At 43.7% G+C, this 1,153,433-nt stretch overlaps 3 protein-coding genes and 2 non-coding genes across 7 annotated transcripts in view; 2 read left to right on the top strand and 3 right to left on the bottom strand.

Moving 5' to 3' along the window:
- Nucleotides 1–172,228, bottom strand: part of LOC124622657 (sorting nexin-27) — a 295,473-nt gene extending 123,245 nt beyond the window's left edge. Inside the window, exon 1 of the mRNA XM_047148449.1 lies at nt 171,904–172,228. Within this exon, the coding sequence (XP_047004405.1) occupies nt 171,904–172,157 (254 nt within the window). The 5' untranslated portion in view covers nt 172,158–172,228. The remainder of the gene's footprint in view (nt 1–171,903) is intronic.
- Trnas-cga lies at nt 8,758–8,832 on the bottom strand. The gene has a single exon. It is a non-coding gene; the product is annotated as a tRNA-Ser (tRNA).
- A 59-nt stretch (nt 172,229–172,287) lies between the features above and the next one.
- LOC124622659 (m7GpppN-mRNA hydrolase) lies at nt 172,288–226,453 on the top strand. Of its 2 annotated transcripts, XM_047148450.1 has the most exons (6): nt 172,289–172,651; nt 176,796–177,174; nt 177,260–177,516; nt 184,810–184,990; nt 199,207–199,339; nt 226,050–226,453. In XM_047148450.1, the coding sequence occupies exons 1-6, from the start codon at nt 172,599–172,601 to the stop codon at nt 226,175–226,177; spliced, it is 1,131 nt and encodes a 376-aa protein (XP_047004406.1). In that variant the 5' UTR covers nt 172,289–172,598; the 3' UTR covers nt 226,178–226,453. The 2 variants fall into 2 exon arrangements, with proteins under 2 accessions (XP_047004407.1, XP_047004406.1); XM_047148451.1 differs by lacking the exon at nt 199,207–199,339 and having other exon boundaries at nt 172,288–172,651.
- Nucleotides 226,454–233,377: 6,924 nt separating this feature from the next.
- On the top strand, nt 233,378–1,008,209 carry LOC124622283 (tyrosine-protein phosphatase non-receptor type 9). 2 transcript variants are annotated; one of them, XM_047147950.1, is made up of 12 exons: nt 233,378–233,415; nt 557,334–557,564; nt 577,102–577,191; nt 620,413–620,553; nt 940,117–940,251; nt 950,235–950,426; nt 960,494–960,647; nt 971,054–971,252; nt 977,785–977,945; nt 986,378–986,607; nt 1,001,263–1,001,470; nt 1,006,840–1,008,209. In XM_047147950.1, exons 1-12 carry the CDS (start codon nt 233,383–233,385, stop codon nt 1,007,067–1,007,069), a joined length of 2,004 nt encoding a protein of 667 aa, XP_047003906.1. In that variant the 5' UTR covers nt 233,378–233,382; the 3' UTR covers nt 1,007,070–1,008,209. The 2 variants fall into 2 exon arrangements, with proteins under 2 accessions (XP_047003906.1, XP_047003907.1); XM_047147951.1 differs by lacking the exon at nt 233,378–233,415 and adding an exon at nt 233,649–233,669.
- Trnat-cgu lies at nt 402,941–403,014 on the bottom strand. The gene has a single exon. It is a non-coding gene; the product is annotated as a tRNA-Thr (tRNA).
- Nucleotides 1,008,210–1,153,433: the final 145,224 nt, after the last annotated feature.

The raw sequence follows: 1,153,433 nt of genomic DNA, 5'->3' as shown, positions 1-1,153,433 counted from the left end.
TGTTACTTCCATGTGTCATTTCTTCCACTGCGAATGATAGGTATGAGGTGCAAAACGCACACATTTGGTGACAGCACTGTAGGAGAACGGTGGAAATTACACCCCCCGTTCCCAATTACAAGGCAGAAAGTGCAATCTCCTTACCCCTCTGAGTGCCTGGATCAAGAAATGGCAGACGCACTGTAAAAGTAATGTAGACCCGGCACAAAAGTCACGCACCTTAGTGCACTGGTATTTAATGGAAAATGGACTCCTGTTGTCAGAAATGTTTATGGTAAGTACAATATTTCAGGCTCAGAATACATATCTGAAGTGTTTCACTTCCGAGACTTCTCACGCGTAGGGATGGGTCAAAAAATATCCTTTCTCTTGCCGCGGTAATATATATATATTTGAAAATCTGTCCATCCCTAGCCTCGGTGCCGGGTTTAAATGCCGCCATTTTGGCATGCACAATATACTTTAAACACGGCGGCACGCGAACGGTTTACAAAGTTACCCGTTTCAGAAATGCTGCCCCCACTTGGTCCGAAAGCCAATCAACACGCCCTTTTGGACGTCAGACTAGTCGCTCTGTTTTCGGGTTACGGCAACGACTGCACTGTTTTCTGCGTACCCCTCCCCCCGCGCGACACATTTTATACACTCTCCACTGCTAGTACTGACATCGGCCGTCTGTGCGTGGTTATTGCATGTTGACGTCGAACACAGGCGGTGATATTGATGTGACTAGACCGTGTGTAAGCAGGAAATCCGGCAATGGCTTGGGAGCCGAAGGCCGCGAAAGTCTCATATAAGAAAACACCTGGTAACGTCGTAAACAACAGAAGCCTGCTATTATTTCCCTATCAGTAGAGCCTTAAGAGATGCGGCGAACTGCAATTGAAGTCTCGATGGTTTTGCGGTCTGAACGTTGCCCACATTATGTCTCTGGGTCGCCGTACTTATATGTTTGCGCTAACTGTGGTATAACTGCCGTGAGAGGGAGAAAACCTAAAATTCCTTTTACTGACGTCGACGCCTCAGCTAGACACTTTTTGGGTCAATTGACAAACTATTCAGTACGACAGGTACCCAGCTTTCGTAATTTTGTTTGAAGCCTAAAACTGCCTTGACAACATTACTGGGAGCGCTGTTGTTAAAAAGGAACCAGTTGTTTCACCGCCACAGCACAGGCAGATTTTTTCTGGCTTCTTGTGCCTAGGGGAACAATAATTCTTGGTGAAACATGTTCTGTTCCACCAAAGAAATCAACGTTTTTCTCACATTAGTTTTCATGCAGTACGTTTGTTTTCGTTATATTGTGTGTCTGTTCGTGTCGGTCCATGGGCACTTTCAGTGTTCCCTTCAAGTAAAGGCTTCTTTACTATGCACACAGTATTTGCGCTCAAGCAAGCACTGCTTCAGAATTTCGTTTCAGAACGTTGTTTTGCAACTGCAAAACCGCTGAACACGCACAACAGCGTTAACGAAAACAAGCAATGATGGTCTGACAAATGTGTGTACGCCATGTTTGGTCGCAATCCCCTTCCAGGGAATTCGGCTGCCTGGTGCAAGTGTTTCACACACACAGAGGGCGAACAGGAAGTCATCGGTCCCACGCTGGGAGCGAAAAACGGTCAAAAAAATTGCAAAAGGTCGGGAAGACAGGAATAGTAAAGAATCACCCCTCCAGGAAACGAATCCGGGTTCCCGGGATCCAGAGTCAGCACCGCTACCCACGACCTGCTGACTGGCGCTTCCGTGCAAATTACGATTGGTCAGCTGCTTCAAAACGACGCCTGTAATGTAGTCTACAACTCAAAAAGTAGTGCCATTACCACACCTCCTACAACAACAACGAAACCCAAACTATTTTTGGGCACATCCTTTTATACATTTATAAGCCACATCGAAAGGAGTGAAGATTTTCGCAGTAACACTTCTGAGGAAATCGTCTATTTATTCGCGCCAAGCGTTTGCGTAAAGGCTGCAGTGGGAAAGCGAGTTCCTTCTCTCACCCACTGTACTGTTTCCATCAAGTAGTAAAAAAAAAAAATGTGCCGTCTCTCTCTCTCTCTCTCTCTCTCTCTCTCTCAGCAAACAAAGCGAAGAAAACGTAGTGCATAATGACCTGTTGAAGGACGTATTATGAAACAAGCAAGCAACCAGTTCTTCGCAAAACGTGAATACACAGCACGGCACAACAAGTATGTATCTGGGATGCAAACTGAAAAAGAGGGAGAAAAAGGGCAGAACTACTCCCAAAGAATGATATGCCGAAGTATGAAGGTGAACCGAAGAATGTAAAAAGAATTATGTTATTAATTCCTGCAAAGCTTTGGCACGGTGCAAGTTAACAGCCGTATTGGAAGGAGTATTATTCTAAAGAGTATTACGTTAAACAGATAGCTTTTACTGAGATATCTTGGAAAGCTGAACAGCGGCTCGCCTTCCTGCATTCACGCGTTCTTGTCACCTTTGCGAACTATTTACGAATGGTGTTAAGGCCTTCAGGATAAATGACAAACATGTGGCGAGCACACACGAGGGGACTTCAAAAACAAAGTTACACACGTCGTCCCACACTAATCCCATTGCGTAACACAAATATCGCACTGTCAGAAAAGGGTACATGTTCTGGATTTACCATAGACACAATGCTGTGCGATACGGATAACAGGTGTTCCAGAGCGTGCGAGTAAAATGGAGCGACAACTGGAATCGTACTTCAAAGTTAAAGTACTCGCGATAGTACGATATTTGTGAGAAAAACCTCTACATTGCGTACGGATTCACAGTGACATGAAGCTAACAATCTGAACATGGCCGTACAGAAGAGGCTGATGCTGATCGGGTAGAAAGGCCATCGACTTCGACCACATACGACAATGCAAACGCAATTTAGGAATTGATTCCTAGCAACTGCATATTTCCGACAATGTGGCGTTCACACAGGGGTTCTCTAATGGCTCTGTGAACAAAGAGCGGATTTCTATCGTCGTGCAGTTGGATGATAGGTAGTACGTTCCGACCGTTGTTTATACAGACTTGGCGATTATGCCGAAACATAGTGACATTTTTTATAGGTAACATTCAAGTGTAGTGGAGCATTCAATTGAAGTTACTTGATCTATCATAATAAGGTCTAATATACTTTTTGAAGTCTCATCGTAAACAGTCATATGTTGTCTACACAATATATTCTGGGCTGCTCTGAGTCGTCCTGTTTTTCACTGTGACAACATTTATGGGGACGAAAGGTACGCAAAATCCGAACAAGGCGACGACGTTAACGCCTATCCATTTTAATTAATTTATTTACTCGTATTTGTCCGCCTCTGCAACGCAGCGGTAGCGTTACCGCCTAACACGCAAGGGAGCCCGGGTTTGATTCCCGGCAGGAGACTGGGTGTTGTGTGTCCATCATCATTTTCATCATCATCATTGACACGCAAGTCGCCGGTCGTAGTGACCGTGCGGTTCTAGGCGCTACAGTCTGGAACCGAGCGACCACTACGATCGCAAGTTCGAATTCTGCCTCGGGTATGGATGTGTGTCATGTCCTTAGTTAGTTAGGTTTAATTAGTTCTAAGTTCTAGGCGACTGATGATCTCAGAAGTTAAGTCGCATAGTGCTCAGAGCCATTTGAACACGCAAGTCGCCGAAGTGGCGTCAATTAAATAGACTTGCAATACGACGGCCGAACCTCGAAGGGGTTATTCCGGCCAATAAATGCCAAACGAACATTTCATTTCACTTCAATTTATTTATTTGTGTGTTTTAATAGACTGGCCTTCTAGTCTGTACTACACAGTTGTATTAAACTTTATCACCATTATTTTGTCAATTTCTTTTTTCAAATTAATGCAGAAGCATCGTCTTCACGGGACAAGTTGACAAAAGTGGAATACAATTTGAAACTATAGGACAGTATTTTGTTTGAGAGATAATTCCGCCATTTGACTGTAGAAACTTCTTTATTTTATATTACCACCATAATTTCGGCCTTAAAGCCATTACCAAGTACAACACTGAAAAAAAAATTGTACAAATGCATAAAAAGTTATAAAAACCAAAATTTAATGTCAGTTTACCGTTCCATTGTCAGATTAAAAACGATCGAAATAATACTGCTTAAATGTTGCGTTTAATTGGAGTTTGTTATGTGAAGTCATCGTCAAGATCTACTGAACTGGGTGTCCCAGCGTGTTGGTAAGAACAAAATCAACGAAATGTATGGCAGACAGATAGCTAACATGTTTTCCAACCACAAAACAATTGAGCCACTAATACAGTGGTTACATGTGCAGTGCACATGGTCTAAAAATATACTGTGGAACTTACTGGTTGACTGGTGGTCAAAGATGAACACTGTTTTATAGATGGAAAACATGTTTGCTACTTACTTGCCACACATTTCGTTGCTTTTGTACTATTTACAGGCTGGAACTCCCAGTTCAATAGCTCCTGACGATGACTTCACTTAAAGTCTAATTATACACAACATGTAAGTAGTATTATTTCGGTAATTTTTAATCTGACACTGATTAATTTTGTTCATTCTCACTTTTTATGCATTTGTGCAAAATGTTTTTCAGTGTTGTACTTGATAATGGCTTTAAGGCCAAAATCATGATAGTAATATAAAACAAAGACGTTGTGCAGTCAAATGGCGGAAACATCATTCAAATAATGTAACATGATTGTGACCCAAAAATATGAAAAGATTATAGACAGTAATTCAAACATTATTACAAGACTGTGGGCCAAAAATATGAAGAGATTATAGGACAGTACATTAATTATCGATACACTTCCATGTATTTCTTTTTAAATAACATATAATTAAATGATTATTGCGTTGCAAATTCACGTAATTCAAGATGAGGGTATTTCGTTCCCAAAAATCACACACAAATTTTCCTCCTCCAGAATATGAATAGTCATCATTCCACCACATGCGGTATTTGCAACACACTGCCCAGTATTCTGGTATGTAGGACACCGCATCGTCCGTTCTTTGGAGGTTTTCTCCTGCTGCTTTAAATATTCTTGTCCCAACTTGTGTGCTTCGAAGTCAATTAATATATGTTTCCTAGGAGAGCTTGATAAAACACTGCACTTTGCGTAAGTTGGCGTATCTGTTTTTTTTTCACATTGCCTTTTTTAGGGAGTGGCTTGGAATCTAAAATACTTCGGTGCTAATTCGGGTCGAAAGGAGCATCAATTATTGAAGATACTGGTTCTTCATTTATCCCTACAAGATATTTATCAGGAGGAACATCAGGAGTTGCTGTGATCTGGTGCTGCAGCTTGAAGTTGCCCATAAGAAGAAGACGGTGTTTTCGGCGCAGCAAAATCATGCTTGTTCAACACATGGGGTTCAAAAGATTGATCCCACATTCTTTGAAACCGATGATCGCATTAGCGGCTGTAGCTGCTTAAAATAACCAGTGCTTAACAAACGACAAGGTCGCCATCTTGTCCCAATCAACTAAGTTAAACAAGAATACGATATGAATGAATAGTGGCTGCAAAACACCTATTGTGCGACTAAGTCAAGTACAGAAAAGACTAACCAAATAGTTACTATGTCCACAAGAAGTTATATTGAATGTTGTGGAAATTATAACGTCAAGTAACGTACACTACAATTACGTAACGCACACTGAAGTGGCCGCAACAGCGACGCATTGATAAGCGTTTGTAACATCAATATGATTGTGCTGTCTGTAAGTATGAACTTATCCAAGTAATTAGTTATTTTGCTCCGTTCTCCCCTACTCGATATGGTCACAGACCACTGCTCTGGAAAATGACAACGGGTATTCGAGGATAAACGTCCTCATAGAGCTCACACTATTATCAACAGTGTCATTTACTCAATAGCGAACTGTAAGGACGTGCGGCAAAATGCGAAATTTTAAGTAGCCATTCCTGCTACCCTTGGAAAAACATTGGTTCTGAAGATTATTAGTATCTCGGAAATACACAAGAGTACGCAGACGATGCGCAATTAGTAGTCAGCCCAGGTGCGCACAACATGACCAGTGCTGGTACGTGATACGTCTATGTCAAGCAACTACGAAGTTGTTGACCGCCACAACTGCATACGCTGCTCACGTCCAGTGGCAACGCGCCAGAGGTATTCGGAAGGTGCGAGCGTTGCCGCTTCGGAGTTAAGAGCTTCGGTTTCGCAACAAATACAGAAGCTTTACTGCAGTCATCTCATACCCATAATGACAGTAATGTGGTTCCAACACTAATAGTAACGGAAAGGGGTAACAAATTCCACCGATCACTTGGTCTGACTATGATGCAGAATTGCGATACAAAAACGTGTGACTGTGAACGAGGGTAAGATGAAAATTGCACGGTCTGGTACCAATACGGTGGCTTTTTTGCTCACGTTATTGTACAAAATGAACAAATGCAAGTCAACTACCCACTTCACACACGGTCTAGTTCTGTTTCTTAACGTAGTACTTCGTGTACTGTGTTCAATTTTTTTTTATAAAAATCTGTAATATCATGTCGTTATGAAACTCTACCGCCAATGGACACTCCTCAGAGTGCATGATTTATCTGATGCCCAGTGACTGTAGCGAAAAATAAGAAGGCATGTGACATCGCCACCAGGAACGACATGTTCATTTCCGAGCACTTTTCTCAAAAATTATTGAACTAAGTCAAGTCACCTGCAGCCAAATCAATTAAAAGTTGCGCAAAGGTCGAGCTACTGCTTCTCATGAAGCTGCAGGCAGCAGTGGCTGGGTTACAAGATGGCCCACATGTGATTCTAGGTGGAGAGAAGCACGCGCTGATCGTAACGTATGCCGCAGCCTCAGCGTCCGAACAGCTAACGACGTGTACATAATTATGTGTACAAATGTTTGTAATTCAGACACTAAAACTCAGGGAAGGCCTCAGCGATACAGAAATTCATAATACACACAATTTAAAAATATGTGGGATCGTACTGTGAAACGGATCACTGGTGGCAGTTTACGAATATTCACGAAATTCAGTTCACAGTTATAACGAAATCAGCTGTGAGGCTGTATTGGGATGGTCTCGACCTTCCCTTTCCTCCTGGAGCACCCTCGCTTTTCCAACGCACGCGAGCACGAACAACTGTATTTTATGAATGAAAATGCTACTACAATATTGCTAGGCTTCAATGCAATGCCAAAAAGAGTGTGTGCCCCGATGAATTGCAGCAACAGAAAACGTGCTCCGCACTCTTCGGGGACAATTATTCATACATGCGAATAATAAAGTTTCCATTACGCAATTAACTGAACATCAGCTGTCAGACATCTGATATGAAGTTTAAATGAAAGAGCCGAATTATGTTGACGATCGCAAAACGGTTCCACTTTCAATCATCGTACGACTGCTAAAATGGCAGACAATGGGATAAGTGGCAGAAAATGAATTAAAATCACTTAACAGTAGCAAGGCATCTGAACCGGATGCAATATCTGTGAGGGTCTATACAGATAATGCGAGAGAACTTGCTCCTCTTCTAGCAGTAGATTATCGTACGGTATGGAGCAACGGAAGATATCTAACGATGAGGAAAAAAAAGCACATCATTCCTACTGCCGAGATGGGTAATCGGACAGATGTCAGCCTCCGTTGCTGAGTGGCCAGAGTAGTTGACTACCATTCGGAGCAGGAAGTCCAACGATTTTTCTTTGGTAGGAGGCCTGGTAAGGGGTGTACTCAGCCCCGTGATGCCAACTGAGGAGCTATTTCACTCAGTAGTGGCGGCTCCACGGTCTGGAAAGTCGATAAAACGGCCGGGAGAGCGGTGTGCTAACCACATGGCCTACTTACCACATCCGCATCACGCCACTGGCAGAGAATGACACGATGGTCGGTCGACATCCCTTGGGCCTTCACGGCCGAGACAAGGAGCTCGTAATCGAACAGACGCACATCATCATAGGTCTACCCTGTCTGACGTCAATCTGTTGCAGAACTTATGGCTCAAATGGCTCTGAGCACTATGGGACTTAACAGCTGAGGTCATCAGTTCCCTAGAACTTAGAACTACTTAAACCTAACTAACCAAGGACATCACACACATCCATGCCCGAGGCAGGATTCGAACCTGCGACCGTAGCGGTCGCGCAGTTTCTGACTGTAGCGCCTAGAACCGCTCGGCCACAACGGCCGGCGCAGAACTTATGGAAAATCAGTTATGCTCAGGTAGTATGACTTTCAGAAGAACGAATGTCTCATCCACGAAAGCAAATACGGGCTCCGCATAAAGCGATATTGTGAAACCCAGCTCGCTCTGTTCATCCACGCAATCCGGAGCACTGTTGACATCGGTACCCGGGATGATTCCATGTTCCTTGGCTTCCGGAAGGTATTCGATGATGTTCTGTACAGTTTCCAGAATGAGATTTTCACTCTGCAGCGGAGTGTGCGCTGATATGAAACTTCCTGGCAGATTAAAACTGTGTGCCCGACCGAGACTCGAACTCGGGACCTTTGCCTTTCGCGGGCAAGTGCTCTACCAACTGAGCTACCGAAGCACGACTCACGCCCGGTACTCACAGCTTTACTTCTGCCAGTACCTCGTCTCCTACCTTCCAAACTTTACAGAAGCTCTCCTGCGAACCTTGCAGAACTAGCACTCCTGAAAGAAAGGATATTGCGGAGACATGGCTTAGCCACAGCCTGGGGGACGTTTCCAGAATGAGATTTTCACTCTGCAGCGGAGTGTGCGCTGATATGAAACTTCCTGGCAGATTAAAACTGTGTGCCCGACCGAGACTCGAACTCGGGACCTTTGCCTTTCGCGGGCAAGTGCTCTACCAACTGAGCTACCGAGGCACGACTCACGCCCGGTACTCACAGCTTTACTTCTGCCAGTACCTCGTCTCCTACCTTCCAAACATTACAGAAGCTCTCCTGCGAACCTTGCAGAACTAGCACTCCTGAAAGAAAGGATATTGCGGAGACATGGCGTAGCCACAGCCTGGGGGATGTTTCCAGAATGAGATTTTCACTCTGCAGCGGAGTGTGCGCTGATATGAAAATTTCTGGCAGATTAAAACTGTGTGCTCGACCGAGACTCGAACTCGGGACCTTTGCCTTTCGCGCGCAAGTGCTCTACCAACTGAGCTACCGAAGCACGACTCACGCCCGGTACTCACAGCTTTACTTCTGCCAGTACCTCGTCTCCTACCTCCCAAACTTTACAGAAGCTCTCCTGCGAACCTTGCAGAACTAGCACTCCTGAAAGAAAGGATATTGCGGTGACATGGCTTAGCCACAGCCTGGGGGATGTTTCCAGAATGAGATTTTCACTCTGCAGTTGTGCCCAACTTGTGGATATAAATTCAATGACAACAACACTCTACATCATTTCTAGCACGATATGATAGCTTTGGAACTGAGTTTGAATTCAGACAATGCAAAGTTCGATAAATAGAAAACTAACACCAAAAAGGAAACAAGTCCAGATTTGTAAAGCAGCGAGCAGCAAGATCTGCATAAGAGACTGCATACAATACACTTGTTCTGGAAACATCCCCCAGGCTTTGGCTAAGCCATGTCTCCGCAATATCCTTTCTTTCAGAAGTGCTAGCTCTGCAAGGTTCTCAGGAGATATTCTGTAAAGTCTGGAAGGTAGGAGACGATGTACTGGGAGAAGTAAAGCTGTGAGGACGGGGCGTGAGTCGTGCTTGTGTAGCTCAGAAGGTAGAGCACCTGCCCGCGAAAGGCAAAGGTCCCGAGTTCGAGTCTCGGTCGGGCACACAGTTTTAATCTGCCAGGAAGTTTCTGTACAGTTGTTTGGTAAATAAAATACTAGCTTACCGCGTATCGGACCACATCTGTGATTGGATGTGTGACTTCCTTGCAGACAGAACTCTTGTTCTTAAAGGAACAAAATCGGCAAATGTAAAAATAATTTGGGGAGCGCCCCAGGGGCCATCAACAAACATAAATAATTTCGTGGATAACACCGAAGGTCCCGTGCGGTAGTCCTCACACGAAGCTGTCACCTATAGGAACATATCAACGCAAGAAGACCAGCAATTAGCACAAAGGCCCGCAGAGGGTACGTGACTGATGCACGGCCTGGCAGTTGAACTTACGTAAAAATAACTTATTGCGTATAAATATGCGAAGTACGTCACTATCGTACGGTTGCGTTATTGGCAAGAAATCAGTAAAAACAGAAACTGCAGTAAAATACCTAGGGATGAGTTAAAACGGAATGATCATTTTTAACTGTGGGAAAGCCAGATACTAGGATGACATGGTCGCTTAGCCGACGCGATCGTGTTATTTCAATTATAAACTCACTACAGTTGTAGATGCTACAAGAGAGGTGTTCTGCATCACAGAGAGGTTTCCTATTTGATATTTCGAGAGAGTACGTTGCGCGGTGATTCGGGCAACATATTACAATGTTTCGGGAAATGACAACAACAAAAAAATCAGAAATTAGAGCTCATGGGAAGGTTTACCAACGATCTTTCTTCCCGCGTGCCATTTGCGAATGGTACAGGGAACGGGAAGGGAGGGGTAGATAGTGGCACCAGAACTACCCTCCGCCAAGCACCGTAAGGTGGTTTGCGACGAATACATGCATATACAGCTAGGGGAAAAAAAAAGAAAAAAGTTGTGAACAACAGGAGTTTATTATGTTTCGTGTAGTATCTCTCTATGTGTACTGTGCGTTTCTTTAATATTAATAAGAATAGGCCTATACAGACTCCGTAACATGAATTGCATAGCCACGCCTCCTCTCGGCGAAAGGGCGAACTGTCGTTTCGGCTCTGTAAAGTACGTGTAACTGGGTCACGAGAGAGCAGGTCCCAGTTTGACAGGTCAACGTCCAACCGCTGCGGGTCTCCCGGGAAATCAACAGTTGTTTAACGTGAACAGCTCGGCACAACCGTGTTATGAGGAAACCGCTCTCATAAACCAGCCAAGGCTGTCCGAAAAAAGAAGTCTTCGTGAAATTTCTTAATTAGTTCAGTATTATTGCTCATGATTGTTTCAGTTAAGAAGAGAAGATAAAGCAAAAGCACATTCAGTCAGTATTGTTTTAGATTCAGCGGTACGGGCGGACTTATTCCAGTTCTGAAGTTTGTGGAAATTACGTTGTGGGCGGACGCTCGCAAACCAGTAATTCGATTTTCTTATACAGGGTGTTACAAAAAGGTACGGCCAAACTTTCAGGAAACATTCCTCACACACAAATAAAGAAAAGATGTTATGTGGACATGTGTCCGGAAACGCTTAATTTCCATGTTAGAGCTCATTTTATTTTCTTCCACCTACGCTCAATGGAGCACGTTATCATGATTTCATACGGGATACTCTACCTGCGCTGCTAGAACATGTGCCTTTACAAGTACGACACAACATATGGTTCATGCACGATGGAGCTCCTGCACATTTCAGTCGAAGTGTTTGTGCGCTTCTCAACAACAGATTCGGTGACCGATGGATTGGTAGAGGCGGACCAATTCCATGGCCTCCACGCTCTCCTGACCTCAACCCTCTTGACTTTCATTTAGGGGGCATTTGAAAGCTCTTGTCTACGCAACCCCGGTACCAAATGTAGAGACTGTTCGTGATCGTATTGTGGACGGCTGTGATACAATACGCCATTTTCCAGGGCTGCATCAGGGATCCCATGCGACGGAGGGTGGATGCATGTATCCTCGCTAATGGAGGACATTTTGAACATTTCCTGTAACAAAGTGTTTGAAGTCACGCTGGTACGTTCTGTTGCTGTGTGTTTCCATTCCATGATTAACATGATTTGAAGAGAAGTAATAAAATGAGCTCTAACATGGAAAGTAAGCGTTTCCGGACACATGTCCACATAACATATTTTCTTTCTTTGTGTGTGAGGAATGTTTCCTGAAAGTTTGACCGTACCTTTTTGTAACACCCTGTATATAAAATTTCATTTAATGGTAATTTTACTGAGTAACTTCACAATATCCAGAAATTAGGGTCATAATGTAAATAGGAACGGCGATTCGAACGCTCAGATGCAGACAGTCTAACAAGATGTCTGTGTTATGATGGAAAATAAATTCCAAGGTGAACTTTAGTTCCAAAGAGAAGTAGTCCTAAGTATTTTGTTCTTGTTTAATTCTGCAGCTACTGTACACAGTGAAAATGATACAACTACGAATCCATCGCAGGCACACCGTTTTACAATTTATTAATGTTTCAGCACAACCATTTTCGGCCTTAAGCCAGTTTTAAGAGGGGCACGCAATATTACCGGCAGTATGTTGCTGTTCGTGCGCAAGGTACTCGCCAAGTATCGATCAGGTGATGCACTGTTTTCATCAGCATCGACATGATCTTTCTCTCAAACACATCGAACGGGTTCTTTTACGAAACGGAAACCGCGTTGTTAATATCTGAGTAATAGAGGGCGAACCGAACATCTACCGACAAAATTATAGTGACTGTTCAGGGATATTTTCTGATTATTTTGGTAAATGATACCAGTGGCCTAAGGTGGCTCATTACGGATTAATAGGGTAATTATGAATTATTCGGTTTCCATTTCTGTGAAAACGTGTTTCAACAGAGAAAAAGCCTGTGATGTATCAAAGGCGTTCAATACGTACAGCAGCATTTTTTTTTTTTAAACACGTCGGTCTTGTTCAGGATTCCAACACACTATATTATTCTCTACTCTTCTGACTGCAAAACCCTGTTTTTCAGCGTAGTCTCGGTTTGATACGACTGCCTTACGCCACCTTATTGGGAGAGCCTGTATGCCAGCACGGTACCACTCTACCGGCCGACGTTGAAGCCAACGTCGTGCAGCACCAATAACCTCCCCATCATCCTCGTACTGCTTCCCGTGGAATGCATCCTGCGATGGATTGGTTGGTTGGTTTTGGGGATGGAGACCAGACAGCGTGATCATCGGTCTCATCGGATCAGGGAAGGATTGGGAAGGAAGTCGGCCGTGCCCTTTCAGAGGAACCATCCTGGCATTTGCCTGGAGTGATTTAGGGAAATCACGGAAAACCTAAATCAGGATGGCCGGACGCGGGATTGAACCGTCGTCCTCCCGAATGCGAGTCCAGTGTCTAACCACTGCGCCACCCCGCTCGGTCTTGCGATAGACCAAACACACAGGTGGAGGTGCGAGATCCGGGCTATAGGGTGGATGAGTATCCCAACTGGTGGACGAGTGTGTCAGCACTACCCACAGAGACATGCAGTTGTACAGCGAGGTGTTTGACTAAGATCCGTCGATCACCTCGAATGAGAGTATACGCACGTTCCAAGATAGCAGGAGACACAATTGCACGCGGGAGATCGGTCAGGTTTGCGCGACCCTGCTGCGATGATGACAGACGCCTCACCCAACGACTCACCGTGCTTTTGTTCATTGCCAGGACTCTTAGGCATTCAGCAAGCGCCTACGAATATCTGCAACGCTCTGGTTTTCCGGCGAAAGAGACTCAATGACAGCTCTCTGCCTGGAATGCACCTCTGTTACGGACGCCGTTTTGAAGGCTACGATATAGTGCTGCAACGTATCGGAACTTCATTAAACTAAAGGGACTGAAGCGGAAACATCCCACGATGTCCCGCAAGAAATACCGCATTATCTGCACCGACCTCGGCCGAGAAAAAGTATGTGTTGCATTACTTACTGAACGCCCCTGGTACAACATCAAATACTGAGTAATATAACTGCTCTCAGACAGATGCAAAGTTACCGTGACGTCGATGCGCGAACAGTTCGGCATAGCGTCGTTGTGTCACTCTTCCATCGCATTCAATGAGCCCGTACAGGATGAGGCGCATACAGGCACTCATCAGCAGACCTATTCATACTGCTGTGTATTACGGTTGACGTGCAACTAAAATTGCAGTGTAAACATAGTCGAGACAGGGAAGACCCGTGCTGAGTACAAACTTGAAGGCGAAGCATTAACGTTGACAAGCGCAAATAGAGTGAAACTAAGGAGTAGGTTTTTTTTTTTTTTTTTTTTTTAAGACACACAGCGCTTACCGCCAACATTCACACTGTCGTGTACGTATTTTCAGTACAATGTCAATACGAAGGTAAATGAAGGTAATGACATCCACCTGCGTTCCCCCAAGGTTGCTCTTTCAGATGTCACTGGTTGAAGGACTTCTTTTACGTATCAGCAATATGCGACAGTTGATATTTTATTATTAACGCATCACTTCTCCATGTTACAAACTCGGAAGTGTTACCGAAGACTTGAAGTCAGGGGTTTTGTAGGAACTCTATCGAAATGACAAACAACTAGAAAAAGCTGGGCTCTGTGGACGTTCAATACTGGGAGAGGTACTCACATCGGCGTAAGAACAGTACTCCCGGCCATATAGATATTTGTTGACAGTCAATCAGGATTACAATCAATGATAGCAAGGCCACAGGTTATCAGATACAACGCAAACTTTGCAGCCTACCGTGTGAATCACCGTAACAGTTTTAATCAGATGACGGAACGTGAAATGACATTTAGGACATTAATCAAAGCAAGCATGGTATCGTCGTAGTTTTCTACGTTTCCTCGTTAATTTCTGGGCTGTTTAACCATTTCTGCGACAAAAGAAACTTTTTTTTTTGGTAAATGACATGATGGAGTAACACTTTTGCGAAAATAAAAAGAATAGAGAGACTAAGAGTTTAAGGTGAACTTTCTCCACTCCGTCCCTCATGAGGCTGTAAACGTTACAACGGCGAGAATAATTCATTGAACATAGCTATCCAGTAAAAGCCGGAGATTCACGTTTAAACTACAGCAGATCAAAGCACAAAATAAGGACTATATTAATAGTTACATTAGAATTATTTTAGATGCTAGTGAAACAGCACCTTACCTGGGCATAACTGTCACAGTAACTTCTAAAACCTGTTGGTAGCTGTGAAGACAGCGTATTGAGCGGCAACGTGGAGAACTGGTGGTTGGTGGAAGCTCGCGTAAACACTTGTGTAAGGCATCGCTAACAACAGACACTTAGCGACCGGAAAGGACAAGCAGTCACATGTTTTCCAGTCTCATTCTTCGCGAAACAGACCCTCAGTTCTGCACAAAAACTTCGCTGACTCCTCCGCTGTGCTACCGTGCTGTGGTTGGTGTGTGTGTGTGTGTGTGTTTCTTTGTTTTGAATCCCGTACTGTCAGTCTAGATTTCTTACATCCTGAGTCACTTCATGTAAATGTCTATAAAATTCTTTTCATACGGCCAATGAATGACCTTTTACTTTGCTCGTGATTGTACATCCGAGATAATGCTCCGAGTATAGTATCTTTCGAGTCAATAATTTCTTTTTATTTGGTCTTTAGAGTGAGTACACTAGTTAGCCATTCACAATCAGAAAAAGTCAGTATTTTCAACATAGAAATAAAAAGTTACTTTAAAGTAATTAAAAATATTTTTTCACCATTAGCATAAAAAGGAGAAGCTTCTTAATTTTTAAACACTGTAGTGAAATTTAATTTTCCTCTATAAAAAACATTTAAAAACAAGTTCGTTAAATCACAACTCTTTGAAACACAAAAATCGTTATCATTACTAAAATTTTTGATCGCACCTTTTCTATAGGCCCGTCGTCAGATTTTAAAACTGCTAACTAAAAGTAGTCCAGACAGACACCTAATAACTGCCTATCATTCTTTATTAGTCAGCAGATGCTTTTAGAATGGTTTTTTCAATTCTAGGAGAAACCAGGAACTCTTGTCAATATCGCTAGAACTTTGAATGAATTAAAATGAACTGATTAATATCTCCAACGTGTGAATTATTACAATCACAAGCGTCTGAATTTCTTAGTTTCAAGCTGTACAAACGAATAGGGAAGCTACCGTGATTGAACTTAATCCGAGTGACTGCACGTAGGGCTCTGCGATGCACTGACGTGTTACGAAATTAAGGAAAACGAGGTATGTGGGGCTGAAACCACCCGCAGTACTTTCCTTTACTGACAATTTAAATTTTCGATTTCTATTCGCACTGGAACTCTGATGTCGGTGTCGGTGTGGACGTTGAGCTCAGTCTCAGTTTTCTTCGACGCACCGAAGTTAAATACTGCTCCAAATGAATCATATGCTCAGCAGCGGAGTGAACGCTATTTTTTAACTTCCTCGCCTATTAAAACTGTTGTCCGAACAGAAAACTGAACGAGGAATTTAGCCTTTTGCGAGCAATGCCTTTCGCGGCAAGGTTCCAGGTACCACTGCCGGCCCCGGTTTGCCATATAGTTTTGATCTTCAACAGTGTTCAAAAAGTCTCTCTGCAGTGCCGTATGATTGTTAGCCGCGCGTGCCGTATGTTTGTTCGCCTGCCTGGGTTACTTCCCTTCAAGTGGAATCTCCCAACATTCCACTGTTTCGTTTATCTCAGCCAGCGTCAGTAGTATAGTCGGTGTGTGTCGTTACGTGTTGACGTGAACGTTTAAGTTTACTTCCTTTGTTCGTTTGTTTCGTTTTTGTCACTGTTAAAATGCTAACCATTGAAGAACGTGTGTTTTTAGTCGAACAAGTGTTCAAAGCTGGCGGTAAATACACAGTTTCAGTTCGTCAAACATTTAATTCAGTTTTCCCGGAGACAACACTCCCACATCGCGATACTGTGCAAGATGTGATTAACAAATTTCGAAGTACGGTTTCAGTGACACATGCACCGATAAGTGGTCGTCCTAGCGTTTTGTCTGAGGATAAACTACTCGATATTTCCGATAAAATGTCCATAAGTCAGTAAGAAAACTCGCCCAGGAAACTGATGTTAGTGTCGGATCGGCCCACACAGCTGTAAGGAAAATTAGAACTTTTCCCACAAAGTGAGAGTCGTGCAAGAACTGAAAAATACTGATCATGGCCGGCCGAAGTGGCCGTGCGGTTAAAGGCGCTGCAGTCTGGAACCGCAAGACCGCTACGGTCGCAGGTTCGAATCCTGCCTCGGGCATGGATGTTTGTGATGTCCTTAGGTTAGTTACGTTTAACTAGTTCTAAGTTCTAGGGGACTAATGACCTCAGCAGTTGAGTCCCATAGTGCTCAGAGCCATCAGCCATACTGATCATGGCAAGAAACTGCATTGTCAATGGTTCAAAAATTTCGTTCAACAAAATGGAAGGGATATTCTTAATGAAACGTTTTCCACTGATGGGGCGTGGTTTCATTTATCCGGGTATATGAACTCGCAAAATTCTCGTATGTGGAGTACTGCAAATTCATTGTGTTTTCATGAGGAATCACTTCATTCTGTGAAAATAGGAGTTTGGATTGCAATTTCTAGACGTCGGATTATGGGTCCCATATTTTTCAACGAAACAATAAACGCACAACGATACTGCAGTGATATTCTGTACCCATTCACAGGAGAACTTGTGTTAAGTGAAATACTGAAAAGTTATTTTCAACTAGATGGTGCAACCGCGCATATACAGCTCGCATTCAATGTCACTGCTTGCTGATGTTTTCACAGGGACTTTTGCCTCCACGATCGCCTGACCTAACACCACTTGACTTTTTCTTCTGGGTGCAACGAAAGCAATTGTCTATAAAAACCGCCCAAAATCCATCGATGAATTGAAAACTGCAATATGCACTTTCACTGCTTCTGTTACGGAAGAAATGTTACAGCTTGTGTTTGGAAACATGATTAGACGAATTGAATTGTGTATTCAAAAACAGTGGGGACACTTTCAACATTTAATGTGAAAATTTGTAAGTAAAAATGAATATTCAATAAATTAATCACTTGTATTTCACTGAATTTCATTTCGGTATATTCACATACGGCATAAGGCACGCGCGGCTAACAATCATACGGCACTGCGGAGAGACTTTTTGAACACCCCGTCACTGAACACTCCTCGAGGGTAATAGTGTCAGCAAAAGCATTAAGACATATTACCCAGTCAACAGTAGCCGCCATTGAATGAGTCAAACGTGCCACAGGTCACGGAAGTGTTTTTTTTTTACAAAATTGCACGATTTCGTACAGACGCCACAATAATGAAATAGCATTACGGGAAGATCTAGCCTGAATTATTCCAAAAGCACAATAATCGAGAATATCCACAGAAAATTGCGCAGCGCTGCAGCCACATCGCAGTAAAATTCTGGAAATTCTTTCCAGGTAAAAAGTATGGCGCCACAAGAAGTATAGAGAGATGTAGAGATTTCCACAAAATCCTGCGACGAACAGTGAAAAACTCTTACAGCAAACACCACAGGTAAATTTAAAAGCGAGGATAAATATACACAGAATAAAAAAATATCGTTCTACGACGTAATAGCTACTATGTTACATCGCACTGTTTCTCGATAAACTGATTACGTGATATATAACTGTATGGCTTGGTGGCAGAGTGGTAAAGTGCCAGACTACAGAACCAAAATGTCTTGGGTTTGATCCACAATTCCTTCTAAGGTTTTTATCTAGTATTTACTATTCCTTTCAACTCTGGCAATATTAATTACTGTGAAATATGCCGCGTTGCTATACGGTTGGGAGTCCAGGTTAAACCGTTAACTCCCGCGATAACTGACTGGAAAGTTGGTTCGAAGATCCACCTTCTACAGGACTATGCCTAATAAAGCACTGTAGTGTTATAACCAACCTCCGGGTTGATTACTGCATCTTTTTGATCCATATGCACAACAGCATCATGAAAACTGTAGCTACTTGCGTGTCAAAGTATGTTTTAACACACAATAATTATCCAGTGCTTCTAGTTTCCCCACTCAAAAACGTCCACGAGGAAACTGAATTGAAAATTCGAAGGTAGAAGCATTCACCAGACGGTCGATGTTCTCCCTTCTAGTCTACATTTAGACCGCTCGATATTCTCGCGGTGCTGACCCCGTGGGCTGCATAGACGGACATATCACTCCGCGCTCCCATTCTCTGCACAGACTGACACCCACGGTAAACAGAAAAACACTGACGACGCCACCAAACTGTCAGTCGACCACAATATTACTGCACCTCTGAGTGAGGGCGCTTCAGCGGCTTGTGAGTCAACGCGTCATCAGCATTGATAGTATACGCACATCTGATCTGGAAGCATCGACAGTGAGACGCCATTTCCTTAATCACCACTTACTCCGACTTGTTAACAACGTCACCATGTGTTTTCGATTACGGCCAAGTGCAATACTGTCGAGGTTAAGTAGCACACCGCAGTAAATACAGCAAGAAAAAAGTCGCACTTACAACGAATTTTTGTTCTATACGCTCGCAAAAAAGGAAATTAATTGTAATTAACGCATTCATTATTCCATATTGACTGCACGGAGCGTATATGCGTTATATTTTAATGAATTATGGATCATCGCTAGTTTTCGCATGTTTCCCAAATGTGAAAGCAGTATCTTAATAAAAAATTTTAAAAGTATCATCAAACTTACATGGTTATTCAGTATATTACGATTCACATCGTCATTCTATGCTCAATCTGGCTTTTGGTGGAGACGGGTAGTTAATCAATATATACTTACTGTATGATCATAAATACTTTGTGACACTATTTTTCAGGTGTTTTACAATGACCGCATCGGTAGTTCATCACGTCTGAGTTCAGAACACGATCTGTATGCGCAGACAAACCTGTACGAACATACTTAACGGAAAACTAAGTTGAAAATCCAGAGGCAGTAGTCCTCTAAAGATTTTGGTTGGCAATTATATAATTTCTCTCCAACGTCAACGTTATTAGCGACTACATTTAATTCACACGCAACTGATTCTACGTTTCGTAACAGAATGGAACCGAGCAACGAGGAGAGGCAAAAGCGCTGCACACTTCTGAATCAAGGCAGGATGGATTATCGCACTTGGTCCAAATCACTTCACAAGAGAAACTGGGGACTGTTACGACCCATAGTACCACAGCCACTTTTTTCTGTCATCATTAACACATTGTGCTCTGCCTCTAAAGGCCTCGATTTCGATTGGATCTTGAACTCTCGACACTCTGTCATCCCTGAATCGCCGCTTGGAAATGTAGATGAGGAGATCGTTTATACAAGAAAAATACTTGTCACTATCGATTATTCGCCATAGAGAACATGGCAACGCTCAGAAACCGCCCTAACGGTGGCCTGTGCGTCACAACACTATCTCGTGATTCACTCCAGTAATTCCCTATCTAAAGACAACAAGGCGAGTTTAGTGCATGGACAGTAGTCGCATCTTTTGCTTCCGCTAATGCAACGCGTAAGCCGACGCAACTTTGATGTCGTCTATATTACACTCCGTACTAACTTGTGATTTAAAAATGTGAAACGCAACATCCTCTATGCTTTTTCACAACCAAGACCACTAAACAAAGCCGGCCGGGATGGCCAAGGCGGTTCTAGGTGCTACAGTCAGGAACGGCGCGACCGCTACGGTCGCAGGTTCGAATCCTGCCTCGGGCATGGATGTGTGTGATGTTCTTAGGTTAGTCAGGTTTAAGTAGTTCTTAGTTCTAGGGGGCTGATGATTTCAGAAGTTAAGTCCCATAGTGCTCAGAGCCATTTTTGAACCACTAAAGAAAGGTGTGAATCTATGCCTTCTAGACGTCTAAATCGTTATTTCGCGAGATGTCCGTGGGAACTAATATGCTGCCTGGCTCTTTGTGGAATGTACGTTATCGCAGCTTCAATGGTAAATCTCTTCGTGATGCACAACACCTGGAGTACCCCCTTGGGGTACGCTGGAGTTTTTTTTTTTTTTTGATTCGCTTATTTTGCCCCACTAAGAATAAATATGTAATTCTATCAGCTCTGAAGTCCTGAATCCATCCCACTGCCGGTCCCACATTCTGCAAGCACGCATTCTTTCATCATATTCATACACCTCAAGCCATTTGACTTTGTATTGCAGAGGGGTAGTGCGTGTGCTAGTGCAGCTTCCCACCTTTACTATTCCACTCGCGAATCCATGCATGAGAGCCTGTTGGTAAGCCTCCGTGCGATTTCGAATTTATCTTCATAGTGTTTCCACGGGATACATATACAAGGAAGTAGTATATTTGTTGACTCTTAAAAGAACACACGCTCTCGGAATTTCAGTAGTAAACCAAACTGTGATGCAGAGCGCCTCTCTTTTAGTGTCTGCCACTGGAGTTGGATTAGCATCTCTGCGACGCTTTCGAGCTTACTCAACGAACCCGTAACGAGACAAGCTCTTTTCTGTTTCCTCTGTAAATTCTACGTCGTAAGAGCCTGAGAAGAAATACATAAATGTATCTCGAATGAGCGTTTTGTACGCCACCTATTTTGTGCGTGGACCACACTTCCTGATAATTATTCCAGATAATCTCACACCAGGATTTCCCTATCCTATGATTAGTTTTGTGCGGTCACTCCGCTATAAAACTACTGTATTTCAACTAATTGCTCGGCAACCGTGTAGTCAAAGAATAATCATCTTCCTGTCCAATTGTCCACAGTGCGGACATGTATGGAAGGTATTCTGGTAGGAAGACGATCTCAACTGTAGTGCAATTACATACTATCCTCTGGATCTTATCGAAGAACAAGGTGATTAGAGTTTCACAGAGTCGCTGTTTGAGACATCCAATATGACTCCTAAATATGTGGTTTTCGACCTCCAAACACGTCTTAATACGTTAGCATAAATCTACAACACATTGACGTTAGCGGTGTAGACATACACTGAGGACTCACAACACTGTGAACACCGTCCAACGCGAGATTATTACAGGTATGTCGCGTTGCGGCATTGAGGCCACGTGACGCGGTAAAGAAAGTATACTGCGTAATTCCCTGATGATGTTACAAACTTTCAGGGATGATAGAGAAGGTTAAATGTATCAATCTCAGTTAAGGAGACCTGGTCCGGAAACGACCAAGTCAAAAGTTACGAGTGAAAATCATTCGGATGCATCTGACATACTTGTACCGGTGCTGTTGTTGCTACGACTGTAGGGTAGACAACTTTCAGGAGTGGTAGCGCGGACGAAAACAAGAAGAAAATATCTAGTAAACTTGGGTTCTAAAACACATACCTTAAGAGCTATGGGCAACTGATCAGTGAAAGAAACATGTTTCACTATAGCGAAGATTAGTAAGTGCTCACAGCTCTTGATGTACCCATTTTGGAGCCCACGTGTACTGACATTTTCTTCTTGTTTTGGTCCATACTACCACCTCTGACAGCCGCCTACCCTGCAATAACAGTACCGCTGCCGGCCGGGGTTGGCCGAGCGGTTCTAGGCGCTACAGTCTGGAGCTGCGCGACCGCTACGGTCGCAGGTTCGAATCCTGCCTGGATGTTGTGATGTCCTTAGGTTAGTTAGGTTTAAGTAATTCTAAGTTCTAGGGGACTGATGACCTCAGAAGTTAAGTCCCATAGTGCTCAGAGCCATTTGAACAGTACCGCTACAACTGAACAATTTCCGCCTGTAACGTTCGACTTCGTCGTTTCCGGAACAAGGTCACTTACATCAAACTGTTACGATTACCATCTCCGTCGTCGCTGAATGTTCATATCATCATGGAAGCACCCAGTATAAGCGGAGCAAAGACGAATGTGGAAATCCGACGGCATAGCTTATAGTCCGAAAAGTTTCGAGACAGGATTTTCTTAAAAAAAGACAAAAAAGAAGAAGAAAAGAGAGAGAGAGAGAGAGAGAGAGAGAGAGAGAGAGAGAGAGAGAGAGAGAGAGAGAGAAGTTAAGATGGTGGCTTTAATGCTTCGTGTATTGTACATAGCCTCCCCCAATTGAGTACGACTCACAGAACGTTGATACAAGCACGAGGAATTATCAGAAAAATCCTTATTTGAGATGTTATTCAACTCGGGCGTCACACTGATTTGAATGTCAGTTACGTCGTCGAAATGGTGACTCCTCATGTGGATTTTTGTATTTTGTCTTACTGTGGTAGGTTAGTACGGATGAACCATGCCTCGTCACCAGTGATGATTTTGTCCAGAAAAGAACTGTCGATGTTTTGTGTTTTAGTCAAATCGCGTCCATGCGTCGTTTTTGTTCGTGAGTCAATGTGTACAGGGCGAACTTTCCACGCACTTTTCCCTTCTTCAAACCATTCTGGAGAGTGTCTTGAACACTCGATTTAGAGAACTTGCTACACTGCGACCTAACGACGCTGACAGCCACTACTGCACGCTGTCTGCTCACAACTGACTGATCGAATGCTTAAATGTTTGCAGTTGTTAGCTGAAGCTGCCATCGTAGTTACAGCGCTGACGTCGTTTATACCGCAGGAATAAAATCAATCTAGGAACTAATTGGACGGACAGTGTAGGCAACTTGGATAAAGAGCAGAATGTTATGGCCCATCATCTGAGGACGAACATCTCGGAAGCGACGAAGCTGATCGGCAGTTCGCGTGCCACTGTCGTGAACATCTATGTAAAATTATTTGACGACGATGAAACCACGATTAGGTGAAAAGGTGCTGCACGTCCAGGCCTCAACACAGAATGCCGCGACAGGAGAATAGGCCGCTCTGTAAAGCGGATAGGCCGACCTCACAACAGAGTACACTGTTGGTGTAGACCACTGCGGTACACATTGGCACCCCGTATCGGAACCACTGACGAGAAACATCAGAACCGCAGATTCTGAGGTGTGGTACGATAGAACTTTATTTTTTACCAGTAAAAATTTTGTATTCACACTTTTAAAATGCTCATCAAGTGCTAAAATAATGTTTTCAACAGTCTAAATTTCAAAAACACCCCGCAACCCCAATCACAGTCCCAGAACCTACCTTTTTACAAATCAATGTTTCGGAGTACATAGTTTAGCGCACATTGTTGAACACTGGGCTCTACAGCAGACAATCCCTAGTGTTGCCACACTGGCCCAACAACATCGTCAACTAGGATTGCTGTGAATACGGGATCATCGAGACAGGATTGCGGATCAACGGAAACGTGTCGCATTGTCGGATGAATCACGTTTCTTGAGACATCAGATAAGATAGTCGCACCACGGACTTAGGCTAGTGATGTAGTCCCCAAAGGCGATGGCGTCATCCAGGATGATAACTTTCCGTGGAACAACGCCATAAACGTGGTACAATGAACGCAGTCACACACGTCCGCTTCATGCGCACTTTGATGTGAAACGCTATTCTGGGACGCCAAACTCTTGCTGCTACTATCCGCCGCAGGACAACGAAACCAACAGGACATTAGTGCACGATTAAAACGTTTGTAATGACGTTATTATTTTGTTGTTGGTCTTCCGTTCATTCTACATTAGGTTTGATGCAGCTCTTCAAGCTAGTCTGGTCTGTGAAAAACCTTAATCTGGGTAACTAGTAAAAGCTACATACCTACATCCCTCTGAACCTGACTACTATAGTAAAGTCTAACACGTCTGGTCAGTGGTGGGCGAGCAACTGGCTCATCACAATACACCAGTCACTACTCTTGATGAACTGTGGTATCGTGTTGAAGCTGCATGGGGCAGCTGTACCTGTACACGCCATCCAAGCTCTGTTTGACTCAATATCCAGGCGTATCAAGGCCGTTACTACGGCCAGAGGTGGTTGTTCTGGGTACCGATTTGTCAGGATCTACGCACCCAAATTGCGTGAAAATGTAATCACAAGTCAGTTCTAGTATAATATATTTGTCCAATGAATACCCGTTTATCATCTGCATTTGTTATTGGTGTAGCAATTTTAATGGCCAGTAGTGTATCTCTGTATTTGAATGCGCATGCCTATACCAGTTTCAAATGTTCAAAGGTGTGTGAATTCCTAAGGGACCAAACTGCTGCGGTCATCTGTCCCTAGACTTACACACTACTTAAGCCAATTTACGCTAAGGACAACACACACACCCATGTCCGAGGGAGGTCTCGAACCTCCGGCGGAAGTATATCAGTTTCTTTGGCGCTTCAATATACATGGAAGTTCGATTCTTCAAAGAATCTTGCCGATTATGACTAACGATATGCACCGGCGTCGGCTGAATCTCGGCTACAATGCGCCAGTCACCCCTCATCCTGTGTGCTGGAGCTGCCGTCGATAGGCTACTTGTGTAAAGTTACGTAATTAGAGGCTGGGCCTGCACCGGCTCCACGGAGGTCGAGCCAGGTCAGCCGCGCGCAGTTATCTCGTTGGAGAGGGGCGACCTGGGCGGCCGGCGGCCTTACAGGATGCGGAGGTGCCCGGCCAGGGAGCCGCGTCGTCTCCGCCATCGGCGGGCAAGTTCAAGAACGCTGCCTCTCTAGCAACTTCTCATCTGCAAGGGTTGTTAGTCGTCGCCTTTCACTGAAGGGCTTTCTCAGCCTGCTTCGTATAATACGCTACGGTCTACCTACACATAATGAATCTTCCACTCAGCAGTTGAATGTGCGCTCTTCTTAATCATCCTGGTAGATTAAAACTGTGATGGACCGGACCTCAAAACCAGTACCTTGCTTTTCACGGGGAATGCTGTTAGCCACTGAGAATTTTAGACATCTCGCGACCAGCTCACAGTTCCCATCTGCCATGAAGTTTCATCGTCTATCGGTATTCATATCCTACATGCTGCAATACAGTGTGCGTTAGAATCACTCCAGCATCATTAATGTTCTCTCCTCTTGAGAAAATAAAGTTTTATTTCAGTCTAGTTCAAATATGTATTAGGAAACAATTTTTTATTCACTGGCGATCTGTTAATTATAAATTATGATGAAGATAAACAGTAAATCCCTGTCCACAAGCTGAGTTTGCAGTGTCAAGAATATAATTTGAAAGCATCTAGTGGTAAGACGAAAGTAATGGCAATTAGAGGAGTCGAAAACATACGTTCGAAAATTGTCATTTATAAGAAAATAATACGTCAATTGCAAAGTTTTACCCTCTTGGAAATCAGATACGTTACCTAGAGTCTAGAACATATATATATATATATATATATATATACACAGGGTGAAAAGTATTTAAACTGACAAACTCTGGGAGGTTGTAAGGGACATCAAAACAAATATTTTTCCCTAATGTCATCAAGGGGTCACCAATTTAGTATTGGAGGGCAGCGTGGAGGGTAAAAATCGTAGAGGGAGACCAACAGATGAATACACCAAGCAGATTCAGAAGGATGTACGTTGCAGTAGGTACTGGGAGATGAAGAAGCTTGTACAAGATAGAGTAGCATGGAGAGCTGCACCAAACCAGTCTCAGGAGTGAATACCACCACCACCACAACAACAACAACAACAACAACAACAACAACAACAACGTCATTTTCTCCTATGAGTAGTATTTAAACTGGTAGAGGAAGATTTCTCTGGCAACAAATTAATTAACCCAACAAAAAACTCCAGAGGGGACACATCTGGGGATCGAGCAGGCCATGGTACAGGACCACCTCTGCCAATCCACGTTTCTGGGAACCGTCGGTCCAGGAATCGACGCACACGACGACTGAAATGTGCCGGCGCCCCCTCATGTTGGAACCACATGCGTTGTCTTGTACGGCGCGGGACGTTTTCCAGCAATTCTGGCAATGCTCTGGCGAGAAATTGTAATAGTGCCTTCCATTTAATGGCCTAGGTAGGAGATACGGCCCAATTAAACAGTCCCCAACAACATCGACCCACACATTAACGAAGAACCGCACTTGATGAGCGCATGTGGGTTATCCTCATTCCAAACATGCGTATTGTGCATGTTGAAGACTCCATCTCCCCTGAACTTTGCTTCATCGGTAAACAACATAACGGATGGAAATGTAGGATGCATTTCACAGTGTTCCAGGTACCACTGCGGAAACTGTGTCTGGGTGAATAATCAACTGGTTCCAGGTTGTGGACACGCTGTAAGTGAAATGGACGTAACAATTACTCCCAAAAGACAGTTCTTACATTCGTCTGATTCGTCCCCATGTTACGTGCAATTGCACGAGTGCTGATTGAAGGATCCCGCTCCACATGCTGGAGGCAGCTTCCTCAAATTGCAACGTTCTTACCGTGCGATGGCGTCCCTGTCCAGGTTATCTGCTAAATGACCCGGTCTCACGCAGACGTTGGTACACAGCAGCAAAGGTCGTATGGTGCGAGATACGGCGATTAGGATATTGCTTGTTGATAAACCCGCTGTGCAGCTCGTCCGTTGTGGTGCGCCACGTAGTACGCACCAAGCAAGTCAGTGTACTCACTCCAGGTGTATCGCTCCATTAGTAAACAGAGATAATGCACTACTACACTGATGGACAGCAGTTGCCTCCAACTGAAGAGCGTAATACGCCCTCTAACAACTGAAGATCGTAATACGGCCTCTAAAAACTGAAGAGCGTCATACGACCTCCACCGGTTTAAATAATCCTCATAGGAAAAAATGACATTAGGAAAAAATACTTGTTCTGACGTCCCCTACAACCTCCCGGAGTTTGTCGGTTTAAATACTTTTCACCCTGTATAGGACAAGGCATCGTCGTAAAGTAAATGAATCAGAGTGTGTCCGTGTGGGTTAAAGCTGCACTAAATTGTGCAAAGATTTAAGTTGTTGGTGATGTCACGCATTATTATAGAAACTGAAATAAAGCACCTGTCCTTGCCAAATTCCCTTATGTTTGTGTGTGTGTCATCGAATATGCAACTTTACTAAATAAGGTAAAGACAGTATTTGAGATTTTTATAAAACTATGGAGGTTTCCGTGCTCCTTTACGGCAGTGAGACGTGGATACTTACCAACCACAAAGAAATAATATTCAAGCATATGAAAACGGATGCCTAAGAGCTGTGAAATGATGCACAAATTTAGATAAAATAAAAAATAGATCTTAGACTAGACACAAAAGTTGAATCAATAAACGATAAGAGATATAAGATGTAGCCAAATGAAATGACCTTGTGGAAAAAAAAGTCAGCCAATGTGCCTCACCAACGTGGATGCAGCATGAAATATTGTTACGTGTTACGCTGAGGAAAGGGCAATCGAAGACACACTAGTCTTGTTCAGTGAGCACTGCTTTCCAAGCAGAAGACATCCAGGACACGCTAACATTCTTCTATTTTAATAGCGCCTCCTAGAAACAGTCTTCGTCTTGAGCACGATCGCGGCGGAAGGTGATTTCGCGAATGTCGTCACAGAAGAGAGTAATACACCACCTTCCATCTGTACGCCAACTGTGGAATGTCCTATTTTAACACGTCAAATATGCGTCTCTAAGATATTGCAGGGATACAATGTCCAAGTCTATCATCTTCAGAAGTTGCATGCACTAGGACCGCATCATTTGGAATTTGTGAGATAGTTACTTCATGAAAATGCTTATGATGCTCTCTTTCACTTATACGTATTAACCACAAACCAGTAAATCCCCCCCCCCCCCCTCCAGTCTTTAAATACAGGAACTCTCAGGTATAAAACAGCTTGAGACTTCTGATTACTTTACAAACGAGTTAATGTGTTGACTATTTGACGTTAAGTACATAAAATCTTTATAGCTCAAGACTGATGTTGGCTTCATTAGTTTAGTATCATTCACACAAAAAAAGGGAAAAGTAAAAACCAAAACAGGGTTGTAAACGAGAAAAAGTTCAGAAAAGGTAAATTGTGTATAAAGCTTGTTGGAAGTTGCTACCTGCTTTCTGTCTGAAGACATACGCAGCTTCTCACTGTAAGATTCGTCTTATTATGTTGAATCTTGATTCTATTTCTCAATGAGTAGATTATGTCAGGATCTTCAATTTTTAAATTCGGCCAATGATTATCTGCAAATCTGAGAATCAAATTATTGTTGCTACTGGAAACCATTTGGTAGGCCGGCTACCTGCAGCTTGGCTGGTGCCTAGTTAAGGCGTACATGTTACTTTCGAGTGACATCTTTAACTCTGAGGATACACTAATGACTGCTACAAGAACTCGTTAACAATTATTTTCCGTGAAAATTTTGGATGCTATGGTTGCATATGGAGCCCCTCCACAACTGGATTTTGATGAGCGAGAACAGCTACCTGATGACTTGGGGAACATTGGACACGTTAAGCAAGAGCTGCTGCGCGACCACCGAATTCGTTTGACTCAACGGTCTTTGATTTTGCGGTTGGCAGTGTGTGAACAGTGTTCTGTACATTACTCCAATTTTCGCGAGAGATGAGCTGACTGCACAAAGCCATTATGCGATTCATGACTGAAACGGAATCCTATTATGATCGGCAGAATTTGACAGTAATCGCTGCAAAACTACAACGCATATAATAACGCTCAGAACAGACGGTTAGAAAACCTGTTAGCAATTCCAAAACGACTACGGTACAACTATTCCCTTTTAAAATGACTCCATAATCACCAGCTTCTGTCAACTTCTTGAATTATTGTCAGTACGACTGAACAATTTCGGCCTTATGCCATTTTCGAGTATGTATCTCAATTATCTTTTCCGGTGGCATGCCTAATAAAATCTTCTGCTACTTACGAATGCCATATCAATGACGATTCTGCAACTATAATTTACAACTAGCGTACTTGAAAAAGGCTTCAGGCCGAAACTGAAGAAAAACAAGTAGTTGACAATTGCAGGTGATTACTTTGTCATTTCAAAAATTTCTAGTAAGTATGGACCCAAGTTCAAAGAAAGTTATTAAAATATAATTTGTGTACAGTTGTTCAGTCAGAGAACTGTATGGGAGGGTCGCGCGAGTAACTTATAAACCGTTGTTTCAAATGAATAAGATCGTTCACAAAAAAGTTCACGGTAGCAATCTATCGTTCACAAACTTTGTTGACCAGATCCTGAAACACATTGTAGAATCAAACTATTTTTTAAATTTTTGAACAAAGACGCTGTTTAGTAACACACGAAATAATTCGTGCTGTGACAGAACATTTCAATGTTCTAGAAATAAATTGTTTAACAAAAAAATGGTTCAAATGGCTCTGAACACTATGGGACTTAACATCTGAGGTCATCAGTCCCTTAGAACTACTTAACCCTAACTAACCTAATGACATCACACACATCCATACCCGAGGCAGGATTCGAACCTGCGACCGTAGTAGTCGCGTGGTTGCGGACTGACGCGCCTAGAACCGCTCGGCCACCACGGCCGGCTAAATTGTTTAACAGGCAGAGCTCTTAAGCGCTATTTCAGATTTGTTATTACTAAATTTACACGGAAAAACTGCTGTATTAGCAACTCTTGGCCTCACATTTTGCAAATTTCCTGGTGTTTTGTCGCGAAGTTTATTCGTAAATATTGGTATGTATTGTGACTAAACAGTTTCAACGCAATGTGTAAACATGAGAAAAATTTCAGTGGATTGTTACATTCTAGTCATTTACAAGTTCGTAAATGACACGCTCGCAGAAATTTTGCATTTATAAACATTCGTTTCAGTCCTAGTCATGCAAATACACTTGAAATTAACAGCTTTTTACAGGATGTCAGTTTTAAATAACAGTTCGTCTACGGAATAATAAGAGTTGTACAAAAGAAAAGATTTTACATTAGATTTAAAATCTGCTTATTACCTGTCAGACATTTTATGTTATACGACAAATAATCAAATATTTTTGGTGATGCATACGGAAATCATTTCTGAGAAACTGGCAGCCTTCATTAATCACATTCTTGCTGATAGCAATTGTGAAATCAAGGCTTTCTTTATCATTAGTCAGTTTTTCGAGAGAATTACTTTTCCGTAAGGCATTATTGATCTAAATATACAAAATATGTTAGGCGGTTAATTCGTTTGTTTCCAAGATTAGCGATTATAGTCTCAGCAGTTCAGTAATATGTTTCTTCTAGTTCAAGTTTTCATCAATATGTACACAGAAAAATTTTGAACACTCTTCCCTGTTTACTGACTCCTGTTCACAGGATAACTTATACAGAATTCTTTTTTCGTTCATGGAGTCAGTGCTGGAAATCAGTGGCTATACACATTACGTTCATTAACTTTGCGATTCGGCTTGGGTATGTCTAACAGTACGAAAACCAGACATTACAAATAGAATGTAATTTCAAGCACGTGGCGTGAGTTGCGAGTGTTTACGTGTGGCGAGTAAGGAAGGTGGGAGGCCGTGGTCATGTGTTCGTGACTGCAGGTAGCCGCGAGTCTACAAGCTCGTGGTCATGACGAGGCAACCAGTCAGTCCCCTTCCACCTCTCAGGCAGTTCGCGCCTAGCAATTGTTTCCTCGTCCCTCCCCGCAAGACGTCCCAGTAGAGTTTCCGCGCGACAGTCTAATAATACTTACGAAATATCTCGTGGACTTTTCCACATATGTGAAAAAGAGAGGATGAAGGGGGAGAAAAATCACATGGATACCAAATTATACATGTTTAGCAATAGTGACCCAAATTATATAAAATTCTAACGATGATTTTGAAGCACAAAGCGTTTCCAGAAAAGTTTCTTCCAGTTAACCTTTTATCTGCTGATCGCGGTGCGGACTAGGGTAATCGAATTTTCAGATTTGTAGTTCAGAAAAGGTAATCGAAAGCGGACTCTTTTGTTATCACCTGGCATTAATCTTAGAATTAAACACAAAACTTACAATTAAAGAAGCTTAGAACCAGATCTGTTTTAAAAACGTTAACAATAATGTTTAATGGCACACTGCGCACAACTATTGCAGATGTGTATGAAGTCAGTGAAGTTGTAAAGTAGTTTTGTACAAAACCTACATTTACCTTACCCATGCTAACACCGTCATCAGGCCGCTTGCAGCTCCATTATACTTGTTTTATCTTAGTGCCGTCCCAGTTCTATTCCACGAAATATAGGCAACTCATACCTGAATAACCAGACGTACATACCAACTACCAACATTTAGAAATTCATGATCCAGCGCTATTTCTTCAGGAGCTGTAAATCCTCCATTTAAAATGTCACTGCCATCAAATTCGATTCCTTAAGAACGTGTATCGTATTACATACTTGCCTGGTACGTCGCTATCCTATTCAGTTCACCAATCTTTGTTTTACATTAACGTGTGCACGTGCAGACCCAGGGAGTTACAGTGGTTCAGTGCTGAAGATTCTCAACGGGCATTCAGAAAGACGGCGGTTCTAACGCCCGTTCGGTCATCCTGAGATAGGTTTTTCATTGTTTCCCTAAACCGCTTAAGGCAAATTCAAGAATGTTTACTTTGAGAAGGACACGACTGAAGTCCGTCCTCACCCTTCTTCAATACGCGTTCGTACTCCTCCTCTAATCACCTTGACGTCGAAGGGTAGTGTAACACTAATTTTCCTTCCTTCCCGTCGTTAATTACTTACGCTGGCATTGAATTACAATTATTCGCGTACGTGGTATTTTGTTGTAACAAAGAAAGGAGAAATATTTTAATATCTGCAAGAGCCCAATATGGGTCAGGTGCAACGATTACTATCTGAATGCGACGGTTGCATCAGCCAAAAAAAGGTTTATAATGTTACATTGTTGTAGGTTTGGTCCTTCGGGCACCAAATCCAAACGGAACCGGACGGTGAATTATTTGACTTCCATTTCAAAAATGAAATTTCACGAGTAACTATTTATGAGTGTATCTAGAATTATAGTAAAAGTCATACGAAACCCACTCGCTCTGTTCGTCTATGAGATCCGGAAAGCGGTAAATACCGTCACCCAGGTTGGCGACGTGTTCCTAGACGTCCAGAAGTTGTTCAACACTGTTACACACTGGCGCCTAATGGACAAATTTCCCGTGGTACAGAATATCGGACCAGCTATGTGACTGGGCTGAAGAATTCCTAACAAACATAACATGATATGACATCCTCAATAGAGGGAAATTTCCAGATGTCGGGCATACCCCAAGGGAGTCTTATACGACCATTATTTTTCACGGTATCTATAAATAACGTAGTGGATAACATCGGATGTTAGGTGAGATGATGCTGTTGCAACAGAGAAGTAGTAACGCTTGATAATTGTTGTGAAACACAGGAAGACCTGCAGAGAATCAGTGTCTGGTGCAGGGATTGGCAGCTGACTCTTAGTGTAAACAAATGGAACGTACTGCGCCTAAACAGACAGAAAGACCTATTATTCTAAAATCGCAAGATTGCACAACGATCATTGGAAGCAGTCAAATGCATTAAGTATCTAGGAGAATGCGTACGAAGAGATTTAAATTGGGCGACTACATAAAACTAATGGCTGGTATGGCAGATACCTGACAGATTCATTGGAAAACTCTACAGGAAATTTAGTCCACACACAAATGAGGCAGCTTATAAAACTTTCGTTCGACCAATACTTCAATACCCCTCATCAGTGTGGAATCAGTGCCAGATAGGATTGATAAAGGAAGTAGAGAAGCTCTAAAGAAGAGCAGTGGATTCCTTTCATTTCGTGGGCGCGATAGCGTCATGAAGATAGTATTAACTCCAGTGGCGAAAGCCCCAAGGGATATGTTTAGCATCACTGTTGGTTTACTATTAAAATTCCAAGAGCGTATGTTCCTAGAAGAGTCAACGAGTTTATAGTTACCTCTTTACGTCTATCTCGCGCAAAGACCATGAAAGTGAAATTAGAGAAGCTTACTATCTATTATTTTTCCCGCGGGCCATTCGCGACTGAAACAGCAAAGGAAGGAACCGCGGTGGTACATAAAACATCATCGCCGCACACCGTAAGGTGGCTTGCGGAATACAGATGTAGATATGTTTTGGAATGAACAGTTAGTACACAGATTAAAACCGTAAGTAGTTTCCGCATCTTGTCAAGTTCTTTGCCATTTCATTTTTTGTTACGTGATGAATGCCCAGTCTAACGTAAGATCATTTAGCAACTTTATTTCCTAAACCCTTTTTCGTCAAAAATTCTAGTTTTGATAACAAGTATGTTTGTGTGGCCATCCTCCGCAGCAAGCATATAAATACTTGTTTTGTAAATAAAACTCTACTTTATTTATCCTATACGCGTTTTGCCTTTTCCTGTTCTAAGTCATCATCAGTGGGATCTATAACGATACAGCTTTGTTAGTTTTAGATTATTAAACACTTCACTTGGCGATTTTTTTTGTAAAAAAGTAATTACTTACGATTTGCTGATCTGCGTTTCCTCACATCTAGTCTGGGGGTCGCACTACCACTTTTTTTCGGTTTTGATGTTTATCATACGCTCGTTCGTTAGCTGCGCGCGCGAGTGTGTGTGTGTGGGGGGGGGGGGGGGGGGGGATGAGGAGCTTTTTGTCTCCGAAGTTCGGAAAAGTGTTCCATGTTGCGTTTATATTTGGCAGAATTTACATCTTTGCTGTGCAATCCATGGCAAAGAGCGTAGCTAAGGGCACTTTGCACTCTTATGACGTATTGCGCTTTCTTCCCGTTCATTCGAGTATGGAGCGCGCGATAAACGATTGTTTAGATGCCTTCTGTAATAAGTCTAATCTTTTCTTCGCAGCCGCGCGAGGCAGCCGCGTGGTCTATGGCGTCTTGTCACGGTTCGCGCGGTTACCCCAGTCGAAGGTTCGAGTCCGCGCGCGCGCGTGTGTGTGTGTGTGTGTGTGTGTGTGTGTGTGTGTGTGTGTGTGTGTGTTGTCCTTATCGTAAGTTAGGTTCAGTTAGATTAAGTAGTGGGTAAGCTTAGGGACCGATGACCTCAGCAGTTTGGTCCCATAAGACCTTACCACAAATTTTTTCTTCGCAACCCCTACGAGAGCGGTTAGTACGAATTGTTCTATTTTTGTTGAAAATTTTGTTAGTGGTTTTAGTGGGCTGTAGTCTGATTACAATTACTTGATAGTTTACAGCTGACGCGTTATACCTCGTTTCCTCCAATCAGGGCGCTCAACGTCACGACCGAACCGTTCGCCGTTGGCAAACTGCCACAATTAGTTCACTTCCAATTCCTTGACCGGCGTTCTTGATGTGTGTGAATCCTGAATCCTGGGTCTACGAAATACACACGTTTCATACACAGCGCCAAGCAAACACTACTGGATCCTTCCGCACAATATGCGCATAAGCTTCGCACGACTTTGCATGAAGCCGAATTCTCGTAGTCTATGAACTAATTGTTGTGAATGGAACATCACAGTCATAAATACAACACCATTCTGCAGTGTAATGGTATAGCGTAGTCGTTAGTGTAGAAACCTCAGGTGGAGGAGGTTCGAAACTCGTCCAATGCAGCTATATTTTTATTTTTCTAAATCTTATCAAAAGAATTTGATTATATTTTCATTCAATTAAATGGTTAAAACGTATTTTTTATTTTTAATAATTGCCCCGTCATTTTCATTATGGTGTTGAGTTTTTTATTTGCTCTACTTTTACTTCCTATCATTCTTTTTTCGTTTGTAATCTGCTTCTGTCGCCTGTACCCTATAATCTGCAACCAAGTGTCAACCAGGTTGTTAACGTGGCATCCCGTGTAGCCAGTGTGGGGATATTTTCAGGTAATCAATGACAGCGAGAAATTACAGACTGCTTTTACCGTTAAAATGGAAATTTTGCTCCGGAAGGTGACTATACAAACGAACATATTATTAAATTTTTCTGTCTTGAGTTTACTCGTAGAAGTAAACCTTAAACGCTGTGAACAAAGAGATCGCGATTTTAGTTCTGCAGCAGATTTTTGATAGCCGTTTTCTCGGGCAAACTGCACATCACGAGTTGTGGTTACGTTAGGACATGAGTTTAAATTCAGGGCTACAAAACCCGTCGTTTGCCGCAGTTCGGGTCTGGTCACTCAAAAATCAGCTAGCAACAGAGCCTCTCCCATTTCCGTTATACCTCGCGGCGGCTGCTTCCAACATTACTTTGTGTTAGAGATTAACAGGATTGGTCAAGTGATCCGACTTTTGACGTCTATAACCGAGAGGTAGTCGGCAGCTGATGTGGCAACATTTTAGCGGCTAGTGACAGACGTCAACTATTAATCCGACTATCTTCAACCTCTTCAACAACTGTAATCGGTGTCATATAAATAACTAAGTTTTTCCACTGCATGTATCACTATCCCAAAAAAACTTTCACCGCAAAATGCTGCCGGAATCTCGGGCTCAGCAGATTTTAATTGGAAAAATACACGACAGCAGCAACCTGACGATGAACCTGTCGGTTCCAACCGGTAACGGCGCTATTTTAATAAACAGCACATATTAACAGAGGATGGCTGCTTTTTTTCCCCTTCAGTGTCTGTCAAGTACTGACGTGTGTTTTTTCTGGTGTTCTGACGGAACGCAAGGTCAATAGCACTTTTTCGAACGGGACGATTGCGTCTACGTGGCAAGGGAGAGGTCAGTCGTGTAGAATGGGCGTCCGGCGGAAACCCGGCCTCGTAATCAGAAACCCACACCTCAGTGGAGACTGTTAATGGCTTCCCGAGAGCCACACCAAACCGGCACTTCCTGCCGGCCATTTGTGTCATTCAGCGGCCGGATGCCAAGGCGAGGAGAAGGGCGGTCGTACAGTCTGACATTCACTTACTACCGTTCGTCTTTTAACTACTGTACGCCGAACTCTGGTTAATTAGTGATACCCAGCGACGATGTCAGACTGAAAGACGCCTTGTACTAAAATAAAATAGCGTTTTGTTTTTTGTCTACTGCTATCACAAAGAGCCACAATTTGACCAAAAGTCGTGCACACAATACTTACTGGTTTAATTAATGAACTTTAAGTCCACCTGCTGGTGGTTTAAACCTCCAAAACTCGCAATGGCAATAAAACGTGACTGGTTAGAGTAAACCTTTAATTTCAACTGATGCCCAAAATTCACGCCCATGTCACAGACGGCACGGAGAGACAAATTCACAAGTTGTAATACGATGAAAGTAGGATACAGCGCTATCAGGCTCGTAAGAAGTCTCTGTTTTTGCGGAAATAAGAGAAATTTTGGAGATCTTCGAAATGGTTAACATTTTAAATAGAATTTTCGTGGCTGAAGAATGAACACGGAAGAAAGTTTTAGTATGTTTCTTATATTAATTATGACTTTTTTACTAACAAAAGGTGCCAACATACGGTAACAATCTTCCCTGTTTCCATCACAAAATCTTGCAAATCAGACCCGGAAGATACCGTTATACGTATCATATTTCCGACATGTACAAGGACTGTCACCATAAGCTTCAACAAATATTCTCCAAATCATATACCAACTGACTTACTGTTTCTGACGTTTTCTCTGCCAGAGTCTCACATACTGAAAACAATCTCATCCCAATAAAACTCTTACGAATTTAACAAGTCTACTAACACCTATGAAGAATTGGCAGACTTATGATGGTACAGTGCAACCTCGTTTATCCGGACTAGGTAAGACCGTAGGTTACCTAGACTACAAAAAATCCCAATTATCTGGAAATTCAAAAAAATATGACAAGGGTTAAATGACATACAAATACACACATTACACTAATCACTGAAATACTACGTAATTAAATACCAGAGTTTTAAGTCGTTTACGAGCAGCACGATCACAAAGGCGTTTCACCAATATTAGTTCGGCCGAAGTTGTTTCCGCCCAGCGTTCAAATTAACCATTATTTTGTTCAGCGGCATTGCTGCCCCTGTTTTGTGTCACAATGACCTTCCACTGAGCATCAACTACTTTAGTCACTGACACTTGACGTACCGATTTTCTATTTCGATTTTTCTAACCAACCGTGGCTGGCTGTGTAGTTAGGATGACGATTGGAAAGCTTATTAAAAACTTAATTTTCCTGCGATATCGCGTCCCAAATCGCAACGCCACTCTCCTTTTCTGCACTAAACCACAAGAAAAAAAAACGTCATCTAGCATCTCATTCTTTGCTGTTTTGGTTGTCCCGAGACTTTTTAAATTGCACTTTTGTCATGATTTTGAAACGAAAGTCTTCAGTTTATTCACGGTTATGCTTCCAATCTGACACCATTAAAGTTCCAACAGTAAATTCAGCAGTCATGTTTTGAACAGTTATCCTTTATCAATAATACTCAGTGCATCAAACTTTTTGTGCATGGAAACCTCTTTGATGTTACACTACTGGCCATCAAAATTGCTACACCAAGAAGAAATGCACATGATAAACGGGTACTCATTGGACAAATATATTATACTAGAACTGATTTGTGATTACATTTTCACGCAATTTGAGTGCATAGATCCTGAGAAATCAGTACCCAGAACAACAACCTCTGGCCGTAATAACGGCCTTGATACGCCTGGGCATTGAGTCAAACACAGATTGGATGGCGTGTACAGGTACAGCTGCCCATGCAGCTTCAACACGATACCACAGTTCATCAAGAGTGATCACTGGCCTATTGTGACGAGCAAGTAGCTCGGCCACCATCGACCAGACGTTTTCAATTGGTGAGAGATCTGGAGAATGAGCTGACCAGGGCAGCAGTCGAACATTTTCTATATCCAGAAAGGCCTGTACAGGACCTGCAACATGCGGTCGTGCATTATCCTGCTGAAATGTAGGGTTTCGCAGGGATCGAATGAAAAGTAGAGCCACCGGTCGTAACACATCTGAAATGTAACGTCCACTGTTCAAAGTGGCGTCAATGCGAACAAGAGGTGACCGAGACGTGTAACCGATGGTACCCCATACCATCACGCCGGGTGATACGCCAGTATGGCGATGACGAATACATGCTACCAATGTGCGTTCGCCGCGATGTCGCCAAACACAGATGCGACCATCATGATGCTGTAAACAGAACCTGGATTCATCCGAAAAAAATGACGTTTTGCCTTTCGTGCACCCAGGTTTGTCGTTGAGTACACCACCGCAGGCGCTCCTGTCTGTGATGCAGGGTCAAGGGTAACCGCAGCCATGGTCTCCGAGCTGATAGTCCATGCTGCTGCAAACGTCGTCGAACTGTTCGTGCAGATGGTTGTTGTCTTGCAGACGTCCCCATCTGTTGACTCACAGATCGAGACGTAGCTGCACGATCCGTTACAGCCATGCTGATAACATGCCTGTCATCTCGACTGCTAGTGATACGAGGCCGTTGGGATCCAGCATGGCGTTCCGTATTACCCTCCTGAACACACCGATTGCATATTCTGCTAACAGTCATTGGATCTCGACCAACGCGAGCAGCAATGTCGCGATACGATAAACCGCAATCGCGATAGGCTACAATCCGACCATTATCAAAGTCGGAAACGTGATGGTACGCATTTCTCCTCCTTACACTAGGCATCACAATAACTTTTCACCAGGCAACGCCGGTCAACTGCTGTTTGTGTATGAGAAATCGGATGGAAACTTTCCTCATCTCAGCACATTGTAGGTGTCGCCACCGGCGCCAACCTTGTGTGAAAGCTCTGAAAACCTAATCATTTGCGTATCACAGCATCTTCTTCCTGTCGGTTAAATTTCGCGTCTGTAGCACGTCATCTTCGTAGTACAGCAATTTTAATGGCCAGCAGTGTATTTTACATTCTCAACAAACATGGGTATTACAGTACAACATAACTCAATGTTAAGTAGTTATGTTGTTACCTGACACCGTGCCAGTATCTGTACGGCGGTTGGCTGAATGTAAATTTAATGCTTTTCGTCGCGTATTGTTGCCACTATTAGTTTTTGATGATCAAATACCGTATGGTTACTGTATTAAAATAATAATACTACTAATAATAAACAAACAAATCCAAATGAAACGTAGATGCAGATTAGTGAGGGCTGCATAAACGGGTTCCACTGAAATTACGTTTAATAATCGGCTACGTTCCAGTGAGCGTTTTGGACCGAGTATATCGTAAAATGGCAGTTCCGATACAGGCGTCTTCATTGAAATATTGTTCATTCGCGATGAACGCTTGACTTGTGAACGGGTTAATGCGCTCATGCAGCCAGCAAGATACTGTGGAAGTGATGTTTATCTGGCGGATCGCTCTTTTCACGCGAACAGCCAGAGCTGTCCAGCCGCGAAGTGGTACGCATCCACCCTAACGGTAGAACGGTCATCCGCACGCCCCAACTCATGCAAACATACGCTCCACTCGCTCAGCCGTCGGAAGCGCTGTGCCTAACTCTGTTCTGTTCCGCTCAAATGTTCACCGTCCGTGTTTCGTTATCAAGGCTAGGGACAACTGAAGCATGCCCGTGCAATACAAGTAGACACTCAGATCGTTCGAGGCATGCTGAGTTCATCATTATGGGGTTATGCAGAGTTGACTGGCGACGCCTGCCTGGAGAAGGAAGTGAAGTACCGACGTGAGTGTATCTTTTTTTACATGTAAAGTGGACTGATAAGCCAAAAAAATATCTTGACAACCTATTTAATAACGAGCTGGTCCACCTTTGGAACACAACACAGTAATGATTCTGTGTGGCATGGATTCGACAGTCCTTGGTACGTTCCCAGAGATCCACGGATCCAATGTCTACGCACAGGTCACACCATTCCCAGGCGAATTTCGTGGGCATGACACCAACGTGAGTTCACCACCATGCTCTTCAAACCACTGTTCCATGATTTTGGTGTTGTGAGAAGGGCAGTTATCTTGCAGGAAGATGTCACCGTCATCGGGGAAGACAAGCATGAATGGAATACTCATGCAGTTTACAGTTGTCATGGTGCCATCCATAATTGCCACATATACCGTTATTCCCTGGTGAATGTCCCCCGTACCATAATATTGATCACATCGGTCTGCATTCGCAGCACTCTGTATGTTTGGAGTAGCTCCTCTCCAAATGACAGTGTATCCGTACCCGACCACCGACCTGGTGTGACAAACTTGATTCATCCGAACAGGAGTGTTTCCAATGATCCAGCATAGAATCTTGATGTTCGTGTACCTACTGCAATCGCAACTGACGATATAGTTGGTCAACATGACAACACGTAGGGGTTGTACACTGCAGAGCCCCATGATCAACAGTGTGCACTTGCTGCGCAAGAAACACATGGTGGAATAAAAAATAACAGACCAAAATTGAAGGAATGAGACTGGTCCTAGAAAGGCGCCACCAATAATATGGAAGTGAAGTGTTTGTAAGGCCAGACGTCAATATTAAGTCTCTAAGTCTAACATGCAGGGATAGCACAGAATTACTAAGAGAACTAGAGACGTGCATAGCAACTTCAGTCTACAAATCACCTAATGATGAACGCAGTTTCGACAAGGCAATGAGTGTCAGAACGAAAAGTTTCAAGACTGTATTAGGAGATTTCAACTGCAGAAACACAAACTGGGCTATGAAACTACAGACAAGAACGGCAATGATTTGGGAATCTGGATGGAAAGTGAAGAACTTAAACTCACACGCGACGAATTACTGAAGTGGAAGATAGCGCAAGGACTATAATCCGTATAATATTTCCATCAGTTCCAAAGAAGCTCAACGTGAGTCAAAAACGTCTGAGGAACCCGCAGCAAAAATACAGCATAATACCATAACGTGTGCAGCAGTAGGAATTATCAACCCAAAACGAATCCCTTTAAAACGACGATTCAACTTCAAAAAGGCGTCCTGGGAAAGTTTCTCACACGAATTAAAGAACTTGCAAGACTTAAAGCGGTTCCAACATCGCCTGCGTGTTTCGTAGTCCTAGTGAGAATTATTTCTCGGAAACACATATTCCGTGGAAGCACAACTATACATACGCGGCCCCAACGAAGAATGAGGTAGCCTGCTGAAGACCTATCAGGATATATACGAACAGGTCCAGTAGCTGAAGAAACCATTCAAGCCGATGAAGAGCTGATGACATACATAATAGAAGGCAGAAGGCGAAAATGCTCAAATATTTTGTTGCTCTAGATATGGCTCAAAATAATAAACCACAGTAATGAAAAATCTAAGCAATGATGCTAAAAAATCAAGTGAGACATTCAGCTTAGTAACATCAAATGAAATAGCTTACCAAGTACTTAAGAACGAGAAAACAGAGCCGAAATCACATACCAAAATTATCACGATACACTGAGGAGAAATAACTCTTTGAGCTTACCTTTTACAACTGAAAAATTAATAAGTGCCGCAAAGCAAATGGAAAGTAACATAGGTGCAGGCTCAGATGATATAAGAACAGAGAAGATGCAGAATTTCGTATCAAAGCCTATAAAGTGGTTGCCTGAATGAAGGAATATGTTGAATCTGTCCAAACACCTAAGCTGTGGAGAAAAGCACATATCATAATTATTCTGAAAAGAGCGAAAGCACCCAAAGATCTAAAGAACTTTCGACCGATCTCGGTTGTCACCTGTTTTAAAGTCTTTGAAACAATGATACTGACTAGGATTTCGTCAAGTGTGAAAGAAAAGGTCGTTTCGAAGCATTCTGTCTTTGGACTAGGCAAGTCGCGGTCTGGTCGAGTCCTTAACCTCACCTAACACACCGAAGATGGTTATGAAAAAAAAAAAAAACAGTCACTGGTGCAGATTATACAGCCCTCAGTCTCATTATGAAACGGTGAATCAAAAAAGGCTTATGCAAAAGCTTTAAGAGACAACTAGATATTTCAAGCTGACAAACGTAATGAGAAGTATTCTCCCGACCATAAGATTCTATGTACCGCTGCCAGGTAGGAAGCGCCACTGAAGAAACCACAACGGATCTTCTCAAGGCAATGTGCTATGCCCGATTCTCTACGTATGTATACGAATAATCTACTAGATGCAAGGCGATTTATCTGTGCGGATGACACTGATGTGACGGCCCAAGAGAAGATTTTTGAGAAAGTTGTGAAGCCAAAAGAAGCAACGCACTTGGAAGGTTACGAGAGTATTATGATCTGAACCATCCCAAGACCCATCGGCGGAAAGACTGAAGTAAAAGCTTTTCACGCAAGAAACGCAGACGCTGAAAGAAAACTTAATATTAAGTGATGTGGATCGGGAATTCAATGCTGTTACACTCCAAAATATCTGCAGCAGAAACAACATCAGAAAGCTGGCAAGTTCTAGGTGGGAATAAATCCCCAAGTTGTACAGTCAACTGCGTTGGGACTATGTTTTTCTGTGGGAGAGCATGGAACACCAGTCTGGGGAGAGTCGGTCGGCACCACGCATGTGGAAATTGTCTTAAACGAGTCAGTCTGCTTAGATACGGCGTGCCTTAGACCAACCCCATTCCCAACGATCTACCCCTCGGCTGGCGTTGCACGTTCATTCACAACAAGAAGAATGGTAGGAGAAATGGAATTAAAGACGAAAATTGAAAACCTAAAACATTTGATGTAGATGTAGAATCTACAACACGTCGCGGTACTTTCAAGAAAATTTTTTGCACCGAACGTTACCATTAGATGCCAAACCAGGTGTTAAGATGTGTTTTCCGGCGGCAAGAAAGTACTTCTAACCATGCCGGCTTCACTCCAAGGGAAGAAATTAGCTACGATTTCCACCTACCTTGCATTACTTAGAGACTGCCTAACAGATCAAAAACAGGAATCTCAAGGTGCAGAACAATTTGGTCTCATGGATGATGATGATGATGATGATAATATGTGGAGCTGTGGAGGAGTCCAGACACATGTTAGTATGCCAAAACATGGACCAATTGTGTACTCAGAAAAATGCTGTAAATGTCACCGTACAGAGCATAGAAGATGCAGAATTCTGAACTGTAGAAGTGTGTTGTCTTTCTTGCGGACACGCAAAGTAAGTAGCAACGTGAAGACGAATGGTTGCTCCGGAACAATTGTGCTTGCACCAGCATTGTACTCTGTCGTCAAATCTGACGCAGATTGCCGCCTATCCTGTTCTACATGGCAGAGAACACCCGTGTTCAAATACGAACCCGGGAGATAGCCCTCCTTGGCGGTGTTTAGACAGCAATCACCGTTTCCGGCCGCACTGTCTTTCAATTACAACACTTTCTCGGATATTTCTGCTAAAAGTTTCAGCGTCAACATTAACAAGCGTTGTATCACTGTAGATCTACACCCATACTGCACAAGCGATCTTGCTGTGTGTGGCGGAGGGTACTTCGAGTATGACTGCCACTTCCCCCTTTCTTGTTCCTGTCGCCTATGGTTCGTGGGTAATACAATTGCCGGTAAGCCTCCGTGTGGGCTCGAATCTCTCTAATCTTACCTTCATAGTCTTTTCGCGTGATATACGCAAGCAGAAGCAATATATTTGTTGACTGTTCTAGGAACGTACTCTTTCGGAACTTTAACAGTACACCACACTATGAAACAGAACGCCTCTCTTGCAGCGTCCCAAGGAGTTGGTTGATCATCTTTGTAACACTTTCGTCCTTACTGCATAAATCTGTAACGAAACGCGCCGCTCTTCTTTGGGTCTTCTCTAGTTCCTCTATTGAGTTCTATATGGTATGAATCCCATATGACGAGCAATATTATACTACTGGTCTAACGACTGTTTTCTAAGCTATCTGCCTTGTTGATGGACATATTCTGCTGTGGATTTTTCCAATGAATTTCAGTCTGGCATCCGCCTTACTCACGATTCATTTTATGTGGTCGTTTCATTGTAAATCGCTCAGTGCACATATGCCAAGGATTTCTTGGACGTAGCTGCTTCCAGTGACTGTTCTGAAATTTTTTACTCACATAATAAAGGGAGGCCTCGCTGTTTGAGGTGCCATGTCACGGATTGCGCGGCTCCTCCTGTCGGAGGTTCGAGTCCTCGTTCGGGAATGGGTGTGTGTGTGTTGTTCTTAGCATAAGTTAGTTTCAGTTGGATTAAGTAGTATGTAAGTCTAGGGATCGATGACCTCAGCAGTTTGGTCTCTTAGGAATTCACACACATTTTAACATTTATGAATAAAGGGAGTTTCTGTCTATGTATTCGCAGTTCGTTACATTTGTTAATTATGAGAGTCAATCGCCACGCCTTGCACCAAAAGCCGATTCTCTACAGTCTTACTGCACTTCGCAACAATTTTCTACTGTCGCGACTTCTCTGTATACTTCATCCACGAAAAGCTGGACGGAACAACTTTTCCAGAGCTTTCGCATGCCATTAGAAAAGTACGTCGTTCTACTAACAAATTTATAAAATTAAAACGTTCCCCAATACATCGGTATACAAAAGTTAGTAATGTTACCCACAAACGAAAATTACTTGCCGAATATCTCGTTTCGGTATCTTGAATCGTTGACGAAACACAACAGATTTACCCTGTATATTCGGATTCAGGTCCCGTTCTTGTTATCAGTAGTAACACGTTACGAAGGTCAAACGTAGTGTGTACTGAGCCGTCAGGAACAGGTTCCAATGCAAATAGGCGAAGGACGTAAGGCTGTTTATGACGTACGACTTGGCACAAGCAGCAATGCACTGAAATGTCGGTAAGGAGTCCACACTGTGGCGGATGCTGCCCGTGCGGCAGAGAAGTCGGCCTAGAGCTCCTATATGATAGGCTGAATCGTCCGCCAGTCTTCCCAACTCTGAGGATTCAGCAATGTTTACCTTGTGGATGGTTAAACTACTCATGCAACTTTTTATAATATTTCTTATAAAATATATATCGCATGTATGAAGTGTGTCGAATAGTAATTGCTGTGTGTGGACAAACTTTGATTATTTTTTTCATATAACGGAAAAATTGAAATGTAATAGTACACTGCTATATAAGTGTAGGCTAAGGGTTTTGGTGATAGCTTGTAAATATTAAATGTAATGAGTTAAGAACTCGGTACCAATGTCTTCAAATATGGGTGTTACGCTGTAACAACCCGTCCCTATTTATTGGTTTTGGGTCGTATATAGGGACTTATACTATTTATGGTTTAATCTTAAGTACATACTTTAAGAACTGCGGCATTTTTATTGTACAGTGGGAGGAAAAGTTAGTTTCATGTAACAGTGAAACGAATTTTTACTAACAATTTCATTTATCACTTAACCAATATTCATTTTATGTACTTCATAACAGGTTTGTTGCTTCTTGAGTTCTATTGAAAACTTTATTCTTTAAAATACTTGCTGCTTGTGCAGGTTCCCTCACACTAACTAATGCGGTATAAAAATAATCTTAAATATCATTCGTCCTACCGTAATTATATAAAAAATGGGGTAAATAATTCGGTTCGTCTAGTGTTCAAATGGCTCTGAGCACCATGGGACTTAACTTCTGAGGTAATAAGTCCCCTAGAACTTAGAACTACTTAAACCTAACTAACCTAAGGATATCACACACATCCATGCCCGAGGCAGGATTCGAACCTGCGACTGCAGCGGTCGCGCGGTTCCAAGCTGTAGCGCCTAGAACCGCTCTGCCACTCCAGCCGGCGGTTCGTCAGGTGTGTTTATGATGATGATGACACATAAAGACGTCAGAAACATTCCTGTCCACTTTGCCAAATGTGAAAATATATCTGGAATGGAAAAATTTTGAGACATAATGCTAGAGTATAGTTTTCGACTGAGGGAAGAAACGCAATTGTACAAAATTGGTTTCATGTTTATAACCACTTTTATTGACTATATATACAATATACAATTGAGCACCAGATCCTGGTTCCCCGTTGTGTTTCCGGAATTTATGGCCCATCTTTTTCTTCGTTCGAGATCACTTGGAAATCTAAACATGCGAGAACCATTTTTTTGAATAGTTAATGCAGTTCCCAGCTGAGCGGCCAGTCGTATTTCCACGAATTCTTCAATACATTTAAGTATAAGCCTCCACTCGTATCGTGACTTATTGTTGCTGTTGTGGTCTTCAGTCCTGAGACTTGTTTGATGCAGAGCTCTCCATGCTACTCTTATCCTGTGCAAGCTGCTTCATCTCCCAGTACCTACTGCAACCTACATCCTTCTGAATCTGCTTAGTGTATTCATCTCTTGGTCTCCCTCTACGATTTTTACCCTCCAAGCTGCCCTCCACTACTAAATTGGTGATCCCTTGATGCCTCAGAACACGTCCTACCAACCGATCCCTTCTTCTAGTCAAGTTGTGCCACAAATTTCTCTTCTCCCCAATTCTATTCAATACCTCCTCATTAGTTATGTGGTCTACCTATCTAATCTTCAGCATTATTCTGTAGCACCACATTTCGAAAGCTTCTATTCTCTTCTTGTCCAAACTTTTTATCGTCCATGTTTCACTTCCATACATGGCTACACTCCATACAAATACTTTCAGAAACGACTTCCTGACGCTTAAATCTATACTAGATGTTAACAAATTTCTCTTCTTCAGAAACGCTTTCCTTGCCATTGCCAGTCTACATTTTATATCCTCTCTACTTCGACCATCATCAGTTATTTTGCTCCCCAAATAGCAAAACTCTTTTACTACTTTAAGTGTCTCATTTCCTAATCTAATTCCCTCAGCATCACCCGACTTAATACGACTACATTCCATTATTCTAGTTTAGCTTTTGTTGATGTTCATCTTATATCCTCCTTTCAAGACAATGTCCATTCCGTTCAACTGATCTTCCAAGTCCCTTGCTGTCTCTGACAGAATTTCATGTCAATTACATGACATTACAATGTCATCGGCGAACCTCAAAGTTTTTACCGTATTTCTTCTCCATGGATTTTAATACGTACTCAGAATTTTTTTTTTTTTTTTTTTTTTTTTGTTTCCTTTACTGCTTGCTCATTATACAGATTTTAATCTGCGTAACATCGGGCAGAGGCTACAACCATGTCTCACTCCCTTCCAAACCACTGCTTCCCTTTCATGTCCCTCGATTCTTATAACTGCCATCTGGTTTCTGTACAAATTGTAAATTGTAATAATCATGACTTATATGCAGACAGTATACAGACAGGTATGACTATCCTGTTCTTTGAAGAAAACATGGCGGACAGTTTAGCTCCGACTACAGGAGTCTTGCGTTGACCGGCAAGTGGCGGGTGCGGCGCTGTAACGACAGGAATGCGATTTCTGGAGGCGGCCACCACGCTCCAGTGGGCGCCAGCGGCGTGGCGCGACGTGACGGTGCAGCCAGGCGCCGGGCGTTCGTCCAAGCGTGACGCCGGCGGGACCGCTGCCGAATGAGACTGCTCTCCCCCAAAAACGAAATAGCCGCGTGCGCCAAGCGTTTAAGTGAAATATCTGGCGGTGGCTTCTCTCTCTCTCTCTCTCTCTGTCTGTGTGTGTGTGTGTGTGTGTGTGTGTGTGTGTGTGTGTGTGTGTGTGTAGGCAGCTGCGCAGAGGGGGTAGGCTATCGCAAGTTATATCGATAGAGTTGTTGATTGTAGAATGATGCCGGCCGAGGTGGCCGTGCGGTTCTAGGCGCTACAGTCTGGAACCGAGCGACCGCTACGGTCGCAGGTTCGAATCCTGCCTCGGGCATGGATGTTTGTGATGTCCTTAGGTTAGTTAGGTTTAATTGGTTCTAAGTTCTAGGCGACTGATGACCTCAGAAGTTAAGTCGCATAGTGCTCAGAGCTATTTGAACCGTTTTTTTGGAAAATGATGCCTCTCTGCAAGTGCGGCATTGTCTAATTGGTCATCAGCAGAACACACGGAAAGTCATTTCATCAGGAACAGAACAGAACAAATCTGCGGTCCAGCCATATTAATATGCCCACCACCTATGTTCGACGCCATTGTATAATAACCACTCACAGATGGCACGTGGCAGCACAAACAGTGGAAGGCATATAAAGCGTTTCAGGGGGACGCGGGAAACACTGGTTTCGTTGTTGTAATACGGAAAGTCCAAAAGCGCTTGATAATCAGCATTCGAGTTAAGGGCGAAAGCATTTCTAAAATGGCCACGTCTAAAAACTCTTCGCGTGGCGCTGTGGTTAAAGTATACCGTTCATGGTAAAATGGCGCTATCCAAACCCGGTGCTGAGGCAACTGTGGTACACAACGGACCATATATGACAGGGCCGTCGAGGTGAAGGGGCTAGCAGGCGTGTAACTGTTCAGCAACTGACCGTGAAGATGAAACAAGGGGCTGCTATCAGTGTCCCCTCAACGACAGTTCAGCGAACACTGCTGCGTATGGGCTTCCGTAGCTGGCGCCTGGTTCATGCAACCATGCTGACTGCTGTTCATCGGCAACAAAGGCGGGAAGTGGCACAATACCTCAACTGGACGTCCACTGACTGGCGACAGGTGGCCTTTTCACATGAATCACGTTTTATGCTCCATCTGACAGACGGCCCTTGGCGTGTATTGAGTGAAATGTCTGAAAGTAAACACTCTGCAATCTAGAGGGAGCATTATGGTCTGGGGAATGTTTTCGTCGCATTCCCTGAGTGCGCTCGTCATTCTAGAAGGCACGATGGATCAATGCAAGTATGCATCTATCATTGGGGACCATTCCCATCCCCACATGCAGGCTGTTTCTTCCACGCCACTATGACATCTACCAGTAGGACAATGCAACGTGTCACACAGTTCGCAGAATACGTGCGCTAGGCGGAGAGTATCAGGACGAGTTTGCTGTACCCCCCTGGCCATCAAACTACCCGGATTTAAACCCAGCGACAATCTACAGAATCACCTCGACTGGGCTGCTCGGGCCATGGATTTTCAACCGAGAAACCTAGTGCAGCTGGCCGCGGCATTGGAGTCGGCACCGCTTCACATCCCTGTCGTTACCTTCCAGACCCTCACTAACACACCTCCTCGCAGCGGTCCGCGCTGCAAAAGTTGGGTATTTAGGCTTTTCACAGGTGGTCACATTCATGTGGCTGGATGCTGTGTTCTGCAGTATAGCCACTATGTAATAATTAAATATACAGGTCCCGTTCTGCCAGTTGTGGCCTTCAGTCCGAAGACCGGTTTAACGCAGCTCTTCATGCTAATCTATCCTGTGCACCCTCTTTATCTCAACGTAACTACTACACACATTTCAATATACTTATAGTCTTCACGCCAAATTCACGATTCCTTGATGCCTCAGGATTCGTGTCATCAACCGAGTCCGTCCTTTAGTCAAGTTGTGCCACCGATTTCTTTTTCCCCAATTCGACTCACTACCTCTTTACTAGTTACTCGATCTACCCAGTTAATCTTCAGCATTCTTCTGTGCCACGACATTTCAAAAGCATCTAGTCTCTTCTTATCTGAAATGGTTTCCGTCCACATTTGACTCCGTACGACCCTACACTCCGGTCAAAATATCCAGAAAAGACTTCGTAACATCTAAATTAATATTCGGTACTAACTAGTATCTCTTTTTTACAAAATTCTTTACTTGCTACAGTCACTCTGAATTTTGTATCCTCTCCAATTCGACGATAATCAGTTATTTTGCTGCCCAAATCGCAGAGCTCCTCTACTACTTTTAGCGTCTCATTCCCTAACCTAAACCTCGTAGTATCGATTACATTCCATTACCCTTATTTTACAATTATTGAAGTTTAACTCAAAATTTTTTTCAAGACACTATCTATTCCGTTCAACTGCTCTCACAAATCCTTTTGTACTCGGAGTTCTCAGATATCACCGTAGTCCTAACACACCTTATCTTTCTTCTCCGCGGTCTAAGGCGCTGCAGTCATGGACTGTGCGGCTGATCCCGGCGGAGGTTCGCGTCCTCCCTGTGTGTGTGTTTGTCCTTCGCATAATTTAGGTTAAGTAGTGTGTAAGCTTAGGGACTGATGACCGTAAGTCCCATAAGATTTCACACACATTTGAACACGTTTCTTCTCCGTGTTCTTTACTTTTCTTTCCAAATATTTCTCATGTTTCCCTCAGAGCACGCTCAATGTACAAATTGAATAACACTGGAGACAGGATACAATCCTGCCTCATTCCAATCTCAATCACGGCATCCCATTCATGTCCTTAGACTCTTGTAACTACTGTCTGGCTTCTGCAAAAGACGTCTGTAACTCTTCGATTCCTGTATATAATCCCTGATACTTCCAGAATTTCAGAGCGTGTTTATTAGTCAATACTGTTAAAAGCGTTCTCTAAACCTACTGATTCTATAAGAGTTTGCCTTTTTTCCATGTATCTTATAAGGTAAGAACATTTCTATGGAACCTGAACCGTAATCGGCTTGTACCGGTTTTTCCATTCGTCTGTAAATAATTGGTGTCAGGATCCAGCAAGCATAACTTATTGAACTCATAGTTCGATAATACTCTCACCTGTCAGCACTTGTCTTCTTTGGATTGGGAATTACATTACATTCTTCTTTATCGCTCAGGGTACTTCGACAGCCATGGCTGGCTTTCCCGGGAATGTCAAAAATTCTGGGGAATGTCTTCTATTTTGGGGGCCTTGTTTCGACTTAATTCTTTCAGTGCCCTATCTTCTTCTCGTAGTATTCTATCTACCACCTCATTGTGCTAGTATCTGCCTCAGTTTCGAATTCACAAAGGCTGGCAAAACTATGCCAGCTGATGGTCCATGAGGTGTGCTTGGAAGGCTCAGCTGGCAATGAGCTGTCCACCAAAACACACTACACACACCTCCAGTCAGTTCCCATATACTTTGTGTGTGTTCTTTGGCACATTGAAGACGTGCAGTTCTCTGTGCCGCAATGAGCACTGGCCCCTTGCGAGGTATCCAACAGACATTGACAAATTGCTTTCAGTTTTCCGTTCGCATAGTCTGCTAGGATACTGGCTGAGATGGACCTACGTTCACTGGTAGCAGCAATTCCTGTCGGGTCAGAAACAGATTTTTATTGACAAGCCGGAACACCAATCAGTGGAACATGTCGGTTAGGATATCTTTACGTGCACTGTTCTCACGCCGTGTTACGTAGGTTCCAGTGATACATCTTTCATTCACTGTGTGGTCTAGAGCACGTCCGGAAACGACAGCTCGCTTCTGCCTGGCGTTCTGTTATGTTTGCATGAAGATTCGTCTTACTGCGCTTATTCCACACAATCGACTACCGTCACTTACGTCAACGGTGAAGAGTCACATGACTGCCTGGTACGAGTTGAACCATATACACCAGAGGTGTCCATACCGCTTCCTGCCGGCATATGCGGCCCAAACCATGTATCAAGGCGGCCAAAGAAGTGCGTATCTACCACACGAACGGTAAAAAAAAGATTCTATAAAATTTCGTTTATGTAAAGTTACGATATAGCGAATATTTTTATTTTGAAAATCCCGCCACACGAAGCTATTCTTCCATTGGTCCTTTTTTTTGGCTCAGCGGTTATTGTTAGTGTTAAGAATACTTTGTGCGGCGGCCCCCCAAAATACTAATCTTCTACCACTGTGGCCCAGGGAGGCTAAAGGGCTGGTTCCGCCTGATCTACACCATCAATAGCCACAATGTGCTGTTGCAAGGGGGTCACTAATATTTAGTCTGGAAAGCTTATTTGTTGTTGTTGTTGTTGTTGTGGTGGTGGTGGTGGTGGTGGTGGTGGTGGTGGTGGTGGTGGTGGTACGAGGGCTATCCGGAAAGTAATGCCCAATAGGATGCGGAATGGAAACGACAGCGAAAATCCGATGAAGCTTTGCACAAATGTGTTGATCAGTATCTTTAGTATGCCTATCGATTGCGTCACGTTGCCCTTTTCAGTTCTGAGTAGACCGTGAGCACGTAAATATGCCTAGAAATTCGTGTCCACTTCCAAGCTTGGGTGCCTGCTGAGAGATTTCGCCTGATTTCATGTTACCCAACGTAACTTGTCATGCATTTCCTTCTTCCTGAGAATTCTCGGCCGCACATTGCAGGGGCAATGAAGACACTCCTGCAGCGTTTTCGATTGGAGGTGTTTGATGGCCCCATCATACGGCCCGGATTTGGCTCCCTCTGAGTTACATCTCTGAGCCGCTGCAGATTGGCGTAGAGAATTGGCAGAAAGCACAGGCGGCAGCTCCCTATGGCGAGGGTATTGCAAGGGTGGCATAATGCTAATGTACGTCGCACCCGCGATTAAGCACAGAAATAACTGGAAGATATAGCAAACTGTTCCAAATAAAACATTTTTGATCTTCGCTGTGGTTTCCATTTTGCGACAGAGCGGACCTTACTTTTCAAGTCGTGGTGGTGGTGGTGGTGGTGGTAGTAGTAGTAGTAGTAGTAGTAGTAGTAGTAGTACCTTGGGACCCTATTTTAGTTTCACTTGTCTCCTTTACCATTCAATATGTATGATGTTTGATACTAGCGGAAACTAAGAAGGATGTGTCGTTAGATATAGGATGGGAGCTATATCCGTAACTGTTGCCACATACAATAAACGCGTTAAATAAAACATGAAGGGTGTGAGTAAGGAAAACAAACGAACAACTGTACTCAGGGTGGTCTGTAAACCAGACCAAGGCCTAATTCATCGCGTGGATTCGAATCAGTTCTGCCTCCCCTCTGACTGTCAGAGCTAACGCTCCAACCTTTACGGTATGAGAACAGGTCGACAAGGTAGCCACTCCGTATCAAATTAAACTCTTCACGTTAACAACTTCAAGAGGATACTATTCTCATCGTCGACTAAAGTGCAAGCTACGTTCTGCTTTAACTTAAGCACTGCTCTCTTGGGAGGGCCAAAAATGCACTCTCTTAAAAAGTGGCGCTCCGAAATATGTGCGTCGTAAGCACAGCCAATTTCTGGGTCCTCCAGCTCGGGTACAAAGCCACGTCCCTGAGGACAAAGCGCCGTACACAGGTAGTTGGAAAGGGTTACTTCCCGCCGTCACCGTGACCGCAAGGAAGTCCTTTGAAGACAGCAACTTACTGCTCCTCGTGCCTAACCGCGTTTCCTTCCACTGTCACGAGACGGTATATATATATATACAGGGTGTCCCATAATAATGTATACACTCTTTGAAACAGATTATCTCTTTAATTAAAGGAGATAGAAATAAAGTTTTTACGGGTAATAATTTAGAAGGTGGTAAAAAACATAACAATTCTTTCTTTTGTTTCAGGATTGTCAGCAAACATGGCGTTATCGTTTGAACAACGGAAATGGGTGCTAAAGTGTTACTGGGAAACAGAGAATTTGAGTGCTGTACGCTGCCGCTGGAGAGTTGAATTTGGAACACCACCACAGACAAGAGTAACAATTACAAGAATCAGAGGTAAGTTTTAAGTCGAGGGAAGGGTGCACGATAGTAAGAAGGGACATAGCGGACGAAAGAAAAATTCAAGAGACAACGAGTGTCCTGATGCAGTAATCCAGGCATATACACGATCCCCGAAGAAATCTGTGCGGCAATGCTCTCGTGAGACTGGGTTCTGCAGAAGCAGTGTTCATAGAATTTTGCGGTCTTAGAACTTTAAGCCTTACATTCCAAGAATTCTCCATGCTCTTAACGAGGATGATCATGATAGGCGAAGCGAATTTTGTGACTTGTTCATTAACAGATGTGAAGAAGAGCAACGTTTCCAAGATCGAAATCTTTGGTCAGGTGAAGCGACGTTTAAAACTTGATGGAACAATTACCGCTATAAGTGCATGTACTGGGCCACCGTGCATCCATGCGTAACCGAGCAAAGGCATGTTAATCTACCAGGAGTAACAGTCTGGTGTGGTCTGTCTTGTAGAGGGTTAATCGGGCCGTACTTCTTTGACAACACTGTCACGGGCGACTCGTACTTGGAAATGTTGGAAATGATAGCTCCTGGTCTTAGCGTTCTGTTAGGAAATGAAGATTATTACTTTCAACAGGATGAGGCGCCACCTCACTTTCACCTGGATGTGAGGGCATTTCTCAATCGTACATTCCCTGCCAGACGGTTAGGACGAAGACGGAGTGTGGAGTATCCCGCTCGATCTCCAGATTTAACTCCTCTAGACTTCTTTCTGTGCACTGCGATGGACGGACTCCAGTTTGAACATTTACATTTACCACCTCAAGTCGGACCATGAGGCACGTAACACCACTAAAATTGTATTTCTAACGCCTTTCGCGAAAGAGATGTTCAGTTTCAAAGAGTGTATAATTTATTTTGGGACACCCAGTCCCTGTGTATTACGAGTGGCTCCGCTCCGGCTTTCTCGAAGGCTTCAATAGACGCCTCTGATCTCACGGAATCGTGATCCTGATAACCACTGCAGCAGACGAATTAAACCAGCAGTCATAGTATCTTCAATTAATTCAGTCACTGACGCAATTGCTGTCTTTCATTTCTTGAAAGTGGGAACCTGTCAACTTCATGTATCACGGTAAGTACGCAACAATAATTTAGCTAAGAGTGTTAAAGCAGAGCACGTTGTTGCGGCACCGTGGATCAGTCCGTAATGGCTTCTACTACGATCCTACTGACCCCGTGTTTACATCCACTCTGAAGTTTCAATTTTTTTTCCTCCCAATTACGTGAAAACCGCCACATTTACACCACTTTTCCAAGTTCGCTAAGTTAATTCTAAAAAGGAGATCACACGGAAATCGGATTTTTTTTCACTTTTATATTAAGTACGAGAAGTTCAGAGCTCAAATATCAATTCATCTAAGCAGTTCAATGCAGTTCTCAGAAAGTGACGGAAAAATTGACTCTGTGAATTTTTCCGAGTGTGTTTAATTCACGAAATATGCATTTGATACTGGTAATCGCCGTTCGAGTCTCATTTCGGACATCAGTTTTTTCGTTCTCTTTTAGTTCAGTTATAATACTGACTTCATTAAAATACAAAATTAATCAAATATATACTAGTTAACACATATGTGACCATAGCTTTCATGAAAAGTGCATGTGAGTTGGAGGCGGGAGACACGATATAATTGTAGTGTGTGCTCGATGCCGCAAAAGTTTTTGTTTTCCGTGTTGTACGACGTCTGTCACTGGCTAGTCTAAGACCAGATCTGTAGTATAGATCAATGGATTCATTCCAAGCAAAGAGTAGTTAATTTTAATTTCTGTCCCAAAATTTTATTTGCAAAGAAAATCGGAATTTTGCATGCAACATTTAATCACGAATAAGCAAATGTGAATTTTCATGAATACTGATAATTAAAAGTATGAGTTAATTATGTGATACATCATGTGATCAAGAAGTAACGGGAAATTTTGTTTTTCCAACAGAAGCTTTATTTGCTTAGCAACATAAACACTGTCTCTTCAAAGTAATACACTTGTGCCAACTCATTTTCCAATCTTGGAAGCGCTTCTGGAACTCACTTTTTGTTTACGTGTTCAGTTCTTTCAGTGATTCTGTTTTCTTCTCATCCATGGTGGTAAAATAACGTTCTCTCATGGGTCTCTTCAGCCTCGGGAATAAAAAGAAGTCGCAAGGGGCCTTGTCTGGTGAATATGGTGTCTGAGGAAACATAACCGTTTTGTTTTCTGTTAAAAAATCACGAATACGCACTGAGGTGCGAGCGGATGCATAATCGTGATGCTATTGCCATGAGTGATTTTGCCACAATTCTGATCATCCTCTTCAGATTGCTTCACGCAAACAGCGCGTAACTTCCTGGTAGTATTCCTTACTGAACATGCGACCTTAAGGCAGGAACGCATGATGCGCTATCCCATTGTGATCTAAGAAATCAGTGAGAAGAACCTTCAAATGTGATCGAAATTGTACAATTTTTTTCGCTCTTGGCTCTTCAGGCAGTCTCCATTGGGACAGTTTGGCCTTGGTTTCGACGTCCTACCTGTCTACCCATGTTTCGTCACGTCTTACAACCTTCTTTAGAAGGTCTGGATCGTTATCGACTTCATGAAGCAATACATGAGCGATGTTTATGCGACGTCGTTTTTGCTCGAAACTAAACAATTTGGAACAAACCTTTCTGCTACACATTTCATGCCGAAAATATCCGAAAAAAATGCTTAGCATGAGCGAAAGGATACACCGCCATGAGCACCAACCTCTCTGACGGTGATTCGGCAATTTTCCAGAACCATTTTATTTACTTCTTCCACACTATCAGTAACTTATGGGCTACGGCGTAGAGGGCGGTCGTCCTTTTCATCGACTCCTCGACCCTCTTTGAAACGTTTATACCTCTCGTAAACTCTTGTCTTACTCAAAGAAGATTCGCCAAAATCCACTGTCAGCATGTGGAATGTGGTGCTGCACTTTATTCCACTTTTCAAGCACAATTTAATGCTAATTCTTTGATCCACATCTTCGAAAGTAAAAATTCGCCGAGCAATCGAAAACACGTATAACCATTTCAACTGTCAACAAAGTATTCGAAACTGCTAAAATTGCAACATACATCAGGAACATGTATGCCAACACGATAAAAAGGAAGCCCGAGAAATTAAAAAATTTCTGTAACTTTTTTGATCACACCTCGTATATTTGATTAATTTTATACTTAAATGATGTAGATATTCTAATTGGGCGATAAAAGAATGACCGAAACGAGACTAGAATGAAACATAACTAGTCTCGGACGCTACCGAATTTTAGTTTGCCTGTTTTAGGCTTCATGGAAATTATCGCAGAAGTTCATTAAGAAATTTACGTATGGCGAGAACGGAACATGGGCAAGAACTCTACCACAGAACCTCGCAGCACATCAAAATATTGATGTAATATCAGCGAATCAAAGGAGCTCGGCAAACTTCACATTAGATTTTCTCGATAATATTTTAGATTTACATAGAACTGCTATGGGAGATTAGCATTAGAATTCCGAATTTCACATATCACGAATTTAAAAACGTACGAAAATCTGATTGCTCTGTGGTACCCTGGTAACATAAAATGGCTTTTGTAAGAAAGTGTGAGTAATGTTGGAAGAGTTTCAGGTTTTCAAGCACCTGCAGATCGAAGTGTCATTTTTTTCGATGCATTTAAAGGCCAACGCCTGAGAAAGAATAAAGTTGTGCCCAACTTGAGGATATAAATTCAATGACAACAACACTCTACATCATTTCTAGCACGATATGATAGCTTTGGAATTGAGTTTGAAATCAGACAATGCAAAGTTCGATAAATAGAAAACTAACACCAAAAAGGAAACAAGTCCAGATTTGTAAAGCAGCGAGCAGCAAGATCTGCATAAGAGACTGCATACAATACACTTGTTCTGGAAACATCCCCCAGGCTTTGGCTAAGCCATGTCTCCGCAATATCCTTTCTTTCAGAAGTGCTAGCTCTGCAAGGTTCGCTGGAGATATTCTGTAAAGTCTGGAAGGTAGGAGATGAGGTACTGGGAGAAGTAAAGCTGTGAGGACGGGGCGTGAGTCGTGCTTGGGTAGCTCAGATGGTAGAGCACTTGCCCGCGAAAGGCAAGAGTCCCGAGTTCGAGTCTCAGTCCGGCACACAGTTTTAATCTGCCAGGAAACTTCATATCAGCGCACACTCCGCTGTAGAGTGAAAATTTCATTGTAGAAACAACCCCCAGGCTGTGGCTAAGCCATGTCTCCGCAATATCCTTTCTTTCAGGAGTGCTAGTTCTGCAAGGTTCGCAGGAGAGCTTCTGTAAAGTTTGGAAGGTAGGAGACAAGGCACTGGCAGAAGTAAAGGTGTGAGGACGGGGCGTGAGTCGTGCTTGGGTAGCGCAGATGGTAGAGCACCTGCCCGCGAAAGGCTTAGGTCCCGAGTTCGAGTCTCGGTCCGGCACACAGTTTTAATCTGCCAGGAAGTTTCAATACACTTGTTGGTCTCTAGTTTGGAATACTGTTCAAATATATAGGACCCATACCGAATATTACTAACGGGGGATATGAGTGTATACAAAGAAGAGCAGCACAGATGGTCACAGGCTTGTATGACTTTTGGAAGAGCCTCGCAAAAATTCTGAAAAACACGAATTTGTAAACTCTTGAACAGATTACCCAGCGAAAACCTACTAACAAAATTTAAAGAACCGATACTAATGGTATCAGGAGAAAACGTAAAATGTCTGTGTCTGGAATTATTATCCACCTATGCAAGAAAGCACCGCATTCATAGCATACTAGGCTATTCTACGCAGCAGCTCCATCTTCTTCATTGACGATCATGATAGCTAGTCGTGATCAATGAATCACAAACAATATTGCGAGACGTTTGGCCTACGGTCCGTCAGCGTATGAAGTCGCATTTGCTGCCGAAGTGGTGGCCTAGTTGGAGGTGTCACTGACAGTAACTTCGATGCTCTGTAGCGCCGTCGTTGGATGAGCTTTCTGGGGACGGGTTCGTATCCTCAATTTGTTATTCAAGTTTGTCGCAACGTTTCTGGGATACCCTGTATATGTAAATAGGGACGCGTCCCATTGATAATCGGTTCCCTGGCTCAAAAGTAAAAAAAAAAATGACCTGCAACGCAAATTCTGAAACAGCGAGTGCCCTTCAATAAACTTCTGTTTTATATGGACTGCTACGTACCCCGTAAACTGCTCTTTTATATGGACTGTTTCGTACCCCGGTAAATAGCAGGATTTTCTTCACTCTGCTTCCCTAACAAAAAAACGGCGTTAATAAAAATTTTACTTTGTTAGAACCTTCTCTTCAACTGCTTGGAGCTCCGCGGGATTAGCCGAGCGGTCGCAGGCGCTGCAGTGCGGCTGGTCCCGGCGGAGGTTCGAGTCCTCCCTCGGGCATGGGTGTGTGTGTGTTTGTCCTTAGGATAATTACGGTTAAGTAGTGTGTAAGCTTAGGGACTGATGACCTTAGCTGTTAAGTCCCATAAGGTTCCACACACATTTGAACATTTTGGATTGCTTGGATAGCGCTAGAAAAACAGCAAGAAATACTCTCATTCCTTCTTCGAGCATTCTTCCTCCACCGCAGCACTTTCAACAACTCGGTACTACATACTGATACTCATTTGGTAGCTGACTCGGAAAGAAAAGAAAGGAAAAGATAGGGAGAGGGAGAGGCACAGTGTGAGGGGGAGGGGGAGGAGGAGGTGGACAGGAGAGGGAGCTGTTGAAGAAACTACCATTGCAGAACAAAGGCTTTCGAAGCTCAGTAAGAAGAGAATGTTTAGAAGAAAGACCATATGTGGAAAATATCATCACACTTTTTAGAAAAAGGTAGCTAAATATTTCTTCACTTAAACCTCGCTTTTCTCAAATTCTTCCAACATTCTTTCCCATTCTATTTCCATTTTATACGTATTATCTATTTTATTGTAACTGTCTATACACTGCTAATATTCTGTTGTTTTATTACATGCACATCTTCCGTTAAGTAAGAGAAATTCTTCATACCACTGATATGTAATTTATTTAACGTATTTCCTTTAATAGTTGTCAATTCGTTCATTTATTCATTTTCTGTATCACCTTAAGTACGTTATATCTCTTTTAAAGTTAGTCTTACCTTGTACTAAATTTATTTTATTGTTCTCCAGTTTCAATTGTTACATATGCTATTAGGGTGTATACCGTATCTTCTGTTGGGTGTAATTCTTTGCTAATGTTGTCCTCCTCCTTTCCACCTTATCTCACCCCCCCCCCCCCCCCCCCCCCCAACCCAACTGTCACTGTTTTTCCCATGTTTAGTGTTTTAGTTTTAGTGTTTTTCTTGTTTGTTCCCTTTACATTCATTTACTTTTCAACATTTTTCAACCTTATCAATGAACTATCAAAGAACAATTACTCGCTATTTGCAACTTGCTATTTATGTGTAACATATTTTTCAATGTTGTTCACCAGTACTACATCCTCTTTGACGACAAGTAAGCTGAAATCTGACAGGAGCCTTGTAAGCCGAAAGCAGGTGAACGAAGTAAATTACTACTGTTAAACATCCACAATTTTGTCCTTTAACAGCTTCAGAAACAATTCGTATGAAAAGCACACACTTTCAGGAAAATATTGCACAAACGACGTCAATTTTCTGCTTCAGCCGCTATTTACATCCACTATGGGTTTCAATATATAGTTGTCCTGAATAAACACAAACGAGAACACGTTCGCCAATAGTCCAACGCCTGGTTGAGAACATGACGCCCAAACTTTACAATATATCAGATCGACCACAACATGAGGAAAACACCATTTCCCCATCTACCCAGCAGCTAGCTCCATCTTCTTCACTGTACTCAGAATATAGTGGCCAGTAGATGGGCAGATGGCAGGGCAAGCATGGGGAGAGCAGTACTGGCGGGGATGACGGGCAGGCACTGTAGGGGAAATGCCAGGTGCTGAAGGGGGAGGGCTGTTCTACACTGCTTCACTTTTTCTGTAAATATTAAGTGGAGCCCTCCACGCCCACACCTGCAAGGTGGCCTATCAGAAATGTCTACTGTCATCTCTGCTTTGGTTAGTGTCTAAAAAAAAAATTTCGCCAAAAATGCAGCGATTTATTCTCGCCTGGTTTGTTAACCATTTTTAACTTTTGGCGAAGCTTCATAAGTGGCGAATTTTGTGTAAAACCTACCCCATTTCTCTGGCTGTCATCTAAAAGTTTGCTTCTTGTGCCAAAACACTGCAGGGTTTACAACGCTCTCACTTCACTAACATGTTGTGCTGATGCAGGTGCAAAAGAATTCTGAAAAAGTGGTGTATTAAGTGAGGAATTGAGGAAAAGTAAGGTGAGCAGCTTATGAGAAAGTACATTCTCGGTACGAAATACACGTGTAATGTCTTCAACGGAGTTGTTCCAAAATCCACGGCATTTCTCGTTTCACCAGCTCCCGATCACCCTTAAAAATTTCATTCTTTCATTGAAAAGGTCTGTAATTAGTGGAATAACAGGGCAGGTAACAAAGGTTTGCATAATAAACATACGGAAAAACACTCTCCTCTTTGCGTGCTATCATTTACCACAATCTTAATTTGATGTCTCAAACCGTTTATAGAATGTGAGGAATGTTGCGGATATTTCACTCTAGCTTTATCGTTGGCGCGGCACTATCGCAAATGAGTGTGCTACGTCACATCAATTTTCACGAGATTGGTGACAGAGATCTCTATTCATTGCTGCAAGCTTTTTTGAATTTTGCGCAGCGTCTTCCCGAATGTTATTGTGGTCATCAGTCCTGAGACTGGTTTGATGCAGCTCTCCATGCTACTCTATCCTGTGCAAGCTGCTTCATCTCCCAGTACCTACTGCAACCTACATCCTTCTGAATCTGCTTAGTGTATTCATCTCTTGGTCTCCCTCTACGATTTTTACCCTCCACGCTGCCCTCCAATACTAAGTTGGTGATCCCTCGATGTCTCAGAACATGTCCTACCAACCGATCCCTTCTTCTTCCCGAATAGTTTCTGTAAAATCGTTTGAGAAAGCTGCAGAGCGTGCCCCTCGATTCTGTCATCGCCGACCGGCCGAAAGCTTTCTGACACTGTCGGACTCACCTTCCGAACAATCTAATGAACTCGTCCAGCGCTTTGAACGAAAATTGGGCACCGTGCATCTTCTACAGTATCCTGAGCTCGCTATACCACTGTGCTCTCGGAGTTCTTACATTCACTACCAGCAGTTGCCTGAAGTCATTCCGATGGTTCCCCACACCATGACGACAAGAGTAACACTGCTGTGGTCTCCAAAGATTGGGATCTCTCTCCAGGCAGACGACGATGTTCATCCAGGGCACTGCAGAGTCGCTATTCATCGCCAAACCCAATGCGACACCACTCATCCGCAGTCTAAGCTGCCAGGTCCGGTACCACTCCAAATGCAGCCTACGCGTGGAACAGTAATAGCCTAGTCCGGATATTGATAGTATTCGACCAATGGTGCGCGATGACACAGGATGTTTCAGGGAGTCGATTACTTGTTTTCGGACGACAAGCGCGGTGCGAGGTGCGTAATACGACGATCCTGCTTTGTGATGGTCCGATTTGGTCGATCGGAACCTTGACGACGAGTATGCCGGCCCTCACGTTCCCATGCAATCCAAAAAAAGTTCAAATGTGTGTGAAATCTTATGGGACTTAACTGCTAAGGTCATCAGTCCCTAAGCTTTCACACTACTTAACCTAAATTATCCTAAGGACAAACACACACACCCATGCCCGAGTGAGGATTCGAACCTCCGCCGGGATCAGCCGCACAGTCTATGACTGCAGCGCCCCAGACCGCTCGGCTAATCCCGCGCGGCCCCATGCAATCCAACATCGGGTCGCTGTCATATCCGAATTTCCCAGAAAACTGGATATTGCACGGCTCGATCAGCCATTGCACGGCTCGATCAGCCGCACACTAAGTGGCCTCTTCCAAACTGTCAAGCGCTCGTAACGCTGTCTCAATGAGTATGCAGCATCTCTGGGTCCTCCACAATGATTACTCAACATTCGACGCTGTTCACGCTCTATATATACCACAACTGACCTGTTAACGACCCTAAACACGAGTAAGAGTAACAAACTCAAGCGGTCGTTTCATATGTCACTGATAAAGGTAACTCTAATCATTCACATTCCCGCCATTGGTGTGTACCTGGACGAAGTTACTTTCACATTTGACCATCCCTTCTGGGTGCTTCATTCTTTTGTCAGGCAGTATAAGACAGCTGAAAGTTGTAGTTGACATTCAGGAAATATCGAGATGCTCGATTACATATTGCCACTAGCTATCACATGCGCTTCGTGCGTATTATTAGTTAGACATAAACAGTTGATATTTAGAATATACAGAATGCAATATGACGAAGTAATATCCGAAAGTATACTATGGAAAAGTTGAATTGCCAATACCTGAGGAAAGTGAGTACAAATTGAGGGTAACAGGTTACAGAATCGTTTGCGTGACTAGAAAGTTGCCATACGGGATACTGAATACGACACATTGCTTTTCTACAACGTCTGGAAAGTTATCACGAGCTCTGGGGCAAAGAGACGCTCTGACGTAAAAGTGGCTGGGGGATAAAGCAATTCGGGCACAATAAGTTGCTGAAATATGAAACAGGCCTTGGCATCGATCGCATGCCTGAGGAGACCGCTGCCTTTTCATCTCTCGCGAGGCGTCCCCACGAGCTGTGCAATTCACGAAGTACCTTTTCTGCTTTTGTTCGATTTACAGCAACGGATACATTCAGCGCGATTTCTACATGCATGAACTGTTCCACAGAAAAAAAGCACGGAAGTGGGTGTAACGGGCCTTTGTAAACACAGGATACCATTTTCCGTTTGAAGGAATTTCGTCCTTCGCTGTACACAAGTTGTTATTTTTATTCTGAACGCTGCTGGTTCAATAGAACAGCGCTTCGAACGTCCAGTTTTACAACTCGGGTCAGGTAAGACGCAGTTGTCTGTTGTAACTCATCATGGTTGCGCCGTTGACTGTAATGTTTTACTGTTCAACACACGACTGCAATTTCCGCGTTTAGGCCACTATCGACGATCGTTGAGCAACTGTTCCCGCCATGTCGTTTATTTCACATTATTACACGGTTGTGATAATACAGGCATACCTACTTGATAAAAAGTTTTATTCAAAGGTCAAATTATGATGCCATCCACGTTTTTCTGATAACGGCCTCGAAATCACTATGTTTGTAATTTTTTTACTTATGCCAAGGCATTGTTTTTGCTTTGACAATGATTTAAGTACCGAAACTGCAATCGAATATTGAAAAATAAAACAATGCAACGCAGTGGAAACATGATGTCTTCTCAAAACTTCACTGGGCTGTAGTCCCCAAGCACAAGAAGTCTTTTAATTTCTGAAAGTTGGGAAAGTCAGTTTATGTGAAAAGAATGACGTACTGCACTCTGTTTTGGGTTCTGCTGCAACGTGAAAAACTTCGATACTGGATGTGTTGTTGTTGTTGTCGTCTTCAGTCCTGAGACTGGTTTGATGCAGCTCTCCATGCTACTCTATCCTGTGCAAGCTTCTTCATCTCCCAGTACCTACTGCAACCTAAATCCTTCTGAATCTGCTTAGTGTATTCATCTCTTGGTCTCCCTTTACGATTTTTACCCTCCACGCTGCCCTCCAATGCTAAATTTGTGATCCCCTGATGCCTCAGAACATGTCCTACCAACCGGTCCCTTCTTCTTGTCAAATTGTGCCACAAACTCCTCTTCCCCCCAATTCTATTCAATACCTCCTCATTAGTTATGTGATCTACCCATCTAATCTTCAGCATTATTTTGTAGCACCAAATTTCGAAAGCTTTTATTCTCTTCTCGTCGAAACTATTTATCGTCCATGTTTCACTTCCATGCATGGCTACACTCCATACAAATACTTTCAAAAACGACTTCCTCACACTTACATTTATACTCGATGTTAACAAATTTCTCTAATTCAGAAACGCTTTCCTTGCCATTGCCAGTCCACATTTTATATCTTCTCTACTTCGACCATCATCATCAGTTATTTTGCTCCCCAAATAGCAAAACTCCTTTACTACTTTAAGTGTCTCATTTCCTAATCTAATTCCCTCAGCATCACCCGACTTAATTAGACTACATTCCATTATCCTTGTTTTGCTTTTGTTGATGTTCATCTTATATCCTCCTTTCAAGACACTGTCCATTCCGTTCAACTGCTCTTCCAAGTCCTTTGTTGTCTCTGACAGAATTACAATGTCATCGGCGAACCTCAAAGCTTTTATTTCTTCTCCATGGATTTTAATACCTACTCTGAATTTTTCTTTTGTTTCCTTTACTGCTTGCTCAATATACAGATTGAATAACATCGGGGAAAGGCTACAACCCTGTCTCACTCCCTTCCCAACCGTTGTTTCCCTTTCATGTCCCTCGACTCGTATAACTGCCATCTAGTTTCTGTACAAATTGTAAATAGCCTTTCGTTCCCTGTATTTTACCCCTGCCACCTTTAGAATTTGAAAGAGAGTATTCCAGTCAACATTGTCAAAAGCTTTATCTAAGTCTACAAATGCTAGAAACGTAGGTTTGCCTTTCCTTAATCTTTCTTCTAAGATAAGTCGTAGGGTCAGTATTGCCTCACGTGTTCCAACATTTCTACGGAATCCAAACTGATCTTCCCCGAGATCGGCTTCTACCAGTTTTTCCATTCGTGTGTAAAGAATTCGCGTTAGTATTTTGCAGCTGTGACTTATTAAACTGATAGTTTGGTAATTTTCACATCTGTCAGCACCTGCTTTCTTTGGGATTGGAATTATTATATTCTTCTTGAAGTCTGAGGGTACTTCGCCTGATATTGGTTAGTAGAAGTTAATGCCATCCTGAATTTCATTATAAATAGTGTTCTTTTGTACCCCTTTTATTGCGCTATCTGATTAGTCAAAAATTGTTACGTCACGGATGTCTGATTTTATTTATTGTGATAACTCATTATGGATAAAAAAAGCTTGCGCGAACGCCTCATGCTTTTATTAGTGTTGGGATCCTTTTTTGTTTCTTGACGAAATGAACGGTCGGTGAACGTTTAATTTTCCAATGACGTTGAGGTAATTAAAGGCGGGGTACTACGTCACTTGGAGAGGGATGGATGAGGAAACTGATATTATACCTTTGTGAAAAAATATGAAACTGATGGACAAACAGGGGCCTGCACTCTGTTCCTTCACAATACAAGCATAGCGTGTTAACCACCGCTCAACTAGCTTGACGACCTCCAACAACCAAAGGCGGCACTGATTCAACTGGAAGGAAAACGCAGGGAGAAATATTATGTTGGATGGATAGTACACAACGCTGTGAAAAGAAATCGCCACGAATGGCTAAACTAATGACTAATGCTGCTACTGGCCAACCACGAAATTATTGTATTTTGCCTCCCGTGGCCGTTATCGGAAACAGGCGGTGACAAAGTAAGCTAGTATAGTGAATACTAGGGAAAATACGCCACACTTCAAATGCTTTTACGACAGTTGTGGATATAATATGAAGTGGTTGATCATGTCCTCGTGAATCATCACTATAACAACATACGATAAGCCGACCGAAGCGCCGTACCACCAGGTGCAATAATATTGTGGTCGACTAATACAAACTTCAAATAAATAATTAAAATGAAAGAAAATATTCTAGTGCTTTTATCTCAATAACAAAATGTTTCGCCAAGGGAGAACATATGCCAGTTAAACGAGTACTGCCATTCTGGAGATTTGAAAGACATACAATGGAGTAAAAGTTGGTGTAGATAAGGCGTGTTGGGGCATAGGATTTCAGTTAGTTTATCCTGTTCTTAAGACATTTAATGGCGTTGTGTTATTAATTTGTACATGATTTTTCTTAATGAAGGCTTAGCTAAAACTGTACGAAGGTATGGAGAATACTACATAACAGCAGACCTGCTCTAGAATTACAACTCGGGAAAATAAGCGCCTGAATGCAGAAAAAGGTATTTTGGAAGCGAATCGAGAACTCAGTGTATTCCTTTCTCACGCGGAGGAGATGGCATTATTGTAGGCAACACACCGCACACGCACACTGCCTACTCCCTGCCTCCTCTCAGGGGCACATCCATTATTAAAAGACACTTTAGCGCCGTCTCTAACTAAAGTTGTTCCCCATGACGTGATCTATCACCTCTATACGTTTGATGTAAGTTCTATGAAACACTGTGGTTGTGTGTGTGTGTGTGTGTGTGTGTGTGTGTGTGTGTAGATTCACCAACCGAGACCACTATAAGGGTCTACCAACGACCCCACACAGGAATGAGAATAGGGATGAATTGCCGATAGGAGTGGCAGAAGCTCCCAAAGCCGCTGTAGTATGCGTCAGCTGGAGCACAATGGAGCAGCTAATTAGGACGCATTCCTGTGCGGTTGTAAATGGGGGGGGGGTAGAGGAGAGGAGGATGAGGGTGGGGGGTGAGCGAAACAGAGAGAGTGAGATTGGGGAGGGAGGGGGGGATACCAGGAATCGACCGCTGACCGCGCGCGAGTACTCTGCTAACGCCATTCTCTATACCCATTCAGGCGTTCTTGTTGGACGCGCTGCTGACCCAGCGGGCTGACCCGTCACTTGCCGGCCTCAGCGAATACCAAGAGGCGGCGGCACCACTTGACCTTACACCTTCTGTTGTTCGCGCCACGCTTAAACTCACCAACAACTCCATCACCGCCGCTTTTCACAGACTGCACCATCTTCTCGCGATAGAGGCTGTCAAAATCTTCGGCTGTCTTTCACCATGGCTGCAACTACATTTACTCGCTTCAAGTCACATTTTATTCACATTATATTCAGCGAAGGTAAGTGCTTTTACGCTACTGTGCGAGCTGATGTTTGCCTAATTTTATTTGCGCCATCTCCACGGGATAAATACGCACGGACAAAAAATAAAAAAAAATTCGCGAGATGCGAGGGGGCGCCTTTCGCCGAGTTTCTGCCAAAGACTTTTCTGTATTTCTGTCACATTCTCTCGACACACCGCATTAATGAATCACAATCACAGTCAGCCAAGTCGTACGGATATCTGAAAGTCAAGATATGTAGAGGTTTGAAGTGGAACGACCATATAGACTTAGTTTGCCGGTAAAGCATACAGTAGGCTTCGATACATTGACTGGATCCTAGCGAACTGTAGTTTCTCTGCAAAACACATGTACGGCCCATACTGGAATATTGCTCAAGCATTACTAAAACGTATTTTAAAATTCGTCCGTGAAACTACAAGAGAATGCCTAGTTATATCAACATACACGTTTTGTTTTACTTAAACAGAACATCGTCAGTGGTCTGCAATGAACTACATTTACAACTGTGGTTTTCTTTAAGATCTAAAAACAGTTTGTTACAAGAGATACTAAGGTGTGATTTTTTATTTACGGCATTTTATGTCCTGTTTTCCCTTAAATTGGAATGTGCCGTCTGCTTGTACATTTTTTAATTAATTTTGTGTTTCACATTCATCTTAATCTATATAAATATGTAGACACATCAAGATTAAATAACCACTGCAACTATTTTTTATACCCAAGTATATAAAGATCAAAAAATGTTCGACGGCTGCGACAAACTTCTCAAAATGTTTGGCAGAAACACGTAATTACCTTAATGTGGAAACAAGTGAAACAAACCAAATTACTGTGGCACTTCCGACTTCACACAGATCGAATGCTGGAGCACAATACATCAGACATCAGAAATGTGGAGAAAAGGAATGTGTGGATCACTGACATTCCCACGCCAGCAGATATCGACGAAAACCAACCTGACCTGAAAACAGACTACAGCTACTCTGGTGTAAACCAGTGAGGGTCGTCGCAGTGGTTCTCGGCGCACTGGGAGCAGGGCCAAAAATATCTTAGTGGACACTTGAAAACCAATGGCTCTGATATTTGGTCATTTGCCAAATAACATTAGAAGTCTGAAGTATAGCCAACCAACATCTACAAACAAATCAAAAGAGTTTCTGAATGACAACTCCTATGCAATAGACAAATTTTTAGATATGAAGTAGTAAGTGTAAGAAATCCGTGTAAAGAATACTTATGTTAAACTGACACGTTCCACATCATTACAAAATGTCGTACTCATGATCTATGGAACAAGTATTAATGTATAATATCGGACTGCCAACTAGAAAAAGCCACTTTGTTGGGGTCTGTACGAACTATTCGCCAATACACCACACAGGCCTATATGTTTGACATGTGTGCTACTGGTAATAAAACCGGTAAAACCCCGAGATTGTTTCAAAAAATCGAACTTCCATGTACGAAACAGCTTCGAACGTCTGATCACTTTACAAATGAGTTAATGTGTTACATATATGACTATGCATGAAAGCGAGAATAAGTTTGGAAAAGGTTTGAAATTATGATTTAAGTTTGTTGGAAGTCGAGAAGCGCTTTCAATATGAAACACAAAATGAATAATACTGTGGTTAATTTGCGCTCCATTTTAGGCAAAAGCTAGCTTTTCACGCATCTCCATGCTTATAACGTCGTATCTCCCGGCCCATGTGACGTACAATTATTTGATATTGCAGGTATATTCAGTGGTGTATGTGGATACAGTATCCAAACTGTGTTGAGAATAGAGTTAGGAGCAAACCGGTAATAAATTAACACTTCATATTTGGTGCTGAAGTTTTATTGCATGAACAGCGGAAAGGTATCAAAAGATAAGAGTTTCTCATTTTGTGTGTGTGTGTGGGCAGGGGGGGGGGGGGGGGGGGGAATTCAGCGGGAGAATGTTTGATAAAGGTTTGAAATTATGTGTAAAGTCTGTTGGAACTCACCAAGTTCTCTCATTCTCAAATACTTGATGAATAACGTCCGGGTATTTGCGCGCGGCCAGTTACGCTGCCTCACCACACAGCTTGTAACCGTAATACTTGTCTTATTGTATAGAAAGTTTGACAAACGATTTTACCTCTTAATCAGTAGATTTGACAGCATTTTAAATTCGGTCAATAACTGCGCGAATTACTGAAAACCATTTCTTTTTTCCCCTCCGGAAGTAGTTAGGTAGGCTACCTGCAACCGCTACAAGGTTCCGAAGTAGTCTCTTATCAACAAAGATTGAAAATTCAGCATCTACTTGTTTGCTGTTGTAGTAATACTACTACTACCACCACCACTGCTACTAATAATATTAATATTAATAATAGTCTGTTTACGTGACTCGGAATGAATTAGCCCGAAAATCTGGGAAGTACATATTATGTAGTGCAGTTACTTTCACAATTATTACTGCAACAAACACACACGTTTGACGACAAATGTACCTGACACAAAATCAAACTGCGCATTACGCACTACGCTTCTGAACGAAGGTCTGACGACAACGGCTATATTAGCGTGTAACTGAGGGGGATGCTGTTACTAGCAGTGATTTCTGCCTACGATCGAGAGGACCGTCATGGGGGGATGGGGGGGGGGGGAGGGGGGTGCCGTATTTCAGTCTTCACTTATTCCTGGGAACTGCGGTCTGCCGATTGTAATAGAGCCCTGAAGGAATGTGTGGTAAAATGACTCAACTTTAATCTGCCAAAAGCTAATCGCTCAGAGGTGGGATACATCACGGCCACAACAGCAGTAGCACTTTAAAAACCATGGAGAATCAGAAATTTAATATAAACTTGCATTAAGGGGACATTGTATGTCCTATGCTGCCAATGTTAAACTATCGAATTTTGCGACCCATTATCTTGGAAACTTTTTAAGACGCCAACTTCCAATCCTCCATAATTATTGGATGCACCTTTCTAGATACACTGAACTAGAATTATTATTAAAATTGTATTCTGGGGCATGTTATCTTCTTTTTTTCAAACACTCAATTTTTGACAGAATTTTGTAAATAAATGAACATAAAAACAAAACAACACAGGATACTTTAATTATTCTTGTTCCATATGTGTTGAATCTCGCACTAGGCATGCTGTGAAAATTTCATATCTCTACCATCAGTACTTTTTTAGAAAACGGGTCTTTTAATGCAAAAAATATAGTTCACAGATATTGAGGTTTAAAACTTTTTTATTACAAATTCTTATCCAGACTTACATTTCTGCGTCTTTTATGCACTAGAATTGCCCTGGCCCATGGTCTGTGTCTTCTTCAGTGTCTCAACAGCTCAGTGCTTGCCGCCTCCTTTTCTTTCTTGCTTCTTTTGTCATTTGCTGACCAATTAACTCTGCTTCACGTAAACTAACCTCAACCAGTTCCCACAGTCCTTTAGCTGTGTTCTGTCCAAATCTTACCCTAACTTCTCCAGAACCTTAAGTCTTTCATAGTTCCCACCATTAAGAGTTATTACAGCATCAGACACTGCTAAATTTAGAGTCATAAGGCCAACAAATACATTTTTAGGCACACAGTGCCACACAACATGCAAAGTTTAACTTCATCATCACAAAGACAGCAAGAGACAGTTTCAGAAAGAACTTGTGCAAGGATTTGCATATCAGTGATGACGTAGTCCATAATATCATTACTTTTACCACTGTCACCCCTTTCTAAAGTTACTTTCCTTTTCGATGCATTAGGGGGCGTGGTCACTTCAGAAACATTATCGTGGTTTCCTTCACTGCAAGCACACGTGTTTTCAATTATTTCAGATGCAGGTCTCACATATCTGTTACCAGCAAATTTGCGTTTCTTGAAGTTACTTTTATGCTCAGTCATTTTGTTTACGCATAAAAAGCAACAGAAGTTAGCTTACTACACAAATAGCCGATAATCACACTACTTTCAACGAAATCTAGTATCAGAAACAAAGGACTTATTTATTTATTCTTAATGCCAACTTCTGAGACATAGCAGTAGGCACTAAACAAGGCAATTCACAGCCTTCTAGACTGTGTAGTTCCAAAGATATGACTGCTCAACTGTGACAGTATATGCATAGCTGCATAATTTGACAGCCACACGTCAACATTCAAAATATTATTTGAAGGTCTCACAACTGTCCGATTTTAATTTATTATATACCAAAATGCTCAGGAAAGTCCAAAGTACATTATGGAGAAGAAAACAGAAAATGTCAAATTTCAACGAATTTCACGTACAATGTCCCCTTAAGAATCCTAATATGCCAGAGATGGCTCCATTACCGCAATCTTTAGATTTCTTTTAAAGTCACATGCAGGGTCGTCATTGGAGAGCGGAAAAGCCTGGTGATGACAAACCATAATAATACCAAGTACAATGGAACAAATGTTACACAGAAACATTGATCGGACGTAGTAATACGATGTTTAGATTGTAAGGTTCAACTTATAAAACAAAATGTGTATATCACGACGCGCTAACGGTGCGTCATCGACACATCACCTAACCAATGCCTTCCCAACGTCATTAAACAGCTGGAAGACAAACTGTGAACACACAATTTCTAAAGGAATATGGACCAATTACTTGTAACAAATTAATTTAAAAAATTTATCTGAGATTATTATTATTATTACAAACAAAATTACGGGGAAAAAGGAAATGCATCATTACATGAAGACAATCGCGAGACAAAAGGTAATGAGGATACTTTACGTTCCCCAAATGCTTCGAAAACTACGAAATACGAAATTGTAGATGCGATGCTAATCATTTACAACGATACAGACTACAATTTCTTCTCTGACACAGCGAGCTTCATTAATTTGTTACACAACCTTATCTGCAGACCCACAAACCGTGTCGGACTGGTTGTCGGCACCTAGTTCGCTCAGTCTTTGGATGGCCGCCTTTCCCTAGCTGAGTTGTTATCCGCAGGCAGTCAGGATGGAAGTCCAGATGTCTACTTGAGGTTACCTGATCTCCTTACGGTATTGCCAGTTAAGAGATTATTTGGAATGTTATTAAAAACACCGAAAAAAATATTAGACGCATCTACAAAAATGGCAATTAGCACTATGGGACTTAACATCTATGGTCATCAGTCCCCTAGAACTTAGAACTACTTAAACCTAACTAACCTACGGACATCACACAACACCCAGTCATCACGAGGCAGAGAAAATCCCTGACCCCGCCGGGAATCGAACCCGGGAACCCGGGCGTGGGAAGCGAGAACGCTACCGCACGACCACGAGCTGCGGACGACGCATCTACCTTTAGTTTAGGATACGGGTGGGGGTACTATTCAAAAGAGAATTGTTAGTAAAAGAAAAAGCCATATTACAAGCAATTTTTTAAGAAGAAGTTTTTTTTACTTCGACCTGTGGTTAAGCCAGAAGCACTATCACATAAGAATGGAAAAAATATGAACATTCTCAAGGTTCATTAAGTTATGTGACATATTTTCTCAAGACAGCATAAAAGTAATCCGAGACAAAAAAACTGAGTATCTTAAGCCGTGTGCAATTCTTTCGCCTGTTTAACGAAAAATGGTGTCGCTGATGAACTTCCGTTCTGTTGGACCTCGCAGAAACTTTCAGTGAGAAAGGTGTTACCGCAACCAATTTCATAATTTTCATAACATCTGAGACATCATTCCTGCATCGTGTCAGCTGTGAACGTGATTCATTTATGAGAGACTCCGAGCCCGTCACTGTACGAGCACTTGGATGTTGCAGCCTGGATTCTTCTTCCTATGGCTCGCCTTAATAGGACCGAGAGTATGTTCTATTGCCTGAAAAAATTATGTTTGTAGCTGTCACAGAGTCTTCATCATTGCACCAATCACCCTTAACACCGCTATATACTATACAAAAGTGCCTGTAGCAACTTTCAAGCTACTATTTCCCTTGCAAGCATGCCAAATACATTTATTCGTACAGTTTTGCGAAACGCAAGCTTCGTCCAGGTAAACAGCAGGCCAGCTGTTTTAATTAGCAGGATTGGGGATCGGGAATCAATCATGATGACCCTTGGCGTCTCCCTCGGAACCGCACCTGTAGTTGCCAACGTGAAGAAAGAGGTAAGCGAACAAGAAAAAAATCCACGGGGGCAACTGAGGACTGCTTTCTTTTAATATGGCATTTGCCAATTAGCCTACAAAGAGTGTTGGACCTTGAATGGTGACATTTATTTGTAACTTACGCAAAATACGACAGGATTCAATAAGTAGTGCAGCACATTTTTTCTCGGCTAATTTCGGTCGAAAAAAATGTAGAATTTGTTATGAGACATAGTGGAATATTCCCACTTCGACCCCTAGTTTCGATAGGTGGCGGTGCTATATGTAGCGTTTAAAATAACATCTGCAACGGAGGTGCATGCCAAGCAGAGATGTCATTGAGTTTCTTTTGGGAGAAAACCAGAGCATCGAAGATATTCACAGACGCTCGCAGAATGTCTGCGGAGACGTGACGGAGAACAAAAGTACGGTGAGTCGTTGGGCGACCCGTGCTTCATCAACGCAACGAGGTCGCGCAAACCTGTCCGATCTCCAGCGTGCCGGCCGAATGAAGAAACGACTTCAGCATGTTCGTCGCCACAGAAGTGCAAACCAACTTCTCTTTCCCCGTGACAACGCAAGGCTTCACAGAAGTCTGTGACCAAGAGAAGCTCACGAAGCTTCACTGGATTGTTCTTCCCCATTCACCCTACCCATTTCGCACCTTCCGACTTCAATCAGTTTAGCCCAATGAAGGAGCACTCCGTGGTAAACAGTACGTGGATGATGGAGATCTTACTGACGCAGCTAGACATTGGCTCCGAAGTCGACCAGTAGAGTGGTACCATGCGGGCATACAGGTCCTCCCTAGGTGGCGTTAAGCCTGCACACCGAACGGAGATCATGTTGAAAAATAGGATTTTGAAGCCAAAGATTGGACAGTAATATGGCGTACTGGAATCCTGAATAAAACCAATCACCTTTCAGAAAAAAAGCGTGTAGTAACTACCATTGTTTATAACCGATTGCCAGTGATGTGGATGTCCGAGGATACCCTCACTAACGCCAGTCGTCTTGATAGTTGGAGTGGAGCGGTCTACTGCCCGACTGATCTCTGTAACAGTTGTGAAGCGAATGCCATGAAGAGCTTCCTTCCACTTACGAACCAAGCTGAAGGCACAAGAGATCAAGCCTGAGATGTATGGTGGATGGTATAGCACTCCGCAGCCCTACTCATCGAACCTACCAGTCAAAACTTGCCCCATATGTGCCCGAGCACAGCCGTGCAAAAAGATGGGTAGGTTCTGCATTAAGTGTCCCCAGCCTGCAACCAGCTTACAGAAAGAAGCGGCTACACTTTCTCCAGGACCTGCCCATAATTTTGCAGGACAGTGCTCGAGTGCCTATGGCGCAAATTGTGACGGAGTTGTTCGACGATGTGGCTGGGAAGTGCTGAATCACCCACCACACTCACCAGACTTAAGCCCTTGTGACTTCAACTTGATTCCTACACTACCGGCCATTAAAACTGCTACACCACGAAGATGACGTGCTACAGACGTGAAATTTAACCGACAGGAAGAAGATGCTGTGATATTCAAATGATTAGCTTTTCAGAACATTCACACAAGGTTGGCGCCGGTGATGACACCTACAAGGTGCTGACATGAGGAAAGTTTCCAATCGATTTCTCATACACAAACAGCAGTTGACCAGCGTTGCCTCGCGAAACGTTGGTGTGATGTCTCGTGTAAGGAGGAGAAATGCGTACTATCACGTTTCCGACTTTGAAAAAGGTCGGATTGTAACCTATCGCGATTGCGGTTTATCGTATCGCGACATTGCTGCTCGCGTTGGTCGAGATCTAATGACTGTTAGCAGAATATGGAATCGGTGGGTTCACGAGGGTAATACGGAACGCCGTGCTGGATCCCAACGGCCTCGTATTACTAGCAGTCGAGATGACAGGCATCTTATCCGCATGGCTGTAACGGATCGTTCAGCCACGTCTCGGTCCCTGAGACAATAGATGAGGACGTTTGCAAGACAAAAAACATCTGCACGAACAGTTCGACGACGATTGCAGCAGCATAGACTATCAGCTCGGAGACCATGGCTGCGGTTAGCCTTGACGCTGCATCACAGACAGGAGCGCCTGCGATGGTGTACTCAACGACGAACCTGGGTGCACGAATGGCAAAACGTCATTTTTTCGGATGAATCCAGGTTTTTGTTTAGAGCATCACGATGGCGACATCGCTGTGAACGCACATTGGAAGCGTGTATTCGTCATCGCCATACTGGCGTATCACCCGGCGTGATGGTATGTGGTGCCACTGCTTACACGTCTCGGTCACCTCTTGTTCGCATTGACGGCACTTTGAACAGTGGACGTTACCTTTCAGATGTGTTACGACCCGTGGCTCTACCCTTCATTCGATCCCTGCGAAACCCTACATTTCAGCAGTATAATGCAAGAGCGCATGTTGCAGGTCCTGTACGGGCCTTTCTGGATACAGAAAATGTTCGACTGCTGCCTGGTCAGCACATTCTCCAGATCTCTCACCAACTGAAAATGTCTAGTCAATGGTGGCCGAGCAACTGGCTCGTCACAATACGCCAGTCACTACTCTTGATGAACTGTGGTATCGTGTTGTAGCTGCATGGGCAACTGTACCTGTACCCGCCATCCAAGCTCTGTTTGGCTCAATACCCAGGCGTATCAAGGTCGTTATTACGGCCAGAGGTGGTTGTTCTGGGTACTGATTTCTCAGGATCTATGCACCCAAATCGCGTGAAAACGTAATCACATGCCTGTCCTAGAATAATATATTTGGCCAATGAATACCCGTTTATCATCTGCATTTCTTCTTGGTGTAGCATTCTTAATGGTCAGTAGCGTATATTGAAAGAAGCACTACATGGCATTCGCTTCACAACTGTTGCAGAGATACGTCGAGCAATAGACCGCTCCACTCGAACTATCAATACAACAGGCGCTGCTATGGCATCCTACGATGTCCACATCGCTGGCGGCAACGTGTTGATCACAACGCTGTTGACTACCTCCGAGGACAGTAAAATCTGTGAAAGTTATCTATTTTGTGTAATTTGCAAAAAAATAGTTGCCACTATTAAAGCTCCAACCGTACTATCTAAAAACTAAATAAAACAGAATAAGGTTCGAATCCCCACAAGCGACGTTCAGAGTGTCACAGATTTTTTTTTATCAAACGACATACTTAGAGGACGGCCAGCGCAAGCGACGGGCAGCGAACAGCGCGTGCGGCGGAAGCCGTGCTGTGTTATCTGCGTCAGACGGGCAGAGCCAGCAGCAGGCGGCACTACTATCTCGGCTCGGCAGCATCTCTGTTGTGCACACTGCGGGCGTGCAGGCCGGCTGCCCGTGACACGGCCACGCAGCCAATGGCTAATGAGCATGTATGCGTAGTTATCTGCTGGCTACAACACCCAGCAGATCCCCGGTGCAAATGCGCCGTGTACCATCACTGGAGGCTGTGTTAGCCACCACTTTATTGTATCCTTCAAGGGTAAACATTCTGCAACCATGTTCTTTTTCCAGGCGACATGACTGAAACAGACGATAAAATTTGTTCCATTTGGAGTGGCTTGTTCCTTCGATCACGGAGATGTTTACTACTGAAATTTCCAGCAAGCATTTCCGGGGCGAGTCTAACAACACATTACTTCCTTCCACATTACACCACGCTTAACGACCACCACGAGAAAATTCGACAAATTGGAGCCAATGCAAAGGATTACCGGGAATCATTTTTTCCACTCGCCATTAACTGTGTGTGTGTGTGTGTGTGGGGGGGGGGGGGGGGGGAGAGGGGGGGGGGCGGATGAGTGGTACCTAAAGTCCACTCCGCCACAAACCATTACGTGGCTTGCAGAGTACGATGTAGAGGTACATGTTTTACCAAAATAGCTTTCACCGCGAATGAAATTTCACTCCGCAGCGGAATGTGTGCTGATTTGAAACTTCCTAGCAGACGAAAACTGTGTGGCGGACCGAGACTCGAACCTGCCCCCTTTCCATATCGCGGGCAGTGCTCTTTACCCAATGAGCAGTCCAAGCAGGACACACGGATCACTCCACAGCGTTCCATGTCCACCAGTACCTCAACACCTAACTGCCCAATTTCACCAAAGTTCTTCTGCATATCTCGCGGGACTAACAGTCCTCTAGTCGTCAATCGTGCTTCGATAGAGAGAGATAGAGATAGAGAGATCTCCGTAGTGACGAACTGCCATCGAATAACAACTGCTGCTCCTCTACTTTCCTTGTCGTTTCCTTTATTTCCAGTAATACTTAATGTTCTTCCCAGATTCCTCTTTCTTTCTTCTCTCCAAGCTGATATTGTTTTTCCGTATCCATTCCTCTTGTCTAGCTAGAATTCTAAAATTGAGGACGTAATTTTTTATATATAGGTGTTTTCTGATTTTTTGTTCTTTCTTTCCCAGTCTTCATTTCTGTATCCACACCATCACTGTTCTTTTCTTCTTCTTCTTCTCTCTCTCTTTCTTTTTTTTTTCAAATACAGGAATATTTTACTGTGAGAAACCTTACACACTTCCTCAGGTTGCACCTCATTGATGCTGGAGATGCATAGAACAAACAGGATATTTCAGGAGTAATGTCAGAGTGTAGACTAAATAGAATGAAGGTATTAACCAAAGGCAAACGATCAAATTCGAAATTGGTTTTCGTAAATTCCAGCTCATACTTCAATGCACTTTCGAATTCTCTAGACAAAACCACGTGTACCTATTCTGAGGTCGTCTCAGCGTTCTTCTATGACACCAGCACCATCCACGATCTGCAAGATCAATCCGTCTTTTGCGTTTACTGCTTCTTCGTTGACTTAGCATTTTAACCACCCCTATATACAAAATTGGACGGGGTAAGGTTTGGAGACCTTGGTGGCCAAGATACGTGACCATTCCTGCCAATCCATATATCCGGGAATGTTAGGTACAGACGATGTGACTCCTGACGACTATGACGTGCTAGTGTCACATATTACTGGACGAACTTACTCGTTTTGTAGCCAAAGGAACCTTTTCGATTAGTGCTTGAACCTCGTTGTCAAGAACGGAATCCTGTAACACGATGCTGTCGGTTGGTTGGTTTGTTTAAAGGCGGGAGACGGGACGCAACTACGAGGTCATCGGTCCCTTGTTTTTAATAAAACAATGCCACAAGTGTGAGAATAAAACGGACGAAACGTGTAACACAAAACGGAAATAAAGGAAAAGCCACAAGAACGAAGGGAAGGCAACGAACACTAAAAGGAACAAAAGAGGACAAGAAAACAACCGAGAGACGCTAGAAACAGAAGAGAGTAAAACATGAAAGATTACAGTGGCTGGCCAACCATGAGAATAAAAAGGGAGAGCCAGCCACTCTGCAACACATTAAAACCACCACTCTAAAAACGATGCCGTAAAACAACAGGCACAATCAACTATTGTCTACCATTCTATACCACACATTCACAGAGAAGCGTTCTTTAAAATGTGTGTCCACAAAGGCACGTTAGTTTTCGTCGGACCACAGCCGTGAGTCACGAGTGGTATTCATATCGTCACAAATCAAGGTGTCTTCATCAGTAAACATTATTAACTGGATTTCTAGGCGATTTGTAATTAGTCAGTGACAAAACTCCAAAGGCCTACCTTCGCTTCCTCGTCGAAACACGCTGCGAATGATAAGGACAGATCCGTACAGACGTAATGAACAGTATGTTCTTGTATGTGGAACACCGATACTTGTAGAATTCTGCGTGTATTTGTCGAAGTACTACGTTCAACCAGCTGAAGAATTTTTGGTGCTTCATCCACGCTCTGTTCATGTACAGATTCAAAACACAAATTACAATAGCTTAATATACCTGCAGCAACAAGAGTGCGAGCACGAATAATGAAAACTTTTCTTTGTCACCATCTGTAGCTGTGCAGTTGATAAAAAATGGACACATGGTGGGCAGTTTTTATTCGAATTAGTATGTACTATCATGTCCTAAAATACTTAGTATTCCTCCTAAAAATGCTTTAAATGATCAATTTCGGAGTACGTATTTCATTATCAAATGTGTCTGCTTTACTGTCGCTTTTAATAGTAGCATAACCTATTTAATTCTCTCCATCGTTGATGTACAGCCTGATAATGTTTACTCTTTCCCGTAATGAAACACACTGTGGATGCGTCACGACGAGATGCCATCGTCAGCAATGGTGGAGAGATTATAAACAAGAATATTTTAAATTTTTGCCCGTCCTCTGTTATTCTGTATAGACGTAAAAAAAGTTCCCTCTGCTTTACTGCTACCTTCGATATTTTAGTTTATGTTGGTAGGGCTTTGCATTACTGCTCATTTCGGTCCCTCTTTTGTTTTCGTTGGAGCAATTTTTTAATTATCCGTATTTCAAAGACCTCTAATGTATCCAGCCTGCAAAGCACTCGCATACATAAAGCTTTTGTATTTACTTACGGTTTCGGTGATCATCAAAAGAAAGGAACATTAGCGTTTAAAGTCTCGTCGACGACGATGTCATTAGAGATGAAGCACAAATTCGGATTGAGGAACAGAATCAATAGTGTCCTTTTCAAAGGTACCATCACGGCAATTGCTTAATGCAATTTAGGAAAACCCCGTAACTCGAAGGCCGGACGGGGATCTTAACCGCCGTTCCCCTGAATGCGACCCCAGTTTCTGCACCGCTGCACCACAACGCCCGGCTGTTGGGAATAATCTAAGTAGTTTGGCTAGCAGTCCCCATACTCGTCAATCCACATGCAGCTGTTTGACAAAGGATTCAGAAAATCACCTGCAGGCTTTGTTACAAAAAAGGCATCTTGCAGTAAACCGTAAGCTACATGTAAAGATAACTGTCAGATCGGTATTCGGGCTTACAGCCCATCATCAGAGGCATATCATACAGAGACGACAGAAACAAATGCCTTTTCACAAATACTTTCAGGCTTCGTAGGACGAATCACACAATATTTTTGTTCTTTCCTACTATTTCTCGACTTTTGCTCTTTCAAATAGCTCGTGAGAAAACTGAAACTGAACACCTAAATCTTCCTATGCGAGCTCTAATCTATTTTATTACGATGGTCATTTTTACCTACGTAGAGGGTAGTTAACGAAATATTTTGCCATTCGGATGAGAAAATTAGTGATTCAAATTTCGTGCGAAGACCTCGCCGCAACAAAACACTCCTTTGTTCTAATGATAGTTAGTCCAACTCTGTTATCAGATCCATGACACACTCTTCCCTATTACGCGATAATACAAAAAAGAGCTGCCCTTCCTTGAACATTTTCGATGTCTTCCATCAATGCTGTACGGTAAGAATCCCACTCCGTGCAGCAGTAACCCAGAAGAGGACGCATGAGCTTCGTACAGACTGTCACTTTAGTATATCTGTTGTCCTCTGTCAATCCTATCTGACTTTACCTTTAGTAGCTGAGACGTCTTCAGGCCCATTTTTTTTAGTGTAGGAAGAAGTATTCTAACATTTTCATCATTGGATTTCTTTCTTAGTGTGGATACTGCCCGGTTAACATCACCAATTTGAGGCAGAATGTTTAGAGGGTGATCGTGCGAAATATTGAAATAAGACCATTTCCATTCCTCATTGCAAACTGTTCTCATCAAGCTGTTGTGGATGGTTACAAAAACCAAAAGAAGAAAGAGGGTGAAATACGATTTGGCCACATTTCCTACTCCTCTCAAATAGCACTTCTGTGTCAGCGGCGTTTTAGCTACAACTGCACACCATCCACAGTTTCATGTGCGCTCCCTCAGAGATGCTACAGCATGAGTTGACATTCAACACAGGTCGTTGCTCATAGCATCGTGGTAAGAACCGTACGCCGCCAGAATTACTACTCGCCTTGTAATAATAGAAGATGAATATTTTTTCACTTCCAAGAATTGAACCCATTAACTTCCGGTCGCGGGTCATTACACAGCACTAGGCGGAGTCTGACCTACGCTACGGAGTTACCGAATAAAATACTACCACCTAACCACGTCAGTGATTGCATCAACTAGGTTGTTAATTAACATCCGTACCCCCTGAATGGCCTCATCTCAAATTATTTGGTGACGAAGCTACAGCACTGTACATAGCATTTCGTTACAATCATTCCGCTTCTACTCCTCCTTTATAACCACTCTAGATACTTCTTTCTCTCCGTATAGGCGCTTGCTCTCATTCGTCCCATTATATTTAATTCCAACTCCTTCGTTGGTGTGTGTGTGTGTGTGTGTGTGTGTGTGTGTGTGTGTGTGTGTGTGTGTGTGTGTGTGTGAGAGAGAGAGAGAGAGAGAGAGAGAGAGAGAGAGAGAGAGAGAGAGAGAGAGAGAGAGAGAGATTTGGGGGGGGGGGGGGGGGGGGGGGGGATTTAAGCCTTGTTTGCATATGCTGTTACCGGTTCTCAATAACAAACCACCCTTTCAGTTTCTCCTACCGTAAGCGCTGATCTTTCATTTTCGTACATTTCTGGATTGGAATATCAGATGTCATTTGTTACCCGTCTCACAAAAATTAGTATTATGGTAAATTATACAGCTGACACTGCAGACCTTACGGCTGGCCTCCTCGATTTTTTTCGTATTTGTAGGATTTGAAGCTCGATGCCTGGACATGAGCCTCATAATGCAGTATGACGTGATTAATAATAACGATTAGAGTCGCCTTTGAAGATTAGATTTCCGAGCGCTCTTCATAACAGAAGATTTTTGACTTTCTGTATGTTACCAAACTGACGAGTTCTCCGAGCCTCAGGAAGCGTCATATCAACCGATTCCTTCTTTTACTCAAGTGGCGCCACAGATTTTTCGGTTCTCCCCCCACCCCCCCATTCAATTAAGTACTTCCTCATTACTTCCTCAGTCTACCTACCTAATATTCAGCATTCTTCTGTGGCAAAACATTTTAGAACTTCCCTCTCATCTTGTTTGAACTGCTTATCATCCACGTTTTATTAGTAATAGCACGAAAATGCGAATATAAATATGAAATTAAAATTTTGTACAAAAACGCGAAACATAAAATAGAAAATGAAATAACTTTCTTATTTACAAAGACTGAAGAGTGTTACTGACACATACGTAACTTCAGCCCATTTAGGTATGCAATCCCTACAATAAACAATAGAGCAATGTACAATGGGTGTAAAATTAATGTGGCAGTTAAAGAAACCGATCAGACATTCAGGAGGATTAAGGTTTCTTCGAAAAAGGGTACTGCAGAACACCTATCTAACTAATACTAGTTAAACACATCTAACCTATACACATTTATGTGCCTGTATATATGAGTTCTCTTTTTATTTAACAATTAGGTATTTCGTATACCACGTTTAATTTTCATACGACCGATAATTGAAAATAAAATGTTACTTTTAATAATGATTTTGATCAATATTGACTGACATTTCCAACCGAAAAAACATCGAATGCAAATGCAAGTAAGGGAAAGAAGTTCCTACATATGTGAATCGGAAAAACAACTTCCCGATTATGAGACCTGCACGCTACAAACTGAGCTTTCGGCGACTAAATAAAGAGTCTGATATGTTTTATATTTAACAGCGCTCGGAATTCTGACGTTCAAAGTGATTCTTTCGACTTTTTATCCATTTTCCTTTAGAATTGCGTCCTGCTTTTAGAAAAACTGATGTCCGGCCACTGAGCTTCACGTTCTCTAAGTATGAAGAAAATCGAAGAGGACCAGTCTGCTTTTCATTTTATGGGATGTTTGCTAATAGCCCCAACATTTCCTAATCTCTTCTCCATTATAGTCTCGTCACTACTCGTTTGAAGCAATCGTAGCAACGATAAACAAAGTATACTCTAACTTACAAGAGGGTATAAACGGTCAGAGTGACATTAAGTGGTGAAACATCTGGTTCCTGATTTCCACCAGTGGCGTGATCGGCGATCAGAGAAGTGTAACACGAGATCGCGCGGCGGTGCGCCAGGAGGCATCTCAGGTCGCTAATGCCAGGAGGCGACCGTGCCGTGTCAAGAATGTGACGCTCGTTATAAATAGGGTTTCGTCTGCTCTAAAGATAACCGCGGAACGGAAATAACTTTTATTGTCCCTTCTTTCCACGCTCCGTGTTAACGGGTCTGTGAAAACTGTACGTTCATCGTCGCTCGATCCCCGGCATTGCTACTGGACCCTTACCTTTTGCCAAGCTGGTAAGAGAACTGAACAGGTAACGGATATCATTCTCAATCACAATTAGGAAGACCACGCATTCATTACAGCATTTCAGCATTCGGTCTTGTAACATTCATTATCACCATTCCTACTTTATCTGTTGTCGTTACTCACATCTTTTTCCATTTCGTAAAAACTGCAACAAATTATTAGAATCAAGTGCAAAAAATGAATACAATATTCAAAACGACTGCAACAGAATTCAAAGAAGAGATATTACAATCAGTGATAAGAGCAAGTGTTTGTACAAAAACTCAGTGATTCATTAGTTACAATTCCAGGTACGATTTTCACGAATGGACCTAAATTTGTCCTAATAAAGCTTTATACATATTGAACGTAACGAATGATTCCATTGAAGGATTGTAGTATTCAGATGTAACGGAGTGCCTGCTCGCATGGACAGCTTTTTCTGCACGCCATACATTGTTCATAACGGTAATAGTGCCGGAACTACTTATTGTTCACTCTTTACGGAAGCCTGAACGAACTACTAGTGTACTTTGTACTATTTCTTTGCATCTCTGCCAATTAATCTAAGCGCATTCGTTGCCAGATATCATGACATACTGTGATTTGTTCTCAGCTATTAAGCACTTTGTATATCAGTAGAAATTTTAACGTGATACATAACACAGATCTACAAGAGATATGTGTAGCCTTTAAAAGACTATCAAATCGTGTTTTCAACAACAAAGGTATTGTGGCGCACACCGAACATACCATACTGTAAGCCTTTCTACGTTATAAATGTGAACGGAGACGCTATATCGTAGCAATATCAAATAACTTGAGTGCTTCCACCAGCGAAAGATCAGACCAACTTTGGTGATCAAGTGGGAGAGTTCCATGAACTAGGAGCACACGTCAACAGCACGAGAGCCATTATCATTAACTTCAACTGAGATGGCTGGGGCACAGACTTTGTATTAGTGACGTCATATCTTAACAACAAACTGCATTGTGGTTCGAGGCTGCGTGGAGTCCCAATCACGCTTTACAAATATCAACATAAACGCATTATGAAGAGGATCCAACCCAAGACACACATCTGGGAGGAATCTGAATAAGATCGTAGGCGATGGCGCCAAAGTGTTCCTACCACTGTTGCTCTATCTGAAGAGGAACATAGCAGGGGTGAGGACGTCAAACGACAAACGCAGAAGCGTCGCCCTTAACCAACGAGTGCGCTTCGTGTGGACGTAAAATTCACCCGAAAATCGGTCAAGTCGGTCAATACCGTCAATTAAGAATTGTGTGGAACAAGATGGAAAGTAGGTGTACTCTCTAAATGAGCGATGACCGACGAATAAATATATTAGAAAGCACACAAAACTTACGGTGTATCAAGCTAGACACTTCTACATTACTGTATAGCTCTGAAACTTTGACCGTCTCCACCAGCATAATACTGTACCAGCTCCGGAATCAAGGAGGAAAGCCATGTCACCAATACCCAAATCCTACAAAAAGCGCACTTTAGTAGCACAACACCTACCTGCATCCAACATCAGCTGCAGTGTTGGGACGTGACCAGATTACGGGTGACAGCAGATTTCAACGCAAAGATCTTTACAGAAAACCAGTCTCTGGTCTGATGCATCATACAGTCCCAATGACGTGTTACGAAGTTAATAGTGTTAGGATGAGGATCCATCTCAGTCCATAGATTTAGTAGGAACTTGTGGAAAATCGTAACTGTTGGCTCCTAAACAATCATCTTTTGGATGTTCCAGTTCTTATTTCCGTGACTGCTAACACAAAAACTGGAGAGGAATTCCGCCTTATGCAAGACACCGTTTTATAATTTGATTTTCACCCATGAATGCTTCAGCACTTCCTATGTTATTTCAGAGGATTTGTTTATATACTTTCTCACATAAAGCTGTTAGTTGAGTATGGTAGTAGCTTTCAATATACTGAACAATCTACAGCTTATCAAGGTTTTTGAATGATTTGTTAACCAAGCACATAGTCTCTAACAGAAACTCTGGGCTTGGATAAGAAATCACACAAAATGTGTGTGTATCGGCACAGCAAAAGGAATCAGAGTGTTAACTCGACATAAACGAGGAAAAGAAACGAAACATCAAAAGCCGTGACAATATGTTGGATTACGTAGTAGATTTAAAGCTACTAACATACACAAATAATAGCTTTACGTGAGAAAGAAAATAAAGCAGTAAACCCAATTAAGAGAGCACAGAAGTGCTGAAATGAGACAGGGTGAAAACAAGATTGGCCGGCCGATGTGGCCGAGCGGTTCTAGGCGCTTCAGTCTGGAGCCGCGCGACCGCTACGGTCGCAGGTTCGAGTCCTGCCTCGGGCATGGATGTGTGTGATGTCCCTAGTTTAGTCAGGTTTAAGTAGTTCTAAGTTCTAGGGGACTGATGACCTCAGATGTTAAGTCCCATAGTGCTCAGAGCCATTTGAACCATTTGAAAACAAGATTACAAAATTGTTTTGCATATGGTGGAAGTCCTGTCCAGTTCGGATCCTAGATGTATGGCTGTTGCTGCAGATGAAGATGTCGAAAGGCGAACACGATAGTTTCACCAAACTCAACCACACCCGTCTCGTACAGTCGAGTCTGCAGTTTGAGAGCGTAAATTTGAAAGAGAAAATGTCCGTTCAGATACTCAGAAAGACACGTACACAAATTAGAGTGAATGTAATTACCCAGGAAACAAAAGAAGGCCAAAGACAACCCATGGAATACACCATGCTGTATGGAGAAAACTGGAAAAAAGAATTGATACTGTATTCTTAACAAGCAACTGCGGAACAAAATGCATGAAGATTCGAGCATTCTGGTCGCTGTTCAATTGTTTCCAGTAACAACTAGTGGGCAGGTTTTACCGAAATGCACGAGCAGTTTGTCCGCTGACGGCGCGGGCGGTTGGCGAAAGCCGTGTAGTCAGCTAGACGAATGGGGTGCGCACAGAGCATGTGACACGGCGTTATCATCTGATCCCTAAGTGGGCGTAGCTCGGCGTGACAGGGCCGGTTGTCGCTATGCGCAGAAACCGGCGGCTGCAAACCGCTCTACACTCCACCGTGGACAACCGACTACAATCACACCTGGAGTGCGAATACTGCAAGGAATTCAGGAGAGGTTTTGTAACGTTTGTAGAATGGGGAGGAGATTCTGGCAGAAGGGGGGGAGGAGAGCGGTTGCCCGCGAAAGAAAAGGTTTCCGCTTTGAGTCCGGAGACGGTACATCTCTTAGATCTTTGGCTGATTGGGAGGATGGGGGGGGGGGGGGGGGAAGTTGGAGGGTGGGGGGTGAGGAGATAAGAGACAAAACAACATGGTCGTTAAGTCCCTTGATCGAAGAGTGGTGCATCCTGAAGTAGAGACGTACGCAGAGACTATATCTGATCTAGTCGGGACTTTCAAAACAGTAAAGTTGAAAGGGCTAAAGACTAATGGACTTCTTTTCTACAATCAGTAATAAAAGAAACGTGATGGAGACACGGAAGTCAGCAGGTGGACCTCCACTGGGCACTGTGTGTGACAGGGAACGCTCCACCAACAGCTGTCCCACTCTTGGTCCATTACAGTCAAAAGCGCCCACCATTCAACAGAATGCGACACCTAGAATAGAAAATAGGGTGTGGCAGAAAAGGGGCAAACTTAATCCAAAAGCGATTGAAACAGTGTAAGAGAGGTATGAAGGAGTATCTTGGTCAAGGAGATAGAGCCGGCTAACACCAGACCTAGTGTAAAGCGGGAGACGCTCTATCCAACTGTCGTGACCCTGCTCCGCAGGTAATGAGTCCGGAAGTCCATACTTCACATGGAGGGTAAGGAGGAGGGGGCATTTTACCGGGTATACATGTCATTCCAAATGGCTAACAACACATACACGAAGGGACAGGTATCCAACGATTTTGAGGAAACACATATGTTTGGACTCTGCTACTCACTCCAACTGCCATCTAGTGGCAGCTTCAGACTGGCCAGGTCAGACTGTCCAGTATAGTCTGCTCCCTGTCGGAAGAATTTGCAACCTATGTGCGGAAGTGGACCTCCCAGGTCCTTTGTGTGCGCAGGTAGGATTAGCCGTTGTAACGGCCGAGCAGGTAGCTGCGAGACCCCGTAGCGGACGGGCGTGTATGTCTTCCAGCTAAGCCAGGAGCCGCAGTTGGCGCGCTGCCTGTGCAAGTTGTAACGTTTAATGTAATAAACAATTATACCAGACAACTTGTTCCGTCTAGTTATTGTGAGTGGAAACAAGGGGAGGACAGTAAGTCCTCTCGTACTATACATTCACACTTCAATGTGCCACACGGGAAGAAGAGCCCGCGCGCACATTTTTTGGTCCTCCGGGCCGGATACAGTGACCACGCGGAATTTACGTTCGCGCGGATTTATTTTCCGGTATTTGTGAACTTCTAAAAAACCACGTGTGAGCTGCGCACGTGATTGGTTTCGTTGTTGCCTGCTATCTAGTGTCCCAAGGCCTGTTCGGGACTTCGACAATAACAGCCTTAACAACGACGATCGGGGACATATTTGTGAACATTTAATGTGTCTCTAATTCAAACGCGGGAGGCACAGAAACGCGTCGGTGCAGCATCGTCGGTGACGTCACCTCCTGCTCCCGCCGAAACTTCGCGCCGTCGGAGACTGCAGCGCCTGCCACGCCAGCTGCCAGTGTCCGTGACGCCGCTGCTGTTCCAGTCCGCACTGCCTCGTATTGACGCTGCAGCCTGGTAAGTGCAACTGTTGGCTTCCTACTACCATCTTCCAGGTCCTAAAATGGAGCCCTCAGAGAAAACAAAATTAGTCAAGCAGAGAGGTGTAGCAAAGGCCGCTCTCGCGCGCTTAGCGAGCTTTGAACAGTCTGCAGACAGTGCCAGCATCGAAATGTTGGAATCGAAATTAAATCGATTGACTCGGATTCAGACTGATTTTGAGTCGTCTCAAACGCGGCTGAAAATTGAAGACGAATCAGCAGATCACAGTAAGGACAGGGCAGAATTCGAGGATTTGTGGGACTTTGTTGAATCCACTCTCAAGGGTTCAATGAAGAGGTACACCCAGATTCCGCAGCCTTTGGGCTCGAATCCATCAGGCAGTGTCAGTTCTTTGAAACTACCCGCTATTAACTTGCCAAATTTTGAAGGTGACTACCTTAAGTGGTCATCATACAGGGATACGTTTTTGAGTCTCATTATGAATAACAATTCAATTGATGACGTTCAAAAACTTCATTACCTTAATTCGTCTTTGCGAGGTGAAGCTAAGGACCTTTTGAAACATATACCTGCCACAGCAGGAAATCTAGCGATAGCCTGGGGACTTAATAGACGCAGAGGTATAATAACCCAAAAATAATTGCAGCCAGACATGCTAAGGCTTTGTTGGCCTTGCCTACAGTCGACCATGGCGCAGCAAGCGATTATAGGCAACTAATTAATCACGTATGCAGCCATTTGAAGGCCTTAGAAGCTCTCAAACCTGATGTTCCACTTCATGAAGTTATTCTTTCGGAAGAGATTCTGTCCAGTATGCGACCCACAGATCGTCATGAGTGGGAGGTAAAGATGTCTGGGTCGACATTCACCACATTAAATAAACTAATAGATTTTTTGGAAACAAAATGTCAGGCCCTTGAGTTGATCAGGTTCAGGGATAACACCTCAAAGGATTTGCAAGAAAATGTTAATAATTTAAATCAAACGAGACATGTGAGGAGGGCTCATCTCGCTAATGCTGATGCTGAGGAATCATGTAATTTTTATAGTGAACCTCATACTATCACTAAATGCAAGGGGTTTCAAGCACTAAATGTCGATGAGCGGCGGGCATACGTGACAAAAAATAAGCTTTGTTTTTTGTGCATCCACTCTGGTCATTTCTCGACTAAATGCAGGATTTCTCCTTGTAAGACCTGTAAAGGAAGGCACAACATACTGCTCCACAAGCCTGCTGAACCAAGGAATGGGCAGAATAGTGAACCAGGAGGCCATTCCCTGGCCCATCAAACTACGAACGGGAAGGCAAACATTCACTGTAATGTTTTGTTAGCAACAGCTGTTGTCAACATTAAAGACAGCATGGGTAGACAGCAGGTTTGCAGAGTTCTGCTAGATAGTGCGAGTCAGCTATCCTTTATATCTAAGGGCATGGCAGAGAAATTAAAACTGAAACGAAGTAAACATTCGTTTCCTGTGAAGGGTATAAACAATGCCTTTGCAGCCTCAGTGTCTTACACTTGTGATGTTGAACTGTCGTCTAAGGTCAACGACTTTCGTGTCAGAACCACTTGTGCTGTCGTAGATCATGTCACCAGTGACCTACCAGCGAGCAAGATAGACACAAGGTCCTGGAGTGTCCCATGTAATCTTCCGCTCGCTGATCCAGAATTCAACAAGCCTGCCACAGTAGATTTAATTCTTGGTGCTGAGGTTTTCTTTGACGTTGTTTGTAAGGAAAGGCTGGTGAAACCAGGTCATCCCTCACTGGTCGAAACAAAATTTGGCTGGATTTTGTCTGGTAGGATCCCTTCAGTTTCATCTAACATGCCTCGTTCTACAGTGACCTCGTGCTTTGTTAGAGGTGACAATTTAGATGCCAAACTGCAAAGATTTTGGGAGTTAGAGGAACTGTCTACGAAAACGATTAGTAAGCAGGGTAAAATATGTGAGGCTCACTTTCAGCGCCACACGGCACGAGATGAAGAAGGGAGATTTGAGGTTCGACTATCAGTGAAACCTGACTGTAAATCATTAGCCGAATCACGACAACAAGCATCTCGGAGATTGGCGCATCTTGAGAGGAGGTTTAAAAGGCAACCGAATCTGCAGAAGGAATACGCTGCATTCATGCATGAATATGGTAATGAGATCGCTTTGCTGATGGACAGTTCCCCTATTCCACATAATAGCAAATTAAGGGATTTGCACCCGTTTGTTGATGCCGAAGGTATTTTACGAGTGGGAGGGAGATTAATGAATGCTAGTGTACCATATGATGAGCGCCATCCTATTATCGTACCACCTATGCATCATTTGACAAAACTCTCATAATACGTGAACATGAAAATCTGTTGCATGCTGGGTCACAAACTTTGTTGGCTATGTTGCGTAGGAGGTTTTGGATCCCCAATGGGCGTAACACAGTCAAGGGAGTTATCACAAAATGTTTAAAATGCTTTAGGCTTAAGTCCAAGACAGCAGTTCAACTCATGGGTCAGCTACCTGCAGCTAGAGTAAACCAGTCTCATCCATTCCAGCACTGTGGAGTAGATTATGCAGGCCCTATTGCTGTAAAGCATGATGGAAGGCGGAGTAAAGTTACCACCAAGGCTTATATTGCTTTATTCATTTGCATGGCAACAAAGGCCATTCACTTAGAATTAGTTAGTGACTTGGTAACAAGTTCATTTTTGGCCGCCCTCAGGAGATTCATTGCAAGAAGAGGGAAACCTTCTCACATGTACAGTGACAATGGTACCACATTTGTAGGTGCAGACAATGAGCTTAAACGTTTTCTCTCCAACGATGTTACTGTTGAAGGTGTGGTGAATTATTCGACCTCAGAGGGAATCAGTTGGAGGTTCACTCCACCTCGTGCCCCTCACTTTCGTGGACTCTGGGAGGCAGGAATCAAATGCATGAAGTCGCATCTCAAACGTGTCATCGGCAATGCAGTGCTGACATTTGAAGAACTGACTACTGTGCTAATTCAGATAGAAGCATGCTTGAATTCAAGGCCGTTGTGTCTTCTCTCTGATGACCTAGATTCTCCTGCTGCTCTCACTCCTGGTCATTTCCTAATCGGACAGCCCCTTTGTGCTCATCCTGAACCCTCTGTCCTTGAGGTTCCCGCCAACAGGTTGCACAGATGGCAACTTGTGCAGCAGTTGCATCAGTCCTTTTGGAAGAGGTGGTCCACAGAATATATACATGATCTGCAGCAACGCAAAAAATGGACATCGGAAGGAGCATGGCAACCCCAGATCGGCGATCATGTGCTGGTCAAGGAGGATAATTTGCCTCCCTTGGTGTGGAGGCTGAGTGTCATTGACCAGCTGTTTCCCGGTCCTGATAAGTGTGTGCATGTGGCAATGGTAAAAACTGCTAATGGGCATATTAAGAGGCCTATAGCAAAATGGTGTCCCCTACCTAAACAGTGAATCAGTTAAGTGTTCCCTCAGATCTGTGTAGTGATATATGATACAGAGCCACTGCCAAATTGTCATTTACTGGAATAACCTCATAATTCATAAAATCAGCTTGGGAGGCTGTGGATGTTTCTTGTGGACTAACTGCTGTTAGTATTGATTTCATGTTTTTATGCAGTATAATATTAATACTCTATTGTTTTGTGTCCTGCATGTTAGTACCCATCGTGTTTCACATGCAGCATGACAGTGGTGTTTGGTGATGTGGGCATCCCAAATGTTAGTATATTCATGTTTTATGTGCATTGATATTGTGTCTAGTTATATTTTTACTGTTTACTTGTTTTGGTGTTGATGTTTGTTAAAATGTTGGTTATTTGTAAAAAATGTTAGTGTATTCATGTTTTATGTGCATTGATCTTGTACCTAGTTATATTTTTTATTGTTTACTTGTTTTGGTTTTGTTGTCTGTTAAAATTTTGGTATTTGTAAAATGAGAAAACTCATTTTAGAGTGGGAGTATGTTTGGACTCTGCTACTCACTCCAACTGCCATCTAGTGGCAGCTTCAGACTGGCCAGGTCAGACTGTCCATTATAGTCTGCTCCCTGTCGGAAGAATTTGCAACCTATGTGCGGAAGTGGACCTCCCAGGTCCTTTGTGTGCGCAGATAGTATTAGCCGTTGTAACGGCCGAGCAGGTAGCTGCGAGACCCCGTAGCGGACGGGCGTGTATGTCTTCCAGCTAAGCCAGGAGCCGCAGTTGGCGCGCTGCCTGTGCAAGTTGTAACGTTTAATGTAATAAACAATTATACCAGACAACTTGCTCCGTCTAGTTATTGTGAGTGGAAACAAGGGGAGGACAGTAAGTCCTCTCGTACTATACATTCACACTTCAATGTGCCACACGGGAAGAAGAGCCCGCGCGCACATTTTTTGGTCCTCCGGGCCGGATACAGTGACCACGCGGAATTTACGTTCGCGCGGATTTATTTTCCGGTATTTGTGAACTTCTAAAAAACCACGTGTGAGCTGCGCACGTGATCGGTTTCGTTGTTGCCTGCTATCGAGTGTCCCAAGGCCTGTTCGGGACTTCGACAATAACAGCCTTAACAACGACGATCGGGGACATATTTGTGAACATTTAATGTGTCTCTAATTCAAACGCGGGAGGCACAGAAACGCGTCGGTGCAGCATCGTCGGTGACATGCACTCCGAAGAGCAATAAAGCGAAGAACTGCGAACAATACAGAACACACAGCGTTGTATCACATGCCTCAAAAATAATAATCAGAATTATGGAGCAGAATGTACAAGATTGTTTACAAAATGAACAGTACGGGCTTCGAATAAACCGCGGAACAGGACGGCCAATGCTCACTTTACGATTCATTGCAGAGAAATCCTTCAGGTTCAACACACCTATCTTGATTAACTTCATAAACACACAGAAAACGCCCGACAGCAAAGTTGTTCAAAGATACGAAGAATACTGGAATAGACAACAGGAACAAAATAATTATCCTGCAGCTCTACTAGAATAGCAATGCTGTCATGGGGGAGGATGGACCAAAGGCTAAGGAATTAAAAGGAGTTAGGCAGGGATGTGCTTGCCTTCACTACTGTTTACTTTTTATACAAAAATGCAATAAATGAATTCTCAAGAAGCGATGGTAGCGATAGGATAACAATATGGAGAAAGCTGTAAGATGATCCATTTTGCAGATGACACTGGTTTATTGAGCAGAAATGAAGCCACTCTACGGAAGGTGTTTCAAATCTTGATACAGAAATGCGACATGATGATCGTCTCAAAAACCATAAAGTGCGCAAGAGAAATCAGAAGTAGTCGCACACCTTGAAGGCGAAAACGTCTCACATGCGAAAACTCCAGATTTCTTGGAAGTTCTAAAAAGCGGACGGTAGAAATACAATGGATGTTAAAGCTAGAGTAGCCCAGGTACAAGACTCATAAGTCAGAAAAGAACAATACTGACGTCAGTGTCTCGTCGACTACCAGGAAACGATTCTTAAAGAGCTACACGTGGAGCGTGTTGGGCGAAGAGAGCCTCTAACCAAGAAGCGTCGAGAAGAACAGTACAGACAAGATATTTCCTCATAACATTCCCTGCTAGGAGGGACAGCGTGCTTAGCAACCTGTTACGCCATTCATCTTAGATCACTATCCCAATAGAGAGAATGACCGACGTAGGAAGACGGTAACCACTACAGGTGTTCATGGGTGAAATTAAAGCTCGAATAAAAGTAAAAGAATCGAGAGACTATTTTTAATAAGGGAGGAAACATGAGCTAGGCCGCCAAATTTTGGGTTGAGGAGATAAAGATGAAGTATATCATCTCCTGTTTCCTTTCGTTCTATCGGGAAAACACGTACCTACGGTGCTCTTAGGGTTCTAAATACATTAAATGCCAAGATAACCTGTAACAAGTGTGCCTCGGTGTCAACTATCTCGGCTTAATTTAATATTGTTTTAAAGTTTTAAGAGACGAATTATCATATCTAAATTGCGTAAGAATAAAACATCGTATCCACAGTAGTTTTATATTCATCATACCCACTCTCGCATTTTCTTACAATCAATAAAGAAACCAGCCAGGTGCGGGCAGCACTAGCGCTCTGAGGGTTTCGTACGAACATACTTATGTATGCAGACAGCACATTAATATCGGGAAACCAGAACCTCGACGATTTTTGTTTGTCATTGATATCGATACTGTCAAGATATCGGTCCAGGGAATAACAAGATTTTCGAGAATGTTTAAAGTTGGAAGTAGGATAATTAATTAAAAAAATAATGTGATGTAATTACAAATAACACTTTACGATTTTTTCCGCTTTACTTGTACTGTTCAAGCTTTCTTCTAGTCAAATTTCATTATTCTGGGTCAACAGGAATTGCCCTAAAGGTTTCGAAATGTGAGTTTGCGCGCATCAAAATCCGACATAAATGGCAGTATTTGATCATTGCACTAACTTCGAAGCTTACATTCATTACACAGCCTAGGGACTACAAACGTTAATATGCGACATAAAGGAGGAGTGATTAGTGTTTAGCGTCCCGTCGACAATGAAGCCATTAGAGACGGAGCATAGGCTCGGATTAGCGAAGGATGGGGAAGAGATCGGGCGTTCCCTTTCAAAGAAACCATCCCCGCATTTGCCTGATGAAATTTAGGGAAATTACTGATGGCTGAAACCGGGTTTGAACCGTCGTCCTCCCGTGTGCTAGTCCAGTGTGCTAACTGCTTCGTCATGAATTTCAACGTGACACGTCTACCTGTTCCTGGGAAGAAGGGTTTCAACAAACGTTCAGACAGATAACAAAATGTTGCTATAAGGGTTCCGTTTTACGGAGTGAGATACGGAATCCAACAAAATCATACCAAGTAACATTTAATGATATTCATTCCTTAGGTTGTTTTGTTACACTGTCTTCGGACTTGATAAACCTAGCAACATGATAAAACACGTTCTATTTCTGTTGATCTTGACGTCCTAAAACAGCTGCCTTGTTAAGATGCGTTTTCGTGATTTGTGCTTGTTGGCAGCTACTCGCAACTAAGGAACCCCACAGCGTCGTTATTTAGTGGGATCCTTTAAACAGTCAGCATAGGAGTGAATCAGCTTTGAGCTGGAAATCTCCCTGCATTCACAAGAGGCAACTAAAGACAGACAGCAGTCTAACAGGGTGTGAAGTCATGTTATTTCCTGAAGACTACGATAAACGCAGATATGTTGTAAAAATAACACAGTGGAACAAGCTGCAATCGGTATGATGGAAAATGTAAAAGCAATCCAATAAGGGCAGACTACACCACTGTTCGAAAGCAGACTCGAACAACATTCGTTAGAGTAACACTGTGTTGTCGAGAGAGAAACAAGCTTGTCTACTTTCTGCAGTGAGCACGTACTGAGGACCTGACTCCTCGGTTCAACTGTGGCGCAAGCAGTTCCTGTACAGGGAAAAGTATACAACGTATAAACCAGTCCTCGGGGCACTCCAAGCACCGGAAAAACGTGTTTGGCGCGTTTCGGCCGATGAAGAACTATTTGGGGGGGAAGATAAGAAGCGAGGTGACTTCTCTGAAATCTGGAATCTCTGTTTTTCTCAGGCGCAGCATACATGTAAGAAACATATTGCATTAAGGAACATCAACGAATAAAATGCCATGACAAAACAAAACTGTCCACTCAACATAGGTCCCCTACGAGCCGTCGTGCTATCTTATTTTAATGGAAGAACACATGAAATGGAGATAAGACGTTAACGAGGAGGTCCGTGGAAGTAATCGAGTGTTAGGTTCAGTGAAGAAAACGTCAAGCGATTTGAAAAGAAAAAAAAAAAACGTAAATCAGGAATCAAAATGGTTCAGATGGCTCTGAGCACTATGGGACTTAACAGCTGAGGTCATCAGTCCCCTAGTACTTAGAACTACTTAAACTTAACTAACCTAAGGACATCACACACAGCCATGCCCGAGGCAGGATTCGAACCTATGACTGTAGCGGTGGCGCTGCTCCAGACTTAAGCGCCTAGATAATACATATCCAGCTTTTTTTTAATGTTTAGCTTTGTCCTTGTATTAGTAAGCTATACTACGTTTTGGAACAAATACATAACGTTTACCAAAGAAAAAAGGCAAAGAATCATTCTAGACCTATTAAGCTAGTAATCTACTTTCAATAACTAGAAATCAACACCCTAAAACCCTCATTATAAACCATTACACATTAATTTCAGATAGCATCATTTTGTTGAATGACGTATCCTGGAATACGCTATACTGGTATGTTGTTTCTTTCCTTGCAGTCTTTCCTGTTTGATTTTTCCCCTTGGCTAAGCATACTCAGTATATCCTCTGTCTTCTTGTTTCACTTGCTGCAGGTGAAATGTTTTCCAAGAAATATTTTTCTCCAGAAATTCTGTAGAAGCTGCTATGCAGAGTGGTAGTACTCCACATAACTTCATAAATTTAGAAAGAGGCATCGTATTTTTTATATTATTATGGAGAATATACACCTTCACCTGAAAGAAAACAATTAAATGCAAATTTACTCCACCAATCCATTGTTCTGTGCCCAAAGGCGCCATACGACATCCACTGCTGAAGACAGCTCAGCTTAATTCCGATCTCCCTTCCACAGTCACCCTCCCCCCACCACCCCGGATCAAACTATATACATGATTTCGTATATAAAAGTGGTACAAATGACCCCGTTAAATAACGGGCTAGAATTTTCGCGTCACGTCAACTGATGCGATTTGCGCTTATTTTTAATTTGTTTCAACTTTAGGATGGCATACTACTTCGAAATAAAGTTCCGACGATACATATTCGCTTTGAAACTGATCGGTAACTTGTTAGGCCCATTTACTAACAAATACGTCTTTCCACGGAACTGTTAGTCTGAAAAATCACTTCCCGCGTACACGATGCGGCAGATAACGTTGACGAGTGTGGAAGAGAATCGATATCCACTCACAGACAGCACGCTGCATTCAGTTCGTTCATAAAGCATTCACTGAACATCGCCAATGAATAACGCTACGTCGCTTCGGTTTTCTCACTTGTATCTCTTTGTCATCGCACGCTGTTGGCCCTCAATGGGGAGGCGGAAGCAGTTCTAAACGTTCGGTACTTCCGTGCTGTGGCAGGTAGGACGCTAACGCGTGGAACGAGTTAGATGCTTTACAATAACTTAAAAATCTCACCTTTACTACATGTTAGGGAGAAGTCCTCGACAAAAAGTGATGTCCTCAAAGCATAGTAGTATAGGCGATGACCTTTAACTTCTGTCGGCCCGAGAAATCGACTCGCCCGGCTAGTTACTATCGAGACCAATAGTTCAACTTTAAAATCGAAACACGGTGCAACATCGATGTCTGGACTTACAGTCAGCTGTCCGCTTTAATTTGTTTACCTTACTGAATGTGCGCCACTCATGTGCTGGTGGGCACTGTTGTTGGTGTTTAGGAGTCTGTGTAGTGGCCCGTGGCAAGAGTCAGAAGAAATGACATTTATAAAATTATTTTCTTCAGGCTCAGGTAGCATTAACCAGTTTCAACTTCCTAGCAAGTCGTCACCATCAGATAGCTTGTCCCATCATGTTGACGATATTGAAGATGGGATCGAGCGAGGTGGCACAATGGTTAAGACACTGGACCGGATTAGAAAATCGAACTATTTTCATATTACAGTTTCCCAGTATTGTGCTACCCCTTTTTCTTTCTTTTAAAAATAAGTAACCTGAAAAGTTAAAAAAAAAAATAAAAATTGTTTACAACATGATTACATGATTACTGTGTTCCCGTATAGCAGTATCCCGCCCCCTTCCAAATAACGATTTAGCAAAAGTATTTATTCACTTGGTAGTTTGGAACTATCCACATGTACGAGTAATAACTGGTTCAATGGTTCCTGTGCGGCACATCGGATAATGTGAAAGATGCACAATATCGTCATCTTAAGGTGCTTAATGACTCGTTGGTGTAGTGGTTCGCCAGTAGATGCACTGGCTCCCTAGACAAGCGCAAGCGCCAAGGGGTGCGGCTATAAAGTCATCTTAGACGAATAATAGAGGACTACGACATTCAGTGCCCCTGCCGGAGAAACGGGCCAACGTCTTCGCGACGCGCTCTGTCAGTGTGTTGGCGCCCATGTTAAGTGTCCGTGCTGACTCGCTGGATTCACTCGTTTGTGGTCGACGATGCCTTAGTACGTTGAAATTCAGTGTCTCTATTGATCAGGTAGTTACGGAGACGCATTCGACTGCTTTATGATGGAGTCCCAGTACGTAGAGGCGAAAGAAAGGACCTTTGTCTCTCAGTAGTGCATGCTATGTCCCGTTTCAAGACGAAGTTGAGCAACAGTAAAGTTCTGTGGCTGACTCAGTTTGGTGAGAAGTCTATGTTCAGTGGATCTGTCTTCAACAGTGCGGCACTTTTGGCCAATGAACGATTTCCAACACTGTCACGATATTTTCAATGTCCCTGGACTCCTTGGATCTAGGTTGTCTTTAACATACTCCAGCATCGTTTGCCCTCGAGTTGGAAGGCGGGAAACAGGTCTTATTTGATGTTTCTTGAAAAACCTACCGATCATAAAGGACACGCCACCAACGTGGGGCAGAAAAACATCCTCGTGTAGTTCTCCGTTTCTTCTGGCTGCTCTTTAGATTTAGTGCGTGCAGGTCGAAATGCATTACAGATTTGTTTATCAGAGTATCCTTTTTGTACAAACACAGAGCGAAGATGGCTAAACTCTGCTGATAAGCTCCGTGCGTCTGAGATAACTCTAGTCCTATGAACAAGAGTGCATAATACAACACGGCGTTGGGACGGGTGATGGCAGCTCGTAGGTACAGGACAGTGTGAATTGGTTTATGTAACACACTGTGACGCGAGGAGCTGTCTTTTTTTTCGACGTACCAAGACATCTAAGAATGGGAGGCCTACATTTTTCTCCACTTCCGTGGTGAAGCGAATTCTCGGATGGAGAGAGTTATAGAGTTGCAGGTAAGCAGAATGTGTAGCTCCACATGCGCCCGTAGTACAATCGCATCGGCCACAGATCTTCAAAGACATTTAGGTTTCAAAACCGCTGACTCAAGTGGTTTTTCCTCGGAGTTTTCTACAAAGCGGTTAGTTACTATGAGTGGACTACTGTGAATGGACTGAGCTACGTGATTGCTTTTGAAAAAGTACCGACGTCTTACAAGCCTTTCATCGCAAGAAGATAAACCATGCGCACGCACTGTGTTTAATATCACAGATAAAATACTGAGTGACGCTGCGATACCGGTGATGGAAAAGGGACTAAATATTGCGACCATTCCGAAGACTTAGTCCGTCAAGGATTTTGTCGTTGGGCAAGGTATCTTGAAACTTCCAAGTGATACTACTGAAGAAATAAGGCGAGGCACTTGTAGGGACAGAACAAGGACGCCTGTGTTCACGCAGAATATCAAAAATGAAGAAAGAAAAGGGCTCCATTCCTTAAGAGAAGACACAGAAATACACTGCATGAAAAAAAATAGTACACCTAGAAAGACGATGTCGACTTTGATCTGGTACGGCATATGCCGCCTGGGGGATAGTAGATATCCTGATAATGGTTTCAACGTCATCAGCCAACAGACAGCGTAGTGGCATAGCTACCAGAGCGCCATCCGTATCTACCCTTTAATAAGGAATGCTCACAGCCAGAACTTTCATCGTAGCGCAAACGTGTGAAGCACGCAGTCAACATGCCATCTGAGCGAGTTTGTAAGGGATCAAATTGTGGCCTTAAAAGCGGCGGGATGGTCCTTTCGGAGAATTGCCACAGAAGTTGGATGTGCTGCGTCAGTTGTGAATCGATGCTGGTACCAGAGTCACATGAACATGTGTGGGCAATGTTCAAGATGCCCACGCAGCTCACACGCCCGGCAGGATCGTCATATTGTAAGGGTATCAAAAGATCGTACCGTTATCACAGCACAAATAAGAGGGTTCGTGAGCCAAGACGTGTCAGCACGAACTGTTGTGTACAAGTTATTAGCAAGGAGACTAAGAGCACGCACACCTCTAGCCCGTCTTTCACTCACGCCACAATATCAACATCACGGTTCGAATGGTGCCATCAGAAGATCACTTGAAAGATGGAATGGCGCACTGCGTTTTTCAGCGATGAAAACAGATTCTGCCTGCACGCAAGTGGCAGTCGTTTGTGCGTAAGACGTAGACCTGGTGAGCACTGTCTCTCAGAGTGCAATCCTCAGGCCTTATGGTCCGGGGTGCGATAATCTACAACTCTCGTTCCCCTTTGGTGTTTTTTGTGGGGACGCTAAGCAGCGTTAGGGGTACGTTGTTAGACCGTTCTTTTGCTCGTCTTGCAACAGGAAGACAGGAAGATGACGTGTTATTCCAACAACTTAATGCTCGCCTACACACTGCCTTGAAACTCGATATGCTCTGCAAGACATACAACAACTTCCCTGGCCAACACTATCTCCGGACTTGTCTCCAATCGCGCGCGAGTGGGATATGACGGGACGAGAAGCGAATCGTGCGACTCGTCAACCAACAACTCTTACACAGCTACGTTAGCAGGTCGAGCAGGTGTGGCATAACGTATCCCAGGACAGTATTCGTCATCTGTACGATCTACTGGATGCCAGAGTCAGTGCCTGCATTGCCTCTTGTGGAGGCTACTGAGTGTCTCAGCAATGGTCGATACCTGGTACCTCAGAACCGCTAGTGCTATTGGTCTGTGAATGTTATCATTTCATGTATTTCTACGTACTGTTACAACAATAGATCTTGAGTGAATTGGAAAGCTCTTAAAGGGTGCACTATTTTTTTTCGGCAGTGTAAGTAATTTTCCCTGCTAACAAGCTACTGCCAGGAACATCTTACTTTGGCAAGATGACGGATTTACTACAGGACTCAGCATATCGTCGTCTCCACAAGGATTCAACTGATACAGTACATCGACCCTCCTCACATCCAGCCAGTTTTCTGAACATCTTAAGAGGAGCTTAAGAGTACAAGTGCCAATTTCACCAGGGATTTATAATGCACCTAAGATATGTATGGAAAGGATTTCTCTTCGCTTTAATGTGAGCAATATAGGAACCGCAACATATTACCTAGCAGAACATCTGGCTCCTCTTCTGAGCCCTTCAGTAAGAAAATGTGAACACCATATTCGAAACTCAGAAGTGTTGATAAAGTGACTGAAGAGTTTGTGCCTCGAACCAGCTGAGGTGTTACCGAGTTTCTATGTGGTCTCTCTATTCACACGAATACCTCTGGTGGATTCACTATACCTTATAGCAGCTAGCGCAGAACATCTTACATCTATTCAAACGTGTGCTCACACCGCCTTCATTTCCGTTTAATAAACAATATTTTGAGCAAACTGACGGTGTTGCTGTGGGTAGCCCTTCGTCTCTCACAGTAGCAAACCATTTTATGGAAGGCTTCGATGGAAAAGCTTTTCAGTCGGCGGTTTTGAAACCTAAATGTTTCTGGGGATATGTGGACGACACCTTTATAATACGGACACATGGCGTAGCAACGATTCCTGCTTTCCTGCAACACCCTAACTCCCTCCATCCCAGCATTAGCTTCACCACGGAAATGGAGAAAAATGTAGACCTCCCGTCCTTAAATGTCTAGGTCCGCTGAAAAGAAGACGGTTTCTTACGTCACTGTGTTTTCTGTAAACAAACCGACACTGACCTATATCTACGAGCTACGAGCTGCTGTCACCCATCCCAATACAGTGGTGTATTACGGACTCCCGTTCATAGGGCTACAGTTATCTCAGATCCATGGAACTTATCAGCGAAGCTTAGCCATCTTCGCTCTGTTTGTACAAAACGGGTACTTTGATAAACAGATTCAAAATGAATTTCAGCCTGGTCGCACTAAACCTCAAAGACAGCCAGAAGTAACGGAGAACAACACGAGGATGGTATTTCTAACCTACGATAGTGGCGTGCATTTTATGATCGGCTAGCTGTTCAAGAAACATCAAATAAAATGTTTTCCACCCCCCAGCGCGAGTGCAAACAAACGATGCTGAGTCTAAGGAGACCATGGATACATAAAATCCTGTGACTGTGTAGGAAATGATACACTGGCCAGACGTGTCGCACCGTCACAGATAGAGGCGCAAAATATAGCCATCTCACCACACTGGGTCAGCCAGAAAAGTCGGCTGTTGCTGAACATTGTCTTGACACGGGACATAGCATGAACTACGGAGAGACGAAGATCCTTTCGTCCACCTTCACGTACTAGGACTCCGTGATTAAAGAAGAAGTCAAAACACGTTTAAGTAAAGACCTGAGACACGGCATTTCAAAGTAGCAAGGCACGCAAACCAGCACTGACGATACTAAGGAAACGTCGGTCGCAAATAAAAGAATCCAACAAGTTCACACAAACGGTAATCGGTGTCCGGACACTTAAACTGGGCGCCAACATGCTGTACGCGCGCGCGCCGGGTCGCAATTTGCGGGCGCGGTTTTCCGGGGTCGCGCATGCGAAGACCGTGGCCCGCTTCCCCAGCAGGGGGCACCGGGTGTCGTCGTCCTATACAATTCGTCTACAATGTTTTAGCCCCACCCTTTGGAGCCCGTGCTTTTCTAGCGAACCAGCACATATAGTAGCGAGCCGCTGCCCCAAAGCGTTAGTAAGATCCTGAAGATGAAGAGCAACTGCCTCGTTGAAATAAGGTGGCCGTTTCACGTTTTCCGATACGACGCCCGTGAGCCATACTGTCTGGTCATATGAACGCGACCACCTGTCAGAAGCATGAATAACCACCTTTTGCAACGTGAACTTCTGCGAGACGTGCAGGAGAGAACCAGTCCTATAAGTAACGACAAGAGTGTGCAGCCATGTCGAATACAGTGCCTTTTTCGGGTGAGGATCCATGGCGCGAACAGCCCGATCGAGGTGTTCCCACTGATTCTAGGCTGGGTTTAAATACGAGGAGTTTAACGGCCAGGGGAGTACGGTAAACTCATCCTGGAGCTCTTCGAACCACGCACGTACACTGTGAACTGTGTGATACGCCGCGTTGTTCTTGCTGGTAGATGACATCGTGACGAGGAGAAACAAACTGCATGTAGGAGTTGTTATGATGGACATGGATAGATGCGCACTTACGTTGATCCACTGTGCCTTCCAGAAAAGCAAGATCACGCAAGGAATGCCACGAGTATATTCTCCATACCGTAACAATACCTCCTTATTTGCTTTCAGACGTTTCACGCCGTACACGCCAACGGCCATCTGCCCGAAGGAGCATATAACGTGATTCATCTGGAAAGGTCACCTCTCGCCACTCGCTGAACGTCCAGTTGCGGTATTGGTGTGCAAATTCCGGCCTTTGTCGACGATAAACAGCAGCCAGATGAGAACGTGAATTAGGGGCCTGCTGTGGAGGCCCATACGCAGTAGCGTTAGCTGAACGGTCGTTGAAGCGACACTGTTGGCAGCTCCTTGATTCCTCTGGTTGCACGTCTATTTGCACGTACACATCTCCGCTGCCGTCGTTTATCCCTGTCATCTATGGCCCGTGGTGCACTACAGTCTTGGATAGTGCCATTTTACCATCAACGATATACTTTAACGATGTCGACACGTGAACAAAAAAATGGCTCTGAGCACTATGGGACTTAACATCTGTGGTCATCAGTCCCCTAGAACTTAGAACTACTAACTAACCTAAGGACATCACACACATCCATGCCCGAGGCAGGATTCGAACCTGCGACCGTAGCAGTCGCGCGGTTCCGGACTGAGCGCCTAGAACCGCTAGACCACCGCGGCCGGCGACACGTGAACAGTTTACAAAGATGGCCGTATCGGAAATGCTTCCACCCTTGGGCCGAAAGCCAATGACAACGATATTTTGAACGTCAGGTAAATCGCTCCGTTTGCACACTACGACAATGACTGCACTATTTTCCGCGTTGCCCCGACACATCTACATCTACATTTATACTCCGCAAGCCACCCAACGGTGTGTGGCGGAGGGCACTTTACGTGCCACTGTCATTACCTCCCTTTCCTGTTCCAGTCGCGTATGGTTCGCGAGAAGAACGACTGCCGGAAAGCCTCCGTGCGCGCTCGAATCTCTCTGATTTTACATTCGTGATCTCCTCGGGAGGTGTAAGTAGGGGGAAGCAATATATTCGATACCTCACCCAGAAACGCACCCTCTCGAAACCTGTACAGCAAGCTACACCGCGATGCACAGTGCCTCTCTTGCAGAGTCTGCCACTTGGGTTTGCTAAACATATCCGTGACGCTATCACACTTACCAAATAACCCTGTGACGAAACGCGCCGCTCTTCTTTGGATCTTCTCTATCTCCTCTGTCAACCCGACCTGGTACGGATCCCACACTGATGACCAATACTCAAGTATAGGTCGAACGAGCGTTTTGTAAGCCACCTCCTTTGTTGATGGACTACATTTTCTAAGGGCTCTCCCAATGAATCTCAACCTGTCACCCGCCTTACCAACAATTAAGGCGGTTTATTTATCGTCATTGCTAGTGCTGCCACCTACCGTCTGTCAGCGATTACTGAAAGCTGATGTCGAGCGTGGGCGGTGGTCCGGTTAATGTGACTGGACAGTTTATTAATCGAGTAAAAATCCATTTTATGTTTGTTTTCGGAGCACTTGGGGCAGTCTTACACCCCATAACACGTGCTCGCTTTGCAAATGGTATAAATGGAAGTACACACGGGAACGCTGGCATTGCTGGTGGTGGACAGTCACTGCGGCCCAGGCCGGGCTTTGTGCGGCTGGGACGGCCGCAGTTTTAATCTGAGCCGCACAAAGACCCAGCCGTCATCTGCCGCAACCACTGTGCCCTCGTCAAAAACGGACAGGCGGGCGCGCGATGCCTTTCGAGCTGCGGCTAAGTCACTGCCACCACACCAGCTGAAGATTACTCACTAATGATGCGAATGAAATTAATTTTATTCGCAGGTGTACTGACATTCCGCAGACAGTGAGGTCGGAGCATCAAACACGTTACGTGAAACGGGAATGACAAGTTTCCGTGGCTACTATGTACGGCTTTCCCCAACCTCGAAATTGTAAGCTGGTATTTTCCGAAGCCCCAAAATGGGTACTGGTATACGTCGAGTGATTTTCTTCCCATAATGGCGTTTCTAAACAAACATAGCAAGGAAACTAAACGTCCAAGCAGGAAGCATAGTCTCACGCAATCGCTACACACGAGGGCAGGAAATGGTCAATTAAAATGCTTACATTCCGCTCCCGATTCTGGTTGGTAGAAACACCTGCATGTTAAACAATTTCGTGGAGCGGCTGGGAATAGCGAAGTCGAGGAGACGGTCAGCGGTCTACGTGGCGTGTGGAGGTCGTGTCTCTTCTGGGACGACGGTAATGTCTTCCCAGTGCATTTCAGGACTCTGCAGTGTGCGTATGGTCATTATCAACCGAGTTACCTCTTGCAGTAGTGAAAACAAACAGAATCTGAAAGTGCATTCGCGTGCCGTGCCGGGGATTTGTGGTTGAGTACATTCCCGTTTCTAGGCAACTGTTGCCCGTTTAGTGAATGTCCAGACGCTCAGCAGACAGATATCTCAAATCAGGTTGCGGGGCCCAGCAGTTACTTGGACTGTGGTGCTTTAGTCACCGAAGCGGAACTGGCAAGGTTTTAACTGAAGGCCAACACATTAGTTTCTGTGGAAACCTGAGTGTTGTGCTTTTATGTTATTTTTCAATACTGAATTTAATATGTATTTCTGTTCCGTTTTTGTGGGGATTACTGGCAGGTGTTGTTAGTATCCAGCTGGAGTCGGTGTAATGAACTATTAGCGTTGAGCATATTCCAGTCCAGTGGTCGGAAGTCGCACTCTCCCTTTGAACGTTTAGATTGGTACAGTCCTAATTATTAACACTGGAGTGGTAGGAGTTTATCCCTGTTCCGCGGGCCAAAACGACGCTGGTGAATCTTACTTACACCGTTTTCACTTGTACATCAGTGCAGAAAATTAATCTGGGACCGCCAATAAATGTTCCTGATTAAATCTGTGAAGAAGTACATGCGTAATTTTTTTCCCGCTCGCCGCACATCGCCGAGAGGGGACGGATTCTGTCCGTGGCTGCATTTATGATTTCACGCGACGCCGCGCAAGATCATAGGGATGTACGAAAAGAACGATTCAGTATTATTAAACGACCATCTCCATGATCGTTTGTGTTGGGCAGCAACACCAATATCCACGGAGAAGTTGCGTATGCCTGGTGACATCCTATCGGGGATAATATATCCCCGGTAGGACGTCACCAGGCATGGGCCATAACGGAAGTCACGTGATGTACGTTGAAACAGACAGCAACCTTTGTCGGACTCTTCCTCATGTATACGTTACCTAATCCCAAATCTGTAAATGTTGACAGAGCTTGTAAAGGCCTACCAATGGTGAGCTTATTACTTTACTAGCCAACCTATAGGCCTAGTAGTCTGAGGATGACCTTTAATGTAGATGTTGCTGAGAAGACAACCACGGCCCATAAAAGAGGGAACTTATCGTAGTAAAAAAATGTCGCAGAAAAGCAACGTGAATAACTCAGCGCCGCTGTGTGCACCCTGACCTGTGTCGCAGGCCTCTCACAGCGGTAAGTCGACGGCGCGGAGAGAATAAGGCAGACGCTGAAGAGAACATGGCCTTGCCAGCCGTAGATTGAGTTGCTTAAAATACTGTAAAATAAAGGAGTACTCTGTTGTACTATGCCTCGTACAGATGTACGAGCCAAGCTCGAACTGGTTTCTAATGCACAGAATTGTGTCAATTCAAGTTAGAGTATTGTCTATCTTGAATTGACACAATTCTGACGACGTGCTGCTTTATAATTACGAAACAAATATACTGATTTTTTTAAATCAGTTTTTGACTGTGATTTGTATTTCGAATTTAGAGAAGTGTTAAGATGGATTGACGGGACGATTTTCTACCAGTCTAGACGAAGAACTGGTCTGTAACATTTTAATCGGGATCTTAAATCCTTTTTTATGAAAGTTACAAGCCGTTCATTCCGTTGAAGACTGCTACTTGTGGTTTTGACACTTGACAGTAACAGTTATAGGCGCTTTCGTCCATCGACCCTGAATAGGCTACGCAGTTGTATTTCAATCAATTCAGGGTTAATTTGCTATTATTAGGTGGCAATTACACAGAGGACTTGTCCAGGCCTCTTTGTTGTGTGGCATCTCCCTAGGCCGATAACTTGAACCCTGTGCGCCTTGGTTCCGGTGGCCAGTTGGTCGATCAAATCTCATACACCGAAGTAAATACAGTAAGCGCCCCAAGTACAGGAGCGCTGCCACAAGCTTCAATCAGTTCGCTTCGTTAGGGCATCCGACCACTGCCGGTCACAGAAGTAAAACTGATCATTCCAAAAGTACAGTTGAAGAAACAAGAAATTACGTTTAGATTACAACTGGTCTCGTAAACTCCGCGACCTTTAATGGGTTTTGGTAAAGTATTCACCCAGACCAAAATAGTTTTAAAAAACCTTTACGTTTGTCATAACAATGTTTTAGTCAGTAGCCTGCCCTCCGCTTCTACACTGCACAAGAATATCTGAAATATTTGAATATTTAGCACCACTTTCAGCTTCAGAATGCTGTACTCGGAAATGCTCCGCAGCACGTTATTACGTCACACAACTCGTCCTGCTCCACATCCTCGTTTACGTCCCGTAACTGCGAGGCTGGGGAGCGGTAATCTGAAGGCAATGTCGTTTTCTTGATAGCCTCTAAAACGCACTACCGGTACAGAGAGAACTCTTTAACATGTCTACAGCTACAGCCTATATGCAAGGTGTAAAACCTACGTACACAAAATATTACTGTGGTTATACGCGATAGAAAGACTTTTGTATGTCACAAAAGTGTCACAGGTGCACCGTTTCCCCACTAGAAATCCATGAAGGTTTTGTCACTAGAACTGTTCAAAGACGGTGTTCCAACAGCCGTGTGATGGATGCTATTTAAGGAATGTTACTGAAGCTGCCGTCCGTTTACACTAATGCACAACTGGCATTTGCACGCTAGTGACTGTCCAGTCTGTAGCTTCAATCAAACGGGCAATCAGCTCTTCCGGAGTGTCTCGTACCCCAAACGCTTCATAAACCCTCCAGAAAAATCCACTGCTGAATACCGTCTCTGGACATCACTAGCGTTTGTGGCCCCCTAGCATGGAAACATTTCACCTGCAACGTTTCTATTACATAAAAAGGTATTTATTTTTATCTCCTTAGAGTAGATTTTGTATATTAGCGTTTTACCCCCTGTACTCTTAAATATGTTCGGCAATTTTCATATTTTCTACATCTAGATCTACATTTATACTCCGCAAGCCACCCAACGGTGTGTGGCGGAAGCCACTTTACATGCCACTGTCATTACCTCCCTTTCCTGTTCCAGTCGCGTATGGTTCGCGGGAAGAACGACTGTCTGGAAGCCTCCTTGCCCGCTCGAATCTCTCTAATTTTACATTCGTGATCTCCTCGGGAGGTATAAGTAGGGGGAAAGCAATATATTCGATACCTCATCCAGAAACGCACCCTCTCGGAACCTGGACAGCAAGCTACACCGCGATGCAGAGCGCCTCTCTTGCAGAGTCTGCCACTTGAATTTGCTAAACATCTCCGTATCGCTATCACGGTTACCAAATAACCCTGTGACGAAACGCGCCGCCCTTATTTGGATCTTCCCTATCTCCTCCATCAACCCGATCTGGTATGGATCCCACTCTGATGAACAACACTCAAGTATAGGTCGAACGAGTGTTTTGTAAGCCACCTCCTTTGTTGATGGACTACATTTTCTAAGGACTCTCCCAATGAATCTCAACCTGCTACCCGCCTTACCAACAATTAATTTTATATGATCATTCCACTTCAAATCGTTTGAGTCATATTACCAAATTACAATCACCCAAAAAGAAAATGGCAGAGAATTCAAGAAACTTGCACACCTATGGTGGACAATTAAGTCTCAAAACGCGCTGTATGCAGATACTCGATTAAATTCTAACTGGTTATGCTGTACAAAATGTTATTCACACTTTCGAAATTACTTTATTTGTTGTGTGGAAATGAACGTTTTGATTCCGTTTAGGAATATCTAAACTTAGTGACCACGTCGAGTTCGCCTTGAAAGCTTTTAATCTCTTCTTTTTCGTTAAGGGGACTGAATAACGCTTAATTGGATGCCGAAAACTGATTCTGCCAGCGCCGGTGCAGAAAAAGCAGACGCCATTAACGTGGCAATCACCGGCCGTATTTTCGACGTCCCTCCCTTCCCTTCCCTTCCCTTACTCGCTCCCGCTGTAGCAGCAAACGTGTCGCAGGAGCGACCGGCCTCGGCCGTCAATACTAGCCCGTCCCATGACGGCAACGTTCCAGCTCTCGCACTGCGGGACGCTCTTAAAGCCGCACCAAGCACAGTGCACGCTCCAGGCAGTGGGGCAGTGGTCACGTACGAAACCACGACAGCTCACCTGTTGCCAGTCCCCATCACTCCCCTCAGAGGTTAAACTGACTCTCCTACTGGTATTTCGACTCAACCTTTGCATGTCAGTTACATGATGTTTCAAACGAAACACCAAAAAACAATCAAAACAGAGTAATGAAATTTCAGGAGCGCATTTATCTAGGTGACATATTTAACTCATCAACATTGCAAGATCATAGGTTAATGAAACCGCGAAATAAGCCATTACAAATGTCAAATGCTGGTACATTAATAACCAGCGAAACCGCAAGAATGTTGAACGTAACCACGCAAACGTGCATCCATTGTGTTGTACAGGTGCCTGTTGTCAGTTTGTGGGATGCAATTCCACGCCTATTGCACGTGGTCGGTCAATATAGGAACGGTTAATGCTGTTTGTGGATGTCGTCCGATGATGTCCTATATGCGCTCGATTGGAGACAGATTTGGTGATCGAGCAGGCCAAGCCAATACGTCGAACACTCTATAGAGCAGGGCCTCCCAACGTGTGGTCCGCGGATCACTTAGGGGTCCACCGGCTCTTTCTAGGGGGTCCGCGGCCACCCTTCACCAAATTCGTGTAAAATAATGAGTAAAATTATTGAATAAAAATGTGAAAATCAAATTCAACACTATTTTTTCGTGTGAAAAACATGTGTACTTTTACTTCAGGTCGTATTCCCAAGCACCCTTTGCGGTTCCTAAGTGAGAACGCATACACATTTTAGGGCCGGAGAATGCGGCTTCTCTGATCTGAAACCTTTTACGCATGCGCGGAGCGAGCTTTGTCGACCAATAACAGCGCTCGCTGGTACGTATGCGGCCCCCAGGCATCATTAAATGTTAAACTTGCTTTGTCAGTGCACTACCTATTTCATGAGTCAATTTTTGGCCTTCAAGTTGTTTTCATTCATCTCTAAACCAAAGACTATTGGTACTTCGGGCGGGGGGGGGGGGGGGGGGGTCGGGGTCATTGGGAACATGGAACTTGCATTAAGAAGCTTTCATTTCCCATGGGTTTCGCTCTGAAACTTAAAGTTACTGTGCCCTTGACTGACTAGGGGTCCGCCATGGATTTTCGACTGAAGAAGGGGTCCACCAGCTGAAAAGGTTGTGAAGCTCTGTTACAGAGCATGCTGGATTACAACAGTGGTATGTGGGCCAGAGTTATCCTGTTGGAAAACACCCCTGGAAAGCTGTTCGTGACTGGCTGGACAGCAGGTCGGGACACAACACTGGCGTACGAATTTGCAGTCAGGTTGCGTGGGACAATCAGGGGAGTCCTCTTGCTGTCATACGAAATCGTACCCTAGGCCTTAACTCCAGGTTTAGGTCCAGTGTGTCTAGCACACGGGCAGATTGGTTCCAGGCCCTCAACTGGCTCCGTTCTAACCAACAGACAGCCATCACTGGTACACAGGCAGAACCACCTTTCATCAGAGAAGACAACAGACCTCTACCCCGCCCTTCTATGAGCTCTCGCTTGACATCAGCGAAGTCAGTCGAATGTACGTTACAGGGCGTCTGGCTTCTAGCTGTCCTTGAAGTAACCGATAACCCATTTGCAACAGTTCGTTTTGTCACTACGGTGCCAACTGCTATTCAAATTGCTGTTGCAGATGCAGTATGATACGGAAGAGAGAGACGCCGAATACGATGGTCTTCCCGCTCATAGCGCCCCAAGGCCGTCCGGAGCCCAGTCTTCTTACGACCTAACATTTTCGTGACCATTGCCACCAGCAGTCAAGTACAGTGGCAACATTACTGCCACGTCTTTTTGAAATATCGCAGAAGGAACATCCAGCTTCTCGTAGCCCTATTACTCGACCTCGTACAAAGTCAATGCTGATAATGACGTCTTTTTCGCCTTAAAGACATTCCTGACTAACATCAACTCACCACAACTGGCTGATACTCCTTCCAGCCCCCACCGCTACCATCAGCACTATTAGCATCTAACCAAACTTCAGAATAAAATAGTTTTTCTGAAAGTCTTTACTTTTAAAATGACGAGTGATAAATGATATTTAGTTTATATAGATGTCTTATTAAACAGCGGACGAATGAGTCACTGAGACAATTGGTACTGCTTATTTCTAACAGAATTATGAAGCAATTCTCAGTGCATCGCGAGTGCCACTTACAACTCGTCTAAAAAATTAAAAAATATACATATTGATTGTAAATCACTTGATTGTTGGACTCTTTCCTTCTGAACTGACAGGAACAGGACAACATCAGGCGGCTAATGCTTTGTGCCGGACCACTGCCACTACCAACAACAACAATAACAGAATAATACTGTATATGCCCTACAGCAGCGTAGTAGCCACCACATAGTTCCTGTTGTGCTGTCAATTAGTACGTTTATCTGCTACGAGGTGAATAATGAAGCAATTTCTGATCCACTGCGGGAACTACCTGCAACTCGATGAAGCCATTATCATGAGTTACTTAAGTATATGTGACATATGTGTTTCAGTTTTACTGCCATAGATTCGTGTTACGAAGTACGTGTGTGGTAGGTGGAGTATGTGAGGAAGATGACGTTCATCCATCCGTTTCGCAATGTGTAATCTATGCACTGTGTCACGCGTTAATGCTCATATTTGAAATATATATACTGGTAATTTATGCTATCAGTATTACAGTCTTAAGAAGTAGCGGTAATTGTAATGCTCTTGATGAAGCGAAGACAATCGACCGCTTTTGTTTTTACCCCTCAGTAAACCATTTTACCACTTGAGGTTGGGAACCACTGCGCTACTGTCATCCCGCCAAATTCACAATGACGATTATCTCGAACGTGTATTCGGTGAAGTTGGTTAGGAAATGCTCCACGATTAAATCTCGTACGAATCATGTGACGTACACGTTTTTTATTCGCCGCAACTGTGTGGAACCAGGGCTTCGACGGAATATCTGGATGTATTTACCCATAACATTCCCCTTCAGTGCCTATCAATGATTGATACTCGTCTTCACACTGGCGCCCAGGTCTTCTGTGTAGTGCGTCTTCTGGTCCGATGGCGGTAATGAGATGTTTCTGGATAGCAATCTTCATGGCCAAGGCTCTTAAGCTGCTCGGCCGCCTCAAGGCTACGAGCCGGCTACAAAGCGGAGGGGACCTTGGTTTTACAACCGCAGACCTGACAGATACCGCAAACACTGCCCGCACCGTCCGGGAAAACGGCCGTGCCAGCAGTTACGAGGGGTCTAACGGCGCGCTAAACGCAGTTGAGCACAGCAGCAAAGCTAATGCACGTTTCGTGAAAACGGATTCGCGTTCTGTTTCCAAGGCAGTGTTCCCCAGCTGGAGACCACGAGCAACTTTCGAGTACACGGTACAGAGAAGACGATAATGCAACTGTCCGCTACGCTTCGGAAAAGTTCAACTAACGCAGTTAGCACAAAGAAGAGACCTACGAATTACGTAGACTGTGGCAGAGATACAGGTGCCTCAAGAAATGAGAAGGGTGGCGCCCTTCACAAGGAACATACAACTTACGTTCTGCACTGCAGGAAGCAGCCTCTGAAAGCTGTTGCACAAGATCAAAAACAAACGAGATGCAAAAATTTTAATATACACGTACATCACTTAGCTTCCATCAACACTATGTTATTTACATCAGAAATGCAAGCTACTTAATAATTACGGTCGGTCATCACGTCTTTGATACGTCTTACGGAGACTTACCAATCAAGCAGCCTTAGACTGACGTAGTTTTGCGCTCTAGAGTATGTGATGTAGGAAGACTTCATGTCATAGACGGAAGAAGAAAGTTGTACAGTTCATTTCGGGTCTTTCCAGTCCTTATACCGGTATGCGAAAAGGTAACAAACAAACCCGCAGCACCAATACTCTAAAAAATTCGACGCGCCGCGAAGGAGTTAAGTAAATTGGTTGCAAACAAATATTCATACAGGTATCGATAGAAAAAACAATGCCATACATTTCGCCGGCCGATGCAGCGCAATGTCACAGCGTAGCTGGCAAGGATACTAGACAGGGGACATGTCGATACTAGGCATAAAGTCTTTGCGAATTTATTTCCGTGTACTCAGTTGGACAGTAACTATGCCTCACAGACAGACGCGTGAACAATATACCCAGATGTCAGTATTCGAAAAATGACATGGAGCTGGACTGAAAGAAGCCGGTTGGAGTTATCGGCGAATGGTTCGACATTTGAATGGAAGCGATGCTACTATTCGACGATGTTGGCAGGAATGGGTGAAACATGGCCGCACACAACCTCAAGCAGGACGCGGTCAACCTAGAGAGACGACAGAACGTGAGGACCAAGCAAACGTCAGGAAGGCACTCCGACGTGCAACTGGTGCTTCAGTCACCGTAAGGACCATTTATAGGCGGCTCACACAAAGCAGGCAGAGTTCACGGCGCCCCTAGCGCCGACTACCATTGACGTTTGTATACCAACACGCCAGTCTGCAGGGGCACATTCGGCCTGTAACCTCATTTGCTGGAGTGGAATTATCTTCAGCGACGAGTCCCGCTTCGAAAAGGGCCTCGATGACCAGCGATGACGTGTCTGGAGACGCCCCGGTTTTATCACTACAACTTTGCATCGCCAGTACAATATAACCTTGTTTACGTGGCCATCATTTTTTCCGTCATTTTAACGTGCTTCACAGTGGCAACTATTGACTGTGACAATCATTAAATTAAAGCAGTCTCCATGTACAGTGTCAGTTACCAAGTTACCACTGAGTTGCATAATACTTCATTGCCACTGCCGGTTGCAGTCCATTGGTGACAAAGTCGATCTCTCGAGGTTAGCTGAAGAATTTGTAAATATTCTAAAATACTCAGACAGAAGTTTTAATGACTGGTTGCGAAATGAATACGACACTGGCTACGTTTTTCGTTTGTTCGTCCGCAGACAATGACGGCACTGATGACGGATTGGCTGACAAAGTTTGCGTTTATTTATTTATTTATTTATTTTTCCAGTCCCGGTGGGATCAGTTTCGTCCGAACTATTGCTAGTGAAACGCGTAAGTGATCGTGCCACACATGAACGACGTAACAACCTGGCACAAACGGAACTTGCTGGTTATTTCGGTGTATAGAACTCATTTTTTCTCCAATATCCGCTTAGAATTTGCATGAAAGTAATGTATAATTAGAGGGTTTATGTAAAAATAAATACAATGTACACGGTCCAGTCACATTAATGTCACAAACGCCTGCGTTCGACGTCAACACGCAGTAACCGCTCACAGACGGCATGTACCAGCTCTAGCAGTGGAGGGTGAGAGTGTATAAAGGGAACGCGGAAACAAGTACCTACAGCCGTCGTCGTAATGTGGAAACAGAACTACTTACCTGACGTCCAAACAGGCATGACCTTTGGCTTTCCGGCCAAGGGTGGCAGCATTTCCGACACAGACGACTGTATAAACTGTCCGCGTGCTGCCGTGGTTGAAGTTTACCACGCATGTCAAAATGGCGCTATCCAAAAATGGCGTCGATCCAAGTGTTGTGCACCACGTGCCGTAGGTGAGAGGGAGAACGATGGCTGCGGAGATGTGTACGGATGTCTGTGTAAACGTTGAGCAACTGATAGCCCAGATGAATCGAGGGGCTACCATCAGTGTCTCCTCAATGCGAACGTTGATGCGTATGCACCTCCGCAGAAGGCTGGGATGTGTACACCAATACAGCAACTGGACGTCCACTGAATGGCGACAGAGCTTCCGTCAGATGAGTCACGTTTTATGCTCCATCGTACAGTTGGCCGTGGGCGCGTACGACGTAAAACGTCTGAAGGCAAACACCCAGCAACAAAAAGTCTAGGGGATGTTTTTGTGGCATTCCTATAGCAAATTGTTATTCCTCGGCACGATGGGATCTACCATCAGGACAATACAACGTTTCACACAGCTTGCCGTGTACGTGCATGGTTCGAAGAAAACCTGGATGACTTTACCGTCTCCCCTTGTCACCCAACTCCCCATATTAAATCCCAATCGAGAATCCGTGGGTCCACTTCGATAGGGATGCTCGCCCCACGGACCCTCAGCCGAGAAACCTAGCGCAGCTCGACACCGCACTGTAGTCGGCATCGTTCCAAATCCCTGTCGGTAACTTCCAGAACCTCACTGAGTCTCTTCCTGAGTAATTCTAATTTTTTTCCTGAATTTCAGGATTCCCATTATCCGTTTCACTACCAATTTTTTTCGAAATGAATGACTTTTCTCCGTCCAAATAGGCCTCCGAAGGCCCAACGGTACCGAACGGCCGCCGTATCATCTTCAGCCCAAAAGCGTCGTCGTATGTGGATACTGATGGACGAGGAGTCGTCACACCGCTCTCCCAGGCGCTGTCAGTTTTCGTGACCTGGAGCCGCTACTTCTCAATCCAGCAGCTCCTCAATTGGCCTCACAGGGGCTGAGCGCACCCCACCTGCTAACAGCGCACAGCAGAGCCAGGCGGTCGTCTATCATGCTCAACGGGGCTTAATTTCGGAGATCTGACGGGAACCGGTGTATCCATCGCGCCATGGCCGTTGGCAGTGAGAGACATTACTGTGTTGTTGTTTTAATTGACGTCTTATCGGAAGCAACATTATGAAAAAACAGCTTTCCCGTGATTTTGTTTTCCAATACGGGGAGGAGTTGAAACATGCAGGGTTGTTCATAAGTAACATCGGGGTTTCAGGAGACAACTACGCGAAAACTGACACATACCGAAGATGGTCACATAACAGTGGATAGAGCATATGTCCAAGTTTTTCTCACATTACAATACGGGTACGGTTTGTCGCGTGGCCAGCATCAATCGGTGAACGTAAAGGGGGCCCCTCATGTGATCAATTTATTTCCCACTAATATTGTGTCAATGTATTGCGTGAAAGAGTGAGGCCAAGAAAGGCACAATATTTTAGCACAATATTTATCCCCAGGACGCGTTATTATAACTCTGCCTTCGTAGCGATTATGTCGACGCTCGATGGCGTAAAACTCACACACGTACTTACAGTACTGCCATAGCAATCGCTACTTGCTGGAGAAAAAAAAATCAAGAGGGGAAGAGGCGACGGGCGAATAAGTGGCTTGGACGGCATTCTATACACGGCCATAGAACTTGCGGCAGAGGAAGATGACCAATGGAATAATTTAAGGATGAACGAAGAATCTTTCTACGAATTGTTGGACTTCGTTATACGTTATTTGCATAGAAAAGATTTTGTTCATATATTCGTCTGATTTCATTTTTCACAATGCTGGAACAATCTATAAATAAACATGACAAACATACACTATTGGAGGTGATTGGCATGTAACGCTTCTATTTATTTCTGCAAATTACAATTCTATTTCCTGAAATGAACAAACAAACAGTTGCACTGCTATTTTCCCGTACTTCTGTCGAATGTTTAGCAGCATGATGTATTCATACTCATATGGAGGCGCTGTATTACGTGTTTAAACGTCCGCACATCAAGAAGTCCCGGCAGGTACAGCTGTGTGTTGCGCGATATAATCCTCATACGGTATAATATATTGAGCGAACGGCAACATTTTTCAAACTCTGTTGTTTCTTTCGATATTCGTTCAATAACGCTCTCAGATGGTCAGTATTACTGCGCAATGCTCAGCGCTGCGCAATAATACTGGAGGTCTGAGGGCCCCTTACTTCACTGACAAGAAGAGTTGGGGAAAGCGCAACAACAGCCCGTTTTTTTAAATATGTTCATAACGATGCCTATCTGCAAGCAAGAATTAATTATAGCGAGCAAAGGGTTAACAATGAAACTTGAGACGGCACAATCTCAAGGAACAAAGCATTATCAAGCTTATTTTTCTAGAGTTACACTGATACATAACAATAACATGCAGCCAGTCCCCACTGTTTTTCTCATAAGCTATCGTAGGTCACATACACTGAGGTTACCAAACTCCTAGGATATCTACTAAAATCGTGTTGGAGCTCCTTTTGCCCGGCGTAGTACAGCAACTCGACGTGGCAAGGGCTCACGAAGTTGTTGCAGAAATATTCAGCCAAGCTACTTCTATAGCCGTCCACAATTGTGAACGTGCAACCGGCGCAGGATTTTGTGCACTAACATATCGTTTATGTCCCGTAAACAATCAATGCGGGTCATGTCGAGCGATTTGGCTGGCGATATTCGCTCAAGGAGGAGGCGAGGGAGGAGAAGGATGAGATTACTATTTAACGTCCCGTCGGCAATGATTTCATTAGAAGCGGAGCACAAGCTCGGATTGGGGAAGGATGAGGAAGGAAATCGGCCGTGTCCTTCCACAGGAACTATCCCGGCATTTGCCTGAAGCGATTTAGAGAAATCACTGAAACCTAAATCTGAAAGCCCAGACGTGGGTTTGAACCCTCTCCTTCAGAATGCATGTCCAGTATCATTCGCTCGAATTGTTCAGAATGTTCTACAAACCAGTGGCGAACGATTGTAGTCCGGTGACGTGTTTGGGAACACGAAGTCCATGAATGACTGCAAATGGTTTCCAAGTAGCCGAACGAAATAATTTTCACTGAATGATCAGTTCAGTTAGACTAGACGACCCAGTCCATGCTAGGTAAAGACAGTCCACACCATTATGGAGCCAACACCAGCTTGCACAGTGCCTTGTTGACAACTTGCTTCGTAGGGTCTGCGCCACACTCGTTCCCTACTCTCACCTATTACTAACTGAAATCGGGACTCTTCTGAGCAGGGCACAGTTTTCTAGTCGTCTAGGGTTCAATCGATATGGTCATGAAGCCAGGAGAGGCGATGCAGGCGATGTCGTGCTGTCAGCAGGTGATGATCGGTTTGTCGGGCGCTCAACTACGCGGTCATCAGCCCCCGTACAAAGTCACAATTTTTACACAGTCCAATCTAACCGCTGTCACGAATGATGATGATGAAATGATGAGGACAACACAAACACCCAGTCCCCAGGCAGAGAAAATCCCCAACCCGGCCAGGAAGCTGCTAGCAGAGGCACTCGAGTCGATCATCTGTTGCCGTAGCCTATTAATGCCAAATTTCTGTCCTAACGGATTCGTTCGTCGTACGCCCCACACCGGTTTCTGTACTTATTTCACGCAGTGTTGTTTGTCTGTTAGCACTGACAATTCTACGCAAACGCCTCTTCTCTCGGTCGTTAAGTGAAGGTCGTCGGCCACTGTGTTGTCCATGACGAGATCTGATGCCTGAAATTTGGTTTTCTCGGCACACTCTTGACACTGCGGATCTCGGAATACTGAATTTCCTAACGGTTTCCGAAATTGAATGAATGCCCCATGCGCCTATTTCCAACTACCATTCCGCGTTCAAAGTCCTCGCGCGGCCATAATCGCGTCGGAAACTTTTTCACGTTGATCACCTGAGTATAAACGACAGCTCCGCCAATGCACTGACCTTTTATATCTTGTGAACGCGATCCTACTGTCATCCGTATGTGTGCATATCGCTATCCTATGACATTTCAGTGTACGCTTATCGTTTACGAATGAAGGTAGTCTAGCTTAAGTACATCAATCTTTTCAGATATGTACAGTAATGGAAATAAGCATTCATACACTAGAGCGTGGAAAAGTAAACTACCTTTATTGACAATGCGAAACCAAAAACACTAACTGGATATGCACTATACACATTGGCCAGTCGCCAATGCAGCTATGCTGGTATATAGAACGAGAATGAACAAGCCTTTACAAAACAAGATACAAAAACGTCTGCCAAGTTCTCTACTGCGCTGGGAATTAAGTATTCATACACCAGCAGAAAATGACGCTTCTAACAAAGCCAGAACATGTTTAATACTTCGCATGCATACTCTTCCGATGTATTGCTTATCGCAACCTCCAAGCTGGACCAAATTTCTTGTAATTTCCGACGTGATACTTTCCCATTCTCGAAGAAGAGCCTCTTTCAAAGAGGCCTTACTACGGGTGTCGTGTTTTCTCAGTCGTGTTTCCAGCTCACTCCACAAGTGTTCGATGGGATTCAGGTCCGGACTCTGAGCTGGTGTTTTAAGAGCGTGCGGAGTGTTGTAGAGCAACCACAGCCGGACAATTTGCGCCGTATGTTTGGTATCATTGTCCTGTTGGAAGTAATAATTTCTAGGAAGACCCAAAGCGTCAACACTCTGTTGCAAGTTCTGTTTGAGAATGTTCATATACACAAATCTGTCCATGGTACCTTCCATAAACACTAATTTTCTGACACCGGAGGCTTACATGCAGCCCCATACCATTAATCTACCACCTCCGTGCTTCACCGTGGGTTGAATGATGTTTCGGTCGAGGTCTGTATTCGGTCTCTTCCAGACCACGATCCTACCATCATTGTGCACGATATTAAATTTGCTTTCATCACTAAACAATACACTATCCCAGAAGTCTGCTGTCTTGGATACATGCTGTTTCACGAATGCCATCCGCCACTTCCTGTTCTTGTTGCTGATGTAGGGCTTTCGTCTCGGGACCCCGGCTCTGTAGCCCGAACGATTGAGAATGGTACGAACTGCCCTTGGAGTGATGTCCTTTCGGAAGTGGTCATATACATATGCGGATAGTGCCGACGCTGTCGTTTTCGGGTTTTTATTGATGATTCTTAGTAGGATTCTGGTCTCTCTTGTGGTAAACTTCTGTGGACGACCGTGTCGTACACTGTTTATTACTACATGTCTGTCCTTATATCGCTCAATGATAGATTGCACAGTCGCTCGGCTTCGACCTATGACGTTCGCAATTTTGGCATACGATTTGTGTTGAAGATATTGGGCGACAATGGTGTTTCGTTCCTCAATGGCCGTTTCCTTCCCCTTGCGGCCCATTCTGCTGTTCTGTTGCTTCCTGCCGCCACACGACTACACAAGTGTGGCATGCACTCCGGGGCTGCGTCAGCCGTTTGTTTGGTTGAAAGTAGTCCGCTATATGAATTCATTTTGGCCTGTCGAAGACCGTGCGGAGTGTAACATATTTTATTTTCCCAGAATAGATTCATGGCATACGGGAAGCTTCATTACCAAGAACATGGTTATCTGACGCTACACCATCGTACTTATTCGTATCGGCGCTGTGGGTGATTTACTATCCCAACATACCATCGTAGTTTGTCACCACCTACTGTATGAATACTTATTTCCATGACTGTATTGAACCCTTTTTGTCAACTGTAGTTCTTGGGGTACGCACGTTCTGAGTTTCGCCGACTTAGTTCTATCAACACTGGCTATTTTAGTATCTTGTTCCTTCTCGGCAAAACGCCTGAACGTCCGTGTGTGTGTGTGTGTGTGCGTGTGTGTGTGTGTGTGTGTGTGTAATAAATTGATAGGGACCTGTCTGCGAATGATTCGTTCAGGTCACCTTGCTTCCATTCGCTCTGTTGGAGACGACGCTTGCCAAGCAACCTAATGAACATTTTGCGGAGGAAACGTGTAGGCGGCAGCATAAAGCGTGGCCTACTGCGCTGCGTGCCGGGCAGTAGGGATTCAATGGGGCAGGAGCAGACGTACGCGGCGGCGGCCGCGGGGGCACGTGCGAAGCTGCCTAGCTAGACGTGAGTACGCTGGCGCCGGTTGGCTGCCGGCGCTGGCAGGGAGCGGGCCAGTCGACCTGCCGGCCGCCTATCGACCCGCCTCACGCTGCTGCTGCTGCTGCTGCCAGCGCCGCCGCGTATCGAACGCCGCCGCCAGCAGAGCACAGCGGCGCGGCGCGCTAGCCGGCTGGCTGGCGACAAGGCATCGGGCACGGGCTTGCGCCTGCTGCGGGTCAGTTACGTGCGCGAGGGGGGAGGGGGAGGGGGCTGCTGGTGCTGCTGCTGCACTCACAGGTGACGGCTACGCACATCCCCCTGCCACTACACACAGCAATGCCCAGTCACATTATTACGACCACCTGCTAGAGCCAGTACAACACTGACCGCAGCGTTCGCCACACGGTTGAGATAGCCTAGAGCGGACATCATCTTTACGGGCAGTCGAAGTCACGCTATCTCCAATGCTAACTACCCACGTTTAAGTGGGAAGGTACCGCTGCGAAGATCGTTAATTCTTTGTAATTTGCGCATTTTATTGTGCACTTCGTCAGGAATATCACTGTCGAATTCTACTACTGTCTTACATTTCTTATTCGGTCTGCAGCCTGTTTAGTTGTAGCTATCCACGCTAGTCGACCCATTGCGAGCTGCTTCATCTCTGCCTAATTACTATAACTCACAATCTTTTGAACCTGCTTACTGTGTTCGTGTCTTGGTCTCCTCCTACAATTTTAGCCCCCCCCCCCCCCCATCCCACACACCCACAGACACACGCTTACTTCCATTATCAAGCTGACATTCTTTGTAACCTCAGTCAACCGATCCATTCTCTTAGTCACGTTATGCCATAAATTTCTTTTATTTTTCACCAGTTTGATTTAGTACCTTCTGTTTAACTTCTGTACACAAATATCGACAGAAAATACTTCCTACTATTTAAATTTATACATTGTTCAAAAAAATTAAATCAACACTTGTTTCAACGTCCGGTGTGTGAAACCTATTTTGATACGCGCGGTACCTGTGATCTTACTTGCCTGGCTTGACATCTTCGCTTCCAATGTAGGCTGCGTTATGCATTAGTCTCAGGTCACTTCTCAGAAGGAAGTGAGAACCGGTAACCCAGTGTTTTCTTGTCGGTTACACAAATGGTAATTGCCATCTGTGGACGTTGTATTCAACCAAACACATGTACTACGACATCTTAACGCATTCGAAGTTGCAATGACGGTTTGTTTGATCAAAAAAGAGGCACGCGTGTAGGTTCATGCCTCTTTCTCGACATGTGCGTGTGTACACCCTGGACGCCGATCCGTGTGGGGAAAGCTACCACGGCAAGGCGCACAGATGTAAACGACACTTATAGCCGGCCGTTGTGGCCGAGCGGTTCTAGGCGCTTCAGTCTGGAACCGCGCGACCGCAACGGTCACAGGTTCGAATCCTGCCTTGGGGATGTGTGTGATGTCCTTAGGTTAGATAGGTTTAGGTAGTTCTAGGTGACTGATGACCTCCGATGTTAAGTCCCGTAGTGCTCAGAGCCATTTGAACCATTGTGAAACACGTTAGAACTTAACAGGCCCCCATTAGATTAGATTAGATTAATTATTCATTGCATAGACCCATAAAAGAGGGAATCCTCCTGGGTGTGGAACATGTTAAGTTCTAGTACAGTTTTTTAAATAATAATTATTAAATAGTTGAATATTTATCGTGATAGATTGAATCGAAATTCTATTTGTACAAAACATTTATTAAAACACATACGTTACTCCAACACTCTACAGACATGTTTCTCTCATAGGCGCCAACAACAGGATGCTCGCTCATTGCTCTCGGAGCCGCCTCCCGCACCCACTGCCTGATGTCGTGTCAGGAATTGGTTCAAAAATAGTTCAAATGGCTCTGAGCGCTATGGGACTTAACTTCTGAGGTCATCAGTCCCCTAGAACTTAGAACTACTTAAACCTAACTAATCTAAGGACATCACACACATCCATGCCCGAGGCAGGATTCGAACCTGCGACCGCAGCGGTCACGCGGTTCCAGACTGAAGCGCCTTTAACCGCACGGCCACACCGGCCGGCACTTAATGACCGAGAGCAGCTGCATTTGTGTAGAGTTGTGAGTGCCGAAAGCCAAACAGCACTGCGTGAAATGACCGCAGACATCAATGTGGGACGTACGACGAGCGTATCCGTCGGGACAGTGCGGCGAAATTTGGCGTTAATTGGCTATGGCAGCAGACAACCGACGCCTCTGCGTTTGCTAACAGCACGACATCGCCTACAACACCTCCCCTGGGCTCAGACCATATTGGTTGGGCTCTAGAAGACTGCAAACCCCTGCCCTAGTCAGACGAGACCAGATTTCAGTTGGTGAGAGCTGATTAAGTGTTCGAGTGTGGCGCAGGCCCCACGAAGCCATGGACTCAAATTGTCAACACGCTAGTGCTGGCTCCATAAGCGTGTTAGCTGTGTTTACATGGAATGGATTGGGTCATTGACTGGAAATGGTTATATATTCGACTACTTGGAGACCTCTGGCAGCCATTCACGGACTTCACGATCTCAAACAACGATGTAATTTTGATGGATGACGATGCACCATGCCACCGGGCCGCAATTGTTCGTGATTGGTTCGAAGAACATTTTGGTCAGTTAGTGCGAATGGTTTGGCCACTCACTTCGCCCGACATGAATTCCTTCGAACATTTATGGGACATAAGCGAGAGAACAGTTCGCGCACAAAATTCTGCAGCGCCAACACGTTCGCAATTATGGACAGCTATAGAGGCAACATGGCTGAATATTTCTGCAGGGAACTTCCAACAACTTGTTGAGTCCATGCCACAGTATACAGGGTCTTACAAAAAGGTACGGCCAAACTTTCAGGAAACATTCCTCACACACAAAGAAAGAAAATATGTTATGTGGACATGTGTCCGGAAACGCTTAGTTTCCATGTTAGAGGCAATTTCATTACTTCTCTTCAAATCACATTAATCATGGAATGGGAACACACAGCAACAGAACGTACCAGCGTGACTTCAAACACCTTGTTACAGGAAATGTTCAAAATGTCCTCCGTTAGCGAGGATACATGCATCCACCCTCCGTCGCATGGGATGCGCTGATGCAGCCCTGGAGAATGGCGTATTGTATCACAGCCGTCCACAATACGAGCACGAAGAGTCTCTACATTTGGTACCGGGGATGCGTAGACAAGAGCTTTCAAATGCCCCCATAAATGAAAGTCAAGAGGGTTGAGATCAGGAGAGCGTGGAGGCCATGGAATTGGTCCGCCTCTACCAATCCATCGGTCACCGAATCTGTTGTTGAGAAGCTACGAGCACTCCGACTGAAATGTGCAGGAGCTCCATCGTGCATGAACCACATGTTGTGTCGTACTTGTAAAGGCACATGTTCTAGCAGCACAGGTAGAGTATCCCGTATGAAATCATGGCGGTGAATCGAAGAAGTGCAGTACATGCTGACGAAACTAAAATGAGCTCGAACATGAAAATTAAGCGTTTCCGGGCACATGTCCACATAACATCTCTTCTTTATTTGTGTGTGAGGAATGTTTCCTGAAAGTTTGGCCGTACTTTTTTGTAACACCCTGTACTCCGCCATGGGATTTGTTGTTGACTCATTCAGCAGAAACTTTGCCATCGTACAGAAAAGCGTGCACAATTCAACTAGTTTCATTTTCAATATACGTCCAGCATAACATATAAGAGAGAGAGAGAGAGAGAGAGAGAGAGAGAGAGAGAGAGAGAGAGAGAGAGAGAGAGAGAGAGGGGGGGGGGGGAGGAATGGAGAGAGGGAGGGAGAGACCCCAATTCCCGATTCTTCGATCAAGTTGAAACGTTTGCTTGCAGCAAACTACTGCAATTCTGTACAGGAGTTCCTCGTAGCTGACTGGAACTTTTCTCTGTTGTGTGTTATTTATTCGTATACTTACAAAATTTCTGTCGTGCTATGTCAAATCTTTGGTTCTGGTTTTAAATTTTCCTAATCAGCACTGTGTGAAGTATGTACTGACTCGTTACATGATGACGTACGTTTGGCTCGCATGGCCGCACCAAATCTGACAGGCAAACGAAAATAAAAGAGCAGACGTACGAATTAAGACATTGTTGAATATTATAGACTGCGACTCGCTAAAGAAAAAGGTCGAGAAGGTATACGGCAGATTTACTACCAAAAGAGAGAGGAGGAGGAGGAGGAGGAGGACTGAGTTGCTACAGAAAATACTGCCATAAATAAATAAAAACGTTCGGATGAACGAACAACAAAAGGAGTTGCAAGCAATTACTCTGGGTACGTCGTAAGATACAGAGTGAACTATAAATGAGGGCAGGAGCGTGCTCCCATGAGGCGGCACACGAGGTGAGCTTACGCATGCGCGCGCACAGAGCGGGGAAGGGGTTTCGGCAGGCGCAGCCCAGTATCACGAGTTACAGCCTCTGCGGTCCCGAGGGCCAACCTCCGCCACGAGTTCCGGTGGTCTTGAGTTACGGGCAATCAAGCCGCACAAGAGGAATACGGGGCGCCCGCCTGCAGTGCTGCAGCCCGAGTCCTTTCCACAGCCTCGGAGCCAAGCTACGTGCCAGGGGAAGCTTGGCAAGCGCGGCGAAATACAGTGAAATCGCGGGAAAGCTGGAGAACTGTTAACTGATACAGAGCAACTCTTGTTAAGGTTTGTAATATGAAGCACAAGTCTTGATATATTTGGCATGGGGTGGGTCTCCAGGATTCCGAAGACACAAACTTTAGTACGTAAGGACGCAACTCGAGCTTGAAACGACCTAATAATGTTTTTCTCAATTATTTTTAACTTTTGAATGGCACCACTATACAATATTGCGCTCTCGAAAATTAGATCAAAATGGTGCTACAGCCGAAGTTGGCCAACAGTGAGCTATAAACACACACTATTACAAGTAATTATTCCGTAATGAATTAATAAAGTTGTCATTTAAAGGTTCGAATAACACTTTAAAGTTAGATTTACCTATCATATCGAAATTATGGAAGAAACAGTGTAATAATTCGACCGCATTATTAGTAAATGAAACGAGCAAGGTGCCAGAAGACCATGTATCGTTTTTTTATACAGTTAATAGCAATTGCAACTTGTCAACAAAATTCAATAGGGAATAACAACGAGCAACAACAAACGTAATAAGAAGGTTGAACTTGACAAACTGCAGACATTAAAAGAATAATTTCTTGAGAAATTACGGATGCAATGTAGACAAAAGCTGAATGGCGAATAAGCGATGAAAAGAATATTTAAGTACACAGATGATATGAAATTCGAAGTCACAGAAATAACATCTAAGAACTCTTTAGAAATAAAGTACTAAATTTAAACTTACACATAAAATAAAACATAGGACAAGTAGTGCTAAAAGAACGACACCTACACGAGGAAACGATATCGCACTGACAGTAAGAAGGAAAAGAACAAAAAACAGAACGTAATTTTAGTTTGTCGTAGTGGAAGCTCACAAGCAACGATATGTACTGTATATTATAAGCGCCAACAGTACTGTATGCCGAGGGTCTCGCATTGTATCCCTAGTCTCCTCAGAATTTCCGAATAGAAATTAGTGTTTTCAGCTGCCCATCACACGAAAACAAATACATCATGTGAATTATTCGGCAGACAGATCATGATATCTCATGTCTCAAGTTAATTAACTAATGTTACCAACATTAAAATGGTTGCTGTAAATAAATGTCGACAGGGAAGAAAGAATGTGTTCCTGCGTTTAAACAGGCAGTGACCACTATTTTTGATGATTTTCTCTCTCTAATTTTCCTTGTCATTATAGTAATTATGATAACAGCGACTACTGTATGAGACGAGGGAAGTTCACTTCCGTATCCCGTGATTCAGCTTGAGATGTTTACATTGAACGCCATAATTTTAGCGTTTAAGGTGTATCGTACACCGAGAGGAAAAGAGACGGATACTCCGGAATAAAATTTTCACTCTGCAGTGGAGTGTGCGCTGATATGAAACTTCCTGGCAGATTAAAGCTGTGTGCCGGACTGAGATTCGAACCCCGAGCCTTTGCGTTTCGCGGACAAGTGCTCTACCGACTGAGCTACCCAAGCACAACTCATCACCCGTCCTCACACCTTTACTTTCGCCAGTATCTCGTCTCCTGCCCTCCAAACGTCGCACAAGTTCTCCTGCGAACCTTCCAGAACTAGCACTCCTGAAAGTAAGGATATTCCGGAGACATAGCTTAGCCACAGCGCACTCCGCTGCAGGGTGAAAATTTCATTCTGGAAACACCCCCCAGGCTGTGGCTAAGTCATATCTCCGCAGTATTCTTTCTTAAGGGAACCCTAGTTCTGCAAGGTTCGCTGGAAAGGTTTCGTGAAGTATGAAAGGTAGAAGACGAGGTAGACGAGGTACTGGCGGAAGTAAAGCTACGAGGATGGGTCGTGAGTCGCGCTTGGGTAGCTCAGTCGGTAGAGCACTTGCCCGCGAAAGGCAAAGGTCACGAGTTCCAGTCTCGGTCAGGCAAACAGTTTTAATCTGCCAGGAAGTTTGACAAGGATACTGTAGATTGACAAGGCTGCTTACCTCAATCGTTGCACTCGCAGAGCGGCTGTCGGCGCATGCAGCTCGCAGGTCTCCAATAGTAAGAAGCCTTACTTGCAAATACGTGTGGCAGGGATACGGAACTGAGTAAATCCAAGGAACTCATACCCGATGAAACTCTCGATAAAAAGGCTTAAAAAGTAATAGTAGCCTTGGCACTACTGAATGGCGTTTAACTACGAGGGTCACTCCAAAAGAAATGCGCACTATTTTTTTATCCATCTTTTATTCTACATGTTTGAAAGTTTTACAGTGTGTAGATACATCCTTTAGGAACAATATTTTCATTTCTCCACATAATTTCCATCCCTCTCAACTGCCTTACGCCATATTGGAACCAGCGCCTGTATACCCACATGGTAAAATTCTGGACCAACCTGTTGGAGCCACCATTTGGCACCGTGCACAAGGGAGTCATCGTCATCAACCCTTGTTCCACGAAGAGAGTCTTTCAGTTTCCCAAAGAGATGATAGTCACATGGAGCCAGGTCAGGACTGTAAAGCGGGTATTTCAGTGTTGTCCATCGGAGTTTTGTGATCGCTTCCATGGTTTTTTGACTGACATGTGGCCGTGCATTGTCGTGCAACAGCAAAACATCCTGCTTTTGCCGATGTGGTCGAACACGACTCAGTCGAGCTTGAAGTTTCTTCAGTGTCATCACATATGCATCAGAATTTATGGTGGTTCCATTTGGAATGATGTTCACAAGCAAGAGTCCTTCGGAATCGAAAAACGCCGTAGCCGTAACTTCTCCAGGAGATGTGGTTTTGAATTTTTTTTTTCTTGGGTGAAATTGTATGATGCCACTCCACTGATTGCCTCTTCGTCTCTGGTGAAAAATGATGGAGCCATGTTTCATCACCTGTCACAATTCTTCCAAGAAATTCATCTCCACCATTCTCGTACTGTTCCAAAAGTTCACTGCATAGAGTTTTCTCGTTTCTTTGTGAGCCACTGTCAACATCCCTCAGGAGGACATCCAACAACTCTGTCCATCAGTGCTACACCGAATAACTGCTTGCATAAGGGCCATAGATGGAACAACCCGTTATATACTTGCTTCTCTTGAATAAATCGTCTAATTTTTCTGAAATTGCAATCACTTATTTGTCTGTACACGTACTGATTACCATCCCATTCGGATAATTCCTTCGTGGTGCGTCTTTTTTCGTCTTAAGGTGTGCAGAGGAATCGTTTCCCGCTAAAGATGCGAATGATATTAAAAATATTCATATTACGTATTACATATGACACGTGTTATTGTGAAACACGTTAGAACTTAACATGCCCCCATGTTAAGCTCTAGTACAGTTTTTTAAATAATAATTATTAAATAGTTGAATATTTATCGTGATAGATTGAATCGTAATTCCATTTGTACAAAACATTTAATAAAACACATAGGCTACTCCAACACACTATAGACATGTTTCTCTCATAGGCACCAACAACAGAATGCTCGTTTCTTGCTCTCGGAGCCCCCTCCCGCACCCACTGCTTGACGTCGCGTCAGGAATTAACGGACTTTGACGGCAAGGAGGCTATGTCGAAAAAATGGTTCAAATGGCTCTGAGCAAACAGGTTACGTGATGAAAGCGGGCATGGCAATATTGAGGATTGGGACTTAACATCTGAGGTCATTAGTCCCCTAGAACTACTTAAACCTAACCAACCTAAGGACATCACACGTATCCATGCCCGAGGCAGGTTTCGAACCTGCGTCCGTAGTGGTCTACATCTACATTTATACTCCGCAAGCAACCCAACGGTGTGAGGCGGAGGCCACTTTACGTGCCACTGTCATTACCTCCCTTTCCTGTTCCACTCGCGTATGGTTCGCGGGAAGAACGACTGCAGGAAAGCCTCCGAGCCCGAATCTCTCTAATTTTACATTCGTGATCTCCTCGGGAGGTATAAGTAGGGGGAAGCAATATATTCGATACCTCATCCAGAAATGCACCCTCTCGAAACCTGGACAGCAAGCTACACCGCGATGCAGAGCGCCGCTCTTGAAGAGTCTGCCACTTGAGTTTGCTAAACATCTCCGTAACGCTATCACGCTTACCAAATAACCCTGTGACGAAACGCGCCGCTCTTCTTTGGGTCTTCTCTATCTCCTCTGTCAACCCGACCTGGTACGTATCCCACACTGATGAGCTATTCTCAAGTATAGGCCGAACGATGTTTTGTAAGCCAACTCCTTTGTTGATGGACTACATTTTCTAAGGACTCTCCCAATGAATCTCAACCTGCTACCCGCCTTACCAACAATTAATTTTATATGATCATTCCACTTCAAATCGTTCCGTACGCATACTCCCAGATATTTTACAGAAGTAACTGCTACCAGTGTTTGTTCCGCTATCATCTAATCATAAAATAAAGGATCCTTCTTTCTATGTATTCGCAATAAATTACATTTGTCTATGTTAAGGGTCAGTTGCCACTCCCTGCACCAAGTGCCTATCCGCTTGTTTTCATACTTAGTTCAACCTGTTCCCGTGAGTGGCGTCGCCACAGCATGGCCTCAAGATGGCTGCTACACTTGACGTTCGTCAGAAGCAACGTTCTGTCATAGAAGTCCTGTGCTGTGAAAACGAGACAGTGGGAAACGTCCACAAGAGGTTGAAAAAGGTGTATAGAGATGCTGCTGTCGGTCGCAGTACAGTTAGTCCCAGAGGAAGATTGTCCTCGCAGCGGCTTTTCGCGGATGAAGCTGTAGTATACAGAGAAGTTGCAGCATTAGAAAATTGCAGCGAAATGCATGAAGATCTGCAGCGGATAGGCAAGAGTGACGTGCTGTAAAACTTTCACAAGTGCAGAATGAAAACTGTATTTTTACAAAAATAGTGTGCCTTTTGGAGTGACCCTCGTAGCTTGAAGCCTGAAGCTAATGTATTCGGCGTGGCACCTTTCCCACACAGATACGTGCATCCCGCGATTCCCAGTCTATCTTCTGTTTGATCCTCTAATCTGCCATGCTCTGAAGATTCGAAGTTCGCAACCGACTGTCCTGGCGACGACACAGTCTGCGTGTTGTTGGGCGCGGCGCCCCGTCTCGCTGGACGCTTCCATATGACGTACATGCCTCGCATGTATGTGACATTACCATATTGAGAACTGATCACTAGGCACAGAAGTCACGATCGAGTCACAGACGTCCCGATCACGCGCTCACTGAGGGAATCTCGAGTCACGAGTTGCCTGCCCTGTGGCCGCTCCGTGTTTGCTTAGGCTGTCCAGCCAGGCGCCTCACTGTCGCGCAGTGAGCAAACGATTGCACAAGCGCGTCCACTGCCTGCTTCCTGCATCTTTAGCCTACAACATGAATTCAATACTCTGTTTCACCCAACAGTACTAAAGTTTGCCACAGATTACAGTTGCCTCCTCCCACTGTACAAGTCAGCCACCATTTCCGTCTATGATGATTTGAGGCTGACGAGACGGCACAATCTTAACTTCTCGAATTACGTTTCCACACACAAGCGCTCCGGACCAAAAACTTGTCACCCCAAGTTATAAACCACTCTAATATCGTGTAACACCGCCTCTAGCCTAGACAAAGGCCTCATTTCGTGGAGGAAGACAGCGCACAAGTTTGTTCGGGGTACGTCAGATCCAACCGAAATCGCTCATTGATGGTTAGTTCCACACAGAGCTGCCAATTGGCAGGATGTCGACTGCTACGTTTCACTCGTGTCCCAAACAGTTCCAGACATATTTTATGATCTCAGGATCAGTTGATTTAGCCGGACAGTCGGGGTGTGACAGGGTGCCTGAGTGTTCGTCAAACGAAGACCGTGTTAGTGCAGCCATGTGAACACAGTTCCTGTCCTTCTGGAAGACGGGAGTGTCCACAACATACTCATCATGAAGATGTAAAAGAAGGTAACCTAGAATGTCGAAATAAACATTCTGGTACATGTTCTCGGTAACCTAATTGATTGGGCCTAAAACATGGCACGAAAAATTCCCCCCCCCCCAAATTTCACACAATATATTGTTTATATTGTATTTCATGGTTCTATAGGCAAGATCAGCATGTATTCTTGGTTTTCAAGTGGTGTATTGAAATGTCCATTAAAACTAATCTCGCCTTGTGTGTGTTTTGTCGTGTGGTAATATGCTAGTAAATAGCTGTGGTAGATTTCTTGCCGCGTGCTCTTGAGTCCGTTGAAAGTCGCCGTGTTTATTTACTGATTCGTTCCTCGATCTCCCCAGCGTCTCTCCAACTTCACGTCGACGTAGTGTCGCTGGAACTGTTTATAGTATTTAGAATGACTAGGAATAGTAATATTTACGTTAGAATCACACTTAATTATTTATCAGCGATGAGCACTCGTTTACTACTTCCTTGAGTACAGCGTTTACTCTTACTATCGAGTTGTAATACGAAATATTCAGAATTATAAGTTCCCTTCGTCTTTATCATAGCAAGAACAAAACCGGAGTCATTAACATTAAATTAAACAATACAGATAAAAAAACCACAGATAATGCAACATCATTTGATAATTAATGTTCGCTTTTCTTACGCAAGGAGTGACGACTTTGGATCCTAGACACAGCAAAATGTCTGACACAGTTATTTCCGTAATGAAATGTGATATTAGAACAACCATCTCCGGTATGAGTTACACGCCCCACATAGTGCGTGTAAACACATCTTGAGACGCACTCGACGCCTTACATCATTTGAAAAAATGCAAAATCACACAATGTCGAAGCACACTACACGCCTCCAATCAGCTACTGCCCATGGTCTGTGTTTTTTTTTTTTTTTTTTTTTTGTGCCACAGGAGCGTTACAATTATGTGCCGCTCTGGGCACTGGCCTTTTGCGACGTATTCGTCTCCAAATGTTAACAGTATTCCGCTCCCTTTGGAATTTCCGCTCGGAGACTGGTAGGTACGACTTTCATCCAAAGCCATCTGCAGTTCCTGTAGGGTTTGAAACCGGCTATCATTGACAAGGCGAGACATATGTACTCTCTCTTCTGTCCTTTCCCCTAATTCTCTATTCAATGACGTAAGTCGCTCAGCATTCTGAAGACGCAGGTAAGTGCTTCCGAGATCCAAGCATATGCTACCGCGGAGCTGCAAACAAGAGAACGAGACCGCGAGCACTAACGATGTTAATTAAGAGCTAAGGGCTGAAGGTGGTAACATGCAAAAGTACGCCCGGGTCGTCGCCCCGCGTGAAACTAATTACGCGGGTGCTAATCACTTCTGCACCGCGGAAGGCACTCGGCGCCCGTACCAAGTCTAAGCGTAGGGCTCCACAGATGAGGAGGCCTGGCATGAGGTCGTTTACGATTAACTAACATTGCCCACCGTCTGGCACAAAGCCATTCCTGTTCCCCGATGCGTCGCAACTACTATGACGTCTCCATTCCACGACCAAATCATATTTCTTGGCGGCTTAAGCAGAACAGACACAAGGACCAACGAGAACACTACATTCCTCGCAGGCATAAAATAAATAAATAAATAAATAAATATGATTTATATGCATGAGTATACACAAATTTATAATAGTCTTCACGTAATGTGGTGGAGATTAACTTAAAGGGCCTCTGGAGTGTCCGGTGCCACCTGTTGAAATGTAAATAGTTTTCGATACTTGAACGAATGAAGCGGAACCAGCATAAACAGGCATAGGCAGCAATGTTGGGAGTCGCATACACAGGTAATACCATAAATCACACATGCATGTAGTCAGCACTTCTTTGGTAACGTTTACCGAAGGAAAGGTGTCACCCTTAGTTACAATGTTTTATATTATTAAATTTAAATAAGTTAATGTAAAGTCACTCATTCGCCACAGATTACCGACTTCAAAAGATTTTATACAAATGTTTGTCGATTTCAAAAACGCCTTTGATTCTGTTGGCAGGGGAACTACAGATAAAATAATGCGAGAATTTGGCGGAAGCCTAAATCAGTGAAACACTTATACAGACACAGTATCTAAGGTGAAATTTACGAAGAAATGTCTCTGTTTTTGAAAAAGTATACGGCAAGGTGATGACTGTGTTCTAGAAAATGCAGTGAGAATTTGGGAATAAAAAGTGATGAACATAAGATTTCATCTTTAAGGTTGGGAAGAGGAAACAAAAATATTGCAATAAAATGTCTCTTGTTTGCAGATTACTTTGCTATACTGCCTGAAAATGTGACGTCTGCTATAACACAATTTAATATTTTAGAAGAAATAGCCAGTACGACCGGCTTAAGAATTTCCGCAGAAAAAAATTTAACAAATATTAAACATAGACCTAAATTTCTGACAACATATATTGGACAGGTGGAGATGGTTAAAAAGTGTAAATATCTTAGGGGAATAATCCAAGAAAATTGTTTAGAAAAAGCTGCTGTAGAGAAAAGGATTCATAAAATGATAAGGGCGTAAAGTACTACTACATATTTGCAACAAAAAACAAAACGCCTCTAAAAAAATCCACAAATACGGCTTTACAATACAATCATAACGCAAGAGTATCTATTCGCAATGGAACGTCTAGCACTGAATTATAATTTATAATAATTAAAAATACTAGAAAGGAATTATTAACAAAACATCGGACCCCGAAAAGCTATGGTAGGATGGAAATTACATAGTAATAATAAAATTTAATGGGACATAGAAAGGTAGTAGAAACAATACTGGTAATATTTGGCCATTTACATCGAATGCAAGAGAGTAGATCAACTAAAAAGATCTTCAAATGTTTGTGCGGTAAGGAGTCAATACCAAGTTGGATTCACTATGTAAAACAGGATTTAGAAAAAAATAAATAAAAGCTGGTAAAAATAAATGACAGACGTGTTTCGAGGCGACAGTACGGAAGGATCCACTTAGGAGAATGAAAAGTATAATCTGGTCTGAAGCGGTCAGAGAACACGAAGAAAATCGCAGAGAACTGATGAACGAGCACTGGAAGGAAAGCAAATAACAACGAATAAGGAATTAAAATTGGTATGCGGTCCTGTGCTGGGCCATCAGAGAACGGGGAAAAAAAACTAAGTCCGGAGTGAATCTTGCACTCTGCATCGCAGGCGAAGAACCCTGGACGAGTCTAGACAGATAATTCGGGATGCAATTCACAGTATCCCAGCCGAGATGTTGCAGCGGTCAATGAGGGATCTGAACAGCAGATTTCACGAATGTATTCGTACAGGAGGCCGTCATCTAAAGGACGTAATTTTTAAGAAATGATAAATTCCATCAATGTATCGTAAATGGCAAAGTTGTAAGGCTTCACTTACTATGAATGCAATTTCTTTCCTTTATCACTTCTAGTTTTATTGGATTGTGGAAGTGTTCCCGTTTTTCTGTGTCACCCTGTATAATCTTGTATTAAATGTTCAACACAGTAAGTCAAGTGTTAAAGTTTCAAATTACCCAGACAATAAAGGGTGCCCAAAATCTGTGTGAAAAGCTTGCAAGGCCGATGCAAACTAGAGAGGTGCTGAAAAGTAACTGTTAAGAAAAAGAATTCGATACGTTGCGCTATTTCCGAACCAATTACCACTGAAGTTTGCCAACCAGGCTGTTGCGTGCGCAACTTCAAGTGGCCTGTCAGAGACAATTAAAGATAGCGAAAGAGACTGCTCTGTCTGTGGCTCGGGTTCGATCCTTGCTACTGTCCAAGGTTCAATTTTTGTATCGCTCGGTAGCTCGATTTTAGGAAACCAAACGAAGAATACATTTGGCGACAACGTCTCTGGCAGGCGGGTAGAATCTGCACGCACAACGGCCTGATTGTCTAATTTCAATGCTAATAAACTCGGAAACGGTGGAACGTCTCTAATTTTTTTATAACAGTTATTTATCGAGAAAACCTATTACGCAGCACACTTACAGGCTTTTCAGATTGTTTCTGACCACCATGTACATTCATCTAGTATCTGAGAATGACAGCACATAGCGACATCGATCAAATTTTACACTGTCTTCAAACCTTTTCGAAGTATCCTCTCTGACCCCCCTCCGCTCCTCCCCCCCCCCCCCCCCCACACACACAGAAAACAATACAAAATAATGAGAACAGTTTGTCGCTTACTACATATTCGCTGTCCATGCAGTAAAACTTCAGCGTAAGCGATCACTTTTTAGTTTGTTACTTCTTTACTACCAAATCATTTGTGAAGTGATCAGACGATTGAGACTGTTTTATACATGGGAGTTCGATTCTTTAAAGAATCGGTAGTGTAGGCGGGAGGGAGGGAGGGAGGGAGAGGGTACTGGTACTGACAGAAAGGACGAAAAACACTCATTAAGTGTTGGTCGTAGATGCACTCCATGTCTTGAGACTATAAGCTGTTTGAACATCTAACTAAAAGCAAGCTATTTTCTTTTTCTTAAGAAACGCACACACACAGACACGCGCGCGCGCGCGCCCACACACACACACACACACACACACACACACACACACACACACACAAGCACTGTATTCTCACTGGGAGCAGCCTACCACAACTAAAAAAATTTAAGTAATCAAATTTTATTTGTTCTGCTCTAGTTGTTAAGGCGGTTCACCTATTTCAGCGCAAACTTACTGACGATCTACAGGCTAACCACGTTCGATGATTCCCTGAACAGTTTCCAACTCTCCTGTCCTTACACTTATACATTACCTTCATTTCCAATGCTACCGTTTTCCTGTTTTCATTTCTTTTTCACATGTTATCACATTTGGCTATAGACTTACTTATGTATCGGTAGATTTGAAGTTGAGACGATACCACGGCCAACTATGATTAGTTCAATGTTGATGAAGACACTACCGGCCAAGGAGCATTTGACCACTGAAACACTGTGCAGAAGTTACCCAAAACAACTCTTACGTAAGTAACGTCACACCTTTTTGTCGAGGTGTGATGGTTTTATTCACGATTTAAATACATCATACTGTTGCCAATTCTTTTGCTATGAAACCTTATTTTTCAATATAATCTATGTTGATTTCTATGGCCTTATTGCACCTTAATGTAAGAGTGCGTATGACGTCATGGAGCCACATGACTGGTCTTCGTCCCAGTTAAATTCTCGCTTCGGCAGTAACTTCCCCATCACTGCTTTAGTGCTTCTCGAGGAGTCCGTACTTGACGATGCCAGATTCAGGTTTTAGGACATATTGAGTAAGAACAGTCCACCGAAGTTTCTGACGGATGACCGTGGCCTTGCGTTACGGCGTTCGCATTTTTGTGGTCACGATCACTCTGTAATCGTTTCTTCCTTTTCTTAACAGTCTCACAACAGACCTCGGAGTTGATAATTTACCTTGACAGAGATCATCGAACGGAATAACCAATTCAGAGTACCAGAAGAGTGTAGCCCGTGACTTTACCAGCTGGGGGTAGTTTTTGAGCTACTACCTCGACAGTGAAATTGTGCGGTGGCATTGCGAGGATTGCCACTTTGTTTCAGGCTCAAAGTGCTGGATCCATGTTTCATCGCCTCGCCTGTGACAATGTTTGTCAAAAAACCGAAAAGAGCACGAAATTCTGTACAGATTTTCCTTCTTTCCTCTTTATGCTCATCAGTTACTACATCGAAGTACCAACGGGCAAAACCTTTGAATACTCCAACTGGTGGGCAAGCGTGCCACCACAACCAACAGAGGCGCTAAGCTCAGCACTGAGTCGCTTGACTGTTATTCATCGTTCACCTCGAATCAGTGTGTCCGCTCGTTGCAACATTGCAGGCGTCACAGTTGTGAGCGGCCAGCCTGCGTGTGGGAGATCACACAGATTTCCTCCCTGCTGCTTCTCCGAACGACTTAACAGTGCGCTTTCATCCATTATCGGTATCCGCAGACATTCTCTAAATACCTATGAATATTTATCATCGTCTGAATTTCCGCCAAAAGAAATCCAATGATTGTTCTTTGCTTGGACGGCACCTCAGTTGAAGATACAATTTTGAAACTGGTTATAGAGCTACCATCTACTGGTAGTTACTGGAAATCTATGCGAGGGCGCTGGAATGTTTAATGAAGTCACAAACAAATTAATATTTTTTTAATCACGATTGGCCGAGAAAAAAAAGTTGTTGTACTACTTATTGATAGCCCTTTGAAACAATAAATACACACCTTATTATTAATTAAAGTTAAGTCCACATTATAATGAAAGTTTAACCCTCCAAAAGCAGTAACCGAAATAAAATAAATTGTGACTGGTTACAGTAGTTTTTATTTTTTCAGTTAACGTTTCTAACGGTGACGATCAAGCCTAACCTTATACGTTTGCATTTAAACCACAAACAGTTCGGTGTAAGGTTACACAGAATACCAACAGACGTTAGACGAAGAAAAAATGTAGGGTGACAGACGATTTTGGTAATACTTTGTGAGATTATCGTCAAAGTGTACACTAAAATGACAACCGAGACGTCGACCTACATTCCACGGGTCCACCACAGCTGGGCTTCAGCTAGGCCAGGGGGCAGCGATCGATAACAGCGCCGAAGGAAAGCCCTCGCGGAAGCCGCACCAGCCGCGACACTAACGATGAACACATCCACGTCGCAGCTGTATGATCAGTTTCGAATCTAACAAACAGTTTGACACCCACGAACATTGAGTGAAGATGGATCTCTATATATAACAGAAAGGAGAGTGTACGTAAGCTACCGGCGCTGCTGCTCCGTGTAGTAGGTCTGGTTAAATTACAAGCACGGTCATCTACCCTCACATTATGTTACTGGGCTAGAAACAAGAGAGAGATTACTCGTGTCGATATTACGCAAGACAGGTAAAATATTATAAAAAAAACATACGCGCAGAAATATCGGCAACACATATATCTATTCTGTGCTCAGCTAACATAACACTATTGGATTATAAGAGGATGGATGTTACTCTCTCCATCTGTGCAGCACAGACTGGTGGTCTACGTTTTCCATATAACAGCTTACTCTTCAGCTTCCCATTATCATTGACCTCATTCTGAAAGAGGCCCGGAAGGAATGAATCGGGAATAGGAAATGAAATCCGCTGTTATCTAATATTTAAAAACGCCAATGAATCGCTGAATTTATGGTTAGGGTAACTGCCATCCAAGGAAATCTCTTCGGCAGCTCTAACGTTTGAATGAACTCTTTTTAGAGTCCAAGTATAAACTGAAGAAACCAAGCAAGACGGTTTAGCTCCAACTTCATGAGATATCATTAGGTGAGTTGTAACAATTTAACCGACTGCACGCCGTTCGAGCAAATATTGTGCAAAGCTAAAAAATGCTGCGACCTTGCAAACTACTCTGACGACAGTGGTAGTTATAATGGCTCACATCGCCGCAGTTATAAGCGACGTTGCTAGATAGATATACACGCTCCATTCACGTTAATGTGACCACCGCCTACGTTTGACTTCAACGGGCAATAAGCACTCATAGGTGGCAGGGTACAAGCGCTAGCGTTGGTGGGTGCATAAAGTTTACCGTGGGGATGCCAGAAACAGAGCAGTCGTGGTAATGCAAAAACGGAACGATTTACCTGACGTCCAAAAGGGCATGATCAGTGGCTTTCGAGACAAGGGTCAGAGCATTTGTGAAACGTCTAAGCCTGTAAACTGTGCCATTCCACGAGCGATCTCGTCGTTCTGGAAGGCACAGTGGATTAACGGAAGTATGCATCTATCTTTTGGGATCAGGTCCAGCCCTACACGCAGTTTAATTTTCCTCGGCACCATAGTATCTACCAGCAGAACGATGCAATATTTCATATAGCACGCAGTGTTGCGTGTGTTTCGAAGATCACCACAATGAATTTTCTGGACTCCTCTGGCCACCAAACTCCCCCGATATAGTCGCCAATTACGCGCCATGGATCCATAACCCAGAAACTTTGACGTAAATGCAAAGTATTACACCAAGGACAGTATGACTGAACGTCACAAAAGATGTTCTGTAGTACTTTATCTCTGGTGTAATGACTAAAATTTCATCCTTATGCGGCCTAATTTACAGAACTGAAAACAGCCATTCCTACTAAGGAAGAAAGATGACACTACACCATAACTACTGGTTGTTTCTAAGGTTAGTGAAATTTTCCGGGTGGAGATCGCAACACAACATGCTGAAAGGACGTCCGCGAGCAGCTTATCGCCATCTGTTGGACACTGAGAAAAGGTCGAATCTAAGGCATGAAGGAGCATCATAAGGACAAATCACAGAGACATATGGCTGTAATGTAATGACTGCTAAACAACAGGTGACTAGATGGCCGCGAGGCAACAATGTGGCAACAGCAGCAGGCATGGGTCCTTCCAGAAGAACTACACAACGAGAAGATTGTAGGTTTGATCGACTGCCCCTCGCGAATGAACGAATAACAACGGCTGAAATCACGGCAGAGTTTACAGGCACTCGAGTGTCACCGCGAACCCTCGGGAGCAGATTTCTGGAAGTTGGGTGAGATCTTAAGTAGCCATGCTTCATTTACCACTGACATTGTATCATAGACAACAGATTCATGGATGGTGTAGAGCCAAAGCCAACTGGAACATTAAGTGAATAATTTTAGTGTTAAACGAAGAATATCGCTCCTATCTGATGTGGTTGGACTGAAGCCAACGCATCTATAGACGACATGGTGGAAGAACACCGGAAGCAGCAATTCTCAAGAGCCATACACCTCTAACGCGTGGTATCTTGGTGTGGACAGCTACTGGATATGACAGTGGAATGTAACTGCTGACGGGAGGTTGAATAATGGCCAGTAAATGATAAACCATGTTGCCATATTTTTCACGTCCACGGTACCAATGCCATATTCCAACAGTATAATGCGTGACTCGACACTTCAATTCATATCACGAATTCCTTGTGGAACGTATGGATCCTAATATTCCCTGCTCGGCCACCTGATTTGTTTTCTATAGTCCTTCTCTGGGATGCCAACGAATGACGTATACTTTCAAAGAACTCGCCAGACAGCTACCTTCGTGAACTTACGCACCATTTGTGTCAGGCATGGCATGAAACTGCTTGAGATGACACTCAGACGCTTGCATACCACTCCGAATACAGAGGTGTATTCATTTCCAGATGGGCTCACAACTCATACTCATGTTGATGATTGTTTTGTTTTGTTTTGTTCTGTTTTAGGGCGCGAAAACAACTGAGGCCATAAGAGCCCATGTCATAACTTAGGACACCGATTTGTAAACGAAGTTAAAAGCGACTATACGTTACGCCCTGTCGACGGAAGGAAAGGGAGCCAAAAGAAAAGACTTCCCTTTGGAGAAAGGTATACAAAATTTGCCGTAGAAACACCTGAGCTCCCTAACCGAAGATCAAATGTCCTCCGCCACACTGCTACGCCTGATAAAAAGAAAAACGCGGTAGAGAGCCCGCGCGTAGTTCGCTAAAACGACCGATAATTGAGACGGCAAACATACACTGGGACGTAAGCGATTAAAAAAAAAAATTAATAAAGGGCATAGAATAAGGAAATGGCGAACCGTCAAAGGCTGATGACAATGAGCACAAAGAGGTGGGGTATCACCACTTAACAAAAGGCGATGACTAAAAAGACAGTGTCCAATACGCAACCCAGCTAAAATGATCTCGGGCCGAGAGGATACCTTGGGAAAGGTTTAATGCCCAGAAGCTAGTTCCCTCGAAGGGAAGACCAGTGGTGACGTCAAAACGGCACCATCTGCCAACAGACAGCAACACGGAGATCGTACGAAGAAATGGAAGAGCTAGCAGGCCGAAGCAGGAGGACTGCAGCCTTGCCTCCAGAGTCAGCATCCTCATTTCCCGTCACACCGATGTGACCAAGAACCCACATGAACATAATAGTGGTTTCCTCAACAGCGAACAAATGGAAGCTTTATTGGACCCATTGCACTGTGGGGTGGACTGTGTACAGCACAGAGAGGCTCTGAGAGAGCATACGACACAATTAAAAAGCCTGTGTCGCTGTATATACTGGCTGGCTTGACAGAGGGCGAAGAGCTCTGGTGTAAAAATTGGGCAGTGTTCTGGAAGCCGACGTCGAAAACAGTCGGTGCTAACGACGAAAGCACACCCGACACCAAGGTCAGTCTTAGAGCCACCAGTGTACACAAGGGTGCTATCACTAAGTTGCGTATGGATGTCGAGAAACTTCCTGCGATAGATCGTATCCAGACCAGTGTACTTGGGAAGCGAATGAAATTCAAGACGAACACGGGGCGCCAAACGAAATCAAGGCGGTGAATGATTCGCAGCCATCAGGAACATGTCAGGTACAGAGAAGAAGGGTGCGCCCCGTACTGGCGGTCAAGTGAGTAGGCGAAAAAGGGGCCACAGGACGGTTGGGCGGACTTGGAAGACAAATGGTATGAATATCTACTGAGGAAGACATCAAGTCGGTATGACAGTGGTAGTTCGGCAGGTTCTGCAAAGAAACTCTCAAATGGACTAGTGTAAAAGGCGCCGGTGGCCAAATGTAGTCTATTGTGGTGCAGGGTGTTGAGAAGGCGTAAGATGGACAGACAGGCAGCTCTAGTTTCGATCGGAGAAGGGATCGGCATAAATGGAGGAGGGTGATCCGATCCGCTCCCCAGGAAGTGCAACTTAAGATACGTACGACACTGAGGAACCCAGTACAGCGCGCAGTCAAGTAACACACGTGGGGGGACCAAGAAAGTTTCCCAACAAGGATGAATCCCAGGAATTTCGTAGTTTCAGCGAACGCAACAGTAACAGACTCAAGATGTGAAGACGGTTTCACTCAATGCGCAGTATCTGTCTCGTTGCCGAAAAAATCCTGGTGTAGGATTACTTCTGCAGCATGCAAGGAATAACCACATGGTACATTAACCAATCACTTCAAAACAAACGAATCTTAGGGTAGATGGAAACTTCTCTTGCAAAGTTCATTACAGCACGGATAAAAAACGCTCGGCTAATATCCTGGAATAACATATAGCCATTAGCCAACACCATTCGCAGTCACCGGCACTTAATTCCGAGTTTACATTGTTAGTATAGTCAATTCAGTAACATTCGAGATCTGAGATGGCAAATTGTCTGTTGTTCACTCTCAGTCAATGGAGGACGGCAGGGCTAAAAAAAAGCGTTGCCGCTGTATTATTTTTGTTATGTATTCATTAATCTCTCGAAAAAATTCTATCTGGGGTTAAGTTCCGTGTAGATAGAATTCTTTCCATAATGAATCTTTTTACGAAATGAACAGTTTTACGAAATGAACAGTTTTACGAAATGAACAGTTTTACGAAATGAACAGTTTTACGAAATGAACAGTTTTACGAAATGAACAGTTTTACGAAATGAACAGTTTTACGAAATGAACAGTTTTACGAAATGAACAGTTTTACGAAATGAACAGTTTTACGAAATGAACAGTTTTACGAAATGAACAGTTTTACGAAATCCTGAACAAGAAAACTGTCCACCACACATTAATTGTAGAGGCGATATCAAGAAAGACATCAGCAATCTGTCGCGTAATTTTTGAAGCAATTAGTGAACTAAGTGGATCTGTCTATTCCACAATGCTGCAGCGCTGTGTGCGGAAATTACCCGCTGTCCGCTTCGGAAATAACCTGTCACAATATTCTCATGAGAGCCGATGTGCAATAATTTAACAGCCGCCTCGATTTATCCGTTACCACATTTATCTCTCAGTTAGCGCTTAACGCCCTCCAATGGCGTTTCCATTCACTCCGAAAACCGCTCGGATGAATGAGCCTGTGATGCACCAAACTGGTGTGGGGAAGCAATTCGTGTAAGCCGCTCCATTTCCAGTAATCGTATGACGCGGAGTTCACTGCTGACTTTCTTTTAAACATCTGACACCCTCAACATGTTCCTAATTCAAATACGCTGAAAAATGTTAATAGCGATCACTGATAGTTATTATTGAGTTCTTGAAAGACATGCAACTTGTACAAGATGAAAGTCCAACACAATAAAACGAATTCGGTGAACATTTTCTCGGCAAAGCAATACCGCCTGCTTGCGAGCCGAACGCCCTTGGTCCTGTAGTTGAAACACGTCCTGCCGCGATAGACAATGAAACAAGCCCTCTTCTTCGTATTCTCATTGGTTTCTTTTCAACTGAAATCCAATATAATTCTAGTTTTTTGCGGTGCACCGCGTGGTAATCCAGTCGTTACGCCCCGACTGCAAAAAGAAAAAAAAAGTTGAAACTAGCTATGCGTAACTTCCCAACTTTTATCCCTATTTTAGAAAGCTTGAAGTCGCTTTTTCCTCTGCTCCTGCTCCTCTACTAAATGGCAACGTACTGCACAGTTCATGTCTCTTGTTCGACAGTGCGGCCAAATGGAAATTCTGTTACGGCAGCTCGAACGCTCACAGTTTTTGTGTCAGCCTGTAGTGCTTCGTTCCGACCTTTGGCTCAGGAAAGTTCTGTGGCGCTCGAAGACGTTACAGAGCTTACGACAAACGCTCGGTCTGCGGGTTACTGCAAGGCTGACTATCCTAATCAGACACAAAGCAATAATGATGAAATAAATATAAAACTAGGAATATAAAAATTACACAAAACAATAGTTTGTAGGCGATAAAGTGGAGCAACAAGAAATAAGAGAGTGGGAACTGGAATTCATATTGTAGAATATTCAAACAATACGGCTCAGGTGCTTTAAACACGTTACGAAAATGCCTCGGTGCACGTGGTTCGCGAGAGTAACGAAGCGGACATCCCGAGGGAAGGAAATGCGGACGGCTTTGAGTCAGTATTTTAGCACGGAAGTTGAAGTAGCTATAGGAGCTCGGTACTGGGAACACCGGTAACACTATTTACTGACATGCGATAAATTGCAACAACGGTAATAAACTCACCTGATGATAATGTAAGAGAGACATGGAAAAGCAATTCGAAGTCCATCGCAAGAGTGTCACTAGGGGCGACTGAAATTCTAAGAAAGGTATGTAGCAATCTTTCGCGACGAAATAAGGCATCGGTGGGGAACTGCATATCCAATACCACATCTCTGCATCAAGCCGAAGGCTTCGACTGGACGCCTGTTTCTTCACAGCATTTCACATACTACTGTCCAACGAATTACAGTGAATAGGTGTGACAAAGAGGTGCGAACACACGGAAGTTTTCTGCATGAAGTGTACAGTTACAATTCTTCACGATCACAGCGCGTTTTTCCCCTTACTCCATAGTCTGGTTCGAAGTCTTCCTCACCTCTTTCTACGACGTGACAGCCTTTTTCAGCTCTTCATATCTAAAACAGCTCTATGTAACCTGCTTTACAAGTTTTACGCTCGACCAGTCCTAGCATTTTGATTTTCCTGAAGCGCTGCTTTCAGTAATTAGCAGCAACTGTACGATTAAAGCCTTCCTTTTCCTACCACGGGTTTTTTCTACAGACTTCTTTCCTCGCCACCTTATTTTACTACCTTTCTCATTTTGCGCTACATCGGTTCGCTTAATGCTCATCATCCTTCAACATAATCTTATTTCTAATGCTTCTGACTCAATTCTTCTATAGGTTTTGCTGCGATCCGTAAAGGGTTCAAATGGCTCTGAGCATTATGGGACTTAACATCTGAGGTCATCAGTCCCCTAAATTTAGAGCTACTTAAACCTAACTAACCTAAGGACATTACACACATCCATGCCCGAGGCAGGATTCGAACCTGCGACCGTAACGGTCGCGCGGTTCCAGACTGTAGCGCCTAGAACCGCTCGGCCACCCGGCCGGCCCATAAAAGGGATTAGTTATTTAACGATAGAATAGATATCTGACGTCTCTTGCTATCTGCGATTGTCACACAAAACTTACTGTGTTACAGTACCAATAAACATAGGCGGAACCAAGTGTGCAGTGAAACCACTTTCAGCAATGTGTAACACCCACAGTATTCATTCGTCAGCGCTATAATATATGCGGGAATATTTATGTGCAGTTACTTTTTTTTTTTTTTTTTTTTTTTTTTTTTTTTTTAGGATTTCAGAGCGTGCTGCGTGTGAAACAGTGCTCTGGCCTGTTTACTTGCAACTCTTCTCCTTTCACTGTCGCGCATTAGCGTAGTTTCAGTGAATTATGCCGTTCTCTAAAAACAGAAGTCAGTTTAAAGATCCAAGAACGTTCGCTGTGATAGAAAACCGTATTCACATTGCAGAATGTCTGAAAAAAGACGCAATCTGCACTTACCGGCACATTCAATGTCCTCTTTGGACTGGATCGTCGGCCGTGTGAAAGATTTTGTATTAACTTTATGACAGAATCGTGAAGAGTCTGCGGCTACACGCGGCCCAGATTAGTAATGAAATGTTTAACCACTGTCGTTCTGTCACATGCATTTTACAGGGTGTGATTTCTATAGGTCAAAATATATTCAACGTCCTAACTAGCAATGAGGTGTCCATCAATTTGGCGCAGGTGAAGGTCGCTGAAGAAAGTGAAGAAAGCAAGCGATGTGCACAAAAGAAAGGTAAGCTCTATCTTCTCGCTGACGCTGTACGAGCTTGCTTTCAAACGAACCATTCCGGCTGTAGCGTTAAGCAATTTACATAAATCACGGAAGCCTAGACTTAGTGTTGGAATATGGATATTACTGCATTTCACCCGAATACGAGTGGAATGTCTTACCACTGCGCCAACTCACTTCGTAGCTGCGAGAGTAGTCGCATCGAAGCCATCAAAACCGAAGAAGGCAAAATATTAACACAAGCTGACTTACTAGAATATGCGTCGGTACGAATTTCGAAGCAATACAGAGTAGAGGTCCAATAACTGACTTACGTGAGAGTTTGGTCCATCACGACAATGAGTCTGCTCAGAGATCGACCGGAACGCTAGCATTTCCTGAACTGTCTCGAATCCCACTTAAAAAGCAGGCCTGCCCTCATGAAATCGTTTCTCTTCCCAAATGAGAACTAAGTAATCTACAAGCATTGGTCTGAAAATCAGGCATCGCTCATTCTTTCTGAGAAGCATTCCTGAACAACCGTCTTGAAAAAGCATATCATCAAGTCTTCGCCAAATGCTTTGAGAAGATGCACCAATGCATTGTAGCTCAGCGAGAGTACTATGAAAATAAGGTAAGCTTTAAAGAAAAGAACAGTGTGTACAGTACGAAGTGATACTGAAATGTCTAAAAGTTTACTACGTCGACTGGTGCAGTTCACTGCTTCTTACGTCTTTTTTTTCTTTTTAATATTTCATTACAGTTATATTTCAAAAGGAACCGGTAGCAGTAGCCTTGATGTGATGTGCTTTAACGCAAAATACTTCCCAACTGTACGATTTAAACCAGGCCTGAGCAACCTTTGGTAACCCACGAGCCTGATTCACGAACGGGAGTCGTTCAATAAAAAAAATTTACATATTAATTTTTCTCGACCACTTTCGGTTGAAAAAATGAGAAATTTGCTGTGGGACAGCCTCTACAAGTTTCATGTCGTTCCAGCAGGTGGCGATACTAAACGTAGCCTTCAAAATGGCGTCTAAAGCAGAGAACTGTCATTGACTTACTTTTGGCGGAAAACCACAGCAGCACAGATATTCGAAAGCTCTTGCAGAATGTCTACGAAGACCCGGCAGTGAACAAAGGCATACGAACAGAAAATAAGACGGCAATCCATGTAGTGGCATCGTATCACATCACCTCTCCTCCGAAGGAGCCGCACACTCAGCACGTAAAGTCATGGTGAGGTCTTCTGGGACTCTGGGGGGTTATTCCGTTTGATGTCCCCCCTCATGGTGCAACGACCTACTCTGACGTGTATTTTGATACCCTCAGGAAATTGAAGAAACGACTTTGGCGTGGTCGCAGCGACAAAAATGCAAACTAACTTCTTCTCCGTGACAACGCAAGGCCTCACCCAAGTTTGTGCACCCGAGAGGAGCTCACAAAACTTCACTGGACTGTTCTTCTCCATCTACTCTACAGCGATCTTGTACCATCCAACTTCTGTCTGTTTGGCCCAATGAAGGAAGCACGGCGGCCGGGGTGGCCGAGCGGTTCTTGGCGCTACAGTCTGGTACCGCGCGACCGCAGGTTCGAATTCTGCCTTGGGCATGGATGTGTGTGATGTCCTTAGGTTAGTTAGGTTTAAGTAGTTCTAAGTTCTAGGGGACTGATGACCTCAGAAGTTAAGTCCCATAGTGCTCAGAGCCATTTGAATCATTTGAAGGATGCACTCCGGGAGAAGCAGAACGAGGACGATGCGAACGTTATCGTTGCAGCAAGAAGTTGGCTCCGACGTCGACTAGTGGAGTGGTACCATACGGGCATACAGGCGCTCCCAGTAAGGTGGCGTAAGGCCGTAGCATTGAACGGAGATTACGTTGACAACCAGGGTTTTGTAACCAAAAGAGTGAGAAACAATATGGTGTATTGCAATCCTGAACAAAATCAACTTGGTTTCAGATAAAGTGTTGCATTACTTGTTGAACGCCCCAGGTATTTACTTAAGTTCGCGGCCTACCTCGTCACGTGATATGACAGCAGCACTCTTGGCACTATAGCGGCCGTGACGTCAATGTTCATGAGGTAACGCATCGATATGAATTGCTCCCCTCTCTAGAGAAGCCACGCCAACGAATTATGACTCAAGACACGCGATCTTGACAGTATATACATTTTATGTTCATCCATCTTCAGATGTTTAAATTCATTTACGCGTTGTGTTTATTGTTTCTTTACCTACGACGTTATACAATGCCTGGCTTTAAAACTCCCGAAGCAAAATTTTGCAGCGCTTCGCTCTCTAAAATACGAAATTCTTCCGCGGGCCGGACTGAAACTAGTCGCGGGCCGGCGGTTGCCCACCCGTTGTTTCGATACTACTGAGAATCGGGGGAGAAAATGCAACTGTGGACTTCGATAGTTTTATCTTTTCATGTTGTTACTCATCGTGAGTAAACGTGATCGTGGTTAAATCCATGAGCATGGAAGGCGAACGTCCTCTTTTGCGCGTTTTAAAGTTCAAGGAATGATATCGAATGTGCACGATAAACAAGTCACAGGGTAATCCCCGAATTATCAGATAAGGTTTCACGATAACTGAACAGGGGCAGCTTCTTAGGGGAACCCCCCGAGTTATTAAGCAGTGTTCTATATCTCTGGCACTTCACAGCGCCTGTCCCCCAGGATGATGAAAATAATGTGATTTGCCTTCTTCACTCGGCAGATAACAGACCAAGGAAAATTCTCCGGTGATTCGAATGTCTACAGAAGAACGTCTGAAAGATGTCTGAACTACGAACGATTTTACCATAAATCATTTCTTCCGCTTACAGACGCGTGCATACTAGTATGTCGTCAATGCTGTTGCATGTTTCCCTAAACCTTAAAATAAGATTATGGCTTGCAATTCAGTCACCTGCTTTGAAATTTTGTCTAGGTGTAAGTGAAAAGCGTCACTGGTTTTCTCTCTCTCTCTCTCTCTCTCTCTCTCTCTCTCTCTGTGTGTGTGTGTGTGTGTGTGTGTGTGTGTGTGTGTGTGTGTGGTTTATTTTTTAAGGGTGTGACCAAAGGTCAGCGGGTTTATGAGACTTTTTTTTACCTTCGAGTGAGCTCTACTTGCTTGTCATTATCAAACAATATATGATGTGACGGTTAGGCATCAGATATATCCGTAAACAGTTCTGTAACGAGCAACAGCTTTGAATGTCAGTAGGCTGGTTCGCTTTTTGTTCATTTCGAAGGACGTAATGCAGAAGCTTTGTGTCACATGCTTGTTTTTTTTTTCTCACCCACGGGGGTAACAGCGTTACGCAGCAGATACGCGGATCGAAGATTTGGCAGAGTTCTGCCACAAGTTTAAGACGCGACTAGCTAAGTAGTTCTTTGGGCGCCTTCCAATAAAACAATGTTATGCTTACGTTCTGAAGAATTAGGTCTTCCACAAACTGTGGCGTTCCTCTTTGCGCATAATCGTAAGAAGGAGGCAGTGCTAGTGTGTATTCATTGCTCAACGCCAAGCAAAAATACCTGTGTAAGTGATCATTTCACCCACATCGCATCTCGCACTTTGTTATTCCACAATTCATCAAACAAAATAAGACCGATTACCTTGTCTGTTAGTAAAATGGCAGAAATAAGGACGCTAATAATAATAATAATAATAATAATAATAATGGTAACAGCACTGACTGGATTGACCACACTGTCTTGTTTATGGTACAGGGTGGTTACAATTAAAACTTTCGCTACATGAGCCAGTGAAGACGGAAAACTATTTACCGTGTAGGCATCAAACTGGACTGGAGACGGTGCTCTTGCCAACAGGCGCCGGTACTGATACGGCAACGTAGGATCGAAACGCAAGCATCAGTGTGCGTTACACCTGCAAACAGTCAATGAGTCTGCACAAGGTAAGCAGGGCTTTACTCGTAAAGCTGTTTTATCACAAGAATATCAATAGTGCTGTTACTTTTCGCGAGTATCTACGCATTAAAGCAACATAGAGAGGGGTCCTCTTTCCGCACAGGTGTTCAAGAACATGATCCTGAAATTCGAATTAACTGGTGATTTGGGAATTGCTTCTGAGCGAGGCCGACGGCCGATTGCGCCACAAATTCTCGAAGAAGTTACTGTTGCCATGGTTAAGAATGTTGCACGCAATGTGCGATCTTCAAACTGTGCGCAAGTTGTGTTACGACAGCTGAAAATTCCATGGTCCACCTTTCGAAGAGTTAAGACACTGTCACCATTAACCATCAATGTCGATGTCATCGAGAAAATATTCGTAACAACGATCCAAGACGGTGTCTGGATGCGCTAAAGTTCAGAAGAATTATATTTGCTGACAGAAAGTTATAGCTTCATTTCAAGGGAAAAAAGACGTCTAAAGTTCTATGGACACAAAACACGAAGAACCACTCATGATTAACCAGGACAATCTTCAACGTCACTGACGGGAACCGAAAAACCAAGGTACCAGAAAAAGGGAAAACGGCACTGACTGTCCCACTTCACAAGAAAGGTAATGAACAGGAAGTTAATAACTCCAGGCGGGTTTGTCCCTCCTCCCAGTAGCCCATACAATCCTTTCACAAACATTTCTCAATAGAGTAGAGGTGAACCTAGAGAATCAACTCGGGGAATATCAAGGATGGTTCGGGAAAGGCCGCTTCTGTGCATAGCAAATCCTTAGTTTGAAGTCTAGCATTCTCTCGGAAACCTGAGTTCCATGAAAATTGTGGTGTCTTTCGTAAACTTCAAAAAGGCTGGATAGAGACACCCTGGACGGGGTTATCAGCGTATACTGGGTCAAACCCAAACTGGCGAACGTATGAAAGACATATTAACAGACAATCTCCAAAGCGGAGTTCATGGGAGAACTCTCCCAGCCCTTTCAAATCAAGACAGGACAAGATGACGGACTGCCACCGTTACTATTAAGCTGTGTTCTAAAAGAGACTGTGAGAATATGGCGACCAGAACTTGAAAATAAAAGAAGAAGCTTGATCTGCTTAGGGAATAAATGGCAAGGAACGAAAGTCAACTGCGTCGTCTTTGCGTATGACCTTGCGATACTATCAGACGACCTAGAGGAAGGGACCATCCAGATAATACTCCTAGGAAGGATGGCCAGCAGAAAGGAGCTGAGGGTCTCGACAGCAAGTGCCAAATTTGTGATGAATGACAAATATGGACTGAAATTCCTCGCAACCTGATAGGCAAGGTTACGAGGGTAAAGAAATTCAAGTATCTCGGTGAACCACACGAGGAGGAGGACTAGGATGCGAAGAAGATCTCTGACACCATGAGGAAGATGAGGCTGTTGTTTGTTGGGCACCTGTAAGTATTTGATAACCTCTGGAACAAAAAGACCGCCACGACTTGGATTAAAGCAGCTCGGAAAAAATTTATGAGACCGAGCCCCGATTAGAACGGGACATATTTCGAAGCAAAATGCAGTGTCTAGAAGGGATTCACCAAGTTGAAACTGGAAGAACATAGACGGAAGAACAAAAGCAACACAATGGTACCGTATGAAGGTGTTCTGGAAGCAGAGGAAACTCCTGATCAAGAGGGCAAAATGAAGTCGTAGCGTCTTCCTAAGTGGCCAATTAATCAATTAAAATCATAATAATGATAGTACTTATTTGCAAAACCTTCACAGTGTACTCAGATTCATTAACGACGGCTGAAGTGAGCAATACATCATGGTAGTGTTCTGTAACAAACCGAGAGCAAGTTAAGCCAACCATTCGGAGTACTGAGTGTCAACTATTACGTCAATGCACTGTGTACTGCACTCAGACACCAACAACAACGATCCAAGTCGCGAACGGCATTCTGCATTAAACTGTCGCAGGCACGTTGACCTGTTGAGGCAATTTGGTAGCGGTTAGGCATGAATGTAGAGTTCAGTTTGGTTGCAGCCCTAAAATAATCCCATAAGCGAGAGGTCTCAAATGTTAGCAATAAACTCCGAACAGTTAGAAACTGGGCTTCCGTCTCGTAACTGGAATCCGCCTGGATGGCGGTATTCGCCACGTCTTCGTCGTACACGTACGTGACCTTTAAATGCATAAGGCAGATCCGAAAATCATCATTGGCGGCAAGAGCATAGCATTCCATTCTCCACTCCATCTGAGATGTACCCAACAGCGTTCTGAATGAAGTAACTACTCTATCTAAATCCTTCTTCCGCGACAGAAAGTTCTGAAGAAAATTACAACGAAGTGCAATTCGGATGCGTTTTGATCATGGATATTTTCCACCACATCTTTACGAATAAAAATCTTGAATTCTCCTTATCGTGACTGTGATAATACCTCCTTTGCTGATCTCAGCCATGTTTCCTTCGCTTTCTCCAAACACAGTGTACGAAAACAGGTTTTTATGGAAGGTTTGAGAAAAGCTGTTGTTCCAGAGGTTATCACATACTTGTTTGTAAAGTCTATTTTTGTTCATTTTCTACAGGTGTCAAACGAACAACAGACTCCTTTTCCTCATGGTGTCAGAGATCTTCTCCGCATTCTAGTCTTCCTCCTTGTCCGGTTCACCGGGATACTTTAATTTCCTTCACGGCAATTCCACCCATACAGGGCGTCTCAGGAGGAACGGTCAACATTCAGGGATATGACAGGAACGATCAATCGAGGCATTAAACGTCTGGTCTCTAGCAGGAATATCATATGAGCTACGAGCACTTCTCCATATTCGATATTGTGAAATAAATCTCTTCTACTGCAAGCTCTTTGCTTTCCACATTTTGGTAGGAGGTATGATGGATGAAAACTACAAAAAGATGTAGTAAACTTGGGCTCTAAAATGCGCACATTAAGAGCTACGAGTACTTGTTCAGTAGAAGCGGTTTGTTTCAAAATATCGGAGACGAAGGGATGCTCATAGCTTTTAAAGTACGCGTTTTAGAGCCCATGTTTTCTGCACTTTTTCCTTCGAGTAATCTTTCCTGTCATACCATGAATACTGACCACTCCTTCTGGGACACCTTGTATATTCAAGAATATATTTTAATTCTTGGCATCATCGCAAATTACAATAACTACAGCTTGTGTCTGTAAAACCCGCTAGCCAAGAAATGAATATTTAGGATAATATTTGTAACAACTATTTGAAATATTATTTGACGTTATCAAATACGGAGGAGATAAGCAATCTGTTATTTTCAAATGTGCGGTAAAATTTTTTAGCTCAAGATAGCATAAATTCCTTGATTGGTAATTAGTTTCAGCTGGCTGACGAGCCATCTTCAGATCTAAAATACAGAAAATTGCATACAAAAAAAAAATGGACAAAATGCCAAAATACATTTGATATTTGAACGTCCATTACAGGAGAGTAAGTCAATTATTATCCGCAATTTAGTTATATTTTTGTTTATTTTGATAGTACTGTCGTTTTACGTTGATGACGCATGCTTTGTTTATTTGTTGTTATATCTTTGCAATTTCCAATCTGCTAGGTTAGTTTCGTTATCGCTGCCGTGCTGTTAATCATGGCTGCTCCGCTGTCTATTTGCACCAAAGAAGAGCAACGTTCAGTGATCCGTTTTTTGTGGTCGGAAGGCGAATCAGGGGCCGAAATACATCGAAGACTTTCGGCACAGTACAGAAACAGTGTTTTGCCACAACAGAGTGTCTACGAATGGATTGAAAAATTCCGAAGTGGTCGCACAAGTGTTACACACGATGAAGGAGCCGGACGACAGTTTACCTCCACAAATGAAGAAATCATTGAGCGTTCACGTGAAATGATTCTCTTAGACGATTAACTATTGACGATGTGGCACATCGTCTGCAAATTAGTCACGGTTCAGCCTACGAAATCATCCACAACAGACTTGAGTTTCATAAAGTCTGTGCAAGATGGGTCCCAAAACAACTCAAACAGTTGCATAAACAAACGCGCTTGGACATCTGAAAAAAACATTTCGATAGCTGTGGTAACGAAGGTGACAAATTCTTAGATAGGATCATTACTGGTGACGAAACATGGATTCATCATTACGAGCCGGAGAGTAAAAGGCAGAGTATGGAATGGAAAAATCCAAATTCGCCGTGCAAGAAAAAGTTTAAGACCCAACCGTCCACAGCGAAACAGATGCTTACGGTTTTTTGGGACGTACAACATCCAGTATTGGAACATAACGGGGAAAGGGGCACAACAATAAACAGTGTACGTTACAGTGAGATGAGTACTGCCAAGCTAAAGCCTGCAATTCGAAGCAAATGCTGAGGATTGCTGTCAAAAGCTGTTGTGTTGTTGCACGATAATGCCCGTCCGCATACTGCTGCCCACACTGCTGAAACGCTCCAGATACTCAAATTTGAAGTACTGGATCATACTCCATGTAGTCCCGATCTTGCCCCTTCTGACTATCAATTGTTTGTTCTACTCAAACAGACGTTAAGGGGGCCGTCGATTTGCCTCGGGCGAAGCAGTGAAAGAAGCGGTGCATTACTATCTCGCAGCTCAATCGAGAACCTTCTTTTATGAGGGCATCAGGAAGCTTTTACAACGATGGACCAAGTGCGTTGAAACGCAAGGAGACTATGTCGCAAAATTGGTTCAAATGGCTCTGAGCGCTATGGGACTTAACATCTGAGGTAATCAGTCCCCTAGAACTTAGAACTACTTAAACCTAACTAACTTAAGAACATCACACGCATCCATGCCCGAGGTAGGATTCGAACCTGCGGCCGTAGCGGTCGCGCGTTTCGAGACTGTAGCGCCTAGAACCGCTCAGCCACACCGGCCGGCTTATGTCGAAAAATGATGTTCTTGCAAGTTTCCTATTTGATTACAAAAAAATTTTATAACTACTACGCGGATAATAATTGACTTACCCTCGTATGATCCTCACCAATAACAACTATTACTTAATTTAGTGAGTATCAGCCACAACGAATTGCACATTGTCTTAATCTGTTGAGCTGAATCGCTCTTCTTATTTCGTACACACTGAAAATTTTAATAGTTCGTGACAAAAATAAAGACATAGAAAAGTGTATTTGTTAAGTAATAACCAGCTTCAGTTCACTGAGAAGCTACTTCAGATCTACAAACATTCTTTTGAATGTCTTTATTTTTGTCACGATCTATTATACAGGGTGATTCAAAAAGTATACCACAACTTTAGGAATTTAAAACTCTGCAACGACAAAAGGCAGAGCTAAGCACTATCTGTCGGCGAATTAAGGGAGCTATAAAGTTTCATTTAGTTGTACATTTGTTCGCTTGAGCCGCTGTTGACTAGGCGTCAGCGTCAGTTGATGCTTTTAAGATGGCGACCGCTCAACAGAAAGCTTTTTGTGTTATTGAGTACGGCAGAAGTGAATCGACGACAGTTGTTCAGCGTGCATTTCGAACGAAGTATGGTGTATTAAACGTTGGTATAAACAGTTTACAGAGAATGGGTGTTTGTGCAAAGGGAAAAGTTCTGGATGGCCGAGAACGAGTGATGAAAATGTAGCACGCATCCAGCAAGCATTTGTTCGCAGCCCAGGAAAATCGACTCGCAGAGCTAGCAGAGAGCTGCAAATTCCACAATCAACTGTATGGAGAGTCCTACGAAAAAGGTTAGTTATGAAACCTTATCGTCTGAAATTTGTTCAAGCACTGTCTGCAGCTGATAAGATTAAAAGAATCGATTTCTGTGATTTTATCCTTGCTCAAATGGAAACAGATGAATCTTTCGTTTCAAAGATTGTGTTTAGTGATGAAGCAACTTTCCACACTAACGGGAAAGTCAACCGTCACAATGTCTGTATATGGGGCACTGAGAATCCGCGGGAAACACCTCAGTATGAACGTGACTCGCCTAAGGTGAACGTTTTCTGTGCCATTTCAGCCAATAAAGTTTTTGGTCCCTTTTTCTTCGAAGGTGCTACTGTAACTGGACTACAGTATGTGGAGATGTTAGAGAATTGGCTGTTCCCTCAGCTCGAACAAGAAGCACAACAATTGATATTTCAGCAGGATGGAGCGCCACCACATTGGCACTTATCTGTCCGTAACTACCTGAACGTCAACTACCCGAGGCGATGGATCGGCCGCCAGGCAGCCCGTGACAGAGCACTTCATCACTGGCCTCCAAGAAGCCCTGATCTTACCCCCCGCGATTTTTTCTTATGGGGGTATGTTAAGGATATGGTGTTTCGGCCACCTCTCCCAGCCACCATTGATGATTTGAAACGAGAAATAACAGCAGCTATCCAAACTGTTACGCCTGATATGCTACAGAGAGTGTGGAACGAGTTGGAGTATCGGGTTGATATTGCTCGTGTGTCTGGAGGGGGCCATATTGAACATCTCTGAACTTGTTTTTGAGTGAAAAAAAAAACCTTTTTAAATACTCTTTGTAATGATGTATAACAGAAGGTTATATTATGTTTCTTTCATTAAATACACATTTTTAAAGTTGTGGTATTCTTTTTGAATCACCCTGTATATGTCAGTGTGTACACACACGAGCGATTCAGCTCAGATTATGAAGATGTGTCAAGCCTGGTGACTAATGCACACCGAATTAAGCAATAATTGTTACTGGTATGTGTCATAAACTGTAAGTTTACATATCAAATGTATTTTGCTATTATTCATCTCTTACACGAAAATTTTCCGTGTTTTAGACATGAAGGTGGTTCGCCAATGAGCTAGTTATTAATAGAGGAATTTTTGCCATTTTGACCTGGGACTATTATCCATGCATTTTATTTGAAATGTATGTGTAAATGTGTGGCTGTATGGTACTTCTTTGGCAAATGGCCAAAATAAAATAAAACAACTCTCCAGAGCTTGACGGTGCCGCAATTCAACACACACAGTGGCGTCTCCCTTGCTACATACGCCTAGTCTAGTACCTGGAATGAATTTAATACCCATTCGCTTCTAACACCATCAAATAGAATATGAGTCAAGAGGGCACACTGGCACGCACGTTTAGTGAAAAAAGATTACAATTTAATGTAACACCGGCGACGAGGTCGTCAGACACGACTCATCAGTTCGGATCGGGGAAAGACCGAAAGTAAATCGGCGTGCACTACTCAAGCGACCTTCCAGCGTGGGGAACACGAACGACTCCTGAATCTGGACTGCCAGACTGGAAGTTGAACTGCTGTCCTCCCGAATGGAATTCTGATGTATTAGCACTGCGCCATTTCGCTAACTGTGGTTGTGTCTATTGTCCGATAAAGTAAAATTGTAGCAGTCATGATTCCTTAGATTGGGTTAAACGCGAAGTGCTTTATTTGTCAAAATCTACGTTGGTGGTAGCGGCATTCCTTTGCCTTATTTAGACACGTAAACCGACTTACTCAGATAGTTACAGGGCGTCACCAGTTTGAAGCGGATCTGATCCACTATAAACTGCTCAAATGTCACATACAAACAGCATTTTCGAAAGTTTTAACTAGCGACTAGGACCGACCAGGGATTTTCCGACACCTCTCAGCCACGAAATAACAAAACTGTCTGCAGAACATGACAAATCATAGGCTACCACTGCTGCACCTACACGCACATCTTGCGTCGACATCCTGGCGAAACTGAGAAAGCGAGCGCAATGGTTAGAACACTGGACTGAATACTGAAGATCAGATGGACAGACCGAGTTCTGAAGCAAGACTTCCTGCGACAAGTCAACGGAATATATATATAGCTAGCACACTGAGGATTCCGTTCAAACGTTATTATGTGTGTATATACTGTGTATTTTTAGTTCATGAATCCTGGAAATCAATGATCTCAACGACTCTTGCCTGTTATCGATATCGATACTGGCAAGATAAGGGTTCCGGGAATTCCAAAGCCGTTTCAGAATCTCTACGGTAGTTCCTCAGACTAGAACGGGCATACGAAAAAATGCGAACAGGGGCCTTCAATTTATATATGTGGAGAGAGAAGATTTAATAAAACATTTTTATTAGTTACTGAAACTTGACTACAACACACATTTTATGTTTGCTTGCAGTAATGTGGCAAGGCGCCTCAGACCACGTGGCTACCCCGCGCGGCGACGGCTAATGAATGCAATGTTTGTTCAAACGGCAAAGGATATTTTTATGTGATATAATTACAATTTAACAAATTTCAGAGTTTTTTACTTGTACTGTGAAATCTTGCTTCTTGCTGAATTTAATGATTCTAAGTCAATGGGAAGCACCCTACAGGTTTTGATGAGTTTTCGAGTATCAAAATACGTAACAATGGCCGTATCTTTTGATTGCAATGGCTTATAAGCTTACATTTTTTAAGACTCCAACGGACCATAGACCCTGGTATGTGACATTTGAACTTGATACGCCAAATTGTTCCGGAGAAAAAGCGTCTCAACAAACGAAAGGCTGATGGATAAAAACCAACATTATTGCATGATATAATTACAAATTATCAATTTTTCTGTTTCTTCCTTTACTAGTACTGCGAAACCTTGCTTCCTGCCAAATTTCATGATTATAGGTCAATGGGAAGTACACTATGGGTTTTGATGTGTGAGTTTTCGAGTTTAAAAGTGTATTACATAAATGACCGTATTTTTGACTCAAGTGATTCAGAGGATTAAAGCGTTTACACCGCGAAGGGACCCTTGATGTTAGTACACGTGTGTCACAAATTTTAACCTGGTTCATCGAACCGTTCCTGTGAAGAAGGGTTGTTAATAGTTGAACAGACAGAAAACAATGCGATCCTATAAGGGTTCCGTTTTTACAGCCTGAGGCACGGAACCCTAAAAACAACCATAAAGAACATAATGGACTGAAGATAAGGAATGGTTGGGCACTTATTTCGAGATGACTCGTCTGATAACTATTGGTGAAGTGATGATGAAAGGAAAGAATAAAGGATGATGCCTAGATACGAGCATATGCGTCCGCTAGGCCAGGGGGGGGGGGGGGCGGGGGGGGCGCAACAGGGGGTACTTACCTCCTCCTGGAATCTGTGGTAGCTTCTTTATTAATTTCAAAATTCTCACGTATTTCTAGAAATGTTTGTCTCTGACTCCCCTAATCCTCACGCAAGCGGTAACACAGTGGTTTTAGTAAGGACTACATCGGTTTGTTGTCAAGTTACCCGCGGCAAATTTCGGCGATGTTGGGGTGGGAATCTCTACAGAACATTGCCGAAATAGTATACCCAATATTTCCTCCGTCAGTTTCTCGTACAGCCCTTAATCAGTTACAGGAAGGGGTAGTTCCAACAGTATGAACATGGCCGCAGTTCACCTGCCAGACACTCGTCCCCGTTCCCACCAGAACATCCTTTTTGCTTTCGCACCTCTTTAATCTCAACAAGTTTGCATTTCACCCATCAAGACTTGCTAAGACTCCATTCAGTTTTACACGCTAGAATGACTGTAGTAGAGTATGAAGAACATAGTCATGCTATACTGTAAATGTATTCTCTGCGATCAAAAACACACACAAAAAAATACAAATCTCAGCTCTCGACGAGATGAAACAATGGTGAAATATCAACGTTGAAAAGGTGTTTGGACTTTCTTAAACTTCATGGTTCTTAATCTATAGGGGATGCAATCCTGCGCGACATCCACTTATAGAGCTACGTAGTCCAGTTATGTCGACACAATTACGTGCCAAGCTAGGGAGAACAAGGAACAATTCGATGTTTTTTCCGAAGACTACATGCGAATTCACATTAACAATATGGAAACAGTAATTCGGTTATAGAAATGAAATATGCTTACCTTCAAGATACAACACAAAGTGCCCTAAAAAAAAAATAAAGAACGGATAATGATAAAACGTTTAAGACACAACAAACTTTGTGTACTTCCTCTTGAATTCAATTCTTGGAGAACGATACGCTCTCAAACTTTAAACTTTAAACTTGAATGAATTCGTCAGTCAAATGGAAAAAAACTACAAGTATCGACTGATTTTCAATAGAACCACCACGGCGATTGAGACATTTGATAACGATGTATCAGCCTGCTTATTGTCTCTGCAACAAATAATCCGCCGCCTTCTTGCCGAGCCATGTCGATATGGCACCAGCAGTTTTCCAATTCTGAGAACGCGCAGCCGAAAACCGCGCCACAGGACATCGTGCAGCCGAAAACAACAATCAACGCGGCTGCATGTCGTAAAGACATGACGGAGGTTGCTCTAATCTTTCGGGACAAATGGAGGTAAGCTGCAGTCAGGGCTCGTCCTTCTATACATCGCATCATCGCCCGATCACATGCTGCTGTGCGTATCTAAAAGAGCTACTTCAGCGATTCAATTCTCCATACAATTTAGATTTTGAAGTAGCGGAGCCGACCGATACAGAATGTGAGATCTGATCTGCGATGTCCGAGTAGTACTCGCAGTTTTGATTATCACCGCGAAAAAATAAAGTTTCGTAATTAATCGTTTGTCTGTTAGTAGGTACGTGTCTGCCATCCTGGTACAGACTGAAATCCCGTCGTTACACTACAGTACCGCAGCTAGATAAGCCGTAACATAAGGCCCACTGATAAACGGACCTATCGAGCCATAATTTGTTTTCTGCTCTTGAAGGGAACCAACGCTGCAACAATCCATGTTGAGTTGTAGGGAGTGTATGGCAACAATGCATCATCATATGACAATGGTTGTTAGGTGGTGCAGATGCTTCCAGTGCGGTCAAACAAATGTAGGGATGGGTTATCGGAAGATAAACATCGACATTCGACATAAACGACTGTAGCCCTAGTAAATATCGCTGTTACCTATTAATTGTGTGAAACATTGATGTTTAGATATATCAGTCCAAAAGTTAACTTTTAAAATTCTGATTATAATTTATGATTGCACGTGTTGTTTATTAAAGCAATGAGGAATGGATTTCATAAATTATTAAAAAATTAAGGAGAAAGAAATTTAATTATACCTTATTTTACATATAAACAGAGAAATCTATTGATGCAAAATCCAGGCTAGGAGTACCTGCCCACTATATTTGTGCTTCGCACTTTTACTATCATGAGATGCAAAATGCAAGTACACTACTTTTTGAGAATTACTTCCTCTTTTACGTTTTCACAGTCCAAAATCACTAATACAGACGCACAAACAACACAAACAGAAGAGGTCTCGAAAACTACATTTCAAACATTTCTACCATCCTTTCTTCAGAGAGAGAGGAGGATACGAAAATACACAATTGACAACGGTAAAAGTTTCACTAATACCACGTTTAAATGCGACAAATCTCCCGAATGACGAATATCGAATTTCGGAAACAGTTTTTCGATGTGTTTACAAGTAAAGTGGATTTGCTAGCTCAGTTAAATACGGCCTCTGGAAAACAGCTGTTTCAGTTTCTGATTTAGTCAGCCCAATTGCTATTTCGCTTCAAACATTAGAGGTAGAACAGTTTCACGCTCATTTTGATATTTCTGATTCCGATATATCAACATTTCTATACATCGCTGCTCGATATCCAACCCCAAACAAAGTGAGAATGACAAAGAACGAAGCGGTAGTCTCTCTCTCTCTCTCTCTCTCTTAAAAATCTGGAATCGCAACAGAAGTGGAAGCCGTGGTGCTCGAAGTCTGGCGTATCGCAATAGCGGTTGCAATAGAAAAAGAAAAATCAGTCACGGGTCACTTTTCAGCATCTTGCACGACATTTTGAACATGACATAGGTCGCTGCCCGCTGGGTTCCGCGACTGCTCGGACACATTCTGATACCGAGGTATCAGCAGAAATGTTACAGCTGTCAGGCCATTACAGGTAGCTTATTTAGCAGCCTGGTCGCCACGGACGAGTTACGGATGTATCACCATGACTCCGTGATAAAGAAGCAAAGCAAGCAGTTCAAAGATATGGCTTTACGGTATATTGATAATTTTTACTTATGGATCGTCTGACAGCAACTGAATAAATGTGGTACAGTGACAAAAATGTAAATTAAATAGCAAACATCTGTGCGTATTCCAGGCCACTGATGATGCCTTGCAGAAAATAAAGGCGAAATGCGTATGGCACTAAAATTGTGTTTTGTTCAGTTGCGGTCAGATGGTCCATAAGTAAAAATTATCAATATACCGTAATATTGCACACAACTGAGGAAGACAGAACTACAAAAGTTGAAGATATGGCTTTACCTCCGCCCCCGGTAGCTGAGTGGTCAGCGCGACAGACTGTCAATCCTAAGTGCCTGTGTTCGATTCCCGGCTCGGCTGGGTCTGAGATTTTCTCCGCTCAGGGACTGAGTATTGTGTTATCCTAATCATCATCATTTCATCTCCATCGACGCACAAGTCGCCGAAGTGGCATCAAATCGAAAGACTTGCACCCGGCGAACGGTCTACCCGACGGGAGGCCCTAGTCACACGTTTACATTTACCTCCGCCAAAAGAGGCGACGACTCAGCCACTACAAGCAGTGTGATATTGGGTTGTTTCTGGGGCTACTATCTAACAAGATTATGATCGCATGGGCCAGATCGTCTCCTGACGAGGATACGGGAGATTATCGCGACGAAGCGTTGTGGGAATCTGCTAAACGGGGCGTTTCAGCTCCACGTCAACGCCGCTGCTCATTTTGCTGAGGACTCAAGTCACACATGCTGCTTCTCTAGACTGTCAAATTTTGCCTCAGCCCTCACATTCTCCTAACTTGATACCCAGTAACTTCTTCCTCTTTCCTCGGCTAAAGAAACCGTTGTGTGATAGATATTCTCAGTATGGCGACGAGGTGATTTTCGATCTGGTACGCTCCGTAACACTCAAAATGTAGACATCTACAACGAAGGTCTCCGCCAGCTCAACCATCGTTTAGTGAAATGTGTAGCACTGAAAGATGAATATGCAGAGAAAGACTAACACTATCATAAAGTTTTTTGGACACAGTTTGATTTTTCCGAGGTGATAACTAAAACTTTGCAACTACCCCTCGTAATGATGGTGCGGCATGTGTCATCATTCGGCGCAAAAATAACAATCCTGGATTATTTTGTTTCTGTAGTCTTCGTTGCACTTAAAGTGTGCCAACAGACAGATCTGTGGCGCAGCGAGAGGTTTAGATTAGTTTGGAAGGAGTCAATTTCTAAAACCTAATATCCTTGTTATGGAGTGTTTTTTACACATATTATGGAGTGTTTTTTACACATATCTTCTGGCGAGTGGTACACAGGTAAAAGCAGATGGGTAGTACACAGTCCAGTCATATTATAGCGACCAGAGCCTACGTTCGACGTCAACGTGCAGTAACCACTCTCAAACGGAAGGTGGCAACACTAGCACTGAATAGTACATAAAGCGTGTCGGGAGCACGTGAAAACTGGTGCGGTCATTGTCGTGACCGGAAATGGAGCAAAGTATCTGACGTCCAAAAAGGCATGAACGTTGGCTTTCGGGCCAAGGGTGGATGCATTTCCGAAATGACTAAATTCGTAAACTGTTCGCTTGCCGTTGCGGTTAAAATATGCCGTGCATCGTAAAATGACACTATCCAAAACTGGCGTTGAGGCAACTGTGATGCACCACGGGCCATAGATGACACGGATGAACAACTGCGGAGATGTGTATGGGGGAACAGAAGTGCAATTGTAGAGCAACTGGCCGCCCAGATGAACCACTACCAACAGCGTCTCCTGAACGACCGTTCCACGAACGTTGCCGCGCATGAGCCTCCGCATCCGGCGTCTGGTTTATGCACCCATCTGTGACGAAGGCTGGAATTTTCACACCAATACCGCAACTGGACGTCCTCTAAGTGACGTTAGGGGGGCCTTTTCTGATTAATCATGTTTTTTTATGTTCCGTCGCACAGATGGTCATTAGCCGGCCGCAGTGGCCGAGCGGTTCTAGGCGCTTCTGTCCGGAGCCACGAGGCTGCTAAGGTCGCAGGTTCGAATCCTGCCTCGGGCATGTATGTGTGTGATGTCCTTAGGTTAGTTAGGTTTACGTAGTTCTTAGTCTAGGGGACTGATGACTTCAGATGTTAAGCCCCATAGTGCTTGGAGCCATTTGAACCATTTCAACAGATGGTCAATGATGTGTATGGCGTGAAACGTCTGAAAGCGGACATACTGCAAGAAGGGTCCATCCAGGCCGGAGGGGGTAGCATTGTGATCTGGGGAATGTGTTCTTGGCATTCCGTGAGTGATCTCGTCATTCTGCAACGCACTATGGATCAACAGAAGCACGCACCTATCTTTGGGTACTATGTCCACCTCTACATGAAGTTTTTTTTTTTTTCTCGGCACAATGGCTTCTACCATCAGGGCAATGCAACGTGTCACACAGCTTACATTCCCCTGGCCCTCAAACTCCCCGGATTTAGCCCAATCGAGAATCTGCGGGACCACCTCGACCGGGCTATTCGCGCCACAGATCCTCAACCGCGACGTCTGACGCAGCTGGAGTGGGAATGGCTCCATATCGCTGTCGGTACCTTCCAGACCCTTCACCGATTCTCTTTCTGTGCGTCTCGCAGCGGTACGCGCTGCAAAATGTGGTTATTTAGACTTTTGACAGGTGGTCACAATGTGATTGGACGGTTTATTACTAGATTCACCATTTCCATATTTCACACCAAGTTAGTTTTAAATTTTTTTTCCCCTGAAACGCAGAAGTGACTGGGAGGACGACATGACGTTAACTCCTATGAGGAACTGGAAGACAACGGAAGCGGCAGTCTGCCAGACGCGTGAACTGTCAGTGCTGTGGCTGAAACGTATACATGTTCAAAGGCTAATAACTTAGTTCGTGAAGCAGAAATTGTTTGGCAGAATATTTAGCAACAGCTGTAGCACCGAACCCAAGCGAAACTGCGGTCTTATAATTAATGCAAACAATGATATATTCTCACTATCTCACACATTACTGCGATAGAAATGTATAATTTGTGTTTTTAAGGTTATACGTAAGTATCAAGTTGATCTACTTTCTACGTGACATTTGAAACCTACGTTAAAGATATTCAGAACTCTGCGGGTGCAATTACAACTTGCAGTGATCAGGCTGTGAGAATGACGCATGGTACTGATCAGACTTGATAAATTTGCATGTGATCATAAAACAGTTCATACGGTAGTACTGTAGTACAGTAGACAGAAATAAGTTGTTACGTTTGCTGACCATTTTCTTTAAGAAAAGAAGATACCGCAGAACGAGGTTCTGTAATAAAGTTCCCCACGAAAAGCGATGGTTAGTGTTCGCTTTCCAGTTCGGCCAACTGCTTAAGCTTACAAGGACACGTAGTTCAGTGTGAAGATGAAACAGGAACTTGAAGGAATGAACAGGAGTTTCATGAAACATCTTTACGAACACTGACAACGATATCATAGAATACAGAAGAGACTTTGAAGGCAGGCAATATATGTATCAGCAACGTAGGGCACACTACAGACCACTTAGAAACTGACATGAAGAATTTCAATGAAAGGCAATGCCGAGTCATAACTGGCGGCTACAAGTGATACTGTATGGAATCGGTAAAGCGGTAATTACACAATGTGATGGGCTGGTTGAATGGTGATGATTGATTCGCCATAATGTGTTTCATAGTGATGACGAAGATGGTACGTAAAGGTAGATAACTCAGTGCTCAACAGTACGTAATGCTCTGCAGAAGAGAGCTGGAAATTGGTAAAAATATATTTATGACTGCTTGTGTCTTCGGTACATGCACAGCAGTGCGTCGATGTTGACGAAGATGTAGCCGGCCGTTGTGACCGAGCAGTTCTAGGTGCTTCAGTCCGGAACCGCACTGCTGCTACGGTCGCAGGTTCGAATCCTGCCTCGGGCATGGATGTGTGTGATGCCCTTAGGTTATTTAGGTTCAAGTAGTTCTAAGTCTAGGGGACTGATGACCTCGGATGTGAAGTCCCATAGTGCTCAGAGCCATCTGAACCATTTTGACGAAGATGTAAAAAGTCGATGATCCAGTAGGACAAAAGTGACAACTAGATATTTTATGTATAAACTGAACATTCAGAACTGGGTTAACTCCCAAATCTCTCGCCCTAATGAAATCTACTGTTCCCTAACGACACTTCTAAAAAGGGCAACAACCCGATTCACGCTGAAATACCTGTTTAAGTGAGGTTTGATTAGCATTAGGATCAGCCTCCACATCTCACTTGTATTTTCTCTTCAATCGATTGCCTTTTGGGACAGATCTTCATAAGTAAGGTAAATTTACATTGTTACAAGGAGTAACAATGTAATGGTAGAAACAAATTTTGAACGAGATGATTCAGGTATTCGTCTGTTGACAGCTGTCAGAATTGATCGTTGTAGCAGCTGCTGCGGAACATGCAAAACAAGAAAGAGTTTGGTGATGTCATTGAATACGTAGGGTATTGAAGGGTAGAAAGTATGAACGTAGGGTAGATCAAAAGTGAGTTCGAAATTCATGGTGGCTGCTTGGAGAATGCTGTAGAAAGTATGAACGTAGGGTAGATCAAAAGTGAGTTCGAAATTCATGGTGGCTGCTTGGAGAATGCTGAACGAGGGAGAAACATCCACTACCCATGCAATTTAGACGGAACTGTTCAGATTTCGTAAGTTATGACTACTTAATAAAAACTTTCGATTTTTATGAGGAATAAATGAAAACTAATGGAAACAGCTTTGGACTGACTTGGAAGTGTGTGGTGTAACAGATATTATTTCAAGCGAATACACGACAGCCAACGGCACTCTGTAGTTATCAAGTAAAAAACAAAGAAACTTTGGAAAACCAAACTTGGGACTGCTAAGCAGTTCAGAAATGCCCACTAAATACGTAGCTACGTGTCGTCTAACTTCGTCTGTGCTTACAGTGCTCCTCATGATGGAATTTGCTCCAGTTTCAACCACGTGTTATAAAAACCCACTTCAAAATCGTGCATATCTCAGCACTCGGACAGCATGTTCCAAAAAGCGGAGCGTAAATACGGGATTTTTTTTCCCGGGGATAATACCTCGCTTTCTATTGGTGATTGAAAGGTAGGGTAAAAAATAAATGTCGTGTGACTATGGCTTCCAGTCGGGTAGACCGTTCGCCGGGTGCAAGTCTTTCGATATGACGCCACTTCGGCGACTTGCGCGTCGATGGGGATGAAATAATGATGATTAGGACAACACAACACCCAGTCCCTGAGCGGAGAAAATCGCCGATCCAGCCGGGATTCGAATCCGGGCCCTTTGGATTGACACACTGTCGCGCTGACCACTCAGCTACCGGGGGCGGACGAAAGGTGGGGTGAAGTGTTATGGGTATCTCTTGGGCTAGGGACCATTTGTTGAATACCCAACAGAAGGATCGCCTTAATGTAACTGTCCTAGAATACAGGGTCAATTTTTGAATAAGGCACGTTTCCTCCAAATTAGGCAAATGGAACATATCGGTTGGCTCTTTTTGCGTTAGATGCGGTTTACGCTGTGCCTTAAGTGGCTTATGGAGCCACTATTTAGTTCATGGAGGTTTCTTAAGAAAACCAGAAAAAAGCACTTTTTACCATTTTTTCGCCGTCAACAGTGGATATCTAAATAGCTAACAGCAACAAACTGCTCACATTTTAACAGGATATTCTATAGGCATTAAAAAAAATAAACAAACAAAAAAACTTTTTTTGGGGTACCACAACCGAGCACCGGATTCCACGATGGACATTATGCATTGCAAATGGCTGCAATTTTTACAATAAATTCCTAAGACCCCAGTCTCGAACAGCCTTGTAAATTTTCTTCATATATTTATCCTTTGTCGCGAAGGACAAGAGGTTCAAAAGTTACCATAGCTGTGCACGTAAAATCCGGTACGAGTTAAAAAACGTAGTTTATAATGTGACGCAGAACGGAGAAATATGCTGCAAAGTGTCTACCTAATCATAAGAGCAGTTCTGGGAACCCCATGTTGTTGATGTTGCTCTTGTTGAACTGAAGCACATCAAAATTTTTACGCATGTAAAATATGGTATGAGGTATATAAATACTTTTGCGTTATTTGAGTTTCTTATAAGAAAGGTATCAAAATTTTACGTTTGTTCACGTGACCATCTTTCGCAGCAGCTGTTAACATCTCTTACTATAGGTTATCCGTCTTGAGCTCACTGCAATTTAATTAAAAACATTACACCAGACGCGTTTGCTTTTATTTACAAAGCATCTTCCGTGGTTGTTTATGTTTCTTTACATAATCTGCTCCTTCCCTTCTTGCTAGCAGTGGTTGGTGGCGACAGGCTTCATTTCACATCTGCACTTGGCAGTTTTTGGCATTCTGCATTATTCTGCACTGCCACAGTAAACACAGCAAACCACGGAAGATGATTTGTAAATAAAAGCGAAACGCGTCTGATGTAATTCTTTTTAATTAAGTTGCAGTCAGCTCAAGACGGATAACCTACAGTAACAGATATCAAAATTTTATTAATCTGTTTCATATGAGTAACATGTCCTGCTGTGTCAAGTAAAAGCAGAGCACCAGCGGAAAAATGGTACAATCTGAGCAAGAAAAGGCGAATATGCTCTTTTTTTTTTTAACTGAAAGACGGACTGGAAAGTGGGATATCAAGCTGCCTCATTCTATCTTCCTCAGCACATTCAAAAATTTCCCACACTTTTTGGCATGTGAACACATTCGCGCTCTTTTACGCTGAGAGAAAAGGAGATAGTAGCAGTGGGAATGGGGAGGAAATGTAATAAATAACAGAAGATAGTAGACAGACCTTGTGTTATAGAAAGCGCGAATGAGACTGGCAGTGCGTGAGAAAGAAAGGACCACAGTGGCAGTGGAACATCGTTGACAGTAACAGAACCGTGCTACTAAAAGAGTGAAGGAGGCAGTTCTGGTGGGAGAGTAATACGTGAAAGGAGAGAGAGAGAGAGAGAGAGAGAGAGAGAGAGAGAGAGAGAGCGAGCAGCAGCAGCTGCTGGAAGGATTGAACGATATAGTAGCAGTAACAGAAAGCAAGAAGGAGACAGTGACAGTGGTAGTGGTACAACAGAACGATGAAGGCTGTGGCCTAGAGACAGGGACAGCGAAAGAGAAATACATAGAGGTAATGACAATGAGTTGGGCGATAGGCGTATGAGACTGGGTAACTGGGAGTGTATGGGTACGACAATGAGCGACTTCAGCGACTGGCTAGTGGGTGCTCGCGAGCTACAGTTGGCATGTGGGGGTGATGGGTGAGTTGCATAATAAAACGAGAGCGAATATTTTGGCATGCCAAATTTTTTGGGAAAATTTTTAAATTGCTGAGGAAGGTAGACTGAAGCAGCTGGTACCCCACTTTTCAGTCTCAGTCTTTTAAACAGGAGCATATTCGCCTTTTTGTGGTTTCCATAGGTGCATTTTTCCGCTGGTACGTGATTTTGCGGTTGTGTTACCTTCGTGTCCACCGCCAAAACCAACGGCTGGAGTTCTATCTCCAACAGGTCGTAGATTTTTCTGATACTGACGCATGGTAACCTTCGCGCCTAAGAGTTTATTCGAATGTGGAAGAAATAAATAAACTGCACCCTGATTTAGATCTTACGTTCCACTGTTAAGTCATGAATAACTGGCTGGTACACAGCTCGAATACCTGCCAATAGATCCAACTAACTGCATTGCAAAATTCAAAATAACATTAAAGCTAACGACTTTTTCCGTTAAATGTCATTGATTTATAAGAAAAGAAAATAATTATTTGTGGCGAGACGACAACTAATGTAGCTATTAAACTATTTTCAACGATCACAGCCCTTGGAACGGTTACAGTCCAAGTTTTTATTTGTTTTATATCGTATGCATATAATTACTTGTGTAATGTACCTCCCTTCCTCTTACAATTAGTGTTGTGTTGAACACTCCGACGATGAATAAATAAATATGTCTCTTCAGAGAGGCTGGCATTTGTTGTGAGTCTGCAAGAGAAAACTCATATGATTAAGCATATAATATGAATTTTCATCCCTCTTCGGCCTTATCAATTTCGGATATTATCTTAAGATGCGGAATATTTGATTAATTTACATATTTTTTGTGGATGGGGACGAAGTTAACAAGAGCGAGGAAGCTGAGTGTTAAACCACTACGCTGGCGATCAGATCCCTTTTTCCAGTAATATCGCGCTTATCTGATGTGTTTAGGAATACGAACGGACATCTGATTCGCAGGGACCATGAACAGAGTTGTCTAAGGTAAACGCTGATTTGAACTGAGGCTCTTTCTTATGTTCGATTACACCATAAATTTTTGCGGCAGGCGGTAAAATACGCATTAGATTATCTTGCTTTTATTGTTTTTTTACTTGCATCTGGCGGCGTTGATAGAAACAAAGTTTTAAAAAGGAAGAAAAATAATTCTCACAAATGCAATGGCAAATGTGTAATGGGGGTGGGGTTAGCTTTAATTTTACTGAGGAAAGAGAATTATAAAAGGGCGCCGGCTAATCTAATCAAAAGTAGTATCACTAAAAGCCATCGTGTCGTACTTTGGCCACTCCTTTTCACATTTCGTACAACTACAGGCTAGAAAGCTGAATCTCCAAACTAGGTACTGAATCAGAGAAGGGAGTGAATGTCAAGCAATTAATATCTAGTTAGTAATTAATGCACTGCTGGCTTTGTTTAATAGCGACTATATTTCACTATTCATAGAAGTGACATACTTTATTTTGTGCGATTTAATCAAAGAAAAGTGTACGTAGTACAAGTATCAATCGCTTAACTAATTCGTCAGGCCTATTATGGCTACTACAAGTGATTTATGTTTTCTCTTTCGAACTTTCAAGTGCTAACCGACTTAATAAGAACGCTTCAGTAACAACTGAGATGGTGACGAGTGAGTGAAGTTTTCACTTCTTCAGCAAACATTCTTCGTTCAAGTTTTACATTCTTTTCATAATTGAAATAGAAGTCAAGAATTGGCTTCGTAGACCCGTGTGCTTGCTTGCTAGTATTCATCACAATTTTATGATGTTTATGTATTGCAGATACATGACAACAACAGTAGTGACACAATAAATTCAAAGCAATTATCGCAACCGTGAGTTTTCTGTGTGAATTGGAAAGCAGTATTGCAGTGTCATGGTGAATGTCAGCATTAACATCTTAAATAGGAAGTTAGTTTCCCGATTTAAATTTCAAAATATAACTACATCGAATCAGTATCAAAGATGCCTTTGACAACAAGAAACCGACAAGTTATATGTTCTATGGAGTGACAAAGGTTGCTGCTACTCCACACCGATAGATCAAATGACAGTTCAACTTACACTTCCAAAATCCGGTCTCCTTTCCGTATACCAGCCTTTTCCGCTGCCCCTCCATCCAGTACAGCGCTGACGTGCTGAAGAGGTGCGTACAGTTCGCCATTTATACTCCTTAACTGGCCGCCTTCACTGACCTGTCCTCTAACATTAAAACCGAATCCTGTTTCTGTTTTATAGATCGTAACAACACGGGGTCCAGTGGGTAGATTTCTAACTTGATCATTCTGAGGACTTGAATCAGATTCACTGTCAGCCATATTTACAGGCTCCGGCACTTTCACAGCCTTCTAGGCAACATTCCGAACGCTGCAGTACTCTGGCAGCTAGTAAATAAAGGAGTCAAAGACCTTCAAAGGATAAGAAGTAACGCTTCGTGGTTTGTTTGTGTTTTGTCCAAAGTTTATAGGAAGATGTTATATTGTTTGAAACGTTGAAGTTTTGTCTAAAATGTAACTGCATATAATAGCATGTATTATTGCGTCCATTTGCTTGGCGAACTATAATAACGAAACGGGGAAAACAACACTTTTGCAAGAGTGCTCAACAAAGATGAGCTGGTTCCTTAGCACTAAAAATTGAGGTTTTGCTTACCCGTCGCAGTAAATACTCAAAATTTTTGTGAACATAGTTTCAGTCGACGCAGTTTCAATGTAATTTATGTGTACCATTTGACTTTCAATCTGGAAGCTAGAAAAGAAATGGGAAAAACTGAACACTCAATGCCAATAGGTGTGTTGGATGACCTGTGCAGGTACGTAGTTAATATTAGCATGTGCCATTATTGAAGCCAACAGTATGCATCCCTTGAGACGCATGCTATAGGTATATATTTACAGACTAAGGTGTAATAGTGTGTATTGGACCGACTTGATAGCTGTTTTTTTTTCATTTATTTTCAAGTGATACTACCAGACCGTAAGTTAACTTCTTGTTGGGGGGGTCCACCAATTAATGTGTAATCCAGAGCATTCTGATGTGATCGCAGATGAAAACTTACTACAATCGTAACGCTTAGGAAGACATGTGTAATAAATACACATCTACATCTATAGGATTGTAAACACCCCCCCCCCGCCCTCCCCCGATCGATCCTAGGCTATTCGCATGTCAGATCTGTGGCCGTGTTACTGTAATAATGAGTTTTCAGTACTATTTGTTGAGCATTATAAAAAATAATTTTTTATGTTTTATGTGTCATAGATGCTACGAGTTTTCAATATTGCCATTCTGTTATGTTGTAGCACAAATGTTATATTTACATTTATCGAACCTCTAGATCTTGATTTCGAAGCACTCCAGAATATATTGTGCTATACTCAAAAGTATTTTGGTATTTCCGAATTCATATTTCCTGCTAGTGTCAAAAGTAAAATTAGTAACCATGCTGAATATTATTCAGGAAGTTCTAAATTTCCGTGTAGCGAACCTTCAACCAATTTGTTTCAGTGGGACAATGAAAGCTTAGTATTTTACATTTACCTCTGCATTCAGTGAGCCACTGTGTAATACTCCATACCAATATTAGTGTATTTTTGTGCAGTTTCATTTGCTAACGGAACCATTCACTTCATAATTTATTACATGTACATGATATACTCCTGATAGCAGGATTATGGGGAAGGTGTGAACTGCAGTGAATAGCCTTGCAACAGTCTTGAATAAGTAAATGGTTATGCATAAATCGCTGTTGTAGTGTAAAGAAGACTGAATTTAGAGCTGCAGAGTCTTGGAAGGGTAATTGTCATTGTTCTGTCATTGGTTATAACTTAAGATACAGCAAGTCTCCTTCAGAAACATGGCAACAAAATTATTGTGGCTGGAGGTTGCAACAGATGATATTAATGTGAGATACAAAAGAAGAAAAGAGAAAAGTCAGGAAACACGAATCTGCAGGGAACTACAAGAATGTAATTTTTTGTTAATCTAAAGCATCCGAGGCAAGTATCCACACAGAGTACAGTAATTTAAGTCTTCTGATAGCATGCACATACTCCTTTTGCAGTTTTTGCAATGAGTGTATAAATTATGCCTGACAGAGTGTTGTCTAAAGACTTGTTGTGATGTTCAAGTTGCATTAATAAATCCTAACTCATTTCAACGTTACATGTCTATCAAAAATAATGAAAAAAGCTACACTGATGCAGCTAGTGTAAAATTGTTTCATATTTTACTTTAATCTGTCAGCTTCTGTTTACCCAAACTGCACATTGAACAAAGACAATATGCTGCTTCTCTCTGTAATGAAAATGAAATTAGAAATGAGTTTTGCTGCTCTTGGAGTGTTTTTTATAACTGTCATGGACAACAATTCCTGCTAGTTTTTTTCTGTATCACTTGTACGGAAAAGCTAAGGAGTGGATATTTTGGCCTCAGAAATCTACAATACACACCACTATACCAAATTCATTTATAAAACATTTTGAAAATTGTGCTTATGTGTAATAGACTGCAGTGAAATTAAGTATGAAAGACCCACAGCTGTACATAAACACTTCTTAGTGTTCTGTCTCTACAAGTTCCTGTCACACCCTATCTGAAAAATGGGATTCTATGCATGCCACTTATTAACATTACATGTATAGGCTAACATTCTTATATTACACAATTATGGTACACATATTTCCACAACTGACATTGATTTTAATCACTTAATGTTGCTGATTAACATTAGTTTCTCTTAAACGTTTGCCAGACACTTCCTCTCCCAATATTTCAAATTCAAAAACATGATTAGGCTACTGTTTTTTAAGATCTATGCCTGCCTTTATGGTGGAAGGGTTGTAGCCTCTCCCCGATGTTATTCAATCTGTATATTGAGCAAGCAGTGAAGGAAACAAAAGAAAAATTAGGAGTAGGTATTAAAATCCATGGAGAAGAAATAGAAACTTTGAGGTTCGCCGATGACATTGTAATTCTGTCGGAGACAGCAAAGGACTTAGAAGAGCAGTTGAATGGAATGAATAGTGTCTTGAAAGGAGGATATAAGATGAACGTCAACAAAAGCAAAACAAGGATAATGGAATGTAGTCGAATTAAGTTGGGTGATGCTCAGGGAATTAGATTAAGAAATGAGACTCTTACAGTAGTAAAGGAATTTTGCTATTTGGGTAGCAAAATAACTGATGATGGTCGAAGTAGAGAGGATATAAAATGTAGACTGGCAAGGGCAAGGAAAGTGTTTCTGAAGAAGAGAAATTTGTTAACATCGAGTATAGATTTAAGTGACAGGAAGTTGTTTCTGAAAGTATTTGTATAGAGTGTAGCCATGTATGGAAGTGAGACATGGACGATACATAGTTTGGACAAGAAGAGAATAGAAGCTTTCGATATGTGGCGCTACAGAAGAATGCTGAAGATTAGATGGGTAGATCACATAACTAATGAGGAGGTACTGAATAGGGTTGGGGAGAAGAGGAGTTCGTGGCACAACTTGACTAGAAGAAGGGATAGGTTGGTAGGACATGTTCTGAGGCATCAAGGGATCACCAATTTAGTATTGGAGGGAAGCGTAGAGGGTAAAAATTGTAGAGGTAGACCAAGAGATGAATACACTAAACAGATTCAGAAGGATGTAGGTTGCATTAGGCACTGGGAGATGAAGAAGCTTGCACAGGATAGAGTAGCATGGAGAGCTGCATCAAACCAGTCTCAGGACTGAAGACCACAACAACAACAACAACATAGTGGAAGACATGAAATATGACAACTCCCATTTTCCATTCCAGAAGCCAAGCCAGAAGAAGCCAAGCCTAGCTTGTAGTATCAGCTGCCATACTCAAGACATGCACAGGCATACAGCTGACCTCTCAGTCTCTCATTCATACAGTTTTCGCTCATGCTGCTAGAGGTGCTCAGTCACAAATGCTGCGTTCATATGCTCCGTCTTCTAAATGTGTCCTCAAATAGCAATACTTTAAATTTATCCAACAAGACATTGTGATGACAGTGTCACCTTTCCTTCAGAAATTCCTGTTTAGGTCCACTGAACTTCTGTGTTAAGCTCCGTGCTGAACTGATGCAGTCGTAGTTGATCTCTGAATTCAATCAATGTTTGGTGTTATGCATATGTGATAGGGGTTCCTAAAACAGAAATAGTAGGACCTACTGGAGAGTAGATCACACTAGCATCTTGTTCGTAGTTTACAGGTGCATCACACTGTCCCATAATCCATAAATCAAGTATAAATTGCTGTCATTTCATATCAATATTTAGTGTTTTCCCAGCATATTTAAACATCATGTCAGGCTTCAGAGCAGTACCATTAATCTTATTATCATATACTATTGGGTTTGGTTCTCTTAATGTTCAGTTATCATGCGTGTGACACCTTTTTAGGTTCAGTACCACACGTTAATCCCTTTTAATTGAATTGCAAATAATTTTGTGAACATATCAGTGTTTCAAACACACACACACACACACACACACACACACACACACACACACACACACACACACACAAGAGAAAGAGATTTTCTTACGATAATTACCTTCAGTTTTTAACTCTCTTGTCAAATATTCGTGCTGATTATAGGATGAACAGTACATGTTAGATAAAACCTTTCTTTCTTACTTCATAGATACTGCAGTAAATACCATTCTTTCAATTCAGCTCAAGGGCGGTTAAATGTTGTTTCCCATTCCATCACTTGCTAGACAGGGCTTGCCCTTTTCATTTTAACATTAAAGTATACATCCATTGTCACCAGTGATCTGCCTTACAGAATTATACCTAGGTCTGCACCTAGGCAAAAATATATTTCATGCAGAGAGTATGCTGATGATTAAGGCAGGGTCTTTAATTATTTTCTTACGTCCAGCTGCCATGATTAAGATGTCAGATATGATGCATTATAATCGACAGTATCATAATTTAGTTATTATTTGCTTACAGCCGGTTCATCATCAATCTGCCGAAAGAGGAGAGGGAGGAGCTTGTAAGAGTGTGCTTCCAGATTGAACTTGCATACTGGTTTTATCTAGACTTTTACTGTACAGAAGAAAAGAAAATGGAACCATGCAGTATGAAGGATTTTGCAGCACACATCTTTAATCATGTACCTTCTTTAAAACCCCACGCTGCCAACTTAGACAGTGTTCTTGACCAATGGAAGAAGTACAAAAATGAAGTACCTACATTTGGTGCAATATTGCTTAATGAGGATCTCACACAAATGCTTCTAGTACAAGGTTATTCAACAAAATCGTCTTGGGGGTTTCCTAAAGGCAAGATGAACAAAGATGAAGAACCTATGCGTTGTGCAGTTCGTGAGGTAAGTCAGAGTGTATACCAGCACAGGCTAGAAGTTTGTTAGCAACTCACTGATTTTGAAACCATTCTCTTTTATATATTTTCAGGTTTTTGAAGAGACAGGATTTGATATTAGCACAATGGTTAATGAAAATGAATATATTGAATCAACAATTAATGAACAGTATGTCCGGTTGTACATAGTTGGAGGAGTGAAAAAGGACACTGTGTTCAAACCAAGAACTCGAAAGGAAATAAAATCTGTTGAGTGGTTCCCAGTAGCTGACATTCCTTCCAAGAAAACTATGACTCCAAAAGGCAGGACGGCGGCCAATATGTTTTTTATGGTTGCTCCTTTTATCAAGTAAGTGTTATTGGAAAATTTATAAATAACTATATATATAAAATGTACCCTGTAATTATCTGATGTAAGAACTAAAGTTGTAGCTTCAGGATAGTTATTGGCAATTCGATAACCAAAGGAAGTTGAACAGGCCTCAGAGAACAAAGGACAAAGTAATTTTATTAGTACAAGTGACATTGTGGCCAAAACATGCAGAGCCATGGCATTCAGTTGTACATCTCCCTTTATACTTGTGAATTGCTAGTCATTTCACAATACTGCACATGATAGGCAGTAGACTGGGAGGAGACAGAATTTCACTTGGCTTATCAATAATAATTTGCAAGGTGTTAAAACTTCCACACAGTAATTGTGTTGGTAGCAAAGAGATTAAATTCTGCTTGTTCAAAGATATGTGCACATTTTCATGTCCTCGAAAGTTAGTCATATGTAATACTGGAGAAATTCTCATTTCTCCATCCTAAGAGCTTAAGGCTGAATTTATACTGCACACAATGCAATACCAAGCCGAGCAATGATACGCTGAAATCATGTTACAGTAAGGGGGAGGGGCACTAGGTTTAACAATGGAGCATCACACTGTTCGTTTAGTCTACAGGCTGACCTGAGTGGTGCCATGTAATGACGCTGAAGTAATCGCAAGCAAGTTTGTGTTACGTGCGATTATTTGGAGTGGTTTCTTCCAGTGGATCTGGGAATGGTCATTAATAATGTTTGTTAATGCTCCATGTTCTGGGATTATAAATACAAACACTACAACATCAAGCTTGGAATGAAGTAGCTGAATATTGTGGAATGGACAGTAAGTACAAAAAAGTAAAAAATGTCTATAAAAACATCACAAATAAGTAACATGAAAAGTTTGATATTTTATCACATTTGAGTTGTGTACACTTATGTATTACCGTTGAGATAGTTTTTCAATACCTCTATGACACTTCTCGTTCTTTTTGAAGCAATACTGTTTGCTCTGTCTTTCTGGAACATTCTGCCAGAAGCATTGTTTTTATTTACGTCCTGCTCAACACAGAATTGAAGGGAGACATTAGTTCCATGTTTATCGATTACTTTGTTGTGCAGGAAGCAGAATCATTGAATAATAATGTCGCATGGTCTTTAGAAGTTCTTGTTTCCCTTTCAGAGTAAAGATCACTTGCTGGCCATAATTCTGAACATGCTTTCTAGCTCTGTACTGGCCCTTGATAACCTCTTGTTAAATAGTTTTTCTTCCTCACTCAGTGAAAATTCAGGAAATGCCTGCATCAAATTTTCCAAGAGTGGTGAGCTTTTGTCTTAAATCAACATTAATAGGACTTTCAGTGAAGTACTGATAGATCTTTCGGTGGGGCCAAGTTTTGTGGAACATTCAAATTATTATTGTACAAATGACATGCCCTAAGTGTCCCACCATCTAATTGCTTGCCATAATCGTTGTTGGTAACCATTAATCTGCAGTTTACAGCTAGTAAAATAAGCAAAAAGTAATGCATGGTTGTATTATATTGTCCCATAATGAGGAGAGCACTGGACGCTAACATCATGCTTACCATCAATAGCCCCCACACAATTATGGAAAATTCAAATTGGCGTACATGTGTTGTGCAGCTGTTGGTGTAGTAGGTGGTATAGTATAGTACCCCCTCCCCCCCCCCCCCCCCCCCCACAAAAAAAAAAAAAAAAAATCATGAACCATGGACTTTGCCATTGGTGGGGAGGCTTGCGTGCCTCAGCAATACAGATAGCTGACTCGCAGGTGCGACCACAACGGAGGAGTATCTGTTGAGTGGCCAGACAAACGTGTGGTTTCTGAAGAGGTGCAGCAGCCTTGTCAGTAGTTGCAGGGTCAACAGTCTGGATAATTGACTGATATAGCCTTGTAACATTAACCAAAACATCATTGGTGTGATGGTACTGTGAACGGTTGAAAACAAGGCGTAACTATAGCCGTAATTTTTCCCGAGGGCATGCAGCTTTACTGCATGGTTAAATGATGATGGCATCATCTTGGGTAAAATATTCCGGAGGTAAAATAATCCCCCATTTGGATCTCCGGGTGGGGACTACACAGGAGGATGTCATTGAAATGAGAAAGAAAACTGGCCTTCTACAGTTTGGAGTGTGGAAAGTCAGGCCCCTTAATTGGGCAGGTAGGGTAGAAAATTTATAAAGGGAAGTGGATAGGTTAATGTTAGATATAGTGGGAATTAGTGAAGTTTGCTTGCAGGAGAAACAAGACTTCTGGTCAGGTGAAGAAAGGATTGTAATACAAAATCAAACAGGAGCAATGCAGGAGTAGGTTTAATAATGAATTAAAAAAATATGGACACAGGTAAAGCTACTACAAACAGCATAGTGAACACATTATTGTAGCCAAGATAGACATGAAACCCACGCCTATCACAGTAGTAAAAGTTTATATGCCAACTAGCTCCACAGATGACGAAGAGATCGAAGAAATGTATGGTGAGATAAAAGAAATTAGTCAGATACTGAAGGGAGACGTAAATTTAATAGTAATGGTGGACTGGAATTCGATAGTAGGAAAAGGAAGAGAAGGAAACATAGTAGGTGAATATGGAAATTGGGTAAGGAATGAAAGCGGAAGCCGTCAGGTAGAATTTCGCACAGAGCTTAACTTAATCATAGTTAATACTTGGTTTAAGAATCACAAATGAAGCTTGTATACATGTAAGAGGCATGGAGACACTGGAAGGTTTCAGTTACATTACATAATGGTAAGACAAAGATTTAGGAACCAGGTTTTAAGTTGTAAGACATTTCCAGGGGCAGATGTGGAATCTGATCGCAGTCTGTTGGTTATAAGCTGTAGATAAAAACTGAAGAAACTGCAAAAAGGTGGGAATTTAAGGAGATGGGACCTAGGCAAACAGAAAGAACCAGAGGTTGTAGAGAGTTTCAGAGAGAGCATTAGGGAACAGTTGACAAATATGAGGGAAAGAAATACAGTAGAAGCAGAATGGGTAATTTTCAGAGATGAAATTGTAAAGGCAGCAGAGGATCAAGTAGATAAAAAGACAAGGGCTAGTAGAAATCTGTGGGTAACAGAAGGGATATTGAATTTAACTGATGAAAGGAGAAAATATAAAAATGCAGTAAATGAAACAGGCAAAAAGGAGTACAAACGTCTCAAAAATAAGATCAACAGACAGTGCAAAATGACTAAGGGTGGATAGCTAGAGGACAAGTGTAAGGATGTAGAGGTATATAACACTAGGCTTAAGGTAGATACTGCCTACAGGAAAATTAGAGAGACCTTTGGAGAAAAGAGAACTACCTGTATGAATATCAAGAGCTGAGGTGGGAAACCAGTTCTAAGCAAAGAAGGGAAAGCAGAAAGGTGGAAGGAATATATGGAGGGTTTATACAAGGGCGATGTATTGGAGGGCAATATTATGGAAATGAAAGAGGACGTAGATGAAGGTGAAATGGGAGATACGATATTGCGTGAAGAGTTCGACAGAGCACTGAAAGATCTAATTCGAAACTAGGACCTGGGAGAAGACAGCGTTCCTTTAGAGCTACTGATAGCATTGGGATATCTAGCCATGACAAAACTCTTCAATCTGGTGAGCGAGATGTATGAGACAGGCAAAATAAATTCAGACTTCAAGAAGAATATAATAATTCCAATTCCAAAGAAAACAAATATTGACAGGTGTGATAATTACCAAACTATCAGCTTTTTAAGTCACGGCTGCAAAATACTAACACAAATTCCTTGCAGATGGATGGAAAACCAGGTAGAAGCTGACCTCGGGGAAATCTGTTTGGATTCCATAGAAATGTTGGAACACGCGAGGCGATACTGACCTTACGGCTTATTTTAGAAGATAGATTAAGGAAAGGCAAACCTACATTTCTAGTATTTGTAGACCTAGAGAAAGCTTTTGACAGTGTTGAGTGGAATACTTTCTTTCAAATTCTGAAGGTGGCAGGGGTGAAATACACAAAGCGAAAGGCTATTTACAATTTGTACAGAAACCAGATGGCAGTTATATGAGTAGCAGTGGTTGGGAAGGGAGTGAGACAGGGTTGTAGCCTATCGCCAATGTTATTTAATCTGTATATTAAGCAAGCAGTAGTGGAAACAAAAGAAAAATTTGGAGTAGGTATTAAAATCCATGGAGAAGAAATAAAAACTTTTGATATTTGCCGATGACATTGTAATTCTGTCAGAGACAGCAAAGGACCTGGAAGAGCAGTTGAATGGAATGGACAGTGTCTTGAAAGGAGGACATAAGATGAACATCAACAAAAGCAAAACGAGGATAATGGAATATAGTCGAATTAAATCAGGTGATGCTGTGGGAATTAGATTAGGAAATGAGACACTTAAAATAGTAGACGAGTTTTGCTATTTGAGGAGAGAGGATATGAAATGTAGACTGGCAACGCAAGGGAAGTGTTTCTGAAGAAGAGAAGTTTGTTAACATCGAGTGTAGATTTAAGTGTCAGGAAGTCTTTACTGAAAGTTTTTGTATGGAGTGTAGCCTATATGTAAGTGAACCATGGAGGATAAATAGTATAGACAAGAACAGAATAGAAGCTTTCAAAATGTGGTGCTACAGAAGAATGCTGAAGATTAGATGGGTAGATCACATAACTAATGAAGAGGTACTGAATAGAATTGGGGAGAAGAGAAATTTTTGGCACAACTTGACTAGAAGGAGGGATCGATTGATAGGACATGTTCTGAGGCATCAAAGGATAACCAATTTAGCATTGGAGGACAGCGTGGAGGGTAAAGATCACAGAGGGAGACCAAGAGATGAATACACTATGCAGATTCAGAAGGATATAAGTTGCAGTAGATACTTAGAGATGAAGAAGCTTGCACAGGATAGAGTAGCATGGAGAACTGCATCAAACCAGTCTCTGGACTGAAGACAAGAACAGCAACAGCAACAACAACAACGCTGTAGTAGGAGGAGGCAGATGTACAGAGCCCAAAATTTTCCAAATTGTAGCACATGTTTCATGCACATACTGACTGACTGTAGTTAGACGCATTCAAAATGACTGTGACAGCGCGGGGAAAGACATACCGACTGACAAATATCTGGACAGAGTGAAATGAACAGAATTTAATGAGGTGAAGGATCATTGCAGGATTTACAATTAATGTACAATAATATTGTCTTCAGTATAAAGCCTACTTAATTATTTATGCATTTATTCGTGACTGTATTCCCAGGCGAGTGGTGAAAACTAAGTAGAAATACTATTTGTTGTACAAAGCACTGTTAGTTTTGATAGATATGACTCCACAGCATATGAAAAGTAATATTCCTCACAGATACCATCAGAGTGCAGCAGTGAAGGACTGTTACTCCAGATATACAGTGTGTTTCAGATGATGAGGACAACCTGTATTCATTAGGAGCCAGCTCTTCAAGATTCTCAGAAAGTTTAGAGACTAGCATTTCAGTGCCTCCTCCCTTGCTGCCCCATACCCAGACAGCCATCAGACAGAAAAGTGCAAATTCAGAGTTACTGAACATAGAAAAACAAAAGCTGAAGCTTATTGAGAATCAGGCGTTAAAATCAGAGACGCAAGATGACAATTATCATTTTGTACTAAGTTTGCTCCTTATCATGCAGAAATTGTTTCTGAAGCTGAGTTAAGGGCTATAATTAAAATGAAGCAAATTCTGTCAGAAGAATTGCAACAGTCTTCAACCGCTTCCATTGCACATTCTTTCTTTTCTTGTTATGGATCTGAAAATCTTCAAGCTGAAACTATCATTTCAAACTTCCAAGCTTCCAAACACTTCAATAGCTTCAGTGAACTGTCATGAACATTATTACAGCCCCCTGTCAGCTATGTTCTAAATTGTAAACTGTGATGAATATGTAACAGATTGTAACAGCCATTCTGAAATTTGCATTTTACTTCTGTAGTAAACTTAAAACGGACAATACCATATAAGAAATGTCTCTTTACTCATTCTGAAGTTATTCCAGAGTTTATCTTTATCTTTTCTCCAGTCACTGTTCACCAGCGGAATTCTCCTACAGTCATCTGCCTCTCGTTGATTTTACCCAGCCATTCATGACTGTCTTGCACTTTGAGACCACTGTTTTCTACTAAAAGTGAATTTTCTGGGTTAAGGAAAATAACATCTTATCAAGACTGGTCGACAGTTACTACTCCCCACTGTTCAGATGGCACTGCATCATGGGCAGTATGAACACCCCATGGCATCACATTGGTTTGGGGTATCTACTTCGCATTGTGGGCAATGTAAATTCTAAGTAATTGTTGCAACTACAGCTTTTTGTACATCAGCATGTGGATGAGTATTTTTAATGAATTTGTTTGTTCTGAAATGCAGTTTTTCTTCTTGCCTTTTTCTTTCTTTCCGTAATATAACTTATTTACTCTTCGCCTTTCCATCAGTTAAAGAAAACTAATGACAATGATATTGGATGGAAGGAAATGATAATAATGTCTCAATCATCTGTTAGTTCTGTGTCACAAAATGGAGCAGAGGCTATAATTGATTTAACGGTGAGCTCTTTAAAACAACTGGTGGCTTTTTGAGCTGCTTTACTTCTTGTATCATCTTACTATGCAGTCATTTTATCTATCTATTGAGTGCACGTTGTTGCATTGGCTAAGATACTGAACTACTTCAAACTGAAATTTTTTGAGTGGTGAGGGCTGTCCGTGACTTTTGTTTGGAATTAGTGATGTTGAAATCCGCCATTCTGACGTTTTTTGTCTTTCTTAGATTATGTAAAGTTAATGCCTGGAATAACATGACCATTTACTTCCCAGTCCTCATCCATTCAAAAATGTGCTATGTCTTGAACGCATGGGCATTTACAAAAATGTTTTCGGGCAGGGGGGGGGGGGGGGGTCAGACTTTAAAATTGCAATTCTTTATATAAATGAGTTGGTCAGTTTTGATATGTGTTATGCCACAAGAACTAAATTTTATAGGGGAAACAAAAAAACTTATTATATCTCAGGAAGCTGAGTGCTTCCATTGACTTTTAGATGTGTATGATAACCTGTAAGTAATAAAACTCTTTACTCCAAATTGGAAGGGGAGGGGGAGGGGGGGGACAAATGCTTCCTTTCTCCCCCCTTGCAGATGTCCGTGCTTCAGTGACAGTGGGATGTTAAACCCTAATCTTAGTTTACCCTTTTTCTCATTTCCTTTGATGTGTTTGAATTATTTTCTTTCAATTTTATAAAAGTAACTGTTCTGTGTGGTAAAGTCTTATATACAAGTTATGATTATCCTCTGCTGCACGTATCTGTAGACGGATACGACGCTGGATCGCTGAGAAGCAACAACAGCCACCATCACAGCAACAACTGCAGCTGCTGCAGCAGCAGCAGCAGCCACCACCAAAATTTGATCGTAACAAGATAATAATTGATGTGGATGATTCTCAGTCATCTAAGAATAGAAAGCAGCAACAGTTTTCTCAAGCTTTGCAGGTATGCTGACATTTACAAATGAAGATTGCAGTTGTAGGCCTAACCTTTATGAAGAAATGAAAAGTGGTTTCTTATCAACCAGTTAAACTAGAATGGTTCCTGCATGCTTGATGGAGCATTCAAACTCTGCTATTCCTCAACACCAGTCCATAGTGATAATCACTGCCTCATCTCAGCTAGTAGTTGCTGTTTCTGTGTAGCATGCTTTTCAAGTTAAGTAGCACCACTTAACCACCTTTTACATTTAGACTTGATAAATTATTTTAAAGTATTTGACTGCAGGTATTCTTCATCTTCCACCCACAGATGGAATGTGGAAACAACTATTATTTATGACTCTGTGTTATTTATAATTAATCTGATTTTAACTTCACACTTCACATCTTTATGGAAGTGATGAAAAGGGGCCTGAAGATTATTTACAGATTTTGCCATGAAAACTGGTGCTCTAAATTTTCAAAGTAATTTTTTGTGTGTTATTAGTTGTTTTTCTCAATATATTCCAATTGAGGTTTTTGAGCATTATTGTTACACTCTCGCACAAGACAAACATTTATGTTACCTTCATCTGTATATGCTGTGGCTGACATGTTTGTCTCACAAGCTACCAATTCTATGCAGTAGAAGTGGGTATTCTAGTCAAGGTTGTAAAAATATTATTTGTAAGCAGTCTCTTTTGTAAACAAACAGTTTGTCCAGAATTCTATAAATGTGTCTTGCCAAAAGCTTTTAGACACCGACAGGTCTCATTATCCTAATATTTGGGGGTTTCAGATTCCTATTCTGCATAAGGCAATTGGATTTAGGTGGGAATTAATCAGAGCTTTATCTCTCATGTCACTAATGTAAAATTCTTTATAGCAGGAAATACCTGGCCTGACTTTGCTCTCCTCAGAAGTTAAAACTAAAAAGACTAAGAAAAATTTGTTATGGATGATAAAAGGTTTTGATATATCGCCTGGTTTGTTGAGAGATGATCCGCAGGCTATGCACAATATTATATAATATTATTGTACAACCTAGCGTGAGGCAGTTAATTATGTGTGACCTCTACCTTGACATGGAGGCAAGGAGAAAAATTTGCACTTTCAATGTCAGCACACTAATTCAACCTGTGAAATTACACACTCTACTGTCAGAGTTAGATTGGCGACAAATTCTCATACTCAAAAAACATTCATTGAGGAAGACATACAAACTATGGTAATTACCAGATCTTCAGGAGTAAACAAAAAAAAAGGGTCACTGATAGCTCTCTGGCCATGGCATTTGTAATACACAAATGTATATAAGCTCAGAGAAGTCTTTGCCACCATCAACCATGTCATGACCATGCTCCAACAAAAAGTAGGCATTGATAATGTCTGTGCGTCCACTAATATAGATGACAGAAAAGACCCAAGAAATGATGAAAATTGTGGCTCAAACTCCAGAAAGTTACAGCTTAAATTCCTAAAGGAGACCAAAGATTATGTTGGGTGATTTAAATGTGCAAATCAACAAAGAAAGAGAGGAACAGAAAACCATAAGCCAATATCCAGCCTTCAGATTTGTGAACAGAAATGGCACAAGACTCGGCAAAATAACTTAAAAATCATGTCAACATCTCTGAAAAAAGTTCCGTGAAAACAAAAAGATGTAGAGAAGCAAGACATTGGTGAATATTGGATCAATCACATAGCCATTTTCTAGCCCATACAAGAAGAAATCAGCCGGCCGAAGTGGCCGTGCGGTTAAAGGCGCTGCAGTCTGGAACCGCAAGACCGCTACGGTCGCAGGTTCGAATCCTGCCTCGGGCATGGATGTTTGTGATGTCCTTAGGTTAGTTAGGTTTAACTAGTTCTAAGTTCTAGGGGACTAATGACCTCAGCAGTTGAGTCCCATAGTGCTCAGAGCCATTTGAACCAACCAAGAAGAAATCCCCGACGTTTTAGTCTGTGGAGACACAAACATTGGCTCAGACCACTGTTTGACGCGAATCAAACTCATATTTTTATTGAAGAAAATAAACTAGAGAAAACCATGGAACATGAATGACCAAAATTTAATACCACAGAGAGAGAACTATAGGTACCCCTGATGGGAATCAAAATTTGAAGAAATGCTGGAAGAACACAAAGAAACACCAAAAATAAACAACACTTTCAGGAAACAAGTGATGAAAAATATAAGGAAAACCAAGAGGAAATACCTGAAAGAGTAGGTGGACTCAAACGGAAAATTTTTTCGCAACAACAACACGTAAGATTTCTGTTGGGGACATCTGCAGGAATAATCTGAATATACACCTCGAGTATTGCAGTGCATGAGGGACCAGATGCTACGTAAGATGATGGCATTGGGTCATCGATATTAAGATCTATCATAGATGTCAGGATCTAGCTGGACCATCGTCCATTGGCCATGGGCAAGCAATGGATTGGTGAGAGATGATTTGTTTGGCATCCAGAGGCCCTAATAAAACATCATTAGCAAGCAAATATTTATTGTTCCAAAAATACACTGTTGTCTTCCTCCATGGCTTCCAGGAGCAATTGGGGCCAGAAGTGGTGCACGTTGCAGCAGTGGAGGCACAGATTCAGTGTCCAGCAACGTCACAGGTCGCTGACTGCAGTTCAGTCAGTGTTGTCCACACTACCTCAGACAGTAACAGCTTGAGAAAGTAGATAACCAGGGCACTCTGGTTGATGTCATAGATGGCACCTCAGGAAGCACTCTCTGGCTCTGCATGGAGGCGACAAAGTCATCTCAGGTACACTGGGTATCCAGTAGGAATAAGGACCACACCATCTCCCTCCCTTCCTCCCACCACCCCCACCCCAACCTCACCCCTACCCCTGTGATTATGGTTGTTGGCTGTTTCCTGACCCAGCCTGCTGGTTGGCCACCAGAAGACCTGTTGACTGATGTCACTCACAGATCCCCACAGTCGTGACTCCAATTACAGCACCTTGGTTTGCAGTGGCCATCTCCTCCAGGCAGAACTTGATATTCCATCAGGGGTGAAAACAGTCTGTATGAGCAGAGGGTATACCAACATAGGTCCCTCTTCCACACTAGATGGCTACAGACTAGCATACTTCCTCTGGAAAAGGAGTAATATTTATGCCAAGCTGGCCCATAAGCTTTGCCACTGTAAGACAGCTGTGACATAAACTGAAAGTTGTCTCGGCTTCATCTTTCATGAGTGGTGGCAGTCAAATTTGGCACAGTCAGTACACTGAATAGGTATTCTTGCCTCGGAGTTACACCTAGTTACTCCACTCTGTGTGATCAATGCCTTTTTGGCACTCTGCTGGGCTGTTGCATACTGACATGCTTTGCTTGCCTGTTGTGTTACCACGGGAAGACTTCTAAAATTTTATTCAATTACCACACTTATTACCTCATGGCATTTCAATATTTTTGTTTCAGAGAATCAGATGGAACGCTCATCTTTGCCAGTCAGGAAACTGGCTTAATATTTTTCTGCACTCCTTAACTGTCCTACATCCCCCCCCCCCCCCTTTTGCAGGGTTTCTAAGGAAATCTCCATTTACACACTCACCTAATCCTCGCCACTTTCATAGGAGAAGGTTCACAGGTACATCCTCAAACTCGAAAATAACAGAGCTTTGGGAAAAGCTGGTATCACCACAGAAGTACTGCAAAATCTTGGACCAGATTCCCTCAGAGGACTCTTACAAATCATAACAGAGGTTTGGCAGACAGGAAAGCTTTCTGAAGATTGGGAATGAGCACTCGTTCTCCCACTCTACAAAGAAGGTGACATAATAGATTTAAATAACTATAGTGGAGTCTCCCTGCTTCAAGTTACACACAAAATTCTGTCAGCATGCTTACTTCAAATATTTCAGAAGCAGTTTGATCATCAAACTGGCAAATACCAAACTGACTTGCAGTGGTTGATGTTGTATTGAACAAATATTTAATTTAAAAATGACATTAAAATACAAAGCATCCAGGAACAACCAGATCATATGATCGTTTGTGAACTTGAAGAAAGCATAAGACTCAATCAGTTGCCAGTTCCTCTTTTTTGTCCTTGAAGAGTAAGGATGAATCTCGTCACTGACTAACACAACCTCCAAAGTTTTATTTGTGGGTGAGGTGTCACAAACATTTTGCATCAAAACTTGTTTGGCATGGCAAGAGTCTGTCTCGTATTCTCTTCAGTCCGATTTTTGTCAGAGTCATCCAAGAATGGGTATTGGTGTTTATAATTAATACTATTGAAAACCCGTATGACCTGGGGGACCTAAAAAGACGTATAAATTAATTGCTTAGCTTTAGCAGACAGTCCAGCAGTACTAGCAGGCAACAACGACAATAAGTAAACAGGTAGAAATTCTTTCAGAAATATGGTAAAAGAGTTAATCTCCAAATATCCTTTCAGGCATCTGCTCAAAAATCCTTCTAAAAACTGAATACAAAATATGGACAAAACAAGATTGTTCCATACTTCAAGAATGTAAGTGAAGTCATTGAACTTACAAAGTGTGAGAGAATGGCACAGAAAATTTGCATGCAAGAGCTTAAAAGAGATTATGGCAAACAAGATACTACAAGAAATGGATGTTTATACAAACAAAAATCAGACACTACAACACATTCATCACACCTGAAGTTTTGTACATTGGCAGTATGCTTAACACTCCATACAAAAAGGTGATCTGAAAGATGTCCTAAAAGAGCAACACACAATTCTGAGAAAGATACTTGGCCCAAAAAGAACAGAATACTGATACAGACTAAAACTCTGAAAAACAACTGAAAAAGTATCAAATCTCATGGCAGACATCAGAAAAAGAAGACTTAAGTTATATGGCTATATCCACAGACTCCCAACAACAAGACTCACTGACAAAATTGTGACATACATAGAATAACTCAAAACTGTATTGTGGATCCAGCAGGTTGGCAAGGATTTAGAAAAAGCTCTATTAAACACTTTCAATAGAAATTTGTGCAGACAAAAAAATTGTAAATGGGATCTACTATCAGAGAAAAACTCACCACCAGACCAGGAACAAAGGGGACTGAAAAAGAAAAAAAGTATCCACAGAGGAAAAAGTGGAAGGTGCTTGGAAACTGTGATGAGTGAAATAAATAGCTTTGCATCATTTCATGGGATCCAGTTGGTTCTAGTAATACCTGCAATAATAATAATAATAACTGAACTCTTTCCTCATTCTTTTCCAGTTTAGAGCATGTGCTCCACCCCTGATGACCTTTTTGGCAACAGGACATTAAAGTTCCTTCCTTCATTCCTTTTTGTCATGCATGTCTTGAGTATTGTAAGCATATAATAGCAATCAGTTGAAATCTAGATATTTCTTTAGCTTGTCTGAAATGCATAAATGCCATAGGGTATCATTGTTTGATCACCCAGGAATGCCACGTGCCAGCTCTTGCAACACCAAGAAGAATAAATGTGACCATAAATTAGGTTAGGTACATGACAACATGCAAATGGTTACCATTAGCGAAATGTAATTTCATGTTGTACATATTGTAGACAAACAGGAAAGGGCCCACAGTGGTGTCTAACTAACTGTTCATAAGCAATATAAAAACAATTGAAAGCTAAAGAAGAACTCTGATGAATGGCTGCTTGCATAAATAGTTGTTGGCTGCTGTGCGGAGACTTTAATGTGGTAGTTTTAGGTTTTGGAGGAGGGGGAGGGGGGCTGTTTTGATCATGGTAGTGTAAGATGCTGCCCAAGAGGTCGGGCCTGAAATACCATGTTCACAACACTGTCAGCTGAAGAAGCAATTGCATGTTATCTATTACCAAATACTTTGTGTACTCCGTTTTGATTTGGATTATGCATTGCTTGTTGTTTCCTTTTCTTATTTTGAAATGAGTAAAGAGTAATCCTAGTCCATTCTGTGGTTTGAGTACGACTCTCACAACACCAGAAGGGTTCAATGATCCATATTACCACTTGTCAGTTCTGCTTTCGCAGAAACCCAGAACATAGGCACAGGCTGGCAGCCATGTGAAATGGATGTGGGGCTTGTTTCCCTGCACCTCTTCCTTACCTTTGTGTGGTCTAAGTTTGTTTGTTTACACTTACGGTCAGCTGCCACATTATAGTGTCTCCACCTTAGAGAGCTGTGACAACACGGAAGTGTTGCCCTCAAAGACACATTCAAAATAACACTTTGCGACTGGTTGTGCTAGATAGCTGAAGCAGCCGCAATTAGTCCACTTTAACTGTCAGGTCTCTTCTCTTACTGTTCAGATTATAGGATCAAACAACAATAGAATTTATTGGGGATGATCTGTTGGTGGTTATGGAACTCAGTGAACCTAATATTGACCTTAATATTGCAGATATTTTATGCTGAGTTAACAAAATAGGTTGGAAACAGAAGTGATTGGAAAGAAATATTTATAACTTGAGATTTAAATGCCCATACTGAATGAATCATTCATGAACCTATAGTAGGTTCTTGTAGGGATAACATATTAAATGCTAATGAAGAAATGAAGAACTACACTTCAGTCGTAACACCATCAGTCTTCCATCAATATATTGTAACTATTTTTCAGCTTTTGCCCTATCGATATTCGTACTCCGTTTTCACCAATCTTGATTTCACCTGAGTGAAAGAGCTTATAATCTCAACTTTCTATCTCGCCATTCTCTCCCCATTTTATTTCACACATCTAATCTGTTCCTTTTCATCTCCAGTTTCGCATTCTCTAGCTTTCCTGCTTGCAGTAGTGTCCTCACATTCCATGTTCCAACCCTTATCTTTCCTTCCTTCTCTGTCCCTTTCTTCCTTTCAAATATGCCTACTCTCAATGTGTTCCCCTCCCAGAGACCTGAATGAGGATAAGTTTTAACTCAGGAATCTTTCAGATGGAGAGACATACCATGTACTGCTTGTGTAAATAATGTGGTAGTTTCCCTTTACTTTCCACATAGGCAGTAGGATGCCCAGCTACTCACTATGAGTCAGACACTGTCTGTAGCCGCCCCTCTGGGGTACAGTCACTTCTTGTACTCTTTTTGTACCCAAAGAGAATGATAAGCGATCCATTTCTACTTTAAAATAGTTGATGGGAACAAACCAGAAAATTTCAATTTTCTTGGTATAAAAAGTATCCTTGGCCTACAGGTTATTCTGTAACAAATAAATTGTATTGTTACACATGGCAGTTATAAGAGTCGAGGGACACGAAAGGGAAGCAGTGGTTGGGAAGGGAGTAAGACAGGGTTGTAGCCTCTCCCCGATGTTATTCAATCTGTATATTGAGCAAGCAGTAAAGGAAACAAAAGAAAAATTTGGAGTAGGTATTAAAATTCATGGAGAGGAAATAAGAACTTTGAGGTTCGCCGATGACATTGTAATCCTGTCAGAGACAGCAAAGGACTTGGAAGAGCAGTTGAATGGAATGGACAGTGTCTTGAAAGGAGGATATAAGATGAAAATCAACAAAAGCAAAACAAGGGTAATGGAATGTAGTCTAATTAAGTCGGGTGATGCTGAGGGAATTAGATTAAGAAATGAGACACTTAAAGTAGTAAAGGAGTTTTGCTATTTGGGGAGCAAAATAACTGATGATGGTCGAAGTAAAGAGGATATAAAATGTAGACTGGCAATGGCAAGGAAAGCGTTTCTGAAGAAGAGAAATTTGTTAACATCGAGTATAGATTTAAGTGTCAGGAAGTCATTTCTGAAAGTATTTGTATGGAGTGTAGCCATGTATGGAAGTGAAACATGGACGATAAATAGTTTGGACAAGAAGAGAATAGAAGCTTTCGAAATGTGGTGCTACAGAAGAATGCTGAAGATTAGATGGGTAGATCACATAACTAATGAGGAAGTATTGAATAGGATTGGGGAGAAGAGAAGTTTGTGGCACAACTTGACCAGAAGAAGGGATCGGTTGGTAGAGCATGTTCTGAGGCATCAAGGGATCGCCAATTTAGTATTGGAGGGCAGCGTGGAGGGTAAAAATCGTAGAGGGAGACCAAGAGATGAATACACTAAGCAGATTCAGAAGGATTAGGTTGCAGTAGGTACTGGGAGATGAAAAAGCTTGCACAGGTTAGAGTAGCGTGGAGAGCTGCATCAAACCAGTCTCAGGACTGAAGACCACAACAACAACAACATGTATTTTGTTTGGTGGGTGTGAGAATGAAAAAGGATGGACTTAATCTTCTTTCAGAGAATGTGTGACTAAAAATTTTGACACAAAAGCAGGGAAACACCTGAATTCAAGAAGGCACCTTTAGGATCAAGAGGGTTTTCAATTGTTGGTTCTCATCTACATCTATGTGGTTACTCTGCTATTCACAATAAAGTGCGTGGCAGAGGGTTCAGTGAACCATCTTCATGCTGTCTCTCTACCGTTCCACTCTCGAATGGCACACGGGAAAAATGAGCACTTAAATTTTTCCGTGCGAGCCCTGATTTCTCTTATTTTATCGTGATGATCATTTCTCCCTGTGTAGGTGGGTGCCAACAGAATGTTTTCGCAATTGGAGGAGAAAACTGGTGATTGAAATTTCATGAGAAGATCCCATCGCAACGAAAAACGCCTTGGTTTTAATGATTGCCACTCCAATTCATGTATCATGTCTGCGACACTATCTCCCCTATTTCGCGATAATACAAAATGAGCTGCCCTTCTTTGTACTTTTTCGATGTCATCCGTCAGTCCCATCTGATGCAGATCCCACACCGCACAGCAGTACTCCACAATAGGGCGGACAAGCATGATGTAACCACTCTCTTTGGTAGACCTGTTGCACCTTCTAAGTGTTCTGCCAACCTAATCGCAGTCTTTGGTTTGCTCTACCCACAATATTATCTATGAGATCGTTCCAATTTAGGTTATTTGTAATTGTAATCCCTGAGTATTTAGTTGAATTTACAGCCCTCAGACTTGTGTGACTTATCGTGTAATCGAAATTTAGCTGATTTCTTTTAGTACTCATGTGAATAACTTCGCACTTTTCTTTATTCAGGGTCAATTGCCACCTTTTGCAAGATACAGATACTTACCTAAATCATTTTGCAAGTCGTTTTGATCATCTGATGACTTTACAAGACTGTAAACGACAGCGTCATCTACAAACAGTCTAAGACGACTACTCAGATTGTCTCCTATGTTGTTACTATAAATCAGGAACAATAGAGGGCCTATAACACTTCCTTGGCGAACGCAGGATATTACTTCTGTTTTACTCGATGACTTTTAGTCTATCACTAAGATCTGTGACCTTTCTGATAGGAAAGCACAAATCCAATCGCACAACTGAGGCGATACTCTGTAGACACGCAGTTTGATTAGAAGATGCTTGTGAGGAACGGTTTCGAAAGCCTTCCGGAAATCTAAAAATATGGAATCAATTTGACATCCCCTGTCGATAGCACTTATTACTTCATGAGTATAAAGAGCTAGTTGTGTTTCACGAGAATGATATTTTCTGAATCCATGCTGACTGTATGTCAATAAATCGTTTTCTTCGAGGTACTTCATAATGTTAGAATACAGCATATGTTCTAAAAACCTACTGCAAATCCACGTTAGTGGTATAGGCCTGTAGTTCAGCAGATTACTCCTACTTCCCTTTTTGGGTATTGGTGTGACTTGAGCAATCTTCCAGTCTTTAGGTACATATCCTTCTGTGAGCGAGTAGTTATATATAATTGCTAAATATGGAGCTATTTTATCAGCATACTCTGGGAGGAACCTGACTGGTATACAATCTGGACCGAGGCCTTGCCTTTATTAAGTGATTTAAGCTGCTTTGTTACACCGAGGATATCTACTTCTATGTTTCTCATCTTGGCAGTTGTTCTTGATTGGAATTCAGGAATATTTACTTTGTCTTCTTTGGTGAAGGAGTTTTTAAAACCGTGTTTAATAACTCTGCTTCAGTGGCACTGTCATCAGTGACTTCACCGTTGTTATCGTGCAGTGAGGTATTGATTGTGTCTTGCCACTGGTGTGCTTTATGTATGACCGGAATCTCTTTGGGTTTTCTGCCAGATTTAGAGACAGAATTTCGTTGTGGAAATTATTAATTATTATTTATTATTATTAATTATTAAAAGCATCTCGCATTGAAGTATGCGCCATATTTCGAACTTCTGTAAAACTTTGCCAATCTTGGGGATTTTGCATTCTTTTAAATTTGGCATGCTTTTTTTTTTTGTTGCTTCTGCAACAACGATCTGGCCCGTTTTGTGTACCATGGGGGATCAGTACTACCACGTATTAATTTATGTGGTATATATCTCTCAATTGCTGTTGATACTATCTCTTTGAAAACATTCAACAACTTTTCTACACTTACATGATCAGATCAGAAGGAGGGAAGACTGTCTCTTAAAAAGACGTTAAGAGAATTTTTATCAGCTTTTTTAAATAGATATACTTTCCAGTTCTTTTTTATGGTTGTAGGTGTTACGGTATTCAGCCTAGCAGCAACTGCCTTGTGGTCGCTAATCCCTGTATTCGTCACAACACTCACTATTTGTCCAGGATTATTTGTTGCTGAAAGGTCAAGTATGCTTTCGCAACCATTTACTCTTCGAGTGGGCTCATGAACTAATTGTTCAAAATAATTTTCTGAGAAAGCATTCAGTACAATTTCGGATGATGTTTTGTGCCTGCCACCGGCTTTAAACGTATAATTTTTCCAGCATATCGAGGGTAGATTGAAGTCACCACCGACTAAAATTGTATGAGCGGGGTACTTATTTAAAATTATGGATGAGTTGGACATTTAATTTCTGAACAAGCCAAACTGCTAGGCGTAAAACATAATGCAATTATGAAACAGAATTGATTCATAATTGAGAGGCTTATTGATGTTTATTTTGTGAGCAAGCAAGAGCACGCATTAAGAGGAAATTTTGAAAATGAAAGTTCTGACAACAAAGGTAATTATCTTGAATTATTGGAACTTTTGTCTAGGCAGGAACTGTTTATTCGTTATCACTTGCTGAGCACATCCAGGTTCAAGGGAACATCAGACACAATTCAAAAATAATTAATAGAGTTGGCCACCAGTGTCATTAATGATTGCATTAAAGAAGAGTTACAGTCATTTGAATTTGTTGTAATGCTAGCAAATAAAACCCTGGATGTTTTGTGTAAGTCACAAATGAGTGTTATTCTCATGTTTTGTACACAAGACAGTCCCACAGGAAGATTTATTGGTGTTCACAATGTTTCTGGTGACAAAACTGCTCAGGGTTTTTTAGAAATTGTACCCAGTGCACTTGATGCTCGTGGAGTTACTGACAAAATAATGAGCCAAACATATGGTGGAGCCTCAGTAATGGCAGCTAAACATGGAGGTGTTCAAAACTTGCTGAAACAAAAATGTCTGTGAGCTACATTTTTGCACTGTTATGCTCATATACTTAATGTAGTGCTGTTACGTTGTTCTAAAAATATCATAGCAGTTAGGCTTTTCTTTTACCAGTCTTGTGGCATTTCATTCATTTTTAGCACTTCCTCAAAGAGGACACAACTCTTAGAAAATAGAGGTTTCAGATTGCCTCAAACATGTACTACATGCTGGAATTTCAATTCATGAACTGTTAAGACAATATATCTCATATGTTGAAAGACATTTCCCAAAATATCACCATAGATAATGAAGATTGGGATGCAGAGTCACACAACAATGCTTCTGGCTTCCTTAGCATTCTTAATAAAACTCAATTCGTTTGCGTGCTTTGCAGTTACAAAGATATATTTATAAATGCTGTAAGCACTTCTTCAGCACAAAATTTCAAATGATATTAGTATGTACAATGCCGAAATCAAGAAGCCATAAGTTTGTTAAAGGATACACATTTACAAGTATTAAAAATTGCCTTAGAAAAATTTAGGCACAGATATCCTGTATAATAAGATGTAAGGTAAGCCTACCCACAATTAATCCAATAGCTTTGCCACTGCTGGAAACACAGTCTGCTTGTTATGTACACAGGTGGAAAGGAGATGCTTAAGAAGAGTATGGAATTGGGTTTGCCAACAGTGAGAGAAGAACATCAGTAGAACTACAAGGAGAGGACTGACAAGATAGGAGGAGGTGAAAGTTGGAAAGCAAGGAACAGCATCTACCCTGTTGAACATTCACACGATAGTTATGATGACACGATTCCTGACTCCAAGAATTAAATGTGGTTTAAAGGCTCCATATGCTGCTGTCAGAGGTTGTAAACATTGTCTCACAGAAGCAAAGAGGGCCTGGGTATTTTCCTTGGGAACCCCCTTCTGTGAAGTTAGTGTACATCTTTTGTAAAGCATCAGTAGCAGCTGTTAGAGTACAGGTGTAGATGTTGAATTACCTGAAAACATGAAATTCAGCTACTCAACAAGGCTGGACTGTAACTCACCTTCCTATTGCACTCTGATGCATTTGTGGTTTTCTGACATATGAAGACGATGCACTGGATGGATTCACCTGTCCACCCTGCAGAAGATAGCATTGTACTGTCATTTTTGATGGATCACACCCATTGCAGGGTTCAAACATTGAAGCTATTCTGTGAACAAATCTTGAAACATTCATCTTCGTCCATCATCTCGGAACTTATGTAGCATCTGATGAAGTCCCACTTGTGGCCATAGCCAGAGTTCACATTGTCTTAGCAGTGGTTGGTGTGCAAGTTGAATCACACGTACTGCTCTGTAGACTTCCTTTGAAATGTTTGTTGGGAGATCTGGATATTTCCTATGCACTGTTCCACATATGCTGCTAAGCTAAATCAGTGTCACCAGCCTTGCGTAGACCTACGAGACAGGTTAAAGAGTCACTTCCTTTATACAATTACTCTCTGACCTGTAGCCATCTGACTACTTTCAAAACCTTACCAAATCTGGCCACTGGATTGGACAACAAACACTGTAGTCAGTCTTTGCATCATCACCAACCAGTTTCCTTCGTAAACCATACAGGATCACAATTTAAAGTTAGAGGATAAGTACATACTCGAGAACTCTGTGGGTCAAATTTCTATTGAAACGAAACAAAGTTGATTCTCTTCTGATATCCCTTACCAAGTCCACTTCCTTTGTTAGACTATACCATCAGCTAGCCACCTGCCCTACGCTCTTTTAGGTGGGCTCTTCCTAAACAGTGTTTGTATGCTTGTTAAATAGCAACACCCACCTCAAAAACAGGTACAAGGCAAGGGGTTTCCCACGCACATGGAAGGGAACACACTTCTGAACACTTTATCAACTTTCCACACATAGAGAACAACCTTACTGATCCCTGACAATTAAATTACAAAATATACCTCCACACCTCTCTGCCTCAAAGAGTTCAAACTCGCTTCCTACACCTTACCAGGGCTGCCGACTGTCTCCTTGGTTTTGAGAGCGGCTCACAGCTCCACAACATTTTATTCACATGCATACGTTTTGGTCAGTATACCTCCAGAGCAGAAAGCAGGTGCTGTGATTAGTTGATTACTGCTAATGCTCGTAAAGTTTTGCTGCCCTCCGACACCAACAGGAGTTTGTTCCTCAGAAGGGTACTATGGGATGCCAGCCATTCTGTGGGACACACTCTTCTTTGAAGACCAACCATTCAGGCTAGGCCACCACACATTAGCAACATTACGGTAACCTAGCCCCCTACCTTACAGCTGGAGAACAGCTAGAGTCCCATGGACAGTGACAAACCAGATTAATCACTGTTGCAGCAGCATGCCCTATTTTACAACACACTAACTCAACTTTGCTTAACACTGACCAATCCACTTGCGCAAGAGTGCGCCGCTACATGTTTACACTATCTCTCTACAGTCCTAATCACTAAATGTTGATAGAATGTTCAACATGTTCTCAGTATTTGAGTTCATTCAGTACACTGTCTTTGGTTGATAAATTTTCCACAAACATTAGTGCATAATCTCATATGAGGGACAACCAAACCCACAAGTAGACTTCTTGAATAATAACTGCTTGGTTGTTCTTGTGAAAAATTTATTCGTTGACTGGTTTTGTGGTCTAGAAGCCATATCTTCAAGCTAGAGCACAAATCCAGAATGGACAACAGTAACCTAATGATGTGACATCTCGGCTATGAAACTGGCCGTTAAATAAATTACTTACAAGAGCTGCCAAGCAGTTATTGTTAAGGATTAGTGCATAAGAAAGACCAGCATTCAAAAATAGAGCAAATAAAACATAAGTTCTTGCTTCTTTTTCACAAACATTTCAGGCAGACATACATGATATCCAGATGATTCGCCAACAGAAAAGCACTGCGGGTCCCCGTTCTCCATCGCACATTGTGCAGAAGAATGATAATGTGAGAGGACGGAAGGCTCCATTCAAAAGACAACTTTTTGTTGGTAAGTTATCTCGAGGGAGATAAATTTGAATTTGTTCTGCATTATATTCTTCAAGTGTCTCAAATAAGATGCATGTTGCTATTCTTGTCCTGGAATGGTTATTTGTGTACCTTCCAGTTATGAAGAAAAGAAATTAAACCATGTTGTCTCTCTGCTCTGTTCCTGATTAATGTGAACAAGATCTACATCTATACCCTACAAACCACCGTGAGGAGCTTGGGAGAAGGTATATTCCACTGTTCCAGTTATTAGGGTTTCTTTCTGTTCCATTCACATATGGAGCATGGTAAGAATGATTGTTAGAATGCCTCTGTCTTATCCTGATGATACCTGTGTGACCAATATTTACGGTGTTGTAGTATATCCCTAGAGTAATCATTTAAAGCCGGTTCTTGAAACTTTGTTAATAATCTTTTTCAGGATAGTCTACGTCTGGCTTCAAGAGTCTGTCATTTCAGTTCCTTCAGTATCTCTGTGATGCTCTCAAATCAATTAAACAAAACTGTGACCATTTTACTGCTATTCTTTGTATATGTTCAATATCCACTGTTAGTCCTATCTGATACAGGTCCCACACACTTGAACAATATTCTAAACTGGCTCGCATGCATGATTTGTAAGCAATTGCTTTTGTAGACTGAATTCACTTCCCCAGTATTCTACCAATAAAAAAGTTTACCACCTGCTTAACCCATGATTGAAGCTATGTGATCATTCCATTTCATATCCCTACAAAGTGTTACACCCAGGTACTCGCATGAGTAGGTCAATTCCAGCAGTGACTCATTGATATTATAGCCATAGGATACTACATTTTTTTCATTTTGTACAGTGCAGAATTTTACATTTCGAGCAAGTTGTCCATCTCTGCACCCTGTTGGATTCTTATCAGGATCTGCCTGAATAATTATGCAGCTTCTCTCAGATAGTACATCACACCAGATAACTGCATAATCTGAAAAAAGACTGATTTTACTATTAATGTTGTCTGCTAGGTCATTAATGCATAACATGAACAGTAAGGGTCCCAACACACGTCTCTGGGGGACACCCAAAGTTACTTCTACATCTGACGATGACTCTCCATCCAAGATAACATGCTGTGTCCTCCCGACCAAAAAGTACTGAATCCAGTCACAAATTTCACCCGACACCCCATATGAGTGTACTTTTGACAATAGGTCAGATACACGGGCCTTCAAGAAGGAACCGTCCCGTGCAGACTTCCTACGTACTTCGAACTCCCAGCCGTCGACCAGTACTTCCACTAAATGACCTTCCAAGAAGGCTCATAGGAAGCACAGTTCTCCTTCTCCGCCACGGCGCATTTCTTCTCCTGCGCCACCCAGCGGTTGCTGCCCCAGGCCGCCATCCGTTGCGCCTGGCCGCACCGCTGGTAGCCGAACATCTGGCCGTCCACCGGCGGAGGAAGCTCTTCCTCCCAGCCATCTTAACGAGAACCAATGGACAATGACTGTCCGCCTACTGATAGCGGCAGCAGTGCTTGCTCGAAGCCAGGCCCTCAGCGGCCTTCGAGGTGACCCCTTCTTTCATCTTCCTTTTCTTCTCTCGATGGCACTTATTCACTGGAATATTCGCAGCATTCGCTCCAACCGAGAGGACTTGAAGTTGCTGCTCTGCTTGCACCGTCCGCTCGTCATAGCCCTCCAGGAAACAGAGCTACGTCCATGCGATCACATTGCCTTGGCACACTACTCCTCTGTGGGTTTTGACCTACCCCCTGTGGTAGGTATTTCGGCTCATGGAGGGCTTATGTTGCTGGTCCGGGATGATATTTACTACGATCCCATCACATTGCACACCGGCCTGCAGGCAGTTGCCGTCCGAATTACTCTCCCCACTTTTACATTTTCCATTTGTACCGTTTACACTCCATCGTCATCTGCCGTTACCAGGGCAGACATGATGCAAATTATTGCTCAGCTACCTGCACCATTTTTGTTAACTGGAGACTTCAATGCCCACCATCCCCTTTGGGGCTCTCCAGCATCCTGCCCGAGGGGCTCCCTGTTAGCAGACCTTTTCAACCAGCTCAATCTTGTCTGCCTCAATACTGGCACCCCTACTTTTTTTTCGGACACATCTCACACCTATTCCCATTTAGACCTCTCTATATGTACTACCCAACTTGCATGCCGTTTTGAGTGGTATGCCCTTTCTGATACATATTCGAGCGACCACTTCCCGTGTGTCATCCATCTCCTGCATCATACCCCCCCTCCGTGCTCAACTAGTTGGAACATCTCCAAAGCAGACTGGGGGCTCTTCTCCTCCAGGGCGACCTTTCAGGATCCAGCGTTCACAAGCTGCGATAGTCAGGTCGCACACCTCACGGAAGTCATTCTCACTGCTGCTGAATATTCCATCCCTCACACTACTTCTTCTCCACGTCGCGTACCGGTCCCCTGGTGGACCGCAGCATGTAGAGACGCTTTACGTGCTCGTCGACGTGCTTTACGCACCTTTAAACGCCACCCTACAGTGGCGAATTGTATCGCTTATAAACAATTACGTGCGCAGTGCCGTCGTATTATTAAAGAAAGCAAGAAAGCCAGCTGGGCTGCTTTCACAAGCACCTTCAACAGTTTTACTCCTTCTTCTGTTGTCTGGGGTAGCCTGCGCCGGCTATCTGGCACTAAAGTCCACTCACCAGTTTCTGGCTTGACGGTCGCGAATGACGTCCTTGTAGCCCCTGAGGATGTCTTCAATGCCTTCGGCCGCTTTTTTGCAGAGGTTTCGAGATCTGCTCATTACCACCCTGCCTTCCTCCCCCGAAAACAGGCAGAGGAGGCTAGGCCACCTAACTTCCGCTCCTCGAATTGTGAAAGTTATAATGCCCCTTTCACCATGCGGGAACTCGAAAATGCACTTGCCCGGTCATGGTCCTCCGTTCCAGGGCCTGATTCTATTCATATTCAGATGCTGAAGAACCTTTATCCTGCGGGTAAAGGTTTCCTTCTTCATACTTATAATCGCATCTGGATTGAGGGACATCTTCCCGCATGCTGGCGCAAGTCTATTGTTGTACCGATTCCTAAGCCGAGGTAGGACAAGCACTTGCCTTCCAGTTATCGACCCATCTCGCCTACCAGCTGTGTCTGAAAGGTGATGGAGTGAATGGTTAACTCTCGTTTGGTTTGGCTGCTCTAATCTCGACGCCTACTTACCAGTGTACAATATGGATTTCGTAGACGCCGCTCTGCTGTTGACCATCTGGTTACCTTGTCGACCTTCATTATGAATAACTTCTTGCGGAAGCACCCGACCGCGGCTGTGTTCTTTGATTTGGAGAAGGCTTAAGACACCTGTTGGAGGGCGGGCATTCTCCGCACCATGCATACATGGGGCCTTCGCGGTCGCCTCCCTCTTTTTATTCGTTCCTTTTTAATGGATCGACAGTTCAGGGTACGTGTGGGTTCTGTCCTGTCAGACACCTTTCGCCAGGAGAATGGGGTGCCACAGGGCTCAGTTTTGAGCGTCGCTCTCTTCGCCATAGCGATCAATCCAATAATGGATTGCCTCCCAGCTGATGTATCAGGCTCCCTTTTCATGGACGATTTTACCATCTATTGCAGTGCGCAGCGTACATGTTTTGTGGAGTGCTGTCTTCAGCGTTCTCTTGACCATCTTTACTCCTGGAGTGTCGCCAATGGCTTCCGTTTTTCTGCCGAGAAGATGGTCTGTATTAACTTCTGGCGCTACAAAGAGTTTCTCCCACCATCCTTACGACTCGGTCCCGTTGCTCTGCCATTCGTGGAGACAACAAAATTTTTAGGTCTTACATTTGACAGGAAACTTAGCTGGTCTCCACATGTGTCTTATTTGGCTGCCCGTTGTACTCGTTCTCTAAATGTCCTCCGTGTTCTCAGTGGTATGTCGTGGGGAGCGGATCGAACTGTCCTACTTCGCCTATATCGGTCGATCGTCTGCTCAAAGCTGGATTATGGGAGCTTCGTATACTCCTCTGCACGGCCGTCCATCTTAAGCTGCCTCAACTCCATACAATATCGGGGTTTACGTCTTGCGATCGGAGCGTTTTATACTAGTCCCGTCGAGAGTCTTCATGCTGAAGCCTGTGAATTGCCACTGACCTACTGGTGCGATATACTGCTTTGTCGGTTTGCCTGTCGGCTACTGTCAATGCCTGACCACCCGTCTTATCGTTCCTTTTTTGACGACTCTCTCGATCGTCAATACGGGTTGTATGTCTCTACCCTGCTACCCCCTGGAGTTTGCTTTCGTCGCCTCCTTCAACACCTTGGTTTTTCACTCCCTGTAACCTTTAGAGTGGGCGAGAGCCACACGCCACCTTTGCTCCAGGCTCAGGTTCGCGTTCACCTTGACCTCAGCTCACTCCCAAAGGAGGTTACCCCCGGTTCGGTATACCACTCCCGTTTTGTCGAACTTCGTTCAAAGTTCATTAATATGACCTTCATTTATACAGATGGCTCTAAGACCAATGACGGGGTCGGTTGTTCTTTTATTGTCGGGGTACAAAGTTTCAAATACTGGCTCCAAGGCCATTGTTCGGTCTTCACAGCTGAGCTCTTTGCCCTCTACCAGGCTGTTCTTTATATCTGCCGCCACCGACATTCTGCTTATGTCATCTGCTCCGATTCCCTGAGCGCCATCCAGAGCCTCAGTGATCCGTATCCGGTTCACCCTTTCGTGCACCAGATCCAATGCTCTCTTCAGCAGCTGGTGGACGACGGTTCTCCGGTTAGCTTTATGTGGGTTTCTGGCCATGTCGATATCCCTGGGAACGAAGCTGCAGATGCCGCGGCCAAAGCTGCGGTCCTCCAGCCTCGGACAGCTTCTTGTTGTGTCCCTTCATCAGATTGTAGCAGGGTCATTTGTCGGCGCATTTTATTGCTGTGGCATGCCGATTGGGCTGCATTTACGGACAACAAGCTTCGGGCCTTGAAACCTCTTCCCGCGGTTTGGACGTCCTCCTCACGCCCTTCTCGGCGGGAGGAGGTAGTTTTGGCCCGGTTACGAGTTGGACACTGCCGGTTCAGCCATCACCATCTGCTGACGGCCGCGCCGGCGCCGTTCTGCCCATGTGGGCAATTGCTGACAGTCCGCCACATTTTAACGTCCTGTCCGGATTTTACTACACTGTGTCTTGATCTTGGCCTGCCATGTACTCTCGATGCCATTATAGCGGATGACCCAGGAGCAGCTGCTCGCGTTCTTCGTTTTATCAGCTTGACAAACCTGTCTAAGGACATTTGATTGTGCTGTTTTTTTAATCCTATGCCCGTCAATCTTTTATCGTGTTTTCCCTTTGAGTTGCTGTTTTAAACTTGTGCCTCGCGGTGCATTCATAACGTAGTCTGGGCGCTAATGACCGTTGAAGTTGTGCGCCCTAAAACCACAAAAAAAAAAAAAAAAAAAAAAAAAAAAAAAAAAAAAAAAAAAAAAAAAAAAAGAGTGAAACATACTATCGTACATTAGTAATAGCTTATTGCTAAGGATCTACACACATTAAATAAACACATATTAGCATCTAAGTTAAATCAACTTCCTGCTGTGTGATGGTTAAGCGTCAACCAGTAGCCATACAAATACAAAGGCAAGGAAGCAGAGTTTAGAGATGCAGGAATGATGGAGTTTGTGACAGTTGTGCAGAAGTGGAGTGTGTTTGTATTTATGCATAGCCCAAGACACTTCAGGTAGTTCTTTGCTTTCCCATTTGTCTGCTTTTTCATCTCGCAGAAAGACTAGCTGTGTAAGCCACTTCCCCTGGAAAGAGCCCCCAGGTTTCACAGCAATGTGTCTCCCACAGAAGTGTCACTCAGCACAAGGGTTCCAACTCTAGAATGATGTGCCCTATATTTGAAATATGTGTTTGCCAAGATCTAATGATGATTCTTATGTTATCAATAACTCGTGTGTAAGTTTTGGAAAGAATAAAGTCCTACAAAAGTTAGCAGAATACACGAGATGGATAAAATAAACTGATTATACGACCATAGCAGCATGGGGGACATCAAACTGAGCAAAATTTTCCAAATAACTGTAGGTCAGACCACCTTCATAGAGCTGTGGGATAAGGCCACAGTCAGTCAGTGATTAATGTGTGAAACTTGACCCAGCTAATACTGGTTATGCCAAATAATGTAGATACTAATTACATTAGCTGAAGATTTTTGTTTCATATGCCAACTAGATCCATAGGTGGTGAAGAAAGTGAAAGAATGTGTGATGAGGTAAAGGACATTATTAAAGAAGTAAAGAAAGATGAAAATTTAATTGCGATGGGTGACTTGGAATTTGATAGTACGAAAAGGAATAAAATGAGAGATAATAGGTGAACACGGACCAGATGGACAGGAGTGAAAGAGGAAGTTGTCTACATCTACATCTACATCCATACTCCGCAAGCCACCTGATGGTGTGTGGTGGAGGGTACCCTGAGTACCTCCCTTTTATTCCAGTCTCGTATTGTTTGTGGAAAGAAGGATTGTCGGTATGCTTCTGTGTGGGCTCTAATCTCTCTGATTTTATCCTCATGGTCTTTTCGCGAGATATACGTAGGAGGGAGCAATATACTGCTTGACTCTTCGGTGAAGGTATGTTCTCGAAACTTTAACAAAAGCCCGTACCGAGCTACTGAGCGTTTCTCCTGCAGAGTCTTCCACTGGAGTTTATCTATCATCTCTGTAACACTTTCGCGATTACTAAATGATCCTGTAACGAAGCGCGCTGCTCTCCGTTGTTGGATCTTCTCTATCTCTTCTATCAACCCTATCTGGTACGGATCCCACACTGCTGAGCAGTATTCAAGCAGTGGGCGAACAAGTGTACTGTAACCTACTTCCTTTGTTTTCGGATTGCATTTCCTTAGGATTCTTCCAATGAATCTCGGTCTGGCATCTGCTTTACCGACGATCAACTTTATATGATCATTCCATTTTAAATCACTCGTAATGCGTACTCCCAGATAATTAATGGAATTAACTGCTTCCAGTTGCTGACCTGCTATTTTGTAGCTAAATGATAAGGGATCTATCTTTCTATGTATTCGCAGCACATTACACTTGTCTACATTGAGATTCAATTGCCATTCCCTGCACCATGCGCCAATTCGCTGCAGATCCTCCTGCATTTCAGTACAACTTTCCATTGTTACAACCTCTCGATACACCACAGCATCATCTGCAAAAAGCCTCAGTGAATTTCCGATGTCATCCATAAGGTCATTTATGTATATTGTGAATAGCAACGGTCATATGACACTCCCCTGCGGCACACCTGAAATCACTCTTACTTCGGAAGACTTCTCTCCATTGAGAATGACATGCTGCGTTCTGTTATCTAGGAAATCCTCAATCCAATCACACAATTGGTCTGATAGTCCATATGCTCTTACTTTGTTCATTAAACGACTGTGGGGAACTGTATCGAACGCCTTGCGGAAGTCAAGAAACACGGCATCTACCTGTGAACCCGTGTCTATGGCCCTCTGAGTCTCGTGGACGAATAGTGCGAGCTGGGTTTCACGCGACCGTCTTTTTCGAAACCCATGCTGATTCCTACAGAGTAGATTTCTAGTCTCCAGAAAAGTCATTATACTCGAACGTAATACGTGTTCCAAATTTCTACAACTGATCGACGTTAGAGATATAGGTCTATAGTTCTGCACATCTGTTCGTCGTCCCTTCTTGAAAACGGGGATGACCTGTGCCCGTTTCCAATCCTTTGGAACACTATGCTCTTCTAGAGACCTACGGTACACTGCTGCAAGAAGGGGGGCAAGTTCCTTCGCGTACTCTGTGTAAAATCGAACTGGTATCCCATCAGCTCCAGCGGCCTTTCCTCTTTTGAGCGATTTTAATTGTTTCTCCATCCCTCTGTCGTCTATTTCGATATCTACCATTTTGTCATCTGTGCGACAATCTAGAGAAGGAACTACAGTGCAGTCTTCCTCTGTGAAACAGCTTTGGAAAAAGACATTTAGTATTTCGGCCTTTAATCTGTCATCCTCCGTTTCAGTACCATTTTGGTTTCAGAGTGTCTGGACATTATGTTTTGATCCACCTACCGCTTTGACATAAAACCAAAATTTCTTAGGATTTTCTGCCAAGTCAATGCATAGAACTTTACTTTCGAATTCATTGAACGCCTCTCGCATAGCCCTCCTCACACTACATTTTGCTTCGTGTAACTTTTGTTTGTCTGCAAGGCTTTGGCTATGTTTATGTTTGCTGTGAAGTTCCCTTTGCTTCCGCAGCAGTTTTCTAACTCGGTTGTTGTACCAAGGTGGCTCTTTTCCATCTCTCACAATCTTGCTTGGCACATACTCATCTAACGCATATTGTACGATCGTTTTGAACTTTGTCCACTGATCCTCAACACTATCTGTACTTGAGACAAAACTTATGTGTTGAGCCGTCAGGTACTCTGTAGTCTGCTTTTTGTCACTTTTGCTAAACAGAAAAATCTTCCTACCTTTTTTAATATTTCTATTTACAACTGAAATCATCGATGCAGTAACTGCTTTATGATCGCTGATTCCCTGTTCTGCGTTAACTGTTTCAAATAGTTCAGGTCTGTTTGTCACCAGAAGGTCTAATATGTTACCGCCACGAGTCGGTTCTCTGTTTAACTGCTCAAGGTAGTTTTCAGATAAAGCACTTTAAAAAAATTTCACGGGATTCTTTGTACCTGCCACACGTTATGAACGTTTGAGTCTCCCAGTCTATATCCGGCAAATTAAAATCTCCACCCAGAACTATAACATGGTGGGGAAATCTACTCGAAATATTTTCCAAATTATCCTTCAGGTGTTCAGCCACAATAGCTGCTGAGACAGGGGGCCTATAGAGACATCCAATTACCATGTCTGAGCCTGCTTTAACAGTGACCTTCACCCAAATTATTTCACATTCGGATTTCCGTCAATTTCCTTCGATACTATTGCACTTGTTATCACTATAAACACGCCTCTCCCTTCACTGTCCAGTCTGCCTATGCGGTATACATTCCAATCTGAGTTTAGGATTTCATTACTGTTTACGTCTGGTTTCAGTCAACTTTCTGTCTGTCTGATTGAATTTTGAGCAGAGCATAATTTAATCATTGTTAACACTAGGTTTCAGAATTGTGAAAGAAGGTTGTGTATGTGGTAGTGATAGGAGACACTGGGAGGTTTCAGATTGATAATGTAATGGTAAGACAGAAATTTAAAAACAAAATTTTAAACTGTGAGACATTTCCAGGTGCAGATGTGGTCTTTGACTATTATTTATTTGTTATGAACTGCAGATGAAAACTAAAGGAATTGTAAAAGGTAGGAAATTAAGGTGGGACCTGGATAAATCGAAGGAGCCAGAGCTTGATGAGATTATCAGAGCGAGCTTTAATCAATGCTAGACTGAAATAGTGGAAAGGAATATGATAGTTGATGAAGGGATAGCTTTGACAGATGAAATAGTTAAGGCAGCAGAGGATCAAATGTTCAAGGGGAAAAGAAAAAAAAAACCAAACTTGAACGATTAGAGGTAGGATGTTCTGCAGAAATGATCAGCATTTCAGTCACCTCGGTTGAGCATGCATCTGTTGCCTAGCAGGCACAGGGTCCGTCAAGGGCCCAGATAACTTGTTCCATGCATGACGTCATTGATGCATATAAGGCACAACTAGCATCGTATGGTATAGCTGCCCATGCTGCATTGACATGGTTCTGGAGTTCATCTGTGGTAAGTGGCATTGGGTCACAGCAGTGCCACCTTTTCACCATATTCCACACATTATCGATTGGTGACAGACAAGTCTGGTGATCTACCGGGCTAGGGCAAAATGTTGACATCCTGTGACATCAAGAAGGAACGTGTTTGTGCAGCAACGTGTGGTCGTGCATTGCCCTGCTGAAAAATGGCATCTGGGGTGCTGTGCAGAAACGGTATGGCTACAGATTGCAGGATCTCATTCATGTTTGTCAGACTCGTCACAGTGTCCTGGACACACACCAACTGCAATTTGTGGTTGTATCTGCTAGCACTCCACACCATAAGGCCTTGATTTGGCGTTGTATGTCACAAGTAAATGCAGCCACTATGATACCGCTCCCCTTCTCTGCAGTGAACCAAAATGCGGCCATCATTTTCAAACAAATAGAACCTGGACTTGTCGGGCAACGCTATGTGATGCCGTTCCTGTCCCCAGTGACATTGTTCTATACACCATTGCTGTTTAGCATGTTTCTGCACATTCGTCAAAGATATGCAGAGAAATGTATGATGCACACGTAGCCCATGCAATAACAAACGGCAACAGATTGTCACTCTTTATAGTGTACGAAATTTTCCACTGTTGCAACAGAGCCGAGGAGGATGCAGAACTGTCCTGCATTGCCATTCGGATGAGGTGTCGAACCTCTTGGGGGTTGTTCTGGGTGGTGCATCTGACCCATCTTGCCATGTTCTATGGCCTTACGTGAACCATTATGCACACACCCATTACACAGCCGAAACACTTCATCCCACACGAGCAGCAATTTCCCAGATGGATGCATCGCATTCTCTCATGCCAGTAATGCGCCCTCTTTTGTAGATGGTGTTGCAGCACGATATCAATGTCAACCTCGAACCCACAGGCCGACAAAGTTCAGATGCTAATCATATCTGCAGAACATACTAATTTACACATCTTGTGAATATGAATGCTTTATCTCTTGTTGTTCAATGTGTTCTGTTTTTTCGGAACATGAGTGTAGGTACAAAGAGAAAGCCAAGTAGAAATCCTAGATAACGCAGGAGATATTAAATTTATCTGTTGAAAGAAAAGACTATAAAAATGTTGCAGATGAAGCAGGTGGAAGGAAATACATAGATCTAAATTATGATATTGTCAGAAAAGTATAAAATGCTAAGCAGGAGTGGACGAAAGACAAATGCCTGGCTGCAGAAGAGACCTTTGCAGAAAAGAGAAGCAGCTATTTGATTATCAGGATATAAGATGGCAACCCAGTACTAAGCAAAGAAGAAGGGAATGCTGAAAGATGGAAGGAATATACAGAGATTCTATATAAGAGCGAACATGAGGTCAACATTACGGAAAGAGAAGAGGTAGGTGAGTATGTGTTGGGAGACATGTTACTGTAAGAAGAATTTGACAGAGCACTGAAAGAGTTGAAACAAGGCACTTAGAGTAGACAACATTCCCTCAGAATTGTTGAGATCCTTAGGAGAACCAGCTATGAGGATATCATTTCACCTGGTGTGCAAGATATATGAGACGGAGGAATTAACCTCAGCAGGTGCTGACAAGTGTAAATACTACCAAACCATCAGTTTAATAAGTTATGGTTGCAAAATATTGACACATTCATTTTCTACACTAAAATGGAACAAGCAAACTTGAGGAAGATCAGTATAGAATCCAGAGAAATATAGAACATAAGAGGCAATGTCAACTCTATGCCGTGTCTTAGAAAATAGGTTGAAGAAAGGCAGACATACATTAGAGAATTTGTAGAATTAGATAAAGCTTTTGACAGTGTTGACTGTGAAATCTCCGTTCCCTTAAATAACATAACTTTCACAAAAAAAAAAAAAAAAAAAATCCAAACATGTGAAATATTTCACAGTAATTTGAGTATTTGATAGTGCCCTTCTACTAAGACCAACATTAATGTGGAACATGATATTTTCAGCAGGAAAGGCAAGTTTAGAAATGAATAAGCCTGTTTATACTTGTCTTCATATGAAGACAGCAGTAGATTGGTGTTGTTGTCTAGTAGAATTCAAAAGCTTCATTAGTTTAAATGATAAAATGGCTTTTATCCCCTTGGACAGTCTTAAGTTCCTGTTTGTTTATGCTTGGAGCCGACAGTTGTGGTATTGAGTACACATTGTACTGTGCACAGCATCTTGTGCAGTGGAGCACAGCAATCACACCAGCAGCTTAGTTAAACAAAATCACTCTACTAGACACACCCAGACAAATTTCCACACACTCATTGCTGATTGGCTGTCATTTTGCAGCTGTAGATCCACAGTGGTGCATTTCCAGCTATTGGTTATTTGGAAAATTTTGCTCAATATACGTCCATTACACTGCTCTGACTTTATTATTAGAATGCTTTCCTCCATTCTGTACGTCATAGTGCTCTGATAGAGGGCAGTAGCAAGAACACACATCCAGGGTTTCCAATGTCCTAGAAAATGGGGTAAACTCAGGAAATTTCATTGTTCTAGAGAACTTGGGGAGTTTCGGCATTTTGCTCAGCCCAAAAACCATGAAAAAGGCAGAGTACTCAATTTTCTTATGTGCAGAGGCATTTGCTTGCCTTCAGTTTGCCTCAGTGCAGCACGGTGCTCATCATTCATCTCCGGATTAGTGCTGTGTGACCACCCACCACTGGTGGTTCTGCATCCGCACCCCTTCCTCTTGCTTGGACCAAAGCAACAGCCAGCCAGCGTGGCCTGGCTGTAGCTGGCTGATCCCAGTGTAACTGTATGAAAGTTTGCACGCTTGTCGCTGCAATGTGGCCATGCTTTCCTGGTTTGTTGCTATGCTGACATTTTGTGCATTTGTGACTCAATGTGACCTGCAAGGAGCTGATATAGGTTTAATTTACATCTGTTCAGATGTAAGTATTGCTTCATTTCGTGACACAAAGTGATGACAAAGATGTGTCCGTTTAGGGGCTTTGCGGCCTATTCATATCCATTTACTTTGAACAAAGGATACTAGGGTGTGATAGGTTTGCATACAGTATGTTGTTTTGGATGTGTGCAGAAAAATTACTATTGTAGGTGCCTGCAGCTATTGATCTGATTGTTGCTGTATAATAACTATTATTATGGAACTTTAATGGTAGGTATAAAATAGTGACATTATAATACTAACAAGCAAGCATTGGGCTTTTGGTGTTCACTGGTTGGTTAAGTTACAGTTGAGCTAACACATTTCGTGGGAACGATGTAATGCAGGTGACCAGTGGGAATTGTAGGATTAGTTGGCTGGGGCAGAAGAGGCGACTCTTTGTGTCATTTCTCTGCTCATTGATTGAAGATTCCAAAGCTGCTATGGGTCTTCGTTGCCATAAACTTACTTTCAATTACATGCCTACAAGGAAATATTAATTGCCCTCTTCTCCACCTAGTCTTCAAGGGATGTAGGTGACTGGATGTTAAACAGTACAAAGTGCACTCTTTCCAGATTTTTTTATTGTGCCCCTAATAATAACAATTTTTTTTCCTCTCTTAATTTTCATCTACATCTAGTCATTGTGTATATGTATTATATGCCCAAATCTTTCAAAATATTGTTCGGACCTTATTCCATGCAAAATTATTGTTGAGAGGAACATTTTCAATCTGCTCACTACAAGAGGGCGTTTAATGTTACTGGAAACTTGCTTAATGAAAAGTAATAAATAATTGATAATTATACTACAGGGTGATTTCATCTCAAATCATACGTCATGTCAACTCATGGTCATGAATTTCTCTGGAAAAAACATGTATTAAACCTCTATATCATAAGTGTTAAGGGGACCACACCGTGGTTAAAGTCGAAAAAAAAAATCGATTTTCGGTTTTCGTCATATTTCGATAGATTAAGTTTTTATTTAAGTACTCTGAAAAGGATTTTGCTGAACAAAATTTTTTTGAGCATTTAAAGAGCATTTTCCTATCACCTGTGTTTATGTGCCAAGCCCACTTTTCTGTCACCTAGTTTTCTGCATATATTTTAGATATTTATATCCCCTACATTGCAAGTTAAAAACACAGATGATGTGACTTACCGAACGAAAGTGCTGGCAGGTCGATAGACACACAAACAAACATGAACATACACATGAAATTCAAGCTTTCGCAACAAACTGTTGCCTCATCAGGAAAGAGGGAAGGAGAGGGAAAGACGAAAGGATGTGGGTTTTAAGGGAGAGGGTAAGGAGTCATTCCAATCCCGGGAGCGGAAAGACTTGCCTTAGGGGGAAAGAAGGGGTATACACTCGCGCGCGCACACACACACATATCCATCCGCACATACACAGACACAAGCAGACATTTGTAAACTTTGCCTTTACAAATGTCTGCTTGTGTCTGTGTATGTGCGGATGGATATGTGTGCGTGTGCGAGTGTATACCCCTTCTTTCCCCCTAAGGTAAGTCGTTCCGCTCCCGGGATTGGAATGACTCCTTACCCTCTCCCTTAAAACCCACATCCTTTCGTCTTTCCCTCTCCTTCCCTCTTTCCTGATGAGGCAACAGTTTGTTGCGAAAGCTTGAATTTCATGTGTATGTTTGTGTTTGTTTGTGTGTCTATCGACCTGCCAGCACTTTCGTTCGGTAAGTCACATCATCTGTGTTTTTAGATATATTTTTCCCACGTGGAATGTTTCCCCTTTTTTAACTCTCGAGTGCGCTGGCTATCCTTCGAATGAAACGGTCGGTATTCTTTTGTTTCTGCTGTTTGTAAACAACACACTTTCAAACACGCGGTTAGTTTTGTTCAAGTGTGATTGTGAGTAGTTGTTATACTTACGTTTGCAGTGCTTGTTTACGTGTGTTTTGTTGTATATTGAAGATGACGAAATGTAGAGGCATTTTCAAGAAACGACAATTTAGAGGAAACAAGTTTAGAAAGCTTTCTGTACAAGAGGTTATGTCGTCTGGCAACGATGTTTCTAATTGTAATTCTTCAACAAGTGCATCATCAGAGAAGCTCTCACCATTTCAAGAGTGTTACAATGAATTTACTGTAAGTGACAATAGGTGCAGCAACATTATTATAAATTTGAGAATATTATCAGATGTAATTTCTAAATTTGTACAATGTAGACAGTGTGGTGAGTCACAGAGTGTGAAAATATGTGAGAGTGCCAGTGGCAGAAAAGGTCTAGCAATTGCTCTGGATTTAATTTGCACTAAATGCTCAGCTGTGATTTCATTTATGAGTTCTTCAAAACCAGATGCAAGTGGCCCTTATGAAATCAATACTAGATTAGTTTATGCCTTACGATCCATTGGCAAGGGCATGGCTGCAGGGAGAACATTTTGTTCAGTGATGAACTTACATCAACCATCAAATAAATTTGAAAAACTGATTGCAATATTAGAGAGAGCTGTATGTGAGGTTAGTGAGAAAAGCGCGAAACTGACTGCTAGGGAATGTTCCCCCGTTAGGAAGTTCACAAAAAAATATTTTTTGCAGAAAAAACAAAATTTGTTTTGTTAATAAATTAAAAAAAGTATTTCTTAAAAACTATAAAATGTATAAAGTAGATTTTAGTACAGTTGACTATATTAGCGTCATGTAACATACAGTAAAAATATTAAGGTCCTGCATGAAATACTTTTTTCAGAAATGGGTCAAATACTTGCCTAAATTAACATGGGTTGGATAGGCAGAGTGTGGTCCCCCTTAAGAAATAAAGTATTTTTATTTTATCTTAATTTTGTAAATGATACGGCCCTTTGAAGGTAAATAACTCTTAAAACAGTAGAAAACAAAATATATATATATATAATTAATAAACCAAAAGTACTGGAAAAATTGCAGATTTTCACGTTTAAGCTTCCTCTTAGTGTGTTGAAATTTAGTTGACACCTGCACATGCACACTTATGGGCTTCCTTTAACTTAAAAATTTAAGATGAAAATATGATATTTAAGCTAATTTTTCCGCTTTTATTATTATTATTCAGAAAGTCATAGAACACTATCTTTTCTGTCATATTACCAGATACTACTGATGTAATTATAAGCAGTATCTTCTCTGCTCCAGCTAGCTGTGTTACATAAATATTTATTACTAAAAATGGAAAAAATTGCATTTTCACAAGTTTTTATCCATTATTTACTTGAAAACTCCCATCAGAAAACTTTTGAAAATTACACAAAATATTGTTTGGTTAATAGGTTAGTAGTCAGTGCAAATACAGTGGGCAATACTTTTCTGTGTAAAATGTTAAAAAAATTTCAACATTCTGCATATTTCTCATCACTGAATTTCTAGTGTAAAATATGCGGGTTGGCAATTCTGTTTCCAGCAGTCTTCTGTTTATAACAGAGTGAGAACTTGCACATTAACCATTCTGCATCCAGTTTTGTGTTTGGTTTGAACTTCTTGTTATGTGCAATGTCAGTGAGGAAATACAGGATTGAAAAAGTGAGGTGTGTGGACTACGAAAAAAAGACAAGAAGGTGGTGTTTAAGAAAAGTGAAAAACACTTCACAGTTGTTGGAAATATGTCAGAGGTATTGCAGAAATTACTAGATCCTCAAGTAACGGTATTAGCATCACAACCACTGTGTAGGTATTGCTGCATCACTACAAGAAGAAATTTAGTGACAATCCACCTGAACGATCGCCATCACCTGAGTGTGAAACTGAAGAAAAAAGTTACTACTCACTGTATAGCGGAGATGCTGAGTCACAGATAGGCACATTCCATCCTGGATTTTTCATTATTTGAAACTGAAGGAGAATGTTTATATTCTTGGACGTGAAGTTGTTGACACATTGAATGTTAGTATTTCTGCCTAGCTCCTACTATATCGCCCCTTAAATGTCCAGGAAATGTAAGAAGCATGAGAAGAAAACAGAATGTAAAAACAAAACTGGAAGAAATTGAAACAAGTTTTACACAAGCAACATCTTCAAAACTATATCATGTGTATAATGTAGATGCATGCGGTGCAGAACTTGAAGATAGTGATATGTGCATGAAATGCGATGTATGGTTTTTAAAACCTAAATACAGCTATCTCATCAGTCACCTACATTGAGAAGGTACAGTTGCGGACACTGATACCAGGTAGCCACTCTAAGCAGCTGATATGGAAATACATACTCACTTCCTCACATTATTTGATTTCAAAAGCTCGTAAAATAAAGAATGAGAAGGGTATTTGGGCACGCCCAGATTCTTACTGTGGGCATTCGTTGCAAGATGATACACTTACTGTTGCTTTGGATTGTTCAAATGTGTGTGAAATCTTATGGGCTTTGGAATGTTACCTAAGTGATGACAAAGATTACAGCAAGAAAAGTCCTAACCAGGCCGATGCTATAGTGAAAATGGTAAAAAGATATATAACAAAATCATGAAGAGAAGCATATCTCGTAATGAAAAATGAGCAAACCGAATTTAAAAATTGGTCACACAGAATTATATTCCTTATGACCAAAATGGGTAAAATGCCAGCCAGTGAAGGAAGTATGCTCATGTATTTATTGCACTAATTTGAAACTTGTTTGTTTTACCATAAGCATTGTCACAAGAAAGAAGTACATAGAGATGGGCCTGACGCTTTTGGTGTGTGTCGAGAGCCGCAAGATAAATGTTGGTTGCAGGAGTGTGCAATGTATCCTTGGTGCTCAAGTGATCACTGTTGAAGTATTACACCTTCAGGATACTGACAATGACGTAACCTATGCATTGTGGGAGGGAGGAGAGTTTGTGAAGAAGACAGTAGAGCCACAGAAGTTTGTTATAGAGGTTAGCCATTGGGCCATGAAAGGAATGTTCACCATCATATCCGGAGGATTCAGAGACAGGCCATAGCACATGGAAAGTCAGCCACATCCCAGAATACCAACACATTAGTTCTTGATTTCAACTTTGCTGAGAACTGATCTGTTGGTTTGCAGAACATAATTCAAAGGTACCACTGGCACACATCTCAAATATCAACATTAACATGCGTTGTTCACTTCCTTGGAACACCACATGGTTCTGCTATTCTCAGTGATGATCTCAGCCGTCAGCTTGATAATTGATGTGAGAGAGTCTAGAGGCCATTCATTTTGTAGACACATGTATGTGACTGATGGTGCAGCGTCTCGATTTTAAAAACTGCTTTCAGCTTTATGAGCTTGTCAACACTGTAGTACAGGAATTAAGACAAAAAAAAAATTTATATTTTCAGTAACGGATCATGGGAAAAGTGCTTGTGATTGGGTAAGTGGTATCTGTATACATCTTGCATGAAGATATAATCTCCAGCATGAAGCTGTTGATGCTCTAAGAAGATGCTAATGGATTTGTACACACTGTACCAATATTAGTAGCAAACATGAAACTCATAATTGCAAATGAAAGTACATTAAGGGAATTTTGTTTAAAAAAAGAGAGAAGAGTGGTCTGTTATAAAGCCTGTGGTACGAATTCAGTCAAGTCACTACTGGGTTGCATCCTGCAGTGGCACATACATTGCAAGAACGGTTCTCCACAAAATGCAGCCTGTTACTGTGTGTGAAATGCACAGACCACAGTGTACACTAGAAGACTTTGCAGTGAGTCACCTCATTTATTGTGTGTTTGACAATCAGTGGTGGGTGGTACAGACAATAAGTATGTCTCATGTGCTGCAAGATATAACCGTCTCCTTTGTGACACCTCAAAGTCCTGCTAATGGTTTCAAATGGCCATCAACAAAAGATCAGTGTGCAGTTCCTATTTCCCAAGCACTGCTCTTGTTTGGTCATTCTTTTCCATGTGCAGATTCAGCTCGGCTGTATGAGTTCAGTGAGAAGCAGATGAAGAAAACAGTGCAGTGTTGGTTATTGCATTGTGGACAGTTTTAATTCATGGAAAGTCATGAAGTAGTAAAATCATGACAAAAGACAATAATAATTTGTGAATATTATTATAAAAAGAAAAATGGGTATAAATATTCTATATCCAATTTTTGTTATAAAATGTTTTTGAAGAAAACTATGAATTGTTTTCCCACTCACTTATAATGTTGTAAAGTAATTATTTTGATTCAGAAATACCAGTTTTGCATGACATTTACTTAAAAGCAGCGATCACTTTAAATATTGAAGTGTCCATGATTTTTTGACCTTGAGAGTAGAGCTAGGTCTACCTAAAAAATTTCTCACATTTTGTATAGACAAGTATTGCACATTCCCTAAGTACAATGCCCATCTAATGGACCAAACTTTTTAGAACATATAGGATGGGGGTTTTGGAGAAAATTTCTAAATAACCAAAAATTTCAGATTCTTTCATCTTTAAGTACAAATATTTTGGTGGTTTAAGAATTTCATGCATTAATGTCATAGCTGACAGTTAGCAGTCCATCCACTCGATCATTTCATATTTTCAAAACATAATTTTGAAATACGCAGAAAGTTACAAATTTTCATAGTTCATTTTTCCAAAAAGAAAAAAGCTCAGAAGTATGTATGTATTTATCATGTGTCATAGCATTGCGAACAAATTATTTGCTGAGAATAAGTTCAGATTTCTATCACTTTTTGTTTCTTTATTGTAATTGTTCAATTTTTGCCTTTCATTATGACATTTTCACAAATACTCTCATTTAGAGACACCTGTAGTGTTTTAACAAATCATCAGAAAATCAGAATATTGTAGTTTTGGAGAGGTCATGTGGAATTTCAACATATATTTTTTTCAGCGAGCTTGAAATAGTGATGTGGCACGTTCCTGCTTGACCTGTATGATTTGAGATGAAATTGCTCTACAGTACATAATAGTGAATTTAAACTGAATAAATCAGTAGTTTTGGAAACATTGATACATGTCATCAGAAAGCTAGGATACAAACTTCACAGTAACATGTTTTAATTTTCAGGAAACTAATGAACTTACTAGGTAATCAGTATAGAAGTTCAGATACACTCAAAATTACTGCTGCCTTTGTGCCATTATACTGTTTAATTTGCAAATTTACTATTATACTTCTGTTGTCTCAGTTTTTCTGAACTGACTGCCACTCTTCATTAATCAGTGAAGTCAGTAAGCAAAACTTTGCATAATTTATCATAATTTGAAGTATGCCAACTGCACTTGCAAGTAGATAATTTTCAGCATAGACACACAAAATAGTTCTGTAAGCTATGTTACTTTGTTAAGTAACTACCTCATATGTAAACCATGTTATTGCCAGAACATATAGCTTACTACTTGAGTAAATTTCACCTTAGCAATTTTATAAACGAATGTACAGGGTGTACCAAAAAGAATGTTGCAGACTTACACGACTGAGAGACACGATAATAGAAGTGCAAGTATCCAGGAAGTATGTGCTCTAAAATGCATACCTTAACAGCTATGAGCACCTGTTAATCTGTGGTACTTTGGAACACAACTCTTCTAATGAACAAGTGTTCATAACTTTTAAGGTATGCATTTTAGAGCACATGTTTATTGGACATTTTGTTCTTGTTTTGGTCCATTCTACCACTTCCAAAAATATGGAAAGCAAAGAGCTTGCAGTAGAAGAGATTTGTTACACAATACTTAAAATCAAGAATGTCTCACAGGTCTTAATATATGCATTTTAGAACCCATGTTTACTGACATTTGTGCTTCTATTATCATGTACTTTCAACCATGTAAGTTTGCACCATCCCTTTTGATACACCATGTACATTTTCCAGAATCATACACTACCATTATGCCTCAGCTGGTCCAATGTTAACGTCTATGCATCGAATCTGCCTATCCCAATCATGTAGCGGGTCAAAGCTTAAGAAGTACTCATTTAACATTTTTACAATATTATGAAGAGGATAGACTGCTACTCACTGTAAAAATGACATGTTGAGTTGCAGACAGGCATGACAAAAAGACTGTTACATATAAGTTTTTGGCCAAAGCCTTCTTCAGAAAAGAAAAACACACACATTAATACAGGGAAGCAAACCTCATGTATACATGACCACTATCTCGGGCCATTCTGGCCAGAGCGGCTGGGGATAGTGGTCATGTGTGTGTGTGAGGTGTGCTTGCTTGTGTGAATGTGTGTGTGATTTTCTTTTGTTAAGAATGCTCTGGCCGAAAACCTATATGTAGCAGTTTTTTTGTTGTGCCTGTCGGCAACTCATCATGTCACCTTCATAGTGAGTAGCAATTTATCCTTTTCGGAATATTGTTGATATTACAATGTGGTCTTTCAGTTAACATTTTCTATGATAATTCATGCTCATGCAGTCTGCAACACGTTTACAATACTCTACTTGGTAAACTTTTTGTTTTGTGCCACACCAACAGTTTGAGGTGACTAGTAATGAACTGAGTTCAACTGCCTTTTTGTATAAACTGTGAATTATGACGTAAGTTTCAATAAGTTTTGTCACTGATAGTGTCACTGGATGGTTGATATAGCATGGTTCTTTTGATGTGTGAATAGAAGTTGTAGAAGACTAGTCATTGTCCAACATGCCAGTTTAAAGTTTATAGACATGAGGCCAAGTGAAACTAAGAAACAGGGGTGTTGTGCCCATTATTCTGTATTATAATTCAGTACCCAAAAATGTTTCAGTTTGAGATAATAAACTTATACCCTACCAAGAAAAACAAGAAGATGAGGCTCAAACCAGTTTCATAACGTTACAGATGGGGTAGTTATTGCTAATAGGAAAGTAAGTAGCCCAGGTATTGAGTTTTTTGGTGGCTTATCATCATCGTGAAATCTTGTATACATCTTACTATATCGCTTAGGATGATCTTGTCTAATGCATATGTTAACTCGGAACTCGCTCAACCCATGCTGGACTGTGGATACAAACTTTAGGTGGATCATAGAACACATGTCTGAGAGAATCAGCATTCAGTGGATCTTCTGTAGAACTGACTTCTCCTTCAGCTGCCTTGTGCAGTCGTGCCAGGGACAAAGAAGTACATTGGGCCCAAAGCTACCATGAAGATTATAGAACTCGTATCAATGGTAATCATTACAGTCAGCCACAGCCAAGTGCAACTGCATACTTGTAGCACTGGTAGTGCCACTAGTTGCTTGTGGACAAAATTAATCATCAACTACAACAATGAAAAGGACAATCCTGATGATGCTCTTGACATGCGAGATGCACAAGGAAAAAAGGATCAATTTCAATGATGAGAAATACTATATCCAATTAGTCTTCATTTTTAGTTCACTGTGGCATAGGCAGGGACTGTCATTCAGTCATAATTTGGCCCAGTAACCAGCTTCTTATCCTGAGGTAGTCATGTGGGGTGCCTATTGCAGAAATATCTGGATGACAGCCAATGATGCTAGATTGTATGCAGAGGAATGCTAAGATGAACGTTTGTGTCTGTTGACTGCTGTGAGACACCAGTCTTCTCGAGACATTGGCAGCCTTGTTATGTTGCAAGACAGTGACATAGCCTCAAAAGTATGGATTATAAAATGAATTACATCATTGTGTTCGGACTGGGGTTATTTTTCACTTAACAGTTAGAGAATAATGTTGCAGCCTGTGACATTGTCACACTTGGGTTTGATGAGAATTTGAATAGGTTGGCGGAAACCAGCAGATTGACCTGGTTGTATGTTACTCTGATAATGTTTTGGGCCAGGTTTCAAGCAGGTATCCCACTTCGGTGTTTATGGGAAAATCATGATAGTCAGGGCTCAGCGTGATGAAAGTAGAAAATTAAAGAAGAAACAGGAGCAGGTAAGAGCGAAACTGGAAAGTATGTGTAGGAAGTAGAAAGGGTAAAAAAGGAACAAGAGAAGGTAAAACTGAAACATAAGATCACTATTGGAATTTCTACAATACAGAGTGTGAGTCTTTGAAAGCCAAGATACTAAGACCTCACCTTGCCTTTTTTTAGTCTGTGGCTGCTCGAGTTGAGCCTTTTTTGACTATATTCCACTTAGATGGCTCCTTATCTCCTTTCCTCTATACTTGGCTCCAGTTTATAGTCAGAGAATTAATGAAAAACCTTGTCAAACCAAAGGTTTCTGAGAAATAGACTATCTTCAAAATAGATCTAAGTGACACCACAGATCTGTTGTGAACTCAGAAAGTGGGGTAGGGATATGGAACCAAACAAGCTATGGCTCAGTGTGGTGTATCAGAGGAGGATCTAGGATCTCTCGGTGTTCCAGAGTGAATGCCTTGCATTCGTTAGGAATATGATATCCACAATTCTGTATAAATCACCCCTGCCATATTGCTTTATAAAGGGCATGTGTTGAAATCCAAAAGTGCAGTTAATGCAGAAAACGGGTAGGCATTGGCATTGACATGTTTTCTATGTTAAGTCGCTTTGGTGGTCATAATAGGGTGACCAGACATCACGTTTTTAATGGGACTGCACTTTCTTTGTCCTGTTTCCCTTTGTCCCATGAAATATTTTCTTAATCAGCAGTACCCTTATCTTTTTGCGTGTGTGCTTTTATTTATTTTTACTTTTTTTTCGCAATGTAGTATCATAGGCATGTTATGTTATGTTAACCGGGAACCTAGAAACGACGGAGAGGCTCCGTCCCCGCCGCAGCCACAGTGGTCTGCATCCCCATGATGACTATTGCAGTCCACTTCACCCCTCCGTCGCCCCACTCCAAACCCAGGGTTATTGTGCAGTTCGGCCCCTGGTGGACCTCCCATGGAACGTCTCACACCAGATGAGTGTAACCCCTATGTTTGCGTGGTAGAGTAATGGTGGTGTAGCATATGTGGAAAACTTGTTTGCACAGCAATTGCCAACATAGTGTAGCTGAGGCAGAATAAGGGGAGCCAGCCCGAATTTGCCAAGTCAGATGGAAAACTGCCTAAAAACCATGCACAGGCTGGCTAGTTCACTGGACCTCAACACAAATCTGCCGGGCAGATTCATGCCGGGGAGCGGCGCTCCTTCCCGCCCGGAAAGCAGTGCGTTGACCGCATGGCTAACCGGGCGGGCATCATAGACAAAGTTTTTTAACATTTTCTTGAATCTTGCATTGTCTTGGATGCAAAGATGGAATAAAGAAGAATTATTTTGATCATGAGATGAGGAGGGGTGTCCACAGATTTTTCCATCATCATGCTCAGTGCCAGTGATTTGTGGGTGAGCTTCGCAATTTTTATTGATTATTTGCTACTGCAGAAATGACAGACAGATGTAACAAGTTTTTGTTACAGAACATTAGAGGGCTGTCAGTGTTCAATTGTATTTGTAGTTATGAGTTAGCTATTTACTGTTAGATGACATAAATTTGCAGTAGATGCAACTGACACTGTCTTTGGACTGTACAGACCACAGTGAGAAGTAGGCAGCAGTTTCAACACCAGCTACGGCAAGATTATCGACTTCGGTGGGTACAAGAGGGCAGGAATAAACAAGGTTTATTCCAAACTGAACATTGAAGGCATCAGTTGTGCATCCCATGTGGTACACAATGGAGTTCAAATATTCTTCCCATTGACATATAAACAATAGTTAATAAAATTTGTCAATATTTTCACATTTACACTGTGCATATGAGGGAACTGAAATCATTCTGTAATTTCGTTGATAATGAATACAAGCAAGTTCTCTCCATCTGAACAGGCCTTAGAAGGTCCAGTGGTACCGACTGGCCGCCGTGTCATCCTCAGTCCACATGCGGATACGGAGGGGCATATGTCAGTTTACGAGACTGGAGCCAGTGCTTCTCAACCAAGTAGCTCATCAGTTTGCCTCACAAAGGCTGAGTGCACCCCGCTTGCCAACAGCGCTGGCACACTGGATAGTCACCCATCCAAGTGCTAGCCCACCCCGACAGCACTTAACTTCAGTGATCTGATGGGAACCGGTGTCACCTCTGTGGCAAGGCCGTCGGCTCACAAGCAAGTTCTAGGTAGTATTAAAACTAGATGGTTGTCATTGTCGCCAGGAGCTACGAGTGTTATTGGCATGTATTAACCTTTGAAATCACATTTTCTGTCTCAGGATAGGAGTCCTACATTGCTGAAACAGTTTTTTTAAGAGCCCACAGTCTCTTCTTTGGCTTGGCTTTTGGTCTATAAACATCAGTTTTTATTTAATTTAGTAAAGTGATGCAGTCACGTATGCAGAATAGTTTCTTTTTGTCTAGCATCCCATTTTTTTATCCCGATTTTTCCTAAATGTCCTGTTTTTTCATGTGGAAAATTTGGTCACCCTAGGTCATGAGACTGATACCATTGTTCATAAGTTCCAACGTCTTTTATTAATCAGGTCAATAAAGGAAATCCTCAAAAATTTTAATGGGATCGTGATCACATTAATCAGTTCTAGATGATGGCCATTGATGATAAAAGTGAATGTAAAAATTCAAAAAAATTTATAAGGCTTGCTTTCATTCTCTGGCAATTCCTCAATTCTGGGTGATAATTTGACAAAAGCCTCTCTCATAGCCTTTCATACTACTCATGATGCCGTCGAGTTCACTAGGGGTATTGGATGTGTACCCATCATGAAGTGGTTAACACAAAGTGTCCAAAATGCATATGATAGATGCAGAGAACCAGTAGCAGAGAAAGGGGCAGTTTGAGAAGTCCTTAAAATAAAATGAGAGAAAGAGGGCTGAGCAGAAAAAGTTAAGAGAGCTACAAAGTAAGAAAATGAAACTTGAGGAAAGTTCTGAGAAAGAGGTTTCTCAGGTAGAAGGTGTTTATAACTACACAGTATTTGCTTGTGACTTCATGTAATGTTCATGTATGTGCCCTTACCAAACTACACTGTTACTATTCATTCCATAATTGTTTTATTCAAATTTTATTTGAATTTTATTCTTAGATCCCTTTGTAAACAGTGTAATTATTTTCTGAAGTAGATAATGCTCTTAGTTTTTATGTCAGTGTGATTGTTCCTGATGGAACTGTTTTATTAATAATGTTCACATCCTTTGCTTTTAGTCTCATTTGAGTTTTCCTGTAATTTTTTGTTCATATTACTTTTGAAACTTAATTCTGTTGTCAGATGTGGTATGTTTGTTTGTTTGTTTATTTATTTTAGAATCTCGTGACACACTGATGTCCCATTCAGTAGTATCATTGAGCAGCCATTGTCAGATTGTGAATTATAGTTACACAGTTTAACAACTACTCAAATGCAGAGACATTGAGCTAATGACAGGTACAAACTACCAGAATGTGGAGATGTTGAGTCAAAGACAGGTACATAAATAACACTGAAAATTGTTAGCTTTCAGACAAATTATCTTTTGAGCTAAAGCACACGTGCTCTCTCTCTCTCTCTCTCTCTCTCTCTCTCTCTCTCTCACACACACACACACACACACACACACACACACACACACACACAGAGTCTGTACAGCCACATTGTGTCGGGTGAATGCTCAATACCTGGACTGCAGTTCTGCAGCTTGGCCGGGGTGAGAGATTGTGTTGGGTGGAACAGGAAGACGGAGAAAGGGGGCAGTGAGCAGGAGGTAGTACTGGGAAAGGGTGGCTGACGGCTCAGAGGGAGGCAGCAGGTACAGTGGATAGGAATGTAACATGGGCAGTGGTACAGGTGAGTTCATGCAGTGCATGATTATGTGTCAGAGTAGATTGAAAAGGGAGTGGCAGAACATGGAAGGGGGGAGGGGCTGTGAGAAGAGGTTGTGAGGAATATGTGTGAAGTTTGAGTCCTGGGGCAGGTGGGAGTGGAACAAGGGTGAGGGGCTAGCATAGATGAAGACCAGGAGAATTATGGGAACAGAGGATGTGTAGCAAGGGCAACTCTCATCTACGTATATCAGAAAAGCTGTTGTTGGAGAGGGGGGGCTGTCAGTTGCAACGAGAGACCAGGTGGAGCATGTTACTTGGTATCCCCACCCTCCCTCATTCAGTATTGATTTACTTAACATCAAGTACATTTTTTCCTCAGTATCATTTTTTGTGTGTGGGATAATATCAATATAAGAAACATTTATTTTAGTAAATGGATTAGTTAAATTATCCATTACAGGTGTTGAAAATTTGTAAATGAGAATACCTTTGCTTTACGTTTCAGATGATGAGAAAAATTCTGGTAAGCTGGTAGTAAACTCTGGAATTGGAATCACGACTGATAAATGGGGATCACCTTCGTGGGCAAACTTCCGGTTCGACTATGAGGCAATTATGAAATGTTTTGACTAATGAAAGGAATCGCCAGATTTCTTCGTACAAACTTAAAAGGAAACTATATTGTTTGTATATTCTCATTCTGGTTCCTCTGTGTGAGAGGATATCTCAGGGTGACAGACATGCACCGCTGTGTCCCTTTCACAAAGGGACTTGTAAATAGGTGTGGATCCTGTAAATTGCACTTTTACAGTTAGAAACACTTTAATTTTAAGAGATATTTGGATGATCTCTTTGTTACTCTGTACCTGTTGTAATTTTGTTAATAAAACATTGCAGTTAGTACTGGTACATATTTTTGATATATGCCCTGCTCCCATTAATGGTGGTACACGAATTTGTACATTTTACTCTGAGAAGTTTGATTGTTACTGGATTTTAATTTTTTCTTGCCAACTTATATCAAGAACTTAACTGCAAATATGCATCTGTTCATCAGTTTTCATGGACCATAGGATTCATTTTGTGTATCTTTATCCAGATTGAGAAGCCAGAAAATTAGATCTTCAATTAACATAAAAATTCTTTTGGTATTGTGATTAACATGATGAACACACAACTTTCTACATTCTGCAAAACACCATATGCTGTGTAATGAAGGATACAGCACCTGATTTTTACAGTAAAGCTCATGCTGTGTGTAACAAGAGGAAGTAATATGTGACTGCACACTTCTTGGAACATACATTCTCGAAAGTTCTTTTACATAGCCCATTAGCCCATATAAAATCCATCATGTATATGATCAGATTCTAATATGCTTTCCTCTTGCGTGATACGTCGGTTTTCAGTTCTGCAATCTTTAATAACTGTAACCCACATTTCAGTACTCTTATTATCTCAATTATGAAATGACCTTCAGAGAATTATTTTTAGTTTTTCTTGTTAACTCTTGTTACCTCATATTAAATGAATCTCCCTACCAATTTCTGAAATTTTTATGTACCTTTAAATGTTAGAAACAGTAAGAAATATAATACAGACAAGTAAGAAGCAAAAATTTTTCATGGTATTTACTCGTAATGAATAAGCAACAAAACATTTATTTGGCAGAAGCCAAACAGAGAGCAGGATGTGTCATCCAGAATCCTGGGGCAGAGGAGACCTAAAAGGTAAATAATAAGTGTAAAATTTTGTGATTGATTACACCTGACACATTTCAGATGGCAGTTCAGTTTATAAAGTGTTGAGACACAGTAGAACTACATCACAGAATATAATTGGTAATCAAATGTAGATAAGGCAAAATGAATGGGGAAAGGAGCAGAAAATAGCAAATATAAAGTGAAAATACATGTATAATTAGAAATGAAAGGATAGACTGCATTGTGAGAGATAGAGGCACAGGATACAGCTTAAAATGATCAGCGGAAACTCAATTAACTCTGAGTGCCAGGTATATTACGAAAAGCCTGTTACCATTTGTAAGATTAAAAATTACTCAAAGTGAGAGAAATGTTCAAGTGAATGAAGTGGTAAAATTTGTAGCAACATCTTTCTGTTTTTATTTGGCAGAGCGTGTTTTACAATGGAAGTTGTCTGTTGCTATCAGAAAAATTTTACCCATAGACATTCATTTGAACAAAGAAAATGATAGTTTTCATGTTAGTGTTGAATCTGCATGTAAAATGAGAGCATAGACTATATGGGGAGGGGGGATGGTTCTTTAAGATTTGTACATATTTTATGAGGAAAGAGATGGGTGGAATAGCTTGCATTTAGTAGGTACATTGAATAGGTTTTTGTAACATGTGCATGTGAGATCGTATGCCTTGGATTACAGAAGAGGGTTTAGTATTGTCTTTTGGTTTGCCTATCTTTTCTGGGGCAAGTAGGTTAGAACTGTGGCAGTGTTGCTCTAATTATGAGGCAAGTATTAAGAAAACTGTGGCCATACTACAAAAATTACTTTGAATATTTGATTTAGTGTTATATATTAATATTGCGAAAACACTATTATTTGAAGTTTTTACTGTGTCATTGCAGTATGCCCCAGTTATGTCATGTGAATGCAGTTACCTATGTTTACTGAAGTTATCATGGTTAACACAGCTGCCTGTATCATATAAGTGAATGGTTGGTTAACACAGTGCTTTGTCACTAATTACATTATGAGTTTACTGCAAACTGGTATAAAGACATGGAATCTGCAAGTGTTCATGTAGACAAAAAAAGAAAAAGCAAATACCAGATCTGTAGTTTTGCTCATTTGGATGAAAGGTTTCTGACCTCTTTTATTCTGTTGTTGAGAAAAACGTGACCAGTACTCAAGTGATAGTGGAATGAAACAGTCTTTTTCACGATCATGATGATTCCCAACAGGCAGTGAGTGTTGAGATGGTTAACAACTGGAGAGTGCTGTTTCTGAACTTGATGAAGGAGATGGATACCTTCTTTATGAATGCATGGAGGTGTGTCTGCTGGTTTAAGTATATTTGGAGGAGAAAGTAGCCGTTTAAAATCTGAAACTTGAGATACTCTCCATCTGTATTGTTGTCAACAACTTACACTAGCCAGATGAAGCATACTACAGAATTCTTCATGTGAAAGAGAAATTTATCAGGTTAAATTGTGGCTGGAAAAAATTTGTACGAAACGGAATGATGGGATATGGCACTCAGAATGTAATTTAAAAACAGAAAACTAATGGGGAGAAAAATAATGCAAATGAACACTTCACAAATCTTTGTCAGTTAATTTTTTTGTGTGACAAACTGTAATTTGTTTGTCATATAGGAGCACATATTCTGGGTTTCTCTCCTAAGAGTCATCAATCACATTTTCTGCAGTGTTTCAGCAAATATTTGTAATTTAGTTTCTGCAACATGTAGCTGATGCCAGCTCAAACAAATACTGCATCACATCTTTTATGCAATGCATGGTGTCAGTGAACAGCTTCGGTTTGTTTTCTGTTACAAACAAAATTACTTTTAAAGCAGAATTTTGCATGCCCATTCAATAGAATTGTCCCACATTAGTGTGATATTTGTTTTATTGATATGTGTTAATAGGTGCAGTAAACCATGAAAAATAACCAGTACTCCAACAGAGATTTCTCTGATGTGGTGCGTGCTGACTGCTATTGCCATGCAAAAGCAGTTCTCTGTCACTGTGAGGATACTGGTTATTCTTCATGTTTTAATGTCGCTGTAAACACATATTGATAAAACAAATATCACACTAGACTTGTCTGGGACTGGTCTGTCATGTAGGTACATAAAATTCCATTTTGAATGTAATTTTGTTTATAAAGGGAAACAAATGACACTTTGTGGATGTCGCATGAAAGAAATGATGAGCACTCCATGTTTGGCCTGACTCCTGCTACACATCAGAAAAACTGTGTTGCAAATGTGTGCCAAACAACAACAACAAAGAAAATGCCACTGACGACTCTTGGGAGATACAGCATGTATAACTTTGGTCTTATACATTCTAGTTGCATCCTGTTTCCCTTTTTCTTATTAATGCAGTTATATTCTATTACTATCAAAATGGTATTGATGTGATGCACTGTTTGATTTTAACTACAGTCTTGCAGTAAATGTAAAGTGTTATTAAAAGTGACTGTTGAGCTGCTTCTCGTGAAATCATGATGCAGCCATGTGGTGCAGCTGTTTCAAATGAAAGTAAAGGAAAAGCTTTGAAAGTTAACTGAAGTAATGGATTACCATTCAGATGTAGTCTTAACGCTGTTAAGTTTGTAAGTTTGATTAATTTATCACACAGAAGGATAAAATTTTCGATTTCTGAAATTGTAACCAGAATACAGTGCAACCTAAGGGAAAATACAAAGAATCGGTGCATATTGCCGGTTGTGCAGTAACTGCTGAATGGTCAAAAACTGCGATTAAAGAGCTGATTTAGTACCAGGCATACCCTATCCAAAATATAATTGGAGTCACAAAGACTCATTTAGAACGATGGTTGGTGTCAAACAAATTATGGTGTTAGATGAAGATTCGCAGTATGTTTTCCTAGAGGAGGTACTCTTTACGGCGACTTTGCTATTTATACTCAGGATAGTAATGTTTGTGTGAATCTGGTGAAAAGAACAACTAGATGAGACAATTATTGCTAAGTAAAGTATAAAATCTGAAACCACTGAAAGAAAGATATTTATCGTGTGAAAGTAATTGACATCTTAAGTGCAAGTGCAGTTTTGGAGGCCTGACACTGTGTTCTCCTTAGTTTCATAGCACCTGCTGTGCATCTATTAATAAGTTTCTTCTTTGAGGAGGTGTTACTGATGCTGAATTTCATTTACTAACAAGTATAGCAGAATGTAGGTAGTTTTCAACATTGACACATTTTCAAAAAGTGCTTTGGGTGAGGGACAGATATGACGATGTGATTATTTTGGTGTTATAGTGTCAATTTTAATTTCTATATATTGAGAGTACGTTCTACAACGCATGGTACCTTACAGACATTAAACCATCCTTTAACAATTTTCTGTACATTATTTTTCAAGAAGGTATCACCTGACCTTACACTACAGTGTGCGTTCACATTTTATGGCATGCATAAGTTGTGAAATTGATCAAATAGTGCTGAGCAGCAGGATCTGCAAATTTGTTGCCAAGCATATTCTTTGGCAGTGACATTTGTGCAGATGGACAATTCATTCATGATCATGCTCACTTAGAAACCTACTGAATGTTCGGAATTTATTTTATTTATTTATTTATCTTTTTTTTTTTTTTTTTTTTTGTATAAATGGCTAGTTTCACAAGCTGAATCTCACAAACATGGCATTCTAGTGTCTGTAAGCTGTTATCGGCCATTTTAGTAAATGACGTCCGGACTGTCGCCCGAATTTTGCTTTTTATGGATTGTAGCAGTATGGCGAAGGATATTTAATTTTTAGTTCAGAACTTCTGTTGTCTCTACGGCGTATTTTATGGACCTTTCTCCAAGAGGAAGTCCTCCTTCTTAGCTCTCTTTCCTCCCATCAGTTGGGCTTAACGTATACTCATTTTTAACTCCTGTTTTGTATTAGTATTCTGAGGTTATGACATGGCCACATATGACCTTAGTTGTCTTAGAACCCAACAGAACAAGCAAAACATCGCTAATGAGACCAGATATGCCCAAGGCAGTACAGGAGTAGGTGATGGTTGGATCTGTGAAAAAAGTATCACACTGGGTCCTTCAGAGATAGGCAGCAGGCTGGAATTAAGAGTGGAAGAAAATTTTTGTGTTTGTCTAAGTGGGTGGTAGAATACAACTTCAGGAGGAAGAAGACATGTATTTTGAGTAGTATTTTTTGTTATTACAGGGAATGATAAAGGATGTAAATCAGGACGGGGGGGGGGGGGGGGCAGGGGCCATTATATACTGGTTTTGAAGCCAAAGTGGTATTGAATGCTGACTGAGGGAGGGGGAGATTACTTATATGCTAGAGCAAACAGACCATCAAATAGAGATATTCAAGCTCACATGAAGGCTAATGGGCAATCATTCTTCCTGTCAACCATTTACCACTGGAACAAGGAAAAGGGGAATGGGATGTGACAGTGGTGCACAAAGTACCCTGCGGAGTATGTTTATTGATGCAGATAAGAGAAATTAGGGTTTATACAGATTCCATTTGCTACTGGAATAGAAAAGGAAGTGAGTAGTAGTGGTATATGGTATCCTCTGCCACACACAGTACTGTGGCTTGCAGAGTATGTATGTAGGTGTAGAGCATGGATGAATACTGTACATGAAAGTTATTCATATACCAGTTGTGGAAGCTAGAATGTGAGAAGGCCTTCAGGAGACCTACACAATTCTGCGAGAGGAATTAGCCTGTCCCTGTTGTATCCACAAATCATAATTGTCAAGACCATAGGGCAGTTATTATTTGATATGAAGGGTATGGCATCCATCAGAGTCAAGGAATTATTGATTGCTCGTTTAATATGGGCAGAGGTTGTGTTGGTGTCATCAAAATACTTTGACATCAAGGAATGTGGTTTACTCTGCAGAATAATGCTGAAATAAATAACTTAGAAAATATTGAGGTTCTGTGTAAATGAAAACAGCACATCATGATGTTCCATGAAAATCATCTCTGATTCAACAGTATGTTGTGTCTTATGTTTTTTTCGGTACACTAGATTAAAATTATCAAGTAGCTAACAATATTGGTATCCATACAGTCGTACATTGTGTAGTAGTTACAAACAGAGAACTGTGATAACACAAGTCTCAGTTTTTGAGATGTCGGAGGACAATTATGGGGTATGGGAGTAAAGCTCATTACGTGTCAGCTCCCAAGAAAATCTGTAAAATGTAGGAAGCTCCATGAGCAGGAATGTCAGTTTGATATCATATGTTTGATACTTCCCCTCTGCAATATTTTATCATGCTTTAATATTAGAATTCAGTTGTGCATGTCCAAGACCAAAGTGAGAGAAATCAATTTTGGTTGCATCATGTTAGCCCTGCAGCAAAGTTGTATTTGGGAAACATAAAGCACAGTATTTCTTTATGGCTGGTCAGTAGAAGTAAGATGGAGGAGGTAACAATGTCTAGTCATCGTTTTAATGTCTATAAGTTGTAAAGAATGTGCTGCAGGCAGTCTAAAATTATTGTGAATAACTGATAATACTATCACTATGGTCTCCCTCCACTCCCTGCAGTTTGCAATATGTCATCGGAATTAGCTTTCTTTTTTTAGGGTGTTATTGTGCTGGTGAGTGTTGCACTAACAGGACCACTGTAGGCAAGAAACTGCAGAGTGCCAGAACTGAAATAGCTAGATTGTGAGGCATGTCCCCACAGTACAACGGTTGAAATTATTTCATGTACCCCTGTCAGTAATGGTAAGTTATCTGCCACATTTAAAAACGATAAAAAAAATCGGCACGTGCAAAATGTTGTATTCTGTTTGAGCAGAATACGTTGTGATGCCTGTACTGTTCACTTGGAGGCGTTGCAGCCGCATCATGAATTTCATTGAACAGTGTACAGAAGTGTACGATCCCTTAAAATGTTCGGACTACTGATGCTTGTGTGATTTAAAAACAAATTTATATTGCATATTATGTATCTTTCAGAAACATGTTAGCGTTCGTCGATTAAGATTTACTAGCGGGCCTTATTTAGTACTGAGTGTATATCGTTACGCTGCCGTCTTGTCAAACGGGAAAAGGAGAGGGGGACGCATCCGATGCGTGACAACAGAAGATCGCGAAGCGTTTGGTGTGTAGTAGTTCAAGATAGCCAACATGGCTGCTGCTCTGACGGCGGAGCAAGAGCAGGTGAGCATTATATGGAAAATTACAACAGTCCTAACTAAAAGAGATCTTTTAGTTTGTGTCAGGACGGTTTTTATGAAATTGTCGTGTGTGCAGTGTTAAATTTATCGAAGAAAATCAATTTTATTTGTGGGTGGTCGTGTAAACATGTGCGAACAGTTCTCGACTTCAGCAAATGACAAGTGTTGTGATTTAATCCAGTTCTTGTTTTATGCTATAATATGTAGTGTTGCATGAAGTAAGTGCTGCAGATGACGGTAAGTACCCATGATACGCTTTCCAAGTATAATTTAAGAAAATAAATCATTTGTTTACAGTCGTAAATTACGGGTGTGCGTCCATACCAAGGACACATGGGAGTGACAGACGCGCGCGTGGTGTTCTGTAGACCCCGGCACCTACGTAGTTCACTATATTGTACTTGAAAATTACTATTACTTGAGCAAGAAAAATATGTCAGGTCTCGAGTATCCGATGCAGTGACCAAAACAAGTGGAATAGTACAGCTGTCAAAAAATGTTTTGTATGTTGCAAGCGTTTTAATCCCCGATCAGTGATCTGATAGCCTACTGTCAAATGATTCACAGTACTAAGATTTCCTCTTTCGACCAGCATTTAGCGTGTGTATTAGCAGGTACCTAAAAATACTTCTTTTCGCATTAACAGCAGTATAAATATCTTGCCACACTCACATCCGGAGTACTTGTGTGTACCGCAATTGTTTATGTAGGTTACAAAATGTGTGGTAGAGACTGTGAAGGGCGTCAGTTATGATACCAACTACATTTTCAATTTTTATTCTTGTTATGGAGCAGTTCTGCTTTCCTCTCTTAGAAAGAAAGAAATTACGGTTCTGTTTACAGTGGCAAGGAAGCGGCATAATTTATATTGATAAATAGTGATACTTAAGTGAAATTAGAAAGAACAGCACATACGAATTACGTATTAATAGACCTACCTGTCACGTTGAAAGCAATTTTATCATTACGAAATGCGTGTACCGAACACTGCATTGCACAGTCCAAAATCAGTCCCACTCGAAAAGATAATACAAAAATAGCGAGAAATGGCGCAAATGTTTACAAAATTCTGCCGCTGTCTGGAATTGTAAGAAACAAATATGTGCCACTGGGTCGTCGATTCGCGGTGACCTTGAGATTTGATATGAATACTATCCCCGCTTGCGTATAGCCTACTGGTGAACTTGGTACAACTGATGTATTAGATTTATTTGTTTTGGATTCCAAGCAGTTGAGAAAAAACAGAAAATCTGAATTCTTGTATGCAGAGGGGTATACTATGGGTGGGGCTACAGCTTGCTTTAAGCAAAATATGAACTGGTAATCAATCCTTTGTATAGACAGATTTAAATTAACCACGGATAGAAACGATTATTGCTGTATATATGAAATGATGCAAATGCTTACTTAGCTGACTTTGTCGTCAGCGTCTCATGGATATGCAGCTTCTCGGCCTGGCAAACTAAGTTTTATTTGCTAAGATAGTTTTTGTAGTTAAGAACTCCAGATCATGACAGAAAAGATGTTCGTCCAATGCTATTTTCGTCCTGAAACGTCCTTTGAAAAGAATGACACATTTGCGATGTTCTGTCTTAATGCCTATGATTTATTTGTTTATTTATCTACAGGGTATTTAGTATGACCTTCCATTACAGCTTCTATTGAATGGGCAATCAAATTAAAATTCTGAACAGCGTTCGTGGTAATACAGCTAATTTGTTGTATTAACCGTCTGTTTGAAATGACACGGTTCAATCCGTAGAGCGCCACGCCCCCTGGTGAACGTGTCACACACAGTTCCATCATTTGGGTTCCGGTACAGGTCGATAAACAACGAACAATATCAAATTAATCTCAAACAATACCGCATTGAATCTGTCTTACGTACATTTCATCCGTCTTGCCTGTCCTCGGAATCTTCAGAACTAAAAACAAAAACGTACATTGCGTCTTTGTGATGCTGTATACTTCCATGCTTGATCGCGTTTTAAACTGAGACAGCACGGGAAAAGTTGATAGTTTATAAGGTATACGGCATGTATTGCATCGTGTAATGTACATACTTGCTCGTCATTTTTGATACCGGTTTCGCTTCGTATTCGACAAGCGTCTTACGGCTAGTAATTGACAGTATGAACGTAAAAATTGAGAAAAGTTTCTCGAAACTTACATTCATAATATTCCGTTGTATTCTAATGATTGCTGGCGACCAATTCAAATGTCACGGAAGCAAAAACTGAACTTGCCTGCACAGTGGAATATTAAAATTTGCCGACGGAGCTTCACTAAGCGTCAACTGCAGATTGCTCCAGCGCTGTGTTTGTGTCAGTAAGCAGTAAGGCGTCTGTGAAATTCATAAAAAGATCTCGTGCGGTAGCCATACCATATTAGTTATGATGGCCGAGTAAAGCACGCACACGTTGAAAAATATACGTTGTATGGTCTGTATCGTACAATTAGAAAGTATAAAAAGCACTGATAACTACAGAATACTCAACAGGTTTCTACACCCAGCGAAGTTAAGTTCAAAATTGTTCAAATGGCTCTGAGCACTATGAGACTTAACATCTCAGGTCTTCAGTCCCCTAGAGCTTAGAACTACTTAAACCTAACTAACCTAGGGACATCACACACATTCATGCCCGAGGCAGAATTCGAACCTGCGACCGTAGCGGAACCGCGCGACTGCTACGGTCGCAGGTTCGAATCCTGCCTCGGGCATGGATGTGTGTGATGTCCTTAGGTTAGTTAGGTTTAAGTAGTTCTAAGTTCTAGGGGACTGATGACCTCAGATGTTAAGTCCCATAGTGCTCAGAGCCATTTGAACCATTTGCGACCGTAGCGGTCGCGCGGTTCCAGACTGAAGCGCCTAGAGCCGCTCGCCCACTAAACTAAAGTCTTTCTGTGGTTTCTATAAATACTTCGTGGTAAAAGTCAGGATGATTTCTTTGGAAAGTACGTGAAAGTTTTCGGTCCCCACCATCCCTATTTCGAACATGTGCCTTTCTCCCATAGTTCGCCCTCAGCGAGAGGTTCTACCGAACTCGTCTTTTCCTCAGCTTGTTGCAAAGAGGAACTTCTTGAAATTTTGCGATAAACTCTGCTGCGAGGCGTAGAAAGTGGGAAGCTTGCCCTACGGATTAACAAGTGAGAAATTGTAGCGCAAAATTGGAGAGAGAAAGACAGGCGTGGTCTAATACTGCGGTAGCCTGACGAGATAAGCAGAATTCGTGCAGAGATAACGAACAGATTGTGTAAAGGACAGGCACAACTGCGCGAGCTTTCAGCTTGTGTGAACCGTACAGTGTGAGTAGCAGACGTTAATGACCGATCACAATAAGGTATCAAAATTGGAGATGGACACTTTTATAAATACAGAATAGTGATTCGTAGAGCTGAAGGGAAGAGGTGCAGATTTGACTAAAACTTCTGCATTCGTTAATAAATGGGATAAGTGGATCAGACAAATTTGCCAGCAATGTAGAGTATTTTGAAGTTGTGTAAAAATATAATTTAATCAACGAAGCTTCCATCTCATATTTCACTGTTCACACGGAATCAAATATGTGCTATATTCAGTACTTACATGTTTTGACCAGTCACTAGAGGTGCCATGCCGACCTGACATCACCGATTTCGTCCAGATTTAATGTACGCGCAGGGCTTGGCCAGAAATGAAAGTGATAGAAGTGGAAACTCCAGATCGCCAAGCGTTTAGGAAACACAGGCATTTTTAGCGCCGGATGTCCCAATGTTAGCATAGTTCGCAGGCAGTGGTTGGCGCAAAAGAAAGAGTACAGGATGGTAATTGGAGGGTGATGGGGTCGAGTCTCCATGCAGAAACTTGTTGTTATTTTAAATTTTTACGCTACTTGACATGAAAATAAACCGAAGTATGCTACGTATATTGTATTTATTTTGTTTAAAGGCTTGAAAAGGCAAAGAAAAATTTGGAATTCAAAATAAATTTCCGTGAAAGGATTGTAAGGCGTACACGAAAATTTTAAATATAAAATTACACACTTTTATTATTTTACAATTGATTTACACGTACTGGGGAAGCAATAATTATCTCGCCATTTTACATACGCCATGAATGCATTTTTACAATTTCATAGTTGTTTTAAAGTTTCCACACAAAAATAAACTTGGGGTACTATTTCTTTTTCCCTCTCGATGAAACGAGAGCGGTTCTTAAACTTTTTTCTCAAATTCTTTACACGAATATAGAAACAGACGTCGCAGGCTGCACTAGTGGAGTGCGTTTGGAGGGGAATCATTTTAACGCTACATGATGGCAATCCTCGATCTTGAAACACGATAAAAGTGTCTTATTTTATACACCCAGTTCTCGTGTGTGCCTTACGATCCCTTCTTCCTAGAGATTTACTTGCAATCCCAAACTTTCCTTTGCCTTTTCTTTTCACGCTTTTTATGATAATAAATAGAATCTTTTGAGCGTTATTTCGGTTCGTTTGCATTGTAAGTAACGTAAAAATTCAAAATAAAGTTTCTTGTTTGGGACTCGACCCCACGACCCTCTGATTACCGTTTTGCAATCCTTCCAACTGCGCCAACCTGTGATTGGAAACCACACTAACATTCATGCTTCGCCCGACCCGCGCCAAAACTATTATTTTCTGATCGCGTCTGGCCATCCGGAGCTACTACCACTTCTGTCACTTTCATTCTTGTCCTAGCCCTGCACATACCCCCTTGTCAGTTTAGAACACTCCAATAAGAATATTTTTCATCATCTTCCTCTTCTTCTTCTTCTATCGTAGCGCTTAAAATTTCATTATTTTATGTTTGCGCTATTTCTTGGTTCAATGAAGATTAGCTGTGATCCTCTCCTCGGATAACGAGAGTAGTGATAAACCGTCAAGAACGGACACTGTTCACTGCGAGATGTTTGACGAAGATGTACTGTGTCAATATTTGAAACCTAATCTCTTCATATGATCAAATACTGAACATTGAAGCTCTTGCTGGACGGGGTCCCGTTATCAACAGACCCGACCAAGCAAACTGACGCGGAAGTTAATGGCACCTCGGATTTGGATGGAGCTGGGCTCAAGTCCTGAAGATAGTTCGGAATTGGGTTTCCCTCTACTTTCCTAAATCATTTCGGGCCAACACGAGGACAATTTCCAGAATGAATTTTCACTCTGGGGCGTAGTGTGCGGTGATTTGAAACTTTCGGGCAGATTAAAACTGTGGGACGGACCGGGACTGGAACGCGGAAACTTTATCTTCCGCAGGAAAATGCTACGCGACTAAAAGACCCACCTTTACATCTTTACTCCGGCCGTACGTCTTACTCCTATCTCACAAACTTCACAGGAATGCATAACGTGCGGGACTAGCACTGCTGGAAGAATGGGGGGTATTGTGGAGAATGGCTTTGTCACGGGTATGGGATTGGATATTTAATTTTTTTTAACGAGGCCAATACCAATTTCCTCTCCCATCCTTGGCCTGCTGAGCTTAATACTCCGTCTCGAATGATCACAATGAGGCAGGACGTCAAACATTATCCCTCCTTCCGTTTTACATCTCAACAGGAGTCTGTTGAATTCCTCTCCGCGAGACGAAACGTACCATGGCGCTCTGGCGAGGCGTGCATGCGTCATCGTGTGCACATTTGTGTAAATAAACATTCACCTCCCGACCTTCACTTGTTATGCTTTGGCGGGACTTTTTGAGGTGGAGTATAAACTTACTAGCGGTCTCGTGAATGCCACCTTCTGTATTGCATCATCTTGACAGAACTCTAAAGAATCTGCACGGTACTTTGTGCTTACCTTTGTCGACTATATCATTACATAGTTTACTGATAATTCTTCCCTTACCTCCCCTGATTTCAATCGAAGTGTACCAAACCCATACAAGTGAATAGAATCGCCCACAATGTGTAGGAAAAATGCCAAAAGAGAGAGCTGTAAATGAAGTAGTCTAATAATTGCTGCATAGGGTCGCTGCTAATACAGGAATAGCTAACGTTTACTGGTTGTGATAATTAAAAATCAGCATACTCGCCATTAGTTGTTAACTTATTTTGGTTCTAAAAGAGAACTGCCCTACAGCGTAGCCTGTAATTGTCATAAAAAAATTTTTGAGAAAAAAATTTGTCGTTATGGCTAATTCCCCATTTCAGTATTTACAGTGCCTGATTAAAAAAAAAAAAAAAAAAAAAAAAAAAAAAAAAAAAAAACTCCAGCATCGAGACGACATGGTCATATGTCCGCGTAACTTCGTACAATTACATACCATCGGCGGGAATGTGAATGGTCGGAATTGAAATTCTCTGTGACAGATAGAACGGAGTGTTAGTGTTGTTTGTGCTTAGTATTGTCACCAGGCCTTGGCGTGAATAGCGTCAGATGTTGAGTGATCGCAGTGAAGGGCATGGGGGTGCGCCATAATCGTGTTGGACAGCGTTATCAGCATTATACCGAGTCTGAAAGGGACCTCATTGTGGGTTTCTGTTTGCCCGTCAGGTCGAATCGAGCAATATCCAGATTTGTGAGGCATTCTCATGTTACAGTGGCCCGATGTTGGACTGCGTGGGAAAGTGAGGGCTGGCATATTCGTCGTTAAAAGTTCTGGCGACCACATCTGACCACCACAAGGAACTGAGGTTGTATTGTGCACCTAGCACATCGTAATCACATCTGCGACTACCGTCCGAGAACAATAATGAACTCCCTGCTATATTCTCTGTCGTCCCACAAATGGTTCAAATGGCTCTGAGCACGATGGGACTTTACATCTGAGGTCATCGGTCCCCTAGAACTTAGAACTATTTAAACCTAACTAAGCTAAGGACAGCACACACATCCATGCCCGAGGCAGGATTCGAACCTGTGACCGTAGCAGTCGCGCGGTTCCAGACTGAAGCGCCTAGAACCGCTCGGCCAAAGCGACCGGTTGTCCTCCCACACCATTGGTTGCAGACTAGCAGTAGCCGGAATAGGGAATTACCTTCTTATGTGAAGGTTACCTTTGACACCACATCACAGATGGCTGCATTTGGGGTAGTGCCGTGACTAGAAGAATGGACTGCTGATGAAAGGCGTCGTATTCTGTTCAGCAATGAGTCATGGTTCTAAAATACATCAGGTAACAATCGTCGACGAGTGTGAAGTCGACGTAGGCAGAGGTATCATTCTTCAAATATTTTGGACGTACACAACACTGTTACTCCTAGCGTTATGGTGTGGGAGCCTACGGGTATGACTTCAGGCTGCGGCTTATTGAAGGAACCCTGATGGCGCATCTGTACCCTACGGCCATCCTGCGTCCTGACGTGTTACTTCTCATGTGACAGCATCGTGGTGACATTTTGCCACAGCACAATGCTCGTCCACGCATGGCCCTTGTTTCTATGAACTGTCTGTGTGATGTCGAGATACTCCCGTGGCCAGGAAGATACACCAGATCTGACCCTCGTAACATGTTTGGGATCAGCTCGGACGTCGACTCCGCCTCAGTGCCATTTTGCAGTATATCAACGACCAGTTAAAATAGTTTTGAGCTTGTCTCAAAAGAAGGTTGGAACACCTGTATGATACCCGTCCCAACCGAATCAGTGCTCGCATACAGGCCAGAAGGGGTGCGACGTCATACTGGTAAATGGATTCATACTGCCATCTTTGTGAATTTGACGACTCGATTTTGTATTCACTGAAATAACATTACATCCCCTCTCAACGCGTGAAGTTTTGTTTCCGTCCCTCTTACCGTGCTGGATGGTTTTCTTTTTCCCTGTCCTGTACGTAGGAATGTTGAAGTACAAAAGTGAAACATATTGTGAGAACGGAGAACTGCAAAGTAGAATAGTGAAAATCACTGAAGGTTGGGGTATGCTGAGATCTTACAAAGATGAGCTGAAGAATAAAGGTACATTAGGCAAAGAAGTGCGGAAGTAATCCTCGAAGTATAAGCATAGGATGGAGATGTTGGAGGAAAATCAGCAAAATGATTTTGAAAATAAGTATTATGGAGAAGGCACTACTCAGAAAATGCAGTTAATAGGAGGAGTTCAGTTGTCTGAGAAATGTTGCAACGTTCGTAAGACTGACATTATACAAGTATCTTTTCAATTCGTGTCATGTATGGATGTTTCTCCTTTGCACTGGATTGTTTACTGCAAGATTCCCTCAGTTTATCCGTAATAATAATAATAATAATCATAGCAGTTATTCCGTCACAACAATGTCCAGCTTTTGTCTGGAAATTCAGTATTTGTAAGTCTGGAATATTAATCAAAGTTTTTAACTTCCTCGGCTTCCTTGAGTGTCATTCCAACACAGGGTATTATCATTATCATCAATTTGAGATCCACTACTGGCTGTAGACCTTTAGCAGATTTATCAAAGTATTAGCGTCTTCAGCTGTACGTGTCCATGTGGTCTTGCATGTTTTTTCTCGTCATGTGTTCACCTTCATTTAGTAGGTTGCTTCGGTCTTCACTTATCACTTGGAACCCAGCCTAAACCTTTCTTGTTCTGCCTACCACTCATTCACTTTGCCATAATTTAGAGTCGTAATTACATCTTCCCCTCCAGAGTTTCTTCAGTTTCCTGCACCACTTGTGTCAGCAGAGTGTGTGCGCCGTCTCTACTGACATCCTTGGCGACGGGAAGTTAAACTTAATCTTCCTTCCACGTGAGTGAGATTCCTGGTACATCTTTTGTCTTCCTGTTCTCTTTTTTTTAATTTCCCTTCCACTCCAATCACTTTCCTGGTACTCCCCCCCCCCCCCCCTCCAAGTAGTTCCCAACATGCATCTGTCCATTGCTCGCTTGACAAATTGTGAGGTACAAAGGTACTTCACTTTTACCCATTTTATGTCAATTTGTTGCACGGTGTAGCTACGCACGGGGTGTCCCAGAAATGTTAGGATAAACATAGAGGGGTTGTAGAGAGTGTCTCGAGGACCAAATCGAGGATCGGAACCCGTGTCCGGAAACGTCATCTAACGACGCTGCGCAGCGTCGAAGCTATAGGCGCCGGCGGTCGTCACGAGGCCACCTCTTCGGAAACAATCGTGACTTTGTGCGCTGACGGGCCGTAGGCAGAACATCTCGCAATGTTGTTTGTTATACAGTGATCGCCACGATCACCAGTAAAGAAGATGGGGCTAACTGCTGCATAGACAGCAGTGTCTCCTACGAATGCGAAGCTCTTTTGCCTAGGTGGACGATGGTTTCGGACACGGGTTTCCATCTGCAGTTTATTTTTGTCATGTATACCCAAAAAAGCTGGAAATTTTAGAGGGTTCCAGAAGAAAAATAAACTTCGGATGGAAATTCGTGTTCGAAACAGTCAACCAGCTTATTAGTGACTATGGTTCTTAGATAAATTAATAACTGACGCGATGGATGTTTTATGGAATTGAGGCGGAACCATTAAAATATGTATAGCCTTTTACGGTAGTTGACGATTTCTTCGAGAATCAGTGAAAGTCGCAAACGTTTCGTGAAGCTGCTAGAACAGGATCCTACCATCAATAAAAGTCTATGAGCTCACTCCCTGCGCGAACGTTAGGAAGAGCATCAGAATATTATCCAACGAGAGGTAAGTTAGAGAGGTGCTTACAACTTCAGTTGATAGGATTGTGTTGTGCCACGTTCAGGAAAGGTCTGTGAAGTTCGCGGGTTTATCAAAGACGACGTCAAATACTTGAAAACGACCACGCTTGCTTTAACGATTCCGTCTCACTGTCGCAAAACATCCGTTGTGACAGTTATTAATTTCTCTCAAGTCCATGTGCCACGAATATACAGACACCCTCAGTTTTGGAATGGTTTTTGCATGAAAGACCGTAAGTCAGAACTGATAATACAGACTGAGTTTACGCTTTCCGTTTCCGAACATCGGAATCATTCTTTTTGGAAGCTATATTTAGTTTATCCAAAGCACTACAGAGATTTATATTTCGGTATCCTTCCAGTCGTTGTCTTCGACCTCGCTAGGCACAAAAACTTGTCAAGTGGTTGTAGTAATACTTTGTCACTGTGTATAATTTTCTTTTCGCTTTACGTTGGTTTGTCTCCGAAGCCGATCGATCTGCGCAATTTCATTGACGACAGTGTGGAAGAAGTAAAGAAAATGATTCTGGAAAATGGCGGAATCACCATCTAAGAGGTTGCTGACGATGTCGTTGTATACTTTCCCTAATGTCAAGCAATTATTTCGGATGTTTTGGAGATGAAATGTGTAATAGCAAAGTTTGTTCCGAAATTATTGAATTTCGACCGAGAACGACGTCGCGTAGAATTTGCTTACGGATTGGTTAATGAAGTCGACAATGATCCAGAACTTGTAAAGAAGGCTATAACATGTGACGAAACTGGGGTATAAGGGTATGACGTCGAAACCAAGGCCCAATCGTCCCAATGGAAACTGTCTGAAGAGTCAAGATCGAAAAAAAAAAAAAAAAAATCGACAGTTTCGTTCACGTGTGAAGGTCCTCTCAAAGTTTTTTTCGATTACAATGGGATAGTGCATAATGAGTTCCTGCCTTATGTTCTTACGGTCAAAAAGAAATACTACTTGGAATTTATTTGTCGTTTGAGTGAAGCAATCCGAAGAAAACGATCAGAAATGTGGCAAAACCACAATTGCCTCACGATAATGCTCCCGCTCACACCTCAATGCGCATTCGTGACTTTCTGGTAAGAAACAAAACCGTTACGTTGTCTCAACCACTGTATGCGCCGACATGGTCCCCAGCGACTTCTTTCTATTCCTGAGGCTGAAGAGAACCATGAAAGGACGTTGTTTTGCCACCATTGATGAGATCAAAACAAAATCGCTGGAGGAGCTGAATACCGAACGAAAAGTGATTTCCAGCATGTTGGTAGAATTCAGTGTGGCACCCTGTTTGTTGTTTGTTCATGAGATGGCGAGGGTTACGAGGTTCACATCTTGGAGTGTGTGTATTTACCACACAACATAAAATGTCGAATTCTTTCGTTATAATGGTTTGTTTGTATATACCTCTGGCACAGATACCCGGTGTAAATGTGTCGAAGTATTTACTGACCTAAAGAAGTCATTTCATATAAGCAGCACACCCAGCTGTTGCAGGGAAAAGAAGGGAACCAGCGGAAAATGCTCCTGTCCATGTTCCTCTTTAAAAGACTATGACAGAAATATGGAGTACCATTTTCCACAGTTCTCAACCCGTATTCTTCACCAAAAACTTTGGCATGCAAATCATTTGCGCATCTTTGTGCTGAAAAAGAGCTGCAGAGAGACAGTGATGGTGAAAGAAGAGAGGTGGTAGTGAAAGTGACTGGGGGAAGGTGGAGAGAAAGAGGGGGGGGGGGGGGGAAGTGTCAGCGAAAGGGAAAGATGGAATACGACAATAGTTCTGGGAGCCAAAGTAAGAGGAGGTACTGATACATAGTGAGAGTCAATGGCAATGAAAGAGAAAGAGAGAAGGATGGCGATACAAGCAGTGGGACGAAAAGGGAGAGAAGACGGCATAAATGAGAATTACAGATGAGTCGGGACCATACACAAGCTTGGGGTTGAAAGGGGGGGGGGGGGCGTTATCCTCCCAGACCAACGAACTTTGACATGTAGTTAGTTATAGGGGAGGGCGCATTTTGGACCGAAATTTTAAAGGCGTGAGTATATGGAATAAGTTGAACCCCCTCCCCCTAAAATTTTTAAGCTGCCAAGGTATGGTGGAGACAGAGACAGAGGCAGAAGGAAAGAGGTTTGTAGAAGTAACATTTTGTTCAAGCTAACATATGAATCGTTCCTTGCAGGATGCGTCGCCCTGTTTTTGAAACTAAGAAGTAGAAGGTCCATACCCAAGGACCATATGTCTATAAGCGGAGAAATGCGCCTATTTACGGTAAAAAAAATTGTGAAGGAAGATCCACATGTGTGGCCCGATGGAACGAAGAGGTTATAGGCTCGCTTTGTTACCTGTCTGTCTCTCAGACTGTTAAGAAACCTTTTTTTCTGAGGAACGAGTAGACGTATGAAGTTGAAATTTATGCCACACACTGAGGTCTACTGTACCTTGGCGGTGTAAAACATTTACGCTTCTAAGTCGATGCAATCAAAAGATAAGGCTATTTGTGACATATTTTGGTACTTGCAAAGTCACTTATCAAATATTTGAGAGTATTTTTGTTCCGTCGTTGCAACTACAAAAATGCATGTTTTTTTTTTTTTAACCAGACGTGTTTCGCTTTATTGAGGTTAAGCATCATCAGTGGTCTGTAATTAAATTATTTGCATTCTGATTTGCTTTTAAATCGAAAAAGCAGCGATGTGCTAGCAGACGGCATTTCCCGATGTAAGCGAGAAATCAACCGAAAATCACCGTAAGTACAAATCAACTTATTCTTAACGAACTGTTTTTCGATCTAAAAGCAAATCAAAATGTAAATAACTTAATTACAGGCTACTGATGGTGCTTTAACTCATTAAAGCGAAACGCGTTTGGTGAAAAAAAACCACGCATTTTTGTAGCTGTAACGACAGAACAAAAATACCCTCAAGAATTATAAAGCAACTACAGACACTATGGCCACACAAACGAAGAATTTAATGTCACTTATCAAAACCTATAAGGTGCGTCCCATTGACATAGCATCATGAAATTTAGCAAGAAGCAAGGTTCCACAGCACAACTACCGGTAGAGGAAAAAAAAAAATCCGAAAGTTTGTAATTATATTACATAAAAATATTTTTTGCCATTAATACCTACACAGCATTCAACATCCGTCAAAAGCACAATAGAAAAAAATATTGCTGCATGCAAATATAAAATTTAAGTTGCAGTCATATTTTAGAAAGTAAATCAAAAATATGTTATTAAATCTTCTCTCTCTACATATATAAGCTGAAGTCCCCTGCTTCGTAAATGTCCGTGTTAGTCTCAGGAGCTTCTGTTGAGATTGTGATACGGCTTTGGAATTCCGGGGCTGATGCTTGCCAGTATCGATATCGATAACAAGGAAAAGTCATAGAGATTCTCGAGCCCCAGGATGGATGAGAACTATCTACACACATGGTTAAGTTTGTACGCAACCCTCAACGCGCGGATCCTACTATCACTTGCGAATTTTTCTGCTGTAGCGACACACACACACACACACACACACACACACACACAAACGCACACACAGTGAGAGTGAATGACTAGGAGCTCTGTACTGGCCTATCAGCGCCTGGCACGCTTCCCGCTTCGACGTGGACGATCTTTTATCAGCGCGACCACTGGCGGTTCTGTGCTGTTCGTTGATAACAGCTGAATGCGCCATTCACTTTCCGCCATCTGATACGAACCTGTTCGATGAATTAGTCAAAGCTCTCATATGCACGAATTATGAGTTTTGTTCCGTCGTCTGTATTCTGCTTTTGGCGAGCGCATTTAGAATGAAACCTGCAATTTTTTATACAGAAGTGTGTGGATTGCTGTGTTAATAAAGTTAAATTACGTGTTTGTATTGGTAGCACTGTCAAAAACAGTATCGTATCGTTTCATAGTAAAAACACGCGTTGTATGTCGAAGTGCTTACGTTTTTCCAAGGAAAAGTGACGAATAGATTGATAAATCTCTCAAAAAGTGAAGTATGACGCCAAAACGAAGTGTTTTTAAGAAACGTGGGTTTCATGGTAATAGATTTTCGAATAAAGGGAAACATTGTGTTCAACATGTGGCGAGTGAAGTTATGGACAATGAAATACAGGCAAAATCGTCATTATCTAGAGAACCACCCATTAGTGCTTGGAAGATCAAAATAAAACGTTGTGATACACAGTTTTCTCAAAACGAAAGTGATGTAAATGGTAGGTTAGGTTATATTCTGATAGATTTACACATCTTAACAAGGGTGTAAGGTGAATGTGTGTGTTGTAAAATATGTGGAGGGCCAGTTAGTTTACTTGAAGACAGTGAGGTATCAAATGGACTGGGCAGGAAACTTATCATTAATTGTGCCAGTTGTAAATATACTGATTCATTTTGGAATTCTGCTAAGTGTAAAGATAATTATTTTGAAGTAAATGTTAGGTGGTTTTATGGATTGAGAGCTATTGGCAAAGGACAGACTGCAACAGAAATAATGTGTGCCGTGATGAATATGCCATGCCCACCTTGTAAAATAGACAAGTATACAGGATTTATTGGAGCTGCTGTGGAATCTTTTGCATTGTGAGTCAATGAAGGGTGGTGCAAATGAAGCTGTTAAAATAAATGATGATATGACTGACATACCAGTAGCGTTTGATGGCACTTGGCAGAAGCGTGCCTACGATTCTAAGAATTCTGTTGCTTTGGTGACCAGTGTGGATAATGAAAATGGTTATAGATTTCCAGATTTTAACCGAACATTGTTATAAGTGTAAGTCAGGGAATGAAGAAGGGCATACCTGTGACAGAAATTATGATGGAACAAGTGGTGGTATGGAGGCCTTTGCAGCTACTAAAGTTTTTGGTCGATCTGTGAAGGAAAGGGGAGTGTGTTACACAAGTTCTTAGGTGATGGAGACTCAAAAGCATATAACAGTGTAGTAGCCACTCAGCCTTAAGGAGCCGGCCGGAGTGGCCGAGCGGTTCTAGGTGCTACAGTCTGGAACCGCGTGACCGCTACGGTCGCAGGTTCGAATCCTGCTTCGGGCATGGATGTGTGTGTTGTCCTTAGGTTAGTTAGGTTTAAGTAGTTCTAAGTTCTAGGGGACTGATGACCTCAGCAGTTAAGTCCCATAGTGCTCACAGCCATTTTTCAGCCTTAAGGTGAGAAGATTATCACAAAACCGGTATGTGTTGGTCATGTCCAGAAGAGGATGGGCAACAGGTTGAGGAAGTTGAAACAAAGTTTGAGAGACAAGAAACTTTCTGATGGTAAAACCATAAGAGGCGCGCCGACAGACAAAATGACTGATGAACTACAGCAGTATTTTGGGATGGGCATTAGAAATAATACAGAGGATTTGTTGAAAATGAAGCAGGCAGACTACCTTCTTCTACAGACTGTCAACTCCTGGACCTGATTCATACTGCAATTACTGCAATGCCCAGTACTCAAACAGTTCATACAGGCATACACATTCCCTCGCAGCAGCAGTCATGGGTATCATATTGAAACTTCTTTATTTAAATGAGTGTTTCTGTACTGAAATTGCAGAATGACAGAGTATATGGAACTTCTACGTTATTTGATTCTGAAACAGCTGAGTAAAACTTAACGTACTGAGCCTACTTTTTCTTTGCTTTTTCTTATCATGTCAACACTGACCCACAATATTCTAGCGCAACGCAATCTGACTGCTCAAAAAAATTACAACCTGACTTCAAATAATTAATTCAAAAGAATGGCCCTGACTAAAAAGAAATCTTAACAATAACCTATACGTTTCATTAAGCACTTACCTCGCAAAAATCTTCATTATGCGAACTACTGCAATACAGCAAGCGCCAATATTGCCAGCTAAATAAAAGATTCTAACTACTAAAGCCACTAACTACTAATAGGAATGTGGTTAGCAAAGGAAAGATGCTGTTGCAAATCAAATAATGTATTTTACATCTAGTACAAAGGTATATAATCATGAATAATATTCAATCTCCAAGTCGAACATGTACATTTCGTTAGCCTACGCTAACACTTCAGACCTCTACCCTCCACCAATGCTAACTTCTGACATCTAACACCCATCACTGCTGGCTGTTCACCTCCAACTGCCCAACAGTACTTCCATCACTGCTGGCGACTTAACTTCCAACTGCCCAACACTACTGGCGATTAACTTCCAACAACGAGTCCAACCAGCCACAGAGTCTCTTACAAAGAAAGCGCAGTCAGAGATCCAGTGCAATGCGCTACACAGCGCTGCCAACACAGAAGCAGCCCACATACAATAAAACCTATTTACAGACACCTGACAAATCCTGAATAACTGAAGAAGTGTCTGCATGGTCAACTCAAAATCCCGCTGAGTCGTTCAATAATCCTATACGGACTCACTTACCAAAAAACGTTTTTCTTGGAATGAAGACTCTAAAGTGGGGTGGTCAGTGATGATGTTATTGCTTTTAATGATGGCAGCATTGGTAGGGTAAAAGTGCTGCAGCATATGGGAATTAAACCTGGAGCATACTGCATCAGAGAACTTGAACGGATGGACAAGGTTTGCATTGATAAAGCAGAGTATGCACCACTAAGGAGTCCAGAAAGAAGAAAAGAAGAAAAAAGTTGGAAAAAGATCAAGAGGGATATACAGTATGGTGCAGGGTGCATCTGAGTGACTAAACATAAAAAATTAAGCGTATATTGAGTTACAGCCTTTTGAAACTTTAGAAGCCGTTCCTGAAAGTTTAGATTTTCTGTTGCATTTTTCCCTAAATCTCAGAAAGCACTTCGAGTAGAGTATTCAAATTTTCAGGGAGTATTAACATACATATGCTGAAACACTGAACTAAAAGAAGAACATAATGTTAGGTATAATTAAAATTATTTAGGATAACGTACAAAAAAGTACACAAAATTTTAACCATGTAATAAAAAAATTGTAGACCTATTTCTGAAAGCAGTGGCTGAAATGCAATTATTGTACACTACTGGCCATTAAAATTGCTACACCAAGAAGAAATGCAGATGATAAACGGTTATTCATTGGTCAAATATATTATACTAGAACTGACATGTGATTACATTTTTACACAACTTGGGTGCATAGATCGTGAGAAATCAGTACACAGAACAACCACCTCGCCTGCCGGAGTGGCCGAGCGGTTCTAGGCGCTACAGTCTGGAATCGCGCGACCGCTGCGGTCGCAGGTTCGAATCCTGCCTCGGGCATGGATGTGTGTGATGTCCTTAGGTTAGTTAGGTTTAAATAGTTCTACGTTCTAGGGGACTGATGACCTCAGGAGTTAAGTTCCATAGCGCACAGAGCCATTTGAACCAACCACCTCTGGCGGTAATAAAGGCGTTGATACGCCTGGGCAGTGAGTCAAACAGAGCTTGAATGACGTGTAGAGGTACAGCTGCCCATGCAGCTTCAACACGATACCACAGTTCATCAAGACTAGTGACTGGCGTATTGTGACGAGCCAGTTGCTCGGCCACCATTGACCAGACGTTTTCAATTGGTGAGAGATCTGGAGAATGTGCTGGCCAGGACAGCAGTCGAACATTTTCTGTATCCAGAAAGGCCCGTACAGGACCTGCAACATGTGGTCGTGCAATATCCTGCTGAAATGTAGCATTTCGCAGGGATCGAATGAAAGATAGAGCCACGGGTCGTAACACATCTGAAATGTAACGTCCACTGTTCAAAGTGCCGTCAATGCGAACAAGAGGTGACCGAGATGTGTGACCAATCGCTCCGGGTGATACGCCAGTATGACGATGAGAAATACACGCTTGCATTGTGCGTTCACCGCGATGTCGCCGAACACGGATGCGACCATCATGATGCTGTAAACAGAACCTGGATTCATCCGAAAAAATGACGTTTTGCCTTTCGTGCACCCAGGTACGTCGTTGAGTACACCATCGCAGGCGCTCCTGTCGGTGATGCTGCGTCAAGGGTAACTGCAGCCGTGGTCTCCGAGCCGATAGTCCATGCTGCTGCAAACGTCGTCGAACTGTCCGTGCAGATGGTTGTTGTCTTGCAAACGTCCCCATCTGTTGACTCAGGGATCGAGACGTGGCTGCACGATCCGTTACAGCCACGCGGATAAGATGCCTGTCATCTCGACTGCTAGTGATACGAAGCTGTTGGGATCCAGCACGGCGTTCGTATTACCCTCCTGAACCCACCGATTCCATATTCAGCTAACAGTCATTGGATTTCGACCAACGCGAGCAGCAATGTCGCGATACGATAAACCGCAATCGCGATAGGCTACAATCCGACCTTTATCAAAGTTGGAAACGTGATGACACGCATTTCTCCTCCTCACACGAGGCGTCACAAGAACGTTTCACCAGGCAACGCCGGTCAACTGCTGTTTGTGTATGTGAAATCGGTTGGAAACTTTCCTCATGTCAGCACGTTGTAGGTGTCGCGACTGGCGCCAGCCTTGTGTGAATGCTCTGAAAAGCTAATCATTTGCATATCACAGCATCTTATTCCTGTCGATTAAATTTCGCGTCTGTAGCACGTCATCTTCGTGGTGTAGAAATTTTAATCGGAAGTAGTGTAGTTCAGTAGACTCAGATCATACAGTTTAACGTCCTGTAAAAGTTTCATGTCAATGGATACAGTGGTTCCTGAAATACAGGGAAACTGTCACTAAATTTGACATTGTCGGGATAGGGCGTTCTAACTCCCCTTCAAGCGACACCCGAACCGACGCTGTCTGCTGGCGGAGACGGCGCCGTGAGAGAGCTAGCTGGCTGGCGTACCGTACAGTACCGTCTGCCGTGCGGACCTGAGCGCGCGCGCGGCTGCGCACTGCGCCGGATATCCTGCTTCGGCACAGCACAGCGGCCGTGCCCGCTGCCTACCGGCCGTCGGCCGCAGGTGGACGGCAACCGGCGACGTCTGACAAGTGCGGCGCTCGTCCCTGGCTGCGCCACTGCCAGCTGACCGAGGGTTGGCTCAGTGGAACTGTTAGCAGCGCTGCACGGGCCGTGTCATAATAATGATGCGGGTCAAGCTACACGAAAGTACTCGTTCAAGTCACGTTAATATGTCCACCGATAACGTTAGACGTTATGTCCAATAACCACTCACAGGCGGCAGGTGGCAGTACAAGCTGTGGAGGGTATATAAGGCGCGTCAGGGGACGGGGAGAACAGTGCAGTGTTTCTCGTAATGGAAAAACGTAGTGATTTATCTGACCTTAAGAAAGATACACTATGTGATCAAAAGTATCCGGAGACCTGGCTGAAAATGACTTACAAGTTCGTGGCACCCTCCATCGGTAATACTGCAATTCAGTATGGTGTTGGCCCACCCTTAGCCTTGGTGACTGCTTCCACAACTGCCGACAGAAAGCGTGGAATGGTGGTGGTTTCTTGCAGAAATCACCGACGAAACCTTTCTCTAAGAGTAAGATTGGCAGTCACGAAAATAGAGTAATGTATGCGAAAACTAATGCTTCTCGGAGAGGAAACTTCACCTTACGTGATAGTTTTAAACGTTTGTCAGCTCTCCATGTCCGCTTCTACCATATAAGGATATGGTACAGAGTCGAAGTAGGTATCCCGCTTGTTTGAATTGTAATGCTACTGTAGTGAGCTGTAAGTTACAACTCTGTTTCCATCCGTCTCCAATGTGCAGGGTGGAAACACTGTGGAAACAACGAAGGAAGTAGAATTTGCGACCTCCGTCCCGCCTGTGATACCCGCCAGTCACACTAATGCCTACTAGGAGGAATTGCAATAGGAAAAATACTTTCAGTAGGGTACTCATAAATTTGTCTCTAGGCTCAATCTGGCTTCCCTCCTGGTTTTTTGTCCCCTTAGTATGCTGTTTTAGATGATAGTACGTCTGTGGGACTCCTTATTAGATGGTGCTACGTTATGTGGATTCTCTGTCTAAGCCAGGAGATGGTTATAATTAAAGTGCATTTACGCTCAGAGATCCAATGTCGGTTGTAATTAACTTATGGTAGCGAAACTTGAGATGCCCTAATGCGTTAATACGGAAACGATTTACGCTGAAAAAAAGTAGTTCCAATTTTGGCCACAAGGTGCAAATCTGGCACTGTGAGTGTAAGAAAGGCGTACAGAAACGTTTCCATATGTAATGGATTAAGACGGGACTTGGACACAAACCGTCGATCTGCTGAGAATAGTATAATGTTGATTTTATTATTAACCGTCATTTACAAAATTTGTTCAATATGAGCGCGAGAGACGTCGAAGAGGTGCTACATCCGTAAAACGACATGATGAACAGTTGCTGGCAGCATTTCCGGTCGAATCTGAGCAACGTGTTCTTGTATACTGGGCTGCACATCAGGTGGAAACCGAAAGTGTCCCTCGTAAATGCGTTCTTTTATGTATACTCAGAGCCAAAAGTCACATTGATTTAGATGAGGTGATCTTGGAAGTCATGTGTCTGGAAAACCTTTGGAGATTATGCGTTAGTGGAAGGTTACATTAAGCAGATCTCTCACTGGGCAAGCGACATGAGGTGTTGTTACATCTCGCATGAAAACAGTGGTTTCCACACAGTTGTGAGCTTCGAAAGTATGAATCACGTGCTGTACAAAGAGGTCTCGATAACGTGCAGACGTTGTGGTACACCTGACAGGCCCTCTGGGTGTACTTTTGTCAAAGAAGAACAGACCGAGAATAAAGGTACTTGTGAATCTACACCACACAGTCACATAAGACGAGCGCAATGGCTCTTTGTGCACAACACAAGATTTTAACAGTACTCCAGATTCGGCAGTTTTGTGTATTCACTGAACCCTGTAGCGCAAAATGTGCCTCGTTACTCCATAGAATACTGCCCGGCCACGTGTTATCATCTCTGATCCATGACAGAAACCAAAGAGCGAATTTAGAACGTTGCTGCGAACCATGAGGTTTCAGTTGCTGCACCGTCTGGCTCTTGTGTGGGTACCAGTGTAGACTAGACCGCAGAACTTTCCGTACTGTTGACCATGGGCTGCATAATTCTCGTGACTCCGGACGAGCACTAGCATTGCCCGGGGCACGTGCTGAATGGTCAGTTACAGCAACAGCGACGTCGTTAATAACTTCCACTGCTATAGGACACCATCCTTTTCCAATTGCCACACTAAGCTCGCCGGTGTTTTCGAATTTCATTATCATCTTCTTTAAACCATTTAATGACACGGGGCCTTTCCTCAAAACAGTTTCACTAACAGCGCACGGTCTCTCCTCTCGATAGCTATGCTGTTCACTCACGTTATGGCTTGTCTAATGGTGGATGTCATACCGTCGTACAGTGTACAGCGCCAGATCTGCATCTGGTGGCCAAAATAGGAATCAATTTTTTCCACCATAATTCGGTTCCGCATTAATGCATTAGCTTATGTGCCAAGTTTCGCTGCCATACGACAATTACAGCCCACATTGTGACTCTGTGAGTAGCTGCACTTTAATTTACAAGCACCCGACACATTCACGACGACACCAGGGACATCAAAAAATACCTTCTACTACACTGTCCTAACATTTCACAGTAAAGTTTGATAAAAGTTTATTACAAAGTCTGCACACCGCGACCATGACGTTGTGCCTCTTCTAAGCTCTACTATACTACCGTTATCGTAAGCGCCTTCTGACCGTCGTCCGCAGCTCGTGGTCGTGCGGTAGCGTTCTCGCTTCCCGCGCCCGGGTTCCCGGGTTCGATTCCCAGCGGGGTCAGGGATTTTCTCTGCCTCGTGATGACTGGGTGTTGTGTGATGTCCTTAGGTTAGTTAGGTTTAAGTAGTTCTAAGTTCTAGGGGACTGATGACCATAGCTGTTAAGTCCCATAGTGCTCAGAGCCATTTTTCTGACCGTCAGTTGAGAAACTGATAGGTCCTATTATATTGCACGCGAGCGGCTTTCATACGTATTCACTTGTTTACTAATTTGAGTGTAAAATATCTTGAAAAATATATCCGTTAGAAGATTATTGTTAAAGAGGCTTTTCCCGCGCCCGGTTTTATTCATTTCATGATGTTCACTTAAATTGTTAATAAACGGATTACTTTCGCTTGTGATTTCCGCGCTACCGTACTGCCATTGTTCACATAAAGTGGAGGTCCTGAGGCTCGCCTACAGACCAAAAATATAGAAAAAATATCTTCAAACCAACGGAAAATTGACTTCCACGACTTAGGATTGCAAGTTTGACTATGTAGTCACAAAGTGAAAGTACCGAGCACCTGTAACGCACCACCTGCTTCAGTTAGTAGCTCTGTGAAGAGGCGTTGATAATTACGTGAAGTATTTTAGATAATTTCGATGTGTAGCATAAATAATGCGCTACTGAGCAACATAGATACTAATTTCAATTTGTGTTTGTTGTTCTAAAAGTCAGCCGTCGTTGAGTGTGGTCGTTTCATTCCCTAGCTATTCCAGTAGCTGCACAAAATGTACAGAAATTCACGCTTCTTATCTTCGTAATAACCAACTAGTCTGTATGCACAGATATAAACTTTGTCGTTCTTTTACTAGATTAATTACTTCAAGACTTCACCCTGGTTTCATTTTACGTAGCGTGAACTAACATTTCGTGTTTCCCCTAAGCAACGAATAAACAGGTCTATTCCAGCTAGACGTAACGCGAACAACAGAAAACGAAGAATTTTAGTTTAGCTGGCTGCGCTTTTAGTTTTGGAAAGATCGTAGTTTCCTTATAGAGGAACTTGCTTCGTTATAGGTGCTTTCTGATTTGACTCTGAGAAAGAATGAACTCTTATTACGTGCCTTGTGCTACGTAACTACTGGTATTCAGTTATTTTTACTAATCAGCTCTTTCAGAGCTACGACTTCAGCGTTCAACAAATTTACAGGTGTCAGTTTCATCTCAGTTAAAACTGCAGACAGTACTTAATAATACCAGTAAATGACAAGAGTTGTAAATTGTTTTACTTCTCCATTGATATTCATTCCACTACTAACCACAAGAGAGTAATCACATGAGCCATCTGTTTATATTCCTTACTTGATATTTCCTGACCGTAAAGTCGAAGAGAATAAGTAATAAATTTTACTCGCGTCCACCAGTTTAACCACTAAACAAATTTTGTGAGAGGAAGTCAAAAAGTAAAGGGACTTCTGAAAAAAGGAATATTTATTGTGATGTTAGAAAACTAAAGCATGCATTATTTTTCTACGTAACCCCCCCTGAACTTCAGCTTACTTTGTCCAGATTTCACAAGTCTTTTGATTCTGTCAGAAAAAAAAAGTTTTCCGTTGCACCTGTAACCAATTTTGCACCGCATGGGTTGTAAATATTCTTCTCTTGAGAGCTTCCTTAAATGTTCCAAACATATGGAAATCGCTTGGAGCCACGTCTGTACCGTATAGCGGGTGTTTCAGCAGTTCGAAACCCAAATCCTTTATTCTTTTGGCCGTCCGTTAGGAAGAATGTGGCCGAGCGTTATCTTCCTGCAGGATGTCACCTGTTCGCAGTTTTCCGCGACCTTTGGATGTGATAGCAGGTTTCAGTTTAGTTCGTAACACTTCACAATAGTTCTCACTGTTCACAGTTTCGCCTCTTGGGGTGAAAAGAACGGCTACCGCACCTTCTATGTCCCAGAATAGTGTTAGAATAATCTTCCAGATGATGGTTGACGTTTAAATTTCTTTTCTGGTGATAATGGCTGTTTCCAAACCATGCTCGCAACTTCATTTTTCGGTTCGTGATGATGCAACCACATTTTGCCTACAGTAACGATTTGCTGTAAAAATCCATCTCCTTCGCGGTCATAAGAAGCCAAATGCTTACGAGAGAAGTCCATTCTTTGCGCCTTATGCTGTGCTGACAATTCTTTCGGTACCCATCTTGCACATACTTTCCGAAAATTTAGCCTGTCGTGCAGGCGTCACAAAGGGAAGTTCTTCTATGTTTGAAGCGCTCTATCCATTCGTAGATCTTGCTTCGCGATGAACAGCTGTCACTCTACTGCGCTTCCATTCGACAAATAACTTCCGCAGGTTTAAAAACTTCCCCAAACAAAAAGCGAATCCCTGCCCACATTTCCTCCTTGGTGGAGATCGACACAGGAATTGCCTTGTTTCACATTCTGCTACAATACAACGACTAATACGGGAATAAGAGTGACACGTTTATAGTGTAGTTGCAGATGACAATACTTCAGCCCTGGATACTAGCAGTGTTACCAAACCCCACGGCGAGAAACTGAAAAGTCCCTTAACTTTTTGACTTCCCCTCGTATTTCATCCATTCAGTCATGCGCAACAATTAAGTGATAACTTTACAACAAAAGTTCAAAATGGTTCAAATGGCTCTAAGCACTATGGGACTTAACATCTGTGGTCATCAGTCCCCTAGACTTAGAACTACTTAAACCTAACTAACCTAAGGACATCACACACATCCATGCCCGAGGTAGGATTCGAACCTACGACCGTAACAGCAGCGCGGTTCCGGACTGAGGCGCCTAGAACCGCTCGGTCACAGCAGCCGGCTTTACAAAAGTAGTTCCATTCCCAGAGTTACGGAAGTACTGTTTACCTAACTGGGAAAAATCGTGCGTTTCACTTCTGCTACGTTACCATTAAGGCCCTTTAAACGATCAAACAATATGCCAAACTTCACTTGCTTGTCAAATTATTGACCAGTGTGCTGCTTTGTTTGACGAGTTTGTCACACATCGACTGTGTTTGAGAGAAATTTTAATTGATAACCGATTTGACATACAAGTTTGACCGTTTACTCAAGTGCGTGTGTCAAACCATTTTTAAATGCTTAACGGACATCGAAGTTGCCGGATCTGACGAATGTTGATGTTTCACCGCGGATTTTGAGCGAGAAAGATCAAAAGAGTTTGTGGACATTGGCACTGGCAAGACCATTGGCACTCACGAAAATGGTAGAGTTGTTGCCTGTTTCCCTCTCAAATATTACACAGCAAGACGTTAAGAAGAAAATCTATGTTCTACGCGCGACGAACAAACGGATGTACAATAAAATAAAAAAAATCGTAACTCCAGTTCTTCCTGGGCGATTTGTACGTATTTTTTAAAATTTCCATTTTTAGAGGACCAAGTAGAAAAGGAAGTCGGTATTAGTACAATCGAACATCACGTAATTAATGTTTAATTAGTATCAGTATTTGTATTTAGCGTCGTCAAATGTTTTATATATATAAATTTTTTTATAAATTTCATGTAACATCGTATTACAAGCATTTTTTTGTCATGGAATTGCTCCAGCTGTAGCAGAGTATTCACAGAAACGTTTTCGAACTTTTTTTGATATAAAATTTGGTGCTTTATGCGGTTGAACTTGAAACATGTCATTTGAACATATTCTCTGTGAAACAGGTGTAATATTACCGGTAGCAAAATCTTCAGTATTTACACTGACGTATAGTTTGATAAGCTTAGTTAGTACGTCTGCACGCTTGTTTGACAAACCCATGGATAGCAGATAGTGAATTTTACAAATAAATTTTCAGTAACAGAAGCTTGCTGCTTGTATTGCAAGAGTGACAGGCTTCGCCTGTTTCCGTAAAAGTCGCTTGTTGCCGTAAAAGTGATGTTAGACACAGCTCTGACAAAAACGAGTATTCTCTCTATTATCGCACTCAAAACGACAGGAAACCGAATGATTGACGATTACTCTCATTACAATGATATTGTAACGATAGGATTATGGTTTATGACTTCAGGCGCCAATCTAGGGACACAGCATCGATACTTCACTCATCAGCAATCCCGGTTGGTAGATTGATTCGTGGAAGGGGACCAAACAGCGAGGTCATCGGTCACTTCGGATTAGGGAAGGATAGGGAAGGAAGTCGGTCGCGCCCTTTCAAAGGGACCGTACCAGCTTTTGCCTGAAGCGATTCAGAGGAATCACGGAAAACCTAAATCAGGATGGTCGGACGCGGTTTTGAACGGTCGTCCTCTCGAATGCGAGTCCACTGGAGCCCTCGAGTGATTCCTTCCGCTCATTTCATTCTTTTTTTTTTTTTTTTTTTTTCACAACTACACTCCAAAGTGCTCGACGGTCCCTGTTCGTCAGTAGATCTTGGTACTGCTTCTCTACTGTCTATACAGTACTCCCTGCCTCCTTTTATACTAGCGGGTTCACCTCTCGTGTCATCTAGTGTTCAATTACACAGTACATATGGGTGTTCGGATACTTTTGATCGGATAATGTATTTGTTGTTGGTTAGTTACGTACTGGCCTGAAAAGTTTCGTCGCCAGTCTCCAGCTCAGGCTGCAGAAAGTTTATTCAGTCGCACGAGGGCGTCTGACATTTGACTTTTCCTCACTAAAGAGAACGGCGCGCCATAAATGCAACAGTGAAACTTAATTTTGGCATTTAGGCCAACAGTAGCTTTCATCCAGTTAGCTGACCATCTCTCCTGGGAGTTTATCCGCGCGCTAGGCCACTGTGTGGGCGGCTCCTTTATGTACCCGTTCCTCACTTCGCAGTCCAAATAGGATTACTCCGTTTCTGTACCTGTGGCGTGTTCATATCGTCGCCGCGCTCCAGAGGTATAATTTCTCAACACTGTCGTACTGGTCAGAATTCCGAATGCTATTTGCAGCAACAAATTATTTACATACTGAAACGGCGTCCGGTCACATCTTACGTATTTCAGACATGCACATTGACTAAGGTAGTGTATTGTGGCTGCGCTTTACTTGTCACGTCGTTCTTCCGAAATGCACTTAAATATTTTATGAAGCACAGTCGAACGGCGAAAAGTATCCTCATGCAAAGACTCATACACAGTTAACCAATTAAAAGTTAAATGGCCACAAAAGTCTGAATGAAGCAATCCGGCGAGTGGGAAACTAGTACACAGTAATGCTACTCTAATACAGAGGTACGTTTTCTAACAAATAATTACCGAGAGAACCTAAAATAACACAAAATGAGTTATAGATGTCAGTTCTCTATAAGATCATCGGTAAACACACAGAAACGGTTTACACTCTATAGAGGTGGGATTTCGTTGTGTTCCTCCGGCCTGTGAACTGACTTCCCCAAGCCCTTGTAATGGAAGCAGCAGTGGAATGTAGATTTTGCCATACCGTGCAGCTTTGAAGTTCTTCACATTTCCATAAACCTGCAGAAGTGGAAGCAGCGGTTAGAACATTAAACAATTCCCAGCATTAGCCAGGGATTGATCAGGAACTTTTCTATTTGTGATCGGCACATACCCACCGAGCCACCGATAAGAGAAAAAGCAAGAGTTAGGAAACTACTCGTATTGTCAATGGTACAGTGTAAGTTTTAAAATAAATGCACGTAAATACGTGCGTTCGTTTAATAAAAAATAAGAAAGAAAAAAACAAATCAGCGGGATACCGCAAGTTACTTACACCAAACCCCTCAGAAAATAACTGTGAACGACCTTTCAAAATATTCTCATTGGAGTTCGGCTTAATCCTGTGTAAGAGTTAAATGTGCACTGTTCCAATACTGCTACTTCACTTTTCAACTTCATGCGAATAAGAGGGCTCCGGTTGGTACTCCGCCGTTCAGTACTTGGCGCTCGAGCGTTAGGCGGCTGCAGCGAGGGCGAGCGACTGACAAACTACCGGTCCGAGCGAAAGTTTAAAAGCTGTGCTTTCAGAAGGTCGCAACTGCGTATTAACAAAAGTACGGTCTCAACTTTAGCACAGGATCGCTTGCAGGGGCTGACATCTTGCAAGTGTGATCTTTTCTCTTAAAAATATGAGGTCAAGTTGGTGATGTTTCCATGTAAGATAAAATGTATTTCCTCTGTGTCCTTCTTTATGCGACACAGAAAATGTTGGCTATTCCAAAGCCGGCCGGGGTGGCCGAGCGGTTCTAGGCGCTTCAGTGTGGAACCGCGCTGCTGCTACGGTCGCAGCTTCTAATCCTACCTCGGGCATGGGTGTGTATGATGTCCTTAGGTTACTTAGGTTTAAGTAGTTCTAAGTTCAAGGGGACTGATGACCTCAGAAGTTAAGTCCCATAGTGCTCAGAGCCATTTGCGCCATTTTGCTATTCCAAATGAATGCACTTCATGATGTGAAAGGAACATCTTTATCCTCAAAAGCCGTGGGAACAGCTACTACCTATGCGCCAAAAATTAGCATACAGTTCCAGTTACATAAATCGTAGCGGGCCCTGTTTTTGTATCGTATAAAGTACGGCCAACAGGAAATCGTTCTATCTTGCTAGCGTAGGCCAGTCTTGTTAACTGCAAATAAAGTCTGTACCTAGCAGAGGAGCTGCAGTTGGCGCCGTTTAAACGGCAGTAAACGATTCAGCCCGCTTTGCCTCTAAATTTTAGCTCAAAAAAAAAAAATGCTTCAAATGGCTCTGAGCACTGTGGGACTTAACATCTGAAGTCATCAGTCCCCTAGAACTTAGAACTACTTAAACCTAACTAACCTAAGTACATCACACACATCCAGCAGAATTCGAACCGGCGACCGAAGCGGCCGCGCGGTTCCAGACTGTAGCGCATAGAACCGCTCGGCCACCTAGGCCGGCAAAATACGAGAGGTTTTATGCCTTAACGCAAATTACTCTGTGTGACTCGGCCTTCAACTCTCAACTTTATTGACAAAGAGAAAAATATTGACCTGGCAATTATTTTCTTCGCGATCGAGTGACTCCGTAGCGGTCTTGATATGTAGGAGAGCGTAAGTCCTTCCCCTAATTACCAAAAACACCCCCCTCTCACCTCCGCCATCACCACGCCACTCTCGATCATTTAAACAACCAAACTCGGTGAATAAAAGAGCCTGCAACGTCTGATTACTTTACATACACGGTCCATTCACATTAAGGTGACCACCGCCTATGTTCGACGTCAGCTTGCAATAACCACGGACAGACGGCAGACTAGCAGTGGATGGTACATAATGTGTGTCTCCGGGGTTTGGGGGGACGACGTGAAAAACCGTGCAGTCATTTCGTAACGCGGAAATGTGTTTTACTTGGCGTCCAAAAGGGTACGATCATTGGCTTGCGGGACAATCGTGGAAGCGATTCCCGTTTGCGTGCCGCCATGGCTACAGTATACCGTGCACGGCAAAATGGCGCTATCCAAAAACGGCGCCGATGCAAGCGTGATACACCGTGGGCCGTAGATGACAGAGGTGAATGACGTCTGCGGAGTTGTGTACGGGCCAATAGAAGTGCAGCTTTTGAGCAGCTGACCGCCTAGATGAACCAACAAGATACCAACAGTGTTTCCTCAACGACCGTTCAGCGAACGTTGCTGCGTATGGGCCTTCGCAGCAGGCACCTGATTCATGTCCCCATGCTGACGGCTGTTCTTCAGCGACGAAGGATGGAATTTGCAAGCAGACACCACACTGCACGTCCTATGATTGGCGACAAGCGGCCCTTTCAGATGAGCCACGTTTTATGTTCCATCGGACCCAAAGCAAACACCGTGCAACAATCGTTGGAAGGGTTCAGACAGGAGCGTTAAGGTCTCAACCGAGAAACCTGGAGCAGTAGGCCACGACAGTAGAGTCGACATAGCCCCACGCTCCTGTCAGTACCTTCTAGAACCTCATTGATTCTCTTCCTATACCTCTCGCAGCGATCCATGCTGCAAACGCTCGTTGACAGTAGTCACATGAGTGTGACTCTAGCGTGTGTAAATTAATGCGTTAAATATTTGACGTCAAGCATCTGAAGAATTTTTGGTTGAAGGTGTAAAAACTAAAAACTAAACTAAACTACTCCCGAACAGGCCATGAAGGCCCAACGGTAGCGACTGGCCGCCGCGTCATCCTCAGCCCATAGGCGTCACTGGATGCGGATATGGAGGGGCATGTGGTCAGCACACCTCACTCCCGGCCGTCTGTTAGTTTCCGAGACCGGAGCCACTACTTCTTAGTCAAGTAGCTCCTCAGTTTGCCTCACAAGGGCTGAGTGCACCCCGCTTGCCAACAGCGCTCGGCAGACCGGATGGTCACCCATTCAACTACTAGCCCAGCCCGACAGCGCGTAACTTCGGTGATCTGACGTGAACCGGTGTTACCACTGCGGTAAGGCAGCGTTGCAACGCTGCTCAACCGAATAATCAGTTCGGAAGTTGATCCAGAAGTCTGAGACCACGGGTTGTGTTCCAAACGTTCAGAAAACAGGACGACCGCGTTGTGTTCGGACACAACAAAATGTTGCTCTCGTGCGTGACATTGTGACCGTAAGCCTGAGAAAATCGGTTCGCCGACGAACTCAGCAAATGAATGTATCACCAAGTTCACTGCATGAAATCCTTGCAAAAGATCTGAAAATCCATGTGCACAAGATTCAACTTACACGAGAGTTGAAGCGGGCAGATCATGGAAAGAGACATCGATTTGCCCAATGGAACTTGGCTCGACGAGGGAGAACGAGAACTTCACAAAAAGAATAATTTTCTCAAATGAGGCGCACTTCCAACTCAAACAGTATGTCAATAAGCAGACCTGCAGCATTTGGGGTAACAAAAATCTGCGAGTGCCTGTGGAAGATGAAATGGTTTTGAGCACTATGGGACTTAACATCTGTGGTCATCAGTCTCCTAGAACTTAGAACTACTTAAACGTAACTAACCTAAGGACATCACACACATCCATGCCCGAGGCAGGATTAGAACCTGTGACCGTAGCAGTCGCACGGTTCCAGACCGAAGCGCCTAGAACCGCTCGGTCACACCGGCCGGCTGTGGAAGATGAGATGCATCCACAACGCACGATTGTGAGGCGTGGATTTTAGACGGGGGGAGTGATCGGCCCGTACTTTTTAGAAACTGATGAGGGATCCTCTGTCGCTGTGAATGGCGACTGTTACCGACACTTGCTTTCTGATTGGTTTTTCCCTCTTCCTGATAAAAATGACGAATTTTGGTTTTAGCAAGATGGCACGACATGTCACACATCGCATGAAACGATTGCCCTGCTGAATGAAAAGTTTCCTAAAAAAATTATCTGTTTACGTGGCAACCAGGAATGGCCTGCCAGACCGCGCCTTGTAACTTTTTTTGTGGGGATCTGTGAAATCAAAAGTGTACGTGAGCGCACCACAAACGATACACCAATTGAAGCATGAAATTAAAAGGGTTATTAACGCCATCCCACCACATGTTGTGAACGCGTTATCGAGAACTTCAATGAATGCATTTCCCGTTGTCGCGCTGCCTTGGGTGGTCATATGGAGGATATAATTTTTCAAACATAAGTGGCAGGAATTAGTTGATGTGTGTTTTTTTAAATACATTTTCAATAAATTTTGTACATTATATAGCACTTTAATACTCGTCCCTACTTCCCGGACACACTGTAGTTTCGGATTTTTCCCCCCCCCCCCGTAGACTAATGAACAAGTCAAAACTAAAACTGCATTTCATTGAGACGCCAGTCTAATAGCCTCTCTTTCCAGTCTGAAGAAATGAGTGTCGCAAAGCGAAAAAATTTTGCGGCAGATACGTTCAGTGATATATGGATACTGTGTGGAATATTTGTTGCGAACAGATTTAGTAGTAAAGGGGCAATAAATTCAAACGTCACGTATGATGCTGATGTTCTACTGGTTCAACAGCGAAAGTATAGCAAGCGATAAACTTTTTTTTCCTTTCATTATTTTGTGGAGGATAGGCGCGAAAAAAAGTGTCGAAAATGTTTGAAATTGTGTGTAAAGCTTGTTGGAAGCCACTAAGTGTTCTCGTTCTCAAATGCTGGATGAATAAGGTGTGAATAATTTGCACTCCGTGAGTTAAGCTGCCTTAAGGCTTCTAACTTTAGCACTTATTGTGTTAAACGTTTAACATTAGATTATACCTCTTAATGTCTTCATGATTAGAATATTGTAGCATTTTAAAATTTTAATTTCGGTCTATAATTGCTTAAAAAGCTGAACATCAAATTTATTTTGCCGCGGAAAGCCGTTGGATAGGCACTCTTCAACTCGGGCGGGTGTTATTACCAGATTAGTAATACAGATTGGCGTGTAATTCATGGATTTTTATAATGTGATGATGGAATTTAATCTACGAAGCGCGATATAAACATTCCTGCATGAAATAAATCGCGACTGAGCGGCTGTGCAAGATGTTTATAACGGGCTTCGTGCCGCTGCGATTCTGAGACGATATCCGCATCGTCTGTCTTGCTTTTTATGTTGAAAGCTAAATGTGTTGCGCTTCTCATTGCTAACGTTAACTTGGAAATTAGCGCCGTTGTACCTTTATGTGGCGACAGACCGTAAAAACAGATTACCCTTTTCATTCGGGTTGGGCAGCGTGTTTAGTTTCAGCGAAATTTTAATCACGGGCTGCGCTTCGGTTGACTCCATACGCCTCGCATCACGCTTACATCTGCGCAACTGTAGTTAATTCAGCCGCTGTGACAACGGGAAAATTCAGCCAGTGAGTTTTCATTTACAGCAGAAAATAAAAATAACAATTCACAGTTCAGTCTTTAACATAAAATTAACATGGTCACTTTTTAAAATAATAGTGACCATGACAAAATTACATGCGTAATTACATTCAAATGCTCCTTAACGCTTCGCTAGGTGTTTAAATAAGCGACTCGCATCAATACAATTGTGCCTCAATTTTTTCTACCGTTGTTGGTACAGTAATTAAATGGTATCATGATAGAAACTAGATTGAAATGCTGATGATGCTGTGGTGTACGGGAAGGTGTCGTCGTTGAGTGACTGTAGGAGGATACAAGATGACTTGGACAGGATTTGTGATTGGTGTAAAGCATGGCAGCTAACTCTAAATATAGATAAATGCAAATTAATGCAGATGAATAGGAAAAAGAATCCCGTAATCTTTGAATACTCCATTAGTAGTGTAGCGCTTGACACAGTAACGTCGATTAAATATTTGGGCGTAACATTGCAGAACGATATGAAGTGGGACAAGCAAGTAATGGCAGTTGTGGGGAAGGTGGATAGTCGTCTTCGGTTCATTGGTAGAATCTTAGGAAGAAGTGGTTCATCTGTAAAGGAGACCGCTTATAGAACGCTGGTGCGACCCATTCTTGAGTACTGCTCGAGCGTTTGGGATCCCTATCAGGTCGGATTGAGGGAGGACATAGAAGCAATTCAGAGGCGGGCTGCTAGATTTGTTACTGGTAGGTTTGATCATCACGCGAGTGTTTCGGAAATGCTTCAGGAACTCGGGTGGGAGTCTCTGGAGGAAAGGAGGCGTTCTTTTCGTGAATCGCTATTGAGGAAATTTAGAGAAGCAGCATTTGAGGCTGACTGCAGTACAGTTTTACTGCCGCCAACTTATATTTCGCGGAAAGACAACAAAGATAAGATTAGAGAGATTAGGGCTCGTACAGAGGCATATAGGCAGTCATTTTTCCCTCGTTCTGTTTGGGAGTGGAACAGGGAGAGAAGATGCTAGTTGTGGTACGAGGTACCCTTCGCCACGCACCGTCTGGTGGATTGCGGAGTATGTGTGTAGATGTAGATGAAATCGTTGTATACGACATAGTGAGGGCAAAACAGATTTATAGCTGATTTCTCAGAACAAGGAATAATTATCATCCTCCTTCCAAGTAAAAGCCCTATTGACCTCTTGCGGTTTCCTTGTATTTCTTAAACGTTCTATCCATTACTCTCTTCCCTCTGGGTGTATGATTGAATTTTCATATTGTTCTAACACGCGGAAGCCAATTTTGTCAGTATTCTGGAAGGTAATCGTGCTAACTGGCTAGTGAACTACCAATAAACCACCGAGTCTTTAAAGACTCGAACTCCCATGTATAAAACAGGTTCAAATGTCTGATTACAAAAGAATCAATGTGTTAAATTTATCGTGTTACGCAGGTAAGCGAGGAAAAGTTTAGGAACAATATGACATTAATGCTTAAAGTTCGTTATAACTCGCAAAGTGCTCTAGTTCTCAAATACTTGATGAATTTGGTCCGGATAATATGACCTTTCGGGTCACATTGAAGCTGTTGAGATAGGGAAATGTATACTTGTTGTGTTATGGTTATACAACGTAGCTCGTAATAATTGTTCGCCGGCCGGAGTGGCCAAGCAGTTCTAGGCGCTACAGTCCGGAACCGCGCGACCGCTATGGTCGCAGGTTCGAATCCTGCCTCGGGCATGGATGTGTGTGACGTCCTTAGGTTAGTTAGGTTTAAGTAGTTCTAAGTTCTAGGGGACTGCTGACCTCAGCAGTTGAGTCCCATAGTGCTCAGAGCCATAATAATTGTTCAGTCTCAATGCATGCATGGCAACGGCGCGAGGAGTTCTGCCACTCTCTCAGTAGATCTCTGGTGTCTTTCGTACTAGGAGACGAACAGCTTGGATCCAACAGACAGGCCTTCATCCGTTTGTACGGGTGTTTCATACACCAACGTCTTAACGCAGCCTCAGAGGAAAAGTTCGCAGGTGTGAGATTCGGCGATCGCGCTGACTGTGGGACAAGACCTCCCGTTCCAATCCAACGATGAGGGTACGTTTTGTTCAAGGGCTCGCGGACATAAACATCGAAGTGGGCTGATGCACCGTCGTGTTGAAACCACATCCTTTCGCGGACAACAAGGGGTACAGTCTCCAAGAACTGTGGCAGCACATCTCGCAGCAATACAAGCTAACGTGGTCCAGTCAAATGGGGAGGAAGCAAATAAGGTCCTGTTAGGTGACTACGGACAATGCCCGCCCATACGTTGGCAGAGAATAGTGCTGGTAACGAGTGATGTGGGTGGCGTGTGGATTGCCACCCCTCCAGAAACGGCTGTTGCGGCTGTCGAAAACATCATCACGGGTGAATGAGACCTCATCCTTGAACAATCCAAACTGTACATGTTCGGCGCTACAGCACTGGATAATCCATTGACAGAAGTGAATCCGCTGGTCCCAGTGCTTGCAGATGTATTTAATGATAGGGGTGTAATATCTGTCCCACCAATACTCCTCCGAAGTGTGCGTTTCACGGGCAAGTTGACGAGTGCTTATTGCTGGGTGGTCGGCCGCACGATTCAACACTATCTTCTCAAGGTGTGGTCTTCATTACTGCCAGTTAGAAAGTCGCCTGTTGGGAAAGCGTTCTCTGTAAGTTCGTGCTGGTTATGCAAACTCTCTTGACGAGTAACGTTCCATGTTTGACTATGCGTCATGCACTGTACACAGTAACACACCTCACCATGGATCATCGCAAGCTGCCTGATACAATGGGCAACTGACACCAGGGGTAGTGGTGTGCCGGCCGAAGTGGCCGTGCGGTTAAAGGCGCTGCAGTCTGGAACCGCAAGACCGCTACGGTCGCAGGTTCGAATCCTGCCTCGGGCATGGATGTTTGTGATGTCCTTAGGTTAGTTAGGTTTAACTAGTTCTAAGTTCTAGGGGACTAATGACCTCGGCAGTTGAGTCCCATAGTGCTCAGAGCCATTTGAACCATTTTGATAGTGGTGTGCGTGGAGCACAGGTTAATGCGCCGGTGCGATCTATGCGGTCGTCACATGACACACATGCTGTGAGCTAAGTTGTGTACAGTATGTGTAGTGGTCAGGGATGTGCGCCGTTAATCACCCGCTGCCTGTCCAATGTGCAACAGCCACCTGGTAGTTTTGCGAGAGAGTGGCAAAACTGCTTGTGCCATTGCTGTACATGCATTGAGACTGGCTGTCGTCGCTTTGAACAGTTATTATGGGCTCCACTGTTGTTATCCGGTGTACTCCGTGTATGTCCATAACACGATGAATATGCATTTCCGACCATTGGTTCCCTGTGTCAGTCTAATCGGCTGTGGATCCACTATCATTTGTTTCAATTTGACCTAAAAGATTTGACATGCCCTTTATACGCAGTTCCTAGCTGTACTTAAACTAAATACTTAGTGACTACAATTGCAAATAATTTACCTTGTAAAGATCACATAAGCAGTGTTGTTAGGAAAACGGACCAAAGATTGCGATTTAGTGGCAGAACGCTAGAAAGTGCAACAGTTTTGCTTACAGCTGCAGAGATTGTCTACGCTACGCTTATCCGTCCTCTTCTGGTTTATTGCTGCGCGGTGTGCGGTCCGCAATGGATAGGATTGACGGAGGACATCGAAAAAGTTCAAAGGGCAGTTCGTTTTGTATCATTGCGACATAGGGGAGACAATGTCACGGATGTAATACACGAATTGAGGTGGCTGTTGTGAAAACAAAGGTGTTTTCCGCTGCGACAGAAGTTTCTCATGAAATTTCAGTCACCAACTTTCTCCTGTGAATGCGAAAATATTTTATTGGCACTTACCTACATAGGGAGATATGATCATGATACTAAATTAAGAGAGATCAGAGCTCGCACGGAGAGATTTAAGTGTTCGCTTTTTCCGCGCTTTGTTCAAAAGTGGAACGGTAGAGAAATAGGTTGAAGGTGGTTCTATGAACCTCTGCCAGGTAATTAATTGTGATTTGCAGAGAGGTGTAGACGGACTTGTGTTAATGTGTTAAATTTTCAACATAGGAGAGTAGATTATGACAGCGTTATAAATTTTTTTAATTCGGTGAATAATTCTGCGAAATACTGAAAATCACATTTTTGTTATCCCTGGAAGCCATTAGGTAGACAACCTGCAACTGATCTGGGGTTCCCGGCTAGTCGATAAGTAATGTAGATAGCCAGCAGGTTTTCTCAGAAATTTAATTTCAGAGGTTCAGTGCGGAAGTGCAGTTTGTCAGTCCAGCTAGGGGCGCAGGATCACCTCGTTACGAATCTGCATTTTGTAAGTGAGCATTTCGATAACGACACGCCGTCAGGCGGCAGTTGACCTATCATAAGTCACACTTGGGCGCTGTGTGCCAGAGACCGGCATCAAGTAGCGGCTCACAGCATCCAGAAGCACGGCGTCGCATGTGGAAGGGGGTAACTATGAAGGATCTGCACTTGCTACAGGTAACATTTGCGTTTCGGCCTGTAGCATATCCATATTGTGTTATAAAAATGTATGTATGTATGTTCCACATCTCCTCGTAAGCCACAGAACCGATTTAAAGGAATCGTCGTAGAGCTAAGGACCACCTACCTATGAAAGGAGTGGAGGTGAAAAAGAAGTGTAACCCACGACGCTCGAAAACCCGTATTTTATTCATCCATTTTTTGAAAATGAGAGCACTTAGTGACTTGTAACAAATTTCATACATTATTTCATATCTTAACGAAATCTTTTCTCCATGACTTCCCCCACAAAATGGTGAAAAGAAAAAAGTTTTGTTGCGTACTAAATTTTCCCTGTTTATGCAGTAAAACTGTCGCAGCAGGCAATTGGAAATTTTGTGGTAATTTCCTATGGGACCAAACTGCTGAGGTCATCGGTCCTTAGGCTTAAAAACTATTTAATCTTACTAAAACCAACTTACGCTAAGGACAACACACACCCATGTCCGAGGGAGGACTCGAACCTCGTACGGGGCGGAGCCCCACGAACCGTGGCAAGGCGTCCTAGACAGCACGGCTACCTCGCGCGGCTGTCGCAGCAGGCATGACGTTTTAATTTATTAAATGGTTCAAATGGCTCTGAGCACTATGGTACTTAACTTCTGAGGTCATCAGTCCCCTAGAACTTAGAACTACGTAAACCTAACTAACCTAAGGACATCACACACATCCATGCCCGAGGCAGGATTCGAACCTGCGACCGCAGCTGTCGCGCGGTTCCAGACTGAAGCGCCTAGAACCGCTGGGCCACACCGGCCGGCCTTAATTTATTACTTCATTACTACAAGCTGTATTCGCGGCGCCTATAACAGACAGTGTCTATATACATAGGTGATATAAGTGTACAAATATGTGTGAAATGCGTTTAATATATGTGGATTGCATCGTACATCTGTGTATACGCGCAAAGCTGCGGATTAAAAACAAAAAAAAGAAAAAGAAACTTTCTAAACCATAGGATCGATTTCAACCAAACTTGGTGCGCATGTTACCATTTGAAAATAAATTCTAGCGGATAAGAACCAGAAACTTTCTACTGGGATGGGGATGATAACCTGGAGCGAGAACGGGGCAGAAAGAGATGGACAGACAGACAGAGGGGGGAAAGGAGGATATGGACACAGATTTGGGGGAGGAGCAGATGGGAGAGGAAGGAAAGAGGAGATGCACTGAGAGACGGAGGGGGAGAATATGGACGGAAGTGGAGGACCAAATAGACAGAGAGAGAGTGGAGTGGAGCGGAGAGAGAGGGGAAGGAGGAGGTGGAGGAGATGGACAGAGAGAGGGCGGACAAGGAGAGGGACAGATAGGGGGGTGGACGAGACGGGAAAGAGTAGATGGACTAACAGAACATATCCGGGCAACGGCGGATACTTAGCTATCAATTTATATTAGGCAATGCCGTCAACCATGCGGCAATAGTTAATACTTCGGAATGTATAGAGAGCACTGGGCAGAAAACTCATGGAGTTTGAATAATCCGGTGATATTTGAATTACTTGCCGTGAACCAAGCGAGGTGATGCAGTGGTTAGCACACTGGACTCGCGGGACCGATGACCTCTGCAGTTTGGTCCCTTTCATCCCTCAACCAACCAACCAACCAACTGGACTCGCATTCGGGAGGACGACGGTTCAAACCCGCGTCCGGCCACCCTGATTTAGATTTTCCGTGATTTGCCTAAATCGCTTCAGGCAAATGCCGGGATGATTCCTTTGAAAGGGCACGGCCGACTTCCTTCCCTATCCTTTCCTAATCCGATGGTACCGCTAACCTCGCCGTTTGTTCGCCCTCCCCCGCGCCCCTCCGAAATCAACCAACTAATCAATCAACTTGCCGTGAAACTGTGAACCGTGTGTGTTCAAAGATTAATGTAACGTGAGATCATCTGCGTAGAAATGGGCAGAAAAGAACAAATGATTTCCCCTTCTAGCCGTTGCTTATCATAAGTAGCTGGTGCATCGGAGTGTACGTAGCAAGTGGAAAAAATCGCATGTCATTGCCGTTTTAAACAAGGGTCGTCGGACAGATGAAAACAATTGTAGGTCTGTACGGTGGCGTCAGTCTATTGTAAAAAATATGGAACATGTTTATCCTCAAATATTAAGACGATTTTGATGAACGGGTGTCTCCGTAAAAGACAGTATGGATTCTTAAGAGATCTTGGGAAACTCAGCTCGTCCCGTTCGTCCATGAGATCCAGAGCGCCGCATACAGGGGCGCCCAGGTTGATAACATCTTCCTTGATTTCACGGAGGCATTTGATACTGTTCCACACTGTCGTTCACTGAAAAAATATGATCTTGCCGAGTATCGGACCAGATTTGTTACTGGATGCAGGACATCACCCCAGGTAGAAATTAACTCGTCGTTGTTAACGGAACAAAATGTACGGTGTACTTGAATGGAGTGTTGTAGAAGCGCAGCTGTTTGTTATTTATGGTAATGATTTTGTGGACAATGTCGGGGGCTATTCGCGGACGATGCTGCTTTTAGTAGGAAGGTTTCAACGCCCGAAGAATGTAGCGGAATGCGGGAAGACCTGCAAGGGATTGACGTTTGGTGCAAGGACAGGGAATTGACCCTGAACATAAATAAAAGTATAACAGATAAACAGGTGAAAAGAACCACTACTGATCGGTTACAGTATCGGTGACAAATCATCGGCAATAATAGGTACCGAAAAATACCTAGAGAAACCAAACGGGGCGATCTGAGGTGGAATGGCCACCTAAAGTAAACTGTAAGAAAAGCAATTGCCAGGCAAAAATCGGGAGCATCATGAGAAAAAGTGATTTATCTATGAATGTAGTTGCTTACCAAACAATTTTTTCGGCTGCGTCTTGAGTAATATCATCAATCTGGGGCGGTTAACAGGTTGGATTAATAAAGGGAGAGAGAGATGTAGCAAACAGCGGGACATTGCGTCGCGCGTTTGTTTAGTAGGCACGAAAACGTTATGATGATGCTCGACAGTCTCCAGTGGCAAACGCTACAAGAGAGGCGTTGAGCAACATGCAGACGTTTACTCTCGATCTTTTGAGGGCGTACGTTCCGAGAAGAATCAGCTAACGTGTTACTTCTCCCCACATACGTCACGCAAATGGCCGCGGCGAGAAACTAATACAAATTAGGGTTCATACAGAACCTCAGCGACTTTCTTCAAACGTGCCATTCACGAATGAAACAGGGATGGAAGGAACAGATCTCGGTGTCCGGATTATCCCCGACCACACACGGTAAGGTGGCTTTTGGGGTGTCTATGTAGGTGTCACTAGGAGGTAGGCAGTATAGTAATGGTTTATGTAGGACCCCAAAGAAGAGATTTTTCCCTGGAGGGAAGACGACGTTCTTTTCGCGAAACGGTATTGAGAAAACATAGAGAAACGGCATCTGATGCTACGATTCTACTGCCGCCTACGTACTTTTCGCTTAGGCTGCGGTCACAGAGGCATCTACACTGAAGAGTCAAAGAAACTGGTACACCTGCCTAGCCGGCCGATGTGGCCGAGCGGTTCTAGGCGCTTCAATCTGGAACTGTGCGACCACTACAGTCGCAAGTTCGAATCCTGCCAAGGGCATGGATGTGTGTGATGTCCTTAGGTTAGTTAGGTTTAAATAGTTCTAGGTTCTAGGGGACTGATGACCTCAGTTGTTAAGTCCCATAGTGCTCAGAGCCATTTGAACCATTTGAACACCTGCCTAATATCGCGTTGGACCCCTGCGAACACGCAGATGTGTCGCAACACGACGTGACATGTACTCGACTAATGTCTGAAGTAGTGCTGGCGGGAACTGAAAACCATGAAACCTGCAGAGCTGCTTATAAATCCCTAAGACTACGACTGAGTGTAGATCTCTTTTGAACAACACGTTCCAAGGCATCCCCGGTATGCTCAATAACGTTCCTTTCTGGGGAGTTTGGTGGCCAGCGGAACTGTAAACTCGGAAGATTGTTCCTGGAGCGTCGCATTGTCCTACTGGAATTGCCAAAGTCCGTCGGAATGTTAAATGGACATGAACGGATACAGGTGATCAGACAGTGTCACCTGTAGTCGTATCTAGACGCATCAGGAGTCCCATATCACTCAAACTCCACACGTCCTACGCCATTAAGGAGCCTCCACCTGCTTGAACAGTCCCCTGCTGACATGCAGGGCCTATGGATTCATGGCGTTGTCTCCGTACGCGTGCACGTCCATCCGCTCAATACAATTTGAAACTAGACTCGTCCTACCAAGCAACATGTGTCCGGTCATCAACAGTCCAATGTCGGTGTTGACGGGCCCAGGCGAGGCTCCGAAATCCCATAGCGAGGCTCCGAAATCCCATATCGATGATGTTTCGTAGAATGTTTCGCACGTTGACACTTATTGATGGCCAAACATTAAAATCTACAGCAATTTGCGGAAGGATTGTACTTCTGTCATGTTGAACGATCTATTTTCGTTGGTCCCGTTCTTGCAGGATCTTTTTCCGCCCGCAGCGATGTTGGAGATTTGATGTTTTACCGCATTCCCGATATTCACGGTACACACGTGAAATGGTCGTAAGGGAAAATCCGTACTTCATCGCTACCTTGGAGATGCTGTGTCCTATCGCTCGTGCGCAGACTATAACACCATGTTGAAACTCATTTAAATCTTGATAAACTGCCTTTGTAGCAGCAGTGACCGATCTAACAACTGCGCCAGACACTTGTGTTATAGAGGCGTTGCCGACCGCAGCGCCGTATTTTTCCTGTTTGCCCATCTCTATATTTGAATATGCATGTCTATGCAAATTTCTTTGGCCCCTCATTGTATGTCGGTGGAATCTGCCGACGACAAATGTCTGCCGAAGATGCAGATTGTTTCAGATCAGTATGCCACTATAATCGGGGTCACATTATACCTGATGCAATCCCCCCAATAGACTTCGGATGATAATCGATGAAATTCAAATTAGCTTTTTTTCTGTCAAATGGACCGACGTTCTCACACACGAAATTTGTGATGTGAGTAACTGATAAATTTAGTCCAAGAAAGAGTCACTTCGTGGCATCCCAAGGATGAACATATCATAATCGGGATATAGTTAGGCATCCGTGGGAGGAAGTCGTAGGTTTATTGGAAACCACAAGTAGGCAAAATCTTTATCGGAAATTTTAGGTGTAAATTATAACCTCAAAAAATAATTTGTTCCAGTGAAAAGAGTGGTGTAGCTATGCTTCTAATTACTGTAGTGGATCTTTTTTTGGGTTGTGGTGTGTTTGCATTAACTGTCTACAAATCATTCTTACTGCTTACTGGTGTTTTTTGCTAGTTGACTAGTGATTCTGTTATATGTAGTGATTTGTAACTGTGGTCTACGGTATGTATTTCCACTTTTCAGTGCTTTCGGTGTTCAGAGTATCTTATGCTAAGCTTTGTGCTCGTCCTTCACGCGTGTCCTGAATAACAGTCATTGAAGGGTACCAGACGTGTGTCTGCCCCACACCGAATAAATACGGCGAAACAGTGTGTTCGTGATCTTGCTTTTCGGTGTCATCACGAATCATCTCGAGTATGTGACGGAATGATACTCCCGTCATCTCACATGTTCGTAAAGCTTGTCTGGTTTTACCGATAACTGAGGACAGACCGTACCGTTCTCGCCACGTACTTTTCGAGACAGATACAGCTCATTCACATGCACTCGGCGTCGTTTTTAATAGCAAAAGCCGCAACGCAGCACTCGTCTCCAAGGACAGCGACGTCGTGGTGTCTATCCCACGCTGAGAGGTTAAAATCCAACCTACTTCATACATATAATAGATCCTACCCTAACATAACCATCTTAACCCTGGCAGGAACTGGCGAAGGAGATCAGACGCCCTGTGACCATGCTGTCGGCCGATGTTATCGGGCGACCTACGGTGACGATGTCTGGCGACCGTTGTCGGTGCCACTGTGAACGTAGTCCTAAGGACTAGAGGTTAGGGCTCGTATGGAGGCAGACAGACAGTCGTTTTCCCCCACTGTATTTACAAGTGGAACAGGAAAGGAAATTACTAGTGACAGAACAAGGTACCTCCTCCATACAGCATACGGTAGCATGCGGAATACGTATGTACACTGCTAGCCATTAAAATTGCTACACCACGTAGATAACGTGCTACAGATGCGAAATTTAACCGACAGGAAGAAGATGATGTGATATGCAAATTATTAGCTTTTCAGAGCATTCACACAAGGTTGGCGCCTCTAGTGACACCTACAACGTGCTGACATGAGGAAAGTTTCCAACCGATTTCTCATACACACACAGCAGTTGACCGGCGTTGCCTGGTGAAACGTTGTGTGATGCCTCGTGTAAGGAGGAGAAATGCGTACCATCACGTTTTCGACTTTGATAAAGGTCGGATTGTAGCCTATCGCGATTGCGGTTTATCGTATCGCAACATTCCTGCTCGCGGTGGTCGAGATCCAATGAGTGTTTGCAGAATATGGAATCGGTGGGTTTAGGAGGGTAATACGGAACGCCGTGCTGGATCCCAGCGGCCTCGTATCGGTAGCAGTCGAGATGACAGACATTTTATCCGCATGGCTGTAACGGATCGTGCAGCCACGTCTCGATCCCTGAGTCAACAGAAGGGGACGTTTGCAAGACAACAACCATCTGCACGAACAGTTCGACAACGTTTGCAGCAGCATGGACTATCTGCTCGGAGACCATGGCTGCGTTTACCCTTGACGCTGTTCACAGACAGAAGCGCCTGCGGTGGTGTACTCAACGACGAACCTGGGTGCACGAATGGCAAAACGTCATTTTTTCGGATGAATCCAGGTTCTGTTTACAGCATCATGATGGTCGCATCCGTGTTTGGCGACATCGCGGTGAATGCACATTGCAAGCGTGTATTCGTCAGCCCCATACTGGCGTATCACCCGGCGTGATGGTATGGGGTGCCATCGGTTAACGTCTCGGTCACTTCTTGTTCGCATTGGCGACACTTTGAACAGTGAACGTTACATTTCAGATGTGTTACGACCCGTGGCTCTACCCTTCATTCGATCCCTGCGTAACCCTACATTTCAGCAGGATAATGCACGACCGCATGTTGCAGGTCCCACAGGGGCCTTTCTGGATACAGAAAATGTTCAACTGCTGTCCTGGTCAGCACATTCTCCAGATCTCTCACCAACTGAAAACGTCTGGTCAACGGTGGCCGAGCCACTGTCTCGTCACAATACGCCAGTCACTACTCTTGATGAACTGTGCTATCGTGTTGAAGCTGCATGGGTAGCTGTACCTGTATACGCCATCCAAGCTCTGTTTGACTCATTGCGCAGGCGTATCATGGCCGTTATTACGGCCAGAGGTGGTTGTTCTGGGTACTGATTTCTCAGGATCTATGCACCCAAATTGCGTGAAAATGTAATCAGATGTCAGTTCTAGTATAACATATTTGTCGAATGAATACCCGTTTATCATCTGCATTTCCTCTTGGTGTAGCAGTTTAAAAAAAACGAAAATGGCTCTGAGCACTATGGGACTTAACATCTATGGTCATCAGTCCCCTAGAACTTAGAACTACTTAAACCTAACTAACCTAAGGACATCACACAACACCCAGTGATCACGAGGCAGAGAAAATTCCTGACCCCGCTGATAATCGAACCCGGGAACCCGGGCACGGGGAGCGAGACCGCTACCGCACGACCACGAGTTGCGGACTGTAGCAATTTTACTGGCCAGTAGTGTAGATGAAGAGCTCGCTGTCTAACTAGTCGTTAGCGCTCAGTGTGTGTGGCGCAGATGCTGGTGACGAGTCAGGGACGCAGGCGCGTCTCGCGGGCAGCGCCGCAGGCATCGTATCGTTTTCAGAAAGGCGAACCGTGCGCCCCGGCGAACCGCAGCGAGCGCTTCGGTTTTTGCGGGCCGGGTTCTGCGAGGCTGGCCTGCGGTCTCTGTCGCGGTCACCGACGCCACCGCCGCCGCCGCCGCCGCCGCCGTTGCTGGCCGGTGTGGCGCCTGCTCTTGCGAGACGCTTTAGCGAGCCACGGGACTCCACGAGGTGGAGCGCAGCTGCCAAGAGCCTGACCAGTATTTTCCCTCGTCACTAGCATTAGCCAGGGGTCTTACCGAGTCTGCACGGACCTGAGCCCGCCGGCTATCGGCTTAGTCAGTACTCACCGGGACTGCAGTGGAAAACGAGATGAATGTCCACCTCTGCGTTCCTCAGGACCTCCAGTGGTCACTAACGCAATTTAGTAGATTACTTCTAAATTGAAGTGCCAAAGAAAGTCGTATAAGCCTGCGTATTCAAATACAGAGAGATGCAAACAGCAGAATACGGCGCTGCGTTCGGCAACGCATGTATAAAACAAGTGTCTGGCGCAGCTGTTAGATCGGTTACTGCTGCTACAATGGCAGGTTATCAAGATTTAAATTAATTTGAACGTGGTGTTATAGTCGGCGGACGAGCGGTGGGACAGAGCATCTCCGAGGTAGCGATGAAGTGGATATTTTCCCGTACGAACATTTTACTAGTGTACCGTGAATATCAGGAATCAGGTGAAACATCAAATCTCCGACACGCTGCGGCCGGAAAAAGATCCTGCAAGAACGAGACCAACGACGACTGAAGAGAATCGTTCAACGTGATAGAAGTACAACCGTTCAGCAAATTGCTGCAGATTTCAATGCTTGGCCATCAACAAGTGTCAGCGTGCGAACCATCCAACGAAACATCATCGATATGGGTTTTCGGAGCAAAGGCCAATTCTTGTACCCGTGATGACTGCACGACACCAAGCTTTACGCATTACCTGGTCCCGTCAACACCTACACTGGACTGCTGATGACTGGAAACATGTTGCCTGGTCGGACGAGTCTCGTTTCGAATTGTATCGAGCAGATGGACGTGTACAGGTATGGAGACAACCTCATGAATCCATCGACCATGAATCTCAGCAGGGCACTCTTCAAGCTGGTGGAGGTTCTGTAATGGTGTGGGGCGTGTGCAGTTGGACTAATAAGGGTCCCCCGGTACGTCTAGATACGACTCTTGATCGGTGACACAAACGTAAGCATCCCGACAGATCACCTGCATCCATTCATGTCCGTTGTGCGTCCGACGGATTTGGGTAATTCCATCAGGACAATGCGACACTTCACACGTCCAGAACTGCTATGACGTGGCTTCAGAATCACTCTTCTCAGTGTAAACACTTCCGCTGCCCACCAGACTCCCCAGACATGAACATTATTGAGCCTACTTGGGACGTCTTTCAACGTGCTGCTCAGAAGAGATCTCCACACCCCCATACTCTTACGGATTTATGGACAGCCCTGCAGGATTTGTGGTGTCCGTTCCCTCCAATACTCCTTCAGACATTAGTCGAGTGCATGCCACATCGTGCTGCGGCAAATCGCTACTTCAATAGATTTTGTGTGTGTGTGTGTGTGTGTGTGTGTGTGTGTGTGTGTGTGTGTGTGTGTGAGGGGGAGAGAGAGAGAGAGAGAGAGAGAGAGAGAGAGAGAGAGAGAGAGAGAGAGAGAACACTATTGTCGCAAAGCCATCTGAATATATTCTTTATTTTTTATAACAGAATCACAATTCCGTTACCTCTTTCGTGATCTTGAAGTTAAGGACCATCTCTTCCCTTCTCGACTAAGTAATGGCAGCGAAAATTTTCTTCGATCACCAGGATGTGAACTGGCTAGCTCCGAATCGAATGCTACCACAAATGCGCGCATAGCGAACTTGGCTGTATAGGCGGCGTAACTAATGTCACACTGTTCTTAGGTCACAGAGTGTTCTGTAAGTCCCCTCCCACCCCTTTCAGACCAGACTTCAAAGGTTATTAGTAGTCGGAAATTCAATGGCAATCGAAAATTATTTACATGCGACTGAAAGACTCACATGCAGGTAAACAGGCGATGTTAAGAACTGTGCCCATGAGCTCAGTACCAATTCCATGCTCAGATTTCAATTTTTGTACGGCTTTATTGTTGTTCATTATTCCTTAATGGATAATATAATATAGAAGGTTTATTTTCAGTAATTATGATGAATACTACTCATAATTGTAGTTGTTCATTGGACAAAAATTTCGAACCTTATAAGCTCCAGTCCACATTCGAACTAGCCGCTATTTATCTTATCATATCTAAATCTTATCTTTTATATCGGATCGTAAACACTTAAGGAACTTTAAACAGGAGCTTCACTTCCTTTATAAGTGCGTATTGCCATCTTTTCCTCCAAATTCTGTAATTAACATTTTTCATGTCATTTCATTTCCACTACTCACCAGTCTTCGACGGTTATTTCACTTTTAAAATTCAGTGATATACTACATCACGCTGTTCCTCAAAATCGTCTTGTCTCCGCTCGCGACACTTCACTGACCACTTGGAACCGCTCGCGCACTAAAATCGCAAAACTTGCATTGTCAGTACTACGGTGTCCAAGAATGTCAGTCTAAAGCTTTGCACACCCCTCCTCCTTTATCCCCGGGTAGATGTGCTACTTACATGTTCTGATGATCACTAGAAAAACGAGCGGAATTTAATCATTTTATAAGTTTCCTTCATTTTTCAGACGTGGGAATATCTGACCTCTTGAGCTTATGGAATTCCGCAGAAAGTTGAGAATCTCTCTTCTGGGTTAGCATGTTATAACTTTATCTCATCATGCTTTCAACCTTCCATTGTGGATAGGAATTATGTCGTAAATTTTTTAATGAAATGTCAGAGTTGTAATTCATTGAGTAAACTCGATCTGAGATAACGTTAAATCATGGACAGTATATAATGTTCATCTCTGCCAGCTGTCTTACGTTTTCCCTTCCGTAGTGGAATATGATGAGTATAAATGTACAGTCTTTGGAGATAGCGTGTAATGAGAATTCTGTTCTGCCATTAGAGAAAAGCACATGTAAGTGATCGAAAACAGCCACTGTAGTAATTTATTGAGTTTTCCAGATATGAAGTCCTACCAGATTACCAATTTCCTACCCATTTTATCAATTTCTGGATTTAGTTCGTATCAAATTGCCTATTTTGCATTCAGTTTTACCAATTTCGAGATTTTTGATGCGACTTGAGTCACATTTTGTGAAGTATGCTATGACATCACACACACTGCAATGTCAAAAATATCTTACCTCACTATTTTTTTTTCATTTCCAAGCCTCACTATAGCAACTGATCCCCCGAATAGAGACCACAAGCCTCGAATGGAGAGCAACAGCGCATGCTTGATAAACAAAAGTGGCTCTGAGTACTATGGGACTTAACATCTGAGGTCATCAGTCCCCCAGAACTTAGAACTACCTAAACCTAACTAACCCAAGGACATCACACACATCCATGCCCGAGGCAGGATTCGAACCTGCGACCGTAGCGGTCGCCCGCTTCCGGACTGAAGCGCCTAGAACCGCTCGGCCACCGCGGCCGGCCTGGTTGATAAACAGTAGAGTGCATTTGACCACTAAATTAATTATGATGATGATTCTGATGTAAGTTGAGGGTCAGCATAACATCGGTGTCATGCTGTCGCAACGCCGCATATATGTCGCAATTACGCCTCTTGTGCACCAGTGCGACACTACCAGATCGTTGGCACACTTTTGGGCACAGGTCCTCTCACTGGATTTGATGGCACATGACTAATGTTTGGCAGACTGTGCTATGGTAACATTATTTTATACTGTGTGCTTCTCACTACAGCATCAGGCAATTGGAATAATAATAAAAAATTAGTTACAACAAATACCTGAGCTAGAATGGAGAGCATATTGCTTGAAAGCAGAGTGAGCCCCTTCATCGTCGAAGTGTGACAGGAAATAATGGCACTCACTAAACTGTAATATAAAAATTAAAATTTATTGAGCAGTGGAGGGGCAACTAAGTTTGCATGCCGTTGGCGCAGTCAGTGCTGTGAGGCCCCAGCACAAATGGAATTCCGGAAAATGCGGTAGGGAATTCTGTGACAATGCTGGACTTGTTACTGTCACAGAAGGTAAGGAATCCAGTTAATTTTGGCCCGGTGCACACGATTCTGTTCATTGCACATGAAAAGGGTTGTAGATGGCAGGTTAGGCTTCGGGCCTGAAGGTGACACTATTTGGTGTCGAAAATGGTAGCATGTGTTCAAAAGAATGAACGATGTTGGATTTAAATACAGCCGCTGGTTTTGTTATCATTATTCAAGTAAATCTGTTAAAGGTCATGGCAGTTTATCATAAATGGTGACACGCAATTAGTGGCAAATGCAGTGATAAGTCTGTGTAAACTTTATCCTCTGCGACCATTCGTAGACATTTCTCCCCTTTCAACAGAAAGGTGCGACATACAAAAGAGGTTAACGAGATGAACGGAACTGCGCTTTTTTGTAAACTCGGTGCGAGATGCAGAAGCGACACTACTCAGTTCTTGCAATTTTCCCAAGATAGTTTCGTTATTCGCCCTGCTCTACGGCGCTCTTGGTCAATGTCCCTTCTTTTCAGACTCGTCTCTATCCCCCCATCGTCTCTCTCTTTCGCTAGGTTCTTACTTTAGTGGAGATCTCGCTTGCATTTATAGAGCGCGCCTTCGACCCTCTTTTTATTGCGCTCTCGGAGCTGCAAAAGCACCCGTAGTTCTCTTTCTTGTGAAATCTTATTGAAATGCGCTTCTTTTCACACAGACCGTAAAACCGCAGTTCGTCGTCTTCTCGACGGAAGCCGAAATGTAGTTACATTATTTTCTTGCTACTGCCAAACTATCCTCTGTTGATACGTTATAAAAACAGCTACCAACCACTAAATTGATGATATTTTTCCTTAAAACATTTTATTGTTTCTTGCAATTACCGTTTTCGAACGTTTTGTCTCATTCGTGACAGTGGCTTGATTGGACTGAGTACAAAAATGGACTGTATAAAAATTGGGACTTCGTACGGCCGCTGATGACTGCGCAGCAAACCAAACATCATCGAACGTTTTGTCCATCATCAGAGGGCTACTTTCTATTTTTGCCGGCCGAAGTGGCCGTGCGGTTAAAGGCGCTGCAGTCTGGAACCGCAAGACCGCTACGGTCGCAGGTTCGAATCCTGCCTCGGGCATGGATGCTTGTGATGTCCTTAGGTTAGTTCGGTTTAACTAGTTCTAAGTTCTAGGGGACTAATGACCTCAGCAGTTGAGTCCCATAGTGCTCAGAGCCATTTTACTTTCTATTTACGAAGTGTTAATCAGCCGTTATTTGATTTAACACACCTTAATTCCGTGCATTCGTGTTTGTGATTAAAAAACACGCAGCTAGTGATAGATGTATGTTTATACAATACAATATTTCGTCCTTCACGGAAGAAATGCAAACCTTCCAAGCAACTGGAAAGCACTCACTGTGTATACATGTGCTATACGTTTACCATTACTTGAATTTATACTCGACTTTCATCTCCTTTTAGAATATTTATCAGTTTGAAATGTTTTCGCCGTTGGGCACAGAGGCATTCAAAACATTCAACAGATGATCATCTGTTCGTTCCGTAAATATAATACAGCCTTCTGATGGTGAACGAAACGTTGGAAACCAGTAATGGCAAGAAGTAAGAAAAATGTTATCAAATTAGTGTTTGAGTAGCTGTTTTTATAACAAATCTTATAATACAACCATGCAATCCTTGTACTGTCATCTACTGACAAAATAGCTTTATACTGTGCCGTGTTCATCTCAACCCTTCATACGTCAATAGATCCGTTGATGGTAACAAGCACACGGGTTTGGATGTTCATTAGCTGAAAGAAGTTCTTCGTTATCCGTAATAAATTGTGCAGTGCACGTCTTCTTCTCTAAAAATGTAGGTAATTGGAAATGCCAATTACGCTTGTATCACAACGGTTATTAAACATTGCCAGTAAAAGAAAGCGTAAGTACTTAAACTGTTCTTATGACATGGCTTCCTCACTGGAGTATGCTCTTGAACTCGGGTTTCGAGTCAATCACGTTACAACGCCTTATAGCTTTTATGTCGTTTTAACTGTAGTGTACGCTGTTCGGTATTGGCAGCCAGAAGTGTTTTTCTGATGTTGTTTGTAAAAGCTAAAAATAATATAACGGTGAGTGCGTTTCTTTCTCACTTCATTGATAATTGTGTGAAAAAAATTGTAGACAGAAAAAACAGTACTTTGTACTGGACTCTAATAGGTAAACAAAAGAGAAAGTAACTTTGGGTGCAACAACAAGTGAGTATTGTAAGATCCTTTGTGTTTTCATTACACAGTATGTAAACGTTTTATCCGACGGGTTGCTTACGAGCCTTAAATAACCTTCTGACAGTGCTACCACAGTCTAACATCTACAGTCACGATTCGCACTTCTGCTGAAATTGTTACCGTCCGACAGTTGAAACGATTTTTTCTAGTTAAATAAGAAACTAATTACTAAGTTTTTGCGTTGCAAAACATCATGAGAAGGATACACTTCTGTTGTCTTTTTTTACGACGTAGACACTTCTCTTGACACGTAACACTTCTGTGTGGCATCTAATGATTTGTACGTACTTTAACTTCATTCGACTTTTTGACACACCAATATTTTGGTACATATAATTACTTTTGCTTTAAAAGTGAATGTGTTGAAGAATCTTGCCGTTTGTGGCTCAGATGTGCCAACAGCTGTGGAACTGGTTTCTTTGGCGCTGGAAAACAATTTCTATGGCTTTTTCACATTTTATTATCACGTCTGTGTTGTTTTTTATCTTCGGCTACAGTCGTGGTTGTTTATTTGGTATATTAAATACTGTAGGTAGTGCACGCCATGCATGTTTCGTACGTTCCACATTCACTGATTTAACTGGTAGTGTAACGAGGAAAACTTCACACTGTTGCATAGCTGTATGATATCTTTATGCAAAAGATCAGATCTTCTGCTGTTTACTAGCCATTTTGTTGTTCTTAAACGAAAACTACAGTCTTCAGTAAATATCTGTGGGCTCAAGGGTACTGTAAATAAGCTGTCCTGTAATGTACCATTTGTGCTTCCAAGGCCCTTAGGACACTAAAGAAAAACAAGTGTCGTTACTTTTTTTTAGTTAGTGCCTAGCTTTATGGCAGCACATACTGTCCATACCGTAAAAACTAAATAAATATAAATGATACTAAACTCTTAAGATAAAAGGAAACGACGCACCACTACGAAATTCTCCAAATAGGACGGAAATCGGTAGATGTGATGTACATGTATAGACAAACAACTGATAACCATTTCAGAAAAATTGATTAGTTATTCAAGAGAAAGACATTCAGAAATTGAGGAAGTCAATAACGGGTTGGTCCACCTCTGGCCCTTTTACAAGCGCTTAATCGGCTCGGCATTGATCGAGTTGTTGGATGTTCTCCTGAGGAGATCGTGCCAAATTCTGTCCAATTGGCGCGTTAGATCATCAAACTCCCGAGCTGGTTGGAGGTTCTTGCCAATAATTCTCCAAATGTTCTCGATTGGGAGTGATCCGGCTACCTTGCTGCCTAACGTAGGGTTTGACAAGCAGCAGAAACTCTCGTCGTGTGGTCGGACATTGTCTTGCCGAAATGTAAGCCAAAGATGGCTTGCCGGTAAGGGTAACAAAGCAGGATGTAGAATATCGTCGGCGTGCCACTGTGCTGTAAGCGTGCGGCGGATGGTAACCGTTAGTCCCGCATCCGGCCATCCTGATTTAGGTTTTCCATGATTTTCCTAAATCGCTTCAGGCAAATGCCGGGATTGTTCCTTTGAAAGGGCACGGCCGACTTCCTTCCCCATCCTTCCCTAACCCGATGTGACCGATGACCTCGCTGTTTGGTCTCTTCCACCAAATCAACCCAACCCCAACACGGATTCCTGCTATTAAAAGAAATGGCGCCCCAGACCATCACCCCTGGTTGTCGGGTCGTATGGCGGGCGACAATCAGGTTGGTAGCCCACTGCTGTCCGGGATGTCTCCAGACAGCTCTTCGCTGGTCAACGGGGCTCAGTTCGAAGCGCGGCTCTTCACTGAAGACAATTCTACTCCAGCCACTAAGATTCCAGGCCGAAGATGTGTCTGTACATGCATTGTTCTGACTGGTTCACTGACTCATCATCGCACAGCCCAAACATATAAGGGTAGAAACATGAAATCTGAAGAGGAACCTTATACTGTAGATATCACTTAAGAATGGATTTTTCGAAATTCCACCCCTTAGGGGGTGAAATACGGGGTGAAAGCCTTTTTTAAAAAAGTAGCTCGCCCTTCAGGTAGTTTGAAGCTAGAACTAAGATAATTGGTTTTTAGTTATTTAATCAGAATAAGAAATACTGTGGAAATTCAACCCCTAATGGGGTGAAATAGTGGGTGAAACAATTTTTAGTTACTCGTTATTAAAGAAATTTATAAAGAAGATTATGTGAAAACTGGAATTTAGTTCTCGGTTTGAAAAAAAAAAAAAAAAAAGTATGGGTTTCAGTGTTCTTGGAATTTCAGCCCTTAAGAGGGGTTAGGGGATGAAAATTTTTATGAAAATATTTCATTATGAAAGCTAAATCTATGGAAATTGGTATTTGGCTTCTCGGTTAGAAATCAAGAAATATGTGTTAGGAGATGTAAGTTGTCATGGAAATATCACCACAAGAACTTAACAGGCAGGATTGACAGAAGCTTCGAACTCCAGCTGCCAGAATCGCCTTTTTGGTCAGAAGTACAATCGAAAAAGACCATGCTCCTGTGGCCTTAATTAGCGTGGAAAGTTTACAAGGTGTTGCAATTTGTGGACTAAATCAAAGAAAGCTATTTAACAGTCATCACGACAAATCGACTTTAATTTTTCAGTAGCCCTAATATATTTTAAAGTTATTTCTGTTGTAATTATCCTGCATACGCCAGCGAAGTAGCGACCGCTAAACTAGTAAAGAAATAAACTAGTAAAATAATATACAGAATTTAAGACCAGTGGCATTTCTAAATGCCAGTGTCACTTAAAGGGTTGAACTCCCCCCCCCCCCCCCCCCCCCTCGTGTGTGGATGGTATAGTTCAGGCTGGAGGTGGTTTTGTGATGTTTTAGGGGTGTTTTTTGTATCATGCCTTGGGTCCATCTACTGTAGATGCCGTGTGAACGTGAACCAGGATGTTTATGTCAAGATTAGCGGTGACGATGTACTGCCACCTCTTCTCACTCTTTCTGATAAGTATGCTGTCGAGATTCCCGTGTTCCAAGATGATAACAGCCGTGTGTTTACGGGGCTGTGCGCGAACGTTCCTGTCTGACAAACACTCAGGCATCCTATCGCACACCAACCGGTCCCAAGATCACTCGATCTTATTCCGTAGAAAATGTGTGGGACTAACTCGAAGCTTAGCATTCAGCATCCCTGCAGTTTGGTAGCTCTGTGGGATGTAATCAGCAAAGTCTGGCTGGAACTGTATCGAATACTTTCGCACGTCAAGGAACAGTGTTTTCCTGCGCGCCTTTGTCTACGGCGCTCTGGACTTCATGAACGAACAGAGAAAGCTCTGTTTCACAAGATATCCGCTTACGGAACACGTGATAATTTTTGAAGAGAAGAATCTAATTCTCCAAAAACTTTGCATGCGTGATCATGTAACGTGTTCCATAATTGTGCCACAGATTGATGTCAGGGATATAGGCATATAATTGTGTGCATTTGTCCGTGCATCTTTACTGAAACGAGAATGGCCTGCGCGACTTTCCCAATTGCTTGGTATCCTTATGTGCTGAAGCGACCTGCACGATCTAGTTGCATTAATGTGACCACCTACCAAAAGCCTGAATAACCAACTTTTGAACCGCGAATGTGCAGGAGTAGTGTCAGGTACAGGAAGGTTACTAACCGGGGAATGGAGCCATGCCGACGCCAGTGCCCTGGCCAGCTGCGCTAGATTTCTCGGTTGAGGATCCATGGTGCGGACAGCCCGATCGAGGTTGCCCCATAATTTATCGACTGGGTCAGGGGAGTACGGTAAACTCATCCTTGTACTCTTCGAATCATGCAGATACACTATGACAAGTTGCAGTGTCCTGTTGGTAGACGCCATAGTGCTGAGGAAAAACTAAGTGGATGCAAAGGTGGACATGGTCCCCAAGGATAGATGCCTACACATGCTGATCAGTTGTGCCTTCCTGAATGAGGAGATCACCCAGGGAATGCCTCGAAAACATTCTGCTCTCCCTCCTCTGGGCTCGACCCTTTGACGAATGCCAGCGGCCTTGTTGGATGGAGCGTGAAACGTGGTTCATCTAAAAAGGTCACTAATCGACACTCAGTGGGCGTCCAGCTGCTGTATTGGGGTGCAAATTCCAGCCTTCGTTGCCGGTGAACAGCAGTCAGCATGAGTGCATGAACTAGGTACCTTTTGCGGAGGCCCATAAGCAGCAAACTTGCCTGAATGGCAATTTAGGCGACACTGTTAGTATCCCCTTGGTTCGTCTGGCTGGTCAGTTGCTCAACAGTTGCACATATGTTTCGCTGTATACATCTCTGCACCCGTTGTTCACCCCTGTCATCTATGACCCATGGCACTCCATATTCGCCTCGGTGCTGGTTCTGGCTAGCGCCGTTTTGCCGTGCATGGTTTATGTTAACCACGGCGGCACGCCAACGGTTTACAAACGTAGCCGTATCTGAAATGGTTTCCATCCTTGGCCCGAAAGCCAATGATCATGTGCATTTGCATCTTAGTTAAATCGCCCCATTTCCACAATGTGAGAACCACTGGTCTGTTATCCGCAGGCCCCCTACACGATTCATATCTACATCTACATCTATACTCCGCAAGCCACCTGACGGTGTGTGGCGGAGGGTACTTTGAGTACCTCTAGCGGTTTTCCCTTCTATTCCAGTCTTGTATTGTTCGTGGAAAGTAAGATTGTCGGTATGCCTCTGTGTGGGCTCTAAACTCTCTGATTTTATCCTCATGGTCTCTTCGCGAGATACACGTAGGAGGGAGCAATATACTGCTTGACTGCTCGGTGAAGGTATGTTCTCGAAACTCCAACAAAAGCCCGTACCGAGCTACTGAGCGTCTCTCTTACAGAGTCTTCCACAGGAGTTTATCTATTACCTCCGTTACGTTTTCGTGATTTCTAAATGATCCTGTAACGAAGCGCGCTGCTCTCAGTTGGATCTTCTTTCTCTCTTCCATCAACCCTATCTTTTATGGATCCCAAAAAAATGGTTCAAATGGCTCTGAGCACTATGGGACTAGAACTTAGAACTAGTTAAACCTAACTAACCTAAGGACATCACAAACATCCATGCCCGAGGCAGGATTCGAACCTGCGACCGTAGCGGTCTTGCGGTTCCAGACTGCAGCGCCTTTAACCGCACGGCCACTTCGGCCGGCATGGATCCCACACCGGTGAGCAGTATTCAGGCAGTGGGCGAATAATTGTACTGTAACCTACTTCCCTTGTTTTCGGACTGCATTTCCTTAGGATTCTTCCAATGAATATCAGTCTGGTATCTGCTTTACCGACGATTAATTTTATATAGTCATTCCATTTTGAATCACTCCTAATGCCTACTCCCAGATAATTTATGGAATTAACTGCTTCCAGTTGCTGACCTGTTATATTGTAGTTAATGATAAAGGATCTTTCTTTCTATGTATTCGCAGCACATTACACTTGTCTACATTGAGATTCAATTGCCTTCCCTGCACCATGCGTCAATTCGCTGCAGATCCTCCTGCATTTCAGTACAATTTTCCATTGTTACAACCTCTCGATACACCACAGCATCATCTGCAAAAAGCCTCAGTGAACTTCCGATGTCATCCACAAGGTCATTTATGTATATTGTGAATAGCAACGGTCCTATGACACTCCCCTGCGGCACACCTGAAATCACTCGTACTTCGGAAGACTTCTCTCCATTGATAATGACATGCTGCGTTCTGTTATCTAGGAAATCCTCAATCCAATCACACAATTGGTCTGATAGTCCATATGCTCTTACTTTGTTCATTAAACGACTGTGGGGAACTGTATCGAACGCCTTGCGGAAGTCAAGAAACACGGCATCTACCTGTGAACCCGTGTCTATGGCCCTCTGAGTCTCGTGGACGAATAGTGCAAGCTGGGTTTCACACAACCGTCTTTTTCGAAACCCATGCTGATTCCTACAGAGTAGATTACTAGTCTCCAGAAAAGTCATTATACTCGAACATAATACGTGTTCCAAAATTCTACAACTGATCGACGTTAGAGGTATAGGTCTATAGTTCTGCACATCTGTTCGACGACAGGTGGCCTTTTCACATGAATCACGTTTTATGCTCTTCGGCTTGTAGGTCTTGAAATGCAGGACGATCTGCACCAAGCGTCAATTCGTTGCAGATCGTCCTGCATTTCAGTACAATTTTCCATTGTTATACCCTCGACTGCTGCGCCGCCACGTGCCGTCTGGTGGAAGTTATTGCACTTTGACTCGAACATAAGGTGGTGGTCACATTAATGTGTCTCGACCACACGTCCTGCTCGAAGGATAGAAAATCGTTACATGTTGATCTGTTGTGTAATGAGTTCTTACCGGCGGAGTGTGATCGACTTTCCAGTCGAAGAGTTGCCTGCGATCGGGCGGCAGCGCTCGTCCGCCGTGGACAGCCCTGGCTGGCACCGTGCGAGCCGGAAGTGGCTCGAGGAGGAAGGATGTGACGCCCTTCGCGGCGCGCCGGCACTAAAAATATATCGGCTGCGCTCCGCCCAAGCGGCTGCCGGCTGCGAACCCGATTGGCCGCCTCCTTCGCGGACGCTCCTCCGCTCGACGCCACACTGACCTGACTGCGTCACCGTGACATGCGCTACTTACACACCAGGGTGGTCCTTATTTTTCAACTTTCAGAAAGCTTACTTACCACCCGCCTATTTTTGCTCCAGTCAATAGAAAAACGACATGTGCAAAATTTCAGTTCAGTCGGACAACTACAAGACGACCCTCATCGGCCGCGTAGTTTTGAATTTTTGCCATGTGAATTCCCGTACACAGTTTCCCATACTCATTTTTCCGGCATTAAATAAAATCTTTTTGTTAGAGTTACATATTTTAATAACCCTGCTTGTATCCTAATACTGTAATACGAGGGGCGTTTCAAAAGTCCGTGCAAAGTTCGAGAGGCGGCACCACCGGCGCGTATTGAGGTCATGTTTGGTTAGTAGCATCTTTGGAAAGAACGCACACCAAGTTTCAGCAATATTGGTCAATTTCTTTGTGTTTGGCACTCGTTTGAATCAAGGAAGTCGAGTGATTTTCAAAAAATTGACGAAAAATAATTTCGTGTGGCGGTTAAACGTTACTATATGAAAGGCAAAACGCCACAGGAGACTTAAGAGAAGCCTGATAAACATTACTGTGACTCTGCACCTTCGATTAGAACAGTTTATAAGTGGTTTCCACATTTTCGGAGTGGCCATGTGGGCACGAGTGATGCTGAACTTTCTGGACGCCCTGTGGAGGTGACGACTCGAGAAATCATTGATAAAAACCACAATATGGTGATGGATGACAGAAGAGTTAAGGTGCTTGAGATTGCTAGTGCTGCGGGCATCTCGAATGAACGGGTACATAATATTTTGCATAAATATTTGGACATGAGAAAGCTATCCGCAAGATGGGTTCCGCGATTGCTCACACTTGACCAAAAACGGAATCGGGTGAAGTGTTGCAAGGATGGTTTGCAGCTGTTCAGGAAGAATCCGCAGGACTTAAAGCTTCGTTTCGTCACTGCAGATGTAACATGGATACATTACTATACTCCTGAGACCAAAGAACAAGCTAAACAATGGGTTACCAAGAAGAATCTGCACCAAAAAAGGCGAAGACCATTCCTTCGGCCCGAAAGGTTATGACGACTGTCTTTTGGGATTCGCAAGGGATAATCCTTATCGACTATCTGGAAAAGGGTAAAACTATTACAGGTGCATATTATTCATCGTTATTGGACAGTTTGAAAACCGGGCTGCAAGAAAAACGCCGGCGATTGGACCGCAAAAAAGTCCTTTTCCATCACGACAGTGGACCAACAGTTGTGGTCGCAAAATTAATGGAAATAGGATTCCAACTCGTTTCACATCCCCCCTATTCCCCAGACATGGCTCCCTCGGACTACTATTTGTTCCTCAATTTGAAGAAATGTCTGCGGGACAAAGATTTTATTCAAACGAGAAGGTGATTGCAGCAACTATTAGCTATTTTACAGACTTGGACAATTCCTACTATTCGGAAGGGATCAACAAATTAGAACAGCATTGGACGACGTGTGTAAGTCTAAAAGGAGACTATGACGAAAAATAAAAAAAGGTTTACCTCAAACAGGTAAGTAGTTTTTATTTTCGCACGGACTTTTCAAACGCCTCTCGTAAACACTGAAGCTCCAAAGAAACTGGTATAGGTGCTCGTATTCAAATACGGATATATGTAAACAGGCAGATTACGGCGCTGTGATTGGCAACACCTGTATAAGACAATAAGTGACTGGCACAGTTGTTAGATCAGTTACTGCTGCTACGATGGCAGGTTATCAAAATTTAAGTGAGTTTGAACGTGATGTTGTAGTCGGCGTACGTGTGGTGGGACATAGAATCTAAGAGGTAGCGATGAAGTAGGGATTTTCCCGTACGACCATTTCACGAGTGTACCGAGAATATTAGGAATCCGGTACAACATCAAATCGCCGACATCGCTGCGGCCGGAAAAAGATCCTGCAAGAACGGGACCAACGACGACTGAAGAGAATCTTTCAACGTGACAGAAGTGCAACCGTTCCGCAGATTGCTGCAGATTTCAATGTTTGGCCATCAACAAGTGTCAGCGTGCGAACCATTCAATGAAACATCATCAAAGGCCCACTCGTGTACACTCGAAGACTGCACGACACACGGCTTTACGCCTCGCCTGGACCCCCCAACACCGACATTGGACTGTTGATGACTGGAAACATGTTGCCTGGTCGGACGAGTCTCGTTTCAAATTGTATAGAGCGGATGGACGTGTACAGGTATGGAGACAATCTCATGAATCCATGGAACATTCACGTCAGCAGGAGACAGTTTAAACTGGTGGAGGCTCTGCAGTGGTGTGGGGCGTGTGCAGTTGGAGTGATATGAGACCCCTGACACGTCTGACACGTGTGGATACGACTCTGACAGGTGACACGTACGTAAGCATCCTGGCTGATCACCTGCATCCATTCATGTTCATTCTTCATTGCGACGGACTTGGGCAATTCCAGTGGGAGAATGCGACACACCACACGTCCAGAATTGCTACAGAGTGGCTCCAGGAACATTCACCAGAGTTTAAACACTTCCGCTGCCCATCAGACTCCCGAGACATGAACATTAGTGAGCTTATCTGAGATGCCGTGCAACGTGCTGTCCAGAAGACATCTCCACCCCTCGTACTCTTACGGATTTATGGACAGCCCTGCAGGATTGATTGTGTCAAGTCCCTCCAGCATTACTTCAGACATTAGTCGAGTCCATGCCACGTCGTGTTGCGGCGCTTCTGAGTGCTACGCTTTCCGTGCTAGCAGGGACCCTGCACGATATTAGGCAGGTGTACCAGTTTCTTTGGCTCTTCAGTGTGTGTCATAATTTAATTAATAGTAAAACGTTAATAGTGCTAGTAAAGATAGCTGTATTAGCTAGGTGGGAGATACAGCGGCGTCTTCCTTTCATTGGTCTGGAGAATACTGCAGCCTAACAGTGAACACTTAAAAAGCAAACAAAGAGACTACTGTGGTACTGTCAGCGAGTTTCGTGGCGATAACTGCATGCGATCGTCTGCTGTGTTATTAGTTGGTTGATTAGGAGGAGGGGACCAAACATTGAGGTCATCGGTCCCATCGGATTATGTCGCGGAGGGGCAAGGAAATCGGCAGTACTCTATCAAAGGAACCATCTCAGCATTTGCCTGAAGCGATTGAGGAAAATCACGAAAAATCTAAATCAGGATGGCCGGAGGCGGGTTTGAACCGTTGTCCACCCGAAAGCGAGTCCGTTGTGATAACCACTGCACCACCTCTCTCCGTGCTGTGTTGCTGTCCGTGTTGCACTGGGATGGGAAGTTGCTCCTAGCGCTCAAAGGTATCGGAAAGGTCGACAGACTTGCGGTATTAGTAACCTTTTTAGGATAGGAACAATTACTGGGAGTACCTAAAACCCTAGCGGATTCTGTAGTATATCAAGCCATATCTCTTCATCAGGCATCAGAGAAGTGGGGTATAGCTGACAAAATTCAGGCACTTTGCTATCATACAACAGCAGGTAATACAAGTTGGGTAAATGGAAGCTATACAAATTTAGAAAAATTGTTCAGTCATGACCTTTTATAACTCTCTGCCATCATCACATTTTTGAATTGATCCTGAAAACCGGTTTCGACTCATTGCTGGAGGCAACTTCTGGTCCGGACATGAAAGTTTCAAGAAATTTAGAGTAACTTGGTCGAAAGTCGACAGTAACATTTACATAACGTTAGCAATGAAATACCTGATGACTGACAGTCTATTAATCTCGGATTTCTAGGGAACCAAGTTCCTTCGCAGAAAAAACGGCGAAATGATCTGCCTTGGCGGTATTTTAACGACTGGAATGTCATCTCGCATTCCAGGAGCTGTAAGTCATTCTAGGTGGATGGCAAAGGCTATATAAGTACTCAAGTTATACATGCTCCATTGTCATATCTTATATGGAGAACAACTCATGAAGAAGAATTTTACTTGGAAGTTGTGTACGTCCTAGCCTGGTTTTAGTCAACAGAATTAAGTAAGGCACTTTACCACAATTTCCTATGCACGAGTCAGCTGATAAATTAACCAGATTTTGATCCAGTAATCAGTAAGACTGCCAAAAAAAAAATTTCAAATCACCTCTGGTACGTAGCTGCAGAAACTGTGGCTTTAGCTTTGTGTGATGACTATGCCCCAACGAATGTCGAAGCAAATATAGCTACAGATACTTAAGAATTAGAAAAATGTGGAGAGGAAGAAGGAAAGAATCGAGTGGAAAGGTTAATTATACATAAAAATTATCTTTCTTCTTTTACCAATATTGACTTTCATATTTTGTACACTGGACTCGCATTCGGGAGGACGACGGATCAATCCCGCGTCCGGCCATCCTGATTTAGGTTTTCCGTGATTTCCCTAAATCGCTCCAGGCAAATGCCGGGATGGTTTCTGTGAAAGGACAGGGCCGACTTCCTTCCCCGTCCTTCCTTAATCCGATGAGACCGATGACCTCGCTGTCTGGTCTCCTTCCCCAAACAACCAACCAACCATAGTTTGTAATATATGTTATAAAAACTGTCTTCACGAGGTTCCCTGTCAATACCTATTTGCTCCACAAAGACCCTTCAATATGAGAAGACACGTCCCGTAAGAAAGCGCAATTCAAAAACTTAAGGAGATGGTTGTTGTGAATTAAGTTGCAGAAAGAGGTTCTCACAAACGACCAAACTATGAAACAATTTGTTTTACAGATTGTTGTTGGAGACCCGTACAAAATACCCACTTGCTACTAAATCTTCTCTTAGGAATAAATAATGTTCGGTGCTCGTTCAATCAAATTATCTTTTGGTTCTACAAAATGAATGTTGCAAAATGATTATTGTAGATAAGAAAGTGTTTCAGTTTGAAAATACGTGCATTACAGAAAGTAAATTTGATATTTCTTAAATTTTTCGTGTTGTTTTCTGAATTCATTAAATGATTTATTCAGTAATATGAATTAAAATAATAGTAAAGATTTGCTGGGCTTGATTGAATGTATCACATACATTACTCTCATGAAAGACAAGTATTCAGTAGAGATAAGGAAGAATACAATGCGTTTTAACGGAAATGCGTCTTTCGAATGCTATATTCCAACATCAAGACGTTTGAGGGTCGCTTAGAATTTTTTGAATTGAGATGAAATTTTTCACAGGCTGTTTCTTTGTCAATTTGACAAAGTGAGGAGAAGTAAAATTCAAACTTTCAAAAATCTGCATGGATCCTGTTACACACGTTTTATGAGCCCTTGGTTAGGCCTGTTGCTGCATATCATATGTATTCGTTACTGGGCAATGAATATTGCATGAGACTCCTAGCACCGATTCGATATTCCCTAAGACGTATTGGTACTATATGTCGTGATACAGCACTCGGATTCGTGTCCGACATCTTCGATTCCACCACTTCGTATAAAAGGGCCGAGTGGGCAACGAATGACGACCGGCACGTGCTGTCCCTGCTGAAGTCTGACCAAACCGGTAGTTTTCGGCAGCGAGTAACGACTATGTATCCCATTTCGTTAGTCTTGGTGCGACCCTATTCGGTAATGAGTAACGACTCAAGACACAGTCTCTGTCTGTAATACTTACCTAATTGTGTTAAACTTTTCACATACGATTATATCTCTTAATGAGCATATTGTGTCATCATTTTAAATTTTGCACTGTACACACTCGAAGAAAAATACAAATCACTGACCGATCCTATTACTGAAGGAGCACAAGGTCGCGTTGGGGAAGGGTAGGATGGAGAACGAATTCAGATGTACCCTTTTCTAAGGAAGCCTGCTACATTTGGCCTAATCGATTCTGGGAAACCACAGAGAACCTAAACATATGGGACCGGACGGGGATTTGAACTGCCTGCTTTCCCAATACCAGTGTATTGTCTTAACCACAGGGGGAACCGTCTCAGCTAGAGATTTATTGGTTTCCATGTGCATTGGTTACGCCACAGTGCCAACAAAGTCAGTCGGCAGGACTCATTGAATAAAGGAGCATACCTCAAGATGTCCAGCGCAGCTGTGGACGAAAACTTTAAGAACGGAAAAGTTTCATGGACCACGACCATACAACCCGGAAGATTGACCGAAAGCTAAGACATTCGATCCTGGAAGCCTTCATGTATGTCCAAAACTCGTTTGTGCTCTAGCACGTGCTGTGTGGGTATGGTGAAGTGTGTCCCTGTTCAGATGGCAGTCTCAGAAACATTTGCCTATAAGAATTTCAAGCAATCATTAGAGTTCGCGCAAAATAACGTGGCACCAGCGCAAAAAGGCATTCTAGTCGTGGACGAGTTCATCCCGTTGTTCCAGAAGGGTAGCCGCGTCAGTTGCCTTCGCCTGCCGACCTGCGTACTTCAGGCGCTCTCATTGCTGTCTGCATACTCCATAGCGTGGCAGCACAGTTCTTCATTGTTATCCACATGCGATTCTGTGCAGTGCCATTAAATTTTTATCAGAAGACCCAAACGAAGAAGCAAAAATCCCATTAAAAATTGTGCGTGAGAGGGCTGCAGGAACGGATAGCTGTTCCAATCACACCCTAGAGCAAGTGAAGAAAGGCGACGAAAACATAGCTACAGGCACTTCATTTCGTCGGGAAAGCTGCAGAAGAAGGAGAAGAAAATTTTATAATTAGGTAAAACTGACAAACAGGTTCTCAAAGGACTGACGGAGTTTTCATGTGACACATGTTTCTTATTTTATACTGTTTATTTCATAGAAAACGACTGCTACAGTAAAAGATAAATTAAAACAAATATCTGTCTCAGTCACTTTTATTTGCTTACCTTATGTGACGATCAGCAGCTGTATGAAATTTTATTCCATATCATTCACTGAATTTGAATTTCATGACATCACCCGCACTGCGTATAGACATGTTACCCAGTTGTGTCCAGGACAACTGATGTGATTAAATATACACTCAGTGAATAATTTGGAATAATATTTCATACAGTTGCTGATCATCAAATCATATGTAAATTTCATAAGCGGAGACAGGGATACAACGATAAAAATGGTCTCAAACCCATTTGGTGATGTTATTCTCCCTAAGCGGGAATCAATTATTGTCGCGAGCTTAAATGGAGATGTACATAATACTACGATATAAGGATGTGGATTGTGACATATGGTCGTTTGGGTAGAGCTGGAAAGCGTCCACGGAGAACTTACGTGATTAAGACGACCGCTCGCGATAAGCGGAAGATCAAGTTTCAAGTCCCAGTGCGCACAAATTTTCATATGCCGCATTTGGGTAATACATCTATAACCGCTGCAGCTGAAATCGTGAAATTGGCATTCAGCAATGATTTGAAATAACTTTTTTTTCTCCCATGACACTTGTCGAAAGCTTGCAATGTGATGTTCAGATGGATCACCTTATAATTTGTTTTTGCTGGATGTAGTCAGTTGTCTTTTTTGAACTTAATTTCGAAGATTTTCCAGCAGAAAGAACTGTGAGGTTCGTTAGAAATACATATTTTAATCGATAGATGGTATTTGTGGATAACATATGGTTGTCAGGTACGCAGCATGTATACCTGTTTTTGTTTTATGTTGCTTCCTTCTAGCAGCACATGGTCATACTTTGTTTGCTTAGGTTTTATTTTATTTATTTTACGCGTGTAGCGCAATACTGGTATATCAATAAGATAAAGAAATCAATTACTTACTAATTATCCATTTCAGAGACAATTTAGTAAAGTAAAGACAGAAAGTAATAACAGTAATAAGGAAGCATTTATATGCGCAACAAGAATTTATGAAATACAGACAGAAAGCAAGAAAAGACCAGCAAGATAATTCTCCATATTCCGTGGAAAGCCCATTATTCGGCTATTATCGCTGCTCTTTTGTTACCTACAGTAGGATCGCCATTAATACAGGTATCTGGCAGGTTCCTGCAGACTACCAGATGATGTTCTTACCGGTCACCACACTGGCAAATTTCAGCAGCTAATCTCAGCCCAGCTGCTGAAGCCCCATTTCCTGAGGATGACATAACGTCGTGACACCCCAGATCTGTCTATTCAGAGCCTTCAATGGAAAGTTTGGGCCTCCGGCTGGTTCCTCATTGACATTCGTTTGGTGTGCCTCAGGCAAAGAAACTCGACAAAGTTCCACTCGACGAGTTCTGGGAGACGAAGCACTTGCTGTAGTTGTCTGCATGAAGCTGCTTCTTGATCCGAGTCTTCGTCATTGAGGCTTGTGTTCAAAGAGGGGTATCTAGGATCGGTTTGCTGATGTTCGTCCTCCACTTCTGCAGCTGCTTTCCTGCGAATACTTGGTCATGCTATAGGCATAATTTGGTATAGTTTAGTGACAGGATTCGGTCATAGGTAGATTGCCAGCGTCCAGTCTCGTTCACAGCTGTAGGGACCTATTTGACATGTGCAGAATTTTGCCAGAAAGGTACAGAGTATTCCACTGCGGAGACACATAATGCCGGGGCTGATGTTTGAAGTAGTTTTGATTGAGGAATCAGGGTGGTTCCTGTAAGTTTACTGATGACGATATTCGCTGCAGATACTTGGATCTCTACTTGTTCCCAGCTACCCTTGAATATGAGGGTGCAGTCCATTTTTATTCCAATTGATGTTCTCTATTCTTTTAGCTTTGGTGGATGCTTCGTTTATATTGCCATTACTTTTGTAGATCTTCAGTGAGAAAGTATTGTTGTTTAACATCTGTATTTGTTGAACTAGCCTTCTCCCTGCAGCTTTGCTGTGTACGCATTCGATACATATATTGAAAGCATCTCCTCCTCTTCCCCCTCCGTGTCCACCTCTTCTTCCCTCTGTCTGTCCACCTCCTTCTCTCCTTTTTGTGTCCACCTCTGCCACCCTACTTCCCAACTCTGTCTGTCTGTCTGTCTCCTCCTACCCACTATTTCCATCTCTTCGTCTCCCTCTATTTGCCCATTTCCTGCACCCTCTTTCTAACCACGTCTTTCTCCCCCTCCCTCGAACCATATCTTCCACTCCCTCTCTCTTTCCATCTCTGCCTCCCCTTCTTCCTTTTCTACCTGTCCATTTCCCCCTCTACATCGTCCACCTGCCTCATATATCTCCTCTTCCTTCCATCTCTCTGTCCATTTTCTCCTCCCCCTGTTTATCCCCTCCTCTATCCATCTCAATCTGTCTCCAGCTACGCTCATTGGCACATGCAGCCCCTGCAATATGGTTCAATAAAGCAGACTGAAGCTACTCCCACAACATGCTTGCCAGGCAGGCCAGCCTAAAGTCAGAGTCCAGAAAACCATTTTTGCTCCTTGTATGTCGTTTCCTCTGTAAAATAGGTTGATTTGGCAGGCTGATACTATTGCCACACAACATGCCTCTTGTGCTGGGCACCCTATAATCTGTAGACTGCAATAAAAACATTTTTGCCTGTATCTGCTCCTGTTGGAGTTAGGGTGTTATACACTACTTAATGCTGATACTCATGAGGCCTGCTGTTTCTGTGCCAAATTTGGCAGAAATATATCCAGTGATTTGGTAGGAGATCCCGGACATACAAGCAGAAACACTGATATGTCCAGATTACTGATTGTACTGACAACCTATTAATACGTAGATGTGTGTTTGTGCATGGGCTTCAGCTTTCGAACTGAACCTCCCCTAACGTGCGGTGGTCATTCACGTGGAGCTCCCACTACTACCGTTGTCCACTCTCCGACCCTCGCCGGATTGCGCAGCTACGAACCAAATTATTTTGTACGCAGTTTACCGCTCGTGCTTTCTTCAGCAGGGGCCGACAATCTTATCGCCACACTTGGATGTCTCTCCTCCGATCGAAGACCGCCCAAGTCCCCATCTGGCTCCCTGCAGACTGCTGCGGTCGGTGATGAGCGTCAAACACCGCCCACCGGTGTCTTGCGCGATCAGAGGGACAGCGTTGCGGTGCCATTAGAATTGGAGATGGCCGCCTCGGGTCCCCGGCAGATTTGCATGCCAGATAGACGAGCGTTGGAGGTGGCGCCAGGCGTTCTAACAGCTTCCCACGACCGCGCAGCTCTGGGGACACAGACCTCTCGTGATACACTGTATGAACTTCCGCTGGTTTTCCATGGTTGTTTGATAGGTCACTCGGTGAAAGGTACTACCTCCAGAAAAAATGATACCATGGGAATAATATTTTCACGAATTTTCACACATAGCTGCCCTTAAGGGTTGAAATACATGATGCTCTCTTTGGGCGAGATGTGCACCGTTAGGGGGACGTGGAAAATGAACTAGATACAAAGGCGCACATACATCTGCATCTATAATCCGAAATGGTATGTGGCAAAGTGTACTTCTGGTACCATTATTATTCTCGACCGCGCTTCCCTGCTCTACTCACGAATGGCGCGTGGAAAGTATAATTGTAAATAAATTGCGGATTTTCGCGTTGTGGTCATTTAGCGAGACGTATGCGGGATTAAGTAATGTGTAGCCCTACACTTCACGGAATTCCTCTCTTGAAATTTCTGCATTAAATCTCTCCGTGATGTATACGCCTCTCTTGCATCGTCCTCCGCTTCTCTCGTATACATGCAGAATTTGTTTTTAAATGGGTTGCCAGGCTCGCTTTGGTCAGCCCCAATAAGAAGCAAATAAGACAAAAAATCTCCCCCCTCCCCCTCCCCCCCCTCCCCAAGGAGACGTCAGGCAAATACCATGTAACATCGACTTCAGCCATGATTATTCTTCCAATTCGGCGAGGAAGCAAGTCCATACGTTTCTACAAGTTCCCATATCCAGCCTGATGATAAGATCCCATCGAGCTACCAAGCGGTGAGGATGATGATCACTACGTTTCACCCAGCATTCCGCCATTATCTATGGGATTAATGTCTACTGTGTTAGTGTGCGAGTACGACAGGGTGCCTGCTTCGGCAAACAAGGAATGTATGCTTGCAGCCTTATGAACACTGATGTTGCCATCTTAGAAGACGCAAGTGTCCACAGCATATTCAACATGAAGATGTAGAAGACAGAGCAACATTTGGTCACCGAGAAATTTTCAGATATAACTCTTGGTTCATGTTCGCAGTAGTGAGTGTGTTGCCTCAAGGCATATGATGAAAAACGTCCCAAAACGCCACAGAACCACCAGCGTCCTGGAGGTACACCCTCCACACTCTGTGTTTAAAAGCCTAATTGGACCGTCAGCGAACTCGACACTTTTTATCATTTGAAAAGAGGCGGAATCATGAATGGTTGGACCACACTACACGCTTCCAGTCACGTACTGCCCAGTATCTGTGTTGTTTCGCCCAGTAAAGCCGTACAGCATAATGTGCCGCAGTGAGCAGCGGCCCTTTCTGGGGCACACGATTCCAAACTTGTGTTGCGTTTGATTCCCTTCGCAGTGTTCTTCTACAAACTCATTGGGCTGGACCTGCATTCTCTGTCAGCAGCAATTCCTGTCGGATTGGCAACCGATTGTCATTGACGAGGCCTGGCCGACGTCTATGGTTCCTCTGGCTTATCTACATGGTCCGGGCACATTAATGTGCCACTGACGATGTCGATGTGCAATAACCAGTCACAGACGGCAGGTCTTTCACAACACATGGTTCTTTGCCATGAAGTAACGTCATATCCGAGCAATCATCTTGATATTATCGAGTCCTGTCTTATGGGATCTCCCAACGCTTTTGTTGTGTCGCCAAGATCTCTAGTGAAGCACATCTTATTCCTTCTTTCGTTGAGGTCTTTCCTTTTCAACCTATGAACACTCTCGAGAGAATGTCTGTTATCGGTGTTTTTCGTCCGATAAACTCGTTCCTGATCTTGTCCACGAGACTGATTCCCAGCGTCCCACTGTCCACAGTTTTTTGTGTACATTGCAATTTATGAGCAGTTTGTGATAATGAAGAACTCAGAATGAGAGGCGAGGTACTGGCAGAAGTAAAGCTGTGAGGACGGGGCGTGAGTCGTGCTCGGGTAGCTCAGTTGGTAGAGCATTTGCCCGCGAAAGGGAAAGGTTCCGAGTTCGAGTCTCAGTCCGGCACACAGTTTTAATCTGCCAGGAAGTTTCATGAAGAACTCAGTCTTCTCGAGGATAGCCCAACTCAACTCTGACACCGACCAAGCCTTCGAATTCATGTCCACAGTTAGTGTAAATAACTTCGGAACTCCTTTGACTACTTGTTTTACAGGTTATGAGCTCTTCATATACTCTGACACTTATCGTTGCCTGTTTGTAAATATGATTCCATCCATACATACTCATTGGACTCGCATTCGGGAGGACGACGGTTCAATCCTGCGTCCGGCCATCGTGACTTAGGTTTTCCCTAAATCACTCCATGCAAATGCCGGGATGGTTCCTTTGAAAGGGCACGTCCGACTCCCTTCCCCATCGTTCCCTAATCCGATGAGACCGATGACCTCGCTGTCTGGTCTCCTTCCCAAAACAACCAAACCCGTACATACTCTTGATTGACACTGTCTGTAAACGTCTAGAAAGCCATAATTGCCAAAACACTATCGTCCTTTCTCTACGCCACACATTGCACCCAAAATTCACAACTTCACAGGCACTGTCGTAAAGTTCTCCTCCAGTATGTGCAGTTGCGAGTCACTCCAAGAAAACATTTTGAATTTCAAGCTCGTAGATCCACGATATGATTTACTTCCTCGTCAGGAACGATCATTCCTATTTTTACTGTCCCCTCTCACCCATCAGCAGTCCTCTGTAAACATTGCATGTGGCAAATCTTGAAAATTTCTCGGGTATTCAGCCGGGTAGTGTCGTCCAAAAGGCGCGATATTTCGGCAAGCCGACTTCTTGCCATCTTCAGGCGTTCTTGGTGTCTGTGGCAAATGTTGCGAAACGTTAGTCAGACGTAATGCGAGACGTTTGACTAACCGGCCTATCCAGGAACGCTTGCATGAGCCTTTCGGAGCTCTGGTGACCTACCTGAGGCCCACTACGGCTAATTAGGGAAGTCAAAGCTCATCAGCTAAGTACTGACCTCGGCCGGTTCAATGATTCGATAATTCTATCAAAAATAAAGCGCTCTTTCACGTCGCCCTTAGTGCATGCTCTTTCCCGTAGGGTTCGTAAGGAATATGATACAGATTTTATCATAGCTGCCATTAACACGAGAATCATTCTACATTTACGCTGTTCTTTTGATTGATTGCAACGTGAACATTATCGGATTTAAAGTTCCTTCTTTATGCAAACACTATGTTTTTCTTGTAATCCCGAAAATAGTTTCGGCGATAGTTCTCCGTCAGTGGGGTTTTCCCTTCTTCTATTCCTTTATTATTAATGCTGTGGCAAGTAAGGAATAGACAAAAAAAAAAAATAAACAGTGATGATGGTGAATTATCGCCGAACAGTTTGGGTGTAGAAGAAACATGTACATCAAGGGGAAACCACAAATCCTGCATAGCTTATAAAGAGCTATCAAGTGACGTTAAAAAGCGCACATTTTCGCTAAAAAATCACAATCTCGATACTTAAAACATGTTGTTAACACATAAGGGGCGATCAAAAAGTTTCTATTCGAAGGCCGCACAGTCCAGAATCGGTACACCAGTCAGCCAAAATCGCCGTGACCATTGAGGGATTCAACCCTACGACACACCATCTTGGTAAAACACCGTGACCTGCTGCACCTCCTCTTCCGAAAGGAATTGTCGACCCTTAAAAGCCTTTTTTATAGGTCAGAAGGCGAGATAATCGCATTCCACAACGATGGCTTTCGACAGACATTCTGCCCCATACACGTTCTTCATTCTCAGATGGATGTCTACTGGTGTTTGCCCTTGGGCAGCCAAGCAAAAATTAAAAGCACGTTGTTCCTGTTTGGGCGCATTTGGTAATAACTTCATAAAGGTTCATAGATGTCTATGCTTACATACTCGCATCGAAGTTGCGCTACATTACGTATTATACGCTGCAGCAATGGCTTGGAACGGAAAATTTTTCATCCCCCCTTACATAAACAAAACACTGTAACACTACTTCTGGAGCGTTTTTTTAATATGTTGAACTGTTTATGTTTATTTGCGGTGTCTGTATTCCCTATGATATATTACACAAAGGAAAGTTCCTTCGGGAGTCATCAGTTTACCACCCTGAAGAAAACTGTCATATGTCGGACGGAAGGTCTATTATGTTATTTAGAGGATAATGGCGGGGAAACTGATTCCAATCCTGTTTGTTGTCGTAAAATATTTATTTTTCCATAATTAATACTTCAACGACAGCAAGTGAAAACAGATTCCATTACCTCGAATAAGCCACTAATACACGCTTAAATAGATTTGTTACTATTGTGTACGTCCCCTAGAAGCAAGTAATTGGTAACACTAACATAAATGTTAAAACTGAGAATATGCCGTGAGGTGATACTAGTCTTATCATTCTAAATCAACACATAACATCGTACACCCATCGGCGTTACACACGGGTTCCCGGGTTCGATTCCCGGTCGGCTTGGGGATTTTCTCTGCCAGTGACTGGGTGTTTGTATGGTCCCCACCATTTCATCATCATCATCATCATAGTTTGTGAATGTGGCTAAAATTGGACTGTGTAAAGATTGGGACATTGACCGGGCCCTGAAGACCGCGCAGTTTGAGCGCCCCACAATCCAAACATCATCATCATCGGCGTTACACAACATAAAAAGTAACGGGGCTTATGACAATTTCTGCTTATACATGATGACAACACATACCATCCAAACGAAATGTCCTCACCAAAGCTGCCATTTTAGTGGTGACAAGAACTTGGTTAACGATTTGCTTCTCTGCTAAATGTTACCATACGATGGTGAATCTACTATAACTTAAAAGCTTTCTAATGCGAAAAAAGAATGACGCATAACTAGTTCACGTTTTTACTACAGTTATCCTCTGTCAACAACTGAGTCACCGTGTTCAACAAGTACCAGTTGGACAAAATAAACTTTTTTTTTCTAGTATGACGTGCCACAGATAACACGAGCGACGGAAGTCCACTCACTCAGTTATGGAACTCATATCTAAAAGGATTTTTCAAAAATGTGGTATCACCAACAGGAGTAGCGCAGCGTTTCGAATCTGCGTCTGGATGTCGTGTCTTAGACTTGCTGTCGTTTCCCGAAGTATTTTCAGCGATTGCCAAAATGTACCTTAAACAGGCCACGCAGCTTCTTTTCCACTTCAGCTGAGCTACTGATGAGTGTCTAACGGCTCCTCTGTAAGGGAGGGAGGGGGGTGTTCGTTGGTGTTGCTGGCTCAAAATATTCAAGAGTCAGTCGAACGAGGGATTTTGTAAACGACTTCCTTATGTCTTCCTTAGCAATATACAGAATTACGGTGAAGACATGTTACCTTTACTGTTAATGTTAGTGTTATTGACTTACACTTGTCCTATGTTTACATTGTAGGGATCACAATAATTTTAAAAATTTTAACGGATTACTAATTTCGGCTTGCCGTTGCCGTTAGCAGATCTATTCATTTCTGCACATCGGTGCTCTGTCAGTGTGTCTGGGAGTACATTGTCCTCTGTTCCTGACAGGGGCGAGTGTGTCCAGTCACATTAATGAGACCACCGCCTGCGTTCGATGTCCAGAGACGGCAGATGGCAGCACTAGCAGTGGAGGGAATATAAAGCGTGTCGGTAGAGGGGGGGACGCGCAGAAGTAGTGCATTGGTTGTAGTAATGCGGTAACAGAGCGTTCTATCTGACGTCCAAAATGGCATGATGATTGGCTTCCGGCATGGGTGGAAGTATTTCTGAAACGGATAAGTTTCTAAACGCGTGCCGCTGCAGTCAAAGTGTAGCGTGCATCGCAAAATGGCGCTATCCAAAACCGACCCCTAGAGAACTGTGGTGCACCACAGGCCTTGCATGAAAGGGGTGAATGGCGGATGAGGAGATCTATGGGGGAGAATAGTAGTGCAACTGTTGAACAGCGGAGCGCACTCATGAACCAAGTGGCTACGAACAGTGGCTCCCCGACAGCCGTTCAGCGACAGGTGCTGCGTTCGTGCCTCCGCAGCAAGCGCCTAGTTCATGCACCCATGCAGACTGCTGTTCATCGGTGTCGAGGGCTGGAATTTGCACCCCAATAGTACAACTGGACGCCCACTTAGTGGTGGCAGTTGGCCTTTCCAGATGAACCACGTTTTATGCTTCATCGGGCAGATGGGCGTTGGCGTGTACGGTATGAAGGGTCTGAAAGCAAACACCATGCAATAACACCATGCAATAATCGTCGGAAGCATGTAGGCCGGATGAGAGAGCGTTATGGTCTGGGGAATATTTTCGTGAAATTTCCCTGGGTGATCACGTCATTCTGGAAGGCACACTGGATCCACACAAGCATGCACCTATCCTAGGGGCCCATGTCCACTGCTATATGCAGTTTGTTTTTCCTCGGGACGATGGCAGGAAAATGCAATGTCACACAGCTGGCGATGTACGTGCTTGGTTCGAAAAGCACCAGTATGAGTTTACCGTACTCCCGTGGTTACGAAATTCGCCAGATTTAAATCCAATCGAGAATGCGTAGGATCACGTCGACAGGGCTGTTCGTGCCATGGATCAGCAACCGAGAAAAACAGCGCAACTCGCCGTGACACTGGAATCAGCATGGCTCCAGATCCCAGTCGGTACCTTCCAGAACTTCAGTGACGCTCTTCCTGCACCTCCGCGCTGCAAAAAGTGGTTATCCAGGCTTCTGACAGATGGTCACATTAATGTGAAATATAGAAATTTTTGGTAAGGACTGTGGGACCAAACTGCTGAGGTCATCGGTCGCTAGGCTTACACACTACTTAATCTAACCTACATCTACATCCATACTGCGCAAGCCACCTGATGGTGTGTATCGGAGGGTACTTTGAGTACCTCTATCGGTTCTCCCTGCTATTCCAGTCTCGTATTGTTCGTGGAAAGAAAGATTGTCGGTATGCCTCTGTGTGGGCTCCAATCTCTCTGATTTTATCCTCATGGTCTCTTCGCGAGATATACGTTAGAGGGAGCAATATACTGTTTGACTCCTCAGGTGAAGGTATGTTCTCGAAACTTCAACAAAAGCCCGTACCGAGCTACTGAGCGTCTCTGAGCGTCTCTCCTGCAGAGTTTTCTACTGGAGTTTACCTATCATCTCCGTAACGCTTTCGCGATTACTAAATGATCCTGTAACGAAGCGCGCTGCTCTCCGTTCGATCTTCGCTATCTCTTCTATCAACCATATCTGGTACAGATCCCACCCACACTGGTGAGCAATATTCAAGCAGTGGGGGAACAAGTGTACCGTAACCTACTTCCTTTGTTTTCGGATTGCATTTCCTTAGGATTCTTCCCGTGAATCTCTCTGGCATCTGCTTTACCGACGATCAATTTTATATGATCATTCCATTTTAAATCACTCCTAATGCGTACTCCCAGATAATTCAGAGAATTAACTGCTTCCAGTTGCTGACCTGCTATATTGTAGCTAAATGATAAAGGATCTTTCTTTCTACGTATTCGCAGCACATTACACTTGTCTACATTGAGATTCAGTTGCCATTCCCTGCACCATGCGTCAATTCGTTGCAGATCCTCCTGCATTTCCGTACAATTTTCCATTGTTACAACCTCTGGATACACCACAGCATCAGCCTAAAGTAACTTACGCAAGACACACTCATGCCTGAGGGAGGACTCGAACCTCCGACGGGGGGGGACCCTCACGAACCGTGTCGAGGTGCCCTAGACCGCACGGCTACAACGTGCGGCTCACATTAATGTGATTCTGTAAGTCGACCCAGAGTTTGGCGGACGGTATTTTCGGCTATCGCTATCATCCCGTTCCTTCTAATCTTAGCAGCTGTTCAGTACCTAAGACATGTTTCACGGTATCGAAGATGATCCCGTGCTCATAGCTCTTGTGGTCTTCCTTTTAGAGCCCGTGTTTACTGGACATTCTTGCTTGAACGATCGTTCCTACCATATTCCCGAATGTTGACCACTCCTCCTGGGACACACTGTTTATTTCCTTTGCCCGCAGCGCATCAGACGGCATCCAGGGTCGCGGTGGGCAGTGCTCACAGTGGTTTGGATCACGATTGTTTGCAGCGAGGTGTTGCTACATTCTGTGGCAGCGCTGTACTGGCGGGTGTGGAACGGCTGCTGTCGACGAGCCGAAAGCCGGCGGTATTGTTTTCGTGCGGTCCGGATTAAACCCTTATCCGCTGTCTGGTGGGACGCTTTTGCCCTGCCTTGTTTGCGGGACTGTTTTCGCTGCGGCTTGACGGCGATTGGCACAGTGTGACCAGCGGCCGAGGGCACGCGCGCGTTCCGACATCCAGAAGAACCCTTTTGCCCTCTCCTCTCGTTTTACGCTGCGGAGGGAGCGCGGGCACGTTGCGTGCACACACACACACACACACACACACACTGCCGTAGTGCGTACTGCGCGGCGAGGCGGAGAAGGCGTAAGAGAAAGAGGAGAAGTGGCGCGGAAAGGCAGGAGGGAACGGGAAAGAGGGAGAGCGCGACACGCAACTATTGATCAGAAGCGGGATGCACGAGGGTCGCGGCCGCCTCTGGTTGGGGTTGCTCGTAACGAGGGACGCAAACAGAGCGGCCGGCCGGCCGGCAAGCAGGTGGCCCGCTCCGGTGCGACGCCAGCGCCATTCCCTGCGTGGACCGGCGGGCGCACCTGTCTCACCTTTCCGTCTGTCGGCATACGCAATATCTGTTCACTTCCGTCCAAAAATGAAATTCTTTCCGTGGCAACGCTTATTTCTCACTTATGGCGTAAGTTAAGGTACAAGAAACTGGAGGGAAAAATAAGGATGAAAGGCTAAGAACGAAGTGCGGAGATTCAAAAGGGTGGAAGAGGCAGATGTAGTCTATCGTTTCTGTTGGTCAATGTACGGGGTGATTCCGTGATGATACAGACTTTCGGAGATAACAGAGAACGGTAATTGTATCACTTTGGGGTAAGGGACCCTGCTATGGAAACGACCGTGTCGAAAGTTACTAGCGAAAATCGTTCGGATACTTCTGACGGTGGAATACATGTACCGGTGGTACACCGAGCGAGGTGGCGCAGTGGTTAGCACACTGGACTCGCATTCGGGACGACGACGGTTCAATCCTGCGTCCGACCATCCTGATTTAGGTTTTCGTCATTTCCCTAAATCGCTCCAGGCACGTGCTGGGATGGTTCCTTTAAAAGGGCACGGCCGGCTTCCTTCCCCGACCTTCCCTAATCCGATGAGACCGATGACCTCGCAGTTTGGTCTCTTCCCCCAAAAACAACAACAAAATGTACCGGTACTAGTGTTCAAATGGTTGAAATGGCACTAAGCACTACGGGGCTTAACATCTGAGGTCATCAGTCCCCTAGACGTAGAACTACTTAAACCTAACTAACCTAAGGACAGCACACACATCCATGCCCGAGGCAGTTTCAAAATGGTTCAAATGGCTCTGAGCACTATGGGACTCAACTGCTGTGGTCATCAGTCCCCTAGAACTTAGAACTACTTAAACCTAACTAACCTAAGGACATCACATACACCCATGCCCGAGGGAGGATTCGAACCTCCGACCGTAGCGGTCGCACGGTTCCAGACTAAAGTGCCTAGAACCGCTAGGCCGCACCGGCCGGCTTGGGCTCTAAAACGCATGGATTAAGAGCTATGGGTACTTGTCCGTAGACGTGTTTCACAGATGTGAAGATTAACAAGTGCTCTTTAGGTATACCTTCTTGGAGTCGAAGATTACTAGACATACTTTCTTGTTTTGGTCCACACTACCTCCTCTGAAAGTTGCCTACCTTACAGTCTTAGCAACAACAGTACCGGTACATGTATTCCTCTGTGAGAGGCGTCAGAACGGTTTTACCTTATAAATTTCGACCAGTCATTTCTGGAGCAAAGTCCCTCACCTCATATTAATATATTTACCCGTTTCCATTATCCCTGGAAGTACGTAACATCGTCACGGCATCACACTATATACACCGAAGAAGCACTGACGGAGGTGAAAGAAAGGTTCACGAGTGGACTTAAAATTCAGAGTGAAAGGATCTCCGTGGTAAGTTTCAGCGACGAAATTACCATCCTCAGTGAAAGAGGAAGTGTTGGAGGATTTGTTGAATAGAATAAACAGTCTAATGAGCACACACTGTGTATTGTGTGATAGTCGAAGAAAGACGAAAGAAGTTTCAGAAAAGAAATGGGGATAAACTCAATTTCGAAATTGGGGACAAGGAAGGAGAGGAAGTGAAGGAATTTTGCTGCCGTGGATGCAAAATAACACAAGGCGGGCGAAGCAAGGACGACATGAACAGCAGAGTAGCACAGGCAAAGCGGATATTCTTAGTCAAAGGAAGTATACTTGTATTGGACATCGGTCTTAATTTGATGACATCTCTGAGGATGTCCACTTGGAGCACAGCAATGTGTGGAAGTAAACAGTAGACTGTGGAGAAACGAGGAAAGAAGAAAATGGAAGCTTTTGAGATATGCTGCTGCAGAAAGATTTTGAAACTTAGGTGTCCCGATAAGATAGAGAGTTAGGAGCATATTCACAGAATCGGAAAGGTAAAGAAAATGTGGAAAAACTGACAAGAAAAAGGGACAAGATACTGAGACTTATGTTAAGACGTGAGGTTGCTAGAGACAGCTTGATGTGCATAAAAACTGTAGGATAAGACAGAGACTATAATACACGTCAAATAATTGACGAGGTTGTGTGTAAGTGCTACTCTGAGATGAAAGGCGGGACGCATGAAACTAGTCAGCAGAAGATTGATGATCCCAGAACGGTGATGTAAACCTTATTGTATTGGAAGTGCTTGCCCTGTTTGCGTTCTTGAACATCTACATCTGTACTTCGTAAGTTACCTTCGAGAGCTTAGCGGAGGGTACTACAGGTATGACTGCCATCCCCTTTGTGGCGTAAGTAGGGTATGGCAGCCAAGGTGCGTGCATGGGTGCGAAGTTTTGTGACGAACGGGAAAAAGAGGAAGGGTGAATTAGGAGGGCGAAGAAGAAGAAGAAGAAGAAGAAGAAGAAGAAGAAGAAGAACTGCATTGGTTGGCACTAAATTCGTTCTAGATAATACCTTTGTTGCTGCCCAGGTCTCTTATTACAAATCTAAAGACTCAAGATCGATTCCCGACTGGCCAAAGACTTTTTTTCTGTATGTCAGAGTGGCTGCCACCGCTGGATATATTTCTATATTTGTGGAAAAAAGTAGTTCGGACTCCACTTCGAGATATTCTTTGGATATATTTCTATATTTGTGGAAAAAATGTAGTTCGGACTCCACTTTGAGATGTAGGTCCGCCTTCAACTGCCTGCTTGGCCAAGTTCTCTCTTCACAGGAATAGTGGAACCATAAACCTCCAGGACCCGGGTTCGATTCTTGGCTGGATCGGGGATTTTCTTCTCTCAGGGACTGGGTGTCGTGTTGCCTTCATCATCATTTCATCCCCATCCGACTCGCAGGTCGCCCAATATGGCGTCGAATGTAATAAGACATGCACCAAGGCGGCCGCTCTGCCCCGTAAGGGGCCTCCCGGCCAATGACGCCAAACGCTCATTTCCATTTCCAGTGTACAATGTAACCAGCAAATTCACTTTTCCATGATACACAGAATTTTTCCAGCATGCTTATATAGTTTCCCAGATATCATCCACATACCATCCGTTTAATGGTGGCGTAAAATTGTATAAGTTATACTTAGTTCAAATGCGGGAGGACTGAATTATCTCAAATCAGAAACTGTCCATGAGATCTTTTCAGTTCCATCCTTGATTGCTGGAAGTAGTAGAAGGAATGTGGAAGACTCAGTAAAATACGTTCAGTAATTAGCCTAAGTCAGACCAAAGCGCCAAACAAGAAACAAAATACATATAGTGTGCCGGAATGACTTTTACACTGATCGGCAAAACATTATGACCACCGACCTACAGTCGATATACATCTGTTCAGGCGATAGCAACGTCACCTGGCGAGGAATGACTGGTAGTCGGACACACGCACGGCGCATGTAGTATTAATAAGCGTACTGTTCGTGAATAGAATGGGGAAGGTGCGCGAGCTATCTGAGTTTGACAGTGGGCAGATTGTGATGACCCGGAGACTCGGCGCGAGTATTTAGGAAACTCCCAGGGGAACAGCTCCTTGGCACCTGTACTACGGGACGCAGACGAGCTGGTGGCGGTTCCATTATGCTCTGGGGAACATTCGCGTGGGCATCCATGGGTCCAGTGGAGCTCGTGCAAGGTGCCATGACGGCCAAGGAGTATCGTACACGGGCTGCAGACCACATGCACCCCTTCATGACGATCATGTTTCACGATGGCAGTGGCATTTTTCATCGAGGAAATACGCCATGTCACAAGGCCAGGAGTGTTACAGAGTGGTTTGAGGAACGCAGTGGCGAGTCCGAATTGATGCACTGACGTCCCGACTCGTCGGATCTGAACCAAATCGATCACTTCTGCGATGTGACTGAACGTGGCGTCAGAGCTCATCGACCCCCTCCCCGGAATGTACGGTAATTAGGTGACTTTTTTAAGCAGAACCATGAACCATGGAACTTGCCGTTGGTGGGGAGGCTTGCGTGCCTCAGCGATAAGATAGCAATACCGTAGGTGCAACCACAACAGAGGGGTATCTGTTGAGAGGCCAGACAAACGTGTGGTTCCTGAAGAGGGGCAGCAGCCTTTTCAGTAGTTGCAGGGGCAACAGTCTGGATGATTGACTGATCTGGCCTTGTAACACTAACCAAAACGGCCTTGCTGTGCTGGTACTGCGAACGGCTGAAAACAAGAGGAAACTACAGCCGTAATTTTTCCCGAGGACATGCAGCTTTACTGTATGGTTAAATGATGATGGCGTCCTCTTGGGTAAAATATTCCGGAGGTAAAATAGTCCCCCATTCGGATCTCCGGGCAGGGACTACTCAAGAGGACGTCGTTATCAGGAGAAAGTAAACTAGGGTGCTACGGATCGGAGCATGGAATGTCAGATCCCTTAATCGGGCACGTAGGTTAGAAAATTTAAAAAGGGAAACGGATAGGTTAAAGTTAGATAGAGTGGGAATTAGTGAAGTTTGGTGGCAGGAGGAACAAGACTTTTCGTCGGGTGAATACAGGGTTACAGAAGAATGCTGAAGATTAGATGGGTAGATCACATAACTAATGAGGAGGTATTGAATAGAATTGGGGAGAAGAGGAGTTTGTTTCACAACTTGACTAGAAGAAGGGGTCGGTTGGTAGGACATGTTCCGAGGCATCAAGGGATCGCCAGTTTAGTATTGGATGGCAGCGTGCAGGGTAAAAATCATAGAGAGAGACCAAGAGATGAATGCACTAAGCAGATTCAGAAGGATGTAGGTTGCAGTAGGTACTGGGAGATGAAGAAGGTTGCACAGGATAGAGTAGCATGGAGAGCTGCATCAAACCAGTCTCAGGACTGAAGACCACAACAACTTGTAAGCAGATTGGCGCCAGCTCTTTCGGTGACCTATCGAGGCCTCAATGCCAAGACGCGTCGCTGCTGTTTTCCATGCCAAAGGTGGACATACCGGCTGTTAGGTAGGAAGTCATAATGTTCTCGCTGGTCAGTGTACATCTTTTATCACTATATTTCTGACATGAGAGGTACAACCGTGCGGTTTGCGGAATTATGTTCACATACACCTTAAGTTTTAATACCCGTTTAACAGAGTACTGTTTGTGCGCCATCCGTAGCATACAAGATATCTAAGCGACAGCCAGGCCGGCCGGAGTGGCCGAGCGGTTCTGGGCGCTAGTCTGGAACCGCGCGACCGCTACGGTCGTAGGTTCCAATCCTGCCTCGGGCATGGATGTGTGTGATGTCCTTAGGTTAGTTAGGTTTAAGTAGTTCTAAGTTCTAGGAGATTGATGACCCATTGTGCTTAGAGCCATTTGAACATCACTCCACGCGTTTACCTCTGGACTCTTGCGTACAATTTCCATTCTAATGTGGCGGTTCTCAGAGCCCTATATCCTCACATTGTGTCGGTTTATCTTCCCGGTAATATGAAATTAAATTTCGTCCATGAACAGATAGTCTGGGATCCCGTTGATGCGACTCAGAATCTCAGTTGCAAATGCTTTGCGCTTTGGCCTGTCTTCAGGTTGATGCGCACGCAGCAGCTGTATCTTGCGGGCTTGGAGGTTCAGTCTCTTCTGTAGCACACTGTGCACCGTTCTTGGTGGTAATTGTAGCTGTCGAGGTGCTTGACGGATTGATTTGGTTGGGCTCTGGATAAATGCCAGTTGCATCAACACCGATAGAGTCGATGTTGGTTGCACCTGTTCCATATCTGCATCACTCATTCTCGGATGCTCAGAACTTACCCTCTTCATGACACTTCAGGATTCCTTGAACCTCTTATATCGTTGTCTGATGGTCGAACGTGGTGCTGGTGTGCCTCTGCAACGTGTCCGGAAGTTCCACTGAACCTGAGCGTCAGATTTTTTTCTCTATCAGCCTTTCAACAGTGGGCCATTTGCTGGAGGAGTGACCATTTTCGTTAGTAAGTAACTTGAAAAAAAATCCTTTGGAGATGTGTGAACATTATGACTAAAACCGCACCTTTCTGCCTATCCCCATATCTGAAATACGCGTAATCAAAGTTGTAAAAATCATTTTGGAGCACCCTGTACCAAAAGGCAGGAAGCGTAGTGATGTGTTCATTTTCCTAAATTACGAATAGACAGGTAAAATAAATAAATGCGCAGCAACAAGGAAATTTTATTAATTAGCACTAATTGGTGCTAGTCACAGTCGGAAGTGCTGAAAGTCCGAGTTATAAGAATGTTTTCTAAAATGGTAATATGAAGCTGTAATTAGCAATATAACAACCATTGTATGCAGCGGATCAATAAAAATTAGATGAACTGTCTTTCCTGCTGGCCTGTGTATATAGTCTGGGATCGACTTCCAAAACAAACGTTTCATCTGCGTTGTAGACCTGTGACAAAGACAGATTTCCCTCTTTTTGAAACAGACTTTCGTTCTTTACGAAATGATTCACCGCTTACAACGTCTGCAGTTAAACTCTCCCCACCCACCTTTCTGTTGACTTATTATGCCGATTATGGAATGAATAACCATTCGCTACTGGCCTTGAGAGCTTTTTGGACAAATTTATCTGCAAATCTTTCCTCTGCCGCCTGCAGTTCGACTGGTCTTACAGGAACCCCAACAGGTAGTTCTTCTTTGTACCAAGCGTACACAGACAGCAACATTATTGATCGTTTATTTTGGTCCTGTTCGAAATTTTTGATTTCCAGGTAGTTCGTCTTCTTTTAACTGATAGTCCGAAGATTTATTGCGATTTTTTTAATGTCTTAAAAAATTTACTTAGCAGTGCGAAACTCTGGGCGGAAGCATCGGCTTGGATTTTATGAAACACTCACATATTACGTTTTATACCTAACGGTTGTCCGCTCCATGTAGCTCAGTGGTCAGCGCGACGGACTGTCAATCCTAAGGGCTGGGTCGGAGATTTTCTCCGCTCAGGGACTGGGTGTTGTGTTGTCCTAATCATCATCATTTCATCCCCATCGACGCGCAAGTCGCCGAAGTGGCGTTAAATCGAAAGACTTGCACCAGGCGAGCGGTCTACTCGACGGGAGGACCTCGTCACATGACATTATTATTATTATTATTATTATTATTACCTAACGGTTTATATCCACTCGTAACATTCATATTGGTTATTGTAGTGTACTGGGTGTCCATATGAAACTTCCCTGGTTTCCAGCTGTGATTCAAGAAAAGCCATGACACATAGGCGGTTGTTGTATGCGGCAAAATTTAAAGTGACCCAAAAACTTTTCCGCGGACTCCTTTCGCCTTTCGTAAGCCGTAAAGTGTCTAGACGACACACTATGTGAACCTATCTTCTGCAGAGGTCGCCAAGTTCACATTTAGGCGAGGCAACACAGTGTCTTTCAAATTATCTAACAGGAAGAAATCTAGTGGGGCTATGCCCGGAGGTCGCGGTGGCTACTTGGTTGGTCCATCATGTTCTGTTCATTACTGTGGAAATGTGCGGTCCAGGGTTTCAGTAACATGTAAACTCGAGTGCAGTGACACATTATCCTGCTGGAAGATCACATTTGTGTGAAGGAGAAGCTAAGGGACAGCAGATTGCTCAGTCATATCCAGATACATGGTTTCTGTGATTGTTTGCTCTATGAACAAAAATGGTTCAACTGTGCTGTCTTTCTTCAGCACCCGCCCTACATTTATCTTTTCGCTGTCTCTGACATGATCCCGAAAAAAACCGCTCGACCGCTGCGGTCGCAGGCTCGAATCCTGCCTCGGGCATGGATGTGTGTGCTGTCCTTAGGTTTAAGTGGTTCTAAGTTCCAGGGGACTGATGACCTCAGATGTTAAGTCCCATAGTGCTCAGAGCCATTTGAACCATTTTTTGATCCCGAAAAAGGTGAGGGTTTTCCGAAGCTTAGATGCGAATGTTGTGCCAGTGAACCGTCCCATACGTGTGGGCACGTTGCTTCGTCAGAGAAAACGCCATTTCATAGGTAGTTGTGTTTTTGCCCTCTCCAGTCCGACATATCAATAGGAAATTCGTGGCGCAGCTGCAAGTAGTTTCGCTTCAGTGCTTGCTCAATTTGAACTTCGTAAGAGAGCGTGCGAAGTCATTTATGCAGTAGCTTGTGAACTGTTGAGCGAGAGATGTCTAGCTCTCGTAATGCTGACTTTAATGGGCTTCCTTGGACGGAGTCCCCGATGTCTACCATTTCATCAGAACCTGTATACTGTTAGTGGGTCGGTACTTGTCATACCGTGCCTTAATCGTCGTTACGTCTGGTGACTCCCTTTGGGCCGCAGGTTCGAATCCTGCCTCGGGCATGGGTATGTGTGATGCCCTTAGGTTAGTTAGGTTTAAGTAGTTCTAAGTTCTAGGGGACTGATGACCTCAGAAATTAAATCCCATAGTGCTGAGAGCCATTTGAACCACTTTTTTGACTCCCTTTGAAATCCACATCGGAGAATTTGCTTTCGACAACAATGGGTGATTTCTTTCCCACAAACCACACCACGCATTGGGCTCCCTCTTGAGGTGTAATCATTTCTGGTAGTTATTTGGCTTCTGGAAAAAAGAAACTAAAGGAGTCATTTAGAAAAAAAATCTGTACAAAACTTTTTGAAGTACTTAACACGATGCCACAAACCACAGTTATCTGTGTGTCGTAGTATTTTTTAACTCCATCTGGTAATTGGGAAAGTTTCATATTGACATCGTGTATTGTACGACACTTTAGCAATCTTCAAAATTTAAACGATCTCAGAGATGGAATTTAACACAACTCGTCATGCGGGTTCTAGCAAACGAACTGAGCATACTGTGACTTCTTTGCGTGCTTGTTACCAACAATGATAGATACACTATTCATTGTCGGCCACTTCCAAAGCGAATGGGAAGGGAGGGGATGCGTGCAATACTAATAGGCATTATAAAAATGGATATGTGTGTGTGTGTATGTTCCACATTTTCCCATAAACCACTGGACTAATTTCAACCAAACTTGGTACACTTATCCCCTACCGTTAACCATCAATCGTGGGGGTAATAACCACCTCTCATAGTTGAGGAGATGCATGAAAAATGTCGCACCATGCATAAGGTTGTAATACATTTATTCTTTACTACTAAGACACTCTTACATTCGAGTCAACTTACGGAAATCCCGGAGACCTGGTAGCGCATTTTGACAACTTTCAGCAGCAAGCGCAAACGCCTATAGGCGAAAATACTCGCGTCTGTAGCGCTGCGAAGAGGCGTTACCATAGAGACGTTTACAAAATCGCTTTTTAGGCACGCGAAGCGGCTGCACCCAGTGTCCAGGAACTGTTTTGTAATTTCAAACGTGGTTTCACAAATGCATGGAAATGAAAATTTTTCGGTATTACACCACAATCACAGTTCATTTTTTTTGTTTCAAATAGAAAATTGGGAAAATGAATACCCAAGGAAATTTAAAAAAGTAACTCATATTATCGCGAATCCCTAATTAGTGAAGTCTGAGTTAGTGAGGGCGGAGTCTGTTAGGACAGAGGAGGAGACGCGGTGTGGAGCAGCCATTGTACCGTGATGCGCATAATGTTTCCGCAATACAATTACTGTCGGCTGGCGGCAGTGGCGCCTGTGGGTTGGCAGCCCTGCTCGGCTCCCCCGGCACGCCACGCCAGGCGTATGCTCTTTATTGACACTCTGGCGGTGCCCGATAGCACGGCGAGAGTCGGGCAGCCGTAACGAAGGGGCGAAGCGCTGTCGCGAACTTGGCCGTCGCTCGCTCCTCCTGCAGGTGACTCCGACGGTGGTCCGGCCTCAGGACCTCGCTGTCACTGCTCGCTACGCCTCGCCGGCTGGCAGCTCGCCACTCTGCCAAGCTTGCTGCCAACACGCAGCCGTACGGCGGCGAGGCTTCCAGTTCCCGTCATACTTTTCTGATTTTTGACGCTCGCTACTAGGTACTTCACTTTTGAGTGTTTGACAAATCGTAGTAAAAATTGTCGACGTTGGTATTGCATCTCCGATTGATTCCAAGAGGCCAGACGGGGTGGCCGAGCGGTTCTAGGCGCTACAGTCTGGGTCCGCGCGACCGCTACGGTCGCAGGTTCGAATTCTACCTCGGGCATGGATGTGTGTGATGTCCTTAGGTTAGCTAGATTTAAATAGTTCTAAGTTCTAGGGGACTGATTACCTCAGAAGTTAAGTCGCATAGTGCTCAGAACCATTTTTGTCATCACCGAGGTATTGGGAGGTTCAAAACGAAGACCAGAAAGGGGAAGATTGTCATTATGGTTTTACTTTGCAATTCAGCTTACAGCGTTTGTTATTATATTATTGTTGTGGTTTTATTGGTTTGGCCTACTGAGGACCACATGAAATAACGTGTGTCTTCTTTCTTTTCTCCATTCTCTCCTTCCGTAATTTTTCATTCGATCCCTGTGATTTCTCTTCTTCCTTCTGTCCATATTCCAGCTGCCCCTTTCTTTGTTTCCTTCTGGAAACTCTTGAAACTTTATGCTTTTGCACTGAACTTCTTTCTCCTATTTCTTCCTCCGTTATTTACATTTCCCCCGGTCTGCTTTAACTTCTTAGATCCACATAATTGATGTTTTTCTCACATCTAAATCTACATACATACTCCGCAATCCACCATACGCTGCGTGGCGGAGGGTACCTCGTACCACAACTAGCATCTTCTCTCCCTGTTCCACTCCCAAACAGAACGAGGGAGAAATGACTGTCTATATGACTCTGTACGAGCCCTAATCTCTCTTATCTTACCTTTGGAGTCTTTCCGCGAAATATAAGTTGGCAGCTGTAAAATTGTACCGCAGTCAGCCTCAAATGCTGGTTCTATAAATTTCCTCAGTAGCGATTCACGAAAAGAACGCCTCCTTTCCTCTAGAGACTCCCACCCGAGTTCCTGAAGCATTTCCGTAACACTCGCATGATGATCAAACCTACCAGTAACAAATCTAGCAGCCCGCCTCTGAATTGCTTCTATGTCCTCCCTCAATCCGACCTGATAGGGATCCCAAACGCTCGAGCAGTACTCAAGAATAGGTCGTATTAGTGTTTTATAAGCGGTCTCCTTTACAGATAAACCACATCTTCCCAAAATTCTACCAATGAACCGAAGACGACTATCCACCTTCCCCACAACTGTCATTACGTGCTTCTCCCACTTCATATCGCTCTGCAATGTTACGCCCAAATATTTAATCGACGTGACTGTGTCAAGCGCTACACTACTAATGGAGTATTCAAACATTACAGAATTCTTTTTTCCTATTCATCTGCAGTAATTTACATTTATCTGTATTAAGAGTTGGCTGCCATTCTTTACACCAATCACAAATCCTGTTCAAGTCATCTTGTATCCTCCTACAGTCACTCAACGACGACACCTTCCCGTACACCACAGCATCATCAGCAAACAGCCGCACATTGCTATCCACCCTATCCGAAAGATCATTTATGTAGATAGAAAACAACAGCGGACCTACCACACTTCCCTGGGGCACTCCAGATGATACCCTCACCTCCGATGAACACTCACCATCGAGGACAACGTACTGTGTTCTATTACTTAAGAAGTCTTCGAGCCACTCACGTACTTGGGAACCAATCCCATATGCTCGTACCTTAGTTCGGAGTCTGCAGTGGGGCACCGAGTCAAACGCTTTCCGGAAGTCAAGGAATATGGCATCCGTCTGATACCCTTCATCCATGGTTCGCAAGATATCATGTTTTTGGCTTTCTTTCAGGGAGCCGAAAATTATTTTTGTTATTTTATCTAGTGTTTTTTGGTGTCCATAGAATACGAAACTTCTCTTCCTCATTGCGTCTAACATTAGTTCCAATCTATCAAAACCTTTTTTTTATCACTTCTTAATTTCCAGATACCATTGTCATATTTTGGTTCCAAGATTTTCCCGATTATTTTCCTTTCCTTCTAACCTATTTCACCTAATTGTTTAGCATTTTTAACGAAAGCCATTTTGAATCATGTAGGCATTCTGATCTAATGGCGGTGTTGTAGAGCCGGAGTTTCGCATTTGTAGAAATAGTTTACTTATTATGCAGGTTTTGTGTTAATTGAAAAGTCACTTCCATTTTCCTTGGCCTTGTTGAGTTAGATTTTTTGTCCAAGGCATTTGTATTAGTCCTCTTAGATATTTAAAGTTTGTAGCCTTTTTGATTCTTCTATAATCAATTTCCACCTATTGCGGCGCCTCCTTCCCATCTGCCATATGCTCTGTTCACAAGACATACATAGGGCCGCTTTTGAAGCTACCTCTTGTACATTTATCTGCATTGTTGCATCTTCTATAAATTCAGCTAAGAAGCCAAGATCTCATGCAAAAGCCAAACAGTCAGTTCTCAGCTTATAGACTTGCATGTCTGGATCAACACACATCAATGACGATTGACAGTCGCCAAAGTTAATTCAAATCAAATACGCTAAATGCGGAGATCTTGGCATCAGCTGTGTTAGACATAGATGTACTATCGGTTAGTGGCATACACACGTCATCCAGACATGCAAGTAAATATTACGTGCCGATGCGAACAAAACACGATAATATCATGCGTGTCGATTCGTTGTAGCCTCGTTCCCACGGTGTGGAAATACAGAGTAAAACTGCAAGCCTTAAGTGATGGATATACGGGGCTATGGTATAGGGATGTAGAAAGTGTGACATGTGCAAGTTTGGGTCAGTCCGAGAGCTATGCTCGGACAGCCGAAGTGGTCAAGACGACCACTAGCGATAAGCGGGAAATCCGGGTTCAGGATGTACTAACACATAGTACATCTCTATCACAGCTGATGCCAAGAGATTCGGATTTAGTTACTTTATTTCTTTAATTATCAGATTATCACCTTTTCTCTCAATTATGATTTTTTAAAATACGTTCCTATTCTGTTATTTTCCTCCATTTCCTGATTATTTTTTCTATTAGACAATTGAACAGCAGTGAGGGCAGTCCTTGTCTCACACCAGTTGTGGTCTCAAAAGCCTTAGAGGTTTCAACTAAAAATTTAATTTTGCATTTTGCATTTGTTAGTATATCTTTTATGACTGCCAGTTGCAGACTCTTGTAAGGTATTGAATAACGTTTCCTTGCCAATCGAACCATAGGCTTTCTTGAAATCAAAAATACAATTTACAAACAACTTTTTGGCAGTTTAAAATAAATTTACAATGTTCGCAATCGATTTTAAACAGTTCATAATAAATTTTCAGAGTGACATCGTCAGCGTAATGCTCTTTTGTACTCCAGGCAGCAGCATGTGTTACGTTGCTTGCTTGTCTTGGAGGCCTCTGTGTTCCATTGCGTGACGAACGGGTCCATGGACAACATACAAATTCATTAATTTATCCATGTTAGCCATGGTTCTTTGATTTCCGTGGATGTGGCTTTAATTACTTCAAGAACTAGAATGACCACTTGTATTATGTTACCTACTGAAGGACACGTTTAAGGCTTTCAGCCATCTTCAGCATTTATATCATAATCAGTATAACGTTTTGTTGACTGCATTTTAAATGCTGCAAGTATTCTATTCTGTATTTCTTCAAGAAATAGCAGTTTATTATTTCGTGTGTCCTTCGCTCCTCTGTACACTTTGGTCTTCATCCAACTCCAGAAATAAAGATCAGCGGTGACGGTCTTGCCAAATAATGATACCACGAAGAATCCTTTGTATAATATGATTAGAATGCTGTCTCATACATAGTGTGTGTTCAACCACTCTAGAGATAAATTGTATCCCGCCTGGCAACGGAAGGCTCTGTAGCTGTTCAACAACCGAGTTAAAAGTGTAGTTACTCCTGCCCGCCACTTCGTGCTCTGAGTAATTGATTATTTACCTGCCAAAACTTCTTTCAGTATAGTTAACTCTGTACCCACAGGATGGGGTGGAAAACCACCCGACCGCCCTATTTGCCTTAGCGGGCTTGTGCGATGTAGCTCAGGTCTCATCCCGAGCTAGTATCGTTATAACCCGGGGCGCTCACTGTACTTGAGGGATCACCTGTTCCGTGGTACGTACTACCCGGGATGGGATTCCACCCGACCTTGCTGTTAACGTCCTTCCAATCCACCTTTTAGGCCAAGGGTTAAAATTATTTTCACGAAAGTGTCTCGGTTTTTCTTCAACTTTTTGTTCTACGTATGCCTCCGTCGTGGAGGACTTTGAAATGATATATTGTCAGTGCATGTTTTGAGCCAGTCAGTAATAAGTGACCACCTCTTTCTGCTCTCTGAGAAATCTGTCGTAACAAATGGTTACGTAATGAGTATGTGGAATGTCAGTTGGCCGAAAAACTGCACCGTTCATCCAGTTTGTATGAAAGAAGAACGAATGGGCGCATGAGAGAGAGGTATATCTAACATCTGTTGCAGTGTACCATAATATATTTTAGCTCGAACATGACGACTTTCGACAAGAAAGGGAAGCGTCGTCTTCCGTTGAAACACTGTCCTCCATTTTTACGAAAGGTATCTTGAAAATAATCGACTAAGGTGAACATGTAGACATTTTTTCCCTAACCTGCAAAAAGCTACGTTCTCGACTGATAACGAAGATAAAATCGTCTGAAGTACCACTTCAGCTGTGTGACTCTGTCGAAGGAATTTTCTTTGTTCGATAGAAACGAAAGTGGCGGGGGCGTGCCCTGAGAAGGCTTGAAAATACCGCTAAGTGGTATTCAATATGTTTTAAAAGATTTATAAGGCACGATCAGCAGCAAGCTCAGATTGTATGCTGTCTTTGTTCGTGTATACAGGAAACTATCACCAGTCGATGATTGTAAAGAAATGTTTAATGAGGGAAACGCTGTTGTCGCTTGTTCTATTGAACTGCAAGTATAATTAAATATATATAAACACAATCTGATATACATAATAAAAACCGAGCGAGGTGGCGCAGTGGTTAGCACACGGGACTCGCATTCGGGAGGACGACGGTTCAATCCCGTCTCCGGCCATCCTGATTTAGGTTTTCCGTGATTTCCCTAAATCGTTTCAGGCAAATGCCGGGATGGTTCCTTTGAAAGGGCACGGCCGATTTCCTTCCCAATCCTTCCCCAACCCGAGATTGCGCTCCGTCTCTAATGACCTCGTTGTCGACGGGACGTTAAACACTAACCACCACCACCACCACCACCACCACCACCACCACCACCACCACCACATAATAAAAAAATAGGTTAGTGTCTGAATACGTCATCAGTAGCCCGCCCGGCTTCGCCGCTTGGTGTAACGCGCTGCTTCCCGAGCGGGAAGCCGTGGCGGTACCCGGCACGAATCTGCCCGGTGGACTAGTGTCGACAGCCTGTGGATGTTTTTAAGGCGGTTTTCCATCTCATCTGCCTCGGCGAATGCGGGCTGGTACCCCTTACCCCGTCACAGTTACACTATGCCGGCGATTGCTGCGCAAATACTGTCTCCACGTACGCGTACACCGTAATGACTCTACCACGCAAACATTTGGGGTTACACTCGTTTGGTATGAGACGTTTCCGGGGGGTCCCACTGCGTGCCGAACCGCACAATACCCCTGGGTGCGGTGTGGGGAGGCGGTGGGGTGAGTGGATTGCTGTGGCCTGTTGTGATGTTGTGAATCACTGAGGGCTACGGCGGGCACGAAGACTCTCCGTTGTTTCTAGGTTCAAAATGATTCACATGGCTCTGAGCACTATGGGACTTAACATCTGAGGTCATCATTCCCCTAGAACTTAGAACTACTTAAACCTAACTAACCTGAGGAGGTCACACACATCCATGCCCGAGGCAGGATTCGAACCTGCGACCGTATGTTTGTAGGTCCTCAGTTCAATAAACACACACACATACACACACGGCCGGCTGAAGTGGCCGTGCGGTTAAAGGCGCTGCAGTCTGGAACCGCAAGACCGCTACGGATGTTTGTGATGTCCTTAGGTTAGTTAGGTTTAACTAGTTCTAAGTTCTAGGGGACTAATGACCTCAGCAGTTGAGTCCCATAGTGCTCAGAGCCATTTGAACACACACACACACACACACACACACACACACACACACACACACACACCACCACCACCACCACCACCACCACCACACCACACACACACACACACACACACACACACACACACACACACACACACACACACCACCACCACCACGCGCGCGCGCGTCATCAGTGTACACTATTGAAACCTGTCACATTTACATCTACAGTGTGTTTGTCTACAAATGACCACAGTGGTTTAAAGGAAGTCGGGAGAGATAATTTGATGTAAGCACATGTGGCCCATCACGTCGGGAAACTACCATAAATTGGTCAACAAAAACTACACTCCTGGAAATTGAAATAAGAACACCGTGAATTCATTTTCCCAGGATGGGGAAACTTTATTGACACATTCCTGGGGTCAGATACATCACATGATCACACTGACAGAACCACAGGCACATAGACACAGGCAACAGAGCATGCACAATGTCGGCACTAGTACAGTGTATATCCACCTTTCGCAGCAATGCAGGCTGCTATTCTCCCATGGAGACGATCGTAGAGATGCTGGATGTAGTCCTGTGGAACGGCTTGCCATGCCATTTCCACCTGGCGCCTCAGTTGGACCAGCGTTCGTGCTGGCCGTGCAGACCGCGTGAGACGACGCTTCATACAGTCCCAAACATGCTCAATGGGGGACAGATCCGGAGATCTTGCTGGCCAGGGTAGTTGACTTACACCTTCTAGAGCACGTTGGGTGGCACGGGATACATGCAGACGTGCATTGTCCTGTTGGAACAGCAAGTTCCCTTGCCGGTCTAGGAATGGTAGAACGATGGGTTCGATGACGGTTTGGATATACCGTGCACTATTCAGTGTCCCCTCGACGATCACCAGTGGTGTACGGCCAGTGTAGGAGATCGCTCCCCACACCATGATGCCGGGTGTTGGCCCTGTGTGCCTCGGTCGTATGCAGTCCTGATTGTGGCGCTCACCTGCACGGCGCCAAACACGCATACGACCATCATTGGCACCAAGGCAGAAGCGACTCTCATCGCTGAAGACGACACGTCTCCATTCGTCCCTCCATTCACTTCTGTCGCGACACCACTGGAGGCGGGCTGCACGATGTTGGGGCGTGACCGGAAGACGGCCTAACGGTGTGCGGGACCGTAGCCCAGCTTCATGGAGACGGTTGCGAATGGTCCTCGCCGATACCCCAGGAGCAACAGTGTCCCTAATTTGCTGGGAAGTGGCGGTGGGGTCCCCTACGGCACTGCGTAGGATCCTACGGTCTTGGCGTGCATCCGTGCGTCGCTGCGGTCCGGTCCCAGGTCGACGGGCACGTGCACCTTCCGCCGACCACTGGCGACAACATCGATGTACTGTGGAGATCTCACGCCCCATGTGTTGAGCAATTCGGCGGTACGTCCACCCGGCCTCCCGCATGCCCACTATACGCCCTCGCTCAAAGTCCGTCAACTGCACATACGGTTCACGTCCACGCTGTCGCGGCATGCTACCAGTGTTAAAGACTGCGATGGAGCTCCGTATGCCACGGCAAACTGGCTGACACTGACGGCGGCGGTGCACAAATGCTGCGCAGCTAGCGCCATTCGACGGCCAACACCGTGGTTCCTGGTGCGTCCGCTGTGCCGTGCGTGTGATAATTGCTTGTACAGCCCTCTCGCAGTGTCCGGAGCAAGTATGGTGGGTCTGACACACCGGTGTCAATGTGTTCTTTTTTCCATTTCCAGGAGTGTATTTACCCTACAACGCATCGCGGTGTGCGAGATTTTCAGTATTTTCTCGGTTTTTACGCGCGTATTATTATTCCTAGAGAAAAAATGGGCTATACGTCTTCTGCACACTCATCCCCACCCCTGTGATAGGTAGGTGGTTCTTACCCTTTCATCGATTCTTTCTAGACAGTAAGCGATACGTGTACGAAGTCTGGTTGAAACCGGTCCAGTGGGTTAGGTTGAGATGGGGATCGTACATAGATACATACTTACTTACGTAACTCCGTTTTTATATTATGTATATATTAGTAAAATAGCAGAGCGGAGATTGAACCCAGCCCCCAGTAAAGGTCCCCAAATATATCCGCGGAGCATTATGTGGCATAATTTGCGTCGCGTGCACGCACATCGCCAAGTGTTCCGGCCGTGGGGGTCAGCATTGACTTCGCGCATCGCCACGGAAGCTCCGAGGCACGGAGGAAAGGAACGTTTCAAGTTGAGATCAGTTGACTTTTATATATTTGATATTTAGTTTTATGAGGTGCTATGCACTCAGGTGTCTGACAACAGACTGTAGCCTGTTGTATATGGCTGGCACATAACCTTTTCGCTGTGTATTCATGCTGCCGTCTGAGTACAGCGCTAGAGTGTGCCTGCAAATATTTCATGCATTTCTTCTATATGTAAGTTACCGAATAATGATTAAGTCTAAAGTAAGTCTGTGATTACCAGAGTGCTAATAAACTATTATAAAGGATTAGATCTTATATTTGATCGTAATGATGTACATGTTGAGTTTGGAACTCAGCGTTGCATTCAAAATTCGACATAAAAAATAAACAACTAAGTAAATAAATAAATGAATAAAATTGATTCCCAGCACGAGAAAATGGTTCAAATGGGTCTGAGCACTATGGGACTTAACATCTGAGGTCATCAGTCTCCTAGACTTAGAACTACTTAAACCTAACTAAGCTAAGGACATCACACACATCCATGCCCGAGGCAGGATTCGAACCTGCGTCCTTAGCAGCAGCGCAGTTCCGGACTGAAGCACCTAGAACCGCTCGGCCAAAGCCGCCTGCAGCACGAGAAAAACTAAGCAGGATACTCAAAACTACACGGTCAAATCACATAAAAGTAACCACCCCCTGTGGTCGACGTCAACGTTCAATAACCGCTCACAGAATACCGGTGGCAACACTAGCAGTGGAGTTTGTATAAAGCGTATCGGAAATACGTGGCAAACAGTGCACTCGTTGTAATGCGGAAACGGAGCGATTTAGCTGACGTCCAAAAGAGCATGATCATTGGCATTCGACCTACGGGTGGAAGCGTTGCCGAAACGGCTGTTTGTAAACTGTTCGTGTGCCGCCGTCTTTAAAGTATCCCGTACGTGGCAAAGAGGCGTTATCCAAAACTGGCACTGAGGTAACTATAGTGCACCATGGGTCATAGGTGACATGGGTGAACGATGGCTGCGGAGCTGCTTACGGACGAATAGCCATGCAACTCTTGGGCAACTGACCACCCAGATGAACCAAGAGCTTACCAACAGCGTCTCATCAACGACCGTTCAGCGAACGTTGGTGCGTATGGGCGTCAGCAGCAGGCGCCTTGCCTTGTTAATAATAAGTCCATGCCCCCCTGCGGGTTCGGGGGTTAGAATAGGCCCGCGGTATTCCTGCCTGTCGTAAGAGGCGACTAAAAGGAGTCTCAAACGTTTCGGCCTTATGTGATGGTCCCCTCTCGGGTTTGACCTCCATCTATCTAAATTATTCCGAAGAGCGAGCCAATTGGGGAAGGGCACCTTACATGGTGCACTGTATCCTTCGTGCAATTAGACCTATAGCCGTCTTTCTCGTCGTTGCCATGGTGTCCCGCTCGTTTTCGATCTCTTGGGCGAATACCACGCTGCCCTCTGCAGTGTTTCTTTTAACTGTGACGACGACCTTGGCCATTTTTGCACCTAAGATCCAGCACGGTAGCCAGTCCGTTGTGGTGGGGTCGCCATGTACCCTCTTGGTTGTAGCCCCCTGACAACACAGGGATCGCTCTACTGATGCCTGCGCCGTTCACTCCCCACGTATGCCAAGGAGTAGATGCCCATCCCCGTGGGGCATCAGGACTCCCGGCAATGGCCATCCTGCCAGGTGGCCTTTGCTGTGGCTGGGTGGCGCCCGTGGGGAGGGCCCTTGGTCGGAGTAGGTGGCATCAGGGCGGATGACCCGCAATGAAGCGTGGTACATCATCTCTCGCTGGTGGGCCTCCACCAGCAGTCTCTAAGCGATCGAGGTCTAACCTCAACGTGAAGAAATTGGATCAGAGATCGTTTCCCTCCCTAGCTACTCCATGGGAGGAACGACTTGCTAAAGAAGGCAGTGGAGAATATTCACCCCGGTACCTCGTGTGTACGCGGGTTGATGGAGAATCTTTCATGTCGACCAAGCCCCAGTTTTTTGTGGAGCATTTAGAGGACAAGTTCGGGGAGGTGGAGGGCCTGTCCAAGATGCGCTCGGGTTCTGTGCTCATCAAAACGGCATCCTCTGCCCAGTCACGGAGGTTGCTCAATTGTGACAAGTTGGGGGATGTTTCAGTTACCATCACGCCGCATAAGAGTCTCAACATGGTCCAGGGTATTATATTCCACAGGGATCTTCTTCTGCAGTCCGACGATGAATTACGCGCCAACCTCGAACGACGAGGTGTTCACTTCGTCCGGCGCGTCCATCGGGGTCCGAGGGATAATCAGGTAGCCACCGGTGCCTTCATCTTGGCCTTTGAGGGTGATGTCTTACCCGAAAAGGTTAAGGTGATGGTTTACCGTTGTGATGTGAAACCATATATCCCTCCTCCGATGCGGTGTTTTAAATGCTGGAAGTTCGGGCACATGTCATCTCGCTGTACTTCCAGCATCACGTGTCGGGATTGCGGACGTCCTTCGCATCCTGATACTCCATGTGCTCCGCCTCCCATTTGTGTTAACTGTGGAGAACACCATTCCCCCTGCTCACCGGACTGTCGGATCTTCCAGAAGGAAAGGAAGATAATGGAATATAAGACCCTGGACCGCCTGACCTACACTGAGGCAAGGCGGAAATATGAGCGGCTACATCCCGTGCCCATGATATCCACCTATGCCGCTGCTGCACAAGCAGTCCGATCCTCTCCCGTGTCGTCACGTACTGCTGCCTCTCAGCCATGTCTCAATGCACCGGCCCCCTTGGTTGTTGGGGGCACTTCGCCCACTGTTGCTCCACCTACTCCAGGAGCAACACCACCCCAACCATCCGGGACATTCGTCCCCCCTTCCCAGCCGGAGAAGCGTAGGGCTTCTTCGGCCACTCCAGCCAGGAAGGGGTCCCTTGGGGCCCTCCCTTCCCAGGCTTTGCCCAGTGTCAAAGCGGATACCCGCAACGTTTTGAAACAACAACCGGTCGCTGGTCATAGGGCTTCACGGTCGTCGTCCGTCCCTGAGACTGACCCAGTGGGGCCCTCCCAGCCAGACCCTCCCAAGGCAAAGCGTGCGAAGCCGTTGAAGAAAAAGGCTCCCAAGCAACCTGACATTGCGGTGGCACCTGTCCCACCGCCACCCTCAAACTCTGCGTCTGAGGACGAGGTGGAGATCCTGGCGTCCGCTGAGGACCTCGATCTCGCCAGTCCCTCCGGCGCCATGGAAAGCACTGGCGCAGGTGCTCACTTGGAGGCAGCAGGTGACCCAGCGGCGTAATCTGCCTTCCCAGTCCCGTCACGCCTTTCCCAGCCATGGACAACACCATCCTCCAGTGGAACTGCAGCGGTTTCTTCCACCATCTAGCTGAGCTCCGCCAACTTATCAGCTTTCACCCTTTCTTCTGCATTGCTCTCCAGGAAACTTGGTTTCCAGCAATGCGAACCCCCGCCCTCCGTGGCTATCGGGGTTATTACAAGAACCGAGCAGCTTATGAAAGGGTGTCTGGTGGCGTCTGCATATATGTTCATCACACTCTGCACAGCGAGTCTGTCCCTCTCCAGACGGCTTTAGAGGCTGTCGCTGTCCGCGTGTGGACGCCACAGGCTGTTACCGTCTGCAGTCTTTACATTCCACCGGATGGTGATGTCTCGCAGCACGTCCTGGCTGCACTGGTCGCCCAATTGCCGCCACCTTTCTTGCTATTGGGCGACTTCAACGCCCATAACCCTCTATGGGGTGGGTCCGTGGCAACAGGTCGAGGCGCCATCGTTGAGCATTTATTGTCGCAGCTCGATCTCTCGCTGTTAAATGATGGTGCCTTCACACACTTCAGTGTGGCGCATGGCACCTACTCCGCCATTGACCTTTCAATCTGTAGCCATAGCCTCTTACCATCTGTCCAATGGAGTGTGCATGACGACCTGTGTGGTAGTGACCACTTTCCGATCTTTTTGTCACTACCACAGCGCCACTGTTCTGGGCGCCCTAGCAGATGGGCTCTGAATAAGGCTGACTGGGACTTGTTCTCCTCCACTGCCGCTTTTGAGCCTCTCTCTACCGATGACATTGATGCGGTGGTTCAATCGGTCACCACCGGCATCGTTACTGCCGCCGAATCTGCCATTCCCCATTCCTGTGGGTCCCCTCGGCGGAAGGCTGTGCCTTGGTGGTCGCCTGAGATCGCTGAAGCGATTAAAGATCGCCGGCGGGCGCTCCAGCGTCACAAGCGACATCCCTCCTTAGCGCACCTTATCGCCTTCAAACGGCTGCGTGCGCGGGCCCGCCTCCTTATCCGCCAAGGCAAGAAGGAGTGCTGGGAGCGGTATGTGTCCACCATTGGCCTCCATGTTACTCCCTCGCAGGTCTGGGCCAAGATTCGACGCGTCTACGGCTATCGGACCCCTGCCAGCGTCCCTGCGCTCTCACTGAATGGAGCCGTTTGTACCGACTCCGACGTCATTGCAAATCGCTTAGCAGAGCATTTTGCTACGAGTTCCGCTTCTGCGAATTACCCCCAGGCCTTCCGCTCCATTAAAGAGCGGCTGGAACGTCGGAGCCTTTCGTTTCGCAGCAACCACCCGGAATCTTACAATGCTCCATTCAGTGAGTGGGAATTTCGCAGTGCCCTAGCTGCTTGCCCTGATACCGCTCCTGGGCCAGATGGCATCCACTGTCAGATGCTGAAACACCTTTCAGTGGACTGCCAGCGGCGCCTTCTCGATCTTTACAACCGTCTTTGGGTCGAGGGGGAGTTTCCGTCGCAATGGCGGGAAGGCATTGTCATCCCCGTTTTGAAGCCTGGAAAGAACCCTCTGGAGGTGGACAGCTACCGTCCCATTAGCCTCACCAACGTTCTTTGCAAGTTGCTTGAACGGATGGTGAGCCGGCGCTTGAATTGGGTACTGGAGTCTAGGGGCCTTCTGGCTCCATCTCAGGGTGGGTTCCGTAAAGGCCGCTCCGCCGCCGACAATCTGGTGAGCCTGGAGTCGGCCATCCGTACTGCCTTTTCCCGCCGTCAGCACCTGGTCGCTGTCTTTTTCGACATGCGGAAGGCGTACGATACGACGTGGCGTCATCACATTCTTTCTACGCTCCATGGATGGGGTCTTCGGGGTCCTCTGCCGATTTTTATCCGCAATTTTCTGTCGTGTCGTACCTTCCGCGTGCAAGTCGCGGCCTCGTATAGTTCCTCCCACGTCCAGGAGAACGGTGTGCCACAGGGTTCCGTTTTAAGTGTCTGTCTGTTTTTAATAGCCATTAACGGTCTTGCTGCGGCCGTGGGAAACTCTGTCTCCGCTTCCCTGTATGCTGACGACTTCTGCCTTTATTACAGCTCTCCCAGCCTTGCAGCTGTTGAACGTCAGCTACAGGGCGCTATCCGTAAGGCGCAGTCTTGGGCTGTAGCCCATGGGTTTCAGTTTTCGGCAGCCAAGACCCGCGTTATGCATTTCTGCCGGCGCCGAACAGTCCATCCTGAGCCGCGGCTTTATCTTGCCGACGAACTCCTTGCTGTGGTGGAGACCCACAGGTTTTTGGGGGTGGTTTTTGATGCCCGGTTGACTTGGCTGCCTCATATCCGGCAGCTGAAACAGACGTGTTGGCGGCATCTAAACGCTCTGAGATGCTTGAGCCACACCCGCTGGGGCGCCGACCGCTTTACCCTGTTGCGGCTCTACCAGGCGTTAATCCAGTCCCGTCTGGATTATGGGAGCCTGGCTTATGGCTCAGCATCCCCATCTGCGTTACAGGTGCTGGACCCAATTCTCCACAGCGGGATACGCCTTGCCACTGGTGCTTTCCGCACCAGCCCCGTGGACAGCGTACTAGTGGAGGCAGGTGTACCTCCCCTGCGGTTCCGACGCCAACGTTTGCTGGCCGCTTATGCTGCCCATGTTCTAAGCTCGCCCGGGCATCCAAATTATCGTCTCCTGTTCCCGCGGTCGGTCGTCCATCTGCCAGATCGTCGGCCCCGGTCTGGTTGTACAATAGCGGTCCGCGTCAAAGAGCTTCTCTCTGGGCTTCAGGTTTTTACTGTTCCACCTACTTTCCGGGCTACTTTGCATACACCCCCATGGTGTGTTCGTCGCCCTTGCCTTCGGCTGGACCTGGCACAGGGCCCGAAGGACTCAGTCCCTCCAGAGGCCTTCCGCCGCCGCTTTTATTCTATCCTGGCCACGTATCAGGGCTCTGGTATTGTCTACACTGACGGTTCGATGGTTGCTGGTCGTGTCGGGTATGCGCTCACTCTAGGGGACCGTTCCGAACAACGTTCCTTGCAGGATGGCTGCAGCGTTTACACTGCTGAATTGGTCGCCATCTTTCGTGCCCTAGAGTATATCCGCTCCTGCTCAGGTGAGTCCTTCGTTATCTGTAGCGATTCCCTGAGCGGTTTACGAGCTCTCGACCAGTGTTTCCCTCGTTCTCGTTTGGTGATGGCTATCCACGAGTCTCTGCATACTCTCGCCTGTTGCGGCCGCTCTGTGGTCTTTGTGTGGACCCCCGGTCATGTCGGTATCCCGGGTAACGAACATGTTGACCGCCTGGCGAAAGAGGCCACCAGCAAGCCATCTCTGGACCTTGGCCTCCCAGAGACTGATTTGCGGGCAGTCTTCCGCCGCAAAATCTTGGCGCTATGGGACGAGGAATGGCGCGAACTGCCATTGTCCAATAAACTCCGTGCTGTCAAGGAGACGACGGCTGTGTGGCGGTCATCCCTGCGAGCCACTCGCAGGGAATCGGTAGTTCTTTGCCGGCTCCGCATTGGCCACTCCCGGCTGACACACAGTTATTTACTGCGCCGGGAGGACCCTCCTGTATGTCGCTGCGGGGCGGCTTTGACAGTGGCCCACATTCTGTTGGCCTGCCCCCTTTTAGCTGTGGTCAGGCAGACATTTGCGCTGCCTGATACGCTCCCTGCCCTTTTAACAGACGACTCCACTATGGCTGACTTAGTTTTACGTTTTATTCGGGCAGGGGGATTTTATCATTTAATCTGAGTGTTTCTGTTTTATTTTTGTTTTGTGTCGACTCTGGCCTTTGGCCTATGATTTTACACTGATTTTTTAATGTGTTTCTAAGTGGTTGGCTTTTCCTTTTTTATTTGTATGGTCGGCCAACCACCGTTTATCTCTATGTGGTTTTCGTTCGTTTCGTTTTGTCTTGTCTTTGTCTCAGTCTCTCCTGTTCTGTATCGTCTGTGATCTCTTCTGTTCCTCGTTTTTGTTCTCTGTGGGTGTTCTATGTCTTTGGAAAAAGGGACCGATGACCATGGCAGTCTGGTCCCTTTAATCCCCCAAACCAACCAATAAGTCCATGCTGACTGCTGTTCCTCGGCGACGGAGGTTTGGAATTTGCACGCCTGTACCTCAACTGGACGTCCATCGAATGGCTACAGGTGGCCTTTTCAGATGAATTACGTTTTATGCTCCATCAGACAGATGGTCGTTGGCGTGTAAGGCGTGAAACTTCTGAAGGCAAAGACCCTGCAGCAATCGTCGAAAGGATTCGGGCCGGGGGAGGGAGCGTTATGATCTGGGGAATGTTTTCGTGCCATTCTCTGGGTGATCTCGTCGTTCTGGAAGGCACAATGGATCAGCACAAGTATGCATCTATCCTTGGGGACCATGTTCACCCTACATGCAGTTTGTTATTCCGGGACACGGTGGAATGTACCAGCAAGACAGTAGGACGTGTCACACAGCTCTCAGTGTCGTTCGACGAGCGCCAGGATGAGTTTACCGTACTCCCCTGGTCATCAAACTCTCCGAATTTAAACCCAATCTGTGGAACCACCTCGATCGGGCACCGAGCGAGGTGGCGCAGTGGTTAGCACACTGGACTCGCATTCGGGAGGACGACGGTTCAATCCCGCGTCCGGCCTTCCTGATTTAGGTTTTCCGTGATTCCCCTAAATCCCTCCAGGCAAATGCCGGGATGGTTCCTTTGAAAGGGCACGGCCGACTTCCTTCCCCGTCCTCCCCTAATCCAATGAGACCGATGACCTCGCTGTCTAGTCTCCCAAAACAACCCAACCTCGATGGGGCTGTTCACGCCATGGATCCTCAGCCGAGAAACGTAGCGCAGCTGGCCAGGAGTGGACATGGCTCCACATCCCTGTTGGTTGCTTCCAGAACCTCACTGACTCTCTTCCTACACTGTCCGCGCTGCAAAAACTGGTTATTCAGGCTTTTGACAGGTTTTTCGCCTCAATGTGATTGGACAGTGTATTTGCTGATACTTCCGCTACCATCGTATTGGAATTCCGTTTGGGAAAAGGCGTTTGGCTCCCAGAACTGTGTAAGGCTTTTCAATTGAATACTTCGGTTACTTGTTGTGATTTTCGGTGCATCTTCTCATTTGGGCTAACGATGCAGAGTGGGTCTTCTGCAGACCTTCCCGCTGCATAAAAATCCGATGCGGTCACCGACACTCGAATCCGCAGCTCTTTGCCAGTACCTCTTAGGCATGCTAATCACTAGATGTCGAAGGTGACTAACTAACAAACTTTCATTAATAGACTAGAAGAAGCCCTTTCCACGTGGTTTGTAGGTGTGCCACGCAGATAGTGACATCTGCGGGAAAATCGTGATTGATGTGACGTGCAGCACGGGACAGTCTGTGGTATCACGTCTGGACTCGTGTCCTGTATATTGACGGACTGGTGAACACGGCATTAATGTCTTCTGCCTGAGTTAGGGATTTTGAAAATTTGGGGGTTTTGATTAATGCCTTTTGTTATGGTTCTAAAGTATGTGTGTTGAATGTTGTGAACCCTGAACTGGCGGGTGAGAGTGTTTTTGGGATGTTTGTAATTGACCTGGAATGGCTGTGTACCTAAGGATGAAATGAGCTGATGAGTTGCGTTTTCTGAATTTGTGATTGGGTTAGTTGTATGACTGTAGAGATGGCGAGTTTTTTTGTTCCTGTGAATGAGTGTATTCGGAACAAGCTAGAGTGCGTCAGTAATAATCCTGAAAGCGTTGTTTTGCACTATTTGTAACTTTCGTATGTTAGTGTCTGTCGCAATGCCCCAGATCTCACAGTCATAAAGTATAGCTGGAAGGACCGCAGTCTTCCATATACGTAACGTAACTTAGGTGGTCAATCCATCGCCATTTAGTAATGGTTATAACTGGTGCAGTCTACAGTTACAGGCGTCGGGTATGTGTGTATTCCGAAAGAGTGTGAGAGGTTGCCATCGAATTGAAGGATGATGTCACACCAGGGGAGGCCTCGTCCATCCCTAGACATTTAATGGTTAGGAGGTCTCCTTCCAGTTGTGAACATTATGCCATTACGCTTAGTTAGATTGATTTTTACTTACCAGAAATTGCAACACTGCGTGACCTGATCAAGATGCCTTTTGATATTGAAGACTGGCGTAGACAGCAGTGGCATCTGCAAAGAAGACAAGATTTGTGTTTCCCGCTTTGGCCTGCCAATCGTGAAAATACCGAACCGAATAGGCCACAGAATAAATACATGGGAGACTCCTCCCTCGACGGACCTAATTCTACTCTTCTGTCTGTCAGGATTAATATAAAATTTCTAATTATGTCAGAATGAGTTCAGCATCTTCAAAAGATGTTGTGAATGGTCATACTGGCGGAGCTTATAGATTAGTCCGTCGTGCCAGACGCAGTCAAAAGTCCTTTCAGTGTCTAAAATGACCACTCCCGTGCTGTGCTCACCGCCTCTAGCCTTGCATATCTGCCCAACAACACGGGTGGCCTGTGATATTATCCCATCCCCGGCACGAAATCCGAGGTGTGACGGGATCGTTATATTACGTTCTGTCAAGAGTTCTTGCAGTGTTGTAACGATGAAGCTCTAGTTTTGCCTGTGATACACAGGAGGGAGACCGGTCTGTGATTTTGTGGGAAGAGAGGCTTTTTATCAGGTTTGTGTTCATTTGTGACAGTGGCTCGACTGGACTGTGTAAAGACTTGGACTGTGTAAAGACTTGGACTGTGTAAAGACTTGGACTGTGTAAAGACTTGGACTGTGTAAAGAATTGGACTGTGTAAAGACTTGGACTGTGTAAAGACTTGGACTGTGTAAAGACTTGGACTGTGTAAAGAATTAGACTGTGTAAAAATTAGGACTTTGCACGGGTGCTGATGACCACACAGTTGAGCGCCACACAAACTAATCATCATCATAATAATCATCAGGTTTGGGGATGGTCATCACTTTGGCAATTTTCCAGGAGGTAGGAAAGTGAGAATGTTTACACAGGAATTCTAGATGTTGGTTTGAGTAGGGTAGCTGAGGAAGGTAGATCTCTGAGTTGGAGTGGCTTTAAGCCACGAAGACGGGAGGTTTGGAGATGCTGAGCCATCTTAAAGATGAGCAGACTGCTTTGGGGGTCACAGGTTGAAATGTAGTCTGTGAGCGTCGTCTGACACTGAGTAACCTTGCGATTGCACGTATGACTTCTTCTTCGTGGTCGTCAGTGCCTTCGTCGACTGCTCTGTTCTCCATGACTGGAGTTCCAGGGAGCTCGCCACAGCTTCCGTTTCGTCGTCGGGGAAAGGGGGGGGGGGGAAGGGACCGCATAGACAAGACCGTTTACGCCGTGAAGTGGCGGTACGGGACAGAAAAGCTATCCGCAGCGTCGTCCAAGTGACAGGACGCAGGGGTCTTCCGCTCCGGTCGCAGTGGGGACTCAGCCAGAGCGCTGCGCTGGCGGAGTCTTTGACCTCGCGTCCTGCGTTTCGTCTGAGGCGTCCCATCCGCTCATCTGACAGCCGGCCGGCCCCGGCTCGACGTTACACAACGGGAGGCAGACGAGCTCGGGCCCGCAGGCAGCCAGCTGTTACAACACCGGGGAAGAGCGTCAGCGAGAGCGACAGCGTGCTACTGGCCTACGACGTAGCTGACGAAGGCAATGATGGAGGGGCCGGGGGACGTGTCACACTTGACTGCACGTGTGACGCTCTCTCTTCCTCTCTACCTAGTAAGGATAACACCATCATCTGTGTTTACTGATTTCATTCACACACAACAGGTTTAGGTGTTACAGTACACCTTCTTCAGGCCCCTCGATACAGCAAATATACCATTTGTCACATTGGTCATACGAAGAGTGCTAATGGGAAACACCCCAAATGTGCGATTGGGGTCGTCTTCTGCCACATGCTGGGTCAGGGGGACCCTAGGCCCTGCCTCTTTTGCCTGCTGCCTCTGCCATCCCTCCTTTACTCCGTTTCAATTGCTTTTAGGCGGTTTGCCTCGTTTTGTGCCGCACGCTGTTTCCCGTTTTAGGCGCAGCACTCTGTTGTTTGGTGGATGCTAGTCTCCACTTTAACGCTTTGCCTATGATGGATCAGCTGTGTGAGGGCCTGTCCCCTTTGCATGCAGACCCTTGTGGACACCTATGTGCGGCATTAACTTCAAAAATGGTTCAAATGGCTCTGAGCACTATGGGACTGAACTTCTGAGGTCATCAGTCCCCTAGAACTTAGAACTACTTAAACCTAACTAACCTAAGGAAATCACACACAACCATGCCCGAGGCAGGATTCGAACCTGCGACCGTAGTGGTCGTGCGGTTCCAGACTGTAGCGCCTAGAACCGCTCGGCCACCCCGGCCGGGCGGCATTAACCTCGAGGGATATTCAGCAAAGACTGTCACTAATTCTCCTACAACAATGTGTTGTAAAAAGTCATTCATATAGACTTTTGACTCCAAGATGATGATGTTTCGTTTGGGGGGCGCTCAACTGCGCGGTTATCAGCGTCCGTACGAAGTCGCAGTTTTTACACAGTCCAATTTTTACACAGTCCAATTTTTACCCAGTCCAATGTAGCCACCGTCACGAAGGATGATGATGATGATGATGATGATGATGATGAAATAATGAGGACAACAGAGACACCCAGTCTCCGGGCAGAGAGAATCCCCAACCCGGCCGGGAATGGAACCCGGGACCCCGTGATCCAGAGGCAGCAACGCTATACTCCGTATGTCGAGAGAAGAGCTCTGACAGCTGGCAGCGCAGTTTGGAGTATTCGACACTGTTGGGCACGGAGCCAGCGGCGGGGGGAACGGGGTGACAGACCTTCCCGTCCCACCGTTCGGCTCGCGACAACACTCGGCTCCTTCAGAACTTAACAATGCCGCGTCATTCATTGCAGCATTCCTGTAGGGGCAGCATTCTGCTGACCGATGTGTTGCTTGAAGGAGTATTTTTTCACATGCGCTACCAGTGTTTGTCCCTTACACAAACACACACATAAGTATTTTCTTTAATGATGTTGCAGCCATTTGACTGCAGCAATTTTTATTTTATTGTTATTCGGTTCAATTTCGCTGTATCTCATACCAGTCTGATATCTTTTGACACATAAATAAGTTACTGTACTTGAAAATGGCCTATGGCCAAACTCTGGATCCTATAACAATAAAATAAAAATTATTACCGCCAAACGGCGGTAACATAATTTAAAAAAATTACCATGCCTATGTTTCCAGCCAAAAATACAAATTACACACAATCAGATTTTCAACATTAACAAGGTAAAGCAAATTTCACAGATGTTACGTGTAAAATATCGAAGAAGGACGCTGCCTCTATTTTTCGTGCGGGAGTACGGAAACCCCAAGATCGTCGTCATCTGATTGGTCATCTCTCGTCACGACCACATAGTCTTCGTTATCTTTGCTGCTGCTGTCCTCATCCTCTGATAAAGAAATTACAATATTATGAACGGATTCTTCTCTTACATCTTCAGTGTTTGACCTTGTAATCTCTTTCCACATGTGGGTCACGACGTTCTTCCAATTTTCTGGCGCTATTCGTGTGACAGCCATATTTACTAGCCTCTCTGTGTCTCGCAACGTAAAGGTTTTGTTTCGCTCCGAAACATCTGCTTTTATTTTACCCCTGATTATTTCTACTGCGTTGTAATGCCAGTGGTACGGTCGAAGACGTATAACTTCGTGGCCGTGGTTCTCTGCTAATTTATCAATCGCATAGTGCGTCTTCTGTGGCTTGTATTATTTCGCTGATTCCAGAAGTTCCGCTTTCCGCATATTCTGTTCAAAGCCTATTTTATTATCTTTCACCCAGCTGACTATTTCGTCTCTCCTTGCAGCAGCCATTGGTGCTTTATTTACTTTACAGACTGAATGGTACGGCGCATTGTCCATAGCAAAAACACTACCAGAACTGACGTTTGGTAGCAAACGAATATCGAACCAGTCTTTGAATGTATCTGCTTTCATCTCCTCGTGGTAGTCGATTACCGGGCACAAAACTGTTCATAGAGCCAGCATGAACTACAATTAGTCGCCCTCCGTTACCAGTTGGCACACTCATAGTTCCGTGGCGCGTGTCGTCTGTCCATGCGACGGAACGTGCATGACGCACGTTGACCCATGTTTCATCAATCCATATTACATCTTCCGGATTCAATGCTAGCAACGCGTACAGGAAACGACATCTCCATGCTACAATGTCTCCGCGTTCCATTAAAACCTTTCGTCCTGAGATCTTTTTCTAACGGAAGCCAATTTTTTTTCAAAACAGTGGAGAGACTTGTCGTTGTGCCTGTGAACAAACCACTGTCCGACAGTGATGCCATCAACTCTTTAAGTACCAGTTTCTCCTTCCTGCTGTAGTACGCGTGTATGTGTTGCCTGATAGTACTTTCGTCGAAGTTGTCTGTTTCAGTCACACGACACGATCTCTTCCTTGACTTTCCAGGCGTCGCAGTAACAGGGCTCGCAGCTGAATTGGCAGCCTCACTATCATTTGTGACTCTCTTCACTGGCGCTGTAGAGATGTTCAACGCTTCTGCCACTCTGTCAACCACTTTACACACTGATATCAAAGGCCCGCCATTGTCCCTTTCTCTTTCAAAGTAAACACGCAATCCGTATATAATTTCGCGTGCTTGGGATTTCAGTGTAGCTCCTTTCCCGAAAGTCCTCTGCACTACACTTTTCCACTTACAACACACACACACACACACACACACACACACACACACACACAAACACACACACCTTTACACACCTTTCTACTGATACACACATCAAGAAACTCGCAGAAGTAGCGCAATGCACACGTTCACACACAATCCTGAACGTAGCACGTGGTGCAACTGACTGAAAGCAACGGTCGCCAGCCCTACGGCAACACTGTGGCATTGCCATGGTAACGTAAACAAAAGCTCGCGGTCTGATTGACCGTCGTGGATGCGCGAAGCATGTGCACCAAGGCCGTGTCAACTACCAGAGCTCTTCTCTCGCCGTATGGAGTATAGCCACTAGACCACAAGCTGCGGACTTTTGAAACCAAGAATGGAGTTTTGCAAGGAACAGAAGTCAGTATTGAGCGATTATTTTCATGAATTTGATTTTGCTACTGTCTAGCAAAAAATTTAAAAGATATGAGAAATGATTTTGTTGACTGTAATACCACTACTAAAAAAAATGCGGCTTTGTTTCTGTACTTGTATTATCACAAGTAATACTTAACGCCTCAGTACTAATGGCAGTGCTAACAAAAACTTTATTATTCGTTCTTAGAATCAGTCAGTTTCCTACAATGTTGCTTAGAACGTTCTTGATAAATTATTTATTTTCTAATTTGTATCATTATTTTTTGTATTGATAAGGTGGCAGCTTAATCCTGCATTATCAGAACACCTTCCCAATTTTTTCGATGCATGTAAGTTATCTGCAAAAAGAGAGACACTAGTTTTTGAGACTCCTGACAAAAGTGTGATTTGGCACCTTACAAAATGTCACATCCCCACTTTTCATGTATTAATTACATGTGTGCATATGATCAGCATAGATTTAAAACATTAACGAAAGACAAGAATTAGAGTGTGTTAGCTGTATCATAATTATTGCGATAAAATCAAATAGCCTCAGTTACAGATATATTAGTAGCTAGAAACAGTACTTACATACAAGTGAAAGGAATTGTATGGCATTATTCAATAGGGTCTAGAAACTATTATGCTTTATGAACCTTAGGAGGACTGTATTGCTCTTGTCTCAGTCAAGTAGAATAGTTCAGATGCTGTGGCGCGGAATAAGTCGCTTAGACGCGGTCGTACGTAAACTTATCATAAAACAAAATGTTACACTTAGTCAAGGTAGTTAAAATATTTAATCATATGCTGTCCTTGCAGTGTAGAGTCATTATTTGTATTTCAGTAGGCTACACGTGGCCATTTACGATGTTCCACTCAGTTCGTCAAATGAAGGTAATACGTGACCTGGGATAGGACTCCTATACGTGTGGTACCTCGTGACTTCGGGACGCTTTAATAATTAGGCAACACAGAGTAAATTGCGCACCTGCCGTAAAATGCAAACGCATGTAACCACATAGTATACTGTACCTATACATGTGTTGATGTCTAAAGGGAACGCCACCAGGCATATATTAGGAATAGTTGACGTAGTTGATTAGGTATTTGGAAATAAAGAACCATACGCGAATGGTAGAAGACATCGCCTTAAATCATAATACGTGGCGATTCATATTGTATTATTCGGCTACACTTACATAACAATAAATTTGACCTAATAAAGGGTGTTAATAATTTGATAAACGTAGCAATCTGGAACGGACGCTTATCTAATGTAACCCTATCAAGTGTGTCATAAAGACAACACGTGACAACTACTACTGTAGGCTGGCAGGAAGGTCAACGGAAGGGGTTTACTACAGACAGTACGAGATACGAATTAAATCATGATTTATAACTATATAAGAAGGGACTAAAATCTCACCGCTCTCTTTGTCTCTTCCTCCTCCACTGCAGTCTTCCAACTCTCTCTCTCTCTCCCTCTCTCTCTCTCTCTCTCTCTCTCTCTCTCTCTCTCTCTCTCTCGCTATCTCTCTCGCTCTCTCTGTCTCCACCTCCACCTCCCTCATATGAGGTTATCCCACAGTTTTAAGATCGAAAACTAGTTAGTACATTCCAATACATGATCAACTGTTGTGACATATCAAGTAAAGTTTGACTGATTCTGAACTCATTTATTAAAAGACGTAGATAAGATACAATACAAGTTGCATGTTTCCTACAAACTATCAGTTGGAAAAGCGACCAACACAATTAGAAAAATTGTTTGCTTTAATCTGCAGTTACACTTATATTTTGTGTGCTGAGAAGCTGTTTTGTTACCAATCATACGATAAAAAAATTCGCAGTACATAGTTAAAATATTCTCTACGAAACATTTACAAAATACTTTTCTCCATTATAACTAACATATCGTACAAAGTGCAGACTTAAAATTTAGGCAGCCCCTTTTCTGTGGCGCACAGTCATCAAGATCGCTTACCCAAGTACGTGTGATATACTAAAAGCAAAGGTCAAAGCTACGCTCCAAATAGACGAAATTCCAACCAGAAGCGATAAGAATACTCCTATGTACAGAGGATTTTTATTTCTTGAAAATGAATCTTCTAACCAAGTATGTGTTGTCCAAGTTGGTTAAATATTCATTGTGAGATCTATGGTGTAAAGTGGTTTATTATCAGTTATCTTTTTAATTGTGAATTTACTCTGAGATGAAGACATTCGCACGGGAGAGAAATTACTGGCGTGCCACACCAGATCAGTCATTCATTTCAAATGACACGACAAGAAAATTCGTGAAATTAGAGCTAATACAGTGGCTTACCGGCAGTCATTCTACCCACGTGCTATTCGTAAGTGGAACAGGAATGGGAAGATCAGTTAGTGGTACCAGAAGTACCCTCTGCCACACCCCATCAGGTGCCTTGCGGAAAACTTTATACCCATGGGTGACGTTCGTTTTGCATGGAAAAGTGTAGAGCAGGTCTTTATCTATCAATGAATGTCAAATGTTGATTAATTTTTTTTAATTTACTGGCATTCGGGACGTGCCCAAAAATCAATCTCAATTGTAGAACGTCAGTTATGACGATACGAACATGAGGACAACACAAAAACCAGTCCACGTTGTTGTTGTTGTTGTTGTTGTTGTGGTCTTCAGTCCTGAGACTGGTTTGATGCAGCTCTCCATGCTACTCTATCCTGTGCAAGCTTCATCTCCCAGTACCTACTGCAACCTACATCCTTTTGAATCTGCTTAGTGTATTCATCTCTTGGTCTCCCTCTACGATTTTTACCCTCCACGCTGCCCTCCAATACTAAATTGGTGATCCCTTGATGCCTCAGAACATGTCCTACCAGCCGATCCCTTCTTCTGGTCAAGTTGTGCCACAAACTTCTCTTCTCCCCAATCCTATTCAATACTTCCTCATTAGTTACATGATCTACCCATCTAATCTTCAGCATTCTTCTGTAGCACCACATTTCGAAAGCTTCTATTCTCTTCTTGTCCAAACTATTTATCGTAACTATTTATCGTCCATGTTTCACTTCCATACATGGCTACACTCCATACAAATACTTTCAGAAATGACTTCCTGACACTTAAATTTATACTCGATGTTAACAAATTTCTCTTCTTCAGAAACGCTTTCCTTGCCATTGCCAGTCTACATTTTATATCCTCTCTACTTCGACCATCATCAGTTATTTTGCTCCCCAAATAGCAAAACTCCTTTACTACTTTAAGTGTCTCATTTCCTAATCTAATTCCCTCAGCATCACCCGATTTATTTCGACTACATTCCATTATCCTCGTTTTCCTTTTGTTGATGTTCATCTTATATCCTCCTTTCAAGACACTGTCCATTCCATTCAACTGCTCTTCCAAGTCCTTTGCTGTCTCTGACAGAATTACAATCTCATCGGCGAACGTCAAAGTTTTTACTTCTTCTCCATGAATTTTAATACCTACTCCAAATTTTTCTTTTGTTTCCTTTACTGCTTGCTCAATATACAGATTGAACAACATCGGGGAGAGGCTACAACCCTGTCTTACTCCCTTCCCAACCACTGCTTCCCTTTCATGTCCCTCGACTCTTATAACTGCCATCTGGTTTCTGCACAAATTGTAAGTAGCCTTTCCCTCCCTGTGTTTTACCCCTGCCACCTTTAGAATTTGAAAGAGAGTATTCCAGTCAACATTGTCAAAAGCTTTCTCTAAGTCTACAAATGCTAGAAACGTAGGTTTGGCTTTCCTTAATCTTTCTTCTAAGATAAGTCGTAAGGTTGGTATTGCCTCACGTGTTCCAGTGTTTCTACGGAATCCAAACTGATCTTCCCCGAGGTTGGCTTCTACTAGTTTTTCCATTCGTCTGTAAAGAATTCGTATTAGTATTTTGCAGCTGTGACTTTTTAAACTGATAGTTCGGTAATTTTCACATCTGTCAACACCTACTTTCTTTGGGATTGGAATTATTATATTCTTCTTGAAGTCTGAGGGTATTTCGCCTGTTTCATACATCTTGCTCACCAGATGGTAGAGTTTTGTCAGGACTGGCTCTCCCAAGGCCTTGTTTCGACTCAGGTCTTTCAGTGCTCTGTCAAACTCTTCACGCAGTATCGTATCTCCCAGTTCATCTTCATCTACATCCTCTTCCATTTCCATAATATTGTCCTCAAGTACATCGCCCTTGCATAGACCCTCTATATACTCCTTCCACCTTTCTGCTTTCCTTTCTTTGCTTAGAACTGGGTTTCCATCTGAGCTCTTGATATTCATACAAGTCGTTCTCTTATCTCCAAAGGTCTCTCTAATTTTCCTGTAGGCAGTATCTGTCTTACCCCTAGTGAGATAAGCCTCTACATTCATACATTTGTCCTCTAGCCATCCCTGCTCAGCCATTTTGCACTTCCTGTCGATCTCATTTTTGAGACGTTTGTATTCCTTTTTGCCTGCTTCGTTTACTACATTTTTATATTTTCTCCTTTCATCAATTAAATTCAATATTTCTTTTGTTACCCAAGGATTTCTACTAGCCCTCGTCTTTTTACCTACTTGATCCTCTGCTGCCTTCACTACTTCATCCCTCAAAGCTACCCATTCTTCTTCTACTGTATTTCTTTCCCCCATTCCTGTCAATTGTTCCCTTATGCTCTCCCTGAAACTCTGTACAACCTCTGATTCTTTCAGTTTATCCAGGTCCCATCTCCTTAAATTCCCACCTTTTTGCAGTTTCTTCAGTTTTAATCTACAGTTCATAACCAATACATTGTGGTCAGAGTCCACATCTGCCCCTGGAAATGTCATACAATTTAAAACCTGGTTCCTAAATCTCTGTCTTACCATTATATAATCTATCTGATACCTTTTAGTATCTCCAGGGTTCTTCCGTGTATACAACCGTCTTTCATGATTCTTAAACCAAGTGTTAGCTATGATTATGTTGTGCTCTGTGCAAAATTCTACCAGGCGGCTTCCTCTTTCATTTCTTAGCCGTAATCCATATTCACCTACTACGTTTCCTTCTCTCCCTTTTCCTACACTCGAATTCCAGTCAGTCACCCATGACTATTAAATTTTCGTCTCCCTTCACTATCTGAATAATTTCTTTTATTTCATCATACATTTCTTCAATTTCTTCGTCATCTGCAGAGCTAGTTGGCATATAAACTTGTACTACTGTAGTGGGTGTGGGCTTCGTATCTATCTTGGCCACAATAATGCGTTCACTATGCTGTTTGTAGTAGCTTCCCCGCATTCCTATTTTCATATTCATTATTAAACCTACTCCTGCATTACCCCTATTTGATTTTGTGTTTATAACCCTGTAGTCACCTGACCAGAGGTCTTGTTCCTCCTGCCACCGAACTTCACTAATTCCCGCTATATCTAACTTCAACCTATCCATTTCCCTTTTTAAATTTTCTAATCTACCTGCCCGATTAAGGGATCTGACATTCCACGCTCCGATCCGTAGAACGCCAGTTTTCTTTCTCCTGATAACGACATCCTCTTGAGTAGTCCCCGCCCGGAGATCCGAATGGGGGACTATTTTACCTCCGGAATATTTTACCCAAGAGGACGCCATCATCATTTAATCACACAGTCCACGTGCGGATAAAATCTCCGATCAGTGGTGGTGGTGGCGGTGGTGGTGGTGGTGGTGGTGGTGGTGATGATGATGATGATGATGATGATGATTATGTCGATGATGATATTTAGTTGTTCCTATTTTTGAGGATTCTCTTGAATTCCCAGGCGGCACTCGCTCGTTTCAGCAGTTTCCTTCGACAGCACATTTAGACGGCCGCGCTGCGTGATATCCCCGCGGCCTAAGTGGCGCAGATTTGCTGGTGGAAAGCCCTTTGAAACTTTGAGGTGTAAACTGTCCTCGAGCGCTGCGCGAAGCCCCACTCGCCGCTTACCGCGAGCTGCTTATAATGCTTCTGCTCTTGTGAGCTCGCCGGAATATCCTCAGCAGCAGGAAGCGGCTGTTCTCAACATCGCCTACATCTGCGCAGTTTCTCACGTCCACTGCGTCCTGTTTTCGCAACAGAATGAGAGTGGCGATCTTTGAGTTCATTTGATGTTGCACATCCTTTAGACAGAATGAGATTCACTGATGGGCAACAACATTGTGACCACTGTCCATTCATCGACTCAGTGCCTCCTGGTCGCGTTACGAGCACGTGACTGGATAAGGAAAGTATATGAGCGGAGCAGAGACGGATGGGGATCATTTTCGCAGCGATACGAATCACAGTTGGGGATATCCACCGATGTAAGCGACTTTGACAAAGGGCCAATCGTTATGGCCTGGGAACAAGCGTCTCGAAAGCGACGAAGTTGGTCCGCTGTTTGCGTTTTGCTATCGTCAGCATATCGGTACGCATGCGACACCGTGCGCTGCCAATTTCTTCTAGAACTCCGCTCATAAAAAACGAGAATCTTCCGGGGCTCATAACACGGGTACTGTTGGTAATAGAAAGCTAAGGTCAAAGTTTCAGGATATTCCTTGCATTGAGGATCGTTTGTATGCCCAACAGAAGGATCCTCTTAATGTGAGTATCCTACAGTAAGGGGTCAAAATTTCAATATTACACTCTTCCTCCAGCTTAGGCCAATGGAGCAAAGCGATTCGTTGTTTTTGCATTAGATGTGGCCCATAGTGGTTGTGGTGCGGTTCCTGAGAAATTCCGAAAAACGCGTTTTTTACCATATTTTTCGCCGTCAGTAGCGGATATCTAAATATCTAAATAATTGCAAAAATACTGCAAATTAAGTGGTCAGATAGAGTATGGTATGAAAAATAACAAGTTTTCGTTTCTCTGCTAATGATTTACAATTACCACATCTCCGCATTTCCCGCTTAACTACCCGTTGTCTCTCTTAGTACTGTGATTCTCATCGTGTATCTCTTCCCACTGCTCGCAGAGCATCCCAAGTTTTTAGTGGATTTCAGGTTAAAAGTTCCTGTTTTACTGTCGGAAGTCATTCCTGTTCGTGTGAACTGATTGTAAGCATTCCTTTTCAGACGTATCGGAAACATTATTTTGAAAACTTACATAGTTCACTGAAAGCACTCAAGGCCATTTTTGCCCTTCTGTTCGTTTCTTTTACTGTCCATCTTTTACTGTTCGCCTTAGAGGGGCCTCAAGTACAAAAAATCGCTAGGGAATTCTGTGAATGAATGCATTGTTAATTTATACAGTGTTGTTTTACACATTTCAGTTACACATTACTTTAGTTTTTTTTACAACCGTATAGGTGTGACTGCTTGACATCCATTAAGATCATTTCAGTGCGGATACATTTTCTCTCTCCTGAACTCCTGCGGGAATCCAGCGTGATGAAGCGAGCAATGAGTGTAATAGACAAGGGGCGCTACCTAAGTAGTATGCGAAAAGTTGAGAATTTTGGCCAGACAGAAAGAGTTCTCGGATATTCGAAGCTGTAAGACGACCACTTGCGTAAATCGGGAAATCTGGGTTAGAGTCCCGGTCCGGCAAAAATTTTCACTTGTCCCAATTGAATTAATTTTAGTGTCCAGTTGCAGTCGATCTTAGAATTTATTTCATTTCATCATGTTATTGTAACTGATTGTAAGAGCTATTTTCTAATTTGCTCTGCGAGGTGCTTCCACTCGTTGTTGAAGCTAATGTGCACTGGAGGCAAACATTACAACGTCATCAGCAGAACGGAGGTCATAAGATGAGTTCGTTTTTTTGCTGGTTGTGGGATACGGAAACTTACTCTAGGACTGCTGAGAACAGTTTCGGTAATACGGAATCTTCTTGCCTGTTTCTTCTTTCATTTTTAAGTTAATGACTGTCCTGATGAAGTCTAATGTGGCCTGAATCAGTGCAGAATACTGAGAGGAGGTATTTGCCGAATAATGGAAAAAATGGTAGAAGCTGATCTCGATGAAGATCAGTTTGGATTCCAGAGAAATGTACGAACTGGCGAGGCCATACTGACAGTGCGACTTAACTGAGAAAATCGGTTCAAGAAAGGCAAACCTATGTTTATAGCGTTAGTAGACTTCAAGAATGCTTTTAGAATTTTTATTGAATACACATTATGAAGTTATGAAGGTGGGGAGTAAGATGTTGGCTACAGCTTGTACAAAAACGAAAGTGCAGTTACAAGAGCCGAAGGACGTGGAAGGGAAGCAGCACTTGAGAAGGGAGAGAGACGGGAGTGTACCCTCCCCCGTTGTCGTTCAATTTGTGTTTTGAGAGCAAGCAGTAGAGGTAAACAAGGCGAAATGTGAAAAAATTAGCAACAGGAAGTAACAGCTTTGCGGGTATGGCATTGTTAATTTGTCAGACACGGCAAAGGGTGTGAACGGAATGGATAGTGTCATGAAAACATGGTAGATGAATCTCAGCTAAAGCAGATTAAAGATATTGGAATTTATTCGAAATACATCAGGTGATGCTGATGGATCAGATTAGGGAATTGGATACTAAAAGTGGTAGAAGAGTTTGTTATTTGGGTAGCAGCAACGTAACTGACGAGGGCCTAAATAGAGAAGATATAAAATGCATACTGGCAATAGCAAGAAAAGCTTTTACGAAAAAGAGATAACATCGAATATAAATTTAGTGTATTTGTTTGGAGCGTAGCCTTGTACGGAAGTGAGATGTGGACCAGAAGCAGTTCGTCGATGACACACAGGCATATCCTGAGGCATCAAGGTATCTCTGTTTAGTAATGAAAAGGAGTGTGGGGAGTTACAGGGAGACCAAGGCGTGAATACAGTAAACAGGTTCAAGCAGATGTAGATTGTGGTAGTTAGGCAGAGATGAAGGGGCTTGCACAGGATACACTAGCGTGAGGAGCTACACCAAACCACAACAACATGAAGTATATAGACTGACATACGTTGAACCACTGTTTTATTTCTGCATGGCTGCTCGTACAGATTTTGTTCAAACTGACTCAAAAATTTCTCAAATTCTGTGAATCCCACACAAAACGGTAATTCCTATTTATTGCTCCATTGTTATGTACGAGGGGCGTTCAAAAAGTAATGCAACACATTTTTTTCTGAAAGTAGTTTGGTTTCGTTCAGCATTCCAATTCACTTTAGTTGGGGGGGGGGGGGGGGGGGGGCTGTGTGACCGCATGGTACCACTCTGCCGGTCGACGTCGGAGCCGACTTCTTACTGCATCAGTAGCCTCTCCATCATCCAAGTACTGCTCCTTTCATTGGGCCAAACATCGGAAGATGCTAGAACGGGGATGTATGGCGGGTGAGGAAGAACAGCCCAATGAAGCTTTGTGAGGCCCTCTCGGGTGCACAGATTTGTGTGAGACCTTATGTTGTCATGCAGAAGGAGAAGTTCGTTTGCATTACTGTGGCGACGAATATGCTGATGCTGTTTCTTCAGTCTCCAGAGGGCTAGCACAATACACTTAAAGTTGATTACTGCACCAAGAGAGGGGACATCAAAGAGAATAACCCCTTGAGAGTCCCACAAGACGGTCGCGGTCTAGTGGCTAACGTTGCTGCCTCTGGATCACGGGGTCCCGGGTTCGATTACCGGCCGGGTTGGTGATTTTTCTCTGCGCTGGGACTGGGTGTTTGTGTGTTGTCCTCTTCATTTCATCTTCATCATTTGTGACAGTGGCTAGATTGAATTGTGTAAAAATTGGAGTGTAAACATTGGGACTTCGTACGGGCGCTGATGACCACGCAGCTGAGCGCCCCCAAACGAAACATCATAATCCTCTGCTTGGAACACACCTCCGTTACAGACGCCATTTTGAGGCTGTGTATAGCGCCGCTACTTATCGGAACTTCATGAAAGTATAGAGGCTGAAGCGGAAATATTCCGTGGTGTCCCAAAACAAAATCCACTTTTTTCCACCCGAAGTTGACCGAGAAAAAAAATGCATTGCTTTACCTATTGAACTCCGTTCACACCCTGAAAGTAGTTAATTGTTTATATCTAGTGTTGGCCTGACTTGTACTTTCGCTTGATTAAAAGCCATTGTTTTTTATATCTATTTACGAGACGAAAATGTTAATGCAGGATAGGAGTACATGGATTACTGAATTCAAGCACTCGAAAGACTAGTAATTTGGACAAGAAATTATATTTTATCACTGGGACAGTACAGCAAGCTGAGTTTTCCGTGGTCGAACGCTCCCCGCTGACATGCCGTGCGTGCAACAGGGAAATGCCACTCTGCAGCCTCAGTCGCGCAATCGGCCGTTAGTTGCGTGGTACAATCTTGTTTCGCTTTACTGGTAAATGGTTGACGTATTGCTTGTCACAATGACAGCTATGCTAATTATGAAATAATAACTCGGTAGTTTCATTGCACCCGTCGCCTTGTTTGGGTCGCTGCCGTGATTGTTACACAGAGCGACTCGTGTGAACTAATTTTCGTGTTTGCTGCTGTGAAGACTGCGGTAATCGTTGGCGACCTGTTGTTCTATGCAACATTCACCGATTGCAGGGAGTGATAATCGGCGCCGTAGACAGCTTCATTCCCTGAGCTCGTTATGCCTATTCCAAATTACGTGTTTCTACCACGCTGTGTCGTGCCATGAATGCCGGCCTGTTCATTCGTACAGGGCCCTTTGACTGAACATCATACGCCCTTACGAGGAACATGCCCTTTACAGTCAGAAATTTTAACGCATTAAATCAAAGCGTAATTCCGAACCACGGCTGTCACATATACGAGTCTGTCATCGCTCACTGTGACACGTCGCTCGATACAGCTGGCATGTGGTGCTGGAACATACTTTACTGATGGCATCGTAAGAATAGCTGATTACCGAACGTTTCCCGGTTGAGTCATCCCAGAAGATGCCACGAGCATCGAAACGCAAACATATTAACAACTTTTTTGTTTTTCCTGGATATCATGTCGTATATATACTGTGATCGGCTGAAACTGCTGCAGGAATTCCCCAGTTAACCTTCACATGTGATCACTTTCTAATCGCACTCCCGCGCACAAGGTAACTAAAACACCCCAGCAGCTCTTTTTTCCATTTGGTAACTCATACACGAGTTTGGTTGGAACTGTTTCATTGGAGAACAATGTCGCAATATACTCAATTTTAATTTAGTGTGTAATGAATAACTGTTTCACAGCACTCGCAGTTGAAAGCGTCAGTTCGTAGTGTTAAGTAACCCGTTACACCTGGGCACATTTGTGATGTTGGATTCGCGATTAATTACGTTGGTGCATAAGTTCGTAGCGTTTTTGATGTGGTTCTAATTACCGAGTGTCCTTATTTTATTTGTAGTTAATTGGTGCTGTTTGAGTTTGCATAGTGTCATTTTGTCGTTTGGAAGTAGTGAGTGGAGCTACGGACGATAGGAAATGGAGTGCTATGTGGAATAATAGGAACATTTCCGACATATTCTTCTGCCTGACTTCAGTAGAGTGGTGACAGTAGCGGAGGCAGACAGATTATTAACGCCCTAATGGGAATAATACCGTCGGACAGAACGGCACGTAAATTGTTTTCACGTTTTAAGGAAGAATTGTTTGACATTAGTGGCTCTCCACGTTCGGGAAGACCTTCGGGGTTTGATGAAGATAGCTTCAACGCATTACTCTACAATGATCCACTTCACTCTCCTCGACATCTGGCAAATCTGGTGAACTGTCATCATTCCAACATCGCGCGACATTTGCATGCAGTGAGGAAGGTTCATAAATTGACTGTATGGGTACCGCATGCTCTAAGCCAAAATCACAAAAATCAACGGGTGGCCATATGCGCATCTCTGCTTGATCGTCATCAATTGGCTAGTGAACAACACCGACCATTCCTGTCCTGTATCACTACTGGTGACGAGAAATTGTTTCTTTATGCTAAAATAAGGAAAAGAAAGGAATGGTTGAGATCAAACAAAGCAGCAACTCCCCGTAAAACTGCGCGCATGCACAAAGGATAATGTTACGCATCTTGTGAATCAGCGACAGTGTGGCGTTCCACGAATTACTTCCAGGAGGTGTAACCATCACTGCTGACATTTATTGCCGTCAACTGAGACGTCGTGGAGACGCAGTCCAAGAACAGCGACCAGGGAGACTGCGTGAGGTAACGCTACTTCTCGATAACGCCCGCCCACATTCTTCCAGACTGACAAATAACACTGTGCAGGAGTTGCGTTGGGAAGTCACTCTGCGTCCACCATATTCACGTGATCCTGCGCCCCCAGGTTTCCACCTTTTCCGTCCTCTGTTGAACGATCTTCGAAGAACTTCCTTTCCGGATGAAAATGCTCTGCGAACATGGCTTGACGAGTTCTCCGCCTCAAAACCACGTGATATGTACAGTCGCGAAATCGGAATGCTACCCCAGCATTGGCAGACTGTTGTAAATAGTGAAGGAGAACATTTTCTTGATGACTAAAGTCTCTATTATGCGTATCTGTTGTCTTTATTAAATTCACCGAAAAATGCTACGAACTTAGGCAACAACATAATATTATCAGAATGGTTACAGTTCTTAATGTGTATAAACTATTTAGGAGACAATCTGAGCAGCCCCCATAGATTTTTTGCTGCTGATGTTGTCGTTTACCGTCTAGCAAAGTCGTCAGAACGCAAAACCGAATGCGCAATGATTTGGACAAGATATCTGCGAGAAGTGGCAGTTGACCCTGAACGATAAAATGTGTGAGGTCGTAAAAAAAGTTACTGTTACACAGTAAACCAAACAAAAGGTTTTCGATTTAAGTAAATACCTGGCGATTACAAATATAGACAAATTAAATTGGAACCATCAAACTGAAAATATTGTGTGGAAGCCTAACCAAACACTGCATTTTATGGGCAGTACACTTAGAAGAGCCAACAAATTTCCTAAAGAGGCTGCCTAAACTACCCTTGTCCGTGTTCTTTGGAGTATTGCTGCGCTGTCTGGTATCACCAGGTAGGACTGACGGACGACATCTAAACAAGTTCTAAGAACGACAGCTCGTTTTGTTTTATCGCGAAGTAGGTGAGAGAGTGTCACGGATAAGATATTCGAGTTGAAGTGGCAGTGATTAACACTAAGGCGTTTTTCGTTGCGGCGAGATCTTTTCACTAAATTTCAATCACCAACTTTCTTGCCAGAGTGCGAAAATATTTAGTTGACTTCCACATACGTAGGAATAAATTACTATCGTGATAAAATACGAGCCGGCCGCTGTGGCCTAGCGGTTCTAGGCGCTTGAGTCTGTAACTGCGCGACCGCTACGGTCGCCGGTTCGAATCCTGCCTCGGGCATGGATGTGTGTGATGTCCTTAGGTTAGTTAGGTTTAAGTAGTTCTAAGTTCTAGGGGACTGATGACCTCAGATGTTAAGTCCCATAGTGCTCAGAGCCATTTGAACCATTTCATAAAATATGAGCAATCGGAGCTCGCTCTAAAAGATTGAGGTGTTATGTATTCCCACGTGCTGTTCGATTGTGAAACGGCAGAGAAATTGCCTGAAAGTGGTTCGATGCACCTCTGCAAAACACTAAAATGTGAATTGCACATTAATTGTGTACATGGGTGGGACAAAAATACGGAAACAGCGCGAGAAATGCATGCTTGAACATAAAAACAGATGTTAGTAAAGTCTGCAGCTTTCGCTGTTGTATTTCCCCAGTAATGGCACCTATGCAATGGCCTCAGTACGTTCCAAGTGTCAGCCGTGGTCAGAACAGCGTTCTGTGTAGTTGCCAGAATTCGAACGTGGCCAAATTTTTGGCACTCGTGTGGTGCGTGGTTCCGTAACCAAGGTAGCCGGAGTGTTGGGTTTTACAAGAGGCACTGTACCCAAGATCTATACCGCATTCAGGGAACGCGGAAAACAACGTTCTCTGAATCACAACGGACGAAAATATGTGTTGAATGATCGTGGCGGACGGTTCATTGAACAGGATTGAGGAAACATAAGAGGACGACAACTGCAAAAGTCACTGCAGGACTGTGTGTCGCACTCACGACCCCCAGCACCAAGTCAATACATAGAGAGCTAGAGAAGCAGGTATTTCCAGGGCGAGCAGGAATTCCACACATCGGCGATGCAAATGCCCATAACAGGAAAGCGTGCTGCCCAAGCCACGAAACCTGGACTATGGAGCAATGGAAGAAAGTCACTCGGTCGAATGAGGCTTGTTCCACACTGTTCCAACTTCTGGCCGAGTTTACCTACCAAGAGTGAAGCATGGCGGGCCACACACACACACACACACACACACACACACGCTTATTCTCCAAGGTCGCATTACAGCCAAGGATTATATGACGATTTTGGTTGATAAGGCCCATCGCATAGTACAATGTTCTCCAACGGTGATGCCGTATTCATAGACGACGGGGCCCCTGTTCACACAGCTCGCGTTGTCCAGTCCTGGTTTTGTGAGAATGATAATGAATAGTCTACATCTACATCTACATCCATACTCCGCAAGCCACCTGACGGTGTGTGGCGGAGGGTACTCTGAGTATCTCTATCGGTTCTCCGTTCTATTCCAGTCTCGTACTGTTCGTGGAAAGAAGTATTGTCGGTATGCCTCTGTGTGGACTCTAATCTCTCTGATTTTATCCTCATGGTCTCTTCGCGAGATACACGCAGGAGGGAGCAATACACTGCTTGACTCCTCGGTGAAGGTATGTTCTCGAAACTTCAAAAAACGCCCGTACCGAGGTACTGAGCGTCTCTCCTACAGACTCTTCCACTGGAGTTTACCTATCATCTCCGTAACGCTTTCACGTTTACTAAATGATCCTGTAACGAAGTGCGCTGTTCTCCGTTGGATCTTCTCCATCTCTCCTATCAACCCTATCTGGTACGGATCCCACACTGGTGAGCAATATTCAAGCAGTGGGCGAACAAGTGTACTGTAACCTACTTCCTTCGTTTTCGGATTGCATCTCCTTAGGATTCTTCCAGTGAATCTCAGTCTGGCATTTGCTTTACCGACGATCAACTTAATATGATCATTGCATTTTAAATCACTCCTAATGCCTACTCCCTGATAATTTATGGAGTTAACTGCTTCCAGTTGCTGGCTGCTATATTGTAGTTAAATGATAAAGGATCTTTCTTTCTGCGTCAATTCGTTGCAGATCCTCCTGCATTTCAGTACAATTTTCCGTTGTTACAACCTCTCGATATATTACAGCATCGTCCGCAAAAGGCCTCAGCGAACTTCCAATGTTATCCACAAGGTCATATATGTATATTGTGAATAACAACGGTCCTACGACACTCCCCTGCGGCACACCTGAAATCTCTCTTACTTCGGAAGACTTCTCTCCATTGAGAAAGACATGCTGCGTTCTGTTATCTAGGAACTCTTCAGTCCAATCACACAATTGTTCTGATAGTCCATATGCTCTTACTTTGTTCATTAAACGACCGTGGGGAACTGTATCGAATGCCTTGCGAAAGTTGAGAAACACGGCATCTACCTGGGAACCCGTGTCTATGGCCCTCTGAGTCTCGTGGACGAATAGCGCGAGCTGGGTTTCACACGATCGTCTTTTTCGAAACCCATGCTGATTCCTACAGAGTATACACTCCTGGAAATTGAAATAAGAACACCGTGAATTCATTGTCCCAGGAAGGGGAAACTTTATTGACACATTCCTGGGGTCAGATACATCACATAATCACACTGACAGAACCACAGGCCCATAGACACAGGCAACAGAGCATGCACAATGTCGGCACTAGTACAGTGTATATCCACCTTTCGCAGCGATGCAGGCTGCTATTCTCCCATGGAGACGATCGTAGAGATGCTGGATGTAGTCCTGTGGAACGGCTTGCCATGCCATTTCCACCTGGCGCCTCAGTTGGACCAGCGTTCGTGCTGTACGTGCAGATCGCTTGAGACGACGCTTCATCCAGTCCCAAACATGCTCAATGGGGGACAGATCCGGAGATCTTGCTGGCCAGGGTAGTTGACTTACACCTTCTAGAGCACGTTGGGTGGCACGGGATACATGCGGACGTGCATGGTCCTGTTGGAACAGCAAGTTCCCTTGCCGGTCTAGGAATGGTAGAACTATGGGTTCGATGACGGTTTGGATGTACCGTGCACTATTCAGTGTCCCCTCGACGATCAACAGTGGTGTACGGCCAGTGTAGGAGATCGCTCCCCACACCATGACGCCGGGTGTTGGCCCTGCGTGCCTCGGTCGTATGCAGTCCTGATTGTGGCGCTCACCTGCACGGCGCCAAACACGCATACGACCATCATTGGCACCAAGGCAGAAGCGACTCTCATCGCTGAAGACGACACGTCTCCATTCGTCCCTCCATTTACGTCTGTCGCGACACCACTGGAGGCAGGCTGCACGATGTTGGGGCGTGAGCGGAAGACGGCCTGACGGTGTGCGGGGCCGTAGCCCAGCTTCATGGAGACGGTTGCGAATGGTCCTCGTCGATACCCCAGGAGCAACAGTGTCCCTAATTTGCTGGGAAGTGGCGGTGCGATCCCCTACGGCACTGCATAGGATCCTACGGTCTTGGCGTGCATCCGTGCATCGCTGCGGTCCGGTCCCAGGTCGACGGGCACGTGCACCTTCCGCCGACCACTGGCGACAACATCGATGTACTGTGGAGACCTCACGCCCCACGTGTTGAGCAATTCGGCGGTACGTCCACCCGGCCTCCCGCATGCCCACTATACGCCCTCACTCAAAGTCCGTCAACTGCACATACGGTTCACGTCCACGCTGTCGCTGCATGCTACCAGTGTTAAAGACTGCGATGGAGCTCCGTATGCCACGGCAAACTGGCTGACACTGACGGCGGCGGTGCACAAATGCTGCGCAGCTAGCGCCATTCGACGGCCAACACCGCGGTTCCTTGTGTGTCCGCTGTGCCGTGCGTGTAATCATTGCTTGTACAGCCCTCTCGCAGTGTCCGGAGAAAGTATGATGGGTCTGACACACCGGTGTCAATGTGTTCTTTTTTCCATTTCCAGGAGTGTATTTCTAGTCTCCAGAAAAGTCATTGTACTCGAACATAGTACGTGTTCCAAAATTCTACAACTGATCGACATTAGAGATATAGGTCTATAGTTTTGCACATCTGTTCGACGTCCCTTCTTGAAAACGGGGATGACGTGTGCCCTTTTCCAATCCTTTGGAACGCTACGCTCTTCTAGAGACGTACGGTACACCGCTGCAAGGAGGGGGGCAAGTTCCTTCGCGTACTCGGTGTAAAATCGAACTGGTGTCCCACCTCATCTGGATACCACAGTCACTAGATCTCAGTATTATTTAGCCTATGTGCTCTACTTTGGAGAACAGAGTGTGTGTTCGATATCCACAGCCTCACCGTTACCTGACCTTTACACTAATTTGCGGGAACAATGGTATAAGATTTCCTTTAAAACCATGGAGGGCCTGTGTTTATCGATTCCGAGGCCACTGAATGCCAATGCTTTTCCTACAGAGTGTTAGCTATGGCTATGTGTTGCGCTTGTGGTGTTTCGATAATCTTGTCTACCTCCTGTAGCTGTATTAAGTATGCAACTTTGCTTCCGCTGTTTCGCAATGCGGGGTGCGGCAGCGTCCATATTAGGATACTAAAAACACACCATCCGGCAGTAACTGTAATTTATTTATTACCTCTTATGTCAATGTTAAAGCTATGCTATTTACTTATGTGTAAGTCATTGTCCATTGCGTGGATTACTTTTTGAATACGACTCCTGTCAAATGATGCCCCGTCTGCACAACTCATTCATCTAGGCAGCGTTGGAAGCTGTTCACAACTCGGCGTAGCGTATTTCCTGGGACTTTGCCGACGGCAATTCTGATGCGACCCTTCAACTCGGGAATGGTGGCCAGAATTTGCATGGATTTCTTGCGACAGACGTTTCCGGGAGAATAATTTCCCGTTCTGGTGACTTGTCCTGGCCGCCTCGCTCATCTGACCTTTCATGTGCAGACTTTTTCCATTGGGGCTACCTGGAGCACAAAGTGTTCCGAACACGTTGTGCCACCATTCCTGAGTTGAAGGATCGCATCAGAACTAACGTCGGCAGTGTCCCAGGGAATACGTTACGACGAGTTATGGAAAGCTTCCAACGCCCCCTAAATGAATGTGTTGAGCAGAGGGGGCATCATTTGAGTCATATTCAAAAAGTAATCCACGCAATGGACAACGACTTACACATTAGTAAATGGCATACCTTAAACTATTAATTGACATAGGAGCTAATAAATAAATTACAGTTACTGACTGATGGTGTGTTTTTAATATCCTACTATGAACGCTGCCGCACCCTGCAGATAGCCACAGCGGCAAATTGTGGTGCAGGTTGTAGGCCGCAAGTGTCATAAAATAACCTTAAGCATTTGTAAACACAATGCCATCAAAATATTAATCATTTTGTGATCTCATCATAAAGTTATTGACGATTCATTATGTCAACTTAAGAACCCAGTACTCGTCATTTGCGGTAAGTTTTAATTTTCTTCTTTAACATGAAGAAATCTGCGGCTGTGGCTCGTAAAATGTTGGGTAAGGCCTATGGTGAGGCATCTTCTAGTGAAAGAACGTGCAGAGAATGGTTTCAACGCTTTAAGAAAGGTGATTTTGACCTCGAAAATCGGTATGGCAGTGGATGAGGGAACGTTTTCGAAGCTACTGAAAGCTACGGAACCATCGTTATCGAAATCACTTGATGTGTCTGAGCCGAGCACTGAAAGACAAACACAGCGGTAGATATGAAAACGTGATTTTGCAGCATGACAATGCTCGACCCCATGTCGCAAAACCCTTCAGAACATACGTGGAAACGTCGAAATGGGAAATACCTGCCCCACGCGCTGTGTTTTTCAGACATTGCTCCCTCTAACAACCACCCTTTTCGATCTTTGGCACACGGCCTGGCTGACCAGCAATTGCGGTCATACGATCAAGTGCAAAGTTGGATCGATTCATGGATCTCCTTAAACGACGCTCAGTTCTTCCGCCGTGGGATTCGTATGCTGCCTGAAAGATGAGTAAAAGCAGTGGCCAGCGGTGGCCGATACTTTGAATCGTATATTTTTCTATGTTTTTCACAATGCCTCGAACTTAGAGAAAAAAACGGCGGAAGCAAGGTTGTAGACCTAATAAATGGTTGGCCCAGGTGTGGTAGGACAAAGTACATGTAAGATCGCAGCGGCCTGTACGCCGCATTGTGATGGACTTGTTACGGATTTGCCGCACAGCTGCCTGTAGAACGCCGTCAGCGGTGTAGCGCGCTCGCGGATCCAGAAGCGTGCCGGTGTCTGGGAGTAGCGGTCACGCTCGCACATGTGCTGGCGGCGCGTAGCGCCTGGCGCCGCCTGACGTCACCAGATGCCGGCGCCCGCAGCCGAGTACCATCAGCGCTCGTTGCGCAACAGCTGTCCTACATAGCCGTTCCCAAACACTGATCTGCAACTTGGGTCGTGTTCTTTACTTGCCTCCATGAAACCAAGGCGGACGCCATCTGCCTACCCTGCAAAACTTTTCTTGAAGCTACTAACCACAGTAAGGTGCCACCCTTCCTAGCCCAACTTACACGATCGTGCTGGTTATTTTTTGCTGCCAGACTGACTCTCTAGCCTTGCTTCCAAGCGATCGGCAACGATTTTGCACGTTCTGCGATGCGTACAAGTAATGCTAAAAAAATACCGTTAATCAATTTGTTTGAGCAGCGAATGCTGACGCTACAAGCGTTTGATGTGATGTTATTTATACGACAGCCTGATCCATTGAGATAGGCAGCGTCAAGTTGGAATACGTTCCGACTTGGCAGTCAGCTTCCAGAGACGCTAGTGTGAGGTTGTGTTTCACGTATCTATCGCGCATCATAGATTTCGAACAACCCATGAACATTAATTTCTGTTTCAAATTGCAAAAAAAGTGCCAAAGAAACTCGCGTTATGTTGGAATTGGTGTATGTCGATAGTGCTGTAACTCTGAAGACTGTTTGCAAGTGCCATGAGCGATTTCGTAGCGGAAACTAGTCTGCAGAAGACGGACAACGTTCGGGACGTCCATTAACCTCAAAAACAGAAGAAAACGTGCAAAAAGTGGCAAACATTCTTCGTTCAAACAGGCGAGTAGCTGTTCGAGAGCTTACCGAAGAACGTAGCATCTCGCACAGGTCCGTGCAAAGCATTTTAACGGATAAATTGCAAATGAGAAGAGTGAGTGCATAACTTACTGCCAGACGTTTGAGTGGTGAACATAAAGGAAATCGTGTGTAACTTTACACGGAGTTGAAGGATCGTCTGCTTTCAGATCCGGACTTCACGTCCACAATTATAGCCGGCCTCTGTGGCCGACCGGTTCTAGGCGCTTGAGTCCGGAACCGCGCTGCTGCGCAGGTTGTAATCCTGCCTAGGGCATCGATGTGTGTGATGTCCTTAAGTAGCTCTAAGTCTAGGGGACTGATGACCTCAGATGTTAAGTCCCATAGTGCCTAGAGCCATTTGAACCGTGTGAACCACAATTGTAACTGGGGATGAAACTTGGACCTATGGTTGAAGGCATAGTGAGATCAGAGTTCGTTCCAAATGAAACAACACCGAATTTTATAAGGGCGTACTCCAACGTTCGCGAAATTAAGTGCGAAAGAAGACACCAGGAAAATGGGCCAGTGGCTTCCTTCTTCATCACAACAACGCGCCGTGCAACAGGTCTTGTTTGATTCGCGAGTTCTTAGCCAAAAAAGTGTTCCTGCCTGTCTACAACCGCTTTTTGCACCAGATTAAGCGCAAAGCGACTGATGGCCCTTCCCAAAAAATTAAAAACGTGCTTAAAGGGGGACGTTTTGACACCATTCCTGACACTGAGAGGGCCACGAGAGAGCAGCAGACCGCCTTTCCAAAAGAAGCCTTCCAGAAGTGCATTGGTAGCGAAGGACAGTACTCCGAAGGAGACTGAATCAGATGTGATGTAACTTTATTACTTTGTTTCTAATAAAAGTATTCGCCGGGTTCCTTGATCAAACCTCACATTCTCTTATTTAGGGAAATCACGGATAACTTAAATCAGGATTGATGGGTGCGGGTTTGAACCGTCGTCCATAGTGCTAGTCCAGTGTGCAAATGAATGCGACACCCCGCTCGGTGGAGAGTGAGACTGTGTCACCTTACTTGTTTCGTATATTCATTAACGATTGTTTCATATGTTCATTAAGGAGGCAACAACAACAATGAAAGAAAACACAACTGGAAACAAAATAAATGGTATACATATTCTTTGCATCAGATTTGTGGTTCAAATTGTCATAATGAGAGACTCAGAGAAGGAAAGCTAAAATTAAAAATGAATACCAAAGAGGCTAAAGTCATAGTTTTAGACAAGAAAGGAGGTGAGGATTCGTCTGACATTAAAAACAGACAGTGAGCAACTCGAGGAACTAATGGAATTTCGGTACCTCAGTAGCAATGTGAAGGAGAAGAATAGATGCCTGAAGCAAATCAAGATAAGAATATCACTGGCCAAGAACGTATTCCAAAATAAAAAGAACCTTATGCTGCGTAAGCACTTCAGCTTACGCACTAAGACAAGATTTGTAAAAAAACCTTGGTCCCGAATAGGCAGAAATGTAATTCTCAATGAGTATTACAAGAACTAGCTGGATTGACAGAAAAACAAATGAGATGTTTCTTTTATTATTTTATTTTATTTGGTTTCGGCCAAGGCCATTTCACCAGATAAAGGTACTGCGCATAATGATACAAACAGGACATTGGTCTGATTTCATTACGAAATATAAAACGTAATTTAAAGAGGAAAGGAGTCAACAAAGTACATTAGTCTGACTGAACCATTACAATAAAAGCCACGGAATTTTAAAATAAAATCCAATTATATACATATATAATTAAACATTAAAGATATCTTCAGATTTTGAAGTTCCATTTCAGAAAGACGAATGAAATGGCAGGTACATTTGGCAACGGACCTATCCGTAGAACTAACAGACAGTCTAAGAGAAAAACAGCCCTTAATTTTTAAAATGTTGCTCAGCGTAATTTCTCTTGGATGACGGTATGTATCACAACCTGTGAATATATGTACGAAGTCGTAGTCAATGAGGCAGGAATCTCAGTTTGGAGGAGGAAATAATATTAACAAATGTCTCGTTTTATTGGCATTCATATGTCCTGTTCTTAGTCTGTTAAAAGTTACAATTTCTCTTCTCGCGACCGCTAAGTTGAGAAACCAAGGTTGGCGTAGAACCTGTTGCTGAATCGCCAATAGGCTACCATGTGCCTTTGATGTTACGGTCTGGATCCACTAACTTTGTTAATTCCGTGTTTGCTTGGCTGACGAGTCTTCTACGAATATCATTGTACGCCAGCTGATGTGAACGTTCATTGTCCCCAATTTCAGTATGCCCCGGTATCCATTGAAGACGAATCCGTTGACGCGACTCCTCTGCCCGGCTGAGACTTTGTAGTATATCGAGTAACGGTAGCGTTACCGCCTACCAATCAGGGGGCCCGGGTTCGATTCCCGGCAGGGGACTGGGTGTTGTGTGTCCTTCAGCATTTTCATCATCATTGACTCGCAAGTCGCCGATTCAACTAGAAAGAACTTGCAACACGGCGGCCGAACTACCCCGAATGGAGCCTCCCGGCCAACAATGCCATACGATCATTTCATTTCATCGAGCCCCAAAGGATTTACAATTTTTCCTTCGGCTTGTCTCGTAAGAGATTGCAGGCTACTCATCGAGTGAGTACATACTAGGCACCGCTTCGACTTGTAAATCGAATCTATAAAGTATAGCTTGATAATTAGCATGATTCTATAAGAAATAACAGAAAAGAAATTACTGAAAGTCATAGGCCAACGCAGATCAAAACTCAATGGGCATTTGCTTAGACATAATGTTCTTTTACAAAACATTTTCGAAGGCAAGATCGTAAAGAAGAAAACGAAGGAAAGACCGAAATCATTCTGTTCAAAAAATATGCTCCGTGAGAAGGAATGTTCTTCCAATAAGAAGATAAAGAGGACTGCTGGAGTGAAGAAGTGTGGCCAGAGAGAGACAAGTCTTAGCCTTTTGAAAGAAGAAGAAGACGGGATCTAATCATCGGTGAGCGGCCTCAACTTGAGATGGCATACCTGAAGCAACATTTGAAGCCTGTCCTCGCCGAATTGAGTCTTTCTTTTTTTGTGTGTGTGTGGCTAGGGCCTCCCGTCGGGTAGACCGCTCGCCGGGTGCAAGTCATTCGATTTGACGCCACTTCGGCGATTTGCATGTCGATGGGGATGAAATGATGATGATTAGGACAACACAATACCCAGTCCCTGAGCAGAGAAAATCACCGACCCAGCCGGGAATCGAAGCGGGCCCTTAGGATTGACATTCTATCACGCTGACCACTCAGCTAACGGGGGCGTTATGGAGGCTAGGCTCGGTGGTAACTTGATTTCTCCTAGGTTTGACTAATTTTCTGTCCGGTGTGCCAACGTCGTCAACCAGTTGACTTGTCAGTCGCACGTGGAGGCCGGGGGCAAGCGGTGGCCTCACCGGACGAGACGGCCAAAACCGCTGCGGCAGGGATGTTCCAGAAAGCCGGGGTCAAAAAATGGTTCAAATGGCTCTGAGCACTATGGGACTTAACTTCTGAAGTCATCAGTCCCCTAGAAGTTAGAACTACTTAAACCTAACTAACCTAAGGACATCACACACATCCATGCCCGAGGCAGGATTCGAACCTGCGACCGTAGCGGTCGCGCGGTTCGAGACTGTGGCGCCAAGAACCGCTCGGCCACCCTGGCCGGCCACCAGGGGTCAACGGACGGGTAACAGTGGCCGGCGGTGAAAGCGAGCGACTGGAAAGACGAAACGCGAGGCGACGACGCGGGCGACGCCTGAACTGCGACAGTTGCCGTAGATAATGAGTATGGTAGCGAACAGGTAATGACGGGAATGGGCTGGCGGAAGGAACAGCGAGGAGGGAGTAGAGGGGGGACGCGGAGTGAGCGACTCGGGCTGCCGGAGTGACGCATAACAACGGGAAATGACTTATTATGGGATGCCCCGAGACAGGCGAAGCGGTGGCCGTGGCCGACCAAGGAGCGGCGCGGCGCGGCGGCCTGGTTGGCCGGAGCAGAGCGCGGCCCAAGTCGAAAGGCGCCGCGAGCCGCACTGCCGGGTCACAGGCCACACACTGACGCAGATGTTTGTCGTCTGTTTTCCCACGTGACGTTCCAACTGTGGTGGAGGCACTGCTACATCCCTCTACACCACTGGTTTCCATTCTGGGGTACCTACGCCGGAACGGTAAAGCAAAATCTCCTGTAACGTAAAAACCGTAAGCTTTGGATTGCGTTACTGCAGCGGTTCCCAACCTTTCTTAGACCACGACTCCTGAGTGTCAATAGACATTAGTTGATACCCCCGCCCTCCCCCACCCCCCTGCAGTCTGTTGCCCACCCCCGCTCCTCCCCCAAATTTCGCCAACTTTACCGTCTATCTAAACTGTAGAATGAAAGACTTTTCATGGAACAGTTTTCTTTTCCAAAATAATCAAAGATGAATGATATTTAGTGCGTGCGTGTGTGTGTGTGTGTGTGTGTGTGTGTGTGTGTGTGTGTGTGTGTTCGAGAGAGAGAGAGAGAGAGCGAGCGAGAGCGATAGATAGAATGAATTGCGAAGGAATTAACATAACTGCTTGGGAATAACCTTAGGACGTTACTTCACAAAGTCTACCAAATCATGTATTGACCATACCAACACTAACAGTTCCTTAACGAATGTATTACGACTTCGGTTGTCTCATAGACTGCACCACGCAGTTTAGTATAAATAACGCAAACTCCGCAATAGCGTCGTCAACCAGTGCGTCCATGTATACTTTACGTATCAAACAAGTGATCTTTTCACACTTTTACATAGACTAGGCTTTCTTTATTTGTGGGAACATATTCCCACATACCTAAATTAAAAATAGTTCTCATCCCTTGTTCAAGATTTTCGGGAGCCTTCCCTTGGTTGTAAGGCAAATGTTAGAAAAGGAAATGTCCTCCCAGATACGGCGTTCCCTTTGCTCCACTACTAGTTCACGTGCTATTTGGCTGAAAAGTTCCTGATTCTACAATGGGTCAAAATGGGAAGAGCCGTAACCACCTAGAGAATGAAACGTAATGGAAAAAAAGAAGTATTTGTTCCGTGTCGCAAGCGCCAGGACAATAGTCCTGCCGAGTCCGTGCTCTTGTGCCGCCTTCGTGCTCTTACTGATCAAACCGGGGGAGCTCTGAACGAAAAACAAAGTGGCAAACAGATTAGCCCAGTGGGGCGTGTCGCGCCGCAACAGATGCGCCGTCGCTGTCACTCACTTTGACATACAGCAGCAACTGCGGCCATTGCATTGTTTTTGGTTTTTTGTATATACCAGACCAGCTAGTGGACAGCCGCTGGGATTTACTTCTGAACCGTTCTAATCCTCCCGGAAAATTGGGCTGAAATGTGAGCACATGACATTGGTGGAAACGCGGAGTTACCAACAGCAAATGCTGTCAACGGCGTACGTTAAGGACCTATTGAAAAATATATCTGATAACTAATTTTATTATCTATCTTTCGGAGTTACTGGTGAATAAAGATGTATTGGATGTACATGTCCTTCATGTTTTGAAATCTCGTTTTTCAGTGTTTCCCAGCTTTAAAATATTTTCAGTACTTAAGTCGTCCGTTGACATTTCCCATAGTATGATGATTTCCTTCTTTCGACTTTTCCCCTCTGGTCATTAGTCGCTCCTCTCCACACACACAGTAATAATAAAACATAAAAAATGTTAAAATCAAAAATGTTACGCTTACAGATATGATCTGGATATTACCCAAAAGAGCTGTCGCGAAACAATGCAACGCATCTTTTGGATACGTCTTATATTCCTTCACCGCGACAGTGAACATCACTTAAATACAACTTTAAAAGTAATAGTTCATGAAGGTATGTTCCGTCTTTGCAACTAAATGAAAGGCAGTTTGTTTTTTGCCATACGGGTTTCCCTTCTTTTATTTATGAAGCATCTTCGCTGGCCTGACTGCATTACGCAGTGATTGCAAATATGTTGTTATGTTACGTTTTTCAGATTAGAAATAACTTTTACAGCCCAAGTTTAGCGATGTTAAATTATCATTTGGTGTTACTTACGAATTCCAATGTTGCTAGTCCAAGTGTGTGGTGAGAAGTTCTCATTCGGTCCCCATTCTCCAGCTGGCCGATTTCCGGCGTTTTAGCACCCAAATTTATTACAACACTATACTTCTCAGTGTGTTATCAAAATGTGGCTAGCTGGACCACGGGGACCGAATGAACACATCTCCAGGACGACACACATGAACTATCAATATTGGAAATCATAAGTAACACCAAACGATAATTTAACCTCGTTAAACTTGTGCTACAAAAGTTGTTTCTAATCTGAGAAACACGAGAAAACGTAACATAGTAACTTGTTTGTAATCACTACGTAAATACTGAAGAGACAAAGAAACTGGTACACTTGCCAATATCGTGTAGGACCCCTGCGAGCACGCAGGAGTGCCGCAACACGACGTAGCATGGACTTGACTAATGACTGAAGTAGTGCTGGAGGAAATTTACACCATGAATACTGCAGGACTGTCCATAAATCCGTAAGAGTACGACGGGGTGGAGATCTGTTCTGAACAGTACATTGCAAGGCATCCCAGATATGCTCATTAATGTTCATATCTGCGGAGTTTGGAGGCCAGTGGAAGTGTTTAAACTCAGAAGAGTGTTCCTGTAGCAATTCTGCAAGTGTGGGGTGTCGCTTTGTTTTGCCGGAATTGCCGAAGTCCGTCGGCATGCACAATGGACACGAATGGATGGAGGTGATCAGACAGAATGCTTACGTACATGTCACCTGTCAGAGTCGTATCTAGACGTATCAGGGGTCCCATATTACTCTAACTGCGCACGTCCCACACGATTACAGAGCCTCCACCAGCTTGAACAGTCCCCTGCTGACATGGATGTTCCATGGATTCATGAGGTTGTCTCCATACCCGTACACGTCCATCAGCTGGATACAAATTGAAAGTAGACTCGTCCGATCAGGCAACATGTTTCCAGTCATCAGCAGTCCAGTGTCAGTGTTGACGAGCCCAGGCGAGGCGTAAAGCTTTGTGTCGTACAGTCGTCAAGGGTACATGAGTGGGCCTTCGGCTCCGAATGCCCGTATCGATGATGTTTCGTTGAATGGTTCAAGCTCTGACACTTGTTGATGATCCAGCATTGAAAACTGCAGCAATTTGCGGAAGGGTTGCACTTCAGTCACGTTGAGCGATTCTCTTCAGTTGTCGTTGGTGCTGTTCTTGTAGGATATTTTTCCGACCGCAGCAATGTCGTAGATCTGAAGTTTTACTGGATTCCCGATATTCACGGTCCACTCGTGAAATGGCCGTACGCGAAATCCCCACTTCGTCGCTACCTTGGAGATGCTGTGTCCTATCGCTCGTGCACCGACGATAACACCACGTTCAAACTCACTTAAATCTTGATAACCTGCCATTGTAGTAGCAGTAACCGATCTACCAGCTACACCGGACAGGTGTATCTTATATCGGCACTGCCGGCCGCTGCGCCGTATACTGTCTGTTTACATATCTCTGTACCTGAATACGCATGCCCATACCAGTCTCATTGGCGGTTCAGTGTATATTAGAGGCCAGTGAAGATGCTTCATAAATTAAAGAAGTGGAACCCGTTTGGCAAAAAACAAAATTTCTTTCATTTAGTTGTAAAGACGGAGCTTACCTCCATGAATTCTGAAGCAGCTAAGGATCGACGGAAAACTGAAAAAATGACGATAAAAATAAGAGATTTTGATACGTGGTTTTTCATAGAATCACTTTTGGGTTAACCCAGTGTTGTATTAGTCATATGTGCAGTATATGTATTAAGGTCTTATTTTAAGTCTTTTTTTTTTCTTGTATGTGTGAACGAATGATGCGGCGTAGTACCTAAGAGAGTGGAGGACGACGGTCAGATCCGCGTTGGGCCATAAAGATTTGGGTTTTACGTAGCTTTCCGCAATGCTTACGGCATATCCCGGGACGGTTCCTTTGAAAGGATACACCTAATTTCCTTTCCCATCCTTCTGAAGCTGAGCTAATGAGACGAGTGTAGGGTCGATCATTAGGTATTATTACATGGCCTTTCCTCCAGAAAATTATTATTTATGAAACTAATTACACACTCGAACAGACAGGCAGAAGATGAAAACAATTGCGAATGTGCTAGTCTTTTAAATGCTTGCCGTGTCATTAAAGGCGGCTAGACACAGCCTCAATCAACAACACCAAATCTGTATTGATGGAAGGCAAGTGCTCTGAAATTGCCGGGGAGTAGCCGAGAGAAACTGATACTTATACACAAGAAACGATTTGTTAATTTACCTGACCCCTACTGTTTCTATTCCAGGCGGTTTCAAGCCAGGTGTGTCACTCAGACAATTAAGAACAGAGGAAACGCTTATACGCCGCCCCCCCACCCCCTCTCCGACAATGGCCATTATTATTGATCTTCCCGAATAATATAGGTTGACGCATTAGCTTAAGCCTCATTTACACCGGAGCGTATTGAAGCGAACATAAGCGAACGAGCATTCGCAGACAATTCGCCAGTGTTCACTGTTATTCGCTTGTGCCTTTGGAGAAGCGTTTACGCTGGAAGGAATGGAGACAACACGAAAGACCCTTCGAAGGCTGCGTTATTGTTTTCATGTGAATTTGTACATAAGCATGGAACGCTTGGAGGTAAGACATTTAACGCTGATTTACAGTTCCAGCCTTCCGTGGCATTATTCCAAACTTTTGGACATAATGTGGGTTGATTCTTTTCACTGGCTTCTCATTGCTGTTACCTCAGATACTTCCCGAAATATGCAGTGATACGTGCAAAGTACTTCACGGATTTTTATCAAAGTGCGTTTAAGGAAGATAGTGTTGATAAAGTGCGATTAATGGGATGCGAAATATACGTACAGCCTGTCACATAGCTACTTGATACAATCTCCTATATAATTCGTTAGTCGGCAGATGGCGTGATTGCCGAAAACGATTTTCACTCTAAAGCGACAGCAGCTGTGTAATTAAAGCTAATGCGAACGTAAGCAACGAGAATAATTACGGCTTTGCTATATTTATAATTTTAATCAGAGTGGTAGGTAAACATGTTTCATAAATAAAAACCGCCTTTTCTTGCTGTAATGTATTTTATTTCTTCCAGACGCGTTTCTCTTTTTACTTTAAGGCTTCTTCAATGGAATCTAGAATTAATTTTTTTTTTTTTTGATGTGCGGTATTTGTAGGTTATAAAACAGTTCACGTCTCGTTTTTTACGTAAATAAATGATTACATATAGTTCTTCCCGTTTTTGCTTCGCACCTGTGTTTCCTCTCATCTGATTACAGGCTGAAGGTCGCAGTTATTACGAAACGTAAGGACGTTTCACGATACGAACTTTTTTCTTCACAAATTTCAGGTTGTTTTCCTTCACTGCTATGGAGCGCTATCAGTCTTCTGTCAGTAGTTGTTGACGTTTTACCGAAAATTGTGAATTATACTTGTAACTACTGTGTGTTCACTTCATGTCTCATCCTGTTTGGTTTGTTTACGTATATGTTGTCAATCTAACGAAGCAGATGCTGAAAACTAGCGTCTATTCATTTCTGTTATGTTTAGATGTCTCTCTCTCTCTCTCTCTCTCTCTGTGTGTGTGTGTGAGTGTGTGTGTGTGTGTGTGTGAGAGAGAGAGAGAGAGAGAGAGAGATATAGAATGTATGGATTATTATATATATATGTGTGTGTGGGGGGGGGGGGGGGGAGGTTCGGAAAGCGTATACTTCGTTAGGATGGCAACATAAACGTAAACAAACCAAACAGGATGAGACATAAAGTGAGTACACAATATTTACGACCTTAAATCAGAATTTTCGGTAAAATATCTGCAAGTAGTGATAGAAGACTAATAGTCCTCCACAGCAGTAAGCGCAAACAATGTGAAAATTGTGAAGAAAAATTTCTTAACATGGAAACGTGCTAATGTTTTGTTAATAAAATTATAGTACGACCTGCCGGCCGGTGTGGCCGTGCAGTTCTAGGCGCTTCTGTCTGGAACCGCGTGACCGCTACGGTCGCAGGTTCGAATCCTGCCTGGGGCATGGATGTGTGTGATGTCCTTAGGTTAGTTAGGTTTAAGTAGTTCTAAGTTCTAGGGGACTGATGACCTCAGAAGTTAAGTCCCGTAGTGCTTAGAGCCATTATAGTACGACCTGCACCATGTGATCAATGAGAGGAAACGCAGATGCGAAACAAAACCACGAAGAACTGCATGTAATCATTTATTTACGAAACGTGAACTCTTTTATAATCTACAGATATCGGATATCAAACAAAACTGTATCATATAGGTTGATTCTTTGTCAGAAGATTACAGCAACCAACCACTTTTTAAAATATTTAAATTATTTATTTAAATACCGCCGTCACCGGTTTCGAACCTTAGTTCAGTTAAGATACAATTTTACATTACAAACCTAATCTAAAATTGTATCTTAACGTTAACTAGCCGTCTGAAGATGAACCCGTCGGTTCGAAACCGGTGACGGCGCTATTTAAATAAATAACTAGCATTGTAAAAAGTGGCTGGTTGCTGTTAACTTCTATGTAAGGGTCAACCTATATTTTGTACACAGCCACGAGCTCCGAATGACAGTTTTTTACAAAATAGCAAAACCGTGTCATTGTAAATTCCACTGAAAATGCCATAAAGTAAAAGGCGAAAGGCATCTGGAAGAAATAAAATACATTGCAGCAAGAATAGCGGTTTTTACGTACAGAACGAAAATTTCTTTGCTTGCTGCGGATGATGCCACGCAAATAAACTTGTTGATATATAAGTATTCGTACCTGTTTACTTTCAAGGAAATTTATTATGCTGTTCCTGTGAAATAAAAGGAAGTACGAATCTTACGCTTACACGCTTCGTTACCGCCTGATGGAAGCATGCAATGAATTGAGTGTGTTTCTCACGTTCCCAGTTGGTCCTTTGAGTGGTTCGACGGTTTTCTACCAGGCACGTTACTTTTTGATTATGACATTTGCTTTACATCTATTGGATGCCACAGCACCTACGGTACCTTTGTTGTGGCATCTCAACATTCATTCTTCATTCTCTTTAGATCACTCAATCGGTCACACAACTCTGATCTGGAGCGAGTCTGTCTGATTTTGTTAACGTTTGGGCGAACGTGGACGAATGAATCGCAAGATTACTGTCTGCGTAACTGACTGATCCGTCGAAATGCAACACAGTACATCTACATCGATACTCAGCAACTCACATTTAAGTGCCTGGCAGAGAGTTCATCGAACAACCTTCACAATTCTCTATTATTCGAATCTCGTATAGCGCGCGGGAAGAATGAACACCTATATCTTTCCGTACGAGCTCTGATTTCCCTTATTTTATCGTGGTGATCGTTCCTCCCTATGTTAGTCGGTGTCAACAAAATATTTTCGCATTCGGAGGAGAAAGTTGGTGATTGGAATTTCCTGAGAAGATTCCGTCCCAAAGAAAAACGCCTTTCTTTTAATGATGTCCAGCCCATATCCTGTATCATTTCTGTGACACTCTCTCCCACATTTCGCGATAATACAAAACGTGCTGCCTTTCTTTGAACTTTTTCAATGTACTCCGTCAGTCCTATCTGGTAAGGATCGCACACCTCGCAGCAGTATTCTAAAAAGCGGACGGACAAGCGTAGTGTAGGCAGTCTCCTTAGTAGGTCTGTTACATTTTCCAAGTGTCCTGCCAATAAAACGCAGTCTTTGGTTAGCCTTCCAATTTAAATTGTTCGTAATTGTAATTCCTAGGTATTTAGTTGAATTTACGGCTTTTAGATTAGACTGATTTATCGTGTAACCGAAGTTTAAGGCGTTCTTTTTACCACTCATGTGGATGACCTCACACTTTTCGTTATTTAAGCTCAACTGCCACTTTACGCACCATTTCGATATTTCTTCTAAATCGTTTTGCAGTTTGTTTTGATCTCCTGATGAGTTAGTACATAAACGACAGCGTCATGTGTAAACAACCGAAGACGGCTGCTCACATTGTCTCCCAAATCGTTTATGTAGATAAGGAACAGCAAAGGGCCTATAACACTACCTTGGGAAACGCCTGAAATCACTTCTGTTTTACTCGATGACTTTCCGTCAATTACTACGAACTGTGACCTCTCTGACAGGAAATCACAGATCCAGTCACATAACTGAAACGATATTCCATAAGCACGCAGTTTCACTACGAGCCGCTTGTGTGGTACAGTGTCAAAAGCCTTCCGGAAATCCAGGAATACGGAATCGATCTGAAATCCCTTTCAATAGCACTCAACACTTACGAGCCGCTTGTGTGGTACAGTGTCAAAAGCCTTCCGGAAATCCAGGAATACGGAATCGATCTGAAATCCCTTTCAATAGCACTCAACACTCCATGTGACTAAAGATCTGGTAGTGTTTCACAGGAACGATGTTTTCTAAACCCATGTTGGCTGTGTGTCAATAGACCGTTTTCTTCGAGGTAACTCATTACATTCGAACACAATATATGTTCAGCCGGCCGGTGTGACCGAGCGGTTCTAGGCGCGACAGTTTGGAACCGCGCGACCGCTACGGTCGCAGGTTCGAATCCTGCCCCGGGCATGGATGTTTGTGATGTCCTTAGGTTAGTTTTGTTTAAGCAGTTCTAAGTTCTAGGGGACTGATGACCTCAGATGTTAAGTCCCACAGTGCTCAGAGCCACAATATATGTATACTAAAGACAGAGAAACGTGGTTAGCATGTGGGCAAGGGAGTTAATGTGCGTTTTACTAGACACAGTCGAAGAGGAGCAATTTTTAAATGATATTACAAAGTGAAGATCGGCACAGTAAACAAGGCCGAGGCGCCGCCGCCGCCGCTGATGCTGCTGCAGCTGTCGGCGGCGGGCCGCGTCGCGACAGGTGCGCGCCGGGCGCAAGGACAATGCACCGCGTGGGCGGCGCGGGGGCGGGTCAACACCCAGGCGTGCCGTGCAGAAGAGAACAGAGCACGACGCAGCTGAGGCCGAGCACTGCTGGCACGGCCGGCGCGGCGCGGCTTCCCCTTGACCGTTCAGCTGCTGCCACCGGTAGCCCGGCTGCCGCGAGTGCGCGCCTCTGGCTTCTCCTGCGAAACTCCCGTCTCTTCTGAACACGCTACTGGCTTTACAGAACCGTCCCACGTCCAGTATTCTGCGGCAGTGGTGCGAAGTCAACCGATTTTTTCATGGTCCTTCGGTTTGATTTTCACGAGCAAAAAAAGTGATTGCAAGATCCCCTCGCTTCTAAACTGATACTGTTATTAGAGAACGAGATTTTCACTCTGCAGCAGAGTGTGCGCTGATATGAAACTTCTTGGCAGATTAAAACTGTGTGCCGGACCGAGACTCAAACTCGGGACCTTTGCCTTTCGCGGGCAAGTGCTCTACCAACTGAGCTACCCAAGCACGACTCACGCCCCGTCCTCACAGCTTTACTTCCGCCAGTACCTCGCCTCCTACCTTCAAAACTTTACAGAAGCTCTCCAGCGAACCTTGCAGAACTAGCACTCCTGAAAGAAAGGATATTTCGGAGACATGGCTTAGCCACAGCCTGGGGGATGTTTGCAGAATGAGATTTTCACTCTGCAGCGGAGTGTGCGCTGATATGAAACTTCCTGGCAGATTAGAGCACTTCCCCGCGAAAGGCAAAGGTCCCGAGTTCGAGTCTCGGTCCGGCACACAGTTTTAATCTGCCAGGAAGGTTCTGATACTGTTATTACTCAGCTTAGCCGCGAGTCCGTAGAAGGTGGTATATGTGACGTACAGTATGACTGGTCAGCATTTCCACGCGGGATTTGCGAGTGTAAGTCGGACCTTCCTCGATCCGCCTTGGTGGGTCGTGTCGTCGGATTTCCTCCTACCTGTGCGCGGTTCGGCTCTCGTAAATGTCGTCCCGTGCAGATTCTTCATTGGCGCATTGGATGTCTGTCGGTGGAAGCTAATTATCTGCAATTGCTGTCGATCAACTTTGGGATATCTATTTACTCGAAATTAACATTCAGAATGCCGTAATATCGCTTTTATTCCTGTTGTTGTTGTGGTCTTCAGTCCTGAGTCCTGAGACTGGTTTCATGCAGCTCTCCATGCTACTCTATCCTGTGCAAGCTCCTTCATCTCCCAGTACCTACTGCAACGTACATCCTTCTGAATCTGTTTAGTGTATTCATCTCTTGGTCTCCCTCTACGATTTTTACCCTCCACGCTGCCCTCCAATACTAAACTGGTGATCCCTTGATGCCTCAGAATATGTCCAACCAACCGATCCCTTCTTCTACTCAAGTTGTGCCACAAGCTTCTCTTCTCCCCAATCCTATTCAATACTTCCTCATTAGTTATATGATCTACCCATCTAATCTTCATCATTCTTCTGTAGCACCACATTTCGAAAGCTTCAATTCTCTTCTTGTCCAAACTATTTATCGTCCATGTTTCACTTCCATACACGGCTACACTCCATACAAATACTTTCAGAAACGACTTCCTGACACTTAAATCTATACTCGATGTTAACAAATTTCTCTTCTTCAGAAATGCTTTCCTTGCCATTGCCAGTCTGCATTTTATATCTTCTCTATTTTGACCATCATCAGTTATTTTGCTCCCCAAATAGCAAAACTTCTTTACTACTTTAAGTGACTCATTTCCTAATCTAATCCCCTCAGCATCACCCGACTTAATTCGACTACATTCCATTATCCTCGTTTTGCTTTTGTTGATGTTCATCTTATATCCTCCTTTCAAGACCCTGTCCATTCCGTTCAACTGCTCTTCCAAGTCCTTTGCTGTCTCTGACAGAATTACAATGTCATCGGCGAATCTCAAAGTTTTTATTTCTTCTCCATGGATTTTAATACCTACTCCGAATTTTTCTTTTGTTTCCTTCACTGCTTGCTCAATATAAAGATTGAATAACATCGGGGAAAGGCTACAACCCTGTCTCACTCCCTTCCCCACGACTGCTTCCCTTTGATGTCCATCTACTCTTATAACTGCCATCTGGTTTCTGTACAAATTGTAAATAGCTTTTCGCTCCCTGTATTTTACCCCGGCCACCTTCAGAATTTGAAAGAGAGTATTCCAGTCAACATTGTCAAAAGCTTTCTCTAAGTCTACAAATGCTAGAATCGTAGGTTTGCCTTTCTTTAATCTAGCTTCTAAGATAAGTCGTAAGGTCAGTATTGCCTCACGTGTTCCGATATTTCTACGGAATCCAAACTGATCTGCCCCGAGGTCGTCTTCTACTAGTTTTTCCATTCGTCTGTAAAGAATTCGCGTTAGTATTTTGCAGCCGTGACTTATTAAACTGATAGTTCGGTAATTTTCACATATGTCAACACGTACTTTCTTTGGAATTGGAATTACTATATTCATCTTGAAGTCTTAGGGTATTTCGCCTGTCTCATACATCTTGCTCACCAGATGGTAGAGTTTTGTCAGGACTGGCTCTCCCAAGGCTGTCAGTAGTTCTAATGGAATGTTGTCTACTCCCGAGGCTTTGTTTCGACTCCGTTCTTTCAGTGCTCTGTCAAACTCTTCACGCAGTATCATATCTCCCATTTCATCCTCATCTACATCCTCTTCCATTTCCAAAATTTTGTCCATAAGTACATCGCCCTTGTATAGACCCTCTATATACTCCTACCTCCTTTCTGCTTTCCCTTCTTTGCTTAGAACTGGGTTTCCATCTGAACTCTTGATATTCATACAAGTGGTTCTCTTTTCTCCAAAGGTCTCTTTAATTTTCCTGTAGGCAGTATCTATCTTACCACTAGTGAGATAAGCCGCTACATCCTTACATTTGTCTTCTAGCCATCCCTGCTTAGCTATTTTGCACCTCCTGTCGATCTCATTTTTGAGACGTTTGTATTCCTTTTTGCCTGCTTCATTTACTGCATTTTTATATTTTCTCCTTTCATCAATTAAATTCAATATTTCTTCTGTTACCCAAGGATTTCTACTAGCCCTCGTCTTTTTACCTACTTGATCCTCTGCTGCCTTCACTACTTCATCCCTCAGAGCTACCCATTCTTCTTCTACTGTCTTTCTTTCCCCCACTCTTGTCAATTGTTCCCTTATGCTCCCCCTGAAACTCTCTAAAACCTCTGGTTCTTTCAATTTATCCAGGTCCCATCTCCTTAAATTCCCACCTTTTTGCAGTTTCTTCAGTTTTAATCTACAGTTCATAACCAATAGATTGTGGTCAGAGTCCACATCTGCCCCTGGAAATGTCTTACAATTTAAAACCTGGTTCCTAAATCTCTGTCTTACCATTATATAATCTATCTGAAATCTGTCAGTATCTCCAGGCTTCTTCCATGTATACAATCTTCTTTTATGATTCTTGAACCAAGTGTTAGGTATGATTAAGTTGTGCTCTGTGCAAAATTCTACCAGGCGGCTTCCTCTTTCGTTTCTTACCCCCAATCCATATTCACCTACTACGTTTGCTTCTCTCCCTTTTCCTACTGACGAATTCCAGTCACCCATGACTATTAAATTTTCGTCTCCCTTCACTATCTGAATAATTTCTTTTATTTCATTTCGTCAATTTCTTTGTCAACTGCACAGTTAGTGGGCATATAAACTTGTTCTACTGTGGTAGGCATGGGCTTCGTATCTATCTTGGCCACAATAATGCGTTCACTATGCTGTTTGTAGTAGCTTACCCGCATTCCTATTTTCCTATTCATTATTAAACCTACTCCTGCATTACCCCTATTGGATTTTGTGTTTATAACCCTGTAGTCACCTGACCAGAGGCCTTGTTCCTCCTGCCACCGAACTTCACTAAATCCCACTATATCTAACTTTAACCTATCCATTTCCCTTTTTAAATTTTCTAACCTACCTGCCCGATTAAGGGAACTGACATTCCACGCTCCGATCCGTAGAACACCAGTTTTCTTTCTCCTGATAACGACATCCTCTTGAGTAGTCCCCGCCCGGAGATCCGAATGGGGGACTATTTTACCTCCGGAATATTTTACCCAAGACGACGCCATCATCATTTAACCATACAGTAAAGCTGCATGCCCTCGGGAAAAATTACGGCCGTAGTTTCCCCCTGCTTTCAGCCATTCGCAGTACCAGCACAGCAAGGCCGTTTTGGTTAGTGTTACAAGGCCAGATCAGTCAATCAACCAGACTGTTGCCCCTGCAACTACTGAAAAGGCTGCTGCCCCTCTTCAGGAACCACACGTTTGTCTGGCCTCTCAACAGATACCCCAAAGTTGTGGTTGCACCTACGGTACGGCTATCTGTGTTATTGAGGCACGCAAGCCTCCCCACCAACGGCAAGGTCCATGGTTCATAGGGGGGGGGGGGGGGGGGTTTATTCCTATTAGGTCAATAATGAAACACTCATGTCACAAACTACTCGTAACCGAGAGCATGGCTACCATCGAACAAGACCGGAAGAGCTCTTAACGCCGACTGCCGACTTTGCCGCGGAGTCCGTATCTCTTACAAGTTTCGTCATAGTTCGTGGACTTCCGATCAAGTTCGTGCTTACTAAGATATGCGATTTGTTAATGAACGGGTGTGAATTTTAACGAGGCAAAATTATGATAAATAGTTTTAAACATCCAGAGGCTCTTCCTAGTATTCATGTTGTCATAAATGACTTAAATTATAAATTTATATAAACAAAATCGGTGACTTTGGCACCGAGATGGCGGTACTGCCCGTCATGTATATTTCCCAGCTTGTTGCTACGGTCCAGCGCCGAGCCCCACTGCACTACGCGCAACATATGGTCACTTCGTCGCCTAAGTCAGCCAGCGTGGGAAATGCTTTCAGACTCATGGCCGGCTACGGACTACAGCACTTCCTAAATATCGTGAATACATGAATAAGAGACAATAATTTATTAAAACTGGTAACAATGTCTTCCTCACATAGGAAGCACGTTACATGATCCAGAAAGTGTAAAATAAATTATTTTACTTCCGTGTATGATCAAAATATTGTTCGATCCTTAGATTACCTGTTTCAGTCAGCGATGACCGTCTTCAGATCTGCAGCAAAATATGGAAGAACCAAATACAACTAGTGGACAGTCTACATCTTAGAACAATAAAAAACTCCGAAATGAAAAGTATTACTTTCATACCTGAGGAGAACATGAGCTTAAAATTAAACGAGCCATACCTGTTTTAAAATACGTCGTAATATAATGAAGGCACGGTGGCATCGTCAAAAAAATACACACAAAATTAGCTTAGGATGGTCGCACATACAAGCTAAAATAAGTTCCTTCCAAACTGAACAGGCCTCGGAAGGTTCAACGGTACCGACCAGCCGCCGTGTCATCCTCAGCCTATAGGCGTCATTGGATGCCGATATGGAGGGGCATGTGGTCAGCACACCGCTCTCCCGACCGCTGTCAGACCGGAGTGGCTACTTCTCAGCCTAGTAGCTCCTCAATTTGTCTCACAAAGGCTGTGTGCACACCTTCTGATAAGAGCGCTCGGCAGACTGGACGGTTATTTATCCAGGTGCTAGCCAAGCCCGAGAGCGCTTTACTTTGATAATGTGACGGGGACTGGTGGTAGCTGTCGTCGTACATACATGGTGGTTATAATTAAACTTTCCCTACTTGAGCCATTGTAGACGCATAGCTATTTATCGTATGCATATCAACCTTTATAGGAATAGTATTCAGACTGTGAGCTGCGGGATTTCCGTAGTCAGTAGTGTTCGTGTCATAACTTGCCGTAAGGCGCCGGCACTAGAAGGGCGACGCAGGGTTGAAACGCAAGCTTCAGTTAAAAACAGTCAGTGGCAGTGTCTGTCTGGAAAAGACGAGCAGGGCTTTACTCGTAACCAGTTTTATCAAAACAGTAGCAATAGTGCTGCTGCTTTTCGCGGGTTTCGACGCATTGAAGGAATACGTAGAGGTCCTCTTTCTGCACCGGGCTTGAAGAATATGATTCGGAGGTTCGAATTAACTGACTATCTGGGAACTGCTCCTGGGAGCGCAAAAACTTACTGTTACCGCAACAGAATGCTGGACACAATGTACGATATTCAACCAGTGGGCGAGGTGTGTCATGACAGCCGAACATTCCACGGTCCAACGTTCGAAAACTGTTGCGAGTAATATTGTGAAATATGTATAGTACGACATGCGAAATATATATATAGTACGACATGTCAGCACTTCTGATCTGTCAGCAATCGGTCTTAGAGTGTTATATTTATGTAGGAAATTTAATATCACCAAAACTGTTCTCAACAGCCACAGAGGAGTTTTTCGGCCGCGCTTACAGGCACCAGTCACTGACTGAGCGGTCCCCCTCGCCGGAGGTTCGCGTCCTCCCTCGGGCGTGTGTGTGTGTGTGTGTGTGTGTGTGTGTGTGTGTGTGTGTGTGTGTTGTTCTTAGCATAAATTAGTTTAAGTGGTGTCGTTGTCTAGACACCGATGACCTCAGCAGTTTGGTCCCGTAGGAATTCACACACATTTGAACGTTTGGGGTTTTTCGGTTCCGTAAAACTAGAGAAAGAAGAAGAAATTCATGGTAATGGAACATACCTAAATCACCCTCGATTTACTAACAGGATTGTACTGTTTTTCTCCGTCAGCGACGAATGGGGAAACATAGCAGGACGTGTTTGAAAGCAGGTCTCAAATAACACTACAGAGATTTATAACCAAGGCGACGGAAAGAAAATGAACAATTAAGTCATTTTTGAAGCCAATTGAAGACACCGAATGGATAGGAAGCAAAATAAAAGTATAAATGGCCCGTAGCTCCTTTCGTAAAGTTACGAAGCGGTTCTAGGCGCTTCAGTCTGGAACCGCGTGACCGCTACGGTCGCAGGTTCGAATCCTGCCTGGGCATGGGTGTTTGTGATGTCCTTAGGTTAGTTAGGTTTAAGTAGTTCTAAGTTCTAGGGGACTGATGACCTTAGATGTTAAGTCCCATAGTGCTCAGAGCCATTTGAACCATGTTAATTGCAATGTTAAAGTAGCTGTAAATGCACATGACGATGGGAGCATGCCGCCGAAACGCATCGTGGTAATAAAACATTTGTAACAAGTGTTTGTTACAGTATATAATACTCCATATAAACCTTCCAGTACAGTCGTCGGCCTCAAATATCATCCATATAAGACGGATAAATTTAAGTTCAAGAAAAAGCTATTTCTATCATATAGACAAACGACTGATTACGTACGTATAGAAGGATCACAGTCTCAACCAACCATTAATATTAACGCGAAATAAACTTTTTTATATTTAATGATGTGGGGTTTTTTGAGCGACCTTTCATTCAGTGGTCACTGACTGCTCTTCAGAATCGTATCCACATTTCAAGCTTCATTTTTTATCGCTACAGTAGCTTGTGCCATCTCTTCGAAAATGTTTCTAATTAACAAGGTTTTGCGCAAATGTGGTTGTATTGATCCTGATCCCTGCCTACTGTGCTTCTTTCGGGATTAACCCGCAGAATATTTGTCTCTGAAGTCGGATGCTGCTCGTCGTGAACTCGAGTGACCGCATGGAGCAGGAACAGCGGATACCTTAGCCGGACGCCAGGCGGCGATAACATGGCGGAAGACCGCGTCATTCAGGATGTGACTGGTCTCAGTGTGTGTTTGTGCAGCCGCAGTATCGTCTCTTCCGGTCGGATACAAACCGCCGTTACTGTTCCCACATCGGCATTATTTCTAGTACAAGAAGCCACAGATCTGTCGATGGAACCCTGTAAACATAGGCTGCGACTAGAAGACAATATCGTTGAAAACAATGCAGTTCACGTATTACAAACGTAATCGGATCGTTGAGATGTACAAAAATGCCCCTCGTAATTGTGCAGGTAGCTTGTATTTTTTTATTTCTGTAAATTACCGAGAAAGAATAATGACCTTCGTCATGACTTTACCGGCCGTTGGCGCCGCTTTCAAATTTTTCTTCGGAGGAGAGGTGGTGTAGTTCCACTCCATGGACTGCTGTTGTGTTTCCGGTTCGAAGTGACGAGCCCATGTTTCATCGCTTGTGACGTTGTTCGACTAAAAATTGTCACAACCAGCCACGCGCGCGCGCAATTCAGTGCAGATGGTCCTTCCCTCCTCTTTATAGTCTTCTGTTACGCGGTGAAGAACCCTGCGGGCACACACCTTTGAGTACCCGCTTGGCCGTGCGGCCTAACGCACGGCTTTCCTGGTGAGAAGGAGCGCCCGGCGGATTTGTGTCGAGGTCTGGTGAACCGACCAGTCTGTGGATGGTTTCTAGGCGGTTTTCCATCTGCCTCGGCGAATGCGGGCTGGTTCCCCTTATTGCACCTCAGTTACACTATGTCGGCTATTGCTCCGCAAACAAGTTCTCCACGTACGCGTACACCACCATTACTCTACATTCCCTGGGGGGTCCACCGGGGGCCGAACCGCACAATAACCCTGGGTTCGGTGTGGGGCGGCGGAGGGGTGAAGTGGGCTGCGGTGGGGTGAAGTGGGCTGCGGTAGTCGTCGTGGGGTTGTGGACTACTGCGGCTGCGGCGGGGACGGAGCCTCTCCGTCGTTTCTAGGTCCCCGGTTAATATACAATACAATACAATACAATACCCCCAACTGGTGGATGTTTGTGTCAGCACTATCAACAGAGACATTCAGTTGAGAAGCGAAAAGTTTGATTGTGAACCGTCAGTCACCTCGACTGAGAGTGTCCACATGTTCGAACATTGCAGGAGTCAGAGCTGTGTGCGCCTGGCCGGCACGCGGGAGTCCGGACAGGTTTCCGCGACCTTATTGCGATGATGAGAGAAGCGTCGCCCAACGATTCGCCGTACTTTTGTTCACTGTCAGGTCTCCGTAAACATTCTGCAAGCGCCTAAGAATATATGCGATGCTCTGGTTTTGCGCGAGAAGGAACTCAGTGAGAGCCCTCTGCTTGAAATGCACTTCCATTACAGACGCCATTTTGAAGGGTACATTAGTGCCGCCACCTATGGGAACTTCATGAAACCATAGGGGCTGAAGCGGGAATTTTCTGCGGTGTCCCAAACAAATTCCGTGTTTTTCGCAGCCGAAATTGGTCGAGAAAAGAAATGTGTTGCATTACTTATTGAACGCCCCTCGTATAACAATATCAACTACATCTTTTGAGGGCATGTTCCTTTATCGCCAGGGGAATTCTGTACGTTTCCACAAAACTAGTGACGGCGTATTTGCTCTAGATGCAGCCAGCTACCTGCGATGCAATTGTTTTGTGCAAGGTTTAAATTATTTGCGAGGTAACGCAGATGACGTTGTTGAGGCCTTCAATCCGAAAACTGACTTGATGTAGCTCTCTGCGCTGGTGTATCCTGTGCAAGCTTCTTCACCTCTACATAACTACTGCAACCTACATCCATTTGAACCTGCTTTCTGTATTCGAACCCTGGTCTTCGTCTACAATTCGTCGCCCCACCCCCCTTCTCATCTCACACATTGCCTTCCAGTACCAAATTAATTATTACTTGATGCCTCAAGATGCTTGATGTCAACCGCTCCTTTATTTCAGTCAAGTTGTGCCATAATTTTTTCCATTTCGACTCAGTACCACGTCATTAGTTATTCTATCTATCCATCTAATTTTCAATATTCTTCTGTAGCACCATATTCCAAAAGCTTCAACTCTCTTCTTATCTGAACTGCTTCTCGGCTACGTTTCGGTTAGTTAAACGAATATATTCCGTACCAATACCTCCAGAAAAGTTTCCCAAACATTTAAATTCATAATTGATGGTAGCAATCTCTTCATTTTAAAAAATTATTTTTTTGCCAGGCTGTAGTTTCTATCCTCCCCATTTGTTCCATCGTCTGTTACTTTGCTGCAAAAATAGTAGAACTCGACTACTACTTTCAGTATCACTTCCTACTCTAATTCTACGAGCACGTCCGCATTTAATTGAACCACATTCACTTACTTTTGATATATTTCTGATGTTCATCTTATAACCTCTTTTGAAGACACCGTCTTTTCCATTGAACTGCTCTACCAAGCCCTTTGCCAACTTTGACAGAATTATAATATGATCGCAAACCACGAAGTTGTTATTTCATTTCCATGCACTTTAGTCCCGTTTTTAAATTCCTTCTTGGTTTCTGTTACTGCTTACAGATTAAATAACCTTGAAGATAGGCTACAACCCTGTATTACTCCCTTTTCAGCTGCGTCGTTTTGCTCCCTTTATTCTACCATTGCTTAAATACTACTAAGCAAAAAAATTAAAAGAAAGGGACGCACCACGGAGTTACGCAAATTGGTCACAAATTGATATTGATTCAGGTATCGACGAAAAATGCTAAATGGATGAATGTGTGACGCTGCAGCGCAATGTCACTCCGGAGTCGTCGACGATAGTGAACAGGGGGACGTGCTGATACGAGGGTATATAGCATTTGTGAATTCCATTCCGTGTACTTAGTTGGACAGTGACTATGCCTCGCATATAGGCACGTGAAGAATATACGCAGATGTCAGCATTTGAGAGAGGGCGTGTAGTTGGACTCAAAGAAGCCAATTGGTGTGATCGGCGAGTCGCTCGACGTTTGAATAGGAGCGACGTCACAAAGCGCTGATGTTGGCAGCAATGGGTGAATCATGGCCGAACACAGCGCCAAGAAGGAAGCTGTCGACATAGAGAGACGACAGAACTTGAGGGCAGAGCAATCGTCAGAGAGACACTCAGAGCCCCCGATTCATCATTATGATCGATCCGACGTGCAGCTGGTGTTCATTGACCAGAAAGACCATTAACAGGCGTCTCACGAAGAGAGGGCTGAGCTCAAGGCGCCCCTCGCACCGACTAGCGTTCACCTCTGTACACAAACAAGCCCGTTTGCAGTGGTATTAGGCTCTTTTGGCCTGGAATTCATTGACTGGAGTAGAATTGTCATCAGTAATGAGTCCTGATGACCGGCGAAGACTTGTTTGGAGGCGCCGCAGACAGTGGTGGGGTACCAACTTCAGTGTCGCCAGCCATACTGCCCGGCAACCATGTGTGATAGTCTGGGCTGCCATTTAATTTTATAGGAGAACCTCTTTCGTTGTCGTCCGCAGCATCCGTACAGCACTGCGGTACGTCAACGATATTCTACGCCCCGTCTTGTCGCGCTTCATGCCAGGCCATCCTGAGTTTACATTTCAGCAAGATAATGTCCGCCCGCACACGGCGAGAGCTTCTACTGCTTGTCTTCGAGTCTGCCGAACCTTATGTCGTCTGCAAACGGACCATGCTTTTGAACCTCAACGTTGAGCGGGTCGAGTTAAACGTGCTGCTGAACACTCAGAAACGATACGACCTGGGTATGTGGTACTTGTGCCCCAACTGGCATACACGATCGCAACACGCTCCAGCGGCAGTTGTCGGCTGTATCTAGCTCGTAAATCGCACAATTGACAAAATGGACATGCGTAAAATTCCGAAGTTAGCTCTATTAAATCGCACATTTTCTCCCTCGTTCATACGAAATCATATTGTTCTGTCCGTAGCATACATAAATAAAAACTTCAATATCCATGGACATCTTGCAAGGCAAAATGGAAAGTACCATGTTCAGTCAATAAGAAATCGGCGTATAAAACGTCCATAAAATTGTGCGATACAAATTTAGAATAGTTCTCCATATAAGACAAAAATTATTTCATTATTTTCGCTTTTTAGTAAAACCCTAAGCTCATTTTTACTTAATCACTGTTCCTGTTCAGTAGCAAAATCTTTACATGTGATTTAAAAAACTCAAAAGAAAAGAAGGGCAAAATACCTTCTGCAAGCAGTGCAAGCTGTCCTTTAGATTAAGCCAATCGAACAATTTCAGTCATCAAATTCAAATGGTTCAAATGAATCTGAGCACTATGGGACTTAACATCTGAGGTCATCATTCCTCTAGAACTTGGAACTACTTAAACCTAACTAACCTAAGGACATCACACAGATCCATGCTCGAAGCATGATTCGAACCTGCGACCGTAGCGGTCGCGCGGTTCCAGATTGCAGCGCCTAGAACCGCTCGGCCACACCGGCCGGCACTTCAATTCTCAAAACGAGCGCACTTATATTTATATACCATCGATAATTATGGTATATACTATTAAACTAGTAAGAAAGTATCATAACGTATTAAAACCGTAAAGGTTAGAAAAACATATTTGGATCTAGTGGAACGCGAATCACCCACACATCAGACTTTTCGTTATGCATCTGGGACGCTCATCATTGAGCTAAATCTACCAAGAATGTTGGGTAACAACATCAAGCACGTCTTAACGTCTCCAAAGCTTTAATCGTAGCTATATTAACAACTGAAATTTAATTATAACGAATTATACCAAGAACAGTGCGTTTTTGATGGACCCTCAACACGCTGTTGCCTTGAAATGGCGTATTCTCGTAATACGCAAGTTACAATAATTTTTTTACCACGAATATTAATTTTCTTGTCATTTACTTGTCTCGTCATTTTACTACGACGAGTCATACAATTAACGACGGGTTTTCGAGAGATCCTCAATTTACTGGTGCTCAGAAACGGCATATACAGGGTGGACCACTGATAGTGACCGGGCCAAATATCTCACGAAATAAGCATCAAACGAAAAAACTACAAAGGACGAAACTCCTGTAGCTTGAAGTGGGAAACCAGATGGCGCTATGGTTGGCCCGCTAGATGGCGCTGCCATAGGTCAAACGGATATCAACTGCGTTTTTTAAAAATAGGAACCCCCATTTTTTATTACATATTAGTGTAGTACGTAAAGAAATATGAATGAATGTTTTAGTTGGATCACTTTTTTCGATTTGTGATAGATGGCGCTGTAATAGTCACAAACGTATAAGTACTCGGTATCACTTTACATTCCGCCAGTGCGGGCGGTATTTGCTTCGTGATACATTACCCGTGTTAAAATGGGCCGTTTACCAATTGCGGAAAAGGTCGATATGGTGTTGATGTATGGCTATTGTGATCAAAATGCCCAAGTGTGCTACGTATGCTGCTCGGTATCCTGGACGCATCATCAAAGTGTCCGAACCGTTGACTAGTCAAACATCAGCGACGTTGGCGGGTTAATGTATGGTGCGCCATTATGGGAGGAAGGATAATTGGCCCACATTTTATCGATGGCAATCTAAATGGTGCAATGTATGCTGATTTCCTACGTAATGTGCTACCGATGTTACTACAAGATTTTTCACTGCATGACAGAATGGCGATGTACTTCCATCATGATGGATGTCTGGCACATAGCTCGCGTGCGGTTGAAGCGGTATTGAATAGCATATTTCATGACAGGTGGATTGGTCGTCGAAGCACCATACTATGGCCCGCACGTTCACAGGGTCTGACGTCCCCGGATTTCTTTCTGTGGGGAAATTTGAAGGCTGTTTGCTATCGTGGTCCACCGACAACGCCTGACAACATGCGTCAGCGCATTGTCAATGCATGTGCGAACATTACGGAAGGCGAACTACTCGCTGTTGAGAGGAATGTCGTTACACGTATTGCGAAATGCATAGGTTGACGGACATAATTTTGAGCATTTATTGCATTAATGTGGTATTTACAGGTAATAACGCTGTAACAGCAGGCGTTCTCAGAAATGATAAGTTCACAAAGGTACATGTTTCACATTGGAACAATCTAAATAAAATGTTCAAACGTACCTACGTTCTGTATTTTAATTTAAAAAACCCTACCTGTTACCAACTGTTCGTCTAAAATTGTGAGCCATATGTTTGTGTCTATTACAGCGACATCTATCACAAAGTGAAAAAACTGGTCCAACTAAAACATTCATATTTCTTTACGTACTACACGAATATGTGATAAAAAAATTGGGGTTCCTATTTTTAAAAAACGCAGTTGATATCCGTTTGATCTATGGCAGCGCCATCTAGCGGGCCAACGATAGCGCCATCTGGTTTCCCCCTTGAAGCTAGACAAGTTTCGTCCTTTGTAGTTTTTTCGTTTGACGCTTATTTCGAGAGATATTTGGCCCGTTCACGATCAATGGACCACCCTGTATACACATACGGGCTTCAACTGAAGGCCAGTATGGAGCCTCATAACTCTGCCCTGAAGGAAGATGCGTGCACGTGACGTAGGTGGCGTTCTGCCATCTCATTGGTCAACGTCCAAGCGCAAATGCACAATATCTGACACACCAAATATTTATTGCCTTACACGTTCGGAAAGACTCCCCAATGTGCTTTTCCACGCTATGACGTCTGAAACTCAGGACACTCAACGCTCGGTGTTTGGATCACGGTTCGTGTGCCGACGGCCCTACTTTGAGCAGCAAGGGCGCCCAATTGAGAATGTTTGGGGCAGTATGGCCAGGGCCCCCCAACCAAGTCGGGATTTTGACGATCTAGCGCACGTGATACTCAGCTTCTATAAGAATGAGGTGGCAGTGATAAGGAACTGTCACCATGAACAAGAAGCAAATATTAGAAAAGGCGTAAGGCAAGGATGTGCTCTCTCTCCTCTTATATTCAGTGCTTACATCCAGGAAGCTGTAAACGAAGTTCGAGATACTACTGAGGGGGGGGATCAAAATTAATGGGCGGAAGATAGACATCCTACGTTATGCAGATGATATTGCTATAGTCACGGAGACAAAAGATCTAGAGGAAGTCCTCAGAACAATGGACAAAATTCTATGCAATCAGTATGGAATGAGAATGAACAAGAAAAAGACTAAAGTGATGGTATGCAGTACAAGAGCAGAATATGAACCTTTGAGAATGAGAAGTGGATGAAAGGAGCTTGAAGTGATAGAGGAATTTACTTACCTGGGAAGCAAAACCACAAGAGATGGTAGAAGCCGAAAGGAAATTGCGACCAAAATACAAAAGGCCAAAATTGCATTTAATCGGAGAAGGAACGTACTCATCAGCAACAACATCAGTCTGAAAATAAGGAAACGTATCATGAAAGGTTTCGTTTGAAGTGTGGCCCTATACGGATGTGAAATTTGGATGATTGGAGGAGAATAGAGAAGACGGCTAGAGGCCCTGGAGATGGGGTGCTATAGAAGGATGATGAAGATCAGCTGGAGAGACAAAGTAACAAATGAAGAGGTGCTTAGAAGAGTACAGGAAACCAGATCTCTGTGGAGGCACATCCAAACAAGAAGAGACAAACTTGTAGGGCACATCCTACGACACAACAACATCTTTGGAACAATAGCAGAAGGAGCTATTGAGGGAAGGAATCGGTGGGGGCGACCAAGGATATCATACATGCAACAGATCATGAATGACAATGGATGTAAGACATACGTGGAAATGAAGAGGAAGGCAGACAGAAGAGAGAAATGGCGCTCTGCTGCAAACCAACCTCAGGGTTGAACAGTAAAAGAAGAAGAGAAACGCGCCAGTTGGACATATTTGGCTCGATATCTCTCAGGAGGACATCCAACAACACTATAAATCATGGTACTTGCGTAAGGGCCAGAGGGGGACCAACATGTTACTGCCTTGCTCAATTTGTGAAGCTCTTTCTCGTAAATAAATCATCCAATTTTTCTGAAATTGGAACGATTAGTTTATCTGCACATGTCCATCACCTCTACCGTTTTCCTTCCAATTTGGATAATTCCTAAGTGGCGTGGCGTTTATTTTGGTCTTAGAATGTATAAATGCCACGTTCAGTAATAATTAATCGGGCAAATTAAGGTTTCAGCTGGTACGATGTAGCTCCATTATGTTGTCTATAATGGCTTGCAGCGTGTATGTATATATTTAGATCTCATTGGAAGTTCCCAGCTGCCTTTTTCCACATAATTCTATTTTGTAAACAATCACCTGTGTTCTTTGTTTCCTGGTTCTCTTAAGTACCAGTGCCGGGCCCACGCAGACTCGCGTTGGTGTATCCGCGCAGCACCGTCGCTTCTGCAGTGGTTGCCATTGTACGCAAATGAGTTGCGCCCCGTGGCCACTCAGTGACTCCTGTTTTCTCAGGCGTTAACCGTGATGCGATCTGTCCGGCCTACGGCAGCACTCGGTCCACGCACGTCCCCGCATTGTTTTAGACACAAAAGCGAATGTTGATGCTATCTGTGATTTACAGTAACTCCGCCTTACATACCCTTAGACTTAAGAGTCCACTTTAAGAGTGCCATCTAACAAACAACACAAACCACTTACACCCATTTTTATTACATATAAAACACACTGATTTTACTAGGAACGTTCAGTAGTTAAAAGAGACAAATCTGTAAGGGAAAAACTGTATCATTTTTACAAAGTGAGCCTCTTACTACTTCTCAATATAATCCCCACCAATATTAATACACTTGTTCCAACGATGAACTATTTTCTTATACATGCTGTAAGAAAGTTTTTTTCTTGTTGTTTGAGCCACTTTCCCGCAAATGTTTGGCCTTATTGTTACTGGACTGTTTCCCACGTGATGAACCAAACAAATGTAATTCGGGAGGAGCCGAATCTGAAGTTTAGGGAAGATGAAGTAGTATCTCCCAATCAGTTTTTTCAATGGTTTCTTGTGTTCTTGAGTTAACTCTTTCGGGACCCACCTCGCACTTGTTTTGCTGCACTTGAGCATGTTCCTGGTGACATTATGAACTGCGAAAACACAAATTGTAACTGTTTTTGCTGTATGTTCAAACATAGTATGTCGGTCTTCACAAATAATGTCGTCAGTGCGATTATCAAGCGAAGAAGTTCAACTGGCCGACCAAGATGTTGCTAATCACTTACTGAAGTTCGACCGGTTTTGCATTGTTCTACCCACTTGTAAAAATTTCTGCGATTCATACAACTGTCAACATACTATAAAGTCATTCGACAAAGTATCTTAGCTGGTTTTTAACCTCCAGAAACAAAAAAACGCCGCGCGGGATTAGCCGAGCGGTCTGAGGCGCACCAGTCATGGACTGAGCGGCTGATCCCGCCGGAGGTCCTCCCTCGGGCATGTGTTTGTCCTTAGGATAACGTAGGTTAAGTATTGTGTAAGCTTAGGGACTGATGACCTTAGCAGTTAAGTCCCATAAGATTTCACACACATTTGAACATTTTTGAAACAAAAAACGAATCACTGAACGTTGTTCAGGTAATGTGGAAACTTCATGCAGACACGCCATATATACATTCCTCTACAGTTTCATCCTCTAAGCTCCCTCTAGTACCCTGGGAGTTAATCCCTGATGTCATAACTGATCTATTATCCCGTGTTCCCAGTGTTTTCCATATATTTCTTTCCTCACCGATTCTACAGAGAACCTTGTCATTTCTTAACTTATCAGCCAATTCAGTTTTCAACATTCTTCTGTAGCTCTACATCTCAAAAGTTTCGAGTCTCCTGTTTCGGTTTTCCGCACAGTCCACATTTCACTATCACACAATGCTGTGCTCCTAACATACATTCTCAGAAATTTCTTCTCCAAATTAAGGCCTATGTTTGATACTAGTGGACTCCTCTTGGGTAGGAATAACCTTTTTTCCAGTTATAGTCTGCTTTTTATGTCCTCCTTCCTCCGTCCGTCGTGAGTTATTTTGCTATCTAGGTAGCAGAATTCCTTAACTTCTTGTACTCCGTGATCACCAATCCTGATGTTAAATTTCTCTCCGTTTTCATTTCTGCAGCTTCTCATTATTTCTGCCTCTCTTTCATTTACTCTCAGGCCATATTCTGTGCTCATTAGTCTGTTCATTCCATTCCGCGGATCCTGTTAATACTTCTTCACTTTCATTGAGTATAGCAATGCCCTCAGCGAATCTTATCATTGATATGCTTTCAAGTTCAATTTTAATTCCTCTCTTGAACCTTCGTTTTATTCCTTTCAGTGCTTCATCGATGTATAGATTGAACAGTAAGGGGCGAAAGACTACATTCCTGTCTCACACCCTTTTTAACCCCAGCACTTCGTTCATGGTCTTCCACATTTACTGTTCTCTCTTGGATCTTTTACATATTGTATATTACCCTTGTTTCCTGATAGCTTACCCCTATTTTTCTCAGAATTTAGAATACCTTGCACCATTTTACATTGTCGAACGCTATTCCCAGATCGACAAATCCAATGAAAAAGACTTGATTTTTGTTTAGTCTTGCTTTCATTATCAATCGCAACATCAGAACTGCCTCTCTAGTGCCTTTAACTTTCCTAATGCCAAACTGACCATCGTCTAATACATCATCAGTTTTCTTTTCCATTGGTCTGCATGTTATTTTTGTGAGCAACTTTGATGCTTGAGCTATTAATAATTCTCGCACGTGTCGGGTCTTGTAACCTTCGGAATTGTGTGAATGATGTTTTTCCGAAAGTAAGATGGTTTATCGCCAGACTTACATACTCTAAACATAAAAGTTAGTAATCATTTTGTTCCCACTTCCTCCAATGACTTTAGAAATTCTGCTGGAATGTTATCAGTCGCTTCTGCGTTATTGGAGCTTACGTCTTCCAAAGCTCTTGTAAATTCTGATTCTAATACTGGATCCCCTATCTCTTCTATATCGACTCCTGTTTCTTCTGCCACATCGTCATGCAACTCTTCCCCCTCATTGAGGCTTTCAGTGTACTCTTTCCACCAGTCCGACCTTTCCTCTGCAATTCACAATGGAATTCCCCTTGCATTCTTAATGCTACCGCCCTTGCTTTTAATTTCACCTAAAACTATTTTGAGTTCCAAATGCTGAGCCAGTCCTTCCGATCATCATTTCCTTTTAGGTTTCTTCACAGTTTTCATGTCGCCTTTTCGCCTTAGCTTCCCTGCACTTCTATTTGCTTCATTCCTAAGTGACTAGTATTTCTGTATTACTGAATTTCCCTGAACATTTTGACCATCCTCCTTTCATCTATCAACTGAAGTATTTCTTCTATTATCAACGGTTTCTTCGCAGTTACCATCTTTGTACCTATGTTTTCCTTTTCAACTTGTGTGATTGCTCTTTTTACAGATGACCATTCCTATTCAACTAAACTGCCTACTGAGCTATTGCTTATCGCAGTATCTATGGTCTTAGACAACTTCAAGTGTACCGCTTCATTCCCTAGTACTTCCGTGTCCAACTTCACTGTGCATTGATTCTTCCTGACCAGTCTCTTAAAGACCCGACACGTGCGAGAATTATTAATAGCTCAAGCATCAAAGTCTACTCGACATCACTACTGAATTTTGGTCTGAGTCTGTATCTGATCCTGGGTACGCCTTACAATCCATTATCTGAGTTCGGAGTCCCTGTCTGATCATGATGTATCTAACTGAAATCTTCCCGTATCCCCAGGCCTCTCCCAAGGTTACCTCTCCTCTTGTTATTCTTGAGCAGAGCATTCACAGTTACTAGCTGCAATTTATTGCAGAACTCAATTAGTCTTTCTCCTCTCTCATTCCCAGTACCTTACCCTCTCTCTCATTCCTGGTACCAAGCCCATAATTTCCCGTAACCCGTTTTTCTCCTGCTTCCCCTACCACCGCATCCCAGTCGCCCATGACTATTAGATTTGCATCTTCCTTTACATACTGTATTACCCGTTCAATATTCTCGTATACTTTCTATAGCTCTTCATTTTCGGTTTGCGACGTCGGCATGTGTACCTGAACTATTGTTGTCGGTGTTGGTTTTCTGTCGATTCTGATGAGAGCAATCTTATCACTGAACTGTTCACAGTAACTCATTCTCTGTCCTACCTTTCTATTCCTAAGGAATTCTACCCCTGTTATGCCATTTCCTACTGCTGGTGATATTACTCTGCACTCATCTGACCAGAAATCCTTGTCTTCTCGTCTTTTCACTTCACTAAGCCCCACTACATCTGCACTGAGTCTTAGCATTTCCGTTTTTAGATTTTCAAGCTTCCCTATCACGTTCAAATTTCTGACATTCCGCGCCCCGAGTCGCAGAACGTAATCCTTCCGTTATTCAGCCTTTTTCTCGTGGTTCTTCCCCCCTGGCAATCCTTTTCCGGAGATCCGAATGAGGGACTGGTCCGGAGTCTTTTGCCATTGGAGAGATCACCAACCTTCTGATTTACAGGGTGCTTCTCCTTTGGATACACACTGTGTTTCCTTGATGCAGTAGTTCCCATTGCCTTCTGCGTCCTGATGCCGTCGATCATTGCTGATTCTTCCGCCTGTAGGGGAAGTTTTCCTCACCAAGGGCAAGAGAATGCCCTGAAGATCTATCCACTCCTCCGCCCTCTTTGATAAGGCCGTTGGCTGAATAAGGGTGACTTCTTATGCGGGAAGTCTGATGTTTTTGTCAGAATTTAAGCGGTAGCGGATTTCGATCCTGTGAGTGAGGATGTTTTGATTACTAATCAAAGACGCTGTCCCTAGACCACGGGTGTACCTTAATGCAATATTGAGGCTATAAACAAAACAGTGATTATTCGTCAGCAGTTCTCAGCACAATGGTGCCAACCTAAAGTCATGAAAGTACTTGATTGCTCCTACCAGCTCTTTCATTTCTACTTCAGTTTGTCTTTTTAATTAGAAGGTCATGCCTGTATTTTTAATTAGAAGGTGTTGCTGGAGTTGACGCCTTCTACTGCTGACACTTCTCATCGGGCGTCTCCTGCTGTGCTGTATGCAGTGGATTCACATGGCGAACATGACGGTAGAGGTGCTGTGGTGGTTGTGTAATATACACGAGCCATAACATTGTAACCACCGGCGCCATAGAATGTTAGTTCACGTTTGGAACGTAATACAGCAGCTGTGCGGCATGGATTCGAAAAATCCTCCAGATGTTCACACATTTCACGCAGTTCCCTTAAATCACGGGCCTGTGGCTTGTAGGAGCGAACTGGCGGTCCAGATCTGCTCCATCGGATTCAGGCGAGACAAATTTGGTGGCCAAGACGTAACGTGAGTTCGCCGTCATGCTCCTCAAACCACTGTAGCCCGATTCTGATCTTGCGACACGGTCAGTTGTCCTGCTGGAAGATGGCGTCACCATCAGGGAAGACATCGAGAACGAAAGGATGCAGGTGGTCCGCGGTAATGCTCACGATGTCGACAGCGGTCATGGTGCTTTCGATTTCTACCAGAGATCCCATGGAAGCCCAGGTGAATGTTACCGATAGCATAATACTACCCCAGTCGGCCTGGAGCCGTTTGCCTGGAAAATGGCGTATCCGGACTCACCTCTGAAAAGAAACCTGGTTCGACTAAGCAACAAGTTTCCATTGGTCTATGGTCTAATGTCTATGACTCCGTGCCAACTGCAAAATGGTTGTTGATGTCGTTGAGTCAACACGACCACTTATTTGCCCTTATTTCCTTAACCCCATATTTACCAATGTGTGTTGAACGGAATGGGTCTCTCGAAAAGAACATGATCTGTTTCCTTTCCCATTGCGTACAATCCGAGGGTTTGTTCTGTCTCTAATGATCTCATCATCGATGGAACAATAGATACTAATCTTCCTTTCTCCCAGAGGTGTTGTACTGCAGTAAACACCTTTGAGTCGTGCCGCTTTGTTCACTTGTGGACATTTCGAGCCCTATTGAAAAGCCCGTCCTCTCTGTAGGTACCAGTAAGTTACAGCTTTCGATTATGGAGTCGTAACCAAGTACATCAAAGAGCAGCTTTGACGTGGGTTAATGGTGTAGGATAATATCACGAAAACATATCGCCTGAGGGGAATAATCTGTCAGGCTAAATAAAACAATAAAACCATTGCGTGTCCACCAGTACCTTTTGCCTTATATTTGAGAAAGAGTTAAAGAAATATTCTTCCCGGACGCGCCGACTTCCATGAATGGTCGGAAGCAGGAAACGTATTGCGTCGGAGGAAGCGACTTATTTCCAACCAGCAGCACTCCAGCTCGGATACCGCCGAGCGGATTCGAGTATTTGACATCTATAAGCCGTAGTTACCATGGATTCAAACGTATCCATCTCCTCCAGAAGACCATATGCTAAAAAGCTCGCGAAGCAGCTGACGTAGAAATGAGTTTAGTTACCACTTTATTAAAGCGAACGGTGATCTGTTTCACTGTGACACATTGGCTTGCACTCCCAGTATCATTCGATGCTCACCTCTAACATGTTAAGAGTATGATCGCATGATTGTTGGGGTCCGTCTTGCTGGAGTACCAGTCACGAAAACGGTCAGCCTTGTTGATGTTGATAGAAGTGCTGTGTTGACTCTGACGACGACCGGCAACAAACAGAGGAAATAATTATCTTCTAAGCATAACGGTAGTCGGACATCGAGGCCAAATGATAGAGACAAGCGAGACCCTATTGTAGTGTGGTCTACCTCTTCGCCTTCCGCCTAAAAATCATGTAAACGGTGACGAGGTGCACTTACACTGAGGCTGTCATTCTTTGTTGCTTTTTGCATGCTATTTCCTGACTTTTAGTGCTAACAAGTGGATAGTTACAAAATCTTAACCAATATATGCATCTGAATCGCTATTCATGCGTCAAGAAGCGCAAGCTCCATAATGCTGCATTGTGTCGTAGTGTTTCTTGCGAAAGTGTGCCAATGTGTACTACTGCCAGATCCCATTTTCAAAAATCGGGGCTTACTGGCTGGTGGTTTAAAAAATTGAGGGGGCAAGGACCTCAAAATGGGACACAAAAAATGCCATAAATTTTCAGTCATTAGATAATAATTTCTTTTAAAGGCCCTTTGCTGTTCCTTATCTATATAAACGATTTGGGAGACAATCTGAGCAGCCGTCTTCAGTTGTTTGCAGATGACGCTGTCGTTTATCGACTAATAAAGTCATCAGAAGATCAAAACAAACTGAAAAACGATTTAGGAAAAATATCTGAATGGTGCGAAAAGTGGGAGTTGACCCTGAATAGCCGCGCGGGATTAGCCGAGCGCTTTCAGGCGCTGCGGTCATGGACAGTGCGGCTGGTCCCGGCGGAGGTTTTTTTGCCCTTAGGATAATTTAGGTTAAATAGTGTGTAAGCTTAGTGACTGATGACCTTAGCAGTTAAGTCCCATAAGATTTCACACACATTTGAACATTTTTTTGACCCTGAATAAAGAAAAGTGTGAGGTCATCCACATAAGTGCTAAAAGAAATTCGTTAAACTTCGGTTACACGATAAATCAGTCTAATCTAAAAACCGTAAATTCAACTAAATACCTTTGTATTACAATTACGAACAATTTAAATTGGAAGGAACACACAGAAAATGTTGTGGGGAAGGCTAACGAAAGACTGCATTTTATTGGCAGGACACTTAGAAAATTTAACAGACCTACTAAGGAGACTGCCTACACTACACTTGTCCGTCATCTTTGAGAATACTGCTGTGCGGTGTGGGATCCTTACCAGATAGCACTCACGGAGTATATCGAAAAAGTTCAAAGAAAAACGCACGTTTTGTATTATCGCAAAATATGGGAGAGAGTGTCACAGAAATGATACAGGATTTGGGCTGAAAATCGTTAAAAGAAAGGCTTTTTTCGTTGTGACGGCATCTTCTCACGAAATTCCAATCACCAGCTTTCTCCACCAAATGCGAAAATATTTTGTTGACACCAACCTACATAGGGAGGAACGATCACTAAGATAAAATAAGGGAAATAAGATCTCGTAGGGAAAGATATAGGTGTTCATTCTTCCCGCGCGCTATACGAGATTGGAATAATAGAGAAATGAGAAGGTGGTTCCATGAACCCTCTGCGAGGCACTTAAATGTGATTTGCACAGTATCCATGTAGATGTAGATATTTACTTTGTTTCTAAATGTATACGAGCGCCGCCCAGAAAGTGAAGCCCCACCTTTTTTTCCCCACAATCCATTCCACACAATGGAAACGACACACATGAGAGAATGATGTTTTTCTACACACCCTATTTTTCTATGTAATATCCTTCCTGTTCTGTGATCTTCCTCCATCGTAACTCAAGGGCGTTTATGCCCTGCGGTACCAGTCCTTATTCTGGTCACGAAGCCCTTTCTTAACTGCGGAATCACCTCCTCGTCATCCTCAAAATGTCTTCCGCGAATGGCATCTTTTAATGGCCCAAACAAGTGGAAGTCTGAGGGAGTCGGGTATGACAGCAGGGTGGATGAGGTAGCTGCGTCCAAGCTTGTTTACTGGTGTGTTCAGAGTGAGGGCGAGCATTATCGTGATGAAGCAAAACATCCCCCGGGTTGTTATGACGGCGAAGTCACTCGAAACGCTTCTTAAGTGTGGTTAATGTGTTCAGGTATGCCTTCGAATTAATGGTACAGCCCATTGGCGTCAGATCGACGAGAATCACACTGTCACACTCCCAAAATACAGTCATCATCATCTTACCGGCAGAAGCAGTTGCTTAGACTTTTTTTTCCTGTCAAGAGTAAGGACGACACCATTCCATCGATTGCCTTGTTGTTTCTAACACAAATTGCAAATTGGTGAGCCCAGCTTTCATCACCCGTCACAATCTGGGCCACGGAGGCCACCCTTTCAGCTTCAAAGCGTTCCAACACCTCAGAAAATTTTGTTTCTCCGAAATTTGTGCCCCACCTTAAGATTACGTGGAACCCATCTTGCGCACACTAATCAGTATCCAAGACCGCGACTAATTGCATCTACACTTCTTTCGTTGATTAACATCAGCAGCTCCAACAGCCGAATAGTAACACACCGTTCCTTGCGAACTATGTACTGGTTGCCCTGGGGAGAACAGAATTTATTCATAAGGAATTACGAACAGTGCAATGAATTAAGACTTTTATGATTCTTGAAAGACGTACGTAAAAATGTACAGAAAAAAAACATTTATCATTCAACGTAATTGTATTTAGAATCAGTATCGATTTATTATTTATATTATTCTTTTGTTCTATGTTAAAAATATTAATATTTGTGAAACAGTCGAATTTTTTGATGTAATTTCTTACTCTGATCGTGATCTTGGGTGAGGATAAACGTGAGAGACATTGTAAGTGTACTTATATTGCATTTTTGTTAAATACATGTGCGTATTTGCTCTTAAAACCTGTATTTATGTATCTTTAGCGTTCCTACATGTTAGGAAACAAATGATTTATTTTTTCAGAGTACCAGAACGCGCAATACAGCGCGAGCCTGTGATTGTTGTCGGCCATTTGCACGGCTGCAACGTTTTATTTGAATAGTTTCAATATTAAATGGCGCAGAGCCGCAGAAATAATATGCAAGTTTGCATTTTAATTATACTATTTAACGTCAGTGTCATTTTAATTTATTTGCAAAGATTAATAGTAGTTTTTATTGAATTCTTGTGGTTGCTGCATAACGGCTATCTTTTGTCGTAGCTACGTAAATTCACATAAATTATCTTACTCCGAAATAATCAGTGATAAATATGCCAAACAAGAATATTTCTTTCTCGAACTCATTTCAGTAAAGCAGTGTTAATTTTGAATGAAATTGCAATGCAAAAAGAACCTGAGATATTTTGTTAACATACGAGCTAGTACGGTGCCTCACGCCACTCTTAGTACATGTTTCATATTGCGTGCATTGAACCTTCAGATAACATTTTCATAAAAGAAGGACTGTGTAATTTGCCTGTGATAAGTTCTCTCGTCACTTCAGTGTGTGTGGCGTCGTTTGATGTGTAACTTTACGAATATGTGCCTACAACTCATACAGTTTAGTGAACTGCACATGTACAAACAGTTAAAGCACACCACGTGACGTACAGAAAAGAACACAACAACGTAGATGTTAAAAACAACGAGAACCTCGGCACGTTGCAATATGTCTGGTGTGACAGGCGTGTTTGGTGACAGCGCTCGCTGCAAATCCTGGAGCTCCTGTGACGGCCTCACCCTCTGTATCCAGCGATCAATTGTACTCCTGTCGACTGCAGGTGCTCCACAGACTTCACACAAACGTGCGTGGTTGTTCGCTGCAATTTGTTTCCCCGCAGTGAGAAATTCATTGAGGACACGCCTTTTGTATCATAAATTATTTACAGACGCCATTTTGAAATATTGCAGCGGCTACACTATTGCGTGCGCACTGTGGAAGCTTTAAATAATTCATACGTAATGTTACGCATTCGTAATGTTATCAGCTGAGAAAAAAATATGGGACAGTACTTCCTGGGCAACCCTCGTACATATCCTGTAAATTACTTACCAGTCATATTCCGACAGACGTAATCGATTGAGAAACGCCAATGGGCGTTGTGCGCACACCTAAAAGTCAACTGTCTCTCATGTTATTTCTTCACTACAAAATAAATGAACAAGCGGGATGCGCGAGAGCCGATTGCCGTTTTGGAGTGGAACTAGAGGACTGTTCAAAAAATTCCGGAAGTTTCAAATGTTCAAATGTGTGTGAATTCCTAAGGGACCAAACTGCTTAGGTCATCGGTCCTTAGACTTACACACTACTTAAACTAACTTATACTAAGAACAGCACACACCCCCATGTCCGAGGGAGGACTCGAACCTCCGGCGGGAGGGGCTGCGCAGTCCGCGATATGACGCCCCAAACCACGCGGCCGTGCGGAAGTTTGTCCACAAATTTTTTCTACGCTTACCTTTTACTTATTTTGAATGATATCCGAAATACTCTCCTCCACAACTGGTACACCGCTGCTAACTCCGTTTCCAGTTCCGGAATATGTCTTGTTACGCCTCTTGTTTTCTTTTATGTCGTCTATCGTTGCAAATCTTCGTCCATTCAACGATAGCTGAGTGGTCAGCGTGACGGATTGCCGTCCTAAGGGGCTCGGTTTCGATTCCCGGGTGGGTCGGGAATTTTCTCCGCTCAGGGACTGGGTGTTGTGTTGTCTTCATCATCATTTCATCCCCATCCGGTGCGCAGGTCGCCCAATGTGGCGTCGAATGTAATAAGACCTGCACCAAGGCGGACGGACCTGCCCCGTAAGGGGCCTCCCGCCCAAAGACGCCAAACGCTCATTTCCATTTTCCATTCAACGGGGTTTTCAACTTCGAAAATGAAAAGAAAATTCCGCAAGGGCTAGGTCAGGAACGTACCGAGGGTTTTGCCCAGTGATATCGTTTTTTGTGCAATGGATACGTACCAACATGGATGCGTATGAGGATGCGTTATCGTGATGCAAGAGCCATGAATTGTCTTGCTACATTTCAGGCCTTTTCCTTCTCACATTTTCTCGCAGGCGTCGCAACACATTTCGATAGTACTATCGATTACCAGTTTGTCTCTGTGGCACGAATTCATGATGAACTAATCCTTCTTTTTTTGGTCCTGTAGAACCTTTCCCGACCCATTGCGAAGACTAAACCTTGGTCTCAACATCATAACCGTAGACCCACGTCTCATCGCCAGTTATGATTCTCTTAAGGAACATACCGTCTTCATTTGCCGATACAAAAGCGCTTCACAGATTGCGAGGCGAAGGTCTTTCTGGTCTCGACTCATGAGCCGTGGGACGAACTTGGCGGCAACACGAATCATTCCAGGATGCTGTGTCAGGATTTCATGACAGGATCCAACGGAAGTGTTACATTCTTCTGCAACCTCTCGTACAGTCTTCGATTGGCACGCACAATTTCGTTGATGTTCCTAACATGAGCGTCGTCTGTAGTCGTCGAAGCGCGTCCCGAACGAAGGTCATGTTTCAACATCCCTCCGGGCCTTTAAAACCATGTGAACCTTTCGTAACATCGATCACGGCTTAAGCACTCATCACCTTAGGCTTCTGCATCATTTTGTGTGTATCTACTCAGATTTTGTTGAGTTTCACGCAAAATTTAATGCAGTCGCGCTGCTCTTCAAACTCTGACATCTCGAAGTTCGCAAATTGTGCGACACAACGTTATACTCAATACACCACTAACAGTCAATAACTAACGGACATATAACAATGAAACTCCCGGCAGTTACACATTAAACACAAGCGTGTGCAGGGATGCCAACCGTGTTTCGCACCAACGCACCATTGGCGCGAAATTACGAATGTTCTGGAATTTATATGAAGACCGTAACTGTCCTCGAAAAAACAGATACTGTTGAGGACCGTGCAGCTTTCTCTAGAATAAATGATAATTAATTGAAACCCTCAACTGCCGACAGGTGTTGTTCATATACCTCGATGGGGATAGCTGAAAATGTGTGCCCCGACCGGGGCTCGAACCCAGGATCTCCTGCTTACGTGGCAGACGCTCTGTCCATCTGAGCCACCGAGGACACAGATGAATAGCGCGACTGCTGGGACTTAATCCCTTGCACGCTTCCCGTGAGAGCCACATTCCCAACTGTCCACAATTCTATATTTGTAATGTACCTATTAGGTACAGTTAATTATCATTTATTCTAGAGAAAGCTGTACGGTCATCAATAGTATCTGTTCTTTCGAGAACAGTTACTGTCTTCATATATATGGTTAAAGACCACCCAGCCATTGACCTTCGTCTGTGGGAATGCGCACAGGTTGCCCGAACTCTTACGGGAATCGCCAAAGTGCGCGCACGTAATGAGTGGTTGAGCAAATATCTATTAGGTACATTACATGTGTAGAATTGTGGACAGTTGGGAATGTGGGTCTCACGGGAAGCGTGCAAGCGATAAATCCCTGCAGTCGCTCTATTCATCTGTGTCCTCTGTGGCTCAGATGGATAGAGCGTCTGCCATGTAAGCAGGAGATCCCGGGTTCGAGTCCCGGTCGGGGCACACATTTTCAGCTGTCCCCATCGAGGTATATCAACACCACCTGTCGGCAGCTGAGGGTTTCATTTAATTATAATTTGTTCTGGAACTTTTTAAACAGATCTCGTATAGTGGTCTGCAAAACAACTTTCGCGTAATGTGACACTGCCAAGTAACACAGATCGGTGAAACTTGGACCATGCATAGAAAGACCTGTTACGGTAGGGATCACAAGGTAACTGAAAGAAATACACAGTGATACGAACGGAATTGACACTATTATTCAAAGACAAAAACTACACTGATGTCTCTGCGATTCATGAAGATCCCCAGGACGCTACCGAAGGCGGGGCATGGTTCTTAATTGGGTGTGTAATCACCATGGACGTCAGTGCATTCCTCTGCAACGTGCTCCCTCGGTCGTCACAAGGTTGGTACGGAGATCTTGCGGTAGGGCGTTCCATTCCTCCATTAGCGCCGTTGACAACTGCTCTATGGTCGGTGGTTCGTGTCGACGTGCTGCAATAACTCTTCCCCAACGCAACCCACACGTGGTCGATGAGATGTAAGTCGGGAGAAGGGGCGGGCCAGTCCATTCGCCGAATATATTCTCGTTCCAAGAACTGCTCCACCACCGCTGTTCGATGCGGTCACGCAGCATCTACCACGGAAAGGAAGTAAGAGCCGCATGCCACCGTAAAAAGGCGCACATGGGGAAGTAGTTCAGTGTCATAATACCGTTGACCAGTGGATGTACCATGTTCAAAGATTTCTCCGCACACATTCACATTTGGAGCACCAAAACGATCATGTTCGACATGATCTTGGACGTACCCTCATATGGAGAGTGATGGAAACACTTAATGCACCGATGAACATAGTGGAACACGATCGTTTTGATGGTCCAGATATTTTGGCTTAGGTAGGTCCTATGTTGCATGGACGTACTGACTTCCAAATCTTTGAATACGGTACACTCACCAATCAACATTGGCCGGCCGAAGTGGCCGTGCGGTTAAAGGCGCTGCAGTCTGGAACCGCAAGACCGCTACGGTCGCAGGTTCGAATCCTGCCTCGGGCATGGATGTTTGTGATGTCCTTAGGTTAGTTAGGTTTAACTAGTTCTAAGTTCTAGGGGACTAATGACCTCAGCAGTTGAGTCCCATAGTGCTCAGAGCCATTTGAACCAATCAACATTATTATGATACTGCACATAATCCGCATTTGGAGCTTTTCAGGGGTGCGTTCGGCCTTTACTTCATTTTTACGGATGATAATACGCCACAGCATCGAACAGCGCAAGTGGAGGATCTACAAAATTGAGTTGGCTTTCGTGGCCACTTGTTGAGGTGCTGCGACTCACATGTTCGTCCATGGAAGTAGAAAAGGACAAGAAACTGCCATTTCTTGATGTGCTGGTTACAAGGGATGGTGAAAACCTGGGACACAGCGTGTATCGAAAACCGACACACACGGACCGGTACCTGCACAAACTATCAAACCACCACCTGAGCCAGAAAAGAAGCATGATTAATACGTTCGTAACGCGAGCAGAACGAATATGGGAGCCGCAGCACCTTAGACGCTAAATTCAACACCTGGAAAGTGTTCTGAGGAGCAATGGGTACTCCACAAGTCATATTAGAAGTGCAACAGAGCAAAACACACGACGAAGTAAGGAATCAGAAAAAGAAATGTCGGGTACGGCCTTTCGGCCATACATTCCCAGAGAGACGGACAGAATTGGCCGTATTATTTCGCAAACACAGTGTAAAGACGATTTTCAAACTGACAAGGAAGATCAAAGAGTGTCTTAGATTGGCAAATGAGAAAAGGGACCCACTTGCAATGTCGGGAATGTACCGTATATCATGCACACGCGGAAAAGTTTATATCGGAATGACTGGACGATCAATCAGCACCAGGATCAAAGAACATAAGCGACGTTGCAGGTTGGGGCAGGTGGAGAAATCGACCGTGGCAGAGCACGCACTGAGACCGACCACGTAATAAAATTCGCCGACACGGAAGTTCTGGCTGTAGAGAAGCACTATCACAAGCGCTTGTTCAGAGAAGCTGTAGAAATACAAAAACACGCGAACAGTTTGAACAAGAAAGAGGAAAGCCTTAAGGTAAACGGATCCTGGCTTGCCGTACTGCTGCGAACGATCGTCGCAGGTAGTAAGAGAAGAATCGCACCGGAAATGACCGCGGAGAAGCTCTCGACCGTTGGCGCGCCAGGTACATATGGTCTGCACCCGCGAGCTCGGCTCCAGTTCACCACCGTCAATGGAGGGTGAAGCTCTGACAATGCCAGCCACTCATGCTGGCGAAACGTCAGTAAAATCATTAGATGAACGTCGGCCGAAGAACCCGAGACAGAAGCCAATTGGCACTTTGTCAGTAGAGGATCTCTATGGAACGTGAGGATATTCGGCGAATGGACTGGCCTGTTCTTTCCGCCGACTTAAATCCTATCGAGCATGTGTGGGTTGCGTTGGGAAGGTGCACTGCAGTTTCGTACTATGTATGGTCCTGGTTTCATCGAACTATTGTACTTGACAGAAGCCAGTCGGTGTGGCCGAGCGGTTCTATGGGCTTCAGTCAGGAACAGCGCAACCTCTACGGTCGCAGGTTCGAATCCTGCCTCGGGCATGGATGTGTGTGAAGTCCTTAGGTTAGTTAGGTTTAAGCAGTTCTAAGTTCTAGGGGACTGATGACCTCAGATATTAAGTCCCATAGTGCTCAGAGCCATTTGAACTTGACAGAAACACCATTCGAAAGTTACTTTCGTCTTTAAGCTTTGCGCCCCAGTGTATCAACAAAAATGTACTGGTGATTACACAAAGATAGGGAGTAAACTGTTGATCGGATCCACTGTGGAATCTCCCAGTTCTGAACAATTATTTTTTCTGTTGGAACTAAGTAAAACCCAGCGGTGATACAGGGCTCATTAGATTCCACGTCAGTTGCAGTGGCACATACTTCCCATCCGTCTGCGGCTGCTACTTTCCTCTGTCGTCGCGACGGTAGCACAAGTCGCGATGCCTTGCAAGACAACTCTGGACTCGTTTTTTGTAGCTCGTCACTGAGTCACGTCGAAAAAGCTTGCCGGGTGCAGACATAAATCACGGACGAGCCCTGCAGAGCTGATATTTACGCGTGGCGTGCTCTGTTGGGGTCACAGCTGCAAACGGACCAGCCACAGAAAAACGATACGGACATTGGCGGAGGCTTCATGCCACATTCTCTTTGCTTCTTCCGAACCGATTCGTTTCAATAATACGACCGTACTGCAGTATTTAGTTCGTTCTACGCGGTCGGCGTACCCTTGGTAATCGAAACTATAGCAACTTCCACGTCTCTAGAGGCAGCATCTCCGTGTTGTTACACTGCCAGTGCGGTCCAATTGTCATTTGTTGTTGTAAAAGGAAGAGAGTCCAGGCGTAAGAAACTGCCTGTCATTTCAGACAATCTCGGTTTCTCGGTGGCAGTCTTTTTGAGAAGATTGAATGATGAATTTTTGTGCTCTCCGTCAGACTGAAGGAAGTATTAGTAATTTGTGGTGATTTTAATGTGCATTTCTTGAACGAATCTGACAGATAAAGTTATCTATACATGCTTTCAACCATTTACAATTTGGTGATGGGCATAAATGTTCCTACCCGCGTGTATGATATTAAGATATTATTTTAGATAATCTGTTAATTCAACAAGCACAAGTTACAGAGATACAAGCCTATCCGGTGATGAACGTATTGTTAGAACATAAAGCAATGTTAGTCACGTCATAGAATTTATCTCCTTGTACAGTGAGGCTGATTAATGACAAAACTATGCATATTTTAAAGAAAGCTTAAACATGTTGGCTGGTATGTAGTGAACAAAGAGCATAACTGTAACTCAGATGTATTTCTTAATGAGTTAGCACGCATTTTTGAAAGTATTTTTCCTCAGAAGAAAATTAAATGTAATAATATCAAGTTGTTAAAGAAACCTTGTGTCATTAAAGATATCAGAGTACCTTCATAAAGAAAAAAGGACGTGTACAAAATAGCCAGAACAAGTAGTCACTAGAAATGCTTTTTTATTATAAACAGCACTCTAACACATTAAGAAAAGTAGTACTAATTCCAGGAGTATGCACATTTTGTCAGAAATTGAGAAATCAGAGAATAAGATAAAATCAGTAGGGAACATTGTTGAAAGAGAGACAGGGAAAAAAGTAGTTGAATTTGACATTATTCCTGTTAAAGGGAATGGGAGCGTTATGAAAGAAGATTCATGTGGAATAGATGTTTTAATAATTACATTTTAAATATAGGTGAGAAGATTGGTGCAAATAGCTCAGAAGAGAAAAGAAAACAATACGCTGAACAAGCAATACACACAAAAAGTTGTTGCCTTATGATATGTAATATTCTTAGTTATTTACGTAATGCATCGTTAACTCACGGTGTATTCCCAAAAGTTGAAATATACCATCGTTAGGCCTATTTATAAAAACGGTGACGCCGCAGATGTCAATAACGATCGTCCAGGATAACTCTTTACATCGTTTACTAAAATTAGTGTGGTTCAGGGTTGTTATTCGCCTGTGTAGTAATCGGTACTTATCTAGTGGCAGTTTGGATTTCAAAAGGGCCATTTTACTGAATCAGCTATTTATACGTTTACTGACCACATAATAAAATCTGTAAATGATGAAATATTGGCAATTGGGATCGTCTGCGACTCGTCGAAAGTATTGGATTTTGTCAGTCATAATATTCTATTAGAGAAGTAAAGTTTTTCTGGAATATGTAGTTTAACAGATATCTGCCATCTCATTTAAATTAAGAAGCAGAATCAACCCTGTTTGCAAATGATACCAGCATTGTTGTGAAGCTGAGCAAAGAAGTATCAGCAGAGAAAATAGTCAGTGATGTTTTTGTGGAAGTTACTGAATAGTTTTTGACAAATGGGCTAGCTCTAAATTTTTGAAAAAAAAGCACAACCTCCAGTTAACGCACTATATACCACCGAGAAATAATAAACAGGGTAGAAATTGAAAGTTGTTAAGTGTGCATGTTGATGAAAACGTACACTGTAAAAACCATACAGCAGACTGGCTAAGCATTAGGTTCGACTGCCTTTGCGATAGGAATATTTGTCAAGTTGGGGGATATAGAAGTCAATAAGTTAACATATTTTCATTCATCTTACGGAATAATATTTTGTGGTAGCTCCTGGCATAGGGAAAAAGTATTCATTGCATAAAACAAAGTAATTAGAATTATGTAGGAAGTTTACTTGTGTCGGGTATCTCTTTAAGCATCAGGGAATATTAATTGCAGCCTCAAAGTACATTTATTCACTTACGAAATTTGTTATTATCAGTTCATCCAAGTTTGAGAGTAACAGAGATATTCACAAGTTCAGCACCAGAAGGACAAATTATCCGGATTACCCTTTAATGAATCTAACTTTGGCACGGAAAGGAGTAAAATAAGCAGCTAGAAGACTGTTTTCCAATCTACCCATAGAAGTAAAATGTCTGACATAGAGCCGAAGTGTTTTCAGATGTAGACTAAAGGTGTAATGTTTCTGCTTAACAACTCCTTCTATACCATGTAAGAGAGATGATTCGTCATGATAAAACCCTGTACGTCTACGTCTACATGACTGCTCTGCAGTTCACAGTTTAGTGTCTGGCAGAAGGTTCATCGGACCACCTCGAAGCTATTTCTCTACTGTTCCACTCTCGAACAGTGCACGGGAGAAATGAACACTTCACCCTTTCCGTGCGAGCTCTGATTTCTCTTGATTTTATTTCAATGAACATAATAAATGGCCAGATATATATTATTTTTTTCAATCTTTTTTATTTACTTGTATGTGTGTGTACTGTGTCTGTTCTATTGACACGTTGCACATCGTATCGTGTACCGTGATGGTGCTCTATGGAACAAGTAACTAACTGTATCTATAACTTATCTGCATTTGCTATCTTCGCGACTGTGTGGATGATTTTCTTCTAAAAGGCTGATAGCATGCTTTTAATAAAAATAAAATACTAACAGTAACAAAACATCCTAGTTATATAGGAGAGAGTAACATGTAGAAACATTTCTGCACCTAAGCAAAATTAGACGTCGGCTATACATTTTGGGTTCTGCCGTCGCGGTCTGACGAGTTGCAAACTGATGGTGCCAGTACGATATATAAACGACCTATCACAGAGTATTTCGCGGGCCATAAAAGATATTGAAACAAGTAAAAGACGTCCGCTGCGGGCCAAGTGCCACCAAGTGCTACTAGGTTCCGAGAAGAGTCGACGCAGCCAGTCGCCCACACGATTTTAGCAGGCGGCTGAAATGGCAGCGCGCGATGTTAACACCAGTGTCCAGTAGCGTGTAAAGTGTAACAGCAGCAGTGCCGGCAACAGGCCGAGCCTCATCTCCAGTCCACCAGTTACTGTGACGGTGAGATCCGCATTCCGTGCTTTACAATGAGCAGAACCGTGGAAACTGCACGAAAGTTATTTAAACTAACGTTTGTTTAAATTGTAACACCTAGAGAGAATGCCGCGAATGAAACTGTGCATGCCATGACTGTGTAGTGCACAGTGACATCTACTTCAGATGAGCAAGCAGAGTCTGCGTAACACGACACTCCAATTTACAAAGAGCCATCAAACGAAATGGTAAAAAGGTTGTTGGTGTAGCTGGTGTCTACTGCAAGTCTACGCAGATGCGCCGAAGTACGATGTGCATTCAGTAAGTAATGCAACACATTTTTGTCTCGGCCAAATTCGGTCGGAAGAGTTTGAAGTTTGTTGTGGGATATCGTGGAATATTTCCAATTCCGCTCCTATAATTTGATGAGATTTCGATACCTGGCGGCCCCTGTAACGGAGATGCCTTCGAAGCGGAGAGCTGTCATCGAGTTTCTTTTGTCGAAAAACCAGACCATCGCCGATATTCATAGGCGCTTGCAGAATGTCAACAGACAACTGGCAGTGAACAAAAGCACGATGAGTCGTTGGGCGAGGTGTCTGTCATCGTCACAACAAGGCCGCGAAAACCTGTGTGATATCCTGCGTGCCGGTAGGCCGCACGCAACTGTGACTCCTGCAATGTTGGAACGTGCGGGCATTCTCATTCGAGGTGATCGACGAATCACAATCAAACGCCTCCCTGCTCAGCTGGACGTCTCTGTTAGTAGTGCTGACACATGCGTCCACCAGTTGGGTTACTCAAAGGTGTGTACCCGCTGGGTTCCTCAGCGCCTAACAGAAGACCATAAAGAGCAACGAAAGGACGTCTGTGCGGAATTGCGTGCCGTTACGAGGGTGATAGTGATAAATTTTTTTGACGAACATAGTCACTTCCAACCGGAAATAAAACGGCAATCCATCGTGTGGCGCCACACCACTGCTTCTCCGAAGGAAAAGTTAAAAGCCGGACCCTCAGGTGGTAAAGTCACAGCGACCGTCGTCTGGGATTCAGAAGCGTTATTCTGTTTGTGTTCACACTCATGGTGCAATAATCAATCCGGGGTCAGGGATTTTCTCTGCCTCGTGATGACTGGGTGTTGTTTGATGTCCTTAGGTTAGTTAGGTTTAAGTAGTTCTAAGTTCTAGGGGACTGATGACCATAGATGTTAAGTCCCATAGTTCTCAGAGCCATTTGAACCATTTTGAACCAATAATCAATCCCGAAGCGTATTCTGCTAGCCTCAGGAAACTGAAGGAACGGCTTTAGCGTGTTCGTCGCCACAGAAATGCAAATGAACCTCTCCTTCTTCATGACAACGCATGCACTCACACAAGTCTCCGCAACCGAGAGCAGTTCACAAAACTTCATTGGAGTGTTCTTCCTCATCCACCGTACAGTTCAAATGTGTGTGAAATCTTATGGGACTTAACTGCTAAGGTCATCAGTCCCTAAGCTTACACACTACTTAACCTAAATTATCCTAAGGACAAACACACACACCTATGCCCGAGGGAGGACTTGAACCTCCGGCGGGACCAGCCGCACAGTCCACGACTGCAGCGCCTTAGACCGCTTGGCAAATCCCGCGCGGCACCGTACAGTCCGGATCTTGCATCTTCCGACTTCCATCTTTTAGGCCCGATGAAGAATATACTCCGCGGGAAGCAATACAGGGTGATGGTCAGGTTATTGGTGCAGCAAGACGGTGGCTGCGACGTTGACCAGTGGAGTGGTACCACATGGACGTAAAGGCCCTCCATGTAAGGTGGCGTAATGCTGCCCCATTGAACTTAGATTATGTTTAGAAGTAGTGTTTTGTAACGGAAAGAGTGGGGGAATAATATGGCGCACCTGAAGCCTGGAATTGGAGAGAAGAGAAATTTGTGGCAAAACTTGACTAGAAGAAGGGATCGGTTGGTAGAGCATATTCTGAGGCATCAAGGGATCACCAGTTAAGTATTGGAGGGTAGCGTGGAGGGTAAAAATGGTAGAAAGAGACCAAGAGATGAATACACTAAACAGATTCAGAAGGATGTAGGTTGCAGTAGGTACTGGGAGATGAAGATGCTTGCACAGGATAGAGTAGCATGGAGAGCTGCACCAAACCAGTCTTGGACTGAAGACCACAACAACAACCTGAATCCTGAATAAAATCAGCCTGCTACCACAAAAAAGTGTTACATTACTCATTGTACGCCCCTAGAATTATGCCCACCAGCTTAATAGCATGTTGGTTAATTTTTGAAACGCATCTCAGCACCTAGTCATTAGGGTATGAATTCGGCAAATCCTTGGTAGGCCTGCGCACAGGTCACACAACGTCCCTAAATTACCGACCGGTGGTTTTTGACCTGGCTGGTGACATCCGATAGCGTCTGTGTCTTCGTGCTGAGGTCAGGCGTTTCTGGTGGCCGGGACATCAGCGTCACTTAACTACCATGTTCCTCAAACTCCTGTAGCACCATTATGGCGCCGGCCGGTGTGGCCGAGCGGTTCTAGGCGCTTCAGTCGGGAACCGCTCGACCGTTCGGTCGCAGGTTCGAATCCTGCCTCGGGTATGAATGTGTGTGATGTCCTTAGGTTTGTTAGGTTTAAGTCGTTCTAAGTTCTAGAGGGCTGATGCCCTCAGATGTTAAGTCCCATAGTGCTCAGAGCCATTTGAACGTTTTGAGCCATTCTGGCCTATCCTCCTGCAAGATGCCATCGCCGTCGGGGAATATACCTAGCTTGACGGGAGGCAGGAGGTCCGCGAAAATATCTACGCAGTCCACAGCAGTCACGGAGCTTACCATTATTACAATGGATGTTGTAGAATCCGAGGTGAATATTCCACACAGCGTAATTCTGCCACCATCGGCCTGCCTCCATAGTGCGGTGCACGTTTCGAACAGCCGTTCGCAAGGACAACTGCGTATCCGGACGCGCCCATCGACGTGCTGTAACGAAAAAATGGATTCGTCCGACCAGGCGACACGTTTACATTGATCCACAGACCAGTGCCGATGATCACGTGCCCACTGCGCTCGTAATTAACCACGTCTTTGGGTCAACGTGGGTTCAAATACGACTCGTCTGCTGCGGAGTTGCATTTTCACCAATGTTTGCTGAACGGTGTGCTCCGAAATACACTACTGACTATTCAAATTGCTACACCAAGAAGAAATGCAGATGATAAATGGGTATTCATTGAACATATATATTGTACTAGAACTGACATGTAATTACATTTTCACGCAATTTGGGTGCATAGATCCTGAGAAATCAGTACCCAGAACAACCACCTCTGGCCATAATAACCGACTTGATACTCCTAGGCATTGAGTCAAACAGAGCTTGGATGGCGTGTACCGGTACAGCTGCCCATGCAGCTTCAACACGATACCACCGTTCATCAAGAATAGTGACTGGCGTATTGTGACGAGCCTGTTGCTCGGCCACCATTGACCTGACGTTTTCAGTTGGTGAGAGATCTGGAGAATGTGCTGTCCAGGGCAGCAGTCGAACATTTTCTGCATCCAGAAAGCCCCGTACAGGACCTGCAACATGCGGTCGTGCATTATCCTGCTGAAATGTAGGGTTTCGCAGGGATCGAATGAAGGATAGGGCCACGGGTCGTAACACATCTGAAATGTAACGTACACTGTTCATAGTGCCGTCAGTGCGAACAAGAGGTGACCGAGACGTGTAACCAATGGCACCCCGTACCATCACGCCGGGTGATACGCCAGTATGGTGATGACGAATACACGGTTCCAATGTGCGTTCACCGCGATGTCGCCAAACACGGATGCGACCATCATGATGCTACAAACATAACCTGGAGTCATCCGAAAAAATGACGTTTTGCCATTCGTGCACCCAGGTTTGTCGTTGAGTACACCATCGCAGGCGCTCCTCTCTGTGACGCAGCGTCAAGGGTAACTGCAGCCATGGTCTCTGAGCTGATTCTCCATACTGCTGCAAACGTCGTCGAAGTGTTCGTGGAGATGGTTGTTGTCTTGCAAACGTCCCCATCTGTTGACTCAGGGATCGAGACGTGGCTGCACGATCCGTTACAGCCATGCGGATAAGATGCCTGTCATCTCGAGTGCTAGTGATACGAGGCCGTTGGGATCCAGCACGGCTTTCCGTATTACCCTCTTGAACCCGCCGATTCCATATTCTGCTACCAGTCATTGGATCTCGACCAACGCGAGCAGCAATGTCGCGATACGATAAACCGCAATCGCAATAGGCTACAATCCGACCTTTATCAAAATCGGAATCGTGAGGTACGCATTGCTCCTCCTTACACGAGGCACCACAACAACGTTTCATCAGACAACGCCTGTCAACTGCTGTTTGTGTATGATAAATCGGTTGGAGACTGTCCTCATGTCAGCACGTTGTAGGTGTTGCCACCGGCGCCAACCTTGTGTGAATGCTCTGAAAAGCTGATCATTCGCACATCACAGCATCTTCTTCCTGTGGGTTGAATTTCGCGTCTGTAGCACGTCATGTTCGTGGTGTAGCAATTTTAATGACCAGTAGTGTACTTGTGTCTCTTCCAGCATAGACTCTGTCTGATCTGTCACAGATCACTGCCTATCCTGCTTCACTCAGCTGACAAGTCTCCGACCTCCACCTCTCTTTTCGAATTTTGTAACCTTTTTTTTCATACCCTTAGCAGACATCAGGCCAGTGCCTTTTTTCAATACACTTTAGTGCTCGAACTTCTGTAGGGCTACTGACGCACAGCCACTGTTCTTCTAAAAGAGCTTTATCACCATCGTGCGACCCTTCATGGAGACAGTTTGGATGTTTCGGACGCAAACTGAGGAGCAGCCCTCTGCCGCGTATCTGCTGGTGTGTATATTCTGATGTTGACAGTGCCATCTAGTGGTCAGATTTGCGTTAAATTATTTTGTTCCATGACTTTTCCCCGTGCATCAATAATATACTGTTCAAATCTGGCGTCATTCTGAGTAGTGGTTCTCTCTCTCTCTCTCTCTCTCTCTCTCTCTCTCTCTCTCTCTCTCTCTCTCTCTGTCTCTCAGCAGCTTTTTGAAACTGGAACTTTAATTGTCGAACAGAATTCGCCTATGATCAAGACAAGTTACTATTTGATATGAATATCCTGGCATTGGACCAAGTTCCTTCCTGGACATGCTGCATCTAGGAACTTTCCGACCTTAAGTTACGGACATCTTACTGTTTCGATGCAGTATCCATCCAAAGTGTTTCTTCCTCATTGGATAAAAACAAATCTATACGTCGATATCTGTACTTTACAACCATTGACGACAAACTTAGGTTTCTCTTTTCGTGAGATGGACATTTGCGAAATATTTGGCAATAAACTCGTCAGTTGTTCCGTAGAGGAGTTTTGGACATGACACCAGAAGCTGTGTAGCTGAAGGGAAATCACTCGTTCTTCAGGAAACTGTTAAGCGAATATCATTAAACGTTTTGGCTAGTTCACACACAAACACTTCAGGACGAAACATATATGTAAGAGGCAAAACAGCATGATCCAAGAACTAACGCTTGTGTGTGATACTCGAATAATGAATTTACTGCGGTTTGTGCATCCTTCTGGAGGTGAGTGGTAGATTAGCGAGATGCTAACCGGAAACAGCCAGCTGCAGAGGCGACGTTCCGGCGCTTTGTGTTGGGGCAGTCAGCTGAGGATGATGTAAGAAGAGTTCTCTCCGTCAACAACGCGCTGTCGGCTTAGAGCTCGTCACCGCAGGCTTCCGACCTTTTTGCTGTGCCCTGGCGAAGTATGTGGCGGGTGTAATCATAGCTACAAATACCAACACAGTTAAGCTCTTCGTTCCGAACTGCAGAATCCAAATGCTTCCATGAAATTTATTTTTTTGGCACTTATTCGCGTCTTGGCGCAACTGAAGAGATACGACTTTAGTTTGTTTGTAAATGACAAACAAATGTTCATAGCGCATTCGAGGTATGTTCCAAAAATTATGGGAATTTTTGTTTACTGCAAATAATTTTATTCCTACGTGTACATGAAAGAGATGCCCTTCAAAATAGACCCCACTAGATATTATACACTTACGACAGCGCTTTTTCCAGTGCCCTAAACACTCCCGGAACTCGAGCTTTGACATAGCCTTCATCTCTCTCTGCGATGCCTTTTTAATCTTATGTGTACTTGTAAAACAACGGCTCTTTTAAGTTTATGGTGAATATGGAGGCTGAGAATCACTACAGCATTATTTTTCGCCAAGAATTCACGAACAAGTAACGAAGTGTCAGTAGGTGCATTATCGTGGTGCAAGAGCCACGAATTGTCTCGCCACAGATACGAACCTTTTTTTTCTTTTTTGATATCTTCACGCAAACGGCGTTGAATTTGTGAGTAGTACTTGTTATTGATCGTTACAGGGTATTAAGCTGTATCTCCTGGAGTGACTAATTTTTTGTATGGTGCTTGTGGCCGATGGGATTTTCTCTCAATATTCAAGCAACGTATTTTCCAAAATGAAAGAAAAATGCAATCAAGGAGAATAGGTGGGCAAGGTCAAAACTTCAAACCACCGGGGGAAAAGAAGATGCCCTGAAATGTGCTCTGTCTGCAATTCTGCTTACACAGTCCATTCCACAGGGAATGTGACAAATTTTGTATTCCCGTAACTACTAATGCCATCTGTAAATTGTTGCATGAATTAATTAGCCTGGCATTTCGACTATTTTCGGTTTTAAATTTAACAGCGCTATCATTAGAGACTGCTTGTAATAACCAAAATGTTAATAGAGTGTTCTGTTGTGAAAGGAGTGATGGAACAGTGTGCAAATATTAAGTATTATTTCAAACTGGGTAAAAGTGCCTCAGACTCTTTTGAAGTGATACAAATTGCTTACGGCAGTGAGTAAATTCGACGTAAAAAAATTTCTAAGTGCTGTGCAAGGTTACGTGACGGTAGAGAGAGCATTGAAGACGATCCACGTTCAGGAGTATCATTGACACTTAGAGTGGTAAGAAAATGTTAAAGTGACTTACATTCTTCGAAATGATCGTTGTGCATCTGCCAGGTTAATTGAGTAGCTCACTGGAATTCCTAAATCAATTGTGCTTCGCTTTTTAGATGAAAAGCTGGGCGAAAAGATGGTCTGTTATCGCTTTGTGCCCCACTCTCACTGTCGATCAAAAAGATTTCAGAGTGGATCACTGCAGAGACTGGAAATGATCGGCTGTTAGGGGCCCAAACATCCAGCCTTGTACCGTAACAGGTGATGAAACATGGTGTTTTTCAGTACGAGCCAAATTTACCGCGACAGTGTACCGGCGCAGAAAAGAAAGATCGTACATGATTTCTGGGCTCAAAAATGTATCGTTGTGTTTGAACACCCTTTCTATTCTCCTGGTTTGTTTCTGTTCAACTTCTGGTTATCTACGAAACTGAAATTGGCAACGAAAGGAACGCCTTTCGACACGATTTAAGATATCCGGAAGGCTACGACCACAGTACTCCAGTTTCAGGATTGTTTCGAACAATTCTTCCAAAGCTTCAGTTCTGTATTGGCTTACGAGGATCCAATTTTAAATAAAAAGTCATGTAAATTAAAAAATTAATAACGTCTTTTACTGGATGATTACAATGAAACTGCAGATAGTCACAGAGATCCAGTCTGGGCTGTAATTATGATGTAGCAGCAAAACTTAGTAGATATGCTGATGCATCAATCCAGAAACAGTTTACAATGAAAAAAATAGTACCAACTTTGGCCACCAGTTGCAGATCTGGCGCTGTGAATGTAAGAAAGATGTGTAGAAATGTTTCCATGTGTAATTGATTAGGAACGGAACGTGAGCAAAATCTCAAAAAGTGAAAGAGGCTTTGTGTTGATTTTATTATTGATCGCTGCTTACACAATTTGTTCAGTATGACCACCAGAGGTGTCGACGAGATCCGTGAAACGACGTGATCAACAGTTGCTCTCCGCTGTTCCGGTGGAAGCTAAGCAACGTGTTCCTGTATACTGGCCTTCAGATCAAGTAGAGACCGAACCCCGGTAACCGCGTTGTTTTAGATATCCCCAGGACCAAAAGATACATGGATTCAGATCAGGTGATGTTGCAGGCCATGCATCTGGGAAACCTCTGGAGATAAACACGTTCGTGGAAGGTTGCCCTAAACATATCATTCATTGGACGAGCGACTTGAGGTGTCGTCCCATCTCGCATGAAAACAGTGGTTTCCTCACAGCTGTGATCTTCCAAAGCGTGAATTACATGCTGTCAATGAGGTGTCGATAACGTGCAGACGTCACGGTACCCCTGACAGGCCCTCTGGGTGTATTCTCTTCAAAGAATAACGGACCGAGGATAAAGGTGCTTGTGAATCTACACCACACAGTCACATACGGCGACGCAGTGGCTCATCGCTCACAACACATGGTTTTGACAGTTCTCCAAATTCGGTAGTTCTGTATATTCACTGCACCCTGTAGCGTAATATGTGCCTCGCTGCTCCATAGAATATTGCCCGGCCACATGTTATCAAACCCGATCGACGACAGAAACCAAAGAGCAAATTTAGAACGTTGCTGCGGATCATGAGGTTTCAGTTGCTGCACCGTCTGGCTCTTGTGTGGGTACCAGTGTAAAACAGACCGCAAAACTTTCCGTACTGTTGATAATGGGCTGCACAAATGTCGCGACACTGCACAAGCACTAGCTTTACCCGGGGCACGTGCTGAGTGATCAGTTGCAGCAACAGCAATGTCGTCAGTAACTCCCACCGCGATAGGACGCCTTCCTCTTTCAAGTGCCACACCAAGTTCAACCGTGTTTTCGAATTTCATTATCATCATCAACCATTTAATGACATCGGGCTTGTCCACAAACCTTTCAGTCGGCGATACTCTCTCAATGCGGTAGTGTAATTGCTGCCGCTCACATAGAAATTTTTGCTAGTAGCGCACGACCTCTCTTGTCGACAGCCATACTGTTGACTCATGTTATGGCTTGTCAAAAGACATCGTGGATGTCATACGGTCATACTAACAGTGCTCAACGCCAGATTTCCACCTGGTGGCCAAAATTGGAAGTAATGTTTTTCAGTGTAAATCGGTTCCTCATTAACGCATTGGCATACCTACCCAAGTTTCGCTGCCATTCGAAAATTACATTCCACACTGGACGTCCGTGAGTAGCAGCACTTTAATTATCAATACCTGGTATTTTACACTGAAGAGCCAGAGAAACTGGTACCGTTGCCTAATATCGTGTAGGGCCCCCGCGAGCTCGCGGAAGTGCCGCAACACAACGTGACATGGACTCCACTAATTTCTGATGTAGTGCTGAAGGGAACTGACACCATAAATCGTGCAGGTCTGTCCATAAATCCGTAAGAGTATGAGAGGGTGGAGATCTCTCCTGAATAGCCCGTTGCGAGGCATCCCAGATATACTCAATAATATACATGTCTGGGGAGTTTGGTGGCCAGCGGAAGTGTTTAAACTCAGAAGAGTGTTCCTGTAGTCAATCTGTAGCAATTCTGGACGTGTGGGGTGTCGCACTGTCCTGCTAGAATGACCCAAGTCCGTCGGGATGCACGATGGACATGAACGGATGCCGGTGATCAGACAGTGTCACCTGTCAGAGTCGTATCTAGGCGTATCAGGGGTCCCATATCACTCCAACTTCAAACGCCCCACGCTGTTACAGAGACTCCACCAGCTTGAACAGTCCCCTGCTGATATGCAGGGTCCATGGATTCATGAGATGGTCTCCAGACCAGTACTCGTCCATCCGTTCGATACAATTTGAAACGAGACTCATCCGAGCAGGCAACATGTTTCCATTCATCAACAGTCCAATGTCGGTGTTGACGGGTCCATGCAAGGCGTAAGGCTTTGTGTCGTGCAGTCATCTAAGGTAGACGAGTGGGCCTTCGGCTCCGAAAGGCATTATGGATGATGTTTCGTTGAATTGTTCGCGCGCTGACACTTGTTGATGACCCAGCTTTGAAATCTCCAGCAATCTGCGGTCACGTTAAACGATTCTTTTTAGTCGTCGTGATCCCGTTGTTGCAGGACCTTTTTCCAGCCGCAATGATGTCGGAGATTTGATGTTTTACCGGATTCCTGATACAGTACACTCGTGAAATGGTCTTACGAGAAAATCCCCACTTCATCGCTACCACGGAGATGCTGTGTCACATCGCACGTGCGCCGACTGTAGCACCGCGTTCAAACTCACTTGGATTTTGATAACCTATCATTCTAGCAGCAGTACCCGATCTAACAACTGCGCCAGACACTTGTTTTCTTATACAGGCCTTGCTGACCGTAGCGCCTTATTCTGCCCTTTTACATATCTCTGTGTTTGAATATGCATGCGTGTTGTTGTTGTTGTTGTTGTTGTGGTCTTCAGTCCTGAGGCTGGTTGGATGCAGCACTCCATGCTACTCTATCCTGTGCAAGCTTCTTCATCTCCCAGTACCTACTGCAACCCACATCCCTCTGAATCTGCTTGGTGTATTCATCTCTTGGTCTCCCTCTACGATTTTTACCCTCCACGCTGCCCTCCAGTACTAAATTGGTGATCCCTTGATGCCACAGAACATGCCCTACCAACCGATCCCTTTTTCTAGTCAAGTTGGGCCACAAATTTCTCTCCTCATTAGTTATGTGATCTACCCATCTAATCTTCAGCATTCTTCTGTAGCACCACATTTCGAAAGCTTCTATTCTCCTCTTGTTTAAACTATTTATCGTCCACGTTTCACTTCCATACGCGGCTACACTCCATACAAATACTTTGAGAAACGACTTCCTGACACTTAAATCTATACTCGATGTCAACAAATTTCTCTTCTTCAGAAACGCTTTCCTTGCCATTGCCAGTCTACATTTTATATCCTCTCTGCTTCGACCATCATCAGTTATTTTGCTCCCCAAATAGCAAAACTCCTTTACTACTTTAAGTGTCTCACTTCCTAATGTAATTCCCTCAGCCGTATTTAATTCGACTATATTCCATTGTCCGCGTTTTGCTTTTGTTGATGTTAATCTTATATCCTCCTTTCAAGACGCTGTCCATTCCGTTCAGCTGCTCTTCCAGCTCCTTTGCTGTCTCTGACAGAATTACAATGTCATCGGCGAACCTCAAAGTTTTTATTTCTTCTCCATGGATTTTAATACCTACTCCGAATTTTTCTTTTGTTTCCTTCACTGCTTGCTCAGTATACAGATTGAATAACATCGGGGAAAGGCTACAACCCTGTCTTACTCCCTTCCCGGCCACTGCTCCTCTTTCATGTCCCTCGACTCTTATAACTACCATCTGGTTTCTGTACAAATTGTAAATAGCCTTTCGCTCCCTGTATTTTACCCCTGCCACCTTCCGAGTTTGAAAGAGAGAATTCCAGTCAACATTGTCAAAAGCTTTCTCCAAGTCTACAAATGCTAGAAACGTAGGTTTGCCTTTCCTTAATCCAGCTTCTAATAAGTCGTAGGGTCAGTATTGCCTCAGTATACCAGTATTTATGGCGCTTCAGTGTGCTTCACGTCAGTCACCTATCATGAGGGACGGACTGTGTATTTTTCTTCCTGAAACAACCGGTTTTGTCATGCGCCTTTGCTCCCGCCCGTCTTGTGTGGTGAATAGCGGCCGCTGAACTTCCTCCCGCCAGTCGCGGAACGCTGCTCTCGCAGACACAGATTCGCCGCCGCGGCTGCAGGCTGCCCTCAGGCGCCGGAGCGCGCCAGCCCTTGAACCGGGCGCATTATCTGCTGCCAGCCACGCCACGCCGCCCAGTCCTCTCTTACCCCAATGGGCTGACTCAGGCAGGTGACGGGCGGCCCGCCGGGCCATCGCCTCAGGCCGCTGCACTGCGCTGCCATTGACTCCGCCTGTCCGTGCGTTTGAGCGGCTGTCGACCGCGTCCGCAAGCGCCTTGCCCAAGGTTGACGCGCTTGCGAAGGACGGTGACGGCAACGTTCTGATCGACCGGCGTTTCTCCTCGGCAACCACCGTATTTTACAGCTAAAGCTACCGTAGGTTGTCATACATACGTAAGCGTAGACTACGGTACATTTCCCAGCAGCTCTGATCATTCAAGGTTGAAATCGCATTACTTGTACCTTACGTGTGTTGCATACCTATCCGGCGTTAGCTGATACCGATCGTTTTCTTTAGGCGTGCTGTTAGTGTCGTATTAGATCTCTCTAAAAACGGGAAGCAGTGAACCGTCTAGAAACTTGGTGAGCATTTGCAAAGGGCCCGATAACCTACAGAATGTTTTTGTTCTACGAAGTTATTCTCCTGTCTGTTACTTAAAAATAAACAGATTTATAGCTCAATTGAAATTGCTAATGTTTAATTCGGTCTTTATTCGAAAACTTTCGATTTGTATCGTGAAAGCCGGCCGGTGTGGCTGAGCGATTCTAGGCGCTTCAGTCTGAAACCGCGCACCCGCTACGGTCGCAGGTTCGAATCCTGCCTCGAGCATGGATGTGTGTAATGTCCTTAGGTTAGTTAGGTTTAAGTAGTTCTAAGTTCTAGGGGACTGATGACCTCATATTTTAAGTCTCATAGTGCTCAGAGCCATTTGAACCATTTTTTGTATCGTGAAACAGAGCGATGTTGTAGTAAAACTAAAGAAAACATACAGATTTATGATACAGCGCTAGAAAACGCTGTTTCCTTAACAAGAAATTTAAAAAACCTGCAAAACAATAATATATCAAACATCGCTTCAATACTCCGTCGAACTTACATAAAACAAATTTCCGTTATTCATAAACAACTCTCGTATTTATCAATGATAACAGGAAAATCTTGATGAACTCGTGATGAACAACTCTTTTGATTCAAAATGGTTCAAATGGCTCTGAGCACTATGGGACTTAACTTCTGAGGTCATCAGTCCCCTAGAACTTAGAACTACTTAAACCTAACTAACCTAAGGACATCACACACACCCATGCCCGAGGCAGGATTCGAACCAGTGACCGTACCGGTCGCGCGGTTCCAGACTGTAGCGCCTAGAACTACTCGGTCACACCTGCCGGCAACATTCTATTGAGTACAAAATAACAACAATAACTATATATATTTTTTATGTTTGTGCATGTAAACTGTACTTGCATCAAAAGTAACTGACTCGGTTACACAGACGGCTTCTGATTGGCTGGAATACGTCAGCGATATGGCGCGTAGCGAAGTGGTGCCCTCTATTTCCATAGATGCAGTTGCTATCCCGCGTTGCTTGCAGCGCCATCCCTTGAATCAGGAGGTAAAGTGCGAGAAGTTTTTCTCTGCAATTTTTCTATATCCAGTGCACTCTTCCAAGTGTTGCTAAGTGCATAGCCGTTGTCTCTATTAAAGTTATTATCGCTAAGTCTAATTTCGACTGCTTCCCGGATCACAGAGTCCCAGTAATTCGATGTGTGGGCTATTACTCTGGTTTCTTCAAATAAAATCTTATGCTTGTTAAGCAGGCTATGTTCATCGACCGCTGATTTCTCCAAATACCTGTATTTCAGGTGGCGTTGGTGCTCGATGCAGCGGTCGGCAACGGTTCTTACAGACAACCTCGCTAGTTCACGACAGTCAGTTTTAGCCCTGACGACGACCATGGAGATAGTGGTCGAAAGCTTGGAGATTTATCCTGTTTTGACGCGGCATGTACACCGAGAAATTTTTACTCAAGAAATACGTCGCGAAAGACTTCGTAGCCATATTAGTTTCCTCTACGGGGAGGACATAGCGCGCAGCGTTCGTCACCTGGAGAAGCTGCGCCTGAAACAGTCTCAGTTGCTGAGCAATCTGGCTTTTTTACAACGCTGTCGTGACAAGGAGGTAGTACCGAAGTTTGGAGTCGTCAAATACCACATCAGAAGCGCTGCAGTAAACAGAATTTTACGAAAGACCAGCCATGCTATTGTGAAGGAGAGGATACGTCATACCAGGTATGAACTAGACATGAACGCTCGCCTGTTATTTAGTTGCCATTTATTTCTGGCCGAAGTCCTCTCACCATTGGACTGAGAATGGGTGGATATGACTTTGGCGGCACACCAACGAGCCAATTTAAGCAGGACTACGGCGAAACAGGCCGATAAATTTGAGCGGCTTAACCGTGATCAAGGAACTACTGGGTCCAACGGCATTCACCGCACTGTTATCAACTTCTCTGACAAGGAACTTCATGAAGCTACCATCTCGGCTCTCAGTAAAGGATTGAACTTTGCCCCAGCTCCACGTAAGTTACCGGTGGTTGAGATCATTAGTGGAGTGGAACAAGCAGTTCGTCATCTTCCTCAAGAAGCAGCGGATGACGTAAGGCTTGCTACTAGCCGGATTTTAGCGACATCCAAACCGCCTAAGTCAAACATCAGCAGAGAGGAGAGACAAGGACTGAAATTGTTGCAGAAGGATGAAGATCTAGTTATTTTACCTGCTGACAAGGGGAACGCCACGGTAATCCTCAATGCTACAGATTACCATAAGAAAGTTGTATTATTACTGGAGGACAGCACATACCGGGTTCTCAGACGGGATCCCACATCGGCGCTCAGCAGGAAGACAAGCGAGCTATTAAAAAACTCTGGCCTCTCCGACGAACTGGTGAAGAACTTACGGCCGAGAGCACCTAGGCCACCAAGACTGTACGGTTTGCCAAAGGTTCATAAGGAGAACGTCCCGTTGAGACCGATTGTTAGCGCTATTGGCTCTCCTACGTACAGGCTTGCAAAACACTTAACTAAATTGTTGGCGCCTATAATTGGTCACTGCCCACATCATATTAAAAATTCAAAAATGTTTGTTGATATCATAAAACAGGTGAAGATAGGCCCAAGTGATATCATGGTCAGCCTCGACGTGGTTTCTCTGTTCACCAAAGTACCTGTGGATGACACATTACAACTGTTGGCTGCTCATTTCTCCTCAGAAATTTTGAAGTTGTTCCGGCATACCTTGACGACCACTTATTTTTTATACAGTGAAAGTTATTATGAAATGACGGATGGAACAGCCATGGGTTCGCCACTGTCACCAGCAATAGCGAATTTTTTCATGGAGGACTTCGAAGAACGAGCCCTGAGCAGTGCTCACCTCCGCCCATCATGCTTCTACAGATACGTCGACGATACTTTTTTAATCTGGCCACACGACAGCGACACGCTGCTGCAGTTCGTCGAACATCTGAATGGTGTACATCCAAACATAAAATTTACATTGGAGGTAGAGAAGGAAGGGAAGTTACCCCTTTTTTAGATGTGTTGGTAGAGCGAAAGCCGGATGAACGACTGGGCCATTCTGTGTACAGGAAGCCAACCCATACAGACTTATATCTGCATCCGTCTCAGAAGAGAGCTATGCTGAATACTTTAGTACACAGAGCCAGGACTATTTCCGACAAGGACCACCTCGGTCCCGAGGTTAACCATTTGACGACTGTTTTCAAGAGGAATGGTTATTCTGCCGGTGAAATTAAATCAGTATTGTCCAAGAAAGTAAGACACGATGCCGGCCACATACAAGAAGAGGACCAACACATAGCGCGGCTTCCTTTTTGCGGTGCTACAACGAGCAAGATAGCCAGAGTCCTGAAGAGGCAAGGAATAAAACCAGTTTTCCGACCACCTAGGAAAATTAAGGAAATGTTGAGACCAGTCAAAGATAGTCTCGGCTTAAGAGTGCCGGGAATTTATACTATTCCTTGTGAATGCGGCAAGAATTACGTGGGCCAGTCTGTAAGAACCGTTGCCGACCGCTGCATCGAGCACCAACGCCACCTGAAATACAGGTAATTGGAAAAATCAGCGGTGACTGAACATAGCCTGCTTAACAAGCATAAGATTTTATTTGAAGAAACCAGAGTAATAGCCCACACATCGAATTACTGGGACTCTGTGATCCGGGAAGCAGTCGAAATTAGACTTAGCGATAATAACTTTAGTAGAGACAACGGCTATGCACTTAGCAACACTTGGAAGAGTGCACTGGATAAAGAAAAATTGCAGAGAAAAACTTCTCGCACTTTACCTCCTGATTCAAGGGATGGCGCTGCAAGCAACGCGGGATAGCAACTACATCTATGGAAGTAGAGGGCACCACTTCGCTACGCGCCATATCGCTGACGTATTCCAGCCAATCAGAAGCCGTCCTTTGCATATAAAAGTGGGAACCTCGCTAGTTCACGACAGTCAGTTTTAGCCCTGACGACGACCATGGAGGTAGTGGTCGAAAGCTTGGAGATTTATCCTGTTTTGACGCGGCATGTACACCGAGAAATTTTTACTCAACTCATTTGCATGGTTGCTTGGGAATTTCATTGTTAAATATTTGACCAGCCGCTGTCCCATGTCCATAATGGATCACAGAGACTTCCCCAGTAACTAACGGCCTAGCTGCATCCCGAGAGTTCTCTTTAGGTGCCCGCAGTGAGATGCGGTGTCGCCCTATCCGAAACGCGTCGACCCCGTCATGCAAATAACCAGCAGCGGAAGGGAAACACCTGCTGCTGGAATAACAGCACCGCCAAATATCGACGTAACGTTGTACGATATGTCCTCTTACAAACGCATGTGGCGTTGGTCCTTGTTGTTTTAACATTTGAATCATGCTTTTTTTCTTTTATGATATTTATTTTATCTTAAAATGAAAATCTTTATCCATTGTCGGCTTAAATATTTCTTTTGGTTGTGGTTACGTAAGTTATTTTATGATGCATACTGTGTCCTTTTAAACTATATCTTACTCAATATACATTATTAGATGATCTTCCACATCGCAATAATGACAAGATATGTAGAATTGTCCAGGAGTGCTGTACCTATTTAATACTCGCACCACTGCGAAGATAAAGGCCAGGGTGGTCACAAACAGTCTGAAAGGCTTATGAAGGAGTTGCGGACTAGGTTGTGGCGAGAAATAATTGCTACGAAAAAAAAAAAAAGAAATTCGATACGTTGCGCCGTTTCCGTGTTAATTAGTATTGAAGCTAGCCAGTCGGACTAATGGGCGCTCAAGTTCAAGCGGCCCGCTAGAGACGTTGTCGCCAAAAGTATTACGCGTTTGGTTTTTCTAAAACCGAACTAGAGAGCGATATAAAACGGAACCTGGGACATTATTAAGGATCGACCCCGAGCCAAAGCTGAGCGATCTTCGTGCAGTGTTATGTGCGCTAAGAAAACAACTGACACTAATTGTACCTGGCGCGCCGCCTGAATTTGCGCACTCAATGGCAGGATTGGCTGACTTCAGTGCTAATTAGCTGGGAAACGGCGCAACGTATGAAATTTTTTTCTTAATAATTGTTTCTCAGCACAACCTACTGCAACGCTCTTAGCAGCCTTTCAGACCGTTCCTAACTGCCGGCCCGTGTGGCCGAGCGGTTCTAGGCGCTTCAGTCTGGAACCGTGCGACTGCTACGGTCGCAGGTTCGAATCCTGCCTCGGACATGGATGTGTGTGATGTCCTTAGGTTAGTTAGGTCTAAGTAGTTCTGAGTTCTAGGGGACTGATGACCTCAGATGTTAAGTCCCATAGTGTTAAGAGCCATTTGAACCATTTTTGTTCCTAACCACTCTGTATAATACTCGTATTTCTAGTGCAGATTATTTTGAGATTATGGCAGTCACTTTTCCTATGTGTTTAACGGAAGACATGATTCATTTCCGTTTCGCAGATAATTTTCTGATCGTATTGTGTTGACGTTTTGATATTTATGCGAAAACAGTGCAGCCATACTGCACAATTTGTAGTGAATATGAGATGCTGTACAACTTGCCAAGATACATACTATCTAATTAACCACATTTATGCTGTACATTATTCTCCCATTGAATGGCATATGTTTTTGACCGTTTAAACCATAGTATGCCCATCTTGTTAGACACGAGACTTAAAAATATTGAGTGTCATGTAATATTTTGTGTAATGTAATATCTTGTATAGACACCTTTTATTAACTTGACACGTTCCACATCATTACGAAGTGTCGTATTCATGATCTATGGAACAAGTACTAATCTAATCTAACTATCTTGCGTCTTCTGTCTCGTGATAGTGTACAAAATTGTTAACTTTGGAATGTAACCACATACGTTTCAACATTGTGACTTTTCTTCTGTAGTGTGTTGCCGAAGATTGGCTTGAGGACCGGCACCAGTCCAGCATAGTGAATGTAAATAAGTACACCATACTAGGCAGCTGATGCTGACAATTTTTTCCTCGTGAAGTTCACATGAGATAAATACATTAAGAAATCGGAAAATGTAAGTAGCTTAGCCGACATTGTGTAAAATAATCTTGATAGATATAGCTTTTTTTCTCTCACAAGCTTTTGGATGGTACGACTGCAATGAGAAAATGTGGGGAAATAACAGGAAACGGGTCTTTTTGTTCCGTTATTAAAGTGTTATCGTGTCATCAAAACAAATAACAGCGACACCCTAATAGGACGTCCGCTTTTTGGAACAGAAAATGCTAGCCAGATATCCGATAACAGATGCTCATTAGCGACTGCTGAAATCGTGTTACTAGTTGCTGCTTTTGTCTCTCGTTGCCGGGAATCGGACAATGAGAGAAATTAGACCGGCTGAGAGCGGTACAAATGGAACAGCTACCTCCTATTTCCGTTGTTTTGAAACCGGGCTCTGCTTTCAACGCTTTCCACTTAAAGAGTAGAGTGCTAAGTTCTGTGTGTAGTTTAATGTTCTGAAATTATAACCGGTTGTGTGGCACTGTTCGGTTTATATCTGTAACGGAAATACGTACGACTTCAGTAATGTAGCTATTAAACACCGTCGTACCAGTAGTTAACCATTTTTTATTTCTGTTTTCACGCGTGATACTTTTAAAGCGGTGTTGTTACATTGTACTGTTGATGTTGAGCGAGAAGGGGCACATCCGACGGTTTACGATGTCCGTTATTAAGTTTAATTTGTAAGGATGAAATCAAAAGTAGACATTTTTCTTTCGGTGATCGTGATCGCAGTGGAAAGGTAAAAAATTACGTGGATTTTCTTGATCGTTGTAAATGAAACTAGGCGGGCTGAACAGAAGAGAAGAGGCGTGTTATGCGCCAATTGTAAACTACATGTGAACACAAAAATTCAAAAGATGTCAACGTAGAAAGGAGTAAGAATCCCACACGTCGACTACCGAATTTCAGCCTGCGTTGAGAACCGTTCCAGTGCTGCGGTAGTATCGTTACGGTTGGCGGCTCCAGTTATTATTCAACGTAAGGTGAATGAAATTTCACTGGAGTGCCTATATAACGATGCACAAGTTCAAATCACACGAAGAATTGACAGTAATATTGTCCTAGCATATTCAGATGACTTCCATAATTAGTTTATAAACATTACAAAATATTTTAAAAAAGGATTCAAATTAAACAAGATATCGATAATAAATTATATATACGTAGATTGGAACTTAAATAGTGGCAAATCTGGTGTGGAGACGCTATGCAATGGAATCTACTATTATCGGTGATAGCACACGTTGTTGACATACCTGTCTTACCTCCGAGCAAATGGACTCGCCCGTCCCACGTCACCGGCGTGCGCAGAATCGAGGGAAACACAGTCACTCTTGAGCAAACGGTCTAACGTAACGATGTTACTATGTTTTCGAAACAGGAACAACGGAGTTGGATCAAGATTGAATGTGCCAGAGTTCGTGCAGCACGACAGTGTCATCAAGGTCTTCAAGAGGCGTGCGGGGAATCGGCATTGCCGTACAGAACAGTGGCACGTTGAGTAAAAGCCTTCAACGAAGGCCGGCAAACTGTGACAGACATGCATCGGGCAGGTCCTCCTAACGTCTCTGAAGAAGAAGTGCTTGCTGTTGCCACGTTAGTGGACAGTGATCGACGCCATACGATTCGTGAGCTCGCCCACGAAACCGGATTAGCATCCTGATGGAACGCCTGGGCATGCGAAAAACTGCATCACGATGGGTTCCGCAGGGCTTGACGGAAATGCAGAAATGTGTGCGTTACGACGCTGCTCAGACGCACTTGGAGCGCTATGAGCGCGAAGGAGAGGCTTTCTTACGCCGTTCGTAGCACTGGATGAGACAGAGGCCACATCGTACGAGCCAAAATTGAAACGCCAATCCAACGAATGACGCCATTATGGGTCGCCGCGAAAGTCGAAAGTGCGTCAGAGCCCCAGTATGGTGAAAGTTATGGTGATTCTCGTGTACGACTGTGATGGTGTTTTCCTAACGCATTACGTTCCTCCATGTCAGACCGACAATGCACAGTATTACTGTTCGTTTTTGGAGCATCACCTGCGACCGGCTTTGCAAAAGAAGCGGCTACACTTTCTGCGCAACCCGCCCATCATTTTGCACGACAATGCGCGGGCGCATACAGCGCAAGCTGTGGCGGCTGCTCTGTTCGGTCGATGGGACTGGGAAGTACTGTACCATTCACCATACTCCCCGGACTTAAGTCGTTGTGACTTTGATTTGATTCCGAAGATGAAGGAACCACTTCGTGGCATTCGCTTCAGAACTGTTCCAGAGATTCGACAGGCAGTAGACCGCTCCATTCGCACAATCAACAGAACAGGCTCTGCTAGCAGTATACTAGGGCATTCCACATCGCTGGCAACGTGTTCTACACAACGCTGGTGACTACTTTGAAGGACAGTAACATGTGCAAACATGTAAATCTTTTGTATCGGTTGTGAATAAATAGTTGCCACTATTTAAGTTCCAACCCTCGTACATTCTAACACAGCAAAAAGATGTTGCACCACGAAGGAATTATCCGAATGAGACGGAAATCGGTAGCTATGATGTACATTACTGACAGACAAATGATTACAATTTCAGAAAAATTGGATGATGTATTCTAGAGAACGAGCTTCACAAATTGAGCAAGTCAGTAACGTGTTGGTCCACGTCTGGCCCTTATGCAAGCAGTCATTCAGCTTGGCATTCATGGACGGAGTTGTTGGATGTTCTCCTGAGGGATACAGTGCCAAATTGTGTCCGATTGGCATGTTAGAACGTCAGAAACCCGAGCTAGAGGGTCCCGCCCACAACGCGCCACACGTCCTCAACTGGGGAGATCCGGCGACCTTGCTGGTCAAGGTGGGCATTGGCAAGCACAAAGACAGGAAGTAGAAACTCTCGTCGTCTGCGGGGAGGAATTATCTTGCTCAAATGTAAGCGCAAGGAGGCTTGCCATGAACGGCCACAAAACGGGGTGTGAAGTATCGTTGACGTATCGCTGTGCTGTAAGCTGTCGCGGATATGCAGGGTGGTCCATTGATAGTGACCGGGCCAAATATCTCACGAAATACGCATCAAACGAAAAACTACAAAGAACGAAATTCGTCTAGCTTGAAGGGGGAAGCCAGATGGCGTTATGGTTGGCCCGCTTGATGGCGCTGCCATAGGTCAAACGGATATCAACTGCATTTTTTAAAGTAGGAATCCCCATTTTTTATTACATATTCGTGTAGTACGTAAAGAAATATGAATGTTTTAGTTGGACCACTTTTTTCGTTTTGTGTTAGATGGCACTGTAATAGTTACAAACGTATGAGTACGTGGTATCACGTAACATTCCGCCTGTGCGGTCGGTATTTGCTTCATGATACATTACCCGCGTTAAAATGGACCGTTTACCAATTGCGGAAAAGGTCGATATGGTGTTGATGTATGTCTATTGTGATCAAAATACCCAAGTGTGCTATGTATGCTGCTCGTATTCTGAACGCATCATCCAAGTGTCCGGACCGTTCGCCGGATAGTTACGTTACTTAAGGAAACAGGAAGCGTTCAGCCACATGTGAAACGTCAACCACGACCTGCAACAAATGATGATGCCCAAGTAGTTGTTTTAGTTGCTGTCGCGGCTAATCCGCACATCAGTAGCAGACAAATTGCGCGAGAATCGGGAATCTCAAAAACGACGGTATTGAGAATGCTACATCAACATCGATTGCACCCGTACCATATTTCTATGCACCAGGAATTGCATGGCGACGACTTTGAACGTCGTGTACAGTTCTGCCACTGGGCACAATAGAAATTACGCGACGATGACAGATTTTTTGCACGCCTTCTATTCAGCGACGAAGCGTCATTCACCAACAGCGGTAACGTAAACCGGCGTAATATGCACCATTAGGCAACGGAAAATCCACGATGGCTGCGACTAGTGGAACGTCAGCGACCTTGGCGGGTTAATGTATGGTGCGGCATCATGGGAGGAAGGATAATTGGTCCCCATATTATCGATGGCAATCTAAATGGTTCAATGCATGCTGATTTCCTACGTAATGTTCTACCGATGTTACTAGAAGATGTTTCAATGCGTCCGCAGCTCGTGGTCGTGCGGTAGCGTTCTCGCTTCCCACGCCCGGTTTCTTGGGTTCGATTCCCGGCGGGGTCAGGGATTTTCTCTGCCTCGTGATGACTGGGTGTTGTGTGATGTCCTTCGGTTAGTTAGGTTTAAGTAGTTCTAAGTTCTAGGGGACTGATGACCATAGATGTTAAGTCCCATAGTGCTCAGAGCCATTTGAGCCATTATTTTGTTTCACTGCATGACAGAATGGCGATGTACTTCCAACAAGATGGATGTCGGGCACATAGCTCGCATGCGGTTGAAGCGGTATTGAATAGCATATTTCATGACAGGTCTATTGGTCGTCGAAACACCATACCATGGCCCGCACGTTCACCGGATCTGACGTCCCCGGATTTCTTTCTGTGGGGAAAGTGGAAGGATATTTGCTATCGTGATCCACCGACAACGCCTGACCGCATGCGTCAGCGCATTGTCAGTGCATGTGAGAACATTACGGAAGGCGAACTACTCGCTGTTGAGAGGAATGTCGTTACACGTATTGCCAAATGCATTGAGGTTGACGGACATGATTTTGAGAATTTATTACATTAATGTGGTATTTACAGGTAATCACGCTGTAACAATATGCGTTCTCAGAAATGGTAAGTTCACAAAGGTACATGCTTCACATTGGAACAAACGAAATAAAATGTTCAGACGTACCTACGTTCTGTATTTTAATTTGAAAAAGCTACCTGTTACCAGCTGTTCGCCTAAAATTGTGAGCCATATATTTGTGACTATTACAGCGCCATCTATCACAAAGCGAAAAAAGTGGTCCAATTAAAACATTCATATTTCTTTACGTACTACACGAATATGTAGTAAAAAATGGGGGTTCCTATTTAAAAAATCGCAGTTGATATCAGTTTGACCTATGGCAGCGCCATCTAGCGGGCCAACCATAGCACCATCTGGTTTCCCCCTTCAAGCTAGACAAGTTTCGTTCTTTGTAGTTTTTTCGTTTGACGCTTATTTCGTGAGATATTTGGCCCGGTCACGATCAATGGACCACCCTGTATATATATAATTATATCAGTTTACAGCGTTTGTCATTTACATTAAATGTTGTAATCTATCTACGAGAGACAGAGAGAGAGAGAGAGAGAGAGAGAGAGAGAGTGGGGGAGGAGGCTATATTTTCATTTACAGACACCATCATTCAGTTTCAGATTTTTTATGACAATTACTGAATCTAAGTATAATAAGAAAAGACGTGATTGTCGTCATCTGTGAATCGTCGCATAGTGTAACGGCTGCCTCAACAGAAATATCGCAATATGAGCGGTTGTGCGCATTGGATTACAATTGTTGATAAGGGAAAAAGAAAATTAAATATTTTCGCATTAATTTCTAACGTACGCCGAAAGTGATTCAAATGTGCGGATATCAGGCACTTATGCCTTATCAGTAGCGTTTGAAAGCTATATAATACGTGAAACTCTCAGATAAAGAAAGGTACCGCAGATAACCCGGATTCAAGAAATACTTACGACATGCGGCTTCCTTGTTCCTCATGCCAATACTTCGACCGTTCTCAAAATTCGAAAGAGGGAGATACGTCTCATGCATACGCTCAGTTACAACTTGCTAGGAAGTTCGAATTCGAAAGTACTTCGTATTCATGTGTACTCCTTATTTATTCGAGCGTTTGCTGCAGCACAACGGCACACCGTTAGCGTTCTGCCGATAGAAGTGCTGAAATGGAATGCTCCTGCATTACATTCCTCCTGTTCATACAGAAATGTGATAGGGACTTTTAGTGTTCACGACATCCGTAAACAATTTCGTAGATCACATCAGCAGCGGAGTGAGACTATTGGCAGACGACGCTGTTGTACACAGAGAGGCGCCGTCATCGGGGAAGGTTTCTGTGTACTGAAGGAGAACATGCAAATTATCAGCGTTCCGTGTCATGTTTCACAGCTGACTCACAAGATAAATATGAACTGTTTCACCCCATTATACACGAGGGCCAGGCACAGTAGTCTGATGCTTACGCATTACTGCCCGCATCGACTTAAAAGCAAGTATAATTGTTGGAAAAGCTGACGGTTCGTGCAGCGGATCGGTAGGAACTGTGCACGCTTCGAGCAAGTTATCGAGTTTACTCTGTCAGATGTGCCAACAGTTACAGTAACATCCAGACCAAGCCTTCTTATTATTGGCTGGATCGTATTGCCTGCTCCAATTACACGGTTCTGACCGCGGTTTTTCGGGACGTTTCACTCGGTTGTGAGGCAAATACTGGAAATATAAACTCCCTTCTGTCCCATTACCAGCTCGCCTGGTTTTTGGCTGAGAACATGGGGCTCTGCAATGTGTCCCACCTCTAACATCCTGCCCCCACTGTTCACCATCACCATCATCTTCTTCTTCTTCTTCTTCTTCACTTTCAGGGATTTCTCTACTAATAACCATTTGTGTGTGTGTGTGTGTGTGTGTGTGTGTGTGTGTGCGCGCGCGTGCGCGCGCATTCGGTGATGGTACTAACGAAGCTCTCCTCTATCCTATAATCTTTTTATATTCTTCCTAAAAGACAAGAAAATTTTATTTATATTTCAACCTTAAATTATTGTTATTTTGAAAAGTATCATTCTTTGTAAATACTGTAGTTAAAAGAAAAGAAAACTAAAAAGATGAAAAACGAAAATTGTAAGATGTACGACCTGTTTTAAACATCAGGTAACAGGCCTATAATTTGGCAATAAATAAATAATTTCAGGGATTAGCTAATTGCCTTTTCGGTCTTCTAAGGTTATCGTTGAACCCATCTTATTTTACGCCTGACAGGGTTTCTTCGTCCACTCGGATTGTACCTCCATAATTGTTTCTTCAGTTTTTCTTGTTGTGCCGGCAGCTGTGACCGAGCGGTTCTAGGCGCTTCAGTCCGGGACCACGCGGCTGCTACGGTCGCAGGTTCGAATCCTGCCTCGGGCATGGATGTGTGTGATGTCCTTAGGTTAGTTAGGTTTAAGTAGTTCTAATTCTGGACGACTGATGACCTCAGATGTTAAGTCCCATAGTGTAAGTTGAACCTTTTTTTTCTTGTTGCGTTCTGCTCACGTGCTCGTTCTCCTTCTGTAGTTCTCTGCTGTGTTGTTTACACTTCAAAATTTAGTTTTTGTATAACTTTTTCATTCAAAATCTGGTCTTGGCGTGTGCAGTATTTCACGGTTCTGAGGAACTTCATTTCAGTTGCCAGTGTTAGGATCGTTACTGTGCACAACATGCACTCTAAGACAAAAAACGACGCACCATGGAGGAATTATCCGAATGGGACGAATATCGATAGATTTGCTATACATGTGCAGACAAACAAATGATTCCAATTTCAGAAAAAATGAATGATTTAGTCAAGAGAAAGAGTTTCAGAAATTGAACCAATCAGTACGCGTTGGTCCATCTCTAGTCCCTATGCAAGCACGGAATGGCATTGAATGATAGAGTTGTTGGATGCCCTACTGAAGGATGTTGTGCCAAATTCTGTCCAAGTGGCTCGTTACACAGTCAAAATCCAGAGCTGGTTGGACGGCCCTGCCCATAATCCTCCAAACGTTCTCAATTGTGGAGATATCCGGCGCCCTAGGTGCCCAAGGTAGGGTTTGGAAAGCGCGAAGGCAAGCGGTAGAAGCTCACGCCGTGGGCGGGCGGGAATTATCTTGCTGAAAAATCAGTCTAGGATAGCTTGCAATGAAGGAAAAGAAAACGGGGTGTAGAATACGGTCGACGTACCGCTCTGCTGTAATTGTCCCGCAGATAGCAACCAAAGAGATTCTGCTATGAAAAGAAATGGCACCCCAGACTGGAGTATAATTGTCTTCAGTGACGGAGTCGCGCTACGAACTGAGCTCCAGTGCCCAGCGAAGGCGTGTCTGGAGATGCTCCAGACAGCGATGGGATGCTAACCTGACTGTTGCCTGCCATACTGTCCGACAAAGAACAGGAATAGTCTGGGGTGCCATTTATTTTCAAGGTAGGACCTCTTTGCTTGTCATGCGCAGCACCCTTACAGCACAGCGATTTATCGACCATGTTCTACACCCGTTTTGTTGGCCTTCATAACAAACCATCCTAGGCTGATATTTCATCAAGATAATGCCCACCCCCACACGGCGAGAATTTCTACTACTCGTCTTCGTGCTTGTCAAACCCTAATTTGGCCACCAAGGTCGGCGGGCCTCTCCCCAAGTTGAGGACGTTTAGAGCATTATGGGAAGAGCCCTCCAAACATCTCGGGATTTTGACAATCGAACGCGCCAGTTGGACGCAGTTTTTCGAGATGTCCTCGAGGAGGACATCCAGCAACTCTGTCAATCAGTGCCTAGCCGAATAACTGCCTGCATAACTGACAGAGGTAGACCATCACGTTGTTGACTGGCTCAAATTGTGAATCTCTAGCCGGCCGGTGTGGCCGTGCGGTTCTAGGCGCTTCAGTCTGGAACCGCGCGACCGCTACGGTCGTAGGTTCGAATCCTGCCTCGGGCATGGATGTGTGTGATGTCCTTAGGCTATTTAGGTTTAAGTAGTTCTAAGTTCTAGGGGACTGCTGACCATAGATGTTAAGCCCCATAGTGCTCAGAGTCATTTGAACCATTTTTTTTTTTTTTGTGAATCTGTTTCTTTTTCTGGAATTGTAACCATTTGTTTGTCTGTGCAAGTGCATCACATCAACCCATTTCCGTCCCATTTGGATATTTCCTTCGTGGTGCGTCTTTTTTTTTTTTTTTTTTTAAAGTATATATAAATTATTTAGTGGATAACATCGGAAGCTCTCTGAGGTTGTTTGCAGTTGATGAGAAAGGTGGCAATGTCAGAACACTGTAGCGGACTGCAGGAGGACCTGCAGAGGATTGATTAGTGGTGAGAGGACTGGCAGTTGACCCAGATTACAAATAAATGTGAACTATTGCGTATAAGAAATGTAAGAAAATCATTTCTGTACCACTGCTGACAAATGGAAACAGTAAGTACCATAAAATATTAAGAAATAACTGTCCGGACCGACCTTAAGTGTAATGACCACATAAAACAAATAGCACCGAAAGCAGATGCCGCACTGAAGTTCATACGAAGAATCTCAAGGAAATGTAATTCACCGACGAAAGAAGTGGCTTACAAAACCTTACTAAACACTTGACCGATCGAGGTGTCGCAGTGGTTAGCACACTGGACTCGCATTCGGGACGACGACGGTTCAATCCCGCGTCCGGCCATCCTGATTTAGGATTTCCGTGATTTCCCTAAATCGCTCCAGGCAAATGCCGGGATGGTTCCTTTGAAAGGGCACGGCCGACTTCCTTCCCCGTCCTTCCCTAACCCGATGAGACCGAGGACCTCGCTGTATGGTCTCTTCCCCTAAAACAACCAAACCCAACAAAACACTTGTTCGACCCAGTCTTTAATATTGCTTACCTATGTGGAGGCTTACCAGGTTGTATTATGAGAAAAGATAGACAACACCCAACGAAGAGCGGCGCGTTTTGACACGGAATTGTTTAGTCAACAAATTATTTTCTCCCACGTATGTCTCGCGAAATGACCACTACGAGAAATTTCGAGAAAATCGGGCCAGTTCGGAGATCTATGGAGTCATTCTTCACGCGCACCGTTCGCAAATGGAACAGCGAATGGGTATCAGATAATGATACCAGAAATTCCTACCATAACGCACCGTCAGGTGGCTTGCGGAGTATGGAAATAGATGTAGGCCTAGATGTAGATACAGTTTGTGCGAACCAAAGTTTCACTCTCGTACAGCAGAGATGTGATGGCCATAGTTTTATAAAACTTTATTTTTGTTTCCTTTCTAATTATGTTCTTTAAGATTGTATTAAGAGCTCCAGTTCTTCTCTGATTTGAAACTGACGGCGCTCGCTTTTTACATGTCTAGTTTGCCGCTAGCATAAAAATGGTTCAAATGGCTCTGAGCACTATGGGACTCAACTTCTGAGGTCATTAGTCCCCTAGAACTTAGAACTACTTAAACCTAACTAACCTAAGGACATCACACATACCCGTGCCGGAGGCAGGATTCGAACCTGTGACCGTAGCGGTCTCGCGGTTCCAGGCTGCAGCGCCTAGAATCGCACGGCCACCGGTAGCGTATTTGGTTTCCTAAATAATTAAAACTGTATCTGTTATTGAGAACAATTTTTGATATAATTGTGTCAACTGCTTTAAGTGACGTTACCTTCGTTTTACTAATTGAGATCCATTCCATCCTTCGTGGAAAGGGGGGGGGGGGGGGGGGGGGACAACAACGCCGACGTATGGCAGATTCAGTGGAGGAATTTTTGTGAAATGTCAGTCATCGCCGAACGAGGGCGAACTGCCATCTACAGTAACCTTGTGTATTGAGCATTCCGGTGTTCTTGCTAAACAAAACTGACAGGAAAGGAGGGGGAGAGAGGAAGCAAGGGGGCAGAGAGAGAGAGAGAGAGAGAGAGAGAGAGAGAGAGAGAGAGAGAGAGAGAGAGAGAGAGAGGGGGGGGGGGGAAGGGAGGGGGAGAGGGTGATAAAAGAGCAGTGGATCGTCACAAATTGATCAAAGCAATTGCTTTACAAGCAAACTGTTAGCGAAGATCTGGATGAGATATGGCGTGCTGACTAAGCGAATCATGAGCAGCTCTACGCCTTTCTAACTGATGCCATTTTGTGACGACATGCGTGTCATATGTGGAAAGTGTAAATGTTTTACTGTAGCTGACTGTGATGAATACATGTGGAGCGTACTGTCACGTTTTAGTTATTGAGAATGATGATGATGATGATGATGATGATGATGATGATGGTGATAGATGGGATAAGGTGAAGCAACGCTGTGCGACCGTCTGATCACGACCAGCAACACGACCAGCAAACTGCAGGGACATTTAGGGGAAATATTACGGTTTAATGTCCCGTTGTCCACAGGCTCATTAGAGAAGCAGGGAGATAAGGAACACAACTCACCACATCGGCGCGCGGTCTGACGAGAAGGAACATTAGAATGTTACCTCCTTTCCGCTTGCCGGCAAATGCTTACTGGCGATGGAAATTCCTTGTCCCTCCAGGAATAGACCTAACTGCCAGGATGGTCGAGCACTGCTGCATTAGCGTGCGCTAGCGACGTTGGCTACGGTGGGGATACGTTGCTTTTGAAAGATGCTAATTGGCGGAAGCTCAGATTATCTCGCGGAAATATGTTTACGTAACTTAAACCCGCTTTGCAGTGAAAAAGTGTTGAGATGTTCTGAGACTTCCCGCTGACCGTTTCTGTGTGTATTCTGAATTACAACTCGCGCGAAGTCTTTATAAGCCGGAATTTTTCCCTGCCTTCATACGTGAATGCAACGAGGAATAAGATTTGTTTAAAACATAGAGGTACCCGCTGCTACATACTGCAGTGAATACCATAGATGAAATTGCTGATGAAGAGCCAGTGTATATTTTATCAAACGACTAGGGAAACAAGCTCGTGTTCAGGTGTCCTCTCTGCAGTAGCGTTTTGCAATTTAATTCTATCCACCAAGATGAACAGCCTCATAGATGTGATTGACAACTTTTTAAGAATTTCGTCGATTCAGAAAGGGAGAGGAGATAGTCCGTCATTTCTTGCTCTTCTGCTATCAAGGCTAACTCTTTCTCTACATTGAATTCTACTTACTATCCTCTGATTTCATTAGTCATTCTACTAGCTACATACTGACGAGAATCTTTCTCAGTCTGGACCTTTATTCTAGTAAACTTTATTTCACTGACATTAGCTGAGATCACCTTACGTTCGGTCGAAGTAACGCAGTTAAAAAAGTGTCCGAGTACTGCCGAAAAAGAAATAAGCATGAAACATTCGCATATTGTACAGCGATAATTAGTACTATCTCTGGTGCACAGTTAGATAATAATTGTTAAACGAGTGTCAGCGATAGGATTGAAGTTAGGGGTAGGCGGTTAGTGCAATACTAATAACCTGTTTGTGTAAAGTCGCTGAAGTAAGGCTACTCCCTTGACGTAGTGTAGTCATTCTTTGGTCCGTTGTCGCACTGCTGTTGCTATGTAGTGTTTCCGTTTAAGTTTGTGCACAACTGTCCGAAGTGCTAAGACTGATACACCACCTGCCGAAATCCCAAGAACGGGACGGAGCGTATGCAGCGATCGGCGTCTGCCTCCCCGGTATTAGTTTCTCGCTACGCCAGACGTAGCCCACGTACACAAGACACATAGGCACGAAGGCTGATCGGAAAGTAAAGTCCGATCGGTCGCGGAATGGAAACCACAGTGAAAATAAAAAATGTCGTAGCGTTGTACCAACTTTCCGATGTCCTCGTCGTAGAAGGCAGCCGTCTGCGCTTTCCGGTTATTCTCTACGCTGCTCTACAGTTCATTGTCTGTGCCAAAATGTTGTCTTCACAGCTAGTGGTTCATGTGAACAGAGACGGAAATCAGGAGCAGCCACATCCAGGCTGTATGGCGGGCGATCAAAGACTTCCCATCGAAAACGCTGCAGGAGCGTCTTCGTTTCCCTTGCAGTGTGCTGCCGACAGTGTTCATGGAGAAGGAAATGCATGACAGCTACGTTACGTGGGCTGTATAAAATTAGCCGAAATCTCACAGCTGGCGCACATACTTGGCGAGAGACACTATTTTCTAGGCATCTTTACGTGCTCACTGCGTGCTCAGAACAGAAAAGAGCGACGTGATGCGATCGACAGGCATACTAGAGACACTGCCCAACGCATGTGTCCAAAGCTTCATCTGATTTTTCACTGTGGTTTCCATTTAGCGCCCGATCTGACCTTACTTTCTGAACAGCCCTGGTACACACCTACACAAATACATATGAATGTGCATACGTACATAACAGTGCTGCCAGTTCAAATGGCTCTGAGCACTATGCGACTTAACTTCTGAGGTCATCAGTCGCCTAGAACTTAGAACTAATTAAACCTAACTAACCTAAGGACATCACACACATCCATGCCAAGAGGCAGGATTCGAACATGCGACCGTAGCGGTCACGCGGTTCCAGACTGAAGCGCCTAGAACCGCACGGCCAAACCGGCCGGCAGTGCTGCCAGTGGTCGGCGAAATTCTTTCGTCGACGTGCCTTGAAGCAGGATAGCTCTACGTCTAGTTACGTATTCCTGTAGCTAACGAATTTACATACATACATACATATGTGCATGCATTTGTACATACATTCTTTCATTCATAACACAACAATTTAATTTTTGCGTGGGACAGTGGACAACATACTCCCAGAAATAAATAAAATCGTTTTAATCCCCCAGACTGCCCAAGGTTTCCGGGAGGTTTCCCTTTGTCATCAGGATAATGCCGGGACGGGAAATGTTTGGACAAATATTTCCCATTGGAATTCCCTCTGTCCCACTCGCAGTCTACTAGGATATTTGTGTGAAAAGAAAGAAATTCTACAGCAGTGCACCCTTTTCTCGTTAGTGAAAGAAAAAAAAAACGTGAAACAGGTTGACTGTATCTACATTACGATGCATATTAATGACAGTACCTCTGAAATTTAATTGCAATCACAAGAGAAAATAAGTGGTTTAGTGAAAACTTGTTTCGAGTTCATACGGGTGGAGCCGGCCGAGATGGCCGAATGGTTCTAGGCGCTACAGTCTGGAGCCGCGCGACCGCTACGGTCGCAGGTTCGAAACCTGCCTCGGGCATGGATGTGTGTGATGTCCTTAGGTTAGTTAGGTTTAATTAGTTCTAAGTTCTAGGGGACTGATGACCTCAGAAGTTAAGTCCCATAGTGCTCAGAGCCAGAGCCATATGGGTGGAAACAAAATTAGGTTATAAGCAGGTTGTCGGCTAGGTAGATTTACCCTGTATATCTCAATTGAAAACATAAGTGCAGTACTTCAATATAACAATGTGGGAAAGGGAAGTGGAGAGGATATGAAATTCTTGTTTTGTGTTTCTCAGCTTCGGGTCACATGGAGTATCATGATTAGATTCTACTTCTTGGGAAGTTATCCTTAGAATTTTTGTTAGAAGGACGTTGATAGTAAAATTCTGGGAAACTAAGTGACAAATCAAACCCGCATCTATAAATAACTACACTCTCTTGCCATCAGTTTCATACCAACTCGTCAACCGAACAAGCCAAAAGAGGCGCCCGTAAAGTGAACATATTTGCGCTTTGATAGTTGGAACTCTTAACTGACAAATCTAAGATTAAATATATTCACAATACAGAATTGGCTGTGAAAGGAAAGCCTTCTCAAAGTCAAAACTAGTAAAAAGTTACCTAACTACCGTTATACGGAACTAGTTGTAGAGCTATCCAGTTTCAAGTGTACGTCGGCGAAAGAAGTTACCAGCCCTAAGTAGTCTTTATTACATGTTTGGTGTATCTTTTTAATAAATGTGTTAAATAATGTTCGCGGGTGTTACTATATTACAGTTTTTCGTTAATCTCATATTGTTAGGTAAGAGACAACTTTTTAGAGTACAAGTTTCGTCAAGTTACTGTTCGGTTCAACTTACAATTTTTTGTGATCTTATTATCACATATGTGTCGCATTGGAATAGTAACTCATTAGACTCCGTATTCCAGGATGTCCGATTTTTGGAGTCTGTGGGTACATTCCACTTAAATACTCCACCTACACCGAGTGATTTTTAATTTAATTTTTTAAAGTGTGTGTGTGTGTGTGTTCTGTGTTTGTATTGATTCTAATGTAGCGAACTGTCGTTATGTGCTTCTGAGCAGTTATTGACATTACACTGGTCACTTATTACACTCTTGTTAACTGCAAAGTCTTTTCATACCTGAAAATTGTTCTACAACGGTAGGGCTTTTCTTTTGCAATTGTTCGTTCTAATAACTTGTTAACGTGGTTCCAGGTTAGACTGATCATGAGAAAGATAGTAATATATGACCAAATGGATGTCGTACACTGGTAGCTGGGTGGTCAGCGCGGCGGAATGTCATACCTAACGGCCCGGGTTCGGTACCTGGCTGGGTGGAGATTTTCTCCGCTCAGGGACTGGATTTCATCCCCATCGTCACGCAAGTCGCCGAAGTGGCGTCAACTCGAAAGGCTTGCTCAACTCGAAAGGCTTGCACCAGGCGAACGGTCTACCCGCCACACGGCATTTCCATTTCCATTACCAAATGGATGTAAGAAATTACTTACTGATCATGTTAGCGAATAAAACACTAACTAACCGAGAAGTTGGACATAAAAAATTACTTAATCTCCCGGACATAGAGCACACAATGAAAGCAAAATGTGAAATGTGCCCACAAACGCCGAACACCGGACATCCTGGTGTACGCAGACAACGAGTTACAATTCTAGGGAAACATATGTTTGATTTTGATAAAAAGATATCAAGAAAGTTACAAACGGAACCAGAAATTAATTTAACCTTTAGAAACCTACATTCCAAAAACTTTTCTGACCTTGTAGTAAGAAAGTGAAAAAAAACTGTAATTTTGTAATATATCTGTAAACATTACGTAACACATTTATCGTATACACACAACAAACATTAATTATAAGCCAGTAGGAATGCTTCGTAAATAAAAGGAAGCGAAACGCGTATACCATAAAAACAAACAGCCATTCATTTAGTTGAAATTCTTGGATGGAGCGATATCTAAAATAAGGAAAAGGCAACCACTTACATATAACGGACCGATGCATGGAGCAATGAGACATGTAGCAGGGAACAGCATTCACGTGAGTGCGCGTTTGGGTGCTTGTGAGAATGTGTGTAGAAAAAAAGCTGGAGCTCGAAATATTGTGAGAATGCTGTTTCTTGTTACGAGCCTCTCTGTTTCACTCATCTGTCCGATATAGATGAGTGGTTGCCTTTCCCTTATTTTAGTTGCGTTAATTTAAGTTGCATAGACGCACCCCATCCCTAAGAATATAGTAATTAATAATAATACTAATAATAGTGGTACAGAGGCAACTAAGGAAAGACTAGAAACTTGAAAATAACACTGTTACTGTTTGTGTGGCCCGAGGCTGAAAAGTACAATAATGGAATTTCGTTGCTCGACGCTGACTGCGTTGCCCTAGGTAGTGTGCCCACTTTATGTAGGAAATAAAATTACGTTATTTGTGTCACATATAGTTGACAGCTTATTTTGCCTTTAGTTGCTGTTTCATTGCGGTGCAGCGTGTCATTATCATGGTGCTTGGCGGTGCTCTCTGTAGTAGCTGCGAGGCCAAATTGAGCCACGTTTTCTCACACTGGAACTGCAGCAACTGTGCGCAACGCGCCGCCAGCGTCAACGTAACAGGGGTTCCACGGACGCTCAACATCCGGCTCTTTGCCGCTCGTTACATCACGGCCTGCAGTCTGGTTCTCACTAGAAACGTCCGTGCCTGCCGTAGCACGGGAGTTTAACAATGTGGGAGACGCTTACTTCGTGTCATGGACAAGGTTGTCAGGTTGTGTTTCCCAAACCAAATGCATTTATCGGAAGAGCCTGATGAGTTGCCTAATCGAGTTTGGAACTCCTAAGAAATTGGTCTCAGCCTAGTTACAGTTTGTCTCACCGATTCCAGAGGCAAAGTGAACCGCGAGAACCGAGTTACGCAAAGCTATATCATAATCGCAGGGCTGAGGCAGGGGATGGTTTGTGTTCGATATTGTTCAAAGTGACTCAAAAGAAAATAGTGGAGAAAAGTTTTGCATAACAATTTCGACGTAATGGAGATAGGAGGTCAGAAAATCACACATCTCGCATATGCTAACGACGTGGCCCTGTTCAAATGGTTCAGATGGCTCTAAGCACTACGAGACTTAACATCTGAGGTGACCTAGTCCCCTAGACTTAGAACTACTTAAACCTAACTAACCTAAGGACATCACACACATCCATGCCCGAGGCAGGATTCGAACCTGCGACCGTAGCAGCAGTGCGGTTCCGGACGGAAGCGCCTAGAACCGCTCGGCCACAGCGGCCGGCATGGCACTGTTATCCAGATGTAAGGAAGAAATGCTGCACATAAGCAACGTCGCATCTTAAATGCGACAGGGAATAAGATCGGTAACCCAGTGAACGAATCGAAGAGACCAACTGCAGCCACTGCTGATGAGAACTTGATCCTACAAAAGGATTCATAATTTCAGATATCTGGGCGTGATTTTTACAGAGGACGCATCGTATAGGACAGAGATGAAAACCAGGATCCAAGCCAGAAACCGATCGTACTTCAGTCTCGGTTAGGTGCTCTTTTTTTTTAATTGGATGACTGTATGGTTGCGAAACATGAAATTTCGGAAAAAATGTCTTAAATAATGATGAATTCTCTTCGGGTTATCAGCCGAGTGGTGACGTCGCCTTGTCGCAATGTTTCGATGAGTTTCGTACCCAGATGTTGGCTACGAAACTCATCGAACTGTTGCGACAAGGCGACTTCACCATTCGGCCGATAACCCGAGAAGATTTCGTCACAGGAATACGCAGAGAAAGCCTGCAATCACATAGATCTTAAGTAATCATCTCGTTGTCACTTGCAGTGCCTTAAAAGGAGATTAATGGCCCAGTACGAGATGATTGGCGAGTGGAGGGTTTTAAAACAGCCCAAATATTGTTAAGCCTGATGAGAACCAAACTGCTAGTATGGACAAGTAATGTCGCTCAGATGGCAAACATCGATGGCCTTTAAGTTTCTGGAGTCTAATCCCCGCCGAAGAAGACCTCTAAGTACATTAAAGAAAAGGAGTAGGGATAGAATGTATGGGGCTTGGGCTGCAGTTCGACAAAGAGGGGGAAAACAGGACATACAATACAGTACAGCCGGCCGGAGTGGCCGAGCGGTTCTAGGCGCTTAAGTCTGTAACCGCGCGACCGCTACGGTCGCAGGTTCGAATCCTGCCTCGGGCATGGATGTGTGTGATGTCCTTAGGTTAGTTAGGTTTAAGTAGTTCTAAGTTCTAGGTGACTGATGACCTCAGATGTAAGTCCCATAGTGCTCAGAGCCATTTGAACCATTTTTTTGAATACAGTTGAAGAAGAGCCAGCTGTTACCGCACGAGGTCGTCTGTACCTGATCGCCTAAAGCAAAGATAGGAATCAAAGTCGGGACTCCAGAATCAATTTTCTCACGCTGTGGAGATGCGCTAATTTGAAAACTCTTTGTCGATTAAAACTGTCTCCTGGACATTACCTGCTGCGGGTGAATGCTCTACCGACGGAGCTGATCGGTCATGACTGACGATCCGCCCTCACAGCTTTACTTCCGCCAATACCTCTCTTACACTTGGCAAACTGGCAGAAGTTTTAACATAACGATACAGTATGTCTTACACAACATACTTTGGCTTTATGATCAAGATTTCCTTCCATGTCCATCGAAACAATCCTGTCAGCTCTCATCATATTAATTTTATGAGCAGTGGGAAAGTGAGAGATGGACTAAGACTCAAACATGTAGATGAATCAGAGTAATATCGCATTCTGGCTGCTTAGCAGCTATTTTTCGGTGACCTGGAGATTCTAGCGGTTGCGCAGCTGGATTTTCGCGATATGTGAAAGTGCAATGTTGTATCTTTTGTTTAATTAGCAACAGGTGAATGAAATAATTTTTTCAGCAACAACCTGTAGAGGGCGACCACATGAACGCTGCCTGATTTCCAAATGCAATTAAAAATTGCTATGAGACGTACACTGACGGAAAAAGAATCGCAACACCAAAAAATAATTAATGTAAAGTAATGAAATTTCGGAAATACATTTGTCTAGGTAAATACCTGTATGTATGTGATTGACATTGCAAGAACACATGTTAACGTAGCGAGAGACAAACCATTGGAAATGTGATATGCTGATACGATATCAGGTCGGGTTGACGGAGGAGATAGAGAAGATCCAAAGAAGAGCGGCGCGTTTCGTCACTGGGTTATTTGGTAACCGTGATAGCGTTACGGAGATGTTTAATAAACTCAAGTGGCAGACTCTGCAAGAGAGGCGCTCTGCATCGCGGTGTAGCTTGCTCGCCAGGTTTCGAGAGGGTGCGTTTCTGGATGAGGTATCGAATATATTGCTTCCCCCTACTTATACCTCCCGAGGAGATCACGAATGTAAAATTAGAGAGATTAGAGCGCGCACGGATGCTTTCAGACAGTCGTTCTTCCCGCGAACCATACGCGACTGGAACAGGAAAGGGAGGTAATGACAGTGGCACGTAAAGTGCCCTCCGCCACACACCGTGGGTGGCTTGCGGAGTATCAATGTAGATGTAGATGTAGATGTAGATAATAGCCGATGCAACGGCCAGACAGTTGAGTGTAAGCATGGAAACGTGCATGGATTGTGTTGTACAGGTGCCGGATGTCAGTTTGTGGAATGGAGTTCCATGTCTGTTGCTCTTCGTCGGTCAATACTGGGACGTTTGAAGCTGGTTAGGGATGACAATGGAGTTTCCGTCCGATGATGTCCCATACGTGCTCTATTGCAGACAGATCTTGTGAACGAACAGGCCAAGGCAACAAGTCGACACTATGTAGAGCGTATTGGGTTAAAACAGCGGTATGTGGGCGAGCGTTATCCTGTTGGAAGACACCCCCTGGAATGCTGTTTATGAATGGCAGCGCAACAGGTCGAATCACCAGACTGAGGTACACATTTGCAGTCAGGGTTCGTGGGATAACTACGAGACTGCTCCTGCTGTCATAATAAATCACACTCCAGACCATAACTGCAGGTGTGGGTCCAGCGTATATAGCATGTAGACAGGTTGGTTGAGGGCCCTCAACTGGCCACCTTCTAACCAGGACACAGCTATCACTGGCACCGCGGAAGGACCAGTTTTCATCAGAAAACACAACAGACCTCCACTCTGCTTTCCAATGAGCTCTCGGTTGACACCACTCAAGTCACAAATGGCAGTGGTTTGGGATCAGTGGAACGCACGCTACAGAGCGTCTGGCCTGAGATGTGCGTGAAGTAACGGGTTTGTATTAGTTCGTTGTGTCACTGTGGTGCCAACTGATGCTCAAACTGTTGTTGCAGATGGAGTACCATGCGCTAGAGCCGTACGTGGAGCACGATGGTCTTCCCTCTCGATAGTACCACGTGGCCGTCCGCGAACGTACAGTCTCGTGACCACTGCTTCCAGCAGTCATGTACGGTGGCTACATTCCTGCTAAGTCTTTCTGCAATTACACAGAATGAACATCCACTTTTCGTAGCGCTATTACTCGAACTCGTTCAAACTGAATGAGGCGTTGATAATGGCATCTTCGTGGCCTTAAAGACATTGTTGACTAACATCAGCTCACCACTTCCAATCTCATGACCGTTACGGCGTGTATTTGAAGCAAACCTGCTTTGCATCCTGATAGTGGCAGTACTAGCGCCACTCTTATGCGATTGGCGTAATATTTTAATAGACATTAAGTTTCAGATGTGGAAACACGCCTACCAACTTTCGTTTATGTCGCACAACTTCTCCTTGACGCTGCGATTTTTTTCCGTCATTGTAGAGACTTGCTGTTTGCGACATCATGTGAAGTAAGTCAGTAAGTTTTGTACAAAAAAGTGCTACACAGCAACATGGGCATCTTTGGTAACTTGTAAAATTTTTAGACGATACTCTGTATCAGTTCACGTGCGCATAAGTATGTCTGTCGTGTTGGGTACTATTGCATCCGTAGTTCTTCTGCAGAGATCATCAAGGTCACTTACAGGCGAGGCATGGAGAATATCTTTCGCGTAATGCCACAGGAAGAAATCCAGAAGGGTTGTGTAGGGAGACGGCGGTAGCCTATTGGTTGGTCCACCAAGTCCTATCGACTGCTGTGGAAATGTTCTGTTCTGGAAGTGACGAACGTGTAAATTCCAGAGCGGAGGTGCAGCAGTCTGCTGGAAGATCACAGCAGATAAGCCATTAAAAAGAAGGGCAGTTCGTTTTGTATTATCGCGAAATAGGAGAGATAGTGTCACAGACATGATACGTGAATTGGAGTGGCAATCATTAAAAGAAAGGCGTTTTTCGTTGCGACGGGATCTTCTCATGAAATTTCAATCACCAGTTTTCTCCTCAGATTACGAAAAAATTCTGTTGGCACCCACCTACATAGGGAGAAATGATCATCACGATAAAATAAGAGAAATAAGGGCTCGCACAGAAAAATTTAAGTGCTCGTTTTTCCCGCGTGCCGTTAGAGAGTGGAACGGTAGAGAGACAGCTTGAAGGTGGTTCATTGAACCCTCTACCAGGCACTTTATTGTGAATAGCAGAGTAATCACGTAGACGTAGATGTAGACATTTGTCTTAAGGGAAGGAAATTAAAGGACCGGAAATTTCTCAAGCATTTCCAGATAAACAGTTACTGTTTCCTCGATAAAGAAAAATGGTCGAACTTGCTGTCTTTCATCAGCACATACGTCGCTTTTACCTTCTCTCTCTGTCTTGACATCTTCCGGAAAACTGTGGGGATTTTCCGAACCCCAGATGCGAATGTTGTGCCGATTAATGTTTGCACGTGTTTGGAAATGTTTCTTCGTGGGAGAGAACGACATTCCCTATATGGTTAGGGTTTTGCTCCATCCGGTCCATCATCTCAAGTAGCAAATCGTGGCGAAGCTGCAAGGCGTTCAGCTTGCAAGCATTAAGAATTTGAACTTCGTAAGCAAACAAGCGGAATCGTTTATGGAGCACCTCGCGAACTGTTTAGCGAGGGATGTTAAACTCTCGTGATGCTCTGCGAACTGACTTTGATCGGCTTATTTGCAAATTCTCTTTGATCCCTTTTGCCATTTCCTCAAATGTACATTTTCTGCGCCGGCCGCGGTGGTCTCGCGGTTCTAGGCGCGCAGTCCGGAACCGTGCGACTGCTACGGTCGCAGGTTCGAATCCTGCCTCGGGCATGGATGTGTGTGATGTCCGTAGGTTAGTTAGGTTTAAGTAGTTCTAAGTTCTAGGGGACTCATGACCACAGCTGTTAAGTCCCATAGTGCTCAGAGCCATTTGAGCCATACATTTTCTGCCAAAACACGACTGTTTACATTCCAAGTGGTCAGAACTTTGTAACAGTGTAGGCTTCTCTCTAATTTTACTTAAAACGTTCTGCTATTCTAATCTAAAGAGTTCGCACGGATGAAATTATGAGGAATATACCTTTATGTAAGAGATTAACATTTCATATCTCTATTAGCGTAGATATTACGTAATCCAGCGAATCATCTGAAGTGACTGAGGTTCACTACATTACTAGGCTGAACTAGAAAATTTGTTCAGTGAATCGTTCTTACGTTTATGGGCAGCAGGGAGCCCACACCTGTGCTAATGTAGCACATTAAGAGGGGAGTGAATGGTAGCTGCCATATTGTATAAAAATTGAAGTTCAGTGAAATAGTAAATTCCCCAAGCAGGGCAATGACTGTGATGCAGGTATCCTACACCTATCCATACGATCCATAACCTGCCGATAATAAAGCATAATGACATCGATGAAATAAAATTATTGATAGACTGACCACTAACATACCTTGACGAATTCTCCAAGAATCATTACAGCTTTCCCTGTCTCTCTCTGTCAATCGCGATTTAATTTTTGTCCACATAAAGACGTAATTTTTACCTATGAATCAGTTTCTTTAAATGCGATTACAACGCTGATCGTTATTACAAGAAAGTACAAGCAACCGTTCTCATCGAAGTATAGAACAAGAGAGAGCTCATCCGTTCTCTCTTGACGAAATCATAAGGTCATGAAATAATGTCACAATCCAGAGAGCGCTAGCTCTTTCGCTGCCGTAGTCCGTGCATATAAATACATCTTTTGTGCGCTGTTTGCTCTTGGCGTAACATTAATAAACGGTAATCAAATTTACAATACAATAAGTGGTAGTACAAAAAGGGATACTTGAATAGCAAGACTTAATCGTCTTAATGTCTTGGGCTCTCTCTCTTGAAGTATAGGTATTTCTGCTAATTATTAGTAATTATTATCACCCGAAGAAAACAAAGGGATCGTTTAGAAAAAAACCTACAGGAAACTTTTCAGTTGAATTACAGAATGCCGCAAACCGTAAAATCTGTTTCTCATACTTTCTTAATTGAATTTGGAAATCAAGGAGGCTTTATGTGGAAATTCAGTATTTTCCGTACAATGATTTTTATACTTATTTACGAATTTACGTATTAAAGAAGACAGGAAAGCGAAAGAAATAATATTTATTTTTATATTGTAGGACACTCGCTCAAAAAAAAGTCGAAAACTGGATACCGTTTAAAATGATTAAGGGACTTCACAATGACAGTAAGACTGTGTGCCGGAACGGGTCTCTAACATAGGACCATGTCTTTCGCGGGCATTGTTTTCGCCTATACAGCTACCCAGATACCACTCACGACCCGCCCACACAGCTTTTAGGAGCAAACCCCTAGTTTGTGGCTAAGGCATTACTCCATTGTAGTTTCTGTTCCAGGGCTTGCAGTCCAGAATGTTGTGCGGGAGAGCTTCTGAAAAATTAGGAAGATTCTAGCAGAATCGAAGCATACATTCCGCGGCAGACTGGATGGTTTAGTCATAGTAGTGATACGCTTTAGCGACGAATGCATAATGCTTAAATCATGAAGATGTCTACTTCAGATTTCGTGATGAAAAACTTAATTTAAAAATTACATGTTTGCCGAGCGAGGAAAAAAGGGAGGTAGGATAAAGTTTGACTTCCCTTCACGTCATCATCATTGGATACCGAGCTTGCCAGTTGAGCAAGGACAGGAGTGGATATTGCTGTTCGCCTGCCAACATTATAGGGAATGTCGTATCAGGTCTGGCAGTCTAATGGTAAGGCGCATGCGTAGAATCCGAGATATCGCGAGATCGAACACTAGCCGGAGCACCAAAATTTTCAGTCTTCAATCTGGCCTTCACCTCTCAAGGATCGGAGGAGTCTACAAGAAAGACACGTAGTCCGGATTTTACGTTGAAAGTGTTGGTCCGCTTTTCACAGTTGGATAATCGTCGTAGTCCAGGGGCACGCAATTGACTGCAGTGGCGCCCGATTTAAAAAGTTACACCCGATCATTGAGCGACATTCAATTACTGTTATTATTGGTGTAGTCAATGAAAAGAGCGATGAGCACTGTTAATATCGCCGTCTGGTCACCTCCATTTAGTTCTATAATTTTTACCTTAAATCACTTCGAACATATTCTCAGAAACGTCCTTCAAGAAGGGCGCGACCCACACCGTTCGTCTTTGTTACTCAACGAAGTGCTCAGTTCAGTTTCATGTCGACAGGTTGTCAAATTCTAAACATTATTTCCATGAAACAAAAGTGCTGTTTGTATTCACCCGCTACCATGTAATCAGAGGACTGCGACTTGTATGGCAAGAAATAACAACGGAAACAGTACACAACGAGAGACTACGCCAAAAACAGTTTTTAAGTTTTCAGTTGTTACGTACGTTAGTATAACTTAGTTTTAGGATTCTTCGACGCACAAAAGGCACTTTTTGAGGTATAATGTACCAAAAATAATGGCGTCTAAATTTTATCGGGACGTCTGTGGCATAGAATCAATTAATACCATGCACAACTACGACAGCAAGTTATGCACAGTAGAGCCAGAATCATCTTTATATAAAAAGTACGACTACCTTTCTGTGTAACCTTTTTGTGTGCCTCACTCGAAATAATCCGTTACGGAAATGCTAGATAGAGTGAATAAGGAACTGCCGGCCGCGGTGGTCTCGCGGTTCTAGGCGCTCAGTCAGGAACCGCGCGACTACTACGGTCGCAGGTTCGAATCCTGCCTTGGGCATGGATGTGTGTGATGTCCTTAGGTTAGTTAGGTTTAAGTAGTTCTAAGTTCTAGGGGACTGATGACCGCAGATGTTAAGTCCCATAGTGCTCAGAGCCATTTTTGAATAAGGAACTGTGTGCGGAAGGATGTCGACATGCAGCGATGTTGCCTTGACGAAGCCTCATCGCAAGGGTGATACGTGACGGCATCGTGATGGCGGCATGCTTCAGTGATTCCTCGCACTCTGACGCACCCGTCGTGACGTGATTGCCTCGGCGCTCCCAGTCAGGTTCCCGTTAATTACGGCGCTTACTCAGAACTCAGTGTCGTCGACACTTGCGACTTCAGCGTTTTTGGAGATGTATCGCAAGAGAGAAGTGTCCAAGATCATCACTGTTTCGCACTGGAATCACATCCGATCTTGAGCTTCACAGTGAATGAAAGCTCTTCGTTCGCCGCAAAAATGGCATCGGGATGCATTGTCGATGAAATCGTTCAAAAAAAAATGGTTCAAATGGCTCTGAGCACTATGCGACTTAACTTCTGAGGTCATCAGTCGCCTAGAACTTAGAACTAATTAAACCTAACTAACCTAAGGACATCACACACATCCATGCCCGAGGCAGGATTCGAACCTGCGACCGTAGCGGTCAGCGGCTCCAGACTGAAGCGCCTTTAACCGCACGGCCACCCGGCCGGCTTGAAATCGTAAATAGCTGTTGCTACTAAGAAGTTCAATGCATTACACAGGGTGTTTCAAAAAGAATATACGTATTAGAAAGTATTATTTTATGCAAACTATCGATTGCTGCGCCTCGACTCGGCTATTGGAGAAACGAATACATAGTCTAGTTTATATTAATAGCCGCTAGATGTCAGTTGTCTTCTGTTTTGCATGATAACCGTCATATGTTTAAAATGGCTACTCCGCAGCAGAAATCATTTTGTGTTCTCGAGTTTACGAAGTGCATTTCCGTGATTGTAGTGCAAAGACGTTTCAGGATGAAATGCCAGATTGATCCTCCGAATTGGTGGAACATTCACAGATGGTATCGACAGTTTCCACATACGGGGCGTGTATGTAAAGGAAAGAATCCTGGCCGCCCTCGTGCTCCTGAAGAAAATGTTGCACGTATTCAAACTGCTTCTCAACGTAGTCCTTCAAAATCAACTCGTCGTGCCAGTCGGGAGTTACAACTGCCTACAACAACAATTTGGTGTGTTTTGAGACATAATGGTTCAAATGGCTCTGAGCACTATGCGACTTAACTTCTGAGGTCATCAGTCCCCTAGAACTTAGAACTACTTAAACCTAAGGACATCACACACATCCATGCCCGAGGCAGGATTCGAACCTGCGACTGTAGCGGTCGCTCGGTTCCACACTATAGCGTCTAGAACCGCACGGCCACTCCGGCCTGCTTTTTGAGACATCGGGTGGTTATGATGCTGTACAAGTTACAGCTGTTACAAGCTCTGCGTCCTGGTGATAAAGGCAAACGTGTGGCATTTTGTAACAAGATTCTTGATGCTATTGACAATGGCAACAGTTTCGCACAACGCATCGTGTTCAGTGATGAAGCTACACAATGTTCGAATTTGGGGCCTACAGAATCAACATGCAGCCGTTGAACATGTACGAGATTCAAATGGTTCAAATGGCTCTGAGCACTATGGGACTTAACATCTATGGTCATCAGTCCCCTAGAACTTAGAACTACTTAAACCTAACTAACCTAAGGACAGCACACAACACCCAGCCATCACGAGGCAGAGAAAATCCCTGACCCCGCCGGGAATCGAACCCGGGAACCCGGGCGTGGGAAGCGAGAACGCTACCGCACGACCACGAGATGCTGTACGAGATTCACCCAAAGTCAATGTGTTCTGTGCGATATTCCGATTATCTGTTTACAGTCCATTCTTCTTTGATAGAAACAGTGTTAGCGGTCAACAGTATCTCGCTGTGTTACAAAACTGGTTGTTTCCGAGGATGCACGAAGACAGCTTCATTTTTCAACAAGCTGGGGCACCTTCTCACTGGAGTCGCCAAGTGCGTGAATATTTGAATGAAATCTACCGAACCGTTTGATTGGCCGTCAAGGAGCTGGCGACTTAAGCATGTCTCAGCTGGTCTCCACAGTCACCGGATTTGACACACCCTGACTTCTTCCTGAGGGGTTTCGTTAAAGACAACGTTTGTGTACCACTACTCCCATAGGAATTGGAACAGTTGAAGAACCGGATCCGTACTGCCATAACATCACTGACGAAGGACGTGCTTCCCCTAGTATGGGAGGAATTTGAGTATCGATGTGATACTGTTCGTGTCGCTGATGGGGCACATATTGAACATCTGTAATCTGAACTTGAGAGGTTCGTAAATATGTGTGTGAAGTTTCATATTCGTGTGTCGTAGAGTTTAATAAATATATGCATTCGAAATACGTATATTCTTTTTGAAACACCCAGTACGTTAAATTAGAATTCCCGTTAAAAATAGAGAAAAACGACGGCACTATTTGTTATATCTTATGCAAACAAGAAAATATAATTTCTCCCTCACCCGGTGCTGTCCCGTAGAGAGATCATTAATCAGATGTTGATGCAAGTCTCTGCAATACAAGTGGAGGTATTGCTGATCTGTGGTCGTAGATTACATAGTCTACCTCTAAATCAGGAACATTACAACCAAGAACTTGATATACTAAAAACATCAGCCGTGATTAATGATCATGAAGGAAAGGACGTCATTAACTTTCATAGGAAATTATGTAAGAAGAAGACGAGCAGTGTAGATGATAAATACTTAACAGAAAAAAAGAAATTCGTTGTGCTAACTTACAGAACTAAAGAGCGCGAACTGACAGCTCGTTTTGTCCCTAAGAGTAAAGAGACAGTAGTCTGACATTCGAGTTAGACACAAAATACGAAACAGAGAAAGTGTGGTTCGTAATAAATAGTTAAAGTGAGGTGTGTATAAGATAAATTCTAGCTCCTTTCCTTAATTTTACTTATGTCAGCTCTCTTGATGTCCGCTTCGGAGAACATTGTAAATTAGATAGTAATAAACAGGTTTTGGTTCTCATTAAAAAAATGCGTGCGTAAAGTAGGACGTAACAATTCTAAAGAATGACCTCTGGATACCCTTGAAGAGCTTAGCTTGATATTTGTACAGCTTTTTCAAAAAAAGTACCCTTAATAGTTTTAAAATGAACGAAGCAATTTCCGTAACAGAAGGTTTTTTGAAGTAGTTTCAGATTTGTCATGATGGTTCTTCTCCCTGTCTTTCGGCTTTGCTTCTGCTGTGCTTAATTTGTCTGGTGACTGACCTTAGCCGAATATTTTTAATCTTGTGTTGCGATTTAACAGTAACCAGCTTCATATTATTACGTAGTTAACTGCGACCTACTGTTCCCACAATCAGAGCGCAGATGTCGTTGCACTGTAGTTCTTCCCCGGGCCTATTCACTTGACGAGTTGCAATGAAACGTATGCAGGTACGTATAGTATTGTATAGACGTTAGTTTGGCTCGTAATTTTTCAAATATTTTGCCATACCACCTTTTATTCCCTTTTTAAGTAGGTTGGTAATAATTGGGAACTATTTGTTTGACCTGAGACTGAAATATATAATAAAAAAAGAACCATTTACCTTCCTCCTTGTGGACAATTAGTGGATTTGTTGGCGAGAGGAATGGTAGTCCTGTTCGAATTTCTTTAAGTTTACCCACAAGCTCACTGCACGAGATAAATAATTTATTTTTTGATTTGTGTTGAAACTTGGGTTCCAGTAATAGTTAGATTAAGATTCCTCGCGATACAGAACGCCTCTCAGGTAGCTTCTCCAACAGGAGTTTGTTGAGTATTACTTGGCGCTGTAGCGCCGGCTAAACAAGCCCATGACGAATCGTACTTTGACTCATTGCTAGCTCTTTTTCTCTTCCAGGTCGCTAGCTTTCTCATCCATAAATCTTATCATTCACATCCTTTCATACTAAATTTTAATGCCACTTCCGAACCTTTCTTTTATTTCCGTCGTTGCTTCTCGATGTATGGATTGAGCAGTAGGATTCAAATGGTTCAAATGGCTCTGAGCATTATGGGACTTAACATCTGAGGTCAACAGTCCCCAAGAATTTAGAACTGCTTAAACCTAACTAACCTAAGGATATCACACACATCCGTGCCCGAGGCAGGATTCGAACCTGCGACCGTAGCAGCAGAGCGGTTCCGGACTGAAGTGCCTAGAACCGCTCGGCCACAGCGGCCGGCTACGCAGTAGGAGCGAAACACTGTATCCGTGTGTCTCATCTTTTTTAATCGGAGCGTTTCGTTGTTGCTCTTCCATTCTTTTATACCCTCTTGGCTATTGTACATATTGTATATTATCCGTCTTTTCCTGTAGCTTACTCCTATTTTTCTCAGAATTTCGATCATCCTGCATCATTTTACATTGTCGAACGCTTTTTCTAGGTCAGCAAGTCCTATGTAGGTATTTAGATTTTTCTTAAGTCTTGTTTCTACACTCCTGGAAATTGAAATAAGAACATCGTGAATTAATTGTCCCAGGAAGGGGAAACTTTATTGACACATTCCTGGGGTCAGATACATCACATGATCACACTGACAGAACCACAGGCACATAGACACAGGCAACAGAGCATGCACAATGTCGGCACTAGTACAGTGTATATCCACCTTTCGCAGCAATGCAGGCTGCTATTCTCCCATGGAGACGATCGTAGAGATGCTGGATGTAGTCCTGTGGAACGGCTTGCCATGCCATTTCCACCTGGCGCCTCAGTTGGACCAGCGTTCGTGCTGGACGTGCAGACCGCGTGAGACGACGCTTCATCCAGTCCCAAACATGCTCAATGGGGGACAGATCCGGAGATCTTGCTGGCCAGGGTAGTTGACTTACACCTTCTAGAGCACGTTGGGTGGCACGGGATACATGCGGACGTGCATTGTCCTGTTGGAACAGCAAGTTCCCTTGCCGGTCTAGGAATGGTAGAACGATGGGTTCGATGACGGTTTGGATGTACCGTGCACTATTCAGTGTCCCCTCGACGATCACCAGTGGTGTACGGCCAGTGTAAGAGATCGCTCCCCACACCAAGATGCCGGGTGTTGGCCCTGTGTGTTTCGGTCGTATGCAGTCCTGATTGTGGCGCTCACCTGCACGGCGCCAAACACGCATACGACCATCATTGGCACCAAGGCAGAAGCGACTCTCATCGCTGAAGACGACACGTCTCCATTCGTCCCTCCATTCACGCCTGTCGCGACACCACTGGAGGCGGGCTGCACGATGTTGGGGCGTGAGCGGAAGACGGCCTAACGGTGTGCGGGACCGTAGCCCAGCTTCATGGAGACGGTTGCGAATGGTCCTCGCCGATACCCCAGGAGCAACAGTGTCCCTAATTTGCTGGGAAGTGGCGGTGCGGTCCCCTACGGCACTGCGTAGGATCCTACGGTCTTGGCGTGCATCCGTGCGTCGCTGCGGTTCGGTCCCAGGTCGACGGGCACGTGCACCTTCCGCCGACCACTGGCGACAACATCGATGTACTGTGGAGACCTCACGCCCCACGTGTTGAGCAATTCGGCGGTACGTCCACCCGGCCTCCCGCATGCCCACTATACGCCCTCGCTCAAAGTCCGTCAACTGCACATACGGTTCACGTCCACGCTGTCGCGGCATGCTACCAGTGTTAAAGACTGCGATGGAGCTCCGTATGCCACGGCAAACTGGCTGACACTGACGGCGGCGGTGCACAAATGCTGCACAGCTAGCGCCATTCGACGGCCAACACCGCGGTTCCTGGTGTGTCTGCTGTGCCGTGCGTGTGATCATTGCTTGTACAGCCCTCTCGCAGTGTCCGGAGCAAGTATGGTGGGTCTGACACACCGGTGTCAATGTGTTCTTTTTTCCATTTCCAGGAGTGTATTATCAAGCGCTAGGTCAGAAATCTCTCTCTGGTGCCTTTACCTTTCCGAAAGCGAAACTGATCGCAATCTAACAGATTATTAATTTACTTTTCCGCTGTTCTGTGTTAATATAAGATACCAATTTAGTTTACTGTGAGAATAAAGATTTTTCTAGACGTCTAAAGTTATTAAAGCGTAATAGATAATTTAGTTAAGAAATACATTTTGGGCCCTTTCAAACAGAAAAATAGTCTGGGTTGCAAAGTTATTTAATTTGAATAACGCGTTTCGCCCTTTTGCGGGCTCATCAGATTGTCCACAAGACAAGAAAAGAATCCATTAAGAACAAATAGAGGGATGGGCATGTTTCTATCTTGTACGACTACGCGAAGATAGCACCGTGCCCATCCCTCTATTTGTTCGTAATAGATTGTTTTCTTTTTGTGTAGGCAATCTGACGATGCCCCAATGGGGCGAAACGCGTTATTGAAATTAAATAACTTTGAAATCCGGGGGGCGGGGGTTCAATTTGAAATAATTCAGAACAGTTGCTGTACCATCCGGCCAGAATGGAATGGAATAAATTTTATATTCTGAACACGTTCTCTTTTCAATAAATATACGCAGGAGCACCACAACCTAGCGCGGAACGATGCGAAATATATGCAAGACGAAACAATTTATGGCACACCGCCCTTCGTAAGGTGCGTTTACAAGGGCCTTAGGAATTGCATATTGGTGACAGGATAGCTTGGTAATGCTGCCCGGCTGCATTCCTAACCACGCGAATTGCAGCCGCATGTTCGGCAAAATTACTGGTCAGTGTCGACTGACAACGCTTGTGGCTGTAGATTTCCGGGATAGAAGTGTGAAGAGGGGATTCCGAAGGCGAAGGAACCACTTCGTGCCATTCGCTTCAGAACTGTTCCAGAGATTCGACAGGCAGTAGGCCGCTCCATTCGCGCCATCAACAGAACAGGCTCTGCTAACGGTATACTACGCTTTCCACATCGCTGGCAACGGGTTCTACACAACGCTGGTGACTACTTTGAAAGGACAGTAACAGGTGCAAAAATGTAACTCTTTTGTATAGGTTGTGGATAAATAGTTGTCGCTATTAAGTTCCAACCCTCGTATATTACTTTGGATTTCCATAGCCCTGACCATAGATGCGCACATCACATTTATGAAATACATGGTAATTTCTTTTGTCCACTTCTATATTGCTGTAGACAACAAACATACCGAATACCTCTGCATACGTGCCAACTTTCGAGTAAAGCAAAATATTATTGTTTTACCGCCAGGATTACGTCATTTTTGACTGAAGGACAGGGGTGGATACGATCCGGCCATATAAAACGTTCTCCACCTTTGGTGGACAACACCGAGAGCACTTCAGCCAGCCCCCGGCAATTACAAAAGCTGGAGAAATGTGTGGAAACACCGCGAGAAGTACATGGGTGAACGAAGTGCAGATGCTAGCCAAGCCCGCAGAATGTACACTACTGGCCATTAAAATTGCTACACCAAAAAAAATGCAGATGATAGACGGGTATTCATTGGACGTATATATTATACTAGAACTGATATGTGATTACATTTTCACGCCATTTGGGTGCATAGATCCTGAGAAATCAGTACCCAGAACAACCACCTCTGGCCGTAATAACAGCCTTGATACGCCTGGCCATTGAGTCAAACAGAGTTTGGATGGCGTATACAGGTACAGCTGCCCATGCAGCTTCAACACGGTACCACAGTTCATCAAGAGTAGTGACTGGCGTATTGTGGCGAGCCAGTTGCTCGGCCACCATTGACCAGACGTTTTCAGTTGGTGAAAGATCTGGAGAAAGTGCTGTCCAGGGCAGCAGTCGAACATTTTCTATATACAGAAAGGCCTGTACAGGATGTGCAACATGCGGTCGTGCATTATCCTGCTGAAATGTAGGGTTGCGCAGGGATCGAATGAAGGGTAGAACCACGGGTCGTAACACATCTGAAATGTAACGCCCACTGTTCAAAGTGCCGTCAATGCAAACAAAAGGTGACCGAGACGTGTAACAAATGGCACCCCATACCATCACGCCGGGTGATACGCCAGTATGGCGATGACGAATACACGCTTCCAGTGTGCGTTCACCGCGATGTCGCCAAACACGGATGCGACCATCATGATGCTGTAAACAGAACCTGGATTCATCGAGAAAATGACGTTTTGCCATTCTTGCACCCAGGTCCGTCGTTGAGTACAACATCGCAGGCGCTCCTGTCTGTGATGCAGCGTCAAGGGTAACCGCAGCCATGGTCTCCGAGCTGATAGTCTATGGTGCTGCGAACGTCGTCGAACTGTTCGTGCAGATGGTTGTTGTCTTACAAACGTCCCGATCTGTTGACTCAAGGATCGAGACGTGGCTGCACGATCCGTTACAGCCATGCGGATAAGACGCCTGTCATCTCGACTGCTAGTGATACGAGGCCGTTGGGATTCAGTACGGCGTTCCGCATTACCATCCCGAACCCACCGATTCCATATTCTGCTAACAGTCATTGGATCTCGACCAAGGCGAGCAGCAATGTCGCGATACGATAAACCGCAATCGCGTTAGGCTGCAATCCGACCTTTATCAAAGTCGGAAACGTGATGGTACGCATTTCTCCTCCTCACACGAGCCATCACAACAACGTTTCAGCAGGCAACGCCGGTTAACTGCTGTTTGTGTATGAGATATCGGTTGGAAACTTTCCTCATGTCAGCACGTTGTAGGTGTCGCCACCGGCACCAACCTTGTGTGAATGCTCTGAAAAGCTAATCATTTGCATATCACAGCATCTTCTTCCCGTCGGTTAAATTTCGCCTCTGTAGCACGTCATCTTCGTGGTGTAGCAATTTTAATGGCCAGTAGTGTATTTCACTACGAACGGCACCTATGCAGTATCCTCAATATGTTCAAGTGTCTGTCGCGGTCAGACAGTGTTCTTTGTAGTTGTGAATGCATTATATGGGACCGAACTAATTTCTAAATGGGGAAAATTGTTGGTGTTCGTGTGATGGGTACTTCCATAACCAAAGGAGCCGAAGTGCTTGGTGTTTCAAGAGCCACCGTAAAGAACATTTGTTCTGCGTATGAGGAAGGTGGGAAAACATCATCCGATAAGTCTCAATGCGGATGATAGTGTGTGTTGAGTAATCGTTACGGACGGTCGTTGGAGACGATTGCGACGAAAAATAAGAGGACAACAACTGCAAAGGTCACTGCAGAATGTCGCTGTCGTGAAGACTGTCAATACGAAAAGAGCATTAAGGGAGCTCCAGGAGCACGAAACAGCAGGGATAGCTGGAATTCCAGAACCGCTCACCAATGCCTGATGCAGATGCCCGAAACAGGAAAACGTGGTGCCGAATTCATGAAACCTGGACTGTAGAGCAATGAAGGAAACCCATTTGATCGGATGAGTCTTGTTTAACACTGTTTACAACTTCTGGCCGAGTTTATGTCCCAAAACATGGCGGGGTTTAGGTGATGATCTGGACATACATATGGTGGTATTCCGTGGGTTCCATGGCTACTCTGCAAGGGCTCATTACTGCCAACGATTAAGCCGATCATTCTGGTCGATCAGGTCCATCCCCCGGTACAATGTTTGTTCCTCAATGGTGACGCCATTTTGCAAGTCAACAGAGCCTGTGTTCACACAGCTAGCACCGTCCAGAACTGGTCTCGTGAGCACCAGGATGAACTGTCGCGTCCCCTCTGGCAATCACAGTCACCAGATGTGTACATCACAGTTGCGTGAACTTGCCGCTATTTTGCAGGAAGTGTGGTATAAGATGCCCTTGAAAACCCTGCAGGGCCTGCATTTATCCTTTCTGAGACAGTTGGAAGCTCTTTTGAATATCAACAGTTTCCATACACCGTATTAGGCACGGTAACGTGTTGTTTTTGTGGTGTTTCCATTATTTGTCCAGTCCCTGTACGTGCAACATCCTGCTGTACTATCAAAATTTCCGGCCCATACCGTTGTACTGCTGTATATTGCGGCCACGTTTCCAGCTATGTAAACGGTGACATTGTTGTGGCCCTATATTTACGTAAAATATGGCCCTTGCAAACGCACCTGTATACACGCTCTTTCCCGCTTCGGCTGGGCATCCTGCCCCGCCCGCCAGCCTCCTTGCGATGGGAATGTTGATCAGCGGCCAGCGGACCTAAGTCGTTCCCACGGAGCGCGCGCTCCGCGGAGCAGCCCGGCCGGCGGGGCCGGACGTGGGAATGAGGGCCGCCATTCACACGGGCGTCTCGCCGCTGGCCAGCGGCGCTCTGCTCTCATTTGCACAGCGCTCAGCCAGTGGACCGAGCGGAAAGCCTGTCTGCTACACTGATTTCTCGGCAGACTCCCCGCTACCGCACAAAACTGCACTGCTGTTGAATGGATGTTCGATACCGTACGAGAGTAACGAATATGCCACGAGACTCGAAGTACCGCTTCTTTACTGCCTGTTTTCTTCCCAACACGCGCCATTCTCGGACCGACAAGGTAGCCGAGCCAGTAGTTTTCGTATTCCTCCAATTCATTACTATCGGCGAAGTAAGTCTTCAGTGACACGGAGTGGCGAGTACATTTTGTCAGTTCGTGGCCTGCTCCAGCTGAGTCGACGGTGTTCTTAAGCCTCCGATTCCTCGAGCCAACCCTGGACCACGGGTCCTCAAATACTCTTCCATTGCGCTCCTCTTCTGAAATATAAATCTCCTCCTCCTCTTCCTCCTCCTCTTCTTCTTCTTCTTCTTGCGTTGCGGCCTCTATAGGACCACGGGTAGCCCCTTAGTGGACTGCATTTTCCTCTTCTTCTCCCAGAACCTCTTCATTCTTTCTCTTCTTCTCTCCCGCTCTTCTTCCGAAATCTTCAGTTTTAGTTTCTCCTGTCGGCTCCACTGGCGACACTCTAATCTTTTCCTGTATTCTTCTCTGTCACTGATCTCCGGCATATTGGTCGGTGTATATTTGTTCCTCCAATTTTCCTTTCCTTCACCTTGATTCCGAATTCCAAGGCCGGCCGGTGTGGCCGAGCGGTTCTAGGCGCTCCAGTCTGGAACCGTGCGATCGCCACGGTCGCAGGTTCGAATCCTGCCTCGGACATGGATGTATGTGATTGTCCTTAGGTTAGTTAGGTTTAAGTAGTTCTAAGTTCTAGGGGACTGATGGCCTCAGAAGTTAAGTCCCACAGTGCTCAGAGCCATTTGAACCATTTTTTTGAACCCAATTCCAACCAGTCTTTCCAAAGTTCAACAACCCACTTGGTTCCTGTCTTTCCCCTTGTCCTCCCTGTTGTTTCCCACACACTCTTCGTCATTCTGTCCATACTCATCCTAACTACATGTCCAGAAAACCTTGCCCTTTTGAGTCTGATTTCCCCCGATATTGTTCTCATGTTTCGGTACAATCCTTCCCTAGGTCTTCGCATCCACCTCTTTCCACCTCTTTTGGGACCTAGTATTTTTCTCAGTATTTTTCTCTCCTCTTTCTCTAGTTGTTCCGCCCCATTTCTTCCTAGTGTCATCGTCTCAGCAGCATATAATACTGCATTCCTCACCGTTGCCTTGTAGTGGCTTATTATTGCCTCTGTGGATATATTCTTTTCATTGTATATCTCTCTCGTCATGCAGAAGGCTGACCTCATCTTCTTTATCCCCTCTGTTATTCCCTACTGGCTCCTGTTCCTTCCTGTTATAAATTGTCCCAGGCATTTAAATGTGTCCACCATTTGCACAGTGCCTTCCTGTGTTTCCCAGTCTGCAGTGGTATTTAATGTCTTTGTCTTGTTATAGGCGATCCTCAGTCCCACCTTTCTGGCTACCTTACTTAAGTTGTCGAGTTGTGTCTTTGCGTCTTCTTCCGTCTCACTTACTATTGCTATGTCATCTGCAAAGGCTAGGCAATCCACTTGAGCCCTGTTGTCCTTTTTGTCCCCCACATGGGTCTTTGGTATTCCCATTTCCTCGTTTATTGCTCTCCACTGCCTGATCACTTCGTCCAGTGCTATATATAAATCCCTCGTATTTATCTTTCTTTCTTCGGCATTTATCATAATTGGCACAAAAACGGCCCACAATATCTATTTTCTTTCTTCTAATTCTTGCAATTATGAGTTACAACAATAACAACAATCATTATTCGAGCATATCATAGTTAAGCATTTTCGTTTAAAATTATAATACTTTTTTATTACACAAAACTGGTGAAAGTTAACGATTAAAACTAGTTTATAAGTATCCATAGCTGCTTGTGTATTTATTCGAACTGAGATAATATATTCACTACAATCTTTTTTAACAAATTAGCTTCTATCTGTTTTTAATTCATTTAGAGTGTTTTAATATCTGGAAGATAGCGACGTCCAGATGACGATAGAACAATAGTCTACATGTAAATGTCCATTTAAAAACTTTTATATTCAAACTGATCATGCAAAATAAAAGAAATAAACAAGAGTAAAAATGCATACGGTTTAAAATACGGAAATTTGCTGACATTTGCACTTTGTGTGACGTGTCTGCTTGAATTTGTGCAGAAAATAGATCCAATGTTGGTTGGATCTTTGAAACAGCAACTTGCGGATCCGCGTCCAGCAACAGTCGAGACCGATCCTTCTCCTGTTCAAGGCCATTGTGGAAAATGTTGGCATACACATGTAAGTTGCTGCGAACGGTAATAACACGTCAGATGTCCTTTTTGGTAAATTCGGATATTCATTCCTAGTCTCCACCCAAAAATCTTCGAGAAACTTGATTTAAATTCATTTGGGTGTCTTCTATCAATTGTGAGTTTTATTGTATACTGCTGTTCTGCTGTTGGCAAGCGCTCTGTGATGGGCGTGTCGAACGGATTGTGGTTCTAGTCATACTTAGACGAAAGTTCTGGAAAGTTTTCGAGGTTTACTGCTGCAGTTCTGCTAATTTTACCTGGATGTAAGTCATTCTTCCTTCACGAAGTCGTTCAGACAGGGAAACATCTCACAGTTATCCTTCTCCGTCTGAGTTTTCCAAGGTCCTAATTTTCTCTTAAATGCAAGCACTTTCTCGCTTAGGACGATGATATTACTATTTCGGCCTCGATGTGACATGTTAAAATCAAGCTGTTTCACAGAAGCGTCGGTCACATAAGCACAATATTAGAAGCCATTATCATCCAGAAACAGAGCTCCGAGTGTAGGACTGCTATTCAGATGGAAAAGTAGTAGTTCATCCTTTATCTCCACAACTCAGTCATACTACGAGAGAACCAACATACTTCCGAGTGTAGTAGATGTGAATCATGAGTGAAACCATGCTCCTCTGTGATGGGCGTGTCGAACGGATTGTGGTTCTAGTCATACTTAGACGAAAGTTCTGGAAAGTTCCCCATTATTCGAAAGCATGCTGATAAAGACTAATGTCAGATAATCAACTTGGTATATACGCACTTGCGTTTTGTGTTTAGAACTAACGTTGCTTTATTTTTACGTTTAGAATCGACGCCGCACGTAGGAACAGGGGGAGATGCGAATGAAGAATGTACTTTATTAAATTTGAGTGTTTTTCCTTACTAGAACTACACACCTTCGAAGCAGGGGAGACACTCGCTGAATCTCAGTTCCATGGAATCTCTCGTCACCACTGCGAGTCAGCCACTTATACATAGGGATGGAGGTACTACATTATTTTAAATGCGGTTATCTGCCAGGGAACACCCAATAGAATTCAACTCCTAGCTAAGTCACTACCTTTGAACAGACACGGTAATTGTTAGCGCATTGGCCACGAAAGACAGGGTTATGGGCTCGAATTGCGATCCTATACCGGTTTTAACTCGTCCGATTTATTACCGGAGGTAACACTGTGCTTATAGCAAAAGAACAAATTTTCAAACTTTTACATTCTCCTTGTAAATTGATCAAAGATATTATATACCGTACAAAAGTACTGAATTGTTATGTACTAAGACTTCAGGCATAGTTGCGGTAAAGTTACCCATCTGGCGACTTACGGACGAATGAACATTAATTACCAACAACTGTTAATTCGACTGGTAGGAATTCAGATTTTTTTGAACTGTTGTAAAACATGCATGCTGCACAGCATTTGAAAGGCTCTCACTTTTCTGCATTATTGCTCAGGTACAACGACTAGGCGACGTTCGTTCAACCGATGTATAGATTCAGTTCATTAAACTCTTCTACTACGGATATTCTAGGACCCGTGGCTGTGTATTGAATACAAGCAGAGAAAAAAAATGCGTCTAGTCACTTCTTAAAATATTTATTATGCGGTAAACAAAGTTAATAGTTTATTTCCGCAGCATGACGCTGGAGGCTGGCTCTGTCACAAAAAGACACATAGAAAAACTTGAGTGATAGTTGGCGGTTAGTGCCGAAAAACGAATTCTTTTAATTACTGCGGCGGTATCGGCGGTACTGTAAATAGTATCCATTAGATATTTATGGGAACAAACAAATATTTCAAAAAACGACTGGTGCGGTTTACTATACTCGTATTTAGATTTAACTACGGGCCCGCCCCTGCTTCGCACGGGCAGGACTCACTACGCTCGGAAAATTTGTCTAGCGTAGCGTTAATAAATTATACACACATTCGTTGTGAATCAGTATATTACTGAAAACCGTATAAAATCCCTACTGTTTTTCCTGAGATGAACTTCCACAAACAGACGTAAAACGCGGTGGGTGGACTATAACTTACAATATGCATAGCTTAATGTTTGATTACTCCAGTTAAAACTTCAGGTATTAGATGCCTCTCAGTCCGGAAGTTTCAGCTGAAGTAAACACCGGCCATAAAAGCCTTCATTGTATCACTTTCCGTTATGTTACCTTTCGCGCAAGCTGCAGTTGTGAAGTTTTCTCCATATGAACTGATTAATTATTAACTCCTTGCCCTTTCTACCCGTGATGTTTATAACCACTTTCTTGTTATTCGTCTGGTTTACAAGTGACCGCACAAAATAGCTTACGTCGCCTTTCTTTTCTCCTTTCTTTCTTTCCAGTGGTTCTCAGTCTTTCACTGTGTCCATATTGCACCTATCTGTTTCTTCGTCTTCTCCTGGAAGGCCTTGAAACTTCTAACTTCAGCTCTGACTGTTTTTCTTACTTCTATTTCTTCTTTCTTTGTTTCCCTTTCTCTCAGGTTTTCCGTACCTTCTTTGATCCACGTCATTGAAGCTTTTGGGTTTCTGTCAAAAAAGTTAAAACTCGTTTTTTAAATCCTCTTTTCGTCTAGCATATTTAGGTATCCATAGAATACAACTCTTATCTTCCTCATCGTGTCAGATATTAGGTTCTATTTTTTCATAAACTTCTTCATTACCTCTAAATTTCCCTTTCCAGTTTCCCTTTTCCATTCTCGTATTTTGGTCTCAAGGCTTTTCTGATTCTTTTTGTTTCCTTCTTTTCTATTCCGCCTTGTTGTATAACTGTAGTTAACGAAAGGTATTTTGAATCATAAAGGCATTCTGATTTAAAAACAGTGTTGTAATGCTGGAGCTTTGCATTTATGGAAATAGATTTCTTTTTATACAGGTTTTTTGTTAGCTTAGAAACCACCTCCATTTTCTTCGTAATTCATAAACTACCTTCTTTGTCCAAAGTATTTCTTTGTGTTATTTCACCTAGATACTTAGATTTTGTAGCCTTTTTTATTCTTTCGTAATCAGTTTCCATGTATTTTGGTGCCCCCTTCGCTTCTGTTTTTGCTAAGATGCTGCGTGAGTCAGGAGGAAAGGTACTTACTTTGGAGGATCATCGTATTAGAGATACTGAACAAAACACGTAATATGAACATGTGTGCAGTTGTTAATAGTTTCCATCCAAAGTAATGAAAACTGTGGCGAACAGGATAAATGCAGGTGATAGTAAATAAAACACTGTAATCTGATGTTTTGTTTAATTGTGTACATTTCCTCAAAAAAATGTTCAAAAAGTCCACTGCCAACTCAATATATTTTGCAGCTCTTGTAGGCAGTTGTTGTGTTGCTGATCTGAGTTCATTCGCACGTGTCTTTACTTGACCACACGAATGTAAAATACAAGCGAGATGCTCCTCCTTTGGGGGTCCACTCTGTGCTTGTTGACTTCGCTTTTACGCGAAACCCACAAACAGTACTCTAATGGAGTAAGACCGTGTGACCTTGGAGGCCTAGATGCGACTCTCCGGGGACTGATCCAACGCCCAGGATCCGTTTCAGTTAGGTACTGTGTCCCTGACCGTACGGGAATGTGCAGGAGATCCGTGGTGCTGAAAGTATATAACCGTCGTGTTGCCCAAGGAGTATCCTCCAAGTATTCTGGTAACATATTTTGAAGGAGGTCAAGATGAAGTGCTCCATTAAGACGGTCATCAAAAACTACTGGACCGATGAAAAATACCGCGCAGGTGAAGTGTGCATTGAAATGGTCAGGAAGGACAACGCTGCGGAGGATAATGTCGCTTTGGCTGTATTTGCATGTGATTGTTGGTGAAGGACATGCAACTGACGCCTGTGATTTTCAAACAGCCTTATGTCGGAGGGTTGAAGGTTTTTGTTCAGAATCACCAATAGTATCATCCCTCAAAGCATGTACCTTTCCTCCTGACTCACCCTGTAAACATAGGCCTGCTTTTGAAACTGTCTCTTGTAGGAGATTTATCTGCATTGTTGCATCCTCTACAGCTTCAGCTAAGCAAAAGCCAAAAAATCGAAACTCAAACTCAGAGAATCCCTTTTTCTTTGAATTATGATTTTTTTAATTTCTTCTTTTTATTTTAGTTATTTCTCCTTGTCGCTCTTTTAGTGATTATACAGGTTTTTATACAGTTTTAAGGACGCTAGCTCTGTTTTATTTGTCCTCAGTGCCAAGTTCGCAGTTAGATAAACTCCTTAGCGTACTGCAAACATTTTCTAAGAAACAGCAGCACATTCAGAGTACAGGTGCGAATAACTAAAGCGCGAAACGTCTGACTAACGGTGGGGTTGGAGACATGGGATGTTATTAGCTCGCAACTACCTTGTGGCAAATGCAAATGGGGCTGGTTCTATCTCGCCCAGTACTATAACAAAGGATCCAGTCGGCTTTGTAGTGCAGGAGCCGTTTGCCTCGAGGTGCCTCGTTAGTTCCTCCGCGTTCGGCAGTACCGAGAATAGATTATAGCTGCGAGAGCCACTAATCAGCGCGGAAGACTGTTACGTGATATACGGCGGAATGGAACGGGACGGATGGCTTCGGTTTCGTTCCTCGAAGTACAGATAATGGGGTTAGGAAGCACTGATACTTTCGTGGAACTAGTATAGTTACGGTTTTCCGGGCACTGAACAGCCACTATCGTTCTTCAGACGCCCTTTTCTGGCACACATTATCACAGTTGTTACACAAAAATAGTACACAGTCGGTTGATCGTGAGAGGCACGTAGGTATACAAGTTATTCGAAATTGCGGAAGCGATATTTGTCTGGTTCTTCTTGGAACTGAAGCTCACGGAATTAAGACAGTATTTCTCTCCGTGGTACACAGGCCTCACACGCAGCGACTTTTTCCCAAAAGTAACTTTATGCAGTCATATCACTTTTGCCAACTGTCTTGCAGCAGATCAGCGAAGTTAAGCGCTGTAGGTCTTGGCTATCACTTGGATAAGCGCTGTTGGCAAGTCTGGTGCACTCAGCCCTGGTGAGGCCAATTGACGGCCTACGTGACTGAGAAGTAGCGGCTCCGGTCATGAAAACTGACAACGGCTGGCAGAGCGGTGTGCTGATCACACGCCCTTCCGTTTCCGCATCCAGTGTTGCGTAACAGCTGAGGGTGACACGGCGGTCGGTGGATACCGTTGGGACATCCGAGATCTGTTCAGAGGGAGAATATCACCTTTAAGTCGCTCTCGTCACTTACTCCCAGATATTCAGAAAAACTTAAATTGGAAACGTCACAAAAGAAATTGTTGTGGAAACGGCGAACCAAATATTGCGTTTTATCAGCAGACTCATGGAAGTACAGTTAGTGGAGACAGCGCTACAGACATACGCTGGACGTGGCTTCGAAGCCGGCGCCAGCATGTTAGCTGCCTCAAAACATTAGCAGACTACTGTGTACGATTACTTTTTGGTCTTAATTGCCGGCCCTGTGACCGAGCGGTTCTAGGCGCTTCAGTCCGGAACTACGCGGCCTCTACGGTCGCAGGTTCGAATCCTCCCTCGGGCATGGATGTGTGTGATGTCCTTAGATTAGTTAGGTTTAATTAGTTCTAAGTCTAGGGGACTGATGACCTCAGGTGCTAAGTTCAAATGGTTCAAATGGCTCTGAGCACTATGGGACTCAACATCTTAGGTCATAAGTCCCCTAGAACTTAGAACTACTTAAACCTAACTAACCTAAGGACATCACACACACCCATGCCCGAGGCAGGATTCGAACCTGCGACCGTAGCAGTCCCGCGGTTCCGGACAGCAGCGCCTAGAACCGCACGGCCACCACGGCCGGCTGTGCTCGTAATAGTTGTTTTAAATAGAAAATGTTACAATATATGCGAAGTCTTCATGGGTTGTCAGCCGAGTAGCGTCGTCATCTCGTAGCAACGTTTCGATGGAATGTGTCTCCCTTATCTTCAGGCAAAGGTGATGGAGACGCATTCCATCGAAACGTTGCTACGAGACGACGACGCTACTCGGCTGACAACCCGTGAAGACTTCATATATGAAATTCGTCGAGAAAGCCTGGACTCATATATAATGTTAGAGTTATTTCGTGTGCCGGCCGGAGTGGCCTAGCGGTTCTAGGCGCTTCAGTCTGGAACCGTTTAAACGAGACCACTATGGTCGCAGGTTCGAATCCGGCCTCGGGCATGGATGTGTGTCATGTCCTTAGGTTAGTTCTTGTTAAGTAGTTCTAAGTTCTAGAGGACTGATGACCTCAGATGTTAAGTCCCATAGTGCTCTGAGCCAACCAGTTCTTTCGTCAATAGCACAGCGTTAGAAAGGCATTTTCGGCATTTTTCTGGTCTTAAATGAATATTCTATCCAGTAATACGTCTCATTTCGCCTCGTTGATGCAACTTTGTTTTTGTTATACGTTTCCGCTACCCAAGAAAAGAAGTTTGTTACGTGAATGGCTCATTCCGTATTCCAGAATTTTCCTTAATACAGACTGACGAAGCCGACGTACAGTATGTTCTCTTTCTGAAAGGACGGAGACCGTATTTTGCTATTTTTGGTCGGATTCCTATCTTTCCTTCTCACAGCGTTAATTCCGAAAGCATTTATAGTAGGACTGATAGGAAACCCAAAGTCACATGGCGGGAATAAAACCACTGCAGTAAAAGTAAACAGCGCAAACAAACTCAATAAATATAAAAAGAAAATATCGTTTAAACGAGTCTAATTACGAATGAAAAGTGATTCCTTTACACTTTACATTGCGATCAGAGTGATTAGTACGCCCATAAATGACGCATGATGGCATTTTTTTTTACAGCTTATTCAGCAGAATAATGTTTAGGACAACTAATATGGGGGACATCAGCTTCAAGTTTTTTTCCTCCGTGACAACTCCTCTTATAATACCTTCACGTGCAGAAATTTCGAAGGTGCAACAGAGCTACTGAAGAGATTGCCAAAACTACGCTTGTATGTTCTCTTCAGCAAGGGACATTTAAGCTTAACGTCCCGTCGACAGCGCGGCCATTAAGACCGAACTCGAGCTCGGATTACGAAAGGATGCGGAAGGAAATCGGACGTGCCCTTTTCCTGGGGAGATTTTGGGAAATCACGGAAAACCTAAATCTGGATGGGCGGACGGAGCTTTGAGCCGTCGTCCTCACGAATGCGAGTCCAGTGTGCTCCTCTTTTGGAGTATTGCTACGCGTTATGTGGTCATTACCAGATGGGATTGACAGAGGACATCGTAAAAGTTCCCAGAAGAGCACATCTTTTTTTATTTTCACGAAGCAGGGAAGAGGTTGTCACGTATAAGCGAGTTTGGGTGGCAAACATTAAATCAAAGCCATTCTCGTTGCGGCGATACCTTTTCGTGAAATTTCAACCACCATCTTTCTCCTACGAATACAAAGAATTTGATCAGCTTCCACATACATAAGTGGAAACCACGAATGTGATGAAATAAGAGAGATCAGAGCTCGCACAGAAAGATTTGGTGGTTCATGCTTCTCACATGCAATCCTAGATGGAACGGTAGAGAAATAGCCTCTGCAATAATTAAGATTGAATTTGTAGTGTCGGCAGACTTGCCAACACTACGTACACTAATAGAAAGAGGCGGCCAAGATGCACGCGCTAACTCACGCAGGGTGGCGTGAGGTCTGAAACAGGATACGTAATGAATGCTATAAAGAAAAGTACATAGCTGCTGGAATACTTAACTTTAATCCATCATTTGTATACAGCGTTCTTGATGATACAAGTGAGACTCTCTCTAGATAAATGCAATGTAATGCTAATGGCGCCTTGCTAGGTCGTAGCCATTGACTTAGCTGAAGGCTATGCTAACTAGCTGCTCGGCTAATGAGCGATGCTTCGTCCGTGTAGTCGCTAGCAAAGTCGCCCGTACAACTGGGGCGAGTGCTAGTACGTCTCTCGAGACCTGCCGTGTGGTGGCGCTCGGTCTGCGGTCACTGACAGTGGCGACATGCGGGTCCGACATGTACTAATGGACCGCGGCCGATTTAAAACTACCACCTAGCAAGTGTGGTGTCTGGTGGTGACACCACAGAACTAAAGTAATTATGAAGATTTAGATGTAAATTTCTACCATTGTTACTGTTTCCAGCGACTTATACACATATTTACGCGTGCAGTTGCGTTTTAACAGAACTAATGTACCGAAGATGACGTGCTACAGACGCGAAATTTAACCGACAGGAAGAAGATGCTGTGATATGCAAATAATTAGCTTTCCGGAGCATTCACACAAGGTTGGCGCCGGTGGCGACACCTACAACGTGCTGACACGAGGAAAGTTTCCAACCAATTTCTCATACACAAACAGCAGTTGACCGGCGTTGCCTGGAGAAACGTTGTTGTGATGCCTCGTGTAAGGAGGAGAAATGCGTACCATCACGTTTCCGACTTTGATAAAAGTCGGATTGTAGCCTATCGCGATTGCGATTTATCGTATCGCGACATTGCCGCTCGCGTTGGTCGAGATCCTATGACTGTTAGCAGAACATGGAATCGGTGGGTTCAGGAGGGTAATACGGAACGCCGTGCTGGATCCCAACTGCCCCGTGTCACTAGCAGGCGAGATGACAGGCATCTTATCCGCATGGCTGTAACGGATCGTGCAGCCACGTCTCGATCCCTGAGTCAACAGATGGGGTCGTTTGCAAGACAACAACCATCTGCACGAACAGTTCGACGGCGTTTGCAGCAGCATGGATGTCAGCTCGGAGACCATGGCTGCGGTTACCCTTGACGCTACATCACAGACAGGAGCGCCTGCGATAGTGTACTCAACGACGAACCTGGGTGCAGGAATGGCAAAACGTCATTTTTTTTCCGGATGAATCCAGGTTCTGTTTACAGCATCATGATGGTCGCATCCTTGTTTGGCGACATCGCGGTGAACTCACATTGGAAGCGTGTATTCGTCATCGCCATACTGGCGTATCACCCGGCGTGATGGTATAGGGTGCCATTGGTTACACGTCTCGGTCACCTCTTGTTCGCATTGACGGCACTTTGAACGGTGGACGTTACATTTCAAATGTGTTACGCCCCGTGGCTCTACCCTTCATTCGATCCCTGCGTAACCCTACATTTCAGCAGGATAATGCACGACCGCATGTTGCATGTCCTGTACGCTCCTTTCTGTATACAGAAGACGTTCGATTGCTGCCCTGGCCAGCACGTTCTCCAGATCTCTCACTAATTGAAAACGTCTGGTCAATGGTGGCCGAGCAACTGGCTCGCCACAATACGCCAGTCACTACTCTTGATGAACGGTGGTATCGTGTTGAAGCTACATGGGCAGCTGTACCTGTCCAAGCCATCCAAGCTCTGTTTGACTCAATGCCCAGGCGTATCAAGGCCGTTATTACGGCCAGAAGTGGTTGTTCTGGGTACTGATTTCTCAGGTTCTATGCACCCAAATGGCGTGAAAATGTGATCACATGTGGGTTCTAGTATAATATATTTGTCCAATGAATACCCGTTTATCATCTGCATTGTTCTTGGTGTAGCAATTTTAATGGCCAGTAGTGTAGCAGTTTTACGCGCGTCCATTTTCGAAAGCAAACTGTGTGATTTGCACTCTAGGTACAGTCTCGATTGCCGCTGGTTAGCGCTGTGTTCGCGTATCTCGAAGAAGAGCGCGTTGATGAACAGCGTCATTTCTAAAGCATGGACCAAACGCGGTAGAAACCGTGCCTTGCGTGATTCACAGTGACAAACACGCACCTTCTGAGGACAAGGTAAGACGGCTTAGTTTACAGGCCGACGTGGCACATCGGGCGTACAACAAGGATCAGTAATCATATAGAAACCGGGGGTCGCAAATGTCACGAGAGATCGCTGCGGTCACGTGTGGGCTGGCGTCGTCGAAAACTGTTTAGTAGGGAGGTGTTGCTGCGAGAGGTTCTGCCGGTCACCCGAAATGTCCCCAGTCGGTTTTTTCCTGTCGGGAAATCTAAAGAGCCTTGTGTATGGAACTCCTGTTACAGTGTCGGAGGGCTTACTGGCCAGGATTTTTGCGGCAGCAGGATGTCTTCGAGATACACCAGGTATCTTTGAGAGAGTGCTCCGTTCGATGCAGCGTCGATGTCGCGCGTGCCTCGGTGTACAAAACTGAGCATCTCATGCAGTGGGTGTCCATTTGCAGCTTGTGACTAAATAACTGCAGCGCCATTTACTAGCCCCGGATGGCGTTTGCGACGTTCCCTTCCTATGTGATTACTGATCCTTGTTGTATGTCAGATGTGCTATTTCAGTTTGTAAATGTTTTTTGAATACCCTATATATAGAGGGACATTCTGTAAATAAAGAGACAAATTGTCGTGAAAAAAACTGTATTTTTACAAAATGAGACTTTAACTACTTCTCAACATAACCCTCACCAAAATTAATGCAATCGTCCCAACGATGAACTAGTTTTCTTATTCCTATTGCAAGGATGTCTTTGTCTCGTCGTTAGAGCCACTTCCCCACGAATTCTCGACCTTCTCGTTGTTGCTGAACTTTTTTCCACCTAATGCCTCACTGAGTAGATGAAACAAACGACAATCCGAGACTGTTAGATCTGAATTTTACGGAGAATGAGATAGTATCTTCCAGCCCATTTTTAAATGGTTTCTTGTATTGTTGCGTTAGCACTTGTTTTGCTGTACCAGGTAACGTTATGAATAGTGCCAACACTTACTGCAACTTTTTGCTATATGTTCAGCTGTAATACTTAGGTGGTCAGGAACAACGTCGTCAATGCGAGTTTCAAGCAAAGGAGTTTCACTTCAACTGGCCAATTAAGATGTTGGTCGTCGGTCACTGAACTTCTACCGTTTTTGACTGTTCTGTCTTCTCATTAAATACTCCGCGGTTCGTATAACTTTCACCGTGCTGTAAAATTATTTTGGAAAACTTTTTAGCCGGTTTTTGACTTTCAGGAACGGATAACTGAACTTGTTCAGCTAACGTGGAAGCTAAAAGCAGGACTACGATCTTTAGCTACGGTACTGGCGCTATCGACAAAATAATTTATGTAGCGCATCACAGTTGTTCTAGGATAACCACAGGGGCCGGAACGAAGAAGAAGAACGCAGACCAGAGAAGGCAGTGAGACGACGTCAGTCAATAGCGCGCTGACCAGGACGTCACCACGGCAGGAGCGGCAGCTAGCCGGAGTGAATGTAACGCCGCTCCTGCCAGCCTCGTCCGGACATTAGTGGACAGTATTCGCTGAATAATCGCACTGGACTAGACGCGGCCTAGCAGAGATTGCTACGATATCAGTTAGTAGTGATCGACAAACTGTGTGTCAAACTTGCACGAATATTGTACATAGCAGTGGACTCTGATTTATATTGCATGTCACCCATCGCTTGCGACCCCTTCTTGTAAATACAAGTTAAGCATTATCAGTCTTCTTATTTCTAATAAAAACTATTAATGTTATTTGCTTGAATTGTTGTATAGCATTCCGAGAACGCAGCATCCCTTAGGCACCCCATGCGAGACGATAGGGCAAGACCCCACACCAGTGATGCATCCTAAAGAAGAGTGCATATACATTTCGCGAAAAGAACATGAAGATAAAATTAGAGAGATTGGACCCCACACAGAGGCTTACCGACAATCGTTTATTCCGCGAACTATTGGCGATCGGAACAGGAAAGCGGGAAAATGACAGTGGTACACAAAGTACCCGCCGCCACACACCGAAGGCAGCTTGCGGAGCAAACCTGTACGGTGGGCAATAAGTAATGCAGCACATTTTTTTTCTGAAACAGATTGGTTTTGTTCAGGATTCCAATACACCAATGATTCCCCACTCTTTTGGCTACAAAACCCTATAAACTCCGCTCAGTGGAACGGCCTTACGCCACCTTACCGGGAGGGCCTTATGCCCACACGGTTCCACTCTACTGGTCGACGTCGGAGCCAACGTCTTGCTGCGTCAATAACATGCCCATCATCGACGTACTGCTTTTCACGGAGTCTATCCTTCATCCTTCATTGAGAGCGTCCGTACGTTCCGACATTGTAGGAGAGACAGCTGTGTGCAGCCAGCCGACATGCTGGAGGTCGGACAGGTTTGCGCAGCTAAGTTGCAATAAAGACAAGTCTCTCCCAACGACTCGCTGTGCTTTTGTTCACTGACATGTCTCCGTAGACATTTTGCAAGCGCCTATGAATATCTGCGATGTGTTTTCCACCAAAACGAACACAAAACAAGTGTTCTGCTTGGAATGCACTTTCGTTGCAGACGCCACTGTGACGGCTGCGTACAGTGTGAAACATCCTCTTTGAAAAATTGTACATGACTGTGCTTAAACTGACACACAATATTTTTGGCGCAACGCAATTTGACTTTCAAAAATCCCTACAAAAGAATGGCCCTGACTAACATCAACCTATACCTTTCACAAATCTTCGTTACTCGAACTACTGCAATACAGCGAGCGCCACTACTGCCAGCTAAATGAAAGATTCAGACTACTGCAGGCACTAACTACTGATAGGCATAGTTAGCAAATGAACGATTTTGATAAAGAACAAACAATGTATTTACCTTAATAGTGTTCAAAAGTCATATATATAGCAGTTCATGACATCCATTCTTACAAATGTACTGTTTCTGATGGACACACGTCCAGATCATCCGCTCTAAAAAATACGCCATCTCACTTCCATACATCCACCGCTGCTGGCGGCTCACTTCCAACTGCGCAACGCTACGCACTGTTAACATCCCGCTGCCCAATACAACAATAGTCAACAACAATGCAAACCAGCCACAGACTGCACGCAGCACAGCCAGTGATTTTCATACAGAACGCTACGTGGCGGTGGCGTTACCAATATAAGAACCTAAACAGCCTACTTACAAGTGGCGCAACCTAGCGGAAGTTCATGAAATTGTAGGGTCTGACTTACGAATATTCCACGCTGTCCCAAAAGAAATTCCGCATTTTCTCAATCGAAACTGGCTGAGGAAAAAAACTGTCTTGCAGTGCTTATGGAGCGTCCCTCGAAGATGTACATTACTGGCCATTAAAATTGCTACACCTAGAAGAAATGCAGATGATAAACGGGTATTCATTGGACAAATATATTACACTATAACTGGCACGTGATTACATTCTCACGCAATTTGGGTGCATAGATCATGACAACTCAGTGCCCAGAACAACCACCTCTGGCCGTAATAACGGCGGCCTTGATACGCCTGGCGTGTACAGATACAACTGCCCATACAGCATCATCACGATACCACCGTTCATCTAGTGTAGTGACTGGCGTATTGTGACGAGTCAGTTCGTCGGCCACCATTGACCAGACGTTTTCAATTGGTGAGAGATCTGGAGAATGTGCTGGTCAGGGCAGTAGTCGAACATTTTCTGTATCCAGAAAGGCCTGTACAGGACCTGCAACATGCGGTCGTCCATTATCCTGCTGAAATGTAGGGTTTCGCAGGGATCGAATGAAGCATAGAACCACGGGTCGTAACACATCTGAAATGTAGCTTCCACTGTTCAAAGTGCCGTCAATGCGAACAAGAGGTAACCGAGACGTGTAACCAGTGGCACCCCATACAATCACGCCGGGTGATACACCAGTATGGCGATGACGAATACACGCTTCCAATGTGAGTTCACCGCGATGTCGCCAAACACGGATGCGACCATCATGATGCTGTAAACAGAACCTGGATTCATCCGAAAAAATGACGTTTTGCCATTCGTGCACCCAGGTTCGTCGTTGAATACACCATCGCAGGCACTCCTGTCTGTGATGCAGCGTCAATGGTACTCGGCAGCCATGGTCTCCGAGCTGATACTACATGCTGCTACAAACGTCGTCGAACTGCTCGTGAAGATGGTTGTTGTCTTGCAAACGTCCCCATCTGTTGACTCAGGGATGGAGACGTGGCTCCACGATCCGTTACAGCCATTCGGATAAGATGCCTGTCATCTCGCCTGCTGGTGATACGAGGCCGTTGGGATCCAGCAGGGCGTTCCGTATTATCCTCCTGAACCCACCGATTCCATATTCTGGTAACAGTAATTGGATCTCGACCAACGCGAGTAGCATTGTCGCGATACGATAAACCGCAATCGCGATAGGCTACAATCCGACCTTTATCAAAGTCGGAAACGTGATGGTACGCATTCCTGCTCCTTACACGAGGCATCCCAACAACGTTCCACCAGGCATCGCCGGTCAACTGCTGTTTGTGTATGAGAAATCGGTTGGAAACTTTCCTCACGTCAACACGTTGTAAGTGTCGCCACCGGCGCCAACCTTGTGTGAATGCCTTGAAAAGCTAATCATTTGCATATCACAGCATCTTCTTCCCGTCGGTTAAATTTCGCGTCTGTAGCACGTCATCTTCGTGGTGTAGCTATTTTAATGGCCAGCAGTGTATAAAACTACTCTCACAGTCTGTTCCATTTCTACATCAATTTTTCTTTGCAATTGTTAAATGCTCCTTGTAGATGTCAACGAAACCCATTGGAATGGAGAACTTGTAGCGTCTCGTGTTAACGCAGCTCTAATCATTTCATTCGCTTGCAAGGGATTAATGACTTGGGCGATGGTGGCATTAGGCGCCAGCGTGCACGTACACCGCTACTTGCCGGCGGCAGGTTTCGGTGTGTGACTAGCGAGGCTGGGCAGGGAGTGCGTGTGAGTAGCGGCGCGTGCTGGGGTAACGAGCGCGCGAGGCCACCGGAGGGGCGCCGCGGCGTATGAGTTCGTGCGCGGGCATTGTGGAGGCGGCTGGAGTGGTCGCATTCTGGGGCCGCGAGAGGCCCGGCCCGTCCCGTTAACTACCCCTGCGGCAGGCCCCCATCCATTTCCTGCTTCCTTGAATGAGCTGGCCGGAAACAGTCAGGGGCGGCGGTTCGCCACGGTCGCCACCGAGGGCTTCTCAATGAGCGCCGCGCCCAGGAAGGGCGCCATGCATTACGCTTCCTACACACGGCTAGCTGGCTTCCCTATAAACGGCTAGCTGATTGCCGACGGCGAGATTTTCCAGCTGATAACACTTCCCCTGCGACTTCCAGCTGACAACATGCAGAAGACCAATCTCATATACGTACATCACATCAGATGTCCCTCAAGGTTGACCTCTTAAGGCCACTACTACTTTCGGAAGACTTTTGACACTGTACCACATAAGCGGCTCGTATTGAAATTGCGTGCTTACGGAATATCGTTTCAGTTATATGACTGGATTTGTGATTTCCTGTCGAGAGAGGTCACAGTTCGTAGTAACTGACGGAAAGTCATCGAGTGAAACAGAAGTGATTTCTGGCGTTCCCCAAGGTAGTGTTATAGGCCCTTTGCTGTTCCTTATCTATATAAACGATTTGGGAGACAATGTGAGCAGCCGTCTTCGGTTGTTTACACATGACGCTGTCGTTTATCGACTAATGAACTCATCAGGAGATCAAAACAAACTGCAAAACGATTTAGAAGAAATATCGAAATGGTGCGTAAAGTGGCTGTTGACCTTAAAAAACGGTAAGTGTGAGATCATCCACATGAGTCCTTCAAAGAACACGTTAAACTTCGGTTACACGATAAATCAGGCTAATCTAAAAACCGTAAATTCAACTAAATACCCAGGCATTACAATTACGAACAACTTAAATTGGAAGGAACACATAGAAAATGTTGTGGGGAACGCTAACCAAAGACTGCGTTTTGTTGGCAGGACACTTAGAAAATGTAACAGACCCACTAAGGAGACACTACGCTTGTCCGTCCTCTTTTAGAATACTGCTGCGCGGTGTGGGATCCTTACCACATAGGACTGACGGAGTACATCGAAAAAGTTCAAGGAAAGGCAGCACGTTTTGTATTATCGCGAAATATGGGAGAGATTGTCACAGAAATGATACAGGATTTGGGCTGGAAATCGTTAAAAGAAAGGCATTTTTCGTTGCCACGGAATCTTCTCACGAAATTCCAATCACCAACTTTCTCTTCCGAATGCGAAAATATTTTGACACCGACCTACATAGGGAGGAAGGATCACCACGATAAAATAATGGAAATCAGAGCTCGTACGGAAAGATATAAGTGTTCATTCTTTCCGCGCGGTATACGAGATTGGAATAATAGAGAATTGTGAAGGTGGTACGATGAACCCTCTGCCAGGCACTTATATCGAGATGGTTGCAGGGTCCTGTCCATAATGTTCCAATGCTTCGGCCTGGAATCTCATTGACTGAAGTAGAATTGTCGTCAGGGATGAGTTGCGCTTCGAATTGACGCCGAAGACAGCGAAGTCGTGTCTGGAGGCGCCCTGGACAGAGGTGGGATACCAAACTGACTGTCGCCCGCCATACTGCCCCACAACCAGAAGTGGTGGCCTGGGGTGACATTTCTTTTCATATTAAGACCTCTTTGGTTGTCATCCGTGGCACTCTTAGAGCCCAGCGATACGTCGACAATATTCTACGTCCCATTTTGTTGCCCTTCGTGGCACCCCATCCTGGGCTTACATTTCAGCAGGATAACGCACGCCCCTACATGGTGAGAGTGTCTGCTGCTTGTCTTCGAGCTTGCCGAACCCTACGCTGACCAGCAAAGTCCCCTGATCTCTGCCCAATTGGGAACGTTTGCAGATTGTGGGTAGCGCCCTCTAACCAGCTTGCGATGTTGACGATCTAACACGCCAGTTGGGTAGAATTTGACGCGATATCGCTCACAGGATGCCCAACAGCTCTATCAAGCAATGCTAAGACTAATGACAGCTTGCTAAGGGCCAGAAGTGTACCTATGTTTGCTCAAGGGTCAGAAGTGGACCTATGTTTGCTCAATTTGTGAAGCTCTTTCTTTCCAATAAATCATTCAATTTTTCTGAAATTGTAATCATTTGATCGTCTGCACATGCACACACATCTACTGCTTTCCGTTCCAATATGATAATTCCTTCGTGGTGCGTCTTTTTCGTTGGCTTAGAGCGCACTCTACTGGGTTCTAAAGAAGCCTGGAGATAACTCTGTGTCGGTAGCAATGGGTAACGCTGGAGACAAAGTACCAGTAATCCCAAAGGAAATTACAAAATTTAAACTGAAATTTATCCATGTTATGAGGAATGTTTTCAGGACTGCTATTCTTTTGTAACTTTATGAAATAATTTATACTGCTTCATTCACTTTTTACTAATATTTAATTAGCACCATGAGTTTCGACAGCATACTGCCATCATCATGTACGTCTCAGTTACGTGTACATTACATTATTCTGAAGTATATTGAGGTTCATTTACAATATGTGTCAGTGACGTTATTATTGAAATAGTGCTGTCCGCTGTGGCCGAGCGGTTCCAGGCGCTTCAGTCCGGAACCGCGCTGCTGCTTTGGTCGCAGGTTCGAATCCTGTCTCGGGCATGGATGTGTGTGACGTCCATAGGTTAGTTAAGTTTAAGTACTTCTAAGTCTAGGGGACTGATGACCTTAGATGTTAGGTCCCATAGTGCTTAGTGCCATTTTTTATTGAAATAGCACATCGAACAGAAAGGTACAGGGAAGGACCAAATGTAGCTGCAAAGGCTCGAGAAAGGCCTAATGCATGAGAGAAAAGATGAAGATGAAGAAGAAGAAGAAGAAGAAGAAGACTTAAACATAATACATAAATGATCTTCCAATTGTGTTTCACGAGACACAAATTTTGTACTCATTGCAGTCGATCGAAGTGTAGAAATTAGACGTAGTGCCAGTCCTCTTATGGAAAAGGGAGATAATTGTAAGAAGGCTGTTTAGGTTTTTTTTATTGGTAACGCCACGTAGCGCTCTGTATGAAAAATCACTGGCTGTGCTGTGTGCAGTCTGTGGCTAGTTTGCATTGTTGTCTACCATTGTAGTGTTGGGCAGATGGATGTGAACAGCGCATAGCGTGGAGGTGAGCCGCCAGCAGTGGTGGATGTGGGGAGAGAGATGGCGGAGTTTTGAAATTTGTAAGACTGGATGTCATGAACTGCTATATACATTATAACTTTTCAATACAATTAAGGTAAATACATTGTTTGTTCTCTATCAAAATCTTTCATTTGCTAACTATGCCTATCTGTAGTTAGTGCCTTCAGTAGTTTGAATCTTTTATTTAGCTGGCAGTAGTGGCGCTCGCTGTATTGCAGTAGTTCGAGTAACGAAGATTTTTGTGAGGTAAGTGATTTGTGAAAGGTATAGGTTAATGTTAGTCAGGGCCATTCTTTTGTAGAGATTACTGAAAGTCAGATTGCGTTGCGCTAAAAGTATTGTGTGTCACTTTAGTGAATGTTTGAGTACGTTCAGTTTTTCTCAGCTGTTTGAAAAGCAAATAATGTAAGAGGTTTATCAGCACAGTAATTCATAAATTTTTCTAAGGGGACGTTTGATAATGAAATATTCGACTACTTCACCAGATGGTTCAAGACAAATCAGTATCATCAAATTTTGACGAGACTCTGTACATTCAGTTTATTATTTCCCACTGAAGTCTACAAACCATGACAATAAATTTCTCAAACAATGAAACACGAGAAATAAAAACTGTTAAATTTTTGGGAGTACAAATAGATCACAGTGTCAACTGGAAAACCAAGTGCACAGATTTAATGATTCACCTTGGTTCAGCCACCTTTACAGTACGCATGATTACTGCTATATGCAAATTAAAAATGAAGAAACTATTTTAATCGGCATCTATTCATTCACTAATGAAATACTCAATAATTTTTTGTCGACATTCGTTATAGAAATTGTATTTTCAGAATGCGTAGGCGTGAAATAATAACTATATGCGATATTGATTCTAGAACATCTTAAAAAACTGTGAATTTTGACAGCTGTTTCACAATACATACATCGCTAATGTCCTTTATTATTACCACTATTTCCCTTTTCACAAAGAGGGAGAGAAGCACGAATATCACTAGTGCTGACAACCACCTCTACCAAGATATCAAGCGGTTAACATTAGTACAGAAAGGCGTGCGATACATTGGTAGACATAAATTCTATAACCTACCCGAGTGCATTAAATGTCTTATAGATAGTGCAATGGAGATTAAGACTTAATCAAAGACCTTTGTCGGACAACCTTCATACATACTCTAAAACTGTATTTTTTTGTTAATATATAATTAAGATTAACATTTTAATACAGTAATAAAAAATCTTTGCTGTCTATTGCACTTAACGTACGAGGGTGAGTCAAATGAAAACCTTAAATTTTTAATAACAAATAGAAATTTCGCGCCGTTATCCTGTAAGTTGGTAAGCGTGCTACAAACAGCGTGCAGAATGGCCTGTAGGTGGCAGCATAGTGCAGATGCACATATACAATCGTAGTATCAGTATGAAGATGGCTGCCCCACTTGCGACTTGCACCAGGGAAGAACAGCGTTCTGTCATTCGGTTTTTGCGTAGTGAAGGTGTGAAACCTATTGAAATTCATCGACGAATGAAGGTTCAGTACGGTGATGCATGTTCGTCACAGCAGCAAGTATACGAATGGAGTAGGAAGTTCGAAAATGGTGTGACTTTAGTGGAAGATGCTCCTCGTCCAGGTCAGGCACAACGAGTTGTGACTCCACAGAACATTGCAGCAGTTGAAGCCGTAGTGAAGCAAAACCGCCGAGTGACACTGAATGACATTGCAGCATGTTTACAGATTAGTCATGGGTCAGCACACCACATTGTGCATTATGTGCTCCAGTTTCACAAAGTGTCTGCAAGATGGGTGCCACAGCAAGTGACCCCTGAAATGAGAGAACGACGTGTTGATGCTTGTGAAGAACTTCTTAGGCGATCTGAACGCGAAGGTGATGGCTTCCTTGCAAGATTCGTTCCTGGGGATGAAACCTGGGTTCACGTCCACCAACTGGAAACGAAGAGAGCGAGCAAGGAATGGCGCCATTCATCATCACCAAAACCAAAGCAGTTTCGAACAGAACCATGCGCAGGGAAGGTTATGCTGACTCCCTTTTGGGACGAAAAAGGCGTCATTTTGGAGCATTGCATGCCTAGAGGGACCACTGTCACCAGTGCATCATACACAGATCCAAAAAATCATCTGCGGCCTGCAATCAAATCAAAGCGACGTGGATTGCTGTCAGCAGGTGTCCTTTTGCAACATGACAATGCAAGGCCCCACACTGCCCGTACAACAGTTGCAACAATCACAGACCTGCATTTTGAGTGGCTTCCTCATCCACCATACTCACCAGACCTTGCCCCAAGTTATTTCCATTTGTTTGGACCACTCAAAGAAAAGAAGTTCCATTCTGATGAAGAGGTACGCCACGCGGTGCATGAATGTTTGCGCGGACTGCCAAAAGAATTTTTTTTTGTAAAGGAATTTATGCATTTTCTAAGCGCTGGAGGACTTGCATTGAGCGTGGGGGAGATTATGTTGAAAGTGGTACAGCTTTGTACCACTTCTGTACAATAAATAATATTTTAAAAAATATTTAAGGTTTTCATTTGACTTACCCTCGTAATTAATCATTTTTTATTTCTTTCCACATCCCAAAAACCACTCTCTGTGGCATCCACGCAATACGACTAATATAATATAAAAATTCGGCAACCACTTTACGAGTCCTCCCTCGGGCATGGGTGTGTGTGTGTGTGACGTGTCTTTCGTTGTAAAGTTCCACCAACTACCAACAATTTTACCGTTGTTTGACCTGATGAATGCTGTAATCCGAAAATGTCCATTTGATGGTTCTGCAGTGCTGTCACGTGAAAATGGCTACTCAGCCGTTACTGTACTGTAGTGAATGTAAAATAAAGGGACGTTTTTAATCTAACCAGTGTCAGCTATTACGGCAGAGGGTTACCGTTCAGAAAATTTGTGGTATCTGTGGACCGTATTCATACTGTACTATAAATTAATTTGGAGACATTCGAGATCTCTCGTAACTGTAAAAAAAAAAAAAAAATAGCCCTTTGGCAAGTTAGGTCAGGGCACGGTGCTAACTGTCATTGCTCGGCAGCTGTAGCAGACTACGTCGACAAGGAATACTGCTTTTGTTCCTGATCACTCGACTGCTAAAGCACACAACCGGAGAGTGGAAGAGAAAATTCTGTTTCCCTAATCCTCTTCATTACTGCAAAATTGAAAGATGAATTTAGGCCACACGACGAAACAGAAAACACCGCAGAAAATACAGTTTCGTGGGATTTCCGCGAAGCAAAATGCAGCCAGTGAGAATTTTAAAACCTTTTCCGGGACTGAGGTGCAGTTAGCCAATAACCACACTGTGATGTCATTGTTTCGCTTGTGGCAAATTCTTATAAAAGTTCTTTGTTTTAATATACGATAGTTTTAAAGATAACTTTTTCCATTCCTGTCTACATCTCCAGTTTATAAATTAATCGATTGAGAATCCTCTGCGTGTTACGGCGAGTTCGAATGCCTTAGGGAAATCGAAAATGGTAATTAATTTTCCCACGGAGAGGGTGCACGGTGAGTCACACCCCATCTTAACTAAAACAGAGTGATTTTCTACCAAGTCTAGTTAAAAACTGATCTGCTTATCTGTAAAATTAAAACCTGTTGCTCGGTAATATATATACCCTGTTTGCGGACCTCCCATCTCGGAGCTCTTACTGCCCTCGGGATTAGCTATTGTTGTCACCAATTGCCACACAAAAATCTAAGAGCACAGATATCACGTTATTGTCTCAGGGAGATGCCTCACATTACGGGAATTTAATGTAATCCGCCCTGAAATTAGCTACCTTTAAATCCGTGTCAAACCCTGAAATAATTTTCAGAATCTGATCAGAAGGAAGCCTAGGGTAGTCGTAACCTCCGCGATTTCTAGAAATCACCAAATTCTCAGAAGTTGTATAAAATCCAAGAAAGAAGCAGCGGAACTTTTGTGTAAATGTTATTATTACTTAAATGCTCGAGCGCTTGACTTACTGTCATAGCCTTCTTGCATCCCAGTAAAGTGCTGCTTCAATTATAATCACTTAATTTTGCACACTCTTTTAAACGTTCTTTGTTCATGATCGATCCAGTCTAGTGATAGAGAGCACATTCAGGAAACGGCAGTATGGAGATGTTATGCAGATCGGCGGTTAGTTAGATTAAGTAGTGTGTAAGCCCAGGGACCGTTGAGGGTTCAAACGGCTCTGAGCAGTATGGGACTTAACATCTGAGGTCATCATTCCCCTAGAACTTAGAACTACTTAAACCTAACTAAGCTAAGGGCATCACACACATCCATGCCCGAGGCAGGATTCGAACCTGCGACCGTAGCAGTCGCGCGGTTCCGGACTTAAGCGCCTAGAACCGCTCGGCCACAACGGCCGGCAGGGACCGATACTTCAGCAGTTTGGTGCCATAGGAACTTACCACAAATTTCCAATTTCCACAAACACTTCACTGGCTCTACCTGCAAGTTAGAAGCACACAGATCGATCACAGGCCTTCATATATTGTGTATCACAAGTTACAGCTGATGCGCCATTTTATCACCCATCCGCAGGGTGTAACTGGTGCAAGTGCAGATGTTTTTCTTCGACATTTGTGAACAGGAAGGGAAGACGCAATCTCAACCGTTTTCGAGAAAATCAAGTTTGAAAGTTTTTGGCGTGCTTACAACCTTTGTGTGATCATTCGGATTAGTCTCATATGTTCGAGTTCCGTGGAACGGATCTCGATGCCGATACCTGTTTTTTTCATTTCCACATAATTCAAATAACAGAGCTATTGCGACTGTGCAAATTATGAGATTCCATTCTGGTTGTTCTCTCGATAGACTGAAGACCCTAATGTCGTAATCCTGATGATTAGTGTCCACTATCGACTGCTTTTCTTCGGGCTCATAATCGCCTGCTGAAGATGACTTCTGCGTTTTCTTCAAACAGCCTTTCTTCGTCGATTTCTTGATGGTCAGTTAGTTTATTTTGTGCCACTAGCTGTTTCTCCGCTAACATTTCAAAAGCTTCAAAAATATTTCGTATCCAGTGAGCATGTGTTCTTGTGTTATTCCTGCAGAAGGATTTGAAGCGGTAAGATTGTTTTGGGGAAAGAGTTGTTCGCTATACGTGACTATCGTTTTTATATCATACATTCGAAAATTCACCGTAAAGGGATTCGGCTTTACAGTCAGGTTCACTTAATCTTCCTCAAGAAGTACCAGGCACATCATCACATTTACTCGTGAAATCAGACGTCTTGGAGCGTTGGCGATCAACTATCTCCGGAGCTAACATACGAGTGCGTATTGTCTGGGTTTGTGAATGCTGTTACGTTTCTCCCTCCACCCAACGAAAGTCATTTAGGATTCACACTGTGCATCACAGGCATCATAAACCTGTCTCTAGAATTACGTGGGAATGAAAAAAAACCACGAAGTACCGGCATCGAGATTCTATCACAGACCTTGCGCGTATGAGAGTAACAGCTTACTCGCTCGGGTACGGACTCCAGGAATCCGGATGGCCATACAAACATTATAAGCACGCCTAAAACTTTAAAACTCGATTTTCCGTAAAACGATTGACAGTTGTGTCTTCGTGTTTACGTATGCTGATGTTCTAGTCCTGTTCTACACATCCTCTCAGTATGAATCAAATCGGCGAGAGGGAGTTCGTACGGTCCCCTTGTAAATGAACTATGGCTGTCAATATAGACTAACAGTTTTGCGTCCGCACATCAGCACCTGACCTGCTTCCCATTGGAAAATAAGCGTTAATGGCTTGACCTTGCTACATGCCCTCAGGGATAGTAAAAACATAGGACTTGTAATAGCTGTAATTTTTAGTCTGCAGATGGCGTAAATGCCGATGTAATGTTGTTTAGTACTCTTTCCTCAGTCCAGGGTCCAGTCCGGAGAAGGGAGCGTTATGGTCTCGGGAATGTTCTCGTGGAATTCCGTAGGTCAGGGCTTCCCAACCTTTTCGGCTGGCGGACCCCTTCTTCAGTTGAAAATCCATGGCGGACCCCTAGTCAGTCAAGAGCACAGTAACTTTAAATTTCAGAGCGAAACCCATGGGAACTGAAAGCTTCTTAATGCAAGTGCCGTGTTCCCAATGACACCCCCCCCCCCCCCCTCCCGAAGTATCAATAGTCTTTGGTTTAGAGATGAATGAAAACAACTTGAAATTAACGATCCAATTTGAATTCCCACTATATCCAGACACTTATTAGTGGATTTACTCACTTTGTTCAAAACACTATAGCCTGATTAAAATTTCTTGGTAATTGAGATTTCACACGATGGAGCGGTCTTCCTGCAGGAGCAATCAACGTCACGTCCCAACTGTTCGCTGTTGACAAGCTGCCGCTTATGGTCTGTTCACTTCCACTATTTGGCTGCTGCTGTGTGAGCAGCACGCATTTTTCGTAACAGTCGTGTGTGTGTGTGGGGGGGGGGGGGGGGGGGTTCCTTCCTCCTCATTCATTTCAACTGGAAACTTCCCTTGTTGTGAAGGCGATGGAGAAACTCCACCCTTCTTCAATGATCCTGACTTTAGCCACCGATCCATGTTAGAAGTAATAAACTGGTTAAAAATCGACTTATGAAATAGATAGTACACTGACAAAGAAAGTTTAACATTTAATGATGCCTGGGGCCGCATACGTGCCAGCGAGCGCTATGATTGGTCGACAAAGCTCGCTCCGCGCATGCGTAAGAGGTTTCAGTGCATCTAGCGCCGTGAGCCGGGGGGGGCACAAACGACCCCCGTATTGTTGCTAAACAGTCGATCAGAGAAGCCGCATTCTCCGGCACTAAACTGTGTATACGTTCTCCCTTAGGATCCGCAAAGGCTGCTTGGGGATACGACCTGAAGTAAAAGTACATATGTTTTTCACACGAAAAAAAAAATGTGATGAATCTGATTTTCACATTTTTATTCAATAATTTTACTCATTAATTTACACGATTTGGTGAAAGGTGGCCGCGGACCCTCTAGAAAGAGACGGCGGGGCTCCGCGGACCACAGGTTGGGAAGCCCTGCCGTAGGTGATTTCGACATTGTGGGAGGCATGATGAATCGACACAAGTATTCTTATAACCTTGGGAACCATGTCCACTTCCACATGCACTGTTTTTTTCTTCGGTACCATGGCAGCTGCCAACAGAATCGTGCAACGTGACACACAGCTCGCTGTGTACGTGCGTTGTTGTAAGAATACCAGGGTGAGTTTACCGCACTCTCCTCACCGTCAAACTCCTCGGATTTAAACCCAATCGAGAACTTGATGGACCACGCCGCGCCATTGGTCCTCAACTGAGAAACCCAACGCAGCTGGTCACAGCAATGCGGGCGGCATGTCTCCACATGCCTATCGGTACCTTCCAGAACCTGACCGACTCTCTTCCTTCACGTCTCGAGCTGCAAAAAAATGGTTCAAATGGCTCTGAGCACTATGGGACTCAACTGCTGTGGTCATTAGTCCCCTAGAACTTAGAACTACTTAAACCTAACCAACCTAATGACATCACACACATCCATGCCCGAGGCAGGATTCGAACCTGCGACCGTAGCAGTCGCACGGTTCCGGACTGCGCGCCTAGAACCTCGAGACCACCGCGGCCGACCTCGAGCTGCAACAGACAGTTGTTATTCAGACTTTTGACTGGTGGTCACATTAATGTGATTGGCCATTGTCCAAATGGTTCAAATGGCTCTAAGCACTATGGGACTTAACATCTGAGGTCGTCAGTCCCCCAGAACTTAGAACTACTTAAACCTAACTAACCTAAGGACATCACACACATCCATGCCCGAGGCAGGATTCGGACCTGCGACCGTAGCAGCAGCGCGGTTCCGGACTGAAGCGCCTAAAACCGCTCGGCCATGGACATTGTACGTAAGTAAGTTTGTGCGGAATCCCTAGAGCGTGACTCATACCCGCACTTGAACTTTTTTTTCTTTTTTTTAATTAGGAAAGAGCTTTCCGATTGAAAACACAAAACTTCCCAAATCATGAATGTTACCTAATTTTTTTGCCATTTTATATGCACTTTGATTGGCAGTCTGTTGTTGCCTACGGAATGCTTCATTTAGCTCATAGCATTTTCGTGAGCGCTCCCTTTGGACTGCGGTGCTTTTATTTTCGACAGTAGCGATAATGGATTGTGTGTGTTATTGGTTTCTTTCCGACGTACTGGTATTATTGACATTTTACTCTCGTTACTGAAACTCTGCCCGCGAAGCAGCAGCCAGTGGCGTTGCGGCCGGTTCTGGTTCATTAAATTTCGCGTTTGGATGCTCTGTTTGCTTGCAGTGTTCCCACATTGGTACAGTCCATTGCTGAAACATTGTGTAAACTGTCGAGCGTTTGCGACACTATTTCTTCCTTGCCTTTTCTCGCAAAGGAAGTTTGGAAATAAGTAATTTTACCTTCTTTGTACTATTCCCAGCCGACCGCAGTGGCCGAGCGGTTCTAGGCGCTTCAGTCTGGAACCGCGCGACCGTTACGGTCGCAGGTTCTAATTCTGCCTCGGGCATGGATGTGTGTGATGTCCTTAGGGTAGTTAGGTTTAAGTAGTTCTAAGTTCTAGGGGACTGATGACCTCAGATGTTAAGTCCCATAGTGTTAAGAGCCATTTGAACCATTTGAATTAAGATCAGTTTTTCTGACGTATTGTAAACCCGCGGATTGCATCTTAAACTCTCACACCGCTGGGAGTAGCTAGTTGATCTCGATAAGAGGACGGAGAAATTGGTCATTCTATCTCTTATAAGACTGTGTTCAAACTTGGCTTTTGGGATGAGGGCCTATATGCCTTTACGTTTGATTATTGGACGATGCGACGTCACTAAAGAGTTCGTTCAGATATTTTCAAAGAACAAGTTTATAGCAGGTTATCGCAAATTATTCGTCATAGTCCTCTGTAACACACAATTTTCGAACTTGTAGGAAAAAAATTTCTGGGTATTAATTCAAAGGAAAATGTAATTGAAAGAACACAGTATTATGGGTATAATTTTGTTGTCATTGAGCCGTACGATTTTTTTACGGTAGCACAGGATCACTGTTTTATCTACGCACGTTTCCAGGTGATTTCATATCAGTCTCTCAATACACGAATAAAAGAATAAAATACAAAGAATCTATTTCAAATCCATACGCATGGACGATTGAAATTCTCGCTTCCTTAATCTTTCCGGCACAAGGAAATTACGAGGGCGTGCTGAAAAGTAATGCCTCTGAATTTTTTATTCAGTTCACAAGATCGATTGACGTATTAAATTTCATAATATTGCCCAGTTGGCTTTGCGGCTGCGCTCACGTCAGTCGCAAGCGTGTGTCGCTAGAGCGCTCGGAATTGTAGCGTGTAACATGGCGGTGCGTGAGAAACAGCATGCTGTACTCGAGTTTCGAATTCGAAGAGTTCATCTACACATGGAGTACCCTATCGTTCAGCATGATGATCCTAGACCACACACGAGCACTGCGACATCCCCAACAATCCGTTCACTGACATCGATCATCCTCCATACAGTCCCGTCTTGGCATCGTCAGATTTTCAAATTCAATTGGCTGCTGTGGTCATAAGTCCCCTAGAACTTAGAACTACTTAAACCTAACTAACCTAAGGACAGCACACAACACCCAGCCATCACGAGGCAGAGAAAATCCCTGACCCCGCCGGGAATCGAACCCGGGAACCCGGGCGTGGGAAGCAAGAACGCTACCGCACGACCACGAGATGCGGGCTCAGATTTCCATTTATTTCCAGAACTTCAAGGGCACTTTCGAGGATCTCGTGTTGGTAGTGATGAAGCGGTGCAGAAAGATGTGAGGTCATAACTCCGTCAACGAAGTCAAACATTCTACACTGACGGTATCAACAAACTGGTCTGTAGATGGGAGAAATGTGTTCGTCGCTAGGGTGATTATGTTCTGAAATAAATATGCAGACATGAAGAATAAAGAAATAGAATGTTAATAAATTTTGTTTTGTTTAAAAAGCTTTAAGACTTTTCACAGAAAAAAGTCCGGAGGCATTACTATCGAGCACGTCCTTGTAATTGATGCACGTCTCTCACGGGCAGTGACAAGCGCGTCCGTTTGTATGCCTACGTTTCCTTCGTTACCCCCACTTCTGCCATCTACTTCGTATAGCTTACCATTGGATAGAACGTTCTTCTATGGACGGGTGGGCGTTTAGTGAATTTCTGCGCAAGAGGCGTTAATAAATTCGCGGGCATTTTCCCCAAGTCGCTCAGCGCTGGCTTTCGTGAAACAGTTAGCCATTCGAAAAAGTGCTCAGTCGCATCTCGTGATGAAAGTGACTACTGAGACTTCAGTTCTGGCTTGGGATCTCGTATTCGGGCTTCACCAAGTGCAACAACCCTTGTCATAAACTGTTCTCCTTCTGTTTGATAATGTTGAAGCAATTCTTCTGCGATTCTTGTGCGATCTGCTTTTTGCTCTCCACTCAGATCATGAGGTATACATCTGACAGCATCGTTTTTCATTTTTAACATTCCAGTTATAATTCTTAAAACTGAAGTGACAGACATTCTGGCGCCATACGCAATTTCCTCACATGTTTTTCGTCGATCCTCTCGAAATGTAATTAGCAATAACCGAAGAGGTATAGTCTGTCGCAGTTGATGGCCTTCCACTTCTTGGGTCGTCCTCAGTGTTTACCCAACCTTCACGGAAACTAGCAGGCCACAGTGATGCTGTTTCGTTACTTCACACTGCATCTAAATGGTTCAAATGGCTCTAAGCACTATGGGACTTGACATCTGAGGTCATCAGTCACCTAGACTTAGAACTACTTAAACGTAACTAATCTAAGAACATCACAAACATCCAAGTCCGAGGCAGGATTCGAACTTGCTATCGTAAGAGCAGCGCGGTTCCGGACTGAAGCGCCTAGAGCCACTCGGTGACATAGGCCGGCAATACCAGTAAGAATGAAATGCATGCAATCCCTTAGGGAGACTCTCAGCTCAAAATCAATATCAGTGAACACTAAGACGAGCGTGTATAACACTAGTCGTATGCGGCTCTGAAACCTGGAACATGATTAAATGAGAAAAGGAAAAACCGTTAATATATGAATGTAGAATAATAAGGCAGATATGGGGTCCGATCTTAGGTAAAGGAGAATGGAGGAGAAGAAAGAACGAGGAAGATTACCTCTTGATGCAACAACCAACAAGCCTACAGAAGCTGAAGAGAAGAGGAATCCTGTGAGTATGCCATGTTGCCCGAATGACAGAAGAAGGGCCCTTGAGGAGAAACCAAATACCCAGGCGCCCCATAGGACGACGAAGGCAGCGCTGGATGGACGACTGGGCGAAGGAGCTGACACATCTGGGGACTGAAGACACCTAGAGGAACGGAGTACAAAACAGAAATGAATGGGCAATTTGTGGAAGCATCGCGCGGTCTGCAGGGCATATGATCGCTGAATGGTGTACTGTATTTATTGCTTTTGTTTGCTCATGTACACATTTCAGATCCGATTGTGAACATGCGGGTTTGGCTGCCGCATTTTAGTTGAGGGTATGGTTGCCGTATTTTAGCCGCCGTAATCGACTTTTTCTCCGTGTAAGCGTTCTATACCATTTGAGTCGTATTTGAGCTTTCAGGTTGATACATGCTTTTCAATATGTTGTGTAATGTGGACGTACTATGTTTGTGTCCCGTTAAGGAATAGAAGTAGTATTAGAATGACCGAGAAATTGTTCATTTCGTTTATTTAATTGCAGAGATGGAAAGAGATAAAGAAATGCGGATGTTGTTGTTGTTGTGGTCTTCAGCCCTGAGACTGGTTTGATGCAGCTCTCCATGCTACTCTATCCTGTGCAAGCTGCTTCATCTCCCAGTACCTACTGCAACCTACATCCTTCTGAATCTGCTTAGTGTATTCATCTCTTGGTCTCCCTCTACGATTTTTACCCTCCACGCTGCCCTCCAATGGTAAATTTGTGATCCCTTGATGCCTCAGAACATGTCCTGCCATCCGGTCCCTTCTTCTTGTCAAATTCTGCCACAAACTCCTGTTCTCCCCAATTCTATTCAATACCTCCTCATTAGTTATGTGATCTACCCATCTAATCTTCATCATTCTTCTGTAGCACCACATTTCGAAAGCTTCTATTCTCTTCTTGTCTAAACTATTTATCGTCCACGTTTCACTTCTATACATGAATGTACTCCATACAAATACTTTCAGAAACGACTTCATGACACTTAAATATATACTCAATGTTAACAAATTTCTCTTCTTCAGAAACGCTTTCCTTGCCATTGCCAGTCTACATTTTATATCGTCTCTACTTAGACCATCATCAGTTGTTTTGCTCCCCAAATAGCAAAACTCCTTTACTACTTTGTCTCATTTCCTAATCTAATTCCCTCAGCATCACCCGACTTAATTCGACTACATTCCATTATCCTCGTTTTGCTTTTGTTGATGTTCATCTTATACCCTCCTTTCATGACACTGTCCGTTCCGTTCAACTGCTCTTCCAGGTCCTTTGCTTTCTCTGACAGAATTACAATGTCATCGGCGAACCTCAAAGTTTTTATTTCTTCTCCATGGATTTTAGTACCTACTCCGAATTTTTCTTTTGTTTCCTTCACTGCTTGCTCAATATAGAGATTGAATAACATCGGGGAGAGCCTACAACTCTGTGTCACTCCCTTCCCAACCACTGCTTCCCTTTCATGTCCCTCGACTCTTATAACTGCCATCTGTTTTTTGCACAAATTGTAAATAGCCTGAAATGCGGATATATTTACTGAATTAGCAAAATCGAGCTATCGATCTGTTTAAAGCTATACTCCTCTCCTTTAGTGGTTGAGGCTTTCGAACACAATCAGTAGCTTGTGGTAAAACATTTAGTCCACAGCAGTAGGACTGTCCAGTCTTTTGTAGCCGTTACAAGTCTACAAAATGTTGGATGCAATTAAGCTCCATTACTGATTTCTTCGCTATCTAGCTGGGGGTAATAAAACAATCTGGCTCGCATTAATTAGCAGGGATAAGATTTTTTTGGGGAGGGATGTGGGGAGGCACCTTACGCTCGATAAATCGATATATCGGGCTGGGAACATCCATTCAACGGCAGTATACATACGCGGCAACTGAAATCGATTATCGACTTCCACAAGCTATCTTGCTGTGGATGAAATGTGTGTGTGTGTGTGTGTGTGTGTGCGTGTGTGTGTGTGTGTGTGTTTGTGTGACAGAGAGAGAGAGAGAGAGAGAGAGAGAGAGAGAGAGAGAGAGAGAGAGGGAGAGATGTATGGAACGGGGCGTGGGGCGAGGATATGTGACGAGGCCCGGGGAAGGCTTCGTGCAAGCAATTCCCGTAGAAGCGAGGCGCTCTTGTGAGCACTGGCGGCTTTTGACGACTTTCCAGCGGTGGCGGCACACGCAGCCGACGGCGCTGGGATGCTGTGCGTTGCCCGTGGAGCACAACCCGCGCAGACGCGCTCGCCGCTCCAGTCGATAAGGCCCGGCTGGTGAGGGGGCTGGGGAGGGGGCGGAGGGAGGCGAGGACACGTGCCGGCGGGCTTCCGGCTCCGAAACTTAATCCCCCTGCCGCTGCCGGCCGGCCGTGGCAATGTGCCAAAAAATTAACGCTTAAAGATTCCCCCCCCGACCCACTCCCCCAGGTGAGTGTTAGCAATATATTCATGGGAATAGGTAATCCGTGTCTAGGCTGCCTTCAGGGGTGGACGTCAGGCAAACAGCTTCTGGTCGTGGCTCACCTGCTTCAGAGCAGTAGTTTCTGTGGACAGTGTCCCATGTTGTCGTTTGCTTTCTCATGATTTACAGTTTGTACAGTGACGGCGTTAAAGCGACCTTCCTCGCTGTATGATGAGCGGAACGTAGAGTTTGGCACTCACTCGCAGCACATTGCGAACACAGCTAGTGCCAGGACAGAAAAGATGTATACTATACGAAAAAGATAGGGCTATTTTAAACATTAAACTTTCTTACTGACGAATACCATTCACAGAAAGCCCGTGGCACATGTTATCGTTCATACAAGTCTCTGGGACACGTTATGGTTCATATAACAATTTTATAAAATCAATATCAACTGCTGGATAAAGACATCTAGATTTTTCCATGCATTAGGATCTTCTACTATTTTAAACCGTATTACTCCTGGATGTTTTCTGATGTCATCCGCCTCATCCAATTTACATAAAATCGAGCCTTAGTAATGTTGCTTAAAAAATAATCAGGACAAGGAACTAAAAGTCAGGGCAGAAAAGACGACTTTTCTTACTTGATCCCTGATCCATCATATATATATATACCACACGTGCGCACACACGCGCGATACACAGTGCTTGAGGTATGTACAACAGATCTAAGAAGCTGTGGTAGAGAGACGCAGAGACGAAAAGGTCAGATCGAAAAAGGTAATTTTTTGCAATGTCATAGATAGATTTTTTTTTTTGCAAGAGAAAGCACGTCTGTGATGCGATAAATCGTGCTTGCCCATAGATGATCCTGAACGCATAGTTTAACATTACAATCAGTGTGACTTTGATGAAGTCATTTCAGTTATGAACACACCATTGGACGTCATTCCTTATGAATTCCTTATGAATTTTTGGAGAGCCGTACAGTCTTGGTGGTACACAGCCATATGGAGTTAACCTTTTACTGATCTCGTGAGGTAAGGACGAATGCAGTGGAGTAGAAGTTTCCGTTGCACACGTCCGGTAGCGCCGTAATCCATCCAACTATATAGGTGGAGTCACTTATCAGACCACACATCTTATCATCATACACACATGGCTGATAGAGGTAATGCAACCATTTTGTTACCTCTAGATTCTTCTGAAGCACAGACAGTTTGGCTTGAGTCAACAGTCCAGCCTTATGCCTGTTATGTTTCTTATTGGGCTTAAGCTTTAAATTGATGAAGCACTCCGTCTTCAGGCCACGAGTGGCCTACCGGGACCATCCGACCGCCGTGTCATCCTCAGAGGAGGATGCGGATAGGAGGAGCGTGCGGTCAGCACACCGCTCTCCCGGTCGCAATGATGGTAGTCTTGACCGAAGCCGCTGCTGTGACAAAGTAGTGTTCTACATATGTCCACTATAGTATGTATCGGAGGTTCACATTGTATTACTGTTGACTGTTGTTTTATTCTTATAACCATTATAGGACTCTTTAAATACCCGCCATATGTGAAAAGAGATTTGTTTATTTATCAGGTCATAAGAAGATGGGATAATTCCGAAAAGCGCCGTGACAAGAAACAATAGAGTAGTTCACGGGAAACCAGTGAATATTTTTGAGCAACCTTACAGCATTTCTAGAGTCTATTTCGTAACTACAAACAATAATCGTGTTATAAACGTGTTCCTGTGATTTGAGGACGGTGATTAGCCCCTAAAATCGGGCGTCATATCCGTGCCACCAAACCACCGGACAATAATTTACGGGAACTGGATGCAGACATCTAGCTTCATATACCTCTAGAAACCTTTCAAGGACCTGTTGAATCCAAGTCACGCGGAATCGCTGCTGTTTCGAGTCCCGAAGGAGGGCCAACACTGTACTAAGCAGATCGTTATGATGATTTGATTCAACAGTGTGTGTGTGTGTGTGTGTGTGTGTGTGTGTGTGTGTGTGCGCGTGTGTGTGTGTGTGTGTTTTACAAAATATACTCCTTTACTTTGTTATATTGGTGTTTGTACTATCTTGGCGACTTCTTGTTCATTACATGGATTCGTTCGATTACACTGTTTTCAACGAAATTCAGTTCTAGAATTATACAGAAACACAGTAGCGGAACAAACCACAACGGTGACAAGTTGTTACGCCACCATCTCCTCGCTGGAACGGAGATAATTAGGGATCAGTCTCACTGAATGAGTTCTGGGCAGCTGTGCCCGTTCTGGTGGATAGCCGTCGCCAGAAAGAGCGTTCCCAGGAAGGTATCCGCAGGACCGGATGCGGCACCTGGCAGCCGCCGCCTTCTGCGAAGGATATGCCGACACGGCCGCCTGGACGTTGCCCAACGCGCTGCTGCGGATGCAGCCGCTGCCGCGTCGCCGCCGGAAGCTGTTTCGCGCACACACACACACACACACACACACACACACACTCCTCCGCATCTTCCCTCTGCGCTTGCCACCTAACGAGGTGGCGCAGTGGCAAGGCGCCGGACTCGTACGCGGCAGGCCGGGCGTTCAAATTCCCGCTCGGCTGTTCGGATTTAGATTTTACGTGATTTCCCTGTACGGCCTGAAGACCGATGCGGCGATGGCTCCTACGGAAGAAGGATCGAAGCGTCACAGTGTTTGGAAAAATGTGGAGTTCATTGCCGTTTTCAACAAGTTATATTTTAACTAAAGTTCAGTCTTGATCACAACACTTATGTCTCAATAACATAGGTGACCGGTTTCAGTTATCTTTATATAACCACCTTGAGACCTGTGAATTAATTTTAGAAAATACTAGAGACCAATCTTAAAATAAAATGAAAAGTGTCTAATGATGACAAAATTTTAACAGGGTAAAATAAAACTTATTATACCCATGGCTTCCTTGGAGGATAGTAGGCGGAGCTCTCCTCAGCTGCTACGAAGTCAACTGATGAGTATCAGTGCTGAGCATGAGCTTAAATATGCAGAGGCTCCGCCTACTTCCCCTTACACCACTTCACAACTGCCAATCAGCGTTCATAATATGACACTATCGTCAAAGTATAAAAGTACGAAATACACTAATAACATAAAATTGATTCATTTAAAATGTCTGATTGACAGATAGTTAGTATGTGTAAAACTTATTTATATTTTAGATACAAACGGTAAACTATGATGTGTAATAGCTGTGCCCTCTATGGGCACCTTAATACTATTACAGTGTCAGTTAAATCAAAGATGTAAAAGTCCTTGGAGTTGTGGTATATATCGATTATACCGAGTCACCTACGTCACAATTGCATCTTTGATGGACGTTGCAGAATCGTCTTACTTTAACTGTAGTTTTGATAGTGACATTCTTCATAACAGTAGTGTAGCAGCCAAGAGTACGTTCCGCATTATGTACATAGCTTTTGCCATGGGTATAACTAATATTATATTTTAAAACAAAAGAGTAGGTGCATCTTCATTATAAAATTTCGTCAAAAAGGTCGTAAAAACATTTTTCGCGAAAATCTAATTGTTCATTGAGCAGCATTGGTGATTTGGTTTTCAGATGAGCATATATCTCGATTTCTTCTAAGATATTCATAAGTAAGCCTTTATCTGCATAATGAAGAACTTGTACATTCTGCTCTACTGTCCCCTCAGCATGGTTATTAAATGTTATGTGATGGCCCAATACAGATTTTGTTCGTGAGGTACCTGACGTGTGTTCTTTGTACCTTAATGCAAAATTTCGACCTGTTTGGCCGATATATATTTTCTCACAGTCTCTACATTGGATCTTATACACTCGTGATCTGGTAAATTTTTCATTATCTTTACTTATAGTATGTCTTAATTTTTGTTGTAAAGTATTGTCAGTTGTGAATGCTATTGTTATTCCAGAATTTTTGAATAAATTAGTAATTCTGTCTGATATGTTTCCCATATATGTCATCTGTATATATTTTGGATTACGCATTAGTGGAGTACTTTGAGATTGTTGCACTTTATTAAAAATGATATCTACCTGTCGTGTGCCGAAAGAGTTGGTTTTCGCAATTTGTTTTAAGATGGTCATTTTCTTTTTGATCTCATTAGCTTCCAGAGGTAATTTTAGTATTCGGTGTATCATAGACTTAAAAAATGCTTTTTTATATTTGTCAGGATGACATGATGTGACATTAATAATAACATCAGTGGTTGTAGGTTTTCTGTATATGGTGAAGCAATGTTTCCCGTTGTTATTATAGTGAGATCTAGATAGTTAATAGATTTTTGATTTTCATGCTCAACTGTTTTCAACAAGGTTCGTTGAATAGACAGGCAATTATACACTTCCATCGCTGACATCAATGTGTTGTACAATTGAGGGGTTTGGCGCTAGAAGGAGGTAGCTCCACTTTTTGGTTCTATTGAGTTGAACATTCTATCACATACAAAAAAAAGCCCCTTCGGTGCAAGAAAGAGGCAGCTACACCCACTAGTTTCAGAGAAATCCAACAGTTGGAGCTGCCTGTACTCCGAGTTTGCATGAAAACAGAAGCAGCTCCGGGAGCTGCCTCGTTCTTCCCCCAGACAAAAGCAGGAAGGAGGTTGTGTTACGTATTGTTCAGCAGACCGGTGTAAACATCGCGCGTTTCATGTCACTGAAGTGGATCCAAGATTTATTTTCCACTTTGTTGACACGCTGAAGAAATTTTTTGTAAAGAACCTTTACATACCATTATTGAACGAGAAAAAGAGGAAAATATTTAATCACAAAGTGCAAAATATTCCTCTATGAACAGCCATACATCGATAAAGGGATTATTCAGTGCAGTGCGTCCGTAGGGATGACTGTCTTCGATAATGCGCAAATTTGCAACCAAGGACCTGCCAGTCTCATAACAATGGACCACATTCATCGAGCTTATGATTGGCTCCTCCCGCTTAAAGACCAAAAGTTTAAAGATGTCAAAGAGCTGGCCAGAAAGTATGTTGGGCAAAACGAAATGCGGTTTTACCACCAGTTGACGTCAAATGCTTCAAACGATCCAGAGGTGACTGAAGGGGAGCTTGAAGACTGAAGAAGAACAGTAGAATTAATGTATTACGCAAATAATGTTGTACTTTCTTTATTAATAAATGTTGTTTAAACTGAAATATGGTTAATTATGAAGAAGATTGTCCTACAAAGAGTTTTTCAGTCACTTTGGAGCAAAACGGAGGTAGCTCCAAAATTCAAAACTCTATTGCACATACCTGAGTGCATGCATTTGTGTGTATTCTCGTCAGTAGTATCAGATACCCCATAGCCTGAAACAAGGCTGACAACTTTTTCGTTTTGGTGAAAACTGAATTTTTAAAACTTCTTTTTTTAATTTGCCACAAACTGGAAAAAGTGGAGCTGCCTCCTCCTTGCACCAAACCCTTCAATTTAGGAACCCGTTTTATGCTTTCTGGAGACGGAAGGTCTCCTCTGGAGGGACCAATACGGATTCGGAAACAACGATCGTGTGAAATCGAACATGCTCTGTTCATCCAAGAGACCCAGGCAGCAGGTACCGATACGCAAATTGACGCCACGTTGCTTGACTTCGGAAGCCTTTCTTTATTTCACTGAGTGTAGGCAATCCGTTATGAGCGCTTCTTTATACAGAACGCATACAATTTCAGGCCATGATAATCTAGGATCTAAATTAAAACACTAAGAATGTGTTCAGGAAAAACTGATATGAATCACATAAAATTAGAGCCGCATCCGCTGCTAAACATAGTTTCAGATCATGCAGCCAACGGAATGAAATAAACCACAGCACTCTTTCCATTCCATGGAGCGTCCTCTACCAATATCGTTTGCATATATACAATATATATGTATACTGAGCAAGCAGTAAAGGAATCAAAAGAAAAATTCGGATTAGGAATTAAAATCCATGGAGAAGAAATAAAAAGTTTGAGGTTCGCCGATGACATTGAAATTCTGTCAGAGACAGCAAAGGTCCTGGAAGAGCAGTTGAACGGAATGGACAGTGTCTTGAAAGGAGGATATAAGATGAACATCAACAAAAGCAAAACGAGAATAATGAAATGTAGTCGAATTAAATCGGGTGATGCTGTGGGAATTAGATTAGGAAATGAGACGCTTGAAGTAGTAAATGAGTTTTGCTATTTGGGGAGCAAAATAACTGATGATGGTGGAAGTAGAGAGGATATAAAATGTAGACTGGCAATGGCAAGGAAAGCGTTTCTGAAGAAGAGAAATTTGTTAACATCGAGTGTAGATTTATGTTTCAGGAAGTCGTTTTGAAAGTATTTGTATGGAGTGTAGCCATGTATGGAAGTGAAACGTGGACGATAAATAGTTTGGACAAGAAGAGAATAGAAGCTTTCGAAATGTGGTGCAACAGAAGAATACTGAAGATTGGATGGGTAGATCTCATAACTAATGAGGAGGTATTGAATAGAATTGTAGAGAAGAGAAATTTGTGGAACAACTTGACTAGAAGAAGGGATCGGTTGGTAGGACATGTTCTGAGACATCAAGGGATCACCAATTTAGTATTGGAGGGAAGCGCAGAGGGTAAAAATTGTAGAGCGAGACCAAGAGATGAATACACTAAACAGATTCAGAAGGATGTAGGTTGCAGTAGGTACTGGGAGATGAAGAAGCATGCACAGAATAGAGTATCATTGAGAGCTGCATCGAACCAATCTTTGGACTGAAGACCACAACAACAACAACAACAACAACAACAACATATATCATATGCAGGATTGTCCTAAATTATCCGTCAAAAATGTAACGGCAGTTAGAGGGGACCGAAATAAGCAGATGTATAGGAATGCGTGTGCGGTAATGCCTCCTTTAGCTGGTATAGAGCGCTGATGACTGGGGCGTATAAAAGCGCTTCCCTGGAGGCCCAAACCCTCTCCTCCTCATGAGTCCTACGATCCTGCCGGAATAATAGGACCTTAAGCTTATCAACAGCCATCCTGTCTCCTCACCCTCTGACTCTGTGATCTCAGCCAGGCGCAAGTTGACAGGGAACTCCTGGTCACGTCAGCGGCGGTATCCGCCGCGTGACCCGTCCCAGACCCGCTCTCCCCTGAGACCTAAGCGATCTTCGCATATCTACGGGCTCGCCATCCACCATCATCGGAGCTCAAGACAAACCTAAATCAACTGTTAGGATCCTCAATCCCTCCGGTTGCAAATCCCGATCCCATCAGGAGCAGCACACTGTGCTTAGTCTGCTCGGGGCCGAGCTTAGTAAGCTCGTTCAGCTGCTGCGGCTGCGTGTGCGATGGATTCATCATTTCCCGCACGGATACCGAGCAGCACGCATCGCTTCACTAATGCGAATCTGGCCGACACGATTTCATGTATTGGGGTGCACAAGGAAATGGGTTAGCTCTCAAAGATGTACAGGGAGCGGTGATTCCTGGATAGGAATCAGGCGGATCGCCGAACATTCGAGCGTCTTCATCGAGAGTTACGGACGAGTGGATCGTTTTCATGCTTCGAGGCGTGGAACTGGCATTGAAAGATATCGCGGAACTCCTACAGTGGAAGAAAGAATACTAAACATAGTAGAGGATAATCCTTCGGCAAGCTCGAGAACTGTAGGACGTGTATAGGGTGCGAGCGATCAAAGTATTTTGAGGACTTAAAATGAAGACTGAAAGCATCCGTGTCATTTACAGAGCAATGACCTCTGACGATTACCTTCGACGTCTCAACTTTTCTCGTTGGTATCTATAGCAGACTGTAGCCAATGAAACCTTCCCTGCAGATGTTTTAGTTACTGATGTTGAACATCCGTAATTCTCACCTGTGGGCCCATGGTAATCCACAAGGCGCAACAGTACACGCCTACCAAGAAAAGTTTTCCATTAATGTTTGGGCAGGCATTGTGCACAATACGTTAGTGGGTCCTTACAGTCTACCTAGTCGTTTAACTGGCCACACATGCATTTTCCTACAGGAGGTCTTACATGAAATTATGGGTGATGCTCCTCTAGATGGAGCCCCAGCTCATTTCACTCGAAACGTCAGGAATTACGTGGACGGGAGGCAGCAGTGGATAGGACGGGGTGGTCCAGTTCCCTGGCCACCGTGTTCTCCCGATTTAACCCCTGTGGATTTTTTCTTGTGGGGTCCTATGAAAGCCTGGTGTACGAGTCCCGTCACATCTGAAGAAGGTGTAATTGTCCACGTGTCTATTGCTGCTGGTCAGGTGATCGACACACCTGACGTCTTTTCTAGTGTACGCCGATCCATGCGTCGTCACTGCGAATCGTGTATCGGTGTTGATGGCCGCTCTTTCGAGCACCTTTTGTAAACTATTAATAAATTTCTCATGTCATTTGTCTTAACATGCCTTTTCAGTTTCCTGTGATTCATACTGCCATACAAGCTAGCGTTGTAATATGTCATTACTGCACACACATTCCTATACGAAATTGCTTATTTACGCCCGCTTTACCTGCCTTTACATTTTTGACATGTTGTTTAGGATCACCCTGCATATTATTTCTCGAGTCAACATCCCTTTTTTTCAACACACACTGACCGTACTCTGGGATGAATGAGATATCGTTAGAAAGGTATTTTTTTAACCGGTTTCTGACGTTGCATACCGATTTTGCGCTAAAAATTACTATTTGTGAAAATTTTAACGTAAAGAGATCTTTAATAGGCAAAAGGGTATAATGGATGCCAAGCTTCATACCTATATTTTAGGAAGCTAACTGATTAGTCACAATTAAGAGGCTTCCTTTTCGTATTATCTTATTACAAATGCCATTTTGTTTTAAAGTACTTATTAGTTGGATAATTTGTAAACAGCATTCTCATAGACAAAACCGTGATCACCGCGGTAGCCCATTACCTCTGCCAGACGTGCAAGATGACTTTTCTAAACGAAATGATAAACATATTTGTCGTTTTCGCCTCGAATTGTGATTTACCTATCGCCACTATGGCGTCAGGTGCTTACTGTAATCGAATTTTGTTCAAAATTATATGCATGAAAATGTGCATACAATCGTGTATCATATATTCATATTCATTATTATTATTTCACGTCGTTCGGTTCATTTTTAAAGATGGTTTCTCGTCGTGGCCACAACTACCCTCATCCCAACGACTACAATAATTTCAAGTACTGTCATTATTTAAAACTATAAAAATGCGAACATTTCGCGCTGGTCTCCTGGTGGTAAATGTGGTATTAGATCAGTTCTCCGACCGCCGCGGAAAATTAAGGGCTTGTAGCGTCGAGAGGAAGGTAGCCTGGATCTGAGCGTAGCTCGCATTTACGATGCTCTGCGTGAGTGAGGCGAAAATCACTTTGGGCAGACAATCCGCACCATAGCCGAGGGCTGCACCGAACATAGACGGCACATAAAGTATAGAAATCTTGAAAAATCAGCGATAGCAGAACACCGTCTTATGGAAAGGCATAAGATCAACTTTGAAATACGAATATCCTCCCCCACGCATCTACAAAACAAGCGGTAGAAATAATGTTAACAGACGGAGGTGACATTGTCAGTGGTTTCTGGAAACGAGCAGTTGAGGCGGACCGCCTTCAAAGGAATGACACCAAGAATGATAATTTTTAAGAGACAGGTAACTCTGGGGGTGGATTTCGTTCTCCTGCTGCCCCTTAGTAGCGGCCCCGTTGTGGCGGAAGCCTGAGTGCCTCATTAACGATTTCACTCAATTGCGCATGCGAATCCTGCTCTCCAGGTGACGTCACGCCGCCAGTAGAAGTTCAAATACCGAGCAACTCCACAGACAGATGACCATTGTAAGGTGCCTCCTATGTGAGGAAGACATGGTTACCAGTTTTAATAAATTATTGTCTCTTATTGATGTATTCACGATAGTTAGGAAGTGCCGTAGTCCGTAGTCGGCCATGAGTCGGAGAGCATTTCCCACGCTGGCTGGCTGGCTAGGTGACGAAGCGACCATGTGTCGTGCGTAGTGGGGTGGGGCGGGGCGGGGCTCGGCGCTGGACCGTAGCAACAAGCGTCAGCCTGGGAAATATACATAACGGTAAGTACCGCCATCTTGGCGCCAAAGTCACCGATTTTGTTTATTTATATTTAATAAGTCAAGTCATTTATGACAACATGAATACTAGGAGGAGCCTCTGAATGTAAATACTATTTAACATAATTTTTGCCTTGTTAAAATTCGCACCCGTTCATTAACAAATGCATATCGTAGTAAGTACGAATTTGATTGGAAATCCACGTACTGTGACGAAACTAGTAAGAGATACGGATTGCGCGCCAAAGTCGGCAGTCGGCGTTAAAAAAGAGCTCTTCATGTCTTGTTCGATGGTAGCCATGCTCTCGGTTACGAGTAGTTTGTGACATGAGTGTTTCATTATTGATCTCTTAGGAATAAAAGTGATATTACGGCATTCTGAATGTTAATTTCGAGTAAATAGGTACCCCAAAGTTAATCGACATCAATTTCAGATAATTAGCTTCCACCGACAGAGACATCCAATGCGCCAATGAAGAATCTCCACGGGACGACATTTACGGGAGCTGCACCGTGCACAGGTATGAGGAAATCCGACGACACGACCCACCAAGGCGGATCAAGGAAGGTCCGACTTAACACTCGCAAATTCCGGGTGGAAATTCTGACCAGTTATACTGTACGTCACATGTACCACCCTCTACGGACTCGCGGATAATCTGAGTAATAACAGTATCAATTTCGAAGCGAGGGGATCTTGCACTATGTTGAACACCACTGTAAAGGAGGCCGACTTTGCTCACGGCAGACTGTCATCTCTACATCTACATCTACATTGATACTCCGCAAGCCACCCAACGGTGTGTGGCGGAGGGCACTTTACGTGCCACTGTCATTACCTCCCTTTCCTGTTCCAGTCGCGTATGGTTCGCGGGAAGAACGACTGTCTGAAAGCCTCCGTGCGCGCTCTAATCTCTCTAATTTTACATTCGTGATCTCCTCGGGAAGTATAAGTAGGGGGAAGCAATATATTCGATACCTCATCCAGAAACGCACCCTCTCGAAACCTGGCGAGCAAGCTACACCGCGATGCAGAGCGCCTCTCTTGCAGAGTCTGCCACTTGAGTTTATTAAACATCTCCGTAACGCTATCACGGTTACCAAATAACCCAGTGACGAAACGCGCCGCTCTTCTTTGGATCTTCTCTATCTCCTCCGTCAACCCGACCTGGTACGGATCCCACACTGATGAGCAATACTCAAGTATAGGTCGAACGAGTGTTTTGTAAGCCACCTCCTTTGTTGATGGACTACATTTTCTAAGCACTCTCCCAATGAATCTCAACCTGGTACCCGCCTTACCAACAATTAGTTTTATATGATCATTCCACTTCAAATCGTTCCGTACGCATACTCCCAGATATTTTACAGAAGTAACTGCTACCAGTGTTTGTTCCGCTATCATATAATCATACAATAAAGGATCCTTCTTTCTATGTATTCGCAATACATTACATTTGTCTATGTTAAGGGTCAGTTGCCACTCCCTGCACCAAGTGCCTATCCGCTGCAGATCTTCCTGTATTTCGCTACAATTTTCTAATGCAGCAACTTCTCTGTATACTACAGCATCATCCGCGAAAAGCCGCATGGAACTTCCGACACTATCTACTAAGTCATTTATATATATTGTGAAAAGCAATGGTCCCATAACACTCCCCTGTGGTACGCCAGAGGTTACTTTAACGTCTGTAGACGTCTCTCCATTGATAACAACATGCTGTGTTCTGTTTGCTAAAAACTCTTCAATCCAGCCACACAGCTGGTCTGATATTCCGTAGGCTCTTACTTTGTTTATCAGGCGACAGTGCGGAACTGTATCGAACGCCTTCCGGAAGTCAAGAAAAATAGCATCTACCTGGGAGCCTGTATCTAATATTTTCTGGGTCTCATGAACAAATAAGGCGAGTTGGGTCTCACACGATCGCTGTTTCCGGAATCCATGTTGATTCCTACATAGTAGATTCTGGGTTTCCAGAAATGACATGATACGCGAGCAAAAAAACATGTTCTAAAATTCTACAAGAGATCGACGTAAGAGATATAGGTCTATAGTTTTGCGCATCTGCTCGACGACCCTTCTTGAAGACTGGGACTATCTGTGCTCTTTTCCAATCATTTGGAACCCTCCGTTCCTCTAGAGACTTGCGGTACACGGCTGTTAGAAGGGGGGCAAGTTCTTTCGCGTACTCTGTGTAGAATCGAATTGGTATCCCGTCAGGTCCAGTGGACTTTCCTCTATTGAGTGATTCCAGTTGCTTTTCTATTCCTTGGACACTTATTTCGATGTCAGCCATTTTTTCGTTTGTGCGAGGATTTAGAGAAGGAACTGCAGTGCGGTCTTCCTCTGTGAAACAGCTTTGGAAAAAGGTGTTTAGTATTTCAGCTTTACGCGAGTCATCCTCTGTTTCAATGCCATCATCATCCCGTAGTGTCTGGATATGCTGTTTCGAGCCACTTACTGATTTAACGTAAGACCAGAACTTCCTAGGATTTTCTGTCAAGTCGGTACATAGAATTTTACTTTCGAATTCAATGAACGCTTCACGCATAGCCCTCCTTACGCTAACTTTGACATCGTTTAGCTTCTGTTTGTCTGAGAGGTTTTGGCTGCGTTTAAACTTGGAGTGGAGCTCTCTTTGCTTTCGCAGTAGTTTCCTAACTTTGTTGTTGTACCACGGTGGGTTTTTCCCGTCCCTCACAGTTTTACTCGGCACGTACCTGTCTAAAACGCATTTTACGATTGCCTTGAACTTTTTCCATAAACACTCAACATTGTCAGTGTCGGAACAGAAATTTTCGTTTTGATCTGTTAGGTAGTCTGAAATCTGCCTTCTATTACTCTTGCTAAACAGATAAACCTTCCTCCCTTTTTTTTATATTCCTATTAACTTCCATATTCAGGGATGCTGCAACGGCCTTATGATCACTGATTCCCTGCTCTGTACATACAGATTCGAAAAGTTCGGGTCTGTTTGTTATCAGTAGGTCCAATATGTTATCTCCACGAGTCGGTTCTCTGTTTAATTGCTCGAGGTAATTTCCGGATAGTGCACTCAGTATAATGTCACTCGATGCTCTGTCCCTACCACCCGTCCTAAACATCTGAGTGTCCCAGTCTATATCTGGTAAATTGAAATCTCCACCTAAGACTATAACATGCTGAGAAAATTTATGTGAAATGTATTCCAAATTTTCTCTCAGTTGTTCTGCCACTAATGCTGCTGAGTCGGGAGGTCGGTAAAAGGAGCCAATTATTAACCTAGTTCGGTTGTTTAGTGTAACCTCCACCCATAATAATTCACAGGAACTATCCACTTCTACTTCACTACAGGATAAACTACTACTAACAGCGATGAACACTCCACCACCGGTTGCATGCAATCTATCCTTTCTAAACACCGTCTGTACCTTTGTAAAAATTTCGGCAGAATTTATCTCTGGCTTAAGCCAGCTTTCTGTACCTATAACGATTTCAGCTTCGGTGCTTTCTATCAGCGCTTGAAGTTCCGGTACTTTACCAACGCAGCTTCGACAGTTGTCAATTAGAATACCGATTGCTGCTTGTTCCCCGCATGTCCTGACTTTGCCCCGCACCCGTTGAGGCTGTTGCCCTTTCTGTACTTGCCCAAGGCCATCTAACCTAAAAAACCGCCCAGCCCACGCCACACAACCCCTGCTACCCGTGTAGCCGCTTGTTGCGTGTAGTGGACTCCTGACCTATCCAGCGGAACCCGAAACCCCACCACCCTATGGCGCAAGTCGAGGAATCTGCAGCCCACACGGTCGCAGAACCGTCTCAGCCTCTGATTCAGACCCTCCACTCGGCTCTGTACCAAAGGTCCGCAGTCAGTCCTGTCGACGATGCTGCAGATGGTGAGCTCTGCTTTCATCCCGCTAGCGAGACTGGCAGTCTTCACCAAATCAGATAGCCGCCGGAAGCCAGAGAGGATTTCCTCCGATCCATAGCGACACACATCATTGGTGCCGACATGAGCGACCACCTGCAGATGGGTGCACCCTGTACCCTTCATGGCATCCGGAAGGACCCTTTCCACATCTGGAATGACTCCCCCCGGTATGCACAAGGAGTGCACATTGGTTTTCTTCCCCTCTCTTGCTGCCATTTCCCTAAGGGGCCCCATTACGCGCCTGACGTTGGAGCTCCCAACTACCAGTAAGCCCACCCTCTGCGACTGCCCGGATCTTGCAGACTGAGGGGCAACCTCTGGAACAGGACAAGCAGCCATGTCAGGCCGAAGATCAGTATCAGCCTGAGACAGAGCCTGAAACCGGTTCGTCAGACAAACTGGAGAGGCTTTCCGTTCAGCCCTCCGGAATGTCTTTCGCCCCCTGCCACACCCTGAAACGACCTCCCACTCTACCACAGGTGAGGGATCAGCCTCAATGCGGGCAGTATCCCGGGCAACCACAGTCGTAGTCCGATCAGGGGATGCGTGGGACGAGCTGGCCGTCCCCGACAAACCCCCATCCCGACCCCCACAGTGATGCCCATTGGCAACAGCCTCAAGCTGTGTGACCGAAGCCAACACTGCCTGAAGCTGGGAGCGAAGGGATGCCAACTCAGCCTGCATCCGAACACAGCAGTTGCAGTCCCTATCCATGCTAAAAACTGTTTTGCTAAGAACGTCTGAACTAATCTACAGAGAGCGCAAACAAATCGACAAAATTTAAACGGTTATTAAAATACAAGATTGCCTAGTAAATGCAGTAATGCTGCTACTTGCGCACTGCTGACACTGCTCGGCGGCGGAAGGAGACTAAGCGAAATTACACTATTCAGGTACTAAAACACGATGCTACACTCTCAAATACTATAATACGCCCGAAATTTATGAATTAAACAATGCAAGAACCAAAAACACGCAAAGAAATTAAGAATTAAACTATGTAACAAATGAGTGAGCTAGGAGTATACGACTTGCTGCTGCAGCTGCTTATCCAACGGCGGCAGGGAGCACACTGACTGCGACCAACCGACACTGGCCGTTCAAAACAAAACAGTAGACAAACGACTACGCGAATTTACACTATTCAGGTACTAAAACGCGATGCTACAACTCTCAAATACTATAATACGCCCGAAATTTATGAATTACACAATGCAAGTACCATCTCCTGATGAAAAAGGCTGATTATTCTCGAAAGCTCGAGTTGTGGTTCAGATTTTACAAGGTCTGAACTTCTAGAAGATTTTATTCAGTGATGCCGCCGCGAAAAAATTTTCATGTCACATTTAAGAGGATGTTATGTAAGGCCTCTAAATCAGCCCGCATCTCGTGGTCGTGCGGTAGCGTTCTCGCTTCCCACGCCCGGGTTCCCGGGTTCGATTCCCGGCGGGGTCAGGGATTTTCTCTGCCTCGTGATGGCTGGGTGTTGTGTGATGTCCTTAGGTTAGTTAGGTTTAAGTAGTTCTAAGTTGTTGGGGACTGATGACCATAGATGTTAAGTCCCATAGTGCTCAGAGCCATTTGAGCCTCTAAATCACGTTGCAAGTATAAGTTTACAGTACATCATGTGAAGGAGAGCTGCGGAGGACGTCACCTCGGGCTGTTATATTTCAGCAGCATCACAATATCCCACACATGTCACGTATTTACGTATGTTAACTTGACGGCCATTTTCCTCTACTTGTAGTAATGATCATGAGGTGCTCTCCAAACTTCCACAGGTAAAAAATTCTCCGTAGGATGTATGAATATATTTTGACAGATTCCCATTATTGTTTAGAGTTGGTAGTTGAAGATTTTGAGTAACAGTAGTGAAAGCAGTTACTGCTTTGCACGAATTTACTTTCATTGTGATCATTCAATATCGTCTTCCACTGCAAAAGCTTTTCGACAGTGTGCCGTGTCGAATCAGACAGAACAAATGTATCATATATCTTAGTTGGTAACTTGTGACTGGGGCATTCTCCCGCCGCACAATGGTTCAACACGTTTCGCAACATGGACAGAAAAAAAAAGTGAGCGTTCCGTCTTTAGGACGCGCCCGTGTAGATTACACTGGGGCATACTTGACCAACGCTGCGTTGTCATTTCAGTCTCAAGTCGATACAATACGTGTCGTGATAGAACACGGTAAACAGTGAGTCGGACAGTGAGACATTTTCAACGTGTAGTTTGCGTGGCGTAGTTAATACATGAGAGCGATACTGCCTAATTGTCAGGACAAAATAAGATTGTAGCACTCCAGAAGTATGTTTGACATTTTTAAGCGGCGTGGACTTAAAATAAAACTTCTACCAATATTATCCGAAGTCGCTGGCTACAGAATCTCATCTGCATGGCTGCATTTTTGTATTTTGCTTTCGTGCTACCTTAAGAGAGTTCAAAGTACTTGCGTACACATATTTGTATGTTTTTAGTGGACGGTCATTTATCTGTCGTGCGAAAGTGCCACACCGTAAAAATAGGACCCTCATTACTGCAGTTATCTCAGAAACTATTATCTGCACATAAAATTTCTTTAGAGCCCTCTGTAGAATTCTTTGGGGGGGGGGGGCTATTTGGAATTATGATCATAATGTTTTTCGAGAATTGGTAAATAATATTTTTACAAGACTAAAATTTCCTCGAGTAGTATTTCTTTTCGCGAAATACTGCAGAACTATTAAAATTCTGTACAGAGAGCTCTAGAACTAACATCTATCTATTAAGGATTCTGAATAAAAAAATCTCGAAAGTCGAGTGCCAACTTCACGGGACTCGCAATACTCTGCAGCAGTACCCGATGCCGTAGGACCACGTAGTTTCGATTCATGGATACGCCATAATCGAAGCTTTCCGTTGCCGATTGGTCGGCTATCTGAAGATGCGCAGGAAACTCGAAATAAAGATACCCGGCTTTACAGAGAAGATTTTACACGCAAATACTCCCGTGAGAAAAAGATGCATGTCGTATTCCATCAGCTTCTGTCCTGTCATTTTCGGATCCATTCTTCTGGAGAGTCCAGAAAATCCCAACTGAAGAAGTGAAACAGATACCGCCTGAGGTAAAAGATCGGCATTTCGAACCATCTCGCAGTGGACAACCTGATAGAGATCCTTCTGGCAGCGATAAAGACTCAAGCAGCGAATGTGGCTATGATTTGGATATATAAAATGCAAAATATCGAATAAAACATTTCAGTACGGCAAATTTCGACTTCTAATTCGATATTGGTGCCCTCGCAATACGATATACCCGTCGATTTACTCGAATTCGCTAAATTTACGATTTTTGAGGCACCAAATTCGATCCGCCATGTTGAATTTTGTATTTACGACGTGGGATTCCTAATCAGCCATCCAAAGAATCTAAAAAGAACATAGGTTTTTTTTTTTTTGAATTTTATAGCCATTTTTGGATTATTTTCAATTTTTGAAGCGAATTGGCCCACTTTGCGCCGGATTTCGTTACCTCATATGAGTATTTTTTACCGGCATTTGTCAGGCGTTAAATTTTCTAATATCAGCACTAAGACTGTTCTCATTGTTAGTCGCTATAACCGCTTAGGGTGTTTCAGTAACATTCATCAAGTGCTTTAAGTCGCTGTTGTATGACATTCAATCCAACGTTAAATGCACCAGGAGTACTCAAGCGATCACATATGTAGAAAGGCGCTAAGTCTTATATGGCCTCGGTTGTTATTCTGGTGCGTGCGTATACGGAGACGCTGATCATTATGCGAGTAATGTGCACGTTGTTCTGGGAACAGTTATTGAACAGTGGCGCGGCATTTTGATGTGTTTTATGGTGTAATTAGCTGACAAATGCGTCGTTCCCCGGGTTTTCATTTTGCCAACTTTCTATTAGAAACGGAGAAAATTTTGTAATTTAATACTGAGGAAATTTCATTTCCGTGTATTCGTGAAAACACTTTCGAAATTATGAAACAGTTCCTGTATGCTGGGCGCTGCTGATTCGCATGTATACAAGCGATTTTGTATACGTCTCTATGGCAACACCTCTTCGTAGGTCCGTAGACGACTACTGTTTCCGCCTAAAGCCATTTGCCCTTCGCAGTAGAAAGCTGTCTAAAGCGCTGCTAGGCGTCCCGGATTTCCGTTAGTTGACTCAACTGTAAGAGTGTTTTGGTAGTAAAGAATAAGTGTATTAAAACTTCATGCATGATGCGGCGTTTAAAAATGCGTATAAATTTTTATGACTTCATACGTCTTGAAATACCTGTCGTTCAAGTATATATTTATGTAGGTACATTCAACTGAACATGTGGATACTGTCTGCAGAATGTGATGCTAATAGACTTAATAGTAAAAAACTAATATATTTAAACGTCATGCACAATGCGGCAGTTTTTCATGCATCTCAGTGTTTATTACGTCTATCTCCTGAACTATGGTTGGTAGGTGGTTATTACTGCAACAGATTGTTTGCTGACAGTAAAGGATTGGTGTACTAAGTTTGTTTGAAATTGGTCCAGTGCGTTTAGGAGATGTGGAACATAGACACATACATACATTTTATAATATGTATTGATTACTGTGAAAACAAACCTTACTTATCACATGCTGTTTGGTAAAACAAGCCACACCATACAGTGCGGCGACCAATACCCGTGTACTGCCGTTCACACGTAAGTCAGCTGGTGTAGCCGATGCGTAATTCAACATTCTTTAACTGATGATACTAAGTTTATGTGGTGTGTTTTATGAAAACAACACATTTTAAATACTTAAAACATTTTGGAATTCTATCTGTACGGTTATTACACGTCCAGGTTAATTGCAGATAAAGCATGACTTGCTGTAAGAACATTCCATTGAGTTTCGGCTGGTTTGCTGTAGATAGTTTCAGCAGTTTGATGGCGCGTAATAGATCCAAAAAAAGCTGCTTCTTTGAAGTGTACCGAGTCCGTTTATCCGTTTGGCGCGACACTTTGCTCCGGCTTCTTTGTTGAAAGTGGAATACGCAACAAGTTATTAGCAGACTGACTAGGAACTACGACAACTGATATGGATGGTTTGTGGGCAACAGGCGCCATGAACTTTATTTCAGGGGTCACGACCCACCCACACAATGCGTACTGCTGTGCGTTCGCCACGGCCATGGAGACCTCGCAGAGTTACTGTACTATCCTCGAACGAGGCTCTGATACCGCCTTAAAGAACGTACAGTTAAACGTTATACAACGAGAGCTTCAGGCGCATCGGCCAGATACCAACTTTTATTATTTAGGGCATCTGTTCTCGAAAACAATATTGAACGATATCGCTCTTCAACTGTTCAGAATGTACTAATATGCAGAAAGAAATTCGTATCCATTTCAAGCACATTATTGTTTTCTTTTCTGTTGGCGTTCTGTTGCAGTTAGATACTAAGTGACATGTTCCATATATCATTTGCACGATGTCTGCCGAAAATGATGTGAAACGAGTCTGTTAACACGCTTCGTGTACGTGATTGGTATTGTGCATATAATTTGTGTATGACCGGTTGCTTGCCATTTGTACTTATTAGCACGATGGGTTAAATTTTATGAAATCGAACGTATTAGCCTTAGTCGCTACTCATGTTATAAGTGAAATAAAAATTTAGCAGCAAACTAAAAGTGTGTTTTTACTATACTAGTAGACATGCGGCCAGTATTTCGTTAAATATTCGTATATAAATTAAGATGAACTGTCTAAAAGAAATGATTAAAGATTAGAAAAAAAATTATCTTTGCTTCCTCTATAAGTATGTAGTAAAGATACAGTTATAATGCTTAATACTTTTAAGAGAAGCCAACAAGCTGACTGTGAATGAACACCATACGTCTTTCTCAGTGCCTGGTTTTGTGCAAGTATTACTTTCTTCCTAAATCACAAACCACCCCAAACATTACAGAATAAGACATTAATGAGTGGAAACATACAAAATATGCTGATGTGTTAATTTTTTCCCAAATGAATCACTATGCGAAGACTAAAAGTTGGTGAATTTCGATGTTTCAGATGCTCAAAAATATGCCTCTTCCGGTTCAAATTTATAACAGAATTTATATCCAAAGATTTCTAATAGTCTGCTCTGTTCACTGACTCCTGTTCATGAGCTAAATTTGTTGGTGTTATTCTGTATATTGAATTAAACTCAATATACTGTGTTTTTATGGAATTAAGGATAGCCCAGTTGCGGATAACCATTTATCAATTGTCTGAAAAACATCACTAAAAATTTCTTCTGTCGCTGTTTCCTTAATCGGATTACTCGTCACATTTGCGTCACAAAAAAGTACCAACTTTGCTTGATGTATGTTACGTGGAAGACACACAAAAGGTACAGGTGTGGAACCAAAATTCAACCCTGCAGGACTATGTTAGTGATTGCTTCTGAGTTGCTAAAATTTTCACCCCTCCATTTCAGCACCACTGATTTCGTTCTTATGTAAGCAAACCAGCTGTTTGCAACACGATGAATTCCATAAGTTTTAATTTTTGTGGAGGGTGGTGTTATGAATTACATAACCAAATGGGTTATTATACTAACCACCGTTTTTAATGCTTTTTTACATTTGGTGAGTAAAAGTATAAACAATGTTTTCACTAGAAAATCAATCTGGAATTCAGGCAGTGATGTAATATGGAATCTGTTTCTACTTAAGTGTGTAAATATTTTTGAAGGCACTAATTTCTCTAATATTTTAGAAAAATATGTCAGTAAGCGAACTGGACAATAATTATTTCGAAATTTCCTGTCGACAACTTACAGAGAGAATATCAATGTGTCATCCTTCTATTTATAAACCGAAAATTAATGAGCTGCTTCACAATAGGATTTACTATGACGTTAATCTAGTTTTTCACATTAATGTCTTATACAGTAGTAGCTGTAAAATACAATGGTCTGTCTCGAGGCTACGTTTCAACTGTTCGAATCATTCGTGTGCTTTCTGTGCGTAATTGTCTTCCCTTAAATTTCCTGTGTCGCTCACGTGGGCAGACGCTTCATCATCCGGCGGATTTCCGCCATGAAGAATGGCCAACGATTAAGTGAGTAAAGATATGAACGACTGACCTAATCATTTGTTCCGGACAATCAAGCGACAGCGTGTATTATTGTCACATGTTAAGTAGTGGAGTCGAATCTCATCTCATCTCTCGAAAACAGGTATAAGATGTGGGCTGATCTCAACATTTGCAAGACAAGGTGGGAAAGAAAAAGATGCCTGAGACTGGAATTTCATAAAAAGCTGCATGCTTCCCTCTTCCCTCCCTCCCCTCTTTCTCACCCTAAACCAGAAGTACGAAGCCGTCTGAAAAGTAGTGCCTCCGAATTTTGTATGTGTAAAGTATTAAACATTTTTAAATAAACGCTATGAACATTTTACATCTTTATTATTCACGTCTTCATATTTATTTCTCAACATAGTCACGTTGGCGATAACTACGTTTCTCCAAACGAGAGACCATATTGTTGGTGCCATCACCGTAGAATGTTTGATTTTGTTGATGGAGCCACAACCTCACCTCTGCTTGCATAGCTTCATCACTGTCAAAGTGAAGTCCTTGAAGTGGTTCTTTAAGTTTTGGAAACAGATGAAAATCGGATGGGGAAAGTCGGGACTGAATGGAGAATGATCTGTGACAGTGAACAGAAGACGTCGGATTGATGCAGAGGCCGCAGCGTTCGTGTGGTGTGTGGCATTGTCATGGTGAGGTGGAGGGTACTCCATGTGCGAACGAAGTGTTCCATTGCAGCACTCGATTACAGCATGATGTTTCTCGCGAACCGACATAGTTACGTTACACACCGCCATGTTACACGCTACAATTCATAGCCCTATAGCGGCAGAGGGCTGCAAATATGTAGGTATAAAGAACAAGGATGTACAGTGTTATTAACCTTTGTTTTAGTTCAAAAGCCTTAAAAGTTTTCATATTAAAAATTAGGAGGCATTACTTTTCATCACGCTGTCGTATTTACACTATATCGTATCCAAGACAGTGTTACTGTCACTTGCCGTGTAGTATCGTGTACCTACTTGTATTCAGTTTCTGCCGCATAAAGTTCCTGAGTGCTAAAATATTAAGCCTAAAATTTCGTTTGTTGGTACTAAGCATTCATTTCCTATACAGCTTTTCAGCTTATCGCTTTTGCAGCCAAGTAAGAAACTTCAAGATGTGTATTTCACCAAGATAGGCCTATAGGGCCTATGACAAAATAGCTTGAACTGAGAACCTTCATTTCTCCGCTAATTTTTGTTTTTCCGTTCAATGCTGTCTTCCTGGAACATATATTATATGATCAAAAGCTTCCCGACACCTGGCTGAAACTGACTTACAAATTCGTGGCGCCCTCCATCGGTAATGCTGGAGTTCAGTATGGTGTTGGCCCACCTTTACCCTTGATGACAGCTTCCACTCTCGCAGGCATTCGTTCAATCATATGCTGGAATGTTTCTTGGGGAATGGCAGCCAATTCTTCACGGAGTGCTGCACTGAGGAGAGGTATCTACGTCGGTCTGTGAGGCCTAGCCTTCCAAAACATCCCAAAAGTGTGATGTAGGATTCAGGTCAGGACTCTGTACTGGCCAGTCCATTAGAGGGATGTTACTGTCGTGTAAACACTCCACCACAGGCGGTGCATTATGAACAGGTGCTCGATGGTGTTAATCGCCATCCCCGAATTGTTCTTCAACAGCAAGAAGGTGCTTAAAACGTCAAAGTAGGCTCGCACTGTGACAGTCCCACGCAAAACAACAAGCGGTGAAAGCCCCCTCCATGAAAAATACGACTACACCATAACACCACCTGCGCCTAATTTTACTGGTTGCACTGCACACGTTGGAAGATGACGTTCACCGGCCATTCGCCACACTCACAGCCTACCATCGGATCACCACGTTGTGTACCGTGATTTGTCACTCCACTCAACGTTTTTCCACTGTTCAGTCGTTCAGTGTGTGCGCTCCTTACACCAAGCGACGCGTCGTTTGGCATTTACCGGCGTGATGTGTGGCTTATGAGAAGCCGCTCGACCATGAAATCCAAGTTCTCTCATCTCCCGCCTAACTGTCATAGAACTTGCAGTGGATCCTGATGCAGTTTGGAATTCCTGTGTGGTAGTCTGGATATTTGTCTGCCTTCACATTACGACCCTTTTCAACTGTCGGCGGTCTCTGTCAGTCAACAGACGAGGTCGTCGTGTACGCTTTTGTGCTGTGCGTGTCCCTTCACGTTCCCTATTCACTGTCACATCGGAAACAGTGGACCTAGGGATGTTTAGAAGTGTGGAAATCTCGCGTACAGTCGTATGACACAAGTGACACCCAATCGCCTGACCACGTTCGAATTCCGTGAGTTCCACGGAGTGCCCTATTTAGTTCTCTCACTATGTCTAATGATTACTGAGGTCGCTGATATGGAGAACCTGGCCGTAGGTGGCAGCACAATGCACCTAATATGAAAAACGTTTGTTTTCGGGGTGTCCGGATACTTTTGTCACGTAGTGTATTTGTTTGCTTTTAGAAATATCTCATTCTGAGAATAATAATTGAGTCTTTTTCAATATTCATTCACATGGGAAATGTTTCTCGAAATGTAGCAGTTAGGATACGCGAGTCGGATTTTATAGATTATCCCACGTTTAAATTTATAAATGTTGTTAAAACCGCTTTGGACTTACTGCTTACATGAGGTTTATTGATTTAAGGTAGACTTATCAACAGACCAGAGCAACATTGCTCAGGTAACCGCCAACTAATGGACGTCATGTGAAAAATATAACGGTGTACAATTGAATTGTTTATTTAAAGAGTCGCGGCGGCTTAGCCTCAAAAAATATTAGCTATCAAATTTGTGGGATACTTGGCAGTGATTACTGGGAATCCTAAAGGTGCTCGTCTACCGTTGAGCATCTGTGACCGTATTTCCGTATTTTTTCTAGTAACAGCTGTTTGGATGAGCTTATCACTTGTCTCGGTACCACAGTTTCCATTACGTCTCGTCGCTCTCGAAGAAACGACAAAGCGTCAGGCCTTCACCATTGCAACTCAGTGTTCTGTGTCGTGAGATATAATTAATTTAATCGATATCTGAAGTCAGAGAAAATCGCCGTCAAGCATTATGAGACGAATAATTACTTGTTGTTTGGAATCGACTGCCGTTCAATGTTTTGACACTGATTTGATCAAGAGAATGATTATCGGTGATCATTTCAGAAATTCGTGATCGATTTCCGTCCACCAGTTTGTTTTCTGCATTTTAGATTTAACCCAAATTGCCTTGATACGGAGCAAGCTTTCGCTACTTTTTTTTTATCTGTCATGAGCTGCTTGCATATGATGAATGACAGTGTACGCAAAGCGACATTCTTAACATATGAATCAGCAGTTCAACGGACAACGTAGGGAAGGAGGTTCTTAGTATCTGTGGTTTCCAGCGCATTTCCAGACGTTATACCGGGAGTGAATGCGACAGACATTCCACTGTAAACCGCAGTGTCCCTGCGAAGCACGTGTTCCACATCCGCTTGTAATTCTTGCTAACGAAGTAACGCTTCACTTAAGAGGTAAATTGACAATTTATCGTGAAAGGAAAGAACAGCTTAAAGTGGCTTAAATTCATCCACATGTATGACAACATCGCTACTTGGTACTCCTTTCTTTTCAACTTATTGTAGGCTGGTTATAACTGATTTTCTGACGTACTTGCAAACTTGCTCTATATTCTTCTAATAGTTTATCTATATTAGGACCACACACTTGGTGACTTTTTATATTTATGGCAGTTGAAGACAACGACTGGGAGGACTGCAAAAGACACAGTAGAATAAAAATGACCGGAATGATTTTGATAAAATCACTATAGTTTTCGAAGCTAAGTTATTTCTGAAATGGAGAGTTTACAGTCAGTTTATTTAGTCAATTTTGACTTAAGCCAGTGAAATACGGACTTAGAATACAAAAACCAATAGAAATATTGGGATTTTTCAGTGATCAATCGATAGGTAGGTGTTGGAATTATTGAGAGGGCCAGGGAAAGTAAGAAATGGACGAGAGAAAAGACTGGAGAGAGAGACGTGAGTATGAGTGTAATGAAAGTCAAATGGAGGTGAGCGGAATCTTTAGGGAGGTGACTGGATGGCAGATGGAAAATGAAAGTTCTTTGCTGGATTATAGGAGACAAGAAAAGAGAGATACCGAGCAAATGAAATGACACTGGGATACTTGCAAGAGGAACTGGTTAACGCATAAAGACTCTAATGAATGGAAAAATCTAGAGGACGCCTTTATAATTATAAGTAGCCGCCGCTGTTGTTGATGTTTTGAAGAAGGTGATAAACAGACGAGTAGCACTGACAGAATAGGCGTGCATGACTTTTTCTAGAGAAACGAGGGCGTTCTGGATCGAGCCATTCGACTAAATTGTGAATGGATAAAAAGTTTCAGCACAGCCGCTGCCATATTTCTGTGGAAAAGCGATACGGGCGAGACATTGGTGCGTGAACATGACTACATTTGCACTTCACTGGCTGCCTGCAGATTTTTCTCATTCCAGGCAGCCTTGGCTGCGTTCTGTGCACAGCTGTCCGCTTTTGTCTCAGTGCTTCAGATGAGTAATAAATCGGATGTAACGTAAACTGAGTACACTGACGAACGAGAGAACCAGATATGGCGTAGGATAATATGGAGAGGGAAACTGAATCACAGGTGAGAGCAGGGGTTCGATATTAAACAAATTCAATCCAGGCAGCGCTCGGTAACGCTATATTGCAGATTACCATGCGGACAGGTGCGTCCATTAGCTTATGCGATCAGCGATAGGTTCGCTACCTAATCATGTGACGTAAATTGACATTGATTGGCGACACCTGCAGTTTATAACCAGGACGCTCTCTCTTTCACAAGTCTTAGGGCCTAGCTTCACCATGGCGAGTTTTCGTGGAATTAACTTTCTTAGCTTCATTGCGTTTATCTGGCTTAAACACAGGTATTGCCGTGCGCTTGTTTTGTTGCGTTGTTTTAATGAAAGCGAAGTGCGTTAGAAAAGGCCGACGTTCGCAAGACCTTCTTCTTTGTTTTATAGTGCGTATCTGCTTTGGATGTTGGTGTTCATCGGAGCTACATCACTAGTGCTTGTTCGAAAAAGTTATGCGTTTTTGGTGAAGACCATGTCGTTCAGTTTTCGACACAGCGTTTTCTTCTTCTTCTTCCTCCTCCTCCTCCTCCTCCTTGTCCTCTTTCACCAGGTATCTTCCGTTAAAGAATTTTCTGCAGCCGTTTATACTTGTTTCAGTTCTTCATTACATGGTCGAGATATCGCATTTCACTGTGTTTGAGATTTATTTTCCTTTCTTCATTTTGTCGACGGTATTGCTGGTAAATTTATCTGTCCACCCGGCACTCTTAGCATTTCCTGTACAGCCACAACTGAAATGCCTCAGATCGTTTGCTCGCCGTCTCGATTCCAGTCCAGGCCTCACCTCCATAGAAAATGATGAGTAATATAGAAATAAAAGTGTTAATTTTGTTTCGATTGAGAGGTGATGGCTCTTGAACACACTAGTCACTTTAGAAAACACGGCATTAAGAAATGCGGAATTTTAATTTCTTGCGAGTTATCCCATTGGTTGTTAATGCGTGTATTTGTTTACTTGGTTAATAAGTTTACCGTTAATGTTTTTATGGCAGTTTAGCATGTCTTACTTGCTGACGACCGAAAATTTTGTTTTATCTGTGCTCGTTCCTAGGCCATGACGTGCACTGATTCTGGATGCAAGATGCTGAAGATTATTTAAGCTGTCAAAAAATTTTACAGCATCAGCGGCGTAGCAGGTATTGTTCAGCTTCCCTCCATTGAAGATGATTCCTTCAGCGACATTCTCAAGGGCTTCTTTGAAGACATATCCCAAATAAAAATTAAATATCAGTAGCGAAAAAATACAGCCCCGTCTCATTCTGCGGTTTATCTCTAATATGTCAGATTTATCATTTTCTACTATCACAGCAGCATATTGATCCAAATATGCAGGGTATTCCAGGAAGAATGATCAATCTTCAGGGGTATGACAGGAACAACCATTCGAAGCAAACAAGTCTAGTGAACACGAGCTCTAAAATACACAGCTTTAGAGCTATGAGCACTACTTCGTCTTCGATACAGTGAAACAAATATCTTCTACTCCTGGTTATTTGCTGTCTACATTTTGGAATGAGGTAGTATGGATCAAAACAATAAACTTTTTCTAGTAAACATGGTCTCGAAATTGCATGCCTTAAGAGCTATCATCACTTTTTCAGTAGAAGAGATTTGTTTCACAGTATTGAAGATGAAGACGTGCTCATAACTCTTAAGGTAGGTATTTCTGGACCGATGTTTGCTTCGAATGATTGTTCTGTCACATCCGTAAATACTGGCTGGCACTTCCTCCTGGGCCACACTGTAGATTAATAATGATCCAGAGGTCTTTGTTGCCTATCATAGGTTCTGATTAGTTAAAAACCTGCCATTAGCAGTTTAGATATCAATAATTGTTCTGTTTAAAAATTGTCGTTGTTGTTTTTGTTTTTTGTTGGGAAACCCATATTGTTGTGACTGTTTGTAGTATCCAGGATGAATGTTTCACTCAGCAGCGGAGCTTGCACTGCAAAAGTTCAAAAATGGTTCAAATGGCTCTGAGCACTATGCGACTTAACTTCTGAGGTCATCAGTCGCCTAGAACTTAGAACTAATTAAACCTAACTAACCTAAGGACATCACACACATCCATACCCGAGGCAGGATTCGAACCTGCGACCGTAGCAGTCGCGCCCTCAACTTGGTATCGCTGCAGTCAATTCTAAGGTGTTATCCTATCTTCTACATCTAATCTAAATTACGTACGTCATAATCGGTGCGTGTTCAGGTCCGGAGTTTATGTACCCCCCTCCCTCCTAGTCCAGGGCAAGGCGGATTCCAGCCGTGAAGCGGCTGGCCAAGTCCCTACCCGGCGGTACAGGAAGGGTGCACGAAGTCTAAGTCGGTGAAAAGTTTTTGCCTTAAATGATTGTCCCTTAAAAAGTTCTTAAGGACTTTTTCCGATATTTCGTCTGTGAGTTTGTTTAAGGTGTTAAAAGTGTTGTCGTGCCTTAGTAAGTGGTACGTGTCATTGTTTGGTAGCTGTTGTCTTAGGTCATGGGCTACGTCACCGAAGAGGTGGCACTCATACACCACATGTTCTGGGGTGCCTTGCACAGCACCACAGTCACACGCGAGTGCAGCCTGCTTCCCAAACCGATATAGATATGTTGGGTATGGTCCATGTCCAGTAAGAAAGTGCAGCATTCCTCTCGTAGGCGTGAAAAATGTAAGTTTTATCCGTTACTCTATGTCCGGTAGCAGCTCATAGGTTCTGCGTCCCGTATCCTCGTTGCTCCACTGTTCCTGCCACAGTTCGATCCCTCTCTCAGCATAAACCCCAAGTATCTCCCTAATTTTGTCCCTGTTCTCCTTCTTCGCCGAGTACCAGGCGGCCTGCTCACGAATTTTTATGTCCAGTCGACAGATCCCCATTAGCACTAAAAGCGCTCCCCCAGGTGTTGTCCTGTAGGCCCCTGCTGAACGTAGAAGCATGTTCCGCTGCACTCTTCTTACGGCCATGGCAGGCATGACCCTCGTGAGTCTGTGTGCCCAGACCCCTGACCCGTATCCTACTATTGAGGTCAAGATACTATTATGGTATAATTTGATTAGGTTGGGTGGAAGGTGAAATCGTTTGTGACCAATTCCAATGAGATTGTTTAGTAAAACCAAAGATTTTTGGGATACGGTATCAATGTGTGATGCAAAGTTCCACCTCTCATCGATGATTACACCTAGATATCGGGCCTCGCGGCGCCGAAGAACTGGCGTGCGCTTTTATCAGCGCCCGTACAAATTCCCAACCTTTGCTCAGTCCAATCTCGTCACTTTCATGAATGGACAACACAGACATCCAGTCATCTCGTGGCAGGTAGCAACGCTTGAGGTGATGTAAAAAGCGGCGCCATGGGACAGTGAATGACTGGAAACGGGTGATTTGGAGTGATAAATCACGCTATATATATGATCTGGCAATCCGACGGAAGGGTTTGGGTTTGGCGAATGCCTGGAGAACCTTACCTGCCATAAGTGTAGTCTCAAGAGTGAAGTGCGACTGAGATGGTGTTACGGGTTTTTCGTGGTTGGGTTGTGGTGCCCTTACCGCATGTAAGAAAACGCAAAACGCGGAAGGATGTGAACACATTTTACAACATCGTGTACTGCGTACAGTAGAGGAACAGTTTGGAGACAATGAGTGCGTGTATCAACATGACAGTGCACCCGGTCACATAGGAACGTCTATGAGGCAATGGATTGTGTATAGTAACATTCTCAAATGGACTGGCCTCTCCAGAGCCGCGACCTGAACCCACTGGAACACATGATTTAATTGAAGGAGGTTGGAGGAGAAAGGAATTGAAAGGGAAGGGGTTAGTGATGTCACCTGCATCAGGACTTTGTGCGGCATCAGCGACGACAAGTGGAAATGTGTGCCTGACCGGGATTCGGACCCAGGATCTTCTGGTTACTAAGCAGTTGCGTTAACCACTGCATCATCCGGGACACAGTGTTTATCGCGCGGACTGTCTCCGTACGCCTCACGGCCGACCATACTACCAGTGAGCGCCTCCTATCTGCAGTCCCTGTCCATTATACTCCATGCTCACTACTCAGATTCCCGGAGGAGGTCGGGCGTACTTGTACCTCGGCACTGAAGGAGGTGGATCCATCGCCCATCTTGACAGATGAGTTACACGAATGCGTGGTGTCTTTTCTTTCGTTTCTAGGCGCTTCACTCCAGAACCGCGCTGCTGCTACGGTCACAGGTTCGGATCCTGCCTCGGGTATGGATGTATGTGATGTCCTTAGTTAGGTTTAAGTAGTTCTAAGTTCTAGGGGACTGACGCCCTCAGATGTTAAGTCCCTTAGTGCTTAGAGCCATTTGAATCATTTTTTTTTTTTGACTGTGTAGTGCGCGTTGGTGGCATCGTTTATCATAGGGTCGTACTTCTTTTTTAAAGGAGGTGAGTGCTGTGGGTCCTGTTACCTACTCCCTCAGTGGTAAACGCTGTGGGAGTCTGTTGCGCAACCCTCCACGGGCGCCGCTGTATGGATGGTATCATTTTTATGCACGATGATGCTCCTCTGCACATTGCACAGTCAGTTAAGCGAATGCTGCAGAGGCATTTCGGAAATGCTAGAATTATCAACCGTCATTTCCCTACCGCCTGGCCGTCCATATCACTTGCACTTAATCGTGTGGCTTCTGGCTGCGAGGTTGTCTAAAAGACGTTGTGTTTAGTGCTCGAATTACGCACGTAGCTGAATTGGGAACGAGACCCCTGAGACACTCCGATCTGTTGTGGAACATGCTGCTGTGGCAGAAAACGGTGGACAGCATACTTAACATGTCTTGCGCCAGTCCGAAGACGATGAGAAACCGATAAAATTTCGGTTTTATGCGTTTTTTGGCTCGAGACAATATACAATCCAATGTAGTTCCAATTTTTATGCGCATTTTGGCCCCACGATAATTAAAAACTGCTGTCATTTTGGTTTTTACGAGGTTTTCAGGCCAAGGACAATTCAAAACTGATTTTTTCCCATCCGGTGTGATACGACTTCGCCAGGTTTAAGTAGTTCTAAGTCTAGGGGAGTGATGACCGTAGATGTTAAGTCCCATAGTGCTTAGAACGTTTTTTTTTCTTTCGGACGTGCCCGAAAGAACAGATACCACGCATTCGTATACCAGTGGAACACCTTAGGGATGAGTTAAAAAGTAGCAAAAAATAGTTCAAATGGCTCTGAGCACTATGGGACTCAACATCTGAGCTCATAAGTCCCCTAGAACTTAGAACTACTTAAACCTAACTAACCTAAGGACATCACACACATCCATGCCCGAGGCAGGATTCGAACCTGCGACTGTAGCGGTCGCGCGGTTCCAGACTGAAGCGCCTAGAACCGCTCGGCCACACCGGCCGGCTAAAAAGTAGCAGATTTTTGGTTTTGATCTAGTGGGATGGGAGGTGAGCGAGGTACAGAAGCTGGTCATCAGAGGAGAAATTGGTACGGAAGCCACGTCGGTTGACAGGAAGGAGCTGGTCCTGGTTCAGGCGGTGATGGACGCGCCGGAAAAGGATGAATTCGACGATATCGCTAAACTTTGAGGTGAGGCTGATGGGATGGTAAGAGGAGGAACCAGTAAGAGTTTTGTAAGGCATGAGGAAAAATAGGATTCTGAAGGTTTTCATGATGTAACCTGTTGAGAGGATGCAAGGGAAGCTATTCTTGTAGGTGTCATGGGAATCGCGGTCATGTCTAGGGGATTGTTGCTGATTGAATTCCGTTTGTGGAATGTTGTCCAGGTAGTGGAAACTGCGACCCAGGGATGGGACGGTGGTATTTGTGTGTCCTCGGGTTGTAGGGAAGAGGGAGCAGCCAAAATGGGGGTCATGAGAAGCGGAGATGATGTCGGAGAGAAATCATGCAAAGTGATGTCAGAGAAATTACAGTCGTTGTGGAGGAACGGGCAGTGACGGACGGGATTACTGCCAGTGAAACAGTGGACAAGCAGTAATGCGGACAGCTGGTACAGAAACACTTTAAAAGCGGAAACCGAAACGAGAACACTGCGCACTGAGAGTCAACTGCGATGAAATGAACTATGAGAGCAACGGCAGTCGTCCTACAAATATTAACCTACAGCAACTGAGGTCACTTTGAGGCGTTGCTCCCGTTCGTGTCAGCACAAAGATCCTATTTGTGCTGACACTAAGGGGCTACTTGACTATTGCTCTTTATGCACTTCAAATATCCCTCGAAAATGACGTAAAACAAGAAATTGGCCAACAGTGGAAAATAAATGAGTCGTAGCTGAAACGGGAAAGTGTTGTTTCAGAAATTGTTTGTCTGTTGGATCTGTAGAAATGTTTTTACGTTATTTATTCTGCAAATGAACCGAAATTAAGTATACTGTGCTGATATTTTCGTAAAAGTCACGAAAAGGGAAAGAAAAGGAAAAATTGGAGTTGCAAATAAATTTCCAGTAAGGGATTTACGCTTTAATGATGTAATTTCATCTTGGAAAGTTATTTGCAGAGTTCTCGTGGACGCTTGACGTACAAGTCTTTATTGGGAATTTATTTGCAATCGCAAATTTCCCTTTGCCTTTCCTTTTCGTGATTTTTTTTATTACAAAAATATTGATAAACAGAAGACATTGCGCATTATTTCCGTTTATTTGCACTGTAAGTAACGTAAAAACTGAATATGAAAAAAGTTAAAAATGAAGTTTCCGGAGAAAGACTAGATCCCACGACCCCCGGATTGCCGTTTTGTAGTCTTTCCGCTGCACCAAGCGCTGCCCGGAAGCCTCGCTCGACCTGCGCCAAAAGTGCTTGTCGTCTGGGCCGCCTACTTGCGTGACTTTCATTTCTGCCCAAGCTTTCCATATACCAAAAATATTGAAGTAATCCGTGATTGCGAGTAGGCGTGGTCCGCTTGCAAGACTGAAAGTAAGTAGTAGGAACACCTCGACAGGTACAAGTTACCAATCAAGTCAGAGAACAAGCTAAAACGTTTTTTATTTAGGGCTGTTGTAATCGACGACACAGAAATAGTAATCAATAGAGTAAAAACGGCTGGGAGCGCTTATTCGTAGATGAAGTAATGATTTCCTATTTATCTGAAGAGGATCGTTTAGAATCACCGTGTAGTGTCAGTTTTGACTTATGGTAGTGGCACATGGGCTCTCAATGTAAAAAGTATCCTAAAAATTAAGTTTAGTGTCTCGTCGACAACAATATCATTAGAGACAGAGCGCAAAGTCGGGTTGATGAAGGATCGGGACTGAAATCGATCTCGCCCTTTCAGAGGAACCATCCCAACCTTAATCTTTAGCGATTTATGAAAATGACAGAAAACTTACATCTGGATGGTCGAACGAGGATTTGAAGTGACATCTTCCCGAATACGTAAATATGCTGTATTAAGAGTTGAAACGGTCACCCGTTGACCTGTCCCAGTTGCAGGCTTCCAGAGTAACAAAAATTTGATTTTCCACATTCCGTATAATTACTGAGAAATTAAAATAAAAAGCTTAATTTTTTAGTTAGAAACTGTTTATTATGTTTTGAGATCGCGCAACTCACGGTGCGCAGATAACCCAGCGTATATTCATGCAGCATTTGAGAATGAGAGAAGTTAGAGGCTACCAACAAACTTTAAACATGATTTCAAACCTTTTCGAGACTTTTTCTCGCTGATACCCGTCACGAAAGAATGAAAGGAAAATCAGTAAATACACTTCGCTGGTCATGCAGTGAGACTTAAGCATCAGCCATGACATTTTAATGTATTACTTCTGGATTAGTAACCCTATTCATGTCAAATTTTCGTGTCACTATCTACACGTTGCACTGAATGTACAAGCAAAGTTGTGTCATTCTGAGTTACATCATTGTACGGCACATACAGTTCGGGACATACGATGTCACCGATTGGTTTTGACCTTGATTCTGAGCGTAGATCCAAACAACACGTACGTTATGTCATAAATGCATCTAAATAGCAAGCAAACACTTCGTTTGCGCTTACTACACTGAAGCGCCAAAGAAACTGGAACAGGCATGCGTATTCAAATGCAGATATATGTAAACAGGCAGAATAGGCGCTACGGTCGGCTGTGCCTATATAAGATAGAAGTGTCTGGCGCAGTTGTTAGATCAGTTGCTGCTGCTACGATGTCAGGTTATCAAGATTTAAGTGAGTTTGAATGTGGTGTTTTAGTTGGCGCAGGATCGATGGGACACAGCGTCGCCAAGGCAGCGACGAAGTGGCGATTTTCCCGTAAGACAAATTCACGAGTGTACTCTGAATTTCAGGAATCAGGTAAAACATCAAATCTCTGACATCGCTGCGGCCGGAAAAAGATCCTGCAACAACGGGACCAACGACGACGGAAGTGAATCGTTCAACGTGACAGAAGTGCAACCGATTCGAAAATTGCTGCGACTTTCAATGCTGGGCCATCAACGTCAGCGTGCGATCCGTTTAACGAAACATCATCGATGTGGGCTTTCGGAGCCGAAGGGCCACTCGTGTACCCTAGGTGACTGCACGACACAAAGCTTTACACCTCGCCTGGGCCCATCAACACCGACATTGGACTGTTGATGATTGGAAACATGTTTCTTGGTCGGACGAGTCTCGTTTCAGATTGTATCGAGCTGATGGACTTGTACAGGTATGGAGAGAATCTCATGAATCCATGGACTCTGCATGTCAGCAGGCGACTGTCCAAGCTGCCTCGGAGATGCTGTGTCCCATCGATCCTGCGCCGACTATAACACCACGTTCAAACTCATTTAATTCTCGATAACCTGCCATTGTAGCAGCAGTAACTTACCTAACAACTGCGCCAGACACTTCTTGGCTTGTATAGGCACTGCCGACCGTAGCGCCTATTCTGCTTGTTTGCATATATCTGCATTTGAACACGCATGCCTATTACAGTTTATTTGGCGCTTCAGTGTAGCATGCGCAAACGAAGTATTTGCTTGCGATTTGGTTGGCTGGTTCAAATGGCTCCGAGCACTATGGGACTTAACATCTGAGGTCATCAGTCCCCTAGAACTAAGAACTACTTAAACCTAACTAACCTAAGAACATCACACACAGCCATGCGCGAGGCAGGATTCGAACCTGCGACCGTAGGGGTCGCGGGGTTCCAGACTGAAGCGCCTAGAACCACTCGGCCACCATAGCTGGCGCTTGCGATTTCGGTGCAATTATGAATTACGGAGGTGTAGTTTGGGTGGACGCTCCAGCTTGCAGTTCGAGTGATATGGGACCCCTGACATTCGGTCAGAGGGCTGCGTGGTCTCTGTAATAAAACAAACGGAGTCAAGGAATCAACGATCATCTTGAACGGATGTCTTGTGACGTCCGCCCAGACCAAACGCAACGAACTATATTGAACAAAATAAAGACACGTCTATATACGACTCTGACAGGTGTCACGTACGTAAGTATAATGTCTGCTCGCCTTCATCCATTCATGTCCATTGTGCATTACGACGGAGGTGGGCAATTCTAGCAGTACAATGCGACACCCCACATTGTTACATAGCGTACTCAGGAACACTCTTCTGAGTTTAAACACTTCCGTTGGTCACCAGTCTCACCAGACATGAACATTATTGGGGGTATCTGGGATGCCTTGAAACTTGCTGTTCAGAAAAGATCTCCACCCCCTCGTACTCTTACGGATTTATAGACAGCCCTGCAGGATTCATAGTGTCAATCCCCTCCAGCACTACTTCAGACACTAGTCGAGTTCATGCCTCGTTGTGTTGCGACATTTCTGCGTGCTCGCGAGGGGCGCTACACGATATTGGACAAGTGTACCACTTTCTTTGGCTCTTCGGTGTGTAAACTATACGGATTGAATCGTTTCAAGCTTAACAGTATTTGATTTTTACATACCGGTACTCAGATATGATGACTGAGTCCATGTAATCAGCATCATGTATTGATGCGCTCTTGTGCTCTACCTCACGACTTGTCAGTCTTGAGTAACTCTATAATGTGGCCTCTTGATGATAACCAAGTCTGCCGGCAACCACCGAAGCAGCGCGTATAAGCCGCAGTATTCTGGAGGCAGACCTTCTCGCCGCTCGGCTGTCATCCTACAGGGTGACAAATACGCTCGCTGCGCCGCGGACCTGCGACAACGTACGGGACCAGAGCGCCCGTTAGCGCTTTCGCTGACGCGTATCGCTGCGTGCCGGTGCGTGCGAGGGTCGGGCTGTCGCCAGCCGCTATGGTTACGCGTGCGCCTTTCAACAGCTGCCTGCGGCCTTCCGCGTAACGACGTCGCGCTCAACTTCTCCTCCGGCTCGTTCGCCGCCTGAATGTCACACCCCGCTGAATAGACGCGCTCACGGCGTTGTACGTGCTTGAGACCGCGCTCCACGCACAACCAACCGTCGCAGCACTGCTTGAAAGTACGCGACATGCCAACTGGCACTCGCGATTTTGAGTTATATTGGCTGGTACTGCCGATGTCGCTAATGTGAGCTGTTGCGGTAGTATTAGACGATGAGGCACCTGTCTGGATTATTAGGTATCGAGAGAAATGTAGAGATCTACGGCCGGCAAAACAAAGAGAGATATGTTACCGTAATTGCTGATCACCAGTCTGTGTCGTGCGTGTTGGCGCCGTACATTTTGGGGGGCGGACAAAAATAAGCAGCCCCTTCCGCTGGAGATTCGAGTCCTCCATCGGGCATGTGTGTGTGTGCGTGTGTGTGTGTGTGTTTGTTGTTCCTAGCATAAGTTAGTTTAAGTAATGTGTAAGACTAGGGACCGATGACCTCAGCAGTTTGCTCCCTTAGGAATACACATATATTTGAACATTTTTGAACAAAAATAAGGAAACACTGCCAGAAATGCATGTTGAATATGAATGCAGAGTGTAGCGAAGGCTGGAGATTGATGTGTTTTGTTACGCCACGAACGGCAGGTGCACAATGTCCTCAGTGCTTTGCATGTGCCAATCGTGGTTAGAAAAGTATTCTATGTAGTTACGACTGCATTATGCCGGAGCTAAGTGACTTCGAAAATGGGCAAATTGATGGTGCTCGGATGGCGGGTGCGTCCGCAAGCAAGATAACCGAAGTGTTTCAAGAGGCGCCCTATCGACGATTCATACAAAGTGTACGAAAATTCGAAAAACATCGTCCGGTAAGTCACACAAAGCGGGTGAGTGATGGTCGGTGATTGAAGAGGATTGTGACGAAAAACATGAGGACGACGGCTGCAAAAGTCACTGCGAAATGTAGTGTGAGGAGGGCTATGCGAGAGGCGTTCAGTGAATTCGAAAGTAAAGTTCTATGTACTGACTTGGCAGAAAATCCTAAGAAATTTTGGTCTTATGTCAAAGCGGTAGGTGGATCAAAGCAAAATGTCCAGACACTCTGTGACCAAAATGGTACTGAAACAGAGGATGCCAGTCTAAAGGCCGAAATACTAAATGTCTTTTTCCAAAGCCGTTTCACAGAGGAAGACTGCGCTGTAGTTCCTTCTCTAGATTGTCGTACAGATGACAAAATGGTAGATATCGAAATAGACGACAGAGAGATAGAGAAACAATTAAAATGGCTCAAAAGAGGAAAGGCCGCTGGACCTGATGGGATACCAGTTCGATTTTACACAGAGTACGCGAAGGAACTTGTCTCCCTTCTTGCAGCGGTGTACCGTAGGTCTCTAGAAGAGCGTAGCGTTCCAAAGGATTGGAAAAGGGCACAGGTCATCCCCGTTTTCAAGAACGGACGTCAAACAGATGTGCAGAACTATAGACCTATATCTCTAACGTCGATCAGTTGTAGAATTTTGGAACACGTATTATGTTCGAGTATAATGACTTTTCTGGAGACTAGAAATCTACTGTGTAGGAATCAGCATGGGTTTCGAAAAATACGATCGTGTGAAACCCAGCTTGCGCTATTCGTCCACGAGACTCAGAGGGCAATAGACACGGGTTCCCAGGTTTCTTGACTTCCGCAAGGCGTCCGATTCAGTTCCCCACTGTCGTTTAATGAACAAAGTAAGAGCATATGGACTATCAGACCAATTGTGTGATTGGATTGAAGAGTTCCTAGATAACAGAACGCAGCATGTCATTCTCAATGGAGAGAAGTATTCCGAAGTAAGAGTGATTTCAGGTGTGCCGCAGGGGAGTGTCGTAGGACCGTTGCTATTCACAATATACATAAATGACCTTGTGGATGACATCGGAAGTTCACTGAGGCTTTTTGCGGATGATGCTGTGGTATATCGAGAGGTTGTAACAATGGAAAATTGTACTGAAATGCAGGAGGATCTGCAGCGAATTGACTCATGGTGCAGGGAATGGCAATTCAATCTCAATGTAGACAAGTGTAATGTGCTGCGAATACATAGAAAGAAAGATCCCTCATCATTTAGCTACAATACAGCAGGTCAGCAACTGGAAACAGTTAATTCCATAAATTATCTGGGAGTACGCCTTAGGAGTGATTTAAAATGGTATGATTATATAAAGTTGATCGTCGGTAAAGCAGATGCCATACTGAGATTAATTGGAAGAATCCTAAGGAAATGCAATCCGAAAACAAAGGAAGTAGGTTATAGTACGCTTGTTCGCCCACTGCTTGAATACTGCTCAGCAGTGTGGGATCCGTACCAGATAGGATTGATAGAAGTGATAGAGAAGATCCCACGGAGAGCAGCGCGCTTCGTTACAGGATCATTTAGTAATCGCGAAAGCGTTACGGAGATGATAGGTAAACTCCAGTGGAAGACTCTGCAGGAGTGACGCTCATTAGCTCGGTACGGGCTTTTGTTGAAGTTTCGGGAACATACCTTCACCGAGGAGTCAAGCAGTATATTGCTCCCTCCTATGTATATCTTGCGAAGAGACCATGAGGATAAAATCAGAGAGATTAGAGCTCACACAGAGGCATACCGACAATACTTCTTTCCACGAACAGTACGAGACTGGAATAGAAGGGAGAACCGATGGAGGTACTCAGGGTACCCTCCGCCACACAGCCTCAGGTGGCTTGCGGAGTATGGATGTAGATGCAGATGTAGAATGTTGCACTCGCGAAACCTGTCAGCACCAAAAGAACACGAAGGGAGATTCATAAACAGGGAATTGCAGGGTGAGCTGGAATTCCAAAATCACTTTTCAGTGATGCAGATAACCGTAACAGGATAACGTGGAGCCGAAGCCATAAGAAGTTATACAACCTGGACTACGGATCATTGGAAGAAAGTTGTTTGGTCGTATGAGTCTTGTTTACTACTGTTCCCAACGTCTTACCAAGTTTACGTCCTAAGAGTGGTTTCGTGATGATGATTCCCGCACCCATATCGTGGTATTCCATGAACCCCGTTGCTAATTTACAAGGCCGCATTATTGCCAAGGACTGTATCACCTTTTTGCCTGATCAGGTCCATTTCATGGTATAACGTTTGTTCCCCAGTTGTAAGGCAGTGTTCCAGGAAGACAGGGACCCTGTTCACACAGCTCACGTGGTCCAGGACTGGTTTTTTGAGCACGAGGATGAATTTTTGCTTCTCCCCTGATCACCATAGTCACAGGATATCAATATTGTTGAGTCTTTGTGATCTACTTTGGAGAGAATGGTGCGTCATCCCTATCTAACTCGTTCCTTGAACTTGCCACTATTTTTGCGGGAAGAATGATATTAGATTCCCTTGAAAGCTATGCTGGGCCGGTATTTATCCAAACCATGGAACCTATTTTGAATGCCAACGGTTTTCCTACATCGTATTAGGCACGGTTACGTGTTGTGTTTTTGGTGCTCTCTGCCATGTCTCATGGAGTGACGGTATAGGCGCATTTACTTTTGTAGAAGCAATGTGTAGAGATGGACGACAGTATCCCGCCATATCATAGGACATTCGTACCGCTATTATCAGATACGGCCACCTCTGCCTGAAGGATAACTGCTCTGCTGCCATATCAGATGTGGCCACTCTGCCTGAGAGCTAACAGACATGCTGGTCATGCAGCAGCTGGCACTCCATTGAAACCAGGAGGTAAGCGGGCTCGTGATACTGTGTTTCTACTACTGCTTTTCATGGTCCTACCGTTGCTGCTACTACTACTGGTATTCTTGCTGCAGTAAGACAATGGGTGATCAGTTACCTAGAGCAAATGCTAGTTAATGTGGCATTAGGTATACTGTATCGATAACACCATGCTGGTGTTCCTACATACACCCGTTACGGACAGCTTAATATTTTGAAACACAACTCCGGCCGGAGTTAATAGTGCCTGTTGGAAATCCCCTCATAGTTCGCTTCCTTGACGAGGAGTGATTGTGGCGTTTTCCGCTCTACTGAACTTGAGTACTCGCGTCACCGTATTCCTCAAAGTTCGCGCGCCTCGTGAACGCACGATTTTTGCGCCTGTTTTTGGCGGATACCCCTAGGTGAAGATGCAACTGTCCTTAGGATACGTGATGTACTTATAAACAGTGGCGTCTCTGTCAGGCGTAGAGATCAGAAATTAGCTCTGTATACTCGCTTCAAACTCGCCAGCGCCTCCTATGAAGTCATCTCGAACCCGCCGTCTCCGTACGCCTGGAGACCCGACCCGCCAGTCTCTGCCGCTGCCCATTCAAGTGAAAGCTTGTCACTGAAATTTCTAGCGAGTACAAGTGGACTACATATACAAGCATAGAGAGGAGAGAGAGTATACGAATTCGCGAATATAATCGTGGACTCACGGTATTGCCACTACAGACGCAACCGTTGGATATGAAGATTATTATTTGCCTATGCAATGATTCAAATGGCTCTGAGCACTATGGGACTTAACATCTGAGGTCATCAGTCCCCTAGAACTTAAAACTACTTAAACCTAACTAACCTAAGGACGTCAGACACATCCGTGCCCGAGGCAGGATTCGAACCTGTGACTGTAGCGGTCGCACGCTTCCAGACTGAAGCGCCTAGAACCGCTCGGCCACATCGGCCGGCGCCTATGCAATGACTGAGCAGTTAGCAGTGGACTATTTTTCCATTTACACGTACATTTATATAGATTTATAAATTACAAATGAATATATGTATTGTGTGTGTGTGTGTGTGTGTGTGTGTGTGTGTGTGTGTGTGTGTGTGTTGTTGTTGTTGTTGTTGTTGTTTGTGTGTGTACAGGGTAATTCTGATTAACGTTTACAAACACCCGAAGCGACGTAGATGACGCTGAGACGATTAGTTTAATGTGAGACACGTGGGGTCTCAAATGTCGGGAAATATCCCAAAAATATATAAGAAACATTGAACATGTGACTTGACCAAACAACATGTCTCGCCGCACGTGCAGCTGTTGAGTTTGGGCGTGGAGGGATGATTGAGTGATGCAATACTTGCATTCGAGCAAACGGGGCAAAGTTCGAACACCTTTTGTAAATGTGATATGTTGTAAACGTAGAAGTTACAAAATTTTTGTCATCGCTGTAACCAAGGAAAAGCTGTTCTTATTTTGTGTTTTTCTTTTTCCTTTTGTCCCATCTTGTTTTGTTCGCAGACATTATTTAGTAGAGAAAACGGAGGTCACCTACTGGCAACGACGCAATTCGGAATCTTATACTCATTTATTTCTAACGCAGTGCAGTAGGTTTTTGTTGTACTGTACTTTGCAATAAACCGGTAAATTAAATAATAAATTTTACCTCAATGTAAACACATAATTGTTTAACGCAAGGGAAAAAATAATGCCTGCCAGTCCCAAGATTCGAACTCTGAAATCCACGCTCTGAAGTCGCGTTCGTGGGCTCAGAGCGAAACTGACGTGAATTCTTGACTCCGGTGGGTATGATAGGTGCGATAGATCGATAGGCTCAACCGCTGCAAGTACGACGAGGTACGTCATGTGGTGACGTCACATGTTCAAAATTTCTCATCCACTTTTGGGCTATTTCCCGAAATTTACGACCCCATGTGTTTTAAAGTAATTGTCTAAACGTCGTCTACAGCTGAAACTTCCTGTTGTGCTGGACCGAGACACGAACTCGGGACCTAGTCTCATTCTGGTCATCTACATCTTTTCCGTTTTTTTTAACTTTAACGAAAATCTCCCTGTATCTGTAAAACTTTTTCGAGGGCTATTGTAAATTTAATTCTTTATTTGATATCTGTTCAGAGAATGTCTACCAGTTATGTTGACAAACGCTTTTGACACGTTACCTAGTTTGTGACGACAGTACAAGAAACAGGACGTGTGTTCCGTAAATGGTGTTTAATTACTGAATTAAATTTACAACAGTCTTCGAAATAGGCACAGAAAAGATTGATGAAGTGCACAATTCGCCGTTAGCCAATAAGCGCAAGTTGCCAAGACCAAAAGAACACAATAGCGCTCCTCGGTCACAAAGAGAACGAGTCGTCGAGCAGGAAGCAACTGTAGCGCCATCGTTCACAGAGAGTTCTACTCGCAGAACTGCAGCGGAAAGAAAGACAGGCAGTATAGATAAGACTGATGTGAAAGTGGCGCCTTGATTGATAACGTTTGCGACTATCACCATTGGACTAGTACTACCCCGTTTCTGAGCTCTATATCAGCCAGCAGTTTCTTCGCAAGGCAGGATACGATTGGTGAATGCAAAAAGCAGCGATGTCCCCAGAAGGTTCCAGAAGTTAAGCCTTCCAACTCCAAGCAAGTATGTTATTGGCTGTTGCCTGTGCCGTTCTCTTAGTATGAAATGGTTCAAATGGCTCTAAAGCACTATGGGACTTAACATCTGAGGTCATTAGTCCCCTACACCTAGAACTACTTAAACCTAACGAACCTAAGGACATCACACACATCCATGCCCGAAGCAGGATTCGAACCTGCGAACGTAGCAGCAGCGCGATTCCGGACTGAAGCGCCTAGAACCGCTTGGCCACAGCGGCCGGCTCTTAGCATGAAGATCGTGTCTTGAAATGCACCACGACAGTCCATCAAACACTACTGTGCAGAGGTTTCCAAAGGGCAAGGGTGTCTGCTTTTATACGAACGAAGATTTGTCGACAGCAATGTTAGAATTTGCTTTACTGTATCGAAATTGGAATACTGATGAGTATTGAGTGTGTTCCTCTAAATGATATTGTGACTTATGCACTATTAAAAATATCAGCGAGAGAGCAGGAAAAACGCAATCGAGATTTTGAAATACCTTCTGTGACCTCAGTATCTCTGGACCTTAACAGAACTGAATATCTTGGGCATCAGCAGTAGAGATCCCGCTATGTTGAAACTTCCTGGCACTTTTAAACCTGTGTACGGGGCCAGAATTTGAATCTGTAATCTTCTTTTGTGTTTCTCACCATAGGGAGCGACCGCCTGAAATGAGGTGCACAGTTAGGAGGGAACAGTCTACGTTATTTGACACTAATGAACTGAAAGACAGTAACACAGGTGAAGTGTGTGTGGTCGTGCCGCCCGACAGCGTCAGATCGTTCGAGGACGGGCACAGTCAAAGCCCAGCGAAGCGGTAGTCCTCGACTCTCAGCGGCGAGCTGGAGGATGGGCTGGAGGGAGTCCAGAAAGAAGGCGCCGAGAAGGCACTCCACGATAGCCCGACACTCGGACGCGGCGGTGATTAATCCTCGACCCGCTCGGCGATTTATACAATGAGCGCACATTAAGCACACTGCCGTGAAGCACTCACTCAGTTTAAAGGCAAGCCTATCCTTGGCTTGAGATTGTGCAGGCTAACCGTCTTCGTCTCGGCCTGTCTTCCTACCATCGTGGAGGAGGAAGTTTTCCCCCTCCACAGCTGAGAAGATGTTTCCAGTTGTATGTATTGTATGTTAACCGGGGGCCTAGAAAGGACGGAGAGGCTCCGTCCCCGCCGCAGCCGCAGAGGTCCACAACCCCACGACGACTACCGCAGTCCACTTCACCCTTCCGCCGCCCCACACCGAACCCAGGGTTATTGTGCGGTTCGGCCCCCCAGGTGGACACCCCCCCCCCCCCCCCCTCCCACAGGGAACTTCTCACACCAGACGAGTGTAACCCCTATGTTTGCGTGGTAGAGTAATGGTGGTGTAGGCGTACGTGGAGAACTTGTTTGCGCAACAATCGCCGACATAGTGTAACTGATGCGGAATAAGGGGAACCAACCCGCATTCTCCGAGGCAGATGGAAAACCGCCTAAAAACCATCCACAGACTGGCCGGGTCACCGGACCTCAACACAAATCTGCCGGGCGGATTCGTGCCGGGGACCAGGCGCTCCTTCGCGCCTGGAAAGCCGTGCTTTAGACCGCACGGCCAACCGGGCAGGCAGATGTTTCCAGTTACTGAGAATGAAGACGGCATGGACGTTGTTGATTTGTCGTCGGGACTCCAGAGGGAGAATTTTGAGCAGCAGATGTTGCTGCTCAGGCGTGAAGGAATATAGGGGTGTTGTGAGGGAATGTAGGATTAGGTCGTCAACAAGAGCGAATGGATAGGGACTCATGTAGTGGGGGTAGGAGCCATCCTGGAGCGACTGCGGAATTTCCTGCAGCATCGGCGCTACGCCATCCATGCGTGGGAGAGGAAGATAGACTGGTGTGCTTCCTGCTATATGCGCCCTGGGGAGCAACGACGAACGAGCCGCTTTGGGAACGGTCGACTGCGAAGCTGGTCCCCCTTATGCGCGGACGATGTCGTGGGCAGTCTGCCGCATGATCGCTGGCCCCTCTGGAGCGGAGACGACCTGTGTAGGCGTCACCACCTCTGCAACAGCCTGCTGTGTAGTCTCCACTTTTGTAGTGGCAGCTGCAGAAGGTGTCTTCTCTTCCTGCACTGCCTCCTGCATCTCTGCGGAGGCCATGGAGCGTCCGTCTGCGTGGCGGTGTCCACCCCCGTCCTCAGCCCCATGGATTGGGAGATGGCAGCTGCTGCAGTTGGTAGTGGACGTCATCAACTTCCGCCTTCAAGCCAACTCTCTCTCTGCCACCATGGTGGCTTTGAGGACTGCCTCTGCGTCGTCGGTGGCAGCACGCAGCACGGCGCGCCTGCCAATAGTGTCGGCGGCCACCTCTTCGAAGCGGTATGGCCGGCTCCCCGCTCTTAAGTGGAGGGGCGAATCGGCTGCCGTGTCTTCCTGCTCAGTCCCGGTGGCAGTCACCGTATCCTCCTGCTCTGTACCTCTGGCAGCCCCCACATCTTAACTGGGGCCTTGCGGACGTGGCTCCAGCTAGCGATGTGACTACAGCCGCGAAAATTCGCCTTTTGTGCGCCGCCGCAGATGACAGAGGTCGGCGAGGCGTCGCGTGTCCCCGCAAAGGCGCGGGTACCGCGCGCTTGTGCGCGCTCTTTACACACCACGTCTTATTTGCGGTACTTAGTGACAAAGCCAAGCTTTTGGTAGCGGTAGCACTGTTCCTTCCTCGTCGTCTTGTCGCTGTCTGCAGTGCCGGCCTACTCGAGCACCTCGATTGCAAGGTGCTCCACGATGGCGGCAACCAAACGAGACTTCGGCTTCCCCTTGACTCCCTTTCCGCGTCCGGGCGTGTTGGGGTGTGTGTAGGCGAGCGAGAAGAGCGACAGAGACGATGTGACGCGAGTCAAGCAGCAGTGTACTGCCATGAAGCGGCCGGATACTGTCCTAAATACCTACCTGGCGGAATAATAGAGGCGCGCATACAGCTGCCACGTGACCTCGTGAAAGGTGCCCGCAATCGCAGCGCTGTGTGCTGCAGCATGCACTCTACCAGCGGCATGGGTGGCGCCCTCTCATTCCATCTCTATAGCGGGAATATCGGTCGAAAACAACCCGGGCTATTTCTGTTTTCGTCGGGCTGATGGTATACGATCTCCCGTAGCAGCGCTGCCTGCGGAATGTAGCTGTGGCAACCCGCGGTACACACCTGTATGATTGGTTGCATCGCAGGCAGCTGCCTGGGGATACAATCCTTTCCATTTGCGGATAGTTCTCTTACCACCTGCACAGCTTCATATCGTCCAGTAACTGTTTCCTACTTTCTAGACTTCACAGAAGCCGTCTTCCACAACTCGGTCTACTAGCAGTTCCTGAAGAAGGGGTGTAGCACAGAAATTGTTTGACAGCATCCTGTTACGTGAATAAATCTTACACTCTGTGGCCGAGTGTGATTCGTTCTGAACTGTCCATGAGTTTTATTCCAGCAAGACATGCAAGATACCTCCTGAGAAGTTCGAAAAAGTCACTCAATCAAATTATCTGATCAAAAATATCCAGTCACGTATCAGTGGATGTTAATGTGGGGAGTAAGTTTCTCTTTATGACGCCATAAGCGGTGGTTGGGAACTTTCAGTGAGGTGCTTAAATTTCTGTGGAGGAATGGCAGCCCATCTTCCTTAAGAGCTGATACCCGACAAGGTAGTGATGTTGAACGCTGCGGTCTGGAGCGACGTCGACGTTTTAACCCATCCCAAAGGTTTTCTATCCGGTTCAGGTTGCGGTTCAAATGGTTCAAATGGCTCTGAGCACTATGGGACTCAACTGCTGTGGTCATAAGTCCCCTAGAACTTAGAACTACTTAAACCTAACTAACCTAAGGACAGCACACAACACCCAGCCATCACGAGGTAGAGAAAATCCCTGACCCCGCCGGGAATCGAACCCGGGAACCCGGGCGTGGGAAGCGAGAACGCTACCGCACGACCACGAGATGCGGGCTCAGGTTGCGGCTCTGGACAGACAAGTCCATTTCAGGAATATTATTGTCCACAAACCATTGCTTCTAGATTCTGTTTTACGAAAGGGAACTTTGCATTGATGATGCAAAAAATCATCGTCTCCGAACTTTTCCACTATGTACGCAGGTCACAGGCCTGTAAAATTATACATATCCTTCCACATTTGGCGTTTTCTTAAGCGCGGTAAGGGATTCACCCTAACCACCAAAAAAAAACCACCTTACCCTAACATCACGTCCTCCGTTCTTCACTGATGGCGCGTAACTTTCTCGACGCATTCGCCAAACCCAAACCTATCCATCGGATGCCCATCGGGTATAACGTGATTCATCACTTGTTTCAAGTCATCCACTGTCCAGAGGCGTCACCTTTACACCACCTCAGCCCTCACTGGCTACTGAAAAGTGTGGCCTATGAAAGCTGCTCGACCACTGTAACCCATTCTTTTTAACTCTGTGAGCACAGTGATTGTGGTAACATAAGTTCTGATAGCACGTTGGAACTCACTAGTGGTTCCTTCTGTTGATTTCATGCGCTCTTTTACAAGTATCCTCCGCAATGCTCGGCAATCCCTGTCCGTTGAACATCAGGTCTGCCTGGTCTTAATTCGGCTGTGGTTACTGCTTCGCGTTTCCACTTAATGATCACGTCACCAACAGTCGACTTTGGCGGCTTTAGAAGAGCTGACATGTTCCTGATGGATTTCTTACATTTGTTGCTAAGGTGACGTCCAATTACTAGACCACGTTCGAAGTCGCTAATATCTCCTGACCGACCCACTCGGTTTTTACTGCTTCTATAGTGACAACAAAGCACTCCCCACCTCTTTGGCTCTCGTGACGTCCGGTCCTCAATCCTGAGTTAGTTAAGGGCGGCTAGATACTTTTTATCAGATAGTGTATGTATTTTGCGTGCGATGTACAGTAGTAATCGATTCCAACAGAAGTTATATTCACATATGAATTTACAACGTAGAAAATCAATTACAGTAAAGACGGAAGACCTCGGACTTTGCGCCTGCCGTCACACGCGCATGTCAGATTCTTCCAGTCAGCTATAATTGTTCACAACGTCATGACTGAATTTTCAGGCACGAGGGGGGGGGGGGGGGTGACGGAGGAAGTGAGCTCCGCCTACCATAGCCCAACACGTCGATACCCGTGGGGAGAGTGGTGGTGGGCTGCACATCTCTCGCGTAGTTGTGGCACTACTCGTGAGCATTATAGTTCGGCATGGTGGCAGGGCAAGACAGTAACTTCGTAACATACGCGGTACGCCTTGGTACTGTAGTTTAGATTGCAAGTGTTTGCAATAGTCGTACACAAAACACTCATGGCCCTGACCAACTTCTACTAGCTTCAGCCGATCCAGAACTAGGGTTCCCTCGTTGAGGACGTTGTGAACAAATCATATGTCCCACAATAGATACTTCATTAGTCGTTGAGGAATCGTGGCCAGTTACACTGCCACACAGGTCGAGGAAGTCATCAACTTCACTATCTTTCACATGCAAACAGACATACATACACTAGCTTCGTGGTTTTTGTTTGAGACATATTCTCCCAGAACCAAATTACATATAACCGTAATCCACTGTTTTCGACCATGCTTTTCAGGGGGGTTCTCTTCGTAAGTGCTCTAACCGGAAATACCGTGTAAAATATTCCATGTTGGGAACCTGATCTACTTCATTTCCAGCTGGTCTGGCGTTCGGTTGAAAAGAACCTATCACTAGAACGGAGCGGTTCTCAAACATCTTACGGAGTTACATTGTTCTCCTGGTTGGATGTGACAGGTATTCTCTGCCACAACGCAAGCTGCTATATTACTTTAGCATTTCCGTTTCAATTACACGGTGCCGTACAGCTTGTGCATGCTAGTCTTCAGCTAAAGCTCTTTCAAAAGGCAACTAGTAGCTCTTCGATATTATGTTGTTGATGTTGTGGTCTTCAGTCCTGAGACTGGTTTGATGCAGCTCTCAATTCTACTCTATCCTGTGCAAGCTTCTTCATCTCCCAGTACTCACTGCAACGTACATCCTTCTGAATCTGCTTAGTGTATTCATCTCTTGGTCTCCCTCTACGATTTTTACCCTCCACGCTGCCCTACAATACTAAATCGGTGATCCCTCGATGTCTCAGAACATGTCCTACCAACCGATCCCTTCTTCTAGTCAAGTTGTGCCACAAGCTCCTCTTCTCCCCAATTCTATTCAATACCTCCTCATTAGTTATGTGGTCTACCTATCTAATCTTCAGCATTCTTCTGTAGCACCACATTTCGAAAGCTTTTATTCTCTTCTTGTCTAAACTGTTTATCGTCCACGTTTCACTTCCATATATGGCTACACTCCATACAAATACTTTCACAAACGGCTTCCTGACACTTAAATCTACACTCGATGTTAACAAATTTCTCTTCTTCGGAAACGCTTTCCTTGCCAAGGCCAATCTACTTTTTGTATCCTCTCTACTTCGACCATCATCAGTTATTTTGCTCCCCAAATAGCAAACCTCCTTTACTGCTTTAGGTGTCTCACTTCCTAATCTAATTCCCTCAGCATCACCAGACCTAATTCGACTACATTCCATTATCCTAGTTTTCCTTTTGTTGATGTTCATCTTATATCCTCCTTTCAAGACACTGTCCATTCCGTTCAACTGCTCTTCCAAGTTCTTTGCTATCTCTGACAGAAATACAATGTCATCGGCGAACCTCAAAGTTTTTATTTCTTCTCTATGGATTTTAATACCTACTCCGAACTTTTCTTTTGTTTCCTTTATTGCTTGCTCAATATACAGATTGAATAACATCGGGGATAGGCTACAACCCTGTCTCACTCCCTTCCCAACCACTGCTTCCCTTTCATGCCCCTCGACTCTTATAACTGCCATCTGCTTTCTGTACAAATTGTAAATAGCCCTTCCCTCCCTGTGTTTTACCCCTGCCACCTTCAGAATTTGAAAGAGACTATTCCAATCAACATTGTCAAAAGCTTTCCCTAAGTCTACAAATGCTATAAACGTAGGTTTGCCTTTCCTTAATCTTTGTTCTAAGATAAGTCGTAGGGTCAGTATTGCCTCACGTTTTCCAACATTTCCACGGAATCCAAAGTGATCTTCGCCGAGGTCGGCTTCTATCAGTTTTTCCATTCGTCTGTAAAGAATTCGCGTTTGTATTTTGCAGCTGTGACTTATTAAACTGATAGTTCGGTAATTTTCACATCTGTCAACACCTGCATTCTTTGGGATTGGGATTATTATATTCTTCTTGAAGTCTGAGGGTATTTCGCCTGTCTCATACATCTTGCTCACCAGATGGTAGAGTTTTGTCAGGACTGGCTCTCCCAAGGCTGTCAGTAGTTCTAATGGGATGTTGTCTACTCCGGGGGCCTTGTTTCGACTCAGGTCTTTCAGTGCTCTGTCAAACTCTTCACGCAGTATCATATCTCCCATTTCATCTTCATCTACATCCTCTTCCATTTCCATAATATTGTCCTCAAGTACATCGCCCTTGTATAGACCCTCTATATACTCCTTCCACCTTTCTGCTTTCCCGTCTTTGCTTAGAACTGGGTTTCCATCAAAGCTGTTGATATTCATGCAAGTGGTTATCCTTTCTCCAAAGGTCTCTTTAATTTTCCTATACGCAGTATCTATCTTACCCCTAGTGAGATAAGCCTCTATATCCTTACATTTGTCCTCTAGCCATCCCTGCTTAGCCATTTTGCACTTCCTGTCGATCTCATTTTTGCATTCCTTTTGGCCTGCTTCATTTACTGCATTTTTATATTTTCTCCTTTCATCAATGAAATTCAATATTTCTTCTGTTACCCAAGGGTTTCTACTAGCCCTCGTCTTTTTACCTATTTGATCCTCTGCTGCCTTCACTATTTCATCCCTCAAAGTTACCCATTCTTCTTCTACTGTATTTCTTTCTCCCATTCTTGTCAGTTGTTCGCTTATGCTCTCCCTGAAACTCTGTACAACCTCTGGTTCTTTCAGTTTATCCAGGTCCCTTCTCCTTAAGTTCTCACCTTTTTGCAGTTTCTTCAGTTGTTATATAAACAGATTAACTATTGAATACGAGGCTAGCCACTAGGCTTCATCACCTAGAAAAGAATGAAAGTAAGTTGAGATGAGCTTCCCGTCAAAATCAGAACAGTGAAGCTGCACATTCACTAACGTCTTATGATGATGGTTGTACTGGTTTGTTATTAATCGTATGGCTACGGTCCCCCGTCGGGCCGACCGTTCGCCGGGTGCCCGTCTTTCAATTTGACGCCACTTCGGCGACCTGCAGTCGATGAGGATGAAAGGATGATGATGAGGACAGCACAACATCTAGTCCCTGGGCGGAGAAAATTCCCCGACCCAGTCGGGAATCGAACCCGGGCCAAGAGGAGTGACAATCGGTCACGCTGGCCATTCAGCTACCGGGGGCGGACTTGGTTGTACTGTGAGGCATAGTGAAACATATGTTAACAGTGAACAAACTACTCTGTCCATTCACAGTAATGTGACCAACTATCAGAAGTCTTTACGGCACGGACCACTTCGAGACATGCAGGAAGAGAGTTAGCGAGGTTCTAGAAGGTACCGAAAGGGACGTGGAGTCCTGCCAACTCCAGTGCCGAGGCGAGCTACGCTAGTTTTCTCGATGGAGGACCCGTGGCGCGACCAGCCCGATCGAGATGGTCCCACAGATTCTCGATTGGGTTTTAATCCGGAGAGTTTGGCAGCCAGGGCAGTACGATAAACGCATCATGATGGTCTTCAAACCACGCACGTACACTGCGAGCTGTGTAACACATTGCACTGTCCTTCTGGTAGAGGTCATCGTGTCGAGGAGAAACGTACTGCAGTGGACGTCCAGTTACGGTACTGGCGTGAAAATTCCAGCCTTCGTCGCCGATGAAAAGCAGTCCGCATGGGTGGATGAAACAGGCGCCTGCTGCGGAGGTACATACTCAGCAACGTTCGCTGAACGGTCGTTGAGGAGACACTGTTGGCACCCTCTTAGTTGCTCTGGGCGGTCGATTGCTCTATAGTTCCATGTGTATTCGCTCACACGGATCTCCATAGTCGGCGTTCACCCCTGTCATCCAGGACCCGTGGTGCACCAAAGTTGCCTCGGCTCTGGTTTTGGACAGCAACATTTTGCTATAAGCCATATACTTTAATCAGGGCGGCACACGAACAGTTTGCAAACTTAACAGTTCCGGAAGAGCTTGCACCCGTGCCCAGAAAGCCAATGGCGATGCTGTTTCGGACGTCAGATAAATCTTTCCGTTTCCACATTACGACAACGACTGCAGTTTTCCGTGCCCCTCGACGCGTTTTATATATCGTCCACTGCTAGTGTTGCCACCTGTCGTAACTGAGTGGTTACTGTACATAGACGTCGATGATAGGCGGTGGTGACATTGATGTGACTGGACCGTGCACCTGTTTTATCATTTCGAGAATACAGAGCACCAAAGAAAATGTATACAGCGATTATCGTAAACATTCACACTTATTCACACCCTACTACTGTAACTGTCTGTACTGTCCAAAACGTCCTATAAACAATTTACATGCTAACGAATGTATATAGGACGTTCAATCCCGCGTCCGGCCATCCTGATTTAGGTTTTCCGCGATTTCCCTAAATTGCTCCAGGCAAATGCTGGGATGGTTCCTTTCAAAGGGCACGGCCGATTTTCTTCCCCGTCCTTCCCTAATCCGATGAGACCGATGACCTCGCTGTTTGGTCTTCTTCCCCAAACAACCCAACGAATGTACATAGCCCAGTTATTCATTCATGTGTAGTACTTCACTTCTAAGGAACATATTACTCAGCACATATGGTGCAGCCCTGGAGGACGTCCGTCGTCTATCAAGACGCAGCCAAGAGCGAAGTCCTGTCCCACAGTTTTTAGGAGGCTAGCGTCCTTATTGCTCTAAACAGCACGATTTCTAATTGAATCAATAGGCGATTGCAAAATCTACCATCACAAGCTAAACCTCTTCCCCTTTTTGCAAAACAATAGTCTTTTAGTACTTTAAACTCGAGAGATACATCTACCGTTAATAGAGTCTTTTTATTTCCTGTTTTCATTTATTAAAGCAGGTGACTCGCTGTGCTTATTACTTATAGTTATACGACTCGCGTTTTCCAGCGATGCTATGGTCCCACTGTTACGTTGCTGTTTGAAAGTCTCTCTACTCTCGAGAGACAGGGGGTGGGAGAAATTGCCTGTCCGTACCGAAACTGCTTTATCGAGTAAAACACATCTGGGTTGCGCTGCCCTGCTGTAGCCCGGGAACTGTTCCCGCCAGACTGCCGCTATAGCTGGCTATGTGTGCTCCAAACTCATCCCGCGATCACGTTACCTTGCAAGCTGTCTCTACCCTGTAGGGTAGAGAGTGACGTGTGTAAAAAGACAGGTACATCATTTAAATATTACGATTACGAATCCCCGTTGCTCTGCTCCGAATGAAAGATACAAAAACAGCCTAATCCTCTCAGTCGCTAAATGCCTACAGAGAGCAGTCCTTTACAGTGTTCGATATGCTTTTTACTTTAGTACAACAGTCACAAATATGAGACTGTAACCAACCCCGCTGATGTAGAGCAGGAGCACTTCCATCCGACGTCACAGCGTAAACTGTTAAATTTGATCGCGGTGGAGAGAGGGAGGTTTAACCCAACTGGTTTTGCACAAGAATTGCCGCTGTTGACGAGGCCGTGAGAAAGTGACTGAAACCACTTTTGTCTCCTCTCATAGTATATAAGATGGGAGAGACAATTCTTGGCTCATCATCCAGGCAGTGGGGTACAGAAGGAGGGTATTCACAGGAGTGAAGCTGTGAGGTCTGGTCACGGTTCTCGTGCTTTAATGGCTTAATTGGTAAGAGTTTCTCAAAGTTCGTGAAGAGTAATTTGTTGAGTGTTAACACAGAAATATAACGATCCAGAAGATTTCGGGCACATTAAAACTGTGTGCGGGAGAGTGACTCTAAACTGGGACTTTGCCCTCTGAAGGTGGAGGGCAAAGTTTCGGCTTAGGGGCACGATCCCGCACACAGTTTTAATGTGCCCGAAATCTTTTGGATCGTTATATTTCTGTGTTAAATTCAACAAATCACTCTTCACCAACTGTGAGAAGCTATGCATTCCGGCCGGCCGCTGTGGCCGAGCGGTTCTAGGCGCTTCAGTCCGGAACCGCGCGACTGCTACTGTCGCAGGTTCGAATTCTGCCTCGGGCATGGATGTGTGATGTCCTTATGTTGCAGTAGTTCTAAGTCTAGGGTACTGATGACCTCGGATGTTAAGTCCCATAGTGCTCAGAGCAATTTGAACCATTTATGCATTCCGTATGGTTCCAGACACCCACGGAAATCCGTCAGCACCACATTACGTCACTTCCAGCTCTTGCAGCTGCTCCGTCTGCTGCAGACAGCCCTTGTTGCGAGTTGTGGCATGCGGTTGGTCCGTGCTTGCGGTGTCCCACTTGGGTTGACAGATGCTGTCGGGTCAGAGACAACGAGGCCAGGGGTCTCCCCGTAAATCATAGCGCGCACCGCAAAGTGCGTTCCCGTGTTAGCACCCCGCGCTCTGCTCCCAGCACGCCGACTGCTCGCGTTCCTGTTAACGCGTCGCGTCGTTTCGTGGTGACTGGGCAGGCGCAGTCCAGGGCAAGGACGAGCGGGAGCCTAGCTAGCCACGGCAATGCCGTGGTGTAGTTGGTAGGACGGAGAACAGTAGGCGGCACCACACAATGTACACTGCGTGATCAATAGTGTCGGGACACCCTTATGTAATGCGAAATTGGCCCCTAGATGTCCCGAGAAGTGGAACCGCAAGTATAAAAGGAGGAGAGGGGAGGAGGGGGGGGGGGGGCTTGTGGTGTTAGTAGAGAAACAGCAACAGCACACTTGGTCGGTCAAGAGAGCTCAGTGACTTCAAACGTGGTCTAGTCACACTATGTCGCCTGATAAATACATCCATCAGGGGCATTCACACCTTCTAAAGTCTGCAGTTCGTGGTCTAGTGGCTAGCGTTGCTATCTCTTGATCTATCTACATCTACATCTACACCCATACTCCGCAAGCCACCTGACGGTGTGTGGCGGAGGGTACCCTGAGTACCTCTATCGGTTCTCCCTTCTATTCCAGTCTCGTATTGTTCGTGGAAAGAAGGACTGTCGGTATGCTTCTGTGTGGGCTCTAATCTCTCTGATTTTATCCTCATGGTCTCTTCGCGAGACATACGTAGGAGGGAGCAATATACTGCTTGACTCTTCGGTGAAGGTATGTTCTCGAAACTTTAACAAAAGCCCGTACCGAGCTACTGAGCGTCTCTCCTGCAGAGTCTTCCACTGGAGTTTATCTATCATCTCCGTAACGCTTTCGCGATTACTAAATGATCCTGTAACGAAGCGCGCTGCTCTCCGTTGGATCTTCTCTATCTTTCCTATGAACCCTATCTGGTACGGATCCCACACTGCTGAGCAGTATTCAAGCAGTGGGCGAACAAACGTACTGTAACTTACTTCCATTGTTTTCGGATTGCATTTCCTTAGGATTCTTCCAATGAATCTCAGTGTGGCATCTGCTTTACCGACGATCAACTTTATATGATCATTCCATTTTAAATCACTCCTAATGCGTACTCCCAGATAATTTATGGAATTAACTGCTTCCAGTTGCTGACCTGCTATTTTGTAGCTAAATGATAAGGGATCTATCTTTCTCTGTATTCGCAGCACATTACACTTGTCTACATTGAGATTGAATTGCCATTCCCTGCACCATGCGTCAATTCGCTGCAGATCCTCCTGTATTTCAGTACAATTTTCCATTGTTACAACCTCTCCATACACCACAGCATCATCTGCAAAAAGCCTCAGTGAACTTCCGATGGCAACCACAAGGTCATTTATGTATATTGTGAATAGCAACGGTCCTATGACACTCCCCTGCGGCACGCCTGAAATCACTCTTACTTCGGAAGACTTCTCTCCATTGAGAATGACATGCTGCGTTCTGTTATCTAGGTATCACCGATCACGGGGTCCTGGGTTTGATTCCCGGCCGGGTTGGAGATTTTCTCTGCCCAGGGACTGGGTGGTTGTGTTGTCCTCATAATTTCATCATCCTTCGTGAAAGTGTCTAGACTGAACTGTGTATAGATTGGGAATTTGTACGGACGCTGATGACCGCGCAGTTGAGCGCCCCACAAACCAAACATGAACATAATCATACCTTCCAAAGCTGCACAAGTCGAGTGCTGGCGATATGATTGTTAAGTGGAAAAGTGAAAGAACAACCACCAAGACCAGGCAGACCTCACGTACTGACGGACAGGAGGACAGTCGAACACTGCAGAGGTTGGTTGTAAAAAAATCGCATGAAATCGGCGGATGGAATCAATCGTGGGTTCCCAAATGCTACCAGCAGACCTGTCAGCAATAACGAGTGTGCGTAATGAATTAAAAACAATAGGGTGCAATGGTCGGGTACTCCTCGTAAGCCACACATTTCTGGAGCCACTGCTAAGCGATATTGGAGGTATTGTAAGGACCAATGCCACAGAACAATTGATGATTGGAAACGAGTGGTTTCGAGTGATGAATCACGCTACACCGTGTGACAGGTGGAAGTGTTTGGGTTTGGGGAATTCCTGGAGAGCGTTGCCTGCCATATGTTACGTGCCAACAGTGGAGTACAGGCGAGGTGGTGTTACTGTTTGGGAATGTTTTTCGTAGTTGGGGGATGGTCTTCTTATTTCCGTTAAATAAATCAATAAAAACCACGCTAAATGCAGACGGACGTAAATACATTTTGCAGCGTTTTGTACAGCGTACAGTAGAGAATGCAGCTTGTTATAGACCAGCATGTGAGATACAGTGGTTTGTGGACGATAACATTCCTGAAATTGACTGGTCTGCCGTGAGTCCCGTCCTGAACGCAGTGGAACACCTTTGGGATGAGTTATACCGTCGACTTCGCTCCACACCCCGGCATCCAACATCACTACATTCTCTGGTTTCGGTTCTTGAGTAATGGGCTCCTGTTCCTCCAGAGACATTCAGACTCCTCATTACATTGAAAGTGCCCCCATCAGATTTCAAGCCGTGTTAAAGACCAAGGGTGGATGCACGCCTTATTTATGTTCTCTAGCAGGTGGGCCAAGGGTGGATGAACGCCTTATTTATGTTCTTTAGCAGGTGTCTGGACATTTTTGATTAGATATTGTATGTCCCAGGCAGCCCTCTTTTGAACTAAAACACGTCTCAGAGTGTTTCTTCGTCTTAAAGGACATTCTGAAGTTTTCCATCGTGGCTGTTTTCACAAGTATTCATTTTATTATACCTTGCAAGACTGGTCAATTTCGGTCTCACAGGCCATTTACCAGCGCAGTAGCTGTCGATGTGTTGTGCAGTCACCCTGTTATTAAATGACGGATATAGCCGATCTGTAAGCGAGTACCTAACGTACAAGCGTCAAAAATAAAACCAGAAAACTTACTGCTTGCAGTAATAGTCATCTTTATAACTAGCTAGCATCAGTAACCCGGCACTGACGGACATGTATTTATTCCAGTCTTTTAGTACTCTCATGTCCTCCTTCCCCCTCTCTCTTCCCATCTCCTCCTTCAACCATACCTGTTGTTCTGCCCCACCCATTCTCTCTATCCACCTCCCCCATAGAATTCCATCTCCTCCTCCTCCTCCTCCTCCTCCTCCTCCTCCCCCTGTCCATCTCCTTCTCCCTCTCTCACTGTTCATGTCCTCGTCCCTCCTCCCTTTACACGTCTACTCCTCTTTCCTTTCGCTGTGCGTCTCCTGCTACCCCCTCCCCCCCTCTCTCTCTGTCCATTTCTCCCTCCCTCTCTCTAGCCATCTCCTTCTCCCCCATCTATCACCATCTCCTCCTACACCCTCTCTATCTGTTCATCTCATCCTCCACCGTTTTCTATCCATGTTGTCATCCCTATCCCCATAGGAGGTTGTTGATTCTTACCCCACAGTATTTCTTTCCAAATCGTAATTAATATAAGCACCAAATTTCGTTGAAATTGTTCTAGAGGCTTACAGTGAGTTTTTTCCCCGTGGCTTTACCAGCATACGGACATGGGAGATATATTTCCATATATTTAATATATTTCACACAGATTTGTACACATTTTTCATCTCTATCTGTAGCGAATTTCGCCCTGCCGTTTCATTTCCATGCAGCTCTATGTTTATGATTTCGTAACTCTTGAACTATGTGACTTAACAATGATATAATTCTGCATCTACATCCAGTGGTATCTGTGGCTACCGTCTACGAAATGTGTTGCGAATAGAATCAGTAGTAAAGAAATAATAAATTAAAAGGTCATACCTGATGCGGCAGTTTTCTTGCATGAACAGCGAAAATGTAGCAATCGATATATTTTTTCCCCTCCTCACTTTGTGGCGGTTGTCAGCGAGGAAAAGATTCGTATAGTTTTGAAATTATTAGTTAAGTCTGTTGCAAGTCACTAAGTGCTCTCATACTCAAATCCTGGATGGGTATTCGCGTATTGTGTGCTACACTGCTTATTCACCTCCATCCGCTTCCACTCGATACGTAGGTGGTTCTTATCACCCCCACCTCCAAGTGATTCTTTCCAGTCACTAAGTGCTATGTGAACGAAGTTCCTATGAAATCGATACCGTGGTTATTTTTATAATGTGTATGGATGCCACGTTATAGGACCTATATGTGCTCGCTTTCGTTGTTGAACCCCAACAGGATAATTTTACAACTCATTTACACCTATTGCGCTTGAAAATGGCCTGTAAGTCCGAAATTAGCCAGTCGCGCAAGATATAATAAACTGAATAGTAGTAAAAAACAGCCGAAGTGGAAAACTTCAAAATGTCCTTTGACAAATATGCGTCGAAACATGCTCAGGTAAACAGAAAAAAAAAAAGAAATACGTTGTGCTTTGCGTAAGCCGGAGATTAAAACCCCAAATTTAAATCGCAAACACGGAAAGGAGACGCCGTCAGGAACTTGCAACCTCAGCACGATGATACAACAGTATGTGGGCTACGGACGTTATTTTCTCTGTCAGGAGCTACAAGAAAGGAAGGATATTACGAGTGCTTGCTCTCATTTCTGCGTCTGGGCCTTGAGATATTGTTGGTGTCTGGCCATTATTGATACCAAAGCTCGAATGCTTGCGCCCTCCATGCCGTTTCGTGCCCGTCTGTCTTATTACGCTCCCGTTTCGTTGCAGAAAACAAATTCTCGCCTCGTTTTTCGGATGCAGTCGGTGAGCTGGTCGCTAGGTGTTTGTACATATAGGGATGAATTTCAAGTCTTCTGTTGCTTTACAGGCTACTAAATTACGTTGTTACTGAACGTTTGTGCTTCTGTCACGATACTGGATTTGTCGTAAGCGATTTTTCTGATTACTTACCAGGCGATTTGCTAAGTTCCTTGAATCATTGTGTCACTGGTGTTCCGTGCACCACTTCTTTCCTAGCCTATGTACCCCTTTGACGTAGGGTTCGCATGCTTGATTGCTTTCCGCCACAGTCTTTTGTCTTGCGCATTCAAGAGTGTGCGGTCCGTTGCTTTTATGTCCACACTGACTTTGTGTAACCCTCGCTTCTTTGATGGCACCATCGACCTCTGGATCTAGGCAATATCTTAGTTTCCATTTCATGTAGCCCTTGTCCATGTTTAGTTGTTGCACCGACATTCTGAATAATAGGGAGCTCTCTGAACTTTGCCCTTAGGGTGGTTGCGTACTTTCCTGTCTTGTAATACTTCCGTTATTTAGCGCCATTTTGCCCTTGCAGTATAAACACGAGCTCGAACATCTAGGGAGGTCTCAAAGTCCGCGTTACGTAAATGGTGTAGTTTTTGAACGTGATTGGTTCTCTCTGATGACGGTGCTACTTTCTAAATCTACATTCCAGATATTCTTTTTTACATTTAGTCTCAGGCATAATTGCTTAAACGATTCTTCCAGCGCAGGATATTTTCAAGATACTTGCGTCTTTGGTCCATGAAAAATGCATCATTATCGTATAATTCCTGTTACAAGCAGGTAAGAAAAAAGGTCTCATGCTTGTAACAGGAATTTCTTTGACCAAGAGAATTTGACTCTTAGCCAACTGTCATTCAGTCAAGATGGTGTACTCAGTAATGAGACAAAGCAGTAGGCTCTGCCACAAATATCGACTCTTAGACAATTTGTCTAGAAGTGTATTTTAATACGACAGTATGCCATCTTAGGCAATTTATAGCACTTATAAGTAAGCATTACAAATCTGGATTGTTATACGGTTATATCACTTGTTACGTATTTCACTGTTATTATCTAACCTGCTTTCAGAAAACACTTGATAATGGCACTTTGAAGCCGAAATCATGATTCTGTAAGTGTAAATGCAACACTGTAAATAAACAACAGTCTAATGGCGGTACTGACTTTAAAGAAACATTAATGGCTTGCTCTTACCATATGTAGTTGGAGGCGCTAATCAACCTATAAACATATGCCGTTAACACCAATATATAAAAAAAATTATCATCATTTTCAAGGCTCTTGTGGATCATGAGAATTTCTTCTTCGTCGATTACTGTCAAACGACGGCCCACCAGGGTGCGATGTCTGGGATCCTACCCTACATTCCCGATAAGTGGTTGCAACCATGGTGGCCTCTCCTTGCGAGAGGCCCATTTCTTCCCTACGCTCTCCGCTTTACTAAGTAACGATTTCGCCCCGAGGCCAATTCTCGCCTAACGGTCGGCCCTCCGGCTGGCTCTGTGTTGCAGGCCACGAAGCAGTTCCTGGACGCGGTGAACCGGCAGCGGCGGCGGCGCCTGGGCCCCGTCTCGTGGTCGACGGCCGTCAAGTTCCTGGTGGCGCGCAAGTTCGACGTGTCGCGCGCGCTCGCCCTCTACGAAACGCACGAGGCGACGCGACATCGCGAGGGCCTCGTGCGCTTCGACCCCACGCGTGAGCCGCTCAAGTCCGAGCTGGAGACCGGAAAGTTCACCATCCTGGTGAGTGCGTGCGCGCTCTTGCTGCTGCCGCTACTACTACTACTACTACTACTACTACTACTACCACCACCACCACCACCACCACCACCACCACCACCACCTTCTGTTTGTTTGTTAACCTTTACGCATTCCATTACAAGTATGATATCCATAATGGCTTCAATCGGCTATTGTTCAATTTATTCCAGCAATACTGTCAGCTGCTCCTTACAGCTGCATCGAACAGTTTATTTTGTTCAGTTGATTTCAAGGCTGCATGTTATCATCATCTGGTACCAAATGTGCTTCAAAAAATACTACGAGCTTTTGTCAAGAACATGAAGACATAACGAAATCAGCTGCACTGTAGAATTCCTGCTGATGTGTGTATAGGTTGTTGTGCGAAACATGCTGCGACACTTTTACGCGGTCCAGTTGCATGAATGCGACGGCCGCCTGTGGTCGACTTCAACGTACAATAACAATTCACAGATGGCATGTGGTAGCACTAGGAGTGGAGAGTATACAGTGTGAGTCACTAACAATTGCCACCAAGAATAACTCCGAAAGTATGCTAGGAGATTGAAAAGCTTGTGGGACAAGCATTGCATGGGACAACGGGGGCCATAATATGACGTTGGTCTTTGTTGCTAGCTGGGGTCGCTTCAGAGATATGAATGTCAACTTTGTTTTTTTAAATGGCATGCTATAGTTTGGTACTTATTTTCTGATAGCGGCAATTGAGACAAATCTAATGATGTGTAACAGTAAGGTCTTTGAAGGTCAACAAAGGTCGAAAAGGTGGCATGAACGTTCATTTACAGAAGGTGTTCGAAGTGATGACCATTAGTATCAATGCACTGCTGCAATCTTCTTATCATGGATTGAGTGGTATTCCTTATCACATTGGCACTTATCGAAGCACAAGCTCTGACAATTCTCTCTCGCATATCTTCAGGTGTAGTTGGAACGTCTTTATAAACAATGTCTTTTACGAATCCCCACAAGAAAAAATCCAGAGACGTCAAGTCTGGCGAACGAGCCGGCCACGACACATCTCCCTCGCGTCCAATCCAACGATTTGAGAATTGTCTCTGCATCTCATTTCTACCCATAACCAGTGGATAGTCTAGGAAGTTTTAATCTCTACAAGAAAGGTGTGTTTTGCCGTAGGACGCAAAGGAAACCCGAAAAAACTGCATAATTTTGCGGTTTTTGATTCCATGGTCAGTCTTGAAACGAGATATCCAAGTATTCACTATGCTGGAAGCAGCACACTTCTCTCCCATTGATAGTGACATCTCAGTCCTATGCGGACTTTCCCTGTAGAAACAAAAAATTCATGACGGTCCGTAATTCCAGTGACGAGAAACTTACTTCTCGCTCTGCCCTCTCACCTATCACCTGCAACAGTACAAATTGTACGAAAAGTGAGCACCTGGTATTTACATAGTTACGTATTAAGATTTGAAACTTTCAACTGAGCCCCCTCCCCCAATTTTTTTTTTCCAACGATAAGGCAACAAAGCCAGGAACTTTTCAGCACCTCTTCGTACCACAATTACGGTGCTGGACCTTCAAAGACGACACCGTGACTCTGCGGAAGCGAGCGGTAAATTCACTCCCATGCCGAGAGGACACTAGCGTTTGCCAGCTGTTCACAATTAGCGAGGAAGTGGGCATAAAGCACATTTGCTTCGAGGGACGGCGCGCGACCTCAGCTTCCGGTCTCCTTAATACGACCGCTTCCGGGGCAGGAGCCCGCAACAGCTGCCCTGCCGACACATCCGTCCGCCCTGCGCCCCTTTGGCAGAGGGGCAGGCACTCTGACACCACAGCGCCCCACGGAGATGGAAGTTCGCTCAAAGGATCCTCAGAAAGGGGCAGGAGGACGCTAACGTGTAGCTGCTGTAAACTGGGTCACCAACCGGACCACGACAGCGGGGAAGCGGAAAAGAAAGTTACTAATTTGAGGCGTAATGGACCCTCAGCTGATGGGTTGCACGCTGTCGCTGTCGCTTGCTCTTTCGGCCTACACTTGATGTGAGTCTCACTGGTACCCTATACCCGAGCCGGTGAAACGTGTCACTTGACAGCTCACGTGTAGTTGGCTATTCTGCGATTGCGAGGTTGCAATAGCACACGCCCACAACTTCGAAGTACGTTTTGTAAATTTATGCTATAATCGCCTTTTATACGTTAGTGCAACAAAGTACGTTTTTCTAACAATGGAGAGTACGACGAAAGAGACTCAGCGTTTAATTGTACAGGGTGGCGCACGAAATGTGTTACCATTTTGTTTTTGAATATAAACTTTATTGTCAATACAATCTGAAAGGAACATGTACTTCAATGAAGAGCCGTCCATGGAGATTTGTTCTAACTCAGCACATGCTCAATATGTCCACCATTTCGTTTCCTAACTTCCTTCAAACGAACACTGAAGTTAGTGATTAAGCTACGGCACATGTCTTCCGTAATTTCACTGCAAGCTTGAGGAATAAGTCTTTTGAGCTCCATTAAATGGTTCAAACGGCTCTGAGCACTATGGGACTTAACTTCTGAGGTCATCAGTCCCCTAGAACTTAGAACTACCTAAACCTAACTAACCTAAGGACATCACACACATCCATGCCCGAGGCAGGATTCGAACCTGCGACCGTATCGGTCGCGCGGTTCCAGAATGTAGCGCCTAGAACCGCTCGGCCACCCCGGCCGGCGAGCTCCAATAAATCACGTGGACGTTACGGGAAAATTTTTCCTTTAGGTACCCCCAAAGAAAGAAGCCACATGGATTGAGGCCTGGACTATTGGGGGGGGGGGGCAATTTTGTCCGTCTTTGTAGCGACCTGGAAACGTGAGTGAAATGATCTGCATGTCGAAATGCTCGTGTAAGAGCTCCAACACAGTGTTTGCAGTATGTGACCTTGCTCCATGTTGCATGGACCACTGCGTGTTGAAGGGCAAGGCAGTAGCAAGAAGCTGTGGAATGAAGCTATTGCGAAGCAAGCTCAAATAACGCTCTCTGTTCACAGTTTCTTCAAAGAAAAAGGGTCCAATAAGTCCGTGACTGGAAATTGCTGCCCACGCTGTAATCCTCGGAGCATAGTATTGTCGTTCATGAAGCACTTGTGGGTTTTCAGTGGCCCCAAAGCGTACATTTTGTTTGTTAACCACGCCGTCTAAGTGAAAATTTGCCTCATCTGAAAACCAAACGTTGTTGAGTGTTTCTTCCCTATCCTCCGCCCACTGAGCAAAGAGTAGTCTCTGCTGCTTGTGTTCTTCAGTGAGCTTCTGTGCACAGGTCATCTTGTATGGGTACAAATGGAGGTCACTTTTAAGAATGCGTTGAACGGAGCGTCTTGATATTCCCAGTTGCACTGCTGTCTTTCTACACGATTTCCCGGGACTTCTCTGTACATCAACTCGCACCGCTTCAATATTCTCCGGCGAACAAACAGGCTTACGCCGAGGTCGCTTCGCTTCCAATACTGTTCCTTCCTGTACAAATTTATCGTACAACCTGTGGATGGCCTTCTTGCAAGGGACCCATCGTATGTTAAACTGTTGCCGAAAACGCCTCTGAGTCACAACAAGGCTTTTCGTTTCATGAAAAAGTAACACAATTGCCGATCGTTGCCGTGTCGTCAGTCTTCCATTCTCAGCCATTGCTGCTTACTAGTCTCCTAGCGGCAGTATCGTGAATTACACATTTCGTAACTCATTTGTTTTTCCAAGCTCCGCTGGTACTGCTGTAGAGATCCCAGCGGGATATGTAATGTGCGTCGTAAATTGTGAAAGAAACAATTGGTAACACATTTCCTGCGCCACCGTGTACATGAAACCGGGAAATAACAACACCCGAAGATAATGACAAAATCTATGAAAAGTTGTTCCAAATTGTTACCGTAATAGCTGCATGTAAAACTTCGTATAATAACGTAATCCTAAGCCTACCAAAGAACGCGCTATCTACACTCATAGAGAGAAATAAAGAAAAACAAGCATAGCCTACTCAATTGCAGAGATAAAGAATTAATTCAGTATACATTTACACTCACCAATTTAAGATTTCAGTGCTGCAGTTCCATCCAGTTCTCCTTCACTATCATCGGAATCGGCACCAAAACCGTTGTCATCATCATCTTTAAGAGAAATCATTAATTGTTCGTTTTCATTTACAATCCCGTCTATAGCCCGTGCTTCTCTTATGAGTTTCACAACATGGTCTACTTTCTTCCTCCATGAGGTGGCGTCTACAGTAGCAAGACGTTCACGTAGCAGCCTTTCCACTTCTGTTTTAGTAAATGTCTTGTTGTTGCTTCTGATGTGCGCCTTGACATCACTCCAAACCAATTCAATTAGACTAAAATGGCAGTGATAAGGCGGTAGCCTAATTACCAAGTGATCATGTTCGCTTGCAATTTCATCCACAACGTATTTAGGCGTCACAGGCTTATTTTGCTTTACGAGCGAGTGTAAGTGCAGCTTTGTCATGCTCATGTTCGCAGCAATGTCTCTCGCCTGCAACCACTGCACCATAGTTTCTTTACGGCCACTAGTGGTGGGAGTTTTATCCAAAATCACGGAATGATACGATTCATTGTCCATCACAAACACTGTCGGAACACTAGACTGGAGCAACAAATTTTTAAACCACTGCAGAAACCGTGGGTGGTCCATATCCTCATGATAATCACCGGTTTTTCTTTATCGAAAAACTAAAAGTCCTTCAAGCACAAAGCCGTTTGAAGATCCCGCATGAGCCACAATTACTCTGGATACTCTTCCTGTTGGCTGATGACCACTGCTATTCGGAGTATCATCTGTCCAGCATTTCTCAACTGATTTTCCAGCGTTGGCCCAGGTTTCGTCTAACCATATGACTGAGTGTAAGTCCTTTCCTACAATTTTGTGTAAGAAATTGGTACGAGCTGCAACGACGTGAGTTTTTCGAGCAACAGCTAGTTCGTCCATCTAACTTTTTGTAATGGAAGCCCATACTTTTTAACACCATCTTAAGTGACGTTTTGCCCCCTGCGAGAAGTTCACTTTCCTTTAAAGAAATTAGCAACTTCACTATTGTGGGGTATTCTTTTCTTCTGTAATATCCGTAAATCTGCCGACGAATTTCATCGGATTGGAAAGAATCAATATCTGTAACAGCAATTCCAAAGCCTGACTATTTAATGGCAACCCACGGCGCAACGAATTGTCGCTTAGTGAACGACATCGTTTTGTTGCCATTGTTTCATAAACAGAAACTGTAGTCGAGGCGGTAACACAACACAACACAAATGCAGGCGGTCGCGCACTAACGTCCAATGTTTACACTTTACACAGAAGCCGGGTACGTGGTTGCGTCGACTCCGGAACCGGCTTTTGTTCAGTCCTCTTAATGGTTCAAAAGACGCAGCACCTCGCATTCCTCACTTGTTTGTCAGTTATATTGTCAACTTAACGGCTCTTGGGGAGTGACCTTGAAGTGACCTGTTTCAGCGGCCCGGGTATAGAGCCCTTGTCCGTCATAATGAAACATGACTTGTGTTGATATCCACTTTTTATTCGGTGGCCATTACTATGGCTTTGAAACCTACCTGTTTCTTTTTTTTTTCAGATATGTTGTCGATACTTTTGTTGTCTGCCCTCGTGGCAGTGAGGATCTGAACGTCTTTTCAGAACATCTGAATTCAGTCCACCCGAATATTCGTTTCGCGATGGAGGCGGAGAACGATGGCTGCCTTCTCTTCCTTGATATGGTGATCAAGAGGAAGGTTGATGGTACATTGGAACACGCCGTTTATAGGATGCCGAAGCTCACTGACTTGTTTAAAAAAAAAAAAAAAATGGCTCTAAGCACTCTGGGACTTGACATCTAAGGTCATCAGTCCCCTAGACTTAGAACTACTTAAACCTAACTAACCTAAGGACATCACACACATCCATGCCAGAGGCAGGATTCGAACCTGCGACCGTAGCAGTCGCGCGGTTCCGGGATGAAGCGCCTAGAACCGCTCGTCCACCGCGACCGGCACTTGTATCTACAGTCTGATAGTTGTCACCATGCAGCTCAGCGTGAAGGGGCCCTTCGTACCTTGGGTCACAAGGCCCACATCATTTGAGATCCTGACAATTTTTCAGCTGAGAAAACCTATGTTGACGTCGCCTTCCGTCAGAATGGATATAGTGAAAGACAGATCAGATGTGCGTTGCGCTATCGACTAACGATGCACCGGATGAGTGATGATAATACTGATTTGGCACTGAGGTCTACGGCTTTTCTACCTTACGCACAGAGCATATCCAACAATATTAGTGTTATTTTGCGGAAGAAATGACGTGAAGTGTTTTCCGACCTCCATCTAAGATTAAGATCCTTCTAGGTTCCGTCAATGATGCTCTTGATTTGCGTATGGCGGGTGTCTATCGTATTTCTTGTAGTTGTGGCGTATCGTATATTGGTCAGCTGTCGGAACCGTCGAGGACAGGTGCCCTAAGTGTTACACACGCGAGCAAATCTGCGATTCCAGAACACTGTCTTGGCACCAGTCATCCCATGAAATGTAACAAGACGGAGATTCTGTCATGCACTTACAGCTATTGGGATAGTGTTATTAAGACAGCTGTCGATATTAATTTAGCAACTAATCTTATAAATAGAGATGGAGGCATTTGTTAAAATTATGCGTGAAATCGTACCCTCCCCCTAGTCAAGAAAGACAGAGACGGGGTTAATACTAACTCACCCGTTGTTTAGGAACTTTCACTATCGATAAATCCTGGCGTCCGTCATATATGTTTTCTGTGATGGTGTTAAGTGTTTACAATGCGCATGTATGTTATCGTTCCACAGAGGTTTTAAATTCGCTGGCACAGTATTTACTTGCCGCTGTTTTCCCTTGAAGGTGACAATGTGATCATCTGTCTAAACTTCGTCTGTTGTCGATGGGTTCACCAGGCTGAATTCCCGTAAGTTATTTGAACGTTGTATACGCCGGGAGAAACACTCAGGTGTCAAATTCCACGCATGTTAGTAACGTCCCTACACTGAGAGCTGAGATGAACGGAAGAGACAAAGTGACAGCGACTTCGGCAGTGAATCGCCAAATGTGTTTAACTTAATCTCGCTTACACAAGCACAAAGGCAGTGTAGGTAAATGCTTCTCAAACACATAAATTAAGTTAGTTTTACTTTTCGTATATTTGCTGATCTTGAAGATTTTGCGTATTTCCACTCAATGATGTCTTATGCAATAATTTTCTAGGGGAACTCTTCACTTAGAAAGCGTTGATTGTGAAAAACACACAGTAAGAATAATATGTACAAATCGTGTAGGTACATCTTCAAGGAGTTAGGCATTTAACTGCAGCATCACAGTACATAATACTTATTCGTTAATGAGCATCGTCGTAAATAACCCATCATGATTTTAGAAGAACAGTGATGTACCCACCTGAAACACAAGAGGAAAAAACTGGCCGAGTGCGAGTAGGACTTGAACACTGAGATATTGGTCCATTGATAGTGACCAGGCCAAATATCTCAAACGAAAAAACTACAAAGAACGATACTTGTCTAGCTTGAAGAGGGAAAACAGATGGCGCTATGGCTGACCCGCTAGATGGCGCTTCCATAGGTCAAACGGATATCAACTGCGTTTTTTAAAAAATAGGAACCCCCATTTTTTATTACATATTCGCGTAGTACGTAAAAGAATATGAATGTTTTAGTTGGACCATTTTTTTCGCTTTGTGATAGATGGCGCTGTAATAGTCAAAAACATATGAATCATAATTTTAGACGAAAAGTTGGTAACAAATAGGTTTTTTAAATTAAAATACAGAACGTAGGTACGTTTGAACATTTTATTTCGGTTGTTCCAATGTGATAAATGTACCTTTGTGAACTTATCATTTCTGAGAACGCATGCTGTTACAGCGTGATTACCTGCAAATACCACATTAATGCAATAAATGCTCGAAAGGATGTCCGTCAACCTCAATGCATTTGGCAATACGTGTAACGACATTCCTCTCAACATCGAGTTGTTCGCCTTCCGTAATGTTCGCACATGCATTGACAATACGCTGACGCATGTTGTCAGGCGTTGTCGTTAGATCACGATAGCAAATATCCTTCAACTTTCCCCACAGAAAGAAATTCGGGGAATCCGATGAACGTGCGGGCCATGGTATGGTGCTTCGACGACCAATCCACCTGTCATGAAATACGCTTTTCAGTACCGCTTCAACCGCAAGCGAGCTATGTGCCGGACATCCATCATGTTGGAAGTACATCGCCATTCTGTCATGGTTCAAAAAATGGTTCAAATGGCTCTGAGCACTATGGGACTTAACATCTGTGGTCATCAATCCCCTAGAACTTAGAACTAGTTAAACCTAACTAACCTAAGGACATCACACACATTCATGCCCGAGGCAGGATTCGAACCTGCGACCGTAGCAGTCGCGCGGTTCCGAACTGAGCGCCTAGAACCTCTAGACCACCGCGGTCGGCTTCTGTCATGGAGTGAAACATCTTGTAGTAACATCGGTAGAACATTACGGAGGAAATCAGCATACATTGCAGCATTTAGATCGCCATCGATAAAATGGGGGCCAATTATCCTTCCTCCCATAATGCCGCACCATACATTAACCCGCCAAGGTCGCTGACGTTCCACTTGTCGCAGCCATTGTGGATTTTCCGTTGCTCAGTAGTGCATATTATGCGGGTTTACGTTACCGCTATTGGTGAATGACGCTTCGTCGCTAAATAGAACGCGTACAAAAAAAAATCTGTCATCGTCCCATAATTTCTCTTGTGCCCAGTGGCAGAACTGTACACGACGTTCAAAGTCGTCGCCATGCAATTCCTGGTGCATAGAAATATGGTACGGTTGCAATCTATGTTTATGTAGCATTCTCAACACCGACGTTTTTGAGATTCCCGATTCTCGCGCAGTTTGTCTGCTACTGATGTGCGTTTTATTTGTTGCAGGTCGTGGTTGACGTTTCACATGTGGCTCAGCACTTCCTGTTTCCTTAAATAATGTAACTAACCGGCGAACGGACCGCACACTTGGATGATGTCGTCCAGGATACCGAGCAGCATACATAGCACACGCCGGTTGGGCATTTTGATCACAACAGCGATACATCAACACGATATCGACCTTTTCCGCAATTGGTAAACGGTCCATCCCCCGGGTAATGTATCACGAAGCAAATACCGTCCGCACTGGCGGAATGTTACGTGATACCACGTACTTATACGTTTGTGACTATTACAACGCCATCTATCACAAAGCGAAAAAAGTGGTCCAACTAAAACATACATATTTCATACGTACTACACGAATATGTAATAAAAAATGGGGGTTCCTATTTTAAAAAACCGCAGTTGATATCCGTTTGACCTATGGCAGCGCCATCTAGCAGGTCAACCATAGCGTCATCTGGTTCCCCCCTTCAAGCTAGACGAGTTTCGTTCTTTGTAGTTTTTTCGTTTGACGCTTTTTTCTTGAGGCCCGGTCACTATCAATGGACCACCCTGTATACAGGGTGTTACAAAAAGGTACGGCCAAACTTTCACGAAACATTCCTCACACACAAATAAAGAAAAAATGTTATGTGGACATGTGTCCGGAAACGCTTAATTTCCATGTTAGAGCTCATTTTAGTTTCGTCAGTATGTACTGTACTTCCTCGATTCACCGCCAGTTGGCCCAATTGAAGGAAGGTAATGTTGACTACGGTGCTTGTGTTGACATGCGACTCATTGCTCTACAGTACTAGCATCAAGCACATCAGTACGTAGCATCAACAGGTTAGTGTTTATCACGAACTTGGTTTTGTAGTCAGTGCAATGTTTACAAATGCGGAGTTGGCAGATGTCCATTTGATGTATGGATTAGCACGGGGCAATAGCCGTAGCGCGTTACGTTTGTATCGAGACAGATTTCCAGAACGAAGGTGTCCCGACAGGAAGACGTTGGAAGCAATTGATCGGCATCTTAGGGAGCACGGAACATTCCAGCCTATGACTCGCGACTGGGGAAGATCTAGAACGTCGAGGACACCTGCAATGGACGAGGCAATTCTTCGTGCAGTTGACGATAACCCTAATGTCAGCGCCAGAGAAGTTGCTGCTGTACAAGGTAACGTTGACCACATCACTGAATGGAGAGTGCTACGGGAGAACCAGTTGTTTCCGTACCATGTACAGCGTGTGCAGGCACTATCAGCAGCTGATTGGCCTCCACGGGTACACTTCTGCGAATGGTTCATCCAACAATGTGTCAATCCTCATTTCAGTGCAAAAGTTCTCTTTACGGATGAGGTTTCATTCCAACGTGATCAAATTGTAAATTTTCACAATGAACATGTGTAGACTGAGGAGAATCCGCACGCAATTGTGCAATCACGTCATCAACACACATTTTCTGTGAACGTTTGGGCAGGCATTGTTGGTGATGTCTTGATTGGGCCCCATGTTCTTCCACCTACGCTCAATGGAGCACGTTATCATGATTTCATACGGGATACTCTACCTGTGCTGCTAGAACATGTGCCTTTACAAGTACGACACAACATGTGGTTCATGCACGATGGAGCTCCTGCACATTTCAGACGAAGTGTTCGTACGCTTCTCAACAACAGATTCGGTGACTGATGGATTGGTAGAGGCGTACCAGTTCCATGGCCTCCACGCTCTCCTGACCTCAACCCTCTTGACTTTCATTTATGGGGGCATTTGAAAGCTCTTGTCTACGCAACCCCGGTACCAAATGTAGAGACTCTTCGTGCTCGTGTTGTGGACGGCTGTGATACAATACGCCATTCTCCAGGGCTGCATCAGCGCATCAGGGATTCCATGCGACGGAGGGTGGATGCATGTATCCTCGCTAACGGAGGACATTTTGAACATTTCCTGTAACAAAGTGTTTGATGTCACGCTGGTACGTTCTGTTGCTGTGTGTTTCCATTCCATGATTAATGTGATTTGAAGAGAAGTAATAAAATGACCTCTAACGTGGAAAGTAAGGGTTTCCGGACACATGTCCACATAACATATTTTCTTTCTTTGTGTGTGAGGAATGTTTCCTGAAAGTTTGGCCGTACCTTTTGGTAACACCCTATATATATATATATATATATATAATCTTCAAAATCGAAGAGATTCTCGATTCCTAGGAGAACAAAAAGAAGCGGACATGGGACTTCAGCTTATATATGTGGAGAGAAGTTTTATTACAACTTTTTTATTTACTTACTAAAACACGACTACAAATTACATTTCATTTTTCATGCAATAAGCTTCGTCTATTATGCTTTTGACTGACGATGAATGCAATGAATATTCAAATGGCAAAAGAAATTTTTATGTGATATAATTACAACTCAAAAGTTCTTATTTTGTACTGTCAAGCTTTGCCTGTTACCGAATTTCACGTTTCTAGATCAACAGGAAGTATGCTATAGGTTTTGATGAGTGAGTTTACGAGTATCAAAATATGTGACTTGAACGACCGAATCTTTACATTTACTTAGGAGGTTAATTTTTTTTCACCGGCAACGGATCACGGACCTTAGTATGTGACTTAAATGTGAACTTCATAAGCCAGACTGTTGAAGAGAAAAAGGGGTCTTAAAAGACGGACGCACAGACAAAGGGATGAAAATCAAAAAAAGAATTTTCGTGTATTATAATTACAAATTAACAATTTTCGGATTTTTCGCATGTTTGTACCGTGTAACCTTGCTTATTGCGAAATTTGACGATTCTAGGTTATCGGGAAGCACGCTACAGATCTTGATGAGTTATTTTTCGAGTGAAAAAAAGAGTGACATAAAAGGCCGTATCTTTTAATTGAAGTGACTTAGAAGCTTAAAATGTTTAGACCCTCAAGGGACCATAGCCTTAATATGTGACGTAAATTTGAACTTGATACGTGAACCCGTCCCCGAGAGAAAGGGTTCTTAACTTGCGGGCGGACAGACAGATGGACGGGCAACAAAGCATCTGTCGGACAACAAAGCAGTCCTGTAAAGCCTCCATTTTCACATATTGAGACACGGAGCCCCAAACATTACCTTTATTACCCATTATTAAAGCTGGCATTGGCTCAGAAAGGAGTTCAACATGCAGCAACAAAAATTTTTGATCATGTGCCCAGTAATATAAAATGCCTGGCAGGCAGAAAAGCAAGTTTTAAATGTAATCGAAACTCATTTACTTTGAACAAGTCTTTTTATTCCATGGACGAATTTATATTTAAAATTTAATATTCAATAAAAAACCGTTCCCGGTTTTTAAGTATTGTTACAGGAGTAGAAACAAAAAATTATGATTCAATCGATGTTAACACTTAATACGTGGAAATACGAGTATGTTGTAATGTGACTCATTTCACATCATTTCGATAAGAGAATCATTCGAATGGAACATGTAACCAACTAACCGAGCAAGGCCTCACAGACGTGGATGATGGTGACCGAGAAGACCAGATCTTGCGTCATGTGATTTTTCGACAAGCCGGAAGAACGTCTAGGGGTTCGGTGAGGGCAATGAGGACGTTTACACAGTGGTTCTCAAATGGAACTCTGACCAAGCAGTGGATTTCTGTCCTCGAGGAACAGAACGATTGGTACAGCAGCCTTCAGACCATTACTTACTATTGAGAAATAGTGTCGTGTATCTTTGTCCCTTTGAATCGTAGTGCAACAATCAATAAAAGTTGCACGATCTGCCATAGTAATTTGTAACTTACTTTTTAAATTCCCTCCTACGTAACGGTCATCTAAGCCAAACATTATGACTTTTCACTTAATAGCATTTTGGTCCAACTTTGGAAGACCATACAACAGTGAGTCTGCGTAAGGTATGGTTTCGGCACGTATTTGGTAGGTTTCTGCTGGTATGTGGCACCAGATAGCTACACACACAGGTCAGACATTTACCCGTAAATTACGGGCTGCTGGATTGTGGTCGGTGAGCTACCACCCGACCCAATACTGACCCAAATGAGTTGCATTGGGTTCTGATCAGGCGAGTTTTATGACGAGGACATCAGTGTGAATTGACTACCATGCTCCACAACTATTTCATGTTCTGGGCATCCGCAGCTGTTGAAAGGCGTGATGTTAGGAAAAATTCCGCTAACAGTTGGTAAAATTGTTGTTTTTTTATTTTAGTATAAAAAGGAAAATTGACAGTTCATGTTGAATAACCAATTAGAATTAAAGCATTCTGGCTCATTTTGATTGTTTATGCGATTAGATATAGCATTAGTCCGTCATAATATCCTGTATTATTCTCGCTTGTTTAGGTAGCTACTCAACGCTCCCAGTCATGAGTGTGTGACGTCACATTATCCACATGGATAGGCAGCAAGCTAGTCTCTCTTAGTCGTTCGTGTGGGCCGCTTTTGCTTTTTTCCCAGTGCCGGGTCGCCCGGCTGGCAGACCGGTAAGACGTGCCACCCGACACATTACATACAGTAATCTGCTTAGTACCGCGACCAATCATGTTAGCAGTGGCAATTCTCTGTCACCAATCCGGCCCTTCTAAAATTCTTAGCGTCCTCTGACTGTAAAACATTTATCGTTTTCCTTTTAGATGCAGGCAAATTTTTAAAACTTTGCTCTGCAATCACAAGTTTCACCTATCATCGGTTAGTCCTAAATGTATGGAGAAAATCTTTGTTACTTTTCGTTCGCCAAGTATTGAGAAAATTCACTGAATAGTAAATTTCGACTAGGCGCGATGGATATACTTGTGACCTTTTAACGTTTGAGTATATTTTAGACATTTCTTCATTAATTTTAATATCTACAAAATATTGTGACACTGTACTTTGCGCGTTACCATGTTGGTTGCGCCTGATGATGCAGCTTTAGACGGCGAAACCGGTTGTTTTGCAATGATCAAAATTTTTAGGAGCTGTTAGCGGAATTCTACCTAACATCACACTGTAGTGCGATTCTGGCATGAAAACAGAAACCGTTATTGTACACTGTGTTATTGTTCGCTGTAAATTTTCTGAGTAATACTTAATATGTGTGAGTTTCGCTTAAGAGTGCTACAAGAAAACCGTAAGTAAAAGTTTTGTTCCAAATTATTACAAATTAAATAATTCCTCGTGTTTACATGTTACAGTAACGGTAACAGAATAATGCACCAGGTTCACACTTAGCAGACATAACTCAAAAATCTCAAAATATACTATCACGCACTTGAGTATGGGAGTGATTTCCCGATACGCGTTGTGCAAGAAATAAACAAAAGGAAATTGTAACTAGCCGCTGTAAAAGTTACTTCATAATCAGAAAACTCGTCTGACAACCATTGCTAGAAACAGACTGGCAGCGTCAACAATTTAAAGTCATTGAATTTTCAAAATTCTTAAATTGTGCCCTATTTTTCTTAACTTCTACACTATTAGTATCTGCACTCCCAGTTTATCCAGTTATGTATCTTGTAGCACATACTCTCTTTAACGTTCCTCTTGGGCTGGTAAAAGTTTTGGATATATGTTATTTTCATCTTGCACTTTGCCCACTGAAATTTTATCATCAATCTGGAGCAACATTGCGTTTTACATATGTTCGAGTCATTGCCAGACGTGGAAGGGATAGACAAAGGTCCTTCCGACTGGATATTAGATCCCGGTCTTTTATGTTCGTGGTCTGACACGCACTCATTGAGTTACAGAACCATATAAAAATGCAGTATATAATCTCGAAAGAGGTACTGCATAATTGAGGCATAAAATCAGTTGACTGGTCTTTGTGTCTAGGTTAGCTGAGTACTAAAGCTGGTTGGAGAACTGAAGAAATAAACAGAAGATTAAAAATACCCTTGATTGCTTTTAGTAAACTGAATGGGTGCTTTAAAAATAAGCTTTCGCTATGTCTGAAACGGAAAGAGTGTATGTTTCCAGTAATGACTAACAGTAGTGGGGCATGGACTTTTAATGGGAAAGCCGACCAAGGACTTTGCGTCCGACAGATAGCAGAAAGCTCACTCGGGTGGATGTCATAAGTATAGTTACTAGGAAAATTAGATTAAAGCTGTGTGCCGGACCGAGACTTGAAGTCGGGAACTTTGCCTCTACTGACTGAGCTACCCAAGCACGACCAACGACGCGTCCTCACAGCTTTTCTTCCGCCAGTACCTCGTCTCCTACCTTCCAAACTTCGCAGAAGTTCACCTGCGAAACTTGAGGGTCTAGCACTCCTGGAGAAAAAGATATTGCGGAAACATGGCTCAGCCTCAGTCTGAGGGATGTGTCCGGAATTAAATTTTCACTCTGCAGCGGAGTGTGCGCTGATATGAAACTTCCTGGCAGATTAAAACTGAGTACCGGACCGAGACGAACTCGCAACCTACACCTTCGGCTGTCAATTGCTCAATTGGTAGGAATATAGAATCTTCCTGTTGCCCTTCACCCACAGCTCGGAGCCTATCTTGTGGGAAAAGGGCAAACTGAGCTATACTCGACAGATGCTTTCTAAATCCGTGCTGATTTGTGGACGCAAGTTTTTCTCTTTCAAGGAAATTTACTATATTCGACTCAGGATATGATCAAGAATTCTGCAGCAAACCGACATTAAGGATATTGTATACTTATATGGATATGGTGTCTGTTCTTTCGGACATGCCCGAAAGAACAGACACCATATCCATATAAATATATAGTTCTGGCAATACCGGCCATGACCTTCTTCTTCTGTGGGGATGCACACACATTCCCCGAACTCTTACGGGACTTGGTAAGAATGTCTTCCACGAGTAATGAGTTTGTTGGGGTGGGGCACTATGAATGTGGTGTGTGTGGACGTACAAGGTGAGAATGTGGGTCTCACGGGAGGCGAGCGCGAGATAATTCCTACAGTCGCGCTATCCTCTGTGCCCTCGGTGGCTCAGATGGATGGAGCGTCTGCCATGTAAGCAGGAGATCCTGGGTTCGATTTCCGGTCGGGGCACACATTTTCACCTGTCCCCGTTTATATGTATCAACGTTCGTCAGCAGCTGAAGGTATTAATATAATTCTAATTTCGTTAAGGATATTGGCCTGTGGTTTTGTGGGTCCGTATTTCTACCTTCTTATTTGTGAGAGTGACCTGCGCTATTTTCCAGTCCCTTGGGACTCTGCAGTGGGCGAGACGTAGATGATTAAGGCAGGGTTCTCATTCAAATGAGGGAAAAAATAGGCAAAGTTTGGAAATGTTTTTTAGGCAATGAAAAGACATACAAAGGATATTTTTAGGGATTATGGTTGACCTTACTTTGAACTTTGTTTTAGATTTTCAGTACAAAAAAAGACAAAATTGCGCCCGTAATTATGGTTTGATCAAATCTGAAGTACGCAGACTACTTGGAGTGTAGACCTTCAGGAGTTATCTGAAATAAAAAAAAATGGATGGTTTGTTTCACTCTTTATTGCTTTATAAAAATAGTTAATATTAACAAATTTCATATATTATAGATATAAACTCCCAACAAAAGTGTTTACTTTTCGGGGGTCAAAGTTAGAAGTTAAACGGTTGAACTGTTTTTATTTTACGCTGCACTCAGTTTTGAAAAATCGTTTCTCGAGAAAAACTTCTTTAACGTTTAGATAAAACTGTTGTGTGTATTATTAGTTCAATTTGCATAAAAACTACGTGTTGTTATATAGTTCTGATGTTGCCGGACAGAAATCTGAAGTTAGATTTTCAAAATTCAAAATGGCTAATCAAATATGATGGACCAAAAATTACGTTCTGACAAAAAGTTGACAAAAAAGTGCTTTCGTTACTTATGTTTAGTCTGCAACTCCAGGACCATGTATCAGCCCTCCCTCTAGCTAGAATTGTTCCTGGAGAGCAGTTCCCTCGTTCTCCTTGGTGAGAAAAGCCGTCTGGCTGAGCTGTATATGCTGCGTTCGGCACCCTGCACCCGTTGTTCACCAGCTTTCTCGACGAATATCTTTGCATGCATTCTGTAATATAAATCATTGTTTGAACGTGCGCCATGGCACGACAAGTTCTGTACCAGAGCCGTGCGTCTTAAGCTGAGAGTGTCTCACGTAGGCCGTGACACTGCTTCGAACAATGGGCGATAGAAACTTTTGTAACGCACGGATTAAAAAATTCTTCTAGACACATACCTTCCAAAAATACAATAAAAAGAAGTCAAATTTTCAATCATTTTGAATGAGAGCCTGGTCTTAATGCAAGGTAAATAAGGGGCCACTAACGAAGAGTACTCTCTGTAAAAGTGAACTGGGGTGCCCTGCTGACGTGGCGACTTCTTTGGTTTGGCTGCTTCAGATGCTTTCCACCAACATTTAAATAAGATTTCTAAATAAGAAACGCGCTGCTTAATCTCTACTTGTACTGCTAATCACCTTGTGCGGTTGCGCGGAAATTCTAAACAGTAGCACACTTCATAGGAATTTAACGTTTGTTGCACGCCTCTTCTCGGCGTTGCAGTTGTAACTGCAACTCTTCAGCTTCGTTTCATCATTCGTGACTCACAGTAAGTATGCCAGTGGGGCTCAAGTAATATACATGGTGGTCCACTGATCGTGACCGGGCCAAATATCTCACGAAATAAGCATCAAACGAAAAACTACAAAGAACGAAACTTGTCTAGCTTGAAGGGGGAAACCAGATGGCGCTATGGTTGGCCCGCTAGATGGCGCTGCCATAGGTCAAACGGACATCAACTGCGTTTTTTTAAAAATAGGAACCACCATTGTTTATTACATATTCGTGGAGGATGGCGCTGTAATAGTCACAAATATATGGGTCACAATTTTAGACGAACAGTTGGTAACGGGTAGGTTTTTTAAAGTAAAATACAGAACGTAGGTACGTTTGAACATTTTATTTTGGTTGTTCCAATGTGATACATGTACCTTTGTGAACTTATTTCTGAGAACGCATGCTGTTACAGCGTGATTACCTGTAAATACCACATTAATGCAATAAATGCTCAAAATGATGTCTGCCAACCTCAATGCATTTGGCAATACGTGTAACTACATTCCTCTCAACAGCGAGTAGTTCGCCTTCCGTAATGTTCGCACATGCATTGACAATGCGGTGACGCATGTTGTCAGACGTTGTCGGTGGATCACGATAGCAAATATCCTTCAAATTTCCCCACAGAAAGAAATCCGGGGACGTCACATCCGGTGAACGTGCGGGGGATGGTATTGTGCTTCGACGACCAATCCACCTGTCATGAAATATGCTATTCAATACCGCTTCAACCGCATGCGAGCTATGTGCCGAACATCCATCATGTTGGAAGTACATCGCCATTCTGTCATGCAGTGAAACATCTTGTAGTAACATCGGTAGAACATTACGTAGGAAATCAGCATACATTGCACCATTTAGATTGCCATCGATAAAATGGGGCCAATTATCCTTGCTCCAATAATGCCGCACCATACATTAACCCGCCAAGGTCGCTGATGTTCCGCTTGTCGCAGCCATCGTGGATTTTCCGTTGCCCAATAGTGCATATTATGCCGGTTTACGCTACCCCTGTTGGTGAATGACGCTTCGTCGCTAAATAGAACGCGTGCAAAAAATCTGTCATCGTCCTGTAATTTATCTTGTGCCCAGTGGCAGAACTGTACACGACGTTCAAAGTCGTCGCCATGCAATTCCTGGTGCATAGAAATATGGTACGGGTGCAATCGTTGTTAATGTAGCATTCTCGACACCGACGTTTTTGAGATTCCCGATTCTCGCGCAGTTTGTCTGCTACTGATGTGCGTTTCATTTGTTGCAGGTCGTGCTTGACGTTTCACATGTGGCTGAACACTTCCTGTTTGCTTAAATAACGTAACTATCCGGCGACCGGTCCTGACACCTGGATGATGTCGTCCAGGATACCGAGCAACATACATAGCACACGCCCGTTGGGCATTTTGATCACAATAGCCTTACATCAACACGATATCGGCCTTTTCCGCAATTGGTAAACGGTCCATTTTAACACGGGTAATTTATCACGAAGCAAATACCGTCCGCACTGGCGGAATGTTACGTGATACCACGTACTTACACGTTTGTGACTATTACAGCGCCATCTATCACATAGCGAAAGAAGTGGTCCCACTAAAACATTCATATTTCTTTACGTACTACACGAGTATGTAATAAAAGATGGTGGTTCCTATTTTAAAAAACGCAATTGATATTCGTTTGACCTATGGCAGCGCCATCTAGCGGTCAACCATAGCGCCATCTGGTTTCCCCCTTCAGGCTAGAAAAGTTTCGTTCTTTGTAGTTTTTTCGTTTGATGCTTATTTCGTGAGATATTTGGCCCGGTCACGATCAATGGACCACCATGTAGAAAGCAAATGACAATTAATCACCTAGGATTTACTTGCACGACACCGAAATCTGAGTTATGCGGAGCTGACACTCGGCGTCCCTCGTAGGACTACTGTCGGGCCCTTCAGGTGGGTCAGAACGGTGTTAGTGAGAGTGCGCCGGGCTGTGTTGAGCGCAGTGCGACTACAGTGGACGTCTTGTGTCTGTTGGCAGCCCACGCGCGACGCGACGGGCGCCGCCATCGCCGTGTTCACCGCGAGGAAGCACTACCCGCAGGAGTCGACGCACCAGACAACGCTGCAGGTAGGTACCGCAACGCCGCCGCCGCTGCTGCTGCGCATTGGACTTCCAGTTGTGGTATCTGGCGTGCAAATTTCAGCCTTTGTTGCCGATAAACATCAGTCAGCGTAGGTGCATGAACGAGGTAACTGCTGCGGAGGCCCATATGCAGCAACGTTCAGTGAATGGTCGTCGAATAATCAATCTTCGAGGCCCCTTGGTTTATCTGTGCGGTCATTTGCACAACAGCTGCACATCTGTTCACCCCTGTCAATGCTTGTCATCTATGGCCCATGGTGTACCACTGTCGTCTCAGTGCCAGTTTTGGATAGCACCATTTTGCCAAGAACGATACACTTTAAACAAGACGGCACGTGAACAGGCCAGACGCTGTTGGCGAGCGGTTCTAGGCGCTTCAGTCTGGAACCGCGCGACCGCTACGGTCGCAGGTTCGAATCCTGCCTCGGGCATGGATGTGTGTGCTGCCCTTAGGTTTGTTAGGTTTAAGTAGTTCTAAGTTCTAGGGGACTGATGACCTCAGAAGTTTAAGTCTCATAGTGCTCAGATCCATTTGAACAATGTGAACAGTTTACAAACTTAGCTGTTCCGGAAATGCTTCCATCCCCAGCCAGAAAGCCAATGATCATGTCCATTCGTACGTCAGATAAATCACTCCGTTTCCACATTACGAAACCGACTGCACTATTTCCCGCGTCCCTCCGATACGCTTTGTATACTCTCCACTACTAATGCTGCTACCTGCCGAGTGCGAGTGTTTGTTGCACGTTTATGACCAACATAGGCGGTAATCACATTAATGAGACTTGCTACGTCGAGGTATTGTCGTCATCACAGTCTTCCATATTGAGGTTGATAAGTCTGTAAATAGACTGAATCTCTGGGGGCGAAGCTGTGGGTGCGGCTGCTTAAAGAGATGCACGGGCCAATCAGACTCGCAGCGGTAGGTCATGTGATGTTAGCGTCCTCTGGTGGTCCGCCCCCGGTAGCTGAGTGGTCAGCGCGATGGAATGTCAATCCTAAGGGCCCGGGTTCGGTTCCCGGCTGGGTCGGAGATTTTTCTCCGCTCAGGGACTGGGTGTTGTGTTGTCCTAATCATCATTATTTCATCCCCATCGACGCGCAAGTCGCCGAAGTGGCGTCAAATCGAAAGACGGCACCAGGCGAACGGTCTACTCGAAGGGAGGCCGTAGTCACACCACATTATATTATTATAGCGTCCTCTGGTGGCGTGTATTCGTGCCGCCTCCCATCAGAGAGAGCCACCAATGGAAGAGCGGCTTCGCCCAGCGGCACGCTGGCAACAGGTTTAAAAGTGCCGTCTCGCACGTCTCTGTGAGCGACTTGAAAACTATTGACAACTACAGAGTTTTTAGTTAGTGACTTTGGAGTGGTGAGAAGTGTAACATTCCAACTTACGTTGTCGACTCGTATTTAGACTGATTCATATTTTCAGCAGTGCAGAGAATTAATTTGGGTCCGCCAAAAAACGTTTCGGATTAAATCGGTGGGGATTTTAGTATCTGCTCCTGTGACGTTTTGGCTCCTTACAAGAATAATTTCCATGGCAGTTCCAAAAAAACACTGGCGTCATCTCGCCCAACTATGTATCACTATGAGGGCTCGATCACTTACCCGCAAAAGTTTTTAGACGGTAACTACCGCTCGCATTTGCCATTTAGTAGTGTGGACCAAACAGCAGATCTAAAAGAAACTGCAATTCCAGCTTTCACGGTCAGCCTTTACATCCTTGGTGGGTTTAGCTATGTGGGTATTAGGGAGCGAATGACGTCACGTCCCGACGCGTGCGGATTTTCTTCCTTTATGTACGAGCTACTACGCTCTATGTTTGTTGCAACTGTTTCTCCTTTATTTTCTTCCACATTTCTCTCATCATTTCTCCATGTTTCTCTTTTCTGTCCCAGTGGCTCCAATCATCTTCTTCGGTATTTCATGAAAAGCTTTTGAATTGTGCAATTTCTTTGTGAGCGGCAGTCGTTCCTCAGTATCTTGTGGAATAATTCGGAGTTCATCTATGTCACTTACAATTTCATCGCGCCATGTGTCACTCCTTTTTAATTATCCGAAATAAGTGAACAGCCTTTTTGTCGGTCTGTTGGGACTCATCTTTTAGATGTGACTACAGAAAGCTATTCATGTTTTCCTAATTATGTCTGTAAATTTTTCAGTCTTGGTAAACAAATTCACTATTTAACCTCTTCTGTATTGTCTCTCTTTTCTGTCCCAGTAGCTCCAATCATCTTCTTCGGTTTTTCATGAAAAGATTTTGAATTGTGCAATTTCTTTGTGAGCGGCAGTCGTTCCTCAATATCTTGTGGAATAATTCGGAGTTCGTCTATGTCTCTTACAATTTATTCGCGCCATGTGTCACTCCTTTTTAATTATCCGAAATAAGTGAACAGCCTTTTTGTCGGTCTGTTGGGGCTCATCTTTTAGATGTGACTACAGAAAGCTATTCATGTTTTCCTAATTATGTCTGTAAGATTTTCAGTCTTGGTATACAAATTCACTATTTAACCTCTTCTGTATTGTTTGCTCTTTGGCTTGTCCCAATATTTTCTTTAGTACTTTTCTTTCTACGATTTCCAGTTCTTCAGTCATCGGCTTTTTCTTCAGAGGTAAACCTGATGTGCTTCTGGGCGAATCACTGTAGTGCACTGTCTAAGCTTAGCATTGAGAGATATTGATTTCTTATTCTAGAAGGTGTAATGGGCATAAGTGCAGAAATTTCTGTTGGTGATGAGAACGGTGCATTTAACAACATTTTATTAGAATTTACCTCATATGCAGACTAAGAATTGTAGCCATTATAAGTCGTATGTTTTTCGGTTGATTAGTACATCCAAGTACATGTGGCAAAAGCAAGCCATTATGTTTATTTTCCACTATGCAGCAGGTCAGGCGTTGAACTATGGACGCGTGGACACAAAACGGCTAGTCTATACTAACAGGCTTAGTCCACTTAGTGATGCAGTAAAACCATGCACAAAACATCACGCCGTAAAGTTTGTGACATATTTATGGGAAGTCTGTTGGATGCAGAGAAAAAAAAACATGCAACACACTGATGTGTGTACATATTAAGGCATCACTTTAAAAATATCTGCACTTATACCCTGTATGCATCCTTATTGAGGTAATACGCTATTTACACCTTATTAACTCGTGGTGTAATGGCTTCTTCCTCCGAAATTTTCTGTTCGGTTATTCGTCCTAGATATTTGAATGTGTTAGTTTTGTCAGATTTTCTGTACGTTGTTTCCTTTGTCTTGGGAGCTGCCTTAATGCTCGTCATAATTTTTTTTTTACCTTATAGGTTTCAGGAGTAGTCTTATTTCGCCAGATATTGTTATTTAAGATAAAGGTACACACGCTACATTAGTCTGAATTCAGTAAAAAATATAAAAAGTGATTCAACGTGATAATTATTCATCAAAATACGAGCCACAAAATTTTAACATTATATCCAACTGTATATGTACGTAACTAAACAGGAGATAAGATCCTCAAATCTGAAAGGTTGAAACGGCAAACATATTTGCGCGATTACGTATAAACAGTTCAGCTTCCTCAGCTTGTTCACGCTTTAAGGTCGTTAAACACTAATCTTCCTTCCTTCCTTCCTTCCTTTAAGTTTGAAAATTAACTGCCTCCTTTACCATCTCAGTATGTCTCCAGCTTTAGAAGACGAATCGTTGGGCACAGAATAATAGCTTAGACAATGGTCACCAAACATGGTCAGTTCATCCAGTATGCTGACAGACTTCAATTTTCTGGACGAAACGTATGCAGCACGACACTGTGATACAGTCTTAACTTGTGTTTACAATACTAGATATTCACACATGTGACCTCCTGGCCGCTTGGCGTCTTAAATTAAGTACGTTCAATTTTAAATAATTGTAGGCCTACTTAGATTTTGAACCTAGATTTTGTACAAAATAGTGATGCGGCCCGCACTCACAATATTGTCAGTTATCCGGTCAAGTGTGACAAAAGTTTGATAACCTCTGCCTTAGACCATAGCTTAGTACCTGCATAACAAAAATAAGCAAGGATCTAACATAATCTCCTGCCAGCCGGGGTGGCCGAGCGGTTATAGGCACTACAGTATGGAACCGCGCGACCGCTACGGTCGCAGGTTCGAATCCTGCCTCGGTCATGGATGTGTGTGATGTCCTTAGGTTAGTTAGGTTTAAATAGTTCTAAGTTCTAGGGGACTGATGACCTCTGAAGTTAAATCCCATAGTGCTCAGAGCCATTTGAACGATAATCTCCTATTTACCATGATCTACTGCGATACTCGGACACTACACGTCATGTCATTAATGTAGAGAGCGTTGACGTTTCAGGTCCTAACACGATTGCCACAGTAAATTGCAGCTCCACTTACGTTGATGATGCTTCAAGACCACATCACATTTCGTTTTGTGCGTGACAGCCACTGCGTAGAAGGGGACTGCGTGGCTGTGGCAGGCGGGAAAGAGGACCTCCAGCTAAACGTGTGGGCCAGGCAGGAAGAGATAGCGAGCCGGAAGCTGCCTCTCACTCGAGTACATTCACCCGCACATACTCCGCGGCGACCTCGCATATCTACGGCACTGTGAGGACACTCTCACATAAGCTCAACGGACGAAAAATTAGTTACCCCAGTGCGCGCAAACACAGATGGATCGCTAAGCCTTTAAGTTACGTCCACGCGATGGCTTTTTTGTGTTCAACTTTGCGCATGCGTATAAATTTCCAACGGCGCAACTACAGACGACAGGCAGCTGGCGCCTATGTTTGTTTGATTGCGTGGTGTGTTGAGGATATGCTGCGAAGAGATTTATGTGCAGTAATCTCTATTGACTCCAAAGGAAGCACGCTTTAATTCATAGATTATTGAGGACAAAGAAAAGTCGTATGGATAGCCGCCGATAAAGATTATTTCGACAAAAATTTGAAATGTGATGCCCTGAGGTCAAGCACTAAATAAAAAGTCTCCGTACATATTACTGTAAAGAACAAGACCTCGTTTTTAAGTTTCGAAGTAGGAAAACAAATTTACGAAAAGTGAACATGAATACTGTGGCTGGATATTTGAATATTTATGCTGTGGCGAATTAATAGCGCAACAACTGAGGTGCCTGATCTCTGAATCTCTGAACAAATAAAATGTAGGGGGGTGGGAGTGGTATGTGTAGCTCCTCAACAAAATATTAGAAATAGAAACCAAATACACCGACGATGCAAAAAAAATCGGAAACGCAACCTCCGTTGTGGTGGATTTTGACGTCTATGAAATTCGCAAATTTGTCGAGTCCGAGGTTGTTAATCTATATATCATAATCTTCCATTGTTTTAAGTTGTGTGAAGAATTTTTTTATAAAATAAAATTCAAATGACGGATTGAAAGTTAATGAACCTTCACATAATGACTAAGAATCACCCTAACTAATTTTCAGTCTCAGGAGTAATTGCTGTACGCTTTGTTTAGATATGCGAAATAAATAGTTCAAACTGGTATATAAGTCGTCGGTTACTGGCTAACAGAAGTTACTGCCAGTGTTATCACAGCGGTTTTCGAAGCAGAAACTCTGAAGTCTCGCTGTGACGCCTTTTTTAAATTTGGAGACAGAACGTTGTCGTCACATTGTATTTCTCATATCTTTGTATTTAAATACTTCTTTACATGAAGCAGCTTTTACATTTTCTTTCTTTGTCGTCTTTTTATCACAATTAACGCAGCAAAAGTTCCCAAACAAAGATTAGGATCCGTAGCAGACTCCTTGCGCTGTAATGCAACGTGTGGAAACGAGAACGCCAGCGTACATGCGTTCTTTCCACAAATTTTTGTGCGTTCTCTTTTCTTCCCGTGCGCCTGCAATTGCGCACGATGAAAGAGGTATCGTGTGGACATACCTTTCCGGATGGAGCAGCGATGAAGTCACATGCTCAATCTTACGCGCACTGCCTCTACGTTAGCATAAGGCACTAGCGATCTGTAAGACGTTTATGTCTTAAACGGACATTGGAAGAAAACCTGAGTCACTGTTATACGTAAATTAAAGGTGGAGAGGGAAGAAAGGAAAGGAGAGGGATCACTGCTATCAGTTGCATTGGGACATTACGCGGAACCGGCGGCGATGGGTGAAAATGTGTTCTGGACCGGGATTGGAACCCTGGATCTCCTGCTTACAAGGCAGGTGCGGTAACCACTGCACCATCCACGACACGGTGATGTCGCAACTGCACGGACTATCTCGGCTCGCCTTGCCTCACGGCCGATCCACACTCCCATTGAGTGCCACATATCCACAGTCTATTTCCCCCATATCCGCTCTTCCGCGATTCTCACAGGAGGTCGGACGTATTTGTACATCCGCACTGAAGAAGATGGCTTCATTGCCCAGCTAGGCCTATCAAATTACATGAATGTGTCATGTCTGTTCTTTTGGACATGTCCACACATTCATATAAGTGTGTGAATGTGCGGACGTGACAAAGTGGCAAAAAGGAGTAGTCGTGTTTTGCCGTACCCATGACCGTTTGGTGCGTGAAGTTGGTAGATTTGTTGCACCATTTTTGCACCAGTGCCTGTCGGAGCTCCTGAAGTGTCGTAGAGGTTTGAAGACGTGCAGCGATACGTCGACCGAGAGCATCCCAGACGTGCTCGACGGCGTTTAGGTCTGGAGAACAGGCAGGCCACTCCATTCGCCTGATATCTTTTGTTTCAAGGTACTCCTCCACGATGGCAGCTCGGTGGGGCTGTGCGTTATCGTCCATCAGGAGGAAGGTGGGACCCACTGCACCCCTGAAAAGGCGGACATATTGGTGCAAAATGACGTCCCAATACACCCGACCTGTTACAATTCCTATGTCGAAGACATGCAGGTAGTTACGTGCACCAATCATAATCCCACCCCACACCATCAAATCACGACCTCCATACAGGTCCCTTTCAAGGACATTAAAGTGTTGATATCTGGTTCCTGATTCACGCCAGATGAAAACCCTGCGAGAATCACTGTTCAGACTATACCTGGACTCGTCCGTGAACATAACCACTGTTCCAATGACCATGTACTGTGTTCATGACACCAGGCTTTATGGGCTCTCCTGTGACCAGGAGTCAGTGGAATGCACCTTGCAGGTCCCCGGGCGAATAAACCATGTGTGGTGTCACCGCCAGACACCACACTTGCTAGGTGGTAGCCTTTTTTCGGCCGCGGTCCGTTAGTATACGTCGGACCCGCGTTTCGCCACTATCAGTGATTGCAGACCGAGCGCCGCCACACGGCAGGTCTAGTCTAGAGAGACTCACTAGCACTCGCCCCAGTTGTACAGCCGACTTTGCTAGCGATGTTTCACTGTTTACAGACGCTCTCATTTGCCGAGACGACAGTTTAGCATAGCCTTCAGCTACGTCATTTGCTACGACCTAGCAAGGCGCCATATTCAGTTACTATATGTCTTCTGAACAGATAATATTGTGAATCGTGTACCGTCAAGAGCGACGTTCCGCATTAATGGATTAAAGTTAAGTATGAAACTAATTACGTCCGCTTTCAGAATTCTCATTCCTTGTCGTGTTCCAGACCTCACGTCAGTATAGTTCTTCCCTCCTCACGCCAGCCTGCGTGAACTAAACGCGTGCATTTCGGCCTCCTCTATTAACACGGTGTTGGCTCTTCTGCCAACCCAACAGTCGTCTGTAGACTGCGAGTCTGGAGACAACTGTTCCAGGGGCTGCGGTAAGGTCCCGAGCAAGGCTACCTGCGGTACTCTTGGCCGTTGCGGGCACTGATGCTGAGATATCGGTCTTCTTGTGGTGTTGTACACTGTGGACGTCCCGTGCTGTAGCGCCTGGACACGTTTCCTGTCTGCTGGAATCGTTGCCATAGTCTTGAAATCACACTTTGTGGCACACGGAGGGCCCGTGCTACGACCTGTTGTGTTTGACCAGCCTCCAGTCGCCCTAGTATTCTACCCCTCATAAGGTCATCAATATGTGTTCTTTGAGCCTTTTTCAACACACAGTCACCATTAGCACGTCTGAAAACGTCTGCAAACTTTCTCGCTGCGCCGTACTCTGACATGCACCAACAAACCCTTGCGTACGTGGACTGCTGCCAGCGCCACCGTGCGACGACCGCAGGTCAAATGCACCGCATGGTCATACCCCGAGGTGATTTAAACCCGCAAACCGCCTACCAGAGCGTTGTTTCACCTAATGTCAGCATTATCCTGAATTTATGAGCATGAGTGTAGATTCCAGAAACAGAGATATCCGAAATTCTACTTTATCTGTTCGTGCCTGAGGCCACCCTCTGCTAATGGCGTCTTTGGATGCGACACGGAGGGGTGTGTGGTCAGCACACCGCTGTAACAGTCTTTGTCGGGTTTCTTTATCTTGGAGCCGCTACTACTCGGTCGAGTAGCTCCCCAGTTGCTCTCACGAGGCTGAGTGCGCCCCGCACCAGTCCTACCACCGAGGATCAGTCCGTGGCAGTGCCGGTAATCGAACCCTAGTCCTTCGCATGACAGTCAGCAGTACTGACTACTCAGCTACGGAGGTGGATATATACGTTAAAGCTAACAGGCAGTCATTGTTTCTACGCGCCCTTCGTGAATAGGACATATTGTACCAGAACTACCCTCCGTTACACACTGTTAAGTAGCTTGAATAGTATACAGGAAACATTGCTCACAAACAAATAAAAAAAAGATGTTATGTGGACATGTGTCCGGAAACGCTTAATTTCCATGTTAGAGCTCATTTTAGTTTCGTCAGTATGTACTGTACTTCCTCGATTCACCGCCAGTTGGCCCAATTGAAGGAAGGTAATGTTGACTACGCTGCTTGTGTTGACATCCGACTCATTGCTCTACAGTACCAGCATCAAGCACATCAGTACGTAGCATCAACAGGTTAGTGTTTATCACGAACTTGGTTTTGTAGTCAGTGCAATGTTTACAAATGCGGAGTTGGCAGATGCCCATTTGATGTATGGATTAGCACGGAGCAATAGCCGTGGCGCGTTACGTTTGCATCGAGACAGATTTCTAGAACGAAGGTGTCCCGACAGGAAGACGTTCGAAGCAACTGATCTGCGTCTTAGGGAGCACGGGATATTCCAGACATTCCAGTCTGTGACTCGCGACTGGGGAAGATCTAGAACGACGAGGACACCTGCAATGGACGAGGCAATTCTTCGTGCAGTTGACGATAACCCTAATGTCAGCGTCAGAGAAGTTGCTGCTGTACAAGGTAACGTTGACCACGTCACTGTATGAAGAGTGCTACGGGAGAACCAGTTGTTTCCGCACCATGTACAGCGTGTGCAGGCACTATCAGCAGCTAATTGGCCTCCACGGGTACACTTCTGCGAATGGTTCATCCAACAATGTGTCAATTCTCATTTCAGTGCAAATGTTCTCTTTACGGATGAGGCTTCATTCCAACGTGATCAAATTGTAAATTTTCACAATCAACATGTGTGGGCTGAGGAGAATCCGCACGCAATTGTGCAACTGCGTCATCAACACACATTTTCTGTGAAAGTTTGGGCAGGCATTGTTGGTGATGTCTTGATTGGGCCCCATGTTCTTCCACCTACGCTCAATGGAGCACGTTATCATGATTTCATACGGGATACTCTACCTGTGCTGCTAGAACATGTGCCTTTCCAAGTACGACACAACATGTGGTTCATGCACGATGGAGCTCCTGCACATTTCAGACGAAGTGTTCGTACGCTTCTCAACAACAGATTCGGTGAGCGATGGATTGGTAGAGGCGGACCAATTCCATGGCCTCCACGCTCTCCTGACCTCAACCCTCTTGACTTTCATTTATGGGGGCATTTGAAAGTTCTTGTCTACGCAACTCCGGTACCAAATGTAGAGACTCTTCGTGCTCCTATTGTGGACGGCTGTGATACAATACGCCATTCTCCAGGGCTGCATCAGCGCATCAGGGATTCCATGCGACGGAGGGTGGATGCATGTATCCTCGCTAACGGAGGACATTTTGAACATTTCCTGTAACAAAGTATTTGAAGTCATGCTGGTACGTTCTGTTGCTGTGTGTTCCCATTCCATGATTAATGTGATTTGAAGAGAAGTAATAAAATGAGCTCTAACATGGAAAGTAAGCGTTTCCAGACCCATGTCCACATAACATAGTTTCTTTCTTTGTGTGTGAGGAATGTTTCCTGAAAGTTTGGCCGTACCTTTTTGTAACACCCTGTATATGTAGAGTATGTGTGTTCGTGTCTGGCGTGGTAGCGCTCAGGCGAAAAGATACGCCCGGAGGGTGGACCAAGCCTCCTTTGGTGGCCAGTGAGACGGATGAAAGCAGACACGTGCGGGCACGGGTGCGGCCACGGGCAAACACGTGGCAGTGGCTTCTCATAAAGTGCGGCTTTGGCCCGCCGCCGCCATATTGCCCACTGTGCGCGCGGTACAGCTTCCGCGTTGGCGGAAACGTGGGAGCCAGAGGCCTCCGGTTGCCGGCTGCTGGTTGCTGGGGGTTGGGGGAGGACTGAAGAGACGCGACTGGCGTGGGCGGAGGGAAGACCGGCACGTGTCCGCCGCGACAACACTGCCGCTCACCGCAATAACACCGTGTGGACGTGGGCGCGATTAAATCAGCTTCTGCTGCTAACAAGGGTGCTGGTACTTCAGTGCTGTTGATTTCCCTGTTCTGTTTTACTTTATAAACCGTCTAATGACTACTGTAACAGATCCGTCAGCCTTTCAGACGTCGTTACCTGCAAACACAGTTCAAATTACTATCGGGTCGTAATTTCTTCAGTGATGTAATTTTAATGCCTTTCTAGCAACGTTTTGATCTCGAAATCGACATTATCTGACAAGAAAGATGCTACACCCAGAAGACATGGTCGAATATCAATGTAAGGTACTACACGTAGACACGATCTGCGGGTAAATGATTGGAGTTGCAATTCTCTTTGACAGAGCAGCCACCAGAATGTGTTGGTGTTGCAGCCTAGTGCAAGTCTTTTGAGTTGACGCCACTTCGGCGACCTGCATGTCGATGGGGATGATGATATGACGAAGAAGACAACACAACACCCAGTCCCTGAGAGTAGAAAATCTCCAGCGCAGCCGGGAATCGAACCCGGGCCCCTTTGCATGTCATTCCGTCGCGCTGACCACTTTTTTTTTTTTTTGTTCGCTGCGTTTGGTCTTGGCGGACGTCACATGACATCCATTCAATTTGATCATTGATTCCTTTACTCAGTTTTTTTTATTGCAGAGGGCAGCCAGCCCTTTGACCGAACACTCAGCTATCGAGGTGGACATTATGAAACTGGATAGGGTTGAAGATTACACATGTCCATGAATGATTATGAAGATAAGTGCGAATAATACTTATTGAAATGCTGTGTACGTGCTGCGGTGGACAGAATAATGGCGAGGTTAATGACTGATCCACCTTACAAGAAGTGTTCAGAAAGTCCCTCACCCTTCGCAATGCACTTTTCATCGCATTGGAAGGTATGTTCTCTTGCTCATCGATCATCATCTCGGATGGCTTTAATGCGGGCACCAGCGTCGGTGATGCGAGACAAGTTCTTCTTCGTAGCGTACACATCTCCCTTTAACCAGCACCGTGAACAGTAGTCTAATGGTGTTACGTCGGGTGATCCGCCAGGCCACTTAATGAACCAGCCAAGGCCAATCCACCGTTGAGGAAATGTGTTATTCACACACTGGAATACTCGTCTGTTACACTGAATCGGTGATCATCATGTTGCACGGACAGCTGCCGTCGTTTCTCTAATGTCACGTCTTCCAAATGTCCAGGTAGGTATTCTATCAGGAAAAGCGCGTTGCTACGGCTGTCATGCGGTTTGGCAGGAACACAGGCCTTATCATCAGGTCATCAATCGTACCACACCAGACGTTTACTGAGAAACAAACCTGGAATCTTGTTTCCCTGTGGTCAAGTGGGTTCTCCGTCATCCATGCATAAGAATTGAGAGTATTCATGACGAGAATGGGTGTAAACGTAGCCTCAGCTATAAATAAAGTGTATTGCATGTCACTGTGTACAGGCAAGCATTCACAAAATTGTTGTCTGCTTACTGAGTCACCTGGATGCAGATGATGTACGGACTGCACTTGGAAGGAGTACATGCCTTCAGAACATAACGTAAGGCATACTCGCGTTTGTGGAATATAGAGCGGACGGCTAATACCGTTTACTGGTGATGGTTGGGACTCGGCTGTACCATAGCAGCGTTGTCTTCCCTTTCCTCAGCTAACTGGACGGCCTCACGTTCTGATGTAACGTGTTCCGGATTCACGTAATGTTTGAAAAAACCTTGGGAAATGCCCTGGCGTCCGCAGCTCGTGGTCGTGCGCTAGCGTTCTCGCTTCCCACGCCCGGGTTCCCGGGTTCGATTCCCGGCGGGGTCAGGGATTTTCTCGGCCTCGTGATGACTGTGTGTTGTGTGCTGTCCTTAGGTTAGTTAGGTTTAATTAGTTCTAAGTTCTAGGGGACTGATGACCGTAGATGTTAAGTCCCATAGTGCTCAGAGCCATTTGAGCCAAATACCCTGGCACACGGGGTTCGCCTCTGGTATTCTGTCACAGCCGCACAGACACTCCCACTACAGTACTCATACACCACGTGTGCGCATTCTGCATGGGTGAACATACGTGGCACGTTGGTATTCACGGACACGGTGGACTTCAACACTCAAGCACGACTCGCACACAGCCTCACGATTGTACACTGATCCAAACGACGATTGTTTGCTTCCAGCTGTTGCCTCGGTACGACGTCAAAGTGCTGTCATCTGTTGGGAGATGTGTCCACAGCTCGTGGTCTAGCGGCTAGCGTTGCTGCCTCTGGATCACGGCGTCCCGGGTTCGGTTCCCGGCCGAGTTGAGGATTTTATCTGAGACTCGTTGTTTGTGTTGTCCTCGTCATTTCATAATCATTTATGGACGTAGCGAGACTGGACTGTGTAAATATTGGGACTTTGTACGGGCGCTGATAACTGCGCAGTTGAGCGCCCCACAAATCAACCATCATCATCATCATCATCATCATCATCATCAGAGTAGAGAGAAGGATAAAGACTTTTGAAAATGAAGCCGGCCGCGGTGGTCTCGCGGTTCTAGACGCGCAGCCCGGAACCGTGCGACTGCTACGGTCGCAGGTTCGAATCCTGCCTCGGGCATGTATGTTTGTGATGTCCTTAGGTTAGTTAGGTTTAAGTAGTTCTAAGTTCTAGGGGACTAATGACCACAGCAGTTGAGTCCCATAGTGCGCAGAGCCATTTGAACCATTTTTGAAAATGAAACCCCGTGGAACTTATTTGGACCAATTTCTGACGAAGAAGAATGGTGAAGAAGAAAGAAAAGGGAACGCTGTAATGAACCATATAATGTTACAACAGATATGACGAAGAGACTGTGACGAGCCGACGACGCCTGTGGAAGAGAGGAGGGATTAAGATTGAGAGAAGCGTTGGAGAAGAAACACGGAGACCTTTAGGCAGACCGAAAATAAGATTGAGAGACCAAGTGGCCAAGGAACTTCAGAAACATGGAGCAAGGTAAGAAGATCCCAAGAACAGAACGCTGCGAAGGAGGTTATTTGATGAGGCGAAAAACTGATCGCGATTTGTGGGGCCAGGAGAGTCAAAGCAAGTAAAACTAAAAATTACTAGATAAATTGAAGACCCTTCTGAGATTAAAACATAGGATGAACAAGTTGGTGGACGTTCTCCTAGCTTCTTCAACTCTTCACTAGTAAAAGCGATTGTAGATTGGAAGAATAAATTGGTTGTATCTAACAAAAAAAGTGAAATACCAAATGGCTGCAAAATGGATCGTCTCAGAATTATTGTTCAAATGTCTGTGAATTCCTAAGGGGCCAAACTGCTAAGGACATCGGTCCCTAGTCTTACACACTACTTAAACTTAGATTAACTTATGCTAAGAACAGCACACACACACACACACACACACACACACACACACACACATGCCCGAGGGAGGACTCGAACCTCAGACGGTAGGAGCCGCACGAACCGTGGCAAGAAGCCTCAGACCGCGCGGCTACACCGCGCGGCGAGAATTAATGGTTTAGCATTCGTTGATAATTTGTAAATTTTGGCATACGGTGGACAGACATCACAAAAGCAGATAGAAATACTGTACTTAAACACAGCAGGAAAATCGGAGTACAAATCTCCTTCGGGAAAAAAACCACAGGTAAAGACAAACAACAAGAGCGCACCACCAAAATTAAGCACGGGGTACGGCTATGCCAGGACAGGCAAATTCTAATATCTGTGTGTAATCGTCTAACCTAATTAAGGGAGTAATCATCTAACCTAACTGAGAGGAAAAGGGACTTAAGTGTGTATAATAAAAACTCGTTCCCTACACATGCAAAAATTCAGCGTTACAAGGGAGTGCTTTGTCCATATGCATCAGCAACAGTAATTCTTGTATCACGAAAAGAAAATGAAAGTATCTGCAAAAAGGAAAGAAAAATTGTGAGGAATATATTAGGGAATAGAAAGACAGCAGGAACATTTAAATTAAGAAATAACATAGAAGGTTACAAATACGTAGGGAAACTTACAGACGGAGTTGGAAAGACTAATGTACTATGGGCATGGCCAAAGAATGAGTCCGTGTAAACTGACAAGAAAATTGCACAGCAATTCGAAAATTTAAGAGCCAGACCGAATTCGGAAAGAAAGTGCATGAAGGCCTGGAAGAAACTACCCAAATAGTCAAAAAATTGAAGACAGAACAAAATATAGAAACAAAATTAAGACCTGAGGAGTTTCCCAAGGCAAAGCAGTTCCAAAAAAAGACGAGGTATATTAGTGCATTCCATTCACAAGACTGGACCAATGGTTTAGTAGAAATGACACAGGCTTTTCACCATCATGCCCAAAGTATTGAGTGACATTACAGCGTCTTTAAAGAAACTCACGTCAGATTTAGCAGTAAGAGTATCTGCAAAATTTCTCTTTCCACAGCAATCTGAAAATACGGCCGAGGCTTCTTTCTACGTTTGACTGTTTGGCTGTTTTTCTCGCAAATCGATTATTTTTTTTTTAGCATCTGTCATTTGTCTTGAATAACGCAATATTTTTGCAGGCAACAAACACACACTTACTAATAAATACCTTGTTCAGGCTTTCCAGAATAAGACTTAGGTTGCTGATATCTCTCCGATGTTCCTGCCTTTTTGGGACCCAATATATTGCAAGCCATGAAAATAGCAATGCCACGAAAAATTACACGTCACCATAACGCCATCTACATTCCGCATTTATGCTTCGTGTAAGAAGGAGAAACGAGTACCAGCACGTGTCGGAATTCAATGTTGTCCAGATCAGGGTCCATCGAGTCTGCTGTTTATCATTCCACGATATTGCTGCTCGCGTTGGTCCAGATGACACTACTGCAAAGCGAATACAGAATCAGTGGATTCAGGAGGGCAATACTCACCGCCATGCAGGGTCACAATGGTCCCACGCTGCTAGAAAAAAATTGGAAATTTCTGGTAGGGTCTTATGGGACCAAACTGCTGAGGTTATCGGTTCCTAAGCTTAGACACTACTGAATCTAACTTGAACTAACTTACGCTAAGGACGACACACACACCCATGCCAGAGGGAGGATTCGAACACCAACGGGAGAAGCCGCGCGGACCTTGACACTACGCTACTAGAGCCAGAGGTCTAAGACATCATAGACCACTCTGCAGGATCGTACGGACACGTCATATACCGTGGGTCAGGTATTCACACGTACTTTACGACGACGTCTGAAGCACCACAGACTGTCATCACAGCGATCATTGTGGTACCTTCCATTGACGCGGTGCCAGAGTGTGGTGCGTCGGCTGGAGTGCAACCAGCAACATTGTTCGGTTCTGTGCACAGCACCATGATGGGTATATCCGTTTGTGGAGGTTCTGAGGAGAACAAGCATTGCCAGACTGCATTCGTCACGTGGTGGGACGAAATTGTGAAGGCCCAGGGAACTGTCGTCTCTACAGGTTGAGAGTTCGGAGTGCGAGAGTGTGGTTTCGTGACTCAAGATTGGCTGTAACTACATTTATTGCAGAATTTATATAATGCAGATAGTTTTTCTGTGGCACTGAGTGAAGATGGCAAAAAGGCGCTTATGGCTGAATGTTGTTGACTCATACGTCCCAGAGGCATATTGGAGGTTAGGAACCGCACCTTCAACAGGGATAACTTTGTGCAGGATGCCGACTCTGAAGTCTGTAGGCACTGACTGCCCAGCCAGGAAGCTGCCTGCCATTGTGGCACGCTACGTTACTGCAGCACTTTCGAAGGCCTCGTAGTAACACCCAGGTCCACAGTCAACGGGATGACTGTACCATGCAGAAGTATGCTCTGGCCTCCCAACAACAGATGGCCAAGACTCCGGTAGCTTTTCACAGATACATTCACGGAGATCGTCTGGCCAGCAGCTAGTTGATCACCTTCGCAGAATGTTGGTCGTTCTTCACATCAGCGGCAGTGCATCAGGTGGGTTGGTGTCTTAATGTTGAAGTTACCAGATGAATATTAGGCAGCATATTGTGGAACAGCCTTGACATTTGTTGTAACTCACAAGACTGTCGCAACTAAACAGGCTAGAGGAGTATAGAATGGCCTCTGTGCTTCAGAAGTCCATGTATCGACTCTTGCTGATCACGTTGACGAGCTGTTGTGATGATATAATTTTGTTCCATTTTGTAAAGTTTTCAGCTCTTTACACTGTACTTCAGTGTCCCAGATGTGGCTTTCATCTCTTCACCATGGCTCTGTCTGCAATATCAGCGACTGAAAGTCGTTCTTGCGTTAGATTGACGTGTTGTTACGGCACCTTGCGGAGCTGTCAGAATGATGTTATGATGCGGTCATCATGCCGTGGGCGCACTCAGCACTCCCTGTTCGAGGGTGTTGTGGTAGTGCCCCTGTTGTGTGCCTCGCTAATTGCCGCACTAGCTTTTCTTCTTAATTACGTTCTGATTGTGACACTCCGCTCGGACCTACCTTGTCTTGGCTCTGCACTTGCCAGGGAAGAAAATTCAAGAATATTATTTACCCAGAATTCCTTTCTGTGGTGCAACAGGTCTCAGAGGGTGTTCGACTGTGGCCCCAGCCAGCACGTACTACTCATATTTCGCGCATGGAGAACCCTGGTCATGGATTGCCAAACGACAGGCGCATCACTGCTTGCGAGCCACTAAGGATTCGTGAACAATGCCATTGAGCTGACCCAGCATGAATTGATGTAGCTGTATGTATCATCCGAGCTAAGTTTGAGTTGACAACCAGCCTGACCAAAGGTGCACCCAATACTATGCCCAGGAAGTACGATTTCGTTATTTGCTATGCTTACTTGTATTGCAGGTTTAATGGTTAGCAGTGTACTTATTAAACTTCCTGGCAGATTAAAACTGTGTGCCGGACCGAGACTCGAACTCGCGACCTTCGCCTTTCGCGGGTAAATGCTCTACCATCTGAGCTACTCAAGCACGACTCACGCCCCGTGCTCACAGCTTTACTCCCGCCAGTACCTCGTCTCCTACTTTCCAAACTTCACAGAAGCTCTCCTCCGAACCTTGCAGAACTAGCACTCCTGAAAGAAAGGATATTGCGGAGACATGGCCGAACCACAGCCCGGGGGATGTTTCCAGAATGAGATTTTCACTCTGCAGCGGAGTGTGCGCTGATATGAAACATCCTGGCAGATTAAAACTGTGTGCCGGATCGAGACTCGAACCATCTGGTAGGTACTGGCGGAAGTAAAGCTGTGAGGACGGGGCGTGAGTCGTGCTTTGGTAGCTCAGATGGTAGAGCACTTGCCCGCGAAAGGCAAAGGTCCCGAGTTCGAGTCTCGTCGGTCCGACACACAGTTTTAATCTGCCAGGAAGTTTCATACCAGCACATACTCCGCTGCAGACTGAAAATCTCATTCAGTGTATTCATTGTTCTTCAGACAAACATCTGGCTCATCCATTGTGCATATCACTGCCGACCTGCAGACCAAACAAGCGTGAGGGCTCTCCTGCAGCTACATAAGCGCACCTGGAAGTGTCTTTGTCTCGCGAGACCTACATGTGTACTGTGCACACCAGTTGAAGTGCATAACAATGAAATGCTTTCTGTCGTTTTGAGACCTGCCCAAATGGATTGCACTAGAATGTGGAGCCCCATGGCTATGCCCAATTCGATAGATGGCCGCTGTGGCCGAGCGGTTCTAGGCGCTACAGTCCGGAACCGCGCTGCTGCTACGGTAGTAGTTTCGAATCCTGCCTCGGGCATGGATGTGTGTGATGTCCTTAGGTTAGTTAGGTTTAAGTAGTTCTAAGTCTAGGGGACCTCAGATGTTAAGTCCCATAGTACTCCGAGCCATTTGAGCGAACCCAGTCCGATATCTCCCGGTTCTGTATTTTCACTCGTTCTGGTACAAAATACATATTTTATATTGAAGCTTTGCGCCAGTACTTCGATAATCTCTGGTGCCTAACCTGACGTAGTACAGATAGAAGGGGATATGCACATACGCTCAAAACGAGGGCTATAAATGGAGGATCGGTGAGCACTAACAGTATAAATTCCTTGATGTCGAATGATGTACGAGGGAGAGGACAAACATAGACTACTAGGTCATACAAGTAACTTGGAATTATACCATACACCTGAATGTGCCCCGTATATTTCGAGGCGCAACGACGTGGATGACGTAGACCTGCCATAATCCTGGAAAACGCATTGATCATTAAAGGATGGAAGGGTCAGTGCCCTTTTGACGTCGAGGTCATAAGAGAAAAGTGCAGTGCTTTAACCGTTGCATCAACTCATTCAGTGTTACATAAGTGTTCTTGATCTGCCTATACAGGCTGGTCAGAAACGTGTCAAAGGGTTATAAGGATGTTTCAGGGCAGGCTGTGCTGAGAAATAGTTGTTCAGGGAAAAAAATCGGTACGTTGCGCCGTTTCCGAGTTAATTAATATTGAAGTTGCGCGCGCTAATTCAAGAGGCCCCCCAGATACAATTAGTGTCTGTTGTTTTCATAGAGTAAATGACAGCGCACGATGCTGCTTAGCCTCTGGCTCGGGTTCGATCCTTCCTACCGTCAATGCCCAAGTTTTGCATCGCTCTCTTGTCCGATTTTAGGAAACCAAACTAACTCTCTCTGGCGGGCCGCTTGAACCTGCGCTTGCAACGGCCTGATTGGCTAACTTCAGTGCTAATTAGCTCGGAAACGGCGCAACGTATCGAATTCTTCTCTTAAAAATTATTTCTGAGCTCAACCTTCCCTGCAACATTCTTACAAGCTTTTTACACTGTTTCTGATCACCCTGAATAATCCGTTATACGGTATGAGCGGAGATAGCTTTATGTACCTCTGCCACATTCTCATCCCCTTTCCTGTTCCAGTCGCAAATGGTCTGCGGGAAGAACTCCTTTGGTTGTCATCTGTCACAGCACAGCTGTACATTGGCGATATTCTACGGCTCGGATTGTTACGCTTCATGGCAAGTCATCTTGGGCTTACATTTCAGCACGATAATGCCCGCCCGCACACAGCTAGGGTTTCTGCTGCTTGTCTTTGTGCTTTCCATACTCTACCTAGGCCGGCAAGGTTGCCGGATATCTCCCCAGTCGAGAAAGTTGCAGGAGGGCCTTCCAGCCAACTCGGGATTACGACAATCTAACGCGCTAGTTGGACAGAATTTGGCATGATGTCCCGCAGGAGACATCCAACAACTTTGTCAGTCAATGCTAAGCCGAATAACGAACACGTTATTGACTTGATCAGTTTCTGAAGCTGTTTCTCTTGAATAAATCATCAATTCTACCGATTTCCGTCCCATTCGGATAATTTCTACGTGGTGCGTCTTTTTTCCCCTTGTATTAAAGAGTATTGCCCCTCTCTTTCTGAACAGGCTGAACCAGACATTCAGCTGCTGACTTGCAGCACACCACCTCAGTCGTGGTAAAGCAGGTATATTCTTTTCGTCTTCCGATCATATTACTGGGGCCGATATGTTTACTGAGTTTCTGTACCGGACTGAGATGTTCCGATATCGTTCATGGATGTATCTGCCAGTTTTATATCGTACAGACACGCTCCGCACGTTTGATTTACGCCCGTATTAGTGTGTACACTCCTGGAAATGGAAAAAAGAACACATTGACACCGGTGTGTCAGACCCACCATACTTGCTCCGGACACTGCGAGAGGGCTGTACAAGCAATGATCACACGCACGGCACAGCGGACACACCAGGAACCGCGGTGTTGGCCGTCGAATGGCGCTAGCTGCGCAGCATTTGTGCACCGCCGCCGTCAGTGTCAGCCAGTTTGCCGTGGCATACGGAGCTCCATTGCAGTCTTTAACACTGGTAGCATGCCGCGACAGCGTGGACGTGAACCGTATGTGCAGTTGACGGACTTTGAGCGAGGGCGTATAGTGGGCATGCGGGAGGCCGGGTGGACGTACCGCCGAATTGCTCAACACGTGGGGCGTGAGGTCTCCACAGTACATCGATGTTGTCGCCAGTGGTCGGCGGAAGGTGCACGTGCTCGTCGACCTGGGACCGGACCGCAGCGACGCACGGATGCACGCCAAGACCGTAGGATCCTACGCAGTGCCGTAGGGGACCGCACCGCCACTTCCCAGCAAATTAGGGACACTGTTGCTCCTGGAGTATCGGCGAGGACCATTCGCAACCGTCTCCATGAAGCTGGGCTACGGTCCCGCACACCGTTAGGCCGTCTTCCGCTCACGCCCCAACATCGTGCAGCCCGCCTCCAGTGGTGTCGCGACAGGCGTGAATGGAGGGACGAATGGAGACGTGTCGTCTTCAGCGATGAGAGTCGCTTCTGCCTTGGTGCCAATGATGGTCGTATGCGTGTTTGGCGCCGTGCAGGTGAGCGCCACAATCAGGACTGCATACGACCGAGGCACACAGGGCCAACACCCGGCATCATGGTGTGGGGAGCGATCTCCTACACTGGCCGTACACCACTGGTGATCGTCGAGGGGACACTGAATAGTGCACGGTACATCCAAACCGTCATCGAACCCATCGTTCTACCATTCCTAGACCGGCAAGGGAACTTGCTGTTCCAACAGGACAATGCACGTCCGCATGTATCCCGTGCCACCCAACGTGCTCTAGAAGGTGTAAGTCAACTACCCTGGCCAGCAAGATCTCCGGATCTGTCCCCCATTGAGCATGTTTGGGACTGGATGAAGCGTCGTCTCACGCGGTCTGCACGTCCAGCACGAACGCTGGTCCAACTGAGGCGCCAGGTGGAAATGGCATGGCAAGCCGTTCCACAGGACTACATCCAGCATCTCTACGATCGTCTCCATGGGAGAATAGCAGCCTGCATTGCTGCGAAAGGTGGATATACACTGTACTAGTGCCGACATTGTGCATGCTCTGTTGCCTGTGTCTATGTGCCTGTGGTTCTGTCAGTGTGATCATGTGATGTATCTGACCCCAGGAATGTGTCAATAAAGTTTCCCCTTCCTGGGACAATGAATTCACGGTGTTCTTATTTCAATTTCCAGGAGTGTATTTACGATGACGTCACACGCGAGCTCTCAGCTGATTGTTTGCTTATGTTCTTGTCTATAGACGCCCACCATCCTACGGGTCTGCTAATAACCAAATCTGACGCTCTGTGTCCAGAGGTGTGATAACATGCTGGAGAACCTCGTAGTAATACTCCATCGTGCATTGTAATGTTGTAGAGTACTGAGTCTACGTTCATACCGAACGAATGTGCTCAAGGTGTTTCTGAAGGTATAGTAAATATTTTGGGAGGTGGTAGCATACACTATTTCGAATAAAACATTCTGCATCACATATGTCCGGCTTTTGTTGGGTACAGACAGTCAGCTAGCTATAAAGATGTTTCATTTCGCGTCCTGTAGGGATTTTTGCGTATTGTCATTGTTGTTTTGAAGTTCAAGTTGTGAAGGTGCTTTGAGTTTACAAAATTGAAATCTTGTAATTGTGATTTGTTGTCAGAGTCTACTGTATCGTCTAAGCATACTTCAAAGATTTATAAATGATGAGTATGGCGATACGCTATTCATAGACATGTTTTTTGATGTAAACGCTGCTGCCATTGCTTGTAAAGAACACGGCAGACGATTTTTTAGCCGTAGAGTACCAGACGCGAAAGTGTTTACTCGAGTTTTCTCTACACAGCGCGGAACAGATGCAGTGCTCAGCACAAATATTTCATCTGAATGTGCAAATTCATTGAGCGTGGATGAAACGAAACAGTTATTCATTTGGTAGAATGGAGTTCGCTGACAAGCACGCGCATTTTACATGTATCGGTGATGCACATTAGGACTACATGTACGTGGTGTCTGTCGTAGGGATGTCGGTTATCGCAGAAACAAGCGGTTTTAGGTTACACTGTTAAAAAGGCTCAAAATAATCGTTCTGAAATAACCGATTTTCCAAATGTAGACTTCGAAAGAAGGTGCACATTCTAATGAGGATGAAGGAGTAGATCACGACCGATATGAGCTTGGGGCAGCGGCAGAAATCAGTCTCATTGTCTCCAGCAAAGATTGCGAAGGCGAAGGAGACGGGATAAGTTACAGCTAGAGCGCAAGGTCACAATTTGATGACTTCCATGCTTACTTTTTGATGGTACTACTCACGCTGAAGCAACCACAGAATTACGGGTTCTGTTATTATCCCAAATTTATAGCACGTCAATAAAATTATAGGCATATCAATAAAATTTATCTTCTGTTACAAGGGACACAGTGGATGCTTTCTTCTTCTTCCTGTTTAGAATGGGCCTACTTTGGATCACGGTTGTTCAACTGTTGGGCTTTGATCCTTGCCCAGTACTGTCGCATCCTCTGTCGGTGTAACTCCTTCCTTTCATCTGTCCAGGGGCTGTCTTCGGGGCTTTTCCTGAAATCCTCGGACTTCCTTCAGGGATTGTCTCACAGACTGTCTGTTCTGGAGATCAGTTATTCCCAGTTCTTTAATGTCCTCGGTTTCTGTCAGCCAAGTGGTGCGAACCTTCTTGTTTTGCCAGAAGGTGAACAGACGGTTGGTCAATCTGTTTGTAGGCAATCTTGCGACATTGTTATAAAAAGCTACCCTTCTTTTACTTGCACAGCCAGAGAGCCTCTCGATATGTTCGTAGAGCTTCGAATTATGCAGCCTTCTGAATTCCCCAGCTTCTTCTACCGAGCCTAGGATCTTCCTGAGGATTCTCCTCTCTCTGACTTCCAATTTCTCCATCAAACCTCTCCGGTTCATAGAAAGACATTCCATGACATACAGGGCTTGTGGTCGTATGACTGATGTGTAGTGCTTCAGTTTCAGGTTATGTGACAGGCATTTCTTGTTTAGGTGTTCATAGTCAGTCGATAGGCTAGTTCCAGCTTGTTGACTCTCATGAATAATGACGTTGATTCTGCTAAGTTGGGTTCATTCCTTTCGCCGAGATACTTAAATTACTCAGTCCTTTTGATCTTTCCCTGGTCTAGTAACATCTCTTTGTTAGCGTCTTTGATGTTGGTGAAGAACTCTTGTTTCCTCCAGCGACACTTGAAGACCCACTCTGGCTGCCTGTTATCTTTCAAAGCAAATAGAGCATTATATTTCATTGCTATCGCACTTCGTGAATACTACCACAAACTAGGGATGGCACAAATCTGCAATACAACCCATATCCGAGGCCGACAGCGAGAGACTACTGTGCAGACCAGTTGGAGGTGAGTCTTGCACACTGTATGTACACGCGTACCGTCCAATAGGTCACGCCAGTAGGTTTGCCAGGAGTCTAGTCTTAGCCGGACATGTCCAGCTTTTTACGGTCGTGTTCTATCAAATGTATGCAGCTTTCGTGAGGCTTATTAGCGATGAAGTAGGGAACGCACAACTAAGGCCAGTTCCAAGCAAATAACATAACCACGAGTAGTAAGTATGAGGAGTATTAGGGAAATATACCATAATGATATACGGATATATCAACCAGTGATACTCTTACGTCTGTATCTTACGTTTTTCTTCGTAGGTCGAACGAACCTAACACATAATTTTGCAGCCACGCTACGCGCGGATCAAGCGAGGCAAAGTAGGGTTTGTCGATCGTCAGATGCCAAGCCGCCCCGCCCCAAACGCTCGCGCTTTGCTCCTACCCCCTGATTAGACACACAAGTGCATAATAAAGAATTTCATTCGGAGTTATTGAAATTGGCAGAATATGACTTTGGAATTTCAGGCAATAATGCCAACGTCGAATCAATGTTCTGTTTTATTTTAGGTACAGTGGACAAAGGAACGCAATAAATTGCAAATTGCCCAATCACGAAGATGATGTTGTTGTTGTGTAATTTAAAATTATCCTGCCAAGAGCTCTACGAAATGATTTCTAAGAAAAACAATGTTCCTAATAAAGTGGGTATAAATGAGACATATTAATTCTTAATTACATATTATTGTTGTTTGTTTATAAGTCTAAGTGAAATGAAAGTTGTTGAATATCTTTCCACTTTCTGTCGCAGAGAATGTAAAATTAATTACTTTGCTTACTAGAGAATTTTTAGCTTATTTTGAAAGAAAATTATCGTGAAAGAAGACAGCAATTAAGAAGACTGAGAACTTAGTTGCTATCATAATTAGCAAATTATAACGATGTTTAATGAATGTTTTTTAGTTTAAGCACGTTTAAAATTGGTCTCGCAAAAACTCATTGTAACTTATTGCTAATAAACGACATAAAATACCCAGCTGACTACTTCTGTTTAAAATAGGTAGTTCAGCTTTCAGGGCAAACAGGCTAAACATAACGCCGAGACCCGCATTTTTGTTTTTGGACCTGGCAACGCTACTGAAACACGCCACACAGTAAAAGGTACATTACTTTCTCGTCAATGCTGTACGTATTCTTTAGTCATGTGTTTGCTGCTTCTTCCTAACCGTAGCTGTTGTTATTGAAATAGTCGGTTTTTCTAATTTCTAGCCGGCCGGGTTGGCCCAGTGGTTCTAGGCGCTACAGTCTGGAACTGCGCCACGGTTACGGTCGTAGGTTCGAATTCTGCCTCGGACATGGATGTGTGTGATCTCCTTAGGTTAGTTAGGTTTATGTAGTTCTAAGTTCTAGGGGACTGATGACCTCAGAAGTTAAGTCCCATAGTGCTCAAAGCCATTTGAACCTAATTTCTATAATAATCCAGAATTTCAAAGCAATTGAAATTTTATAAATAAACATCACTCGTTTCAAAAAATATTTAAAAGCCAAAATATTTTAGCATTGCTGCTGTAGAAAATTGATATGCCGGATTTTTGTCCCACTAACCGAGACCAAACAGTACCGAAAAATACCGGTTATTCTGAACTAAAATACCGGTATTGCTTTTAAATTGTCGGTTTTTCCCAACCCTAATCTATCGTTATCATTTACAGCGGATTCAACGTCTTCAAAAAGGAGATGAAGATGGACAGTTGACTGAATACTTCGTCCATAAGGGACGGCGTTACGGTTGCGACTGTTGATCAATACAAATAAAACAGTTTCTGTGCCAGTCTCTCTCTCTCTTTTCTACTACGCGTTTCGATGTTTCACACCATCATCTTCAGGTGGAGAATTGTTTGTTTAGACGTCTTTTGACAGTCGGAGACCAAGGGCAGCGTAGGTATGTGACTGTGATTGGTTGGGGTGATTTGGGGGAAGAGACCAAACAGCGAGGTCATCGGTCTCATTGGATTAGGGAAGGAAGTCAGCCGCGCTCAATCAAATGAACCATGCCGAGATTTGCCTGGAGCGATTTAGGGAAATCACGGAAAACCTAAATCAGAATGGCTGGACGCAGGATTGAACCGTCGTCCCCCCGAATGCGAGTCCAGTGTGCTAACCACTGCGCCACCTCGGTCTTTTCCACCAGCCACATAAATAAACAATTCTTCACCTGAATATGACAGCGTGAACCATAGGAACGCGTAGTGGTGAAATAAACAGGTGACTGAGGCAGAAATTGTTTTGTTTGGGGACAATTGAAATTGTGTCGTTCGCTAGTTGTAAGCCGCCGAGTAACTCCACCTGATTAAGCCATTTTCACTAGAGGCGGTATTATAATACTCGTTACAAGCATCGGCGGTCCAACGAAAACCTACAGGTCTTTGTGGAAGACGTTTTTAGGATTGCTTCTCTGTATACGTATGGCATGGTATTGACAGAAATGTAGTTGGCAGGGGCTATTGTGTTGCTGCACCGTTATCTAGACTTCCTTGCTTCAAGCGTTATTGAATGAAGTCCTTTTCCGTACAAGGATTGATATGTTCTACCAGCATGACGGGGCCTCTGTACCTTCTGACCGTCAGGTGACACGTCATCTAAAGCTGGTGGATCCGAGAATGGTCACGCTTCTTGGCCACCTAGGTCCCCAGAATTTACGCCTTCAGAATTTCGCCTATGGGTATGGTTGAATGGCGAAGTCTACAAAAAGAAAGTAAACACAAGAAACCAATTGATCGTTTGGATTATGAACAGTGCCGTCCTCGTAAGAAAACGGAAAAATATCCTGCAACAACGGGACCAACGACAACTGATGAGGATCGTTCAACATGACAGAAACGCAACCCTTCCGCAAACTGCAGAGGATTTCAATGCTGGTCCATCAACAAGTGTCGTCGTGCAAACCATTTAACGAACCATCATCGATGTGAGCTTTCGGAACTGAATGCCCACTCGTGTATCATTGACGACTGCACGACACAAAGCTTTACGCCCGGTCCGTCAACACCGACATTGGACTGTTGACGACTGGAAACATGTTACCTGGTTGAACGAGCCTCGTTTCAAATTGTACCGAGTGGATCGATGTGTACGGTTATGGAGACAACCTCACGAATCCGTGGACGCTGTATGTCAGCAGGGAAGTGTTCAAGCTAGTGGAGACCCTGTAATGGCGTGGAGCATGTGCAGTTGGAGCTATATGGGACCCCTAATACATCTAGATACGACTCCGACAGGTGACACGTACATAAGCATCCTGTCTGATCACCTGCATCTATTCATGTCCATCATGCATTCGACGGACTTGGGCAATTCCAGTAGGACAATGCGACATCCTACACGTCCATAATTGCTACAAAGTGGCTCCAGGATCAGTCTTCCGAGTTTAAACAGTTCCTCTGGACACCAGACTCCGCAGACATGAACATTATTGATAATATCTGAGATGCCTAGCAACGTGCTGTTCAGAAGAGATCTCCACCCCGTCGTACTCTTATGGATTTATGGACAACCCTGCAGAATTCATGGTGTCAATTCGTTCGAGCAGTCCAGCCCATGCCACGTCGTGTTGCGACAATTCTGCGTGATCGTGGGGATCCTACACGATATGAGGCAGGTGTACCAGTTTCTTTGGCTCTTCAGTGTAAAAGCTATGTCGTGGTTTGTCTCGATCTTTGATGTCAACGCCATCTGGCGCCAAGTTGATATAATACGGTCGTCGAGTATGATGTCTTGTCTGACATGCGAAGTCTCCAAATAACATCTTTTGCAAATACGCCCAACAGCAGTTGCACACGAAATTGTACGTGTTTCTTGTAACCTCACTTGTACGAGCTTTGCTCAGCATGTTGTAGGTACATGTAATTTGCATGTACTTCTGTTCCTGATGTTACATTGGCCTTGTAATTATTACGTTTTACTTTAAATGCGAACATTTTAGGTTTGGCTTTACTGTGACTGTTATTGACATTAAATGAAACAACAAGTTACTGTTACCAGTCACCGTTTTATTTATTTCCACGACGCGTTTCAAAGGTTTAAACCTCCATCATCGGGTGGATTTACATTAGTTAGTATGACATTTGTGTGTGTGTGTGTTGTGTTACGATTTTTAGAGGAACTTGTGGCACTGCCTGTTGGAGAAACAAAACTAGGCAGTGCCACAAGTTCCTCTATTAATCGTGGAGAAACAAAACCAGGCTGTGCCACAAGTTCCTCTAAAAATCGTAACACAACACACACACATATGTCATACTAACTAATGTAAATCCACCCGATGATGGAGGTTTAAACCTTTGAAACGGGTCGTGGAAAACGGTGACTGGTAACAGTAAACTTGTTGTTTCATTTAACATTACGTTTTATATCTTCTAATTTGTCTTTCGTGAAAATTATGAAGACATTTGCGTGGAATTACTACACGCCTTCAGTGGACCAAACAATACGGAAGCTGGAGAGTAACTGACAGGAGGTGTGTAGTGTGTTGCGACCAGTTGTAATTTTCCGTCTTTTAAGATGATACAAGACGTCGAGTGCATCCACGGTCCAGTGTGGCGTTTAACCTGCATTGTTTAGAAGGTGTAATACAGGTCTGGGAGGGGGGGGGGGGGTGTTTTCCGTGTCAATAGGTGGGTCCAATCACTCAGTTACCGGGAATGTGGAGCAGGACGTTTATTTCAATATTATCCGTAATCCAAGAGTACTCCTTTCTTCTGCATCTTTTTGATAAGATATGCTGTGGACACTCCCGCCTTCCAAAATGCCAAAAGCCAAGTTTACAGTGCTGCACGCAAACGTTACTGGTTTGAGGAACACTCATGCGCTCTCTCCCACTGCGACAGGCTCGCTAAATCAGCCGATCTCAACCTCATCGAAAATGTATAGGTCTAAATGCAACAGCGTATGACACGTAGCAGTCAACATCCCTGGAATACGATACTTGTACAGTATCTAAGCGTCAGTGAGGGGCTTTAGCAAAATACAGCTTACTGTAAGAAACTTGTGGTTGTTTAGTTAATCAAATCTCGTACAAACCATTTGAACGATTCGTTTATCGAAATGATGAGGAACGAATCAGTTTACAGGATATGTATAATGATTCGTTTCAGTGGATGGCTAAATGCTGGCCACTTCCAAGCTTTTAAATGGCAGAGTGGCCTAAATTTAACATTAATATCATATTTTTTTAGTCCTGCTCATGCAACTACACTTAAAACTAGTTTTTTCAAATATTTTGCCGTCTGCCAGTTTTAAAAGAAATTCGTCTGTGGATTAGGAACAGTTACACAGAAAAAAAATACTGGCCAGGTGTGAGTGAGACTCGCGCTCTGAGGGTTTCGTACAACTTAATTATGTATATGAACAGTTCATCCATCCCAGGAATCGAGAATGTCGATGATTTTTGCCTACTATTGACATTGATACACGTTAGATATCAGTCACAGGAATTTCAAAACTTTCGAGAGTATTTTAAATTTGAAATCGGAAAAAGATGAGACAAGAGATATATTTTTTTCGTGTGATATAGTTACAAATTAATGATCCTCGAATTATTTCGCCTTGTTTGTTCCGTGAAACATTTATTCTTGTCAAATTTCATGATTCTACGTCAACGGGGGATATCCTACGGTTTTTCACGAGTGAGTTTGCGAGTGTCGAAATTCTTATCTTTTGACTGCATTGGGCTATAAGCTTACATTTTCTACATCGTCAACAGACCATTGACACCAGTGTGTCACATAAATTCCAACTTGTTTCGTGCAACCGTTCCCGAGAAAAAGGGTTTTCAACAGCAGGAGAGTCAGACAGACAGACGGACAACGAAGTGATCCTAACGGTTCAGTTTTTACCGATTGAGGCACAGAACCCTAAAAATAGGCTGGGGTTAGATTTATAACTTACTCTGCTACGTGTCAGACATTTTATGTTGGTGCGGAAGTGATCAAGAATTTTTGATGGTGCTATTGAACTCCTTTCCGAGGCCCTGGCAGCTTTAATAATGAATAGTAAAGGTCATTTGTTTGTTCCTGTTGTAGTTATGGACACCACCAACCTCCTCAGATAATAAAGGATTATTCATGATGAATGTTTCATTAGGATGTACAGCAAAAAACGTGGATCGTTCTACTCTGTCTAATGACTCCTGTTAATTTGATACATCAGTTGTTGTCATGACTCTATTTGTTGTACATTTCATTAGAACACTAAAGGGGACAAAATGTTACGTCACTACTAAACCTTCGTAAATTTTAGTGTAAAATATTATAAAACAAGTCATAGTAGGTTATGAATAGTTAATTACAATTACTAGAGCTCCATTGGTACATTACAAACAAAATAATTAGAAAATGTCGTGTTTTATTGTCTGTAAAGAGAATTGTACTGCTGAGAATGTTATCGAAAGAAAAATCATAGTTTATGCAATGTAATAGTTACAAGTTATTATATTAAAAATAGACTCCAAGAGTAGTTTACACACAAAATGAGTGGAGTGTCCTCTGCTTTGTTCCACGGTCACCCAGTGATTCGTCATCCGATTCCTCATTTGCTGGTTCAGAGTCTGGGCCTATATCATTGTCATCAGTACACACAACCTTACCTTCCTGAAGAAAATCTGCTTCTTTGCTAATTCTGTATTGTCTGTACCTTTATCAGCTTCTTGATGCAAATCAGCAAGTCTGTTAGTGTCAAACTCAAGCTCAGCACAAACCATAACTTGCTAATTTCAGTAGCAAAACACGAGATTAACACTGAGGAGTGCCAAGGTGATACAAGCTAACACTTTTCTATCTGTGACTCCGTGATGTTTCACATACGATGTCACATTGAGATAAAGTCTAAGTAATATAACAAGTATGCTGTCTATTAGAAAACAGGCACACCATTAACAAACATTCGTAATATTTACGACAAGGGCACCAAACGAAACCTCTAGAGCAGTGGTTCTCAAACATTTTGCGCTTCGGGCGCACTTAAAAGGACGCAAATAATTGTGGGCGCACTATATGCACATTTCCGTGGGATATTTTGCAACAGCACTACACGAAAAGAAACACTGTGATAAAATACCAATTAAGTCATTTTATTTTGAATTTCGCGTCCAGGCTAAAGAAAATACAACTTACATTAATAAAAAACATGCATTGTCACAATGTGAATAAGTAATTTTTGTATAAGAAATGTGAGAGATTCATGAAACACGAGTGTCACCCAAATGCGACGTCCGAGCGCCATGTTGCCTCCTACACTGCAAGAAGAAAGGCAAGACAAGCTATTAAGTGAAGATTCCTAATACTGTCGACCCTACAAGGACAATAAGCCACCTTATTTGCTTAACTAGACTGAACTATTCGACAAAACTTACGGACTCGTTCCGTGTTATACCAGTCGTAAAATGGATAAAACTGAGGACGTTTATGTTCTTTTACATTTGGCAATACGTCTTTCTAAAATATTACAAGGCGCACCCATAATTAACGGGAACTACACTACTGGGTATTAAAATTGCTACACCACGAAGATGACGTGCTACAGACGCGAAATTTAACCGACAGGAAGAAGATGCTGTGATATGCAAATGATTAGCTTTTCAGAGCATTCAAACAAAGTTGGCGTTGGTGGCGACACCTACAACGTGCTGACACGAGGAAAGTTTCCAACCAATTTCTCATACACAAACAGCAGTTGACCGGCGTTGCCTGGTGAAACGTTGTTGTGGTGCCTCATGTAAGGTGGAGAAATGCGTACCATCACGTTTCCGACTTTCATAAACGTCGGATTGTAGCCTATCGCGATTGCGGTTTATCGTATCACGACATTGCTGCTCGCGTTGGTCGAGATCCAATGACTATTAGCGGAATATGGAATCGGTGGGTTCAGGAGGGTAATATGGAACGCCGTACTGGATCCCAACGGCCTCGTATCACTAGCAGTCGAGATGACAGGCATCTTATCCGCATGGCTGTAACGGATGGTGCAGCCACGTCTCGATCCCTGAGTCAAGACAACAACCATCTGCACGAACAGTTCGACGACGTTTGCTGCAGCATGGACTATCAATTCGGAGACCATGGCTGCGGTTACCCTTGACGCTGCATCACAGACAGGAGCGCCGGCGATGGTGTTTTCAACGACGAACCTGGATGCACGAATGGCAAAACGTCATTTTTTCGGATGAATCCAGGTTCTGTTTACAGCATCATGATGGTCGCATCCGTGTTGCGCGACATCGCGGTGAACGCACATTGGGAGCGTGTATTCGTCATCGCCATACTGGCGTATCACCCGGCGTGATGGTATGGGGTGCCATTGGTTACACGTCTCGGTCACCTCTTCTTCGTATTGACGGCACTTTGAACAGTGGACGTTACATTTCAGATGTGTTACGACCCGTGGCTCTGCCCTTCATTCGATCTCTGCGAAACCCTGCCGGCCGGGGTGGCCGAGCGGTTGTAGGCGCTACAGTCTAGAGCAGCGCGACCGCTACGGTTGCAGGTTCGAATCCTGCCTCGGGCATGGTTGTGTGTGATGTCCTTAGGTCAGTTAGGTTTAAGTAGTTCTAAGTTCTAGGGGACTGATGACCTCAGATGTTAAGTCCCATAGTGGTCAGAGCCATTTGAACCATTTTTTTGCGCAACCCGACATTTCAGCAGGATAATTCACGACCGCATGTTACAGGTTTTGTACGAGCCTTTCTGGATACAGAAAATGTTGGACTGCTGCCCTGGCCAGCACATTCTCCAGATCTCTCACCAACTGAAAACGTCTGGTCAATGGCGGCCGAGCAACTGGCTCGTCACAATACGTCAGTCGCTACTCTTGATGAACTGTGGTATCGTGTTGAAGCTGCATGGGCAGCTGTACCTGTACACGCCATCCAAGCTCTGTTTGACTCAATGCCCAGGCGTATGAAGGCCGTTATTACGGCCAGAGGTAGTTGTTCTGGGTACTGATTTCTCAGGATTGCGTGAAAATGTAATCACATGTCAGTTTTAGTATAATATATTTGTCCAATGAATACCCGTTTATCATCTGCATTTCGTCTTTAATGGCCAGTAGTGTACGAAGAGGTAGCAACTGCAGCCGTAAATTGTACGAGTGTTTGGTAATGTAGGGCTAAAGAAGATCATTAACATTTATGTTGCTTTCTGTGTATTGGGATTTATTATTACACTAGCATCGTCTGCGAACAGAATCAATTCTGCTTCATGAATGTTAAGTGGAAGGTCATTCACATTATAGGGAAGAGTAGTCAACCAAGAATTGAACCCGGTGGGAGTGCCTTCGTGATTTTTTTTCTCCGTGTCGCTTTGGTTGTCACTGATTTTTTGTCCGGTGTGCGTAGAAGGGCGGGCCGTTGGCGTTGCCTTCTCGGCTGTCAGGTGTGGGCGTACGCGCCGGCTCAGCGCGTGGCAGGCGGCCAGTGTTTACGTCCAGCTGCTGACGTCAGCGGGCTCTTTCCGCCATGACTCGGGATTAGCGCCTCGCGAATTCTGGCACTAGCCGCGCCCGCTGTTACTGTGGTCGCATCTTCTACTGTAGCGGGCCGCTGGAGCCACGCCAGAAGAGTTACGGTCGGGCGACGGCGCCTTCCAGGTCCGCGTGTACGCTGCGGTGTGACGTGTCCCCCGGACGCTCACACAAGTTACGTGTTTTGTCAAGTTTTACACAGACTTGCTAATATCGGACGGGCTATAGTTTTTGCCTCGAGAAATGTGTTGTGATGGAACGAGCTTTCACTCGCGCAGGAATAGTAGGTATTTCTACGTAAGTAGAGGACAACATGACGTATTCATCAGAAACACGGTAAATAGTTCAGAGCCGATGAGCAACTCAACATACTGTAGAATTTACGAGGCTTGTTTTTTTAGTAAGGTCCGTTTGAACATAAGTACTCAAGGAAAGGTTATTTCAAAAAAGTAAATTTACTTTCAGAAAGTGCATACTTCACTCATTTTTCGACATAGTTGCCAAGTGCGTTGAAACACGTATCATACCTCTCAACCAATTTTAAAACACCCTCTTCATAAAAACTTGCCGCCTACTACGATAACCAAGATATCACTGCCGTTTTCATGTCGTCGTCGTCATCATTGTAATGGTTGCCACTGAGGTGTTGTTTGAGGTGGAGGAACATATGGTAATCGCTCGGCACAAGATGAGGACTGTAGGGTGCGTGGTCTAAAACTTACCTGCCAAAACTGTCCAAGAAATCGCGGGTCTCACCTGTCATGGAGAAGGACAATTCCCTTTGTCAGTATGCCGCGTCTTTTGTTTTGAATCGCTCCGCGTAGCTTTCTCAGGGTTTGGCAGTAGGGTCCTGCATTGATAGTGGTTCCTCGTTGCGTGAAGTCGACCAACAAAACACCATGCCTATCCCTAAACAGCGACGCCATGATTTTGCGCTGGGACAGTGTCTGTTTGGCCTCCAACTTTACAGGCGAGAGAGAGAGAGAGAGAGAGAGAGAGAGAGAGAGTCCATTCCATTCTCAGTTGCTTCGATTCGAGCATGATAAGTGAAACCCATGTTTCGTCTCCAGTTACGATCTGACTCAAGAAGCCGTCACCTTCTTCGTGATAACGAGTCAAGAACTTTATCGCACACTCAAATCTTTGGTTTTTGTGGGCCTCTGCTAGGAATGTTGGGACCCAACGGGAGCACACTTGCCTAAACTTTAGGTGTTCAGAAACAATGTTGTAAAGCACTGATCTCGACACCTCAGAAAATTCGTTTGTGACACCTGTTATTGTGAAGCGCCTGTTCTCAAGAATCCTCGCTTCAACTGAAGTCACCAAATCGTCTGTAATCAAAGAAGGGCGACGGGAGCGGTCTTCATCATGGACGTTGTCACGCCCATCTTTGAATTCTCGTACCCACTTACGCACTTTGCTTTCACTCAAAACAGTATCACCGTACACTTCGCAAATCTGTCCATGAATTTGTGCAGTCGACGGGTTCCTTGCTGACGAAAACCGTATCACTGAGCGAACCTTACACGCGGCGGGCGAGTTGACAGTCTTAAACATTTTGAAAGCACAGAATAGATCATTACAGGTTAGCTACAGAGCTGAAACTGAGCATAGTTGTTCCCGAGGCATGCCGGTACACGACGCACGCGCTCGTTGCGGTATGCGTTCTAACTACTTGTGTCTACAACAAAACGGACCTTATTTAAAAAACACGCCTCGTAGTCGTCTGCATCTACATTTACATCTACTTACACCGATGAATCAAAACGTTGGGATGTTGCGCGAGATGCAAAGCTGTTGCTGGCACTTGACGCGGTAAGGAAAGTACGAGGGGCAGTATATCAGTAACGTAACACATTTTTTTCTGAGGGCAGGTTTGTTTAATTTGGGATTCCAATACACCATATTATTCCCCACTCTTTGACCACAAAATCCTATTTCCAACATAACCGCCGTTCAAAGCGAAGACCCTACACCTGCTTACTGCGAGGACCTGTATGCGTCATTGGTACCACTCTATTGGTCGGCTTTGGAGCCAACATCTCGCTGCATCAGTAACATCCCCATCATCCACGTACTGCTTCCTGCGGAGTGCATCCTTCTTTGGGCCAAACAGATGGAAGCCGGAAGATGCGAGGTCAGGGATGTAGGATGGATGAGGAAGAACACTCCATTGAAATTCTGCGAGCCCCTTTAGTTTGCGCAGACTTGTGTGAAGCCTTGAGAAGAAGAAGTTGGTTTGCATTTTTGTGGCCACGAACACACTGACGTCGTTCCTTCAATTTCCTAGGATAGCACAAAACACTCGAGAATTGGTCGTTGTACCATGAGGAAACACATCGAGCAGAATAGTCTCTTTAGAGTCCCAGAAGACCATCGCCATCACATTACCGGTTGAAGGTGTGGCTTTGAACTTTTTCTTCGAAGGCCAGGTGGTGTGGCGCCACTCCATGGAATGCCGTTTTGTTTTCGGTTCGGAGTGAAGAAGCCATGTTTTGTGGCCTGTGACGATGTCCGACAAAGAATCGTCACTATCAGCCTCGTAAGGCGCAAGTAATTTCGCGTAGATGGTCCACATTGCTCTTTTATAGTTTTCCGTTAGGCGGCGAGGGAACCCAACAGTGACAGACCTTCGAGTTCCCCAACTGGTAGACGAGTGTGTCAGTATTACCAGCACAGGCTTCCAATTCTAAAAGCGAGTTGTTTAATTGTGATCCGTCGATCACCTCGAATGAGAGTGTCCGCACGTTCCAATATGCGGGAATCGTACGGCCGGCCGTTATGCGAGCATGGGCAAGCTTTGCGCGACCTTGCTGCGGTAGTGACAGACACCTCACCCGACGACTCACGGTGGTTTTGTTCACTGCCAGGTCTCCGTAGGCAATCAGCAAGCCCTTATGAATCTCAACGATGCTCTGGTTCTCCACCGAAAGAAAGTCAGATCTGTGCCTAGAACGCACCAAGTTACAGATGCCGTTTCGAAGACTACGTGTAGCACAGCCACCTATCGGAAGTTCTTGAAGCTATAGGGTCTGAAGCGGGAATATTACACAATGTCCCACAACAAATTCCGTATTTTTTCAACCGAAATCGGCCGAGAAAAAAACGAATTGCATTACGTATTGAGCGCCCCTCGAATCTAAGCGGAACAGGGACGAACAGGGAATCAGACTAGCGACAATGCGGACCGCAGATGCGGAAATCTACTGCCATAAGCGACTCTGACAAAGGGTAGGTTTTTAGGTCCGGCGCCTGGGAACGAGCAGTTCACATGTTACTGTCGCGATTGTAGAAAGTGGCGACACAGAGAAGGTGACGCGAGAAGGTGAAAAGTTTCGGAACATGGAGGTTGGAGGGTTGCCTGCTCCGTAAAGCGAGAAAGGCGCCGATCTGTGGTGAATCTGAGTAGAATGCTGGTGTAGGCGCAAGTGCTTCGGAGCAGACTGCTCAGTGCACTTTGTTAAATTTGACGATCCGAAGAAGACGACTCCTACGTGTTTCTCTTGACCTAAGGAAATTATCTATTACGGTTGGATCAGTGGAAAGGTGTCGGCTAGTCGGATGAACGACATTTCGTGCTGCACCAGATCGATAGTGTTATCCAGATATGCCGTCTTCCACAACAATAGCTGCTCGAAAGATGCTCTGCAGCACAATCGTAGGAGAGTAGGGGCAGTATTATGCTGTGGGGGACTTTCACTGAAGTGTAAATGGCACCTGCGGTAGTAATCGAAGGCACTATACAGCTTTGGAATACGGAAACATTATTGCTGACCACTTGTGTCCCTTTATGCTTGTTGTGTCCCCCAATGGTGGCAGCATATTTCAGCAGGCTAACTGCGTGTTTCACAAGGCCAGAATTGTGCTGCAGTGGCGTGAGGAGCGTGATAGTGAACTTACGTTGATGTGTTGGCCACCAAATTTGCCTGATCTGGAACCGATGATAAACATTTGGGACTCTATCGCCGCCAGTTCAGCTCCCACAAAGCACCGCTCCGTAATTTACGGGAACTGCATGACATGTAATGTACAAAACTAGTGCTGCGTACTTCCCGAAACCTATGAATATGTCGAAACCATACCTCGTAGATTCGCTGAAGTGTTGCGCTCCGTGGTCGACCAACACGCTCTGTTATACGCTAGGCGCAAATTGAGACGTGTATAGCGCTTGTGGCGCGGCGCAGCGCAGCGCGCATTTTTGTAACTCCACGGGTTCAAATGGGACCGCGCAAATTGGGACGCGACGCGACTGGGACGCGACACGCGCCAGCGCCAGGTCGCACGACGTTGTGGTTGTCGCACAGTTTCGGGGAGGGGTGAGGTGGAGAGCGGGAAGGCAGTCCTGCATATGCTCACTTCGGCATAGCGCATATGGGCGGTGGAAGTACTGCTCATCCGAAAAATACGGCCGTACTGTATAGTGAATTTTATTATCACTGAGTAGTACTTCGTATTTCGCCTTTTAAGCGCTCCTGCACTTTTCGTTAGGACATGATAGTTTTCAGTTACATGTATCTGTACAGTTCTTTTCTTTTGTTTATTGCTGCGCGGTTTGAGCCGCCTTGTCACGGCCCGCGCGGCTCCCACCGTCGGAGGTTCGAGTCCTCCCTCGGGCAAGGGTGTGTGTGTTGTACTTAAGTTAGATTGAGTAGTGCGTAAGCTTACGATCCGATGACCTCAGCAGTTTGGTCCCGTAAGACCTTCCCACACATTTCCAAAATTTTTGTTTGTTCTTTTGTCTAAAACAATGCACAGATCAGTAACTGGAATTACATCTTCTGCCTATACACTGTTTTCAGATGGTAAGGAGGGAGTGAGACAGGGTTGTAGCCTGTCCCCGATGTTATTCAATCTGTATATTGAGCAAGCAGTAAAGGAAACAAAAGAAAAATTCGGACTGGGTGTTAAAATCCATGGAGAAGAAATAAAAACTTTGAAGTTCGCCGATGACATTGTAATTCTGTCAGAGACAGCAAAGGACTTGGAAGAGCAGTTGAACGGAATGGACAATGTCTTGATAGGAAGATATAAGATGAACATCAACAAAAGCAAACGAGGATAATGCAATGTAGTCGAATTAAGTAAGGTGATGCTGAGGGAATTAGATTAGGAAATGAGACACTTATAGAAGTAGAGTTTAGCTATTTGGTGAGCAAATTAACTGATGATGGTCGAAGTAGAGAAGATATACAATATAGACTGGCAATGGCTATGAAAGCGTTTCCGAGGAAGAGAAATTTGTTAACATCGAGTATAGATTTAAGTGTCAGGAAGTCGTTTCTGAAAGTATTTGTATGGAGTGTAGCCATGTATGGATGTGAAACATGGACGATAAATAGTTTGGACATGAAGAGAATAGAAGCTTTCGAAATGTGGTGTTACAGAAGAATGCTGAAGATTAGATGGGAAGATCACAAACTAATGAGGAGGTATTGAGAAGAATTGGGGAGAAGAGGAGTTTGTGACACAACTTGACTAGAAGAAGGGATCAGTTGGTAGGACATGTTCTGAGGCATCAAGGGATCACCAATGTAAAATTGGAGGGCGGCGTGGAGGGTAAAAATCGTAGAGGGAGACCAAGAGATGAATACAGTAAGCAGATACAGAAGGATGTAAGTTGCAGTAGGTACTGGGAGATGAATAAGCTTGCACAGGATAGAGTAGCATGGAGAGCTTCATCAACCAGTCTCAGGGCTGAAGAGCACGACAACAACAACAACAACAACAACAAGGGACAGACGATTCATTGTTGAGGGTAGTACATAAGGAAGTAAGGAGTATTTTAAAAGCACATGATTTAAAAGCAAGGCAGGAAAGTAAAACAATGTTATCTACTTGGTGCCTGTTATGCTGACGTATCTTTACGATCTGTTGCAAAAAGTCAAAAAGGCGCAATTTCCACAGATATGACCCTTTTGTGCTTCTGGTAAAAAGCGTCCAAGATATGAAGTACGTGAGTTTCACTATCGTTACGTGGATATGGATGTAATACGCGAGCCGGCCGTGCGGTTCTAGGCGCTACAGTCTGTAACCGCGCGACCACTATGGTCGCAGGTTCGATTCCTGCCTCGTGCATGGATGTATGTGGTGTCCTTAGGTTAGTTAGGTTTAAGTAGTTCTAAGTTCTAGGGGACTGATGACCTTAGATGTTAAGTCCGATAGTGCTCAGAGCCATTTTTTTGTAATACGAGACATTATACTATGTACATGTGGAAATCAGATTTCCACTGTAAGCTAGAAACAGTCTAAAGAGCCTCGCAAATAACAATCTTTTAATTGGCTCGCCGTGACGAGAAAAAGCATTTCGTTAGTTGCATACACGTGATTAGCATTAATAAACCAATTATACAACGGGCTACAAAAATGAGAAAAATGGTCGGCATTGTTACGAAAGTATGAGTACCTTGAAAGAATGCGGTATTAGATATATTTGATTTGTTGAAATGTATTGCTGACAAAGGCAGAACTACTTTCATGACAATGCTTTTCGAACGACGTGAACTTCCGCTCACAAGGCACCCATTTCTGTCGCGCGCGTTATTCCCAGCTGCTGACAATACGCTGACCTTTGTGTTGTGCTACACATCAATTGTTTATTGTTCTCAGTAGCAACTATTTTATTCGCACATTACGGAATGTCAGTTTGCCAAGCTGTAGGTGAGTAATGAGCATCTGGCATGTGCCTATCATTCTGCCTGAAGGAAACGCTGGTCATTATTTTAATACTGCTCAGATCAAGAGAAGGAATTCCGGTCGTTCAGTGTTAAAAACACGATTTGTTACTGGGATTCAACCAACATTGCTACAGAATTGGCAATTGATTTTTGTGTGATTTCTTAACCTCTTCTTATTCGAAGAAGCATCACCATTTATGAGTAACGGCCACATTTCTCTTGTTGACAGGTTTAGTTCCACTGCCTTTGCCAAAATACAGAGTAATTTGCACAAACTCATCTCACAGCAGCTATTGCGACAGAATTCTGTAACAGAGAGCCTCATTAAACAAGTAATTGGCAATCAGGGAGCTCAGTTGCTTACGAAAAACGTCGTAGTGTTGGTTTGCAGTGACATAAGAGAAGATATTTAATGTTTATTTTCATACTAGAAAACTCTTGTTTCACTGGCTGTCGATTACTTTTAAAAAATTACAGTTACTTGAATGAAAAAAAATAAAGAAGGAAGTATAAATACTGATATATCACCTTAGATAAGAAAGTTCCTTGTGTTTACGAATTGGCAAAATACTCTCCTCCTAGTGTGCTGTCATTCCCCAAACTCTCGTGTCGATGTCTCGAACGGTTTAGGAGATAAGAGAGATGTTGTGAATATTTCATCCTCGCGGGCGTGAGATCCGGAGTGAGTGCACAACATAGGATCCATTTTCTCGAGGTCGGAGGCATATAGAGACCTCCTCCCTAAAGAAAAATTCAACACGTTATCTAAATATCATACGCAGCAACATATGGTGTAATACGCACCAAACGCAAAATCATAGCGACCCCTATTTTTCATTGCAAACTTTTCGAATTTTGCGTATCGTCTTACTAAAATGTCTATACCACAATAAGTATCACCATTAGCGAGATGATGGGCGCTTCGCCAAGAAGCTGACAGATAATGCTACAAGCAATGTAAAAATGAAATATTTTTACTCAATAGTTTCTGTAAAATCGTTTTAGAAAGATAACAGTGTGCGCGCGCTTCATTTCTGTCAGCGCAGAGCGTGGCCAACCGGCGCGTGCAAAGTATGTGTACGCATCTCAATATGCGTAGGAACCCCGCGACACGCGCGGAACTTGCGCGTCGCGCTGTAGTGTTGTGTCACGTCACACGTGCTATACGCGCCTCAATTTTCGCTTAGCCTTATTGAGATTAAGCAGTGCATAAACTTCACGAACCACTGTGCAGTGAATGGCGGGGGCTACAACGTACCGATATTATGAATTTTCTTTTCTATTCCATTCGAGTACAGGGCGAGGGAAAAGTGATTGTACGCTTTTGGATGTGCCTTATCATCTCTTATACTCACGATCCCTACGCAACGTATGTTCGCACTTTCGCTGATGATAATTTGGTTTATGGGGCGCTCAATTGCGCGGTTATCAGCGCCCGTACAAATTCCCAATTTTTACACAGTCCTGACTCGCCACTTTCACGAATGATGATTAAGTGATGCGGACAACACAAAGACCCAGTCCGCAGTTCAGACTAGTGTGGAACGCACTCAAAGACTGTGAAGTCGGGTTAGACGTATGCTGTCCCTTTACTCTCAAATATTCATCTCCTTTTACTTTTTAAAATTATTTAATTATTTCTTCTATTATCTGAGATCATAATCCCTGAATTTAATTTTTTGCTCTCTTATTTTTAATGCTTTAGGGCCTCGAATAAAGTTGATAAATAAAATTCTTAGTGAAGATATTTCTGCTGTTACGTGAGTAGATGCCACAGCCTATTGCGAAAACACTCATTAAACAATTGAAAATTGGCTTTAAACTATGTTTTCTCATTTATTAATATGCTGAAAATTATAATCTGCAACTTACTTTACGTGGAACTGCGCACCTCTCTCACAATTTAATGAAGTATGAATCTGCCGTATAAAGGCGTATTGTTGTGCGCCAGCGATGTTATTTCTCCAAGCTGCAGTCTTACGTAAAATATGAAAATGCTTAAATATTTGACAAGGAGGGTTTCGTTATTACATAAATAACCAGGAAAGTAATGATTAATACATATATTATTCTTATTTCTCCTAGTACAGAACTGTATATAACAGCGTAAGTAATAAGCGTCTACTTTCGGCTACATCTAGAGAAGAAGTTCTTTAATGTCTGATCTTGTTCATCGTTTCACGAAGACTACCTCGGAGTTACACAAAGTATTACTCGCAGAAATTGCAGCACATTGTCTATTCTTTGTCTAGATAACTGAAATACTTTTAGAGTTATTCTCACATAAACAGCGTTTATCGCATTTTCTTCGTGACACGTATTAAAAATAATGATCAGATATCATACTTAATGTTCTTGACTGTGACGCGTTTAACATTTTACATTATTTAATATGTCTATCCATACGGGGACGCTACGGTACAGGCGATGTGCGACCTCTCGCAGGAAGTTGCAAGCCGATGAATTCCAGAAAGGAGGCCAAGTCCGTCGTAAGCAATATACGAATAATTACAGTTGTATCTTAATGGAAAAGCAAGTCCACAGCGAGATAATCAACACTGTATTACAGTGGGCGTAAAGGAGTACTTCACTCGGTATGTGAACAGGTCGCTCAGGGCCGGTGCGCGAGGCCATAGGGTTCACCCAATTTAGTCTCTCCTAGTGCTGCCATACTTAATGTTCTTGACTGTGACGCGTTTAACATTTTACATTATTTAATATGTCTATCCATACGGGGACGCTACGGTACAGGCGATGTGCGACCTCTCGCAGGAAGTTGCAAGCCGATGAATTCCAGAAAGGAGGCCAAGTCCGTCGTAAGCAATATACGAATAATTACAGTTGTATCTTAATGGAAAAGCAAGTCCACAGCGAGATAATCAACACTGTATTACAGTGGGCGTAAAGGAGTACTTCACTCGGTATGTGAACAGGTCGCTCAGGGCCGGTGCGCGAGGCCATAGGGTTCACCCAATTTAGTCTCTCCTAGTGCTGCCACGCGGTACATTATGCGTGTTCTGCTAATCGATTCCATTTACGTATCGCTGCTCGCTGGTGGGGTACCCTCGCCGCTGCTTTTGGGAGGTAAATTAATGACGACTGAAACTACTTTTCCATCATGTCTACGTGCAATGTATTTAACACTGTGTGTGTATGTGTGTGTTTATTTGTTTCAATAGACTTGCATCAGACAGCTAAGTAAGTGACAGTGTTGCAGATAAGTGTGTTCCAGCAGTTCCGTCTTTGATTTGCAGGGAGTGGTGTACCAACTCGACGTCGCCCTAGAAAGCGTCGACACGCAACGAAGCGGCCTAGTCTTCATCTACGACATGTCGGACTCGAAGTATTCCAACTTCGACTACGACCTCAGCCAGAAAATACTTACATTGCTCAAGGTAGGAGGCAGCAGAAGCGAGCTGTATTAAGCGTTGCCCGCGAACGCGAATACTTACTACTGTCGCAAGCTGAAAGGATGTTACCGAAGCGATCACTGTTGGCACGAACAGTACTTACACTCTAATTTCTGACATTAAAATCTTAGTTTCTGAGAAGAACATCATACGCTAAAGACGAAGAACCCAATATTGACCTAAGGATAGACTACTCTTGTAGTACTAAAGTGTGTGCGATCGTGGATGATGCAGTGTCTTGCTGGTCTGCAGCGGGCTGTTGCAGCGTATCAAACACTTTCGGACAAGTCCGAAACAACAGGTACCGTCATCATATATATGTATCAAACACTTTTACGTAATCTACCATTGTGTTCCTTTGTCGTCCCCGTGTGAAGAATACTATCTCTCTTGAGGTTATTTGGTAATTATTCAGATCATTAACAATTTTTTCAAGATCCCATGATCATAAATATTCTAAGCTACAAACCCTGTGGGGATTCCATACGACATGCGTTTTATATTGTTGGGTTCGTTTCCTTACGTAGAAGTAAAGAATCACTAGAATCACTGGCTGTCTTCAAGCTTTGTAATTCTTTTACTAGATAGCCAATAAATGAAACAATTGGATATCTTTTCATAGTACTGCAGGTGTGTGGCCGGCCGGTGTGGCCGAGCGGTTCTAGGCGCTTCAGTCTGGAACCGCGCGACCGCTACGGTCGCAGGTTCGAATCCTGCCTCGGGCATGGATGTGTGTGTGATGTCCTTAGGTTAGTTAGGTTTAAGTAGTTCTAAGTTCAAGGGGACTGATGAACTCAGATATTAAGTCCCATAGTGCTCAGAGCCATTGTTGCACGTGTGTGTGTATATTTATCATGTCGAAATAAAAACGTAGTAATACGGACATGTATAAAAATTGCAAAGTGGCTGAAATCAGTGTGATCAGTATAAGATGTTGATTACACAAACACTCTGCCAGCTTTCCAACAAACACCGGTGGTAAAAATGGTGTCTGTGCTTCTAACTGCTTACCTTAACTGAGGCAGATGCTTTTACGGTCCTGTCTCTTGACGTAATTGCCCAATCGTCATGCGAGCTGTTGGTAAGAATGGCAACGTGATGCGCAGATCAGTGAACATGTAATATAGTGTTAATTTACGTTCCAGGCCAATGGTTCAATGATTCATAAAATAAGAGGGAGTCCTTCGTGGATGGTTGATTCTTTGGCCGTGTTAATCATGGTTATTTACGATTTGTACAGAAACCAGATGGCAGTTATAAGAGTCGAGGGGTATGAAAGGGAATCAGTGGTTGGGAAGGGAGTGAGACAGGTTGTAGCCTATCCCCGATGTTATTCAATCTGTATATTGAGCAAGCAGTAAAGGAAATAAAAGAAAGAATCGGAGTAGGAATTAAAACCCATGGAGAAGAAATAAAAACTTTGAGGTTCGCCGATGACATTGTAATTCTGTCAGAAACAGCAAAGGACCTTAAAGAGCAGCTGAACGTAATGGACAGTGAGTTGAAAGGAGGATATAAGATGAACATCAACAAAAGCAAAACGAGGATAATGGAATGTAGTCGAAATAAATCGGGTGATGCTGAGGAAATTAGATTAGGAAATGAGACGCTTAAAGTAGTAAATTAGTTTTGCTATTTGGGGAGCAGAATAAGTGATGATGGTCGAAGTAGAGAGGATATAAAATGTAGACTGGCAATGGCAAGGAAAGCGTTTCTGAAGAAGAGAAATTTGTTAACATCAAGTATAGATTTAAGTGTCAGGAAGTCGTTTCTGAAAGAATTTGTATGGAGTGTAGCCATGCATGGAAGTGAATCGTGGACGATAAATAGTTTGGTGCTACAGAAGAATGCTGAAGATTAGATGGGTAGATCACATAACTAATGAGGAGGTATTGAATAGAATTGGGGAGAAGAGAAATTTGTGGCACAACTTAACTAGAAGAAGGGATCGCTTGGTAGGACATATTCTGAGGCATCAAGGGATCACTAATTTAGTATTGGAGGGCAGCGTGGAGGGTAAAAATCATAGAGGGAGACCAAGAGATGAATACACTAAACAGATTCAGAAGGATGTAGGTTGCAATAGGTATTGGGAGATGATGAAGCTTGCACAGGATAGAGTAGCATGGAGAGCTGCATCAAATCAGTCTCTGGACTGAAGACTGAAGACCACAACAACAATCATGATTATAAGGTACTGGGTAGAATGCTGCAGCGGACTGCAGGTGTGGTGAGTTGTTATCAAGTTATCGAAGTAAAACCTCCAAAAGTGAGTTCGCGGAATTCAGACATCTATGGCTGCAGTTATGCAAGTATTCATACATCTGAGTGTCTATACAGGGAGTGCTTAGAGGCCTGATGACGTTAATGAGATATCAAACTGGTCGTGAAAATAAAATTACTGCTGAAAACATATGGCTGTTTGGCGATTATTCTTTGGTAAGTAGAGGACAGAGATGAACTACGGCTGCAGAGATGTGTGCGCGCGAATAGACAGGTAGTTTTGAGCGAATTACCGCCCAGATGAACCAAGGGGTAGCAACAGTGTCCCCACAACGACCGTTCATCCAACCGTTGCTGCACGTAGGTCTCCACAGCAGGCGCCTGTTTGGTTCACCCATGCTGATTGCTGCTCATTGGCGACGAAGGCTGGAATCTTCACTGCAGGACCGTAAACGGACGTCCACTGAGTGGCACAGGTGGCCTTTTCACACGAATCACGATATATGCTCCTCGGACAGATGGCCGTTGGCTTGTAGGGCTTGAAACGTCTGAGAGCAAACACGCTGGAACCGGGAGGGAGCGTTATGTTGTGGGTAATGTTTTCGTGGCATTCCGTGATTGACCTCGTCATTCTGGAAGGCACAGTGGATCATGTCCTCCACTACATGCAGTTTGTTTATCCTCGGTACGATGGCATCTACCAGCAGGACAATGCAACGTGTCACACAGCTCGCAGTGTATGTGCGTTGTTTTAAGAGCCCCAGGATCCTTTTACTATACTCCCCTGGCCTAATACGCCGCATTAAAGCCCAATTGGGAAGCTGTGAGACGACGTAGATCGGGTTGTTCGCGTGATGAATTCTCATCCGAGAAACCTAGCGCCGCTGGCCATGGCATTGGAGTCGGCGTGGTACCATATCCCTGTCGGTACATTTCAGAACCTCATTGACACTCTTGCTACACGCTTCGCAGCGGTTCACAGTGCAGAAGGTGGTCACATTAATGTGCTTCTTTAGGCTGTCAGATTTTGTGTCTGCTCGCCTACTCTGTTGACATGGCGCCCAATTACTTTTTCCTCTTTCCTCGGGTGACGAAACTGTTGCGTGTGAGACATTTCCGGAATGACAGCAAGGTGATTTTTTTGGATGAGACTTCTCTTAACAGCCAAAATACAGACTACTGCTGCCGAGATTTGCGGCAAGTCATCCATCGTTGGGAATATGGTGAAGCATTGAAGGATGAATATACAGGGTGGTCTATTGATAGTGAGCGGGCCAAATATCTCACGCAATAAGCATCGAACGAAAAAACTACAAATAACGAAACTCGTCTAGCTTGAAGGAGGAAACCAGATGGCGTTATATGTGGCCCGCTAGATGGCGCTGCCATAGGTCACACGGATATAAACTGCGTTTTTTAAAATAGGAACCCCCATTTTTTATTACATATTCGTGTAGTACGTAAAGAAATATGAATATTTTAGTTGGACCACTTTTTTCGCTTTGTGATAGATGGCGCTGTAATAATCACAGACATATAAGTAATTGGTATCACTTAACGTTCCGCCAGTGCGGATGGTATTTGCTTCGTGACATATTACCTGTGTTAAAATGGACCGTTTACCAATTGCGGAAAAGGTCCATATCGTTTTGATGTATCGCTGTTGTGATCAAAATGCCCAACCGGCGTGTGCTATGTATGCTGCTCGGTATCCTGGACGACATCATCCAAGTGTCCGGACCCTTCGCCTGACAGTTACGTTATTTAAGGAAACAGGAAGTGTTCAGTCACATGTGAAACGTCCACCACGACGTACAACAAATGATGATGCCCAAGTAGGCGTTTCAGCTGCTGTCGCGGCTAATCCGCACATCAGTAGCAGACAAATTGCGCGAGAATCGGCAATCTCAAAAACGTCGGTCTTGGACTTTGAACGCCGTGTATAGTTCTGCCACTGGGCACAAGAGAAGTTACGGGACGATGACAGATTTTTTGCACGCGTTCTATTTAGCGACGAAGCGTCATTCACCAACAGCGGTAACGTAAACCGGCATAATATGCACTATTGCGAAACGGAAAATCCACGATGGCTACGACAAGTGGAGCATCAGCGACCTTGGCGGGTTAATGTATTGTGCGGCATCATGGGAGGAAGGATAATTGTCCCCCATTTTATCGATGGCAGTGTAAATGGTGCAGTGTGTGCTGATTTCCTACGTAATGTTGTACCGATGTTACTACAAGATGTTTCACTGTATGAGAGAATGGCGATGTACTTCCAACATTATGGATGTCCGGCACATAGCTCGCGTGCGGTTGAAGCGGTATTGAATAACATATTTCATGACTGGTGGATTGGCACGCACGTTCATCGGATCTGCCGTCCCCGGATTTATGTTTGTGACTATTACAGCGCCATCTATCACAAAGCGAAAACTGTGGTCCACCTAAAACATTCATGTTTCTTTACGTACTGTACGAATATGTAATAAAAATGGAGGTTCCTATTTTTAAAAAAACGCAGTTGATATCCGTTTCACCTATGGCCGAGCCATCTAGCTGGCTAAATATAGCGGCATCTGGTTTCCCCCTTCAAGCTAGACAAGTTTCGTTCATTGTAGTTTTGCCGTTTGACGCTTATTTCGTGAGACATTTGGCCCGGTCACGATGAGTGGACGACCCTGTATAGAGGACTAACACCATCACCAGTTTTCATGGTAAGAGCTTGATTTTTTTCGAAGTGGTAATTAAAACGAAACGACTACACCTCGCAAACACAGAGTCAGGTGTGTTAGTCGATGATGTAGCCCTATCGTAAGCACTCTGAGAATGGGCTCAGCTTCGTCACAGTGTGGTGGTCGGCCGGATGGTTTATTGAAGGGGCAGCGGGTACGGCCGGATGCTAATTCCGCGAGCAGCGGCTCGGCCGGCAGGTACGTGGAAGGTGCCACAGGTGTCCCTCGAGCCAGTGACTCAGGCGGGCGGGTTCCGACTAGCTGCGCTTCCACAAACTGCACTAAATGCGGACGTCGCGTGCCAGCACGGCCTTCCCAGAACCGGCCGCCCTGCCTGCCCCTCGTCGAAGAGCACGTTCGACGCCGAGCAGCGCGCTACCGGTCATTTCCATGCCGGAGCGGCGCGGCCGTCCCGCGAAAAGCTAACGCGCCAGACCAATATAGGTTTCCATCTTCCGCAGTTGGAAATATGAGTGGCAGCTGTATATCGTATGTATTCGTTACTGACAAGGGAACATCCCCATCGCACCCCCCTCAGATTTAGTTATAAGTTGGCACAGTGGATAGGCCTTGAAAAACTGAACACAGATCAATCGAGAAAACAGGAAGAAGTTGTGTGGAACTATGAAAAAATAAGCAAAATATACAAACTGGGTCGTCCATGCGTAAGATAGGCAATATTAAGGGCAATGTGTGGCGAGGAGCGCCGTGGTCCCGTGGTTAGCGTGAACAGCTGCGGAACGAGAGGTCATTGGTTCAAATCTGCCCTCGACTGAAAATTTTGCTTTCTTTATTTCCGCAAAGTTATGATCTGTCCGTTCGTTCATTGACGTCTCTGTTCACTGTAATAAGTTTAGTGTCTGTGTTTTGCGACCGCACCGCAAAGCCGTGTGATTAGTTGACGAAAGGACGTGCCTCTCCAATGGGAACCGAAAACATTTGATCGCAAGGTCATAGGTCAACCGATTCCTCCACAGGAAAACACGTCTGATATTTTGTATACGACTCTGGTGACAGCATGTGCGTCACATGACAGGAATATGTTGTCGACCCACCTAACTAGTACACTTGGCGAATGGGTGAAAAGATTCTTCTACCTTGCCCGATTTAGGTTTTCTTGTGGATGTAATAATCACTCCAAAAAAAGTGATGGAAACATAAGAGTTTTTCACATAAATTGAAAATAAAAAGTTAAAATTTTCGGTCGAGGAAGATTTGAACTGAATACCTCTCGTTCTGCAGCTGTTCACACTAACCACGGGACCACGGCGCTCCTCGTCTCATACTGCCCTTAATATTGCCTATATTACACATGGACGACCCAGTTTGTATATTTTGCTTATTTTTTCATAGTTCCACACAACTTCTTCCTGTTTTCTCGATCGATCTGTGTTCAGTTTTTCAAGGCCTATCCACTGTGCCAACTTATAACTAAATCTGAGGGGGGTGCGATAGGGATGTTCCCTTGTGAGATACGAATACGCCGCGACAGTCGAAGTACCATTCCAGTGCCGTCTGAAACTTGTTGTTTATTCAGCCTCACCAGATGAGGTCTTAAGGCCCTCTCTTACATCAGACCAGGTACACCCACCAAAAAATATTACAAAATACAGCCAATAATAGTGATGATGATGAGGTCCCATACTCCGAGGAGCGTAGGGGACGATGCGAGAGACCCGTACCGCTTACTAGGCAAGGTCCTACCGGAGGTGGTTTGCCATTGCCTTCCTCCGACCGTAATGTGGATGAATGATGATGATGAAGACGACACAACAACACCCGGTCATCTCGAGGCAGGAAAAATCCCTGACCCCGCCGTGAATCGAACCCGGGACCCCGTGCGTGGGAAGCGAGAACGCTACCGCAAGACCACGAGCTGCGGACCCAGTAATAATAATAATAATAATAATAATAATAATAATATGAGGGACTCCGCTATACCGGTCGCAAGTCCGGGGCCTCATCTTACAAGCGATGAGGAAGGAGGAGCGGTAGGTGTAACACCTCGTAGAAAAACCGGGGTTCAGCTGGCCCGGCTGATAGCACCCTGTCAGAGCTCCTGCCTAGGGTACAGGTGAAAACTGGTAAACGGATCCCAAGGCGGATGAAGATGGTTGATGCGATGTCAACGGCAAGGAAGGCGGAAGAACCACAAGGGTAAGGTTGGTCTCCATAGCCTGGGAAGGCAACTAATTTATGGGAGTAAACCCTGAAAACCTACCGGAGCTTCAACATCGGTAGTAACACGATTAGGCCGTAACCATCCTAATCCACCCAACAACATTTTCAATGAAAACATGGAAGACAAACATACGGATGTAATTAACCCAGGTGGTACTCAATCCACCGTTGCCTCGGACGACGTTAGTGGGCCTTTGGATTCTGGGGAGCCCACACTTCTGTCTGGAACCGCGCGACCGCTACGGTCGCAGGTTCGAATCCTGCCTCGGGCATGCATGTGTGTGATGTCCTTAGGTTAGTTAGGTTTAAGTAGTCTAAGTTCTAGGAGGCTGATGACCTCAGATGTTAAGTGACATAGTTCTCAGAGCTATTTGAGCCATTTGAGTGGGAGCATCCTGAAACCTCTAGAAACAAGATACGACATAAACAATGCAACTATTTCGTCACGCTGGACGTAAACACCTCACTCAAAATGGGCAAGTTGAAGCATCTGACAGACACTCTGAAAAATGGTTCAAATGGCTCTGAGCACTATGGGATTTAACATCTGTGGTCATCAGTCCCCTAGAACTTAGAACTACTTAAACCTAACTTACCTAAGGACAGCTCGCAACACCCACAGGCACTCTGACACAACACAAGATTCTTATCACAGCGGTACAAGAGACCAGATATACAGATGAACATGCCTTTGAATCTCAGGGCTATCGAATCTTCAGGGCCAAACTGAGACATTGGAAGATGAAGAACGTCCCTCATCTGGTAACTGGATTCATTGCTATTAAGAAAAATCTTGATTCCGTTATCGTCTTCCATTCACCTAATAGTGGAGTGTCTCTATTAAAATTTTGATGCTCCCGTAAGGTCTACACCACTGTGAATGTACATGCACCTATTAACCAGAACAACAAGAAAGACCCTGAAGGCACAGACCAATTTTGGAAAGATCTCGAGGACACTATCGGCAAGATCCCAGATCGGAATACAGTCATATTATTGGGCGATTTTAACGCCCAGTTAGCGAAAGAGCAGAAGTATAAATATATAGTGGGAGAATACCCAGCTCACATGCGCACTAACAGAAATGGAGAACGACTTGTGGGACTCTGTAAAGCATTTTACCTAGTAATGAAATCAACGGCCTTTAAGCATCTACCAAGAAACCAGAAGACATGGACTTCACCCAATCAACTCCTAGGAGAGTTTGAAATAGATCATGTGGTCATTTGAAGAAAGTCCTGTAGAGAAGTCCAAAATGTGTGTGGGCTCAGACCACTACCTCTCAAAAATAAAGTTCCTATTTCTACCTAGGAATACAAGAAAGTCTCAAACTCCCAAACTTACCAAGTTAGACTTGGAAAAACTGAAAACCTGCAATATGCTTACAGAGAGAATGCAAACACTAAATCATGAATGCAATAACTGCGACCAACTAAGGGACAAATTAATAAAAGCCGCAACAGAAGTCGCCCCACTAAAGAAACAGAAGAAATATGAGTAATGGACAAATACCTGCGACCAAGCGATCGCAAAGAGACAAGCAGCTTGGCTAAATTGGAGCTCGCAGAAGTCCGAAGCAAATAAGGAGAATCTGATAGAACAGCGTCGGCTAATTGCCAAAACCAACCGGCAGGTTAAACGTCAGTGTACTCAGGACCAATTGACTCAGTTAGATGAAGATTTCAAGAAGAATAACACTAGAAACTTTTACCAAACTTTCAAGCGAGACCTTAGAAGCCATGCCCCACCCAGTTTACACTTCCGAGGACCAGATGGAAACATAGCCTATAATGACAAAGACAACTGCCGGGTATTGGCCAAATATTTTGATAATCTCCTCAACTGTGAGGCCCCTATAACCACCTTTATCTATCAGGGCAGTCCCAGACAACCAAACTCTCACCCTCCAACAGAAGAAGTGAAAAACATCATTCAGTCCCTGAAGAATAACAGAGCACCAGGAGAAGACGCTATAGTTGCAGAGCTGTAGAAGCAGGCTGGGGACAAAGCAATTAGCAAGTTGAGCGAGATCCTACGGAAGATTCGGAATACTGAGAAGTGACCAGATGACTGGACATCGGCTCTGATCCACCCCCTACCCAAGAAGGGTGATTTGACTGACATCAACAATTGTAGAGGGGACTCATTGATACCAGTCGTATATAAGATATTATCTAAGGCATTACTGAACAGAGCTGAACCTCAATTGGACCCAACACTTGGATATCCTCGGGGTGGTTTTAGAAAATGACGTTCTTGTGCTGAACAGATCCTATAACTTGAAGTCAGTATTAAGTCAAATTAAACTAGCGAATAAACAGTACTTAATTACTTTCGTTGACTTCAAGAAAGGATACGATTCAATCGACAGACATACTAAAATGAGAATTTTGCAGGAAATGGACGTGGACCAGAAAACCGATAGCCTTATCCAAAGGACGCTGAGTAACACTAGATCACGAGTAAAGTTCAGGGGAACACTTTTAGAAAGCTTTGAGGTAAAGACAGGAGTTAGACAGGGAGATGGACTTTCACCTCTTCCTTTTGTATCCCGCCTGGACAGGCGGTGCGTGGGTCTGCTCATGTGAACTGCTTCTATAATATAGGCCGAGAGTGAAGGAAGCGAGTAGGAGCAGGAGAGATGAAGCACTTTTGTACTGCATGTAACTTTAACACTTTTAACAGAGTCAAAAATACAAGTAAATATCAAATGCATGCATAACTTTGGCTAGGATGAGCACGTAGGTGTGAAGCCATAGTCCATGTCTAATCCTGTGAAGTTAGGATGACTGTTGTGTATAATCTCAAAACTAACAAATACTCGTTGCTGTACAAACTTTAACCGAACGTAACTAATACAAAGTTTCAAAAGCAAGCTAGCCCACCCGGTAGTAGAAGCGATATTTCCAGGTCGTCTGCTCTTGATGAAATGACGGCACTCCCTGAGCTCCACAGCGTCGGCTAGAGGGCGCTACGGTCGGCGTAGTCTTCTCCCGTAGTGCCAACTTACGAGAGCGTGCACCTACGTTGTGGCATCGTAACTATCGAGGCCACACTTCTCTTCAACTGTGCACTGGACAAGATGGTCAGAGAGTGGCGAAAAGAAATGGAAGTACAAAATATACCGAGCGGTGTTTACCTGCGACACAAACGAAAGGGACTATAATCCGTTTATCATAAGAATAAACCTGATGTAAACAAACTCAAACGCGATGATTGGTGAGAAGCCGTAGCACACGTACACTGGTGTTGTTACGCTCTTGGAAGTAGGTCCTAATTATGTATTAGATATCTTATTACTAAGATACGTTAAATGAAACTTCAAGCTATTCAATTGTATTAACAGCCATCAGCGTTTTCCTTAATCACGCTTTAGTTGCGTAGTTTCTATTTCAAAAATCGTGTACAGTCGCAGCCTCTGCAGCGTTTTGCTCTGATTTATGTGCTGTTAATGCGCAATATAAAAATGGCTGAGGCTGCTTTCTGTTCCGTAGTGAAACACGCGTGTGGAACACGGTTAAAAAGTACCGAGAAATAGGCTATTCTTAATGTTTTTCGTAAATTAACGGAGATAATCGGCTTTGAAGTTTTCCCAGAGTTGTATATAATGCAGCTGATTAAGATACCGTTATTCAACGTGTAGTACATTCGGTATCGTAATGGAATATGAACCATGCAGTTAACTCGTGCGGTGGTTAAAATTTCACAGGTATTTTTTTCTCGTTCAATTTGAAATACCTACATCACGTAATTATAAAACTTGTCACCGTTTTTTTTTTTTTATGAATAATGCACGTCTTCTTGTTTCTAAATACATATTGGACGCGAAATTCCTGTTTCCATTTCAAATACAAATTCTTAATTATCGATGTTTTATGAAAGACTGTTCATAAAAGTGGTTTAAATTAAGAAAACATAACCATTTAATTTTTAAGGCAAAAATGAAAAACCAAGTCCTCTTTATTTGGACTATATCCATCGTTTTATACCCGCAGAGGTAGATAAGTATCGTAGAAACATGAAAAAGAATCTTTTTCACAGCATCGAGCACATCATACAAATGCTGCATTTTTACATTTGCTATTGTACCATTGCAATATGAACCCAACAGAACTGGTCTGGAGCTAAGCTGGGGATTTGGCCCGAGGAGTAACAAGGCTGTTAGGCTGCCAGACGAACTGGAACTAACGCACGCAGCTTTTTCACACGTCACTGCCGAAAGCTGGCGGGACATAGAACGGCTCGTCACAAAAGAAGAAGAGAAAATGCGGCGCCTAGTTGGCTGCGCGGATTCTGTTGTTGATAGGCTCGTTATCAACGTAGCAGGTGACACTTCCAGAACTGAAATGTATTTCTCGGATTCGGATAAGGAAGGAGCTAAGAGATTACCAGACGACTGAATGAATGTAAGTAATACTTAACAGTGGTTGCAATATTTAACTATATAGTGAAATCTTTCAATACTCTCTTACGTTACACACAGCTTAAGCAGAAAAATTACCCTGTGGTTAAGTCAGGAATTTTTATCATTCTTGTATTTAATTACGATAGTACGTTAGCTAAAAACTATGTATTGCCGGTCTCGTCTACTCGTCTAAGGAGCGTGTTGTGGGAGATTTGCAGTGTATTATTTCATTCTGCCTAAAAGTTAAATGACATTCGAAGCTGTATTGCTCCTCTGCTTTGCTCTTTTTACGTGTGAACTGCAGCTGGCCACGCCACTGCAGGCTAGCTGTACCAGCTGACCGACCAGTGCTGTCCAAGCTAAATGCGCCGGTAAAGCTTTTGTCCCGTATTATCGCTAAGTCGATGTGCGCCAACGGACAGCACAAAACGTACCCTTATTATCGTACTTGACTGTTCTCGAGACAGCTTGGCTGTAGTCCCACGTGAAACGGAAATCCAATGAAGTTCCAGCAAACGCGAAAGAATACGTAGTGCAATGTTTAAATCAGGTTTTTATGACGAACAGATTATAGTAGTAGACTGTCTAGCTTTCGCAGATGGTCTGGCACTTACAAGAAGCTCAGTGGAGGTAGCAGTAAAGCATCTTAATATGCTCAAACTCCAGGCTGCCAAGGCAGGACTTCAGTTGTCACTAGAAAAGACAAAAAAATGGTTCAAATGGCTCTGAGCACTATGGGACTTAACATCTGAGGTCATGTTCCCTAGAACTTAGAACCACTTAAACCTAACTATCCTAAGGACATCACACACATCCATGCCCGAGGCAGGATTCGAACCTGCGACCGCAGCGGTCACGCGGCTCCAGACTGAAGCGCCTAGAACCGCTCGGCCACTCCGGCCGACTAAAATACAAAATGCCTCACGAACATCAGTGATACTCCCAATGAACTGCAGCTGGAACAAGGTCAAATTGAGAAAGTTGACAGATTCAAGTGTCTAGGAGATTGATTGGAAACTAATCTATCAGAAGGAAAGGCACTAACAACTCGGGTTAATAAGTTACAATTAGCATATCGATTAACCAAGAACATCTATAATAACAAGTGCCCATCTCGCAATTCCAAACTAAAACACTACCGAACAGTTAACCGCCCTGAGGCCCTATATGCCTCAGAATGCTTGAATCTGAACAGGAATGGCTTGACAGATAAACTAGAGATTCAGGAGAGGAAGATCCTGAGAAAAATTCTGGGACCGATCAAAACAGATGGTGATTACAGAAAACAATCAAACCAGGAGCTGTACAATCATAATGAGAAAATAACATATGCAGCCAGGAAAAGACGTCTCGCTTTCTACGGACATATCACAAGGATGGACCAAACAAGACTGACCAACCGACTTCTCAACTACTGGAAGAGCAGGAAGACCGTGACACCATGGCTGACAGAACACAAGAAAGACATCCAGGAACTGAACATAACTGAAAGTGACATTAGAAACCGAGCACTTCTCAGAAGGATACTAAAAGAAAAGAGGTTACAGGACAGATCACTCCTAAAGAAGACAGGCGTCATTTGGACAAAGGAGAGAAAGGAGACCCGGGCTTAGTGGCCGAGCGGTTCTAGGCGCTACAGTCTGGAACGGCGCGACCGCTACGGTCGCAGGTTCGAATCCTGCCTAGAGCATGGATGTGATGTCCTTAGGTTAGTTAGGTTTAACTAGTTCTAAGTTCTAGGGGAGTGATGACCTCAGATGTTAAGTCCCATAGTGCTCAGAGCCATTTGAAGAGAAAGGAGAAACATAGCCAGAGAATGAGAGATTAATGGGCAAACATCAAGTAATGTAATGTAATGTGTGTGAAATCTTATGGGACGTAACTGCTAAGGTCATCAGTCCCTAAGCTTAAACACTACTTAACCTAAATTATCCTAAGGACAAACACACACACCCATGCCCGAGGGAGGACTCGAACCTCCGCCGGGACCAGACGCACAGTCATGACTTCAGCGCCCGAGACCGCTCGGCTAATCCCGCGCGGCAAGCATGAAGTCGCTGCCCAGGCTGAAAAGTTGGATATCATGGTCCTTAGCTGGCCCATTCGAAAGAAGAAGAAGAATATGAGGGACATTGAATAATTAAAGAGACAAACTGATGAAGAAATGGAACAGTTTGTATAGATGAATTTAGTATTTTCATGACTTCAGGTTGGCATCACTGGGATGAACTGAGAACAGCTGACGTATAAATGTGTTTTGTTTACAACCTAAATATTTCATTTAACAATGGTGTCTCCCGCTTCAAGTTTACACAATAGTTAAACAACTTCAGTGACCAATTTTTTTTCCTTTGTGAAGGTGAAAACACGGTTAAAATCTTTTCTGGAATGATTTTATGCAATAGTGAAAGTTGTATGAAGGTAGGGATTTTTACAGGTGGACAGAACCGTTCAAAAACGGTCGAATCTCAGTGACTAACGAGTAACAAACTAGCCGGCCAATTGAAATGTCAACTCCTTTGCTTGAGGCCCACATTGACGATAATGTTCGTGGAGGGCGACGTATCACAGTTGCTCATCGCACTGTGAACTGTCGTTTTCGACCGCGAAATGTGTGGGAATCAACTCCCCAGGGAAAGGAATGGTTTCATCTGTGCCCTTTATGCCACACCCTGCGGCCCCTTTTTGCCGATTCTGAGCGGCGGTGTATCTGGAATGTTTTCCTCGGCAATGTTTTCCTGGCCGCTATCGACAGGGGATCTCAAGTTGATTCCGTATTTCTAGATTTCCGGAAAGCTTTTGACACCGTTGCTCACAAGCGACTTCTAATCAAGCTGTGGGCCTATGGGGTATCGTCTCAGTTGTGCGACTGGATTCGTGATTTCCTTTCAGGAAGGTCGCAGTTCGTAGTAATAGACGGCAAATCATCGAGTAAAACTGAAGTGATATCAGGTGTTCCCCAAGGAAGCGTCTTGAGACCTCTGCTGTTCCTGATCTATATAAATGACCTGGGTGACAATCTGAGCAGTTCTCTTAGGTTGTTCGCAGATGATGCTGTAATTTACCGTCTAGTAAGGTCATCCGAAGACCAGTATCAGTTGCAAAGCGATTAAGAAAAGATTGCTGTATGGTGTGGCAGGTGACAGTTGACGCTAAACAACGAAGAGTGTGAGGTGATCCACATGAGTTCCAAAAGAAATCTGTTGGAATTCGATTACTCGATAAATAGTACAATTCTCAAGGCTGTCAATTCAACTAAGTACCTGGGTGTAAAAATTACGAACAACTTCAGTTGGAAAGATCACATAGATAATATTGTGGGGAAGGTGAGCCAAAGGTGGCGTTTCATTGGCAGGACACTTAGAAGATGTAACAAGTCCACTAAAGACACAGCTTACACTACACTCGTTCGTCCTCTGTTAGAATATTGCTGCGCGGTGTGGGATCCTTACCAGGTGGGATTGACGGAGGAAATCGAAAGGGTACAAGAAAGGGCAGCTCGTTTTGTATTATCACGTAATAGGGGAGAGTGTGGCAGATATGATACGCGAGTTGGGATGGAAGTCATTAAAGCAAAGACGTTTTTCGTCGCGGCGAGTTCTGTTTACGAAATTTCAGTCACCAACTTTCTCTTCCGAATGCGAAAATATTTTGTTGAGCCCAACCTACATAGGTAGGAATGGTCATCAAAATAAAATAAGAGAAATCAGAGGTCGAACAGAAAGGTTTAGTTGTTCGTTTTTCCCGCGTGCTGTTCGGTAGTGGAATGGTAGGGAGATAGTATGATTGTGGTTCGATGAACCCTCTGGCAAGACTTAAATGTGAATTGCAGAGTAATCATGTAGATGTAGATGTAGGAATCCATGATAAAACAGCATGATTTTAACGCTGGGCGTTGCGATGCTTGCCTCCATTGCAGAGGCGTCGAAACGAGGGCTGAAATATCAGTAAGAGGGAGTGAGTGTAGGGGGGGGGGGGGGGGGTGACAATTGTCACATCGTGTGGTGACGCGTTCACAGTGGCGTTGGGTGTAATGGTGTAATTGTGGTCAAGTTTGCTGTCAATGTGACGTCATTAATCCAGCTTACACCTCACATAAACTTCAAAGCTGTACTGTTTTTCGCCTGTGTCGACACCTTCTGCCTGAAGCAGTACGGAGCTCGAGGGTGACGTTGGACGACGCCACGCTTTTGCACCATTACAGAGGCATCTTTGAATCAAATTTCAAACTTATGCTTCGCAATGGGAGACAATTAAGAGTTTTCGAAAAACTGTAGGCAGGTGGGATCTGGGAAGTGGTCCCCTGTGTGCACACACAGTCAGACGGATAGACGAGTGGGTCGGCGGACCAGCCGGGATGTGAACGGGCGCCTGGAGGAGGACTGTGCAGCCATACCATTGTTTGACGGTCGCACTGACTTACGTATGTGGGATAGAGAAGCAGACATTGCCGGAGTTGAGAAGCAACTGAAAGAGATGTAAGCCTTTACGTCGCCATGTCTGGACAGAATCTCGGTTCGGTTCTACAGAGAGTGCGTTTCAGCGCTGGCTCCTTTCTCAGGTCGCATTTATCGCCAATCTCTCGAGTAGAGCAAAGTCCAAACCGACTGCAAAAAGCGCAGGTGATCCCCATATACTGTGTAAGAAGGATAAACGAGTGGTCTTACAAAATTAAAGACCAATATCCTTAAAGTCGGGTTGTTGCAGAATTCTTAAACATATGGCACCGCGCGGGATTAGCCGCGCGGTCTGGCGCTGCAGTCATGGACTGTGCGGCTGGTGCTGGCAGAGGTTCGAGTCCTCCCTCGCGCATGGGTGGGTGTGTTTCTCCTTAGGATAGTTTAGGTTAAGTAGTGTGTAAGCTTAGGGACTGATGACCTTAGCAGTTAAGTCCCATAAGATTGCACACACATCTGAACATCTCAAACATACGGCAAGCTCGAATACAATAAATTGTTATAAGACAAAAGAGCTTTTGTCCACAAATCAGCTTGGATTTAGGAAACATCATTAGTGTGAACCTCAGCTTGTCGTTTAGTCGCACGATATCCTTAGTACTATGGATGAAGGGCAATAGGCACATTCCATATTCCTAGATTTCCAGGAAGCGCTCGACACAGTGCAGACTTAACAAAAGTCAGGGCATACGGCTTAGGATCTCAGATTCATGAGCGGCTAAAATCTTTTCAAGTAATAGAACCCACTACGTTGTTCTGGACGGCAACTCTTCACCAGACACTGGGATATAGTCCGCAGTGCTGTGGGGAAGTGTAATAGGCTTGATTCTGTTGTCTGTGTACATACATGATCTGACGGTTGAAGTGAACAACAATCGGCGACTGTTTGTTGATGACATTGTAAAATGGCTCAAATGGCTCTGAGCACTGTGGGACTTAACATCTGAGGTCATCAGTCCCCTAGAACTACTAAAACCTAACTAACCTAAGGACATCACACACATCCATGCCCGAGGCAGGATTCGAACCTGCGACCGTTGCGGTCGCGCGGTTCCAGACTGAAGCGCCTAGATCCGCTCGGCCACACCGGCCGGCGTACGACATTGTAATGTGTGGTGAAGTGTAGTTTTTGAGTGATTGTAGAAGGTACAGGATGATTTAGATAACATTTCTAGTTGGTCTGATGAATGACAGGTAGCTCTAAATATAGGAAAATGTAAGTTAATGCAGATGAATAGGACAAAGAATCCTGTACTGTTCGAATACAGTATTAGGAATATACTTCTTGACTTAGTCATGTCGATTAAACATGTATGCGTAATGCTGCAAAGCGATATGAAATGGAAACTGCGCATAAGGTCGGTTGCAGAGAAGGCGAATTGTCGACTTTTGTTTATTAGCAGAATTCTGGAAAAAGGTTCAAAAATGGTTGAAATGGCTCTAAGCACTATGGGACTTAACATTTGAGGTCATCAGTCCCCTAGACTTAGACCTCTTAAACCTAACTAATATAAGGAACTCTCACACATCCATGTCCGAGGCTGAATTCGAACCTGCGACCGTAGCAGCAGTGCAGTTTCGGACTGAAGCGCCTAGAACCTCTCGGCCACTCCGGCCGGCTTGGAAAAAGGTAATTGGTATATGAAGGAACAGGATATTTGTGCGACATATTCATGAGTTCTGATTCAGTGTTTGAGATCTTCAACAGGTCGCATCAGGGGAAGACGTCGGAACAGTTCAGAGGCAGTCTGCTAGATCTGCTACCGGTAGGTTCGATCAAATCGCGAGTTTTACAGAAATGCTACGTGAACTGAAATGGGAATTCGTGGAGGGAAGACGAAGTTCTTTCCGCGAAAAACTATTGAGACAAGGCAGAGAACTGGTATTTGCGGCTGTTTGCAGCAAGATTCTACTGCCACGAACGTACTCCTCGCCTCAGGACCTCGAAGTCAAGGTAAAAAAAACTGGCGCTCGTACGGAGGCGTAGATTTTTTTCTTTTTTTTCATTTGTGAGACGAACAGAGAAAGGAAGAATGTGTAGTGGTACGAGGTATGATGGTTTGCGGAATATGTATGTAGATGTCCAGGGGGTGCACAAAAATATGCAGAGAAATGGTGGATCCCAAGGAATACCACGATATGGCTGTCCAAATCGTCATTTTGGCTCTCGGGAGATAAACAGTGCCAGAAGTTGGAAACGATATGAAACAAGATTCATTCAACCAAATGACTTTCTTCCATTGCTCCATGTCATTTCTGGAAACCCAGTATCTACTCTGTAGGAATCAACATGGATTCCGGAAACAGCGGTCGTGTGAGACCCAACTCGATTTATTTGTTCATGAGACCCAGAAAATATTAGATACAGGCTCCCAGATAGGTGCCATTTTCTTTGACTTCCGGAAGGCGTTCGATACAGTTCCGCACTGTCGCCTGATAAACAAAGTAAGAGCCTACAGAATATCAGACCAGCTTTGTGGCTGGATTGAAGAGTTTTTAGCAAACAGAACACAGCATGTTGTTCTCAATATGCCCGCATCTCGTGGTCGTGCGGTAGCGTTCTCGCTTCCCACGCCCGGGTTCCCGGGTTCGATTCCCGGCGGGGTCAGGGATTTTCTCTGCCTCGTGATGGCTGGGTGTTGTGTGCTGTCCTTAGGTTAGTTAGGTTTAAGTAGTTCTAAGTTCTAGGGGACTTATGACCACAGCAGTTGAGTCCCATAGTGCTCAGAGCCATTTGAACCATTTTTGTTGTTCTCAATGGAGAGACGTCGACAGACGTTAAAGCAACCTCTCGCGTACCACAGGGGAGTGTTATGGGACCACTGCTTTTCACAATATATATAAATGACCTAATAGATAGTGTCGGAAGTTCCATGCGGCTTTTCGCGGATGATGCTGTAGTATACAGAGAAGTTGCAGCATTAGAAAATTGTAGCGAAATGCAGGAAGACCTGCAGCGGGTAGGCACTTGGTGCAGGGAGTGGCAACTGACCCTTAACATAGACAAATGTAATGTATTGCGAATACATAGAAAGAAGGATCCTTTATTGTATGATTATATGATAGCGGAACAAACACTGGTAACAGTTACTTCCGTAAAATATCTGGGAATATGCGTACAAACGATTTGAAGTGGAATGATCATATAAAATTAATTGTTGTAAGGCGGGAGCCAGGTTGAGATTCAGTGGGAGAGTCCTTAGAAAATGTAGTCCATCAACAAAGGAGGTGGCTTACAAAACGCTCGTTCGGCCTACACTTGAGTATTGCTCATCAGTGTGGAATCCGTACCAGATCGGGTTGACGGAGGAGATAGAGAAGATCCAAAGAAGAGCGGCGCGTTTCGTCACCGGGTTATTTGGTAACCGTGATAGCGTTACGGAGATGTTTAGCAAACTCAAGTGGCATACTCTGCAAGAGAGGCGCTCTGCATCGCGGTGTAGGTATCGAGAGGGTGTGTTTCCGGATGAGGTATCGAATATATTGCTTCCCCCTACTTATACCTCCCGAGGAGATCACGAATGTAAAATTAGAGAGGTTCGAGCGCGCACGGAGGCTTTCCGGCAGTCGTTCTTCCCGCGAACCATACGCGACTGGGACAGGAAAGGGAGGTAATGACAGTGGCACCTAAAGTGCCACCTTTGGGTGGCTTGCCTACTATAAATGTAGATGTAGATGTAGACAGTGCAGGTTTTATTTCTTCTGCGCCCCGTTTTCTTGCTACGGGCATTTCCAATACTGATGTATGATTTTGGAATTCCACTTCGCCCTGCAATTCCGAGCTTAAGGAGCTCACTTTTTGTTGTTTTGGTGCTGACTGGCTTCGCGAGTGTGACATTTAGTTTTGTAGTGACTTTCGTAGTTTTCCATCGCAGTTCTGTTCAGTAACCGTTTGTCATGACCACTCAACACACACTTCCGTCCGCATTGTGACTTGGCGGATGATAGTTTTCCGCTTTCGCTGTATGTGGTACAAATCTTTCGTTCGATAAGATGCCTCTTGAAACAACGAACACTTCGGCTACCTCGCTTACAGATCACCCACCAAACGAGCACCAACAATTTGCACACGTTCTAATTCACTTAACTCTAACATAATGGGGATGTTTGGTTTGTGGAACGCTCAACTGTGCGGCCATCAGCGCCCAAACAAGGTCCCAGTTTTTACACAGTCCAATTTGCACACAATCCAATCTAGCCTCTGTCACGAATGATTATGATGGTAATGAAGTGATGAGGACACCACAAACACCCAGTCCCCGGGCAGAGAAAAATGCCCAACCGGAGCTGGAATCGAACCCGGTGCCCCTGATCCAGAGGCAGCAACGCTAGCCACTAGACCACGAGCTGCGGACAACACTAACATAATGCACTCATATCTATACCAGAAAACTTTTCTGACGTCGACTGATTTTTCAACGTATTGAAGACATTGCACAGGTGGCATTAGTGGTGACATACAACAGCGCAGCCTGGAGGCTCGGCTTGCTACTGTATTTACGTTTAAGCACGCATTTCTTGCGGCGTTCCCACATTTTTGTCCAACCGCTCTACCTAAGGAGATCAACATCAAAAAATGGTTCAAATGGCTCTGAGCACTATGGGACTTAACATCTGAGGTCATTAGTCCCCTAGAACTTAGAACGACTTAAACCTAACTAACCTAAGGACATCACACACATCCATGCCCGAGGCAGGATTCGAACCTGCGACCGTAGCGGTCGCGCGGTTCCAGACTGAAGCGCCTAGAACCGCTCACCGAGCGAAGTAGCGCAGTGGTTAGCACACTGGACTCACATTCGGGAGGACGACGGTTCAATCTCGCGTCAGGCCATCCTGATTTAGGTTTTCCGTGATTTCCCTAAATCGCTCCAGGCAAATGCCGGGGTGGTTCCTTTGAAAGGGCACGGCCGACTTCCTTCCTCGTCCTTCCCTAATCCGATGAGACCGATGACCTCGCTCTTTGGTCTCTTCCCCCAAACAACCCAAACAACCAACTAGAACCGCTCGGCCATTTAACACCACTGGGGGAGCGGATCTAGTACAGGATGTAGGTTGTCCTACTGGTTACTTCGAAGTGAACATCCCAGGAACTGTGGTGAAGGCCATGGCATCCACCGCGTGCCTTTTTCCAGTCATGCTGTTTAGGTACAGAACACTCAATTTTTGTGGTCGGAAACGTCACTCATTACTTTAGTCAGTCCTGGAGGTACGTTAAGGTGCCATAAAGGAGAGCGACTACTTGCCATAATCCGAAAATCGTGGTTCGACAGAAGGTCTGGCACAAATTTTCGTTTCTCCCCACACGTTGGTAGCATTGCCGGTTCAAGATTTCTCAACGATTAGCACTGATAATGCTTCATGTCATTACATCTTTATTATTTCATTTCGGCGAATTTAATTAATTGGCAAGTTTAGCTATTTGTATTGTCTCTATATCAAGAGACGTAAGGAAGCTAAGAGTTGTACGACCTTTAGACGACGAGGTGAGCAGAAGAGGAAGTTATTCTCCGGATGGACGTGGTTAAGGAAGCAAATAGGCTGTGTCTAGTCTAGAGGAACCACTCCGGCATTCTCCTTAATAGATTTATGGAAATCACGAAAAATCTCGATCTTGACTGACTTTTCAGAATTTCTGTTCTCTGTCGAAATCACTGTGCCTCGTCGCTCTGTAAGAAATATTGAGAAATGCTATACGAGACAATGTGTAATAAGCCAAAATTCCACTTTGTCGAGGTTACAAACAATCTTATGTAATCCAATATGCTGTGGTACGGCAGCGTCGTACGTAGAATCATCCAATGAGTCAGTTTCTTGTAGGGATACGACGATATAGTATGAACGACATTAACACACAGCACAGTGGTTGGGAAACGCTGCGGAGGACGTGTTTTTCTGAAGCTCAGAGAGCCGCAGTGAAGATTCAGGATGTGTAGTCCGCGATGTTGCGAAAAAGCAAGTATGTCGGTTTCTATCGTAAGACGACGCCGGTGGAGGCTCTCACAGCTCCGAAATAGCTGTTTCCTGGAAACGCTTGAGGGCCGCTGCGAGCAGCAGGCCGTACACACCGCCTCTGGTAGCGCAGTCGACCACCTCACACCGCTACAGATCTGCAAGACCTACTCTAATGTGTTCTGCTGGCCTTTAAAGATGCAGCACCAGTACGGAGAGCAAGAAACGAATTTGTACTTGTACACCTTATTGAGTCTAGTAGGAGGATAACACGATTAAATATATGGGTAATTTGTGGGTATACTGGGTGCCCCAGGACCGATTACCAGTGTTCAGGGACATGACAGGAATGATAATTTGAACTATAAAACTTTATATGAACATACATATGCCCCATTCCAAATAGTTTCCGAGACAGAAAACATTTGATGTACATTGTCATTTATATGCTTTGTTACTCAGTACATTGTCAGGTTTACACATGTACAGCAGTATGTAAACATTACAACATGCGTTTTACAAAGTATCGATTGAAAAATGCGTTTCTTAAACACACTCACCGCCAAGCGTTATCGTACACGTCACGTTACAGCTGTTGTACAGTTCACAACGAATGTTCGAATAGCTCACCGTCAACGCCAATGTGTTTGTCCAGTCTTGGGAGAGCATGTTCAGTTTCTTGTCAGTCCTTAGTGCCTCTGCACGTTCCGTAATGAGGGCGGCAGCGCCCGTAATGCGACTGAGAAGATCATTTTGTACACGTCAGACTTGATGTAGCCGCATCAACAAAAATCTAACGGCGAAACGACTGGCGACATCTTCGGCCAGTTAATTGTACTACCACGACCAATCCAGCCATTAGGCAAGTGTTGTTGGGATGTTCCCTCGTACATCTGATAAAATGAGGAGGGGCTTTGTCATGATAGAAGTATGTTACAGTCTGCGTCGCCAGCGGAACGTCCTCTGGTTGCTCAACAAACGAATTTTGCAAAACAATGCAAGTAATTCGGTCCCATCATTCACTCCTCAAAATAACTAGAACTGTCGACATGTTACCGATAATGCCACACCAAACACTCATCGAAAAACGAAATTGATAATTACGATATTTCAGTGCCTGTGTCATTCTGAATTACGATGCAAAGTTTCTTTGGCCTTGCATGCATGTCTGGAGGAACATTGCATCGTAATTCAGAATGACACAGGCATTGCAATATCGTATTCATCCGCCGACACCGAGCAGGCGATGTCTCCCCTGTACTGGAATACACATAATGGATGTACGAGAAATGTACGTTTACTGTTGGTTATGCGCGTGTTTGTGGCACACTGATGCCCGCAGAAAGGTTGACATGGCTGACGACATATGGAAGTTTGGGTGTGGCCGTGAGTCGTGCAAAGCATTAAATAGGCAATGCGACCGCTCGCGATAAGCGGGGAATCCGAGTTCGAGTCCTGGTCCGGCAGAAGTTTCTATTGTCATCATTCCATTCTACAGCTGATGGTTGTCCATACTCCCATTTGGTTTCCACTATAGTATCTGGATTTTTCTGCGACTACCGATGATTATTACGTGCGTTGTTGATTCTCTTCCGTGTAAAGTTGGCTTCATCAGTGAAAACTATCAATGGGAGCAAATGATGCTTGTCATTTAAGCAGTGACAAAATGCAAGTCGTTTGATTTTGTCGCCAAAATGAAGATTGTTGGTACGGTGTATGCAAAATAGACACTAGTTTTTAGCGTGTAATTTTTGTCATACGCATATTCGTGGGACAGGACGCTTCAGAAAGTCACCGTGTCCTGGTAGTAGGACCAGGCTGCCCAATTCCAGTAATGTGCAGCTGTTCCTGCACAGGTTGTTGAACTACACGTTCAGAAGAAAAATGGGAACTTGGAAGAATACGTATTTCACACGGTGTGCTGAAAACTCTGGTAAACACTCTACGATACGGAATTAGACGTGTCGGAAGGCGCCGACGGCATTCTTCGACAGGTTCATGAGCACTACCATCACAGAAGTCCGTAACATACGCCATATTTTCGTTTTCTTCATGAGTGTGGGTGTGTGGCATTTCAGCCAGCCTGTGGTGAGACAGTTAACCGATGCTTCTCACTGATACACTCAGAATCCCATGCACTATTTCACTTGCAACACATCATGGTCAACTGCGCGTTCAGCGGGCTTGTTTAATCGCAGAAAGACACCCCGAGCAAAGAGGCTGAAAGCAACGAGGCAGGTTAGACTAGCACTGTAGTATTTTCTTGTCATGCGCACAGCTGGTCTTAGGGAACAGTCATTTGATTAACACTTACGTAGTGTGTAAGCCTAGGAACCGATGGCTTCAGCGGTTTGGTCCCATAGGAACTTACCACAAATTTCCAAAACTTATCTTATGCCGCTCTCTCATCTGCTGTGACTTGAAATTAAGGAGCATGGGGCTATATAAGAGGGTTGTCACTAGAACACAAAGAAGCAGCCGAAAACACTGGGATGCGAGAGACAGCAAATCTGTACTTCTCGAATTCTAAGTGGCGCTACTACTAACTCTTGTGCGTAAGACACATCTCAACATTCGGTACACATTAGTCTGACATAAGTTCAGCAGACTCGACGACTCCAGCCACTCGAAGCAGAGTTAGAACCCACTCGCTTTTCCCATGCGGCCAAGTTTCATAACCCCTGCGCTGCCGTGGACCTCGAAACTCCGGGAGGCGTGGTTCAACCCTCGTTTGTATTGGCGCCGCCGATGACATTGCGTGGACGGGCAGGAAAGCAGTTCTGGTTACTTTTTCGGTCGCTCCTCAAACACTTACTGTGATAAACTGCCAGTAGACGCAGTCAGAATGAATCAAAATCGCCGAGTACTACATCAATAATGCTGGCCATAAACTATGCAACACCACGAAGACGGCGTGCAATAAACTCAGAATTGTGATTCTTGAAGTCTTCCCGACGTATTGAATGATCGATGAGATTTCTGGATTGCAGGCGGATCATGTAGACTTCTTGCCACGATATTTCGGCTGGCAATCGTCCAGCCATCTTCAGGTGAGTGTCCGTCACTGGAGACTGCAAGTTCCCGGAGACAGTTTTATAGCAAAAAATTGGTGTGAAAACGCATGCGCATTGGCCTTCGTCACTGGAGCGTCCTCTATCGAAATCCGCGCCCTCTGGAGCTACTGTTCTATCTGTGGCGCGCGCCGGTCGGTGTGGCCGTGCGGTTCTAGGCGCTCCAGTCAGGAGCCGCTAGACCGCTACGGTCGTAGGTTCGAATCCTGCCTCGGGCATGGATGTGTGTGATGTCCTTAGGTTAGTTAGGTGTAAGTAGTTCTAAGTTCTAGGCGATTGATGACCACAGATGTTAAGTCCCATAGTGCTCAGAGCCATTTGAACCTATGGCGCGCAGGCGCATGCGTAAAGGTGAAAACTACATGTCCGCCGGAATACGCGCCCGCGTCGCTAAAAACGGGCGTCACATGTCGCCAGACGTATCATTATCAGTAAAACTCGACAAGGCTTGGGACCCAGTGATCTCTCTAATTTCCTCTGAGAGAAGACATTTTATTGATAATGACACGTCCGTTTTTAACGACGCGGACGCGCATTCCGACAGGGGGCGGACATGTAGTTTTCACATTTACGCATGCGCCTGCGCGCCACAGGTAGAACAGTAGCTTCAGAGGGCGCGGATTTCGATAGAGGACGCTCCAGTGACGAAGGCCAATGCGCATGCGTTTTCGCGCCAATTTTTTGCTATAAAACTGCCTCCGGAAACTTGCAGTCTCCAGTGACGGACACTCACCTGAAGATGGCTGGACGATTGCCAGCCGAAATATCGTGGCAAGAAGTCTACATCACCCGGCTGCAATCCCGAAATCTCATCGATCAAACGCAGATTTGTTATCAAGTTTTGCACCTTCTTAGGTGTGCTATAACTACGTTCAGCATTTCAGCTCACCGCAAGATGTAGGTTGGAGTAACACCGTAAACATTCCGTATATTATGCAAAGCTACGCGGCGGGTATGTCATTCAGAAATCGCAGTTCATTCTTGGTTGTTTGAGAGAAGACGGTTTTATGATGATATGTTTAAAACACGAGTATAGGAAAAACGAGATGTCCGAATAACTATTTGACAGAAAACTGATACACCGGATAAAGTTAATCGCATTAACAAACAAAGTGTGTACAAGAAATGTATTCGCAGTTGCGAATATGGACAACCATCAGCTGTATGGTGGAATGACAATGAAAATTTGTGCCGAACCAGGACTCGAACTGGGATTTCCCGCTTACCGCAAGCGGTCGCCTTACCATTTGACTATCCGTGCACGACTCTCAGCCAGACCTAAACCTCCAAACGTCGTAAACCATGTGGCACAACCAGTACTCGTACATCCATTATGTATATTCCCGTACAGAAGAGACATTTTACTTGAATGTCGCTTGCCCGGTGTCGGCGGATAAATACGATATTGTAGTGTCTGTATTACTCCGAATTGCGATGTAATGTACGTTCAGAAATGCTTGCATGTCCGAAAGTACATCACATCGTAATTTGAAATAATACAGGCACTGCAATATCGTTGGCATCGTAACAAAGTGTATGTCAGCGAGAACGACAAAAAGTCGATTATCAGTTCCGCTCACACAAAAATAAAAATTATACAATGTTAGTTACAGTCCGCCTTGATTGCAAAAATGCTTATTCACATGACCGGTTTCGGTTCCCCTAGAACCATCTATCCGAAGAGTAACCGAAACCGGTCATGTGAATAAACATTTTTGCAGTCATGACGGCTTATAAGTAACATTGTAAACAGTCATTGTCTGTTTCTGCAAATAAACATTATAGTGGAACATGGAGAATAATTTAATATTCAGCTTAGTAGTGTAGCTAAAATAAACATGGCTACCCGTATGATGTTTGTGGAAATAGAGTAAGTCTTCGACATTTTGTAGTGGATTAAGATACTTGAAATTCTGACGAGAGTGGAACCATAGCAGAGACAATTTATTTCAACATGTAAAAAAAGAAGCTGATAAAATACGAAAATCGATATATCAATCGAAGAATAGGTTATTTTAAGCTGTTGCTCTTACATCTGATCGTGAACGCTGCGAAAGAAAAGTTCATGAATAAACGTGCAGTAACAACAGCTATCGTGAAATTTGACGACGGTCACTACCTGATGTCGATGATAGTTATCAACTGTTGATCTTAAGGTTGTCTAACTGGCCAAAAACTGACCACTGCAATAGAAATACGCATCTAGACTGTGTTTTGTTGATAAATTTATAAAACAAGATCACTTTTTTCGTCTGGTGCTACAGTGCTGAAAATGATTATTTAGCGTAAACAGATAAAGGAATTAAAGGATCAACTTTGGTGCAGCAAGGAATTCATCAGTCTCTGTTTCTGAAGGAACAGGGTCTAACCAATGTGATTCAGGTTTCCGTGATTACCCTAAACGGTAGAAAGAGCTATGATTTTTGCAGGCCGTTGAAATCAAATATTCTTGTGTATTTCCCTTTAGAAGGCCAAGATGGACTTGTTCAAATGGCTCTAAGCACTATGGGACTTAACTGCTGAGGTCATCAGCCCCTATTACTTACAAGGGAACCTCCCCATCGCACCCCCCTCAGAATTAGTTATAAGTTGGTACAGTGGATAGGCCTTGAAAAACTGAACACAGATCAATCGAGAAAACAGGAAGAAGTTGTGTGGAACTACGAAAAAATAAGCAAAATATACAAACTGAGTAGTCCATGTGTAAGATAGGCAACATACAGGTGAGTGTAAACTCATGAGCGCCGTGGTCCCGTGGTTAGCGTGTGCAGCTGCGGAACGATAGGTCTTTGGTTCAAGTCTTCCCTCGGGAGAAAATTTTAATTTTTTATTTTCAGACAATTATCAAAGTTCAGGCACTCACATATAATCAACTTCGCTCTCCAGAATTCCAGGACATGTTCAGATTTGCTTGGACATATGCAGGATTTGACGGTCTACACACGGAAAAATTTGAAAATGTTAAAAACATGTTTTGACAGAGCACAGACAAAACTGTGCGACTGTGAAACTGTTGCATTCATTTGTTGCAGTTTATGTGACAAACTCTTATGTTTTCATCACTTTTTTGGGAGTGATTATCACATCCACAAGAAAACCTAAATTGGGCAAGGTAGAAGAATCTTTTTAGCCATTCATCAAGTGTACAAGTTAGGTGGGTCGACAACATATTCCTGTGATGTGACGCACATGCCGTCACCAGTGTCGTATAGAATATATCAGACGTGTTTTCCTGTGGAGGAATCGGTTGACCTACGACCTTGCGATCAAATGTTTTCGGTTTCCATTGGACAGGCACGTCCTTTCGGCTACTAATCGCACTGTTTTGCGGTCCGGCCGCAAAACACAGACACTAAACTTATTACACTGAACAGAGACGTCAATGAACGAACGGACAGATCATAACTTTGCAAAAATAAAGAAAGTAAACTTTTCACTCTAGGGAAGATTTGAACCAATAACCTCTCGCTCCGCAGTTGCTCACGCTAACCACGGGACCACGGCGCTTCTGAACTCGACCTCTCCTAGATGATGCCTATCTTGCACATGGACTACTCAGTTTGTATATTTTGCTTAGTTTTTTCATAGTTAGATACAACTTCTTCCTGTTTTCTCGATTGATCTGTGTTCAGTTTTTCAAGGCCTATCCACTGTGCCAACTTATAACTAAATCTGAGGGGGGTGCGATGGGGAGGTTCCCTTGTTAGAACTACTTAAACTTAACTAACCTAAGGGCATCACACACATCCATGCCCGAGGCAGGAGTCGAACCTGCGTCCGCAGCGGTTCCAGACTGTTGCGCCTATAACCGCTCGTCCACTCCGGCCGGCGAGAGATGGACTTGCTTCCGTATTTTTGCCCAAGTGCCTTGCGCACATCATCACAGACTTGTACTGGCGTTCGGGGAACCGAGGAAACGGCTTCTGCCCTGTGTTTGTTTTCGTCGTCAGTGCCAGAGAAGAGTTTGGCTCGGGACACATTGCGTTCCTTCAGAGCGAGACAGTGTCTTTCACAGGCGCTTACTGAGAAAAACACGTCTTTTGTCGGCTCATTGACTCTCTTCACGGAAATCTGAGATAATGTTGTGGGAGTGTGAAAGAGACTGTTTCCACGAAATCTGGGTACTCGGTGAGGACCTCAGTGCGTCGTACTCGACACGTGAAGGCACCAGCACACATTGAGGAGTATCAGATCTTAGCGAACCTGGTGCTACTTGCTCTGGAAATAGCAAACAGAAGAATTTAGCTGCAAAAACAATTATCCATCGTCCTCACTGTTTTCCCGTGAGTGTTTTCCCTGTTGAACCTACCTTCCTGACTTTGCTTATGATGTTACGTGCGGCTGCTTCCTTAACAACAGAGTTTATGACGTCTCCTGTAGTGTCTTCTGTGAATTTAGTATTTTGCAACTTGTTATTGTCTTGCTTGTTTCTCGCTATTGTTTTCGTTTATATTCTGTTTATCGTTCTCTCGAATTTGTGCTTGCTGCCGTAAGGGATGTCCCATCCGCCTGCATTTACAACGATAATTATTCCTCCTTCATTTTTTATGTTTTATACGACGCAGTCACAAGAGCATCGTACGATGCCATAACCGGTTTCAACCAGCTAGTCTTCATCTCCAGACTGACACCAGATCAAGAAACAAGAGAAAGAAGCAACATCGAATCTATGAAATCTACCAAGTAACTTTCTACGTAATGATTAAAAAATAAAGTTGTATCTAACAGCACATGTTGAAACTGGTGATGTAATATTCCCGATGCGCTAATAAAGGTAATTGTGAATTGATGTCAATGTTTGATAGGCAACGTGAAATTTTTATTCGCAAAACGAGTAACTACTCCGGCAAATTTCTTTGTTATATTAGTTAGAGTAAAAACTGCTGGGCGTTTATTCGTGCTCTGAACGTGTCTTTCACAGCAGTCATGATTATGTGTAAGAACGATATCTTAACAAAATCCGTTCTGTTTTTGAGTTTTCGTTTTTAATATTTCTATCATCCTTTTTATATGTTGAAAATAATTTGTCCCTGATATAATCCCACCCCGCTTAGGACTTCAAATAATTTATTTACCTATAGAATAACGAATACTTTCTTTATGTCGATAATTGTCATGCGTGTATTCATTAGATTTTTTCTTTCTAGCTTCATTAATAAGCGGAATTTTATACTTTTTCCTCCTGTGTCACTATATTATTTATTTATTTTTTTGAGCCGATCTCCTACCATGCACCTATTTTTACAGGCATACCCCCTGTTTAGGAATGCTATGGAGTAGAACTAGTGTATCAGTCTGTCAAAGCGTTAACACGATTGCGCCTTTTACCTTAATGGTCAAAAGTTTGAGCGGAGCGAAAACAAGACCCCCGAGAAATTAGACGACGGAGTTTTGTCCGAGCCTGTATAGCCAAACAAAGAGTGGAAATGGACAAATAAAGCCTCAATTTGACCAGCGTGATCTCTAGTTTAGGAAAAAAGATTTAATTCCTTGAAAGTAATATGTGTAGATAACAAAATGTTAATTAATTGTTTTGGCGGAAAAATGAAATATTTCACGAACAGCTGCTGCGAGCTATGTAAATCAAGTGTCAAATATAAAATCACATAGTGTGTCTTTGTACTCCCAACACGACTGACTTTAACAACTGGAAATTGTTCATTGCGACTGAAGCTGGCAGTGGTAATCGAAAATAAAATTGCAACTGGTACTGTTATTTAATTCCAAATACACTGACGGAAAAAATATCACAACACCAAGAAGGATTTATGTGACATAAATGAAAGTCGGTAGACGTGTTTCTACATCTGAAAGATGGTGTCTATTGAAATTTCGCGCCAGTCTCATAACAGTAGCGCTAGTTGCTCTACTAGGAGGATAAATTAGGTTTGCTTTAAAAACACACAGTGACGGTCGTGAGCCTTAGTAACCTATGAGATTAGACCTGGTGAGTTGATATTACCCAAGAATGCTTTTAAGGCGACAAAGACACCATTGTCAATACCTTACTGAGTTTGAGCAAGGTCGCGTAATATGGCATCGAGAAGCTGGATGTTGCTTCTGCGATATTGCAAAAAGACTTGGAAGGGATGTAGCCACTGTACATGATTGCTGGCAGCGGTGGTCACGAGAGTGTACGGTCGCATGAACACCGCGCCCCGGACGGAGATGTGGCACTACCGAGAGGAAGACCAACGTGTTCGATGAATGGCTCTGGCACATCCTACTGCGTCTGCAGCGGCAATTTGAGCAACAGTTGAGACCACAGTGACACAACGAACTGCTTCAAATTGGTTACTTCAAGGATGCTTCGAACCAGACCCGCTGCATTCTGATGAACACTGGTTCTGCCTCGATAGCAAATTGTTCAAATGGCTCTTAGCACTATGGGACTTAACATCTGAGGTCATCAATCCCCTAGACTTAGAACTACTTAAACCTAACTAACGTAAGGACATCACACACATCAGTGCCCGAGGCAGCATTCGAACCTGCGACCGTAGCAGCAGCGCTGTTCCGGACTGAAGCGCCTAGAACCGCTCGGCCATATGGCGTCTCGATAGCAGTGATGGCCATGTGCGGCTTCAGTGGTATCAAGCGAGAGCTCGTTGGAGAGCAGGGTGGAGGTCTGTTGCGTTTTCTGATGGACCTGGTTCTGCCTCGGTGCCAGTGATGCCCGTGCGTTGATTTGTAGGAGGCCAGTTGAAGGCCTGCAACCAACCTGTCTCCGGGCTAGACGCACTGGACCCACACCTGGAGTTATGGACTGGGGCGCGAATTCGTAAGACAGCAGGAGCACCTTCGCGGTTATTTCAAGCACCGTTACTGCAGGTCTGTACGTCAGCCTGGTGATTCGGCATGTGTTGTTGCAATTCACCAAAAGCATTCCCTTGGGTGTTATCCAACAGGAAAACGCTCGCCCACTTACCGCTGTTGTAGCCCAATATGCTGTACAGATTGTAAACATGTTGCCTTGGCCTACTTGATCACCAGATGTTTCTTCAATCGAGATCATATGCGACGTCATCGGACAACTCCAGCGTCTCCAGGACCAGCATTAACAGTCCCTGTGATGACCGGTGTACCACAGGCACGGAACTCCATCCCACAAACAAACATCCATCATTTGCACAACAGAATGCATGCATATTTGCATTCCTGTATTCAACATTCTGAAGGTTACAGCGATTATTAATAGAGCTGCATTTCACATTTGCAGTGGCTTATCTCGCGCTTACATTAATCTGTGATCCTGCAGTGTTAATCACGTACCTAGACAAATGTATTCCCTTCAGTTTAGTACTGTACATTTATTATCTATCGGCGCTGCGATTTTTCCGTCAGCGTGTAATAACATAAGATTTAATAAATGTTCAAATGCGTGTGAAATCTTATGGGACATAACTGCTAAGGTCATCAGTCCCTAAGCTTACACATTACTTAACCCAAATTATCCTAAAGACAAACACACACACCCATGCCCGAGAGAGGACTCGAACCTCCGCCGGGAACAGCCGCACAGTCCAGACTCCAGCGCCTTAGACCGCTCGGCTAATCCCGCACGGCTAAGATTTAATAACTTGAGAGGTAATTGAGAGATTTATTGACGGTATATTACTACATATACGGTAACTCAAAATGTTTCTACATCCCTAATACACCATTAGTAATGCAGCAGACATTTACTCTGTATTCCACTTCTCTCGAAGTGTGTTGCAGCATTGCAGGGGTAACAGTTGCGGTGGCTGCACGAATGCGACGGCCCAGAACTGGAAGATCACGAACTGGAGAATTCATGGTCCAAGAAATCCCTCACCGTGTTTTATGGACGGCATCGTGTTCTGTCGAACGAGGAGATTGTGAGTGCCTACTTGCTTGTCGGACTGACGTACGAGTGCTCCGCTGGAAGAAAGGACGGGTTAATTCAGCAGTAACCTGCGGAACTGCTGCTTTGCGTGGTGGCCCGACATCGAAAGCAAACTGCCAGTTTCCTGAAGCCGCTTGTTCCATTTCTTGATTGTCACGTAAGTGGGAACATCGTCAGTTGCTCGCAGTCCGTACTCGGGCTGAAAACAACGTTGTACCAATATAATAGACTTCAGCTCCGCGAGAGAAATCCCATAGAACATTATCTACTGTGGAGCCCACGTGGGTATTCACGCAGTTTTCCGTGAACAAGGCAGATAAGTGCACGCGCATGTGGTAGCAAGTGCCGCAAGCAAACACAGAAAACATTCTGAGTTAGCATACTTGTAGAAGCAGCCCGCCAATAAATATTTCAATTACATCTCAAGTTATTACATTATACACTGAGGTGACAAAAGTCACTGGATACCTCTTAATATCGCGTCAGACCTCCTTTTGCTCGGCGTAGTGCAGCAGGTCGACGTGGCATGGACTCAACAGATCGTTGGAAATTCCCTGCAGAAATATTGAGCCATACGGCAACCGTCCATAATTGCGAAAGAGTTGCCGATACAGGACTTTCTGCACGAAATGAACTCTCGATTATGTTCCATAAATGTTCGATGAGATTCATGTCGGGTGTTCGGGGTGGCCAAATCATTCACTCAAATTATCCAGAATGCTCTTCAAACCAATCGCGAAGAATTGTGGCCAAGTAACATATCGCATTGCTATCTGTAAACATTCCATCATTGTTTTGGAACATGAAGTCCGTGAATGGCTGCAAATGGTCTCCAAGTAGCCGAACATAACTATTTCCAGTCGATGATTGGTTGGACCAGAGAACCCAGTCTATTCCATGTAAACCCAGACCACACCATTGTGGAGCCATCACGAGCTTGCACAGTGCCTTGTTGAGAACGTGGGCCCATGGTTTCGTGTGGTCTGCGCCACACTTGAACCTTACCATCATCTGTAATTGAAATCGGGACTATGATCAGGCCACGGCCTTGCAGTCGTCTGGGGCCCAACCGATTCGTGACGAGCTCACGAGAGGCACTGCAGGCGATGTTGTGCTGTTAGCTAAGGCACTAGCGTCGGTCGTCTGCAGTCGTAGTCCATTAACACCACATTTCGCAGGACTGTCCTAACGGATATTTTCTTTGTCTGAGGTTATTTGACGCGATGCTGCTCGTCTGGTAGCACTGATAACTCTACGCATACGCCGCTGGTGCTGGTCGTTAAGTGAAAGCCGTCGACCACTGTGGTGAGAGGTAATGCCTGGTATATGACGTTCTCGGCACACTCTTGACAGTGTGAATCTCGGAAGATTGAGTTCCCTACGATTTCCGAAAGGGAATGACCCATGCGTCTAGCTCCAGTTATCATTCCATGTTCGACGTCTCTTAATTTCCGGCCGGCCGCAGTGGCCGAGCGGTTCTAGGCGCTACAGTCAGGAACCGCGCGACCGCTACGGTCGCAGGTTCGAATCCTGCCTCGGGCATGGATGTGTGTGATGTCCTTAGGTTAGTTAGGTTTAAGTAGTTCTAAGTTCTAGGGGACTGATGACCACAGATGTTAAGTCCCATAGTGCTCAGAGCCATTTTTTAATTTCCGTCGTGTGGTCGTAATCACGCCGAAATGCTTTTCACATTTATCACCTAAGTACAAATGACAGCTCCGCCAATGCTCTGTCGATTTTTGTTCAAATGGTTCAAATGGCTCTGAGCACTATGGGACTTAACTTCTGTGGTCATCAGTCCCCTAGAACTTAGAACTACTTAAACCTAACTAACCTAAGGACATCACACACATCCATGCCCGAGGCAGGATTCGAACCTGCGACCGTAGCAGTCCCGCGGTTCCGGACTGCGCGCTTAGAACCACTAGACCACCGCGGCCGGCTGTCGATTTTTGTCTTCGTATGCGACATTACCACAATCTGTATACGTGCATATCACTATGCCATGACTTTTGTTATCTTGGTGTATATTGTTATATGTTTAACCAGGATATCTTGTGTATGAGGGAAGACTGGTTGCCCGCTAACGCCCTGCAGGTTGCGAGATGAATGAAAACGCTACGGCCGACGTGCCTTGTGGAATATGTGCAGGGAATCAGTGTTTACGCTTGTTTCATTCGGCTTCCATCAGTGCAACTCAGGGGAAGATTTTATCTTTTTCAGGGAGTAAAATCTATTTTACGATCGAAGCGACATATAAGTTTGTGTAACAACTGCGACGTCGTGGACCATATTTCCACGTCACCTGTACTGGTCACATGGTATGGTTTGGAACATAAAATGAAGATCCGTACTGCGCACAGGAGGGCAACAATTCGATCTTAAAGTACTACCTGTGAAGGCGTTGTGAAGGGGAGCGCTCCGAAGGGGACGACGGCAGCAATATGTTGCATCCTGCCCGTCTCATACCGTGCTCCGGAACTGTAAGACAGCATTAGACTACGACAACCACCGGGCGGAAAGGGGGAGTGTATTTCCTGATACGAAACAGTTCCTAACTTGGCCCTCCGCGCTCGGCGTCGTTTATCGCAAATCGTTGTGTGTTCGGTGAGATGGGGAGGGGGCGGTGATGCAGAGGGAGAGAGGGAGGGGTAGGAGAATTTAGGAGTTTCGCTGCTAAGATAAGGCCCGTTGCGGCAGCGGGGGCTGAGTCGATACTTGCAGGAAGCTGCCCCGCCTCCCCCAGTGGGGTGCACCACCTGGCCAATAGAGGCAAATACAAGAAACATTGCGAGGAGAGAACGTACTTCGTCGGCGAACGGTGAGACAGTAATGGAACCACACTGTCAGTTAGAGTGCTGTCGTGTTAGGAGCGCACTACATTGAAATGAAAGCGGAGCTGCGCTGTATACGACTTACACTCCAAATTTTTCAGCACATAGATCACAAACAAAATTTTACGTATTATTGAATTATTTTAGGCGAGCTGAAAACATAATGTAATTTTTATCTGATACAAACATTTGGCAACAGACAGACAATTTCACACCCGCCAGGGTAGCCGAGAACGCTAACGCGCTGCTTCCTGGACTCGGGTAGGCGCGCCGGCCCCGCATCGAACCCGCCCGGCGGCTTAACGACGAAGGCCGATGTGCCGGGCAGCCTGGATCTGGTTTTTAGGTGGTTTTCCACATCCCGCTAGGTGAATGACGAACTGATCCCCCACGTCCCGCCTCAGTTACCCAACACGCAGACATTTGAAGCACATTCGCACTATTTCACGATTTACACTAGACGCAGACAGCTGGGGTACACCATTTCCGTCAAGGGGAGGGGGGGGGGGGGCCGGTATGGGGTGGCGACAGGAAGGGCATCCGGCCACCTCTTCAAAAATTAACCGTGCCAAATCAGTATTTACAAAGCAGACCCAGCAAGTCGGGATAAATGCTCGGAAAGAGAGATACCCGAGGGAAACAATATAGACGTCCTGGGCTGTTTAAATGTGAAAGAATTTGTCTTTAAAACGGGAATTACCTTGCAGATCGATCAGTTTCATCTGCGCGTACACAGAGGCGCTTTCAGCTGAAATGGTAGAGAAACAGCTCGACAATAGAAGTAAGACTGACAGTGTCCTCAAAACATTTAGGAAACTATCCCCATAATTCTTTCAAGGCCAGAATGAATTCTTCAGATCTTGCGTGTTTTTTGACGCCAGTGATATTAGGAAATTGGGCAATGTTTGTCAGAATGTGTCACTTTTACAACGCGATTTTCTGTTCAAGTGCATCCCCATCATGTCATACATATGTCTCTTAATGTGGGCAGTGTACAGTCAAGTCCACTTAAAATGCAAAGTCTGCAATCCATTTCGGATGCTCTAATTTTCGTTCCTTTACTCCTTTTTCATTCATAAGTTCAACGACAGCGAGATTTGAATCGAAAAATCGTTCCGTGCATGTCCCTTGACTTAGCAGTAGTATATAAAGTCTCCATATGCTTTGTTCAATTCAGTCGACAACTGTAACAACTGACAGTGGAATAATGTTTGCATCGTCATAAGTTTTACTTGTCGTATAACCAGTTTCTTCTAGTACTCGATGCACAATGTGCTTCTTTATGTACAGAACAGCGAATCCCGTCTGTCGCTCGTTGTACTTTTTGGTCTTGCATTGCCAAGTAAACCTTTAAATTTTTTCTGCCTGATACTATAACAGTGTTTCATAGCAAATTAGCATACCCGTCGCTTATGCGTCTGCATGAATATATTGAGGATTCTTATCATCTCTTCTGTCATTGCCATTCATTTCTAACGGCTTGTGACTATAGATCGCTGAACTATCTCCTCGTGTGCAAACAGCCACTGCACCTGTGAACGTTCTTCATACCACGAACAAATAGCGAAAGGTGAACAGCGCTGACATCACGATGCTGTCGAGCTGAAGAGAGTTTTATCGACCGAAAAATGCCTCACTGCAATGTTAAACGAAATGCCGCGCTGTACTTCCGACAAGGATTGAGCAAAACCGAGACAGACAAAGCCTTGGTCCGCACGCAGCCCGTAAACCCCCACGCGTAAGGTTTGGCACACCATGACCGGCCAAGTATTATACACTGAAGCGCCAAACAAACTGGTACACCTTCCTTATATCGTGTAGGGCCCCCGCGAGTTCGCAGAAGTGCTGCAACACGACGTGGCATGGACTCTACTAGTGTCTGAAGTACTACTGGAGGGAATTGACACATGAATCCTGCAGGACTATCCACAATTGCGAGGGGGTGAATATCTCTTCTGAACAGCATGTTGCTAGGCATCCCCGATATGCTCAATAATTTTCATTTCTGTGGTGTTTGGTGGCCAGCGGAAGTGTTTAAACTCAAAAGAGTGTTTCTGGAGCCACTCTGTAGCAATTCTGGTCGTGTGGGGTTTCGTATTGTCCTGCTGGAATTGCTCAAGTCCGTCGGAATGGACAATGGACATGAAAGGATGCAGGTGATCAGACAGGATGCTTAGGTACGTGCCAACCGTCAGAGTCGTATCTAGACGTATCATGGGTCCCACACTGTACACGCAGCACACCATTACAGAACCTCCACCAGCTTGAACAGTCCCCTGCTGCCATGAAGATTCCATGGACTCATGAGGTTGTCCCCCATCGTCTCGATACTATTTGAAATGAGGCTCATCCGACCAGGCAACAGGTTTCCAGTCATCAACAGTGCAATGTCGGTGTTGCTGGGCCCAGGCGAGGCGTAAAGCAATGTGTTGTGCAGTCATCAAGGGTACACGAGTGGTCCTTCGGCTCCGAAAGCCAGTATCAACGATGTTGCGTTGAATGGTTCGCACGCTGACACTTGTTGATGATGGCCCAGCATTGAAATCTGCAGCAGTTTGGGGAAGGGTTGCATTTCTGTCACATTGAACGATTCTCTTCAGTTGTCGCTGGTCCCGTTCTTCCAGGACCTTTTTCAGGCCGCAGCGATATCGGAGATCTGATATTATATCGGATTCCTGATATTCACGGTACACTCTTGAAATGGCCGTACGTGAAAATCCCCACTTCATCACTACCTCAGAGATGCTCTGTCCCATCACTCGTGCGCCGACTATAACACCACGTTCAAACTCACTTAGATCTTCGTAACCTGCCATTATAGCAGCAGTAACCGATCTAACAACTGCGCCAGACGTTGTCTTATATAGGCGTTGCCGACCGCAGCGCCGCATTCTGTCTATTTACATATCTCTGTATTTGAATACGCATGTCTATACCAGTTTCTTTGACGCAGGGAGTGTAAGATAAGCAACGGCACTTTCAAAATGTTACTGGCCAATATTCGAATCTGTTGTTGAAGAAAATAAGGACGCCTTGCAGTACGTTCGTAGTCTATCACACAAAGGGTACTTGGTAACAATTGTGGTGAGTATCTAGAGTCAACCAACTGGTGGAAAGCACTGCAGGCCGAACCAAAGTCTAGCAGCCTGAGGCATTAACAACGAGAGTACAGGGGCAGCTGACAGATAATCATAGCCAAGAATCTGCAGTGAAGATATATATGTTTACGTTATAGTTTTGAGCCTTTCTGCGACTATCTTTACTTCTATCTCATAACTAGCGAACTCGGCAGTGCCTTGCAGTTGCTAAATGTGTATCGGAATTGGATAATTTATATGTCATAATCTGGCGTATCGCTGAAAATTGTGCCAGGATGCAAATTTCAGCCACTTTGAAGGTATGAAATAATAAATCGTATACAATATGAATGAAAGTGACCTCTTTTCGTTATTAGAGTTCCTTACCTTAATCGGTAAAAACGGAACCCTTTTAGGATCGCTTTGTTGTCTGTCTGTCTGTTCGTTAATAACCCTTTCTATTAGGAACGGGTAGAGGTCTCAGGTTTATATTTATATCACATATTAAGCCCCACGGCCCCTTGGCGGTGTAATAAATGTAAAGTTCTAAGTCAGTGCAATCAAAAGGTACGACCATTTGCGCCACATAATTTGATACTCGCAATCTCATTCATCAAAATCTTTAGGGTACGTTCAGTTGGCCTAGAATCGTGAAATTTAGCAAGTAGCAAGATTTCACAGTACACGCAAAGGAAAAAATCCGAAAGTCGTTAATTAGTAATTATATCAACTGAAAAATCTCTTTTGTTGCTTGTTATCCAACTGTCTATGTGTCCTATTAAGACCCCTTTTTCTCAGGAATGGGTAGACACATAATTATCTCGTCTGTATCGATATCGATAACAGGCAAAAATCGCCGAGATCCTCGATTCCTGGTATGCACGAGTTATATATTTACATAACTAAACTTGTACGGAACCCTTAGTGTACGAGAGCAGTTCGCTCCTGTAGGGATTTTTTAAAATTGTTTTTAAGTTTTTTTAACTTTTTGTAAGGAGTAAAGTTACGAAATTTCGTAATATACAAGAGTTTTCGTTTCTTGAATACTGTGTAGTAAGAGTATCAACACGTTTTCGCATCTACCAGTTTGTGAAATGGCAACAAATAATAGATCATGCGAAAACCACTCTGATGGTAAATCAGTTCCAATGTATTTGAGCCTTGTTAATTGTTACGGGAAATGAAACCTTGATTGGGAACTGAAGTGGCTCAAATGAGTTAATAAATCGGTGAGGATTATTTGGATAACATTTGCATTTGGGATATGAGAGGGACCTCTCCAGTTACTGGACTTGTGAGGATAGAAGTTCGAATGACATTATTTCACATAGTTTTAATCTGCGAACGGGTAACATCGCAAAGTACCGGACGATTCAGATTGCATAATGGTATTCTAATCATAAGCCGAAAACTCATAAAAACAAGTTTCCCAATTATAAAGATTTTTTGATAAAACCATCTGCGGGGAAAAAAACAAAGTAGCACATTTTTGTGTATAAATTTTTTGTTTAAAATTGTATACGTGGAAAAACAATATATATCAGAGAAAGACTTAGTTTAATAGTTTAAATATCTTCGTATCATAGCTAAAATCGACAGCGAGGAAGAAAACGAAACTGCACATTTTCACAGGACAGCAATGGATTTTGTTTGTCGCAGTCAGTTTTAACAGAAAACCTGTACATTGTTGTTTAGCAAATAGCACATATCGGTCTACGTTTTTGGAAAAAAAACGTTATAAATATGTCTCCTTCATATACGACTGGTAGTACAGATATAATTGACAGTCGGTTTTTGTAGTTTTCTTAGATGTAGAGATTAGATTCAGTTTTCGTTCCATAGACCCAAAAATGAGATGATTCCCGCAGGTATGGAATGTGACAGAAAGTATAGCGTGAAAAATATAGAACATCTGAATATAATACTTACTACCCTGATCAATTGTCAGGAGATAGTCAAAATACGTGAATACATTACAGTAAACTGGAACTGCTAATATTTAGCAAATTGATGCATTGTCATGATGAAACATTGTTATGCACTTTTAATAAATTTATCATATACAAAATGGCTAACCCTGACTGTTGTGATCAAGTGCTGTCAAAACTGAAGTCTAACAGACATTTTTACTTAAGCTGGTCTAACAGGCCCTGTGAAGATATTCATCTATATAGTAGAAGAAGTTGCCTATTAAAAAGTCTTTCAAGCTCTGTTTAAAGCGTACTTTATCTGAAAGCAAGTTTTTAATGGTTTATGGCAATTTATTGAAACTGTGTGTACCTGAATATTGGACCCCTCTTTGTACCAAGGCAAGTGATTTTAGGTCTTTATGTATGTGTTCTTATTCCTAGTATTGATATCATGTGTTTAACTATTGGTTGGAAATAGAGATATATTACTTGCAACAAATTTAATTTAGGAATAAATGTACTGAGAAGCAGCGGCTATAATTCAATGTTCCTTGAACAGGTTTCTACATGATGCTCTTGAATTTACACCACAAATGATTCGTATTACATGCTTTTGCACGCTAAAAATTTTTGCTCGATTTTATGAGTTACCTCAGAATATGATCCCATATGACATGACAGAACGAAAATAAGCAGAGTATGCAAGATTTTTTATATCTATATCTCCTACACTGCACTGCAAATAAATACTTGTTTACGCACTTCAGCAATTCTGTGGTATGTCCTTCCCAACTGAATGTATTATTGAGGTGTAATCCCAGAAATTTAACGCTATTAACCTCTTCGATATGCATGTCTTCATATGTTATACACATGCTGGAAGGAAATCTCTCACAGGTTCTAAACTGCATGTAGTGGGTCTTTTCAAAGTTTAATGACCGTGAATTAGCTGTAAACCATTTATAAATGTCAGTTAAAAATTGATTAGCTGCTATTTATAAATCTTTACTTTACTTGCTACTCATTGTAATGTTTGTATCATTTGCAAAACAAACTTAGTATCTGGCAGTGTGACAGACGAGGAAAAGCAACGGTCCCAAGATGGAACCTTGAAGAACACCAAATGTAATTAATTCCCAGTGAGATGAAGACTGACTGATTAGTGCACAGGTAATTCGCAACGACGCCCTTTGTTTCCTGTTAGTTAGGTAAGACTCAAACCATTTCGCAGTACAGCCGTTGACACCATAATATTCTAATATACTTAAGAGAATCCTATGATTCACACAGTCAAAGGCTTTTGACAGGTCACAGAAAATGCCATTAGCCTCTAATTTATTGTCTAATGAATTAAGCACGTTCTTATTGTAAGTGTAAACAGATTTCTCAATTTTAGAACACTTAAGAAACCGAAACTGTGACTTGGACACTATATTATTTGCAGTTAGATGCTTAGGGAGACGCTTGAACACAACCTTTTCAAATATTTTTGAAAAAGCCTGCAAAAGTGAAATTGATCGATAGTTTGATGGCATCTCTTTATCCCCCTTCTTGTAAAGAGGCTTAACGTTTGCATGTTTAGCCAATCTGGAAATGTTCCGCTGATAAGAAATTGATGACACAAATGACTGAAGATAGAACTCAAGTCGCGTGAGCATTTTTACTGCAGCTTTGTTGTCAAAGGCTTTCACTATTCCGTATACCTCATCACCGTCAACGGGAACACTACATTACACTCTAAAGGCTATTGACGTTAGACTCTGTACTAAAAATATGCGCGTTATTACTTACACCCTCGCTTCGCGAAGAAACCACTTCAGAGCGCGTGCCGTAGGATACTCCTACTGATGTTTGGAAGTTTTTATCGTATTCCATTCGCGTATGCAGTGAGGGAAAATAAGTGTATTAGCTTAGATAGCCGTTTGAATATTTCTTGTCTTACTGTCGTCGATCCTGTATGTGATCTCGATGGAGGCAGGTGAAATACCGCTCACTCTTCTTCGAATACCGCCTTCCAAAGTTAACAAAACAGGGTCCCACTTGAACAACGTCGTATATCAACGACTGTACCTATCTGTTACGATCCTAGCAACATGTCCTCGAGTTCGTTTCGTATTTTCTGTAGTGCCTACCTGATAAGTCCTGCAACAGCTAGGACGGTTCCCTAGAACTGTTTTCAATTGCTCTCTTATGCGGTTCTATGTAAAAATGCGCTGCGTTTTCCCAAAATTCTCCCTTCAAATCTGAGTCTGTCGTTCGCGCTCCCTCCTGCTGATGTCAAGTGTTATCCCTAGATAACAAGCGGCCAAACTTGTCGATCACAGTCTCACATCAAGCAACGCAGTGCTGTCTTACTTCTGTTCCTTTATTCGCAGGTGAAAATATTTAGACCGGAAACGGCTGGTTTTTTTATTGCCGAAATTGTTGCCCGTGAAATTAGCAGAGGGAAATGCAATTACGTGTTCTACGAAAGCTTGTCCCATAACGCATCATTCTCTAGAGTTCACGGAACTACTTACCGTCGATTGTAGTTCGCTGAAGAGCCTCGCCGCTGATAGCGACTTTCGTGGCGCCGTAAGAAAGTGTGCCGAAGGGCAATGTCGCCCTTCCCAGAACTCATGTCAATTTGGACTGCCTCGCCTCGCGAGCGCTCTCCAGCCACGCGAGACTTGTAAACGCTCTTCCAGGAAGCGCACTCTCGCGTTACGTGCAGCCTGCTGCAGCCCGATGTTTAGCGTCGTTCGGTCCCTTCTTGTGCCACACTCAGCCATTCTGTGCAAAATGAAATTAGCGAGCGTTGTTGACTCAACCGGCAGCGGCCTTTGTTTCGCAGCAATTAAGGATGATCCGACCACGAACGCTGCACCTTCTGATCTACCGGTGCCTCGTTGTTTTGACCTAAAAGGCGAATGTGCGTCAGTAGATTCTCAGATTCATAACTCCTGTGGATACACACCAAATAACAAAAGAAGTGAAACAGAACGGGACGGGGAAACAAGCATACGGTTCAGAGGTTATGTGATGTTATTTCAGTGTCTGCGAAATCGACTCAAATTTACGAAGAATTTGGCAGTACGAGTCCACTTACCAGCAAGGCGTTGAACCCCCTTGCCTGGATGCATGAACTGGTTGGTGATGGTGTCACGAAGCCGTCGTACAGTCTCTCACGACTGTTGTAACTGGTCCTTGATACCAGGCATCTTGACATTGGGACCGAGTTGACGTCCGATTTGGTACCACACGCGGCTGGTCCCGGCGGAGGTTCGAGTCCTCACTCGGGCATGGGTGTGTGTGTTTGTCCTTAGGATAATTTAGGTTAAGTAGGGTGTCAGATTAGGGTCTGATGACCTTAGCAGTGAAGTCCCATAAGATTCCACACACAATTGAACAATTTGGTCCCACACGTGTTCTATCGGAGACAGATCTGGGGAGCTTGCTGGTCATGGGAAAACCTCAACATTACGCAGACAGTTCATAGAGAGACATGCCATGTGTGGACGAGCTTCTTCCTGTTGAAAAATGGCACTAGAGAACTGTCAGATGAGACGCAGGATGCCAATAACCTAGTACTTTGCGCGGTCCTTCCAGCCGGAGATTCGAGTCCTCCCTCGGGCATGGGTGGGTGGGTGTGAGAGAGAAAGAGAGGGAAAGAGAAAGAGAGAGAGAGAGAGAGAGTAGTTCTTAGCATAAGTTAGTTGAAGTAGTATGTAAGTCTAGGGACCGATGACCTCAGCAGTTTGGTCCCTTAGGAATTTACACGCTTAACGTAGTACTGCCGTGTCAAAGTTCCCTCAATTACTACCAGCCTTGACCTGAAGTCATCTCTGATGGTTCCCCACAGCATGACACCAGGACAAGCGCTCTGCCCCTCTAAAACATGGGAAGAATGGGGCTTCTTCCAAGGCCGCCGCTATACTCACCGAAGATGGTAGTTCGTGGTAGTACAGGACCGCAGTTCATCGCTGAACACAATGCGACGCCGTCCATGCTTCGCGGTGACGGCATCATACCAAGATTTGTTTTGTGGCATTAATGGCCGCATGCTCATGGGGCGTTAATTTTCTACTCTGCCAGCTGCTATTCTACGACCGATGCTGCAGGATGACGCAGAATGTTTTCTGAGTTCTTTACTTGTCCTCGGATGTGAAGGGGTTACGACATGCTTAGTGCACAATGCTGTGGTCCTCTATTGTTGTGGTCAAGCGTAGTTGACTGAAACCTTGACGACGAATATGGCTGCCCTCACATTCACATGCAGTCTAACATCGGACCACTGTCAATTCCGAACGCCCCAGAAATTTAGATTCTACCGTCCGGCCACATGGAGACCCAAGCTAAGTTCTTTGTGAAACTCTGCCAGGTGCTGACAGCACTGTGTGACACGAGTATTTGTCATCTCCGTCTCCTTGACAGTGATCCGTCGACATGCAACGCTGTTCATGCCCGTTATATACCCTACCAGGCCTGGTAGCACAGCTAACCACGAACAACATTAATACTCTCTGGTGGCCGCTATACCTGTCACAGAGAATAGCAGTTTTGATCGTTTACGAACCGTGTCCTCGAGCGTACGTGTACCAAGTTACACTACTGGCCATTAAAATTGCTATACCACGAAGATGATGTGCTACAGACGCGAAATTTAAACGACAGGAAAAACATGCTCTGATATGCAAATGATTAGCTTTTCAGAGCATGTACACAAGGTTGGCGCCGGTGGCGACACCTACAACGTGCTGACATCAGCAAAGTTTCCAACCGATTTCTCATGATTTGACCGGCGTTGCCAGATGGAACGTTGTTGTGATGCCTCGTGTAAGGAGGAGAAATGCGTACCATCACGTTTCCGACTTTGATAAAGGTCGGATTGCAGCCTATCGCGATTGCGGTTTATCGTATCGCGACATTCCTGCTCGCGTTGGTCGAGATCCCATGACTGTTAGCAGAATATGGAATCGATGTGTTCAGGAGGGTAACACGGAACGCTGTACTGGATCCCAACGGCCTCGTATCACTAGCAGTGGAGATGACACGCATCTTATCCGCATGGCTGTAACGGATCGTGCAGCCACGTCTCGATCCCTGAGTCAAGAGATGGGGACGTTTGCAAGACAACAACCATCTGCACGAACAGTTCGATGACGTTTATAGCAGCATGGACTATCAGCTCGGAGACCATGGCTGCGGTTGCCCTTGACGCTGCATCACAGACAGGAGCGCCTGCGATGGTGTACTCAACGACAAACCTGGGAGCATGAGTGGAAAAACGTCATTTTTTCGTATGAATCCAGGTTCTGTTTACAGCATCATGATGGTCGCATCCGTGTTTGGCGACATCGCAGTGAACACACATTGGAAGCGTGTATTCGTCATCGCCATACTGGCGTATCACCCGGCGTGATGGTATGGGGTGCTATTGGTTACACGTCTCGGTCACCTCTTGTTAGCACTGACGGTACTTTGAACAGTGGACGTTACATTTCAGATGTGTTACGACCCGTGGCTTTACCCTTCATTCGATCCCTGCGAAACCCTGCGTTTCAGCAGGATAACGCGCGACCGCATGTTGCAGGTCCTACGGGCCTTTCTGGATACAGAAAATATTCGACTGCTGCCTGGCCAGCACATTCTCCAGATCTCTCATCAATTGAAAACGTCTGGTCAATGGTGGCCGAGTAACTGGCTCGTCACAATACGCCAGTCACTACTCCTGATGAACTGTGGTATCGTGTTGAAGCTGCATGAGCAGCTGTACCTGTACACGCCATCTAAGCTCTGTTTGACTTAATACCCAGGAGTATCAAGGCCGTTATTATGGCCAGAGGTGGTTGTTGTGGGTACTGATTTCTTAGGATCTATGCACCCAAATTGCAGAAAATGTAATCACATGTCAGTTCTAGTATAATATATTTGTCCAATGAATACTCGTTTATCATCTGCATTTCTTCTTGGTGTAGCAATTTTAATGGCCAGTAGTGTACATTGACATGCAACCGTGCCGCCTGGGTGATTCATATGTCTTAAGTGATTTGGAATGATTTAAGAACAGAGGAAATTTTGCACAATGTTGGTTTGTTACCATTCAGCGCAAAGCGAAAACATATTGGTCTACTTAAACACAGTGTTATCAATGTTGCCACCATACTGAACTGAAACTGTTGCTCCTTTTACTCCACTGGTAACTGACCTAACTTACAGAAAACTCTCCAGAGGTGTCAACAACAGCCCACCTTTATCTGAGGCGTCCAAATTTTTTCTTGCAGTGGATAGTGACAGAGTTTCTCTGCACCTACTTGCCCTAGGGGCAAGCTGCACTTAAGAGGCAATGATCAACTGCATTACGACGCAGACGGCAATGGAGGCCACTGAACTGAAGACACGGAATGCGTATTCACCGGACATCCGGTCCGTAATTGAAAAAGTGTCATGATGGTCTCTTCATTGACAAAAAATACCAAATTTATTCTCCCATTAGTATATTCGGGTGCCGACTGCCAAAGGGAGGGGGGGGGGGGGGGGGGGGGGTAACTCAAGGAAAAGATTGAATAACCAACGAAAAGGTAACATTCTACGAATCGGAGCATGGATTGTCAGAAGTTTAAACGTGAGAGGGCAGCTATAAAACCTGAAAAGGGAAATGGAAAGGCTCAATCTAGAAATAGTGTGGATCAGTGAAGTGAAATGTAAAGAAGATAGCTATTTCGGGTCAGATAAATGTAGGGTAATGTCAACAGTAGGAGAAAATGGCAAAACTGGAGCAAAATTTGTTAAGAGTAGGAAATTAGTGCACAGAGTTAGTTATAGCAAACAGGTCGGTGATAAGGTTGTTCTCATCAGAATCGGCAGGAAACCAGCCCCAACAACAGTACTTTAGGTGTGCACGCCAACATCACAAGCAAAATATGAAGAGAGTGAGAAAGTATAGGAGGATGTCGATCGGATAATTCAGTATGCAAAAGGAAATTATAGTTTACTAAACATGGGGGTTTGGAGAGAGGTGGTAGGGGAAGGAATAGAGGAAGGAGTCACGGGAGAATATGGGCTTGGTCGTAGGATGAGAGAGGATAAAGACTGAGTTCTCTATTAAATCTGAACTAGTGACAGCGAATACACTGTTCAAAAATCACAAGAGGAGAAGACATTCTTTGAAAGATCCGGAGATACGAGTAGATTCTAGCTAGATTACATTGTGGTCAAACAGAGGTTCCGAAGTGAGATATTTGTTTGTAAGGCGTATGCAGCCGCAGATACAGACACAGATCACAATTTAGTAATGAGGAAGAGCAGTTTGAAGTTTAAGAGACTTGTACGGAAGAATCTGTATACGAGGAAGTGGGGTACTGAAGTGCTGTGAAATGATGAGATAACGAAGTAGTTCTATTAAGACTAAAGATATTGAGATGATGAATACCACACTAGGCAGTTGATTTGAAGAGGAATGGACAACTTTAAAAACGGGAATCACAGAATCTGGACAGACAAATGTAGACACACAAGGAGAATAACTGCGAAGAAACCTTGAGTAACAGGAGGAGTACTTCAGTTTATCGACAAAAGAAGGATGTGAACAAAAAATTAGGGGAAAGACAAGAATACAGCAATACAATCACTTAGGTATGAAATAAACAGGAAGGACTTAGAAATCAAGGCGAAATTGCTGCAGGAAAAATGCGAAGAAACTGAAAAAGAAATGGTTCTCGGAAGGAGTGATCCATCTAGTAGAGAAGTGAAACCAAGCTCCGCTGAGAATAAGAGCAAAGATATCAACATTAAGAGTGCAAGAGGAATATCACTGTTAAACGCAGAGGAGCGAGCGGATTGATAGAAAGAGTACACAGAAGGTCTCCACGAGGGAGATGACTTGTCTGACGTATTCCAAAAAAGAAATAAGAGTCATTATGGAAGAATAGCGGATACGGTTTTAAAGTTAGAATATATCCCTAAATAACCTTCGAAATTTTGTGGGTGGAGTTTGGGTTGACGTTGTATATGTTCCAGTATCTGTGTTTTCCTATAATGTTTGTCCTTCACGGCCTCCACTAGTACCGTGGAAGTTACCTGTGTCGTCTTAACGCAAAGATGGAAAAAAATGAAGCTGATCCAGAAAATGTTTATAATAAGACTCGAGCCATGATTTATGATGTTCGAACCCGTTTCGAATAGTTACGCTTTTTAATCGCTACATAACCCATTTCGCGGTATTTTGGCACTAAGTTTTGGATTGCAGACTTTGCAGGAGGTTTAGGCAAAACAATTCCAGTCTCAAGCTCTTGCGCAAACAGTTCCGCACACGTTTTCCGCGAATTGTGCTTCCCGTAACACTCGACAATGAACACGCGCTGTTTTATCGTGAGCACCACTTTGTGTTGCATTCAACTGATATCATAAAACACATCTGCAAACGCCACAGTCAAGTACTCGGGGAAGAGCATATGCCAGACATGTGACAGCAATCGATTAGTGCGTGGAAATAACAGTTTCCAACATTTTATGTGCTGGGCAGTTCTCCTTTCCATTAACAAGGATAAACTCCGCATTAGTCTCATAAATATTTTCAGGGCCAATTTTATTTTTTACTGTTCTCCACATAATCGTATCCTCTGCAGTTGTGTTTGTCTGAGAGAGAGGACGTGTGTTACTGCAGGATGTAACAAAAATGGATGGCTAAACTTTCAGAAATCATTCCTGATACGTGGAGGAAGAAAGTGAATAATATGGACACAAGTGTGGAAATGCCTTTTCCATGTTAGACCTCAGATTCTACACCTGTTCAAGACATTAATCACTTAGTTTGAAACGAAGTCTCCTACATGAACTTTGCACTAAGGTGAGGGTTAAAACATTTTTGAATGAACTATTCGCTGAAGTATAGTACTGCACGATAATCAGATGCTATTAGTGCCTGCATACACTGTACATGGTACAAATACGGCAATTCACATAAATCACCACTCAGATTCTGGTATTGTCAACATTATTTGTTCCAGCTAATTGTCCCATGCTGACACTATGGCTGTCGTCAACTGCACAACGAAGTTCCTCCTCCAGTTGAGGTGTCTTCGTCCTCTTGGGCCGTAACCAGTTTCAAGTAGTAGGCTTAAACGTCCAAAACGACCATCAATTGCTTAAATGTCCTGCCGTCGGGCACTGTCGTTCTCAACATCTCTCTTGATACAAGAGTTTAGCTGCTAATCCGTACAGCATCTGCCAACTTCACATTTGAGTACACTTCAGTTGCATTGCATCGGAAACATAGCCCTTGATGAACACTAAACAGTAAATACTACGTGCCTGATGCTAGTACAGGAATGAAGTTCGTCACGTGTCAACACAAGCAATGAAATGAAACACATGTCAACATTATCTTCGTTCAGTTGGAACGACAAACACTGGTGAGTAGCCTAACAATTACAACTTACTGGACATTCTAACCAAATGTAATCAAGAGGGTATTTGAACATTTCATGTGCGAGAACGTTGATAGAAATGCTAGAAATGCAGTTACGTTCTGTTTCTGTGTGTTCCCATGATTAATGTGATTATGAAGAGAAGTAGAAAGTGAGCTCTAACATGTTTCCGCACTCATGTCCATATAACAAATTCTGTTCCTCTGTGTGTGAGAAATGTTTCCTGAAAATTTGGCCTTGCCTTTTTGTGCATCCTGTATTCTAGAGCTATTCACTGAGGGTAATGGTCTGGCAGTACGCGCACCGATTTGGTGGCGGAACCAATGGGACGAGTCGTAATTATGTCCGCCATTCCCGACGTGTTCCTATTGGACTAGCGCTGAATACGCCAGCAACTAATCAAGCGGCGCCAACCAGTATGGATTAGGAAGAATTATCAGTCGTGGTACAGAAATAACGCTCCTGTTTCGGGTAGTATTTTGTATTGATAGGGGACACAGAAACATCTGTAAGCTTCGTATTTTTTTTTTTTATTTTTTATTTATTTTTTTTTTTTTTTTGCAAACAGTTCCGAGAGCAACTGTTTCGTATTTTACTTCTGTTGTCTGTAATTTTATAGACAGATGCCTTTGTGTGTTGATTTGGAAGGCAACAAACGAACGCCCATTTAAATTTTGTCGCCTAAGGTCTGCTTTTCTGTTCAACCCATGTGATCGGTAAAACAGAACCATAAAATGTCGTCTTGCATAAGGCGGAATTCCTCTCCAGTTTTTTCGTAGCAAGCACGGAAATAAGAGGAACTGCAACATCCAAAAGACGATCAAAAAAATGGTTCAAATGGCTCTGAGCACTATGGGACTGAACATCTATGGTCATCAGTCCCCTAGAACTTAGAACTACCTAAACCTAACTAACCTAAGGACATCACACAACACCCAGCCATCACGAGGCAGAGAAAATCCCTGACCCCGCCGGGAAGCGAACCCGGGAACCCGGGCGTGGGAAGCGAGACGATCATAATGGTCGTATAACTGACAGGTTTGAAAGTAACTATGATAAAATTTTTTGTGCACAGAACTTAGTAGTCCACTTGAAAGCAAAAACAAAAGAAAACACACGCCTTACGTTAGTGGTATAGTAGCAGGCACTGTGCTGTTGGTAAAGAAACACACTTTACTTGTTAAAGTGTTCGTGGATCCTACAACTACTTCCCGTATTTCTCATCTGAAAAGACCCGTAGAAATGGCTGTTGGGCTACGTTTTCTCGGTGGCTGACTGGGTACCTGTAGAAAAGCTCGGCGTTCTATCCTGAAACAGTTTTTTTCTAAATATAATGGAATATCAGATGGCGAAAAAAGTAGTAAAAACATTCTTTCACTAAAAGTATGATGGGAAAAGCAATAAACGATCGTAAAAGTCAGGTTGTATTTGAGCGTAATTGTGCTCTGACTGCTGCACCAGTTTTGATATTATGATTATGGATAAAGAACACAAGCAAGTTCTTATTTTGCATTTGTTTGATAGAAATGCTAACAAAAAGTAATCCACAGTTTACAACTCATATTTTATAGCATAATAATTTAGTGATCAGAACAAATCTATAATTGTAGTAATACAAAGACATGTTGCAGACCGCTTCATTTTTTGTGAGGGAGTTTCAGAGAATTCTTTCACTTTGTAAGACAGACATACTGGCAGCAATTTATGCAATTTTATTTCTGCTTTTGCAGTGCTCATATTCACGTGTTCGGGGCGACAATATGCCATCCACTGTGGGACATTGATTATACCCATCGTATTATTTGTCCACATCTGGGTTATGGCGAGGTTTCTATATTCTTGCCGTTTTTGAGGTGTTTAACTCATCTTCTAACAGGGAATCAAACTTTTCTACCCTATTATTTATTTCTGGAAAGCAGCCTTTTCCAGACGTTTGAGTAAATCCATAATGTCTATTTTCGCAGTCTGGTTTTCAAGGCACAGCTCTCTGTACAGAAACTAGCAGTTGACAGCCGGAAGACCAACGAAGTGCCGTGAACACTGACGAAACGCCGCACAAAGCATAATCCCCTAATAGACACACTGGACCTACACCTGAAGTTGCGGTCTGGGGTGGGAGTTCGTATGACAGCAGGAGCACTTTCGTGGTTATCTGACGCGTCCTGACTGCAAATTTGTACGTCAGCCTGGTGATTCGACATGTGTTGCCATTCGCGAGCATCATTCCAGCAGTTGTCCAACAGGAAAACGCTCGCCTGTTGTAACCCAACACGCTCCACAGTGTGTCAACATGTTGCCTTGACCTGCTTGATAACCAGGTGTCTCTTCAATCGAGCTCATATGGGACGTCATCGAACAATTCCAGTTTCATCGACAACCAACATTAACCGTCGCTGTATTGCCAGACAATGTCAAAAAATACAAAATCACATAGAGTGCCTTTGTACTCCCAAGCCGACGAACTTTTAACAACTGGAAATTGGTCTTTGTGATTGAAGCTGGTAGTGGTAATCAAAAATAAAATTACAACCGGTGCTATCATTTAATACCAAATATACTGACGGAAAAAAATGTCGCAACACCAAGAAGCAGGTGTGTGGCATAAACGAAAGTTGGTAGGCATGTTTCTACATCTGAAAGATGGTGTCTATTGAAATTTCGCGCCAGTCGCATAAGAGTGACGCTAGTGGCGCTAGTATGAGCACGCAATCAGCTTTACTTTAAATATACACCGTAGCGGACGTGAGCCGTAGTTACCTTTGGGATCAGACCTGTTGAGTTGATGTCAGTCAAGAATGCCATTAAGGCGACAGAGAGACCATTATCAACACCTCACTGAGTTTGAGCAAGGTCGCGTAATATGTCTACGAGAAGCTGGATGTTCCTTCTGCGACACTGCAAAAATACTTGGCAGGAATGTAGCCACTGTACATGATTGCTGGCACCGGTGGTCACGGGAATATAAGGTCGCAAGAAGACCGCACTCCGGACGGACACGTGGCACTGCTGAGAGGGAACACCGTCGTGCTCGACATATGGTTCTGGAACGTCGTACTGCATGTCCAGCAACAATTTAGACCACGGTGACTCAGCGAACTGTTTCCAATCGGTTACTTCAAGGACAGCTTCGCACCAGACGTATCGTGCTTTGCACTGACCCCAAACCAACGCCATGTGCGACTTCAGTGGTGACAAGCCAGAGCTCATTGTACGGTGGGGTGGAGGTCTGTTGTGTTTTCTGATGGAAACTGGTTGTGCCTCGGTGCCAGTGATGGCCATGTGTTGGTTGGAATGGGCCATTTAAGAGCCTGTAAACAACCTACCTGCAAGCTACACACACTGGACCTACACCTGGAGCTATGGTCTGGATGCGGTTTCGTATGACATCAGGATGACCTTGGTGTCATCCCACGCACTTCAAGAGCAAAATTGTACGTCAGTCTGGTGATGCGACGTGTTGTGGTGCCATTCATGGCTCTGAGCACTATGGGACTTAACATCTATGGTCATCAGTCCCCTAGAACTTAGAACTACTTATACCTAACTAACCTAAGGACATCACACAACACCCAGTCATCACGAGGCAGAGAAAATCCCTGACCCCGCCGGGAATCGAACCCGGGAACCCGGGCGCGGGAAGCGAGAACGCTACCGCATGGCCACGAGCTGCGCTGCCATTCATGAACAGCTTCCCAGGTGGTCTATTCCAACAGGATAACGCTCGCCAACATGCCGCTGTTGTAACCCAATATACTGTACAGAGTGTCGACATGTTGCCTGGGCTTTCTCGATCACCACATCTGTCTCCAATCGAGCACATGTGGGACATAATCGGGCCACAACTCTAGCGTCATCGATAACCAGCTTTAACCGTCCCTATTTTAACAGCCCCAGTGCAACAGGCTTTGAGCTCCATCCCACAAACTGATATCCGGCACATGTACAATAAAATGCATGCACGTTTGCATGCTTGCATTCCAAATTGTAGCGGCTAATCCGGTTATTACTATGCCAGCATTTCACATTTGTTGTTACTTATCTGGCGCTTCATTAGACTGTGATCTTCCAATGTTATTCACTTAAATATGTTACCTAGATATACGTATTTCCGAAATATCATTACTCCATTGAAACCTGGTAATCAAGGGAAGGCAGGATTCGGGTACGATTGTGGACGGGGCCGTAATCAGTTCCTATTGGTTGCGTTTTACAGTTACACATAATTCATTTTAAAGCAGTAATTCCAGACTCAACATTAAATAAAAATACCACACGTTATTAATGAAGGAATAAAAAAGCGTAAATAATAGTGTTTTCAGTGAGTTAAAATTTAGCAAATCACCACTAAATACAGATACAATAGATAATGTTTTAAAAGCAAGCCACTGTGATCTGGGTAGAAGGCCTTACAAGCCACGAATGGCAGTAAATTGAGAATTGTTTAAAACTCACTGCAACTTAGAAATTACAGCTATTGAAATTTTAAAGGCAAGTCGCCACAAACAGAGCAGACAGCATCAGACGCCAAGAATGGCAGGAAATAAGGTTTTAAAGGCTTACAGCGTAATTACAAATACCAAATTAGAATTTAAGGCAAGCGACCACAATCACGGCAGAAGCCAATGATATAAAACATTTAGAAACCTGCTCTAAAACAGCAAATACAATAGCAAAGGTTAATTAAAAAACAAGCAGCTGATCGCCAAACGGATGAAATAAGATGATGGTAAACTTTGCAACACAAGGGCCACAGACGGTGCTCCAGGAATCGACCTCTGAGAAGGTCTGGCAGCAAACACTTTCGCGAGCGATGAGATAGGCAGCCGAAGAGTTGCATTCACTTCACAAGATGGTAACTCAGACAAGTGGCAATCTAACGAATGACTAATGATAATCTTGCTGGAGCTACCTGACACCCGATAAACCAAATGCAACGATAGAACAATACATCAAATCCGGAACCGGTGGTCTGCACTACGTCCGCAGAATACTGTGTTCAGAGCCCCCGGAACGAGAAAGGAACCACTACCACCAGAGTAGAAAGCAGTCCATGCGTGCCGCCAGCTATCGCGGCGTGTTTTTCGCACTCATTCACTCACGCGACCCGGAAAAACGACGACGTCGCCTCAAAGACAGGGCAACAGTTACTACATATCGATAACCGCCGCTGCTGCCACTAGCGGACAGGCAACACTTGCAAAGCCAAATGGCGCCAATCAACACGAGAAGAAGACAAACAACCGCAACCCTGCCAACTAAACGATACCGTCTGGCCTCCAACAGTGGGCGGAAACCTACAGACAGCACCAACGCAAGCCGCAGCACAGCTCATCCACATTAATTACTGTTTGTGTTGCGATTTTTTTCCGTCAGTGTATATTCATCCATTGTTTCACAATGAGAGCAGTTAGTGACTTCCAGCAAGTTTTAAGAGTGATTTCAAACGTTTCTTTAACCTTTTGCCGCTTACATGATTAGCATCAAATACGTACACACTAACTTATCAAGTAACCAGAAGTTTGAAGCTGTTTTATACGTGGGAATTCGAGTATTTAAAGAATATGGGGTTCACTGTCGTGTGCCTATGCACTAAACAGAGCTGATTAGTACCCACCCGCCGTCTGGAGCGGCGCGCCGCAGCCCGCACAGCGCAGGCCGTCCTGTGGGCGACCCGAGTGCAGCACGTGGCGGGCAAGGCCGGCCGTGCGCAACGCCTCGATGTGACTCAGGCATTAGCTGGCGCAACGCGGGTGCTCTGCGCCGCCTGTGCGACGTCCAGGAGGAAGGCGCGCGTCGCAAGTGACCCGATACGACTACGGCGGTCAGCAACATTTTTGTTACCAAGAATACGAGCGGTGTTAGTGGCCAAGCCGTGGTGGCTGCATCCTAGAAAGAAATTAGTTTTTGGCTATCATTAACTTACCTAGTCTTGAAATTTACTGATGCTCAGTTCAGAAATGTCCACCCGTCGGAGGTTCGAGTACTCCCTCGGGCATGGATGTGTGTGTTGTCCATAGTGTAAGTTACACTAAGTAGTATATAGGCTTAGGGTCGATGATCTCAGCAGTTTGGTCCCATAAGACCTTACCACAAATTTCCAGTTCAGAAATGTACCTCTAGGTAGCGTTGCCAGGTGTGCAGCTTCAGCCGGATATATGCGGCTTTTTTCTGTCGTGTCCGGCCAAATACGCTGGTGTCCACAATTAAAGCAACAAAAAGAAATTTTGTAAAGTTGCATTTACTTTACCACAAAACAGTACAAGCAGATGATAGTAAAGTAGAATTCAGAACGTAAAAAAATGCAACATGCATAACGGTAGACAAGTATGTTCTTCGTTTTCTCCAGCTTAACGGATTTAGACACACAGTCCGACAACTGGTTAATGTGCTCAGTATAGAGTCTGACCACCTCTGGCAGCAATAAAAATCTGACAACAATGAGGCATCTTGTGGCAATAATGCCCATTCTTCTTGCAGAGCTGCTCGCAAGTGTTGGAGGATGGGTGCTGACGCGATGCAAGCTGGCCGGCCGCTGTGGCCGAGCGGTTCTAGGCGCTTCAGTCCGATCGCAGGTTCGAACCCTGCCTCGGGCATGGATGTGTGTGAAGTCCTTAGGTTTAAGTAGTCCTAAGTCTAGGGGACTGATGACCTCAGATGTTGTCCCATAGTGCTTAGAGCCATTTGAACCATTTAATGCAAGCCGTCTCGCTAATGCATCCCAGACTTGTTCAGTGCGATTCAAATTGGGGGAGCGAGCTGGCCACGCCATGCATGGAAATCCTTCCGTTTCTAAGAAAATAGCAACCACCGGTAGTCTATGAGATCGAGCATTATAGTCCATCAGTACGAAGTCTGGGCCCGCAGCACTTCGCAGCAACCCCACATGAGGTCCCAAGATCCCGGCACGATACCCGACGGCAGGTAAACCTTGCCGATTCAACCGTACAAGTTCATGAAGAGGTGCCCGAATGGTCAACATAATACGTGCTCACACCATTTGGGACCCGCCTCGATATCTGTCTCATTCCACAATGTTTGGCTACCAAAGTCGTGTTCTACATTCCCTCCAGGTGCGAATCCGTCGGAGATCATTCTCCAGACCAAATTGGCACTCTGCTGTGAAAACATTGGCCCAGGTGGCATTTTGATAACCCCACTCTAAGACGTGCCCTTCTGTGACGACGCGTCAGAAGTGCCCATACAGTAAGCCTCCGGAAATAAAGGCCAATCTCCAGAAGCCTTCTGTACACCGTTTGCCTCGATACGACTAGTCCATTGGGCGCTGCGAGGCCAGATGCCAGTCGCCATACAGTACTACGGCGGTACCGTCGTCCCCTTGCAGCCAAATAACAGCCCTCTTTTTCTGGTGTCACAAGTCGTCGGCCCTGCTTTGGTCTTCGCGATACAGTTCCGGTCTCTGTGAACGGTCGCCACATCCGGAAAACTACAGAACTATTCGCGTTAAGCCATCAGGCCACATCAGTTTGCGACTGTCATGATTTCATTCTTCGTGTCCCTTCACCGCTGAGTGTCTGGTAGGCGTCCCAGTGTGCCATACAGCACCGTCTGTAACTGTGTACACAGCAGTTGCGGGTTTGGACCACCCAGCAAACACTACCCTGTTTGATAGGTGCCCCGACGTTATCGTTGTAGTTGTTCGTTGTCCGAAATGCCATCTTCCGTGGAGAACACGATCGTACCGACCTCTGTTGACAATGTGTGTGACTATATCATGAATTAGATACAGGGCGGGGAAAAAGTGGTATGTCGCTTTACTTTTGGACACCAGTGTATATACAAAGTCCGGCCAGTTTAGCTTTTGTTAGGCTTTTTAGCATAACTAAGCCCCGTTGCAATCTAACAACGTAAGAGGGGAGGAATAGGAGTAATAAGAAGATACCAGAGGTTGAAAATACAGCGGCCGGCCATAAGGATATAGATAGAAAACCAACCAGTGCTCTTGTTATGTCTGTGCCTTATGTTTTTCTTTGTAGGTTGAACGAGCGTGACACAGTGTCACAGCCACCGCTATCCGCAGAGCGGTAAAGTACGTACAAAGCGCCCGTCACCAGATGCTAACCCGGTCCGCTCGCGTGTCGCTCCTACTCGTGTTGTTGTTGTTGTTGTTGTTGTTGTTGATGATGATGATGATGATGATGATGATGATTATGATGATGATGATGATGATGATGATGACATTTGGGCGCTCAACAGCGTGATTATCAGCGCCTATTCAAATTCCCAATCATTTCACTGACCAGTCTCGCTACTTTCCCGGATGTTGATGAAATGATTAAGACAACACAAATACCCAGTCCACGGGCGGAGAAAATCCCGACCCGGCCGAGAATCGAACCCGGGACCCCGTGATCCAGAGGGAGCAACGATTGCCCCTAGACCACTAGCTGCAGACTACGCGTGCTGAGACACCCAAGTGCGAACGGGTGATAAGCTGGCTGCTCCTTCGCTAGAAAAGAGTATCGCTCGCGCTTCCGCGCCCTACAGCGGTCAAGCCGACCGGGGTGGCCGAACGGTTCTAGGCGCTACAGTGTGGAACCGCGCGACCACTACGGTCGTAGGTTCGAATCCTGCCTCGGGCATGGACGTGTGTGATGTCCTTAGGTTAGTTAGGTTTAAGTAGTCCTAAGTTCTAGGGGACTGATGACCTCAGATGTTAAGTCCAGTAGTGCTCAGAGCCATTTGAACCTGCAGCGGTCATTTTATCAGCGAGCCGCAATTCGAAACGACGATAACTACAGGACGTCTATTCATTTTCCGTTCCAGAAGAATAGATAATTGTTTATTTCGTTTAATGAGGAACTTTTACTCTGTTGTGACATAAAATTATCTTAGAAAGAAGACTGAGCAATTACGAAGATTTCGCACCTAGTTTTTACATAATTCCCAAATTGTAAGGTTGCTCATTAATTGTGTTTTACTTTAAGCATGTCTAAGGTTGATGTCGCAAAAAACTGACTAATTAATTATTAATAAACGATTGAAAATAACCAACTATTTCCTTTCAGAATAGGTTGTCTAGCCTTTAGGACAAAATGTCCGTCTGAATATAACGCCTACTCCAGTTTTTCTATTTTTCGATCTGCCAACCGTAACTCTTGGAAATGAAGGTAGTTTGGCAGTATCCCAATGAGTCACGCTCGATCACGTACAATCGCGTTTTATTTGTGGCCACTTGTATCTCGTCATTGACAATTTCTGACAATATTGTTCAAGTGACTGCGTGTTGTCCTAACTTCGTGAAGATTGTGGTATGTGTTTTGTGTTAATGCAGAATAAATGCCTTGTATCTCTGTAAGCAGCGAAAAATTCTTTTTGTTATATCTGTGGATAGCCAGAAAGCACGAATACGGAAAATTAATAGCCCTGTACAGAAGTCTCACCAACTTTATTTCGGGTATAAGGTTGACAGTAGGGACAAGACTGTGCCGTTCGTCATTAACTGCACTCGTTACAGGCTGATTAAAGAGATCACGCTACACGTCCTTTGCTGCTACCGTGATTTGCAGGAAGCTATAAAGCACACCTCAGCATGTTATTTTTGTCTGAAGAGATGGACGGACTCACTCGAAAACAAGGTAAACCGTGCAATACCCCAATTTACCGTCTGCTAAACTGTCCGAATGTCAGGATGAAGAGCTGTCGATTCGGAATACCACTTATGCATGCGGTAACGGAATACGCAGAAGACCGCGAAGATGGTTTGCATGCTGAACCGCCATTTTAAGGCCACTGTGAATCAAATGAGGCACTCTTTTAGTCTGAAAGGGATCTCAGCGGTCTTCTTCGCGATACAAATTTACCGAAGCAACAGGCTGAAATTCCAGCTTCGCAATGAAAATGGTGGACTCCTCTCCGCTGCACGAAAGTGAGTATTCATCGTGAACGCCATGCTGTTTTTTCTAAACATTTATCGAACGAAGGTGACATAGTTTTTAGGGTTCTGTTTCTCAGTCGGTAAAAATAGAACCCTTGTAAAATCACTTTGTTGTCCGTCCGTCTGTCTGCTTGTCCCACTGTTAAGACCCTTTTTTCTTAGAAACCGATAGAAGTGCCAAAATGAACTTTATGTGAAATACTGAGGTCTACGGTCCCTTGGCGATGTAGAAAATTTAAGCTTCTAAGTCAATGCAATCGAAAGATACGGCCATAAATATCACATATTTTGATATTTGTAAACTCACCGAACCTGTAGATGAACTATCTATACACGTGTCAGGCCTAGTGATCTAGCAGTATAAAGCATGTCTGGAAATCGAGAGGCGGCCGCCGTGGCCGAGCGGCTCTAGGCGCTTCAGTCCGGAACCGCGCTGCTGCTACGGTCGCAAAAAAATGGTTCTGAGCACTATGGGACTTAACTTCTGAGTTCATCAGTCCCCTAGAACTTAGAACTGCTTAAACCTAAGGACATCACACAAATCCATGCCCGAGGCAGGATTCGAACCTGCAACCGTAGCGATCGCGCGGTTCCAGACTGTAGCGCCTAGAACCACTCGGCCACTTCGGCCGGCTGCTACGGTCGCAGGTTCGAATCCTGCCTCGGGCATGGATGTGTGTGATGTCCTTAGTTAGGTTTAAGAAGTTCTAAGTTCTAGAGGACTGATGACCTCAGATGTTAAGTCCCATAGTGCTCAGAGCCATTTGAGCCATTTGGAAATCGAGAGATCGCGTTATCAAATCTAGTTCGGACCACGGATTTTTCCGTCTTCAGTTTTCACCTTCACGATACGAGGAAACGCCAGACACAACACGTGGTTCGCATTTCACGTTAAACTCCAGGTTCCCTTTTCACTTTCTGGCTAACTGGTGTAGGTTAGGGACGTGCAAGTCACACGAAATGGCGTCCAATACAAAGACTTGCACAAGGCCACTGAGACACATGAAATTATTATTATGGTCTATACACACAGTTACGTTTTCACTAAACCATCAGTGTGTGTGTCCTACTCGCACTTTCCAGCTTTTTGTAATGATATCGAGTCCATTACCGATATTCTTGGCCATGATTTCAGTGTATGATTAATGCGTGTTCATAGGTTCCAGCGAAGTTAGTCTGAAAGCGGCGCGACTACACAGTGAAAACAAATTTCCTTCTGCGTCGATTGCTCAAGCAGTTAATCTGAAGAAGACATAGGAGAACTTTAAACTTCTACTGAAGCTTATTCAGTGTAAGAAATAGAAATAGCCTATATGTGAAAAACTCAAGGTAATCGCAAAACTTTTCAGAGCGCAGCTCGCGTACGTACGGTATTGCAGGCTTTACTGCGAGTGGGATTGCAGAAAGAAACCACTATTATGGAAAAATGAACTACAGTCTGAAGAAAAATCTCTGGCGGAGACACCACCTGTTGACCCATAAATATGTGTCTGTCTCTGCTGAACATTAAAAAGGGTCTCGTGAAAAACATTTTACAAAGCTTCACGCTGATTTATGTACTTGCGAGAGAAGTTTCCAAGTATCAGTGAAGTAAAACTAAATGAAGGAAAATTTGTGGGGCCAAAAATTCAAAAATTAATGTGTGATGAAAGTTTCCGTGGTTTGCTGGGTGATGTTGAAAAATGTCTTTCACAAGTGCCAGCAAAAAATTTTCAGGCAGCCACAGGGCAGAGAACTATCACAATATTGTAGAAGAATTCATGAGATCGCACCATCCCCATAAGATGCTCAATGTTACTTAAATTACAGTTCTTGAATGATTATACGGACTACTTCCCCGTTAACCTCGGCTTAGTAGGTGACGAACATGAGATATGGTTCAACCAGGACATTCAACGTAAAATCGTTGTCAATACAAATTGAATACTATATTTTTGTCAGACTACTGTTGGTCCGAAAGAAGCGACGTTCGTGGGGCAAATCATCGAAGGAAATCGGGACGGAAACATTTTTAGGTGTGGCAGTTTACTTTTCTTCACTCTTACTACGTTACTCTTTTTTTACTCTTTTATGTGCTCACAGAATATTTTTCTGCTTCCATTTGGAAATACCGTTGTGAGAGCGTGTTATTCTGCCAGAGTCATACAGGGCATCCCAGGGGAAAGATCAGTATTTAGGGATATGACAGAAACGATCATTCGAAGCAAAAAGTCTGGTAAACATGGGCTCTGAAATGGTTCAAATGGCTCTGAGCTCTATGGGACTCAACATCTTAGGTCATAAGTCCCCTAGAACTTAGAACTACTTAAACCTAACTAACCTAAGGACATCACACACACCCATGCCCGAGGCAGGATTCGAACCTGCGACCGTAGCAGCCCCGCGGTTCCAGACTGCAGCGCCAGAACCGCTTGACCACCGCGGCCAGCATGGGCTCTGAAGTGCATACATTAAAAGCTATGAGCACTTCTCCAGTAGAAGAGACGTGTTTCACTCTAGCAAAGATGAACAAGTGCTCGTGGCTCTTAAGGTGTGTGCTACAGAGCCCGTGTTTACTGATCATTTTTTTACTTGTTTTGCTCGTATTACCATTCTCAAAATATGGAAAGCCAAGAGCGTGCAGTAGAAGAGATTTGTTTCACAGTATTGAAGATGAAAACGTTGTCATAGCTCATAAGGTATGCATTCTAGAGTGCTTTTTTTGCTTCAAATGATCAATCCTGTCATATTCCTGGATACTGTCCTTTCCTCTTGGGAAACGCGTGTAACAAAAACGCCAACTCAAGCATTTACCTAACCCATCATTACATGAAAACTGAAGCCGACGGAGAAGTTGGCTGTCAAATTATATCTGGATTCAGGGAAGAAATTATCTTCCAAAAACAATGGAACATAGTTTTTGTAATTGAAAAAAATGTTTTTGTTATTATCAGTGTTATTGAAATTAATTTTATTCTGGACGGCTAACATATGTTGTGCATTACTTTGGTCGGAGGTTTTCCTCCAAAAGAGCAGAATTGAGCTTATTGATCAAATGCCTACAGACCCTATCCCTTTTCAAATACTACATGATTTTCAGGACGCCCATGAATTCCTTCCGAGCGACATAGGATGAAAAAGTAATAAGTTATAGCCCTATTCATATGTAGCATGCTAGACGCAAAGCCAACACCCATCACAATAACATCTATTAGCTCCGTAGATGAAGAAGAAATTGAAGGAATGAATGGTGAGGAAAAACGAATTATTCATATAGTTACGAGCAAAAGGAAGAGAAGGAAAAACACGGAGTGGTGGAAAGGAATGAAAGAGGAAGCAGACATGGTGTTTTGCACAGAACATAGTTTAATCATGGCCAACACTTGCTTAAAGAGTCGTGAAGATTACGGAGAATGTAATCATTTCAGTTCCGAGGAAGACGGATGCTGTCAGGTGGGACCATTACCGAACCACCTGTTTAATAAGTCATGATTACTAAACGCTAATGCAACCAGAAAAATAAACGATAAAACTTGAACAACTTTTTCTATATTTATTTGGTTTTATTTGTCGAGTTTGTCCTCCAATTCTATGCAGATGTTTTTTAAACTGACCGTCATTAAATTTTAGTCATGCCACTATAACGTTAAACCTTCATGGTACGGTTAGTGTGATATACATGTAGAACAGAAGTAAACATGTGTGTCGTTCACTTTAGCGATATCCTCTGATAGCGCTAGATATTTTCGGTTCACAGTCGCGTTTCCTTCTTAATGCTTCCTTGAATTCGATTACGAAATCTGAATACACCTATCTTATCATACTTCTGGCTGCCCAGACCAATCTCTTCTTTCGTTAACGTGTCACCAATTTTGTTTCACTGCAGACCACAGGAATCCATCTTAATGGTTCCCTGAATCGATTACGAAATCTGGATGTGCTGTCTTATCGTACTCCTGGCTGCCCAGGGTAATCTCTTCTTTCGTTAACAAGTCACCTACTTTACTGCTCCGCAGACCACAGGAATCTTTTACCCATACAAGAAAAGTTGTTCTGCTGCATCTTGAGGCGTTAGAAGCTGCGCTGCAGCAAGGAGTTAGCCGGAGTTGTATGCAACCCGCAACTCGCGCGCGGTGGCCTGGCGGTGCAGCCCTGGACTCGCAGGAGGTGCGACACCCGGGGGAAATCAGGCCGTGTTTACCTGTCTGTCTCTCCAGCTTGCTGCGCCGCAACTACGCTGGACTCCCCATTTTCCTTTGCGCGCTCCCTCTGCGCCTGCCTCGAGACGTTAGCCACCACAGAACAGCCGTACTCCTATAGGAAAGCGTTCGCCTTCGGCTCGTCGTAATGGGCTTACAATAATGAGCCAAAACATTCTGATTATTACCCTGCACAAGTTTGACTGTCGTCTGGCGATTTTATGGGCACTTGACGCGGTAAGGAAGAGTATATAATTGATAAACGGGCCACTAATGGAACATCCACGGACAAGGAACCCCTTGAGTGCGAGGTCGCAATTTCAGTCCTTAATAAGACTCGTTTGAAATTGTTGTGTTAACAGTTATGACAAGAAAAATATTAGCTGCTAGTGACTCACCATGTGCATCGGGAGGGCGACAGAAAATGAGCGTCCGGCAGGTGCAGAGATCAACCTTCTGTGGGGTGTCTGTATTCCAATTCACGAAATGTACATCGTCGACATTCAATAAAAGTTCAAAACAAACCATTAACTTGCACTATGAACACCGAATGACAAACGGCGATTCTAGGCGCTTCAGTCTGGAACCGCGCCACCGCTACGGCCGCAGGTTCGAATCCTGCCTCGGGCATGGATGAGTGTGATGTCCTTAGGTTGGTTAGGTTTAAGTAGTTCTAAGTTCTAGGGGACTGATGACATCAGATGTTAAGTCCCATAGTGCTCAAGAGCCATTGGAACCATTTGAAAAACGGCGTGCCACAGTAATCACAAAGGTTCGTATCATCAAGATTGCAGACGAACTCCTTGGGAGTTACAAACCGTGTAGGACGATCAGCAGGTATCCATCTTGAAGAATGCATATTGAACCATATTGGTGCAACGGGGCGATGAGAACTGATGGATTGTGATGGCATGCAGCCGAATGCTAAACAGTATGTCGTGGAGGTTACCATGAAATTCACTGTCCTTTAAGGCGTAGTTGCAGATATTGCAGTAATATGTTTTATAGGCACGGAAAAAAAACAAATAGCCAGAGGCTGACTTTGTCAAGTGTTTCCAGGTGATATGACCTGCAATGTCACACACTTTTCAGCAGGCATAGTGTGCTGTAAAGGAGTATAAATTTTGTACGCGTACCAAGACTGAAGCAAAAGCAAGTTATTTTGACCAGCTGTCGTACGAGACACTGGACCACCGTCTCCTTGCAGCATAATAAATAACTTTCCAACCAATTTACCATCCAGATTAACAGTCGACATAATTGTGTGCGAATGCATTAAGGCTTTGGCGTTAGTTGATCTTGGTGCAAGTCTCTTGGTACCTCCAATTTCCAGTTTCATATGCATTTTCTGTTCAAATCCCGGTTGAAACCAAATTCCTTACTGAAACGTAGAATAAGTTTTTTTAGCTCGTCTTAAATTTTCGGGTCAATTCAGCAATTTGTAGTACATCGTCAGGTTGCCGCTTTGTATGAAATTTCGCTATCTTACGCCTTCCAAATCTGTAGCACTGTCTGCAGTTATGCAAACACCGACTGCTTTCTTTGAAATCACTGTAATCTATGCCGCGCGCAATTTTATGTGCGTAACGTAGTAGGTCACTGTCATGCGCATCCTGTAAATTGTATCGAGCGTTCTTGAATCGCGCTAACACCATTGCCGCGCGGGGTAGCCGCACGTTCTGAGGTGCCTTGACCTGGTTTGCGCGGCTCGCCCCGTCGGAGGTTAGAGTCCTCCCTCGGGCATGGGTGTATCTGTTGTCTTTAGGATAAGTTAGTTTAAGTTAGATTAAGTAGTGTGTAAGCCTAGGGACCGATTACCACAGTGACACACCATGTGCATCGGAAGGGCGACAGAAAATGAGTCGTTAGTGCGTGCGCCTTATCCTCCCTTGATATCAGTAATTTTTCTTATGCGTACACGGTTGTGTCGCTGCGGACTTATTCGAAATTTGGACGTAGTTGTCTTTTTACTTTGCTGCGGATGATGTACGTAATTATGTTTAGTACCCGCTCCTTGGACATTGTCCGTCCTTTGCTGCGTTTGACTGGAGGTCGGGATCTGTGGCTCTCTGTCCGACAAGGATGATGAACTGCATGGCCCGACATATGTTTCAATAACACCTTCACTTGTTAAGCACGTATCATCATCATTGTACTCCGCGTGACCGCACAGTCGAGCGTATATGACCCCACACATTCCACTGAATCATCTTGCAGAATCGCTAACATTTCATTTACCACCTCTTTCTCACTCTGCGAAATTCCTTAGGTTCCTTTCTGACGAAATAACAGCTTCGGTAATTGTTGTTGTGGATATAATATAATATTTGCTTTGTTTATCTTCGCCATTGCTCTGCTTTGTATCTTCACCACTAGCACTGTAGCACTGTCGTGAGTTGGTCAGGACTAAGCAGTTCAACTGCAGTTTGAAGCCACATATTGTGCTCACCATTGGATATCTCCAGTCCCGCCTCCTGTTGCCATTAGTATCCAGCGTTGTGGTTGCACGGTAGACAATATGTGTGTGTATCTGGGGGGGGGGGGGGGGGCAAATACCGTAAATACCATTGGCCTTTTGCGATCTCGCATTCAAGAGGAACCTTGTCAGATAAGCGACACTGGCAAAGAACGGAGTACTGTGGCACGGCGCCCTGGAACGAGCACCTTGGAAATTGCAAAGCTTGTTGAACTCGCAATGTTAAAGCTGGTCTTCTGTTTCCGTGTTACTGCCGTGAGTATCTATGGAAAATAGTTGAAGGACGGTAAAAGCAATAGTAGACGACAACATGTTGAACATACCCGCCACACAACAGAAGTGGAGGTCGGAGACTCTTCTCTGCCGGCCGCTGTGGCCGAGCGCTTCTAGGCGCTTCAGTCCGGAACCACGCTGCTGCTGCGGGCGTAGGTTCGAATCCTGCCTCGGGCATGGGTATGTGTGATGTCCTTAGATTAGGTTTAAGTAGTTCTAAGTCTAGGAGACTGATGACCTCAGATGTCAAGTCCCATAGCACTTAAAGCCATTTGAACCATTTTTAAACTTCTTCCCCCTGTAAAGCAGGATAGGCGGCAATCTGTAGCAGATCTGGCACAGTGCAACTAGACCAGCGCACGTTATTCATCGTAGGGCTCCGCAGCAGATGACCATACTCTTTTGCCATGTTGACCCAACGGCATCGTCAGTTACGATTTCAGTGGGCACGGGAGCATCGAGATTGCTCTGTGGATTAATGGAAACTTGTCGTCTGGTTGTGTGAATCACGTTTCTTGTTACACCAGGTCACTGGTCGTGTGCAGATACGCCGTCATCCAGACGAACGGTTGTCCGAATCATGGACCGCACAGTGGACAAAAAAAGGTTCAAATGGCTCTAAGCACTGTGGGACTTGACATCTGAATCATCAGTCCCCTAGACTTAGAAAAACCTAACTAACCTAAGGACATCACACACATCCATGCCCGAGGCACGATTCGGACCCTTGACCGTAGCAGCAGCGCGGTTCCAGACTGAAGCGCCTAGAACCGCTCGGCCCCAGCGGCCGGCTGCACAATGGACACTGTATTACCTTATTCACCTGGGCCTCCATGGGACTTGTGCTAGTATTCAAAAGCACCATAACAACTCTGGACTATGTGAACAGTATTGAGGGCCACCTGCATCCTATCATACTTCATTTCTTCCCCGATGGCGATAGAATGTTCCAGCGGGATCACTGGCCCTGTCACAAGGGCAGAATCGTGATACATAGTTTTGAGAAGCTCGATAGTGATTTCATGTTGACCTCTACACAACTGATTCGTCTGATCTGAACCCACTGGAAAACATCTGGCACGCTATACAGCATAAGCTCCGGGCTGCAAACATTAGGCCCATGATTTACAGGAATTACTTGCCCTGTGCGTAGACATCTGGCGCCCCATACATCCGCAACCCTACCAGGGACTTGTCGAATACATCGCTGTTGTATTGCTTTCCAAATGTGAACCAACACTCTATGAAACAGGGCAAAATGTTTTGGTTCATCAGTTTAGCTCATTTGAGGTATCTGCCTTATAACAGGTGCCGGCCGAAGTGGCCGTGCGGTTAAAGGCGCTGCAGTCTGGAACCGCGAGACCGCTACGGTCGCAGATTCGAATCCAGCCTCGGGCATGGATGTGTGTGATGTCCTTAGGTTGGTTAGGTTTAACTAGTTCTAAGTTATAGGGGACTCATGACCTCAGCAGTTGAGTCCCGTAGTGCTCAGAGCCATTTTTATAACAGGTAGTGAGTGGACGATCGCCACTTTCATCCAGTGTGTGATGAGTTCTTCATTTCTTCATGTCATGCAGCAGTTCCCTTCCTCTCGCTTTCCTCCCTTTGGAGGAATGTGATTGACCAACTCCTAGTTAATTGTAATTCCTCAACTTCTCGTGACGAAATGGTTCGCGGGTAAAGTGCCGGATGTCAGTGTCCAGCGGCACAATATTTCGAGCAGCAAGCGCGTTGCCATCACCAGATGAGCTGAAGAAATGACTCCTCCTGCTGGTTCAAGGCTTTCATCTACTCCCCTCTCCACTCCTACCGACCTGCCGTCACGGGTCTAGCATCTCCTCCCCCACTCCCTTGCCGACACTTCGCTCCGTCCGCTGTTAGCGTCCAGTGACACGTGCAGTCGGCGTTTCTGGTGTTGCTCCGCGTCTCCCGAAGGCAGCTGGTTGCGGGATATCTCCTTCTTCTTAATCAGACTAAGTGCGGGTTCCTAGCCACTATCGCGATTGTTCTGCGGTTCCTTTACTCGAATCTCGATCGCTTCCTTAATTACGCAGACATACCAGACCAGTACATCCATCCGCTTCCTCTCTCGTCTTTGTTCGTTCATTAGACTCAGAAAGAATGAAGGAAGGAGCACTTTGGTTGACGTGCCGTAGACGACGATGTCATTGGAGACAGAGCATAAGCTTTTTTTTTTTTTTTTTTTTTTTTTTTTTTTTTTTTTTTTTTTTTTTTTTTACGTGTCACAGTTCATTCTAGAGCAGGCCTCAATGAGCTGTGACAGGAGCCCGAACAACAGCGGTTGGCGTACTACGGCATGTATTGAAACTCTGCAATACTGCGTTGATAATGGCTAGTTACTAGCTAAAATTGGGATTTGTTTGAATGAAGCCAGAAAGGAAACGACTGGTTACTGCTTTCCAGGTTAGATGTTTCTTCAAATCTCCGAATCTCACTTTATAACGCCCCATACTGTTGGTATGTAGCACGTTTGTATTATTGACCACGTTTTGATCTTCCGTATGCTTATACGCATCCAAGATGGGATTTTCGTTATGGTGGTGATGTCTCATTGAGATTTAGGATGGTGAGATAGTTTTTCTGTTGCCATATAGTTTGATTTGTTGCAATAGTTTGATTTGTTGCAATCAATTAGTTTGCATACAATTTTTGGCCAGTTATATTTTTAGACCCAAACTGACGTATTCCGCGGGTGTCGTGTGGGTATTTCTTGACTGCATATCATGCGTTGAATTTGTGACATTTACTTCACCATACACCTTATGAGGATTTTATGATGTTCTTACATTATACGCGAATTTTATGATTTTTAGGGATTTTTGATTGATGTCAACCCGATAATAGCTGTGAGGTTTGAGTACATTATGTGCTACTGCTGTCGATCACAGGTTATGCTGTGTGGCTCGAGACTTCTGAAATATGTAGGTTTGTGTTACTGCAGTGGTTGTTTTATCGAATTGGTTTTTCACGTTATTTAGAAGGCTTTAATTTAGAATTGTTCCATTCCATGATTGGTTTGTAGTATGCGATCATTCATCAACTCCTTTTTTTTGTCACAAATATTGCTCCTTTTTGCGGCAGCATGTTCCTTAATTAGTGGACTTATTTTGGTGTCTTGTTGATTTTCGCACACTCACCGTACTTCTAACCTGCTCCGTCCCCACACTACGTTTTGCGATACAGCTTGCTATCTGTCAGTTCCTACTTCGAGGAGTTTCGTCATTTTATAAATAGGTCTATAGTATGACGTCTTATATTCCCAAGAGAAACTACATAGTCAATTGAGATTTTCGGAGGACTCCCGTTGGTTAATATGGTATTCGGAGTCCTTGTTTGTTTTATCCTAGTATTTTCACGCCGATTAATTGATGTTTAAGGGACACCATGTCATATTTTCTAGTTTTTTCCTTTGGTATATGATATTGTGTCTTTCAGGTATTTTATGGGTATTCCTCACAAGTTCTTTACTTACAGTTATTCGCTTAGTAATTTGTTGGCCGTTAGGTTTTGCTTCTAGTTGCGTTTTCCGATGTTGTGATCATTAATTGTGATACATCACTAGTGATGATAATAGTTATGCGATAGATATGCACACTATTGTGTACTCCATAGGTTAGCCGCGCGTGATTAGTCGAGCGGGCTAGGCGCTGCAGTCATGGACGGTGCGGCTGGTCCCGGCGGGGGTTCGAGTACTCCCTCGGGCATGGGTGTGTGTGTGTGTGTGTGTGTGTGTGTGTGTGTGTGTGTGTGTTTGTCCTTAGGATAATTTAAGTTTAGTAGTGTGTAAGCTTAGGGACTGATGACCTTTGCAGTTAAGACCCATAAGATTTCACACACATTTGAACATTTTTTCGAACTGCATAGGTTATATCGCCACGTTTTATTTTGGATGAGAATGGGTTTTCCTAAGTATTAGGGTGTTTCTGACCAACAAGAACTACTGTTTCTATTTAAAAATTAAAAAGAAATAAAAATAAATAACTAGTAAAAAGTAATAAAAAGGAAAAAAGCTAGATAAGCTTCATTCGTCTGTGCTTCTGATTTTGTATGTTGTGTATTTTTTGGTTTTGTTGTAATGTTTGTCATGTTCTGTTATTACTCTGTGACGTCAAAATAGTTTTTATGCTAACCAGTGTATGCACATATTCTGCTTTGTTGTGGTTTATGTGCACTGGTCTTCTTAAAGCTGCAAATTGTATTTTGTAGTTTTTAAGGACTTTTATTATTGCACTTTATTTTACGTAATGTCAGCTGGGGTATACCTGTTGTACACTACATGGACACTCGTTTTTAACATACAAGGGCCTGAAGATGGTGTTGATGAGATCCCGAAACTGTCTAAATAAAATAACTTCAGAAAACATACACCTGTTCGGCTATTTTTCTTTGGCAAAAATTGTGAAAACTTTGTGATGTGATTGCAAAGACAGGGTACGAGGTAGTTCATGCCTACTGTATATCGTACAGCGTCTACTGTTAGCGGCTTTGTTAAATACTGTTTCGAAACTTCTGTGTTAAATTCTTACAGCTTTCGTAATAATCATATTTTTTTGTATTCTATCATTCTTTCCTTTAGTTTTATTTAATTTTAAAATCAGGTAGTCCCTTGTTTGACACCCTGTAAATGACTTGGCTGATACTTGGCGACCTCACGTGGTTTTTCGGAGACGACGCAGTTGTGTGCAGGGAGGTGTAATAGTTAGAAACGTGTTACAAAATGCAGAGAGATTGCAAATGATCAGCACTTGGTGCGTAGATTGGCAGTTGATTCTAAACATAAATCAATATGAGGTAGCCCACATAAATAGGGAAAAGAGTCTGATATCGTTTGCCTGCACATGACTACTTGTCCTCGGTTTTATTTTTTGAACACCGTATGCTGGTGGCTGAACAGCTTGGTAGCCTGTGCTCATGTACGTCTAGAAGAAATTGACCGTCAGTGAAATGTACATGAAACTTCTTGGCAGATTAAAACTGTGTGCCGGAGCGAGACTCGAAGTCGGGACCTTTGCCTTTCGCGGGCAAGTGCTCTACCATCTCAGCTACCCAAGCACGACTCACGCCTCGCCCTCATAGCTTTACTTCTACCAGTATCTCGTCTCCTACCTTCTAAACTTTGCAGAAGCTCTCCTGCGAACCTTGCGGAACTAGCACTCCTGCAAGAAAGGATATTGCGGAGACATGGCTTAACCATAGCCTGGGGGATGTTTCCAGAATGAGATTTTCATTCTGCAGCGGAGTGTGCGCTGATATGAGTCTCGGTCCGGTAAACAGTTTTAATCTGCCAGGAAGTTTCATATCGGCGCACACTCCGCTGCAGAGTGAAAATCTCATTCTGGAGTGAAATGTACAATAAAGGCAATTGAAGGCTGAAATGTTTTCATTTCAGACATAAAATTTAGTTTCAAGGACAGCATCACTGTGACTTTAAATTAATAAAACATTCTACATAGCTATTTGGTTAACGTTGTAAATATTAATCATAATATCATTGTGTTGTAAAGGCCCTGTTCTGCTATCAGCTAACATATTGGGTTTTAACTGAGGAACCTACCTCCCATTGTCACAAGTTTTATTGCGCCATCAGTTAATACAAAAGAACATTTCTTTAAAAAATGTTGCATAGTTGTTTGCCGTTATCTGAAGAACAAGCTTTATATTCACGTGGATATACTATCGAGTGAGAATCTTTAGTTTTCTGTCAAGTCATGAAGAAAGATAGTCGCTTCTGACGTCTCCAGTTGAACGAACCACAATTCTCTCACTGTCATGTCGCCTGAGATATCTGCGCCATGCGACTTGTGCCTCCGCGTAACTTTATGGTTGACTTTCTGGCTTTCAAAATGAATTCTATTTCGGGAAGAAGATGGATGGTCTCTCTCGCGCGGCACATCCAGCTTTAATCTCATAAAAGATTGTCGTCTCGCTCCACCGCAATTCCGGTTGTTGACTACGAGACGTTGCGTGAAATATGGCATCCAGCGCAGTAAGCTGTGCGCAGGAGAGATGTTTGCACCAGATTCCCACTTCCACAATAGGCGTATCGCCTTGCTGCGTCGCGTATGGGGACAGCGCAGAGAGATCGAATGCTGCCTTACAGAGGTTGTACCGGCAGGGACTTCTGTCGAAGTCGCGTACGCCAGTTTGAAATCATCAATAAGGACGCTCGTACTTCGCTGGCCATATGTTTTAAGTAAAAATAAATTACTTCGTGCGGCAACGTTCCTTGTTAAAACTTACAATTCGGCTGCAAAACAATTTAGGCGAATGTTATTACCTTTAAAATAATCTCCATTGGCGACACTATATTTTTGGCAAAATGTACGGATACAGCTTATTACTCCTTCCTCCTACCCCTCAAGTATAACAATCGGCACGCCCACTCCTAAAGTACCAGATAGTCATGTTGTTGTTGTTGTTGTTGTTGTTGTTGTTCTCTTCAGTCCCGAGACTGGTTTGATGCAGCTGTCCATGCTACTCTATCCTGTGCAAGCTTCTTCATCTCCCAGTACTTACTGCAACCTACATCCTTCTGAATCTGCTTAGTGTATTCATCTCTTGGACTCCCTATACGATTTTTACCCTCCACGTTGCCCTCCAATGCTAAATTGGTGATCCCTTGATGCCTCAGAACATGTCCTACCAACCGGTCCCTTCTTCTTGCCAAGTTGTGCCACAAACTCCTCTTCTCCCCAATTCTATTCAAAACCTCCTCATTAGTTATGTGATCTACCCATCTAATCTTCAGCATTCTTCTGTAGCACCACATTTCGAAAGCTTCTATTCTCTTCTTGTCCAAACTTTTTATCTTCCGTGTTTCACTTCCATACGTGGCTACACTCCATGTAAATACTTTCAGAAACGACTTCCTGACACTTAAATCTATACTCGATGTTAACAAATTTCCCTTCTTCAGAAACGCTTTCCTTGCCATTGCCAGTCTACATTTTATATCCTCTCTACTTCGACCATCATCAGTTATTTCGCTCCCCAAATAGCAAAACTCCTTTACTACTTTAAGAGTCTCATTTCCTAATCTAATTCCCTCAGCATCACCCGACTTAATTCGACTACATTCCATTATCCTCGTTTTGCTTTTGTTGATGTTCATCTTATATCCTCCTTTCAAGACACTGTCCATTCCGTTCAACTGCTCTTCCAAGTCCTTTGCTGTGTCTGACAGAATTACAATGTCATCGGCGAACCTCAACGTTTTTATTCTTCTCCATGGATTTTAATACCTACTCCGAATTTTTCTTTTGTTTCCTTTACTGCTTGCTCAGTATACAGATTGAATAACTTCGGGGAAAGGCTACAACCCTGTCTCACTCCCTTCCCAACCACTGCTCCGCTTTCATGTCCCTCGACTCTTATAACTGCCATCTGGTTTCTGTACAAATTGTAAGTAGCCTTTCGCTCCTTGTATTTTACCCCTGCCACCTTTAGAATTTGAAAGAGAGTATTCCAGTCAACATTGTCAAAAGCTTTCTCTAAGTCTACAAATGCTAGAAATGTAGGTGTGGTTTTCCTTAATCTATTTTATAAGATAAGTCGCAGGGTCAGTATTGCCTCACGTGTTCCAATATTTCTGCGGAATCCAAACTGATCTACCAGTTTTTCCATTCGTCTGTAAAGAATTCGCGTTAGTATTTTGCAGCTGTGACTTATTAAACTGATTAAACTGTGACTTATTAATAGATAGTCATACGATTGTAAAAATAATAGCAATGAAGTATATAAAGTCTTTTAGTACGAGGGCTGCCGGCCGGAGTGGCCGAGCGGTTCTAGGCGCTACAGTCTGGAACCGCGCGACCGCTACGGTCTCAGGTTCGAATCCTGCCTCGGGCATGGACGTGTGTGATGTCCTTGGAGGTTTAAGCAGTTCTAAGTTGTAGGAGACTGATGACCTTAGAGGTTAAGTCCCATAGTCCTCAGAGCTATTTGAACCAGCCAATACGAGGGCTATTTTTTGTCAGATGTCCTATCGATTGCACCACAGTGAGAATCAAAAATGTTTTGTTTGCAATATTTAGGTAAACCGTACAGCTACTTGTATACGTAGAAGCCTCTCCGACGTAGATATTTGTCGCAGCAACTTTCCAATATCCTCGTCAGCCACCTATGCTTTCCGCTCCTTCACTACGCTAATCTGCAGTTCGTTGTCTGTGTCAGAACGCTGTCCTCCTAGCAACGGCTCATCAAAGTGAAGAGATGAAAAGTAGAGGGAGCCGAGTTCGGACTCTGTTGTGGGTCATAAAATACTTCCCATCTTCGTTGACCCTGCAGTGTGCGGCCAAGAACTGGCACGAAGACGGAAACACATGTGGGCTGCGTAACATCAGGCGAAATCTTGGCGGGAGACACTATTTTCTGAGCACATAACTGAAAAGTTCGACACGACACAATATAAGGGTACACTAGAGACGCTCCGCAAGTGTTCACTGGAGTGTTACTGTGGTTTTCATTCCGTGAATTGATTGGAAGCTAAAAAAAAATAGCCCTTGTACAATCATAATAATAATAATTTGTTTACATCAGCACCTAGTACCGTACATCACTTCATTTGGAAGAATACAGGGTTTCAAAACAAATTCATTCTCAAATTTGAGATGTAGATACGTTATGCAGTTGATTAAACAGTCACGAGAGTAACAAACTAAGAACAACGACAATGTAACTATTTGCAGAATATAAAATAGCTGCACTCACCATAACCCGCATTTCACTTACAACTATGTTTGAGAACGCAAGTCTGTGGCTATGCGAACGTATAAATGTGGAGAATGATATATATGTCAGTCGTTTCCTCCTACGTTCTGGTTTTTTATCATCGGCGCCTTCTTTATTTTTTTTAAAGCTTAGCGTTCATTTTCTGTCTCGCCTTACTCAGCTTCCCTGATTCGCTGTTTCTACCTGTGCCCTCACGAACCATGTGTGAGATTTGTTGTTGATAACTGGTACCGTCAGCCTCTGAATGTGCATCTTTACGTCACCGGAATGTTCTCTGCCCATGAATGTGGGCAATCTACGACATAAGATACAGGGAAATATTGTGTGTTAAATGCAGCTCATAATTTTTAGAATCCCGTGTCAATTTCGGGAGTCGTACTTAGCGTGCCACTTCATGCTGCAAAAGTTAGCGGAGGAATTAGGATCAAAAGTGGTCATCAGTCCCCTAGACTTAGAACCACTTAAACCTTACTAACCTAAGAACGTCACACACATCCATGCCCCAGGCAGGATTCGAACTTGCGGCCGTAGCAGCAGCGCGGTTCCGGACTGAAACGGCTAGAACCGCTCGGTCGTAACGGCCGGTCATCTGTTGGTCACCCACTGCCATGCTCACTGGCGCTGGCGCAGCGGCAAAATGTAGTTAGTTGATATTTACACTTAAGTGACAAAATTCATGAGGTAGCGATATGCGCATTTACGGATGGCGGTGGTATCGCGTACACATGTTAGAGAAGGGCAGAGCATTGGTGTAGCTGTCATTTTTACTCAGATAATTCATGTGAAAAGCTTTCCGACGTGATTATGGCCGCTCGACGGGAATTAATAGGCTTTGAACGCTGGATGGTAGTTGGAGCTGGACGCATGGGACATTCCATTTCGGGAATCGTTAGGGAATTCAATATTCCTCCACCCACACTGTCAAGAGTGTGCCAAGAGTACTAAATTTCAGGCAGTATCTCTTACCATGGACGTCTCAGCGGTCGACGGCATTGACTTAACGACGAGAGCAGCGGCGTTTGCGTATAGTTGTTTGTGGTGACAGACAAGAAACGCTGCGTGAAATAAAATGGTTCAAATGGTTCTGAGCACTGTGAGACTTACCTTCTGAGGTCACCAGTCGCCTAGAACTTAGAACTAATTAAACCTAGCTAACCTAAGGACATCACATACATCCATGCCCGAGGCAGGATTCGAACCTGCGACCGTAGCGGGCGCTCGGTTCCATACTGTAGCGCCTAGAACCGCACGTCCACTCCGGCCGGCTGCGTGAAATAACCACAGAAACAAATGTGGGACGTACGACAAACGTATTCGTTGGGACACTGCGGCGAAATGTGGCGTTAATGGACTACAGGAGCAGACGACCGACACGAACTTTTTTGGTTCAAAAATGGTTCAAATGGCTCTGAGCACTATGGGACTTAACATATATGGTCATCAGTCCCCTAGAACTTAGAACTACGTAAACCTAACTAACCTAAGGACAGCACACAACACCCAGCCATCACAAAGCAGAGAAAATCCCTGACCCCACCGGGATTCGAACCCGGGAACCCGGGCGTGGGAAGCGAGAACGGTACCGCACGACCACGAGATGCGGGCGAACTTTTTTGGTAACAGCACGATATCGCCTGTAGAGCTTCTTCTGGACTTGTGGCCATATCAGTGGGACTCTAGGCGACTGGGAAAGCGTGGTCTGGTCGGATGATTCTTGGTTTCAGTTGGTAAGAGCCGATGCTAGGGTTAGAGTGTGACACACACCCTACGAAGCCATGTATCCAAGTTGTCAACAAGACGCTGTGCAAGATGCTGGTGGCTCGATGTGTGGGCTGTGCTTACATGGAATGGTCTGGGTCCTCTGCTCCATTTGAGCAAATCATTGACTGGATATTGTTATATTCAGCTACTTGGAGACGATCTTCAGCCACAAATTGGCTTCATGTGAAACAACGATGGAATTTTTTACGAATGACAACTGGCTGTGTCACCGAACCACCTTTGTTCGTGAATGGTTGGAAGAGCATCCTGCACAATTCGTGCGAATTGTTTGGTCACCCACATCGCCCACATGAATCCTATCGAACATTTGTGGGACATAATCGCGATGTCAGTTCATGCACATAATCCAGAATCGGCAACACTTTCACAATTACGGACTTCAGCAGAGGCAACATGGCTCAGTATTTCTGCAGGGGACTTCCAACGACTTGTTGAGTCCATGCAACGTAGAGTTGCTGCACTAGGCCGGACATAAGACGGTGCGACATGATATTGGGTGGTATCCCATGACTTTTGTCAGCTCAGTGTAATGCACCATCTCAGTGTAATAAACCAGTACTACACTACTGGCCATTAAAATTGCTACACCACGAAAAAATCGTGCTACAGATGTGAAATTTAACCGATAGGAAGACGATGCTGTGATATGCAAATGATTAGCTTTACACAGCATTCACACAACGTTTGCGCCGGTGGCGACACCTACAACGTGCTGACATGAGGAAAGTTTCCAACCGATTTCTCATACACAAACAGCAGTTGACCGGCGTTGCCTGGTGAAACGTTGTTGTGATGCCTCATGTAAGGAGGGGAAATGCGTACCATCACGTTACCGATTTTGATAAAGGTCGGATTGTAGCCTATCGCGATTACGGTTTATCGTATCGCGACATTGCTGCTCGCGTTGGTCTAGATCCAATGTCTGTTAGCAGAAAACGGAATCGGTGGGTTGGGGAGGATAATACGGAACGCCGTTCTGGATCCCAACGGCCTCGTATCACTTGCAGTCGAGATGACAGGCATCTTATCCGCATGGCTGTAACGGATCGTGCAGCCACGTCTCGATCCCTGAGTTAACAGATGGGGACGTTTGCAAGACAACAACCATCTGCACGAACAGTTCTATGACGTTTGCAGCAGCATGAACTATCAGCTCGGAGACCATGGCTGCGGTTACCCTTGACGCTGCATCGCAGACAGGAGCGCCTGCGATGGTGTACTCAACGGCGAACCTGGGTGCACGAATGGCTAATCGCAATTTTTTCGGATGAATCCAGGTTCTGTTTACTGCATCATCATGGTCGCATCCGTGTTTGGCGACATCGCGGTGAACGCACATTGGAAGCGTGTATTCGTCATCGCCATACTGGCGTATCACCCGGCGTGATGGTATGGGGTGCCATTGGTTACACCTCTTGTTCGCATTGACGGCACTTTGAACAGTGCACGTTACATTTCAGATGTGTTATGACCCGTGGCTCTACCCTTCATTCGATCCCTGCGAAACCCTTCATTTCAGCAGCATAATGCACGACCATATGTTGCAGGTCCTGTACGGGCCTTTCTGGGTACAGAAAATGTTCGACTGCTGCCCTGGCCAGCACATTCTCCAGTTCTCTCACCAACTGAAAACGTCTGGCCAATGGAGGCCGAACAACTGGCTCGTCTCAATACGCCAGTCACTTCTCTTGACGAACTGTGGTATCGTGTTGAAGCGGCATGGGCAGCTGTACCTGTAGACGCCATCCAAGCTCTGTTTGACTGAATGCCCACGCGTATCAAGGCCGTTATTACGGCCAGAGGTGATTGTTCTGTGTACTGATTTCTCAGGATGTATGCACCCAAATTGCGTGAAAATGTAATCACATGTCAGTTCTAGTATAATATATTTGTCCAATGAATACCCGATTATCATCTGCGTTTCTTCTTCGTGTGGCAATTTTAATGGCCAGTAGTTTAGATCTTGCCGATTGGTTCCAGTGAAATAAAAAATAAAGCCCTGGGAGGTGCCGCAACGCAGTTCCGGCCGAAATTAAGCCCTCGAGTAGCTCACCTCACCGATATCGCCTGTGTTCCGAAGTTGCCTCGATATCGTAGCATGGATCCATACACGGCAGAAAAATGTCCGCACCGGTCCCATGTCGAGTTTAGCCAGGCTTAAGTTCTGCCTCGCTCAGCTGCCGTGACCGTAACTCGGACGGAAGTTTCTGCTGCATTCCGAACAATGTGTCCCAGTGTAATAGCCCCTTGTATAAAAGAGAACCGGCGGCGCCAGCCCGGCTGCTGCGCACATAGGCGGCGACGGCGGGACTCGGGTGCGGCGTCCGGCGACGTCGTTTTATTTTCTCCTCTTGCCTCGCGCCTCCCTTTCTTCGTAGTTTCCCCCTCTCTATCTCTGTGCCCTATCCGCTGGTCCATCCCTCTCTCTCGGAATTCTTTTCATTCTCGGACGAGAGCCGGCGCCGCTTCGCTGTGCGACTGCGTCGCGTACCATCGCGTCGCGTCACCACGCCCCGCCTTTCCGACCCACTTGGCGTCTTTCTTCATCTGTCCGTCCCCAGCCGGCCTTGACAGCCCCAGCGCTCGCCGCCTCCGGCTAATCACTGACCGCCCCGCATCGTCCACCCCGGTGGCTGGCTGTCATTGCGTGGCGCCGGCCTACTTTTGGCATTGCTTGAATGACTGACGCTTTTACTGCCTATGTGCCAAGTCGGCTGGCGGCTGAAGTAACAAAATTTATGAGAACCCCCCTAATATCGTGGCGGACTCCCTTCTGCCTGGCTTACTGGAGCAGCTCGAACTGGCATACACTCATCAAGCCCCTGCGGAAGTACTGAGCCATGCTGCCTATATAGCCGTCCAAAGTTGCGAAAGTTTGGCGGTGCAGCGTGTTGTGCACGAACTGATCTCTACTTTATGCTCCATGAGGCGTAGTGCCATATACCGATCCTGCCTTGGAGGCGGTTAAGTGGGAGATGTGTCTCGGAGCTGGATAGTGACAGATGGTGACGCGAGACTGGACGCGCACGTAGTTTATGTATCAGCCGATTGAGGACAATATTGGATAGGGGGACTGTGATTTTAGTTTCGATTGTGCCCACTAGAGTGCACTAAAGTAATAGAACGTTTTTCAGAAACTATTCTAGTATTTTCATAAAGTGTTATTATGTCTTTTTATGTATGTAAAATGTTGTCAATGTGTTTTAGCAGTATGAATGAGGCGTGAGTGTGGTTTAAGGTTAATATGGAGGTAATTGTTGAACGAGTTATGTAGTAGTATATAGTGTGGGAACATTTCGAAGAAGTATGGTTATGGACAAATTTGTAAAGTAAGTTTATGGTATAGGGAAAGTTAATTCAGGTATAAATAACAATAGTAAATAATTTTATGCATAAGCAAAACTTCAGCATATTAGATAATTACGTCGGTAAAAAGTGCAGTCGTTAGGTTTACTATTTTGCGATTGGTTATTGATGAAAAGCGCGGATTGACACGGGAGATTGTTGTTATGCTATTAGCTGTTGAGTAAACTGACCAATGGTAAAACAATATCCTTCGCGCGCCTTTCTCTGCTGGTAAAGAAGACTAAGAGTATTCTAGAGAGTAGTCGAAGCCTAGCTATGAAAGAGATCGGACGTGTGCAGTAGTAGTTCCGATGAAAATGATAAGTTGCCGGATCTAGCAGTGTTTCATACATCAAAAGTGTTGGAAAGTGACGGCATAATTATTCCGATGTGTGGGTGTAGAAATTTCGGAACTTTTAAGTGAATTTTGTGACGAGAAAAGACATATATTCCGCGTGGCGTATTGAGCAGGTCGGTGGCTAAAGCCTGTGACTGCATTTGGTACCGACAGACTTAATATTTGGCGAGCGTTCTCAATCAAAAACAATTAGTATTTTTGTAGCTATTACGTTTTCGGGAAATGCAACACCATAAACTTGCTAACGTGAGTGAAAGGGATTGTGAGTGACTGTGTTAAGACTAGCACAGGCTTGGCAGTGATACTTGTTCACCTAAGTTTCAGAATATATTAATTGAGGACAAAATTTCCAAACTTTCATTTCGTGTTTCTCCCGAAACGTAGATTAGTGACTTTAATTGCAGCCTGGTTCACGTCGAAGTACAGTAGGTTCAAAATGGTTCAAATGGCTCTGAGCACTATGGGACTTAACTTCTGAGGTCATCAGTCCCCTAGAACTTAGAACTACTTAAACATAACTAACCTAAGGACATCACACACATCCAAGCCCGAGGCAGGATTCGAACCTGCGACCGTAGCGGACTGAGCGCCTAGAACCGCGAGACCACCGCGGCCGGCGAAGTACAGTAGGTTTCGCTCGGCTTTCCTACTGATGATCTGCTGAGACAATGTACACAGGTAGGAGCAGGTCCGTCGGAAAGGGACGGAAAGAACCGCGCCGCCGCAACCATACGTGTTCGATGGGATTCATGTCGGGCGATCTGGCTAGCCAAATTATTCACTCGAATTGTCCAGGTGTTTTAAAACCAATCGCGAACAATTGTGGCCCGGTGACGCGGCGTACTGTCAGTTATAAAATCGCATCATTGTTTGGGCACGGAAAGTCCATGAAAGGCTGCAATTGCTCTCCAAGTAGCCGAACGTTACCGTTTCCAGTGATTGATCGGCTCGGTTGGACCAGATGACCCAGTCAATTCCATGCAAACACAGCCCACATCATTATGGAACCACTACCAGCGTGCGCAGTGTCTTCTTGACAGCTTGGGCGCCGGCCGCTGTGGCGGAGCTGCTCTAGGCGCTTCAGACTGGAACTGCGCTGTTGCTACGGTCGCGGGTTCTAATCCTGCTTCGGACATGGGTGTGTGTGATGTCCTTAGGTTAGTTAGGTTTAAATAGTTCTAAATCTAAGGGACTGATGACCTCAGATGTTAAATGCCATAGTGGTTAGAGCCATATGAACCATTTGAACAACTTGTTGCTTCATGGGGTCTACGCCACCCTCGAGACCTACCTTCAGCTTTTACCAACTGAAATCGGGACTCGTCTGATGAGGCCACTTTTTTCCAGTCGTTTGGGGTCCTACCGATGTGGTCATGAGTCCAGGAAAGGCGCTGCAGACGCAAAGGCCGTTAGGAAGGCACTCGCGTCGGTAGCCTGTTGCCATAGCCCACTAAAATCAGATTTCGCCGCGGTTTCTTGAGGGATACGTTCGTCGAATGTCCCACATATTTCTACGGTTATTTCATGCAGTGTTGCTTGTCTGTTAGCACTGACATCTATTCATATGCCGCAGCTGCCTGTCGTTGAGCGAAGGCCGTTGGCTTCTGCAAAGTCCGCGGTGAGAGGTAATGCCTGAAATGTGGTATTCTTGGCACAGTATTGAAACTGTGGATCTCGGAACATTGTGATAAGATCTTATGGGACCAAACTGCTGAGGTCATCGGTCGCTAAGCCTACACACTACTTACTCTAACTTAATGTAACTTACGCCATGGACAACACACACACACACACACACACACACACACACACACACACACACACACACACACCAATGCCCGAGGGAGGACTCGCCCAATATTGCAGAGTATACTTGTGTTACATTCGTAAAAGAGTCCCAGAATGTGTTAATAACGCTAACATGAAAAAAATTGTTATCCATTACGCTAGCACCCATTCGCGTGATATATGTCTCCTCCCTTGGTTATCATCGTGTTTCTCGAAGGCTTATATCACGGACGCGTTATTAAGTGACATTTAATGATAATGGTGTCGCGTTTGTGATAACTTTTCGATACTTCGTCACCTTGAAGCGGGATACTGCAAATTATAATGCCCAAAAGCACAATGGTAAACACTGGCTATTTACACACAAGATAATGGAGCACTACTTCGTGCAGGGGGAGCTCGAGCCACGGCCTGCAGGAAATAGTGCTCGGAATGTCTGTTTCTCTTATCTTGTGTGTAAATAGCCGGTGTTTACCATGGTGTGTTTGGGGCCGCCTTTGAGCATAGACAACCTCGTCCTTTTTGGTGCTATATGGGTTGCCGGCCCTCAGGGGCTACCTTGGTTCCGGTATAACACTTATGAATCGTGGTGACAAGACATTTCTGTTCGTCTCACTGCGTATTTCTTTCAGTTACCTGGCCGGCCGGAGTGGCCGTGCGGTTATAGGCGCTACAGTCTGGAGCCGAGCGACCGCCACGGTCGCAGGTTCGAATCCTGCCTCTGGCATGGATGTGTGTGATGTCCTTAGGTTAGTTGGGTTTAATTAGTTCTAAGTTCTAGGCCACTGATGACCTCAGAAGTTAAGTCGCATAGTGCTCAGAGCCATTTGAACCATTTTTTCAGTTCCCTTCTGCACTATCCTGCTGCAGTTCGTTCTACGTGTGGTCCAAGTTTCAACGAGCTGGGATACTTGCGGTGGCACATCACGCGAAAGTTAATATTGTCCTCATGTTTTGCACACCAGCGTGGTATTCGTTTTAAACGTGTCCAATAATATTGGTGAATCACACTAATTTTGTAAATTTACCGTTTTAGTTACACTTTATCCCAGAGCAATACCTTGACCAACAATATAAACATTTCATTCATAAAATCTAATCTCAGTACTGAGGAGATTGTGGTGAATTTTCGAGATAGATCTAAGTGGCCAAGTAGTTAAGACACTGGACTCTCATTCAAGAGAAAGGCAGTTTAAATCCAGTACTAGCCATGATGATTCAGCTTGTTCCCTAAAACGCATAAGGCAAATGTCGCTGTAGTTTCTTTGGAAAGGACCCGGCTTATTTTCTTCACTACCCGGGCTTGTGTAGCGTCTCCAATGATCTCGTGGTCGACGGGATGTTAAATCTTGAACTAACTCTCTTCGAAACTAAAGTAACAAATCAGTACTTCGATATAATCGTCCCTCTCATTTTCAAGCTCTGATGGTATTCCACGTGGGAGGAAAATTGCAACAGTCAACTGGAATGTAATGTTCCACGAAACATTTCACACTTTCCAGAAACTTGCGTTTTGTATTCGTACGTGTGTCTATCCAAACAAGATAATTTTGTGCGTTCCATGAGAATGGATATGTGACAAACTGCCACTAGCGTCCAGATCCCCGATCTGATATCCAGCTATCGCTTTCCGCCTCACCTGGTTGTGACTGTTAAGTAACCATGACAACTGGATCGGAAATACAGGGTAAATAAAGCAGTCGCTATCGCAAAATGTTCTTCCGCACACTGTTCGACAGCATACACTCCTGCACCAGCCACTCTCTGTTGCAAACATTAAATTAGCAGATACAACTCACTGGGATTATAGTTCATAGAGTAGTACATGTTTCAGGGTGAAGATGCCGAATCTGAAAATATCGTCGCTGTCAATACTCATCTGATTCAGTGACAAGTAATGTGACTTCGTGCTTGTGGTTTTCACAGTGTTGCAGCCCACATTACGAAGTGAACGGAGAAGAGTCATTAGTTTTGTGAAGCAGTCACCTCACGCAGTGTCACTTGTTGTCGTTTGCCTGCCTCCAGCTATCTTGGAGTATTTCATCATTTATTGTTTCCGTAACCTTTGATTCTATATTACGCCGGGAGTTCTGTAATGCGAAATAACCCTGCAGTTATTTACCTTGTACGAGGGGCGTTCAATAAGTAATGCAACATATTTTTTTCTCGGCCAGTTTTGGTTGAAAAAATGTGGAATTTATTAAGGGGCATTCTAGAATATTCCCGTAGCCTTCAATACGGCGCCTGTAATGGAGGTGCGTTCCAATCGAGAGCTGTCAATGCCTTTTGGCGGAAAACCAGAGCATTGCAGTTATTAATAGGCATTCGCAGAACCTTCACGGAGACCTGGCAGTGAACAGAAGTACCGTGACTCTTTCGGAGAGGCGTTTGTCATCATCGCAACAAGGTCGCGTTAAAGTGTCCGTTTTCCCGCGTGCCGGGAGGCCGAACACAGCTGTGACTCCTGCAGTGTTGGAACTAGTAGACACTCTGATTCAAGGAGACCGGCGTTTTACAGTGAAACACCTCGCTGCACAACTGTGCGTCTTTATTAATAGTACAACGGTGTGCGGCAGCTGGGTTCTTCGCCGTCTAACAGAAGACCATAGAAAGCAACGAAGAACCGTGCGGAATTGCTTGCGCGTTACGAGGCTAATCGTGAAAATTTTTTTCGAACACCATCACAGGTGATGAAATATTGGTTCATCATTTCGAACATAAAACGAAACAGCAATCCATAGAGTGGCCCCACGCCACCTCCCCTCCGAAGAAAAGGTTCAAAGGCGCAGGCTCAGGCGATAAAGTGATGGCGACAGTCCACAGGGACTCTCAAGGAGCTATTCCATTTGATGTCCTCCCTCATGGTGCGACGATCAACTCTGAAGTGTATTTTGCTACCCTCATGAAACTGAAGAAACGACTTCAGCGTGTTGGGCGCCATTAAAATGAAAACGAACGTCTGCTTCTCCATGACAACGCAAGGCCTCACACAAGTCCGCCCACGCTAGAGGAGCTCAAAAACTTCATTGGACGGTTCTTCCTCATCCACCCTAGAGCTCAGATCTCACACCTCCGTCTGTTAGGCCCAACGAAGGATACACTCCTCGCGAAGCAATATGGTATGATGCGGAGTTATTGATGGGGCAAGATGTTGGCCTCGACGTCGAGCACTAGATTGGTACCAAGTGGGGATGCAGGCCCTCCGAGTAAATTGGCGTGAGGCTGTCACACTGAACGGATACTATGTTGAAAAATAGGGTTTTGTACCGTAAAGAGTGGGAATAATACGGTCTATTGGAATCCTGAATAAAAACAACCTGCTTTGAGAAAGAAAAGTGTTGCATTACTTACTGAATGGGGAGTACTTTTTGCGGCCACAGGGGCCACAAATGTGGAAATCCACTGACATAAGTGAACCTGGACGGCTGTTTGCATGCTGCTGTCTTGAGCATGTTTGGGAAGTGGTTTGCGAACGATGAAACCACGACTAGGGCACAAGGTGTCGGGGCGACCTCGCCTCGTCGCAGAATGCCGGCTCTGCAAAACAAGATAGGCGGCGATCTGTGACAACAGTCCGCTGTCACCGAGCGGTTCTAGACGCGTCAGTCCGGAACCGCGCTGCTGCTACAGTCGCAGGTTCGAGTCGTGCCTCGGGCATGGGTGTGTGTGATGTCCTTAGGTTAGTTAGGTTTAAATAGTTCTAAGTCTAGGGGACTGATGACCTCAGATATTACGTCCCATAGTGCTTAGAGCCATTTGAACCATTTGATCTGTGGCAGATCTGGTAGCAGACTATAGGGAATGGACAAAAATAATGGAAACACAAAAAACAACGCATTACAATACTTAATACGGTGTATGAAAACAGTTGGCATTCAAAACAACTACCAGTCGTCTTGGAACGGATGGAGACGTATCCTATACTGTTTCAAGACAATCTAGTATTATTCCACCTGCAAAATAGTGGCAGGTTCAAGTAACGATTATGGAGATGGAGAGCGAAGACGCACCCTTCGTTCCAAAGTCGACCATACAGGGTCAGTAACATTAAGAGCGCATGACTACAGTGAACACGGGTGTTGCGAGAATTCATCCTCGTGCTCACAAGAATCTGTCCTGAATGATGCGACCTTTGCGAACAGGATCTCTGTCGTCCTGGAACACAGCGTCACCGTTGTGGAGTTGATCAGCCAAAATGGTCACATCATCCTTGATTGGGGTCATAGTTGCTAGCAGATGTGGCAGCTCTGTGTTCTAAGTTTTAATGGTTCAAATGGCTTTAAGGACTATGGGACTCAACATCTGAGGCCATCAGTCCCCTAGACTTAGAAGTACTTAAACCTAACTAACCTAAGGACATCACACACATCCCTGCCCGAGGCTGGATTCGAATCTGCGACCGTAGCAGCAGCGCGGTTCCGGTCTGAAGCCACCAGAACCGCTCAGCCACAGCGGCCGGCTTACTAAGTTTTCTAACCTATATATCCCCAAAAACATCTAAAAATATAATCATGTCTTCTTTCTACCATACTATATGTTTACAGCTAGCTGTTACCCGCAGCTGCGCTCGCGTATCAGTAGTTCTGTTGTGGTGGGTGATGGTGAATAAACTACTGCACATGCAGTAACATCAGCTGCGTTCATGTGTCTGCCTGTTTGGGTAAGCATAGCTTGTTATCTGCTCCCCAGTCTCCCAGTCTCCCCCCACCAAAGCTCTCCCAAAGCACGATGGTGGGCATGTACAGCGTCGCTACCTGGCAGTGCATACACAAGGGCATGGGCGTATCCGTGCATCATGCTATTAAAGCTTTGTGAAAGTGTGGATTAAATACAATGAAGATTGTATGAGTACTGTATTCATTACATGTCAGACATATCAACCAATAAAAGCATGTTCACAAGTATGATGACGTTCAAAAGTCAAAGAGTAAATATTTTTCCCTAATTCGCTTAATATTCTTCAAATAAATAAGTATTCTATATCACACAATTTTTAAAGTACCTTTTGTTCTTCCTCAGAGTTCAAGCTATCTCCTTATCAGATTTCATGGAAATTTGTTCAGCGGATTGGCAATAATAAATTTAAACTTAGTGCAGATGCAAACAGCTTTTCGCGGATCTCAGTGTTTATGACGGCATATATCCTGAAGTATGTGTCGTACAGTGTTATAGTTTTGCAGATACATTCAGCGATGCATGTGAACACTGTCTGCGAAACGTGTCGCGAATACAATTAGTAGCAAAGATGTAATAAATGAAAACGTCGTGCCTGACGCGAAAATGCACAGCGAAAATATAGTAAGCGCAAACTATATGACTTTCATCTTTTTTTCTGGGGGGGGAGGGGGGCAGGGCTGTGTCAGCGAGAAATACTTTCGTAAGTTTAAAGTTTGTTGTAAGTCACTGAATGCTCTCGTACTACAAAAAAACTGGATGAATAAAATTTGGATATCCACGCGTCGTGGGCTATCCGCCTTTTCCACCCTCCCCCCCTCTCCCTTTGATACATAGGTGGTTCTTATTCCCACAGCGATTCTGTAACTGACAAGTGAACCATATTTGGTTAGAATCGGTCCAGTGATTTCGGAGTAGATGTGGTACATACATACATTTTTATGGTATGTGTGGATAACGTTTCTTTCCGTGATCCGATTTTGATGAAGAGCCTATACGGTGCTGAAAGCTATACTTAAGTTGCCTGCAAAAACATCGTGAAAATGCATCTACTAGTTTTGGATATTAGCATATTCGAACAACACACAGACAAAGTTGTAGTAAAACTTTGCCTCACAATATCTTTTTTTCTCGTTATACAATTTCGATAAACTAAAGCCTGTACAGTGTTCCAAATCATGCTTGAGTTAATTACGGAAACGCCATGAAAATTCATCTAATAGTTTTGGAGATTAGCATGTTCATAGACAGACGGGCCGGTACGGCGGTTTTACAGATTTATTTTTAGTATAGATAATTAAAATTTGTTTATTTATTTCTTTTCTGGTTTTGAAATGTTAATGACCTAGAATTTCATACGTTAATGGAAAGAAAAAACATATGTAAACAGAAAAATTTTTAATATGTGCACATCGCGACCTGAACCCTGATCTGCCCAGAATCAAATCTCAAATGGTAAAAGCAGTAGGACACTTGTACAAGTATCGAAATACTGGAAAATATCCGAATATGCAAAGGCTAGCTCCCTATTAAGTAACGAGATGTTTTTGTATCGAATGTAACAGAATTCTGAAAATCTTCCAATCCCGTTTTCAACCAGATTCATTGAGTCGGTAATTACCGTGCAAGCAAGCAAGAAAGCGCCTTAGTGTGTGTGTGTGTGTGTGTGTGTGTGTGTGTGTGTGTGTGTGTGTGTGTGTGGGATGAAGATATGAGATGTCTGTGTGCAATTTTATTTTAGTTTAATTGACTAATTAGGGACAACTCTCCCGCCGGGCATGTTAGTAATGAGTTTAATCAAACATTGCTCGTGGTTAGTAATTGACCTATATTCGCAAGTGACATGATGGGGAAATCCGTCGTTGAACTAGGGTACAAATATTAATAAACGCAGTTTACTAGGTTTAATTAAACTTCACCCAGCAAGTCTTTTTCACGAAACGTCACCTCCAGCTAGCTAATATCTCCACAATCTCATCCAAAACCTCTTCAAACTGTTAAATGCGCTCTCTCCAAACCACTGTACTCGCCTTCAAGAGCTGGAAAGAAAGCTGACCAAGACTGAATGGTTGTCCAAAGGGAAGACTTTCGTAGTGGCAGAATGAACATTACTGATCAGTTTGGATCGCTAACTCCCGACTTCAGAAATATGAAACACTTGCAGACAGCAGAGGACCCGCGATCGTCCCCGCCCAGCGCCCCGGGCGAACTCGTATGTTTCTGTAGTGGCCGAGCCGTGTCGCTTAGCTGGCCGTGCGGACCGCCCGAACGCCAGCCGATAGATACATTTGTTCGCCCGTTTTCCCTTCGGGCAGAGGACGCCTCACAAGTGCTTCAACTAGAGCTAAATGACCTACAGTACCATATCCGCCTGAAGGACCGCTGCCGGCCGGTGTGGCCGTGCGGTTAAAGGCGCTTCAGTCTGGAACCGCGCGACCGCTACGGTCGCAGGTTCGAATCCTGCCTCGGGCATGGATGTGTGTGATGTCCTTAGGTTAGTTAGGTTTAATTAGTTCTAAGTTCTAGGTGACTGATGACCTCAGAAGTTAAGTCGCATAGTGCTCAGAGCCATTTTGAAGGACCGCTTTCTTGTGTGTAAAACTTAGGATGACTTTTACAGCTGTTTTCCAGAGTTCTCTCAATGTTTGGTTCCACGTATATTTGTGAGCGCTTTTTCTCTCTTTTAAAGCTTGCTAAAACTAAGAACCGTTCATCCCTTGGCGGTAAAAATTTGACCAATTCTTTGAGGTTAGCAGTCTCGCAGAATATTGTACCAAGCCTAGACAAAATCAAATGGTTCAAATGGCTCTGAGCACTATGGGACTCAACTTCTATGGTCATCAGTCCCCCAGAACTTAGAACTACTTAAACCTAACTAACCTAAGGACATCACACAACACCCAGTCATCACGAGGCAGAGAAAATCCGTGACCCCGCCGGGAATCGAACCCGGGCGTGGGAAGCGAGAACGCTACCGCACGACCACGAGCTACGGACTAGGCAAAATCGTTTCCTCGAAAAAGAAAAACGTGTAAAATGTTAATTGTCTTCTTTAACAATGTTGACTGTAAGAATTAAGGAGCTTTATAACCTTAATTCTATTTTAATAAGTTTTCGAACTTGGTCAGTTAAAATTATTACGTACATAACAGCAAACTAAGGATCCGATTTCTAAACTCTGAAAAGGTATACAAAAAATTGAAGCACGAAGTATAACAAAAAATACTTACTTGTTACTACCAACAGTAAGAATGAGACTCTATATCCCTCACATAAAATTAATTCTAAAATAGAATATTTTGTTTACGTTAGATCTGACTGCGGGACAGTCCAGCGCAGAGCAGTGCTGTGCGGTCTCCCTCGCTCCTATGCCGACACTAGCGACACACGGTCGCGGACGGGGCGCTGAACTACACTGTCTTACGCCCCGCCCGCCGGGCGCAATTCTTGGATGAGCCTGCCCTAGAACTTATAACTAATTAAACGTAACTAACCAAAGGACATCACACACATCCGTGCCCGAGGCAGGATTCGAACCTGCGACCGTAGCGGTCACGCGGTTCCAGACTGTAGCGCCTAGAACAGCTCGGCCACCTCGTCCGGCTCTGATTTTTGTAACTGTCTTGGCGGACTGTGACATGAGATTTCGACGTGTACCAGGACTGCGGACATGTACCTGCGAAGAAACAAAATATTACGTAATTGTGTTTTTCCGTGGCGATAACTGAAACTACGCTTGGTACCCAGGCGCCGCAGCTGGTCCGTCGAGCTCACGGTGGTGACGGACAGGCGGCACCGCGCGTCACGCCGCGGCAAACTTCCGGCCCTGACTTCCTGCGCTGCAGCCGCAGGCGCAGTCGGCGCACAGCGGTGGCCACGTGTCACGCGCTGCCGCCTTGAGTCACGGTCGCCGCCGTGTCCTCCTTATTCCGAAATCCTGCCGCTATTAATACCGCCGCTGATTCAGCTGGGACCCCTGTGCGCATTTGCCGAGATTGCCCGCGCTCTTCCTCGTCACCGAGCTCTGCTCCCAGCTGTTGCCTGAATGCGGGGCAGTGGCGTGCACCCGTCTCTGAGCACAATTTTCCCGCGACTTCTTCCAGCTCACTACGGAGACATTAGACCTCAGGCGCCGCGCTTGTAAACCAAAGGACTGTAACTCTACTTGACGCCCTGTATTTCATCGCCATAGGATTAAATAAATAAAGGGAAAAAAGAACGTGCACCATACGTCTCTCTTCCACTTACAAGTCTCTCTGTAAATATTCGACAAAGTACACTAATGGACATTAAAATTGCTACACCACGAAGATGACGTGCTATACACGCGAAATTTACCCGACAGGCAGAAGATGCTGTGATATGCAAATGATTAGCTTTTCAGGGCATTCACACAAGGTTGGCGCCGGTGGCGACACATACAACGGGCTGACATGAGGAAAGTTTCCAACCGATTTCTCATACGCAAACAGCAGTTGACCGGCGTTGCCTGGTGAAACGTTGTTGTGATGCCTCGTGTAAGCAGGAGAAATGCGTACCATCACGTTTCCGACTTCGATAAAGGTCGGATTGTAGCCTATCGCGATTGCGGTTTATCGTATCGCGACATTGCTGCTCGCGTTGGTCGAGATCCAATGACTGTTAGCAGAATATGGAATCGGTGGGTTCAGGAGGGTAATACGGAACGCCGTGCTGGATCCCAATGGCCTCGTATCACTAGCAGTCGAGATGACAGGCATCTTATCCCCATGGCTGTAACGGATCGTGCAGCCACGTCTCGATCCCTGAGTCAAGAGATGGGGACGTTTGCAAGACAATAACCATCTGCACGAACAGTTCGACGACGTTTGCAGCAGCATGGACTATCAGCTCGGAGACCATGGCTGCGGTTACCCATGACGCTGCATCACAGACAGAAGCGCTTGCGATGGTGTACTCAACGACGAACCTGGGTGCACGAATGGCAAAACGCAATTTTTTCGGATGAATCCAGGTTCTGTTTACAGCATCATCATGGTTGCATCCGTGTTTGGCGACATCGCGGTGAACGCACATTGGAAGCATGTATTCGTCATCGCCATACTGGCGTATCGCCCGGCGTGATGGTATGGGGTGCCATTGGTTACACGTCTCGGTCACCCCTTGTTCGCATTGACGGCACTTTGAACAGTGGACGTTACATTTCAGATGTGTTACGACCGGTGCTCTCCACCCTTCATTCGATCCCTGCGAAACCCCCATTTCAGCAGGATAATGCACGACCGTATGTTGCAGGTCCTGTACGGGCCTTTCTGGATACAGAAAGTGTTCGACTGCTGCCGTGGCCAGCACATTCTCCAGATCTCTCACCAATTGAAAACGTCTGGTCAATGGTGGCCGAGCAACTGACTCGTCACAATACGCCAGTCACTACTCTTGATGAACTATGGTATCGTGTTGAAGCTGCGTGGGCAGCTGAACCTGTACACGCCATCTAAGCTCTGTTTGACTCAATGCCCAGGCGTACCAAGGCCGTTATTACGGTCAGAGGTGGTTGTTCTGGGTACTAATTTCTCAGGATCTATGCACTCAAATTGCGTGAAATTGTAATCACATGTCAGTTCTAGTATAAGATATTTGTCCAATGAATACCCGTTTATCATCTCCATTTCTTCTTGGTGTAGCAATTTTAATGGCCAGTAGTGTATGTATACTGTAGACCATTAATAAAATTTTAATACTATGAAAAGCAGCAAATTACTGAATTTTACTTGTTGTCCGTTTACAGTATAATAGGAAGACTGCAAGATTAAATTTGTTTTTGATTTAGGGTTTACACAATCTGACCAATAGTTTCCGGACACCTGTTGTGGACATACATATGAGGGTGCCCACCTTTTGCTTTGATGACGGCTTGAAAGCTGGGGACACTTTCTTCGAGGTGTCAAAATGGTCTGTGGAGGTATGACAGCTCATTCTTCCTCAAGAGGCGAAAGCAGAGAAGGTGCTGATGTTGGACGCTGGGGTCTGGAGCGAAATAGATGTTATAACTCATCCCAAAGGTGTTCCACTGGGCTTCGGCCAGGGCTATGGATGGGCCAGTGCATTTCAGGAATGTTACTGCCTCCAGACTTTGGCGTCATAGATGCTGCGTTATGCCAGGGTACATTGTCATGCTATCCACCCCGATACCTTAGTGGTCAGCGTTTTCATGCTATCCACCCCGATACCTTAGTGGTCAGCGTGACGGATTGCTGTCGTACGGGCCCGGGTTCGATTCCCGACTGGGTCGGGGATTTTATCCGCTCAGGGACTGGGCGTTGTGCTGTCTTCATCATCATTTCATCCCCATCCGTCGCGCAGGTCTTCTGATGTGGCGTCGAATGTAATAAGAAGTAGATCTACATCTGCATCTACATCTACATCTACATTGATACTCCGCAAGCCACCCAACGGTGTGTGGCGGAGGGCACTTTACGTGCCACTGTCATTACCTCCCTTTCCTGTTCCAGTCGCGTATGGCTCGCGGGAAGAACGACTGTCTGAAAGCCTCCGTGCGCGCTCTAATCTCTCTAATTTTACATTCGTGATCTCCTCGGGAGGTATAAGTAGGGGGAAGCAATATATTCGATACCTCATCCAGAAACGCACCCTCTCGAAACCTGGCGAGCAAGCTACACCGCGATGCATAGCGCCTCTCTTGCAGAGTCTGCCACTTGAATTTATTAAACATCTCCGTAACGCTATCACGGTTACCAAATAACCCGGTGACGAAACGCGCCGCTCTTCTTTGGATCTTCTCTATCTCCTCCGTCAACCCGACCTGGTACGGATCCCACACTGATGAGCAATACTCAAGTATAGGTCGAACGAGTGTTTTGTAAGCCACCTCCTTTGTTGATGGACTACATTTTCTAAGCACTCTCCCAATGAATCTCAACCTGGTACCCGCCTTACCAACAATTAATTTTATATGATCATTCCACTTCAAATCGTTCCGCACGCATACTCCCAGATATTTTACAGACGTAACTGCTACCAGTGTTTGTTCCGCTGTCATATAATCATACAATAAATGATCCTTCTTTCTATGTATTCGCAATACATTACATTTGTCTATGTTAAGGGTCAGTTGCCACTCCCTGCACCAAGTGCCTATCCGCTGCAGATCTTCCTGCATTTCGCTACAATTTTCTAATGCTGCAACTTCTCTGTATACTACAGCATCATCCGCGAAAAGCCGCATGGAACTTCCGACACTATCTACTAGGTCATTTATATATATTGTGAAAAGCCATGGTCCCATAACACTCCCCGGTGGCACGCCAGAGGTTACTTTAACGTCTGTAGACGTCCCTCCATTGATAACAACATGCTGTGTTCTGTTTGCTAAAAACTCTTCAATCCAGCCACACAGCTGGTCTGATATTCCGTAGGCTCTTACTTTGTTTACCAGGCGACAGTGCGGAACTGTATCGAACGCCTTCCGGAAGTCAAGAAAAATAGCATCTACCTGGGAGCCTGTATCTAATATTTTCTGGGTCTCATGAACAAATAAGGCGAGTTGGGTCTCACACGATCGCTGTTTCCGGAATCCATGTTGATTCCTACATAGTAGATTCTGGGTTTCCAGAAATGACATGATACGCGAGCAAAAAACATGTTCTAAAATTCTACAAGAGATCGACGTAAGAGATATAGGTCTATAGTTTTGCGCATCTGCTCGACGACCCTTCTTGAAGACTGGGACTATCTGTGCTCTTTTCCAATCATTTGGAACCCTCCGTTCCTCTAGAGACTTGCGGTACACGGCTGTTAGAAGGGGGGGCAAGTTTTTTCGCGTACTCTGTGTAGAATCGAATTGGTATCCCGTCAGGTCCAGTGGACTTTCCTCTATTGAGTGATTCCAGTTGCTTTTCTCCTCGGAGTAACGAAGCAACGTAAACCACTTAATAAAGCCAAGGCCTCCGGTCCAGATTGTATACCAGTCAGCTTCCTCTCAGAGTATGCTGATAAAATAGCTCCATATTTAGCAATTACATACAACCACTCGCTCACAGAAAGATACGTACCTAAAGACTGGAAAATTGCTCAAGTCACACCAATACCCAAAAAGGAAAGTGGGAGTAATCCGCTGAATTACAGACCCATGTCACTAACGTCGATTTGCGGTAGGGTTTTGGAACATACACTGTATTCGAACATTATGAAGTACCTCGAAGAAAACGATTTATTTACACATAGCACGGTTTCAGAAAATATCGTTCTTGTGAAACACAACTAGCTCTTTATACTCATGAAGTAATAAGTGCTATCGACAGGGAATGTCAAATTGATTCCATATTTTTAGATTTCCAGAAGGCTTTCGACACCGTTCCTCACAAGCGTCTTCTAACCAAACTGCGTGCCCACGGAATATCGCCTCAGCTGTGCAACTGGATTCGTGATTTCCTGTCAGAAAGGTCACAGTTCGTAGTGATAGACGGAATGTGATCGAGTAAAACAGAAGTGATACCCAGCGTTCCCCAAGGAAGTGTTATAGGCCCTCTATTGTTCCTGATCTATATTAACGACATAGGAGACAATCTGAGTAGCCGTCTTAGATTGTCTGCAGATGATGCTGTCATTTACCGTCTTGTAAAGTCATCGGATGACCAAAACTAATTGCAAAATGATTTAGATAAGATATCTGTATGGTGCGAAAAGTGGCAATTGACCCTGAATAAAGAAAAGTGCGAAGTTATTTTCATGAGTACTAAAAGAAATCAGCTAAATTTCGATTAGGCGATAAGTTACACACATCTGAAGGATGTAAATTCCACTAAATACTTAGGGATTACAAATAACCTAAACTGGAACGATCACATAGATAATATTGTAGGTAGAGCAAACCAAAGACTGCGATTCATTGGCAGAACACTTAGAAGGTGCAACAGGTCTACTAAAGAGACTGCTTACATCACGCTTGTCCGCCCTGTTCTTGAGTGTTGCTGTGCGGTGTGGGATCCGCATCAGGTGGGACTGAGGATGACATCGAAAAAGTACAAAGAAGGGCAGCTCGTTTTGTATAATCGCGAAATAGGGGAGATAGTGTCACAGACATGATACGTGAATTGGAGTGGCAATCATTAAAACAAAGGCGTTTTTCTTTGCGACGGGATCTTCTCATGAAATTTCAATTACCAGTTTTCTCCTCCGATTGCGAAAACATTCTGTTGGCACCCACCTCCATAAGGAGAAATGATCATCACGATAAAATAAGAGAAATCAGGGCTCGCACAGAAAAATTTAAGTGCTCGTTTTTCCCGCGTGCCGTTCGAGAGTGGAACGATAGAGAGCGAGCTTGAAGGTGGTTCATTGAACCCTCTGCCAGGCACTTTATTGCGAATAGCAGAGTAATCACGCAGATGTAGATGTAAAAGACCTGCACCTAAGCAGCCGAACCTGCCCCGCAAGGGGCCTCCCGGCCAATGACGCCAAACGCTCATTTCCATTGTCATGCTGATAGAATCAGTCACCGTCTTTGAACTGTGTTCAGTGTTCATATCATTCCGCATTTACAATTTCCGTAAGCGCAATGATAGGACCATGAAAGACCCTCACGTGCCGCAATACCAACTCCTTTGTACTTCACTGTTGGCACAACGAATTTTTGCAGGTAACACTCCTCGGGCATTCGCCAAGCCCAACCCCCCCTCCCCCCCCATCGGATTGCCACAGGCTACAGCGTGATTCATCACCCCAAATCATTCGTTTCCAGTCATCTATTATCCAGTAGTGTCCCTTTTTACACCACATAAGGCGTCGCTTAGCAACGACTACAGCAATACGTGGCTTATGAGCAGCAGCTCGACCATTGTTGCTGTAGCCGGACTGCTGATAGCAATTTGGAGGTCTCGAGTTATTGCTTCTCATTTCATGTAATTTTTTACAGCCACCCTGAACAGTGCTCCACGATCTCTGTACGTCAGCACACGAGGTGTGCCTGTTCTCAATTTACCTGTGGTGTTCCTTCGCGTTTTCACTTCACAGTCAGGCCACCAACAGTCGAATTGGGCAGTTTTAGCAGTGTTGAAAAGTCCGTGATGTTTCCATTACTCAGGCGACGTCCAACGACTAGTTCACGTTCGAAGTCATTGACCCTTCTGACCAACCTGTTTGATGTTACTGATCTTTACTGACAACACAGTACTAAACACCCTCCTTTTATACTGACATGTCCGCCTCTCCTGACATCTGGTGGTCTATTCCGCGTTAGATAGGAGTGATCTGATACTTTTGATGTGATAGTGTATAGGGTGGAGTAACTTAGTACACAAAGCTGCCACCTGTGGCAAAAATCACAGCGTTGCTCGAAACACTTTTTGTAGTATTCTTTAGAAATGGCTGACTGCTGGTCCAATTTTTTTCTTGACTTCTTCAATGTTGTCAAATCGGTGCCCTTTCATGCCCCTTTTCATGTGTGGAAATAAGAAACAGTCGCACGGAGCCAGGTCAGGCGAGTAAGGTGTGTGGGCAGCGGAACCATGCCATTTTTAGCCAAAAACTGTCTAACGGAGATGCTTGTGTGTGCAGGTGCGTTGTCGTGGTGGAAGAACCAGTCTCCTGTCTGCCACATATTGAGTCTTTTTTTGACGAACGTTGTTGCGCAATCTCCTTAAAACTTCGTAAAACAGTCTGTGAGCACACGCTATCGAATTTTTTTTAGATATTTTGTTCTATTTTGAAGTTACTTTTCTCACTAATCTCATTTCTGGTACTCTCCATTACTTCTACGGTTCATTCTGTGCCCGCAGCATGTGCATATTAGACTGTTCTTTCTACTCGGAGGTACTGCAGTTCTTCTTCGCTTTCTCTGAGCATAGCAATGTCATCAGAGTGTCTTTGATTTCCTTGGACACTGAATTTCAATTCCACTCGTGAACTTTTATTTCAGTTCCTTGCTTCTACAATGCGTAAATTGAACAGTTGGGGCGAAAGGCTGCATCCCCGTCTTACCCCATTTTTATCCAAATCCTTATTTCTAGAGCTTCCATTCTTATTGTCCCCGCATGTTTCTTGCACACGTTACCTGTCTTTTCCCATAGCTTACTCGTATTTTTCTCAGAATTTCAAACATATTGCACCATTTTACAGTAATGAAACTGGTAAAAAACTTTCTTCTGTCGATTCGTAGATAAATACGAATGTTACTGAAACGACAGTAATTTTTTAAACTTTATTTTTGGAGGAGATACTCTTACTACAACTTTTTCTTTATTCCTCTTTCATCAGTAAAACTTTTGCTAAATATCTCAGTTATTGGTTCAAATGGCTGTAAGCACTATGGGACTAACATCTGAGGTCATCAGTCCCCTAGACTTAGAACTACTTAAACCTAACTAACCTAAGGACATCACACACATCCATGCTCGAGGCAGGAGTCGAACCTGCGACCTTAGCAGCAGCGCGGTTCCGGACTGAAGCGCCTACAGCCGCTCGGCCACAGCTCTCAGTTATTCGAATTTTTTCCGAGCTCCCTTCAACTTCGAATTACAGAGTGTACTGCATCAAGCAACTACCCTCCACATCTCCAAAACTGTTCTCATCACTCGTAGATGATGTTTTCATTTAGTTAAACTTGGAAAAGACAGGAGTGCGGATTAATGAAATATATTTGAAACACTTTGGTCTTGTCGATGCCTTTCTCCTGTTTAACTGTATTTTAGCTAAGAAAAACGAGTTGGCAAGTTTGAAAATAATCTTGAAAATTAAGTACAGGACGGCAAAAGTAGTGTATAACCGACACAGCGAAAAGAAAATACGCAGGTTTGTTTTCGTGGCCATCCTCCGCAGCAAGCACAGAAATGCTTGTTTTGTAAATAAAACTGCCTTTTTTTGCTGCAGCTTAATTTATATTTCCCAGACGCTTCGCCTTTTCCTTGCTCTAAGGCACCTTCAATGGGATTTATAACGATACAGTTTTGTTATTTTTTGATTATCAGACAGTTCACGTCCAGTTTTTTATGTAGGAGTAAATAAGTAATTACTTGCAATTTGCTGTGATCTGCGTTATCTTTCATCTGGTCTGGTGGTCTCATTACCGTTTTATTTCCTAAACATAAGCGCAGTTTTGTATTCCGAACTTTTTCACACTGTTCACCATATTTCTCCTCCTTTTTATGGTGTACTATTATTCTTTTGCCACTAGATATAGCCGTTTGTTCGAACACCGTGCCTTTTCAACGTAAGTTTTGTAACTTGGTTATGTCTCTCCTCCTCTTTGGTTTCTTTACCTACATGTTGCCAACCTAACGAAGTATATGCTCAAAACCAACTTCTATTCGTGTGTGTGTGTGTGTGTGTGTGTGTGTGTGTGTGTGTGTGTGTGTAGTGTGGTGTGGAGGGGGGGGGAGGGAGTTGGTAGTGAGAGTTGAACATGATTGTAATAGCTGTTAGAGAGTGGTTGAAAGCTTTGGTGACAGCTAATTTGACTCTTGGCTTCATTGTTCTGTAGAGTGTTTCATGGACAAGTGAGCGAAAAGGTGTTGGGTGGTATTATTATATTGGGCCGTGTTATTATTATTATATTAATCCATCATATAGCCTGACAAAAAAAGCGAAGCACTTAGAAGGGGAAGAGGAAATTAAGTGCAATTTCATGGGCTGAGTGGGTATGTGATGTTATTCCAGTTAATGCATTATCGAGTCAAATACACAAAGAACGTGGCAGTACGAATCCACTTACCTGCGTGACGTTGCTCCCCCCCCCCCCCCCCCCCTGGCTTCAAAACATGCACTAACTCTGTAGGGAAGGCTGTAATAAGGCTGTTGTATCCTCTGCTGAGGCAATCTGGTCCACAACTTGCTCTTGATATGCTGGATACCGGCACCGGGATGGTACTGACGTCCGAGCAGGTCCCGCACATGTTCTGTCGGAGACAGGTCTTGGGAACTTGCTTCTCACGGGAATACCAGAACATCACACAGAAAGTTCGTAGACACGTGTGTGGATGAGCATTGTCTTGTTGAAAAGGGGCACCACGATGTGGTCGCATGAGAGATAACACATGAGGACCCAGGATATCCGTGATGTGTCGTTGTGATGTCAGAGTTCCCTCCGTCACTATCAGTTGCTACGTGAAGTCATACCTGGTGGCTCGCCACACCGCGATGCCTGCTGTAACACTGCCGTGCCTCTCCGAAACATGAGAAGAGTGGGGCCTATCTCAAGGACGCTGCCATACTCGCCAACGATGGTCATGCGAGGCACTGCAGAATCGCTATTCATCGCTAAACTCAAGGCGACGCCATTCATCGGTAGTCCATGCTTCCTGTTCACGGCACCACTGCAAACGCAGCCGTTTGTGTTGTGTTAACAGCAGCCTACGCATGGGCGTTGATAAATATCAAGGGGGACAGCTGAAAATGTATGCTCGGACCGGGACTCGTACCTGGGGTTTTCTGTTTACATGGCAGACGCTCTATCCGACTGAGCCATCGAGAACACAGAGGATAGTGCGACTGCAGGGACTTATCTCTGGCACGCTCCCCGTGAGACCCACATTTCCAACTTACTGTCCACACACTGCATTTGTAGTGCCCCTGCCCACTATACGCATTACATGTTCGAAAGAACAGCTACTATCTTCATATAGGTAATTTCTTAATTCGGCTGGTGCTACTCTCCTACTAATAGTGCGGGACGACACAGAATGTTGCAGGGAGTCCATTACATATTCTCGAATGTCAGGCGCAGATGCGAATGGTTTATGACGTGCTTGGTGCCCAATACAGCGTCCCTCCCTTATAATAGAAAGATGTAATCGACCGAAACGTGGGAGATAAGTATGCCTCCTCTCACGTTCCCATGTAGTCCAACATCGAGTCATTGTTCCTTCCGAATGCCCCACATATATGGATGTTGCACAATTCGACCAGCCCACCACTTGCGAACCCATTACGAGGGCTCTTCTGAACTCCGTCAGATGCTGCTATTGCTGTTTCACGCTAGTGCGTGGCGACTCCGTGTCGTCCACAGTGGTCACTCACCATCTCATGCTGTTCACGCCTGTTATATACCGTATTAGGGGTAGTAACAAGACTAAATACGAACGACAATGTCCTCTGGTGGCGCTTCCATGTGTCACATAGAACTGCAACTCTAATCGTGTACTTACCCGCCAATGTTAGGCATTTACAGAAGTATCATTGACATCTGACCATCTCTCTTTGATGTTTCACTTTTTTTTTTGTCTCTCAGTGTGTGCCAAATCAACAGTGAAGTCATAGAACCATTGACTGCAGTTTTCTGGTTAGGGGAGTTGTATATGACGACAAGATAGACGGGAAAAGAAAGAAACAAAACGTAAAAAATGGCATAGAGTACTTCTGATAAATTTAATAGGGTATCCGAAACGAAACTTTAGATATATCTTAAAAGGAAAGTTTACTGTCATTCTAGTGAAATTGCGAAAATTGTGCGGCCTTTGTTTCGCTATCCCGTGGTCACTCTTCGATTAGATCAGAGACTGCGAGTTTTTTAATTAGTCAGATATTTCTTACGAGAAAACGTTTCGACGCTTCAGCTTTTATATGTGGTTCGTTTCCTAACTCACTAAGCTCCGCTTGATCCAGTGCGCCAAAGGAACGACTCGCAAAACAAACCTACGTTTCGCACCAATACTTGTCCTCGCATGAAACAAACAGTGAGCAGTAGTTGTTTCGATCGACTCGGTATAAATATCGCGTAACCAAAGTCACAGGTATCTGCCGGAACAGCAGTGAAAGCACGCCTAACGACTCTTCCGCAGCTCGTGGTCTAGTGGCTAGCGTTGCTACCTCTGGATCACGGGGTCCCGGATTCGATACCCGGCCGGGTTGGGGATTTTCTCTGCCCGGGGACTGGGTGTTTGTGTTCTTCTCATCATTTCACCATAATTCATGCACGTGGCGAGATTGGACTGTGTAAAGATTGGGACTTTGTACGGGCGCTGATAACCGAGCAGTTGAGCGCCCCACACACCAATTATCATCATCGTCACTTAGAAGAGACTAAGGGACACCCGTCAATAGTAACGCCCGACGTAAAGTACAATGTGTCGAATTCTATACGGCGTACATCTGTTTTTTATCCTCACGCCTTTCCGCACATTGCATGTTTTGCGTCCTTCGTAATTTCGTCGACTAAGCTTTAAACCCTGATCTTCCTCCTTTTTTCCAGTACACTCTGTCATTGTGCTTCTCTTCGGGCATACATTTAGATCAACTGTACCTTATCAACAGGTTGTCAAGACTCGTTCTTTCATAGATGTCCACTTCCTATTCTTCGGCTTCCTGTTATCCCCTAAGATACGGTCAAGTAACGACTGAAACACCGAGGCGTCTCACGATATCAAAATATTAGAATTATATATTAATACCTTCAGCCGCTGACGGGCGGTGATATATGTCAACGGGGGACAGGTGAAAATGTGTGCCCCGACTGGGACTCGAACCCGGGATCTCCTGCTTACATGGCAGACGTTCTATCCATCTGAGCCACCGAGGGCACGGCGGATAGTGCGACTGCAGGGACTATCTCGCGCACGCCTCCAGCGAGACCCACATTCTCACCTTATATGTCCACACACTACACATTCGTAGTGTCCCTACCCAACAAACTCATTACTCGTGGAAGACATTCTTATCATGTCCCATAAGAGTTCGGGTAATATGTGTGCATTCGCACAGAAGAAGAAGGTCATGGCCGGTATTGCCAGAACTATATACTTATATGGATATATTTCAAAATATGGATGTAGCTGCTCCTTTTGCAGAACACTGTACTTTGCAGTGATAGTCCACGCAGTAGTTTATCTCCGAGTCTCACAGTTCGAATCATAGAATCCATTCTCATAAAACGAGAATCGAAAATGTATAAAAACAGATGTCACTCAGCCAATACATTATACTGAAATCCTATCTTGGGCAGAAATGGAGGGCTTTTACTTACAGTTGCAGTTGCCGATCGTTTCATCTGAGGAAGTGCTTCGGCTGCAATGGTCTCCTCGTTCAGACGACTTGAAAGACAGACAAAGAGAAAGGGGGGAAGGGGGATTTTAGAGGGATGGAGGTAATGCAAGAGTTGACACTGTGATCGCGCAGTAACTGTTCCCTGATAGGAAAGAAAAAATTACATATTTCGTTCTGGGTGCAGTTTTATAGACGTACAGCTGCTATTGGATAACAGCTGTATTTCGATAAAACGTTCAGCTGTTTTGTTGAGGTATTTAATTCGCATGATCAGTTTCGAAATCATACAGTTTCATCTTCAGACGGGCTACAAACAAAACATACGGGGGCGTGCTGAGAAGTAATGCACCCGAATTTTGTACATGAAAACTCTTAAAGATTTTTAAATAAAACAAACTGTATTAACATTCTACTTATTTATCCTTCATGTCTACATATTTATTTCTCAACATTGTCAACGTGGCAACGAACACATTTCTCCCGACAAGAGACCAGTTTGTTGATACCGTCACTTTAGAATGTGTGTTGACGGAACCACAATCTCACCTCTGCTTGCACCGCTTCATCACTGTCCAAGTGGATTTCTCGAATGAGTTCTTTAAGTTGTGGAAACAGATGCAAATCGGATTGGGCCATGTCGGTACTGTATGGAGGTCTATTCATGATTGTGAGCCCAAAGACCGGACTGTTGCAGGTGTTACAGCGCTTGTGTGTGGTCTGTCATGGTCATGCTCAAGGAGAGGATGCTCCATGTGTGGACGAACTCATCGAACTTGAAACTCAGTTACAGCACACCGTTCACAACGATGTGTCTTTCGAAGCGGCTGTCACCAGTTCCCGTCGTGTGCCTATCTCTTCATCTAGGAGTAACACTTGCAACCTAAGTGCTTAATTGTTTGCTGGTTTATTCCAATATCTGTCTTCTTCTAGTACCATGGAAGATATTCCGTGATGTCTTAACAGATGACCTATCATCCTGTCTCTCCTCCTTGTCAGTCATTTCCACATATCCCTTTCCTTGCCGATTCTCCTGAGAATCTCCTCATTCCGTACTTTATCAGTCCACATAAGGTTAAACATTCGTCTGTATCTCCGCATCTCACATCCTTCGATTCTCTTCTGTTCCGTATTTCCCACATATTCTGTGCTCCAAATGTACATTCTCAGAGATTTCTTCCTCAAATTAAGGCCCATGTTTGATACTAGTTGACTTCTGTTGACCAGGAATGCCCTTTTTTGCCAATGCTAGTTTTCTTTTGATGTCCACTTTGCTCCGTCCTTCTTAGGTTATGTTGCTGCCTATATATCAGTATTCCGTAACTCCATCTACTTCGTGACCATAAATCCTGATCCTAAGTTTCTCGCTGTTCTCGTTTCTGCTACTTCTCATTACTTTCGTCTTTCTTCCATTTACTCTCAATCGATATTCTGTACTCATAAGATTGTTCATTCTATTCAGTAGACACTAATTCTTCTTCACTTTCACTGAGGATAGCAAAGTGATCAGCGAATGTTATCATTGACATCCTTTCACCTTTAATTTTAGTTCCACTCTTGAACCTTTCTTTTACTTCCATCATTGCTTCTTCGATATATAGATTGAACAATAAGGCCCGAAAGACTATACCCCTGTCTTAGACCCCTTTTAATATGAGCCCTTCGGTCTTGTTCTTCCACTCTTACTGCTCCTTCTTGTCTGTTGTACATGTTGTATATTACCGGTCTCTCCCTATATCGTATAGCTTACCCCTATTTTCCTCAGACTTTCGAACATCTTGCACCATTTGTCTTTGTCGAACGCTCTGTCCAGGTCGACAAATCCTACGAACGTGTCTTGATTATTCTTTAGTCTAGCTTCCACTATTAGCCGCAAAGTCAGAACAGCCTCTACAGTGCCTTTACCTTTCCTTACCTGATCGTCATCTAACACATCCTCAATTATCTATTCTGTTCTTCTGTACGTCACGCTTGTCAGCGGCGTGGTTGCATGAGCGGTTAAGCTGATTGTGCAATAATTCTCTCACTTGTCAGCTCTTGCAGTGTTCGGAATTGTGTGGATGATGTTTTTCTGAAAGTCTGATGGTACGTCACCAGATTTATACATTCTACACACTAACGTGAATAGCCGTTTTGTTGTCACATCCACCAAAATGATTTGAGAAATCCTGATCGAATATTATCTATCCCTTCTGCCTGATTTGACCTTAAGTCTTCCAAAGCTCTTTTAAATTCTTATTCTAATACTGGATGCCGTATCTCTTCTACATCAACTCCTGTTTCTTCTTCTATCCTGTCAGACAAATCTTCGACTTGCGGCTGATCCCGGCGGAGGTTCGAGTCCTCGCTCGAGCATGGGTGTGTGTGTGTGGTTTTCCTTAGGATAATTTAGGTTAAGTAGTGTGTAAGCTTAGGGACTGATGACCTTAGCAGTTAAGTCCCATGAGATTTCACACAGATTTGAACATTTTTTAACAAATCTTCCCCCGCGTAGATGCCTTCAGTGTACTCTTTCGACCCATCCGCTCTCTCTTCTGCATTTAACAGTGGAATTCCAATTGACTCTTAATGTTACCACATTTTCTTTTAACTTCACCGAAGGCTGTTTTGACTTTTTTATATACTGAGTCGGTCCTTCCGACAATCATTTCTTTCTCGATTACTTCACGTTTTTTCATACAACCTTTCCGCCTTAGATTATCTGAACTTCGTGTTTATTTCATTTTTAAGCGATTGGTATTTCTGTATTCATGAGTTTCTCTGAACATTTTTGTACTTCCTACTTTCATCGGTCAAATATTTCTTGTGTTGCCCATAGTTTCTTTGTAGTTATCTTCTCTGTACCAATGGTTTTATTTCCAGCTTCTGTGACTGCCCTTTTTAGATATGTCCATTCCTCTTCAGTGAACTGTCTATTCCTTATCGCAATATCTGTAGCCTTAGAGAACTTCAAGCCTATCTCTTAATTCCTTAGTAATTCCGTAACCCACTTCTTTGCCTACTGATTCGTCCTGCCTAGTCTCTTAAACTTCAGTCTGCTCTTCATCGTCTCTAAATTGTGATCTGAATCTGTAACTGCTCATGGGTACGCCTTACAATCCAGTAAATGATTTCGGAATCCTTGTCTGACTATAATGTAATCTAACTGAAATCTTCCCGTATCTGCCGGCCTTTTCCAAGTATACTTGCTTCTCTTATGATTCTAGAACAAAGTATCCGCTATTACTAGCTGAAATTTATTGCAAAAATCAATTAGTCTTTCTCCTCTCTCATTCCGACTACCGAGCGCATATTCTCCCGCAATCCTTTCCTCTCCTCAGTCCCCTACAACGGCATTCCCATGTCCCATGACTATTAGATTTTCCTCTCCCTTTACGTACTGAATTACCCGTTCAGTGTCACATACTTTCCCTATCTCTTCATCTTCAGCTTGCGACGTTGGCATGTATATTTGAAGTCCCGTTGTCGGTGCTGGTTTGCCTTCGGTTCTGATAAAATCAACCCTATGACTAAACTGTTCACAGTAACTCACTGTCTGCCCTACCTTCCTATTCATAACGATTTCTGCACCTGTTCAACCATTTCCTGCTGCTGTTGATATTACCCTAAACTCGTCTAACCAGAAATCGTTGTCTTCTTCCCATTTCACTTCACTGACCCCCACTGTATCTAGATGGAGCCTTAACGTGTCCCTGTCGAGGTTTACTAGCTTCCCTACCACGTTCAAGTTTCTGACATTCCACGCCTCGACACATACAACGTTACCCTCTCGTTGGTTACCCAATCTTTTTCTCATGTTCACCTCTCTTTTGGCAGTCCACAACCGGAGATCAGAATTCATTGCCAGTGGAGAGATCATTATGACATTTTTTCAGTTAGAGGCCACATTTCCTGTGATACACATTATGCGTCTTTAATGCAGTGGTTTCCACTGCCTTCTGCATCCTCATGCCGCTGGTCGTTGCTGATTCCTCCGCCTTTCAGGGGCAGTTTCCCACCCCAAGAGGAAGAGAGTGCCCTGAACCTCTTTGATCAGGCCGTTGGTAGACTGAGGGTGACTTCTTATGCCGGAAGTCTTTGGCCGCTATTGCTGAAGATTTTTATTCAATATTTAAGTGGTGGTGGGATTCGAACCCGGGACCGAAGACGTTTTGATTAATAATCGAAGATGCTAGACCTAGATCATGGGTGTGTTACAAGCAATAGGTCCGAGCCCTCATGCGGGAGAGGGCTTCAAATCTGTATGTAGATATGAAGAACAAACATGCAGAATCTTAATAACGTTTGATTTATTTAAAAAGCTTTAAGATTTTTCACATAAAAAATTCAGAGGCATTAGTTTTCAGGACGCCCTCGTACAACAATACTAAATACAACCTCATCACAATGCTTCATTGTACACTCTCATCCCAAATACTTGTGTACGTAGTCAAATATTACAAAATAATTATTATTTATTTTTAAGAAAATGAACCAAAATATCATGTGAGTGGGAGGAGGGGTTTGGACAACACAAGGAAGGGTGCAAGTAGACACAACTTACACCGGGATGTAGCCTTATGATGTTTCTCTTGTGATGTGGGCTCCCAAGAAATCCATCAACGCCTTTGGCGTGTCAACGACAACATAGTCAGAACCCAAGTGTCTGATCATATTCACTGATGAGCCAAAACATTATGACCATCTGCTTAATAGCTTGTTTGTCCGTCTCTGAAACGAAATACAAACTGAGACTGCTTATCAGGGATCCGACAGTTTTGTGGAGGTGTGGCAATAGATGCGTACGATGTTGGTAGATTTTTGGAGGTGTGTGGTATTAGATGTTTACGAATAAGTCATGTAATTCGTTTAAAGAATGAGCCGCGGTGTTGGCGCCCGATAGCGATCCAGATTGGTTCCATAGGATTTACTTCAGCCGAATATGACGGCCGAGACATGAACGTGAGTTCACTATAATGATCCTCAACCACTGTAGCACGGTTCTGGCACGGAGACACAGACAATTATATTGCTGAAAGATGACATCGCCGTCGGGGCAGTCGTGAAGCATCAAAGAGATGGAGGTGGTTCGCAGCCCTCAACGTGTCTTCGGTTATTACCACAGGTCCCATGCAAACGCAGGAAAAAATGGCTCTGAGCACTATGGGACAACATCTGAGGTCATCAGTCCCTTAGAACTTAGAACTAATTAAATCCAACTAATCTAAGGACATCACACACATCCTTGCCCGTGGCAGGATTTGAACCTGCGACCGTAGCGGTCGCGCGGTTCCAGACTGAAGAGCCTAGAACCGCTCGGCCACACCGACCGACAAGCGTAGGAGAATGTCTTCCATAGCATAATACTGCTCCCACCAGCCTGCGTCCGTGGCGCGCTGCACGTTTCGAGCCGCCGTTCACCTCGATGACGGCGTTTGTGGAGAAGACCATAGACCTAGTGTAGCAAAAATGTGATTCACCTGAAGAGCCGACATTGATCGGCGGTCGAATCCCGATGACCCCGTGTCCACTGCAGTGGTAACTGCTGATGTCGTTGGATCAACATGTGAACACTTAGGGGTGGTCTGCCGCGTAGCTCCATTTTCAACAACGTACGATGAGCGGTGTGCTCCGAATCACTTATGAATGCACCAGCATCGTGATCTTTCGGCAGAGATGTCACACATTATCATCTACCCTACTTTACGGAGCAGACAAGTTTTAGAGCCTAGTGCTAGTTTCACTGTCCTCCTGCCTCTTTCCATTGATGTTCACGACAATCGCATGTGAACACTGAACAGCTTCGCCGTTTTCGAGATCCTCGTTCATAGGCTGTACGTGATAATAATCTGCCCTCTGTCAAAGTCGCTTATCTCAATGGATTTTGCCCCCATTTGCAGCCCATATCTTCGCTATGGTGATCCCCCGTTCGTGTCCGCTCCGCTTACATACTTCTGTTGCCGCGACACGTGGCCGCAACGACACCAGAGGGCATCCAACGTCACGGTGGGCAGCGGCCGTAATGTTTTCTATTTACAGCACATAGAATCAGAAGTTCCCATTATCTAACATTCATGTGTTCCTGTCGTGGAAGAAAACCGAAATGTGTGGTTAACATAGTGGCGTAAGATATACCATCAAACAGTGTTTTCCACAGGTATCTTGCGAAACTTAGCTCGCTATGCCAGCAGAGAGCGCTGTAGAATCGGTGCTTCGCTTGGAACCGTGTTCCTTGGCTTCAGCGAGGCGTTCAGTACAGTTCCACACTGTTGTTTAGTGAACGAAATACTGGCTTAACGAGAATCGGATTAGATTTGTGACTGTATTCAGCACTTCTTGCAGCCAAAACTCAACAAGTCGCTCTTAATGGAACAAAAGGGACAGATTTAAAAGTTATTTCAGGTGTAGGGCCAAGAAAGTGTGATAACAGTGTTACTTTTTGCAATCTACGCAAATGATATAGTGGGGTGGGTCACATCGGAAGGTCCATTAGGCTGTTCGCGTGTGATGCAGTTGTGTTTAAGAAAGTAGAAACGTCAGAAGACTGTTGTAAATTGCAGGAAGATATGCAGAGGATTGATTATTGGTGGAGGGACAGTTAGTTGATTCTGAACCTTAGGAAGGGTAACGTAGTGCGCATCGATGAAAAATGGTTCTAATGGCTCTGAGCACTATGGGACTTAACTGCTGCGGTCATCAGTCCCCTAGAACTTAGAACTACTTAAACCTAACTAACCTAAGGACATCACATACATCCATGCCCGAGGCAGGATTCGAACCTGCAACCGTAGCAGTAGCGCTGTTCCGGACTGAAGCGCCTAGAACCGCTCGGCCACAGCGGCTGGCTACAAGACGTCTCATTGTTTCCATTGTTAGGGTTCTTTCCTTATAGTATTGTAGTCATCAGGCATTAACATTCAATATATCACATGATTCGATACTTTTTTAGAGTTTCTTACTAGTGCTTATGTATTGTTGTCCTTGTACACGATCTTATTTTATTATATTTTTTTAAAAATAAGATTTCAGTCCTCATACCCTTACTCTTTTAAAATTTTTTATTGTTTCATTAACAATTTATCTCAAACCATCATGATTCTTGTGTCACATAATCACTTTTGGACGATTCGTACAGCTTTAGTCTAACTGGAGTAAGTTTTCATTTCGCTGTAAAAACGATGAGCGGAAGGGGAAGGTGGGGGGAGATTTTCGCGTCTGTCGGCCGTCGTAATTTAATGTATTAGTTATTGGTCACGTGGATTGTTGCCGACTTACGTGGTAGGCCTTAATCAAAATATTTCATTCAATTTTGATTTACAATTAAATGGTTTTGTGAAGTTCTCCTTTTTAACAATATTAATCTTAAATTATTTGTTACATTAATGAATGTTAGACTCGCTGAATCTTAAAGCATGAACATATAAGTTGAAGAATAGAATAAACTTTTCATATTAATTTTCTCGGACAATCAGCTCACTTTAAAGCAAAAACAATCGTTAGTTATTAATTACATTTGCGGCCCACACACGCTCGAGAGTATTTCTTCTTACCTCCGTTAACCATTGCATTGTAGTCGGAGTCCTGGCTCTGGCTCTGGGCTGTTATAGTGAAAATAAGAATCTTAAAGCTACGTATTTTCTGCAACGTCGGGCGGCTGTGGAGAAGAATGTATATTATGTTAATAGCGGGCGAGTTTTCCGCTTCCGCTAAATTTTATAAGTTAACATTGCCACGTAATGGCGTCGTTGGCTGCGTTGGCCGCTGCGATTGTTGAACTGTAAATTACTGGAATGCAGGTTAATTCAAAGGAAGGCGGACATGAAATCGGGATCACCTCTTACAAATTAAAAGTGAACAATAATATTAAATCAATATATTATCTGCTTAATTAGTACAAATATGCTTAGATTTGCCAGCACTCGCAAGATGTCCGCCTACACGCAACCAAGACAAGAGAAGAAGTGAAGACGACTAGAAAATTAACGAAAGAGTGTATCTTGTCGTCTCTTTAGATCATTTTTTTATATTTCTTTGCCCTCGAAACTTACACATAGAAATTATTGTAATACGGGTACAGGAGAAAAATGTATGTTATTCAATTTTTAATTGTCTCTTCTTTATATTTAACTGTTTTTTAAGTCTTTTCGTATTATTTCACTGGGGACGCTATAAGGTATCAGAGCCAAAGTAATGTTGCAGATTGTTGCTACTTTCGTGGCACCGATTACCATCTTGATCATTATCAGTTGTGAGCTCATGCGTGCTCTTAATGACTCCTTTTTTAAAAAATACACTCTTTCTCGGTGCCCTTTAAAGTGTACAAATTTCGAACAGTGCCACATTGCCATGTAGGTTGCCGAGGACAATTTCAGACGGAATCCTTCCAGCCGAACAGAGGCGGTCCTGCGCCGGCTCTCAGTGTTTTTGACACGCAAGGTAGCCGGCGAGTAGCCGCGCGGCCGCGGGCGCAGCTGCGACGCTCCGTCCCGTCCACTCGCAGTTAATTTCCGGTTCTCCAATGAGGTCGCGCTTCCCCGCCGACCCTCGCGTCGCTCCGCGTCCTGAGTCACCGTCTTTCGCTCCGCTAGGCGCAGGGAGGACGCACCTCAAGGGAGTCCCGCCGTCGCAAGAAACAGGGGGCGAAGCAATAAAGCCCATCACTGCCTTACACTCCAGCTGAAGCAGGATCACCAGCCAGCAGCCGTCATCTGGCCTGTGCACCATGCTGTTCTCAATATCTTCCAACTCTCCCCCTCTCCCTCACTCCCCTCCCCCCTCCCCGTCCCTCCTCTCTCCTCCTCCTCCCCATCCCCCTCTCCCCCCTCTCTCCCCCTCTCCCTCCCTCTCCCCCCCTCTCCCCCCTCTCCACCCCCTCTCAAAAATGTTCAAATGTGTGTGAAATCTCATGGGACTTAACTGCTAAGGTCATCAGTCCCTAAGATTACACACTACTTAACCTAAAGTATCCTAAGGCCAAACACACACACCCATGCCCGAGGGAGGACTCGAACCTCCGCCGGGACCAGCCGCACAGTCCATGACTGCAGCGCCTTAGACCTTCGGCTAATCCTGCGCGGCGAAACATCTTCACGACACTGTTTTTGCTCGAGTGTGAGCAAACGCGGCACAAACCTTGCACAAAGTTTTCTCATGTCGAAATGTTCAGATAATATGCGACGTACCGCACTTTTTGAAATGCCTACTGTGTCTGCTAGTCCGCGCACTTTCAGTTGACGATCATCCAGTACCGCTTTGTGGATATTCTTCACCATTTCTGGAGTCATCACCTCATTTGGTCGACCACTGCGATGCTCGTCTCGGCAGCTCGTACGGCCTCGTTTAAACTCAGCTACTCAATATTTTACTGTTGTCAACGAAGGAGCGGACTCTCCCAAAGTAGAATCTAGCTCAGTTTTAGTATTTGTTGCGCTGAGGCCTTTAAAAAAAATTGTATAACATAACGATGACCAATTTTCTCAATTTTTCACAAGTTCACTCACAGCGTCCACTATTGATGGCTGCCAAACAAATACCGAACAATGTGGCGTCTTCAGACTTGAAACATATGCTTCATACATCCGGCCGGGTACTTATGGGACCACCCTCGTGATCTCTAGGTACTTTAGTTGAATCAACAGCCTTTAAATTTCTGTGATATGCCGTGTAACTGAAATTTAGGGAAGTTTTTTAATAGTCTTGTGATGCATCTTTTACTTTTTATTCTTTAGGGTCAATGGCCACTTTTCGCACTGTATAGGTTTCTTGTCTAAATCATTTTGCACTTCGTTTTGATCTTCTGAAGACACGGTAGACGACGGCATCATCTGAAAACAGTCAAAGAGGTCTGCTCAGATTGTCCCCTAAATCGTTTATGTAGAATAAGAACAGGGGAAAACCTATAACGCTTTCTTGGAGAACCCCAGATATTGCTTCCTTGTGGCCTTGTATATCTACCTTTGCTACTCATTCCCTTTCATTTTCCACCCGCAAATGGAGGGAGGCATAAACGATTGTCTATATGCCTGCGTACGCACCCCTAATTTCTTTTACCTTGTGTTCACGGTCCTCACACGAGATGGGTGTTGGTCGCAGTGGGATCGTTTTGAAGTCTTGAAAATTCCGGTTCCCTAAACTTTCTCGATAGTGTTCTGCGAATAGCACTACTTCTCCACGTCAGGGATTTACGTTCGAGTTCGCGGGTGGATTTCCGCAATACTCGCCTCCTGTATCGAACTTACCGATAAAAAATCTAGCAGCACGCCTCTAAATTGCTTCGATGTTTTCCTTTACTACAACTGAGGAAATTGTCGTAGTGGTTACCACACTGGACTCGCTTTCGGGAGGATGACAGTTCAATTCTCCCTCAAGCCATCCAGATTTATGTTTTCCCTGTTTTTCCTAAATCGCTTAACGCAAAGACCGGGATGGTTTCTTTGAAGTGCAGGCCGATTTCCGTCCTAATCCTTTCGTAAACCGAACTTGTGCTCCGTCTCCAATGACCTCCCTCTTTCCCTTTACTTCAACCCTACCTTGTGACGGTACCAAACGTTTGAGCCGTACTCAAGAATGGGTCACACAAGTGTTTTGTACGCGGGCCCCTCCATAGATTTGCTACACCTTTCTAGAATTTCGGCAGTAAACCGAAGTCGACCTTCGTCTTCCCTACAATTGAGCCCATGTGCTGGTTCCATTTGACGTCGCTTTGCAACGTTGCGCCTGGATACTTAAGCGGCGTGACGTTGTCAAACGGCACTGTATTCTGTCAGTATAAGATTGTTTCCGCTATTCATCTGCATTAATTTTAATTTTTCTACATTTAGAGCAGGCTGCCAAGATTATAGCATATAGATATCTACCCAAGCTATCCTATATCCTCCTAGAGTCATTGTGAATAATAATAATAATAATAATAATAATAATAATAATAATAACACACTCGACGCTCAGTAACCATTCAAATTATCATAACAATTATAACACGTGAAAAGCCAAGAATTATAAGGCATTTCAGAAAGTCGCATAGCTGTATGAAGGTGCTTTCATTTCAAAAAGCCGCATAGTTGTATGAAGGTGCTTGATTAATAACTAGCGGTTTCACTTTAGTAAAGACGCATCTTCAGGTTTGTAATGGTTATATTTCCATAATGTAGATGGACAATTACAGAGTCCCCAGCTGTCGGGAAGTTATCCACATTAAGAGTCAAACCGTGTTGGTGAGTTGTCATAATAAAATTGAGTACACCCAAAAGAAGCTTGTCAAAATGTAGAAAGCTGAATGAGCCAGGCCGGATAACATCTGGTAGGATATATTATAAAATCCGGCAGACACCAGCTGTAGAAAACCAGTGAAGTAAAAACTAAACTGCCATGTAATGTGGGTACTTCTGTCGTGTCCTGACACAGGATACAGGAAATACAGGGGGTTTAAGGTCAGTCTGTAATTTCCGAGCGGTGAGGAGCAAATGCAGGAAGACAAATTCCGAGTGAAGGCAGATTGATGACTTAGATCAGCGCCAAACACTGTCACATACCACCAACAGGAGATGCGGATTTTGGGACTCGACAGGATACTTACAACAGGAGGCTCATAGAATTCAGTGGTCTGGTTGACAGTATTTATTTGCGATCAGAGTAACTACTACACTGAAGGATAATTATGAACATTAGAAAAAGCAAAGGAGGCAATTGGTTGATCGAGAGAAGTCAGTGTCTGAAGCCAGAGGGGTGGATGCGAACAGAATTAGCTAACACTAGTAGCACGTCAAGTACAAACTTGAGAGCAGCAGTTCAAGTGAGGAAATCAGACATGTCGGAGCCTACCTAGGCTGTCCACGAGCGACACTGATTCGGCGCCCCAGCGATGTGACTCAGAACTCCTCTCTGAATACAGAAACATGGGCTTTTAAAGAATCGTTGCGGCGCACCATTTCTCCCTTCCTATAGTCGACCCGCCAATCCACCGCCACTTAACAAGCTTTGGCCCATCTATCGAGTCGTTCTGCACCTCCAGGGCGCCTCTGGCCAACCACACTTAGATTCCTCCCTTACTCCTACTCGGTAGGTAGGGATGCTTCTGGATTTTACAGTAACAGACTCCAAGCTTGGTGTCAACAGCGTGCAGCTGAAAGGTAAACGTCACTGCTACTCCTATTATGCCAGGCAAAAACAGTGTTTTACGTCACTGTAGGTGGGGACTCCTGCAGTAGCACTCTAACCTATGTAAACCCACTGACGTTGCAGTTCTCAGGAGCAAGAATCGAGCTTGCTGCCTGTGCTAAGGCGTATACTTTCGTGGCCATCTTCTACAGTGACGGATTACGACAGCGCCTAGGCGGAGGACGGAGTTACCAGTTAATTCTTTTAAGTAAAACTTCTCCCTTGAGACAGCTGCCCAGAGGGTCTGCAGTTTGTACGGTTCTAGTGTTACTATTTATCTTCGGTAACATAAACGCTACAACTTTTGCGTGCTCTCTGTATATTGTCGCTGATTTACTACCTTGGAGTGCCCTTAATGGCTCCAAATAGCCTTATGCGTAACAACGTTTAAGTCATTAAGTGATCAATATATGACGCTTGCCGTATTGCTAACGGGTCGATGTGGTGCAAGCAGCCCGTGGAGTGTATTGCTAGTCTCCACGGGATGTTTACACCACATCGGCCTGTCAGCAATACGGTGGAAGTACGCACAATACACGGGATTTTAAGTTTTACGTCATTGGTTTTCTACAGCTGGTGTCTACGATGTTGTACTATATCCTACGATGTGTTATCCGGCCTGGCCCATTCAGCAATCATGCTTTGTACATTTGACAAGCATCTTTTGGGTGTACTTAATTTTATTATAAGAACCCACCAATGTGGTTTGACCCTTAACGCGGATAACTTCCCGAAAGCTGAGGACTCCGTAATTGTCCATCTACAGTATGGAAATGAAACCATTATTAACTGAAGTTGCGTCTATAATGATGTGAAACATGTAGTTGCCAATAAAGCACCTACAAACAACTAAGTGGTTGTCGGAAACGCCTCATCATTCTTGACTTTTCACTTGTTATAAGTGTTAGGATAATTTGAATTATTATTGAGTGTCGAGTGTTGTTATTGTTACCCACAATGTCTCTGAGTTGAGGTTGGCCTCCACAAAAAGTGATTTCCTCCTACAGTCACTGAACGACGACACTTTCCCGTACACTACAGGATCATCAGCCTCTAGTCGCAGCTTTTTAGAGATGATTGTTAAAATTTTATGACGTCAGATCGTATGAGTGAACACCGCGAATCATTCCCCCCATGGTGCTGCGATCGCCATTTCCAGGCTGTAGCAGAAAGGTGTCGACCAATCCAGAGCCAGTTAATCTCCGGTCTGTCGTGCCGGGCAGGTCGCTCGCTCATGCCGGCACCCTCTCCCTCAACCTCCCTCTCTCCCTGACACTCTGCCTCAGCCCTCCGCCGTGAGTCAGTATGGACCGGCAATCGATGTCGCTATCGGCTCGCGAGATGCGGGACCGCTATCGCACGGGCAGCGCAACTGACGTGCCGACAGTAGCCTGTGGGCTCGCCCCCTGCAGAAGCGGCTAACAGCGCGGTGCGTTGTTTGTGGCGGGGCTGGACAGAGAGCAGTCTCCGCAGAATAATTCGCCGGTAGTCGCGTGTCACGGAGAGACCGGGGAGGGAAGAGATAAGCGGCATGACGTCTGTCGGAGGCGATGCCTCTTGTTGTAGTTCCGGAACGGCCAGAAAACGCCTGTGTTTGATGCTGCGTGTGGCGGCTGCAAAATCAAGTTACAGACAGATGAGGCAGTCAAACGCAAATGCCAGCATTTCCTCCCTCACAAGCATAATAGCGAAAATTATGGAAATTCAGACTTTGCCGGAGAATTCCATTGATGAAATCTTCTCCATTTGTCAGCCGATTCGTGGCGTCGCTTTGTCGCAACGTTTCGACAAGTTTCCTACTCGCATCTTCAGGTGAAGTGTCGAGTTCATATCTTCACCAACAGCAACGACTACACAGAGACACAAATAAGGCACGCTTTCCAGCCGAATGAGAAGAAGAAAGAAAATAATGCAGAAGAAGAAACTGTGGGGTCTTGCCCACTCGTCTCTTATAGGGTGCCTAAAGGATGCTGCATTCTCGGAATGCTATATAACAATTCAAGCAAATAACATTAAAACTTTTCTTTTCCTTTATTGTGATTTTGATCACCTTACACAAGGCGGGCTGTCAGCAGCAGAGTACACCGCTCTTCAGCCTTTAGTTGCACAATAAGTAAAACATAGAGGTGGCACAGAGAAGACAAAAACGGCGGGCAAAAAATGTAGACACTAAAAAACAAAAAACATGGAGCCGTTCACGCTGGACGAGAAACATCACTAGCACTAGTTGACACGGCGCACAGAACACGGATGATGGCGACGGTACACGTGAACAGTGGTGGCATGACGGCGAACAAACACTAAACACAAACGAAGGCACACACACGAGACACTGATGGCGATGATCTCCGGCGCGCGAATGTTCACAGAGCGTGTGCGAGTCCGGGGACCTGCCAAGAGAGGAGGAGCGGGAAGGGGAGTGGGAGAGGGAGAGGGGAGAGCAGGAATGCCATGGGCAGGGGAGATGTGGGGAGGGAGGAAGGGGGAGGGGATGCCCGGGGGAAGAGGGGTGGAGGGAGGGGACGGTGGAAAAGGAAAGAGAAGGGAAGGGAAGAGAAGGGAGGGAGGGTACCTAAAGGAAAGGACACCGGAAGTGGGGGGGGGGCAGGATCAAAGTTGATAGGAGGGGTAGACGGAGGGGAGGAGGACATCATCAGGGAGAGGGAGCTGGCGGAAGCCACCTTGGGAGAGGGTAAGGAGGGTGGAGAGCGGGTGGGACGTGGGAATACAGGCGCGGCAGCGAGCGGGGATGGGAGAGGATTCGTGAGACAAACGGATGAGGAGGATCGAGTTTGCAGGAGGTGTACAGGATCTGTATCCTCTCAAGGAAAAGGAGGAGGTGGGGAAAGGGGATGAGATCATACAGGATCCGCGTGGGGGAGGGGGGACGGATGCGATAGGCGCGGCGGAGTGCATGGCGTTCAAAACATTAATAGTTTTATTTCAATAAAGCAGATTTGACAATACCTAATTTGAATGTACTACATGTTGTCGCAAGCGATGGGCGACAAGCAATATAATTTAGAATCCCTGGCTATGTGCAATGTTCCTGCATGTTTGACAGTTTTTGAATCACTGTTCCCGTAGCGCTCTCTGCTAGGCCGTGCTAATACTCTGCGAATACTGTTAGTTAATGTCCAGCCGAGGCTGACAGGAGCGTTGCTTATATTCACTTCGGCTAGATGCCGCTCCTATCGTGGTGACGTCCTGGTCAGCTCGCTATTGGCTGACGTCGTCTCACTGCCTTCTCTTGCGTTCTGTATCTTCGTTCCGGCGCTTGTGGTAACGCCAGAACAGAAACCAAGCGCCAGGTGTTTCTTCCGTATGCAGGGCCTCCCACAGCCAAGATTGCCAGGAGAATGGAGCGGTTAAAACCAATAAAATGCTTCGGTCAGTCAAGGACCAACAAAGTCTATGGACACTTGGCGTCTACAGCATCAGTTGCGAGTGTGGCGTGCATTGCATCGGCCAGACCCGTCGATTCACCTCCCAGCACTGTTCAGAACAAGAGAGGATCGCTCACCTCGGAAAAACTCACAAATCTGCCGTGGCAAAGCACAGCTCACATGTTAGTTTTCGAACAGACAAAGGCGCTGTTCCACGCCAACGGGTTCTGGGAGTCAGGTATCAAAAAGGCAGCGGAAATACGAGTACATGACGATCTTTTCAGCTGCGACTGCGGTTTCCAAACGACCTCCGCATATGATGTGGCGTTAGTAAAAATACGTCAGGAGCGCTCAGATTTTAAAGCGATGGAGGCAGCGTGCGTAATAGACGAGGAGCACAAAGACTCGATACCAGAGCGCTCTGAAAACTAAAAGCTTAAATTTCAAGGCCAGAGAAGGAGGCAAACTTCCTCTTGAAGCGCGATAACGCCAGGCTTCGTAACACTTTTTCAACCATGAAACTAAACGCCAAATATGGCTGGACCGTCACACCGCATCCACCGTATAGTCACCCTCAACCTTCCATCTCTGTGCACCTGTGAAATATGTATTACGTAGCCATCATTTTCCAGACTCAGGTGTTGGCATGCTAGCGTCAACCTGTAAGAACGTGTCTAGTGTCAACTTGTTCAGGTTTCTACGAGCGCATCATGCAGGCTTTTGTTCTTTGTCGATGGAAGTGTATAACAAATGACGGAGACTCTGTGTAAAAATGGCAGTGTGTACCTGAAACCTTGCTCTATTTATCTGTGCTTTTGTGCTTTCTTTATCTACTGTAGTTTCTGTGAAAATACGTTTAGCGTTTCGTAAGTAATGTAACACATTTTTTTCTGGAAGTATGTTGGTTTTATTCAGGATGCCAATACACCATATTATTCCCCAATCTTTTGGCTAGAAAACCGTATTTTTCAATGTAATCTCCATTCAATGTGACGGTCGTACGCCACCTTACTGATTACTCTACTGGTCGACGTCGGAGGCAACGTGTTGCTGCATCTATAACCTCCCCGTCATCCACGTAGTGCTTCCCACAGGGTGTATCCTTCATTGGGCCAAACAGATGGAAGTCGCATGGTGCGTGATGCGGACTGTATTGCGGATAACCCAACAGGTGGACGAGTGCGTCAACGCGACCAACAGAGACGTCCTGTTGTGCAGCGATGTGTTTGATTGTGATCCGTCGACCACCTCGAATGAGAGTGTCCGCACGTTCCAATATTGCAGGAGTTGAAGCTGAGCACGCAGGAGATCGAACAGGTTTGCGCGACCTTGATGCGATGAAGACACACGCCTCGTCCACTGACTGATCGTGCTTTTGTTCATTGCCAGGTCTCCGTAGACGTTCTGCAAGTGCCTATGAATAACTGGGACGTTTTTCAAGCGAAAATAATCGAGAAAAAACTGTTGCATTACTTACTGAACGCCCTCGTACTTGGCAGGTACTAGTTTGGGAATGAATTCAGTATGTCACATAAAATCTTTCATTGTTTTCGGTTGGTATGACTAATTGCAGTAAGTTTTTATTTTAGGAGAAAGGAGGGAATGTAGGATGTCCAGAGAATGTCTATGGAATCAGAGACCAAATTAAAATTAGATATTGTTGAAAGCATGTAGTATGACAGGCTGTTGTTTCTTTTTGTAACAATACCGATCAAAAGTAATGAGAACGCATCTGTGGATAGAGACACGGAGTGTGTAAACACTCTATGTATTCTCAGCATTGTAACGACCATAGTACAGAGGAAGAACTCTCCATGGTAAATATGGTATTGTATGGGACGTTCTAAAGGTTTGCTTTTGAGGGCGTTGCTGGAGCGTTTTGCTTGGCTACCGAAGGACAAAACCAGTAGACATCCGTAGCAAAGTGAAGAATGTTTATGGGGCAGCAAGTTGGTCGCAAACCAGCGTTATGGAATGGTGCGCCAAGTTTCGTGCTGGTCGCGATTCGACACAGATCGCACATCTCTATATCGCAAGTGTCGCAACGCGGAAGTTAGGCCAACTCAAGTGTGACACACTCCAGTTCGCGCCCTGTCGCCCTGATCTCTCCCCACGCCGATTATCACTCCTCTCTCCCCTAAGAAAGGCCTTGAAGGATGGACGACTCCTGTCGGACGAGGATGTGCAGCAGATAGATACAGACTTTTTCACACAGCAGAACACGGTGTTTTACCAAACGGGTATCTTCAATCTAGTGCACCGCTGTGATGATTGCCTCAATGCTCATGGCAATTTTGCCTGACTGGCATACCGATTTTTGACTGTACAGCCTTCGAACAGAAGCTTTTTTCATCGCCCCTTATAGAAAAGTTCAGGGTCCCTATCCCTGCGAAGGTGTACTGATTATTTACGAATCTGTGCTTTCTTGCATCTCTCCAGGGGAATGCGAGAATGGTTTTTACATACATCATACATGTTCCGTTTCTTTATCTCCGCTTACGTCACCCTCCCCCTCCCCCTCCCCCCAAAACGCTAGTCTAACTCTACTAGTGCTTTTTTTTTACAACGACCTCTTTGACAACGGAACACTAACTCCATTATCACCAGCTTGGAAAGTCAATAACAGTCTACACTCTACAGTAATTGTATGAACTCTGCTACTGTGACTAAGTAATAGGTGTTGGGTTATACAGTATCAATTGTACGACGACTGTTCGAATAGCCCGCATCTCGTGGTCGTGCGGTAGCGTTCTCGCTTCCCACGCCCTGGTTCCCGGGTTCGATTCCCGGCGGGGTCAGGGATTTTCTCTGCCTCGTGATGGCTGGGTGTTGTGTGATGTCCTTAGGTTAGTTAGGTTTAAGTAGTTCTAAGTTCTAGGTGACTGATGACCATAGATGTTAAGTCCCATAGTGCTCAGAGCCATTTGAACTGTTCGAATAATAAGCTCCGGTCTGTCGCGAAATGAAAGCCACCGTGAAAATCAATTTTTTTTTATTCGCAACAGTTAGCTACAACTTCCAGTTACCTTTCTAAATAGTCGTCGCTCCGGCTGAGACTTTTGTCGTGGCGTTGTTCCAACATTTCAGTACCCAAGTCACAGAAAGCAGCCGGCTGTGCTTTCCGCCAATTCTCTACGCTGGTCTGCCTTTCGTTGTTTGTGCCAAAATGTTGTCTTCGTAGCCAGCGATTCATGTGAGCAGAGATGAACAACGGAGGGAGCCAATTAAGGACTGTATTGTGGGTAATCAAACACTTCCTTTCGAAAACGCTGCAGGAGTCTTCATTGCCCCTGCAGAATGCGGCTGAAAATTGTCTTGAAGAAAGAAATGTGTGACATTTATGTTATGTATGCTGCATAGCTTCAGGCGAAATCTCTCACCAAATCCACATTCTTGGCGGGAGACACTATTGTTTTTAACCATTTCTACGTGATCACTTTGCGCTCTGAACTGGAATGAGCGACGTGAAGCGATCGACAGGCACGCTGCAGACACTGCCGAACACATCTGGGCAAAGTTCCATCGGATTTTCACAGTAGTTCCCATTTCGCGCGTAATCGGACCTTACTTTCCAATTACGCCTTGTAATAACTAAGCTCAGCGGTTTCGATACCGGTAATAAATGTTCATCAATATGAGTCAAAACAGAGCGTAATAGAGGATGAACCACTTAATGCAATACCACTATGAATTGCAAGATACAGATCACAACTTCTATTTACAGAAAGGAGATATAATTCTTTCTGCCCCTTCTCACTGCAATTTAGAGACGAATACAGTGACCTCTGACCCATCGACGTCCAATAAGTAATTTTGAACAAATATGCTTAAAAAATACAGCAGCATCAATCACATTAAAAAGTAATTTCCACTTCTACTTAAAGTGAATACAATAGGCAGTAGACTCTACAGTCAAAACTAAGCATAGCAGCGCGACTATGAAAGTCAGCAGAGTGCAGCTTAGTTTGGCATGGTGCATCTATTTGGACAGCCAAAGGAGATAGATATTGCAGTGCCTGTGTTGCGTGCATGTCAGAAGGAATAATGCGTCGTACTTCTGAACAATATAGGCCCTGAAATATCGTATTTATCCGCCTACACCGGGCAAGCGACTTTCAATTAAAGGGTCTCCCCTGTACGGGAATATACATAACGAACGTACGAGTGAAGGTTGTAGACAAATGTCAGACGACATGAGGAAGATTGGGTCTGGCCGTGATTCGTACTCGCACAGTCTAATTGTAAGGTGACCGCCCGCGATAAGCGAGCAATCCGGGTTCGACTCCCTGCCCGGCACAAATTTTTATTGTCATTTCATTATACAGTTGTTGGTTGTCCATATTCGCAAGTACGAATACGTTTAATGGAAACCAAAGGAGGTGTAGTTCACATCTTCTTCTTCATAGCAGTTTCGTAACGGGGACAGCCGCCAAGTTGATACCATGGTTGAACATGAGGCGTGTTATGATGTTCTCTATACGCGACTCCAACCCCCTCCCTTCCACCCTCGTCTTTCTTCTTCCAGTCGAGAATGACGCGCGGGCAACGATTGTTGGTACGCTTGCATGTGAACTCGAATCCCTCTTATTTCACCTTCATGATCGTTTCGCGAAATATACGTGGAAGGAACCAATATATTGATTGACGCTTCTATGAAAGTGAGCGACGGATTTCAGCTGTAAACCACTCCGTGATGCAGAACGCTTCTCTTGTAGAATTTGCATTAGAATTGGCTGAGATTCTCGGTAACGCTTTCGTGCCTACTAAACGAATCTGTAACGAAACGCATTGCTATTCTCCTGACCTTCTCTATTTGCTTTACGTTCTTGAAGCTTTTGGGACACTGATGCATCTCATGTCAAAACTTTGTCACCAGCAAGGCTTAATTTTGGTTATTGTCCGCCTGTGTTCTTGGATATTTTGCGTTCTGATTGTTTGTGATAATAAGCCATGGTTAAGAAATATTAACACGAATGCGAAAACTGGTAGAGACCGACCTTGGGGAAGATCAGTCTGGGTCCCGGAGAAAAGCAGGAACACGTAAGGCAATACTTGATGCTACGACTTATCTTAGAAGTTGAGGAAGACAAACCTACGTTTATAGTGGTTGAAGATTTAAAGAAAACTTCCGGTAATGTTGACTGGAATACACTCTTTGGTCTTCTCTAGGTGATAGGCGTAAAATACAGGGAGCGAAAGGTTATATACAACTTGTATAAGAACCAGACGGCTGTTACAAGAATCGAAGGACATGATAGGGAAACATTACTTGAGAACATTCAGCAATTCCTGAGCGATCACTGCGTGACGTCGCTTCTGATTGAAATTCATCAGTTTCGGTACAAACTTTGCTGCTACACGTTTGATGCTCAAAAAATCCGGAAAAGTTGCTTGGCACGAGCTAAAGGACATGCCGACACCATCACAACCTCTCTGATGGTGGTTCGGCGGTTTTCCAGAAACATTCTCTTGATTTCATCCATTTTGTTGTCAGTAATTGATGCGCAAAGGCGTCCAAGGGCGGTCGTCGTCTTCAAAATCTTCTCGACCCTTTCTAAACCTGTGTACCACACGTATTCTTTTGTCTTGCAAGTACTCATAGGAGCTTCACCACAAGCCACAGCCAACATTTCGAATGCGGTGCTGAACTTTATTCTATTTTTCAAGAAAATTTAATGCAAATTCTTTGCTCCCTCTTTTTCGAAAGTAAAAATTCGTCGAGAACGCGAAAACACGTATAATCTTTTGCATGAAGTAATCAGAATCCAAATTGGTGTAGGTTGCAGTAGTTATTCAGAGATGAACAGGCTTGCTCAGTAAAAACTTCCGTGGAGAGTTGCATCAAATCATTCTTCGCATTCAATCTCACAATAACAACAACAATGCGGCCCGCTGTGGCCGAGTGGTTCTAGGCGCTTCAGTCCGGAACCGCGGTGCTGCTACGGTCGTAGGTTCGAATCCTGCCTCGGGCATGGCTGTGTGTAATCTCCTTAGGTTAGTTAGGTTTAAGTAGTTCTAAGTTATAGGGGACTGATGACCACAGCAGTTAAGTCCCATAGTGCTCAGAGCCATTTGAACCATTTTTTTGATTAGAGCCATTTGAACCATTTGAAAATTGCTTGTCGTTCACGTTTCACTTCCGTACACTTCCTGACACTTCGTCTTCTCTTAAAGATTGTAACTAAATTCCCTTTACAAACTTTGAAAATATGTAGTAGGGACCAAGTCTGTTACGTGCAACATAGTAAATCATGTCCGGAAATGCACCGTTTCCGCGCTACACGTGAAATACCGTAATAAACGTTGCCCTCTGACTCCTGTTGTTTCTCTTCTTGATCCATTTACAAGTAGGGCTCAATGTTACGTCCACTGACGTTAACATATGGTCCTCCAATATCCGCCGCAGCTATAACCGCGGCAATAGGTCGCCCTCGGAGGCCTCAAGGGTCTCGTAAATCAAGGATTTCATGTAACCCCACAGGTAGTAGTCTAGCGGTTTCAAGCTGGGAAACATGCGGGTCAAACACTGGGGACACCACGACCTATGCACAGGCGGCCAAATCGTTGGTCCAGACGACCTTGGAGTAAACGTGAAAAGAGAGGTGGTGCGCCATCGTGCTGTAACCATATGTTTTGACGCACATGCAGTAGCACATCTTCCAAGAAGCTATACAGAAAGCCGTCAAGAAATTGCAAATACGCGGCACCCGTGAGATGTGATGGAAGAATTTATGGCCCTGTCACACATCCATCTAGGAACGCGGCACCAGTGTTCGGACTATATCGTTCCTGAAACCCATGGAGGCGCACAGCAGACGGGTTTCCATCATCCAACACGTAACTGTTGTTGTGTGAATTGAGAACGCCTTCCCTTCTGAACTTGACTTCATCCGTGAAAAGGATTCGCCGTGGAAAGTCGGGCTTGTCCACACAGTGGTGCAAGAACCGCCTGCAGACGTGGGCTTATGACGCAAAATCCTGTGGCTACATTTCCTGTACCATCTTCGGGTGGTGGTACGGGTGTTACTGCTGCTCATGCAGAATCCGCCATACAGTTTGGTGATGCATATTCAGTCTACCTGCTCTGCTTCTGGTACTCGTCGTCACGCCCTGTTCCATTCCATGGAGTACAAGCCTCTCCAAACTCGGCTGTGCCGCGCCGCCATGGAGCAGCTACTGGTGATTTGCCCGCCACTGAGGTCTGCTGGCACACGATTCAAATCTCGAAACTAATGCACCATCGAATCGTATATGCACTCCAATTTTGAGTTCGTCATATGGTAAAAAAAGTGCTTACTAGATTCGTGTAAATATGGTCTATGAAAGTGACTATATTCAGTTTCGTGGCATTGTCCTCTGATGTTTTAATCATAACTCTACGCAGTGCCTGACAAACAAAAGTACCGCTACCCCAGAAAAGTCTTCCGGTCGTATATACGTAGAGCCACCTGCACCAAACAGGGGTAGGTCGCTAGTAAATCCATGTGCAAAGTCAAAGTAATCCTTTACTCAGGGAGGGAGCGAAAGAGACCAGATGCAGCAGTTCTGCATCGCTGTTCTAGGCAATGTCTTAGTTGAGACGGTCTGCCGTTGCCTTCCTCCGGCCCGTTGTGAAGTGAAGTGAAGTGAAGTGAAGTGAAGTGAAAAGGCGAAACCCAGTACCCGCATCTAGCTTACTTTTCTCGAAGAGCACCAAGGGGACCGCTGAGGTTAATGTCTCCTTCCGACAGACGGATGTCAATCAACGGAGTCACAGGCCCTCACTTCATGAGACTCTGCGGAAGGATTTGGAATTTAACCCAAGACCTTGACGCAAGGACTGCCGATCAGGAACTTTACGCTACCACCTCGCCACCACTTGTCTCCTAGATACTAGCGCTGAAGATTTTCCACCACCGCGATTAGAACCGGCTGACCTCCGAGGCGAGCACCACTGTACAGGCGCGTGTTAGCGATATCGGATGCGGAGGCAGTTAAAAATTTTTTATTAGGTGCAACAAATTTCTCCTTTTAAGAAATAATTTTCGTGCTGTAACCACTCTGCATTTTATAGTATCTTCGCTTCGACCGTCATCGTTGTTTTGCAGTCAAATAGCAAAAGAAATGTACTACGTTTAGCGTGTCATTTCCTAGTCTAACTGATGGCATTAGTGCAATAACTACATAATTCACGTTGACATACTATCGAGTGAAACACAAAAAACTGCCCAGAAATTGGAAAACAGCATTAATCGTTCTTGTCATTTCCCAACCTTTATTTAGGTCACCAACACAAAACCGTATCACATAACCAAACGAAGACTTATTGTGATATTAATTGCAGTTGTTTCAAAGAAAATTCTTTTTTTTTGCATGCTGCACATCGAAATTTTTTATTTTTATTTATGCACCGAGACGCGTTTCGCCTTTTTTACAAGGCATCTTCAGTGGGTATCCTGAAATATAACATGATTTGTCTATTTTTACACATAGGTTATGGTTTCACGTCTAGGTTGACTCTCGTCCGTTGTTGTTTCCGTTCGGGCGCTAAAGACTACACTGTTGAGCGCCCATAACACCATATCCATCCATCCATCCACGTCTAGGTTATAGATCTATAAACAGTTTCATAATTTTTTTTTTATGAAATGGAAAGGTACTTACAGTTAACTTCAAATTCATTGCATTTAAGCAAACTGCTTTTTCTCATCTGTCAACCAGGTGGACATCTTACAGTTCACTGTTTACGTTACACATCACTGTAACTGCCATCTTTTTAATACAGAGTTTCATTTGTTTTTCTAAGTGTTACCAACATTCTCAGTTCTCTGCATTCAACTGTTTTGTGTGTGTGTGTGTGTGTGTGTGTGTGTGTGTGTGTGTGTGTGTGAGAGAGAGAGACGGAAAGAGATTTATTTTTTTTAATAAAATAAAAATTATTTATTTTATTACTATTTTATTCATTTATTTATTCTTAATAATAATAATAAAAGTAATAATAATAATAATAATAATAATAATAATAATTATTATTATTATTATTATTATTATTATTATGTTTTCTTGTAATTATATCAGATGTGTAATTATTTGTTGGTAATTTGTCTATTATATGATCAGTGTAAACAGTGAGTTGTTAGTCATATTTACTTGTCATTTAGTAGTTGTTTCTTTTCAGCCTTTGTTTTGTATATATGATAATATTCCTGTAATGTTAGGAGATGTCTTTCATTATTTATGCTAATTATTTTCATGTCATTTTTTCTTGTAGTAGGTTTGTGCTTATTTTCTCTCAAATGTTCTGCAAAAGTTGAGGGGCCCGTTCCATATTTCCATGCTCTGATATATTCTTTGTACCGGGTGTCAAATGTTCTGCTGGTTTGTCCATCACATGTGTTGCACTGTAGTTGGGATATTCCTGCTTTTTGGTAGATATTTGTGTTTTTTGTTATTTTTGGAATGTGCCTTTGGATTGAATTGTCTGTTTTGAATGCTGTGTTTATCCCTTGTCTTTTGAAAATGTTTTTTATTTTATGTGTGAGTGTGTGCTTGTATTACATTGTGTACTGTCCTGAAACTTCTTTCTTGTTTTCCCGTATTCTTTGTGTCGTTATTGTTGTGTCACTGTTTGTGCCTGTTTGTGTAGTGTTTTGTTGTGCTGTTGTTTGTGGGTGTTTATGTATTGTGTTCACTGACTGTATTTGGTTTTTTAATTTTTTTTTGTTTAATTTGGTGACTAGATCCATATTGTACTCATTGTTTGTTGCTATTTGTGTGATGTCTAGTTCTTTCTGGTAATTTTCTGTGCTGAGTGGTATTGTGTTGAGTCTACGAAGCATGTATCTGAGTGCTGATTGTTTCTGTGAGTGTGGGTGATTAGAAGTCTGATGTAGAATTGTGTCAGTTGTTGTAGGTTTACGGTAGATTTCAAAGCTATGCTGCTTGTTTTCTTTTTTGATGGTTATATCTAAAAAGTTTATTTGGTTGTTCTGTTCTTTTTTCACTGTGAATCTTATCTTTCTGTGTATTGTGTTTATGTCTCTATGCAACTGGTCAATTTTTGCCTGAGGTGATATTTAATGAATTTCAAAAAATTGGACTTTTGCACCAGATAGCTTTGTTTTCTGCATATTTTGTCAAAAAATAAACAAGTAACTAAACAAACAAATATTAGCAGTTTACAATTTACTGGTTATAATGAGTCTAGAGATAAAAAAAAATTGTACCATAGCAAAAGTCATAGATGTGGATGTCAACAAGTTGATTCTGCTTCCCCTTATGGTGAACTGTATGTAGTATCCATAACAGTTCTGTCTTACTGTAAAATTCCTTGTCTTAGGCTGGCATATACGCGCTGGCAACCTTCATGATGTCTTGATATTTCTCAGAATTAACTGGGAGGAGTCTTTATAAAGTTTTTCCTGAGAAATGTCAGCGTAGCTGAGGCTTTCTGAGTGACAAAATCGTGATAGATAACTTGTGATAATGGTTCACTACAGCAAACTACACGCTTGTGTGCAGTGCAATACTCAAACTACCTACACTTAAAACAATTAACTTCTCATTATCTGCACTTCATTGTTAGACCGAAAGACTTTTTTTGTTTCGAATAAGAAGTCTAAAAATTGATATTCTGCAACATCACTCACAGTGTACTTCCTGAATATATTTCACATGCCAGAATCTGACTAATGTTTAGCCGGCCGAGGTGGCCGAGCTGGTTCTAGGCGCTACAGTCTGGAACCAGGCGACCGCTACGGTCGCAGGTTCGAATCCTGCCTCGGGCATGGATGTGTGTAATGTCCTTAGGTTGGTTAGGTTTAAGTAGTTCTTAGTTCTAGGGGACTGATGACCTGAGAAGTTAAGTCCCGTAGTGCTCAGAGCCATTTTGACTAATGTTTGGTGCAATGACAAAAAAGCAAGCCCACCCGACGTCTAGGCCATTCCCAGTGTTATTCTGATTTGGTCCCTCGGACGGGTCTCTCATCCTTGCTCCACACGATAGAGCAATTTCCGAGCTGTGCAGCGGTTATATAATCTCATTTTCGGCCTGAAGTGGAAATATTTGTTTATTGCACCAATGTCTTCAGTTCTCTCAGCCTCACTTGTATTAACTTGACTACATTAAATTACCCTTGTTTCACTTGTACTGATGTTCATGTTATAACGTCTTTTCAGGACACTACACATTCGAATCAACTGCTGTTTTTGACAGTATTCCAATGTCTTCGGCAAACCTCAAGACCTTTCTTTTCCTTGTCTCCGATCTTTAACTTCCGCACCAAAATACTCCTTGGCTTCGGAGAGACAAAAAATTTCACCACTGTGTATTTACGCGGGCGACAGCGGACAGGAGCAGTTTGCGCCGCGCTGTCGCCGCCGTCACGATTTTAGAACTGTAAGCGGCGCGTTTGGGGCGTGCAGATTACCAGTTGCGCCGCGCAGCTGTCCACTCCGTTCCGGTCGGCCGGAAGTGGAATAACGGCGCACGTCGCGTCACTTTGTATGGAACTATGTTTGTACGGGCCGGCGGCGTGACGTCAACAGGCGAGGCGGGCGTTCTCAACAGAAAAACTGGGGGAGAGGACTGACGGTAAGGGGGACGGTGCGACGCGGCGCAGCGCGGTCAGGTCGGCGGCGACTGCGCGTGCGCAGGCGGCGGCTGCGGCGTCGCGGCGCTGAGCGCCGGGACGCCCGGCCAGTCAGTGAGACAACGCCGCGCCGTCTGGATACCGCGACGCCTTCCACCCGCCGCCTGCCACCCCGTAAGTAGGCCGCACGCAGCGCACTGATGTCGCATGGGTCGCATCGCAGCCGCCCCGTCTAGTCACAGTGCAGCAAGGGAACGTGTGTTCCTGTGACTTCACAGGACCGCAGCGACACAGTTCATATGGGATGAGGAAGCTATACTCCCATGTCTTTTAGCAGCTTAATTTACTACACGGTGTGCATAAGCCTCGATGCACTGATGGATGGCAGATACCACTACCCGACTTTTTCGCAGGGATTTCTTTGAAATTACGTACTGCTTGCTACCTCTACATTTAAATGAATACTCCGCCTTGAGAATCCGGCAGAGGGTTCTTAGACCCATATTCAGACTATTTGCCTACCGTTCCATTTTCGAATATCTCGTGAGAGAAATGAAAACGTAAAACTCTCTCTGAGAGCTCTGGTTTCTCTTTCATTATCACGATACTCATTCCTCACTGTGTATGTGAGAGTTAACAACGTATTTTGACATTCGGAGAAGAAAATTGGTGTTTGATTTCGTTAAAAGATACTGGCACAACTGAAAACGCCTTTGTTTTAATGAATACCATCCCAGCTCAATCGTATACGTGAAATTCTTTTTCCGAATTTCGTAATAATACACAGACGTGCTGCCCTTCTTTGAACTTGTTGGATGTCCTCTGTCTATCCTATCTGATAAGGATTCCAAAACGCGGAGCAATACGCCAGAAGGGGGAGAACAAACATGCATGGACAGTCTCCTTAGTATATTTGTTGCATGTTCTAAGTCTTCTCCCATTTAAACTGTCATTGCTTCGCTTTCCTCATAACGTCTTCTATGTGACGATTCCAGTTTAAGTTGTTCGTAATTGTAATCCCTAGATATTTAGTTGACTCTATAGCCCTTAATTGTGTGTTTGTTGTGGAACTGAAATTTAACAGACTCTTTTTAACACACATTGTGGAGGACATAACTTGTTACTGTTCACGGTCAGTTCCGTTTTAACACCATGCAGATATGCTGTCTAAATCAATTTGTAATTCTGGTCGATCTTCTGATTACCTCACGATAGGACTACGTTTCTAATGCCGAGTGAGTAATAATCCTACTTGGTCCTCGGATAACATGCTTCGTTGACTAGAAACAATGTAGAACAACCATCCTGTACTGAAATTACTCTCCTGCATCTGGTGCGTCCTCATGATTTTCGTACTGGAAAGAGCGATCCCAAAATGCGCCGTTTTCTTTTACTGTCAATCCTACAGGGGAAGGAGTAATTCAAACCATTCCCGACATCGTGAGTCATTCATTCTTATACTTTTTAAGTTACATAAAAAGAGCTGAAAAATGTTGCTTGCTGTTACCCTCTCTCTTGGGTATATAAATTTTGTTCATTTCGTAAATGACCAGTAGAAGCTCTTAGAGACATATTCTTCTACATTAGTCCACGCAGTTCAGATTACGAATTGTTGTTACTTCTGTTACACGTTGTCTGGACAGAAGAAAGAACAAATCAGTCTTGTTCACCATCGCCTTATTTAATAATGTCTATAAATGAAACTTTGTTTCGTTATAATATTACGTTTTCTTCTGCACGCCTGTACTTTTACTGTATTGTTCGTTTTGTTTATTTGGAACGAGACGGTGAACGAATGAGTACACCAACGGCATTTAGGCACGAGCAGTGTAGGAACCTCGTGGCCTCCTTCCCTAGCAAGGCGCTGTTAAGATAACGTGTATCAGAAGAAGAATCGGGAAAATGGAGCGTCGATGGGAAACTCATTTTGTGTAACTCCCTGAGCTATAAAAGCTCGCTTTTATGCAGAGCATGTTCCTTTCGTACATATCTTGGAATTAACTGTAAAATGAGTTTAAGCTCATAGAAAATTCACTTGGTGAGAGAAGTTTCATTAGACAGAATTCAAGTGCAAAAAGTCGTTTGCGTTGTGCGTCGGCCGGCAATAAGTTTTTGAAAGATATTTAGGGGAGTAATTACCAAGAAGGAGGGTAGGAACGATATATATGCTCTTTTCAATTCTTTATCGAGATACAACTTTTTAAGACTTTAAGAAATTGGAGCAGTGTGACGAAACTAAATTAACAGGTTTTCCTCCACCCCTCGTCATCAAAATTGTCCCAGATCTGGCAGAAATGTTAAGTACTCCTAGTCGGCGTTGGTGTCTTCCTCAAAGTCCGTTTAAGCATTCAAAGCGTGAAAATTCCTCACGTAGGGTCCATCTTTTTATCTTATTAACGAATTTTAAGACAAATACTGTGGGAAAATGTCGTATGATGTACGCTTCCAAGGACAGCAAACGTCTTCAGTTTCAAATAACTGTTTCTGTGGAATGGCTGAATCCATGCTATAACATCGTAAGTGGTCAGTTATTTTCTGAAATAGTCTCTATAAGTTTCCTCCGTGTTTGTCGTTAATTACACGATTAACAAATTATTCACGACTTATAACTACAGAAAACTGAAGTCAGTCACTTTATGAAATATTTGTTTATTTCCGTAAACTAGTTTTCGAGCGTTTTCTGGCTCATCTACATATGGGGCACATGGAAGCAGGATATTTATTTCCGTAGCATGATGCTGCATACTGGTTTGTGGATGGGTGGCATTGTAGTTAGTATCCACCTGGAAACTTCGGTTTTAGTTGCCTATTGGCCATAGATTAATCACTGTTCACTATTAACATGAATAATGATGGTCACTATAAATCCGCAAGCATCCAGCTTGTGCTGTAAAAGGGATGTATATGATTTAAGTGTATCACTCATCACGTGTTCTATCAGCGTAGCTGTATTACAAACCATTGTCACTGCGAAGGAATGGTGAAATTGAGAAATGATTTATGGCTGTTCGTCACCAGCATTGTGCGCGAAATTATGTCGTAATAGAAAATACAAACGGTTATACTATTTGAAAGAGGCCCGCCAGCCACCTGCTGTCTGGTGGCAGAATCAAAAAGCTGTCGCCGGATGAGCCCTAAGGTCCGAACCGACGATTCAATGAATGGCCTCTTTCGTCTTGAGACGCCTGGCCACTAGAATTGACTGAAGCTTGGTATCGCACTTCACCTTTAAGACCACATGTTTCGCGCAGTACTATGTGGTGAACATAATTAATCTAGGCACAAAATTCCTTGTTACTCGCAACTATGCTCAAGGTCTATTCCAAGATTTCCTACAAAGTAGCATACGGGTTTGGTGGTTGCGTTAGCCACCTGCTACAGATACAACTTATCGTGAGCCATCTAAGACGTGGCTCGGAAACTTTTTAGTATCTGTCTACCGCATTGTCAAACCTGAATACTTATATCATGGGGCATATACTCTACCAATTGTTTTATTTGAAAACAGACACATCGAGCTAGGTGCCGCAGTGGTTAACACACTGGACTCGCATTCGGAAGGACGACCGTTCAACTCGCGTCCGACCATCTTGATTTAGGTTTTCCGTGATTTCCGTAAAACGCTTCAGGCAAATGCCGGGATGGTTCCCTTAAAAGGGTACGACTGACTTCCTCACCCTTCCCAAATCCGACGGGACCGATGACCTCGCTGTTTGCTCCCCTCCTCCAAATGAACCGACCAATCGAAACAGATAAACATCCTCCGTAATTTATACGTAGTGAGTTTTTCCTACGGTGTATAAAATATATCTGTCCGTTGTTCATTACAGATCCAACGCTCGCCTACTTTTCTACTTTAGTGAGAAGTCTTTGACAGAGACGGGGACATGGCTTATCCAAGCGTAGGGGCTAAGCCATGTCTCCGCAACATCCTTTCTTCTAGTAGTGCTAGCTCTATAAAATTCACAGGAGAGCTTCTGTGAAGTCTGGAAAGAAGAAGACGAGGCACTGGCAGAAGTGAAGCTGTGAGGAGGGGGCGTGAGTCGTGCTTGGGTAGCACAGACGGTAGAGCACTTGCCCGCGAAAGGCAAAGGTCCTGGGTTCGGGTCTTGGTCAGGCACACAGTTATGTTATGCCAGGATGTTTCACCTTCCATCTAACTGAGCATTGTAAATTAAATCTACTTTTCTAGCTTGTCTGGCGCTGGTGGGAGTGGGAGGAGGGGGAGGGGGAGGAGGCATTATTAATGGAACAGCTGCACGATAAGTCAGTGGCTGAAGACACTGCACATTTCATGTGATTCACCGAAAATTACGACTCCACTGTGCATACGTTTTGCTTTGCAGTATCTCTTTTCAGTTAAGTAATTTTCGATTGCTTCTTAAAGGTGATCGAGTGTTAGCGACTGCTTCATTTCCCTTCGTATTAACAAACAGACCAACAGTTGTGACCTCCAGTAATGTAGGAGGCCTATGTCGACAGTGCTAAAGAGAAAAGTTTAACTTGTTGCCAACAACAAGGTCATTAAAGACCAAATTCCAGTAAGTTAGAGAGGAAGGGAGAAAGAAATGCATCCCGATGTTCGCCTTTATTTATTTAGGAAAACATAATTCAGGATGGCAGCCAAACGCAAATCAAGACATAATGGACTTGTATGTCATGCAACGAACTGCCCGCGCACCTGTTGCTGTTACCACATAAAAGAGGCGATTTTCTCGATTGTGAAACTCACGATTGTCTGTTTTCTGGCAGACGATTGTGGTAGTTTTTGAACCAGTGAATCTCGTTCGACAATTCCCCGTATGCTCCCATGTGGAAAACGTATTTTTAATGTAAAAATGGCACCACAGGACGTAGCCAGTGATGGTATCACGGCACCATTGATGTCACAGGTAAACGTCGGTTACCTTTGTATCTAAGTCAGACTGCGACATACTGCGGTGGATTTCGCGGTCAGAATGAGCAGGAAACTGCAACAACTTTGTCTAGCTCCACAGTCATCCGACGGCCGTCTTTATTTTTTCGTTCCCATTTGTAAATAAACCTCCGTTTGAGATCAAATGGTTCAAATGGCTCTGAGCACTATGGGACTTAACATCTGAGGTCATCAGTCCCCTAAACTTAGAACTACTTAAACCTAACTAACCTAAGGACATCACACACATCCATGCCCGAGGCAGGATTAGAACCTGCGACCGTAGCAGTCGCGCGGTTCCGGACTGAAGAGCCTAGAGCCTCTCGGCCACCGCGGCCGGTTTGAGATCAAATGTCTTTGCTTTTACCGTACCGTGAGATGTGTGTGGAGCGATTTAATACGTTACCTGACTTTTCATTGAACATACGCTCCCCGAATTTCAACTATAATCTTCTCCGCTCATATAGCACTCCCCGCTGGACTTTCATGAACCGTTTTGTCCGTTACAAGTTTTTGCTCCTTCTCTAATGACCCCGACGTCGATCTGCGTTCTTTCTTTATGCGTCCGGATCGGCTTGAAGCGGAACGGCCATATACTTGAAAACTATTTGAGAACGAGTACTAGGCTCAGATTTATCAGAATAATCTTCGGGAAAAGCAGTTAATTCAGAAAGAACATAAACACACTCCATCGGCTCATTCTTGACTATTCATTCTCAGTCTTTGTGCGTCTAGATGGCTGAGTGTAAGAAATAAAAAAAAGTGTCAGACTACTAATCGTCCCTGGAAGTATTTGTTAATGTGAAGAATGCCGATTTACGCCGTGGTTTGAGGTTCGCGCCAAACTTCAGGTTCTGTTAAGTTAGAATCAGTTTATATTTAAGTGTTCAGGACATGAAATTTTTACAATGTTGGTAGAACATTAATAGAACATATACACGGAAATGAATTACAAACACAATATCAATTACAGAGAAAATTTAGTAAATTACCAGCAAAAAGTAATAACAAAAAATGCAGGTATTTATACGTACAACAAGAAGTTGTGAAGTACAGAAAGTTAAGATAAAAAACGAACAAAAAGCAAGAATATTCTGTGGAGAGCCCAGTAATGAGCGGTGGTGACTGCGGTCTTGTTATCTGCAGCAAGATCAGTGGTATTATTTGTACCCGGCAGGTTCCTGCAGACTGGCAGATGTTGCTGATCCTGGAGGTGACCGCAATGGCGCATTTCATCATCGTTGCTGAAAGCCCATGGTTGACCAGTTCTCGACCTGTTCAGCGCCTTCCACGTTCCGAAAAGCAGTTGTGAGCGTCTGCTCCTTCCTCTTTGATATACGCTCGGTGTGCCTCAGACACAATCTTGCCAAAGTTCTGGTCGGCGAGTTCCGCGAGATGAAGGAATTGCTGTAATAGTCTGTATGAAGCTCTTTTTCGATTTGAGTCTTGGTCGTTGAAGCTCGTGTACAAAATACAGATGTCTGGGATCAGTTTCCTCTTTCTTCTAAACGACTTCTGAGACTGCTTTCCTGCGAATACTTGGTGGCGCTGTACTCATCATTTGGTAACAGTTTACTGACATGAGTTGGTCGTAGACAGCCTGTCACAAAACGTTCAGCCTTGTTCAGGGCTGTACGAAGCTGTTTAGCACGTACAAAGTTTTTCCAGACTGGTGCAGAATATTCTGCTACGGAAAAACATAGTGCTAAGGTAGATGTCTGAAGCACATTTGCTTGGGTGGTTCCTGTAAGTTTAAGGACTGTGTCGTTCCGTGCAGCTACTTTGAGCTCTATTTCTTTGCAGTGGGCTTTTAATGTAAGGGAACGGACTATCCTTACTCCAGGGTATTTGGGAGTGTCGCAGTGGAGTAGTTGTTCACCTCGCCAAGTGGTGTTCAGTTTTGTTTAGCTTCCCTATCTCTCAGGTGACATGCGCAAACTTGTGTCTTGCCAGGAGCTGGTTTTAGATGCATATCATCGTAGCACGTGGCAGGTCTTCGAGAACTCTTGTCAGATTTATCTCCTCCTCCTCAAAGGTTTTTACCTTGCGCAACAATCGCTACCATCAAATAGAGCAGTACTTAAGTCCCAGAGCTAACTGCTTGCTCGTCTGTGCAGATTTTATACAACAGCGGAGACAGCACCCTATGCTGACCAGTTAAAACTGAATGTTTGAAAATTAAAGACTTGCGCTTCGCAGTAATTCGTAATTAGTGGAACTGACGATGACTTCCACTGCTCGAAATCGATTATCCAATAAAATAAAAAAGTGTCCTAGACGGTATTTGTCTTTCTAAGTTTATATATATTGGAAATGGCCGCGGTGCCCTAAGGTCGTTAAGTCTTCAGTTACGAAAAACTTTTTGTGAACAGTATGGATGGAGTAGTCATCAAGTTTTTATTATAACTCCGAATAAATTAATGCGCGACCCTGAAAATGATGATGGTATCGGTCTTTCTCCATACATATTTACATTTCAGTGCGACAAATTTTTGCCAGCCACAGATGACTTGGCGAATAACAAGAAGTTTCCATTTTAATTCTTCAGGAAGCGCTCCATCTACAGATTCACCTGGTTGTCATTATAGAAACATCAGACATCTTAACGTGGGGAAAGATGTAACGGTCTCGGGGTTATATCTCAAGAGAGTACGGGTGTTATGCGAAATATGATAGCCCAAAGAAGCAGCATGTGTAGTGGGTCCCTTCTAGAATCAGCTGAGATGTGGTCTTAATAAGTACCAAAAGACGATCTCTCCTTACAGCCTCCATTATAATCCTTGGGAGATTGTGGTGGTATACTCCTGTGACGGTTTACTGCTTACGAAAATAATGTATTAGCCGCACACCGTAGCAGTTCCAAAAAACATTCATCATAACCTTGCATGATGACAGGTGGGTCTTCGTCATTGTTGGGGATGGTGAATACACAGGTTTCCACTGCTTCACTGCTCCTTGAGTCGGGGTCATAGTCATTCTATGACGTTTATATTCAGCCGGTGTTTTGCAGTGAACGGGGACTGCCGGACGGCCGGCCTCTGTGACCGAGCGGTTCTAGGCGCTTCAGTTCGGAATCGCGATCCTGCTACGGTTGTAGGTTCGAATCCTACCTCGGGCATGGATGTGTGTGATGTTCGTAGGTTAGTTAGGTTTAAGTAGTTCTAAGAGTAGGGGCGATGACCTCAGATGGTAAGTCCCACAGTGCTCAGAGCCATCTGAACCATTGACTGCCGGACGGCTGCGGAAGTAGGCCTCAAACTGAAGGACTGGATCCGGCTGGCCTCAGGATATTTGTGGCCGACGCACCTTGAATTGACAGTATAGCTGCGCCTGACCTGACCAGCGGAATGGGCTGATCTATGGCCTTTTCAATCCTACGCTTCTTTTCCAGTCTCTTTCACTTTCAGTGTTATGTCACTTTTTTGGCCTTCTCTTCAGCATTAAGCTCGTGTTCTATAGTGACTGAGGGACTGTCGTAGGAGGCGGATGTTGACCTCCAGTCGCAGACAGTCATACGCTTCCTACCTCATCGTAGTTCCTTACCTTTTGTCGTTTCCTTCCCCTCCCTCTGATTTTTACGTGGTGCTCTGCCTTGTGCGATGCCGCAAAGACCAAACTGGCAGTCAATCATTTTATTTTTCCTAAAAAAAGTTTATACTTCCATTGTTAAAAGCAAAAAGGTACTGATGATTTAGATATTTTGTCGCTTTGATCCTACTGTCCCGCCCCGGCCCCCCCCCCCCTCCTTACGCACACATACCCCCCCCCCCCCCCCACACACACACACACACACACACACACACACACACACACACACACACACACACACACACCATTAAATCATTCGGTGTCATAGTGTTCATATAGCACTCGACGATGGTGATAAGGAGAGAAAAGAAGTCATCTAGAGTGGCTTCTACACCTACATGATTACTTTGCAATTCACAATTAAGTGCTGCCTGACAGGGGGTCCATCGAATAACGTTTTAAGCTGCATCTCTACTCTTCCACTCCCACACAGCGCGCTGGAAAAACGAACACTTAAACCATTCCGTGCGACCTCTGGTTTATTTTATTACGATGATCGTTTCTCCCTACGTAAGTGGGCGTCAACAAAATATTTTCGCATTCAGAAGTGGAAGTTGGTGATATAGCGTAGCGTAGTGTGGGCAGTCTCTTTAGCAGACTTGCTGCATTTTCTATGTTTTCTGCCAGTAAATGGCGGTCTTCGATTCGGTTTCCTCACAAAGTCATCTATGTGATCGTTACAGGTTACATTATTTGTAGTCCCTAAGTATTTAGTTGTATTCAGAGCCTCTATATTTTTTGATTTATTGTGTAACTCATTATTTAAAATCAGTTGCCCGTTTTGGCACCGTGCAACTATCTTGTCTAAATCATTTTGCAATTGGTTTTGATCACCTGTCCAAACAGTCCAACAGGATTGTTCATATTCTCTCCTTAATTGCTTATATAGATTAAGAACAGCAGAGGGTCTATAACACTACGTTGCGGAATGCCGGATATCACTTCTCTTTTACTCGATGTCTTTCCGTCAGTTACTACGAACCCTGACAGGAAATGACGAGTCCAGTCGCACAGTGAGACGATACTCCGTAGGCACGCAATTTGATTAGAAATCTCTTGTGAGGAATGGTGTCAAAAGCGTTGTAGAAATCTAGAAATATGGCATCAATATGAAATTCCCCATCGATAGCACTCATTACTTCGTCCGATGAAGAGCTAGTAGGGGTGTTTCATAAGAACGATATTTTCCAAATCCGTGCTGGCAGGGTGTCAATAGACCGTTACCTTCAACGTAATTCATAATGTTCGAGCACAGTACATGTTCCAACGTCCTAGTAAAAATCGACTTCAGCAATATGGGTCTATGATTCAACAGATTATTTCTTTCTTGAGTATTGGTGTGAGAAGTGTATGCATCATGATGCATTTGTAAGATTTCCGCTGATGCCTTGGATCGGCAGGCGAGTAGTCACATAACCTAGCGGGCGGCAGCTATTGACATGTTCAAAAAGTTGAAAACTGATCCAGTTATCACTTTTTCCATTGTCGCCTCGATTGTTATTTTCCAGTGTTCGAATACCGGAGCCCTCAGTTGGCGGTTCTTCCTTCTTCACAGAGAGATGGTGCGCCGCTTCGTTCTTCGTCATTCAGACTTGTTTCAGCACACTGGAAGCGCCTGCGACACACAACCACTGTGTCCTATGACGGTGCATTGTTGCCGCACACTTCACCAACTCAGCGTGAATTATTGCAGAGTTGTTCACCTTCAAATGCAGAAAAGCAATTACCGCAGAGTACAGTACTCCATTTTATGTATGGGTGCGCTATTTGGTTTTGCGTCCTCTAACGGTGTGCTACGGTACTGCTGTGTCGGGATTTAATTGTGTACTTGGAATCAAACAAGAATCTAATTTAATTCTTTTTTCGGGTTTTCTGGATTAGAATTATCGGTACGCCTGCAACAGGGTGTGCTACCAATGTGTTCGAAACGTCACGCATAAATTTTTTTTTTTTTTTTTTTTTTTTCCCGGTGCTTACACCAGGGTTTCTATGGTGATAGAGTGGTAGTGTCAAAGTTTTTGGATAGCCCATAGTCTAGAGATATCACTCGTATACCAAACAGAAGCAATGTCTTACTTTAACAGCCCTACAGTACAGGGTCAATTTCTGGAAGTTACACACTACCTCCAGCTTAGAGAGATGGAGCAAATCGGTTGGTTCTTTTTCCATTAGATGTAGTCCATGGTGCACCTTAAGGGACTTACGGAGGCACCTTTTGGTTTTGGGAAGTTCCAGAGAAAACCCGGAAAAGCGTTTTTCACTATTTTTGTGCCGTGAACAGATATCTAAAAAACTAACCGCAGCAAGTTGCTCAAATTTTAATGGTGTATTATATAGGCATTTATCTATAAGTACCATCTTCCCCTTTTTTATACGAGCGTTTGATAAGTAATGGAACATATTTTTTCTGAAAGCACGTTGGTTCCATTCAGAATTCGAATACGCCCTATTATTCCCCACTCTTCTGGCTACAAAATATTATTTTTCAACATAATCGCCCTTCAGTGCGACGGCCCTTCGCCGCCTTGCTAGGCCTGTATGTCCTCGTGGTACAATTCTCCTGGTGGACGTCGGAGCCAACATCTTTCTGCACCAATAACCTCCCGGTCAAGCGCTCACTGCTTCTCGCGGAGTGCATCCTTCATTGTGCCAAAGAGATGGAAATCGGAAGACGCGACATCGGAGCTGTACGGTGGATGAGGAAGAACAATCCAGTTAAATTTGGTGATCTCCTCTCGGGTGCGCAGACTTGGGTGAGGACTTGATGTGTCATGGAGAAGGAGAAATTCATTTGCATTTTTGTGGCGACGAACACACTGAAGATGTTTCTTCAGTTTCCTGTGAGTGGCACAATACGTTTCAGAGTTGATCATTGCATCACAAGGAAGGACATTAAACAGAGTCCCAAAGCCTATCGCGATGACTCCATCGCCTGAGCATGCGGCATACAACGTTTTCTTCGGGGGAGAAGTGGATTGCCGTTTTGTGTCCTGTTCGAAGTGATGAGCCCATGTTTCCTCGGCTGTGATAATGTTCGAGAAAGAAATTGTCACCATCAGCCTCGCAACGCGCAAGAAATTCGGCACACTGCTCTTTATGGTCTTCTCTTAGGCGACGAGGAACTCAGCGGTAAGATACTTTTGAGTACCCCAGTTGTTGGGCGGGTGTGTCAGCATTACCAACAGAGACCTTCAGATGTTTGATTGTGATCCGCCGGTCACCTCAAATAATAGTGTCTACACATTCCAGCACTGCAGAAGTCATAGCTGAATGCGGCCTGTCGACACGCACGGCAGGTTTGTGCGACATTTTTGCGATGATGACAAACGCCTCGCCCAATGACGCACCGTACTTTTGTTCACTGCTAGGTCTCCGTAGACATTCTGTAAGCGCGTATGAATAAAAATCTCTGCGATGCTCTAGTTTCCCGATAAAAGAAACTCAACGACGACACTCTGCCTGGAACACATCTGCGTTACAGACGCCATTTGGAGGTCTGCGTATAACGCCGCCACCTATCGGATGTTAATGAAACTGTAGGGGATGAAGCGTAAATATTCTACGTTGTCCCACTAAAAATTCTGAATGTTTTCAACAGAAATTAGTCGAGAAAAACAGTATTGCGTTAGTCACTGAATGCCCCTCGTACGTTCCTCAGATTCAGAACTCGATCACCCTTGAAAATTTGTTTAACATCTATACGTTTCAGGGACATGGAGATTCAAAGTTACTCAACTTGTAAACGTAAAATACGCACGTGAAATCCGGTGTAAGAAAGAAACTTAATTTATAAAGTGAAACAACATGGAGAAATTCACTGTAAAGTGTCTCCGTTATGAATGTAAGCGTTCTAGGAACCACACGTTGTAGTAAAGAAGAGCATGCAGAATCAGGCCTGAAATGTAAAATGAGTCTTGCGTTATTTCAGTTTCATGTGAGTAACTATCAAAATTTTACTGACCCATCAAGTTTTTTTTCATGTGAGTGTCATGCCTTATTGTAGCAGGGAAAAGAAAGGAACCAGCGGAAAATGTTCTTATCGGAGCTGAATAAAGGCGAATATGTTCCTGTTTAAAAGACTAACTGAAAAGTGGCATACCAGTTGCCTTCGTCTACCTTTCTCAGCATCTTTAAAGATTTTGCAAACATTGTGGCATGCAAACGTGTTCGCCGATTATGATGCTGAGAGTCAAGAAGACAGTGACAGTGGGAAGAAGACGGAAATGTAATAAATACTGACAGATAGTAGACAGTAGTTGTGGTGTAGAAAGAGAGAAGTAGACAATCGTAGTGAGAGAGAGAGAGAGAGAGAGAGAGAGAGAGAGAGACATTGGCAGTGAAACGTAGTTGACAATGACAGATCAGTTCTAGGAAAAGAGTGAAGCTGATCGTGAAAGTGAGAGAGGAATAAAGGGAAGGAGAACTTGGAAGTGGGTGAGAGCCAGTGCTAATGAGAGACAGAAACTATGAGAGTGACAGCGAGAAAGAGGGAGATGGTGACAGTGAGAAGACAGCAACAGTGGGAAGAAATGTATGAGACTGTAACAGTAAGAAAGAGCAAAAGAGAGACAGTTACAGTGAGACGGTAGTAGTAGGACAGAATGCGGGAGACTGCAGCTGTGACAGGAGACAGTTTCAGAGAGACACAAAGAGATAATAATGAGTTGGGCAGAATGAGTGAGTGAGAATGGGCAAGTGGGAGTGGCTGGGCATGAGCAACTTATACAGATAAACTAGGATATGTGAGCGAATCAGAGTAAGAGGAGTTGTAGGAATTGCATGCTAAAAAGAGCGCGACTATGTTCCCATGGCAGAATTTTTGGTGAAGTTTTTAAGGGCGCTGAGGAACGCAGAATGAGGCAGCTTATAACAACTTTTCAGTCAGAGCGCTTTCAACATTTTTCGTGCTCCAATTGGGAGGTAACTGCGTGACTACCCTCGTATAAGGGTCCGGGATCCAAATTCAGCAGCCATTCGCGACAGTCGTGGGCTTCATATACCTCCGTATAGTTAAACCGACAGGTTTTTTGTACCCGCCGGTGTTTACTGGAAATGTTTCTGTGCTGGCCACAATCGTGGCGCGGCAGCTTCGACTAATGATGGACGCGACGGGCGCGGCATTAGCAGCGCTCAGAATGCCGTGTATCGACAAGGGAACGGCCCGGCTGGCCACCAAATGAGGGCGCATAAAAAGCGACGGCGTACGTGCTACGTGCGGCTGCCGCCGCTGCCGCGTATCGACGCCACGTCGTTATCGCGTTATCGACCCACTATCGGCTCTGTCGTGTCGAGAGGACGGCCCCTACCCTGTCAGCCGCGCGCGCGACGCATACGTCACTCCAAATCGGCTGCGTGCCCGAAATCACACAATAAGCGCCATCCGCTTCCGACAGTGCCACGCGGCTCCGACAAGCACGGCATATTTCAGAGCCATCTGCCCGACGCTCTTAACTGACGACGCAGGGTTGTGTTACAGCGACGTCGCGTCGTTAACAGGTTTGTGGTCGAAGTTTCTCGCGACGACAGCTTCGTGTGAGACATTCATGGTTTACTTGCCGCATCGTATCTGAGTAAAATATGATTCTTTCAGCTAATTACTCCACTATCTTCCTCAGGATGAAGGCTGTCACGGTTTTTTTTTTATTATTGTGTCATCCCCACATCCCGTGAGATCACCGAAGTTAAGCGCTGTCGGGCGTGGTCGGCACTTGGATGGGTGACCATCCAGGCCGCCATGCGCTGTAGCCATTTTTCGGGGTGCACTCAGCCTCGTGATGCCAATTCAGGAGCCACTTGACCGAATAGTAGCGGCTTCGTTCAAGAATACCATCATAACGACTGGGAGAGCGGTGTGCTGATCCCCCGCCCCTCCTATCCGCATCCTCCACTGAGGATGACACGGCGGTCGGATGGTCCCGGTAGGCCACTCGTGGCCTGAAGACGGAGTGTCATCCCCACATCTCATATGGGTGGGGCAGGGAGGGGGTGGGGACAGCTGTCGGCGGTACATTCAACCCACTCTTCGGTGAAAAGACATGTAACAGAAAAGGCGAAAAGCAATAAATTAAAGGATGAGATACACAAATTATTTTTGCATCTGTAAGGAAGAATTTTATGAAAGTTTTACAGGTGAGACAGAAAGCGAAAAGGGGCCTCTTGTCAGAGAAGTAACATTTTCCAGTACAAGGTAAAACTTTCGATAGATCTAAAACAGCTGTTTCTGTTCTTTTTGTATATTGTAGACATTTAAGTTTGTGGCACAGCTCGACTAGAAAGGACTGGGGTTGATAGGACATGTACTGAGATATCAAAGTATCACCAGTTTAATATCGGAGGGAAGCGGGGGTAAAAGTCATAGAGGGAGACCAAGAGATGAATACAGTAAGCAGATACACAAGGATGTAGTTTGCAGTAGTAACTCAGAGACGAAGAGGCTTGCGCAGGGTAGAGTAGCATGGAAGGCTGCATCAAGCAAGTCTTCAGTCTGAGGACCACAAGCACAACAACAACAATGACAGTAATTTACTTCATTCTGCACTCGCTGGTATCGATTTGAAAGTTGTTTGAATCCAATAATATCATTAATAGCAACTGATGGCAGTCTTCTGAAAAAGGACCTGTGGTCGTTGTGGGGAAATGACATTGGCCTCACTAGAGAGGCCTTTTCTAAATCTGGCAGATGCATATGGAGTGTTTCAGAAAATAGTATTTGTCTAGCTACAGTGTGGGCAAAATAAAACTGTCCCAGAAAATACTTCTCTCACTCGGATGATAGCCAACCCAAATTACGTCAACCACAACTGGGCAGATAATGTAAGTCGGGTTGCCCATCTGCCCCAGCTGGGAATGGCGTAAGCTGTGTTGTCTATCTTAAGGGGCACGAAAAATTTTTCACCCCAGTATTATATAGGCCACCCCGCACACAAAGGTAGTTAACCGCTGTAAACGCCACTCGGTGCTGCAGCCACCAGAGTAAGCGCGAGCAGAGCGGCAGGTCAGCACAGGCGGCGGCTCTCGTGACCCAGCGTGCAGTCCGGATAGAGCGCATGTCGTCTCCATTACCCGTCTCCATTATAGTTAGCGCTGCAGCTCTGCCGGCGTCGGCGCAGTGACGTCACCACTGCTACGAGCACCGGTGCTAAGCAATATTGACTACCCCCGACAGTGTGCGGCGGGTATCCTCACAGGCGCTTCCTGCGTGGTGGCATTCAACAGTAGACGTGAGAGAAGAGAAGGCAGAGGGACGCGATAGTACACTAGTAATGAAGACAGGGAACAGCAAATGACTTGACTGACTGAGAAACGAAGATGCAGAAACAGAAATAGGAAGAAACTTGAGCATTTGCTTCACTCTTTCACAGACGGAAACAGTCGTATACTGGACGTATCAAAACGTCGTCGTCAGACTAAGATGGAATATAGAGACCTCTTAAGGAACAAATTGAAGATAGTTTCAAATGGCTCTGAAGACGATGGGACTTAACTTCTGAGGTCATCAGTCCCCTAGAACTTAGAACTACTTAAAACTAACTAACCTAATGACATAACACACATCCACGCCCGAGGCAGGATTCGAACCTGCGACCGTAGCGGTACCAGACTATAGCGCCTAGAACCGCTCGGCCACTCTGGCCGTATTGAAGATAGGGAATCATGTACACAAACATCATCCAAAGTTATCGGACCAAACACCTACAGCTAGGTGGGTCACTCTTTCCGCACCGAACATTAGTCTTCGCACTTTGACGCTTTCGCTGCCATTGCACATAGCGTTGCCACAGGGATGCTGTGTCAGACGAGAATGCGTTCGACGCCATCTAACGTCCCATGTGCAGTGAAGCCTATTGTAAGAAGTTCCGCTTGTGCTCCATCAGCAAAAAACTCATATTTGCTGTCTGAGAGTGGCCTAGCTGCGGGCGATGGCCGCTAAAACTCCTACAGTCCAAGGTGTCGTTAGATGAAGTTTGCTGACGTGGATTCGTATTGTCAATTCGCTCTCCAAACCACTGTCTACAATACCTCGAAGTTTTCCGGAATCGTATCATAATTTTTAAGGGAATGTTGTGAGTGTTTTTTTAATGCCACAGGCTACTGAAATGATCATGGGGTGGACAAAACTATAGAAACATTGTGACCGTGAGAAACGCATGATTGAACAGAAATGTGGATTGCAGTGTTGTATCTGACCACGAATTGGACCTTTGCAATGTGCTCAGTACGTTACAAATGCCAGTAGTGGTCAAAACGGTGTTCTATGTAGTTGTGAGTGTCTCATGTTGGCACTGAGTGAATTCCAACGTAGGAAAATTGTTGGTGGTCGTATGATGGGGGATTCTGTAACCAAGGTAGCTGAACTCTTTGGTCTTTCAAGAGGCACCTTATCTAAGATTTGTACCGCCTACAGGGAAAGCGAAAAAACATCATCCGCTAAATCACAACGCGGAAGAAGGTGTGAAGGTGTGTATTTAGTGACTGTGACGGGCGGTCATTGGACAGTATTGTGACGAAAAATAAGAGGACGACAGCTGCAAAAGTCACTGCAACACCGTGTTGTGTTCGCGAACCCTGACAGCACCAAAACGATACGAACGAAGCTTCACAAGCAGGCAATTCCACGGCGAGCTGGAATACTAAAACCACGCATCAGTGATGCAATTGCAAGCAACAGGAAAAAGCGGTGCCGAAGGTTTAAAACCTGAAGTACGAAGCAATGGAAGAAATTAATTTGGTCTGATGTGTGTGGGATTTTTTCTGTTTTTTTTTTCTTCACGCTGTTGTCAACGTCTGACAGCGTTTACGTTCAAAGAGTGAAACGCAGCAGATGTTCGGTGACGATTTGGTCAGCCATGTCGTTATATTTTCCATGGGCCCCAAGGCTACTCTACAAGGTTGCATTACTGCCAAAGTACGCACTGAGGTGACGAAAGTCATAGGATACCTCCTAATGTCATGTCGGACCACCTCCTGGACGGCTTGGTGCAGAAACTCGACGTGACGTGGACTCCACAAGTCGTTGGAAGACCCATACGTAAAATTTGAGCCATACTGACTCTGTAACTGCCCATAATTGCCAAAGTGTTGCCGGTGCAGGATTTTGTACGTGAACTGACCTCTCGATTATGTCCCGTAAGTTTTCGATGGGATTCATGCCGGGCGATATGGGTGGCCAAATCATTCACTCGAATTATCCAGAATGTTCTTCAAACCAGTCGCGAACAATGGTGGCCCGGCAACATGGCGCATTGTCATCCATAAAAATTCCGTCATTTTTGGGGAACATAAATTCCATTAATGGCTGCAGATGGTCTCCAAGTAGCCGAGCATAACCATTTCCAGTCAATTATCCGTGTAGACGCAGCCCACAGCATTATGGAGCCACCACCAGCTTGCACAGTGCGTTGTTTACAACTTGGGTCCCTGGCTGCGCCACATTCGACCCGTACCATCAGCTCTTACGAACTGAAACCGGGATTGAACTGACGAGGCCACGGTTTCCCAGTCGTCTAGGGTCCAACCGATACGGTCACGAGCCCAGGAGAGGCGCTGCGGGCGATGTCGTGCTGTTAGCAAAGACAGTCTCATCGATCGTTTGCTGCCGTAGCCTGGTAAAGCCAGATTTCACCGCTCTATCCTAACGGATACCTTCGTCGTACGTCCCACATTGATTTCTGTGGCTATTTGACGCAGTGTTGCTTGTCTGTCAGCACAGACAACTCTACGCAAAAGCCGCTGCTCTCAGTTATTAAGTGAAGGCCGTCAGCCACTGCAGTCTTGTATTGAGAGGTAACGACTGATATTTCGTATTCTCGTCACACTCTTGACACTGTGGATCTCTGAATATTGGATGGTTCAAATGGCTCTGAGCACTATGGGACTTAACATCTGAGGTCATTAGTCCCCTAGAATTTAGAACTACTTAAACCCAACTAACCTACATCTGAGGTCATTAGTCCCCTAGAATTTAGAACTACTTAAACCCAACTAACCTAAGGATATCACACACATCCATGACCGAGGCAGGATTCGAACCTGCGACCGTAGCAGCCTCACGGTTCCGGACTGAAGCGCCTAGAACCGCACGGCCACCGCGGCCGGCTCGGAATATTGGACTCCTTAACGATTTCCGAAGTTGAATGTCCCATGCGTCTAGCTCGAACTACCATTCCGCGTTCAAAGTCTGTTAATCGACGTCGTGCGGCCATAATCACGTCTGAAACCTCTTCACAAGAATCAGCTGAGTGCAAATGACAGCTCCGCCCATTAATTGGTCTTTTATACCTTGTGTACGCGATACTACCGTCATCTGTGTATGTGCATATCCATATCCCATGACTTTTGTCAGCTCAGTGTATATGACCGTTTTGGCATATCAGGTCCATCCCACCGCACAATGCTCATTGCCCAATGGTATTGGCGTTTCCCAAGACAAGACACCTGTTGCAGCTCGCATCGTTCAGGACCAGTTTTTTGAGCAGGAGGATGAATTCATATCTCCCCTAGCCACCCAATCGCGGGATCTCAATATCATTCAGCCTTTGTGGCCTGCTTTGGAGAGAATTGTGCGCGATAGCTATCCACGTCCATCATCATTACCTGAACGTATCACTGTTTCGAATTTCAGAGGAAGAATGGTATAAGATTCACTTGAAAACCGTACAGGACCGGTACTTAGCCATTGCGAAATAACTGGAAGCTCTCTTGAAGCTGTGTTTGAATACCGTATTGGCATGGTAATGTGTTGTACTTTTGGTGTTACCATATTCCCCCCCTCCCCACCCTGTAAGAATAGCCTGTTCCACAGGATGACAGCACCGATGGGACGGGAATTTGTCAATGTTTTTGTTTTATGGATGGCACAGCAGGCATGCTAGATAAGTGAGAACTTGAGTTGGTAGTACTACGTGATGATGGGTAAGCAATCTGTGTTGATGGTACTGGTGTGCCTAGACATTCAGAAGTCAATGAAGTAGACATAACGTGTGGTACAAGCGGACTTCAAAAACTGAGTTACACATTATTAGGCGGGCCAGTGCATCAATATAAGTCAAAATAACGCAGATGCATGACACCAATTTTCAGCATAGTCATCTAGCCTCTATAAATAACAGTCCGAACGTTCTAGCGATCGTACACTTCCGATGATGGAAAGCCTCTCCTTGGCCACGGAGCCATACGAGAAACGCTGTGTGAACCTTCTCACCGTTAGTAAATCTGTACACACACACACACACACACACACACACACACACACACACAGATGTTCTTTCAGTTTGCAAGAATATGGATACCACATGGTACAAGATCTGGACTTCCCTATCAGTATTTAATGTGTGCGTCCTTGGTCAAATTGTTGGCAATATTTCACTACGGCTGATTGCGACATTCATTTGGTCCATACATCGTCAGAATTTTACAGTGAATATGTCTGGAATTGAGAAGTTTTTAACTGAAGAATGTTATTGTCCCGCATACTTTAACTTTGGAGTAGTTTTCCAGTTGCCACACTGTTTCACAAGCGCATTGTGGTGCACCTGCTACCCGTACTGCGGCAGAACTGTGTCTACAGGAAACCGGGAATATGTACTCTCTTCTGACAAGGACCACTCTTGTTGCACTATGGTCTTAGCTTGGGATGACATGCGTAATTTACTTTCTGAAGTCCCTATACACTGATCAGCCAGAATATTATGACCACCTACCTAATAGCCGATATTTCCATCTTTGGCACCGTAACAGCGGCGACGCGTCGTGGCATGGAAGCTGTGAGTCCTTGATAGGTCGCTGAAGGGAGTTGGCACCCCATTTGCACACGCTGGTCACATAATTTCCGTAAATTCTGGGGAGGAGGACGATGAGCTCTGACGCCACGTTCAATCACATCCCAGATGTGTTCGATCGGGTTCAGATCTGGCGAGTTGGAGGGGGAGGGGGGCGGGGCATCAATTGGAACTCACCACTGTGTTCCTTGAACAACTCCATCACACTTCTGGCTTTGTGTCTTGGCGCATTATCTTGTTGAAAAATGCTGCTGCCGTTGAGCTACATGATCGCCATGAAGGCGTGTACGTGGTCTACAACCAATGTAAGATACTCCTTGGCCCTCATGGTGCCTCGCACGAGCTCAACAGGACCCACGGATGCCCACATGGATGCTGTCCAGAGAGCATAATGGAGCCGCCGTCAGCTTGTCTCCGTCCCACAGTACAGATGTCAAGGAGCTGTTCCCATGGAAGACGACGGATTCACGCCGGCCCTCCCATCGGCATGATGAAGGTATCGGGATTCATCAGACCATGCAGCGCTCTGTCACTGCACCAGCGACCTCTGCCGATGGTCACGTGCCCATTTCCGTCGTAGTTGCCGACGTCGTGGCGTTAACATTGGCACATGCATTGGTCGCCGGCTGCGGAGGCCCGTCGTTAGGAGCGGTCGGAGCACTGTGTGTTCGGACACGCTTGTACTCTCCCCAGCAACTGGACTCGCATTCGGGAGGACGACGGTTCAATCCCGCGTCCGGCCATCCTGATTTAGGTTTTCCGTGATTTCCCTAAATCACTCCAGGCAAATGCCGGGATGGTTCCTCTGAAAGGGCACGGCCGACTTCCTTCCCAATCCTTCCCTAATCCGATGAGACCGATGACCACGCTGTCTGGTCTCCTTCCCCAAACCAACCAACCAACCAACCAATCTCCCCAGCATTAAAGTTTGTTGTTAGCCCCGCAACAGTTCACCGTCTGTCCTGTTTTACCAGTCCGCCTGGCCTATGACGTCCGGCATTGTAATGAGGGGTGTGTGGCCAACCCTACGACGTTTGGACGTGATTTCACTGAAGGCCACAATTAAGCTTCAAAATTTTAGAATATATGACCATAGACTTTTAAAGGCAGAAGGCCACAATCTTTAAAAACAAGAAATCTTAAAAATCAACAAGATAAACTGCAATTAAAAAGCAAATAAAACTTATCACGGCTAAGTGGAAAGCCTCAAGGCAAAGCAGATAGAACAAACATATGCAAGGTGCAATACCAGTGGCTGAAGGCCACAGTTAAGTTTCAAAATTTTAAAATATATTACCATAATCGTTTAAAGGCAGAAGGCCGCAATGTTTAAGCTTGAAAGATAATTTTAAAAATAAGGTTGCAAGACTGAAAGCCCACAATTAATTTTGCAGAATTTATAAGAAAAAAGAAAAAATAACCATCAACCTTAAATTTTAAGTAGATGAAAACAGATAATTAACACCCGTGGGAAAGACAATAAAAGCAACGGCAATCAGAAACCCCCACGGCGGTCGGTCTGCCCTTGTTCACTCAGGGGAGGCAGGTGGTGAGCCCTGCTACACTTGATCCGTCGGAACCCAACCAAGGGGCAGCCACGGACCGACCGACAAAACGACTCGTTTGCCACCAACCGCTTCATGAGAACTCAAACACCAAAATGTTACGGACGTAATTATTCACAAACAAATATGTGTATGTATTAAGCTATCAAAACCTTGGGTACTTGAAACCACTACTCAACCTTGACGTCATGAGTGAGCCACGAAGCTCGTAGCGATCGGTGAGCTCCACAAACGCTCCGACCCAGCCGACCGCGCCGCACGGAGATATCCTCCCTGGTCCGCACCAATCGACCGACTCCTCTCAGAATGCCGACAACATCTCAAATAGTCATCTGTGGAAATAACACCAACTACACACACAACCTGACAAACACTTGCACGAAAACCTGAACGATATGCAACAGTAACTAAACACGCACGAAGACAAGTCGGGAGTCGATGCATACACACACAGCCGACTCATGAACGATCGGCGAGCCAAAACACGTCGTCCGGTAGGCGGCAATGGTCGGGCTAGCCATGTCGCCGCAGACCTCACTGCTCCAACCCGACTGCACTAGTGCCGCATTGCAACTCCCCGACTGGCAGGTCCGGACTGCGCTCCAGACGCGTTCCAACTGACTGGCAGACCTGGACTCGCGACCCGAACTGTCTACGGCGAACTGCGTACGACAGACCACGACCGGGCAGTAATAGCAGTCGAGCAAAGATATTACGAGAGGGTATATATCGATACCCACTGCTAGCGCCGGTCACGGTCAGGCAAAGCAGCAACTCAGTGACAGTAGTAATTTAAATTAACGTAGTGAGGTGGAAGTACGTTAAAAAAAAAAAAAAAAAAAACAGGGTGTTAAATACGTGATGGCGGGAACACCAGCCACGCACGGCTCAATGGCACTTGCGTAAACATGGATATAGACTCAAACACCTCTTTAAATCATAGCTTGTCTTCGTCTTTCGTACCGAAAACATTGTGCTTCAATGTCAGTCTTACAGAGGTTTCGTTACATGTAACGGAAACTGGGGCTGTTGCTCATGTTTAAATGCTTCGTTTATATTGTAGGCGTTGGGTTTTAGCGGCCCAACTGCTTCGTGTACTTTACCGTATAGGTGCTGCGAATGCCCGGATAGTGTTCCGCGAACTCATCTCTCGCGCAAATCCTTGGAGCACCGCCTTGGTGCCTGGCGCAGGGCGTCAGCGTAGAGTTTCCCGAGAAAGCCGTCCGTCCATAAAAGTGAAATGTGGACTCATCCGCGAGGGTTATTCAAGTTTATGCAGCGGGCAGGTGATATACAGTGGGCGCGAGACGTGTATCGCGGTAGCTGCCGACCATTTGAGCTTTTACAACCTGCCCTATGAGCTCCAACCCTGCCGCGCTTCGTGTGGAAGTGACTCGCACTCCTCGCGTGTGAAACGAGATTCTATTTCCCCCACTGTACTTCATTGTTATGTTACTTCCCGAGAAAGTAGAAGTGCTACCAAAAAGATTTTTCAGCTATGTGAGGGAAAAATAAGTACTTTCTCTATGTCTTGCCCGTCATTTGAGACTGCTTGTAACGTAACGACTACAATATCTTACAGTGTCACGGTAGACGTGTAACAACCAAAATTTCTCTCTGTCAGCGGGCTAAAAATGTAACTTTTCTGAAGTTGTGTTCATAAGGTTAAGATCTGAATAATATTGCTGCTGTGCAGAAAATTGAATTTATTTTAGTGTTCAATTTTATGTGTAAGATGCGTCTGGAAAGTTCGCTGAATGGTCTCAGAAAATTAAGGAAACATGAGCTACAAACAAAATACCGCATCTTGTAATCGGCCGATGGATATCCACAGCACTATAGGAGGTTAGACCTGGTCCTACTTATATGGTCCGGAGACCAAGCGACAGTCGATGGCAAGGTGTTCATCGTCATCCCAGCCACCCACACCACCTTCGCAAAAAAAAAAAAAAAAAAGGGTCAGCTGACAAAATCCAAGATTAAGACGGTGTTGATCGCCTTTTTCGACATAAAGGGCTAGCTCCATCATGAATTTCTATCCGAGGAAGGTGGGGAAAATGACGAATACAGTATCACTCGCTTGCTCTCTGGATCGTAATGGTAGCACCGGGTCTCATTTCCTGTAATTTGCGGATGTCCAACAACTTGTGACCACCGTAATGCGAGTGATTCCGGAAGATGTATTTCCTGACAGTTTCCAAGAGCTTTGCAACCGACATCGGAAGTGTATTGTAGCTAACGATGATTGCTCTGAAGGCTAGCAAAGGTAATTTGTATGCAACTCTTGTTGAGTACAGAGTATGGATTTAAAGTAAACCGAAGATAGACGAAAATAATGAGATGTAGTGGAACTGAGATTATCGATAAACTTGTTCAACTGGTTCAAATGGCTCTGAGCACTATGGGACTTAACATCTGAGGTCATCTGTCCCCTAGAACTTAGAACTACTTAAACCTAACTAACCTAAGGACATCACACACATCCATGCCCGAGGCAGGATTCGAACCTGCGACCGTAGCAGTCGCGCGGTTCCGGACTGAAGCGCCTAGAAACGCTCGGCCACCACGGCCGACAATAAAGTTGTTGACCACTAAGCACACGATGTGAAGGAATAATGCTCATTTGTAAACAAAGTAATATATGGCGGACGGAGGAGGAAGGAAAAAAAGCGCACTAGCTACACGCAAAGAGATTATCTCTAGCCAAAAGAAATGTATTAATATCGAACGTCGGACTTAAGTAGATGAAGAAATTTCTGAGGATGTACGCCTGCAGCACAAGGTTGTATAGTAATGAATCGTGAGCTATGGGAAAACCGGAAGATGATAGAATCGATGCTTGGTGAGAAGGAAGTTGAGAACTAGATGGATTGATGAGATAAAAAGTTTTCGCACAATCGTCGGGGTGGAGGAACATGTGGAAAAGTTTGACAACGAGGTGGGGCAGGATGATTGGACTTGGGTTAAGACAACAAGGAACAACTTCCATGGTACTTTTAGGGAGCCGTAAAGGCTAAGAATGAAAATTGAAGTGTAGACAGATTTTTTATTTTTATTTATTTCTTCCTCACAATTACAGCTTATTATCGGAGAAGCTAAAATAGGCCACTATAACAAGCGATTCCACGATTCACTGTTACGTCATAGAATCCACACCACGTTGATCACTTGCACCAACACAATGTAAATTCTTGAGAAACCATTTCATTCAGTGGTTGCCGACCTCAGCTATCTTCTCTCCGTCTGCAGAGTGTTGTTTAGCCTGCATGGCAGCGTGCTGACATGTGGCTGAATGCCTCATAACGTCTTCCTTGGCCTTTCTGGATACTGCGCCTGCGCCAGGTCGAATCGCACCTCAGTGCTGCTTTGTGATCCGTCGTCCTTAATGCCTGACGCCGTTACCCGCCGCGTCTTCGTAAAGCGCGCAGTCCCACGGTGTGTGTTCAGGAGTACCCGTACTGCCGTAGTGGCAACTATCGTTCATCTGTCTTTTGAATTTGTATAGATACGTAGCACATCGGTCATCAACAGTTAGGTGATATATCAGTCCTCTCGCCGGTTTAAGAAATCTCATTTTTAGTCTGATATTAGGGAGTAATTCGTATGTTCTTCTCCCTGTTCCTGAAGTGTCCCAATCATTTTGCCACAGTTGTAATATGCGATTTTTTATTAACACTTTCGTATTGGCCTCACTTCTAAGTATCCTTCGTACTTCCATTTGATTGCCTTTCTTTAACTACTAAAGCCGGCCGAAGTGGCCGTGCGGTTCTAGGCGCTGCAGTCTGGAACCGCGAGACCGCTACGGTCGCGGGTTCGAATCCTGCCTCGGGCATGGATGTGTGTGATGTCCTTAGGTTAGTTAGGTTTAACTAGTTCTAAGTTCTAGGGGACCAATGACCTCAGAAGTTGAGTCCCATAGTGCTCAGAGCCATTTTTTTACTACTAAAGGGCACCCCATTTCCTAATTTCCAAGCTTATTCGGCATATCCCTAGCATTATTAACGATGGCCGGCCGGAGTGGCCGATCGGCTCTAGCCGCTACAGTCTGGAACAGCGTGACCGCTATGGTCGCAGGTTCGAATCCTGCCTCGGGCATGGATGTGTGTGATGTCCTTAGGTTAGGGGACTGATGATCTCAGAAGTTAAGTCCCATAGTGCTCAGAGCCATTTGAATCATTATTAACAATGCATCATTTGGGATAGTGCAGTAGGCAACGGTTAATCTTAGTAGCACTCCTCTTGGACTATTCCCACTAGTGAGGCTGGCTTCAGAAGCTGCAATCTCTGACCCCAACACTCGCACCGTATCCTTCGACTGATGCTAATATATTTTCAAGGCAAGCCGAAATTGCCTGTTTGCAGTGGTTACAATTTTATTCATTACCTTTTAACCTTGTCTACCTGCCTCCTCTAATACGACCTGAAAAGTTACGACGTTCGTTCAGGAATTTCCTACATATCTCGTTGCTGCACTTCCTTTATTCGTTACGTCATTTAATTTTATTTTAGGTTTCGTGCTACGTTCACTTTTAGCAGAAGAAACGTAGTTTTGTGAGATGCTATTGACAATTTGACACTTTGACATCAGCCATCCAAGTTCATGGAGCGCTGCGTTACATTTAGCTTCGATAATTTTCTGGAGTCGCTGCCAACAATGAACAGCACTTCATCTGCAAATACTGTCAGTCTGCTTACGTCACAGCTGTCATTTAACTTCTCCTAGTGTGGGCTCCAATGCTACCCGAAACTTTGGACCACACACTGGTTCCTGAAAACATCCTTTTGCTATTGCCTACGTTATTTCCTTTCCTGAGCACATTAAAAAAGCATGTCTCCTCCGGAAATAGTCTCTCAGGCAGCTGTAGAAACGCCTGTGGACACTCAGACTTCCTAAGGCGACCAAAGAGAGGTGGTCACTGTAGGTTTTGGAAAGCGCCAGCAATATCAGTGATCATCGCGAGAGCAAACGTAGAATGAGTATCCGTCGCTAGCGAGATCGCCTTATTAACTGCATCTTCAGTTGACTTACCTCTTCTAAGCCCGCCCGGTTAGCCGTGCGGTCTGACGCACCGCTTCCCGGGCGGGAAGGCGTGCCGGTCCGCGGCACGAATCCGCTCGGCGGATTAGTGTCGAGGTCCGGTGTGCCGGCCAGTCTGTGGATGGTTTTTAAGGCCGTTTTCCATCTGCCTTGGCGAATGCTGGCTGGTTCCCCTTGTTCCGCCTCAGTTACATTATGTCGGCGATTTCTGCGCAAACACCACAATTACACTATCACGCACACACTCGTCTAGTGAGACGTTCCCGGGGGCATCCACTGGGGGCCGAACCGCACAATAACACTGGGTTCGGTGTGGGGCGGTGGAGGCGTGAGTGGGCTGTTATGGGGTTGTGTACCACTGAGGCTACGGCGGAGATGTAGCCTGTCCGTCGTTTCTAGGTCCCCAGTTCAATACAGTACAATACAATACCTCTTCTAAAGCTGTAGCCAGAGAATGGAATATATGAAAGTAATTGTGGACATCAGTTGCAACTGCTACTCTGAAAAGAATAGATTGGCGCAGGACAGGAATTCGTGGCTGGTCGCATCAAACCATTCAGAGACTGAAGACCAAACAAAAAGTAATACATTCGCAGATCTCTGTGAATTCCATGCAGTGAGGACAAATCCATAGCTTGTAAGGTTCTATAATACCTTGCTGGTTTCGGTACTTAATTTTGATATTACTTCGTCCCGCAAAACTTAGTTGAGAAATTTGGAAATTGATGTATGTATAAGTATAAAAAGTTATACCAAACTTTTCTTTCGGATTAGAGGGGGGGCGGAGAGTAAGTGAAACCTCCGCCCCCCCTCCCCCCTCCCTTGGAGCCGTGCCCGGGTCAGAGGTCAGAAGCTGCGCCCACGAGGCCGATGAGGCGATCTGTGCTTACCGGAGGCTCTGCCCTGCCCTGCCGGCTGCCCTTTGTGCCCGCACTAAAGGGCAGGGGCCCTTCACCCTAGTGTCGCTCTTATCGATCGCGCCCTGCGGTGCGCGCGCTGCCGGCGCCCTCGGCCCTCAGCCCTCCACTCTGCCGCTGGTGATCTGATAAACGCCACCCGCCGCGCCGCGCCGCTACACTGGCGCAGTCGAGAGCTCTGTGTCAACCTGCGCGCGCGCGCCTCTGCACGCTGCGAAAACACCGACCAGATTAATCACTCTGCAGCCTCTGCACGTGGCTTCGTCTACTTGTCCTCTTCCATTGCTGCCCGAATTAACCGCAGCTGTTTCGCTGTTGTCCGTTCAGATTCTCAGTGAACTGTCTTTATTCGCTGTGAGTGGGTGACTGGTGGAGCACTAAGTTACCTGATGATGTTTACTACTATGCGTTCATATATAAGTTGTTGTGACACACTTTGAAAAGTTCGTTTGTGCAAATTCACGTCAGAGGAGAGCAAATTTACTGAACGAACTTTTCTCTGACCGAAGGTTTTTCGTCTTTCTGAATGGACAAGCTAGCAGAGGGGAACTATGAACAGTCGCCTGACTACTGGCTTCCATTCTGTTTGATTAGTATATCCACGACAAATCAGCAACCAATTCCAATGTAACCCAGTATGCAGTATGTCAGAACAAATATCGAGCACTGTCAACATATACTCTCAACTAGAGTTGTAAAACTACCGTAGTGCCTATCATAAATAAGTGTAGATTGCAGTAGTATTTGTAGTAACTTTCGTCAGTTAAGGTCGTACCTACGCTACCTGTAAATTAGGTGTGTTGCCTACCCATCGGGCGTTACCTCATAACAATCGCTTTTTTCTTTACGCTAGCGACCTGTGTCTTACTACATTGCCCTAAAAACTGGAAGTGGTGAACCATCTAGAAACCGAGAGAGGATTTACAAAAGGGCAGGGTAACCTAAAGAACTTTTTTGTTTACATAGCTATCCTCCTGTCTATTACTTATAAGTTAATAGTGCTTGTAACAAAACTGATATTGTCAATGTATAATTAAGGTTTTATTCGAAAATTGGAGATTTGTCACGTAAAATAGGGGGATGTTGTAGTAAAAATGAAGGAAGCAATACAGATTTATCATACAGCTTTGGTGACAAAAGCGCAGAAGCTATGTGATAAACTAATTTTTGTTACATACCAAATGTAATTTACACTCTGCCAGGATGTAAAATGCACAATAGACTAACACTCAATGATGTTAGGTTCTTAGTAAGTGAAAAAAAAAAAAGAAAAGAAAGGGGGGGGGGAGTCGTCGCCGCCCAGTTTGTCTGTTACACACTGGCTTATGTTTTTCTCTTTGGCAATGCTGCCGATACTTGCGGTAATGCTATCATTTACTACGTCATTTATGTAGTGTACCAAAAGTACTGCTGAACTGTAGTTTTGGTAGAGCGCGGCCGGCCGGGGTGGCCGAGCGGTTCTAGGCGCTACAGTCTGGAACCGCGGGACCGCTACGGTCGCAGCTTCGAATCCTGCCTCGGGCATGGATGTGTGTGATGTCCGTAGGTTACTTAGGTTTAAGTAGTTCTAAGTTCTAGGGGACTGATGACCTCAGAAGTTAAGTCCCATAGTGCTCAGAGCAATTTGAACCATTTTTTTGGTAGAGCGCAACTCAGTTCTCAAGTGACCTCGCCATATTGAATGAGTACTGTTCCAAATGAAAATTAGAGTCACACACAAGTAAAAAAATGGTCACGGTGTTTCATCACCACAATACAGATGGATTAAGGAAGTTACTCGCGTGTTTGATGGGGTGGATGTTCCTATAACTACTTTCCTAGACCTCACCTTCAATGGAACAGTGTCATTTAAGCAGCAACTTTTTTCCCGAGGCTGCGTTTAGACAACAATGGCCAGCCATCGGATAAATTTCATGCGGATTGTAGTGCTCCACTCAGCCCACTTAGCCGGTACCCACGCAGCGAGATACGACTACGCAGCTGAGGCCGCGGGCACAGTTGCCCATGCAGCATCACGTGGAGGTGGGGCTACGTGGAGACTTTTTATCCGTTTTTGTATAAGACAGAGCTGTAATTACTTCTTTTAATTATACTACATGAAATTCTGAATTGCAAAATTATAAAAATTTTAGTTTTTAAGAAGAGAACAAAAAGAAGATATTAAAGAACAGTGTTGCAGACAGTTGTCCCTTCACTGGTGCTGCTCAGGGCGTGGTCTGGGAACGTGTCCTCGAGCCCGACCTCGCCAGGCAGTGCATCCCATTGGTAGTTCAAAACACGTGATAATTCACGTCTCGGATGTCGCGATTCGATTCTTCTCTCGCGCTATTGTTTTATTATCTCAGTTTTGTTAGCGTTTCCATATCGTACGTGTGCTAATTAGCTGGATTACCTATGTTACAGTTACTATATGGTAATTTACTCTAATTAAAGGTTTAACATGGTACAATAACGGGCCACGAACTATCCTACTTAATCTATTAACAGTTTTCTATTCTCATTCGTCAGTGTCTTACTATTTCATCAGTGAATGCTATGTATTACGTACCTATTATTCTATGTTTGTACCGTCGTTGACTCCGTTGTGCTGGAGTCTTCATCTCAACTAATCCATTCGTCCCGTTGTCGTCTAACTCAATGTCAATATGGTCTCGTTTTCTGTAGATAGTGTGTTCAGTTTTCAAGATTTGATCTGTGTGTTTGTTTCATAGTTCCCATTTGCCTGCCTCCCTGAGAGTTTCTTCTTGTCTCTTTGTGGTAATTCCTGGTATGTTTTTATGTAAGTGGCTGTACCGCTCACTGTGCAGAGCTACACGTTCAGGAGGTCGATGTTCCCCGCGTAGGCAGTCGCCGCTGTTGGCAAACGAAACGCGCTCCAACACTTCTGGAACCAGTCAAAGAAGCTATCCTCAAGAGTAAATCAGCTCCACAAAATGGCCGTAAATACCTGGAGAGGAAATGCAGATAACGCTACATAATGTTACACAAAACTAAGACACTTGCAACGAAAGAATGGGGCTAAGCGGACCGTTACAACCCGGTCAGATTTACTGCCATTCAGTTGTTGCCTGTTCTGTCCAACACTGCTCGTCCAGGTCTCAGAAGAGAAGTTGTCTCATTCAGTTGTTGCCTGTTCTATCCAAAACTGCTCCTCTAGATCTCAGAAGAGAAGTTGTCAATATGAAAATTGTTTGGAGTCTGGGAGGAAAACTGTTCTAAAGCGCGTTTTTCAGAATGCACGAGCTATACGCCTGTAGTCACGCGAGGCTCCTTGAATCGGTCGTCAGTTCACATATGTTTTCGATGGCACCGACACATCGAAAAAACGCGTCCCAGAAAACCCTCCCGATTCAGAATTTAACGAAGAAGTTTGTAGGATTTGATTTCACCGTCGTGAATGGTGCAGACTCAATCGCAGAACAGTGGAGATGAGACTAAATTTTCAAGAGTTCTGGTTACTGTGAAAGTTCTGCTTATGGAACAACGACGAAGACATACTGTTAAGTACTGACCACTGCAGTCTTATAAACATAGTCTTCAGTTCTGAAAGACTTGGATCAAGTGTCACTCCGTGCAGCGATCTGGTTGTTGAATTCATACATTAACGCTGCCTGACAGAACAGGTAAACCCTCAGAAATGGAGGTGGAAACGAAATGAAAATCGTAGTGATTACAAGATCGAGTCAAATTTACGAAGAACTTGGCAGAATCAGAATGACGTTGCACCCATTCTGACCTGGGTGCATGCGCTGATTCGGTTGCGAATGGCATCATAAAGCCTTTGGATCCTGCCCCACTACTTTTTAATTGCTGCTTGACATCCCTGAAACTAGGACTGTTATGGAGTTGATGTCGGAGCTGCCCCCACACAATGTTTCTATCGGGGACATATTTGGGGATATTGCTGGTCATGGGAGTATCTCAACGTCAGGTAGACGGTTCATAAAGACACATGCTATGTATGGACGAGCATTGCCCTGTTGAAAAAAGACACCACGTTAATACTGCATGAGAGGTAATACATGATGGACTCGGATGTCATGTGACTTACTGTTGTACCGTCAGAGTTCTCCCAATCACCTACAGCCATTCCCGATGGCTCCCCACTCCATGACACCTGAAGTAACACGGCTGTGACTCTCCAAAATGTTGGAAGAATCTGACCTCCGGCCATATCGCCGCCATACCTGCCGACGATGCTCAGGTGGCGTAGCGCGGAACCACGATTCATCGCTGAGCACTATGCGACGCCATTTATCAGCAGTTCATGCTTCCCGGTCACTGCGGCACTTCAAGTGCAGTCGTTTGTGTTGTGGTGTTAACGGTAGCTTCTGTGTGGGACAGTAGTTCCCTAATCCGCCTGCTGCTAGTCTCTGACCAAAGGTGCTGGATGACACAGAATGTTCCATAGAGTCATTTACTTGTTCTCGGACGACAGGCGCAGATACGGGGTTACGATGTGGTTGGTGAACCGTACGATGATCCTCCCGTGTGGTGGTCAGATGTGGTCCATTGGAACCTTGACGATGAGTAAGCCTACCCTCATTCCCACGCATTTCAACAGCGGGCTATTGTCACCTTCAGATGTCCCAAGGATCTACATATTGCTCTGTTCAACCACTCCAACAAATGGAGATAGACAACGAGGTCGCTTTCAAATTCTGTCAATTACTTTGAAAGTTGTCTTACACGAGTACGGAGCGTCTCCGTGTCTTTCGCAGTAGCCGCTCATCCAACGCTATTCACGCCCGCTTTATGCGCTACCACGCCCAGTAACAACAATACACACAGAAAACTTTAATCCACACCTGTGACTGTTCTATCTGCCACAGAGAACTTGAACTTTTAAACCATTTGTATAGCCGCTGATGGTGTGTAGATTTTGTGTATGAAGTCACAGAGACATCCGATCATGTCTTCTGGGACTCTTTAGTTTGTCTTGCAGTGACCTTTGTGTATATATAAGGTGCAATCAAAAAGTACAGTCCAGACTCGGTATCGCCGTCGGGCGAAATCGTCGTGAGCATCGCAAGTGATCATCCACCGATGCACCGGATTGGAAATACCCATTAGGTAGAACACCGTGGCGTTTTGTGTGAAGAAGTCCGTAACTACCTGCGCATCCACATCCGACAGGAATAGTCCACCGTTCAAGGCCTTTTTTAAGGGACCGAAAACGTAATAATCGCAGGGGGAGAGATCAGAACACTAAGGCTGGTCCTCGAGTATTCTCGACTGTCCTTCATAAACCATTAGAGCTTTCATACCTCTGGAAGTAGTGAATGAGGGGGATTTGACACCTAAGATCAATTCTATACCATTGTCAACTTCATAATGCATATTCCCCGACCAGGGGTTCGAGGTGATCGCATATGCGGTACCATATTTTGAAAGCACATCGGTGATACTATTATAATTGTTTCAAATGGTAAGTTGTAAACTTGGACATAGCGAATTCTTAAATCATCATGTGTAATTTCGACATTAATCAACTCACCTGCGTTATGGCGATATTCTGCGGTCCCACTTGTTAACGTCGTCATTCCGGTGCAGTCATCATCATTCCTCAACTTAAAATGGAACGTGTTACCAGGAAAATCGTTTTGTAGAGCAATGACATCATCATCAGCTATTTTGAACTTTCGAAAGTACCACATATCGAATTCGAGATTTTGAGAAAGGCTAACAGCAAAGCTGCAACTTAACTTCTAAGTCTCACGTCGTTCTTCAGCGTCCCCGCAGAAGTCACGGTTTGTGTCGTAGGCGGACGAAACTTGTATGTAATCTACTTGTCCCGGTGTTACGAATGTCACTGAACACACTTAAAAAAATGGTTCAAATGGCTCTGAGCACTATGCGACTTAACTTCTGAGGTCATCAGTCGCCTAGAACTTAGAACTAATTAAACCTAAGGACATCACACACATCCATGCCCGAGGCAGGATTCGAACCTGCGACCGTAGCGGTCGCTCGGCTCCAGACTGTAGCGCCTAGAAACGCACGGCCACTCGGGCCGGCCACACTTTAAACTTGAAATAAAATATACCTACATTTTAAATTAATTTTTGAGGTCAAAACGAATTTTTAACTTCGTTTGTGTTACTAAGCAAGATATTCACCACTACGGTACAACCCATCACAGTGTTGTAGCTCGCGCCGAGCGAGGTGGCTCATTGGTTAGCACACTGGGCTTATATTCGGGAGGACGACGGTTGAAACCCGCGTCCGGCCATCCAGATTTAGGTTTTCTGTTATTTCCCTAAATTCAGGGTTGGTTCCTTTGGAAGATCACGACTGATGTCCTTTCCCATCTTTGACACTATCCAAGCGTGTGCTCCGTCTGTAATGACCTCGATGTCTACGGAAGGTTAAACCCAGTCTTCCTTCCTACCTTCACCGTAGCACTTCGCTAGGGAAGATAAAAGAAAATGGCGTGCTTCGTCGATAAAGTGGAGTATCGTCCGGTAATTCGTTTTCGGCTGCAGCGGAAATGTCACGGCTGCGTTTAGATTACTTGTCTACACGTCTGGGCAGCTAATGACAAAGCTGCAACATTTCTGCTGCAACCGGAAACGAATTACCGGACGAAACTACACTTTAGCGATGAGACACGCCATATTGTTCTAGCTCATCTAGCGGTCCTCTAGCGCGGAGGTTTCTGTGTGCACACCGACTGCAGCGATGTACCTGCAAACAGACAAACATGTAATTAATTACCTACCCTTGTGACGCTTCGCGACGCTTCGCGACGCATTGTGGATGATGCGAGCCGTGTGATGTTTGAATCTGCGCGATGGCGCTCCCCTGTGTGCCGAAACAGGCCGCGAGTGGAGTCGGTAGTATGTCTACGAGAAGGAAAGGCCTCGGTGATGGTTGACTTACTGGGGGAGTTGGCAAGTGAGCTCCTGCGTTGTACTGCAGATGAAGTGGGGGCGGGGATTGGTTACGAGGGTACTTGCAGCACACAGTTGGTTTTCATCTGTCGAGGAATTCTGATTAGCGGCCGCCGCTGTCGATGTTCCAAACCAAGATTGTCAACGGAACCTAGGTGCATTCATTCGAGAATATTCCACTTTCGCAGAGAGATTATGCTATGGGTAAATACACTGTGCTCAATGAAATATACCGAGCGAGGTGGCATCCTTCCCAAATCCTATGAGACCGATGACCTCACAGTTTGGTCCCCTCTCCCAAAATCCACCCTAACCCAATGAAATATAAAGGGTGTCTCGGAATTGTTCCGACAAATTCCAAGAGGTTGTAGAGGGTATCTTGACGAACAAGTAGAGGATAGGAGCCCGTTTGCGGAAACGTCACCCAATAACGCGACAGAGCATCCAAATTATAGGCGCCAGCGCCTGCTAGCAGGCAACCCTCCAACAGCAAACACGCCTTTGTACGCTGACGGATCATAGGCGGGACGTCTCGCAATGTTGTTCGTTGTTCAGTGATCGCGCTGTTGTCACAGTGGATGACGGTTTCGGACCCAAGTTTCCGTTTACAGTTTACTTTGCTCCTGGACACCTCTAAAATCGTCTATGTTTTTCGGTATACAGGAGCAAAATATACTGCAGGTGGAAATCCGTGCCTGAGTAAGACTCAGTTTTTACAGTTTCTAATACAAAATTCAACAAAACCGAATGTTTTAATTTCTTAGACTGGGCATATGTTTAGCGAAACTGAACAGTTCAAATTTCGGTGTGTTCAGAAAGATAGCAAACTGTCGTGGAAAGCCCACATTCAGGATCTTGTCCAAAGACTTCATGCCGCCATTTTGCTATTCGAACTGTATCTGAAGTAAGTGATGGACGCGAAAAGCATTCTACGTCGCTTATTTTCATTCGCTTATGATGTATGGTATTACATTTTGGGGAAACTCTTCCCATTCTCTAAGGATATTTTTGTCTCAGAAACGGGCGGTTCAGGCAATAAGTGGTGTAAGTTCGTGAACCTCTTATCAACCCCTGTTCATTAGTCCAGGTATTCTAACATTGGCCTTTCAATATACATATTCTTTATTGCCGTTTCTTGTTAACAATATCAACTTATTCCTACGAATTACCAGCTTTCACTCAGTTAATACTAGGCAGAAATCCAGTATGCATTTGGATCGCACTTTCTTGACTCTTGTGCAGAAAGGCGTGAAGTACACTGCTGCATCCATTTTCAGTAAGCTACCACAAGAAATAAAAAATCTTGGCTGTAATCCACGCCTTTTCAAATCGAAACTGAAGCGTTTCCCCATAGGTCACTCCTATTCTGTCTAGGAGTTGCTTGAAAAATTGAGCTGATTCCTGTGTTATATTGTCGATTGCGTATACATAAACTTGTGGCTTGTCTTTTTTGGGTTCATAAGCATTTTATTTTATCTTTTATTACTTCTATATTGTTATTTCATGTACTGACAAGTACCATCTTGGAGAGTTGCTCCCCCTGCCGGCCGTGGTGGCCGAGCGGTTCTAGGCGCTTCAGTCTGGAACCGCGCGACCGCTACGGTCGCAGGTTCGGATTCTGCCTCTGGCATGGATGGGTGTGATTTCCTTAGGTAAGTTAGGTTTAAGTAGTTCTAAGTTCTAGGGGACTGATGACATCAGAATTTAAGTCCCATAGTGCTCAGAGCCATTTGAGATTTGCTCCCCAATTTGGTCCTACGGAACAAGGCGTGTAAAAAAGAGAAAAGAAAGAAGAGTCACCCACCACAGTAATACAGCATAGGATTCATAGGAGACAAGGCCTTGCTAAGCAGCAGCTAGTTCCGTCTTCATCAATGGTGATCGTGCCAATCAGTCGCGACCGCTAAAGAACAAAAAACATTGCGAGACGTTCTGCCCACGGTCCGTCAGCGTACAGAGTCACATTTGGTGCCGAACGGGTGGTCTAGCTGCCGGCGCCGGCGGCTACAACTTCGACGCTCTGTTGCTTCATTGGATGACATTTTCGGAAACGGGTTCCTATCCTCGATTTGTTTCTCAAACCACGCTCTACAACACTTCGAAGTTAGTCGTAACATTTCCGATGCTCCCTGTAGAGTGTAAGTGGTACTTTCTCAGTATTTGTACTGTGGACTCCTGTTTTTGAGATTGGTCAGTTTCCCATAACTCGTGGAGTTGGATTCGTTTCTAGACTGCTGGTGTTTTGGCTTGGGCAACTGAACTAGATCGGATTGCAGCCGGCGCCATTCCGACGTGGTTACAGCTATTACACACGCAACTAAGTAGGACTGGGATCATTGCCGATGGAGCTTGCGGCTGTTGTGGATGTGGTGCATGAGTCTGACATGGTCCATTCGTAAGAAGTGGTCTCTTGGGCCAACATTTAATCTTATGCTTCCTGTATTAAATTTATCTAAAATAATGAGCCACAGGGGTCCTCAGGAAGTGTTAAATCAGTCTTTAGCCTTTAATTTAAACAAATATTTTTCGTTACTACTAAATATATGTTGACAGGTTACATGATACAAGATGCTGAGTATAGAGCTCATGGAAAATATGAATAAAAGTTGTCTCAATAGCAGATTTTGAAATTCTGAGTGTAAACTGATGTAAGGGGGAATGCGCTCGGAATTTTGTACGAAATTTGTATCATACTTACAGAATTATAATTAGAAATTATTTGAATTATTCTATTCGATATAGTCAACAAAATCTCACGAGAAGGCTTACTATATGCATACAGATTAAATAGAGAGAACGTTGCAGAAATTTGTTGAATAGTTTATGAGAGAAAGGTACATATACCATTTTTTTAAAATAAAATTTTTAAATTCCATAAAAAAGTTATACTCGTATGTATTCTTTAAAGACAAGTTGTCCTGCACATGCTAATCATTTTATGAAGTGTTAATTGGTTGTTCACTAGTGTGCTGCCGTTCCGTAAAACTTCGAGCCTGAAGTACCGAGAGGTTATAATTTCAGTGCAGTTAGTCATGGAGGAAGAGTGTGGGGTGTACTTATCGTATGACAGAAGAACCTGTTAGGTATGCTAATGCGTTAATGCGGAACCGACACTGGAAAAAAAACTAACTCCATTTTTGGCCAGCAGGTTCAAATCTGGCACTGTACAGTATCTCGTCAATGTCTCCAGTGCTCATATTGAACAAATTGTGTAAGTGATGGTTAATAATAAAATCAACATTATGCCTTTCTCACCTGTTTGACCTTTTCTGCCTACGTTCTATCCCTAATCCATTAGATATGAAAATATTTTTGTATGTCTTTCCTGCATTCACAGCGCCATATTTGCACCTGGTACCCAAAACTGGAACTAATTTTTTTTTCGAGCGTTGAGTATTAACGCATTAGTGTTTCTACAAAGTTTCTCTGCCATACCATAAACAGCCGACACTGGACCTCTGTGATTAACTACTCTATTATTATAGCCACTTGCTATGTTATTAAGATACAAATTTTTTAATTGTAAGGGTACAAGGAATTTTATTGTCACGTTTGTGATTGCTTAGAGAGTCTTGGCCAAATCATAAGGCGATTTATTTTGCAACTCATCAGAGTATCCGCTGCATGTAACATTTTGTGAGTGGTTACAAACGACCGTAAATATTGTCTGACTGTAATCAGTGAAGGCACGTTCTTTCAAAGGAGTGAAACAAGTCATTCATTATAAACTTTCAAACATTTAATTGCAGTGGCAGATAATTATTAAATTTAGATTTTTTTTTGCGTTTGTAATATTTTGATTAATAATTGTTAAGCAGTCGGTCTGCACTATACTAACCCAGTTCTCCCTCCCACTTCCAACCTGTTGTAAACTGGTAACTTTAGTTTTTCGACGTTACCCTTGAAACAACTACCGTTCTTGCATTTAGAGTCGGCAAGTTTCATTACTTCGCTCACAATGAAATTCCGTACCGGAATGAAGCTGAAAAACAAAAATTACATCCGATGTATGGCAGATGTGAGTCACGTCTCTTGGTCGACGAATCTACAGTTCATCCCAGTCCAAATATTGCGTCCCCCCCCCCTTTTTTTTTTAGTTGGCCTCCATTCACTGCAGACTGCCGTGCGGCAGACGATTGAACGCTCTCTCAGCGAACGGTGTTGAGTAAGCGTGGGCCAGCGAGCTTTAATTATTCGGAGGGTCAGCACGCCGCCCACGCGCCGCCGCGAGTGGGCTGCGCTGGGATGTCCTCTGACCTCTGGCTGCTCTCTCTCTCTCTCTCTCTCTCTCTCTCTCTCTCTCTCTCTCTCTCTCTCTCCACTCAGCACTCGCCGCTCGCCAGAACCTAATTACGCAGCACAGCCAATTACCCGATGCCCCAGCGTCGCTACTTTTATCGCGCTTTTAGGTGGGACGTGTCTCTCTGCAATCTAGCTGCAACCGTGTGCAGCTGCGACCCAGTATCCCACCCAATGGATTGCGCTTTGTTTATAACGGGGCCCATCTCTAGGAAAGACGTATTTGATTGTTTGAAATACACAACCCGATCAGAAACGGTAGCACTCAGAAGACATGGTCGCATGTCGATCATAAGCGACCACAATCTCCTTCCAGCCCGCCTGCTCCTATCTCCAGCGCGAACATTAAAGCAGCCCAACCTGCCGCAACGGAAACAAAAGAGAACATGTGTACTGAAGCAATATGGCTAAAGCAGGCCACCGTGGGTTACCGCTAGCCTGGCAAGCTTCACGGCATCCATTGAGCCTGCTACACCTGACAACAGGTTGCGCTATCAATCGAAAGTGACTACCCAGGTATATGCTTGCGTCGGTAGTTTCACTGCAACCTGTTTATCAAAACGGTGGGAGCAGCAAAATGAACAAACCAAACTTAAAGGAGACTGAGGAGCAATTAGGAATTGGGAGGCATACCAGTCACAAAACAGAGCGCAAATCTACCTGGGGAAAAGTTGTCGGTGTTTACAAGGCAGCTTCAAAGAAATCGGTAGATGTCTCGGAATGCAAATTGTATAAAAAGTTTCTAAACACTTACTCGACAACCTTGAGTATGATACAACATGTTTTTAAATTAGACAAACAGTTTTATCATTCCATAAATATTTTGAAAGAGAAGAAAGACTTAGTGGATTTCAACTGTGTCGAAATGCGTGCTAAGGACTGGAGGCCATTTAACAGTATATAGCACTCCGTCTTCAGGCCACGAATGGCCTACCGGGACCATCCGACCGCCGTGTCATCCTCAGGGAGGATGTGGATAGGAGGGGCGTGCGGTTAGCACACCGCTCTCCCGGTCGTTATGATGGTTTTCTTTGACCGGAGCTGCTGCTATTCGGTCGAGTAGCTCCTCAGTTGGCATCACGAGGCTGAGTGCACCCCGAAAAATGGCAGTAGTGCATGACGGCCTGGATGGTCACCCATCCAAGTGCCGACCACGCCCGACAGCGCTTAACTTCGGTGATCTCACAGGAATCGGTGTAGCCGCTGCGGCAAGGCCGTTGCCTCTTTAACAGTATACAGGCCTTCAAAATTTAGGGCAAACATTGATTGAAATAGGAACAAATTTGATATTAAGTGGATATTAAGTAACAGGTTCATCGCTTTGCATCGTAATGCGAAGAAAGCTTAGTATGAAAGAAAAGCGTCTTCTTTCAGACATGTATTTTCAGATTTACGCGATATGAAAACGAACTTCGCGTTTGCTAAAACGCACCTCAAGAATTTAGAATGAACTATTTTGGCCACTTAGAAAGATTTCGGCGAACTCGTAATACACATCCTGCAATACGTAGTTGGAATTGGTATAACTGTGGTCATATTTAGCTGGGACACACTAAGGTACAGAAACTAGGTTTCCAAAACCTTACTTCAGTTGACGTTGAAGTATAATAGACATCTTCAGGTACTTAGGTGCAAAGGATCCCGACTTTCAGAGGTACTTCTCCGTACTCTAGAAAACATGTATGAGAGGTGACCTGATGATGCTTGGAACTGAGAATGGCCAGTAAAGAGGGCGAAGTTGCGGAGAAAACCGTTCGTACTGAACATAAGCCAGAAATAGGCCGAAAAGGAAAAAAATCCAACATTTTCTGTCCTACAACGACCCAAAACGAATATATATTTCATTGAGCCCCGTCTTGTCCTTGGTATTTTCGTTAACTTCCGAACCCTACTCATAACACTACAATGGAAGTGTTCAGAATAAACTGCTACGTAGCATTGCACAGCGGGAAGACGGACAGGCAAGGAAGACACCTTTGTCCTCCTGGGTTGGGCATAGCTTGGCTTGAATGGGAATAAAACGGCCTATCCGTTCTGCTGCCTGCCTGGCTAGCCGGCAAGCATGGGCAGGCTAAAAGGGGACTGTGTACGTCTTTTATGTCAGTGTAACTTGGTACACTGTGTGACCAAAAGTATCAGAACACCCCCCAAAACATACGTTTTTCGGGGTATTGGCTGCATTATGCTGCCACTTACTGCCAGGTACTTCATATCAGCGACCTCAGTAGTCATTAGACATCGTGAGAGAGCAGAATGGGGCGCTCCGCGGAACTCACGGACTTAGAACATGGTCACGTGATTGGGTGTCACTTGTGTCATACGTCTGTACGCGAGATTTTCATACTCCTAAAAATCCCTAGGTCCACTGTTTCCGATGTGATAGTGAAGTGGAAACGTGAAGGGACACGTACAGCACAAAAGCGTACAGGCCGACCTCGTCTGTTGACTGACAGAGACCGCCGAAAGTTGAAGAGGGTCGTAATGTGTAGTAGGCAGACATCTATCCAGACCATCACACAGGAATTCCAAACTGCATCAGGATCCACTGCAGGTACTATGACAGGTAAGCGGGAGGTCATAAAACTAGGATTTCATGGTCGAGCGGCTGCTCGTAAGCCACACGTCACGCCGATAAATGCCAAACGATGCCTCGCTTGGTGCAAGGAGCGTGAACATTGGACGACTGAACAGTGGAAAAACGTTGTGTGGAGTGACGAATCACGGTACACAATGTGGCGATCCGATGGCAGGGTGTGGGTATGGCGAATGGCCAATGAACGTCATCTATCACTGTGTGTAGTGCCAAGCCGGCCGCAGTGGCAAAGCGGTTCTAGGTGCTTCAGTCTGGAACCGTGCGACCGCTACTGTCGCAGTTTCAAATCCTCCCTCGGGCATGGATGTGTGTGATGTCCTTAGTTTGGTTTAAGTAGTTCTAAGTTCTAAGGGACTAATTACCTCAGATGTTAAGTACTATAGTGCTCAGAGCCATTTGAACCATTTTTTGTAGTGCCAACAGTAAAATTCGCGGGAGGTGGTGTGCTCGTGTTTTCATGGAAGGGTCTTGCGCCCCTTGTTGTTTTGCGTGGCACTATCACAGCACAGGCCTACATTGATGTTTTAAGGACCTTCTTGCTTCCCACTGTTGAAGAGCAATTCGGGTATGGCGATTGCATCTTTCAACACGATCGAGGACCTGTTCATAATGCACGGCCTGTGGCGGAGTGGTTACACGACAATAACATCCCTGTAATGGACTGCACAGAATCCTGACCTGAATCCTATAGAACACGTTTCGGATGTTTTGGAACGCCGACTACGTGCCAGGAATCACCGACCAACGTCGTTACCTCTCCTCAGTGCAGCATTCCGTGAAGAATGGGCTGCTGTTCCCCAAGAAACCTTTCGGCACTGATTGAACGTATGCCCGCCAGAGTGGAAGCTGCCATCAAGGCTAAGAGAGTGCCAACACCATATTGAATTCCAGCATTACCGATGGAGGGCGCCACGAAGTTGTAAGTAATTTTCAGCCAGGTGTCCGGATACTTTTGATCACATAGTGTACACTTACACACCGTCGGCGGGATTGTGAAAGATTAAAGTTGCAATTTTCTGTGACTGTTAGAACGGATAGCAGAGGGCATTGGTTCAAATGGCTCTGAGCACTATGGGACTTAACATCTGAGGTCATCAGTCGCCTAGAACTTAGAACTAATTAAACCTAACTAACCTAAGGACATCACACAACACCCAGTCATCACGAGGCAGAGAAAATCCTTGACCCCGCCGGGAACCGAACCCGGGAACCCGGGCGCGGGAAGCGAGCAGAGGGCACTGGTGATTTTCGTCTTCAGTTTTGTTGCCAGGCCTAGTGGGGAATGTAAGGAGCACCAACAGCATCAGACGCTGAGTGAAGAACAAAGTGACAACGAGCACTCTTGTGGGGCAGCCTCGTCAGCACCTGCCAGTGTTTGAAAGGCCGCTGATGATGGATCTTCATTTGGCCGCCTTGTCGATTCAAGCAATAACCAGCTTCTTGGGCAGCATTCGGATTTGACGGTGGCTCTGTGCAGGACTGCATGGGAATTTGAGGACAGGCAGTCGTCAAGGATCCAGTTGATAATTGGTGAGCACCACTAGGGAAGATCACCGTATCGTGCATTAATCACGTCGTCACACATTCACGTCAGCGCCAGCTACCCGAGAGCAAAAAACTTAGTCCCTGCAACACGCTGTGTCGTCTTGCACCATTGTCAGAGATGAGCAGCAGCTGGAAAAAGGAATTACCGTCCCATGCGTAGGCCGCCGTTAACACCACAACAGAGATGGATGTATTTGCAGTAGGGCCGTGACCGGGAAGCATGGAATGCTGATAAATGGAGTCGCGTTGTGTTCAGCTATGAAATGTGGCCCTGAAATGCCACAGATGACCATCGTAGGCGAGTATGCCGACGACCTAGTGAGAGGTCACATTCTTCCAATGTCTTGGAAAGACGCTGTGGTGTTTCTCCTTGCGTTATGGTGTGGGAGTCATCGGGTGCGGCTTCACGTTACGGCTGGTTGTAATTCAGGGACTTCTCACGGCAAAACGTTGCGTCACGGGTGTTTCCGTCGTCATGTGTTACTTCTCATGGGACAGTATCGTAGAGCTATTTTTCAACAGAAAAATTCTCGTCCACACATGGCACGTGTCTCTGTGAATTGTCCGCTTGATGTTGAGGTACTACCGGATGTTAAGGTCCACCTACAACAGTGACGGACGGAGCTGACTAGCGATGGCAAAAAGGGCATTCCAGGCCAAGAGAAGTCTACTAGTATCAAACATAGGCCTTAATCTGAGAAAGAAATATCTAATAACGTACGTCTGGAGTACAGCATTGTATGGTAGTGAAACATGGACTGTGGAAAAACCGAAACAGAAGAGAATAGAAGCATTTGAGATTTGGTGCTGCAGACGAATGTTGAAAATTTATTGGACTGATGAGGTCTGGAATGAGGAGATTCTGCGCAGAATCGGAGAGGAAAGGAATATGTGGAAAGCCGGCCGCTGAGGCCGAGCGGTTCTAGGCGCTTCCGTCCGGAACCACGCGGCTTCTAGGTCGCAGGTTCGAATCCTGCCTCGGGCACGGAAGTGTGAGATCTCCTTAGGTTAGTTAGGTGTAAGTAGTTTTAAGTCTAGGGGACTGATGACGTCAGTTCTTTTGTCCCATAGCGGTTAGAGCCATTTGAACCATTTGAATATATGTGGAAAACACTGATAAGGAGTAGGTTCAAATGGCCCTGAGCACTATGCGACTTAACATCTGAGGTCATCAGTCGCCTAGAAATTAGAACTAATTAAACCTAACTAACCTAAGGACATCACACACATCCATGCCCAAGGCAGGATTCGAACCAGCGACCGTAGCGGTCATTCGGTTCCAGACTGTAGCGCCTAGAACCGCACGGCCACTCCGGCCGGCTAAGGAGAAGGGACAGGACATGAAGGCATGACTTCCATGATACTAGAGGGAACTGTAGAGGGCAAAAACTGTAGAGATCGGAATATATCAATCAAATAATTGAGGACGTAGGTTGCAAGTGCTACTCTGAGATGAAGAGGTTGATAGAGGAATTCGTGGCGGGCCGCAGCAAAACAGTCAGAAGACAGATGACCAAAAAAGGACAGAAGTTGCGGACCAGCTTCAGAACCGGATACAACGGCTTTATAACATGCTTCCCAACTGGATCAGTGCATGATCCAGGGCAGAGGAGGTGCAATGTCATACTGATCAGTGAGCTCATTGTGCCAAGTTCTATGTTAAATTGACTGAGCTTTGTTATCACTGAAATAACAGAGCAGTCATGCGGTTGAATTCGTGTCAAAGTTTCTGGCGGGTGCATTTATAACATGCTCAACAAAGGTGCGTGAGTGGCATCCGGGGTGCTACCGAACTGCGGGATCTTACAGGGACCCTCTACCGTTTTATTCGCACACATGTTAATGCTGCATACCCCTCCCCTTCGTGATGACGCCACGGTAGAGCTACAAACAGCAGGGATGAAACTGCATAAACACTCTTTTGTTGCTTCGGATCACATTCAATTTATACTGTAAATACTGTGGTCGCGCTACGTTCCAAAAGGTCAAATAACGTTAATTGGAGTTGCAGTCCCACGATATCCTTAGAGTAGGATGGAAGCGCCCAGGGGGTGGCAGCCGTATCGAACGTTATCAAGAATGTCGTCATGTTGCTCGCTGCTGTGCAAATTGTCGTTTTCGACCGCGAAATGTATCGACATCAACGCCCCAAGTGAACGGGTATTTTCATTGACGCCCCTTATGCTTTTCGTGTCTATGCTGAGCAGCGTTGTGCCGTCCGGAGTGGCCGAGCGGTTCTAGGCGCTACAGTCTGGAACCACGTGACAGCTACGGTCGCAGGTTCGAATCCTGCCTCGGGCATGGACGTGTGTGATGTCCTTAGGTTAGTTAGGTTTAAGTAGTTCTAAGTTCTAGGGGACTGATGACCTCAGAAGTTAAGTCCCATAGTGCTCAGAGCAACTTGAACCGTTTTTTTGAGCAGCGGTGCGTCTGAAATGTTTTCCTCGAGCACCCATAAGAAAACACCGTGATTTCAGCGCTGGGTGTGGTGGTTCTGAAGCCCCGTCTAAAGAAGAGTTTAAATCAGGGTAAGAGGGGGCGTGACGATTTTCCCATCGTGTGACGCGTCCATACTGGCGTTGCGCAGAATATTGTTTACATTTTGTGCCAATATGGCATCAGTAATTCACCCTACAGCCCACACGAACTTCGGAACTCTGTTTTTTTTTTTTTCTTCCATAAGTCGACACGTGGCTGTTTGTAGTCTCGCCGAGCCGCGAATTGTCCACCTGGGTGCAGCTTTTATCCCCAAAGTAGTTATTACTGCGGAAATTTGCATCCACGCCGACATCTAGCGGTAAGACATTGGCGACCCCGGATAAGCTGATACGTTCAGTCTAGTGTCAAGAAGAAAGGGCCTTAATCTGTAGTGACGCAACACGTTGGCACACGCTTTCAGGGGTGGCGTGGAGGACGTGGAACTTGGCGCAGGTGCGGCGTGACGCAGGCAGCGGCGGCGAACGTCACATAACAGGGCAGGGCAGGGCAGCGTACGCGGGGCGGTTGAGCTGCAGCTGCACTTACAGCCAGCTACAGCTGCGCTCAGCTGAGAGCGGGTCCCGGCCAGGCCGCGGCGACTAAATTTAACCGCCCTCATCCTACGGCACGCCGAGGGGTCCCAAATTCACACGCTGCCAGCATACTGAACACTCCTCGTTCCTTAGCGATACGTTACCTGACGAAGACACTGGCTGGCCATTAAAACAACAGCACAGGGAAGCCTAGTAATAAAAAGACGTTTTACATATTGTAAGACTGCAGAGTCTCGCGATGGTAACATTGATTAGAGAGTTATCGGGTTTCCAACCGCGTCGAGTGATTAAAATTACATGAGCTTTCGACCAAGCACTCCTTGGCCATTGTCAAGTTGTATAAATGCCAGAGGGCTGCTGGTACGCCCCTTATATACACCAGCTGCAGGCTGTGACGTCACTGGTGCGCGCGGCATCGCCATCCATATATGGGCATACGTCGATTCGAAGTGCCCGCTTCAACCGCGCTAGATACCACGCCGCACTGAGCTGCAGGCCGCCGTCTCTATTAAAGATGTTATCGGTGATTTTTATTTCAATGGCTTCTTTAATTACGCAGTTCGAGAAGCCGTTTAAGAGGGGTTTCTTCAAGTGATTGTTTTCTAAAGCATGCTCAGCCAAAGCGGATTTCTGCAATGGGTACCCGTTAGCTCCAGCTGATGCACACCTCTTCATGGAAAATTTTGATGATATTGCCTTAGACACGGCTCCATTAAAGCCTAGTTGCTTCTTTCGACACGTTGACGACACGTTTGTCATTTGCCCCCGTTCTTGCAGCGGTGTACCGTAGGTCTCTAGAAGAGCGTAGCGTTCCAAATGATTGGAAAAGGGCACAGATCATCGCAGTTTTCAAGAAGGGACGTCGAACAGATGTGCAGAACTATAGACCTATATCTCTAACGTCGATCAGTTGTAGAATTTTGGAACACGTATTACGTTCGAGTATAATGACTTTTCTGGAGACTAGAAATCTACTATGTAGGAATCAGCATGGGTTTCGAAAAAGACGATCGTGTGAAACCCAGCTCGCGCTATTCGTCCACGAGACTCAAGAGGGCCATAGACACGGGTCCCCAGGTAGATGCCGTGTTTCTTGACTTCCGCAAGTCATTCGATACAGTTCCCCCACAGTCATTTAATGAACAAAGTAAGAACATATGGACTATCAGGCCAATTGTGTGATTGGCTTGAAGAATTCCTAGATAACAGAATGCAGCATGTCATTATCAATGGAGAGAAATCTTCCGAAGTAAGAGTGATTTCAGGTGTGCCGCAGGGGAGTGTCGTAGTACCGTTGCTATTCACAATATTTATATATATATATATATATATATATATATATATATATGACCTTGTGGATAACATCGGAGGCTTTTTGCGGATGATGCTGTAGTATATCGAGAGGTTGTAACAATGGAAAATTGTACTGAAATGCAGGAGGATGTGCAACGAATTGACGCATGGTGCAGGGAATGGCAATTGAATCTCAATGTAGACAAGTGTAATGCGCTGCGAATACATAGAAAGAAAGATCCTTCAGCATTTAGCTACAATATAGCAGATCAGCAACTGGAAGCAGTTAATTCCATAAATTATCTGGGAGTAGGCATTAGGAGTGATTTAAAATGGAATGACCATATAAAATTAATCGTCGGTAAAGCAGATGCCAGACTGAGATTCATTGGAAGAATCCTAAGGAAATGCAGTCTGAAAACAAAGGAAGTAGGTTACAGTACACTTGTTCGCCCACTGCTTGAATATTGCTCACCAGTGTTGTGCGATGCGTACGAGATAGGGTTGATGGAAGAGATAGAGAAGATCCAACGGAGAGCAGCGCGCTTCGTTACAGGATCATTTAGTAATCGCGAAAGCGTTACGGACATGATAGATAAACTCCAGTGGAAGACTCTGCAGGAGAGACGCTCAGTAGCTCGTTACGGGCTTTTGTTGAAGTTTCGAGAACATACCTTCACTGAGGAGTCAAGCAGTATATTGCTCCCTCCTACTTATATCTCGCGAAGAGACCATGAGGATAAAATCAGAGAGATTAGAGCCCACACAGAGGCATACCGACAATCTTTCTTTCCACGAACAATACGAGACTGGAATAGAAGGGAGAACCGGTAGACGTACTCAAGGTACCCCCCGCCACACACCGTCAGGTGGCTTGCGGAGTATGGATGTAGATGTAGATGTGAGAAACCTGACAATTTCGTGGGACACCTCAATTGCAGTAACAGTAACATCTAGTTCACCGTGGGGGTAGAAATCCTCCCATCCTCGACGCCCTCGTCCGCCGCAAACGAAATGGTTCCCTTGCCCACAGCCTCTATAGATAACCTATGCACAGCGATGTGTGCTTGCAGGCCTTCAGCCATCATCACCTTCCAATGAAGGACACTGTGTTACAAACATTGGTGCATCGTGCAGGAATGATATCAGGCGCTGATAACCTACCCCATGAGCTGAGCTGTATACGTAAGATCATCAGAAACAACGACTACACCTTCCAACAAATAAATGAAGTGATTTCAAGCAAAAAGTACACTAAAACCACGGAAGAGGAGCAGCAAAAGAAACTTGCTTTCTTGCCTTTCTGTGGCTCCCTGTTAGCCACGATAAGCTGTCTGCTGAAGAGACACGGATTTTTATCGGAGGCCTGAAGATCGATTCGATCTTGTGTCTCTTCAGCAGACAGCTTATCGTGGCCAACAGGAAGCCACAGAAAGGCAAGAAAGCAAGTTTCTTTTGCTGCTCCTCTTCCTTGGTTTTACTGTAAATTTTGCTTGAAATCACTTCATTTATTTGTTGGAAGCTGTAGTCGTTGTTCCTGAAGATCTTACGTATACGGCCTAGCTCATGGGGCAGGTTATCTGCGCCTGATATCAGGCGCTAATAACCTACCCCATGATCCTTTGCTTCTGATTTCACCGGAGACTGTTTTGACTTCTTTGTAAGCTGAATCGGCGAGCGAGGAGGCGCAGTGGTTAGCACATGGCCTCGCATTAGGCAAAGGGACGGTTCAGTTCCTCGTACGGCCATCCTAATCCAGGTTTTCCGTTATTTCCCTAAATCGCTCCTGGAAAATGCTGGGATGTTTCTTTTAAAACGAACGCGGCCGATTTCTTTCAGCAGGCTTTCCCAAGCCGTCTCTAAAGAGCTCGTACTAGTAAGGAGGTGAAACCTCATTCTTTCATAACAAGAAAGGCATAACACACACACACACACACACACACACACACACACACACACACACACACACACAGGGGTAATAGGACGGCAATGGTAAACTATCTCGACTGACGTTTTGCTAAGGACATTAATAGGGAATTACCAGATACTTCACAGTTTTGAGTTCAACAGCCAACTATGTAGGCGTGTACAAGAACATGGTTTAGCAATGGGAAATTGCCTTGCTGGTACAGTAGCTAAACATCCAGAATGGACTAATACGGTTGAGTACTGCCACAGATACGTGGATGATTCATTAATTTATTTGAAGGAAAAGGAAACAAAATACACATTTTCCTCTCAGTGGAATAGCCTGCATAAAAATATCACGTTTACAATCGAACATGAACAGAATAATAAATAAATTTAACAGATCTCGATATCGGAAGAAACAGACGTGTGCACAAATTGAACATACACAGAAAACGGACAACCAAAGACTGTAGCATATAATAGCTCTTGTCATGCAAAGAAAACATAGCATCTGAATTATAGACACTATGAAAATAGTCGACAATATTTATACCAGAAAAGACACACAAATCACAAGGAAATAAAAGACGAGCACAATTATAGCAAACGTACACAATTCACTGTTCATTCCATATTGAGGAAAATTTTGAGATATAATCAGACTTACACTACAGAAAAGCAACCTAAAAATAGGAGTCAGAACACACTGCGGTCACAAATTTGGCATAATGTAAAAGAATACTGTAAATTTGCCAGAAGTAATGAACATCTGAACATAACTGGCAAGAACCTATATTCATGTAGTACACCCTGAAAAGAATAAAACCACACAGACAATGACATGACACAGTGCCTACCAGTTCCTACATACTGCCACAAAAGGCAGCTTACTAAACATTTGGAAACAAAAAGAGATTTTCACATATAACGACCTGACTTTATTGTAAATGAATAGACCGTCGTAATTATGTTAGTATCCATCACATCTCTCAATGCCGACGATACACTTCTTTGTTCCACTAACTGAGATAATACGAACAGAAGTAACGTTTTATACATTCTGTGGTGTATAACAAGAAATAATCTTTGTATGTACAAGACTGCGTATTTTCAGAAGAAAATCCTTACGCTAATTACATATGCGTATATATATAAATCATGTGATCGTGTTATTACATGAATATCACGAAATATTGTCCTTTTGACATAGGCTAGGGAACATAACTATAAGGCAAGTCACAGATGTTGGTTAACTGACTAAAATTATTTCATCGACATTCCTGTCTAAATCAATACACATAGAAACGACCTGTTCATTTGGCAGGACGTAGGTTGCAGAACAACAACGCCCAAAGATATCTGCTGATAAAGTCAGTAGTAAAAAATAAAAGTCATACTCATATTAATTATCTTGATATGGTCTTAATTGTTAATGCTCGCTGTCCTGTAATAAAACGGCGTATGGTTACGGTGAGAAAAGCCGGGGTTATCACATTAAAGTAGCACTTTTAATTATTCCACACACCTGACAGAACATATATTCACTGCAGGCACTTTTCGTACAACAACATAACTCTGTGGATGCATTTCACGTGGGAGTAATAGAGTCAAGATACAATATTGCCTCTCCATATCCGTCCACCATTGACACTCGACACAGACCTGATTACGACTCAGTTACCACATTAGTATTCTGTCAGCGTACAAACTACAGAGAGTAATACAAAGCAAAGCAAAGGCAAAGATGTTACATTTCAACAGATAATAGACTTCCATTAACATCGATATTGTTTAACTGAAATCACAGTGACGTAGAAACTACACTCCTGGAAATGGAAAAAAGAACACATTGACACCGGTGTGTCAGACCCACCATACTTGCTCCGGACACTGCGAGAGGGATGTACAAGCAATGATCACACCCACGGCACAGCGGACACACCAGGAACCGCGGTGTTGGCCGTCGAATGGCGCTAGCTGCGCAGCATTTGTGCACCGCCGCCGTCAGTGTCAGCCAGTTTGCCGTGGCATATGGAGCTCCATCGCAGTCTTTAACACTGGTAGCATGCCGCGACAGCGTGGACGTGAACCGTATGTGCAGTTGACGGACTTTGAGCGAGGGCGTATAGTGGGCATGCGGGAGGCCGGGTGGACGTACCGCCGAATTGCTCAACACGTGGGGCGTGAGGTCTCCACAGTACATCGATGTTGTCGCCAGTGGTCGGCGGAAGGTGCACGTGCCCGTCGACCTGGGACCGGACCGCAGCGACGCACGGATGCACGCCAAGACCGTAGGATCCTACGCAGTGCCGTAGGGGACCGCACCGCCACTTCCCAGCAAATTAGGGACACTGTTGCACCTGGGGTATCGGCGAGGACCATTCGCAACCGTCTCCATGAAGCTGGGCTACGGTCCCGCACACCGTTAGGCCGTCTTCCGCTCACGCCTCAACATCATGCAGCCCGCCTCCAGTGGTGTCGCGACAGGCGTGAATGGAGGGACGAATGGAGACGTGTCGTCTTCAGCGATGAGAGTCGCTTCTGCCTTGGTGCCAATGATGGTCGTATGCGTGTTTGGCGCCGTGCAGGTGAGCGCCACAATCAGGACTGCATACGACCGAGGCACACAGGGCCAACACCCGGCATCATGGTGTGGGGAGCGATCTCCTACACTGGCCGTACACCACTGGTGATCGTCGAGGGGACACTGAATAGTGCACGGTACATCCAAACCGTCATCGAACCCATCGTTCTACCATTCCTAGACCGGCAAGGGAACTTGCTGTTCCAACAGGACAATGCACGTCCGCATGTATCCCGTGCCACCCAACGTGCTCTAGAAGGTGTAAGTCAACTACCCTGGCCAGCAAGATCTCCGGATCTGTCCCCCATTGAGCATGTTTGGGACTGGATGAAGCGTCGTCTCACGCGGTCTGCACGTCCAGCACGAACGCTGGTCCAACTGAGGCGCCAGGTGGAAATGGCATGGCAAGCCGTTCCACAGGGCTACATCCAGCATCTCTACGATCGTCTCCATGGGAGAATAGCAGCCTGCATTGCTGCGAAAGGTGGATATACACTATACTACTGCCGACATTGTGCATGCTCTGTTGCCTGTGTCTATGTGCCTGTGGTTCTGTCAGTGTGATCATGTGATGTATCTGACCCCAGGAATGTGTCAATAAAGTTTCCCCTTCCTGGGACAATGAATTCACGGTGTTCTTATTTCAATTTCCAGGAGTGTATTATCTAACTCATGAGCACGTTTTGTAAATATGTTTTATTAGATAATTTTTAAATACACGTTTTTATAATACGTTTTTTTATTAATCTGTGTTTGCCGACAAAAAGTTCAGCTGCTGATATCTGGTATAGTAACAAAACAGATCACATGAGACAGTTAATGTTTTCAGATAACAGGCGAAAATATGTGGGAAAGGACCTTAAAAATATAGTGAAAATGATATAAAATGAGTCTGAAGTTTCAAATATTGATCTCCAAACATCAAAATGGATTCACAAACACAAACAGAGAGAATATGTTTTGTAGATGCTAAGAAATATCGCAAGGGCAAGTACTGTATCGAGATGTACATTAGACTCAGCTGTATCGCCGTGTTAGCGAAGTATAGTTCCGTTTCGACTGCCATATACACGGTAAGTAATGCATTATAAGAAGTATGTGTCGTCTGTTTAATACCGATACCGCAGATATGGACAACTACTTCCAGCAAGCAGCTTATGAACGAATGTGCTGCGACATTGCAGATGTCACAGACGCTTCGCTGAAACTATATTAATCATAACATCTAAGTACCATTTTCGTTTGTAATCTGTTCTGGTCCCCCCACTCGCGAGTAATGCAGTTCGTCTTTGCATTGTACTCTAATTAACGTGACTCTCGGGACCTCGGCATGCGGTGGGGTTGTAATTTTCGTCACTCCGCGCTCCTTGAACGACACAGAGCACAGGCAAGTACACACTCAGCCCCTGCCAATTACAGAGTAATGCAATTTGGTTCGGGGAAATTCTCCCAACAGGAACGGCTTTGACGAGGTCGGTCGATACACACGGCAACAGTGCGTCTCCCGCTACACAGCTGAGAATGGTTTCCTTCCTTTGTTACCGGTGTTCGCCACCGCCGGTTGCGCGAGACCGGACACATTTTCATTTAATCAGGGTGGCTTTGATGTGGCAGCTACCCCACGTGCACGAATGTCTTGCACTGCTGCTAGCAACTGGCTGGACCGACAGAACTTAAACCATAAACGTCAACTTAAGGACCACAGAAATTTATGTGTGGTGTCTGTTCTTTCGGTTATGTCCGACAGAACAGCCGCCATTTGTGTGATCCCACAGCCGTATACATACATTGCGGCAAGGAAAATCGGGCATTGAAATAACTTCAATGGCGAAAAGTGAAAACGTGGCTGGACTGGAACTCGAACCCGGTTTTCCCGCTTTACATGAGATGTCGCCTTAACCGCTTCTCCTTAACTGGACACGTGTCCCCGCCCACCAAAATTCCCAACTTTTCGTACGCTAGTGACATAGCGGCCTCTGTACATTACCCTGGTTGCTCGCACCCTCACGGTGAGTCCTGCAAGTGGTTGGATGATGAGTACTTCTGCACTAAATGATCATTAATTGCTGTCAAGGTGCTTATATTTATGTGTGTGGTGCTTGTTCTTTGGGCAGGTTGGACGAAGAGTGCTTAAGCACTGAAGAGTCATAAATTCTGGTCAAGGTGCGTATACACTGAAGAGCCAAAGAGGCTGGTACACCTGTCTAATGTCGTGTATGGCCCCCGCGAGTACGCAGAAGTGCCGCAACACGGCGTGGCATGGACTCGACTAATGTTTGAAGTAGTGTTGGAGGGAATTCACACCCTGAATCCTGCAGGGCCGTCCATAAATCCGTAATAGTACGAGGGGTGGAGGTCTCTCCTGAACAGCACGGTGCAAGGCATCCCAGATGTGCTGAATAATGTTCATGTCTGGGGACTTTGATGCCCAGCGGAAGTGTTTAAACTCAGAAGAGTGTACGTGGAGCCACTCTGTAGCAATTCTGGACGTGCGGGGTGTCGCATTGTCCGGCAGGAATTGCCCAAGTCCGTCGGAATGTACAGTGGGTAGGAATGGGTACAGGTGGTCAGACAGAATGCTTACTTACATGTCACCTGTAGGAGTCGTTTCTCGACGTATCAGGGATCCCACATCACTCCAACTGCACACGCCCCTTCCCATTACAGAGCCTCCACCATCTTGAACAGTCGTCTGCTCACATTCACGATGCAGTCTCCATACCCGTACACGTCCATCCGCTCGATACAATTTCAAACGAGACTTCACCGACCAGGCAACATGTTTCCAGTGATCAACAGTCCAATGTCGGTGTTGATGGGCCCAGGCGTGCAGTCATCAAGGGTGCACGAATCGGCCTTTGGCTCCGGAAGCCTATTTCGATTAATGTTTCCCACGCTGACACTTGATGATGGCCCAGCATTAAAATCTATCACAGTTTGCGGAAGGGTTGCAGTTCTGTCACTTTGAACAATTCTCTTCAGTCGTCGTTGGTCCCGTTCTTGCAGGATCTTTTTCGGGCCGCAGCGATGTCGGAGATTTGATGTTTTACCGGATTCCTGGTATTCACGGTACACTCGTGAAATGGTCGTAGAGGAAAATCCCCACTTCATCGCTACCTCGGAGATGCTGTGTCCCATCGCTTGTGCCGCGCGGGGTAGCCGCGTGGCCTGAGGCGCCTTGTCACGGTTCTCGCGGCTCCCCGCGTCGGAGATTCGAGTCCTCTCTCGGGCATGTGTGTGTGTGTGTGTGTGTGTGTGTGTGTGTGTGTGTGTGTGTGAGTGTGTGTGTGTGTGTTTGATAACCTGCTATTGTAGCAGCAGTAACCGATCTAACAACTGCGACAGACACTTGTTGTCTTATATAGGCGTTGCTGTCCGCAGCGCAGTATTCTGCCTGTTTAGTGTCTTGGTATTTGAATATGCATGCCTGTAACAATTTCTTTGGACCTTCAGTGTATTTATATCTCTGTATTTGAATATGCATTCCTATAACAATTTCTTTGGCACTTCAGTGTATTTATATGTGTTGTGTCCATTCGTTGAGATGTGTCCAAAAGACGAGACACCACACACATAAATATATGTGTCTTGGCGGCAGTTAATTACCATCCCGTGCAGATACACTCTTCGGACGTCTCTAAAGGAACAGACACCACACACAGGAATATATGTCCCTTGACAGCAATTAATGATTATTCAGTGCAGATGCACTTTTCAGACGTGTCCAAAAGAAGACACACCACACACATAAACTTACGCACTTTGACAACAATTAATGATCATTAAGTGCAGATAAATGGTTCGTCCGACCTCTTGCAGGAGTCAGTGTGAGACTGCGAGCATTTATCGTAATGGACAGGGGATGCTACCTCAGTAGTGTGCGACGGACTTGGATTAGACGTGAAGCGTGTTCGGATAGGGCGACCGCTTGCATAAAGCGGGACATCCAGGTTTAAGTCTCAGTCTGGCACAAGTTTTCACTTGTAGCCATTGAATTTGTTCCTTTGCCCAATTGCAGCTAAGGTCAGAATTTAAATGTCACCATAAAACATAGACTTTTTGTACGTGGCTACTTGCTGACAATTTACAGTGTTTTCTGTATGACTGTTTCTAGTCAACAATTCCTTTGTGATATAGAGAGGGTTGTTAAGGAGAAAAATCTTTAACCTACATTTGAAAACACTTCAGTGATGTGTCAGAAATTTTATTTCCATTGGCAGACTGTGAATAACTTTAGTTGCCGCACATTTAATCCACATCTGTGGCTAAGTTAGATTCATTAAACGGCAATGGAGAACATCTTCCTTCTAGTGATGCACATAGGAATATCTGTGTTACTCTCTATCTCAAATGAATTGCCGGCCGCGGTGGTCTCCCGGTTCTAGGCGCGCAGTCCGGAACCGTGCGACTGCTACGGTCGCAGGTTCGAACACTACCTCGGGCATGGATGTGTGTGATGTCCTTAGGTTAGTTAGGTTTAAGTAGTTCTAAGTTCTAGGGGACTGATGACCACAGCAGTTGAATCCCATAGTGCTCAGAGCCATTTGAACCATTTTTTTCAAATGAATTGTTGATAACAAAGTCCGTAAGAGAACAAATGTACGGTAAAGCTGTGGTTACTATTCGCAGCTGCTTATGGGGGTGCCTGGAAGATACAGATGTATGCACACCATCCGTAGTTCTAATTGCAATAAGTAATTTTTGCTTGAGCGAGGTGTTGCCCATATTATCATCTCATAAGACACGCCTGGCGAAATAAAAAAATATAAAAAAATGTTCAAATGTGTGTGAAATCCTATGGGACTTAACTGCTAAGGTCATCAGCCCATAAGCTTACACACTACTTAATCTAAATTATCCTAAGGACAAAAACACACACCCATGCCCGAGGGAGGACTCGAACCTCAGCCGGGACCAGCCGCACAGTCCATGACTGCAGCCTGGCGAACCAGCAAGCGCACATAGCACAGCAGCGCAGCGATTGTGTCTGACGGGTAAGGAGGAAAAGGAACAGGAAGAATGTAGCCAGCCGTCGCTACAGCAACGCAGTCGCCATGCAACACGCCCGGCTGTTTGATAGCAGCGCTACTTGTGGTAAACTAGCGTTCTGAATGAGGAATACTACGGCGCCTGTGCACCTGTCCTAAAAAAGGAAAAAAAAATAGAGAAGCCACATCGTTCACTGCGGAATGGGAACTGCTTTACGTGTCATATCGTTTGAAATCCATGCAGAGTCCTCTAAATGCCATCGCACTAGTATTCAGTGATGAGTCCTGCTTCAAATTGCGCCCCCGATGACCAGCAAAGATGTGTCTGGAGACGCCCAGGGCAGCGGTGGGATCCCAACGCGACTGTCGCTCGCCATACGGTCCGACAACCAGGAGTGATGCTCTGGGTCGCCCTTTCTTTTCGTAGCAGGACCACTTTGGCTGTCATTCGTGGCACCCTTACAGCACAGCGATAAGTCGACGATATTCTACGCCATGTTTTGTGTTACCAATTATGGCAAGCCATCTTGGGCTTACATTTCAGCAAGATAATGCCCGTCCGCAATCGGCGAGTGTTTCTATTGCTTGTGATTGTGCTTGCCAAACCCTACTTTGGCCACCAAGGACGGTGGATGTCTCCCCAATTGAGAACGTTTGGAACGTTATGGGCAGGGTCCTCGAACAGACTCGGGATTTTGACGACCTAACTGGCCAATTGGACACAATTTGGCACGATATCCCTCAGGAGGAGTTCCAGCAACTCTCTCTATCCGTGCCAAGCCGAATAAGTGCTTGCATCAGCACCATAGCTGGACCAACGTGCTACTGACTTGCTCAGTTTCTGAACCTCTTCTCTTAAATAATTCATACAATTTTTCTGAAATTGTAATCATTTGTTTGTGTGGACATGTACATCGTATCTATCTACACTCCTGGAAATGGAAAAAAGAACACATTGAAACCGGTGTGTCAGACCCACCATACTTGCTCCGGACACTGCGAGAGGGCTGTACAAGCAATGATCACACGCACGGCACAGCGGACACACCAGGAACCGCGGTGTTGGCCGTCGAATGGCGCTAGCTGCGCAGCATTTGTGCACCGCCGCCGTCAGTGTCAGCCAGTTTGCCGTGGCATACGGAGCTCCATCGCAGTCTTCAACACTGGTAGCATGCCGCGACAGCGTGGACGTGAACCGTATGTGCAGTTGACGGAATTTGAGCGAGGGCGTATAGTGGGCATGCGGGAGGCCGGGTGGACGTACCGCCGAATTGCTCAACACGTGGGGCGTGAGGTCTCCACAGTACATCGATGTTGTCGCCAGTGGTCGGCGGAAGGTGCACGTGCCCGTCGACCTGGGACCGGACCGCAGCGACGCACGGATGCACGCCAAGACCGTAGGATCCTACGCAGTGCCGTAGGGGACCGCACCGCCACTTCCCAGCAAATTAGGGACACTGTTGCTCCTGGGGTATCGGCGAGGACCATTCGCAACCGTCTCCATGAAGCTGGGCTACGGTCCCGCACACCGTTAGGCCGTCTTCCGCTCACGCCCCAACATCGTGCAGCCCGCCTCCAGTGGTGTCGCGACAGGCGTGAATGGAGGGACGAATGGAGACGTGTCGTCTTCAGCGATGAGAGTCGCTTCTGCCTTGGTGCCAATGATGGTCGTATGCGTGCTTGGCGTCGTGCAAGTGAGCGCCACAATCAGGACTGCATACGACCGAGGCACACAGGGCCAACACCCGGCATCATGGTGTGGGGAGCGATGTGCTACACTGGCCGTACACCACTGGTGATCGTCGAGGGGACACTGAATAGTGCACGGTACATCCAAACCGTCATCGAACCCATCGTTCTACCATTCCTAGACCGGCAAGGGAACTTGCTGTTCCAACAGGACAATGCACGTCCGCATGTATCCCGTGCCACCCAACGTGCTCTAGAAGGTGTAAGTCAACTACCATGGCCAGCAATATCTCCGGATCTGTCCCCCATTGAGCATGTTTGGGACTGGATGAAGCGTCGTCTCACGCGGTCTGCACGTCCAGCACGAACGCTGGTCCAACTGAGGCGCCAGGTGGAAATGGCATGGCAAGCCGTTCCACAGGACTACATCCAGCATCTCTACGATCGTCTCCATGGGAGAATAGCAGCCTGCATTGCTGCGAAAGGTGGATGTACACTGTACTAGCGCCGACATTGTGCTTGCTCTGTTGCCTGTGTCTATGTGCCTGTGGTTCTGTCAGTGTGATCATGTGATGTTTCTGACCCCAGGAATGTGTCAATAAAGTTTCCCCTTCCTGGGACAATGAATTCACGGTGTTCTTATTTCAATTTCCAGGAGTGTATTTCCGTTCCATTCGGATAATTCCTTCGTGGCACGTCTTTTCGGTTTTTTTGTGTAACTTTAAGCATCCTTTCGTAAAAGCAATTCATTGTGAAACACACAGATCCCCTTCCATTCCTGTTTTCCCACAGTCCATGGTTCGGTTCCTTACCATGCTGTACTCTCGGAAATTTCATTCGTCGGTTAAGGTCTATGTTTCCAGAACGAAGGTCTATGTTTGATTGGCAGTTGTACACATCTTGTGAAGAGAAATACTCTTTTGCTTATGCTGCTCTACTCTTTATATTTTATATGGTGCGTTGTTCATGAACTTCCAACGCAGCAGAAATCCTTCACTTCGTCTACTATATTTGTCAGTACTAAGGTATGTTAGACAGGACACCTGCCGACCGGCATGGCCGAGCGGTTCTAGGCGCTACAGTCTGGAACCGTGCGACCGCTACGGTCACAGGTTCGAATCCTGCCTCGGGCATGGATGTGTGTGATGTCCTTAGGCTAGTTAAGTTTAAGTAGTTCTAAGTTCAAGGGGACTGATGACCTCAGAAGTTAAGCCCCATAGTGCTCAGAGCCATTTGAACCATTTTGAACAGGACACATATTTCCATTTTTTCTGAAGGTGAGATGATTTTTTTTTCTGCTGATCCCAAGATTTTAGCTGTACACATTAAAGAACCTTCTGGACTGGTAGTGGTTAATAATTCCGTTACTTGGCACAAGCAGTGTAAAAATTATATACTTTTTTCGTTTATGCGGCAACCCAAGAAGAAAGTGTTAAACAAACCCTTCGACATCTAGTTCGTTAGAGACAACGAGTGCAGTAAATTATCACACTGTTTTAAATGTATTACGAGTTTGTCGTATGACTTCCTATTAATCGTGATGCTTACCGCAAGCAACTGCCGAGTTTCGGACTCTTTTTTTGTGAAGAGAGCCGTAAACTGTTTTGCCGCACGCGTGCAGGCTGCCTCAGTGCAAGGAGAAAGAGGCGGCGGTGATGTATATTCAAAGAGCGCTCTTCCCAGCTGGTGGGGACTTTTGTTTCCGGCGCTGTGCGTCGTTTTGCAGCACTTAGCCTTCTCTCCGTCCTTTCTTCGGTAAGCGGTCTTTGTGTTGCTCCTTGCGCCCTGGAGATTGTGAGAAGAGGGCGACAACATTTTTCAGGCTGCGGCTGTCGGAACCTGTTGCTTTGATATCGGCGCGAAGTTGGGCTGTCTGTTACGCGTACAAGCAAGACGTTGTATATGTGATTGATAATGCAGAGAAGCAATTCTAGCAAAAGACTGAGTGAAAGAGAAGGCGGCTAAAGTTCAACGGACGCCACTGCGAGTTTCTGTATACGGTTTCACGGCCCCACTGGTAAACTTTGAGGGGTGATAAGTTACAAACACTGTGTGTCAACTTTTCTGTGGCTTAAGGTGATAATTTCGTTATTAGAGAATACTGATAGTGAACCCGAACACAACCGACAAAATTTTGGTGGTTGTTCAGGCATGTTTTCTGAGTATTTTTTGATAAGGGAGCTGTGATCACCCGTGACTCGTTACAGGGAAATTGCGTTTGGTTCCATTTCTTACCCCTATTTACAGTGACCAGCCAGAACATTATAACCACCTACCTTTTGATATAAACTCGTTCGGGCGATAGCAGCGTCACCTGGCGAGATACGACTGCTAGTCAGACACACCCATGGTGCATGTAGTATCAGTATCCAACCCGATAGTTGAGTGGTCAGCGTGACGGATTTCCGTCCTACGCGCCCGGGTTCGGTTCCCAGCTGGGTCGGGGATTTTCTCCGCTCAGCGACTGGGTGTTGTGTTGTCTTCATCTTCATTTCATTCCCATCCGGCGCGCAGGTCGCCCAATGTGGCGTCGATCTGCACCAAGGCGGCCGGACCTACCCCGCAAGGGGCCTCCCGGCCAATGACGGACGCCGAACGCTCATTTCCATGTAGTATCAGTGAGCTTGCTGTCTGTGTGTTGAATGAGACAGGCGCGCAATCTGTCTGAGTTTGACCAAGGGCAGATTGTGATGGTCCGTAGTCTCGGTACGAGCATTTCGCCAACTGCACGACTTGTCTCGTTTTCGAGTAGTATTGTGGTGAGTGTCTTCAACTCGTGGCGAAACAAGTGTGAAACCACGTCCAGACGTCGTGCGGTTGGGCCGCAACCCCTCATTGCAGATGCCAGACGTTGTGGGCTGGGCAGACTGCTAAAACAGGACAAGCGGAGAACTGTGGCGGAACTAGCATCAGACTTCAAAGCTGGGCAAGGTACAAGTGTGTCTGAAAACTGAGTGCAACGAACATTATTAACGATGGGCCTTCGCAGCAGACGGCCCATGCATGTGCCAGTCATAACAACATGACATCAGCAACTACGACTGAAATGATGATGATGATGATGATGATGATGATGATGATAATGATGTTTGGTTTGTGGGGCACTCAACTGCACAGTTATCAGCGCCCGTACAAAGTCCCGATTTTTACAGAGTCCAGTTTTTTGCACAGTCCAGTTTTTTGCACAGTCCAGTTTTTTGCACAGTCCAGTTTTTTGCACAGTCCAGTTTTTTGCACAGTCCAGTTTTTTACACAGTCCAGTTTTTTACACAGTCCAGTTTTTTACACAGTCCAGTTTTTTACACAGTCCAGTTTTTTACACAGTCAGTTTTTTACAGAGTCAGTTTTTTACACAGTCCAGGTTTTACACAGGCCAGTTTTTTACACAGGCCAGTTTTTTACACAGTCCAGTTTTTTACGCAGTCCATTTTTTTTACACAGTCCAGTTTTTTTTGCATGGTCCAGTTTTTTACACGGTCCAGTTTTTTTTACACAGTCCGATTTTTACACAGTCCAATTTTTTACACAGTTCGGTCTAGCCACTGTCGCAGATGGTGATGATGGATGATGATGATGATGATGATGATGATGAAGAAATGATGAGGACAGCACAGACACCCAGTCCCCGGGCAGAGGAAATCCCCATCCCGGCCAGGAATCGAACACGGGACTCCGTGATCCATAGGCAGCAACGCTAACCACTAGACCACGAACTGCGGACTGCGACTGAAATAGACACGTGACTATCGGCACTGGTCGTTGGCGCAGTGACAGAGCGTTGCGTGGTCTGATGAACCCCGATACCTTCTTCATCACGCTGATGTGAGGGCGCGCGAATCCGTCGTTTTCCAGGGAACAGCTCCTTGACACCTGTGCTGTGGGACAGAAACAAGCTGGCGGCGGTTCCGTTATGCTTTGGAGAACATTCACGCTGGCATCCATGGATCCAGTGGAGCTCGTGCAAGGTACCATTACGTCCAAAGGTATATCGTACCTTGGTTGCAGACCATGTACACCCCTTCACGGCGATCATGTTTGCCGATGGCAGCGGTATTTTTCAGCAAGATAATGCGCCTTGTCACAAGACCAGGAGTGTAATGGAGTGGTTCGAGGAACACAGTGGTGAGTTCCAATTGATGCCCCCTCCCCAACGCGCCAGATCTGAACCCGATCAAACACATCTCCTATGTGATTGAATGTGGCGTCAGAGCTCATCGCCCTGCTCCCCATAATTTACCGGAATTAGGTGACTTGTACTCGTATGTGCAGATGTGGTGCCAGCTTCCTCAGGCGACCTACCAAGGCCTCATTCTGTCCATGTCGCCGCTGTTATCTGTGCCACAGGTGGACATACCGGCTGGTGAGTGGGTGGTCGTAGTGTTCCGGTCCACCCATGTATTTTTCTATCTGTGGTCCCCTGAAAATACCTGCACAACTGTGCAAATGTCGATGGCGTGCGCTGTATGTCTTACTTGAAAACAGACTACTTCCTTCCGCTTATGGTCCCTATGTTCACAAGAGTAATGCCCACTTTCCTTTTCGCCTTGAAGCCTGACTTTAGTACTGCTCTCTTCTGTCTTGCGTTTCTTTTTCCATCAGCGTTAGTTGTAGGTTAACAGTGGTACACAGAAGTATGGAGAAGTACACTGATGAAGCATTTGTCGAAAAGCACCTCGTGTACGGGTTAGTTGAATGTATGGAAGAGCGACACAGCTGAGGTGTTCTCGCGGTGACGTCAAACCACTTTTTACATCCGAGAATTTTCTTACTCTGTGTTTTGTGATGTACATCTGGACAGATCGCTGGTGGCTCAGGATCAAGGCATAAGACTCCTTTCAGCCGACTGAACAACGCTCCTATTCGCCTTCAGGCAAATGTTAACAATGTGAATGAACGCATTTCTTTAATACAATAAGTTTAAAGGATTTACAAGTGGCAGTGACCACTGGTACCAACTTTAAAAGCAAGTTGAAACATTAGTCACGGTGATCTTAAATACAAAATCAACTAATCTGCCTAGATTTCGTTTGTAATTAAGGTTCTAGATTTGAGATACGATGTACCACATGTGTGTGAGAAGAAGTGACTCGCACCAGATTAGCCAGATTGAAACGTTCCACGTCGTATATCATTATTTCCTGGAAAGTATATATATTTTTTTGTTTTACCGTAAAGTGTGAATCCACCTTCATGTTTTCATGTTTTATGATTTCATGTTTACAGTTGCAAATCATATTTACTTCGTATTCACGTTTATTTTCAAAGAGCTTTGTGTGTAAGTCATGTAATAACAGGTGTTTCTTTTTTGTTTCTAGGTGAGTTCTTGACGCCATCCGTTTCCTTTGGAAGAGGTAAGCTTGCCTCACCATTTTTAGTTTCACTGTTAAATTTTTCGTCAAGATATTTTTGAAAGGGACACGAGAGTGAGACAAATTAATGATTTTCCTTGTTTAGTTATAGAGATTTGGGAGTCTCCTGCGAAATATTTATTTCTTAAAAGACAGCGTGTTCCCAATCATGTATTCATTTCAACCATTTAGCTGCACTTTCTAATGGAAGAAATGTGGTAAAAGCTGCGAGGAATAAACGACTATATTCACAGTCCTGATAGAGAAACACATCCGTTAGTATGAAAAATATAAACTCCGCGTACTCGCCTCTGGTAACGATCAACAAACTGCAGTTACTCTACCAGCTGACCAGTTAATATATATGTACTCAGTCATCATTACATTACGTTAATTACATTCTGCGGATATCGTGGAGAGAAGCCTCGGGGATGTGGAAAGAAATCGTACATGTGTACTTTAAGAAACGCTACAATAACAAAGTGCTAATTGCAAAAGAAATGGAGTAGAAATAGTTCCCCGTGGGAAGTTCTGTAACCTGTAAACTCTTCAATTGTACGCACAACGTATTTAATATGCTCCGGCAGATTGCTGAATATATGCATCTGACTATTTTCTGTACCAATGTTAAATCCTTGATGTATCTGAAGTGGCTGTTCGTGATTCTAATATTACAGTCAACCCTTGTCCCGTGGTTTTTCTTTTTGCAGAGGCGCAATCCTGGTAACTATAAAGGACTTTATCAGCACATGCATGGTCAGTCATTGGTCAAAATACCAATATTTTGAGGAAATATCCTGCAGGATACCCTAGAACTAACACCAATGACTATCCCTCGGACCCTACTTTACACAAAAAAGTGATGTCTTAACTCACTAGCGAATGAAAATATGCACATAAGCTAATTCCTTTATTTTTAGATCTCCTATATCTGTTATAAAACGTATTGCAAATTTAGTTTAAAGAAAACACTTCGTTTTGACCAAGGTGATGCTACTACTGAATACAATCTCGTACTTGCTTATCATTGTTACTGCAGATTCTAGAGTTCTGTGAGAAGTACTGAAATAAATTTATGTAATTTTGTGTTAACCGTCTACTTATGTTTTCCAATATATCAATAAATACCTTTTAGTTAGTCTGGTATTTTTTGCGGCTATGCTTGTATCATCCACGAAACGAACAAAATTACATCTTTGGACCAAGTAAGCGGAAGATCATGTTGCAAACTACAGCAGATCCAGAACTGTACCTGGTGATACATGATATTCGGTTCCTTCAGGTTCACTGTATCTGTTACTGTGTGATCGGCATCATTATATCAACTATTTGCAATTTTATGGGCGATGTCGAAGCAAGTGAGAGTCGCCCATTTGCAGAAAACCAGTCAATAACTTTTCCAAAGACGTTATTTGTATCATTTTCTGTTGGAGTTTCTTTTACTGGATTAATAATGATGCTTGTATCATCAGCAAACAGTGTCAATTTAGCTTTTTGTTCCAATGTGGTAAGGTGAAACTGCGGTGTTGAACTCTCTTGGCGGTCATATTTAGCACATCATCCGCTCCTTTCTACGAATACTCGTTCTTTTCCTCACTGTCACTTAGTGCGGATACCGTCAACATTGCTTTAATACTTCCGGGTAACATCTTTCGTTGGTAATCCTGTGTACGGACGAATCGTGTTGATGATGTCTAATTAGAAAAGATAGTCATCTGAGGGAGCGACAATCAAAATCGTCGCCAGGAAAGAATTAAAAAAAGAATATGTCAAATTCAGGCCACAAGCTGAGACTCTGGTTAGATAAGTGTTCAATCACTTTCTTATTAATTTTTTCACCTTTCCGAAGAACTTGCTGTGGTTTGTTGGCGAAGCAGAGTATCAAAAAATTACAATGAATTTGTGACTGACGTTCCAGCGCGCTGAGTAGTGGGGGCGAGCTACGAGCAAATCGTAGTTTCTTCTCTCGCTCGCCCTGCTGCCTGTTTTGTAGATGCCTGCAGAGCCGAGTCCAGCGTGGCTGGCTGCGCGCTGACTCCCCCCGCCCATGCAGTCTGTCACCAAGTTGGTTTTACTCCAGTAATAGCGAGCGCAACGTAGACACGCAAAGGCAAAGAAATGCCAGTTTTTCAGGTTTCGTTTTGGATACTTTAGTCGCCATCGTGGTATGGCTGTATGTGACAGCTTGTTACAAACGCAGTTTGTCTTTGGTCTTATTCCAACGTAATTACACGTTTTGAACTTAGCAAATGTCAGGTGTCACGCTGACCTTTTAACCAACGTTCAAGCTTGTGTAATAAAGAATCCTAGGTTAAGGTATTACAAGGGGCGTCTGAAAAGCCCTTGCAAAAATAAAAACTACTTACGCGTTTGGGGTAAACCTTGTTTTATTTTTCGACATAGTCTCCTTTTAGACTTATACTCTTCGTCCAACGATGTTCTAATTTGTTGATCCCTTCCGAATAATAGGAATTGTCCAAGTCTGCAAAATAGCTATTAGTTGCTGCTATCACCACCTCGTTTGAATAAAAACTTTGTCCTGCCAGCCATTTCTTCAAATCGGGGAACAAATAGTAGTCCGAGGGAGCCAAGTCTGGAGAACAGGGGGGATGTGAAATGAGTTGGAATCCTATTTCCATTAATTTTGCGACCACAACTGCTGAGGTGTGTGCTGGTACCCACAGCACTAGCAATCTCACGCTCCTTAACTTTTCTGTCATCCATCGCCATATCATGGATTTTATCAATGATTTCTGGAGTCGTAACCTCCACAGGGCGTCGAGAACGTTCAGCATCACTTGTGCCCATATGGCCACTGCGAAAATTTTGAAACCACTTATAAACTGTTCTAATCGAAGATGCAGAGTCACCGTAATGTTTATCAAGCTTTTCTTCAGTCTCCTGAGACGTTTTGCCTTTCATAAAGTAATGTTTAATCACCACACGAAATTCTTCTTCGTCCATTTTTTGACAATCACTCGACTTCCTTGATTCACACGAATGCCGAACACAAAGAAATAGACCAATATGGCTGAAACTTGGTGTGTGTTCTTTCCAAAGATGCTATTGTCCATCGCTCGGTCTCCGAACAACTGCTTCAGACGGCAGTTCAGTTTCCAGTTGTTCCGAACTTGTGATCTACATTATGTAGATTCGGCTTTATACTACTTCTGTTGTCTACGTCTTTGTAAATAACAGCAGAAAGGCTTGATATTTTGCACCAGGTAATATCTGTGGCGCTTACAAATGTCATTTACGTTTCATTATTAGTACAGTGTGCACTGCAGAGATTTTATACATGATGTTTCATGCTGTTACCGACTGACTATGACGAACAACACATTCCACATAGGTGACTACTTTTTGTGCTAAGAAACATCGCTTTTAGTTCGTCGTTTGAGTTGCGCGCATGAGACGTCCGTATGGCTCTGATAATGATAAGCAACATTTTTCGTCAGCAATTAAAATACTATGCCTTTGTCTTTTACCGTGGTCATCTCTTCTTTGGTCTTACAAGATTTCTTCGGCTTACCAGATTATAATTTAGGATTTTGTAAGGTACTCCGCCGCAATTCATCCTGTCGAAATGTTTATTCTATTCTATTGTCTTCAGTTCTTTTTCTTATGGTAAACATCTCAAGAGGACGTCGTTATCAGGAGAAAGAAAACTGGCATTCTACGGATCGGAGCGTGGAATGTCAGATCCCTTAATCGGGCAGGTAGGTTAGAAAATTTAAAAAGGGAAATGGATAGGTTAAAGTTAGATATAGTGGGAATTAGTGAAGTTCGGTGGCAGGAGGAACAAGACTTTTGGTCAGGTGATTACAGGGCTATAAATACAAAATCAAATAGGGGTAATGCAGGAGTGGGTTTAATAATGAATAAAAAAATAGGAGTGCGGGTTAGCTACTACAAACAGCATAGTGAACGCATTATTGTGGCCAAGATAGACACAAAGCCCATGCCTACTACAGTAGTACAAGTTTATGTGCCAACTAGCTCTGCAGATGATGAAGAAATTGATGAAATGTATGACGAGATAAAAGAAATTATTCAGGTAGTGAAGGGAGACGAAAATTTAATAGTCATGGGTGACTGGAATTCGTCAGTAGGAAAAGGGAGAGAAGGAAACATAGTAGGTGGATATGGATTGGGGGGAAGAAATGAAAGAGGAAGCCGCCTTGTAGAATTTTGCACAGAGCATAACTTATTCATAGCTAACACTTGGTTCAAGAATCATGAAAGAAGGTTGTATACCTGGAAGAATCCTGGAGATACTAAAAGGTATCAGATAGATTACATAATGGTAAGACAGAGATTTAGGAACCAGGTTTTAAATTGTAAGACATTTCCAGGGGCAGATGTGGATTCTGACCACAATCTATTGGTTATGAACTGCAGATTGAAACTGAAGAAATTGAAAAAAGGCGGGAATTTAAGGAGATGGGACCTGGATAAACTGAAAGAGCCAGAGGTTGTAGAGAGTTTCAGGGAGAGCATAAGGGAACAATTGACAGGAATGGGGGAAAGAAATACAGTAGAAGAAGAATGGGTAGCTCTGAGGGATGAAGTAGTGAAGGCAGCAGAGGATCAAGTAGGTAAAAAGACGAGGGCTAATAGAAATCCTTGGGTAACAGAAGAAATATTGAATTTAATTAATGAAAGGAGAAAATATAAAAATGCAGTAAATGAAGCAGGCAAAAAGGAAACAAACGTCTCAAAAATGAAATCGACAGGAAGTGCAAAATGACTAAGCAGGAATGGCTAGAGGACAAATGTAAGGATGTAGAGGCTTGTCTCACTAGGGGTAAGATAGATACTGCCTACTGGAAAATTAAAGAGACCTTTTGAGAGAAGAGAACCACTTGTATGAATATCAAGAGCTCAGATGGCAACCCAGTTCTAAGCAAAGAAGGGAAGGCAGAAAGGTGGAAGGAGTATATAGAGGGTTTATACAAGGGCGATGTACTTGAGGACAATATTATGGAAATGGAAGAGGATGTAGATGAAGATGAAATGGGAGATAAGATACTGCGTGAAGAGTTTGACAGAGCACTGAAAGACCTGAGTCGAAACAAGGCCCCGGGAGTAGACAACATTCCATTAGAACTACTGATGGCCTTGGGAGAGCCAGTCATGACAAAACTCTACCATCTGGTGAGCAAGATGTATGAGACAGGCGAAATACCCACAGACTTCAAGAAGAATATAATAATTCCAATCCCAAAGAAAGCAGGTGTTGACAGATGTGAAAATTACCGAACTATCAGTTTAATAAGTCACAGCTGCAAAATACTAACGCGAATTCTTTACAGACGAATGGAAAAACTGGTAGAAGAGGACCTCGGGGAAGATCAGTTTGGATTCCGTAGAAATGTTGGAACACGTGAGGCAATACTAACCTTACGACTTATCTAAGAAGAAAGATTAAGAAAAGGCAAACCTACGTTTCTAGCATTTGTAGACTTAGAGAAAGCTTTTGACAACGTTAATTGGAATACTCTCTTTCAAATTCTGAAGGTGGCAGGGGTAAAATACAGGGAGCGAAAGGCTATTTACAATTTGTACAGAAACCAGATGGCAGTTATAAGAGTCGAGGGACACGAGAGGAAAGCAGTGGTTGGGAAAGGAGTGAGACAGGGTTATAGCCTCTCACCGATGTTATTCAATCTGTATATTGAGCAAGCAGTAAAGGAAACAAAAGAAAAATTCGGAGTAGGTATTAAAATCCATGGAGAAGAAATAAAAACTTTGAGGTTCGCCGATGACATTGTAATTCTGTCAGAGACAGCAAAGGACTTGGAAGAGCAGTTGAACGGAATGGACAGGCCGGCCGGTGTGGCCGTGCGGTTAAAGGCGCTTCAGTCTGGAACCGCGTGACCGCTACGGTCGCAGGTTCGAATCCTGCCTCGGGCATGGATGTGTGTGATGTCCTTAGGTTAGTTAGGTTTAATTAGTTCTAAGTCCTAGGCGACTGATGACCTCAGAAGTTGAGTCGCATAGTGCTCAGAGCCATTTGAACCATTTGAACGGAATGGACAGTGTCTTGAAAGGAGGATATAAGATGAACATCAACAAAAGCAAAACGAGGATAATGGAATGTAGTCAGATTAAATCGGGTGATGCTGAGGGGATTAGATTAGGAAATGAGACACTTAAAGTAGTAAAGGAGTTTTTGCTGTTTAGGGAGTAAAATAACTGTTGATGGTCGAAGTAGAGAGGATATAAAATGTAGACTGGCAATGGCAAGGAAATCGTTTCTGAAGAAGATAAATTTGTTAACATCGAGTATAGATTTAAGTGTCAGGAAGTCGTTTCTGAAAGTATTTGTATGGAGTGTAGCCATGTATGGAAGTGAAACATGGACGATAACCAGTTTGGACAAGAAGAGAATAGAAGCTTTCGAAATGTGGTGCTACAGAAGAATGCTGAAGATAAGGTGGGTAGATCACGTAACTAATGAGGAGGTATTGAATAGGATTGGGGAGAAGAGAAGTTTGTGGCACAACTTGACTAGAAGAAGGGATCGGTTGGTAGGACATGTTTTGAGGCATCAAGGGATCACAAATTTAGCATTGGAGGGCAGCGTGGAGGGTAAAAATCGTAGAGGGAGACCAAGAGATCAATACACTAAGCAGATTCAGAAGGATGTAGGTTGCAGTAGGTACTGGGAGATGAAGAAGCTTGCACAGGATAGAGTAGCATGGAGAGCTGCATCAAACCAGTCTCAGGACTGAAGACCACAACAACAACAACAAACATCTTTAGTTCCTTACTAATGTCGCTGGTTCTTAATCAGTAGACATTGTGTGGTAAAACCCTTGACATCACTCGGAAATCTCATTTCCGCTGACTGGCTGTTGTTTTCTTTTCATTCGTAAATAACTCATAAGTCAATTCCATAGGATAGTGTATGGACGGCCATTATTTTATAAAAATTTATTCGGTTATATTTTGTGACTTGTTTCTAAAGTCTATTTTTCCACTTACATTTTCAAATTTTCCTACTTTTTGTCCGTATTTTTGTCGTACTCGTATCTGATAACATATCCCAGATAACTGAAATGACTGACTTGTTCTGTTATGATTCACCAATAGTTTTGTTCTTATAGAGTCCCTTCTTACAAAAACCATTGTTTTAGTTTTCTTTGTGGATACAGTCGTATTTTAGTCTTCGGTTGTTTTCCTTCGAAGGAAAATTTTTTTTGCTAGCCTGTGAAGGGCAATTCATAGTAAAGAAGGCCAAATTATTTTGGCAGAAACCTGGGTAAAGATTGGTTTCTATTTGGAACTGAGGCTGACGTGTTACATTTTTAATTATCACAGTTGCTGACAGGGCTACACAATGTTAAAAATTCCTACTATTCATAGTAATCTTTTTTTCTGTTCTAATGCCTGTATGAACCTCGACTTTCCATTTTCGCCGTAAATCGTCTACATATATAAGGGACGGTCAAATGAAAACGATACAGATAGAAAAAAATGAGTAAATGTTTATTATTTCAAAGGTAACCGCCATAGCTGGTAATACATTTAACCCCTTGTCAGACATGACGATCAATACCTTCGTGGACAAATATTTGCGTGGCAGAGAGGTTCTAGGCACTTCAGTCTGGAACCGCGAGACCGCTACGGTCGCAGGTTCGAATCCTGCCTGGGGCATGGATGTGTGTGATGTCCTTAGGCTAGTTAGGTTTAAGTAGTTCTAAGTTCTAGGGGACTGATGACCTAAGATGTTAAGTCCCATAGTACTCAGAGCCATTTGAACCATTTGAAAAATATTTGCGATTACCTATGGAGAACCGTGAATGTTCCCACGCAAGCATCTCTTTATCCGAAGCAAATCGATGGCCACGAATGTCTCCAAAAATATCGAAGTCGCATGGGGAGAGATCTGACTGTATGAAGGATGTGTAAGGGCTTCCCAGCGAAACTTCTGCAGCGTAGTCGAAACAATCTTGGCATATGGGCAAGCATTATCTTGCAACAGAATGAGGCTGTCAGACCGTAAGCTGGTTACTGCTGGCAGTGGAGCATGTTGCTTATCATATGTATTAGTTACAGACTAATGAATACTCCACGAATTATTTCGTTACGGCTTGAAAAATTTCGTTACTCTAATGGTTCACGTCTGGAAGGACTTGGTCGCAGTGAGCTGCAGTACAAACTTCTGAGTCAGGATTGATGGGGAGTCTCTCTCTTTTTTTTCCCCCATGCGCTTCGTGCCCGACTGGAGCTGCGGCGGCAGTATTCCTGCAATTCGTTACCTTCAGTGGAGTCCGTGGAGTTCCGTAACAAACAAAAAATTACCTTTTCCGTGGGTGAGTAGCTATCTATCAACGTTTGTCTGTGAGGTCCCGAAACGCTCATCATTTCCCGCAATTGCATCGAATTTTGAAGGCTCAGATGTCGAAATTCTTGTTTACAGGAGGGCCGCAAGCGTACAGTGGTTCGGCCTTTGTTAACAGCAATCCATTTGATGTCCATCCACAAAGTGTACGCCAGCGGCATCCAATACACATTGCGAACATTCCGTTCTCTCTACAGAATACCTTAAAATGCTTACAGTGCACCCAATAAAATATCATGCTTTGCTGCAGTAGTCTTTCCAAAATTACGTGCACTGAATTCAGTGAGCCCTAGTATTCTGCAAAGTGAGAATAGCAACACAATTCGCAGCGCCTTTGGATTCATTAACGGTGCTGGGTCATTAATCTACTTAAATACAAATATATATTTTATTCATGGACAGTTTGATGTTCGCGTTAATAATCTTGTTATAGAATCGCTTTTCTTTGTAATGCTATCATTAACACAAATATTATTGTCCGTACAGCATACAGTGGCTGTGTGTGATAAATTGCAGAAATATGGGTAATACTCAACCAGTACGTAGTCATTTCGAATCTTATTTTACACCCACTCCTTTACTTCGCAAGCTAGTGTACGATATGTACTACAATACCATCCATCTGCCCATACCCTCGGTATTCCGTTCGTGGATTGTACACGAAAAGTATCACTGTCGCTAAGTACTGGTTTATGTTAAAGTTCATCTGATTTAACCTTTATTATCATGAATAAACTAAACAATAAACTCCGTCCGAACAGATTTCGGAAGACAAAACGTTACTGACCGACCGCCGTGTCATCCTCAGCCTATAGAGGTCAGTGGATGCGTATATGTTGGGGAGGGGGGGGGGGGCGTCAGATCAGCACAGCGCTTAACTTCGGTGATCTGACGGAAACAGGTGTTACCACTGCGGCAAGGTCGTTGGCTGTAACCATTACACGGTTCTTATATGGGAAAGAAAGTACTATAATTTTTGTATTGGGAAATTCGCTTTTAGTATTCTGAAGTGTGTATCAGTGTCGTACAGTTATATTTTAGTGTCTCTCAGTGAGTCTTGGTGAGCATTTCCGAGATACTCTCGCACTGCCTTAACGAAACAGTAACAAATCGCACATCTTATCTGTGAATTTTTTTTTCATCGATTAATCGTTCAGAAATGGTTCAAATGGCTCTGAGCACTATGGGACTTAACATCTGAGGTCATCAGTCCCCTAGACTTAGAACTACCTAAACCTAACTAACCTAAGGACATCACACACATCCATGCCCGAGGCAAGATTCGAACCTGCGACCGTAGCAGCAGCGCGGTTCCGGACTGAAGCTCCTAGGACCGCTCGGCCACAGCGGCCGGCTGATTAATCGTCCTTGGAAAGACGACCAGTCGTATTCTGAAGCAATTCGCAAAAGACGTCATGATAAGAGGGGCGTTCAATAAGTAACTCAACACCCATTTTTTTTATCGAGCAGTTTTGGTTCAGATAATTGCGGTTTTATTTGCGACGTCCTTAAATATTACCATATCATTTCATATATTTACAGCAACTTCAGGTAGCTGTCAGCGCCATAACCAGTCTTGAAAATAGCTTCTGTGAGATCCAGTCAAATAACTGCTACTGAATGTATTTCGGCGGTAAACCAGGCCATCATAAATATTCACAAAGTTTACGAAATGTCTGCAGGCACCAAGAAGTGGATGAAAGCACAGTAAATCGCTAGACAAAGCGTCTATTATCAACAGAACAAAGAGAAAGAAATCTGACTTCCGACGCGCAGGCCAACTACACACAGATGTGACCCCTGCAGTGTGCAACGTGAGAAAAATCTTTGCGAGGTGATAGACGAGTAAGCAACTCAGTGCGAACTTGTCATCTCTGTTGGTAGCCATCAGTTAGCGTATTCAAAGATTTATGCTCTTTGGGTTTCTCGAAGCCTAACTGAAGGACAGAAAGCGGAAAGAAGGAACATCTCAACCGAATTGCTTGCTCGTTTGTGAGGCTGATAGTGCCGATTTGTTGTCAAAGAATGTCACAGCCGATGAAATATGGATTCACCACTTTTAGCCGGAAATAAAATGGCAAAACCATGCCATTAGCTGGTAACGTCATATCCACATTCTTGTCGGATTCTGAATTGGTTATTAGATTAAGTGTCCTCGCTTACGGTCAAACGCTCAACTGCGAAGTCTGTTATGAGGCTCTTAAGAAACGATAACAGCGTGTTCATGGCCATTGAAATTCGAATGCACTTCTCCATCTCCACGGTAGCGCAAGGCCACACATAAGTTTGCCTACCCGAGAGGAGATCAGAAAACGTCAGTGGACTTCGATCTCTTTGGTCTCTTTACCACATTATGCTCTTGTCGAATGTGAGTAATGGGAGCTAACTGAAATATACCGCAGCAGGTAGATGGAATTAAATGTGAAGAGGTTGAGTGGACGGAGGAAGAGCGAGAAATAACGGGGTAAAGTTAGCGGATGAGGTGTAAGGAATAGATAGAGAGAGGGATGAGACAGCATGCATAGTTCACAATATGACTGAGATACTGGCTCACCGTTTGACAGTAGAAAAGCGGTTTCTTCTAAAACATAGTTTCCGGGACCACGTTCCTAAACGTGTCACATCAGGCTTACCTGAGTATAGGAACGTCTGATGTGATCAGACAACCGAATTTTATACACACATTCTATGCAGCTAGCTCGAGTCCTTTGAAATTTCCACTATTTGTACCGTATTGAACTACATCACAATAGTTGAAATTTCTCGATGTATTCCGTTAAACCTATCTGGTAAGGATCCCAGACCGCGCAGCAGTGCTCCAAAAGAGGACGGACAAGCGTAGTGTGGGCAGTCTCTTTAGTAAATCTGTTACATTTTCTAAGTGTTCTGTCAGTAAAACGCAGTGTTAGGTTTGCCTTCCCCGAAACATTTACTGTGTGTTCTTTCCAGTTTAAATTGTTCATAATTGTAATTCCTAGGTATACAGTTGAATTTACCGCATTATATTAGACTTATTTATCGTGTAACCGAAAGTTTAACGGATTCCTTTTAGCACTCATGTGGATGACCTTACACTTTTCATTATTTAGGATCAATTGCCAGTTTTCAGATATCTTTTCTAAATAGTTTTGCAATTTGTTTTGATCTTCTGATCAGTTTACAAGACGATAAACGACAACATCATCTGCAAACAACGTAAGAGGCCGTTCAGATTGTCTCCTAAATCGTTTATATAGATAAGGAACAACAGGGGCCCTGAACACTACCTTGGGGAACGCCAGAAATCACTTCTGTTTTACTCGATGACTTTCCGTCAGTTACTACGAACTGTTTCCTCTTTGTCAGGAAATCACGAATCCAGCCACATAACTGAGACGATAAGCACGCAGTTTCACTACAAGCCGCTTATTTTGTACAATGTCAAAAGACTTTTGGAAATCTAGAAACACGGAATGAATTTGAAATACCTTGTCAATAGCACTCAGTACTTCGTGCGTGTAAAGAGCTAGTTGTGTTTCACAAGAACGATGTTACCTAAATCCGTGTTGACTGTGTGTCCATAGAGCGTTCTCAAAAATGGCTCTGAGGACTATGGGACTTAACATCTCAGGTCATCAGTCCCCTAGAACTTAGAACTACTTAAACCTAACTAACCTAAGGACATCACACACATCCATGCCCGAGGCAGGATTCGAACCTGCGACCGTAGCGGTCGCGCCGTTCCAGACCGAAGCGCCCAGAACCGCTCGGCCACCAGCGGCCGCCCATAGAGCATTCTCTTCGAGGTAATTCGTAATGTTCGAACACAATATATGTTCCAAAATCCTTCTGTATGTCGACGTTCTGCATGAATTTAGTGCGATTATGTAATCAATATCGACTAACCGGCTGCCAGTACCAATAGATGTACAATAGATCTCTTTGGGAACAAGAAGCGAAAACCGATTTGAACAAGATTAGTCCTTGACAGAACATTATTCTGTAAATGCGCCAGGAAAAATATTGCCTTATGTTTTCGTAAGTATGCGAGATCCGACTGGGAAATTTGGTCAGACTCGATGACGTGATACATAAATTAGAAATAAGGGAAAGTTCACGAAAGCGAAGCAAGAAGAGTTTTTAAAATCTGCGGTTGTTCCATATTTGGTACAAGAAAAATTTATTTACATTATTGATTCGTTGCGAAGGCACTTACCGATCAAATCTTTGTAGATGTAAGACAAGCATGCAGTTTCGCCGGAATAATTATCCCACCCAAATGCATTCCACTCCGCCAAATCTGTGATGCTTATTTTTACACGTGTATTAAAATTTTCACGAAAAAAATTCAAAATGCTCCTGACTTGCTAAAGACTAATAGAGAGCGAAGATTCCATAAAAATATATTCTTTAATTCTGCAACAATTTAGTGCATCTTATTTTCACAGGAATGATCAAATACGCGTGGTTTGCTTCGAAACTGATCGAAGAAAGCACTGTCTTTTTGAATTCAGATGAACTGTGTTTTCCAGTATCACTTCTGAACAGTACGTGTGTCTGAAAGGCAGTAGGTTTCATTAAACATGTGTGATGCTCTACGAATTTGTGTTTCGGTTGAAGCTGCGCCATATTCCATCCGGAATTCTATTGTAGCACTGCAACCGATGCTAGTGACAGTTAGTAATGCACCATGTCACAAGGCGAGGAGTACGATGGAGTGATTCGAGGAATACGGTGGAGAGTTCCAATTCATGCCCCCCCGCCCCTCTCCCCCCGGCAACTCGCTAGATCTGATGCCGATGGTACACATCTGGGATGTGATTGAACGTGGCGTCAGAGCTCATCACACCCTTCCCCAGAATTTACGGGAATTAGGGTGCTTCTTTGTGCTGATGTGGTGTCAGCTCCCTCCAGCGACCCACAAATGCCTCACTGCTTCCATGCCATGACGCGTTGCCGCTGTTATCCGTGCCGAAACTGGACATATCGGCTATTATATAGGTGGTCGTAATGTTCTGACTGATCAATGTACATACACCATATAGCACTCCCATAGGTATATAAAAACACGTGCTACGCCAACGCAACGTTGTGTCAGAATCTCAAAGGAATTTGTGACGAACTTTCGGGGAACAAACGGACATTTTCGTCTACACAAATAAAACTGTAAATGTTCGTTTGTACAAAATCTCAAATCTTCAAAATTTCCTTCAAATTTTGAGGCAAAATTGCATTCGAATACGCGCGTGTTTTTATATGCCTATTTCTAATATATGTAATATATAAATAAATATGTAATATAAAAAAGGGAACGTAACTACCAAAAATCTCGAAAGTTCTAGACCGATTTGCTCCAAATTTTTACACAATACTGTAATGAACACTCGAACGGGCTTAGGCTATATACGATGGTTGTCCAGAAAGTAAGTTCCGATCGGTCGCTAAATGTAAACCACAGTGAAAATCAGAAACATCTTATTTGCAAGAGTTAGGTACACTTCCCAGATACTTCTCTACATAGTCGCCGCTCCGACTTAGACGTCTGTCAGAGCATTACACCAAATTTCCAACATCATCGTATAGAAGGGAGCCGCCTGTGCTTTCCGATAATTCTCTACGCTGGTCTATAGTGCATAGCCTGCGCCCAAGTGTTTTCTTCGTATTCTGTGTTTCATGTGAACAGAGATGATACTCAGGAAGAGCCATTTAGGGCTGTGTTGTGAATGATGGAACACTTTCCATCGAAAAGGCTGCAGGAGCGTCTTCACTGCGCCTGTAGAGTGCGGCTGAGAATTGCCACGAAGTAGGAAGTGCGTGGCAGTTGTGTTAGGTGGGCTGCATTCAATAAGGCGAAGCCTCTCAGCGGGCCCTCCTACTTGGCGGGAGACATCGTTGTTCTAGGCACCTTCACTCGCTCACAGTGCGCTCACAACTGAAAAGAGCGTCTTGATGCGATCGACGGTCATACTATCCAACACATCTGTACAAAGCTTCATCGGGTTTTCACTGTGGTGTCTATTTCGCGATCGATCGGAACCTACTTTCTGGACAACCCTCGTATATTAAAAGACGAGGTACTGGCAGAAGCAAAGCTGTGACGGTGGCGTGTGAGTCGTGCTTGGGTTGCTCAGATGGGAGAGCACGTGCCCGCAAAAGGAAAAGGTCCTGAGTTCGAGTCTCGGTCTGCGACACATTTTTAATCTGCCAGTAAGTTTCAATATATATATATATATATATGGTTAGCAAACAGGGCTTATGTTTAGAATACTACTACAAAATACACTCCTGGAAATGGAAAAAAGAACACATTGACACCGGTGTGTCAGACCCACCATACTTGCTCCTGACACTGCGAGAGGGCTGTACAAGCAATGATCACACGCACGGCACAGCGGACACACCAGGAACCGCGGTGTTGGCCGTCGAATGGCGCTAGCTGCGCAGCATTTGTGCACCGCCGCCGTCAGTGTCAGCCAGTTTGCCATGGCATACGGAGCTCCATCGCAGTCTTTAACACTGGTAGCATGCCGCGACAGCGTGGACGTGAACCGTATGTACAGTTGACGGACTTTGAGCGAGGGCGTATAGTGGGCATGCGGGAGGCCGGGTGGACGTACCACCGAATTGCTCAACACGTGGGGCGTGAGGTCTCCACAGTACATCGATGTTGTCGCCAGTGGTCGGCGGAAGGTGCACGTGCCCGTCGACCTGGGACCGGACCGCAGCGACGCACGGATGCACGCCAAGACCGTAGGATCCTACGCAGTGCCGTAGGGGACCGCACCGCCACTTCCCAGCAAATTAGGGACACTGTTGCTCCTGGGGTATCGGCGAGGACCATTCGCAACCGTCTCCATGAAGCTGGGCTACGGTCCCGCACACCGCTAGGCCGTCTTCCGCTCACGCCCCAACATCGTGCAGCCCGCCTCCAGTGGTGTCGCGACAGGCGTGAATGGAGGGACGAATGGAGACGTGTCGTCTTCAGCGATGAGAGTCGCTTCTGCCTTGGTGCCAATGATGGTCGTATGCGTGTTTGGCGCCGTGCAGGTGAGCGCCACAATCAGGACTGCATACGACCGAGGCACACAGGGCCAACACCCGGCATCATGGTGTGGGGAGCGATCTCCTACACTGGCCGTACACCACTGGTGATCGTCGAGGGGACACTGAATAGTGCACGGTACATCCAAACCGTCATCGAACCCATCGTTCTACCATTCCTAGACCGGCAAGGGAACTTGCTGTTCCAACAGGACAATGCACGTCCGCATGTATCCCGTGCCACCCAACGTGCTCTAGAAGGTGTAAGTCAACTACCCTGGCCAGCAAGATCTCCGGATCTGTCCCCCATTGAGCATGTTTGGGACTGGAAGGAGCGTCGTCTCACGCGGTCTGCACGTCCAGCACGAACGCTGGTCCAACTGAGGCGCCAGGTGGAAATGGCATGGCAAGCCGTTCCACAGGACTACATCCAGCATCTCTACGATCGTCTCCATGGGAGAATAGCAGCCTGCATTGCTGCGAAAGGTGGATATACACTGTACTAGTGCCGACATTGTGCATGCTCTGTTGCCTGTGTCTATGTGCCTGTGGTTCTGTCAGTGTGATCATGTGATGTATCTGACCCCAGGAATGTGTCAATAAAGTTTCCCCTTCCTGGGACAATGAATTCACGGTGTTCTTATTTCAATTTCCAGGAGTGTATGAATGTGCAATAACAATAAACAAGAGAGAAGGGGAAGAGGAGACAGACAGAGGGGTTATAGGAAATAGGCATAGAAAGAGGAAAGGAGGAGGGCAGAGACGGACAGAGAAGGGGAGGCGAAGATGGACAGAGAGAGGGGGGTGAGAGAGGGCAGGTGGAGATTTACAGATAAACGGGAGGGGAGATGATCGACAGAGAGAGGGGGAAGGAGGAGGATATGGATAAAGAGAGAGGCATTAGGGAATGGATAAGGAGAGAGAAAGGAGGAAATGGAGATATAGGGAGGAGAACGAGATTGGGACGTATATCGAATTCCCTTGCATATCAGAAATGTGTGCTTTCTCTTTTCTTCTTTCCCATGCAATCAGACTGGCATCGCATGGCCGGGAGCAGCTAGGTTGGTAACGGTTGAACGTGTGGGGGAGGTAAAAACTGTAAAGGGACACCAAGGCTTGACTACAGTAAGCGAGTTCAGGTGGACGAAGAGATCACCACAAGACAGATGGACGTGGAGAGCTGCGTCAAACCAGTCTTCTTGCTGGAGATAACAACAACAGCGATAACAACGAAAAATTGGACCAACAAACAGAAACTATGAAACTGAGTTATTACCATAAGACACGGTCCCAATGTGTCAAACACGTGACAGATATGGTCGCAAGAAATCAACCCACGGTACACAGTAAAACAAGGTCACCACGCTGCACCGGTGGAACAGACGTGTCTCCTAACGAATTCAATCCAGTGCCCACGTTAAACAGAGCCGGCTATTTGTGGACGCAACGGGGCGTGACGCGGACCACTTCGGCTACGTCGCTACTCATAAACACATCAGAATAACGCGGGGGAGTGGCGGGCCGCTGGAAGCTCTCCCGAGGCGCCGACACCCGCGCTCCGATAGGTCAGTAAACACCGTGCGCGCTGGCAGCTGCAGCCACGAGTAAGGCGTCTGCAGCCAAGTACGAAGTGCAGTTCTAATCGAGCGTGACAGGCGTGCTCCACTGCAGACTGACCGACAGCCAGTCCGCTATCAGATGACCCTCTGCTCAGTATGGCGAGGGGCACAAAACCTGGTTGTCACAAGGGGTCCATGATCACGGAATTTGATGAGTGTTAGGTATTTATGGAGGTACCTGTCCTGAGTACCTGGCTAGCGGCTTTTTATGAATTCGGAGAAAATCGATGTTGAATTTTGTGCGTACCTGCCGGCCGGGGTGGCCGAGCGGTTCTAGGCGCTACAGTCTGGGACCGCGCCACCACTATGGTCGCAGGTTCGAATCCTGCCTCGGGCATGGATGAGTGTGATGTCCTTAGGTTAGTTAGGTTTAAGTAGTTCTAAGTTCTAGGGGACTGATGACCTCAGAAGTTAAGTCCCTTAGTGCTCAGAGCCATTTGAACCATTTTTGTACGTACCTCTTTAAGACGCAGCGTTAGCCACGTTTCGACCGAACGATCGTGGTGCCAGGATTAAGTTTCACGGTTACCTCGCTCGCGATTCTCGTTCCTATCCTGCCCGTGTACATTTTTTTCAGTTTCATCGTACAGAAAATCATGAAATCGAATACGTCATGCAAAATTATGAAGTATCTCGAAGAAAACGATTTATTGACACATAGCCAGCACGGTTTCTGAAGATATCGTTCTTTTGAAACACAACTAGCTCTTTATACTTCTGAAGTGACGAATGCTATCGACAGGGATGTCAAATTGATTCCATATTTTTAGATTTCCAGAAGGCTTTCGACACCGTTCCTCACAAGCGTCTTATAACCAAACTGCGTGCCTACGGAGTATCGCCTCAGTTGTGCGACTGGATTCGTGATTTCCTGTCAGAAAGGTCACAGTTCGTAGTAATAGACGGAAAGTCATCGATAAAACAGAAGTAATATCCGGCGTTCCCCAAGGAAGTGTTATAGGCCCTCTGTTGTTCCTGATCTATATTAACGACATAGGAGACAATCTGAGTAGCCCTATTAGATTGTTTGCAGATGATCCTGTCATTTACCGTCTTGTAAAGTCATCAGATGATGAAAACGACCTGCAAAATGATTTAGGTAAGATATATGTATGGTGCGAAAAGTGGCAATTGACCCTGAATAAGGAAAAGTGTGAAGTTATTCACACGAGTACTAAGAGAAATCAGTTAAATTTCGATTACGCGATAAGTCACACAAGTCTGAAGGCTGTAAATTTGACTAAATACTTAGAGATTACAATTACAAATACCCTAAATTGGAACGATCACATAGATAATATTGTGGGTAGAGCAAACCAAAGACTGCGTTACATAGGCAGAACACTTAGAAGATGCAACAGGTCTACTAAAGAGACTCCTTACACCACGCTTGTCCGCCCTATTCTGGAGTATTGCTGTGCGGTGTGGGATCCGCATCAGGTGGGACTGACGGATGACATCGAAAAAGTACAAAGAAGGGCAGCGTTTTGTATTATCGCGAAGTAGGGGAGATAGTGTCACAGACATGATACGTGAAATGGAGTGGCAATGATTAAAACAAAGGCGTTTTTCGTTGTGACGGGATCCTCTCATGACATTTCAATCACCAGTTTTCTCCTCCGATTGCGAAAACATTCTGTTGGCACCCACCTACATAGGGAGAAATGATCATCACGCTAAAATAAGAGAAATCAGGGCTCGCACAGAAAAATTTAAGTGCTCATTTTTCCGCGCCGTTTGAGAGTGGAACGGTAGAGAGACAGCTTGAAGGTGGTTCATTGAAACCTCTGCCAGGCACTTTATTGTGAATAGTAGAGTAATCACGTAGATGTAAATGTAGAAAATTATGCAAAGTCAGTTCGCCGTAGTAATTTCAATAATAAATCAATCAAAACAGAAAATTCTATTCAAATGTGTATTCTGCTTCTTACACAAATGATTACAGAACCGTCTTCCTCACTATGGCATCGGTTGCAGGGCTACAGCAGAAATCCGGATGGTATATGGCGCATTATCTTTTTGAAAAGCGACACTGCCATCGGGAAACATGATCTTCATGAAGGGGTGTAATAGTCTGTATCCAGTGAACGACACACCTTGGCCATCATGGTGCCTTGCACGAGCTCCACTCGATCCATGGATGACCACGTGAATGTTCTATAGAGCATAATGGAGCCGCCACCAGTTTGTCTTCGTCCCGCAGTACAGGTCTCAAGCAGCAATTACCCGAGAAGACGACGGATTCGCGCTCTCCCATCGGCATGATGAAGAAAGTATCGGGATCCATCAGACGATGCAGCCCTTTGCCACAGCGCCAACGTCCAGTGCCGATGGTCACGTGCCCATTTCAGTCGTAGTTGCCGATGTCGTGGTGTTAACATTGGCAAATGCATGGTTCGTCTGCTGCTGAGGCCCATCGTTAGGAGCGCTAGGTGCACTGGTGCGTATTAAGACGCACTTGTGCTCTGCCCTACGTTAAAACTCTGATACATATTAGTTCCGCTACAGTTCGTCGACTGTCCTGTTTTACCGGTGTGCCTGGCCTGCAACGTCCGGCATGAGGGGTGATCGCCGAACCCCACGACCTCTGGACGTGGTTTCACCTTGTTTTCGCCACATGTTGAAGACACCACAGCACTCCTCCAACACCCGACAAGTCCTGCAGTTTCGGAAATGCTCGTGCTGAGCCTCTGGGCCATCATAATGTGCCTTCGGTCAGACTCAGACAGATCGCGCGCCTTCCCTGTTCTACACACGGACATCACGCTCACTGATACTACATGCCTTGTCCGTGTGTCTGACCAGCAGTCATTCCTCGCCAGGCGACGCTGCTTTCCCCTGGACAAGTTTATGCAGATCGTAGCTCAGTGTTGTTCTGGCTGATCAGTGTACACACACACACACACACACACACACACACACACACATATATATATATATATATATATATATATATATATATATATATATATATATATTTACTGAGGCGCAAGAGAAACTGGCTCTGAGCACTATGGGACTCAACTGCTGTGGTCATGAGTCCCCTAGAACTTAGAACTACTTAAACCTAACTAACCTAAGGACAGCACACAACACCCAGCCATCACGAGGCAGAGAAAATCCCTGACCCCGCCGGGAATCGAACCCGGGAACCCGGGCGTGGGAAGCGAGAACGCTACCGCACGACCACGAGATGCGGGCGCAAGAGAAACTATTGTAGGTATGCGTATTCAAATAAAGAGATATGTAAACAGGCAGAATATGGCGTTGCGGGCGGCAACGTCTGTATAAGACAACTAGTGTGTGGCGCAGTTGTTAGATCGGTTACTGCTGCTACAATGGCAGGTTATCAAAATTTAAGTGAGTCTGAACGTGCGGATATCGTCTGCGCACGAGCGATGGGACATAGCATCTCCGAGGTAGCGATGAAGTGGGGATTTTCCCGTACGACCATTTCACTAGTGTACCGTGAATATCAGGAATCCGGTAAAATATCAGATCTCCGACATCGGTGCGGCCGGAAAAAGATCCAGCAAGAACGGGATCAACGACGACTGAAGAGAATCGTTCAACGTGGCAGAAGTGGAACCCTCCCGCAAGTTGCTGCAGATTTCAATGCTGGGCCATCAACAAGTGTCAGCGTGCGAACCATTCAACAAAACATCATCCGTATGGGCTTTCGGAGTCGAAGGCCTACTTGTGTACATTTGATGCCTGCACGACACAAAGCTTTACGCTTCACCTGCGCCCGTCAACATCGACATTGGACTGTTGATGAATGGAAACATGTAGCCCGGTCGAACGAGTATCGCTTCAAATTGTTGGAGCAGATGGACTGTATGGGTATGGAGTCAACCTCATGAATCCATGGACGCTGCACATTAGCAGGGGGCCGTTCAAGCTGATGGAGGCTCTGTAATTGTGTGTGGTGTGTGCAGTTGGAGTGACATGGGACCCCTGATACGTCTAGATACGACTCTGACAGGTGGCACGTACGTAAGCATCCTGTCTCTTCAGTTGCATCCATTCATGTCCATTGTGCATTCCGACGGACTTTGACAATTGCAGCAGGACAACGCGACACCTCACCCGTCCAGAATTACTACAGAGTGGCTCCAAGAAAACTCTTCTGAGTTTAATCCTTCGGTGGGCGCGCCTTTCATACTTCCATGAGTGGGCGCGTTGCGCCTTTTACACCACAATTAGTTTTACATTTTTAACCAAAGGAAAAATAATCATCCTATCAGTAATAGATAGGTAAAATCCATCAATTTCTTTTTCTGTGATTTCAGCACTTGCTTTTGGACCTGGCAAAACTTTTTGGATGTCCTTGGCCTTGGTTTTAGAAGAAGAAGGAAGCGGTTCACTTATCCAAATAGTTTCATCTTTTCCTACGTAAAATCGGTAATCCTCTGTTTGTTGTCTCCCCTCTTCAACTAAGTTGTCATCTGTTTCCTCTGTTGAATGTTCGGAGTCACTACTGTGGTTTTCTTCTTCAATAACGTCCTCTTCCGACTCGGATTCACATTAATCTGACAATTCTTGTAATTCATCTTCTCACAATTCTCGTAGTACTTTGTCATAGTCTTCAGGACGCACAATTTGACGGTGCCTGTCAAATGCCTTCTTCTTCTTCTTCTTCACCATTTCCACGCTTTTATGAGATCTAATGAAAGACATGTTTTTGTAAAAATAATATAGTGTAGCAAATCAACATCCAAGACTGTAAAAAGTAATGAAAATTACACATGGGAACTTTAATTCGATTCAAATATTCATTATATACTAATATAAAAGAAAGATTGCCTTGAGGCGGAAGAAAACACAAGTATAGAAAATACTTACATGACAAGGCGCGTAGCGGCAAACACACCACAAACGCAACACTCACGTTTCAAACAACAATAGCGACCAAACTGCTGAAACCATGAATCGCGCAAATGTAGCAAGACATCCGTTGAGAACAACAAATCCGTATCTGGACATGGACGTAATTGTAACGCCATCTGTGATGCTAACAGAAAACTAAGTCTTGCGGCTATGTGCCGCAAGTGCGCCCTCCGAAGGGTTAAACGTTTCCGCTGGCCACCAAACTCCCCAGACATGAACATTATTGAGCATGTATGGGATGCATTGCAACGTGCTGTTCAGAAGACAACTCCCTCGTACTCTTACGTATTTATTGACAGCCCTGCAGTATTCATGGTGTCAGTTCCCTCCAGCACTACTTCAGACATCATTCGAGTCCATGCCATGTCGCCGGTCGGTGTGGCCGAGCGGTTCTAGGCGCTTCAGTATGGAACCGCGCGACCACTACGGTCGCAGGTTCGAATCCTGCCTCGGGCATGGATGTGTGTGATGTCCTTAGGTTAGTTAGGTTTAAGTAGTTCTAAGTTCTAGCGGACTGATGACCTCAGATGTTAAGTCCCATAGTGCTTAAAGCCATTTGAACCATGCCATGTCGTGTTGCGGCACTTCCGCGTGCTTGCGGGGTCTCTACACGATATTAGGCAGGTGTATCTGTTTCTTTGGCTCTTCGGTGTATATACTATAGTGTTCAGTGCATATACTGTATGGGGATTTAGTATGTGTACAAGAACATGCTAGTATTGAATGATTCGTTGTGTCAGAATTTCAGAGCAGTCGGTGAAAAACTTTCGGTGATTTACGATTTTGAACAAACGAACATTTACATTTTTATTTATATATATTAACCAACCCTTGATGGCTCAGGACATATTTTCTCAACTAAACCCTCTGTTTAATTACGATGTGCCATAAATTTCTTTTCTACCCTGTTCGATTCAGTACAGTGGTACGGATATATGCTGAAAATTAGATGGGTAGATGGTATAATTACCGACGGTATCGAATTGCGGCCAAAGAAATTTATGGTACAGCTTGACTATAAGCAGGAAACGGTGATAGGAGTGTCAAGGAATTGTGATTTGGTAATGGAAGTTCTTTTTTTTTGGGGGGGGGGGGGTGGGAAGATGGGTAACTATAGAGGAACAGGGTAACTGTAGAGGGGGAAAGGAGCCAGTGCTTGACTGTAGTAAGTAATTTCAAGTGGATGTAGGTTGCAATAGTTCCACAGAACTGAAGAGACTTGATCAGGATAGACTAGAGTCCTCGGACTGGATAGACTAGAGTCCTCGGACTGAAGACCAAAACAACAAAATGTAATCTGGAGGGTCGTCGGGATGAAGGTTCGCTTCTTCGGCGTCAGGAGAGCCAGGGTTGGCGTCGTCCGTCAGCGCTCACTCTCCCTGACTCACAGATAAATATAAGCCGGCCGCCGCTACTGCGTTTCGCCGTCTGGCCCTCCGCCCAACCCCGTCGCCAACCACTGTGCCGCAGTCGCCAAGCAACCGGCTTCACAGGGACCGCTGGCCGCTCCCATTCACGGCAAGCCCCTTTTACACGAGCTACTTCCCCGTCTCAGATCGACTACTCGTAGCAAGTGAGTCCACTGCAGCTCCCCGGGCACTGAGTCTCACCTGTCTCTAACGGGCGTTTTCGTTTGCAGGTCGGCGAAGAAACTGCGCGTGTTGTGAGGTTGTGAGAGCTGCCTGTTGTGCAATTTGGCACGTGACCGGTGAGAACGAGGTTATGAAGGACCGTCCTTTGGCTAAAAATTCGAAATACAGTAGTATGCAAAACTTAAGGAAAAAAGTAACTTTTGTATGACGTGTCACTGCCAAGTAACATAGCTCAGTGAAACTGGGGCCATACATAGAAAGATGAACAGATTTTACACTTTTATGCAAATACAGGAATTACACTAAAGTTACCACGATTTGTGATGGTCCTCTGGACAATGCAAAAGGCGGGACGTGGTTCTTAATAAGGCGTGTGATTACTACGGACGGCCGGCCGAAGTGGCCGTGCGGTTAAAGGCGCTGCAGTCTGGAACCGCACGACCGCTACGGTCGCAGGTTCGAATCCTGCCTCGGGCATGGATGTTTGTGATGTCCTTAGGTTAGTTAGGTTTAACTAGTTCTAAGTTCTAGGGGACTAATGACCTCAGCAGTTGAGTCCCATAGTGCTCAGAGCCATTTGAACCATTTTACTACGGACGGAAATGCATGCTCTAAAATCTGCTCCGATGTTGGCCACAACGTCGGTAATGACTTCTTGTGGTAAGGCGTTCCATCCTACCACAAGCTTATGTGGCAACTGCTGGGTGGTCGCTGTTGCTGTCGTCTTCTACATCTACATACATACTCCGCAATCCACCATACGGTGCGTGGCGGAGGGTACCTCGTACCACAACTAGCGTCTTCTCTCCCTGTCCCACTCCCAAACAGAACGAGGGAAAAATGACTGCCTATATGCTTCTGTACGAGCTCTAATCTCTCTTATCTTATCTTTGTGGTCTTTCTGCGAAATGTAAGTTGACGGCAGTAAAATTGTACTGCAGTCAGCCTCAAATGCTGGTTCTCTAAATTTCCTCAGTAGCGATTCACGAAAAAAACGCCTCCTTTCCTCCAGAGACTCCCACCCGAGTTCCTGAAGCATTTCCGTAACTCTCGCGTGATGATCGAACCTACTAGTAACAAATCTAGCAGCACGCCTCTGAATTGCTTCTATGTCCAACCTCAATCCGACCTGATAGGGATCCCAAACGCTCGAGCAGTACTCAACAAGAGGTCGTATTAGTGTTTTATAAGTGGTCTCCTTTACAGATGAACTACATCTTCCCAAAATTCTACCAATGAACCGAAGATGACTATCCGCCTTCCCCACAACTGCCATTACATGCTTGTCCCACTTCAAAAATGGTTCAAATGGCTCTGAGGACTATGGGACTCAACTGCTGTGGTCATAAGTCCCCTAGAACTTAGAACTACTTAAACCTAACTAACCTAAGGACATCACACACATCCATGCCCGAGGCAGGATTCGAACCTGCGACCGTAGCGGGGTCGTGCGGTTCCAGACTGTAGCGCCTTTAACCGCTTGGCCACTCCGGCCGGCCTGTCCCACTTCATATCGCTCTGCAATGTTACGCCCAAATATTTAATCGACGTGACTGTGTCAAGCGCTACACTATTAATGGAGTATTCAAACATTACGGGATTCTTTTTCCTATTCATCTGCATTAATTTACATTTATCTATATTTAGAGTTAGCTGTCATTCTTTATACCAATCACAAATCCTGTCCAAGTCATCTTGTATCCTCCTACAGTCACTCAACGACGACACCTTCCCGTACACCACAGCATCATCAGCAAACAGCCGCACATTGCTATCGACGCTATCCAAAAGATCATTTATGTGGATAGAAAACAACAGCGGACCCACCACACTTCCCTGGGGCACTCCAGATGATACTCTGACCTCCGATGAACACTCACCATCGAGGACAACGTACTGGGTTCTATTACTTACTGCAGTGCGTCTGCCCTACGCATCCCACACATGCTTGACATGATTTAAGTCGGGGGAATGGGCAGGCTAGTCCATTAGCCAAATATCCTCTCGACATAAGAGCTCGCAGAAATTTTGGCATCTTCGCAGAAGTTAATAAGCAGCATCTGAAAGAAGAATTTTTTTTCAGTTAGAAAGGATTCATTCAGCTAATTTTGAATATGAGCCGCTTCCCCTCTGGGCCCTGTTAATGCTCTTTATAAATGCAATTTTAATAACATAGGCTATTACAGATATAATGGTAGCATTACCGATTTACTGCACTTTGCCTGTTACTGTTGCTCAAGCAGAGCGGTCATTCAGCATTCTTGCAACAGTCAAAAAATAATTTTTTGAGAACTGCAATGGGGCAAGAGACACTAGTCAGAGTCAGCGCACTCGTTAGATTATGCTCGAATTATGAAAGTCATCACATTTAACAAAAGCTAGAAAGAAAGTATATTTTTGTAAACTGCGAGCATTAAAAAATGTCTTTTTTGTTTGATATTTTACATTAAAAATTTTTTACTTTTTCAAAAAGCCAAAGATTAAAATGATTTGGGGGGAGGGACCTAAGAACATTAGCCAGTTCCCGAAAATCCTAGCGACTGGCCTGATCACCAATAATGTTTAAAATAATTTATTTATGAGGAACATGGCAGTACGCACTAATGGATATGACAAATGATTATGAAATTTACCTGATGATATCAGATGATGGTAAACCTTCCAGTGCCAGTAACGTCAGCAGTATTTTCCTATTTCAGTTTTCTGTCAGATTTCACGTGTTACAATACTGAGATTTCATTACCCTTTATTATTTTAGCCATACTGAAAACGTATATTCATTATCTTTTGACAATCATTTTAATATATCTGTATATCTCTGCTGCATCAAACGTAATCATAGATGGAAGATATATTCTTGTTATATTCTATGTACACATTATTTATCACAAAACAGATTTGGCTCATAACCAGCACTCATATGTCCTTTTTTTTCGTTTCTTTAACCTTAATGGCCTGTTACTTGTTCTCTCTTACCTGCTGTTGCAACGTATCTCTATCGGTCACTATTGAACGTATGCAATATACTAAGCGACTAATAACGCTCATTAAGTTTTGAGTCAGCTCTGTCATTTGTTGAACTTGATACGGTCTTACATTTTGACACTGATGATGTCTACCCGCGAATGTGCGAAGCGCGAGCAGGCGGCTATGCTTTGATAAGCCTTTGGACGGCGTGCAGCTGTAGTAGAACAGCTTCTCTTTAGCATAGCAGCCACTTTGTAGTTTGGTCTTTGTTCAGCTCACATTCTTGCAAAGATGCCAAGCTCTACTGAACGCATTTTAAATACGTCTGGGCATTGCCCTGTGGAAGATGCAGCTTTTATTGCTGTTTGCTACTAACGCGAAAGAGAGAGTTTCGTCCTTACTGATTTCATATCTTTTATGTAGTGTTTGATACTAAAATGCACTTCTATTTCAGTAATGTGTCTTTGATCCATCTTTACTTGATGTCTGTTCACCAGCATCCTGCATTCAAATGAGCGAGGTAACGCGTTCCTTAAAGCACAGAGAATCGAGGAAATCGCTGAAGGCGAATAACAGTTTTTTTTTTTTAATGGAAACGGGCCATTTCCTTTTCCATCCTTGTTGATGAACGTGCCGCGTCTCAAATGACTTGTTACTTGCTGGGAGGTTCCACCTTAATCTTCTTTCCTTTTATCAGTGCACACTTTCATGCCACTCGTAGCATGGCACACCTCTTCTTAAAGGTTGTGAACACATTTTCGTTCTATGCATGACTCACTAATCTCTTTTCCCATATCTCCTCTACATACCCCGTGAGTCCAAAAAGTTACGAAGCTAGATTAATAAAAAGTGGGCAAAAATTAAAATGGTGCTTTAATGCTTCAGTCGGTTTACGTAATCTCCCCTTCACCCACCATGAGTACAGCGTACAAAACGTTCACACACCATTGGGATATTCTGCTCGCGCGTCGTATTGGCTTCAGTGTCTTTTATATTGCCTTTTGTGTGAGTTCTTAGTAGGTTGTGCGGTATGTAGCTAACGGACGAGGGTAAAAGGCACGTCTCTCGTTCCTTTAAATAACACGTTACGATCCCAATTGTGGAGAGGGCGGAAGAGTTCAGGAAGCAGGAGTAGACTGAGCCCCGTAGCCTAGAATGGCATTCGGTCTAATGGAAGAAAACCATGAGTAAAAAGTTGGCCATTCCCCCGGGATGGGGGTTGGGACGTCGGTCCTGCAATTCGTCAACTGTAAAAAATTTCCAAGGCAAAATTTCTCGTTAAAAGATTCCTCTTTTTCAGAAATGCTTTTCTTCCTATTGCCAGTCTGCATTTCAACTCCTCCCTGATTCAGCCATCGACGGTTATTTTGCTGTCCAAATAGCACAACTTTTAGTGCCTTGTTTCTCAATGTATTTCCTCCAGCATCGGCAGATTTAATTCGAATACATTCCATTACTCTTGTTATACTTTTGATGGTATTCATCCTATAACCTCTTTTCAGGACAGTATTTATTTCCTTCACCTGATTTTCCAAGTCCTTTTCCGGCTCTGTCAGAATTACAGTGTCACTGGGAAACCTCCAACTTTTCGTTTCTTCCCCATGAATTTCAATCCCCTTTCGCAATTTCTCCTTGGTTTCCTTTACTGCTTGCTCATTGTGCAGACTGAATAACATTGGGGTCAGGTTACAACCCTGTATCACTCCCGTCTCCAGTGTGGCTTCCGTTCGACGCTTCTAAGTGCAGTCTGGTTTCTGTACAGACTGTCGAGAAGGTTTCGCTTACTGAATTTTATCGCTGCTGCCTTCAAAATTTCAAATTTGTTTGTCACTACGTTCGTGTTATCTGTAAGGACAATGTTTTATATCAAGTGCGAAACGGAAGTATTTTTTGGCAGGTTGCTCGCAGTGATAGAACCAAAGATAATTTGTGATATAAACAAAAACTCGTAAATTCGGATATTAAAGTTAGGAGGGAGTAGTTACGTTGCGGACAGCGCCCTCTGTACTCATTATTGAGTGAGCGACGTAATTGAATTGCGGATCTGAGGACCAGAACAAATTCCCCGGCTTTAAGAGTGACAAAGTTAGATGACTTGGAGCACTTTACGAACTCTACGAAAGCCTTGATGCTCACAAAGTTAGACAACTAACCCACATCGCAGCCTTTAGCGGTTTTCTATCTTGGGTGGAAACTTTCTGTCAACATTAAAACTTCGAGTAAAGCGAAATAAATACGGGGTAACTGAGCACGACAGTATCTGAAGGCGACTCAAGAACCTCTGGACGGAATGTTCGTTAAGGCACAATGTTGGAGAATTTTGCAAAACCGTGTGTTCCTCCGAAGAGTCGTCAGGTGCTTTTTCTTTTGTGTTTCGTCTTATATTTGCAATTTCATTTTTTCAATGTGTAGTTGAAGTCAGCCGAAGCAAATACCGTCCATCACGTCTTTCAAGCAAATCCCATTGTCGATGGAAAGCGTCGTTTTGTTGGCCCGACAGAAGCAGAATTATTTTTAAAGCGGAATATTACGTGCCCATTCGATAGAGCGGTCCAAAATTAGTCTAATGTGATATTCATTTTATCTATATGTATTGACAGGCACAATAAAACACGAAGAATAACCAGTACTCTAGCGGAGCCTGAATAGCACCTGTGCATGACAGTAGCTAGTCTGCGCGGGACAAGTTGATGCTGTCGCTGGTGGAATACTGCTTCTTTTTCGCAGTAAGGAGACCCCGTGACTTTATGCCGTCATCTTTTTACGTATGTGGTACATCTCCGACGCCGCCAGAAGCTTCAAGGATATAATCAGAACCGCTGTTATTCGGGGGTGCGAAAACACTATTGCAGGCTTTCTGGCGAGGCTGGCGCTCGGCAAATCATTAGAAAACTAACGGCCAAAAGGAATAAGATCTACAGACGATCACACAGAGCGAGGTGGTATAGTGGCAAGGCACTGGGCATAAATTCGAGCAACGTATTATTTCCTCCCCAATACGTCTTGCAAAATGGCCAAAACGAGAAAATAAGAGGAATTGAAGCTAATGTGGAGATTGACGGACAATCATTCTTCCCAGCGCCATTCGCGAATGGACCAGGATAGGAGAAAATAGAGCTACTAGAAATATCTTCTGCCACACATTTGCGGAGTATTGATGTAGATCCCTGTTTGGCCATCCACACTCCTTAAGGCAAGTACCAGAATGGTCCCTCTGGGTAGGAAATGACCGATGTCCTTCGCCATCCTTCCATGTAGAAATGATGAGAATATCGAGTAAGAGTAGTGAGAATAAGTTACGAGATGATAATGCACGTAGCCGGCCACGGTGGCCAAGCGGTTCTAGGCGCTTCAGTCCGGAACCGCGCGACTGCTACGGTCGCAGGTTCGAATCCTGCCTCGGGCATGGATGTGTGTGATGTCCTTAGGTTAGTTAGGTTTAAGTAGTTCTAAGTTCTAGGGGTGTGATGACCTCAGATGTTAAGTCCCTTAGTGCTCAGAGCCATTTGAACCATTTTGATAATGCACGTACAGGGGCGTACAGACAGTCATTTTCCCCTCACTCAGTACGCGAATCGAATAGGGAAGAAAATCTATAATTCTGGTGCGGTTCACTCTCAGCCGTGCACTGTGTGTGAATATTTATAGTCAACTGTTGCTAACTTCAACATAGATTCAAAAAACACCCTCTTACGCTTAAATCTTTACTCGATGTTTACAAATTTCTCTTCTTCAGAAACGCTTTTCTTGACATTTGAAGTCTACGTTTTACATTGAAGCGCCAAAGAAACTGGTATAAGCATGCGTATTCAAATACAGAGATATGTAACCAGGCAGAATACGGCACTGCGGTCGCAAACGCCTAAATAAGATAGCAAGTGTCTGGCGCAGTTGTTAGATCGGTTACTGCTGCTGAGTGGCAGGTTATCAAGATTTAAGGGAGTTTGAACGTGGTGTTATAGTCGGCGCACGACCAATGGGACACAGCATCTCCCAAATAGCGATGAAGTGGGTGTTTTCCCGTACGACCATTTCACGAGTGTACCGAGAATATCAGGAACCTAGTAAACCATCAAATCTCCGACATCGCTGCGGCCGGGAAAACATCCTGCAAGAACGGGACCAACGACGACTGAGGAGAATCGTTCATTGTGACAGGACTGCCACCCTTCTGCAAAGTGTGACACGTTTTAATTCTGGGCCATCAACAAGTGTCAGCGTTGGAACCATTCAACGAAACATTATCGAAATAGGCTCTCGGAGCCAAAGGTCCACTCCTGTACCCTCGATGACTCCACGACACAAAGCTTTACGCCTCGCCTCGCCCGTCAACACCGACATTGGACTGTTGATGACTGGAAACATGTTGCCTGGTCGGACAAATCTCCTTTCAAATTGTATCGAGTGAATGGACGTGCACGGGTATGGAGATATTCTCATGAATCGATGGACCCTGCATGTCAGGACGGGGCGTCAGTCGTGCTTGGGTAGCTCAGTTGGTAGAGCACTTACCTGCGAAAGGCAAAGGTCCTGAATTCGAGTCTCGGTCCGGCACACAGTTTCAATCTGCCAGAAAGTTTCAAGACGTAGATGGAGAAGTAAAGCGTGAGGCAGTAACTCGTGAAGCATCGTCCAATTGTTAAGCCCGTCGCTGTGGCTCAGCAAGTTTCGTAGCCACAGCGTGGGCAGAAGCTGCGCATTGCCGGCGTCCCGCGGCTCCGCTGTACCTCCCGGAGACGGCCCGACGGTGTGGAGGTCGTGGTTGTCTGTCGCAGGGCAGACACGGGCGGGCAGCGCCTGCACGGCCTCGCGGTCGCTGGCGCTACGCCAACCCGCTGCGCCCACCTGTTAGGCCCAGCGACGCTCGTTAGCGGGTCAGCGCTCCTGTTGCGGTCCGGGGTCACCTCTCCAGCCAGGCCGGGCCTGTGCCCGCAGGTCGTGTCACCAGCGAGAAACACGACGGCGGTGACTCACGCCGCAGCTCTTTAATTCAGTCTTAAGGCACCTTAGAGATCGCTATTGTGCAGATCTTGATGCCACAATTTCAGGGGGTGGGAATGTCAGTGTTGTATGATGACAATGCAAGGTGATTCAGAGAAATTCAAAAAGAAAAAGAAATTATTGTCACGAAAAAAATCTTTTCAGCAAATAAATTAATTTGTTCCATTTCATTGCTTGAAAAAATTCTCAGGAATACATAAAGTACATTTATTTCTTCAAGCTTATACGTGGTCCAGTCACATTAATGTGACCACCACTTATGTACGACGTCGACGTGCAATAAACACTCACACCTGGCAAGTGATAGCATTAGAGGTGAACAGTACACGTTGATCAGGCAGAACATTATCACCACCTGTCTACATACCCACACATCAAAAAAAGTTTTGCATCACCCCCGTTCCCAGATCTCCTGAAGATAGACATTGACTGTGGATATTGTATCACAAACACAGTCTCTGTGACTGTTCAAAGATGTCACTAAACCCACCCAAAGATGTAAACAACCATGCATGAGCAGCGCCTACTAGTCGGAGGGGGTCCGACAGCCGATCAGTTCCAGTCATTTCACCATGAAGGAGGTACATGGCTCGTGTTGTCTGTAGATCAACCATGCCTAGTCGGCCAATACTGCGGTTCGATCGCGTCCGCATTGTTACTTTGCGCCAGGAAGGGCCCTGAACAAGGGAAGTGCCCAGGCGTCTCGGAATGAACCAAAGCGATATTGTTCGGACTTGGAGGAGATACAGAGAGACAGGAACTGTCGATGACATGCGTCGCGCAGGCCACCCAAGGGCTACCTATGGAATATGGCTCAGAGGAACCCTGACAGCAACGCCACCATGTTGAATAATGCTTTTCGTGCAGCCACAGGACGTCGTGTTACGACTCGGACTGTGCGCAACTTCACTCCCGACCTAGCGAGGTGGCGCAGTGGTTAGCACACTGGACTCGAATTCGGGAGGACGACGGTTCAATTCCGCGGCCGGCCATCCTAGGTTTTCCGTGATTTCCCTAAATCGCTCCAGGCAAATGCCAGGATGGTTCCTTTGAAAGGGCACGGCCGACATCGTTCTCCATCTTTCCATAATCCGATGAGACCGATGACCTTGCTGTCTATTTTCCTCCTCCAAACAACCCAACCCAACCTCACTCCCGACGTCCAGGGCGGAGTACATCTTTGCAACCGCGGCACCCTGCAGCGCGGTACAGATGGCCCCAACAACATGCTGAATGGACCGCACAGGGATGGCATCACGTTCTCTTCACCAGTGACTGCCGCATATCCCTTCGACCAGACAATCGTCGGAGACGTGTTTGGGGGCAACCCGGTCAGGCTGAACGCCTTTGACACACTGTCCAGCGAGTGCAGTAAGGTGAAGGTTCCCTGCTGATTTGGGGTGGCATTATGTGAGGCCGACGAACGCCGCTGGTGGTCATCGAAGGCGCCGTAACGGCTCTACTATACGTGAAAGCCATGCTCCGACCGATAGTGCAACAATATTGGCAGCATATTGGCGAGGCATTCGTCTTCATGGACGACATTACGCGCCTCCATCGTGCGCATCTTGTGACTTCCTTCAGGATAACATCACTCGAGTAGAGTGGCCAGCATGTTTTCCAGACATGAATCCTACCGAACATGCCTGGGATAGATTGAAAAGGGCTGTTTATGGACGACGTGACCCACCAAACAATCTGAGGGATCTACGCTGAATCGCCGTTGAGGAATGGGACAAACTGGACCAACAGTGCCTTCATGAACTTATGAATAGTATGCCATGACCAATACAGGCATGTTTCAATGCAAGAGGACGTGCTACTGGGTATTAGAGGTACTGGTGTGTATAGGAATCTGGACCACCACCTCTGAAGGTCTCGCTGCATGGTGGTACAACATGCAATGTGTGGTTTTCATGATCAATTAATGGGGTGGATATTATGTTTATGTTGATCTCTATTCCAATTTTGTGTACAGGTTCCGGGACTCTCGGAACCGAGGTGATGCAAGACTTTTTTGATGTGTGTAGATTGGCACATAAAACAACGCCGATCCGTCATGGCATGGAAGCAATGAAGCCCTGGTACGTCGCTGAAGGGTGCTGCCACCACATCTGTACACAGAACTCAACTAATTTCCGTAATTTCGGGGAAGCGCGCCGGCCGGGGTGACGGAGCGGTTCTAGGCGCTACAGTCTGGAACCGCGCGACCGCTACGGTCGCAGGTTCGAATCCTGCCTCGGGCGTGGCTGTGTGTGATGTCATTAAGTTAGTTAGTTTTAAGTAGTTCTAAGTCTAGGGGACTGATGACCTCTGAAGTTATGTCCCATAGTGCTCAGAGCCATTTGAACAATTTTTTTCCGGGAAGCGAAGCTATGAGCTCTACACCACTCTCAGTCACATCCTAGATGCGTTCGATCGGGATCGGATCGGGCGAGTTCGGGGGGAGGCATCAGTTTGAACTCGCCACTGTTTTTCTCGAACCCCTCCTTTACGTCACACTTATCGCTTCGTGACATGACGCATTATCTTGCTGAAAAATGTCAGTAGCTTCGGGAAACGTGATCGCCATGGAGGGGTGTACGCGGTCTGTAACCAGTGTACGATACACCTTGGCCATCATAGTGCCTTGTACGAGCTCGACTGGACCCATGGATGCCCACGTGAATGCTCACTACAGCGTAATGGAGACGCCGCTAGCTTGTCTCCGTCGCACAGTATAGGTGTCAAGGAGCTGTTCCCCTCGAAGACGACGTATTCGCGCCCTCCCATCAGCATGATGAAGAAAGTATCGGGATTCATCAAACGATGCAACGTTCTGCCACTGCGCCAACGTCCAGTGCCGATGGTCACGTGTCCATTTCAGTCGTACTTGCTGATGTCGTGGTGTTAACATTGGCACGTGCAAGGGTCGTCTGCTGCTGAGGTGCATCGTTAGGAGTGTTAGATGCCCTCCGTGTTCAGACATTCTTGTATTCTGCCCAGCATTAAAGTCTGATGTTAGTTCCGCCACACTTTGCCGTTTGTCCTCTTTTACCAGTCTTTCGAACCTACTACGTCCGACGTCTGTTATGAGGGGTGGCCTCCCAACCCCACGACATCTTCATGTGGTTTCACTTTGGTTTCGCAGAAACTAACCACAGCACTCCTAGAAAATCTGACAAGTCGTACAATTTCCCAAATGCTCGTGCCGAGCCTCAGGGCCATCATAATCTGCCCTCGATCAAACTCAGATTGCCCTCCTTCCCCATTCTATACAAGGACAGCACACTCACTGATACTACATGCACCGTGCATGTGTCTGATTAGCAGCCATTCGTCGCCAGATGACGCTGCTATCGCCTGGACGGGATTATGTCGACAGTTGTGTGAAATCTTATGGGACTTAATTGTTAAGGTCATCAGTCCCTAAGCTTACACACTACATAACCTAAATTATCCTAAGGACAAACACACACACACCCATGCCCGAGGGAGGACCGAACCTCCTCCGGAACCAGCGGGACAGTCCATGACTGCAGCGCCTTAGATGTCGACAGCAGGTCGGTGGTCATAATGTTCTGGCTGATCAGTGTATAAAGCGTATCGGAGGGGGACACCGAAAACAATGCAGACGTTGCGTGAAGCGGGAACGGGGCGATTTAACTGACGTCCAAAAGGACGTAATCACCGCCTTCCAGTGAATGGTAGAAGCATTTCCGAAACAGCTAAGTATGTGGACTCCGCGTGCCGCCGTTGTTGAAGTACATCGCGCATGGCAAATGGCGCAACCAAAACCGGCGAAGAGGTAATCGTGGTGCAACACAGGCCATCGATGCAATGAGTGAACGACGGCTGCGGTGATGTGTACGGACGAATAGATGTCCAACTATTGACAGCTGACCGCCCAGATGAACCAAGCGGCTACCAACACTGTCTTTTGCAAGACGGTTCAGAGAATGTTGCTGCATATAGGCTTCCACAGCCTGGTTCATGCACCCACGTTGACTACTGTTCATTGGTGACGAAGCCTGGAATTTGCACGCCATTACCGCAACTGGACGTCCACAGAGTGGCGACAGGTGGCCTTTCCAGGCGAATCTCGTTTTTGCTCCATCGGATTGAGGGCCGTTGGCGTGCTTGGAGTGAAACGTCTGAAACCAGGCACCCTACAACAACCGTCGGAAGGATCCTGGCTGGAGGGCATTCGATGAGTGCTCTCGTCATTCTGGAAACCACAGTGGATCAACCAAAGTATGTATCTATCCTTGGAAACCATGTACACCACTACATGCAGTTTGTTTTTCTTCTACATGACGGGATCTACCGACAGGACGACGCAGCGTGTCACGCAGCTCGCAGTGTATGTACGTGATTCGAAGAGCACCAGGTAGAGTTTACTGTACTTGCCTGGCCACCAAACATCCCAGACGAAAACCTCGATTGGTCTGTTCGCGCCGTGGATCCTCAGCCGAGAAACCATGCGCAGCTGGCCACGGCACTGGAGTCGGCATGGTTCCACATCCCTGTCAGTACCTTCCAAAACCTCACAGACGCTCTTCCCACACTTCTCACCGCTGCCCGGCTGCAGTAGATGGCCATCCAGGCTTTTGACAGGTGGTCACATCAAAGTGACTGGACAGTCTATCTTGCAGGTCAGCTCCACTTTTGCGCAAACGTTCCTGCAGTCTCTCAGATAAATTGCGCGTGGTCCGAAGTAACATGTCAGCAGGAATATCTGCAATTCCTCCTTGGATCTTATCTTTCAATTCTTCTGTTATAGTAGGCCGACTATGATGTACTTTGCTTTTAAGGTGGCGCCAAAAAAGGAATACACACTCTGACGTATTAGAGGGGCCATGGAATGTCACCGTTTCTCGAAATTACGCGGTAGCCAATCAACTGCCATGCAGTATCCATCTGTATTTGTATTTTGTGTGACGTTCATCCATCTTGCAAAAACCAGCCAATCTCAATAATTTGTGGGAATGTCTGTAGTGTTGGCGCAACAAACGTTTAGGCCATGGCGATGGACTGATACGATGTGATTATAATTGCAAGTGCATCCATGTCCTTAAAAAAAATAAAGCACCTTTATGCCATACAGTTGCACAGCTCAGCACACGGTAACTTATATGGATATGGTGTCTGTTCTGTTGGACATGTCTGAAAAAACAGACACCATTGATGACCTGCAGCCGGTTAGAACGAAATTAGAATTATATTAATACCTTCATCTGCTGGTGGACGTTGATATATATATCAGCGGTGACAGATGAAAATGTGTGTCCCAACCGGAACTCGAACCCAGGATCTCCTGCTTACATGGCAGACGCTCTATCCATCTGAGCCACCGAGGGCACACAGAATAGTGCGACTGCAGGGACTATCTCGCGCACGCCTCCCGCGAGACTCACATTCTCACCTTGTATGTCCACATGCTACATTCGTAGTGTCCCACCCCAACACACTCATTACTCGTGGAAGACATTCTTGTCCCGTAAGTGTTCCGGGAATATGTGTGCATCCGCACAGAAGGATGTCATGGCCGGTATTGCCAGGACTATATATTTATATGGATATGGTGTTTCTTCTTTTGGACATGTGTGTTGGGGTGGGACACTACGAATGTAGTGTGTGGACATACAAGGTGAGAATGTGAATCTCGCGGGAGGCGTGCGCGAGATAGTCCCTGTAGCACTATTCTCTGTGCCCTCGGTGGCTCAGATGGATAGAGCGTCTGCCATGTAAGCAGGAGATTCTGGGTTCGAGTTCCGGTTGGGGCACACATTTTCACTTGTTCCCGTTGATATATATTAACGCCCGTCAGCAGCTGAAGGTATTAATAAATTCTAACATGGTAACTTGGTTGCTGTGCAGTGGACGGCGGTGTAGTTGAGTGGGATTTTCTTATGCCCAGTAATGAAAATTTTGTTTATTAGCGAATCCATTAAGACGGAAAAGGGCTTCATCTGATATCCACAGGTTGTTAACAAACTCAGTGTCGTCGTTTATCTTTTCGAGCATTCGTTGACAGAATTGACACTGCAGTATGTGATCTTTCGGTTTCATTTCCTGGACGATCTGCAACTTTTATGGATGGTAGTGTAAGCCTTGTACCAAAATTCTTCTAATACTTGCAGTATGCAACTGTATTGAAGATGCATGAAGACAGATTGAACGACGTAGGCTTCTCATGACTGCAATTCAAAGGACTTCCATATTGTCTGGTGTACGAACGGTTTGCACATGACCTGGAGGTTTCTTGTTCAATGTTGAACTTGTTTTCTCAAAATAACGTATTCATATGTTAGTTGCTTGTGGAGATGGAATGTGATCGCGGCGCCTTAAATTGAAGTGATGGCGAAACTATGTATGTGCTGCCTTCACAATGTGACTGTTTTCGTACAAGCTTTGACTGTAAATGCGCTTTGGGCATGTTAACTAAATGACAAGATGATGTGATCCGGTTTCTACATGTTACTCGGGGCTGCCAATACAAATTTCTGAATTTCCCGCACATCCAAATCAATATGTATGATAATGTTGCACAGGTGGTGTTTGTTGTTGTGGTCAGTCCGAAGTTTATTATCGTGCAGCTCTCCATGCTAGGTAATCTCTTTATCATTGTCTCATTACTGGAACCCTCAGCCAATTGAAACTACATACTGTATTTAAGCCTTTGGGTCCCTCGTGATATAATTTCATAATAGACTACCGAATCAAAGACGCCTAGCAATAAACTCTTGGAACCTAACAAAAAAATTTGTATCACGTGTGAATCATTTTTTCTTATGTATGACACATATATATATCACAACAGAACAGTGATCTTGATTGCTTGTTGCCGGCCGGAGTGGCCGAGCAGTTCTAGGCGCTACAGTCCGGAACCGCGCGACCGCTACGGTCGCAGGTTCGAATCATGCCTCGGGGATGAATGTGTGTGATGTCCATAGGTTAGTTAGGCTTAAGTAGTTCTAAGTTCTAGGGGACTGATGACCACAGCAGTTAAGTCCCATAGTGCTCAGAGCTATCTGAGCCATTTTTTTGTGTTCCAGAATAATAATTGTTACTTTTAGGAATAGCCTTTCAATCGATTTTGAATGTACACAGAGTCTTCCTTCATTCAAACTTAGAACTACTTAAACCTAACTAACCTAAGGATATCGCACACATCCATGCCCGAGGCAGGATTCGAACCTGCGACCGCAGCGGTCGCGCGGTTCCAGACTGTAGCGCCTAGAACCGCTCGGCCACCCCGGCCAGCGGAACACAAAAGATTACGTTTTATACATAAAACTGCAACCCAAGCTCATCAGCTGAATCAATATTGCTAAAATATAAATCATAATATTAAATCTTCCACAACTCTTGGAATATTACTGACACTCAAAATCAGGTTTGGACTCAGCACCAGATTAAGGGGTACATTTTCTACGTAAATCCCCATTCTTGTGAAATACAATAAAAATTTTCACTTGATTGATTTTCCTAAGGTAGCAGAGATGTTTGAGGATGTATGGCCGTCACCACATTAATAGACAACCAAACAAATTTAATATGCAACAGGAAAATTCTTTGAAGAGAATATTAATATAAATGAAAACAGAGCTAACCTTCCGGCAGGATGAAAGCTTTTATGAAAATATTTCGTTGTGCAGGCATTTTTGAAGCTAAATGTATGAAAATTTGTGTTTGGCTCGTCTGTTAGAAATAAATAAAAATACGCATTTTACTGTTTTGGGAAATTCAACACCTGAAGGGATGAAATAAGTGGTGATACGTTTTATGAAAATATTTTTAATGTTAAGTCTATGAAAATTTGTTTCGCTTCTCAGTTAGAAAAGAAAAAAATACACATTTCAATATTTTTGGAAATTCGCCGGTTAAAGGGGTGAAAGAGCACCATACTGATTCACTGACTCACCATCGCCCAGCCGAAACCGCTATGGGCAGAAGCTTGAAATATGGAGAGGATTTGGATCTTATGCTACAGCCATCGTTTAAGTAGAGATTGTTCAAAATTTCCCTCCTAAAGGGGTGTAATAGAATTTGTGCTATGAAACCAATTTTGAAGCTTGACCTACAAAAACCGCCATTTGTCTTCAGGCAAGAAATAACAAATTACACGTTTCAATGTTTTTGGAAATTCAGCCCCTAAGGGTGTGAAATTGGGCCTGATTTATTCAATGTAGCATCAGCCAGTTCAAACAGCTAAGAATAGAAACTTGAAATCTGTAGGTATCATTGAGTAAGGGATTGTTCAAAATTCGACCTCTAAGGTGCTGAAGTAGGGAATGAAAGGTTTTTTTGAAAATTTGTTGCTATTAAGGTAATGTTAGAGCTAGAACTACAAACATTGGTATTTGATTTCTATGTTAATATCACTAACGTCGATTTGCAGTAGGGTTTTGGAACATATACTGTGTTCGAACATTATGAAGTACCTCGAAGAAAACGATTTATTGACACATAGTCAGCACGGATTCAGAAAATATCGTTCTTGCGAAATACAACTAGCTCGTTATATTCATGAAGTAATGAGTGCTAGCGACGGGAGCTGCCAAATTGATACCATAATTTTAGATTTCCAGAAGGCTTTCGACTCCTTTCCTCACAAGCGTCTTCTAACCAAACTGCGTGCCTGTGGAATATCGCCTGACTTGTGCGACTGGATTCGTGATTTCCTATGAGAAATGTCACAGTTCGTAGTAATAGACGGAAAGTCATCCAGTAAAACAGAAATAGTGTCTGGTGCTCCCCAAGGAAGTGTTATAGGCCCTCTATTGTTCCTGATCCATATTAAAGAAATAGGAGACAATCTGAGTAGGCCTCTTAGACTGTTTGCAGATGATGCTGTCATTTGCCGTCTTGTAAAGTCATCAGATGACCAAACCAAGTTGCAAAATGATTTAGATACGATATCTGTATGATGCGGAAAATGGCAATTGACCCTGAATAGCCGGCCGTGGTGGCCGAGTGGTTCTAGGCGCTACAGTCTGGAACTGCGCGGCCGCTACGGTCGCAGGTTTGAATCCTGCCTCGGGCATGGATGTGTGTGATGTCTTTAGGTTGGTTAGGTTTAAGTAGTTCTACGTTCTAAGGGATTGATGACCTCCGAAGTTAAGTCCCATAGTGCTCGGAGCCATTTTTGACCCTGAATAAAGAAAAGTGTGAAGTTATTCACGTGAGTAGTAAAAGAAACCCGCTAAATTTCGATTACTCGATAAGTCACACAAATCTGAAGGCTGTAACTTGAACTAAATACTTAGAGGTTACAATTACAAATACCCCAAATTGGAACAATCACATAGATAATGTGGGTAGAGCCAACCAAAGACTACGATTCATTGACAGAATACTTAGAAGGTGCAACAGGTCTACTGAAGAGACTGCTTGCACCAAGCTCATCAGCCCTATTCTGGAGTATTGCTGTGCGGTGTGGCATCCGCTTCAGATGAGACTGACGGATGACATCGAAAAAGTACAAAGAAGAGCAGCTCGTTTTGTATTATCGTGTAGTAGGGGAGATAGTGCCACAGACATGATACGTGAATTGGAGTGGCAATCATTAAAACAAAGGCGTTTTTCGTTGCGACGGGATCTTCTCATGATATTTCGGTCAACAGTTTTTCATACGAATTGCGAAAATGTACCGGTCATCAGGATAAAATAGAAAAGGCATTTGAATATTCCACTTTTTTTCAGTATGGGCTGGAGGGGGGAAGGCGGCAATGTTTCAGATTAAAAAACACAACAAACGTCATAAGAACGCTGTAATTTTTTGAGTAGTTTATTTTCTGTTAAAGCTGTATTTGATTTAGGTCATACAAGTACGTTATGAACACGGATGGTTGAAACTGCTAGAATGTGGTCGCTGCGTATCGACTTTCCCACTTTCGCTGCAGTAGTAACGTACCGCAGTCGCTGCGCCTTCTCATTCCGCTAAAAGGCCTGCGCCATTATGAGCCATCATTCCCCGCCGGTGTACAACAAATCGTTATTAACGAGGTTCTTGCTGCGCCACCCGCCCTCTGCTGGCTGTTGGTTGTTCCGGCGGGAACTCCGACCCTGCCCTGCGTTTGAGAACTGCTGCGCGTACCTGGTGGGAACTACGGTCGACGTGCTTCACCGCGAGGGGCATAAACCGCCTGATAGCTGGACAGCAATTTATGCCACTGCTCGCGTGTATAACGGCTTTAAGGGTGCAGTTCCATTAGAATTTACCTATCAAATATTTCACAGCGCCTACCACTTTTTAGCAATGTACGGCAGTCCCACTTCCCGACTAACCCAGGAACATAGACTTAAAAAAAAAAAAAAAAAAAAAAAAAAAAAAAGGAAACGTATTTTGCAATACCCTCGTGACTAGCATAATTCGTGTCTGTGTCTGTGTGTGTGTGTGTGTGTGTGTTCTGTGAAAGTTTTTCTCGATACTATATTGACCACAGGAAATAGCTACTTGCAACGACCTATAAAGATGGAGGTGGAGGTAAACTTGCGTTCTCATTGGGGAGCGCGTTGTATCTTCAGTTCTGTATGAGACAAGTAATCGGCATAGCTGTTCACACTACTGGCCATTAAAATTGCTACACCACGAACATGACGTGCTACAGACGCGAAATTTAACCGACAGGAAGAAGATGCTGTGATATGCAAATAGTTAGCTTTTCAGAGCATTCACACAAGGTTGGCGCCGGTGGCGACACCTACAACGTGCTGAAATGAGGAAAGTTTCCAACCGATTTCTCATACACAAACAGCAGTTGACCGGCGTTTCCTGGAGAAACGTTGTTGTCATGCCTCGTGTAAGAAGGAGAAATGCGTACAATAGCGTTTCCGACTTTGAAAAAAGGTCGGATTGTAGCCTATCGTGATTGCGGTTTATCGTATCGCGACATTGCTGCTCGCGTTGGTCGAGATCCAATGACTGTTTGCAGAATATGAAATCGGTGGGTTCAGGAGGGTAATACGGAACGCCGTGCTGGATTCCAACGGCCTCGTATCAGTAGCAGTCGAGATGACCAGCATCTTATCCGCATGGCTGTAACGGATCGTGCAGCCACGTCTCGATCCCTGAGTCACCAGATGGGGACATTTGCAGGACAACAACCATCTGAACGAACACTTCGACGACGTTTGCAGCAGCATGGACTATCAGCTCGGAGACCATGGCTGCGATTACCCTTGACGCTGCATCACGGACAGAAGCGCCTGCGATGGTGTACTCAACGACGAACTTGGGCGCACGAATGGCAAAACGTCATTTTTTCGGATGAATCCAGGTTCTGTTTACAGCATCATGATGGTCGCATCCGTGTTGGCGACGTCGCGGTGAACGCACATTGGAAGCGTGTATTCGTCATCGCCATACTGGCGTATCACCCAGTGTGATGGTATGGGGTGCCACTGGTTGCACGTCTCGGTCACCTCTTGTTCGCATTGACAGCACTTTGAACAGTGGACGTTACATTTCAGATGTGTTACGACCCGTGGCTCTACCCTTCATTCGATCCCTGCGAAACCCTACATTTCAGCAGGATAATACACGACCGCATGTTGCAGGTCCTGTACGGGTCTTTCTGGATACAGAAAATGTTCGACTGTTGCCCTGGCCAGCACATTCTCCAGATCTCTCACCAATGGAAAACGTCTGGTCAATGGTGGCCGAGAAGTGGCCGTGCGGTTCTAGGCGCTGCAGTATGGAACCGCGAGACCACTACGGTCGCAGGTTCGAATCCTGCCTCGGGCATGGATGTATGTGATGTCCTTAGGTTAGTTAGGTTTAAGTAGTTCTAAGTTCTAGGGGACTAATGACCTCAGAAGTTGAGTGCCGTAGTGCTCAGATCCATTTTTGAATGGTGGCCGAGCAAGTGGCTCGTCACAATACGCCAGTCACTACTCTTGATGAACTGTGGTATAGTGTTGAAGCTGCATGGGCAGCTGTACCTGTACACGCCATCCAAGCTCTGTTTGACTCAATGCCCAGGCGTATCAAGGCCGTTATTACGTTCAGAGGTGGTTGTTCTGGGTACTGATTTCTCAGGATCTATGCAACCAAGTTGCGTGAAAATGTAATCACATGTCAGTTCTAGTATAATATATTTATCCAATGAATACCCGTTTATCATCTGCATTTCTTCGTGGTGTAGCAATTTTAATGGCCAGGAGAGTATATATTCAGCAGTTTGACGAAAAAGTGTACCGTTGAGCTAATAAAGTAATGGAATTTCTTAAGCCCTTCTGTGTTGTCCCAAACGGCTACAGTCGCAAAGCATGAGGTTTGGACTTGGCTGTGCTTTTTCAGTTTCCAGAACGGTAACTCGTGAAGCGCATTTTGTAGGTGTCCTTTATTATTACAAGTTATTTCGAATAGTCGCGCACGAACTTCAATATTAGCTCACTGTCGTAGAGCCGGACGGTAGTCACTGCACCCTGTTGCGCGTGGGTTATTAGAAATATGACGTTGAAGGTTTTATGGCGCGGACCGGTAGCATCTAAATGCGGAGCTGTTTTATGACTCTTAAACTTCACGGAGCAGCGGCTACAAGCTACAGAGTCAGCAATGAATCATCATCATTTGATTCTGACGAGTATGAATGCCTCTACTGTGTAAATGTAACACGAGTCGTAAAAACAATACCTTTAGCTGATATATCTGATGAAGTTCTACAGAAATAGGCTCTTTAAGAAAGACAGGTTTTAAAATTTTGTTTCGAAGAATAGGAAAATGGTTAAAATGGCTCTAAACACTATGGGACTTAACATCTGCCCGAGGCAGGATTCGAACCTGCGACCGAAGCGGCCGGCCAAAGAATATATGTCATAAGGGTATATATTGAACATAGGATAGACCCGATCAGTTTTACCATTTTTAACTGTTACTCGTCTTTAACAAAATTATTTGTAGAGATATCTTCTACTTTTGTACTCCTGTCTTCCTCAGTTGCGTGTAATATTACGGTATATTGATAATCTTTGTTTTTTGGACCGTCCGACTGCAACTGAATGAAACACAATTTTCGTGTCATACGCGTTTCGCCTTTATTCTCTGCAAGGCATCTTCAGTGGCCTGGAATATGTTCATAATTTTTCTATTTAATTTACATTTTGGAGCAATGTACCTATAGGTTATAAACAGTTCTGGTGGTTGGTTTTTGCTATGGTGTAGTAATATTTTAAATTCTACTTACAGATTGCGCGGACGATTTTCTGCATATTACGTTTCCCCATTTTTCGTGTTGTTCCTCCTTTTATAATTGCCACTTGGTTTTTTTTCACATTTCACAGCACTAGGAACTGAACACTTGTTTTGATGCAATATTTTGGTTTGTGTTGCCGACTGTCGGATGTTATTGCCAAAGATCGAATGTTATTACCAATTTCCGAGTCTAAATTTTGAAGTAGCATGCGTGCGTGTGTGCGTGTGTTTTCTGGCGTGATTAATCTTTATTTTGGCGAGCTGCTGCTTTTTTTCTGAAGAAATGAGAATAAGCAACCGTGACAAATATCTTGTACAAATTCAATAAAACTTACTTCCACATTCAGAAAGCCATCGCTTATTTCACCCCAAAACACACACATTCTGTCCGTCTTCGCACGTTACATCCGTGAACGTAACGGTAAGAAATTTTAGTACATATACAATAAAAATTGGCTCCTACTGCACACTGAGCCGTAGAGTGCAGGTGTAGATGTGTAGTAAGGCCATGGCGGTGGGCCTCCTCACGCTTGTCCAATAAAAGTGGATCCATTATTGATATATGTGACGTTAGTGATTTGTTTTAGTAGAAAGTTGATGGTTCATTAAGCTCACGTTTTGAGTTTTTTCATGTATCTCTGCAATTTTTTCGTTTAGGTAACATCAAAACCAAGAACGTGCTACACATCTAACCCGTTGTCGTACCATTTAGTATGGGTGTATCCGTGCCCGAGCGATTGGAGACGACGCGTGAGAAATGGGCCAGCGTGATGCGCGAGACAATAGCAATGCATGCCGACAGGCAGATACCTGTTTGATTAGATTAGATTTAATTTCATTCCAATTGATCCGTAGTGAGGAGGTCCTCCAGGATGTAGAACATGTCAGAAAAACAGTAATACGTGACAAATATTTACAACTGAAACTAATAAGCTAATGTGCCTTTCACAGGTCCCAACTGGAATGATCGTCATTTTTTTAATGAACACTATATGAAAGAATCATTTTACAAACACTCATTTTGCTAAGATCGCATTAATGCACTGAATTTAAAATAAAAAAATGTTTTTTTTATTTACAAGGTAATAAACATGTAATAGAATTACTACAATACTTACTTACAATGAACACATTACTGCGCTGAAATGGTGCAGAAGTTAGATTATATATAAAATCAATTGGTTCTACTGATAAATTCATCAATGGAGTAGGAGGAGTTGGCCACCAATAAATCCTTTAGCCTTCTCATAAACTGAATTTCATTGGTTGTTAAGCTTTTTATGGTTGCTACAACTTATTGAAAATGTGTGTTCCTGAATAATGCACACCTTTTTGTACAAGAGTAAGTGACTTTACATCCTTGTGAAGATTATTCTTATTTCTAGTATTGATTCCATGAATTGAGCTGTTGGTTTGAAAAAGTTATATATTTTTAATGACAAATTTCATTAAGAAATAAATATAATGGGAAGCAGTAGTTAGTGCCCCTAGCTCCCTAAACAGGCTTCTGCAGGATGTTCTTGAGTTCACACCACATGTAACTCTTATTTTACGTTTTTGTTCCCGGAAAACTTAATATCCCTTAATATCCCTTAAATCCCATATGACATTATGGAGTGAAAAGAAACATAGTATGGCAGCTATTTCATTTTTATATCCCCTCTGTCTGACACAATTCGCACTGCAAATAGAGATTTGTTAAGACGCTTCAGCAGTTGTGTGGTGTTCTCCTCCCAGTTGAATTTATTATCAAGCTGTAATCCCAACAATTTAACACTGTCCACTTCTTCTATCTGCTTGTCATCGTATGTTAGGCATATACTCGTGGGACACCCCTTACAAGTTCTGAAGTGCATGTAGTGTGTTTTTTCAAAGTTTAGTGACAAGAAATTGGCTAGGAGCCAGTGATTAATGTCCACAAATATTTTATTAGCTGATCTTTCGAAGACTACACTTGATTTGATACTTATTGCAATATTTGTATCATCGGCAAACAAAACGAACTTGGCATCTGGTGAGGTTACTGGTGAAACATCATTGATATGCACAAGAAAAAGTAAGGGCCCTAAAATGGAACCTCGTGGGACCCCACATGTAATTAGTTCCCAGTTGGATGATGCCTGATAGCTTAATAAATGTCTCTTTCCCAATAACACCCTTTGTTTCCTGCCAGAGATATGAGATTTGAAGCATTTTGCAGCATTTCCTGTTACACCATAATATTCTAATTTACTTAAAAGGATATTGTTATTTACACTGTCAAACGCCTTTGACAGATCACAAAATATGTACGAGGGGGAGTTCAGTAAATAATGCAACACATTTTTTTTTCTAAAAGCAGGTTGGTTTTATTCAGGATTCCAATACACCATATTATCCCTCACTACTTTGCTACAGAAGCGTATTTTTCAACATAATCTCCGTTCAATGCGACAGCCTTACGCCACCCTGCTGGAAGGGACAGTACGCCCGCATGATACCACTACTGTCTATGTCGGAATCAACGTCTTGCTGAATCAATAATGTCCTTATCATTCAAGCAGTGCTTCCCGCGGAGTGCGTGTGTCATTGGGTCCAACAGATGGAAGTCGGTACGTGCGAGATCTGGACTATAGCGTGGATTAGGAAGAACAGCCCATGTAAGATTTGTGAACTCCTCTCGGGTGCGCAGACTTAGGCGAGGCCTTACGTTGTCCTGGAGAAGGCGAAGTTCGGTTGCATTTTTGTGGCGACGAACTCGCTGAAGTAGTTTCTTCAGTTTTCTGAGGGTAGCACAATACACTTCAGAGTTGATCGTTACACCTTGAGGGAGAACATCAAACAGAATAACAGACACCATTTTGAAGACTACGTATAGTGCCGCAACCTATCAGAACTTCATAAAACTATAGGGGTTGAAGCGGGAATACGTGTTGCTTTACTTATTTGTTGCATTACTTACTGAATGGCCCTCGTAACTGCTGGTTTTTTTTTATTTCACTTGCTACTCCTCTTGTGGACGTTAACACTAATTGAATTCTTGCCCCTTATATATAATTCAAACAATATTTCAAAGTATAAACATAAAATTTTAAACATAAACAGGCGTGACGTCTTCAAAAGGAATGCAATACCACGTAGATAATGTCAATAAAAAGTGTGTTTACAAGGCGAACTGCTTCCCATGAATGAATTTTTAATAGGGAAATACTTACAACTCTAAAAATTAGTAGTCCTGCATGGCGTGGTAGCTTTGGAAGCATGGTGCTAGATGTAACGCCACTTTACACTGCATGAGTTCCCAAGTCATTTCGCTTCGTACTATTTGTTTCATGCAGCCTTTGGAATTCGTTGTTGGTTTTTTTGGCGTCGAATCGATATGTTTTGGGAAGTGGGCCCAATATTGCGCTTAGAGTCGAAGAGGTGTTTCACCTAGTGATGATTCTCCACGCTTTTCTTGGTCCGGAAATATATTTTTAACATTAGCTCTGCTATATTTATTTGGTAAATAACATATGTTTCTTTTCTCTGACCGTGTATTGTTTTTTGGACATTGTACTTACTGAACAAATCCTTATGCGAAAAATAATAATGTTTGGCCCGACTTTCGTTCTCACGAATGTTACTCGTGATGTTTACGTTGAGCCCGCATTTGTTCCCACTAGTCGGACTCGTGAAAGTACGACAATGGGTTAATACCACAAGTTTCTTTGCGTGAAGAGTTAACGGGTTTGGATGAATCACAAAAAAATTCAATTGGCGGTATTATATCACTTGAATATTGTACTGACGGCTTCAATGTATTGAGTAATGGTATATTCTGTGGAGATTCTGCCGTAATTTAAATTGTGGTTAATTAAGTGTCTAATTTTAGTTCTTGACATATCCTTTTCCTCTGCCTTAGAAAAAAGAGTAAACATGTAAACATTTATATTGGTCGCTTGTCATTTATGTCTGACTTACCATATTTTTTACAAAACAGCGTAACAAGTCTGTCTAGAAATACACTATGTGATAAAGATCCGTTCATATCTGAGTACATTGCATGTAGTAATAGTAGAAAAATATTTTATGAATTAACTTAAAATATTACGAACTGTACGGAAGGTCTTGATTTTTAGTCTCATTGTTATGTTCTAGAACGCGTAGCAAACTGAGGGAATGTCAATTTATGCAACCCGGCTGGTTGGTCCATTCTTTTGCACACAGTCAGCCAGTGACTTCGCTTGATTGTTCGAGGTTTCGTTCAGTTGGTGTGTGTTCGACTTTCGCCTCTAATAACGCTTGGTTTGCGATATTACACTTTGAACTGGAGAATTCTGTGTACCTGAGTCGGACACTTTTCGAAAAGGGAAAGATGTACCAGATTCAATAGGACCATGACTAGTACAGTACCGGTGTATTCACAACAAACTTCAGAGTTATCACAGCCTTAGTTTTTTCCTTAAAAATGGAAAATAACAAATTGTAACTCTACTCGAATACTGCGCATGTTTCAGGGAATGGCTGTGAGACTACTAAAGGGTTTTTAGTTTTAGATCTTTGATAATATTTGTCTCCGAATACACACACACACACACACACATACACACACACACACACACACACAAAGAAAACACGCAAACCTGACCTGTGTTACTATACTGCTTCAGTATTAATATTATAACGAAGAAAATAAAGCAGGTTTCGCAGAATAACGTGAAGAATAATGTCAAAGGTCGATTTGTAAATGTCAAATCCTGCTTTTAGACAAAGAGCAAGCATTGTGACAGGCGCGTGCTTTCTTTGATCTATAACCTTTCCATTCGCTTTTTATCTGCAGCGGCTGCTTTTAATAGCTGATGAAATCAATCTGCTTGCTCCATGGATGGAATTCGGGAAATAAAATTCCAGCTTTTGCCTAGAATGTAGTGCCCAAAAGCAGACGTAGTCGCATCGTCGTGTTTCCTAGTATACGACACAGTATTTAAGCCAGCTCTGATGTAACGTATATATAATTTTATTCTCTTCTCTGTGGAATAGAATAAAGACTTAAATTTTATTACGGATGACTTCTTGTTGTTACAAACTGCTCAAAAGCATTATTGTGCCACCTACATGTCTCCGAACGAACGTGTGTCTCATTTGATACATTTTATGAAAAAAAAACAACTTTTACTGAAAAATACAAACCAAACAGTAATCAAACTAAAGGCAGCCTATTCGAATGTGCAAATCCTTATAATTAACGTCTGTTGCGGGATAATTTGGATATGTTTTGCTTCGACCCGCGTATCGTAATACTTCAGGATCACCCTTCGCATGCTGTACACAATGTCTTCGAGACGTTGCAGCTCGAACTGTCCCACATTTGAACGACGGTCCTCCTTGGGCCATCCAGTGTCTGACAAGAGTTCTTGCGACAGCTAACAGGAAGTTTGTACTGGTGCTAAGCGCGTAGCCCGTCGTGTTCATTTCAGCAGATCCTCTGCCTGAAGTATCCGGATATATCTGGAATATCTGGACAGGTATTAGTGGACATTAATATGGGTTGTGTCCACCTTTTGCATTTTTGACAGCTTGAGCTCTGCTCGGGGCACTTTCAGTGAGGTGTCTGTGGAGGAATTCTTTCTCAAGAGCGGAAAAAAGAGAAGGGTCTGGAGCGAAGTCTACGTTCAAACTGATCCCAAAAGTGTTCCGCTGGGTTCAGGACGGGACTCCGGGTAGACTTGACCATTTCTGCATTGTTGATGTCCACAAATCATTGCTTCACTGATGCTGCTTATGCCAGGCTCCACCGTCGGGGTAATACAGTCGTCATCTCCGAACTGTTTCTCCACTGCACGCAGTACATAATACTGTAAAATATGTCCACCATACCATCTCCCGCGCGTACTTTCTGTTCGCACTACAGTTGACGACTGGTACCGTTAACCGGGCACCCGCCAAAGCCGAGCCGTTCCATCACATTGCCACAGGGTGATTCATCGCCCCAAATCACTGGTTTTCAGTCATCCACTGTCCAGTGGCGTCTCCCTCTACACTCCTCAACCATCGTTTAGAAATAGCTGTAGAAATGTGTAGCTTATGATCAGCTGCTCTACCATGGTACCCATCCTTTAAACTCTCTACGCACAGTCACTGGGCTAGCTGATCTGCCGGTATCACTTTGCATCTCACGAGTGATTCTTACATGCGGTTTTTTGCAATCATCCTCTGCATTCTGCGACGGTCCCTCCTGTCTGTAGGTATTTGCTGCGTGCCTGGTCTTGGTTCAGTACTGGTTGGTCCTTCTCGTTTCCACTTTACAATCACGTCATCCACAGGCGAGTCGGGCAGCTTCAGAAGTGATGAAACGTCACTCACTGATATATTACTCAGGTGGCATCTAATGACTTGCCCACATTCGAAGTCACTGTGGTCTCCTGATGGACCAATTGTGCTACAGTGGCAAATCTTCAGACAACACAATACTCCACGCCTCCTTTTACACTTGCGGGTCCGCCTGTCTTGACATCTACTGGTCAGTCCCGCATTACATAGGCGTATTCGGCACTTTTGATCACATAGTCTACCTCAGGACCTTGCGTTCCCTTGACCCCTTCCTCCGGAAGTACAGTGTTCACTAGACTGGCATGCTGTACTCATGCAGACTGGCCCATCGCCGAAATGTTCAATGGAGGGCTGCGTAATCTACGTACATATGATTACTTTGCAATTTACACTTACGTGTATGGCAGAGGGTCCACTTTCGGATTATATCTCGACTATTCCACTCTCAAGTAGCACTTGGGGAAAATGAACACTTACGTCTTTCCGTGCGAGTTCCGATTTCTTCTGTGTTATTACGGTGGTCATTTCTCGCTATCTAGGTGAGAGGCAGTAACATACACTATGTCATCAGAAGTATCCGGACCCTTGGCTGAAAATGACGTACAAGTTCGTGGCGCCCTCTATCGCTAATGCTGGAATTCAATATGGTGTTGGCCCACCGTTAGCCTTGATGACAGCTTCCACTCTCGCAGGCATTCAATCAAGTGCTGGAAGGTTTCTTGAGGAATGGCAGCTCATTCTTTATGGAGTGCTGCACTGAGGAAAGATATCGATGTCGATCGGTGAGGCCTGGCACGACGTCGGCGTTCCAAAACATTCCAAATATGTTCTGTAGGATTCAGGTCAGGATTCTGTGCAGGCTAGTCGATTTCAGGGATGTTACTGTCGCGTAACCACTCGGCCACAGGCCGTGCATTATGAACAGGTGTTCGATCGTGTTGAAAGATGCAGTCGCCATCCCCCAATTGCTCTTCAACAGTGGGAAGCAAAAAGTTGATTAAAACATCAATGTAGGCCTGTGCTGTGATAATGCCACGCAAAACAAGAAGTGGTGCAAGCCCCTCCATGAAAAACACAACCACGTCATAACACCACCGCCTTCGAATTTTACTGTTGGCACTACACACGCTGGCAGATGACGTTCACCGAGCATTCGCCATACCCACACCCTGCCATCGGATCGCCACTTGTGTACCGTCATTCATCACTCCATACAACGTTTTCCCACTGTTCAGTCGTCCAATGTTTACGCACCTTACACCAAGCGAGGCTTCTTTTGGCATTAACGGGCGTGATGTGTGGCTTATGAGCAGCCGCTCGATCATGAAATCCAAGTTTTCTCACCTCCCGCCTACCTGTCATAGTACTTGCAGTGGATCCTGATGCAGTCTGGAATTCATGTGTGATGGTCTGGATAGACGTCTGTCTATTACGCATTACGACCCTCTTCAACTGTCGGCGGTCTCTGTCAGTCAACAGACGATGTTGGCCTGTACGCTTTTGTGCTGTATGTGTCCCTTCACGTTTCCACTTTACTATCACATCGGAAACAGTAGCTCTAGGGATGTTTAGAAGTGTGGAAATCTCGCGCACAGACGTATGGCGCAAGTGACACCCAGTCACCGGACCACGTTCGAAGTCCGTGAGTTTCGCGGAGCGCCCCATTCTGCTCTCTCACGATGTCTAATGACTACTGAGGTCGCTGACATCGAGTACCTGGCAGTAGGTGGCAGCACAATGCACTTAATATGAAAAGCGTATGTTTTTGGGGGTGTCCGGACACTTTTGATCATATAGTGTATTTTGGTATTCGGAGGTGATTGAAATTTCGTGAAGAAATCCGCCGCAACGGAAAACCGTGTTGTTTCGGTGGTTGCATGCTAATTCACTTTTTATATCTGTAACACACTCTCCCCTTTTCGCGATAATAAAGAACGAGCTGGCCTTCTTTGAAGTTTTCGATGTACTCTGTCAGTCCTATCTGTTAAGATATCCTATGCCATGTAGCAGTACTCCAGAAGCATAGTGCAGGCAGTGTATTCAGAACGTTTGTTGTATTTTCTAACAGTTATGTCAGTAAAACGCAGTCTCGGTTCGCCTTCCCCACAACGTTTTCTGTGTGATGGTTGCGGTTGAAGTTGTTCGTTATTGTAATCTCTAGATATCAGTTGAATCGATTACCTTTTGCTTTGTGTGATGTCTTGAGTAAGCGAAATTCAATGGTATTTTTATAGTTTTTTTTTTTTTTTTGTAGAGGACCTCACGCTTCTTGATTAGGATCTATTGCAACCTTTCGCACCATCCAGATATCTTGTCGAGACCATTTTGCTCTTCGTTTTGATCTTCTGACGAACTTACTAGCATCATCATCTGTAAATACTTTAAGAGGGCTGCTTAGATTTTCTCCTAAATGGTCTATAAAAATTAAGAGCAGCAGATAGCCTCTACACTTCTTTACGGAACTCCTGATATCGCTTGGATTTCACTAGATGATTTCCCTTCAGTTACTACGAAATTTTGACTTTTCTGATAGGAAGTCACAAGTCCAGTCGCACAATTGAGACGATGCTCCAAACGCACTCAATTTTATTTGAAGCTACTTGTAAAGAATGGTGTTAAAAGCCACTGCATATCTATGAATATGGAATCAACTTGAGATCCCCTGTCTGTGTCACTAATTACTTCGTGTGAATAAACATCCAGCTGCGTTTCACAAGAACCATATTTTCTGAATCTTCAGTGGTTGTGTATAAATAGATCGTTTTCTTCGAGGTACATTGCGTATTTTCCAAAGCCACCTACAAATGGATGTCGGTGATATGAGTCTGTAATTCAGCCAGTTACGTCTATTGGAGGATCCTGTCCCCATATTGCACAGCATTGAAATAACAATCGACAGCGACGAGGGACACTCTATATCCGTATATTCTACCGGCCCAGAACATGACTGACCTACCGGGGGTTTCTGTTTAGCATCAGCCTTCTTTATTTATGCCACGAGATGATCTAGCAGAGTCTACCTTCATAAAAAACGTCTAGTGACATTACTGTAGAATTCGCTGTGTGGTCCTTAAATATCAGATGGGGCCGCCATTTTGTTGCTTGCTTATCACATAAAGAACGAGAAATTGAAGTTAAGATTGGGTCAGTGCACGCCGATTTGAGCTCTTCTACTGGTACGTGAGAATCGCTGCTCAGCCCCAGTCGGTCATTCTGGAACTTAATCAACATAAACTACTGAAATTCCAAAACAAAACCTATCCGCACTCCACACAATCTTTCGAGGTTTAGACCAACTTAAGTCACTTAATAAAGGCAAGCTCTCTGGTCCATACTGTATATCAGTTAGCTTCCTTTCGGATTATGCTCATGAAATAACCCCACTTTAGCAATAGTCTCGACGAAAAAGCAGCACCTAAAGACTGGAAAATAAAATAAAAGAAATAGCAGTTATACGCCGAATTATAGAAATATTTGTAGTAGGAGTTTGGAGCATGCACTCTGTGCTACTGTTATGAAATACCTCGAAGAAATCGATCTGTTCACACATAAACACCACGGATTCAGAAAATATGATTCTTGTTATACATAAATGGTTCTTCATTCGTATAAAATAAGAAGTGCTATCGACAGAGGGTCTAATATTAACTCTACTTCTCGAGATTGTGAGTTTATGTCAGATAGTTCACATTTCGTAGTAGCTGACGGGAAGTCATCTAACGAAACCCAAGTGGTTCAAATGGCTCTGAGCACTATGGGACTCAACTTCTGAGGTCATTAGTCCCCTAGAACTTAGAACTAGTTAAACCTAACCAACATAAGGACATCACACACATCCATGCCCGAGGCAGGATTCGAACCTGCGACAGTAGCGGTCTCGCGGTTCCAGACTGCAGCGCCTAGAACCGCACGGCCACTTCGGCCAGCTGAAACCCAAGTGACATCTGGGGTCCTCGAAGGAAGCATTAGAGGACCTCTGCGGTTTCTAATCTATATGAACGGCTTAGGAGGCAATCTGAGCTGTCCTCTTAGATTGTTTGCAGTTGATACTGACAAGATAAAAATGAAGTGAAAAATTATTTTGACAGGACACCAGCATGATGCGAAAAGTAATAGTTGATTCTGTACAATAATGATCTACATCAGTACAGTAAAAATTTCGTTAAATTTCGTTTGCTCGACGAACCACACAAATTTAGAGGACGTCGTTTGAACTAAATACTTCGGGAGTAGAATTAAATTGGAACCGTCTCACAGAAAATGTTGGGGGAGGTGAGCCAAAGGCTACGTTTTATTGCCAGAACGCTTCGATGCGAAGAATCTGCAGAAGAGACTGTCTACACTACGCTTGTCCGTCCTCTTATGGAGTATTATTACGGGGTATGGGATCCTCACCAGATAGGATTGACGGAGTAAATCGAAGAAGTTCTAAGAAGGGCAACTTGTCGCTAGAAAAACTGAGAGAGGATCACGTGTACGATACGTGGGTTGGAGTGTCAGTCATTAACAGAAATGCGTTCTCCGTTGAGGGGAGATGGTTTTACGAAATTTTGATCATTAAATTTCTCCTTTGAATGCCAAAATATGTTGTTCAATCCCACCTACATAAGGAGAAATTACCATCGTCGTAAAATAAAGAGAAATCGGAGCCCGCATGGAAAGATTTGGTTCGGTTTTCCCCACGTGCTATCCTGGAGTGAAAAGGTCGATAAATAGTCTGAAAGTCCCTGTTGGTCTATCAGTGAGCGGGGACATCAGCTGGTCAAGCAATTAGCAATGAAATTCGCCAACAACCATGTAATCGAGATGTTATTTTATTTTGACTACCAGTTTCGGCAATTACACTATTCCATCTTCAGGGCCCTATCTGAAACCTTCTGCCAAGTGCTTACGTGTGAACTTCAAAGTAATCATGTAGATGTAGAGCTTTTTCTCAGTAGCAGGCCGTCTCATGACTACTCAGTTATTTTTTTATACTTGAGGCCGACACATCCTACATTTATAATCCTGTCCCTCATTTAGTTTTCACTGCGTTCTCATTCGCTCCGAGTGTTTTACAGTGTCTTTATTAATAATTGCGTTGATCAGATGAATTAAAAATAAATGGAGTCATCTGGTAATCACAAATATGTCTAGAAGGTTCGTGTATTCAACTAATGTAACAATGTTGAAATATGGTCGTTGAAAAGAACATAGTTGTGAGAACTGTTTCTACTTCTACTGTCTATTTCGCAAACGTAGTTGCTGCCGCCCAAGAACGGGCGTTACGAAATTAGGTGCAGAAATAAGACAGGCGGGCCAAATGGAAATAGCGTCATTGTGTCACTGCTGAGTCCTGTTCGCTGCTTTGGCTCCAAGTTTCGCTACTGACAGCTGAATCTTATGCGAGTGTGACAACGGTCCTACTGACCTACATGCACCGCCTTTAAACACGCGATACTGGTGCAGCAGGTAAGAAACGCCAGTTGCATTTTCTGCCAAGTTTATATTTGTAAAAATCGAAAGTAAATCGTAACTGAACCGAAGAACTTTGGAGATACGAGCGTTGTAGATCTGTTGCAAATATCATACGTTCTTTGCTGAGGAACGAAAATTCCACGAAATTTCAAGTTCCGATTCGGTATTCACTAAAACGTTACGTTATGTTACGTTACTTTTACGTCGGCTAACCACAATTTTATTCATAACCCGACCCGCTCGTATTCTATAGTACCTTCTCAGTGGATCTGGTAGACAGTGAGTAACGGTACGGCGCCCGCTGTTCGTGCCGACTCAGGTCGAGTTCATTGTTCTCGGTAGCGGCAAGGAGTAACGAATACGTATCCCATTCCGTTACTCTCGATGAAAGCGTAGTCGGTAAGAGTAACGACACAGCGCACAGTTCCACACCGTAGTCTGGCGACGCGGTAGCGACACGGAGTAAAGAATAAACATTGCATTTCGTTACTCTTGATTCGTTTGTTTACTTTCTTGAATTCCCAATCACCATGGGTACGTCTAGCCACTAAACAGTGGCGTAGTCTAGGTTAATGTGTGCATTTCATATGGCAAAGAATTGTTTGAAACTTGAATCTCATTTCTATTCTGCGTCCTGTTAACAGCAAGTGTGGATACAGCAATCGTAAAATGGTTTTAATAAGTTATGTGTCTGAATGGACCTGTTTGATTCAACAAATAATATAAGGAGCACATACTGGGTGTCCCCAAAAAAGACTCCTGCAAACTTTAGGGGCAGGTTCTTTAGTAAACATGGGCTCTAAAATGTATACTTTAACAAGTATTAGTACTTTCTCATTGTCGATACTATGAAACAGATCACATCTGCTGCAAAGTCTTTGCTTTCCATATTTTGACAGGAGAAACCATTGACAACGACATGAAAAAATACCTGGTAGACATGCGAACAAAAATGGATACTTTAAAAGCTATCAGCACTTGTTCATCTTCGCTAGTTTCTTGGTTTGGTTAATACTACCTCCTCCCAAAACATCAAAAGCAAAGAGCTTGCAGTAGAAGAGGTGTGTTTCATAATATCGGAGATGAACAAGTGTTCACCCCTCTTACGGTGTGCGCCTTAGAGCCATTATTTACTACACATTTTTCTCTTGTTTTGGTGTAAGTAACCTCTCTCTAAAGTTTGTTGGTGTTCTTTTGAAGCACCCTGTAGAAGCAATGAGACATGTTTGTTGATAACGGTGTCCCGCCGGAGGTTCGAGTCCTTTCTCGGGCATGGGTGTGTGTGTTGTTCTTAGCATAAGTTAGTTTAAGTTAGTTTAAGTAGTGTGTAAGTCTAGGGACCGGTGACCTAAGCAGTTTGGTCGCTTAGAAATTCGGACACATTTGAACAACATTTAGCGGTGTCATTGGTGCCTTTCCACAACAGAAGCAATTTGCCGACGGATATTTGCTTGTGAAGAAAAACATCTCTAAAAACCAGTACCTTTGAAAAGTCAGTAACTGGAAGGTACTGGAAATTTAGTCAACTGAGCTCACTGTACAGTTTAGCACATTTTCCTGCCATATCAAAATATCTGCATTAATATTAAATTGCGAAGGATATTACAAAAAAGGAGTAAAGTTGCCCTTTAAACATTGTGAGAGTTGCAAGAAGCGGTAAGTGACAGAAGAAAAAGTTCAACGAACCCTTTAACTTTGGTTTTGTTGTCTAGCCATTACCCATTGAGCCACTACAAAACAGAATAGCAGATGTGCGAGGGGGAACCTTCAAGAAATAAGATATGCATTATTAAGGCAGGTCAAGTAACATTGAATGATCAAAAATGGTTCAAATGGCTCTGAGCACTACGGGACTTTACATCTGTGGTCATCAGTCCCCTAGAACTTAGAACTATTTAAACATAACTAGCCTAAGGACAGCACACAACACCCAGTCATCACGAGGCAGAGAAAATCCCTGACCCCGCCGGGTATCGAACCCGGGAACCCGGGCGTGGGAAGCGAGATATTGAATGCTGCCTTACACTTTAAAGTGACACAGATACGTGACACTACATTGAGATTCAAAATGAATGGGATAAAAAGAAGCCGGCAGAAGTGGCCGAGCGTTCTAGGCGCTACAGTCTGGAACCGCGCGACCGCTACGGTCGCAGGTTCGAATCCTGCCTCGGGCATTGATGTGTGTGATGTCCTTAGGTTAGTTAGGTTTAAGTAGTTCTAAGTTCTAGGGGACTGATGACCTCATCAGTTAAGTCCCATAGTGCTCAGAGCCATTTGAACCATTCTTACGCAGTCACCTTAACGAAGACCTTCCAAGACGCTGGATTGGTCGTGCTGGGTCGGATGATGTGCCGTCCATGTTGTGTCCCCCTCCCTCCCCCCGCAGGTGGCTTGACCTTACAGCAATGGGTATTTTCGTTTGGGGATGTGTGAAGGATATGGTTTATGTACCCTAATTTCCGTAACAGCTAAGCCACCGGTTAGTCGGTGCGGTTAACTCCACTGATCGGACTGCACTGGAACGTGCCCGGCAGGACACGAAGTACCAGGCATACATCTGCCATTTCACAAATGGAGCGCACATCGAACATCTGTGAATGTCCATAGGAACTGGGAGAGTCAGCCTTTCAATCTATACATGTACTTCTGAAATAAAGTCATTATTGTAGTCAGAGAAATACTGTCCTTTTGTCCCATTCGTTTTGAATTAACCCGTATTTTTCACCAACTGTCTGTGAACAACAGTCGGAAATTTCTAGCAATCGTTTAATTCCTGGGCGATAGAAATCCGCTCCTTGGTCGCGAAGCTATTCGAGGACCGCCGTTTGAACGTCTTCATCGTCGTAAACTGTGCGATTACTGTCAGCACTACTTACGTCTGTACGGCCTTGGTCAAATTGTTGACGCCATTTCACTATGGCCGGACACGAAATTGCATCTGGTCCATATGCCGCCAGGATTTCACGGTGAATCTGTGTCGATTTAGATGGTGTGCTGACAAAAATCGTACTGTTCCGCGTACTTCAGCTTTGGGGTACGTTCCCAGTTGCAGCACCACGTTGTTCCCACACTGTGATGCAACTGTTATCTGTGCCGCAGCAGAACTATGTGTGCAGGAAACTCAGAACACATACTCTCTCTTCCGACAATTCGCTACTCCTGTCGCGCAATGATCTTAGCGTGGGACGATGTGTGCAACTTAATTTTTGATGTCCCCTCCTACTACATTGTGCAGTTCCACTGTACTCGCATTGCAGTCCTTAAGGTTCCACAATAGAAAGTTTTATATAAAAGTTTTATATACTATCATTTTATTCTAACAAATAATACAAAAAGCTTCGCGTTTTCGATCGATGTTCATTGCACCAGTGGCTCCAAACCTCTGGGCGTCGCTGTTCTGATATCCACCGCAGAGTCGTCAAAAGAAGGGCTGAAATGTGGGTGAGAGTGGATGTGACGACCTTCCCACCGTGCGACACGTCCACATTGGAGTTTGGCAGAATTGTGGTGGAATTTGGTGGCAGTGTGATACCGTTAATCCACCTTATAGCTCACATGAACTTCTGAGCTGTGACCATTCTTTCTCGCATGCGTCGACACCTCCCCGTTTGAACTTTCGTCAAGCCCTAGAGTGACGTTGCAGAGCGCCACGCTTCTGTACCATTACATAGGAAGGCTACAGGCACCTTTGAGCCAAACTGCAAACTACTGTGTCACAGTGGGAGACAGTTACGGGATTCCGAAAAAGCGATTCTTTAATTTTGTTTCGCAGTGTCTTTTGAAAAGTAATGGTCGTAACACTTCCTTGAGGAACACCCAAAGTTACTTTTGTTGTGTACGGATCGTGTAGGTAGAACGGCTCGCACTCGTCGTATTATATTTAGGTGCTATGAGGTGGAGGAGGAACTGTGACAGTGCAAACAAATTAGTGACACAGAAATATACGCTACTGGCCATAAAATTGCTACACCAAGAAGAAATGTAGATGATAAACGGGTATTCATTGGACAAATATATTAGGCTAGGACTGACATGTGATTACATTTTCACGCAATTTGGGTGCATAGATCCTGAGAAATCAGTACCCAGAACAACCACCTCTGGCCGTAATAACGGCCTTGATACGCCTGGGCATTGGATCGAACAGAGCTTGGATGGCGTGTACAGATACAGCTGCCCATGCAGCTTCAACACGATACCACAGTTCATCAAGAGTAGTGACTGGCGTATTGTGACGAGACAGTTGCTCGGCCACGATTGACCAGACGTTTTCAATTGGTGAGAGCTCTGGGGAATGTGCTGGTCAGGGCAGCAGTCGAACATTTTCTGTATCCAGAAAGGCCCGTACAGGACCTGCAACATGCCGTCGTGGATTATCCTGCTGAAATGTAGGGTTTCGCTGGGATCGAATGAAGGGTGGAGCCACGGCTCGTAACAGATCTGGAATGTAACGCCCACTGTTCAAAGTGCCGTCAATGCGAACAAGAGGTGACCGAGACGTGTAACCAGTGGCACCCCATACCATCACGTCGAGTGATACGCCAGTATGGCGATGACGAATACACGCTTCCAATGTGCGTTCACCGCGATGTCGCCAAACACGGATGCGACCATCATGATGCTGTAAACAGAACCTGGATTCATCCGAAAAAATTACGTATTGCCATTCGTGCACCCAGGTTCGTCGTTGAGTACACCATCGCAGGCGCTCCTGTCTGTGATGCAGCGTCAAGGGTAACCGCAGCCATGGTCTCCGAGCTGATAGTCCATACTGCTGCAAACGTCGTCGAACTGTTGGTGCAGATGGTGGTTGTGTTGCAGACGTCCCCATCTGTTGACTCAAGGATCGAGACGTGGCTGCACTATCCGTTACGGCCATGCGGATAAGATGCCTGTCATCTGGACTGCTAGTGGTACGAGGCCGTTGGGATCCAGCATGGTGTTCCGTATTGCCCTCCTGTACCCACCGATTCCATATTCTGCTAACAGTCATTGGATCTCGACCAACGCGAGCATCAATGTCGCGATACGATAAACCGCAATCGCGATAGGCTACCATCCGACCTTTATTAAAGTCGGAAACGTGATGGTACGCATTTCTCCTCCTTACACGAGGCATCACAACAACTTTTCACCAGCTACGCCGGTCAACTGCTGTTTGTGTATGAGAAATCGGTTGGAAACTTTCCACATGTCAGCACATGTCATGTTGTAGGTGTCGCCACCGGTGCCAACCTTGTGTGAATGCTGTGAAAAGCTAATCATTTGCATATCACAGCATCTTCTTCCTGTCGGTTAAATTTCGCGTCTGTAGCACGTCATCTTCGTGGTGTAGCAATTTTAATGGCCAGTAGTGTACACTTTATTGCGCTGCAATACTTAAGTTGTACCGCCGCTCACTAAATGTGCCTGCAGACAGATACAAATAAGCAGTGGCGTGTCAAGGCGTGCGTTACTGAATACAGCGTCAACAAGACTGTGTCAGTCCTGGGCGCCACATTGTAAATCCCTGTATTAAACACTTATGTCTATGCGAAGGCTATAGGCGACTCCACTTGTAGACTAAGTCTCGCAGTCTGATCTCCACTACGACCTGTAGCCACGAACAACAACAACAATCACAACCACGCTGGAAATCCGTATTAGAACTGTCGTACGCCAATGCTGGACATGAACTGCCCGCTGCTGCCTGCGGCCGCCGCTTAACACAAAGTGGAAGCCCATCTCATTGGCGGCGGCGCGGAGGTTGCTGACTTAGCTGCACTTGGGGTTGGCGGCGAACTTCAAAGTGCCGCCCGTGGCGCCAGTTCCGGTTGCATCCATTGGCGAGGACACAACTGCTTTTGAGTTTGAAGATTTCTCCCCGTCGAGAATGACTTGCTGTGTTCTGTTTGCTACATGCTTCTCAATCCAATCACACAGCTGGCCTGATATTTCGTACACTCGTATTTCGTTCATTAGGCTGCAGTGCGGAACTGTGTCGAACGCTCTTCGGAAGTCAAGGAACCAAATATCAACCTGGGCGCTGGTATCTGCTGCTTTCTGTATCTCGTGGACGAACAGAACGAGCCGGCGTTCACACGGTTGTGGTTTTCGGAACCAATGTTCATTCCTACAGAGGATATATAGAGTAAAAAATCCCCTTCAGTTGCCAGTAATTTCTTTATTTACTGCACGGCCGTTTTCGAAGCCTAAGCTTAATATTAGGTTCCAGCAAATAATTATGAAAACATAAATGTATGGCGGTCGGCCAGTCAGTCATAAGGGGTGTCACACCAAAGTCAAACAAACGTATGCGACTGTGAAACATCCCCTTAGAAAAATTTATGAATTACTGTGCTGGTAAACCTCTTACGGTATTTGATTTTCAAACAGCTGAGCAAAACTGAACGTACTCGGACATTTCTCTCTTTACTTATTCTGATCATCACTAAACTGACACACAATATTTTTAGCACAACGCAATCTGACTTTCAATAATCCCTACTTGAATGGCCCTGACTAACAATAACCTATACCGTTCATGAATCACTTACCTCACAAAAAACTTCGTTACTCGAACTACTGCAATACCGCAAGCGCCAATACTCCCAGCTAAATAAAAGATTCTAACTACTGAAGGCACTAACTACTGATAGGCATAGTCAGCAAACGAAAGATTTTGATAGAGAACAAACAATGTATTTACCTTAATAGTGTTCAAAAGTTATATATATAAACAGTTCATGACATCCAGTCTTACAAATTTACTCTTTCTGATGGACACACGTCCAGATCATCCGCTCTTAAAACTCCGCCATCACTTTCCCCACATCTACCACTGCTGGCGGCTCACCTCCAACTGCGCAACGCTACGCGCTGTTCACATCCAACTGCCCAACACTACAATAGCGAATATTCCAACAATGCCAACCAGCCACAGACTGCAGCACAGCCAGTGATTTTCATACAGAGCGCTAGGTGACATTACCAACATAAAAACCTAAACAGCCTACTTACAATTGTAGAGCCAGCAACCTCAGCTCCCGCGTGGACAGTAAGACACCTGGCACCTGAAGATGAAACTGTAGGCTTCGAAATAGGTCGTGCAATAAATTAAGAAATTCCTGGCAACTGAAGCTGATTTTTTGTTCTATAAATACGTTCCTCAGTTGAGGATGTTCGCCTGATCAAATATTTCCCTCAGAGGACATTGTTGGTCCTCAGGAATGTCACAATATGCGACCATAAAACGTGTTCCAAACTTCTACACTCCTGGAAATTGAAATAAGAACACCATGAATTCATTGTCCCAGGAAGGGGAAACTTCATTGAAACATTCCTGGGATCAGATACATCACATGATCACACTGACAGAACCACAGGCACATAGACACAGGCAACAGAGCATGCACAATGTCGGCACTAGTACAGTGTATATCCACCTTTCGCAGCAATGCAGGCTGCTAATCTCCCATGGAGACGATCGTAGAGATGCTGGATGTAGTCCTGTGGAACGGCTTGCCATGCCATTTCCACCTGGCGCCTCAGTTGGACCGGCGTTCGTGCTGGACGTGCAGACCGCGTGAGACGACGCTTCATCCAGTCCCAAACTTGCTCAATGGGGGACAGATCCGGAGATCTTGCTGGCCAGGGTAGTTGACTTACACCCTCTAGAGCAAGTTGGGTGGCACGGGATACATGCGGACGTGCATTGTCCTGTTGGAACAGCAAGTTCCCTTGCCGGTCTAGGAATGGTAGAACGATGGGTTCGATGACGGTTTGGATGTACCGTGCACTATTCAGTGTCCCCTCGACGATCACCAGTGGTGTACGGCCAGTGTAGGAGATCGCTCCCCACACCATGATGCCGGGTGTTGGCCCTGTGTGCCTCGGTCGTATGCAGTCCTGATTGTGGTGCTCACCTGCACGGCGCCAAACACGCATACGACCATCATTGGCACCAAGGCAGAAGCGACTCTCATCGCTGAAGACGACACGTCTCCATTCGTCCCTCCATTCACGCCTGTCGCGACACCACTGAAGGCGGGCTGCACGATGTTGGGGCGTGAGCGGAAGACGGCCTAACGGTGTGCGGGACCGTAGCCCAGCTTCATGGAGACGGTTGCGAATGGTCCTCGCCGATACCCCAGGAGCAACAGTGTCCCTAATTTTCTGGGAAGTGGCGGTGCGGTCCCCTACGGCACTGCGTAGGATCCTACGGTCTTGGCGTGCATCCGTGCGTCGCTGCGGTCCGGTCCCAGGTCGACGGGCACGTGCACCTTCCGCCGACCACTGGCGACAACATCGATGTACTGTGGAGACCTCACGCCCCACGTGTTGAGCAATTCGGCGGTACGTCCACCCGGCCTCCCGCATGCCCACTATACGCCCTCTCTCAAAGTCCGTCAACTGCACATACGGTTCACGTCCACGCTGTCGCGGCATGCTACCAGTGTTAAAGACTGCGATGGAGCTCCGTATGCCACGGCAAACTGGCTGACACTGACGGCGGCGGTGCACAAATGCTGCGCAGCTAGTGCCATTCGACGGCCAACACCGCGGTTCCTGGTGTGTCCGCTGTGCCGTGCGTGTGATCATTGCTTGTACAGCCCTCTCGCAGTGTCCGGAGCAAGTATGGTGGGTCTGACACACCGGTGTCAATGTGTTCTTTTTTCCATTTCCAGGAGTGTATTATAGACCGATGTCAGAGGTATAGGCCTATACTTTCTTGCGTTTGTTCGACTTATGAGAGTATCACTATTAACCCAATGCAGAGGAGCAAATCAGTCAGTGGAAACATGTGGATTCAAATGGTTCAAATGGCTCCGAGCGGGACTTAATATCTGAGGTCATCAGTCGCCTAGAACTTAGAACTACTTAAGCCTAACTAACCTAAGGACAGCACACACATCCATGCGCAAGGCAAGATTCGAACCGGCGACTGTAGCTGTCGCGCGGTTCCAGACTGAAGCGCCTAGAGCAGCTCAGCCACACCGGCTGGCCATGTGGATTCACCACCGCTGAAAAAAGACGCATCTGCCATCAGGCAGCGTGATGCTGACTGTTTTTTGAGACTGCTATGGCATGGTGGTGAATAACTGTGCTCATAATGACAAATTGAAACTGTAGCATTCTGTCGAAATGTCTTGACGAGTTTCTGGATGGCTGTAGAGACTAAGCGTCTCCATAAGCTTTCCAAGGAGGTGTTTTAGCTTCACGACGACGCCGCAACACACGACGCAGAGGATACAGTCAGTCACGCCGCTTCTTTGGGCTATCAAATCTTGCTTCCAGCCCCGTGTTCTCCTGACATGGCACCCAATGACTAGTTCTTCTTTCCTCGGGTGAAGGTATGATTGCGTGACAGGCATTTCCACAATGAGGACTGGGTAATTTTTCGAGATGGAGCGTTTGCTAAATGCCGAACTGCAGACTGGTAAAGATTTGTCGCATCAAAGGGTAAATACTCGGTACAGTCACAATAATGCGACCACCGCCTATGTTTGACATCAACGTGCAATAACTACTCACAGACAGCAGTGGAGGGAGTAGACAGGAGGGGACGCGGAAAACAGTACACTCGTTGTTGTGATGCGGAAAAGGAGCGATCTGTCTGTCGTCCAAAAGGGCATGCTCATTGGCTTTCGGGCCAAGAGTGGAAGCATTTCCGAAACGCCGAAGTTTGTAAACTGTTCGCGTGCCACTGTGGTTAAAATACACCTTGCAGAGAAAAATGACGCTGTCCAAAACCAGCGCCGAGGCAACTGTGGTGCACTACGGGCCAGTTTTTGGAATACCTGCAAGATAGTATCTAGCCGGTATTCCCGGTGAAGGTCCGCGATGCGTGTGTAGCGCGGAGCGTTGCTTATGATTTTGAGTACTTTGTTCTGTATGAGCTGCAGACGGCGCAGGCGAGTTGGCGCAGCGTATCCCCAGACAGGGGCTGCGTACGTCATCAGGGGTCTAATAAGTGTCATGTACATGGACCTAGACACCCTCCTGTTCAGTATGCTACGCCTGTTAAGCATAGGGTAGAATTGTTTGAGCCTCGCGTTAGCTTTGTTGGTCACGTGTTGAATGTGGTCCCCCCAGAGTAGTTTCCTGTCCAGCCAGACACCGAGGTATTTGACCTTCTCGCGGAAACGTATTGGGCGTGTGTGTAGTGTTATTGGGTTGCAGTGCTGATGTTTGCGCAGTTGCTTCGGTCTTCTAGTGAACAGAACGGCCTCGCACTTGTCGACGTTTACTCTAACACGCCATTTCACCAGCCAAGGCTCCGCCGTTCTGAGTGCGGTCTGTAGTCGTGAGTTAATGTTAGACGGCTTCCAATCTTGCGCAAGGATGGCAGTGTCATCCGCGTAGATTGCTACCGTCGTGTTATGTGTAGCTGGGAGGTCGTTAATGTAGAGGTTAAACAGTAGGGGCCCTAGGATACTTCCTTGGGGTACTCCTGCCTGTATACCATGTCGTGTCGATTGTTTGCCCTGCACGTCAGTGTTGAAACTCCTGTCCGTGAGATATGAGTGTATGAGACGTACGAGCCCGTCGGGGAACCCTGCGTCACTAAGTTTGCGTATTAGGCCGTTGTGCCATAGACGATCGAAAGCCTTTTCGATGTCCAGGAACACCGCCCCAGTTGCCTTGCTTGTGTTGTCTCCGTGTGTTATGTATTCAACGACGCGGAGGAGTTGTTGTGTTGTTGAGTGGTGATTCCTGAAACCGAATTGCTCCGGTCTCAGGGTGTCGTTTGTGATGCAGTGCCTGGTGAGTCGTTTTAATATTACCTTCTCAACGATCTTGCTGAGCGCGCTCAGCAGACTGATGAGTCGGTAATTTTGTGGGAGGGAGTGGTCTTTCCCCGGCTTCCTGAACATCAGGACCTTGGCCGTCTTCCAAAAGGCGGGGAAGTGTTGGTGCTTGAGTATGGCATTCGTAATGTGTGCTAGGTAGTCTACAGCTTTGTCCGTGAACTCCTGGAGGACACGGTTTTGAATGCCATCGTGACCAGGGGCCTTCCTAGCAGTGGTATGCATGATGGCCCATTCGATTTCTGCTGTAGTAGCTTGTCGGATGTGGTTGCGCGCTGGTTGGGCCAAGATGCGTGTGACCTCCTGGTCCGTAGCAAGTGTGAACGCTGGGTCTGAGGGATCCAGATTCGGTGTGAATGACGCTGCGAGTGTGAGGGCCATCAGTTCCGCTTTTTCTTCCGCAGAATATGCTGGTCCGTCTGGCCCTTGTAACGTGGGGGTGTACAGTTTCTCCCTGGTGAAGTGTCGGGCTAGCTGCCACACGCCAGGCCGCGTGGTGTCTAGCCCTTCGAGTTTCTGGTCCCACTGTTGTGTCTTGAATGTTTGTATTTTTTCCCGGATTATACCCTGGAGCCTGTTAATGTGCCGTTTGAAGTGCTGGCGCCTGGTACGCTGCCAGTGTCTCCTGAGGCGGTTTCTCATTGAGATTAGGCCCAGGATTTCCTGGGGCAGGGCAGCACTGTGTTGTTGTGGCGTGCGGATTGGTATGGTGTCGGCTATTGCGTCCTGGACGGCGCCGGTGGGGGTTTCGACTGCCTCGTCAATTTGGGCTGTCTCGTTAATCGCGTGGGTTGGTGGGATGCGACTGTCAAGCGTTTCCTTGAACTGGGTCCAATTCGCGCGCCTGTAGTCTAACATCCTGCGTTGTTCCATGTTCTGCAGTGTTTCTTCAATGTACAGTATAACGGGTTGGTGATTTGAGGACAGATCGTTTTCAACCGCAACGTTGAGTGTCGTTGTTATGCCATTGATGAGGGCCATGTCTAACACGTCTGGCCTGTGTCCCCTCCGGTAGGGAATGTGCGTCGGTTCGGTCGGCGCTAGTGTGATGTAGTTTCGTCCTAGTGCGTGTTCGTATAGTTTCTTGCCGTTGGAGTTTCGTATTCGTGAGTTCCAGTGCGGGTGTTCTGCGTTAAGATCTCCAGCGGCTATTACGCGCGGTGATATGTTGAGTATTGTGCTGATGTCGCGTGTTTTGATGTTTTTAGGGCTGTTGTATACTGACACCAGTGTAGTGTAGGCTCCATTGAACATGACCCTGACGGCGGTTGCCTCTAGTTCTTCGAGTTCAGGGAGCACAATGTTTGTGTGTTCTATGTCTTTGTGTATGATGATGGCTGTTCCGCCGTGACCGGAGCCGTCCGGTCGGTCGGTACGATAGACGCAGTAGCCGGTGAAGTTTAGTTGGTTGCGTGGTTTGAGCTTAGTTTCGCTCAGCAGTGCGATAAGGATACCCTTACGCTCCATGAGCGCGGCGAATTCCGCCCTTTTGTTATTGATCCCGTCTGCTTTCCAGAACAGGATCTGTGTCAGTGACTGGTTGTTTGCAATGGGGGCGGGGTGTGGTGTGTTATCCATGTATGGGTGTAAACAGTGTGGTGAACGCTGTTTGTATGGCAGCCCAGTGCTGCCCAGGTTGAGCGGCAAAGAGCTGCGTGAGGAGTGTGGCGACGACCGCAGTGATCTTGCTAAAGATCTCAGCGGTCGTGTGATGGGGGAATATTGGTTCCAATAATCTCCCAAATGTTGTGTTGGCGTTGTGTGTGTCGGCCTGTGGCTCGGTTGTGGTGTTGGCGGCCGCTGGTGCGGGTGTTGGCGTTATGGATGGGCTGGCGCTTGCGTTGTGGCCACCGAACTCTCCTCTTTTGAACCCTATTGAGAATCTGTGGGACCACTTCGGTCGGGCTGAACGCGCCATGGATCCTCAACCGAGAAACCTAGCGCTATTGGCCACGGCGCTGGCGTCGGCATGGCTCCAAATCGCTGACCGTACCTTCCAAAACCTTACTGACCATTCCTGCTCGTTTCGCAGTGGTGTTCAAAATGGTTCAAATGGCTCTAAGCACTATGGGACTTAACATTTGGGGTCATCAGTCCCCTAGACTTAGAACTACTTAAACCTAACTAACCTAAGGACATCACACACATCCATGCCCGAGGCAGGATTCGAACTTGCGACCGTAACGGTCGCGCGGTTCCAGACTGTAGCACCTAAAACCGCTCGGCCACACCGGCCGGCTGCAGCGGTGTGCACTGCGAAAGTTGGTTATTCAGGATTTGGACAGATGGAGATATTAACGCGAATGTACGATGTATGTAGAGAAGGACTAACACCGATACCAATTTTCGTGGACTTTTTTTGTCGGTTATGATAAAAATGTTATGTGTAATCCTTTTGAGGAGGGGAAGGGGCGGTGGGAATTGTAGAGGAAGACCGAGTTTGGAAGATATGCTACAGATAATTGATGACGTTGTGTGTAGGTGCTACTCTGAGATGAAGCCGCAGGTTGCGACCGCTAATGCCAACCCTTCCTCAAACCCAAAACATTCTTCTCGTCATATGCAGCGAGACTCTGGAAGCGAGGAAAGTGGAAGTAGCGTGAGACGAGCGCCGGCGCTGTTTTAAGGCGGCGAGCGGGGAGTTATTTCAGGAGCAGGAGGCGGTGCGCCAGATAGCCGGAAATCAGGTTAACGCCTGCCCGCAGGCGCCCGGGGGGCGGGCGCCGCTCTGCCCCCGTCATTTCCGCTGCTACTGCGCCTCGCATCTGGCGTGGAGTCGCGTCGAGCGCCGGAGCGTCTTGTAGCCAGCGACGCAGTCGAGCTGGATCTAATTTCTGTTTGGTGCTCCCGCTAACTTTCACTTCCTCGCTAACTGCTACCTTTCGATATAAACTCATCAGTTAAACGCTGAAACGTTCCTTTCATCTGCGCCTCCGAGCTTCCGTGGCGTCACGCGACGTTCCACTCGCGGAGTCGTGGTCATTATCCGCGCACTCGTGGCGATGTGCGTGCACGTGAGGCAAACAACGCGAGGCACTGCTCCACATATTAAGCAGAACCGTTTATTGATGGACAATTACTTTTTGCACTGTTATACCCGTAAAACCAGCCTAAATAAATCTCATATTTTCCTCGAGACATTTGAGTCTAATCTTTACGGTAATAATGGAAGCTGAAGAAATATATTAAAATTTATGCTACGACCGGGATTTGAACCCAGGTTTCCTTGCTTGCTAGGCAGGAATGCTAGCCTTTACATTACTGCAGCACTATAGCTATTTTGAACCCAGGTCTCCTTGATTACTAGACAGGAATGCTAGTCATTACATTACAGCAGCACTATAGCTATAGCCCTACAGTAATGTAATGACTAGCATTCCCGCCTAGTAATCAAGGAGACCTGGGTTCAAGTTCTAGCTGTAGCACAAATTTTAATTCATTTCTTCAGCTTCCATCATTATCGTAGATACATAAGAGACTCAAATGTCTCGAGGAAAATTTCACTATAAGATCAATAGATCGCCAATACCTGAGGTACAGGATTTCCCCGTTACGTCCAACGCTGGGGTGCTATACCAATGCCGGAGAGCCTCGGCAAAGACGATCTAAGGATGGGAAAATACGCTGAAGTTGTGAATTTGAAGTTTGTGTTGGGTAAGGCATTGGACTTGTATAGTCCGTGCAGCAACGTTGGCTATGCTGGGGCGGTTGTGTAATGGATAGCATTCTTCTCCAGTAGTCCAGGAGACCAAGATTCAAGACCCGGCCGTAGCACAAAGTTTAATTCATTTCTACAGCTTCCGTCATTATCGCAACCTAAATAAGGTTCGTCAGCCTCACTTTAACCCACGAGACTGTTAAACTTCTCATTACTCCAAAGTTAATAATTAACTGCTCTTCAGATGTGTTGCTACGCCCAGGACGATTCCGAGACCGGACTGCTGGACTGGAATACATTATCTGATCAAAAGTATCCGGACACCCATTAGTGGACGTTAATATAGACTCTGCCCACCCTTCGCCAATGCTGGAACTATGTTGGGGACTCTTTCACAGAGGTGTCTGTGGAGGAACTGCAGCCGAATCTTCTTGCTCAAGAGCCGAAACCATAGAAGGTAGTGTTGTTGGACGCTCGGGTCTGGAGCGAAGTCGGCCTTCTAACGTATCCCAAAAGTGTTCCAGGGCAATCAGGTCAGTGCGCTGGGTAGGCCAGACCATTCCAGGATGGGTACTGTCCACAGACCGTTGTCTTATGACTGTTAAGCTCATACAAATAGTCACCGTCTCCGAACTGTTCCTCCACTGTACGCAATACACAATGGTGTGAAATGTGTTCCAATACTTCCGCTTTTACCCTTTTTTTTTAAAGTGCAATAACGAGACCACACTATAACCATGAAAAGCGTGCTCATACCGTAACGCCCCTCCTCGTTATTTCATTGTTGTCGCTATTCATGATGCCATGTAACGTTCTCCGAGCATTCGCCAAACCCAAACCCTTTCATCCTTATTATGATGATCGTTTCTCCCTATGTAGGTCAGCATCAAAACAATATTTTCGCTTTGGGAGGAGGAAGTTGGTGATTGAAATTTCGTGAGAAGATTTCGCCGCTACGTAAAACGCCTTTGTTTTAATGATGTGCACCTCAAATCCTGTATCATGCCAGTGACATTCTCTCTCCTGTTTCGCGACAATGTAAAACGTGCTGTTTTTCTCTGAACTTTCTCGATGTACTTCGTTGAAGATCCCAGACCACGATCCCAGACCGCACAGCTGTACTCCGAAAGAGGACGGTCAAGCGTAGTGTAGGCAGTTTCTTTAGTAAATCTGTTAAATTTTCTAAGTGTTCTGACAATAAAGCGCAGTCTTCAGTTTGCCTTCCCCACAACATTTTCTATGTGTTCTTCCAGTTAAGTAATTCGTAATTGTAATTCCTAGGTATTTAGTTGAATTTACGGCCTTCAGATTTGACTGATTTATCATGTAACCAAAGTTTAACGGATTCCTTTTAGCACTCATGTGGATGACCTCACACTTCACATTATTTAGCACCAGTTGCCAATTTCGCACCTTACAGATATCCGCTCTAAATCGTTTTGAAAAAAAAAAAAAAAAAAAAAAAAAAATTGGCTCTGAGCACTATGGGACTTAACATCTATGTCCCCTAGAACTTAGAACTACTTAAACCTAACTAACCTAAGGACATCACACAACACCCAGCCATCACGAGGCAGAGAAAATCCCTGACCCCGCCGGGAATCGAACCCGAGAACCCGGGCGCGGGAAGCGAGAACGCTACCGCACGTCCACGAGCTGCGGACATCGTTTTGCAATTTGTTTTGATCTTCTGATGACTTTACTAGTCGATAAACACCAGTATCATCTGCAAATGACCTAAGACGGCTGATGAGGTTGTTTTGAAATAGTTTATACAGATAAGGAATAGCAGAGGACCTGTACACTACCTTGGTGAACACCAGCAACCACACCTGTTTTACTCGATGTCTTTTCGTCAATTACTATGGCAGGAAATAACGAATCCAATCATTTAACTGAGGCGATATTCCATACGCACATAAATTCACCACAAGCCGCTTTTGTGGTACAGTGTCAAAAGCCTTCTGGAAATCAGGAAATACGGAATCAATATGAAATCTCGTGTCACTAGCACTCAACACTTGATGTGAGAGCCGAGCGGTCTAGGACGCTGCAGTCATGGACTGTGCGGCTGGTCCCGGCAGAGGTTCGAGTCCTCCCTCGGGCATGGGTGTGTGTATTTGTCCTTAGGATGATTTAGGTTAAGTAGTGTGTAAGCTTAGGGACTGATAACCTTAGCAGTTAAGTCCCATTAGATTTCACACAGATTTGAACATTTTTTAACTTTATGTGAGTAAAGAGCTGATTGTGTTTCACAGGAACGATGTTTTCTAAGTCCATGTTGACCGTGTGTCGTTTTGCTAGCTTGACTATTGGTAGCAGTTTGAAACTCCCGAGTGTTTCCTACCGTTCATTTCATGCTATTGTTTACAACGACCCTCCACGAAGCACGGCAGTCCCCGTCTGCCAGTGCAAGAAGTCTGCCTGTTCTTGGTTTGGTTGTGGTTGTTCCTTCGCATGTGTACTTTACAGTCGTATCACCGAGAATCGACTTGGGCGGCTTGAGAAGGCTGGAACGCCCCTGATCGTTTTGTGCCATCCTATGTCTAGTTCACGTCCAAAGTCACTGAACTATTCCGACCGACTCAATTTGGTGTCACTGCTTCTCTGCTGACGACACAATACTCCCCGTCTCCTTTCATACTTGCGAGGCCGGCTCTCCTGACATCTGTTGGTACTTTTTATTTTGGCTGGAACCTCAGTCCTGGTAAATTCTTTCAATGATTCTGCCGTCATTTCACTGCAATAATTTTTATTTTATTGTTATACGACTCAGATTTCGGGCTTAGGCCATTTTTAAGTACTAAAACTGGAATAAACAAAAGCAGTATAAATGACAAAGCATGAAACAGAGCAGCCATGAAAAATAATGTATAACTATTTTTCATAGCTGCCCTGTTTCTTGCTTTTGTGATTTATATTGATTTTGTTTATTCCAATTTTTATACTTGAAAATGGCCTAATGCCGAAATCTGGATCATCTGCAGCAAAGCTAAAAAAAAAAAATTTCGATATCTCGTTATTTACCACCTCCAGCCACTCTTCTGCTCACTGTCGCACGATTCTCCTGTCCGAAAGTGAAATGACAGCGTGCATCGGGACGGCGTATCGAATCACACCACCTCCTCCACACGCTTCTTTGGCTAGTTTGCCGGCTGCATCATTTCTCCATATTCCACAGTGTCTCGGTAACTAGCAGAAAACCACCTCTTCGTCGTGGTTTTGGATCTATTGCAAGGCATTTTGGACATTTAAAACCTTAGAATTTAGTTTTGTTTGCCCTTATTGCAATTCTGTATTAAACACTGCCGTAATAATTAATCTTTTGTGCCACATGCGTGGAAGCGGACAACGACGCCGCCGCTAGCCTACCGGTATGTCGGAGGCGTAGCTTTTGCCTGACGGTGGGCGCCTGCGGAATGGAGCGCTATCGGCCGGGGCGAGAGCCACCTCTCTCCTCGTAAATTGGAAATCGACTGGCCGCCTCCGGCTTCTCATTGTCCTCAATAACCTTCACTACCGACTGCCGTTCCTCTTGTCCGAAACATCACGCGATGAAAAAAACGAACCACTGCTCACTCACGCTGTGACAAGTGTGTCAATTTTTTTCTCGGGTTTTATTATTCAGCTGCCATTACCGGGATTGATTCTCTTCCTTCCCCGCCCTCTCCCCTTCACTCTCTCTCCGTGACATTTTTGTACGTATGACAATAGATCGTAATTGCAAGCGTGGTGGCTGTAGCAGGCTGGATCGAGATAATCTACAAAAGATTAATTTATGGTCCGTTTTTTGGAATATGTTGAGCGCTGAATCCACTGAAACCTCATCTTAAATATTGTTTTGGGGTTTGGGAGTGTACATCTTATGTAATTAAGTTAAACATATTTGTCTAAGTACATTACTTTTTGCAGATGATAAAGTAGAAATACAAGAAAGTGAACGAACTCCAGTAAGCAGTCTGTTGAATAAACCGAATATGTACGAATCTTGCAATTTCATTACATAAGACGAGAGCTACGATAGTTCAAGGGGAGTGCTCAATACGTTCGAAAATATTGATTAACAACGAAGTAACAGAACACACTTCACATTTCAAATGTCTCGGCTGCAACACGAATTGTGATCGTGATAATGATACGGCTGAAAAGCTGCAAAAAATTCAAACAGTATGCATAACATCAAACAGATTACTTTACTAGAAGACCCTAAAAGGTACAACAATAAAAGTTTTATAAAACTAAAAAGTACAGAGATAAGATCCTTGAGGAGAGTAAATGGCTGCAGAAGAAGACGTTTAATTTCTTAAAATATAAAGATGTTTACGTTGAATGTACTAGCCGTTATTGAGGAAATAACTGGAATACAGAGATACTAAGTTGGGGACGTCATGTTAATAGAGGGAAAGACAAAAACTGCTCAAGAAAATCCTCAACTACAACATGACTCGAAGGAGAATTGTAGGTCACCCATGAAACAATGGACATAAACTTTGTGAAGATGGAACACGCAGATACCTAATTCTTGTATGTAAGACGGCGATGAATTCGACACGTTTCAACTACAAATATCAGCCTTCCTTATACAGTTTTCAAATGATGCGATTAACATGTGCAATCAACACATGCTGAAAGTATAAACGTACGTCAGTTACACAATATAATACGAATTTCAAATTACCGACACATATTACTTACACAGAGCAAATGCGATGTTATTTGTAAACTAGTTCAATGTATTCCTAGAATGTCACGACGTCTGTTTTTTCTCCGTCTGCGTTGTAGACAGCGGAACACCCAACTGCATTCAGAGATCTCAGGAAAAGCAATGAACGTGCCTATACATCCAGAAGACAACGTCGATCTTGACCATGTTATTTTGGGACATACTAAATATCCTCCATACCAAACTAAACCGTGGAGAAACCTTGCAAAAAGGCGGATTCGTGTGTCAACAGATATGAAAATACTAATGTATCAGAACACCATCGAAAATGATAATTGCTTTCAAAGAGCAGACGTAAATCTATGACGTATCAAGTACAGAGATGTAGCGTATAGATGTAGTAAGCTAGCTGGTTGTTACTGCCAACTATTTTACCACCCATTTTCATTGTCTGAGTTCATCGTTATTATTACGAGGCAACAGAATGCTCTCATGCCCGTTCGCTCGTTCCATTGTTCACACGGACCAGTAGTTTTAATTTCTTTCCGATAGTGAGCCGACAAACAGTTAAACGTTATTTGTACTTAGCTTTCACTCTCTCAATTATACGGCAGTTACACACCACATGAGAGGATGAGAAATAAGGAACGCTCGTTTAAGATCCATTTTTTTTTTGTGTAATCCAGAAAAATTTTCACTCATCGAAGGACAAGTTCACGTACTCCTCGGCACACACACACACACACACACACACACACACACACATACACACACACACACACACACACACACACACACACACACTTTTCTCTCATAAACTCAAAAACGAAAAATTAAAAGTCTCGCTCCAAGGACGCGTAAAAGAAATTGCGTTGTCCAAAAATATGGATCTCAATGACAGTTTACTATACTTGTCTTAAAACATTACTGAAGGCAAAGTTTTCCAATACGAATTTTCAGTGTATAAAGTAGCCAAATTTTAAACGATTTAACAGTATTCACTAAACGTAATGGGTAGCTATAATGGTTGTATTATTTCCAACCGAAAGCAAATAAAATAAAACAAAAAATTATCATATGGCTTTATTCGCCGACGACCAAGTGTGAGGTTGTTTGGCTGCAGGGTGCAAGTCTCTCTAGCGGATGCCACTTCGTTGACCTTAGCGTCAATGAAGAGGGGATGAAATGACTAGGACCCAGTACCTGAGCGAAGAAAATCTTCAATTCGGACAGGGATCGAACCCGGGGCATCCGAACTATGGACAGCGACGCTAACCACTAGCCCGTGAGTTGCGGACAGTAATGAACAGGAGTGACAGTAATGAATATTGCGACACCAAAAAATAATTGACGTGGAGTAATGAAATTTCGGATATACATTTGTCTAGCTAACATATGTGATTAATATTGTAAGATCACATGTTAATGTAAGCGCGAGGTAAGTCATTGCAATTGTGAAATGCTGATACATTGATAACCGGTCTAATCGGCAGAATGTCGAATTCAAGCATGCAAACGTACAAACATTGTTTGTACACGTACCGGATTTCAGTTTGTGGGGGTGGAGTTCCCTGCCTGTTGCATCGGTCGGTCAATGCAGGGACGGTTAATGCCGTCTGTGGATGACGCTGGAATTGGCGTCCGATGGTGTCCCATACGTGCTCGATTGGAGACTAGCAGGTCACGGCAACATGTCGACTCTCTGTAGAGCGTGTTGGGTTATAACAGCGGGGTGTGGGCGAGCGTTATCCTGTTGAAAAACAGGGCCTAGAATGCTGTTCATGAATGGCACCACAACAGGTCGAATCACCAGAATGAAGTACAAATCTGCAGTCATAGATCGTGGGATAACCACGAGAGTGCTCCTGCTATCATACGAAGTCACATCCAAGACCATAACTCTAGGTGTAGGTCCTGCGTGTCTAGCACGCAGAGAGGTTGGCCATCACTGCCACCGAGACAGAACCAGCTTCCATCAGAAAATACAGCAGACCTCCCCCCTGCCTCCAAATAGCTCTCGCTTGACACCACTGAGTCGCAAGTGGCGGTGGTTTGGGACCAGTAGGATGTCTTTCTCTAATATCCCAGAAGGAAGATCCAGCTTCCTGAAGCCCCATTATACGAACTCGTTCAAACTCAGTGACGTGTCGATAGTGGCGTCTTTGTCGCCTTAAATACATTCGTGACTGACAGTAACTCACCATGGCCAGTCTCAGTGGTAAGTAATGCTCGCGACCGTTACAGCGCGTATTTAAAGCAAACCTGATTTGCAGCCTCTTAGTGGCAGCGTTAAAACTCAGTGACGTGTCGATAGTGGCGTCTTTGTCGCCTTAAATACATTCGTGACTGACAGCATATCACCACGGCCAGTCTCAGTGGTAAGTAATGCTCGCGACCGTTACAGCGCGTATTTAAAGCAAATCTGATTTGCAGCCTCTTAGTGGCGCTACTACACTCATTCTTATGCGACTGGCACCAAGTCTGAATAGAGATCATCACTCAGATTCAGAAATATGCCTACCAACTTTCGTTTATGTTTCACAACTCATTCTTGGGGTTGAGGTTTTTTCCTCTCTTTATGTATATACGATAAAAATGTATGTACGAAGATGGATCACAAAGTAATGCCTTCTGTGTCATAAGAATTTTAATAATGAACATATAACAGCGGAATTAGTGCAGATCATAGCCTGAACTCGCCACTACCCAGTTCTGCCGTTCAACATAATCACCAATGCATTTATACATATTTACGACATTGAGCTTCGCTGCCTCGTGATGACTGGGTGTTGTGTGATGCCTTTAGGTTAGTTAGGTTTACGTAGTTCTACGTTCTAGGGGACTGATGACCATAGATGTTAAGTCCCATAGTGCTCAGAGCCATTTGACGACATTGAACCCAGGCAACAAAACCAATCAGTTTCGAAAAATTCAGAGTTTTGCTTCTTGACCTATAATTTTAAAGCTTTTGCAATCTCTTCCACGAAGAAAATGTATGGAAGGGGGGGGGGCTGTAACGGACATCAGCAGTGTACGGCGTTGAGTGAAGAAATTTGGTAACGGAGAAAGGAACATTGTGAGTAAATCCCGCAGGAGCCGGCCGGCAATATCTGTCAGAGATGTCATCCGAGAACGTGTTGATGGACTGATTCGAGACAGAGCCGCAGCAGAGTTCACAATCAACAGCGAAACCGTGGTTTTTGAAATGATGAGTCAAGAAGCAAAAGACTGAATTTCTCCAAATTTGTTTTTACTTCTGGGTCGAACGGTGGCGTAAATGTGTGACAAAAATCATGGGATAGCGATACGCACATAAACAGATGGTGACAGTATCGCGTACACAAGGTTTAAAAGGGCAGTGCATTGGTGGAACTGTCATTTGCACTCATCTGATCCGTGTTAAAAGTTTACCGATGTGATTATATCCGCACGACGAGAATTAACAGATTTTAAACACGGAATGGCAGTTGGAGCTAGACGCATGGGACATTCCATTTCGGAACTCGTTAGGAAATTCAATATTCCGAGATCCACAGCGTGCAGAGTGTGTTGAGAATATCAAATTTCAGGCATTACCTCTCACCACGGAGATCGCAGTGGGCGACGGCCTTCGCTTAACGACCGGGAGAAGCGGTTTTTGCATAGAATTGTCAATGCTAACAGACAAGCACACTGCGTGAGATAACCATAGAAATCACTGTGGGGCGTACGACGAACGCATCTGTTAGGACAGTGCGGCGAAATTTGGCGTTAATGGGCCATGGCAGCAGACGATCGACGTGAGTACAGTACGACTTCGCCTGCAGCGCCTCTCCTGGATTCGTGACCGTATCGGTTGGACCCTAGACGACTGGAAATCCATGACCTGGTCAGTTGAGTCCCAATTTAATTCGGTAGGGGCTGATGGTGGGTTCGAGAGCGGTGCAGACCCCACGAAGCCATGGACCCAAGTTGTCAACAAGGCACTGTGCAAGCTGGTGTTGGCTTCATGAAGGTGTGGGGTGTGTTTACACGGAATAGACTGGGTCCTTTGATTCAACTGAACCGATTATTGACTGGAAACGGTTACTTTCAGCTACTTGGACACCATTTGGAGCCATTCATGGACTTCATGTTTCCAAACAACAATGGAATTTTTAATGATGACAATGCGCCATGTCAGCAGGCCACAATTGTTCGCACATGGCTTGAAGAACATTCTGGACAATTCGAGCGAATGATTTGCCACGCAGCCACCCAAATCGCCCGACATGAGTCCCATCGAACATTTACGGGACACAATCGGGAGGTCAGTTTGTGCACAGCATCCCGCACTGGGAACACTTTCGCAATTATGGAGGGCTTTAGAAGTCGCATGGCTCGGTATTTCTGCAGGGGACTTCCAACGACTTAATGAGTCCATGCTACGACGAGCTGCTGCAGTACCCCTAGCAAAAGGAGATCCGACACGATATTAGGGAGTTATCCCATGACGTTTGTCACCTCAGTGTACGTATGTAGATGTAGACGTTTTGAATCGGACGGCTGTTGCTTCAGCAGCCCCGCTGCACGCGTGCATAACGCGGAACCGCCAGATTGCAGTATTCCATGCGAATCTGTCAGTCTCTTGTTTACTCTGGACCACTTTCGATGTAGCACAATTCTGCCACAGCGCCGATATTTAAAGCAGTCTGCGTTCACATTATTTTAATAAATACAGCAACCAGCCACTTTTTTGTCTATTTTTATTTAAGCTAAGATGCATTTCGGGCTTTTACCCATCTTCAGTTAGCGTAATATACGTTTGTGTCTTCAGTCAGTACACAGTTACAATATCGACAACAAGTCAAATTGTATTGTGCAGCAGTCCCGTTGGATGTAACAGTTTTGTTTAGCAGCTACTACATTCCGCGAGTTGTATATTTACAACTTATTCCCTACTACCCTTTACGAGTTGTGTATTTGCGGTATGCATCGTAAATATACGACTCGCGAAGTGCAATAGCTAAACAAATTTTATTTTGCACAGAGCACCTGCAGCAGCCAGTTCGCTGTCGATGATGTAACTATGTACTGAACGAAGACCCAAATATATATTACGCTAACTGAAGATGGACGAAAGCCCGATATGAACATTAGCTTAAATGAAAATAAATAACGAAGTGGTGGGTTCTGTATGTATTAAAATAATATAATACACAGCCACGGAGGTAAAAAGCCATTAAAATGGATAAATTATTGCTGTCTGCGTTTGTTGTCATGCCTTTTCCCTATTTTGTGAGACAGATATGACGAGATTACGCCTGGGTGTAGCACAGGTGGACAAATAATTAATTTTAAAAAAAATTACTGCTTCCTTGTCAGAACATAAAACACAATCAGATAAGACGTGGCATACTGTCGCTGGTACGCCACATGCACCGCATACTGGTGGGAGGAGGAGCCTGTTTGTTGGAGGACAGTGCCCAAAAACCACTTCGTGTACACAAATTGCTGCCCAAAGTACAGGGCAATATAGGAGAGAGTGGTGAGTGTAGGACGGTTGGACGGTATAGAAAGCGGCAGGTGGGGCAACTCGAGCCGGGTGGTGGGCATCGATTGGGCCCGGAGTCGACTGCTGGCAACCCGCCCGGCACGTCCTCGCTTTGACCCGCGGGGCGAATAATGTGCGCTGCGCCGAAGCGCGTTTTTAACGCCAAACCCAGCCGCCCTTCACGCCGGGCTGCGCCGAGCTGCCGCCCCTGGCGTTTAGACAACACACCGTGCTCTCCAGGCGTGCGTAAAAACTATACAGGCGGCGCAGGGGCCGGTCGCCCACGATCCGCTAAGTGCTCTCGTCGCACAGGGAGTGGAAAAAAAATCCTTAATGGATACGCCGTTCTGCGCGGAGGATGGTTCCCTGCGTACTTAACGACTGTTCGTTGAGACAGTCCTTTGTCTCCACAATCTCTTTGTTCCATTGGGTACATGATACAAACTTTTAAGCTTTAAAGCTAGATATTGAAGCATATACAGGGGGTGAAACACGACAAATACAATACATTATCATGCCTAATACGGTGCAGGAAAACCGTTGGCATTGAAAAAGCTTCCAGTCGTCTCGGAAAGGATAAATACAGGTCCTGTAAAGAAACTCTTACACTATTCTTCCTGCGAAAGAGTGGCAAATTCAGGTAATGATGATGCAGGTGTAGAGCGATCACCCAGCCTTCTCTCCAAAGTAGACCACAAAGACTTAATAATATTGAGACTTGGTGACTGTCGAGGTCAGGGAAGATGCGACACTTCATCATCGTGCTCACAATACCAGCCCTGGACAATGCGAGTTGTGTGAACGGGAGCCCCGTCGCCTTAGAACACAGAAGCTCCATTGATGAACAAACATTGTTCCGTGGAGTGGGCCCAAAATGATCAAATAATCCGTGGCAGTATTGCGACCTTGCAAAGTAACCGTGAAAGCCCATGGAATAACACGATGGCTTCCTAAATCATCATGTTTCACTCTTGGGACATAAACTCGGCCAGAAGTTGAAAACTGTGTGAAACAAGACTCATCCGACCAAATGACTTTCTTCCATTGCCCCATAGTCCAGATTGTATGACTTCAGAACCACGTTTTCCTGTTACGGGCTTATGCATCACTAGCTGCGACATGAATGCGAATAAAACAGTGACCCGAATATGGAACAAATTTCCTTTACGTATATGGTCACAATTTTTTTTGTCATCAGAGTACCAGTTTCGGTCTATAATGACCATCTTCAGATATATTTTATAAAACTGAGTGGCTTTAGAATTCCTGATCGGCCTGCAGTTTTCTGTTTATGGCGCTCCCTTCTTGTACTTGGGGTATCAGTGTTCGAGAGTGCGACATTGAGTTCTGAGTGAATTTCGCAGCTGTCGTACTCTTTATTTTTCGTCAAGAGCACTCGTTACACAGTTTTGTCCCTAACAAAATCATACGTAAATATTTTGTTAGGCGTTTCGGCCATTTCTTAATCCCTTCAAATCCCTTAGTCTTGACCACTGTATTTATTAATTTTATATCACCTTATGCTTTTCGGCCTTATGCTATTCTCAAAGTCGCTGCAAGAGAAATACATGAAAGGGTATCAGTAAAAATACGTTGGTAGAATTACGAAGTACGTCTTTTGTAATTGTACCATTGTGTTTTTTACTGATACCGTTTCACTTATTTATCTTTTAGAGCCTTTGAAATGGCGTAATGCCTAAACATGTAAAGCAGTCTAATAAAGAAATAGAGAAGTCAAGACTAACATCAGCTTACGAGTATTGTCGTCCGCGTTGTGACTATGTGTCTTGACACAGTATAAATCTTCTATACAGTGCCTGTTGAAACTCCAAACGCTGTGGCTATCTTAGTTACGGAAGCACCGACCTTACGAGCACCAACAAATTACCCACTACATCACTTAGTTCTGACGTAATGCACTCACTAATAATCAGAATACATTACAGACCACGACTTAAACTTGTGTCATACTGAGGATATTGCACTGTGCCGTTCGTGATCAGGTACAACACTCCAACCTGCAGGATTGTGTAGCATCTACATTTATGTTCAAGCATGCATTTATGACCACTGCCCACCGCGAGACTGAAAGTCATCTGCTGACATTACAGGCAAGTGGCGCCGTAGGGAATATACCGGGTTATCAAAAAGTCAGTATAAATTTGAAAACTTAATAAACCACGGAATAATGTAGATAGAGAGGTACAAATTGACACACATGCTTGGAATGACATGGGGTTTTATTAGAACCAAAAAAATACAAACGTTGAAAAATGTCCGACAGATGGCGCTTCATCTGATCAGAATAGCAATAATTAGCATAACCAAGTAATACAAAGCGAAAATGATGTTCTTTACAGGAAATACTCAATATGTCCACCATCATTCCTCAACAATAGCTGTAGTCGAGGAATAATGTTGTGAACAGCACTGTAAAGCGTGTCCGGAGTTATGGTGAGGCATTGATGTCGGATGTTGTCTTTCAGCATCCCTAGAGATGTCGGTCGATCACGATACACTTGCGACTTCAGGTAACCCCAAAGCCAATAATCGCACGGACTGAGGTCTGGGGACCTGGGAGGCCAAGCATGACGAAAGTGGCGACTAATCACACGATCATCACCAAACGACGCGCGCAAGAGATCTTTCACGCGTCTAGCAATATGGGGTGTTTCTTTTTGGTACTAATAAAACCCCATGTCATTCCAAGCATGTGTGTCAATTTTTACCTCTCTATCTACATTATTCCGTGGTTTATTAAGTTTTCAAATTTATACTGACATTTTGATCACCCGGTATATACGCCGAGCACGGACGACCGCCGAATCATTGTAGCGACGATACAGGTCGCAGGTAGTAAAATTCACCTACATACTTTACTTTGACAAGGGGGTGTGGGGAACAGAGATTATTTTTCTGCTGTGAGGGATATGCAGCAGGGCTTTCATGAAACCTGTAGTGGTAATCGAAAGCAACATGAGGGCTGTGTTCATGTGAATATTGCTGTAGACCGCCTGCACCATTTCATGCTTAATGTCTTTCCAGACAGCAATGGCATCTTCCAGTAGATAACTATCTGTGTCGCATGGCTAGAACCGTGCTATAGTGGTTTGAGGGGCATGATAGTAGACTAACGTTGATGTCCTGGACGCAAAATTCGCCTTATCTCAGACCGCTGGGTTACGTTATTTGACAACAGCTCCGCACCCATTCACCATGAACCCTCGAAATATATGGAAATTGCGTGTCCCGTGTCTAGCCATCTGGTACTATGTACCTCCAGCACTCAATTAAGTAGGTTGTCATAACTTTTTGCCTCAGTGTATTTTCCCTTTTTTTTTATTTACTGGAATTGTGTTTACCGGTGTATTAGGAGTTCAAAATGTGAAGACCGATACTACTATTACACTACAAGTACATCCCTATTACTCGGTGTTTGCATGCTAAATCAATTCAGTCAGTGGTGTTGATGTTCCTGTTTATCACATTCCTCGCACTTTTTTAGTGAAGATTTCAGTGCAAACAAGGATCGTAACTTTAATTTCGTTTTAGAGGCCTTTTAAGCCCATTAAGAATTATAGTTTGTTTTTTTACATCAATTCATTAATGTTCCTACATAAAATATTACGTTCACAAGGAAAAATAAACTGTTCTCTGTGTGGGAGGTGGTTTCCAGCAATACATTCGAGAGGAGAAACGTTCAAATCCCCGCCTTGTTATCCAGGTTGTTTTCATAAGTCACTCCGAGTGAGTATTGCGCTGCTGTTTCTGAATGATTAGGGACGATTTTATTCTACATGCTTCTCCATATCAGTTAGGCCTCCTTGTGTAATAGCTTAGGCGTTGATTGTGCGTGGGACTCTTGCCTCCACTCTACCAAACCGAGCATTGTTTTTTCTTCGGTTACTGTTTTTAGAATGAAAATCCCGTTTCGATACCTCCGAATCTTCGGGTAAAACGTGATGTTAATAGCCTAGGATATATAATCGTTCTTCTTCGCCTTCCTGCTCGTTGATCCTCAGTCCGCAGAAATTACTGGATTTCGGACGTACTTGCACTGTAGTAGGTCATACCGGTATAATATCTTTGGAAGACTGAAGTACCAAGACAGTTTGTAATGCAGTATACTTTTAAAAGAAGTCACATAAAGCAAGGTATGCTTGAAATTGCAAAGCGAATAAACAAAATGTAGTCACGACTGTCGTAATAAGAGCAAATATAACATTAAATACAACTGCTTTAAACTGTTGGGAGAATTTAGCGCAATGGTGATGAAAGTGAAATAAAACTACCAAAGCCATTATTACTTTTATGATTTCGCAGGAAGTCTGACGCTCATGGTGCGTAATGCGCAGAAATAGTATTTCTGGAAGACACCGTGCGCCAACAAACGCCGCTTCCTCGCAAATCGGTCCGTAACGTTTCACATGCTCAGCTGTCAAATCTACAAACAATGTAGACGCTAGACAGGCATTAGAGCCACCAGCGTACGTCGTATTTTAGAAAAAGCAGAATTTTACATGGAAATTCCAAGAGTTTTACACGCATTAAATTAATATGACGCTGATCGAAGAAGGCATTAGTATTAGCTGTTCCGGAATATGGTGCAAGATGAAGAGGACCTCCTTCGAAAGATAGTTTGATCAGATACGGTCCATTTTACTTAAAATGAACAGAAACTTGGATAATTTTACATCCAACGTGCAGACGATCTAGTCGTTTTTGTAGAAAAGCGAAGTACTTTGTCAAAAATTGTTGTCTAAAATAGTGGGTCATCTAAGGGCCGAGTTGAAACATTCGTCCCACGTCCACACCCACGCCCACGTTACAGTGATAAGCCCAGATATTATAACTGAATGCTTAATAACGTATTAGTCAGCCTTTAGAACACTATACAGAAGCTTTTCTTCCTGGTAGGGATTTGACAAGTCCTTAGTAGGATTGCGGAAGTGTGTAGCACCAGATATCATCACGCATTACCCTTAACTTACGGGCCCGCGGGTCATGGACCAGGATAGCCCGATAGCGCCCCAGATGTGTTTCATCGGCTTCAGATCAGGCGAATTGGGCTGACAGGAGGACAACGTGAGTTCAGTGTCATGTCCTACAAACCACTGTCCCGCATCGTGGGCAGCGTGGTTCGCCAATAGTCTTTGGATCGCTTATATACTTTCCTTGCCGAGTCACGTGTCAGCGGTCACCAGGCTGTTTTCATTCTCGCGATGGGCCTTGATCTCAATGTTGTGGCTCTTATGTGTGGAAGGAACTTATTGTTTTGCAGGCTGATACATTGCCAGGTTGTCACCTCAGTGTATCGGCACGCCTCGACAACAGTCCTCCAGAACATTATATAGGGCGAAGAAGTTGGTGTTTTTGTGGTCTTCAGTCCTGAGACTGGTTTGATGCAGCTCTCCATGCTACTCTATCCTGTGCAATCTTCTTCATCTCCCAGTACCTACTGCAGCCTACGTCCTTTTGAATCTGCTTACTGTATTTATCTCTTGGTCTCCCTCTACGATTTTTACCCTCCACGCTGCCCTCCACTACTAAATTGGTGATCCCTTGATGCCTCAGAACATGTCCTACCAACCGATCCCTTTTTCTAATCAAGTTGTGCCACAAACTCCTCTTCTCCCCAATTCTATTCAATATCTCCTTATTAGTTATGTGATCTACCCATCTAATCTTCAGCATTCTTCTGTAGCACCACATTTCGAAAGCTTCTATTCTCCTCTTGTCTAAACTATTTATCGTCCACGTTTCACTTCGATACATGGCTACACTCCATAAAAATACTTTCAGAAACGACTCCCTGACACTTAAATCTATACTCGATGTTAACAAATTTCTCCTCTTCAGAAACGCTTTCCTTGCCATTGCCAGTCTACATTTTATATCCTGTCTACTTCGACCATCATCAGTTATTTTGTTCCCCAAATAGCAAAACTCCTTTACTACTTTAAGTGTCTCATTTCCTAATTTAATACCCTCAGCATCACCCGATTTAATTCGACTACATTCCATTATCCTCGTTTTGCTTTTGTTGATGTTCATCTTATATCCTTATTTCAAGACACTATCCATTCCGTTCAACTGCTCTTCCAAGTCAGTTGCTGTTTCTGACAGAATTACAATGTCATCGGCGAACCTCAAAGTTTTTATTTCTTCTCCATGGATTTTAACACCTACTCCGAATTTTTCTTTTGTTTCCTTCACTGCTTGCTCAATATACAGATTGAACAACATCGGGGAGAGGCTACAACCCTGTCTCACTCTCTTCCCATGTCAAGTGGAAATCTGAGATTAAGTTACGGAAACAAAACACTTTCAACGTATCTGACAGTAGTACTTCACAGGAGAAGCATGAACGATAAAACAGTTAGAAAAAGTTCTAAGACCAGCAAGGATGGACGCACAAAAAAGTGTCTTGGCACTATATTGCCGGCGAAGAAAACAAACAGTAGAAATTATACCAACTCCCAGCTAGCACGTCGCCGATCATACTTAATAGTCCAGACGGAGGCCGCGGCGTGCTGCCTAGGTGGCAGAGTCCAGAGTTACGCGTAGTGGATATCCTCTGGTCAGTTGCTTGCTTTGATGGAACTGCCGTGCTTTAATATCCATATTACGATAGTTAGAAGTCTGCAGTATCGATACTGAAGCATCGATGTTTGTATTTAAACTGACAGCATCCTCACACGGAACGGGCAGTATCGCCTACTTTTGTGCTTTGCTGTCAGTCACTTTGTTTTCCTGAATCACATACAATACGGTACAGTAGTAGCCACAGAATACTTGTGGAACACAGTCTGCCTTTGTAGGCAAGGTTCCCCATATTTTGTGAGAAATGAGTGTGAGGGAACCTTTAGTTCAGCGCAGGCGGGGCCCACTACTGCTCGGTGAAGAAGTCGTTTCAGCTTCGATTTGGTGGAACGTTTTAGCGTTCGTTACTTGTGCAGTTTTAGCTCGGCGGGTTCTCGGTACGCAGCACAAAACACGGACCCTCTCATTCCTCTGGCAGCGCTAATGAGCGGGCACGCTGCTTTCACCGTCTTCGTCCGCATACTTGCCCCGCTTCATTCGTCGCCTCTGCGTACCTCTGAAATAAGGCAAGGAAGAGTGCGCGAATAGAGAGCTGTTGCAAATCATATGCATGTTTTTCAGCGGTGCTGTTATTATTGTTCGTCCTACAGTAAATGTCCACTCACCTTGCGGTGATCGTTTTCTGCAGCTCGAACACACGCCTACCCTGTTAAGAACGAATAATGTTTCGCTACCGTAAAACCTGTAATAGAACCAGTAGCATTATACGAGTCCAAGGGGTGCAACAAAAATTTTTTTAGTATCAAGTTCGCTGAACCATTAAATGGTAGATAGTTTGCGTGTGTAAATTTCTGTATATGCAGGGTGGTCCACTTAAAAGTTTCAGTGCAAATATCCCTGGAAGAACAACATACTGAAAACTGACTTTACGGGTATGTAAGACAGGGGCTCATGAAAGTAAATACTATGAGATATTCTAAAACGTAAGGAAATATTTTGAACACGAACCTTTTATTTTTTTTACAATGAAATGAACACCCTTAGCTGCTTACAGGCGTTGACAGATGTCAACGGGGACAGATGAAAATGTGTGCCCCGACCCGGACTCGAATCCGGGATCTCCTGCTTACATGGCACACATTTTCATCTGTCCCCGTTGACGTATGTCAACGCCTGTAAGCAGCTAAGCGTGTTCATTTCATTGTAATTTCATTCTAACGAGCTGCATGGTCACCGATGGTATCTGTTCTTTCGTACATGTCCGAAAGAACAGATACCATCTTAGTATATATTTTATATTTTTTGTTTTATTAAGAAGGGACCCCGTATTATTTCTTACTCAGTCAATAACATAGAAAATCACAAAAACAGTGGCGTTGGTTGCATTGCAATACTCTGTTTCATCCAGAGAAATTGCCAAGCGAAGTTGACGCTTAAAATAAACGAAACGCGCCTCTGTTGCATATCCTGAGATCAAGCGTGAACCTCGGGTTGCTCGTAATAGCGATGCTTTTGACTTACTACGATGCAACAACAGCTGTACTCGTCGCTATTTACGCTGTTATAAGTGTACTGGAAACAACACAGATGTCCAGTCGCACATCTACTTCAACCATTCTCCTCTCTGTTAGATCCGTAAGTCACCCACTAACTATGTTTATCCTGGTCGGTGATACATGGTAACGAAAAACCGAAATGTCCATTCTAGGACTGGAGTAAAGATCAGTAAAGCACGAACGAGTAAACCCTTTCCTTACTTTTCATAGTGTGTGGCTGGACAGCTGTGTTGTTTCCAGTCCACTTAATAACAGCGTAAATAGCAATAAGTACAGTGCTTTTTGCATCGTACTACGTCAAACACATCGCGATAACATGGTGTTTACGCTTGCATCTCGGGATTTGCAATAGTGGCGCGTTTCGGTTATTTCAAGTTTCAGCTTCGCTTTGCGATGCAGCCAACGCCATTCTTTTTGTGATTTTTAATGTTATTAATTGCATAAGAAATAATATGAGGTTCTCCATTTTTTTAAAAAAACAGAAGTTTGTATTGAAAATAATGTTTGCTTTCGTTTTAGAATATTATACCATATATCATTATATCTAGTGTATTATATCATAGTATTTACAGGACGTATCAAAAAGAATCATCCGATTTGTTACGTCTATATTTCTGAAACTCATAATCATTGAATTTTGTTTTTTGATGAATGGGAAACTCAAAAAGTTTTTTTTTCATACCTTCTCATAGTTGTTCAATATGCCCCCCCCCCTCCCCCTTGAGATGCACGGCATATGTGAATGCGGTATTCAAATTGTTCCCACATTGCAGCGAGCATGTCTTGCTTGAGTTTACAGTTTCCACAGATGCTGTTATGCGATGTGTCAGTTCACTCGTTGTTGTTGGTAACGGAGGCACATAAACACAATCTTTTATAAACACCCACAAGAAATAATCACATAGAGTCAGGTCCGATCACCTTGGAGGCCAGTAATGTAGGGCTGACCAATCGCAGCCTAATAGCTTTTATGAACAATTTATTAAATGATCAAATTTAGAAAATCCACAATTATCAAAATAATTCCCTTTTTAACTAACAAAATTATCATAAAATGTTTCTCGTTTCCCCAGTCCCACAAGTTAGCTGGTTGCACTTTATAAAATTCCATTGAGAGCCCTGTACAGCCGGTTGTCACACTATCATGTACTCAGCTAATGTACATAACAATATTCATTTATTAAATACGTCGCTTTCACACCATCATTCCCACAAAAAGTTAAACCATCAATATTAAATAACAATCGTAATATTCATAAAAGATACAGTTTTGTTCCCAAAAGATGCTGTTTTAACTACGCATGATTTTACAGTCTATGAGATGCTGACACCTTTCGGCCACAGCCGTAACTACTTGCAGCTAGCGACTGAATCGGATTGCACATGTCATTGAACCAAAACTCATGTATCAAGCCGTCTGCTTGCTGCCGTCTGACGTAAAGGCGCAATATGAGGCTCTAAATCTCAGTTACTTTGTAACGAATATGCCAGGAGACTCGCTACAGCGTGGAATGTTTCGTTGCTCGCATGTTTTCTTCTTCGCATGCAGTTCGTGCCCGAATCGGTAGTATTCGAATCCCTTCAATTTTCTTATTCTCAACCGCCCAAGTCGGTAGTGACACCGAGCGAGGTGGCGCAGTGGTTAGCACACTGGACTCGCGTTCGGGAGGACGACGGTTCAATCCCGTCTCCGGCCATCCTGATTTAGGTTTTCCGTGATTTCCCTAAATCGCTTCAGGCAAATGCCGCGATGGTTCCTTTGAAAGGGCACGGCCGATTTCCTTCCCCATCCTTCCCTCACCCGAGCTTGCGCTCCGTCTCTAATGACCTCGTTGTCGACGGGACGTTAAACACTAATCTCCTCCTCCTCCTCCTCGGTAGTGACACGCAGTACTGAACACGTTTCGTCACTCGCTATATTTCCTTTCGCGCATGCAGTTCGTTTACAGCTCGTGCCGAGTCTGCAGTATACATACGTCAGCCTCAAGTTCCGTACTCCCAGGATACGTTTCACACGCCCTGCGCGAGCGCGTCAAAGGCATGTGCGGGAGCTGTATGTCTGCAACATAAAATAATCCGACACTACCTACGTTTCTTACAAAGTGTTCAGTTCGATTATACGGTTAAATAGTGATCTTAGCCGAGCAGAGTGATTGGTTCTACTAAAACGACTCGTTATAGGCCTATTTTTCGGTTGGAACTAATTTATTTCTGGGACAGTGATGTCCGTTGTTTCAAACAAAAATTAAAATTGTGTGTGCGATGCCCAGTGTATCTGTACCATTATCGATCGCAGGCGATGTGAACGACGGGAAACGTTCGGCACCTTACGGTTGTCCAAGGAAGAATTACTAAATATGACAGTGAGAAGATATTAGGGACCGTTGCCTTAGGGGAGTGTACATGTTTTTACACAGCTACCGAATGAAGATGCTATTCTAAGCTCGACGGGTTAATGCAGCCGGTGCCTACCTCGCTGTGTGCTCCTTTTCGCAGCCCGTCCTATTCGCGCAGACTTACCTCCTGCCGGCCTAATTGGTTAGTAAAAGGCGCGAGCAGCACTGGAACGATGTCGCTTCCTGTAGCTCGTTCGGCCTGAGAAGGCCTAGCAGCTCCGATGTGCATGGATGTGCTGCTTCCTGCGTGCGTCACGACCATACACGTAATGTGGTTTTAGTTACGTTTCTGTGGTAACGCCTCAGTTTTGCCGCACTTAAGACAACTATGGCTTTCAGTCCGTGTTGCGGCAAGCCTTTCGTACTTGGTGACTGAAAGCTTGCAACAGTGCTCCCCACTGTCATGGGACCTTTTTTATTTGGTATTTGGCAGGAGAAATACCATACGGCCATACAAATACAATACTTTTCATGGTTTTTACAAATGTCATCTTAAATATCTACATCCTGTTATCGATAAGAGCTATATGGTTACTTGACAAGATGTCAAAAATTAAATATCGACTTACATATATCAACTGGAATTGTCGTAAAGGTTACTGGTAAAACTGCAAGGTAGATGGACGCCGGATGTTTCCGAATATTCCGTAAAATCCTGTCTATGAACATTATGTTTAGGATATGGGAAGAAAATGTGATTCAGATCAGCAATATTTCAATCATGGCTGCATTAGAGCAATGGTTACAGAACAGCAGGTCTAATAGACAGTCAACCAGTTGCAATAAATGGAGGTTCTCCAGTCGACATGTAGCCATTGACATGGTCTGTTATTTTAAGAGACATCTTTTACTGATGTGTCAAGCCCTTGACTCTTTAACTTTTACATGTGGACATACAGACCGTTGCCGACACATGTCATGTAAATATAGCTTTACTGACTGATTGCTACTGTGAAGTTCCTTTGTCCTTCTGAGGAAGACAGGTTTAAATCCATCGAAACCATGGAAAAGGTTATTTGAAAACCACCATTTATTGCAACTCTTTGTGTGTCTATTACACCTGCTATTCAAATCAGCGTAGGAGTTATTGTCGCTGTTACAGTGTGGGGAAATCAGTAATTGTAATCGACGAAGATGTACAAAATATATTTGATCAGGTGAACATGCACAACTGAGGATCTTATTTAATGGAATAAAAATCCCGCTTCAGTTGCTTGTAATTTTCTGAATTTATTCCACGGCCGGTTTCGAAGCTTAAAGCTTCAGGTGCCACCAGATAATTACGAAAACATAAATGTGTGGCCGTCGGGCCAGTCATCGGGGATCGCACCCAACCCACGTCAATTAAACGCAGGGTAGCGTGAGACCAGCAACCACAGCGCCCGCCTGGAAAGCACGACACGGGAGTGACGTGGGTAAAAGTCTTAACTGTTGGGTCAACCGTGACGTGAAAAAATGTGCTTAAAAAATGGAATAGTATGCCGGTGTTATCACGGACTGCCGCACAATCACCCTCCCTCACCTTCCTTGACATAATCTGTTGGAGCTGACCACTACCTTCGCCGTAGGCTTGTCCAGTCCATTGCCGGCGGTTTCTAACTAATGGCTCACGTACGACACTCGCGGCCGTTTTATTCTGACAACTGACTTATGAATTAAGTAATTGTCTCGCGGGCTATCGTCCGCGTTTTACTTTTTATCCGCCGAAGCAATATGGTGAAGGCCATTTAACTTTTAATTTTGGATCTCCATTTTTGTTTGGTGTTTTTTTTTTTTTTTAATCCTTTTTGCACATGCCCTGTTTTGATGTCTCCTATTCTTTCCTTTGGGACTGACACATAGTCGTTTCCCTTGTCTCTGTGTTTGCGTTCTATAGTTTTGACTTGGGCGTGTATGACCTCAGTTGTTTTTTGCGCCCTAACACAAAACAAAACAAACAAGTACTTGCCTAATTAAATCTTTTTGAAGTCTTTTCCAAATATATTCTACAAGACGGTTGTTCTTGTCTGCCGGCCGTTGTGGCTGAGCGGTTCTAGGCGCTTCAGTGTGCAACCGCGCGACCGCTACGGTCGCAGGTTCGAATCCTGCCTCGGGCATGGATGTGTGTGATGTCCTTAGGTTAGTTAGATTTAAGTGGTTCTAAGTTCTAGGGGACCGATGAACTCAGATGTTAAGTCCCATAGTGCTCAGAGCCATTTGATTTTGTCGTTCAAAATACACCACTGGAAAAAAGTGCAAGATCTTCGTGGACTGTGTTCAGTAGTAGCATTGTATAAAATGTGCACATTGAGGGGAGGTTGTGTTAGTCATTCATTCGTCTCGGTCATCAGCGAACAGCTGGCGCTCTCGTGGCCTGTTTTTGCCCCCTGTGTTTCGACTCTGCAAACAGAAACTATGTTGAGTTTGGAGGTGAGTATGTATGTTCTTCTGTTGAACAGCTTCAGCACTTTGAACAGAATCGCGTTGTGGGCTTGCCGGAAGCTGAATGGGTGTATCGACGGACTGCTCCACATATTGGACACAATGTATCGGTGGTGTGTCGTTGCTTTTAGCAGTGGTCTTTGGAACATTCCCACACGCGTAGACCAGATTCTGGGCGTCTGCACAGTATTGACGCACACCAAGATAGACGCATTGTGTGAACAGTGGCAGCTGACCGAACATTATCCAAGGAAAAATTTCAGGCTCATGTTGGACCTGATACATCATCGAGGACCATTGGAAACCGTCTGCAGCAAGACTAAGATCATGTGTGTCTCTGGCCAGTCTACCAATGACACCAAGACACCGCCAAGCGTAGCTATTCTGGTGTCCTGAAAGTGTCGCCTGGGAAGTCGAATGGCGTTCCATTGTATTCAGTGATGAGAGTAGGCCAGTAGCAAGAAAAGGCATTTCTGAAAAAGAGAAATTTTTTAACATCTAATAAGAACAAAGAGTATGGTCATCAGTGCAAGACGCAGACTGTCCAGTATTAAAATAGGACAATCTACCATTAGCCAAGTAAGGGAATTTAAATATCTAGGAAGTACAATAACTGAAGACTTGAGATGTCACCAGGAGGTGAAAACTCGAATTGCCATAGCGAAGGAGACATTCAACAGAAAGAGGAGACTCTTATGTGGCAAATGTTTTGTCTGGAGCGTGGCACTATATGGGGCAGAAGCATGGACGCTGAGACCAGAGGATGAAAAAAGATTAGAAGCATTTGAGATGTGGATGTGGAGGAGAATGGAGAGAATAAGCTGGATGGAAAGAGTGAGTAATGAAAGAGTATAGGAAGGTTGTAAGGGAAAGGAAAAAGAACTGGTTGGGACATTCATTGAGAAGGGAGTGCTTGCTAGCAGGTGCTTTGGAAGGATTGGTTTGTGGGAGAAGACTGAGAGGAAGAAGGAGATACAAGATGATAGATGACATAAAGGGATGCGGAAATTATGCAGACCTGAAGAGAATGGCAGAAGACCGGACAGCCTGGAGAACTACCATGTGAAAACCTGCCTTTTGGCAGAACACTGATGATGATGAATATAAATGTGTTATGAATCTTTTTGTGGGAGTATTCACTAGGAGTGTAGTCGCTTACGGAAGTGAGACATAGACGATAAAGAATTCAAGCAAGAAGAGAAAAGAAGTTTTGGAAATGTGGCGCTGCGCAAGAATGCTGAAGGTTAGAAAGGAGATCGAATTTCTAATGAGAGGGTAGTGATTTGAAATGGGGAAAAAGATATTTTTGGCACAACCTGACTTCTACAAGTGATTGGTTGATGGAACACGTTGTTCGGCATCACGAAATCGTCAATTTGGTAACTGAGGGAAGCGCAGTTGGTAAAAAATTGTAGTGGGTGACCAAGGCATGAATACAGTAAGCAGCAACAAATGGATTTAGGTCGCTGTAGTGATTTAGATCTGAAGAAGGTCGCACAGAACAGAAAAAAATGTTCAAATGTGTGTGAAACCTTATGGGACTTAACTGCTAAGGTCATCAGTCCCTAAGCTTACACACTACTTAGCCTAAATTATCCTAAGGACAGCACACACACACACACACACACACACCCATGCCCGAGGGAGGATTCGAACCTCCGCCGGGACCAGTCGCACAGTCCGTGACTGCAGCGCCCGAGACCGCTCGGCTAGTCCCGCGCGGCCACAGGAGAGACTAGCGTGAACAGCTACGGCAAACCACTCTTCGGGCTGAAGACCACCACCACCACAACAACAATAACTAACAATGATCGCACGTGCCTCACGCACTCCTTATTCGCAACCCCGTGTGGGTCTGCGCCCCATCCATCACTCACATGTCGGATAGGGACTATGAGAATTGAGGAAGTGTAGCATTTCTTTTCTTGGTTGAAATAGTTTTAATTTTTTTCGTACTCGCAATCTTGAAAATACTGTAAGGGACAATACAAGGTTTCCGTTTGAAGGCATTGCTGGAGCGTACAGGCCTTGCAACGTAGCACGACTCCGATGCAGGTTTACAGGACTATCAGCAACAGTCTGAAAAGCTTGCAAGGGTGTTGCTGGGTAGACTGTGCTGACAAATAATTGTTAAGAAAAACGTTCCATACGTTGCGCTGTTTGCTTTGAAGTTAGCCAATCAGGTCACGTTGAGTTCACACTAACGCCAGTGTTATTCGTACGAATGTGTAAGTGGCGATCAAAAAGTTTCTGTTTGAGATGGTTGCTGCAGCGTATCTGCAATGTAGCGCGACTCCGACGCGACAATTAGGCAAGGGATTAGTGCGGCATTCGTGTCTTGCCTACGTGCGTGCGGTGAATGCGGTAACGTGAACTATGGCGACGTTATTACCAAATGCATCCGAACCGAATCAACGTACAGTTATTCTTTTCTCGACTGTCAAGAGACAGACAATGGTAGAAACCCAGCGGAGAATGAAGAATGTGTATGAGGCAGCATTTCTGTCGAAAACCACCGTTGTGGAATGGAGTGCTCCTGCTTCACGATGACGCTAGTGTCCAACTCAAGTGGGAAACACTCGAGCATTCGCACTATAGTTCAGATCTTTCCCCATTCTATTACTACGCCTTCGGTTCTTTTAAAAAAGTCCTCTCAGGGTCGCCATTCCTGTCGGACGAGGACGTCCAACAGACAGCTACGGACTTCTTGACGCAGCAGTACACAGTGTGTTGCCTTAAGTGGGGTACCTTCAATCTGGTGCGTCGGTAGGACGATTTCCTCAATGCTGACGGTGCTTTTGCCCGATTGGCATACCCATCCTCGACTGTACGCCTTCGAACAGAAACGTTTTGATAGCCCCGTGTAAAATGGCTCTGCGTCTACTTTCTGAAGTTTCACACTTTGCCTGCCACTTTTCTAATATTATATTCCTAGTTTCTGATGCGTACATTTTGGCCCCTCTGGTTTAGCCAGCAGACAGCAATATGCTGTCTGTCAACTCCATGTCTCATAGACTTGAAACATGAAAAAAACATACAGGGTGTTCGAACGTTCTCGTTACAGACTTCTAGGACCTGTAGAGAGAAGTGAGTACATAATATTTTCAATGTGAACCCATGTGTTCTACGACGGTTTTATTTCAGATGTTTAATTCATCCACTTGTGGTTGAGGAATTTAATTAGGCGTGACACAGTACAGTTATTTGCTAAACGTTCGAAAGGAAACATGCATTTACAACTTAAACACATTTTTTTTTGTATTAACGCTTAAACCTTACGTGTTTACATTATTCCAAAACAAAAAAGAACTCAGCGTCCTGGTACAGAACGATACTGATGCATTAGAACAGCGGCTCGATGTGGTGACCACTTACGGATATTGTAGCTACGAAGTATGTTCTCGCACAAACTCTGCATCCCACCTGGTGTCACTTCGGTTTGTGGTGCAGCGGTCGGAACTCGGGGGGGGGGGGGGGGGGGGGGGTCACGTGGGGCTTATGTTTATGATCCCACTTCTGGTCGCCAGTGTTAATGTATACGGGCACGGAAAAGGAGAGAAGGTTGTTACATATGCCTCGTGACGACAGCTTGCAAGAGGTCGAGCGGTCAGGATTTGAGAGTTGACATCCAGGGTTGGTTGGTTGTTTGGGGAAGGAGACCAGACAGCGTGGTCATCGGTCTCATCGGATTAGGGAAGGATGGGGAAGGATGTCGGCCGTGCCCTTTCAGAGGAACCATCCCGGCATTTGCCTGGAGTGATTTAGGGAAATCACGGAAACCTAAATCAGGATGGCCGGACGCAGGATTGAACCGTCGTCCTCCCGAATGCGAGTCCAGTGTCCAACCACTGCGCCACCTCGCTCGGTGACATCCAGGGCTGCCGTTAAATGACAAAACAGGAAATTAGGTACAATGAAAAGGATATATTTCAATGTACGGTGCACAAGGGGCGCGTCTAGGGTCGAAAGTTACCAGGTTTAGGCTAGTCTCGGAGGTCGAACAATTAATTGAAATGGGCAACGGAAGGGGAAGCGGTTCATGTTAACTTAAGTTGGTGGCCAGCTGTGAAAAGCAGAGCCAGAGGCTGGATTACAAGAGAGAGAGGCAACTGTGTTCAGCACGCACGCTATTGACTAAAACCAATGTCGTGAATTCGCCAGCAGTTTCAGCAGAGGTCTCAGGGCGTCTCTTGTCAGCAGCTTTAGCTGGACAGAACTGCCTCGGTTTTGCGAGACAGGCAACTTGTGTCACGTAGGCACAGCGTAAGTTACTCTGCAAGAAAACTTGTAAAGATTTTACTGGGCCTTTGAAATAAATTTTGTAATCAATTCCCTAAAATATTCCTTGACTGGCTGCCACAATGTACATTCCTTCCCCCTTCCAGAGAAGTGGTGATAAACATTGTTTACAAAACGGCGTCAGTCACTCCCCGGAAAGACGTTCTGCCCTAGTAGAGGCCTTAATACTGTGGGAGGGATCTGTTATAATATTACATTTAGTGTATGTAAGTGGGAGGGGACTTACATGCAGCTAAGTTTATCAAATTTCATGAGTTAAGAAAATAGTAAAATATTACGGTAACTATTCAAATTACAATACAATATCTCCTGTAATAGTTGAAATCATCACGGTCCATATCACCAGATCTTAAAGCATACGATGTTAACGAGTCAGCACTGGCGAGGAAGGGAAAGCAGTGGGCACCCGTTGAGGTGAAAAATCAAACGTATTTTAAGTGCATGGTTGTTTAATGCCGTACAAAGGAAAGGCAGGAGTAGAGAAGCCGCCGAAACTGAATGGGCTGCCGCCCAAGAGAGCAGGAGAGGAGTGCGTCTGGTCGGATCGGAAGCTGCCAGCAGGAGTCTCGTAAACTGAAATTTGCGTACGACCCCACAAGAAGTAGTCCATAAGAGGTAAATCCGGCGATCGCTGCGGCCACGCGGTTGGACCACCTCGGCCTATCCATCTTTCACCATATCGTCTGTTGAGATGTCTCCCAATCGCACGTAAGAAGTGAGATGGTGCACCATCATGGTGAAACCATATTTAGAGTCGTTAAGTGAGATAGGGTGACTGACGATGTTCACGCAACCCTGCTGTGGGATGGTGAGTTAATTTTTAATAAGCAATATTGTATTTGTTCGTCGCCCTCTTTTTACAAGAGCCTGAAAACTATTTTTACAGTCTGCGAGAAAGCGATGGAGTACATACTGACCATAGTTCCCAATCTGCAAGTCCACATTCTTCTTTTGATCACTGAAAGAAATTTATCTACTCTGTACTTACTCGGCAGGACCAGGAGCTATGATAATAAATGAAAGTTTTGAGTTCTAACTGATTCGTATTTTCAATAAAAATTTCACGCTCACAACATAGTAATATTCCTGTTAATAATAATAATAATAATAATAATAATGTCTTGAGCAGTTCAGAGGCGACCTCTACGGTAAGTTCCCGTTAAATGGTATTTCGCCCTGACTCCTAATAATCAATGTTAATTGCTCGCCACAAAAGTGGAAAACGATCTCACCAGCTGCCAAGCGGTTTGGTTAACATTACTGGCGGCACACAAGCAGTTGCTTGCGCGAAATCCAAGCGATTCAGGGCCGTGTACAGTCCTCGCGAGTTCATTTCCTATTTGTGCCGAAAACGTGCGTTTAGGAGCAGCCTGCCTATGACGTCATCCGAGACACAGTGTATGCCGGTGTTTGACTGACGCGGACAGATTGCTAGCTCGGTGTCAAGTGTGTCTGTTCACTACCTCTAAGACCGTATTTATATATTGGCGCAGCGGATGGCCGAAGGGAACATCTGCCGTCATCTGCTGTATGCCCTGGTAGCAGCATCTAAATGGTGGCTTTGTCGGACACATTTTATAACACAGTTGTGTATCAATTTACAATCATAGAATGAAGTTGGCTTTAATTACCGAAAAAGTTTTAGCTTTAATGCATTTAAACTTTGCCGGCTAGAATTTTTAGGACGGAACTTCTGAACTACAACTTTAAGAGATCTTGTATTGATTGGCATTTACATCAAAGTCTTGAAACTTGTTATAGCTTTATTATTTAATGGATATAACCAAATGCTGTAATCATAACTGTCTATCATAAATATAACTGATACTTAATTTACCACAAATACGGACGTTTTTGTTCCAGATATAGTTTTCAGCAGATTACTTGAAAACTATTAGAGGCAGGTTAATAGGAGAACATAGTTAATACTTTTATACCAAACAGAAGCTTCATACTAATTTTCATTTTTCTAAGTCTAATATTTAGCATCTTCAATTTCTCTTAAAAACGCCGATTTTCATCTACCTCTACATGATTACTGTGCAATTCACACTTAAGTGCCTGGCAGAGGATTCATCGAACCATTTTTATACTACTTCTCTACCATTCCACTCTCGAATGGCGCATGGGAAAAAGGAGCACCTAAATCTTTCCGTTCGAGCTCTGATTTCTCTTATTTTATTATGGTGATCATGTGGGTGTCAACAAAATATTTTCGCATTCGGAAGAGAAAGTTGGTGATTGAAATTTCGTAAATAGGTCTCGCCGCAAAGAAAACCGCCTTTGTTTCAGTGACAGCCACCCCAACTCGCGTATCATATCAGCGACACTCTCACCCCCATTGCGCGATAATACGAAACGAGCTTCCCTTCTTTGCACTGTTTCGAAATCCTCCGTCAATCCTACCTGGTAAGGACCAAAATATTGTTCTGATCCGGTTGAAACTTGTAACAGTTGATCGTGACATACATTTGCACATCCTGAACAATTTCTGGCTTTCGTGCTTTATTATTTAGCGGTATTTCTTTTTTATTGAAAACGATATATTTAAGGTTCAAATGGTTCAAATGGCTCTGAGCACCATGGGACTTGACAGCGGAGGTCATCAGTCCCCTAGAACGTAGAAGTACCTAAACCTAACTAACCTAAGGACATCACACACATCCACGCCCGAGGCAGGATTCGAACCTACGACCGTAGCAGTCGCGCGATTCTGGACTGAAGCGCCTAGAACCGCTCGGCCGCCGCGGCCGGCTTATGTATTTAAGGAAATATTCGTCTGATCACTCCGAGATTTAACATTTTTTACATTAATATACCGGCGCATATGCTGACAAAGTCTGGAAAAGCTACTTTAATTTTCAATTTCATCCTTAGATTATGGTGCAATACTTGTATGTTACGCACAGGTGCGTTTGATGACGTGGCTGCAGTAGTATTGAACTGGAGTAAGTCCCGGCACATTCGCTCGTCTCTGTATCTCTCAAATGAAACTGCGCTTGTTTCGTCACACTGTCCACTACATTGCATACCAGGACAAGCAACTCTGAGACTTTTCTCTTTCCCTTAGCAGACGCCGACGCATTACACATCTGAATGGGTTCCAACTCAAAATATTATATATTCACTCCCCTCGCTAAGTCCTAGAAACTTGTAACGGGAATTTCGGAACACACTGTATTGGGTAGACGTACCGAAAGTTGCAGTGCTACATAGTAGCTCGCCGCTGTTGCGGAGCAGTTCTAGGCCCTTCAGTCCGGAACCACGCTGCTGCTACGGTCCCTGGTTCGAATCCTGCCTCGGGCATGGATGTGTGTTATGTTCTTAGGTTAGTTAGGTTTAAGTAGTTCTAAGTCTAGGGCACTGATGACCTCATATGTTAAGTTCCATAGTGCCTAGAGCCATTTTTTTGATACGTAGTAGTATGTTTCTTTAAATACCTGTCACAACAGCGCTAAAAAAGGTGAGCCAGCGAGCCCACACGCATTCGCACCGTATCCCACTATTGGTGCAAATAAACTGTTGCGGCACACCGCAGCTACTCGTGGTACACCGGACAGGGAGTGGAGAGTCGCGGCGGCTGCTTTCGCGAGCCTTGCAGGCTCGCTCGGTGCTGCTTACTGAGTCACGATTGACGGGGAGAGCGGCCAGCGGCAGCGCGTACGCACAACAGGTAGAGTGGGCGGCGTCTCTCCTGGCAGGTCAGTATTGATCTGCAGCCAGCTTCGGCTGCCGCCACTCGCCACCCGGTCGCGCCTGCCAATTTCCCCGGTCCTTCGCCTCTCTCCGGGTCACCGTGTTACTCGACGTCTACTACCGCCGGGACCTCTTACTTTCAATAAGGCGCTCCCGAACGTCTCGGAGGAAGCGCGACCGTCGGTCGGAATAAACGTGTCGGCGAGGACACGTACCAAACACACAACGCAGAACCTGGCGCAAGCTGCGGAACTTCCGGTCACGATATGAAAACCCGTACCGGTTTTCTGACTGTGGCAAACATTTTATTTAATTAAGAAACTCCTACTTTTCAAGTGATTAAAAAACTCCTGCTTTTCAAGTGAAGTTGCACGAGCAGCACTAAAAAATAACATATTCTTTAAAGTTAACGCCCAGTATATATACATATCCGATAACTGACTCGTTCCACATCATTTCGATAAAAGAATCGTTCAGATGATGTATGGAACGTGTATTCCGAAATGCCTTCACAAAACAAGACGAAGTAAATATTCCAGGATTCGAATCGAGAACAGCTGCCAACATGAGTAACGTAGAAGTAAATATCCTCGGAGTAGTGAAGCAACTCGAATCACTTAATAAAAGCAAGTCTTCTGGTCCAGATAACAGAACGCAGCATGTCATTCTCAATGGAGAGAAGTCTTCCGAAGTAAGAGTGATTTCAGGTGTGCCGCAGGGGAGTGTCGTAGGACCGTTGCTATTCACAATATACATAAATGACCTTGTGGATGACATCGGAAGTTCACTGGGGCTTTTTGCGGATGATGCTGTGGTATGTCGAGAGGTTGCAACAATGGAAAATTGTACTGAAATGCAGGAGGATCTGCAGCGAATTGACGCATGGTGCAGGGAATGGCAATTGAATCTCAATGTAGACAAGTGTAATGTGCTGCGAATACATAGAAAGATAGATCCCTTATCATTTAGCTACAAAATAGCAGGTCAGCAACTGGAAGCAGTTAATTCCATAAATTATCTGGGAGTAGGCATTAGGAGTGATTTAAAATGGAATGATCATATAAAGGAGATGCTAGACTGAGAATCATTGGAAAAATCCTATGGAAATGCAATCCGAAAACAAAGGAAGTAGGTTACAGTACGCTTGTTCGCCCACTGCTTGAATACTGCTCAGCAGTGTGGGATCCGTACCAGATAGGTTTGGTAGAAGAGATAGAGAAGATCCAACGGAGAGCAGCGCCCTTCGTTACAGGATCATGTAGTAATCGCGAAAGCGTTACGGAGATGATAAACTCCAGTGGAAGACTCTGCAGGAGAGACGCTCGGTAGCTCGGTACGCGCTTTTGTTGAAGTTTCGAGAACATACCTTCACCGAAGAGTCAAGCAGTATATTTCCCCCTCCTACGTATATCTCGCAAAGAGACCATGAGGATAAAATCAGAGAGATTAGAGCCCACACAGAAGCATACCGACAATCCTTCTTTCCACGAACAATACGAGACTGGAATAAAAGGGAGAACCGATAGAGATACTCAGGGTACCCTCCGCCACACACCATCAGGTGGCTTGCGGAGTATGGATGTAGATGTAGATACCAATTAGGTTCCTTTCGGAGTATGCTGATGCACTAGCTCCATACTTAACAATCATATGCAATCGTTCGCTCGACGAAAGATCCGTACCCAAAGACTGGAAAGTTGCACAGCTCACACCAATATTCAAGAAAGGTAGTAGGAGTAATGCACTAAATTACAGGCCCATATCGTTAACGTCGATATGCAGCAGGGTTTTAGAACATAAATTGTGTTCGAACATAATGAATTACCTTGAAGGAAATTGACACACAGTCAACATGGGTTTAGAAAACATCGTTCCTGTGAAACACTCCTAGCTCTTTATTCACATGAAGTGCTGAGTGCTATTGACAAGGGTTTTCAGATAGATTCCGTATTTCTGGATTTGGAGAAGGCTTTTGACACTGTACCACTCAAGCGGCTCTTAGTGAAATTGCGTGCTTATGGAATATCATCTCAGTTATGTGACGGGATTTGCGATTTCCTGTCAGTGAGGTCACAGTTCGTAGTAATCGACGGAAAGTCATCGAGTAGAACAGAAGTGATTTCAGGCGTTCCCCAAGGTAGTGTTATAGGCCCTTCGCTGTTCCTTATCTATATAAACGATTTGGCAGACAATCTGAGCAGCCGTCTTCGGTTGTTTGCAGATGACGCTGTCGTTTATCGACTAATAAAGTCATCAGAAGATCAAAACTGCAAAACGATTTAGAAAAAATATCTGAATGGTGCGAAAAGTGGCAGTTGACCCTAAATAACGAAATGTGTGAGGTCATCCACATGAGTGATAAAAGGAACTCGTTAAACTTCCGTTAGACGATAAATCAGTCTAATCTAAAATCCGTAAATCCAACTAAATACCTAGGTATTACAAATACGAACAACTTAAATTGGAAAGAACACACGGAAAATGTTGTGGGGAAGGCTAACCAAAGGCTGCGTTTTATTGGCAGGACACTTAGAAAATGTAACAGACCTACTAAGGAGATTGCCTACACTACGCTTGTCCGTCCTCTTTTAGAATACTGCTGCGCGGTGTGGGATCCTTACAAGGACGTACATCGAAAGTACATCGAAAAAGTTCAAAGAAAGGCAGCACCTTTTTTATTATCGCGAAATATGGGAGAGAGTGTCACAGAAATGATACAGGATTTGGGCTGGAAATCATTAAAGCGTTCTTCGTTGCGACGGATTCTTCTCACGAAATTCCAATCGCCAACTTTCTCCTCCAAATGCGAAAATATTTTGTTGACACCGACCTAAAAACGGCGGAACGATCACCACGATAAAATAAGTGAAATCAGAGCTCGTACGGAAAGATATAGGTGTTCATTCTTTCCGCACTGTACGAGATTGGAATAATAGACAATTGTGTAGGTGGTTCGATGAACCATCTGCCAGGCACTTAAATGTGATTTGCAGAGTATCCATGTAGATGTAGATGTAGATATTAATTTAGTGAATATGTTCGTAGCGTTTATGTTTTTGATTTTTACTCTTCCGGATGCTAGGGGTTTATTTATCGACTGCCATTTTTTTATTTGCGGTTCACTGTTGCTATCTGGGTTTACATATTGTCATTTTGTCATTTATAGATATTGGCTGGAGCTGCGGACGCGAGAAAATGGAGTGCCAAATGGAGAAATTGGAATATTTCCATATATTTTTCTGTTTGACTTCAATAGGGCGGCGCCAGAAACATTTTTTCCGTGTATGGGCTAGAGCACGGCAAGAGAATGGTTTTCTCGATCTAAGGAGGACCGTTTTGATATTAGTTGACTCTCCACGTTTAGGAAGGAATGTTCAAATGCGTGTGAATTCGTAAGGGTCCAAACTGCTGAGCTCATTGGTACCTAGACTTACACACTACTTAAACTAACTGATGCTAAGAACAACACTCACAACCATGCCCCCGGAAGGACTCGAATCTCCGGCGGGAGGGGCCGCGCAATCCGTGACATGGCGCCCCAAACCGCGCGGCCACTCGGCGCGGCGTTCAGGAAGACCTTGGAGGTTTGATGAAGATCGTTTGAACGCATTAATTCACAGTGATCCACTTCAGTGGTTGAGAACTGGCAGATGTAAGAACTGTGATCATTCCACCGTCATGCTCCCATCACATGCAATGGAGTTAATCAAAAATCGGGTATATTGGTACCACATGCTCTAAGCCGAAATCACTAAACTCAGAGGTTGGCCGTATGTGCATATCTGCTTGTTCGTCAGCAATTGGCTCTTGAAGAACGCCGACTATTCCCATCCTGTATCGCTACTAGTGATGAGAAATGGTGTCATTGTGCTAACTTGAGGGGAAGAAAAGGAATGGTTGAGCCAAAACAAAACAACTACTCCCCATACAAAGACCTGTGCGCACCCACAAACGATAATGCTGTTGAACATGGCTCGACAAGTTCTTCGCTTCAAAACCTTGTGATTTCTACAGTCGTGGAATCGAAAAGTTACTCCAATATTGGCAGATTGTTGTAATTGCTGAAGGAGAATATATTATTGATGACTAAAGTCTCTGTTACCTGCTTCTGTTGTGTTTATTAATCTTATGGAAAAACGCTGCGAACTTACGCACCAACCCGCTAACTACACTACTGCCCATTAAACTTGCTACACCAAGAAGAAATGCAGATGATAAACAGGTATTCATTGGATAAATATATTATACTAGAACTGACATGTGATTACATTTTCACGCAATTTGGGTGCATAGATCCTGAGAAATCAGTACCCAGAACAACCACCTCTGGTCGTAATAACGGCCTTGATACGCCTGAGCATTGAGCCAAACAGAGCTTGGATGGCGTGTACAGGTACAGCTGCCCATGCAGCTTCAACACGATACCACAGTTCATCAAGAGTAGTGACTGGCGTATTGTGACGAGCCACTATTGAACAGACATTTTCAATTGGTGAGATATCTGGAGAATGTGCCGGCCAGGGCAGCAGTCGAACATTTTCTGTATCCAGAAAGGCCCGTACAGGACCTGCAACATGCGGTCGTGCATTATCCTGCTGAAATGTAGGATTTCCCAGGGATCGAATGAAGGGTAGAGCCACGGGTCATAACACATCTGAAATTTAACGTCCACTGTTCAAAGTTCCGTCAATGCGAACAAGAGGTGACCGAGACGTGTAACTAGTGGCACCCCATACCATCACGCCAGGTGATACGCCAGTACGGCGATGACGAATGCGCGCTTCCAATGTGCGTTCGTCGCGATGTCGCCAAACACGGATGCGACCATCATGATGCTGTAAACAGAACCTGGATTCATCCGAAAAATTGACGTTTTGCCATTCGTGCTCCCAGGTTCGTCGTTGCATACACCACCGCAAGCGCTCCTGTCTGGGATGCAGCGTCAGGGGTAACCGCAGCCGTCGTCTCCGAGCTGATAGTTCATGCTGCTGCAAACGTCGTCAAACTCTTCGTGCACATGGTTGTTGTCTTGCAAACGTCCCTATCTGTTGACTCAGGGATCGAGACGTGGCTGCACGATCCGTTACAGCCATGCAGATAAGATGCCTGTCAACTCGACTGCTAGTTATACGAGGCCGTTGGGATCCAGCACGGCGTTCCGTATTACCCTCCTGAACCCACCGATTCCATATTCTGCTAACAGTCATTGGATCTCGACGAACACGAGCAGCAATGTCGCGATACGATAAACCGCAATCGCGATAGGCTACAATCCGACCTTTATCAAAGTCGGAAACGTGATGGTATGCATTTCTCTTCCTTACACGAGGCATCACAACAACGTTTCACCAGCTACGCCGGTCAACTGCTGTTTGTGTATGAGAAATCGGTTGGAAACTTTCCTCGTGTCAGCACGTTGTAGGTGTCGCCAGCGGTGCCAACCTTGTGTGAATGCTCTGAAAAGCTCATCATTTACATATCACAGCATCATCTGCCTGTCTGTTAAATTTCGCGTTTGTAGCACGTCATCTTCGTGGTGTAGCAATTTTAATGGCCAGTAGTGTATTATCACCACCACCACCACCACCACCAGCATCATTATCATCACCACCACCTCCGTCTTTTCATATCATCATCATCAACATCGTCGTCGTCAGCATTGTCATAATCTACGCGTAAATATACATCTACGCTGCGCAAGCCACCTTACGGTGTATGGATTCAAAAAATGGTCCAAATGGCTCTGAGCACTATGGGACTCAACTGCTGAGGTCATTAGTCCCCTAGAACTTAGAACTACTTAAACCTAACTAACCTAAGGACATCACAAACATCCATGCCCGAGGCAGGATTCGAACCTGCGACCGTAGCGGTCTTGCGGTTCCAGACTGCAGCGCCTTTAACCGCACGGCCACTTCGGCCGGCCGGTGTATGGAGGAGGTTACTTTGTGTACCACTGTTACATCCCCCTTGTACTACTTCCGTCGCGTATGGTTAGCGGGAAGAAGATTGCTTAAATCTTCGTGTACCCTCAAATCTCTCTAATTTTAACTTCGTGGTCTTTCCGCGAGATGCACGTAGGAGGAAGCTATATATTTGTTGACTCTTCTAGGAACGTACGCTCTCGAAACTTTAACAGTAGACCATACCGTAATGCAGAGCGCCTGTCTTACAGCGTCTGCCGCTGGAGTTAACTGAGCACCTCCGTGACGCCTTTGTGCCTGCTAAGTGAAGCCGTAACGAAACGTGCTGCTCTGCTTTGGATCTTCTCTATTTCCTCTATCACTCCTATCTTGTACGGATCCCAGATTGCCGAATGGTATTCATGTATTGGCCAAACGTGTGTTCTGTAAACTACTTCCTTTGTCGATGGACTACATTTCCTGCGGATTCTTCCAATGAATCTCATTTCGGCATTGCCTTACCCGCGATAAATTTTATGCGATAGTTCTACTTTAAATCGCACCGCGCGCATACTCCTAGATATTTTATGGAAGCAGTTGCTTCCAGTCATTGCTCTGCAACCTTACAATTATGCAATTAAAGGTCTTACTGTCGTGTGTATTCGCAATATGTTGCATTTGTTTATGATGACGGTCACTGCCCCTCCTTGCACCAAGCGTCCACATTCAGCAGGTCTTCCTGCATTTCGCTACAATTTCCCTGCGTTGCGACATCTCTGCATACAACAGTTTCGTCCGCAAAAGGCCTTGTAGAACATACAGCGTTATCTACTAGGTCATTTACATAAGGCGCGATGAAAAGGCTTTACAGTCCAGAATCGGTAAGCCTATCAGGCAAAATCGTCGTGAGTATTGAGGCAGTCATTCCACCGACGCACAAGACTGAAGATGCCAGTTTGACAATACTGTGAAGAAATCCTGTTGCACGTCCTCGTCCGACAGGAATCATCGAAGCTTCAAGCCCTTTTTTTTTTTTTTAAAGGGACCGAAGGCATACTAATCGCTTAAGGATAGATCAGGACTTTAGGACTGGTGCTCGAGTCTCTCCCACTTGAGTTGACGTATTTTCTGCGTTACGGCATTTGTGATAGGGGGACCATGGAGCTGCAGCGACCCTTGGCGCAACATTCTACAATGGTGGTTTCCGACTGACATGTTGCCCCATACACATTCTTCATTCTCCAACGGATGTCTATCGGTGTTTGTCCTTCGGCAGCGGAGAAAAGAATCACTGCACGTTAGTGTTGTTTGGACGCATTTGGGAATAACGTCGACATAGTTCACGCTTCCGCATTTACCCCACGTCGGAAAGACACGAATGTCACATTAATCCCTTGCCTACATGTCTTGTGGTTATATTTTCGCATCGGAGTCGCGCCACGTTACGTACACGCTGCAGCAACGCTTCAAACGAAACTGTTTGATCGCCCCTTGTATATGGAGACCAATGGCACACTGCTTCTAAGAGAGGGACAAGTTCTTTCGTATATTATGTGTAGAATCCAACTAGTATTTCGTCAGATCCAGTACCCTTTCCTCGATTGAGTGATTTCAGTTGCTTTTCTATCACGTTGTCACTTACTTCGACATCTGTCATCTTGTCATTCTTGCGATGATTTAGAGGAGGAACTATAGTGCTGTTTTTCCTCTGCGAAGCGCCAGCTCCGTCATCGTCAGCCATTTGATATCCAATGCTGTATAAAGGTCTCATCTAGGCTTTTTCATGTATTATCGTATCATTACACAGTGTAGGCTTTCGCGAATAATGTTTACTTCATTTAAAACTTCCGGACTGGGAGTCTGTGGTCGGCGTATGAAACTATTCCCTGAAGTTTCGTCTTCGTCTGCGGGAAACGCCTTGGTAGGCCAACTGCATCAAGGGCTAGGGACTCCCGACTCTATAGAGCTGTGTTGAGTGAACCACCATCTGTCACGAGATTCCGACTGCGTGGTTATCTCTGGCAGGCGTCATCGTTGTCGATTAGAAGTAATCGATTGTCTTTCCATTGGCACAAAGTAGGCGTCTATATTTTAACTTAATTACCTTTTCTTTTCTGTTAAAATTTCCGTCGTGTGCATAAATCGCTAAGGCATTTCTGTACAGCACGCAAGATAATGCGTTGTCTTTGCTAGAACGCTAGTCTCTTGAGCTGAATTATATGGCTTCCATCTCGGAAGGTATGTTTCGCTACGCCCGATTTGTCGTTGTGTCCCAGTCAGGAGTTCCCTTTATGTTTAGCTAAGCCCGTGTTAACAATTACTTTTGTGGTTCCAATGTGTACTTTCCCCCACAACTACTCTTACGTTTATATAGCGCAGCACCCCAAATGATTCAAATGGCTCTGAGCACTATGTGACTTAACATCTGAGGTCATCAGTCCCCTAGAACTTACAACTACTTAAAACTAATTAACCTAAGGACATCACACACATCCATGCCCGAGGTAGGATTCGAATCTGCGACCGTAGCAGCAGCGCGGTTCCGGACTGAAGCGCCTCGAACCGCTCGGCCACCGCGGCCGGCCCCCCAGCACCCCAAATTTCGCTACCGGTTGCCGTTCATCTTTCGCCTTTTGAGGGATTCTTTTGTTTTCCTTCTAGGTTTACAGATCGTTACAGCCCCATACTTGGCCAACACTTTCGCAATTCTGCCCACGATTTTGTTAATAAAAGGAAGGAAAAGGTGTAATTAGAAGCTTGGAGGACAGGGCTACTAATATTTGCGATCCTGTTTACATACAACAGGAACTGAATCACTTAGCATCGGCTTTCAGAAAAATAGTTTCTCCAGTAAGGAGGCGGTTCGAGCCCTTCGTCCAAGAAGACTGAGAGGAACAGCGGTCAATTGTGAAATTTTTCCTCCCTCTATACAGCTCTACAAATTCGGATGTCCTTCGAGCCCTGATAAAGTTGCCGTTATATCTCCGAAGATGTCGCCCGCAGTCAGAGACAAAATGTCAGGAAAGACGAGGGTGTGCTGAAAAGTAATACCTCTGTATTTTTTATGCGAAAACTCTTGAATCTTTTTAAATAAAACAAATATTATCAACATTCTACATCTTTATTCTTCATTTCTACATATTTGCAGCCGTCTGCCGTCAGAGGGTTCCGATTCGTATTGTGTACCTTTGCCGTGTGTAACGTACAGTAACTATGTCGGTGCGTGGAGAAACTGCATGCTGTACTCGAGCTTCGAATTCGAAGAGATCGTCCGCACATAGGGCACCCTCTCCGTCAGTATTACAACGCCAGAGCGCACACAATCGCTGCGACATATGCAACAATCCGACGCCTTGGGTTCACTATCGTCGATCATCCTCCATAGAGTATCGACTTGGCCCATCCGGTTTTCGTCTGTTTCCAAAGCTGAAAGAATGCCTTCGAGGACTTCACTTTGATAGTAATGTAGCAGTTCAAGCAGTGGTGAAGTTGTGGCTCCGTCGAGAAAGTAAAACATTCTACATTGACGACAGCAACAAACTGGTCTCTGGTTGGGGGAAATGAATTCGTCTCCAGAGTGACTATGTTGAGAGATAAATATGTAGACATGAAGAATAAAGACGAAGAATGTTAATAACTTTTTTATTTAAAAAAAATGTGTATGAATTCCTAAGGGACCAAACTGCTTAGGTCATCGGTCCCTAGACTTAGACACTACTTAAACTAAAAATACAACACACACACCCATGCCCGAGGGAGGACTCGAACCTCCGGCGGGAGGGTTTATTTAAAAAGCTTGAAGAGTTTTCGCATTAAAAAATCGGAGGTACACCTTCATAGTTTTATACATCGAATATGGCCTCCCGGTCCCTACGTTTTTACCAACATTACTCTCTTCAGTTACATGCAACTCTTTTGCTGCTGTAATCACTGCCACCTTCCATTCGGTCATCGTCTCGGTATTTCTCGTCCCTGTAAATCTAGCAAAGAATTCCCTTCGGCCGTAAACCATCCATAGGTCTGCATACACGATCCGCTAACCTTTCGTTCCATTACAGCTATAATCACATCTTCATTCCAGTCTATGTCCTGACGCATTCATGTGTTTTGCTGTTCCTCCTAGTACTTTCGAGCCTACAAGCTTCCATTTCTCACAGAAAATCCCACAGAGGTTGAGTGTTTGTCGTATTTAAAGACCATGCCCCATTCGACACAGGATCTAATTTTCGGTTGTAAGGGAGGTTAGTGTTTGGTAGTGCCCCCCGCCATCAATGTAACTTGTAGTTATCCTCGGTTGTAACGAACCGCATATGCCTAAGGAAAAAATCAAATGGCTCTGAGCACTATGGGACTTAACATCTATGGTCATCAGTCCCCTAGAACTTAGAACTACTTAAACCTAACTAACCTAAGGACATCACACAACACCCAGACATCACGAGGCAGAGAAAATCCCTGACCCCGCCGGGAATATGCCTAAGATTTTGAAAATAATTACAACACATGAAGAGTGGAGATGTCAAGCGTGTGTCAAATCTCATATTTGTCTGGAGAAGCAAAAAAGAATGTGTATCTCTTTTGTTACAAGATGCATCCAGAAAGTAAGTGCCGTTGACTCACAAGGAAAAGAAAACATCACTAAGGAAGACGTATTTATTGAAATATTTACACAAATTCACTGGAAACTTCTCAACATAGTGACCATCGTAATGATGAACCGTCAATAAATAATGTTAATGGAATGAAGTCTCTTGGTAACGCGGACAATATGCTGATCGGCGCGTAATCTCAAGGTTGTAAGAGAGGACCTAAATGCCCCCCCTGGTTTTTCCAAGTGAATTAAATGCATAAATAAATAAACATAGAAATTAGTGAAGTATTCTCCTCCGTTACTGTGGCTCTTTGCCGGCGATGGAGTGATTGCTTTATATTACGCCTGAGAATCTGAGATACTTTGAAGTATTCGTTAAAGTTTGAAATTTGTCTTCGTTTTCGCAGGAGTAGCGAGGTTATCTCTTTACAAATTCAGTGCTATGTCTGGTAAAGCAGTTCCGCTCGTCTTTCATTGTGAGTCACTAACACTTGTTTGGTGCTGCTCCGTGATAAACGCAGCAAATGGAAGCTGGACGCAGTCCGTGGAATTTAGCGGCGAATCAGCACATCGCTGCCTGCCTTCGCGTTATTCAATATGCTATCTCGCAAGATGAAGCATCTTGGGCAGTTAGGCGGAAGGAGCAATGATTTGTACCGCTGCCTTTTCGAGACCCCTAACACGCATGCATAGCTCTTGCAAATTCGTATAGCTTGTCCCAACGAGATGTAGGTGCCGGAGTCTCCAGAAACGTTTACAGCCGTGTGACGTATTCCTTGTGTTGGATGTGCGAGATCTAAGTAAGCAAGCTCAAAACAGAGACGAAGGAGAATGAGTGTGACACTTCGTTGTGTAATTCTCGCTGGTAAGCGGATGTTACATAGCACGCTTTGAAAGTACGCTACTGTGATTCACATGATTTGTAATCTATCCCACGGAACGCCAACGTCGCATTATACACGATCCGGTCACATTAATGCGACAACCGCCTATGTTCGACGTCGGAGTACAGTAACGCAGACGGTAGGTGGCAACACTACCAGTGGAGGGTATGTACAGCATGTCGGGGGGGGGGGGGGGGGGGGGGAGACGCGGAAAACAGTGCAGGCATTGTAGTAATTCAGAAATGGAGCCATTTGTTTGTCGTCCAAAAGGGCTTGATCATTTGTTTTCGGGGCAACGCTGGTAGCATTTTCGGAAAGGCTAAGTTTTTAAACTGTTCGAGTACAGTAGAACCCCTCTAATCCATCACCTTCGGGACGAAAAAAGGTCGGATTATCCGAAAAATCTAATATTTATTGCAAAAAATATAAAAAGACATTTAGTACAAGAAATTAAACGATTTAAGAACTAAAAGACGTCTACAGTAATCTAAAAAGATGTTTTTTACACAGCGTTAAACAATGTATTAACTAAAAAACGTCTACACGCACTATAATATGTATTAGTTTTAAAAGGAAAAACGACAAACGAATTAGAGTACTGTACTGTACTTAATAACGTATAAACGATATGTACTGTAAACTAAAAAAATGTTCATGGCACTGTACATAAAAAAGAAATATTTTACAAAGAAATAAACTACTGTATGTATATGCTAAGAAATGAATATACTGTATGCATTGTTTTTACAGTAAAGACGAAAACAAATTACTTGGAAAAAAGTCAGTGATACATTTTAGTTTAGCAGATGTTATTCTAGATATAGCTGCAGTGTCCCTCCATTTTTTTTATCCACAAAACGTCCTTTGGAATTGAAGTTGTCTTCTGTTCGATGCGTTGAAGGGCGATGTCAAAAGCGTTTTTTGCATCGGTGTGTGAAATCCGGGTGGGGGTTCGTCTTCGCCGTCCGAGTCCTCATTCACAGCTTCCTGGCTAACAGTGGCATCAATCTCGTCATCATTGAGCTCTTCAAAAGTGTCACAGTCTTTGTCACATTCGTTGATCCACTCTTCAACTTCAATGTCAGGGACGTTCGGCTCCAGAGTTTGTAGATCTTTAACGATTTCCAGTGCGTCGTTGTTTTGCTCATCTTCGGTATCCTCATTTTCAGTCGTAACTTGTGACCAAAGCTTACGCCACGATTTCCGCAGTGTGTAATGTTTCAGTTCATCCCATGCTGCAGCGATTGTGTAGATAGCATCTTTGATATTCAGGAATTTCATTGCCTCAAATAAGTTAGGACCTCCTTCAGATTTTTCAAAGATTGAGTTGATATACTTTCTGCGATATCGCCTTTTAGACCATTCGATAACGCCCTGATCCATTGGCTGGATGAGTGAGGTCACATTAGGAGGCAGAAAGAGAGCTTTTATGTCCCCTTTCACCGAATCTACCTCAGATGGATGTGATGGTGCGTTATCCAACAGCAGTAGAGCACGAACAGGCAGATTTTTTTTGCTTCAAGTCTTTTTCGACCGATGGCACAAACTTTTCGAAAAACCAGGATTTAAAAAGGTTGCGGTACATCCAAGCAGATTTTTGATTGCGGTGATAAACCGGCAAGGAAGAAAAGTTTATATTTTTGAATGACCTTGGCTTCTTAGATTTGCCAATGACGAACAAGAAGAGCTTGTGGGTACCATCTGCGTTGTTACAAGGAATGACTGTTATTCTATCTTTTATAAGTTTCGTTCCTACCACGGATTCATTTGAAGCTGCGAGCGTTTTTGTTGGCAACGTTTTAAAGTTCAGCCCCGTCTCGTCGATGTTATACCCTTGGCAGGGAAACAGTTCATTTTCTTCTACAATTTCTTGAAACTTAACAGAAAACTGCGGCATCGGCAGATAGTTTTTCACCGGAAATAGAAATAAATCGGACACTAAGACGAGTTTTCCAACTATCGATCCAGCCTTCACTGGCAGCAAATTTTCTTTCGGCTTCCAGTTTTTTGTGCAAAACCATCGCTTTTTCTTTGAAAATTGGCCCGGATATTAGAGTTCCTTTCCTTCTTTCTTGTCAAAACCACATCCACAATTCCTTACCAAGCAGTTCAAGTTTAGGCTTTTTTGATGTTTTGCGATTCTTCAGAGTGTTTTCGCCATCAGTCGTAACTGTATAGGATTCAATGTCTTTCCGATTCTTACTGCAATCATTAATTGTCCGAACAGCTACATTCAGTTCCTTTGCAGTTTTTTGGAGCGGTTCTCCTTCGTCCAGTCTTTGTAGCACTGCTAATTTTTCATTTAGTGAAAGAGTTACGTGTTACGTTTGAATCCAGACATGTTGAAAAACAGACAACTGTACACACAATGAATCTACAGTAATAAGTACTGTAGAAAACACGGAATAAAGCAAACAACGACGTTTTTTAATCCCAACAAAGGATAAAACTGCACAATAATGTACACTGCAGGGCTTCCCAACGTGTGGTCCGCGGAGCCCTTAGGGGTCCGCCGGCTCTTTCTAGGGGGTCCGCGGCCACATTTCACCAAATCGTGTAAAATAATGAGTAAAATTATTGAATAAAAATGTGAAAATGAAATTCATCATTTTTTTTCGTGTGAAAAACATGTGTACTTTTACTTCAGGTCGTATTCCCAAGCAACCTTTGCGGTTCCTAAGTGAGAACGAATACACAGTTTAGTGCCGGTGAATGCGGCTTCTCTGATCGACTGTTTCGCAACAATACGGGGGTCGTTTTTGCGCCGCCTCACGGCGCTAGATGCCCTGAAACCTTTTACGCATGCGCGGAGCGAGCTTTGTCGAAGAAGCTCCACAGTCGGATTTATTGTGTAAAAACGCTGCAAGTACTCCATTGGTTGCAATATCCTGTGGAAGTGGAATAACCAAGAAGCGTAAGTACAACGAAAGCTATTTAGAAATGGGCTTTATGGAGACAAAGAAGGCTAAAGCTCAGTGTGTAATTTGTGCGCGAGTCCTTCCGAACAGTTCAATGGTTCCAGTTAAATTGCACCGTCATTTTGAAGGCACTCACACGTATTTACAGGCTAAAGACATCGATTTTTTCAAAAGGAAGAGTGCTGAACTAGCTGCTTCTCAGCATTGCATGAAAACTCATGCAAAAACAATTAATAAAAATTCATTGAAAGCTTCTTTCTTGGTTAGTTGTCGAGTGGCAAAAACAGGCAAAGCTCATACCATTGCAGAAAATCTCATAAAGTCTTGTGTTAATGATATTTTTATTGCATGCTACTCTTCAGTCCGGAAACGCGCGACCGCTACGGTCGCAGGTTCGAATCCTGCCTCGGACATGGATGTGTGTGATGTCCTTAGGTTAGTTAGGTTTAAGTAGTTCTAAGTTCAATGGGACTGATGACCTCAGATGTTAAGTCCAATAGTGCTCAGAGCCATTTGAACCATTTTCTTGCATGCTAGACGAATTGGGAACATGGCACGTGCATTAAGAAGCTTTCAGATCCCATGGGTTTCGCTCTGAAATTTAAAGTTACTGTGCTCTTGACTGACGAGAGGTCCGCCATGGATTTTGGACTGAAGAAGGGATCCGCCAGCTGAAAAGGTTGGGAAGCCCTGATGTACAGTATAACAATATGCACAGTGATAGACTCCGTAACAATGGCCCGACAGGCGTCCAGCCAGTGACAAGTCGGCACAGGCTCGCGAGCCTGAGCATGATCGGACTAACCGGAGTGACGGACCATCCAAGGTCGGATTAGAGGGGTTCTACTGTAGCTAAAATATACCGTGCGTCGGCGCTGAGTTGTATGTGGTGCACCACGGGCCCTAGATGACAGGGGTGAATGACGGCTGGGGAGATGTGTAAAGGCGAATAGACGTGCAACTGTACAGCAGCTGACTGCTAAGATGGACGCTACCGAAGGAGTCTCCTCAATGACAGTTCGGCGAACGTTGGTGCATGTGGGCCTCCGCAGCAGGCGCTAGTTCATGCACCAATGCCGACTGGCGTTCATTGGCGGACGAAGACTGGAATTTGCACGCCAATACCGCAACTGGACGTCCACCTACTGGTGACGGGTGACCTTTTCACATGGCCGTTGGCGTGTACGGCGTGAAACGACCGAAACCAAACACTCTGCAACCATCGTTAGAAGGTTGGATGTCGGGGAAGGGTGCGTTATAGTCTCAGGAATGTTTTCGTGGCATTCCGTGGGTGATCTCGTCATACTGGAAGCCAGAACGGTTGAACACAAGTATGTATCTGTCTCATAACAGTGTGACAGTTATTGAACTATGTTGTTGTGTACATAGTTCCGCGTAGTCAGCGCGTACACAACTTTCCCACTAGAGCGCGCCCCGCTAAGCACAACAGCGCAGGCGCAGCGCTCGTCTGTCTCCGCACTACGAGATGGCGCTGTCTTAGAGACGGACCAAATTCTGCTTCCGCCGATCCGTGTATTAATGTCTCGCAGCCTGTGAGATTGCTGCTAACGTAGAACCTTTTCTCCTCGTGGATCACACTCGCGCAGTGATACCTGAACGCGCGAGGTATTATAACGAGTGTACAGACCTCCAATTAGTCAGTCTGCATTTGTCTGCACCAGTCTGTACCAGTCTGCATTAGTCTGTACAGTCTATAGTCAAGTTTCAGTCTGCACCTAATAAGATTATCATATTCCTGTACATAGCCATGAAGAGAAATGTATAGACACTTTGTCAAGTATCAGTGATATGTAAGAATAAGATTACGTAACAAGACCAAAGGAACTTCAGATTGTCAATTGTAAATAGCATCCAGAATCAAGTTAAGTAATTTTATGCTTTTATTATTTTAATAAATGTGTGTGAAAATTACTCAAGTTCTGTTTATAAAGTTGCTCACCGTCAATCTGCTACTCTAAGCGTGCAAGTGGCATTTCTATCGTCTGACCTAACGGCAGAAGATAAAAACGCCACGATAAGACCACGAGACATATTGCTGACACTCGCCTACTTTGTTAGAGCGACAAGTCAAATAATCTGATGGTGTGTGTACCGATAGTCTTACAGTACGCAGACCACGTATGTGAAAAAGAAACGTAAATTAGTTACGAACTACGGCTTGCACACACTTTATTCAACATGTAAACGTCACTACAGATTTTCAGATTTAGGTTATGACGTCTTAGAAATGACTGCCATCATTGGCGCCAATGTGGCATAATGTCAAACCTTTCCCAAACATTTTCTGGCTTACACATTTAATGTCAAATGGGAGTTCTGTGTTTTAAAGAAACAAGGATTTATTCGTAATTATAGAACATGCAAAAATAAAAAAATAAAAGAAAACAAAAGAATTGTACGCAGATGTTGTTTTACCATCTGTTGTTGGCGAGACAAATTCAAATCCATTTCAATGGCTGCTACCGGTGTGTCCGACCTGATTGGTTGTAAGAGTAAATTCTTGAAATGCTTTGTGTAAAACTGTGACCCGACCCAGGAAACAGTGATCGAAGTGCTGAATGCATGGAGCTCATTTGGAGATGAAAGACAGTCAGTACTTCTGGGTTCCGCCAAGCGGCTCAAAATGTTTGAGACTGCTTCTCATAATTATAACAGTCGCTATCGAAATGTTTGGACTATGCGAAGAATTGATCATATCGCTGCACAATCCAAAAGTTAATGCGGCCGGAGTGAAACGTGCTGTAGACGTTCTAAAAGCAGTTACTTCAAATGTTAGGACTGCGGAAGCATTTGATATGCTGTTATAGAAAGCCGTAACATCCACATAATTCACTGCCAAGAAAAATACCAGTGATACTGAAACACATAGAAACATCTTATGTTCCCAGAAAATTGGCTCGTGAATGAAGATGTGAGAGATATGTCTGAAATTCTTGGAACAATTACGACTGATCTACAACCATGTAATGTAATCTCGATAGGAAGAAAACTATTGCTGAACGTGGTAGTGTTCAATAACTTTCCGGCAGTTATTCGCCTTATCATTCAGATCCGGACAGCCTCGGCATCGTCAGTATTTCCCACGTCTCACGAAGACTTAAAACTTGCCTCAGATCGACGACACAATCGAGGTTCACCCATATACTTCGTCCCCATCAAGACAGGGCTGGGAACGTTAATCTTAACGATGACGTACAAGAATTTGTTTCCTGAACTGTCGAAAGGAAATTATATGTGTTAGGTAGAGTCAAATGAAAACGAGACAGATGAGGGAAAAATAAGTAAACGGTTTATTACTTCAAAAGTAATCGCCATAACTATCGGTACATTTATCCCACTGTGAGACAAGACGCTCAATGCCTTCATGAAAAAATGTTTGCGGTTGCCTACGGAACCATGACAGTACACAAACGTTCATCTGAAGGAAATCGGCAACCACGAATGTCTTTCTTCACGGCTCCAGCAAAATGAAGATCGCATAGGGAGGGATCGGGACTGTATGAAGGATGTGTAAGGGCGTCGCAGCGAAGCTTCTGCAGCTTTTCGAAACAACCTTTGAAGTCTAGAAAAGAAACAAACAAAATGCTTTCTTCTTTTTCAGAGATATTATATTTTGCTTTTTTCCATTTAAATGTGATGCACCGTGCTTGTAAAATAATAATAATCATCATCATCATCTATACCAGGTCGATATTAAGAAGGTCTTCAGTGAATCTGAATTTTATAAGTGGACTCAAGGTCTTCAGTGAATCTGAATTTTATAAGTGGACTCAAAGTACAGCCGGTAATATGATGCCTTTTTCAAAATTAAGAGATCCAAATTGTTTCCGAGAAGCAGGAACTATAAAACTGGGCCTATATTTCCGACTTCCCGTATTGATAAATAGTTTCTCTTTGTAGAACAGGATAGCACTGATTGCCTAAACAAGCATTGCCACACTATCGGTATAAATGTATGCTAAACAGTTTTGGTGAAAGATGATTTATGTCTAATTCATATTAGACGAAACCACGTGAACAGTTCTGCTTGCCCCCTCCCCCCTCCCCCACCTCCCCGAAACGAACCGTGAATAGTTAGGTCCTCCCTCTGCCACACCTCTGGAAAACATGGGGCACCAGTTTCCTTATGGCATGCGCTTCATCTATTTTTCGTTGTCAGCCTATGTCACGGATTGGTATGGTGCTATTACCAATGATTATATCTTACAGCCTTGTGAAACTCACAGCTCATTGTCTTATGACATCACAACAGTGTGAGCGTTTGAAGATTATCACAAAACAAGTGAAAAAAGCAGGTCAAGCGTCATCTCTCTCGGAAAACTATCATAAGGATGCTCGTTTGTGAACGGGTATCTGTTAATTAATGAGACATATCATCTGGCTTCAGGACGGGGTACTAATTTAGCGCCCTGTGTCTTCCACCTAGCCTGGTTTCACGATGCCACGATTACGTTAGCGGTTCCATATCTGCTCGGAGATAAACGCTTCCAATATGGTGTGCCTGCTGTACACAGTCTCGCAATTCCATTTTGTGACGCGCGCAGAGATGCCGTCGAAGCGGAGCCGCGAAACCAATTAATTGCCTTCAATTGGCTGTGGCGGCCTCATTAGCTATTAATTTACAAATTTGTTCTGCAAAAATTACCACTTTGTTGATGGGTACGGAAATGAACGGATCGCTCTGCGAGAGCAATGTTATAACTACAGATATGAAACCGGACATTGTGACATGTACCACTCCCTATCTAATTAGTAATTACACTATATTCGTAAGAATGTCTCCGACTCAACCTCTCTCAGAAATCAAGAAATCGTTACGTCTACAAAGGGCGACTTAAACAGATGCGGGAGACACCATCTAAAAACCCAATCCAAGATCGACGTTGTCTCTGCCCAACGATTATTGATCCAGTTCACGAATTTGAAACAGATTGTGTCACTTCCGTATGTACCGACTTTTGTATGTTTTATGAGATTTACGCTGACAATATGACAGATATAACTAAGCGGTGACGCACAAAAGTAAGGCAGGATCCGAAATGTCTGCAGTTGTGATGAAAGAGAAGTTCAGAGACAGAGTACCATCTGAATAACGACCTACTTACATTTTTCTGTAAGTTACAACATAGGCATATAATTAACTCATTTGTATTTTAGGGAACAAGACTGCATCCAAGAGCATTGTAAGTCGTTATTACTCGCAAAATACTGTAATTGTCAGAATATTTAAAAATCTGGACAAGGACGAACTTCGTACTCTATTCTGCACGTCCTCCAGACACGCCGTTGTCTTGTATTTGTGATTTAAAAAAAAAAAGATTTTTCAAAAATGTTGTCTTCTCATTACAACGCCTCGGGCTAATTTCGCCACTCACTTAATCACAAGGCAGAATACCGTGTGTTCGTGTGTTGGGGACCAGTAATACTTTTGAGATTTCTATAGTTCAAAATATACCCTGTAAGTCAAGTCCTAGCGGCTGGGCATGGATGAAATGACTCAGATTAGCATTGTACAGTATTCCAGTTGTGGGCCTGTAATTAAAGTTCATTCGGGTGGACTAATTTTTGCTTAATAGTTCGCCTAAGACCTAATCTCCTTCGGAGGTAAGGCCAGTCAATCGTTGCTGAAGTTGTCATAATATCGATAGTATTCCAATGAGATCAGACATGTTTCTTAATCAAAGGATTGAGCGGCAGAATTGGGTGTCTCTAATTTGTTTCCCTACCATATCGACTGGAATGCAATTGTTTCGATTTCACGAACAGGGAGAGATGACGTTTGCGCTGTTCGAAACAAAATGCGGCTACATGGTGAGAAATTGCGTAGTGTGTATTTTATCTAAAGGAGAGAGAAAATGGTGATACCTGTCATATGATTTTTGGTGAGTTCTTCTGAAACTGATAAATTCAATAAACTCGTGAGCAACTGACCCGATTCAAATTATCAATGTCACTCGACGCTCCCCTTCATAGGCTGAACAAATTTTTGATTTCCTGCTTCATGTAACTTGTAAGTATGAAAACAGCGGATGGACGAGTACGGTAGCGGTCACACCAAATAGGTTAAGTGGTCCTGTTCCGTGTTATGACCTCTGTGTGTAAGTGGTCGGCATACTGGAAGGAACATCGAGTGACAGTGACAAATGGGTTTGAGCAAGACACGTGCTTGGATAGCCAAATGCTACAGTGACTGCTCGAAAAAAGCAGGGAATGTGTGTGCACGCCAAAGTACAAGCACAAATTTCAAATTGTCATTTCCGATGCACGGTTCTCACATGCGATTTCGCGTTTTATGTAAACCCATAATAAATATGGTCTCTTGTAAATGAACTTAGTTAACATAAAACCAGAATCACTTGATTGAGTGTGCCGGCCGCGGTGGCCGAGCGTTTCTATGCGATTCAGTCCGGAACCGCGCGACTGCTACGGTCGCAGGCTCGAATCCTGCCTCGGGCATGGATGTGTGTGATGTCCTTAGGTTAGTTAGGTTTAACTAGCTCTGAGTCTAGGAGACTGATGACCTCAAATGTTAAGTCCCATAGTGCTTAGAGCCATTTGAACTTGATTGAGTCTAGAGTTTTTGTTAATACTTTGCTAGATCTTACGCTGCATAGCTTACATGCTGATTCCTATATTCACTGAATGATCATAAACATGTTGTGCTTTAACTCGTTTTTGAAATCACTTTGTAGATGTTCAACATTTTAATTTCTTCGTCCCGTCGCTTTTACAATTAAGAATCCACAGGTCATTAGAAACGGACTTAGTAGCGTTAAGAGCCGCCTCGCCATTTAGGAACGGTAGTACTGACAAGCAAATGAGATATTTTAATATTTTCAGTTACTGGATGGGCCACTGAGAGAAATTTTTGGGAGTTGCGAAGCGAAAAATTTGTTCATGTTGCAGGCAAACTCAGATTTATAGGGAACGGATTTGACAATGACGACTCGACCACACTCTTCGAAATTGTGGAGGTAGCTGTGATAAAACACAGGGAGCGAAATATTATTTACTGGGTACTTGTACAGAAACCAGACAACAGTCACAAGAGTCGAAGGACATGAAAGAGAAGCAGTAGTTGAGAACGGAGTGAGACAGGGTTGTAGGCAATCCCCAATTTTATTCAATCTTTACACTGATCAATCAATAACGGAAATTAAGAAGAAATTTGAAAAGCGAATTAAAGTTCAAGGATAGGAGATAACAACTTTGTCATTTGCCATTGATACTGTAATTCTATCAGAAGTGGCAAAGGACTTGTAATGGAAAATGTGTTGAAAAGAGGTTGAAAAGATGAACATCAACAAAAGTAAAACAAGGTAATGGACTGTAGTCGAAATAAATCAGATGATGTTGAGGGTATTAGATTAGGAGACAAAATTAGGAGACAAAACACAGAAATTAGTAGAGTAGCTTTGCTATTTGGCCAGTAAAATAATTGATGATGGCTGAAGTAGAGAGGATATAAAACGCAAACCAGCAATAACAAGGAAAACCTTTCAGAAAAAGATGAATTTGTTAACATCTAATATAAATTTAAGTGTCTGGAAGTCTGTCTTGAAGTTATTTGACTTGGTGTGTAGCACTGTATGGAAATGAAATATGGGCAATAAGCAGTTCCAACAAAAACAGAATAGAACCTATGGAAACGTGGTGTTATGGAAGGATGCTGAATATTAGATGGGTATATAGGATTACTAATGAAAAGGTAACAAATCAAATTGGCACAAAAGAAATTTATGACACACATTGACTAGAAGAAGAGCTGAAATGATAAGACATGTAAGGAATAGTCAATTCGACAATGCAAGTAAATGGAAGGTTGTGTGAGAAGGGTTGTAAAAATTATAGAGGGAAATCAGGGCTTGACTACAAAGTGAGTTCAGGTGTATGGAGGCTGCAGTGATAGACTGCTCTGGAGAGTCACATCAAATGAGTCTTTAGACTGAAGACCACAACGAAAACAACATTTGCTAGAGTGTATAAGGGACCTCAGGTGATCATGGAGGTGAGGGACCATAAAATCACAGAATTATGCACACTAGCAGCTGTGAACAAAAATATTAGTGTATGAAGCTGTTTTTATTATATTTACTAACTGGACTAAATAAATCATTATTGTTGATTGAACTACACTAATACTAGTGAGAGATTTTACTGCTAAAACACAGTCAATAACTTTGGAAGATCATAATACAGTCATTAATTATCTGTATCTAATGATTTTTGTGTAGTTTTTCACTCTAGCCCTTTTGATAAATTTCAGATTAAAAAAAAAAAAAAAAAAAAACATTCTTGTTTTGGAGTAAACACTAGACATATGTTCCAAATATTGTAGCATTGTGTTTTTCTAAAATATTATGGCTCAAATCATGAAACATGTTTTGTACCTTAATTCAGCCCCCTACTTAGCTCTGTATCTCCCTCTGCAGTGATATATGTCTCTTGACAACAGTGAAGTTTCTGTTGGTAAATCTGATCTTCTGTCAATTTAAGAAGCATGTTAAATTCTTATACTACTCATTCATTTGTGTAGCACAAGCTTTCTGAACTCAGGTCAGTTAACATTGTCCAGCTACAAGATGTAGCGTACTTATTAATGTTCACTAATGATGTTTCCACTTCTCAATTAACTGTGTATTTTTTTTTGTTTCAGGGTGGATATCCAGCAAAACTGAAAAAAGTCCTCATCGTCACCGCGCCATTGTGGTTTAAGGCTCCATTCAAGATCCTCAGGTTATTTGTCAGGGAGAAACTCAGAGACAGGGTGTATACAGTAAATATACCACAGGTGAGTGTTATATTCTCATTTATTTATTTATTCACCTAGAGATCATTTTTCAATGAGATAGGTTTTGTCATCATAAAACAATGAAAGTAAGTAGCTCAGAAATGTACATACACACAGAATATGTGTGTATATTTTATGAGAATAGGACAGGTGGTTGGCCATGGCTTTTGCCTGAAACAATTTAGAAAAACCACAGAAAACTTATGTCAGGATGGCTGGACAGAGCAAACTCCAGCCTCCTCTATGTAAAGTCAGTGTCCTGACAAATGTGCTATCTCATTTGATTGGTCGCTATTGCCACCCAAGACTAATTGTGTCAAAAACTTAAGGATAGTGTCACAGGCTGATACTGTCACCAGCTGGCTGCCACATCAGGCAGCAACATTTTATGTAGAGGGAATTTGTCATTTCATTAAGAGGGATGTGAAATGCTTAATTCTGAGTAGTGATTAGGGAGCAAAGTAATACTGAGATAATATAACAAGCCATACTTTAAACATAATGGAATTTTAATTTGGATTTCCAGGCCGACTGTTACAGTTTGTAAACAATAACTGAAGTCTACAAATTTATACTTTGCTCCTATTTACTTGATAATTTTAGGCAATTCTAATTTTGATATGCTAAGTTAAAAAATGTTAAGGGCTTCTCCTCTATAATATAAAGTTTTCTCACAAAGTAATGATGAAGATCCAAAAAATACATAGAAACACATACATAAAAAACTGCATTAAAAATCATGATAAAATAATGCATTTGTAATATTATAATGAAGTATTATGTTCTTCAGGTGTAATTCAAAAGCATAAATATTAATGTAGCTTCTTTCTCCACCTCAAGTTTCAATTTCAGTTTCTCTGTGTGCCGAGGACACGCCCTGTGCAGCATCCATCAGTAGTCAGCTATTATACTGACATCCCCTCAGTCCTGGTATTCCCGTTCCATTTGGTTAATGTTTTGATGGAACATTTCTCCCTGATCCCCACAATCAGCAGCTATATTTTCTAGGCTGTAGCTGATGCAAAAGTCCAAAAAGTGAAGCTTCAAGCTTATTGAAGCATCCAATACTTTAGAGTTATCCAGTGTGTTCCTTACTAATTCTGGTAAGCAGAGTCTTTGTAGTTGCCAAGAAACTTGTTGATAACTTGTTTAAAGGTTACGCAAGATGAAATTTAAGTTTCAGTCATTTTGTCTTCAAATGTTTCATCTGTCATTAGTTTAACATCAGAAGTGACAGGAATGCCCCTCTTTCATCTTAGCTTCTTATAGTCACAGTATCTTACTTGTCACACACTTAAAGTATCTCCATTTTTTTGTAGGATTTTAATTAATTATTTCATAATGCCAAGTTTCTTGTGGAGTGGAGGCAGATCACATGCAAAGTGGGACTGACGACTCGTCCAGATTTCCAATTTTTATGCTGAACTATGCAAAGTATAATCTTTGACAAAGTATGTGATTGTCCACTGCTGCTTTTTTGCTACAAGTTTGTCATAGATGTATTAGAAGTGCTCAGGAGAATTAATATAACCACTTCAAGCAATGAAATTTGTAAAAGCACTCACCAGACAATTTATCACTCATTGCTAAATTTTGTGCAAAAAATGATATGTAAAACAAAAATATGGGCTTCAACATTACAATATCAGCAAAATATATAGATAGCTGTAATACAGACTATAAAATTAAACTTTTTGTAGCTTGTTACATCGCAGACCTTCACAAAAAATTTGTGACATTATTATAATGATTAAATAGCTAATTTTGCATACCTCACAGAAATACTAAATTTGTATTTGTTGTAACGTTGTACAAATGCAATATCAAGAGTAACACCAACCAAGTTTTATTCTGTTTCCACGTGAAAAGATCCGCAATATCACTGAATGAAGTATAGAACAGTACAAAGTCTCATAACTGTAGAATACACCAATATACAGTCTCAAATGTCAGCATAAAATAAAATAAAAAAGTAAACAGAAGTGAGGCCAAGGGTCTGGCACACCAGGCATGTACTGGGCTGTTGTCCACACACCACAGCACTTGCTATGTTGTCTGTTCAGGTTACGAGGCACCCTTTCTAGGTCGGCCTTTGAAGCACTTGTATCATGCACTGTTTGATTATGCGAGGTCACAATATAGGGGTTACAACACTCCTTCTCCCTTGAAGAAAAGTGTTCAGTGTGGAGCTGTCCATGTCTTCATCAGTAGGTGACAACTGAGAAGCAGGTATCATTCTGTCAGTGAAATGTCGCAGGTGTGGACAGGTATGGCACCTACTCCCCCATGAGGCCATAAGGGAGCACTGGTGATGGTGGTGATGTATCCATGTCCACATGTAGCCAGACACACAGTGATGGAGGCAGGAGAGAAGATGGCAGCAGCGACAAGGGCTGCAGACATGGAGGTTGGCCACTGGTGACTGTTCCACCCAGTGGCAGCAGCAGCAGCCTGAGCAAAGACAGCACCAGAGAGGGTGAATGTGTGGACCATGCTCTGCGGACCAGCGCAGAGGTGGAGGCAGTTTCAGGGGCAGAGAACTCTCTGGTGTGTTGTTGTTCATGTGTCGACAGAGCTCAGAGATAGTTGTAGTGTTATGACACCAAGCTGAGGTGCACACGGTGCAGCATCACTGGACCACCACTGGTATCCACTGAGGGTACCAGCCAAACCCGTGGGCCCAGACAATGTGGCCCAGATGGAATCACTGTGAGTTGGGTGCGGCAGGTGGCCAGGTATTGGCTGGAGCAGATGAAGTGGGGCTAGCAGCCATGAAACGGCTCTGCTGGGCTATGATCGCTGACTGGATTGAATGTATCTGAAAGCAAGAACCTTTTGAGGGCGTCCCTAGCAGAAGATTGAGTGATTTATTTTTTCATCTCGGTTTTGAATATATCTACCAGCCACTCCGCCTCTCCATTGGACTGGGAATGAAAGGGAGGGGCCGTAACTTCAAAATTTTGAGATACAAACTGTGGGCCATTGTTCGTCACAAGCATATACGGCAAGCTATCTAAAGAAAAATCTTTAAGAGTGTTGTGACCATAGCGGGTGTGGACATGGACAGGCAACAAACCACATAACGAAATTTTGAGGAAGTGTCAACTACTGCAATCCGAAAAGAGCTAAGGTACAGACCTGCAAAATTACCATGAATACATCTCAGGGGTGTAGTGGGGTGGGCTGCTGGCAGTGAGAGGCCCATGGTGCCACTTGATGGGTGATGCACTGCAGGCAGGCTGTCACAACAATTGTGATCTCATTGTCAATACCCAGCCAAAACTCATGGTGGTGGGCCAGCAATTTTGTACAAGAAACATCCCAATGGTCCAGGTGGAGAAGGCACATGACATCCCTCTGCAGTGTGGATGGGATCACAACACTGGGCACCAATTCTTCAGTAGCCAACAGCAACACACCATCAAGAACTGAGAGGCAATGACAGAAAATATAATAGTTATGTGAAGTATCAGACACTCAGCATCTGGTCAGCCATGGTGGTAAAATTGAACAACCTGATGTAAAATGGGGTTTGCCATGACAGACACTGAAACCCAATAACTGATAATGGGAAAACCATCCACAGTGTTTTGGACCTTGACATCTAATTAGAAACACAACAGTTCATCCTGATCAAATGCTGTATCAGGGCCAGTCAGCTATTGAGAAAGAAGATCTGTATTAGTGTGTTGTATTGTGGGTCAGAAATGAATCTCATAGTTACAGAGTGGCAAAAACAGGGCCCAACATTGCAGACGATGGGCCACTTTGTCCAGTGAAGATGCCGAAGGATTGAAAAGAGAAACCAGATGTTTGTGATCAGTAATCAAACGACACTTAGAACTGTATAAAGAAACATGAAATTTCTTGAGTGCATACACAATAGCAAGGGCTCCTTTTTCTGTCAGTGAAGAGTGCTGTTGCAGCTGATTCGGAATTTAGGAATCATACACAGTAGTGCATTCAGAACAATCCACACATTTGTGCCTGAGAATAGCCCTAAGGCCATACTGATAGGCACCTGTGACCAAAACAAGGCATTGGCCTGTTTGGAAAGTAACTAAACGAGGTGCTGAGTGTAATTTTAATTTTAATAGGGTAACAGTATGCTTGAAGGTGGGCAACCAGTGAAAATGAACATCTTTGCACAAGAGAGCATGAAGCAGCTGGGCCAGTGTAGCTGCACGAGAAAGAAATTTATGGTAGCACACAATCTTTTTGAGAAACTTAGGATGTGTCAAAGCTGTAATGACATCAACATGCTGGCTCAAAGGCTTGACACCAGCATGCAAGATTTCAAAACTAAGATAGATGATAGATGGCAGAAAAATCTGTGATTTGCCCAGGTTACGTTTCAAACCAGTGGCCTGTTGCACAGTGAACAAGGCACAGAGGTTCTGCAAATGTTTATCCATTGAGGAACCTGAGACCACAGTATCATCCAGTTAGTTAACACAGTGTTGCATGGAGGTCATGAGTTACTCCAAAAATCATTGGAAAATGTGACGGGTGCTAGCCACGTCAAATAACGGGCACTGGTGGTAATGTAATCCAAAGGGGGTATTCACTATGAGGACACATTTGAAGTAGTTGTCCAAAGGCAGTTGTAAGAAGGCTTCTGACAAATCTATTTTCGAAATATTGGCCCATGGAAAGCCATGCTAAGAGTTCATCTAAGTTGATGTAGCTCCAATTTCACTTGCTCCCATAAAGCTGTTGAGTCTGGCTGGCATGAAAATACTGGGATGCGCCATCGCTTTCATTGTGATGTTAGCCTTGAAATTGGTAGCACAACGTAAACCTTTCAAACACAGGGAGGAATATTCCAAGGAGAGCACATCCAGTTGTTGGTGCAGAACTTGATCTGATACCAGGTGTACTTCATCAGAAACAGAGAACCCAAAAATTTTGAAGGCATCTAACCCAAATAAAGCTTTCTGTGGTGCACCGTCCACTACTAGAAAGATCAAAGGCTGAACAATTGCTTTGTACGTTATGGTAGTCAAAAACCATACCAATATGGGTATTTTTTGTTTGTTGTAACTCACCAACTGATGATGAGAAATGAGGACAATGTTGTCGATCCAAGCTCAACATACATTTGAGAATTTAACAAAGTCACTGCTACATCAGTGTCCACTTGCATTTCTAACATCTTGTCTATCACATGTACTTCAATTACAGTTTGTTTGGGGTGCCATCACTTGGGAAACTCTGTTCACATCCACGTTCATGTCTAGTGAAAAGGTTGAAAGCTGCATAGATGCAATATGTGCCCCTCTCCCCCCCTTTATTTCCTTTCCAATAGGTGCTTATTGCCCATAACACTGGGAATGAAGCCTGCTCATTTTGAGCAAAACAATAAGAGCACAATGGAAGAGGAACATGTGGCTGCTGTTGCTTAGCGTGTCACTGCCCCATGTGGCATGGAGGCCATGATGTTATCTTACTCCCATGAGCTAATCCAACGATGGCCGAGAAGGAGAGGAAGCAGTGGTGGCTACTTCACACCATGCTACTGTCTGATTTACTGCTTCATAGATACTTCAAAAGATTGAGCAGTGTTCAGAATGTTTGTGAGAGAGGGATTTTCAGATTGTGAAGCCTGTTCATGAACTTCTCTATCAGGGGCCAGACATATCATAGAATCACAAACCATCAAATCAGCATGAGTCCCTGTGTGCCTCAGTAACAATCTGCAACAGCTAAGCCCATGAAGTTCTACTGCCCAAGCTCTGTACAACTGTTGTAGCTGCTTTTGACAACAGTAGAACTCAATGTTAGCAGCAATAACATGAGAACATTGCAATGATAATTAGAGAGCAAGATACATTTCATCAAAAGAAGGACTGGCAGGAGCTAGCTCACACAAATTGGGATTGGTGACTCCAAAGGCTTGAAAATGTTGCCAAAGGCATTTTTCATATGCTTCCCAATCTCCCACAGAAACTTCACACAGAGGAAACAGTGGGGGTTGTGTCAGCGATAGTGTAACCTTGCGTGTAAATGAAACTGCCAAATTGCTTAGTGCCACAGAGAGAGCTTGTTGGTGAGAGCTCGATGTTGTTCAACAATAGATTGAAGAAGATCTTTGACTGCCTTGTTGGCTGTATATCGAACTAAAGAAACTTAACACGTGGAGTAGAATCCCATTCTCATCGCCAACTTTGTTGTAATGTTGTACAAACACAATATCAGAATTAACACCAACCAGGTACCGAGCGAGGTGGCGCAGTGGTTCGACACTGGACTCGCATTCGGGAGGACGACGGTTCAATCCCGCGTCCGGCCATCCTGATTTAGGTTTTCCGTGATTTCCCTAAATCGCTCCAGGCAAATGCCGGGATGGTTCCTTTCAAAGGGCACGGCCGACTTCCTTCCCCTTCCTGCCCTAATCCGATGAGACCGATGACCTCGCTGTCTGGTCTCCTTCCCCGAAACAACCAACCAACCAACCAACCAACACCAACCAGCTTTTGTTCTGTGTCCACATGAAGAGTTCCGCAATAACACTGAATGAAGTATAAAATAGTACAAAGTCTATTATATATAAAAACAAAGATGAGGTGACTTACCGAACGAAAGCGCTGGCAGGTCGATAGACACACAAACAAACACAAACATACACACAAAATTCAAGCTTTCGCAACGCACTGTTGCCTCATCAGGAAAGAGGCAAGGAGAGGGGAAGACGAAAGGAAGTGGGTTTTAAGGGAGAGGGTAAGGAGTCATTCCAATCCCGGGAGCGGAAAGACTTACCTTTGGGGGAAAAAAGGACAGGTATACACTCGCACACATGCACATATCCATCCACACATACAGACACAAGCAGACAGGTCTTTAAATATGAATTGGGGATTCACCCGTATGGCTATTTCACGAGTGTACCTTGTATATCAGGAATATGGTAAAACATCAAATCTCTGACATCGCTATGGCCGGAAAAAGATCCCGGGACCAATGACAACTGAAGAGAACCATTCAACCTGAGATAAGTGCAACACTTCCACAAATTGCTGCAGATTTCAATGCTGGGCCATCAATATGGGCTTTCAGAGCTGAAGGCCCACTCGTGTACCCTTGATGACTGCACGACACAAAGCTTTATGCCTCGCCTGGGCCTGTCAACACCAACATTGGACTATTGATGACTGTAAACTTGTTGCCTGGTCAGACGAATCTCATTTGAAATTGTATCAAGTGGATGGACATGTACGGGTATGGAGACAACCTCATGAATCTGTGGACCCTGCATGTCAGCAGGGGACTGTTCATACTGGTGGAAGCTCTGTAATAGCATGGCGCATGTGCAGTTGGAGTGATATGGAATGCTTTATACATCTAGATATGACTCTGACAGGTGACACATATGTAAGCATCCTGTCTGATCACCTGCATCTATTCATGTCCATTGTGCATCCCGATGGACTTGGGCAATTCCAGCAGAACAATAAGACACCCAACATGTCCAGGACTGCTTCAGAGTGGCTCCAGCAACACTCATCTGAGTTTAAACAATTCCGCTGGCCACCAAACTTCCCAAACATGAACGTTATTGAGCATATCTTGGATGCCTTACAATGTGCTGTTCAGAAGACATCTCCATCCCCTTGTATTCTTATGGATTTATTGACAGCTCTCCATAATTCATGGTGTCAGATCCCTCCAACACTACCTCAGACATTAGTTGAGTCCATGCCATGTCGTGTTGTGGCAATTCTGTGTGCTCGTGGGGGCTCTATATGGTATTAGGCAGGTTTACCAATTTTTTTTTGCTCTTCAGTGTAATTAAACTTTCACTACCTGAGCCACTGTAGATGGAAAACTTTTCATGTTCTGGATACTTAACTTTATAGGACTGATGTTCAGACTGTGCACAGCAGGATTTGTGTTGTTAGTAGCGTTAGTGTTGTGACATGCCGACAGGCGTCAGCATTGGTACAGCAACATAGGATTGAAACATGAGCATTGGCATGTATTATAGTTGCAGACAGTCAACATGGGTCTGGACAAGGTGCGTGGTGCCTTACTCATTAAGCTATTTATCAAAACAACAGCAGTAGTGCTGTTACTCCTCCTGAGTATCAACACATTAAAGGAATACAAAGAGGTCCTCTTTTTGCAACAGGGTTGAAGGACATGATTCAGAAGTTTGAGTTAACTAATTAACTGATAATCTGAAAATTGCTCCTGGGAGAGCCAATGGCCAATTGTGCCACAAAGTGTTGAAAAGTTTACTGTTGCCATGAATAAGAATGCTCGATGCAATGTGCATTCTTCAAGCAGGGCATGAGCTGTTGGTACAACAGCTGAATATTCCATGGCCCACTGTTCGAAAATGCCTTGAACAGTTGTGAAGTGGTACCTGTACAAACTTCCATGCTGTCATGGGTGCAGATGGCCATCACATAGAGCAATGTTTGTAACCTGGAACATCAACATGGTACACAATTAACAAATGTTACCCTCTCACGTGCAAATTAAAATGTGTTTCTTTCAATATTTTACTCACTATTTCCCTTCCACATATTGTTACAAATGTTTTCACAAAGTTGCAGTGTCCTAAGATCACTCCTTATTCATGGGGGCCATCAAGTAATGAAAGTTTCATTATAACAACACTGTACTTACATGAGAATAGAATCAGAGTGTTTGTGAAGTTTGTAAGGTAGGAGATCAGATACTGGCAGAAGTAAAGTTATGACGACTGGTTGTGAGTAGTTCTTGAGCAACTCAGTCTGTTGTGTGCTTGTCCGTGAAAGGCAAAGTTCCTGGAGTTCGAGTACTGGTTCAGCATACAGTTTTAATTTGTCAGGAAGTTTGAAAGATAGAATCATTTTTCACAATGTCTACTACAAAGGCTCGAAGGTTTGATGTTGAGTGAACAGTGTGCCCATTAAAACAGTATAATTTTATGGGTCTGTCATTTTTTCTCCACTCTCTCTTTAAAATACACCCAACAATTAAAATCTGAATATTGCCAGTGGAGAGATGGAATTTCATGGTTTGATGTGTTTCTGCACACACTGTTATAGGTCATCCATTACAGCAAAGTAGATCATGCTACAGTTTGGTCATGGTTATTTCAAGACTCCAAGCTTTGCTGAACTAATAATTTTTGTGGACTGTGTTGAGTGAGCATGTGCTGTGTATTGTGGAGTAGCAGTATGGATTCAGATGTGAGTGATGATGTTCACTATGCTCTTCATTAGATATGAAATGCTGGGTAGTGGCAGAGTTGGAGTGCACAGCAGATGGAAATGAAACTGATAGTTTGTTTACCATTGTGCTTGTCAATCAATTTTTGGGCAGATTGTATTCATGTACAATTTGGTGTATGGCCTTATAATAAGTACCAGATCTTTAACTGAACTGAAGAGTGCCATGTGTTTTAGTAGGAGTTTTCATATACGTAGTGTTGCGTCTTTATATTTTTAGGTGAAATGTTTCAGACATCGTGGAGATGACATAAACTTTTTAAAGATTTTCATAGCTTGTTTGGATGAGACATGTAGTGTTCAGTTCCCTTACTAAAATTCTACAGAGAACTAGTTCAGATAAATATCTATCTGCTACAGAGACAGCAAGTTGTTAAATTTCCTCAACTACGCAGAGCTTTGTCGTTTATTGTCTACATCCTTTGACCACCACCACCACCACCACCACCACCACTACCCCAACCCCAACCATACTTCCACCACCCAAAATATGGTGGTATCCTCATTGTCCATGACCAGTTGCAATTTCAACAACAATGGAAAAAATTTAAACATGATACTCTTCTTCTCTGTCACGGTTTCACATGTCGTGTTGATCCAAACTGTTGTTTTCTATTTATGTTTGTTACAGTTCCAAAATTGTTACCATTAGTTTTTCTTATTCCTACTGAAATCCAGAAGTCTTTCAGAGGGTATTTTAATTAAAATAGTAGTGTATATTTATACATGTTGATCATAGTTATGAAGAAATGTTCTGTATTTCAGCTAACAATCCATATACCTCGGGATTCTTTGCCTTCTGGTCTCGGAGGCACGCTGGACATTGATCATGGTGCATGGCTTCTACATTGTGTCAAATCCATGACAAACCGACATGGCAGTGACCTTTGCGATGTTGCAACAGAACCAAGCATCATGGCTGCCCTGCCTAATGGCTCTACAGGAGCACATGATTCGGTAAGATAAGTAATCCCTTCTGTCCTTTGTTCAGTGTGTAATGTACATATGCAGATGAACATAAATACTCTTGAGATACAGCTCTTTGTTTAGTGTAAAGATTGAAACTTCAGGATTAAAACAAGAAACTTAAAATGATGAAAGGTAACCAGTTGCATGAAACTGATTGATATGCAATACTTAGAAATATGTATCCTCACTGAAATAACTTTTTGCCATTAAAATTGCAACGCCTCTACATGGCTTGCAACAAATGTTGAACTGACATGAAGAGTGCTATGTATTTGGGTATGCAAATGATTAGCACTTCAGTGTAATCATAAAAAGTAGGTTGGAGTAACATAATTAACATACTGTAAATAAGCAGGTTTCTCATGTAGAAAGTAAGTTGAATGTATCTTGTTTGTGAGTACACTATGTTATGCTTCATGTATGGAGGATAAATGTCTACGGGCATGTGTTGGAATTCAACAGTGGCAGGATGGTGACATATCAGACCTGCAATTTATCTATGTCTACATCTATATGACTGCTCTCTGCAATTTACACCTAAGTGCATGGTAGAGGGTTCATAGAATCACTTTTGGACTGTATGTTGATCATTCCACTCTCGAATAGCACATGGGAAACATAAACACCTGTTCATTTCTCCTAATGTAGGTGTGAGTAGTTTTGATTCCATGACTGCCATGCAAATGTGGACCAATGGGTTCAGGAGAGCACTACTCAACAGTATGCAAGGTCTCGACAGCCTCACATGATTAGCACCCCAGAGAATAGACATATTATTCTCTCAGCTGTGCAATATTATACAGTAATGTCACTGTCCCCTGACCACAATCTATTGGTTATGAACTGTAGATTAAAACTGAAGAAACTGCAAAAAGGTGGGAATTTAAGGAGATGGAACCTGGATAAACTGACTAAACCAGAGGTTGTACAGAGTTTCAGGGAGAGCATAAGGGAACAATTGACAGGAATGGGGGAAAGAAATACAGTAGAAGAAGAATGGATAGCTCTGAGGGATGAAGTAGTGAAGGCGGCAGAGGATCAAGTAGGTAAAAAGTCAAGCGCGAGTAGAAACCCTTGGGTTACAGAAGGAATATAAAATTTAACTGATGAAAGGAGAAAATGTAAAAATGTAGTAAATGAAGCAGGCAAAAAGGAATACAAACGTCTCAAAAATGAGATCGACAGGAAGTGCAAAATGGCTAAGCAGGAATGGCTAGAGGACAAATGTAAGGATGTAGAGGCTTATCTCACTAGTGGTAAGATAGACACTCCTTACAGGAAAATTAAAAGAGACCTTTGGAGAAAGGAGAACCGCTTGCATGAATATCAAGAGCTTTGATGGAATCCCAGTTCTAAGCAAAGAAGGGAAAGCAGAAAGGTGGAAGGAGTATATGGAGGGTCTATACAAGGGCGATGTTCTTGAGGACAATATTATGGAAATGGAAGAGGATGTAGATGAAGATGAAATGGGAGATATGATATTGCGTGAAGAGTTTGACAGAGCACTGAAAGACCTGAGTTGAAACAAGGCCCCCGGAGTAGACAACATTCCATTAGAACTACTGACAGCCTTGGGAGAGCGTCCTGACAAAACTCTACCATCTGGTGAGATTGATGTATGAGACAGGCGAAATACCCTCAGACTTCAAGAAGAATATAATAATTCCAATCCCAAAGAAAGCAGGTGTTGACAGGTGTGAAAATTACCAAACTATCAGTTTAATAAGTCACAGCTGCAAAATACTAACACGAATTCTTTACAGACGAATGGAAAAACTAGTAGAAGCTGACCTTGGGGAAGATCAGTTTGGATTATGTAGAAAAGTTGGAACAGGTGAGGCAATACTGACCCTACGACTTATCTTAGAAGAAAGATTAAGGAAAGGCAAACCTACAATTTTGACATTTGTATACTTAGAGAAAGCTTTTGACAATGTTGATTGGAATACTCTCTTTCAAATTCTGAAGGAGTACAGAAATCAGCTGGCAGTTATAAAGAGTCGAGGGGTATGAAAGGGAAGCAGTGGTTAGGAAGGGAGTGAGACAAGGCTGTAGCCTATCCCCGATGTTATTCAATCTGTTTATTGGGCGAGCAATAAAGGAAACAAAAGAAAAGTTTGGAGAAGGTGTTAAAATCCATGGAGAAGAAATAAAAACTTTGAGGTTCGCTGATGACATTGTAATTCTGTCAGAGACAGCAAAGGACTTGGAAGAGTAGTTGACCGGAATGGACAGTGTCTTGAAAGGAGGGTATAAGATGAACATCAACAAAAGCAAAACGAAGATAATGGAATGTAGTCGAATTAAGTCGGGTGATGCTGAGGGAATTAGATTAGGGAATGAGACACTTAAAGTAGTAAAGGAGTTTTGCTATTTGGGGAGCAAAGTAACTGATGATGGTTGAAGTAGAGAGGATATAAAATGTAGACTGGCAATGGTAAGGAAAGCATTTCTGAAGAAGAAAAATTTGTTAACATCGAGTACAGATTTAAATGTCAGGAAGTCGTTTCTGAAAGTATTTGTATGGAGTGTAGCCATGTATGGAAGTGAAACATGGACGATAAATAGTTTGGACTAGAAGAGAATAGAAGCTTTTGAAATGTGGTGTTACAGAAGAATGCTGAAGGATAGATGGGTAGATCACATAACCAATGAGAAGGTATTGAATAGAATTGGGGAGAAGAGGAATTTGTGGCACATCTTGACAAGAAGATGGGACCCATTGGTAGGACATGTTCTGAGGTATCAAGGGATCACAAATTTAGCATTGGAGGGCAGTGTGGAGGGTAAAAATTGTAGAGGGAGACCAAGAGATGAATACACTAAGCAGATTCAGAAGGTTGTAGGCTGCAGTAGGTACTGGGAGATGAAGAAGCTCGCACAGGATAGAGTAGCATGGAGAGATGCATCAAACCAGTCTCAGGACTGAAGACCACAACAACAACATGTCACCGTATCTTGAGTAAGGAAACTAATTTGTTTGTAGCAAGCGGGTCTCCACACAGACAGTGTGATAACATCTGGTACATCACATTGAGTCAGAATGGTGACCATTGCCTTGGTGTCCCTCATGTGGGTGTGGCCAGTGACAACACTGGACACCAGAGTAGCAGGACATAATATTTTCAGACAAGTCTTAAATCTGCATACAGCATCACAGTGGGTGTACCTATAAGTATAATAGCAGTAGTAGTAGTAGTAGTAGTAGTAGTAGTAGTAATAGTAGTGATGATGATGATGATGATGATGATGATGATGGTGACACAACAACACCCAGTCATCTCGAGGCAGGAAAAATCCCTGACCTCGCTGGAAATCGAACCCCGGACCCTGTGCGGGGGAAGCGAAAATGCTACCGCAAGACCACAAGCTGCAGACAGCAGTAGTAGTAGTAGTAGTAATAAATGGTTTATTTGCTCATAGCAACTTTTACAGCCACCGACAGAGGCTCCAATGGGAATGAATGTTGCCAAATTGCATTTGTTGTCATCAAACGGGCCCAGAACCTGGTTTGATATTACAAGGTGCCATTGAACGTGTCTACGCGTAGACATATTCAGAGTACCAGGTAGAAGGACTGGTTGCACGCGTAAACACATTCATAGCACTCAGGGACAGATACAAAGGTGCGCGCGTTAACCCGTCCAGAGCAGTTAAAGTATTAAGTTTAACTGTAAACAACAATGCTTGTGAAAACTGATGAATTGTCCATTTTATTTCCTTGGTTATTAATGAGTGGAACTATAAAACAAATGATGTGTTGGGTCACATCTAATAAATTACTTATATATGTCGTCACATTAGCAACATGTTTTCAAATGGTTGTAGAGTATGTTGGATGTGGGTTGCAATTCAAAATATTATTTGCTCAGTCCCCTCCACAAGTCCTAGAAATTTGTAAGAGGAATTTCGGAGCACTCTGTATATATTTCTGATGCTGTGTACATAAAACAAAAACAGTTTTATTGCACTTTAGCTCTGCTTCCACCTCTATCATGGTACCTGAAAACATAGCAAACCATACAGAGTATCGAGGCTAACCAGGCATCATGAGGTGCTGCTCCTTCCAGTTACAAAACACAAAAATCATTCTTTCAGATGTGCAGGTCACAAATATGTAATTTGAGAAGAAACTACGGGGAAAAAACTAGTCTCACTTTCTCTTCAACACCACTCAAAAAATTCCATATTCTGAGAGTGAGGCACATGATGGAAGGCAAGAATTAAATGTGACATGGCATACTTACTGTAGCTGAGTGTCAGGTTATCAGTTGTTGTCAACATGGTAGAATGCAACACTTTAGCAGATGAAATTAATGTTTCAATACCCTTGCCTGTGACTCGGTGGGTGTTAACATAGATAAACATGTTAGTGAGGCACATGAAGTATGTGTCGAATGTTTCTCCAGCCATAGAAACAGAAGTGAAGAGATCCCCATCTGTTTAAAATTTAAGTATCAAAGCGGGCTCATTGGACAAAATATCAGAACTCATCCCCTCATCCCTTAAAAGAGCATACTGGTCTCTTTGGAGTGTTGTAGATAGTATAAAAATCATATCCGGTAATCATTTGACCCTCCAATTGTATAAGTCATGCAATAAGTCATGGGAGAGAGAGAGAGAGAGAGAAAGAGAGAGAGAGAGAGAGAGAGAGAGAGAGAATGAGGCATGCGTCAGTTTGTTGAGCTGAATCAGCAGAGTAAAATGGGTTGACATGGAGGTGTGATTGAATGTGAGAAAGGATTTATTGTGTTTGGATGTGTTGATGATTACTCTATGAATGAAGTTGCAGAATTTTGTGTTGTATCAACATGGACTGTCCAACAGGTCTACAAGGAATAATGTATCACTTGCAGCCATTAAGCTGCCTTAAAAACAGGGGCCGTAAAAAAGATACTAATTGGCAGAGTTTGTTGATGAATGCCACACCACGTTGGCGACTGACAGGAAATGTTGCTGCTAGTGAATGCAGGTCTAACTCAACCAGATTATGAGAAAAGATTGTGAAGAGAACTGCAGGCAATGAACATTTAGAGTTGGGTACATTACAAAAGTCCTTTGTTTGCAGCAGCACATAAACCTGGAAGACCTCAGTTTGTCAAACAACTCAAAAAATAGGCTCTAGCTGAGATGAAGCATTTAGTTTAGTCTGATGAGTCTTAATTCTGCCTATTGTTCAATTGATGCAAGGTTTATTTCAACATTCGTGGTGACCAAGTTTTCCCTTTTCATCTGTACTTTCATGATTAGTGTGCTGTGGACATTTTCATCTTCCAAGATGATGACAGTCATGTTAACAGGGCTGTACACATATGTTCCTGGTATGATGAACATTCAGGCACTCTTCTGTTGCACCTGAACTAGAGTTTTAAGTAATCCAGTCTTAGTCCAGTAGAAAATTTTGCAGGCTATTTGTGAAACACAGTAATTAATATCCCCAAAATTTGGTAACTTTATGGGATCTAATCATTGATAAGTGGCTTCAGATGAATATAGCATACCTGAAGAAACTTGTGGACATCATTTCTTACTGAACTTTGTTTATTATCAAGGCTAAAGGTGATGTTTCACAGTATTAGCATTATGTCTCACAGTGATCTAATTTTTGGTCATGTGTGTTATTTGCAGTATTGTATTCATGTGGTTTGATGGCTCAGTGCATAAGTGTTCCACCACCAATTTAGAGATCTGACACTGTACTTACAGTCATGTACAGGATTATTTTCTGTTACTTATTGCTTTTTGTACCCCTGGCAGCGACTTGCTGATGTGAAAAGATGCCACGTCACAGTGCGGTTTGGAGTCAGTTCAAATTTTCAAATTTTGGAAGAAGACAGGGACAAACAACCTCTAATAGGGCCATGCCCAGTTCATCAATATAGTGTTCAAATGAACTTTTGTTTTGTGGACAGCTTGTGGAAAGCCCAGCTGGAAATGACTGCAGGAAAAAGCAGAATGGCATTAACTGCAATTAACATAATACTTTATTACTAAACACAGAGATACAAAGAAATGCTTGCCCACGATACAGCTGTTGACAATGAACTATGAAGTCCTCTACTTGTTTTACGTTTAGGTCATTTGGCTGAAATTGTTGCACATCAAAGCTCACCTTCAATACATTGTCAATATTCTCGATGTTTGATGTTCTATCATGCTGTGGAGTGATGTGAGTATTGTCATCAGTCTGAGCATCCCCTACAGCAGCTTTGCTGGTTGTATCTCATAAATTCCAGGTGGGTTTGAGGCAATACGCTCAAATGATGATCGGTCCCCACATAGTAAAATATAAAAAGTGTGGTCTTCCAATTTTATTACCCAATGTAGGCCGCTGTGATAGCTGCAGTGCTGGTCTGACCATATCATCCCATAATGTGACATTCTTGCAGTCTGCTAAAGCCTTTCACAAGAAATTTTTTGGTGAGCCATGGGGCTGGGTGTGGCAGTACTGTAAGTTGTGAAATGTGTTGTTTCACTCTCGGGACTAGAGCTGGTAGCTCTGCAGTTGTGAGCGGTTGTACCAGGGAGATAAAATCTGCCAGTAGATTGAGTGGCTCTCCACATAAAATCCCTGCGAACAAGGTACAGAAGTCTTGTTTGAATATGGAATGCACGCTTAAAGGAACCCAGGGTAAGAACTCTGTCCACTGGCCCCCATGACACATAAGTGTTGCTTTGAGTTTTCAGTGCCAGCGATTCGCCAAACTATTGCTCTGTGGATGTTGAGTGTGGTGTTGTAATGCTGGATGTAGCAAAGGTTATAAATTCAGAGGATAGTGAAGACTCAAATTGGTGGCCTCGCAGTGGGTCAAACTGTTCACTGTACTCTACAGGTCTAGATATGTTGTAAGTCATGCAGTGTAATATGTCTAGACACTGTTCATGTGTGCCATCCACTGACATCACAATGGGTTCCTTCTCGTTCACACTGGATATATGGAGATGGTGATGCCATTCCTGCTTTAAAGGCCCCAAGTAAGAATGTGCTGCCTCCATTTCACTTCCTAGTGCAACTATTTCTGTGTGCAATTAAAAATTTTGTAGAGTGGCTTGAGCTTCTCCTTTTTCACTTCTTCAGAACTTGTCATCACCTTTTGTATTTCCAATTCTAAGGGCTGATGATTATCGAGCAATTGAAGGCAGGTGTCATGCATAGAAATTGAGGGAAGTGCTCTCGGAATAGTCTCCTACAGAACTGCTTGTGGATGTAGTGGCAAACTGCCAGAGACACTGCTGGTTTGCTTGAGGATACCTTGCTATAGGTCCATGGAGAGATGAAATTGAAGGAGAAAATCCATGCCCAGGACCAGTTCTCAAACTTCTGTGAGCAGAAACTGCCATGAAAATTTCTTGTGCAGACTGAGGTCCTTGGTACATGTGACAACTCTGAAAATTTTGATATGAGTATCATTTGTGCCACAAGTTAATACAGCCCTACAAATAAAATGACTTAATTTCAGAGACTTTACTGGTCTCATACAGATAGGATTTTATGTATACAGACTGAAGCAGCAATCAAAAATTTGTACCAAGGCCGGGAATCGAACCTGGGTCTCCTGCTTACTCGATAGGTGCATTAGCCATTAATTCACTTTGGCACAGCAATTCACACAACTGCACAGATTATCCTGGCGTGCTTCCCTCCTTGATCCAAGTTCCCATTGCCACTCCAGTCTACTTTAAATTCCCCCTTACACACGAACAGAATCGCCGAGGCTCTCCATGTTCTGGAATAGCACTCAGCATCGAATGTAAATCAGAGATCTGGCCTGAAACTCAGGCGCAGGTACTTATACAAATGACATGACACAATTTTAGAGACTTTACTGGTATCATACAGATATGCTTTTATGTATACAGTCTGAAATGGTGATTGAAAATTTGTACCAAGGCTGGGAACTGAACCCGAATCTCCTGCTTGCGGCAATGAGAACTTGGATTGTGGAGGGAGGCATTATAGGGTAATACGTGCAGTTATGTGACCCACTGTGCCACAGTGGCTTAGTGGCTAACACACCTGCCTGGGTAGCAGGAGACCCAGGTTTGATTTCCAGCCTTGGTACAAATTTTGTCTGTGCTTCAGTCTACGTGAAATACAGTCCTAGTCACATCGGATCGCCTTTGTGAGGAATGTTCTTGTCTGCCATGTGCTTGGCTGTTGTGGCTGGCCAAAGGTCACTGCCCTCATATTGGGCGATAGTGACACCACTTGTGTAAGGTACGTAATTGCTTGGGTTCCATTGACTGCTAGTCACGCACTGGCAGGAGACATTGTTGTCTGTCACATCTGTGTATTACATTGCTGTAGAATAGCAAAAAGTGCGTCAGCCAGACTAATTTTCTTTCCACCATTTTGCTTTCATGTCAGATTATTGCCAGCTGTATCTGAGGCAGTAGTCTGATGAGCCATAGCATGCTGTCTGGCATGAGAGTCAAGTTGGTCAATGCTGGTATGGTGTCCTGTTGCCCAAACTTTCCTTGTAAATTGTGTGTCACAAGTGTTACTCTGCTGTATTGGCAAATCACTGCAGTAATGCTGCTTCCTTGGTGTTGAATTTGCCATCAGCCAGAGATGCTTGTATGATGTTGCTGATGATACGGAGATGCTCCCATATGTTGATCAGTAAGTCCATAAACTTAGAAGTATCATTGAAGATGCCATGGGTGTGATGTATGAAGTTGATGATCGTGAACCATGTTGCTGGATGTTCAGGTTGGAAGGGTAGTAGTTATGGGTGAACACTTGGTTGTATATATGCTCCATAGAAATTTTGTTGTGGATGTACAGGGATGTGTGATTTGAGAGCAACAGTGGACAGGACCACTGGGACCACGTGTGCCATGGATGGCAACCAGAGAGTCATCTCACATGGCCCAGCAGGCTTGGTCCCACATGATAGGCACAAGAAAAGACTGTTAAAAAGTTTGTTAGAGTGTCTTTTTGTTGTGCATAACTGCGACTCAGCATCTCTGCTATATGGTGATTGGTAATCTATCCTTTTCATAATATTGCATTATTACATCCTGGATTTTCTGGTGTTTGAACTGTAAGAAATATATCATACAAATTACAGTGAAATCAAATGACACTCAAAAGCCAAGATCACATTGTCTGTATATTTTAAGATAAAACTGCGATGGTTTGAAGCAGAAAGGCAATTAAGGTACTGCACTTTGTCATTGCCCTGTGTGATTTAATACAACACCTAGATAAATCCAATTGTTCATGATCAAACTAATCAATTAGGGCTGTATCTGCATGCAGATAACCATTTCACATAGTCTGCAGGACAAAATTTAAAAATATAATTCCATGTGGGTACAGTACATTGCTTGTGTGTTTATTTCATCATGTATGTGCATTTCACATTGACTTTTACATATTCTTGAATCTTGTCATTATTTTTGTGGCAATTATTAATGAAGGGCAGAGTGTGTATGTAGGTGGGGGGATTTACACGTGCACAGGTGCAAGGGGGTGGAGCAGGGGAGGAGGATCCTCCAGATCTTACCTAGTTGTTTCAAGATTTTTCATAATTTCATATTTAGTTTAATATGGGCAATTTTGTAAATACTGTTAGGTAATTGGATTTTCAGATTCTATTTTTTAAGTGGCTGTATTAGCTGTGTAAATGTTTTAATGATGTATGAACCATACTTCAAAGAGGTTTTAAATGGCAACTTAACTGCATACTGCACCCACTACAGTGACTTACTTTAGTTGCACATTGACAGAAATTAGAATCCTTGAGGCAAATACTATATTCATTGCTTCAGCAACCACCTGCTGACCTTAAGCAAGCTGAATTATGTCAGCCATAAGGGTCTGTTCTGAAATTGTGACAACAGTATGCATTTTCTGTAACAGGTAAAGGGAAAGGATTGTTCTTGGCAGTTACGTCAGAAAGAAATGGCATGAGTGAGGACTGTCATTCTCCTCCTAGCTGCTATTATGGCTGCTGTGTGGTAAAATGTGTAGTTACATCACTGAACTGTATTATTGTTATCCAATTTTCAACACAAATTCAAATAGTGTGCATTTCCATTCTCAATAGGTTGAGCTGACATCTGGGATTACTGAAGCTGTGGTAAAAGCGGGCGGAGGTAACTCGCCAGTTTCTGGGCCAGAGGAAGAGGAAGAGGAGTTGGATATAACTTCTGGAAGAGGGCTCGACAATGGTGATGCATGGCAGCACTCCAGTAGTGGTGGTGAGTAATTTTTGAGCACTTCAACTCTCCGACTGTGACCAAACTCACTAGCAACAGCGTGAGGTTATGAAACTACAGTGGCTTACAATACTTGTTAGTGATTCGTGTTGTTACACCAGTAGTTTTAGGAAGTTTTAAAATAATTCTTTCATCAGAAGCATGCAAAAGATGGCAAACAGTAAGAAAGAATATGAATGTAAAATACTGCATTGTATGAAAACACCTTATAAACCCTGAATTAGGAAGCAAAAAGTTTGAAAGAATGTTGTTGGAGGTAAGAAAGAACTAAAAGGTTTATAATACAATGTCATCCAAAATTCATCATTCTGTCATCTGAAAGTAGTATGAAAACTTCCTTTTTATGAAGAATGTCTCTTCGATAGACAGTGGGTGTTGACTGAGTGATTTCAATCACTGGTTAACAATACAGTAACATTATTGCCCTAAGAAATGTATATCTACAGAAAACTTATGGTTGGTGTTTGCTGAAATATACTTGTGTCTGCAGGCTTGATTTCTTAGTGATGCTGTGAAGGCTTCTTGAATGGCAGTGGACCAATAACTTTTATATTGCATAAGCAGAATGAAAGCAGAAAACATTGGGAAGGAATATTCTGTAGCGAAAGCAGTTGAATGGACAAGGTCACATCCATACTACTAGGAAACATCATTTTGCTACTTCAGTTGCTTCAAAAACTGATTAAGTAAACTTTAAAGTAAGTTAAAGATTCATCTTTTGCTTGCAAGTTTACTTCATCGATACTATGTCGGACACTCTTATCCAGGAAAATGGGGTGCCTCAGGGCTCTCTCCTGACTGTAGTGATGCGACAGAAGTGTGATAACAGAAGCAGAAGCTGGAAACAGATGTCAAAAGCCTATTTTAGCTGAAATGGATCCAGAAGCAGAAGTGTATACATTAAGAAAAAAGTAACAATTCTTTATCAAACACAATTTTTTAATTACATTAATACTCAAAATTTATCAATGGCCATTTATACTTAACAAAACGCAATTTTGCCACTTTTTCACTCTGCAGTCTCTTTCAGTGTTCTTCATCTGTGAGGCCAGCACCTCTGAATAACTGTTCACTGGCTACGCTAGTGGGAGGAGCAGACAAATACTGGTGAGCTAGTGGTAATAGATAGTGGCACTTGTGTCCATTTGGTTTCCACCTCAATAGCAGATCATCTTTTAGAGGTAGTCTCTTTTCCTTTTTGTGGTCCTGTAGGTTTGACTGTAGTATCAAAAGCAGATAGTCGTTTTCGTTAGTTGTCATCAGGTCTTGCTGGTATTCATTCATATTTAACAAGAATTCTAACATTTGTAATGATGTTTCTAATTGAGATTCTGTGGTTAAATCGCAATTTTTTTGGATTTCTGGCTTTCATCATCATCAAATTAAGTATTTGGAACTCGACTTGCTCTGTGATGATGCCACTGAAAAATTTTGACCTGTATTGCAGATTTTAAAATTTCACAAATGTGTACTTATTGTTTTTGGTGAGTTCTCCAAATCTCATGCCTGATTCAGTTCATGTAATTTTCTTGTAAAATTTTGGAATCATTCTAAAGTATCAATTTTTGTTTCTTCTTGCTGTAAAGTGGTCACAAGAACTTGAATTGGCAGTATGACTGATGAAATGCTCGCTTGAGAACTGCTTAACTTTCCAGTAAGTTCATCAAAAGGTTTCACTGCTTCTACAAATTTTTGAACATTTATCCAGTCTTCAGTGCAAATCACTGTGTTGGGTTTGAATTTAAGTACAGAATTATGAATCCTTGAGCTTTGAAAATCTTTCCATAATACAGAACATGTTATTCCAGCTGGAAATAGAAGAAATTAAATTAACAGATAGGATTTTTGTAAAAACAAAATACTCAATACTTACACTAAAGATATACCATAAAATTAAATTCATTTATGTATATTTAACAATTTTTACCATATTGGGCAATGCTGAATGGCAGATAAAGCAGGTTCCCATTGAATCTAGCTTGGTTGGTGTTACCAAGGAATGATTTAAATGGATGCCTCCCCCCCCCCCCCCCCCCTTTTTCCCAGTAAGTTATAGGAGCCACTCCTGTGATTCCACAGCAGCTCGAATACAAAATTGTATCTGATGTATTGCAAAATCCACATCATCAAAGCCAGACAACTGCAATGCCTTAATGATGTTACATCCATGAATATGAACATTACAAAGCACTGCTTGGTGATTTATGCCCCATTCTTGGAATATCATTTCAAATTTTGTTGATGTTATGTCATCTGTATGACACCCAGTCATAACTTCACATTTCAAAATTATAGACATCTTGTGAAAATCCTTTGAAATACCACAAGAAGTCAAACTACGTAATGAAGTTCCAGAATGTAGATGAGACCATATGTCAGTTGTGAAACATAATTTTTTCAAATTCTTCAAGTATTTTTGTTTTTTATTTTTCTTCCCAGCTTAATGTACAAGTTATCACACAAACATGAAGCAAAAAAAATCATGACCTTTCATCTTATACTTTGGGAGAACAGCATTCACTACTCTGTGCAAGCCAGAACCCTTGACAAAATTAAATGATAAGTTCTGGATGACAATCATTTCAGCAATTATTCAATCCATTTTTTGAGACTTTCGGTGTGAGGAATCCCAACAATCAATTACTTGCAGATTCTGTTGCAATGTAAATTGTTGTTTAGCATATTTGGTTAGAGTAAAATAAATCTATAATGACAACACAATAAAAATAGTACAACACCCCAAGAAATTAAATACATAACAAGCAATGCAAAAATAAAATTCCAAGTTGTTAAGTAAGGCATGCAAATAATTCGCAGCATGCTCAGCTAAAGCAACAGTTGTAAAAGAAGTGTTTCTGAACCAGTTTATAAGTCATGCTGCAGTTTCTCAGTAGGATATTAATTTATTAATAGTGGATTTTATTCTTCATTCTCTGTACTAGGTTTTGGTAACTTCTTTGCCATCATTAGTGTTTACTTTAGAACTGATGATGGTGAAGAAGTTGCTGACACTTGATATGCTTTACGGAGAATGAAATGCAATAAATAAATTGTCATTCTAATTAGTATATGCAACGTGATTGGTATTGGTTCTAATCATAAACAGTTACGTGAGTACCATCACTCTTCTATAGGTAGTTGGAAGATAAAATTCTTAGAAACATTTTTCGACTACAGTATTTTATAAATATTGACTATCCTTTTGTTTCCTTGCCTCCACCGATAGCTTCATATAACTTCCCAAACTGCAAATTTCTCAACATGTCATGATGTCAGATGACACTTCCATGTGGTGGTCATGCACCTTTTTTTGCAAATTTACTTTGTCACAGATTTTGCATTTGGCAGTCAAATCATCAACCTCAGTGAAATAGTTCCAAATAAGCTTATTTTTGCTTTCATTATTGCACTCTTAGATAATGTTACACTACAAAAGCATTTAATAAAAAACACTGTACAATATAGTGATACTATACAACAACACAAAGTAATTGACGAGTGAGAAAACACTACACTTTGATGACGATGAACGGAGACAGTATATAATAATCCAATAAACGCAACAATTGTTATGGGCACGTATCAGCTTGCTACAGACTCCACCCAATGAACTCCCATGTGCATAGCAGCCACATCAACAATCTCACCATTGCTGAATTTTTCGATAAACTTTCAATATAAAGATGTGAAAGCGGATGTGAAAAAATGTGCACAAATTCCGCATTTGCGGAAGCAGAAACAAAGGTCTGTCGCATCACTAGTCCTGAGTTTTGCCCTCTTTGCTATAACATTAACCCTATTATAGCCTGCCTCCCGCCTGGCATCTCTGGTTCCCTTTTTGTTGACAGATTTGCTATCTATTGCAGTTCTCCACAGACATGTCTCCTTGAGCAGAGTCTTCAGCAATGTCCCAATCATCTTTATTTGTGAAACATTGACAGTGGCTGTTGCTTTTCAACTGACAAAACTGATTGTATGAATTTCTGGTGGCACTATGGCTTCCTTCCACTATCTTTACATCATAGGCCTGTTGCTCTTCCATTTGTTGAAACTACAGAATTCATGGGGCTCATGCTTGATAGAAAACTATCTTTGTCCTCCCAAGAGTCTTACCTGACCATCTATTGTACCCAGTCCCTCAGTGTCCTACATATCTGAAGTGGTGCTTCCTGAGGAGCAGATCAGACCACCCTCCTCTGTTTGTACTGATCCCTTGTCCATTTGAAATTAGATTATGGGTATTTCATTTATGCATCTGCATGTCCGTCCACCTTATGCAGTCTTAATGCAATCCACCATCATGGAATCTATTTGGTCACTGGAGCCTTTTACACTAGTCTGAATGAAAGTCTCTATGCAGAAGCTGCCAAACTACCGCTGTCAGACCGACAGCATCTCCTCAGCGGGTACGCATGCCATTTTTCTGCCTTGCCCAGCCACCCATCCTATGCTTCCTCCTTCGATGACTTCCTTGATTGGCATTATGGGGGACATCCTTCTTTGCTACCTCCCAGAGTTCACTTCCGGCTATTGCTGTGGCAGCTTAACTTCATGCTACCCTACCACATTCCCAGTGGGTATGACCCCTCCACCACCTTGGCTTCATGCGGAGACCCATGTTCATCTTGGACTTCATTCACTTCATAAGGAAACTACTCTGTATTCGATCTATTGCTGTAAGTTTCTTGACCTTCACACAGAACTTGGTGATAGTACCTCAAAGACTGACGGTGTCAGGTGTGCCTTTGTCATTGGCACCAATGATTTTCAGTGTAAGCTTCCAGAACACTGCTCAATATTTAAAGCAGAGCTCATCATCCTCTGTCGGACCATGCAGTACATCTGGTGAAATAGGCTTTTTAATTGTGTCATGTGCTCTAATTCTCTCAATTTCCTTCAGAACCCATGTGTGCAATACACAGTCCATCCTTTAGTGCAACAGGTCCAAGAAAGCTTCCACTTGCTCGCTCTTTAGGGGGCTGCTGTGATATTTATGTGGGTTCATGGTCACATAGGTCGGACTGGAAACAAGGCTGCTGACACTGCTGCCAAGGCTGCAGTCCACCTACCTCGGCCTGCTAGCTCTTCCACTCCTTCCGATGCTCTCTCTTCCATTCCTGCCGATCTTACATAGCCGACAGCTCCGCACGCTACTTCATTCTGCGGCCTTCCACCTCACTGCCACGGGTGCCTTCGCTTGGCCGGTTCACTGCCGACGACCTTGTACGGGTACGGGGATATGGCAGGCGGCCAAAATGGAGTCCCTGCCGCATCTTATGACACCGTGGCCAACGCCTATATGAAATCCAGATGGACACGGGTGTTGCAGTGCGTCATTTGGACCAGCTTCGGCCCCTTGTGCCGGCAACGCCTGTTCCAGATGCCGCTACACCACCTTCGGCTCGACCTGATGCTCGGGATACTGGAATCTCTCATTACTCACAACACAGTCCTCTCACCATCATATCGTTGCCAGCACGAGAACTGACGCCACCAGGAGACGTGCCCATGCAGGAACCAGATGACCATCATCTGTCGGAGCAACTCTACTCACCTCCCTCTCCTACGGACACGGACACATCCCCCATGTCTCCTGTTATAACAACTGGACTTGCCGCAATGGGCAGATTGGTGCACGGGGCCCCAGCAGATTCGACACCCACGTCTCCTGTCATCTCAACCCGTTATCATCGGGAGCACTTCCATCTGTACGGGAAGCCTCCTCCTCGAGACTTTACAGCCAGTCAAACAACACCTATGGACGTTAGCAATCTACAGGCCACCTCCATCAAGACCTGTACAAAAAATTCAAAGGGGGGAAAAGTGTTGTGACTCGCTGATCTTTCAAAGTGCTGCCACGCAGTTATGCGTCGCTGTCTGCCAGCCATTCAGCAGCAGCGCCACCTAAGTGGCCAGCCAGCCAGTTGCCGCTAGACTTGGACTCAGTTATGATTTGACTGTTAAAGTGTACACACGTCTTACTCTGTTTGCTTGATCTGTGACTTTCATGTATTGCATCTTCCTTGAAATATATTTGTTCAACTTGAAGTTATAACACTGGGGATACTGACAAACAGCCCCACAGTGAATTTATTCCCTTAAGAAATTTGCTGTCAATAATCACTCACAGCTTGAAAACAACAGTAACACTCATAAATATGATGCCGGATTTACGCTCTACCATTAGGTTGGTGCATAAGTTCCTAGTGTTTCTGTTTTTTGTGTTGGTATTCCATTTGCTATGATTTATTTATTGATTGTCATTTTTTACTTGTAGTTGACTGTTGCTATATGAGTTCACATGTTGTCATTTAGTCATGTGGAGATAGTGAGTGGAGCTGTTTTTGCCAGAAAATGGAGTGACAAATGGAGAATCTATGGAGGGGTGACAGCGGCAGAGGCAGCCAGAATCATTTGTATGTTGTTTGGCAATAATGCCATTTGACAGAGCACAGCAAGAAAGTGGTTTTGTCATTTTAAGGAGGATCATTTTGGTATTAGTGACTGTCCACATTCAGGAAGTCTTTTGGGGCTTGAAGATCGTTTAAATGCATTACTCAATAATGATCCATGTCATTGTACTTGGGAACTGGCAAATGTGATGAACTGTCATCATTCCACCATCATGTGACATTTGCATGCAATGGGGAAGGTTCAAAAATTGTTTGTATGGGCACTGCATGCTTTTCGCTAAAATCACAAACATTAGCAGCTGACCATATGTGCATCTCTGCTTGATCACCGTGAGTTGGCTCATGAACAACACTGAACATTCCTATCCTGTATCATTACTGGTGATGAGAATGAAAAAATAATTGTGGAGCCCAAACAAAACAGCAGTTCCCTGGACAACGACCTGCATGGATCCACAAAAGATAGTGATGTGCTTCTGGTGGAACAGCGACATTATGGTGTGCTAAGAATTGCTTCCCCAAAGTGTAACCATCACTGTTGATAATTATTGTCAACAACTGAGATGTCTTGCAGATGCAGTCCAATAATAATGACCAGGAAGGCTGCCTAAAGTGATGCTACTCCACAAATACACCCACCTGCATTCTGTTACACTGACAAAAAACACTGTACAGGAGTCATTCTGCACCCACATTATTCACCTGATTTCATGGCCTCAGATTTTACATTTTCTGCTCTCTATGGAATAACCTTCAAGGAACTTCCTTTCTGGGTGAAAATGCACTCCAAACATGGCTTGATAAATTTTTTTGTCTCAAGATCACATGATTTCTGTAGTTGCGGAATCAAAAAGTTACCCCAGAATTGGTAGTAGTCTGTTGTAAATAATGAATGAGAATATGTTATTGATGGCTAAAGCCTCTGTTATGTATATCTGTTGTGTTTATTAAGGTTATTGAAAAATGATACAAACTTATGCACCAATGTAATAGATTTACACTGTCCATCATGTACATGCGCTTATCACCATCTTTTGTACTTTGAGAAAGATTGAATGATTTGTGTGTGGTAGATGGGAGCCTCATATGAACAGGTCACATGGATGGTTGGCTGTTGTGCAGTGACTGCAATATGAGTGGTGATAAAGTGGACTCTGAGGAACAGTCAGGAGACAACAGCTGAAATCAGGACAGAAGTTATAGGCAGAGCGATATCATGACCCACTAGAAACAAATTACTGAAAGCTCGGTTGAGATCTTGAACAGAATGACTTCCTCCATGCCAGGCACTGTGGATGTGAAACCCCAACTTACACTTTTCTCACACAACATCCTTAAATGCATGTATCAAGGCAGTTATGTAAATGCAGTACTTCCCAATTTCTGCAAATGTTTTGGCTTATTACGACATCTATACTTATTATCAAAATTATGCTCATATGTAGCAGCAAGTGAAATTTTTGAGAGAACTGAGGATTTTTGGTAGGGATAATGCAGCATGTTATCTTGGATAGGGAGTTAGGGACAGATCTAGAAATGACTGTGCACCAGAGAAATGTATTGGGACCCTGACTGTTCATGTTGCATATTAATGACCTTGCAAACAATATTAATAGAAGCCTGAGACTTTTTGCAAATGGTGTAGTTATCTGTAATGAAGTACTGTCTGAAAAAACTGCACAGAAATTCACTCAGATCTTGATAAGATTTCAAAGTGGTCCAGAGATTGTCAACTTACTTTAAATGTTCAAAAATGTAAAATTGTCCATTCACAAAATGAAAAAAAACATAGTAACCTTTGAGAGGAATATCTGTTGGAGTCAGTCAGATTGTACAAATATCTGCTTATAAAACTGCATAGGCATATGAAATGAAATGATTATATATACGCTTAGTCACTGGTAAAGTAGTTGCCAGGCTTCACTTTACTGGTAAATATTAGAAAAATGCAAACATATTCAAAGGAGATTACTTAGAAATCACTCATGAAACTCTTCCTAGAATACTGATCAAGTGTGTGGGACTCATACCAAATAGAACTAATAGGGGATACTCAGTGTATATGGAGAAGAGCATCACTTTTTGTCACATGTTTGTTTGACATATGGAAGTGTGTCACAGACATGCTAAAGAAACTGAACTTTCAGAGACTTGCACAGATGCAAACTACCCCAAGAAAGCCTGCTTACGAAGTTTCAAGAACTGACTTTAAGTGATGACTCTAGGAATATACTACAATCTCCTATGTATTGCTTACGTGAGGATCATGAGGACAAAATGAGATAAATTCCAGTGTGCACAGGAGCATTTAAACAGTCATTCTTCCTGTGCACCATACAAAAATGGAACAGGAAGAAGCCCTAATAATTAGTATAACAGGAAGTACCCTCTGCTGCACACTTCATTGTAGTTGTAGAGTACAGATTCAGATGTGAATGTAAATGTTTACCACTGACATTATCCCATAGAAAGTAGAGATGCACGTGGTAGAGCCAGAAACAACTGGGCAGTTGAATGGCATTCTGTGGTGTTAAGTGGAAGCAGCAGTTCTTGAGACACATACTTCCCCTACTCAGGAATCATTGTCTGGGAAGCTGTAAAATATAAAATATAACTTATTAGTCTCATTACATACATTGTACAGATCATATGATCTGTTGTACAGGAGGCACATCAAGTTTAGCAAAAATATAATGTGTAATGATTACAGAAATTCTTTTTACACTATTTTAAGAATAATGCCAATAAATACAACACAACAATATTTACTATAAATTAACAATTTACCTATTTCCTTTGTTGACAACACAGACAACACAGAAATATTAGCTATAGATTTTTATTGTTCAAAGTGTTACACTGTCTTTCATGAATTCTGCAATGGTTTAGTAACATTTCTATATTAAAATATTTTGGAGTAAACTTTTCAGCAAATCAAGGTCCATTGTTAATATGTTTCATCCTTTTAATTTGTTATATATTTTTAGCCCCATGTACAGTGGTATCTGAGCATAAAGCTTTAAGTGATGTGAAGTTTTCCTTGTGACGAGTACCGTAGCTATGCTTAAAATGAAACTTTTCAAGATTATGTTGATTATTATTTACAAAAATAGAAATTTGAAAAATGTAAAATGAAGTAATTGTTAGTATTTTAAATTTCTTGAATGATGGGTGACATGACTCATTTTTGTGAGCAGCACACATGTTTCTAATGATTTTCTTCTGAAGAATTAGTAGCCTTGTACTACTTCTAGAGTTACTGAATATAAGAACAGAATTAATTTGGTAACTGAAGGAAGGCTGAATGCTCACCAGTATCTGGCAAGAATGATAAACTGTCATTATACCCCTCATGATCAGGGTATCAAATAGCGTGCTACAAGATAATGCAAGCCTATACATTGTAACTCATACCACACGTGCCATAATGAATGTACAGATCCTTGAATGGCCTATCTGACACCTATAGAGCAGGTCTGGGATGTGGTGGGAAGACGTATACTTTCATAGCAGCCTCCAGTCAACAATCCTCATGAGATGATATAGCATTTGTTTCAAGCAGGGAAAGAAATTCCTTGAGATGACATTTGGAGACTTTGTGTTCATGCCAGAATGATTACAGGAGTAAATTGCTGCCTGTAGTGCATGTCATACTGATGTAGATGACAGACATCTGTTCAGAATGGAATCATGACTTAAATGAACATCTTAACAAAGTTTCATAAAGATCAAACTGGTGCTTCATAGTGTAATACTTTCTACTTCCATCAGTGTAATTATATTTATGATATAAATCATGACTAATATTTATTGAGTGATATTGTAATACTGATACATATTATAATACTGATACATATTATAAAGCTTTTAATGAAAAAGTTAATTTTTTTCTTAATATTGTACATGCAGAAAAATTTCTTCACTTGGATTTGTTTCAGATTAATGTTTATTGATGTTAACTTGCATTTGATGCAGGTGCTTCCTCACCCGCCCCTCCTCCGTCCTCTGCAAGCAGTGGATTCTCTGATGATGACAGCTTGCACTGTGATATCAGCCAGGGCACAACTCTGGAGCAGTTTGTAGAAATGGTTAGGACAAAGGGTCGCCTTGGCCTCATTCAGGACTACACAGAAATTCGGTCCAGAATGCCTGAAGGTTCCTTCAACCATGCAAGGTATGATTTGATAACCTCATTTTTGATTATTTTTTTAAAAATTTGGAATGGTGTTGATGATAGTAGTAGTAGTAGTAGTAGTAGTATGAGGGCTGTTCAAAAGGTATCTGATGTTATTTTTTATTCTTTGATAAGGATAGAAGCTCAAACAAATGAATTAAAATTGTGCTACTCACGTGACTTGTATCTTGGTCTCCTGCTTACTAGGCAGATGCACTAACCGCTGCACCACCATAGCTTAGCCGTGCGGTTAAAGGCGCTGCAGTCTGAAACCGCAAGACCGCTACGGTCGCAGGTTCGAATCCTGCCTCGGGCATGGATGTTTGTGATGTCCTTAGGTTAGTTAGGTTTAACTAGTTCTAAGTTCTAGGGGACTAATGACCTCAGAAGTTGAGTCCCATAGTGCTCAGAGCCATTTGAACCACTATAGCTTAGTGGCTACCACATCTGCACAGACTACCTAAGTCCAGTGGCCTCCCTGACACAAATTTCAGTTCACATCTTCAGCCCATTTTCCCCTTCTCAAATTTTCAGTATTGCAGAGGCTCTCCGAAACTGGAGAGACATTGGGAGACTTCAGTTGCCATCTTTAAAATGGGAAAGTCACATGATTAAACCAGGTGCCAGTGGCAGGGATTTGTGAGAGATTGTTTTGAATGTCATATCTGAAAATTACTTTGAAGAGGTAGAAGAGAGCTGACTCATGGTGGTTATGTCTCAAGTTCCTTAGTAACTAAGAGAGTGTTTTGAGTCAGTTAATGTATAGGAGAGCATTAGTGATCGTGCTTAGAAAGTGTGATAGGAAACAAATTGCAACTTTAATATGTGAGTAGTCAACATCAAATTCTCAGGTCAGAGGATGAAGATGTGGAGCAAGAATGTATGAAATTCGGTAGCATACTACAATATGCCATAGACTAGTATGTGCCATGCAAGGTTGTGAGATATAGATAAGACCAAGGTTGTAAGTGATGGGTAAGACTCTTTTTAGTATTACAATTATCTTAGAAAGTTACTATCAGAACAAAAACAGCTACATCGCAGATTTAAGTGAAGTCAAAAACTAGGTGACAAACAGAAGCTGAACAAAACCAAAATGAGCATAAGGAGAGCAGTGTGACAAGTGTTCAATGAATTTGAAGGTAAAATTTTGCCAACTTATCTCCCCAAAACTCTTAAGAAGTTTCAGTCCCATGTAAAGTCAGTAATCAGCTGTTCAGTGGTGCAGTGACTATAATGACACCAAAATGGAATATGACCAAAATAAGGCTGAAATACTGAATTCAGAATTCAATTGATTTAACATGGAAGCTCATAATACAGTTCCTCTTTCCTATCATCACATGAATGCCAAAATGGCAGATATTGGGGAAACTGATTACAGAATAGAAAATCAACTAAAATTGGTAAGTAAAGAAAAGGCATCAGGATGGGATGAGATACCTGTGAGATGGGTGGACATAACTGTAGGCCTTTATTGCACACATCAATCTGTTGTAGGATAATGGGACATGTTCTGTGTTCACACACTATGACAAAAACTTCCTCTATAGAAACTTAACATCGTTTGTGCAAACAGAGATCTTGTGAAATACAGCTCACTCTGTTTGTGCATGAAATCCATTGCATTGTACACAGAGATGTCCAAGTTGATGCTGTGTTGCTTGGCTTCCAGGAAGCACTTGATGCAGTCCCATACCGTCATTTAGTAAATATAATTTGAGCTTAGTGCATGGCTTCAGGACTTTCCTAACAGACAGAACTCGATATGTTAACTCTTAAATGGAACATGATCGACAGATGTGGAGGTAATTTCTGGAGTATCCCAAGGGGGTGTTCTGTGGCCATTACTGCTCTCAAGATATATAAATGATCTAGCAGATAATGTCAGGAGCTCTAGTGAGGCTTTTTGCAGACAAAACTACTGACTGTAGAAAGATTGCCAACACCAGAAGGCCTGTAGAAGATTGAATACTGGCGTAGGGACTGGCAGTTCACTATGAACATAGATAAACATAATACATTCATATAATTAGGCTAAGAGATCCATTAGATTTTATTATGCTATTGGTGAAAACTCACTGGAAACAGCAACAACCATTAAATACCTAGGAGTGACCTAAAGTGGAATGACCACATAAAAAAATAGTAGGAGAAGCAGATGTAAGGCTGAGATTCATTCGAAAAATCTTAAATAATTGTTTAGAAAAGGAAATATTCCTACTCACCATATAGCGGAGATGATGAGTCGCAGATATACACAACCAAAAGACCACTAAACAAGTAAGCTTTCATCCAAAATAGACTACACACAATACATGGATGAGGTGGAGAGAGGTTCAGAAAATCTGGTGTAGGTAGGAAGGATCCAGCTGGCATAGGCTGCATTTTAATGACTATTTCACAGCCTTTGCTATCTGAATCCTCCCTACCAACACAGGCTTTTCTTGAACTGCATAGGTGAGAAATCTCCATGGAGTTTATACTACATTCCCATAACATTCCTGACATCAACCTTCTTTAGTCATTGTCCTTCACCCACCTATCCTCTTCCCTGTTCCTACCCGACAGCGTTCTATTCCACAAGTGCACCCACAGGCTTTTTATTTCTTTTTTTTCACTGCCATCTAGCCTCCCGACTTCATCTAGCTACCCTACCCTGTCCAGCTTGTCCCAGTATGCTCCCACAAACAGTACTACACAATCCCCCATCTGTACCCAGCTCTCCCTCTGCCTCCCTGCCCCAGCTACCCCCACCACCGAGATTGCTTCTTGCATCATGCACTGTTGCTTGCAGTCTGGCCCCGACAGCCTGAGGCAGTGGTCATGTGTTTGTGAGAGAGCTGCAGAGTTAGAGCAGCAATGCATCTGCATTAAATTTTGCATGAAACTCAAGAAGACCTTTACAGAGACACACCAAATGAGTGCTTCATCGAATGGTTCACATAGTTTAAAAATGGCAGGACAGAAGTTAAAGATGACCCTCCTTCAGAATGTCCTTCGACGTCTACCAGTGATGCTCATGTCAGGAACATCAACAAAATTTTGAATGCCAATCGAAGATTGACTGCCTGAGAGATTGCAGAAGAATGTAACATTTCAGTTGGATCATGTCATGAAATCCTAGCACAGTATCTTGAAATGCATTGTGTTGCTGCCAAGTTTTTCCACAGCTCATGAGTAAAGACAAGAAACACTTTTGCACCACAATCTGTGAAGAGCTTTTGTATCGCGCAAATGAGAATGAGATTTTACTTAAGAGAATCATAACTGGTGATGAGACATGGGTCTACACTTATGAAGTTGTAACCATGGTTCAGTCTTCACTATGGCTCAGGAAAGTTTCTCAAAGATCAAAAAAAGCTTGTCACGGCAGCCAAATGCCAAAGCCATGCTGATAGTTTTCTTTGATTTCGAAGGATTAGTTCATTATGAATTCATACCACAGAGACAAACTGTTAATCAATGGTGCTGTGAGAAAATGTGAGAAGGAAATGGCCTGAAATATGGCGAGACAATTCATGGCTCTTGCATCACGATATCACACCTGCACATTCATCCCAGATGGTGCTTGACTACTGCACAAAAAATGAAATCACCTTGCCGCCACATCCTTTGTACTCTTCAGACTGGCCCCTGTGGACTTTTTTTAATTTCCAAAGTTGAAAACTCCATTGAAAGGACAAAGATTTCCAGTGATAGACAAGATAAAAGTAAATTCCCAGATTGTTTTTTGTGTGATCCAGCAAGAGGTGTACCAATACTGCTTCCGGAAGTGGAAACGGCTTTGGGGATGATGTATCAATTGCGAAAGAGAATATATCTAAGGATACCATGCACACTAAGTAAAAGATAAGCACAGAAAAAATTTGTGGAGAAAGTTCTGGAACTTTTTAACAGTCCTCATATGGTGAGTAGCAGTCGTTTATTTTCGTAATATTATCATTATTCCATCCCAGATTTTCCATTGTTTAAACAAATGTAATTCATCCATGTAATACATGGTTTACAAAATGCTTGTTTGACTGATTCTCAAATATTGTTCATCAATCTCAGACCTTTCCCAAGAAGGAAGGAAGATTAGAGTTTAATGTCACATCAACAATGAGGCATTTAATATTTTGGATCTTGGGTATTAATAACTGCTTCAGCCGAAGTGGTTATTAATACACAAGATGATTAATCATAGCTGTAGTTGCCCTACCTACAGATTGGTATGCAAATATTTTGGAGACAAAACCCAACCATAGCTCAGGCCACAACCTTGTGTTAAAAAGACCTTGTGTGAAATAGGTCAGACTGTGATTTTCTGAACGCATGAGCCATCTGTCACTCAAAAACTTAACTCATTTCATATGAGAACAAAGTACGGACATCTCGCTACCTGTCCCTTGACTGTTGCTGCTCAATCTGGAACTGTGTGACCACTACGGTCACAGGTTCGAATCCTGCCTCGGGCATGGATGTGTGTGGTGTCCTTAGGTTAGTTAGGTTTAATTAGTTCTAAGTTCTAGGGAACTGATGACCTCAGAAGTTAAGTCCCATAGTGCTCAGAGACATTTGAACCATTTGATTTGGTGCTGCCTTCTGCTCCAATTTCTAGAATTACTTCAAAACTGACATTAGTGAACATAACAGCTGCTGTCAGGAATGGCTGAACCAATATGATCCCATTGACATCATTTTGTGCATATACTGATCAGGTTTCTCAGTTTTCTGTAATTTGCTACAAATACATCACATTTGTTGCATCAAGAAATTTTGGAACCTCAAGAGTAAGAAATTGCTCAATAACTCGCACCGCACTTTTTTCTTGGAAGGATAATTACACTTTCTATCATTGTTATTTTAAAATTTGCAATCTATCCAAGAACTAAAGTAAATATGAAAAACAAATCTAGAGGCTTGGTCCAATTTTAGTATGTGTTGTTCTAGAAAATATATTGCCAGTAATGCTTTCAGTAATGGTGTAAATGGCCAGTTTCCCAGGCTTAATTCTCTTCTAATTGGCCAATCTCCAGAGCATTAAAGATGGAGCAGAAGCTCAAATTAGGGCAGGCTGGTGAAGGAAATCGACTATGCCCTTTCAGAGGAACTATCCTGCATTTCCCTTAAGCAGTTTAGGGAAATCACAGAAAACCTAAATCTGGATGGCCAGGTGGGGATTTGAACCATCTTCTTCCTGAATGTGAGTTCAGTTTTTTAACCACTGTGCCATGTCACTTGGTTTTACCAAAAAGGATTAACAGAAAAGATAGAGAAGATCCAATGAAGAGTATTGTGTCTTGTTATGGTATAATTAAATAAATGCGAGAGCATTACAGAGTACTCAATAAATTCCGGGGGAAGCTGGTACAAGAGGACGCATTGTGTATCCTAGGGAATGTTACTGCTGAAATTAAGAGTGTATACATTTGAAGAAGAGTTGGGCAACATACTACTTCCTCCCTCTCACAAACACTCATCTCATGCATCATTTACACATGGAACAGAGAAGGGGGAAGTTATTGTGGCACCAGGGTGCCATCTGCACACATCATAAGGTTACTTGTAGAGTATAGAAGTAAATGTAAATGCAAATGCAAATGTAAGGACTCTGAATGTTCTGCGAGAAGCTGTGCTGTGAATTCTAGTGTAGGTTTGAGATCTGTAGTGTGTCCCTAAAGGGATTGAGGGTGTGCTACACATTAGAGGCTGCTGAGCCTTAGAGTGTGTGCAGAGTGCACATAAGGATTTTTTTTTTTTTTTTTTTTTAAAGCTTTTGGCGACTCTTCCATCCAATCCATATGATAATAGCTGCAGGAAGCCCTGAAGTTTGTAGCACTTCTAAAAAGCATTGGAACTTATGTAATACTTCGTACAGAGAGCTGGCTAAAACTCAAAAGTGACAGTGTTTGGGGTATCTCTAAGTATATATTGTAATGATGGGCAAATGGGAAAAGTAGGTGGTGTATTTGTCACAGGAGACAAGAAACTCAAATCCACCAAGACAGAAACCAAAGCTACATGTGAAATTGTTTGAGCAATACTCAGTGTCAATGTTGGGTACAAACATGTAATTAGATCTTTCTGTTAACCACTAGGCTCACCCTAGATGTAACCAAAATCTCCAGAGAAAACCTGAGTTCAGGTGTATGTATGTTTTCCAGTCGTACTGATCCGCATCAGAGAAGACTTTAATTATCCAGCAGACAACTGGGATAATTCCAGTTTTTTAAGCGTGGGTCTCTCAAGATATCCTGTGAAACATTACTAAAGGCTTTTTCTTAAAGTTTAGAACCCCACTCATGATGGAAATATGTTCGATGTAATGGCAACAAATAGACCTGATCTACTAAGAGTAGGATAGTGTGTGATATTAGTATTGTTAAAAAGGAGAACCACAGGATGAAGGTATTGCAATTTTGTGCAGACATTGGAGGAAAGTTATTAGTAGTTTCCTTGTAAATTTTTCATTTGATATAAACTAAATGAGTCATTGAATAAATTGCTTTTATAGATCTTTCATAACCACTTTGTTTTCTGTTCACAGGCAACCTGCAAATGCACCAAAGAATCGATACACAGATGTTCTGTGTTATGATCACAGTAGAGTTTTGCTTTCCCAGATAGATGGTGAAGCCTCTAGTGATTATATAAATGCAAATTTTGTTGATGGGTATAAACAGAAAAATGCATTCATTTCAACACAAGGTGAGGAAAAGCTAGATACTGAAATATTGTAACATAGATATACATGATATTTTTCATTTTTAAAAGGCAAATTGAAACTTACATAAAGTACATAATGGAATGTTGTGCGGAGGCATACTGAAATTTTTACTTAGTTGTTTGTATGTTCGCTTCTTGGTGATATTTATTCCTTAAGAAAAAGTTAAAACTGAACTGTAATTTGCACAATCACAGTAGAAGATTTAAAAATAATTTTTTCTAAAGCCGGAGTACACACATACACACGACTGCAGTATCAGGCAACTGAGGCCACACTGCGAGCAGCAGCACCAGTGCATGATGGGAGTGGTGACTGGGTGGGGGTGAGGAGAAGGCTGGGGCAGGAAGGGGGAGGGATAGTAAGGTAGGGATGGCAGACAGTGATGTGCTGCTGGAGAATGTGCAGGGATGAGGTGGAGTGAGAGTAGGGCACAAATGTGCAGTCAAGAGGTTAGACGGAGTGAGGAGGGGGAGGGGGAGGGGGAGGGGGAGGGGGAGGGGGGGGGGTAGAGAAAAAGGACAGAAGTAAAAGGACTGGGTGTGATGGGGAAATGAGGATTGTGTAGTGCTGGAACGAGAACAGGGAAAGGGGGTCATTGAAGTGACTGCTTCACAGCCTGTGCCATGTGGATCCTTCCCACTAACACCAGATTTTCTGAACTGTGCAAATGAGAACATTTCCTGCCTGCAACAAATCCCATGTCCTGCAACCCTCCTGCCTCAACCTTGGTTAGTCATTGTCCTCTCCCATCCAGCCCCTTCCCTGTTGCCATTCCAGCAGTACACAGCAATCATTCCACCATCGTACCCAGTCCTTTTACTTCTTCCTTTTCCGCCACCCCCCATCCCCCTTCCTATCTCTACCCTTCCATCCATCTAAACTCCTGACTGCACATACCTGACCTATCCTCTCTCCACCTTGTCCCTGTGCGATCTCCAGCAGCATGTCTTTGTCTGCCACTCCCTACCCTACTATCCCTCCTCCTTACCTTCCCCCCCCCCCCCCCCCCCCCAGCCATCTCCTTACCCCCATCCAGTTGCCACTCCCATCACACACTGGTGCTGCTGTTCGCATTTCTGTGTGTGTGTGTGTGTGTGTGTGTGTGTGTGTGTGTGTGTGTGTATTTTTGATGATTGCCTTGCTGGCTAAAAGCTTTATTTGCGACAGTCTTTTTTTGTCATCTCCGCTATTTTGTGAGCAGCAACTTTCCTTTTCATTATATTGTTACTATCCTGGATTTTCCATTGTTTGATATACACTCCTGGAAATTGAAATAAGAACACCGTGAATTCATTGTCCCAGGAAGGGGAAACTTTATTGACACATTCCTGGGGTCAGATACATCACATGATCACACTGACAGAACCACAGGCACATAGACACAGGCAACAGAGCATGCACAATGTCGGCACTAGTACAGTGTATATCCACCTTTCACAGCAATGCAGGCTGCTATTCTCCCATGGAGACGATCGTAGAGATGCTGGATGTAGTCCTGTGGAACGGCTTGCCATGCCATTTCCACCTGGCGCCTCAGTTGGACCAGCGTTCGTGCTGGACGTGCAGACCGCGTGAGACGACGCTTCATCCAGTCCCAAACATGCTCAATGGGGGACAGATCCGGAGATCTTGCTGGCCAGGGTAGTTGACTTACACCTTCTAGAGCACGTTGGGTGGCACGGGATACATGGGGACGTGCATTGTCCTGTTGGAACAGCAAGTTCCCTTGCCAGTCTAGGAATGGTAGAACGATGGGTTCGATGACGGTTTGGATGTACCGTGCACTATTCAGTGTCCCCTCGACGATCACCAGTGGTGTACGGCCAGTGTAGGAGATCGCTCCCCACACCATGATGCCGGGTGTTGGCCCTGTGTGCCTCGGTCGTATGCAGTCCTGATTGTGGCGCTCACATGCACGGCGCCAAACACGCATACGACCATCATTGACACCAAGGCAGAAGCGACTCTCATCGCTGAAGACGACACGTCTCCATTCGTCCCTCCATTCACGCCTGTCGCGACACCACTGGAGGCGGGCTGCACGATGTTGGGGCGTGAGCGGACGACGGCCTAACGGTGTACGGGACAGTAGCCCAGCTTCATGGAGACGGTTGCGAATGGTCCTCGCCGATACCCCAGGAGCAACAGTGTTCCTAATTTGCTGGGAAGTGGCGGTGCGGTCCCCTACGGTCTTGGCGTGCATCCGTGCGTCGCTGCGGTCCGGTCCCAGGTCGACGGGCACGTGCACCTTCCGCCGACCACTGGCGACAACATCGATGTACTATGGAGACCTCACGCCCCACGTGTTGAGCAATTCGGCGGTACGTCCACCCGGCCTCCCGCATGCCCACTATACGCCCTCGCTCAAAGTCCGTCAACTGCACATACGGTTCACGTCCACGCTGTCGCGGCATGCTACCAGTGTTAAAGACTGCGATGGAGCTCCGTATGCCACGGCAAACTGGCTGACACTGACGGCGGCGGTGCACAAATGCTGCGCAGCTAGCGCCATTCGACGGCCAACACCGCGGTTCCTGGTGTGTCCGCTGTGCCGTGCGTGTGATCATTGCTTGTACAGCCCTCTCGCAGTGTCCGGAGCAAGTATGGTGGGTCTGACACACCGGTGTCAATGTGTTCTTTTTTCCATTTCCAGGAGTGTAATATCTATGAGTCACTGTTGTAATTGGCCAATTCATGCAAGTACTGTGGCATAACACTTTGTAGGGATATGAAATGGAATGATCATGAAATGGAATGATCACATAGGCTCAGTCTTGGGTAACACAGGTGTTAGACTTACTGGTAGAATACTGAGGAATAGCAATCAATCTACAAAGGACACTACTTACAAATTACTCGTGCGACTGGTTGTAGAATATTGCTCAAGTGGGTGGGAGCAAGTACCAGACAGGACTAGCAGGGAATATTGAACGTATACAGAGAAAGACAGCACGAATGGTCAAAGGTTTGTTTAATCCATGGGAGCGTGCTACAGAGATACTGAAGGAACTGAACTGAAAGATTGTTGAGGTTAGACATAAACTGTCCTGAGATAGTCTGTTAACAAAATCTCATGAACTGGCCTTAAATGATTACTCTAGGAATATACTACACCCCCTACACATCGCTCACATAGGGAATTGTGAAGATAAGATTAGAATGATTATTGCTCGCACAGAGGCATTCGAACAGTTGTTCTTCCCGCACTTCTTATGTGAATGGAACAGGAAGAAACACTAATAAGTAGTACAATAGGACGTACCCTCTGCCGTGCACTGCACAGTGGTTTGCAGACTATAGATGTAGAGGTAGGTGTAGATTTGATGTAGGCATCTTTTACATGTGTGTCGGCTGATAATCAATGTGATGTTGGATATCTGAGGATGGAAACAATAAAAAAAAATTGGAGAACAGGGAGCCATTAACTCAAAGCTCATGGATACATGGTGCATAGGCACACTTAACACCACAGAAAAGTTCCAGTCTTTTCTTGGCTTAAATGACCCCATTCTCCCTCTCTCCCTCCCCCTCCCCCTCCCCCTTCCCCTACCCCCCCCTCCCATACCTCATAACATGTTCACACTTGATTGGTTATTTCTGAACTGCAAGGGCATAGCTCACGTAGTTAAATTTTCAGTGTTTTTGGAATGCGTATTGTTAAAATCTCTACCATCTGAGCCATGTAAGTACATGTCTGTTTCAAATATTTTATCCAGAATGGAACTTCCCATCATCAGTTAACTTTGCACTTATATAAACCATAATGATACATTAAAAATATGAGTGGGTTGGATTTATGTCTCAGATTGCTTGTGATCACATAATAGCAAATGTTATTTGTAGCCATCAACAGAAAACACATTAGGACGTCCACAACCATGAATCATGGCAAAAGCTCAAATTTTCAGAACCTCTATTACCTTCATAAAAGATCAGAAGAATACTGTGCATACTTAATTGTAAGTTTTTAAGGCTCCCCCAACATAAAACAGAAAATAAGTAATGAAATACAAGCACTCAAAAAGAAACTTGAAAAAATCCCCCACAATCTACAATGATGCAACAGAACTTTTGATCATAAGGTAGCTTCAAATATGAATCAAGAAATATTCACTTCAATATAAGAATGTTGTCAGACTTGTTTTTGTGACTCTGGACCTCAACTATTTGGTAAAATGTTAACTATACTTCTTAAATTATTTATATTCCATGAGGGATATGCCATACAGTAAAACTTGCTCAAAACAGCATCAACAGGGACTAAAATAATTTTCCAGATTGGACAAGTTTCTGGATTACACAAAACTCACTGGGCAATGTAAAATTTGTCAAGTACAGTAAACATTTTTAATTATGCATATACTGTATTTACATACCTACACTCCAGCACAGTAGATGTTCATTTACTGTATACTGGACAACAGAACACTGGACTATTACACTAATTGATAAATAACATGGAATTTCTATATTTTTACTTGAACTTTAAATTCGTTTATTGTTTTGTATACATACATATTATTTCCATGTTTATTTGCTTTACATTTCACTTCTTTCACAAGCTATCATCAAGGGAAACGTGTTTTAATTTCCTGTTCCAAAGTTTTTGCACCATACAATAATTCCAACAAGTTGGGAGAATGTGTGTGTGCCGCAAATTGCATAAAATTGTTTGTGTATACAATGGCTTCTTCAGGTGTGTTAATTTTTCTAGGGACATCATTTTACTCGTCTTCTTCTTACTTTGTTTCTTCATCATCATCCTCCTCTGTGTTGCGGATTTCTATTAAATCTGTTGCTGAAATGAAAGCGGAGTGAGTTGACAGAAAGTTGTCTCTTCAACTGTAATCATCTTCACTACATGAAATGTTTCGCATTTTCATTACTTCAGTAACTGCTGCTGCATTTTCTTGAACTTCGGTGGCCACAGAAGTGTATTGTTCTTGGCCCCCAAACCCCACTTTGTTGAAGCACTTTGTAACAGTTTCGGGTTTTATTTTCTTTACTGCCAAGCGAAACCCATTTACTGCATCCAGGACAGAAACTGACCACGCAAGAGCAGATGCACTTTTGGCCTCTTCAACACTAAGAATAAGAGATTGCATCAGTAATCGCTCTAATGACACTTGATTGTGTAAATAACGCCCTGGTCCATGGGTTGTGTGAGGCTGGTTGAACCTGGAGAGAACCAAGCCAATTTCACGTTTGACAATGCTACTTTTGGGTGCAGGTTGCGTTATCTAGGAAAAGGGGAACTTGGCAATTTCCTTTTTTTCATTTTGGCATTGAAAGAGCCCAGCCATTCTTTCATAAGACCACTCACCATCCACACCTTTTTATTGCTTTGTCATGTAACTAGAAGTTACTGATGTCTATATCTTTGAAACAATGCAGTTTTGCCACCTTTTCAATCACCAGTGGCTTCTCCATTTGATCTAACATGTTTCCACGCAGCAGTGCAGTTAGTCTTTCCTTGGACAGTTCTCCACCGGTGCACTTTTCACCTCAAATTTCCAGCAATTTTGAAGGCAGCGTGTGATAAAACGGTCCCGTTTCCTCAGCATTGAATGGGTCTTTCAGTTCATAATTCATAATTAAGTTGGACAGTATTGTCTTCCTTTCTGTTGCTACACTTTCCTTCACATCCTCAGCTTCCCCACAGTTCATTCCACATGATGTTGTGCCTAGCTTTGAAATTGACCAGCCATCCTGTGGATGCCTTAAACTCTGTAATCCCAAATTCTTGAGTGATTTTCAAGAGCCTCACTCTGCATCATGGGTCCAGATAAAGGTAAGTTTTTTGCCCATGCACTTAGGAACCATTCCCACACCATTTTGTTAATTTCTTCATTTCCAGTCTTCTTCGACTTTCTTTTCATCTGCCCATTCCCTTTCATCCATTTGTCCCGAATCTTATCCTTGTTTCTTAAAGTCGCATAAATTTTTATTTTTCTGCATTCGAAATGCAACATAATTTCGTGCACAGAGAGTTTGTCTTTCCCACCCGCCTGAATTACATTAATCTTTTCCTTCAGTGTCAACAACACATACCGTTTGTTCGATATCATGTTACTGTATCTCTTAAAGTGCTACTAGTCAACTGAAACTGGCAGGAAATAATGACCTTGCCGGGTAAAACCATTGTTTAACAGAACAATACCCACCTCTTTCAATGCGCACATTGCAGCAGTGTGTTGGTAGATGCACAACCATGTTCCTGTATGCACTGGCGTGTCAGTAATGAATAAAATGAGAAAGCCAACAAACAGAGTGCTGGTAAATGAAATGTTTCCTTTGATGTACTGTACCGACAGCAACTTATTTGTTGTTGCACAGAGTGGTGCGGTCTTAGGTCCACACCAGCAGCGCCGCACTGTGCTGGACCTCTTTTCTTGGTTTTGCGCCACTTAACAGAGGTGTTAAAAGTAACATTCTTGTAGAGTCATGAATAACTATTGAACTGTAATACAATAGTACTGTATAGGCTCTTTTCTGCTTTATACAATGACTTATTAAATATGTTCTAAGATTTGCTTTCTGTTTCCGCATTAGGCACGTTCCGCTTTATACAAAAAATCAGCATATGAAAGTGCACTGAATGTGTCGGGACTGAAATACTTGTACAGTTTGGGCAGATTTCCAAATTATACATGTGCCAATATGAGCAAGTTTTACTGCACAAGAATAAAAGACATATAATCTCAGAGTTTCTTATGATATCAGATTCACATATCTTTATTGAAACAGTAACCAATTCTGATAGTAAGAGTTATTACGGAAGATAAAAATTATAATGCTGCATAATGACTATTTTTCTGTCAACTTACTTGCAACAGTTAGTTGCAAACACAGGAGCCTGAAACGGAATATCACAAGTATTCCAAAAGTTTCAGATCGTGGTACCATATTTTATTTATGTATACATTTCTGGATACCACAAAAAAAGCATATGTTATTTTTCATTTGTTTTCTGGACTCAATCTGTATCATATGGCATATGGTTGTGTGTGTGTGTGTGTGTGTGTGTGTGTGTGTGTGTGTGTGGTCTTATACAGGGCGAACATTAATAAAACTGATAGTCTGCAGGGATGGATTCCTGACTGGAAGTTGAGGAAAAATGTTCCTATAAACATGTTTCTAGGAATGGACTGTGTGTGCACAACAACAACAAATCATCCCAGAACACAGTACAGAGCTGCATCGCATTCATGTCACAACAAGTGTTTAAAGAGGCCTCCATGGGTCACAGTGCAAACATTCATATATCACATCATGGCTTGCCGCACTCTTTTGCACATTCCAGCCTCTCCAAATAGTGTCACAGGTCTTGTGAACATGCTGTTGAAGGGTCAGCATATCAGGAACTGGTTCAGCATAAGCAATGCCTTTCAGATTCCCCAAGGGGGTTTAAGTCCGATGATCTAGCAAGCCATGCTACAGGTCCTCCATGTCCTATCTAGTGTACAGGGAAGATGATGATGAGATGTCGGCAAACTGTAATGTGGAATGGGGTGATGCTCAATCATGCGGAAACAAAAAACCTGTTATATTGCCAAAGTAACATTCCCAAGCAGTCTATGCAGAGTAATCTGCAGGAAGTCTGTAGCCCACAGATGACAACTATGCAGACTGATGATGCTAGTTCTGATAAAGGCTGCTTTGTCAGTAAAGAGGACAGATGACAGAAACCCCATAATTGTGGTGGTCTAGTGCAAATGACAAAATTATTCCTCTAGAGAGAAATCTGCTCCTGATGATCCTTGCACTCACTGCAGATCATAGGAATAGTAGTGGTTGTCATGCAGGGCGCACATAATTGTACTTTGGCTAACACCATGTTGGTAGGCCACTAACCTCGAGCTTGTCTAGGGTTTGTCTCAGTGCCCTGTAGAACCAAGGCCTCCAAATCTGGTGTATGCACAGTCTGCCGCCTCCCTGTGTGTTCATCTGTCTGAAAGGACCTATGATCACACAAATGGCCAAAAAGGGCTTGAAGTGTTGTGTGATGTGGTTGATTTTTGTGAGGGTACTTGTTTTGGTATAGCTGTGCTACTTCTCAACCATTTCCACTTGCTTGATGATATGTAAACACCAAATCGACTTGTTACTGGCATAGTTACCAGACCATTTTGCTGCTTACAGTACATTGTATCAGTCACACAGCCTGCAGCACACAAGGAACACATGACACGTGGTCAGAGGAACTTTCATTCATCAGTGCCATCTACTGTGGCAACGTTGCATTTCCAGACCCATGTTCATGGGACCCTTTCTCCTTTTCCAGTCAGGTATCTGTTCCTACAGTTTGTCAGTTTTATTGATGTTCACCCTGTATATTTTAGAATTTTTAGAAATGTGTAAAATGTTCTGACAGCACCAGAGAACAATTCGAAGTGATGAACCTATTTTTCAGGCCCTCTTCCGAAAACAGCAGGTGACTTCTGGCGTATGATTTGGGAACAACAGGCACTGGTGGTGGTGATGACTACCCGTGTGGTGGAAAGAGGTCGTAATAAGTGTGGCCAGTACTGGGAACCTACTGAGGGCGGGACAGCTACATTTGGAAATTTTAGTGTCACAACGACATCAGTTGAGCAGCAGCCTGATTACACGATCTCAACTCTACATCTGACTAATCAGAAGGTAATGTTTCAGTCACAAGACATTTTTCTTACATTGTTCCTCAGTGAAGAACTGTAACTTGCCCTATTGTACTGTGTAACTAACCTGTGTAGAAAGAGACTGAATTCATTGACCCTCTCCTCGTGCAGACCCAGAAATGCAGAACTCCAACTATAAGTTGGTGCTGTCTTTTAGGACTAGGAACAGAGGATAATAAGACTACACTGTATAATGATCGGTGATTGCTTTTTGCTACATTTTATTGCCTACTTTCTTTTTTAGCAGAAGAAGCAGTTTTCAGATTTTAAATCCCTAAGATACAAAGTCATATTACCAATGACAGGTTTCATAAATTTTTTAAGGTGTGGTGATTTCTTCTTCCTTTTTGCATAGATCAGAATAATTTGCCCTATAACTGTCACTAATGTTTATCTGTGAATATCATAAATAAAATGTGGAACTAAAAAGTGTTCATTAGTGGACACAAGCAGTAGTTGCAGAACTAGGACCAATAATGAGAATCAGATTGTTAAACCATGAGCTAACCTGAAAACTTTTGAATACATAGGATAACTTCCTTCAAAAATGGTTCTAAGTTTTTTTTCTTTTTTCTGCTTATGTCACCTCTGTCCTTCTTGTGCTTTCACCTCTAATTTTTAATATATTTTCCTTAACAGCTGTATTTTTCCACCAGATTTATCACAGTTGCTGTCATTTTGTGGCCAAGAACTACATATTACTAACTCTGTGATTAGTATACCTTTATTTGTAAGGTATCTTAAATATGACCAGATAAGCAGACTGTAAATATTGTAGATATTTCACTGTACATCTGTTTTTGTCACGGTCCAACAACTAGAAAGACAATCATTTTCCACACAGTTTTAGACCATGAATTGTGAATTTTAGCTTGAATATAGTATTCTCCTACAACTATGCTACGATACTGTGTATTCCACCATTGATAAAAAGACTTCAGGGTTCTCCTCCCTCTTCCCATCTTCAGAATAGCACCTTTCATGGCTTTGTTGACCTCTGTGACCAACTAATATTTGTATCACTATCCGTTATTAAATCATAAAAGACTGTCCTCTGCATGTGTATTGTTTCTGAATTATGAATTTGAGGCACATGAGGGAAATAGACTTTCTTCATTGTTATTCAGATTGCTGGTCTGTTACCAATACCATCCCGCTATCATTTTCAAAATTTTCTCCTTTGAAAAATGCTTACCTTCAAATTTTATTTTTCTTTAATTTTTGGGTGGATTTTTCTGTCAGTGATTTTCAATCAAATTTCATTGATAAGTCTCTGAACATGTAATAGCTTGGCCTTCAACACTGGTATTATTATGTGCACAAGTCCAGTACATTACCAGTTGGGCTGCAGTGACCAACCAGTATAATTCTGTGTGTCTGTATCAGTTTGTGTGTTCTGAAGAAGAATGAAAGTTATTAAGATATGATGTTTCAATCTCATTCATGTGCTTATCTGTTATTGTCCTAAAGAAGGAACTTTCTTTTTCAAAATTCTGCTTTCTCAGTGCATACATAGTTTTGCGTGGTTTATGTCTTTGGATAATTGTCATCTGCTTGTAGGTTTATCGCATGTATTGATGGGTGCAACTTGGAACTTGAAACCTAGGCTGGATGGACTAAAAAGATGTAACACATAGGCAAAATAGTGTGTTTTCTTGTGTAATAATTACATTGTTTTACAAAGAACTAGCCATCAAGTAAACTGAAATAAATCACAGGCTTTAATGAGAGAATTAATTGATGGTTGGGAAAGGTCTTTGACCTCAACCATTGAATTTTCTCACAGAACATGTCACAACATGACATGAGAGACTCAATGAGAATTTCTCATACAGTTAATAATGTCCTTTTACAATCAACCTTACCTTAATTTTGTTCTACCTCTCTACCCCAACACTGATTACATTTTTTGACAGCTCATTCAGTGGTACATTGCATCATAGTCTCTTGTGCAGTTATATTCTTCTTCCCTTTTTGTCAGAACCCTATTATGCCTGCTGTCTTTAATTTGTAACACTTCTATTCTTTGTGACATACTGTAGACTGGAATCGGATACAAACTGCTTGCATGAGGCTCAGCAGCAAAATTTCCTAACCTTTTGTATGCATTGCATGATATTTAGTGGTGCTGATTAAATCACATGCGGGTTTCATACTATAACAAATTCTGCTGGTAAGAGATTCCGTAATGGGAACCGTTTTTGTAGTGTCGTATTTAACGTGTGGTACAAACTTTACTTCAGTTAAGTGCAACCTTTTTGATGTCACAATTTGTAGCGTATACTGAATATGAATAGCAGCAACATTAGGGAAGGGCAATGTCCCTAGGCTTTAACTAAAATGAAATACAAACAAAAAGCAGTGGAATTCATAATGTTTTGCTACTTCTGGGAATAAAATTGAATACTTAACTTTTGTGTAGTTTCTGGTTGATTATGATACATGCCTGGTAATCCAACTGGTGTGCCAAAACAGTTGTGTGATACAGCAATTATTACAGTGATAGTCAACATGTTCATATAGTATAATTTATTAATATATAAAGGTCCTTAGTAAATAGCATGTCTTGTTATAGCATTGAGGATGCGTATAGTGCATGTGAAGCTGAGGTTCACAAGATAAAATGCCAATTAAATGTATTTCTGAATAAAAAGGATATGCTTGTTTTGTCAGCTCATACAGTTATATTCACAATATGACAGTATAAGTGTCAAGTGGCATATAAATTGTTGTCCTACACTTCTACCAATTTTACTATGATTATACCAACTTTACTATTGTTATTCAATAACATCAGCTGGCAAATTGACAGGCAGTAATTACATATATAAATTTACAAACTCTATACTATGACATTTTGTTTCAGCACTGATAAGTACTTTCTTATGTGAACATATTCCAGAGGTAAATCAGTCTCAGCCTACAATATACCTTTCTAGAACATTTACCTCTTCATCTTTTTCTCAACACAGTGTACATAAATGTTCTGCCATAATATGTTTTTCAGAAATGATAATCTTCTGCATATTATGATAATAATTGGATAATTGTGCATCTCAAATAATAATAACAGGAAAATATTATAAGTAGTTTCTATTCAAATTATAATGTTTTGTTGCATTAAGAAGAATTCACATAAGTATTAATCATCTGAGCATATTACTTCAGATATGTATCTATCATTTGCATATGACATTATGTACGTATAAAAGACATGGTAAAATCTTGTATGCAGAAGCAATTACTAGAAAAATAATGTTTTTTACATAACAATAGTCAAGTAGTGTGAATTTATTTTATTTATTTATTTAGCAGCTTTGGATGTACATAAACAGATAAGTTCCAAGTAGATATATTTACACTGCCAATTCAATACAATAATGATCACATACACTACTTAATTATTTTAAATACTGCAGTATCATACATAATTAACATTTTGTATTTAGTATACAGTCTACCTAGACATATTTTACTTCTACTCAACCATATATAAGAACACATCTTGAATTTATATGGCTGTCTATGCACATTTTAGTTCCATAACACTGTATGCGTGCTTCCAATTTTTTGCATTTAGTGTGTATTCATTGACTGAATAGGAAGGACTTTCTGTAAGCATACAGTTTTATTGTTTCCCTAAATTTCTCTTTCAAGCTATGTTTGAAATATAAAATGGTAAACAGTTCTATGTCGAACAATGGAAAATCCAGGACGGAATGCAACAATATTATGAAAAGAAAAGTTGACACTCACGATATACCAGAGATGCTGGGTCACAGATAGGCACAACAAAAAGACTGTCACAAATAAAGCTTTCGGCGCATAGAGCCTTCGTCGATCGAAATAGACAACAGATCTCCCCCCCCCCCCCCGTCTCACACACACACACACACACACACACACACACACACACACACACACACACACACACACACACGCACAAGCACAAGCGTGTGCGACTGCAGTCCCAGGCAGCTGTAGCTGCACTGTAGTGTGTAGTAAATAATATTTTTGACGAAGGCCTTATGGGTCGAAAGCTTTATTTGTGACTTTTGTTGTGCCTACCTGTAACTCAGCATCTCAGCTATATGGTGAGTGGCAACTTTCCTTTTCATAATAATGCGAACAGTTCTACAGTTTCATCGCCATATCAGCAGTACTTCTTTCCAGAGTAGCTGTGTTGTGATATAAAACTCTTAACTTTATACTTTCTGGCAGCATGGTTATGTATATCTTCTAAAAAGTTAAAATTTTAAGTTTTTCGAATAGTGGCCTACAGCTAGCTGTTCTTCTTACATTAGCCATTATTCTGATGGCTACTTTTTGCTGTTTGAGTTTTTTTTTTACATCATGACCCCATATTCCTATTTAATTAAAATATGAGAAATACACCAATCCTATTGGTGCCGTTGGTGGGGAGGCTCAGCACCACAACGGAGGGGTATCTGTTGAGAGGCCAGACAAACGTGTGGTTCCTGAAGAGGGGCAGCAGCCTTTTCAGTAGTTGCAGGGGCAACAGTCTGGATGATTGACTGATCTGGCCTTGTAACACTAACCAAAACGTCCTTGCTGTGCTGGTACTGCGAACGGCTGAAAGCAAGGGGAAACTATGGCCGTAATTTTTCCCGAGGGCATGCAGCTTTACTGTATGGTTAAATGATGATGGCGTCCTCTTGGGTAAAATATTCCGGAGGTAAAATAGTCCCCCATTCGGATCTCCGGGCGGGGACTACTCAAGAGGACGTCGTTATCAGGAGAAAGAAAACTGGCGTTCTATGGATCAAAGCGTGGAATGTCAGATCCCTTAATCGGGCAGGTAGGTTAGAAAATTAAAAAAAGGGAAATGGATAGGTTAAAGTTAGATATAGTGGGAATTAGTGAAGTTCAGTGGCAGGAGGAACAAGACTTCTGGTCAGGTGACTACAGGGTTATAAACACAAAATCAAATAGGGGTAATGCAGGAGTAGGTTTAATAATGAATAGGAAAATAGGAATGTGAGTAAGCTGTTACAAACAGCATAGTGAACGCATTATTGTGGCCAAGATAGATACGAAGCCCACGCCAACCACAGTAGTACAAGTTTATATGCCAACTAGCTCTGCAGATGATGAAGAAATTGAAGAAATGTATGATCAAATAAAATAAATTATTCAGATAGTGAAGGGAGATGAAAATTTAATAGTCATGGGTGACTGTAATTCGTCAGTAGGAAAAGGGAGAGAAGGAAACATAGAAGGTGAATATGGATTGGGGGTAAGAAACAAAAGAGGAAGCCGCCTGGTAGAATTTTGCACAGAGTACAACGTAATCATAGCTAACACTTGGTTCAAGAATCATAAAAGTAGATTGTATACATGGAAGAAGCCTGGAGATACTGACAGGTTTCAGATAGATTATATAATGGTAAGACAGAGATTTAGGAACCAGGTGTTAAATTGTAAGACATTTCCAGGAGCAGATGTGGACTCTGACCACAATCTATGGGTTATGAACAGTAGATTAAAACTGAAGAAACTGCAAAAAGGTGGGAATTTAAGGAGATGGAACCCGGATAAACTGACTAAACCCTTGTGCAGAGTTTCAGGGAGAGCATAAGGGAACAATTGACAAGAATGGGGGAAAGAAATACAGTAGAAGAAGAATGTGTAGCTTTGAGGGATGAAGTGGTGAAGGCAGCAGAGGATCAAGTAGGTAAAAAGACGAGGGCTAGTAGAAATCCTTGGGTAACAGAAGAAATATTGAATTTAATTGATGAAAGAAGAAAATATAAAAATGCAGTAAATGAAGCAGGCAAAAAGGAATACAAACGTCTCAAAAATGAGATCGACAGGAAGTGCAAAATGGCTAAGCAGGGATGGCTAGAGGACAAATGTAAGGATGTAGAGGCCTATCTCACTAGGGGTAAGATAGATACTGCCTACAGGAAAATTAAAGAGACCTTTGGAGAAAAGAGAGCCACTTGTATGAATATCAAGAGCTCAGATGGAAACCCAGTTCTAAGCAAAGAAGGGAAAGCAGAAAGGTGGAAGGAGTATATAGAGGGTCTATACAAGGGCGATGTTCTTGAGGACAATATTATGGAAATGGAAGAGGATGTAGATGAAGATGAAATGGGAGATATGATACTGCATGAAGAGTTTGACAGAGCACTGAAAGACCTGAGTCGCAACAAAGCTCCGGGAGTAGACAACATTCCATTAGAACTACTGACAGCCTTGGGAGAGCCAGTCCTGACAAAACTCTACCATCTGGTGAGCAAGATGTGTGAGACAGGCGAAATACCCTCAGACATCAAGAAGAATATAATAATTCCAATCCCAAAGAAATCAGGTGTTGACAGATGTGAAAATTACCGAACTATCAGTTTAATAAGTCATGGCTGCAAAATACTAACACGTATTGTTTACAGACGAATGGAAAAACTGGTAGAAGCTGACCTTGGGGAAGATCAGTTTGGAGTCTGTAGAAATATTGGGACACGTGAGGCAACTTATCTTAGAAGCTAGATTAAGGAAAGGCAAACCTACGTTCCTAGCATTTGTAGACTTAGAGAAAGCTTTTGACAATGTTGACTGGAATACTCTCTTTCAAATTCTGAAGGTGGCAGGGGTAAAATACAGTGAGCGAAAAGCTATTTACAATTTGTACAGAAACCAGATGGCAGTTATAAGAGTCGAGGGATATGAAAGGGAAGCAGTGGTTGGGAAGGGAGTGAGACAGGGTTGTAGCCTCTCCGCGATGTTGTTCAATCTGTATATTGAGCAAGCAGTAAAGGAAAAAAAAGAAAAATTCGGAGTAGGTATTAAAATCCATGGAGAAAAAATAAAAACTTTAAGGTTCGCCGATGACATTGTAATTCTGTCAGAGACAGCAAAGGACCTGGAAGAGCAGTTGAATGGAATGGATAGCGTCTTCAAAGGGAGATATAAGATGAACATCAACAAAAGCAAAACAAGGATAATGGAATGTAGTCGAATTAAGTCTGGTGATGCTGAGGGAATTAGATTAGGAAATGAGACACTTAAAGCAGTAAAGGAGTTCTGCTATTTGGGGAGTAAAATAACTGATGATTGTCGAAGTAGAGAGGATATAAAATGTAGACCGGCAATGGCAAGGAAATCGTTTGTGAAGAAGAGAAATTTGTTAACATTGAGTATAGGTTTAAGTGTCAGGAAGTCGTTTCTGAAAGTATTTGTATGGATTGTATGGAAGTGAAACATGGACGATAAATAGTTTGGACAAGAAGAGAATAGAAGCTTTCGAAATGTGGTGCTACAGAAGAATGCTGAAGATTAGATGGGTAGATCACATAACTAATGAGGAAGTATTGAATAGGATTGGGGAGAAGAGAAGTTTGTGGCACAACGTGACTAGAAGAAGGGATCAGTTGGTAGGACATGTTCTGAGGCATCCAGGGATCACCAGTTTAGTATTGGAGGGCAGCGTGGAGGGTAAAAATCGTAGAGGGAGACCAAGAGATGAACACACTAAGCAGATTCAGAAGGATGTAGGTTGCAGTAGGTACTGGGAGATGAAGAAGCTTGCACAGGATAGAGTAGCATGGAGAGCTGCATCAAACCAGTCTCAGGACTGAAGACAACAACAACAACATAGTATCATCTGTTGCTAGTGGTTTAATGTTTCTGAGAACAAATGTAGGTGAACTTAGTTTGTGTGTCAATGTGACAGTATGGTCTTTCCACTGTAGATAGTTATCTGTGGTGAGTCCTAAGAACTTGTGTGTTGAACTATATTCATGTCCATTATTAATACTTGTTCCATTGGTCATGAATACAACATTTGGTAATGAAGTGGAACATGTCAGTTTAACAGAAGTTTTCTTTTCGAGATATAATCTCTCAGTTTTTTTACAGTTACTACTTCATATGTAAAAATTCATCTGTTCAGTAGAAGGAGTTGACATTCAGAAATTCTTTTAATTGCTGGTTGGCTGTCTGTCAAACACTTAATGCTACTTGCTAAATGACCAAAGATTTTTGTGAGAGCATGATTCACCTGTATCTGTGCCAAAGTGAGATTTACCACACAATGGTGAAGATCATCCTTTCTTCTAGTGTTGTAGCTATGCTCTTTGCTATTATTTTTGTATTGGGATGGAGTATTAATAACAAATTCCATAAGTGATTATATGTATTGTGAAGGCACTGTGAATAGTCAGAGTTCCTTACATAAATATCTGCTGTGTAATCTTGGGTGAGCTGCAGCTGTTATTTTGATTACATTCTTTTGTGCAATAAAAACTTCACTCTTACTGATGAATTACCTCAGAATGTGATGCAGTATGAAAGCACTGAATGAAAGTAGGCATAATAGGCTAATTTACTGATATGTTTATGACCAAAATTTGAAATAACCCTTAAAGCATAAGTAGCTGAAACTAAACGTTTCAGCAGATCATGAATGTGTTTCTTCCAGTTCAATTTCTCATCATTGCACATGCCAAGAAATTTTGAATATTCTGCCTTAGCAAGAGACTTCTGTTCAAAGTCTGTATTTATCAGTGGTGATATGCTGTTTACTGTACAGATTTGTATATACTGTGTTTTCTCAAAATGTAATGAGTCCATTTGCAGAGGACCCCTTAATTTTCTGAATGACATTATTTACAATGTCCTCAGCTAATTCTTGTTTGTAGGGTGTTGTTACTATACTTGTATCATAAGCAAAAAGAAGTAGCTTTCTAGCTTCATGATTACAGGGTGGCAAGTCATTAATATATGTTAAGAACAACAAGGGACCCACAACTGAACCCAGTGGGACCCCATTCTTGATACCTCCCCAGTTAGAGGACTCTGCTGATTGTTGCAAACTGTCTGTACTGTTAATTTCAACCTTCTGGTTAAATATGAATTAAACCATTTGTGCACTGTCCCACTCATACAACAATACATAAGCTTATCTAGAAGAATTTCAAGATTCATACAGCAAAAGTCTTTGAGAGATCACAAAAAATTCCAATGGATGATGTTTGGCTATTCAGAGTATTTTATATTTGATCAGTGAAAGCATATATAACATTTTTTGTTAAAAATCCTTCCTGAAAACCAAACTGACATATTTTTTAGTACTTCCTTTTGAGGCATATGTGAAGCTACTCTTCAATACATTACTTTTTCAAGAATTTTGGGTAAAACTGTCAGAAGTGAGATTGGGCAGTAGTTGTTAGCATCAGACCTAACCTCTTTTTTATGCACTGGTTTAACAATAGCATATTTCAGTCTATCTGGAATAATGTGCTGTTGCAAAGAGCTGTTACATTTGAGGCTGAGAATCCTACTTATCTACATCTACATCTACACCTACATCTACATCTACATGGTTACTCTGCAATTCACATTTAAGTGCCTGGCAGAGGGTTCATCGAACCATTTTCATACTACTTCTCTACCATTCCACTCTCGAATGGCGCGTGGGAAAAAGGAGCACCTAAATCTTTCTGTTCGAGCTCTAATTTCTCTTACTTTATTCTGATGATCATTTCTCCCTACGTAGGTGGGTGTCAACAAAATATTTATGCATACAGAAGAGAAAGTTAGTGATTGAAATTTTGTAAATAGACCTCGCCGCAAAGGAAACCGCCTTTGTTTCAGTGACTGCCACCCCAGCTCGCTCATCATATCAGTGACAGTCTAACCCCTATTGTGCGATAACATGAAACGAACTGCTCTTCTTTTCACTTTTTCGATGTCCTTCGTCAATCCTACCCAGTAAGGATCCCATACCGCACAGCAATATTCCAGCTGAGGACGGACAAGTGTGATGTAGGCTGTCTATTTAGTCGGTTTGTCACATTTTCTAAGTGTTCTGCCAACAAAGTGCAGTCTTTGTTTCGCCTTCCCCACAATATTATCTATGTGGTCTTTCCAATTTAAGTTGCTCGTAATTGTAATTCCTAGGTATTTAGTCAAATTGACAGCCCTTAGATTTGTGCGATTTATCGTACACCAAAATTTATCAGATTTCTTTTAGTACCCATGTGGATAACCTCACACTTTTCTTTGTTTATTACCAATTGCCACTTTTCGCACCATACAGAAATTCTCTCAAAATCATTTTGTAATTTGAATTGAGCATCTAATGATTTTACTAGATGGTAAATTACAGCGTCATCTGCAAACACTCTAAGTGGGCTGCTCAGATTATCACCTAGATCATTTATGTAAATCAGGAACGGCAGAGGGCCTATGACACTACCTTGTGGAACACCAGATATAACTTCTGTTCTACTCGGTGATTTACCGTCTATCACTACGAACTGTGACCTCTCTGAGAGGAAATCGCAAATCCAGTCACACAACTGAGACGATACTCCATATGCATGCTATCTGATTAATAGTTGTTTGTGAGGAACAGTATCAAAAGCCTTCTGGAAATCTAGGAATATGGAATCAAACTGAGATCCCTTGTCAACAGCACTCATTACTTCATGAGAATAAAGAGCTAGCTGTGTTGCACAATAACGATATTTTCTGAATCCATGTTGGTTATGTATGAATAAGTCATTTTCTTCAAGGTGATTCATAATGTTCGAGTACAGTGTATGCTCCAAAATCCTACTGCAAATTGAGGTTAGTGATATGGGTCTGTAATTCAATGGATTACTCCTATTTCCTTTCTTGAATATTGGTGTGATCGGTGCTACTTTCCAGTCTTTAGGAACAGACCGAACAGACCTTTCATCAGGTGAGCAGTTGTATATGATTGTTAAGAAGGGTGCTATTGTCTCTGCATACTCTGAAAGGAACCTGATTGGTATACCATCTGGACTGGAAGACTTGCCTTTCTTTAAGTGATTTGAATTGTTTCGCAACACGTAAGGTATCTACTTTTATGTCACTCATGCTAACAGCTGTTCTGGTTTCGAATTCTGGAATATTTACTTTGTCTTCTTTCATGAAGGAGTTACGAAAAACTGTTTTAGTAACTCCACTTTAATGACACCATTGTCAGTAACATTTCCATCGCTATCGCGCAGTGATAGTATTGACTGTTTTATGCCTCTGGTGCACTCTACATACGACCAGAATGTCTTTGGGTTTTCTACCATATTTTGAGACAATGTTTCATTGTGGAAACTATTAAAAGCATCTCGCATTGACGGCTGCATTAAATTTCAAGCTTCCATGAAACTTAGCCAGTCTTGGGGATTTTGCGTTCTTCAGAATTTGGCATGCTTTTTTCATTGCTTCTGCAACAGTGTTCTGACGTGTTTTGTGTACCAGGTGGATCAGTCCCGTCTCTTATTAGCTTATGCGGTATGAATCTATCTATTGCTGTCAATACTGTATCTTTGAATTTGAGCCATATCTGGTTTTCACTTACATAATTAGTGTGGAAGGAATGGAGACTTGAGGCTGAGAACAAGCTTTTAGTACTCTGTTTGAAGTGGCAACAATTCCATACAAGCTTTTACTTTTGAGTGAATTTATTATTTTCCTAATTTCAGTAGGAGAGGTGGGTTGAATTTCAGTTTTATCAAGTTGCATAGGTATTGCCTCTTCCATATACAGCCTTGCATTTTCTGAAGAACACCTGAATCCTATTTTCTCTACAGCACTTAAAAATTTCTGCCAATGGTTATGCCGGTGGTATCATCTACTAAAAGAATCATTTCATTTTCAGTATTAAGAGGTAAATCGTTTTTATGAATCAGAAACAACAGAGATCCTAATATGATGCCTTGTGTTACACCATGGCTTATTTGTTGAAATTTAGATATATATTTGTTTCATTCAAATTTTACTTCTGTTGCTTGTTTCCTGTGTTACAGGTATGATTTACCAGGAACTGTTTCTCTAATTACATAATGATCAAGTTTCCTTATTAAAGTATCATTGTCATCTACATCAAAAGTGTTAAGCTTTGATGTATCTTCTAGAACTTCATTATGCTTTACATGGCACGGAATTCTAAGAATAGTCCCAGAGCAGTTTCAAATTCCCATGACAGAATGTGCTTCTGGACACTAATGTTCCTTTGAGTTTATTATCTTTCTCACCAAACTGTTTTATAACAATAAAACGTTTTTGCTAAGCACCAGAGAATAAAACCTCCCACATTTTTTCTACATCAAAAATAGTTTTCTGGTTTTATTTCAATTTGAGCAACACCCTCCTCCCAAATCTTCCTTGAACATTATACCTGTAAATAATCTAGACTTGATACAAGAAGTAATAAGTCAGTACAATATATTATGTAGCTATATCATTTACTTCAAAACATCTTTTAGAACCATATAAAACATTCTCAGATGTCTTGCATTGTCAATTCATGGTAAAACCTCAAGCTTTTGACAGTTACTTCCATCGTCTTCATCAGGAGCAATGACAGCTACTCCTGACTAAGATGATGGAGGTAATCATCAAAAACTTGAGGATTTACCCTGAACTGATGTGGCAAGAAGTCTGAGAATGTTTCATACAACAGCATGATCACAAAAGACTTCCTTCTCATCTTTCATAACTAACTGTTTTACCATTTTCATTTTTGCAAGACATGTTTTACGATTCTTCATCTTATCCCTTGATACAAAAACATACTCCATGACAAAAGTGAGTGTCACACACCACAGTACAGAGACAGTTTCCTAACAGTACCAACCTCATCATATATCATAATCGTCATCTCCAGATTGCTACAATACAACTATACTTCATCAGTATCTCATCAAAACATGAAGAAAATATGTACTTTAGGACCTATCACATCATAATACTCATAGTTAACTCAAATTTTTGAACAATGTTCAACCTGCTTCCTCCACATTACAAAATATTTTGTACGTAGTGTATTGGTTCTTAAATCATACTAATCCAGCACATGTTCAGTACGTTCAGAGAGAATGAAAACCACCTCTCCAATATATGTCAAACATTAATTCAGTTCACAAACAAAGTTACTTACATGAGACATAATTCTCACCTATTTTAGTTTTCAGATATTACATATATGGTCTGGAAAATAAGCTCCTCACTCTAAACATTTTCCACAGTAAAATGTGCTTGTCATAGTTGTTAAAGTCCAAAGTTTCAGCTTAATATTTTCATTATAGCAGCTATATTTAAATGGTGATTACAGACCTTGAAGATGACAATAGCAGACCAAGAAGTCTGACTTCTTTCTTTCCACTTACAAATATAGCCCAAACGTTTCCCAAATACGTCCAAAATTTGCATTTGTACAATTTTCATAAAACTAGACAGCACCAAAATCAAATTATATCTAATATCATCAATCCAAAACCATTTTTCCTCAAAAACAGCAAAAAACTTTCCTTCTCAAAATGTAAGACAATTCTCCACTAAACAATCATAAATGTAAATATATCTTTCCTTCCTAGCAGGGTAAAAAATCTTTTAGTGTAACCATTCTTCAGATATCCTCAGATTTAACAAATTAAACACTACCTTCATTTCAAAACTGGAAGAATCTTTCTATCTCTTAGACAAATAAAAAACAAACTACTTATTAAAAGTGCTGTACATGTGAGAAACTCTTTCACATATACACCTGATACCTAATGAAGAAGGATAGCATGATAGGAGAAGATAACTTGAGAATGATTTACTGGATAGTCAGAGAATGAATGTGGCTCTGGAGACCAAAATTTTTGAAGTAAGATCCACATTAAGTTGGGGCCCTGTGTTCACTAGTCACATAGTCAGTGAAACCATGGTGTACATAAATCATCTCTATTTTCTAAATATCTTGTTTTACTTCTGACATGAATTTCCTTGAAAGCACTTGCTTCAACTTGACATTATAAGTATGTGTTGAAAAATATGAAAATGCCTTGGACTTTTGACTCCAAATATTTCTTAGCATAACTGTACACTACATAGCTACTACTCAGTTTTTTGCTACACAACCCCATAATACTTTTATATTCCTATAGTAACATTCTTAGCTTGTTCATTCTTTTATAGACAAATAGATATTTTCATAGTAACTTAATGTGCAGAATAACCTATTGTTCAACAGTTTCAGTTAAGTTTACAAATCACGTTGTATCTGCATTCAGATGGTATTTGGCAAACATGCTTGCTTATAGCTCGCATTTGTTCAAATATTTTCTTTCTACTGTAGTCTTTTATATTTTACTTTATTTCCAGTACTTCTGCGTTTGTTGACATTTGCATAAACTATAGGTACAGCATCGGCAAAATTTCCAGTTCCACTTCTAATGTGTGTAACCTTTTACATTGAAACCTACATTTTTGGTGTCTTCTTAGCATTTCATTTTCTACAGTCCAAATATTTTTAACTTCATTTGTGTGATCTAATTCTACCTTTAAATTGTTATTTTCAGCAAGACTGCTCCATGGATCCAATTGTTTGTGCTCTGGTTCTACCACAAGTTCTTTTTTTACTTTTGTGGCCTGGTTACTGAAGTTTGATATCTGGCTTCTCAAATTTTTTGCTTCATTGTTCTTAATACCAAGTTTGCCCACCAATGACTGATTTATTCCACTCCACAACTTTTCTACACTGTTCCTTAGTTCACTTGTCATTGCCTTGGTTTCACCACTGGATGCATATTCAACACAGTGTGTGTAAATTTCAGTTGTTATTACATTTCTTCTTATTTGGTTGTTTGTAACTTTATTTTCACAGACGGAAGAGAGCAGGGAAGTGAGTCACTTCCAATTCACATCTTGGCCGGATTACGGCGTACCACATAGTGCAATGGCCATGCTTGACTTTCTTGAGAAAGTGCGTCAGCAGCAGGCCAAAATGGTAGCTCGCTTGGGGGACACATGGGCTGGACATCCCCGTGGGCCACCAATTGTTGTACATTGTAGTGCTGGCATAGGTCGGACAGGTATGTGATTCTAATATTCATACTTCTCCTCTATCTGATGTGTAGAAAAGCAAAGATCACACATTGCCTGTGCAATCATCAGTCATAGGAAGACATGGTGTGAATCAACAGAAAATTCCTGTGTTACTAACTTCTTTCTCTCTCTCTCTCTCTCTCTCTCTCTCTCTCTCTCTCTCTCTCTCTCTGATTGAAAATGGTTTTGACAGCAGTACATACTGCTAATCTTGTAAATTGGGAAAGAAAATTAAATATTGATTCAAAACCTACTGTTTGAGTAAACTGTCCAATTGTAAAACTTTTAGATATTTGTCATTTTGCTTTGATTCCACGCTGTTTCATTTGACTATAATGTTTTGCATCAATAAATTTCTTTCAGTTTATTGTAATTAATTAATAAAGTTAATACAAATGTTAATGTGTCTACAGTAGTGGTGGTAGCACAAGGTGCTGTTGATAACAATGGGTTCCTAATAGAAATATAACCCTGACTACATGTTTAAGAGATAATTTTGCAGCCCAGCAGAAAAGAAAAATAGCTAAAAAAGGATAACTTGTATAGTATACATAATCTTCCAGCTTACATATTTCCTGATTTTTCCCTATTTGAAGGAAAAATATTAACTTCTATTTTAATTTAATGCTATTTCTGTAAGTTTCTTGTTTTTTCCGTACAACTTTGTTAACATCATTTTAACAAGTTTTGCAAGTGGGAAACTACAGATAATAAGATTCTACTACCCATTAAAAGTATATAAATAATAAATTTCACTGAAATTGTTGGAGATGCTAAGAAGGCTCTTTGAAGGATATTAAATAGAGAATATGTTCCATGGAAAACATGTTACTTAAGACCAGTAAATAAGAACGGGTCACATAATGACCCAAATCGCTATAAGGAATTGGCAGTGACCCCTTTCATTGGAAGACTGTACTTGGAGGTACTGAAAGCTCTGATAGAGAAAGAAAGAACTCACAAGCAGCAAGAATAACAAGCCAAGCTCTGAACAGGAAGATTGGTAATGGACATCTTCACAATGAAACGAAAACATGAAAAATGCAAAAAGGTTGGACTGGAGATGCAAGCTCCATTGATTGACCTAGAGAAAGCATATGATAATGTACCCACCAACAAACAGTGGGAAAAGTTGAAAGAGAGAGAGTTTGACCAAAGATTGCTAAAGGCTAATACAGCAAGAGTAATGATTGAGAATAACTGAATAGAAGCATTTGAGGTAAATAGGGGTCTGCAGCAGGGATGTGCACTGTCACCGACCCTCTCTAAGCTGCATCTAGGAGGAATATGCAGACTTAGTCTATATTTTGCAAACGGCCAGATTGTAATAGCTGAAGATGAAGATGTTCTGAGCTATATAATAAGAAAACTTAAAGAGGATTACAATAAAGCTGGCCTGAAGAATAATGTAAAGAAGTGTGGGTACTTGGCTGTTGGAATGGAAAAAGTAAATAATTTGGAAGTAGATAGAGAATTAATTGTAGGTGTCAAAAAGGCAAAATGTCTTGGGGATTATTTAATAAACAGGGCACTGGCCATGATGAAGTCACTAGTAGGATTAATAAAGTATAAGCTCTGACAAGGACAATGAACTCTGTTCTGTGGAAGAAAAAGATGAGAAGAACAAGGAAGAAGAGACTATAAGAGTACAGTCTGGAGTGTAGTTTAGTACAGAGCAGGAGCCTGGGATATTACCATTTGAGTAGGGTGAGTGAAGACAGGATACCAAATAGGATACTATGATGGATCCCATCCCACCAGAAGAAAAGGGATTGCCCATGATGCAACTGACAGCATGAAATGGAGGAGGCAATGGAAGTAAAGAATATGAACATTGAGGAAAGCCAAGGCAGAAGAAGATCGCAACTGAGGTCGATAAGTGGTGCCAGCCACAGCTAATCTGCAAGGAAAAGAAGAAGAAGAAGAAGAAATAACAAATTTCATTAGTATTCTGATTTAGAGAGTCCTGCTCGATTATATTTATCTTTGTTTGATAAAACATAGAACCCAAGTTATGTCTGAAATGTTCTATGCGCCATTATAATTATAGGATAACACGAGCAAACACTAAGAATAATAATGATGATAAAAATAATGACAATGACAAAATCCATATTTTATCATGCTTACTTTGCTATTATTATAATAGAGGGAAACATTCCACTTAGGAAAAATATATTTAAAAACAAAGATGATGTGACTTACCAAATGAAAGTGCTGGCAGGTCGACAGACACACAAACAGACACAAACATACACACAAAATTCAAGCTTTCGCAACAAACTGTTGCCTCATCAGGAAAGAGGGAAGGAGAGGGAAAGGCGAAAGGATGTGGGTTTTAAGGGAGAGGGTAAGGAGTCATTCCAGTCCCGGGAGCGGAAAGACTTACCTTAGGGGGAAAAAGGACGGGTATACACTCGCACACACACACATAACCATCCACACATATACAGACACAAGCAGACATATTTAAAGACAAAGAGTTTTTTCAGACAGTATATTTTTATAGATAACTGCATCATACGAGAAAAGTCTGAAGTTTCTGTTAACATTACCTGCAAGGTCATTAACATACAAAATGAACAGCAAGGCTCCAGAGACACTTCCCTGGAGCACTTCAAAAATTATTTGTGTGTCTGTCAGTGGCTCTCCATCCAAGACACCACACTGCATCCTCCCTACCAAGAAATCTTCAGTCCAGTCACAAATTTTGCATGGTACCCCATACAGCTGTACTTTTGATGATAAGCACTCATGTGTACTGAGTCAAATGCTTCTTGGAAATCAAGAAATACTGTGTATACCTGACTGCTTTGATGTATGCTGCCAGGATGTCTTATTAGAAAGCTATTAGTTGGTTTTCACATGATGAGTGTTTTTGGAATCCATGCTGGTTGGATTGGAGGAGGTCATTCTGTGTGATATATCTCATTATTTTTGAATAATATGTTTCAAGTTTCTGCAACAAACAGATATCAAGGTTATTTCTACATCTACATCTACATTTATACTCCGCAAGCCACCCAACGGTGTGTGGCGGAGGGCACTTTACGTGCCACTGTCATTACCTCCCTTTCCTGTTCCAGTCGCGTATGGTTCGCGGGAAGAACGACTGTCTGAAAGCCTCCGTGCGCGCTCGAATCTCTCTAATTTTACATTCGTGATCTCCTCGGGAGGTATAAGTAGGGGGAAGCAATATATTCGATACCTCATCCAGAAACGCACCCTCTCGAAACCTGGCGAGCAAGCTACACCGCTATGCAGAGCGCCTCTCTTGCAGAGTCTGCCACTTACATTAATGTTTATATTGCACAAGATTTGTTATGTAGGACATCTGCAATTGAAAAGCATGATTGATTAATTTAGAGAGATGTGCTTCAGTTGTATTAAAGATTTATTCAAACAATGACCAGTTTTGGGATGTTAAAATCCCATCTTCAAGTGTATAAACATGCAATGTAGATGGCTGTTTTGTGGATCAGCTCTGCTACCCCTCTTGTAGATGTGTGTGACTTTGGCTTTCTTTCAATTGTCATGCATGGGTTTCTGTTTATGTGATCTAAAGTAGATTATGGATAAAGGAGGTGGTAACTCAGCTGTGGATTCAAGACTGAATGTGATAGGTACTGCACTGGACCTGGGAGCTTTGTTCAGTTTTAAAGATTTCAACTATTTCTCAACATCACTTACATTAATGTTTATATTGCACAAGATTTGTTATGTAGGACATCTGCAATTGAAAAGCATGATTGATTAATTTAGAGAGATGTGCTTCAGTTGTATTAAAGATTTATTCAAACAATGACCAGTTTTGGGATGTTAAAATCCCATCTTCAAGTGTATAAACATGCAATGTAGATGAGGGAAGCAATATATAACATATCTGGAGACACCAAAGAGCAGACTAATGAAACAAGGTGACTCACTTTTTGTATTTGGTAAAGCATAATATGTGGTCAGGCCAGTCACTCCAAGGGCTCCAAATCACCGCATCTTTGATGAAAATTGAAAAAAGAGGAGAGGGCCTAATGGACCTAAAAAGTAGTGTCCAGGTGGGTAGGGTGAAGCAGAAACAAACCAAAAACAAACGCTGTACCCACACTGTGTACCTTTGGACAGCTGCGTGCTATTAACACCAGTCATGACCAAGTGCGGAGGGTCATGCCGGAAGATTATTAGTCATTGTGCAGTGGAGCTGCCAATGGTGTACAAGGAAGTAAACTGATGCCTTTATTAGCGAGGACATGGAGAATCTGGACTGACAGATCCAAGCACGTACAATACTTCATTTTGAACTGTAGTAGGCTGTTAAACTGGATAACTCTTGAACATGTAACAATATGTCAAACAATGGAAAATCCAGGATGGAATGTAACAATATTATGAAAAGGATAGTTGCTACTCACCATATAACGAAACAGAATCTCTGCTATATGGTGAATAGCAACTATCCTTTTCATAATAATGTAACAATATGTGAAGTTTTAGGTAATTAGGCAATGGTACATATGCAGAATGAATGAACAGTAAAAACAGTGATTAAAAATTAGTGGTAATGTAGACCATGCTAAGTAGATCATCATAATGATACATTATGGGCTCTATTAATGTAAAATAGGATACATAAAAAAGAATCACATATCTAAAATGTGAATGTAGCAATTTAAGCAGAGAAATAATAAAACAAAATGACCAAGCTGAGTGCTTTACATTATACAAAACTCTTAATGATATGTAAAAGATGGCTAAGAAGTGAAAAACCAAGCAGATGGGAGAAAAATAAGCCTGAAACTCGCAGGCTTGTAAAAATATGTGCTGTATTATGCAACAAGGTAATGGTACGTAGTCAAAATGGGTGAACAGAGGATACTGTTTTTCACTGTATAGCAAGAAAACTGTAATAATAGCTGCTCTGTAATTACTAATTACCATATAAATGTAACTCTTGAGTCACCAGTCATGGAAAGACATTGTGTGAATGCAATGCAGAAGAAAATTCGTGTGTTGCTAACTTGTGTGTTTCTCTCTTTGATTGAAAAATGGTTTTGACAGCACTATGCACTACTGATCTCTTAAAATTTGGAAAGAAGATTAAATACTGCCAGAAGATCTGCTGTTTGCATAAATGGTACAGTTGCAAGACCTTCAAATGCTTGACATTTTGCTGTGATTCCATGACTATGCTTTCCTACCTGCATTAAAAATGTGCTGCAGATCTTTGTGACAGATTTTGTTTACAGAAAAAATCCTTTCTACTTTGTTTAGAAGTATCTCTTCTTTTTCAAGTAGCTTACCTATTAGTTTTAAGCATTAAACAATTACATTTGATTAATTCTCAAATTATTTCACAATGCAGGAACATTTTGCACTCTGGACATATGCATCAGTCGCCTGGAAGATGTAGGTACCGTCGATGTCAGAGGAACGGTGGAACGAATACGCTCCCAGAGAGCATACTCGATACAGATGCCAGATCAGTATGTGTTCTGCCATCTAGCACTGATTGAATATGCCATTGCCAAAGGACTAATTCCGGAGGTCGACCTGGCAGGCTTCGACAATGGTGTTGATGATGAGTCAGATTAGGTTGTGTACAAAGTTGTGTGCTGACTTTGTTCTGACTTTAAACAGTATTTCAGTGTTATTGTGGATACCGAATAATTTTGTATATCCTTGGTGTGATAAAATGTCTGTCTCAAGTTACATATTAACTGAAATATCATGAGGCTTTATAACAAGACACAAAGAAGCCAGCTGTTGTTGTGTGATATGTGATAGAATTATGAATGTATTATGTGTGACTGTGTCCAGTGTTGCCAATTTTGTTACCAAGTTACAGAACTTGTACATGAATCTCTGCCGGACATTTTGGTGTTACACTGGAGAATTAAATTTTGTCATATTCATAATCTGTGTTTTAGACTGTCACAATAGTTACTGTACATTGTCTCTGTATATACAATTGATGTGTAATGTACATTTATCAACAAACTATGTGATACAAATATTCGTGCTATCAATTGTGATTTTTATTTTACTGTTCTATTTTTCTCTCTTCAATAACTTTGTCAAACCAAGTGTAACAGGCAACAAAACTGTCATATCACATATATCAGAAGTATATTTCTACTGAGGTGAATATCTCAGTCTAAATTCTATGGGGAATTAGAGAATGGTACACTTAAAATAACAAGTTTTTACAGCTGTGTAAGAATATGTACAAACATATTTATTGAAAAGTTCCTGATGTTCTAAGCAGTAAATATAATCTGCATAATGTTGTATGTGTGAAAACTTGTTGCTGTTTCTCCAGAACTGAAGTATTGGAGAATTTCCATTCCAGTTAACATTGTACCTCAACATTTCTGTATTACCTTGGTTCTGCTCTAATATCACATAGAGTCTGAGCTAATATTGCAAATTGTGGCCTTACTAAAGGTAACTTCCTTTCTGATGTTCAAGGTTATTTAAACTGTGATCAGTGCATCAGTTAAACATTGTGATTGAATCTGTGAATGCCTTTCCATTCAGCAAACAATGTAATTTATGTTTGTGATGCCTTATGGCCTGATGTTGTCCTTGTGACGACAACAGTTACTTTCATGAAGATTTTACGAAGCATTAAGAAATTTAATATGCAATGCATGCTGCAGGTATTATACTGTCTTGTAAAAGATGTCAGTCACAAACTATGTAGGACTGAAATAAAGAGTAGTGTGACAGTTTTTACATTCACATTATTAGAATGTCGTCAGTTCCTTTTTTTTCTATAATATATGTGTGTGATATACCTTGCCAACTCGCAGATGGTGAAATTTATATGTTTATGAAAAACATATACATTGTAAATATCTTCCAAGCAGAAGTGTGATAAAAACATGAGAAGAAATAATCATGCAACTGAAGATATTGAACAGCAATGTTGATGAGCAAATTTCTATTGAAAACGAAACATTCCGAACAGCACCAGACCATTACTCACCTATGTCTGTTGTTATGGCCTTCAGCCCAAAGATTGGTTTAATGCAGCCCTCTACACTACCGCATCCTGTGCAAGCCTCTTCAGTTCTAATAATTAATGCAACCTGTGTCCATTTGAACATGCTTAGTGCATTCATTTTTTGGCAGCCCCGTACAATTTTTACCCCTATACTTCCCTCCATTATCCAGTCAACCAGTCCCTTCTGTTAGTCTATTTGTGCCATGAATTTCTTGCTACCACAGTTCAGTTCAGCAATTCCTCATTAGTTACTCAACCTATCTATTTCATCTTCAGTAAAATTAGGTAGCACCAAAAGCTTCTTTTCTCTTCTTGACTAAAATGCAAATCAACCGTGTTTCACTCCCATACGAGGTCACACTCCCAAGAACCTTCAAGAAGACATCTTAACACTTAAATTTATTTAGGTATTAACAAATACCTCTTTGTACTTCAGCCTTCATCAGTTATTTTGCTGCCCAAATAGCAAAACTCATTCACTGCTTTTAAAATATCATTCCTAACACAATTCCCTCAGCGAGCCTGAGTTAATTTGACTACATTCCATTAGCCTTGTTTAAATTTTGTTGATATTGATCCTGTATCCTGCTACGGTAGTTTTATCTTGAAACTGTTCCATTGGTCCATGTTTGCACACAAAAACAACAATATGGGAATGTTGGTCTGCTTTGTCACAAAACACTTCTGTTATTTATTCCCAAACTATTTTCGGCGGAAGATATTGCCATCACCAGTGGGTACTTTGATTCTAAAATATGCAGAAATAACATTGTAAAACAGCATTACATGGTTACTGTTTGGCTGCAGATATTGTTTACTGTGAATAATGTCATAATACCATATTTACTATATGTAACAGCATGATTTTACAATTGTTGCTGCTGTTTCCAGCACATTTTCTGCATTTTTTTGTTGCTGTTATTCTCGGCATACATTGTCATCTGCAGCTCTTTTGGGTGGTTGGATAAGCAATGGATAACAGTGCTTGTGGATAGGGGTTTTCTGTAGATGGAAAATTCATGTTGGTTGTTCTTTCGTTTACTTGTATAATCCAGGAAATTTAGTTTCTTGTTTTCCTCTATTTCCATTGTGAAGTTGGTTTGTGGGTGTACTGTGTTGATGTTACTGTGTAGTTCTTCTATCCTGTTTTGTGTTTCACTTTTGCGGAACACCTAATGAACAAAAACTACAATCCCACTAATATCAAAATTGATCTACATACCCTGAAACACAGCAACAATTTATACAGAAAACTAACAATAGAAGAAAATTATTACATATAAATAGTTATAATGGAAGGAAAAAACAAAATACATGAAAACACAACACTTTGCAACAACGCACTCTTTACCGCTCTTAGAGAACTGACACAGGATACAAAACAGGATAACACACACCACACACACACACACACACACACACACACACACACACACACACACCTTCTCTCTCTCTCTCTCTCTCCCTCTCCCTCTCCCTCTCTCTCCATCTTACACAAAGACATAAATAAGGAACAAATATCGTCTTAACTCCCGCCACAATTTTCGTAACCTTCTTATAATGAGTGATACATTTCTCACGGCACACACCAACAGCAAGATGGTGTAATGTTTTGGATTACAAACAAGGTGCGAAAGTTATGTTTTTCTGTGTCTAAAAACAGCTGTAAGCTGTCCAATGAACTTGAGTACATAACAGTTCATGTAATAACTAGTAATCTTCAAACCTGTATCGACAGCTCTACTGCCATCCCAATTGTATGATGCTGATATATAAAACTTAATGTTTTTGTATTTGTTTACTAACATTGACTCATACAGTTGCAGATGACATGATGTATGGCGAGAATAACAGCAACAAAAATATGCAGAAAATATGCCAGAAGCAGTGGCAACAATCTTAAAATCAAGCTGTGATGTACAGTAAATAAGGTATTATCAAATTATTCACAGGAAACAATATGTTTTGCAATGTTTTATGAGTATGCTATTTCTGTGTTTTAGAATCAAAGAACCCACTGATGATGGCTACTTTGAGAATAAATAAATAACAAAAGTGTTTTGCATCAAGGCGGACCCACACTCTCATATTGTTGTTTTTGTATCCTCCTTTTTAGACTCTGCAATTCCAAGTCCTTTACTGCCTCTGACTTAATTACAGTGTCACCAGCAAACCTCAAAGCTTTTATTTCTTCTCCCTAAAATTTAATTTGTTCTCCAAATTTCTCCTTTGTTTCCTTTACTGGGTGCACATCGTACAGATTGGATAACATTGAGGATAGGCTGCAACCCTGCTCCGTTCTCAAGCAATGCTTCCCTTGCTCGTTCTTTGACTCTTATATTTGCAGTCTGGCTTCTGTACAAGTTGCAAATAAACTTTTGCTTCCTATATTTTATTTCTGCTCTCTTCAAAGTTTCACAGACTATATTCCAGTCAACATTATCAAAGGATGTCCCTAAATCAGCATCTGGTTTACTCTCAACTTTTTGGTAGAGGATTCACATAGAACCACTTCCAGACTATTTCTCTACTGTTCCACTCCCAGATAGCACATGGGAAAAAAGATCACCCAAATCTTTCCATGTGAGCTATGAATTCTCTTATTTGATCACAGTGGTCACTTATCACTGTGTAGGTGGGAGTCAAGAAAATACTTTGTCATTCTAAGAAGGAAAATACATTTGTTTTGATGAATGCCACCACAGCTCTTTTATTATATCCGTGTTATTCTTCCTCTTTTTCTTGATAATACAAAATGGGCTATTAGTCAGTGAACTTTGAACTTTTTCAGTGTCCACCATCAATCTTCTACAGCTATTAGGTGACATATAGGGCCATATAAAAGAGCAGTAACGATCTTTTGCTTTTAAAGAGGAATTCTTAATCAATGAAAATTATTCCAAAATTCAGCACCTTAGGTTTATGCAGACATAGCACATTTACTGTAACTGTAAAATGAAAAGGCAGTCTGATTAGGATAAAATTGGGGGTACTGTGTAGTTGGTGGAAGGTATGATGACATAGACAGAAATGGAGCACATAGGGTGGAAGGAAATCAAAAATCAAAAGAGGTCTTTGGACTATTGGGGAGGAGGTGAGTTGCAGGGGACAAGTTGTCCAGGGGAGGCATGTGTTGTGCACTAAACTGAATAACTAAGGAAGGAAAGGTAAAGAAGAAATTTCAAAAGGAAAGAAACAGGAAAGCTAGATATGTGATAGGTGAAGAAAACCAAGAAGATGAAGGACAGTCAAAGGGTAAGATGAAAATGTCAATAGAATAAACAGATGAAAAAAGGAAAATGATAGCCAAGGTATGATTGAAGAAGTTTCCAGAGCATAAATTGTTAATGAAAGTTGGGGCTAGGGATGCTGCAGGTAAGTATGACATTCTGACAACACAATATACAGAGTGTCACAATCTTTTGGATCAGATTGAAACTGGTGATAGTAGGTCCACAACCGATTACACTATTCTGTTACAGACATACATAGCATACACTACATAACAACAATGAAGCTCCTAGCAATTTTTTAAAGCAATGATCACTAGTCTCAATGCATGTATTGCAACTGTGCGAGCAGTTCTGCCACACAATCACAAAGATCTCAGGTTTGTGTTGTACACTGGAACAGGCAACAGGTGATACACAACATACACTCCTGAACACCAGAAAGACATACGGTACACAACTTAGCTCTTAGCACATGTGTCATGTGACGAACACATTCATTGCATCCATGGAGGTAAAAAAAGAAGGGAGTTGTCATTTCATCACAAACTTGAAGCCGATGTCCGCCATCTTAAGTAGCCCAAAACGTTACTTCCCTGTGCCATCACCCTGATGTGCCCGTGCCCAGTTCAGTATTAGGTGCTTTGGTTGTTGGAGATGTAGTTGTTGCATCAAAAGTGCCAGCTTGCATTGTTTACGGGTGTACTAATCAATCCAGTCATAATCTAAATTTTAAAGAAATCACATTTCATTCACACATGGAGAAATTCAAGCAATATTTTAATTTGTATACATGAATTATTGTTGCTCTTTTCACTATTATTTTAGTGGTTTTATTTCTATCATTTGACTTTAGATTTATCTGAATTTGCTCAGTGTCTGCTCTTTCTCTTCTTTCATGCATTTTTCATTGGCTTCCAAATCGCAATTGCTCTGACATCCAAGCCATACTGTGTCAACGCTCTCGTCCGCTTCCAACACATGGCTATGTAACTGCACTGATTGTTGGGGCAGCAACTGATGCCCTAAATTCCTCTTACTGACAATTCTTATTCATTGTTCACATTTACTACTTCTTCAAAAAAGATTATGGTTAGAACAACTGGAGACAGCGGTCATGTGTGCGTGAGTTTCATGTGTATTATTGTATGAATACATATGTATGTATTCTAAGCTAAATGCTTGAATTTTTATCATTGAAAGGTTCAACTACCTTTCCCAAACCAAACTTTAACCTAAGACATGATGGTAAATTTCAAAAGGAAAACTACTCCAGAAAGTAACCAATCTTCCATCGCTATTCATGGTGGTGCAACTAGGCCTTTGGATTCTGGAGAGCCTAGAACATCGTGTAAGGAAGAGTTGGAGCTTCCTAGTACTTCTTCAAAGATAAGACCCAAGAAAAAACATCTACTGGGAACTCTGAACATCAACACACTTTATGAAAGTTGGAAAACTAAAACACCTAACAGACACTCTCAATCAACACAACATACTTACATTAGCGCTACAAGAAACAAGGTATCTGGATGAAAATGCATTTGAGTCAGATGGATACAGGATCTACAAAGGAAAACCAGCCATTAAAAATTCCAATAATATGACTATATTAGGGACCACATTTATGGTCAAACAGCAACTTACGGAATCAGTAAGTAATTTTAGCTCCCCATCAGAACGAACTTCATTTCTGACGTTCAAGTCAGGCAATAAACGTTACGCTATTATAAATGCATATGCATCTATCGACCAACATACAGAACAAATGTTGACAAAGTGGAAGATTTTTGGGAAATGCTAGAACACGAAACATCCATATTACCAAAAGAACATATAAAAATTTTAGTGGGTGACTTTAATGCACAAGTTGGCAAAGAAATAAAATTTAAATCAGTAGTTGGAGATTATCCAGCACATGCAAGAACCAACAGAAATGGGGAACAACTCATAGATTTTTGTAAACAATTTAATCTAAAACTAATGTCAACATGTTTCAGGAAACTTGCTAGAAAGAAAATAACGTGGGTATCAACTAATCCAAATCAAGGTGAATGTCACTTGGACCATGTGGCAATAACTACTCGCAACTACAAGGAAATATTTGATGTCAGAGAGAGGAAGGGGCTAAACATAGACTCAGACCATTATCTGACTGAAATAAAGACCATGTTCCAACTGAACAAACCTAAACCAGAACCAAGAAGATTTCCAAGAGTAAACACTAAATTTCTCATGCAAAATCAGGACAAATTCTGTGATATACTAAACACAGGGAGGGTAGCAAGGATGGAGGCATGGTTGCTACCCTCCCTGTTTTCCTTCCCTGTTGCTTCATAACCTGGGTTGTGAGTAACTGAATCTACTTTCCCTTCTTCTCTTTCTTTCCCCTCTCTCCTCCCTGATGAAGGAACATTTGTTCCGAAAGCTAGGAACGTAAATTTTCGGTTCTGTTCTTTGTGTATCTATCGGCTGTACTCAGCTGAGGTAAGTACTGGCCAGCCCCTCTATCTCTTTGTTAGTATTTGTTTCACATCTTTATATGAGATTTTCCATTAATCATTTGGTTACCATTTTGAACAATTACTAAAGCTACATTGTTATTACACAGTGTACAACGTGTATGTCCATGTTGTTGTTGTGGTCTTCAGTCCTGAGACTGGTTTGATGCAGCTCTCCATGCTGCTCTATCCTGTGCAAGCTTCTTCATCTCCCAGTACTTACTGCAACCTACATCCTTCTGAATCTGCTTAGTGTATTCATCTCTTGGTCTTTCTCTATGGTTTTTACCCTCCACGTGGCCCTCCAATGCTAAATTTGTGATCCCTTGATGCCTCAGAACATGCCCTACCAACCGGTCCCTTCTTCTTGTCAAGTTGTGCCACAAACTCCTCTTCTCCCCTATTCTATTCAATACCCCCTCATTAGTTACGTGATCCACCCATCTAATCTTCAGCATTCTTCTGTAGCACCACAGTGTATGTCCATAGCACAATAAATAGATATTTCTGACCATTGGTTCCCTATCTCAGTATAATCGATTGTGGACTTATTGAAGGGGCACAGAACCTGTCAGAAGCTGGCCATAGGTGATGTCATAGAGTGAAGAAAAGGCCAGACAGAGTGACAAAACTGTCATGCAGCAGCTTCATGGGAATGTCTTGAAAGCTACAAGAAGGTAAATATTAAGAGTTCAGGCAATGAACTTATAGTTCAGTATGAAGGTGTTTTGTTTTGATGTGTCAGATTTGAGTTTATGCTTGTTGGTCGCAGTGAACTTTCACATTTTGTTAATAAAAAAAGAGTTTTGGAATGGAGTGTTTAAGTAACTGAGCCACCAGAATCTGCATCGCAGTTCAGTCTTCCAACCGATACAACTGACTCCTAATTATCATGGGGATCTTATGATAGTGTACCTTCACTATTTCTATCTATTTAGTTCACTCACAAGTATATATGAACAAACAAATGTATGCACAGTTCAATGAAGGGAGTCTTACAGATAACATTACTCTAGGTAATGATCATCTATTTTACTTTTTTTATGCAGTAATAGCTTTTGAAGTGGAGAGTCTGTTCTCGTTTAACAGATTTGACATAGATAGGAGTCATAGTGCCTCTATTGGATGGCGATGAGATAGTATTGAGGAAGATGGCTTGTCAGATATAGAAGATCCGGTAGTAGCAGAATTTATTTTTCATTTTGTGGTTTTATAGAATGATATTAAACATTAAGTTATATGTACAAGCATGTTATAGTAACCTAAAAGATTGCCTACAATCACAGTAAAACTAAAATTGAAACAATAAATAAGATCAATGCAATAAAAGAAGACCTGAAGGAAGCAGAGTAACACAACTTGATAAAGCAGAGAGAAAAAAATTTAGGCAGAAAATAATGAAAGTGTGGTCGACTTGTCAGCAAAACCCAAGACAACAGAAAAAAACTTGATCTGATGAGTAGAAAAGAGCCCATTCTGAAAAAGTGGAAATAATATGAGCACAAAGGAAAACTAAAACAAAATTTTGATAATGCCCTTTGTTGTACATCACTTGGTTCTTTGGGCCCAAAGATAAATATTAACAACATATTACAAAAAATTATTCCAGTACATTGATATAAAATAATACTAACAACTTAGTCTCAAAACAAACACACACATTTTGACACAATCTCACTGAACTACACTCACTCCACTTTACTCTCCCCTTTTATTTTATTTTTAGGCCTTTACACAGCAATCTGTATACACTTTATTAAATGTAAGAGAAAATAAGCAGCAGTAACATTAATATTAATATTGTCCACATCTCCTCATCAGTCTCAAATGGCAGCACTACGTATTGCAGTGGCATTGTCCTCTAGGTAGGAATAGCTGTTCCATCAGAGATTGAAGATGATCTTGATGGGCAGAGGAAAGACCAAAGTAGGTTCTTCCTGGATGGCTGCAAATTATTGTATTTCCATTGGAACAGGAGCAATATTTATAGAGTAATATTTATACTGGGCTGACCCACCTGGCTTGCACCTGTAAAGCAGCCATGACATCACTTAGCCTGGTTGTCTTATTTACTTAGCTTCTCTGGTCCCCATATTTCTCATCTTCACCTTTCAGGAGTCATTGTGACTATATTGCAGAGCCAATACGCTAAATAATTATTAATGGCATCCTCCTATCTCTATGATTTCATTCTGCTACTCATCTATTATGATTAACTTTGTCTTGAAGCTGTATTACATGCAACATTAGCAGTCCTTTGTTGGCATTCCACTCACCTGTTGCAGTCTCACCTGCTTTGCTCACCTCTTACATTACCAGGGGAATACTTTTTAGCCAACTACAGATTTTCTGTCTCTGCTAAAGAGATTCATCTAAGTACTCAGGCAATAATTCTTTTATTTTTTAAAGCTCAAACACCAATCAACTGAAAAACTGAAATCAATGCAAAGAACAGAAAAAAATCAAAGAGTAAAGGAGATCGTGTGTGTGCTCATCTCCACAGAAAAATGCTGTGGTTCACTGTGCATTCACAGATGTTCTGACGACTTTCACAAAAGTCTGCACCCCCCCCCCCCTTGCACACCCCCACACCCTCCTCCCTCCCCCCAATTGAGCAGTGCTCCTGGAATGTAGGAATCTTCATACTTCACCTAACACCCAGGTCTTAGGTGTACCTAAGGCGTTCCTTGAACTACTTCAGCCTCCGGTGCTGGCAGTGATGGTACCACTCTCTCTTGCAGTGCTGAAATGGTGTCATCCTTGTTCAGTAGTGTGAAAGGTGGCACCTTGTGTTCAACTTGTACGTCCTCTTTCTTCAGTAACATACGTGCAGGTTTGAGCCGTTCCAATGATACCGCTTGGCTATTCCAATTTTGATCTATATGCATGGTGTGTTCATCCCGGGAGAGCACTCTGTAGGGCCAAGAATGTAGGGCTGAAGCAACAACTTGACAGCATCCATCCAGAGCATCACATGTGTACATGATCAGAGATCCTTGTGCACAAACGTAGTTACAGCATCATGTCTCATGACAGCGGATGGGTGAAGTCTGTTCATATGCTCGCACACCATTTGCAGTAGATAAGGCAATTTGATCTGTGTTGCCTTGGTTTGATCAGTGAAAAGTTCGCCTGGCAATCATAAGGGTTCACCATAAACCAATCCAGTAGAGGATTCTCCGAAATCTGCTTTTAATGCTATACAAAGGCCCACGAAAAGCAGTAGCAAAGCTGATGACCAAAATTGCCCTTGGCATATTAATGCGGGTTTTAATGGTTTTAATGTTCTATGACAGTGTTACATCATTCCATAGCTTGTTGGGTGATAACCCGTAGTATGATGATGGTGGAAACCACAGAGGCTGGCCAATTCTGAGAACAGTGTCTATTCGAATTGCTGCCCCTGGTCTGTGGTGACTTGTAAAGGGCAGCTGAAATGTGCGATCCTGTACCAACATTTCTGCGGAAATGTCCAATAATCACCTCTGCCCATCTGGTTGAAATAGTCTACTGCAATGAGAAGGTAACAATATCCTTCTGACAGCAATAGAGGTCCCAAGATATCCAGGCGAACATGTGTGAAATGTTGCATCGTAAGTGCGAAGTCTTCTACCACTATCCAGCCACTAACCAACCTTGGCCCTGTAACAATCTAAGCATCTGTTTGCCCAACTACAGCAGTCCTTCTTTATACTGGGCCACATGAAACTATCTGTCATCAGTCTCAGGCTGGTGTTTATTCCCAGATGAGCCAGCCCATGAGTTCTGTCAAATAACTGCTGTCAAATAATTGATGTTGCAATTTCTCAGGTACAAAAGGTTTTGGTTTTCCCTGTGATATGTTGCACCAAACTCAAAACATTCACCAGCAGGTTGTATTTGCTGCAGATGTAACCTGGACGTACTGTTGCAATGGAATTAGACTAGTTGTTGGTCTGTCTCTTGCGTGGCAGCTAACTCCTTGTAGTCAGTAGCCTGAGAGATCAATTCCAACTGAGACAGGAAATCCACTAAAACATTCTCAGCTTCTTTTATATGCTTGGAGGTCTGTTGTGAATTGGGGGATGAATTCAAGTTGTCTTTATTGTCGTGGTGAGCAGCCATCCTTGTTCCTACTGAAAGCGAAAGTAATTGGCTTGTGGTCAGTGAAAACTGTGAATTGTCTGGCCTCCACTTGTGGCCAGAAGTGTCTGACAGCTTTGTAAATTTCGAGCAATTCCCTATTGTAAGTGCTCTATTTAACTTGTGGCAATGTGCGCTTATGAGAGAAGAAGCCCAGGGGTTGCCAGTGGCCTTCGGCATGCTGGTGTAGAGCTGCACCAATGGCTTGCTGGCTAGCATCCACAACAATTGCCAGTCATGCCTGAGGAACCAGGTGTGCTAATATGATTGCCTGATGTAGAGACACCTGCATTAGGCAGATGTTGTTGCCTGTAGAAATTTCCATGGAACCAACATAGTTGGTAATAATTGACAGGGCAAGCCATCTCTTCAATAATGGCAAGTTTATCTTGCAGTGGGCTGATACCGGCTGCTGTCGCTGAGTATCCCAAGAATGGCACCTGGCATGGTCAAGGTAAATTGTTTGATTCATTTTCTGAAATTCCATATGTATTAATGTGCTGATAAACATTCTTTAGATGAAGTTCGTGTAATATCTTGGATGCCGAAAAAACCAGGATGTCATCAAAGTATGTGAAGCAGTATGGTAAACCTCTTAGTACTTCGTTGTCAAAGTGTTGTTAGTTTATGCCACATTTTTCAAACCAAATGGCATATGGAGATATTCAAGTAATCCAAATGGTGTTGTGACAGCTGTGTTTGGTGTATCAACAGGTGCATCTAGCATCTCGTGATATGCTTTGCAGCAATCAATGACACTAAAATGGTTTCACCTCCCAGAGCATGCGTAAAATCCCTAATATGCGGTATTGGATACTGATTGGGAATGGTACAGGCGCTGAATACCTGATAGGCTCAACATGGTATCCAAGTCCCATCTGTCTTCTTTACTAGTTGAAGTGGCAATGACCACGGGCTGTCGGATCTACAGATGACTCCCAAACGCAGTAGTTCTTCGAATTCTGCCTTCACTGTGACAATCAGGAACTAACTGGCGTGGGCACTGAGACACTCACTGGTTGACTGGGTGTAGTCCTGATGTGATGTATCATTTTGTGTTCAACTGTCTGCGCACATGGTATGGATTCACAGTTTGCTAGGCGTGGCGTCTCTCTCTCTCTCTCTCTCTCTCTCTCTATCTCTCTTTCTCTCTCTGGCACTATTAGAGTTCCTCTGTCAACATCATATGTAGTTCTCCCTTCATTCTGAGATCAGTAATACTTCCCATATCCTGACTCATACCCATTTTCCTACAATTCCCCATTTCAATGGGTATGCATTAAGTGTGAAGCACTGATAATGTGCATTAATGCTTGCTACTGGGAATCACACCAATACATGCAACACAGCTTACTTAGTTGTCCATGTACCATATGATGGACTGATTTTTACTACATAGCCATTTCCATTCTTGCATCATTCACACTGTCCGCTAGCATGCATACTAAACCTACCACCATCATTTTTCCACCCAGGCAATTCCATCAGTTCTGCACTTTATCCCAAATCATTGTTTTTTGTTTGCAGCTTATTCTGTGTGTACAGTAACAACTGTGTGATTAATTCCCATACTACACTGGTGTTATTCAGTCCACTGTAATCTAAATTTGCCATCTGGCTGATACACCTTTGCTAACTGGCTGGAACACCACTCCACAGTTGGTCTGGTAACATCTACTACTTCTTGAATTTGTTCTAGTGCACTGTTCAATTCTTGGATGTTGTCATTAGCTGCTGTACCAAATATTATCTAGCAGTTTCAGTCCTGCGTCCAGTCGTTCCCTCTTCCTACTCACTAATGTTTGCAGCACCAAGTCTACTACTTATCATAATTGTTTTCTTAATTTCCCATATAATGTCTTAATCCCTGATTCCTCTTGTACTGCTGTTAGTACACCTTGTACACCTTCTTTCTGTGCCTCTTTTTTGTAGTTCCATAAATGTTTCTTGTAACCTCTGTACCTTGTTTTGCACCGTCCATGTGTTGTACATTAGTTATAGTGTCAACTGATGACTAACCATTTTGAAAGCCACTTGCTTGGAAAATACCACTCTGGATTCAAATGGTCGGTTCCTCAGCACTCTTCCCCCAAAGAGATGTAGGACATCTGGAGTATCGCACTCATCCCAGTGATATGCCACCTGGGAGAAAGAAATGCACATCACTGCTGCCTTCTTTTTTAGGAAGCACATGTACACAATTTATCATGCACCAACAACAGCTAACAATACCCCCATTCACACTGCACAGTGACATCAAAGATCTCCCAAAATGCACAGAGCACATACATAATAACAAAAATAAACCTGTTACATCCCTCAACAACTTAAAAACAACGTTACTACACATATTACCTCCAACAAACATATGTACACTAAGGTGACAAAAGTCATGGAATGCCCCCTAATATCATGTCAGACCTCCTTTTGCCCAGAGTACTGCAATCGCTCAGTGTGGCACGTGCTCAGCAAGTCACTGGAAGTCCCCTGCAGAAATACTGAGCCCTGCTGTCTCTACAGCTCTCCACAACTGCAAAAGTGTTGCCATTGCAGGGTTTTCTACACGAACTGACCTCTCAATGATATCCAATAAATGACTGATGGGACTCATGTAAGGTGATCTGGGTGGTCAAATCATTCACTTGAATTGTTCAGAATGTTCTTCAAACCAATTACAAACAATTTTGGTCCAGTGACATGGCACATTGTCATCCATAAAAATTCCATCATTGTTTGGAAACATGAAGTCCATGAATGACTGGAACTGATCTCCAAGCAGCCAAAAATAACCATTTACAGCCAATGATCAGTTCAGCTGGACCAGAGGACCCAGTCCATTCCATGTAATCATAGTCCACACCATTATGGAGGCACCACCAGCTTGTACAGGGCCTTGACAGCTTGGACCCGTGGCTTCATGGGGTCTGCACTACACTCAAACCCTACTATCAGCTTTTATGAATTGAAACTTGGGCCCATCTGACCTTGCCACAGTTTTACAGCCATCTAAGGTCCAACTGAAATGGTCACAAGTTCGGGAGAGGTGCTGCAACTGGTGGCGTGCTGTTAACAAAGGCATTTGCCTCAGTCATCTGCTGTCGTAGCCCATTAATCCCAAGTTTCACTGCACTGTCCTAATGAATAAGTTTGTTGTACATCCCACATTTATTTCTGTGGTCATTTCACATAGTACTGCTTGTCTGTTAGCACTGACAACTCTACACAAACACCACTGCTCTCGGTCATTAAGTGAAGGTCGTCGGCCACTGCATTATCTGTGGTGAGAGATAATGCCTGAAATTTGGTGTTCTTGACACATTCTCAACACTGTGGATCTTAGAATATTAAATTCCTTAATGGCTTCTAAAATGGAATGTCCCATGCCTCTAGCCCCAACTACCATTCTGCACTGAAAGTCTGTTTATTCCCATCATGCAACCATAATCATGTCGGAAACCTTTTCACATGAATAACCTGAGTGCAAATGACAGCCCCACTGATGCACTGTCCTTTTATACTTTGTTTACGCAACATTACCTCCATCTATATATTTACGTATTGCCATCTCAGAACTTTTGTCACCTCAGTGTAAAACAGGTTAATATGCTAATCACTGACATGGTCTAAGTGCATAAGGTATCTTGTATGCACCCTGCTCATTCACTATCTCTTTCTTCCTCCATTTTTTACTGATGATGATTCAGACACTTGTGGTAAAACATCTACAAACCCTTTAAATGGCTTCAAAGACCCGATGTGAACAACAGACACTTTCATTGGAAGTTGCAACTTGAAGTTGACAGGTCACAATATTTCTTTGACCTGAAATGGCTCTTGGTACCAGGTCAAGCATTTTTTTGCTCTACCCTTAGGTGTGTAGAGATTCATCACTAAAACCTGTTGTCTCACTCTGTACTGTGGTAACTTACCCACACATTGTCTTGGTTGCTCTTGATGCTTGAGAGCTTTTGCGTTCACTTTTTTCACTCTCTGCCAGATATCAGGTATCATTTCCAAAAATTTCTTTACTGTATCACCAGTTCTTCTGTTCCTGTGTTTCACTACCTCAAAGAATGAAGACATTTTCCTGCCACACACATATCATACTATGCATTTTAGATTTGTACACAGGTACATTGAATGGGAGGTAGATGTCCCATCATTGTGATAGGTGGTCACATAATGACTCAGCATCTTTGAAATCACATCATGCATGTGTTCTGTTCTCCCATTAGAGTGAGAGTAGAAAGGACGATTTCAAAGCTTGAGAGTGCACAACAAATTGCATAGCTGTTTCATTAAATCGGGCATATATTTAGTGCCCTGGTGACTATGGTATCAAGGATGCCAAATTTAAGTGACCAATTGTTCACCATAGCTTGTGGTACTGCACTCATTTGCTGGCCTGGAATAACAGCCATTGTGAAAAAATGCAAAAAGAATGTTCTATCATGGTCAGTATGTAACCAATATCAATCAATGTACAATTAAATGGGTCCAAAACACCCATACCCAGCATTTTGAATGGTTTGGAACCCTCTGGTAACCTCTGTAATGGGGAAACAGTGACAGAATGGCACGTTGTACACAAAGAGTACGATTCTTGACATATTGTTCAAACATTCTGTTTCCTGGTCTCCACAAAACTTTTCAGCCACTCATTGGTCAGTTGCTCTCCATCTGCCATGACCTGCTGAAACAATTCATGCACTTGCTTCAATACTTGATGCCTGAAAGCTACCACACATGGTCCACCTTTGGTGCTTTGTGCAATAAGCCTTCGTGTGTCACAAATTGCAGCTGTGACCTACATAGTTGGCATTCAGTGCCAGCTGCCTGAGCCTTTTATGTACTCTCCTGTAATCAAATTTGCTGAGCTCCAGAGCACACTGTGTCAATCTATTCAACAGATCCTTTAGTTCCAGCACCCACTATAATGGAACATGGTCTGTTACAACTTTAAACTTTCTGTCATGTAAGTAACAACAGAAGTACATCTGTGACAGAATAATCCTGCTTTGCTTTATTCAGCTGTCTTGATGCGTATGCCACCAGGTGCTCTTGGCTGTCCACATTTTGGCCAAGAACACATCCAACTGCTAGATTACTTATGTTGCGTGATAAAAGTCCCTGCTAAAATCTGGAAAGACCCACCGATACCAGATGCATCATTAACGCCTGTTTGAAGTCCCAAAATATGGGTTTACTTTTTTTTTTTTTTTTTTTTTTTTGCAAACTGATTGAATGATTCAATAATTTCAACATGTCCATTAACAAATTTTGGATAATAATTACAAAGACCAAGAAATGACTGAAGCTGTTTTGCTGTCTGTGGTGGCGCAAAATCACGGATTGCAGTAATCCAACATGGATCAGTTCTGACACCCTCATGACTAAACACATGACCCAAATAATTCAACTTTTTTGCTGCAAAAAGACATTTATCCAGGCTGAGTGTCAATCATGAAAATTGAAAATTTCCTCCAGTAACTGCACATAACTCCATATCTTTTAAAAATGCAATGATGTCGTCAAGATAAACCACTGTTTTAGTTTCAATCCTCTGCGCACTCCATCTAGTTTCCTTTGGAAGGTAGATGGTGCATTATTAAGGCAAAAAGCATCCGCTGGTATTGACAATGCCCTAAAGTACTGTAAAGTGGATTATGTGACAGTCTCCTGACCCTACTTCTAAGTGATGATAGTCCCTTCTCAAATCGATAAATATTTACACTGACCTAAGTTGTCCAGAGACTCCATTATATTTGGTATAGGATAAGCGTCTGTAATAGTCCTTGGAATCAGGTAACAGTAATCACAACAAAAACTGTGTTTTTTGTGCCATCTGCTGATTTCTTCAGTATAATTGGAACACTTGCTCTCTAGGGACTGTCATTGTGCACAGTGATACCATCAGCCAACTGCTGGTCAATAAACTCTTCCATTACTGGTTGCAAGTGCCTCAGGATTCAGTATGGTTTTCTGTACACTTTCTGTACACTGGAGAACTACTACCTATTAGTATTCTATGTTGTGTCACTAAAATCATTCGATTCATCAAAACTGGCAGTTAGTAACCCCTTCAGCAGACTCACATTATCCATGCCAAAATTACCTACACTCAGCAGAATTTACTATCTCAGTCTACTTCTCCCATACATTCTACACTCCTACGCACAAAGCAAAGTGATGCATCCAACTTGTCATTGCATTCTAAGGTTCTACAACACACAACATTACACTCACTAGGTTGACACCCATGCTAACCCAGAGTAACTATCTTGTGTCTCTTGGGATATTATCATGTGGATTAATCTTTAGTGGATGCATCTGCAGTTTATTTTGTGGCACCTTCATGATAGGTGAGCCTTGCAGTGATGTAATACCAGCAGCGGCCATTCCCAGATGAAACGATGTTCTGCTAAGTTTGATAATGTCTTGCAAAAAGTCAGTTTTTGGATGATGTGTATTCAAGAAGTCTCAGGATCACACAGTTCCCCTCTCCCACATGTGACAACACCTGCACATACTTCTGAAAGGTCCTCACTCCAAAATAGCAATCAATCACTGTTCATCCCAATGGTCCCTTATCATTACCACCTACTCCATTTAACCTATCTTGTGGAGCCCTCAGTCTTCTCCTACATGACAGATCCAGACTGGCTACTGACACATGATCCCCTGTGTCTACCAAACCTCTATGTCACATTCTGTCAACTCTGCCTGCCAAGCAAACAGTCCCATTTAACTGTGACACTCAGGTGTCCAATGGCCCACAACTCCCCCCTTTAAGACACTAGGTTGTGTGGCCACATTATAGACAAATCAAAGGAACAAAATCATATCATAAAACCTGTTATAAATGGACTATCAGATCATGACATGCAGCTCCTTGTTTTAGATGTAAATCCTAAGCAGATTATCAAGACTGCTAAATCTGAGTACAGGAGAGTAGTAAATCAACCAAAAATTGAGTGTTTTAGAAAACTGCTCAAAGATATGAACTGGAAAGATGTTTATAGTGCTGATGACATGAATGAAAAATATAACACATTCATGAACAATGTCAGTACCATGTTTGAAAACTGTTTTCCTCTAAAAGTTACTCAAATTAAACAGAAGTCTATAATAAAACCATGGATTACACAAGGAATAAAGATTTCCTGTAAGACAAAAAGGAAAATGTATCTGTCGACCAAGAATAGCTCCAATGCTGATGATTTAGCTAAATACAAGGAATACTGTAAAACATTAAAAAAAGTAATTCAGACATCTAAACAAATGCACTACGAGAAGAAGATAGCAATGTCAGGGAACAAAATAAAAACAATATGGGATATAGTGAAAGAGCAAACTGGTAGAACCAGAAAGGAACAGGAGCAAATAGCACTAAGGGTAGATGACACATTAGTAACTGATGGGCATAGTGTGGCAAATCTATTTAACAAGTACTTTATATCCGTTACTGATAGAATGGGACTTTCAGGATCAGTAAATAATGCCCTTGAATATCTGAAACTAGCCTTCACAAATAGCTTCAAGTACATGAATATATCACTCACTTCACCAAAAGAAATAACTTCCATAATAAAATCTTTAAAAACAAAGCATTCTAGTGGGTATGATGAAATATCAACAAAGTTAATTAAGGCATGTTCTTGTGAGTCTAGTACAATTCTAAGTTACTTGTGTAACCAGTCAATTATAACTGGGACATTTCCTGACTGGCTAAAATATGCAGATATTAAGCCTCTATTCAAGAAAGGGGATAAAGAGATATCATCAAACTACAGACCGATTTCACTTTTGCCAGCATTCTCAAAAATTTTAGAAAAAGTAATGTACAGGCAGCTTCTCAACCATCTGACCACAAATAACATATTATCAAGAACACAGTTTGGATTTCTGAAGGGTTCTGATATCGAGAAGGCTATTTACACCTACAGTGAAAATGTACTTAATTCATTAAATAACAAATTACAAGCAGCAGGTATTTTCTGTGATTTGTCAATGGCATTTGATTGTGTGAACCACAACATCCTTTTAAGTAAATTAGAATTCTGTGGTGTCATGGGCAGTGCTGCAAAATGGTTCAAGTAATACCTCACTAACAGGAAACAAAAGGTTTTAGTGCAAGGGACTTGTGAATTAAGTCATCAGTCATCATCAGAATGGGAAGAAATTACATGTGGTGTCCCACAAGGATCCATCTTAGGGCCATTGCTTTTTCTTGTGTACATTAATGATCTCTCATCAGTTACACTGCCAGAAGCAGAGTTCGTTTTGTTTGCAGATGACACAAGTATTGCAATAAATAGTATGTCAAGTGTAGTTCTAGAAAGATCTGCTAATGATATTTTCATGGATATTAATAAATGGTTTAAAGCCAACTCACTGACATTAAACTTCGAAAAGACTCACTATATGCAATTCAGAACCTGTGAGAGGTTTCCACCCAGCATATGCATAAAATACGAAGAAGAGCAGATAGAAGAAGTTGACAGTCTTAAATTCCTGGGATTACAACTCGATAATAAATTCAGTTGGGAAGAGCACACCACAGAACTGCAGAAACGCCTTAACAAATCTGTATTTGCAATTCGAGTGTTAGCAGACATAGGCGACATAAAAATGAAAAAGCTTGCATACTTTGCCTACTTTCATTCCATAATGTCATATGGTATAATATTTTGGGGTAACTCTTCAAGTCAAACAAAAGTTTTCAGAGTCCAAAAGCGTGTAATACGTATTATTTGTGGAGTAAATTCACAGACATCCTGTAGAAACCTCTTCAAAGAACTGGATATACTAACTGCTGCCTCTCAGTATATTTACTCATTAATGAAATTTGTACTAAATAATATATCTCTTTTTCCAACAAACAGCTCAGTTCATACATACAATACCAGGAACAAAAATGATCTGCACAAGAACTTAAAAGCACTTACTTTAGTTCAAAAAGGGGTCAACTACTCAGGAACACACCTCTTCAATAATTTGCCAGTAAACATAAAAAATTTAGTTACAAATAAAGATCAGTTTAAAAGGAGCCTGAAAGACTTACTAGTGGCCAACTCCTTCTACTCCATTGACGAATTTTTTAATAGAAACAAATGATGTATTGTATATATTCATACTATTAGTATTGTTATTTCAGCTTAAAAAAAATGGCATGTTCCACATCCACGAGGATCTCCTCAGCATGGATCTATGGAATGAAAAACTAATCTAATCTAATAGCAGAAGCTAAATCTTTCGGGTTTTCCATCTTCATACCCTTTGACATACCCACTGGCAGTCCTCTTAAAAACACGCCCAACATCCTGTTTTCAGCTTCCTGCAGAATGATTTTATCTTCCTCTCCATTTTGAGTTAATTCATTCGTATTTATAATGACTTTTCGGAATCTGTCTGAAGATGTTTTCACTGGTTCATTACAGTGTTGCAGTAGACCATTAAGTTGCTCTCTGAAATATCTTACAGGGTTTTGTTTGCAATACAACTGATAAAATCCTTTTTCAAACTGCTCAAATGTCTGTCTCTTCTTCACTTTTTCAATGGACATAATGTATGATTTGGCTCCGTTAACCAAACACACACTGACCATATTTAAGCAAATTTCACCTGGCCGATTCCCTAACTTCGCAGCAGCCATCAGATCACTAACAGATACTGACACATCCTCTATCAGTTTACCAGCCAAAGGAGTCACCAGCCATAATAGAAGCTTATGTTCATCTGTGGTTTGCTGGTTCCTACAGGTTACAGGTCTGCAGGCTACTCTGTGTTAACAAATAACACTTTCAAGTTTCTTTGACAGTCAGGATGCCCTATCATGGTCATAAACAAAAGAAACAAAAATGGCTAAGACAAAAGCAACAGAGCCACTTACCACCTCATATTGCAGACCTGCAGCTGCTTCTGAAGTCCTACTGCATGACCAATTATGACTCCAGATATAATGTCTGTGGGATCAGATTCTACGTTAAGTGATGGTATTAGGCTGTTGATGTCAGGATATGGCCAGACCATCACTCCTTGGGCATGGGCGAGTGCTGGCTTGGTGGGACGTGGCCTGTTCCACATCATAAGGGGGTAACAAAACTTCGTGAATGAAGTCGATAGAATACTAATCACCTTGGAGAGGACGTGTTGAGTCACAGACAGGCACAACAAAAAGACTGCTAACATGTGAGCTTATGCTGCCCAAAAGGCTATTCTATAGCAGATAAACACACACACACACACACACACACACACACACACACACACACACACACACACACACACACACACACACACACACACACACACACACACACACACACCTACTATCTACTATAGAAGAAACCCTTTTGACCAAGAGCTCACATTATATAAGCAAGCACAACTCACATGCACATGACCAGTGCCTATGGCCACAACAACAAGACATTTATTCTACCAAACTACGTGGCTGTCTTCATTCATGGCTGCCAGCAGCAATAGTGAGTACAAGTAGTGCACGCCACAATAGAATGCGTTCAAGCGTGCCACACCATCTCGACACTGCAGCAGTGGAAGCATGGACTCATCATCCAGCAACACCATGCGTTGCTGGCTGCAGCTTGACCAGTGTTGTCCGTGCTGCCTCAGGTGCTGGCAGCTCAAGGAAGTGGTTAAGCATGGCACTCTCACTGACATTGTAGATAGTGATCCAAGAAGTGCCCACTGCCTGTGCACAGGGTGTGCAAAGTCAGACTTAGTCACATTGCAGCCTCTGACAGAAGTACGGCCCACAGCACCCACAGTGCTAAAGTACTCCAACAGAAATGAGAGGCAGGTGGAAGCCACAACATGATCCCCACGATGACAACTGTTGACCACTTCTTGGACCCGCTGGTTAGGCCACTGGAAAGCTAATGTCACCCACAGTTTCCCATCAGTCAGCACTGCTGCCATCCATCTGCACTGGGCGAGCACCTAGCTGGCAGCAGTGGATGTCTACGAGAATTCAGCAGATATTTGGGTCACTGGCACTGCTCTTCAGGGCCACAAAGCACTAACTCGGGCATGCTGCCAAGTAGGATAAACAATGTCAGGAAAGCAGGACGTCGATGCAAATGACCATCATGCTGCCGCAACCTCCTGATGTCAATCACACCGCCAGTAGACCATGTGCCAAAAGAGGGTGTGTCCTGGGGTGCCGCAACACTTCAGCATTGTAGGTCAAGGCTAAATAAAATATGTTATATCTTGCAGCCGAGTTTTCCTAGCCACCTTGGGCCAGCACTATTGCTCCCACAACCCAGCACTCCACCAGCTCTATATCACAGCAATGCCAGTCACCCTGGGTGGCTACAGAACCAAGTGGCGATTCAGGGTTGCTTAACTTCACAAATAAACTAGAAGTTCTTAAACTAACAAAAATAATGAAGAACAAAATGTTTTTGGGGACTGACAAGGTACCTTGTTCAGACATAGTTAAATGTGCCAACATCACATTAGAACCACTCTCACATATAATAAATAGATCATTATCAGAAAGAATGTTTCAACAAAGATTAAAAATTTCGGAAGTAACATCGGTATATGAAGAGGGACATATAAAATGGAAAACTATCAACCAATATCTTTGTTACTTGTATTTTTAAAAGCAATAAGCCGGTCGTGATACAAAATAACAAATTCCCATGAAAATTTCAGTGTCTCATTTGTAAACCTGCACGTTTTGCAGAGACATGAGTACAAATCTACTGTTACTCAATTAATTGAAAATACTGTAATGAAACTAGACAGAAACAACAATACATGGGCTTATTGATGTCATTTGACACTGTCTAACATGATTTCTTAATAGATAAATTAGAAGCTATTGATATACAAGGAGTAGCAAAAAAATGGTTTGAGTCACCTCTCAGAAGTAGGAGAGAAGTAATAGAAATTACTTAAAAAAACATTAAAAACTGAAGTACTGTGTACATACCTGTCATACAAACTGTACCAGTATATGTTCTAGGACCTCTCTCATTTCTTATTTATATGAATGACAATGAGATTCCAGTCAATGGTACTCAAATAACTCTGTTTGCTGGTGGCACAAATACTGTTGTCACTGATATAACACAGGTATTGGCCAAATTGACATTCAGAGGTTTGGAATATACATAAAACTGATTTAAAATTAACAAGTTAACCTTAAGTCTTACTAAAATTATTATATTAGTTACCGAAAAACTAAGTCACATCATCACATGGACCTCAGAATCCAAAACAAACAGGCAGAGAGTGTAGCTGTTATAAAAGTTTTATGTGGCATACTGAGAAAAATTTACACTCGGAAACCCACATCATCTATCTCACTAACAAGCTAAGTTCTACTTGTTTTGGGTTATGTGTAATTAGCATTGTGTGGAGTAGACAGTGTAGCAGAATTGTCTACTGCGCTAGCATTCATTCTGCTGTTACCTATGGCCTCACCTTCTGGGGCCAGAATAAGACAGAACAGAAAACCATCTTCATTATACAAAAACAGGCTGTTAAAATAGTTACCAGCTGTTCAAGCATAACAACCTCCAAACAGTTATTTCCACAGCTAACTATTCTGTTCTTGCTATGTGTCTGTATACAAAAAGGTGTAATTCGTGTAAAAATGTACACTGACCGCTTAAAACCTAATTCAGGTTTTCATTCTTACAAGACGAGAACATGCAGTGACATCTATATAAAATGGGTAAATAAGGATTTAGCACAAAAACAACCAAACACTCAGTGTACCAGATTGTACAACTTCCACCACAGATAAAAGAAATAAAAACAGTGGTCTTCCTTTAAGAGAAGAATATTGAAATTTTTAATGAGCAACCGCTATATGGTGTACAGAATTAAAGCAACAAACGGAAATTTTGCAAGGTTGCGGTTCTTTTGTCGCAAAACAGCGTAAACAAGTGACAGTAAAGAAGAAACAATGTAAGGAATATAGAAAGTAAACAGCTGCAACACGCACAACAGCAGACAAAAATATTCAGCCTTTTTTCCAACGTAACTCATTTACACACACATTCCAACAACTGGTTCTGTGCTCAGTATGCGGTGTGATCACCTTTGGCAACAATACAGGCCTCACAACGGTGGGGTATGCTGTGAATGATGTCATCATTCTCATGTTGAGACAATAATGACCATTCTTTCTGCAGAGCTGCTCGCAAATCTTGGAGAGTGGTTGGTGGATGCTGACGTGATGCAACCCGTCTCCCTAATGCATCCCAGACATGCTCTATGGGATTCAGACCGGGAGAGCGAACAGGCTACGCCATGCGTGCAATATCTTCTGCATCCAAGAAAACATCAACCACCTGTGCTCTATGAGGTCGAGCATTATCACCCATCAGTAAGAAGTCTGGGGCCACAGCACGTAAACAGCCTCACCTGTGGTCCCAAACTCTCGTTGCGATACCTGACAGCAGTTAAACCTTACCTATTCGCTCATACAATTTCATGAAGAGGTATTCGAGTGGCCAACATAAGCCCTGCTCCCACCATTACGGATCCACCTCAGTACAGGTCTCTTTCCAGAATGTTTGGGTCCAGAAATCGTGTTACCTGTTTCCTCTAGGTGTGAATATATCGAGAACCACTCTCCAGAGCAAATCGAGACTCAACTGTGAAAAGAACATTGGCTCAATGTTCGACTGTACAGGTGACATGTTGACGACTACACTCTAGGCATTCCCTTCTGTGAAGACACGTCAGAGGTACACATACAGCTGGTCTCCGACAGTAAAAGCCATTCTGATGAAGCCTTCTATACGCCGTTCACCTCGATACAACATGTGCAGGGATTGCTGCGGGGTCAGATGCAAGTTGCCGTGCAGCACTAAGCCGGTAGAGCCCTTACAGTCGAATAAAGGTACTCTCTGATGTCACACGTGGTTGGCCCAGCCCTGGTCTTCGGGATATAGTTTTGGTGTCTACACACTGTCAACGCATCTGAGAAACAACAGAACGATTCACATTAAGCCATCGGCCACATCAGTTTGCGACTCTCAAAATCAAATGGCTCTGAGCAATATGGGATTTAACATCTGAGTCTTCAGTCCCCTAGAACTTAGAACTACTTAAACCTAACTAACCTAAGGACACGACACACATCCATGCCCGAGGCAGGATTAGAACCTGCGACCATAGCGGTCGGGCGGTTCCAGACTGAAGCGCCTAGAACCGCTCGGCCACAGCGGCCGGGCTTGCGAATCTCCTGCTTTCGTTCTTCCTATGGCCCTCCACAGCAGAGAGTCTAGGCTTCTTCTCTGGGCCATTGCCGGTCGGGGTGGCCGAGCAGTTCTCGGCGCTACAGTCTGGAACCGCGCGACCGCTATGGTCGCAGGTTCGACTCCTGTCTCCGGCATGGATATGTGTGATGTCCTTAGGTTAGTTAGGTTTAAGTAGTTCTAAATTCTAAGGGACTGATGACCTCCGAAGTTAAGTCCCATAGTGCTCAGAGCCATTTGAACCTTTTTTTTTTTTTTTTGTGCCATACTGCACCATCTGTGACAGTGCACATCGCTATTGTGGATGTGGGACTGCTCGGCAAACACTATCCCATTCCCAGAGTGAAATTTTCGCTCTGTCACGCAGTGTGCATTGTTATGAAACTTCTTGGGAGATAGTGTCGGAAGTTCCATGCGGCTTTTCGCGGATGATGCTGTAGTATACAGAGAAGTTGCAGCATTAGAAAATTGTAGCGAAATGCAGGAAGATCTGCAGCGGATAGGCACTTGGTGCAGGGAGTGGCAACTGACCCTTGATATAGACAAATGTAATGTATTGCGAATACATAGAAAGAAGGATCCTTTATTGTATGATTATATGATAGCGGAACAAACACTGGTAGCAGTTACTTCTGTAAAATATCTGGGAGTATGCGTGCGGAACGATTTGAAGTGGAATGATCATATAAAATTAATTGTTGGTAAGGCGGGTACCAGGTTGAGATTCATTGGGAGAGTGCTTAGAAAATGTAGTCCATCAACAAAGGAGGTGGCTTACAAAACACTCGTTCGACCTATACTTGAGTATTGCTCATCAGTGTGGGATCCGTACCAGATCGGTGTGACGGAGGAGATAGAGAAGATCCAAAGAAGAGCGGCGCGTTTCGTCACAGGGTTATTTGGTAACCGTGATAGCGTTACGGAGATGTTTAATAAACTCAAGTGGCAGACTCTGCAAGAGAGGCGCTCTGCATCGCGGTGTAGCTTGCTCGCCAGGTTTCGAGAGGGTGCGTTTCTGGATGAGGTATCGAATATATTGCTTCCCCCTACTTATACCTCCCGAGGAGATCACGAATGTAAAATTAGAGAGATTAGAGCGCGCACGGAGGCTTTCAGACAGTCGTTCTTCCCGCGAACCATACGCGACTGGAACAGGAAAGGGAGGTAATGACAGTGGCACGTAAAGTGCCCTCCGCCACACACCGTTGGGTGGCTTGCGGAGTATAAATGTAGATGTAGATGTAGATGTAGATTAAAACTATGTGACGGATCGAGTCTCGAACTTGGGACCTTTGCCTTTCGCGGGCAAGTGCTCTACCAACTGAGCTATCCAAGCACGATTCACGACCCATCCTCACAGCTTTAATCCCGCCAGTGCCTCGTCTCCTACCTTCCAAACTTCACAGAAGCTATCCTGCAGACCTTGCAGAACTAGCACTCCTGAAAGAATGGATATTGCGGAGACATGGCTTAGCCACAGCGTGGCACTTATCTGGGAAAGGCAAACGTCTCGAGTTCGAGTCTCGGTCCGGCTCACAGTTCTAATCTGCTAGCAAGTTCCTCTATCCCATTTGAAAGGTGCCCTGACGTCATCGTTGGCGTGGTTATCTGTTGACTGGAATGCCATATTCCGTACAGAACACGATCGTATGGATATCTGTTGACAGTTGTATGATTATATCGTGAATGAGACACAGGACGGGGTAACAGCGATTTATTGCTTTAATTTCGGACACCAGTGTAAATACCGGTACCTGCTGTAAACTTGTAACTAAGTTAGTTTACTTTACGTCAATTAAATGCTTACTCTAATGTGAATCAACATTTTGAACAAAAGAGTTAGAACTCAGATTTTGGTTGGTTGATTTGGAGAGTAAATGAACCAAACTACGAGGTCATCAGTCCCTACTCATATTTTATTTGTATGTAAATGTCAGCTATGTACTCCACATAAAACACTATTTTCATGCAGTTTTGTAGTTAATTCGAGACATGTATGCGGTTTGGAACATTATGTTGGGTAGCATACTAAGCACCGTTGTATTGTGTAGGTTACTGTACACTTTCGTATTTTTTATGTTATGTATTTTGTGACGAAATCCCTGTAGTATAGTCGGCCGGAGTGGCCGAGCGGTTCTAAGCGCTTCAGTCTACAACCGCGCGACTGCTACGGTCGCAGGTTCGAATCCTGCCTCGTGCATGGATGTGTGTGGTGTCCTTAGGTTAGTTAGGTTTAAGTAGTTCTAAGTTCTAGGGGACTGATGACCTCAGCTGTTAAGTCTCATAGTGCTCAGAGCCATTTGAACCCTGTAGAATATATTGCCTCTGGATGAATAAACTACTACTATCACTACTACTACTAATGTTTGAATATCCTATACCGATAAAATCAAATGAATTCGATTGATAGTGACTGATTTTTGAGTTGGAGATGGCTATCTGAAAGTTTGGAAGAGTTGTGGAACTCGGTCGGGTAATAGTAGAATAAAGACAAGACTTGAGTAACTAAAATCTCCAATTTCTCACCTGAGCAAGAAGTGGATAATGACTTGAATGAAAATACGCTACTCCGGATTGCAAAATCTCACGGATCAAGGTACACGGGAAGTCTGAGCGCGAGCAGAGCCAGAGCGAATACTACAGCGCCAGGCCCCGAGCTGGACCTATACAGATGTCCCTCGTGGATCGCTGTCTGTACTGAACTCCACTGCGAGCTACGCTGCCCCACCTTTTTTATCTGTGCATCAGGTTGCGTCGCCCCTTCCACGTTGGTACTTCCAACCAACGCCCTTTGGGGCCTCATATGTGACCAATACGAGTATGGTCCACACCAACTCCTTGCCACACCTCACGCTTCTCCACATGAGGTTATATGATACCTCTTGGGTCCACGTAACATTGCCGGCCAACTCCCAAGCAACCGCCCTCCCTGTGGCGCGCCGGCCGAAGTGGCCGTGCGGTTAAAGGCGCTGCAGTCTGGAACCGCAAGACCGCTACGGTCGCAGGTTCGAATCCTGCCTCGGGCGTGGATGTTTGTGATGTCCTTAGGTTAGTTAGGTTTAACTAGTTCTAAGTTCTAGGGGACTAATGACCTCAGCAGTTGAGTCCCATAGTGCTCAGAGCCATTTGAACCCTGTGGCGCCGCCTTTGTACTCCGAGTACTTTCCAGAAAAACTTATTCTTTCTGGCTTCTGTTCACTGCATTTTCTAAGTATGCGACACCTCTCCCCTTAGGGAAAAATTTGTAGGCGCTGTCCTCAACGAATACAAATTTTTATACAAGGTTTCCCAGAAATTATATTCCATTAATGGGTAAACATACACATTTGTTTTACAATAATGTTCAGAAGACACGCTCATTTACTTTACAACTGTCCTTACATTTGACACTTAGTATCATTATTACATATTATGATCCAAGGAGTAAAGATACATTTTATTTTACAATATGAAACATTTAGTTTTTACACTTTCTACCAGTGTTATCATTCTTCAGCGTTTTTCCGTTTTTGTCTTCACGCTCTGATAGATACCACTTCTTCTTCTCTTCTAACGTGTCTAGCAAGCACTAGAGATCTGTCAAAAATTACCTCTTTACTATCTCTAAATGTGCTGCTCATAGAATGGTACCTGACTATATCCTTCTCTGGACACGAATTTAAAACAGTCTCGGCAACATTTACAGTATTTGCATAGACTACAAATATTACTTCAGTTACTACAGCAGAGACCATGAAACTCCAGGAAGAGAAATGACTTAGCGAAAAGTTGCTGAAGGCACTTCTCTCCTGAATATATATATATTAAAGAAAATAGTGGTTCAAATGGCTCTGAGCACTATGGGACTCAACGTCTGAGGCCTCAGTCCCCTAGAACTTAGAACTATTTAAACCTAACTAACCTAAGGACATCACACACATCCATTCCCGAAGCAGGATTCGAACCTGCGACCGCAACGGTCGCGCGGTTCTAAACTGAAGCGCCTAGAACCGCTCGGTCACACCGGCCGGCTCTTCTCTCCTGATATTCAGTCTCACTTTGTACATCCTCCAAGTTATGTCTTGAAGCTTTGAGGTTACCTTACTGTCTAATTGTAGGTTGTATTGGCAATTCCAGTTTAAGTTTACTTATATTCTTCCTTTCATTGTTCACTATGCAGTAATGTATTTCCATGCTTAACTTCGCCACTGTATCACTGGGGGACATTTGCTTATATTATATGTTCAGACTGTATCACTGTCTGAGCTGTATACCCATGACATTTACCTAAAAATTTTATCTCTCCTGTGCCTCTGAGCATGATACCTGTGGGACTTTCATCATGACGGACGGTTGTAATGTCTTGGTCTACTGGGGCTACAAACATCCATTCACTATTATTTAGTGTTGTTAACAGATTTTCGTTTAAGACGCGCTACGCAGCTTACCATTTGATTAAAACTAGTCCAGGTTGTTTGAACTATTGTCGCTTGCTCCTTTGAAAGTAGGAGCAGATCTTTCTGTTCCCCTTCTAAGACTCTGTCTTCGCCCTGGTGTCATCTTCGTCTGGTGTTCCAAACAGAATCTTACTGCCGTCGCCCAGTCAGACCCAATGCGTTTTCTGTTTTTTCTGTGTGCCATTTTAACGCAAGTTTCGCACTGTTACTCTCTGTTGCACTCATATTCAGTAATGCCAACCTGTCTTTTCAAAATCCGATTGCTCAACCTCCAAGAACCTCCGTCCGCTCAAATTTCTCTCTCAGTTCCATTAAATTCGAATAACTAGCAATTTTCCACATTATACCGTAAATTGTCGTTCGACATATACTGTCATAATACAGTTCAGGTGACGACTGGAACTTCGTTTCTTGCGTGTACGGTTCTTGTCTGGTGTGGTCTAGCCCAATAAACAGTAGGAATTCGCCGACGAAGCAGTATGACGCCGACATCTCGAGTCAGAAAAACTCCTTCAGTCTGTTTACATGAACTGTGAGATATTTATTTCGTTTCAGACACATTACGACATTAGGCTCCTTTATTTGTATCCCTTGTACGGACCTCGCCATTGTGTATACAACTTACATGGCCTGCCTTGTCATACGCTCTCATCAAACGACAGAACCTTATCCCCACAAGAGAATTCCTTTGGATTCTGGATCATATCATAGTGTTCCTTTCTTTATCTTACATTGCGCATTCTGTGTTCCTGTACATTGGTGCATTTCTTGCTTGCGCTCCTTTCGCTCTGCCACATAATCATCAAAATTATGCCTTACTCCAGCCAGATCTTTCTGTAGTATCCCTGGAATATTACATGTTCTTCCAGAGAACAATTCATGTGGCGTATAATCTGTCGCACTATGCTTTGTTGTATTACATACAGCCGGCCGCTGTGGCCAAGTGGTTCTAGGCGCTTCAGTCCATAACCGCGCTGCTGCTACAGTCGCAGGTTCGAATCCTGCCTCGGGCATGGATGTGTGTGATGTCCTTAGGTTAGTTAGGTTTAAGTAGTTCTAAGTGTAGGGGACTGATGGCCTCATATGTTAAGTCCCACAGTGCTTAGAGCCATTTGAACCATTTGTATTACACACAAAAATCGCGAATGGAACCCAGCTACCCCAATTTGTCTGTGTTTGTTTACATAGTGTCGCGACTTCGTTAATGTTCGATGCCATCTCTCTAACGCTCCATTAATTTGAGGGTGGTAACTTTTCATCTGTATCTTCGTGATATGCAGTAGTTTACGTACTTTTTTTTATAGTCTCACTCATGAAATTACTTTCCATGTCACTTAACAATACAGACGGTATTCCATGTCTCAGGACAATGTTCTCAACTAGCACCCTTCCTATTGCATCGGCATTTGCCTTTCAATAGGTTGAGCTACCATAAACTTCGTCAGTGCATCCTGGAACGTAAGGGTACACCTTTTCCCTCTGTCCGTCTGGTTTAATGGACCTACTATCGAAAACGTGCTCAGTCATCTCCATCATCTTTAGAGGCATCTTTATGTGTTTCCTAGTGAGCTTATTCTTTTCGCAACTTGCGAATTTCCGGATATAGTCTTCTAAATCTTTCTTCGTATCGCTCCATACTCGATACTTCTTTATTTGTCCTTAGGTTCTTCCTGTGCTGGTGTCCCCCCGAGGGAGAATCATGAAACTGTTCTAATATTGCGGTTTTGTAAGTAGCACTTATTTCTTCTCTCTTTCCCGGTTCAGCTCTCTCATTTTCGGGAGATACTTTTCTATATGCCTGATGCAGTTTTCTCATTTCTGAATATCTTTTACTGTTCTCGGATCAGCTGTTTTGTGTGCTGTGTCCTTGTCGGCCACGCCTGCCGCCTCTCTTGTGCGCCAACAGCACGGCTGTCGTCGCAATGAATGGCTGCTCCCTGATCCGTGCCTTGGCTTCCATTTCCACCGTGTCTTGACGTAGGCAACTGCCACCTTCCGGTCCCACACCAGCCGCCCCTATTCCCTCTCACCCATGAGAGTGCGTCAGCGACTTTATTTCATTTGCCACTCTTGTACAAGATCTGATACTCATATTCCTCCTGCTTTAACCTAAATTTCTTCAATCTGGATGAAGGATCTGATATACTTATCTAACCACTTTCTGCCTTGTTCAGCGTCCTCGAAGCATACGTCACAGGTAAGTTGCTTCTGATTTTTCCCTGACGTAAAACTGCTCCAATACTTGACTGGCCAACGTCTGTGATAATTATGAAGTCCTTTTCAAAGTGCGCGTACTGTAGTGTAGACGGCCTGATCAGCATCTCTTTCAAATGCTGAAAAGTGTTTTCTTGCTCGACAACCCAGGTGCAAAGCACTTCTTCTTTTAATAATTCATGTAGCGACTTCGCGATTTTACCGAAGTTGCGTATACAATGCCAGCAGAATCTCACAAGACCTAAATACGCCTTTAATTGCTTCGTTGTTTTGGGCTGTGGATACTCCTTTATCAGCTCGATCTTCTGTGTACCTGCCCTCAAGCCCTGGGCCAATAAAATATGACACAAATAGCACACTTCATTTCGCAAAAACTCTCGTTTGTCCACTTGTAGCTTTAAACTGTGCAGTCCAAGCCTTTCGAATACCTCTGTCTGCCGCACACTATGTTCCTCAAATGAGGTGCCAAATATTACCACGTTATTCAAATACAGGAACAATTTGTCAGCTTGTTGCCTTGTCAAAACGGAGTTCGTTAACTTCTGAAATGTACTAGGAGCTGTTTTAAGAACCATAGGAATTTGTTTGTACTTTGAATGTCCATACCGCGTACTGAAAGCTACCTTTTCTCTTTCCTGTTCGTCAAATAAGACTTGACAACAGACCTTTGTTAAGTCGAGGGTTGAGAAATACTTTGCCTTCCGTAGATCGTCAGGAATTTCGTTTCTTCTTCGCAATGAATACACTGAATTTCAGGAGATCTTATGAAGTCGCCTATAGTCCGCAACTATTCGCCACTATTGCTTTCCACTGGCATCCATCTTTTTCGGAATTAAAATCAAGGGATAATTCCAACCACTTTTACTTGGTAGTGTAATGTCATCCTCTAACATCTTTTCAATTTCCTGCTGCAGCCCGTCCTTATGTGCTTGCGGTATTCTGTAGGGTCGCAAACATATCACCCCACCATCTGCTCCCGGTAGCAGTTTAATTTCGAGCTTGATATTATCTGCGTAAGATAATATTTCTCCAGGCAACAGGAAAACGTCGTTGACATGGTGTATAACTATGATTATTGCCTTCTCTTCCGCATTCAAGTGACTTGTGCAGATGTTCTGCTTTAGTACACTCATTCGTGATTTCAGCTGTGGCTTATTTCTATTGACACTGTGCACACTGAACGATTGGCACAATGTCCACTCCGGAACTGCTTCTGCTGCCACCTGCGGGCAGTCGACTGACACACTCTCATCTGTAGCATTCAGGGTATTCGTTAAGCATTCTCCAGATTCTACTTTTACTAATGCCTCAGGTAAAAACATACCCTTGGTGATTCCCTGTTCCAAAATGATAGCCCCTCCTATTTCATTCGCCTCTGTTTTTATTCGACACACCCGTTCCTCCCAGGGTTCTACTGTCAATGCTGAAACAATTTGTTAGCTCTATTTTTTCCTATATAGTAGATTTGTGTTAAACTACTTGGTTTATGCTAAAACTACACAGATCATCGTCCCATATTGTTAAAAGTCATACTAAAAATACATCAAAATACCTTGCATTACTAATCGCGTTAGTGTTTTATTGTTTTACTGTTGTCACATGAAAACACAATATATCACTTTAATATAAAGAAGTCTTTAACTAGAGTAGAGAATGATTATTATTTACATAGGTTACTCAAATTTCAGTCTCAACAGGCCTGGAAGTTTCACTGTGGACAGTTTCTGAAAAATCTTTTTTGTTATATTTTGTAGAAGAATGTTTTTCATTCAAGAGTTTGATATTTTCAAACGGAATTTTGTAAAAGTCAACACATGACGTTCACCGAAAATGAATCTTAGTTATAATTATTTCCACACTAAAACTCTTCCGTTCATTGGTTCATAATGCTTTTGTGACTGAGAACTCTTTCTGCAGCAGCATTAGTGCCATGATGTAAAGGCGTCGTACAATACACTTTAATCAAAGGGTATGTTTTCTTTATTCTTTGAGTATTATCACATTTGTTCTGAATTTTGTTATGCTGCACATTACTTAAAAACAGATTATTTCAAAAGATACGGACGGTTAATGAAAAACGAGACGATAAACGTCCTGAATTATTTTATGAGGACAACGCGACACTTATGCCAAATAAGGGACAACCACGTAAAATGCGGCATGTCAAATCGCCCTATTTTCGTCTACTCGTCTACTTTGTCTTTCTTGTTGGAGAACACTAGTCGGAAAAATACCACATGCAATCCTTGAAATGTCTCACGAAAACAAACATGCCGGCCGAGGTGGCCGAGCGGTTCTAAGCGCTACAGTCTGGACCCGCGCGACCGCTACGGTCGCAGGTTCGAATCCTGCCTCGGGCGTGGATGTGTGTAATATCCTTAGGTTAGTTAGGTTTAAGTAGTTCTAAGTTCTAGGGGACTGATGACCTTAGAAGTTAAGTCCCATAGTGCTCAGAGCCATTTTTTTTTAAACAAACAAAACAAAGATTAAGAGAATACAAAAGCACAACATCTATTGCTATAATAGGAGTGAGCTCGGCGAGAATAATTACAAATCATAAGCAAAATATTGTGTATGTTATATAGTGTTAATTCACTTTCTTAATCGGTTTGTGACCTACAAGGCCAGCAACAGGCTTGAACTGACTATTATCATTAGATAAGATACTGTATTTGTGCACATCACTGAAAAATGTGTTCCATCAAGAGTGAGGTATGTTATGTTTGACAGTACAGTGCTAATGCAATTAAAGATGTGAAACACTGAATAAATATGAAGGGAAAAAACTAGAAAAACATTTAACACTTAACTCTAAAAAGAGTGCCTATATATCAGTTTAAATTAAATTAACAGGCAAAATAAATTAAAATTAGTAGTTGACAACGGAACTGAAGAATAGCCTGACGAGGTATTAAATGTGTAAGGTGATAAAGAAATAGAGTAAAAGACAGAATTGACAACTGTAACAACGAAATATATGGGGTACGCAGACAATCCCAGTGAAACAAATAAGTTCAGAAAATGGAGAAATGTAATGGGACATAAATTGTGGGAAACACGGGAAAACTGTTAGGATTAAGGGAAGTTTAGAAGAGGGGAAGTATTGAGCTGTATTTCGTCATTTAATGTTAAATCAGGGTTGTGGAATAATCTTTGGTGATATCCAGGGCTTCCAAAAGATTAAATTTTTGGCTTTTGTTTGCGACACTGATTTCTTGCGCCATAACGCAATGTTACTTTTATTTTGAAAGCCCAAATATCTTGAGATCAATATACAAGGAAATATGGTGATGGTGGTTTGTGCTCGTTAAATCATTTGCATGTGAACACTGTTGTATTTACACATATCGGGAGATGTGAGGCTTTTCATTGTCCGGTTCCATTTGACAATGTAATTTTACGGAATGACGAAGACTATTAGTCTGACATAAGAATACTATCGGTACGATTTACAATTTCGTGAACATTTGCTTCCATTGACGTGTCGGTAATTTTATTTGAAACTATAGTACACTACACATGTAATATGAAATTCCTTTCCCACTTCGCACCCTGCTTTCTTTGTCAAATCTCTGCTGCAGTAACCGGGGAGCTTGCAGTTGTATAAAAATAAATGCTTTTCAACTTCCCGTACAGATCTAATGTTCACATCCTGTTCGTTCATTTTCAAACTGGACCAACACACAGCTACGTCCTAGAACACGACGCAACTCAAATCGCTTGACAACGTGGGAGGCGGGTCGCTGGCAACTGCCTGGCAACGCATTGTAAGCAACTGACTGGGGAATCACTATGCCGTCGCGATTGTCTGTCGACCCGTTACCAACTAACGTAGGCAACGATTTGCTTTTGAGTCACTCCGTCTGCGGAGGGCCTTAGACAACTGTTTCGAATGGTCAGTTGTATTTTTCACTTTCACGAAATGGAGTTCAGAAAACCACTTCACGCTCTTACCACACAGTGTGCACAAAACGCAAAACGTTGTATGATCTGAGGTTTTATAATTGTATTGTGTACAAAAAATAAAAAAAAGTTAAAAGAAAAAAAACGAAAACATAAAAGTCTTTGTCATTCATATTCTGTATGATTTATTATAATTTCTAGTTCCATATCTTCAAAGTAGGCGAAATCGTAAAGAGAGTGCGAAATTTGCATCTAGACAGATCCCAGGGATACCCCGGATGAGGACGTATAATCTATTCCTACACATATTGAACAATTGCGAAGCTTTGGCGGATAAGATAATATAGGTAAAGTATAGTACGAAGGTCCAAAATGTAGTATATAGTCTAGGAGACGGTAAATTCTCACTTTTTGTTCCCCTACAGTATTGCCTCACTTGCATCGCGAATGGACCTGTTGAGGCAGTAATTAATGTTAATTAGTAGTAAAAGAATAATTGAAAGTTTGTGATTTTCGCCTCTTACGGAAACATTTTCTAAATAACCGTGTTTAAATGAATCTATTTCACGCAGCATTATTCCCTTCCCAACACTACAGCTCCACGTGAAACGGCAAATGTTGCAATTGACGTCAGTCAATCCGTAAGTTACGCGAGAAATCTGTTACAAAGATACCGTGGAGCGAGCCTTGTGTATTCAGTTGCGTGCAGTTAGGTGGGAAAAGGATTTATTGTGTGTTCGAGATAACTGCTCGGTAACGGATTCACGACCCTTTCGGAGCTCTGATACGAGTTTGGGTGCTATGAATATTATCTGCAGGCGCGCTTGTTCAGTTTATTTTATAGGCAAACGAGTTTATCTGCTCTTTCAGATAATATTATTGCAGGGGAGCAAAAGGGAAGATAAGGTTCGCAGAAGAAGAACTCAGTGATACGGAATCAGCTCGCACTCCATGTCAGCTGTAACAGTCGGACAATATTTGAGACTTCTCGTACAATGGATTTCTTAATCGTAAGATAGATCAAGGAAACGTTTGGCCACCGGGGAATGTGCCGCTTGTTCGTGTGAAATGCCAGTTTTTTCCAAAATCTGCTACACAAGTACAGTTCAAGGATCATATGGACATTATCAAAAAACGTGACGCGCAGTCTGGGCGCCTTGTTAAGGTTCGCCCTCCCCCCCCCCCCTTCCCCCCATCGGAGGTTCGAGTCCTCCCTCGGGCAAGGGTGTGTGTGTTGTCCTTAGCGTAAGTAAGTTTAAGTTAGATTAAGTAGTGTGTAAGTCTATGGACCGATGACCTCAGCAGTTTGGTCCCATAGGAACTTTACACAAATTTCCAAATTTATTAGGAAACGTAATTCTTAGAAGACCAACACGCATTTATGGGAATCGTGATGCGATTTTCAGCTGAGACAATATCGAACTGTGTTTCTTCCTGGTTTTTAAAGGGCAACTTTTAATCATTTTAGACGGTCCAGTCACAATAAGGCTGAAACATCCCCTTAGAAAAATTAAGAATGACAGTGCTGGTAAACCTCTTACGTTATTTGATTTTCAAACAGCTGAGCAAAACTGAACGCACTCAAGACATTTCTCTCTTTACTTATTCTGATCAACAGTAAACTGACAGAATAATTTTTTTAGCGCAACACAATCTGAATTTCAATAATCCCTACAAAAGAATGGCCCTGACTAACAATAACCTATAACTTTCATGAATCACTTACCTCACAAAAATCTTCGTTACTCAAACTACTACAATACAGCGTACACCAACACTGCCAGCTAAATAAAAGACTCTTTACTACTGAAGGCACTAACTACTGATAGGCATAGTTAGCAAATTATAGATTTTGATGGAGAACAAACAATGTATTTACGTTAATAGTGTTCAGAAGACATTATATATATATATCAGTTCATGGCATCCAGTCCTACAAATTTCCTTATTCTGGCGGACACACGTCCAGATAGTCCGCTCTCAAAACTCTGCCATCTCTCTCCCCACATCCACCACTGCTGGCGGCTCACCTCCAACTGCACAACGCTACGCACTGTTCACATCCAACTGCCCAACACTACAATAGCGAATATTCCAACAATGCCAACCAGTCACAGATTGCACACAGTGATTTTCATACAGAGCACTACGTGACGTTACCAACAAAAAGGCGCAATAATCACTCACAGACGGCAGGTTGCAGCACCACCCGCAGAGGGTTATAAAATGTGTCGGGGCTTGGGTGGTGGGCGTGGAAAACATTGCAATCGTTGTCGCAATGCAGAAACGGAGCGATTTATCTGACGTCCAAAAGGATATGATCATTGGCTATCTGGCCAAGGCTGGAAGCATTTCCGAAACGCCCAAGTTTGCAAACTTTTCGCATGTCGCCGTGGTTAAAGTATACAAGAATGGCCAAATGGCCCAGTCCAAAACCGGCGCCGAGGCACTGAGGTGCAACAAGGGTGAACGAGGCTGCGCAGGTGTATATGGGCGAACAGACGTAACTGTTGAGAAACTGACCGCCTAGATGAATCAAGGGGCTGCCAGCATTGTCTCCTCAAGGACCATTCACCGCATGTTGCTTCATCTGCGGCTCTGCAGCAAGCTCCTGGTTCAAGCACCCATGCTGACCGATGTTCATTGGTGATAAAGACTAGAATCTGCACCCCAATACCGCAACATGCGAACAGTTGAGTGGCGACAAGTGGCCTTTTCAGATGACAGATGGCCTTCGGCGTGTACAGCGTGAAACGTCTGAAAGCAAATATCCTGCAACAATCGTCATAAGGGTTCAGGCTGCTACAGTCGCAGGTTCGAATTTTGCCTCGGGCATGGATGTGTGTGATGTTCTTAGGTTACTTAGGTTTAAGTAGTTCTAAGTCTGGGGGACTGATGACCTCAGATGATAAGTCCCATAGCGCTTAGTGCCATTTGAACCTTTTTTTTTGCTCAGGCTGCAGGAGGGAGCGTTATGGTCTGGGGAATGTTTTCGAGGCATTCCCTGGATGAACTCATTGTTCAGGAAGGCGCAGTGGATCAGCACAAGTATGTGCTGATTTAAACCCAATAGAGAATATGTGGGGCTACCTGGATCGGACTCGACCGAGAAACCCAGCGTGGCTAACCATGGCACTAGAGTTGTCGTGGCTCCACATACCTGTCGGTACCTTCCACAACCTCACTGACTCTCTTCCTGCATGTCTCACAGCGGTCCGCACTGGAAAAGTGGTTATCAGGCTTTTGACAGATGGTCAGGTTAATGTGACTGGACAGTGTATATAGAGTGCCTAACTTCACTCAGTTACAGCAACTTTTTCCAGAGTTGAATAATGAGTTCGTCTCTGATGCTACCGTTCTAGAGAAAACATATGACTTAATCGAGAACTTTAGTAAATTTTATTACTACCTTGTCAATACTCTTTCTTGTTTATTCAAGGGATATTTACAAACATTAAGAACTGCTGTACATTCGTTGAAAAACTGACGTTTTGCTTATAAGACCATCGTGACATTCATTACGAGAGGCGTTTGAAAAGTCCTTGCCAAGTCCGAGAGATGGCACCACCTAAACGTATCGAGGTCATGTTTAATTAGTAGCATCTTCGGAAAGAACGCACAACAAGTTTCAGCCATATTGGTCTACTTATTTGTGTTTGGCATTCGCATGAATCAAGGAAGTCGAGTGATTGTCAAAAAATGGACGAAAAAGAATTTCGTATGGTGATTAAGCATTACTTTATGAAATGCAAAACGCCTCTGGAGACTAAAGAGAAGCTTGATAAACATTACGGCGACTCTGCAACTTCGATTAGAACAGTTTATAAGTGGTTTCAAAATTTTCGGAGTGGCCATAGGGGCACAAGTGATGCTGAACGTTCTGGACGACCTGTGGAGGTCACGGCTCCAGAAATTATTGATAAAATCCATGATATGGTGATGGATGACAGAAAAGTTAAGGTGCATGACATTGCTGTGGGCATCTCGAATGAACGGGTACATAATATTTTGCATTAACATTTGGACATGAGAAGCCTATCCGTAAGATGGGTTCCGCAATTGCTCACGTTTGACCAAAAACGGAATCGTGTCAAGTGTTCCAAGGATGGTTTGCAGCTGTTCAGGAAGAATACGCAGGACTTTAAGCGTCGTTTCGTCACTGTGGGTGAAACATGGATACATTACTATACTCCTGAGACTAAACAACAATCTAAACAATGGGTTACCAATGGGAAATCGGCACGAAAAAGACGAAGACCATTCATTCGTCCGGAAAGGTTATGGGGACTGTCTTTTGGGATTCGCAAGGGATAATCCTCATTGACTATCTGGAAAAGGGTAAAACTATTACCGCTGCATATTATTAATCGTTATTGGACCGTTTGAAAACCGAGCTGCAAGAAAAACACCAGCGATTGGACCGCAAAAAAGTCCTTTTCGATGCACCAGAACACACCTCAGCAGTTGTGGTCGCAAAATTGATGGAAATAGGATTCCAACTCGTTTCACATCCCCCCTATTCCCCAGACTTGGCTCCCTCGGACTACTATTTTTTCCCCAATTTGAAGAAATGGCTGACGGGATGGATTTTATTCAAACGAGGAGGTGATTGCAGCAACTAATAGCTATTTTGCAGACTTGAACAATTCCTATTATTCGGGAGGGATCAACAAATTAGAACAGCATAGGACGAAATGTGTAAGTCTAAAAGGAGACTATGTCGAAAAATGAAAAAAGGTTTACCCAAAAGATGTAAGTAGTTTTTATTATTGCACGGACTTTTCAAACGCCCCTCGTATGTTTCTCACATGCCTCCGTGTTCGTGTAGTCTTCATTTTACACTGATACAGCTGTAGCTACTGTCAACTGACTTTAGAGCGATATGTACCACTATAAGCATCACAAATATTGCACTAGTTGCCTCTGGGCGTGGAAACGGTACACATGTCATAGTGAAAATTCACGTCTGCCTTTTGATTTTATAATAGATCAAAACTCGAGAGGTTCGGTCGGTGCAGAAAGACCAGATTACTGCAGAATACTTACAGGTGACTGTTTTTCCTTGATGTAGCTCCTTAATATTTGTCCAAATGACGGGTGTCCAAAAAGTCTGTTAACATTTGAAAATGCACTAATTCACGGAATAATGTAGGTAGAGAGCTTAAACATAGATACACATGCTTGACATGATACGGAGCTTTACTAATACCAAAAACGAATACTAAAACTGACCAACAGATGGCGCTTGACAGCAACAAGTCTGCGACGCTGAGGGTCTGCCAAAACCCACAGCTGCAGAATTTGGACTACCGAAAATCCTAGAACTGTCGTGGAAATGCCACTGGATTGCAAGAAAGTAGCGGTGTGAGTGCAGATTTACCACATCAATCGTGATCGAACTTTATTTCTTCGACGAAATGGCTGGTGATGCTTTTCAAAGTGTCAAACTTAACGGATGCGAGGTGCGCTGATATGTTACAGAATCGCACCATCCCTAGTCCGGCTGGAAGGTACGACTTTTATATAGGATGGCGCTCCACCCAATATCGCTGCACGTCTGAAACATCTCTTGCGCCTGTCGTTTGCTGAGGGTAGCGTGCTGAGCCGCAACTTCATGCATGGCCTCCCTGGTCCCCACACTCCAATCCGTGTGATCATTTGTTGTATTGTTACCAGAAATCAGAGTCTACCGCGATTGTCGGGCGTCATAACGGATGCTAAAAGATAACAGCAGACGGCAGTTTCTCACCGTACTAGTGATAGCTGTACGGTGCTGTTCACAACTTGGTCCCTCGACTACAGGTATTGCTGACGAATAACGGCCGAATGTTGGTCATTTGTTATAAAGAACACCGCCTTTGCTGAAAACCAATTGTTATGCTAATTATTGATTTTGTACCATATGAAACGCCATCCGTTGGTCATTTTGTACATGTTTTCTTTGTTTCAATAAAACTCGATGTCGCTTCAAGCATGTGCGTCATTTTTAACCTCTCTATATACCATATACCTTGAGGTACTGAATTTTCCAATGTTAACGGACTTTTGCGCCACCCTGTACTATTACACAACTAATTATTAGTTTCTACAGTTCAATCGAATAAACTTGATTATTCAGAAACAATTACCTTTTCATCTTCTGTCATGGCGAATAGCACTGTGAGCGTTCAACGGACTGAAGTCGCTTGTGACTTAACTTTCTACCGTAAACTAATCGACACACACACACACACACACATATATATATATATATATATATATATATATATATATATATATATATATATATATATATATATATAATGCCCTCCAAAACGTAAGGACAAGATAGATAAAAATAACATACTACAACCAGGTGGAAATGAGTGCAAGTGCGGGAAAAAAAACTAGACGTCTCATGACATCAGGACGGTTGGATGCGCGTTTGAACCGTCGTCCTTCCGAATGCGAGTCCAATGTTCTAACCACTGCGCCACCTCGTCCGGTGAAATAGATGGTTACAGGAACTTCGGATGTTCAAAATGAAATGAAAGCTAAATCACCTGCAGCTGTCTCTTTTGCATTTCTTTTATCTACCCAGTCCGTTTCGGTGTCCTATAACACCATCTTCAACGCCCCTGACCAACGTAAACTGGGAGGAAACCAGTCTCGTAAGCAGTCATTGCAAGAGGTAAAAAATTAAATAACCGGTGCCCATACATCTTTGGTTTGCACGAAACTCTCCCTTCGTTCATTAACCGTCGATTGTCAGGACAACATTCCTGAGACCTACAGACACCGGTTATTTAATATTGGCTCCTGTTATGACTGCACACCAGATTAGATTCCTCCCAATTTATAATAGTCATGGGGCCTGAAGATGGTGTGTAGAACACCAGACCTGGTTGCGTAAATAAAGTAAATGCAAAAGACACGGGTGTAGATGTTTTAAATTTGGTGTGCTATTGCTCAAGCCTAATGGAATCATAAAGAATTGTTACGTTCACCACTTGCTTTGCTGCAGCCAGCCAGTATGCATTCCTGTCTCCCCGTTCCAGCCATACGAACCCAAGACGTCCCAGAAGGGAGTTGAGCGTCCCCAAACACGAAGACGGCACCCACCAGTCATTGGACAACCCAATCACTATATTATGGTGTCAAAAGTGGGATGGTTTGTAGGCTTGTAGACTGACAGTTCGACAGTGAAGATAAAGACCTGCTTCATTGTGAGAAGCGAGACGGTGGAGATGTAGACTGCAGTGGTGAATAAACTTGGACAGCATCATCTATAAGTAACAGCTTGGGCTTTAATTTTCTCACTACATCCTTAAGCTTGACCTATTCCTACTTCTCCCATAACGTCGTATTAGATAATGTTGTAATGTTTTGTAAAGTAGCGAGGGCCAAACAGCTGAGTCCTGTAACACACGGCCAGTGCATTTTACGTGGACACTCCACTGCTGTTTACGAAACAACCTCATTTCCTTCAAAATATTGTCCATCACAACTAATATATTTGTCCCACCGGTGCTTCCACTGTTCGAAACATGTTTTGTAGTCACCTGTAGAAATATCGGACAACTCCGGCCTCGTTTTATCCTTGACTTCTTCCATGTTGCCAAATTGGTGTCCTTACATGCCCCTTTTCATGCGTGGAAATAAGAGAAAGTCGCACAGAGCCAGGTCCCAAAGAGCCGGGTTTGCAAAAAAAAAAAATGACTATCAGATATGGCTGTGTGTGCAGATGCGTTGTCGCGGTGGAAGAATCAGTCTCCTGTCTGCCTCAAATGGGATACTTTTTGACGACCACTGTTCCGAAATCTTCTTAACTTCCAAGTAAAAGGTCTGATTGACGGTGTGACCTGTGGGAACAAACTGTGAAAGAACAACGCCAGCAAAAAAGCAAATCAGCATTGTTTTGATGTTTGATTTGACTTGACATTTTGTTGGACCGGGTGACGATGACGTCTTCCATTAGCTTGACTGTTGCTTTGTTTCTGGGTCGTAACCATAGCACCACGACTTATCAGGAGTAATGATCTTTGACAGAAAATCTGGATCAGTTTCAAGCTGTTGTTTCAAAGACCGACATGTTTCAACTCAATGTATCTTTTGATTGTCATTCAGAACACAAGGAAGAAACTTGGCACCAACACTTTCCATTTCAAAATCTTCCGTTAAAATTGGCTGAATTGAGCTTCGAGATAACCCACTAATCTCTGACAATCGATCCATTGTCTGTCGACGGCCTGTGAGCACAAGCTCTCGAAGTTTCTCAATATTTTCGTCGATTGGGGCAGTTGATGAACATCCAGAACGACGTTTGTCATCAATCGACATGTCGCCATTTTTAAATCGAGCAAACCGCTCGGACATTTGCGTTTTTCCCATAGCGTTATTTTGCTAAAGTGTTTTCAACATTAAAGCAGTTTCAGTAACATTTTTACCTAGTAGAAAACAAAATTTCACAGCTTGAACGTTGTTCGCAGAAACTTGCCATTATAAAAAACGAAACAAGAACAAAACGCTAGCAAAAACAATCACTGCAGATCAACAGAACAAGCCAGGTCGACAACGCAGGCGGCACTGAACTAGCGGCATAAATGTGTACTACACAAGCTCCGCCCGCGGCTGTGTAGTCCGGTTCTTTTTGGGTATCCCATCGTACTACTGTTAATAGCTATAATTGTCTGCAAATGAAGTAAATACTGATGATACCTGTTACACCCCGTATACGCAAAAAACACGCAGCCAATGTTCTTCAGAAATTTTATTAGGATATTGTGTAAAAATTTGAAGTAAATCTGTCAAGAACTTTTCGATACTTTTGGTAACAATGTTCCCTCTTTGTGCAGCATACATGTATTTATATATGAAGCATATGTTTGTCCGAACATTTATTAGGGTATCGGTAGCGTTCTCGCTTCCCACGCCCGGGTTCCCGTGTTCGATTCCCGGCGGGGTCAGGGATTTTCTCTGCCTCGTGATGGCTGGGTGTTGTGTGTTGTCCTTAGGTTAGTTAGGTTTAAGTAGTTCTAAGTTCTAGGGGACTTATGACCACAGCAGTTGAGTCCCATAGTGCTCAGAGCCATTTATTAGGGTATCGGGTGAAAATTCGAAATTGATCAAGAATTTTTTTTTTATTTTTGGTAATTACGTTTCCAGTTTACATACTACATAAGTATTTGTAATCCATATACAGAGTGCGACAGTTAAAAGTGGCTTGGACGGGTAGATACGATTGGACTTGAGTGTATGCTTATAATCACAGCCCGTGAAGTACACTTACTTCCAACAGAATGGAACAATTGCCCACACAGCCGACCCAGCCTTGGAACACAATTAAACAATCATCATACCTGACAGAGTTATTAGCAGAAGTCACTCTGATAGCGGTCCTAGTTGGCCACCCAGGTCATCTGGTCTGTCAGTGTGCGATTGCTTTGTGTGGGGATCCCTCAAGTCTATGACGTATCGCAACAACCCTCATAGTCTTCAGGAAATGTAGCAGAAGATTTCGGACGAAACTGCAGCATTTCCAGCAGTCCAGCTTCGATCCGCCTTCAGCAGCTTGCTAACCAGGGCCTAGAAGTGCCAAGAGATGAAAGGAGATCACATTCAACGTCTGCTATGGACCTGACGGGATACCAATTCGATTCTACACAGAGTAAGCGAAAGAACTTGCCCCCCTTTAACAGCCGTGTACGGCAAGTCTCTAGAGGAACGGTAGGTTCCAAATGATTGGAAAAGTGCACAGGTAGTCCCAGTCTTCAAGAAGGGTCGTCGAGCAGATGCGAAAAACTATAGACCTATATCTCTGACGTCGATCTGTTGTAGAATTTTAGTACATGTTTTTTGCTCACGTATCATGTCGTTTCTGGAAACCCAGAATCTACTCTGTAGGAATCAACATGGATTCCGGAAACAGCGATCGTGTGAGACCTAACTCGCTTTATTTGTTCATGAGACCCCGAAAATATTAGATACAGGCTCCCAGGTAGATGCCATTTTCCTTGACTTCCGGAAGGCGTTCGATACAATTCCGCACTGTCGCCAGATAAACAAAGTAAGAGCCTACGGAATATCAGACCAGCTGTGTGGCTGGATTGAAGAGTTTTTAGCAAACAGAACACAGCGTGTTGTTCTCAATGGAGAGATGTCTACAGACGTTAAAGTAACCTCTGGCGTGCCATAGGGGAATGTTATGGGACCATTGCTTTTCACAATGTATACGTAAATGACCTAGTAGATAGTGTCGGAAGTTCCATGCGGCTTTTCGCGGATAATGCTGTAGTATACAGAGAAGTTGCAGCATTAGAAAATTGCAGCGAAATGCAGCAAGATCTGCAGCGGATAGGCACTTGGTGCAGGGAGTGGCAACTGACCCTTAGCATAGACAAATTTAATGTATTGCGAATAGATAGAAAGAAGGATCCTTTACTCTATGATTATATGATAGCGGAACAAACACTGGTAGCAGTTACTTCTGTAAAATATCTGGAAGTGGAATGATCATATAAAATTAATTGTTGGTAAGGCGGATACCAGGTTGAGATTCATTGAGAGAGTCCTTAGAAAATGTAGTCCAACAACAAAGGAGGTGGCTTACAAAACACTCGTTCGACCTATACTTGAGTATTGCTCATCAGTGTGGGATCCGTACCAGGTCGGGTTGACGGAGGAGATAGAGAAAATCCAAAGAAGAGCGGCGCGTTTCGTCACAGGGTTAATTGGTAAGCGTGATAGCGTTACGGAGATGTTTAGCAAACTCAAGTGGCAGACTCTGCAAAAGAGGCGCTCTGCATCGCGGTGTAGCTTGCTGTCCAGGTTTCGAGAGGGTACGTTTCTGGATGAGGTATCGAATATATTGCTTCCCCCTACTTATACCTCCCGAGGAGATCATGAATGTAAAATTAGAGAGATAAGAGCGCGCACGGAGGCTTTCAGACAGTCGTTCTTCCCGCGAACCACACGCGACTGGAACAGGAAAGGGAGGTAATGACAGTGGCACGTAAAGTGCCCTCCGCCACACACCGTTGGGTGGCTTGCGGAGTATAAATGAAGACGTAGATGCTATAGTCAGGTCTGTACTGTGTTTCCTTTCCCCTGTTGTGTTTCTTTGTACCCTGGAATTCTGTTCTGCCGGCCACTTATGTATCCCACATTGTATATTGAAAAGTAAGCAGCTTACGTACACCCTAACGTTTATTAGAGTATCGTGTAAAAATCTGAAGTAAATTGGTCAAGAACTTTTCGAGATTTTGGCAACAACGACTTGTCTTTACATAGTAGTTTAGATAAGTAAAAATATCTCGAGGTTTCGATATATTTCTGTCGATGCTATAGTGAGTACGATACTTTTCTTTCGCTACAACTCATTAGCAACGTATCGTTACTATTCGTTCGATACCGTGTCAGGAGGCAGAGATGTCCGTTGTCAAAAGATATTCTCTCGAGCATAACGCGTGCCAGCTCGCACGGCACATTGCCCCCGTGTTTTGGGTGATTAGAAGGCGAGGCGGCGTCCTCCCCCGCTGCCACCGCCCCCTACGGCAGCTGCGCGCGCCCGCATCGCCTTTGCCGCCGCCGCCGACGGCTGCGAACAGCTGTGAGGCGCCCCCGTTCGTGGCGACGCCGCTGTGTCCCGTACGTCGCCCTGCCCCGGACCCTCTATGCGCGGCTTTTTAAACCTGACACCGCGTATCAAGCGCAGCAGCAACGGGACTCGTGCTCTGAGGCTTCCGTACGGTGTGCGGACATTTGCCGCGCCGGACATTTGCCACGATTTTACCTGCTCCGAAGGGTTGGGTCCCTTGTCTCCTCCTCTTCCTCCTCCTACATTATGTTTGCAGCGGTTCTCATTTCAAAAAAATGTTCAAATGTGTGTGAAATCTTATGGAACTTAACTGCTAAGGTCATCAGTCCCTAAGCTTACACGCTACTTAACCTAAACTATCCGTCGGGCGCGACAACAAATGAAAACAAAAGTAAAATATTGAATCTGAGGGGCCTAGATCACCTCCGGCTGGCTTGGGCAAAACAAGACAACAAACATAAAACTTTGGGAATGACCTTAATGGCATGTCCGATGAGGATGGCTGCTTTTAACTGGACGGAAACTAGGAGGAAAGTTCATGGTGCTGCAATGGAGAGCATCCATCGAACTATGGACAAGGTGCAAAAAGTCAGATTTATCAACTCCTGCATTTTGTCTGAAGCGTATTTCACTGCGCAGGTATTTCCAATCCCCAAACTAGTAGCGAAAGGGATCATGTTCACTGTTACCAATTATTTATGGCGAGGAGCCATATTCAGGGTTGGTGCGACTACCGTTATACTGGATGTCAGACACGGGGGCCTCGTTTTGGTGGATATTCGAAATAAAGCGTCTGCTCTGTTCCTCAAACGGACTTTCCATATACTCAGAGAACTTCCACAATGTATAACCGCAAAGCTCTTTGAGGCTGTGACACCCCATAGCCTGCAAGCACCGATTGATGTGCGAAGGATTAATGCCCGTCTGCAGTATGTGAGGAACTTTTTCCTCGAAGCAAGTTATCTTAGTGACGAAATCAGAAGCAACATGTGTATCACAGCGCGCGACATCATACTAGAAAGGAAGTTAAATGAGGGCAGAAACAAAATTGAAAATAAATTCCCTAATTGTGACTGGAAAGCTGTATGGTGGAACATCCACTATACCGGGCTATCTACAGACGCTATTTCCGCATGGTACAAAACAGTTAACAATGTCATCAGCACCAACAAGAGATTATATGGGATCGGTTTAAACCAGACACACCTTTGTGGAAAGTGCAGTCTGCTGGATACACTCATCCACAGGTTCACCTGTGGCGGCAATGTGAATAACTGGAATTGGATCAGGCAACAAATCGCCTTTCTCACCAAATCCTCGACGGAATATATGACGCCATCGCTCCTCCTGAGACCAGAAATTAAAAACCAACGCCATTAGCTGGTTACTGGGAAAATATGTTAGTTATGTCATCAACAAACTTGGGTCGGACAATGAGATAGAATTCCGCGTTTATATGAAGTGTGAATACGCAAAAATCAGCACGTATCGCAACCACAAGAAGCACTACGGCAACAATGCTGAATATCATTTTTGAAAGAATGTGTGTCGGTTAAATATGTGGAACTACTACAACACCTTGAACGAGAACGAACAGAAGATAATTAAAAGTCACGTGTGTTCTTATTCTTATTTACTATTACCTTGCATCCGAAACTTCTATGTTACACGGAGAGTTTTATTTTTTTCAAAACATTTTGTTCAGAATTACTCGTGTTCGACTTCCAAAGTATCTGTGTTATTCAAGAAGAATTGTTAAATTTTTATCAGTGTTCAGTTTCTACTCAGAGAAGAGGTTTATTTGTCTTTCTCACAAAAAAAAAAAAAAGCTGTCTAAGGAAGAAAAAAATCCTAAGGACAAACACACACACGGACTCGGTCGGGACTCGAACCTCCGCCGGGACCAGCCGCACAGTCATGACTGCAGCGCCTAAGACCGCTCGGCTAATTCCGCGCGGCGTTCTCATTTCGAATTTTAGAATATTTACTTCGTCTTCTTTGGTGAAGGAATTTCGGAAAACTGCATTTAGTAACTCCACTTTAGTGGCACTGTCATCAGTAACATTACCGTCGCTGTCGCGCAGTAAAGGTACTTACTGAGCCTTTCCGCTGGTGTACTTAACATAGGACCAGAATCTCTTTAGATTTTCCGCCACATTTCTAGAGAGAGTTTCGTTGTGGAAACTATTAAATGGATCTCGCATTGAAATCCGCACCAAATTTCGAGCCTCAGTAAAACTTCACCTATCTTGGAGATTTTTCGTTCGTCTAAATTATACGTGCCTTTTTCGGTGCTCCTGCAGCAGCTTTCTGTCGTGTTTTGTGTACCATTGGGGATCAGTTCCGTCTCTTATTAATTTATTTGGTATGAATCTCTCGAGTGCTGTTGATACTATTTCTTTGAACTTAAGCCACATATGGTCTTCACTTACATTGTTTGGAAGGATTGGAGACTGTCTCCTAAAAGGACGTCAACCGAATTTTTAGCTGCTTTTGTAAATAGATGTATTTCGCGTTCAGTTTTGGTGAATTTCTTTGTTACGGAATTAAGCCTCGCTACGACTGTGTGTTCACTAATTCCTGTATCCGTCGTGATGCTCAGGATTATTTGTGGCTAAGAGGTCAACTGTGTTTTCGTAACCACTTACAATTTGTATGGCCTCGTGAACTAATTGTTCAAAATAATTTTTAAAAAAGCATTTAGAACAGTTACGGCAGTTTTTTTTCTATCTACAATAGGGTCTGAAAATGTATTTTTGTCAACATACGGAAGGTAGATTGAAGTCACTGCCAACTATAATTGTATGGGGAAGGTACCTATTTGTGATGAGACTCAAGTTTTCTTTGAACTGTTCAGCTACTGTTTCATCTGAGACCGGGGATCGGTAAAAGGAGCCAGTTACTAATTTATTCCGGTTGTCGAATATAACATCCGCCCATACAAAGTCACAGGAACTGTCTGCTTCAATGTCGCCAGTGAGCTGGAACACACATTACATTATTTTTCCTTAAGTTGTGCATCCTTCTTTCTGTTGTAGTGCAGTCCATTACAATTACGGCTTTTCCCTCCAAAACCTGGGATACTTCCTTTGTGACCCTGTACATACCAGAGCTAAACAATGTGGAACAACAACGTACGTTACAAGATATCTTCTGGTACGTTACAAGCATAGCTTTTCTGTATTACTTCATTTCCTTATTTATAACATTTTAAAATTGTACGTCGACTTTAGATGACATGTCAATCATAGATGTTCTTATCTCTATTTAGTGAACGTATTTTCAGTCATGTTTTGAATATTGTGGTGGTGGTGGTGGTTAGTGTTTAACGTCCCGTCGACAACGAGGTCATTAGAGACGGAGCACAAGCTCGGGTTAGAGAAGGATTGGGAAGGAAATCGGCCGTGCCCTTTCAAAGGAACCATCCCGGCATTTGCCTGAAACGATTTAGGGAAATCACGGAAAACCTAAATCAGGATGGCCGGAGACGGGATTGAACCGAATATTGTCCCACTACACTTTATTAACCAATGTTTCGCCGCAAGGGATATCGGATTTTAGAGAGTAAATTAATATGGAGTATGTCGTTCTTCTTTTCAAACATTCACATACCCATTTCTTCTTTCCTTATTGTCTTTGGGCTTGCAGTTGTAGTAATTAAGTAGACACAAATGCAGTGATCAAAAAGAAATGATTAGCGTACATTCGCATTCTCTTTACATCGTTCCTTTATTGTTGCTCCCATGGCGATGGACTCTTTCTATCGCAATCAGTAAGCGTGAAAGGAAGCTACCGTACAGACAGAGGGATCTATATTTATACTTGGCAGAACATACTGACATAATCCTGGGTATTGCTTTCGTTTCCCGAAAGTTATAAATATTTCGATTTCGGAAAAGAAGCTCTGTATTTCGCCAAGATGTCGAAGGAGAAGGTCCCTTACGTACTGGTTGTATCAAGTGAGATGTGGAGATGCCGGTTTGAAAGCGGACAGATCCCTTACCTGAGGGATCGCTACTCGAGCTACCTGCCGAAGGGGCAAGTGTGGCAAATGTCTGGCGTGGCAAATGTCCGACGTGGCAAATGTCCGGCATTCGTTCCGTACATCTGCATCTACATGGATACTCTGCAAATCACCTTGAAGTGTCTGGAAGAGGTTCATCGAATCACCTTCACTATTCGAATCTCGTATAGCGCGCAGGAAGAACGAACGCCTATATCTTTCCGTACGAGCTCTGATTTTCCTTATTTTATCGTGCTGATCGTTGTAGGTCGGTGTCAACAAAATATTTTCGCATTCGGAGGAGAAAGTTGGCGACTGGAATTTTGTGAGAAGATCCCGACGAAACGAAAAACGCCTTTTTTGTGATATCCACCCCAAATCCTGTATCATTTCAGTGACACTCTCACCCCTATTTCGCGATAATACAAAACATGCTGCCCTTCTTTGAACTTTTTCGCTGTACTCCGTCAATCCTATCTGGCAAGGATCCCACACCGCGCAGCAGTATTCTAAAATAGAACGGACAAGCGTAGTGTACATAGTGTCCTTAGTAGATCTGTTACATTTTCTAAGTGTCCTGCCAATAAAACGCAGTCTTTGGTTAGCCTTTCACACAATATTTTCTGTGTGTTCCTTCCATTTTAAGTCATTCGTAATTGTAATTCCTAGGTATTTAGTTGAATTTACTGCCTTTAGATTGGACTGATTTATCGTGTAACCGAAGTTTAAGGGATTCCTTTTAGTACTCATGTGGATGACATAGTTTTCGTTATTTAGGGTCAACTGCCAATTTTCGCATCATTCAGAAATCTTTTCTAAATCGTTTTGCAATTTGTTTTGATCTTCTGATGATTTTATTAGTCGATAAACGACAGCGTCATCTACAAACAACATAAGAGGGCTGCTCAGATTGTCTCCCAAATCGTTTATATAGATAAAGAACATCAAAGGGCCTATAACACTATCTTGGCGAACGCCAGAAATCACTTCTGTTTTACTCAATGACTTTCCGTTAGTTACTACGAACTGTGACCTCTCTGACAGGAAATTTCGGACCCTGTAACGTAACTGAGACGATATTCCATAAGCACGCAAGTTCACTCCTAGCCGCTTGTGTGGTACAGTGTCAAAAGAATTCCGGAAATCCGGAATCAATCTGAATTCTCTTGTCAATAGCACTCAACACTTCATGCGAGTAAAGAGCTACTTTTGTTTCACAAGAAGGATGTTTTCTAAATCCATTTTGACTGTGTGTCAATACACCGTTTTCTTCGAGATGATTCATAATGTTGGAACACAATATATGTTCCAATATCCTGTTGCAAATCGACATTAATGATATGGGTCTGTAATTCCTACTATCTTTCTTGAATATTGGTGTGACCTGTGCAACTGTCCAGTCTTTGGGCTCGGATCTTTCGTTTAGTGAACGGTTGTATATGATTCTTAAGTATAGAGCTATTACATTAGCATACCCTGAAAGGAACCTCATTGGTTTACAGTCTGGACTAGAACACTTGCTTTTATTAAGTTATCTCAGTTGCTTCACTACTCAGAGGACATTTACTTCTACATTACTCATGTTGGCAGCTGTTCTTGGTTCGAATTCTGGAATATTAACTTCGTCTTCTTTTGTGAAGGCAGTTCGGAAGGCTGTGGTTAGTAACTCTGCTTTGGAAGATGTGGATCGAGAATCTCGACTCCTGTCTGGTATCGACATCGATAATAGCGAGATATCGGGCCCGGGAATTCCAAGCCTTCATTGTGATACCATTACAGATTAACAGTTTTCATATTTTTTCCTTTACTTGTACTGTAAAATCGCGCTTCTCGCTAAATTTCATAATTCTAGGTTAACGGGAAGTACCATTTTAGGTTTTTTATGAGTACGTTTAGGAGTGTCACAGAGTGATGTACTTTGGGCAAGTGAGAGACTGTTTGTTTACTCTTAGGACAATGTATCTTTGACTTGTTGTATTGTATGTTCTGTGACTATGTAATAAAGTGTTGTTAGACTGCTAATCGCTGCTCTACTGTGATTCACGACATAAGAATTTGGTGCTGAAGCCCGGGATAGACTTTGCCGGAGAAAATTTCCACGATTGCCGTTGTGAACCACGAATTCTGGACGCACGTCACGCGGCAACACTACGAGGGGGCTCACTGCAGCGATTTGTCACACCACGCAACAAGCTCTTCGACGACAACCGCCTGCATACACAGCTAAGTTCAATTGAACTATCACGCAACATGTTTTGTAGTGCCATTTGTAAAGGCACCTGACTACATTATTGCCGCTGTGTACTGTTATTGTAGCTGTTCGATTAGCGCTTTGACGAATTATCAGATCCTACGCTACGCCTGTAGATCACAGTCTAATCTGTGTGTAGATTGTTTATGACTAGTGCTGCCATCTAGCGAGCATCAATTGAACTACTTCGACTAGCGATCCAAAGATAACGCCTTTTAGGACCAGCTGATCGCTAGCCGACACTGCTTTAAAACTCCGAGTAATCGGACGGAGTGGACATGACAGACCACAAATCAGAAGCACAGTTACACTCTGTAAAGAGGAAACGTATGAGAGAAAGAGCAAACATTACGCGACTCGTAACGGAAGTTGCAAGGTTGTCAGACACATCGGAAATCGCGGATTATAAATATTACAATGACCGATTGGGAAGCGTTCTGAACCGCCTCGTTAAATTAGATGAGGATATTCACGAGTTGTTGGACAATGACGAATACGAAGATGAGGTTCTTAAATGCGAAGATTATATAGACACCGCGAAACTCACAATTTCTCGATTGTCTCACGAAATAGAGAAACAGCTTGCGAAATCGGTGGTAGACAAAAAGATTCCCGACAGTCTGCCGATACAATCTGTAACAATGAGTGTTCCCACAGCTTCAGTAAAACTTCCGCCGATTAAGCTTGAGCCTTTTTCAGGCGATATCGAGACATAAGCACGATTCTGAGAACAGTTTGAGGAGTCGGTTGACAACGATCCGACGGTAACTACAATTAATAAACACATCTTTCTTCGCGGCTATCTCTCGGGAGAACCAAAGCATTTAGTGGACGGTATTGCGGAGACGGCCGAGACGTACGCAGAAACGAAGAGGATTCTCCGAGCGCGTTATGGCAACAAGGATCGAATAATTCAAGCCCACTTACAAGGGGAGGCCGCCAGTTGTGAAATTCAGATTCGATTCATACTGCGCATAATAAAAGCACATGGCCAGAGGTGTAATGTGGCAAAGCACCAAGATGCACTTCTCAGCCGTTGTCAAGAAAATCGACAGTTAAAAGAAACCGTTGCGGTGAAATACTCTCTACGATTAGCAATGTTCTGCAGCGTGGTGGTGCAGCGGTAAGCGCTCGGGTTCGTAATCCGAAGGTCGCCGGATCGAATCTCGCGCTATGCAACCTTTTTTTTTGTATTTGTTTTTTGTAATATATATATATATATATATATATATATATATATATATATATATATATATATATAAAATTCCCGCCAATCTGTTGCAACAATTATGCACATAATAAGTTGTTGAAAGTCGTTTGTCGTGGAAAAACTGGCGACCTCGAACATCATTATGTTTTCCGCAAACAAAGTAGTATTTCACAAATGTTATTAATTGTCTTCATAATGTTAACCACGTATAGTTAACGGAAGACGTAAAAACGAATACGTATAGCGTAAGTCAAACGTTCGAATTAGAATAGAGACCCCACGAACACAAACTTGCTGTGGCAGGTATGAAATATAAACTTCGTTACTCGCTCGTTACACTTGAAGGACAGATGTTGAATGGGCCGAAACGAGCCGCCCCATAACAGCGTAGTTGCCGGCTAACTTCGAAAGAAGGTAGATGCGGTCCCTAGCGCAACTTATAACATCGTCGAAAATCAGTGCGGACGGGACAGCTTTGGTACACCCTGTTCAACAAACGGAAAAATGGAGGCGGTACAATTGGAGAGCGATCCGCCTTCACCAATATGCATAAGCAATTTATTAATAGTTTATATATATATATATATATATATATGAATTGCAAAAAACTAATAATAAAAAAAAAAATTGCATGGCGCGAGATTCGATCCGGCGACCTTCGGATTACGAACCCCAGCGCTTACCGCTGCGCTATGACGCTGTAGGAAATCATTAATCGTAGAGAGTATTTCACCGCAACGGTTTCTTTTAACCGTCGATTTTCTCGACAACGGCTGAGAAGTGCATCTTGGTGCTTTGCCACATTACACCTCTGGCCATGAGCTTTTATTATGCGCAGTATGAATCGAATCTGAATTTCACAATTGGCGGCCTCCCCTTGTTAGATTATCTCGAAGCCATAAAACCAATTAAGCTGTCCACCCCAGAGGAACTTAATTCAACATTCATTGAATGCCAGCGACGTATTCAAGCTCTCCGGGCACTTGGGGAAGACGTGAACGGATACGGCCGAGTCCTCGCGCCGAAAATTTTACGCGCTTTTCCGGATGACATACGCCGCCGCTGGATAATTCACGCCAAGCGTACGGGAATATCCGAAGGGGACATTTTGCAACTGATGGAGTTTCTGAAAGAGGAAGTCGACGGGGCGCTTACCACGCAGAAGATACGCGGTGAATTTTCCAGCACTTCTAGTAATCTTCCCACAGCGTCCACACTTCACATACACGCGAAATCTAAAAGATAGACTCCGAAGGATACCAGCGTAAAGGAACCATTCTGCGTCTTTTGCGATTCTTGTGGTCATTGGGCGCAAGACTGTAAGAAGATCGTACGCGTTAATGATAGAATAGATGGTTGGCTCTGAGCACTATGGGACTTAACATCTGAGGTCATCAGTCCCCTAGAACTTAGAACTACTTAAACCTAACTGACCTAAGCACATCACACACATCCATGCCCGAGGCAGGATTCGAACCTGCGACCGTAGCTGTCACGCGGTTCCGGACTGAAGCGCCTAGAACCGCACGGCCACCCCGGCCGGCAATCGAATAGATAAATTGAAACTAGCAAAAAGATGTTTTCTTTGTCTTCAACGTGGACACAAAGTGTCAAATTGCAAAAAGAAAGAAAAGGCTCGGTGTGTTAACTGTAAATGACTGCATCACAAGTCCATTTGTGAGGAACGAAAGGATATTAGGGGTCCTGCGGGTCAGACAAACGTTACTTCCGTGGGAAAGGTATCTGTCGCTCCCCACGGATATACGTACCTTCAGACAGCCCAAGTATGCGTCTCAGGACCTACAGGATTTAGCAGGACGACGCGATGTCTACTGGACGCAGGTAGTCAGTCCAGCTTCATAGCAAAATCGCTGATTGATGACCTGAAACTGCAAAGAACAAGAACTAACCGTTTGTTCCTTTGAATCAAACCCTACACGCCCACGCCACCGCAGGCTTGTTCAGTTTAATATGAAGGGGCTTTGGCAGAATTCCTCAGTGCCACTTACTGCCTTCGAAAGTACTCACGCTATTTCTCACCAGCCTTCAGTTCCACAACATATAAAGAGTTTACCAGATGCCCGTAAGATTACGCTAGCAGATCCGAAAACCGATTCAACAGAAGATCTTCCCGTGGAGATTCTTGTAGGAGGCGATTTTTATTGGAAGATAGTGAAGCACAATTCCCCCATACGCATCTCTGAAACCTTAGTGTTAGTTCCTTCTCTGTTTGGCTGGATACTTAGTGGTAACAAGTCACAAGCCTGTGTGCATGCAACCGTGGTAAATTTTGCTCGGACTGACCGATCTCCTGTGCACTCGGACAATGATTTCAGACGTTTTTGGGACTTGGAAACTATAGGGATTACTGCCGATCAGGATCTACCTGTGAACAACAGGGATACGAGACTTCTTGAAGAGTTTAGAGCATCTTTCTCTATAAAGGATCATCGAGCAGTGGTTACACTTCCCAAAAGGCAACATACAGTGCTTTCAAGTAACAGACCTATCGCGGAAAAACGATTCAAGCACCTTAGGGGAAGATTTCAACGTCAAGAGACATTTAAGTAAATGTATTTCGATCTTATGCTAGACTACATTACGAAGGGGCAAGTAGAGGTCGCTCCCGCCCCACTCTCAGCAAAGGAGCTGTTTTATCTCCCTCATCATGCAGTGAGGAAGGAGAAATACGGAACCACTAAATGGAGAATAGTCTTTGACGCTTCATCTCACGAAAACAATGCACCTTCTCTGAATGAGATATTAGAAGTAGGACCGAACCTATTACCAGAGATTGTGGAAATTTTACTGCGTTTCAGACTATGTTCTACGGCTATCGTCGCGGACATCACACAAGCTTTCCTTCAATTAACCTTGAACGAAAAGGACAAAGATTTGACAAGATTTTTCTGGTTCAAAATTAGCCAGGATCAAACAGGAAATCTTCAAACGACGGACGAATTAACAGAATACCGTTTTAACAGACTCCCATTCGGCCTGACCTGTTGCCCATTTTTACTTTCTGCAACACTAAGAGAACTTGCCGATAAGTGTATGACAGCATTTCCCACCGTAGCGCCACTTATAAACAAAACTGCATACATGACGACTTTGTGATCTCAGTAGAAGGTGATAATTTGGTTATGTCTATATACTATGAACTTGCAGCCCTAATGAAATTGATGAGTCTCCCCTTATCAAAATGGGCTACCAACTGTGAACAACTCCACACTATCTGGAGGGCAGAAGGGCGAGAACTCCACACCCAGACTCAAGTTTTAGGCGTAAACTGGAACACCGCAGGTGACTACTTCTGTATCGATCCTAGCGAAATCATCAGAAGGTCGTCAGAAGAGCCAGCCACCAAACGACTCCTTTTACAATGTACGGCTAAATTCTATGACCCACTCGGACTGTTTTCCCCTGTTTCTCTTGTTGGGAAATTGCTATTCCAGGACACATGGTGCCGCGGAATTGGCAGGGATGAAGTTATGTCCTGGGACCTAGGGGCACGATGGCGCACTTGGATATCTAGCTTACCTTCATTGTCACATATACGTGTCCCTAGATGGATAGCTACAGCTCATGGAAGAGACTCTCAGCTGCACGTATTCTGTGACACCTCGGAAAAGGCATATGGAGCAGCTTTGTACATTCGTACTGTCTTAGATGATGACGACGTAACCCATTTAGTCTGCAGCAAACACAGACTTGCTCCTATTAAGAAGGTGACATTGCATCGACTCGAGCTTTTAGCGGCAGTAGTTGGGACCAGACTATTGTGTTACTTTTGCCGCGCAACAGACTTTAAAATTGCCCATGTGATATTGTGGACGGATTCAACAATAACACTAAGTTGGATTCGCTGTGATCCTAACAGATGGAAGACCTTCGTTTGTAATCGTGTAACTGAGATACAAACACACACGACTCCCACGCAATGGAAACACTGCTCAGGACCAGACAATCCTGCTGACCACCTCTCACGTGGACTCCTCGGCTACCAAATGAATTCTCTTGATATTTGGTGGCATGGGCCGCCTTGGCTTACACGCCCTCCTGAATGCTGGCCAAACGATACTCCAACGATGGTACGACTTCCTCCCGAAGAAAAGAGGAAGAAAACCCAGAGCCAAGTTTTGTCGATATCTACGCCAACCAGCCTTTTGAACTTACTTAAATTCAGCTCATACTGGAAGCTCATTCATATCACAGCATGGACTCTCCGCTTCCTACACAACATTCGTCAGAAGAATAAATCTTCAGGAGAACTTACAGCCACCGAATTATCAGCTGCCAAAATGTATTGGATTCGAGTGGGCCAGAGAGATTCCTTCCCCAGCGAATTACATGCACTTCAGAATAACTTACCACTGCCAAGAGAGTAAAAAATCGCACGATACAATCCTTTCTTAGAAGATGGACTGATACGTCTAGGAGGTCGACTGCAGTGCACTTACCTGAATAGGGAACAAAAAAATCCTGTACTCCTTGACGGTTTCCACCACTTCACACGATTGGTTATTCGAGAGACACACATCCGCCTTCATCACTTTGGTGTTCGTTCTGCACTATGCGAACTGCGAATCGAATTTTGGATCCTTCGAGCTCGTCAGGCCATCAAAAGAATCCTACACTCATGCCTCGCCTGCAAGATCTTGAAGAATCCACGAGGGCAACAGATCGAAGCACCGCTGCCACCTGAACGAGTTTCACCTGCCAAACCATTTGCTGTAACCGGAATATACTTTGCTGGCCCACAATTTATCGAAGTGGGGAAGGAAATGCACAAGTCGTATATCACTCTTTTCACATTTGCTACCACACGAGCTGTACACCTCGAACTATGTACAGACTTGTCAACGGACAAGTTTCTTATGGCACTTCAGCGATTCGCCGGAAGACGCGGACTATCCCACACGATATATACAGATAACGCGAAAACATTCCACGCCACGAATATGGAACTAGCCCAACTTTGGAAGGCATTAACCACCACAAAAACTTATTAGTTCCTTTCCCACCACGGTATTACTTGGAAATTCGTTGTCTACCGGGCGGCTTGGTGGGGAGGATGGTGGGAGAGAATGGTGGGCACTATAAAGCGTTGCCTACGGAAGGTATTGGGACTCGCAAAGCTCACTGAGGAACAACTGAACACCACCTTGATCAGTATTGAAGCCGCGGTGAACTTCAGGCCCATCACACCAGGAGATGATTGTTATGCACTCACACCTTCCCATTTTCTGACGGGAGAGAAACTTACGACTATTCCAACGGGACCAGAGCCTTCAGCGAGCACGAATTTAACAAAGGAATTCCGACTGAGACAGCAACTCTGTGACAGTTTTTGGAACCATTGGATTAAAGAATACCTATTGGAGCTCCGGAACTACCATGAAGTTAAACGCCCATCGGGACGAGTCATCCCCTTTCGCCCTAGCGACATCGTGCTGATCTATGAGGACCTTCGTCCGCGACATATGTGGCAGAAGGCCAGGATAGAAAAGGTACTACCAGGAAGAGACGGCAGGGTAAGGACGATAATACTCCGGACACCAGAAGGTCAAATCATTAGTCGTCCTGTGCAGCTGGCCGTACCTTTGGAGGTCGACCAGGGTGGGGAGGATGTCACAGAGTGATGTAGTTCGGGCAAGTGAGAGACTGTTTGTTTACTCTTAGGACAATGTATCTTCGACTTGTTTATTGTATGTTCTGTGACTATGTAATAAAGTGTTGTCAGACTGCTAATCGCTGCTCTACTGTGACTCACGACAAGGAGTATCAAAATTCGCATCACATATGGCAATATCTTCTGATTGTGTTGACTTAGAAGCTTAAATTTTTTACACCTGCAAGGGACCACGGGTCCAGTTTGTGACATGAATGATACATCCACACATTCCTGAGAAGAAGGACGTTTACAGACGGGCTGACAGTCGGATATCAAATGCCAAAGAAAAACAACTTTGTTTGTGTGAAGTAATCACAAATTAATAATTTTCGGATCTGAAACGTAGCTTAGTGACAAATTTTATTATTCCAGCTCTGTGGAAAGTACACTGCTGATTCTGACGAGCTAGTTTGCGAATATCAAAATGTGACACAAATAGCAATATCTTTTGATTGCATGTACTTACAAGGGAAACTCGCCATCGCCATAGCACAACCAAAACTGAACACAGATCAAGCATGAAAACAAGAAGATGATGTACAAAACTGTGAAAAAAGGAGCAAAATAGAAACAGTGAACGGTCCAAGCTCAAGATGTGCAACATCGAGCGAATGGCAAGAACTACGGCGTCGTGATTGTGTGGTCACGGTGTTGGACTGCAAAGCGAAAGTTCCGTGTTCAAAACTTCTTCGTGCCCAATTTTTTTCACAAAATTATGAGGTGTCTGTCCGGTCATTGGCCGCATAGAACTATCACAGAAATGAAAACAACAAATTAATTCGAGAGTCAGAACTCCCAAAACGGAATGCAAGAGCCATAACATTACGTACGTCTGGAGGTTTTTCCTTTAGTTGTACAGCGAAACCTTAGTTCTTGTATAACGTCATGACTCTAGGTCAACGGGAAGTACCCTACGGGTTTTGATGAGTCAGTTTGTGGGTATCAAAATACACTACTGGCCATTAAAATTGCTACACCACGAAGATGACGTGCTACAGACGAGAAATTTAACCGACAGGAAGAAGATGCTGTGATATGCAAATGATTAGATTTTCAGAGAATTCACAAGGTTGGCGCCGGTGGCGACACCTACAACGTGCTGACATAAGAAAAGTTTCCAACCGATTTCTCATACACAAACAGCAGTTGACCAGCGTTGCCTGGTGAAACGTTGTTGTGATGCCTCGTGTAAGGAGGAGAAATGCGTACCATCACGTTTCCGACTTTGCTAAAGGTCGGATTGTAGCCTATCGCGATTGCGGTTTATCGTATCGCGACATTGCTGCTCACGTTGGTCGAGATCGAATGACTGTTAGCAGAATATAGAAAAATGGCTCTGAGCACTATGGGACTTAACATCTATGGTCATCAGTTCCACTACTTAAACCTAACTAACCTAAGGACTTCACACAACACCCAGTCATCACGAGGCAGAGAAAATCCCTGACCCCGCCGGGAATCGAACCCGGGAACCCGGGCGCGGGAAGCGAGAACGCTACCGCACGACCACGAGCTGCGGACAGCAGAATATAGAATCGGTGGGTTCAGGAGGGCGCGGAACGTCGTTGGGGATCCCAACGGCCTCGTATCACTAGCAGTCGAGATGACAGGCATCTTGTCCGCATGGCTGTAACGGATCGTGCAGCCACGTCTCGATCCCTGCACGAACAGTTCGACGACGTTTGCAGCAGCATGGACTGTCAGCTCGGAGACCATGGCTGCGGTTACCCTTGACGCTGCATTACAGACAGGAGCGCCTGCGACGGTGTACTCACGACGAACCTGGGTGAACGAATGGCAAAACGTCAATTTTTCGGATGAATCCAGGTTCTGTTTACAGCATCATGATGGTCGCACCCGTGTTAGGCGACATCGCGGTGAACGCACATTGGAAGCGTGGTTCAAATGGCTCTGAACACTATGGGACTTAACATCTGTGGTGATCAGTCCCCTAGAACTTAGAACTACTTAAACCTAACTAACCTAAGGACATCACACACATCCATGCCCGAGGCAGGATTCGAACCTGCGACCGTAGCAGTCGCGCGGTTCCAGACTGAGCGCCTAGAACCGCTAGACCACCGCGGCCGGCTTGGAAGCGTGTATTCGTCATCGCCATACTGGCGTATCACCCGACGTGATGGTATGGGGTGCCATTGGTTACACGTCTCGGTCACCTCTTGTTCACATTGACGGCACTTTGAACAGTGGACGTTACATTTCAGATGTGTTACAACCCGTGGCTCTACCCTTCATTTGATCCCTGCGAAACCCTACATTTCAGCAGGATAATGCACGACCGCACGTTGCAGCTTCTGTACGGGCCTTTCTGGATACAGAAAATGTTCGAGTGCTGCCCTGGCCAACACATTCTCCAGATCTCTCACCAATTGAAAACGTCCGGTCAATGGTGGCCGAGCAACTAGCTCGTCACAATACGCCAGTCACCACTCTTGATGAACTGTGGTATCGTGTTGAAGCTGCATGGGCAGCTGTACCTGTACACGCCATCCAAGCTCTGTTGACTTAATGCCCAGGCGTACCAGGCCGTTATTATGGCCAGAGGTGGTTGTTCTGGGTACTGATTTCTCAGGATCTATGCACCCAAATTGCGTGAAAATGTAATCACATGTCAGTTCTAGTATAATATATTTGTCCAATGAATACCCGTTTATCATCAGCATTTCTTCTTGGTGTAGCAATTTTAATGGCCAGTAGTGTATGTGGTACAAATGGTCATATCTTGCATTGACCTATGAACTTCAATTTTTTTAGCAGCAAGATACCGTAGTCCTTAGTATGTGACACGAATTTGAACTTGAACATCTACCGGTCACTGAGAAAAACGGTTCTTAACAGATCGACAGACGAACGGACGGAAATGAAAGTGATCACACAAGGGTTGCGTTCGTAAAGTTCAGTATAGGCTAGCAGCTGAAAACATCTCCCGCAGTGGTACGACCCCTACTGCTGACGTCATGCACGGTGTGTCGTGGCCTTGTTCCTAGGTTGCACTATGGATGGCGGTTATCGCTGAAACAACCCGTTGCCGGTTATATCGATTTCTACAAAGCCAATTTAACCTGCCTATTTTCGTTTTTTTTATTCCTGTTAATTCCTTAATAAACTTAGTAATCGAAAGAAGTGTGAAAAATTTTGACTCTCTGTTTCTTGGTGCATAGAATCATAATATGAAATTACATAGACAAATAAAAAAAAAAAGAAACTTAGTCCGTTCACCGTTCGCTGCTTCTCTCGGAAAGCTGTAAGTAGTTGAATACTACAAACAGTCACGAGTACTTTCCTACTGATTCTAATTTTTCTGAAACTCTGCTAAAAATAGTGTTGTAACCGAAGATCGCACCACTATTTGGGATTATGAATAGTCACTGCTGAAGAGTGAAAAATGAGGGTGAAAAACTCTATTTTTCGTGTTAATTTGTCTGTTTTCAAGCGCTGCAAGCAGATAAAGACATATTATATAGAAAAGACAGCAGATCAGCTACTTACTATTTTTATTGTAAACTATGGATGAATAGTAAGGTTTCAAGTTTTCTCCTTATATGATGACGCAACATTATTCTGTTCGCTCCCGTTTTTAAGCTTTTAAAGGAAATGGAGCATTGTACTTCATCGATACCGCACTTTGTACGATACTTCCGCAGTACGGATGGTGCCACTCTGTAATACACTTGATGTCCAATGACGACATCGAAAAATTATCATATAGACCATATGGGGCAAATCTTGCGATACACGCGAACTATCTATTAGGCCACGCCACATGTAACAGGTACATTATTGTTTCATCAGTGCTGTACCATTTCCTATGCCATGCGTTTATTGCTTGTTTTAAGCCAAAAACTTTAGCCCTTCCTCTATGGCTAACTGATATTTCGGTGTTTTACTCGGTTTTACTAAAAATAAAAAAAAACCACCTGTTATAAAAACAAATACCGGAAAATAGCTGTTACTCAGAACTGAGAAGTTGTTGTTGTTGTTGTCTTCAGTCCTGAGACTGGTTTGATGCAGCTCTCCATGCTACTCTATCCTGTGCAAGCTTCTCCATCTCCCAGTACTTACTGCAACCTACATCCTTCTGAATCTACATCTACATCTACATCTATACTCCGCGAGCCACCTTACGGTGTGTGGCGGAGGGTACTTATTGTACCACTATCTGATCCCCCCTTCCCTGTTCCATTCACGAATTGTGCGTGGAAAGAACGACTGCTTGTAAGTCTCCGTATTTGCTCTAATTTCTCGGATCTTTTCGTTGTGATCATTACGCGAGATATATGTGGGCGGTAGTAATATGTTGCCCATCTCTTCCCGGAATGTGCTCTCTCGTAATTTCGATAATAAACCTCTCCGTATTGCGTAACGCCTTTCTTGAAGTGTCCGCCACTGGAGCTTGTTCAGCATCTCCGTAACGCTCTCGCGCTGACTAAATGTCCCCATGACGAATCGCGCTGCTTTTCGCTGGATCATGTCTATCTCTTCTATTAATCCAACCTGGTAAGGGTCCCATACTGATGAGCAATACTCAAGAATCGGACGAACAAGCGTTTTGTAGGCTACTTCTTTCGTCGATGAGTCACATTTTCTTAGAATTCTTCCTATGAATCTCAACCTGGCGCCTGCTTTTCCCACTATTTGTTTTATGTGATCATTCCACTTCAGATCGCTCCGGATAGTAGCTCCTAAGTATTTTACGGTCGTTACCGCTTCCAATGATTTACCACCTATGGCATAATCGTACTGGAATGGATTTCTGCCCCTATGTATGCGCATTATATTACATTTATCTACGTTTAGGGAAAGCTGCCAGCTGTCGCACCATGCATTAATCCTCTGCAGGTCCTCCTGGAGTACGTACGAGTCTTCTGATGTTGCTACTTTCTTGTAGACAACCGTGTCATCTGCAAATAGCCTCACGGAGCTATCGATGTTGTCAACTAAGTCATTTATGTATATTGTAAACAATAAAGGTCCTATCACGCTTCCCTGCGGTACTCCCGAAATTACCTCTACATCTGCAGATTTTGAACCGTTAAGAATGACATGTTGTGTTCTTTCTTCTAGGAAATCCTGAATCCAATCACAAACCTGGTCCGATATTCCGTAAGCTCGTATTTTTTTCACTAAACGTAAGTGCGGAACCGTATCAAATGCCTTCCTGAAGTCCAGGAATACGGCATCAATCTGCTCGCCAGTGTCTACGGCACTGTGAATTTCTTGGGCAAATAGGGCGAGCTGAGTTTCACATGATCTCTGTTTGCGGAATCCATGTTGGTTATGATGAAGGAGATTTGTATTATCTAAGAACATCATAATACGAGAACACAAAACATGTTCCATTATTCTACAACAGATTGACGTAAGCGAAATAGGCCTATAATTATTCGCATCTGATTTATGACCCTTCTTGAAAATGGGAACGACCTGCGCTTTCTTCCAGTCGCTAGGTACTTTACGTTCTTCCAGCGATCTACGATAAATTGCCGATAGAAAGGGGGCAAGTTCTTTAGCATAATCACTGTAGAATCTTAAGGGTATCTCGTCTGGTCCGGATGCTTTTCCACTACTAAGTGATAGCAGTTGTTTTTCAATTCCGATATCGTTTATTTCAATATTTTCCATTTTGGCGTCCGTGCGACGGCTGAAGTCAGGGACCGTGTTACGATTTTCCGCAGTGAAACAGTTTCGGAACACTGAATTCAGTATTTCTGCCTTTCTTCGGTCGTCCTCTGTTTCGGTTCCATCGTGGTCAACGAGTGACTGAATAGGGGATTTAGATCCGCTTACCGATTTTACGTATGACCAAAACTTTTTAGGGTTCTTGTTTAGATTGTTTGCCAATGTTTTATGTTCGAATTCGTTGAATGCTTCTCTCATTGCTCTCTTTACGCTCTTTTTCGCTTCGTTCAGCTTTTCCGTATCAGCTATGATTCGACTACTCTTAAACCTATGATGAAGCTTTCTTTGTTTCCGTAGTACCTTTCGTACATGATTGTTATACCACGGTGGATCTTTCCCCTCGCTTTGGACCTTAGTCGGTACGAACTTATCTAAGGCGTACTGGACGATGTTTCTGAATTTTTTCCATTTTTGTTCCACATCCTCTTCCTCAGGAATGAACGTTTGATGGTGGTCACTCAGATATTCTGCGATTTGTGCCCTATCACTCTTGTTAAGCAAATCTGCTTAGTGTATTCATCTCTTGGTCTCCCTCTACGATTTTTACCCTCCACGCTGCCCTCCAATACTAAATTGGTGATCCCTTGATGCCTCAGAACATGTCCTACCAACTGGTCCCTTCTTCTTGTCAAGTTGTGCCACAAACTCCTCTTCTCCCCAACTCTTTTCAATACCTCCTAATTAGTTATGTGATCTACCCATCTAATCTTCAGCATTCTTCTGTAGCACCACATTTCGAAAGCTTCTATTCTCTTCTTGTCCAAACTATTTATCGTCCATGTTTCACTTCCATACATGGCTACACTCCATACAAATACTTTCAGAAAAGACTTCCTGCACTTAAATCTATACTCGATGTTAACAAATTTCTCTTCTTCAGAAACGCTTTCCTTGCCATTGCCAGTCTACATTTTATATCCTCTCTACTTCGACCATCATCACTTGTTTTGCTCCCCAAATATCAAAATTCCTTTACTACTTTAAGTGTCTCATTTCCTAATCTAGTTCCCTCAGCATCATTCGACTACATTCCATTATCCTCGTTTTGCTTTTGTTGATGTTCATCTTATATCCTCCATTCAAGACACTGTCCATTCCGTTCAATTGCTCTTCCAAGTCCTTTGCTGTCTCTGACAGATTTACAATGTCATCGGAGAACCTCAAAGTTTTATTTCTGCTCCCTGGATTTTAATACCTACTACAAATATTTCTTTTGTTTCCTTTATTGCTTGCTCAATATACAGATTGAATAACATCGGGGAGAGGCTACAACCCTGTCTCACTCCCTTCCCAACCACTGCTTCCCTTTCATGCCATTCGATTCTTATAACTGCCATCGGGTTTCTGAACAAATTGTAAATAGCCTTTCGCTCAATGTATTTTACCCCTGCGGCCTTCAGAATTTGAAAGAGAGTATTCTAGTCAACATTGTCAAAAGCTTTCTCTAAGTCTACAAATGCTAGAAACGTAGGTTTGCCTTTCCTTAATCTTTCTTCTAAGATAAGTCGTAGGGTCAGTATTGCCTCACGTGTTCCAACATTTCTACGGAATTCAAACCGATCTTCCCCGAGGTCGGCTTCTACCAGTTTTTCCATTCGTCTGTAAAGAATTCGCGTTAGTATTTTGCATCCGTGACTTATTAAACTGATAGTTCGGTAATTTTCACATCTGTCAGCACCTGCTTTCTTTGGGACTGGAATTATTATATTCTTCTTGAAGTCTGAGGGTATTTCGCCTGTCTCATACATTTTGCTCACCAAATGGTAGAGTTCTGTCAGGACTGGCTCTCCCAAGGCCATCAGTAGTTCTAATGGAATGTTGTCTACACCTGGGGCCTTGTTTCGACTCAGGTCTTTCAGTGCTCTGTCAAACACTTCCCGCAGTATCGTATCTCACATTCATCTTCATTACTTTCTCTTCCATTTCCATAATATCGCCCTTGTATAGACCCTCTATATACTCCTTCCACCTTTCTGCTTTCCCTTCTTTGCATAGAACTGGGTTTCCAATTGAGCTCTTGACATTCATACAAGTGGCCCTCCTTTCTCCAAAGGTCTCTTTAATTTTTCTGTAGGCAGTACCTATCTTACCCCTAGTGAGATAAACCTTTACATCCTTACATTTGTCCTCTAGCCATCCCTGCTTAGCCATTTTGCACTTCCTGTCGATATCATTTTTGAGGCGTTTGTATTCCTTTTTGCCTGCTTCATTTACTTCATTTTTATATTTTCTCCTTTCATCAATTAAATTCATTATTTCTTTTGTTACCCACGGATTTCTACTAGCCCTCGTCCTTTTACCGACTGGATCCTCTGCTGCCTTTACTACTTCATCCCTCAGAGCTACCCATTCTTCTTCTACTGTATTTCTTTCCCCCATTCCTGTCAATTGGTCCCTTATGCTCTCCCTGAAACTCTGTACAACCTCTGGTTTAGTCAGTATATCCAGGTCCCGTCTCCTTAAATTCCCATCTTTTTGCAGTTTCTTCAGTTTTAATCTACAGTTCATAACCAATAGATTGTGGTCAGAGTCCACATCTGCCCCTGGAAATGTCTTACAATTTAAAACCTGGTTCCTAAATCTCTGTCTTACCATTATGTAATCTATCTGATACATTCTAGTATCTCCAGGATTCTTCCATGTATACAACCTTCTTTTATGATTCTTGAACCAAGTGTTAGCGATGATTAAGTTATGCTGTGTGCAAAATTCTACCAGACGACTTCCTCCTTCATTTCTTAACCCAAATCCATATTCTCTTACTATGTTTCCTTCTCTCCCTTTTCCTACCCTCGAATTCCAGTCACCCATGACTATTAAAATTTCGTCTCCCTTCACTACCTGAATAATTTCTTTTATCTCATCATGCATTTCATCAATTTCTTCATCATCTGCAGAGCTAGTAGGCATATAAACATGTACTACCGTAGTAGATATGGTCTTCGTGTCTATCTTGGCCACAGTAATGCGTTCACTATGCTGTTTGTAGTAGCTTAGCCGCACGCCTATTTTTTTATTCATTATTAAACCTACTCCTGCATTACCCCTATTTGATTTTGTAATTATAACCCTGTATTCACCTGACCAAAAGTCTTGTTCATCCTGCCACCGAACTTCACTAATTCCCACTATATCTAACTTTAATTTATCCATTTCACTTTTTAAATTTTCTAATCTACCTGCCCGATTAAGGGATCTGACATTCCATGCTTCGTTCCGTAGAACGCCAGTTTTCTTTCTCCTGATAAATGCGTCCTCTATAGTAGTTCCTGCCCGGAGATCCGAATGGGGGACTATTTTACCTCCGGAATATTTTACCCAAGAGGACGCCATCATCATTTAACCATACACTAAAGCTACATGCCCTCGGGAAAAATTACGGCTGTAGTTTCCCCTTGCTTTCAGCCGTTCGCAGTACCAGCACAGCAAGGCAGTTTTGGTTAATGATACAAGGCCAGATCAGTCAATCATCCAGACTGTTGCCCCTGCAACTACTGAAAAGGCTGCTGCCCCTCTTCAGGAACCACACGTTTGTCTGGCCTCTCAACAGATTCCCCTCCGTTGTGGTTGCACCTACGGTACGGCCATCTGTATTTGCAGGAACTTAGGATACGCAAGCCTCCCCACCAACGGCAAGGTTCAAATGGTTCAACTGGCTCTGAGCACTATGCGACTTAACTTCTGAGGTCATCAGTCGCCTAGAACGTAGAACTAATTAAACCTAACTAACCTAAGGACATCACACACATCCATGCCCGAGGCAGGATTCGAACCTGCGACCGTAGCGGTCGCTCGGCTCCAGACTGTAGCGCCTAGAACCGCACGGCCACGACGACCGGCTAACGACCATGTCCATGGTTCATGGGGGAGGGAAATTACCATATAGGCCATATGGGGCAAGTCTTGCACACTGCGTATACACGCGTACCATGCAACAGGTACATTATTGTCTCATCAGTACTGTACCATTTCCTATGCCATGCGTTTATTGCTTGTTTTAAGCCAAAAATTTTAGGCCTTCTGCTATGGCTAACTGATATTTCGGTGTTTTACTCGGTCTTAATAAAAATAAAAAGAGCATGTGTTATAAAAACAAATGCCGAAAAATAGCTGTTACTCAGAACTGAAATATCGGTATCGGTTTTAACATGTCTGTTTTTTCCATGCTTAGGTGGCATTGGTAACCCCCTCAGCTTGCCCAGACTTCCCAAAGCAACAGCGAGATCTCGCAGCTCTGTCGACGTCTGTCTCATTGAATCAGTGGCTCAAGGTCAACGTGAAGAAACACTGCAGTGGGCAGCGACTGGTGGGTGGAACTAACGACGGCGCAGAGTGTGTTGTGTTGTGGCCTGGTGTGGGAGGGCAGAACCCCTGCGGATGCTGGGTGCTGGGTTGGGTCCGCTCATCCGACACCGCTCTCGGCGCCAGCTGGGTTGCTGCGCTCGCTGCCCGCTGCAGCACCAGATGACGTCACCGCGAGGCGACCTTTTAAAACCCGATCTCGCTCACGTAAGGCGAACCGCTTCCGGCGTCTTCCCCGCCGCTCGCTGTTCCTTTGTTTCTGCAGCCTGCTGGCCACCTTGCAACAGATCGATGCACCGGCGCTGCAGCCGGCACCCCGGTGCGGTCCCACGAGACGGCGAATCTGCAGCGTGGGTGCCCGGGGGAGGCGGTTAAGCGTCATCTTACACGTTCTCTCTCACTGACCTGCTTCAGAAGGGCAAAGTATTAAAGCCCAACCGATCAGGTACTAACAATTTGTTCCTGCAAATCACAATAAACAACTCACATACTGTCCACAAAGTTGGTTGGTTTGCTTCATGGTCTCTGGATCATTTGCAATATAAATCGTCACAACGTGTACGAGCCGTTTAACATTCACGTTATAGATTAATTTTTAAATATGGCCACGCGCTGAAAATTTGAAAGTTTCTTCAATTATTATCATTAAATATGCAGATGTGAGTTAGTAATACATACTCACCACCTTTTACACATTACAATAACAGAAATTCTTCTACAGAACAGAAGGAGTTGTCAGGGAGAAACTTTTTTAGTTTCTTTATAAGTTTTACTTCGCTCTCTGTTAGACATTTTATGTCACTGGGTAAGTTACCAGAAATTTTACTTTCAGCGCTGTGCACCCCTTTTTGTGCTAAAAGCAACTTTGATGTGCAGTAACGAATGTCACATTTTCTTATGGCATTGTAATTACGTACTTCATTGTTTCTTTTTAAATGTAGTGGATTATTTACAACGAACTTCACGAGCGCATAAATACACTGAGTAGCAGTAATTAGAAAACCCCTTTTCTTAAATAGATGCCTACAATATGACCGTAAGTGAGCACCACATATTCTTATAGCACTTTTTGAGCTATGAAAAATTTCTTTCTTAAAAACGAGTCAACCCAGAACTATATTCTATATGACTTTACTGAATGAAAATATGAAAAATACGCCAAGATTTGCAATGATTCTGAGTGCAAATGTGGCTGAACTAAGTTGTTTTGTGAGTTCCAAGATCTGCTTTTTTCCTGATTAAATTCTCATCATTCTTTCATCTACGAATTTTGAAATAAGCTATTAGAGACAGAGCATAGTACCAGCATTTCACTTCAAAAGTTGTGATTGATTCTTTGGTTCGGGCGCGAAGATTAGTAATGTCACTGATTGGTGTTGTGTGTACACGATGTTTCACATAGTAACCTCCCTCCTTACTAATATGTTTTAATGCGATAAGATGACCGTGGTAGCGTACGCCTAATGGATTTGATTTTGGACAAAACTATCTTCTCCGAAGAAAATTTGACCGGTTAGTGGTGAGAAGTGTACAACAAGTTGCTATAATGGGCAACCGTTCTACTCCTGCACTTTCTACTTATTTGGATTTTAGTTCAATACTTAAAAAAAAAAAGGTCCCATTACTGACATAAAATACGAAACGGAGTACCAGATGATTCAAAAGTCCACAACAAGTCTAACTGAAGTAATACAAAAATTAATTATTATCGTCGTCAGTCCACTTCGATACTGTCTGTCCACTATCTGATCAAGAATGCGGACAGCAAAGAACAAGTAACCGTTCGGCTGTACGTGTGACAACAGAAGGTTGACACACGTTTCTGGTAGCTCAATACGTTGCAGAACAGTAATAAATTAAGAAAGCAGTTGCCTGATATCGCGAAAATTGAGCGGTGTGAACTTGGAAAATATAATTAAACTCGTTAAAGCGTAAGTGAATGACTGAATGTAGGTCTTTTGTTACGACAGTAATTTACGTAACCTCAGAATAACGTGTACTTATGTGCACTAGATTTATGGACATGACACGCCACATAGGTTGGACAGATTGTGCTTACTATGAAAATTTACTGTATCAAATAAGTAACTGTTAGCTTTCAACAGGCTGACAATGCCGAAATACGAGCCAAGCCAGTACACGATAGCATTATTACAATGGACACGTGTATGAAATATATGAACTTTATTTACTCTTTTCTTTGATTTGACATTGCCAAAATTTCTTTAATTTTAAGTTACGTTACTACGTCTTCACACGATTAGAAAAGATGACATTGTCTCTCAATGTTTTTGAACAATACTGCTAGCTTATCCAGGATTCATTATTAATTAGTCAATTATATTTTTAACAAACAAACAAAACTGGCAATGATAGCTTTTTATTGAGTTTCTTTTGACTATTTAAACAACGAACTCGGGTATTCAGTAACTAGAAAGGAATGGGACCCTGAGCAGCTGACAGTAACTGAGGATAATAACAAGATAAGGTATCCACAGTTTTTATGTACAACACTGGAATAAAAGTTTCTAACGTGAACGAAAATAAGACAACTTTACAGTTCGTTGGAGATATTAAGACGTCGTCTTTGTTGTCTCCCGAGTGGCTCCCATTGCTTCAGGTAATATTGCGAGCACGGGCATCTTGATTCACAGTGGTCAGCTATGGGCAGGATCTTGATGTTATTGGAGCCCCTTACATGTGACCACGCTTGTCATGTTCTTGCTGCCTCGCTAGTAACAACGTCGTCTCGCGTAGGCTCGGCAGTAGACGCCATTTGCGTGTGTTCATTCTTACGTCTCACAACCAACCTGCGAGCACACTTACGTCCAGAGACAGCGCTCCTACACAAGTCTTTACTTTCTGGCAATCCTAACTTTGTCTAACGGCAGTAAAACACTAAACTACACTAAATTCTGCCCGAACAGACCATGAAGGCCCAATGGCACCGACCGACCGCCGTGTCATCCTCAGACCATAGGCGTCACTGGATGCGGATATGGAGGGGCATATGGTCAGCACACCGCTCTCCCCGCCGTATGCCAGTTTCCGCGACCGGAGCCGCTACTTCTCAATCAAGTAGCTCCTCAGTTTGCCTCACAAGGGCTGAGTGCACCCCGCTAGCCAACAGCGCTGGACAGACCGGGTGGTCACCAATCCAAGCGCTAGCCCAGCCCGACAGGCTTAACTTCGGCGATCTGACGGGAACCGGTGTTACCACTGCGCAAAGCTGTTGGCTTAACGGCAGTAATCCAGATTAAATGCATTATAATACATACAATAATTTATACAAGTTACATCACATCGCATTTTTAATTAATACATAGTACCCGAAGATTTACAGAACAAATCAAGTACATCATATTTGCAATAAAAATAATGAGCAAAAATTTTGGGTAGCACATCTGTATTACAGTGTCACAATGAAACGCCGAAAAGGAAATTTGGAAATTTGTGATAAGATCTTATGGGGCCAAACTGCTGAGGTCATCAGTCCCTAAGCTTACGCACTGCTTAATCTGACTTAAACTAACTTACGCTAAGCACAACACACACACGCATGCCCGAGGGAGGACTCGAACCTCCGACGAGGGAAGCCGCGCGGACTGTGACAACACGTCCTAGATCGCTCCGCTACCCCGCGCGGCCCCCGAAAAGGAGTCTAAGGCGTGACATCGAATGATCGTGGAAACCACACGACCCATCCACCTCCCAGGAAATGTCGTTCAATATATCCAGCATATTCAAACTCCAATGTAGGGGTGCACCATCGTGCTGGAACTTGCTGAACACCCAGTAGCTCTTCGATCTGTGGAAGGAACTGTTCGAGCATGTCCAGGCAAACTTTTCACGTTACGGTTTTCTCTAAAAGAAAAAAAAAGGCCTGTTGCCCATCGTGCATCGGGCCGCACCAACATTAAACGTCAAGCTATCAAAGATGTGTTCATGTGTGTCGAGTGGGTTTTCGGAGCCCCAAATCGTATGTTGTGGCGATTCAAATGTGCAGAAACATGGAACGTTGCTTGATCTGAAAATAGGCACCATTTTAGACAGAAATGTCAATATTTATGGAGGCTAGCGTTAAACATGCGAATGCATACAGCGAGGACGATCGTTTGGCTTCAATGCTTCGACGAAATTAACTTTGTACCAAAGAGGCGTAACCTCTTATGTAAGGCTTTACTGATAGTCGATATTGCTTCACGTTATGCACGACGAATTCACTTCTGGGGGCTGTACTGAAACAAAGCTTGCATTGCATTCTGTCAATACGTGCTTAAAACACCGGAGGACGTCAACTTCGAGGAAGGCTTTTGACAAGGCCCACCTGTTTGAAGTTTTGGATCACCTCTTTATGCTTGTTTTTCCCGGTTGTGTCCTTGCCGCCCTACCGTTGTCACAGATTTGGATTCTATCAGATAACACACTGCGTCTTCTCCTCGTCTGCCGCCAAAGGGCAAAGAAAAAAACGTTTCACAAAAAACCACGGTTATCTATAGTTATCTATAGTTCCGAAATTTCGAACTTTCGAAATGATAGTGACACTTTATAGATACTCTGTACTTTCCTTTGTGTTTTCGTTCTACAGCAGTGTGCTTCACTGTACTCCTGTTTAATTTCACAGTTCCGTAAGTCCAGTTATAGGAGAATGGCTAAAACGAAAGTGATTGGGATCTTGCGCACCATGGTGCAGCAACAGATGTCTAACGAAATTAGGGGAACTTTTTGATCTCTAACGGTGGACTGACTGAAACAGGTGTCATGTGTATAAATCAGAAACTGAGGTTCCAAAGGTCCCGATACCATTATTCAGAATCGTTCGGTGCAAGTGAAAGCATCTAGGTACAGTAGTGGCGTTAACTCTTGACACTTTATTGAAGTCTTCATTCGTTTTAACGTCACGTAATGTACGTAAGCTGTGGTATATCATTTAGAAAATGAGATACTGTTGCGGTCCTCAGTCCGAAGGCTGTTTTGATGCAGCTGTCTATGCTACCCTATCCTGTGCATGCTTCTTCATCTCCGGACAACTATTGGAACCTATATTCTTTTGAACCTCTGTACTGTATTCATCTCTTGGTTTCCCTCCACAATTTTTAATCACCCGTCTCCACACGCACACCCACACTTCCCTCCAATACTAAACTGGTGATCTCATGATGTCTGAGAACGTATCCTATCAACCGATCCCTTCTTTTAGTCAAGGTGTGCCACAAATCTCTTTTCTCTGCAGTTCCATTCAGTACCACCTCATTGGTTATATGATCTACCCATGTAATTTTCAGCATTCTACCATAGCACCACATTTCGAAAGCTTTGAGTCTCTTCTTGTCTCAACTGTTTATCGTTTACGTTTCACTTTCACATAAGTCTACAGCTTTTCTAAAGTGCGTTTAACAAAGTACACTACATAAAATAGCATACCTATACCAGTTTCTTTGGCGCTTCAGTGTAAGATATAGACTGGCAATAGCAGGGGCAGCTTTTCTAAAAAGGAGAAGTCTGTTAACATCTAATTTAAATGTGTCAGGAAGTTGTTTTCGAAATTATCAGCCTGTAGTGTAGCATTATATGGAAGTGAAACGTTGCTGATAAACTGTACTCATAAAAAGAGGACAGAAATTTTTTAGTTGTGATCGTACAGAAGAATGTTACAGATTGGATACGTAGATTTAGTAATTACTAGAGAGATACTGAATCGAGGAGTAGAGGAAATAAATTTACCTTAGACTAAAAAGAAGGAGTAGATTGAGGTGACAGCTTCAAGCATCGGGAGCTGTTAATTTTTTAATGGAGGGAAGTGTGATGAAAGGAGGGGGGGGGGGGGGAGGTTGTAGATTGCAGGGATGAGACTTGTACAGACAGTCGTATAGAGCGGAGAATGTCGACCACAACAAGAGAAATAACAGCAGGAAATAAATAATGATCATGAGCACCGATTAAAGATGTGCTTTTAGTTGAAGAGGGGGCTGGGGAGCGGTGTGGTTGTCTGTTACTAAGGCAAAAGCAATTCTTAGTGAACCACGCTGGTATTACTTGTTGAAAGGTGTAGTCCGTCTCAGTTCGAGAACATCTGTCACCACGAGATGCATATCATTAGGCGTCCACACATCGTGACTACGCTGTAAAACGACTTCAGCTTGTGACAACACACTGAAGACCGATTGAGCCAACAAATATAGGTGATTTCGTATTTAAAAGTGGAAGGAATCGAACTGCGTCAAATGAAGTGATCGGCAGTCTACTGAAAGTTTTGCAATTCACCGGCAAGGAAGTTCTTGCTGAGGAGACGAGCTACCGCGCCTGCTTTTTCAGAGAAGAGTTACAAATCCACAAAGGTAACTACAGCTTCAGCAACAAAGAGGAAAGCCTCAAGGTGCACGGATCCTGGATTCCCGTGCCGCAGCGAATGACCATTCCAGGTAGCAACGGGAGAACCACAGCGGTACGACCACGGCAAAGCCCTCGGAGGCTGGCGTGACAGGCACGTAGACAACCCAGTCACACAGATGTGATCACCTGTCCAAAGCCTGAATAAACACCTTTGGACCGCTGCGAGACATTCAGGAAGAGAGTCAGTGAGCTTTTGGAAGGTACAAAAAAAAAAAAAAAAATGGTTCAAATGGCTCTGAGCACTATGGGACTTAACTTCTGAGGTCATCAGTCCCCTAGAACTTAGAACTACTTAAACCTAACCAACCTAAGGACATCACACACATCCATGCCCGAGGCAGGATTCGAAACTGCGACCGTAGCGGTCGCGCGGGTCCGGACTGAAGCGCCCAGCACCGCACGGCCACACTGGCCGGCGGAAGGTACCAACAGAGCTGTGGAGCCACGCCGTGGCCAGCTGCGGTAGGTTTCTCGGTTGAGGATCCACAGCACAGACAGCCTGATTGAGAGGATCTCTCAGATTCCCGATTGGACTGAAATCTGGGGAGAACAATAAGCTGATCTGGTGCTCTTCGAACCATGCACGAACATCACGAGCTGTGCGAAACTTTGCATTGTCCTGCTGGTAGATGGTATTGTGCTGAGGAGAAACAAATTGCATTTAGGGGTGGACATAGTCCCCAGGGATAGAGACATGCTTGTGTTCTCCCATGGTACTTCCAGAATGATGAAATCACCCAGGGAATACCACGAAAACATTTCCCAGCCCATAACACTCCCTCTTCCGGCGTGGTCACTTCCGACAATTGTTGCAGGATGTTTGCTTTCAAAAGTTTCGTGTTGTACATGCCAACGGCCATCTGCCTGATGGAGCACTAAAGTGATTCATCTGGAAAGGTCACCTGTTGCCACTCAGTTGATATCCATTGCGTCGTCGCCGATGAATTCAGCGTAAGTGCATGAAACAGACGCCTGCTGCAGACGCCCATATGCTATAGCGTTCGCTGAATGGTCGTTGAGGAGAGACTGTTGGTAGCCCGTGGTTCATCTGGGCTGTCAGATGCTCAACAGCGGCACGTCCTTTGTCTCGTAAACACAGCCGCATCCGTTGCTCACCTCTGTCCGTGGTGATCCACAGTTGCCTCGGTGCCAGTTCTCGACGGCGCCATTTTCCCATACCCAGTATTTTTTAGCCACGGCGGCAGGTGAACTGTTTATAAACTTAGCTGCTCTGGAAACGGTTTCGCCGTTGCGACGAAAGCCTCTGATTAGGACTTCTTGGACGTCAAACAAAGCGCTCCGTTTACATCTGCATCTACATCCATACTCCGCAAGCCACCTGACGGTGTCTGGCGGAGGGTACTTTGAGTACGTCTATCGGTTCTCCCTTCTATTCCAGTCTCGTATTGTTCGTGGAAAGAAAGATTGTCGGTATGTCTCTGGGTGGGCTCTAATATCTCTGCTTTTATCCTCATGGTCTCTTCGCGAGATATACGTAGGACGGAGCAACATACTGCTTGACTCCTCGGTGAAGCTATGTTCTCGAAACTTCAACAAAAGTCCGTACCGAGCTACTGAGCATCTGTCTTGCAGAGTCTTCCACTGGAGTTTTCAATCATCTTCGTAACGCTTTCGCGATTACTAAATGATCCTGTAATGAAGCGCGCTGCTCTCCGTTGGATCTTCTCTGTCTCTTCGATCAACCCTATCTGGTACGGATCCCACGCCGGTGAGCAATATTCAAGCAGTGGGGAACAAGTATACTGTAACCTACTTACTTTGTTATCGGACTGCATTTTCTTAGGATTCTTCCAATGAATCTCAGTCTGGCATCTGCTTTACCGACGATTAATTTTATATGGTCATTCCATTTTAAATCACTCCTAATGCGTACTCCCAGATAATTTATGGAATTAACTGCTTCCAGTTGCTGACCTGCTATATTGTAGTTAAATGCTGAAGGATCTTTCTTTCTATGTATTCGCAGCACATAACACTTGTCTACATTGAGATTCAATTGCCATTCCCTGCACCATGCGTTAATTCGTTGCACATCCTCCTGCATTTCAGTTCAATTTTCCATTGTTACTGTAGTATCGGTAGCTGGACCGACACTGTGAAGTGGATTGCTGCAAAAGAAAGCTTGACTAACGCTGTAGCCGATAGTGCACGCATTAAGCATACGGGCGTGAAGTCTGGAACATGAGAACTTATTAATGAATAAGAAGAAAAGTATGTAGATGCTTTTTACTTATCTTTTATTTCTCTTGAATACTCGTAAGCTATAGGCACTGATACAAATGGCTCCTTGCTAGTTCGTAGCCATTAACTTCTGATGGCTATTCTGTCTCTCGGCTAATGAGAGAGAAAGGCTTCGTACAACTGGGCGATAGCTAGGTCGCGTACAACTGGGCGGTAGCTTGGTTCTCGTACAACTGGGGTCGAGTCCACTCTCGTATCACGAGACCTGCCTTGGTGGTGGCGCTAGGTCTGCGATCACAGTGGCGACACGCGGGTCCGACATGTACTACATGGACCGCGGCCGATTTAAACTACCACCTAGCAAGTGTGGTGTCTGGCGGTGACACCACATTCCTCCCCCGCAAATCGGCGAACGGTCGTGTAATAAGGCTTCCGCCCGCCGTGGGGAGGACCACATGTTGACGTATGCGATGAGGTGGGGAGCCTAACAACAGGCGAGGCTGTGCCACCCGCACCCGGCCATCCGGTCCGAGGGGAGCTAGGAAACGCCTGCAAAACTAGTCCAGGGTGCACGTCAACATGCGGTGTATGCGCCCGTAAAGAGACAGGAGGTACGGAAGGGTCGACGTCCATGGCGTCGGGGTAGCCGACGCGCGATGACGTCATGTGGTCCGGAGCGGGCGGGCGTTCCATGGCGGAGGACAGCTGGTCACGGGAAGCGATCGGCGGCGCGTGACCCTGGGAGGCGCTTGGCGGCTGCCACGAAGCGTCGAATGCGGTCGGCGGCGGCGGCGGCTGCTGCTGCTGCTGCTGCTGCGGCGGCGGCGGCGCGTCGCCATGGGGCAACATGGAAGGCATCGTCGGTAACACCTGGGGATGAGGCGAGCCAGTAGATGGGTCCCCAGGGCGCTGACCGGACGGCACCGTCGCTGAAAGCAGACGGGGAGCGGCAGAACCCGAGCGACGACAGAGGCGCAGCTGATTGAGATGCCGACGCACCTCACCAGAGGCCCCCAAAACCAAATACATCGCGCGGCCGAGGCAGCGAAGAATGCGCCCTGCGAGCCAACGCCGTGAACCTCGATAGTTGCGATAAAATACAACGTCGCCTGGAGCAAAAGCAGGAGTCTGCCGCTGCACAGGAACCCGATGCGGCGGATGCAACAAAGACATCAAGGTGCGATGAGGACGACCGTGGAGCAACTCAGCCGGCGAGCGACCATCTCGGGGCTGAGAGCGATACGAAGACAAAAAGAGCAACAATGCGTCCTCCCGAGAATGCGACTCTTTCAATTTCAACATCTGTGACTTGAAAGTCCGGACCAATCGTTCAGCGGCACCGTTGGACTGAGGCGAAAACGGCGCGGATGTCAGATGTTGAATACCATTGGCCTGGCAGAATGACTGAAATTCTGCGGACATGAATTGTGGGCCATTGTCGGAAACAATAGTCTGCGGAAGACCTTCAATGCAAAAGATAGCAGACAACGCTTGGATGGTGGCGGAGGACGTCGTGGAAGACATCCGGACAACAAAAGGAAAATTACTGAAGGCGTCGACCAGAACCAACCATCGAGCATTCCAGAATGGACCAGCAAAATCAATGTGCAAGCGTTGCCAAGGGGAAGTGGCTTTTGGCCACGCAAAGACTTTCCGCGGCGGTGCGGACTGTTGTTCGACACACGCCGGGCACGAAGAACACATATTCGTAATCGCAGCATCGATGCCGAACCAAGTACAGTGCTGACGAGCAAGTTGTTTCGTTCGCACTATACCCCAATGTCCTTGGTGAAGAAGCCGTAAAACAGAGGACTGTAACGAACGTGGGACCACGACTCTGGACTGATCATTATCAGAACGCAACAACAAAACACCACGTCGAACAAAAAGTCTCTCCTTGTGAGCAAAAAATCGGCGAACCAACGGATCCTCGATCCGAGACTTTGACAAAGGCCATTGCGTAGCAACAAAACGTAAAACAGTAGCAAGAACAGGGTCAGCAGCTGTGGCTGTAGCTACACGACGAAAATCAATCGGAAACGATTCGACCACTTCATCGGTTTCCGAATCAAGGAACATGCAAGCAAGTTCGGAAGAATCGAATGCTTTATCCTCAGCAACAGGCAAACGGGACAACGCATCGGCGTTTCCGTGCTTAGCAGTGGACCGATACAAGATATCGTAGCGGTACTGCGAGAGGAAAATAGACCAGCGAATGAATTTCTGCGCTGTACGTGGAGGTACAGGCTGGTTCGGATGAAAAAACGACGTCAAAGGTTTGTGGTCTGTGATGATGGTAAAGTGACGACCATACAAGAAATCATGGAACTTAGTAACACCAAACACGAGAGCCAAAGCTTCTTTCTCTATCTGTGAATAATTTCTTTGCGCAGACGAGAGCAATTTGGACGCAAAGGCAATAGGGCGATCATGGGAGCCAACTTTGTGCGCAAGCACAGCACCGATCCCGAAATCCGATGCATCTACCATCAACAAAAGGGGTTTCTGGGGATCGAATGGCGTAAGGCAAGTATTAGAAAGCAACGCCGATTGCAACTGGCGAAAGGCGCGTACGCATTCCGTCGTCCAGAGAAACGGAACACCTGTACGGCGTAAGCGATGAAGCGGAGCTGAAATGAAAGAGGCATTGCGCACATTCACTCACACCTTGTGATTCGACAGTGTTCAATGTTCTTGCGACCTCCTGACGCAATGCGTGGGGAACATTGCGCGCTCTGAAAAATTTCGGTTGCGCGTTTACCTTCAGTTCTAAATGGGCTTCATAGTTTTTAGCGCAACCTAAGCCCGGTGCAAAAATGTCTGCAAATTCGTCACACAACCGAGAAACACTGTCTGTAGGCACAGTCTGATTCACTGATAGGACCTGATTTACAATAGACATGTTAAACAACTTAAATAAATCTAGACCAAATAAGTTCACTGCAGAAGAAGAACGAAGAACGTAAAATGACACAAGTTTTGTTTGTCCCTGGTATGTCGCAAGAAGGCTGCACCGTCCTAACACAGGAATTTTCTGTCCGGAATATGTAGTGAGCTTAACATTTGCGGCACGCAACGGAGGTGCGCCCAGTTGTTTGTACGTGTCGTGATTGAGCAATGAAACTGCAGCTCCGGTATCGAGCTGGAATGGTATCACTTTGCCTTCAAAGTCTAAGTCCACAAAAAGTTTAATGTCCTGCTGACGACAAGAGCGACTGTTTTGTGCAATTGGAACAGACACTGGTACAGAATCACTTGCTAATTGACGTGCTTTCCGGCGACGTCGACGCACAGTTTTTGTGGGACGATCACTGTCACTGTTAGAGTAAGGGTCACTGGACGAAGTAGAATTAACGACATGAATGTCCATAGGCGAAGGTTCACGAGCCTGAGTGTCCTTGGTTCGATTCCGGCGCGAAGCAAAGGGCCTGGAATGATTGTGATTGTCTGACCTGAGCTTTTTCTGGCAAACACTTTGAACATGTCCTTTCTTATTGCAGAAAAAGCAAATAGCCTGGCGTGACGGGCAATGTTCACGCGAATGTCGAGTAGCACACCGCGGGCATGATTTCACTGCATTTGTGGGCTGGCGCGGCACACCTGGCGTAGCACGCGGCGGTCGCTGTGCGTCCGTGCGCGAGGCCCGGGTACCGGGCCGCGCCGCGCGTCCAGCGGGCCGGTTAATGTTACACACGGCTGGCGAAGTTGCAAAAGATTCCTGAGCACAGTCCAGTGTGTCCTGTCTATCCAATATGTCTATCACTTGTTGAAGGGAGGGATTAACTAGTTTCAAAATTTGCTCCCGTATGCGAACATCAGAAACGTTCTGTGCAATTGCATCACGCACCATTGTATCTGAATAAGAAAGACCACAGTCACATTCAAAGGCACAGTCCCTAGTAAGTCCTTGCAATGTTGCTACCCACTCCCTATTAGTTTGACCGGCCGTACGTTTTGTACGAAAGAACGTATACCGTTTTGCAACCACATTAACTGTTTCTTTGAAATAGGCATCTAATGCAGACAAAATTTCCTCGTATGACAAAGTTGCTACGTCGCGTCGGGGAAACAATTTCACTATCACACGGTATGTGGACACACCGACACAAGAAAGCAAAAACGGCTGCCGCTCATTACCTTGAATTCTGTAGGCAGCGAGGTGAAATGCAAACTGACGAGACCACTCTTGCCAGGTCTCGTCGGCTGCCACGTATGGTCGAAAGGGAGGTGCAACAGCGTGCAGTGGCAGCGGTAGCGAAGAAGCGGCGGCGGCCGCATCGGTTTGAATGGTACGTTGACCCTGGACGAGCTGTCCAAGGGCATCCAGTAACGCCTGCGTCTGCTAAGTCTGCAAGCGATAAAATTCGGACAGTACATCTGGAGAATGTGGCGAAGCCATGACACAAATAAATGGAAGCAATCAGAACTTTAAAACGTCGTCAATGAAGCAAACAATTAATACAAACTCTTTTCCCTCGTCGCCATATGTAGTGTCGGTAGCTGGACCGACACTGTGAAGTGGATTGCTGCAAAAGAAAGCTTGACTAACGCTGTAGCCGATAGTGCACGCATTAAGCATACGGGCGTGAAGTCTGGAACATGAGAACTTATTAATGAATAAGAAGAAAAGTATGTAGATGCTTTTTACTTATCTTTTATTTCTCTTGAATACTCGTAAGCTATAGGCACTGATACAAATGGCTCCTTGCTAGTTCGTAGCCATTAACTTCTGATGGCTATTCTGTCTCTCGGCTAATGAGAGAGAAAGGCTTCGTACAACTGGGCGATAGCTAGGTCGCGTACAACTGGGCGGTAGCTTGGTTCTCGTACAACTGGGGTCGAGTCCACTCTCGTATCACGAGACCTGCCTTGGTGGTGGCGCTAGGTCTGCGATCACAGTGGCGACACGCGGGTCCGACATGTACTACATGGACCGCGGCCGATTTAAACTACCACCTAGCAAGTGTGGTGTCTGGCGGTGACACCACAGTTACAACCTCTCTATATACTACAGCATCATCCGCAAAAGGCCTCAGTGAACTTCCGATGTTATCCACAAGGTCATTTATGTATATTGTGAATAGCAACGGTCCTACAACACTCCTCTGCGGCACACCTGAAATCTTTCTTTCTTCGGAAGACTTCTCTCCATTGAGAATGACAGGCTGCGTTTGTTATCTAGGAACTCTTCAGTCCAATCTCACAATTGGTCTGATAGTCCATATGCTCTTACTTTGTTCATTAAACGACTGTGGCGAACTGTATAAAACGCCTTGCGGAAGTCAATAAACACGGCATCTACCTGGGAACCCCTGTCTATGGCCCTCTGAGTCTCGTGGACGAATAGCGGAAGCTGGGTTTCACACGACCGTCTTTTTCGAAACCCATGCTGTTTGCTATAGAGTAGATTTCTAGTCTCCAGAAAAGTCATTATACTCGAACATAATACGTGTTCCAAAATTCTACAACTGATCGACGTTAGAGATATAGGTCTATAGTTCTGCACATCTGTTCGACGTCCATTCTTGATCCCTGGCACCTGTCGCCTGAGTAGTTATTGTACTTTGACGCTGAACATAGGTGATGGTAACATTGCGACTGGATCGTGTATAATAAGCGGCCGTGAGCTCGACTAAAGTCTGCCACCAGCAATGGACGGTGAAGCTCTGACAATGCCAACCACTCCTGCTGGCGAAACGTCAGAAATATCATGAAACAAACGTTGGCTGGAAAACCCGAGACAGGCGCCAACAGTCAGTTTGTCAACAAGTGGCCACGAAAGCCTCAATAATTTTACATTGTGTAAGTTCGTTTCACTGGAAATGAAGTGTCTTGTTTGCAGAGTAGGGAGGTGAATCACAAGATCTCTGTATCAGAAGATTAAAAGTAGAACCGTAAGTTTGTAGAGTACTACTGGAGTGACTGCGTCTGTACAAAAGCGCGAGTCGCGTAACGAGAGAGGATTTACAGAGGGGCGGGCAGGAGTTTTGGAGGCTTCATTAGTGCGCGAGGAGCCGCTGCCCTTTGTCCCGCACCCCACGCCACCGCGGACCGGCTCCGCCTGTTAAAAGCTCCGAGTCGTGTGGCGGCTGGCGTCGGCCCTTATCGCTGTTTGCGCTGCGCGGCAACAATCACGGCCGCGCATGCGCACTGCGGCACAGTAGCCACGCGCGGCGCCGCTATCTGCCCCCTGTTTGCCGCGTCACAGCGCAAAGAGGACCGCGCGTGCTCAGCTGCGAAACCGTAACGCAACGCCACAAAGCCGGCCGCAGCCGCCCCTTGATGTTTATCGCCAGACGTCACCCGTCCGCAGTAGATTCTTATCGCGCGCGGCGAACGTGCTGCAAATGTGTCGCCGTTGATTCCCCACTGTGCACTCGAGCACGACCACCGCGCTTTTGAGAGAACAACGAATAGAAATTTACAAGCGCGCAAGCGCTGCTAATGAAACAGTCCGATGAAGCTCGTGTAAACTCCCGAGAAAGAAAGGCCAAGTAACAACGAACCTTCCGTTAATTCACCACTGGAGAGTTGGCCTCGTTAAGCCGTATCGTATCTCCAGTTCAGCCGACTTGATACTACGGTGGCAATAATTTACAAAGAGACTCATAATTTTTTAATTCAGCCAATCGCCATACACAAATCCTCGCCCAAAATATCATTTAAGTAGACATTGAGTTGTACAATACTATACAGCCCAGTTATATTAATGTGTCCGCCATGTATGTTCGACTTTAACGTGAAACATCCACTCAAACACAGTTGTTGGCAGCATTTGCAGTGGAAAGTACTTTAAGTGTATCCGGTGGGTGAGTGGCCGTTCGCTTGCCCTCGTGGTTAAAGTATTCCGTACATTGCAAAATGGCGCTTTCCAAAACCGGCGCCTAGGCGGCTACGGTGCGCAACGGGTCATCTATGACGGGGGTGAAGGACTGCTGCCGGCCGGAGTGGACGAGCGGCTCTAGGCGCTGCAGTCTGGAACCGCGCGACCGCTACGGTCGCAGGTTCGAATCCTGCCTCGGGCATGGATGTGTGTGATGTCCTTAGGTTAGTTAGGTTTAACTAGTTCTAAGTTCTAGGGGACTGATGACCTCAGAAGTTAAGTCCCATAGTGCTCAGGGCTATTTGACACGATTTTGAAGGACTGCTGCAGAGATGTGTATGGACGAACAGAAGTGCAGCTTTTGACCAACTGACTGCCCACATGAACCAAGGGGCTATCAGAAGTGTCTCCTCAACGACCATTCAGCTGATGTTGCTGTGTATTGGTTTCCACAGCAGGCATTTGGTTCGTGCTTCTATGTTGATTTCTGTTCACTGGGGACGAAGGTTGGAGTTCGCACACCAGTACTGCAACTGTACGTCCACTAGAGGTGGGTCGTTAGCGAACTAACGTGTCCAAAGGAACGGTTCATCAAGATGAACGGAACGAGCGAGGAAGGAATTCTAAGGAACGGTCTATCATAGTTCACTTCGGTCGCGGCTTTCTACTTATACTTCCCGGGAACGGGAAACGGTCGGTCTCGTTCCCGAACGGTACGTCGGCCTCGTTCCAGCCTCGGTCCCGTTCCCATCTCGGTCTCGGTCTCGCTCGGCCGGACTCGTCCTTCTTCGCGTGGCCACTCGTCGCTGTTCCACTGCCGACTGCTCACAGTTCAGTATCGAGTTTTTATTCGTTACGTTTACTGAGCACGCCCATTCTAGATCTGTTTCAAATCTTTTTTGAACTCTGAACTTCTGGTTCTTTTGGTATTCTATTCAGCGTCCATGTCCGATAATTAAAATGTATTTTATAATTACGTAAATTACATAAAAATTACGTGGTGTGTAATACATACATCTTTTCAGATAACAAACCGGCATATCAGCTTACTTCACTTTTTCGACAAACAGCAGAAGAAATACTTGTAAAAAGACAAGATTTGTTTGTTATTACACATGCAAAGGAGGTCGGCACGGCACACGCGAGTGGCCATTTTACGTCTTTTTTTGATCCAAGGTAAAAGAGCATGTTCATTGTTATGGGAGGCAGACCGACTTACAATCGAACGAAGCCCGCGCTCCATAATCGAGTGTCTGGTGTCACATTTTGTAAAGAGAATGTGATAATTTCTACAATATTATTCCAGTGATGCTGCATGAAAAATCGGCCCCGAGTGCTAGACTGCTCATTGTCGCCCACCAATCGTCATCTGATGTTTCGAAATTGTTCGCATTAGCTTATTTGTTATTTTTTCACTACCTAATTATTATATGTTTAACTGTTCTGCTCGTAGCGGTCGACAAATCGTGCGTAATTGGCGAGTCTGTACTCGGGGCCTTTATTACGTGCGCCACCTTATATTACACTACTGGCCATTAAAATTGCTACACCACGAAGAGGACGTGCTACAGACGCGAAATTTAACCGACAAGAAGAAGATGCTGTGACATGCAAATGATTAGCTTTTCAGAGCATTCACACAAGGTTGGCGACGGTGGCGACACTTACAACGTGCTGACATGAGGAAAGTTTCCAATCGATTTCTCATACACAAACAGCAGTTGACTGGCGTTGCCTGGTGAAACGTTGTTGTAATGCCTCGTGTAAGGAGGAGAAATGCGTACCATCACGTTTCCGACTTTGATAAAGGTCAGATTGTAGCCAATCGCGATTGCGGTTTATCGTATCGCGACATTGCTGCTCGCGTTAGTCGAGATCCAATGCAGAATATGCAATCGCTGGGTTCAGGAGGGTAATACGGAACGCCGTGCTGGATCCCAAAGGCCTCGTATCACTAGCAGTCGAGATGACAGGCATCTTATCCGCAAGGCTGTAACGGATTGTGCAGCAACGTCTCGATCCCTGACTCAACGGATGGGGACGTTTGCAAGACAACAACCATCTGCACGAACAGTTCGACGACGTTTGAAACAGCATGGGCTATCGACGACGTTTGCAACAGCATGGAGTATCAGCTCGGAGACTATGGCCGCAGTAACCCTTGACGCTGCATCACAGACAGGAGCGCCTGCGATGGCGTACTCATCGACGAACCTGGGTCCACGAATGGCAAAACGTCATTTTTTCGGATGAATCCAGCATCATGATGGTCGCATCCGTGTTTGGCGACATCGCAGTGAACGCACATTTGAAGCGTGTATTCGTCATCGCCATACTGGCGTATCACCTGGCGTGATGGTATGAGGTGCCATTGGTTACGCGTCTCGGTCACCTCTTATTCGCATTGACGGCACTTTGAACAGTGGACGTTACATTTCAGATGTGTTACGACCCGTGACTCTACCCTTCATTCGATCCCTCCGAAACCCTACATTTCAGCAGGATAATGCACAACCGCATTACGGCGTTTCTGGACACAGAAAATGTTCGACTACTGCCCTGGCCAGCACATTCTCCAGATCTCTCACCAATTGAAAACGTCTGGTGAATGGTGGGCGAGCAACTGGCTCGTCACAATACGCCAGTCACTACTCTTGATGAACTGTGGTATCGTGTTGAAGCTGCATAGGCTGCTGTACCTGTACACGCCATCCAAGCTCTGTTTGACTCAATGCCCATTCGTATCAAGGCCGTTATTAAGGCCAGAGGTGGTTGTTCTGGGTACTGATTTCTCAGGATCTGTGCACCCAAATTACGTGAAAATCTAATCACATGTCAGTTCTGGTATAATATATTTGTCCAATGAATACCCGGTTATCATCTGCATTTCTTCTTGGTGTAGCAATTTTAATGGCCAGTAGCGTATTTCACTGCGATCTGCCACATAACACCACAGTTGGCTAAATGAGAGATTTTGCAGAATCACGAAAATTAAAGTGTGAGGGATTTCTGTTATGAATAAAAACTCTGTACTGCTGGAGAGAGACAAGTGCTCCCTCTTGGCGCCTTCCATCTTGTCACCTATGCTACTAATTTTCAATTTTTCATAAGAACCATACACCAATCACAAATGAACGGCGAACGAGAAAAAATGAACGGTTCCCAAAAAAGAGCGATCATGTGTGATCTAGTTTCAAGGATGAACGAGTTTGCCCCTCTCTAACGTCCACTGCGTGGCGACAGCTGTCAGATGAATCTAAGTTTATACGCTGGAGAGATGATCGTAACAATCGTCTGAATGGCCCAGGATGAAGCGGGGAGCATTGTGGTCCGAAGAATGTTTTCGTGACATTCCCTGGATGATGTCGTCATTTTGGAAGGCACAATGGATCAACATAAGGATGCTTCTACCCTTGGGAGCACGCCCACCACTACACGCAGTTTGTTTTCACCCGGCACGCTGGCATCTACCAGCAGGACAATGCATCGCTTCACACAGTTCACACTGTACTACGTGGTTCAGAGAGACCGAACTCCCTGGATGTAAACCGGTTGTGAATCTGTGGGACTACATTGGACAGGTTATTCGCTTCGTCGATCTTCAACCGAGGAACCTCGCACAGCTGACTACGGCACGCATTGCCGTCCGTACCTTCCAGAATCCCACTGACTTCCTGGACGTCCGCGCTGTAAAAGGTGATTATTCAGTCTTTTGACAGGTGGGTACATTTATGCGACTGGGCCGCGTAGTTAATACTTCTAATCTGTTGACAAACTACGTCATGACTAGCTTCTAAAACCCAGAGACGAATCTTGATCTGTATCATTTTCGAATGAAGTGCAATGAGAATGATGTAAATGAACATTCAGTTTATTGGCTTATTCTGAATTGTAGTCTATTAACTAACGAAAAATTTTATTGCTTTGTGATTTCAATGCCCTTCAAACGCAAATTTGTAAGTACCACAGACGAACGCAGTTAATTGTTAAACTGAATACATATCGTCATCTGCCGACTTGCTCGCCATGTCTGATAACGGACTCTTTACATTGACAATGCAGCTGAACTTATTTGTGGTTTGTGCCCCTGTATATCACACACCCATAAGAACAGGGAATACTTCGAAAATACTCGATTTAAAGAAGTAATTCTATAACTCTTACTGTTTAGTGAAATACTGTTAACTTCCTCTAAATTTCAATTAAGTATTCATTTCCCGTTGAAATTGGGGCGATTCACACATACTTTTCAGTGACGTAAAGATGCCGCTTTTCGACTTGGGTCGCTTTTCTTGATAGGCTGTGATATAATTGTATATTTATATTATACATATTAGCTTACTACAACGTTGAAGCACAATTAAAAGTTAACTAACATGGAGGTGTACAATTACTTTCGCGTCTATTTATTTCCAAAACGAATGTTACGCTGTTTATTCACGGTTGAAGTTCGCATGCGCTGTCCCCACTGCACTTATAAATGGCAGTCAAATGAAAACTAGACAGATGGGAAAAAGTAAGTAAACTGTTTATATTACTTCAAAAGTAATCGTCATAACTGTTAATAGTTCTATCCGACTGTGAGGAAAGACAATCAATGCCTTCATGGAAAAATTTTTGCGGTTGCCTACGTGACAAGCGTGCACTTCTTCGCCCGAAGCAAACTGACGGCCCCAAGCGGTTTTCTTCAAGGCTCCAAAAATATGGAAATAACATGGGTAGCGATCGGAACTGTATGGAGGTATGTACAGACTTCCCAGTGAAACTTCTGTACCTTCTGTAGCCTAATGAAAATGACCTTGGCAACACCTGGGCAGGCCTACACATCCTCTATACAGTTCCGATCTCCCCCCTCCCCCCCCCCCCCATGCAATTTCTTTATTTTTGGAGCCCTCAAGAAAGACATTCCCGGCCGTCGATTTGCTTCGGACGAAGAGGTGCAAGCCTGGGTCTACCATGGTTCCGTAGACAACGGCAAAGCATTGACTCTCTTGTCTCGTAGTGGGATAAATGTGTTCACAGTTATGGCGATTATTTTTCCAATAATAAAAAGTGTACTTACTTTTTTTCATCTGTTTGGTTTTCATCTGACTGTCCCTTGCTCTACACACACATTCTTTCGGCTGACATTTGGACCATGATCACATCAGTGCCCATGTCTTTAACGTTTTGTGTGTTCCCACGTGTCCTGCCCAGAAACTGAATCAGTATTCTTTCATCGTGGAGATGTTGATGTTAGTAAGATGCAAGAAGTTTACAATTTCCCATTACGGGTTTTGAGGCTACAGTTTTTCAAAATGGCTCTGAGCACTATGGGACTCAACTGCTGAGGTCATAAGTCCCCTAGAACTTAGAACTACTTAAACCTAACTAACCTAAGGACAACACACACATCCATGCCCGAGGCAGGATTCGAACCTGCGACCGTAGCGGTCGCGCGGTTCCAGACTGTAGCGCCAGAACCGCTCGGCCACCAGCGGCCGGCCTACAGTTTTTCAGTAACATGCATTACACTCTCAAAGAATCTTACGGAATGACAAATTTTTTTAATTTTATAGTTTCGTTTAACACTGACAATTTTTTATTAACGCCTACTTTGTGTCACTTAAGTAATCCTTTATTCTACAGACTGTATTTTTAAGACATATGCTTTAATATTCAGAAACTAATTGAGGACGTAGGCTGCAAGTGCTACTCCGGCATGAAGTGGTTGGCACAGGAGAGGAATTCATGGCGGGCAGTATCAAACCAGTCAAAAGACTGATGACAAAAAAAAAAAAAAAAAAAAAAAAAAAAAAAAAAAAAAAGCTTTAACTGCTGTTTTTTTTTTTTTTTTTTTTTTTTTTTTTTAAAGTTGATGTTAGTGATCTCATTCGTCTCCTTGGGCTATTTTTTGACAATTTGGTTCCCTGACAAATACTGTTTCGAATTTTCTGTTTAGCGTTTCTCAGTACGTGAAAATGAAGCGGGACTCTTGCTGTATGATGATGGACAGAGCGGTTGGCTTAATAATTACTAGTGTCTTTCTTAATATGGACAGATTGGTAGATGAGCTTAAATGGTGCACTGATAATCCCGAGCTCTATAAACAGATTTTCACAATGATCCCAGTTATTGTTTTTTTTTGTGGGGTTCTGGCTACTCGTCTCGTATAGGGTGCCTAAAGGATGCTGCGTTCTCAGACTGCTATACAACAATTCAAGAAAATAACATTAATAGTTTTTATTACAATAAAGAAGACAGACAAGACTTAACTTTGTATTACAAGAACATGTCGCAAGCGATGGGGGACAGGCAAACATCCACTGTCTTTCTCTATGTACTATGTCCGTGCAAGCAATGGATATGGATCACTAATAACTGCTATCATAGTGCTCTCCTAGTGCCGGTCTAGAATTGCGAGGCCGAGGCTGGCAGGAGCGGCGCTTATGTCCTCTTCTTGTAGAGGCCGCTCCTGTCGTGGTGCAGTCCTAGTCAGCGGGCCATTGGCTGACGTCGTCTCACAGCCATCTCTGCTCTTGCGTTCTTCATCTTCCTGACGGCGCTTGTCGATACGCCGGAACATTTTTAGTCATCATTCCTATGGTTCTGTTCCGTAGTTGAAATACTGCTGCCATTATTGTGCCAAAAATTATGCCACAGTTGAGGACTGAGAGTGCATAAAAATAGTATGACAAGGCTCTAAGGGTATAACATGCTGTCGACATGCCTCACTTGTGTACCTCCTGCTTTGATGTGTGACGCCTCCTTTCAGTAAGGCAGCCATAAATCATTCCCCATAAATCCTTCAACAACATAGCTGTAAGTCATAATCTGCCAATGTTTCTAACTCAATACCTGACAAATATCATGATCTTTCGCAGCCAAAGACTGTCAGAAACATCTTCCACATACCGCGACCTCTAACTACAGCATTTCACATGAGCGGTTATCAGGACACCAGAGGCTATGGGTGGCAATCGTAACTCAGCCCACTGCGGTATAGTTGTCTGGAATTGCACTGGTTCCTGCCATGTACGAGAAGATAAATGACGCCTAGGAAACAAAAAAATCGCTCTGAGCACTATGAGACTTAACATCTGAGGTCATCAGTCCCCTAGAACTTAGAACTACTTAAACCTAACTAACCTAAGGACACCACGCACATCCATGCCCGAGGCAGGATTCGAACCTGCAACCGTAGCAGCAGCGCGGCTCCGAACTGAAGCGCCAAGAACAGCTCGGCCACACCTGGGAAACGGTGGAAACTATCTACAGCGCTATTTCATACACACACTTAGCCCTCACCTCCACTTCCTACTGGTTTCTGTGCCCTTCGCTACCAAATGTAATTTCCCATCAGCCTCACTTAATAGCTCAGTGATCAGTGTGTGTGGCCACTAAACAGAAGACCCGGGTTCCATTCCCAGTAATGCCAGGGTTGTTTCCTTAGTGGGAGGATTGCACAGGGGTGCATGAAGCCCCACGATGCCAACTGAGGAGCTACTCTGAGGTCAAGAAGTTGGACAACGACCAGGAGTCTGGTGCACTGACCCTATCGCCCATCGCACCACATTCACAGGACGAGGTGAGTGATGGGCTGGTGGGCTGGAGAGCCCAGTGGAAACACTGTTGGCAGTAAAGAGTGACATGATGTATCATGGCTGACCAACGCAGCTATGCCTCTTTCTGATGTCCTTGCAGGGCGCTGACATAGGGCAACAGCTTCCATCCCCAACGTTGAGCCAGTCCCTGTGATGCTGATGGCAGGTTTGTGGTACTTCAGTAGCCGTTAGAGGACACGGCCTTTGATGTCAACGGCGTGCTACCTGCATTGGCGGTGTGGATCCCCGCTGGCAGCTCACTGTGCACGTGTCATTATGGCAGCTGTGTCACTACGGCAGCACGTGGAGACTGCTGTTCGCTGGCAGGAGTCAGATGGCGGCTGGCGTTGAGGTGCCAAGTCACATTAGGAACTAAGAGTCAGCAACAGCAGACGCGGGTGGGAGGTCGGCGGTGCTGTGGCACCAGCTCCCGTGAAGGACTTAGTGCTGGTGACAGGTGCAGAAATCACCCAGTCATCTCGCTATCTGCAATAGCTTTGGTGTCGTGGTGGTGCTTCTGGTCTCCAAATGATGAGAAATGACCTCTGCCTCAAAATTCTGACTTATTTCTATGCCTCTGATGCACTTTTATTTCACCAAAATCCGCCTCCAGCCAAGTCGCTCACAACAAGAGACTTACCCTGGTGTGGTGCCTCCACCGTGAGTATTGAGACAAGGGGGGTACGGCCCCAAAGCACCGTTATCCAAGATGGCGGCGATGACGTCATCCAAGGTGGCGGCCGTGACTTCATTCAAGATGTCGGATTTTGGCGGGAAGTTCGAATTTTGGCGGGAAAGTGCCACGTCCCCCTACCCCAGAAAAATGGCGGGAAGTTCAAATTCCAACAGGATAATGGCGGGAAAAATGGACTTGTCTCTATTATGTAACTAATTTCAAGTGTGTGTGTGTTCGCCACAAGCTCTAGAGCCCAAATGGCTTAGTTGATATTGTCGCCACCAGAGAGCGCCACAGTGATGTCATCCAGGATGGCGGATTTTGGCGGGAAGAAGGTCAATTGAGCTACCTCCGCTAACCTACCCCCCCCCCCCCCCACAGGAAATGGCGTGAAGTTCAAATTCCAACACGATAATGGCGGGGAAAATCCACTTGCCTTTACTATTTAACCAGTTTCAAGCAGATGTGTTCGCCATTGAGTCTGGGCAGCAACTGACTTAGTTCATATCAGTGGCATCAGAGAGCGCTACCATGACGTCAATCAAGATGGCTGCACCCAGTGTATCCATCACTTGGCTTAATACACAGAGGACGCTGTCTTAACATCAGCTGATGCCGCGAATACCGTTATCCAAGATGGCGCCAATTTTTTTTTTCGTCACTGAGATGACCTGAATTGGCAGTGCACATCTAGTCTTTGCTGAGCTGTCGTTGTCAAACCATCGTCATGTGTTCGATCACTGAGATGAATGTGAAGGATAGAGCATAACAAAATGGCGCGAAAGAAAAGACACTTTACTAACCTCAGTAGCCAGACTGCCACCACTTCCTAAGGATTCATGGGAAAAGGTCTTGGACATAACACTTTATTTAAACAATTCCATGCAGGTGTGTTCACCACAAGGTCAGGACTCTAACTGACTTAGTACACATCGCCACAATCAGAGGGCGCTCTCAGCTGTGACAGAATCGAAGATGGCGACACCCTGTGTATTCACCACAAGGTCTGGAATCCAACTGACTTAGTACATATCGATGTGAATATGAAATTCCCTAAATTCTCCTTATTGTTTAAATTGAACTTTGAAAAGGCATTTCCAAAAGTATGCATGTCTCTATCAACATCTCACAAAAACAGATGGACAACAGCTGGTATTAAGAAGTCCTCCAATCACTTAAACACCTCAGTTCCATCAAAAAGATTCGCATTGATCCAGAATTCTTAAATTACTATCATAGATAAAAAAGATCTATAATAAGGTGCTGATTGCTGCAAAAAAGTCATTTAATGACAAAATAATGTGTAAAGAATAATATGTAAAGAATAAAAGCAAAGCAGTCTGGGATGTTATAAAACAGAAACGGGGAAAACACAGAATAACATACTGCTAAGGGAGGGGTATAAAGTAATAAGTGATCCACAGCACTTAGTAAACTATGTAAACCAGCATTTTTCAAGTATTGCAGAGCAGTTATAGGTAAAATTCCCCCAAACAAATATAACACCTGTAAATAATGTTGCACTAAATACAATGATGTTACTTCCAACCACAGAGAACGAAGTCAGTAAAACAATTCAAAAACTAAAAAATAAAAAGTCAGTAGGCTTAGATAAAGTACCAATGTGTGTAAAGAAAAAATGCATAGGGGCTATACAAGACCCTTAACAAATATAATAAATGAATCCTTCACGTCAGCGACATTTCCAGAGCAATTAAGACAGGCAAGAGTTGTACCTTTGCTTAGGAAAGGTAATGCAGAAGACATAGAAAATTACCAGCCCATTTCTCTGCTGTCAGCATTCTCAAAAATAATAGAAGGAATTATGAAAGACAGATAAATGAGTTACCTGAATCAATTCAATATTTTAAGCGAATCACAATTTGGTTTCCAAAGTGGCAAAAATACGGAGTCAGCCACAGTAGAATTTACATAAGTTGTACTTGATGCTCTTGATAAAGATGGGTGTGTCACAGGCATATTTTTGGGTCTTTCTAAGGTGTTTTGATACAGTCGACCACAAGATTCTATAAAATAAATTAGAAGCATTAGGAATAAGAGGGGTAGCTAATGACTGGTTTCAATCATACCTAACAGATAGGGTACAAAGAGTAGAGATAACTCATACTTCAAATAGATCTAAACATTTAGTAAAACACTTTTCAGAACCAAAATACATTAATATAGAGGTTCTGCAAGGTAGCATATTAGGACCAATAGTGTTCCTGATATATGTCAATGACTTTCCCAATAGTGCTACTCCTGGTGAAAAAATCCTCTTCGCTGATGACAGCAATATTATAGTCACTGAGAAAACAAGAGAATTCCTTGCTGAAGAAGCAAATGAAACTTTCAAGGAAGTTTATGATTAGTCAGTGAGTAATAAAGTGACATTGAACATAAAAGAAACTAACGCCATGAATTTCAGTTTGAAGAGGAAAAATGACCGTGTTAAATTGAATGTAGATGGCACATCTATAGACTGTGTAACAAATGCAAAATTTCTAGGAATGATTATTGATTCTCAGTTGAAGTGGTGTGAACATACAAAGGTACTTGCAAACAGAATGTCATAAGCATGTTATGCTCTTAGAATCCTATCATCAATGTGTAACATGCAGTGTCTTTTAGTTACATATTATTCGTATGCACACTCATTTCTTAGCTATGGCATTCTTTTTTGGGGAATAAATGCACAAAATCTGAACACAATTTTCAACTCCAGGAACGAGCCATTAGAATAATAACCAAAAATACTATCGAGCTCATTGTAAAGATCTGATCAGAACACGGGGGATTTTAACTGCTCCATGTGAACACAGTCACCAGTCAGTTGTACACATCAAAAATGACGGTGGTAATTACTGCACAAACAGCTCTGTCCATGACCATGCAACAACAGATAGACTCAACTTACATTTACCAAGAAAAAAATAAACATGAAACTCAAAACAGCAATTTCTACCAAGGGATGAAACTGTACGATAAATTACCATAATAGATTAAAGAAATTGCAAAAATACATTTATTTATAAAGGCAGCTAAAAAGTACCCATTATGCAATACATTTTATGCACTGAAGGATTACTTAGTTGAAACAGAGTAGATGTTTGATAAAAATGTTATACAAATAAATAATAATAATGGTTATAAAATATCCAGCATTCCACATAACACTTTCACTTTTTGTTTTTTTCCTTCTTTTTTATTCCTTTGTAGAAATACTTACCCCCAAGCTATGCATGGCACAAAGCTAACACCTCTTCCTCTTTCTGAGCTCAACATCTCACTCATAATGGAGGGACGCTGACTCAGTTTTTAAGGATAGCAAATGGGAAGTTGTGGTACAGAAAATGGCCCCGAGATTACCAGTGTGTGTGTGTGTGTGTGTGTGTGTGTGTGTGTGTGTGTAGTGAGTGAAGTGTTATGAAACAGTATGTGTATAGTGTGTGCAGTGACTGATAGTGAGATATGAGTGAACACTGTGGAATTACATTATTTAATATGTAATTTGTAAAAAAGTGTCGTATACCAGGAGTAAATCTAATGATGGTCTCTCTCTAGAAGTCTGTAAATATATGTATATACGAATTAGATTATTTTAAATTGATCTAATTTTGTAAATACTTGGACGTGTAAAAAGAGATCTACAGATGAATAAAGCTAATACTACTACTATGTCTTCCCTAATTAATCAGTAAACGTAGCAGGTAAAAAGAACGAAAACTTACATCAGAATAAGACTTTCTATATTGATAAAACGTTTTTACAACTTTAAAAAAAATGTTTAACTGCGCTTCAAAATCGTATCCTCGTCATGGTTGTAAATAAATCAGGTACTTAACGTACTTTGGCTGGAATATCTGTGTGATTAAACGGGAGTAGAAGCCATTGACCGCTGGCGCCAAGACGTAGAACTAGCTTCATGTCTACTTTAAGGATGTACTGCAAGACAATCTTTCTGAAAAAATTCCCTCTCTCTCTCTATCTCTCCTTCTCTCTCGCCCGTTATCAGTCATTTGAGATCGAATGGGGGAAACAGCTCTTTTCTAGTCTTTCATCTGGGAGAAACATAAAGAGAAGGGGAACGTAAGCACTCATCACAAAAAAACAAAGCAGAAGTTTATGGAGTTTTCTGTTTCTTATTGGAAGGTGTCTGTTTAAATTTATTTGAGTGAAAGTGGATCTATAATGTTGATTGGGTTTTTAATGTTAAATTATTTGTTAGAAGCTAAACTTCAGGCTTTCATATTTTGAATAGTGCGTGTTGTTGTGGTCTTCAGCCCGAAGACTGGTTAGATGCAGCTCTCCCTGCTATTCTATCCCGTACGAGCCTCTTCACCTCTAAAAAGTTATTGGGAACTCCAACGTTAGGCGGGTGATGGAGCCCCGTAGGGAAATAGCGGAAAGGTCGGGGAAGAAGGCCAGTGTTCACTCTGTCTGCTTGCCGGGGGCTCTCATCCGAGATGTGGAGGAGGCCCTGCCGGCGGCGATAGAGAGCACTGGGTGCACCCGACTGCAAATTGTTGCTCATATCGGCACCAATGACTCCTGCCGTCTGGGTTCAGAGGTCATCCTCAGTTCGTACAGGTGGTTAGCGGAATTGGTGAAGGCGGAAAGCCTCGCTCGTGGGGTGGAATCTGAGGTAACTATTTGTAGTATCGTTTCCAGAACCGATCGCTGTCCTCTGGTTTGGAGCCGAGTAGAAGGCTTAAACCAGAGGCTCAGACGATTCTGCGGAGATCTGGGGTGCAAATTCCTCGACCTCCGCTATCGGGTGGAGAAATGTAGGTCCCCCTGAATAGGTCAGGCGTGCACTACACGCCGGAAGTGGCTACAAGGGTAGCGGAGTACGTGTGGAGTGAAAATGTGAGTTTTGTAGGTTAGAGAAATCCCTCCCTGGGCCCGACAAGACGCCTCCTGAGACGCGGCAAGGTAGGAGTAGGCAAAATGCAACAGGGAATAACAATATGAATGTGCTAATAGTAAACTGCAGGAGCGTCTATAGAAAGGTCCCAGAACTGGTCTCGTTAATAAACGGTCACAATGCCCATATAGTACTAGGGACAGAAAGTTGGCTGAAACCAGACGTAAACAGCAATGAAATCCTAAACTCAGATTGGAATGTATACCGCAGAGACAGGCTGGACAGTGAAGGGGGGAGGCGTGTTTATAGCGTTAAGAAGTGCAATAGTATCGAAGGAAATTGATGGAGATCCGAAATGTGAAATAATTTGGTGAAGGTCACTGTTAAAGCAGGCTCAGACATGGTAATTGGATGTCTCTATAGGCCTCCTGGTTCAGCAGCTGCTGTGGCTGAGCACCTGAAGGATAGTTTGGAAAATATTTCAAGTAGATTTCCCCACCATGTTATAGTTCTGGGTGGAGATTTTAATTTGCCGGATATAGACTGGGAGACTGAAACGTTCATAACGGGTGGCAGGGGCAAAGAATCCAGTGAAATTTTTTTAAGTGCTTTATCTGAAAACTACCTTGAGCAGTTAAACAGAGAACCGACTCGTGGCGATAACATATTAGACCTTCTGGTGACAAACAGACCCGAACTATTTGAAACAGTTAACGCAGAACAGGGAATCAGCGATCATAAAGCGGTTACTGCATCGATGATTTCAGCCGTAAATAGAAATATTAAAAAAAGTAGGAAGATTTTTCTGTTTATCAAAAGTGACAAAAAGCAGATTACAGAGTACCTGACGGCTCAACACAAAAGTTTTGTCTCAAGTACAGATAGTTTTGAGGATCAGTGGACAAAGTTCAAAACCATCGTACAATATGCGTTAGATGAGTATGTGCCAAGGAAGATCGTAAGAGATGGAAAAGAGCCACCGTGGTACAACAACCGAGTTAGAAAACTGCTGCGGAAGCAAAGCGAACTTCACAGCAAACATAAACATAGCCAAAGTCTTGCAGACAAACAAAAATTACGCGAAGGGAAATGTAGTGTGATGAGGGCTATGCGAGAGGCGTTCAGTGAATTCGAAAGTAAAGTTCTATGTACTGACTTGGCAGAAAATCCTAAGAAATTCTGGTCTTACGTCAAAGCGGTAGGTGGATCAAAACAAAATGTCCAGACACTCTGTGACCAAAATGGTACTGAAACAGAGGATGACAGACTAAAGGCCGAAATACTGAAGTCTTTTTGCAAAGCTGTTTCACAGAGGAAGACTGCACTGTAGTTCCTTCCCTAGATTGTCGTACAGATGACAAAATGGTAGACATCGAAATAGACGACAGAGGGATAGAGAAACAATTAAAATCGCTCAAAAGAGGAAAGGCCGCTGGACCTGATGGGATACCAGTTCGATTTTACGCAGAGTACGCGAAGGAACTTGCCCCCCTTGTTGCAGCGGTGCACCGTAGGTCTCTAGAAGAGCGTACCGTTCCAAAGGATTGGAAAAGGGCACAGGTCATCCCCCGTTTTCAAGAAGGGACGTCGAAGAGAAGTGTAGAACTATAGACCTATATCTCTAACGTCGAATTTTGGAACACGTATTTTGTTCGAGTATAATGACTTTTCTGGAGACTAGAAATCTACTCTGTAAGAATCAGCATGGGTTTCGAAAAAGACGGTCGTGTGAAACCCAGCTCGCGCTATTCGTCAACGAGACTCAGAAGGCTATAGACACGGGTTCACGGGTAGATGCTGTGTTTCTTGACTTCCGCAAGGCGTTCGATACAGTTCCCCACAGTCGTTTAATGAACAAAGTAAGAGGATATGGCCTATCAGACCAATTGTGTGATTGGATTGAAGAGTTCCTACATAACAGAACGCAACATGTCATTCTCAATGGAGAGAAGTCTTCCGAAGTATGAGTGATTTCAGGTGTGCCACAGGGGAGTGTCATAGGACCGTTGCTATTCACAATATATATAAATGACCTTGTGGATGACATCGGAAGTTCACTGAGGCTTTTTGCAGATGATGCTGTGGTGTATCGAGAGGTTGTAACAATGGAAAATTGTACTGAAATGCAGGAGGATCTGCACCGAATTGACGCATGGTGCAGGGAATGGCAATTGAATCTCAATGTAGACAATTGTTATGTGCTGCGAATACACAGAACGATAGATCCCATATCATTTAGCTACAAAATAGCAGGTCAGCAACTGGAAGCAGTTAATTCCATAAATTATCTGGGAGTACGCATTAGGAGTGATTTAAAATGGAATGATCACATAAAATTAATCGTCGGTAAAGCAGATGCCAGACTGAGATTCATTGGAAGAATTGTATGGAAATCCAATCCGAAAACAAAGGAAGTAGGTTACAGTAAGCTTGTTCGCCCACTGTTTGAATACTGCTCAGCAGTGTGGGATCCGTACCAGATAGGGTTGATAGAAGAGATAGAGAAGATCCAACGGAGAGCAGCGCGCTTCGTTACAGGATCATTTAGTAATCGCGAAAGCGTTACGGAGATGATAGATAAACTCCAGTGGAAGACTCTGCAGGAGAGACGCTCAGTAGCTCGGTACGGGCTTTTGTTGAAGTTTCGAGAACATACCTTGACCGAAGAGTCAAGCAGTATATTGCTCCCTCCTACGTATACCTCGCGAAGAGACCATGAGGATAAAATGAGAGAGATTAGAGCCCACGCAGAGGCATACCGACAATCCTTCTTTCCGCGAACAATACGAGAATGGAATAGAAGGGAAAACCGATAGAGGTACTCAAGGTACCCTCCGCCACACACCGTCAGGTGGCTTGCGGAGTATGGATATAGATGTAGATGTAGACGTAAAAAACTACTGCAAACTACATCCTTTTGAATCTTGATCTCCTTCTACGATTTTTACCCCTCCCGCTCTCCCACACACACACACACACACACACACACACACATCTCTCCAAACTAACGTGGTGATTATTTGATATCTCAGAATGTGTCCTATCTACCGATCCCTTCTTTTGGTCAAGTTGTGCCACAAATTTCTCGTCTCACCACTGCTGTTCAGTACTTCCTCATTAGTTTATTTTTGTCTAAAATGTTTATCTGCCATGTTTCAGTTCCATAAATGGCTACACTGCAGACAAATACTTTTAGAGAAAATTCCAAACACTATCTACTTGCATATTCGACGTTAACAAATTTCTCTACTTCAGAAATGCTTTCCTTGCCATGAACAGTCTACGTTTTATTTCCTCTCTACTTCGGCCATCATCAATTGTTTTGCTGCCCAAATAACAAAACTCATCTACCAATTTAAGTACCTCGTTTCTTAACTAATTCCTTTAGCATCACCTGATTTAATTCGACTATATTCCTTTAACCCTTTCTTGCTTTTGTTGATGTTCATCTTATATCCTCGTTTCAAGATACTGTCCATTCCGTTCAACTGCTCTTCCAAGTCCTTTGCTGTCTCTGGCAGAATTACGATGTCATCAGCAAACGTCAAAGTTTTTATTTCACTTTCCTGAACTGTGGTTCCTACCTCCAAATTTTTCTTTTGTTTCCTTTACTGCTTGTTCAATGTATAGATTGAATAACATCGGGGACAAGCTAAAACCCTGTCTCCCACCCTTATCGACCACTGCTTCCCTTTTATGCCCCTCTACTCTTATTGCTGCCGTCTGATTTCTGCACAAGTTGTAAATAACTTTTTGTTCCCTGTATTTTAGCCCTATTACCTTCAGAATTTCAAAGACGGTATTCCAGTCAACATCGTCAAAAGATTGCTGTAAGTCTACAAATGCTGTAAGCTTAGGTTTGTCTTTCCTTAACTTATCTTGTAAGATAAGTCGGAGGGTTTGTATTGCCTCGCGTGTTCCTACTTTTCTCCGGAATCCAAACTAATCTTCCTCGAGGTTGGATTTTCCATTTTTCTTTAGGGAATTCGTGCTATTGTTTTGCATCCATGACTTATTATACTAATAGTTCGGTAATGTCATAAAAAGATAGCATGATTCACGGTATTTACGTATTTTTTTCCTTGACAGAATGTTTTAAATCACTGTGCAGAAGTGTACAAACAGTCAATGCCAAATTAGTTTAAATCATTGTGCAAGGGCGCATCAACAGTCTCATAATCAGCAGCGTTCTCAAAGTATCAGTAAGAAAACAGATGTGTTAATACCATTCATGGTAACTGGGTGGCTGATTTACTCTGCACATAGTGTGCGCGTCCACTGTTGAGAAATTTGTAGCGTCACAAAGACGAAGATAGAACTACTGAAATGTCATATTTTTTACACCCTTGTAAACACTCTGTTGCCATCTTTGAATTGGATGCACTCAATGAAAATAGCCGTTAACTTGAGTGTACCCAGTACACCACTAAAGAAAACTCATCGAAGTGTGTGTTGAAGTTAACATGTTTTGTCAAAGACTCTGTGCATAAACGATGGCACAAGTTCCATAGTAAGGAGGAAACGTAGCATTAGTACAGCAAATGTCTATGAAATAATTGCATAAATCCAATTAAAGTGACATAACATATCGTTCTTGAAAAAAAAAAAAAAGTCCGTTCATTGCAAAAATGTCTCACAATGCAGAAGAGTATACTTAAAATACTTCCTTCAGTGTTCTGAATCATCATAATACATAATGGACAAACATTGTTACAGATGAGTATATATATATATATATATATATATATATATATATATATATATATATATATATATAGGGTAAAATAAAAATTGAAATGTCTGTGTGTATTACCTGTAGGTAAGCAAACAAATACCTATAGCAAGTTTCCATGAAAGAATGGGTTTGGTTGTGCCATTCAAGACCAGTCCACAATACGTAGCTAAGGTTAACGAATTACCAAATGGTTGCATAGTAACATATAACTTAAATTCGTTACATCAGTATTGTACAATATTCTGGGTAAGGAAAATGAGTAAAAGGTTGTATCCATACGTGACATGAACTGAGAATAAAAATCATAGCGTTATCGTACAAATACAAAGTAGAGCTACGGAAGTAAAAACTTCCTTGTGGTTGTCTCACTTTCAGTGTACAGTAATCATTAAACATAGTACTATTTCCTACACAAGTGTATAGCTCCAACAACTGTTCAGTAGGAAAGTGGATGAAGAAAGGGAATAAAGGTTTGTGCACAAAATTATTGTTGTACCTGTCAGAAGAAATTAATTACATTAAAAGGTCAGTTCTCCATCCATCAATAAAGATAATTAATGTGAAAATGTGCCCACAGATTCTTATTCTGTGCATGTCGTAACTAATGATTATAATTTAAAAAATGCTTAGCGTACCACAAATGCAAAAAAGACAAAATGCCTTACAGATACACTTAAATAAGATAAAGAATAGTGCTAAACGGTTAGTAAACATATTTAAATCTGTTACACTGTTTGAAAAAGTAAAAAAAATCATTAATTTGGTAAGTTACAAAGAAAAGTTGTTAGGACAAGCAAAACCAATCAGATGTCAAATCAAGAACGTGAACAGAAGTGTGATCTCTCATAAATATTATTACCCACACAGAAAGGTATTAAAATCAACGGAGAAGAAATAGAACCTTTGAGGTTCGCCGATGACATTGTAATTCTGTCAGAGACAGCAAAGGACTTGGAAGAGCAGTTGAATGGAATGGACAGTGTCTTGAAAGGAGAGTATAAGATGAACATCAACAAAAGCAAAACGAGGATAATGAAATGTAGTCGAATTAAGTCAGGTGATGCTGAGGGAATTAGATTAGGAAATGAGACACTTAAAGCAGTAAAGGAGTTTTGCTATTTGGGGAGCAAAATAACTGATGATAGTCGAAGTAGAGAGGATATAAAATGTAGACTGGCAATGGCAAGGAAAGCGTTTCTGAAGAAGAGAGATTTGTTAACATCGAGTACAGGTTTAAATGTCAGGAAGTCGTTTCTGAAAGTATTTGTACGGAGCGTAGCCATGTATGGAAGCGAAATGTGGACGATAAATAGTTTAGACAAGAAGAGAATAGAAGCTTACGAAATGTGGTGCTACAGAAGAATGCTGAAGATTAGATGGGTAGATCACACTACTAATGAGGAGGTATTGAATAGAATTGGGGAGAAAAGGAGCTTGTGGAACAACTTGACTAGAAGAAGGGATCGGTTGGTAGAACATGTTCTGAGACATCGAGGGATCACCAATTTAGTATTGGAGGGCAGCGTGGAGGGTAAAAATCGTAGAGGGAGACCAAGAGATGAATACACTAAGCAGATTCAGAAGGATGTAGGCTGCAGTTGGTATTGGGAGATGAAGAAGCTTGCACAGGATAGAGTAGCATGGAGAGCTGCATCAAACCAGTCTCAGGACTGAAGATCACAACAACAACAACCTAATTGATATATCCTGAAGTCTTAAAACATATCTAGTCAAATACATAACTCATAAATCCACAAAACCATCAACTTCATCAAGTAATCCAATAATTATTAAAAACTCAGAATTACTTCCCTCACATACTGTATTTAACATAATAAGCTCATATGACGTTGTACTCATAGTTGTTAGTCACTATTATGTTCAGTGCTGCTCTCTACTGGAAACAAGAAGCCTTCTCCGATTAGTAACAAACGATGTTAAATCCAACCAAAAATTCTCTACCAGTTGCATAGCTGCGTACTGCACAACATTTTCCAAATTTCGTGATATTTGCTGCATAATTTAGTGTGTCAGCCTGTAAGCAAAATTCCGTTACTTTATGCAGTACCAAATGTTACCATCCAGCACTCATGGTTTTGTGTAATTACGTATTTCTGCTCGACTAAAAGTCGCTGTTTCTTTTTTGCAATATAGTTTTGGAACAATCTTTGTGTGACACACACCGCTAGAAAGGTTTATTATTAGTAATATTGTAATTTATATTTGTAACAATAAAATGCATTATGCTAACAAAAAACATAATGTGAAAAAATATAAATAAATTGTCAGCCTCTTCTACTTATGTAAGTGGAAAAAAGTATGATCTACACATATGTGGGATGAAATGGATGATGACTTACTGAATGATCCACTGTAGACTGAAAAGAATTTTTGAAACTTATTCTTTGATTTGCATGATAAGTGGATAGAGCTATCTAAAGCCTTTTGACATACTTTGAATTCTTTGTAACTGCACCTTCTCTTCGTAGCTGTTTTCTCTTCCCTGCTGCCTGTTTTATGTTTTTAAGAGCTATTTCAGTTATTTCATGATGTCTTAAGCATTGTGACTTTGGGAAGGATACAATTTCTCTGATTTTGTCAAGCAGTTGTTTATTATTCAGTATCAAATGTCGATAGAGTAATACGGCATCATTAGGTAAAGTGATTTTTCTGCAGTAGAGGCTCCATAATTCTCCTATTTCTTTCATGATTCTTTCAGACAGGATGAAAGAAGCATGGTATTGGGATATGAAAATTGGTGTAAGTTTTCTGTTTTTCAGTGTTCGTATCAAAGAGCCAAACGGAAAAAAATCTTTTTTAAATGCTGCAGTCGCAGTCGCTTTGGGATATGGTGTAAAAGATAAATTTTGGTATGAGTTGTACTGGCACAATATATTCTGCGCGTTGGTAACGGTCCATACAGATCAATGGCTATTAAATGCCATAATTTAACTGAAATGATAGGAAACAGTGGAGCAAAATGTGAAGTGATGTATGTCCTAGTTCTTTGACAGAATTTACATTTGGTCAGAACACGTGAGACGCCTTTTTTCATGTTGGGAAGGTAAGTGTACAAAAACATTTTTTCGCTCCATGTTGTGCATAACTAAGATGAATGTACCAAGCTAACTTGTTTACCAAATTATGTGGAATGCAAACATGCCATCTATCACTGTCAGGTTTCAAACATTTGAAGAACGTTGTTTCTAACCAAATAATAATATCTAACTGTCTAGTAGCTTGTGTCTCGCCACAGCTGTTTGATAGTTTTCGGTATGGGATCTTTTTGTTCTTTTGTAACGCGCTTTAAAGCAGAAGAAACATAATATCCGAAAGCAAACGCTTATATATATGAAATTGGACTGACTAATTTCTATGGACGAACCGGTTTGTAAGGCACCAAGAAATCGTGAAAAGGCGTCATCAACAATATTCTCTTCTCTAGGAATGTGTATGACAGGAAATGAAATTCTTTTTAATATAATGGCCATCTCCACAAGCAATCATGAGAACGTTTGGTGGTCATAAGAAATTGTAACACATGGTGGGTTGTGTACACTTTTGTATGATTGCCAAATAAAAATTATCGAAATTTTGTGAAAGCTCAAACGACAGCTAATGCCTGGAGTTCTGTGACTGAATAATTTCGATCAGAAGCGGAAAGAAAACGTGTGGCAAACGCAGTGCTCTTAGTAACAATAACACCATTTTCCTCCATTTCTTGAAACGCTTGAGCACCAAGGGCTGTCTTGGAACTATCAGTCGCGGTACCAGAATCACGTAAAATGTCTCGGTAAGAGAGTAAAGGTGTATTTAGTATAGCTTGTTCCCATTTATCAAATTCCTTTTATGCTTGTTCGCCCCAAAAACAATTTGAATTTTTACCTTTAAGCTGAATAATCTTGGAATGTCCAAAGCTTTGTAGTGAATGAATCGGTGAAAAAATTGAAGGGCCTAACTATCTGTAACTTGGCGTTTAGTTGTAGGAACTGCAACGTCACTAATGGTCTATAGTTTGTCGGGATGGAGTTCAATACCAAAGCTGGGATGATATGACATAAATATTTAATAGACAATTTTCCTAACTCAGATTTGCTTAAATTACCGTGATTGCATGATTTGAAAATGTTTCCAACAATGAGTTCAAGACGCTGACATGTTGGTACTAGTTTTCCTCACTAACAAGTATGTCGTCGGCATAAACAGTGATTCTGTCTTTTAAATGTGTTGGGAGAATGGAGTTCAGACCTCTGATGAAAGTTTCAGATGAAATATTAGGACTGCAAGGTAGTTTGAAAAATTGATAACAAATTCTAAAGCATAAAAAGGCTATACATTTGCGACAATAGGGGTGTAATTCGATCTGCCTGAATTCTGATTTTAAATCTTGTGTGGAATATACGGTGACCCCACGATATTTTTGGAGCATATAATGTTTGCGGCCTGTCTGTTCCTGTTACTACGATGTCATTAATTAGTCTGGATTCCAAAACAAATTTCTGAGAACCATCCTGTTTTGAACAACGTGTAACGGACTGTTATAAGGCCTTGCTGCTGTTTCAGTTATGCATTTGTTGAAGTATAGATTCAGTTTCCTATTTTACGTTGTCTCTATAAATGAATAGAATGTTGTAACGTCTAGAAAGAAAAGTATTGTGGGGTTTCACTTGAAATTCGTTAGCAAATCCGCGCATAGTTCCGGGAACTTTTTCAAAACCATGAAAATCAGTCTGTAGAACTACCTGTAATTATTTTCCTGTCCCTGTCTGTTGCAGCTTTACACTTGTATATTTTTGTTTCTATTATTTGAGAAATGTCTGAATTTGATTCTTCATTTTCATTAATAATTGAAAATTCTGCATCAGTGAAGAATGACATGTACCAAATTTGAATGTTTGGTTGACGTGAAAAACAATAGACTATTAAAATCCTCTTCCATCATTGAAAAACTCTTCTCAAAATGCAAGGTTTTGTCGTAAAATACATGAAGTTTCAAAATGTAATACTGCTTTTTGGTGTTTAAGAAATTCATGCCAATAATAATCTCTGTTATTAGCGGTGTAACAATCTGAAAGTTTACAAAGGATTTGTAACGTTGTACAGTAAACTGTTAAGTGTTTGCTATTTTACATCGATACCTTTCCCTGAAACAGCTCCTCTAACTTTTGTTCCGTGTAATAGTAAAGCAGGGCAAATTTCACCTGGGGTACATTAATTGAATGGCGTACCACTAATTACTGAAACTAGAGAGCCTGAATCTAAAATTGCGTTTAAAGTACGTTTGCCTATTTGTATACTAATGACTGAATGATAAGTTTGTTTTTGAGGTTCCTCTTTTTCTTGTAACAACGTATCCTTGATGTCTTCCAAACAAATGATATTGTCAATAATGTCGGTGGGATTGGTAGTGCATTGCGTTGTCTCCGTGTTGCGAATCTTCAGTAGTATTCTCCTTTAGTCATTGTTGTCTGCCACTGGCGCATCACTGTGAAGTGGGTTGCGGAATTTCGGCTATTCGTACAGATCATCTCGGTTCTGCATTGTTAGACTCAAACTGTCTTGGGAAAAAACGACTGTCCGAGTCATTCAAAACAAAATTTAAGCTGTCGGTAATTTTCATTTCTCCTATTCCCATATCTGTCGTTTTCCGGGAAATCGTGGTTTTGTTCTCTATTGTCATGATAGTTGTGATTGTATGTTTGCTGCCTTTGCATACGCAAATTGTTATTCCTTTGTGCGTAATTGTTTCCAAAATTACTGTGCTACTGTGGAAGATTGTTCATGCGGCCGTCTTGGATTATGAATACTTGTATGCTTGTTGTTGTGATAAAAATTTGGAATTTGTTAGTGATCGTACTCTGGTGGTATATTGAAAATGTTACGGCCCTAACAGTGTTTTTGGTACTGTTGATTGTTCCCGTATCTTCTCTGTCTGTGTTCACTGAGTGGTCTGAATTGTCCCCTATTACGACTGCTATTGTAATTGCGGTTGTTCTGATAAAAGTTTCTGTTTTTGTACGTAGAGGCGGATTCTTGAATTTTAAACAATTGTAAAACGTCACGGAATGCATTGATATTTTCTTTATGATGTCCTGTCAGCGAAGAAACACGTAATGATCTTGGAAGTTTTGAAATACGAAGCTAGATTAAAGCAGTTTGGCTGTACGGTTCTGTCAAACATTGGTTCTGATATATCATGTGCTCGACTCACAGCTTTAAGGTTGCAAATTGTGAAATTTCAAAATATGGCAAACTGATGAGTTTGTGCTTAACTCCACGCTGTGTTGTCTCTGACCAGTATGCTGAGAGAAATGTATTTTGAAATTCCTTTAAAGAAAAGTATTCTTCTCCCATGGTCGCATCCGCATAGGTGATTCACGTTCCAAAAAACCTGCGAATGAATTCTACCTTGTGTGTCACTGGCCAAGGTGGTGGTAAAGAAAAGCTAAATTGTAGGATCCAGTCAAAGGGATGTAAGTCACTGATTCCATTGTGAAAAACTTTGAGCTTTCTAATCGATAACAAATGTTTCTAGGCAAATGTTTCAAAGTCAAAAGTCGGCCAGAATGATGTTTTTTTACGAAATATTTTTCTCGTCCATGGCAGCTCTCACTACAATCACGTGTATTTTGTTTTTGTGTCAAATGCTTTTCAATGTCAGCTATATGTTTGCGTAACCAATTAATTTCTTACTTGTGGTGTTTGTTTGCTGTTATCTGTCGTTCTTTAACATGCTCTAAAGACTGAAATTCTTCGGTCTTTTTAAAATGTGTAGGTTGTGTCTGCTGAGTGATATTATTTTCATCGATTTGCACAAATTTGTTTGAGAGTTCATCGATCTGTGGTTTCAATGTCTCAACTTGTCGTTTTGCTCCGGGGTCAGTTTTATTTGTTTTTGTCTGTATCTGTGTCGAATGATTTTGTGATATGCGGTGCAATTTTGCGACTGCGGCGCTAGGAACTACTTTATTAATTTTTCGATAGCCGCTATGAATTTGTAATTTCATTAAATTTTGAGCCAACCTCAGACACTCTCCGAGAAAACTGACGTAATTATGTCCTTGTTTCTGCAATTTCTTCTATTTCCTTAGAGATATAGCTTAATTCTGTTTTCTTGGCAGTCGTTTCAAAAATGGTTCAAGTGGCTCTGAACGCTATGGGACTTAACGTCTGAGGTCATCAGTCCCCTAGAACTTAGAACTACTTAAACCTAACCAACCCAAGGACATCACACACATCCATGCCCGAGGGAGAATTCGAACCTGCGACCGTAGCAGTCGCGCGGTTCCGGCCTGACGGGCCAGACGTTACATCCTTTACTATTGACTCATTGCTTTCTTTTATTTTGTTTATCCTTTACGACTGAGTCATTTCTTTTGTTTTGTTTCAAGTAATTTGTTTGTTTCTTGGAATTTTTTTAAAGGTGATTTGATAACTGATCTGTTCGTGCTTTGTTACTTTCTTGTAAACAGTGGTGAAGCACAAATGCAAGTTTGTTATTCTGCGAAGAATTCGTGTTAACTGTTGTGTGATGAAATGACTGTTCGTCTGTGTTTTCATTCACTGCTGCGTTTTCCGAAAAAAAATGCGTCGTCTTTGTGGTAATAACGCCAGACTGCGCGGAATCCAAAATTTTTATTCCCGAATCTCGTGCCTCAACATCAAAAGAAATATATAGGTTTGCAAAAACGGCCCAATCTAAATGCTGTATATTCTACATGTTCCTCGTAACCAGATTGTCTGGGAGGGAAGCATCTACATCAAGCTTTGATGTATCTGAATTAGTCTCTGTAGCATCAATAAGTGGGTTGATTGGTTGGATGATTTGAGGAAGGGGACCAAATAGCAAGGTCTTCGGTCCCATCGGATTAGGGAAGGATGGGGACGGAAGTCAGCCGTGCGCTTTAAAAGGAACCATCCCGGCATTTGCCTGATGCGATTTAGGGAAATCACGGAAAACCTAAATCGGGATTGCCGGACGCTAGTTCAGAGTGCTAACCACTGCGCCACCTCGCTCGCTAATAAGTAGCTTGTCAGAAATTAAGGTATTGTTGTCGATTGAATTTTGCATATTGGCTGTCTGCGCGACTTGCTATTTACTTTGTTACACAGCACAGTAATTAAAAGTAAAGAAAAATATTCGAAATGAATAAAGATATTTTCAGAAATTTTACCAACGAGCTGTAAGAAAATACGAATGATTAGTAAATACCGCTGCAGCAAAACAAAACTACAAGAAAATAGCGATCGAGAGCAGCGCACTTTACCTGACTACTTGGAAAAAATAAAAATAATGTCAGAAAATTTTCCGATATCCGAATACAGCAGGAATGCCGTCAAGTGAAAATTATCTGTTTAAAGTTATTTTAGTGAAAGTGGATGTATAATGTTGATTGCGTTTTTAATATCAATTTATCTGTTACATGTTAAACTCTGGAATTTCTGTTTCGATAGGTGCGCATACCAGTTGATACCTTGCGCAACGCTAATTGTTGGTGACAAAATTCAACTGGGAGAATGCATAGAGAAATCTAACAGCGAGAATTCTAAGCAAACCATGCCCTGACTGAAACTTACTGCTGCTACAAAATCTAACTACGAATTATGACGAAAAACTGATAACTTTGAAACTAAATTTGGTAACTTTGAAATTTAACTTAATAATGAATCTGTTTTCTAGACTATTTGGTTCACATCAAACACTAAAGCTCAACTGTCTGTCTCCTCTCCTCAAACAGTAAATCTGGTGCACTCAATGCTTCGTCGCAGAGCAAAATCACCTCTTCATTCATTTCTGTGCAGCCAGCTTTTCTGCCAAGGCTGCGAGCGCATGTCTAAGCAGTTAAAATCTTACGAGCGCGATTCCAGACAGTTTCGATTTCCCCCACCCCTCCCTGAAGGGAGCGGGCAGGCCGCAGCTTAGTATGCCGCTCTTGAGCCTACAGGATTTGTTTTAAAAAGATGAAGATAATAAATAATAAAAACAGGCGATAAAATCGGAGACTTAAATGGTAACATGGCGGAAAAATCGTGGAACTTAAAACAATAATAGGCAGACAATTAAAAAACACGGCGACAGTCTGGTTTCTGTTCGCAAGAGACATAAAATTCACACCCAGCGATAACATGATTTCTGTTCGTAACACTTTGGAAAGACGAAACAACACTGACGCATTCACTTGAACACTGCACAAAAAGTTGGAAAATATGACATACCACAGCCGAGGGCAGGTGGGGGGAACCTGGACAGATGATGGGAAAATAAAAAGGGGCGAAGGAGAGGAAAAACAAAGGAGGGGGGAAAGGAGCCGATGGAGGATGAGGACCCATAAAAGGGGGAGGGTGATGGGCAGACGCGATAGGGAGTGGGGAAAGGCGGAGGAGGGAATACAAAAGGACTCGGTTTCAGCGTCAACTCCAGGGAAATGAAATCTGATTACTGCGCGAAATAAAATATATCAATGTAAAAATTTAGACACGAATTTGAACAAAAGGCACAAACAGGAATTCTCTACAGACATTGGCCATAAGGCAAAACCGTTAAATGAATTTAAAAGTGTTATTAATAAATATGTGCACAGGTCTGTATTTTTCTAGCAAACTATGCAACAAATAGTGTACATTTTGGCCCCACACAGTTGACACATTCAGCACTAGATCGCAGCACCACACAGATGAGGGACTTCCGAAGCAAGTGTTTCTGTCTTCCCCCGCTGCTGTCACCGCTCTACTGAACTCAAACAGAAGAATATGTCGGAAATATTCCCATTTCTCCCCTTGGCACTCCATTCCTAGCGTCCACAGTTTCACTCACTACCTGCAAATGACAAATTGATCGTAAGTAAACTCAAACCGCAACAGTGAACTACAAATGAAAAATGGCAAACGATGGATAAACCTATATCAAACGGAATACCAACATGCAAAACAAAAACGAACTTACCCACCAAGCAACAGTTGTGCGGCAGCCGCCATGCCCGAAGTCTAATCGCCAGAACGATGGACATCCGATACATTATAAAAATGCACACTGTTCATTAGCACTGGAGGAAACTTCATTATAGTACGTTCTGGAATTTAGCCGAACAGTTTTTGAACTGCTTGTACGGAAACAAATATGATACAACAATGTGATATTCACTCGGCAATGTTTACACTACAACAGCAAATTGTGGCCTCCTTAATTTACAGTTTTAGCCCATTTCTCCGATATATTTGCAAATTGTTTCGACAACACCATTAACAACCGTTATATCTAGGTACATCTCTTTTCCAGAGTTTTCAAGTCTCTGTGACTTTTACAAAAATGTATTTCTGAAGAACTGTGCTGTATAAAGCTATGCGGTTTATTACAAATAGTAGCTTAAGTTATGAAGTTTTTCATGGATACACTTCTAAATGTGGCCCGTCTGTTAACCGTAGAACTTCTAGGCGATACTCAATTCCTCTCCATGTTTTTGCCAACGTGTCTCCCGTCACCGCCTCTTTAGCAGCTAGTACTCGTGCCGTAAGTGTTTGTACATCAGCGTTGGTGATCTGTGCACTTTATCTTTGCCCTAAACCCACAAAAAACGTCAGGAGGGGTTATAATGGCGAACATGGTGCCCATGATTCTGGACTGTCTCTACCAATCCATTTGTCCGGAAAGATTTCATCCAGGAACTGACTACATCTACATCTACGTGATTACTCTGCTATTCACAATAAAGTGCCTGGCAGAGGGGTCAATGAACCACCTTCATGCTGTCTCTCTACCATTCCACTCACGAACGGCACGCAGGAAAAACGAGCACTTAAATTTTTCTGTGCGAGCCCTGACTTTTCTTATTTTATCGTGTTGATCATTTCTTCCTGTGTAGGTGGGTGCCAACAGAATGTTTTCGCAATCGGAGGAGAAAACTGGTGACTGAAGTTTCATAAGAAGATCCCGTCGCAACGAAAAACGCCTTTGTTTTAATGATTGCCACTCCAATTCACGTATCATGTCTGTGACACTATCTCCCCTATTTCGTGATAATACAAAACGAGTTGCCCTTATACTTTTTCGATGTCATCCGTCAGTCCCACCTGATGCGGATCCCACACCGCACAGCAGTACTCCAGAATAGGGCGGACAAGCATAGTGTAAGCAGTCTCTTTGGTAGACCTGTTGCATCTTCTAAGTGTTCTGCCAATGAACGCAGTCTTTGGTTTGCTCTACCCACAATATTATCTATGTGAATGTTCCAATTTAGGTAATTTGTAATTGTAATCCGTAAGTATTTAGTTGAATTTACAGCCCTCAGATTTGTGCGACTTATCGCGTAATCGAAATTCAGCTGATTTCTTTTAGTACTCATGTGAATAACTTTGCACTTTTCTTTATTCAGGGTCAATTGCCACTTTTCGCAGCATACAGATATCTTATCTAAATCATTCTGCAAGTCGTTTTGATCATCTGATAATTTTGCAAGACGGTAAATGACAGCATCATCAGCAAACAATCTAAGACGGCTACTCAGATTGTCTCCTATGTCGTTAATATAGAACAGGAACAACAGAGGGCCTTCAACACTTCGTTGGGGAACGCCGGATATTACTTCTGTTTTAGTCGATGACTTTCCGTCTATTACTACGAACTGTGACCTTTTTGACATGAAATCACGAATCCAGTCGCACAACTGAGGCGATACTCCGTAGGCACGCAGTTCGATTAGAAGACGCTTGTGAGGAAAGGTTTCGAAAGCCTTCTGGAATTCTAAAATATGGAATCAATTTGACATCCACTGTCGATAGCACTTATTACTTCATGAGTATAAAGAGCTAGTTGTGTTTCACAAGAACGATATTTTCTGAATCCGTGCTGACTATATGTCAATCAATCGTTTTCTTCGCGAGGTACTTCATAATGTTCGAATACAGTAAATGTTCTAAAACCCTACTGCAAATCGATGTTAATAATATAGGCCTGTAATTCAGTGGATTACTCCTACTTCCCTTTTTGGGTATTGCTGTGACTTGAGCAATCTTCCGTCTTTAGGTACGTATCTTTCTGTGAGCGAGTGGTTGTATATTATTGCTAAATATGGAGCTATTTTATCAGCATACTCTGAGAGGAACGTGACTGGTATATAATCTGGATCGGAGGTCTTGCCTTTATTAAGCGATTTAAGCTGCTTTGTTACACCGAGGATACCTACTTCTAAGTTTATCATCTTGGCGGTTGTTCTTGATTGGAATTCAGGAATATTTACTTCGTCTTCTGTGGTGAAGGAGTTTCGGCAAACCGTGTTTAATAACTCTGCTTTAGTGGGTCTGTCATCAGTGACTTCACCGTTGTTATCGCGCAGCGAAGGTACTTATTGTGTTTTGCCACTGGTGTGCTTAACTAATAACGCCACAGAATGACGGTGCACCATCCTGCTGAAATACTACCTATGATTAAAATTAGATGAAACCTGAAGTTCCGACATAACCAGGTGAAATCTAGGCGTAATGGTCGGGTCAGGGAAAAAGAACGGCCCAGTAATTGTTTTGTGCATTAAGCTACGGCAAACATTCGTTTTCGGGCTGCCCCTGATCTACCGAACCGTGGTATGTTGGTTCAACGATGTCCAGATCTGAACATTCTTCCTGTTTACAGTCCTGTAAATGTGAAAAGTCGCTTCATCGGAAAAACAAATTTGTTAAGGTATTCATTATCATCATCATCATAATAGTCTTGAACAGTGTAGAGCCCCAGGCTGAGTCTGTCTGGAACATAAGCCTCGCCGTCTAGTCCTGTTTTCCCACCATCTTTCTGTATTCACTCAGGTCTAGTCTTCGCCTCTTTTCACGCCGATTCCCCCTTGTCGTTTCCTTTGCATCACCATTTCACGTATCTTCTTGAGAATCCTCTTGTTTTTCATTCTCTTTAAGGGAGTAGAACAGGCTAGAAATTTCTCGTAGCCTAATTGTTTTATTGGCGTAAAATGTTTCTTAGAGATTCTTTTCTAAGATTCATTCATATGAAGTGTACCGTAAATGTTACATATGTTAAAACAGCATCTGAGTCAGGTTTGCCAACTTAGTTCTTTGGCTAAAACTAAAAGCATAATTCCAATTTTTAGCATTTTTTACAAGACTACCCCTCAATTTTGAACCAACCGTGAAGAATTTAAAGTGGAAACCATAACATTGCATGAAATTCTGTCCATTTTTATGTGATCGGGATTTTCACCTATCCTGATCGGGAGTGGGGATTTAAACTGAAAATTAGGGACAACCCCGCCTAAATTGGTATAGCTGGCAACCCTGCCTGTAATCTAAACTTGAAGGAGACGTAAATACGTGTCACAAGTTTCGTAGTTGTGTGTCGTACAGTCTGATGAGCATAAGCGTTCGTAATACGTATATTATTTGTGAAAAACCCTGTATAATATCTAAACAAAACTGTTAGATTTTGCAAGCGAACAGCAGCATCCAAAGCGCTGGCGATGTTCTAACGATGTACGAGGGGCGTTGAATAAGTAATGCAACACATTTTTTCTGAAAACAAGCTGGTTTTATTCAGGATTCAAAAATACCATATTATTCCCCATTCTTTTGCCTACAAAACCCTTGTTTTTCAACATAATCTCCGTTAATGCGACGGCCTTACACCATCATACGGGGAGGGCCTATTGCGCGCATGGTAACACTCTATTGGCCGACGTCGAAGCCAACGTCTTACTGCATCAATAACATCCCCATCACCCACGTACTGCTTCCTGTGGAGTACATTCTTCACTGGAAGTGAAGTCGGAAGGCGCGAGATCCGGGCTGTAGTGTGGGTGAGGAAGAAAAGTCCAATGAAATTTCGTGAGATTTTCTCGGGGGTGCAGTCCTGTGAGATGCCTTGCTTTGTCATGGAGAAGTAGAAGTTCGTTTGCATTTTTGCAGCGACGGAATCACTGAAGTCGTTTCTTCAGTTTTCTGTGGGTAGCTCAATACACTTCAGAGTCGGTTCTTGCACCATGGGGGAGGACATCAAACAGAAAACCCCTTCAAAGCCCCAGAAGACCATCGCCTTGACTTTACCGGCTGAGGGGTTCAGCTCCGAACTGTTCCTTCGGAGGGGAGGTGGTGTGGCGCCACTCCATGAATTGCCGTTGTGTTTCGGCTTCGGTGTGGTGAGCCCATGTTTCATAGCCTGTGACGATGTTCGACCAAAAATTGTCACGATTACCCCCAGGCATTTCCACACAGATCGTTCTTAGTTGCTCTTTGTGATCTGTTTGGCGGCAAGGAAGCCAGCGGGCGTTAAGTACCCCCAACTGGTGGACGAGCGTGTCACCTCTGCCAACAGAGGCGTCCAGTTGGGCAGCGAGGTGTTTGATTGTGATCCGTCGATCACCTCGAATGAGAGTGTCTGCACGTTCCAATACTGCAGGAGTTGCAGCCGGCACGTGGGAGACGGACTGTTCTGAGCGAATGACAGACGCCTCGCCTACGACTCACCGTGATTTTGTTCAGTACCAGGTCTCCTTAGACATTCTGCAAGCGGCTATGAATATCTACACTGTTATGGTTTCCCGCCGAAACAAACTCAATGAAAGATCTTTGTTTGGAACGCACCTCCTTTACAGACGCCATTTTGAAGGCTAAGCATAGGGCCGCCACATGTGGCAATTGCAAGGGCTGAAGTGGGAATATTCCGCATTTTTCGACCGAAAGTGACCAGCTAAGAAAAGTGTTGCATTACTTATCGAACGCCCCTCGTACAACTGAAGAGCGAATATTTACACTACTGGCCATTCAAATTGCTACACCAAGAAGAAATGCACATGATAAACGGGTATTCATTGGACAAATATATTATACTAGAACAGACATGTGATTACATTTTCACGCAATTTGGGTGCATAGATCCTGAGAAATCAGTACCCAGAACCACCACCTCTGGCCGTAATAACGGCCTTGATACGCCTGGGTATTGAGTCAAACAGAGCTTGGATGGCGTGTACAGGTACAGATGCCCATGGAGCTTCAACACGATACCACAGTTCTTAAAGAATAGTGACTGGCGTATTGTGACGAGCCAGTTGCGCGGCCACCGTTGACCAGACGGTTTCATTTGGTGAGAGATCTGGAGAATGTGCTGGCCCGGGCAGCAGTCGAACATTTTCTGTATCCAGAAAGGCCCGTGCAGGACCTGCAACATGCGGTCGTGCATTATCCTGCTGAAATGTACGGTTTCGGAGGGATCGAGTGAAGGGTAGATCCACGGGTCGTAACACATGTGAAATGTAACGTTCACTGTTCAAAGTGCCGTCAATGCGAACAAGAGGTGACCGAGACGTGTAGCCAATGGCACCCCATACCATCACGACGGGTGGTACGCCAGTATGGCGATGACGAATACACGCTTCCAATGTGCGTTCACGGCGATGTCGCCAACACGGATACGACCATCATGATGCTGTAAACAGAACCAGGATTCATCCGAAAAAATGACATTTTTGTCATTCGCGCACCCAGGTTTGTCGTTGAGTACAGCATCGCAGGCGCTCCTGTCTGTGATGCAGTGTCAAGGGTAGTCGCAGCCATGGTGTCTGAGCTGATAGTCGATGCTGCTGCAAACGTCGTCAAACTGTTCGTGCAGATGGTTGTTGTTATTGACTCTGGGATCGAGACGTGGCTGCACGATCCGTTACAGCCATGCGGATAAGATGCCTGTCATCTCGACTGCTAATGATGCGAGGCCGCTGGGGTCCAGCACGGCGTTCCGTGTTACCCTCCTGAACCCACCGATTCTATATTCTGCTAACAGTCATTGGATATCGACCAACGCGAGCAGTAATGTCGCGATACGATAAACCGCAATCGCCATAGGCTACAATCCGACGTTTATCAAAGTCGGAAAGGTGATCGTACATATTTCTCCTCCTTACACGAGGCATCACAACAACGTTTCACCAGGCAACGCCGGTCAACTGCTGTTTGTGTATGAGAAATCGCATGGAAACTTTCCTCATGTCAGCACGTTGTAGGTGTCGCCACCGGCGCCAAGCTTGTGTGAATGCTCTGAAAAGCTAACCATTTGCATATCACAGCATCTTCTTCGTGTCGGTTAAATTTCGCGTCTGTAGCACTTCATCTTTGTGGTGTAGCAATTTTAATAGCCAGTACTGTATTACATCAACTGAAGATGGGCGCAGGTACATAAAAAGTGGCTGGTTGTCGTATTTGTAAAAATAATAAATTCCCGTGCCGGATCTGCGTCGGCGGGCAGACGAGACGGCGTCAGAGCCATCAGCAGGCGGGCGCTCACAGCGGGCCGCGCGTCCGTTATTAGTTTAAAGCGATCCCGGCAGCCGGGGCGGCGCGCGATAAACGGAGCGGCGGCCGGCCAGCCTCCCCCGCGATAATTCTGTTTTCCCGTGCGGCTCGGGCGAGGGGCGACCGTTACAGCGTCAGGGGTCCGCCCAGAACGGCACATCTGCCCCGCGCCGCCAGGGGAGGGTGCGGTCGCGCCGCACTACCACCGCGGCACCTGGCGCCAGATCGCCGATAACCGCCGGCGCGCTATGGCTCTCGACGTGCGCCACGCTAGGTGTCGGCCCGGCCATTTGAATAGTACAGAGTCTGCGGATCAGCTGCCGCCACGCGCCGCGGGCTGTGGGGCCCGCCCGTTCTCGTAGCGCACTCCGAGAGTCAATGCTGGCCGAGTTGCAGAGTCCCACTTCAGCGGCTTTTCCCGCTTTGTGTTGTGCGGCGTTTAATGAATTGCGCCCACTGTACACCCTCACTACCCTCTCCGACGGCAATGGTTAGTTCACGATTAATTTTCAAGGCTACCAATATATTTGCTGTTATTATAATGATTGGTTTTTGTACGTAGTCTCTAGTGTACCGACTGTGTTTACGCGTTTTCTACGTCAGTACCATCTGCTCTTCAATGACGAACAGCACGCAGCCACAATGTGGGAACGGCAGTCGTGCGAGAGAGAGAGAGAGAGAGAGAGAGAGAGAGAGAGAGAGAGAGAGAGAGACGTGGAAGTACTAATAACGCTGAAAATGCCCGCGTTTGGCTGACTTTGACGGCTGGCAGTTGCCTTTCTGCCGTCAGCCGAAACAGAGGACCATTTCTTCTGGGAACTGCCCGGGTGACCCGAAGCTCCGTTAACATTTGAAAATGCACTCACGAAATAATTTAGGCAGAGAGGTAAAACCTTACACACGTGCCTGAAATGACACGGGGTTTTGTTGAAACCATAAACGAGTGCAAAAACCGGCCAACAAATGGCGCTGGACAGCAACATGTCACTGACGCCACGTAAGCATTCTGTATAAAAATCTGTAAAAAATTATTGCTAAGGCGGGTGCCAGGTTGAGATTCATTGGTAGAGTCCTTAGAAAATGTAGTCCCTCAACAAAGGATGTGGCTTACAAAACATTCGTTCGACCTATACTTGATTTTTGCTCATCAGTGTGGGATCCGTACCAGGTCGGGTTGACAGAGGAGATAGAGAAGATCCAAAGAAGAGCGGCGCGTTTCTTCACAGGGTTATTTGTTAAGCGTGATAGCGTTACGGAGATGTTTAGCAAACTCAAAAAAAAAATCGTTCAAATGGCTCTGAGCACTGAGAGACTTAACTTCTAAGGTCATCAGTCCCCTAGAACTTAGAACTACTTAAACCTAACTAACCTAAGGACATCACACACATCCATGCCCGAGGCAGGATTCGAACCTGCGATCGGAGCGGTCGCGCGGTTCCAGACTATAGCGACTAGAATCGCTCGGCCACCCCGGCCGGCTAGCAAACTCAAGTGGCAGACTTTGCAAGAGAGGCGCTCTGCTTCGCGGTGTAGCTTGCTGTCCAGATTTCGAGAGGGTGCGTTTCTAGATGAGGTATCGAAATTATTGCTTCCCCCTACTTATACCTCCCGAGGAGATCACGAATGTAAAATTAGAGAGATTCGAGCGCGCACGGAGGCTTTCCGGCAGTCGTTCTTCCCTCGAACCATACGCGACTGGAACAGGAAAGGGAGGTAATGACAGTGGCACGTAAAGTGCCCTTCGCCACACACCGTTGGGTGGCTTGCGGAGTATAAATGTAGATGTAGCTGTAGTGATGAAGGGAGTCAGATGCGCCAGCAATCGCGACATTTTTACTTTACCGGAAAGGGACTCTTAGTGAAGCTTTACTGTCGGGTTGGAGAATCGCCTACTGCAGCTTTGCGATCCTGTCGCCATAAGAAGGGCATACGAACGGACAAAGGTCTTGTGACAAGTGCCGCTGTGAAGAAAATGATCACGAAGTTCGAAGCCACGGCCACCAGCCAAGAGTGCTACTGCTGACCGGACAGTTCAGGAAGAAATGGAGACTTTAGCGCGTTCACCTCCGCATGACGAAGTCAACGCTCGTAAAGTCGCACCGCGCAACGGCATTACACGCACTACTGTTTGGAGCATACTAAGGCGTACCCTCCATTGCTATCCGTGCAAAATGCAGCGTCATCGCAAACTATTAGCCACCTATTCTGTGACGCGTATGCGTCTATGGTGTGTTCACTTTAAAAAAGCGGGGGAAAATGACGATTGTCTGTCTAACGAATTGTGGACTGACGAAGCCCATTTCAACCACGGCTGCAGTATCTGGGATACCGAAAATCCTAGAACTGTCGTGGAAATCCCACTGGACGACAAGAAGGTCACGATGTGGTGTGCAGTTACCACCTCAATCGTGATCGGACCCTTCTTCTTCGAAGGAATTGCGGGATGCTGCTTTTCAAAGTGTCAGCGTAAAGGGTGCGAGGTATACCGATATGTTACAGAATTGCTTCATCCCTAGCCTGGCTACTAAACACGTGCTGGAAGGTACGAGTTTTCTGCAGGATGGCGCTTCGCCCCATATTTATACACATGAGGAAGATCTATTGCGCACGCAGTTTGGTGAGGATCGTGTGCTAAACCTCCACTTCCGCCATGTTTGGCCTCCCAGGTCCCCAGACTTCAATTTTGAAATTTGTGGTAAGTTCTCGTGAGTCCAAATTGCTGAGCTCATCGGTCCCTAGGCTTACGCGCCACTTAATCTAACTTAAACTAACTTACACTAAGGACAACACACACATGTATGCTCGAGGGAGGTTCAAAATGGTTGAAATGGCTCTGAGCACTGTGGGACTTAACATCTGAGGTCATCAGTGCCCTAGAACTTAGAACTACTTAAACCTAACTAACCTAAGGACATCAGACACATCCATGCCCGAGGCAGGATTCTAACCTGCGACCGCAGCAGTCGCGCGGTTCCAGACTGAAGCGCCTAGAACCCCTCGGCCACCGCGGCCGGCGCTCGAACCTCCGAGAGGGGGGGGGGGGGGGGGCGGGGAGAGCTGCGCGAACCGTGACAAGTCGCCTTTAAACCACGCGGCTACCCCGCGCGGCCCAGACCTCAATCCATGTGACTATTCAGTGGTTGTGGGGTTACGTGAAGTCTACCACAGTCGTCAGACCTCATTATGGATGCTAAAAGACAACATACGACGGCAATTTGCTCACCAGACCTACTGGTATGCTGTACAGTGCTGTTCACAGCGTTGTCCCTCGACTACAGGTATTGTTGATGAACGACGACCGACGTGTTGAGCATTTGTTATAAAGAACATCGTCTTTGATAAAAATCAATTGCTACGCTAATTATCGCTTTTGTATTACATGAAGCACCATATGTTGGTCATTTTGTGCAGCTTATTTGGTTTCAGAAAAACCCTACCTCAATTGAAGCATGTGTGTTGCTACATCCCTACCTACGTTGTTCTGTGACGTATTGAATTTTCAAATGTTAATGAACTTTTGGGTCACCCTGTACATCAATGTTTTAAAACGTTCCTATCGTCCGTGCCTCGGAGCCCCCGTGGGTCGCGCGGAATTACGCTAGCGGCCGCGGTCTGAATCCAGCCTCTCGTGGCGACGTGTGGTGAGCGAGACAGACTACGTGACGCACTGTATCGCTAATGTGATCGGAAACGTTTACTGGCGGAGACGCAGTAGTTTTCTGCTCTGCTACACTATAAAAGCAGTCCAAACTACGATTACTAGCCTCACTTTGACCCCAGTGTTAAATTCCTCACCACTACAAAATACATGAATAAGAGCCTCATAGTTGTCTAACCACTTCAAGAAAAGATTCCGAGATCCGACCACTGGTCTGAAAATATTTTTTTGAGTTATCAGTCTTCTGATTGGTTTGATTCGGCCAGCCACAAGTTTCTCTCCTGCGTTAACCTCTGCATGTCAGATTAGCACTTGCACCCTACGTCCTCAATTATTTGTTGGATTTAATAAATCTCTTTTTTCCCCTACTGTTTTTACTTTCTACAGCTCCCTCTGGTACGATGGACGTTATTCCCTGATGTCTTAATACATGCCCTTTCATCCTATCCCTTCTCCTCCCCAGTGTTTTACATATATTCCTCTCGTTACCAAGTCTACAAACAACCTTCTCTTGAAACCGTACACAGCAAAAAGTTCATACACCGCCTCCGACTGGCTACTGGCACTGGCATCTCTCGACTATTAATGACAACAGCAGCAAAACAGGAATACAGTTCAAAGTCAACATGGAAAGAATGATGCAAAAAAATCACTCTCAGATTTGTACATAAACAAATGATATTACCTGCACGAAGTAACTCTATCCCACTCCGTCGCTTTTGTCGAACGCTGCCTCCAGCTAGCTAACGGCTCCATGTTCTGGTCTCAGATCTCTCTCATTGTCAGAGGCCACACTCACTAATTCACAACAGTCGCCGGGAAAAACAGGGGAGTGCGTAAGCAGAATGGCACGCCCGCTCCCACGATCCTACTTCGGATTCTCTCAGTCTTCCATAGTGCAATAAGCAACTTGGCTCATCACGACAGATCGGCTACATCCGACTTTAGAAATACAACGAAATCACCACTTCTGCCAAAGAGGGCAGATTACTTTGAAAGGTGTCTACACTTAGTCACAGCGCCAGAGATTGCGCCAAAGATTATTATTCCGCCGCCTCCACTGGCAGTAGTAGTTCAGAGGTTTCTGAGGGCAGTACTTGTTGAGAGGATGTCGAGAGCAGTACTAGTCCAGAGGATGTCGAGTGCAGTTGTTGTTCTGTTGGGCGAGAGAGTAGATGGCGTTCGATTGGTGTAATGTATAGATGAAAGATATTGCAATTATCACAGTGTATTTTTCGTCAATATATATGGAGGTAAAAAAAAAAAAATTATTTCACATTTCTTTAACGACAATGCCTCTTGCTCACAGGTTCAGTCAACAAAGCATCTGTAGACTTGTAATTCTGGCTTCTATGTGCAATTATAGTATTTCTGGTTTTTCAATTAGTTCATTGTAAATGGTAGTTAAAATATCTTGTCGTATTGAGGAAGAACCGTGCCAGATACATGTACGTTGAGTCACACTACCACACACAGAACAGTTACACTTGTGCTTTGTTGTTTCGTAGCTTTTGTAGTTGCAGGGGACTTAATTAATCAATTGTGTTAATGGAAATTTCTTGTCGTTCTTTATTTTTATTTTATGCAGTCAGATTGCGTGCTAATACTACTCAGGGCCAACCGGTTACGAGACTTCGCAACCGGTCACACAGTTACTAAAGTTATTGCATTTATTCATTATTCTTTTTAATTAAGCCCCCATGCAACTTCTATACCACACGATGGCTGCCATGTCTCCCCGATTTAACGAAATCCAAAACCACACAGCGAAATTACTTAACATGTAACGTTTAGGTCTTTCAGCTAATCGAAATCTCGTTCAAAATGTAAGCATTCTCTTTGATCTCTTCCTATTCCTCCTTACGTCACTTCTGTGAGGTGCAGCCTCTTGGCAAGACTTTAGTAACTTTTTCTGCAACCGATGTTGGAAGCACCGGCCGCCGTGGGAGTTACTCGCTCTAGAAATGCGCCTACTCGTCTCCGACCACTACCCATTTAGGAGGATTGTGGAAAAAGAGACCCATCAAATACAGGCTGAAGAAACCCCTCCTGCCACTTTCCCCCCTCACCCAGAAAGTGACCCCGTCGTCTCCAATAGTTCGGCTACGAAATTAGGTGTTACCCGCAGTTTTTTTCGATGCAATATATCGCATGGTAGCATCGATATTATGACTTGTAGTGAAAAAGTCATCGATGTTTCCAATACATCTTTTTTTTACAAATGAATACAGATGTGTTTTACATATGCCATAAACTGAAAGAAAACATGTACTTTCATAAAGTTCCAAAACCCTTTACTATTTGTAACAAAAATTCAATTTTTTACAAAATCACAGTACTTATTTCCTAAGCTTTGAAAAGCCAAATTTTTCTCAATCATTTTCCATTCAGTTTGTAAGTAGGCTGTTTAGGTTTTTGTGTTGGTAACGCCACGTAGCGCTCTGTATGAAAATCACTGACTGCTGTGTGCAGTCTGTGACTGGTTGGATTCATTGTTGAAATATTCGCTTGTGTAGTGTTGGGCAGTTAGATGTGAACAGCATGTAGCTTTGGGCAGTTGGAGGTGAGCCGCCACCAGTGGTGGATGTGGGGAGAGAGATGCCAGAGTTTTGAGTGGACGAACTGGACGGGTGTCCGTTAGAAAAAAGGAAATTTGTTTTATTAGATATCACCATATATATATATATATATATATATATATATATATATATATATATATATAGAACGCTATTAAGGTAAATACATTGTTTGTTCTCTATCAAAATCTTTCATTTGCTAACTATGCCTTCAGCAGTTAGAATCTTTTATTTAGCTGGCAGTATTGGCGCTCGCTGTATTGCAATAGATCGAGTAACGAAGATTTTTGTGAGGTACGTGATTCATGAAAGGTATAGGTTATTGTTAGTCAGGGCCATTCTATTGTAGGGATTATTGAAAGTCAGATTGTGTTGCGGTAAGTAAAGAGAGAACTGTCTGAGTACGTTCAGTTTTACTCAGCTGTCTATGTATCAAATAACGTAGAACTTAACCAGCACAGTGATTTATAATTTTCCAAAGGGGACGTTTCAAGTTGATTACGTTGTTGGTTTAAAAATTGTGCCGACAGTAAAAATAGTCTCTCACTTGGAACAGATGTATCGAACATTGTCAAATATTTAAACTCGTTCTATATACTTTGGAAATTGAGTTTTATAACCTTTCAAAATTTCCTATAATTTTCATTTAATCTTCTTATGGGAGATTTCAAAAAAACTGAAATTTCATCAGAAAAAACTGTCGTCATATTTTAATTAAACTGGATACCTGTGTGTGCAGCGACGGTTAAGAAGAAGGACAGGAATTTACTGGAGAAGATCTAGATTTAGACAATTGCATGGTCATCTTAGGAGTCAAAAATGTAAGGAAAGGTGGAATCAACATCAGATACGAAACATATATCATATCCCACAGGCAAGGGCGGATCCAAGCGAAGAGGGCTGGCACGGCAGCACATGCCTCCACCCCTCCCCGTCAGTCGGAGAGAGAGAGACAGCGAGAGAGAAAAAAAAATAGATCCTACACATCTGGAAAATCAGTCACGATTTCAGTTGGTAAGAGCTGATGGTAGGATTTGAGTGAGGCGTAGACCCAACGAAGCCATGGAACGAAGTTGTCAACGAGGTACTGGAAAGTTGGTGGTGGTTCCAGAATGGTGTGGTCTGTGTTTACATGGAATGGACTGAGTCCTCTGGTCAAAATGAACCGATCATTTGCTGGAAATCGTGATGTTCGGTTACTTTGAGACCATTTGCAACCACTCGTAGACTTCATGTTCCAAAAAAAAAAAAAAAAAAAAGTTCAAATGGCTCTGAGCACTATGGGACTTAACATCTGTGGTCATCAGTCCCCTAGAACTTAGAACTACTTAAACCTAACTAACCTAAGGACATCACACACATCCATGCCCGAGGCAGGATTCGAACCTGCGACCGTAGCAGTCGCGCGGTTCCGGACTCAGCGCCTAGAACCGCTAGACCACCGCGGCCGGCGTTCCCAAAAAAGAATTAAATTTTATGGAAGACATTGCGCTGGGCCAACCACATTTCATCTACGTTTACATCTACTCTGCTATTCACAATAAACTGTCTGGCAGAGAGTTCAGTGAACCACCTTCAAGCTGTTTCTGTACCGTTCCACTCTCGAACGGCGCGCGGGAAAAACGAGCACTTAAATTTTTCTGTGCAAGCTCCGATTTCTCTTATTTTACCCTGATGATCATTTCTCCCTATTTAGTTGGGTGCCAACAGAATGTTTTCGCAATCGGAGGAGAAAACTGGTGATTGAAATTTCATAACAAGATCCCGTCGCAACGAAAAACGCCTTTGTTTTAACGATTGCCACTCCAATTCACGTGTAAGTAGGCTGTTTATGTTTTCTCTATGTAAGTAGGCTGTTTATGTTTTCTCTATGTAAGTAGGCTGTTTATGTTTTCTTATTGGCAACGTTACGTAGCGCTCAATATGAAAATCACTGGCTGTGCTGTGTGCAGTCTGTGGCTGCTTTGCATTGTTGTAATACTCGCCATTGTAGCGTTAGGCAGCTGGCTGTGAACAGCGCGTAGCGTTGCGCAGTTGGAGGTGAGCCGCCAGCAGTGGTGGATGTGGGGAGAGAGATGGCGGAGGTTTGCAGTTTGTTATGAACTGATATATATATATTATGATTTGTGATGATATTAAGGTAAATACATTGTTTGCTCTCTATTAATATCTTTCATTTGCTAACTACCCCTATCAGTAGTTAGTGCCTTCAGTAGTTTGAATCTTTTATTTAGCTGGCAGTAGTGGCGCTCGCTGTATTGCAGTAGCTTGAGCAGCGAAGATTTTTGTGAGGTAAGTGATTTGTGAAAGGTATAGTTTAATGTTTGTCAGGGCCATTCTTTAGTAGGGAGTTTTGAAAGTCAGATTGCGTTGCGCTAAAAATATTGTGTGTCAGGTTCAGCACAGTCATGTAAAATTGTTCAAAGGGGACGTTTCATATGTCGACCCTTAGCCTAGGATACCTCACTGGAATCTTCTGATTTTTCTTGTAGTTTGTGTATTTAGTGTAGCTTTTGTTTATTGCTAGCGCGTAATTGTAGAGAGAATCTCCTTTGTAGTTGTAGCCTTTCATTGTTGTACAGTAAAACAGTTGTGGCATGCATATAGATTTGCACCAAGTATTTCGCAGCTGTAATTAACTAGATATTATTTTCAGTGTTATGTTAATGTGTTCTCTTATTTTTGCTCTTCAAATTGTGTTTTTCTGTGTTGTCGTGTGAAATACTGTGACAATAATGGCGTGTGAAAAACGTAATACTAGGCTCCAAAGTAAACTGAGAAATGACAGTGAAAATGAAAGCAGTGTGTTAGCGCCACCGAGTAATGAATTAACTGATGTTCAAAGTAGTAATTTGGTAACTGTTCATAGGGAAATGGAGCAGGCGGCAAACAATGGCGTGGACAGTGAAACAATTAGTGAAGAGGGACGCATTATCGATCGATCGGTCGGCAACAGCTCGCCTCAGGAATCCGAAATGACAGGACACAATTTTGCAAATACTGTAGATTCAGGTTTTGGGTCATCACCGTTTTCTCAAATAAGTCAAGACACATTTTCTGCTTGTCAAAATGTGAATGTTGTCGGTGCAAATGCACTGCCGAAAAGCGTAGAGAAACAGATTCCAGACACTAATACATTATTATTGCAATTAATGCAACAAATGGAACAAAATCAGAGACAAACACAGCAACAGTTAGACACAGTGGAACAAAATCTCAAAAAGTTAGACACAGTGGAACAAAATCTTAAAAAGTTAGACTCATTGGAACAAACACTTGAACAAACACGTGAAGATTTAACTACTGAGTTACATAACATTGAATCGAAATGTCAAAAAGTCTGTAATGACGTAAAAACACAAATTTGTGAGCATTTTCAACCTATTTTTTCGCGGCATGAAAATGCATTACAGAATCACGAAGCAGCCATAAAAGAACTGCAAATTATTGTTCATGAAAATCACAACACCTTGCAAGCTAAAATTGACTCAGTTGCATCTACCGATTCGGTTACACAACTTGCAAAAACTCAGGATAACTTAAAGGACACAGTAGATTCGATTTCAACACAAATGGACACTCTGAAACTTGGTTCAGAAAAACACACTGAGGAAATGTGTTCATTATCAGAGAAAGTAGTTGAACTTTCGGATCAGCTAAATAATTTATCTGCGAAGGTAGATGATAATCTGAATGACGCAAAACCGGTAGTCTTTAATGACACAGAACAGAACGCACAAATTAGGAAACTGAAACAAAATCTGAATCAAATTGATACGCAACACCAAAGAGAAATCCGGGAAGTACAAGATCAGCTGACACAGGTAATACAAGAATTACGTATTTCAGAAGACACTCGCTCTCCAACACGGGAAGAGGGACTTAGAAACACGGAAAAGCCGCAAAATAATAACACAGGGCATTTCGGAAGTTATGAAAGAAATTGGCAATGTGCACCCAATTTTGAGATGGAACGGCCGACACGACCTAACAATGACCGATATGCGACTCGCCGACATGATGATTTTGACTATAAGCTGTTCATTACTACACGTAAATTCAAAACATTTAAGAATTCTGGCAACGACATTCATCCACAAGCATGGCTCCATCAATTCTCTCGTTGTTTTCCTCCCAACTGGTCGTTAGAACACAGATTAGAATTTATGTGTGGCTACTTGGAGAATGAACCAGCTGTAAGAATGCGATCGGTAATTCACGATTGCCACAGTGAAGGAGAGTTTTACCATGCCTTCCTCTCAGCATATTGGTCTCAAGCTACACAAGACCGTGTAAAACATAACATCATAATGATGAAACACTTCGAACAATCTGAATTTTCCAGTCTTGTGAAATATTTTGAAGACATGTTGCACAAGAATCAATACCTGTCAAACCCATACAGCCCCTCAGAACTCATCCGCATTTGCTTAATCAAACTGCCTGAACATTTACGACATATTATTTTAGCAGGACGTTGCAAAGACGACATTGAAGCTTTTCAGGGACTGTTACAAGAATTAGAAATTGACACTGACAATTGCGGAACGCGAAACCAGGAACACAACAATTACAGGTCACATCCGTCGCAATTCCGCGATGAAAGAAGTAATAACTTTACACGACAAGGCTATTCTCACAACACAAATCGTGACCAAAACAGACACCACCCGTATGACAACCGTTGGCAGAGTAGTAATAACTACAGGGAAAGATCACCTCTCCGTGGTAATGACTATCACAGAGACAATAAGAGAAACAGACAATATGGGAACCAAAATAAATACTATCAAGGGAGACAGAATAACTTTAGACGCAACGGACCAGCGCGCAGTTACGATTCAGGGAGAAATTCTCCACCATGTAACCGACAAGAAAGAAACTACAGGAAGTACCGAAATGACGACAGACGATATGATCACAACGACAGACGTCAATTGCATCAGAACTGGCGGGATTCAAACAGAACAGGGCCCTCTCGGCAAGGCGAATTTGTAGAAGTTAGGTCTCCTAATCCCAGTAACGACGCGCGCCAACAAAGAAACAGACAATGACTCACACCGCAGGCAGCCGCGTGCGCCGGCTGGCTCAGAGAAAAATAACATTGACGCTAACCTTGAGCAAGATTCCAGTATTCTTTACTGACGAATACCGCATGATAATTGCATTCAAGTTGAAACTCTGCGTACTAGGAAGAGTAAAGGTTTACACCACATTTCACATGTAAAACCGTTTATTGAAAGATAATCTGCTTTTTAACTTTGTCTTTGCCTTAAAACGTTTCACTTCACGTTACTAGTATGCTTTAGAAACTGTTAACATGTAACAATGTTTGAAGTTAAATATCCAGTCTAGAACCTAGGGAACATTTTTAAACAGGAATTACGATTGCATTGTTATAGTGAACAGACGTCACAGTGTTATTGTATTTGTACATTCTTGCTTGTTAGTTGCACGATTACGTAACGACTATCAGGCTTACATACTAAGAACCTATACCAGTACTGCTAATGAGATTTTAATGCAACATTTTGGTTTACTTGAAAATACATTCTGGGTTTAATGTACTTTCTGTGAGATACCAGACGGCACAATGGTTAGTTTAAGTGACAACTACACGGTTTTATCACGACGCTACTAATGAGTGACAATTTACAATGTTGCTTTTGCGGTGTATCTGTTTTATATCTGCACAGTTTTTCTGAATTCTTCTGGAAAGTAAAACAGGTTTTAGTAGTAACTTTTGTGGTATAGCAACAATGAGACAGCCTTTTTTGTGGCACAACAATACGTTACTGTACAGTACTTTCTTCATCACGCCAATAACCATAATAACTATGATATCTATACGCAAAGCATTTCACTTTTGTTTATCATGAGGTAAGTACATTGGCTTCTGCAGAACTTAGCTTTCAGAGGACGATAACTACGACACTTCCACACAGATTATGTTGCAACAAGACGCACATTTAGCGCTACAGTACACGTATTTGAGTGATTAATTTTGTACTTGAAACATTTATTTTTAAAGATTTTTTAATTACAAAGAACGTTTTCCGTGATACATTTCATTCCATTGCTGTAATTTGTAACACCTGAGGGCATAATTACATTTATCCTCAGGGGGGTACACGCTTACTTTGTGTACCATGTGTGTGGCAACCACAAGGAACCCTAGCTAATATGGTATTTGCTTATACAACTTTACACATCGGTACCATATTTCTCCAACACATAATTACACAGCTATCTGATCATTTAACTGAGACAGACAAACGTTTTTACTATATCAGTGACAGATGTTTACGTAATTACACAGCTGGATAACTTCACACTTATGAAACTGTATTTTGTCTGTACTTTGTGAAACTGTTCATATTTTTTTGGAACCATTGTGATACTATGAGAGCTTTGAATGATGTATTTGGTATGAGATCATGATTTTTAAAGTACGTTTGAGGCAGATGACACTTTTGACATGAGCAGAGAATTTTTTTAATTATTGGAGGAAGTTACGACGATTTTGAGATTTGACTGAGGTGTTATGATGTTATTATTACGACGACGATGTGTATTATGTTGTTGAGGAATGTTTATTATGCTACGTATTTCTCACGATGAAATATTGAAGAAGTGTCGACGAATATGTATATGTATAATGAGGTAAGGAATAATGAGTAGTGTTTAGGGACTCTGATTTATGAAAAGGATGTTGGAAACCAAGAAACGTACTTTAAGAGTTATGAAATGTGTGACTGTATCACAATGCTGACGAATATTTTTTTTTGGACACTTATATTTATAGGATTTTGTTTCTACAGATTTGCAACGCTAATTCTTGACCTGTGAAATATTTTTAAATGAGACTGCAACGGTAGCAGAATCTCCTGTCGTAAATATTTCCGTACGAAAGTTAAGTGACCACCTGCACGTAATGCGTCGCGGGCACCCAGCTGTGTCAGACGCCTGGAGAAAAAGCCATTATTGCGAGCCCTTTTCAGCGGCACAGGTAGAAAAAAAAAAAAGGGGGACGTGGGACGTGTCAAACACCTGGAGAACAAGCCATTAGGGTGTGCCTTTCATCGCTAATGCGACACCCTCGTTACTTGAAAACATATGATTACTCGCACTTTGTGCTAATTACTGAAATGCTTATGAATTGATGGGAAATATTCGTACATCTCCACACCTGATTATGACAAGCGTCTTTCTATGAGAGTTGAGAGAATTTCTACTAACTTATGAAATGTCACATGACTACTGAATGATATTTTTATGCTTTGCTTTTCATAGTTGCTTATTTCATTTGATATCTGGTTTCCAGCTGTGTTGCAGCATTGCTTTTATAAAATGAAATGCATTTGCTAATGTGAACACTTTCTGTCAACAGATCTATTAAATAATTATTTTATGATCCACATTCTTTAAAAAAGGAGCACTTGGAATGGAGAGAACAATAAGAAGGGACTAATACCAGTAACTGCATCTATAATTTTCTTTTCAAGTACTTGGTAATTTCTTTTGTAGAATAAATTGTGATGCATCACTCTAATGTTAAGATGTGACATAGGTATTAGACATGGCCATTTTAGTGTAATATTTTTTCTGCTTGCGCTATGTCATGTTTAGGTATAAGTTGCTGCTGTTTGCCAGGCATAGTGTTATTGAATTTGACTTTTGCTCATTTATGCTGCTAGCTTTGCCAATCTGTATTTTTTGTCATTGCTGCTTGTGTTAATTGTTTTGTGCTGCTGCATTGCCTCGTCCCTTAGTTTAGCATCTGAGCTCAGTAGATTTAAGTTAGCTTAAGAGGGGGTAGCCTCTAAGAGAATGAGTTGTGATGAATTGGAAGAAATGCATTGAGAAAACAGGTTTAGGTAGGATTTTCTTGGAAATAAATGTTGAGGTAAGAAATGTGTGAACATATAAATACAGAAAGCATGCTTAGATAGAATTCTTTTGGTGGAAACAAAGGATGAAATAAGAGGAAAGATATATGAAGTTTTGGGTTGGACTGCAGTACCAAATGTTACACTGAAAACGAACCCTGTCCTTTCCTATTGGTGTTATCCCACTGTATGTTTGTGTACCCTTGTGTATTTGTTTTCTTCCTGTCTCTGTGTACAGTTTCATAGAATTTTTTTCTCTTTTAATATTAAGCTACATTCACTATGATGAGGAATACTGTTATCCTCGAATATAATTGGCATTAATAATATGTTATTTACTTTGTAAAGATGTTAGATATTGTTAATTCCATTCTGTTTAATGCTCATGTGTGAAGTTGATGTTTCGAAAGTTATTGTGATCCTTTATGTATGTACTCATGTCATAATTCCACTGATGTATATGTTTATTTCTATTCTTTTGTAAAGCCTGTACTACAAATGTTATCTGTATTATTATGTTCTTTAATGATGTATTTTGTACCTTTGTAATTGTATTTTCATGTTGTAAATTTATAAAATTGTAATTGACACCAGATCATCTTATTATTAACTTGTAAGTTACATTTCACTGCACACGTTTCTGTTGGTCATAGTATGTGGACAATATGTGAGAAGTTGGGACTTTTAGTGTTTGCACGTGTGTTTATAATTCAGCAAGGGACTGGATAACAGCATTGCTGGTTCTAAGGACAATTCCAGAAACTTTGTGAGTGCACAAGTGGTGGTTTATGGACTTGCTATATTATCCGCAAGACTCTTCAATGGTGATTGTGCACCTGCACAGTCACAACAGATGGCTGCTGGCTATTTCTACAAGGACTGCAGTGGGTCTGCACCTCTGGTGGCCCACCAATATCGTAATCTCTACCAGGACTACGGTGGGTCTGCTCTGTGATGACCTACCTACCAATATTCATCAAAACTTCGACTGACTCTGCAGTGGGTTTGCTCTGTTGTGGCCCACTACCTGTCAGCATGTCCAGAGTCAGCACTGTCTTTCCGTTGGAAGGACAACACTACTTCTTCAAGACAGCATGGAAATCCACTACTTCTGTGTGCAATTTCTTTTACTAATGAGACTTTGTGAAAAAAAACCTGTAATTACTGTTATGATGTACGATTAGGACTGTCTTTATGGACTGTGAGACAATTTTAGCTTTTGACCAACATAATATCAATAAGTGTGTGCATTTGATTTCTTTGTTATTGTAATTATGAAAAATTTTTTTCAAATCTGTATTGGCCACTGCCCCATCCAATTTGTAAAAATTTTTGTGGGGAGCATGGGGGCTATGTAAGTAGGCTGTTTATGTTTTCTCTATGTAAGTAGGCTGTTTATGTTTTCTCTATGTAAGTAGGCTGTTTATGTTTTCTTATTGGCAACGTTACGTAGCGCTCAATATGAAAATCACTGGCTGTGCTGTGTGCAGTCTGTGGCTGCTTTGCATTGTTGTAATACTCGCCATTGTAGTGTTAGGCAGCTGGCTGTGAACAGCGCGTAGCGTTGCGCAGTTGGAGGTGAGCCGCCAGCAGTGGTGGATGTGGGGAGAGAGATGGCGGAGGTTTGCAGTTTGTTATGAACTGATATATATATATTATGATTTGTGATGATATTAAGGTAAATACATTGTTTGCTCTCTATTAATATCTTTCATTTGCTAACTACCCCTATCAGTAGTTAGTGCCTTCAGTAGTTTGAATCTTTTATTTAGCTGGCAGTAGTGGCGCTCGCTGTATTGCAGTAGCTTGAGCAGCGAAGATTTTTGTGAGGTAAGTGATTTGTGAAAGGTATAGTTTAATGTTTGTCAGGGCCATTCTTTAGTAGGGAGTTTTGAAAGTCAGATTGCGTTGCGCTAAAAATATTGTGTGTCAGGTTCAGCACAGTCATGTAAAATTGTTCAAAGGGGACGTTTCACACGTATCATGTCTGTGGCACCATCTCCCCTATTTCGCGATAATACAAAACGAGCTACCCTTCTTTGTACTTTTTCGATGTCATCTGTCAGTCCCACCTGATGCGGATCCCACACAACACAGCACCACTCGAGAATAGGGCGGACAAGCGTGATGTAAGCAGTCTCTTTAGTAGACCTGTTGCACCTTCCAAGTGTTCTTCCAATGAATCGCAGTCTTTGGTTTGCTCTACCCACAACATTATCTTTGTCTTCGTTCCAATTTAGGTTATTTGTAATTGTAATCCTTAAGTATTTAGCTGAATTTACAGCCTTAAGATACGTGTGACTTTTCGCGTAATCTAAATTTAGCGGATTTCTTTTAGTATTCATGTGAATAAATTCACACTTTTCCTTATTCAGGGTCTATTGCCACTTTTCGCAGCATACAGATATCTTATCTAAATCATTTTGCAAGTCGTTCTGATGACTTTACAAGACGGTAAATGACAGCATCATGTGCAAACAATCTAAGGCGGCTACTCAGATTTTCTCCTATGTAGTTAATATGGATCAGGAACAACAGAGGGCCTATAACACTTCCTTGGGGAACGCCGGATATTACTTCTGTTTTACTCGATGACATTCCGTCTATTACCACGAACTGTGACTTTTCTGACAGGAAATCACGAATCCAGTCGCACAACTGAGGCGATACTCCGTAGGCACGCAGTTTGGTCAGAAGACGCTTGTGAGGGACGGTGTCGAAAGCCTTCAGGAAATCTAAAAATGTGGAATCAATTTGACATCCCCTGTCGGTAGTACTCATTACTTCATGACTATAAAGAGCTAGTTGTGTTTCACGAGAACGATGTTTTCTGAATCGGTGCTGACTATGTGTCAATAAATCGTTTCTTCAAAGTAATTCATAATATTCGAACATAGTATATGTTCCAAAACACTACTGCAAATCGACATTAGTGATATGGGCCTGTGATTCAGCGGATTACTCCTATTTCCATTTTTGGGCATTGGTGTGACTTGAGCAATTTTCCAGTCTTTAGGGACTGAACTTCCTGTGAGCGAGCAGCTGTATATAATTGATAAATATGGAGCTATTGTATCAGCATACTCTGAAAGGAACTTGATTGGCATACAATCTGGACCGGAGGTCTTCCCTTTATTAAGTGATTAAAGCTACTTTGCTACACCGAGGATATCTGCCTCTATGTTTCTCATCTTGACAGTTGTTCTTGATTGGAATTCAGTCTTCGTTGGTGAAGGAGTTTCGGAAAACCGTGATTAATAAATCTGCTTTAGTGGCACTGTCATCAGTAACTTCACCGTTGTTATTGCGCAGTGAAGGTGTTGTTTGCATCTTGCCACTGATATGTTTTATATAATTATGACCAGAATCTCTTTGGGTTTTCTGCCAGATTCCGAGACAATTTCTTGTGGAAATTATTAGAAGCATCTGGCATTGAAGTATGCGCTACATTTCGAACTTCTGCAGAATTTCGCCAATCTTGCGGATTTTGCGTACTTTTAAATTTGGGATGCTTTTTTCATTGTTTCCGCAACGGAGATCTGACCCGTTTTGTGGACCATGGGGGGTCAGTATCATCACTTATTAATTTATGTGGTATATATCTCTCTATTGGCGTCAATACTATCTATCTGAAATCATTCTACATCTTTTCTGCGCCTACGTGATCAGATCGGAAGGACTGGCGACTGTCTCTTCAAAAGGTGTTAAGAGCATTTTATCAGCTTTTTTACACGCACTTTGCGTTTCTTTTTGATGGTTGTAGGTGTTTAGGTATTCAGCCTAGCAGCTGCTGCGTTGTGGTGGCTAATCCCTGTATTCGTCATGATACTACCTATTTGTCCGGGATTATTTGTTACGAAGAGGTCAAGTATGCTTTCGCAACCATTTTCTCTTGGAGTGAGCTCATGAATTAATCATTCAAAATAAGCATTCAGTACAATTTCGGATGACGTTTTATGCCTGCCGCTGGCTTTAAACGTATAATTTTTCCAGCATATCGAGGGCAGACAAAAGTCACCCCTTGAAATGAGGCGCAAGTTTTCTTTGAACTGTTCAGCAACTATATCTTCTGAGTCGAGGGATCGGTAAAATTATCCAATTAATAGTTTAGTCCGATTGTCAAGTATAACCTCTAGCCATACTATTTCGCAGGAACTATCCACTTCAATTTCACTACAAGGTAAACTACTTCTGATAGCAATAAATACTCCACTACCAACTGTATTTAATTTATTCTTTCTGGACACTGTTAGGTCGTTCGAAAAAATTTCTGCCGAACTTATTTCCGGCTTTAGCCAGCTTTCCGTACCTACAACTATTTGAGCTTCAGTGCTTTCTATTAGGGTTTGGAGCTCTGGTTCTTTCCCAACACAGCTACGACAATTTACAACTACAATACCGGTCGTTTATACAACTACCTTACTGTGTTTTACCCGCCCCCTTTTAGACGGACGCCCTTTCTGTGGCTTCCTAAGCCCCTCTAACCCAAAAATCCGCCGAGTCTTTTCCACACAGCCCCGCTACCCGTGTAGCCACCTCCTGTGTGTAGTGGACTCCTGACCTTCTAAGCGAAACCTGGAAACCCACCACCCGATGGCGCAAGTCAAGGAATCTGTAGCCTACACGGTCACAGAACCCCCTGACCCTCTAATTCAGACCCTCCACTCGGCTCTGCATCAAAGGACCACAGTCGATTCTGTCGACGATGCTGCAAATGGTGAGCTCCGCCTTAATCTCGCAAGCAAGACTGGCAGTCTTTACCATTTCCGCTAGCCGCCCGAAACCAGAGAGAACCTCCTCCAATACAAAGCGACATACGTCATTGGCACAAACATGAGCCGCCACCTGCAGTTAGGTGCACCCTGTACTCTTCATGGCATCCGGAAGCACCCTTTCCACATCCGGAATGACTCCCCCTGGTATGCACACTAGTTTCCTTTCCCCCCTCCCTTGCTTGGCAGCCATTTTTCTAAGGGACCCCATTACGCCCCTAACTTTGAAGCTCCCAACTACCAGCAAACCCATCCCCTGTGAACGCCCAGATCTTGTGGGCCGAGAAGCTTCCTCTGCCACGGGGTGGACGACTGCATCCCGCCTAGAGACTTCACAAGCCACAGATAACGTCCGAAACCTGTTGGTCAAGCGAACAGGGGAGGCCCTTCGATCGGCCCTTCGGAAAGTCTTTTGCTGCCTGCCAGACTTTGGAATGATCTCTCACTCGACACAGGTGAGGCGTCAACCTCAGTGCAGCCAGTACCCGGGGCGGCCACAGCAGTCGATCGATCGGAGGACACGTGGGACGTGCTCGACGTCCCTCACAGCCCCGCGTCCGATCCCCCAAACTGATGCCCCTTGGCAGCAGCCTGAAGCTGTATGACAGGAGCCGATACTGCCTGGAGCTGTGAGCGAAGAGTCACCAACTCAGCTCGCATCTGTACACAGCAATCACAGTTCCTATCCATTACATTTGTTCGCTACTGGTTTGAAGAAAGTTCTGAGCAGTTCGGGGGAATGATTTGGCCAGCCAGATCGTCCGGCACGAACCCCATCGAGCATTTACGGGACATAACCGACAGGTCAGCTCGTGCGCAGAATCCTGCACCGGCAACACTTTCCCAATTATGGACGGACGTAGAACCACCATGGCTCTACAGGGGACTCCCAACGACTTGAGTCTATGCCACCTCGAGATGCTAACAACGCTGGGGAAAAGGGGGTGCTACACGACATTAGTAAGTATCCCAGGACTTTTGCCACCCCAGTGTATTGCAACTAAGGTGCATTATAACTGCTAACGTGGATTACTTAGAAGTAGATATACTCTGTGTAGCAAAGCAGCTTAGATCACTTAAGAAAGGAAAGGCGTCTGGTCCGGATTGTATTCCATTTAAGTTCCTTTAAGAGAATGTGGATACCCAGTCATATACAACCGCTAGTACGTGGAAAGATAAGTACCCAAGGACTGGAAAGTTGTACAAGTCACACCAGTATCCAAGAAAGGAAATAGAAGTAATCCGATGAATCACAGACGTCGATTTGCAGCAGGATTTTGAAGCATATAGTGTGTTCGAACATTATGAATTACCTCGAAGACAACAATTTATCGATAAGTAGTCAAAACGGGTGCAGAAAATATAGTTCTTGTGAAACAAAACTAGCTCTTTATTCTCACGAAATAATGAATGCAGTCGACAGGGGATGTCAAATTGATTCCATATTTTTGATTTCCGGAAGGCTTTTGACACCGTTCTTCACAAGCGACATCCAATTAAATTGCGTGCTTATGGAGTATCACCTCACTTGTGTGACTGGATTCGTGATTTCCTGTCATGGTCCTTAATAACTGACGGGAAGTCATGGACTAAAACAGAGAAGTGATACCTGGCATTGCCCGAGAAAGTGTTAAATGCCCTCTGTTGTTCCTGATCTACGTAAACGACTTAGGAAACAATCTGAGCAGTCCTTTTAGACTGTTTGCAGATGATGCTGTCATTTACTGTCAGGTGAAGTCATCGGACGATCAAAAAGAATTGCAAAATGATTTAGACAAGAATCTGTAAGGTGCAAAAAGTAGCAACTGACTCTAAATCATGAGAAATGTGAAGTCATTCACATGAGCAAGAAAAGAAGCCGCTAATTTTCAGTTAACGATAAATCACACAAATCTGAAACCTGTAAACAACACTAAATACTTAGGAATTACAATTACGAATAACTTAAACTGGAACGATCACATAGATAATATTGTGGGGAAAGCAACCCAAAGAGTGCGATTCATTGGCAGAGCACTTCGAAAATGTAGCAGGCCTACTAACAGAGACTGCTCACACTAGGCTTGTGCGCCCTTTTCTGGAGTACCTGCTGTGTGGTGTGGGGTCCTCACCAGATAGGATTGACGAAGGACGTCAAAAAAGTTCAAAGAGGGGCAGCTCGTTTTGCATTTTCGCGAAGTAGTGGAGAGAATGCCACGGATATGATACACGAATTGGGGCGATAGTAATTAAAAAACAGGCGTTTTTCGCTGCGGTAAGTCCTTCCCAAGAAATTTCAGTCACCAATTTTCTCCTCGGAGAGTGAAAAATTTTGTTGGCGCCCATCTACATCGGAAGAAAATATCATCTTAATAAAAAAAAAAGAGAAATCATGGCTCGCTCGGAAAGGTTTAAGTGTCTGTTTTTCCCTCGGGCTGTTCGAGAATAGAACGGTAGAGAAGTAGTGTATAGGTGGTTTCTATGAACCCTCTGCCAGGTACTTAACTGTGAATTGCGGAATTATAATGTAGATGTAGATTCCTTGTATCGGTACTCTGCTGAGGAACCTTTGAAGTCTGAGGCGCTATGCACATGTTTCCGAAATGAACCGACCTAGAATCTAATAGATCATTGTTCCTTCACAAATGAATACCTAAATGGCCATTTGGATATTCGAACTCGCAGTATACACGATCTGAATATAGTTTACTGACGCAAGAGACAAAGGGTTCTCTTTCAATAGTAGACTGTATTTTATGTTTCAGGACAAAAATTAACATTCAGGAAGCTACATAATTTGGTGCAGTCTGTGTCGAAGGTGGTAGCAGAAAACAGCCAGTCGACAGAATCCTAAGAAAGAAGAGGAAAATGTTTTAATAAGTAGCTACCAAGTGGCAAGCGGCGGAACATCAATCAAAGCCTTAGCCCACTGCAGCGCGAGAACCTGCTAATTGTGGGCAGCGCCCAACAAAAGCGTGGCTTTCAACTTAAGGGGGGCCAGGTGGCTGACGAGATGAGCTCCGTCGCCTCCCACCCCCTCAATGTTTCCTCCCACCGTGTAGAAAGACAACGCACAGTGGTTAGTAGAGGAAAACCATTCTCGGCTGGAAATTGTTTAGGTGATAATCCGCCGCCATACTTCAGCCTCTTTGTCCCACATGGATGGGCACAGTCAGAATTGAAAAGATTGTATAAACTATGCAAAATAAGAAAATAAAAATTGAGAAAAATAAAACAGACGGCTGTAAAAGAAAGTGTAGTGTGTTGTTGACGTAGCAACACTTTGTTAATCCACCAAATACAATGCAGCACTGCTGAAATTCACTTTTATCGTAAGTACATAGGACTGCAGTACTTCTCTGATATACTTGTACCATTTGGAGTGACGAAAACGAGAATAGATGGTTGGTACAATCGAATTATGTTGAGGAATTTGCTACTGGACCGTCTGCGATTGGTTGACACGAGAGATAGTCATAAGGTTTTAATTATCACATCAAAAAACAAAATAAAGTTACGTAATTGATAAGTAAAGCAACAATTCTTTTGTGTATTGTGTACAAGAAAGTATGCCTCCAGAAAAAATGCCCTGAATAAGTGTCCTTTTGGCATGAAGGTATGACCCAACAAATGGTTTACAGCACAGCGTGGACATATTTTAAAAACATATTCAAGAGCAGTTAGTGTTTACTGTACGCAGTGGATAGAATTACAGGCAAAAATGAGTATTTGAATGACTTTTATGAGAATACTGCTTTCTAGCAGTCTCATAGTCCGATTCGGACAACGTGTATATTATCCACATTTTAAGTGAAACATGTGCAGTGAGCGTGCGTGGCTTATTCTGATAACCTAACACCTTTTTGTACAAAATCTGAAATAAAAGGATACAACGCAATGATGCTGAACGTAGTATAATCAGCAGCAGACAGTCTTGGAGTCTCCACACCGTCATTGATCTTCTAGCCTGTGAAGCATGAAAGCGTAGCAAAGGGTTCCTGCGGATTGCAGTTGTGGAGAAAACTCATACTGACTGCGGTTGTGTGTCTTATTGAGTAGCTTTCCTGGTGAAGGCAGACAACGGATGAGAGTTCATACTCGAAGTAAACTGCAAAGGGCATAACGCCTACAATGTCCCGTTATTAAAAAGTGGTTCAAATGGTTCTGAGCACTATGGGAATTAACATCTGAGGTCATCAGTCCCCAAGAACTTAGAACTACTTAAACCTAACTAACCTAAGGACATCACACACATCCATGCCCGAGGCAGGATTCGAACCTGCGACCGTAGCGGTCGCAGGGTTCCAGACTGAAGCGCCTACAACCGCTCGGCCACACCAGCCGGCTCCCGTTATTAGATATATTTTTAAACATGAATTCATCAGTGACGCGATAAGTAAATAAACTGTAGAATCTACAGTTCAGTACATAATTATTACCAAACTTCAATCACGATACAGGAAAGAGTAGAATTGTCCATACGTGCTCCATGTGGCGTACATGGCTACCTAACAGGAATTGGACAAAGAAGAATTTCAGTCACATTAGAAAAAAACTGGATTCATTTACATAAACAAGAGTGAGTGTATTCAACGCTCTTGCTGTTTAGCATCTGTAGCGATGCATCAAAAACTGTCTGCCCCACTGAACAATGAATGTTAAGTCTGAACGCAAGTAAAAGTACATTAAAGACCTGAAAATACTAGCAACACCCGGAAACCAAGACAGGAACAGACTAGCCCATTAACCGCCGAGTTGTATCCGATTCATCAAGCTACTATTTGCATAGTCGCCTTACACGTCGACAAAGTACTAATATGCACCGACTCCACCACTGCCCTAGCGCTTCTTTCAATGGCAGAGAAGGAAAAACTGTAAATCCTTTGGCACATGTTATGCTGAGATCAACTACCGACAATGGCGCAGTATTTAGTTGCCATCGACGTAGCCCTACCAGACAGTAATTTTCTAAGTAGACTTGCGCAACCAAGTAAAAACTGGATTATAGTGGACATGGACCGTAAACTGAAAGGCACATGGTACTGGCCGATTCAGCAGCAGATTTCACCCCATCCTTGGTTTCTCAGCTTGGTGCTCACGAGAAGTGACATTGTTACTATTGACAGACTAATACTGGGTAACGCGGACATAGATACTAACCAGAACAAGACAATTGTCTGTCCAAGCTGTGATTCCTGTCTCATTGACGAGGACATTGTATGTATGCTAATAGAATGTGGGAGATATGGCCATCCAAGGACAGTTATACTCTACAACATTTTAAAAATTAAGGACTATTTTTCTCCTAGGGCAACTTTTGGTTTCATGAATAGGTCCATTGCCAAATGTGTTTGTCGTTTCAACCGTCTCCTTAAAAGGAAACTTCAAAATTTAAGATTGTTTTCTTACTTTTCTTTATGCAAGTTGATTAAAAAATAGTTTACAAACTGACACGACACATCGACATACAACAAGGATCAGTAATCACTTAGGAACCGCAGCGCGGCAAAAGTCATCCGGAGCTACTAAATGGTGTTGCAGTTATTTACTCACATGCCACGAATGGACGTCCACTACAGGAGATGCTTAAAGTTTTGCCCAGATGCATCGAGACACGCCTGACATCGATGCTCCATTGAACGACGCACCCTCTCAATGATACCTGTCTCGAAAACATCCTGCTGCCGCAACAATCTTGCCCACTAGGTCCTCCGTCGATGTAGCAGGTGTTTCATACACAAGGCCCTTCAGATTGCACCCCCCCCCTCACCCTCCCACAGGAAAGAAAAAGGATTGGAGACAGATCAGGTGATCGTGGTGGCCATGCGTCTGGCCCATTGCGACCAACCCAGCGACTGAGAAAGGTTGCTTGCATATGTGCCCTCACTTGTCTGCTGAAATGCGCAGGGTTCTGTCGTGCTGAAATCGAATGTTGCAATGAACAGATATGGGAACATCATTCAGCATGTCCAGTAGAACCCCTCGTGGGAATACGAGGCACGTGCGTCGATCCAGTCGGTCTGGGAAACTGTTCAGCCCAATTACACGGTCTCCGACTATGCCACCCCGCACGTTAAGAGTAAATTTGCGTTGTGAGGCATGCGTATGTGTGGTATGTGGTTCAAATCCACCCACATACGAATTTGTGAACTTTCAGCATACCCTCCAGTGAGAAAGCAGCCTCGTTGGTGAAGAAGACACTTGCTGTGGGGCTTTGGTTTTCAACGGATTCCCGCAGAAACCACCGCGGAAATCTTGTTGTAGTCCCCCAGTTGCAGTGCCAGGTTAATAAGGTTGGGATCCGATTTTAGATGGTGGATTGCAATTCTTTCTGCAGACGTAAGATTAGCTTGCATGTTGAAGGATCTGGAGAATGATGGTGAGGCAATGTTCGAGGTTAAGAAATTCTGGAAAGTTAATAGAGGGTGAGTAGGTGGTGGCACGGGTGAATCATGGTTGGGCGGAGGAGTGAACTGTGTCAGGCAGGGTTCAAGATTGGTCTTAGGTTGGATATGATTGGTAGGGTCGCTGGCGACGAAGTGTCTCCACTGTGGCGACCAGGAGAAGTAGAGAACGTCTTTAACAAGTCCAGCATGATTAGAACTGGGCAGTGGGGTAAAATGTAAGGCCTGTGGGAAGGACTGATATTTCTGTGGGGCTAAGCCTTCTGGAGGAAACGTTTGTGACTATGTTCTGGGTCTGTTTAGGTTCTGGATTCTGTATGGTAGTGCCGTATCTCAAGTGCACCTACAGTCTTTTTACTTCTCTCCTTTTCCACCCCCACCCTGTCCTCTGTCTAACTTTCAGGCTGCTCCTAGGTGGCCTACCCTCTCCCCCTCATCCCTATATGTTCCCACAAACAGCACTTTACCATACCCCACCAGCACCTTGCTGTCCCTCCCCCTCCCCACCCCGGCCTCCTCATTACGCCCACCACCCAGATTGCTTCTCCCATCATGTGCAGTTGCTTGCATTCTAGCCTCAGTAGCCAGAGACAGTGGCATGTGTGTGTGAGCTGTGCTTGCGAGAATGTATTTTGTCTATTTCAGAAGGAAGCCTTCTGGATGAAAGCTTACATGTCTAGTAATCTTTTTGTTCTGCCTGTCTGTGACCCGACATCTCCGCTACATGGTGAGTGGCAATCTATCCTTTTCA

Source organism: Schistocerca americana, chromosome 7 (genome assembly GCF_021461395.2).
Source record: "Schistocerca americana isolate TAMUIC-IGC-003095 chromosome 7, iqSchAmer2.1, whole genome shotgun sequence".
In the NCBI taxonomy this organism is placed as follows: Eukaryota; Metazoa; Arthropoda; class Insecta; order Orthoptera; family Acrididae; genus Schistocerca; species Schistocerca americana.
The sequence above is the reverse complement of the archived record's forward strand: the minus strand, read 5'-3'. Positions and strand labels throughout refer to the sequence as shown.

What these genes read in the sequence shown, in the direction of transcription:
- LOC124622659 (XM_047148450.1), top strand. Translation starts at nt 172,599, where the DNA reads ATGGGAAAAACTGAACACTCAATGCCAATAGGTGTGTTGGATGACCTG. An exon ending in ATGGTTGCTCCTTTTATCAA is followed by an intron (nt 177,517 to 184,809) that starts GTAAGTGTTATT and finishes ACGTATCTGTAG; the next exon opens with ACGGATACGACGCTGGATCG. An exon ending in AGTTTTCTCAAGCTTTGCAG is followed by an intron (nt 184,991 to 199,206) that starts GTATGCTGACAT and finishes CAAACATTTCAG; the next exon opens with GCAGACATACATGATATCCA.
- LOC124622283 (XM_047147950.1), top strand. Translation starts at nt 233,383, where the DNA reads ATGGCTGCTGCTCTGACGGCGGAGCAAGAGCAG. An exon ending in CGCACCAGACAACGCTGCAG is followed by an intron (nt 577,192 to 620,412) that starts GTAGGTACCGCA and finishes TTTGATTTGCAG; the next exon opens with GGAGTGGTGTACCAACTCGA. An exon ending in CTACAGGAGCACATGATTCG is followed by an intron (nt 950,427 to 960,493) that starts GTAAGATAAGTA and finishes CATTCTCAATAG; the next exon opens with GTTGAGCTGACATCTGGGAT.